The sequence below is a fragment of the Penicillium digitatum genome, chromosome 4 (assembly GCF_016767815.1).
Source record: "Penicillium digitatum chromosome 4, complete sequence".
Classification (NCBI taxonomy): domain Eukaryota; kingdom Fungi; phylum Ascomycota; class Eurotiomycetes; order Eurotiales; family Aspergillaceae; genus Penicillium; species Penicillium digitatum.
This window is the reverse complement of record NC_089387.1, coordinates 2,276,898-3,324,687: the sequence shown is the minus strand read 5'-3', so window position 1 is coordinate 3,324,687 and position 1,047,790 is coordinate 2,276,898. Positions and strand designations below refer to the sequence as shown.

General features: G+C 49.2%; 372 protein-coding genes and 4 non-coding genes across 376 annotated transcripts, besides 2 other annotated features; 178 read left to right on the top strand and 198 right to left on the bottom strand.

The window, feature by feature from the left end:
* Positions 1 to 1,121: 1,121 nt before the first annotated feature.
* On the bottom strand, positions 1,122 to 1,919 carry Pdw03_1126 (Glucose/ribitol dehydrogenase; the record flags this gene model as incomplete). Its single annotated transcript, XM_014679369.1, has 1 exon — positions 1,122 to 1,919. One exon carries the CDS (start codon positions 1,917 to 1,919, stop codon positions 1,122 to 1,124), a length of 798 nt encoding a protein of 265 aa, XP_014534855.1.
* Positions 1,920 to 2,221: 302 nt separating this feature from the next.
* Pdw03_1125 (Putative cyclase) lies at positions 2,222 to 3,375 on the bottom strand (the record flags this gene model as incomplete). The annotated part of the gene is made up of 4 exons (XM_014679368.2): positions 2,222 to 2,269; positions 2,329 to 2,843; positions 2,902 to 2,979; positions 3,039 to 3,375. The coding sequence occupies 4 exons, from the start codon at positions 3,373 to 3,375 to the stop codon at positions 2,222 to 2,224; spliced, it is 978 nt and encodes a 325-aa protein (XP_014534854.2).
* Positions 3,376 to 5,886: 2,511 nt separating this feature from the next.
* Positions 5,887 to 8,646, bottom strand: Pdw03_1124 (Exo-beta-1,3-glucanase, putative; the record flags this gene model as incomplete). The annotated part of the gene is made up of 6 exons (XM_014679367.2): positions 5,887 to 6,268; positions 6,328 to 6,420; positions 6,474 to 7,659; positions 7,710 to 8,168; positions 8,221 to 8,514; positions 8,607 to 8,646. 6 exons carry the CDS (start codon positions 8,644 to 8,646, stop codon positions 5,887 to 5,889), a joined length of 2,454 nt encoding a protein of 817 aa, XP_014534853.2.
* A 1,730-nt stretch (positions 8,647 to 10,376) lies between these two features.
* On the top strand, positions 10,377 to 14,852 carry Pdw03_1123 (Nucleoporin nup61; the record flags this gene model as incomplete). The annotated part of the gene is made up of 2 exons (XM_014679366.1): positions 10,377 to 10,498; positions 10,565 to 14,852. 2 exons carry the CDS (start codon positions 10,377 to 10,379, stop codon positions 14,850 to 14,852), a joined length of 4,410 nt encoding a protein of 1,469 aa, XP_014534852.1.
* Positions 14,853 to 15,699: 847 nt separating this feature from the next.
* On the top strand, positions 15,700 to 16,409 carry Pdw03_1122 (putative siderophore biosynthesis enzyme; the record flags this gene model as incomplete). Its single annotated transcript, XM_066099811.1, has 3 exons — positions 15,700 to 15,838; positions 15,901 to 16,057; positions 16,202 to 16,409. The coding sequence occupies 3 exons, from the start codon at positions 15,700 to 15,702 to the stop codon at positions 16,407 to 16,409; spliced, it is 504 nt and encodes a 167-aa protein (XP_065957538.1).
* A 377-nt stretch (positions 16,410 to 16,786) lies between these two features.
* On the bottom strand, positions 16,787 to 18,762 carry Pdw03_1121 (Fungal transcriptional regulatory protein, N-terminal; the record flags this gene model as incomplete). The annotated part of the gene is made up of 5 exons (XM_066099810.1): positions 16,787 to 17,379; positions 17,434 to 17,723; positions 17,773 to 18,471; positions 18,526 to 18,606; positions 18,665 to 18,762. The coding sequence occupies 5 exons, from the start codon at positions 18,760 to 18,762 to the stop codon at positions 16,787 to 16,789; spliced, it is 1,761 nt and encodes a 586-aa protein (XP_065957537.1).
* A 739-nt stretch (positions 18,763 to 19,501) lies between these two features.
* Positions 19,502 to 21,732, top strand: Pdw03_1120 (Nitrilase family protein (Nit3), putative; the record flags this gene model as incomplete). Its single annotated transcript, XM_014679363.1, has 6 exons — positions 19,502 to 19,556; positions 19,612 to 20,417; positions 20,644 to 20,767; positions 20,819 to 20,904; positions 21,374 to 21,448; positions 21,526 to 21,732. 6 exons carry the CDS (start codon positions 19,502 to 19,504, stop codon positions 21,730 to 21,732), a joined length of 1,353 nt encoding a protein of 450 aa, XP_014534849.1.
* Positions 21,733 to 24,003: 2,271 nt separating this feature from the next.
* Pdw03_1119 (Putative 26S proteosomal regulatory subunit) lies at positions 24,004 to 25,310 on the top strand (the record flags this gene model as incomplete). Its single annotated transcript, XM_014679362.1, has 3 exons — positions 24,004 to 24,268; positions 24,359 to 24,594; positions 24,669 to 25,310. The coding sequence occupies 3 exons, from the start codon at positions 24,004 to 24,006 to the stop codon at positions 25,308 to 25,310; spliced, it is 1,143 nt and encodes a 380-aa protein (XP_014534848.1).
* Positions 25,311 to 25,568: 258 nt separating this feature from the next.
* Positions 25,569 to 26,711, bottom strand: Pdw03_1118 (Rhomboid protein 2; the record flags this gene model as incomplete). Its single annotated transcript, XM_066099809.1, has 2 exons — positions 25,569 to 26,273; positions 26,340 to 26,711. 2 exons carry the CDS (start codon positions 26,709 to 26,711, stop codon positions 25,569 to 25,571), a joined length of 1,077 nt encoding a protein of 358 aa, XP_065957536.1.
* Positions 26,712 to 27,515: 804 nt separating this feature from the next.
* On the bottom strand, positions 27,516 to 29,599 carry Pdw03_1117 (Rhomboid protein 2; the record flags this gene model as incomplete). The annotated part of the gene is made up of 5 exons (XM_066099808.1): positions 27,516 to 28,001; positions 28,056 to 28,885; positions 28,938 to 29,176; positions 29,232 to 29,523; positions 29,587 to 29,599. The coding sequence occupies 5 exons, from the start codon at positions 29,597 to 29,599 to the stop codon at positions 27,516 to 27,518; spliced, it is 1,860 nt and encodes a 619-aa protein (XP_065957535.1).
* Positions 29,600 to 29,900: 301 nt separating this feature from the next.
* Pdw03_1116 (Rhomboid protein) lies at positions 29,901 to 30,994 on the bottom strand (the record flags this gene model as incomplete). The annotated part of the gene is made up of 6 exons (XM_014679361.2): positions 29,901 to 30,118; positions 30,168 to 30,289; positions 30,340 to 30,405; positions 30,460 to 30,541; positions 30,602 to 30,739; positions 30,802 to 30,994. 6 exons carry the CDS (start codon positions 30,992 to 30,994, stop codon positions 29,901 to 29,903), a joined length of 819 nt encoding a protein of 272 aa, XP_014534847.2.
* Positions 30,995 to 31,174: 180 nt separating this feature from the next.
* Pdw03_1115 (Dienelactone hydrolase family protein) lies at positions 31,175 to 32,596 on the bottom strand (the record flags this gene model as incomplete). The annotated part of the gene is made up of 6 exons (XM_014679360.2): positions 31,175 to 31,189; positions 31,268 to 31,283; positions 31,638 to 31,836; positions 31,904 to 32,021; positions 32,104 to 32,432; positions 32,509 to 32,596. 6 exons carry the CDS (start codon positions 32,594 to 32,596, stop codon positions 31,175 to 31,177), a joined length of 765 nt encoding a protein of 254 aa, XP_014534846.2.
* A 794-nt stretch (positions 32,597 to 33,390) lies between these two features.
* On the bottom strand, positions 33,391 to 35,359 carry Pdw03_1114 (Integral membrane protein; the record flags this gene model as incomplete). Its single annotated transcript, XM_014679359.1, has 4 exons — positions 33,391 to 33,564; positions 33,631 to 34,002; positions 34,062 to 35,014; positions 35,089 to 35,359. The coding sequence occupies 4 exons, from the start codon at positions 35,357 to 35,359 to the stop codon at positions 33,391 to 33,393; spliced, it is 1,770 nt and encodes a 589-aa protein (XP_014534845.1).
* A 2,090-nt stretch (positions 35,360 to 37,449) lies between these two features.
* On the top strand, positions 37,450 to 38,393 carry Pdw03_1113 (uncharacterized protein; the record flags this gene model as incomplete). Its single annotated transcript, XM_066099807.1, has 7 exons — positions 37,450 to 37,474; positions 37,546 to 37,570; positions 37,733 to 37,840; positions 37,906 to 37,966; positions 38,028 to 38,064; positions 38,292 to 38,304; positions 38,363 to 38,393. 7 exons carry the CDS (start codon positions 37,450 to 37,452, stop codon positions 38,391 to 38,393), a joined length of 300 nt encoding a protein of 99 aa, XP_065957534.1.
* A 2,951-nt stretch (positions 38,394 to 41,344) lies between these two features.
* Positions 41,345 to 43,161, bottom strand: Pdw03_1112 (Peptidase C19, ubiquitin carboxyl-terminal hydrolase 2; the record flags this gene model as incomplete). Its single annotated transcript, XM_014679358.2, has 7 exons — positions 41,345 to 41,464; positions 41,531 to 41,740; positions 41,797 to 42,225; positions 42,275 to 42,600; positions 42,659 to 42,766; positions 42,820 to 43,056; positions 43,110 to 43,161. The coding sequence occupies 7 exons, from the start codon at positions 43,159 to 43,161 to the stop codon at positions 41,345 to 41,347; spliced, it is 1,482 nt and encodes a 493-aa protein (XP_014534844.2).
* Positions 43,162 to 43,375: 214 nt separating this feature from the next.
* Positions 43,376 to 44,887, bottom strand: Pdw03_1111 (DASH complex, subunit Dam1; the record flags this gene model as incomplete). The annotated part of the gene is made up of 6 exons (XM_014679357.2): positions 43,376 to 43,409; positions 43,473 to 43,554; positions 44,068 to 44,255; positions 44,327 to 44,378; positions 44,446 to 44,497; positions 44,576 to 44,887. 6 exons carry the CDS (start codon positions 44,885 to 44,887, stop codon positions 43,376 to 43,378), a joined length of 720 nt encoding a protein of 239 aa, XP_014534843.2.
* Positions 44,888 to 45,291: 404 nt separating this feature from the next.
* Positions 45,292 to 47,095, top strand: Pdw03_1110 (Cellular retinaldehyde binding/alpha-tocopherol transport; the record flags this gene model as incomplete). Its single annotated transcript, XM_014679356.1, has 4 exons — positions 45,292 to 46,320; positions 46,369 to 46,410; positions 46,461 to 46,560; positions 46,620 to 47,095. 4 exons carry the CDS (start codon positions 45,292 to 45,294, stop codon positions 47,093 to 47,095), a joined length of 1,647 nt encoding a protein of 548 aa, XP_014534842.1.
* Positions 47,096 to 47,440: 345 nt separating this feature from the next.
* Positions 47,441 to 48,431, bottom strand: Pdw03_1109 (Histidine triad (HIT) protein; the record flags this gene model as incomplete). Its single annotated transcript, XM_014679355.1, has 6 exons — positions 47,441 to 47,548; positions 47,625 to 47,639; positions 47,699 to 47,791; positions 47,977 to 48,045; positions 48,212 to 48,294; positions 48,392 to 48,431. The coding sequence occupies 6 exons, from the start codon at positions 48,429 to 48,431 to the stop codon at positions 47,441 to 47,443; spliced, it is 408 nt and encodes a 135-aa protein (XP_014534841.1).
* A 1,220-nt stretch (positions 48,432 to 49,651) lies between these two features.
* Pdw03_1108 (NAD(P)-binding domain) lies at positions 49,652 to 51,197 on the top strand (the record flags this gene model as incomplete). Its single annotated transcript, XM_014679354.1, has 8 exons — positions 49,652 to 49,797; positions 49,863 to 49,876; positions 49,938 to 50,000; positions 50,054 to 50,148; positions 50,211 to 50,302; positions 50,354 to 50,495; positions 50,547 to 50,705; positions 50,760 to 51,197. The coding sequence occupies 8 exons, from the start codon at positions 49,652 to 49,654 to the stop codon at positions 51,195 to 51,197; spliced, it is 1,149 nt and encodes a 382-aa protein (XP_014534840.1).
* A 280-nt stretch (positions 51,198 to 51,477) lies between these two features.
* On the top strand, positions 51,478 to 52,464 carry Pdw03_1107 (Tetrapyrrole biosynthesis, uroporphyrinogen III synthase; the record flags this gene model as incomplete). Its single annotated transcript, XM_066099806.1, has 2 exons — positions 51,478 to 51,748; positions 51,833 to 52,464. 2 exons carry the CDS (start codon positions 51,478 to 51,480, stop codon positions 52,462 to 52,464), a joined length of 903 nt encoding a protein of 300 aa, XP_065957533.1.
* A 285-nt stretch (positions 52,465 to 52,749) lies between these two features.
* Pdw03_1106 (MAP kinase, conserved site) lies at positions 52,750 to 55,116 on the bottom strand (the record flags this gene model as incomplete). The annotated part of the gene is made up of 9 exons (XM_014679353.2): positions 52,750 to 52,778; positions 52,842 to 53,189; positions 53,247 to 53,628; positions 53,699 to 53,894; positions 53,942 to 54,081; positions 54,354 to 54,441; positions 54,485 to 54,613; positions 54,748 to 54,770; positions 55,093 to 55,116. 9 exons carry the CDS (start codon positions 55,114 to 55,116, stop codon positions 52,750 to 52,752), a joined length of 1,359 nt encoding a protein of 452 aa, XP_014534839.2.
* Positions 55,117 to 57,506: 2,390 nt separating this feature from the next.
* Pdw03_1105 (Protein transport protein Sec24, putative) lies at positions 57,507 to 60,365 on the bottom strand (the record flags this gene model as incomplete). Its single annotated transcript, XM_014679351.1, has 3 exons — positions 57,507 to 58,082; positions 58,141 to 59,787; positions 59,838 to 60,365. 3 exons carry the CDS (start codon positions 60,363 to 60,365, stop codon positions 57,507 to 57,509), a joined length of 2,751 nt encoding a protein of 916 aa, XP_014534837.1.
* Positions 60,366 to 61,306: 941 nt separating this feature from the next.
* Positions 61,307 to 63,678, top strand: Pdw03_1104 (Kinesin family protein; the record flags this gene model as incomplete). The annotated part of the gene is made up of 3 exons (XM_014679350.1): positions 61,307 to 61,589; positions 61,652 to 62,061; positions 62,119 to 63,678. 3 exons carry the CDS (start codon positions 61,307 to 61,309, stop codon positions 63,676 to 63,678), a joined length of 2,253 nt encoding a protein of 750 aa, XP_014534836.1.
* A 648-nt stretch (positions 63,679 to 64,326) lies between these two features.
* On the bottom strand, positions 64,327 to 65,120 carry Pdw03_1103 (Short-chain dehydrogenase/reductase SDR; the record flags this gene model as incomplete). Its single annotated transcript, XM_014679349.2, has 3 exons — positions 64,327 to 64,652; positions 64,718 to 64,729; positions 64,796 to 65,120. The coding sequence occupies 3 exons, from the start codon at positions 65,118 to 65,120 to the stop codon at positions 64,327 to 64,329; spliced, it is 663 nt and encodes a 220-aa protein (XP_014534835.2).
* Positions 65,121 to 67,414: 2,294 nt separating this feature from the next.
* On the bottom strand, positions 67,415 to 68,972 carry Pdw03_1102 (Short-chain dehydrogenase/reductase SDR; the record flags this gene model as incomplete). Its single annotated transcript, XM_014679348.1, has 4 exons — positions 67,415 to 67,844; positions 67,916 to 68,499; positions 68,567 to 68,673; positions 68,732 to 68,972. The coding sequence occupies 4 exons, from the start codon at positions 68,970 to 68,972 to the stop codon at positions 67,415 to 67,417; spliced, it is 1,362 nt and encodes a 453-aa protein (XP_014534834.1).
* A 1,215-nt stretch (positions 68,973 to 70,187) lies between these two features.
* On the bottom strand, positions 70,188 to 71,718 carry Pdw03_1101 (Mitochondrial protein Fmp26, putative; the record flags this gene model as incomplete). Its single annotated transcript, XM_014679347.1, has 7 exons — positions 70,188 to 70,520; positions 70,575 to 70,794; positions 70,847 to 70,965; positions 71,017 to 71,187; positions 71,242 to 71,313; positions 71,377 to 71,495; positions 71,553 to 71,718. The coding sequence occupies 7 exons, from the start codon at positions 71,716 to 71,718 to the stop codon at positions 70,188 to 70,190; spliced, it is 1,200 nt and encodes a 399-aa protein (XP_014534833.1).
* Positions 71,719 to 72,120: 402 nt separating this feature from the next.
* Pdw03_1100 (ABC transporter, integral membrane type 1) lies at positions 72,121 to 74,638 on the top strand (the record flags this gene model as incomplete). Its single annotated transcript, XM_066099805.1, has 7 exons — positions 72,121 to 72,489; positions 72,545 to 72,604; positions 72,665 to 72,779; positions 72,830 to 73,098; positions 73,160 to 74,206; positions 74,280 to 74,496; positions 74,547 to 74,638. The coding sequence occupies 7 exons, from the start codon at positions 72,121 to 72,123 to the stop codon at positions 74,636 to 74,638; spliced, it is 2,169 nt and encodes a 722-aa protein (XP_065957532.1).
* A 229-nt stretch (positions 74,639 to 74,867) lies between these two features.
* Pdw03_1099 (Major facilitator superfamily domain, general substrate transporter) lies at positions 74,868 to 76,671 on the bottom strand (the record flags this gene model as incomplete). The annotated part of the gene is made up of 7 exons (XM_066099804.1): positions 74,868 to 75,024; positions 75,081 to 75,152; positions 75,214 to 75,525; positions 75,579 to 75,885; positions 75,935 to 76,244; positions 76,299 to 76,497; positions 76,562 to 76,671. The coding sequence occupies 7 exons, from the start codon at positions 76,669 to 76,671 to the stop codon at positions 74,868 to 74,870; spliced, it is 1,467 nt and encodes a 488-aa protein (XP_065957531.1).
* A 476-nt stretch (positions 76,672 to 77,147) lies between these two features.
* Pdw03_1098 (Flavin-containing monooxygenase-like) lies at positions 77,148 to 78,706 on the top strand (the record flags this gene model as incomplete). The annotated part of the gene is made up of 3 exons (XM_066099803.1): positions 77,148 to 77,278; positions 77,333 to 77,906; positions 77,972 to 78,706. 3 exons carry the CDS (start codon positions 77,148 to 77,150, stop codon positions 78,704 to 78,706), a joined length of 1,440 nt encoding a protein of 479 aa, XP_065957530.1.
* A 780-nt stretch (positions 78,707 to 79,486) lies between these two features.
* Pdw03_1097 (Protein kinase-like domain) lies at positions 79,487 to 80,218 on the top strand (the record flags this gene model as incomplete). Its single annotated transcript, XM_014679343.2, has 2 exons — positions 79,487 to 80,110; positions 80,171 to 80,218. The coding sequence occupies 2 exons, from the start codon at positions 79,487 to 79,489 to the stop codon at positions 80,216 to 80,218; spliced, it is 672 nt and encodes a 223-aa protein (XP_014534829.2).
* Positions 80,219 to 81,007: 789 nt separating this feature from the next.
* On the bottom strand, positions 81,008 to 82,752 carry Pdw03_1096 (Trehalose-phosphate synthase/phosphatase complex subunit Tps1, putative; the record flags this gene model as incomplete). The annotated part of the gene is made up of 5 exons (XM_014679342.1): positions 81,008 to 81,140; positions 81,215 to 81,554; positions 81,603 to 81,973; positions 82,020 to 82,392; positions 82,455 to 82,752. The coding sequence occupies 5 exons, from the start codon at positions 82,750 to 82,752 to the stop codon at positions 81,008 to 81,010; spliced, it is 1,515 nt and encodes a 504-aa protein (XP_014534828.1).
* A 646-nt stretch (positions 82,753 to 83,398) lies between these two features.
* Pdw03_1095 (Beta-lactamase-like protein 2) lies at positions 83,399 to 84,500 on the bottom strand (the record flags this gene model as incomplete). The annotated part of the gene is made up of 4 exons (XM_066099802.1): positions 83,399 to 83,823; positions 83,924 to 84,283; positions 84,336 to 84,348; positions 84,417 to 84,500. 4 exons carry the CDS (start codon positions 84,498 to 84,500, stop codon positions 83,399 to 83,401), a joined length of 882 nt encoding a protein of 293 aa, XP_065957529.1.
* Positions 84,501 to 85,321: 821 nt separating this feature from the next.
* Positions 85,322 to 87,974, bottom strand: Pdw03_1094 (Aconitase/3-isopropylmalate dehydratase large subunit, alpha/beta/alpha, subdomain 1/3; the record flags this gene model as incomplete). Its single annotated transcript, XM_066099801.1, has 4 exons — positions 85,322 to 87,544; positions 87,627 to 87,701; positions 87,817 to 87,834; positions 87,939 to 87,974. The coding sequence occupies 4 exons, from the start codon at positions 87,972 to 87,974 to the stop codon at positions 85,322 to 85,324; spliced, it is 2,352 nt and encodes a 783-aa protein (XP_065957528.1).
* A 1,152-nt stretch (positions 87,975 to 89,126) lies between these two features.
* On the top strand, positions 89,127 to 89,599 carry Pdw03_1093 (Zinc finger, U1-type; the record flags this gene model as incomplete). Its single annotated transcript, XM_014679338.1, has 3 exons — positions 89,127 to 89,167; positions 89,244 to 89,423; positions 89,485 to 89,599. 3 exons carry the CDS (start codon positions 89,127 to 89,129, stop codon positions 89,597 to 89,599), a joined length of 336 nt encoding a protein of 111 aa, XP_014534824.1.
* A 459-nt stretch (positions 89,600 to 90,058) lies between these two features.
* Positions 90,059 to 91,170, bottom strand: Pdw03_1092 (Mitochondrial carrier protein; the record flags this gene model as incomplete). The annotated part of the gene is made up of 4 exons (XM_014679337.2): positions 90,059 to 90,145; positions 90,203 to 90,539; positions 90,613 to 90,952; positions 91,008 to 91,170. 4 exons carry the CDS (start codon positions 91,168 to 91,170, stop codon positions 90,059 to 90,061), a joined length of 927 nt encoding a protein of 308 aa, XP_014534823.2.
* A 643-nt stretch (positions 91,171 to 91,813) lies between these two features.
* Positions 91,814 to 92,389, bottom strand: Pdw03_1091 (Aminoglycoside phosphotransferase; the record flags this gene model as incomplete). Its single annotated transcript, XM_066099800.1, has 1 exon — positions 91,814 to 92,389. The coding sequence occupies one exon, from the start codon at positions 92,387 to 92,389 to the stop codon at positions 91,814 to 91,816; it is 576 nt and encodes a 191-aa protein (XP_065957527.1).
* A 1,167-nt stretch (positions 92,390 to 93,556) lies between these two features.
* Positions 93,557 to 96,360, top strand: Pdw03_1090 (DsDNA-dependent ATPase Rad54, putative; the record flags this gene model as incomplete). The annotated part of the gene is made up of 5 exons (XM_014679336.1): positions 93,557 to 93,720; positions 93,775 to 94,444; positions 94,506 to 94,589; positions 94,638 to 94,761; positions 94,814 to 96,360. 5 exons carry the CDS (start codon positions 93,557 to 93,559, stop codon positions 96,358 to 96,360), a joined length of 2,589 nt encoding a protein of 862 aa, XP_014534822.1.
* A 426-nt stretch (positions 96,361 to 96,786) lies between these two features.
* Positions 96,787 to 100,098, bottom strand: Pdw03_1089 (Vacuole-associated enzyme activator complex component (Vac14), putative; the record flags this gene model as incomplete). The annotated part of the gene is made up of 10 exons (XM_014679335.1): positions 96,787 to 97,225; positions 97,283 to 97,442; positions 97,510 to 97,589; positions 97,644 to 97,762; positions 97,816 to 97,920; positions 97,971 to 98,767; positions 98,821 to 99,508; positions 99,567 to 99,737; positions 99,797 to 99,959; positions 100,031 to 100,098. The coding sequence occupies 10 exons, from the start codon at positions 100,096 to 100,098 to the stop codon at positions 96,787 to 96,789; spliced, it is 2,790 nt and encodes a 929-aa protein (XP_014534821.1).
* Positions 100,099 to 101,257: 1,159 nt separating this feature from the next.
* Positions 101,258 to 101,557, bottom strand: Pdw03_1088 (uncharacterized protein; the record flags this gene model as incomplete). The annotated part of the gene is made up of 2 exons (XM_014679334.1): positions 101,258 to 101,451; positions 101,530 to 101,557. 2 exons carry the CDS (start codon positions 101,555 to 101,557, stop codon positions 101,258 to 101,260), a joined length of 222 nt encoding a protein of 73 aa, XP_014534820.1.
* A 4,621-nt stretch (positions 101,558 to 106,178) lies between these two features.
* Positions 106,179 to 106,931, top strand: Pdw03_1087 (Nucleic acid-binding, OB-fold; the record flags this gene model as incomplete). Its single annotated transcript, XM_014679333.1, has 1 exon — positions 106,179 to 106,931. The coding sequence occupies one exon, from the start codon at positions 106,179 to 106,181 to the stop codon at positions 106,929 to 106,931; it is 753 nt and encodes a 250-aa protein (XP_014534819.1).
* A 538-nt stretch (positions 106,932 to 107,469) lies between these two features.
* Positions 107,470 to 108,968, bottom strand: Pdw03_1086 (Nuclear distribution protein nudF 1; the record flags this gene model as incomplete). Its single annotated transcript, XM_014679332.1, has 3 exons — positions 107,470 to 108,648; positions 108,709 to 108,874; positions 108,931 to 108,968. 3 exons carry the CDS (start codon positions 108,966 to 108,968, stop codon positions 107,470 to 107,472), a joined length of 1,383 nt encoding a protein of 460 aa, XP_014534818.1.
* A 629-nt stretch (positions 108,969 to 109,597) lies between these two features.
* On the top strand, positions 109,598 to 112,502 carry Pdw03_1085 (Spindle pole body component, putative; the record flags this gene model as incomplete). The annotated part of the gene is made up of 4 exons (XM_066099799.1): positions 109,598 to 109,657; positions 109,725 to 109,933; positions 110,010 to 112,413; positions 112,467 to 112,502. The coding sequence occupies 4 exons, from the start codon at positions 109,598 to 109,600 to the stop codon at positions 112,500 to 112,502; spliced, it is 2,709 nt and encodes a 902-aa protein (XP_065957526.1).
* Positions 112,503 to 113,255: 753 nt separating this feature from the next.
* Pdw03_1084 (phosphoglycerate mutase family protein, putative) lies at positions 113,256 to 113,734 on the top strand (the record flags this gene model as incomplete). The annotated part of the gene is made up of 3 exons (XM_014679330.1): positions 113,256 to 113,271; positions 113,330 to 113,467; positions 113,562 to 113,734. 3 exons carry the CDS (start codon positions 113,256 to 113,258, stop codon positions 113,732 to 113,734), a joined length of 327 nt encoding a protein of 108 aa, XP_014534816.1.
* A 1,104-nt stretch (positions 113,735 to 114,838) lies between these two features.
* Pdw03_1083 (60S ribosomal protein eL8) lies at positions 114,839 to 115,972 on the bottom strand (the record flags this gene model as incomplete). Its single annotated transcript, XM_014679329.1, has 3 exons — positions 114,839 to 115,549; positions 115,618 to 115,695; positions 115,967 to 115,972. The coding sequence occupies 3 exons, from the start codon at positions 115,970 to 115,972 to the stop codon at positions 114,839 to 114,841; spliced, it is 795 nt and encodes a 264-aa protein (XP_014534815.1).
* Positions 115,973 to 118,577: 2,605 nt separating this feature from the next.
* Pdw03_1082 (AP-3 adaptor complex subunit sigma, putative) lies at positions 118,578 to 119,198 on the bottom strand (the record flags this gene model as incomplete). The annotated part of the gene is made up of 2 exons (XM_014679328.1): positions 118,578 to 119,063; positions 119,130 to 119,198. The coding sequence occupies 2 exons, from the start codon at positions 119,196 to 119,198 to the stop codon at positions 118,578 to 118,580; spliced, it is 555 nt and encodes a 184-aa protein (XP_014534814.1).
* A 182-nt stretch (positions 119,199 to 119,380) lies between these two features.
* On the top strand, positions 119,381 to 120,429 carry Pdw03_1081 (GTP binding protein (EngB), putative; the record flags this gene model as incomplete). Its single annotated transcript, XM_014679327.1, has 2 exons — positions 119,381 to 119,913; positions 120,009 to 120,429. The coding sequence occupies 2 exons, from the start codon at positions 119,381 to 119,383 to the stop codon at positions 120,427 to 120,429; spliced, it is 954 nt and encodes a 317-aa protein (XP_014534813.1).
* Positions 120,430 to 121,301: 872 nt separating this feature from the next.
* Pdw03_1080 (Cell division control protein Cdc4, putative) lies at positions 121,302 to 124,666 on the bottom strand (the record flags this gene model as incomplete). Its single annotated transcript, XM_014679326.1, has 3 exons — positions 121,302 to 121,427; positions 121,485 to 124,181; positions 124,241 to 124,666. 3 exons carry the CDS (start codon positions 124,664 to 124,666, stop codon positions 121,302 to 121,304), a joined length of 3,249 nt encoding a protein of 1,082 aa, XP_014534812.1.
* A 6,441-nt stretch (positions 124,667 to 131,107) lies between these two features.
* Positions 131,108 to 133,330, top strand: Pdw03_1079 (nucleotide-sugar transporter-domain-containing protein; the record flags this gene model as incomplete). Its single annotated transcript, XM_014679323.1, has 1 exon — positions 131,108 to 133,330. One exon carries the CDS (start codon positions 131,108 to 131,110, stop codon positions 133,328 to 133,330), a length of 2,223 nt encoding a protein of 740 aa, XP_014534809.1.
* A 1,454-nt stretch (positions 133,331 to 134,784) lies between these two features.
* Pdw03_1078 (UDP-galactose transporter, putative) lies at positions 134,785 to 136,392 on the top strand (the record flags this gene model as incomplete). Its single annotated transcript, XM_014679322.1, has 4 exons — positions 134,785 to 134,853; positions 134,931 to 134,960; positions 135,033 to 136,013; positions 136,093 to 136,392. The coding sequence occupies 4 exons, from the start codon at positions 134,785 to 134,787 to the stop codon at positions 136,390 to 136,392; spliced, it is 1,380 nt and encodes a 459-aa protein (XP_014534808.1).
* Positions 136,393 to 136,863: 471 nt separating this feature from the next.
* Pdw03_1077 (DEAD/DEAH box DNA helicase (Mer3), putative) lies at positions 136,864 to 141,862 on the top strand (the record flags this gene model as incomplete). Its single annotated transcript, XM_066099798.1, has 10 exons — positions 136,864 to 136,978; positions 137,025 to 137,159; positions 137,219 to 138,215; positions 138,312 to 138,493; positions 138,542 to 139,230; positions 139,291 to 139,866; positions 139,919 to 140,070; positions 140,124 to 140,221; positions 140,308 to 140,821; positions 140,869 to 141,862. The coding sequence occupies 10 exons, from the start codon at positions 136,864 to 136,866 to the stop codon at positions 141,860 to 141,862; spliced, it is 4,452 nt and encodes a 1,483-aa protein (XP_065957525.1).
* Positions 141,863 to 142,824: 962 nt separating this feature from the next.
* Pdw03_1076 (uncharacterized protein) lies at positions 142,825 to 143,193 on the bottom strand (the record flags this gene model as incomplete). The annotated part of the gene is made up of 1 exon (XM_014679320.1): positions 142,825 to 143,193. One exon carries the CDS (start codon positions 143,191 to 143,193, stop codon positions 142,825 to 142,827), a length of 369 nt encoding a protein of 122 aa, XP_014534806.1.
* Positions 143,194 to 143,861: 668 nt separating this feature from the next.
* Pdw03_1075 (Ankyrin repeat-containing protein, putative) lies at positions 143,862 to 144,648 on the bottom strand (the record flags this gene model as incomplete). The annotated part of the gene is made up of 3 exons (XM_014679319.2): positions 143,862 to 144,194; positions 144,371 to 144,558; positions 144,627 to 144,648. 3 exons carry the CDS (start codon positions 144,646 to 144,648, stop codon positions 143,862 to 143,864), a joined length of 543 nt encoding a protein of 180 aa, XP_014534805.2.
* Positions 144,649 to 146,313: 1,665 nt separating this feature from the next.
* Pdw03_1074 (tat pathway signal sequence protein) lies at positions 146,314 to 147,480 on the top strand (the record flags this gene model as incomplete). Its single annotated transcript, XM_066099797.1, has 8 exons — positions 146,314 to 146,368; positions 146,513 to 146,536; positions 146,591 to 146,713; positions 146,762 to 146,857; positions 146,929 to 146,954; positions 147,013 to 147,088; positions 147,163 to 147,369; positions 147,431 to 147,480. 8 exons carry the CDS (start codon positions 146,314 to 146,316, stop codon positions 147,478 to 147,480), a joined length of 657 nt encoding a protein of 218 aa, XP_065957524.1.
* Positions 147,481 to 148,046: 566 nt separating this feature from the next.
* Pdw03_1073 (SSCR protein) lies at positions 148,047 to 148,638 on the top strand (the record flags this gene model as incomplete). Its single annotated transcript, XM_066099796.1, has 2 exons — positions 148,047 to 148,340; positions 148,417 to 148,638. 2 exons carry the CDS (start codon positions 148,047 to 148,049, stop codon positions 148,636 to 148,638), a joined length of 516 nt encoding a protein of 171 aa, XP_065957523.1.
* Positions 148,639 to 149,172: 534 nt separating this feature from the next.
* On the top strand, positions 149,173 to 150,283 carry Pdw03_1072 (tat pathway signal sequence protein; the record flags this gene model as incomplete). The annotated part of the gene is made up of 5 exons (XM_066099795.1): positions 149,173 to 149,437; positions 149,485 to 149,616; positions 149,698 to 149,837; positions 149,919 to 150,009; positions 150,060 to 150,283. The coding sequence occupies 5 exons, from the start codon at positions 149,173 to 149,175 to the stop codon at positions 150,281 to 150,283; spliced, it is 852 nt and encodes a 283-aa protein (XP_065957522.1).
* Positions 150,284 to 150,938: 655 nt separating this feature from the next.
* Pdw03_1071 (Major facilitator superfamily domain, general substrate transporter) lies at positions 150,939 to 152,162 on the bottom strand (the record flags this gene model as incomplete). The annotated part of the gene is made up of 4 exons (XM_066099794.1): positions 150,939 to 151,392; positions 151,449 to 151,581; positions 151,639 to 151,752; positions 151,826 to 152,162. 4 exons carry the CDS (start codon positions 152,160 to 152,162, stop codon positions 150,939 to 150,941), a joined length of 1,038 nt encoding a protein of 345 aa, XP_065957521.1.
* A 1,925-nt stretch (positions 152,163 to 154,087) lies between these two features.
* Positions 154,088 to 157,681, top strand: Pdw03_1070 (ABC transporter, putative; the record flags this gene model as incomplete). The annotated part of the gene is made up of 5 exons (XM_014679317.2): positions 154,088 to 154,319; positions 154,382 to 155,554; positions 155,604 to 156,846; positions 156,904 to 156,987; positions 157,045 to 157,681. 5 exons carry the CDS (start codon positions 154,088 to 154,090, stop codon positions 157,679 to 157,681), a joined length of 3,369 nt encoding a protein of 1,122 aa, XP_014534803.2.
* A 1,121-nt stretch (positions 157,682 to 158,802) lies between these two features.
* Pdw03_1069 (Retrovirus-related Pol polyprotein from transposon TNT 1-94) lies at positions 158,803 to 162,392 on the top strand (the record flags this gene model as incomplete). Its single annotated transcript, XM_066099793.1, has 4 exons — positions 158,803 to 160,642; positions 160,805 to 161,140; positions 161,393 to 162,313; positions 162,388 to 162,392. 4 exons carry the CDS (start codon positions 158,803 to 158,805, stop codon positions 162,390 to 162,392), a joined length of 3,102 nt encoding a protein of 1,033 aa, XP_065957520.1.
* A 5,487-nt stretch (positions 162,393 to 167,879) lies between these two features.
* On the bottom strand, positions 167,880 to 169,160 carry Pdw03_1068 (spore wall protein 2-like; the record flags this gene model as incomplete). The annotated part of the gene is made up of 3 exons (XM_066099792.1): positions 167,880 to 168,754; positions 168,879 to 168,975; positions 169,038 to 169,160. 3 exons carry the CDS (start codon positions 169,158 to 169,160, stop codon positions 167,880 to 167,882), a joined length of 1,095 nt encoding a protein of 364 aa, XP_065957519.1.
* A 3,449-nt stretch (positions 169,161 to 172,609) lies between these two features.
* Positions 172,610 to 173,328, top strand: Pdw03_1067 (Magnesium dependent phosphatase, putative; the record flags this gene model as incomplete). Its single annotated transcript, XM_014679315.1, has 2 exons — positions 172,610 to 172,803; positions 172,881 to 173,328. 2 exons carry the CDS (start codon positions 172,610 to 172,612, stop codon positions 173,326 to 173,328), a joined length of 642 nt encoding a protein of 213 aa, XP_014534801.1.
* A 287-nt stretch (positions 173,329 to 173,615) lies between these two features.
* Positions 173,616 to 174,368, top strand: Pdw03_1066 (Trimeric LpxA-like; the record flags this gene model as incomplete). Its single annotated transcript, XM_014679314.1, has 1 exon — positions 173,616 to 174,368. The coding sequence occupies one exon, from the start codon at positions 173,616 to 173,618 to the stop codon at positions 174,366 to 174,368; it is 753 nt and encodes a 250-aa protein (XP_014534800.1).
* A 418-nt stretch (positions 174,369 to 174,786) lies between these two features.
* On the bottom strand, positions 174,787 to 180,888 carry Pdw03_1065 (Filament-forming protein (Tpr/p270), putative; the record flags this gene model as incomplete). The annotated part of the gene is made up of 2 exons (XM_014679313.1): positions 174,787 to 180,545; positions 180,597 to 180,888. The coding sequence occupies 2 exons, from the start codon at positions 180,886 to 180,888 to the stop codon at positions 174,787 to 174,789; spliced, it is 6,051 nt and encodes a 2,016-aa protein (XP_014534799.1).
* A 557-nt stretch (positions 180,889 to 181,445) lies between these two features.
* Positions 181,446 to 182,327, top strand: Pdw03_1064 (Transcription initiation factor TFIIE, beta subunit, putative; the record flags this gene model as incomplete). The annotated part of the gene is made up of 1 exon (XM_014679312.1): positions 181,446 to 182,327. One exon carries the CDS (start codon positions 181,446 to 181,448, stop codon positions 182,325 to 182,327), a length of 882 nt encoding a protein of 293 aa, XP_014534798.1.
* A 476-nt stretch (positions 182,328 to 182,803) lies between these two features.
* On the bottom strand, positions 182,804 to 183,753 carry Pdw03_1063 (3,4-dihydroxy-2-butanone 4-phosphate synthase, RibB; the record flags this gene model as incomplete). The annotated part of the gene is made up of 3 exons (XM_066099791.1): positions 182,804 to 183,326; positions 183,475 to 183,592; positions 183,690 to 183,753. 3 exons carry the CDS (start codon positions 183,751 to 183,753, stop codon positions 182,804 to 182,806), a joined length of 705 nt encoding a protein of 234 aa, XP_065957518.1.
* Positions 183,754 to 184,189: 436 nt separating this feature from the next.
* On the bottom strand, positions 184,190 to 186,483 carry Pdw03_1062 (Cyclin-like F-box; the record flags this gene model as incomplete). The annotated part of the gene is made up of 4 exons (XM_014679310.2): positions 184,190 to 186,153; positions 186,215 to 186,224; positions 186,274 to 186,286; positions 186,344 to 186,483. The coding sequence occupies 4 exons, from the start codon at positions 186,481 to 186,483 to the stop codon at positions 184,190 to 184,192; spliced, it is 2,127 nt and encodes a 708-aa protein (XP_014534796.2).
* A 492-nt stretch (positions 186,484 to 186,975) lies between these two features.
* Positions 186,976 to 188,638, bottom strand: Pdw03_1061 (Serine/threonine protein kinase, putative; the record flags this gene model as incomplete). The annotated part of the gene is made up of 2 exons (XM_014679309.1): positions 186,976 to 188,494; positions 188,553 to 188,638. 2 exons carry the CDS (start codon positions 188,636 to 188,638, stop codon positions 186,976 to 186,978), a joined length of 1,605 nt encoding a protein of 534 aa, XP_014534795.1.
* Positions 188,639 to 189,442: 804 nt separating this feature from the next.
* Pdw03_1060 (Ubiquitin carrier protein) lies at positions 189,443 to 190,122 on the top strand (the record flags this gene model as incomplete). The annotated part of the gene is made up of 3 exons (XM_014679308.1): positions 189,443 to 189,549; positions 189,633 to 189,965; positions 190,020 to 190,122. The coding sequence occupies 3 exons, from the start codon at positions 189,443 to 189,445 to the stop codon at positions 190,120 to 190,122; spliced, it is 543 nt and encodes a 180-aa protein (XP_014534794.1).
* Positions 190,123 to 190,955: 833 nt separating this feature from the next.
* Positions 190,956 to 192,986, bottom strand: Pdw03_1059 (H+/nucleoside cotransporter; the record flags this gene model as incomplete). The annotated part of the gene is made up of 3 exons (XM_066099790.1): positions 190,956 to 191,240; positions 191,292 to 192,558; positions 192,658 to 192,986. 3 exons carry the CDS (start codon positions 192,984 to 192,986, stop codon positions 190,956 to 190,958), a joined length of 1,881 nt encoding a protein of 626 aa, XP_065957517.1.
* A 2,960-nt stretch (positions 192,987 to 195,946) lies between these two features.
* Pdw03_1058 (uncharacterized protein) lies at positions 195,947 to 196,612 on the bottom strand (the record flags this gene model as incomplete). The annotated part of the gene is made up of 3 exons (XM_014679306.2): positions 195,947 to 196,243; positions 196,292 to 196,332; positions 196,582 to 196,612. The coding sequence occupies 3 exons, from the start codon at positions 196,610 to 196,612 to the stop codon at positions 195,947 to 195,949; spliced, it is 369 nt and encodes a 122-aa protein (XP_014534792.2).
* Positions 196,613 to 197,426: 814 nt separating this feature from the next.
* Positions 197,427 to 199,208, top strand: Pdw03_1057 (CECR1 family adenosine deaminase, putative; the record flags this gene model as incomplete). The annotated part of the gene is made up of 2 exons (XM_014679305.1): positions 197,427 to 197,550; positions 197,605 to 199,208. The coding sequence occupies 2 exons, from the start codon at positions 197,427 to 197,429 to the stop codon at positions 199,206 to 199,208; spliced, it is 1,728 nt and encodes a 575-aa protein (XP_014534791.1).
* Positions 199,209 to 199,604: 396 nt separating this feature from the next.
* Pdw03_1056 (Autophagy regulatory protein Atg2, putative) lies at positions 199,605 to 206,111 on the top strand (the record flags this gene model as incomplete). The annotated part of the gene is made up of 4 exons (XM_014679304.1): positions 199,605 to 199,769; positions 199,872 to 205,049; positions 205,103 to 206,032; positions 206,094 to 206,111. The coding sequence occupies 4 exons, from the start codon at positions 199,605 to 199,607 to the stop codon at positions 206,109 to 206,111; spliced, it is 6,291 nt and encodes a 2,096-aa protein (XP_014534790.1).
* Positions 206,112 to 208,789: 2,678 nt separating this feature from the next.
* On the top strand, positions 208,790 to 210,595 carry Pdw03_1055 (uncharacterized protein; the record flags this gene model as incomplete). The annotated part of the gene is made up of 5 exons (XM_066099789.1): positions 208,790 to 208,973; positions 209,031 to 209,240; positions 209,304 to 209,386; positions 209,441 to 209,533; positions 209,603 to 210,595. The coding sequence occupies 5 exons, from the start codon at positions 208,790 to 208,792 to the stop codon at positions 210,593 to 210,595; spliced, it is 1,563 nt and encodes a 520-aa protein (XP_065957516.1).
* Positions 210,596 to 211,206: 611 nt separating this feature from the next.
* Positions 211,207 to 212,145, bottom strand: Pdw03_1054 (uncharacterized protein; the record flags this gene model as incomplete). The annotated part of the gene is made up of 1 exon (XM_014679302.1): positions 211,207 to 212,145. One exon carries the CDS (start codon positions 212,143 to 212,145, stop codon positions 211,207 to 211,209), a length of 939 nt encoding a protein of 312 aa, XP_014534788.1.
* A 3,018-nt stretch (positions 212,146 to 215,163) lies between these two features.
* Positions 215,164 to 216,654, top strand: Pdw03_1053 (Peptidase M20; the record flags this gene model as incomplete). The annotated part of the gene is made up of 3 exons (XM_014679301.2): positions 215,164 to 215,279; positions 215,348 to 215,662; positions 215,715 to 216,654. The coding sequence occupies 3 exons, from the start codon at positions 215,164 to 215,166 to the stop codon at positions 216,652 to 216,654; spliced, it is 1,371 nt and encodes a 456-aa protein (XP_014534787.2).
* A 1,968-nt stretch (positions 216,655 to 218,622) lies between these two features.
* On the bottom strand, positions 218,623 to 219,484 carry Pdw03_1052 (40S ribosomal protein S10b; the record flags this gene model as incomplete). Its single annotated transcript, XM_066099788.1, has 5 exons — positions 218,623 to 218,889; positions 218,946 to 219,106; positions 219,197 to 219,246; positions 219,305 to 219,339; positions 219,479 to 219,484. The coding sequence occupies 5 exons, from the start codon at positions 219,482 to 219,484 to the stop codon at positions 218,623 to 218,625; spliced, it is 519 nt and encodes a 172-aa protein (XP_065957515.1).
* Positions 219,485 to 219,704: 220 nt separating this feature from the next.
* Positions 219,705 to 220,607, top strand: Pdw03_1051 (Sde2 N-terminal domain; the record flags this gene model as incomplete). The annotated part of the gene is made up of 1 exon (XM_014679298.1): positions 219,705 to 220,607. One exon carries the CDS (start codon positions 219,705 to 219,707, stop codon positions 220,605 to 220,607), a length of 903 nt encoding a protein of 300 aa, XP_014534784.1.
* Positions 220,608 to 220,940: 333 nt separating this feature from the next.
* Pdw03_1050 (Genetic interactor of prohibitins) lies at positions 220,941 to 222,905 on the top strand (the record flags this gene model as incomplete). The annotated part of the gene is made up of 3 exons (XM_014679297.2): positions 220,941 to 221,042; positions 221,119 to 221,395; positions 221,449 to 222,905. 3 exons carry the CDS (start codon positions 220,941 to 220,943, stop codon positions 222,903 to 222,905), a joined length of 1,836 nt encoding a protein of 611 aa, XP_014534783.2.
* A 771-nt stretch (positions 222,906 to 223,676) lies between these two features.
* Positions 223,677 to 225,378, top strand: Pdw03_1049 (Pyridoxal phosphate-dependent transferase, major region, subdomain 2; the record flags this gene model as incomplete). The annotated part of the gene is made up of 8 exons (XM_066099787.1): positions 223,677 to 223,802; positions 223,852 to 223,893; positions 223,972 to 224,374; positions 224,429 to 224,634; positions 224,690 to 224,769; positions 224,838 to 225,005; positions 225,063 to 225,272; positions 225,348 to 225,378. 8 exons carry the CDS (start codon positions 223,677 to 223,679, stop codon positions 225,376 to 225,378), a joined length of 1,266 nt encoding a protein of 421 aa, XP_065957514.1.
* A 370-nt stretch (positions 225,379 to 225,748) lies between these two features.
* On the bottom strand, positions 225,749 to 229,315 carry Pdw03_1048 (Leucyl-tRNA synthetase; the record flags this gene model as incomplete). Its single annotated transcript, XM_014679294.1, has 4 exons — positions 225,749 to 226,351; positions 226,413 to 226,611; positions 226,681 to 229,181; positions 229,241 to 229,315. The coding sequence occupies 4 exons, from the start codon at positions 229,313 to 229,315 to the stop codon at positions 225,749 to 225,751; spliced, it is 3,378 nt and encodes a 1,125-aa protein (XP_014534780.1).
* A 796-nt stretch (positions 229,316 to 230,111) lies between these two features.
* Pdw03_1047 (mitochondrial 54S ribosomal protein mL61) lies at positions 230,112 to 230,687 on the top strand (the record flags this gene model as incomplete). Its single annotated transcript, XM_014679293.1, has 1 exon — positions 230,112 to 230,687. The coding sequence occupies one exon, from the start codon at positions 230,112 to 230,114 to the stop codon at positions 230,685 to 230,687; it is 576 nt and encodes a 191-aa protein (XP_014534779.1).
* A 375-nt stretch (positions 230,688 to 231,062) lies between these two features.
* Positions 231,063 to 235,288, bottom strand: Pdw03_1046 (Recombination/repair protein Rad50; the record flags this gene model as incomplete). Its single annotated transcript, XM_014679292.2, has 5 exons — positions 231,063 to 231,071; positions 231,124 to 234,897; positions 234,960 to 235,050; positions 235,135 to 235,162; positions 235,267 to 235,288. 5 exons carry the CDS (start codon positions 235,286 to 235,288, stop codon positions 231,063 to 231,065), a joined length of 3,924 nt encoding a protein of 1,307 aa, XP_014534778.2.
* Positions 235,289 to 235,831: 543 nt separating this feature from the next.
* Pdw03_1045 (GATA transcription factor LreB) lies at positions 235,832 to 237,117 on the top strand (the record flags this gene model as incomplete). Its single annotated transcript, XM_014679291.2, has 3 exons — positions 235,832 to 235,862; positions 235,917 to 236,966; positions 237,074 to 237,117. 3 exons carry the CDS (start codon positions 235,832 to 235,834, stop codon positions 237,115 to 237,117), a joined length of 1,125 nt encoding a protein of 374 aa, XP_014534777.2.
* Positions 237,118 to 237,690: 573 nt separating this feature from the next.
* Pdw03_1044 (DNA repair protein rad50) lies at positions 237,691 to 238,794 on the bottom strand (the record flags this gene model as incomplete). Its single annotated transcript, XM_014679290.2, has 3 exons — positions 237,691 to 238,120; positions 238,201 to 238,500; positions 238,556 to 238,794. 3 exons carry the CDS (start codon positions 238,792 to 238,794, stop codon positions 237,691 to 237,693), a joined length of 969 nt encoding a protein of 322 aa, XP_014534776.2.
* A 1,042-nt stretch (positions 238,795 to 239,836) lies between these two features.
* Pdw03_1043 (Riboflavin synthase-like beta-barrel) lies at positions 239,837 to 241,190 on the top strand (the record flags this gene model as incomplete). Its single annotated transcript, XM_014679288.2, has 3 exons — positions 239,837 to 239,989; positions 240,219 to 240,604; positions 240,722 to 241,190. The coding sequence occupies 3 exons, from the start codon at positions 239,837 to 239,839 to the stop codon at positions 241,188 to 241,190; spliced, it is 1,008 nt and encodes a 335-aa protein (XP_014534774.2).
* A 360-nt stretch (positions 241,191 to 241,550) lies between these two features.
* Pdw03_1042 (Phosphoesterase, putative) lies at positions 241,551 to 243,319 on the bottom strand (the record flags this gene model as incomplete). The annotated part of the gene is made up of 3 exons (XM_014679287.1): positions 241,551 to 241,815; positions 241,871 to 243,249; positions 243,305 to 243,319. 3 exons carry the CDS (start codon positions 243,317 to 243,319, stop codon positions 241,551 to 241,553), a joined length of 1,659 nt encoding a protein of 552 aa, XP_014534773.1.
* A 363-nt stretch (positions 243,320 to 243,682) lies between these two features.
* On the bottom strand, positions 243,683 to 244,740 carry Pdw03_1041 (Phosphoserine phosphatase, putative; the record flags this gene model as incomplete). The annotated part of the gene is made up of 6 exons (XM_014679286.1): positions 243,683 to 243,825; positions 243,889 to 244,037; positions 244,096 to 244,398; positions 244,462 to 244,538; positions 244,587 to 244,600; positions 244,653 to 244,740. 6 exons carry the CDS (start codon positions 244,738 to 244,740, stop codon positions 243,683 to 243,685), a joined length of 774 nt encoding a protein of 257 aa, XP_014534772.1.
* Positions 244,741 to 244,940: 200 nt separating this feature from the next.
* Positions 244,941 to 246,413, top strand: Pdw03_1040 (tRNA (adenine(58)-N(1))-methyltransferase catalytic subunit GCD14; the record flags this gene model as incomplete). The annotated part of the gene is made up of 4 exons (XM_014679285.2): positions 244,941 to 245,043; positions 245,096 to 245,242; positions 245,305 to 245,375; positions 245,436 to 246,413. The coding sequence occupies 4 exons, from the start codon at positions 244,941 to 244,943 to the stop codon at positions 246,411 to 246,413; spliced, it is 1,299 nt and encodes a 432-aa protein (XP_014534771.2).
* A 160-nt stretch (positions 246,414 to 246,573) lies between these two features.
* Positions 246,574 to 247,892, bottom strand: Pdw03_1039 (Alpha/beta hydrolase, putative; the record flags this gene model as incomplete). Its single annotated transcript, XM_014679284.2, has 4 exons — positions 246,574 to 247,399; positions 247,511 to 247,580; positions 247,665 to 247,719; positions 247,827 to 247,892. The coding sequence occupies 4 exons, from the start codon at positions 247,890 to 247,892 to the stop codon at positions 246,574 to 246,576; spliced, it is 1,017 nt and encodes a 338-aa protein (XP_014534770.2).
* A 681-nt stretch (positions 247,893 to 248,573) lies between these two features.
* On the top strand, positions 248,574 to 249,516 carry Pdw03_1038 (Arsenic resistance protein ArsH; the record flags this gene model as incomplete). The annotated part of the gene is made up of 2 exons (XM_014679283.1): positions 248,574 to 249,029; positions 249,100 to 249,516. 2 exons carry the CDS (start codon positions 248,574 to 248,576, stop codon positions 249,514 to 249,516), a joined length of 873 nt encoding a protein of 290 aa, XP_014534769.1.
* A 2,024-nt stretch (positions 249,517 to 251,540) lies between these two features.
* Pdw03_1037 (Transcription factor, putative) lies at positions 251,541 to 253,860 on the bottom strand (the record flags this gene model as incomplete). Its single annotated transcript, XM_014679282.1, has 2 exons — positions 251,541 to 252,730; positions 252,798 to 253,860. The coding sequence occupies 2 exons, from the start codon at positions 253,858 to 253,860 to the stop codon at positions 251,541 to 251,543; spliced, it is 2,253 nt and encodes a 750-aa protein (XP_014534768.1).
* A 2,699-nt stretch (positions 253,861 to 256,559) lies between these two features.
* On the top strand, positions 256,560 to 257,741 carry Pdw03_1036 (SAM binding motif containing protein; the record flags this gene model as incomplete). Its single annotated transcript, XM_014679281.1, has 1 exon — positions 256,560 to 257,741. One exon carries the CDS (start codon positions 256,560 to 256,562, stop codon positions 257,739 to 257,741), a length of 1,182 nt encoding a protein of 393 aa, XP_014534767.1.
* Positions 257,742 to 257,902: 161 nt separating this feature from the next.
* Positions 257,903 to 258,611, bottom strand: Pdw03_1035 (Complex 1 LYR protein; the record flags this gene model as incomplete). The annotated part of the gene is made up of 4 exons (XM_014679280.2): positions 257,903 to 257,957; positions 258,249 to 258,261; positions 258,343 to 258,486; positions 258,566 to 258,611. The coding sequence occupies 4 exons, from the start codon at positions 258,609 to 258,611 to the stop codon at positions 257,903 to 257,905; spliced, it is 258 nt and encodes an 85-aa protein (XP_014534766.2).
* A 399-nt stretch (positions 258,612 to 259,010) lies between these two features.
* On the top strand, positions 259,011 to 259,645 carry Pdw03_1034 (thioesterase-like superfamily-domain-containing protein; the record flags this gene model as incomplete). Its single annotated transcript, XM_066099786.1, has 4 exons — positions 259,011 to 259,352; positions 259,428 to 259,436; positions 259,498 to 259,521; positions 259,595 to 259,645. 4 exons carry the CDS (start codon positions 259,011 to 259,013, stop codon positions 259,643 to 259,645), a joined length of 426 nt encoding a protein of 141 aa, XP_065957513.1.
* Positions 259,646 to 259,734: 89 nt separating this feature from the next.
* Positions 259,735 to 260,195, top strand: Pdw03_1033 (thioesterase-like superfamily-domain-containing protein; the record flags this gene model as incomplete). Its single annotated transcript, XM_014679279.2, has 2 exons — positions 259,735 to 259,764; positions 259,842 to 260,195. 2 exons carry the CDS (start codon positions 259,735 to 259,737, stop codon positions 260,193 to 260,195), a joined length of 384 nt encoding a protein of 127 aa, XP_014534765.2.
* Positions 260,196 to 260,773: 578 nt separating this feature from the next.
* On the bottom strand, positions 260,774 to 261,552 carry Pdw03_1032 (MutT/nudix family protein; the record flags this gene model as incomplete). The annotated part of the gene is made up of 4 exons (XM_014679278.1): positions 260,774 to 261,012; positions 261,074 to 261,314; positions 261,368 to 261,460; positions 261,511 to 261,552. The coding sequence occupies 4 exons, from the start codon at positions 261,550 to 261,552 to the stop codon at positions 260,774 to 260,776; spliced, it is 615 nt and encodes a 204-aa protein (XP_014534764.1).
* A 4,083-nt stretch (positions 261,553 to 265,635) lies between these two features.
* Positions 265,636 to 268,743, top strand: Pdw03_1031 (Ubiquitination network signaling protein, putative; the record flags this gene model as incomplete). Its single annotated transcript, XM_014679277.2, has 3 exons — positions 265,636 to 267,322; positions 267,395 to 268,626; positions 268,708 to 268,743. 3 exons carry the CDS (start codon positions 265,636 to 265,638, stop codon positions 268,741 to 268,743), a joined length of 2,955 nt encoding a protein of 984 aa, XP_014534763.2.
* Positions 268,744 to 269,334: 591 nt separating this feature from the next.
* On the bottom strand, positions 269,335 to 270,307 carry Pdw03_1030 (putative oxidoreductase; the record flags this gene model as incomplete). The annotated part of the gene is made up of 2 exons (XM_066099785.1): positions 269,335 to 270,194; positions 270,256 to 270,307. The coding sequence occupies 2 exons, from the start codon at positions 270,305 to 270,307 to the stop codon at positions 269,335 to 269,337; spliced, it is 912 nt and encodes a 303-aa protein (XP_065957512.1).
* Positions 270,308 to 270,645: 338 nt separating this feature from the next.
* On the top strand, positions 270,646 to 271,200 carry Pdw03_1029 (mitochondrial 54S ribosomal protein bL31m; the record flags this gene model as incomplete). Its single annotated transcript, XM_014679275.2, has 1 exon — positions 270,646 to 271,200. One exon carries the CDS (start codon positions 270,646 to 270,648, stop codon positions 271,198 to 271,200), a length of 555 nt encoding a protein of 184 aa, XP_014534761.2.
* Positions 271,201 to 271,997: 797 nt separating this feature from the next.
* Pdw03_1028 (Vacuolar protein sorting-associated protein Vps5, putative) lies at positions 271,998 to 274,015 on the bottom strand (the record flags this gene model as incomplete). The annotated part of the gene is made up of 6 exons (XM_066099784.1): positions 271,998 to 272,156; positions 272,213 to 272,815; positions 272,867 to 273,247; positions 273,320 to 273,807; positions 273,868 to 273,927; positions 273,982 to 274,015. The coding sequence occupies 6 exons, from the start codon at positions 274,013 to 274,015 to the stop codon at positions 271,998 to 272,000; spliced, it is 1,725 nt and encodes a 574-aa protein (XP_065957511.1).
* Positions 274,016 to 274,494: 479 nt separating this feature from the next.
* Positions 274,495 to 275,352, bottom strand: Pdw03_1027 (Methylthioribulose-1-phosphate dehydratase; the record flags this gene model as incomplete). Its single annotated transcript, XM_014679273.1, has 3 exons — positions 274,495 to 274,606; positions 274,672 to 275,147; positions 275,212 to 275,352. The coding sequence occupies 3 exons, from the start codon at positions 275,350 to 275,352 to the stop codon at positions 274,495 to 274,497; spliced, it is 729 nt and encodes a 242-aa protein (XP_014534759.1).
* A 414-nt stretch (positions 275,353 to 275,766) lies between these two features.
* Positions 275,767 to 275,855, top strand: Pdw03_tRNA140. The gene has a single exon. It is a non-coding gene; the product is annotated as a tRNA-Gln (tRNA).
* Positions 275,856 to 276,997: 1,142 nt separating this feature from the next.
* Positions 276,998 to 278,798, top strand: Pdw03_1026 (Calreticulin/calnexin; the record flags this gene model as incomplete). Its single annotated transcript, XM_014679272.1, has 3 exons — positions 276,998 to 277,114; positions 277,174 to 277,453; positions 277,519 to 278,798. 3 exons carry the CDS (start codon positions 276,998 to 277,000, stop codon positions 278,796 to 278,798), a joined length of 1,677 nt encoding a protein of 558 aa, XP_014534758.1.
* A 666-nt stretch (positions 278,799 to 279,464) lies between these two features.
* Pdw03_1025 (Methylmalonate-semialdehyde dehydrogenase, putative) lies at positions 279,465 to 281,358 on the top strand (the record flags this gene model as incomplete). Its single annotated transcript, XM_014679271.1, has 3 exons — positions 279,465 to 280,179; positions 280,242 to 280,879; positions 280,942 to 281,358. The coding sequence occupies 3 exons, from the start codon at positions 279,465 to 279,467 to the stop codon at positions 281,356 to 281,358; spliced, it is 1,770 nt and encodes a 589-aa protein (XP_014534757.1).
* A 291-nt stretch (positions 281,359 to 281,649) lies between these two features.
* Positions 281,650 to 282,553, bottom strand: Pdw03_1024 (lccl domain-containing protein; the record flags this gene model as incomplete). Its single annotated transcript, XM_014679270.1, has 3 exons — positions 281,650 to 282,216; positions 282,402 to 282,440; positions 282,500 to 282,553. The coding sequence occupies 3 exons, from the start codon at positions 282,551 to 282,553 to the stop codon at positions 281,650 to 281,652; spliced, it is 660 nt and encodes a 219-aa protein (XP_014534756.1).
* A 323-nt stretch (positions 282,554 to 282,876) lies between these two features.
* Positions 282,877 to 284,432, top strand: Pdw03_1023 (Dynamitin subunit 2; the record flags this gene model as incomplete). The annotated part of the gene is made up of 3 exons (XM_014679269.1): positions 282,877 to 282,915; positions 282,970 to 283,029; positions 283,092 to 284,432. The coding sequence occupies 3 exons, from the start codon at positions 282,877 to 282,879 to the stop codon at positions 284,430 to 284,432; spliced, it is 1,440 nt and encodes a 479-aa protein (XP_014534755.1).
* Positions 284,433 to 284,660: 228 nt separating this feature from the next.
* On the bottom strand, positions 284,661 to 286,486 carry Pdw03_1022 (Alpha-1,6-mannosyltransferase subunit (Ecm39), putative; the record flags this gene model as incomplete). The annotated part of the gene is made up of 3 exons (XM_014679268.1): positions 284,661 to 286,084; positions 286,140 to 286,421; positions 286,477 to 286,486. The coding sequence occupies 3 exons, from the start codon at positions 286,484 to 286,486 to the stop codon at positions 284,661 to 284,663; spliced, it is 1,716 nt and encodes a 571-aa protein (XP_014534754.1).
* An 85-nt stretch (positions 286,487 to 286,571) lies between these two features.
* On the top strand, positions 286,572 to 287,122 carry Pdw03_1021 (Yos1-like; the record flags this gene model as incomplete). Its single annotated transcript, XM_014679267.1, has 4 exons — positions 286,572 to 286,605; positions 286,660 to 286,719; positions 286,786 to 286,896; positions 287,067 to 287,122. The coding sequence occupies 4 exons, from the start codon at positions 286,572 to 286,574 to the stop codon at positions 287,120 to 287,122; spliced, it is 261 nt and encodes an 86-aa protein (XP_014534753.1).
* A 1,196-nt stretch (positions 287,123 to 288,318) lies between these two features.
* Pdw03_1020 (Ubiquitin carboxyl-terminal hydrolase) lies at positions 288,319 to 290,835 on the bottom strand (the record flags this gene model as incomplete). Its single annotated transcript, XM_014679266.2, has 3 exons — positions 288,319 to 290,463; positions 290,537 to 290,674; positions 290,800 to 290,835. 3 exons carry the CDS (start codon positions 290,833 to 290,835, stop codon positions 288,319 to 288,321), a joined length of 2,319 nt encoding a protein of 772 aa, XP_014534752.2.
* A 2,300-nt stretch (positions 290,836 to 293,135) lies between these two features.
* Positions 293,136 to 294,756, top strand: Pdw03_1019 (Histidyl-tRNA synthetase, mitochondrial; the record flags this gene model as incomplete). The annotated part of the gene is made up of 2 exons (XM_014679264.1): positions 293,136 to 294,416; positions 294,481 to 294,756. 2 exons carry the CDS (start codon positions 293,136 to 293,138, stop codon positions 294,754 to 294,756), a joined length of 1,557 nt encoding a protein of 518 aa, XP_014534750.1.
* Positions 294,757 to 295,494: 738 nt separating this feature from the next.
* On the bottom strand, positions 295,495 to 297,083 carry Pdw03_1018 (Monooxygenase, FAD-binding; the record flags this gene model as incomplete). Its single annotated transcript, XM_066099783.1, has 2 exons — positions 295,495 to 296,858; positions 296,915 to 297,083. 2 exons carry the CDS (start codon positions 297,081 to 297,083, stop codon positions 295,495 to 295,497), a joined length of 1,533 nt encoding a protein of 510 aa, XP_065957510.1.
* Positions 297,084 to 297,428: 345 nt separating this feature from the next.
* On the bottom strand, positions 297,429 to 299,032 carry Pdw03_1017 (Atg24p; the record flags this gene model as incomplete). Its single annotated transcript, XM_014679262.2, has 2 exons — positions 297,429 to 298,619; positions 298,739 to 299,032. 2 exons carry the CDS (start codon positions 299,030 to 299,032, stop codon positions 297,429 to 297,431), a joined length of 1,485 nt encoding a protein of 494 aa, XP_014534748.2.
* Positions 299,033 to 299,671: 639 nt separating this feature from the next.
* Positions 299,672 to 302,238, bottom strand: Pdw03_1016 (Pheromone processing endoprotease KexB; the record flags this gene model as incomplete). Its single annotated transcript, XM_014679261.1, has 2 exons — positions 299,672 to 300,437; positions 300,488 to 302,238. 2 exons carry the CDS (start codon positions 302,236 to 302,238, stop codon positions 299,672 to 299,674), a joined length of 2,517 nt encoding a protein of 838 aa, XP_014534747.1.
* Positions 302,239 to 303,900: 1,662 nt separating this feature from the next.
* Pdw03_1015 (Metallo-dependent phosphatase-like) lies at positions 303,901 to 308,230 on the top strand (the record flags this gene model as incomplete). Its single annotated transcript, XM_014679260.1, has 5 exons — positions 303,901 to 305,224; positions 305,304 to 306,580; positions 306,633 to 306,758; positions 306,816 to 307,018; positions 307,087 to 308,230. The coding sequence occupies 5 exons, from the start codon at positions 303,901 to 303,903 to the stop codon at positions 308,228 to 308,230; spliced, it is 4,074 nt and encodes a 1,357-aa protein (XP_014534746.1).
* A 765-nt stretch (positions 308,231 to 308,995) lies between these two features.
* Positions 308,996 to 310,137, top strand: Pdw03_1014 (Thioredoxin reductase; the record flags this gene model as incomplete). Its single annotated transcript, XM_014679259.1, has 3 exons — positions 308,996 to 309,017; positions 309,094 to 309,993; positions 310,055 to 310,137. 3 exons carry the CDS (start codon positions 308,996 to 308,998, stop codon positions 310,135 to 310,137), a joined length of 1,005 nt encoding a protein of 334 aa, XP_014534745.1.
* A 480-nt stretch (positions 310,138 to 310,617) lies between these two features.
* Pdw03_1013 (Lysine-specific histone demethylase Aof2, putative) lies at positions 310,618 to 313,908 on the bottom strand (the record flags this gene model as incomplete). Its single annotated transcript, XM_014679258.1, has 1 exon — positions 310,618 to 313,908. One exon carries the CDS (start codon positions 313,906 to 313,908, stop codon positions 310,618 to 310,620), a length of 3,291 nt encoding a protein of 1,096 aa, XP_014534744.1.
* A 171-nt stretch (positions 313,909 to 314,079) lies between these two features.
* Pdw03_1012 (SNARE associated Golgi protein) lies at positions 314,080 to 315,922 on the bottom strand (the record flags this gene model as incomplete). The annotated part of the gene is made up of 5 exons (XM_014679257.2): positions 314,080 to 314,151; positions 314,252 to 314,328; positions 314,677 to 314,897; positions 314,963 to 315,382; positions 315,462 to 315,922. 5 exons carry the CDS (start codon positions 315,920 to 315,922, stop codon positions 314,080 to 314,082), a joined length of 1,251 nt encoding a protein of 416 aa, XP_014534743.2.
* Positions 315,923 to 316,777: 855 nt separating this feature from the next.
* Positions 316,778 to 319,115, top strand: Pdw03_1011 (Zinc finger, CCCH-type; the record flags this gene model as incomplete). Its single annotated transcript, XM_014679256.1, has 3 exons — positions 316,778 to 317,706; positions 317,766 to 318,491; positions 318,551 to 319,115. 3 exons carry the CDS (start codon positions 316,778 to 316,780, stop codon positions 319,113 to 319,115), a joined length of 2,220 nt encoding a protein of 739 aa, XP_014534742.1.
* Positions 319,116 to 319,519: 404 nt separating this feature from the next.
* Positions 319,520 to 320,643, bottom strand: Pdw03_1010 (Citrate lyase beta subunit, putative; the record flags this gene model as incomplete). The annotated part of the gene is made up of 2 exons (XM_014679255.1): positions 319,520 to 320,218; positions 320,281 to 320,643. 2 exons carry the CDS (start codon positions 320,641 to 320,643, stop codon positions 319,520 to 319,522), a joined length of 1,062 nt encoding a protein of 353 aa, XP_014534741.1.
* Positions 320,644 to 322,767: 2,124 nt separating this feature from the next.
* Positions 322,768 to 323,520, top strand: Pdw03_1009 (putative zinc knuckle transcription factor (CnjB); the record flags this gene model as incomplete). The annotated part of the gene is made up of 4 exons (XM_014679254.1): positions 322,768 to 322,858; positions 322,921 to 322,966; positions 323,025 to 323,311; positions 323,372 to 323,520. The coding sequence occupies 4 exons, from the start codon at positions 322,768 to 322,770 to the stop codon at positions 323,518 to 323,520; spliced, it is 573 nt and encodes a 190-aa protein (XP_014534740.1).
* A 722-nt stretch (positions 323,521 to 324,242) lies between these two features.
* Pdw03_1008 (Zinc finger, CCHC-type) lies at positions 324,243 to 326,380 on the top strand (the record flags this gene model as incomplete). The annotated part of the gene is made up of 12 exons (XM_066099782.1): positions 324,243 to 324,358; positions 324,424 to 324,528; positions 324,579 to 324,644; positions 324,701 to 324,962; positions 325,020 to 325,118; positions 325,183 to 325,390; positions 325,446 to 325,596; positions 325,650 to 325,726; positions 325,790 to 325,856; positions 325,917 to 325,993; positions 326,077 to 326,148; positions 326,208 to 326,380. The coding sequence occupies 12 exons, from the start codon at positions 324,243 to 324,245 to the stop codon at positions 326,378 to 326,380; spliced, it is 1,473 nt and encodes a 490-aa protein (XP_065957509.1).
* Positions 326,381 to 328,524: 2,144 nt separating this feature from the next.
* Positions 328,525 to 330,523, top strand: Pdw03_1007 (MFS monosaccharide transporter, putative; the record flags this gene model as incomplete). The annotated part of the gene is made up of 7 exons (XM_066099781.1): positions 328,525 to 328,598; positions 328,658 to 328,675; positions 328,738 to 328,844; positions 328,896 to 329,126; positions 329,177 to 329,940; positions 330,012 to 330,148; positions 330,205 to 330,523. 7 exons carry the CDS (start codon positions 328,525 to 328,527, stop codon positions 330,521 to 330,523), a joined length of 1,650 nt encoding a protein of 549 aa, XP_065957508.1.
* Positions 330,524 to 331,603: 1,080 nt separating this feature from the next.
* On the top strand, positions 331,604 to 334,052 carry Pdw03_1006 (MFS transporter, putative; the record flags this gene model as incomplete). Its single annotated transcript, XM_014679251.2, has 8 exons — positions 331,604 to 331,624; positions 331,917 to 331,920; positions 332,018 to 332,026; positions 332,076 to 332,082; positions 332,132 to 332,317; positions 332,371 to 332,682; positions 332,757 to 333,351; positions 333,474 to 334,052. The coding sequence occupies 8 exons, from the start codon at positions 331,604 to 331,606 to the stop codon at positions 334,050 to 334,052; spliced, it is 1,713 nt and encodes a 570-aa protein (XP_014534737.2).
* Positions 334,053 to 334,788: 736 nt separating this feature from the next.
* Pdw03_1005 (Glutamine synthetase) lies at positions 334,789 to 336,294 on the bottom strand (the record flags this gene model as incomplete). The annotated part of the gene is made up of 5 exons (XM_014679250.1): positions 334,789 to 335,228; positions 335,287 to 335,791; positions 336,013 to 336,105; positions 336,192 to 336,230; positions 336,292 to 336,294. The coding sequence occupies 5 exons, from the start codon at positions 336,292 to 336,294 to the stop codon at positions 334,789 to 334,791; spliced, it is 1,080 nt and encodes a 359-aa protein (XP_014534736.1).
* A 4,796-nt stretch (positions 336,295 to 341,090) lies between these two features.
* Pdw03_1004 (Mediator complex, subunit Med1) lies at positions 341,091 to 343,318 on the bottom strand (the record flags this gene model as incomplete). The annotated part of the gene is made up of 2 exons (XM_014679249.2): positions 341,091 to 341,762; positions 341,810 to 343,318. The coding sequence occupies 2 exons, from the start codon at positions 343,316 to 343,318 to the stop codon at positions 341,091 to 341,093; spliced, it is 2,181 nt and encodes a 726-aa protein (XP_014534735.2).
* Positions 343,319 to 344,020: 702 nt separating this feature from the next.
* On the bottom strand, positions 344,021 to 344,329 carry Pdw03_1003 (CDR ABC transporter; the record flags this gene model as incomplete). Its single annotated transcript, XM_066099780.1, has 1 exon — positions 344,021 to 344,329. One exon carries the CDS (start codon positions 344,327 to 344,329, stop codon positions 344,021 to 344,023), a length of 309 nt encoding a protein of 102 aa, XP_065957507.1.
* Positions 344,330 to 345,105: 776 nt separating this feature from the next.
* Positions 345,106 to 347,553, top strand: Pdw03_1002 (Nonribosomal peptide synthase, putative; the record flags this gene model as incomplete). Its single annotated transcript, XM_066099779.1, has 2 exons — positions 345,106 to 346,486; positions 346,544 to 347,553. The coding sequence occupies 2 exons, from the start codon at positions 345,106 to 345,108 to the stop codon at positions 347,551 to 347,553; spliced, it is 2,391 nt and encodes a 796-aa protein (XP_065957506.1).
* Positions 347,554 to 348,808: 1,255 nt separating this feature from the next.
* Pdw03_1001 (FAD binding domain family protein) lies at positions 348,809 to 349,709 on the top strand (the record flags this gene model as incomplete). The annotated part of the gene is made up of 5 exons (XM_066099778.1): positions 348,809 to 348,904; positions 348,958 to 349,358; positions 349,422 to 349,501; positions 349,553 to 349,583; positions 349,646 to 349,709. The coding sequence occupies 5 exons, from the start codon at positions 348,809 to 348,811 to the stop codon at positions 349,707 to 349,709; spliced, it is 672 nt and encodes a 223-aa protein (XP_065957505.1).
* Positions 349,710 to 350,042: 333 nt separating this feature from the next.
* On the bottom strand, positions 350,043 to 351,365 carry Pdw03_1000 (putative peptidase; the record flags this gene model as incomplete). The annotated part of the gene is made up of 3 exons (XM_014679246.2): positions 350,043 to 350,683; positions 350,745 to 351,288; positions 351,339 to 351,365. The coding sequence occupies 3 exons, from the start codon at positions 351,363 to 351,365 to the stop codon at positions 350,043 to 350,045; spliced, it is 1,212 nt and encodes a 403-aa protein (XP_014534732.2).
* Positions 351,366 to 351,669: 304 nt separating this feature from the next.
* Pdw03_0999 (Tetratricopeptide-like helical) lies at positions 351,670 to 353,130 on the top strand (the record flags this gene model as incomplete). Its single annotated transcript, XM_014679245.1, has 1 exon — positions 351,670 to 353,130. One exon carries the CDS (start codon positions 351,670 to 351,672, stop codon positions 353,128 to 353,130), a length of 1,461 nt encoding a protein of 486 aa, XP_014534731.1.
* Positions 353,131 to 353,619: 489 nt separating this feature from the next.
* Pdw03_0998 (40S ribosomal protein RACK1) lies at positions 353,620 to 355,028 on the bottom strand (the record flags this gene model as incomplete). The annotated part of the gene is made up of 4 exons (XM_014679244.1): positions 353,620 to 354,045; positions 354,299 to 354,616; positions 354,747 to 354,873; positions 354,949 to 355,028. The coding sequence occupies 4 exons, from the start codon at positions 355,026 to 355,028 to the stop codon at positions 353,620 to 353,622; spliced, it is 951 nt and encodes a 316-aa protein (XP_014534730.1).
* A 459-nt stretch (positions 355,029 to 355,487) lies between these two features.
* On the bottom strand, positions 355,488 to 356,477 carry Pdw03_0997 (TPR repeat protein; the record flags this gene model as incomplete). Its single annotated transcript, XM_014679243.1, has 2 exons — positions 355,488 to 355,921; positions 356,030 to 356,477. 2 exons carry the CDS (start codon positions 356,475 to 356,477, stop codon positions 355,488 to 355,490), a joined length of 882 nt encoding a protein of 293 aa, XP_014534729.1.
* A 733-nt stretch (positions 356,478 to 357,210) lies between these two features.
* Pdw03_0996 (Endosomal cargo receptor (Erv25), putative) lies at positions 357,211 to 358,143 on the bottom strand (the record flags this gene model as incomplete). Its single annotated transcript, XM_014679242.1, has 4 exons — positions 357,211 to 357,229; positions 357,292 to 357,592; positions 357,687 to 357,813; positions 357,931 to 358,143. 4 exons carry the CDS (start codon positions 358,141 to 358,143, stop codon positions 357,211 to 357,213), a joined length of 660 nt encoding a protein of 219 aa, XP_014534728.1.
* Positions 358,144 to 358,811: 668 nt separating this feature from the next.
* Positions 358,812 to 362,522, bottom strand: Pdw03_0995 (Collagen alpha-2(I) chain; the record flags this gene model as incomplete). The annotated part of the gene is made up of 2 exons (XM_066099777.1): positions 358,812 to 361,531; positions 361,589 to 362,522. 2 exons carry the CDS (start codon positions 362,520 to 362,522, stop codon positions 358,812 to 358,814), a joined length of 3,654 nt encoding a protein of 1,217 aa, XP_065957504.1.
* Positions 362,523 to 367,324: 4,802 nt separating this feature from the next.
* Pdw03_0994 (uncharacterized protein) lies at positions 367,325 to 368,437 on the bottom strand (the record flags this gene model as incomplete). The annotated part of the gene is made up of 1 exon (XM_014679240.1): positions 367,325 to 368,437. The coding sequence occupies one exon, from the start codon at positions 368,435 to 368,437 to the stop codon at positions 367,325 to 367,327; it is 1,113 nt and encodes a 370-aa protein (XP_014534726.1).
* Positions 368,438 to 371,538: 3,101 nt separating this feature from the next.
* Pdw03_0993 (Regulatory protein) lies at positions 371,539 to 373,101 on the top strand (the record flags this gene model as incomplete). The annotated part of the gene is made up of 2 exons (XM_066099776.1): positions 371,539 to 371,995; positions 372,047 to 373,101. The coding sequence occupies 2 exons, from the start codon at positions 371,539 to 371,541 to the stop codon at positions 373,099 to 373,101; spliced, it is 1,512 nt and encodes a 503-aa protein (XP_065957503.1).
* A 2,217-nt stretch (positions 373,102 to 375,318) lies between these two features.
* Pdw03_0992 (Argonaute/Dicer protein, PAZ) lies at positions 375,319 to 378,355 on the top strand (the record flags this gene model as incomplete). The annotated part of the gene is made up of 3 exons (XM_014679238.1): positions 375,319 to 375,512; positions 375,566 to 376,626; positions 376,686 to 378,355. The coding sequence occupies 3 exons, from the start codon at positions 375,319 to 375,321 to the stop codon at positions 378,353 to 378,355; spliced, it is 2,925 nt and encodes a 974-aa protein (XP_014534724.1).
* Positions 378,356 to 379,257: 902 nt separating this feature from the next.
* On the bottom strand, positions 379,258 to 379,943 carry Pdw03_0991 (NADH-ubiquinone oxidoreductase assembly factor N7BML; the record flags this gene model as incomplete). Its single annotated transcript, XM_066099775.1, has 3 exons — positions 379,258 to 379,595; positions 379,704 to 379,820; positions 379,877 to 379,943. The coding sequence occupies 3 exons, from the start codon at positions 379,941 to 379,943 to the stop codon at positions 379,258 to 379,260; spliced, it is 522 nt and encodes a 173-aa protein (XP_065957502.1).
* Positions 379,944 to 380,295: 352 nt separating this feature from the next.
* Pdw03_0990 (Smooth muscle protein/calponin) lies at positions 380,296 to 382,270 on the top strand (the record flags this gene model as incomplete). The annotated part of the gene is made up of 3 exons (XM_066099774.1): positions 380,296 to 380,462; positions 380,542 to 381,504; positions 381,568 to 382,270. The coding sequence occupies 3 exons, from the start codon at positions 380,296 to 380,298 to the stop codon at positions 382,268 to 382,270; spliced, it is 1,833 nt and encodes a 610-aa protein (XP_065957501.1).
* A 639-nt stretch (positions 382,271 to 382,909) lies between these two features.
* On the bottom strand, positions 382,910 to 384,734 carry Pdw03_0989 (putative glycosyl transferase family 2; the record flags this gene model as incomplete). The annotated part of the gene is made up of 2 exons (XM_014679235.2): positions 382,910 to 384,567; positions 384,650 to 384,734. The coding sequence occupies 2 exons, from the start codon at positions 384,732 to 384,734 to the stop codon at positions 382,910 to 382,912; spliced, it is 1,743 nt and encodes a 580-aa protein (XP_014534721.2).
* A 1,435-nt stretch (positions 384,735 to 386,169) lies between these two features.
* Positions 386,170 to 387,118, bottom strand: Pdw03_0988 (ORMDL; the record flags this gene model as incomplete). Its single annotated transcript, XM_014679234.2, has 5 exons — positions 386,170 to 386,220; positions 386,284 to 386,642; positions 386,717 to 386,861; positions 386,925 to 387,039; positions 387,108 to 387,118. 5 exons carry the CDS (start codon positions 387,116 to 387,118, stop codon positions 386,170 to 386,172), a joined length of 681 nt encoding a protein of 226 aa, XP_014534720.2.
* A 2,292-nt stretch (positions 387,119 to 389,410) lies between these two features.
* On the top strand, positions 389,411 to 391,176 carry Pdw03_0987 (Zinc finger, CCHC-type; the record flags this gene model as incomplete). Its single annotated transcript, XM_066099773.1, has 2 exons — positions 389,411 to 390,346; positions 390,406 to 391,176. The coding sequence occupies 2 exons, from the start codon at positions 389,411 to 389,413 to the stop codon at positions 391,174 to 391,176; spliced, it is 1,707 nt and encodes a 568-aa protein (XP_065957500.1).
* Positions 391,177 to 391,446: 270 nt separating this feature from the next.
* On the bottom strand, positions 391,447 to 392,870 carry Pdw03_0986 (HAD-superfamily hydrolase, subfamily IA; the record flags this gene model as incomplete). Its single annotated transcript, XM_014679231.2, has 4 exons — positions 391,447 to 391,801; positions 391,916 to 392,122; positions 392,197 to 392,229; positions 392,755 to 392,870. 4 exons carry the CDS (start codon positions 392,868 to 392,870, stop codon positions 391,447 to 391,449), a joined length of 711 nt encoding a protein of 236 aa, XP_014534717.2.
* A 2,078-nt stretch (positions 392,871 to 394,948) lies between these two features.
* Pdw03_0985 (Intermediate filament protein) lies at positions 394,949 to 396,498 on the bottom strand (the record flags this gene model as incomplete). The annotated part of the gene is made up of 3 exons (XM_014679230.2): positions 394,949 to 395,742; positions 395,796 to 396,101; positions 396,156 to 396,498. 3 exons carry the CDS (start codon positions 396,496 to 396,498, stop codon positions 394,949 to 394,951), a joined length of 1,443 nt encoding a protein of 480 aa, XP_014534716.2.
* Positions 396,499 to 397,750: 1,252 nt separating this feature from the next.
* Positions 397,751 to 398,180, top strand: Pdw03_0984 (uncharacterized protein; the record flags this gene model as incomplete). Its single annotated transcript, XM_066099772.1, has 2 exons — positions 397,751 to 397,768; positions 397,824 to 398,180. The coding sequence occupies 2 exons, from the start codon at positions 397,751 to 397,753 to the stop codon at positions 398,178 to 398,180; spliced, it is 375 nt and encodes a 124-aa protein (XP_065957499.1).
* A 709-nt stretch (positions 398,181 to 398,889) lies between these two features.
* On the bottom strand, positions 398,890 to 399,297 carry Pdw03_0983 (uncharacterized protein; the record flags this gene model as incomplete). The annotated part of the gene is made up of 3 exons (XM_066099771.1): positions 398,890 to 399,076; positions 399,130 to 399,147; positions 399,206 to 399,297. 3 exons carry the CDS (start codon positions 399,295 to 399,297, stop codon positions 398,890 to 398,892), a joined length of 297 nt encoding a protein of 98 aa, XP_065957498.1.
* Positions 399,298 to 402,899: 3,602 nt separating this feature from the next.
* Positions 402,900 to 403,826, top strand: Pdw03_0982 (uncharacterized protein; the record flags this gene model as incomplete). Its single annotated transcript, XM_014679226.1, has 1 exon — positions 402,900 to 403,826. One exon carries the CDS (start codon positions 402,900 to 402,902, stop codon positions 403,824 to 403,826), a length of 927 nt encoding a protein of 308 aa, XP_014534712.1.
* A 496-nt stretch (positions 403,827 to 404,322) lies between these two features.
* On the bottom strand, positions 404,323 to 404,931 carry Pdw03_0981 (PadA1; the record flags this gene model as incomplete). Its single annotated transcript, XM_014679225.1, has 1 exon — positions 404,323 to 404,931. One exon carries the CDS (start codon positions 404,929 to 404,931, stop codon positions 404,323 to 404,325), a length of 609 nt encoding a protein of 202 aa, XP_014534711.1.
* Positions 404,932 to 405,458: 527 nt separating this feature from the next.
* Pdw03_0980 (Fungal transcriptional regulatory protein, N-terminal) lies at positions 405,459 to 407,536 on the bottom strand (the record flags this gene model as incomplete). Its single annotated transcript, XM_014679224.2, has 6 exons — positions 405,459 to 405,471; positions 405,521 to 405,568; positions 405,621 to 406,412; positions 406,471 to 406,702; positions 406,748 to 407,004; positions 407,049 to 407,536. 6 exons carry the CDS (start codon positions 407,534 to 407,536, stop codon positions 405,459 to 405,461), a joined length of 1,830 nt encoding a protein of 609 aa, XP_014534710.2.
* A 278-nt stretch (positions 407,537 to 407,814) lies between these two features.
* On the bottom strand, positions 407,815 to 409,371 carry Pdw03_0979 (Carboxylyase-like protein; the record flags this gene model as incomplete). The annotated part of the gene is made up of 2 exons (XM_014679223.1): positions 407,815 to 408,348; positions 408,406 to 409,371. The coding sequence occupies 2 exons, from the start codon at positions 409,369 to 409,371 to the stop codon at positions 407,815 to 407,817; spliced, it is 1,500 nt and encodes a 499-aa protein (XP_014534709.1).
* Positions 409,372 to 410,275: 904 nt separating this feature from the next.
* Positions 410,276 to 411,669, bottom strand: Pdw03_0978 (ERK3/4 MAP kinase; the record flags this gene model as incomplete). The annotated part of the gene is made up of 6 exons (XM_014679221.2): positions 410,276 to 410,466; positions 410,536 to 410,701; positions 410,753 to 410,851; positions 410,961 to 411,055; positions 411,111 to 411,445; positions 411,515 to 411,669. 6 exons carry the CDS (start codon positions 411,667 to 411,669, stop codon positions 410,276 to 410,278), a joined length of 1,041 nt encoding a protein of 346 aa, XP_014534707.2.
* Positions 411,670 to 414,197: 2,528 nt separating this feature from the next.
* On the bottom strand, positions 414,198 to 419,002 carry Pdw03_0977 (Microtubule-associated protein futsch; the record flags this gene model as incomplete). Its single annotated transcript, XM_014679219.1, has 2 exons — positions 414,198 to 414,344; positions 414,410 to 419,002. The coding sequence occupies 2 exons, from the start codon at positions 419,000 to 419,002 to the stop codon at positions 414,198 to 414,200; spliced, it is 4,740 nt and encodes a 1,579-aa protein (XP_014534705.1).
* Positions 419,003 to 420,954: 1,952 nt separating this feature from the next.
* Positions 420,955 to 423,432, bottom strand: Pdw03_0976 (ATP-dependent RNA helicase DDX18; the record flags this gene model as incomplete). The annotated part of the gene is made up of 6 exons (XM_014679218.2): positions 420,955 to 421,209; positions 421,273 to 421,533; positions 421,594 to 422,315; positions 422,392 to 422,976; positions 423,036 to 423,057; positions 423,328 to 423,432. 6 exons carry the CDS (start codon positions 423,430 to 423,432, stop codon positions 420,955 to 420,957), a joined length of 1,950 nt encoding a protein of 649 aa, XP_014534704.2.
* Positions 423,433 to 427,501: 4,069 nt separating this feature from the next.
* On the top strand, positions 427,502 to 430,432 carry Pdw03_0975 (TRP-like family; the record flags this gene model as incomplete). The annotated part of the gene is made up of 3 exons (XM_014679217.2): positions 427,502 to 427,526; positions 427,900 to 428,095; positions 428,179 to 430,432. The coding sequence occupies 3 exons, from the start codon at positions 427,502 to 427,504 to the stop codon at positions 430,430 to 430,432; spliced, it is 2,475 nt and encodes an 824-aa protein (XP_014534703.2).
* A 969-nt stretch (positions 430,433 to 431,401) lies between these two features.
* Pdw03_0974 (Zinc finger, C2H2-type matrin) lies at positions 431,402 to 432,471 on the bottom strand (the record flags this gene model as incomplete). Its single annotated transcript, XM_066099770.1, has 6 exons — positions 431,402 to 431,709; positions 431,815 to 431,889; positions 431,963 to 432,085; positions 432,163 to 432,264; positions 432,403 to 432,408; positions 432,462 to 432,471. The coding sequence occupies 6 exons, from the start codon at positions 432,469 to 432,471 to the stop codon at positions 431,402 to 431,404; spliced, it is 624 nt and encodes a 207-aa protein (XP_065957497.1).
* A 736-nt stretch (positions 432,472 to 433,207) lies between these two features.
* Pdw03_0973 (Zinc finger, C2H2-type matrin) lies at positions 433,208 to 434,110 on the bottom strand (the record flags this gene model as incomplete). The annotated part of the gene is made up of 1 exon (XM_014679215.1): positions 433,208 to 434,110. The coding sequence occupies one exon, from the start codon at positions 434,108 to 434,110 to the stop codon at positions 433,208 to 433,210; it is 903 nt and encodes a 300-aa protein (XP_014534701.1).
* An 857-nt stretch (positions 434,111 to 434,967) lies between these two features.
* Pdw03_0972 (ATPase, AAA-type, core) lies at positions 434,968 to 442,299 on the top strand (the record flags this gene model as incomplete). The annotated part of the gene is made up of 6 exons (XM_014679214.1): positions 434,968 to 436,438; positions 436,548 to 437,981; positions 438,035 to 438,371; positions 438,423 to 440,068; positions 440,117 to 440,884; positions 440,951 to 442,299. The coding sequence occupies 6 exons, from the start codon at positions 434,968 to 434,970 to the stop codon at positions 442,297 to 442,299; spliced, it is 7,005 nt and encodes a 2,334-aa protein (XP_014534700.1).
* A 359-nt stretch (positions 442,300 to 442,658) lies between these two features.
* On the top strand, positions 442,659 to 443,444 carry Pdw03_0971 (uncharacterized protein; the record flags this gene model as incomplete). The annotated part of the gene is made up of 1 exon (XM_014679213.1): positions 442,659 to 443,444. One exon carries the CDS (start codon positions 442,659 to 442,661, stop codon positions 443,442 to 443,444), a length of 786 nt encoding a protein of 261 aa, XP_014534699.1.
* Positions 443,445 to 446,390: 2,946 nt separating this feature from the next.
* Pdw03_0970 (uncharacterized protein) lies at positions 446,391 to 446,879 on the top strand (the record flags this gene model as incomplete). The annotated part of the gene is made up of 1 exon (XM_014679212.1): positions 446,391 to 446,879. One exon carries the CDS (start codon positions 446,391 to 446,393, stop codon positions 446,877 to 446,879), a length of 489 nt encoding a protein of 162 aa, XP_014534698.1.
* A 1,627-nt stretch (positions 446,880 to 448,506) lies between these two features.
* Positions 448,507 to 449,775, bottom strand: Pdw03_0969 (Glycosyl transferase, family 28, C-terminal; the record flags this gene model as incomplete). Its single annotated transcript, XM_014679211.1, has 3 exons — positions 448,507 to 448,569; positions 448,625 to 448,939; positions 449,008 to 449,775. 3 exons carry the CDS (start codon positions 449,773 to 449,775, stop codon positions 448,507 to 448,509), a joined length of 1,146 nt encoding a protein of 381 aa, XP_014534697.1.
* A 566-nt stretch (positions 449,776 to 450,341) lies between these two features.
* Pdw03_0968 (Glycosyl transferase, family 28, C-terminal) lies at positions 450,342 to 451,032 on the bottom strand (the record flags this gene model as incomplete). The annotated part of the gene is made up of 5 exons (XM_066099769.1): positions 450,342 to 450,356; positions 450,431 to 450,476; positions 450,535 to 450,673; positions 450,738 to 450,957; positions 451,012 to 451,032. 5 exons carry the CDS (start codon positions 451,030 to 451,032, stop codon positions 450,342 to 450,344), a joined length of 441 nt encoding a protein of 146 aa, XP_065957496.1.
* Positions 451,033 to 451,312: 280 nt separating this feature from the next.
* Pdw03_0967 (mitochondrial 37S ribosomal protein mS35) lies at positions 451,313 to 452,526 on the top strand (the record flags this gene model as incomplete). Its single annotated transcript, XM_014679209.1, has 2 exons — positions 451,313 to 451,874; positions 451,931 to 452,526. The coding sequence occupies 2 exons, from the start codon at positions 451,313 to 451,315 to the stop codon at positions 452,524 to 452,526; spliced, it is 1,158 nt and encodes a 385-aa protein (XP_014534695.1).
* An 897-nt stretch (positions 452,527 to 453,423) lies between these two features.
* On the bottom strand, positions 453,424 to 455,171 carry Pdw03_0966 (Zinc finger, CCCH-type; the record flags this gene model as incomplete). The annotated part of the gene is made up of 3 exons (XM_014679208.1): positions 453,424 to 454,550; positions 454,609 to 454,678; positions 454,737 to 455,171. The coding sequence occupies 3 exons, from the start codon at positions 455,169 to 455,171 to the stop codon at positions 453,424 to 453,426; spliced, it is 1,632 nt and encodes a 543-aa protein (XP_014534694.1).
* A 2,050-nt stretch (positions 455,172 to 457,221) lies between these two features.
* On the bottom strand, positions 457,222 to 458,184 carry Pdw03_0965 (uncharacterized protein; the record flags this gene model as incomplete). The annotated part of the gene is made up of 4 exons (XM_066099768.1): positions 457,222 to 457,237; positions 457,296 to 457,696; positions 457,749 to 457,982; positions 458,089 to 458,184. 4 exons carry the CDS (start codon positions 458,182 to 458,184, stop codon positions 457,222 to 457,224), a joined length of 747 nt encoding a protein of 248 aa, XP_065957495.1.
* A 747-nt stretch (positions 458,185 to 458,931) lies between these two features.
* Pdw03_0964 (Chromatin remodeling complex subunit (Chd3), putative) lies at positions 458,932 to 463,712 on the bottom strand (the record flags this gene model as incomplete). Its single annotated transcript, XM_066099767.1, has 3 exons — positions 458,932 to 459,383; positions 459,539 to 463,325; positions 463,389 to 463,712. The coding sequence occupies 3 exons, from the start codon at positions 463,710 to 463,712 to the stop codon at positions 458,932 to 458,934; spliced, it is 4,563 nt and encodes a 1,520-aa protein (XP_065957494.1).
* A 432-nt stretch (positions 463,713 to 464,144) lies between these two features.
* Positions 464,145 to 465,947, top strand: Pdw03_0963 (tRNA/rRNA methyltransferase, SpoU; the record flags this gene model as incomplete). The annotated part of the gene is made up of 1 exon (XM_014679205.1): positions 464,145 to 465,947. One exon carries the CDS (start codon positions 464,145 to 464,147, stop codon positions 465,945 to 465,947), a length of 1,803 nt encoding a protein of 600 aa, XP_014534691.1.
* A 297-nt stretch (positions 465,948 to 466,244) lies between these two features.
* Positions 466,245 to 467,594, top strand: Pdw03_0962 (Polyketide synthase, enoylreductase; the record flags this gene model as incomplete). The annotated part of the gene is made up of 5 exons (XM_014679204.1): positions 466,245 to 466,388; positions 466,453 to 467,083; positions 467,163 to 467,326; positions 467,385 to 467,501; positions 467,559 to 467,594. The coding sequence occupies 5 exons, from the start codon at positions 466,245 to 466,247 to the stop codon at positions 467,592 to 467,594; spliced, it is 1,092 nt and encodes a 363-aa protein (XP_014534690.1).
* Positions 467,595 to 467,877: 283 nt separating this feature from the next.
* Pdw03_0961 (Aspartic endopeptidase (AP1), putative) lies at positions 467,878 to 469,294 on the bottom strand (the record flags this gene model as incomplete). Its single annotated transcript, XM_014679203.1, has 3 exons — positions 467,878 to 467,955; positions 468,009 to 468,881; positions 468,953 to 469,294. 3 exons carry the CDS (start codon positions 469,292 to 469,294, stop codon positions 467,878 to 467,880), a joined length of 1,293 nt encoding a protein of 430 aa, XP_014534689.1.
* Positions 469,295 to 469,825: 531 nt separating this feature from the next.
* On the bottom strand, positions 469,826 to 473,426 carry Pdw03_0960 (SNF2 family helicase/ATPase, putative; the record flags this gene model as incomplete). The annotated part of the gene is made up of 5 exons (XM_066099766.1): positions 469,826 to 469,933; positions 469,984 to 472,911; positions 472,969 to 473,109; positions 473,175 to 473,201; positions 473,313 to 473,426. The coding sequence occupies 5 exons, from the start codon at positions 473,424 to 473,426 to the stop codon at positions 469,826 to 469,828; spliced, it is 3,318 nt and encodes a 1,105-aa protein (XP_065957493.1).
* A 659-nt stretch (positions 473,427 to 474,085) lies between these two features.
* On the top strand, positions 474,086 to 474,874 carry Pdw03_0959 (Mu2 adaptin subunit (AP50) of AP2; the record flags this gene model as incomplete). The annotated part of the gene is made up of 1 exon (XM_014679201.1): positions 474,086 to 474,874. One exon carries the CDS (start codon positions 474,086 to 474,088, stop codon positions 474,872 to 474,874), a length of 789 nt encoding a protein of 262 aa, XP_014534687.1.
* Positions 474,875 to 475,293: 419 nt separating this feature from the next.
* Pdw03_0958 (exosome complex protein) lies at positions 475,294 to 475,623 on the bottom strand (the record flags this gene model as incomplete). The annotated part of the gene is made up of 2 exons (XM_014679200.1): positions 475,294 to 475,475; positions 475,545 to 475,623. 2 exons carry the CDS (start codon positions 475,621 to 475,623, stop codon positions 475,294 to 475,296), a joined length of 261 nt encoding a protein of 86 aa, XP_014534686.1.
* A 226-nt stretch (positions 475,624 to 475,849) lies between these two features.
* On the top strand, positions 475,850 to 477,842 carry Pdw03_0957 (AP-3 adaptor complex subunit mu, putative; the record flags this gene model as incomplete). The annotated part of the gene is made up of 3 exons (XM_014679199.1): positions 475,850 to 475,893; positions 475,946 to 476,365; positions 476,429 to 477,842. The coding sequence occupies 3 exons, from the start codon at positions 475,850 to 475,852 to the stop codon at positions 477,840 to 477,842; spliced, it is 1,878 nt and encodes a 625-aa protein (XP_014534685.1).
* Positions 477,843 to 478,414: 572 nt separating this feature from the next.
* Pdw03_0956 (Aldehyde dehydrogenase) lies at positions 478,415 to 480,690 on the bottom strand (the record flags this gene model as incomplete). Its single annotated transcript, XM_014679198.2, has 5 exons — positions 478,415 to 478,464; positions 478,968 to 479,327; positions 479,402 to 480,201; positions 480,270 to 480,500; positions 480,554 to 480,690. The coding sequence occupies 5 exons, from the start codon at positions 480,688 to 480,690 to the stop codon at positions 478,415 to 478,417; spliced, it is 1,578 nt and encodes a 525-aa protein (XP_014534684.2).
* A 1,504-nt stretch (positions 480,691 to 482,194) lies between these two features.
* Positions 482,195 to 483,166, bottom strand: Pdw03_0955 (Protein kinase-like domain; the record flags this gene model as incomplete). Its single annotated transcript, XM_014679197.2, has 1 exon — positions 482,195 to 483,166. The coding sequence occupies one exon, from the start codon at positions 483,164 to 483,166 to the stop codon at positions 482,195 to 482,197; it is 972 nt and encodes a 323-aa protein (XP_014534683.2).
* Positions 483,167 to 483,814: 648 nt separating this feature from the next.
* On the top strand, positions 483,815 to 484,391 carry Pdw03_0954 (uncharacterized protein; the record flags this gene model as incomplete). The annotated part of the gene is made up of 4 exons (XM_066099765.1): positions 483,815 to 483,918; positions 483,991 to 484,099; positions 484,184 to 484,290; positions 484,352 to 484,391. 4 exons carry the CDS (start codon positions 483,815 to 483,817, stop codon positions 484,389 to 484,391), a joined length of 360 nt encoding a protein of 119 aa, XP_065957492.1.
* A 115-nt stretch (positions 484,392 to 484,506) lies between these two features.
* Positions 484,507 to 486,316, bottom strand: Pdw03_0953 (Isocitrate lyase; the record flags this gene model as incomplete). The annotated part of the gene is made up of 4 exons (XM_014679195.1): positions 484,507 to 484,867; positions 484,936 to 485,831; positions 485,890 to 486,045; positions 486,113 to 486,316. The coding sequence occupies 4 exons, from the start codon at positions 486,314 to 486,316 to the stop codon at positions 484,507 to 484,509; spliced, it is 1,617 nt and encodes a 538-aa protein (XP_014534681.1).
* A 2,088-nt stretch (positions 486,317 to 488,404) lies between these two features.
* On the bottom strand, positions 488,405 to 490,835 carry Pdw03_0952 (Neutral trehalase; the record flags this gene model as incomplete). Its single annotated transcript, XM_014679194.1, has 5 exons — positions 488,405 to 488,534; positions 488,592 to 490,333; positions 490,382 to 490,503; positions 490,562 to 490,634; positions 490,707 to 490,835. 5 exons carry the CDS (start codon positions 490,833 to 490,835, stop codon positions 488,405 to 488,407), a joined length of 2,196 nt encoding a protein of 731 aa, XP_014534680.1.
* A 53-nt stretch (positions 490,836 to 490,888) lies between these two features.
* On the bottom strand, positions 490,889 to 492,498 carry Pdw03_0951 (Short-chain dehydrogenase/reductase SDR; the record flags this gene model as incomplete). The annotated part of the gene is made up of 6 exons (XM_014679193.2): positions 490,889 to 491,119; positions 491,181 to 491,274; positions 491,538 to 491,753; positions 491,814 to 492,117; positions 492,179 to 492,413; positions 492,469 to 492,498. 6 exons carry the CDS (start codon positions 492,496 to 492,498, stop codon positions 490,889 to 490,891), a joined length of 1,110 nt encoding a protein of 369 aa, XP_014534679.2.
* A 320-nt stretch (positions 492,499 to 492,818) lies between these two features.
* Positions 492,819 to 493,787, top strand: Pdw03_0950 (Ovarian tumor, otubain; the record flags this gene model as incomplete). The annotated part of the gene is made up of 1 exon (XM_014679192.1): positions 492,819 to 493,787. The coding sequence occupies one exon, from the start codon at positions 492,819 to 492,821 to the stop codon at positions 493,785 to 493,787; it is 969 nt and encodes a 322-aa protein (XP_014534678.1).
* A 122-nt stretch (positions 493,788 to 493,909) lies between these two features.
* Positions 493,910 to 494,932, bottom strand: Pdw03_0949 (Thiol methyltransferase, putative; the record flags this gene model as incomplete). The annotated part of the gene is made up of 2 exons (XM_014679191.1): positions 493,910 to 494,269; positions 494,447 to 494,932. 2 exons carry the CDS (start codon positions 494,930 to 494,932, stop codon positions 493,910 to 493,912), a joined length of 846 nt encoding a protein of 281 aa, XP_014534677.1.
* A 1,193-nt stretch (positions 494,933 to 496,125) lies between these two features.
* Pdw03_0948 (MFS multidrug resistance transporter, putative) lies at positions 496,126 to 497,923 on the top strand (the record flags this gene model as incomplete). Its single annotated transcript, XM_014679190.1, has 3 exons — positions 496,126 to 496,495; positions 496,557 to 497,563; positions 497,624 to 497,923. 3 exons carry the CDS (start codon positions 496,126 to 496,128, stop codon positions 497,921 to 497,923), a joined length of 1,677 nt encoding a protein of 558 aa, XP_014534676.1.
* A 3,468-nt stretch (positions 497,924 to 501,391) lies between these two features.
* Positions 501,392 to 506,233, top strand: Pdw03_0947 (uncharacterized protein; the record flags this gene model as incomplete). The annotated part of the gene is made up of 4 exons (XM_066099764.1): positions 501,392 to 501,544; positions 501,678 to 501,780; positions 501,870 to 502,163; positions 502,212 to 506,233. 4 exons carry the CDS (start codon positions 501,392 to 501,394, stop codon positions 506,231 to 506,233), a joined length of 4,572 nt encoding a protein of 1,523 aa, XP_065957491.1.
* A 443-nt stretch (positions 506,234 to 506,676) lies between these two features.
* Pdw03_0946 (Zn(II)2Cys6 transcription factor) lies at positions 506,677 to 508,046 on the bottom strand (the record flags this gene model as incomplete). The annotated part of the gene is made up of 3 exons (XM_014679189.1): positions 506,677 to 507,402; positions 507,470 to 507,788; positions 507,853 to 508,046. 3 exons carry the CDS (start codon positions 508,044 to 508,046, stop codon positions 506,677 to 506,679), a joined length of 1,239 nt encoding a protein of 412 aa, XP_014534675.1.
* A 796-nt stretch (positions 508,047 to 508,842) lies between these two features.
* On the top strand, positions 508,843 to 510,850 carry Pdw03_0945 (Gamma-glutamyltranspeptidase; the record flags this gene model as incomplete). The annotated part of the gene is made up of 4 exons (XM_014679188.1): positions 508,843 to 509,007; positions 509,079 to 509,097; positions 509,163 to 509,512; positions 509,573 to 510,850. The coding sequence occupies 4 exons, from the start codon at positions 508,843 to 508,845 to the stop codon at positions 510,848 to 510,850; spliced, it is 1,812 nt and encodes a 603-aa protein (XP_014534674.1).
* A 1,848-nt stretch (positions 510,851 to 512,698) lies between these two features.
* Pdw03_0944 (Zinc finger, C2H2) lies at positions 512,699 to 513,875 on the bottom strand (the record flags this gene model as incomplete). Its single annotated transcript, XM_066099763.1, has 4 exons — positions 512,699 to 512,797; positions 512,860 to 513,394; positions 513,450 to 513,583; positions 513,633 to 513,875. The coding sequence occupies 4 exons, from the start codon at positions 513,873 to 513,875 to the stop codon at positions 512,699 to 512,701; spliced, it is 1,011 nt and encodes a 336-aa protein (XP_065957490.1).
* Positions 513,876 to 522,099: 8,224 nt separating this feature from the next.
* Pdw03_0943 (uncharacterized protein) lies at positions 522,100 to 522,507 on the top strand (the record flags this gene model as incomplete). The annotated part of the gene is made up of 1 exon (XM_066099762.1): positions 522,100 to 522,507. One exon carries the CDS (start codon positions 522,100 to 522,102, stop codon positions 522,505 to 522,507), a length of 408 nt encoding a protein of 135 aa, XP_065957489.1.
* A 1,102-nt stretch (positions 522,508 to 523,609) lies between these two features.
* On the bottom strand, positions 523,610 to 524,669 carry Pdw03_0942 (Carbohydrate-binding WSC, subgroup; the record flags this gene model as incomplete). Its single annotated transcript, XM_014679186.1, has 3 exons — positions 523,610 to 523,630; positions 523,684 to 524,273; positions 524,339 to 524,669. 3 exons carry the CDS (start codon positions 524,667 to 524,669, stop codon positions 523,610 to 523,612), a joined length of 942 nt encoding a protein of 313 aa, XP_014534672.1.
* A 3,066-nt stretch (positions 524,670 to 527,735) lies between these two features.
* Pdw03_0941 (uncharacterized protein) lies at positions 527,736 to 528,412 on the bottom strand (the record flags this gene model as incomplete). Its single annotated transcript, XM_066099761.1, has 3 exons — positions 527,736 to 528,128; positions 528,192 to 528,217; positions 528,400 to 528,412. The coding sequence occupies 3 exons, from the start codon at positions 528,410 to 528,412 to the stop codon at positions 527,736 to 527,738; spliced, it is 432 nt and encodes a 143-aa protein (XP_065957488.1).
* Positions 528,413 to 528,626: 214 nt separating this feature from the next.
* On the top strand, positions 528,627 to 529,059 carry Pdw03_0940 (uncharacterized protein; the record flags this gene model as incomplete). Its single annotated transcript, XM_066099760.1, has 3 exons — positions 528,627 to 528,642; positions 528,742 to 528,925; positions 529,005 to 529,059. The coding sequence occupies 3 exons, from the start codon at positions 528,627 to 528,629 to the stop codon at positions 529,057 to 529,059; spliced, it is 255 nt and encodes an 84-aa protein (XP_065957487.1).
* A 939-nt stretch (positions 529,060 to 529,998) lies between these two features.
* On the bottom strand, positions 529,999 to 530,989 carry Pdw03_0939 (Phosphatidylserine synthase; the record flags this gene model as incomplete). The annotated part of the gene is made up of 6 exons (XM_014679185.1): positions 529,999 to 530,367; positions 530,427 to 530,608; positions 530,663 to 530,674; positions 530,735 to 530,772; positions 530,829 to 530,886; positions 530,941 to 530,989. The coding sequence occupies 6 exons, from the start codon at positions 530,987 to 530,989 to the stop codon at positions 529,999 to 530,001; spliced, it is 708 nt and encodes a 235-aa protein (XP_014534671.1).
* Positions 530,990 to 531,463: 474 nt separating this feature from the next.
* Positions 531,464 to 532,330, bottom strand: Pdw03_0938 (H/ACA ribonucleoprotein complex subunit 1; the record flags this gene model as incomplete). The annotated part of the gene is made up of 5 exons (XM_014679184.1): positions 531,464 to 531,725; positions 531,782 to 531,927; positions 531,990 to 532,090; positions 532,147 to 532,194; positions 532,264 to 532,330. The coding sequence occupies 5 exons, from the start codon at positions 532,328 to 532,330 to the stop codon at positions 531,464 to 531,466; spliced, it is 624 nt and encodes a 207-aa protein (XP_014534670.1).
* A 219-nt stretch (positions 532,331 to 532,549) lies between these two features.
* Pdw03_0937 (Threonyl-tRNA synthetase, class IIa) lies at positions 532,550 to 534,909 on the top strand (the record flags this gene model as incomplete). The annotated part of the gene is made up of 3 exons (XM_014679183.1): positions 532,550 to 533,118; positions 533,185 to 533,449; positions 533,509 to 534,909. 3 exons carry the CDS (start codon positions 532,550 to 532,552, stop codon positions 534,907 to 534,909), a joined length of 2,235 nt encoding a protein of 744 aa, XP_014534669.1.
* Positions 534,910 to 536,814: 1,905 nt separating this feature from the next.
* Positions 536,815 to 538,330, top strand: Pdw03_0936 (MpkA; the record flags this gene model as incomplete). Its single annotated transcript, XM_066099759.1, has 5 exons — positions 536,815 to 536,927; positions 536,999 to 537,131; positions 537,186 to 537,252; positions 537,314 to 537,628; positions 537,690 to 538,330. The coding sequence occupies 5 exons, from the start codon at positions 536,815 to 536,817 to the stop codon at positions 538,328 to 538,330; spliced, it is 1,269 nt and encodes a 422-aa protein (XP_065957486.1).
* A 1,695-nt stretch (positions 538,331 to 540,025) lies between these two features.
* Positions 540,026 to 542,215, bottom strand: Pdw03_0935 (metal homeostatis protein BSD2; the record flags this gene model as incomplete). Its single annotated transcript, XM_014679180.1, has 2 exons — positions 540,026 to 541,932; positions 542,065 to 542,215. 2 exons carry the CDS (start codon positions 542,213 to 542,215, stop codon positions 540,026 to 540,028), a joined length of 2,058 nt encoding a protein of 685 aa, XP_014534666.1.
* A 656-nt stretch (positions 542,216 to 542,871) lies between these two features.
* Pdw03_0934 (uncharacterized protein) lies at positions 542,872 to 543,384 on the top strand (the record flags this gene model as incomplete). Its single annotated transcript, XM_066099758.1, has 2 exons — positions 542,872 to 543,109; positions 543,188 to 543,384. The coding sequence occupies 2 exons, from the start codon at positions 542,872 to 542,874 to the stop codon at positions 543,382 to 543,384; spliced, it is 435 nt and encodes a 144-aa protein (XP_065957485.1).
* Positions 543,385 to 543,856: 472 nt separating this feature from the next.
* Positions 543,857 to 545,073, bottom strand: Pdw03_0933 (Metal homeostatis protein bsd2; the record flags this gene model as incomplete). Its single annotated transcript, XM_014679178.1, has 3 exons — positions 543,857 to 544,435; positions 544,501 to 544,965; positions 545,050 to 545,073. The coding sequence occupies 3 exons, from the start codon at positions 545,071 to 545,073 to the stop codon at positions 543,857 to 543,859; spliced, it is 1,068 nt and encodes a 355-aa protein (XP_014534664.1).
* Positions 545,074 to 545,335: 262 nt separating this feature from the next.
* On the top strand, positions 545,336 to 545,788 carry Pdw03_0932 (Cytochrome B pre-mRNA-processing protein 6; the record flags this gene model as incomplete). The annotated part of the gene is made up of 2 exons (XM_066099757.1): positions 545,336 to 545,350; positions 545,447 to 545,788. The coding sequence occupies 2 exons, from the start codon at positions 545,336 to 545,338 to the stop codon at positions 545,786 to 545,788; spliced, it is 357 nt and encodes a 118-aa protein (XP_065957484.1).
* Positions 545,789 to 546,117: 329 nt separating this feature from the next.
* Positions 546,118 to 547,807, bottom strand: Pdw03_0931 (3-oxoacid CoA-transferase, subunit B; the record flags this gene model as incomplete). Its single annotated transcript, XM_014679177.2, has 3 exons — positions 546,118 to 546,431; positions 546,486 to 547,665; positions 547,745 to 547,807. The coding sequence occupies 3 exons, from the start codon at positions 547,805 to 547,807 to the stop codon at positions 546,118 to 546,120; spliced, it is 1,557 nt and encodes a 518-aa protein (XP_014534663.2).
* An 867-nt stretch (positions 547,808 to 548,674) lies between these two features.
* On the bottom strand, positions 548,675 to 553,227 carry Pdw03_0930 (Peptidase C19, ubiquitin carboxyl-terminal hydrolase 2; the record flags this gene model as incomplete). Its single annotated transcript, XM_066099756.1, has 12 exons — positions 548,675 to 548,772; positions 548,847 to 549,296; positions 549,354 to 549,543; positions 549,608 to 550,028; positions 550,082 to 550,733; positions 550,793 to 551,330; positions 551,391 to 551,479; positions 551,537 to 551,931; positions 551,988 to 552,033; positions 552,087 to 552,294; positions 552,371 to 553,128; positions 553,206 to 553,227. The coding sequence occupies 12 exons, from the start codon at positions 553,225 to 553,227 to the stop codon at positions 548,675 to 548,677; spliced, it is 3,867 nt and encodes a 1,288-aa protein (XP_065957483.1).
* A 486-nt stretch (positions 553,228 to 553,713) lies between these two features.
* Pdw03_0929 (Mitochondrial inner membrane translocase subunit Tim17/Tim22/Tim23/peroxisomal protein PMP24) lies at positions 553,714 to 554,486 on the top strand (the record flags this gene model as incomplete). The annotated part of the gene is made up of 4 exons (XM_014679175.1): positions 553,714 to 553,897; positions 553,958 to 554,077; positions 554,143 to 554,337; positions 554,392 to 554,486. 4 exons carry the CDS (start codon positions 553,714 to 553,716, stop codon positions 554,484 to 554,486), a joined length of 594 nt encoding a protein of 197 aa, XP_014534661.1.
* An 816-nt stretch (positions 554,487 to 555,302) lies between these two features.
* Pdw03_tRNA131 lies at positions 555,303 to 555,382 on the bottom strand. Its single transcript has one exon. It is a non-coding gene; the product is annotated as a tRNA-Val (tRNA).
* Positions 555,383 to 555,564: 182 nt separating this feature from the next.
* Pdw03_tRNA141 lies at positions 555,565 to 555,644 on the top strand. Its single transcript has one exon. It is a non-coding gene; the product is annotated as a tRNA-Val (tRNA).
* A 308-nt stretch (positions 555,645 to 555,952) lies between these two features.
* On the top strand, positions 555,953 to 556,032 carry Pdw03_tRNA142. Its single transcript has one exon. It is a non-coding gene; the product is annotated as a tRNA-Val (tRNA).
* Positions 556,033 to 557,969: 1,937 nt separating this feature from the next.
* Pdw03_0928 (Pleckstrin homology-type) lies at positions 557,970 to 560,610 on the top strand (the record flags this gene model as incomplete). Its single annotated transcript, XM_014679174.1, has 4 exons — positions 557,970 to 558,495; positions 558,555 to 559,042; positions 559,098 to 559,435; positions 559,488 to 560,610. The coding sequence occupies 4 exons, from the start codon at positions 557,970 to 557,972 to the stop codon at positions 560,608 to 560,610; spliced, it is 2,475 nt and encodes an 824-aa protein (XP_014534660.1).
* A 979-nt stretch (positions 560,611 to 561,589) lies between these two features.
* Pdw03_0927 (Nucleotide-binding, alpha-beta plait) lies at positions 561,590 to 564,450 on the top strand (the record flags this gene model as incomplete). Its single annotated transcript, XM_014679173.2, has 11 exons — positions 561,590 to 561,593; positions 561,860 to 561,882; positions 562,410 to 562,770; positions 562,851 to 562,903; positions 563,005 to 563,012; positions 563,069 to 563,162; positions 563,229 to 563,369; positions 563,445 to 563,496; positions 563,584 to 564,041; positions 564,102 to 564,255; positions 564,314 to 564,450. The coding sequence occupies 11 exons, from the start codon at positions 561,590 to 561,592 to the stop codon at positions 564,448 to 564,450; spliced, it is 1,485 nt and encodes a 494-aa protein (XP_014534659.2).
* Positions 564,451 to 565,385: 935 nt separating this feature from the next.
* Positions 565,386 to 566,341, top strand: Pdw03_0926 (Ubiquinone biosynthesis protein COQ9; the record flags this gene model as incomplete). Its single annotated transcript, XM_014679172.1, has 2 exons — positions 565,386 to 565,919; positions 566,009 to 566,341. The coding sequence occupies 2 exons, from the start codon at positions 565,386 to 565,388 to the stop codon at positions 566,339 to 566,341; spliced, it is 867 nt and encodes a 288-aa protein (XP_014534658.1).
* A 363-nt stretch (positions 566,342 to 566,704) lies between these two features.
* On the bottom strand, positions 566,705 to 569,264 carry Pdw03_0925 (Protein dip1; the record flags this gene model as incomplete). Its single annotated transcript, XM_014679171.1, has 6 exons — positions 566,705 to 568,179; positions 568,230 to 568,386; positions 568,438 to 568,538; positions 568,597 to 568,947; positions 569,067 to 569,159; positions 569,228 to 569,264. The coding sequence occupies 6 exons, from the start codon at positions 569,262 to 569,264 to the stop codon at positions 566,705 to 566,707; spliced, it is 2,214 nt and encodes a 737-aa protein (XP_014534657.1).
* A 214-nt stretch (positions 569,265 to 569,478) lies between these two features.
* Positions 569,479 to 572,349, bottom strand: Pdw03_0924 (Class I alpha-mannosidase 1A; the record flags this gene model as incomplete). Its single annotated transcript, XM_014679170.1, has 3 exons — positions 569,479 to 569,518; positions 569,574 to 571,184; positions 571,247 to 572,349. The coding sequence occupies 3 exons, from the start codon at positions 572,347 to 572,349 to the stop codon at positions 569,479 to 569,481; spliced, it is 2,754 nt and encodes a 917-aa protein (XP_014534656.1).
* A 1,736-nt stretch (positions 572,350 to 574,085) lies between these two features.
* Positions 574,086 to 576,988, bottom strand: Pdw03_0923 (Autophagy protein Apg9, putative; the record flags this gene model as incomplete). The annotated part of the gene is made up of 2 exons (XM_014679168.1): positions 574,086 to 576,204; positions 576,264 to 576,988. 2 exons carry the CDS (start codon positions 576,986 to 576,988, stop codon positions 574,086 to 574,088), a joined length of 2,844 nt encoding a protein of 947 aa, XP_014534654.1.
* A 5,376-nt stretch (positions 576,989 to 582,364) lies between these two features.
* Positions 582,365 to 586,207, top strand: Pdw03_0922 (GTPase activating protein (BUD2/CLA2), putative; the record flags this gene model as incomplete). The annotated part of the gene is made up of 4 exons (XM_066099755.1): positions 582,365 to 582,476; positions 582,531 to 583,809; positions 583,865 to 585,186; positions 585,240 to 586,207. 4 exons carry the CDS (start codon positions 582,365 to 582,367, stop codon positions 586,205 to 586,207), a joined length of 3,681 nt encoding a protein of 1,226 aa, XP_065957482.1.
* An 833-nt stretch (positions 586,208 to 587,040) lies between these two features.
* On the bottom strand, positions 587,041 to 588,852 carry Pdw03_0921 (WD40/YVTN repeat-like-containing domain; the record flags this gene model as incomplete). Its single annotated transcript, XM_014679166.2, has 3 exons — positions 587,041 to 587,260; positions 587,341 to 588,151; positions 588,213 to 588,852. The coding sequence occupies 3 exons, from the start codon at positions 588,850 to 588,852 to the stop codon at positions 587,041 to 587,043; spliced, it is 1,671 nt and encodes a 556-aa protein (XP_014534652.2).
* Positions 588,853 to 589,068: 216 nt separating this feature from the next.
* Positions 589,069 to 590,520, top strand: Pdw03_0920 (Glycosyl hydrolase 47 family protein; the record flags this gene model as incomplete). The annotated part of the gene is made up of 1 exon (XM_014679165.1): positions 589,069 to 590,520. The coding sequence occupies one exon, from the start codon at positions 589,069 to 589,071 to the stop codon at positions 590,518 to 590,520; it is 1,452 nt and encodes a 483-aa protein (XP_014534651.1).
* A 213-nt stretch (positions 590,521 to 590,733) lies between these two features.
* On the bottom strand, positions 590,734 to 592,069 carry Pdw03_0919 (Glycoside hydrolase, superfamily; the record flags this gene model as incomplete). The annotated part of the gene is made up of 3 exons (XM_066099754.1): positions 590,734 to 591,711; positions 591,794 to 591,939; positions 592,003 to 592,069. 3 exons carry the CDS (start codon positions 592,067 to 592,069, stop codon positions 590,734 to 590,736), a joined length of 1,191 nt encoding a protein of 396 aa, XP_065957481.1.
* A 1,096-nt stretch (positions 592,070 to 593,165) lies between these two features.
* Positions 593,166 to 594,878, bottom strand: Pdw03_0918 (Pyridoxal phosphate-dependent transferase, major domain; the record flags this gene model as incomplete). Its single annotated transcript, XM_014679163.1, has 4 exons — positions 593,166 to 593,348; positions 593,409 to 593,900; positions 593,957 to 594,467; positions 594,550 to 594,878. 4 exons carry the CDS (start codon positions 594,876 to 594,878, stop codon positions 593,166 to 593,168), a joined length of 1,515 nt encoding a protein of 504 aa, XP_014534649.1.
* Positions 594,879 to 595,367: 489 nt separating this feature from the next.
* Pdw03_0917 (1,3-beta-glucan synthase catalytic subunit FksP) lies at positions 595,368 to 601,300 on the bottom strand (the record flags this gene model as incomplete). The annotated part of the gene is made up of 3 exons (XM_014679162.1): positions 595,368 to 595,710; positions 595,770 to 601,088; positions 601,146 to 601,300. The coding sequence occupies 3 exons, from the start codon at positions 601,298 to 601,300 to the stop codon at positions 595,368 to 595,370; spliced, it is 5,817 nt and encodes a 1,938-aa protein (XP_014534648.1).
* A 4,317-nt stretch (positions 601,301 to 605,617) lies between these two features.
* Pdw03_0916 (HMG box-containing protein C19G7.04) lies at positions 605,618 to 607,648 on the top strand (the record flags this gene model as incomplete). The annotated part of the gene is made up of 2 exons (XM_014679161.2): positions 605,618 to 606,678; positions 606,754 to 607,648. 2 exons carry the CDS (start codon positions 605,618 to 605,620, stop codon positions 607,646 to 607,648), a joined length of 1,956 nt encoding a protein of 651 aa, XP_014534647.2.
* Positions 607,649 to 608,204: 556 nt separating this feature from the next.
* Positions 608,205 to 609,260, top strand: Pdw03_0915 (Short-chain dehydrogenase/oxidoreductase, putative; the record flags this gene model as incomplete). The annotated part of the gene is made up of 3 exons (XM_066099753.1): positions 608,205 to 608,402; positions 608,479 to 609,015; positions 609,174 to 609,260. 3 exons carry the CDS (start codon positions 608,205 to 608,207, stop codon positions 609,258 to 609,260), a joined length of 822 nt encoding a protein of 273 aa, XP_065957480.1.
* A 2,220-nt stretch (positions 609,261 to 611,480) lies between these two features.
* Positions 611,481 to 612,586, top strand: Pdw03_0914 (SET domain; the record flags this gene model as incomplete). Its single annotated transcript, XM_014679157.2, has 2 exons — positions 611,481 to 612,293; positions 612,353 to 612,586. The coding sequence occupies 2 exons, from the start codon at positions 611,481 to 611,483 to the stop codon at positions 612,584 to 612,586; spliced, it is 1,047 nt and encodes a 348-aa protein (XP_014534643.2).
* Positions 612,587 to 612,999: 413 nt separating this feature from the next.
* On the bottom strand, positions 613,000 to 613,749 carry Pdw03_0913 (Ran-interacting Mog1 protein; the record flags this gene model as incomplete). Its single annotated transcript, XM_066099752.1, has 3 exons — positions 613,000 to 613,050; positions 613,107 to 613,554; positions 613,673 to 613,749. The coding sequence occupies 3 exons, from the start codon at positions 613,747 to 613,749 to the stop codon at positions 613,000 to 613,002; spliced, it is 576 nt and encodes a 191-aa protein (XP_065957479.1).
* Positions 613,750 to 614,232: 483 nt separating this feature from the next.
* Positions 614,233 to 616,054, bottom strand: Pdw03_0912 (NIF3 (NGG1p interacting factor 3) family protein; the record flags this gene model as incomplete). Its single annotated transcript, XM_014679155.1, has 2 exons — positions 614,233 to 614,853; positions 614,903 to 616,054. 2 exons carry the CDS (start codon positions 616,052 to 616,054, stop codon positions 614,233 to 614,235), a joined length of 1,773 nt encoding a protein of 590 aa, XP_014534641.1.
* A 943-nt stretch (positions 616,055 to 616,997) lies between these two features.
* Pdw03_0911 (Chaperone/heat shock protein Hsp12, putative) lies at positions 616,998 to 617,388 on the top strand (the record flags this gene model as incomplete). The annotated part of the gene is made up of 3 exons (XM_014679154.1): positions 616,998 to 617,031; positions 617,100 to 617,292; positions 617,346 to 617,388. The coding sequence occupies 3 exons, from the start codon at positions 616,998 to 617,000 to the stop codon at positions 617,386 to 617,388; spliced, it is 270 nt and encodes an 89-aa protein (XP_014534640.1).
* Positions 617,389 to 617,588: 200 nt separating this feature from the next.
* Positions 617,589 to 618,467, bottom strand: Pdw03_0910 (HAUS augmin-like complex subunit 1; the record flags this gene model as incomplete). The annotated part of the gene is made up of 1 exon (XM_014679153.1): positions 617,589 to 618,467. The coding sequence occupies one exon, from the start codon at positions 618,465 to 618,467 to the stop codon at positions 617,589 to 617,591; it is 879 nt and encodes a 292-aa protein (XP_014534639.1).
* Positions 618,468 to 618,655: 188 nt separating this feature from the next.
* Pdw03_0909 (Golgi transport complex subunit Cog6, putative) lies at positions 618,656 to 620,930 on the top strand (the record flags this gene model as incomplete). Its single annotated transcript, XM_014679152.1, has 2 exons — positions 618,656 to 618,946; positions 619,014 to 620,930. The coding sequence occupies 2 exons, from the start codon at positions 618,656 to 618,658 to the stop codon at positions 620,928 to 620,930; spliced, it is 2,208 nt and encodes a 735-aa protein (XP_014534638.1).
* Positions 620,931 to 621,662: 732 nt separating this feature from the next.
* On the bottom strand, positions 621,663 to 624,260 carry Pdw03_0908 (AAA family ATPase, putative; the record flags this gene model as incomplete). The annotated part of the gene is made up of 3 exons (XM_014679151.1): positions 621,663 to 621,883; positions 621,948 to 624,123; positions 624,171 to 624,260. 3 exons carry the CDS (start codon positions 624,258 to 624,260, stop codon positions 621,663 to 621,665), a joined length of 2,487 nt encoding a protein of 828 aa, XP_014534637.1.
* A 750-nt stretch (positions 624,261 to 625,010) lies between these two features.
* Positions 625,011 to 626,526, bottom strand: Pdw03_0907 (Mitochondrial substrate/solute carrier; the record flags this gene model as incomplete). Its single annotated transcript, XM_014679150.2, has 8 exons — positions 625,011 to 625,059; positions 625,128 to 625,572; positions 625,625 to 625,681; positions 625,742 to 625,834; positions 625,893 to 626,025; positions 626,105 to 626,140; positions 626,197 to 626,266; positions 626,489 to 626,526. The coding sequence occupies 8 exons, from the start codon at positions 626,524 to 626,526 to the stop codon at positions 625,011 to 625,013; spliced, it is 921 nt and encodes a 306-aa protein (XP_014534636.2).
* Positions 626,527 to 628,345: 1,819 nt separating this feature from the next.
* On the bottom strand, positions 628,346 to 630,106 carry Pdw03_0906 (Zinc finger, C6HC-type; the record flags this gene model as incomplete). Its single annotated transcript, XM_066099751.1, has 4 exons — positions 628,346 to 628,374; positions 628,441 to 629,327; positions 629,398 to 629,923; positions 630,016 to 630,106. 4 exons carry the CDS (start codon positions 630,104 to 630,106, stop codon positions 628,346 to 628,348), a joined length of 1,533 nt encoding a protein of 510 aa, XP_065957478.1.
* An 809-nt stretch (positions 630,107 to 630,915) lies between these two features.
* Positions 630,916 to 633,293, bottom strand: Pdw03_0905 (MIF4-like, type 1/2/3; the record flags this gene model as incomplete). Its single annotated transcript, XM_066099750.1, has 5 exons — positions 630,916 to 631,580; positions 631,641 to 632,815; positions 632,876 to 633,000; positions 633,067 to 633,123; positions 633,216 to 633,293. The coding sequence occupies 5 exons, from the start codon at positions 633,291 to 633,293 to the stop codon at positions 630,916 to 630,918; spliced, it is 2,100 nt and encodes a 699-aa protein (XP_065957477.1).
* A 1,265-nt stretch (positions 633,294 to 634,558) lies between these two features.
* On the bottom strand, positions 634,559 to 638,137 carry Pdw03_0904 (Copper-transporting ATPase, putative; the record flags this gene model as incomplete). Its single annotated transcript, XM_014679147.1, has 1 exon — positions 634,559 to 638,137. One exon carries the CDS (start codon positions 638,135 to 638,137, stop codon positions 634,559 to 634,561), a length of 3,579 nt encoding a protein of 1,192 aa, XP_014534633.1.
* A 2,338-nt stretch (positions 638,138 to 640,475) lies between these two features.
* Pdw03_0903 (uncharacterized protein) lies at positions 640,476 to 640,738 on the top strand (the record flags this gene model as incomplete). Its single annotated transcript, XM_066099749.1, has 2 exons — positions 640,476 to 640,666; positions 640,720 to 640,738. 2 exons carry the CDS (start codon positions 640,476 to 640,478, stop codon positions 640,736 to 640,738), a joined length of 210 nt encoding a protein of 69 aa, XP_065957476.1.
* A 704-nt stretch (positions 640,739 to 641,442) lies between these two features.
* On the top strand, positions 641,443 to 642,481 carry Pdw03_0902 (COP9 signalosome subunit 7 (CsnG), putative; the record flags this gene model as incomplete). Its single annotated transcript, XM_014679145.1, has 2 exons — positions 641,443 to 641,701; positions 641,838 to 642,481. The coding sequence occupies 2 exons, from the start codon at positions 641,443 to 641,445 to the stop codon at positions 642,479 to 642,481; spliced, it is 903 nt and encodes a 300-aa protein (XP_014534631.1).
* Positions 642,482 to 643,100: 619 nt separating this feature from the next.
* On the bottom strand, positions 643,101 to 644,335 carry Pdw03_0901 (Regulator of G protein signaling superfamily; the record flags this gene model as incomplete). Its single annotated transcript, XM_014679144.1, has 3 exons — positions 643,101 to 643,337; positions 643,394 to 644,126; positions 644,181 to 644,335. The coding sequence occupies 3 exons, from the start codon at positions 644,333 to 644,335 to the stop codon at positions 643,101 to 643,103; spliced, it is 1,125 nt and encodes a 374-aa protein (XP_014534630.1).
* Positions 644,336 to 645,244: 909 nt separating this feature from the next.
* Positions 645,245 to 646,878, bottom strand: Pdw03_0900 (Histone acetyltransferase (Gcn5), putative; the record flags this gene model as incomplete). Its single annotated transcript, XM_014679143.2, has 7 exons — positions 645,245 to 645,265; positions 645,325 to 646,032; positions 646,089 to 646,203; positions 646,265 to 646,473; positions 646,539 to 646,592; positions 646,649 to 646,740; positions 646,812 to 646,878. 7 exons carry the CDS (start codon positions 646,876 to 646,878, stop codon positions 645,245 to 645,247), a joined length of 1,266 nt encoding a protein of 421 aa, XP_014534629.2.
* A 131-nt stretch (positions 646,879 to 647,009) lies between these two features.
* Pdw03_0899 (DNA repair protein Rad1) lies at positions 647,010 to 647,418 on the top strand (the record flags this gene model as incomplete). The annotated part of the gene is made up of 4 exons (XM_014679142.1): positions 647,010 to 647,112; positions 647,172 to 647,201; positions 647,257 to 647,311; positions 647,373 to 647,418. The coding sequence occupies 4 exons, from the start codon at positions 647,010 to 647,012 to the stop codon at positions 647,416 to 647,418; spliced, it is 234 nt and encodes a 77-aa protein (XP_014534628.1).
* Positions 647,419 to 647,588: 170 nt separating this feature from the next.
* Pdw03_0898 (DNA repair protein Rad1, putative) lies at positions 647,589 to 648,764 on the top strand (the record flags this gene model as incomplete). The annotated part of the gene is made up of 1 exon (XM_014679141.1): positions 647,589 to 648,764. The coding sequence occupies one exon, from the start codon at positions 647,589 to 647,591 to the stop codon at positions 648,762 to 648,764; it is 1,176 nt and encodes a 391-aa protein (XP_014534627.1).
* A 220-nt stretch (positions 648,765 to 648,984) lies between these two features.
* On the bottom strand, positions 648,985 to 650,375 carry Pdw03_0897 (Rhomboid family protein, putative; the record flags this gene model as incomplete). The annotated part of the gene is made up of 4 exons (XM_066099748.1): positions 648,985 to 649,005; positions 649,070 to 649,083; positions 649,211 to 649,893; positions 649,984 to 650,375. The coding sequence occupies 4 exons, from the start codon at positions 650,373 to 650,375 to the stop codon at positions 648,985 to 648,987; spliced, it is 1,110 nt and encodes a 369-aa protein (XP_065957475.1).
* Positions 650,376 to 651,998: 1,623 nt separating this feature from the next.
* On the top strand, positions 651,999 to 654,068 carry Pdw03_0896 (WD repeat protein; the record flags this gene model as incomplete). Its single annotated transcript, XM_066099747.1, has 5 exons — positions 651,999 to 652,048; positions 652,118 to 652,134; positions 652,192 to 652,340; positions 652,475 to 653,977; positions 654,042 to 654,068. 5 exons carry the CDS (start codon positions 651,999 to 652,001, stop codon positions 654,066 to 654,068), a joined length of 1,746 nt encoding a protein of 581 aa, XP_065957474.1.
* A 733-nt stretch (positions 654,069 to 654,801) lies between these two features.
* On the top strand, positions 654,802 to 656,577 carry Pdw03_0895 (Anthranilate synthase component I, putative; the record flags this gene model as incomplete). The annotated part of the gene is made up of 4 exons (XM_014679138.2): positions 654,802 to 654,813; positions 654,905 to 655,053; positions 655,137 to 655,210; positions 655,271 to 656,577. The coding sequence occupies 4 exons, from the start codon at positions 654,802 to 654,804 to the stop codon at positions 656,575 to 656,577; spliced, it is 1,542 nt and encodes a 513-aa protein (XP_014534624.2).
* A 1,637-nt stretch (positions 656,578 to 658,214) lies between these two features.
* Pdw03_0894 (ADP-ribosylglycohydrolase family protein) lies at positions 658,215 to 659,290 on the top strand (the record flags this gene model as incomplete). The annotated part of the gene is made up of 3 exons (XM_014679137.1): positions 658,215 to 658,366; positions 658,421 to 658,851; positions 658,908 to 659,290. The coding sequence occupies 3 exons, from the start codon at positions 658,215 to 658,217 to the stop codon at positions 659,288 to 659,290; spliced, it is 966 nt and encodes a 321-aa protein (XP_014534623.1).
* Positions 659,291 to 661,009: 1,719 nt separating this feature from the next.
* On the top strand, positions 661,010 to 663,022 carry Pdw03_0893 (Ubiquitin interacting motif; the record flags this gene model as incomplete). Its single annotated transcript, XM_014679136.1, has 4 exons — positions 661,010 to 661,082; positions 661,275 to 661,344; positions 661,401 to 661,621; positions 661,683 to 663,022. The coding sequence occupies 4 exons, from the start codon at positions 661,010 to 661,012 to the stop codon at positions 663,020 to 663,022; spliced, it is 1,704 nt and encodes a 567-aa protein (XP_014534622.1).
* A 624-nt stretch (positions 663,023 to 663,646) lies between these two features.
* On the bottom strand, positions 663,647 to 665,018 carry Pdw03_0892 (NGG1p interacting factor 3, NIF3; the record flags this gene model as incomplete). Its single annotated transcript, XM_014679135.2, has 4 exons — positions 663,647 to 664,542; positions 664,643 to 664,768; positions 664,840 to 664,883; positions 664,948 to 665,018. 4 exons carry the CDS (start codon positions 665,016 to 665,018, stop codon positions 663,647 to 663,649), a joined length of 1,137 nt encoding a protein of 378 aa, XP_014534621.2.
* Positions 665,019 to 665,280: 262 nt separating this feature from the next.
* Pdw03_0891 (putative bolA-like protein) lies at positions 665,281 to 665,793 on the top strand (the record flags this gene model as incomplete). Its single annotated transcript, XM_014679134.2, has 2 exons — positions 665,281 to 665,503; positions 665,621 to 665,793. 2 exons carry the CDS (start codon positions 665,281 to 665,283, stop codon positions 665,791 to 665,793), a joined length of 396 nt encoding a protein of 131 aa, XP_014534620.2.
* A 350-nt stretch (positions 665,794 to 666,143) lies between these two features.
* Pdw03_0890 (AhpC/TSA family protein) lies at positions 666,144 to 666,947 on the bottom strand (the record flags this gene model as incomplete). Its single annotated transcript, XM_014679133.1, has 5 exons — positions 666,144 to 666,172; positions 666,226 to 666,391; positions 666,461 to 666,506; positions 666,578 to 666,677; positions 666,743 to 666,947. 5 exons carry the CDS (start codon positions 666,945 to 666,947, stop codon positions 666,144 to 666,146), a joined length of 546 nt encoding a protein of 181 aa, XP_014534619.1.
* Positions 666,948 to 668,684: 1,737 nt separating this feature from the next.
* Positions 668,685 to 670,938, top strand: Pdw03_0889 (Heat shock factor (HSF)-type, DNA-binding; the record flags this gene model as incomplete). Its single annotated transcript, XM_066099746.1, has 7 exons — positions 668,685 to 668,741; positions 668,804 to 668,820; positions 668,871 to 668,943; positions 669,017 to 669,160; positions 669,221 to 670,111; positions 670,168 to 670,357; positions 670,412 to 670,938. The coding sequence occupies 7 exons, from the start codon at positions 668,685 to 668,687 to the stop codon at positions 670,936 to 670,938; spliced, it is 1,899 nt and encodes a 632-aa protein (XP_065957473.1).
* A 2,175-nt stretch (positions 670,939 to 673,113) lies between these two features.
* Positions 673,114 to 674,537, bottom strand: Pdw03_0888 (Protein phosphatase 4 core regulatory subunit R2; the record flags this gene model as incomplete). Its single annotated transcript, XM_014679131.1, has 5 exons — positions 673,114 to 673,547; positions 673,611 to 674,253; positions 674,305 to 674,353; positions 674,413 to 674,458; positions 674,528 to 674,537. 5 exons carry the CDS (start codon positions 674,535 to 674,537, stop codon positions 673,114 to 673,116), a joined length of 1,182 nt encoding a protein of 393 aa, XP_014534617.1.
* Positions 674,538 to 674,734: 197 nt separating this feature from the next.
* Positions 674,735 to 676,648, top strand: Pdw03_0887 (Phosphoribosyl-aminoimidazole carboxylase; the record flags this gene model as incomplete). The annotated part of the gene is made up of 4 exons (XM_014679130.1): positions 674,735 to 675,200; positions 675,254 to 675,351; positions 675,411 to 676,368; positions 676,452 to 676,648. 4 exons carry the CDS (start codon positions 674,735 to 674,737, stop codon positions 676,646 to 676,648), a joined length of 1,719 nt encoding a protein of 572 aa, XP_014534616.1.
* A 425-nt stretch (positions 676,649 to 677,073) lies between these two features.
* Pdw03_0886 (DNA polymerase gamma) lies at positions 677,074 to 680,036 on the bottom strand (the record flags this gene model as incomplete). The annotated part of the gene is made up of 8 exons (XM_014679129.1): positions 677,074 to 678,541; positions 678,595 to 678,865; positions 678,922 to 679,114; positions 679,165 to 679,349; positions 679,402 to 679,738; positions 679,809 to 679,834; positions 679,896 to 679,935; positions 679,995 to 680,036. 8 exons carry the CDS (start codon positions 680,034 to 680,036, stop codon positions 677,074 to 677,076), a joined length of 2,562 nt encoding a protein of 853 aa, XP_014534615.1.
* A 1,415-nt stretch (positions 680,037 to 681,451) lies between these two features.
* Pdw03_0885 (uncharacterized protein) lies at positions 681,452 to 681,778 on the top strand (the record flags this gene model as incomplete). Its single annotated transcript, XM_066099745.1, has 2 exons — positions 681,452 to 681,548; positions 681,624 to 681,778. The coding sequence occupies 2 exons, from the start codon at positions 681,452 to 681,454 to the stop codon at positions 681,776 to 681,778; spliced, it is 252 nt and encodes an 83-aa protein (XP_065957472.1).
* A 441-nt stretch (positions 681,779 to 682,219) lies between these two features.
* Positions 682,220 to 683,209, bottom strand: Pdw03_0884 (uncharacterized protein; the record flags this gene model as incomplete). The annotated part of the gene is made up of 1 exon (XM_014679127.1): positions 682,220 to 683,209. The coding sequence occupies one exon, from the start codon at positions 683,207 to 683,209 to the stop codon at positions 682,220 to 682,222; it is 990 nt and encodes a 329-aa protein (XP_014534613.1).
* Positions 683,210 to 684,296: 1,087 nt separating this feature from the next.
* Positions 684,297 to 684,735, top strand: Pdw03_0883 (Aromatic-ring-hydroxylating dioxygenase, alpha subunit; the record flags this gene model as incomplete). Its single annotated transcript, XM_066099744.1, has 3 exons — positions 684,297 to 684,362; positions 684,419 to 684,637; positions 684,715 to 684,735. The coding sequence occupies 3 exons, from the start codon at positions 684,297 to 684,299 to the stop codon at positions 684,733 to 684,735; spliced, it is 306 nt and encodes a 101-aa protein (XP_065957471.1).
* A 2,916-nt stretch (positions 684,736 to 687,651) lies between these two features.
* Positions 687,652 to 689,626, bottom strand: Pdw03_0882 (C6 transcription factor, putative; the record flags this gene model as incomplete). The annotated part of the gene is made up of 3 exons (XM_014679125.2): positions 687,652 to 688,519; positions 688,572 to 689,177; positions 689,229 to 689,626. 3 exons carry the CDS (start codon positions 689,624 to 689,626, stop codon positions 687,652 to 687,654), a joined length of 1,872 nt encoding a protein of 623 aa, XP_014534611.2.
* An 833-nt stretch (positions 689,627 to 690,459) lies between these two features.
* Positions 690,460 to 693,151, top strand: Pdw03_0881 (C6 transcription factor, putative; the record flags this gene model as incomplete). The annotated part of the gene is made up of 4 exons (XM_014679124.1): positions 690,460 to 690,576; positions 690,700 to 691,198; positions 691,264 to 692,026; positions 692,083 to 693,151. The coding sequence occupies 4 exons, from the start codon at positions 690,460 to 690,462 to the stop codon at positions 693,149 to 693,151; spliced, it is 2,448 nt and encodes an 815-aa protein (XP_014534610.1).
* A 1,303-nt stretch (positions 693,152 to 694,454) lies between these two features.
* Positions 694,455 to 695,711, top strand: Pdw03_0880 (Mediator complex, subunit Med19; the record flags this gene model as incomplete). The annotated part of the gene is made up of 3 exons (XM_014679123.2): positions 694,455 to 694,818; positions 694,931 to 695,571; positions 695,628 to 695,711. 3 exons carry the CDS (start codon positions 694,455 to 694,457, stop codon positions 695,709 to 695,711), a joined length of 1,089 nt encoding a protein of 362 aa, XP_014534609.2.
* A 3,759-nt stretch (positions 695,712 to 699,470) lies between these two features.
* Positions 699,471 to 700,026, top strand: Pdw03_0879 (Dimeric alpha-beta barrel; the record flags this gene model as incomplete). The annotated part of the gene is made up of 3 exons (XM_066099743.1): positions 699,471 to 699,527; positions 699,677 to 699,789; positions 699,876 to 700,026. The coding sequence occupies 3 exons, from the start codon at positions 699,471 to 699,473 to the stop codon at positions 700,024 to 700,026; spliced, it is 321 nt and encodes a 106-aa protein (XP_065957470.1).
* Positions 700,027 to 701,400: 1,374 nt separating this feature from the next.
* On the top strand, positions 701,401 to 703,039 carry Pdw03_0878 (General substrate transporter; the record flags this gene model as incomplete). Its single annotated transcript, XM_066099742.1, has 3 exons — positions 701,401 to 701,557; positions 701,627 to 702,337; positions 702,405 to 703,039. The coding sequence occupies 3 exons, from the start codon at positions 701,401 to 701,403 to the stop codon at positions 703,037 to 703,039; spliced, it is 1,503 nt and encodes a 500-aa protein (XP_065957469.1).
* A 531-nt stretch (positions 703,040 to 703,570) lies between these two features.
* Positions 703,571 to 704,158, top strand: Pdw03_0877 (glutamyl-tRNA synthetase; the record flags this gene model as incomplete). The annotated part of the gene is made up of 1 exon (XM_014679121.1): positions 703,571 to 704,158. One exon carries the CDS (start codon positions 703,571 to 703,573, stop codon positions 704,156 to 704,158), a length of 588 nt encoding a protein of 195 aa, XP_014534607.1.
* A 344-nt stretch (positions 704,159 to 704,502) lies between these two features.
* Pdw03_0876 (Calcium transporter, putative) lies at positions 704,503 to 705,556 on the bottom strand (the record flags this gene model as incomplete). The annotated part of the gene is made up of 3 exons (XM_014679120.2): positions 704,503 to 705,016; positions 705,071 to 705,431; positions 705,493 to 705,556. The coding sequence occupies 3 exons, from the start codon at positions 705,554 to 705,556 to the stop codon at positions 704,503 to 704,505; spliced, it is 939 nt and encodes a 312-aa protein (XP_014534606.2).
* Positions 705,557 to 708,114: 2,558 nt separating this feature from the next.
* Positions 708,115 to 710,421, bottom strand: Pdw03_0875 (D111/G-patch; the record flags this gene model as incomplete). The annotated part of the gene is made up of 1 exon (XM_014679119.1): positions 708,115 to 710,421. One exon carries the CDS (start codon positions 710,419 to 710,421, stop codon positions 708,115 to 708,117), a length of 2,307 nt encoding a protein of 768 aa, XP_014534605.1.
* Positions 710,422 to 710,736: 315 nt separating this feature from the next.
* On the top strand, positions 710,737 to 711,632 carry Pdw03_0874 (Superoxide dismutase; the record flags this gene model as incomplete). The annotated part of the gene is made up of 4 exons (XM_014679118.1): positions 710,737 to 710,860; positions 710,954 to 711,360; positions 711,426 to 711,493; positions 711,545 to 711,632. 4 exons carry the CDS (start codon positions 710,737 to 710,739, stop codon positions 711,630 to 711,632), a joined length of 687 nt encoding a protein of 228 aa, XP_014534604.1.
* Positions 711,633 to 711,903: 271 nt separating this feature from the next.
* Pdw03_0873 (F-box domain protein) lies at positions 711,904 to 713,349 on the top strand (the record flags this gene model as incomplete). The annotated part of the gene is made up of 1 exon (XM_014679117.1): positions 711,904 to 713,349. One exon carries the CDS (start codon positions 711,904 to 711,906, stop codon positions 713,347 to 713,349), a length of 1,446 nt encoding a protein of 481 aa, XP_014534603.1.
* Positions 713,350 to 713,883: 534 nt separating this feature from the next.
* Positions 713,884 to 714,706, top strand: Pdw03_0872 (Zinc finger, C2H2; the record flags this gene model as incomplete). The annotated part of the gene is made up of 6 exons (XM_014679116.2): positions 713,884 to 714,044; positions 714,109 to 714,181; positions 714,249 to 714,359; positions 714,415 to 714,472; positions 714,535 to 714,637; positions 714,697 to 714,706. 6 exons carry the CDS (start codon positions 713,884 to 713,886, stop codon positions 714,704 to 714,706), a joined length of 516 nt encoding a protein of 171 aa, XP_014534602.2.
* Positions 714,707 to 715,101: 395 nt separating this feature from the next.
* Pdw03_0871 (GINS complex) lies at positions 715,102 to 718,209 on the bottom strand (the record flags this gene model as incomplete). Its single annotated transcript, XM_066099741.1, has 5 exons — positions 715,102 to 716,753; positions 716,817 to 717,477; positions 717,529 to 717,782; positions 717,853 to 718,002; positions 718,092 to 718,209. The coding sequence occupies 5 exons, from the start codon at positions 718,207 to 718,209 to the stop codon at positions 715,102 to 715,104; spliced, it is 2,835 nt and encodes a 944-aa protein (XP_065957468.1).
* Positions 718,210 to 719,450: 1,241 nt separating this feature from the next.
* On the bottom strand, positions 719,451 to 720,350 carry Pdw03_0870 (DNA replication complex GINS protein psf3; the record flags this gene model as incomplete). Its single annotated transcript, XM_014679114.1, has 6 exons — positions 719,451 to 719,518; positions 719,598 to 719,706; positions 719,774 to 719,963; positions 720,049 to 720,107; positions 720,169 to 720,237; positions 720,309 to 720,350. 6 exons carry the CDS (start codon positions 720,348 to 720,350, stop codon positions 719,451 to 719,453), a joined length of 537 nt encoding a protein of 178 aa, XP_014534600.1.
* Positions 720,351 to 721,363: 1,013 nt separating this feature from the next.
* Pdw03_0869 (DJ-1 domain, InhA-type) lies at positions 721,364 to 722,167 on the bottom strand (the record flags this gene model as incomplete). Its single annotated transcript, XM_014679113.1, has 2 exons — positions 721,364 to 722,019; positions 722,074 to 722,167. The coding sequence occupies 2 exons, from the start codon at positions 722,165 to 722,167 to the stop codon at positions 721,364 to 721,366; spliced, it is 750 nt and encodes a 249-aa protein (XP_014534599.1).
* Positions 722,168 to 722,748: 581 nt separating this feature from the next.
* Pdw03_0868 (uncharacterized protein) lies at positions 722,749 to 723,336 on the bottom strand (the record flags this gene model as incomplete). Its single annotated transcript, XM_066099740.1, has 4 exons — positions 722,749 to 722,786; positions 722,836 to 722,863; positions 722,932 to 723,200; positions 723,282 to 723,336. The coding sequence occupies 4 exons, from the start codon at positions 723,334 to 723,336 to the stop codon at positions 722,749 to 722,751; spliced, it is 390 nt and encodes a 129-aa protein (XP_065957467.1).
* Positions 723,337 to 723,949: 613 nt separating this feature from the next.
* Positions 723,950 to 726,541, top strand: Pdw03_0867 (5'-methylthioadenosine/S-adenosylhomocysteine nucleosidase; the record flags this gene model as incomplete). The annotated part of the gene is made up of 1 exon (XM_014679112.2): positions 723,950 to 726,541. The coding sequence occupies one exon, from the start codon at positions 723,950 to 723,952 to the stop codon at positions 726,539 to 726,541; it is 2,592 nt and encodes an 863-aa protein (XP_014534598.2).
* Positions 726,542 to 727,784: 1,243 nt separating this feature from the next.
* On the top strand, positions 727,785 to 730,115 carry Pdw03_0866 (oxoglutarate dehydrogenase (succinyl-transferring), E1 component; the record flags this gene model as incomplete). Its single annotated transcript, XM_014679111.2, has 1 exon — positions 727,785 to 730,115. One exon carries the CDS (start codon positions 727,785 to 727,787, stop codon positions 730,113 to 730,115), a length of 2,331 nt encoding a protein of 776 aa, XP_014534597.2.
* An 883-nt stretch (positions 730,116 to 730,998) lies between these two features.
* Pdw03_0865 (Alpha-ketoglutarate dehydrogenase complex subunit Kgd1, putative) lies at positions 730,999 to 734,352 on the top strand (the record flags this gene model as incomplete). Its single annotated transcript, XM_014679110.1, has 3 exons — positions 730,999 to 731,220; positions 731,338 to 733,382; positions 733,440 to 734,352. 3 exons carry the CDS (start codon positions 730,999 to 731,001, stop codon positions 734,350 to 734,352), a joined length of 3,180 nt encoding a protein of 1,059 aa, XP_014534596.1.
* A 401-nt stretch (positions 734,353 to 734,753) lies between these two features.
* Pdw03_0864 (Zinc finger, PHD-finger) lies at positions 734,754 to 737,083 on the top strand (the record flags this gene model as incomplete). Its single annotated transcript, XM_066099739.1, has 6 exons — positions 734,754 to 735,065; positions 735,115 to 735,444; positions 735,515 to 736,167; positions 736,220 to 736,416; positions 736,474 to 736,968; positions 737,025 to 737,083. 6 exons carry the CDS (start codon positions 734,754 to 734,756, stop codon positions 737,081 to 737,083), a joined length of 2,046 nt encoding a protein of 681 aa, XP_065957466.1.
* Positions 737,084 to 737,504: 421 nt separating this feature from the next.
* Positions 737,505 to 738,582, bottom strand: Pdw03_0863 (DSC E3 ubiquitin ligase complex subunit; the record flags this gene model as incomplete). Its single annotated transcript, XM_014679108.1, has 2 exons — positions 737,505 to 738,179; positions 738,316 to 738,582. The coding sequence occupies 2 exons, from the start codon at positions 738,580 to 738,582 to the stop codon at positions 737,505 to 737,507; spliced, it is 942 nt and encodes a 313-aa protein (XP_014534594.1).
* A 324-nt stretch (positions 738,583 to 738,906) lies between these two features.
* Pdw03_0862 (RNA polymerase II transcription factor related protein) lies at positions 738,907 to 740,893 on the bottom strand (the record flags this gene model as incomplete). The annotated part of the gene is made up of 2 exons (XM_014679107.1): positions 738,907 to 740,693; positions 740,752 to 740,893. 2 exons carry the CDS (start codon positions 740,891 to 740,893, stop codon positions 738,907 to 738,909), a joined length of 1,929 nt encoding a protein of 642 aa, XP_014534593.1.
* A 792-nt stretch (positions 740,894 to 741,685) lies between these two features.
* Positions 741,686 to 742,345, bottom strand: Pdw03_0861 (Hemopexin/matrixin; the record flags this gene model as incomplete). The annotated part of the gene is made up of 1 exon (XM_014679106.1): positions 741,686 to 742,345. One exon carries the CDS (start codon positions 742,343 to 742,345, stop codon positions 741,686 to 741,688), a length of 660 nt encoding a protein of 219 aa, XP_014534592.1.
* Positions 742,346 to 744,652: 2,307 nt separating this feature from the next.
* On the bottom strand, positions 744,653 to 745,502 carry Pdw03_0860 (uncharacterized protein; the record flags this gene model as incomplete). Its single annotated transcript, XM_014679105.2, has 3 exons — positions 744,653 to 745,065; positions 745,166 to 745,298; positions 745,356 to 745,502. The coding sequence occupies 3 exons, from the start codon at positions 745,500 to 745,502 to the stop codon at positions 744,653 to 744,655; spliced, it is 693 nt and encodes a 230-aa protein (XP_014534591.2).
* Positions 745,503 to 746,580: 1,078 nt separating this feature from the next.
* Pdw03_0859 (F-box protein) lies at positions 746,581 to 748,618 on the bottom strand (the record flags this gene model as incomplete). Its single annotated transcript, XM_066099738.1, has 4 exons — positions 746,581 to 747,693; positions 747,769 to 747,974; positions 748,027 to 748,374; positions 748,432 to 748,618. 4 exons carry the CDS (start codon positions 748,616 to 748,618, stop codon positions 746,581 to 746,583), a joined length of 1,854 nt encoding a protein of 617 aa, XP_065957465.1.
* A 4,313-nt stretch (positions 748,619 to 752,931) lies between these two features.
* Positions 752,932 to 755,002, bottom strand: Pdw03_0858 (Phosphatidyl synthase; the record flags this gene model as incomplete). Its single annotated transcript, XM_014679103.2, has 4 exons — positions 752,932 to 754,429; positions 754,633 to 754,647; positions 754,769 to 754,778; positions 754,837 to 755,002. 4 exons carry the CDS (start codon positions 755,000 to 755,002, stop codon positions 752,932 to 752,934), a joined length of 1,689 nt encoding a protein of 562 aa, XP_014534589.2.
* A 466-nt stretch (positions 755,003 to 755,468) lies between these two features.
* On the top strand, positions 755,469 to 756,508 carry Pdw03_0857 (NADP(+)-dependent glycerol dehydrogenase; the record flags this gene model as incomplete). Its single annotated transcript, XM_014679102.1, has 2 exons — positions 755,469 to 755,876; positions 755,939 to 756,508. 2 exons carry the CDS (start codon positions 755,469 to 755,471, stop codon positions 756,506 to 756,508), a joined length of 978 nt encoding a protein of 325 aa, XP_014534588.1.
* Positions 756,509 to 758,797: 2,289 nt separating this feature from the next.
* Positions 758,798 to 761,051, bottom strand: Pdw03_0856 (C-14 sterol reductase; the record flags this gene model as incomplete). The annotated part of the gene is made up of 3 exons (XM_014679101.2): positions 758,798 to 760,413; positions 760,510 to 760,847; positions 761,020 to 761,051. 3 exons carry the CDS (start codon positions 761,049 to 761,051, stop codon positions 758,798 to 758,800), a joined length of 1,986 nt encoding a protein of 661 aa, XP_014534587.2.
* Positions 761,052 to 761,884: 833 nt separating this feature from the next.
* Pdw03_0855 (uncharacterized protein) lies at positions 761,885 to 762,529 on the bottom strand (the record flags this gene model as incomplete). Its single annotated transcript, XM_014679099.2, has 3 exons — positions 761,885 to 761,937; positions 762,031 to 762,360; positions 762,520 to 762,529. 3 exons carry the CDS (start codon positions 762,527 to 762,529, stop codon positions 761,885 to 761,887), a joined length of 393 nt encoding a protein of 130 aa, XP_014534585.2.
* A 270-nt stretch (positions 762,530 to 762,799) lies between these two features.
* Positions 762,800 to 763,819, top strand: Pdw03_0854 (SUZ domain; the record flags this gene model as incomplete). The annotated part of the gene is made up of 3 exons (XM_014679098.1): positions 762,800 to 762,862; positions 762,975 to 763,087; positions 763,156 to 763,819. The coding sequence occupies 3 exons, from the start codon at positions 762,800 to 762,802 to the stop codon at positions 763,817 to 763,819; spliced, it is 840 nt and encodes a 279-aa protein (XP_014534584.1).
* A 60-nt stretch (positions 763,820 to 763,879) lies between these two features.
* Pdw03_0853 (Glutathione transferase, putative) lies at positions 763,880 to 766,435 on the bottom strand (the record flags this gene model as incomplete). Its single annotated transcript, XM_066099737.1, has 7 exons — positions 763,880 to 763,941; positions 763,997 to 764,342; positions 764,394 to 764,474; positions 764,532 to 764,709; positions 764,783 to 764,904; positions 765,080 to 765,635; positions 765,705 to 766,435. The coding sequence occupies 7 exons, from the start codon at positions 766,433 to 766,435 to the stop codon at positions 763,880 to 763,882; spliced, it is 2,076 nt and encodes a 691-aa protein (XP_065957464.1).
* A 212-nt stretch (positions 766,436 to 766,647) lies between these two features.
* On the bottom strand, positions 766,648 to 767,327 carry Pdw03_0852 (Glutathione S-transferase/chloride channel, C-terminal; the record flags this gene model as incomplete). Its single annotated transcript, XM_066099736.1, has 3 exons — positions 766,648 to 767,054; positions 767,128 to 767,245; positions 767,322 to 767,327. 3 exons carry the CDS (start codon positions 767,325 to 767,327, stop codon positions 766,648 to 766,650), a joined length of 531 nt encoding a protein of 176 aa, XP_065957463.1.
* Positions 767,328 to 767,916: 589 nt separating this feature from the next.
* Pdw03_0851 (ATP binding protein, putative) lies at positions 767,917 to 769,194 on the bottom strand (the record flags this gene model as incomplete). The annotated part of the gene is made up of 2 exons (XM_014679096.2): positions 767,917 to 769,079; positions 769,155 to 769,194. 2 exons carry the CDS (start codon positions 769,192 to 769,194, stop codon positions 767,917 to 767,919), a joined length of 1,203 nt encoding a protein of 400 aa, XP_014534582.2.
* Positions 769,195 to 769,436: 242 nt separating this feature from the next.
* Pdw03_0850 (Cwf19-like, C-terminal domain-1) lies at positions 769,437 to 771,598 on the top strand (the record flags this gene model as incomplete). The annotated part of the gene is made up of 2 exons (XM_014679095.1): positions 769,437 to 770,723; positions 770,780 to 771,598. 2 exons carry the CDS (start codon positions 769,437 to 769,439, stop codon positions 771,596 to 771,598), a joined length of 2,106 nt encoding a protein of 701 aa, XP_014534581.1.
* Positions 771,599 to 771,789: 191 nt separating this feature from the next.
* Pdw03_0849 (Glyoxylate reductase) lies at positions 771,790 to 773,048 on the top strand (the record flags this gene model as incomplete). The annotated part of the gene is made up of 5 exons (XM_014679094.2): positions 771,790 to 771,860; positions 772,159 to 772,169; positions 772,302 to 772,365; positions 772,426 to 772,640; positions 772,702 to 773,048. The coding sequence occupies 5 exons, from the start codon at positions 771,790 to 771,792 to the stop codon at positions 773,046 to 773,048; spliced, it is 708 nt and encodes a 235-aa protein (XP_014534580.2).
* A 544-nt stretch (positions 773,049 to 773,592) lies between these two features.
* Positions 773,593 to 774,130, top strand: Pdw03_0848 (kinase-like protein; the record flags this gene model as incomplete). The annotated part of the gene is made up of 3 exons (XM_066099735.1): positions 773,593 to 773,708; positions 773,760 to 774,031; positions 774,120 to 774,130. The coding sequence occupies 3 exons, from the start codon at positions 773,593 to 773,595 to the stop codon at positions 774,128 to 774,130; spliced, it is 399 nt and encodes a 132-aa protein (XP_065957462.1).
* Positions 774,131 to 774,200: 70 nt separating this feature from the next.
* Pdw03_0847 (Serine/threonine-protein kinase, Ulk1/Ulk2) lies at positions 774,201 to 774,493 on the top strand (the record flags this gene model as incomplete). Its single annotated transcript, XM_066099734.1, has 2 exons — positions 774,201 to 774,302; positions 774,356 to 774,493. 2 exons carry the CDS (start codon positions 774,201 to 774,203, stop codon positions 774,491 to 774,493), a joined length of 240 nt encoding a protein of 79 aa, XP_065957461.1.
* Positions 774,494 to 775,462: 969 nt separating this feature from the next.
* On the top strand, positions 775,463 to 776,380 carry Pdw03_0846 (Formin binding protein, putative; the record flags this gene model as incomplete). Its single annotated transcript, XM_014679092.1, has 2 exons — positions 775,463 to 775,486; positions 775,535 to 776,380. 2 exons carry the CDS (start codon positions 775,463 to 775,465, stop codon positions 776,378 to 776,380), a joined length of 870 nt encoding a protein of 289 aa, XP_014534578.1.
* Positions 776,381 to 777,959: 1,579 nt separating this feature from the next.
* Pdw03_0845 (Fungal transcriptional regulatory protein, N-terminal) lies at positions 777,960 to 780,522 on the top strand (the record flags this gene model as incomplete). Its single annotated transcript, XM_014679091.1, has 3 exons — positions 777,960 to 779,018; positions 779,189 to 779,582; positions 779,660 to 780,522. 3 exons carry the CDS (start codon positions 777,960 to 777,962, stop codon positions 780,520 to 780,522), a joined length of 2,316 nt encoding a protein of 771 aa, XP_014534577.1.
* A 2,269-nt stretch (positions 780,523 to 782,791) lies between these two features.
* Pdw03_0844 (CAP Gly-rich domain) lies at positions 782,792 to 784,779 on the bottom strand (the record flags this gene model as incomplete). Its single annotated transcript, XM_066099733.1, has 4 exons — positions 782,792 to 783,913; positions 783,968 to 784,058; positions 784,111 to 784,561; positions 784,611 to 784,779. The coding sequence occupies 4 exons, from the start codon at positions 784,777 to 784,779 to the stop codon at positions 782,792 to 782,794; spliced, it is 1,833 nt and encodes a 610-aa protein (XP_065957460.1).
* A 606-nt stretch (positions 784,780 to 785,385) lies between these two features.
* Positions 785,386 to 786,165, top strand: Pdw03_0843 (Splicing factor 3a subunit 2, putative; the record flags this gene model as incomplete). The annotated part of the gene is made up of 2 exons (XM_014679089.1): positions 785,386 to 785,397; positions 785,470 to 786,165. 2 exons carry the CDS (start codon positions 785,386 to 785,388, stop codon positions 786,163 to 786,165), a joined length of 708 nt encoding a protein of 235 aa, XP_014534575.1.
* A 704-nt stretch (positions 786,166 to 786,869) lies between these two features.
* Pdw03_0842 (Serine/threonine protein kinase, putative) lies at positions 786,870 to 789,070 on the bottom strand (the record flags this gene model as incomplete). The annotated part of the gene is made up of 4 exons (XM_014679088.1): positions 786,870 to 787,182; positions 787,243 to 787,719; positions 787,851 to 788,354; positions 788,436 to 789,070. 4 exons carry the CDS (start codon positions 789,068 to 789,070, stop codon positions 786,870 to 786,872), a joined length of 1,929 nt encoding a protein of 642 aa, XP_014534574.1.
* Positions 789,071 to 791,304: 2,234 nt separating this feature from the next.
* On the top strand, positions 791,305 to 792,857 carry Pdw03_0841 (Mitochondrial import inner membrane translocase subunit tim54; the record flags this gene model as incomplete). The annotated part of the gene is made up of 2 exons (XM_014679087.1): positions 791,305 to 791,395; positions 791,458 to 792,857. The coding sequence occupies 2 exons, from the start codon at positions 791,305 to 791,307 to the stop codon at positions 792,855 to 792,857; spliced, it is 1,491 nt and encodes a 496-aa protein (XP_014534573.1).
* Positions 792,858 to 793,341: 484 nt separating this feature from the next.
* Positions 793,342 to 795,960, bottom strand: Pdw03_0840 (NH2-terminal acetyltransferase catalytic subunit (NAT1), putative; the record flags this gene model as incomplete). The annotated part of the gene is made up of 3 exons (XM_014679086.1): positions 793,342 to 793,796; positions 793,851 to 795,818; positions 795,879 to 795,960. 3 exons carry the CDS (start codon positions 795,958 to 795,960, stop codon positions 793,342 to 793,344), a joined length of 2,505 nt encoding a protein of 834 aa, XP_014534572.1.
* A 637-nt stretch (positions 795,961 to 796,597) lies between these two features.
* On the bottom strand, positions 796,598 to 797,243 carry Pdw03_0839 (Caffeine-induced death protein Cid2, putative; the record flags this gene model as incomplete). The annotated part of the gene is made up of 2 exons (XM_014679085.1): positions 796,598 to 797,103; positions 797,171 to 797,243. 2 exons carry the CDS (start codon positions 797,241 to 797,243, stop codon positions 796,598 to 796,600), a joined length of 579 nt encoding a protein of 192 aa, XP_014534571.1.
* A 459-nt stretch (positions 797,244 to 797,702) lies between these two features.
* Pdw03_0838 (Formamidopyrimidine-DNA glycosylase, putative) lies at positions 797,703 to 798,870 on the top strand (the record flags this gene model as incomplete). The annotated part of the gene is made up of 2 exons (XM_014679084.1): positions 797,703 to 798,295; positions 798,351 to 798,870. The coding sequence occupies 2 exons, from the start codon at positions 797,703 to 797,705 to the stop codon at positions 798,868 to 798,870; spliced, it is 1,113 nt and encodes a 370-aa protein (XP_014534570.1).
* Positions 798,871 to 803,017: 4,147 nt separating this feature from the next.
* Positions 803,018 to 804,388, bottom strand: Pdw03_0837 (uncharacterized protein; the record flags this gene model as incomplete). Its single annotated transcript, XM_066099732.1, has 2 exons — positions 803,018 to 803,470; positions 803,924 to 804,388. The coding sequence occupies 2 exons, from the start codon at positions 804,386 to 804,388 to the stop codon at positions 803,018 to 803,020; spliced, it is 918 nt and encodes a 305-aa protein (XP_065957459.1).
* Positions 804,389 to 805,132: 744 nt separating this feature from the next.
* Pdw03_0836 (uncharacterized protein) lies at positions 805,133 to 807,362 on the top strand (the record flags this gene model as incomplete). The annotated part of the gene is made up of 7 exons (XM_066099731.1): positions 805,133 to 805,135; positions 805,223 to 805,345; positions 805,644 to 805,649; positions 805,715 to 805,942; positions 805,998 to 806,012; positions 806,541 to 806,769; positions 807,058 to 807,362. The coding sequence occupies 7 exons, from the start codon at positions 805,133 to 805,135 to the stop codon at positions 807,360 to 807,362; spliced, it is 909 nt and encodes a 302-aa protein (XP_065957458.1).
* A 1,379-nt stretch (positions 807,363 to 808,741) lies between these two features.
* Positions 808,742 to 811,473, bottom strand: Pdw03_0835 (reverse transcriptase; the record flags this gene model as incomplete). The annotated part of the gene is made up of 7 exons (XM_066099730.1): positions 808,742 to 809,123; positions 809,221 to 810,230; positions 810,347 to 810,368; positions 810,415 to 810,690; positions 810,760 to 811,211; positions 811,268 to 811,344; positions 811,416 to 811,473. The coding sequence occupies 7 exons, from the start codon at positions 811,471 to 811,473 to the stop codon at positions 808,742 to 808,744; spliced, it is 2,277 nt and encodes a 758-aa protein (XP_065957457.1).
* Positions 811,474 to 812,568: 1,095 nt separating this feature from the next.
* On the bottom strand, positions 812,569 to 813,313 carry Pdw03_0834 (phosphotransferase family protein; the record flags this gene model as incomplete). Its single annotated transcript, XM_014675199.2, has 4 exons — positions 812,569 to 812,824; positions 812,874 to 812,905; positions 813,053 to 813,106; positions 813,173 to 813,313. 4 exons carry the CDS (start codon positions 813,311 to 813,313, stop codon positions 812,569 to 812,571), a joined length of 483 nt encoding a protein of 160 aa, XP_014530685.2.
* Positions 813,314 to 813,734: 421 nt separating this feature from the next.
* Positions 813,735 to 815,165, top strand: Pdw03_0833 (Aminoglycoside phosphotransferase; the record flags this gene model as incomplete). Its single annotated transcript, XM_014675198.1, has 1 exon — positions 813,735 to 815,165. One exon carries the CDS (start codon positions 813,735 to 813,737, stop codon positions 815,163 to 815,165), a length of 1,431 nt encoding a protein of 476 aa, XP_014530684.1.
* Positions 815,166 to 819,336: 4,171 nt separating this feature from the next.
* On the bottom strand, positions 819,337 to 819,797 carry Pdw03_0832 (uncharacterized protein; the record flags this gene model as incomplete). Its single annotated transcript, XM_066099729.1, has 3 exons — positions 819,337 to 819,363; positions 819,432 to 819,459; positions 819,517 to 819,797. The coding sequence occupies 3 exons, from the start codon at positions 819,795 to 819,797 to the stop codon at positions 819,337 to 819,339; spliced, it is 336 nt and encodes a 111-aa protein (XP_065957456.1).
* Positions 819,798 to 820,672: 875 nt separating this feature from the next.
* Pdw03_0831 (uncharacterized protein) lies at positions 820,673 to 822,013 on the bottom strand (the record flags this gene model as incomplete). Its single annotated transcript, XM_066099728.1, has 4 exons — positions 820,673 to 821,036; positions 821,095 to 821,143; positions 821,933 to 821,940; positions 822,003 to 822,013. 4 exons carry the CDS (start codon positions 822,011 to 822,013, stop codon positions 820,673 to 820,675), a joined length of 432 nt encoding a protein of 143 aa, XP_065957455.1.
* A 1,609-nt stretch (positions 822,014 to 823,622) lies between these two features.
* Positions 823,623 to 824,293, bottom strand: Pdw03_0830 (HAT dimerization; the record flags this gene model as incomplete). The annotated part of the gene is made up of 3 exons (XM_066099727.1): positions 823,623 to 823,910; positions 824,166 to 824,176; positions 824,227 to 824,293. The coding sequence occupies 3 exons, from the start codon at positions 824,291 to 824,293 to the stop codon at positions 823,623 to 823,625; spliced, it is 366 nt and encodes a 121-aa protein (XP_065957454.1).
* A 569-nt stretch (positions 824,294 to 824,862) lies between these two features.
* Positions 824,863 to 826,038, bottom strand: Pdw03_0829 (Zinc finger, BED-type predicted; the record flags this gene model as incomplete). The annotated part of the gene is made up of 4 exons (XM_066099726.1): positions 824,863 to 824,868; positions 824,966 to 825,177; positions 825,442 to 825,667; positions 825,721 to 826,038. 4 exons carry the CDS (start codon positions 826,036 to 826,038, stop codon positions 824,863 to 824,865), a joined length of 762 nt encoding a protein of 253 aa, XP_065957453.1.
* Positions 826,039 to 827,824: 1,786 nt separating this feature from the next.
* Positions 827,825 to 828,284, bottom strand: Pdw03_0828 (Cyclin-like F-box; the record flags this gene model as incomplete). The annotated part of the gene is made up of 2 exons (XM_066099725.1): positions 827,825 to 828,210; positions 828,263 to 828,284. 2 exons carry the CDS (start codon positions 828,282 to 828,284, stop codon positions 827,825 to 827,827), a joined length of 408 nt encoding a protein of 135 aa, XP_065957452.1.
* Positions 828,285 to 828,799: 515 nt separating this feature from the next.
* Pdw03_0827 (Ankyrin repeat-containing domain) lies at positions 828,800 to 829,219 on the bottom strand (the record flags this gene model as incomplete). Its single annotated transcript, XM_014675196.2, has 2 exons — positions 828,800 to 829,150; positions 829,199 to 829,219. The coding sequence occupies 2 exons, from the start codon at positions 829,217 to 829,219 to the stop codon at positions 828,800 to 828,802; spliced, it is 372 nt and encodes a 123-aa protein (XP_014530682.2).
* Positions 829,220 to 831,871: 2,652 nt separating this feature from the next.
* Pdw03_0826 (uncharacterized protein) lies at positions 831,872 to 834,685 on the bottom strand (the record flags this gene model as incomplete). Its single annotated transcript, XM_066099724.1, has 9 exons — positions 831,872 to 831,881; positions 832,021 to 832,058; positions 832,116 to 832,135; positions 832,349 to 832,435; positions 832,504 to 832,545; positions 833,393 to 833,587; positions 833,676 to 834,137; positions 834,498 to 834,591; positions 834,647 to 834,685. The coding sequence occupies 9 exons, from the start codon at positions 834,683 to 834,685 to the stop codon at positions 831,872 to 831,874; spliced, it is 987 nt and encodes a 328-aa protein (XP_065957451.1).
* A 773-nt stretch (positions 834,686 to 835,458) lies between these two features.
* Positions 835,459 to 838,111, bottom strand: Pdw03_0825 (Zinc finger BED domain-containing protein RICESLEEPER; the record flags this gene model as incomplete). Its single annotated transcript, XM_014675193.2, has 6 exons — positions 835,459 to 835,997; positions 836,048 to 836,798; positions 836,853 to 837,099; positions 837,308 to 837,745; positions 837,806 to 838,002; positions 838,058 to 838,111. 6 exons carry the CDS (start codon positions 838,109 to 838,111, stop codon positions 835,459 to 835,461), a joined length of 2,226 nt encoding a protein of 741 aa, XP_014530679.2.
* A 1,672-nt stretch (positions 838,112 to 839,783) lies between these two features.
* Pdw03_0824 (uncharacterized protein) lies at positions 839,784 to 840,195 on the bottom strand (the record flags this gene model as incomplete). The annotated part of the gene is made up of 3 exons (XM_066099723.1): positions 839,784 to 839,884; positions 839,937 to 840,056; positions 840,144 to 840,195. 3 exons carry the CDS (start codon positions 840,193 to 840,195, stop codon positions 839,784 to 839,786), a joined length of 273 nt encoding a protein of 90 aa, XP_065957450.1.
* A 1,390-nt stretch (positions 840,196 to 841,585) lies between these two features.
* Positions 841,586 to 842,044, bottom strand: Pdw03_0823 (Aminotransferase, class V/Cysteine desulfurase; the record flags this gene model as incomplete). Its single annotated transcript, XM_014675189.1, has 1 exon — positions 841,586 to 842,044. One exon carries the CDS (start codon positions 842,042 to 842,044, stop codon positions 841,586 to 841,588), a length of 459 nt encoding a protein of 152 aa, XP_014530675.1.
* Positions 842,045 to 842,713: 669 nt separating this feature from the next.
* On the top strand, positions 842,714 to 846,233 carry Pdw03_0822 (uncharacterized protein; the record flags this gene model as incomplete). Its single annotated transcript, XM_066099722.1, has 2 exons — positions 842,714 to 844,925; positions 845,008 to 846,233. The coding sequence occupies 2 exons, from the start codon at positions 842,714 to 842,716 to the stop codon at positions 846,231 to 846,233; spliced, it is 3,438 nt and encodes a 1,145-aa protein (XP_065957449.1).
* Positions 846,234 to 846,457: 224 nt separating this feature from the next.
* On the bottom strand, positions 846,458 to 848,251 carry Pdw03_0821 (Aminotransferase, class V/Cysteine desulfurase; the record flags this gene model as incomplete). The annotated part of the gene is made up of 3 exons (XM_066099721.1): positions 846,458 to 847,400; positions 847,465 to 848,086; positions 848,152 to 848,251. The coding sequence occupies 3 exons, from the start codon at positions 848,249 to 848,251 to the stop codon at positions 846,458 to 846,460; spliced, it is 1,665 nt and encodes a 554-aa protein (XP_065957448.1).
* A 2,556-nt stretch (positions 848,252 to 850,807) lies between these two features.
* Pdw03_0820 (uncharacterized protein) lies at positions 850,808 to 851,568 on the top strand (the record flags this gene model as incomplete). Its single annotated transcript, XM_014675188.2, has 3 exons — positions 850,808 to 850,823; positions 850,879 to 851,268; positions 851,336 to 851,568. 3 exons carry the CDS (start codon positions 850,808 to 850,810, stop codon positions 851,566 to 851,568), a joined length of 639 nt encoding a protein of 212 aa, XP_014530674.2.
* A 2,427-nt stretch (positions 851,569 to 853,995) lies between these two features.
* On the top strand, positions 853,996 to 855,007 carry Pdw03_0819 (Dimethylamine methyltransferase MtbB1; the record flags this gene model as incomplete). Its single annotated transcript, XM_014675185.1, has 3 exons — positions 853,996 to 854,269; positions 854,337 to 854,498; positions 854,550 to 855,007. The coding sequence occupies 3 exons, from the start codon at positions 853,996 to 853,998 to the stop codon at positions 855,005 to 855,007; spliced, it is 894 nt and encodes a 297-aa protein (XP_014530671.1).
* Positions 855,008 to 855,825: 818 nt separating this feature from the next.
* On the top strand, positions 855,826 to 858,064 carry Pdw03_0818 (Tyrosine-protein kinase, active site; the record flags this gene model as incomplete). Its single annotated transcript, XM_066099720.1, has 3 exons — positions 855,826 to 855,840; positions 855,974 to 857,873; positions 857,928 to 858,064. The coding sequence occupies 3 exons, from the start codon at positions 855,826 to 855,828 to the stop codon at positions 858,062 to 858,064; spliced, it is 2,052 nt and encodes a 683-aa protein (XP_065957447.1).
* Positions 858,065 to 863,730: 5,666 nt separating this feature from the next.
* Positions 863,731 to 864,663, bottom strand: Pdw03_0817 (Allantoate permease; the record flags this gene model as incomplete). Its single annotated transcript, XM_066099719.1, has 2 exons — positions 863,731 to 864,254; positions 864,516 to 864,663. 2 exons carry the CDS (start codon positions 864,661 to 864,663, stop codon positions 863,731 to 863,733), a joined length of 672 nt encoding a protein of 223 aa, XP_065957446.1.
* Positions 864,664 to 865,270: 607 nt separating this feature from the next.
* On the top strand, positions 865,271 to 866,001 carry Pdw03_0816 (serine/threonine protein kinase; the record flags this gene model as incomplete). The annotated part of the gene is made up of 2 exons (XM_014675182.2): positions 865,271 to 865,894; positions 865,954 to 866,001. 2 exons carry the CDS (start codon positions 865,271 to 865,273, stop codon positions 865,999 to 866,001), a joined length of 672 nt encoding a protein of 223 aa, XP_014530668.2.
* Positions 866,002 to 867,054: 1,053 nt separating this feature from the next.
* Positions 867,055 to 868,225, bottom strand: Pdw03_0815 (BTB/POZ-like; the record flags this gene model as incomplete). Its single annotated transcript, XM_014675181.1, has 3 exons — positions 867,055 to 867,803; positions 867,861 to 868,141; positions 868,191 to 868,225. The coding sequence occupies 3 exons, from the start codon at positions 868,223 to 868,225 to the stop codon at positions 867,055 to 867,057; spliced, it is 1,065 nt and encodes a 354-aa protein (XP_014530667.1).
* A 3,243-nt stretch (positions 868,226 to 871,468) lies between these two features.
* Pdw03_0814 (serine threonine protein kinase) lies at positions 871,469 to 872,011 on the top strand (the record flags this gene model as incomplete). Its single annotated transcript, XM_014675179.1, has 1 exon — positions 871,469 to 872,011. One exon carries the CDS (start codon positions 871,469 to 871,471, stop codon positions 872,009 to 872,011), a length of 543 nt encoding a protein of 180 aa, XP_014530665.1.
* Positions 872,012 to 873,959: 1,948 nt separating this feature from the next.
* On the bottom strand, positions 873,960 to 874,766 carry Pdw03_0813 (mitochondrial chaperone BCS1; the record flags this gene model as incomplete). Its single annotated transcript, XM_014675178.1, has 1 exon — positions 873,960 to 874,766. The coding sequence occupies one exon, from the start codon at positions 874,764 to 874,766 to the stop codon at positions 873,960 to 873,962; it is 807 nt and encodes a 268-aa protein (XP_014530664.1).
* Positions 874,767 to 875,636: 870 nt separating this feature from the next.
* Pdw03_0812 (Iron-sulfur cluster assembly associated protein Nar1, putative) lies at positions 875,637 to 877,518 on the top strand (the record flags this gene model as incomplete). Its single annotated transcript, XM_014675177.1, has 2 exons — positions 875,637 to 875,744; positions 875,812 to 877,518. 2 exons carry the CDS (start codon positions 875,637 to 875,639, stop codon positions 877,516 to 877,518), a joined length of 1,815 nt encoding a protein of 604 aa, XP_014530663.1.
* A 522-nt stretch (positions 877,519 to 878,040) lies between these two features.
* Positions 878,041 to 878,357, top strand: Pdw03_0811 (RNA polymerase archaeal subunit P/eukaryotic subunit RPC10; the record flags this gene model as incomplete). Its single annotated transcript, XM_014675176.2, has 2 exons — positions 878,041 to 878,252; positions 878,333 to 878,357. 2 exons carry the CDS (start codon positions 878,041 to 878,043, stop codon positions 878,355 to 878,357), a joined length of 237 nt encoding a protein of 78 aa, XP_014530662.2.
* A 460-nt stretch (positions 878,358 to 878,817) lies between these two features.
* Pdw03_0810 (Anthranilate phosphoribosyltransferase, putative) lies at positions 878,818 to 880,200 on the bottom strand (the record flags this gene model as incomplete). Its single annotated transcript, XM_014675175.1, has 2 exons — positions 878,818 to 879,783; positions 879,841 to 880,200. 2 exons carry the CDS (start codon positions 880,198 to 880,200, stop codon positions 878,818 to 878,820), a joined length of 1,326 nt encoding a protein of 441 aa, XP_014530661.1.
* Positions 880,201 to 880,494: 294 nt separating this feature from the next.
* On the top strand, positions 880,495 to 881,544 carry Pdw03_0809 (mitochondrial 54S ribosomal protein uL10m; the record flags this gene model as incomplete). Its single annotated transcript, XM_014675174.1, has 1 exon — positions 880,495 to 881,544. The coding sequence occupies one exon, from the start codon at positions 880,495 to 880,497 to the stop codon at positions 881,542 to 881,544; it is 1,050 nt and encodes a 349-aa protein (XP_014530660.1).
* Positions 881,545 to 881,786: 242 nt separating this feature from the next.
* Pdw03_0808 (Phosphatidylinositol phospholipase C) lies at positions 881,787 to 883,202 on the bottom strand (the record flags this gene model as incomplete). The annotated part of the gene is made up of 1 exon (XM_014675173.1): positions 881,787 to 883,202. The coding sequence occupies one exon, from the start codon at positions 883,200 to 883,202 to the stop codon at positions 881,787 to 881,789; it is 1,416 nt and encodes a 471-aa protein (XP_014530659.1).
* A 696-nt stretch (positions 883,203 to 883,898) lies between these two features.
* On the bottom strand, positions 883,899 to 884,429 carry Pdw03_0807 (uncharacterized protein; the record flags this gene model as incomplete). The annotated part of the gene is made up of 4 exons (XM_066099718.1): positions 883,899 to 883,943; positions 883,994 to 884,013; positions 884,098 to 884,287; positions 884,346 to 884,429. 4 exons carry the CDS (start codon positions 884,427 to 884,429, stop codon positions 883,899 to 883,901), a joined length of 339 nt encoding a protein of 112 aa, XP_065957445.1.
* Positions 884,430 to 886,237: 1,808 nt separating this feature from the next.
* On the top strand, positions 886,238 to 887,874 carry Pdw03_0806 (Biotin-dependent 2-oxo acid dehydrogenases acyltransferase, putative; the record flags this gene model as incomplete). The annotated part of the gene is made up of 5 exons (XM_066099717.1): positions 886,238 to 886,406; positions 886,463 to 886,566; positions 886,621 to 886,692; positions 886,755 to 887,778; positions 887,834 to 887,874. The coding sequence occupies 5 exons, from the start codon at positions 886,238 to 886,240 to the stop codon at positions 887,872 to 887,874; spliced, it is 1,410 nt and encodes a 469-aa protein (XP_065957444.1).
* A 423-nt stretch (positions 887,875 to 888,297) lies between these two features.
* Pdw03_0805 (Thermoresistant gluconokinase family protein) lies at positions 888,298 to 889,174 on the bottom strand (the record flags this gene model as incomplete). Its single annotated transcript, XM_014675171.2, has 3 exons — positions 888,298 to 888,330; positions 888,411 to 888,809; positions 888,929 to 889,174. 3 exons carry the CDS (start codon positions 889,172 to 889,174, stop codon positions 888,298 to 888,300), a joined length of 678 nt encoding a protein of 225 aa, XP_014530657.2.
* A 1,606-nt stretch (positions 889,175 to 890,780) lies between these two features.
* Positions 890,781 to 892,470, top strand: Pdw03_0804 (Vacuolar protein sorting-associated protein 26, putative; the record flags this gene model as incomplete). Its single annotated transcript, XM_014675170.1, has 5 exons — positions 890,781 to 891,000; positions 891,090 to 891,562; positions 891,641 to 891,665; positions 891,791 to 891,907; positions 892,241 to 892,470. The coding sequence occupies 5 exons, from the start codon at positions 890,781 to 890,783 to the stop codon at positions 892,468 to 892,470; spliced, it is 1,065 nt and encodes a 354-aa protein (XP_014530656.1).
* A 361-nt stretch (positions 892,471 to 892,831) lies between these two features.
* Pdw03_0803 (Endosomal peripheral membrane protein (Mon2), putative) lies at positions 892,832 to 898,171 on the bottom strand (the record flags this gene model as incomplete). Its single annotated transcript, XM_066099716.1, has 6 exons — positions 892,832 to 894,975; positions 895,037 to 895,110; positions 895,173 to 897,690; positions 897,741 to 897,914; positions 897,970 to 898,036; positions 898,094 to 898,171. The coding sequence occupies 6 exons, from the start codon at positions 898,169 to 898,171 to the stop codon at positions 892,832 to 892,834; spliced, it is 5,055 nt and encodes a 1,684-aa protein (XP_065957443.1).
* Positions 898,172 to 898,564: 393 nt separating this feature from the next.
* On the top strand, positions 898,565 to 899,227 carry Pdw03_0802 (Ubiquitin-conjugating enzyme variant MMS2; the record flags this gene model as incomplete). The annotated part of the gene is made up of 5 exons (XM_014675168.1): positions 898,565 to 898,637; positions 898,713 to 898,792; positions 898,853 to 898,978; positions 899,035 to 899,114; positions 899,167 to 899,227. The coding sequence occupies 5 exons, from the start codon at positions 898,565 to 898,567 to the stop codon at positions 899,225 to 899,227; spliced, it is 420 nt and encodes a 139-aa protein (XP_014530654.1).
* A 1,013-nt stretch (positions 899,228 to 900,240) lies between these two features.
* Pdw03_0801 (Complex 1 LYR protein) lies at positions 900,241 to 901,199 on the top strand (the record flags this gene model as incomplete). Its single annotated transcript, XM_014675167.1, has 3 exons — positions 900,241 to 900,289; positions 900,347 to 900,507; positions 900,570 to 901,199. 3 exons carry the CDS (start codon positions 900,241 to 900,243, stop codon positions 901,197 to 901,199), a joined length of 840 nt encoding a protein of 279 aa, XP_014530653.1.
* A 554-nt stretch (positions 901,200 to 901,753) lies between these two features.
* On the bottom strand, positions 901,754 to 902,516 carry Pdw03_0800 (Ubiquitin-conjugating enzyme/RWD-like; the record flags this gene model as incomplete). Its single annotated transcript, XM_014675166.1, has 2 exons — positions 901,754 to 902,376; positions 902,450 to 902,516. 2 exons carry the CDS (start codon positions 902,514 to 902,516, stop codon positions 901,754 to 901,756), a joined length of 690 nt encoding a protein of 229 aa, XP_014530652.1.
* Positions 902,517 to 904,391: 1,875 nt separating this feature from the next.
* Pdw03_0799 (Tetratricopeptide-like helical) lies at positions 904,392 to 905,635 on the top strand (the record flags this gene model as incomplete). The annotated part of the gene is made up of 2 exons (XM_014675165.1): positions 904,392 to 904,948; positions 905,005 to 905,635. 2 exons carry the CDS (start codon positions 904,392 to 904,394, stop codon positions 905,633 to 905,635), a joined length of 1,188 nt encoding a protein of 395 aa, XP_014530651.1.
* Positions 905,636 to 905,922: 287 nt separating this feature from the next.
* On the top strand, positions 905,923 to 907,652 carry Pdw03_0798 (Histone deacetylase SIR2, putative; the record flags this gene model as incomplete). Its single annotated transcript, XM_014675164.1, has 5 exons — positions 905,923 to 906,157; positions 906,257 to 906,567; positions 906,631 to 907,182; positions 907,238 to 907,417; positions 907,470 to 907,652. The coding sequence occupies 5 exons, from the start codon at positions 905,923 to 905,925 to the stop codon at positions 907,650 to 907,652; spliced, it is 1,461 nt and encodes a 486-aa protein (XP_014530650.1).
* Positions 907,653 to 908,152: 500 nt separating this feature from the next.
* On the top strand, positions 908,153 to 909,830 carry Pdw03_0797 (tRNA guanosine-2'-O-methyltransferase, TRM11; the record flags this gene model as incomplete). Its single annotated transcript, XM_014675163.1, has 5 exons — positions 908,153 to 908,266; positions 908,401 to 909,263; positions 909,323 to 909,528; positions 909,595 to 909,719; positions 909,774 to 909,830. 5 exons carry the CDS (start codon positions 908,153 to 908,155, stop codon positions 909,828 to 909,830), a joined length of 1,365 nt encoding a protein of 454 aa, XP_014530649.1.
* Positions 909,831 to 909,995: 165 nt separating this feature from the next.
* Positions 909,996 to 910,926, bottom strand: Pdw03_0796 (Histidine triad (HIT) protein; the record flags this gene model as incomplete). The annotated part of the gene is made up of 3 exons (XM_014675162.1): positions 909,996 to 910,252; positions 910,494 to 910,587; positions 910,672 to 910,926. The coding sequence occupies 3 exons, from the start codon at positions 910,924 to 910,926 to the stop codon at positions 909,996 to 909,998; spliced, it is 606 nt and encodes a 201-aa protein (XP_014530648.1).
* Positions 910,927 to 911,962: 1,036 nt separating this feature from the next.
* Positions 911,963 to 913,624, bottom strand: Pdw03_0795 (G2/M-specific cyclin NimE; the record flags this gene model as incomplete). The annotated part of the gene is made up of 4 exons (XM_014675161.2): positions 911,963 to 912,054; positions 912,113 to 912,251; positions 912,305 to 913,489; positions 913,616 to 913,624. The coding sequence occupies 4 exons, from the start codon at positions 913,622 to 913,624 to the stop codon at positions 911,963 to 911,965; spliced, it is 1,425 nt and encodes a 474-aa protein (XP_014530647.2).
* Positions 913,625 to 914,714: 1,090 nt separating this feature from the next.
* On the top strand, positions 914,715 to 916,004 carry Pdw03_0794 (mitochondrial 54S ribosomal protein uL2m; the record flags this gene model as incomplete). Its single annotated transcript, XM_014675160.1, has 2 exons — positions 914,715 to 915,833; positions 915,903 to 916,004. The coding sequence occupies 2 exons, from the start codon at positions 914,715 to 914,717 to the stop codon at positions 916,002 to 916,004; spliced, it is 1,221 nt and encodes a 406-aa protein (XP_014530646.1).
* Positions 916,005 to 916,832: 828 nt separating this feature from the next.
* Pdw03_0793 (C6 transcription factor Prf, putative) lies at positions 916,833 to 919,849 on the top strand (the record flags this gene model as incomplete). Its single annotated transcript, XM_066099715.1, has 6 exons — positions 916,833 to 917,148; positions 917,233 to 917,560; positions 917,620 to 918,139; positions 918,193 to 918,684; positions 918,738 to 918,989; positions 919,052 to 919,849. The coding sequence occupies 6 exons, from the start codon at positions 916,833 to 916,835 to the stop codon at positions 919,847 to 919,849; spliced, it is 2,706 nt and encodes a 901-aa protein (XP_065957442.1).
* Positions 919,850 to 920,649: 800 nt separating this feature from the next.
* Positions 920,650 to 922,124, bottom strand: Pdw03_0792 (WD repeat-containing protein; the record flags this gene model as incomplete). Its single annotated transcript, XM_014675158.1, has 3 exons — positions 920,650 to 921,339; positions 921,416 to 921,728; positions 921,790 to 922,124. The coding sequence occupies 3 exons, from the start codon at positions 922,122 to 922,124 to the stop codon at positions 920,650 to 920,652; spliced, it is 1,338 nt and encodes a 445-aa protein (XP_014530644.1).
* An 845-nt stretch (positions 922,125 to 922,969) lies between these two features.
* On the top strand, positions 922,970 to 924,578 carry Pdw03_0791 (Ribonuclease P, Rpp40; the record flags this gene model as incomplete). Its single annotated transcript, XM_014675157.2, has 7 exons — positions 922,970 to 923,113; positions 923,175 to 923,319; positions 923,453 to 923,515; positions 923,589 to 923,690; positions 923,746 to 923,889; positions 923,950 to 924,289; positions 924,353 to 924,578. 7 exons carry the CDS (start codon positions 922,970 to 922,972, stop codon positions 924,576 to 924,578), a joined length of 1,164 nt encoding a protein of 387 aa, XP_014530643.2.
* A 431-nt stretch (positions 924,579 to 925,009) lies between these two features.
* On the top strand, positions 925,010 to 927,042 carry Pdw03_0790 (Ribonuclease P, Rpp40; the record flags this gene model as incomplete). Its single annotated transcript, XM_014675156.1, has 2 exons — positions 925,010 to 925,193; positions 925,247 to 927,042. The coding sequence occupies 2 exons, from the start codon at positions 925,010 to 925,012 to the stop codon at positions 927,040 to 927,042; spliced, it is 1,980 nt and encodes a 659-aa protein (XP_014530642.1).
* Positions 927,043 to 927,562: 520 nt separating this feature from the next.
* On the bottom strand, positions 927,563 to 932,824 carry Pdw03_0789 (DNA replication helicase Dna2, putative; the record flags this gene model as incomplete). The annotated part of the gene is made up of 5 exons (XM_066099714.1): positions 927,563 to 930,096; positions 930,171 to 930,432; positions 930,496 to 930,990; positions 931,047 to 931,142; positions 931,202 to 932,824. 5 exons carry the CDS (start codon positions 932,822 to 932,824, stop codon positions 927,563 to 927,565), a joined length of 5,010 nt encoding a protein of 1,669 aa, XP_065957441.1.
* Positions 932,825 to 933,391: 567 nt separating this feature from the next.
* Pdw03_0788 (NADH:ubiquinone oxidoreductase, ESSS subunit) lies at positions 933,392 to 933,821 on the top strand (the record flags this gene model as incomplete). Its single annotated transcript, XM_014675154.1, has 2 exons — positions 933,392 to 933,651; positions 933,737 to 933,821. The coding sequence occupies 2 exons, from the start codon at positions 933,392 to 933,394 to the stop codon at positions 933,819 to 933,821; spliced, it is 345 nt and encodes a 114-aa protein (XP_014530640.1).
* A 521-nt stretch (positions 933,822 to 934,342) lies between these two features.
* Pdw03_0787 (Nitrilase family protein) lies at positions 934,343 to 935,439 on the bottom strand (the record flags this gene model as incomplete). The annotated part of the gene is made up of 5 exons (XM_014675153.1): positions 934,343 to 934,699; positions 934,791 to 934,869; positions 934,935 to 935,218; positions 935,275 to 935,367; positions 935,428 to 935,439. The coding sequence occupies 5 exons, from the start codon at positions 935,437 to 935,439 to the stop codon at positions 934,343 to 934,345; spliced, it is 825 nt and encodes a 274-aa protein (XP_014530639.1).
* Positions 935,440 to 935,561: 122 nt separating this feature from the next.
* Positions 935,562 to 938,827, top strand: Pdw03_0786 (Exosome complex exonuclease exoribonuclease (Rrp44), putative; the record flags this gene model as incomplete). Its single annotated transcript, XM_014675152.1, has 2 exons — positions 935,562 to 935,877; positions 935,928 to 938,827. 2 exons carry the CDS (start codon positions 935,562 to 935,564, stop codon positions 938,825 to 938,827), a joined length of 3,216 nt encoding a protein of 1,071 aa, XP_014530638.1.
* A 134-nt stretch (positions 938,828 to 938,961) lies between these two features.
* Positions 938,962 to 939,993, bottom strand: Pdw03_0785 (MFS transporter (Mch2), putative; the record flags this gene model as incomplete). Its single annotated transcript, XM_014675151.1, has 1 exon — positions 938,962 to 939,993. The coding sequence occupies one exon, from the start codon at positions 939,991 to 939,993 to the stop codon at positions 938,962 to 938,964; it is 1,032 nt and encodes a 343-aa protein (XP_014530637.1).
* Positions 939,994 to 940,181: 188 nt separating this feature from the next.
* Positions 940,182 to 940,231: a sequence feature (Short protein (Pdw03_0784, QQK45886.1) was converted to a misc_feature.).
* Positions 940,232 to 940,803: 572 nt separating this feature from the next.
* Positions 940,804 to 940,822: a sequence feature (Short protein (Pdw03_0784, QQK45886.1) was converted to a misc_feature.).
* A 392-nt stretch (positions 940,823 to 941,214) lies between these two features.
* Positions 941,215 to 943,667, top strand: Pdw03_0783 (Zinc finger, LIM-type; the record flags this gene model as incomplete). Its single annotated transcript, XM_014675147.2, has 3 exons — positions 941,215 to 941,287; positions 941,337 to 943,276; positions 943,341 to 943,667. 3 exons carry the CDS (start codon positions 941,215 to 941,217, stop codon positions 943,665 to 943,667), a joined length of 2,340 nt encoding a protein of 779 aa, XP_014530633.2.
* A 362-nt stretch (positions 943,668 to 944,029) lies between these two features.
* On the bottom strand, positions 944,030 to 945,271 carry Pdw03_0782 (tRNA (guanine-N-7) methyltransferase, eukaryote; the record flags this gene model as incomplete). Its single annotated transcript, XM_014675146.1, has 3 exons — positions 944,030 to 944,694; positions 944,783 to 944,970; positions 945,105 to 945,271. The coding sequence occupies 3 exons, from the start codon at positions 945,269 to 945,271 to the stop codon at positions 944,030 to 944,032; spliced, it is 1,020 nt and encodes a 339-aa protein (XP_014530632.1).
* A 216-nt stretch (positions 945,272 to 945,487) lies between these two features.
* On the top strand, positions 945,488 to 946,152 carry Pdw03_0781 (ESCRT-II complex component (Vps25), putative; the record flags this gene model as incomplete). Its single annotated transcript, XM_014675145.2, has 2 exons — positions 945,488 to 945,971; positions 946,040 to 946,152. The coding sequence occupies 2 exons, from the start codon at positions 945,488 to 945,490 to the stop codon at positions 946,150 to 946,152; spliced, it is 597 nt and encodes a 198-aa protein (XP_014530631.2).
* A 197-nt stretch (positions 946,153 to 946,349) lies between these two features.
* On the bottom strand, positions 946,350 to 949,077 carry Pdw03_0780 (DNA repair protein, putative; the record flags this gene model as incomplete). The annotated part of the gene is made up of 4 exons (XM_014675144.2): positions 946,350 to 947,006; positions 947,061 to 948,429; positions 948,478 to 948,914; positions 948,985 to 949,077. 4 exons carry the CDS (start codon positions 949,075 to 949,077, stop codon positions 946,350 to 946,352), a joined length of 2,556 nt encoding a protein of 851 aa, XP_014530630.2.
* Positions 949,078 to 951,507: 2,430 nt separating this feature from the next.
* Pdw03_0779 (Sulfate transporter family protein) lies at positions 951,508 to 954,923 on the bottom strand (the record flags this gene model as incomplete). The annotated part of the gene is made up of 4 exons (XM_014675143.2): positions 951,508 to 952,968; positions 953,019 to 953,218; positions 953,271 to 954,614; positions 954,692 to 954,923. The coding sequence occupies 4 exons, from the start codon at positions 954,921 to 954,923 to the stop codon at positions 951,508 to 951,510; spliced, it is 3,237 nt and encodes a 1,078-aa protein (XP_014530629.2).
* Positions 954,924 to 955,856: 933 nt separating this feature from the next.
* On the bottom strand, positions 955,857 to 956,705 carry Pdw03_0778 (DNA replication complex GINS protein; the record flags this gene model as incomplete). The annotated part of the gene is made up of 3 exons (XM_014675142.1): positions 955,857 to 955,950; positions 956,004 to 956,524; positions 956,631 to 956,705. The coding sequence occupies 3 exons, from the start codon at positions 956,703 to 956,705 to the stop codon at positions 955,857 to 955,859; spliced, it is 690 nt and encodes a 229-aa protein (XP_014530628.1).
* Positions 956,706 to 957,172: 467 nt separating this feature from the next.
* Pdw03_0777 (Oxoglutarate/iron-dependent dioxygenase) lies at positions 957,173 to 957,826 on the bottom strand (the record flags this gene model as incomplete). The annotated part of the gene is made up of 3 exons (XM_066099713.1): positions 957,173 to 957,403; positions 957,477 to 957,547; positions 957,592 to 957,826. The coding sequence occupies 3 exons, from the start codon at positions 957,824 to 957,826 to the stop codon at positions 957,173 to 957,175; spliced, it is 537 nt and encodes a 178-aa protein (XP_065957440.1).
* An 830-nt stretch (positions 957,827 to 958,656) lies between these two features.
* On the top strand, positions 958,657 to 959,424 carry Pdw03_0776 (Cell differentiation family Rcd1-like protein; the record flags this gene model as incomplete). Its single annotated transcript, XM_014675141.1, has 1 exon — positions 958,657 to 959,424. One exon carries the CDS (start codon positions 958,657 to 958,659, stop codon positions 959,422 to 959,424), a length of 768 nt encoding a protein of 255 aa, XP_014530627.1.
* A 2,110-nt stretch (positions 959,425 to 961,534) lies between these two features.
* Positions 961,535 to 962,767, top strand: Pdw03_0775 (cell differentiation protein RCD1; the record flags this gene model as incomplete). The annotated part of the gene is made up of 2 exons (XM_014675140.1): positions 961,535 to 962,624; positions 962,688 to 962,767. 2 exons carry the CDS (start codon positions 961,535 to 961,537, stop codon positions 962,765 to 962,767), a joined length of 1,170 nt encoding a protein of 389 aa, XP_014530626.1.
* Positions 962,768 to 963,669: 902 nt separating this feature from the next.
* Positions 963,670 to 965,010, top strand: Pdw03_0774 (Cell differentiation protein (Rcd1), putative; the record flags this gene model as incomplete). The annotated part of the gene is made up of 4 exons (XM_014675139.1): positions 963,670 to 964,129; positions 964,195 to 964,350; positions 964,406 to 964,781; positions 964,836 to 965,010. The coding sequence occupies 4 exons, from the start codon at positions 963,670 to 963,672 to the stop codon at positions 965,008 to 965,010; spliced, it is 1,167 nt and encodes a 388-aa protein (XP_014530625.1).
* Positions 965,011 to 965,958: 948 nt separating this feature from the next.
* Pdw03_0773 (Zinc finger, PHD-finger) lies at positions 965,959 to 968,803 on the top strand (the record flags this gene model as incomplete). Its single annotated transcript, XM_014675138.1, has 5 exons — positions 965,959 to 966,132; positions 966,256 to 966,353; positions 966,420 to 966,639; positions 966,697 to 967,548; positions 967,601 to 968,803. 5 exons carry the CDS (start codon positions 965,959 to 965,961, stop codon positions 968,801 to 968,803), a joined length of 2,547 nt encoding a protein of 848 aa, XP_014530624.1.
* An 8,831-nt stretch (positions 968,804 to 977,634) lies between these two features.
* On the top strand, positions 977,635 to 979,298 carry Pdw03_0772 (HMG box protein, putative; the record flags this gene model as incomplete). The annotated part of the gene is made up of 3 exons (XM_014675137.1): positions 977,635 to 977,793; positions 977,846 to 977,908; positions 977,973 to 979,298. 3 exons carry the CDS (start codon positions 977,635 to 977,637, stop codon positions 979,296 to 979,298), a joined length of 1,548 nt encoding a protein of 515 aa, XP_014530623.1.
* Positions 979,299 to 980,903: 1,605 nt separating this feature from the next.
* Positions 980,904 to 981,616, top strand: Pdw03_0771 (Prefoldin; the record flags this gene model as incomplete). Its single annotated transcript, XM_014675135.1, has 3 exons — positions 980,904 to 980,933; positions 981,113 to 981,279; positions 981,448 to 981,616. The coding sequence occupies 3 exons, from the start codon at positions 980,904 to 980,906 to the stop codon at positions 981,614 to 981,616; spliced, it is 366 nt and encodes a 121-aa protein (XP_014530621.1).
* Positions 981,617 to 984,989: 3,373 nt separating this feature from the next.
* On the top strand, positions 984,990 to 987,164 carry Pdw03_0770 (putative myosin heavy chain; the record flags this gene model as incomplete). Its single annotated transcript, XM_014675134.1, has 3 exons — positions 984,990 to 986,780; positions 986,840 to 986,905; positions 986,955 to 987,164. 3 exons carry the CDS (start codon positions 984,990 to 984,992, stop codon positions 987,162 to 987,164), a joined length of 2,067 nt encoding a protein of 688 aa, XP_014530620.1.
* Positions 987,165 to 987,783: 619 nt separating this feature from the next.
* Positions 987,784 to 988,837, bottom strand: Pdw03_0769 (Mitochondrial substrate carrier; the record flags this gene model as incomplete). Its single annotated transcript, XM_014675133.2, has 2 exons — positions 987,784 to 988,715; positions 988,783 to 988,837. 2 exons carry the CDS (start codon positions 988,835 to 988,837, stop codon positions 987,784 to 987,786), a joined length of 987 nt encoding a protein of 328 aa, XP_014530619.2.
* Positions 988,838 to 995,619: 6,782 nt separating this feature from the next.
* On the bottom strand, positions 995,620 to 997,833 carry Pdw03_0768 (Protein kinase-like domain; the record flags this gene model as incomplete). The annotated part of the gene is made up of 1 exon (XM_066099712.1): positions 995,620 to 997,833. The coding sequence occupies one exon, from the start codon at positions 997,831 to 997,833 to the stop codon at positions 995,620 to 995,622; it is 2,214 nt and encodes a 737-aa protein (XP_065957439.1).
* A 5,109-nt stretch (positions 997,834 to 1,002,942) lies between these two features.
* Positions 1,002,943 to 1,004,256, bottom strand: Pdw03_0767 (Zinc finger, CCHC-type; the record flags this gene model as incomplete). Its single annotated transcript, XM_014680328.1, has 1 exon — positions 1,002,943 to 1,004,256. The coding sequence occupies one exon, from the start codon at positions 1,004,254 to 1,004,256 to the stop codon at positions 1,002,943 to 1,002,945; it is 1,314 nt and encodes a 437-aa protein (XP_014535814.1).
* Positions 1,004,257 to 1,005,270: 1,014 nt separating this feature from the next.
* On the bottom strand, positions 1,005,271 to 1,005,943 carry Pdw03_0766 (HAT dimerization; the record flags this gene model as incomplete). The annotated part of the gene is made up of 3 exons (XM_066099711.1): positions 1,005,271 to 1,005,558; positions 1,005,814 to 1,005,824; positions 1,005,877 to 1,005,943. The coding sequence occupies 3 exons, from the start codon at positions 1,005,941 to 1,005,943 to the stop codon at positions 1,005,271 to 1,005,273; spliced, it is 366 nt and encodes a 121-aa protein (XP_065957438.1).
* Positions 1,005,944 to 1,006,799: 856 nt separating this feature from the next.
* On the bottom strand, positions 1,006,800 to 1,007,691 carry Pdw03_0765 (Zinc finger, BED-type predicted; the record flags this gene model as incomplete). Its single annotated transcript, XM_066099710.1, has 3 exons — positions 1,006,800 to 1,006,813; positions 1,007,095 to 1,007,320; positions 1,007,374 to 1,007,691. 3 exons carry the CDS (start codon positions 1,007,689 to 1,007,691, stop codon positions 1,006,800 to 1,006,802), a joined length of 558 nt encoding a protein of 185 aa, XP_065957437.1.
* A 2,087-nt stretch (positions 1,007,692 to 1,009,778) lies between these two features.
* Positions 1,009,779 to 1,011,009, top strand: Pdw03_0764 (Alkaline ceramidase; the record flags this gene model as incomplete). Its single annotated transcript, XM_014680548.2, has 4 exons — positions 1,009,779 to 1,009,868; positions 1,009,938 to 1,010,124; positions 1,010,250 to 1,010,766; positions 1,010,823 to 1,011,009. 4 exons carry the CDS (start codon positions 1,009,779 to 1,009,781, stop codon positions 1,011,007 to 1,011,009), a joined length of 981 nt encoding a protein of 326 aa, XP_014536034.2.
* Positions 1,011,010 to 1,011,533: 524 nt separating this feature from the next.
* Pdw03_0763 (Toxin biosynthesis protein, putative) lies at positions 1,011,534 to 1,013,086 on the bottom strand (the record flags this gene model as incomplete). The annotated part of the gene is made up of 4 exons (XM_014680547.1): positions 1,011,534 to 1,012,425; positions 1,012,480 to 1,012,588; positions 1,012,643 to 1,012,781; positions 1,012,895 to 1,013,086. 4 exons carry the CDS (start codon positions 1,013,084 to 1,013,086, stop codon positions 1,011,534 to 1,011,536), a joined length of 1,332 nt encoding a protein of 443 aa, XP_014536033.1.
* Positions 1,013,087 to 1,013,587: 501 nt separating this feature from the next.
* Pdw03_0762 (Guanine nucleotide exchange factor Vps9, putative) lies at positions 1,013,588 to 1,016,059 on the bottom strand (the record flags this gene model as incomplete). The annotated part of the gene is made up of 4 exons (XM_014680546.2): positions 1,013,588 to 1,013,633; positions 1,013,701 to 1,014,350; positions 1,014,404 to 1,014,657; positions 1,014,718 to 1,016,059. 4 exons carry the CDS (start codon positions 1,016,057 to 1,016,059, stop codon positions 1,013,588 to 1,013,590), a joined length of 2,292 nt encoding a protein of 763 aa, XP_014536032.2.
* Positions 1,016,060 to 1,016,654: 595 nt separating this feature from the next.
* Positions 1,016,655 to 1,018,467, top strand: Pdw03_0761 (Asparagine synthase family amidotransferase; the record flags this gene model as incomplete). The annotated part of the gene is made up of 2 exons (XM_014680544.2): positions 1,016,655 to 1,017,338; positions 1,017,391 to 1,018,467. 2 exons carry the CDS (start codon positions 1,016,655 to 1,016,657, stop codon positions 1,018,465 to 1,018,467), a joined length of 1,761 nt encoding a protein of 586 aa, XP_014536030.2.
* A 1,225-nt stretch (positions 1,018,468 to 1,019,692) lies between these two features.
* On the bottom strand, positions 1,019,693 to 1,021,149 carry Pdw03_0760 (Cross-pathway control protein A; the record flags this gene model as incomplete). The annotated part of the gene is made up of 3 exons (XM_014680542.1): positions 1,019,693 to 1,020,402; positions 1,020,460 to 1,021,092; positions 1,021,146 to 1,021,149. The coding sequence occupies 3 exons, from the start codon at positions 1,021,147 to 1,021,149 to the stop codon at positions 1,019,693 to 1,019,695; spliced, it is 1,347 nt and encodes a 448-aa protein (XP_014536028.1).
* A 3,889-nt stretch (positions 1,021,150 to 1,025,038) lies between these two features.
* On the bottom strand, positions 1,025,039 to 1,026,885 carry Pdw03_0759 (putative lysine-rich protein; the record flags this gene model as incomplete). Its single annotated transcript, XM_014680541.1, has 3 exons — positions 1,025,039 to 1,026,346; positions 1,026,402 to 1,026,600; positions 1,026,662 to 1,026,885. 3 exons carry the CDS (start codon positions 1,026,883 to 1,026,885, stop codon positions 1,025,039 to 1,025,041), a joined length of 1,731 nt encoding a protein of 576 aa, XP_014536027.1.
* A 4,403-nt stretch (positions 1,026,886 to 1,031,288) lies between these two features.
* Positions 1,031,289 to 1,031,540, top strand: Pdw03_0758 (Ceramidase family protein; the record flags this gene model as incomplete). Its single annotated transcript, XM_014680540.1, has 1 exon — positions 1,031,289 to 1,031,540. The coding sequence occupies one exon, from the start codon at positions 1,031,289 to 1,031,291 to the stop codon at positions 1,031,538 to 1,031,540; it is 252 nt and encodes an 83-aa protein (XP_014536026.1).
* A 2,517-nt stretch (positions 1,031,541 to 1,034,057) lies between these two features.
* On the top strand, positions 1,034,058 to 1,036,727 carry Pdw03_0757 (ATPase, V0/A0 complex subunit a; the record flags this gene model as incomplete). The annotated part of the gene is made up of 3 exons (XM_014680539.1): positions 1,034,058 to 1,034,183; positions 1,034,236 to 1,034,550; positions 1,034,601 to 1,036,727. The coding sequence occupies 3 exons, from the start codon at positions 1,034,058 to 1,034,060 to the stop codon at positions 1,036,725 to 1,036,727; spliced, it is 2,568 nt and encodes an 855-aa protein (XP_014536025.1).
* Positions 1,036,728 to 1,037,487: 760 nt separating this feature from the next.
* On the top strand, positions 1,037,488 to 1,038,540 carry Pdw03_0756 (Fructose-1,6-bisphosphatase; the record flags this gene model as incomplete). The annotated part of the gene is made up of 1 exon (XM_014680538.1): positions 1,037,488 to 1,038,540. One exon carries the CDS (start codon positions 1,037,488 to 1,037,490, stop codon positions 1,038,538 to 1,038,540), a length of 1,053 nt encoding a protein of 350 aa, XP_014536024.1.
* A 688-nt stretch (positions 1,038,541 to 1,039,228) lies between these two features.
* Pdw03_0755 (Pantothenate transporter) lies at positions 1,039,229 to 1,040,919 on the top strand (the record flags this gene model as incomplete). Its single annotated transcript, XM_014680536.1, has 5 exons — positions 1,039,229 to 1,039,533; positions 1,039,606 to 1,039,645; positions 1,039,706 to 1,040,030; positions 1,040,095 to 1,040,722; positions 1,040,784 to 1,040,919. The coding sequence occupies 5 exons, from the start codon at positions 1,039,229 to 1,039,231 to the stop codon at positions 1,040,917 to 1,040,919; spliced, it is 1,434 nt and encodes a 477-aa protein (XP_014536022.1).
* A 2,479-nt stretch (positions 1,040,920 to 1,043,398) lies between these two features.
* On the top strand, positions 1,043,399 to 1,047,445 carry Pdw03_0754 (JNK-interacting protein; the record flags this gene model as incomplete). The annotated part of the gene is made up of 3 exons (XM_014680534.2): positions 1,043,399 to 1,043,424; positions 1,043,487 to 1,043,914; positions 1,043,997 to 1,047,445. 3 exons carry the CDS (start codon positions 1,043,399 to 1,043,401, stop codon positions 1,047,443 to 1,047,445), a joined length of 3,903 nt encoding a protein of 1,300 aa, XP_014536020.2.
* Between the last annotated feature and the right edge of the window lie 345 nt (positions 1,047,446 to 1,047,790).

Here is a 1,047,790-nt window from a genome sequence, read left to right as displayed (position 1 = left end):
AGCAAGTGAGGACCAGCGAGCCTCGCTGACTTCTCGAGTCCTTCCTATTATGACTTTGTCGGAGGGGCCAAGTCCTCTCACTAACCCCCTCACCCCAATACCCCTTTACATCTGCTCGCTTACAAGCAGAAGCGCGATTTCAAGTCCAGGGGCAAGCCATAGTCACCGGTGGGGCAGGCGCACTAGGCCTAATCTCTGCACAGGCTCTTCTGGAACATGGTCTTTCCTCGCTGTGGATTATGGATCTCTCCAGAACCTTGGAGACGCCGAAAGAACAAATCCAATCACTAGCTTCAAAATTCCCCTATGACAATACAACCAAAATCCCCTTAGACGTGACATCAATGAAATCAATAGAAGCTGCATTTCAAATGACCAGGCAAACTAGACACTGCGAGACATCGATATCCTCTGCCGCTTTGCTGGAATCCCCAGTTGCCAACAGTCCCTTGGAGCAACACCTGATTAACTCAACAGAGTGATAGACGTCAACCTGAATGGATCCTTCATCTGCGCGCAAGCGGCAACAAAGCGCATGGAATCCTCAGGCAAAGGCGGATGTATCTTAATCACTACGTTGATCTCGGCACATTGTACTAATTTCCCACAGCCGCAAGCTACTTACAATGCGAGCCAGGTTGGAGTCGCGCATCTGACTCGAAATTTGGCTGCTAAGTGGGCTGTTCATGGGATCAGAGTGAATAGTATTAGTCCCGGGTATATGGATACTATTCTTAATGCTGGGGATGGTTTGGTAGATGTTAGGAAGATTAGGGATTCCCGCTGTCCAATGGGACGGATGGGAGATCCCGAAGAGATCACTGGGGCTTTTGTGCTTCTTTGTAGTCAGCGTGCAGGGCGCTACATCATGACGTTGTTGCTCGTGGGGGTACTTTGAGTCTGTGACATTGTAGTGTCATAGTCCTGGAACTTGCATTTTATGATGGCTGTTTTCTCCCTGTCTTGAACGTGTTCTTCTCAAAGATGTGTCTACTTGTTTCCACTTCTCGAAACAATCTCAAAAAGGCAGTTCTTTCTGAAAGATTTGATTACTAGTAATTTGTTTGGATACAAAAATAAATGACCCAATGGCTTCTCCATATCCTCGAAGTGTTACCCTCTTACCGGCAGATGTAACCTCCGTCAATCCGCAGATCCGCACCAGTAGTGTAAGTACTAGCATCACTAGCAAAGTACACGTATGCCGCCTTCAACTCCTTAGGATCACTTTGACGACCCATGGGAATCAACTTGTTCCAGCCATCTTGAATATCCGCAGGCACAAAGTCTCCCAGCCCCGTGTTAACGTATCCAGGCGAGATACTGTTGACACGAGCAAAGTCCCTCCACTCATTCGCCAGCGAGCGAGCCATGTGAATGCAACCAGCCTTCGCAACATTGTACGAAGTCTGTTCCTGAGGGTAATTGACGATGTGTCCCGACATCGAAGCAGTAATCACAAAGCTTCCCTTGCCGTGTTCCTTGAAATGGGGGCCAACAGCCTTGGCGCAGTAGAAGACGGAGTTGAGATCCGCCTGGATGATGTTCTCCCAGTCTTCAACTGAGCCATCAAGCACACCAGCGTCGGCGGTGCGACCTGCGTTCGCGATGAATGAGTCGATCTTGCCGAAGTCGGCGATCACGTTTGCGACCAGCTCTTGGACTTCGTTCCATTTAGACGTGTCGCATTTGTAGGCCTTGGCTTTGACGCCGTACTCCTCCTCTAGGGCCTTAGCGTTGGCTTCGGCTCCCTCGCCTCGCGATAAGTATGTGATTGCGATGTTGCCGCCCATTTCGGCACAGCCACGGGCTGCTTCGTAGCCGATTCCTCGGGAGCCGGATGCACCGGTGATAACGACGACCTTGCCTTTGAGGCTGAAGAGGTCCTTGAGGGAGCTAGCCTTGGGAATTTCGATCATGGTGGGCGAGGAAGGGGAGAGATGTGTCTTGCAAATGGGTATAGAAGAAAAAGTTCAAGGATTGTTGGTTTGGATGATTGAGGAGATGTAGAAGGTACTATTTATACCTTTGTATCATTTACCGGATGCTCGGATCCAACTTCCCACTGCGTGCAACTTAAGTTTCAATCTCCCTTGAGATGTTGTCCTTCTCCACTCGGCGGGACATTCGGCGGAAGATTCCCGCCAGCATTTGTGTGGGGACTTTGGAGGGGATCTCTCAAATCATAGTTGATTTCAGTACGGAGTATTCAAAAACAAAATCAAAAAATCGCAAATGCATTGGGTGGGCTAGCAACACCACCAATGACCTAGACCGACTCTAAATTAGCACAACCCCCAACACGGCCAATCCTCAAGAGACACCTACCTTCAAAGGCATACTGGACAAGAAAAAGCTATACCGTCCACTAGCCTTGCAATGCTCCGATAACTTCTCCAAATCAAACATCTCCCCGATAGGTGTTCCCCAACCCGCTAGCACCCACTCATGTAAATTGAAATTCGGATCCGCATGAGCACCCCTGATAGGCGCACGCTCAAAGCTCGGTGCGTCGCCAGCAACAGCAGAGAACTGATGCTCCCATAACCATCGCACCATACCCTCCGTTGCTTCGATGCCGCTAAAATCAGGCGCTGATCGGAGTGCCAGGTCCTTTCGCTGTTGGTTGTCCAGCTGGTTGTATGCGGCCGTGAAGCCGCTGCGGATGAATAGTATGTCACCCTTTTGGAAATTGAGGTGGTGATCTTTGACTACTCGTTTCAGGTTTTCGAGAGTGATAGCCTCGGATTTGAGGGCGGAGATGGAGATTGAGTTTGTGGTGGCCCATTCTGCGTAGTCGAGGAGGACACCGCGACCTGTTATTCCACCCTGTTCACATATGGCTAGACGAAAGTTGTTGGTTAGTGCGGCGTTAGTCGTGTAGATTGTAAACTCTCATACAGTGAAGTCCAATGATATCCGAGCTCTCTATCTCTTCTGTAGTATGTCCGTTATAGAACTGTCGGGACTTTTGATTTGCTAGCACCCAGTCAGCAAAAGTCCGATGAACACAATCGATCGACGCTCAATTCACATACCATAATGTCTTAATCCATCCCATTGAGTGGACCCCTGGCTATTGAATGTCAGGATGTCATCATAAATACAATTCGGATTCCGAAGAACAAGCTCCTGCTTAAATGGATGGCGATTGAAGCTGGGATGCGAAGGCATGCTCAACGGCCAGTCAAGCGAGATCCGTACACCAGTTTGGATTTCCTTTGCGGCTTGAACCACCCGCTCAGGAGTGAGCAGGTTCAATGTCCCAAGTTGGTCTTCTGTTCCAAATCGACCCCAGGCATTTCCTCGTGGGCCTGTTGGGTCTAGTGGGAGAGAGTCGAATGGGATTACCGTATCACTGCTTGCTTTGGACATTTTAATTGAGTTGAAAAGTAAGATGAGGCTTGGGGAGTTGAGGACTTTTTCTCCCGAATATCCGATGAGCCCCCATATCCCCGGATTCTCCACGCGGATATGAATCCGAGCGGCAATACAATTTCCCGTTTGGCATTTTTAAGGCTTTCCTTCGATTCACACATTTTGTGTTCAAATTTTTGAAAGAGAATCCATCATGAGGACTTGTAGGGTGAGAATCTTTTTAGAAAACCAATGCAAATGCCAGTTCTTATGATGCTTCTGGTGATCTGAAAGGCTCTGGAGTGGGTAGAGTCAAATTGTTTCATCGGATAATGCATAGTTCTGTCTCGCTACCCATCTCAACGGGCTCTGGTCCCAAATCTTATTTCCTCATTTCCTATCCGTCCCAAGGGAAACTTGAGCCGGCCGATGCAAATCAGGGCTAAGATCACCATTTGAAGATCGATGGGCCCGTCTATTCGGAGTGAATGGCAGCGTCTGAGTTGCGCCTTCTAAAGCCTGCTCCCCAGCGAATTTAGGAGGGCTTGACGGCAAATCATCCGCAACAGACGATGGAGCAGATGGGGTTGACGGCAGCCTGACATTAGCCTGGGCCGTAGAGTCGGTTACGCAATCCAATCCGGGAAAAAGACAGTCGCATGATCAATAGTTAAGAAAAAAAGAGGCCATTACTATCGAAAGCACCCGGGCACGTGATAATACCAAGGCAGGGGCTGATGGAAGCGCATATTGGAGGGCAATGTTCACACGAGTCACCAAAGTACTCGAGTAAAAGGTCTCCGGCATTCTTTCATTGTATATGACACGAGCGAGGTCGGGTAACCAGGCCTTCCATCGAGGTGTGAGCACTGAGTCTAGAGAGGTGCGCACGTCAGGTATTAAAGAGATTTTGGCTGAGCTGAATTCATGCCAGCTTTCAATTTGATCAAGCTCTTCGTATCATCGGCTAAGCGAAGCGGGCCGCGCTGCGTCCGCAAGCGTGTGCCGTAGCGCGTCAGCGTCAGCTCCGTGCCACGGCTCTAGGAAATCGTCAAGTCTCAAAGCCAGATAGGTCTTCTGGCCGAGATTAGCGGGTATAGATGAATAGCAGAGCGCCAATATATTAATCCGGGTGAGGAGGTGTGTAGGTATCTGAGATTCTAAACCCTTGATAGTAAGTTCCGAGGTGAAGAACGATACAAGGTGGAAGATGAGGGTGATTTGGACTGCGAGAAATTCGTGCTGTAAAGTGAGTTGGCGTATTTTATCGCACTTCAAGGTTGCCCACTCATTTGATAGCCTAATATTTTTGTGAAATCACCTGCTACGCTCGCTGATCCTGCTTAGCTCTTCAATTAAATACCCTGAGATTTATCGGCTTAAAGGGCAACCTGAAGCGCCTGGTCAAATATACGGCATTTAGCCAACACAGTATGTTGTAGGCAATATTGGAAGTCGTGGCAAAGCCTACATTTTACCTACAATTTTCCAAACCCAAACCCAAACGAATCTCCTTGGCTCACCACTATTCCTCATCAATCGGCGTATACTTCCTTGTTACGATTGCGATGCAGATGACACCCACAGTGGACTAGCCGCCAATTATGGCTGCACCACAACAAGTTCCCCGACGGCCAGAGTGAAGACGACTGGATCGTCCTCATGAGTCCACATCTTGGCATCCCCATCACGCGAGAAAACGGACGGCCCTCCAGACCTCTGCCGGCGGACGAACCGTCAAGAAATTAGCAAGTATCGGCTCAAAATATGAAAGGGGGATAGTTTGCGAGGTTAGTCACCCCCCAGCTCATCATGTCTCTCATCCATCCGAATTAATCACCTGGTCACTAGTTCCATCCCGATAGCTTGGCCGCGCTACGGCGTGAATACTCTGTCCTATCCATACTTTCTCAGATTCCCTCCCCAATCGGCCATCCTCGCATCATAAGCGCCGATTTCAAGTCAGGTGTCCTTGTGCTGGGCTCGCCAAAGGTCCACTGGACACCACTTTGGCGGCGTGTCAACGAGCCAGTCCTTGACCTTGATTCATTACTCCAGATGAAGCGCGAATTGCTCGACTATATCCGATTGCTGTACGGCAAAGGGGTGGAATATAAAGTCAAGCCGAGCAATCTGTTTCCTCTCAGGAAATCGGCTGGCGGCTGGTTGCTATATTTGGGTGGGTGGGTGGAAACGGGTTTCTGTTCGACACCGGGCCGATTTCAATCACCCGAGTGGAAGGCGCAAGAGAGAGAGCAGATGTTTACTGAACTCTCTGCTCGTGTGAATGAAAGGGAGAAAGCGAGATGCAATAGTGTAGTCAAGCACAACGACCAAGATTGAGGAAATTGTTTGAATGACTAATGAACTAATGAATTTAAAGATTTATATTCGAATCAAAATATCCTTAGCAAGATTACTTAGTTTAGTTCATGTAGATCTTGAATCTGAACCCCACATAGCGTCGATATATACACTGGATAATAGCTAGCACGCGCGACCCGCTCCTTCCATAAGAGCTATGAAAGTCTAGAAGGTGAAGTACGCAATAGTAGCAGCATAGGTAGCCAGATTGTCGCCAACCGTCGCCAACGCAGTACCATCCTTCACGATCATATAGCTTGTCCCAACAGTGTTTAGTCCATATACCACCAGTCCACTTGTACTGCCCTCAATGCTGAAGATCATACTTTGGCAATTCTCCGGAAGGGGGAACGTGGAGCAAGTGGTGCTGTAGTTGTTGAAGAAGCTGTATAGCCCAGCCCCGTAGATGTTCACATTCTTGGAATTCAGAATTCGAAGACCAAGAGCATCACAGTTTCCACCGAGACAGTTACTATAGTCGGGATCATGGAGATTGGAGTTGGTGGGGTATGGGCCGTTAGCTGCGTTGGGATTTGGCTGATAGTATCTGCGTGCAATTTGTGAGGATAGGAGATATGGGGACAGTATCATGTAAGGATCACTTACGGTGTTTCTGTCTGCATGAAACCCCCGACAATCGAACTTGCGCCTGAGAATTGATACTGGTACAGCGAGTGGTGTTCGGATCCCGTTCCATATCTTGCAGAAGGGTTAGGGAAGGGAGAGCATGGCAGGGATTATCCGCTACTTACAGCCAGACATTCTTTCCTTCCACCAAGAGACCACGACCGGTGTACACCGAGATCTGGGTATTTGTCGGGCTTTCGAGGTCATGATCGGCGGTCCAGAGCCAAACATTCTCCAAGTAGACACCGCTGGCAACTTTGGTGATGTGCATGGACATGTAAGCAGCCTGGCAGGCTGCAGAGACAGCCGCAGTCGTTGGGCACTGAGCAACCTGTTGGTTAGATCCTTGGAAGCCTCCGATACGAGTATGAACATCCCACATCCCAGAGCCTGATATAGCCGCCAAGTTCCATTCGATCAGTACAGCGCCCGGCGTAGAGCCCGAGGTGCTCACAATCATGTCAGACCATTCAACAGATCCAGATTCTCCAGATTTACCAATTTGAACCACCGGCACAGGATTTGTAATACTCGACCACACACTTCCAGCGGCCATGATGACAGAATACGCCTCACCGACAACTCGAGAGCCCGGTGGGACGTAAAGAGTGCTGGTGACTTTGTATGTTCCTTGATCGAAGAACACAATTTTACCCGCAGACGCAGCAGATGTCAATGCGGATTGAATGGTTGCGGTGTCGTCGGTTGAACCATCTCCCTTGGCGCCTGCACTTCTAATACTGACAAACGAAGCTACTGGAGATTGTTCATACTGAGGCTTGGACTTGGTAAAATACCTGTTCGACCCACCAGCAAGCAAAGCGCTCGGGCGTGTCGGCGGAGTGAAAGAGCCCTGGAAATTAGTCGGTCCATTTGGAGTATACTTGTGGCCTTGTCCCCAAGCACCAATGGTCGTGGAACCTGTCGAGCCAGCAAGGACAGTACCGCTGACGCCTTTGACTGCAACCGGGACATTTTTCAGAACTACGTTTTCCAGAATGAGGCTGCCAGTTGATAGCGTCGAGGTCTGCCAAGCGGTATCGACAAAGGTAGGGCAGTTTTGGATAGTGCTGTCAAGGATGTTGACCGAGCCAATGAGCTGGGCCCCGGCACCACCATTGCTGATCGAAATAGCGGTTGTGCAATCAGACAATGACAGACCTTGGTAAGTCCACCCCCAGTTCCAGATCTGAGAAATTGCGGTCACTGCGTTCGAAATGGCCAAGTTCCGCATTGTAAATTGCTGGTTGCCAATATTGGCACCATAGAGGCCACCAGTAATTACCACATCGGTCATCCAGCCACCAGAGCCTGATAATTTCATCAACAGATATTCCAAATTAACTCAAGTGCCAACATACCGTTCTCAATGAAGATACCCTGGTGTTGCGTTCCAGAAGCAGAACTCATCGTAATGACAACATTCTCGATGCTAGAAGCCTGGCCAGTCGGCCAGTGAATACCAGTCGCAGCAGTACCAGCAGGGATTGAAGTCAAGTCCAATTTCAAATTGCGAATTTGTCTGAAGAAAACATTCGTCGACGTCCAGCCCTGGTTTCCATCGTTCTGGTATTGGTCCCCGTCAATCATGCCGAGTCCCACAAACCCTGCGGTTGCCTTTATGACGGGCATTGCATTCGGGTTGCCAATCAACTGGGTGAAATAGTAATCAATAATCGACGTTGAAATTAGGTACGTCCCAGAGGGGAAGTAAACTATCGCGGGGGTTGTGGTGGAGGATTGTCGGCTTGCTGGGCCAAACCGACCACCGGCGCTGATGGCCGCATTGATCGCGGCTGTATCATCGGTCACACCATCACCTGTCATTGCATTAGCCCTGTTGAGTGGAGGAAGTCATCCTTAAATGGTCACCTTTAGCTCCGTAGTCCTTCACATTTCGAAAGACTTTATAGCCAGACGGGTTCGAGTTGAAGGCTGCGACTCCTTGATGAGCGATGTCTGCTAGCCAGTATCCTGTGTCTGCCGCTGCCACTGTTGTACCGGTGGATTCGGCAATCACGGCGGCCTTTGTTCCGAAGCTTACAGCAGCCGAGGCAACTTTTGTTGTAGCTGGACCGAAGGACGTATACTGGTCAAAGGGGAGCATGGCAGAACTGAGTATATCGTCCACAGTGGGGATCTCTAGTAGCTGTGCACTGGCACAAGCTAGCAAAGAAAGAAACTTGATCATAGGAGAGCAATACATCTTGATCTTGGATTACTGAGGCCAGTCAGCAAGATGTGTGCTTCCGACTCACTGACTAGAGGAGCAAGGGCAACGAGGGCCGGGGAAAGCATGGTTTATGTAAAGCCCTCTGGGCGTTTTTTTTAACAATAGGCTCGATGGGATAATTCAGGTATGCGCATAACAGAACTGGAATGGAGTCAAGAACCCTGTAACTGCAGCTGAAAGAAAAGCAAATTAAGGAATCCCCCCGAAATTCCGCTCGAAATTGGGGAATACATAGCGAGTAACTGCGGACCAGGATATATATTGGTGATTTCTTTCCTGGGGAAGTCCATTTACCACGCGATGTTCTCTGTCTCATGATATCAAGACGCCCAGGTGGACGTGAGAATGTGAACCAACGCTGATCTTTCCCCACAAGAGATGGAGTCTACCTGCATGTCAGCCAATAGCCAATCGACATCTAGCACACCACATCACGAAACATCAAGCTAATCTGCTAGCTCATCGTGGGTGCTTCCCGATAGGATTGGAATGTTACTAGTTGAAAATTCCATTGCCACTTTCAGAGTATGTGATATGTGACTTAAGTTGTAGGCGGAGTGTGTAACCGGTTGGGAGAAGAGCAGGTGGACCAATTTAGGGATCTATGCTGATAACCTTGAAATCCAAAGCGACCTTACTCTGATCAACTTAAATGAAAAGGTCAGCAGACAGACCTATTGGGAGACGGAACTGAAGACTCAGGTACTTCTATCGAGGTCACACTCACCTTGGTTTTGACTTGGACTTGGAAATGCTCAAGTGGCAGACTCAGACAGGCAGCACCCTGTTCATTGGCCTCTTATTCTCTAGTCGAATGTGCACATCTATCACGTAGTCACTTCATAAACTTCCCTTTCAAAAGGCTTGGTGGTTCGAAAATACTTGAGCCAACTAACTAACGTTGTTATGCGTGTAGTCTGACTCTGGTTCACACAACGTTATCCTTGATCTTTTTCTCAGGCTCCAGTGTGCCTTGTATTATTTGCTGAAGCGGATCTTTCTTCCGTTAATCAAGGTCGGCGACATCATGAAGTGAGCGGGGTTTTATTTGAGCACTGATAGATTGTCCTTCATTTTTGAATTCATTTGCTAGAAAATAACCGCATTGTCCTTTAAGAAAAAAAAAAGGGATTAAAATAAATTGCCATATCACATCCCCCTTTTGTCTGCTGCGGGTAAAACAACAGCTTGCAAAAGTCCTGAGCATAGACCTTGGATGCCAAGAATTATCACGTGATTACCTTTTTTTCCGCCTTGGATGCTTCCTCCAAAAAGAAAAAAAAAAAATAGTCGTGCCTCCCTTCATTGCGTCGTGGGATTCATCGAAATTCGAAGACAAACATTATCAGGGACAGTCATAAGTCCTCGATCTGTCTTCGATCTCACTTCTCCCAACTTGAAAGCCCCTTCGTTGTGCTGACAGCTTCCTGCGCGACGGATCGCGGACGTGTCACGGAACCGCGAGTACCACCGAACAACCACATCAAAGACGTTAGAGACAAATTGGGTTTTGCTCTCTCCACAATTAATAATCTTTAAGTGGAGGATAATCATCAAAGCTGTTGTTTTTCGAGTCGGCGCGGAATCAAAAAGAGCCTCGCCGCATATCGAAAGCTCCCTGCTTCGATTGTCCGCAAGTGAGGAAAATCATCACGCAGTCACCCCGAGGTTCAGTATTGCATCGGGTTTGATTTAGCGCACGAAACCGAGTCACATAGATTACGAAGGATATAAGGCAGTTCGCGCAGTTCGAGCTTTCCAAGCATACAACCAACGGTGATTTCATACGGCCAATATGTTGAAACGTGGAGCTCAAGGTCCTCAAGGGTCCAAAGAAGACGAGGGTATTTTTGGGATGGCCAGCACCCCGGATGATAAACCCGTTCGGGCGACAGCGGCCCAGTTAGCCAGCAGAAAGTAAGTGAGAACTGAAATAGCGGCGGGTGGCCACAAACTGACCGAAGATCTCTTTGAACCCTCTAGGATCAAGGACGTCCGCAAACGCCGGGCTCCAACCCCCACAACCGGCGGAGGCGCATCTGATGTGGCTTCATTCAACCCTTTCGCATCCGCGGCACCGGCCGCGGCACCGGCACCTACCCAGTCAACTGGGTTCACATTTGGTCAGACTCAGAGCCAGAGCTTCCCCGGCGCAAGCTCGGGGCCCAGTCAGGGTGGGATTTTCTCGTCGGGCACTAACGGCCAGGCGAGTAGCCAGACGTCGTTCGGGTTCAGCGCGGGCCCTACTTCATTTGGATCTGCGCCGTCGAGCAATCCGTTTTCTGTAAACACATCGTTCGGTGGAAACTCACAGTCAAGTACCAGTGGATTCAGCTTTGGAGGATTCAATGCCGGCAACCAGTCCACTCCGTCATTCGGTGGATTCGGAGCACAACCGAACACGAGCACCCCAGCAAAACCCGCCTTATTTGGGCAGTCTACCGCACAAATGACTTCGCCTGCCGATGACAGTATGCAAACGTCGCCTGATACCAAGCCCAAGGGAGCTTCCATGTTCTCATCGAAGCCAGCCGCAGGTCCATCGGCACTTAGCAATCCATTTTCGAACCTTTCAGGGCAGAATGCTCCCAGCAATCTCTTTGCACCAAAGGCATTTGCGACTGAGAAACCTGCCGAGAAACCTGCCGAGACACAACCTTTCAAGCCGCTTTTCGGATCAACGCCCGCCGATTCGAAGCCTGCAGATGGAGAGAAACAGCAGCCGACAGCCAGCAATCCATTTGCGAACCTGACAGGGCAGGCTCCAACCAGCAGCACTAACCTGTTTGCCCCGAAGCCTACGGTAGCGGAGCAAACTTCTGCAAAGCCCGCAGAAGCGGGAAAGCCCTTTGGCGCTCTTTTCGGGTCAATTCCCAGTTCTCAGCCCTCAGGGCCTGCTAGCAATCTATTTGCGCCCAAGCCAGCGGCAGAAGAACCGAAGGCGAGCAACCCGTTCGCGAACCTATCAGCGCCAAGCCCATTCGGCGCTTTGTCCTCGCCGAATGTTACTGGGACCGAAAGTTCTGTTAAGGCCGGCGAAGCGCAACCGTTCAAGTCCATGTTTGGTACGCCTGCAGCATCGAAAGTGTTGGATGCTGGAAAAGAGCAGACGACTGCACCAGCATTTGGCAACATGTTTTCGCCAAAGCCAGCTGCTGAGAAGGCGGCTGCAATCCCTACAGCGGACCAGCCTTTCAAGTCCATGTTTGGTACACCTACAGCATCGAAAACTTTGGAGGCCGGGAAAGAGCAGACTGCTTCACCGGCATTTGGCAATCTGTTCTCGCACAAGCCAGCTGCTGAGAGCACGGGTGCAAAATCATCCGAGGACAAGCCGCTCAAGCCAGTGTTTGGAGCACCTGTGGCTGAGAAGGAACAATTAGCGACGAGTAGTATCTTTGCACCGAAGGTGACAAGCGAAGGGCAGACTCCTGTACCTGCCCAGACCTCACAATTTGGCTCAATGTTCGGGGTGTCTCCTGCGCCGTCAAAGTCTGGAAAGGAAAAGACAACCCAGGTGACGCCTAGCAATCCATTCGCGAACCTGTCAGGGCAGAACGCTTTCAGTAATCCATTTGCGCCAAAGCCGACAGAGCAGGCTGCAACTCCCCAGGCATCGAACACTTCGCTCTTTGGTGCAAGTACAGCAGTTGGGAACAATAAAGACACCAACATCGCAGCTCTGAATGGCTCATTGACTAGCCCATTTACCGCTGGGCCTAAGGTGTCGAACGAATCTCGAACGGAAGGTGCGACGATAGCTGCGACACCTCATGTGTCGTTCGCGCAGTCTCCACGCGACCATAAGAGCTCGTCTTGTTTACCTGTCTCGTCTTCCTCTTCCCTCCCCTCTTCCTCCTCAACTTCTATTGTTTCCAACACTTTCGCTGCTTCAGACTCTGACAGTCTTTTCCCTCGACCGGATCAACCTGTGTCAATTGAATTTCCTGTATCAACTGAAGACTTTGACGCGATGCCACTCAAACGTCTTTTCCCTGAGAAGAATCGGGATGAGCTTAGGGATCGAGCCGCCTTGCTTATGAAGATTGGCGTCTTGACTGAGTCGTTCAAGCGTGAGGTCGCCAAATGCGATCCCATGACAGATGATATTGACGAAGTCCTTATTCTTTACGCTGAACTTCGACGTGAGCTCGGTGTCCCCATTGGGTCGATCAACCCCGAAGAAGATGCTAAGCGCGCTGCCATCAACAAACGCGATGACGCCCAGGAAGCGGCAGATGGCAACGCGCCTTCTCGGATCCCGACTCCTCCGGCCTTTGTACCTCTTGGTCATGATGATAGACACCCAGCACCCTCTAACAAGCCTTCTGGTGGGTCTACCACTTCCTCCAAGTTCGCCCAATCCTTTTCTGCTCCGAATCCTGCTCCAGCAACTACTTCTGCTGGCGCTTCTTCCGCCTTGATTGCCGGTCCTTCGTCTCCGGCCGCGGTTCCCGTTTCTGCTGCTCCTGTCGCTCCAGCTAAGCCTTATCCTCCCACTGCCAGCCCTGTAGCCACTTTTGCAGCCCCCACTGCCGTTGAGCCTCCCAAGTTTGGCGATGCGGCCACTTCAACTACCACCCCTGCTTTTGGAGTTTCCAAAATTGGCGCTGTAGTAACTTCTACCACTTCCTCTGCTATTGAAGCCCCTAAATCTGGTGATGCAGCCACTTCAACCACTGCCCCTGCTTTCCAGATTCCCAAGTTTGACGGTGCAGCTACTTCAACCACTGCCCCTGCTTTCCAGATTCCTAAGTTTGATGGTGCAGCCACTTCAACCGCAGCGTCTGCTTTCCAGGTTCCCAAGCTTGGTGGTAAAGCTACTGGCATCGATTTTTCAGCCCAGTTCAAGACAGAGTCGGACAAGACCATCGCTAAAGCAAAGGCACAGAGAAAGGCTTTGGAGTTTGACTCTGATGAGGATGATGAGGAAGAGTGGGAGCGCAAAGATGAGGAACGCCAACGCGCGAAGCGCGCTGAAATTGAAGCCGCAGCTAAAAAGCGTGCCGTTTTCGTCCCCGGTGTGGGTTTCAAGTTCGCTGATGATAACGCTGAGGAGCCTGCAACATCTGCTGCACCTGCCACGCCTCCGCAGGGCGACTCTGCGGGTACTGGCAATTCTTCCCCTCATGTTTTTCCTCCTTTTGTTACTCCCTCGACCACCACTTCTGCTGAAGCGAACGGTACCCCCTCTGCGAGTGCTGTTAATTCTACCCCTCCTGTCTTTCCTCCTTTCGTTGCTCCCTCGACCGCCGCTTCCGCTGGAGCGAACGGCACTTCCTCTTTATCTTCATCGAACTACCAACCCCGTTTCCCTACATCATCATCTCCTCAGTCTTCTGAATTCTCAACTCTCGTCGGAACAGCCCAGCGTTCGCCTGCGGATGCCGCACTCTTTGGAGGCAAGCCTGCATCCCCACCGCCTTTCTTCGGTGCATTTGGTGCAGGTCCTCCCAGCTCCTCTTCCGGCTCCTCGGTTTTCGGGTCGTCCAGTAAGCCGGTCCCAGCCTCGCAGAACATTTTCGGCGGGCTCAAGCCGACCTCGCCGAAACGCAAGGCCTCCGCAGATGAAGGTGAAAAGGACGATGATTCCCCCGCAAAAAAGCCGAAGTCCTCTCAGAACATCTTCGGTGGACCCAAGCCGGCTGAGCAGAACATTTTCGGCGGGCTTAGACCGGCCTCGCCGAAACGCAAGGCCTCTGTTGATGGAAATGACGACCAAGATGATTCCCCCGCAAAAAAGACGAAGCCCTCGCCTCCCCCTTCTTCTGTTGGCGCCAATATGTTCGGACAGGTCTCCACTGCACCGTTGGCTCCTTCGACCAATTTTTCCGCACAGCCCGCGATGACCACTCCCTCGGCCCCTCCTACTCAGCCCATTTCCAATTCCACTGAAGATGAGGACGGTGAACCTGGCGAAATTTTCGATTTGACAAAGGGCAACGGTGGCGAAGAAGAAGAAACTCTTGTGTTTGAAGACAAGTCCCGGGTGTTCAAGCTTGAGGATAAGTGGTACGCCAAAGGAACAGGTCCTGTCCGCCTTCTGAAGCACCCTGTCACTGGCCGTGCACGGATTGTCGCCCGTGCCGACCCTAGTGGAAATGTCACCTTGAACATTCTCCTGAAGAAAGAGTTTGACTACAAGCTCACCACTAACAGTGTTCAGTTCCTGGTCCCCAACGAGACTGGGGAACTCAAACATTGGGCCGTTCGAGTAAAGGGTGAGAGACTGCAAGAGTTCCACCAGCTGATCAACGAGATCAAGAACTAGACATTTCTCTATTTCTTCTCCACATCTTCTCCATCTGTGTTCTCCCTTTCGGGAGTGTTAGTTTATGTTCAAGCGCATGGCGAAGGTTTGCATATGCGTTTACTGCCTCTGTGGTTCGGTTTTCTTTTTGATCTCTTGCTTTTTGTTGCTCATGTTTCTTTTTTTTTTTTTGTCCATCGGCCCCCCAGCCACCTGGGGCAAAGTTGGTCCGGCTTCACGCAGTGGGCCAGCTTCAAGCCCCATGGCATCGGTTTCTTTCTGAACCCAGTGAGGGTCCAGGTGGGTATCTCCCTGGGACCACGGGCTCCAAGTCAGACAAGGTTGGCCCGGCTTTACGCAGTGGGCCAGCTTCCCAGTGGCATCGGTGTTTCTATTGAGCCCAGTTAGGGCCCAGGTGAGAATTTCCCTGGGCACCACGGGCTCTAGATCGGACAAAGTTGGCCCGGCTTTACGCAGTGGGCCGGCTTCTCAATGCCCTTTGTCTCCCTTGAGTCCGGTCAGGCTCCGGTTGAGGACCTCCCCGGGCACCACGGGCTCCAAGTCGAATTTTCCTTTTTTTTTTCTGAAGATAATGGGGTCTACATTGTATTTTGGTAAAAATGGATAAAAATTGATCTTCTTTCTATGTAAACATGGTAGTTTGAAGTCAATCCAACTGATCCAACTAAGACCTAAAGACCTTGAGGCTGATCTTCGAGGGCCGAGACCCCGCTTCAAAGGGAACTGATTCCCGCCAAGAAATGACTATCCTCTCCAGTGCTCGAGTTCCCTTTCAGTGCTCCTTTTCTTTCACTCTCCTTAGCTGTCATTCGTTAAGCTTACCTCGGTCGCTCATTCACAATCCAAAATGAAACCTGTCACTCTTTGTTTCCTCCTAGGCCTCGCCAGCCTCGCCACAGCTCGCACCGACCTGGAAGGCTGTGTTTCCTCAGAAGTCATCTTCGACCACTACTACGCCAGCTACCTCTGGTACGTCCCGGACAGCGGTGAGATCTGCTCATTTCTTGACTGCGGTGGCGGCCGTGCGCCCCAAAGACAACCCAGCCAGGATGTCCCCAATACTCTGGGACTGCAACGCTTACTCCCGACTACCTGGAAGGCTGGGGGCCCAATGGCAAACAGGCTGCTTCTACAAGCACCATCGCGTTGACTGCTTTGTCGACGGCTGAGATTGTGTCCGCTTTTGCAACACAGACTTCCGAGGTGTCGGTGATGTCGGACTCATCCTTCGCGTCTTCTTCTTCTTCTTCTTCTTCTTCTTCTTCTTCTTCTTCTTCTTCTTCTTCTTCTTCTTCTTCTTCTTCTTCTTCTTCTTCTTCTTTCCCATCCGGCACTCAAACTGCCGATAGCATGATCACGGATGCTCCCTCCGGTCTTACGGTGGTCACTTCTTCTTTGAAGATTTCTACCTCGTCGACCTCGAACAGAGGTAACGCTGCTTCTCCTTCTGCTGCCGCGGCCAGCTCGTCCACTTTGAATGCTGCTACTACCCCTTCCTCCAACATTGCCGGTATCATGGCCGTGATAGCTGCTATGGTCGGGGTAATGGTCTTGTAATTTTGATTCGATTATGTGTTTATAATGCCTTGTGAACGTTGAATCTGCGCGACCCGCTCTCCTGACAAGACTCCGAGCCGGGGCTCTCTTCACATCGTGTACTTTGAAATCGTGGAGATGGCGCGTTGGTGGTAACTTAAGGACTTAATCTGCGGTTTGTCGATATCCATGAAGAGAAATTGACTGGAATTGCCGGTCTCGGACACATCGCGGGAAGATCCTATGAGCAATAGGTGTTTGTCGCTCGCGATGAACCAATTGGAATCGTTGGAAATAAATCATTATAACATTAAAGTATGTACAAGTAGATCTAAATTGCCCAGATCTCGGCGGATTCCGTTCGGTCCGTAGTGGGCCTAGACATGGCCGATTGTCAACTACATGTGTTGCCCATATATCGGTGGAATTATTTCACCAAAAGGAAACAACACATCGAGGGGACAATCCATCATGAAGTCATAATCCATCGGGGCCACAGTGGTGAGCAGGGATTTTTGTTCCAGTGCCTCTTTTCTCTGCCGATGCATCTTTTTAATCATTTGCGCGCGGTTTCTCATCCTTCCAAATATCTCCGGCGACTCGGTAGACTTTGGATCTTTTCCAAGAGCCTGTTCTAATGCGGGACGTTCTTCTTCCATCTTGCGAGCTAAAAGATCGACGGTCTGGTCGAAGTCGATGATGCTGTCCACGTATGCTCGATCCCATCCGGGGTGGTCGTAAAGAGAGAGCTGTGAGAGAGTGACGATTGCTTTTCCGAATTGGCACATGATGCTGAAAGGGAAGAAAGGAAAGATATCAGATGGGAGGGAGAGGATATTTTGGAAAAAGGAGGTTGTCGCTTCCAGGCAGCGGAAAAGGAGATCCAATTGCATTAGAGGATGATCGCCATAGTTCGACTTGGATGGTTCGCTACTAAGGGCAATTCGATAAAGATGTATCTCGAGTGTGATGTAGTGAAGCTGTAAAACGGCTGTCGTTGTTGTCAGGTTTAAATTATCCGCGAAAACACGATGGTACGACTCACGAGAATTGGGTGAGTCACTCGGCATGCGAGCTTTGAGTTGCTTAAGCTCAGCCTCAAGCCATCGTATGCTTAGTCCAAGGGGCGGAGGCGCTGATGAGAGTGATGAAGAATGGAGCTCGGTGTTGTAGAGTGTTTGGTGGATCCTCTCTGCGACGTTCATCGCTCGCACCAGCTGTGTCAAAAAGGCATCGGTGGGATATTCTGCGATCTGGTCTAGCACTTTGCAACATTCATCTGTGTATCTTGTAAAGCGAATTATCGGCCCCAAGTCTTTCACACATGTCGAGAGCCTTTCACAGATTAGCTTATGTTTCAGCCACGTATGAAGGGTACACATACATGGTGGTGAGATAGTAACACCCAAGATAAGTGCGTCGCTCTTCCAGTGTGCGAACCGGATTATGACGGTCCTCGTTCGTAGTATCTTTCAAATAAGTCAAAGGATAGTTCAAGCTTTTCTGGTAAGCCATCTCTTGATTTAAGCCCATACTAAAGGATTGCGCCACGAGTAAGTGCACATTTGTATCAAGCTGGGCAGTGCTTCGAACCAAATGTTGAGGTTCTTCCGATTTGGGCCCTTGAGGGGGTTGGTCAGCCAGTCGCGGATAACGACTGACTGAAACGAACCAAGCCACATTAATAAGAAGGCCCTGGAGCAGATCCAGACTATGTTCCCCTCTGATGACGATGTGCTCGGCGACATATTCTTGGACTAAATCCGCAATCTCTCGCTGGCGTGGAGCTTTTTGGCATGCGACCATTGAAAGATTCAGGTAGAGGAATGTTTTCTCTCGGCGCAGTTCCTCTGCGGTGACGTGCGGGGGAATCATGAGGAAGGGAAAGAGAGGGAACATTTTCCGGAAGAACACTTCCATCAACAGCTGGCCTTCAGCTTCATCAGGAGCAGCGATGTTATGTTCAAACGTAGATGATGATCTCCTTTCTTGGCCACTTTCTAATCGTTCTCGGACATGTTGTTCCGAGGCAGCCAGCAAAGCGACCATGCGGTCTAATTTTTCCTCGAGTGCAGCAACCTCCCTAGCTTAAATGTTAGGGGTCTCTTAGGGAACTGTCGGACTGGTGAACACTTACGAACTACTTGCGCCTGTTTTTTTTTCACGGCGATGAGCTCCGGGTAGTTGGATTCCACAGTCTTTGCCCAAACGTCGACAGCTAAAAAAAAAAAAGATCAACATATAGAGAGATCAAGTATGAAACCATCTATACTCACCGTTTGCAAGGACCATCGATTTCCGGGAAACATCGTACTTTGGCCTTCGCACAGGTTATGCATGCTTTGGGGTGACGGGTCGAGGCTCCGTCCTCCATGATATCTTATACACAAATAAGACTGTTGAGTCGGATCGAATTAGCAAGATACAGCAGTTAATAGGCACTCGAGTCGAAAGTGTCCGAACAAGAAATTAAAAAGCAGGACTCCACCATCGCATCTTCTATTGGTAGAACGACATCCCAGTGGGCCTCGCTACTGTGTAAGCCCCCTTTTTATATCCGGAGAGAATTCACGGCCTCTCATTGGATTGACCTGATTATGTTTTTTCCTCAATAAAGGTAATGTATCATAGTCGTTGTGCCAAGCGCCCAACACAGGATGTGTTGGGCGCTTGCGCGCTTGGCATGGGTATGGTGTACTTTCTCAGCAAAGTCGGTCTGTAAAGATCCAAACTATAGGTGCTTCAGGGCTACACTGTAACAAGGGGCGCAATTTTGTTCTTGATTGCCTATTTAAAAGGAATCGTATGTAAAGCGTCTTGGAAAGAGGCCTATAATACCACTTGGTGTAAGCTATTTCAAGAGTTCAAGAGCATGCAGCTATAACGTCATCTTCCAATCTCTGATCGGGGGGAACCGCAGCTATTCAAAGCCAAAAAAACCGAAAAAAAAGTAAGAATCTACTCAAGATAAAGATCTCCAGGATGAACAATTTGAGTATGGTCGCGATGCTGCTTATCAGCGAAATGGCCATCCCCCGCAATTCGTAATCGATCCGATATCATTCCCCCTCCCACCTCCCCCCCCTCATCTCTTCTTCTTCATATCTCCAACCATGGCTACCCTCTTGAAAAAGCCCCTCAAATTGGCTCTTGTTCAGCTTGCATCGGGTTTGAATCTCTAAGATTGCCCTTTTTCCCCCCCGCAGCTAACCGAGCCATCTAGGAGCGGACAAGGCCGTGAACCTCTCTCATGCTCGGAGCAAAGTTCTCGAAGCTGCAAAGGCTGGCGCAGGATTAATCGTCCTTCCAGAATGCTTCAACTCGCCCTATGGCACAAATTTCTTCCCAAAATACGCCGAGACCCTCCTTCCCTCTCCCCCCACGGTTGAACAATCACCCTCCTTCCACGCCCTATCGGCTATCGCCGTGGAGGCAAATGCATACCTTGTCGGTGGAAGTATTCCTGAACTGGAGCCCTCTACCAAAAAGTATTACAATACCTCGTTGGTCTTCTCGCCAAAGGGCGCCTTGATCGGTACTCACCGCAAGACACATCTGTTCGACATCGATATTCCGGGCAAGATAAAGTTCAAGGAGAGCGACGTACTTTCACCTGGTAACCAGTTAACAGTCATCGATCTCCCGGAGTACGGGAAGATCGCTCTGGCCATCTGCTACGATATTCGTTTCCCGGAGGGAGCGATGATCGCCGCCCGCCAGGGAGCTTTCCTCCTTGTCTACCCGGCGGCCTTCAACACTACGACCGGTCCTCTGCATTGGTCACTCCTTGCTCGTGCCAGAGCTGTTGATAACCAGTCATATGTGGCACTTTGTAGCCCGGCGCGTGATCTGGACGCCTCCTATCAAGCCTATGGCCACAGCTTGGTCGCTGACCCCAGCGCAACTGTTCTCTCCGAAGCCGGAGAGAAAGAGACCATCATTTATGCTGATTTACATCACGATGCGATTGCAAATATCCGCAGTGGAATTCCTATCTCCACCCAGCGACGATTTGACCTTTACCCCGATGTGAGCGCAGGCCAGAAGTAATGTGGGTAAATTTTGGAGACGGGGAGGGATATCTCTTAGAAGCTAGATCAAATTTATCTATAGATCATGAGTCTAAACAGCTAGAAGATTCACGACAACGTCACTAAATCAATTCCTCCCAAGTATCAAATTTGCTGATTAAACAAGGTCCTCATTGCCTGAGGCACCAATATCCACCACTGAAACATCATTGGCTATAGTGCAGCCCCACTTGGTCCAATCAGACCCCGCACAGGCAAGCGAGACCACACTGAATTTCACTCGAAAATCGACCACGAAGTCTCCTTCTGACAATCGATCACTTCCGCCCACCGTCGACCACCCCTTCAGTCAGTCTCCTCCATCATCACTTCGAAACACTCCTCTAACTTTCTCCGCAGAGATGTCCAACGTCAAGACCGGCAACAAGCGCTCGGCTATCGCCGATGTGGTGTCTCGCGAGTACACCATCAACCTGCACAAGCGAGTATGTTGAATACAAACCCTTTCCCAGTCTACCTGCGACGATTCGAATCCGATTCAGTTCTGGAGGCATATAATGGACAGAGAACAAGATACTTTTCCTGTAAAACGGAATTTGTTACGGAAAAGATTGTGTGTGGTGGGGGTTGGTGTGTGTGTGTGCGTCGAGGGTCGAATTGGAAACCAATCCCCTTTTGTATCTCACCACCATCCTCGCCATGACCTGTGGAGAAATCTGCAGGTAGGACATGGCACTTTTGTCTTTTGTCTGCTTCGCGATAGAGACAGCCGAGAGAAGGTCTTGAAAAAGTCTTCGCTCGCATCCACACATATCCGCACCCGGAACACAAGAAGAATTAGTTTTATGAAGTCCACTATGGCCGAAAGACCAGAAACATTCATCGCGCAGAGTTTTCTCTAGCAGATGGCATTCGGGCGGAAGACTGATTGCAACTTCTTTTCCGGAATTATAGTGCCACGGCGTCAGCTTCAAGAAGCGTGCTCCTAAGGCCATCAAGGAGATCCGCGCCTTCGCCGAGCAGGCTATGGTAAGTTTGAGCGACGCTCTCATCTCCCCTGACCCTATTTGGGAATCTGTTTACTAATATGCTTCACTCACCAACAGGGTACCAAGGATGTCCGCGTCGACCCCCAGCTGAACAAGAAGGTCTGGGAAGCCGGTATTAAGGGTGTTCCCTTCCGTCTCCGTGTCCGCATCTCCCGCAAGCGTAACGACGAGGAGAACGCCAAGGAGCGTCTCTACTCCCACGTCCAGGCCGTCAACGTCAAGGACCCCAAGGGTCTCCACACCACCACCGTCGATGACGCATAAGCGTGTCGCTTTTCGTTAGCATCTATGATTCCATGTTCCCAGCTGGGGTGTGGTCGGGGTTTTACAAAAAATACAAAATACCTTTTCCCTCTGGGGCTTCCTTCTACGTGTGTTTCAGTCTTGTAGTATCAGCTCCACTGTAGTTGGCGTATCTAACAGCATCAAGAGCAGCATGACAAGAGGGTTGGTTATTTGAAGGTCGCTCGATTGCACAACCCAGTTCTCCGGTTTCGTATGGTTTCAAGATCCCTTGGGGCCTGGTGGCTAACCCGCGTGCTGGTTTGTGCTCGGCATGATTACTGTTTTGCCAATGGTGCAGGTCGATGATCTAATTAGTACTAGGCAGGGAAGCCGTCAGTTCACTCGATCCAGCTTGCGTTTAATGACTTGATGACTGTAGGTCTTGCTTTGTACATTTGTGTATCAACCTTGCTCTGCCTGTTCTAGTACTGGCGAACACTCTTCTCCGCAAATTCTCGGAGTATCTGCGGGTCTTGAAGGCGGTCTGTTCACCGATCCCAGAGTCGCATCGACAAGGTCAGCCTCTTATGGATTTATTGGATCCCCAGTCAAATTTGAACCTTACATGACGCACCTGGAAAAGATTTGAAGTGGCCGGCCATCATTCTTCAGACAGGATGTGCTGATTCAAGGACCAAATTGAAGCAAGATGTTTTGTTCTGGCTCGAATCGGAGCAACAGATCAAGGTTGCTCTTGCAACAGGGGTTCCATGAAAAGGAAAGCCCACAACCGGGGTAATAGATACTCAACAGGACAGCTGGTGGGACTTCTGTTAGTCCTATCCCAACGATGTGTATCACTCGAAGCCGAGTTGCCACTTCAAATCAGCACTAGATCTTGGGCTTGGTACATGTCCAATTCGAATACTGCTCTTCGTGTTGAGAGGGGCAACGAGACTGATTCTCTTCCATCGAACCACGACGTGACGGAAACTGCAGAAGCTGTCTCTGGCTGGCTTCCCGAGTGACCTGTTTCAGTCACACAATGCCAATCTGCCACTTGGAACCAATACAGCCACCTCAATCCCTTATGACAATCCTTGGGCGTTGGTTTAGTCAAGGTTAAATGCCATGGGCAAGGATCTTTTCGACGCTAGACCCATTGGGTCTGATTACAAGGTGCTTATGTTCAACGTCCAAGAAGTTATGACAGCCCCTTTGCCCATCCATTATGAGAGATTGATCTCTCACCTTGCTTCTACTTCTCAACTGAAAATTAGAACAACGAAAAATGCAAGGCTAGAGCCTCATGTTGAGATCATAATCATGTGATTCTGCTTGGTTGTCCAGGACTATCAAAGGTAGTCTTCTCCTCTCCCTCACTCCCGTCTCTCGCGTTCTCCTGTGCCCTGTCCAATGTCTCTGTATGTTTTCAGCTGTCATTGAGGCCTTCTGCTGCTTGTTGAAGACCCCAATAGCAACCAGTCGCAATCGATATACTGGAGCTTGTACCGTCACCTTTTTCCGAGTTTTTGCAACCCGTCGCCGCCTCCAAGTGTCAGATTTACTTCATTGGTTAAGCAGCGTCATTTCGTGGTATTACATATCTCGGTTGGCAATCAATTGGATCTCGATGCTCGTTTCGCAAGACATCAAAAGTTCACCGTCCAAGGTGTCATCTGTCTCTATCGGACCGTTCCTTGACCCTTGTTTGCGATGCGACAACCAGCATGATACCCGCCTTGTCCTCTGAATCCAACCTTTTTTCTCTGGTAACAACATATGCCTTCTCATTCGTATCAAACCTGCTTGGTGTTCTTCTTTATATTGGATATATCATCAATTACAAGCCCTACGGGCTTGAGCAAGAATTAAAGCAGAGGTATATTCGGGAAACTAACTAATAACCCGTAGGATCATTACACGGGCAAAGTTCCATTCGGTGTCTAGTGTATATCTGTTGTATAGTACGAGCGGTGGAAGAAAGGACCAACAAAGAAGCATATCTGCAACTACTACCTCTTTTTATCGGCTTCGGCTCCTGCTCATATAGCTACATAACATTAAACATGATCAAAATCAAAGCAGAGAATTGTCATTGAAACAGCAGAGCATCGAAGACCGTGGAAACTAGGGCGGTGAGTGAGAGCTCCCCAAACTGCCGACGTGAGGACATCATATCAGCTCTCTTGCAGTGCGGACAACCATCAACATCTCCAATTTCGTCCGAGTTTACCTACCTTCCTCTCTTGATCCAGCATCTCGCCATCTGTCAGAGAATCCAACCTAAACAGCTCCCAGATCTCCACCATGGAGTCCAAGATCCCCGACTTCTTGCTCGAGCAGCAAGCACAAGGAAGCCCAGAGACACAACCCTACTTCCTCACCTTCGAAGATTACTGGGAACGCAAACTATGGCACCAGCTTACAGACTCGTTGGTCGAGTTCTTCCGCATGCCAGAGAGTGCTCCGCATCGCTTAGCCCTGTTTAAGACCTTCGTGCTCAGTTTCGCCGACCGGGTCAACCAGCTCAAGTTTGTGTCACTAGGGTTGATGGCAGCAACAGAATGCACAGGTTGGTGGCCCGCAATCTAGTCTGGAAGCTCCAATTTCTATCATGATGAGCATTCCGTTACGTGAACACAGACTAACAATCTCCCTCTAGATGACCAAGAACGACTGGCTTTCCTCACATCCCTCGCTACCAAGACGGATACGGCCGACACACAGGATGCATATGTCTATGCGCTCGCTGACGTGGCTAACGTCAAGCTGTCGCTGAAGGATCTGGACGGAGCACAGATAGACCTGGCCACCTGCCAGCGGGTGCTAGACACGTTCGACTCGGTCGAGACCGTTGTGCACGCATCATTCTACAAAGTAAACGCGGACTACTACCACGTACGTGATTCACTGAATTCTGAATTTAGCCAGACACGGCCACTCACGTCATAACTAACACCTCACTCGAACAGTCTAAGCAAGAATTTGCATCCTTCTACAAAAACGCCCTTCTCTACCTTGCCTGCATCGACCTGGAAGAACTCACCGAGACTGAGCGCGTATCGCGCGCATACAACCTCAGCGTAGCGGCCCTGGTATCCGAGACGATCTACAACTTCGGAGAGCTCCTCCTGCACCCGATTCTGGACTCACTGACCCAGACCCCGCACAACTGGCTCCGCGAGCTTCTCTTCGCCTTCAACCGGGGCGACCTGGCTGCTTACGACGTGCTGGCTGGGAACATCAGCAAGAACAAGCTACTGGAGTCACACCGGCTATTCCTGTACCAGAAGATCTCGCTCTCGGCACTGACGGAGATGGTCTTCCACCGTCCCCCTCATGACCGCTCTCTCTCCTTCCAGGCTATCGCGTCCGAGACTAAGGTGCAGCCCGATGAGATCGAGCATCTCGTTATGAAGGCTTTGTCGCTGGGTTTGCTGCGTGGATCTATTGATCAGGTTGCTCAGGTCGCACAGATCCACTGGGTTCAGCCTAAGGTTCTGGATATGAAGCAGATTGATGGCATGCGAAACCGTCTTAAGGAATGGGATGCCGGTGTCAACCAGCTCGGTCATTGGATTGAGGGGGCGGGTAAGGATGTGTGGGCTGCATAGATATCTCATCTCACTTGTGTTCTGATCAGTTCTATTATAATGAATACAATGGTGTCATCTTCTATCGTGGTTCTAGTATGGTCTGTTTTTCTGTAATTCCTGCAATCTGCATAAATTGTTATGCAGTGTTCCATGTGTCTTGCCTACATGTCTACTTCGCTCATCACTCGAACTCCAAGAACTAGACATTCATTAGACCAATCAAAGAAATCGAAACATTACCCCCCAAACGATATACACAACCCTCCAAGGCCCCTTTTAGACTCCGTTGATCGAGCACTGCAAAGCAGCAAAATTAGGCGTATCAATCCCCGTCCTATTATGACACCCTTTTGGTTGATAATACATAGTCACACCATCAAAGCAATCACAATCCTTCTTACTGAAGGCCGAGCAATACCCATTCTTGAGGATCCAGGATTGAGGTTTCTCAAGCTTGCTCGCATCACAACTACTCCATGTGAAGCTATTGTCCGTCCACCATTTACAGGTAACGCCCGTCTCGGTGAACTTGCTATTGAGACCACCATGGAGCGCCAAGCAGCCTTTGTCATCGAGGAATTCCTTATTATACCCCTCGAGATGGTAGTAATCGCCCTCGCAGCCCAATTGACTGTATAATGTGATCTCCCACGGTGCCGTCCAAGGGTATTGAGATACGCTTGGTTCAGGGGCTGCTTTTGCGATTGTAGTGGTAGCTTGCTTAGTTGCGGTAGTGATTTTCGTAGCCTTGACGGTGGTAGAGCTGAGCATGGAATTTGGATTGGAATCGGGGTTGGAGGTCGGGTTTGAACCGGTGCCGGTATCGGTGGATAGCTTGGCCCCGGTTGCCTTTGCATTGCTAGAAGCTGTGGATTTCGGAGCCTCTGTCGCTCCTTTCACGGTGGCTGTAGGACCGGCAGGGGGTGCACGGTAGTTTTGGCAATATAGATCGGTGGCACCACATTGGCCCCAGGAAGCACACTGTTGGGTTGTTAGGTTGATAGGACTAGATCTAGAAGACGGGGGGGGGTATGGGGATATACTCACACACTGAGACGCGACACATGGGTTCATTCCGGCGAGATCGGCCCAGTGTGCTGGACGTGTTGTTCCGGGCACTTGTGGACCACAGGTGGCATGAGGAAGGGCCATTGGCATTGGAGGTTTCCCTGCGCTGAGACAGATGAAGTCGCCCTGATATAGCCGTCCGCATCCGAGCCATGCCCAGGTGTTTTTATTGAAGCTTTCGATGTCGGCTTCGGTGATGTCGTGTGCTTTGGCAATCAGGGCACAGGTATCATAACCTTGGATAAGGTATTTAAAACAAAAGCCGTCTTTGGTTGGAACTGGAGTGGCGGCTGTCGCGAGACGGAATAGGAGAAGCCATAGCGAAAGAAGGTCGATTCGAAAGAGAGCCATGTTGCGAAGAGCTGGGAGATACAGTCATTTGTCGAGTAATCAGGCTCGTCACTCTTATATAGATTGATGGGAAGAATCATGGAGATGAAACGAGACTCGAGGGAGGCACCTCTTGAAAGAAACAGAACACTGTTTCTGATTTACAGCAGGACCCAGGAGAATTGACCCAGGAACAATCTAACATTGATGCACTTGATGAATGTGAGATGCTAGCATTGTTCAAGGGCTGAAACAAAGACTCGGTGAAATATGTCGCAGGGATATTTTGACATCCTGGATGTTTTCATTGTTCGCTCGAATCAGCCGTTCATGACCTCTGCAATATGGTGTGTGTATAGTTAGAAATGGTCTTTGTTCAACCTCGCCTTGGGCTCTTCTGGCGTCGAATGCCACATGTTCTTTGATCGTAAGTGGTAGCCATCGTGAGGCAGGCGCTTGCGCCCTGGAGTAAGGATCAGCAATCGACTCAGTTCTTTGAATACATGTACGGTGTGGCATGAAACCTTTCGAAGGGGAGGCATTCGTCCAGAGCCCTTATTTGAGCAAGTGTGGCAACACAATTTTACGTGCCTAGCTAGATTCACTCGTTTTTGATATATACGCAGTGAATCAGTACGTGTACCTGGGATGTCAAGCGCAGTTGAGGTTTGGACTCCTTGCTATCAGCCTGTGGTACCCAGTGCCCTGGTCACTGTCTTCGTTTCTTTGCCTTGGTAGTTATAGCATGGACTTGGATTTATTACTGTCCTATAACATTAGACCAGTGCGGCAAACCGCATGACAAAACAATGCACAACGATCTAATCAGAACATCGACGACCCCAGCAATACACAGCCAATCAACCAAGCTGGCCACCACACACACCAAACAACGACCTGGGTCCACATACCCCAAACATCCCAACCGAAAGCCGCCCGGGTAAGGACAGCCTCGACGGAGACCCCCAGGTACCAGCAAACGCCGAGGAGAACAGTTGGCGGGGAAATAAAGTTGAGAAGCACCAGACCGAGACTGGAAGTTGTCAAGCGGAATGGCGCGGAGCCTTGCAGACGAGTGATGAAGCTAAGTGGCGCGCAGAGCAGACCGATCATGAGCGAAAGGGAGAAGTTGAGCGTGACGAGGGCGGAGAGAGAGAGGCCTAGTAGCAGAAGGGAGAAGGATTTTATAAGGTGGTACTGTTGGGGAATGATTGGCTTTGATAGACCGAGACTGTTGGAGAGGATTGCGGCGAGGAAGAGGGGAAGGATGATGTCAACAATGATGAATATGTAGGTGGTAAGTGTGAAATACTATAGGTGTGTTAGCAGCTATTACAATAGTGGCTGTAGGCTGGCGGCGCTCACCTGGTGGAAGACATTATTAAAAATCCAGAGCGGGACAAGGCCGAGCAGATGAAGTCCGACAACAAGCGAGAGCGGTAGAGCGAGATGTCGTTCCGCGATGCTGATCGTATTGGCCTTCTCTTCGGTGCACTGCTTCTCATCCTTGGGCTTGGCGATTGGCGTGCTTTCGGGGTAATACCCGGTGCGGATCCAGAGGGCAATTGCCATGATGGTGAAGTTTCCAGCGATCAGCATGGCGCTGGGCAAATAGGTTCCAATGCTGACAAAACGATTGGACTGCATGAGCAGGTAGAAGAAAAAGCTCTGGTGCAGGTGCTCCAGCAAGTTGTTCAAGCTGCGGCAAAGAGACTCAATCGTCCGGCCTAGGGCCATTTCGTCCTCCCATCCCTCGCCCTTGGTCTGCAGGGTGATGGCGTCGATGTGGTACGCCATAAAGCTGCTGTGAGCGCCGGTAGCATACCCGAGACCCTGCTTGGTCATACCGCGGAACATGGTCTGCAAACGATGCTCGTAGCTGTCGTCATGACCCCACATTTCCTGTAGATTAGCCCCAATACCCATCTGGCCGCCTGCAATGGCTACAGCCGTGTTGAACAGGTCGAGGTTGGGTAGTTGGCCATTGACACCGTCATATACAATATGGAGCGTCTGGAACCGGTGATCTAACGGGTATTCGATGACTAGTGCTCCTTGCAACGCTCCACTCTTTAAAGGAAGCGGTTGCACCGATGCCGGATGCATGTCATGGTAGGCATCGATCCAAGCCTGAGTTCCAGTTTTACTGTCCGGGGTAATCAGGAAGATGATATCTTTGGACCACAGTGACCATCCTAGGATCAACTGTCAGCAACCCGAATTAAGGAGGACAACATTGAAACTCACTCTTGAAATATCTCGCCAATGTCAGGGCAAGAGTGACGCCATTCAGGTTCAACTTGTCGTCAGCTGTCAGCCATGGCGCGACTAGCACAATTGCCTCCGTGGCATCACCGCGCGGCGCATGGATAATAGCATAAGTGTTCTCTCCCCGATGCGCAATCCCAGCAGAGATGTATTCGTATTTTTGCGTGGCAACTTTGAGGCCCGCCGCTCGCAAGATTGACTGCAGCTTGTCCGAGACTCTGTTGTTGTAGTATCAGCGAGTAGTTCAGCCTGTGCCGTGTTCATCCAACCTACACCGCTGTCACTTCCGCATCCTCTTTTTGGCCGCCTCTCGCTTGTCCATCATTCAACAATCCTTCCAGTTCTTTCTTATATCCTCGGAAGATATTTTGCTCGCTGCCCGTAAAATATGCATGGACTTGGCCCGGCAGGAGCGCATTCTCGGAAATATAGGTCTGTCGGGAGTACTCATTCAGAGGCAGGAGAAGCAGCCAGACAACGCCGACGATAATGCAGATGAAAGATAGGAGATTCGGGAGGCGAACGAAGATGAGGTGGGGGTTATTCCCCAAATTGCGGATTGCAGCTTGCATCTTGTTAGTTGGGGTGCTGCTGTCAGGAAGGACAGGGGGCATTCCAGCTTGCTCACATTTCAAAGCCATTGAGTAGTGACCATCGGGAGATGGATTTCCCTGCCGCGAAGGCGAAGCTGTTAAACGAGCGGAATGATTGGACTGAACTGTAGTCTTTCAAGCAACAGTGGAGATCGAGAGTTCCGTTGCTTGCGCGCGGAGAAGTGGGATTTACGTCAACCGAAAAAGACCAACAGTGCAAATTAAAGGTGAGTATGCACACGCTATGCTATTATCCAATGTCCCCTCGAGTCTGCAACAATAAAAAAAAAACTATAGTGGAAAATATACATTAAAAGTTGAGAAATGAAGAATGCGTCAAAGTCCGGAATCATGCTCCAAGGCGCTGGGTAGATCCCAAGTAACTCATGGGTGTTTGGTTGCCATTGGCGCCAGCGGGGTTAGTGGTTGGAAGAACTCCATAGCGACCGTAGGTCTTTTGGTCGACGGAGACATAATGGGGTAGGCGTCCCAGGAGGTTCAGCTTGCCCTCGATCCAGCGGAGGACCTTCTCAGGGGGCACAAACACCTTGAGATATCCGAGGCCGACTAAAGACAATTAGCAGTGAAACAAGAGGAGTCAAAGAAGGGAACTCACGGAGATACCCGACAAGAATCGCACAGAGATGACCGAGGAAGCTCACGTTCGAGATGAGGATAGATACAACGACACATCCGAACAAGGGTGAGGTCCAGGTGGGAATCTTGTACGGGCCAAGACTGAAGGGCGTTAGTAAGATTGAAGTAATGAGTTCCCAAGTGAATCATACCTGAAGTTGGGGTGAGACTTGTAGGTCTTAATGGCTTCCGAACCGAGAAGCAGGAAAGCCCAGATACTGAATTGCAGGTCAGTTACCGAGAGACATTGAAACTGGTGACCAAAAGCTTACCTTGCACCGACCACCGAAGTATTTCTGTGTAGAACAAACTTCTCAACCAAGATGTAGAGTCCAGCAGGGACAGTTGAAAGAGCTAAATCATTCAACATTAGTCAACATGGCCACAAGTGTTGCGTTTTAGCACAGCACTCACGTCCAATGAACAGCGCAATAGCAGTCAAAGTGCCATGCTCGGCCTCAAAACGCTCCAGCAGCGGTGTAACCGCCACAGCATTGAAGAAAGCATGGAAGAAGCCAGTGTGGATGATGGGATAAGTGTTGAGTCGGTACACTAGTAACACCCCCAAGTCAGCATGCGTCCGATATGCTCTTCTCACAGGGAATCAAACATACTAGTGCCCAGGTTAATCTCCTCCGGAATTAAAGCACCCCATTGCACAACGCTCCAAATTGTTTGGAATTCAAGCAGCCAGAAGGCGAGAATCACTAGCAGCACCAGTCGGGTGAACAGCGGTAAACGGAGGAGGTAGGTTCGTATCCGACCCGGATTGAAAGGCAACGGAGGTAAAGCGGCGGGAGTCGCCATAGTTGGTGATTGATGAGACTTCGTTGACTGTCACTCTCAGATAAATATAGTGACGAAACCACTCAGGGCGGCCGGAGTAGGGTTGGGCTGAGTCGGGATGCACCGCGACTCTGAAGGAGAGGATGCGCGGTCGGAGCCGTCAAGAAGAGTTGACACGGTACTCAAGGATCAGCCGGTAGATTAAACAATTAATGACTGGAAAGAAAAGATCAATCGTTAGATTCTGTTTCCCTCGCTGGTCGAACTGCTGGGCCGGTCCCAGGGATAACTCACAAGGCGCACGTGATTCCTGACGGGAATCAAAAACAAGAAAATAGCAAGTCCTAACTAGAAACAAAAAGCTAGAAACAAAAAGAACTTTGAATTTCAAGATCCAGAACAACTTAAATGGAACATCAAACTCGAACGGAGGTCGAGGGAGACATGCGGACCATTAAGGCGACTTGTTCGCGAAATTACGCCCGGCGATAAAGACCAACCACGCAACCGTCAACTTCTGGGCCCTGGGGGGACAGTGGCGATGATCAATTTATCTCGATTTACTCCGCATTCGCTGCTACAGTGGTTTCTTCATCAGAGAGGACAGCATGCTGTTGATCACTCTTTTGCTATTCATATATGCAGAGTCCTCCAATTAATTTACAGGTGCTGGTTAAACCAGGCGATGGCCTGGCAGAATGCCTGCTCCTTGGCCCACTTCTGCTTGGGGTCGCTCAGATCAGCGCGCACAGCGAAACCGTGATTGACACCGCTGAATAGGTTGATCTGCCACGGCAGGGCAGTCTTGATGAGAATATCCTCAGACTCATGACGAAGCTGGGTAGTGAAGATCGAGTCGACCTCTGACACACGCCAAATTAGCCTTTGATGCTGCTTTTTCAAACGGGTGTCTATCCAACATTAACTTACCAGCAGCAGCGATAGAAAAGGGGCCCTTAATGGCGCTAAGCTCCTCGTGGGTGATGAACGAGGGGTGCGCAGTGAAACCAACATCAATCTGGCCGGGCTTGAGGTTACGGCAGACGTACTAAAGCAACATTGTTAGCATCAGGGCTTGCAGGGTATCTTTTTGGAGTTTGGATCTTTAGATCCAGACTACAAGTACATACCTTACCGCCGAAGCAGTATCCAACAGCGCCGATCTTCTTGACGCCGAGAGTCTCACGAGCGTACTTGATTGTCGACTCAACAACGGGCTCCACGTTCGAAGCCTGGTGGTTGGGAAGCCATGCAGGCAGATCGACCTTGCCAGATTCCATGGCGCTGAGACTGATCTGGTCACCCTGGAACAGATCTGGAATGAGAGTCAGGTAGCCATTGTTGGCGAACTCGTCAGCGAGGAGCTGAGCGTTGATGTAGATGCCGAAGATATCGGCCAGGAACACAATGGCCTTCTCGGGGGTCTTGTTATCTTTAGGGTAGACGATATAGGTGTTGACTGGAGAGTCGTTTGGTTACCACTGATGGTTCTGCGGGGCTTCAGGTGGCTGGAATTCAGGATTTTCGCATCTTACCTCCGTTGATATTTTTGATCTCGCCAACGGGAGCGCCTTCATGCTTGAAACCGGAGGCACAGCAGGCAGCGGGAGGGTTGGAAGCCATTTTGCAGTGAGGGGTATATTGGAATGAAGTTTTTTTTCCAAGTTGGTGTCGACTTGAGGGTCCGACTGCTTATAAATGTGAAATCGGATGTGTACATCATTTTCGGACCTGCTCCTTTTGACTTACCTCCGGGTAAGGCTGATCTCATTTGATAACATTTCCTTCCAATCAGACAGGTTCTTCAATTTCGTAATTGTCTTCTGACCCCACTTAACCCTGAAGCTCTTACACTTTTGACTCCGACTCCGTAGACCCCTCACTAATCTGTTCTCGGCCTTGGAATGACCCTCCAGAACTAGCACTCACTGGTCTTTGCAGTGACTTTGGATGTCGCGTTTGAATGAAAATAGGGCCTCTGCCCATCTACAATGATATCGCAGGAGGGGGGTTACACTGCTTCAAAGGGTGCTTGGCAGTCGGCACACAAGAGGCTCGGGAATAAGCTGCTAGTCCCGTGAATCGACCCCCAACCTGGTCGAATGTGGTTTGAAAGAGTAGTAGTTGCATTCATAAGAACATCTGTACTGCATATATCATTTGGGAGACTGGGATATCCAGTAATCAATCCCACCAACCATTAATACCACATTAGTCCATTCATTATCGAACGTCACAAAAGATCATATCCGAGGGCTTCCAAGGAATCTGTCCATCCCGGGGTATCTTTCTCTGCAGGGAATATTATGTCGCATGAAGAATTCATAATGAAAAAAAAGGACTCCGTATATTCCAGCATGAAACAAAAACCTCAGAATTGTAAAGGGGGGTATCAAAGGAAACAGGTCGTGAATTTTTCACTTGAAGCGGAAGTCTGGCCGTGAGCGCTGGGCGCGCTTCACAGCCCAGGCCTTGATGGCAATCATTAAGATTTCATAAGCCATGATAAAAGCACTGAAGCCCAGTCCGACAGTGAAGGTGAACATTGCGTCCAGTTTGTAGTACTCCATCGCTTGAACCACATTGCGGGTCTGGATCAACATTAGTCATGCGCTTGGGGCGACGTACAAACGCTTGTAAATGTATTGGGCACTTACACTCATCATGAAAATCAGCCCTCCTGAAATCAAGCAGAATGCAGCAATGATCTCGGTCGGAGGACGAGCCGGGAGGTACGAAGTCGGTGGCTTGAGGTACAACATAACATAGGTCATCCCGCGCGCCAGCGCAAATCCAACCAACATGTTACCCCACTGCTTGTGGACCATAGAAGATGTCATACTATCTTGGTGGTGCGACCCCATCATCATGCCAAGCAACATGATGACTAGGGCTGGCATGGGGTTCAATGAAACACCCTGCGACCTCGGGGGCGTCCAGGCTTCATCCGAGGTAGCATGAGCAGGGGGTTGGAGGATGGTGGTGTTGACCCAGTCCCGGATACAAGTAGATTCGAACAGTATACCGGCCTGTTTTGAGGTTAGCAAGATTCCTCTCAAGAGCCCCAAACAAGGAGACGAAATCATACCAGACCGCCGCCGAAGAACAGCACGGAAATCGAGACGTGTTCGAGATCTGTAGCAGACCATGCCTTGCCCGTACCGGAGAGGTGCTCGAGAAAAACATTTGAGGCGCCATATAGGAAGATGACGAAGGACTCTGTAGCTTCACCCGAGGGAACTTTGGCTTTCCAACCAACAATCGACGCAGAGGGCTTCTTATTCCAGGCCCAACCCAAATCTGCCCAGCAGCCAACATAGCGTCCAAGTGTCAGGATACCGTACCAGAAAAAGATGCCACCCTTGATGAAGTGTGCAAGCCCATTGAAGATCTCACGACTCCGCATGATACCCCCGTACGTCACAGCCCCAGTTGCAATGGCCACAAATCCGAATGGCAGAATGACACGGTCAACGATGTTATACACCACATTCAGAACGTGGAGAACCCGGCCGGGAATTAGACCAGGGACGGTCTTGGACAGGAAGCGACCTACGCCCGTGCGATGAATCCAGCCGCGTTGAGGGGGAGTCCTTGCGGGCAGTTCGTCGGGCTTTTCGAATCCATCGTATTCAGTCGGCGACCCACAAGACGATCCAGGGCTATGGATAGACGAGTTACTCTCTGTGCCCTGGCCACTATCGCGAGACCAGCGATGCTCGCGCATGGCGTCGGTGAGACAAACCCGCTCATGGTCATGGTCGTCAGTCGGGACAGCGAAGAACGCAGCGTGCTCATATGAGGGCGCAGTAGAATTCGACTCGCCGCGGCCAGCGTAGGCAAAGAGCAAAGCCAGGATGACCTGAGCGGTGACAATGCACGTCGCGACCCAACCCAATTTGTGGTGTACATTGTTCTCGTAGAGGTCTGGGGTCTGGCTGTTGTAGACAGCCCCAAGCAGGACACCGAGAACGTTGAAGGCCAGAAAGAGGAACTGAGACGGAAGCGCAAGCCATGAGCGTGCAATGCTCAGCATAACGGCTTTTCGAGATATTAGTTTCTGCTCGTTCACGTTTTCTTCGCATACAGAGCACAACGACACGGGAGTCACTTACCGACCGGAAGAACAAAGCACCATCCTAGAACCATGAGGATAATGTGAGCTATGATGGTGCTAGAGTGCTTGCTATACGCAAAATAGCTCATCGGTCCATTGGTGTGATTCTGCATCACAGTGGTTGTAGGTTGCGGGGTAGCGGTGCCCGCATTCATATCCATTTCCATGTCCATTGATTCATCGTCACCATGTGGAAGCGCGGTCGCAAGGGATGCGAGAAACAGAGTAAAAGTTGCCGCCAATGCGACCCGAGTTATTTTAGGCCGCATCGGAAGAAAAAAATTGGTTATACTGTAGAAATAATAGTCTGTTGGGCTGTGTGTGCAAGATTGCAAGTGGTCGTGAGAAATAGAGCTCCAACCAGTTGAGGTCGAAGCTCTATCGAATCGTGACGTAGCGAACCTGTCAAAATGGTCTGGGCCCGTATTTATCCTTGTTTTCTATACTCCTTCAAGTCTAGACGGGACTACTTGGAAGGGTTTGACGAACTAGATGGTTCGATTATTTGTAGTTGGAAGATCAAAGCTGTAGGGCTGAAGTATGAGATTTCGGGTGGGAATGCTGTATATAAAGTCCAGGCGGGGCAAGGAATGAAGCACCGGGGCACTGCCAATAAGGCTAATTAGAAAAAAAAACCCCCCCCAAAAATGTAAAAAGTGAAAAAGGAGCTCGCCGGTGCCGATTTTCATTGCTTTTCGAGAATTTCCCGAAATGGGAAAAAAAGTGCGTGGAAGAACTAGGGACCCTCTGGGCTGATATGCCCAATTTGGGTTTAACTTGTCTCTGTTTTACCTACATGTAAGTTGATGTGATTAAGATTCTTCCTGTGAAATTTTTCAGATTTTACGAATTAGAGGTATCACGAAATCAAGAGGATTATGGAATATGAAGTCCGAGTTCTTGACATGTCTTCCCCCAAAGATTTAGCTCTTCCTGTCACTCGGGTGTCTCGGGAGCCTCTTCGAAGTGTGGATTCTAGTGACTTCACGAGTTCAGGTTAGGAACTATGACTACATGGAACCCCAAAAATGGGAGCATTTGCCATTCGAAGTCCTGTACGGAGTACTACGTATCTAGACCTGCATTTGATGCCATACGCATATATTGGTGTGCGGTGTGTGGAGGACGGAGTACAGAGATATAAATGCCTGGGCCAATGACGTAGTCGATCGTTACCTTATTTGGGCGGTGACTGGCCTGATCTTCTCAGCAGCCTTTTCTGACCCCGTCGATGTATAGAATACAACGTCATGGAGAATAGGACGACCATGATAATATGCCAGCCCGACTTGGCTTCCAGACTATTTCAGGTTGACTTCCAGCTTGATTACAAGGTACCAGTCTAGCGCCGTTGCAGTTGAAGCAGATGATCATCAGAGGAATCTGTTCCTCCAATCACCGAGAGCCAACATACTTGTGTATGTACTTCCTTCCTTGTCGGGTGCTTCCATACTCCAGAATCCCTGTCTCGGCCTCCCTCACTTGGATTTCCGAGCTGCTTTTGTGGCCTAGTCTCGTCGTAGTGGGGATGGTATAGCATGATAGAAACTGAATGCCGGACTCTCACCCGAATATACGAAAACAGGGCAGTAGGCATCAAAATCAAGCGGAAATCCGGCATCTTGCTTTATTACCCAAAGAGGGGAGACTGAGGTAGTTGCCTCTAGTAGCTCGCTTGTCTCCGTGATGATCCGAATGCAAAACTCCGATACACAAAATCGGCACCTATCATGACATAGTAGAACATCACCATGTTGGGAAAGACTGCTCGATCCACGCCACTAATACGTATCAACATGTACCCGATGCATATATCGTCATGTGGCCCAACAACGCTGGTCCAAGTATGTACGGAGTCCAAATTGACATACGAACATCCCTCGCCAAGCGCCCCGCTGTACTCCGTTCTCCATACTTCGTGCACCAGTCCACTATACTATACTCCGTACGAAGGACCACGAACGCCTTCTAATCTACAGATGCGCCACAATAACCCATCTCCTCCCAGTAGCAAAGTGATATATGAGCACCTGGCCACTGATCAAAGTCAGAGCCAAGGCCAAGGCCGAGCCCGTGCACGATCTTGGCGATTGGTGAATCAGCATCCGTGAGCATCCGGTGGGACTTGAAAAAAGGCTGAAATCTTATGTCCACGCACCTGCACGTCCCTCTGTTGAATGAGCTGCGTTAAATAATTGGTAATCAGTCGAGATGAGTTCTATGCCGGAAATGCAAACTCCGCCTTACTTCCGAGCTCCGAGTCCACTAGCAAGTCCATCCACCCTTGCGAAGTGGAGTTTACGTCTCCGTCCTCCTCGTGTTTGACCAGGACATGAGCTATGAGCTATCCATGTGACTCATGCTTGTTCATCTGGTAAAACCAGGTAACCTTATACTGCTGCTCTATGAGTCTGACTCGGGAGCGTGATTGGGGTCTAACGCTGTGGTTTTCTAGATACCATCCATGGCGGCTGTACCCGGTTATGATCAGATGGTGTGACCTGGCGCCACACTGCATGCCTAGGATTTTCATTCATGTCGAATTCAATAGCTCTTACTCTAAATGTTGCATACGAATTCTGACCGCTTGTGAACCCAATCCAAGTACCCTTAGCTCTTGGAATGCAAACCTCACAACATAGACCTTTGCTCCTGGACGATCCAAGGAATTCTTCAAGCTTTCACCGATATCAAACATTGGATGTGCACACCTCCAAAAAGAAATTGATTGCCAAGTTGAGAAAGCCCTGGTGAGTACACGGAAGTTCGGCACAACTGCTATCCGCACCCCAGCTCTAATCTAGCTGTTCCCCAGGGGTCATGATTTAAAAACGGCGACCAATGAGCATGATATGAACAGTACCTCTAGATCCCGTGTGAGCAGCTCAGGTGTAGGACTGGGGCACGGACTCGAATATGGTCTAACGTTCAAAGTAGTCAGGGATTATTGACCAAGAGCACTCTCAAGCTAAAAGTACAGCCGCTAAACCGCATTTTATACACAAGGTCGGGTAGCGTTCCCGGAGTCTTGGTCCTCCGTACTTTGATACCACATGCTCACCCTGTTGAAATCAAGCTCTTACGAACATATCAGCTTCATTGATCAAAGTGCAGATCCTGTTGCCTAAAATTGATTGTCTTGGCGCTATGTAGTGCCTTACAACACATGTGCCACCGAGGCCCCATGACGTGCTTAACAAGCCGAGGGAACAAGGTATTTCCAGTCCGCCGACATAGAAGCCGCTACGAAGCACTCGCGGACTTATGGACAGTTGGTGCACCTCGAGAGGCTCACCCAGCTAGAACATCAAAAAGCTACACAAAATCCAGGGACAGGGAGAGACGAGCGAAAGCACGCCCATTCGCATCCAGATCACCAGCAAGTTGTACGGCAAGCCGGAGCAGAGATGATTCCCAGAGAAAAAATCCCGTCATTGAAATTGTTAAGAAAAAAACCAGGATGAGGGAAATGACATAAATCCTCGTTTCTCAAGACACTCCATGCAACAACCCCAAATCCTCCCCTCGGAGCCAAGATCTAATGTGATTCGCAATCCCGAAACACCGGACACGCAGGCCCGATGTCTATTCTTCCATTCACAAAAACATCAAAGACGCCATTTTTGAGCTCGTCTGAAACATTGCTCCACTGGACGCTACCGTAGTCGAGCTGGGTGCGTAGATGGATTTCGTGGATGCGAACGGTTCGAGAGGAGGGAGTCAATTTTTTTGCTCGCTTAGCGGTACTGTAGGTTGAGAAACTTGCGGTTAGTGTTGTGATTTCTGCAGTGTGAATGTGTGGCAGTGGTGGTTGTGGTGGCAGATTTGTCGATTGTCGATTGGATTTTTGATGTCGGAGAATGTGGTTGTGTGGTGTATCAATGGGGATCGGAAAGGACTGTCGAGCGAGAAATTGAAAACGAACCTTGGTGAAACCGATGTCGGCGGACTTCTCACGGAAGCACTGACGGCAGATATCCATCTAAAAACCATCCGTATTAGCCACACAAGTCCATTTCACGTCACACTTTGCAATATGCATTATGCTCGAGGGATCGGTTTCTCCTTACGCCGTACTTGCGGATCAGACCGGCGCGGTGGGAGCAGACACGGCTGAAGGCGCACAACTATTAGCAAGCCCGTTCCTTTTGTGTTGATCTTCAATTCCATCCAGGCCTCCTCCAAGTTTCTTTCTCAGTGTCGACTGGATCGTTCATCGGGGGATTTTAGTAGGGTAAACACACCATTGGCGGGAGCCCTTGCCGTACCTATCGAAATGATGGTTAGCCTGGTCGTTCTTTTTTTTGATCTAGTGCCTGGTGTGTGTGCGTCGTGCGGTTTCGACTTACTTGCGGGGCCGGCTGTACCAAACGCTCTCGTGAGTCATCTTGAGGTTTTAAAGGCGAGACCTGGGAGTTGACGGGGTTGTTGACGGGACGAGGGTCGCTGGCGTTGGGCGTTAAGAACGGAGACAAGAGTTAGGGTTGGAATTTGCGTTGTGTGCTGCCCCAATGGGGAATAGGGCACGGGCCAACTCGCTTGAGTTGCGCTAGCTTTTTTGGTGGATCATGTGACTTCCGGGCGATCACCACGTCTCGGTGCCTCAGGCTACGTCTCCTACTTCAAATACTTTCAAGGCTATGTCTATACCCGACTTCTCTGCTTGAAGGTTGCCATTGACAGATTGTCTGGCTCAAATCAGAATGATCTCACAGTAAAATCCAAATTTGCGAAGAATTGGGGCTGTTATTGCCAATCCAATGTTACCACCTGTCGTGGCCGGTGATGTGCACAAAGTCCCCAATTCATGCGACAGCAAGATCACATTGGCCTCTTTTGAATACACGTGCCCGATTAATATGGTCAATTATTAGCAGCTATCATATACAACCAAAAAGACTCTCCTGCTCTTGGCACGGAGTCCTTCTGTCGATTTCTCCCTCCGTTCCCAAAGATCGGTGGGTGTCTTCTTCCCCACAGTCATGGAACAGCTGGCCCAGACCATATATGATAGCCGATCATTCTAATTCACTGATACCTTGCAGGTTGGGGTAACCTTGTTTTGAGACATATGCCTCGGTTGTCAATGGTGATTTAGCTAGCCTTGGTCGTGTGCAGAGAATAAAAACTCCTTCACATCCCCTCATCTCTTGTCACCTTGCAAGTTCAAATCTTCTGAGGCAGAACCTCAGGATTTCTATATTTCTTTCTCCAATATCTTCAATAAATTTCACCCCCCCGTTTCCACCAGCCAACTGCTCTCGATAAAACCCCCCAAGCAAACATTGAGGGCATACAATTTAGCCATGCCATCCAAATATCCGAAGTGAGCTGGAACTTGATGGTTAGGTTGACTAGCTACTGCGAAATGAGGTTCTGCAAATTCATGCTCGGAATCAGGAGCAACAAGTATGCTCGGTCGGTGCAATGGTCAGCTGATCCTTGATGGTGATACCTGGTATCGGGATAAGCGCGGCTCTGGTGTCTTCTCATCGGGCCGAGTGTGGATGTCCAAAGAAACATGGGGTTGAAAAGGCCATGAATTATCAGTTCATAAAGAAATCGAAGGGTGTCTTTCCATGTGACCAAGTTGACTGTTTACTTGCCATATTTCAGTTGTCTGCTCGCAGCTGGAAATAGAATCCTTCTACTTTCATCTTTGAATATCAACATTCGGTATGACGAAAGGATACTAGAGCCACTCCTTATACTGACCTCAAGTCTTGTCTTCATTCAGTCGAAATTCAACGCACTTCACTCGCCTTTTTATGTCTCTGGTCTTGTCTTTGGGCACTACCGGCTTTGTTACGCCATTCTCAAACACTACCTGCTCATTTTATTCTAGAGAACGTTGATTGGAGGCCACAAGTAGTCTGCCTTGGGGTGTAATTCGATTGTGATAGAGGGAGTAAAGCGATTGACTGACGTGGTCTTCAAGCTATTCGAACTGGTAGAATTTGTGGTTATCAGCTTCAATCGCAGCATTGAAGAAACCGCGCTAGAAGCTGAAAGAAATGTACACAAATTAAAGTGTGTCCCCACTAACCAAGATTAGCTGATATCCCGTGGGTCTCTCAAGGCTCCGAAGGTCCTCTGCTAGCTTAGCCTACAAAGATACTTCAGTCCAAGTCTATAAAAGTACAGCGTAGTGCAGAGTACTAGTACATGCGAAGGAACCCAAGTGACTACCGATGTATGAAACTTATTAATTGTATTGAAAGCCTATCAGGTGGTCTGTTCTGTGCAGAAGGGATCTACTTTTTCCTCTTGTCGGTTCGGACATGACGGGCGCTGTAGAATAGGAGATAGGCATCCTGGCGGAGGACTTCTGCCACACCAGCGATGGTGACCTTGTTGTCATCCGTCAGGACCCACTATTAAGGCAACTCATCAGCAAAGAACAGACACAGAGGGGACAAATGCTATTTGATAGAACAAACCTTGTCGTTGTCAATACGGGAGTAGGCATAGTAATGTCCAGAATCCATTGTTCCTTGGTGGACAATGACGGTGGACAGGTCGTACATATAATTCGACATATCGACGGGAATGGTGTCCTTTCTGACAGTGTACGGCAGCATGTTCACAGACAAAGGGAAGTCGATATGACCGTTCATTTTCTCAGATGAGTTGGAAGAGTGTTCATAACGCTATACGAATGTGAGCAAAGAGTCTAATTTCAAGGCAGTCAGCAAGTCAAACGAACCTTCAGCTGCATGCAGAGCATGACGGGGAGTTTGCGGATCTGCAAACGCTTCGAAGCCCGCTGGGGAGTGTTACCACACTTCTCACAGTGGTAAGCAGCGTCGGCGTGGAGATCTTCAGCGGCAGTGAAGCTGTCCAGACAGCCGAGGAGGGTTCCAGTAGTAGAAGAAGTAGAGCGACCGAGCTTGCGCTTCTTGTGCTGAAGCTGGACATCGAGACTCAGATCAGCTATGGGATCGTGGGTGTTTGTGGTTTGGCCGCATTTGTGGCACATGACGCTACTGCGCAGTTCGCCGTAGAACATCTGATGGAAGAAGCAGTTACATGGCTTGTCGTAGCTCTCCACGTGTCCGGGGGTGGATGAGTGTAGTTCATTCACGAGGAATTGGAAGTATTCGTGGGCGTCTTGCTGGCGGTATCCACGCATTTCCTGTAGACTAGTTAGCCGGTTCGGTTGTTTGAGTTGGACCTCAGCGTACCTTTGATTTCTGCCAACCATGGTGAAGAAGCACGGCCGCGGAGACTGCTTCGGTCTTATCGGCGCTGTTGAATTCCATAAAAACTTCAGCTGTCGCGCAGGCAAGACAGTCCTTGATTCTGCATGTGTGGACATCATGTCCACCTCCAAGGAAATAGGCAGTGAGGCTAGGGTCATGCAGCAGGGCCTGCAAGATAGAAGATTGGTAGCATGTTTGGCCCATGTTCCAGACACCACGAGCGCCGCGGATAGTGCATGGGTTCTTGTGGGCATTGTTCTTGACATAGACCTCAGAGGCCGAGTCTTCGGCCCAAATGGATCGCCCATCTACCAGATGTTAATATTTGTTCGTGAATTGGATTTGTTGGAATTGCACGAGACTCACCAATGGCTTCAAACTTGCCAGAAGGGCCACGAAGTCTGTCCAAAGTGTGGTCATATATGAAATCGACACACTTCTCACAGAAGACAAAGCGGTTGCGAGACTCAAGATCTGCCATTGTGTGAGTATGAAACAGCTTGATCAGTCAGAATCCATTGGCTTACAAAATGCATGCCCAGTCGCTGCAGTATGTTCTGCACGCTTCGATCCCAGGCATATTTCTGTGCAACTCAAGCAGTGATACTTCGGCTTGAGGGACTCCACCGTTCGGAGACCGGTAGTTGGAACAGCTACCGTATCTGTCTTTGAGAACGGAGCTAGCAATTTGTATTGTCTGCAGAATTCCTCTCTGAACTGGCCAGCAGTCTTCTCGTCCTTGGAGAGAATAGCCGCAAGATGTACTAGCGGGAGGTCAGCTGGGCATGAATGGGTCACGGCAATTGCCAATTCTTACCACAGCCAAAAGCTGCTTCAGAAAGAAGCTGGACAGAATCGAGGGTTGCCATAGTGAGCGACATGAGTATGGTTGGGAAGAGAGAGAAAGAGATGAGGTGGAAGGGAGAAAGTTAGGGTTATTCAGAAGCACGACACAAAAAAAGGTAGTAAAAACACGTTTAAAGAAGTTCCAGACTTCTACCCACGTGGAGACAAGAAGAGGAAGTTGAAAGAGAGAATTCAAGGGAGAGAGAAAGGCTGGTAATAAAGAGACCAGGTACAGCCTCAAGGACTCCTCCCGAATAGGGCCAGCATTGCACTGTATAATCAACAGACATCAATGACATGATCGATCAGAGAGTAACCGAGCAATAGAACTTACGAAGGCAAGTGAATAGGGACAATAGCAGACGAACAGAAGGAAGCTATACAGTCCACAGAGGGTTGCGAATGACCTGATTCGACTTCACAACCAAAGTTCAGATAATAGGACCTTATTCAACGACAATATGTATAAAGATAAGGTCTATTATCCACCGAATGGGGTCAAGCTTCCCTGTGGATTTTCAAAAGTAGTCGTGGGGAGGTTGATTTGCCATCGGGCGGTGGTTTTTCGTCTGACCCCGATTTACCGCCGGATAAGAGATCGGACGGCTTCAATGGCAGAAGGCAGAAGCAGGCCATTGTTTTTTTGTTTTTTTTTTTTTTGGTGTTGAGATATCTTCATTAAGTATTTAAGTCTATAGGGTTTGATTTTCATTTTTGATCACCTCTGATAGTGTAGTTATAATTTCATTCAATGGTCATTCCTAGGGAATCATGGAGACAGATGCGCTAGCCCACTGCCGGTGAAAGCTATGGGTAAAGGCCCAGCTCTGATACCGATAGTCAGGCATGCAACATGAGATGCTTGCCCATAATCCGGTCATTTTATGGACCCAGACATCCGGCTTTTTAACGAGTCCCAGTCCCCCTACCCCGAGGGAGTGCGCTGGGACGAGCACCGCGCGCAGTGCCTCGTGTGGTATACCGGCTGGTTGCTGCACCACGAGCAATGCCACGAGAAGATACCCGTGAGCCCGCAGCATACTTGGACGTAAGTCTAGAGGAGGTTGTGGTGGTGGTGGTGCTCGGGGGATTCTCAACAAAAGTCGTATCCGTAGTCCTGTAACTCAAGAGCTCATTAGTTCAAGTGTTCGGTTACGTCGGATTTGTCGCATCACTCTCAATACTCACATAAATGTCATCTCGCCTTCATCAATCGGTCGTGTTGGTTCTGATTCCGCTTCTGGATAGCTGTTAGCGAATCCGATTCACCACACTTAAGTAGCTCCCACGGAGAACCCTCGACATACCCTTTTGTTCTTCATCCTGCTTAGCCTTTTTGAACGAGTCTGGAATCGGAGCCTAAATTGGACGAATCAGCAACCCTGTCGCACACTATCACCACTGCCTCCACTGTCGGCGATGCGTCTGCTATCATACCTCTGGGAAGTCCACACAGAACGCATTCATATTCAATCCGTAGAGGAAACTGGCAAAGCTCTCACTGAAGCGCGTCAGGCTCTCGTGCATCAGCTGCAAGTGCATGAAGTTGGCCTCGAGATCTGCCATCGAATCAGCCAGCTCGGCGAACTGCGGCTCCAAAGCATTGATGGCGGGTTGTGTGTATCCTGCATTTCCAATACTATTCCCATATCCGTGGGCCTCCCGTAATGAAGATCGCGAGCTGGGACGTAGAGGGGTTGTGGGCCTGGATGAAGGTCTCGGGCGCGAGGATGATCGAGGTGCGTCCATATCTATGATATGGTTGAGAATGAGATCGGAGTTTTGACGAGATAGTGTGCCAACGATAATAGGAGTTTACTGCTAAACAGTAGGTTGTCCGAGTGATGTTGAGTGGGTTGTGATTGGGATTGTTGATCTCCCCGAAAATCTCGCACGCGATACTTTTGTCCTTGCAACGTTGAGATGAGAACTGGAGTGTCTAGTACGTTCATAACAGATGGACTCGAAGTAAATAGAAACTTGATACCTTACATTTCTTTAATCTTTCAAACTACAAAACCCATTTTAGGATATGATCTTCCCCGCACCATCATATTCTTGGTTTCGCTGTCACATTTTCTCCCCTCCTTCCTCCCAGAGTTAAGACCTAGTACTCACTCAGATCACCCATATCTTTTGAATTTATACTGCTTATGCGTGGTATAATCCTACGTCGTCTCCATCCTTCAACCAAGTACCCTGTCGCTCGGTATCCATTCGCGCGACCATTCTCCACACACTCAGAACCACAGAAAGCTTCATCCTTTTGGACCCTTACATTTACACTCGCTGTCGTTGGAGGAGGCGCTTGGATCCAGGAGAAATACTTCAATTCCAAAGACATAATCACTTCGCAGCCCAATTTCCCTCAAAAACCCTCCCTCGGAGGACTCGATATCCTCGCGACGATGCCTGCCGAACCTGCCCCCGGAGCACTCGGGAACCTCACTCCCGAGCAAGAAATCAAGCTGAAGGAATTCTGGGTTCTTGCACTCAAAGTATTCGGCCTCACACTCGAAGGACTTGAAACCCCCCCGTCCACCGCCTCCAGCGATGCCGCAACACCCACCCCAATCCAGGAAAAGAGGAAGTCCAAGAGTCGATGGGGAATCTGGAGCCGTACCGACAACGAAGACACGAAGAGCGGTTCCAGTAGTGGTGTCGCTTCCAGTGTATCTTCCATCAGTGTCATCGACAGCGACGACAAATACGGCCAGTCCAAGGAGTTCAAACAGGCGCTGGAGGACATGAAGCCCGAGGAGATCCGGACAGCGTTCTGGAGCATGGTGAAGGGCGATAATCCAGACTCGTTGCTTCTACGATTCCTGCGTGCGCGCAAGTGGGACACTAAGAAGGCGCTTGTTATGTTGATTTCCACGATGCGCTGGCGACTGCTGGAAATGCATGTCGATGACGATATCATGTTCAACGGCGAGGCGTCGGCTGTGAAGATGTCGCAGGGCTCTGATCCCAAGGAAAAGAAGAAGGGTAATGACTTCCTCGCGCAGATGCGTATGGGTAAGAGTTTCCTACACGGCCTTGACCGCGGTGGTCGGCCCATCTGCGTTGTTCGTGTACGCCTGCACAAGGCTGGCGATCAGGACAATGAAGGGTTGGAGCGGTTCACTGTTTATACCATTGAGACTGCACGTTTATTGCTTGTGCCTCCGATCGAGACTGCGGTAAGTACTCTAGTGCGAGGATTGTGTCTCGGTAATTGACTCTTGCAGACTATCATCTTTGACATGACGGACTTCGGGATGGCCAACATGGTAAGCTTTTCGTCTCAACGTCGTCCACGCTATATACCAATATCTCCCAGGACTACACCCCCGTGAAATTCATGATCAAGTGCTTTGAAGCCAACTATCCCGAGTGTCTCGGAGCAGTGCTCATCCACAAGGCCCCTTGGGTATTCTCAAGTCTGTCTCCCAGATCCCAGTCTCCCGTACGAAACTTCCCCGTTCTAACGATAAACCAGGCATCTGGACCGTGATCAAGGGCTGGCTCGACCCAGTCGTCGCCTCGAAGATCCACTTCACAAAGAACCGCCAGGATCTCGAAAAATACATCCACCCCAGTCAAATCATGAAGGAGCTCGAAGGCGATGAAGACTGGGAATACAAATACGTCGAGGTCTCGGAGGACGAGAACCCCAAGATGGCCGACAAGGAGACCCGAGAGACCTTGATGGCCGAGCGCCAAAAGCTCGCCAAGGAGATCCAGGATACCACCGTTGAGTGGATCTGCGCCAGCTCCAAGAAGGAGACTGGCGCTGCCTCTGTTGCCGAGGAGAAGCGGAAGGACTTGATTGAGCAGCTGCGTACGCATTACTGGGTTCTTGACCCATATGTCCGTGCTCGCTCGCTCTACGACAGAGTCAATGTCGTTCAGAGCGACGGGACGATTAACTTCTATCCTGTCCCGAAGAAGGAGGCAGAGAGCACGTCGGCATGAGCCGAGCAGGGTACATGATTTGGGCGGTGCTTCTAATGTTGGTTTTTATGCTTACCTGCTAGATCCTTAGAGTCTTGATTTTGCATGTTTGTAGCATACAGACTTGGTTCCTGTTAACTAGAGGAGATATGACTATTTTGACGTCCATTCAACGGCATGAAAATCCGAGTAATTCCAGCCGACTGCCTACTTCAGAGCTGCTGGCAACTCCATCTGATCTAATTCACATTACGCTTCTTCGTTCGATCGAAGAACGTGTACGGTTTACAGCTATGCTCTAAATCAGCAACCAATTGGAAATAACTCGGGTTTTCTTGTTATCGAATTGGCTACAACCAAAGCCGTTTACATTTTCGACTTGATCTCCTCGTGAAGAGCCTTGAGCTTGGCCATATCCCCCTCCTGGCAAGGCCAGCCAATAGTCAGACCCTCCTTCTCGTTGGGCTTGGGGATCTATAGTCTTGTTAGTGTAAGTTCCGAAGACAGTTCCTAGCATCGAGCCACATCTTCGAAAGATAATAGAGCATACCATGTGGAAGTGGACCTATTCGAGAATACAGGTTAGCACCATCACACCTAAAAGAAAAATCCTCTGAAACCCACATGGTCAACGACTTGGTGCGCAATGCGTCCATTGTTCTGCAGGATATTGAAATCCTCGGCGCCGCTGGCCTTGGCAATCCTCTTCGCGACGGGCTGTGAGCGTACATCTTGGTTAGCTACGTCCCTGTTCGCCAATCCAGTTCCGGGTCTCGGAGGGACCTTGTGGAATCGCCTCCAAGGTCCTCGTAGAGATGTCATCGATTTCAATCAGAGATTGAAAACATTAACCTTCCTCCTCACCCTCTTCGTCGTCCGGGGTTGTTCTCTCCTCGACTTACCAAGATCTCGAGCAGGTCCTCGTCGGGGATATCGGTCAGCTTTACGCCGTGGAACTTGGGAATGACAAGCTGTGCATGTTGTCAGTTTGGTTTTCTTTTTTTGAAATTTTTTTTTCGTCTAGTCTCGTTTGGTCTCAATTGCTGGCTGAGGCTATCGCCGTGGTAGGGATGACTTCACTGGCACCCACAAGGAACACGCCGGATGCGGGGAAGAATCGTAGGGAATAATACGCACCGCATGGCCACGGCTCAGTGGCTGGATATCGATGAAAGCGAGGACCTTTTCGCTCTCAAAGAGTTTCATCGAAGGGATCTCTCCTACGGCCACCCAGGTATTGTCAGTCAACCCATGTTATGACGTGGCAAACTGAATCTTGAGAGATGTCTAGTTAGATAGTGTAAATCGTTGACATACCCTTGATGATCTTGCAGAAGATACAGGCAGCAGATGACATTTTGTAAAGCTCTAAAGGTCTGGTTAGATGATCTCGCAGTGAAGCTCAATTACGTCCAGATCCAAATCCAGATCCAAAATAATATGCGTCCCCAAAAATAATAAATCGATAGGCAAGTTTCGAACACCGGCCGTTCCGTGTTCCGGCAGCCGAAAACAGTAGGAGGGTACTATATAAGTCAATTGGCAGAGACACACCCGAGGAGTGGGACAAGTTAGTGCAGAACCCATTTCTTGCCTTTTACCAGAGATGGCCGTGATTTGCCCACAAGACTCCTCTTCTTAAATCTTTGGAAACACAATGACACAGCTGTCATTTCTTTTTAGTCTGCTTATGATGGGCTAAAACAATTTGTCTGTCGAGAACACTACCTGATTTTATCTCAACTGGAGAGAGTCCTAGAGGACTGAATGAAGAGAGTGGTGCTCTCAATCCTGAGGACTTACACTACCCTGTAGTAAGTAGGTTGCTGTTCCACCTACATTCCAATCTCGCATGCCGTAAACAGCTATTTCCATGGCTTCACCTGGATATCCCTAGGCCAGAATAGACATCTTGACTTTTGCTCTGAGTTAGCGGTAGAGTATGGTATTGTGTCTAATGTGCAATGCTAGTCATACACATTCAGAAAGAGGGATTTTGGGTGTAGGTTGGTTTTAGATCGAAGGGGCTCAGGGAAGGATTTATTGAGAGGACAGATAGTATTCCACGATACTTACTATTTTGTAGCTCACTTCCATTATGTTGAACAAAAGAACCTATTCACTAGCTGTAATATCATCAAGTCGAGAAGACCGTAAAAACATGGGCATCTGGTCGACATGAAGAAAGCCCGGGAACATCCAATCACAGTGCAGGTGTTGTCAGATCTAAACCGGGGGGGAAGGGGGGAGGGGGGGGGGGGGGGGGGGGGGGGGGGGGGGGGGGGCTTCTACAGAGGTTGTAGATACCGTAGCCCATGGATTTGAGTCAATAGGCTAACGTTAAATCAAACTATCGACTAGACGCCACGCCTTCAACCGAACAACAACAGAAAGAAAGAAAGACGAGAAAGTGAATCATGAAGTGGTAGTCCGTATACCCGAATTAGGACTAGCGCAATAGTCCCGTGCGGTTCTTCCGACTTGACGCTGCGAAAGACCCTCGCACATCACCACGCCCTTCTTGGCAACACTCCGCTCCAATTCGCTGGTCTCGAGAGATCTACTCAGCCAGAGACCATGCAGAAGTCTCGCACCATCAACACCGCCCTGGGGGCCCGTCCCTTTGTGCCAGTCCCGCGCGTTCAGCTTCAGTTTCAGCGCAACCTTCAGGATGTCCGCATCACCCGGACTGGCAAGCCCCTCCTGAAGGTTCAAGGTGGCCGGTAAGTGGTCAATTGTGCTGTGGCCAGGGTCCATTTTCTTGTTCGCTGACGCGCTCTTGTTTCAGGTCTTCCATTGGAGGTAGCTAAGTCTTTCCAGTTTGATGCTAAGCTTCGGTCCCGACGTGCTCACACAATTCTAGGTCACACCGCGACCGTCTTTGGTGCTACTGGTTTCCTTGGTCGCTACATTGTCAATAAGCTTGGTAGGTAGAGAGTCTGCTGTACTGCAATTGGATCAGAGACTGATGGCTTGCAGCTCGCCAGGGATGCACCGTTGTCATTCCCTTCCGTGAGGAGATGACCAAGAGACACTTGAAGGTCACTGGTGATCTTGGACGAGTTGTGTTCATGGTATGGAGCCTTCCTACTGTATAAGTGGTGAGATTTGAGGGGGGTATCTGACCTCAATATAGGAATACGACCTGCGCAACACCCAATCCATCGAGGAGAGCGTTCGTCACTCCGATGTTGTGTACAACCTTGTCGGTCGTCAATATCCTACCAAGTGAGTTATAGTCTATGGGATACATGAATAAGTGAGTCCTGACAACCCCAGGAACTTCTCCTATGAGGACGTCCACGTCGATGGTACCGAGCGTATTGCCGAGGCTGTTGCCAAGTACGATGTCGACCGCTTCATCCACGTTTCTTCCTACAACGCTCGCCGTGACTCGCCTTCCGAGTACTTTGCCACCAAGGTCAGCATATCTACCAGGAATTATAAGAATGAGAGTGCTGATGACATGTAGGCATGGGGTGAGGAGATCGTCCGCAAGATCTATCCCGAGACCACAATCGTGCGACCTGCACCAATGTTCGGTTTCGAGGACAACTTGCTCCACAAGCTGGCCAAGATTGGTAACGTTTTCACCTCCAACCACATGCAGGAGCGCTACTGGCCCGTTCACGTAAGTTATTCTCCCGGGGGGTGGACAAGACTGCATTAAGCTAATCCTATCTAGGCCATTGATGTCGCTACCGCTCTGGAGCGTATGCTGCACGACGACAGCACCGCCGGCCAAACCTACGAGTTGTACGGCCCCAAGAACTACTCCACCGCCGAGATCGCCGAGCTGGTCGACCGTGAAATCATCAAGAAGCGCCGTCACATCAACGTTCCCAAGGTCCTTCTCAAGCCCTTCGCCTACTACATCAACAAGCTCCTGTGGTGGCACACCCTGTCCGCCGACGAGGTGGAGCGTGAGTTCCTCGACCAGGTCATCGACCCGACTGCCAAGACCTTCAAAGATCTGGGCATGGAGGAAACTGCCGATCTGGCCAACTTGACCTTCCACTACCTGCAGGGCTACCGTAGTGCCTCTTACTACGATCTCCCTCCCTCCACGGAGCGCGAGCGCCAGGAAGACAAGCGGTACCTGCACGTGCTGGACGATCAGTAGTTTGTGTTTTAAATTGTGTAAATAAGCCTTCCTAGATCAAAGTCGATTTCCTTTGTTGGATGAGTGTATGAACACAGTACAGTAGACTAGTAGCCTCGTAGACTCATAGACTCAAAACACAAATTTGATCAAACCCATTGCATTCCCCAAAAGACCCAAGATCGAAAAGCTCGGTTTCCCCAGAGCTCCCCGCACTCGATCACATCATCTCAGTTCCACCTCCAATCCTCCCTAACCCTCACCTTCACCTTCACTTTCACACCCCAACCTACCCCCCAAAATGCCTCCAACCTCAATCCTCCTCCTCAAAACAAAATCCTCCCCTCATGATGGTTACGAAGATCTCTTCTCCGCACAAAACTACACCCCCAACTTCATCCCAGTCCTAGAACACCGCTTCCTCAAAAACAACCTCACCCAAGTCCGCGATCTATTCAGCACAGGGGCATTCACCAACCATGTATCCACCCCGAGGAAATACGGCGGCCTAATCTTCACCAGCCAGCGCGCAGTCGAGGGTTTCGCGCAGATGATCGAAGATGAAAAAGACGGTGCACAACAACCCATCCCACCCCCCCCCCCCCCCCCCCCCACATCAACCCAGACCCAGACCCCAACTAACGGCAATTACATAGTAACCTTCAACATCCAAACCACCCCACCCCTAATCCTCTACACCGTCGGTCCAGCCACAGCCCGCACCCTCACAACCCTCCGTGACACATACCTCCCAGACGCCCTCATCCACGGCGCAGACGCAGGAACCGGAGAGAATCTCGCGCATCTCATCCTCTCCCACTATGATTCCCTCTACCCGACAAATAAACCAGCACTCCTGTTTCTTGTCGGCGAAGTGCGGCGGGATATCATCCCGAAAACACTAATGAACAAAGCCTTACCGATCGAGAAGCGGGTGAACGTCGAGGAGCTCGTTGTGTACGAGACGGGTGTGATGGAGTCCTTTGAAGGGGATTTTGCCGATGTGGTGAGTCAGGAATCTGGGGATGTTTGGGTTGTTGTTTTCTCGCCGACGGGGTGTGAGGCTATGTTACGGGTTCTTGGATTGGGGCCCTTTGCTGGATCTGGGACTGGATCTGGGACTGGAAATGGGAGTAGACGGGTCTTTGTTGCCACGATTGGGCCTACGACGCGGGATCATCTGCGGGAGAAGTTTGGGTTTGAGGCGCATGTTTGTGCACCGAGGCCTAGTCCTGAGGGTGTGCTTGAGGGTATTGAGAAGTTTGTGGGTGGGGATTTGAGGGGTTGATATAGATGGGGGTGTATCCAACTATGTACTTTGTGTGCTTGTGTAGGGTGGGTGTATATACCTAGATGTAGAGCTGGAACCATTTGTAAAGAAACTAGCAAAAGGGCAGTGTAGGGTTTGATGGTGCAAGTCAGCTGTTTTACTTGAAAACTCATACTCGTATTTTGAGTTGCCCTGCTATCTCTAACATGTATCAAATCACGCTGTCAAGTTAAAGTGTGTGCAGAATGGAATCTAGCATCCTCCTAACTAACCAAAGATCATGTGAAATTGCCACGTCCAGATTTACCGCATAATTTCCTCGTAGATCAAGACTGAAGGGAGGTTAGCAGAGATACCAAGAGAAGACCAGAACCAGATTCAAAGGGTAAGCTCACGCTTCAACTGCTCCTTACTCAGCGCATCCTTGTTCTTGTCGAAATCGAAGAATCCCTCGGGAATGGGCGGTGCAGTAGGCTCATCTTCGGGATCATGGTATGGCTCGAGGTAAGGGTGTTTCAAGGCTTCCTCGACAGTGATACGCTTAGCCGGATTGAAAGCAAGCAGCTTCTCGAGGAGATCCAGAGCCGTATCATTGCTCTTGGGGAAGAGTGCGCGGAAAGGAATCTTCTTCTTAAAGGGAAGGGAGCGGATGTATTCGCGGGCACGGCGGGATTTGATGCCATAGTAATCTTCCATCGTGGGTGTGCCGAGGACATCCAGGATGAGGGTCAGCTGGTGGTGATCTAGGTGGGGTTGTCAGTTCTTGCTCTTGCCGCTCAGATGGAGAAGTGGAGTCGTACAATCCTTGCCAGGGAAGAGAGGCTTTCCGCTCAACATCTCAGCCAATATGCAGCCGACACTCCACACATCAATAGCCTTGGTGTATTCCTTGAATGTCAACATGATCTCTGGTGCACGGTACCAACGTGTGGCCACATATTCTGTCATGAATCCGGAATTGTCGTCGGTGGAGGCGGCCGAACGAGCCAGACCGAAGTCGCAGACTTTCAGGTCACAGTTGGCATTGAGAAGAAGATTTGAGGGCTTCAAGTCTCGGTGGAGCACGTTGGCTGAGTGCATTGCCTTGAGTGCACGCAGGGTCTGATAGATGAAGTATTGGCAGTGGTCGTCTGAGAGGTCTTGTGTGCGGATAACCCGATGCATGTCTGTTTCCATCAACTCCTACATGCCGTTAGTGAACCAGGCATATTTCATACATACGCGTCTTGTCAGGTGGCAAGCGTCGACGTACTTGAATCAGATAAACTTCATTGAATCCCTCGTAGTTACGGGGCCGCTGAATATCCAAGATGGAGATGATGTTCTCGTGGTTAAAGTATCGCAGCAACTTCATCTCACGCAGTGTACGCAGGCAGAACATGGAATGATCGAAGGGGGTGATCTTCTTGATGGCAACCTTCTGCCCCGAGGGTTTGTGAATGGCAGAGCTGCATGGAGTTAGAGGAGCCTTGACAAAAAGGCTCATACTGCTTACCAGACGACACCATAGGCGCCTTCACCGATAACATCTTGAATTTCATATTGGTCGGAAACATTGAAGGAGATCTTTCGGGATCCTCCCGCGGGAGGGCTTGGCTGAACCATCTTGCCAACGGTTTCTTTGGTAAACGTATCCTTTGGGTGATCGTCAGCTTTCAAAATCCGTGGGATCCAGTGGAAAAAAGGTCGAACACAATCCATGGGTAAATGAAACAGGGACTGGGGATGAGAACAGTAGATGGAAAATCGCGCACAATCTGGCGATTCACAGTCCAGGGAACGTGGAGAGATAGCACCCAAGGCTAATCGCTCAAGATTCTCGAGCAACTCGACCACAAGTACCAGCTCGAGGGAACAGAGGGAACAAAGGCAACGACAATTCACGGAAACCGGGAGATAAGGCTTACTTTCGTTTGCGCCGCAATCGAATTAGTTTTTTTTTTCGCAAAGGCGCTCAGACTCTCGACAGAATTGGGATTCGGAGGTTGGCGAGATCTCAGGGAATGCAAAGCGCGGAGTAGAAAAGGTAGAGAGGTACCCTGGTCGTACGAAGCTCCGGGTGAAGGAGATGTGACAGGTACAGCGTCTAGACCCAAGAGACCGGGCGTTGGATGTGAAGATCACGGGCTTCGGTGCCAGGTCAGGAACACGGTAGTAAATTTGGAGCCTAAGAACGTGGTATGTTAGTGGAATTGACGGTGATGATGCTGCTGCGCGTGGAGAGGACGAGCCTAGACGCTCCGAAGCGGGGTCATCCTCTGATGCGGGATCACAACGGGTCAGGGCTAGACTGGGACTTACCTCTTGCTTTTTCTCTGTGCAAGCTAAGAAAAATTGAGAAGAAAGGAGAAGATGATGAGAAAAGGTGAAGCTGGAGAACGGGGCCGTATGGGAAGTCGTGGGGCAGAGAGCTTTGAAGATCCGGCAATGTGGTGAAACACAGTGGTTTCAATTCAGCAATCCACGGGAATTGGTGTCAATTAAGGAAGAAAAACAGGAGTGACGGTCCTAGAGAAGTGTAGAGAGAGGAAGTACAAGGTAGAGGGAGAGTGGTCTGTTACTGTTTCCCCCCCTGTCCGCTTTCTCTGGTTTGATGGACGTGGAACCTTGGATCACTGATTATCTCCACAACTACTTATCAGGTACTTGGTTTAAGCTGATATCACCCATATATCACAAAGTAGTGCAGAAGTACACCTATACCAGAGCGATCTAGGGATCTCCGCCACAGCGCCAAAGTCTCTCACATGTCGCGCTCTATGGACGGCGCTACTGCACCTGGCGAAACTTGTCACAATCAACTTGCCCGCTCTACCGCATAGGAGGTGCTAGTTTCATCCTGATTGGAGAATCCACCATTCCTAGTTTCACTAGTCCCAAGGGGTATCCCATTAATCGGGGAAATGTTCTATGGGCCGTGCAATTTTCCCACAGTGCTGCTTTATGAGGGTGTTCACGGTTACTCATGGCACTAATTTCAGAGCTTACGCTTTGTCACGGAAAGGCGCTAAAACTTGCTCTGTTCAAAATAGAATACCATGTGGACTCTTCTAGTGGCCTATAAATACTCGAAACCTTGTCTCTGTTAAAATATAGACTACGGAGGACGGACCTTCAATATTCTAATCTCCGGTCAACAATCAGCTTATTCAGTATATGCTAAAGGCGGTTCGATCCAAGGGCTTACCTGGAGTGTCCCCAATTAGCAGCGTCCCTGGTCCGTGAGTAGAATGTTCCCCTTCATTTCATGAGTGAGGCAAAAGAACATGGCAGTTTGCAAACCCCTTCTCCCCCCTCTTCTCCCCAAAAAATTAAACGATGAGATTACACTGATTCAGATCTGGATGGTTGATCTTCCCGAGATAGATAAGACACTTCTGACCATGCGACTGAACACGCGTAATTTGTTCTACATGTTGTGGTAGATCCACTGTCGCTTGTTCCAGCATCTCAAAATCAGAGAACGAAACATTGTATCAGAGAGGGTCGCTTTAGAAGTTCATGAATGACAAAGCATTACGGCATGTTCAGCATGTTCAGCATGTTCACCTGCACATATAAGAAATCGACATAGGGATGGAAAGTGCTGATTCTCGGTAGCTCGATTGCAAGGCAATGGTGACGTGGACACCCTATCTGCATTCATTAGGAAGATCTTGACATAAACCCAAGGTAGACCAAGAAGACCGAGCCGGAATTCGTTCATGTCTGTTGCTTTGCCACAAAGCACGATAAGCAGTCTCAGATTGGGTGTTTGTAGACGAGCTTGCCATCCGTACACAGGGTGGTGGATTGCCATTCCCGAGTTGGGTGAGAAGTATTCCGTAGGTGCTTCAAGCGCGGATTCCATTCTTGATCGAGTTATGCTCATCACAGAGATAAAATCGGGCTTTGGCTTGTTTCGTACGATTCCCTCTTAGTTGTTCATGACCCAGTATAAGCGGTCCTCGGCAAGATCTTTGTATTTTCTCCACCCACCAACTACATTGATAGAGAATTTGAAAGGGCTAGTGGTGGATCTTACCCAATTCACTGACATGGGTTCAATATATCATGCTCAGAAGCGAAAGAGATGGTGACATCGTCGCCACAGCACAACTGATGTTGTAGACCCGACCTGAAGACATGACTGCTTTAGACCATATTGTATGTATAGGAAGTTGGGCAGACTTTCTGGCTTGGTATTTGTGGATATCACGGTTGCTAAGCAATTGCGCATCATGCACAGGTTCAACGTCATGATTGAAAGTGTGACCGGCCTACTGAATGCCGTGGAAGGCTTTCATCTCTTGCTATTGGAGTAGGAAAATGGTAGTGTTTGATCAAGACGGAAACATTCCCTTTCGTGATTCATCTCAGAGCCAATGTCGGCAGCTTTACTGAATCTATTGCCGTAATGATGTGCAACCCTGCTTGTTGTTGAACGTGCATACATTAGGGGATGGTTCTGCGTATTAGCCTCAGCATCCTTAGTGGGCAAACTTGGAGCTGTGGCCTCATTTCGAGTATCATAATACCAATAGCATCAATAGTTTCCATTGCCTTGAATGAACAACCTGACTTCAAAGATAGTCAATTGCGGGGTGGCAATTAATCGTCTACCATCGAGTCAACAGACGGAGAAAGGGAACAGGAGGGCTACGTGGCGCCTGTTCTCAATGCCACTGGACGACTACCCAAGGACTAGCCCTGAATTGAGGGCTGAGCACCCATGGACTGTTTGAAAGATTCAATTCATTTGATTGACCTAATCAAATTATTATGGTACCAAAATAAAAAGTAAAAGTAGAAAAAATGATGCCGTTAATTCTTCATAGATGCGATCAGCGCCTATCGCCGGTCAACTATAACCCAGCGATCTACTAGTACTAGATACTCCAAACATGCCCGCCGTGATAGAAACCCAAACGCAATCTTCCCCAACGTAATGGTACAGGCGGGGGGACTTGCGAAAAAACGATTTTTCATGGTCCACCAAGACCCACCGGTCAGCATCCTCATTACTGCACAACCTGAGGACAAATCGGCAGTGCTGACCGATACTATGACCAGAGCAGGGCTCAAAGCTTCTCCTGCAAGGAACCCATCCACTGATCCAAGCTGACACTTTGGTCGGCACGGTCCTCAATCAGCATTGTTTGAGCCCAGAGACGCAGACCGGGCTCGCCATCTTCGCGAACGATGTACAGGTGAGGCACGGTCATGCTGCCCACACCCTTGGCCCGGTGATCCCGACTCTTCTCAACCACGGCCCGCACACGCTGGTTGAACTCATTCTCAACGTCGGGGAGGGTTTGCTTGCCCACCCGCAGCTGCGACTTGTCAGGGACACCAAAGACATCCTCAATAAGCTGTGAAACAGCATCACGGCCAACCCAGAGGAACTGGGTCTGACCATCATCGATGAGGTACAGACCGTAGGGCACGAGGCGACCCGAGGACAAGTTGACAGCAGGGGGCAGGACGATTTCGCCGGTCTGGGGATCAGGCACACCTGCATTGTCGGGCATGTCATGGAGGGAGTACATTCTCGGGTGGATAAATTGGATGAGGAGCGGTAGGGGCAGGGTTGACAGAAGGCAGAGAGCTGCCGACCGCATGTCCGTGGGGATCTGGGCGGATTTGCGAAGACCGAGCTACAGAAAAATGGTGAGCATCGAACACCGATCAAAAGAAAGAGAGGGGAACACTTACGTTCTTGATCATCGCAAGGAACAGGACGGGCAAGGCTCTCAAGTTAGCAGGGAACTGGAGGCCACCACCGCTGACGCTACCTCCTGCAAGCTCCTTGCGGTAGGTCTGCAGAAGCTCCACGATCTTGGCCTGAAGTGCCTCACGAGCGGGCTCGAGGCCGCTACTCAATGTGCGCTCGACGGCCTTGTGGCTGAAGAGTGTGGCAATGGCTTGCTGGTCAGCGGAGGCGTAGACATCTGCCAGATTTTGGGTCGTGGGAAGCGCCAAGGTCAAGACACGGATACGACGTTCACCATTGCAGGTAGTGTGAAGGACAGCAGCCTGCATGCAGACGACTGGCTTTGTAACTGTCTCATCAATGGCCACCTCGACCACGTAGGCCTGATCACGAGGGAAGGCCGGGAAAGCACAGAGATCAGAGCTACGGTTGAAGAAGTTGCCATAGAAGGTGTTCATGCGCAGACCGGTGGTTGCACGCACGCGGAGAACGGCCTCCAGACCAATCTCCGAAGAGAGGTAGTCAGAGAACTCACGGGCGAACTTCATTGCATCTTCAGTCCGTGCAGCGTTCCAGCCAGGGTAGAAGTAGGTCTGACCACCAGTGTAGCGGGGCAAGCAGCTCAAAGATGCCACATCTTGGTATTGCGAGGAGAAGAGGAACATATCCACGGAGACTTGAGCTTTTGAACATTCAACTGCAAAGCTCTTGTAGAAGGAGTTTGCGGTTTGGAGCAGACTTGATTCCTTGCTAGTGCCCAGCACCTTCTTGTCTTCTCTCATAGTGAGCGCTCCGTGACCCATGTTGGGCAAAGATGAGCTCAGCACGGTCATCTTTCCACCAACGGGAGAGATCAACTTGTAACCAGCTCGCAATGCCGCACCCATGGCACAGCTGTTGTTTTGGGTGTTTTGAAACATTTCCTGCAGCTTGCGGAGGAAGACCTCAATGTTCTCCCGGCATTCGCTCAGCGTCACCAGGAGATCACCGGGGATGGGGAGGAAAGGCTCATCCAGATCACTGACAACCAACATGCGGGGCTCTGAGGACTCTGACTCATCCCGGGGAATGCTGAAGTAGTGCAGGCTTGAGTCCACTGCAATAAATCCGAGGCGGGTACGGCGGTCTGCGTTCGGGATGCGATCAAGGCTCTCTTGGATAGTGCGAGCGGTGGTGGCCAAAAGACCGTTGGTTACTGATGCATAGCTCACATCAATCAAAAACAGGTAGACCAGAGGTTGAGGTGGTCGGACCATATATTCCTGCGGCGCAACAAATTCCACCATGCTGTGGTTGAGATCAGCACGCAGCGCACGATCGGCGGGCTTTTGCAGTGTAGAATCCCAATCAAAGGCTTGTGGCACATCATTCGTCAGGTTACACATATTACAACGCCAGCGATGGCCATGGTCGAGGAAGGTGACGAAGGGATTGATATAGGAACGGCAACGTCGGCATCGTGAGATGACTTGGTCTGGTATCACAGGAACCGGGTCCTCGGCATCGTGAAGAGAGGCATACGGTTGGATGACAAGGGCGAAGGGCAACTTTGATTTCTTCAGAAGGGAGTTAGTTGTGGGGACAGCGTTTAGCGTAGAGCGCATGTATTTCGTAGGGCAATTAGCTTCGGGCGATGGGTAAACACTGGTCTATCAATTATTAGCACATCAACCCCAGATGCAATCTAGCATATACATACTCCCGGAGGCAAGATAACTGGAGGAGGGGGATAGTCCAGCTCAGCGACGTTGAAAGGTTGGGATCGAAGGTCCGTGGGGTAAAGCTGGTTGAGCTGGACCTGAGGTCGCATAGGGGCTTGGGCCACAGGCTGCGGGGGCGGCATGTGGTGAGGTTCGCTCATGCCCATTCCACCAAATTGCTGTGTCATCTGGGAGACATCTGCGGCAACAGGTGCGCCATATGACGGCGCTGCGGGTTGCATCTGTCTGGGGTCCGCACCGTAGGCCGGTTGTTGATATCCTGCAACTTGAGGCTGTTGAGTGTAGGCCCCGTAAGCACCCCCAGCCGTGGGTTGTCCACCGAGTGCAGCATTGGCACCGGAGCCAAAACCGAATGCCTCACCGGCGTAAGCTCTCTTCTTCTTTCCACCTGCGGCTGGCGCTGGCGCGCCTTGCCCATGGACCGGGGACTGTGTGGGTTCTGGGGAGCCGTAAACGGGCTGACCATACCCTTCTTGAGGAGGGAATCCCCCTTGTGGTGCTGCCATTAGAGTCAAGAGGGTTGTGTTTGGTCGAACTCAAGGGTTGGGAGGAAAAGATGGTTGCGCTCGTCACTAAGTCGGTGGGTGGAATCGATGTGAGGAGGCGGGTGGTAACAGCTCCTGGAACCCCACAATCAATTTCTTGTCAACCAAACAGAGCGAACCTGGTTGTGTACAGGGAAGACCGTACCTTTAGAAACCCCAGAAGTATCACAAAAGGCAGTGGCGAGGCAGATGACAGCTCACCAGAAGTAACCAAGAGAGTGTGGGAGAGGCGGTGATGATGGTCTACGGTGGCCTTTAGGTCGTAGTGGTCCGGCCAATCAGAGACCAGAGGACATGTGACGAGAGGCGTGTAATTTTATATGCGACAACATTTGATATTTAGCGTACGGGTTTGATATCAATGTGGAGTTATTGAATTGTGTATATGCAATGCTTGTTGCCATCGAGCTGATCTACATAGATCTCTAGGTATCTGGGCTGGTCAGTCATGAACACTTAAGCCTCGGTCCAAGCTCAGTACATGTCCATAGGTTATACTGTGCTGTCAGTCGTAGTAATGAGACTATGATATTTCCAAAATGATACCCTTTTTCAAATTGTATCAGACCAGATGCATATCCCCACTGTGGTGTGCTCGACTCTCAAGAATGTATGCTCTACAACGCCGTACGTTGTAGAGCACAAGGCCGTTGCCCTGCCAACACAAACCACACGCTGCCGCACAGGAGAACCCCCCTCCACACGTTCCACAACCTTCAGTTCTGCATACACCAAGTAGTTAGTTTCGTTTCTTTGTTTTTTTTCGTGGAGGACTTTATTGTTCTCTTTTTTGGCCTTTAATTTTATTATAGTCATTCCTTTGGTTTCATTTGGATTGGTTCGCGCCCCTGACGTCCAAGACCCAGACCATCAGACGACAATTGAATGAACATCCAGCCACTATGAGTGTCCGAGTTGTTGCGCGTATTCGTCCCCTTCTCAAGTCCGAACGGGAGGCCGATGTGATCGTTCGAACAGGATCTTCAGCTGTCACCGACTCCAAATTACGTCAGTCTATAAATGGCGAGAAGAGTGACAAAAGCGACAAGAAATTGGCGGCATTGAGGGACAGGGATAATGTGGTTCGGATTCCAAACCCCAAGAATGAGGGAGAAGAGTATGCGTTCCAGTTCAATGGGGTATACGATGCGGATGTGTCGCAGCAGGAGCTGTTTGATGCTGAAGGTGAGTTGTGCTTAAGATCTCACCAGGACTGCGATGGGTCAGTTTGTTGATTGGAGTAACAGTGGCGCCAACGATCAAGCATCTTCTCAACGGATTCGACGTGACTATCTTCGCATACGGCGTCACCGGAACAGGAAAGACACACACAATGCGTGGGGGGAAAACCTTGGCAGACCGGGGTGTAATTCCCCGGCTACTCAGTGGCATCTACAGACGCAGCAGGAAGATTGAGAAGGATAGCGATGAACAGACGACGGTTCAGGTTGCCCTGAGCTATTATGAAATCTACAACGACAAGGTGTACGACTTGTTCGAGCCGCCCGAGAAGCGCACACTGTCAGGTCTTCCCCTCCGAGATAATGGCGGCAAAACTGTGGTTTGCGGCTTGAGTGAGAAGCCATGTACTACTTTGAAGGAGTTTGAGCAGCTTTATGACCAGGCCAACACTAACCGATCTACCTCCGCGACAAAGGTATGATCACTTGCCAAAATTGAAGTCTATACTCTCCTGCTAAAGATACCAATTTAGCTCAACGCCCATTCGTCTCGATCTCACGCCGTTCTCGGCGTGAAGGTCACCATCTCCTCTTCCGACAAGGTTCGCGTCAGCACTGCATCTGCTATTGATCTTGCAGGATCTGAAGACAACCGAAGGACGGAAAATGACAAAGAGCGCATGGTTGAATCGGCTAGCATTAACAAGAGTCTGTTTGTTCTGGCACAGTGTGTCGAAGCTATCAACAAGAAGCAGCATCGCATCCCATACCGCGAATCTAAGATGACAAGAATTTTGTCCTTAGGGCAGAACAATGGCTTGACAGTGATGATTCTTAACCTCGCGTCTGTTCGCTCCTACCATCTTGACACAATCAGCTCCCTGAACGTTGCCAATCGCACACGGAAGATCGAGGTCCGCGAAGTAGAAAACGATCCCATGTTCAAGGGTCCGGCCCGACCATCGACCCGGTCATCTATAGGCACGCGGCAACCTTTGCGTGCACTAACTGCTTCTGTGAACGTAAATATGCCGGCGTCCGCTGCAAAGGACTCCGCAGAAAAGGAAGACGGCAAGCCCGTGAAGGCATTCAGCGTGTATTCGGACAAGCCGCAACCGAAGCTTATTAGCCAGCTTCGGAAACCCGAAGCACCGAAACGCACCTCGACCTCCAACGCCCCCTCCGGTCTTCCGTCACTGAAGCTCGCTCGTCAGCCTCTCGGTGCGCAACCCACCGTGCGCCATGATGACATCTCGGCTGCTAGGATTGAGGAGATGGTTGAGAGGAAGGTCGAGGAGATCCTAGCAGTGCGGGCCGTGAGCGAACAGTCGAGACAGACGCAAGCCGATGAGCTTAATGAGCAGCTAAAAAAGCGACTGGAGCAACTGGAACAGCGCATTGATGGCACAGAAGATGCGCGGGCCGAGGGCCTGTCGTACCTGCTGATGGCTAAACAACACCAGGCACGTGGTGAAGACAGCTCAGCCTTGAGAATGTATCAACTGGCAGCTCCTCACTTCCCTCATAATGAGAAGCTGGCAGGCAAGATTGCTGCTCTGAAACAGCGCGTTCTTGCAAAGACTTGGGAAGAGAAAGTCCATTGCCCACTCAAGAGCACGGGTAGCATGCTCTCCCTCAAGAAGGACGCAACAAAAACCCTTGGCAAACGCGAAGCAGAAAGCCACGAGGATGAATACATGGACCAGCATCAAGCCGGCTTTTCAAGCGACGAGGATGTTCCTCGCCCAAGACACAAGAAGCGTGCTTCAGCCAAGCTCAGTCAGATCGAGGAAACCCCCGAACTCCTTGATAGTGAGAACCCGTCCATCTCTCCCCGAACTTTGCACGTCCTTTCCATCATCAACTCGCGGGATGTGAGCCAGATCAAATTGCTCAAAGGAGTGGGCGCCAAGAAAGCAGAGGCTCTTGTTGATTGCCTTTGCGAGATGGACCAGACATTATTGGATATAACCGACAGTGGAAGCGTCTCCGACCAGTCCCAATTCCAGGTTAACAGCCTGGCGCAACTGAGCCAGCTGAAAGGTGTTGGGGTCAAGACGGTCGAGAACATGAGACAAGGGGTATTGGCGTGACTGCTGCATTTTTGGGCGACATCTACCGGAGCGTGTTGGATTTTTTTTCTCTCTTCTTGCATCAGCCTTCAGCGACGGTGCTACGGCGTTTTCTTGTCTATACTCTTGCTTGGTATTCTGGTCTATGCTTTGAATTTATCCTAGGTACTTTGGGAAAATCCTTCCTCATTGCTCCCTTTTGTTGTCACAGCCTTTTCATCTCAACTATCCAAGATCTTTCCTTTTAGTTTTTCGTTTTCCCAATTATGGCCGACCAGCAGGCACGGCCAGTTAGATAGACGTTCTTTTAATTTGTTCTCTAATACAATCTCTGATATTCTTTCTTGGTGTTTTTAAGCATTTACCCTTCGGACTGTATGGTGGCACATGGTTCATCACATTATAGATCCAGCCCTGTTAGAAGATCCGTCTCTTGTAACCTGAGCTCCTCATCACGTTGCATCCATAATCTGGATCTAGCTTTTGGGTCATTAAAAGGTGATTGAGCAGGTCATTCCCAAATCCGATTGATGTATCTCCCTCCACCCCGCCCATTTTCCACGCCAACACCCTGCCTCTTAGGCTCTGGTCCAAACTCCACATCGGCAGCAGCATGAGAAATAGCTAACCCACCCTGAGACGTGATAGCGACATGAAACAAAAGCAAGTTCAGTCCACTTGCGGCGTTTCCCGTGGCCTGAAGACGGACCCATATACCCGAAAGCCACAAAGCCGGGATGAACGCCGTTGACTGTGATATGGAGGGAGTCGGGGTTCTTGAGGAGTCTTGGACTGCAATTCTGCAACCCACATTTGGAAGTCAAGCTTATTGTTCAGATAATCGTCGCCCTTCTGGCCGGGTCCACCATTGACATGGTCCAGATCGAAGGCCCCGAGTTGGTGAAAGCAGTCGTGCAGATGACTCGAGGTTCGGCACTGCGAGCTAGAGATGGTCGGAGTCGTAGGGTCGGTAGCACAGGAGACAAGAAGTTGACCTGGAAGGGGCTTGTTAGTGTCTGTTATGCCCCAGGAGGTTGAAGAAGACAAGAGAAAAACGCACCTGATGAACTAGCTGGGAACCATTCTTCGTTGGATTGGGTTGCTTGGTAGATTCTGGAATGCCGGCATTTATTTTAACACAGGATGTCCAAAGGGCGGTCGCCTTGAAGCCATCTTTGACAGAAAGCCTCGACGCTGCTGAGATCCGCCAGGTTAATCTGCCACCATTCGATAGTGGACGAATGCCCGTTCGCCGCGGTGAGGGCGTTGCATTCGTCCACAGCGGCTGTTGGGTGTAGTTCCCATGCGGGTGGTTCGCAGCAGGCGAGGATTATGTTTGCGCCCCATGATGCGAAGTATTTGGCTGCTTCAAGGCCAACTCCTTTGTAAGATCCGGAGATAACGGTCCATTGTCCTGTCAGATTGGTGCCGGGAACGTGTTGGTCTGTGAAGAATGTGGTCATTTGCGCCTCTCACGGCCTGTAACAGATCATATCATCTTGAGAAGATTGAAGCCATGTTGGGGATATGTGTTTTCTTTGCGTTAAAGATGAAAGACTGTATGCTCCTGAGAAATGAGGATCGTCTTGTAGAACAACGTTGGATCACTAACCGTGCCAAGCGCCCAACCACCCATCCCGGGGTAGTTGGTGCGCCCCACCAAACGCAAAATTTCCAATTTATTATCACTTTTGTACCTATTTTACACCACACCACGACGTCAGACCGAACTAAAAAATGGAAATCCAAATCCAGCTTGCAGTCAAAGCCTTCTCCTAGGCTAACAAGCCTAACATCGCCCAACTAGCGCGGGAATTGGACGTACCATACCATCGGCTTAGGGCTAGGATTCATGGCCGTCAGTCCTATACCGACCGTGCCACAATAACCAGATCCCTAAATTCAATTCAAGAAAAGGCGCTCACTAGCTGGGTTCAATCCCTAGATAGTGCGTATACATCACCTACCGCAGAGATGGTTGAGGGTGCTGCAAATGCTATTCTAAAGAAGGCTGGTGAAGATCGGGTTGTCGGCCACAATTGGGCCTATCGCTTCATCACAAGACTACCCCCTGGATTCAACTATATCACCCAACATCCAAAGGAGAAATCGAGGGTTGATAGTGAGGATTACGGCGCCTTGCTTCTTTGGTTTAATAACCTTACCCAGGTTATGAAGCATCACCAATTTCTTCCACACGAGATCTTCAATTGGGATGAAACCGGCTACCGAATTGGCGAAGGTAAAGCACGTAAGGTTATTACCTCGCGTACAACCAGTTATATTGCTACCGGAGGCCAGTCGGAATCAATTACTGGTATTGAATGTATCTCTGCCGATGGCTGGTTGATGCTACCATGGTTTTTACCTAAGGGTAATACCCACATGGAGGAGTGGTATGAGAATATCACTACTACCGATTTTCGAATTAAGCCTACTACCAATGGCTGGATTGACGATGAAACCGCCCTTCAATGGCTATTCTCCTTTCATGAAGCTACTATTAAGTTAGTAAAGAAGGGTAGGCCAAGGCTTCTTTTAATGGATAACCATGGCTCCCATCTTACATTCGAATTTATCGACTTTTGCACACAAAAAAACATCATCCCACATTTCTTTTTACCCCATACAACACATCTCTGTCAACCGCTCGATGGCCCAGCATTCCAAAGCCTAAAACATCATTTTCGTACGATGAATAATGAGATTGTTATGTGGGGTGGAAGTGCAAGCAAAAAACGGGATTTTTTCCGGATCATTCAATCGGCTAGAGATGAAGCTTTTACCCAAAGAACAATAAGATCATCTTTTAAATCTAGGGGTATCTGGCCCCTAGATCCAGAGGTTATTCTTAAACCTCTACGCCAAAGAGATCTTGAAGCTGAAGGGTCCCCCCTTAGGATTCTTACGCCAACCCCCCCCCCCCCCCCGGATTTTACAAGCTCAGCCACCAATTCACCACCAGATACCATTGAGCGGGTTAAAAAGCTTAATACTAAGCTTCTCAATGATCTAAAGAAGATTGAGCATCTATCTCAAAGCGTTCGGAGGCATATTCGACGGAGTGCAGATGCAAATACGCTTTTGTCCCAAGAGGTTGAATTGTTAAAGGCCTCTTTGAAGAAGGCTCAGTTCCACAAATCAACTGCAAATACACCAAAAAATGGGAAATCGCTTCTTAGGACTAAAGGCAGTGTCCTATCACCTATATGTGCAAATAGGATGATGGTAAAAAAGACAGGATGCCGATGCTAAGAAGCTAAAGCGGCTACAGGCAAAACAGGCCAAAGAATTGGAAGCCCAACAACGGGCCCAGGAAGCAAGGGATTTATTAGAAGCTGAGCATGAAGCTTCAATGGTGGCAAGAGATAGTCACAGTGGAAATTGGTAGATAGATAGACATGGTGGTTACGTGTAAATAGTATTTTTATTTGAATGAGAAATTGAAATTTTTGCGTTTGGTGGGGCGCACCAACTACCCCGGGATGGGTGGTTGGGCGCTTGACATGGTTGCGGTGGATCTCGCCTTGGTGGAAGGCCAAGCCGCATTCTTTTCATCAATCGTGTACTTCTAGGTACCGTTGAAAACGTCCTGAATTCTGTTGCCTATAGCATTCTCCTAGTGGATTTTGCCCTTTTTTATTGTTTCTATTAAACTGGATTGGGCATCACCAGATGAAGATGGATCGAGTAAATACATATCTAGTCCCATGCTATATCTCCTGCTAGCTACAACACAGGGCACAAATTCACATTACTACACCTTGGTGAATTTAAATCCCCCAACAGCCCCCCTGGCAAAAACAAACAAAGTCGACCCAACAATCATAACAACACCACAGAATATCTGCTGTCGAGTATAACCATCATGGAGAATATCTGGCACCAGAGCACCGCCAATAGGCGTACCAGTCAAGGCTGCAAACGAGATGACAGCGAAGAAAGTGCCGTTACGCACGCCCACCTGACGAAGATCGGAGATCTGCGCTACAAGGGCCGGTGCAAGTGAGACAAACGCACCGGAGCCGAAGCCATAGAGGGCGCTGAACACAATTACTGGGATGTTGCCTCTCGACGGTAGCCAGAGGGCGAGGACGAGAAGAGACGAGAAGAACGTTGTTGCAACCATCATGTTGTAGCGGCCAACTTTGTCGGCGAGATAACCTGGAAGGGTGCGTCCGAAGATGCTAAGTGGAAATGGTTAATTCATCAACAAGACCAAGGTGGATGGATTAGAAAGGAGAAGTCAACCACTTACCTAGACGCGTTCAAAATTGGAATCAGATACCCAGCAAGATGGGTAGACATGCCATATCTTTCCGCCTGGGTAATAACAAAAGTGAACGGCAAAAACATACCCCAGAAGAAGCAAAAGGCACCAGCAAGCGTAAGCGCGAACTCACACTCGGCCAACGGCCTTAGGAAATTCAGGATATCAAACGGCTTCGGGCGATGCGGTAATCTTGATTTCAGCGTGAGATTGGCGAGACTCAACATGAACAAGATGAGGAATGCGCAGATTCTCATCGCCCAGGGGAACCCGACTTTGGGAATCAGTTGGGTGACCATGATCGGGAAGATGACTCCACCCAGACTGGATCCAGCGGCTGTTACGCCGAGGGCGAAACCCCGACGCTTAGCGAACCAAGTGCTGACGGAATTGACGGAGGCATTGAAGATGGCGCTTGCGCCGATCGGGCTGCAGATTCCTTGCGCGAGGATGAATTGGTAGTACTTTGTTGAAAGGGAAGCCATCATTAGACCGAAGACGTGGAGGAATGTGCCAGTGAGCAGGATCCAGCGCGGACCGTAGCTGTCGAAGATGGTTCCGAATATTGGACCCTGAGGAGGATGTGAGGATGTGTCTGGGAGGAAATGTCAAGCTGTTCAGGGAGAATGGTCTACGCACGCAGAAGAACATCATGAAGGTCTCTAACGATGTGATCCATGTTACTGTGCTAGTGGAGAACTCGCTCAGTTGGTGAGTTTGGTAGTAATCTTGGAAGACTCCGATGCCTGCATGATGTCAGCATCTTGTTGGGCTCATGCATTCGGACAGAACATGGGACCTTACAGTTGATCCAGCCAAAGCTGACGAATAGACCACAGAAAGCTCCTAGTACGACTCGCCATGCCTGCGCACCTCCATCAGGTGGTGGATCGATCGCCGGTGTTGCTGGTGCTGGCCCAGCAGCACTTGCCTTCTCAGAAAGTGGTTCATCTTTTCCCGATGATCCGAGTCCTTTCTCTGGGTCCCCATTTCCATCCACACTCATAACCGGAATGGTGGTGGCACTATCGACAGAGGGAGCCATCGTTGTCGGCGAGCAAGGTTCGAGTTGTAGACTTGATCTGTTTATCTGCTTTGAGATATTTAGAACTTTGGATTTTGAAATCCGATCACCAATTTATAGATCTCCAAGATCTCCAATAAAGACGGGAAATCTCAAAAATGAAGAAACCAAACTGTGTGTTGGACCAGTTTGATTCTAAACTTCCCTCACTGTCAACCCGTTTGGTCCTGAAGCTTTAGGGTTGTCGATTAAACTTGGGACATGGTGATATTTAAAGGAAAAAAAAAAAAATTAAAAAATTAAAAAATCTGTCAAAAAGTGAAGCTGTCATAACCTTGGACAATCGGTTTCTGGCTAAATCCGAGCTGAGAATCCGAGCTGAGAATCCGAGCTGGGAACTGATTTTTAGATAGCAATGGAATGATTCTTTTTACGGTCAATTGTTCTTCGGAAATATCCCCCCCCTCTTGGACCGTCGGATTTGTCTGCAATGGCCCGGATTTAGCTGATTCTCCCGGGATATTTACCTCTTTGGGAAGATGGGCAAGTTGTTTTTTAAACCTGAAACAACAGATCCGAGTTGAGGTCTGCTTGTGTGTCGCTGTTTGTATTTAGTGACATCGTGGAAATGAAAATAGAACCAGATTCTCAATTCTGTTCGGTTATAAGTTGCGAACCGAATGAAAACCGAATGGAACAAGCCGACCATTCATGGTAGTGATGGATACATCCATCGTGCCTAGACAGACACAGGGAGAGTTCTATTGACGCTTTCTCTTCGAAAAAGAGATCGAAAAAGAAATTCTGCTAGGAAGTAGAACAACACAGTCTTCCTATTCGGAGGTCTAAATAGGAAATGAGGGTCATGTGCATGCATCAACCCCGACCTAAACCTATCAGTCCTTGGGGTTTCTTAAATATGCCACAATACGTATCTCAATCTCACTATTTAGTATTGGCTGTCACATATCACCAAACCGTTCCACGGCGTGACGTAACCGTACCCTTTTCAATGCCCTCTTTATCACACACACACACACACTCTCTCTCTTATATAGAATCCATAGATCAGAAGGGAAGAAAAATGAGATTGATTGGCGATTGCCAAGATAAAAGAAATGCCCATACTGTACAGGATTCAACGTGATAATCATCCCAATTGGAGACCACTCTAGCCCGTACAACACCCAAGGCGAAGAGGACTCCAAGCCGACCCTTTTGAAGCGAGTCGTTCATTTAGTTTGTGCTAGTAACTTCCTCAATTTTGACCTTTCCATCTTTGCGAACCGTCGCAACGCTTTGGCTCGTTCCTTGGATTTCCTGCTCGAGTTCCGCGACAGAGCGCGTCAGGCCAGCGATATTGCTAACGGCCTTTTCGGCTTCTGTCTTGTCGGCTTCTGGCTTCTCGTCTAATGTCTTTGCATCTTCGATAGACCGAGGGGCAGGCGAGGTAAAGCCACTAGGAGCATTGGCAATCTCATTAACTTCCTGTGCGGACAAGACATCGTTGATACGAGGACCGCGGGATTGAACGAGGATCGTCGTGGGACCATCAAACTGCAAGAAGAGCTAGATGACATGGTTAGCTGGCTACTATGAAAGGGCTCAAAGAGGCTACCATACTCGATCTCCCCAGATGGTCATTCGAGACCAGGTGCGCAGCTTGTGGAACCACTGCATAGTGGACTTGTATGCTTTGGAATCAGACACATCACGAACGAACTTGGCATTTTGGAGAAGTCTTGGTAGTGTCTTCAGACCTGGGACCTGGAAGGTGAGCGTGGTGGATTTGAAACGGTAGGGCTGAGGCGGGTTGGAGGCCATGGTGTAAGCAACCACGTTGCTGTCGATCGAATGTTAGCGACGTCAGACGCGCAATCGCAGAGGGGTCATACCTGGGATGCGCGATGTATTGCTCGCCATCCTTCAATTCAACCGAGTACAACTGTCCATTTCCAACCAACGCGATTAAACCTCTGCCAGTCACCTCGGAGCTGCCCCAATGGGACAAACTCTGCGTAAATTAGCTTGATGTTTCCCTTCATGCAATTGCAGCTCCACTCACCAGGTTTGTGTTGATCGTCGGCTTGATGGTCAGTGATCGGCCCGTCCATGCAAGCAGAGCCCGTTTTTGGGCAACCATCCAGTCAACGGAACCATTGACGTCCACGACGGCGAAGGAGGTATTGGGAGATCGAACGGAAACGAGAGCTGTGACAGGGGTTGGTGAAGAGACCTAGTGAATTGTCAATCGCTGTCTAGAGGTCCTGATCTGCATCGCGCGTCTTACCTTTTGATAAAGGAACGGCACTCCTACAACAGCCCTCCGGAAAGGTTCTAGAACACTCAAGGTGGAAATAACCTGCGCAGAGAATGCGTTAGCGTGATAATTCCTACAGGAGAACATAATGGCGAGGACGCATACGTTATCCGCCTTGCCACTTAATCCAACCAGTGTTCCGCGTCGTGTGTATAGGTTCTGCGAGGCCGAGAGCGAAACGGAAAGAAGCGAGTATGGGGCGCCGACCACATCGAATCGCGCATCTAATTGTCCTCGCTATCAGTACCACAATTAAAAGGCCTCGGAGGAATTGCTTTTACCTCGTGATTCAACAGAGCTCGGCGTGCTAGCGAGTGGCAGAATATCGCCATGAACGGGAGACACTCCCGAGGGCGCGGCGCGAATTTGAACCCATCGCGTTTGCCGGTGAACGCGAGGAACAACTCGAGTCCATGACAGAGGCCGGACACCTTGGAAGGGGCGCATGGTGTTTGAAACAAGAGCAGCGACCAAGTGCCGAAAGGAGAATTTACGTCAGTTGTGACGAAAGGGAAATCGGGAAATCGTGGGCCCGAGAGCGATGCGGCCGACGAAGTACACAACTCGACCTAGGAATTGCGACATTTGGGGTTTCATTATAAGAGGTTTCTGAGTTACTTTTCCTTTTAATTCTGCATCTCATTGTTCCCTTGGCTATTTGCGACCACCCCAGAAATTGCATCAAGATCGTCGGGTTTAATTCCGAAGCCGGCTATCCCCCCCGCGAGCTATCGGAGACACAGCTACCTTGTGCGCCAGTCTTTCTTACTCACTCCCAATATGTGCCCCTGAACCTCTTGTGGTGACTCGTACTACTCCGGAGCTCAGAGGTTATAATTCGAAGCGGCCATGCTGCTCAGAGCCGCACGATCGCCGTGCTGGCGCACAGCGCAATTCGCTCATCCAAGCCTCACTGGCCACCTACGAAGCACACGACTCAATGGAACACACCTACGTACGTTCACATCAAGTAACAATTCATTATGGAGTCAGTCCACAGACAAAAAAGAACCTGCATCTGTCAAAGCTACTCCTACCTCTACTCCCGCACCATCACAACTAGCCAATGCCAACATCATCCCAAAGCCGGAAGACAGCGGCAATGCGAAGATTCCACCAAAGAAGGACTTGCTGAGCGAGTCCATGGCTGGAAAAAATGAACAAAGGGAGGCAGACTGGGCTATTATGAAAGAAATGGCCAAGTATCTGTGGCCGAAGGTAATCCCCAAGTGCTGTCTGTATAGAGTAACGGGGTGTTAACTATAGCTGGTAGAATGATTGGGGCACAAAGCTTCGTGTCAGCACGGCACTTTCATTGCTTATTGGAGGAAAGGCAAGTCTCATTTATAACTGTGTTGATGTTAAGACTATGCTAATATGAGCCCAAATACAGATCCTCAATGTGGAGATCCCCTTCTACTTCAAGAACATTGTCGACTCCATGAATGTAGACTTTGCTACCCTCGGCGGAACTGCCTACACAGTGGCTGGATCCATGATCATTGCTTGTAAGGATGGCAACATGTCGAAGAAGGCTCTTGTAGCTAATGTGTTTTAGATGGCGTGACTCGAATTGGAGCCACATTATTTCAAGAGCTACGTAACGCGGTGTTTGCCAGCGTTGCGCAGAAGGCAATTCGGAAGGTGGCGTCAAATGTTTTCGACCATCTGTTACAACTGGATCTCAACTTCCACCTCTCTCGGCAGACTGGAGGTCTGACCCGCGCACTTGACCGCGGTACTAAGGGCATCAGCTTCCTCCTAACCTCCATGGTTTTCCATGTGGTTCCGACCGCACTCGAAATCTCGCTTGTCTGCGGTATTCTGGTATGTTTGGCAGAGAGCGACAACGGAAAATCTTGTTCCTACATGACTGACGAGTTAATAGACCTACCAGTATGGCCTTCAATTTGCTGCCATCACTACAGCAACAATGATAGCTTACACGGCGTTCACCATCACTACAACCGCATGGCGAACAAAGTTCCGGAGACAGGCCAATGCAGCTGATAATCTCGGAGCAACCGTTGCTGTGGACTCGCTTATTAACTACGAGGCTGTCAAGTACTTTAATAACGAGAAGTTCGAAGTGGCACGATATGACAAGGCCTTGAAGAAGTATGAAGACGCATCAATCAAGGTGACTACGTCTCTGGCATTCCTCAACTCTGGTCAGAACATGATCTTCTCTTCTGCGCTGGCCGCAATGATGTACCTAGCTTGCAATGGAGTGGCGAACGGATCCATGACCGTCGGTGACCTAGTCATGGTCAACCAGCTGGTCTTCCAGCTCTCCGTCCCCCTCAACTTCTTGGGATCAGTCTACCGGGAGCTGCGCCAGTCCCTGCTGGACATGGAGACGCTTTTCAACCTGCAGAAGGTGAACGTCACCATCCAGGAACGACCCAACGCCAAGCCGCTGCAGCTGACGCACGGTGGCGAGATCCGCTTCGAGAACGTCACTTTCGGCTACCACCCAGACCGACCGATTCTGAAGAATGCCACCTTCACCATCCCCGCGGGACAGAAGTTCGCCATTGTCGGCCCTAGCGGCTGCGGCAAGTCTACTATCTTACGTCTGCTGTTCCGCTTCTATGACGTCCAGTCCGGCCGCATCTTGATTGATGGCCAGGACATCCGCAATGTGACCGTCGACAGCCTCCGTAAGATAATTGGAGTAGTGCCGCAGGACACCCCGCTGTTCAACGACACGATTGCCCACAACATCCGCTATGGACGGATTGATGCATCGGACGAAGAAGTGCGCCGAGCTGCAGAGCGAGCCCACATCCACAAGCTCATTGAGGGTCTGCCTGATGGCTACCAAACTGCAGTTGGTGAGCGTGGGATGATGATCTCTGGTGGTGAGAAGCAGCGGCTGGCAGTTTCTCGATTGATCCTGAAGGATCCACAATTATTGTTCTTCGATGAGGCAGTAAGTTGATCCCATCACTTCGTCTGCTAGCCGCAGAGTTGAGGATTAAGACAACTAACCATCCTGTTTTTAGACATCTGCGCTAGACACCTACACGGAGCAGGCGCTCCTGCAGAACATTCACAGCATTCTTAAGGATAAGAGCCGCACAAGCGTATTTGTGGCTCATCGTCTACGTACGATCTGCGACAGTGACCAAATTCTGGTCCTGAAGGATGGTCGTGTGGCAGAGATGGGTTCACACCGCGAGTTGCTTGAGCGTGACGGTACCTATGCAGAGCTTTGGAAAAGTAAGTCTCTTCTTCCTCGCAGTCTGCAATCCTTGCTAACTCGATTTCAGCCCAGGAACAGTCGATAGCCCAAGACCTCGACCTCGTCCAGGACATTGACCTGGACCAGAGCCAGGAGGAGGATGTCCAGCCTAAGACGTGAGATTGAGAGTCTGCACTGCAGATGACCATCCAAGATCTAAGTGTTAGGCTACTTTATGTCGGACTGTAGGGTTACTAGCACATATCATCCCAAGGGGAACAGCCATATGCATGTCTCAGGAACTCTTTGATTGCTACGGGTAGCACTTTCTTTGTTAGTGGATGATATTAGGATGAGACACAAAAGAAACCGGAAAGAATTTCTCTAGAGATTTCACGAGTTGCTACCCTCAAGGGACATACACCATAGGTGCCAACCCATCCTTGGGCTGATGTTTGCCTTGAGCAACACGCCGGTTGTGAACGACATAAATGACAATCTGCGTCAAGGCACTCGCGATTCCTACAGATACCATGATGATCATGGTACGTAGGCCTGTTGAATAACTTGTTGATCTTAGCAGCTGTTGGAACAAAGAATTTCAGAGAATGGCTTAACTTACAATGGTTTATCACCCACTTGGAAATACTGTGTCCCAACCATCAAACCACTGATTGCAGACATAACCCACATCCTGCAGTCCAGAACCCCATCAGCTCCAGTCACTGTGAACGTCAGAATATAGAAAAACTCACGCAATGCTGATACTCCGCTCCCCCGGATCTCGACAGTTGATCTGAACCCAGAAGTTATGTATGGGGTGATATCCCACAGCCAAACTATTCACAGCGGTCCAAAGTCCCCAGCGTGACCATTTACCAGCATGGGGCTGGACCTTGAGATTGACTATCAGGGCAATGAGGTAGCAGGCTTGAGCAGCAACCACAGATGCACCTCTGAGATTAGTTCGATCGCTCATGTAGGCGAAGAAAAACACAACTCCGAGTGACAGGAATGCGCCGACTGCGGCTAGAGCGTTTGCTGCCGTTCTGTCAAAGCCGAGTGACCTGTAGCAATTTGGATGAGATCGATCTATCTATCGGGAACATTGAATCCTTACATGATGATAGTTGGCGTGTAAGTGGTTAGAGGACTCCATGTTGAAAACACGACGAAGGTAGAAATGAAGTGTGGCCAGCGACGATAGCAAGCCACAGTGCGGAAGACAACTTTCAACGGAATGTGCACGCCATATGCGCCCTCTGCACTTCCGCCAGTGTCTTGTTCGAGTCGTTTTTGAAGGATTTCTTTCTCGGAGTCGGAAAACTTGATAATTCCCGGGCTTAATAGTGGCCTGGTCAGATCGGGTGATCCAGGGAGGAGTAGAGACAGGAGGAATGAGACGAATATCGTGAATAGCCCCTCAACTGTTGATGCATTAGCGAATGAGGGTCTTGTGGTTTGTAGTATGCATACTGAGGAAGAGCCACCGCCATCCTCGAAGACCGTGTCGGCCATCTAATTTCAGGATACCAGAGGCCAGGATAGGACTCAAGGCATTGCCCCCAAACATTCCAAAGAAGAAAATGGCAACTCTCTTGGCCAATTCCCTTTTCGTATACCACGATGATAAAGTGTAAACGGCACCGGGGATATACCCAGCCTCGGCGAACCCTAGAAGCAGCCGGACAGCTAGGAATGAACCTCGATTGCGAACAAAGACTTGCATCGTAGCGAGTAAACCGAAGAAAAAAACCTGGGCCGAAATCCACTTGCGAGGACCAACCTGTCAAGGTTCGGGTTAGGATCAGACCTTCCAGCGAGGTGATGATGTACCCACCCGTTGCAAGGCCATGTTACATGGTATCTCAAAGACCACGATGCCCATAAACATAAGCTGATTCCCCAAATTGACTGTTGATTGTGAGATTTTGATATCCGCGGCGAAGCCGCCCGTCAATGCACTCGCAATATTCATGCGATCTAGCTGGAAAACAAGAAGACCGAGAAAAAGCAGAGGCAAAACCGTCATATCGATCCTTGAGAGAAAGTCAGGTCAGCAATGAATCCTAGATACTCTTTCTTGGGATTCTCGGTGGTTACTTTCTGCGAGCCTTTTGCTCCTGGCTAGGATCCCATTCTGGCAATTGGCCCAGCGTTGAAGCTGAATGCCCCAAGTCGCTAGCCTTGAGATCTAGCTTCTCATCGGTCATTGTGACATCCATGATAGATCATTCCCCCGAGGGAGATTGGTAAAAAGGGACCTTGTTTAAATCTTACAGTATGAAAGGTAATGATAGTAGAAATCCGAGGAACATCGCAAGTATCAAATGCGAAGTATCAATTATAGACCTCCCTCAGTCTTCAGATATTTTTTTTTTTAAACTTCATTCGCTAGTACCATAACTTCCAATATGGCGTGCTACGAGGAATTTCTTGGACCTCGCGCCAAATTCCAAATGCTATATAATCTTCTTCCAACCCGTCGAAGTTCGGGATTTGAAGGGGTTTGACCCGAATGGGGAAGGTGAGGTCTTTTGGATCGAGATCGCCCCACGCCAAATTGCGTGATAGGGCCCATAATCAACGACACGGCATTTGCGACATCTGGTTTATATCATTGCATCTCAGGATGATTCTATAACTGTTGTAGTTTGGTTGAGATTTGGGTTGGGACTTCTCTTCGATCATGGCTGTCAAACGTGTCGCGGTCATTGGTGCTGGGCCGGCGGGAGCCATTGCCATAGATGCTTTGGCGCAAGAGCAGGCCTTTGACATCATTCGTGTATTTGAGCGCCGGGAGGGAGCTGGAGGATGTTGGTCTGTTCCTTTTTTTTTTCGGAAGCTTCTTCGGTGACTAACACGATATCACAGGATTGGCGACTCATCGCAGCCTCCGACGCTCCGCGACTTTGTATCTCTAGCGACAAGAACAGCCGATCCACCGCTACCTGTCCCTGAAAAGCTGCCTGCGCAGACTCCAAAGTCAGACCAACCTCGTTTTACCGAGTCGTCTGTTTACCCTTATTTGGAAACCAATGTTGACTATTTGCCCATGCAGTTCTCCCAGGAACCTTTCCCAGCGGAGCGTAGCAAACTCTCTATATCTCACCATGGACCTGAGACTCCATTTCGAAAGTGGGACGTAGTTCGAAAATACATTGAGGGTCTTGTGGATCGCCGGGGCTACGGCGACTTTGTTGCATACAATACCACAGTCGAACTGGTCGAGAAGGTGGGGACGGAGTGGAAAGTAATGCTCCGCAAAAATGGCGACAAGAGTGACTACTGGTGGGTTGAGTGGTTTGATGCGGTTGTTGTGGCGAGTGGTCACTTCTGGGTGCCTTATATACCCCAAATAGAAGGCTTGGAGGCAATGGAGAAGACCAGACCGGGGAGCGTGATTCACAGCAAACACTTCCGCGGGAGAGAGAAGTTTGTCGACAAGGCAAGTAAGATTCTCAGATACAAGCATATTCCCCCAGGGCTATTATGCTGACATGACAATTCCAGCGAGTTGTGGTTGTGGGCGCATCCGTCTCAGCAGCCGACATCGCAGTCGATCTTGTGGAAACGGCAAAGGCACCAGTCCACGCAATTACAATTGGCCATGCGCCCAACGGGTACTTTGGCGACGAGGCGTTTAACCACCCGAAGATACAAAAACATCCATCAATAGAACGAGTCTCGAACCGAACTGTGCACTTGACGAACGGAAATTGTATCGACAACGTTGACCACATAGTCTTCGGCACAGGTTACAGCTGGACGCTGCCATTCCTACCGTCCGTTCCAGTCCACAATAACCGCATCCCTGGTTTGTACCAACACGTTGTGTGGCAAGAAGACCCGACACTATTGTTTATCGGCGCCGTCGCGGCTGGTCTGACCTTCAAGGTCTTTGAATGGCAATCGGTTTTAGCTGCACGGCTACTGGCCGGTCGAGCCACTCTACCGTCTGCTGAAGCGATGCAAAAATGGGAAGCGGATCGGATCAAGGTTCGGGGTGACGGCGTGAAGTTTACACTGCTCTTCCCAGACTTCGAAGACTACTTTGAGACGCTGAGACACCTAGCCGGAGAGGGAGTAGAGGGAAAGGGACGCAAGCTGCCCAAGTTTTGCCGCGAGTGGGTAAGGGCATTTTTGGAGGGATTTGAACGCCGTAAGGCGATGTGGAAGAGATTGAACACGAATTCTCGGGCTTTGTTGAATACGGAGACTACTCAACAGGAAATAGCTCGGCTTTGAGCCCAATCAAGTGAAGTTCGGATTCTTTCAACTCGCAGCAGCTTTCCGTCTTCAACGTGTGAGTCCTTTTGGTGAGAATCTAGATGCCTCTTCACGGGACAGGGGTAAGCAAGTGGGTATTTTGACACCTAACATGAATCGGCTTGAGATGAAGACAAGCCACGGTAGATAGAAAAGTACCTTTCTTGATACAAACCACGTGTGGATCGGCACCACTAGACTCTACTTGCTTCTCATAAAGTCATAGTCATTTCGAAGAAGTTCTTGCACCAAGTAGGTGTTGCGACTGAAGATCAGACCGGTTGAATCTGTATATAGATGGTAGGACTAAACAAGCAAAACATAGTTGATAGGCGTGACTGTACTATATATAGCAAGCGCTCTTGAAGTGCATCCCTTGGCATGAGTAGAGCGAAAGAAAGCGGTTAGTGAAACCCGGAGAGAACCTTGGATTTAGAAATGTGGTGAATCTAGTAATTCAAGAGGTCTTGAAAAAAAAAAAACAAAGCGTTCATTGAAACCCTGGATCAGGACCATTGTCGATGGGGCCTCAAGCGCGCTTTACATGCAGCCACTGAAACCGACCCACTCTGAGATTTCCTCCTACCAGCGGCAGCGTAGTGGATTTGAGTCGCGAGATCTGGGGGTTTTTGGGATCCACATGACCCGGAGAGTCAAACTTACATAATCTGGCTATTAGTAACCAAGACTTGGGCCATATTTTGTTGCCTGACCTGCTTCAACCTCTTTTGATATATGTAACTTTCCAACAGGACAACAATGCATCTAAGATGTGCTTCCTTAACGGACATGGATTCCTCCAAAATCCATATTATCAGGGAGATTACGCACTCTGATACGTCTTCAATATTCGAGGCAGATCTGGATGGACAAAAGTATGCTTTGAAGGTTTTCCACGACAACGGCGACCCTGGATATAGCGAAAAAGGTCGTGATTTAAACCGGTTCCGCTGCGAACTCAATGCATATAAGAAGCTTTTCGCCTCTGGTGTTTGTGCACGCAGTTTCGTTCCAAAATTCTACGGCTACATCAATCGAATGGACCCCGCAGCATTCCATCCTACTTTCCAACATTTCTCTCAAGACAAGCTCAAGCCGAGAGCAATATTGCTAGAGTACCTCCCAAATGCAGAGAGTTTCAACTGCATTAACTACTCGGATCCGCTCTATCCTCAGGCAATTGAGGGCATGAAGGAGATACATAGGGCGGGCGTTCACCACAAAGACATCTACCCGAGAAATCTTCTCCTTGTTCGTGGAGACCCTGATAGGCTGGTCTGGATTGACTTTGATGTTGCAACGACCTTCACCGACTTTGGACCTGAACAGCTGGCCCGCTGTGACTACGAAATTGCGCTGGTGAAGGGGTTTGGAGAAGCACTGGCAAGGACTCTGCTGCTCCCTAGGTTGGAAGCAGTTAAGCGTGCTGACTGACGAATGCAGAGAGATGACCAGGCTGAGGGACTCCCTCCTAATACAAAATTTTATTAAGGGTTCTATAGGCTTGCGAATATTCCGGCAACGTTTGATCGCGTTCAGATATGCGTTTTTGTAATAGATGAGTTGGGCAGAGCTCTGACTGTGGGCTATATCCCTTAGAGCGGCGATATGATGAGGAGTCTAATTCTCAGCACTTCCATTATATATATGTAGCAGCAGCCTAAAGTGTGGTTGAAAACAGGGTACTAAAAACCCGGGAAATACTCGGACCGCCATGATGACGCGCGCATACAATTTACAATTACACAGTTTGTTGTAAATTTATTCAGCATTGTTCGCACAGATTGGAAATAGAACGTCATTGATCATACCAACCTATATTTATATCGTAAAGGTCAACCCCGTCTAGCTTCGCCAATTCACCAAGTTCTAGTTTAAAGCGATGAAGTACCTTTGTAAAAAAAACATGGCAGCAAAGAGGAAGTAGCCCCATGCGCACAAGAGCCTAAAAGAATTTCCCTCTGGCTATTCCAATGTTAATTCCCACACTCAATGTTTTCCTTTCACAACGCGGACGTAGTCACATTCTGGTCAAATTTCCCGCCAACGCAGAGAAACTACTAGTCCGGGTCAGATCCAACAATTCTGGTCTGTCTTCTTGAAGGAACAACTTGTGTATAGGGATCAAATTTTAGGGGGAAAAAAGCAAAGGCAGAAACCAACAAAAAACCTCTAAGAAAATACATTTCGCCTCATCCATGTTCGTGAAGGCCATCTAAGGTTCATGGAAAGACCCCGGTCCGACTGCAGCTTGGAAACCAGGAACAACATCAAAGATTATTACACATCTTGCGTGGGTGGCACATCAGTTTCGTTTGCATCTGCTTCCGCCAATTTCTTGGATTGGAATTTATCGGCAGAGTGAGCTGATATCCGGGTGAGTTCGGTGACGAAGGATTGGCCCCAGAATGCGCTAGAAAATGGTCAGCTGGAAACGAAATGTGAGAGAAGGGACTGCCTAGTTGGCGGAGTGACACGGTAACGTACCTGGTGTACTTGGACACGTATCTGTCCAACTTAGCAAAATTGAGAGCCCTATGTTCGTCGCTCATGGTCACCGCTTCTTGGTAGGCGCCAGCCAGTTCTTCAGTGTTCCAGGGGTTCACAATGATACTGCCGTTCAAACTCTGGGCTGCTCCGGCGAATTCAGAGAGCACCAACACTCCATGACGCTTCTGCTGGGTGGCGATATACTCGTAGGCCACCAAGTTCATGCCGTCACGGGTAGATGAGACAATGCAGGCATCTGATACGGCATAGAGAGCGATGAGTTCGTCGAAGTTGACGGACTTGTGTAGGAAGTGGATAGGCTGGAACTCGACCGTGCCTTGAAAGACGATTAGCTTGACTCAGAGCACCAATCAAGGATACTAACCGAACTTTCCATTGATCCGACCAACTAGCTCGTTCACCACGGCCCTCAAATTCTGGTACTCCTCGACGTCCTGTCGACTGGGAACGGCAACTTGTACAAGCACGACCTTCCCAACCCATTCGGGGTGGTCGCTAAGGAAGACTTCAAGGGCGTGCAACTTCTGGGGCACGCCCTTGATGTAATCAAGACGGTCGACGCCGACCATCAGCTTCACACCCTGGAACTTCTGCTCTAGCATGGCAATGCGCTTCTGGACCTTCTCCTTCTTCAACCCTTCCTTGAACTTCTCAGGGTCAATACCAATGGGGAAAGCTCCGCATGTGATGATCTTGCCCTGGAACTCAATGCCGTTGGGTGTAGTTGCAAGACCCCTGATCCAATTAGATTCAAACTCCAGACTGGTTAGGGTATACTAACAGTAGACGCGCACAACTGCTCAGGAAATGGCGCGTGTAATCATAAGTGTGGAAGCCAATCAGGTCGCAATGCAGGACACCCAAAAGTAATTCATTCCGCACGGGGAGAATTCGGTAGATTTCACTACTAGGGAACGGTGTATGTAAAAAGAAACCGATCTTCACGTTCTTCTTGCTATCGCCGATCTCCTCGCGCAGCATCTCAGGAAGTAGCATCAGGTGGTAGTCGTGAACCCATATCAGGTCGCCATCCTGTACTTCCTTCGCAATCGCCTGTGCAAAAAGTCGGTTCGCTTCCTTGTAAGCTTCCCAGGCGGACTCGTCGAAGGTGATCTCGCCGGGGTGGTAATGGAACAGAGGCCAGAGGATGGAGTCTATCCGAAAGAACAAGACATCAGTGTATGTTCCAGTGGCTTCGCGGGGAGGAGAAACTGACTAGAAAACCCATTGTAGTGTCTATCTGCCAGGTCGTCATCAATGAAGACGGGTACAGCGCCGTATTCTTCCTTGAGGCGCTGCTTCACGACAGGGATCTCAGGCTCTGGCACCTCCAGACCGGGCCAGCCGTACCACTGAAAGGTAGTTGATTTGGACAGGCCGCTTAGACCACTGACCAGACCTCCTGAGGACATAGAAAAATCGTATTTTCCATCATCAGACCGCTTGATTGTGATCGGCAGCCGGTTCGAGACCAGAAGCAGACGAGCTTCATTCTTGGGCTCGACGGAAGGCATAGCGATAGACCGGACGTTAGACAGAAATAGGGGATGAAAGTAGATCGGAATTAAAGGGCTCTAGGTGTGGACAAGGTAAGCTGGGCCTCTGTAGCTCCGAGATAGGATGCGGTTAGAGTCAATCTCGTAGGCGGGGAAACCCTTGGAGATCATGACGAAGATGAACCAACCTTTGAAACAAGTGGATATTTCACTCCGGATGAGCACCAGAATATTAGTCTGTCTCCATAGGCAGATAACTGCTAGTAATACCAAAAGAGGCAGTCGAGTGTGAAGGGAAAAAAAGGGTGAAGAGTGAGAGTAGAGCGGGGAACCGGGATGCGAACGTCACTCTTGGAATTCCTGGAACTCTACGTGTGGGCCTCAATATCGCTCAAATGGGGGACTGTAGGAAAAACATTTTAAAAAGGAGATTTCTATGATTTCCATGCAATTTGGATTCAAAAAGGGAGATTTTTCCAGATCTTTTCTAGGTTGACAGGTTTTGATGATCATTCTGACTCCGCATTGGGCTCGTAATACATGGTCTGTCAGAATGATGAGTGACAGAGCGCCGACGTCGAATGTTATTTTAAGATGAAGAGATGGTTTAAATGCATAGACCCCTGTAATCGACATTTCTACATTTACCCAAAGATCTATAAACTCACAAAGCCGACCTCTCGCTCGCAAGACTCCATTTCCCCGAGTCCAAATCAACAACCGTCCTCCCCTCATCCTCAAGCTTCAACAGCACCTGCAACACACCATGCGAAGCAGGTTTATGCAGAGACTCCGGAACATCACTGTAAATGCGCTTGACCAACTCAATAGGAGTCCAGGCCTGCTTGCGCTCCGGCCAGGACTCACCAGCCGCGACATCAAGCTTGCCAAAATGCAGCACGCGCAGGACCTCATCTTCCCGCTGATGTCGGTGCGTGATATACTCAGTAATTCGCACGCCGGCGTTCTCAATCACCGCTCCGTGTCCGGGGTACCCACGGCCCGAGGAAACACGGTCGCGCATACGGCGGAGACTGCTGAGGTAGGGTTTAAGGGTTTCAAAGACAGCTGTGCCGTGACCTAGGACGTCTATAGGTTTTTAGTTAGCCAAATTTCTTGTGGATCTTGCATATCATGTTGTTGTGTCTGTGAAGAGGAAGGCTTGGATGAAAAGAACTGTTACACTCACTATCACCTGTAAACATAGCATTCTCCTCTTCGAGCATAAACACCATATGATCAACGGTATGTCCAGGTGTATGCACTGCTGTCAAGGTAGCACCTTCAACGGAGAATACCTGACCCTCCTGGATATCTGCCTGATTGGAATCAGGCTGGTGTTTGAAGATCTGAGCCTCGGGACAGAGTTTGAGCAGATCTGGCAATCCGCCAACATGGTCGGGGTGCCAGTGTGTCAGGAGAGCCTGGTGCACTGTTGCTTTTTCTGCTGAGAGCACAGATTGAAGGTTTGCTGCCCATGCGGGCTTGCCTTCGCCTGTGTCTATTAAGATTCGCTGGTGGCCGTGGCCTATTAAATATGTGTTTGTACCTGGGTATGGGGTCAAGGTGTGTTCGTAGTTCGGAAGGAGCATGATGCTTACCTTGGAGTGTGAACTGTGTATCGTTAAACGCTATTGATCAACTTGTCGTGATGAGGTGACATCATAATATCCATCACTCACCTTCCCCGGATTTCCACCTAAAATTCTCACGACTGACGCGCTGAGGCGCTCCACTTCTGGGAGTTGGACAAGCTGAGTTGCCATGTTTCGAGATAGGGTGGGGATAGCAGATAGAGGGAGAACCTCAAGAACCTGGATGTATTTCTGGGTTCAAGAGTGCAAATTTATGGTCAACTGATTATTGACTTCACAATCAAGATGTAATAGGGATTTAGGCCTCTTTGATGCGGATAGGTGGTTCGCAATGGGATGGATGTAGTGATAAACTTGAAAAGATACCGAAGCGCCAAACTTGCCGAACCCTTTGACGAAAAACGAAGATTTGATAGCGTCCAACACCATCTTATGCTGAAGTCCAATGAACGCGGGGCATTTAGTGTTCACGGGTGCCTCGGTAAGCTTATCTCAGCTTTGAACGTGTCCGAGCTGTATTGCGTTTTTCTGTGAGATGATCACGGTATGTCTATTGCGCTGGATAAAATGAATGGTTGGAACACTGTGCATAAATCTAAGACCTACAAAAGGAACAATCCGGAAACAAAAGAAAATTGTGTATGCATGCCATTCCTAACATACAAAACAGTGATGTCAAAGTCAAAAAGAGTATATATCCATTGAGCCCACCCAGATATCGGGAATCAACGCAAGGCCGAGAAATCAGGCCTACAAAAACACAAGTTCATTCATAATTTTTTCCCAGAGCACGACTACTCATAGCCTGCTCACGAAAGGGACATGGGCAATCGAGAACCAATCCAATGGCTGCCGTGTCACACCGTAGTTTTCAGAAGCATGCATCTGAATTGTTCAACACACAAGAGAGCGTAGTTTACACAAGCGTCTCAGTCATAACCGAAACACTTGGAGGGTTTATTGTTGGAGAGTCATGACAGACGGAAGGCAGCTTAAGCCTTACGGGCCATAGTGTTGAGGGCAGAACCGTCGTGGAACCACTCAATCTGGGACTCGTTGAAAGTGTGGCTGAGGGAGATGTCAAAGGCGGCGCCACCGTCCTTGGGGTGGACACGGAGGGTCATGGGCTTGCCAACAGCGAGCTCAGTGCAGAGAAGATCGACCTTGTCCTCAGGGTTGATCTTGTCGTAGTCGGCAGGATCGCTGAAGGTCAGAGGAAGCATACCCTGCTTCTTCAGGTTGGTCTCGTGGATACGAGCGAAGGAGCGGGTGATGATAGCGAGACCACCAAGGTGACGGGGCTCGAGAGCGGCGTGCTCACGGGAAGAGCCCTCACCGTAGTTCCAGTCACCAATAACAACCCACTTGACACCACGAGCCTTGTAGTCACGGGCGGTGGCGGGGACGGCATCGTACTCCTTGGTGAAGTAGTTCTTGACCTTGTTGGCCTCGCCGTTCTCCTCGTTGGTGGCACCGATCAACATGTTGTTGGAGATGTTGTCCAAGTGTCCACGGTACTTCAACCAAGGGCCAGCCATGGAGATGTGGTCAGTGGTGGTCTTGCCCTTGCACTTGATCAGAATGGGGATGTCGGTGGCATCTTTGCCATCCCAGGCCTGGAAGCCAGCGAGGATCTGGAGACGATCGGAGGTGGGGGAGACAGCAACGGTGACCGCAGAACGATCAGCGGGAGGAGCCTGGTAAGTGTCACGGCCAGCATCGTAGCCACGAGTGGGGAGACCGTCTCCTGAGGGGGCCTTGAGCTTGAACTCCTTGCCATCCTTGTCCTTAAGAGTGTCGGTGAGGGGGTTGAAGTTGAGAGTACCGGCAACGGTCATGGCGACGACCAGATCGGGAGAGGCAACGAACGCATGGGTAGCGGGGTTGGCGTCGTTACGGCCAGTGAAGTTACGGTTGTAGGAGGAGATGATGGAGTTGGCCTCACCCTTCTTCACGTCCTTGCGATCCCACTGACCAATGCAGGGTCCACAGGCATTAGCAAGGATGACACCGCCATACTCCTCGAGGGTCTGGAGCTGACCGTCACGCTCAATGGTGGCGCGAATCTGCTCGGAACCAGGGGTGATTGTGAACAGAGACTTGGACTTGAGACCGTGATCAAGGGCGTCACGGGCAATAGAAGCAGCGCGGGACATATCCTCATAGGAGGAGTTGGTGCAAGAGCCGATCAGACCGACCTTGAGCTCCTCGGGCCAATTGTTGGTCTTAACAGCCTCCTTGAACTGGGAGATGGGGGTAGCAAGATCGGGAGTGAAGGGACCGTTGATGTGGGGCTCGAGCTCATCAAGGTTGATTTCAACGAGCTGATCGTACTGAGCACCCTCATCCTCACGCAGAGAAGCAGCGTACTCGCGAGAGAAATCACCAATGTGCTGACGCTTGGTGGCCTTCAGGTAGTCGTACATGCGGTCGTTGAAGGGGAAGATGGAAGTGGTAGCACCAATCTCGGCACCCATGTTACAGATGGTAGCCATACCAGTGCAAGACAGAGATTCAACACCAGGACCGTGGTACTCAATGATAGCACCAGTACCACCCTTGACGGTGAGGAGACCGGCGACCTTAAGGATGATATCCTTGGGGGTGGTCCAGCCGGACATCTTACCAGTGAGACGGACACCAATGACATTAGGAGCCTTAAGCTCCCAAGGCAGACCAGCCATGACATCGACAGCATCGGCACCACCGACACCAATAGCGGCGGTAGCAAGACCACCAGCATTGGGGGTGTGGGAGTCAGTACCGATGATCAGACCACCGGGGAAAGCGTAGTTCTCAAGGACGATCTGGTGGATGATACCGGAACCGGGCTTCCAGAAACCGATGTTGTACTTGGCGGTAGAGGAGGCAAGGAAGTCGTAGACCTCCTTGTTGATGTCATTGGCACGTGCAAGATCCTTCTCGCCTCCAACCTGGGCCTCAATCAAGTGATCACAGTGGACGGTGGTGGGGGTCTGGACGCGGTCCATGCCGGCGGACATGAACTGCAGAATAGCCATCTGGGCGGTGGCATCCTGGCAAGCAACACGGTCGGGGCGCAACTTGAGGTAAGAGACACCACGCTGGATATCCTGGCCGTGAGGGTCGTCAAGGTGAGAGTACAGGACCTTCTCGGAGAAAGTGAGAGGACGCTGCAGACGAGAACGTACGATTGCAAGGTTCTCGGACATCTTCTTGTAGTTGATGTAGTGACCCTGGAATGAGATACGTTAGTCGCAATTGCTTAAGATCGTGCTCCACGCCCAGTTCTCGGGGGCTGGCATGGCATCCACTCACAGTTTCCTGGTTGGTCATCTCGACCTTCTTGTCGAGGGGGTCATTGACAGTAGCGAAGGCCCGGGTTCCGGTCATCTAAAATTTGACAAGTCAGCAGCTGCATGTCTAAGCTGTGTCGAAGCTATCATGCACGCCGGCACATGTGCCACGCCACGGGTGGATAAAGCTTGGCAGTGAGGTCGCTGCTTACAAGACGGAACTTGGGGGCCTAGAGTCGAAGCACACAATTTAGTTTTCCATTCATCAAGAAGACAGACTGGCGCTCAGGTATGTCGCCAGATGGAAATGTTGAGCCGTGGGAAAAAGACGTACCAGCGCACCGGCGCGCGCGAGGCGGGTGGAGATCATGATGGAAGCTCTATGAGATGGGATTGCACATCCAAGAGCTAGTAACCACCTTCACCGAAGTAAGAGAGTGGAGAGTAGAATGAGAGAGGAAAATATTAAAAAGGAGGAAGAGGACGAAAGCTTGGTTTTGAGTGGGAGAAAGATTCTACGGGGACCGAGAGTAGAGCCGTAACCGCCGTTACCACGGCGATACAATACGCTGGTATTGGACTAGACCGCATGCGACGGCAAAAAAGGGCTGGACAATTTGATAGACGCTGCACATGGCGGAGAATTCTCGAGATCTCCTTTTAGATTTACAAGGACTGCTAGAGAGTTGAATGAGAGATATCCACCTAATTTTTTTTCTATCCCTATTCTCTTACTACGTGAAATTCTCAAAATTCAACATCTAAGGCCTTTGTGTTCGCCTTGGGGTGTACCGGGAACGTAACACCGATACAAGGCATGTGCCGGGTATCAGAACTCGGCCACCAATCATGTAGTTTCCAATTACAAGGCCCCCTTCGCCCAGCTCTCCCATTTCGGACCAAAGGGCTACCTTGGGAAGGTCAATGTGTAACTCTCTCGGCCTGTATACCCCGTAGTACCTGTAAAGGTCAGCTTGACGCATAGGAATTTTGGGTTTCAAAAGTATGAATCCAGCCAATGACCAACAAAGTTAACTAGTTCATGATACTACTCTAAACAAATGCAGTGTTATGCTAGTAGAATGCTTTATGAACGGCATTTCCATCGCTCTATCCTGATATCTATACATGTGCTTTATATGCATATATATTGTAGAAAACCTGATGTGATTATTGCACTGAAATTCGGAACAACATACCGCATGCGAACGTCATTAATTACACAGTTTACATACGGTGACGAAATCGGCTGAGCCGACGTGAGCCGAATAGCTATTCCGCACCGTCGCCAAGGTGCCGTGTCTGATCACCAGCCAATCACTGCCCAGGCATTTCAATCGTTGCCCAAGGCCCACAATCGGCGGAATTTTCATCTCAAACACTCGCTCTTGTTTTAGCCTCTTTGACCCGCTTTTCTCACTGTACACTCCGGAAATCGGTACTGACCAAATTTTATTCCCTTGCATCAATTTTGATACCATTGTTCGGCTCCAGCCCCAAGGTATTTCGGCCATCAGTCATAATGGGTGCCCTTAGAAAAGTCAAGAACAAGCGTCGCACTAGGTACCTCTACCCTAGGGCTTGTCCCTATACCTATCGCTGTCTCTGACTCCGGCGCTGATTTCTAACCTAATAACAGAGACTACGATCAAGTCATTGCGGATATTAAGACTCCCCGTCATCTCCAGAAGTATAAGGACTCGAAAGATGTGGAGGACCTGCCTGGTCTAGGCAAGTTCTACTGCACGGAATGCTCCAAATGGTTTGAGAGCGACTACAACCTCAAGGCCCACGCCAAGGGCAAGAACCACAAGCGGAGGTGAGTGTATGCCAACCTCATATCTTCTGTCGCATCGCTGACCAGCTATGTCCTGTATCAGACTCCGTATCCTGCGCGATGAGCCTCACAGCCAATTGCTTGCCGAGCGTGCGGTCGGACTGGGTTTAATTGATAACGGCAAGCGCGAAGAAAACCCCGACGATATGAAGGAGTGAATCGAAGCTTGAACTTCACCTTCTGGGAATAAAAATCAAACCTTTGCTACGTGACCACGATCCTCTTTCCAGCAAATCGACATACAAAAGTTTTCCAGGATCTAGATCCGTTTTGATGTTGAGTTTCCTCATTCCGTTCATGCATATTCGGTGGAGTCTCACGTGAAGCAATTTTTTTTTTATATTGCCGATCCTCGCCGGGTTTTCACTCTTCCGTTTTGCGGGTGACTCGAAATCGCCGACCATCGGCGAAAACGGCATCTGGGGTGAAATTTACCCCCTTCCTAGCAATACTACCGAGTAATTCCAATAGAAATCCCTGAATGCCAACCAGAATCTGACCCAACTGGGCTTTCGGTAACAGTGTACTCCGCAGCTTGGCTTGTGATAGTTTTGATGAGTTCCAGATCTTCTATTTTGTATATTCTAAGCTTCATAGTTTTCCGAGATTGAACAAATTTACAAGCCCGTTATGGGCTCTTGGGTTTCCACTTGTGCGCCCCAGGAATGATTAAAGCTCTTCATCAACCATTCATATGCCGCCCACTTTATTAGATGTTAGCATTTTTAATCCATTGTGATGACAACATGGAGAAAACAGACCTGAACAGCATTCACAATGAACGCTCTTACACTGCAGACTCCAAGGCCACGATAGAATGCCTTGATACCCTCGGCACGATATGTCTCCTTCACAATTTGGAAAGAATTCAGCGTGTGACGCTGTGGCCGTAGTAGAGACTGGCTCTCGATTGTCCCGGGCGAATGATCTGTAATTGTCTGTGCCTGTAGCCGAGTCTTAATCACATCTAATGGAAACACCGAGCCCCAAGTGACAACGCCGGCAATGCCACCGCATAGCAGAATCTTCAAAGCAATCTGGTGTGAACCATCATCATCAGAGTCCAAAAATCGTTTGGAAAGTTCGTAGGACCAGAAACTGCACTACGTCAGCACTAAATCCCTGATTTGATACAATGGGGGTATCCGGGGGTGGCGTGTTAGGTCCATACTAGAATCCATAGCCAATTGAATCTCTGGCGCTAGTAATCCCGCCCCCAAAGTAGAGACCCCTCCAACCGCGGGTTTGGAAGATGTCCTTGGCCACCGCCCACGAGGAGACTTCGGGCCGGCGATCCAGCTGCGCCCGACACTTGATGAACTCCGTTGGAGATGAAATGGACCAGCTAGCCAGTCCGCCTGCGGCACCGGCCAGCCAAATCTTGTAAGCCGAGACCCCCACGGGATTGGTGGGATCCGTCACGGACCCGTCCAATGCTGCTAAGGATCGATTGTAAGCGACAAAAAGAATAGCATTGAGAGCTCCATAGCCTAAGATCGGAGCAGCTGCGCCTATAACGATGGTCAGTAATTGTTGTTGGTATTACCAAACTGATGCAACACATACCTCGCACAAGAGAGCTTGCTCTTTCAAAGCGGCTTGAACGTACCGATGATGCATCTGTATGTGAGCCTCCGGCCTGTAGCCGGACTTTGATGACATCGAGAGGATTGCCAATGATGATCCCAACGGCTCCGCTGATGTAGCCGGCCCAAAAGTCTGCGGCCATGAGGTCTCGGTTCTAAGGACTAGATTAAAGATAACTGACACAAAGGTGAATTATCTGAAGCTCCCCAGATTTCCATGGTGGGGTCACCCCTCACGTGCCGAGGATAGCGAGTGATTGTATTTCTGTAAACTCAGGCTGCTACAATCTAGTTAACTAGCCCCTGAGAAATGAAATAAGATTATTTGACCGCTAGGAAATTATGATTAATCAAAACAAAAACGCATGTTTGTTTTGTAGCGTTAGATATTGTAGGCCCTGACATCCGCTGGGGACCCCAAGATCATGCATCAGCCCAGGAGTTTGTAATTAACTCCCCCCCCCCAAAACAGCGCGAATTACAAGGAGTATACATAGCAGGAAAAAATAGGACGCCGATAGCGATAGAATTTCCATATCATCAGACTAATTTGCTCGCAGACCGCGTGAAAACCCATGTATCCAGCTGCAATCTGAGCGAGTCGTCAAGAACCCAAAGATTGGTCAAGTTTTATCTTCGGGAGCAGAGGCACAGCAAAAGAGACATGTTGACGAGAAGGGTGAGCTGGGGAGGTACACAAAACGCACTGCATAAACCACCTCCGTCATCTGATAGAAATACTAAATGTAGGGATACACGAAGGGATAGAGAGGTAGTGAACACGAATCAGCTTTTCTGTTCAACTTCACCAAACCGCTTCGTAATTCGTTCCTTGCATTCTGCCTCTGGCTTCACTTTAGTTTGGAAGAATTCTTCAGCCCCGACAGACCAGTATGGACTGACAGTCTGATCAAACACACACTGAGTGCAATGATTCTCACAGAACATGCGTTGGATATGCTCATTGAATACCCGAAGGAGACCTGTCGGGCTATTGACGGCCTGGACGTACCAAAAGCTACCTCTGTCCCAGGACTTCCGCATGATCTCGGCCTGAGAAACATCCGAAGTCTGTAGAATTTGCTCTTGTTCTTCAAAGAAAGTAATGAATTCAGTCATGACTTCTTGAAAAGTGTCAAAATGTTCTCCGTGTTCAATGTCATCAATTGGTCGACCAGTCAACCAGTAAGGCGGTGTTTGTAACTCAATTGGTAAAGAACATACCCATTCCAAGTCAATTAAGGACGTAATATGCCAATTTTCATCAACAAAGATGCTACTGGCATGGAGATCCGTAAGCGTAAGCACAAATGGCCCATCGCGGTATTGACGGGAGATGAATTGAGGCAAGAGACCACGCATGATGGTTAAAGCTGCGAACGGTTCCTAGCCATCCTTCAGATGATGAATAGCATTTGGCTGATGATGTAGACGGTTGTCGCGGAGCTGCAAAAGATCCAGAATATTTGGTTCCACAGCTTGGTATGTACAATCTCTGGGTATCGTAGGGATGTCTTCGTTTACGAAAGTTAGGGGTCGATTTTTCAACTCAATCATTCCATCGTCATCCAAAGCCAAAGACCCAATTCGAGGTAGTTTTGACACGATTAAGTGAAAGCATTATTTTCGAAAGATCACTGAAAAGAGTCTGGCTTCGTATTTTGTCACTTAGCAAGTGATCTGCCCAGGAATTGGAGAGCATTTGTCCGTTTTTCACAAAACCGATGATAAAGTGTCCATTTTTCAACAGGTTACTGTTCCTCGAACCTATACATGGACAGGTTTAGGGAAACCCAGACCACGATCGCATGGTTTGCATGATGCGCCAATGCCACCGGGAATAAAAACCCATGCACATCTCCTCAGCGAACTCAAGAAACGCAATTAGTCTTCTGAGATAAACAAAGAGTCTATACCCACATACAGTCTGCCCATTAGGAAACGAAAACCCATGGAGGGTAGGAATTGGAACGGAGGGACAAATTTCACGTATCCAAATGTATGTGGCGACTTCGCAGCGCAATTTTTCATCAACATTCCCTGGATTGTTCTCTTCTCCACATTTGTAAGGTAGCGGAATTCGAATAAGAACACACTCTTCTGATGGAAGGTTGGTATAGACTGGAATGCAGACGTTGTAACTCCCACATAACCAATCGGCTGGGCCAGCGACTTGACAATGACTTGCATGGAGATGAAATGAAACCACCCTTTCAATTTCGTTTTTATGGGCAACTAGCTTTGACCAGAACTCCTTCTGTTTCTGCGGGTAGTCTAAGCGGTGCAGGATATTATTGTCGTCAGTCAGGGCGTCTTCTAGGGAAATACTGTTTCGTCTCAGCAAAGGGAGGCTTGTCATGGTGACTTGAGATGGTTCCACTGTCACATTTCAGGCAGCCAGCCCAAGTACTACAGGGACCTTTGAGGGTTATGTATGTTTCTCTTGGAAGGCTGTTGCTCACCAGGGCTGCTATACAAAACACACGTGACTTCCGTTTAAATTTCGCCCCACATTGAGCTCAGACCACCATGCCCCATTGGGCGGCCAGTTATTGTGGGACGCGGCAGTTTGGTGTTTGGGAGCCTCAAGTGAACACGCGACGCGTCGTCAACTCGCACTTGCCTCGCCACAACTTTAGGACCATTGTACAGCAGGAGCTTGGTGTATCTGTTCTGTCTATTCTGGGATCAATGTAAGCTCTTGTGCTAATCACTTTTACGAGTTTCAATGCTGACATGCCTGGAAGGTATCGACAACGTCCGACTGGTGGCGACGACAGCGTCAAGACCCCTTTACAACCGAAATCCGTGAATACTCAGAATTCGATCGACCGACTTGTGAGGCCATTCAAGTGTCCGGGGACTGCAACACCGACTCGGACATCTGAAAAACCATCGAGGAAGAGACGAAAGGTCAACTACGCCAACGCCGATGGAAGCGTGGAGGATGGAGAGGAGAAGCCATACACGAACGACGACCGGCTCGCTTTGGAAACAAGAGAGGCCAACAAATTCCCCGCTTACAAACCAAAGGACAAAGATGTAGCGTTCAGGGCACGCTTCCAGGTTCCGCTCATCAATAAAGCCGTCGGCGAGTACAGTTCCGGTCGGGTGGCTCCGACGTTGGGGATGCGGCGAGGCGCGACATTTGTGGTCAAGCCACTACATGACCCCAGTGGTGAATTTGCGATTGTTTTATACGACCCTACAGTAGATGATGTCGCCGAGGAACCTGCTCCCAAAAGCCTAGAGGCACCGACAGAGGATACACCAAAATCGGATGAGCCAATTATGCATAAGAGTCTAGCAGACATTCTGGGACTCAAAAAGGACGTGGAAGACAGACCAAAGGTGCCTGTCGTGATTGATCCGAGACTGTGCAAAGTGCTTCGGCCACATCAAATCGAGGGTGTGAAAGTATTGCGCCCCGAAATATGCTGTTCCATGGAAGCAAGGCTGACACTGTGGTTACGTATAGTTCCTTTATCGATGTGTTACTGGGCTGGTTGACAAGAACGCAAATGGGTGCATCATGGCAGACGGCATGGGACTTGGTAAAACGGTGAGCTTGGCCAACCAAAATTTCACATCTTGATTCTAACGAACACAGCTTCAATGCATCACATTGATGTGGACACTACTCAAGCAGTCATCAGAGGCCGGAAAAACTACCATTCAAAAATGCGTGATTGCATGTCCGTCAAGTTTGGTTGGTAATTGGGCCAACGAACTGGGTGAGTTTATGCGTCGTGCTCAACTTCCTATCAGCTCGACTAACCATAGCAGTAAAATGGCTTGGCAAGGACGCCACAACACCTTTTGCGATCGATGGAAAGGCCACAAAGGCAGAGTTAATAACCCAAATCAAACAATGGGCCATTGCATCAGGGCGTGGAATCGTCAGGCCAGTTCTTATTGTGTCCTACGAGACACTCCGTATGTATGCGGATACGTTAAATGATACACCGATCGGACTTCTTCTGTGTGACGAAGGTCATCGACTTAAAAACAAGGAAAGCTTGACATGGACTGCTTTGAATCAGCTCAATGTTACTCGCCGAGTGATTCTTTCTGGAACACCTATTCAGAATGATCTGTCTGAATACTTTGCTCTTCTTCACTTCGCAAATCCAAATCTTCTCGGCTCTCAAGCCGAGTTCCGGAAAAGGTTCGAACTACCGATTCTCCGGGGTCGTGATGCTGCAGGTACAGACGAAGAAAAGAAGCTGGGAGATGAACGATTACAGGAGCTCTCGGGAATTGTCAACAAGTTCATTATTCGCCGAACCAATGAGCTACTCTCAAAATACTTGCCCGTCAAGTATGAGCATGTTGTGTTCTGTAACATGTCACAGTTCCAGCGCGGTCTATACAACCATTTCATTAAGAGCCCGGAGATCCAGAGTCTTCTTCGCGGTAAAGGCAGCCAGCCGCTGAAAGCAATTGGTCTTTTGAAAAAGCTTTGCAATCATCCGGATTTACTTGATCTAGCGAACGACCTTCCTGGATGCGAGCACACCTTCCCTGAGGACTATTCACCCCCCGATACCCGAGGTCGCGATAGAGAAATCAAGAGTTGGTACTCTGGCAAGATGATGGTGCTCGACCGTATGCTAGCCCGAATTCGACAAGACACTAACGACAAGATCGTCCTTATCAGCAATTACACTCAGACCCTGGATCTTTTCGAAAAGCTCTGCCGGTCGCGCGGTTACGGCTCCCTGCGCCTCGACGGTACTATGAACATCAAGAAACGCACAAAGCTAGTCGACAAGTTCAATGACCCCGACGGTCAGGAATTTGTGTTCCTCCTGAGTAGCAAAGCAGGTGGATGTGGACTGAATCTAATCGGCGCCAACCGGCTGGTCTTATTTGATCCAGACTGGAACCCAGCCGCTGACCAGCAAGCGCTCGCACGAGTGTGGCGAGACGGACAGAAGAAAGATTGTTTCGTCTACCGGTTCATTGCAACAGGCTCAATTGAAGAGAAGATCTTCCAGCGCCAGTCCCACAAACAGTCCCTTTCATCATGCGTCGTGGACTCCGCGGAAGATGTCGAGCGTCATTTCTCTCTCGACTCCCTGCGAGAACTCTTTCAATTCAAACCAGATACTCGGAGTGACACTCACGACACTTTCAAGTGCAAGCGGTGTCGGCCGGATGGCTCGCAATATATCAAAGCCCCCGCAATGATGTATGGCGATACTAGTTCGTGGAATCATTTTGTCAATACTGGTGAAAAGGGACCTCTCAACCAAATCCAGGATCTGCTTCTCCGGCAAGAAACTGGGGAACAGGATGTTTCGGCTATTTTCCAGTACATCAGTCACTGATATACTTACTTGGCATACTTGGGCAGGTTTGGAGTTTACCGTGCATTAGCTCGGATTGTATTATTGGAGCATATCCTTTTGGAAAGCGAATAAGTATGACTCTAGAACGAATTCAATGTTTTTTTTTTTCTGTATTATGATGAGCCACTGAGCTACCAGCTGAAATTTTAAGATATGAGAATACTTATTTTATTCAAAGATCGCTGCATTCGTAAACTTGTAGCAAAAAGTCAAGCCGAAGACACATATGGGAGAAGATAGGAAATGTGATCTCATTCAGAACCATCGATACCTATTCACAAGCGACAACTATTCACAGACGAACGATCCCGGGTATGATGACAACAAAACGATCTAGCTAAGTACAAGACAATTATAGAGAAGGACTATGTAGGAGACAAGTTCCAGCTCTAGCTACAAGTGTAACTATTTCTTGGATTTCCGCCCTCCAATACCCAGCCTTCCCAGATTGGGAAGACTCGACTTGTGTTTATGAGATGGCCCAGTCTTAGCCGCACTGCTATCCAACGCACGTCCAGCAGCGGTGCCACCGGTACCATGTCCTCCCAGCCCAGAATTTCCAGCTCCAGAGTTACTATGGCCCGGAGCACCGCGCGGAGCGTCGGGTAGACCAGACCGGTCCTTGGGACGGTCCGCAGCAGCGACGGAGAGAGCAGCTGTAAGAGAGGGGTTGCCCATGGGTCCAGATTGGTCGAATGAGTGGCGAGTGGAGACCTGGGATCGACGGGCTCGTTCCTGAACGGACTTGAATTTTTCGAGAAGTTCGACCCAGCGGATGGAGCTCTCGTCGCGGGTTTTCAGGCGAGTGCCTGAACGGTCGAAAGATGGGACCGTTTGGGTAGTGCTATGGGAATTCGTCTCAGTAAACCTTGGGGTAGAATGCGGGGGGCAGGAGCCATACCTGCGGGATGCGCCGTGGAGGAAACCAATGTTGCCGACGCTGTTCAGACGGTTCTTGAGGGCGGCGAAGGCGGAGCTCTGGGGGAGGAGCATGAGGACGCCGTATAGGCATTTGTACAGGAAGGGGTATTTTTCGGGTTCAAGGAGTTGGAGGCGGAGATCTGTTGGGGGAGGGGGGGGGCGGGTAAGCTTCTGGGACTGAAAGTGTGACGATGAAAAGAAACGGACATGTGAATACTGGGGACTCAAGTAGTTGCACCAGTTTGTCGATTTGGATTAGCATATTAACAGTCATTTCCAATTCAGCACTGTGGATGGTCTTGTCAGCAGGCCGTTGTGGCAGCTGGAGTTGATTTACTGACAAGATCTGGAGTAGATTATATGCCTGCTCATAGGCCTGGGCAAGAAGACAGAGAGAAAACGTAGAGACAGCGTTGTGGCACCAGGATCTGAAAAGCCCAACAAAGAACATTTGACCATCCTATAAGATCCATAAGTCTCAAGAATGCAACAAAAGGTGTCCCGGGGTATTACTTTCGAATCGAGATTTCTCAGGCGCTTTCTCAATTCCGAGAGTTCGGGCGCAGTGATGAGGTTGTTGTTCAAGTTCTGGACCATGATACTGGCAAACTCAAGATCCTGATGATACGTCAGCATGCAATACCTCCAAAGTGTACAATTGACATCACCTCTTCCTTCTCGAGGCAATCTGCCAAAGTTCGGTAGATACGCTCCGGACTCAGGTTCAGAGAAAGCTGCCTGATGATCAAATTCCCGCGCACTTCGAGTAAATGTCTGTCTGTAGAGTAGAGCTGCAACAAATTGATCATGAAAGACGTAAAATAGCTGTCTTCGCTGTTTCGTGAGATCTGTGAAAGGAGCTGTAGATCTTTCGTTACAACCGCCTCTGAAGGGTCGGATAGCGTTTTTAGTAAAGCTGGGAAGGTGCCGTCATTGAAAGCAACAACCTTCCGCGGGGCTTTACGGTGGAGCATAATGAGCCATACAAGGGCCGCAACTCTGGTAGCTTCGTTTTCATTGAGGAATTGTAGAGTGAGGGAGTTGACAGCAGCAGCATAATCAAGGTCGGCAGGAGGCACCGGCGTGGAAACAACGCTACTACGTGGTGTAGCAGCAACAGAATTATCTTGTGCTGTCTGTTTTCTTGCATCAATGCTCGCTGTCTCTGAAGGCCTGGCTCCAGGAGTTGATGACCTTCGCTCTATGATCTCTTTGCTGGTCGCAACGGAAGGGACCTTCAACGGTGGCATCTGGGGTTCCTCAATCGTATCATCTGATAAGGAGTAGATGTATTGGACAAGGGACGTGTTGACTTGGTTTGCTGCTTTTCGTACTTGGTCTGAGCCACTGGACATGGCTGGGAGTACTTGAGTCAACAGCTGCGGAACAAAAGGAAGAATGTCTTCAGGGCTGATCTCGAAAAAGGAATCAAGCCAACGAAGGGCCGTCAATTGCATTTCCTCCTCTAAACAAATGTTAGCGCGTGCGTGAGAATCAGAAAGATGAAGCCACTCTTACCATAGGAGGTGCTGACAAAACTGACAAGAATGTCAAGAATCTGGGGGTGGTCGATTTGTACATCTTGTCCCGGAATCCAATCTCCATCGGCCTGAGTGAATTCATCATCGAGGGTCACATCTGAGGTCGAGTCTGCGACAGTAGTATCATACTTATTGTCACTGCCACCGTCGGTCTGATCATTTTGCCCCGTCGCGTTGCTCATCACATCGCTGGCGACCGACTGCCTGTTGCTTTTCTGACTCTTCCGACTTTCTTCAATCCCCTTCTTAAGTCGGGTAATCCTCTTGATCTCCAACAAGAACCGATCAAGCAAACCCTGGGTTGCAATGTTAACATCTTTGTTGGGTCCGCCAAGGAACTTGATCAATCCTTCTAGGAATTCTGGCAAATAGCTCACGAGCTCTAGATCAGGGATTGTATCTAGAAGGGTAAGCCATGAAACCAGAAAGTTGCGAGTGAACGGTTGGATCACGTGAATCCGATCCTTAAGCAAAGGAATGAATCGTGCAAGAGAGAACGCCATGGGAAGTTCTTGGTCTTCCTGATTCTCCAGTTCTGGGAATTCTTTTTCCGAGAGCTGTAGAATCGACACATATGAGGCCGCCGATTCAGCCACAATATCTTTCACCAGGCGATCCAGAAGCTCCGCACCGTTCTTGACGGATAGTTCCGAGTCAGACGCCAGCTATGTTGTATGTCAGCATGTATGCATGACCCCACATAAATTTATCAGTACCCCTTACCTTCGCCAGCGCATCAAAAATCTCATTGAAGAAAAGCAAGATTTCCCCCTTGGCCACTTTTGCTATGTTGTACATGCTCTCGCAGGCGTAGTACCGTACTCGCGCATCTTGGTCGGAGAAGCATGCGAGCACGGGCGGCACAATTTCACCCAAGTACGGCGCCACTCCTTCCTACATCCCATGTATCAGTCAATGTTTCCCCCACGTCTTTGGTTAAAGCCACTACTCACTGATCCCAGTGCAATTGAGGCAGCGGCCAATCCGATCAGGCCTCCATTCCGGGCATGGGGTTGGTGCACTGCGTATGCATAGTCGTGGCAGAGCTGTTCAACGATCTTTTGTATTTTCTCCTGTTCTCCTTGAAACACAGCATCACGGACAATTTTCTCTAGCCTGGTGTACAAGGATAGTGATCAGTATGAGTTCTTTCAAGTGCGGAGAGATCCAACCCCGAGCTGGCATACTCCAAAGCCCCCTGCTTCCTCCTATCGTAGAGCTTGTCGTTTAATAACCGCTGAATTGCGTTATCCATGACTCAAAGCAGCCTATACTGTAATAACTCCCCAGCTATGGTCGGCTAAGCACTGCTCATGGTGAACGGAGGGTACCTCGGCGCTTTCGGATGTCGCAAGACAGTCAGGAGCTTGAAAGTCAAGTTGTCGCTGTAGGCCTGATGATAAGTCCTGTAACTGACCAAGCTCAGGTCCTCCGAGAGCTTTTCAATTTTAGTCGCAAGCAAAAGTGCAATCACAGGCTAGGGGAGATGCGTTGGCAGTGTGGAGATCAGAGTGGTGGTGTGACGTAGGGTCCGCGGCTCAAGCCTTACCGCTTTAGGCCTTCTAGGTCTATGCTCTGCAGATAAGTCCAGTGCACCTGTAGGTGGTGCCTAATCTGTGTGCTTAGAAAATTAACTCCTTTTTAATACGATGATCATGCAGGATGCGTGGGCATCCATAAGCAAGTGAAAGAAACCCAAGTACAAAGAACCGAAACTGAATCTTCAAGACGGGGCTGGGCCTGACTACTTGGAGCACCCCCTTTTAAATAACGTTTTTAGATGTAAAGGCGGTAAGAAACATGAGCCGTGCAGAACAACATCTCACAAGACAACTCAACGAGTGTCCAAACCCACTTCCGAGTGATCCTACATGTAAAGTCTTAATATCAGTTTGAAGTCTTATGTCAAGGACAGAGACCGCAAGAGCAGCCGACTATTTATGTACTGAACATTTGAATGAGATAGACATTTTCTATCTCAGATGTAAAAGATCCAAGTCTAAATAGATGAAGATGAAGACAAAGAGGAGAAGCAGGACATGACCAAGCAGGCATATCGCAGGAGATATCAGAAAATGAGAAAGCAGATCCCAACTTTCCTTTTCGAATATGGCTTCCCGCTGAGACATAGAAATCATAAAACTGACGCAAAGGGAAGTTTTAAATAAATAACGCTCCCCCCCCCCCAGAGAGGAAAGAAAGAAGAAAGAAAGAAACAGACATGGTGTATGGCTGTACAAGAATTCGTCGAGACTCCGCGGAAGCATCACGCAAAGGTATAAAACAAAAAAAGGACGAAGATGCCTTCAGCAAAGAGAGACAAAAGGTGGAAATGCTAAAGACAAGTAGAAGAAAAGGAATGACGCCGGTAACCCATGTAATCGCTCAGACATGTCAACTTGAAATGTCCTTCGCTATCGCGATGACTGGCTGCCGCTTCCCCACCCTGATGGGCGCCAGCTGCCAGTGGATTGTTTGGGGACGGTACTCGTTGGTGAGCTTGCACCCGAGTAGACATATTCGCCGTCGACGTATTGGGCACCCGTGGAGAATGTGCTACGGTGCTTGCGGCGGGCGTAGCGCTGTTCGAGACGGTAGAGCTCGAGTTCTGCTGTGAGGTTAGTTATCTTGTGGATGCAATTTCGCAGTCTTTTGCTAGATGTTTGTCGGGAGTCGCGGAACATACTGGCTTGTAGCTTATGCATGAGACCCATTGTGACGGTTGAAATGCAGCGAGGAATGTGTTTGAGATTTGATTCGTAAAACTTGGTGGCAAGAATACCCGGTGCTAGAGGCTGGAAAAAGAGGGATCCCACAGGGAACGCAAGCGGAGCTGTGCCGGAGGGATATTGATGTTTCTGTGAGGAACGGTGGATCAGTCCGAAAGATCATACTGGACACTATCCTGTGCTTTTGATTTATATAAGAGGATATTGCTTACTCGATGACGATAGTGGTTTCAGCAAGCGCCGGTCTAAAGGTTGAGACTAATGCAGGAGTGCCCCGGGGAGATGCGTCTGGAAGAGAAAATTGAACTTGGAAGAACGAGAGCGGGAAAGTGGGATAATTTAAAAGAATGTAGAGATTCAAATCAATTGAATGAGAATACGGAGTCCCGAGAGCCAATTTCCCCAGCAGTCATAAAAGAGTGTACAAAGTAGAGAAGAGAGAAGCTTTGCAGAAAAGAAAAGGGGGGTGTGGGGAGACTCGACTAAATTAGCGTCTCAATATCCGGAGAGGCTAGACGATGCGTATGTGTTTCATCTAGGGCGTATGCAGCTTAGTCTTCTACGCGGATTGATTCCTAGATTATTCCGAGTACCAAGTACTCCGTAGATAGAACTGAATCATCTATGCTCTATACCCATCACTTTCAAGTAAATGGTTTCTTTAAATAGGCACCACGCGACAGTTCTCGATATTCGATTCGCACAGACCGTTCGACCCGCTATATTAATCACGCATTTACACTAAATGCTAGTAGGGCGTACGTACTCCGTACGCCGTAGTTTGCACTAAGCTACGGAGTACGCTTGAGTGGATATTAGCGTGGGTTTGTTTTTAGGGAGTTTCTGAATCTCGACGGGGTCCGTACCGAGTACAACGTGGTCAACCTCAGGTCTGTGCTGTGAACGCTCGGAACTATGGGAACAGAGCCCTAATGGGGAACTGATGATTTGACTAATGGATTGTCCACTCAAACTATTCCAATAAACAATAAAACTGAACTTTAATACACAACATACCCCATAGAGAAATTCAAGACGAGTTGCTTGGTGCAAAGCACAACCCCTCATTCAGATAGGTTCCATCTCTGATCAGTCTTGGTTTGTACTCCGTACGAATTTCTCAATCCGGATAATATGGTCGTTGTTGATCGCAAGCTCAGGAAACGACGCTAAGGCAACCGAGTTCGTTAGGGCTCCCAACCCGCCGGTTTCACATTTCCCAGGTGGATACTCTGTCGATTTGTCACAGTCGGTGTTTGCGGAACTGGGCATTTCCCAGGGGTTCATGATTATATAATCTGATTTGCTAGTTCAACCTCTTCAGCACACCTCTGATTCAGTGATTCGTCTTCGGGGTTACTGTACAATTGGTAAACCCCAAAGCTTTGTAATCGAATTGGTGCTCAGACCAACATCTAATTAACCGGGTTCAGATCCTTATTGGTGCCCGGGCGTTTGTATGTGCAGGAAAGGTAGCCTTGTATAGATCTTAAATATTTTTTTTTGCCCAACCTTGCACCCTAGTCTCTTCGCTCATATAGCTTTCCTGCCAACCTTGTCAAAGTCCCACATTCAACACAGAAGAGACAATGCGAGAAGGAAGGTTTACCGTTGGAAGGGATTTCCAGATCATGCAGAAGACAGCTGCAGATTCTAAGGATTGATGCCTCGTTACGTCCTCGATGAATCACTTGAATTATTTGACAACAAGCTTCCTTTACACCTTTGAGGCGAAGCACCTGGGATTAGTATTCTCGTGTCTGTCATATTTGCTTAACGACTTGGCATGAAAGCGCGACTCATAACTCGAGAGAAGCTCCGAGTCTGGGAAAATTATACACAAGGTGTACTGCCTTGACATTCACCACGAGCTGACTAATGACACTGTGTAACTTCCCACGGCCGAGCTTCTATCACACTTACGGGACACCTCATTGGCACTTGACGCGCCCCAGCTAGCGGGCACCGTTCCAGCCTCACATCGAGCAGCAGACAAGAACACCGCAGAGGACTAGGTTAAGTCACTCACAGAGGCCGTGGTTCCGTCGGCCCGATTGCCGTCGGCCCGAGTGGATTGTTCGGCTAGAGCTCTATCCCTGGGCGCGTGCTCCTTGACTGTAGCCACGAATCCATCGGCATAGATTTTTACCGCTTTGGTGACAGAAAAATAAGTGTCTGAAGAGCTGAAATAGTTTCCGGTGATGGCTAGCGATCCTTGTTGGTGCTTATGTGAACGATTGGCATCATGCTAAAACACCGTTGGATGCAGCTGTGGATCAACTAGATTCACTATTAGCATTTTTTTGCTATCTAAAGGGGCACAGCCTGAGCTAGATGAGCATGGATGGACTGCCCAATATACTGCAGTGTCGAACGGGTTCGTCGAGACAGTACAGGCTCTGATTGATGGTGGTTTTAGATGTCGGTCCCAACAAATGTGAGTGGTGACCCTACCTAACGGCAACGGCGGCTGTTCATTCTGCAGGTGGGGACAATGAGGAGCCAGGAAAGACCTCGGGAAATGAAATGGCTCGCATGCTGCTCCCAAAGGGGTTCGATCTGATTTTGAAGATGTAAAGACCATCATGAAGACTATTTTAAAGGTTGTGTACCTGAGAGAGCTTCGGTCGAAGATGTCTTGGATCAGCTGCATGTGAAGACAACTCCAAGTTTCGAGGGGTTTGAATTCGAAGCAGATGAAAATTTACAATCGCAAGAGAATCCCCCATCAAGCGCAGTCTGGAACTTGCCTATATCACCGAATTGTGACCTTCCTCAGACCATGAAAGACCCAACGCAACCATGTTATCGGCTTATAGTAGTATCTGCCTGCAGTCGAGGTATACTACCCCGAAAAATGATTCCATGGTAGAGGCTGTTATACTCGGTATGATGCAAAACCGGGAGGGGGTTTTGACGATAAAATTATCAATGCTAACCATTGACAATGCTTATTGAATGGCAAAGATCGAAGAGCTAAAGTGAAAGTGTCTAGATACAGAAAGTATTTAGAGATAATGGGTGTATTTATAAAAAACGATAGAGATCGTTGGGTTCAACAACATATGGATTACCAATGGAAGTGGTATAAAAAATCCTCTGAATTCTCTAACTAAAGAATGATAAGATCCGCGCCCTTTAAACAATCTATACGGATAAGGCTAACTAGACTTCCGCAAAGCTCGAAAAGCTCGAAACCCGACCCTTTTGAGGGTCGAGTCGGGTGGGGTTTCGGGCTTTTCGAGCTTTGCGGAAGTCTACTTATATTACGGTGCTCTGCCTACCGACTCGGCATATTACCACCCTCAACAGCTATCTTCACTTTCGTTAACTGCTATATTTTTAAGCCCCTATCTTAGTTTTAAGCTATAGAGGGCTCCACTTCCTATACTACCTATGCTCGAACGTGTCTCGACTACCGTACTTAGCGTAACGAAGTATTACCCCCTGGTATCCTCGTATTATCTACAATATCTAACTGTCAGGGTGCGGGCTGGCAGGACGGTATGATAGGAGATGACTGGTAGGAACAGGTCATAACAGATCAGATTCCACTTGACAGGTACAGGCAGGGGCAGGCTATTATACAAGACGTAGCTCGAAGAGCTACAACAGGATCTAGAACTGAAGTTCAGATAAACAGGTCGGAGATCACGTGCCGTGATCTTCCTATTACTAAGCATCACGGTTCGCACCGTGACAAAATAGGGGTTAATATACCACCTAAATGGTGAAAATAGGCAGTTCTTAAAAGCTCCGAATAGCTTCAAAAGCTGGGGTGTGTATCAGAATACTAGGTATAATATATAGTGGAAACCATATATAACCTTAGTGGGCTCGGCTATCCCACAAAAAAAGTACGAATATGTCACGGTGTGAACCGTAATGCTTAGTAAAAGGAATATCACGGCACGTGATCTCCGACCTGTTTATCTTGAACTTCAGTTCTAGATCCTGTTGTAGCTCTTCGAGCTACGTCTTGTATATTAGCCTGCCCCTGCCTGTGCCTGTACCTGTCAATGAGAATCTGATCTGTTACGACCTGTCCCTGCCAGTCATCTCCTATCATACCGTCCTGCCAGCCCGCACCCTGACAGAATATTAGTCATTTAGATCCCACATAGATTGCATAAATAGGGATTTTTTGTCATTTTTAGTTAGTCAGAGAATTTAATACTCAACTAATACATTTTATACAGTCAGATTTCTGTCAGATATCTATGAGGGCTGAGGTAGCAGTTGGAACGGAGTTGGGAAAGGAAACCTGCTTAGGTGAACCAGACACGCTAGAATTCTTTTCACAAAGTGAGGTTTTCAGATACAATTCATATAATCCATATAATCCACACTTAAATATGAATATTTTACTATCAAACTACCCAGTTGCTCCTGATTCCAAGACGTCTTATGCTGTAGGTGCAAACAGTGCAAACGTGCTTCCCCGAGAAATTCTCGAAATCCTCAACTACAAACACCCCAGCTCGCAACATTTTAGGCGGTCACCACAACTACAAGCCATTTGTGTACTTGGCCATCTCTCACTAACCATCTTCTCCAATCCCATCCAACTACAATTGGAAGAAATTCGACTGCTCCTCCTCCAACAATGGCACCAAGCCACCTCCTCCGGGCAACAATGCCTCTCCGCGCCTCAATCACGACACCTCTGTCCCTGATACGCCCCTCAATCCTGCAGTCAACCACATACCTCACCACGCCCCTCCGCAATGCCTCAACAGCCACCCCAACCATCACAAAGCCCAAGACCATCGGCACAGAGACACAAGCGCCCTCCCGATTGCGCAACTACGCCTCCGCCCTGAAAACCGGCACCGTGGTTTCGGTCGGCCGCATGGACCGCACAGTGCGTGTCTGCCACCGCCACACGGTCTGGGACCGACACATTCGCAAGTTCTACCCAAAGGAAACGCACTTTCTCGTCTCCGACCCACGCAACTCCCTCCGCGACGGCGACATAATCGAGTTCTCGTCTGGCGCGCCCAAGAGCCGAAACGTGCACCACGTCGTCGAGCGTATCGTCACGCCTTTCGGTGAGGCGATTGCGGACCGTCCTGCTGTTTTATCGAAGGAGGAGCGTGAGGCTGAGCGTGAGACGCGCTGGGCGGCGAAGTATCTGCGTCGCGAGTCGAAGCGGCTTGGTCGTGAGGTGGATCTTGTGAAGGAGGCGGCTAAGGCCGGTGTGCCTGTGCCTAAGGGTGAGGTGCTTTCTACTGCGCAGCTGATTCATCGTATTCATGCGGAGGATGAGCGCATCGGGAAGGTTAAGAGGATTGTGCAAGAAAGACTGGCGGAGAGTGAGAGGGTTACCCAGGAGAGAATGAAGGAGGCTGAGAATTGAGTAGTTGGCTTTTACTGAAGATGTGTACGTTTAGCTCTTTTTTGGGACGGGCTTGAGTTTTTGAACTATTGGACTTGTCCTTTGGCCTCCGTGGTGTCGCTTATCGGAGGTTATGTACTGTATTATACCGCTTCAATCGATTTTCATTGGCATCGTGATTTCTTGTATTCCTAAGATGGATCTCCCAACCAAATGTAGCTTTAAAGCATGCGTGAGAGAAGGAAGGAGAGACACCACCCATCAATATCAAAAAAATAAACAAAATAAACAAAAAGTGTACATCATAAACATGGGTATAGCCTAGACGAGGCTGTCTAGTCCAAGCCCTTCATAATTTGCAAACAGAAAGAAAGTCACTGGTATCACGGAAGAATAACCAACTCCTTTACCCAGAAACGGCAAACTGTGCTCGTCAAATCATGAACCCTTCAGCATGGAAGGATAACCCCCACGAGAGATGTAGTAAGCCCTAAGTGCTTTCGGTGTTGCCCTCATCTTCTTTCCCGATGCTCCTCGCCCGGTGGTAATTCAAATCGAATCATGCCGCGAAGACCCGGACCTTGAGATCAACACTGCCGGTCGCTAGGACACATCGAATGGACATCTTTGTTGCATTGGGGTCTACTTTTGCCCCATTAGACGCAGCCTCAGCACCGTTCGCGCCCTCGTTTGCACTGGCATCCTTAACCAAAGGTGGTGCCCACCGAAGCGAACTGATGAAGTGGTCGTGGGCCACGATCTTGCGTACACACTTGCCTTCTTGCGTGAGATCCCAGCAACGCAAAGTCTTGTCGTCAGATACCGAGAGAAGGTATCTTCCGCCGGGATGGAAGACCAATGAGCGGACCCAGTTGTCGTGGCCAACAAGGGTCTTGATGCAGTTTCCACGGATATCCCAGATACGGATGGTCTTATCGCGAGAACCTGTAGCCACAAACTCGGCGGACGATGATGCCGGCGGTGGCTTCTTCAGCCCTGCAATAGTGGCCAAGTGAAGGTAGCTCGTCGGTGGAGCAAAGGCCACACACTCGATATAGTGCTCGTGACCTAGGAATGTTGATTTAGTGTCACCGGATGAGATATCCCACAGACGTGCAACTCGGTCATCTCCACCGGAGAACAGGAACCGGCCGTCTGGGGATGGTGTGACATCTCGAATCCAGTCTCCGTGGCCCTGCATGGATTTGACACAATATCCTGTCGTCACATCCCATATGCGCAGTGTGAGATCGCGAGAGGCTGAGACTAGCAGGTTTCCTGACATGGGAGACCCTGCAGCTCCGGATGGAATGAATCGAACGGCTGAAACACTGTGGTCGTGCCCCGGTAGCGTTCGGATGTTCTTATAATCGTCAGCCGGGTCCCACAATTTGATCGTTAGATCTGACGAGCAAGATGCAAGAAGTGTGCCTCCACGCGGTCCTCCATAGTCAACGTCTAACACTGCCCTGGTATGTCCTTTGATTGTGCGTTCTAATTCGCCCAACTCCCAGTCCCAAATCTTGATTGTGGTGTCATCTGAACCGGAGGCCAATGAAGAGAATATTGGATGGAAAGCGAGACACGATACTGGCGAGCGGTGTGATTCGAGGTCATGACGCGCTGGTGCTCGAGGCAGCCAGGTGACTGGGTCTTGGTTTTTACGGTTCATAGAAGTCGGGGTTGCAGTGTCCAACTCGGACTGGAGTGAAGCGCATCGTGCCTCCAGGTCCATAATCTGTACCAAAATGGCAGGTTAAGTAGAGGAAGATTTGGTTGGTGTGCCCAGTTTTCGCACCTTTTTCTGTAACCGGACTACGCTCGTCCATTTCTTCTCCAGGAGTCCTTCATATTTCTTTAGTGTAGTCTCGTCAACTCGGATCGAGTCGCCTAGTTCTTCTCGTAAAGCGGCGGAGCTGTGGTGTAAATTCACAGAAGTGAGGTAGGCGATTATTCCTTTATGTCTGTCGCAAAACGCCATCAGCGAGCACCACTGAAAAAACCAGATCGGGTCACATACAGCTCCTCCGCCTGCCGCGTCGTGAGAAGTTGGCTCATAGTGTTATTTGTCCTCTCTGCTCTCTCTGCTAATCCAAATGCGCATACACCAATTTGGTTCGGAAAAGTGCGATGGAGGGGAAGTTGTGTCGGCGAGTCAAGGGAAGTAGGGGGAGTTGATGAAATGACGAATTGACTCAAGAGAAGTAGAGGAAATGAAGAGTTGAGAGAGAGAGAGAAAAGAAAAGAAGATAATTATGAAGAGCAAGTTGTGGTCCACCGCGGGGGGAGGGGGGTTAAAACAAAACAATTTGCCAAGGCTTCTGTTTACTTTCCTTCAACTTCAGCCGTTTATTTTCTCTAACCCCGTGTGTTTCGAATAATATCAGCCAACCCTATCAATATATCTGACACTTTGACTTAGATATCTATGTTCTAGTCAGGATCGGTGTCTCATAGTTCAAGACAAGTCTGCCTTTGAAATCCTTTAGGCCTCAACCCAGCAGAGTACGATCATCTGAACCCCGAGACACCCCCGAGACCCCCCGCAACACCTACTTATGACCTTTTAATTTCTTTCTCCAGGACCTTCTTTGCTGCTATGCGCACTTCTGATCAGATACCGCAGAACTTGCTGACTCCTTACCTTCCTAGGATCCGTTGATTAACTCCGTCCTTCGCCCATCAGAATGGCTGAAGCCACAGAGGACTTCTCCTCTTTACCTTTGGCCGACCGGTTCGCTCACAAGGTGCACTCATTCCTGCATAAAAAACCCGATTTACAGAATTACCGAAAAGTCTAACCCCGATATACAGAACTGGAAAGTCCGAAAGGAGGGATACGAAGATGCGAAAGCGCAATTTGAAAAGACCCCCGATGAATCTGACCCTGTCTTCGTGCCTTTCATACAAGATCCCGGCTTGTGGAAAGGAGCGGTCGCAGATTCCAACGTCGCCGCACAGTCAGAAGGTCTCGCATCATACTGCGCCTTTTTGAAATTTGGAGGAGCCCAGGCCTGCACGAGGTGCGTCAACCCCCGGTCCCAATCGCGACGGTCTCCTTGGTCCACCCTGAATCCACTGACAAATTCCCATTTACAGGACCCGCACATATACTATTGGCCCAATTGCTGAGAAAGGTCTCCCATCTACACGACCGGCTGGGAAAGCTAGCGCCCAGGAAGCTCTTCTATTATGTGTCGAATTAGACAAGGCCGATCCGGTGATCGAGGAGCTACTACCCACACTATCACACAAAGTACCCAAGGTGGTTGCCGCTTCTCTTGCAGCCTTTACCCTTATTTATCACAACTTCGGCTGCAAGATCGTCGACCCAAAGCAAACTTTGAAGGCCCTGACCAAGGTTTTTGGTCATGCCGATAAAAATGTCCGCGCAGAAGCACAAAACCTGACCGTGGAACTCTATCGGTGGCTTCGGGAGGCCATCAAGCCTCTGTTTTGGGCCGATTTGAAACCTGTGCAGCAGGCAGATTTGGAGAAACTATTCGAAGCTGTGAAGCAGGATCCCACACCGAAGCAAGAGCGATTTACTCGGGCACAACAAGATGCCATGGCCGTGGCCAGTGCTGCACCAGCAGGCGAGGAGGGCGAAGAACCAGCCGGCGACGAATTTGATGAGGAGGAGGATGGGGTGGTTGTCGATGCCTTCGACCTAGCAGAACCGGTTGATGTCATGAAGAAAATCCCTGCCGACTTCCATGATCAACTGGCCTCGTCAAAATGGAAGGACCGCAAGGAAGCGTTGGACGCTCTCTATAACGTTCTTAATGTCCCCCGTATCAAAGACGGCCCCTATGATGAGATCGTGAGGGGATTGGCCAAATCCATGAAGGATGCCAACGTCGCTGTCGCCACAGTAGCTGCGAACTGTGTGGACGTGTTGGCCAAGGGCTTACGCAACGGATTTACCAAATATCGAAGCGTCATTATGGCGCCCATGTTTGAACGTCTGAAAGAGAAGAAGACGACTGTCGCAGATGCTTTGGGTCAGGCTTTGGATGCTGTCTTCACCACGACAACCCTTACGGAATGCTTGGAGGAAATCTTTGAGTATCTTAAGCACAAGAACCCACAGATTAAGCAGGAAACCGTTAAGTTCTTGGTTCGTTGCTTGCGCACAACCCGGACAGTGCCAGCCAAGGCTGAGCAGAAAGCGATTGCTGATGCCGGCACAAAGCTACTGACCGAGTCAGCCCCGGCAATCCGTGAAGGAGCTGCTGAAATCCTTGGTACATTAATGAAGATCCTGGGTGAACGAGCTATGAACCCGTATCTCGATGGACTTGACGAGATTCGTAAAACTAAAATCAAAGAATACTTCGGAACCGCTGAAGTCAAGGCCAAGGAGCGCCCCAAGGCTATTGTGGCACCCCCAAAGCCCGCTCCCCCGGCTGGCAAGAAGGTAGTTGGGAAGAAGCCCGTAACGGGGCTGAAAAAACTAGCACCTGTGGCCGCTCCACCCGCTCCAGAAGAACCACCGACCAGGCCTGCAGCCCGAGGAATCCCTTCAAAGCTCGGCGCCCCGAAGGCCGGCGGCCTTCCAACTCCTGGATCAGGTCTCAAACTGCAACGGAAACTTGCTGGTCCCGGAACCGCTGCGTCTCCAACAAAACGAGTTGCCGCACCCCCAGAGGAGGATGTAGCCCCCCCGCCAGCTGCTCCCAAGTTTGGTCTGGGTCGTGGCCTTGCGGGCCGGCCCATAGCCAGACCTTCGGCGCCTGCTGAACCTGCCCCTGTCCCTTCACCTGCCGCGAATGCCATGGCGGCCGCCGAACGTGCTGAGTTGGAGGAATTACGGGCGGAGAAGGAGAATTTCAACCGAATCGTGGAAGACATGAAGTCCGAGCGTTCAAGGCTCAACTCAACAATCTCTGAACTTCAAAACCAGAATGCACAGCTAATTGAGGACCACACTCGTGATGTCTTGAGCATCAAGGCGAAAGAAACTCAACTTGTTCGAGCACGGAGTGATGCAGAAACTGCGGAGGGAAATGTTCAAAAACAGCAGAGAGAGATCGAAAGATTGAAGCGTGAACTCGCACGAGCACTTCGCGCGTCTGCAATAAGCCCACCCAACGCTACTTACGACTCAGGAAGCATGGGTGTGTCGGACACAAGCTTCACCTATCATGACCATACCGGCAATGGCAATGCTGCTGCACGATCTGGTCTTCACATGGGATCCCGCTTCGAAAGCTCACGTCCTCGAAGCTACGCCTCTGCTACCCCCAGTGAAGAGAGAGAAAACAACGGCATGGAATCACCAGGGCTCAGCAGTCGCAATGGCGGCCTAGGCCGACGTAACTTGAGCCCTACATACGGTTACTCGGCCGTCAGTAGCCCGACGCGCTCATCCACCCGAAACTCCAACACAAATTTCACCGAAGACGACCATCAGCAGCCTAGATCTTCGGAACCGGCAGAAAACTGGAAGCGAGCCGCAGAAGTCACCAGCCAACTGAAGGCGAGAATTGAACAAATGAAGGTGAGTTATTGTGGTTCGAACACTTATCTCTGAAATGCCTAACAAAAATACAGGTACGCCAAGGGCTATCACGACCTCCTCAACGTTAATGAGCAAATGACCGCGATCATGTTTATCTTCCTTATTCACAATATACACCTTCTTCGCTTGCTTTTGCTTCAACTTGTGTCTTTAGACAGGGTTTCTCAGAGTCATCATTCATATTGGAAAAAAGTCGGCGGTGAGCATCTCTGGTCTTCTGGGCTGGGCGGGTTTTCTTTGTACTTTTTTTTCATTCTTTGCTTCGGCCGTGGACCTCTGGATCTTACTGTAATTTCATACCAGCCTTGTCTTCTCTTAATCTGCTCATACCTATCGGTTCCTGGTATTTAGTTTGTCCGAGGATGGAATGAACCTGTTTATTACTACTATATACTCGTTCCGGTGTAGGATAAACATGCACAGTGACCGGACATAAGTTTTTATACCTCTGGCTCCACACCTCCATGATTATATAATATACTGCCGGTCAAACCCCTCCAAGAACACCTAGGCATGGTGCAAATCTCCCATTTTAGGTAGGCGGTACAAATAGATAGTGGCGGTGAGCTGGGTGGGGCTCTACATGTCCACTGACTGTACACCGTACGCCTTTGTAGTTGTTCTGACTAGACCAAACTTGGCGTCGCTATCAATGACTGGTCTGACCTTGGGAGCATTTGCCCCTCAATGATGTGGCCGTAAATGATGAAGTGGCACTAATGGGAGAGTATAAAAGCCGCTAGGCTACCCCTCTTCCTCGCGTTCCACTACTCTTCACCTTCTCCCTCTTCTACCACTTTTCTTATTCAATTCAATTCAAAATGGGCTGGTTCAGTGGTAAGTATCCCCTTAATCCGTCCTCGATGCCAATCTTCCACTAATACACATTTCCTAGACGACTCCGACCAGGCTCAGGCCTACAACACCTACAACGGCCAGGAAGAGCACGATCCTTCCGCGATCCACGAGCTGATCGCCGGTGCCGCTAGCTACGAGGCTGCCAAGGCCTACGAGAACCACGTCGCTGAGAACGGTACATATACAACCCCCTCCTCTCTTGACCATTCGGTGCATAGGGTCAATTATAGGGACAGGCCTAGGCTAATACTTTTTCCTATCGGTAATAGGCGAGCCTGATAGCCACGCAAAGGCCAAGGAGATCCTCTCTGGATTTGCTGGTGCCTTTGTCGACCGTGAGGTCGAGACCCGAGGATTGGACTTCTTTGACAAGGAGAAGGCCAAGTACCAGGCCAGCGAGCAGGTCTACCAGGCGTACGACAACTATGGAAATCAGTTTTAGATAGTATCATCGGTGTGAGATATTAAATAAATACTATTGTTCCTGTACATATTGGGTGCAGCACGTACCTAAAGTTTTTTGGGGGGGGGGGGGGTGTGCCCCTCCAACTCACCCATCATCCGTGGATATATATAGCCTGCCCGGTCTTGTGTCCTCCGGCCTGTAGTAAATAGCCACATGGTCTTTTTCTGCAAAACAAGGCCTTTTTATATCAGCGTGCGGAGTATTAAATGCGATAAAACTACTCCGTACAACTTGACATCTCAACAATAATGGTCCATTGGGGCTTTTCCTTATTGGCTGTTATTTTTTTAGGTGTTGTCTGACCTCTCTTGAAAGTGTTTTGGAACGATCAAAGATTGTAGTTGAGATCTATCTTTCTGGTTTTTGGCAATGTCATTTTCGGTAGTTTTCGAAATGGTGAAGCCTTGCACTCTCTTGAAATCAATTCAAGTGAATAAAACATCGCATTTGCTATGTGCTTCGGACTGCTCCACTCCCATGTGCAATACGTTACTGCGTACAGAGTACTCCGTAGAGGTCTTCAAGATATGTGCCAAGACGCGACTATTATTTTAAAAAGACTTGGTATTCTTGGCAGGTGCCACAGGTGTCTCGCAGATCCCACACAGGCGGGAGGCGAAGAGGTGAAAATCACGATCGAGTGAAATGACGCAGATTAGTTGTTTGTCAAGATATGTCTGCCATTTGTGCATGGACTTTTATGGACCACAATCAACTAAAATGCTCAACGGATACAAAGCAGACGACATGAATGCCTAGTTCTGATGGGACTACGAAAACCATCAATAGATTGAACAGGTAGAGAAATGCATTCATGGGTATCTGCAGAAAAGTGGTACATGGGACCATTGGAGTTCGTGAGAGAAAAATTTGTCTTTTTTTGTTAGAACAAGATCCAAAAAGGGCCAAAGGGCTCTTTCGCACCCATCTAAAGCTAAAAGAGGCCGTCAATAGATCGTCAAAGCCTTGGAACACCTCGTTGTTTCCCATAACAACTCATTATTTTTGAGATCCGAGCGCTTCGATTAGAAAACGATCCCGTCAAACAGACATCAAAGGAAAAGCTGTAGTTACACAAGCTTAAACCTTGATGGCGGAAGCAAGAGCCTTCTGCTTCTTCTCGATGCGGGCGTTGGCCTTGGCGCCCATGATACCACCACCCCAGTGACGGCGGGAATCCTCGTTCTTGTCGGTGTAACCCTCCTTGATGGCGGAGAGGAGCTTGGCGAACTCGGCCTTGTCCTCAGCGCGGGTCTCGGTCAGGGCGAGAACGGCGGAGGTCTTCTTGTGGACGACTGTGCCGAGACGGGCCTTGCCCTTGACAATGGCGTAGGGGACACCCATCTTGCGGCAGAGAGCGGGGAGGAAGACAACCAGCTCAATGGGGTCAACATCGTGAGCGATGAGGACGAGGGAAGCCTTCTTGTTCTCAACGAGGCCAACGACGTGGTTGAGACCGTACTTGACGTTGTAGGGCTTCTTGGAGACATCCTCCTTCTTCTTGCCCTCGGCGACGGCGGTGGCCTCCTGGACGAGACGCTCCTTCTTCTCGGCCTTGGTCTCAGGACGGTACTTAGAGAGGAGCTTGAAGGTCTGGGCAGCGGTGTTGCGGTCGAGAGTGGCCTGGAACTGAGCGATGGAAGGGGGGACCTTCAGGCGCATGTTCAGGATCTTCTTCTGGCGCTGAAGACGGACATACTCGGGCCACTTGACAAAGCGGGAGAGGTTGCGACGGGGCTGGATGTCCTGGCCGATACCGAAGTTGCGAGAGCGCTTCTCGAAAAGGGGGTTCTGTGGAATAAAGGTTAGCCATCTTTAGAATTTCTTGCACCCCTTTAAGGGAAGAAGGAATAACGTACCTTGGCAGCCTTCTTGCCAGCGCCAGCCTTGCCCTGGGGGTAGGGCAGAGCGGCGGTCTTCTTTCCGGACTTAGGAGGCTATCATTGAGGAAGAAGATCAGCGTGCTGTTCACATAGTGCTGCATCTTCTTTGAACTCTAAGGAGAACATGAACCAAGCCGTGTTACGGGCATTGACTCCATGCTTCCAGCCAAAATCATCACACGATGCGCGACACATCTCTTTCGAAGCTGAGCGCGATCGGCGGAATTGCTTAGATCAGAGATCTGAAGCAAAGCGAAATGTCGTGAGACATCGCGAGAACTAGAAGAAGCCTCTGATGTTATCAAGAGACAATTTATGTACTCACCACCATTTTGTCGACTGGGATTGCGCTGGTTGACGGTTGACGGATGAGAAAGGGAAATGTTCGTGTGAATGCACCTTATGAAGTTTCTGTGGGTCACGCTAGTGTGCTCATGTGATCAGGGCTAGGGCAGTCCACTAGGGCAGAATTTAGGTCTCACGTGATGTAGGGTCACATGACAGCTGCACATCGCGAGTGTGGTCCCTAAAGGATGTTAGGGCTTCACATATATGCCGCTGCAATGACAAACAGACGTTCTGTTTGTCCTTGTGATCTTTTGACCTATTTAGTGGGCTAATGGCTTTATGTACTCCCTCAGGAGCAGCGGCCTGATTTGCCTACGGAATTACACGAGATTCTGGCAGCATCGATGGAGCGTACCTTCCTCAATGCTCCAACCACTACTATTGTCCACTACTATTGTATTCTCTTTGAAACAGCAGAAATTTCTAAATTTACCTGATTCTAATGCTCTCTTGAATTCCTTCGAAAAAGTTGCTTCAATTGAAATGAAGTGAAAAGTTGGTCTGCTGTTCGACTGACAGCACACTAATCATCAGGGGCACTGAAACATCGGCCCCATGATATCTACTCCAACCCTGGATTGGTCACCTCTGGATTTCCAGGGTTATCCATGGACCCCACACCTGGTAACACTCTCTTTCGATCTATGTTTGGCTGTTGGATCCCGCGTCAGAGAGGTTTGGAACCCGATACTGTAGGGTTATTTACAAAACCTTAAACGTGTACCCTAAGGGGAGCACTCCCAGATGTGATCAAATCAGCAATAGAGCTGGTGCAGACTAGTTTAGCCCTCGATTGGATGTTATGTCCTAGTAGCCCAGCAACTGAGTCAGGCAATACCACCAGCCTACCAATGCCATTTCTTCTTCCACGTGCAATGCGTGAGAAACAAAAGCAGAGAAGCTACATGGAGACTTATTCTTAACGCAGCGCAAAGTTCACATGAAATACTGGCGTCTTAACCCCCTTGACCGTTCCGATGGCTCACTATCGGTGACCCGACAAGAGAGAGTATCACCACCATCTCCTAGGCGATGGGGTTCACACTTCTACGCTCAAATTCAGCAGTTCTGTTCCCCCAAGACTCTATATTTTTGGCCATAACTCCAATTCTCTTGGGAAGGAACCGGAAAGCACGACGCTGAAATTTTCGCCAGTTATAGTAGTTCCATGCCTTCGATCTTGCACATGACAATTGAGCCAGTCTGGAATTCAGCATGTCTTACAAACACCCACCCGTGCAAATGCGCAAGCAAGATAATCTTGGGGTCAATGGAGTGATCCAACTTGGGGTTTTTCTCAAGCTCTGGGAGTTAATGTCTCATCTGGAATGCTTTCTTCGCCTGCTATTTGGATATACCGATCCTGCGATCCTCTCTTCCCTACAAGACTTTTGGTTTTAGCCAAAAGTCATCTACCAACCAAGCATCGCAACAGTCTTTAAATGGCTCGGTGGTCTTTTTTAAAACTACTATGACGGTACTACAATTATGAATCGCTCGCAGTGAGTCGATTGATCGCATTCTAATCATTCATGTATCATTGACTGAATTTCTGGGCATGGCGAGAAGAACCTCAATTCGCATGACGAATCAATCCTCCAGGTATACTAGGCTATTAGGATCGTTTCTTCGCTTGCCAAGATGATGGGCTTTCAGACTCTCCCCCAAGATGAATGTACATATATAAATATCGTACCAATTATTAGGTTCGGAGATTTTCACGATTTCGGGAATTTTTTTTTGGGAGTCTCTTTTGGAATAACTCCCCCACAGACATAGCTATAATTGCTTTTTGTCATCCTTTTTGGGGCATGTACAAGGATAGTGTGAGGGGCATCTGGAGTTTCCAATACTTCAGGTCCAAAGCTCAAGACGATGCCTGGGAATTTTCAACTACATCACCCATCTCTACATCCAGCAAAGCCTTGGTCTAGGTAAGAGTGCATGATCTAGTTGAGGTGTCCTGTACTATGATGTGCAAACCACTTGAGCATTTCAAAAGGGAACGTGCATGTATTTACCGTTCGATCTTCATTCCCACAATGAATGGAAAAAGGCCAGGCAAAAAACCATCTACGGGTTTACAATTCGGGCAAGGACTCTCACAACCCTGCCCCTTTATGTCAATGTCAGACACAGTAGCAATGGAAGTCGGGTAGAGCTGCTTAACAGTGTAAGCTGTCGAAAACGCATATCTGACTAGCAACTTTTGACAGGAAAGGACAGAGGGACTTCGGTCAACAGGGCCACTTCCGACACATGCACTCGAAGACCCAGCCCGGTATTAAAACGCCTATGGGTTAGTTTTAGAAGGACGAGAATAGATGAGTCTCAGAAATCCTGGTTTACATACACCGACGAAAATACAAGTAAGTGACTTTACAAAACTTCATTTAGAATAACACCACTCAAAAATATCATTAAAAGGCATCAATGCCCGAAAAGTCTATAAAACCACTCCTAATTCCTGCCAAAGCAAATCTAGAATACGTAACCAAAACGCCTCAAATAGACCGAATGGGACGCAGTGTTCCACAGATCCATCGATTTGCAGGTCATCAAAAGAGAAAGCATCGATCCTCAATAGATCACCTCCAAGCCCCTAACCCAGGCAAAGCCCCACGACCCAAAGTAGTACTAGCAGCCTGAACAGCCTTCTTCTTCCCCAGCGATCCTTCCTGGGAACGCACACCAGCAATGATTTTCTCAATATGTGTCTCAACCACAACACCGCCAACGATCATCTCCCCAAGCACAGCATGCATCGTCTCATAGCCGAAAATAAGATCCAATTCGCAGACATTCTCGAACATGCGATCCAGCGCCTCGACAAACACCTGAATAAGATCGATCAGAGCAAGTGGGGACTCGGTGGACGTAGAGATCATGATGAAGGACAGCGTTGCGTAAGTCCGGTATGTGATTTGCGTGGGGGTGTCGGAGGGCCCGGAGGCGGAGGAGCTGGCACCTTGCGAGAGGAGAGGTGGGAGTGGGAGGAAGTTGCAGGCGCTTGCTGGACGCTGCGCGACTAGACGATATATTTGCGCGATCAAGGATTGTTGTGTTTGCGTGTCCTGTTTCCGGAGTTAGTTTGAGATTGTCCTGTGCGGGTGCGCGAGTGCGGCGGGTTTTAGACTCACCAGCTGTGTGTAAAACTTGGTTAGCCGGGGCTGGCCATTATTATTGAAGACGAGGACTGCGTTGATCATCTTGACTGGTGAGGTATGGAACAACCTTGGGAAGTTGGGGAGAGTGTGAGTCTTATCTGGATGCGATAGCTGATGATGGCTCGGGCAACTTGCCCCGTGCGCCGATCTGGAGAAATCAATAACCAGCTCTACCTTTTTTTGGGGGGCATTTTGTCGACATTCCTTTCAAGTACTCGAGAGTCATGATGAACTCAATACCAGTCTGGAACTCAATACCAGTCTGCAGACACTCTGCATCCAGGATATCATTATATACAACAATACGGGCCCTATCCTCATCCTCAAATCCCAATTCTAAGCGCGAACTCAAAGACCTCACCCCGTCCGACCTCTGCTACTACTGGGATACTAGAGCGCCCAAAGAGGATCAGCTAGCCTTCGCCGACAAGGTCTTCACGCCATCGCGTCACTCACCGCTCAAACTCTGGTCTGCAGCCAAATTCCGCACGACACCATTTGCATCAGTCGAGCCGGAAGTCGCATTCTTAGGCCGGTCAAATGTCGGCAAGAGCTCACTGCTGAACGCAATAATGGGACAGGAGATTTGCTGGACATCATCAAAACCGGGCCGGACGAGGGAAATGAACGCGTTCGGGATTGGTGGTACAAAGGGCGGCGAGTCGAAGGTTGTGCTGCTTGACATGCCAGGATACGGAAAGGCGAGTCGGTCCGAGTGGGGAGCGGAGATTATGAAGTATCTCCAGGGACGGAAACAGTGAGTTTTGACGCCTGTCTTTTTTTTTGAGCATGGAACTCATAAGAAAAAATCTACTCATCCAGCATGCATTATGACTGACAAAGATACTATAGACTCCGTCGCGCGTTCCTCCTTATCGACAGTACGCACGGGATCAAGCAAACAGACGCCGAGATTCTTAGACTGTTCCGACACCATGCAATCCCACACCAGATCATTCTATCCAAAGTCGACAAGTTCCTCGTTAGGCAATTGAAGCAGATAAAGACCGGGGTCACACCCGCCAATATCGAGCGGTTACAGCTCTTGCTCCAGGGCATCAAACCGATTGTACAGCCAGATCCGCGGGCTTCAGAGGGACCTGGGTCTTTGGGTGAAATTTTGACTTGTAGTGCCGAGGCAAAGATTGGACCTGGCCGGGCGCTGGGAATCGATGCTGTTCGTTGGTCGATTTTATCTGCTGCTGGGATCGATGGGAGCTTGCAGGGTGGTCAGCTTGCTGTGTCGCCTGCTGCAGAGGCCACTTTGTCATGAAAGAACTTGCTGTGCTGTCCAAGTTCGAAACTATGCTCGTCGGGTTTTTAGACTTGACTACTTGGTGCGGCTAGTCAGGTCGGATCAGCTCCCCCTCGAGCGCATATATCTATGGGTCTGAGATAAAACTGTACATCTTTTGTTCCCTTTCTGGGGCGAGGACTGATTGTCTGGCTTATTCTGAGCATGACAGCCAATCCTCAGATCGGTGCCTACTGGTACATCATGCCCCCATCAGAACTAGCCAACAATGGTCTATGAGAGCGTGTCCAGACCACCAAGCACCACTATGGTTCTTGTCGGAGCATTTAATGCTTCGCTATTTAGAGCCAGCTGCTGTAAGCAGAATACACATGTACTATGCTACAATGAAACCTTAGACCAACCCAACTCATGACAGAATTTACAAGAACAAATGATAGGTAATCAATCTATTATGGGCAGTCCGATACGGACAAAGCAGAACGAAAAATATGTAGGAGAATCACCGACTTGACAACAGAATGGGAAGTCACATACGCAACAGGCGAAGACAAAGAAAACGGATCGGTGACAGGATGCATGGTGATAGGCAAATATTTTGGGATTTCATAATGATAGAATCCTCCACATAAAAGATGATGAGAAAAAAATGGGAAAAACAACGCCTGGCCCCTTTTCGTAATGTTGCAAGACCAAAGAATGCCGACCACGCTATGCAAAGGATATTTGTTCCGATGGAAGACGAGAGCTGTAAGGATGGGTATCGTGAACGGGGGAATAGAGTGAGAAGAGAAGAAAAGGTACAGGAAAGGGAGTAAGGAGTATAAGGAGGAAGGTAGTCGGATTTTGGGATTTTGATTTTGGTTGAAGAGAAACGCGGCCTAGACATCTCAGTCAGACAAGTCGTCGTCATCTTCGATTCCGCCGAGGACCTCCTGCCCACGTCGGTTGACGACAATGCGTTTCGCAAGCTTGCTTTCCGGGACTCCATCCCGTGCAGCACCAAAGTCGAGAACCTGGGTGGAAGCAATATTAGCCTAAAGGATCAGAAAGCCTCATTAGAGAATACATACTTCGATGTAGGTCAAGTTATCACGTTGGACCGCAGCAACACATCTCCGGTCATTAAACTTGACCTGCCACACGCCACTGAGGTCTGTGAGGAGGTCTCGAACACACTCGCCGTTTCGTACATCCCACATCTTCAGTGTCCGATCGGACCCGGAGATAACCTTCTGTCCATCATGCTGGAAGCAGGTGATGGCTCCGGTGTGTGCACTCAAGGTGTTCTTGCAGTGGCCGTGCACAGAGTCCCATATTCGGAGGGTGGAATCAGCGGCAGCCGAGACAAGGAAATCGTGCTCCAAGGCGAGCAGACCAACGAGCGAGGTATGACCTTCGAGGTTGTATAGGACGGCGCCATCGTCTAGTGACCACACCTTGACCAAGTGGTCCATGGCTCCACTGATGCAACGATTGCGCTTATGGTCAAGAACCACACTATATACTTTCATTGAGTGACCCTGCAGAGTATGCAAAGTCTGTCCGGTGGAAATCTTCCAGACCTTCACCGTACAATCGTAACTACCACTCACAAGCGTATCACCGTGGGCTGCAATTGCACGAACAGAGTGCTGATGGCCGGAGAGCACACGCATGAAGTATGGACAGCTAGCGTCATCCACTGTAGGACCACTCTGATAGTAGACTGGGTCACCGGATTTGGGAAGCTTCCACACCCGAAGGTTTGAGTCACGAGACCCAGTAATGATCAATGGTTCTTTGGGCATGATCTCAGGCTGGCCATCTGCATCTTTACCGACCTCGGCAGGCAGGACGATTTGCAAGCATCGAACGGTGGAGGTGTGGCCGTGGAAGATCTGAGTGCACCTGGCTCGCTCGATGTCCCAGACTCGTACTGAGCGGTCGGTGGAACCGGAGACTAGCGTGTTGCCATGATATTCAAGAGCCCACACTCCACCCTCGTGGCCCTCCAACGTTGCCTGCAGCGCACCTGTTTTAGTGTCGTACACGTTGATGTTCGTGTCATCGCTTCCCGTAAGAACCTTTTCAGCATCAAATTGCAGGCAAGTAACGACATGGCGGTCATGAGCGCGGAAAGCGATATGTTGTGGCTTGACATCCGGTTGCATCCATCCCTTGTGAATGGCAACATGGCGACGGTAGAGGACTTTGAAGAGGAAGAGCCCACGGAGCGAGGGTAGACCCACTTCAGCATAGGGCACGGCTGCAGCTGCAGCGTTGGCAGCGGCGTATGGGGCCTCAGATGCAGCAATATCTTTCCTCCAGTCTGGATCGGCGATATCTCCTCCACTGGATGAGACCTTCCGCTTGGCAAGCTTGCGGCTTGAAGCACGCGTGTTTGCCTTCCGTTTACCTCGTCGGTTGATTGACAGAGACCCTAGAGGGCTTCTGCTGCTGGGACCCGCCATCGAAGGGACAGGAGACGCCTCCAAATCCCCCCTGGATAGGGCCACAAGGCTGAGATCTTCCTCGTGATCTTCAGGACCGCTGGACAACTGCCATCCCCATCCCTGTCGTATAGCCCGTTCCAGTTCTCCATCTGAGAGATGATATCCATCCCGGGCAAGGAGGTTCTTCCAGCTCTTTTCATCAGAATTCGTGATGTGCCTCCACCTCTTCGACACCTGCGCGGCACGGCACATAGTCTGAACGTCAAGGTATTTGACGATGTTGAGACTGAGCTCAAGTGGCAGAAGAGCCAGAAAGTCGCACTTCAAAGTCGGATTAACCACATCGGCCACGAAATGGAGGGTAGGTTTAGGACATCTCCGAAGGAATTGATACATGAGATACGTTTTGACCTCATCAGGCACCGAATCAAAGAACTCCAACACCTTGGGAATATCTAATAAGGAGGTAGGTGAATGTGAGTTTGTAAGAGAATGGCCATTCTCCCGGGTCTCATCTGCATCCTGGAGCCGCAAAGCTTTAGAAAAATGTGAGACATTGTGATCTAGGCTGGAGTCTGTATCAACGTCAAGCCCTTCTGACTCGAAGGCTGATTCGCCATGGAGGGCATTCATAGCAGCGACCGGCGAGAGACTGGGGCTTGGGAGACACATATCTTGCGCCATGGCATTGTCTATGGCCGACAGTTGAGATTGAGATATAAGCTCGGGTCTTTCTTGCGATGCAGATTCCTGGGTTCCATATGTTGTGTCGTGACTGAAAGAAGCCGATTCGTGTGCAGTTGAGCAACTCTCATCCGCTTCCGTAGCCTGAGACTCTTGAGTTTCGGAATTTGATCCAATCCCTGACAATGCATTCTGCAAATAGGAATTTTGGTTGGAAGTGTGTAAGCGTTTAGCTCCAATTTCAGAGGAGAGAGGTGACGGCAAAGGAGGATCCCTGCGCGGAAACACAGAGCTATGGATTCTCGGTCTTGGAGCCGTATTTTCACCAAGTCCCCCCTGGCTGTTTTCGGTGTCCGGCGTGGCAAGGCCAGCGGCAAGATGAGTTGATCCCACGCCACTTTGGCGAGTTCTACGTGTAATGGGTTCCGAAGGAACCCGTGACGGGCGAGTTCGTGGAAGGATAGAGGGTCGATCAAATAGCGCGACGGGGGAGACAGCGCGACGGCGAGAGTTGAAAGGGTAGCTAGAAGGTTGGCTCGCTAATCTCGGAGGGGTCAGACGCCGAGTGGGGTTCTCGCCCTCGGAAATGAAAGAATTCACGGAGCGAATCTGGCCATTTGAGGATATCAACGCCTCGGTTTTCTCCTTGTACTATTTATGATTATACTGTGAGCATTTGGAAACAATGAAACGGTAGGATGAAATCGTACCTCAGCGGCAGCGTTTGTGGTATCCTCGGGCTCGTTGAAGATGATCGACTTGTTGCCAATCTTGAACTTGAGGCTTCTTAGGGCCGCTGGAGTCGGAGATGAGGCGAGAGGGTATTGTCGGGCATCCAGATCCTTGACGGCTCGCGGGGGGTTGATTGTCAAAGGCGGGAAGGAGGTCGTCGTGGTTGTAGTGGTCGTGACCACTGTAGTTCGGGTAGCAGGGGCAAAGGTAAATTGTCCGATAGCCGCGTTTGATGGCCCTTGGATCAGCTCCTCTCTTTCGTCCATTTCGCGTTTTCGAGGATGAATGAATCGAGATCCGGGGCTGTGGGTCGCATAAGAGGGTGCAGGCACGGACGCGTTGTGGTCGGTCAAAGCCGAGTCAACTTCAGATATTTGAAGGGAGCTGGGAGCGTATGAAGTCATTGTAAAGCAAGCTCATGTGTAATAAGACCAAGGAACTGTAGATGTCCAAGATGATCTTGTTTTTTTTTTTTAGCAAAACACCCCCTCAGCGCGGTACACCAGCGAAACCATGGATGCAAAGGGCATTCAGCACATAGTGTCAAAAAAGAAGGATAATCAAGAATTCAATGTTGTTAGGGGGAGGGGAACAAAACACAAATAATGGAAGCAAGGAAGCAAAGGGAAGGGGAGAAAGAAACAGTGGCGGCTGACAAGGAGTTGGGGCGGAGAACAACATTTATTCCGGTTCCCATAGGTGGACGATGTCATGGCCCAACGTGCTACCTCATATTTTTTTTTTTTTTTTAGAGGGCATTTTTGTGATTCTTTGCTTCTTTTTTCGGGATTGGTTTTTTAAAAAATATCTAGATACTCTACCTTGATTGTTGTCTATGCCAACTTCAAAATGATCCGAGTGTGATTGAAGAAAACCCCCTTGGCTCTGCTCTAGACCTCACGGAGGTGGGACCGAGGATATGACAGTCAGATAAGCAGGTTGACCTTTTATCTAAAGCATTTACAACAAGAATCGTCGGCCGCTTCTGCATCTTCGTAGTGTCTTTTTTAGCTGGTGTTTTTAGCTCCACCCTTTGAAATATCTTTTGTAGATGCAGATGAAGGCGATCCAAAGCATTAGCTGTGAAGAGAACGTTGCCATCTACAACCAGGGACGTAATAGATTTCCTTATTCTTTGCCCCTTTAAAAAAACATTCACAATCTATTCATCCCAAATCAACGTCCATCAAGTTTTTGATTTGCCATCGCCACATATCACGTGAGGTGGGGGCGTCGGGTGGCTTCTTGGCACGAGGTTGTGTCTCATTGTTGTGTTGAAGAAATTACATATATCAGGGGCTCCTTAGGCCGACACAGGGCACAGGGGTACGAAATAATCAGCGTGTAGTCTGTTACCCCTTACTATATACTTACTCTATGTAAGTCATGTCCTACCCAGGTGGAATATCCACCGGTCGATATCTGCATTGTCTTGGCCTCCCCCCCCACATCGATTTAGGGTTTGGTTGCTTTTACGTACTACAACTCTTCAACCCTGCCTTCCATGATCTTTTTTGTTAAATCGCATTTTGCAGTATGAGATTTGACTTGACATATGATGGGGTTGGATAGTATAGACTGACGTCGAATCACTCCTGGTTCGCTGGAAACCCGGCAGAAGACAAGATTGTCCCGACATGTGTTTCACAGCTGAGTGCCTGTTGATAAATTGCCCATGAGAAAAAAACTAATATATCAACGATCGATAGACAACCAAAACACCAATGCAATGGACCCATGGGCTCTATACAGCCATGTCTACATATGGCTATACCGGGGTGTCCGTTGCATCCGTGCCTGCCATGCTCACGCAGGCCACATAAACCGGAAATGGTATGGCGAATGTAGTCTACAAGAAGAAAAATTTGAGTAAGCGATTGATGAGAGTTCGTAGATCTAAAATTTTCTTTGTACCTCTTCGTCCACATTCCCCATAAAAATATGATATCCTCGTCTTCTCCCATTATGATGTTCACTTACTCGCTTTCAGCTGTCATGCTCGTAATGGTCTAATTCTACCTCACCATAAGAGATTCGTAGCTTGAGAGGCTCTCTCTGAGTTTGGGGTACTCCGTGGATGAAATCCGCCGGTTTTCCGTATTTGTAAGTAGTCACTTTGAATCAATAGCACCTGAGATGAAGCCAACAAACTCTGATGGCACAACACAAGCAAAGCTTGGAGCTAGTGAAACTGAGAGTACATATCATTGCTAGTCAGTTCCTCGCGAGGCCCCTTCTTCTCTGGCTGCGATCAAATATACACCTAAACTGTCGAATTGGTCCTACTTATGCAGTTAGTTATGACCTGGATAACCTTGGAGTTTATGTCTTATTGACTCATAGAGTTGAGTGGATTTTTGCTCAGAGATGCCTCCAGCGAGCGGATTCTGAGAGCAAACCGCTTCTACGAGTGCTATAACTATTCCCACCTTGAAGACGGAGAGAGCATGGCCCTTGTCTGATGGTTGACGACGACATGTGCTGAAAGCCCAGCATTACCTACTTTGTGCACTCCAATATTGTTCATTCCTGGTGTTACTACCTACTGGTTGAACACACAGGCGCAGCTTGGGAATAATAGGATTCTCCAAATGAAAGATTCCGGATACTACGATGTAAATGGGCTTGCTGATTCTCAAGACGACACTGAATATCTGCGGACTTCGTATTAGGAAAGAACGAGGCGCGTTTACAGAAGCGTTTTGACAGCGGCTATCACGCGTATATTTATAAGCTTTAGTTCATTCCTTTTTTTAGACTGCTTTTATTTAATCGAGGCTCAGGACTAACACAGAGAAGAGTCTGACCGAGTATGAATTCTCTCGTTTCTACCTTACCCGGTGGCGAGTCTTACTTCCCTTCGGCGGAGAAGACGAACGACGGTGCAGTGCTTCCGTCTGACGAGGTCAGCATTCCCCCACCTGATCAATTACCACTGGACGCATTGGGGGACATAGATGTCTCCAAAGGTGAAAGCACTGCTGGTGACACCGATGGTTAAAAATTGTCTCTGGTCCACCGTGTTTACATTTTAACCAAATATTCGGCCAAGATGATAACCTTAAGGAAGGCTAGCGGAGAGTCACGGTGAAACGTCAGTCTTCCCTTCATTAATGCTTCCATCCAAACCATTGAATAGGTGCTGACTTTCAGTTGACCAAAAAGAAAGTGGACGAAAGAAACCTCTTCAGGCAAGAAGACATGGAATCTCAGCAGTCTCAAAAGGACAAAGTAGCCCAGCCAGCGGCTAAGTCTGTCGAATTTGGTTTGGAAGACTCCCCAGAAACCAAGTTTGTCACAAATGTGGATACCCTTGAACGCCGAATAAAGTCTAGAATGCCTTTGAATTGGTCACAGGGGGAATTTTACACAATAATTCCCGCTAGCCGCGATAGGATTCGCTTTTCTAAGGCTCGTCAAGAGTCTCGAATGGAATTTTTCCCGGCGAAGTTCATCGGTTATTTGCAAGACGCGGGCTCGAAACTCACCACAGCAAAGATGGTATACACTGTTGAGAGTCGCCATGGTACCCCAAGAAACTAGACAAGGAGAACAAAGACAGTAAGGAGAATCTGCCTTGGCCAAGTGACAGCATGACTGAGTATGGGCATACGGATTGGAGTCACTGTTCGTGTGAGTGCAACATTGAATGATGAAGTGTGCTAATTGAAAGGACTGAAAGCACACCCTGTGCTATGGCTACTACTCTGCAAAGGATGGACTAGTTCCAGACATACGCTGCTACTACAGCTGCTTGACCGGATGTGAGTTCGATCTTAATCCGATGAAAGACCTGTTTAAACGTGTCCGAATGGGCAGATCAATTGCTATCCCTCAAAGCATCCATCTAATAACATTCAAATTGTAGCGATGAGGTCGTGTAACAGTCCACAGTATTCGGAAACGTGATATTCTGAGATTAGCAGATTGGAGCAAGGTGAAAGACTACCATGAAATAGATCTGGATTTGGCCCCACAAGACAATCTCATCTTGCAACACCATTTACAGCGAATTTTTTGGACCCCGTGTTGCTTATCCGGGAATGTGTAAGAGATTCCATACATCTGCGACATGGTCTATGGGTATACATAATCTGATTACTGAGAAGTACGAAATACCACGTCCTATCCCTCCGCCAACGATTCGGTCACATTTGTCTTGGTCTGGTATTCCTATCTTGACCGGTGACATGAATGAGTTCTTTGAGTGGCATTTTTACCATCAACCCTAGCTGGCAACCTAAGCTTTGGGAGCGGGTTCGCCCTAACCCTTCGGCCAATTGGTATCTCTTTGATGGGCAGACCTCAAACAATGTGTCGAAGCGGTTTCTGGACTCGGTTGACGAAGCGGAATTTGATGAAACCTTTCTACTTGGGAGGCCAAGAAGATGAAGCTTGAATAGAGGAATGATCGCAGTAGTTTACGAAGTAGAACAAACGCAGCACAGTGCATGGGACTGAAACTTTTCATGCACACCATAGTAGAGTAACTGCAGAATGTAGGGTAGATGTATAGCTAGGTTGACCGTGTAAAAAAAAGTAGGTTTGCGATGGAAGCTCTTCTATAGTTCTTCCTGAACGGGAATCTCCACATTTGATCTTCTTGCTATTTTTGACCCAACATCCTGCTTACTTGGATCCTCAGATCAGGGTTTCTAGTACATTTTTGTGAATGTCTGACGAAAAATGAGGAAAATTGTAAAGCCTCAAATTTTGGAAAGTGGGATGTCAGATATGGAGGACTTCCCTGATTTTCGCTTCATGACCTACACGAAAGACAAAAGATCGCCATCAGAGTGTATCTAAAGCCCTGGAACCGGACTACGCTATTGGAGTCGACTACTAGCAACCACCAGGGGTTATCCGCACAACCATTTGGTCTAGCGACTTGCTAAACCACTAGCCTGGATTCAACATTGTATTTCGTTTGACTGTTCTTGGGGTAAAATATGGAGTGCAAAGTATAATATCCTCGAGTCGCGTTTCTCGCTGTTATTCAAAGGTTGTCTTTACTGCCCATCTCTTTGAATTGACATGGCACTCCACAAAGTTGGTCTAAGCCCGCAAGTCCTTGGAGCGGTAGACCGATTACCGCTAATAACTTATGAAGAGATGGATCAGCGTTCGGCCAATCGATCTCAGATGCACAAGGAACAGGGATCTGGATCTGATTGAAATTGCGCCCCCGGAATGTCATCACTGCTTGTTCCACCTCGTGGGTCTAAGACGCGGCACATGGGCTGGGCTGCAAGGATATAAAGTTTGTTTAAAGTGGTGTCTGTGCCCCTATTTATTCAGAGAAATTACCGGTTCTCATTTCTTGGTTGGCGACTTTCACGATTTAGATCTCACAGCGTCTTCGCACCTTGTTACAGCCATAGATTGTCAGGCTGTCAGTCGCAAATCGGACTTACGTCTCGGCTTCTTCCTGAGCAACAGCACATGCAAAAGGTCGGGGATTAAAGAGGAGCGAGCCCATATGTAAGTCAATCATCGCCAGTTCCCAGGGGAGGGTTTGTACGTACACGTGTGACGGCGACGACCCGGGAAACGCGAGGGTTGGTTCCTAAGGGGGCGATCACGGAGGTACCCGGGCTGAAATTTGTCACGGAGCACACTGGGTGGGGCAGACCTCATCTCTCATATTGGGGCCTTCTGCATAACAACATTTCATAGAACCTTGCTCGGGCGCATTGAGCCAGAGAACGATGTATCGATCTGGTCTCTCAGATATGCGACCGTAGCAGATCAATTGGTGCAATTGCATCGCTCAACTATCGTGCAACATAGTGGATTCTCCATACCGTTTGTGGCTCTAGACTTGGTTGGACTCCACATTCTAGCGCCTGTGATTAGAGAAAAAGCATCCATCCGAGTAGATAGAAGGGGATTGGACATCTAAAACGAGTGGATTATACGGTAATTTATTCCATTTTGGCGACGGCGAGGATAGTATTTCGTAGGCGTCAATAGTGTCAATCCACAGAGAATATGGAGTACGGAGAAAGCCACCACGTTCTTCAGGTTCGGAAAGTTGACTATTTTTTTAGGTTGCAGATGCCCCAGTAGGGGGTCAAACTTTTAGGGTAAAAAGTGAAATCCAAATGTACCGAATGTTTAATAGTGTGATGCAAATGCATGTTATATAGCATGATATGTAGCCCTAATAGGCACATAACATCTACATGGTGACCCCTGAAGACCAAATTCATAGCTATCACAAGCAAACTTGGATATCACATCCTATATCGACCTCAGGAGTACGGAGGACTGAGCACTCCGGACTAAGTCCTCCGTACTATGTTTAATGTTGTCAACCAGCTTTGAAGATGCCGTGCTCCACTTCCAATTAAAATTGGACCAAATGAAACACTGCTTTTCGGCCTATGAGGGTTTTATTCAAGGCATCTGTGGAGTCCTCCCCCCTTTTAGCCCCGTAAGAACAGGGATTATCTGCATGTACACCAGACACATCATCGTCCTAAAAAAACGTCCTGACCCCAACCTGTCACGCTTTTTTGCTCGGATCTGTTGATTTGACAACTCTAAACCACTCCTCAAAATCTTCCGAGTCAATACATAAACAGCCAACATCGATTTCTACTTGCAGGTTCGTTGACGCCTAGCCCAATTTCCCCTAAATTGCAGACTTAAATCACTAATTTGGTGGAGTAGACTTGAGTCGGAACCGAGACAATACTTGAACCACCTGGGACCCGCTCAGCTGCCACAAATTTTGTGCACTCAGAGCCTGAGAGACCACAAGCTGGACAGACTGCGAGCCCGCGAGCCCATTGCATCGTACGATTTCATGAGCAATTGAACTTGCTACTGCATCTCCCACCATGGGACAGCGAGAACTCCCACCGGTCCATGTTCCGCTATCGAGTCGTAAACCGGCACAACATGACCCATTGAGCACCCAGGAACAGACCCGAATGGCAGACCGGCGAGCCTCGAAAGCTCAAAGATTCTTCGGAACCGACATATCACTTCCTACAGAACATGGCGGGTGGCAGGAGTCTCCAAATGTACCCCGACCGAGCTTTGTGAAGCCAACCGATAGTGTTCCTAGGCAGACCACCGGCTTCGTTCCGTTCCCGCGCTCTTCAGAAAATCATCTGATGCCCGATCAAAACCTTCGCGTACGGGCCTCATCACCTCTGCTCAGTCAAGACTACCAATCGCAGGACGCCGCGCCGCCGCTTCCCAAGTTGTCTCCCAAGTCGTCGAAAAAGGTTCACCATACTGGTTCCTCGTCCACCCTGTTCTCCTATTTCAGCTCGAAAGAATCGTCCAAAACACCCAAGAACCAAGGGCTCCAGCCCAAAGCACTACACGGACTCAGCGTTGAGCCAGAGGTGACATACGTGCAGGATCAAGATCCACCGAAGGAATCCAAGCGAAAGACGCGATCTTCAAAAATTGATCTTTCCGTCTTGTTCCCGAAGCCGCGAAATCCTGCACCACCAACACTTCTATCCCCCCACCGAATGGTCAACTCCCCTTCCCCAGTCTCTACAGTTGTCCCGGATCCTTCTTTCAACAAGATTGAAAGGATGACCGGCGGCACGAGCAATTCTGCTAGCAGATACGTTGATCCACATCCCCCTCCTCTCCGATCTTCAATCACCAAAAATGACCCATCTAAGCATGGGGGTGAGAATTCAGATTTACCTTCAATTGCAGAGAGCAAAAACGGCGAGTGGTCGGAACAATCACTGGAGCGGACATTTGGGACGAGTGAGGTTGATTTGGCCCTGGATCGATATGCGGCGCGACGATCACTTTTGAGTCACGAACAATTGCAGCAAGAGAACGAAGGCCCCCAGGAACCTCGGAAAAGCTCGAGACGTGCTCACAGTCCCTCTCGACATAAGGAGACTCACTTGAGTCCTGTCTCAGGTCTAGACCCAAACCTTAGTCGTGGCTTAAGCACTCCCCAGGAGTCTTGGAAGACCAATGAGTCAAAATTTAAAAGTGATAGGAGCTCGTTGACCAAGAAGAGCAGCAAAAATACCTTGAAAAACAAGGACCTGCGAAACACTAGTATGCTTTGCCTCTCCTCTTCTTCAGAGGATGAGGATGACGATGACCTTACTCCAACATCCGAGTCAATGCGCAATACGAACAAGTTTAAAAGAGGCAGTGTGGCTACTTATGACGAAGACGAGCCTCACGTCTACACGTCTTCCACCGCCCATGCTGCCACGGCGGTAAGACGCTTTGACCGGGCACTCTCGACTAGCACACGTGGCTCCCGTCAAACTGAAAATAGCCTGCCAGTGCCTGTAGCTCGCCCACGAAAGGCCTCTCAATCCTCGAATGGGAAATCTTCTCAGAAAACTGGACGTACAACGCAAACTCGCCGTTCCAGCGGAGTTCCTAGTATCCCGGATGAAATTCTGGCGCAATTCCCGCAGCAACCTCTCCGCACCCCCGCAGAGTTGAAAGAGTTGAACCGGAGGAGTCGTGTGATCGCTGTGACCCGCCAAGAGCAAGATCTCCTAGAGGCAATGCGTATTCGGAAGGGCAAAGTCACACCCAGTCTGCTCAATGCTGTTGGAGCGGATAGAAGATCACTCGCCTCTGGCCCATCGCTAGATTCCTTCTGCGAATCCGACACCTCATTCCTGCGTCTCAGCAATGCATTCCCGCCATTTGACGTCTCGTCAGAAAAGGGTGTTACCCAATACAAAGATGGAACGCCCTCCCCAAGCTCGGGTTCGGATAATGAAAGGAAACCCCGCACTAAAGTTTCCTCTTCTGGTTTCAGTGCGGACTACTCTGAGAGCCTGCCCTCCCCTTCCACCAGCGGTATTTCGCCCATGACACCCACTTTACCGATTCATCGTTTCTCGCCGCTTCCCTCTCCGAAGCCACCCCCAAGAGGCCCCCCGCCTGCTATCCCCGAAAATCGGAAGCAACACACCCGCCGTCGCACCGACAGTAGCGAGGCTATCCTGCTGGATGATGGTGATGAGTTGAAGCGTAACAATGGACTTCCTCTCTGGTCTTTTGATTTTGATTGGAACCGGGAAAGCGCCAATATCGCCTCTGTGCACTGATCGCTTGGCCCTTATCACCCTAACCCAACCCTCTTTTAGTCCACCCCTTACATGATCCTTTTCACTTCTTCCCCCCCCCCTGCCTCCTCTCCTCTCTCCATCTGTATTCCCACTTCATTTCATCCTCAACAAATTTTCCTACATTTCCTTGACTAGATTGCATCTTGCAGCACATTGCTCCAAGCTTCTGTTTACCCAAGTATATAGACCTCACTTGTCCCTTTCATATAGGACCCTCTCTATTTCTTGCCTCTTTTCACTACCCATCACACATTTTTGGATTAGCGTTCATGTACGGCCTTCTATACCTGCTACTATGCTTATTTTGGACGGGTTTCGTGCTTTTCTCACGATTCCAATATTTCCGGTTCACGATTGTTGACAAACCCATTTTCAACAATCACCGATTCATCAACCAAACTTGCACAATGTTCTTGCTCGATTCGGTACTTAGCCCTGCCCGAAAATGATACTCCAGCTTAGCCTGAGCCGTACATCACAATGCATGGCGACCACAAGGGACATTGGCCCTATTAGATTTTAGGATTCACCGCTCATTTCTCTCTTTTTAAAAGTAATTTCCCCAACATTTTTGCGTACTTTGATTGTTAGATGACCCTCCGAAAGAGAAATGAGAAATTTGTGTCCATATAGAAAGATAATAGTCGGCCGCTCATACAACCTTTAATGTCTAAAAATACTGAACTCGGAGCATCCTGTCTGCTTTGAGCGCTTTTTAGAAAGCTTTTCTTTCTAACTGTCTTTTAGATGTCGTCTGAAACATGAACAAATGCTTGGAAAATCTACAAAATGGATGAATGACGACACGGGAGGAATAACATTGGGGGCTGCGGATGGGGTGGAGATGCTGTAGGCAGCTCGACGTCATCAACAACTTTCAAGGTTAAGGGGCTGGCCATCGATCCAAAACATTGCAAATGTGAGATGAGACCATCAAAGACGAAGCCCACAACTATGTATATGTACACACTGTTTACCTACTGCAGAGGAAACTCCTACGCTTGAACCTTTAGCCTATGATTCTGTACGTGACCCACACTCTCTGACCGCCGACCTTCTCGTCTACAACACCAGATTGTTGCTTCCTGATCACTCTATCTTCCTTTCCTTTTCTTCTTTTCGAGTTCTTCGACAAACTCTCCTTCATGCAGTGGAGTTAGCCAACGCCCATGCTCTCTTTCGCCTCCTAGCCACCCACATCGTCTCCGATCGCCTCGGGAAACTCTATCGGGTCCGAAGATCTTCAGAACAACCCACACCCCTGGTTCGCGGATTGGGGTCTGCAGTTTGCTCTACATCATACACAATTTTTCTTGCCGTTCCCTCCATTGACCCCACTTACCACATTCACCGGACTGAAGATTGCACTGCGTGCCCCTTTTGCGGAAACATTAGCCACTGGTCAGAGGGAACACGCGATCTGCTTCTTCATCATGGGAGATCGCGCCCAACGCCAGCCGTCTGGGCTGCAAGCTGCAGCCAGCATTGCACCGTGGATTCTGGTATGAGCTCTTTGGGCATTACACGGCCTTTGCGGCTTTGGGGACTCTATTGCTGACTTGTCTATGTTTCTTTCTAGTTGACTGCGGAATCGACTGCGTTTGTTTTGGTAAGCCACCGTGGAAAATTCTGGTGACAGAAATGGAGTGTAAGGCTAATTTGTGATAATATAACAATACAGCTAGCTCATTATTCTCGAGTTATGCCCCCCGCCGGTGGTAAACGCTACCTGACCTCTACGGCGGTCTTCCTAGTTGATGTGATCAAGCTGGCTATCTCCCTCACAATGGCACTTTACGATGTCTCCAAAACTGCACCACCATCGATGCCCGCCACATCCCTCTTTTTCTCCCTCACAAGCGCCGTGTTTTCAGGCGACAGCTGGAAACTCGCTATCCCTGCTGCGCTCGACGTCTTGTCTAACTCTCTCCTGTACATTGCGCTCTCGAACCAACGAGCAGCGTCGTTCCAGATTACATTCCAGCTGAAGTTTCTTACAACAGCAGTGTTTGGTCTGATGCTCCTGAGACGGAGCATCCCTCCCCGCAAGTGGGGCCTCCTTTTGCTTCTCATCGTGGGCGTGGCGTTGGTGCAAATTCCCAATGGCAGCTCCGAGCAGATGCTGAACGAAGATCACGCTAGCCACAATTTCCCTCGATCCTTGGAGGAGTGGAAGGCTCTTAAGCAAGGTGCTGGTTCTGGCAGCAGTTTGCACAAGCGGTCTGCAACATACGAGGGAATCGAACAAGACATCCTGACGGCTGACCCACATCTGAACCCCGCCATTGGTCTCTTTGCGACTATCGGCGCGTCCTTGGCTTCTGGACTTGAGAGTATCTATTTCGAGAAAGTCCTCAAGGACAGCTCAAGCCATATCTCGTTATGGGTCCGCAATGTGCAATTGGCTGTCTACTCCGTATTTCCGGCTCTCTTCATTGGAATTGTCTTCCAGGATGGCGAAAAAATCGCTGAAGATGGCTTCTTCCAGGGCTACAATTGGGCGGTATGGTCTACCATCATCATTCAAGCCTTGGGTGGTATCGTTTCTGCATTTTACGTCAGCCACGCGCAGAAGGATGCAAGGAGTTTGGCCACAACTGTCAATATAATTTTGAGCATTGTCGGAAGCATTTGGCTCTTTGACTTTGAAGTCACTACAAGCGTACGCCCCCTGCATTTTGAATACTTCCGGACTTCCCCCCACATGATAATTATGAACGAGACTGACTGGGACATTGTAGTTCCTCCTGGGCTCGGCTGCAGTTCTGACAGCAACCCACTACTATGGGAACCCCATCTTCCACCCTGCGATGGGTGCCTTGCGTGCACCTCCAATCCGCATTGATGCCTACGAAAAGGACACCGCAGGTCCTGATAGCTCTCCCGTGGCACCTCCCAACGACTTCTCTATTAAACTTCCGATCTCGCCTTTCCTCTCTCACGGCATGTCGTCATCCCGTCCTGCCTCACCAGCACCAGGCCAAACTAGAGTGAGCTCTAGCCGGAATGCAGAAACGGGCAGCTACTTCGATGAGAAGTGATTGCTGTAACCGGCTATTCACATTGATACCGGCCTCCTTAATGAGATGCGTTTTTAATGGGAAATGATATTGGACACCTGATAGATGCGGATGTAAGTGCGGCCTTTAGGAAGACCACCCGCCGCGAGCCTTTGCACTTTTCTTCATGCAGCTCCTAATTTGGAGCTAGCGACTCTTTGCTGCCCATTTCTGCATGTCCTCTTACTGTCAAGATGCTTGCTGGCTTTGGCTCATGTGTGAATATATACGAAGCAATGATACACTTTCACAAAACCTACAATGCTTGACAATTCCTATTCTTGCTGGTTTTTGAAAAGAAACTACAACAGTAAATTTGCTTACTTCAAAATGCCTGAGGTGGTCCCACGTGCTGTCACGTTATCGGGACCATGGACTTTGGAACTGAACACTAATGAAATCCATCACCTCCAACCCCCGATCCCTTCCTAATTGTCGAGAACACATTTGAAAATGCGAAAAAACCACCAGACCCCGAACTTTAAACCATTCCGAATGCCTTTCCAAAGGCCCTTCAATGACCTAGCGACATCTGCCCAGGATAACGAGCCTCAATTAGATGCCTTCGGTGAGTTTGCCGGCTGATCATTATGGTATGTACTGATTAAAATAAGACCTGGAACTACTGGCCTCAGAGGATAGAGAAAAGGCAAATAAAGACTCTGAATTCAGAGTTCCTAGATCTACGCCACTTCTAGCGTCTTGTCAGCCTGATAGACAGCCGCCGCAATTCTCTCATTTCTTTCAGCGTGAGTTGCTTGTATACGAGTGATTTCTGTCTTGGTGATTTGGGATTGACAAGCAAAAGCAAGCTCGAGCGTCTCTTCTTCTCGCTGGAATGAAACCAGTTCATCGGACCCTGTATTAGGGCCTCCCTCAAGCCCGTTAGCTTTGTTCCGTCCTAAGAAGGATGGAATCCGAGTGGGACAGCGCAGCCTGGAGACGAACCGTGGTCTTTACAACGATGAGACTTCACCCCAGGAAGTGATCCCTCAAGCGAGCCCCGAGGCTTTCTCTGGCAATAGGCAACGTCGAAATCAGTTTAGCAACATCACACCCTCTGTGCGGGGAATAGTTCTTGTATCAGTGAATAACCTACCGGAGAACTACCGCACGATGTTTCCCTTCCCACTTTTCAATGCCATTCAATCCAAATCCTTCCACTCCGTCTACAACAGCAATGACAACATCGTTCTGTCCGCGCCAACCGGCAGCGGCAAGACAGTGGTGATGGAATTGGCTATATGCAGACTTCTGAATACTCTCAAAGACGAGCGCTTCAAAGTAGTCTACCAAGCACCCACTAAGTCTCTCTGCAGCGAGCGGTTCCGAGATTGGCACTCCAAGTTCTCCAGCTTGAACCTCAAATGCGCAGAACTGACCGGGGATACAGACCACATGCAGCTGCGCAATGTCCAGAGTAGCCAGATTATCATTACGACGCCCGAGAAGTGGGATAGCATGACTCGGAAGTGGAAAGATCATAAGAAGCTGATGCAGCTCGTGAAGCTCTTTCTCATTGACGAGGTACATATTCTGAAGGAAAAGCGTGGAGCTACGCTTGAGGCTGTGGTTTCTCGGATGAAGAATATCGGATCGAATGTGAGATTTGTGGCTCTGAGTGCTACTGTTCCCAACTCCGAGGACATTGCTACCTGGCTTGGGAAGGATGCGACAAACCAACCTTTTCCTGCGCATCGCGAGCATTTTGGCGAGGAGTTTCGTCCTGTCGTGTTGAAGAAGTTTGTCTATGGATTTACGTCTAGCCTGAATGACTTTGCGTTTGATAAAGTCTGTGGTTCAAAGTATGTGGCCTTTTATGAAGTTCTTGGATGCCCTTTTGCTACCGCCTTCTCTATTTTTGAGTTTTTCGTTTGGTATTCTGACCATTGCTTTGAAAGGTTACCCGAGGTGATCGGAATGCATTCCTGCAAGAAGCCCATCTTGATTTTCTGTTGCACACGGAATTCATCGCTCGCGACGGCGAAAGAACTAGCTCGGCTCTTCACATTGACGAATCCGCCCGCCAGGCTTTGGAAGGAACCCAAGAAGCGCCTCGAAGCCCATAACGAGGATCTTAAAAGTATGTACCTGAGCTATTTTCTAGACCCAAACTGCTAATTAAAGATAGCAACACTTCCTGCTGGTGTAGCGTTCCACCATGCTGGTTTGGGCCCCGCTGATCGCCACGCAGTTGAGACAGGGTTTAGAGAGGGGAATATCTACGTCATATGCTGCACGTCAACACTTGCAGTTGGGATAAACCTACCTTGTCACCTCGTCATAATCAAAAACACCGTCAGTTGGCAAGATGGAGGCTGCAAGGAGTACTCGGATTTGGAGATGATGCAGATGCTCGGGCGCGCGGGCCGGCCTCAATTCGACGACAGCGCAACAGCAGTCATTCTCACCAGGAAGGAGCGTGTGGCTCACTACGAGAAACTTGTTCAGGGGTCAGAGAGTCTGGAGAGCTGCTTGCATTTGAATCTGATCGATCATCTAAATGCCGAGATCGGTCTGGGGAATATCTCGGACGTGGAAACGGCTGTCAACTGGCTTGCAGGGACATTTTTGTTTGTAAGACTGCGTCGGAATCCGACGCATTACAAGCTCAAAGAAGGGGCAAGCCAAGAAGATGAGGATCAGTTGCTTCGCCACATCTGTGAGAAGGACATAGATCTCCTTCAAAAATGTGGTTTGATTGAAGCCGAGAGACTACGTTCAACCCAATTTGGCGAAGCCATGGCTCGGTACTACGTCCGGTTTGAGACTATGAAAGTTCTATTGTCACTGAAGCCAAAAGCATCTCTGTCCGAAATCGTGGGTCTACTCTTCCCAGATTGTTGAAATGCGGAACTTCACCTGACATTACTATTCCAGCTTAACGTTGTCGCACAAGGCGAAGAGTTCCACGAGATTCGCCTCAAAGCCGGCGAGAAATCACTCTACCGAGAGATCAATCGTGACGCAGGGATTCGTTTTCCTATCAAGGTCGACCTAGCCCTTCCAGCTCACAAAATCTCACTACTCCTCCAATCAGAGCTGGGGGCTGTTGAATACCCTAACAATGACGCTCTCCAAAAGCATAAATTCACATTCCAACAAGACAAAAGCCTAGTCTTCGCGCATGTTAACCGACTAATCCGTTGCCTGATTGACTGTGAAATTGCCCGCGGCGACTCAATCGCGATCCGCAATGCCCTTGAACTCGCTCGGAGCTTCGGAGCAAAGGTTTGGGACCACTCGCCTCTTCAAATGAAGCAGATCGAGCAAGTGGGCATTGTTGCAGTTCGGAAGTTGGCTGCTGCTGGGATTACCAGTATTGAAGGGTTGGAATGTGCTGAGGCTCATCAGATTGAGATGGTTCTTAGCAAGAATCCGCCTTTCGGGTCGAAGTTGCTTTCAAGATTGAAGGAATTCCCAAAATTGAGGGTTTCTCTGAAGATGCTTGGAAAGGTTTCCAAATTTCCTTTGATCGCAAATTCCATTTTGCTAATGTGGGACACAGGAAGTGAAAGTTGACTGCGTCATTGTCCGATTCAAGGCTGAAGTTGCGTTCATGAACGACAAGATCCCGACGTTCTTCCAACATCGCCCGATTTATGTTTCTTGCTTGATAGAGAGGTCTGATGGATACATGATCGATTTCAGACGCACAAGGTAAGATGTTCGTCCAGTTATTTCGTTAGAGGTAAAGGTTGATGCCATTCCAGCGCGAGCAAGCTCCAAGAGAAATTGGAAATTGAACTTACCGCAGGCTTGACCAGTGTGGAGCATCTTATTGTCTGCCATGTTATGTGTGATGAAATTGGTAAGACTTTCGAACGTGAATAAGAGCGATGATTCATTCTGCTTTTGCCTCTGTGCATCACAAATATTCATTCTGACGATTTCCAGCTGGGACATCCCGACAAGCTGAGCTCAGACATGACCTGCCATCTAGCCTCTTTGATACTGTGCGAGATAAGAATACCAGTACCCAGAATATGGAAATTTCGAACCTACTATCTCGTCCCCCCAAGGGGAATGTGAATTCCAAAGACGAAGAAAAACCTAAGACCGATGTGTCTCGTCCCCACGAACGAGATATGACTAGTAACAAGACTAAGGCTCGGTGGGACGTGGATGATTTTGATGGCGATGACTTGCAACTCGATGATTTCCTCATTACGAATGAACGTCTTGGCAAAGCCACGACATCTACAAGGCCAAAACCTCGCGAGTTTGATGATGTAGATTGGTTTTCAATTAATTCAACTCCGCCGAGTCCAGCTAGGGCAGCGCAGAAGATCTCAAACGCCCGAGAAAGTGACTGGACGGTGGATATGGATGCGCCTGCGAATGAATACGAGCCTGTTAGACTTGCAAATGGCAAATGGGCATGCAACCACAAATGCAAAGACAAAACAAGGTTTGAGAAAGCCATTAATCACTGCATTCTTAAGCTAATAATCCCAGTTGCAAACATTTCTGCTGCCGTGAGGGTTTGGAAAAACCCCCGAAGCCACCGAAGCGGACCATCCCCGCGAATCAAAAGGAAGCCGGTCTCAATCAACTGACTATCTCCACCAGCATCACAAAGCCAACCCCAACCGCTAAATCAATTATGGAAAAGCAAGGGGTCAAACACTGTGCCACGGGGCCAAAGAATGACGACCATGCTTCTAAGGCGAAGAAGATATCAACATCGCAAGCAACAAAGAACATTGCAAGTTGTGAGAAGTCTGTCCTTTTGGAGAGGGACAAGAACCTTTCTTTTTGTAAGAGAAAGTGGGAAAAGAGTCCGGCGAACCCCCTCTCCAGTGATTATGGTGATGAAACCTTCGACGATCTACCATTACCATCTTGTCTTCTCAGAAATAGGGGATCAGGGCTTGCAACTTCAGTTTTTCCAGTGATGGAAGATCAGGCGAAGAGCAAGCCCACGGATTATCCGATCGTTGAAACGAAGAACATAGACCCCGAGCCTTCTCCCTCTGCTTCACGGTCAGGCCAACCTCAAAACAACCAAACGAAGCCATCATCCCACACACCTCAACACGAGATAATCGAGATTCCGGACGACACACCGCCATACTCAGCGGGATCTCCAAAGACAACTAACAAAGAGTCTCCTGTCAAGAAGAGCACACTCTCACTCTCACTAAGAGCAGACTCACCTCCCAACCTGAAACGGAAGGCAAGTCAAGACGAAACTGGAACGGAAAATTCAAAGCGGGCGAAGCAAAGTCCCTGTGTTTCTGCTTTACAGTTTCATGGTTCAAACATTTCGAATGATGAAAACCCACTAAATCCAGATCAGCCTGCGTCTTCTGTCTCTCCTGTGTTTCTCGATTCTCCGGTTGCTGTTTCTCCTCTGATCGGTGGTCGGATGGATTTGACTGCATCATGGCCTAATAATGATGGCATTGATCTGCTTGATGAGTTCAAAGATATTATTCAACTTCTTTGAATGCGCGAAAACTGCTGGTCAACTGGTGTACCTTAGATTTTTTTTCAAGCATCTCTAGGATTTCTTTTGCGTTGAGGTACGCTTGGTGTTAAATTGCTGCCGACTGGTGCAAGTTGCGGCTTCTCTTACTTCTATATAAAATATGGGGGGCCATGCTGTATTCGAATTTAGAAGTTTCAGCATAAAAATGTCCTGAAAGAATTCCATTGCTTTGATATTCTTCGATATGTTCTCCGCAGGACTTCACATCTTTCAACTTACCGAAATCATGACCATCTGCAAGACAATATATCTTGTATGCAGTATGCAATGGTATTTTCTAAACCTGTTCTCTGCCTTCGGTTGCATTGTCCTGGTAAGATTTACCCCCGCATTCATTGAATGATACGATAAGTTCTTTTGCTTCTAGGCAAGTGGATGGGCATATGAATTCCTTCTTCTGCCCAAGAACGTGTCCGTGCGTATTTCTAACCAAATCTAGGTCCCATTTAGCTAAGCCTGCTACTCCGCGTGATTGAGGATTCCACCCCTACAAGTTCCGTCATTGTCGCACCCGTCTGTAATACCACGTCCATCGTTGTAAATTCTTTCATTTTCACGTCTGAAACCTTCCACTCCGACTTTTTCGTGGCCGATATGTAGGCGCATGTGCAGCGAGGTCAGTAGCTACTTGGGGGCACTAGTCGTTGGGTTGCGCAAGAGAAATAGAAGGAAGTTGTAGGAAGATAATCGCTCAAGAAAGGGAGAAAGCGTTGACCGTAGAATATGATTCTACAGCGTGCATTCAAAAATATCTTGCTATACAGCTATTTAAGTTTCTCTTGGATGCTAGGAGGACGTCGAAGCTTCATTCATCGGTGTCATGGTCACCCAGGATACCTTAGAGACTCGCATCCGGTGGGTCAAATCATTGCAGCTCTGCTGAGGAGATTTGACCCACTTCGAACACCCTCGTTGTTGGCCTAGACGCGCTTCTCTTTCTGTTCGTAGTTGCTGAAGACTTTGTAGTTACCCAGGGCGGCCTCAGTGTCGGCTTCGGAGCGCTTCTCCTTCGCGTCTTCGTAGCTGCTGAAGACTTTGTAGTTACCCAGGGCGGCCTCAGTGTCGGCTTCGGAGCGCTTCTCCTTCGCGTCTTCGTAGCTGCTGAAGACTTTGTAGTTACCCAGGGCGGCCTCAGTGTCGGCTTCGGAGCGCTTCACTGATATAGCATTAGAATTGAGACCAAGCGAGTCAATTTTTAAGAAGATGCCGGGATCTTTACCAGGAGCTGCAACAACAAGGCCTTCCGCTGCAAGGCAGCCAGCGACAAGAATCACCGCTTTGAGATGCATTTTGATTGATGTGAATAGATCAAGAAACCTGTGGATTGGGTGGATGTATGTCTGGTTAGGATGAAAGATGAATCATAGATTTTACGCTTCTTATCATGTCAAATTTATACCCGAAGTTGTGAACCTTCGTTGGGACTCAGTAAGAATCGCCATTCTCCGCAAACGTGATAAATCGAAACACCGATCTCCCTCGAAAAAAACTCCATGCAAGTACATATGTTGACGCCAGTTATGCTGACTGTGCACTAGTGCATTTTTGTGTATATGGAGATGTTGATAATCCGACGTTGAGCTCAGCTGACCTGACAATGCATGGGAGGAGGTGTTAGCCTGAGGACTTGAGTGCACTAGAGCTTTCGGTGCCATACCAATGACTGCAAAGGGAAAGAGCGGCCAAAGGTCAAATGCCAGATTTTTAATGGTGGATGCCTTGCCATGCCTGAGATAAAGTCGGCGCCGCTCTACACTGAGGATGGTAAATTGAAGTTGATTTCGGTTTATTACGAATTATCCTAACTAAGTGACTTTCTATAGGCGCACGGTGGATCTATAATTCTATAGCATACTACGTCCATATACTGTCTAGGAGGTCATAGGAACACAGAATCGTTCTCAATTTCTTCCAAGTTCTCTACCATGGAAACCAGCAAAAGGGACTATCAGCACAATCAGATTCTAGCTTCTATATCCGCACCACCGTCCAGTAAGATTTGAACCACTCCATGATGGCCAGCCATTGCAGCTAAGTGTAGTGCCGTCGATCCAGATTTGTCTTGCATATTGATAACAGATCTGTCATTACTCAGAGTTTGTACCATCTCAAGATCACCCAACTCGGCTGCCAAATGCAGCGGCGTTTTGCCGAGCGTATTGACCGATCTTCGGTCTGCACCTCGAGCCAAGAGTAGACGAACAATAGGTAGTTGGCCATAAGAGGCAGCTTGATGCAATGGAGTATTTCCTTTCTCCATAGGTTTTGTGGCCAGATTTTGGAATTCAGACTAGAGATTGAGACGTAGTTAGAACATCAGTTTCTCATACAGCCTTGATATGAGACCGACTGATTGAAGGCGATCATTGGATGATCCACGGGTGTCATTTTGAGATTAAGGAGATGCAACATAGAAGGTAAAGATGGCTCAAATGGCGATTTAATCCTGCAAATTTCGAACCGTACCTCTTGAAAGCGGCCCCGCCCCGTCCAAGAACCCCGCCGTCCCTGATCATGCTCCAAGATATCTTCGACCATTTGAGTGACCGAGAAGTCGGTCACCATTGCGGGAGTTTCGGGCCCTTGAGAATTGCCTCCGTTGCTATGGGTATTCTCCATTGAGCCCGGGGGCACAGTTGAAAGAACATTGGGGTCTGAAAAGATTTTGAAGGTTAACAAGTTAAGATTCATATAGTAGCGCCGTAACTAGAGACAATAATACCTTGTGGTGGTACTTGTTTCATGGAAGGTTCAACACCTCTTGACGGCATCGACTCTTTTGATCTTTGCCCTGCAACAGTGACCCACCATTGCAGTTAGAGGTTTGATTCCAAAATTCAAGGTATAAGTCTAACACTCACGATGCTTACGCTGGTATAAGCGATTTTGTTTCCTCCTCCGACTTTCTTGTCCGTCTTCCAGACTGAGAAATAGAGGATTCACATGGTTATTAACAAAGACCAAGTTTTGACCATTCTGCAAATGGCTGACACTATTGTCGATGGAATCTAAAGATGGTGTATAGTAATCCATCACACAACACGGGACATGAACGAAGTATTACTCCACTGGTGGCCGTTGTTCAAACTGCGGAGTACTTAACCATTGATCTAATCTCTAAATCTGGAGTCTCAGATAGGTACTTTTCTTAAATAACCCATCGATTAGAGTTACTTAGACGTGAACTACCTTGTCATGAGAATCCTTCACCTTGATCTGGTAGTCTTAGTGTGATGATGATGATCATCGAGATTTCTACTTCACCCCGAAACTAGTAATGCTTGGCTAATTTGGAAATTTAAGAGAAGATGCAGATTTTTTCATTTTTTTTTTTCGCCAGCCCAACCTTTTTTACACAGTGTCTCCCTTGTACGTGAGATGGGACTAGTAACTCGAATTTGAGATGACAAGCTAGTCCACAGTCAGTGGAAAGCTCGTCTCGCCATTCCACATAATGTAGGCAGATCTTGCTCCACCGATAGGGGTGTTTTGATAGGCTATTTTTGTGCGTTGTGCATCCGATTCCCCATCGGAGCACCGAATGGGTCTCGCAGTAGTGTTGGAAGAGGAGAGAGCAGGTTATCTATTATTTCTCTTCCAAGGTTCCTGTCAAAGTCCAATCGTTATGATGGTAATCAAAAGCACCATTTCCGTATCAAATTCCTTTTGAGATCTGTTTCGTGGCTTGAGGGGTCAGATAGCCATGGTGACCGCACCTGTTTGCTAGCTAGTAGTTAGATCATGTTTCTCCTCGCTTTTCTGTCTTCATTAAATCCATCCCAATTTGATGAAAATTGCACGGGGTCTTTCTCTGCTGAGATCTTCTTCAGTGGTGATCTCTAGAATATGAGGGGGGCGGGGAATGTCGACGTGTGCCAATAAGGTGATCGGGGGGTATTTGGAGGTAGCACTTCAAGGTAGGATTAGAGGAGGACTGGCAATTCTAGCCGGTGACAGGTGCAGGGTCTTGAATAGTGAAGCGGTTCTCCGAACGGTACTCTGTCTAATTTGGACTAGTGCAGAGGTGGGGGGTATTTTACATGGCTGCTTCACTGCCCCCGGGGGCCGTGACAGATGCTTCCGACTTTCGAGATTCTGTTTAGATACGGTGTAGCACGCAAAAATTCAAGCACGATGGCACTACTCTATATTTGGAATTGAAAGAGGGGATTCCGGCGCTCTTGCAGATGAGGGGCAGATAAGAAATCCTTCATTTTGGTTTCGTACTACTTCTATGCGTATGTCAAGTGCTGACGATGCATCGACCAATCACAAATCCAGGCCTTTCGGCCGTAGAGTATTCCACTTCTCTTTAGATATCATCAAACCACTGTCCGAGGATCGGTCATAGTTTAAGAAGATGGAGTTTGATTTGGCATGAACATAGCTCGGTATAATCTTTAGTTACCATGTCGCTAGATTTTGACAACCCCGAGGCTTCACTGCTCAAATCGGAGGCCTTCAGTCAGTCTGACAGAACCAATAGAAGAGGGCTGCAACGAATTTATCAAAGTCGTTATTTTTGGTCAAATTGCACTTTCACGTTCTTTAATCTATTCTTCTTTGCATGTCTCCTGAAGAGTGCCTCATATTCACCTTCGAGCTCAGTATGCGAACCGGCATTAATCTATTGTGAGTTTTAGATTCTAAGAATCACCTTCGTTGGTTGTTGACAATTTTTACTAGCTCCAGCAAGAGATGCTGTACAGCCCGAGGAGAAGATCATCCATGTTGAATTAAAGTCCGAAAATGAATACAACGGAAAACCAAATCCTTCCAACGATGCCGCATGGACAAGGCTATTTAAAAGTCAGCCTCAACTGGATCTTAACTGACAGAGTGCTGATCCGAATTAAGATGCAAACATCAGGCTTAAACCACATGAGCTTGAAAAAACAAAGAGAACCTCAGTGAAGCTGTCAGATGGCTCGGGTGACTTTTATGGGACACTTGGTAAGTTGAAGACTTCAGCGCTTCAAAATTGGTCTTGGTCCGGTACGTGTATTGATGATAGTTACGAGTAGACGTCTATCATCAGCTACACTGTGTGGTAAGTAACGCACAATGGAAACATTTACATCAAATCTTCGGCTGATCTTTTTGAACAGAGATATATTCGTGAGTATGTTCACTCAGAGTACTACAATCTCAAAGCGACGCCGGTGTCAAACATGGACCATGTTGGTAAGTGTCACCTAGGTGGGCCCTACTTTGTGAGAATCTAGCATTGAAATCTAACGTTGGAAACAAATCAAAAGATCACTGCATTGACATGCTACGTCAGATTGTCATGTGCCGAGGAGACATTGCGTTGACTACTTACAAATGGATTCCCAACTACAGTCTTCCATGGCCCGACTTCGGATTGGCTCATGAATGTAGAAACTGGGAACGCATCGATAATTGGGCTAGCAAGAGAGCCATTGACGTAAATGACTACAGTCTGATTGTGCATCCTGAACTAGGTAAGAGATTGACACCCCAACTGTGCGTTGATAGAAATGCTGACCTGAACTTCTCTGAAAGGCCCAGCTTTTCTGGAGCCTGATTGGAACAGAACAAAGGGTGGTGCCTAGAGATGTTTTGGACCAGGAGAGGTCATTTATGTGAAAGACGAGAGACCAGAATAGGACGATTCAGTTATCGAAGACTAAATAGTGGATTGTCAGTGTATAGACCTCAACTGTAATCCCATTAACACCTCAGAACGAATTTGCAAAACCAACGTTCTCAATCAGTTCGTCAATGTTAGATCTCTTATGCTTTTAGTGTGTGGGAACTGGGCCCACCCGGGGGTCAGAGGTCGACGGATATGTCCCAAGCTAAACAATGCCGACGAATGATTGACGAATTAAGGGGCAGTGGCTATGATATCCTGGGAACCTATTTATCTAGCCCAGGTCCAAGTTGCGATCTACAACACCTGAGACATCTTCCATTCGTCTCTGTTTCTCTTTGAGTCACCCAAACCACGACAATGGCCGTCAATTTTCTACTCAAAGTCTTCTTGTTCCTATCCCCTCTACTCTTCTTGATTTTCACTTTCGGTTTCAAAGCCAATATTTGGAGTCCATCCAAGATTCAAAGATCGCTTTGTGGCATACACCATCAAGAGACCCTCACTATTCCGACAGAATTTACAATGCGTCCCACTTTGGAGGATTTGTCGCACAAGGGAGACGAGGCATGGGCGACAGAGTTATTTACTCCCCATGGTGGGTTCCTGGTAGTCCGTAGGAACGAAACCATGAAAGAAAACTGGGGGATCTCGATGTTCCATGGACTGCATTGTCTTCAGTTGATTCGCAGTTCGCTTCAACGGGCCAGAGAAATGGGAACTGGCTCCATGCCAGGCAGCCATGGGGATCATCATGAACAACATTTAGAACACTTGGATGAATCTCATCTACAACATTGCTTTAGCTACATTACTCAGGTAGGAAACTCTTGTCTTCTTCAACCAAACTGATTGGTCACCTCCCTGCGGAATATTCTAACATGAGGACTGGTAGTCTTTGATGTGCTCCGCTGACGATACGATTGAGCCACCACAAGAGCAGTATAATAGTGATGGGAATTTGGTCGATCTGAGTATTGACGGTATGGGATATGTGCATCAATGTCGTGATTCCGGCCACATCTGGGATATTGTCCGACGGTCGGAGAAAGTCCCAATCGAAAAATGGGACTGGGAAATCAACGATACAGTGGAAAGTGTTTTTATAGAACCTTGAGGTTTAAATGTACGGGGTATTTCCATGTGAACTGTTTATCTTATGGATTCAGGGTAGGAAAGATATGATTCTAATGAGTCGCTCAATGCCGTCAAGTGTGAATGCTGAAGGCATGTTGATACCAGTGGATTTCGATAGCGTGTTATCTCTTGTTCCCTTCTTGAAGTACTTTTGTTGTGCGAAGTGAATGTCGATTATGCCGTCCCTCACTGACTTCCTCGCCTCGTATAGGTCGAAGAGTTCCTTAGTACCAGTGTCATTAGTCTGGCGCATGGACGTACATTTCCTGTGGTGAAAAAAATAACCTAATGCACTGTCAGACTCACAATCATGCATCGTCCCTCTTAGCTTCCGACAAATGCACTCAGATCATGCTGTTGGCTGCATGAAGAAAATGCCCCTCATTTCGCAAAAACAAGAAATGAAGGGAGGGATGTCTATCGGTCTGCTCGAAGATGATGAGTTTTTTATACAAAACAGATTGCAACTAGAAGACTTTCAACAGGCTAAGGATTTCATCACTAGCCTGTCAAAATGCCCAGCGGGTACTCCGCTCTCCAGGACGTTGAGGCAAGGCAAAGTATTGATGAAAGCGAGATTAGCGAAGTCTATCAGGATGTGAAAAACAGGCCCAAAATGTTGGATGTGGCAAGTGGCTGTAAGATCTCTATCGTTAAAAAGCTTGCACTATTGAGTCTATTCGCCGGTTATACTGCTCTGGTACTTGGCCTTGGGCACGCGTTGAAAAAGTCAAATAGTTCATATATTGAACCTTCAGCGGCATTGCTTTATCTTCAAGGTAAGATTATCGTTATTTGGCATGAGTGGAAGCTGATCGATTTACAGAAAAACACCTCCAGTCCCTTCCACGGTCGTACGATCAGTCCGTCACATTCAATGGAACTCTGGACTATCCATCAAATTTCCGAGGTGCACCATCACCAGACATCGATCGCGCATGGGCTCGTTCCATCAACCGTAAGCATCAAACAAAGGCATTCGGGATATCTTGAATAAATCGTGAATTAGCAAAACCAAAACACTAACATCACAATGTAGTTGGGGCAGTGAATGTTTCTTTATCTGACGATGACATACGACTATTGGGCATGGATCCAGATACCACAGTAAAGCTTCCTCCTGAGGATGGAGGCGCTTATCGAGTTCACTTTGAATTCTCGCATCAGATGCATTGTGTGGTAGGTTTTCGTGATTCTCCCTCCAGCGTATCCTCTTAACCGAAAAATGGGCTTTTTCTCTAAAATATGTCTATTGCTCAGGACTTTATACGCATGTGGACATATCGGAACCAATACAACGAAGAACAAGAGGAGTTCTCGGACAGTGAAGCAATACAGCGGACTCACATCGGTTTGTTATCCAGCTCTGAAGTGATAGATTCCTCTAACAGCCAAGCCTAGACCATTGCGTTGAAATGATGAGGCAGTTTGTCATGTGCCATGCGGATACCAATCTTGTTACTACGAACTGGGTAGCCGGGAGGAACTCGCCATACCCTAATTTTAACACCAAACACACCTGTCGGAATTTCGATGAAGTCGTCGATTGGGCATGGGACCATCAGATAACCATCAGAACCGCTTCTAAGCCTGAAGGGGTAAAGGAACTTCCAATTCCACCCTAAAGCAGCGTAGCGAGCTGATTGTGCTAGGGTCTACGCACTAAAGATTGGGAGGGAGGGAGTTTGTTCTTACAGGAAGCAAAACTCTTGACTATGTCCTTCCGGGCAAGTTCAATGCCCGAGGCATCAATTAGTGTGACCTGATGCTACACCACAAGAGCTCCAGTTTAAATCATGCAGTCCTTGCAGTAGCCCCAACAGCAGATATAGCGATCAGTGCAAGTCCATACAATGCAGCTGCGAATAAAAAAGGAAGACCAAGCCATGTGTCACCGAGTACCATCCCCAGATGATACACCCCTGCCAGTAGAGGCCCTGCTACTAGCGATCCAATTGAGCTCATCACACTGAGAAGTGTGTAAATTGTGCCCAATGATGTTGGCTCAACGAGCGAAGTCACTAATGTTCTTGCCGTGACAGAAAACGACGATCCTAATCCGAACACCACAACTCCAAGACTGAGCAAGATCAGATTTGGTGCCACAAAAATAAATAGGCAACCCAGAAGCATCAACAGTGCATTGGCCTGGGTAAGTACTTTGTCTCTTATACCCATCTCCCACCCATGCTTGCGATCCAGATAGCCCGTCACGGCAGGAAGTAGAATAAATAGAGATATCAGGTTAAAACTAGCCCGAAGGGGCAACACGTATGATGCCTATGGAAAGGAATTTTGTTCAGCATTCACAAGTGGCTCAAAAGTCTGGGAAGAAAGTAGAGAACGCACCTCGGCATATGATGTGTGGAACCTCTTCGAGATATACTGCAATAGAAGCGCAAAGGCGTGTGTTCCTACAAGTGTGACAAAGAAGGAGACGACAACAAGTGCGGCATTTTTATTTTGCGAGAGCTGCTCATAGAGCTCTTGGATTCCTTCCGAGGCATACCAGGCACGAACCGGCGGCTGCTCGTGGCCTGAGGTTGAAGCTGGCTTGGCCTGGTTATAGATAGCAGGAAAAAACAACACTCCCCAAAGAACTGAAAATATAGCAATCACAGAGGACGCGAGGAACGGTGCCCAAGGATTTTTTTTCATTAGCGCTGCCCCAACTGGGGGTGCAATCAGCTCCGTAGCCAAGATTACCGCTGTCATTTGGGAGAAAACGGTCGTTCTAGCACATGCCTCCTTAGCAAACCAACATATGGTCGAGTTTCACAGTAGTCATACCTCATTTTAGCAGGGGTGATAGTAGCCACAGCCGAGAAACTCAAGGACGTTACGACCTGCGGCCCTCCCCCTAGAATCTGCCAAAGGGCAGAGAACCAAAGAGCACGAGGGGGTAAGATGGGGTAAAACCAGACTATTCAACATGGTTAGTATATTGAGAAGTCCATGTGACTGTGAGTTTTAGACTTACAAACTACTCTGCTCCAGTTGGAGCACATGGCACTACCAAAAAAGGCCAACAAAGCGACGGGTCGATATCCGACCCAGTCCGCTAGAATCCCATACGGCACCGCCAGAAGTATGGCTATTCCAAAATTCAGTTTCGCTGTCTTGAGAAGAGAATCGCAAAACACCCCGCTTTTCCAAAATGAACTCACCAGGAATAGTCTCGAACGTTTCTCTCCAGCCGTTGAGCAATGCAATCTCCGTCTGAATAGGCTCTATCTTGCATCTTTCTGCTGCAGAAGTAACAGCATTTACAACATGCTTAGCATAATAATCTCGGCATACCATGTCTTCCAAGAGAGCAACCTCGGCGACTTCACCCAGATTGTTAGAAAGGTCGAAAAGAACCGCGCCGCCGCATAATAGCACGACTGTAATAATCCAACGGGGATAAACAGATTCTTGGACTACATTTGACTGAGCTGAGACGTCTGATTCTTGAAGCAGGCTTGTTGCTTCATCGCAAGTGGGGTCCCTGGGGGAAGGCATCCTTTAGGTGAAGAGCAAGGACATGGAGTGAAAAGGCAGAAACACATACAATTTAGAATTTCGTTATTTTGAGGTCCGCGCCCCCTTAAATTTTTCTCGCGCCTGGATCTAGCCTGATATAGATGATATAGCAACAACATAGATACAAGGAAACAAAGCATTTCCCTAAAGTCTTGGTCCATACGTGGGGCACCGGGCTTGAGCGGGTTTTGACGATTTCTCCTCTTATCGTGGACTTTACATTGGTGTCTATGTATTTGTACTCGACGGCGATGGTCTAGAGTCAATGGGTTTGCAGGGGTACAGATAAGACTACGGCAGGTTGTAGAGTCCATCGCGCCAACCCGGGTTCTTACTAGCTGTCAAACCTCAAATACGGCCTCCCTAGGCCATAAACAGGAACCTTGGTTTTTGTTATGGTCTAGTTCATTTCAAGAAGAATCAAATCAACCAAAAAAAACTATCATACATGTAGGCTATTCTTGAGTGTCTTAGTAGGACTTGAATCACTCCGTTCACTAGTAAATCTCCCTCTTAAACACTGATTCAAACCCTCTTTTATAAAGCCTTTCGATCGCTCTTTTTTTAACCCCGTTTTAACCCTTTTTTTAATTAAATTAATATAAATGCAGCAAAAGGGCGGTCAAATCACACGGGGACTGACGCGATGGACTCTAAAACCGGCCGTACAAGACTCCTATGTAGACCTCAGAGCCGATTGGTTACGGCGATTGCGTTTCCATTGCAACCTAAAGCAAAGCGAGGCCAAGCTGGGCTAATAACCCCTTGAGAGGATCCCCTCCGTTTTCGAAAGACTTTCAATTTGCTATATCTCTCGAAATGGGCGACGCATGTGATCGTGCCGACAACGTCTTCGGTCCTACAATTCGAGGTTGTCGAGATGATACCGACTTCACTCTGTTATTTGAACAATGTTTCTTTTCGCTACTTCCTGCATTTTGTTTCATCGCCTGCTCTGTATATCGGTATTTGGAACTGTCCCAGAGAAAAAGGGTAGTAAAAACCTCTCTGGACTGGTTGATACTTGCAAAAATTGTAGGGACGACAGTCTCGAGGACTGATTCAAAGCGACAAGAATTCCCAGCTAAAAGAAACATTAGACAACTACAGCCACTCTTGGATGCCTGCAATTATCGTTGATCGTCCTTTATGCATTGCCTCACGGCGAACTGACCCGGATTTCGTTGCCAGCGGCCTGTCTCGGCTTCCTTGCCGCGCTAAGTCTAGCTATCGTGTCCTATCAGGAGCACCATCGCTCACTTCGTCCATCTTTTTTGCTGAGTGGATATCTTACAATCAGTACGCTTTTAGATGGAAGCCAAGCACGCACACTGTGGCTGAGGGGAAGCCATAGGCCTATTGCCATTGTGTTTCTTGCAGTCGTGATCATCAAATTGATCACCCTTTTTCTTGAGTCAATTCAAAAACGGCATCTACTGAAAAGCCCTTACTCTCGGTATTCCTCCGATGCCCTGGGAGGAATTTTCAATCGGGGTGTGTTTTGGTGGTTGAATTCACTGCTCCTCCTGGGTTCTTCCCACTCTATTCAACAACAGGACCTTCCATCACTGGATCCGAGATTGGCATCAGAGACTGTCGGAACTCGCATGGGCCATGCCTGGCAACAATGCAGAAAAACTTCCAAGTACAGCTTAGCTTGGGTGACACTAAGGGTTGCTTATGGACCTGTTCTCCATGCCATCTTTCCCCGAATCTGTTTGATCGGCTTCAACATTGCTCAGCCACTTCTGATTTACCGGGTAATTTCATTCATAGATGATAAGAGGAACGACGAGACGGAGGTTGTTGGCCAAGCACTAATTGGTGCCACATTTCTGGTATATCTTGGGATTGCAATTTGCACTGCAGCCTACAAGCATCAAACCTATCGATGCATTGTAATAATGCGTGGAGGGCTTCTTAGCCTAATGTATAATCAAACTTTGCGTCTTCCGGGATCCACGCTGACCGACCAGTCCGTGCTTACTCTCATGAGTGAGGATTTCGATCGAATCGCTGCAGGCTTTGAGAATTCAGACGTAATATGGGCTTCACCTATCGAGGTGGGCTTGGCACTTTACCTCTTGTACCGACAGGTTGGGCTTGCCTGCCTTGCACCTATTGTCTTTGTGGTTGGTAAGTGTAAATCACGCTCCTATGGTGGCATTGTATCAACCATTGATTGATTTATGTTGTAGGGTGTACTGCGTCTGTTCATACATTGTCAAAGAGAGCAAAGAATTCGCAACACCTCTGGATGGAAGCCCTTCAAGATAGAATCAGCTCGACATCCTCCTTTCTTGGTAACATTAAAAACATTCGCATGTCTGGCATCTCGGAAGCCACATCTGCAAAAATCGACGATCTGCGTGCCACGGAGTTGAACAAGTCCAAAATTTTTCGGCTAAACGCTACTGTCAGCATGACTGTTGGTGTTCTTCCAGAAACTCTTGCCCCAGCTGCAGCTTTCATAGTCTACGCCCTTATCGCTAGACAATCCGAGCAAGGCGCTCTTGACCCTGCGAAAGCGTTCTCATCATTATCGCTCATCGGTCTAGTCAGCAAGCCCATTTTGAATTTTATGTACGCTTTTCCGGTATTCATCGCTTCTTTTGGTTCTTATGATCGGATTCAGAAATATCTTTTGACAGATCAGTGCTACCAAACCTTGATTTCCTTTGGCGACATCTCTAATCCCCAACAAAAGGGATTGCGTGCAGACACTATTTCAGATGAAGAGATAGTGCAACTCAGTGACTTAAAGCCCATTGATCGGAACAAAGGCAACTCTTCCAAGCCCTTGATCCAGATGAAGAACGCTTCATTCTCCTTCAAAGCAACAGGAGACCCTGTTCTAAACAACGTCTCTCTCAACGTCAACCGAGGTAGTATTTCTCTACTCGTGGGACCAGTTGGAAGTGGCAAGAGTGCCTTGTTACTCGCTCTACTTGGTGAGATTTTCCAGACAGAAGGGGAAACGCTGAAACAACCGGGGTTAGGGATTGCATATTGCTCCCAAGAGCCATGGATGCCAAACCTCTCTATCCGCAATCTCATTCAAGGTCCTTCCAACTTCGAGGAAACGTGGTACCAAGAGGTAATAAATGCATGCTGTCTTGACACGGAAATCGACCGTCTACCGCAGAAAGACATGACTACCGTTGGAAGTAAAGGCGTGCGTCTCAGTGGAGGTCAAAGACAGCGCATTTCCCTTGCAAGAGCAGTCTATTCTCGGAAACAGCTTCTTCTGCTGGATGATATCACCAGTGGGCTTGATGCTTCCACTGAAAATCAGGTGATTCAAAAATTGTTGGGACAACACGGTATCTGTCGGAAGTATGGCTTGGCTGTAGTTTTCGCAACACACAAGAGTCAGTTGTTCTCATACCACATTTTGAGGTGCCTCGCTAACAGCCGTAGTAAATTTCAAACACAAGGTTGATACCATCATGACGATTGATCACGATGGCTTGAGTATAAAGACACGGTCCTCTGATGGAATGCTTGCCGATTTCGAAATTCACGTCCCAATACAACAGGATCTTGCTTCTAGTACGCCTAGGCCCAATTTCTTGGAAGAGCAGGAAATCGAATCCAGGCAAGCGCTAGCTGATGCATCTAGACGAGCCGGCGACTCCAGTCTTTATTTTCTCTACGCCAAGGAAATGGGGTGGATAGCCGTCATATCAGTTCTTTCTGCATCAATCGGATTTTGTTTCTTCAGCAGATTCCCGAATATCTGGCTCGAATGGTGGTCCGAAGCAGAAATTGAGGAGCCAGGAAAAAGTACCACTCGCTATATCGCTGGCTACGCAGGCTTTGGAGTCTCATCGGCTATCTGTTTCTTCCTTGTTTACTGGATTTTCATGGTTCAATCTGTGCCTCGCACTTCAGTTCGCTTGCACAGAAGACTGCTGAAGGCTGTGACTGCTGCCCCTCTCGCATCTCTTGTCTCAACTGATACCGGAGTGATGCTAAATCGTTTCAGTCAAGACATGTCTTTAATCGATATGAGACTACCAGGGGCAATGATTCAGACCCTGGACGGTTTTCTTGATGCGATTGCTGAAGTAGTGCTGATCGCGCAATCATCCCCATGGACCGCATTGACCTTCCCCCCGATCATGTTCATAGTTTACATTTTGCAAAAGTTCTACCTACACACCTCGCGACAGATTCGACACTTGGATCTTGAAGCCAAGTCGCCCCTTTTCTCTAGTTTCCTGGAGACGTGCGATGGAATTGCTACAATCAGGGGATTTGGCTGGCAAGAAAACTTCCGTCAGCTCAACATGCACCTTACCGACGAGTCGCAGAAACCGTTCTATCTCATGTACTCCATTCAATGCTGGTTGACTCTTGTCTTGAACTTGATAGTGATGGGAATCGTTGTCGTGCTTGTCGTTTTGGCTATTGAAATGCGCAGCACATCTGGCGGTGCTCTTGGTGTTGCGCTCAACAATGTCTCCGCTATTAGCGCGACTTTGGCATACGTCATTGAAGCATGGACTTCGCTTGAAACCTCAATTGGGGCATTGGCTCGATTGAAATCCTTCGAATCCGAAACGCCGTCTGAACATCTCCCTCAGGAATGCTATAATCCTACAAGTGCTTGGCCATCCGAAGGAAGAATCAAATTCGTTGACCTTGCACTAAGCTACCGGTAAGTCGAAGTGTCCATGTTCTTTAAACCTGTATTATACCCTAATTAAGTACTTAGGACCGAGTTGGATCCTGTAATCCAGGGAATCAATCTAACGATACCTCCCGGGGCTAAGATAGGCATTTGTGGGCGCTCAGGAAGGTATGCTTAGGCCCTGACCTTGAGCAAATATATCCTCAGTTTCTAAGTGACATGTAGTGGCAAAAGCTCCCTGATACTAGGTCTACTACGACTGAACGAAATCACGAAAGGAAGAACCTTAATCGATGGCCTTGACATTAGTCAAATTCCACGAGAGACGCTTCGACAGAAGCTAACCACGCTACCCCAGGATCCACTGATCTTGCCTGGTTCAATCCGCCTGAATCTTGATCCTTTACAGAATCATACCGATGCGGCTATTATGTCTGCGCTTTCCCGTGTCGGAATGGCGAACTTGTTTTTAGCCAAAGAAGCAGGTTTAGACAGTGTCATTCAGAAAGAAACACTTTCTACCGGTCAGCAGCAGCTGATTGCTTTTGTGCGAATCCTGTTGAAGCCAAAACCGTCTCCCATTCTACTCCTCGATGAAGCGACTTCAATGGTAGATGTGCAGACGGAAGCCACGATGATGAACTTGATCTCAGAGCAATTCAAAGACAGTACAGTCATTGCAGTGGCCCATCGGCTGAACACGATTGTGGACTTTGATCTCATTCTAGTCATTGAAAACGGGACCATTGTTGAATCTGGGAGGCCTGCTGAGCTTCTTCGGGACCCAGAGAGTTGGTTTAGCAGTTTATGGGTCAAACAGATCCAAGATAGTGCTAGTGGTGTCACTGGGGTTAGATCCTAGTTTCGGTATTATTCAAACTGTTAGAAAGGGTGAGAAGCATAGTAACTTTTCAAGCTTATTCCCCATGACGAAAAGTCCTGCGACGGTCGATTTGAACCCGCACCCCCACCAAATATGTGACTGCAACATCACCAACGTGGTAAATTTTATATTAATCTAAATATCAACGGATAGATAACTGGACAAAAATTCAATTCATTTGATGTTTAGTGTAGTAGCCCTTTGCTTCACGCGTAGCCAGCAATCTTCAAGGCATAGAGCGGATCAAGTTGTCAATATACCCTGATTAAGTGCATTCTATATAACAAGTAGCTTCCTTAAAACAAGCCCAATCCTCCTAACTTCTACCAATTTCTGCTGATTCGGGGTAGAACTTCAATAATCCAACCTTCAATCGCTACATATATAGCCTAATGGGGCTAAGATCCGGTGAATGTAGAGGCCAATCCTCGATGTATACCCTATATTCTTGTTAGAAGTCACATGACTTCTTTGTTTGCTCCTAGTACTTAGTCTAGCTAAACCTGTAGATAGCTTCTCTCTTCTACAACGCATCCAGAGATCTCCAGTTTCATCTACAGCTTCATTTGTAGACTGAACATCATCTCTCTCAGGTTATGAGCGCCGTTGCTTTCGAAGCTATTGTGTAATGCAACCTTCGAAACCCTGGTTTAACCACTTTTTTGGTGTACTGCGTCGCACCACGGTGTGGATACTTAGTGTGGTTCTTGACCACACAAATCAGAGTCCCTCACCAAAAGAAGACAAGATTAACACCTTGTCTAACCCCTTTTGAACCATCTAATATTAGGTGGATCATCATCGTCAACCAACCATAGTTGCCGATAACCCCTTTCGACATTCCAAAAATCGGATCGTCGAACCCCACTTCTGACTTGCTACCCGCCGTAGCAAGCCAATCATACCCCTCACTTTCCTGACTACTTGCTACCAAGCAGTATGTCTGATACACCGGAAGGCTCGCCGCTAGCCTCTCGCCGTCAGTTGTCTTCTCGCGCACATCAGACAACATTCGACTTCAATTTTGACCGTCGAAATGAATCTGACATTGAAAAAATCGTCCCAAAGCTCAAAGGGCTAACTGGGAACATCGTTTTTACATGGCTTTGAAGGAGAACAATAAGGCATACATTCGTGTCATTCAAGAGGAACATACTCGTCCTTCCCGGCCTGACTTCCTTGATATCACAGAAGAAGCTATACGACAGCTTGCTATCATCAAGGTTGGTGGGAATGCTGATCTTGTCACCGATCTAGTCATTCGTGAACTAGCAAAGGAACGTCAGCATGAAAACACTCGGCTACGCGCCGACTGGCAAAAGGAGATGGACAAGTGGGATACATGCAATACCCGTGCATGTAATCTATTGTTTAGTACTCTTGACCCTATCCCTGCCTCTCTTGTCGACAAAGTGGAGAATGCTAGAGAAGCATACAAGATCCTCCAAGCTGAATACGGTACTCCATCCTGGCAAACCAATTTCAAACGATTTGAAATCCTTTGTACCCTCCAATACAAAGGTAACAATCCCCAGGACTACGTACGCCGCTTCAAAGAAGCACTGTTCGAGATCTATCAACGTGGTTCAAACCTTGATGCCAATACCACACTTAATTTCTTCATTCGTTCAATTCAGAACAACCCCCGCTGTCAGATCTTCATTCAAGCTTTGAAACCCAACATCAAAGATCCAAACTTCATGGTAGAAATATACCGTGAATTCATTCTTACAGAAGGATCATCAAAGATTGCTATTGGGTATAACTCGATTCCTTCGGTTCACACCACATCGTCTAATTCCAGCAAGGACACCAACTCTTCTAGCTCTAACTTCGACAAGAAGAGAGATGCTAAGAAAGGCAACAACAAGCAGTCGAACAATTCCAACAAGGACAAATCCTCGAAGAAAAAGACCGACTTTGTTAGAGAGGATAATGTCATTCTTTGCAAGCATCATGGCACTCTCGGTAATCACTACTCGAACAGATGTCCCTTGCTAAAGAATTCATCAAATACCATCACCATTCAACCTACAACTCAGCAGGTTACGGTACCACAACCAGGCCATATCATTGGTCAGGTTGACAATCAAGGACGAATTCATTCGCTACAACAACAGCCTCGGCAGGGAGCTAATGCAATCTATGCACCAGCATCTTATACCTCGACTCCACAGCAAGGTCCTTCTCCAGGAGACCCACTCGCTCGGTACAATACTCTCTTTACCAATGCCCTATTCCAGTCACATGCTATTCATAGCACTCACATTGTATCGCAAGAAGGACAAAAAGCCAATGACAACAACGATATCACACGCTGGATGATTGACTCTGGCACCAGTACACATATGACACCCCACAGATCTGTCTTTGTCAATTTTAGACAGTGTGTATTGCCAGTATCTACTGCCACAGGAGATGTCTTTTACACCGAGGGTTATGGAGATGTGATTCTTCATCTCCTAAATCAGGACTCGACTGAGCAACTCTTTGATTCACCACTGGTTCTTCGCAAGGTATGGCTTGCACCAGAACTACGATCAAGCCTGATCTCAATGTCTGCTCTCGATAAGGAAGACATTGGCACATGGACCAAGAATGGCATGATGACATTCAAACATCAAGATAACCATGGCCCAGAGTCTACCATTGGCTTTGCTACCTGTAAAGGTGAACATTACTGGCTAAATTGTGCCGGTATTGACAAGATTAATCATATGCTTGATTGCAACCTTGTCACTGGATCTCCCAACTCGATTTTCGCTATCAATTCCACCCCAATTTCAATTGATCTTGCTCATCGTCGTGCGTGCCACGCCGGCGAGGATCGTGTGCGAAAGATGGAGACATTTGCTGATGGCATTAAGCTAAAGAAAGGAGCTGGCGTCACCTTTCCTTGTGCTCCATGCATTAAGGGTAAAGGTCATGCATTGCCTTTTGGTAAGGAACGATCTATTAGATCAAAGCCTGGTGAATTCATTCATCTTGATGTCTGGGGACCAATCTCTATTGCTTCCCATGGTGGTGAACATTACTTTATCACATTCACAGATGATGCCACGCGATTCACTTGGCTGTTTCTTCTAAAAACACGCTCTCAAGTCACCGAGGTTTACATCCAATTGGAAACCTACTTGAAAACACAGTTTGGATATACTGTGAAGAGAGTTCATGGCGACGATGCCACAGAGCATAAGCCACTAGCTACTTACCTTGCTAGCAAGGGAACGGTTTGGGATCCAACACCACCGTACACCAAGCAGCTAAATGGTGTCGCTGAAATCAAAAACCGTCATCTTGTGGAGCCATTGGTAGCTGTTATGACTGAGTACCAGTTACCAAAGTACCTCTGGGGATTACTCCTTGGTGGTATTAACTACACAATGAATCGGCTTTATGCTTCAAAAATAGGGATGTCACCCTATGAAGCATTGTTTGGTAAGAAACCTAACCTTTCTAACCTACGAGCTCTCGGTTGTCAATGTTGGTTCTTGATACCTAAAGAGAAGCGAAACACCAAGCTTGATCCTCACATGGAAGAAGCAAGGTTGATCGCTTACGACGAAGGGGACAACTATGTACTATACAATGTACGAACCAAGAAAATTGAGCGCTCTAGGAATGTCATTTTCAATGAGAATCCTACACCAGCAACACTTCCTGATCCAGCCTATGATCTCAATATCACAGGGCCAAGCACTCAAGCACAGGATCAAGGTTCTTCAATCATAACTGATCGTCACATTCCAGTCGATTTTCTTAATGAATATGACTACTGCACGGTGCCTACACAGTACTATGACAATACAGGTTTCGGTAACAAGAAACAGATTCAACCCCGTCCTTCCTCTCCCTACCGATACCGTTTCAGTACTCCGCCGCCGCCGACGGTTGAAGATGATCATGAAGAACATCTTGACATGCCTACGAACCTTCCTCTCGATCACATCCATCCTTTCATTCTCGAACAACAAGCTCCGGTGATCCTTCCAGATCCTGATACATTTGTGTTACCAAACGATAATGAAATGGCGGGTAGTTTTGGAAGGTTTATGGAGGCACAACGGGAGGACACTGGTGCCCACTTTGAAGTAGGTGGGCGAGGGACTCTCGTCGAGTCACAACCTGCTTCCCGGCAGGTTGTTGATATGGATATTCCCACGGATATGAATCTTCATCAAGCACCATTTCAACATGAACAACTTCCATCACAACTCGATCAGGCATCGTTTAAGTACGATTTCTCTCATTTAAATCCTATGCCTGACGACAGAATTCAAGATAGGAACTACGTCTCAACTCAACCAATTCAGCCCGAAAGCGGGCAGTTACGACGTTCAACAAGAATCAAGAAGCCCAGCAAGGCTTATATTGAAAGCTTGGCTAGCAAGTCATTCTTTGATTCCAACTTCCTACAACTCTTAGCAGATCAACCAGACATCTTGGTTAGTCTTGTCACCAATGTCACTGCTACAGAGTTTGCTACCTCGAAATTGACATCTAATGACGTGGGCTTTGAACCCAATGGCTGGGCACAAGCTATGTCCTGTGTTGAAAAGGACAAATGGCTAGTTGCTGCTCACAAAGAGCTACATCGTCACTTGATAAATGGTACCTGGAAGGTTATGCCTCGTTCAAAAAGCAAAAAGAAGCCCCTTACACTTCGCTGGGTGTTCAAAATTAAGCATGATGGTACCTACAAAGCACGACTTGTGGCTCGAGGTTTTCGACAGATCAAAGATCTAGATTTCTACGAAGTCTATGCTGTCGTTTCTAAGCCTATGTCATTCAAAATCTTTACTGCAATTGCTGCAACAAAGGGCTGGCATCTACATCATGTAGATATTGTCACTGCTTTTCTTTGTGCTGAATTGAAAGAGCCAATTGAAATTGAACTTCCAGAAGGTCAACAAGATGAGTATCCTAATCACATTGGATTACTTATGAAGACGATCTATGGACTGAAACAAAGCCCTCGGGAGTGGTATTCACTACTCCATGATGTCTTGATATCATTGGGCTTCACACGAACTCAGTCAGATCACTCCATCTTTGTCAAAAGAGAGCATGAAATTCCACCTCTCTATGTTATGGTATACGTTGATGACTTGCTAGTCCTATCTCCGTCAGAGACCATGATTCAGCAGTTTAAAGATGCTATTTGCAAGCACTTTGACACCTCTGATAAGGGCAATCTTCAAAGATATCTTTCAATTAATGTCCACTATGCTGATGGCATAATACATTTGTCACAAGCGGACTATGTTGAAAAAATTCTCGCCCGTTTCGGTCTTGAGAATTGCAAACCTGTCGCTACACCAATGGATGAGAAGCAGGCCTTACTTCCCTTTCAAGGCACTGCCACAAAAGGACAGATACTGGAATTTCAAACCAAGATTGGCACTTTGATATGGTTGATGGTATCAACTAGACCAGATATCTCATTTGCTGTCATTAAGCTTGCAAAGTATGCCAAGAATCCAAGCGATTATCACTTTCAAGCACTGAAAAGGGTGTTTCGCTATCTTGCTGGCACAAAGTTTCTTACGATCTCTTTCTTACCAGAAATAGATCTGAATTCATGCTCAATGGCAGTATCTGGCTACTGCGATGCTGACTGGGCAGGACCACATAGTGAGAAAGGACTTTCCACATCTGGTTTCCTGTTCAAGATGGCTGGTGGAGCAATTTCTTGGACCTCTAAGAAACAACCATGTGTTGCTCTCTCCACCACTGAGAGTGAATACATTGCTGAAGCTCTAGCAGTACAAGAAGCAATTTGGTTAACTCAATTGCTTACAGAACTTGGGATTGAAGGTTTTCTTAGGAAGCCTATTCCTATTTTTGCAGACAATAATGGAGCAATTGCTTTGGCATTAAATCCGGAGTTCCATGCGGCAACTAAACACATTGCCATTCGTTATCATCGACTTCGTGAAGAAGTCGCAGCTGGTAATGTGGAATTCATCAAAATCCCGACAGCCGAAATGGCTGCCGATGGTCTTACAAAACCCCTCGGCAAAACAATGTTCAAGCGGTGGGTTGCACAAGTAGGCCTAACAGCCTATAAAAGCAACCTGTAGTTTTGAATTCTGGTTTACACACAGAAAAATGGGGGGTTGTTTCAATTAATAAATTTTTTTTTTTTTTTTTTGGAGAAGAAGGGTCTTTTGGCAGGACGACTACATACTAGTCGTGGGGGGTGTTAGAAGTCACATGACTTCTTTGTTTGCTCCTAGTACTTAGTCTAGCTAAACCTGTAGATAGCTTCTCTCTTCTACAACGCATCCAGAGATCTCCAGTTTCATCTACAGCTTCATTTGTAGACTGAACATCATCTCTCTCAATTCTTTAAACTACTCTCCCACAACTCAAGTGGTATATACACGTATTTTCCTATTTTTGTTAGCAGGAGACCATATTTGAGAGGGAAAACATTGAAGTTGAGGTGGTTGGGGGGCTTATAACCCGCTAAAAAAGGTAGGGTTTGTCGAGGGACTTAAAACACCAGATTTATCATGAGTCTGCTCAGATACAAAGAAGTCGTTCACTCTGAAGGTGCTTCCTATGGTAGCGAACGATCATTTGTAAGATCACAAGGGTTGTCGTCGTTAACGGGTTGATAAAGAGCGCTACACAGACTTAAGTGAAGGAATTTGACTAGCGTGAGGAGTGAAGTATATACTAAGATATTCGAATGTAGCCTATGTTTTGATATTGATCAAAGTTCTACTTCCTCGAAATTCGAAATTGCTAAAGTTGCAGACAAAAGCCTTCTCAGGAGTGTGTCTTGAAATCTTTACGATGGACACTGACTTGACAAATCCAAAGAGGCCCCCGAGAAGAAATCCACCGACAAGATTGAACATCGGAGCGGAAATTTTGCCTCTAAATCTCCGCTTCTAATAGCCATTTCCCATGTTGTGTTTAGTCTATCACTCTCATTTTCCAATACTGGTCGTCCTATATACAATCGAACAGTATTTTTGTAGCTTTGGGAGTACAGCATGTATAGAACAATAATTTTACAACTTGGAAGAAGGCAGTGTTAGTGCGGAACTCGCTCTCCACACGGGCCAGTTGAGGCATGAGCTATTGCATGCTATGGAAGTTTGCGCGACATCTCGACCCGCGTCCGCGGACAGGGTCAACAACTAGAATCATGGTCGGAGCACCTCATGGCTTTGTTGAGTGGTCCGAGTAGGTATCAGAGACAGTAGCGCTAGTGATAACATGATAAATTTGCCAGCTCCATTGACAACTTCAACGCTCCCTTTGGATTGGCATGTCATCCTCTCCTTTGGCTGCGTGATCTGCTTTGACGTCGATGGCTTTGTGTCTCCCTTTCTACCAGATCGGAATCATTGGAAGAGGGCATAGGCTGACAAAAGCTTTGTGACGCGCTGGGAGAATGCGGATTATCGCTGACCAGATCCCTGGATGCGTGGGAAACAGACCGTTCCACCTCAGCTTCAACCGTAAGCCGCTCGGCATGGCGAGAGTAAACCTGGCTCCTGTCGCGGAATTTGCCAAATTTCAGTTCACTGCCAACCGGCGGATGCTCTTTGATAGAGAAATGAGTACCATCTCTAGTAAGACTTCGAGGACGAAGAGAAGAATCCCTTCGCTTGAATTTTATCTGGTCTCTAGCGCTTGAGGGCTGGGAGTTCCGGACAAATGCAGAGGCTTGGGAGTATATGTCGTCCGCAGAGGACAACTGCGGTGAAGCATCTGGATCTGTTGGAGGTGTGACTTGAGATCGGGTGGAGAATCTCTTAACCAAGTCTCGTGCATCTTTGACGGTGTCCTTCTTGATCTCTTCAATAATTACAGTTATCACTTGGGTGATACCCGCACCGTCTGGATGTCCATGAGGGTGATTCTGCTCGTGGAGCAGTCTCATTGAATCGCTGAACTGTCGCTCTGTTCGGCAAGCTTGCTTTTCCAAGGCCACTCTGTTGTTTCTCGGTTAGCTCCCGATCTATTACGTGTACCTGGACTACTAACATCCTCTCAAGTGCTTGCGATCTTGTTATAGAATCAAAATTTGGCACTTGATGAAAATTGAAATAGCAGAGTCGAGCAGTGAAAGTGTCGTTAATAGATTGAGGCTGGCTTTCACGCTCCCCAGTGTAGCTATTGGAAATTGAAAGTCACCTTTCGTAAAATACCACCGAATCTTTGCCCGAAATTCCTCAAAACCAGCACTTTTTCTCCGGTGCAGTGGCTTAAGTTTGTGGCTGATATCTCGGATCTGGTCGTGAGCCAATTTTGATTGTTCTCGCAGTCGTTGATCAAGATTGTTCTCCCTGGCAATTCGCATGACACGGTTCTGGATTGGACTTATGACTTCCTCGAAAATGCTCGCTAGTACCCGGCAATTTGCAATCTCGTGTTTCAGTTGTTTGACCTCCTTCTTGGCCATGCGGTCATCTCGAGAGAATCGACAAAGACTTTTGCTGCAGGCTTCGAGCTCACTAAACAAAGAAGTTGCAACGAAAGCTAGACCTACAGCCTCCATGACTGTTCATAACAACAAATCAACCAAACTTTGACAGGAATCTCAACTTGTTTATTCGGATCTGAGGCTCAAACAGGGCATGAGCCAACTGTAACTTGAAGTGTAGTACGGCCTATCAAATCAAACCACGACCATCGCATACAAAATACATAGCCTCGCGTGTTGTGACGCTTGTGAAATATCGACTCGACAATAGTCGAGCATCATGGTGGAAAATTTGTGAAAAGAGCGGTAAACGATTATGCATCCATGTCACATTTACCAGGATAAAGTGGACCTCGGACGAATCAACGGCTTTCCTTTTACCGCCATTGCCAACAAATGACCAAAGGCATACTTTTTTTTTAATTTAAAGTCGTATTCACATAAGAATATCCGACTACTTTGTATTCCCAGCCAGCAATGTAGACCCAACATTAGCCGACAAAAAACGTAACCCAAACATCCACAGAGCCCAAAAAAATCGGCCATTTTGACCCTATGTCTTTTAGAATAACTATAATCAAAATCACATGAACAGTTCCCTTGTGGCTATTGTAGCAAAGTTAAGTCTTTTTATCCCACTCTCCAACATTTAAATTCACGTGCAGTCAATAATTCTGTTGTGCTATACTTTGCACGTGCTGCTGGCTTTGAAGATTAAAATTGGACATTTTCTAGAAGTAGAAAAAAAAAACAACATTCTCTTTTCAGCTTATCCCAGAGTTAAGATTCCACTCATGCACAAATTATGGTTATACTTTGTATGTACAGTGACGCAGCAAAAGCCTCAGCCCCTCTAGCCCCACACCATAGTTATGCTTAGTTAGTTAGTTAACTAGTTAGTTAACTATTGCTTATTATGTAAGACCCTACCAGACGAATAATTTGCCTAAGATTCACCATCTGGCTGTGATAGCCTAGGTTTTATGCCGAAAATTACCCTGTTGAGTAGAAAATGACCTCAAAATTCTAGGGCAGATTCTTAATGCTTGAGATATTTTGGACGCCTCATAGCACTACCTAAGCGATCTTTTGGTAGATGGTAGAATCGATATATGGGTGGTGTGATGGGTCAATTTAACGGGATTCATAACCCTTTTTCTGCATCACTGCTGTAGAGATCAAGTTATGATGGTATTATAGCACGTGCATGCACCGGTAAATTGCTCTGCCGCTGTCGTCTCCGCAAACGGGACGGGCCGCACCGCCATGTGGATACTGCCCCCCTAAGAAGTACCGCCTTTGGGGTATAAAGCGAACTCTCGCCCCCGGAACCGTTTCTCTTCCTTTTTTCCCCAGCTTCTCTTCGCCTCTGGCTAAGATCAAATGTAGTATCTGTTCTTTTCAGTTTAATCGCTGAAAGCCCTGCATTGCAGGACATCCCGATTATTCTAATCTTTGGACCTCGCGACTTGGCCTCTGTGCTTGCACACGCCTCGTTGCACTGTGTCACTGGGCTTACACTACCCCCGGTTGACGCGAACCCTCTCCCTTTTTTTCATCAATTACTTGGCTTGCCCGGGTACTTGGAGAAGAAACGATGGAAGTGTTTTCTTGAAGCACCATAGGCGTGCCTCTTGTTGACGCGCGATCACAACCTAGGTCTCTTGTCGACGCACTATGCAGCTATACCACCCAGCTATGTAGGTAGCTCTTGCAATTTCAAACAGTCTGCTATTCGTGTCCCTCCTCTTCGTGTCCCTCCTCTTCGTGTCCCTCCTCTTCGTGTCCCTCCTCTTCGTGTCCCTCCTCTTCGTGTCCCTCCTCTTCGTGTCCCTCCTCTTCGTGTCCCTCCTCTTCGTGTCCCTCCTCTTCGTGTCCCTCCTCTTCGTGTCCCTCCTCTTCGTGTCCCTCCTCTTCGTGTCCCTCCTCTTCGTGTCCCTCCTCTTCGTGTCCCTCCTCTTCGTGTCCCTCCTCTTCGTGTCCCTCCTCTTCGTGTCCCTCCTCTTCGTGTCCCTCCTCTTCGTGTCCCTCCTCTTCGTGTCCCTCCTCTTCGTGTCCCTCCTCTTCGTGTCCCTCCTCTTCGTGTCCCTCCTCTTCGTGTCCCTCCTCTTCGTGTCCCTCCTCTTCGTGTCCCTCCTCTTCGTGTCCCTCCTCTTCGTGTCCCTCCTCTTCGTGTCCCTCCTCTTCGTGTCCCTCCTCTTCGTGTCCCTCCTCTTCGTGTCCCTCCTCTTCGTGTCCCTCCTCTTCGTGTCCCTCCTCTTCGTGTCCCTCCTCTTCGTGTCCCTCCTCTTCGTGTCCCTCCTCTTCGTGTCCCTCCTCTTCGTGTCCCTCCTCTTCGTGTCCCTCCTCTTCGTGTCCCTCCTCTTCGTGTCCCTCCTCTTCGTGTCCCTCCTCTTCGTGTCCCTCCTCTTCGTGTCCCTCCTCTTCGTGTCCCTCCTCTTCGTGTCCCTCCTCTTCGTGTCCCTCCTCTTCGTGTCCCTCCTCTTCGTGTCCCTCCTCTTCGTGTCCCTCCTCTTCGTGTCCCTCCTCTTCGTGTCTCGCCTCTTTGCGACCCTCCTCTTTTTGTCTCTTCGGAGCATCAGCAAACCTCTTCTCGACACAAGAAGCTTATCCAATTCGACCCATATCCCAGTACACTTTTTCGTGTGATCTCGCCAGCAATCTGTGACATAAGGGGCCAGAAAGTGGCTTCTTCAAAATGGCAAGATTTCTTCTTCTAGTTGGGCTCACAGAGCTTCTCCCAGTTCTGACTAGTGGGAAAAAACTTAGCTTCGTGGCCCAGAGCACTCAGGTGCGCTTTCGACACTGCGACCCTAGTCTTTTGGGCCTTTACCGGCAAAAACTCTTAGCAAGCTTGCAAAACCTCAATGGCTACGAAGAACCTCATACATCTTGACACCACCTCTTTCGTGCCTTCAAACTCCAATTCATCCATTCCTCAAGCCCTACATCGACATCGCGCCGGCCACTTACGTCGCTTATCAGAGTCTTCTTCGAACGTTCGCCGCTCATACCCACAACGCCGATTCTGTGAATTTCCGTAACTCCGGCCTATCATCTTGCCCCAACACCAATACTGAGAAGGAGCGGAGTCTTTCACTCTTTATTACGTTGTCGGGTCCAGCGCCAGTCCAAACATCCAGGATTACAATAGGTTGTTCCCAGCAGAGTAGCCTGAACATGCAGATCGCAATCCAATGCAAAAGGGGTTGTCAATTGACAGAAATGATCTAGCTCCCTTCCTAAACGGCGCGGTAATCGTCAGGTTGTCAGGTTGTCAGGTTGTCAGGTTGTCAGGCGGTCAGGCGGTTTTTTTCTAGTTGCTTCTAGGACAGTGACTACGCAAGTGTCAACACCTCTAGCCCCTTTGTCATCGTGAATCAATTCAGAGCTTCATAAAACTGCTTAGATCCCAAACAATTGAATTCAGAGAGAGTTCTTCCTTCTTCTAGCATTCGATTACCAACTACGTATCTAACGGTGTTTCCTGGCGACACGTTCTCGGAAATTTTATCCTATTTGACACCCAAGATTCCTTAACCACAAGGATTTCTACGTTTTTAATAGTGAAGTGTTAATCTTGATGAGTTCAGGTATGTGGAGAACCTAGCTCTCTCAACTCTTTCATCAATTCAGATTGCACCACGCACTGCAGCCAGTCTCTCACATTCTCTCCTACAAAAATGTCTTTTCATTGTCATTATTGTTAATTTGGAGCTAAACACTCCGATGTCATTTTGGATATCTTGAATGCCTCCTCCCTGCGAATACGAGCGGGGTGGTTGCACGTGCCACTTCCGTCCCGTCCCGTCCCGCCCCGTTTCCGCCCGGCATCCCGAACTGCATTCTGCCTACCGCTAGCTCCTGTCCGCCACCGCCCTGGCAGAGCCGCACCCCCTCCGAGTTATAAAGCGACAAAAGGCTAGGAAGATGAGAAAGCGGTCAAAAATGGAAAACGTACCCAGGACTCTTCCATGTGCATATAACCAAGCACCTATGCATTGTGGAACAGGTTCATCCCGTGAATACAGGCGCTACTAGTAAGATAGTCATTCCATGGCCTATAGCTGAGACTAGACTAAGGTATGTGAATTTTGTGTAGGCTACACAGGGGATACCATGATAATTCACACAGACAATAAAAAAAAGTCTACCTAAATCCCTTTTTAATAGGGTGTCCAAACAGCATTTCTATACACAACCGTGTGAAGCACACCAGCACCACACTGCCCTTTGTTGGTGTATCCTAGTAGGTACAGAACTCTCATCAAGACTAAAATCTAGAAATCAAGTACATTTTGTATGACTGGCCTGTGCAAAAGTTGCTTACCAATTCCACAAGGGGAACAGGGATTAAGATAACAGTGGCTGGGTGTATGTGGGAAGGTTGCTTTTTAGAATAGCATATCAAAGCACGACTGCGAGCATGCCATGAAGTAGATTTGTGCAAAGGCAATAGTGGAATATATCGGAAAAACTGCAAAGCTGTCTACCACAATCGTACAAGGATCAGCAGACGATATTTATGGCCTTCTGTACCACCTCTGTTTATGAAATCTTCCTTTGTTTCGTTGTGAAATGATCAATGAGAAGGATAGCAATGCTAGATTTCTTTGAAGTAGCCTAAACAGAGATTTCTGCCTACAATCAAACACGAAGCAACCTATAAGTAGAGAGAACGCTGCAAGCGAATTGCATCGGTGGTTTTGGTCTTTCTCATATCGCTGCGATAGATAATCTGTCTTCTTGGCAAGCCCCAGGCTATGAAGGTTAGCCTTAAGATCTCGATTCGATGTTGATCAATATTGCAATCTACTGGTATTATCCCCCGTTGTGTAAAGATTAAACTAGTCTAAGTGGACAGAAATCCGTTGTCAAGCCTGCGCGAGACTTACAATGGGCAATATGCATATACCCATGCCTAGATTACAACGTGGGTGGCATGTGCTTGTCACGTCCCTATCTAGGAGCGCGTGTCAATTCGGGAGTGCCTGCCTGGCTACCTATTCGGGGCTACGCGCCGGTCACTGGCGCGTCCTTGAGAGCAAATACTGCCTGATGTCCCGCCCCGCTCGCACCGCCTCTGAGGTATAAATTGAGGCCTCCCCCCCCGGAACCTCTTCTTCTTCTTTTTTCCTCTCAGCACCCACCTCCCCCAATCTCCCTCCCGACTCACAGGATGCTCTGACCGATTGCCAGGAACAGCTTCCCCTGGCCCATCAGCAGAGCTTCCTGTTCTCAGTATTCTTTGGACCTCGCGACTTGGCCTCTGTGCTTGCACACGCCTCGTTGCACCGTGTCACTGGGCTTACACTACCCCCGGTTGACGCCACTCCTTTTTTCATCAATCATTCGGCATGTCCGAGTGTTTGGAGAAGAAAGTTTCTTGGATTCCATAGTCGAATCTCTCTAATATTAGCTTCCTATCTGTTTCAATCTCTCCAATCCACTTGCATTGCACCATACACTTTGTACTCTCCCCCATGGAAAACCTCTCCTAGGAAAGTTTCTGCTTGCTTCTTGGTAGTTGTTAAATTCTGTATTTTCATCTACAATGTCAACGTCAAATCGTGCATCTTGACATCTCTGTAGAACTAACTTGAACACATAAACTTCTTTCTAGATATTTTCATATGCTACCTCTACTCTTTATGTTACATTTAGAATAAAAGGAACTTGTGCAGTTGATAAAAGACTCATCATATGTATGTAGACGGAGTTTGGGTGTGACGTCCAGAGAGGACACCCCTTTTCCGAATACGAATACGAGTACGAGCGGAGGTGGATGAGCGCTCCTGTTCCGCCCGGCATCCCGACCTGGATTCCGTCCGTTGGGCAGAGCGGCACCGCCTCGGAGTTGCTAAGCGACATCTCGGACCTCGGGATCTCTTCCTCTTATTTCGACTGGTCTCGGTGTTCGGTGAAGCTATTGCTTAATCCCCCCTTTGGTCGCATTATTGTTGCGGGGTTCCCCAAAGTTCAACAGAGATACTGTGCTGTCTCATCTCTACGTTTACATGGCTCCCAAACTTTTGATATGATCTTCAGGATATTCTGGGGAATAATTTTCTAGGATATCCTGGTTTCGATCTCCATGTCTCTTTGCTTGATCTCATCTTCCAGGACTCAGGGGTCGCGTGATGCACGGCATCTGGTTTCTGCGCATGGGGGCGTTCCACCCCTGATCGGAGTGAAACTTTTTTTGGTAATCTAATTTGCCTGGTTGTTTGAAACAATCTATTCTTCTAAGTCGCTACAGTCGCTACAGTCGCACCCTGAATCTACACTTCACTCTGACCCACTTAGTCGATTGGGACTATTCCCCACCTGGTCGCAATGGTCGCCCGTAGGAGAATCCACGTGCCATTCCAACCCTGGCTCATCCTCTGTCTCTTCCATGGGCCATTTCAGTCTGAGAATTCTCTAGAAGTTCTTTCGATTCTTCGTGTGTTCTTTGTACCATGCTCCGAGCCAAGCGCCAAACCACTCAGCCTTTGGAGGATTCCTCTGTGGTCCCCGAAACCTTCACCGATGGCCTCCCACTCCCAAAGTTGATCGCTTTCGACCTGGACTATACGCTGTGGCCGTTCTGGGTTGACACCCATGTCAGCGCCCCTGTCAAGGCACGGGACAACAACTCCCGTGCAGTAGACCGGTATGAATCTTCAGATTGACACTTGCTCCTTTTGAAACCACTCCGATTTCTAACCCCGCATTCCTTATCTCAAATAGATGGGGAGAGTCATTCGCCTTCTATCCGGCAGTCTCGTCTATAGTCTACGCCTGCAAACATCGGTCGATTCCACTGGCCCTTGCATCCCGAACCCAGGCCCCCGATCTGGCGCGCGACATGCTTAAATCCCTGCATATCATCCCAACATTCTCCGATAACCCCGCCGCGAACGCTAAGACCATCCGCGCGCTCGATTATTTCGATTTTATCCAGATCTACCCGGGAAATAAGACATCGCATTTCTCAAAAATTCAACAAACCAGCAATGTTGCTTACGAGGATATGCTGTTTTTCGATGATGAGGCGCGGAACCGGAACGTGGAGACGGAGTTGGGGGTCACATTTTGCTTGGTACGCGATGGGATTACCAGGGAGGAGGTCGACCGGGGTGTTAGAGCTTGGAGAAAGCGTAAAGGTATCAAGTCAGAGACTGCAGAAGAATCATGAGGGTCCTTGGTTGTCTTACCTGGTGGTTCCTACGATGGGGTAGGTTGCGCTTCAGACTAGATTTTGGATTTTAGATACCCAGGCTTGGAATATATGACGGAACAATTTTCCTATGCTTTAACAGAAATCCTCCGATGTCAATTTGGATCGAGTATCATTTGAAATTACCTCGCATACTTCGATCTATCCATTGCCAGGCTTTTTATCGAGCTGACTAAGTGACGTACTCCAAAACAGGAACATCTTGCTGTCATCGATCTCCCCAAACACACCTACAAACCATCAAAATGGCGACCCTTAAACCTCCAACAAATACCCATCGCTCCTCATCCTCCCACAGCCCCAGCCCACCAAAAGCTCCCCTCAAAGCGGACCCAACAGCCACAATCGCTGACACTGTCGTCTTTCAAGGCCGACACCTCGTCACCATCGGCGCAGGGACAGTGATCCACCCGCGCGCAAAATTTTACGCATACGAAGGCCCCATCGTTGTCGAAGATGGCTGTATAATCTGCGAGAAAGCGGTAATTGGCGCTCCGCCGAGTTCATCCCACTCACCGGCACCGTCCAGACCAGCAAGCACAACACCTACCGAGTCTGGGGCGTCCACGCCCGAGCCTAGGAAAGAGACAACAACACGGATCTCATACTTCGTTACTGTCGGCCCGTTGGCGACCGTCGAACCCGGTGCTAACATTCATTCTTCTGCTACGATTGAGGCTCTGGCGACTATTCGTCGGGGCGCTGACATTGGTGCGCACTCGAAGGTGTGTTCCGGGTGTGAAGTTATCGCCGGTGGATCTGTCGCCGAGTGGGTTGTTGTATATGGGCGGGGTCCGGGAATGCGGAGGAAGAGAGCTCGTGATCTGAAGGGGATGAGTCCGGCTGTTGTGAGTGCAGCGCAGGTTTCCCAGACGGCTCTACCTAGTCCTGCGCCGGCGGGTAAGGTTATCGAGGATGCGAGGTTGATGGTTTTGCAGAAGGAGAGGGAGGTGCTTGGGAGGATGCTTGTTCCTGCCGCTGGGGGGAAGAAGAGATGATTTCAAGCAGCTTTCTTGTCGATGTTCTTTTTTGTTTTGGATTTGCGTTCTGTGTCGGAACAAATTTCTTTCTTGGATAGATTCATGTCTTCTAGCAGCTTATACCCCGGTTTTCGTTTACAGTGGTTAGTCTATTGCGAGTGTTTACAATCATAACGCACAAAATACCTTGCAATTGAACTCTAGTGTCAATTGGGAGTGGGAATAGAAACCTGTAGGAACGCCGCCACACATTCAGTAGATACAAGACAAGAGAAACAGGACTGCTTTCTGAGTAGCAGTATAAAAACATAAGAAGCAATGCGCCAGATGGCATAAACAGACAGAGAAACCCGTTCGTGAACGCGTCCACGCCGCAGTTGTCAATGAAATTGATAATACATGAATGAGATTCAAAAACACGAACGACGATTGCTGTTTAAGAAGAGCCTCCGCCACGAGGCTGTGGGCCACCGCCGCCTCTCTGTCTCTTTCCGCCACTTCCACCATCAGGGGCAGTGTCAGGGCCATCATCACGGGAGCGCTTGTTACCCCCGGGAATGAACTGACGGGCCGAAGCATTCAGGTTCCCACGATTGGCCGTGGGGCTCTGAGCTTGGGCGACGTTATTTTGATTTTGGGTACCACCGCGGCCTTGTCCACCACGACCACCACGACCTCGCTGAACACCTGGGCCACGCTGGGTTTGGCCCTGGACGTGACCTTGCTGCTGTTGTTGTTCATGTTGTTGATGGCCGAATTGCTGACCACCGCCACGTCCGCCACGTCCGCCTCGTGCAATAGGAAGCCCAGATTGAAGAGCCCGCATCAGTCCAGGTGGGTTTCCAGCGGGGGGTTTGCTGGGGAGAGAAGAGGCTTGCTTGTTTTGATCGGTTTGCTGAACTTGGCCGAACGGATTGGCTGGCGCTGCGAGCTGTGCCTCGCCTTGCTGGGGGGCAGCAGCTTCGGGAGTCGCAGTGAGAGACGCAACTTGCTCCGTTGGAACATTCGGGGTTGCTACCACAGGAATAGAGGCAGGCGTAGGTGCCGGAGCAGGAACCGGGACCGAAGGAGCTGTAGCTGGGACTTGCGGAGCAGCTAGAGTTGGAGCGGTAGCTATGGGTTGGACTGGGATTGGTGCTGGCACAGGTGGCTTAGCAGCCGGAACCGCGACCGGTGCAGGCCGAGCAGTCTTTGCAATTTCCCATACTTCCACAACGGGCTTTTGCGGAGTTTCCGTAGCAGCCTTTGATACAACATCAATCTTCGCATTCGCAGTTCGAAATCTGGTGTCAAGCATGCTGAGACGGGCAGCTGTTTTCTTTTCGACAAGTTCGACTGCTGAGCTAACCTTCTCCTTGACTTCGTTTTCATGAGCCTTGACCAAGGCTTCCCTTTCCTCGGCCGACTTCTGTTGCAGTTCGGCCAATGCGGCTTCATTGGCACCGGAGGAGGCTTGGGCTTCTTGTTGGAGCTTTTGTTGCTCGCGCGCTACTCCGCCGCGAATGTTGTTTCGGACGATTGTGCGAATAGTCTCGTGCTTCGCGACCAGCTCTCTTGCTTGAGCATCTGTCAACTCGGGAATAGCAAATCCGGCAAGCTCAATCGTCTTCGATGGCGTTGCAGGGGTTGCATCTGGGCCCGCACCTGGTGTTCCGGGTATGGATCGTTCACCAGCGGATAGTTTCTCAATTTCTTGACGATGGGCAGCCTTGACCTCGTTCAACTTAGAGTTGTACATATCCTTAAGGCGGTCGGCACGTTCCTTGATCTTTGCATCTTGTTCGCTGGCCTGTGTCGCCAGAAGTCCATCCTTCTCAGCAAGAGCCGCCTCGAGTCGCTGGATCTTCTGCTCAAGGGCTTGTATCTTTTGAGCTTCAGCAGGACTAAGGATTTCGACGGTCGCATTTGGGAATTGTGAAGCCGGTGTAGCGTTGGTAGGGGCCTCTTCCACAGCTGTGGCTGCGGCTGCAACAGGAGCATATGTCACATTGGCTGGCGTCTCTACCCCCTTGGTTTTCAATGCCTCCAATTCGCTCTTTGTAGTCTGAAGTTCTGCTTGTATAACCTCTTTCTCCTGCAATACCACATTGAGCTCATCTTGCTTGGCCTTGACACGTGCACTAAGGTCCTTAGAGCGTGCCTTGAACTGTTCTGTGAGCTTAGATCGCAAATCTTGTGCACGTTCATCGGAATGCTGCTTGAGCTGTTCTGGAAACTCGGCGATTTGAGCCTGAAGTGCATCAACCTGAGTTTGGAGAGCTTCTCGATCGGACGCAGCCTTGGTATTTTCGGTCTCAAGGCTCGCAAGCTTCTCCTTCAGTTCTTGCATTTCAGTCGGATCAACACGGTCGTATTTTTGAAGGATGTTCTGAATACGCTGTTGGTATCGATCGCGATCAGCCTGTAGAAGCTGCATTTCCCCATCCTTGGCTTCAATCTGGCTCTCCAGCTCGTGGATCCTGGTCTTGAGGGGTTCGATCTCCTGAACCAGCTCGTTCTCGCGGGCGATCTTTTGGTCACGCACGGCTTCAGTTTGTTTCAGTTGGTTTCTGAGAGTAGCGTTGCTTTCACGGAAAACGTTGAGCTCGTTGATAGTCTCCAACAGCTTGCTGTGATTCAACGCGTTATGATCGCTGTCAGCTGCAGCACGACGCTGCTGCTCAAGCTTCAGGCGGGTCTCATCGAGCTGAGACTGAGTGTAGTCGAGTTGCTGGTTGAGTCGTTTGCTTTCCTGGGTGGAAAGGTGGTATTGAACCTCGACAATTTCTTTCTCGCGACGCAAGAACTTGATAACCTCCTGGAGGCCCTCAAGATTGGGCGCTGCCTGTTCTCCCTCTTGCTCGTCGTCCGAAACATTCATTCGGTCTCGTTGCAAGGACGAAATCTGGCTGGTAATATTTTCGAGCTGGGTGTGAAGTACAGAGTTCTGGTGAAGAACCTCCTCCCGACGCTTCCGCAGTTCAGACAGCTCACCTTCGTATGTGGCTCGTTGCTCCGCCCAGCTTTCCTCTTTCTGGCACAGATCCGTTTTGTAGCCTTCGGATTGGGTTCGCAGCTCGGCGATATCGAGCTTGAGCTGGTTGCTCTCTGCACGAACTACTTGCAAATTCTTCGCTGCCTCAGCGTGCTTGACAAGCTCGGCCTCGTAGTTCTGTTGGGCATGCTTGGCGATTTCAGCTTGCGCATTCAGGTCCTCCTGATGGTACTGTGCAGCAGTGACATATCGTTCATTGTCGGCCTTGAGACGAGTTATTTCTGACTCGAAGTTGGCCTTCTGCTCTTCCAGGTGGCGTGTTGCCTCCGCTTGCTCTTCGCGGAGCTTGGTCATTTCAGTGTTGGAGGCGGACAACTCAGCTGAGATCTCTTCAATGCGAGTTTCGAGGTCGTGAATCTTAACGTTCTTCTCCTCCACAAGACGATCGGTCTCTTCACGATATTGCTCCTGTGTCTCGGTGGCGGACTCCAAACGTTCTTCACTAGCTTGGCTGATGGCCTGGTAATCTTCAGCTAGTTGCTTGGCATGTTCTAGTTCACCCTTTGCCAATTCCAGGTCTCGTTTCAGTTCGGAAACTTCAATTGAAAGTTCCTGCTCGCGGGAAAGACCACTTCCCTCACCGGACTCCTGACCCTCGGCAAGTCCCTCGGTGGTACCAGCAGACACGCTTGATCTCAAGTTCAAGACCTGTAGACGCTCTTCGGCACTCTTAAGCTCCACTGCAAGCTCATCCACACGGGACTGTAGGTGATCCCGCGTGGTCTTGGCGGCAACTAGCTCTTCGCGAACTGCACTCAAGCTGGTGACCAAGTCATCAATTCGCTTTTGTGATGTCTCCTGCTCATACTCACGGCGCATGCTAGCCTTCTTGGATTCCTCGACTTCATCGTTGAGCTTGCGCTTTGTTGACTGCAGCTCGGTTTCGAGTGACTCGACGCTAGCTTGGAGTCGGCGTCGGCTCTCGGAGTCGGTATGCTCACGCTCGTTGAGAATGGTCTGAAGGTTTGCGTTCAATGAGTCCAAACGACTGCGCTCATTCCGCAAATTCTCGGTATCATCAATGAGCCTCTTCTCAATATTCTTCCAAAGGTCCTTCTCGGCCTTCAGGTTGGCATTTTCTCTCTGAAGGCTCTCAACAAGACCCTTAGCCTCCACGAGGTCTTCAGCAGCTTGCTGAGTGCGCAGATCCTGTCGGTTTGCATTTTCAAAGAGGGCAGAGTAGCGCTTTTGGATCTCAGAGTTCTCATTCTTGAGCATATTGAAGTTACTTTGCAAAAGCTCTGCACGTTGGGAAGCAGCAGCAAGTTGGCTGCTTGACCGACTTATGTCAGACATAAGCTCACTGTTCTTGCGCGACAGCTCATTGACCTGCTGCCGCAATGCTTTGTGGTCCGTCGTCGTTTCTTCACGGAAAGTATCGAAATGGGCTTGAACCTTTCGGAGCAACTCAGCGTAGTCGGGTCCTGATGTTTCCATAGCTCCCTGAGGAGCAGCACCAAGAGGCATGGATTGTGAGAAGACAGACTGATCGTCCACGGTTGGCTTTCTGTGCATGAGCATACTGCGGAATGTGTCACGCTCCTTGACATAACTCTGCATCTGTGCGCTGAGGTTCGCAATCTCATCACGGTTTGTCTGCGCACGGATCCGCAGCTCCTTTAACTCATCGATTTCTGCACGTCGCGTTGCTTCTTTCGCTTGGGCCTCTTCACCTTCCTGCTTGTCACCAAGTTCTCTCAACATACGTCGGAGAGTATGGTTCTGATCCTGGAGTTCGTGAAGATCTTTGAAAGTCGTGAGGTGCTTGCTGATAAAGCGGCCAGTTTCGTTGAGATCCTTTGATGAATCTTCCACTTCGCCCCGAGCGATTCTCTCGAGCTCCTCTCGATCGTATTCTTCTCCATGTTTTGCGACAGCAACTTCAAGGACGAGTACCTTGACTTCCGCACTCAGATCGCGAAGTTGTTGGCGTAGAATGTCACCCTCACGAGCCAAGCCCTCCACTTGACCTTGCCATTTCCTGGCTTCCTTAAGGGCGGCATCCCGTTCCTTCCCAGCCGCTTCGAGGAGGGTAGACATCTCCACAACAGCGTGGTCGAGACGGGCTTGTTCTGCTCGTCCCTCCTCTATTTCTGGTCTGGTTGAATCAAGTTCCAGAACCATTTCGTCAACAGTATTGCGGAGTTCCTGGCAAGTTCTCTGCTCAGCTGCAAGAGCGGTGCGCATTCTGTCGTACTCGGAGTACATCTGGGTGACATTCATACCACCCTTACCACGAGACGCGCGGGGGGAGAAGGAGCCAGTAGGAGTCCCAGCACGCATGACGCTTGTTCGTAGTGGGGTACTTGGTGCACCTCCATTAAGAGAGACAGCAGGGCTGGCCGATCTTCCTCTAACAGGTTCAGACTCAAGCTGGGCAACAAGTGCCTCGAGCTCACCAATCCGGCGCTCAGCGGCTCCCTTGTCATTGGATTCCGTCTCAAGTTCCACGCGGAGGCGCGATATCTCCTGCGCTGCGTCATCCTTTGTCTTTTCGAGCGCAAGTTGGCATTCCTGCACCCGTTGCTTGGCCGTCTGAGCAGCAGATCCCTGTAGCTCGGCCAATCTATTGGAGCTGTCAAGTTCGATGCGGAAGGATTCGGTTGCCTGAATAGCTTCCTCTTTCAACTGATGAATGCTAGCCAGAGAGGTTTCGTATCGCTGCTCTGTTTCGTCCAAGCGACTCTTGAGCGAGTTCTCACTCCGGCGAAGAGAATCAATTGTCGAGTTGGCTTCTTCGTTCTCTCGCTGAAGCTCAGATATCCGAGCGCCTTTTTCTTTGCGGAACTTGATGTATTCGGCGGATTTTGTCTTAAGTTCTGTCTCAAACCATTCGTTGTTCTTTTTCGTGAGGTCCAGTTCTTGTTGAAGGCTCTGCTCGCGGAAGCGGGCGCTGGCGGATGCCGCGTTGGCACTTTGGAGATTCTGCTCCGCGGTGGATAGTTCACGTCGCAGTTCGATGGTCTTCTTGTGCTGAAGCGAGAGCTCCTCAGCTAATTTATCATAGGCCGCAGATTTCGATTCGAGCAAGCCCAGTGTGTCTCTATTGGATGCCTCCAGAGATGAGATACGCGCTTTCAAGGATGTGGTTTCGGATTCGTTGGACGTGGACGAGGATTTCAGTGCAGATATCTCCGTCTCGAGTGAGGCACGGGTAGTGTCTATTCGATGTTAGAAAGAGAGTCCGTCAGAATGAACCAAAATTTGGATACCAGCTTCGTGCAGCTTTTTCCTCAGCTCTGCGACTTCTGCGTGTCCCTTCTCCACGCTAGCTTTCAGAACCTTGACCTTCGACTCATTGCTACGCACAGAATTCTCAAGCTCTACCTCCAAGCGAAGCTTGTCGGACTTGAGCTCATCAGATTCGTGAGCCTTTTTATTGATTGATTGTAAAAGTTGATTGACAAGCTCCACAGTTGGGGCCTGCCTTAAGGTCGTGAGCGTCGATTCGGGGAGCGCATAGTGAGATGATATGTAAGGTATTTGAATGGCAGTTTCAGCCATATTGTCGAACGAGCAACAGCACAGGGCTGTCGTGACAAATAAATCAAGAAAATCAAGTACGAGCGGCGCAAGTTAGAGCTGGGTCCTTGAGGACGGGCGCGCCGTGTACTGTTCACAGACAAGTACACACAGCGCTAGGCGAGGGACTTCAGGTCATGACGGTGTGAACAAAGGAAAGACGTGTCTTCTGAGGGAAGAAGACAAAAAATTGAATGAAATGGTAATTGGAAGAAACAGTGGTGAGGTGACTTCAAGGGCGTCCGAGATCCATTTCCGCGCTTTGGGTTGCTGAGCTTCGACACGTGACATTCTTTGTATGGCCTTCAATCTTTTTATAGCCACTGGAAGCTTTAACCTCTTGACTAGGCTGTTCTCATTCTGTACGCCACCATCATCGGGTGTATTCTCTTCTTTTCTTTCTGGAAACACCCACGGTACCTATGACAAGCACCGCTTGAACCCTCCAGCTTGATCTACGTCAAATCAAGTGGTTGCCATCTCAGCTCTATCTCACTCTTCTCTTGAGTCTCAGCGACCTCGGATCCTTCATTGCAACCATGTCATACCTTCAAAATCAGCTTAAAAGCTTTAATGCTAGTGTCGTGGAATCGGCAAATCGTATGCCCACGCAGCGACGTGTGGTCAGTAACCAACCGATCTCTGCCAGCAGTTCCCAAGTCCCATCGTCCGCACCGACCCCATCATCGTCTACCGAGATGAAGAAGAGGCGTCATGATCCGGACATTGTCTACTCACAGCCAGCCAACACAGGCACGGGCAAAGACATTATGACGCAAGTGCTGTTTGCGATCGAACACATGAAGAACAAGAACATTCCGCTCAGATTTTCGGATATCATCTCATACCTCTCCCTTCAGCATCGTGCTCATGACCAGGGCTACGTGCAGGCTCTTCGGAGCATTCTGCAGATGCACGAGAAGGTTGAATTTGACCCGAGCGGCGCGAACGGGGAAGGCACATTCAGGTTCCGCCCACCTCACAACATTCGAAACTCAGAGCAACTCCTGAAACACCTCCAAGCCCAGAAGACTGCGGCGGGTATGAGTGTTCGTGAACTAAGGGAGGGCTGGCCTACCGTCGAGGAGGAAATCAACCAAATGGAGACGGAGGGAAAACTACTCGTGACTCGCAACAAGAAGGATGACCATCCTAAAATGGTGTGGCCTAACGACCCGTCCCTAATCGAACACTTTGACGATGAGTTCAAGCAGATTTGGGACAAGATCAAAGTTCCGGATGCGAACATAGTGAAGGAAGAATTGGATAAGTTTGGCATCACGCCCACCAACAAGAACAAGGTGCTCGGCCCTCGGGTCATTGCCCCATCTAAGAAATCCAAGAAGCCACGCCGAAGTGGAAAGACAACCAACACTCACATGACGAGCATTCTCCGAGACTACTCGCACCTTAAGCGTTGAGTGCATCGAGTTCGAAATGGTTTCTTTTTGCACGTTGACACACCAGAAATTGCTTTGACACAATCATTGCTTTGCATTGCATCGGCGTTTTAGGAAAAAAGCATGCTGCCTCATTGTCGCCGCATGGAAACTCGTTCACTCATCTTACATTTGCTTCGACAGCATTGAAATTTGTACACTACACGCAGAAAATGATAGATACCCAAACAAACAACTTAATCAATCACTACATAGCTACATGGCTACATATCTACCTCTATATGTAATTTCCTGCACGTAGCCAGTCAGTCTAGCACCTCTTTACGCCTGTACCCCTATGCCCGGAAGACACAACTCCATCCATATTTGCATCAATTCATCTATAAAAAGGTATCCAAGAGAAGGCGTAGTGATGTACAAGGTACCCCAAAACACAACCCAACAAAAGCGATCTGAATATCAAATCCCTGCCCCAAGATCAAATACAAGTCCACGGGTCAATGCTTCCCATTGGTAGCAGCACCAGTACCCTCAACATGATTCAAATAAACCACCAAGTCTTCAATAGTACACACCTTAATACCCCACTTCTTTCCAAATCGCAAACATCCATCCCGGCGCATCATACCATTATTCCCCCCAATCTCCGCAATGCCCTCAACAAGCTCGCCATCTTCAACAAGCTCAGCAATGACACCAGCCGGCGCCTTACCAGCGAGTTTACAAAAATCGACCGCAGCCTCAGTGTGGCCTGATCGCTCGCGCACGCCGCCAGGCCGCGCCTGCAGCGGGATGATGTGGCCCGGCCGGCGGAAGGAGTCGATCTCCGCGGCGGGTGAGGCAAGCGTGCGGCATGTCAGTGCGCGGTCCTCGGCGGATATTCCTGTCGTTACAGAGTCGTCGCTTGAGTCGATTGTGACTGTGTAGGCCGTGCACTTCGGGTCGGCGTTCTCGGTTACCATTTGTGGGAGCGCGAGGCGGGTGGCAAGGTCCGGGGTGATCGGGGCGCATATCAAACCACTATGTTTTGGAGTTGTTAGCGAGGTTTTCTGTCGTTGGATTTGGATTGGCGCATTTGGCTTTGTGGGTGTGCTGTTGCGGGGAGGGAGGACGGGGGCTTGCGGCTTTTGTAGCCGTTTCTCATCGCTGTCTTGGGTGGTGCTCGTACCTAGTATAGCGCACCAGAAAGGCCATCTGGGCGGCTGTGATGGATTCGGCAGCGATGATTAAGTCACCTTCATTTTCGCGGTCTTGCGAATCGAGGACAATGATGAATTCGCCATTCTCTGTAGGTCTTCGTCAGTTGTTTGGTTGGGTCAGTAGGCGCAGTGAGTGGCTGGATGCTCTTGGGGATGAATTGATTCCCTATCGAAGATCACTTACTAAATGCTGCAATCGTATCTTCAATTGAGTCGAACTGGTGTGCGATTTCTGAGGTTGAAGGCATTTTGTGTTCTTTTTTGCCCCTCACTGCGGAACTTCAAGGATGAATGGTTTTGAATGGATGGTGATTCGGGAGATACAAGTGAGAAGGAGATGAAAAATTGATCAATGCGAATACTCAAATTGTTCTAGCACCAAGAAACAAGAAGAAGATGAGAGATTTGAGTCATTGGCTGACAAGAACATTAGAAATGCCCGTGGCATCGGCGCGGGGGAGCCGAAACGCGGACCTGGCGATTGCTAAGCCTCGGGAGACTTCAAAGGGACAACTCTGCCCCTCCATGCCCCCAAGGTCCGGACCTTTCGCTAGTTCCGAATTGACTGCTATGTGGTAGCATCTTCTATAAATTGCTACATAGATATAGGAAGATACTCATGTTTCAGATAATCCGACATGCTAGAACTTAGCAACCGAACGCAATTGATGAAAATAAACTATATCAACCAAGCCCTCGATTCCCCATCCATCGGACCTCATCCGCCTGCCTCTCAAGCGCACGTCGCATATAATCCCCATATCTCTGCTCCCTCTCCCAATCATCACGCCACCTATGTCGCATCTCTTCCCGTGTAGCTTCATCGACCTCCGCATGCATAAATACGTCATCGTCTTCATCAGCTTCTTTGCCATCGACCCCCATCTCAAAATCCGCAGGAATGGAAAATCTGAGACGGCCGATGCGCTCTCCAGTCCAGATAAGTAGCTCATCTCCAGTTAGATTCCCACCAGTAGGAAGAATCTTGCGAGCTACCTCGTTATTGCCCGGCGATTGAGAAGGCCAGAGCCCGCGCGGCTGCTGGTCTTCTTCTGTCTGCGAGGTTGCTTGTTTGCCGCGACGACTGAATGGGATGTGAGGTTGGGAAGCATTTATATTCCACCGTCGGACTTCTGAACGGCCGTTGCGCTCGGTCCACTTGATGTTCCCCTCGGCGTCGGAAAACACGATGCGATTTCCGTGCGACCCCACGGAAAGTAGTTTGGAACTTGCGGCGCTTTGGCGGTTTTTGTATTCTGGGTTGAGGGTGGATGTCGTTTTCGAGGGGCTGTGATCTTCGTCTGGTGCTGGTTTGAGATTATAAAGCTCTAGCGACCCTCGTCCGTTGTAGTCTCCACATGCCACAACGGAATGTGACTTGGGGTAGGTGGAGCCTGAGAAGACTGGGAATCGGGGCGCTGGTATAGAGGCAAGACCACATAGGCGGCCACCTGAGTGGACTGTGGTCTGTAGCCGAGGGAAGTAGCGGCGATCATAACATAGGATGCTGGGGAAGCGTCCCGCAAGAAGAATTGTGTTCACATGAGGAGCTGGCGGGTGCAGGATGGAAAGAGGGCCAGGTTGGAAAAGCGGTGCGTAGTTCGCTTCTTTATCTGAGGGTCCTGGACTGCGTAGGCGAGTAGGTGGCTGCCCATTGGATTGGAGTTGAAACAAGGGTGAGTCGGAGTGGGCAAAGATACCCAGTGCGGGGACGTTTGGGCTGGCGACCCGCTCGCATCGCGAGCTGATTGCCTCTTCTTCCTCGACGGCCGACAATCTGGAGTCATAGATCTGCAGACTAAGTGTCGTGGCTAGTGTAAACGGCACTGAGTAATCTGTCTCCTGGGAAAGGGCGAAAATTGACCAGGGATAGCGCTGTTGCGAAATCACTTTTAATGTCTCCAAATCCACTTCATTAAGGACGTTCCCAACTGCTAGGTAGGCTCTTTGTCGCAGAGAATCCACGCTCACTCCCTCGCCTAGGTTTATAAATTCCAACGAAGTCTTGGAAGGGGAAGGATCCCGACGACCAGACAGGTTGGTAATGAGAATACCGGCTTTACTGACCCCAAGGATATTGCCTTTACTTGCTTGAGAGGCAGCCGAGTGCGAATGATTCAGATCCCACACGCAGACGCTGCCATCTTCAAGCGGGGCAATAATCTTGTTCTTCCTGGCTGAACTCCAGTCTTTGAGCAGCCCCATCCCTTTGACCTCATAGGACTCCCCTCGTTTTCCTTCGCCCTTGCGGACCGAGGGCTGCTCAACCCATGATAACGATATGGGCCCGTGGCGAGCAATGTATTCTGAATACCAGTCAACATGCTCGCCCTCAGCCGATGAGTCCCATTCTGCTGCCGCTCTCGCCCTCTCACCCCAAGACAGTTCTCCGGTATCATCAGCGCCTCTGTTCGCCGGTGGGGCAGAAGGCCGAATTATATCGAGTAGCGATTCCTGCCCTAGGGTCGTCAACGAAACAGTCGCGTTGGCAATCACACTCTCCGATGGTCTGGCAGCGGATCGGGCAGCCTGTCGAGCAGCCCATGACTGCTCATGGCAGTGCAATCTCCATTTGTTATTATCACGAGCGATAGCAAGGAACTTTTTTGAAACGGATTGCAGTTGGACCTTTTCTCGTGGGGCGAGTTCTGATTATCGCAGGACTATCAGTTCACGGTCGAAACGGCGTGGGGAAGATCCGGGGCTTACGGTCGATGATCTTAGACAGAATCTCTACTGGCAGCTTATCCATGGAGAGAGATCAACACCATTGAGGGCAGCCTGAGGAGGGGAAGTCAGCCACCGGAATGTCAGCCTCCTGAACGAAATGCTAGACACTTTTTTTTGTCGGCTTTCTCCCCGCGATCTGCGCTCCAGGCCGTCACGTGGATTAAAGGCCTGGCACGAAGGACCGGACTATTTTTCAAACTGACTGAGGGCACATGTACTTTGTAAGTAAAAACTGGTGTTTCGTTCATTTAGTGATGAATGTGTGACGTTTGGAGGGGCACTACTGAGACACTGAGACAACTTCAGCGAACAGGCTCGGGAGGCTGTTCCGGTATGGTACCCACCGGGTTTTATAGAATCACTAGAGAGAAGTAGAGAATCTTCTGATGCATTCTACGGCACAGCCACCACGGAGCGTGGGAAGTGAACGAAAAATTTGTAGACAGGATTGTCCTATAGGTATTCGAGGTCGCTATCACATGTACTTTTCACATTCACTATATCACTGACACGGGAAAACGGACAGTTATCGAAGTGTCCATTGATGAAGCCATGGGCATCTTTATATACATAGGAATTATTGGATTAATCCGAGGTGTTCTTTTCCCATAGCCAAACTCCAACCCGGCCCAATCTCACCCACTATCCATCATTCATGACTCGTACATTTGAAAATAGATGAAGGCAAACGCGTAAAATAACCAAAGATGACAGCACACAGAGGCAGGGTAGGGACAGCATTACTCGTCCGGCCTAAAAACAGCGTCTTTGCAGAGGATAGCCACCTTTTTAAAGAAACGTCGCCATTCAAGAGGATCACCTTTGATTTTAACAAATTCCACTTCAAGTAATCCCTCTGAGACACACTCAATGAGCACTTTGCCCTGGAGTGGACACATCCTGCCATCCTTGGCAATCACCCGAATCATGGCTGAAGTATCTCCAGCACTAACAGCAGGGACACTCGGAACCGGAACTCCCAGTCGGTGAAATGCCTCGCAAATGAGAGGTACGAGGAGCTTGAGTTCCCACGCAGAATAGAAACGCGTCATTGAACGGGAGGGGATAATATCCTGGAACCTTTGTGCGTTTTGAGTTCGGCTCACAGGCACTGAAGGCTGTTGTGAGAACTGTGACATAGAGGGCTCATCCTCGAGGTGGCCTGCTATCGCTGCATCCTGAGAGGTAAACTCCTTCCCAAAGGGCTGGGTTGAAGAAAAGACACTAGCATTCTGTGGATTGTCCCAGTCCATCAACATGCCACCACCCAACATCTCTGGCTGCGTAGAGGAGAACCCTGTATTGGCACCGCCATCGTCACCGTCCATGTCCATGGGGTCAAAGCTGCGACTCGACCCCTTCCCTGATTGTGAGAGAGGATCTTGACTAAAGTCGATATGAAGCGATTCAAACATCGAGGTGGCCAAATTAATTGAATCTCGCAATTTGCCATCGATCGAAAGGTATCTGTTCGCACGGGTGTACCAAGGATGCCTTCGGACATCCTCCAGCGAAAATCGCTTTTGGGGGTCCACTGTCAACATGCCACGCAATAGTGATAATGTGGCGGGTGGTAACGTCTGCCAAAGCTCATCGGTAGTCCGCGCATTGGTCGCAACATATTCGTGGTACTCAAAGCTATCGTCTGTTGGGCTATCCCACGGTGTGTTACCGGCTAACAGGACGAACAGCACGATGCCACAGGACCAAATGTCAACTAGGTCCGGATGATACCCAGCTCCTTTCCTCTGCCCTCGGGTACTGCTGCTAATTACCTCGGGTGCAATATAGGGGGGACTGCCACAGAATGTGGTTGAGAGTTTTCGCGTTCCCTTGTATTCGAACAGTGCTGCCAAGCCAAAATCCGCGATTTTGAGATTCCCGTCGCCGGTCAAAAGCATGTTCTCGGGCTTGATATCACGGTGGCCGACGCCCTTGGAGTGCATAAAGCTCACAGCGCTGACAAGTTGCGAGAAATAGACATGGGCAACGTCCTCGCCCACACCCTCGTCGGCCTCGATCTTGTCGAAAAGATCCCCGCCTTCGGCCAACTCCATGGCGATCCAACGCCAAACCTCATCCTCGCCCGTTTGATAGAAGTTTATAATATTCCCATGACCCGAGACATGTCTGTGTACGGTGACTTCAAGTTGTAATTGCCTTGCGCTGATCTTCCCATGTCGCGCGGCGTAGTCTTTGTGAATGTACTTGACGGCGAAGACAGGATTATCTGCATCCAATGGGCAGGCTTTTTTGATGCTAGATGGACCGAATCAAGTTAGTTTAGGTTGGTCTCTTCCATGAATTTCGTTCTAACCATGCATAGGCACCCTGGCCGATAGTTTTAGACACGATGCGAAACGGCACGTCGTTCGGGAGCGGGGCCAGCTGCGAATGCTGCATTTTGAGGAAGGTCACAGAGGTTTTATGGGATTGAATTTAGAGGAGATACACGAAGGGGCAGGGAGCATTTTTGATTAAAAGGACACAACGAGTGGGAAACAAGATAGGCAAAGACGTCGCGTCGATGCAAGGGTAGCGAAACGCGGAATAAGACGCGCACCACTTTATCCTGATCGGGTAGTCTGTTGATAAAGGCACAATACAAAAGATACGGTGATGGATGGGATAGCTTCACTCTATCTTATAGGGATTACTGCTACTCTAAGCTATAGATACCACTGTACTATTTTCTATCATTGCACTAAATTCTATGCCAATAGTACCTTAAAACTGGAAGACCCGCAGTTGATTTATCGACTGTCGCACTAACGTTGCCAGATCAACTAGTTATTTAGTTATGTTTTAGATTAAGTATTTCCCTTGTTGCTTTTAGTTCACTCTGAGTTCAAATGTCCATCTTCGAGTAATAAAACATTCGAATGCAATTCCTTTCAAGACTAGAAGTGGCCTAAGTAAATTCACTTAAGCGGGGTTCGCGTTGCCCGGGGCGTCTAGGGTCCGAGTACACAAATCCTCTATTTTTCCGCTTCCTCTTTGTTCACTTCACACAATAACAACCCCCTTTCCACAATTCATCCATCTTTTCTCAAGTCTTCATTTCGTCAACTCACCCTGTGGGTCATTGTTACGAATCCGGCGTCATTCCACACCTCCGTGCTACTGTTACCAACATTCCACAAACCGGAATCTATAGACTTCTTACTATTCCTAAAGAGCCACGATTGCTTCACCTCCAGATTCACAATGGACTACAGCATGGAAGACACACAGAACTCGGCGCCCGAGGCGCAGCAAGCTAGCAAACTGAACTCCTCCGGTCAGAAAAGCGACACTCAGAGCGTGACCAAACGGTTCGTCCCCCTCGGCGCCTTCAAACAGCTCCACAATTCAGTTTGCTCTTTGTGATTGCATCTAGCTAACCTGATCTATATAGCCTGCAAGCCGAGCTGATGCAACTCATGCTCTCGCCCTCGCCCGGCATCTCCGCCTTCCCAGACGCAGACGGAAACCTCCTCTCTTGGACGGCGACCATCACCGGTCCGACCGAGACTCCCTACGAGGGTCTGACTCTGAAACTCTCCTTCGCATTCCCCAACAATTACCCCTACTCTCCACCAACAGTCTTGTTTAAGACTCCGATCTACCACCCCAACGTCGACTTCTCCGGCCGAATCTGCCTCGACATCCTCAAGGACAAGTGGAGCGCTGTCTACAACGTATCGAGCGTCTTGCTCAGCTTGCAAAGTTTGTTGGGTGAACCTAACAAGTCAGCATCCCCTCACATCCTCCATACCTTCCATCAGCGCTAACATTGATCTAGTGCGAGCCCCTTGAATGCCCAAGCAGCCGAGCTTTGGGACTCGGACCAGGCGGAATTCAAGCGCCACGTCCTCGCCCGGCACCAAGATCTGGACGAAGAATAGACTGTTGGATATGATATCTTTTTTTTTTCGTCATTCTGCATCAGCGTCGGTTGACCCTGTCGTCCACTTCATGGGCGGTGGAATCGTGCTGCAAATGCATAACGGGCCTGGGTTGGGCCTGGGAGTTTCTAGTTTGCTTGGTTACGTCCTTTCCTATCTTTATTCCCTATTGTTACCATGATACTAGTAGTTCTGAACCTCCACATTCAGGCACAGGCGTGAGAAACTCTCGGTCTTGAGATCCTCGGGTGGTTCTCTCTCGTTTCATTTCTTCTGGACATTGCGCCCAGGGCTTTAGATCTATTCATTGTCGGTGTCGCTGTAGATCAATTTGATCTTGTACACTTTGCATCAATGCATGGGATAGATCTTGTGTGTGTGTGTGTGTGTTTCCTCCGTACAAGTGTAGACCACTTGCTTGTCCAGACTTCGACATTGTAAGCTCCGCAGGGGTACAAACGCAGGTGGGTTTTGCATCAATTCGAGGACATAGTCAGCCACTTGTGCATGCAACCGAAAATTCATGTGCGACCATGTCCCAGTACCCCCCACTTAGAGGTTCACAATTTCCTGGTTATGGATCGCAAAGCCTCCAACACATCTATACCTTTTACCGCCCTATGCATAGCAAAAAAAAATCTACCAGAAAAGGGGACCAAAGACCTCATGAGCAGCCGACTAATCTTACATAAAAGAATTAGAATTGACTCTGCCCGACATTTTGAAGTTGAAGCCATCAAGATTTGATATCCCTATGTACATACAAATAGTCAACTCAACCTGCGAAATCAAAGAAACGCCGCCCATTTTTAAGATTCACCTCCCAGGAAAAACTAAGTGGGAGTACTGAAGTACTGCTTCTCATTGGTAATCAACAAGCCAGCAACAGTCGCACTGGTGAAAGTACTGATTGCTCCAGTCACCATAGCACTGAATGCAACACGCGACACATCGTCGGCCCGACCAGGCGCGATCTGCGACAGGACACCGATTTGGTTTCCGAGGGAGCCGATATTAGCGAATCCACAGAGCGCGTATGTGACAATAAGACGAGAACGGTCAGAGAGGTCTTTGTACTCGGCATGGTGTTGGAGGGCGTCATAGGCGACGAATTCGTTCTGCAGCTGGTTAGAAGAGAAGATGGTGGTATGTGGGAATCGGGAACGTACGGTTACGAGCTTGGTACCAATCAACTTGCCAACCTTGAGCAGGTCACCGTCACGAGAGACGCCGAGCAGGAAGGCAATCGGGTAGCAGATGTATCCAACGATCAGCTCGAGGGTCAATGGGGGGTCGTTGATGTTCAGGTATCGACCCCACCAGGTGAGAAGGCCGTTAACTAGACCGATAAGAGCGATGATGCACAGGAGGGTCGATGTAATCATGGCAGCAATTTTCAGGCCGAGCCAGGTGCCGCTAGTGAATGCGTGGAGGGCATTCGCGGAGCGGTGCTCTTTGTCCTCGGGGACGACGACCCGGCCTGCAGTGAGGGTTTCCTCCTCTTCAGGCCAACGTAACTTGGAGACTGCTAGCGAAGCGGGAATACTCATGACACAGGCGCTGACCATTGCCTGCGGGTTGACACCGATACTTATATAGGCGATCAAGACACTTCCGGCGATGGTGGCGAAGCCGGAGCACATGACTTGGTGCAGCTCGGCCATGGTCAGGTGGGCGATGAAAGGACGGATCAGCATGGCTGATTCACCTTGGCCGATGAAGGGGGATGCGGCAGCGACAACGGCTTCGGCTCCGGAAACGCGCATGCTCCAGAAGAAGAAGACGGCGGCCTTGCCAATGAACCATTGCACGATGTTATAGTGGTACAAGAGCTGGACGAAAGCGACGAAGAAGATGATGGCGGAGTCCACGCCGACGATGAAGAATGACGCTGGTTTAAAGCCGTTGTTGAAGTTGTAGAAGTCCGCGCTGGTCAAGAAGATGACTCCGTCGGAGGCAAAGCCGAGCAGATCCGTGGCCAGGCCTGAGATGAAGTTGAAGATGTCGTAGCCTGTAGTAGTGCGGAGCACGAACAGAGCAATGATGAATTGTGCCAGCATGCCGACTATGACAGTGTGCCAGACGATCTTCTTGCGGTTTCGAGATGTGAGCCATAGCCCGAAGATGAAGACTAACATTCCGAACAGACTGACTGCACGGTTGGCACGGGTGTTATCCTGTGATTCTTTGGACACAAATGAGCCGACAAGAATCACACCAATACATAGTGCGGCGGCACTGGGTATTCTCATCTTCTCGGGAATCATGCGAACGAAAGGGTGAGCAGTGCGTTCCCAGACCCAGTGCATGGGCTTTGACACGATAGTGATGGGGACATAGAAGAAGAATATTCGCAAAGTGATGGCAAGATAGAGCAGGAATGGGATGAGCCATCCTATATCATGTCGATGTAATATCAGGCCGGCAATCCACCAGCTAGGCAGAAGAAGAGCATGCGTAAGTCTCGATTTGGGCCCAGGACATACAGTACCACTGTAATCGCAGTAGAGTGAAAGTAGTTCATAGTTCACTTACCCGGTAAACAAAAGCCAGACCACAGCATGGGCCATATGTCTCCATTGTTTTTTCACACGGCGATACCAGATGCGCTGGGCTGGGAAATTCTCGCCAGCTTCTGGATCATTGAAATTCTTGCTGCCGTGGTCCAGAGGTGTTTGTTCAGGTACGATTCCTTTCTCAAATTGGGCATCCTTGGAATAAACCACTTCATCCTGACGTCCCTGTTCGGCGAAGGCGGTATGGTGTTGATGAGCATGGTGATGCTGATTCTCTGGCTCCAGCGCAGGATCTATATGATGTACAACCTGCGATCTCGTAGCATCAGCTTCCTGGGTCACATCCATCACGCTTCCAGTGCGATGGCAGGCTCGAATGTTGGCGGGTACAAAAAGTACAGGTGCCTGTGACAAAATTTACAATCGAGAGAGAAACCAAAAAAGTTCTGCGAAATTCAGACCGCCTGAGACGGTTTCACCTGCGAGGAAACTTGGATTTTTATAATAAAACATGGGCACAGGATTAATTAGGTATCTCCCTTAGGTAAAAAAAAAATTTTTTTTTGCCTCTAATCCCGCTGCTTATTTTTTTTTAAATTTTTTTCATATACAATCTATTTTCTGGGGGATGAGAGATAAAGAATACGCACCAAGGATTGGCATAAGGTATTAACCATCGGATCATCTTCCTGTCTCATCCTTTTTGAGTGCAAGAATACCAATGAACGAACTGACCGACGGTGTACAGCGGAGATCCTGTCCCGCCTAGAGCCAGCTAGAGCCACTTGATGCCACATGTAACCATATCCACAGCCAAGCTGATAAGCCAGGGTAACATTGTCTTGCCACAAAAGCCCCTGCCGTCTCCACTGATTGGTGGTGTAGATCAGGTTAATTTCGCCCGAGTGAAAAGTCTCTCCGCAACGGGTAGTTGTGGAGCAATGTGGGTCGGGTCGTGTGCTTAATTTCCCGAGGTCTTTCCGCTGAGTTGACACTAGCTAGGACTTTGGAGAGTTCACTAGTGTCTCCGGGGTCGTGATAGACGAGAGTTTGAGCAAGGAATCGGAGGCTGAACGTGCAAAAAAAAAGTCATGTAGAACATACTTAGTGAACAACGTGCGTGACTTGCATTGTGTGTTGTTCTCGAGCTCCACCGATGTTTGAACTTGCCTCAAAAGGGGTTGGTTTAGCGTTAAAAAAATTGGAGACCAGTGCGAATCGATAAGCAGTAAAGATCCGAGATACACACGTCTGGCCCTCAGAGATAATCCTCCATTTTAAAGAGATAGGCGCTTCACAATACACAACTTGGCGGCAGAAAAAATGTGTGGTTTAGAGTGAATTCCAAGAAATTCCAACCCTTGGAAGACCATTCTGTGATTATCAGCTCATCACTTGTGACTTCGGAAGCCCTCCGAGCAAGCCCTGAGCATCCATGGATGCAGAAACGTAGTTATGTAATAGCACGTGGTCCCACGGAGCGAAGGCAGATTGTGAACCATGGAATGATTTGGACACATCCACGGGTGGTCAGTTGCCGGCAACTCTAACCTCAGGCCACCCACATCTTTGGTCAGACTATCTCTGGAGACTGAGCTATCTAAGCCACCTGATCAAATCCCCGCAGCTGAGCCCCAGGCACTACAGCGCTTTATGCTCTTAAGGCTTTAAAGTTTGTCGGAACCTGACACTGGCCAGTGGTCAGTGGCTGAACAACTTATGTTGTATATCTAACCAGTCACCCAAGAAAAATGAACTCCAGAAAAGACCCACTGCCAGCGTACACTGAGGAATGAGTCAATATTATCACCCACAGCGGACGAGCCATTGAAGATGTCTTCTTGGCTATTTGTAGAGGTAGTAAAAATGTTCATTTGTGGAGAAGACTGTTCGTGGTGTAACTATGGATCTTATGTCTTTCCCTGGCAAAATTTAGGAGGTCGTTGCGGAAAAATGGAAGAATATTTGGCAATTCAAACAAGGCTCGGAATGTGCTCACATCTCTCTATTCGCTTCTCCCACTGACCTTGAAGAAACCTACTAGAAAAGGCAGAGGGAAAAAGCAGTTTCAGATAAGTATCTAAACCTCACAAGAAGCCTGCCTAGCTGAAAGAGGAAGCGACATATCTGCAGAGCAAACAGAGAGAGGTCAGATGATCATTTTCATCAAGCACCATCAAGGACAGGGAAACTAGCTAAGCGTCTGTACAGAAACTCGCAAAAGCCAGCAATGCCAAAAACAAAAACGCCACCAGTCGATCAACAGCTGTAAAGACAAATGTATTGTGTTGGAAAGTTTGTTCCTTCTCAATTCAGGATGAAGACCAAAAGCAACATCGTCCTTTCCAACGTAGCAATACAGAACGAGACCTCATACTAAGGCCAACGTTGCCCTGGCTGGGACGGGATCCACCGCGCCACACGCCAGATCAAGGTTCTCTGCGAGAACGAGGAGTAAACCTATCGAAACGCACCTGGGTGTCACATAGAAATTAGAAAAATACGGAAAGGAAACAAGAATGAAATTGAAAGGAAGACAAATACGATACATCATGGTGAACCATCACTAAGAAGCACGTAGAACGTGACCAACACTTGTTGGGTCCTCATTATTACTAGGACATTGAAGTTATCTGATGCAATTCCACGACCACGAGAAAATCTTGGTGGACCTGGTCCATCAAATCGAGGTCTTCTTTATTGATCGTAATTTTTATAAATAATACACGACACCGAGGGTTGCCGATAACTGCTCCCTGGAAGTGGAAGAGCTCGTGAATGAGTGTCATCTTTCCAACAATAGCAGTGAAGTCCCCAAAAATTCTTTTGAAACGGAGCACAAAAGAGTGGGGGATCTCTCCTTTCATGGTCGAGGTTGACAAATTTAGATCTTAATCCGGTGGTAGACAGCAGTGTGTGATGGGTTCTAGCACACGTCTTTTCATTCAAGATAAGCTTCACTATGACGAGCCATTAAGGAAGCCCCAGGCCCCAGGATAGATACGAATTATAGGAAGGCCCGGCCATAAGCTAAATACCCATTTCTCTTCGCCATCTACGTGGTGCTTCCGTGGCTCTAAGGCGGAAGCGACAGTGTGGATGGGGTGAGCTTTGATGGCGGGTTTTGTACTGAGGGTCTACTTTTCGGTGTTGCACTGAGTCTCTTTGAAAAGTAGGACTCTGGCGCTGCTATGAGATGGATCTTCGTTGGTAGGAGCGTAGAACATCTTATTTTATTCCCCGATCAACTGCACATCGACAAGAATGTTGAAGCGAAGTGTCATGGATAATTGCACTTCCAATTCCCTCTAGTTGGATGCGCCTTTCAGCTTGAGAACCAGCCTAACCATGTCTATCTCGTTCTCGCTGATTTCGGAGTCGAAACCCAAGTTTTCTTCGGAAGTTGTCGACATAGTGGCGATTGGGACAGACGTAGTCGAGTGCCAAGATTTAACAAATTGGTCTGATGACAGGATGTGAAAGATTTGCCTATCTCTTCGGTGCGAATCTCTCTCCGTGAAGAGAATTGCACCGTTGTGTGACTGATTTGGGGGGAAAGACATTCGGTGTGATAAGACGGGCCAGAAATTCTGAGATTCCGACAACTATTGGAATTTTTAGTGGAGCTCAGATGCACTGGTGAGTGTACTGACGAGATGACGGCGCCAAGGATCGAAGATCTCACGACGTGACGCTTCGTATCAAAACAAACTTTGAAGACAGAATGGGTGATTCAAAGTAGTAAATTGTGAGCAACAGGCTTAAAATCTGGACATGTGCACCAAAAAAAAAAAGCAGATCAGGACAATGCAGCCTCTGTATGGATGTTTTAAAGGAAGAACACCGAGAAGAATGCAAGCATGAAAGTCCATTTCCATGGGTGATACCTTTGCGGAGCAGCCTGAATGGCCCCAATATTCATCACGACACCATGCTTCAGTACCGTGTTCTTTGAATCGAAACGCCACGGTCATCTAAGTCGGAAGTCTTCGGCTGTCGGGCATTTGAAACACTATTCTGACCTCCGCAACTACGGAATCATTTTGAAATAGATAGTCCGAAGATCCCATGATCAGACAGAATGTCACACATGGAACTTCATCTACGGTCTGACTGCCGAAATCGTTGTAATCGTTGCCGCAGTCCTACCCGTGCATGGGTAAAAATGAGGATTCTATACAAAGAGTCTGGTGGTGCGTGGTTGGGATATCATAACCACTTTCCCTCCCCTTTGGTCCCGAAAAGAGCACGTAATGATGTTACAATTTGACCTTCTCTTCCAGCACCTCGAGGTAATGGAGGGACAAAAGCGTGGCATCCTAGTCCTGCGTGCTGTGGCAAGGCGCCCAGCCACATGGCGATGCGTGAAGATTGGGCCCGGGTCCTAGCGTATCAAGGGCCAAATCCCAACTTCACCCTGCTAAGAATACTACCGTATTGGCGATTAGATGTTCGTGATTGGGATATATGGAGCATGTGTTCCACGTGGTTAATGCAATGGAGACAATGGAACAATAGAGGGCAAATCAAATCACCCAATGGGGCCTTGACGAATATTCAGCTTATGACTTTGGACTACATATAGATGCGGGTGAATAGATCATCCTCGTCCACAATTTAGACCCAAAGACATTTCCAATCTGCGCCAATAAAAAGAACAATTGAAAATGGATGACCAGGCAACCGGAGGACGAAAACGGACAAGGCGGGGAGCGTATCTTTCCCCTCCCGACAATCCAATCAATTTTTAAGCCTCGATGACCCTATCTTTTTGACTCACCTCAAACCATGGCAAGTACAGAAAATGAATGGGAATTGGAGGAGGGCATACCTCAAGTTGAGGATCCCTTTATTCAACAATATTTGAAAGGGCGTGATGCTTTAATTATGGAAGAAAAAAAGCGACGTCACGGTATATTTCTCACCCAAATCAACTGCAAAAACAATGTCTGACATTTTTTTGTAGATGCAAATCTGCGCAAATCTCTATCACCTATCGCCGCCCGGGCGACGAAGATAGTGTCGCAGATCCGGGCCCAGGAACAGAACGAGCTGTGGTCAACTGGATTGGACGAGGATCTGGCCCACCAGGCAGATGAGATCCTCTATCCGGGTGTTATGTTCAATCTGGCCAAAGGTCGCATGGAAACGACCAAACTATGGAAAATCGTGGAAAGGATGCCTAAGGGATCCCTTCTGCATGCCCACATGGACGCCATGTTCGACATTGATTTCCTGATTGATCAGGCATTTTCCACAACTGGTATACATATGTTCGCGCCGAGGCCGTTGATCACAGACAAGGATTACGAAGACGCACCCGTGATTTTCCAGTTTTCCTCGCAGCCTCTAGAAGCGTCCGAGGACAAGCCAAGCATTTGGTCAGAGACATACGAGGCCTCGTCGTTGATCTCGATCCAGAAGGCAGCTTCCTCTTTCCCCAGGGGGGGAGAAAAGGGCTTCCGAGAGTGGTTGTACAATCGATGTGTTCTAGTGCCGGAGCATTCGTATCATCACCACCACGGAGTAGATGCAATTTGGTCTATCTTCACAAAGACTTTCCCCATCCTCGACTCTCTCTTGATGTACGAGCCTATCTTCCGTGCCTGTCTGCTCCGGTTGCTCGGACAGCTTGCTGAGGATGGAATTCGATATGTGGAGTTCCGCATTGGATTTGTCTTCCAATTTCGGAAAGAAGGGAATGAGAAACCCGAAGTAGACTACTTTGAGTGGTGTCGCGTAATAGAAGATGTTGTGGCCCACTTCAAACAAACGGACAAAGGAAAAGACTTCTACGATCCTCGCGTTATTTGGACTACGCTCCGGTGGTTTGGTAACGAGGCGATTGTCAATAGCATGAAGCAGTGCATCGAAACGAAGCAGGAATTCCCCGATCTGATCAGTGGGTTTGATCTTGTTGGCCAAGAGGATAACGGGAGGCCGCTAGTCGACATTGTCCCGGTGCTCTTTTGGTTCCGAAAGAAATGTGCGGAAGAAGGCGTTGATATTCCTTTCTTTTTCCACGCTGGAGAATGCCTCGGCGACGGTGATGCGACGGACCATAATCTATTCGATGCCATCCTTCTTGGCACCCGACGAATCGGCCATGCGTTTTCGCTATACAAGCATCCCCTGCTCATTGATTTGGTCAAAGAGAAGAAGATCCTTGTTGAATGCTGCCCGATTTCGAACGAAGTGCTCCGCCTTGCCAGCTCCATCAAATCCCATCCTTTGCCAGCGCTCTTATCTAGAGGCGTCCCCGTTTCGCTGTGCAACGACGACCCCGCAATTCTTGGCCACGGACGGAATGGATTGACGCATGATTTCTGGCAAGTCTTGCAAGGACTTGAAAATGTGGATTTGGTCGGCCTATCAATGATGGCTCAGAACTCCATCCGGTGGAGCTGCTATGAGGATGAGTCGACCGCGGAGTGGAAAGCTGGCATTCAAAATGGGGTAATGGGGAAGGGACTAAAATCCGAGCGTCTGCGGGATTTTGCAGCGGATTTTGAGAAATTCTGCGAGTGGATCGTGTTAGAGTTCGCTGAATTCGATGCTGGGGATGATTGAATTTCTGTCATGTTGATCACACTATAACTGGTAGTCAAAACATAATAGCCTGGCAAGGACAAATGTAAGAATGCGAAGCCCTTTTTCTGCTATAGCCCAACTGTTGAAGGCCAAGTTTTGAACCCGTTGAAGTCATCTGAAACCTATCATAAGTCGATGCGAAGATCATTGGTCAAATCTGTTGTCGATCGATGAGTTGGCACGTCGGCGCCTGACTCGGGTCACTTATCGCGCCTTTATCAGGTGCCCGGAACGTCATTGTTGAACATTTCCCCCTTCACGGCCTTCCTCCATCCACTCCGCTTCGTCGGAGCTGGCTGCTTTATTGCTTTCGTTGGGATTTTTCGATGATACGAGTCCGCATATGAACGAGCCCTGTCTCGGCTCCCAGTCACGATGACGTCGTACTTCATGCCATCGTTCTTCCAGAAGCGGCTCCTCAAATACGCCCTATCCCGCCTGGGCCTGGTCGACACAGAGGCCTTGGATCCGGATAACCTAGGCGTCCGTTGGGGACAACGTTCTACAGTCGAGTTGAAGGACATTGGTCTCAAATTAGAGGTGAGTGGGTGCGGTGACTCTCCGCGGGCGGCAAGGGCCTTTCGTGATCATCGAATGCGTCCTTTGAAGCAGTGCAGGCTGACTTCTTACATCGTGAAATAGAAATTATCGACTTTGCTTAATCTTCCTTCGTCATGTGAGCTTCTTAGCGCCCGAGTTCAGCTTCTTCGAATCACTTTTCCTGCCGATTTTCACAACAGCGGCATCCTGTGCGAGGCAAACGGTATTGACGTACACATTCGGTTAATGTCAGACGAGGCGAAAAAAGGAAAGCATGCGAAAAACAAGGACAAAAATTACCACTATTCAGCGGTGCCCACACCGTCTGGTCTTGCCGAGTCATTCCTTGAGTCCGAACCAAAGGAGGAAAGGGAAGAACTGCAAGCCGCAATATTGTCACAGTCACAGGTCCTGGAATACGACCCGTTGGCCTGGTCTACCGATGATGATACCGATCTCGGCATTGGGAGTGAGACTCTATCACTGCCGAGCTTTGTGGCTGGATTTTTGAAAGGCGTTGTAGATAGACTTCAAGTCAAGATTAAAGATGCAGTTGTGCGAGTGGACATGGAGTTGAAGCAAGATGGAATGCCAAAACGGCAACCGGAACATAAGCCGGACCTTGTCGCTGGACTACTGAGCGTCGGGGAAATCGATGTGTACGGAGTATCCGAGAAAACTATCGGCCCGGAGGAGGGTCTCCCTCTCCGAAAAGACAAGCGCCTCATCTCTATCGCCGATCTCAATATTGGTTTGGTTTCGGACCCATCGGTGTTTTCAAACTACTCTAGGTTTGCTGCCCCTGCATCTCCGTCAACTATGCGGTCAAAAGGAAGCCAGCCGTCAAGCAGAGCGTCATCGCCCTCTGCATCGGATCGCTCCCAGGAAGAACCTCTTGCGATGACCCAATCAACTATTTTCCAGCTGCCGCAAGCTTTTGGCCATTCAAGTACCACGACAGGTAGTTTGGAAGCTTCTGAAATTTCCCATGGTCGATTTTCAGACGCCGAGTCTGAGTCAGGTAGTTGCAGGGATGGATACATGGAGGATTCTCAAATGTTTGGAGATCACCCCTTTCAAGACAACCCGGGCTACCTGGAATCGGTTATTGACGAACAATTTGATGATTTTGATGATGAGCTGTCACCGGTTATACATCCCCAAGAAGACCGACAGACCGGGAGTGAATGGAGAAGCCACTTTTCTTATGGCCCGCAAAGCCTGTATCAGAGCCAAGAGGTCGAATGCTCTGACGAACCCTTAATTCCCTCTGACAACTATCATACGTCCCAAACTTACGACACAAATCACAGCTCAATCGGCCCTGAAATTAACGAAGTCACGCCACCCACACAGAGTTTCAATGATTGCAACGAAATTGAACTTGGCGAAAGATCACAATTGAGTTTATCACCCCGTCATTTAAATACATCTACTCCACGCCCAGGGCCTGACAGCACGGGTTCACGAGAAGAACCCCAAAATACCGATCTCAACGAGTCGAAGCTTTTCTCCCACGATGAGGCGCAAAGTCTTTACATGAGTGCTATCAGCCAGAATCCGAGTGAGAGCTTCATGCCACATATTCCAGGCGCATGGGGCTCGTTTGGCGGTGCCTTCTCAAACTCCCAGAGTGCCTTTGATGACTTCGCACCTATGGAGCCAGCACAGTCCGCACAAGTTCAAAATGAAACGAGTTCAAAATACACAGCCCCATCAGAGGACAACATCACTGAGCAGCAGGGTTCTGAGGATCAAGTCCCATCTCAAAAATTGCACAATGAAAGACCCTCAACCCCATCATGTAATGGGTTGCACCGAAGTAATGAATTGAAAAAATCGGTACTGTCTGTTGACAGGATTTTGCTATGGCTCTCGCCTCCTGATTCCGAAGTAGGATCAACCGAACAGTCACCTGTGCCACAAAAAGAGAATGCAGCCAGTGACCTGAATGAATCCATGGCTAGCCTTGGGGACTATGCACCCGAAGAAAGTCTTTTTGCCTCCAGAGCTTACAAATCTACAAGGTTCGGAAGAGACTTCCTTGAGGCACGGCCTCAACCAAGTGCTGAGACTGAGCTACCTGAAATCGCCGTTGAAGTTTTCTCTGTCTCTGTGCATTTCGATTTTGCAATTGGTTGGCTTTTAATCAAGATCGGACAAAAGTTGGCCCACGCTCTTGGTATGGCTGAAACAGGTCCGTCTGAGAAGCAATCACGAAAGGACCTGTCCACGCGCACACCACCTGTTCATCTTGCCGTCCATACTTTTTCAATAAAATTCATCGAACGTGTTTCCGGGCATGTATATTCGTCCGACACTAATTGTTCGCCTTTGTCTTCCCCCTACAGCATGGAAAATGTGATTCTTCGTCTTACTATCTCTGGTTTGGATGCTCACCTTTCAGCTCAAAGTACAACTACCAAGATGAATCTTGGTGTGTCCAAGTTTGCATTCGGGTTGGTATCAGAGGATATCATATTCTTTGATGAAAGATTGAAGATGCGCGAATCCACGCGTGATGTTTTATCGCCTTCGCAAGGAGATATTTGTATTTCTTTGGCCAAGTCCGCTGATCTGGCCAAGGTTGACATCTCCACGCTGCCTCTTCACATTAACATCAACATACAGCGCCTGGAAGAGGTCCTAGGCTGGATGGGAGGCCTAAGCACCATTCTCGAACTTGGAAGTTCAATGTCATCCGTGTCAACAGTCAAAGGCGGTCCTCCTCTTCCCGTACAGCGCCCCCGTGGTGTCCATTTTGAGACACCTGTCCCAGCTGTTGCCGCGACCAAGGGCACTTCAGCCATATGGAAAGTCAATGCCAGGCTAGGTGCCATCCTGCTAGATGTTACTGGAGAAACCCATTCTCTTCAACTTACCACGACCGCCGTCAAAATTGTCAGTAGGTCAGAAGGGATTGGCATTCAAATAGACAAGGCCAAAATGATTGGGCCACTTTCGATGGATGACGCTTTATCTGATCCCCCCGCAAAAAATACCTTGAACAACATCCGCCTTGAATTCCTTTTTGCCCCGAAAGAGGTCGATCTTGATCGTCTTTTGACATTGATTACCCCATCCCAGGACAAATTTGGAGTGGAAGATGATATCATGCTAGACACACTGTTGCGCCAGCGACGACAAGGATCTGTTCTGCGTGTGACAGTGGGGCGCATGGAAACATCCATTTCGGAAATCAATGGATTAGAGCCTCTCTCGTCTCTTGCTGTTGAGCTGACTCGGCTTTCCAACGTCACCAAGTATTTGCCAGAAGATGACCGCCCTGGCATTCTTACTTTGATGCTGGTTCGTGACTTCCAAGGACACGTCCAAGTTGGCGGAGAAGTTGGGGATATTGAAGGTCAACTTACTGATGTTGAATTTGCACACATCACCATGCCTTCCCTCACTGCGGCCCAAATCGGAACAATGACCGTCAGTTGGAATGATGGCGAAGAGCTGGTGGGGCATGCCCTTTGGCCGCCGAACAAATTTCATGATCCAGAGCGGTCCTGTCCTCCAGTCTTCATGGCTCGTTTTATACCCGATGAGATGGATCCTACCTACAAAATCAAACTACACAACCTTCTTCTTGAGTATACGGTACCATCAGTGGTGGCCTTCCTTGGACTGGGTGACGACAAGATAAGCGGAGATTTGGCCAGCAGTATGGTCAACTCTATCGCCAATCTTGCGGAGCACTCTATGCCATCACCTTTGATTGCAGGGCGACCGACGTCGAATGAATCCAGCTCTTCGACAAAACCGGTCAAACTGGCAATTGTGTTCAGAGATTGTGTCCTTGGCCTGAACCCTCGCAATTCTCCAGCAAAAGGTCTTGCAGTCCTCACTAATGCCAAGTTCGAAGGAAGTATCCACGGAGAGGAAGCTGCGGAAGCATGGTTGGATGTTAGGAAAGCCTCGCTTATGATCATCGACGACGTGTACCATGAGGGCGCTGACAACCTGCACCAACGGGGCTCGGTCGTTCCACAAGACACACAGGCGCAAGCGTATATTGATAAAGGCTACGTTCCTGTTTCTTCCATCTCATCGGCGACTGCTGGCGTCAAGCTTACCAGCGCCATTGATGGGACAAAATCATTGGACGTCGAGTTGAGAGATGATCTGTTGATCCTCGAGACCTGCGCGGATTCAACTCAGACGCTCATTAGCATTATGAATGGGCTTCAGCCACCAGCTCCACCAAATGTCAATATCAAATATCGAACAGAGGTTATGCCCATCCAAGACATGATTGCCTCTTTCACCGGGGACGCATTTGCTGCTGCTGATCATCCCGTTCCCAGTGATAACGATCTGGCCACTATCTCTGGAGGATTATCCAGGGAAGGCCAGCTGACCGATGAACTCGAATACGTCAGCGATTTCTATCCCCTGAAGGGCGGCCCTGGTGGTATGGGTATTGAAGAATTGAAAGCGGGCTCCAACGATCTGCTGGACAGCTTTCATTCTCAATACCAAGTTTCTTCCAGCCTGACAGAATTGGACTTCCAGGAGGACCATTTCGCAAAGAAGTCAGCTGTGGGTGGAACCGCTCATCGGTGGGACTCTACCCAGAACACTTACGGAGTCACCGATGACACGAAGCTCGAGCGTAGTCCTTTGCGTGTGCGTGTGCGAGACGTGCATTTCATCTGGAATCTCTTTGATGGATATGACTGGCAGCGCACTCGTGACGCAATATCCAAAGCTGTCAAGGATGTGGAAACCAAGGCCACAGAACGCCGTTCAAGGGGCTCACGCATTTCACCTTCGGCAGAAGATGAAGAGGAGTCTGTCATTGGCGATTTTCTCTTCAATTCCATTTACATCGGTATTCCAGCCAACAAGGATCCACGGGAACTCCACCGTGAAATCAACCATGATATCGATGATTTTGCCAGCGAGACCGGCAGCTACGCAACTACCATTACTGTGACTGGGGCTGGAACTCGCCAGGGCCGGCCAACATCTAAGAGGGAGAAGAAATTACGCTTGCATCGGAGCAAACATCACAAAATGACGTTTGAGTTGAAGGGTGTCTCTGCCGATCTGATTATCTTCCCACCGGGCACAGAAGAGACCCAGAGCTCGTTGGATGTGCGGGTCCAGGATCTAGAAATCTATGATCATGTTCCGACATCCACATGGAAGAAGTTCGCAACATACATGCGTGAGGCTGGAGAAAAGGAGAGCGGGACGAGCATGGTTCATCTTGAAATTCTGACTGTAAAGCCTGTGCCTGACTTGGCTGCTTCTGAGATAATTCTAAAGGTTTGTTACCCAAGTCACCAACTACCCAGACCAGTTTCTAACTTGTCTTCTAGGCCACTGTTCTGCCTCTCCGGTTGCATGTTGACCAAGATGCTCTTGACTTCATGAGTCGGTTCTTCGAGTTTAGAGACGAGACCGCCGAACGATCTGATACCCCGGGCGATGTTCCATTCTTGCAGCGAGTAGAAATAAACGCCGTGCAGGTCAAATTAGACTTTAAGCCTAAGCGGGTCGACTACGCAGGACTCCGGTCCGGCCGCACAACCGAGTTCATGAACTTTTTCGTACTGGATGGCGCTGACATGGTGCTACGACATGTGATCATCTACGGAGTATCCGGCTTCGACCGAATGGGCCAAACTCTCAACGACATCTGGATGCCAGATGTGAAACAGAACCAACTACCCGGTGTGCTCGCCGGTCTCGCACCGATTCGCTCCCTAGTCAACGTCGGCAGCGGCGTGCGCGACCTGGTCGTCATTCCAATGCGTGAATACAAAAAGGACGGCCGAATCGTGCGCAGCATTCAAAAGGGCGCTCTAGCCTTCGCCAAGACCACGTCCAACGAGCTGGTCAAACTCGGCGCAAAACTTGCAATCGGCACACAGACCGTCCTCCAAGGTGCGGAGGACATGCTGACTACCCCCAGCGCACCAGCGTTCGACGACGATTGCCTCGACGAAGACGAAGATGAAGCCAAGAATATCTCACTGTACGCTGACCAGCCGGTTGGAGTAGTACAGGGACTGCGTGGGGCATTTAGTGGTCTCGAACGCGATCTGCTCTTAGCTCGGGACGCGATCGTGGCCGTACCCGGGGAGGTGGTCGATAGTGGGAGCGCAAAGGCAGCCGCAAAAGCAGTCTGGAAGCGCGCGCCCACGATTATTCTCCGACCCGCTATCGGGGTATCCAAGGCCGTGGGACAGACTCTGCTTGGTGCGGGGAACACGCTTGACCCGAGCAATCGGCGCAAGATGGAAGATGTAAGTGGTTTCCGACAAGCCCTGTTTTGGTATGTGTGGCTGTAGCTGACGACTGTCTTAGAAGTACAAACGGTACTGAGAGTGAGAGATCCACGAGGCCAGCTGGATTTGGGTCTACGGACGACCTAGGTGCTTAGGCCCTTTCATACTTCGTACATACATGCATAATCTATGGACCCCTTTTTCATTTGTTGGTTTTGTTTTTGTTTCTCGTTTTAAGTTTCTCGTAAATTTTTATTTCCTCGTTGCTTCATCAGTTTGATATCACGCCATGACCGCATGATGATGTTGAACTGCTCTTGCGTTTCCCTTTACGTTGATCTTTCAAGTCATTTTCTTTCAGTCTGCATGACCTAGGGAGTCCTTTGTTTTTTTAAAAAAAAGAGGATTGGGGTGTTTTATCTAGATCTATTTCTAAGGTTCCGCCAAGCAGAAAAGAAAGGCCATGTCGACCTGTTCGGACAATGCGGTAGCATCCGAGCATTCACCTTCGGGTAGTTGCCACCCATTTGGAAAGGCTCTGTACTACCAGTAAGTTCTGATTACCTGGGTATAGCCTAGGGCAGCGAGGTAGCAATCCGTTTTAAATGCAGGGAAGATGACTTGGATTGTGTATTCCATCCCAACGTGTGAATCTGTATGCGTATCTTCTACAAGGTACGAGTTACGAGGCGCCCGACCATGGATCAAAGTAATCCAGTTCAACTATTATGGAGAACTCCGTAAAATTCTTACAGACAGGGAATTCTTGAATCAGGAACATCCATTTGCACCGGGTTCACATATTGACAGAAATCTATGGTTTCAACAATGTATAGGACGACCAATACTCCGTACATAAAGAAATACTCTTATGAAAGTGTATCTAGATGATCTACAAATGAAGTTGTAGATGTCACTGGTATAGAGGGGCGGTATCCTATACTCTCTTTTAATAAATATAGAGTGTTGAATAACTACTGCCCGGTCCTCGCCAACCCCACCCCCTTCGGGTGTAGGGTTACCACACCGTAATGGAAACTCTTGCCTAATGTCAATTTTATCCCACCTACTATTTTTACTACCAGTTTACACCACCATAACATGCCGGAAAAACCCCCAGATTGTCACGGTGTGAACCGTGATGCTTAATTAGAGGAAGATCACGGCACGTGATCTCCGACCTGTTTATCTTGAACTTCAGTTCTAGATCCTGTTGTAGCTCTTCGAGCTACGTCTTGTATAATAGCCTGCCCCTGCCTGTACCTGTCAAGTGGAATCTGATCTGTTATGACCTGTTCCTACCAGTCATCTCCTATCATACCGTCCTGCCAGCCCGCACCCTGACACCTTTAAGTGCTACCCTTATCTCTAATGAGGAGGAAATTAGTTAGTGAAAAGGCTTCAACGCCGAGAAAAAAAAGGGGATTCTAGAATTTATATGGGTGGGGATCTTCATTCTTTAAATTTAGATGCTTTGCTTATCAAGCCCACTGTCAGAGTAATTCAGGTATTTTAATTTCTGCCAGTCCAAAATAAACATTCAGGCTTTTCAGGCATCAACCCTGAAAAATCAGGCATTGGACCTTTGGCTCTGCCCTTCGCATTGTGGACTGCGCCATCATAGCGGTCCGTTTGTTTTTTCCGGGTATTCCACCCTGTTCTCATCCTTGTACCGTACCATGGGGTTCGACACATGGCCCTATTGAAATCAAAACCCCCGGTTCCTTGCGGACTGCATCAACGGTGCATCACTGTGAGGCACTCCATCCTTCAGGGTACGTGCGAACATGTACAATGTATCCACTTATGCCATGGAAATCCGACACGAATGACCATGTCATGATGTTGCCAGTGGCGAAAAAAAAAATTCTTTCAGAATTGCCACATTAAAATTCGAGCCGGGTGGCCAATCAAGGGTGTCAAGCCCGCCACTGCCTTTTGCCTTTGTCGGCCAGTGTCCTAAGCCAGGTCATTCTGTAATGCTGACTGGTTCTGGGCTTAAAGAGGCGGTTGGTGAAAATTAGGGACATGGGGTGATTGATTGGTTAGGGGTGGAGAAGGTAAGGTGGACGCTAAAGTACGGAATAGGTACTTCCTAATAGCACCAATAGACCGGGGCTGAGATCATCTGCAAGTGATGGTTGGGCACAATTCTATTATGTTCTTTGTTATTATTTTACAAAGATTCTACTATAAATCTAAAACGGATCACGGAGTACAACATGTCTCCCAACTGTCCACTCACTTTTCGATGACGTTGAGTTGATCGATGAGCCATGGGTTGGAACTGTTGAAGGTCTCGACCTTCCTCTACTCCGTCCTTTGTTTTCTCTTCTCTTCTCTTCTGATGGCCCTAATTGGATCGGTCCAACCGGCTTTCCCTTGGCTCGATTGGCTCGATTGGCTCGACTGGTTATAAAATCATTGTTCTTTCAGTGGAGAAACAACGGGGGGGTATTTGGATCCTCTGAGACCCAGGCACATTCCAAGTCCGTCCGCATTTCCTCATTTCAATCTTAAAATTACTTCCTGCACTTCTGTACCTTGCAGCCTTGTTTATTGTGATATATTGATACATTGTAACCGGCAAGCGTATCTCTCCCATCCCTTGTGACGTAAATCTGACGAATCAAGTTCAGTGTGGAGAAGTGGGTTTGGATCAACTGCACTAGATATGTCGATAATCTCAAAAGGTGCTCCGAGAACAGAGCTCTAAGTAGCAGGACTTCAACAACACCAAGGCGAAATCAGTGATCTTCGCAATTGCAAGTCAATATGAACGAAAACCTAAACTACTCTGCCGCCAATGGCAATTGGCATGCCGTGCTGCTGGACAGCCCTGTCTGTCATAACTGCCTCCAGCTCCATGACCTCCATGCATGTCCTACTCCTCTTTCCAACCCCCTTTTGAGAGACTCGGCCGACGCTTTGTCTCTTCCTCCTCGATCCTTAAAATCCCGTATGTCGGGAGCCCTTTCTCTCCATGATTACCACAAGTTCCTCTCAAAATCAGCAGACCGCAGTAGCGACCCTGTCGATCACATAGGAAGGAAATTGAAACGAAGAACAGCTGCATTGCATTTGAACCGATCATCCCCTCTTACCATCTCTTATCCTGTGTCCAGTTCCTCTATTGCCTCGAGTCCGCCGCCGCTGTCTCCTTCCTACTCGCACAGCATCGTCTCTCACTGGAGTGAAGAGCCCGAGATTGGGGAAGCCCAGACTGGTAAGTCTTGCCTATTGATTGTCTTGAAACAAATTTCCGGAATCTTTGTTCATAATTGAGTAGTTCAACTTCAATCTACTCAAAGCCCTCGACTGCCCGTTGTTTCAGATCTCGGGACTCGTGCTAGACCTAATAGGAAGCGAGTTGTAAGTGAACTGAAACGCCACAACAAAGACCCAACTCACTGATAACAGTCCAAGAATACTTTTCGTGAAAGGTTTCAACATAGGGCCCAAACTCAGACAGCAGAAGCTAGGCGTGCGCCCCAATCTCAAACCTCGGACTCAATGCTGGTCAGTACACAGGCCGTTACCACCGTCTCACACGGTGGCGCCTGCTTTGAGATTCTAAATCCTCGGAAGTCGTTGGACCTGGCACGAATCGTCTCATACATTGAGGACGTCGATAATTGCTCCATGGTCTCCATGGACAATCAGCGAGACTCTACTTTCTCCCTTGATCAAGGACTGGACCCGGTGTCTCTGTCCCAGTTTGCTGATGCACCGGTCCCATCATTTTACTCCACCAATTCGTTGTACACCTCCCTCCCGGCGAATTCCTCAACACCCATGGGTCAACCGACGGACGAACGATCTCTATTGGACTTCCCTGTCAATGAACATAGCTTCAACTACTGGAGCCAACCTGTACAGCGCACTGAAAACAACGATATACGCACTGATTTCTACAACGAGAGAGCGGCCTCACCATCACCACACATAGCCTTTATCATGGAAAAATCAAAATCTCCAACCCTTGGCTTCTCTTGTCGACCCTCCACCCCATCAACACAACTTTTCTACCCAGAAAGCGAGATTGGCGAGCCGGGCTCGCCCGTCTACGCAAACGGCGACTGGGCCCAAGTCGACGAGCGCGACAGGGGCATCTTATTCGACCCCCGGGAAGACGAACTAACGCCTGACCACCACTACCACGACAACATTTACTTACAAGAACACGAAGAACCACCAACACCCCGCGAAACCCCCCTCGAGACACCAAGTGGCTCACCCATGCACTCACCCATGTATTCAAACTTTGACTCCGCCTATCCCTACCCGCGTTCCTTCTCAACCTCCAAACTCCCAAATTATCCCGGCCCCTTCGATCCATACACCTTTGATCCGGTGTATTTCGACCCGCACGTCCAGTCTGTCCTCGCAGCTGCGAACGCAGAGACGATGGGGTTACGGGGCAGTCCTGCACGCGCGCCGGACGAGCTGCAGAGACAGAGGGTGCGGTCAGATGAGACTAGTCCGCGGTTCGAGTTCCAGAGGAGGAAGAGTGATGAGAGGAAGGCCGGAGTGCAGAAGAAGGGGCTGAGGAAGTTCTTCAGCTGGAAATCCGGGAATTAGATAGAGTTCTGGGAACCTTGTCTGTCCTATTCCTGCTGGAATTCTGGGAATCGGCACCTAGGTGTGTGAGATTTTTGGGCCGGGAATTCGGTCATAACTCACGTCCATTGTGATTATATGAAGAGCGTGGCCCTTGGGTGGTGGATAGGATTGGATGGACTGTCTGGATGCGAGACTAGCTTCTTCTCTTGTTTCTTTTGAAGGGTCTCTTCTACCTTGTCTTTTTTTAACTACTTTCATCCCTTTTCTTCTTTTATTTGGGTCTGAGACTCGTCCTGTATCTACACTAATTTATATTTTACGCACGTCAACATTCAGGTTATCTTCATTCTGAACTCATCGATTCAAATGATAATGAACCTTTCTCAATTGCTCCTGCTGATGACAAGAATTCATTAAAAACAACGCTCACGACCACTATCAATGTAGCACTGAAAACCTTACTGCAGTAGAGGAAGATGTCAAGATCATTATATTCGCTAATCAGCTCGATCAGTGTTTCTATCTTTCTTTATGCGGGTATCAAATCGAACATAACCAAAACTCTAAGCCATGCAGGCAGAATCCACGGAATCCAACATCACCAACCTTGACTTGAACCATAACTCCACTCAATCATCATCTCTCTCAGCCATCGAAGCCAAAGCAGCACTCACAAGGCTCTTCCTCCGGAGCCCCTGCTCATTCCTCTTCCCAAACCCACCGTAATGACTCTTGTCAACGCGACTCGCCAAAACCCCCGCCGAAGAACTCTTCCTCCTCGCCCTCCCATCGATACCATCCGGCCCAAACCGGCTCCGCGCAAGCGTGATCGCCTTCCTCCGCGGTGAAGACCGCGGCGGCAACGAGCTAGGATGACGATCGTCTTCGTCGCAGCAGTCCGGTGCGGAAGAGGTGTCGTCTAGCAATGAGCGCTGCATAGCCTCGACTTCCGACTCGTTGCATTGTAATCTAGAGATCTGCTCGCGCTGCCTGCGGACGTCTTGGTGGTATGGATTGGGTGGTGGGTAAAAGGGGTGTCCGAGGCCGAAGTCCGGAAGGTCAGAGAGGAGGTCCGGGGGCATGAATGTGGGGCTTGTCACTGAGGATGCGGAGGGCGAGGAGAGACATTCGCCGACGCCGGAGTCGTCGGAGTGATCTGTGTCTGGGGGTGTGAGGACGCATCCTGTGCCTGGGTAGCGGCGGGAGCCGGGTGTGTGTCTCCCGTGTCGGGTTTGGGTGTTGTTGTGAGTGTGTCTGTTTTGAAGATCGCCCGTTGGAGCTGCAAGGGTGTGTTCGTGTAGTTTTTGGGTTAGGGTTGAGATGGATAGTCGCTTGTGGTCCGAGTCATAGGGGAAGGGGACGGATGTTGGAGGTTGTTGGTTGCGATGGAAGTGAGAGGAGCGTGAGCGCGAGATGTTGCGGAAACGTTGGGATTGTGGTGATGGACAGCGAGAGGAAAGTGGCGAAATTAGGTTGCTGTCGCTGTCGACCATTGGAAGGTCATCCAAGTCGAGGGCGAGACGGGCTGGTCGCGACGACGGCGATGTGAAGGAAAAGTCTTCGAACATTTCGGTTCCGTTCTTGATGGAGTCGATGTGGCTTTCGGGTGAATTTGAAGTGTGGAAGTATAGGGTTGTTAATATGCGTTCCTTTGACTAGAATGCCGTCGGTGGTTGGCGGCCTTTGAAGTGCGATATGGGATCTCGTGTCGGGAATTGACCACCTCCACTTGAAGGCAGGGGACACAGGTGCGTGCTGTGTATGGCCTTCGATTGATATAGCATATAGGAGATTATTTGCCCCTCGGGGAAAAAAAAATTGATTGTCAACCACTGGTTGAGGTTCAGGCAAATTTTCACGTGATCGGCAACCACTGTGCGGCATACAGCCACATTCTGTTATTACGGACAGGGGTATTTTGCTTTTTTGGGGGTTAATTTTGATTTTTTATAAAAAGGGGGTTTAGTTCAGCTTCAAAAAATTTACTTTTTTTCGAAGAATCTTTTCTTCCCTCGTTCATGTTCCAGAAAATCTTTACCAAGACCCTGGTTCATAAATGCATGTCGATCCTCATGTGGATACCCATGCCCTAAGTAACCCAAGTAACCCGGGGACTGCTAAATGCATCTAGATACCTACAACATACTACCTAGAGTGTAAGATGTACGATGGTAGTGGTCCGATTATTTTATCGTTGAACAGTTTTCGTTTCTTTTTGGCACTCTTCTCGGAGAACCAGAATTTCACTGCAATCGGATAGTGTTGCGTGACTTTCGAAGTACAACAGCACCTTGTCCACTAAAGAAAGCGTATCCTCACAATTTTTTAGGACTCTGTAAATCCGTTTCATTTGGCTAAAAAGGACGTAAGTTTGGTAACATTTTAGGTAGCAACACGATGTTTATTAGGAATTTTCCGTCTGTATGTCTTTTTTGGATGTCCGATCAAATGCCACTTTTCAGGGTCGTGGCCAGAAAGTGAAAGAAACGTGAGAAGCGTGGCGGCTGGAGGTATCAAATCAAACAATTATTTCCCATTTTTCCACGGTAAACAGAACCTGAATCTATGCCTTAATCAAACAGCATGTCGAATTACCAGCCATTTAAGCTCATCGAAAGGACCTGAAGTATCTACTGGATCACATATCAACTCTTCGGTCTTAGTCTCCTCTAGCACTGGCGGAGAAGACTCAGAGGGCTCGCTGGTGGGGAAGGGCTCATCGACAGGGGAAGACGGGGCAGCAGGTGATGCGGCTGCTCGAAATGGTTTCCCCTGAGGCCGAAGAGGTGGTGGAAGCAGACCGATTATTAGCCTCGTTTGCGGCAGCTACATGTTCCTTGAAATTATCAGCACTCTCTCAATATCAAGCTGTTGTCACAAAACAAGCTTCTCTTCTTAAATTGATAGTATAATTAAGTTATTAGATGTGTAATAAAATTACTTGAAAATATAGAGAAAAAAAAAACATAAAGAATGTAGGTCACAAGGTTAAGAAATTCTACTTGCTGAAAAGGCCCGTGGGCAAATGCCCACCCGCCCGTCCATGGGCGATGTCGCAGTCCAATAAGAATTATCACCTTCTTTATCTATAGGGCCCTTAAACCTTATTAAGAGCACTAGGGGGAGGAATACCCCTAAAAACCAGCTATAGAGCTATTTAATGCAACGAATTTTCCTTTGTTATTGAAACCCGGCGCTCTTAGCACCGTTTAGAGCGCCCTATAACTAACGGTGATAAACGATACTTTTATAGGCAAGGGCTCGGGTCACCTTAAATAAAAAAACTACCACAACATTCCTTCATTTTTTACAAATATAGGGGGGTCACTTCGATGGTGGTTTTGTTCAAAGGTGAGGTGAGATGTGAGGTGAAAGATGAGACGTGAAAAGAGAAGAGGAGAGAATGGAGGGGTTTTATGAGAACTGAAAATCATACAACTTGGATTGGACCTGAAAAACGACTTCATTCTCAATTACACAAAATAAGAAACAACTAGTCCCAAGACATTTTCAGGAGATGGAAGCTTCCCGCCTCTACCATTCAAATGGACACTTTGCGCAGGGAAAAAGCATCAACCCTACCTGCCCATTCTATGACAGAAAGTCTTGATCTTAGTCTCTGCTCAATCATGGTATCCTGGACTTGAAAGACATTCCATGACGCCTATGTATTTGACCTTGAAGCCTTCCTGATAGAGATTAATACAGTCTACTCTGAAGTTGTAGGTGCATCTGGAAAATCTCTTGATGCGTGGAGAAGAGAGAGGAACTATCTACAGGTTGCTAGACTACGTCCTCGGAGCAAACAGGAAGCATGTGACTGCTTCCAACACTTCAAAAGGCCAACTTAAAAAGGCCCAGATATCAGAACGGGTCCTAGTATCCAAAGATTGGATTTGACACTCTCTTGATTGGAAATGCCTAGATAGGTCATGAGATCAGATCACGTTGATGCATTGGGCCATCCCAACCACATCCTTTAGAAGAAGATGAAGGCGACATAACGAGGATTAGCAAACGAGTCACACTGGAATTTGGGTCTACGGATTTTCTATGGGCTCTTCTATTTCGTTCTTCGTTTTTTTTTTACCTAAAAAAATGGACATCACATGCATTGCAGCAACCTATTAGAGGGACAAGCCCAAAATCCCAGAAAAACTACACGCTTGAAATGCCTTCGATCTATGCAAAACTATGCACAGCTTCATGTTAGGTACCACAAATACACTTGCCTTGTTGTATCCTATCGTAGCTTTAATTGGACATTTGTCACAGTCCGTTAATCCTAAAAATGGAGTTCCTACCAACCCCAAGGTTGAGGAAGTAACATGGTGATACCTCCATATTGCGGGGGAATAAACTGGGGACTATCGCACGATTGCGGACTTTTGTCTGCCCAACTCCACTTCTTATCAGTGACCATCCAAAGTACTCCAAGCCCTCCAGCTTTCATTTTTAAAGCGATAGGACGCTGCAGAGTGGCCTGTTCTCACTGTTTACGAATTCTCTCAAGAACGTGTCTTCAATCCACCAAGCCTGTGGTTTGAATGCCTGCTCAAAAGTTGTCTTCATGACGAATACAAGCTATGTTGACAACGGAACTCTCCGAGACTGAGGTCTCGGCCCTCAGAGCTAATAAGGAACGCCTGGCCAACGACCTTCATCACTCATGTCAATGGGGATCCGGAATCAGATGGGGAGAGTAAGCTACATCCATCCTTTCAATGGTTGCTGAAGAACGACCACTAACAAACCTCGGCGACCTGATAGTGGACCCACAGATACTGGCATGCAGCGCCTGGCGCTTTCAGAAGATGACAAAAGGGTCCGTGATTGGTTCGTTCAGACAATGAAGGATCTCAAGTGCAACGTCACCGTCGATGAGATGGGAAATATCTTTGCTGTTCGTCCTGGTCGGAGAGCGGATGTACCCGCCACATTCATCGGCAGTCACCTCGATACACAACCGACTGGTGGGAGATACGATGGTATCCTGGGTGTGTTGGCAGGTATGGAAGTTATCAAGACCATGAACGACATGGGTCTTGAGACAGAGGGCGGAGTCGGAGTTGTCGACTGGACCAAGTAAGATCCGAAGATTTAACTTGGAACAAAGAGTAGCACTGACCATGACCAGCGAGGAGGGTGCCCGATTCCCAATCAGTATGATCTCAAGTGGTGTATGGGCCGAGTGTATCGCATTGGCACATGCGCATAATCTTAAAGAAGTGCCGACCGTGGCATCACTTCCCACGGCAGCATCAGCACCTGAGACCATGAAGAGTGCCCTACAGAAGATTGGTTACTTGGGTGATATTCCGTGCTCGTACAAATCGACACCCATGGCCGCCCATTTTGAAGTTCACATCGAGCAAGGCCCGTACCTAGTATCGGCAAACCAGCGAGTCGGAGTTGTGACAGCGGTGCAGGCCTACAGATGGTTCCGTCTCAACGTCATCGGTCGAGATACACACACAGGCACCACCGCCTTTGAGCATCGGGCAGACGCCCTCTATGCATTTGCCCGAATGATGGTGAGAGCACGGGAAGTGGCATCTTCGAAGGGTTGCCTGGCCAGTGTTGGCATTGTCGAGGCAAAGCCCGGCAGCGTTAACACAGTTCCTGGAGAGGTGAACTTTAGCTTGGACATCCGTGGGCCTGAGACAGAGCTAGTGGCCGAAGTCGAGAAGGAGCTGCGCATTGCCTTCGATGCCATTGCCGCCGCTGAGGGTGCTGGTATCCACAAGCCCTGCCGCGTCGAGTGGACTCTTGATTTCGACTCGCCTGCTGCGAAGTTCCATGAAGATTGCATTGGTTGTGTGCAGCAGTCAGCTCAGGCTATTGTGGCAGGTGCTTCTGTTGCGGATACAAAGTCACTGGTGCGAACCATCATGAGTGGTGCTGGCCATGACAGTGTCTTCACCTCCAAGCGTGTCCCAACGAGCATGGTCTTTATTCCATGCAGGGATGGTCTCAGTCATCACCCTGAGGAGTTCTCCACAGCTGATGATTGCGCGACTGGAGCATCTGTCATTTTGCAGGCTGTGGTCCGCTATGACCGAAAGAGATTCTCGTGAAACGGGGACTCACTTCAGCGTGAGAGAAAGGCCCTACACATAGCTCGTAGGTCTTGTGTCAGTTTGTGAGAGAATTTTAAATTCTCTCCGGCTCTAGCTCTCCAGAGAAGGGCATAGTTTTGATCTAGGCTTACGTTCTATGTGAGCATTAACTAGGCGTTGACATTGGATGCCTTGAGATCGTACTGCCTTTTCAAATTAAATAAAAAAGGATCTTGTAGGTTTATCAAGGGTCTAATTAAGAAGGGGTTGGTCTAATCCTTTGAATATCCAATAAGACTTGCCTACAAGCGGTGGTTACTTAGCTGGGGTTTTTATCATAGACACACAGCCAAAAGATGCCAAAGCTCTATGATTTATGTTAGCTTCACCTGTAGTAAGCATCCTGGAAACTTGACTCATAAGCGGCCTGAAACTTTCGACGAATGAACTCTCGCTCGTGTTCTTTAAATGACCAAAAAATTTCTCTCGACAACGACTCGCCTGGCACTTTATCCCAGACGAGGTACGTGATATACCCTCCAGGTACGAGTCCATCCCTGCCTTGGACAGTTTCACTGTACCCAAGAAGCTCGGGAACGCCTGTGCAGCCACCTGCTTTGAACCTTTTCAATGCCATGACCTCACCGTGCTGGTAAGGCGGGACTGCTTGCTGAGTTCGAACTTCAGGGCTTAGAAACTGGGTTTCTCCGATCGGAACTTGGGAGTAAATTCTCATAAAGGCGGACTCGGGGAAGGTCCCCACCTGGTAGTACAAGAACTTGCTCATCGTATAAGATGGCACAGTCCCACTGTAACCATCACGGTTAAGGTCTTCGCGCGTGATCTGGCAAGAGATTCCATTTAGCTTCTTATCAACCACCCATGTATGACCGTGTGGATCTTGAGAGAGTCCGAGCTAGGGAGGACGATTTCAGTACCCTCGAGGCCGAAGAGGAAAAGTTGAGAGTTGCCGATCATTTTCACTACTGGAATCGAAGTAGTACAGTTGGTTTGAAAATTGTAGCCTCACAGCACCATAAAAGTTCAAGGGAACAAAGTCGATTGGGAAGGAAATAGTCTAGTGAGAGGGAGGGAGAGAGAGAGGGATGAATTCCGAAAGGCATTCAAGGCATCCACAACGCAATCATCTGTCATCCGTGACAAGACAAAGAGGGAAACCTCTCCCTTTAGTCAGATGCCCAAGGCCCTTGGGAAGTGATCTCTGCTGATGTTTTAATTAACTTGCCACCTTCCTATAACTAGCCTCTTCTCTCTTGTCTATCTCTTACTAGTATCATGATTCACTGCTAAAGACTTTTTGTACTTGTACAATTACCCAAAGCTTCTATTCAACGCCTTAGGATCCTCTGTTACGTTCACTTGTACTTCGAGGGGTAAGAGTTCCATCATCTATGATGACCACACTTCTACCCACTTCTTTTAAGGGTTACAGAGAACTACCATGGTTGCAGATAAGTATATTCTAGGGGAGCTTTAGAAAAGAATCCACCTCCCATATGTTGTAAACAACTTCTCCTTGTTAAGAGTTAATCTCTGGATTAAGAATCAGATAAAGAATGCTAGACGTAACTGTCCTGTCTGCACTATAACCTCGCCCAACTGAATGAAACCAGCCTTTAAACGGGTACTCTTTTCAAAAACGACATCGTCGGAGCTTACTTGCTCTAGATGAAAAAACCTACACGAGGATTACGAGTAGCAACTTCGCGTCAAGTGATGAATTTGACATTAAATCAATCAACATGACTCTGCATCATTTTACATGTTGAACCTGGTGGAAACAAGAATTTCTTTTTATTTTTTTTTGTTCCCTGTATCCCCAAGTCCCAATGAAGCTGGAACGAGGTGCACCGAGGGTAAGGCCCGTTTCAAGAAACCCCTAGTCCGGCAGCCAAATTCGGATGCACCCTCAAAACTCTAGATTGACCGAGAAGTGGTTGACAGGACATCAGTGCCTCTCAGCATTTACTCCTGGGGAGCAGCGCCACGGCCACGGCCGAAGCCACCACGGAAAGAGGGAGCGAACTCGCCAGGGGCACCGCCCTCCTTTCCACCCTCCTCGCGACGGCGGTAACCGCCCTCACGGGGAGCACGGGGACCACGGCGCTCACCGCGCTGCTCCTCACCGCCCATCATGCCGCGAGGGGGAGCGTGGGAACGCTGCTGCTTGATGTGGGTGGCAGGGACAACCTCGGCGGGGAGGTGGAGCCACTCACGGAGGTAGTCCAGACCCTGTTATTCAATCAGTATTTACGCATATGTGTGTGTTAAACGTGGATGAATCGCACCTCGGGAGTGAGGGTGTAGTAGTAGTACTGCCACGAGAACTGAGTCTTGACAAAGCCGCGGGAGTCCAGGGACTGGAGGGCCTTGATGACATAGAGGTTCTTGGTGTCAATGTCACTGTGCTTGGGAAGGTTGAAGTCCTTCTTGGCCACGAGCACTCCCTCTAAAATGTAGGTTAGTGTATCCGCTCTAAGGTGACGGAGCGCAATGTCCCAAGGTCACGGGGACGTCGACGAGGGTCATCGTTACATACCACGGAAGAGGTACTCGTGGATCTTCTTGCGGTCGTCCTTGGGGATAAGCCTGCGCCATTGTTAGTGGATCTGTCAAAATAATTGCAAAAAAAAACAAGCATACATACATTGTCGCGAGTTCCTGGTGCAAGTCGGGGAATCGCTTTGACAACGCCCGAGAATAATGGTTGATTTAAATGATGGATGAAGAGTGGAGCTTCGTTGCGAGAAAAGTGCGACGGTCCGATTTGGTTGTAGGGTTCGCACCCTAATCAGTTTGTGGTTCTGATCACATGATCTACCGCCATTGCATAATTTAGAGTATCACGTGAGAAGTAACTAGCCATTCTCCGTTGACTAACGTGTTTGCTGAGTCATCATGACTACGACCGCCCCGATCCTTGATCTTATCGCAACATCTTCGACCTTTCAAGCCTATTAGAGTATTTTTTCCTTACAAATAAACACAGAACTCGCCAACCACGCGCTCCTACTACATTATAGGGAACTGCTTCTGACACACCCAACATGGCTTCCTCAAATGTCAACGTTCTGCTCTCGACCTTTCCAGGACTGTCGCTGCCGGCGACACTTTCGTTCACCTTGCCATCGACAGCGAGCACATCAGACCTGACGGTCAAAATCGCTTCATATCTCCCGCCATTCCTTTCTCTTCAGTCACTCGTCCTTACTACAACAAACAACAAACACCTCACGGCTAGCTCCGAATGTGTCGAATCATTCCTCCCGACCCGCGATGGCGTCTTTACCTCCACACTCCTTCCTCTTCGCCTGACTGCCCCCGTCTGTGGTGGAAAAGGTGGTTTCGGATCCCAGCTGCGTGCCGCCGGTGGCCGCATGTCCAGCAAGCGCAAACGCAATCAAGGTGACAACAATGGCTCTAGTCGTAATCTTGATGGCCGCCGGCTGCGCACCGTCAACGAAGCAAAGGCACTCGCGGAATATCTCGCTGTAAAGCCAGAAATGGACAAGAAAGAAAAAGAGGAACGCCAGCGCCGATGGCAATCCGTGGTGGAGATGGCCGAAAAACGCCAGGACGAATTGAAGAACGGCAACGGCAGACAGAAGCTGGATGGACAGTGGATGGAAGACAGAGAAGAAATGAGCGAAAAGACCCGTGAGGCAGTTTTACGGGCTGTGAAGGATGGAGAATGGACAGACAATCTTCGCGACGCTATCCTAGGCGGATCCAGCACTAGCGCCAGTGATGAGGGCAGTGAGGAGGATGCTTCATCCAGCGAGGATGAAGAGAGCGAGGGGAACGGAAAATCATCCAATCCCGGATCCTCTGTGCCTCAAAAGGCTACACCCAGGAAGTTTATAGGCTTCGATGAGGATGACGAGTTTATGAGTGACTCTGATGAGGAGATAAACGAATCTGGCAAGGGAAAGGGAAAGGCGCGTGTTTGATATTCTCTCATCATCAATTTTGGACCATGGTTCACGACGGCGTTCTTTTTCTACTACTTTCAGGGATTCTCTAGCGTATCTGTGTTTCAGCGCCTTCTGTGTCGATAATTTCAGACTCCGACAGGAGATTTCAAGAAAAAAGCGTTCCACTGCCATCAATTCCATCAATTTGGTCTAATTCCCATAATAATGTTCTTGTTCCCAGACTGCGCTGCATTGGCTATGCTTGTACGGCGGCCCGAACTTGCCCTATACGCTATCGATAGATAATAGATAACTGTTCTCGAAAAAAAAGCTCCGCAACTCCGCAATTTCAGAAGCCGTCATGTCGCTATGCTCTCGAGTCGCAATGTTCAGAAACCCGAGATTGAATCTGCTGCGTCTGCTCCCAAAGTCGATTCCTCGATCCCAAGCTCAACTGCTTTTTTCACAATCGTGCGCCGCGCCACAATCCAAAGTCCGTGAGAACGTCCGTAGGCAATGTCGATGCTTCTCAACAACTCGCTTTCAGCGAGAACAGCCCCCATATAAGCCTCAAGTCGACACCCTAGCCGATTCCCTTCCTGTGTGCTGTCCAGGATGTGGCGCATTCTCCCAGACAGTTGAAGCAAACGAGCCAGGATACTATGGTACATCACGAAAGCAGATTCGAAAGCTACTGGCCGTGAGAAAGGAAGCAATTGAACACATTAATCGACCAAATAACATGTTATCCACCGAGGTACATGACTTGAGCGCAGAGCAGAGCGATGCTATCGAGGAGGCGGTGCCACCCCAACCCATTCAAGGTGGGACGTCTAGACTACTGCTTGAACGCGCTGTTTGCTAACTGAACCCAAAGATGGAGCTTTTCCGGATGAAGCTGTCGATCCCGAGACCAATTTCCTTGGGTCCACGGGTCGAATCACCGAAGTCTGCGATCGTTGTCACGACTTGATACACCACAACAAGGCAGTATCTTCGCCTAAGCCGACTATTCTGTCCATACGACACTATCTGGAGGAATCACCGTACAAAAACAACCGTGTTTACCATATCATCGATGCCGCAGATTTCCCACTGTCTCTCGTTCCACGTATTCATTGGGCGTTAATGCTGCAGGAGCAACGCTCGCGGAACCGACGATCTACGAATGAGAAATACGAACGCGGGAGAAAGCTTCCATCACTCTCGTTTATCATCACGCGCTCAGACCTTTTGGCCGCAACAAAGGAGCAAGTAGACTCGAAGATGGCCTACATTCGCACAGAGCTCCGTGCAGCTTTGGGAAGATCAGGGAGGGAGGCCCGTTTGGGAAACGTGCACATGATTAGTGCGCACCGTGGCTGGTGGACGAAGGAAGTCAAGGAAGAGATCCGAGAGCATGGCGGCGGTATTTGGGTCGTTGGAAAGGCTAATGTCGGAAAGAGCAGCTTCATTGAAGCTTGTTTCCCTAAGGATTCCAGAAATGTGGAGAAAATCGAAGAGTGGGTTCAACGCCGCCGTGATGAAAAGGAGATTCCAAACCAGCGAGAGGCCACCCCTCTTGACCCCAATAGCCTTCTGCCCCCTGCCCCTCGTGAGGATCTATATCCTGTTCTCCCAGTGGTTTCTTCCCTTCCGGGCACTACAGTCTCGCCTATCCGTATTCCATTCGGCCGCGGAAAGGGCGAGGTCATTGATTTGCCCGGCCTAGAACGTGGTCTACTGGAAGACTTTGTTCAGGATGAACACAAGCGTGATTTGATCATGACGAAGCGAATCAAGCCGGAACGTTTAACCATTAAACCCGGCCAGTCTCTTCTGCTTGGTGGCGGTCTTGTTCGCATCACACCGGTGAATCCCCAAGATACCGTCATGTCCGCCAGTTTCCTACCTCTCGAGTCTCACATCACAAACACCCAGAAAGCCATTGAGACGCAGGCCGAGGAAACCCCATACCGGGGGACCGTTATTATGAAAGAAGGAACCGGCAGTGCCATGGCCTCCGCCGGTAAATTCGACTTGAAGTGGGATACCACCAACTCAAATCTTCCTACCTCGCTCGCTAAAGCTGTCAAGGACAGGGGAATTTCAGTTCCTTCATTGCCATACCGCGTGATGTCGGCAGATATTCTCATCGAGGGCTGCGGTTGGATCGAGCTCAGTATACAAATTCGCAGCAAGCGGGACACCGAAGACGAACCTTCCTATCCGCAGGTCGAGGTTTTCACTCCCAACGGGAAGCACATCGGGTCTCGGCGTCCGATTGAATGTTGGAATTTTATTGCAGAGAAGAAGAAAATCGACAAGCGCAAACGACCGCGCACGAGATATTGATTGTGATTTGGGTAATCTAGATATGTACATTAGGCTATTTAGCATAGCGGTTCGGCATTTCTCCTCTCTTTAATGTACAACACTCTTGTTTGCATAGCCTCCAATATCTCCCTGGTCGAGTTCAGGTGCACGTTGTACAATATATGTTATAGTGCTCACCCCCACGGTCCTCCGCTGGTGGGGGTTGGGATCAGTCTTTGACCCTTCATTTAATCTTCTTTCCCCCGACTTGATGTTGCCGCAATATCCAAGCTGAGTTTCACAATCTGTGGAAAATCCTGGTGAATTCGTGGTCGTTTCAAATAACGCCTGATTGCTTTTATACCTACATCGCCTTATGCATATACCAAGCTCCTACGGAATCGACTTTAGCAGCGTCGATGCAGTTTGACGTCTCTATCACTTTTTCCGCCATACAAATTCGAGAAATCTGCAACCTAGGATGGCATTTTAATTTGGGTTACATTCACAGTCAACGGAATCTAGGAGAAGCAAGTGCTTAGGATTGACACCGCTCTTTTAGATGCTTCTTCTTGTTTCTATCTCTTACTTCTCATTACAAATTTAAAGTCGGTAGTGAGGGGTAGATGAATCTACATGGAAGGGAAGCCATAAAGATGGCTTCATTTCCCAGATATGAAAAGATCTAGACAGTTTTCCCAATTTCTTTTGACAAGTTGTGAAACGTTTGAAAAGATTTCTTCAAATCTACATCTGGCATGCTGCTTAGTGGACTGTTCTATAGTGTTTCACTCAACAGTCTATCCCACGATGTTGTCTTCCCGAGGAAGTGAGAATGTTAGGGAATTGGCTAAGCCCTGGCGCTTTAGTCTTACCCAAAATTATGACCCAGAGGAGAATCCAACGGGTCTCATCTCATTTGGCATGGCGGAGAATGTATCTGTATCCCCCACAAGCAGGATTCCAAAAGCTAACTACCAACTAGAAACCAATGAGAGTTGAGATAGCTGAATATATTAACGAAAAGGTGCAGATTCCAACTTTCGTCTATATGCCAATATGGTGCTAGTGGGCCAAAAGAATTCACCCTAACAACCTCTCCCAGGTCGTCTTTACACAAGATTCTATCAGCTACCGCTCAAGTGCACCAACAACTGCAAAATTGCTATCCGCGGCAGCCGTTCATTTGAACAATATACTGAAACCACATGCCCCAATTGATCCCGAGCATGTATTCGTTGCAGACTCTCCGACCTCACTTGGCAGTATGCTGGGATATAGTCTCGCAGAACCTGAGGATGGTATCCTCGTCAGCAGACCTGTATACGGCCGCTTTGAGCTAGACTACGGTGTTGAGTCTGGCGTTCGAATGGTCTATGCCGACACAGCCGTGGAAGAGGCATTCTCTCCTGCTTCTGTGGAGAAGTATGAGCTAGCTTTGAAGGCTGCTAAGGACCGGGGCCAGAAGATCCGAGCTGTGCTGCTTGTCAACCCGCACAATCCGGTCGGTGAGTTGTAGATGTCGCGTGTTTCATTGAATTAAACCAACTACCTCCCTCCAGGTCGTTGTTACCCAGTCGAGACACTCACGGCTATCGCCCGGTTCTGCAGCAAGCATAATCTCCATCTCATCAGTGACGAGGTCTACGCCTCCTGTGTGTTTGATTCCGGTGACCCTGAGGCTGTGCCATTTACTTCAATCACCTCGCTAGCTTTTACGGGGTTGATAGATCCTAATCTGGTCCATGTGTTATATGGCTTTAGCAAGGTATGTAGGCGACATTTTCAATAGAGGCAACGAATTTGACGCACCATCATCATAGGACTTTGCTTCTGGGGGTCTTCACCTCGGCTTCTTGGTGACCCAGAACCCGCAGCTTCGTCAGGCCTGCAAAGCAATCTTGTGAGATCCTTATCTAGCATCATAAAACACCAGACCTCGTTGGTCGCACAGCTGACAACTCTATATAGGAGACTCCACGGTGCTTCACAAGCAGCGGTGACGATTGGCACTGCGATTCTAGAAGACCAAGCTTTTGTGTCGAACTTCAGGGCCAAAGCAAGAAAGAGGCTCGCTTCAGCCTACCGGCTTACAACATCGGTGCTTGACAAGGAGGGAATCGACTATGTCAAGGGCGGGTGAGTATACAAATCGGGCAAGACAAAATTCAAATTCTCCTCTAATCCGGTCATCAGAAACGCTGGCTTCTTCGTCTACATCGACTTGTCCCCTTATCTCCCCGCTGACAGCGCTCTTTCCCCGCGGAATCGGGAATTTGCCCTTGCACAGAGGCTTGTCGATGCTGGTGTTTTCTTGCATCCTGGTGAAGAGCATTCGATGGAGATTGGGTGGTTTCGATTGGTTTTCTCGCAGGAAGAAGACACATTGAAGGAAGGTCTTAACAGGTGAGTCCTTTGCTTATTACTGCGATGCATTGGTTCAGTCGGTTGACTTAGGGATTCCTTGTGGGATATTTACAGGTTGTTGAGTGTTTTAAGGTCGATTGCATGAGGTATTCTCCATGTCACTCTCAAGGCTTGAAGATTCGGTAGGAATATGGAATAAGAAGAACATGGCAATAACTAGCCGGTCAATTCCTTGATTTCAGTGTGTCCGTGACTGACGGTGAAAGTCCTGCCACAGCACCGGTGTCGACGTTCAAGGTTGATATCTTGAAAGTGTAGTGGTGTATCCTGCACAGGCTAAGTCCCCCAAATTACGAGGCATGTCATGATGGAATTATTCATTGAATTCGCATATAGAAAAGTGATAAATGTAAATTGCTATATGCCAGGTCTTTCATTTACTTTTCGCAGAAGTCATCAGGCATAATCTTTTGAAACTGGCAAACGAGACTGCATTTTTCAAAAAAAAAGGTCGTTTATTCGACGTTGACAAACTGGAAGGTAGGAGTTCCAGGCACGGCATTCTCGCCCGACAGACCCTCACGCTTCTCACCGGTGCCAACAACCTCACCAGTCTTGCCACCTTCATCAACAGCAATGATCTCAATCTCCTTGAAACCGGAGGTGCGCTTCAGACCACCCACCATCTCGGACAGAACGGCGAACTCATCGAAGGGAAGCTTACGATCAAAGACAGTGGCGGGGGACTCGCCAGCGTTGACCAGACGACGCTTCAGGTTCTGAACGAAAGGCATGGCCTTCTTCATCTCACCGAACTTGCCAACCTTTGCGTTGAGCTCCTTATCATTGAAGGAGAGGTTCAGCGAGTCGAAGGAATCGCGCACCAGGTCGATATACTTCTCCTGCCAGTTGGGGAACTTCTTGGCAACGAAGATGGTAAGCTTCTTGGGTTTACGGGGGTCGAAGGTAATGGCCTTGCCCTTGGACAGCTTCTTGGTGAAGTTGGCCTCGGAGCCCATGATGTTGCTTGCGGTACTACGGACGTAGTTCTGAGCGGCGGTCAGCTCAGGAGAGGGTTCTGGCACGACAGGGAACTGGGCGTAGTGGATGGACTCGGACTAAATGGGGTTAGATCAAGATCGAGCATGAAGTGGGAGAGAGAGGGGTGGGGGGATTAACCTTCTTGAGAACCTCGAGCCAGATGTGCTCGGCCCAGTGAGGAGTAATGGGTGCCAGCATCAGAGCCTGCAGCTCTATGTAGCGCAGAATGGTATCCCGGTGCATACCCACTCCAGCAGCGGTGGAAGCTTCACGGTAGCTGTCACGGGAGCTAGTGAAGTCATATAGGCCAGACTTGAGAGCGAGCTTGAAGTTGGTGCTAGATGAAGGATTAGTCATCAATGTCATTGGATTACTTGGAATGCAAAGCATTCAAATGTGAACTTACTCCTGGTAGTGCTTCTGGGTCTCGCGAACAAGGCTGTTAAGCTCGTTGTTGAAGAGCTTGTCAGCGAAGGCATCAGCAGGGCCAGTGCGCAGAGTCTCGTCCTTAGCAACCTCCTCGATCCACTCCTTCAAGGTGTGGAGACGCAGGATGTTACTGTTGGCAACAGACTCCTCGAAGTTGGCATCTTCAATGCTGTCACCGGCATCGGCAAATGCAATACGGGTAGCATCGGCGCCGAACTTGTCGACGGCATCCTTGAGAGTCAGGAAGTTGCCGGTACTCTTGCTCATCTTCTCGCCGTTGAGGAGCAAGTGGCCGTTAGCACGAACACCACGGGGCCAGTACTCCTTGGGGAAGAGAGCAATATGGATGTATAGGAAGAAGGTCAAGTGGTTCTGGATCAGGTCCTTGCCGGAGACACGAACATCAAGAGGGTACCAGTATTCGAATTCACGACGCATTTTCTGCAGAGATTCTTTGCTAATTCCACTCTTAGTGACAAGCTCGTCACTAATCTCCCGTCTTGTGAAGATGTAGTCCCAAACCTCGTCGGTCATCTGCTCCGCAGTCAAATCCAGGGGGCCAGTCGTTTTACCGTACCGGTCGCCGTGAAGGAGGTGAGCGATGGTGTAGTAGGCCATGTAGACGGTACTGTCACTCAGACTCTCAACCAGGAACTGCTTGTCCCATGGCAGCTGGGATCCGAGACCGTAGGTTCTGGCACATGCCCATCTGTTAAGCCACGATAGATTCTTCTCAAAACCGTTCTTGCATTCGGCGGAGTACGTGTTGAGGTTGTTCACAACGTGGTTCAAGGTCTCCTGCTGCCACTCGGCGTCGTTCTCGCCGTAGTTCAGGAACCACTGGCCCAGGTAGGCAACAACGCAATCGTCACCACTGCGGCTGACAACCTTGCCCATGGGGTCGGCGAAGGGGAAGGCCTCACCACTGTCATAGAGGTCCTTGCGGACCTTGTCCTTAGCATCACTGACAGCCTCGCCCTTGTATTTACCAACTAGCATGGTGCCCTTGTAGAAACCTTCCATGTAGGCCAGATCCTTGGCCTGAGCAAGCTGGGTGACGTCCTTGGGAGAATTGATCTTCAGCTCCTTGACCAGAGCAGGGGCGGTCAAGTTACCGTAAGTGGGAGTGTCAATGAGCGGGAAAATCTCCAGCTCAGCCCACTCCTTCTGAATACCATAGTACTCGGCCTTTTTCGCCAGATCCACCAAGGTGGCGTAGTCGTCGGGGCTGTCGGAGGGGACAGAGGTGACAACACCAGTACCCTTAGCTGCCGAAACACTCTCCATGGGCAGGATGCGGATACCTGCGGTGTGGAAAGAGAGAGGTGCGTTGACCAGTGTTCCAACGAAGGCAGAACCCTGTACCTCAAGAACCTGTGGGAGCTCGTCTTGAGTCTTAGGGAACTTATCGCCGAAGAAATGACCCTGGAAGGCCATGTTCCAGGCAGCACGCTTGGTGACGATAATGTATTCCTTCTCCTTCAGCTTAAATAGACCGTAGTTGATCTTTGGGCCGACGAAGCAGCTAGTCTGGCCATACATGGTCTCGGGGCGCAGGGTGGCTGGAACGAAGTATACTTTAGCGTCATCCTCAATCTTTCCTTTCACGAGCTCTGCCATTTTCGGCGACCACTCCTTAACCTGGAGCTTGATAGCAGAGTATTCCTGGGGACCAATGCCCTCGCCCTCGGTGCGGTCGTGGTCCATGCAAGGCTGACCGTCCTTGGGCGAGTAGACGGTGTAACGGTTGCCGTACATGATCTTGCCGAGTTCGTGCAGGCGGTTCATTTGCCAGCGGACGAAAGCATCATAGTAGGGGTTGGCATCGGTGGTGACGAACTGGCGGCGCCAATCGACGCGGGCACCCATGCTGTCAAGATCACGGATAGCAAGAGGAGGGAAGTGGTCGAGCCAGTGGGCAGCGTCGGCAAATTTGTGAATTTCCTCCAGGGGAACGCCAATTGCAAGCATAATCTGGAACTGGTACTTCATCTTCACGGTCTTGGCGGCGGCCTTGCTCTTCTTGCCGGAGAACTTCTCAGCTGCCTCGGTCTTAACTTCTTGTGTGGGAGCTGCGATTAGGTCTTCGGCAGCCTCTGCCTCCTCGTTGTATCCCTCAAAGCCCTGGCCGAACTTCTTCACCTCGTTGGCGAGCTTATCGGCACAGGCCTTGATAGGCATGCCAGTGCAATGAAAGCCCAGAGGGAAAAGTGCACGCTTGCCCTCCATGCGGGCAAATCCAGCCATGAACTCCACCTTACTAGCAGTGAAACTGTGTCCGGCGTGCAAAGTACCGTTCATGTAAGGGTAGGCCATAGTACCAAAGAACTTGGGGTACTTCTCACGGAGCTCGGCGGGGGTCATGACGCCCTGGGGTGCTTCCTCGAACGAGGGTGCATCGACTTCGAAAATCTTTTGGTCCTTCCATTGTGCCTGGTACTTCTTTTCGATTGCGACTAAGGTGTCTCGCTTTTCAGTCTGATAGGGGAAATATTAGTAAATTAAAATCGGCCATGGTGGGGGAGGGGCGTATCAACATTTTCCAGTTTAAGGGTGTTCTTTGAGCTGTTACTCGGATCGAGCTCAGCTGCAGATGCAACTGCGGCGGCCATTTTTCCTGATTGTCAGAATTGGCCTAGAATTCCCTTGAAGAGCGGAGGGGAACAAAAGAAGCGCGGGGCGAGATATAAAATCAGTTTGTTCAGTTTGTGAGTCAAGGTAATCTGAGCGTATTGTATTTTACGGGGGGGCTCCACACTCTGAATGTCCTTGGAATCTTGCAAATTTGCATGGATTGGTGGGCAAAGGAGATGATCGTTAAGGGGTTGGACTCAAAACATATATGCAAATTGAATCATTAGATGAGCTTCAGTTCTTAATGGTCTCTAGAATGAGGATCAACCAAACAATTACATGTGACCTGATCAATACCAGATGTAGATTGGTGGTCACACACGTGACTATCACGGAGCAACTTCTTCGCCGACAAGCGCATCTTCGATAAATTTCCCCAACAACAAACTCGCGATTTTGGCCATAAATTACCTGTTCTCGAGCAATAATCTTACCAATTAATCTCCTACTCTCGCTTTATCCATATACCCACACGTCTCGTCGTATAAGGGCCAGTCCCTGTGCGAAACAGCCCCTCATCATGGTCAACTTGTTCAAGCGGCTTCGCAAGCTGCAAACTGTATGTACAGCTTCTCTTAGCTCTTCTTCTGGGGGCTCTCTGAAATTAATGCAGAATTGATGGACTAATTCAAATTTTCTTCTCGCCAGAGAGTAAGCCGAAAGCCCGTTCCTTGAGATCTCCGACTCTACAACCTCCGAGTCTTAGCTCGCGTTGTCTCCTACAGTCTAGCCAAGATATGTCCAATCAACTGACTTGTTATTTCACTGCTCCAGATGCTCCAGACCAAAATTGGCACAGGTGCAGCCATCTTCCCCAACCTCACCTCCGCATCAAAAGAATTTCCAGCCGTCACCCGACTCCACCTCACATATGCACGCAAGATTGACCAGGGCCACGGAGGCGCGCGGCATTTCTGGCGTAACTGCCTTCCACGACTGAAATATCATAACCCGGGTGTGCCGATGACTGTGACACAAACCTCCGACCAGCAAGGGCCTGCAGCATTGACAATTTACTTTGCCGAACGTGTCGGCAGCGCTGCAACGGCTCTCGCAAACGAAAAGAAGGTCATCGATGAGCTTGCCCCGGCCCCTGAGGCCAACGAGAAATCGGCAGTCCTGGATATCAAGAACCGCACATACCAGCAGATTTGGGATCGTGTGCAGGCCATGACGGGCGCGAAGGTGGTCCCTGCTAATAGCGAGGATATTGCGCTGTCACAGAAGTTGGCGGATATCAAGAAGAGGTCTGGTCCGGACCGTCAGCGAGTGCAGGCTATCCGGCAGGCAAAGAAGGATCAGGAGCGCATGCTCGCTGAAGCCAGAGGCCAGGTGGATAAGCAAGTGTAAGATAGTTCCGTTTTGTTCAGTGTTGTCATTGGATTCGATTGATCCATCCAACTGATTTCTTTGTCCTGAGAAATCAGCTGTCTGTAGCATAGCATTTTTTTCCTCTTACGACTGTGTACTATTTCTTGGGAATTTTTTTTAATGCGCATGTTGCATCTCTTGTTGTTCGGATTTAGTGAATGCTCAAATAGATAGAGTCGCATAGGTATCAAAAAGCAATAGCAATAAAACGTAAATTCAACATCATTTGATTAGTCCAACACCAAAGTCTTTGTTCTAAACAAGGCCTTAAACACATCGGAGAAAGAGATTGCCTCAGGCAAAGCATTAAAGTGTCTGAACGATTGAAAGTAGAGGGCGCAGTTGCGAGAAGTGTTACATGACCTGGAGCATTGTTAGCAAGAAGAGTTGCTCGGAGAGCAAGTTGAAGACATACCTCAGCAATTGACTGCCGCTCAATAATTGATTTCTGTCTCTCGTTGCGCGAAACACGGTAGTAGTAGTCACTGAAATCACCACATTTCATGTGGCGCAGAAATTCTTCATCGTGCGTGATGACAATCAACTGGAAGTTGGCCTGCTGCTGACGAGTGCGGATAATGTCATGCAGCGACTCCGCCAGAGAGCGAATGTTATCTCGGTCCAGGTTCGTGGTGGGCTCATCAAGTGCAATGAGACCGCAGTTGACACCGAAACACTCCGCAAGGGCAAGACGAATGATGATACTAGCCAGAACCTTTTGGCCTGCACTGCATCGGCCTCGCATATCCATCTCGGCGCCTGACTTGACCATGCAGACACGGTAATTGTACGATCGATTGCCCTTGGCATTCTCGTTGTCGGACCGTATGAGAATTGTGTCGACGTCGGTTCCACGATAGGTCTTCTGCCAAAGTTCGCCAGCGATGGCGTTAATTTCTGCCATCTTTAGGCCGTGATATTGCATGATTGCCTTGTCAAGAGCGCCACCGTATCGAGCCAAGTCTTCGACGGCGGCTTTAGTGGTCTCGACCTTGATATGGCATTCCTTGTATTTCGAAGATGCATCCTTATAATCTGTGTTCCAGTCTGCCAGCAGCTGCATCAACTGGTCGTCCTTGGACTTCATTTCGCCCATCTTGCTCGCCTGTTTAGCAGCAAGGGAATTATGTTCACGAGTCCAGCGTTCTGACTCTTGCTTAAAGCGACCTCGGTCCACTTCGGCATTCTGGGCTTCTAATTGCTCAACTTCTTCAACAACTGTGTTGAGAGATCGAGTGGCTTGGCGATATGTCAAGTTGTCGGAATACTGCCGCTTTGTGTTTTCACTGTCCTTGAGTTGGGTCGAGATTTTGTTGATCTCCCTTGTGATCTCGCTTTGATCGGCTTCGAGTTTGCTAATTTCAGCTTCAATTTCTTGAAGCTCTTTCTTGCTTCGTTCAAGCTGGCCCGGGCCTCCCCGTTGATTGTATGAGTTTATGTCATCGTTGGCAAGGTCAAGTTGATGGATGTTATCAGATAACCGACCAATCTCGTGCTGCAGATCTCGCTCACGCTTGTCGGCTCGCTGGCTGATATCATCATAACGGGCTTGGGCTTGAAGCAATTCTGGCGTGAGACCTTCGATATCTCGATCTGCCTTCTCAATTGCGTCCCGCTGTTGAGTATTGAGCTTCTTGAATTCTTCCATTCGGACAGTCAGGTCCGCTTTCTTTTCCAGCTGGAATTTGACATTGTCTAGGTTACTCTTCATATCTCTGAACTCAAGCTCGAGCTTGTTGATCTCTGACCGCGTCATTTCTTTCTCATTTGTCACTTTCGCTAAAGTCTTTTTCAACTCCCGTGACTTTTCATTGTTGGAGGCGATTTCCTCTTGGATATCTTCCAGGGTACGAGCAGTTGAAGAGTCTTGCTGCTTTGTAGAAAGCTCTTGGATTTGCGATCTGATCGTCTTAATCTCGACATCGTAACGCGCAATAGTGCTCACTGTCTTAGCAAGACCTTCGACATCACGTTTGCTTTCTGTCATCTCGCTGACCTTTCCATCCTGGGTTTCTAACTTCTCCAGAAGCTGGTCACGCTGAGATTCACATTCTTGCTCTTCTTGTTCCAGCTCTGGAATGACAGTCTCCGACAAACGGACCCAAGTATCGTAGGATGCACTAGCGGCGCGAGCGGTTTCGAGATCTTCTTCGAGGCTCTTCAGGGTCTCGTCTTCGGCATCAAGGCCAGCCTTCTTGACTAGGGCATCCAGCTTCTTTGTGAAGGTCTGAAGTTCCGCCTCATTCTTGAACGATCTTTGACATGTTCGGCACAACTTTGTGCGCTTAGCAGCATCAAGACATTTGGTAAGATACTCTCCCATTCCGGCATATTGATCAGCGTCTTTGCGAGCGAGATCATATTGTGCCTGGCGTTCCTTCACAATTTCGGGGTACTCGGAAGGCTCTGCATCGACTGCGTTGTGGATTTCCTTCACGCATTCATCAAGTTCCTTTTGCTGTTGCTTGAGGTTCTTCTTGGCTGTCTTAAGCTTGAATTCTACGTGCTCCAACTCTCGACTCACGCCGTCGCGCTCTCGCTCTACATCGGCCACTTGCTTTGATTCAATATCGAGAGCTTGCTGGAAGCCTCGCTCCAGTGTTTCAGGCTTCCAGTCTGAGCCAATGGCCTTCTCAAGGCGATCGCTATAAGCTCCTTTCATCGTTTGTAGACTGCGTTCACGGTCCTTCGATTCTTTCTTGAGGTGATCTAAGCGAGCCAATTCTCCAGCTTTCTTGGTTGAATCAATGAGCTCGGAGTTCAATCGTGAGTTTTCATCCTCCAGGCGACGGATTTCCGCATTAGCATCCTGAATATCTTGATCCCAGGACGCAGTTTTGGCTCGATCTTTCGCGTGCTCAAGGTTTGACGTAATATCCTCAACCTTTGACTCAAGCGCAGCTTGGAAGCCTTCATCAACTTCGATTTCATTGAGCTTTTTTTGATAGGTTGTTGCCTCGTTTTCATTCGCGGCAATCTGTCGCTTCGCCGCGTTCTTGGTCTCTTGAAGTGCGGACTTCCTTTGCCCAATCTCATTAAGCGTTTCCTGGACCTCACGGAGCTCTCTCTGGGCTTCACGCTTCACGCGATCCAAGGACTGGTTCTGTTCTCTTAAAAGGCGTTTGATCTTTTGCATGAAGGTGTCAATTTCAGATTGATCTATCTTCTCGCCGAGGCCACGAATGTTGTTGGCGCGAGCAATCTCGTTGATCATGTTTTGGCGCCTTTGGGACTGGCGCTCGAAATTGGCCTTATCGTTCTCAAACTTTCCATTCTCGGCTTGTTTTAGGCCAAGGCGGTGCCTAGTCTGCTCGATCTGGTCCTTGATCTCCATATAGCTTTCCTTTTGTGACTCTTCTTGTTGCTGATATTGGACCTGCTTCGTTTCGAATTGCTCCAGGGTGGATTCAAGCCATTCGTCGGAGTCATCAAGCTCAATCAAATGTCTTTTAAGGTTGTCAATGGTAGTTTGGATGCTTTTGGCTTCGATGCGCTTGCCCTCGAGAGCCCCGAGGACCTGGGCGAAACTTTCTGATTGCGTCCAAGCCTTATCAGCAAGCTCCGCGACGCGTCGCATCTCTTGCGACATCCGCTGGGTCTCTTCGCGCAAGGCCTCGATTTCATCTTGAAGCTTGACAGATCGTTTTTCAGCACGGTCGGCTTTGTCTTTGTCTTCTTTCGCGTGTTGCTCCATGATCTTGTATTTGCCAAGCTCCTCATTCTGCTTCTTTCGCAGCGCTTTGATATTATCAATGGCTTTGGTGTACTTCAAAGCCTCAAAAATTTCGTCAAATCTCTTTTTCAGTACAGACGGTTCACTCATTGGCCACAGACTTTCGTCCTGGTGGCAGAAAATGACCGAATCCAGCACGGCCTTTGACACACCCAAATACTGCGGCATGATTTGGTCCAGCTCAGCCACTCGCGATGAAATAGCCGTGCGCTCGCCGTTCTTGACCATAAGCAGCTGGCCTTCTAGGGTCTTCTGCTGTCGAGTGGTTTTTTTGACCGTAAGTTGTAGGCTGCGCGTGGCAACCATTTTCGCTCCGGAAGTGGCCTTGAATGACAGCTTTACCTGAGCCAGTACCTCTTTCTCACCACATAGTTTCGGGTCATGAATAAAAGCACCACCTTTGCTATTCGGAGGGAGATCGCCTGTTGTGGCATATTTGAGACACTCAATGATGGTCTAGGCCTGCGTCAGTTCTCTGCCGTTCGCAAATCCTAGTCGCCCATTTCGCCATTTCCTACCGTCTTTCCCGAGCCATTATATCCGACAATCAACGTGAGGGGTGTGTGGAACTGGATGGTTTCGCTGCGAGTATTATCGAAGGAGCGGACTCTAGAACAAGCGCAATTTGATGAGCACAAGTTCAAGTACTCTCCGCAGTGGTTGCACGCGGATTAAAAGTTGGGAGAGACGTACCCCAGGATAGAGAGTTTATCAATTTTTGCTATATTATGTTAGATGCCCGTTGAAGCCGTTTTAATTTTTCTTGCCGAGGTATAGAACTGTTGCACTTACACCTAAAACCCAGTTAGCATCGTGACGCGAGACGGGGAATGATCATCACGTACATTTTGACCAACAGCTCTGGAGGGACGTTTGAGCCCGTTGTCCGTTATCCTTATCAAAATACAATCGAACACTGGCTGAACAGAGCAAGAGCTGAGAAATAAAAGTGCTCGGATCGCCGTTGAATGTGATCGATCACATAGTTCCGCGTCAAGGTGACACGAAATCACGTGAATTGCGCCAAAGTGCTAAGGCCCACAAGGATCGGCGGTGTTTCGTCAAGCAGCAATGGCCGGCTCTTATTTCCTCGGTTCTCTCTTTTCAAGATCCAGGCCCTCAGTAAGACGATGTATATATTCTGAGAGGCAAACTCTTCAACCCCTTCTTGACCGAATGTACCGAATGTACTGAATGTGCCGCCTCGACTTTGAAGAATGAGATCATCTATCCTCAACGCCCTACTATATCCGCTTTCTCGTGCCGCCATCATTTTCTTTTAGGAAAATCTCCTGGCTTTGTATAAGAGGCGTCAGATTCAGAAGCGCTTAAACACATAACTAGTGCCGTTACATATCCCTCGAGTTTTTTTCTCTGTACTGCACTCGATATGGCCCTGAGTCGTCCACAACTCTATGAGGGTATGTCTCCATCCACCTCCCAGATGCGATCGGGCCCCAATGAGGGGCGTTCAGTTTACGCAGTGGAGCAGCAGCAAGTTCATGGGTCCTACGGCGGGCACTACGGTGTGCAAGGTGGTCAACACGGGGGATACCAGGGCGTACAACACGATGCGGGCTGGACAGAGCGAGTTCTCGATGAAATGAAGGATATGCTACTTCTCCTAACCCCGGAGGGCCAAATCGCCTATGCCTCACCATCGTGCAAGTATATCACCGGCTGTGTTGCAAAGCAACTCGAGGGAAGTCTTCTGTCACAGTACATTCATGAGGACGACCAGCCAATATTCCAGAGAGACTTGGATGACTCGGTCGCCGCGAACCGGTCGTTCCGTACCTACTTGCGATTCCAAAAGACCAACAACACATATTCTCTCCTGGAGGCTTATGGCCACCCACATCTTGCAAATCAAGATGAGCGTCCGACAGGGAGAACTACACCCGCCAGTCGCTGCACCGGCTTTTTCCTCGTGTGCCGACCAGGTCCCAACAAGGTCTCGCAGCTTCTTGACTCCTTTTTGGAACACAAGATTGAGAATGCACGTCTGATCCAACAGATTGCCAAACTGAAGCAAGAAGAAGATGAAGAGGCGACCGCGACTCGGGTGGTCTATTCTAGGAGCGAGCAGGATATTCGCGCTCCCGTGACCGAGAACCAGGGCCAACAATCCTCTCGTTCAGGGGAAATATCTAGTGATCCTGACACTACGGACACCGTGGGGCCGAACTCGGATGAATCCGACACAGGGCAATCGACGGGATATTACCCAGAGCGGAATGTCGGCGAGGCTTACTCACACATCGATGGCATCGAAGTCATGACCGGTCTTAACTATGCAGAGGGCGAGAGATCGCAAGGCCTCAGTACAGGTGTCAGCCGTGGCCGTCTTATACATTGCGATATCGACATCACCACGGCTGCTGACCAAGAGCGCAATGCTCAGGAAGGTGATCGCCGTAAAAGGCTCAAGGCACAACATGTCTGTAGCGACTGCGGAACGGCAGACTCCCCGGAATGGAGAAAGGGGCCTAATGGGCCTAAGACCTTGTGCAATGCTTGTGGCTGTAAGTTATATCCTCCGCCTCTTGTAACCCCCGTAACCCCCGCTCAGCATGCTTGTGACTTATTACTCTCGGCACGGAACGAGCTAACCCAATTGCCTCTTTTTTAGTGCGCTGGTCTAAAAAGGAGAAGAAGCGCCAGGAATCGGCGTAATTTTTCAGTTCTCGGTTTATTTGCTTCTCTCTGACTGGTGACCTCCCAAGGTCTTCTCTCCATTGTCTTGCATGTTCACGTCAAGATACCCCTCAGTTGTTCGGGCGCTTTGCTAGTCAAACATGCGATCCATTTTGCTGGATTTTTTAACAAGTTTCAGACGACCCCCATGCTCGATATCGCATGGGTGATGATGTTATGTCCCGTGAAATCGATCTCTTTGGTTCAATACGTGTAGCTGGTCGTGTTCTAATTTAAAAACATTGTGTACCCAGCATTATGGTGAAAAAAAATTTCCCTTAGTGACTCAACTCGATTATGAGGAAATAGATGTTTTTCGACAGAGTCTGAACGAATCAAATGTCCAACTCTCAAGATGATGACGGTGTACACTAACGAATTGTGGACGTTCGGCCAATGAAAGGCAAGTCCACCGAGGAAGGTCAGAGGAATGGTACTAACCCATCTGTACGCCATCCATATCCTGGCAAATAGTGAAGGTGATGTGTGGGCAACAACAAGTGGTATCACAAAAGCAATTTCTCACGAACAACAATTCAACCCCGAGCCCATTCAGGCATCAGCAGTCTTCTTTGGTGGCGGCGGCGGGAAGTGCACCGGCGACCCCGTCGAACTCTCTGGGCTGACTTCATTCGATTGCGGCGGCGGGGATTGAGCCTGCACGCGAGATTTGTCCCGCAGTGGGAGATCCGAGGCTGTGCTGCTATTGCCAAGTCGGTTGAAGGCCAGCGTACGGGGTGCGAAGGGTGAGATATTTCCCCCAAACGCCATGGGTGGAACCCCGGGGATGCGGGGAACCATGCCTGGTCCTCGAGGCATTGAGCCAGGAGGCATGGGAATCATACTGGGAGACTTGATGATCTCTTCTTCGAATTCCTTCTCGATGCGACGCTCTTCTCTCTGCTCCAGTATCGCTTCTCGTTCTTCGGGGGTGATGAAGCAGGAGTGGATGTTGAGGCCAAGGTGAACTACATAGTAGATGCTGAGGATACTGTTAGCGAACTTCTTCCTCGCAGAATGAGGGCAAGTAAAGGAATGATAGAAGGGGATGGTCAAACTAACATCATGATGATGGTCACAGCAAACAGCGCTTTGGCTTGCATGCAGTATCTAACATTGGACTTTTTCGCGGCAACATTGCAACTCTTCGCAATGTACCACGGGGCTCCTGGCTGGGGATGTTTAGGGTCTGACATGTCAGACCCAGCCTGGTACACCGCTGCCACGATATAGAGAATGATCAAGGACCCGTGGATGACGACCGCAATAGGAGGATAAAATAGGCACATCCAGTGGATAGGCATTTTTGTGATGAGGAAGAAAGTGCTCAATACACCAAGAACAAGGTTGTAGTTAGTGATACTATTCTCGGGGTCAGCGGTCAGCTCTTGAATTTTGAGGATGGCGAGGAACATACAAGGCAGACCAAACCATGGGGGCCTTGAATGGTCTATAGTTCGATGCTGCATACAGTACCTCGTTTGGAGCACTGTTAAATCCATTGTCGGCCCCATCTTGCCATAACAATGTCCGATATAGGTTGTGAGAAGCGATACCCGTCAATGTCAGCATTACAATGGTGATCGGAAATTCCCCGGCCATCAACCAAAGGACGAGCTTGTGGTGTCTGTGCTTCCTTGGAAACATGAACTGCATTTTGGCCGTGATTTTGGAAGACTCAAAACAAAAATCGACTCTGATATTTTCCAAGCTGTCCGTTCAGCGGAAGCGCTATGGAGGAGTTTAAGCTTCGTACAATGTGGCTTAACCAGACCGGCTGGCTAAGACAGAGAGTCTGTCGCACGTAAAGGGCCAAACGTTTCAGCGTGGTAGAGAAGGTCAAAAAAAATAGAACAACACATGGCTGGGCGACCGAAGCGTTAGATATGAGCTCGAGACCAACGAGCGGCCGAAGGCACAAACAATCGCATGCAGGAGGGGGCACGAATCAGCATGGGAAGACCGGGCGGAGGGATTGACGTGTGTTTGGGAGGTGCATCTGGCCAATGCTTGATGATGGCCAAGCGCCAGCGCAAGTAGCAACCCGAGGTCATCACACCAATGAGATGACGGGGATCGAGGGAAGACCGCCGGTCGTCACACGCTAGACGGTGTGACAGGATGACTGATCTGCATGGAGCCCTCGTCACATTATTCCCCTCAACAGGATCAGCAAAATCTTAGCATTCCGAGGGAGCTTGCAGCTTTTAGTGCGAAGCGCCTGGCGTAACGCTGAAGTGGGGGGTGATGTGAGTCGCATCTGTGACTCTGCAGTGGACTGTACATATATACCCATGTCAGTCCCGTAGTCAGGAACATGAGAACAAAGAGGAGAGTCTCTCATTCGTGACAGCCATAGCTATAGCCATTATTCAATCCAAGGTCATCGAGCTCGACTCCGTAAGTTGTCGAGCGATGGCTTGATGAAATGTTGTTGAGAGGAAGTCATGTGGTCGGCAGGGAATCCCAAACCACAACTGACCAAATCTCATTATCAAAGGCTCAGTCCATCTTCTACATTGGGAATCCATCTACTAAATCCTTCTAATCACATGCCAGTAGTGTGATAAGTATCTTGATATATGTCTTGATGAGGTCGTTCCAGTTGCGTCCGCTTGCTCTTCGCTCAACCATTCCACTCCGCGTCAGCCGGCCTAGTCAACTTGGATTTCGCTCAATTTCAAGAAATACAGGCCAAATGACTTCCCAGAGAGATAGCCCAATACCCCATGAGCTGCGCACAGCTGCAGAGCCCCGGCAAAATAGACTACATCCAGTGCGACTATCGCACATTGAGCAGGTCAACCACTCTGTTCGGCTACTACAATTCGCTCTGCCCCAAGAGAATTATGTATGAAAACTTATCCTTCCTTTTTGAATCTGCTGTCTCTTTGTGTTTGTCTCTATCTCCCATATATTCGACTCATATAAAGCAAGCTGCCACACCTGGGGGCTGGTTGTCCTTTGTTGTACCCGCGCCATTGGATATACATGCCCCGCACGGCCAATGGTTGTAATCACAGCTGGGCATCTTCTCCCACACGTCTTTTCAATACAGATATGACTGACGCCATTTCCAGGATAACAATCAACAGTCATTCAGCTTCCTCCCTGGCCAATGGCTTGATGTTCATATCCCCTCCATCTCCCAAGCGGGGGGCTTCACTATTACCTCCACCCCGGCAGATGCGAAAGTGTTGCCCCCACCTGAGGCTTCTATTGATTCATTAGCTGGCGAGGCATTAGAGCCCTCTTCAGAATCTCAAGGACGCCCACCATATGTGGAACTAGCTGTACAAGAATCTCCAAGCAACCCCTCCGCGGCATGGCTATGGAGACCAAAAGACGAGATACTAGGGAAGGAGGTTAGCATCCGAGTTGGTGGAAGCTTCATCTGGCCACCTACTGGAGTCAGTATCAACGATGTTAAGAATGTGGTCTTCGTTGCGGGTGGTGTTGGCGTTAAGTAAGTGATGCTCCTCAAATATCGTGTCCGTTATCTCCGGGGTCTACAAACGTACTTTAAAACGCCAAGATCTCACTTGTTTCAATCCACCACGATGGAATCCTAACATAGTCCTAGTCCTCTGATATCCATACTATCCCACCTAAACAACAACGAACCTCACACCCCCAACCCAACAACCATCCGCATCTTGTACTCCAGCCGCCTACCGCAAGACCGGGAAACAGCCTCAGCAAACACAACATTAGACCAGATTCTGTTTCTCCCGCGTCTGCGCCAGATATTCAGGTCTCAAGAGAGTTCGCATCGGCTCCGGATCTCGCTGGACCTTTTCCTCACGGACTTGGCCTCATCGCCTGATCTGCTCTCATCTGGGTCTCCTTCGGATATTAAAATTCATGCAAGGAGGATAAACGATCGTGATTTGCGATCTGCGGCTGTGGGTATAGATGGTGGGTTGGATTCTCAGGGCACAGTATGCTATGTATGTGGGCCGCCTGGTATGACCGATTTCATTGTGAAGAAGTTGGTTTTGATCCTAGGTAATGGCGGGGAGCAGCGAGTTTTCTTTGAGAAATGGTGGTAAGGATGGGGTCAGATGGGTAACGGTGTAAGATCTTCACAGGGGATTAAATGTAGTGTTTGCTTGTCGATAAATGAATTGTCAACATTACTGGCCAGGTCTACAAGAATTGGAGTAGAATAAGACTGGGAGAAATGGCTTGAATATTTCAGAAAAAGATAAGACTCCCCCGCAGACGCCGACCTAATGCAGGCAAGGGGCAGAACGATATTTGTACAGGAATATAAGGGAAAGGCCTCTGGCAAGAACGGAAACGACAGTATGTGAGAGCAGGGGCAGTACGAACACGCTGACATCTCCATACATGATATGGAAGAGGAAGAGGAAGGAAAAGGGGAAAAGAGAGAGAGAAGCCAGAGTTCGTTAGAACGCTTCGTCTGGGCCGTTGACGGCACCGCCATCCACGATCAACATTTCGTCGACTTTGGATTCAGTTTGACCCCATTCTAGACGCTTGTATGTAGTTACACGGCCGGGGCCTCTATCAAAGTCGAAGAAACGCACTCGTCGGACAAAGTCATCGTAGCCACCGTAACCGCCCAGTCCGACACCACCGCCATAGCACATCCACAGAGAGGGTTTCAAATTTTCGCCTTGATCGAGCATGCAATAGTCATTGACATGATCACTAGAGAACTGTTAGTCTTCAGACACAAAGAGACCTTTGAAAGCATGTGACTTACTGCCCACAACTAACAAACAAGACGCCCTCTTCTTCAAGGGCATTTTTGAAGCCAGAGTTGAACCCTGGTGCAGTGGGAGGTTCCATCCATGCCCCCTTAAAGTACTTTCCTGACGTGCGATATTCTGGGAGCGGGATATGAATGAATGCTACGTTCATGTGGATATGGTTATATTCCTGGTGTTTCCTTCTCAGGCTTTGGGCGGTATTCTTGAACCACCGAGTTTGGCTCGGCTTGATCCAATCGTAGCCGCGGAATTGACGCTCATCAGGGGAGTAGGAATGTGTGTCAAGGAAATAGAGGGTGAGGGCAGAGTGTGTGCTTTTGCCCCAATCGAGGACTTCGACCACGTAGTTTCCGACCCCGTCAATGTCTTCGGGGCCGGCGGCGGAAAGAGAGTAAGGGAGGTCTTCATATAACGACATAAGTTGTTCCCGGTTGAGGTCACCCTCGTCGTCGTGGTTTCCAAAGATAGCTGCGTAAGGAATCTTGCGATCGACCAAAAGCTTTACAGACTTGTAGAGAGCACTTTGTGCATCGGGAGCGGTCTCTCCGTTGATCTGGTCACCAGAGAAGACCACCATGTCCGGCTTCTCTTCGTCAAGAAGTCGTTCAACGAACTCCAAAGTCCGAGGATCGGCTTCACACTTCTGGCCAGCCACCGTTTCCACAGGAACAGGGTCACGACAGTGGCCAAGACCAGTGCTCATGTGAAGATCCGCCAACTGCATTACCTTAAATTTCCCATTCTCGTTGATTCTGGGAACGGGTTTCTTTGGTTTGGCCTGCGGATGCCCTCTTCGAATACTAAGGCGAGTCTCCAACTGTTCCGTCCAACTATCCAAAAGAATTGGGGTATCTTTAACTTCCCAATTGGGACGAGGATCGACAGCATCCGCTCCATAAAGGACATCGAGGTAGGTCACAGCGTTTTCGGAGTCGCTGGCATGACGGGAGGACGAGCGCTTGAGCCAGATGCCTCCCGGTCGGGGCTCCCACGCTTCGAGTTCTGTCTTTCCAACAAGTTCCGAAGGGGGAGTGATGCGACTGATTTTCAAGTCGATGACCACCTTATCATCAGGACCCAATTCCTCCTCCTTTTTCCGCCTGAATTGGACGTAGGCACTCGAGGTCCAGCTCGAGCGCAGGTAGAGGTCCTTGTCGACGCGGTACCAGGTTTCTGGGTCTAGCTTACAGCTCGAGAATGGATTAATGGAAGAACATGTTGTGACGGTCACGTCTGTGATCACGTAGCCGGAATAATGCGACGGAAGGTGGCCATGAATTGAAGAGGGAAGGACACTGAATCGATTATCAAGAATGACGACGAGGAGGAGAATGAAAGTAGTGAATAAACCGAGCTGTACACTCGCTCGGACCTACACAAATTTGGTGTTAGCAAAGAGCTTCACAGGGGGTAGAACAAGGTCATACTAGCCGGCGAGCCATGATGAGATAGATATCACCCTGGCAAGGACTTGAAGAAAAGCGAGACGCCCTGTCGCATGATGCCCGCGAATTGCAAGTGTATAGCACAAAGGAGAGGACCAGGTTCGGTCAACTCTAAGATATAATGAACAAGTATAATCTGGAGGGTTGAAGTTCCCAGTTCACCCCCAACGCTTGGACCCTGAAGGCGGTGACTCCTGAAGGGATGCTTGGTGCTTGTATGTTGATGATTCATCGACTTAGCTACTCTTTACCATTTTTGCGGATGTTCAGATTTTTTTGGTTCAGGTTTATGTGAAATTGAGGTCCATCGTCAACATTCATGCCCGTCTAAATGCAAGTCTATACAGATCTACCTCCGTTCTACTGGCCGAGCGAAGCCTTGGCAGCCACCTCACTCGCTGACACCTTGCCACTCAACATGTCTTTGGAAGTCGAGAGGATTGTGGACCAATTCTCGAAAGTCGTGTAGGGCATTCCCCTACGCTGGCAGTAGGTCACCAGATCTGCAACAACATTAGTTCGTTGTTTCGGAATGTGGGTTCAAGTTGGGTTGGACAGATGATTACCTTTGCCTCTCTTGGCGAAGAGAAGATCAGTTTCCGCGGCTGCAGACAAATCTGAAACACCGTCTCCAGCATACAGAAGAATCGGGCGCTCTCCGTCAGGCAATGCCGCATAAGGCTTGATTTCCAGGGACTTGTCATGCCCGAAGTGGCTGGTGAACGATTGTCAGTAAGGTTGGGGGAATACTAATTGGATTGACAGTCGTTCACCTGTCATCGTGGTACTCAATCTGCCAACCACCCTCACTGTTGATATCCTTGCCACCTCGGCTCACAGGCTCGTTGGAAATGATGGTGAGGTGACTGGCTGGCTTGTGACCGAGGAACTTCTCCAACAAGGCGCTGATAATGGGTCGCATACCAGATGACAGGATGACAATGGGAACATTGTTATCCTTGGCCCAGTAGTAGAATTCCTCAAAGTACGGGTCCAGCTTCATGTTCTTTAACAGGATCTCGATACACTCGTCGTAAGGGGTCTTAATGCTTTCAAGCATCTCGCGGAAGGCATCTCTATAAGGAAGAACGACTCGTTACGGCTTGCTTGTGAAATAGACAATACCTCTTAACACTCACCGAAAGCTCATAGTCTCATTTAGGACCTGGTTGCCCAACACCAGACGCTTTTCCCGGCCGAAACCAAGGGTGTCGATCTGAGTGGCATTAGTGAAGATCTAGAGAAAAGGAGCGATCCAACATACCATGAAGTCATTGCCTGCGATTTTGATTAGTATTCAGGTACCGGCACTTGGTGGGGAAGCACCTACTGTCGTCGACTGTAATTGTCCCATCAAAGTCGGTGAAGAAGATGAGCTTAGGCTTAGTCGCCAAGTATGGGAGAGTGTTGGAGCCCATGATTCTCTGTGTATTTATAGCAATAGAAACGAATCAAAAATATGTACAATCCAGGGAGTGAAGAAAAGCAAGTGCCGAGATTAAAGATATGTTCCTCGATACGGTGACTGGGGGTGGGTCGGAACGGCACCGCGGGCTAGTCGATCAGCCAGATTTTCCTTGTCTGTTTATTTCAGGTCGAATTAATCTTGATCTATATCATGTCTCGTCTGCGCCAGGCCCTACAGCGCGTCTTCGGTGCGACCCCAACACCAAGCGCCTTGCGCCCTCGAACCATTGACACGAATTTCTCCATTATAAGAGGTACTTGTGTTGCACCGCCTCTTCCCAACATCGGGGCTAACGAAATGCGTAGAGGGAGACCGAGTTATTTTGCACGGCAAACAACCATCATTGTCAAAGGCCTTGAAGCGAGGTGAAAAACTCCAGACTCCTCGTGGGGCAGTGGAACATGATAGTATCATTGGGAAACGGGTCTGGGACACGGTACAGTCTCGCAAAGGTCAATAGCACCCACCTTTCGGTATTCCCTGGGCATCTCACTAAAGCTTCCATTGCATCCAGGCCTGAATCTCCGAGTCAGCCTTCCAACGTTAGAAGAATACGTCGCCCTGACCCCTCGCTTGGTCACGCCGGTATGCGCATCAGTCCTACGGATCAGACACAGATACATTGGACTCACGCTATCCCAGTAGATCTATCCACAGGATGCGAATTTGATTGCTTCCCTTCTCGACATTCATGTCAACACTCCTGCCGCTGGCGAAATACAACCTACCATGGAAATCCTCGAATCCGGAACAGGCCATGGATCTTTGACACTGCACCTGGCGCGTGCCATTCACGCTGCCAATACCACTCCTCCGCCTCTTCCATCGCGATCTCAGATCAACTACCTAGAGGGCCGTATCACCAGACCGAGTGAAAAGGACACGGAACCAACAGGAGAAACCCCTGCCGAGCAAACTGCGGATCCAGTACAGGAGGAATGGGATGCATGGCGAGCGCAGCGCAACGCCGTCATTCACACAGTCGACGTATCGTCAAAGTTCTCTGCGCTGGCCGAGAAAAACATCCGGGGATTCCGCCGTGGAATCTACACAGGTAACACCGATTTCTATGTGGGCCCCGTCGAAAACTGGATCGCCCAGCAGAAGCAGCTGCGAAAAAAGACTGGCCTGGCTTCACTGACTGGAGGAAACCCTGTCGACCCGTTTCTTTCGCACATTATTCTAGACATGCCTTCCTCAAACTTGCGGATTCCGCATGTTACCCCGATGTTGAAGCGTGATGGCCTCCTGGTAGTGTTCGTGCCTAGCATCACCCAGATTGGTGAGTGTCTGCAACTCATCCGGGACCAGCGATTGCCTCTCATTCAGGAAAAGGTGATCGAGCTTGGCTCTGGAATCAGCGGCGGCCGCACATGGGATGTGCGTTTCGCGACCAAAAAGTCCGGCGCCGACCCAGCAAGCTGGGCTACCCCTTCAGATGCTGATGTTGCCGCCCCTGTCGAGACTGACGAACAGTCCACCGCCTCTGATACTGCCTCTGAGATGTCCACAGAGGAGCCTTCCAAGGAAGGAGGGTCTGTCTTGGTCTGCCGGCCCAAGGTCGGACTGCGCATCCAGGGCGGCGGCTTTGTGGCAGTCTGGCGGCGGATCGAAGACCGTTAAGTTCTCGATCCGACTGTCCCAAGCATTAAAACCTTGTACTATATACCTTGTATTCTATTACATGTCCCATATAGACTGCGCCCAATTGTACCATTTAGAGAATTGTGGGAATATAATCCAAGCTATGCTTGAGAACATGTCATAGCAAGAAACAACTACTTCACAGCTTCGCTTTACTCTCGGTCTCATCTTCATGAACAGCGGTGTCTACGACACCTTCACCCTCAACGCGCTCTACCTCCTCCTGAGCAACCACCGCCTTCGTCTCGGGCACCTTGCTGAAAATCCATGCCTTCACATCGGTAAAGAACCTCTCCGTCGTCTCCGGCAACTCACCATGCAACTTATGATAAGCGCCTTCATAAGAACAAAACTTCACATCACCACCCTTCTCGGTCAAAACCTTGGCAAAGTCCTTGGTCGCAGGATAACTAGTAATGAGATCCCCATCACCATGCCCAAACCAAAACGGCACCTCACTCATCACCCAAGCTCCAGACCCAGCCGCAAACATCCCCTCTAACCAAATACCTCGATCCAACATGCCGGCCAGCCCCTCAAAGGTACCGGTATCATGGCACAGCGTGTCAGCCACGAACTCCTTGACCACTTCCTTGTTTCGAGATAACAGATGCGCATCAAGCGGGGAATACCGCTGCTTGTGGGGGATCAACTTTGCGACAACTCGCCCCGCTGAGACCACCAGCTTTGAGGGGCGGGAGGATGGATCGATGGCGATTAGAGGGGAGTACAGAAGCACGCCGGCGAACTTGGGCCGGCTGGATTTGTCTTTGTTGTAGGGTGACTCTGGGTGGAACATGTAGTTGAGGACTTGGCCGCCACCCATGCTGTGACCCATCAGGAACAGAGGCACGTCAGGGCGGGACGGTAGGCTTTGCAAGAAAGAGTGGATGTCTAAGAGGACTTGGGAGGTTGGCCCTGTTTTACCGCGGTCACGGGGTTTTTTCACGCTGCGGCCCCAGCCTCTGGGTTGTGATTGTTAGAGGGTTAATAGTGAAACAGACCGGCTTCTTTGGTGGTTTTTTTTTATGTTGAAATACCAAGAAAGGGTTTGACCTTGCTGGTTAAGCACTTACCGCTGATCAAACGACCTGACCTCGATACCTGCGGATACCAGTGTTGGAAAAAAACCATGGTAAGCATTGCCTGGGATGGGTTTGTGTCAATTCTCCGTCTTACGGACGATGGGCTATCTTGGCTTGTTGCCCATAATAGACATGATCGACTCACAGTGGTCACTAAAGCCATGGATAAAAGCCAAAACAGCAAGTGGAGAGTCACTGGTCTATCGAGTAGGTCGCATTGTTAGCTTCGGAGATCCATCTCCTGATCTTGAACTTGGAGTCTATCTCGGCTTGTTCAGAGACTCAAGCGTTGCAAATTCAGACATACCTTCCATGTCTTAGCATACAGTTCCAGGCCGTCCGGGGGAGTATGCACGCTTTCTTCTGTGCTCATTTCAGCCGATGGAGCTAGTACAAGAGCTTGAGAGGTGGTTAGAGAAGAGGGTGTCCTTTTTTTACATGGATGTAACGGGGGGCCACACTAAATGCGTCTCAGATCCACAAGTCCCAAGATTTATCATCAAACCCTAATTATACCAAGTTATGTCTTGACACAACTGATATACAGAAACAAGATCAACAGCAAGACTTCAATCCAAACATCACGGATTTTCCATTGTCTGGATAGTCTGGATAGATTATGTGCCTCTTTGCTCTGGCGAAATTTGCCGGCAACCTTGATCGACGGTCAATTTCCCTTAAATTTTTTTTCTCTTCTTCTGCTGTTCTTTGATTTCTATCTGTATCAAGTCATTCCTACCCATCCCAGGAGACACGACATAGCACCTTTAACTCTCGGGGAGCATCCGAGGTTCGCCTTTTGGCAAGAGCCTCTAGGAATCCGCGGGTCTTCGGACCCTGCTTGGATTTGATTGGCTCCTGGCCAACCTTGCAGTGACCAATCATCTTTCGCCAGTGACATACTTCTCAAGGGCTACTATATCATGTCTGAACCCGCTTGGTTTTCGTTCCCTTTGAACCGTAGGATCTATGCTATTTTATCTTATCAAAAGGGGGGCCATCGAAATTTAAGCCCGCAATCTCACAATCTCTGCTGCACCCCAAGTATTCAAGGATGTTCTCCGCCGTTTCTCAGGTGGTTGCAAACACTCACCAACCCGATGTTTCATATCGATCCCTGGCATTGCCGGCGAGTGAAGATAGCCCAGATATCCGCCAGACATATCGACCATTCAACCTCGACGACAACGCATCCGAGGACTGGGTGAATAGTTTGGACTTAGCCACCGCGACGGACATGGCAGAACATAACCTGCGGGTTACAAACGAGAGGCTGAAAGTCCCAGTACTCTATGGCAGTCTTCGCAAAAGATCATATTCGCGACTAGTGGCATTGGAAGCTTCCCGGATTCTGTTCCGGCTCGGCTGTGACGTACGCGTCTTTGACCCCGAAGATCTTCCCGTGAAGAACGAGAGTGATACCGCCCATCCCAAAGTACAGGAGCTCAGAGAACTCAGTCTATGGAGTAATGGACAGGTCTGGGTTTCACCTGAGCAACACGGCAATCTAGTGAGTGGGATCTCACGATAGTCACAATATTGAATGTATCAAATACTTATCTGCGTTTCTGCAACGCTAGACCGCTGTGTTCAAGAATCAGATCGATTGGATTCCGTTGACTACCGGAAGTGTTCGTCCCACCCAAGGCCGAACGCTGGCCATTGCCCAGGTGTGTGGGGGATCCCAATCATTCAATGCGGTCAACTCTTTGCGTATCCTGGGTCGGTGGATGCGCATGTTTGTGATCCCGAATCAGTCTTCGATCCCCAAGGCATACACACAATTCCCGGAGGAAGGTCAGCCAGGAGATCAACGACTCATGCCTAGTGGCAACCGAGATCGTCGAGTGGATTGCATGGAGGAGTTTGTCAAATATACGATCCTGATGCGGCCTCACATCAGTCTTTTTAGTGACCGTTTTAGTGAGCGAGAGGAGAAGAAGATGAAAGAGGCGAAGCTGAATGCCTCTTTAGCCAGTTTAAAAACATCGAAGTAGCTAGAGTGTATCCAAGAGACAGTACATTATGGTATAAATACTCGACATAGTTTGTTACGTCGACTAACAACTAGACGGCTACTGTACGGAAAAAATTGTTGGATATGGAAGTTGTCTAAATCTGTTAGCGCATTTCGGTCATCTAGTCAGGCAGTGACCAATCACAAAAAGCGAGTGACATGCTAGCCATGCTCTTGGTTGCTATGTAAATTGGCCCAAGGGCTCTGAACGAGTTCTCTCACAAGGGAGAGTCGCTAATGTGGTGTGGTATTGTGGCCAGCATGATTTGATTTTCTCGTCAAAAGTATTCCCAGCTAACAAGTTTACCCACGGCCAGTTAGTGCTAAACGGGGTCCGTCTCCGACGATGGAGATGATGCGTCAGTTTCGGAAATATCCTTCTGGATTGTGGGCTGGGCATAGTGCTCTAGTGATAATTCAATTACCGAGCATGTGTCGTACGTTTTGTCTGTATGAGTTGTTCAAGGAGAAGTTGCTTGAGCGGTGGAAGACAGGGAAAGATGATTTAAGGCAGCAGCTTGAAGCGACTATTTTAGGTGCTGGTGATGGGGGGGTGCTTCTTGCTTCTTGGTTCCTATTCATGTGGCCAAGACAAGAATGAGGCTTGCAGTTGGTGAACAGATAGGTAATATCCAGTTGGGTCTGAAGGGAAATCTTGTTTTACCATCCCGTGTCGGGGCATTGGATGTTGCTCGAGACGCCCTCTGGAAGGAAGGGATAGCTGGGATGTTCAGGGGGATCTGCTATTACTTGCGTGGCAGCGGTTGTTGAAGGTGGACTCTCTATTGGGTGTGATGAGGGGGCTAAGATGTACTTGTGCCATCACAACGCTTTATAGTTGGCAGGGCTGGGGATCATTCCATGCTAAGTGTTCTACAAGATTTCTCTAAGGGAAGAGATTTACTCTTCTCCTTATGTTGTCTTAGTGCAGACCCCAAAAAGAAACATTGGATGTGTCTACTAGAGGCGTATTTTGCAAAGGTGCTGCAAAGTACTCTTCATCTTCCACCGTGACATTAGAAGGTGCGTATACTGCAGGCAGAGCAGGTTCCTGGAGACTAAGAGCTAACGTCAGACTCAATAGCTCTTCAAAAGGGCGACACCAAAGAAGATTTGCCGTATGTTGTGCTTATCAGGCTCTCCGACTCCCGGGCCTGTTCTAGGTGCTACTCCCGTACATGTACATACCCAATGTACGCAGATAGTAACTAGTCCGGGGAATCGTGCATGTCTCACAGAGTCACGATGCACATGCATATGGCCAAGATTCCATGACAAGGGCATCGTGGTCCACATTTATCAGCAGCTCTACTGACCGGTCTACAAAAGGGACATAGAAGACTGAAAACGAACAAAGCCACGCTCTATTCTGGATTGGACCTTGCAGAGGAAGAATGGCGCAACAGACACGTGCATGGAACAGACAGAACTCCCTACGCCTGAAAAAAAAAAAAAACGAAAACGAAGAATAGCAACCTCGTCACGGGCAAAACGCAGATACCCTTCACCACCTGTTCCGCCCGAACACCAATCCCCGATCCTAAGCGTCGTGAAGCCATCTCAGATGAGGTCAGAGATTAGGTGAAATGAAACCGAGATAAATCAGGAAACTTAAACGGAAGAAGACACAAAAGATGTAGAGGGCGAGGTTGAGGACAAAGAGGAGGGGTTGGATGGAAGAGAGCACGGAAGGGAGTAAATGGAGACTGCCACGCCGTTTCACTACATCCAACGGACACGAGGCAAGATCATCGACCGGTCGAGAAACAGATACCCCGCTAGCAACTCAAGAGGATACAGAGGATGATAAACCAGAGGAAGTGGAACAAGGACGTTCATAAGCAGAAGAGAAAACACAAAAAGAAAAAGGAGGACGTGAAGAAACACCATAAGACGGCTGGCCAGAGAGCCACCACCCAAAAGATTCCGAAATAACAAGCACGAAGGAAAGAAACCGGTTGGAAAAACACCCCATCTCCGAAGATTTCAAATGCTCCATGTCAATCAGTGCCGTTGTGGCCCAAAGTCTGCCTCTACCACCTTACCCTTCTTGCCCTTTACCGTAAACTCTGCAAGCAACGCGACGTGATCACTGGGGAAGTGGAAATTCGGGAACCCAGGCACGCGGCGCAGATATTCCTTGTCGACTTCGCCGAGCAACGCCGACACGTGAAGAGTGTTGGAAGAGTACCAAACATAGTCGAGAATGGCAGTGAAATCGGAGGTGTAGTTGGTGAAGCTCAGTTCTCCCATGGAGGAATAGGCTGACTTCAACTTGAAGGGATGTGTCATGCCAACCCGGCTGAGGTTCCCGTAAAGTCGCTTCTCCAGATCGGGATGCGCTTCGGGAAGTCGTCCAGTGGAGATCAAGTTGTAAGCCGCAGACCCCGGTGAGGAGTTGAAATCACCGCACATGAGAACAGGGATCTGATCACCACTAGTGTACTCCATCGACGGGGCTGGCTCGACCACGGGCGCGGTCTCTGCGCCACTTTCGGCCTCTGAGAAGCGGAATGCGGTCTTGTCCATACAGGCGGGCCATTTGGCGTAGTTGTCCGAGAGTTTGGTAATCTCCTCCATCAGAATCGCCGTCTGGATGAGCTTGACGTCCTTGAAGGCCGGATCCCAATACAAATGAGCGTTCACACTGATGAAGCGAGCACCAGTTTGCCGGTTTTCCAAGAAGATCACAACGGCGATGTGGTCCTTCTGCCACAGTCGATTGTAGATATCATCTTGGCCCTTGGCGTCGGGTCGACGGACGGCTGTCTGACCGAAGTTGATCAGTTGCTTGTCCAACAGGATGTACTTGCTTCCCTTGAAGAATGTAGCACATCCATCGACCATCCGGGCGTCTTCCTCTTGCATCCCCATTGCACGACCACGCGGCCAGTAAACACCTTTGTAGTCATTGTAGGCAAGCTGCTCTCGGAAGAAATCGTTGTAACTTCCCTGATCAACTTCCTGAAGGCAAACAATATCTGAGTTGTGGGATCGTAGTTCGTTGAGAATAAGCTCGCGGCGGTATTCCCAAGATAGGACACGCGAGGGCACATAGCCGTAATGCGATTGGGTGGCAGAGGAGTCACACAGAGTGTTGTATGACAGTACGGTGATCTTTTCCGTATTACTGTTGGACGAGGTTGAAGTGTCATCAAGGATCACCCAGTCACGGTCAGGAGGAGGTAGGTGGACTTCTTGAAGTTAGCCAGAAATCCGACGCCAAGATGCTCGAAAGCGAAAGGATCAGTTAAAACACACCTGGCATCTCTTCTCTCAGGTACCTGATGAGAGCCTTGGTTCCGTCCTTCATGATCTGAGATTTGAGGATATCGTTAAGGGGATTGCCCTCGATGCCCAATGTTTCCAACCGGTAAAGATACCCCATTTCGTAAGGGAGGGTGCGAATGTTGTTATCGAAGAGAAGGAGTTTCTTCAGGTTTGAAAGCATGCCCAGTTCTTCTGGCAGCTCGGTCAATTCATTTCCCGACAGATCCAGATGATTCAACTTCCGCAGTTGTCCAATAGCCGGAGGCAGCACTTTCAACTTGTTAGAGTTGAGGTACAGCTTCTCAATGAAGCCATAGTTGAACAACGAGGTAGTCAAAGCGCGCAATCCTTGGCCACCGAAATCAAGCGCATTCCAACCCTGTCGGCTAGCTGGCTTTCCTGCTGGGGCACCATTGCGCCCCTCTATCCCATTCTCAGTGTCAGTGTTGCTGGAAATGAGCTGAATTCCTTTCGTCTGTTGGGCAATGACACGGGCATGGTAGTGGGGAGAAGTGGCTTGTCTCGATTCGGCCGCAAGCTGGAGCTGCTGCTGCCAATGCTCGTTCATTGATTCATCAAGATCTTCGTCCGCGGTCGGTACTCCGTTCTGCAGATGCGTCGAGGTGAAATGAGAAGCTGTCGTAGTGGCCAGTGCGCCGCCGGGGAAATTGTGTTGATGGGTAAGGTTGTGGGTCGCTTGAGTGTGATGAGCATGATGGTGTGGCTGCTGTGTGTGATGAGAGTGGTGGGTTTGTGACTGGAACTTCGGAATCGGCATGCCAAACCGCTGGTGGGCTTGACCGCCATTCATCATGACATGCTGGCCTTGGTGGGTTTGGCCGTACATGTTGTTGAAAGGACTAAGAGCCGCAGCCTGGTTTAGGGCAGGAGATCGGGAGGGGGAGGGGGTGTCGGTATTGAATTTCAGTCGACCCGTCGGAGAATTGGTCCCGTTTCGAACGATGTGTCGCTGGTGAGGGTTCTGCTGTGCTTGAGCTTGGAAGTAGAACTGCCCGGCCCCAGGCTGCTGGAACCTGTAGGTACCATCTGCCATTTAACGTGGCAGACGAGACCGTGTTTTGTTTCCCTGGTGGAAAACCTGTTGGTTGGTGGGCGGCGCTAAGTTGAGTTGGGTCGAGAAGAGGAGAGGAGAGGATCGGAGACGGTCTCTTCTCTTCTTCCACATAGAGGCCTAAAGCAAAATCACCTGTATCAAACCACGATTGAGGGTTGCCGGTGACTTTGGTACTAGGAGTGTCTTTAGGTGTGCAATGGAGCGGTACCTCAGGGCGATGATTGGGCGGAAGGATCAATAAGAAGGCGTGATCGGAAAGGTAAAAAGAGATTGGGTGACGGGGAGTCGAAGAAGATTCAGTGGTGCAAGATTGACGCAGCAAAGATGAGCAAACCAAACGATTGTCTCCAGGTCGATGAGGACGTCTTGAGATGACACTGGTGGTTTGCAGCGAGACGGGAGTCACGGGATCACGTGAATCGCCGCAAGGGCCAAAGTCTTTCCCAGCTTTGATGAGCTTGGCTTGCCAAGACACAGTGTTTCTCAAATGGTTGCTCTTTTTTGGGGGGAGGGAATCGGTTTGGCATTGATCATATGTTCTTCATCTATCCCACACTTTCACGTTACTTTTGCGACCGATGAAACTGTTTCTATGAGAACCAGCCACGTGGTTGACATTGCCTGCCAAACACCATGGGCAGACGCAACTATCGTTGGCAAGCCGGATCTGCACCTGATTTTTCATTCTGCCTAGACATCTTGTTTGAAGCTAGCTAACATCAGGGGGACGGAGGAGTTCTCCCTACAAGTGAAAGAAATTTGGGCTTATCAGGGATCTCAAACCCATGGGGTGTGGCAAAGAGGGAACCCAACCTTGACCAGAGGATTAAAAGAGTGAAGAAAGGCCCTGAGCTATGCTCAGTCCTCGTAATATCCAACATCTCTCCAATTGAGTCTGATCTCTTTCATTGGTCCTACATGTCAGAAGATCATCGCGTCTTTGTGTCAAATCAGGTCAGCTTTTCCCCTTGGCGGGAATGACTTGGGCGAGACAGAACAGCCAATAGGTTCCTTTTTTTTGCTCAATTCCGCAGATTCCAAATCGTATGATGAAAGACAGAGTGCCACCTTGGAACGCCGGTGAGGTGTATCACTATAGTCTTCATTGGTGAATACCTTCAATATACCATCCTATGACCTCTTTACGAAGCAGAAAGACTGTTGACTGATGTTGAATGATCTTGAGTGATGTCTGAATACTCCGTAGAGGTTTCTTTAATGATAATTTCCCTCGTCAAATGGCACCTGGGCAGACTCTATTTCAGCCCTAGTGAACATAGAGATGTCGTTCATCGCTTCTGCGAGGTAGCACAGCCCTACGCAGTATCCACGCATTTTCACCAAAGGGACAGCTCCAACGGATTCATCTGGCCCTGGTTTTCCCATCTACAGTTGCCCTTTTCTTACCGGTCAGATTTGCCTCTTCTAGTCCGCCAACTCCTGTGTCTTGACAAATCCAACGGGTCCTCAAAAGTACGTGGCAAACGCTACGGTGTCGAAATTTCGGATCATTCTGCAGGTACAGAGGATGTTGTATGCGTTGGAATTAATACCGGAAAGGGCACGGATCACAGTGCAGACGATCGCGTGGAATAGCCGATACCACAAATGCCTGCCTAGACTTGGCATAGGGCACGGGGTAAGCCGGTACATTTCCAAGGTTGTCTCAGATAGAGAGACAATGAGCTAAGGCCCAGACTGCGGATCCAATTATGAAATCACGAATGGATATGACGGGTAGAGATCTCCGACGGGTGTGTATCCAGTGTATTCAGTGTATCCAGGTTTACCAGGAAAAATTAATACGTTCGTTGCCAGGTGTACGGAGTACTCCGTACATAATTTGCTAGTGATACTTTTAGATTTGGATGTATCTTATCAATCAGAAGGGAGCCTTCGATCAGGTGTTCGTTGGCTCCTTATATTTGATTCAAGAGGCTGACAAGTGAGGATTCATTATTCTCCTAGATAGGTCCAAAAAGTAATCTGCTCAGCATAACTATAGTGTCTACTCCGTACCCTGGCCAGCATGTCCCTTTCCGGCGATCGATGGCCGGGTGTAGAAGTCATGATGTCAATGATATAAAAATCGGAAAAACTTCCAACTCTTCAGCACAGAGGGTAAAACAACATATTTCAGGAGGACCAGGGGACTCTAATACTAATATTTCACGGAGTTAAGTATTGTTACTGTTACCGTGAAGAGACTAAACTAGACTCAAGTGGATATTCAACTTCCAGGGGTCAGACCTGCTTTTCTTTTCTCTTCTCCTCCCCCATTTGTTCTTGAACTCCGTGAAGATTTCCCTGTTCAAGGTATTGACCTTGTATGCACAACTAAAGGATTATCTTTAGCAGTACTTTGTTCTTGACGTTGAACAAGAAATTTTCGTCAGCTCTGCACCCGGCTGCACTAGGGACTATTTCCGAGCCCGCTTTGATCCCCATCACCGTTCCTGTTCGATTCCAATTTTGTTTTGTTTTTTCTTTTTGTTTATTCTATTGCCTATTTCCCTTCCCTTGGAGACATTTTCCAGTCAAAATATAAAAAAGGCCTCCAGAAAAAAGGCATGCATCGTTCATGAAAGCTTCGCTTCAATCGTGCGCCGAGAATGCGACCGGACCCACAATCTTCAGAGTCATAGGGGGCACCAATCGATATACGTGAGGAAAGCGATATGGACATTCTGGCACTAGGGTTCTCGGGTGCAACCGCCTCCGGCTCCGATCTGCACTCCAAGTTGAGCTCGACACTGGCCGCAACCTCCTCTTCGTCCCTGACTTCACTTACGGACTACTCAACATACCCTGTAATGCGCCATGGAGGCCGCACTTACTTTCGCGACCCGGAGAACGCCTACCCTTTGCCCTGCGACATGCCCGAGATCCATCGCCAAAGCCTGCGCACGTTGATGCTGCTGCGCGTCCTCGGCGGCCCATTTTGCAACCCCCATTTAGCTAATCGGCCTCCCAAACGTATCCTGGAAGTCGCATGCGGGTCCGGTTTGTGGTCTGGTCTGTGCCATGAGTACTTCGCCCGGAATGGCCACCCCGATGTTGCCTTTGCCGGGATAGATGTAATCTCCATTGCGCCGGATATGCGCAAGCAGGGAATGAACTGGCAATTCAAACGTCATGACCTACGCCGACCCCGCTTACCCTTCCCGGATGACTATTTTGATTTCGTATTTATCAAGGATGCCGGCATGTGTCCTTCCAGCCCCGCGCAATCTGCATCTGGCTTGAGCGAGCCCCTACGGGTGCTGAAGTCCGGGGGGATTCTCGAGGTGTGGGATTCGGATTGGAGCCTCCGCTCGCTCCTGCCCAATCCGGCTCCGGCACGCAAATCCCACTCGAAAGAACAGGAGGTCGCCGATGCCACGGCTACCTATACATTCTCCTCTGCCACACCATTCACACGAGCGCAGAACAAGTTCGTGGTGGATTATAATTCCTGGGTGCAGAAGTCGTTTGACCGTCTTAAATTGACAGCGCTCCCGTGCGCGACCATCGGTCTATCTTTCAACTCCGAAGTGGACTTGTTGGAAAATGTGGACAGTCGCCGCGTTGCAATTCCACTGGGTGACTGGCGCTGGGAACGAGATAGCCAAGGCAAGGATGCCAACAACAGTTCACGAAAGAGCCTGACTCCAGAGCAAATCTCCATCCGGCGCACGGCTCTCCTCACTACCATACAGATGATTGAAGGGCTGGAGCCGATATTGATGGAGTCTAGTGGAAAGAGCCGTGACGAATGGGACCGATGGTGGGCTGCCATGACAGCCGACCTCTTGCAGAAAGGGGGACTCGCCAGCGGCGAGTGCCTTGAAGTGAGCGTTTGGTGGGGTCAAAAAAGATGAAACCCTTGAGTCAATTCGGAGTTCCGGTGGGTAAAAGTCAAGTAGCGACCATTCTGCACTTTATATTGGTGATACCCCCCAATTTTATTTCTGTCTTTCGGGGTTTCTAACATGCCAATGATCTAAATATTTCTGGAGTAGAGGTGAGAGCCATTGGTATACTAGGCCTCACTTCCATATCGTTTTTTCAGCGTTCGGTACCGCTTCAAATAATACCTGGGTTATATTTTTATCATGTCAGTTACCATCAACGCAAAATTGTTGTGATGGGGACCAAAGAAGTTTTTGCATGACGCCTTGCTATGATAATGAGAGGTGAATCTATGCACAGTGTATCTAGCCAGACACTACCCCATTATGGGTGCAATGTATAGAAGAACGACATGTACGGATGATTCCACTGTGCTTCCAAATGATTGCAAGCCAGCAACATAGGCAGTAAAACACGGAAGATGGTTGGATGCGACAGGGCGATATGATAGGGAGGGACGTAGAGACCAGTCTTACAGCGCTTCTACTTCTGCAGTGACAATTAGCAACATATTCTCAATTGTAAATCAGGTACAGGGATGAGAATCCCAGCGCAAAAGACAGCACCCACCTTTCTTCACAAATTCAGCCCTCGCTATACCCTTGCGGATTTGCTCCTCGTCGGTAATGTGAGTCTGACTTGTAAACGCACGGTGTAACCGATCCCGGAAATACTGGTAGCCTAGAGGATATTCCCGTCCTAAGAACAGAAGCTCTACATCTCGGGGTTTTAGCATGGAACAGATGACCGGTGCAGGGGTTCGAGTCGATACATGACGCGTACGGCTTCACACCTTTGTAGACATTTATGACCTGCCGGCGCAGCTCAGGATTTACCATGGTTGCTCCATCTAAGAACAAGGCAGTTCTGGTAGAAAGTTGGTGACGGGGATGCGGTGCAAATGAAGGTACGCGGCTGACTCCGCAAGGCACGTCACCGATAACACCCGAAGTTTCTCCTACAGGTGTTTTAATATGCTACAGCTATCTACAGATATATAGCCTGCCTTTGTAGCAATTTGGACATTCTGTCTTTTTGCTTTTCTTCGCACACTTGCTTAAGATATTGACACAAAAGAAGAAAGAAAAAAAAAACACACAAAAATGATGTTAATGCAGCATCAAGGTCAAACTCCCCTATAGTCACGCGGGGTTCTAGCCGAACCGACCTCGGCCTAAGCTTCTGGTTATCATTTATCGGAGAGCGCTGGATGAACTGTCTATCCACAACTATTCGATATGCTTCCACAATCGGCTTTTCGAGCGCAGCTGTATGCCCCAATCTGTCTGTACTCTAATGGCACACGTCGTCTCTTCTCTGCGACTTCCGCGGCCTTCAAAGTCCAAGAACCCTCCGATTCAGTCTCAACCCCGATCAATCCACGATGGCTTACAGCAACCAAGCGAAGGGTTGGAAAGTGCTTGATGTTTGGGATGAAGCCAGCCCAGATAGATGAGGGGGGTAGGATTCTACAGCAACTAGCCAAGGAATGGCGGGAACTGATCGCTGGGGGTGAGGGATTCCTCACGGACAAAAAGCGGCGTAGTCTTTATCGCCATCATGTGGTCTGGGGGGAACAGGTAAGAGTTTGGGCTATGTTTTATCTCCCCTGTGCATGGGATTCAGTAATGCTAAGTCTGCTTGTGATGGATTAGGACACTATGGTGAGAACATTCGTGCTCCCTACCTGTTGCGCTTACTGGATGGGCTATATTGGATTCTTAGAACGAAGCTAATCCGGACAACAGGGTAAGCCTCGTCACTTTGCTTTTGTATTTACTCCTCGCCAATTCATGGATCATGCCGTGTTAACTAGTCTAAGGCCACGTCAACAATGTTGCCTATGTTCGATACGCCGAAACAGCTCGAGTAAACTGGACGCGCAATATCGGTAATCATCTCGATACAGCAAATAAGAAAGAATGGATCAATATGCTTGGTAATACAGGAATTGGGATCATCATGAAAAGTATCAAGATGGACTATAAATTTGTGCGGTATCCCTGAGACCCGAAACCCACCCCGGTGGGAAAGCAAATGAATGGGCCTATTTACTCACTATCACACAGCCCATGGAATCCCCAGACAAAATTACTGTGTATCAAAAGTTGGTCCCAGACCCGTCTAGGCATCTTTCAGCCCAATCGGCATTCCGACTCGAAGTCATGATCTTATCTGAAGCGCACCAACGGCTTGCTGCTCGTTGCTTTGAGGATATAGTGATATATGACTATAAGAAGAACCGCAAGACTGTAGCTATCCCGCCATTTGTCATGGAGCAGTTTGAGACTATGTGGGAGCAGCAGGAGCAGGAGAAGGAGAAATGGAGGCAGCATATTGCTGATATCGAAAATCGGGTTCGAAGTCTTGAGCTTGAAAGCTGGGATCGGGCGGACGCTGTGGAAGACAACGGGTCTGCGTGATAATGATTACAATTGGGCAGAAGCATCGACGAATGGAATTTCTGGGGTCATGGACGACGATGTTTCTTTCTTGGGCACTTGCTTGACAGCTGCAGTTCTCTGCTCTTTACAAATCCACATTCGAGGTCTCATGTATGCCAGACCAATTGAATATTAGATGAGGAAGGGAACGTGGTCATACCATTGATGGTAGCAGCAGCAATAAACCGGTATCTCATTTCAAAAGTGATCATGGCAAAATTGGCCTAGGACTCAACCCTGGTGTAAGCAGTACAGAATAGCACCCGTGGGCAAGGTATCACATTATGCATGTACCAAGAGAGTTATCTGGGTCTGACCCGTGATCAACAGCAACCCTAAATCAAGATCAAATTGCTTTCTTGGTTGTTCTATAGGTCCTAGCGCTGGTTCTACCCGTTGACATAGAAGCCTACAGACATCACTGGGTGGGGTGTATCATTGAGGCTCTCATATCATCAGGGAGCCACTAGCTTGTACAGTCTACAACATTTACAGCATGATGGTCAATTCCCTGCATGGTATTCATACCGAGTTTCAATCCTCCCCAATTAAATAACTCAAAGCCTCAACCTCTTTGCAATCTCAATGCCCTCTGCAATAGATCCCACCCGGGCGTCAATCGCAAACCCTTCACTCTCCAACCTTTGCAACTCCGCCGAAAGCTCCGACACCGGAAGTGTGAAACACTCAATAAACTCATTATCCTCGAGATCAGGCTTTGGATTCTGATTTTCCGGAAGAGACATGTCAACCTGAACGTAAACCATGTTGAAGTTGGCATTACAGAAGCCTGGATCTAGACAAGTATCCCAAGTCAGCTAAAATACAGTAGTCAAACGAATAACTAGCCCACGAACCATTGTACATAATACCAGTAGTCTTGTCAGCAATACCAATGTACCCGGTTTCTTCTTTCAGCTCTCGGACTGCAGTTTGTTCAATTGTCTCCCCTGCATCGATCAATCCCGCGGGGAGCTCTATGACGACTTGGTCAATCGGAGGCCGGTATTGCTTCTCCAGAAGGATCTCAGGGCCATTTTCCTTATTCAGAAAAGCGACGATGTTGACTCCATCGACGGGTGAGTCTGTCGGCCTTGTCTATGATTTGATTAGGTCTTTTAGTTGGATATATATAACCTCGACATTCGTACCTGGCGCTCCGCGGACTCCCAGTCTCTCTTGATTCCATTGGGATCGATGTAACTAGTTTTGACTAGTCGTTTCCATTTGGCATCCTGGCAAGTCTTGGGGCTATAAGTAGCTGAGAGTATAGTCAGACTAGGAACATATATACCAGGGGTTCTCGTGAGAGAAACGTGGACTTGAGATTTGTCATTTAATGAGTTGGCCCCTCAGCTCTTCAGAATGGGGATTGAACTGCGAGGAATTGAGAATTTGGTATTATCTTTCCAGAATTCTCTCGATTGATTGCAACCTTCCGAGGTGGGCACCCCTAGAGGTGCCCGCGAAACACAAGATGACTAATGTGGTGCTCACCTTTGCAGTCCTGGGGGTGTTATATTGTGCTGATAATTTTTTTAATCCTAATAAGATCACACAGTCCCGATTCTTTCCATCTTTAATGATCACTCAAATGATCTTTTTTGACTTGAATTAGATGGATTTCGGATTATTGAGACATGCTTGCCCCCGACCCTTTCTTTATGTACTTGTCTTGAAAAATTCTTCTCGATCCTCCGAGAGCACAAGCTAGCAAGTTCCACCATACGGTCCACAGAATGATTACCACACCTAGTCAAGCTTTTGGAGCTTCCATATATCACAGTAAACTCATTGAACTGCTTCAAGAATGACCACACTTGGGTCGTGTCTGATTGGCAGCGTCTGGGAACTCCTTGAAAAAACCATCATCTCTTTGGATCAAGACGAGATTAATTTGTCCTCAAGCTTATCCCCAAAACAGATACACTGGCTTTTCTGAAAATTATACAATGTCTTAGTCAATGCCGATAATTACCATCTAGCCGGAATTCTTCACCAGGCCGAAGCGGAGATCAGTCTCTTCGGCACGAACCTATATTCTCTAAAGTAGTTTTTTGAGACATACCACCTGAGTCCTAGCTGGGCATCTTTTATTAATTGTATCCCTTGGAATTACAACGTTTAGAATATTCTTTCCACAGGTGCTAGGGAGCTCAAGAATGGCTTGCTTCTCGTTCCTGCTACGAAGCTTGTAGACTAGCTATGCCTAGATCCCATGAGAAGAAAAATAAGAACCCCTTGTTTTAATGAAGGTCCCGAGTTGGACCCTCTTTTACAATCATCTTGGATCCGATTGTCCTTATGGTACTCCGAACTGTGTGATTGACCGAACTACTTGTCGTGATAAGAGAGAGGAAGACGGAAAAGGAAACATCGATTGGTTCAAACTGTTAAATGAGGGAAAAGGAAGCGGGAAGACCGATCGAGGCGAGGATGAACCTTGGAAGGTACTATCTGGCTTGGGCAGAAAGGCTGTTTTTACCTACAGAGAAACGTATGTTGTCAGAGTTGTCCCGATTGATTACCTGTACTAGGAGGGCGGGCATCTGGGCAGGATACAAAATACCTCGTGTGGCGCAGAAGGAGCTCTGGAGTGTCCAGGTCAGCAGCATGGGCTATCTTGCACTCAAATCACTACATGGCATCACTCCTGTACATTTTGAATTGAGACTTCAAATCACCCCCACCCTCAGACATTCCCTTTGCAGCATCGTGTTCTAGGGAGAGACTTGCTATGAAACGGCAGCGCGATCATACACGCATGACAATGATATAATTGCACATATGTTCTCGGTCCAGATGTTCCTTCACTTGTCGACAATTATGGAGTCAAGCCTTGTGTTGCTGCCTGTAAGACGCATACCACCCCGGCGCTATCGTTGCTTCGGGATGTGAAAAGTTGATCGTGGACGTACTCTTGGGGCCAATATTGGCCTCTTTCTGTTAGTGATGAACATGCAGGAGGAACATGAAAGGCTTTGTAGAAGGGAGCGGTTGGCAATAACGTGCCCCGAAGAGTCTCTTCAGACATAGATTGACGATGGGTCTCGTCGTATTGGAGACTTTGGTGACAACGGGTTTACATAGTCCCATGTAGCTAGGTCAGTACATAGCTAGGTTTTTATGTGGTTCCAAGCGGGGTATAATAATCTGATCCTCGTACTGGCCAAAATCAGGAAAAACAAATGTGATTTCAACGGGGGATGGAATGTGAGCCTCGGGGCATACAACGTTTTCATTCATTGTGAAAATTAAGATCCATCCCTTGTTCTTTTCTTACGGATTTTCTTACGGATTTAATGTATGCCTTTTGTGTCTTAAGATTTCTCTAGTCACTACCGTATGAAAAAGAAGGCCCGTTTCACAAAGTGAAATTTGGGCATGTCAGCCTTATTTCCGATGTGTATTTCGTACACTATTCACATCTGTAGACAGTATCCATGTGCGTACCTATGGAGTTGATACATTCGCTCTCACCTATATGTTTAGGTTCCTGGTTGTTCAGGGCCAACTGATATACGGAGTATACACTAACTACATGCGGCCCAAGTAAACTCTAAAAAAAGATTTGCCTTGAACAGACGATTCGATGGATGATGGGACTATGAAGGGCTCGAAGCTGACATTCGTGGGAGTAAATACATGGTGCGATCGAGATCGAGATACGTTCACCGGTTAGCCGAGATTTCGTTTATTACCGAGACACTGCCTCAGGAGGCGAGAACTGGAGCTAGTAGGAAAAGCGAAGGGATCGACCTTTAAAAACTTGAAGTTTATCGGACCCAAGCAAAATCCGGTTCTAAAAGAGACTAAGTGGACACGCTAGTGGAAGTGTGTAATTTTCCAGAATTGCCCTTTTCTTCAGAACTCTGGATTAGAAACCCACATGTTTAGAGGGCCAAGGCAATGATCGAGGGGGTTAAATAACATAAGGTGCTACCATTGTAGGGCTCACCGCATATACACATAAATAGCCCAAGTCATCACCAAGCCCGTCCGGCCGATCTTCACTGCGTTTGTGGCTGATCTACAAACCCTCTCCAGGGCTGCCAAGCCCCGGGTATCGGACAGGAGGGGGAGGACCAGAATTGGCAAAAGCTGTACGGAGCACGGCAATTTGACATCTATTTTCTGCGAAAGAAGAACCTCGTTAGAGAGGTAATCGAATGTTTGGATCACTCAATCTCGATCTATCCTCAAAACGTCATTTGTAAAAAGGATCTAGACCTATGCTCGTACTAGAACAGTAGAACCCGTGCGGAGCCTTTCAGGAAGATGCACGAGATGGCCGAGCATGTGATGATCCCAGGGAGAATGTGGCCAACCTTGTTATTACAAGTTGAGATACACAAGCTTCATTTCCCCCATACTAACTCCTCACTCCTATCCCCCAATGCTCAGGATTGCGTGTCTATGGCCTAGAGGCGCATTGATCTACAAACTAGCCCCCCCCCTAATGAGTGGTCACCCTACCTGATCCAAGGATTCGCAACACAGATCATAAGTCCGGCGCAAGGATGACCCCGCAGCAGACGGGTCAAGAAACGGACGATCGTCAATCCAGTTAGTTATTTTGACAGCAAATGCCGGTTGGTGATCGAACCCGGCTTCCAAGTTGATCAGTACGTTGTAGGTTGTATTCCATAGTTACTAGCTTATCAGCCCTAGTCAACCCCTTGGCACTGAGGCAACGGAGATCACTCGGTACTGAAAACCTTCCTGGATCAAACGCAGACACACTTCGGATTGGTCAATGTGTAGGTATCCGCGCTGCATAACTTGGCAACTGCAGCGGTTGTAGCTAGGCGTGACCTGTCAATCAGCCCTTTTGTATCGTAAGATACGGAGGTGTTCAGAGTAAGAAAGCTTGGCAGGGAATGCGTCGTGCTGGATGTGATTTTCCATGCAGAAACTCCAGATCGACAAAAGAAGCCAAGATTGATAACCAGGAGCTTTTCAACTGAATTTTGCCATCTGCTCCAAGTACTCCGTAAGTACTCCGTACTCTCCGTACTCTCCGTACAGAGTACACAGTACCAAAATAAAATAGTGGCAGATGGTATTGAAGCTTAGTACCGCCTACCCAAAAGGCGCCCGTGATCGACACTAAATGACAATACCAATACCAATTCTGTTTCTTTCGTCTTCATACAATTCCACCTGGGCACTTTTTCCCCTTCACGTTTCCACGTAGAGCGTCGTCTCTTGCCTTTCTCTCTTTTTTTTTATTTTTTTCATTTTCCTTATACATTTACTGCCTTTTTCTTTTACATCCTCACTGCAATACTAACTACGCTATACTATTTCCTTCACCAATCACATCCAATTTTAGTCCGTTTTCGCCTTTTTCCTGGTCCCAGTCCTTGGCTTCATCCCGCCAAGCTGACTCGGACCTGGGTTTCGGGCTCCCTCGTCCATGACACGCTCCGCTGCATCTAGGAAGAACCAGAGCAATCGGCAGGAGAATGGCCTCGTCGGTCCCGGCAAGAAAGTAACCAAGCAAAAGTCAAGCGGCCATCTCAACGGCCACTCGGGCAACGGCTCTGCTACCGGTCCGGACGCGTCTGCTCACTTCGATTTATCTGCTGTACGATCGACTAGCGATACGACTGTGACATCTCCGACAAGCGCCGGCAAAGGAGGGGATAGCACGAAGGCAGATGGCAATGTGCGTGGGATGTTGAATGGACACAGCAAGGGTGGAGAAATGGCAGCTGCGCAGGGAAACGGTGATGTCGCCCAGAATGGTGGCATAGCAGGTCATGCCTCTCGCAATGGAACCTCGAAACGATCCGGATCCAATGCCTCGATCAATCCGCTCCAGCTCGCATCCACTATCCTCAAATCGTGTCCCATGTACGACACCATCGCCATCTTGATTTTTTTGCTACAGCTTCCACCAATGGTCTTGACTCTGGTGCAGTTCTTGTTCGCCTCCTTAACTTTCATGCCTCCGAGTGGCGCCGCGGCTGGTTCTTTGTCGTCGAACTTCGATATTTTTCAGGGTCCGGCTGGGACGCCATCTCTGGGGACGATGATTGCGATGGATGGGTTTTGCATACTGCTCTGGGGCCTCCTCATGTGGACTTGGGCGCAAAACTTTGCCATCGATCTCGCTCATGTCCAAGTTGCTATCACCTTGGGTGGCGGGGGTTCTGGGAAGAACGGCGGGGTCAATGCTCTCTGTGTCGGAATTGTTCTGTTTCTTCATCTTGTTCGCAGTAAAGGCATTCAGGAATTTGTCTTGGGTCATCTTGTCTCTGCTAAACTACTCAGCCCCGATCTCCTTTCCCAGTATTCCCACCTGCTACCCGCCGAGTTCCGACGCTCCGAAGCACAAACGTCTCCGAGCTGGCTCCGCAGCCTTCTCGCAGTGCACATCCTTGCACAAGCTGGAACCGCCATGGCACGACGTTCGATGGCCAAGAATCGGTCGCCGACACCGTTACGGACCGGCAAGCGGGGCGATACGGAGGCTTCTGCGGGGTCACAAGGACAAGTTGATTCGGCTCTGGAATCCGCTGCCAGTGTTTCGTCTTCTTTCGTGGGACCTGATGGTCAGTTGAAAGATGGAAAGGATCGCTTCACATCAGCCAAGAAACGCAGACGGCAAGCGAATCAAGTTCGGAGCCGACAGCCGTTCTGGGCTGCACTTGCCAGTACAAAGGTCACGGTGATGAGAGAATATGAGCATTCGCGAGCTGCCTCTAAAACAGCCCGCAATCTCACAATGACGGAGGAGGATCTGCAGGGTGTATCTCTCGACGACGGGTTAATATGGATTACGGATATGGATAGCTCTTCGATCAAATTCGCCGCGGGGGAATTTACCGATGACCCCCCTGTGTCGGGTTCCTTTGAAGCCGGCCGTTTGGGTGGAGACATGGAACCGTTCTACGTCTGCGTCAATGGTGCGCTCTGGGCTACCGCTTCGATATGCAGGGTTTCAGATGCCAAGGGACCGAGTGTCGTCCAATGGCGGGGCGAGATCGCTGGGCTTGCTCCCAACTGCGCCTACACATGTGCTTTTGTACGAAGCGATACCGACGAGGAAATTTGTGTCATGAGTGTCAAGACGCCCGCAACGACTGACACAGAGCAAGGTAAGTTCATGTTGAATGATGGGGTTTTTTTCAAATTGGTTTTTTTTTTCAATAAGCTCATTGCTTGAACAGTCGTTTCCACGGTATCGACACCACCGCAGCCGACCTACCGTCCATCATCCCCCACAACAACGCTCAAGAACTCTATTAGCAATGCAGAATCCAAATTGAATGAGAAGCGCAACCGCCTGAAAAAGACGAAGAACGACCACAAAGCTGTCATTTCGAAAATCCGGAAAGAACTCGAGAACTTCAATACTCGCCTCCACAGCGGTAGCGATGAGAATCGCCAAAAGCAGCGCTCGCTTCAACTAGAACGAAACATTCGGCAAACTGAAGAGGCTACTGCAGCACTAGAGATACAACTCGACACCATGGAAAGTGTTCCGAAGGAGGAAATGGAAGAGTGGTCGGCGCACAAAGCGGATTTCGATCGTGAGGTAGAGCTTTTCAATGCGACCAAGGAAGAGGTCACTGCTGCTCGGACAGCTGCAGCTCAGCAGGTGGCGGCACTGGAGTTGGAATTGACACAAGCTATCCAGAAGCGCGAGCGTCTCCAGGGTCGCCGCACCCGGGTGAACGAGCAGTATGAGCGTATCATCTCGGCCAACGCACAAGGGTTGAACGAGAGAGAACGTCGGGCTGCCGAGCAATTTGCCAGAGAGCAGGACCAGTCAAAGATGGAGACCAATTTCCATGAGCAGTTCGGGAGCATCAGCCAATCTGTGCAGGATTTCCAGCTGCGCACGAGTCAACTCTGGCAGCAGGCATCTGCAATTGAGCAGTCTATTCAGCAACAACAGCAGCAAATGCTTCTGGAGTCTGGTCCTCTCACCCCCGAAGGCAACTTGCCAGGCACAAATCTTCTACTAGAGACCAGTGGTCTGTCGTTCAACGCATCTACGACCACTGCACCTAGCGCTCGATCTCTGTTGGGGGCTCTCAGCTTTCCTCCTGCGAGGTCTAGTCCACTACAGATTTCGTCTTCTCCAGTCTATGAAATGCTGTCAAATCCAACAAGCCCATCGCAAGACCTTCCCTTCCTCCCACAGTTTCCAAGCTCGCCCGCCGGCAACGTGGACTCATACTTCGGGTCAGGCATCAACAACCGAGACCGTTCGTTCTCCAACCGCTCCACTCGCAGCAGCCAATACGGCTCTGACTTCTTGGACACGAACCGCTTGCCACCTCTCCAACTTGACCTAGCCGAACTGCTTGGTGAGACCAAGTCTCGCCCTGGGTCCGATGGGAATGGTTTCCTGCATCAAGGTGGCCGTCCGGTTTTGAGCCCTTTCCAGCGAGCCGTAAGTCGAGGTAGTGGCACTGGTAGTGGTAGTGGCGGTAATGGCAGTGGGAGTGGCAGTCCGCGTTCATCGCGAGACTAGGTCTCTCGGCGCTTGCTTCCGCGGTCTCAACCCTAGCCGCGCTTTCAAGTTCGTGCTCGATCTCAATTCCATGTTTGTCTTCCGAGAAGTGGCCTCAAGTTTTGTGTGTCCGTGCTTTGGTTCCGTCCGGTTGGATTCCCCGCCTTGTGCTAGTGACTCTCTCTCTCTCGTCGGCCTGCACTGTGATGACTCCTGGTTTCTTGGGTCATTGTGGTGGTGTGGCATGCATCTCGCGAAGAGATGGCAATTCTATGGATTCGATCGAAGTGAGATATATGGCAGTTCTGTTCCCAACACCGAAACACAAACGTGTTCTATATTCGGTTCTTGTATACTCTCTCTCTCTCTCTCACACACACACACACACACACACACACAAAAAGCGTAGACGCATCAATATCATGAAAGCATTTCTCATCTTCATTTTTTCAACTTTACTAAAGATCATACAATGCAAAGACCATCAGAATTAGCTGTGATACTATATGTCTAGTCAAGGGTCTATATACAGCCCGAACGCCACATTTCCCAAGAAATAATATATACAATGCTTTGTCAGAAGACACAACGAAGCACTTTTCCTTCGGGGCTCAGATGAAACCAGATATGCCAGACAACTGTCCCAGCTCAAAGTTCACCTCCCATCCTCCAAAATTTGGTATTTGCATATGCTAAACATAGCCGCTCGGGCGAATGCTCACCCAAGGCTTTGCCGTCCAGCCCCTGCGCCGAAACAGACCCAGAGCCCTCGATCGCCCGGACAACAGTACCCAGCACAATTGAGTGATCATGCACATCAATCTTCTCCGGATGCAGGGTACATTCAAAAACAAAAGGAAAGTCAACCCCATCACTCGCAGCTGCTGCATCCGCCCTCCGCTGAAGAATAGGAAGTGGTCTTTGAAAATGTCCATCTTCGTTCTCAGTAGGCAAAGCCGCGAGCTCAAAATCCCCATGTCCTTTCAACATTGCAGCGAGAGTGACATTCCCCTTAGAGAAATCTCTAGCTAAAGTCGCAGTCGCCGGACCCGGTGCAAGCAAATGAACCAGGAACCGGCGCGAAGCAAGTAGCGCATTCAATGTCTCCGATGGGCGGCGCACGTTGAAAGAGATCACAGGGTGCGGGGTGAGAGTGACAGTGTTGAAGGAGGAGACTGTCATGCCGCGGAAAGATGTGGTATTTTCTGGGCCGGAGGGATCGGTTGCTGTTATGATTGCGACGGGGTAGGGGACTCGACGCATGAGGAGGCGGACTTGGTCGGATATAGATATCGTAGGTGTTGAAGATTGTGGCACAGTGTCTGCATTGGATGGTGTGCTGGCTTTCCCCGTGCAAGCTGTTTCTTTTAGAGGGGTTGGGCCGTTGCTAGTATATCGTCGGTGATCGCATCGTGGGCGGTATGGGTTAAGTGGTGCAGGCGGAGAGGTTCGGAGGAAGAGATGTGCTCCCAGGAATAAGGGTGTAGAGTTCGTAATGTGTGATAATTCTAAATGGTTTCCATTAGCACACTTGACAGAAGCACTCGAAAACACATCATGACGGCCTACCTCCGAGTCCTGTCCGAGCAGTCCCATGCGCGACTGGAAAGGCGAGCTTCATCCCGCCGGCCTAGAATTGACGGAGGTGTGAAAGGTGCTCAGGGAGTCACGCAAGTTTCAAAATCACAGATTTCCCAGACTTTTCCATATCATGTCTAATTTCCCAGGAAAAAGAAGAGAGACTCACAGAGACACAGGGCAATAAGAAGTCATGCTTAACATCGAAAATCCCGAACGGAACAGATCCGCTTACATAACCCGCGATAATTTCTCTGCTATAGCATCAACTTCACAACCTCCGCAACCTCCCCGATAGCATTGCGGCCCCGTCAACCTCCACCCACCTCAACAATCCCCATTGTCATTTACCTCGGGCATTGTTGAACTGACCCATCCAACATGTCAATGCACACCTCCCTCCGCCGCACCGCGGCCACAATCATCAACTCAACAACCACCATCCTTCCTACAAGACTCCCCACGCAATCGAGCAGCACGACCTTCGTCTGCTCTCAATGCCGACATGCAACTCTCCTCCGTCGCCCCAAGCGCCCCTACACCTTCACACAGCTCATCACCCTCTCTGACGGCAGCACCTTCACTCACCGCACGACCTCGCCAGCCCCGATTTACCGTTCCACGCGCGACACGCGCAACTCCCTCCTCTGGAACCCATCCAGCAGCAAGCTGATGAACGTCGAGGAAGATGAGGCGGGTCGTCTCGCGGCTTTCCGTGCCAGATTCGGTCGCAGCTATGATGCCAGCGCGCCTGTTGAAGGAGAGACGGCGGCGAAGGACCCTGTTGCTGCTAAGCAGGCCGAGGCGGAGGCCAAGGCTCAGGCTAAGGTGGAGCAGGAGGAGGAGGATAACTTGCTTGATTTGATTAGCGCTTTCGGGCAGAATGAGGCGCCGCCCCCGCCCGAGAAGAAGACCAAGTTCACTGGAAAGAAGTAGTTGGGCTTGTGGATTTCCGGGTTGAACCAGGGATTTGTCTGGTCTGTACCGCTTGGATGGGAGTTGGGATCTTCTTTTTTGTCTTTTTGTGTTTCTTTTTCTTTGGTTTGATCTTGTACACTATACATATGTCTGGTATGAGCCTGTTGTATTATACCAAGAATTTATCTTTTCTCCCATCCGGGGTTGTTGTTTGTCAAGTCTATTCGGATGCCATTGGTTTTGTAAGCATATCTTTCTTCAAATCTCTTGAAGTCTGCTTAGAGCCGATGTCTACGATGTAGCCCCAAGTGAATCATCACACTGTGACTACCCATGACACAACTTGACATTTCTCATGGCACTAAGCAATACATTGTGAGCTCAACTACCAAATGATTACATCCCAAAGACCAAGAAAAATTGAAATCAATCAAGCAATAGGGTGTCACATCACTCCAGCAACAATACCCCGGCTGAGCCCGCAAAGTACCAAGCACGTGGACGTTCCGCTACTTGATAGGAGTGGCCTGCGGCTGGGCTCAGTCTAGGACAAGAGAAAGAAGTATGCATTCGGAACAGTATAACTAAATAGTGCAGATTATGAATTGGGTTGCTACAGTACGCGAACAATGGTATTCGGAGTGAAGCGGAAATAGAAGAAAAACACAAAGCTTGTCAGCTTGCTGAGCATTACCAGTGGCAGCATGGCATAAACAAACATCGTGAAAGAGTTGTTCCATAATGAATACAAAACCAAGACGAGGAAAAAGACGGCGCTCATTTTCAGGGCTGTGGAAACGCAACCCGGAGGGATATCAAGCGTCATGCTCGGCGGCCAGTAGCCCCGTTTCCGAGCCTGCCTCTGCGGGCTCCGCCGGAGCGGGTTCATCGCTTGCTTCAGCAGGTACATAGTACGGAAGCCCTTCTTCGCCAGCGTCTATACGCAGGAGGAATGTCTCCCAGAGTTCGATCAACTGTGTTCGGGGTCAGCCGGATGAGATAAAACCCGGAAGTGTTGGCAAGAACTTACCTCTTTCTGGGCCTCGACTGCACTTTCAAGGAATGTTTCCACGCCAGACTTGAAGTCCTCCACCTTCTCCTTCTCAAACCGTTGTAGCTCACTCCGCATAAGCCGGCCCATATCCTCGAAGAGCAGCCGCGTTTGGTGTACCTTACGTTCTGCATCCGCGACGTCGGCGTTGACTTGATTCAAGCGGTCTTGCTGAGTTTTTCCCTGGCGGAGTAGCTTTTCTTGGTTGTTCTTGCGCTTCTGTAGATCGGACTCTGCTGCGTGCCAGGTGTGGAAGGCCTTTTGCCGCTGCGTGAAGGCCATTTTGACACTTCCAATTAATCGGATATATTCATCGATTGTGATTCCAAGCGTCAGAACATCCTGTTGCGCTTGTCGGTCATAGAGTTCCCGGATACGTAATTGAAGTTCTGACAAGCCTTCCAATGGATAGGAAAGGGCGGGGGATAGCTCGACAGCAGATAAGGCATGCAATGAGCTCGAAAAGTCGCCTGCAGCCTCGGCTAGACCCTTTCGTTGTAGAATAACAGTGTCCATTGACTTCAATAGAGCCTTCAACTGGTTCTCCAATGCATCCAAGTAGATTTTTCGGTCATGGAACCACTATCAACGTGTGAGCAGGCGAAACCGATTTATTAGAAACGATTCACTTACATCGTCGTGTTCCACAAATTTAGTTCCTCCACCAACGGAAATACCGAAGGAGCTCAGCATTCCCTTGCTTGGGCCAATGTCAGGCTCTCGGTTTTCCTTATTCTTAACATCAAGGGTGAAAGCCTCACTTTCTAGGAAAATCTTCAGATCGCCATCATGTTGAAGAATGGGATGGCCGGCAATCTTGTTAAGCATTCGTTCCAAAGCAGCTCTCCTCGACTCTACAAAGCTGGTATCAAACCGGCCAACTGCTTGCTTCTCGGGCGGAGGCGCAACAACCACTCCCGGGTTACTGCTGTGCAGGGAGTTGTAAAGCCAGAGGAAATCACGGTATCGACGGCTGACAGTGAACTCGGGTTGGCGATAGGCCTTGGATGTTGTCTAGCCACACCGGTAGCCGTTAGCTTCCTCTTTTCCAATCGATAGCTTTCAAGTTCCGTGCAGTCCAATTACCTTCGTCGAAACTTGATAAACAATGTGACTGCTTGTCAGGTCTCCCACTTTGTGCGGATCTCCGACATAGATCTGGAAGGTCGGCTTTGCAGCATCCTCCACGCTTATGCTGGGCTGCGTCTGCCTTTTCAGTCCATCCGCTTGCGCCGGCGGTTGCACGGGAGGGGGTCCTCGGAAGACCGCGGTCTCCTCTTCCAAATTGTTCGAGTCGACTGCATCCGCTCCGTCAGATGCCTGGGAGGGAGAGGAGAGCGGTCGCGCGCCACGCCCGGCGAACGGCTCCTTTTGGGGCGGTGCTGGTGCTTCATCTGTGGGTGTTGGGGTGGCCTCGGCAGGCGCTTCGCCCAATGGACCCAGGGGGTCGACGGAATCATCAACGGATTCAAGTTTAGTGGCTTGTGCGCTGATCTTGCGTGTCCCTCGTGGGCCTCTTCTCCCTGGTATGCGGACAGCGGGCGAGCTGTCTGACGCGGGGGTTTGTGCAGCTGCTATTTGGTAGTGGGCTTAGCGAAAGGTCGTAGAAAGAGCAAGCCAAATTAAAAACCTACCAGCTTCCTGAGTGCTGAGTTTGGTGGAACCATCGCTGGGCTTGAACTGTGAAGGCTCATCTGCTTCATAAATCAGACCGCGATTCGAAGAGCTGTGGTATCATGAGTGCCTACCGCCCCACGGGGAATCACCAGAGTCTAGATCCATTGTTACCGGTGTGAGATCGAAGCGAAAGGAATGGGAGAAGCGAAGGCGAATCAACAGGTCAATATTAAAATTGATCTCAATAGGAGCTTGGAGGGTGCGATATGGAGTTGGAGAGGGAGCTGGTTGGAGTGGAGGCTGATCATCCTTAGTCACTCACGGGATCCAGTCCTGGAGTGCCACCCCATGTGGTGTTTTGTCTTTGATTTGTTCAACTACTCCATACTTTACTTTGCATATTCTGCATACTATGCCATTGACACTGCTGTTTGATACGTCGAGGGCCATTTCTTTAGGTTCATAATTAATTCAGTCTACTCATTGCCAGCCACTATCCGATACTCTCGGCCCCCCTGACGAGCTTCGCAATACGTCACATCATTTCAATTGGAGCTTCTTACATAGTAATGTCAGGGTGATCGACGATTTCCCAGCTCAAATCAACATCGGCATAATATAGGTCATTAGAAACCGCGCAACGTCTATTTGACCCACGGGAGGCCCAGCTTGTGCATTTCCACCGCCAGCTGGAAGATGTAATCCAGACTCTCACACTGGGTCTTGGCCTTTGCAGTGTTATCACCCCAGACGTAACTGCAAGAGGAACCAACATTAGTATACGCACCAGTATCATGTGAAGCGAGGTTGCTGTCACTTACATTCCGTGCCTTCGGACAAGTACCGCGTATGTGTCCGGGTACTTGTTCATGGCTGCCTCCAAACCGCTGGTGAGGTCCTCTTCAAAGGCGGTGTTTTCAATAATAGGAATCTTCAAAGTATCGAAGAATCCGAGCATGCCTTTTCCTTTGCCGCGGGGAATACCCTTGATCTGCTCGATGTTGCTGATCTCGAAGCAAGCATCAGGGCCCTTCTCCCGCTCTACCAACAGGGTTACTAGAACCGCCCATTGTGAGTGAGTGTGTATGCAGCAGCCAGCACCATGCTCAAAGGCAGTCAGGAATAGCGGGGTACAGGCGGAGGGATTGAGCTTGAGGGGTTTGCGGATGTAGTTGCGGTCCGAGGCAGGGTACTTGGGAGTGGGCCATTGGAGGACGAAGATGTTGTCAGGCTGCATCAATTCTTTCTGAACTCCAGACGGCGCGATAAAGATGTGGTCACCTTGGCGGATCGAGGTCTACTTTTCATCAGCGAGGCACCGTTGCAAGAGTTTTTTTTCCCCGTCGCAAGTATAAGCTTACACCACCTCCGGTACCAGTAACCCATCCCCAGTTGTAAAATTTGCGACAGAGCTCGGGGATCAGGTTGGCTGGGTGTTCAGGGTCCTCGGACTGGACCAAGTGGTCATAGTTCGTTGCGACAGTTTGGTCTGCGGGGCACATTATGGGCTGCGACAGATTAGCGTATGTTGAGGGATGATAGTTCCAAAGTTTGGGAGGTGGGGAGGACCTAGGTCGGATTACAAGTTCCAAATTTGTTATTGTCTAGGTGAAGTTTTGCGCCAAGAGTACCGAGTAACCAATTGGACCTTTGAGCGGGGGAAGATCTTGAGAGTGTACAACAGTCGGCACTTGACAATGCAAATCTAGCACGCCATTTGATATCCCTACATTGTGACAACAAGATGAAATAGGCTAATCCTCTCCTTTGAATTGAAAACACTCCTAATACAGATAAAGACCAGAAAGATTCAATCTACCACAAGAACTGTCTTCCATTGTACTGTGACAAGTAAACAGGATAATTGTGAACTGGGCTCGTCATGTTGTGTAAAAAGTTTTAAATCAATACGATTTGGTCTTATGGTCTAGTGGTCATGACTGTGGATTTTGATGTTCGAATCGAAATTCTTCCACCGACCCCGGTTCGATCCCGGGTAAGACCTATTTTTATTTTTGCCCTTCGGGGGGGGAAGATAGAAGGTAGAATCACCACCATATTTATTTATAAAGAATGGATTTGCGTACTCCGTAAAGCTTGGCATTTCGCGGGATAGTTTGAAACAAAATCTCCCAGCTGCTGTGGTCATATATAGGAAACACCAAGTGAAACTAAGCAGATCAAAACAGAAGATGTATGAGATAGGTAACAGTGACCTTACGGTCTCACGTAATCTGCCACTTATATGGCCTCGTGTCATTTGTTAGATGTCTTTTTGTTTTAGACATTGTTGAGATGATTCCATCCCCCGTTGTTTGCTTGCAGACTGAGTGCTTGTTTGTCAAATTCAAGGGATAAACACCCTGCTTTTCCTCGATCATACACACTAAAATTCTTCTTCTTCTTCTTCTTCTTCTTCTTCTTCTTCTTCTTCTTCCTCTTCTCTTGTGACTAGTAACTGCGATAGGGTATTTTTCCCCTATTGGCTTGTAGCTAGCATGGACAGGAAAGGCTTAAATCGTGAAGGAGTCTTTTATTTGCATCACCTTTAAATACAAGGACGAACTCAACATGGAACGCTCCTGGGATGCAGTCCAGCCGTTTGACCTTTCTTACGAATGTTGCCAGCATGACCTATGAAATTTGTGAAGGACTACAGCTGCTCCGAGATGGACGTTACAAGGAAAATGCTAATCTCGAACGGACCATCCCTCCGTAGATGCGATTAAGAGGATTCGCTAGCTCCCGTCCATTTTACGTATTACGGATATCCGCTAGCCGATCAAGGATGGGGAAAAAGATAAATAAGAAACAAAACTAAGATATGCATAACTGTGTATGGAGCACCTAGTTATCTAGTGGTAGCTATGGAGTTCCAATTAAGCAGAATAGTAAATAAAAATCCGAAGATCACATAAATTACCGTGCCTCTGCTTTTTTTTTTTTTGTTAAGAGGACCAATTGTTTATGTGCCTGTAGAACAAGATCGAAACCCGTGTGTACACGCCCTAGTCCCAATTGGGGAGCTTAGTGAAGAGGCCACCTGGACCTTCCCCCCAGTGTTGCCCTTTCTATAAAACCACCTCTTTTCTACATCTCGGTGCTGTGCGCTCCACTTTCCTTCTTTCTAATAGTTTAGTTTACATTATGCGCTTTAACACTGCCTTGACCTCGGCTCTGGTCTCCTCCGCTAGCCTCATGGGCTACGCCCATGCGGAGGAGGAGATTGCGGATACTACTGTCATTGACAAGCCCGTCTTCACTGTATGCATCTATAAACCCGCCCTCCCCACTCCCTCATACTAACTTTTAACTCCTGCCAGCCTACCAACCTCAAAGCTCCCTTCCTGGAACAATTCACAGACGGCTGGGATTCTCGGTGGAAGCCTTCCCACGCAAAGAAGAATGCCAAGTCCGAGGATGAGTGGGCTTACGTCGGTGAATGGGCAGTCGAGGAGCCCTCCGTCTTCAAGGGTATTGAGGGCGACAAGGGTCTGGTCGTGAAGAACGCTGCTGCTCACCACGCCATCTCTGCCAAGTTCCCCAAGAAGATTGACAACAAGGGCAAGACCTTGGTGGTTCAGTACGAAGTCAAGCCGCAAAGTGAGTCGCGACTGTTTACATTCGTCCGCGTTTTTTTTTTGCTGACTGGAAGTGACCTGCCTTAGACTCCCTGGTTTGCGGCGGTGCATACCTCAAGCTTCTCCAAGAGAACAAGAAGCTCCACCAGGAGGAGTTCTCCAACGGCACTCCCTATGTCATCATGTTCGGTCCTGACAAGTGCGGTGCCACCAACAAGGTTCACTTCATTTTCCGCCACAAGAACCCCAAGACCGGCGAATACGAGGAGAAGCACCTCAAGACTCCTCCTGTGGCCCGCACCAACAAGGTCACCTCCCTCTACACCCTGATCGTCAACCCCGATCAAACCTTCGAGATCCTGATCAACGGCGACTCTGCCAAGAAGGGTAGCCTCCTCGAGGACTTCAACCCTCCTGTCAACCCCGAGAAGGAGATTGATGATCCTAAGGACTTTAAGCCCTCCGACTGGGTTGATGACGTTCAGATCCCCGACCCCGAAGCCACTAAGCCCGCCGACTGGGATGAAGAGGCTCCCTTCGAGATCATCGATGAGGAGGCCACTCAACCTGCCGACTGGCTGGAAGATGAGGCCGAGAGCATTCCCGACCCTGAGGCAGAGAAGCCCGAGGATTGGGATGATGAGGAGGATGGAGACTGGCTCCCTCCCACTGTCCCCAACCCCAAGTGTGCTGAGGTCTCTGGCTGTGGCACTTGGACCCGCCCTTTGATCAAGAACCCCGAATACAAGGGCAAGTGGGAGGCTCCTCGCATCGATAACCCTGCCTACAAGGGTGTCTGGGCCCCTCGTAAGATCAAGAACCCTGCCTTTTTCGAGGACAAGACCCCATCCAACTTTGAGCCCATGGGCGCTATTGGCTTCGAGATCTGGACTATGCAAAATGACATTCTGTTCGACAACGTCTACATTGGACACTCCGTTGAGGATGCTGAGAAGCTCCGCCAGGAGACCTTCGATGTGAAGTTCCCCATTGAGGAGGCCGAGGAGGAGGCTAGCAAGCCTAAGCCAGAGGTCAAGGAAGAGGGTACCACCGTCACCTTCCAGGAGGATCCTGTTACCTTCGTCCGCCAGAAGGTCAATCACTTCGTTGAGCTGGCCAAGGAGGACCCCATCGACGCCGCCAAGACCCTCCCTGAGGTTGCCGGTGGCCTGGGCGCGCTCCTCCTAACCATGATCCTCATCGTTGTGGGTGCCATTAGTGCCAGCAGCCCTGCCGCCCCGGCCGAGAAGAAGGGCAAGCAGCCCGCTGGTGCTCCCAAGGAGAAGAAGGAAGAGGCTGTCACCTCTTCCGCTGAGACTAGCAAGGGCGGTGCCACCAAGCGCACCACTCGATCCTCCGCCGAGTAAATGCGATGCTTGGAAATCATCTATACGCAGAAAAGAATTTTACCCATAACCCCAATCAGCGAAGAAATTTGCATTAAGTTACCGCCGTGATCCCCTTCTTGTTGTCTTGGCCGATGTAGTAGTCAGAAGGTTCATGAAGAACGTTGAGTGGAGGCCCGATTTGTATACTCCTCTCTAATTCTATTTCTGTATCGGCCTTCACATTTTTTTATCTTTCTCGGAGACAGCTGCCTTTTTGCCCTTTCAATAGTGTCATAACCAAGGCCTTTTTGCCCCTCATGAAGCAAGAAATACAAGCAAAGCTGGAAGAAGAAAATGCCTATATTGTAATTGACTTGATCTCTTACCTATAACGTCTAGTGCGCGATAAAACCCGAAGAACAATCTGAACGATTAAACGCCAGTTAGTCGGCGATTCGAATCCATTTTCAACTTGCCATTGGCTGAAAATGCCGAGAAGGTACCTTGTCTGGGGGGCTCCTTTGTACGTGGGGAAGCCTGGGAACCCCCAGAATGCCCTCTGACTAAGGCGGTTGACCTCGGGCCTGGGGTAACCCAAGGTACATGATTCCCGAGGTCTCTGCATTCCAGAATCATCTTTGCATCTCTCTAGTGACTTGTCCTATCTCTGAATTCCATTGCTTCTGCATCTCTCGTCAATTCAAGATGGCTACTTGTCGGTCGGTTGCCCGTTCCATCCCCGCTTTCCGTGCAGTTCCCCGCACGGTGTCGGTTACTGCTAGAGCTGGCTCTTCTACAAGATCTCTCACTACTACTTCCCTCGCCAGTCTGGGCTCTCGTAGAGCAGCTGTGCCATCATTATCGCCCTCTGCCACTCGCCGCTTGCACACAACAGCCGAGCGGCTTGTCCCCGCAACAACATCGGCCGTCTCCACCGCTACAGAATACCCAACAACTCACGAAAAGATCGCCAACCCAATTGACACTGCTAACTTCATTGACAATGAGTTTGTGTCATCCGAATCATCCAAATGGATTGATCTCTATGATCCTGCCACTAACAACCTGGTCACCCGTGTGCCCCAGAGCACAGATGCGGAGCTGAAGGCCGCTGTGGAGTCGGCCGAGAAGGCTTTCCCCGCTTGGAAAGCCACCAGCATCATGGCCAGGCAACAAATTATCTTCAAGTTTACTAGCCTAATCCGTATCCACTGGGACCGACTGGCCGCGTCCATTACCCTTGAGCAGGGTAAGACTTTCGCCGATGCCAAGGGTGACGTTCTTCGCGGTCTTCAGGTTGCCGAGACCGCCTGTGGTATCACCACCCAGATGACTGGCGAGGTCTTGGAAGTAGCCAAGGACATGGAGACAAGAAGCTACCGTGAGCCGCTCGGCGTCGTGGCCGCTATCTGCCCATTCAGTAAGTTGCTCAGGTCAACCCCTTTAATCCCTGCACATAACCAGATGCTAATTGCCACGAAGACTTCCCTGCCATGATTCCCCTTTGGTGTATTCCGGTCGCTACCATGACTGGTAACTGCTTGGTCATGAAACCATCCGAGCGGGATCCCGGTGCTGCTATGATCCTAGCGGAGCTTGCCAAGGAGGCCGGTTTCCCGCCGGGTGTGATTAACATTATCCACGGCGCCGCTCCCACTGTGGACTTCATCCTTGATGAGCCTGCTATCAAGGCTATCAGCTTTGTTGGCAGCAACCGTGCTGGCGAATACATTTACACCCGTGGCTCTGCCAATGGTAAGCGCGTGCAAGCCAACTTGGGTGCTAAGAACCATGCTGCCGTCCTGCCCGACGCCAACAAAAATCACGCTCTTAACGCCATTACCGGTGCTGCATTTGGTGCTGCTGGTCAGCGCTGTATGGCATTGAGCACCTGTGTAATGGTTGGCGAGACTAAGGATTGGCTGCCCGAGATCGCCGAGCGGGCCAAGGCCTTGATTGTGAATGGCGGCTTTGAAGAGGGTGCTGACCTCGGCCCTGTGATCAGCCCAGAGAGCAAGAAGCGTATTGAGGGCTTGATTACCAGCGCCGAGGAAGAGGGTGCAACCATTCTTCTGGATGGTCGTGGCCTCAAGCCTGAGAAATACCCCAATGGTAATTTTGTAAGTTCCACTACAGAAAGGGATCTACATTTGTGTAACTCGAACTGATTTTGCTCCTACAGGTTGGCCCAACGATCGTCACCAATGTCACCACCGATATGAAGTGCTACAAGGAGGAGATCTTCGGTCCCGTTCTCGTGTGCCTCAACGTTGAGACCCTTGATGACGCCATCGACGTGATCAACGCTAACGAATACGGCAACGGTGCTGCCATCTTCACCCGCTCTGGCTCGACCGCCTCCAAGTTCCAGAAGGAATGCGAGGCTGGTCAGCTTGGTATCAACGTGCCCATTCCTGTTCCTCTTCCCATGTTCTCTTTCACTGGTAACAAGAAGAGTATCGCCGGTGGAGGTGCCAACACTTTCTACGGCAAGCCCGGCTTGCAGTTCTATACCCAGCAGAAGACTGTGACCAGTCATTGGAAGAGCGAGGATGCAGTCAGCACCAAAGCTAACGTTGTGATGCCCACTCACTCGTAAATATCCTAGGATCTGCATCTTTTGATTTCTTGATTTTGTTTTTAGCCGATCGTTAGCATGATTATTCTGTCTCTTTCTAGTTGAACAAAACACACACCTGATGAATCTCAATGGATGTCTCTGAACCACATGATTGCTTTTCTGTGAATCTTGGCATGGAAACCCAGATTGAACAGTGCATACAGCATTCTAGTGACATTGATTCTTGGAAATGAAACAGTCTCAAAATCCCCACATGTCATCATTCCATGAGCTTAACAAGGCCTAAGCTAAACAAACGGATAAGAGCATTTACTCGTCACCTCTACGCCCCTTGAAAGTGTAAACAAGTCTAGCAGACGCAACCTTCCCACCCTTAGTAACAACAACACGACGAGTATGACGTCTCTCGCCATCAACAATCTCAAATCCCCAAACCTGCTCAGCAGTCCACCCAGCCGACTCATTCTTCACAAAGCTATGCAAGAATGCACCCTCGCCCTCCTCAGCAAGGAAACCCTCACTCTTCGATCCATCAATTAGAATCTCTCCAGTCAGGAACTTCTGCACCTTGGCATCAGCCTCAGGCGAGCCGACCTTGGTCTGGATCTCGATGACAGGGCGCACAGCGCCGTCCTCACTCTTCGCAGCGGCGATGTGGCGCGATCGACCCTTCACCGTGCCAAAGATGTGATCGACATGCTCGCGCTCTTCCCAGTCCAGCTTGCGCTCTTCCTTGGTGCCTTGGATGCCACCTGTGATTACCTGCTGCGCGTCGACATGGATGAGAGTGGGGTTCTCGCTGTCGGCGTACTGGTGGACGTTGCTTGTCACCGTTGCATACGAGAGTGTCTTGCGCGTGAGCCAGCCAACCCCTTGCTGTTTTAGTTTGTTAGTGGGGTTGATAGATAGAGATTATGTGTGGTGTGGTGCCGGGGAGGGGTGATAATGATCATTATGGATTTGCATGATTGGAGGGGAATTTGCGACAGGGGTGGGAGGCTTGGCTTTTTAAATGTTTGGTAGCTTGGCGGGAAGGCCGGTTAGGGCTTGGTGGTACAAACCAGAGAGAGAATAGGGTCTGTTGGGTTGGAGGCAGAGTCCTGTTACACATGAGCATTCAATTTGATTTGCTTTTTCTTAGAAGCCTAGTCGAGCGTACCATCTCCCATTTCCCACTCAGGTTCTGAATAGTAACATCAGCAGGGGCGGCCATCTTGAAGGTCGATATAGATGTATTCGGTAGGTTGAAGGTGAGATGCGGGGATGGTGGGGGAACTTGATAAAGCAAAAAAAGGGCGATTTGGTCTGTTGAAGAGAAACTTGAACTTCAGAGGACAAAAGGAAGAGAATCGAGGAACTTCCGAAGCGATGTTGCCTAGTTTTATAGTTGTATTGGACAAACAATGAGGTTGAAGGCCATCAATCGCATGTGTTGTTCTCGAATCCGAGGCTAGTGTCACCTGATTTGCTGACTGTACATGTGATTATGGAGCCAGAGTTCGGTGTTTACTATACTTGGAGAACCACAATCCAATCATGTCTTTCAATAAGAAATATGCCGGTCTTCCTGATCTAGTGAGCAATTTCAGCGGTTGATATCCACTAGGCTTTCCACTAACTGTGACCCAGGACCCGTCCCCGGATATCTATGAAACCCCCGACTTGACCGACGAAGCATCCACCTTGCCCGTGAGTTCGGCAATTCCACACCAAAAAAGACGTCAGCGGGCCTTATCACTGAACCTTTCTAGACTGCCACCATCCGCACAGACTACGACCATGATGATGCAGGCTCAAACTCCGACATTGACCGGGAGGGTGTCAACCCGGACCAGGCGCGTATGCGCTTCATGGGAGCGGTCGTGGACGCCCGCGATGTCAATTTCTCAGATAGCATTTCCATGAAGCGGCAGGCCTACCGGAGCAAGAGCATGAGCCGTCGTCGTCGGCGGAGACGCGAGGACGGAGTAGAGGAGGTTGGTGACCTGAGTGATAGCGAGGACGAGTCGCTTGAGCGGAGGCTTGCGCGACTGCGGAGAGAGGTCGAAGATCTCAAGGTGGAAATGGCCAACAAAAAAGACAGCACAGAGGCCGGAAATGGATCGTCGCAGAGTGCTGCCGCAACTGAAAAGCCAGGGGAGAACCTAAGTGATGGCGTTGCGGAGCTGAGCCGCGCTCTGGACAATCTGCACGCTTCGCGAGGCGCGGCGAGCTCATCGCATTCAGCTGCGGCGTTGCTGTCTCAGAAGCTTGAATCTGGGACTCGCGCTGCCACAGACGCGCAGGCACAATCCTCGGCCGATGCATCAATGGCAGTCCCCGCAGTGCCAGCACCAACTGCCTCTTCAGCAGGGCTTCTCTCTCACGCGGCAGCATTCGACAGTCGCCTGGCGCTGCTTGAAAGCTCCATCGGTATCTCAAGCTTATCCAACCCCTTCATCGCCGATGGCATCAGCGAGTCAACGCCGCACCCAGTTCTCCCAGCTCTGGACCAGCTCACCTCCCGCCTCTCAGCCCTCACTGGACTTCTGGTTGGCACGGGCTCCGCGTCCGCAGCGCCAGGAGCACCCAATGCCGCGCCAGGCATGACAACTCCACACCTAGAAGCTCTTTCCACGCGAGTCCGAAAATTGACTACGGATGCCGAGGCGCTCACCACAGCCCGCAGAAAAGCCTTCGAAGCCGCAAAGGCCGTTCACAACGCCCGCCTAGCAAGTTCAGATGCCGACGTCATCCCTGCACTAGAAGCGTCGACCGACGACGAACATACCGCCAAGATCCAAGCCCTCTACACCACCCTTCCAACTATCCAGTCCCTGCATCCCCTGCTGCCCAGCATCCTCGAGCGTCTGCGCTCTCTGCGCGCCTGTCACGCCGGCGCAGCCCACGCCGCGGACTCGCTTAACGAGCTGGAAAAGCGCCATGCCGAGATGGCATCAGAGATCGAGCAGTGGCGTGAAGGGTTGACGACCGTCGAAGAGAAAATGAAACAGGGTGAAGCTGCTCTCCGGTCTAATGTGGAGACTGTCGAGCCCTGGGTGCGCGACTTGGAGTCTCGTCTGGCACGTCTGGAAGGCCCCTCGACACTGTAATCCATTTCTCGTGTCTACATTTTTTTAATCTGCTCTGTCCGGGGCAGAGGTTTGATGAATAATACCCAGTTTGCATGTACTTGTCGAATGTTGAGGGTACGTTGTAGTTATCTTCAATTGTTAATATCAGTTCCATACCAGATGGCCCTGTTGGTTTTTTTTTTTCAACACCCTGCCACATTGTAATATAAGTGGATGCAGACATAATATAATCTATTTACTTTGATCTTAACGCTTGAACCCTTCCCTAACCCGCCTCAATACCTGAACCCTCGGTCTCATCTTAACCTCAACCCACCACCCACGCAACAAGACTTCCCGCACACACTCGCGCAGACGCTCAAACAGACCAACAGCACGAGCACCCGCAATCGCACCAACAACACGCCGTTCCACAGATCCCGTAGCAGGAATCCCAGGCCTCAGAACTGAAACCCCGGCGAACGAATCTACTACAAGCATTCTCTCCCAGTCGGAAGTAGGGAGGGCACGTCGGAGACTCGTCTGATCAGCATCCATGAACCCGATCTCGTCACTCGCTTCCACAACCACATAATCAAACCGGTCCCAGAACCCAGGAGTAGATTTAACGGCCTTGTCTTCGGTTTTGTCGTATACCCAGCCCGATGAAGGGGGTTGTTGCAAGAAGCGCGTTACGCCAGTTTGACAGGCGAGGTTTCCTAAGTAGACATTGATAGAAGAGTTGGCCTTACCAGGAAACAAGTCCGTATCGTGGAGGATAGAGTGCTGATGGTGCATAGCGTCAAGAGCCTGACCACCAGGATAATTTGCCGCCGACGCAGGAAGGAGAACGAAATTGGACAGACAGAACACGACGAGTGTCGAAACGGCCAGGGCGCGGGCCGCCAGAGTGGCGAAAACAGAGCGCGAGCGGTGCGTCCAGAGATACGCAGCGCCGAGGGCAGCTACAGCCGTGAGGGAAGGGATGATGTAAACGATGAAGCGCCATTCCTTGTGAGGCTGGAAGCTGTATAGTGCGACGAAGGAAAGCGCCGGGGTTAGAAGTGCCAGTGCTGGGGATCGCGTGGCCGGTTGTCGTAGGGCGACGGGGATGGCGAGGAGGTAGGAGAGGGGATTGAAGAGGAGGCGGGGGAGGGAGTTCATAAAGTAGAAGGACCATGGTTCTGTGCCCCATTCTGATGATTGGCCTGCCAGGACGTTGAAGCGGAATGCTTCGAATTCCGGCCAGAGTGGGAAGCTTTGCCAGAAGGTGCTGTCAAGATAGACTGTAAGGGTTAGGCCCGTTGTGAGGCCTACTAGGCCTGCGATGACGGTGTGTGAGAGGCTAATCTTTCTTGTTGCTAGTAGGAAGAGAGTTTGTGTTCCGACTAGGAGGGCTAGTTCTGAGCGGAAGACTACGCCTGCGGTGGTGAGGAGGGCGAGTGCTAGGCTGCATTGCTTTTGGTCTTGGGGTGTTGGACGAGGGCTAGGGAGAAGCAGGCACATTGCTAGTGTCGTGATACCGAAGGCAAACATGTTTGATAGTGGCCTTGAGGCATAGAACATCAAGTGGAACTGGCTTGCTTGGAATAGGATATACCAGATAGCCGCTGGCTGGCCGAAACTACGGCGCAGACCTCTTGCATAGACTGCTAGAGACGAGGCATTGATTAGACCCAGGATAGCTCGAGCTGGGTGCCTGCGTTAGCTTGATTGGATGCAAAGCAGTATAGATCTATGCCGTACCTAATAGCTGTCGGTTGATCTCTTCATTCAACAAGATAACGGGCTTCAAGAGCACAGCGAGTGCCGCAGCACCAATGGCGCTTCGGGGAACAGCCCCGGGGAAAGAGAAATGGTCATATTCGACACGGGCAAGATTCAGGTCATTAAAGCCATTTGGTAGACCGTTGGTCAAGATATCATGCACAGCCTGGACGTGGAACGACTCCTCGACTTTGGTGTATGGAGCGACGAGAAGATGAAGGAGGATCAAGACTGGGAAGAGAAGAGCCAGGATCGCAAATGCTATAAAGAAACAGTCAGTTTATGTGCTTAGTGTTCTTGCACAGAGCGAACGAACTATATCCCATTGTGACTGCATCCGAGAGGAGTGTTAATCCGGAGATCTGGCGCCTCCCGCACTTCACCTTTTACCAACTTCCTCAACCCGCAAAGATGTTTTTCTTCGGTCTTGGGAACCTGTTCTACGGTTTGTTACTTGTTATCTTCATTCTCCAGCTTACACTAATATCCTGACTCTCAGTCATCGTTCTCATCATCAATGCCATCGCCGTCCTCTCCGAGGACCGCTTCCTAGCTCGCGGTACGTCCCTCCCCAGCTACACCCCGTCTAGAGAATAAGAACCTAACGAATATTGGACAAATACAGTCGGATGGGGTCGCACACAAGCCGAGCCGGGCTTCGGCGCAACATACGATAGCACAAGTGTGAAAGCCAAGTCCGTCAACCTGATCGCCAGTGTGCGCACCGTGATGCGGAGTACGTTTCCCAACCCCCTCCGCAGCCGAACTTTAACAAGGGCAGTCTTGCATCTTGGATTTGAGTGATAGCTTTCATCAACCTCAAAAAACAGCCAGCTGCTCTGCTTTGATTAAATGAGACAGCTCAACCATTGCCCCAACGGAATAACTAACACACGAATGATGCAGTACCCCTTATCGTCATCAACACGGTCATCATTGTCTACGAGCTGATTCTTGGTTAAATTCGCCTACTCGTCATTTCCTCCACCCGCCGATCTCACTCACGGATCCGTTGCGACCAAGCTGCATAGCGACCCTGCCTGCGAACCAACATAGCTGTTCAGTACGCCTTGCTGTGACCTCCCCTCTAGCGAGCTATTTAAAATCAGACACCTCTATATCACTGATGACGCCCAAGCGAGAAATGCGGCACGATCTACACAGGCAAGATGCATACTGGGGACAGCGGGTGGGACTGGGTCATGTGTAACAAGACCGGAATACCGCTGCCAGGCGTCTATCTCATGCTGTGCTGAGTGAAATCATTTCTTGAGGGCAACAAGAACAGTGGCTACATGCAGAGAATAGCCCATCTCCCCCTTGGCGAGCTCTTTTTGATTGCTTCCGGCCTGTATCTACATACCCACCAAAAAGCTAGAACCGCAATGGACACATGATCGAGACGTAGTTTACATGAAGTTAGGGAGATTGAAGTTTAGAGAAAGAGATGTGTCACTACACAGCAAACCTGTATCTTACATCTGTTCTCTATTCGGGTTGATGACCGACATCTCGTGAAGCATAGACGAAGGAGATGACAGCAAAAATGCCGAATCACTGCACATACGCAGAGTTTGGAGGAAGGGTTCGAAAACTTGATTAAGAAAGAAAAGATTCGCTCATGACTTGCAAGGAGATGTGTAAGAACAGGACAAACGCCCAAATCCGATAAAAGACCCTCACCAGCAAAAGAAAGCAGACCCAATACGCCCCTTCTCGCAAACCTGCCAGGTTTCGGTCCTGTCAGTGGGAGCATCATGCCGTTGTACATGATACAAAAAGAGACAGTGATGAAAAGCAATGACGGCAAGAGAAAAGAAAAACAACTCAAATAGCAAGATACAGTGGTGAAAAGTGGGAAAAACAAGGAGAGAAAGATAGAACCGGTGTGATCTGAGGTCCAGCGGGGTCTAGAAAGACATCGCTGTGGAAACACCCCGGTTGAAATCGAGGACCTCCACAGGAGAATGGGAAGACGGAGAAGCGCAGATCACAAGAACATGGTAGTACATCCATTAAAGGAAACTATGTGCAGAAGCAAAATTGGCGCTCATATGTGCAAGATGATAGGGGGCGTCTCCGTAAAAGTCGGGCTGAAGATGTGAGGTGAAAAACGGAAGCAAGTGCTGTCAGAAGAAGGGGGGGAAAACACTGTAGTCTATGCCACTTTCTTGAAACTGAAAGATCTCCATCGAGCGGTATGGGTGTGACCAGGCTTCACATTGTTGCTGGGTTGGTCTTTGGTCAAGTCCTTGGCCAAAGACTCGGGAGTTCGAGCTCGGATGGGTTGCTTGGGTTGCTTAGGGCTGGAGATAGGTGGGAAATTTCTCGGAGAAGGAACCGGCGACTGAACTGACTGGGCCGGGTGAACTGGTTTGATCGGCTGAACGGTTTTGACTGGTCGGGCCGGTTCTGCCTCCTTGAGGTGTGCTTCTCGCATAACATCTGGAAGAAGCGGTGCTGTTGAGAGATCCGAGGTTGAGACTCGGGGCTCTTTGTCTTTGCCAAGTCGGTGACTGAAACTACGACTGCCTCGTTTCAAAAAGCCAAAACTGCTCGACTTCCTGGGTGACCCATTTTCGGCGAAATCGACCGTTTCGGCCCTGCTAGCCTCGAGGGCTCTTTTCAACTCCTCTGCCTCTCGTCGCTGTATTTCGCGGTTGTACAAGTCCTGCTCTTTCAGTCGATTTTTTTCGTTCTTATCCTTCTCTTTCTCCAGGGCCCTACGTTCCTTCCGTAGTTGGTGATCACTCTTCTTTGGGCTCAATGGGGGAGTTGATTCGTCAGGGATCGAAGGGAGAGACGGTTGAACGGGCTGCGGTAAAGTTGGATGGGATCCCCGAGATTCTTCTGGATAGGTAGACAGTGGGGGTGCCGTTGGGATTCGGCTGAGAGGAGTAAAGGGGATTGCCTGCTCAGGAGGCACCTGTGATGCACTTTGGGCATGAGCTAGCGGTGGTGAGAAAGGGGATCCATTAGACTTTCCGGCCTCGCCTGTTTCGGCTGTTGCGGTCGCGGAGGCCTGGTTCTCTTGTGCCTGTTCGCGCATGACAGCCTCGATAGTTGTCTCTTGATAGAATAGAACATAGGCACACGCCAACCCGGGTCGATCTCCAAAGAAGTTGCGCACGTAGCTTTTGTCAACCGGCTCCACAAGCTCGTCGTCGAACAGCAACCAACCACGGTCTTCAGTCTTGATGATGGCAACGTAGTGGCCGTGATACGGTCCGCCGCCAATGTGAACGACCACCGCATATAGTTCATAGAGCCGGTCTGGATCCTCGGCATCGTCTGTGGTGTTAAACAGACGAAGATGGTAGGGATACACGACGCGGTGGAACAGCTTCTGTAGTCGCTGCAAGTCCTCTGTATATTTGAAGCGCTTCAAATGCAACGCCAGCACACGAGGCAGACGTTTGATTTTCATCCGCTTCTCCGCTTCTTGCAGTCCACCGCAATTGTCGCAGTGGAACTTGTTGCGCTCACAAAGCATTTCCTCGGCCGAAAACTTTCGAAGACAAGAGGTCACGGACGAGTGCTGCTCGAGATCCACTGATAAATCCAAAAACACCTCATCTCGCTGCGAGACCTTCTCACAGGTGAGACACTTGGTCTCGGACGTCAGAGTTCCCTCAAATAGCTCGTGAACCCATCTCGTAGTGTTTGGTGACTTCGAACCCGTGCTCGATGGCACCATTGCTAACGAATCCACACTTTCCGTTGGCGGCAAAGCCTTCTCGATGAATGATTGCTTCGTGGCCTCCGTTTCGACATTGGCCACCACCTCATTGAGGAGCAAATTCAAAAACTCGTGTGCATCCTGATGCATAGCGGTCCGAAACATTTCGTGTTCTCGTCGCAGAACTTCCAGAAACTGTTGCGGGCGAACGATACCAATGCGCGCTTGGCTGGCTACCACCGATTCGAAGATATCCTTGAGCGAAGTGAATAGGGACTCCGACATCCCATAACTGGTCGCATTGTTCTTGGTTTCCAAAATCGGAAGGGTCTGCAGTGCCACCTTCTTCTTGTATTCGGGTGATTCCTTGTCCTCCGGCTTCTGGTTTGGATTTGGGGGCACACCGGCCTGGCGCGCGGATGGTGGGGAGGAAGCCTTTTGTTTGGCAGCCAGTGCCTCGGCTTCAATGTGTGCATTTGGGTTTTGGTAACGTAGGTTCTTGGCGAGTGCAGCCTCGAGGCTGTCCATGGGTGTGCGTCGTGGATAGTTGATGACGGCTTCACGGAAAGGAACCGAGTAGTAAAGGCATTGCAGGATTGAGTTGCAGTAACACGTATTTCCATACTGGACAAGTGCGGGAGATTGCGGTTAGTGCCTTTGCGATCCCAACCCGACTCCGGGGAAACCCGAAACTCACATTTTCCATTCCGTAGAACTTGTCACTCCCGTCGCCACGGATGGATCCCATGTCCTGTAATCGTTTTTCTAGCGGCGACAGCTGCGGTACCTGGAGGTCCTTTTTCACGGGTGGCGCCGTAGCCGGGGGGTTGGAAGCCTGCGCAAAGTGGAACATGCAAGTCAGTCGCAGTCCCAATCCAAATAGTCTCACGGGAGTGCCCGAGGCATCTGCTGTGCTACCAGATCGAGAAAGCATGGCTGTAGGGATGTATTGTCACGCACCCCATTCTTTGAGCCCTTGGAGAAGAGCGCCTTCATGATGGCTTAATGGCCGGTCGCACTCTGCATTGATGAGGCTCAGTGTTCAGAGTTATTGACCACGGTTCGTGATCGGCATATGAAGAAGGGGTGTTGGAGAAGGGAAATGAAGCGCGTCTGGGGAAATAAAGTGACCGTTTTGATCACATAAGGTTTCTGGGGGTGCGGAAATGAGAGGGGCGGGAGAGAATGAAGTCAAAGTCCGCACGTTATGGGGTCAAATAAATAGGATTGGAATTAAGAAAGATTGATTAAAGAGATTAGAGAGATTAAAGAGATTAAAGAAAGATTAACAAGAGAGATTAAAGATTAAAGAGAAGAAGATAAAAAGAGTCCCAGTAGAAGAGAGGGGAGTTCTCTGGAATGGACCCGGTTTCTCGTAACATAGCAACTTAGTCATTGATCCTCCATGTAAAACTTGGAGTCGTGTAATTGTATAGGAACGATACAATTGCAGCCGGAATTATCCAAAACAAACCATATCTCTTGACCCCATTCATCCTAGCCTCACGACGCCTCTCTACTCCACGTGGAGATCTAAGGCAGGTACTAGTCCAATCGCCGAATTTCCCATCTTTCTCATCTTTCTCAGATTTTCCATCTACACAAGTCAACTCTCTCCCATTCCGTTGAACAATTAGATTGTACAAGAAACACCGGCTATACCGGAGCCCCATTTTATACCCATTGGCTACAGCACTTTTCCCCAGCGGAGTGGCCCCCCCCCACGTCCATGGAAGAGAGACTCCTCTCTCATTACTGAACCAAGAACCCCATCTCGGTGATTGGTTCTCAGCCGCCCCTCGCTCACGGGCCATGTGTCCGCCCGTGTACGCCCCTCGCATGGCGTCACCCGGCCAATGATCATCTCGGTCGAAGGAGGGGGATAGAATGGTGGCGGTGGGCCCCTTCCAAACTCGAAATGTGACTGTTCCTTACATGCCTGAACTCTTTTCTCACAATGTGACCGGGCAAGGGGAGATCTGGGACAGGCTGGATTCCATGGATGATTCCCGACGCTCAGGTGCTGACGTCTAGATCAACCCGTTTACACCCCTTGCGGGGTCCAATAGGCGGCAACCCTACGGAGGACTCCGTACCAATTCAGCTATTCTCTCCGGACACCAACGCACGTTCCCGCAATGGGGCACTCTGGGCAGACTAGGTAATCTGCGTGATCGGGCTTCATAATCGGATCGAAACCAACAGCGTGATCTGACCACGTCGCCAATGTAAAAAAAAATTAATTTCAACGAGCCCTGTGACTCCGTTGGCAAATCTACACAGAGTGCATAGTGGCATGGTGGGGGGAGGTGGCGAGACAAGGGGGTTCGGTAAAAAAAGACGCATGTCGGAGTGCCGATATTAAAGGAAACCCACCTCGCACGTCTAATCAGTCTACCTGTTCTATCAAATGACGTTATGGACTGTGGAGTAGATCGATATCTCTAGTGAGCGATGTGTTGTCCTATACTCCGTACGGAGTACAAAGTACAACATACAACACACAACACACAACACACAAATACAAATACCGTACAGTCATTTTGACCCCATTGGAATGTGCCTAGGCCCCGAGTCCCAAAGAGGAAAGAGCATGTCCAGCCGCAAAGGCGTTCCAGTTCCAACGCAATTTGCAAAAGGCAGATCCGGGGAAGTCCAGAACTCAACTATCACGCCCTAAGGCTTAATCTCTTTTCTTGGTCACAGATATGGAATTGCCTCTTTGAATGTGTCTTTACTCTGTAAAAAGTGTTTCATCAGTGGGGCACTATATTCTCCGTACAGGCTAGACACATACAACCATATATAGATAGATAGGAGTGCAATCAGAGTAGTGCCAGTTGCATCCTTCGGTTGCTGTGATCATTACCCAAGAAAAATAAACAAAAAAAGATGAGAGATGAGAGAAGAGAGAAGAGAGAGTGTTGAAAACAATTGAAAGGATTTGTCCGGATAAACTCATCGGAGAAACAGGCCTCAAACAGAAAGAAGTCCCGACCCAGCAGATGCCTCAAGGAGATGACCGGGAGGTACCCTAGAATTTTGTTTCGCAGCGCCGTTCTTTTTTTTTTTTTATGCCGTCCATTCCTGTTCCTTTGCGCTCTGTTCAACGAGCAATTGTCAATCCATTGGGACTGACTCCCCTTTCTCGCCTGACTCATTATCCTTTCCTGCAGAACCGTCGAGTCACCTCGAATAAAAAGAATATCTCTGCCCCCACCATCCCCCACCAAATAATTTATCCCCGCCGCACTCGCCAGTTTTCCTCCTCCCATCGCTTCGCTGAATCCATCACAATGGCGAAAGACAAGGGTCCTACATTCAACCTCAAGACCCCAAAGGGTACCAAGGATTGGTCCGGCTCCGATGCCCTCCTCCGAGACCGCATTTTCACCACCATCTCCAATGTCTTCAAGCGCCACGGCGGTACCGCACTAGACACCCCCGTGTTCGAGCTGCGTGAGATCCTGGCGGGCAAATATGGCGAGGACTCCAAGCTCATCTACGACCTGAAGGACCAGGGTGGCGAGATCTGCTCGCTGCGCTACGACTTGACAGTGCCGTTCGCGCGCTGGCTCGCCATGAACACCGATGTCCGCAGCATCAAGCGCTACCACATCGCCAAGGTCTACCGCCGTGACCAACCTGCCATTAATAAGGGCCGCATGCGTGAGTTCTACCAGTGCGACTTCGATATCGCCGGTGCCTTCGACGCTATGGTTCCCGATGCCGAGATTCTGCGAATCGTAAGCGAGGTCTTCGAGGAATTGGGCTGGGGTGGCCGCTACACCATCAAGCTTAACCACCGGAAGATCCTGGACGGTGTCTTTGCTGTCTGTGGTGTGCCCGAGGACAAGCTGCGACCTATCTCCAGTGCTGTCGACAAGTTGGACAAGATGCCGTGGGCGGATGTGCGCAAGGAAATGGTCGACGAGAAGGGTCTTGACCCCGAAGTTGCGGATCGTATTGAGAAGTACGTTATGAACAAGGGCTCGCGTGAGTTGCTTGACTCTCTCCTGACGGATGAGACCCTCAACGCCAATGCCTCCGCCAAGGCCGGTCTCGAGGAAATGGCTATGATGATGGACTACCTAGAGGCATTCGGCGTGCTGGACAAGATCTCATTCGACATGTCCCTGGCCCGTGGTCTGGATTACTACACCGGTGTCATCTACGAGGTTGTCACCGAGGGTTCAGCTGGTGTTCAGGCCGACGCCCCAGAGGCACAGAAGGCCGAGAAGTCCAGTAAGAAGAGCAAGTCCAAGCAGCCCTCCGAGGACGAAGACCGATCCAACGACCCCACCCTCGGCGTTGGCAGTGTTGCTGCTGGTGGCCGCTACGATAACCTGGTTGGCATGTTCCAGCCCAAGGCGCAGATCCCCTGTGTCGGAATTTCATTCGGTGTCGACCGTATCTTCTCCATTACCAAGGCACGCATCGAGCGCGAGCAAAAGTCCGATGCTCTTCGCAGCAGCGAGGTCGATGCCTATGTCATGGCCTTCGGTGGCAAGGGCTTCAGTGGAATGTTGAAGGAGCGCATGGAAATCTGCCAGAAGCTGTGGAGTGCTGGTATCAAGGTAAGCCTTCCATCTCTCTCGATTACTGGTCTTCTGGAAGAAATACTAACATGCATGTCTTCAGGCGGAGTTTTCCTACAAGCTGAAGCCCAAGCTGCCCCAGCAATTCAAGGCTGCCGAACAAGGCGCCATTCCCTTCGGCATCATCCTCGGCGAGGAAGAGCTCGCCGCTGGCAAGTGCCGCATCAAGGAGATGGGTCTGCCCGACGGACACCCCGAGAAGGAGGGTGTCGAGGTTGAGATTGCCGCCCTGGTTCCCGAGCTGCAAACCCGCCTTGCTAAGAAGCAGCACGGTGCTGTCTCATCTCTGGCACAGCAGCTGCAGGGCACAAGTGTTTAAGCCATTCCAACCCTTTTGAGTCTGCAGTTTTCTTTTTGTGTTCCTTTTAGAGCGTGTTTTTTCAGAGGGTCTCGATGTTTCCCTAAAATTATATAGATCTCTTGCATTGTCGGGCTTGGGTTTCGACAGTCTATGAAAAGGACTGGGAGGTTGTTCCTGAGAGAAAAGAACAAAATTTAGTACATGCAGAGATTCGGGTTGATGTCTTATAGTACCAAAATACCCAGTTCATTGCACTTCCTCTGTTCCGCATGCTCTATTTCGTTCGCCCTATCTATGGATACATTGCTTGGCCCCTGGTGACGTGTGTATAGTGGGGCGTACCAAAACCCGGAAGGTGTATTGGGCGCTTGGCACGGTTACGACTTAAATCATTCCTAGATCTTTTCTGTTAAAATTTCTGGTAGGGTACTATTGTGAATTAAAATTGAATCTAAGCCATCAGATGCGATACTCTACCTTTCGGTAGTGCATTCTCACATTTAAGATTTTCTCAATTTCCTAACATATCCGTTTCTCCGATCTGCGGGAGTAAGTCTAATACACTAGCCCGATGAGGGATCCATTGTTATAGCCCTTTAAAGCTTGCATATTACAACTCTCTCAAGACGTCATCGAAAGACAAAAAGTACTATTAACCACTTGGTAGAAATAAGGCTTTCACGTAAAAGCGACTTGAATAACAACTCACGGAACCAAAAAAAAGCCATACGTATACACAACCGCAACAGTTTTGTCCTAATATCCCTCGGCATTCTTCATCAAGAACGACTTGACAAAAGGCAACCGATCAACGACACCAAGTCCAAGACTACGCGCCCAAGCAACAGGCCCTTCACCAGGAACATTATACAGTTTATGCAAGAGATCGCAAGCACCCCCAATTTTCGCATTGGGCAAGTACCGCTCAGACGAGTATCGCTCAAGAGTAAGCAAGTCGCCTACATCCATGCCATGCGACACAGCATACTGAATAGTCTTCGAGAGCGAAGCAACATCCGCCAGGCCGAGATTAAGGCCCTGTCCAGCGAGGGGGTGAATAACATGCGCGGCGTCACCGACAAGCGCAATGCGTGGCGAAATGTATTGCGCCGCGTGTCTGAAGCGCAGAGGGAAGGAAGCGACTGTGCCTGTCTGCACGCCTGTTGCCGGGGGAGGGATTTGGGATGGGAGGGGGGTGTGCTGGGCGCGCCAGGTGAGTTCGTCTTGGTGGGATGGGGTTGAATCGGAGGAAGAAGAGGATTGCATCCCCATCATGTAGGTAAGGTCTGTCATGTCGAGACGGAAGGCGGCGTTGACCATTGCGAGGAAAGCTGGGGTGGGAAGGGACTTTAGGTAAGCGGCGTTCTCGGGGGTCGTTGACCAGACAAGGGTTGCGTGGTTGTTTGGCAGAGGGAGAAGGGCGATAGGGCCGCCGAGAGCGGGGAGGAAGCGCTGGTAAGCTGTGCGCTTTGAGACCGGGAAGGGTTGGGTTGCTGGCTCTGCGAGAGCGAGGCTTGCGACGATGCCGTGACGGCCGTAGTCCCAACCTTGGGTGGGGATGTCTGCGAAGGAGCGGACGGGGCTGTTGATGCCGTCTGCACCGACGAGGAGACGGGCGGCGATGCGCTTGGGTGTCTCTGTTTCTGCGGCTGGGCCTGTGGGCTTGACTGTGAGGACTGGCCAGGCTGAGAGGTCGGGACCTTCGGGTTTGAGGTCTGAGCCATTTTCAATGGAGGCGACTGTGGACTTTGAGAAGAGGGAGAGATTCTCGTCGCCTGAGTCGGCGATTCGGCGTAGTAGAGCGCGCACTAGGTTTGCGTTCTCGGTCATGGTTGCTACAGTGCGCATGTCTTCGAATGGTGATGTCTCCATTGACCAGTCGAATGATATTCGAGACCCGGTTTGGCCGTCCCAGACCTGCATGTCCTGGTACTCTTGCACGCGATTGACATCGAGATGATCGTAGGCACCAATGCTACGCAGGAATGACACGGTCGAGGGGGTCAAGCTGCTGACCCTGTTGGAGAACTGGTTCGGTTCGAGGTCCCAGGCTTTGGCTTTGCGGAGATCTTGGCTCTCGATGAGGGCAACTTTGAGCTTTGAAGTAATCGGCGATGCTCCTGCAGTAGAATCGTATTAGCATTTGCTTTGCTTCTTTGCATTGTGTTGTACACACGGAGTGCGGCCAATAACCCTAGGCCCGCGGGCCCGCCTCCAACACAAACCACATCGTAAAGTTCAGGGGAATCCGATTTAGACCCAAATCGCCGCCGACCGGCACTAGTGCCATGGCGGCAAGTTGGGCAAACATACGGCCGAAGCACAGCTCTGGAGATTGGACGCATGGTGTTTGGTGACCCATTCGAAGTTGAGTCGGATGATCGAAGATGGACATTCAGTGCAAACAATACAAACATTATTAACCTGCAGATAGCTCTGGGTTCATGGCCACGCTGGTGATGGGGAAACTCTTTCTCATTTAATGAACGGATCTGGAGCTTTTTGAAAATGGAATTTTATTTCATCGGCATTGAATTTGACACCCTAGGTGGCTGCATATCTGAATAAATGAAGAGTTATGATGGTATTGCGGGCATGAAACACGGAATAAGCTAGCGAAAGCAACAGAAATGAACTGCTGTATTAGACTTGACCCGGATAGAGACTCAATCATACTCAGACCGACGTAGCTAAATAGCACCGATAGCAGCCGCATCAGAGTCATGTCCAGGCTCAGCTTCGCCTTCCATCTCTGCGACAAACCGCTCCCATGTAGAGAGCACGCCCTGATAGAACTCGATGTGCGAATCAGCAAAGGAGCCGAGTCCGTCTCGGAACTCAACCGCCTTGATACGTTCGAAATCTGCGACTTCGCGGATGACTTCCTCGTCAAACATCTCGGATGTAGTCTTGGCGGACTCGACCTCGCGTGTCAATTCGTCAATGCGGAGCTCAAGCTTTCGCACACGTTCGCGACGGGACTGTTCGTGGTCGACTCCGCGCATGTCCTCCATTTTGGAGCGGATGAAAGATGCTGGGGAGGAGGTGAGCGGGTTTGAAGCGTAGTAAGCAGCTGGATTGGCAGCCAAAGAGTCACGCTCAGTCACGGCTTTGTTCCGGTAATCGACCAAGGCTTCGAAATCGAGCTGTTTCTGTTCCCGTGTCTTCAGCAGGGACTTAAGGGACATGATATACGACTCGGTATCGCGCAGAGAGCCTAAGTAGTTTTGGTCGGTGTGGTCCTTCAGCCCGCGCATCCCGCGCGCAGTTTCTTCTACCGAAGCTGCAAAAACCTGTAGTGGCATCTCAATAGCAGGCTCTAACGGGACGAGTTTGCGGAACTGCGTCGCTAGCTCGGCATAGTCCGTCTCTAGGTCTGATTCCCGCCGCGCAACCCGTGCCACGGTCTTCTCCACATGTGATAGGTCTTCGTCCAGCTTATCGGCCTTCTCTCTCACCTCGATAAAGCGCCGGTCCGGTTTGTGTACTTTAGAAAAGGCGTTGACAAAGGAATCAGTAAAGTTGTCAAAAATGCCAGCGGCCGCACCATCCGACCCGGTATTTGTTGATACCCGTGTTGAGTGCAGGCGCATGTGCGCATTCCAGTCCGGCGATTCCAAGAAGATAGTGAGAAGAGGCGCCCGCCGAAGCACAGGATGAAGCGTCAGGCGTTTCAAAAATCGATGCAGCGACCAAGCTCGTCGCGTTGTGAACTCCGACCCGAACCGGTCTCCCCGTACGTACTCCATTTTGTGCTTCTCCGGGAGCGGCGGCACCGCGCATGCCGGGTATTCGCGATAGAGCGTCTTGTATAGGAAGTAGAAATCGGTGAAGCGCCGCCGAACATTAAATTCAGGCCTCTGGAATGATTTGAAGTCGGTCTGAATTTGTCAGTTACGGTCCATTTTGGGGGATGGGGGACGCAGATGTCGAGAGGTCAAGGCAGCAGTTGCCCCCCCCCCCCCCCCACTCCCGACAGTATAAGGAAAAGAAAACATACATGTGTGGTAACCAGATATGAGATATATGCATCTTTTGTCCCGTCATTTTCTTTGAGCGGAGAGTTAACTTGGCACTCGAGAACGCCATCGCCGATGCCCGCCAGGTCAACGGCGTCGGCTAGCGGGCCAGCCTGGGGCTCTTCTTGGGCGGAGCTCAGTCTCCGCTTGCCATTGGGGTCATGGTGAATTTCACTGGGGTCTGCAGCATCTGTACTTGCAGTTGTCGGCCGTGATAAATCACTGTCTGGGTCGTGCTTCCAAGACACACTGTCAAAGTCATCATGTTGATCCATCATAGGCGGTTGTTGGTTGGCCGTGGTCAACCGGCTGATAGTTTTTGAAACCCCAGCAGTGTCGAGAAATCAAAATTTTGCAGATAATATTTGATCAAGGAGTGATTAGGACTGAAAAGATCAAAGAGGTGGAATGGAGGAGAAAGTTTGGAGGTGCTAAGTTCAATGATCGCCGTTCCCCAAGGCGGAGTTCTGAAACGGAACGTCATCGTTTTATTATTAGAATCAACATCGAAAGGTTGTCCACATAGTTTATCTTTACTGCCCTTGGTTATACCTAAGAAGATAAGTAGAAAAAAAAAAACAACCAAAAAACACAGTGAAGTGTTTCTATTGAGTAGATATATCGAATTGTCATAGTCCCATTTTGTTTAGAATAAAGGCCGCATGCAGAGCCGTCAAATTCTTGTCTTTGTGATGCTAGTGATTCCTTGATAATAGCTTCACCTCTAATACAACGATCTTTGTAATATGCACAGCACGCTTTGGGATTCCTGGCAACTGGGAGATATACAGATAGACTCTATTATCCCTACCCCCATCTATTCCAAGCAAACGATAATATCCAATTTCAATCACCGAATCAATATGGCACATTGACAACACCGAACAACATGCAAAATGACTATCCACATTAGATTAAGGTTTTTCCTGATGGGGGCCACCATGGGACGTTCCATCTTTGTCATCCTTTTCCTGGATATTGCCCGACCCATCATGATACGGCTCATCATCATTATCACTGAACATTTCCTCGTCACTCTCTCCAGCGAATGCGTTATACAATTCACCGCCACGACGCTGTGTTCGACCAGATGCTCCAGTCATCGGTTGCATCTCGTCCTCATCCTCAATCATTTCAAACTCGTAGTCGTCGTGCACAGTGGTGCGACGACGCTTGATTCTCTGCAACTGGAAATAGATACCCAACCCAATGAAGAAGGTAATGATCATGGCGAAGGATGCATAAATCCAAATCTGGGTACGCTTCGAAGCACCAAAAGTGGGAAGCCAAGAGGATATATAGCCTGAGTCAGCGGAGGAAGGGGAGGAGGTTTCAGCTTCACTACTGGTAGCGTTGGTGGGCGTCTTCACATCTTCAATTGGGGTGGGATTTGTGAGTGTTGGCTTTGGCTTTGCGTTCACAGGCCGGTCATGATGGTCATCCGGGTTGGCAGGGGCTGCGGTCTTTGTTGGAGCCGGCGTGATGATAGTTGTGGCTACAGGAGCATCCTCGTAAGGATGATCGTCGTCATGCTCATCGGGTAGGGGGTGGAGTTGTTGTTTAGCTCCGTCGACGGCCTCACCCCACAGATTGAGTCGCCAATCAATGAATGTGCCGGAGTGTTCATTGACATCGGAATCTTTCACGATGATAGACCACTCGCCAATGGCAGATTCACCCCTAAGAGTGAATTAGAAAATATATCACGGAGTTGAAAGGACAACACATACCAATGGGCAACAGACATGAAAGTCCAATCCTCATACCCAACTGCCATATTGTCCCTTTCGCGGGCAACACTCAGGTAGCTGACGATTCCAGCAGGGCTGTGCAGCTCAACGCTGATATCGCCACGGCGGGTGTGGTTGACATTCATAGTCACAGTGACATGTTCCAATTTGGCGACGTTGGCCTCCTTCAATTGGTCAGCAGTTACTGTATAGCGACTGAGCAGACCCCGATCACCCTGGGGAATGTCTTGATGCACTCGGAGCCATGGCGAGTGGAACCACGCTTGTGGTTTCACAAGATCCCAAGTCTTAGCCAGCTGGACCATGGTATATGTATCAACCTTCCCAAAGCCCCAGTCATGGCTGAACTTGCGGCCAGAGGGTAGGACCTGCCAGCTACCGTCGTTCTCGCTCACCGGGATTGCCGTCTCCACCATCAAGTATTGTAGATCACGCCAGGTCAGTTCGGGGCGTGCGCTGAGCGCAAGCGCCACGCTGCCTGCGGCCAGCGGACCAGCCGCAGAGGTGCCGCCATGCCCAGAGAAGCACTTGTTCGCACCCACGTCGGTAGTATGAATATAATCACCGGAACCACTACTGTATGCGACCACAAGTTGGGCCGAGCATGACTCGGAGTAAGAAGGGTGCTTTCCCTCCCGGTCAATGGCACCGACTGTAATACTGTAGATACTGTTGGTATACCCGTCGAAGTTGCAATTGTCCCCGAAAGCTGCACCGTTGCCGGCGGCAAAGACATAGACAGAGCCTTTACCCCCTCTGCCTTTTTGGATGCCGTTGGCCATGGCTCGCTTGATCAAAATTCCAGGCGCATCCATAGTAGCACCATCGTCGATGGGGCCCCATGAACATGAATATATGTCATTTTTTTGGTAGGCATAGTTGATAGCTGCCGCTTCATCGACATCATCGATAGGTTTGGATAAGATCCGGATGCCAGCTATCTTGCTATCGTATGCAACACCGACTCCACAAACGTCGTTCTTTGCCGCCGCGATCTCGCCGCAGCATCGAGTACCATGCTTGTCATCAAGTAACAGAGGTCGGGGTTCCGGGAGTCCCTCGTTGAAATCCCAAGAGCCCTCTGGGAGGTAGTTGGGCTTGAGATCATTACTATCCATGTCCAACCCATCATCGACAACTGCAGTGGCGACGCCCTTGCCGGTTATCCCCTCCAACCACAATCCCGTCACATTGAGATCGTGTCCGGGCTGCAACGTGTTGACAAGGTGCCATTGTTCTCTGAAGATTGGGTCAGTGATCCCTAGAGATGACATGGCCTTCTTCTGGACAGCAACAGCCTGCGCATTTTCCCTCTTGTCCAGCGATTTGTAGGGCACGGAGACCGGCGGAAGTCGTTTCTGCAATCGCTGTCTTGCTGGAGCAATCTTATGCGACCACAGGATCTTGTCTAAGGGATCATCACTTGTTTCACGCGAATCGATTCCACCACCTGAACGCCGCCGGAGCTTTCGCCGTGTCCGTAAATCCTTCAATAAGGTGTCAAACTGAGCCGTCTGTTCCCGGGGCAATGAAAAGGTGTGGTGACCATCCAGTTGACCAATCTGGCCCTCGTGGCGTGCGCCGAGAACCTGTGCGATGTGGGAGGGAGAGGCGGTGTTGTCGAGGTGGAGGGCGAAGAAGTCGCGGGTTTCTTGAGAGCGAGGATGGAGGTTTGCGGACACTGCACCAGCAAGGCCCAGGGTGGCGGTGATGCCACTTACAATGCGCATGATGAGGAAACAATTGTTTTCGGTCGAGAAAAGGGATTAAGGGAGGGTTATGAGGTTCAAAGTACCTAACATGCGGTTGCCATCGATAGTTCCGGACCGTTGAATAGCAACTCGATAAGTTGTGGTAAGGGGTGTAGACGGACACAAAGGAAATAAGCTCCAAGATGCTATTTCCGAGGTTTCAATAAGAGAGTTGTGAAGAGGAGGTTGTAACAATGCAAGACATCAGATTCTAGGCAAATAGGAGGATCGTCAAGAGGCCACCCACACGGGATCCTATTGAGCCTCCGGACCGGTCTATTGAGCTCGACTCGGTTTACTCGGACACTATGAGCCTCTTTCTTTATAAATTATGAAAGCAGGATCGAAGAGTGTTAAGGCCACGGTTTCTACTCCACTTTGGAATTTTGTAGTTATTATTACATTACTTACCTAGCCACTAGCCTAGGTGTCTACAACATCGTCTTAGCCTGCGTAGGTCCAACCTTGGGCATACGGGCACACGTAGCAACATATGCGAACGGTTGGCACAAAAGGTACAACATACATGATAATTTACAACTTGACTAAGTTGTGGTTAGTATCTGTTCGTCCATCAATCATTTAGATCAACTGCAAGAATCGAATAGTTCTAGTCCTTGCATAAACATGGCCTTGATGGCTTTCTATGTTGTATATTCATGTTTAACGCCTCTTGCCGCTTTAGTCTGGGTAGAATTGAGCACGGTCTGTACGGAGGAGTTAAAAATGTGGTTGGGGCTCCGGACTGAATTTTACTTCGTGACTGAGCGGGCTTAAAAGCGGCACCTGAAAAGCAATACCTAAAACAACAGGACATCAAGCTACTTACGGAGGGCTAGTAGTAGATATGACTTCGATATGACTTCGATTTCCATGTTCTACAACATAGGTAACTCTGATTCTTAGTCTAGGTATTTGAAACATGCTCGGATTTCGTAGGTAAAAAAGTATACAGTTCTAACATTAGCTCATTCCAATACAACCATCCTCATTTCAGATTAAGAATTCGGCTTAATTTTACATGTTCTAGACTTCCACCTTTATGTCGCTCTTTGGTCTTTCAGATTGATCCTAACATCGAATAATCGTGCACAACTATTGCTTCTCTTGGAATCAAAGTCCTTGATAAAGCTTTCGTATGACAATGGCCCCGCGCGAGGGCTGGGAGCAACCAGCCACCGGGATATCGGATGTATAGACCTTGCCTGGTAAATTTTTTTTTTTTGGGGGGTTTGCTGGACTTGATTGAAATCTTTCTCTTCCATCTCTTCTCATCTTCTACTATCCCATTGACACCCCTATCCTAGTGACCTGTTTGCCTTTTTCATACCGGCCAACTTCCCTGTCACCGCCGCGTGAACTTATACCCCCCGCAACTTGGCTTGTTGCCTGCGAATCAGCTTAGGCCATGGTATGGTGACCCTGCGTTAGGCATCAGATCAATTTGCATTGAACCCGTTTCATCGATTTCGAAAAAAACCAAGTACAACAATTTCCCCTAAATCTGCTTGGGCTGCCTTCGGGACCGACATTAACGACATTGGTTCCAGTTGGGTTCGCAATTGCACGTGCCTGGCACCCTATCGACGCAATTTTCTTTTTCGATTATTTTCTTGAGCTTGGGCGCAAACACCAAAAATCATGGCTGCTATGGCAATGCGTGGATCACCCGATATAGCAAACGGCAGCTCCCACCCCCACATTGCTAACGGAGCGCAAAGAGCTCCAGGAAAGCGCAATCGAAAAAAGGCTCCTACGGAAAGCTACGAGCACGAGGCAGAATCCGATAATACGAACATAGCTCACACCAGCGGAAGAGATGCCCATTCGTCGGCAGGGCGGGTAGGCAGGTCTTTCTCGACCAGAGCCCGAGATCAGCCCGAGGGAAATCTGAACTATACAACCCACAAGCCGATTCCTCCATTGACCTCAGAATTCTCAGAAGAATCTACCACACCGCGAGGTCTTCCCACAGGACCACACTCCCCAGAACCCCGTGCAGATATGCCCGAGATCCTTGCACAGTCACCGTCGCCTGCACCGGGTGTGTCTTCGACCCCGACTCGGTCTAACACCACACGCTCGGTCTCCGCCAGGGAATCGCAGCGAGATTGGGCATCAGAGCGATCGCCTCTTCAGAAGTTGGAAGTTACTTTGACTGGAATCAGCAAGGAAGAGAAGCGGGCACGAGTACAACAGGCGGAAGTCAAAGCTCGAGAGCGACTTGCGCGCAAGAAAGCCGAACAAGAGAAAGCCAAATTGATGGAAACAATGGCTCGCGAAGCATCAGCACAACGTACGCAGCCAGAAATCCAACCAGCCTCCGGCGCAGCCAGAAGGAAGGAGCGAAGAGATATTCAAATTCGAGAGGTCGTGCAAAATGGACATGGGGGTGCACCACCACAACAGCGCCAACCAGAAAACACAGTTGTGCGTCACAAAAGGACAGTTTCAACAGATCCTCAATATCCATCCATCCGCCGCCCCGAGGATCCCCAATTTATACGCGCGGAAGCCGCTATCCCATCATCAGCTAAGATAGGCAATGTACCTAGAAGATCAGTCACAGTGAGCGGACCTGCCGCGAAACCAACATCTGCCAACCATATCAGCCACAGTCGCTCGATGTCTCAAGCAGGTCCTCGACCTATCCAGGCTCCCCTTGCCCTAAGAGCGGAGACAACGTACGAACTTTTGACAGCACCCCGTGCAATTCAGGATAGTGCTGAGTCGCAGATCAAGCCCAAGAAGCACTCTGTGTCTTTCAATGTCCCACCGCCTACGCCCCCACCTATCTTTGAGTGGAGGAATGCAATGCCTGCTCGGCTTGCGGCACCTGACTTTGATTTCCAGAATTTTGATTTGGATCGTAGCAAAGCGTGGTGGGACGGTGGCGGTAGCAAAGATCGTAGAAAGAGCAGGGCCCTTCCTAAGAATTACAAATCTCCTGCTCAGAAATTGACAGGTAAGATCTTCCGTTATCCTCGTTTCAAGTTATCCTTCTTGTCATAAGATCATGATTTGCATTTACTAACGCCCACTAGGAGCGACTGAGCACAAGAACTTCCAACCCAACCTCTTCTTGCGATGTGGACCTTTGCTACGATACACAGGTATCAAGCGAGTTAAGGTTGATGGAGCCAGCGGCCCAATTATCAAGGACATATGGCGAGGATCTATCATGATAGTGACTAAAGATTCTAGCTCCTTCTACGACACTCCGCCCACACTGAGACTATTCTCCCAGCCGATGGATCTTCTTCCTCCGCCGCCAGTGGAGATCAGCCATGAAGATGGAATGCAACTGGCTCCCGAATATGTCGACCCAACGGCCGGGCTGATGAAAGTTGGCCGTGATGGGCGGCCCCTTTATGTGAAACCAGTTGAAGATGTCGATGAACAAGTCGACCTATCGTCTGTCGAGAACGACGATGGTATCTACGAGCTCTCACCTAGCATAGTCGATTATACTAGCGAAGGCGTTAAACAACCTATGCCTTCCAACCGGATGCATGCCGTTGACGGCGAGACGGCGAGTCTGCACCGAGATATCCCCGGAGCCCGGCTGTACGCCGATGTCGCAAGAGATGTCACATTCTGGCGATTCAACCTCGAGGTTGAACTTAGCACAGTGCAGCAGCGAATCGCCTATCGAATCAACCAGGGACCCGCCTTGGGATTTTGGGTGCCCCCGGCTGGAGAATCCATGAACATAATGTTTTACAGCGGTAACGGGTTCAGCCCCTCGGCGGACTCTCATCGAGTCTGCGGGCCCGACCCGCTTTGGCGAGATATTCTTAATGAGCATCAAACTCGTCCGTTCCATGTGATGATCGGTGGAGGCGACCAAATCTTCAACGACTCGGGTATCACAGAGTCGACATTCTTCCAAGAATGGTTTAAGATTAAAAACGCTGCCGAGAGATATGGTGCGTCATTCACACCTGAGTTCCGGGCTGAATTAGAGCAGTTCTACCTCGAGCGCTATGCTTCATGGTTCTCCCAGGGCCTCTTCTCGTTGGCGAACTCTCAGATTCCCATGGTCAACATTTGGAACGATCATGAAATTTTTGAAGGCTTTGGTTCTTACCACGATGATTTCATGCAGACTTCTGTCATCTCTGGAATTGGAAAAATTGCTTTCAAGTATTACCTGTTGTTCCAGCACCACAGTGTTCCCGATGAAACAGAAGCAGATGAACCCAGCTGGCTCCTTGGCGCCCACCCTGGTCCATACATTGAGCAGAAAAGTCGAAATCTGTTCATGTCTCTTGGGCAAGGACTTTCATTCTTGGGTCTTGACTGCCGTACTGAGCGGCGGGTATGATTGCTCTAATTTCCGACTAGCGGACTTTGCTAACATGTTCTTGCAGAGCAATGAGGTTCTCAGCGAAGACACCTGTGATTTAATATGGGACCGTTGTCACAACGAGATTATGAAAGGAGAGACAAAGCATTTGATCGTTCTTTCAAGTGTACCTGTTGCTTACCCCCGAGTGGTACGTCACCTGCTTTCTTCAGTCTTTGATCCAACCCCCAACTCAACTTGATTCCAGGCAATGCTCCGCAATTTCATGAACAGCCGCAAGTCACTCGGCAAGGCCGGAGTACTTGGTGGGCTTGTAAATCGATCTGGTGGAAATGTGGAGGTCTTTGATGACCATTGGGCTGGCAAGCACCTCAAGTCCGAGCGCACATGGTTGGTTGAAGATCTTCAGGACCTGGCCGCAGAGAAGTCAGTCCGGATCACAATTCTCAGGTAAGACCAGGCAATTTGCTTAACGGCAACCCAGATTTCAAACGATCTAAGCTAACTTGAGCCTTTAGTGGTGATGTCCATCTTGCTGCAATTGGGCAGTTTTATTCGAATCCCAAATTGAATGTTGCCAAAGACCAGGATTACCGATACATGCCGAATGTCATCTCGTCTGCTATTGCAGACATTCCGGAGACCGATATCATTGCTGACATGCTCAACAAGCGAAATACAATCCACCACATGGACTCGAACACGGACGAGGACGTCGTCCCCATCTTTGTCCAGGATGTAAATGGCAAGGTCCGAAACAACAAAAGATTACTACCTCGGCGAAACTGGTGTTCGATCCGCACATATAAGCCTGGATCGACTCCACCTGATACACCTGAGTCAGATATGACAGAGACTCCCCCACCTCGGCCAAACAAGCTGCAGCGGACATTGTCGCTGGGTCGTGCGGACAAGGGGTCTACCGAGAAACCTGGTATTCTCAGGCGCCTTTCCACCCGTGGACCACCTCCTACGAGGACCATGAGTTTCAATCGAGGCGACGAGACTGCTTTCAGTCGACGTGCAAGTGTTGATGGGTTCGCTCAGCCCCCCGAGAACGGGAACAGTTATTTTCCAGGGAACGGGGCCGGTGCACCTCCACGACCCGGTAACTTCCACCGGCGACCGACGAATCTCAGCCAAAAAACGGCGAAGAAAACCGCCAAGCAAGGCGATGATGGTGCAGGCGTCTACATCAATCTCGAAGGCGGGCTCGCCATTACTTTGAACCTAGAGATCAGCTCACAAGACCCATCGGGTGTCACCACACCTTACAAACTGCTCGTTCCAGCACTGCACTACAACGGGACCGAGTATGACCCGCCCCCAGCGCAGATTGTCAAGGGCTGGAGAAAGTTCCTACCCCGCCGCAAAAAGCACGTAGGGGAAGCCGATGCACAGCCTGATGCAGAAGAAGATTATAGTGATGACGACGAAGAAGACGATCACGAGGACCATGACCTTATCAATAACACCCGCGCTAACGCCGCCACTAGCCAACAACATCAACCACCGGATGAGGGATATCCTGGGAGTGAAGAGGAGGATGACGATTCCGAGGGCGAATTCCCTCAACGTCTGCCACCGAATATGATGGCTGAACATTCCCCCAGTCCCGAGGAGCACACCCGTCCACGAAAGAAGTGGTTTGGTGTAATCTAATGTATCATATTGACACCATTGTGCCATTGACAATGGCTGATGACAATTTCTGATTTGCGATCTGATGATTTGTATGGATCTTTTTTATGACTTGAGCATGATGGTGTTTTGTGTTTGACATTTGATTCCCCAAATTCCGGCGAGGTTCAAACTGACATACGTTCATTCTATCAAAAGATCTCTCAAGTAAAGCCGAAGTACGGAGTACGGAGTAAACCAATTCGGGCCGGAAGAAGCGGTGGGCGTTGTCATTCAGGGGGATCCGATGAGATTACATCAGCGGTCTCGGCCTCTCACGTGGCATCTGCTTAGAAAGCCCAGGAGCCTCGATGCTCAACCTGATTCAGCCCACTTGAATTTGAATTCGCCTCAAATCGCCTAGTTCAAACAAATCATCTCTAATCCAGTGTGGTCTGGAAAACTCGGAAAGAAAAAGAATCCAATCGCATTCTGTTTTGAGGGTCCAGTCTCTCTGGACACTTTACCGGTTTATCAATCAACTTCACCCATCACCTAATAATCCCGGTCTCCACTGCCCCTCTTGAGAAAAGATATTATAACTCCCTTCCCTCTCCTCTTCCTCCTCCACTTCCCAGAACTACCTTCAAGCTGTTTTCCTCCGCCTTTCGTCGTTTCCCCTCTCTTCTATCCATTGGATTGACTGCCACTGCGGCCACTACTGTTCACCAACAATCTCCTCCTTCGGCCTCGGTCCTCTTTAAGTCGTTTCCGACGCCCTTGCGCGTCAATTCCAATACTGCCAGAATGGTGCACTCTAAAGTAGTCAGTAAGTGATTTCTTGAGGGGCTTGAATGATTCGGATCATCTCAAGATCAGAGTTCTAACCAATTTCCCCCCAACAGTTATCGGCTCCGGCCCCGGTGCCCACACTGCCGCTATCTATCTCTCCCGCGCAGAGCTCCAACCAGTTCTCTACGAGGGCATGCTCGCCAACGGCACCGCCGCTGGTGGTCAGCTCACAACGACCACTGACGTCGAGAACTTCCCCGGATTCCCCAACGGTATCGGTGGTGCCGAGCTTATGGACAACATGCGCGCACAGTCCGAGCGCTTCGGCACCGAGATCATCACTGAGACCATCTCCAGACTTGACCTCTCCTCCCGGCCATTCAAGATGTGGACCGAGTGGAACGACGATGAGGGCAGCGAGCCCGTTCGCACCGCTGACGCCGTCATCATTGCCACAGGTGCCAACGCCCGCCGTCTGAACCTCCCCGGCGAGGAGACCTACTGGCAGAACGGAATCAGTGCCTGTGCTGTCTGCGATGGTGCCGTGCCCATTTTCCGTAACAAGCCTCTCTACGTCATTGGCGGTGGTGACTCCGCCGCCGAAGAGGCCATGTTCCTCGCCAAGTATGGTAGCAGTGTCACTGTTCTTGTTCGCAAGGACAAGCTCCGTGCCTCTAAGGTCATGGCCGACCGTCTTCTTGCACACCCCAAATGCAAGGTCCGCTTCAACACTGTTGCCACCGAGGTTATCGGTGAGAGCAAGCCCAACGGCCTCATGACCCACCTCCGTGTCAAGGACGTTGTCTCTAACACCGAGGAGGTCGTTGAAGCTAACGGTCTTTTCTACGCCGTTGGTCACGACCCCGCCAACTCTCTCGTTAAAGGTCAGGTTGAGCTCGATGACGAGGGATACATCGTCACCAAGCCCGGTACCAGCTTCACCAACATCGAGGGTGTCTTCGCCTGCGGTGATGTTCAGGATAAACGTTACCGCCAGGCCATCACCAGTGCCGGTACGTTCATACTCCGGTTTTTTGGTTTTGATAATTGTTCGCTAACTCAAAATTTTTCCAGGATCTGGCTGTGTCGCCGCCCTCGAGGCTGAGAAGTTCCTGTCCGAGACCGAGACACACGAGGAGGCCAAGCCTGCACTCTAAATAAACATATACCTCTCTCCTACCTTTGCGTCCTACTTCTCGATCTGACATGAAAAAATATTTGGCCCGTGCATCGAGGATTCTTCTTGTTTCCAGACTTGTGCCTGTTTTGTGCGATTTCTCATTTAAAAATTCCCCGCAAATGTCTTGTTTTTGTTCCCTGTACCTTTTACCCATGTCTTGCGGAAGAGGAAATCAAGTGGTCTTCATGCTTTAATATCAGTTGGTCTGCTTGGGATACCTATACCCATAGAGATAGAAATAGAAAGAAAGAAGCTCACATATCATCTTCCGCTTTTCAAGGTTCTCGTATGGATCTATACAAGACAGCCTGTTTGAACAAAAATTGCCATTCATTGATATCAATAACGCTGAAACAAAACCAATCAGAAATAGTCTCTCCACAGAGATGAGTTGCCTTCTTTTCCCGAACTGCCCACGCAGATAGTCTACCCACCTGCATAAAACACCGATAAATGCTCATTTCTCGGACTTGACAGCAGGGACAGCATTTGTAAAAGCAGTAGCAAGTACAGGCACCAACGGCACATTCTCAGCAAGATACTCCGGCATTACCCAATCATCAAACGGATTCTCCGCACACCAGCGATCCTTGACGATGAAAGTCTTCCGCTCCCACTCAGCAACCTCAGCTTTCCACTTATCCCAGGCATCGGCATTCGCCCGACGGTTAATCTCCGTCTGCTCGAGGTAGGGCGCTTTGTCAGCTGGCGTTGCAGAGCGCCACATCTGGCCTAATGCAGCGCGGATATCGTCGCGTGGAGCCTTTGCGCTGGTGTTGTTTGATGCTGCGCGGCGGGCTTCGTCGCATTTGTCGCGGCAGCGAGCCCAGTAGTCCTTTTGGTAGAAGAGGAAGGGGTTTAGGCCTGATTTTGCGGGACGCGGTGGTGCGGATCCGAGTTCGGCGTAGATGGTTGTCCATAGGGCTTGGTCGTAGGCGTCGCGGCGGGATTTTTCCGTTGAGGTTGGTTTGCGAGAGGTGGAGGTTGAGGGAGGCTTTTGTTGGGTGATTGTAGGGCTTTCGGTGGAGGAGAGGGATGAGCTGCCTCTTGTTCTTGTCTTCTTGGTGCTTGCGCCGTTTGGCGTGGAGGATTTGCTTCTAGTTACTTTTGATTTCTCCGGGACTAGGGGATGAGGCATTATGATGGGTCCGGATATCGGCTCGATTATCTCTGATGCTGCGCGAAGACCTGAGAGGTATGCTCCATGAACGGTTGCTGGATGGGTGCCGCAGGTGGCCTCGCCGGCGAAGTGGAGATTGCCGATAGACCGGGCCATTAGGTCGTAGTCGTCTGGAAAAGCCTCTGCGGCCACATAGGAGTAGCTGCCGTATGTGAATGGGTCCTGGCCCCAACGGGTGATGATAGTCTCCAGAGGATCGGAAACTGTAGTGTGTTTGAAGACGTTTCTGAGTTGGCCAGTGACCTCCGTAATTATTTCGTCGTCACTTGTAGATTCTGCTTGGTGGGCTGCATCACCAGCCATGAGGGCAATCAAGCATGGGAGTCCAGTAGTCTTCATGGCATTCCAGAATAGATAGAATCGACCGCGGTTTGCTGCATAGTCTTCTTGGACCATGGAAGCAGGGTTATTGGGCTCCCGAAGTAGGCCAAACATATCTCGCTTGGTGTCCCAGAATGGCTCTTCGAACACTAAAATGACCTTGTTCATTATTCCGAATCCCAGTCTGTCAATTGCGCCACGCTTCCAGTCCGGAAGAGGAGGCTCGAACTTGATTTTCTGCTGCTTCAGGACACCGAGGGAACCGGTGAAGACGACATGATCTGCCAGGAACTTTTCTCCATCCTCGCACTGAACAACTGCATTCTGTTTCTTGTTAGATTCAGTTGTGTCGTAAGAGATATTCGTGACAATCTTGCCAGTGCGGACGTCGAGCTTCTCTGGCAGCATGTACAGCCCGTAGGGTAGTTGCTGGTAGCCACCAATGACTTGGGAATGTTCTCCCTCGAACTCGTTTCCGATGTCCTGGTCCCATCCCGATAGGCTAAGTCTGTTCACATTAGTTGCATTGGCATATTCGAGGTTGGCGAAATGCCAATTCATCAACCGCATGTCCTTCGTTGTCACTGGGAGCATGTCTCGATATTGTTTGACACCCTCGTCCATCACAGCACCTAGTGTCTGCGCCTGAGATGCCTTGGCAATCTGGCCCAGTTCAATAGTGTTATTAACGGTGTATCCTGGGTTAAGCTTCCACCCAGTTGTCTGGCAGGTCAATGCTGCCGGGTCATCTTCCGAATTCCCCGCCAGATCACTCGCCACATCAACGGATGGCTCATTTTCCGCAGTCTTGTGCTTTATTCCTCGTCGGACTCGCTTTGTGGGGACCAATAGATCTATTGTCCCAGCTGCCCTCGCCTCTTCGTACTGTCGCACAGTGAGTCCGTCATCCACCGCCGATTCGCGACCAGCATCGATCATCTCGCGGTTTCCCTGTGCGGTAGGCACGATCTTTGCTTTGTGACGATAGAATCCGGTTCGATCGAGCAAGTCATTGTAGAGCTTTTCTGCCATCGCGTCTTGAATCTCGTTCACAGGTGATCCATCAACATCGTAAATCGTCGACACATCCCGTATCTTGTGATAGTGAAGTGACAGCTGGCCACGAACGATCTGGTCCAGCGGGTTGCCATGATCGAAGCCGACAATGATCTGAGCACCCATTTCCGCCTTTGGAACAAGACCATCAGGTAGGCTTTCAGACGTTAGACTGTGCAACGGATGTGAATAAATGCGTCCACCGACTCTTCGACGTCCCTCGAGGAGGATGACTCGTGGCAAGGCACTAGAATCACGATACTGGCGAAAAAGACTCTCCAATTGACGTGCACATCCAAGACCTGCCATTCCAGCACCGATTATAACAATTGTAGGACCTTCTTTTCGTCTTCCACGTTTGGGTTTCACCGGGGCCAGTGGAGCATCCATGCAACCATGATTGATGTAGCCATTTCGTGCGAGCCAGTCGTAAGCAAAGCAAGCCAGGTTCATCCAACGGTAATCTTTGGCACACCCGAGCGCTTCTTCCCTGGTGACAGCCACCATGGGATTTCTCCCCCAGAGTAGCAGTATTCCATTTCGTATGTTGAGATAAATTGTCACGTGAACGTGACAAAGGTGGTCTTGTAAGAAATCTTGTTCTTGTCGGTGGAGAGCATACGGGTTCAGCCGTGATGCATACGCTGCTCTAACACACTGCTCGCCGTAAACAGAAGGGTGGATTTTAGATGGGATGGACGATCGAGGTCGACATTTAGACAAATCAACTTTCCCACTGTCCAACACGTTCGGTCCAAAGGTAATTGACCGCGTAGACCGCGTAGGGTGAGACGGTAGGGGATCGGGGGGAGGTGACACAGATGCTTTTAATTCAAAGGAAGATGTCAAATCGGTTGAGGTTATCGACTCATTCGGGGTACTACTGCTGCCAACAGCATACAACCTCTCTGCTGAACCAACAAAATGGGATCCATCAGATAAGAAACTCTGCGATTTGGGGTTGTTGTATTCTAGATTTCCCAACGCAATTGACGCTGAAGCTGTTTCGTAAGCCTTGTGTGTGATGCGCAGTCTCTTCGTAGGAGGTCCAGATAGTTCAGTCGGTTCAGATAGAAGGATATCTTGCCCCTGCACTGTGATCTCAGGATTTGGGACATATTGATTCATGTATGATTCTTGATCCGGGCGGATTTCGGCCGCCTGTAACCTCATGGACGCTGCGCCATACATTTTGATACACGGGTATCTGCAGGTAGATCTTCAAAAGAGTGTGTCGAGAACGACAGAAAGAGAAAAGAAAGAAAATTCCACGTCAACAAAGACGTAAACTGTGAACTCGAAGATGTGATGTCGGCAGTCCTTTCTATCCCGAGAATGTGTGGATATCAAATGTTCAGGCGTTCACCCATGACATGGCCATAGGAATACGAGCTGTGGCAAGCCGAAGGAACACGGACTGAATGAATGAATGAACTAGGATTAAGTTAGATGAGATGTAATATGGTAAAATAGACCAGGGAGTATGAGAGAAATGATCTGTGAGGACCAAGGAAGCACGGATATCAGGACATACATCGAGTTTCAACCCCACAAAAAACCTCCGAACGAATTGAGAAGACCACCCATCAAATAGAGCAGGGGATTCTATTTCTTCAAGGGGAGTTAAACCGAACTGTAATTGAATTATGAAACTTGATGGAAGGGATAGTGATGACCAGAATAGAAAAACCCTTGTGGCTTGATTCCTCGGAGCGGGGCGTATTTCTCAGTCCGGCAGGTTGCGGCACCGAAGTTCGTCAACGCTCAAGGGCTGCCACTTTATATTTCTTCACTTCATAAGATCAGGATCTACTTCGTTTATTTGGGTTATCTAATTTTGAACATGAGTGTGCAGACTATATGTTTCATCCTCCCCTGCGAATCCATCAGAGTCATTATCGGTGAACTCATCGCGATATGATCTCCTGGTCGATTTTTTCCAAGGCCCCGGTTGCTCACTGTCACTGTCATCACCCAAGATCAGGTCAACATTGTCATCGTCCAAATCAGTGAATCCAATTCGCTCCTCTTCGTCTCGTGCAAGCGTAGTAGAGGCTTTGTTCATATCAGGATCTTCCGAAAACCCACGATGAGGGCGGTGCGCCGCATGATCAGCTTGGAGAGAATCTCGGATATCTGCACGCTCTTGGGCTTCGAGCTCTTTTGCGCGAGCCAAAGTTCTTAAAGAATGGGATTAGCAAGAGTGCATATGTTATTACCGACAGATGAATTTGAGGGCTCAAACCTTTGGTATATGTACCACCCGGTAAAGATTCCGACACTGACTGTAAGAATAATACTGCAGATGTTCACAGCTTTGGATCCTACGCTCATTTCCTCGCCCTTCTCGGAAAGCAGACGAATCCGACTACCGATGAACGCAGGAACCAACAATTTGGGAGAGATGATGGCCGTCGCAAGTCCATACATTAATGGCTGCACTGTAGGAAATGTTGACACAGCTCCGTTACAGATCGAGTAGGGCAGCGGGCATAAACGGATCATACAAAGAAGTTTGATGCCATCGTACTTTAATGTCAGGGCCAACGCAGCGAACCTCTTATCATGTTCCATAAGGCGTTTGACGAATCCAGACAGGATTGTCCGTGAAACATAAAACGAGACAGTCGACCCAAGAATTGTTGCGGAAGCGTAGATCAACCATCTATAGAAAAAAAATCGAGTTAGCCTTCTTTATCATTGTTTTCGAAGGTCAAATGGAGTAACCTGAAGCTGTTTCTTACCCTTTCCACACACCAAATACAAAACCAGCCACAGTCCCAAATGTAGACCAACCCACAAGAGGCGGAAATGAGACGAAAAAGACACACAGCCACAGGATGAAGGCGGCTAGCCAGGATTTTTCCCACTTCTCAGCGACCGGGCCAAGCCAGATGAACAGCTTCCCAGTTAATACCAAGAACGCAATACCGGATATGCCGACGAATAAAGCAGCGCAAATCGTTCCGATTTTTTTCAACAAAGTCATCTCCTCCCAGATTGTAATCAAACGGACATATAGTTCTGTACCACGCTGGATTATCTGTTCGCGATAGCTTGTATTCTGCTCGCTCGACCGACCGGAGCTTCGCCTGCTGGCGCGACTCCAGGGCGGGTGAGCATCACTGCTAGGAGAAGGTGTGGGATCCGGAGAAGAGGATGAAAGAGACAATGCCCTGGCTGTAGATTGGTAGTCCGCAGGCATTGTGAAAATTGTATGGTCCCGGGGTATCAATAGTTTGGTAGGAGGGTGGTCGAATCGGGGGAGGGGGGGGGGAGATGAACCGCTATTAAACAGTGACCAGCAGGAAGTGCGATACCGAGGTCAATTGATGAATATCCAAAGAAATTTCAAGGGCGTGTCAAGGCCCTGATAGTTGGACCGAGCATGGAGGGGAAACCAAGCACTTTTGGGCTGAAAATCAGGTTGACCCTAAAAGTCCAGGTTGCAAGTAAGCGGATCCTCCGGTCTCAAGCTCGGGAGTGCCCAGGTGTTGATCTACAACCCCAGAACTGTTGTTCAGATTCTTTTATGCTGTTTATAAACTGATTATGCATAATTCAATTCTTAAAATACAAAAACTAGTACCAATCTATGTCCTCTGATGTTGGAAATTGCTGACGATTCTGTCAAAGTACAGCTAACCCCTGGTGCATGAATCTTCCTTTTTGTTTTTTTTTTTCTCTTTGTATATTTAGTTATTATGGGTAGTATAGCAATTCTATTTTGCACATACCTATTAAATTTAAAATCATCATGTTATAAGTAATGAATTCCACGTATGTAGGTACCTTCGTGTCACTTGAAGCTCAGCCGATAAGCTGTTGTGCCCCAGTGTTGATCTCCTTCTCCGCCTCCCCCCTCTTTGTCACTTCACCCTTTATTCAACTTTCATTCACAAACGTCGATCGGCGGCGATGCAATGTTATTATTTGCTTGCTCTTTATCACTCTCTCAACCTCGATCATCTTGTGTTATAAATTTGAACCTAACCCTTCACCACTAGGGTGTTTACCCGATCACCTTCGTCCGCGCGTATAACCCATATCAGCATACACCATGATTCCCGACGAGCTTCTTGAAAAATGTCTCCAGATCCTGCAGGATCAGGCACTGGATGAAGAAGAGCAGGTGGAGAAAGTGGAAGACTTCTTGCGCGCAAACACATCCTTGACGGGTGTACCCTTGGAGAATGTGGTATTGGATATCCTCTGGCGCCATCGCAACCGAAACTTGCCAGACGCATCGCCTCCAGCCCGTCACACCGTGATTCGTCGCTCATCGCCTGCACCATGGCAGATGGTTCGATCATCCACACCACTATCCCCTCATTCGACGTTGGGAACAAGCCCTGGAAGTTCCTCGTGGGTGCAAAGCTCTCGCGGGCCATTCGCGCGGCCTCCGCTATCTTCTACTGTCTCTCCATTTACCTCTCCACGCCCATCGCCTCGGCTTGCTCTTGCGCAGCCTATCCCGCATTCCCCAAATCTAAACGCCTATGAATTCTCGGACCAAAGCCAGATTTCTGACTTCTATGGAGACCTTGGGGGCGACAACAATGTTGACTGGCTAGTCGCAGATGATGCCAACAGTACAACCTCGTCTGCGGGCGGTCTCAGCACCCCCGGGACACTCAGCGCTACCGCAGTTGAATTTGTTCCAGACATGAGCCCACATGATATCCTGCGCACGGTGCTGGGCGACAAGCGATCAAACAATGAGATAGAAGCTGCGCTGGAGGCCAACAGTTATGATCTTGGTGCCACCATTGCTTCGCTCTCGCAGGAGATAGAATCTGAGGCGATTGCAAAACAACACGAGGACGGCCGTGTTTTGGTTGGCAAGTCCATGACGATGGAGCAATTACGCCCAGTCACACCATTGGGTAGCAGTCGCAGCCCTGTGGTCTGTAAATACTGGTTGTCTACTGGACAATGCCTCCGAGCGGACTGTCGTTTCAGCCATGACCTGACCACACATGTGTGCAAGTGAGTGTTTTAAACATTCTGGATAAACCAATCGTCCTTGGGCTAACAAATGTGAATAGATATTGGGTTATGGGAAATTGTCTAGCTGGTGATGGATGTCCCTTCTCACACGATCCGTCAGCGCTTATCGGCAATCTCAGTGTCACGGACAGTAGTCGACCAGCTTCGCCCTCCCTGTTCCAGGTAGACAGCGGTTCTGATGCATTCCCGCCCCTGCAAGCGGCAGATAACGGTGACCAATGGCCAAATCAGTACACAGGACGTTACCCTTCCCATCTTTCTGCTTATCAAGCCAGCAAATATGCGCCTCCCGGCCTCCTTCCTGGAGTGGGAAAAAGAAATGGAAGCGCAACTCATCTCGGGCGCCCGAGCTCCCGTCCATCTAGCCGCCACCAGAATCGGGAGTTGAATCCTGCTGCACCATCTGTAGACGATCCAGATGCCTTTCCAACTCTTGCCGCGGTCAATGCGAAGAATGTTGGGAAAAAGCATCATGGGAAACGGGGCGGTCATAATAACCGCGAGACCAGTATGGGCAAAGATAGCTTCCCTTCATCTCTGGCAGATGTTGTTCGAATGACCCCGTCTCCTGTTCCCGGAAAAACCAAATCTGCCTCCAAAAACAAAGACACGAAGGGTCGCGAGAACAGTGCTGCAGCTCAGTCGATTCCACCCCCGCAAAACATTCCCTGGCTGGAGACAGGTACACGGGCCAATCAACAATACATCAAATACCGGACAGAGGCTATTCGGCACGGCACTGTGCGAAACAAGTTCCTCCAGAGGTAAGCTTTCAGCGAGTAAAAATGTTTTTCCTACCCCTTCTAACAACCATCTCTCCCAGTGCTGCCCAAGCATGGAACCGCAATGATGCACGAGCTGCCAAAGCTTTGTCGTTGCGCGGTCAGGCCGAGAACGATGCGATGCGCAGGTGTCATCGGGAGGCCGCACGCCAGCTTTATGAAGAACGTAATCAACATCTCTCTCACAAGGGATTGGATGAATCTTCGGAAGAACTCTATGTTGATCTCCACGGTCTTCACCCAGAAGAGGCTATTGAATATCTCGAGAAGATCCTGCTCAAGCATGCTCGAGAAGGCCTCCGGGTGGTATATGCCATCACAGGCACTGGTCATCACTCGAAGAACGGCAAAGATAAAATCGGCAAGGCCGTTAAAGCATGGCTGAACGAGTGGCGGTACTTGTTCCGGGAATTCAGTGTACCCGGTGAGCGAGGCGGTTATGTTGGAGGGATTCTCGGCATCGATCCAACCAGTTATGACAAGTCAGTGGCCAAGGAGCTGACTAGTGAATTGATGGAGGCCAACGCTGGCGGAGAGCCTCCCATCCTGACTATGGGCAAGATCCATTTGCTCAAGCGCGAAGAAATAGAGACCCAAGATCAATGATCTGGCATGCCATTCAACTCAATTTGCGTCAAAGCGGCATGATACCCCAGTACAGCAAATTCCATCTCCCGAATCCTTTCAAGTTGAAAGTTGACAAGCCAACTTGTTTTCACCCTTTTAGCCAAACTCTGGGACACAACCACAGCCTGCAGCAAGTACATCAGGCGAACGCATCGAGCTTTTGAGCCATCTTGTTTAGGATAGATTCTTCTTGGCTACATGCTTCTACATACTTGGGTGGTCTCATCATGACTCTTAGAGATATCGAGGTAACCGAATATAATTCACTAGAAAACAAAACCGCTTCTCAAGAAAATGATGCATGCATCCAACATGCTAGACTGTACGAGGGAAATGGACAGGTATTATCATGCATAGATAATACACAGCGCTACATGAACCAGCTACTCCGGCTCCTGGTGCTGCCACTCCCCTCTCAAAGCACCAACATCAACCCCACAAGCCTCCGCCTTCTTAACAATAGTCCTAGCCTTATGGGCAACAGGGACATCAATCATCTTCCCATCAAGCGTCCAAGCGCCCCTCCCCGCCTTCGCAGCCTTCTCATCCGCAATAACAACCCGCATAGCCCACTCAGTCTCCAGCGCATCCGGCCCAAAGATCTGATCCACAACCTTCACCTGCGACGGATGAATACACTGTTTCCCATTGAATCCCAACCGGCGCCCATCTCGACACTCCTCCTGCAGCATAGCCGGCGGCGACCCATCCTCTTTCTCAGACTTGTACGCCGTACAGACGAGGTCAATCGTCGACGGCAGATCCGCCGCCCGCGCAGCAGTTGCTATCGCAGACCGCGCGAATAGGAATTCTGTCAGTGAGGGCGTGCGCGTAATGCTCAGGTCCAGGGCGAAGTCTTCAGCTGCGAACACCAGGCCTTGGAGCAAGGGCGAGGCAGCGCAGATCTGAGAGAGATTCGTCAGGGACTTGGCGGACTCGACTAGAGCCAGGAGTGAGATTGGGTTTCTTTCTGTTACTGATTGCTGGGATAGAGTGTGGGTAATGACGTCTGTGACGAATGTTAGGTCGGAGGCAGAGTTGACTTTGGGAATTACGATTGTTGTTAGGTTTGGTGATTGGAGCTGGGGCGGTTAGCCGTTGAAGGGAAGATGATTTACGTTAGTATTGACCGGAGTCCACTCACAACTTCGGTCAAATCACCCAATGCTAATCCGCTGTCTACGGAGTTGATTCGCACGGCGCGTTCCCGAATTCCTGGTGGCGCGGCTTGGTCGATTGCTCTCCGCACTAGCGAGCGCGCTTCTGCTTTCAGATGCGGAGTCACGCTGTCTTCTAGATCGTAGGTGACACAGTCGGCGGTAAGTGAGCGCGACTTGTCGAGGAAGCGTTGGGAGGAGCCGGGGACTATTAGGTGTTGCTTCTTAGCTAGGCGTTTTTTTTTCTTCTTTTCTTTTTGGAGCTCGAGGAGTGAAATGCGGGGAAGATGGGAAGGGAGCTTGAGCTTACCGTAGAGGAGGGAACGACGGATAGTATTTCGGGCTGCCATTATTTATGTGGTAATTTTTGGTGTGCATTCAATCGTACATCAGTATAGAGGTGTGGACTGTGTATTGTGTTTCCAAGGGAGTGGAGGTCCCTATGGAGTTGAGTTGATGGGGAAGAAGCCGACTCGGCTGTCCGTACAGCCGCTTTTGTAGTATGTTCCACGTGGGTTGGCAGAGTTGATTTCTTTTCGGTGATTCTTTTATTTGACTTGGAATTTATGAGGTTTTTTAGAAAATTTTCGTGTCATTCGTGCAGGAGTTTTGTTTAAATTAGAGATCTTGGCATGGAGATCAACATCATTCTGGGCGATATATATCTTTAGACGATTGCGTTTCTTTCTTGTCTAAACAAAAACTCCGAGCTGCACGTAGAATATGTTGCTAGAACACAGGCCTCGCGGTAGTGTAGAGATACCACCCTTTGCTCACCGATACTGATTGGATCCTAGAAGTGGTAGACTACGCTGAACAAATCCAGTTGGATATGACTATCAGAAAAGATAGGAAAGAAATGGCAGAGAAATATCACTGGCTTCCATTAATTTGGAATTGCAAGATTTTCTTGGAGAGTGACTACTGCAGGACGACTCATATACATCATGGGCCCATGGGAATGAATGTCTGCTATGGCTGTATGGAATCCATGTGTTATTCCCGAAAGTGCACCTATGAGATAGTCTGGTCTGATATTATAACAAGCTTGGAGTGAAAAGACGATCCTAAGTTCCACAGTCATCAACGATCTAGAAAAGGCCTACCAGTATAGTATGATCAAAGGAGACATCATTGCCATTTAAGAGAAACTCAGAATTCCACTCTGTACCGTTTCAACCGCTGGCAACGAGGAAATTGTGCAACTATTACTAAACAGCGGAAACCCCCCGGCATTCGATGCTCAGCGGGAACGCCCCCTACAGATTGCGTCCAGTCTAGGCCACTTGCGCATTGCACGACCCCTTCTCAAAACGAGTAAAACGATCGTCATAAACTCGACAGGAGAATTTCGACACGCCCCTCCAGGCAGCTTGTTATAGGATGCGCCGAAAGTGCTAAACTGCTGCTTCATCCCGGCGCTGATGCTTATCTCACCGCGGGAAGGTAGATATCTGCCTTATGTACTGCAGCTTTCAGCCTATGCATCTTTCCGCACACGTAGATAGATTTCCTTGATATTACAGCCGGCATCTTTCCGCACACGTAGATAGATTTCCTTGATAATACAGCCGGTCTCAATCTAGCGAGTCAGGAATTCGGCACCCTGGTACATGCGGCTTTGACTAGTGATAATTTCCAAGTTGTGCAGTTAGTTCGGGGATATGGGTGGGGGTAGATCGTTCTATTTAGGGTCAATGGGAACAATAGAAAAATCCTATGTACTTGACTGTAGGTTTGGGTTGGTCAGTCTTTTTGGCTTCCTAGGGCTTGGTGGCGGAATGGGGTCATTTGGATTCCATTTGAATCAAGTATGGGCCATAGACCTGAGGTCATTGTTAGATTAACCCCTTCAATCTTTCATCTTTTTGATATGAGCTAGCCCACCTCCCGAGGTCTGAGTTGGTACGGTCTAGATTTGGCACTTGAACCACCAGAGGAGTTCCATACAATTCATACTTCATACTCAGCCAGCTTGGCACTACGATATGACTTCTCTACCACTGTGGCCTCCTTGCGTGATTTTGCAGAGGTGTTGGATAGATCAAATTTGGCATCTTATCGGCTTAGCGCCACGACCCAAAGAGCTGCACGTGTGGTTGAGGTATCCACTTAGTGTGATCGTGTGGATGTTATTGGACTCTGATAGAAGGAGTATTCATCAGATTTATCTTATAGACTTTCTATATTAATCCTGAAATGGTAAGGTTCTGCAGGATATGCTAGATAGATGCTGGGTAGATGTGTAGCCCTTGGGCAAAGCAATCATTACACATCGTCAACAAATCCACTTCAGTCTATGCTTCTCCTTTAGCATTGATTATTCTGCCACAAGGAACCGCCTGCACCCGTGTTTCGACCACATAGGGAGCATCATCAGTCGACAACAGAATTAACTTGATTCAAATATACCCAATCCGTTGACCAAGAGGTCCTTTACATTCCGATAATATCATACCTCCACCTTGCAAAATATGGACCAAGGACAAGGAGGCCAAGGTGACCTCAACTGGCGCCTTAGCGCGCACCCGATCACGCTACTTGTCTTCTTGAGCATTCGGATCGGTTCGTACTTCCTTGCCCCGAGTAACAGCGGCAGCGATGATTTTGACTGACTTAATGATCAGGTGCGCTAATGATGTATCTATTTGGTGTACTCTTCATCGATAACTTGTACAGACCCTGTGCTGAACTACCTGCTTGCCAATCTGCGATGCTAACTTTCATCTAGCATCCTCGTATTCATTTTCACCCTTTTACTCCTCTCCGCGGATTTCTACTACCTCAAAAACATTGCGGGACGCCGGCTGGTCGGTCTACGTTGGTGGAACGAGGTCGACACCTCGACCGGCGACTCGCAGTGGGTCTTTGAATCATCCGATCCCAACATTCGCACTGTGACGGCCACCGACAAGCGGTTCTTCTGGCTGAGCTTGTATATCACACCAGCTTTGTGGGTAGGCCTTGCGATACTGGCAATTGTGAGACTTGTCGGTGTCATTTGGCTTAGTCTAATTGGTAAGTTACTCGCAAGATACCCTTGATATACGTCGGCGCTGGGTATTGACTTAGATTTAGTTATTGCACTCATTCTGACTATCACGAATACCGTGGCATTTTCTCGCTGTGACAAGTTTGGCCAGGCCTCCACATATGCCAACTCGGCTCTGGGCGGTGGTATTGTGAACAATATCGCTAGCGGCCTGCTGGGCAGGCTATTCCGATAATGGTAGGCAGGTTGATTTCTGTCTTGCAGTTAGCGGCCATCTCTTATCGGTCTTTCTGCATGTGCTATGCATTTCTGGCAGAATATATGACCAAATCCTATTCAAATGCATGCAATTTCTTTTCAAATGTGGAGTCTCATTTGTAGCTCTAATGTGATTAAGCACCTCGTTTAGTGTAAGGTGCTCTAGAGATAGAGCCGTTGCCTGAGTCAGGTCGACACATCGCTCCTTCCTCAAACAGGCAGTTTTCGTCTGCCGATGGTTGTTTGTTTTCCATCGTCCCCTCTTCCTCCTCTTTTTTCCCCCTTCCCTCTGCCTTCACTCGTCGTCAACAAACATCCTTTGCGTCTGCCGTGCATCGAAAATCACATTGGTAAGTGCCATTCTTGGCGTTGCGCTTGCACCGTCTCTCTCCACGATCTTAGAAGAGCGATCCATGTAAAGAGATGGTGTTCCAATTCTCCTTGGCAACTTTCCCGATGCCTCGTGCCTCGTGCCTCCCTGCCCCCTCCCCGGCCCAATCCATTTATGATTATCCCGCTCTAGTTTTTCAGCCTAGCAAAGAATATGATTCTTTCACAACTACAAGACCATTTCGGGTTATATGGCTAACGCGCGTGATGACCCAAGCTGACCACAATGGAGACAAGTATTCATGGAGCCCGAGATGATGGTTTCACCTGCGGAAAGTGAGTTCTTCCCTCAAATCCCTAGCTTTCACAATGTCCGCCCAACAACCTCAGTCACTCACACACTTAAGATGCGGTGGATCTGGCCACAGGACTCGCCAGTGCCCGAATGGCTTGGCTCCTCTGAGACAGAGAGACAACAATGCAGGGTAAGTTGGTCCCGCACTTTCTATGTCACAATGTGGCAGTTCGTCTAACCAATGCTCAAATATAGACATGGAAGCGATGCCTATGGCAAATACGGTAGTGACAATGGTGGAAGATATGGTGAAAACGCTGGTGGGGGCAACAGCGCTTACTACAACCGCGGCCAGGAAGGGTAAGTCGTCGACCTCTAAATGCTTGGTCAATTGTGCTGATATAATGCAGCCATAGCAAAACCGAGTGTACCGTGCCCCGCAAGATGGGCGCATGCTTCAACTGTGGCCAAGAAGGGTGGGTCCTGACCGAATACCTTTTGTGTTACGTTGTTAATTGTTTTCTTGGAACAGTCACTCCAAGGCCGAGTGCCCTAACCTGCGTGTGTTCAAGGGCACCTGCCGTATTTGCGAAAAGGAAGGTCACCCAGCTGTTGATTGTCCCGAGAGACCCCCCGATGTTTGCAAGAACTGCCAGGCTCAAGGCCACAAGACGATGGAATGCAAGGAGAATCGCAAGTTCGATCTCAATCTTGTTGCCGACATGCTTCCCCACGAAGCTTGGGCTGCAATGAAGAAAGCCAGCGATGAAAGGGATCTTGATGATTTCCGCGAGGTACTAGGAATTCATATGTACCTTGAGAGTTTTGACCTTTCGCTGACCTAGCTCCAGGCACTCAAAATCTACTCCAAGGCAGTTCCCCACGCCACTTGGGGTGACATCGAGAGAAAAATGCGAGAAGACAAGTTCAACATCTACATAATTGCTATGGTAATCAATCATTGTCGCTTTGATGCTTAGGGATGAAATACTCATGAATGAATTATGACTACAGGAGGCTGAAGTTGATGATGTCATGAGCCTGATCGATCTCCAGGGAGTACTTGATCGTAAATTCGTGATTGGGTTCTTTTTTAGCCCTAAGGCGTCGCGTGGTCACCTTCGAGACCGTTGGCCTGCGGATGCCGAGGAGAACGTCCAACGCATGAACAACGCTGGTATTCCCTATGAGCGCAAGGTGCCTAAGTGTCTGAACTGTGGAGGTAGGTGTTTGCTTTGATCACCAATTTCTCAGGACGTTACTAATCCTGGTTTTAGGGTTGGGCCATATCTCACGCAGTTGCAAGGAGGAGCGCGCCGACGGCAACGAGCGTGTGGAAATCAAGTGCTCAAACTGTGATGGGCTTGGACATCGTGTGCGTGATTGCAGAGAGCAGCGCAAGAACAAGCATGGTTGCCGTAACTGCGGGTATGTGGCTTTGAGACCAAAAAAAAACGTAGATAAGGCTGACTTTTATGAAGATCTGTGGAGCACGTTGCTGTTGACTGCCCCGAGCCTCCATCTGCGTCTAATGTTGAATGCCGGAAGTGCAACGAGAGTATCACAAGACCATGACCAAGATGCTTCGTAAATTTCGTGATGGCTAACGTCTATATTTCAGCTGGTCATTTTGCCAAAGATTGCCCCAACGGTGCTGATCGTGGCCCTCGCACCTGCCGCAATTGTGGGTATGTCGAAATATTACAATCGCAGGCCTGGGATTGTAGCTTGTTCTAACTTAAATGCAGATCCGAAGATCACATTGCTCGCGACTGTGATCAGCCTCGTGACGTTTCGACCGTTACCTGCCATAACTGCGAAAAGAGTAAGCGTGATTCATCCCCTGGATAATGTCTTGTCCTGAGACTATTGTGTACTGCGAAATAGAACTGACAACTACTGATTTAGCTGGACACTACTCTCGAGATTGCGATCGGCCGAAAGACTGGTCGAAGGTGCAATGCAAAAACTGTGGAGAGAGTGGGTTGATCACACACGCGTGCTTAATACTCGAGCTAGGTCGCTAACAGCCATTTTAGTGGGCCACACCGTCGTCCGTTGCCGCCAGCCGTCCAAGGACGAAAAACCTCAAGACGAAACTGCGTTCTCTCCCGGCTCCCCCATGCGCGAAGAACCCGATCTGCTGGGCCCAGAGGCCAGCGAGGATCCGTTCGAATTCAAGCGCCATGATGACAATAATGACCTGTGGTAAACGCCACAATTCAATGCCAGAATGGGGCGAATGGGGAGGTCTTGATGCCGCTGCAATTTGGCATCCCTTCTCCCCCGCTATGTTGTGCTCTGATTAAGTGACCCTGCCGCTTTTCGATTTATTCTAAAAAGCCAAAAAAAAAACAACCTTTCCATGTGTTTTGGCGTTAGCCAGTGATTTCACCCAGGAGTTTTACGATGAATGCTGACCGGCCGCGGGTCTCCAAAGGAGGAAATGTGTTCAGACCTTTCATGCTCTGTCGAGCTCGATTGATTTTGACGCGCCTCCGGATGAGCTTGAGGATGGAGGGTCTGGGCAGGAGGGCTCTGATCTGGGGTGATAATCTAACGACCATCGTTCTAGCTGGCAAGATCAACTTCAAAGAAACGTCCATTTTAGTGCGTTCTTCTTGGCTCAATGTAGACTGCTCGAGTAAGTTCCTATGAAGTCGAACAGGTTGTAATTGTAGGATAGAAGTAATTGGATGACAGTCTGGACCCTCAAGTCAGTATTGCTCCGCTCGACTTGATCGGATTTCGCCAGTTCGGCTCTAGCCTGATCAAAGCGTCCAGACGCCGGTTCACGACCACTTGAAGGCTGGCCGATCCTATGATTCTATCATCCGACCATGCAAAAGTGAACTACCACATTGTCGATTATTGACCAATAATCCTAGTTGGTCATCGTTGACACTAGTAGTTGCTCGGAGACGCCAAGAGTTGGTATTTACTGTCATTACCGGGCTGATGTACGATGGGGGCTCGATCTACTTCGATTGGCAAGTTATGGTGGGCTTCTCTTTGTTGCATTGAATGAGGGATATTCTAATTTTCACTCTGTTTCCTTAACCTGGCATTTGAAGCGATGGTCTACAGAGTTAGGTAGCATCGTGTAAATGCTCGACAGAGTTGCAGTTCAACGTAATAAATCCGATTCGGGCAACCCGTACTCGGCCTGTGCCGAACAGCACATGCAGGTTTTTGTGTAAGAACGGTCAAGAATAGTTGAGAACAAGAAGAATGCTAAGACCGCTAGGGGCAGTAAAAAGCAGTAAGAGCAGTGAGAGCATTAAGAAGCCCAAATGAAACCCGCAGTGCGAAACAAACCTCTTTTGGACCTGTATAGACTTGATGATGTCATCAGTCTGGCTTCGGCTCTAGCAAGTCGGGCCCTGATTCCAATCCGCTTATACCGAAATCTTGGTTCGTAAGCCCCTTGTCATCCCTGCCAATGCTTCTCGAAGGTAACGTGAATTAATGAGCAAATCACAAGAGCGCAAGGTAGAGAGCCGCACTTGTGCGTGGTCCATGTCCCAAAGTCGACATCTGTCATATTTCCCTTGGGCGAAGATCAGCGGAGAAAAAAAACGGGGGAGTCCGGGGGAACTCCAGGTTTTCGTCAAATATGTTGTTACAACTCCAATTCATCCCCAACACACAAAAGTACCTTGAACCACGCGAGATCCTGTGAACCGTGCAGCTGTCATACACTCCATATCATCGACGGAAACAGACTTGGAAAAGTGGAGAACTACCCGGGGGAGTCCATGAGCCTTTCATGGGAACTTCATGGGTGCTGATCTGATGCCAACGAATGTTACCGTACTGAGACAATACATGTTGTCACCAATACCGGAGGTCACCAATACCGGAGGGGAATCGACTTGGCCATGCGAGGGGGTCTCGCATGGCCAACTGCACGCACCTCTTTGGACGCCGATTTGCTCGGCGGATCTCGTGAAAACTTGGATACCGATGATCACCCAAAAGCCTCGGCCGTAAAGACGGGGTACAGTGGCTTTCCCCGGTCAGGTCATGGTATAGGCATCACCAATGCAACCTTGCTACTACTTTTAATTGGCTTAGATCTTGCTTTTTCTGGTTTGCGATTTGTGCTCCAAAAAACATGGTGTAAGATGTGGATCCTCCATTTTTATTTGATTTGGAGGTTCATAAAACTGGCCGACTTCCTCGGACCTGGCTGTTCCGTTGTTGGATCTTTTCTCTACTTAGCGGCGGTCTGTTCATTTCAAATCCATTCCTAGTCCCGGCGAAGAGTCGGACTACCTTTTGCTGGTAGGGCTTGACAATCTAAAAGCCTGTCCTCTTTCGGCAGCCTGCAACCTAAACACTCTACCCGCCACCATGAAGCCATTCTTCGGCCTTCGGGGCACGAGTCTGAATATCATGATCGGTGTTATTGCCGGTCTTGATTTCTTGTATGTGTTGGTCTTTGCATATTTACTAGCGAAATAAGCACTAACGTGGAATTGCACAGATTATTTGGATATGATCAGTAGGTTGTTGCCAGCTACACCTGAGAAGTCCGGTCTATTTCTTGTTCCTGACACTCACTAGAGGAGTTATGGGAGGTCTATTGACATTGAACTCATTTATTACGGTCTTCCCCGAGATTGACACCACCAATTCGAAATCATCGACGGGTAACAATGCAACTACACAGGGTATGCAACTCCCTGGCAACCTTTGATTCGTTCCTTTCCTAATTAAAGCAGGAATTACTATCGCTTCTTACAACTTGGGCTGTTTCTTCGGCGCAATCTTCTGTATTTGGATTGGAAACTACCTTGGTCGTCGTAAGACGATCTTCACCGGCTCGATCATCATGGTAATCGGGGCTACACTACAGGCCAGTGCTTACTCCTTGCCGCACTTTATTGTTGGCCGTATCGTCACTGGTATCGGCAACGGCATGAACACCTCTACTGTCCCTACATGGCAATCTGGTAAGCATCTGGATGCATTGAAATGGGGGCACGATACTGATGTTGTTTAGAATGCTCCAAGTCCCACCACCGGGGAAAACTCGTCATGCTCGAGGGTTCCTTGATTGCAGCTGGAATTACCATCAGTTACTGGCTTGATCTTGGATTCTCCTTCCTTGACCCTAGCTCGGTTGCATGGCGTTTCCCAATTGCCTTCCAGAACGTCTTCGCACTTATCATCTTAGTTTTCGTGCTACCGCTCCCTGAATCACCTCGATGGTTGATCCTCAAGGGCCGCGAAGAGGAGGCTCTGGATGTTCTTGCCGCGATCCTAGACTTAGATGAGAGCGATCCCTATGTTCACTCGGAATTCTCCGCTATCAAGGATGCCGTCCTGGCTGCCTCGAGTGTCAGCTTCCGTGACTTGCTCACTATGGATGAGAACCGTCATTTTCACCGTGTTGTACTCGCCTACGTCAACCAGATGTTCCAACAAATCTCGGGTATCAACCTGATTACTTACTACGCTGCCTTCATTTATGAGAACTCTCTTGGTATGAATGGCCTGACATCGCGCATTCTAGCTGCCTGTAACGGCACTGAATATTTCTTGGCGTCTTTAATCCCTATTGTCATTATTGAAAAAGTGGGCCGACGAGTTCTAATGTTGATCGGTGCTGCTGGTATGTCGATTTCCATGGCCGTCTTGGCCATCACCACTAGTTTTGAGGGCGAGACCAAGCCTGGCATTGCCGCTGCCGTGTTTTTGTTTGTCTTCAACACATTCTTTGCCTTGGGCTGGCTGGGAATGACCTGGCTATATCCCGCTGAGATTGTAAGGCTTTCGAGGATTCTCTTTTTTTTTTTTTTTTTTTTGGCACCAAACCACCTCTAACGATGCAATAGGTGCCTCTAAGAATCCGTGCTCCTGCCAACGCACTCGCAACATCGGGCAACTGGATCTTCAATTTCATGGTTGTCATGGTAACACCTGTTGCGTTCGACACTATCAAGTACAAGACGTATATTATCTTTGCCGTCATGTGAGTGTATACCTCACCAAAGACCTTTGGTGCACGACTAACTCAGTCTCCACCAGCAATGCATTCATCTTCCCCGTTGTTTATTTCTTCTACCCTGAGACAGCCTATCGATCCCTGGAGGAGATGGACACAATCTTCCACAAGACATCCAGCGTCTTCACTGTCGTATCGGTCGCCCGCAACGAGCCCCATCGCTATGGTAAGAAGGGCGAGCTTCTCATCAACTACGAGGACACCGAGGAGCACCTGCACCGCGCTAGCTATGTCTCAGAGAAGAACAAGCTGCCTAGTGAGATGGACGATCTGGCGACTGGAAAGGGTACCCATGTTGAGCACCGCAAGGATAGCTCATCTGATCGTAGTCAAGCCCCCTGAGAAGGCATATTCATCTTTTACTTAATTTCAAATAATTTCTAGTCTCTAATGTCAGCGTGCAGGGTCGGGAGATGTTCTTGAATATCGGGCTTAGCGATCCTCGTGACACCGTTCTTCTCCATTTGGTTAGACTCGAGTTTTTGTCGAGAGGAGTATTAGCCCTGCCCATCCTGTTGAACTAGCAAATCAGATTGATGTGTTCGGTTTTGGGAACCCCCTGGTCCCCCCGGGGACAGTTCGAACTTCAATAGGTCTCTCCAATATTGGAGAGGGTCGATCTCGTAAAGTGAACATTTTGCCCCGAAACGGAAGAGGAGTTCTCTTAAGTGTATGGAGTACTTGGGACTTGGTACATATTTTCTCTTAATCTAAGTCGGTGGACATACCTCACCCTGTCACACATAGAGCCATTAGAAGCTTCGTTGGTGTGGCTACTGTAGAGACCATAGAATATACATATTCGTCTCTTGGAAGGTGTCTAGACGCTTCCTGGTCATCTTGTTGCCGATTTTTGTGGTTTTTGCTATCTCCGACATTACTTGTATGGCTAGGCATGAAACATAGAATTACACATGATCACAGTACACGATCAATCTCTGTAGTAAAGCAATTTGTGCCTGAGCCACCCCCCAGGCTCAAGGAAAGTTGGTATCCCCGGGCCCAACCGTCTTTCTCGGGTCTTTCATGGTGGGTAGATCCGGCTTGTCTTTGATCCTCTCATTCTTTCCCAAATCGTCCTTTGGGGCTTCTTTTTTGGGGGGGTTCTTTCCTGAAACTTCCTTGATGGGTCGAGCCTGCTGTTTAGCGACGTTCTCATTCTTTCCCTGCAGAAGAACTTGGATGTTCCTGGGTGGTATCCTTTTGTTTGCCAAGCAGCAATTCTCCTAGAGATAGTCTTCCTCATCGGTTTCCGAGCTTGGGTCATTCGAGTCCAGCACAGTGCGTATACCACGGAGACTTTATAGGAGCTAACTGATAGCTGACAGCGGACAGCGGACAGCGGATAGCGGACAGCGGATAGTTTTGTAAAGGACCAGACCCAAAGTAGTATTCATTTCTAAAAGTACAACGGTTGCTAAAATGAGCCAAGATCCACAAGAAGTAAGGATAATCTTGGAAGGAAAAAAAACCCCCCTCCATTTTAAGGTTATCTTCGGTGAAGAACTCAGGTTGGGGACAACTCAACCTCAACCTCCAATCTTCGTCCCAACCTCAACGGGGATCGTTCAATCTCGGATGTTTGAGCTGATGAGTCATCGATCCTTTACACATCTTGGGGACGTGAGCTATTGGGTTGTGGTTTTTATGTCCGCCAAGAGCCATACCCCCCCTCTTCTTCTTTCTTTTTTTTTTAAAAATCAGATCCGATCACTGATTCCTTTTTTCTTTGGAGATTCGTATGTGCATTTCTTTCCAACTGCCAGGAATGAAAAAGAGCTCTTTCGATGGCAATTGGAATCTTTCAAATGAATTCTACTGACTAAGAATGTACAGCTCCATCCGGTTGATATCCCCAGCTTAAGTCTTTTTTAGTTGACACGGCTTTTGCTAGCGCTTTGGTACAATCAGCGGAACTATTGGTCCAGAGACTGGCTAAAAAAAATTTAGTTCATACACAGATAATAATAATCAAGCGACAAAGATGTTCACCGAACATCAACATGCACCAGTCAGGGTTGACAAGCAACCGGTGGTGGAGGAAATCCCCGAGCAGCCAGAAGCGTCGCAAAGCCAGGCATCCTCAGACGACGAGTCCGTGGACTACAGCGTAGCTAACATCGAACGAATCTACCGGTAAAAATGCACCTCGGAGAAAGCAATTCATATCAGAATCTCATCCTCAACAGAAAATTGGACCGTCGCATCATCTCCGCATTCTGGATCCTCTACTTCCTCTGTTCAGCCATTCGGTCAAATGTAGGCCTGGCACAGACAATGAATGCCGACTCCGGTCACGACCTTGCAAGCGTGCTCAACCTATCCCGGCACCAGATCTCAACCGGTCTTGCCCTCTTCTACGTCTGCTACGTGATCTTCGACCTCCCCTCAAACCTAATCATGACCCGCCTAAGCCCTCACGTCTGGATGAGCCGCATTGTGGTCAGCGTAGGCCTAATCGGAAGTTGTCTCGCGGCCATGAAGGCGGCATGGAGCTTCTAGTACGTTGAACACCCCCCCACCAAACTCTTATTCTAGATCCCATCTGCCCACACCCACATCTAACAAGCCCCAGCCTCCTCCGCCTCCTCCTGGGGATCGTCACAGCAGGCATGTGGCCGGGCATGACATACTATCTAACCCTATTCTACCCCCCGTCACGCATCGGCAAACGGATTGGACAATACTTCACAGCCTCGCAGGTCTCCGCCGCCGTAGTCGGGCTCGTCTCCGCCGGTTTCCAAAAAATGGACGGTACCCAAGGCCTCGTCGGCTTCCAGTGGATGTTCCTCATCTACGGTGTCATCACCGTCGCCCTAGGCTTCGCCCTCCTATGGTGGCTCCCAGATCGACCCACGCCGCCCGGTGAGCCCGCGCCCCAACGGTCCTGGGTGATGCGCTGGGTACCGACCACCGCACCCGCGCTGAAGGGTGCCGACGCCGCCGTGCACTATCACGATCTACAGCGAGTGTATCACTCATCCGCGTGGACGCTGCGGGATCTGCTCGCGGTGTTCATGGATTGGAGACTTTATCCGCTCCTGGTGATGTACTTTGGTGTTGTGGGTGTTGGCATTGGCGTGCAGTTGTACGCGAACGTGATTATCAAGGCTATTGACCCAACTTTGAGTGATATTTCATTGAGTCTGTTGACGGCTCCGATTTGGATTGTATGTGGTTTTTTCATTTTTTTCCTTTTTTTTCCTTTTTTTTTCCTTTCCCCCCCCCTTGTCTTTTTGAGGGTCTCTTTCACTAGATCCACCCGCTAACACATCCCCACTACGGAGCATAGATGGACCTTATCGCCATCCTTCTCGTAACCCCGCTCTCAGACCGCTTCCACCGCCACCGCGCAATCTTCTTCTCAATCCCCGTCCTTCTCCAGATCCTCGGCCTCCTCCTAACAAGCTATGCGGGAACCGACGCAAATCCCTGGCCGCGGTATGGCGGACTTCTAATCGTTGGATTCGGGCTCGGCCCCACAGTCCCGATCACGATGACCTGGACGACGGAGGTATTCCAGCCCCGACACGGCGAGCTCGGCGTCGCTGCTGCGTCGGCTGTTGTCTCCGGCCTCGGTAATCTGGGCAGTATCCTCACGACGTATGCGCTCTATTCCGGCTGGAAGAGCGATTACGAGGCTCCCGGGCGTGAGAAGTATAGGAAGAGTAACCTCGTCATGATTGGTATTCTGGCGGCGAGTATTCTCTCGGCCGCGCTCATGGAGGTTATGTTACGCTTTGTTGATGGGAGGTATCGTGGGGATAGGGATGATGGGGCGGTTGATGGGGCTGCGAGGCGGGAGGTGCGTCAGCGTGGGTTCCATGGTATTGGGGCTGCTTTTACGCGTTGGTTGAGGCTGGGAAGGTGATGTCTGAGTAGAGATGTGTATGGGGGTGGAGGTGGGCCCTCGTACAACGGGAAAAGGGTTGCCATGTTGCTTCAATGTTGTATGTGAGGCTGTCATACACTCCCTGCTCTATAAAAAGAGAAGAGCACTTCCATTGGATGTTGGAATGTGATACTAGATTGAGTTCCAGATCCTCCCAAGTAGCACGAAGACAATCTGACGAGATCCTCCGATCTAGGGAAGCTCGATGGAACGTTGAGAAAAAGGTATAAGAAGCTCAATCTCAATTGTCACGCACAATGCTGGTGTTGGTTCAGACACTAAAATTACTCTAGAGGTGAGGGTCAGTGCAAATGTTCAACTTGGTATTAATTGTCGATTCTCCAGAGGAACGATATCAGTATGATATCTCTCGATAAACGATGGTGTGGTTTTCCCATCCATGAATATTCTATGCTATTGTACGTGTCACATTACCCTGTGAAGGGTAGTCGAGAGAAACAGAAAAAAAAAAGGAAAAGATAAGTGCGGCTGGTGCAACGAGGGAGGGCCAGCAGGAACGCAATAAGCGGACACTGGAATCGGGAGAAAGAAAAAGGATAGAACACGACAAGAGAGACAGGAAGAGGAAGAGAGAAAAGGCAGATCACAAAACATCTATGGGGGCTCCCTCACGCAGTCAGGCCGCTCTGGTCCGACTCCCAGGTTGACGCCGAGGGTATCGGAGCGCTAAGACCAAATGATTCCTTCTATCCATTTAGAGGCCACCACACATAGTCTCAACGATGATACCGGTGATCTGATAAGGATCGGCGTTCGACGCGGGGCGACGATCTTCAAAGTAACCCTTGCCGTCCTTGGCGCACTGGCGGGGGATACGGATGGAGCCACCACGGTCGGCAACACCGTAAGAGAACTTGTCGATGCTCCCGGTCTCGTGGCGACCGGTGAGACGCTCCTCGTTACCCTCACCGTAGACGGCGATGTGCTCAACGTGGCGGGCCTCGAACTTCTTCATGACGGCCTCAATAACCTTCATACCACCCTCGGCGCGAGTGGCCTTGGTGGAAACGTTGGAGTGAAGACCGGCACCGTTCCACTCACCCTTGATGGGCTTGGGCTCGAAAGAGATACGGACGCCGAACTCTTCAGCGACACGGTGAAGAAGGAAGCGGGACATCCAGAGGTGGTCACCCACTAAGAAACAGTCAGTCTCAAAAATAGTCAACATTCATAGGGCGTGTGCAAAACTTACTATCGATGCCGGGGCAGGGGCCGACCTGGTACTCCCACTGGGAAGGCATGACTTCAGCGTTGATTCCGGAGATGTTGATACCGGCGTACAAGCAGGCACGGTAGTGAGCTTCAACAATATCACGGCAGTAGACCTTGCCGGTACCAACACCGCAGTAGTAGGGACCCTGGGCACCAGGGAAACCACCACGGGGCCAGCCGTAAGGCCAGCCATCGGTGCCAAGGAGAGTGTACTCCTGCTCAAGACCGAACCAGAAGCCCTCGTCGGCGTTGGTCTCCATCAAGCGGTTGGCTTCGTGACGGAAGTTGAACTTGTTAGGGCTTCCATCGGCATCCCAGGTCTCGCAGAGGACAAGGATGTTGTCACCCTGGCGGAAGGGGTCGGGGTAGAAAGCGACGGGGCGAAGGTAGACATCGGAGTTGTCACCGGGGGCCTGGTTGGTGGAGGATCCATCAAAGTTCCACTCGGGAAGCTCATCAACACTCGTCACGGGCTTGAACAGAGTCTATGAGCGATTCAAGTTAGTCAATTGTTCCGAAGGAGCGCTATCTCACGTGACGGCGGGTGGCTGCGTCGCTTGCTGATCAAGAATCCCCGTGCACCGGGCTTATCGAAGCTCGAGAGGGATTCGAGATAAGACCATGCAGCAACCACGCACCTCCAGTCCACAGTGTGTAGCCCACAGGAGACAAAGCCTGGGTACCATATTTGGAGATGAGGTCCTACCTTTGTCTTGGAGCGAGTGCCACCGGTTGAATCAATCCAAACGTATTCAGCCTGAACGCGACCACGCTGGTCAAGGTTCATGTACTTCATGAGCTGTTTCCCCATGTCAAGTCAGTATATGTCATTCCTCTCTGGCTCGAAGGCCATTGTGGAAATCCAAAATCAAGAATCAAACGCACATTCCCCGTGTTGGAGACGACAGTTGCAGATTCGGACGCCTATAGAAAAGAATAGGTCAGGTTCAGTTCCACACTCCAGCGATGAAGAGATGACTCGTACCATAGTGAATATGGGTGTATGTGTGTGTTTAAAACTGGGTTTCAAGAAATCAAGCAACTTTTGGCAGTCCCGAAGGAAGAAAAACACGAAGAGACTTCAAAAATGGAAAAGCGAATTGAATGGGAGAATCCAAAGGAGGAGAGAATGAGTTTTAAAGATGTGGAGGGGCAAGGGATGATAACCTTTGGGCAAAAAAGAATTTAAATTTAGTCACTGACTTTCTTTTTTGGGAACTTTCGTTTTTTTTTTTTTTTTTTGGTTTTTCTTTTTTTTTTTGGGCAAAATCAGGAAGACGCGGCTCAGCCATTTCCTAAAGAGGTTAAGCTCTGTATTGTGACTGTAAAGATCTGGCCCGATACGGGGTATCGATAAAAGTACCTCACACAGTGCGCGTAGTCGGCAATCCCTCTCCTGACTGCTCTTCTGGAATCGGTTGTCGTTGGGGAAACCCCTAAAAAAAAAGGCCTCAACTCTATTTTAGTCCGAAAATACGTCTTGTTTCAATAGAGCATCTGTATTGCCTCATAATTGAAATAGAACAACCCCATTTACTAAGTCAAAAGGTCTTTTTCTTTCTTCGTACAGCCGAGGGGAACGCCGTGAAAGTGAAGTTTCAATCTTTTACCAAATTCAACGCCACTTGTTGACGTCCGCGTCATCATCTTCGCATCATTCAGACAGTCCTTTACCAGTTCTCGCCGATGGATCTACTCGTATACTGGTTTGTTGTGTTATATTCGAATCTAAAAGCGAAAGGTACCAACTTCTCTTCGTTTGCTCTGTACTCCCGGACAATTGTAGCTCTTCTCCAGACTTTCACCTCCGCATCTTTGAGATGTCTACCAGACCGCTTCCGCCACTCGAACCAGTCTAGTCTCTGTGTCTGCTGACTGGCGATAGCCCTAACTAGTGCCCAATCAGCGGTCTGGTCTTGTAATGAAACTCTATGAAATGCCATAACATGAGCATTCCTTCTTCTCCCGTTGGGCCGATAAGATATATATAGAGTAGGCACGGATTTAAGGGGATGTTGTATGTAGGGCCAAACATGGCGCATGACCTGTCCCAGATTTCGTGTTCTTATCCTGCGGCTTTCTCTCCGAAAAAGAGCACCTCCACGTCTTATCTATTTATTCCACTCTTCATCTCCCCTAGATACACATTTTCCGTGCCTCAAGTGTTAATCTCGGTGCTCAACAGATAGTGATACATTGGTCACGCTTCTTAGCAACCGGCGCCAGGATTCCCGGGCCGAGCATACATCAGGTGCAAATCCCGCAAGTGCATGGGGAAGTGCACAACATGTTCGAGACGAAAAAGCAAGGTGAATTCTAGACAATCTCTTTGGCCCACTAGATTGTAATAATTTACATGCTTGTATCTTACAATTTTTTTTTTGATCAGGGGCGCATGGCTAGAAGAGCCATCGAAACTGTACCACGCAAACGGCTAAGAAGTCCGCCATTGCTGGGAGCCCCTAGGAACTACCACCAAATGGCAACAGAGCGATAACGAATCGCATGGCATTATAGATAATTAGAACGTCGTTGTTTTGTGCAGTCCTCCGTACTCCGCCATTTCGATATCTTTTAGGAGATCCTGTTCCTGCGGCATGGACAGATACCTACGCAGTACGGAGTCCACAGGTTTACTTTATCACGCGAGCCGGACCGGTTCAGAGTACGGAGTACAACCACTATACCTCGGTAATACAAGGTCCGCACAAACTCCATTGACTGGAGACCAGCCACGCCGCGAATGGGATCGATCAAGTCATATTCATGCCAGTGGGGTGGACCGTGGCAAAACGTTCTCGAAACCCCCGGTGATTCATCAATTGGACCAATCACACCGTTCTGCGCGGACCACCCCGACACCGGCCTTGGATAAGAGAATCATGGCAGTATTACAGGTCAATGAAGCATTTCGGTTATTCATATGTGTGGTTCCAATTATGTACTATAAGAGTCACGAGTCCGTCGGTGATTTTCCATGTGTTTTCTTAGATACGGGCACTCAGAGACAGACGTCTTAACATTCTTCGATGGGTGCACAGAGATGCATCTCGGAAAATTTTAGATCAGGGATTCCCCAAGGAAAATTAGAGTGGCGACGAGATCGTCTTCCCCCGTATTTTGTCCAGCAAATGGAAGACTGGCAAATGTCGGGAGTTTCAGGAATCCAAGGTGACTGAGTGGCTGTGGTTCCGATCTTCAGCCCTGTCCCTCATTTCTCCAGGTTTTGAATTTTCGTTCAGTTTCAGTGCCATACCCAACCACCTTAACTAGAGTCATGTCCTCGCTTGGAACCATATTTCAATCGGAGAAGAGTTGGCCTTCAACTGCAGGTATAATACTAGCATGGATGCTGAGACATCTAGATTCGGGCTTAGTCACCGGGCACGTCCGGGGGCTGTACGTGGTACTGTGTACCAGGATGCAGCATTTATCGTAGTCCCTACTCCATAGGATGGTGAATCCCTTGTTTATGGGAAAGGAGTGGAATGCAAAGTAACCAGAGAGATAGTTCGTGCACACAAAGAGACATAATTTTGAAAGATCAAATCCCACATCTCAATCCCTTATCCTCTGTAGTTCCCCTTTCCTATCGCACTCCTCTCATTGGCTCTGAGCGCCAGTGACAAACCGCGCTGACTGGCACATTCATCGGATCTTCACGTAATTGCTGTCTCCTTAGTTGCCGGATCGATTTCGATCAGGTCAGATGTTCCATATCTTACCAGCAATAGCCGACTTGTCTATCATGCAAATATATTGTGAGGGTTTTATAGGGAACAAAATGACTCATCGGCATGTTCGAAAGCGGAGCGAGGGGTGGATATGACACACGGATACTCCATAAGCCAGTTTGATCAACAAAATACTGTATTTGATACAGATCACCGGGCTGTTTAGAATATAGTGACCCGCATGCCAAGACTTTACACTGGCATCGGACCGTGAGACACATTTAGTTATCCGGATCCTTATGAATCAGCTTCCAAAATCTACTCCGTCCACAATATAAATATCCGTTTGAATCCCAAAAAGAAATAAAGGGGGGGGGGGGCAGAAAAACCGATTTCTTGATCGCCACGTTGTAGTTGCGAATGAACCGTGCCAAGTGCCCAACACCGAGTGTGCGTGTGTGTGTTAGGGTGCTTGGCACAGTTATGACATGGATAGCTCCCCAAAACTGGGGAGGCAACAGCAAAAGCCTCAACCCTTTTGATGATTTCGACCGCACGAATGGTCAGCACTACACCCTCACCTTTGATATGAATTTAAAACTCAACCTTGAATAATGCCTCATAACGCCTCGTAAGCCTGAATGTCATTGGTATGACATCCCTTGCACCTAGCGGATCCATCAGTCGGGTAAATTAAGGTCTAATACCTCATTTGCTGTATTCCGTACAGGTCTAAAGTATACCATATATTGGCCTTTGACTGATTTGAAAAAAAAATACAAAGACGGTCAATGCATCTACTCCGTCCAACATTGTCCAATGTGATTGACATAAGCTCTGATTGACGCCCAACTCTATATAAATTACGGATACAACTGATCTGACCAAGCACATCTTGGGATTCACTTCATCCAGGGTTGATCTAGTGTAACCTGACCCATTTCCACATGTTCACCTCCGTCTCCCCCATGTCATATCCCAAATAACCCATGAAACCCTTGGAAGGAATGCACAATGTAGGCCCGGGCTCATGAACCCCGCATCATATTAAGGGCCTAGGCTTTTTATCTGATCGATTCTGAAACATTCTCCAGGGCCACAGTTTGCACCTACAGGCACACAACAGAGGAGGGCTTAGGGCTAGGTTTGCGTCCATATGCATCATTTGAAGAGTTTTGTTTCAGAGGATCTTTTGGGTTATAAGGTAGAGAAAGAGGAACTGTCTTGTGCTAAAGATACAAGTTCGAGATAGGTGGTCAATATGAAATGCATGAAGCTGAGGCAGATGTGTAGTTCGCGCATAAAAGAAGCACAATTCCCCTAAGGCGATGGTTGTGGTTATTAACAGAGACTACGCTTGACCTCCATCTTTTAAAGGCAAATGCCAAAGAGCACCCTAGGTACTATTTCTCTAATTCAGTGGCATTCACTTTGACGTAGGTGAATCAATGGTTCTCGTGGAACCAAAAAGTGTCGATCCTTCCGGGGGAGTCTATCCAGAAGAAAGACAATCCACGCAGCCACTTGCGCTTGTTACCTTACATGCCCTTTCTACTCTTCCAAGAAACAATTGCACGACTCAAACGGGGCACATCGAGGAAAGTGCCAAGAAGCTGGTCCGCGAGACTCCCACGTGCAGCGTAGCATGCTACTTCCCGGAGTGGCGGGGTTGAGACTCTCTCCACCTCAGTGATTTCGTCTACCACGTACAAAGCTAGAAACCCTTGGAAAGTGTGTGGAGACTCCAACTTGGTTCAGACATCAAGGATGTGGATTTGTACACCACCAGTCACACTGTGTGATTCAGTAGGTGCTGGAAATTATCAAGAATTTCGAAATTCAGGGTGCAATTGAGTTGAGGAGAAACTGGTAAAAAAGGAGCTAGCCAGTAGCGTGTGCATTATTTTAGTCTCATGGTAGAATACCTCGAGCGGAAACTGCGACTTCAGCTAACAAGATCCTACCCTAGCGATAGTGTATATTAATCGCAAGGTACAACCGCGACTTGGCGGATTGCAGATCAACGAAGGATGAGGCAAATGGAAATTGCGAGACTAGGAATTGCCTGGGTCTGGAATCCAAGAAGAACGCATCTCAGTGCCGCTGGATCTCACCCATTTCCGGCCCGCTGTTGCATCCAACGCAGTACCCACTCAACCAAGATGCTCAAGTCTTGCGAGACCTCGAGCACTCTGGCAATCTTCTGTTGTACATCCTGGAGCCCTAGATCAAGGTTGTCCATACCTTGCATTTCAGTGTCACCAACCGCTTCACCACCCATTAATCCAGCAGTGTCCACAACGGAGATCTGGCCGTTTAGCCCGACTTCAAAGCAAATTGTGATTTGTTTGGGGACTTGAATAGATCGGGCGGTTTCAGGATTCTCGTTGTAGTGCCTCTGATCTGTGATGAGTAGCATGAGAGCAGGAGCTTGGCCCAGTTGAATGCGCAAGGTCACGTCGACTTTGACGTCGTCCACGAACAGTTGTTCGGGGCTCTTTCCTCCTCTGGAAGGCGTTGAAAGTCCAACCCCAGAATCCTTCTTGCCATCATCCGAGCTACTGAGACCCAGTAGCAGATTCAATCTCTCCTCATTTGGATCACTGTTGTTCAAGAAGATGGGCCCGTCGTGACCAGCGAAGAGGTCTGGGGGTTGGATAGAAGGAGCGCGGGGATTTGGGGGGATTGCATTTGAAGATTGGGTGGTGTTGGCTTGATCCTTGGAAGGAAGATGGAATGTCTTCCGAATCAAATTGGCTAACACGGCATACTGCCGGAGGATCTAAATCGAGTTAGCGAAAAGACAATATTGGACGGAAACACACATACTGGAAGGATATCCGCGAGCTGCCGAGGGTGCGAGAAAGGTAGGTCACGGATGGTGCAACCAGTGATGGACTCAAAAGATTGGAAAGTGTAGTTATGTTGTTTCGTATATGGTGCGCCCTTTGAATTAACAGCATGCACGGTCATCCGGCGCTTTCTGCGGCCAATTTGAGGTGATGAAACCGGTGACGTCAACGGCGAAGTTTCCGACACCAACAACGCATCGTATGTGATCATCTTGAACTCTTGTGGTAGTTGCATACCGAGATGACGATAAATCTCCGAGGCTGCAAGAATAGGAACGTCAAGTGCAGGCTCAAGTTTACCGACGAATCGGCGGTTGGGTAGCGATGATTCCAGCATGCTAGAGTCCAACGCCATGGGATCATGATTGCCATGGGTCAGTCGCGTGGTCTGCGGAGGATCAAGCCAGTTCACAGACCCAGAGGCACCATTTGATGGAAGCAATTCAGTACTTTCACCCACTGTAAAAACCTCACTCCCAACCCATTCCTTTGAAATGCGCAGCGACGGATACCCCTCTTCGCACTCAATCATAACAGTCCATACTCTGCTTGGGTCGTCTAACTCGCCCTTCGAGGCTCGATCATGTTGCGGATCAAGATCCATAGCATCCGGAGACGGTAGGCTCCGCTTCGTATCCAGGACTTTGGCTTGCTCAACCCAATATTCCAAGCCGAGTCCGATTCGAGTCCCTTTGTGAATGGTTGGGCGTCCGATGACACCTGCACAAAGATGCTGATACTCGCCATTGTGCTTCCCATTCTTGCTTTCTTCAACCCAGATCCGCCTGAGGTTCTCTTCAAGATTCTCCAAGGCCTCAAAGCAATTCACCTCTTGGCTGAGTTTGTCAAGCTTCGCAAGCCATTGTAGATTCTCATGGAACTCCTCAAGTGACCTCCATTTCCCGCATTCGGCGTCCTCTGGGGACTGGGCGAGGGTTCGTTTCAAGACAGCTGTAGCTTCCTCGCGCCGCACACCTTCCGTATATTCAGGTGTGGCATATCGTAGACTGACGTCTTTGACAACATCCTGGCCAGGATAAAAATCGATCTCAAGATCGACGAAGTTACCGGCGATGTTGAGATTGTCGTCTTGCCAAATGGACTCGAAATCTTCGAGTCGACTCAATCGTTCCACGCTTTCGCGTGAAACTCCTCTACCAGAAACTCGGGCTCGTAGAAGCTGAACGACCTCCTCGACACGATGTCTCTGCTCTTCGTCGTTGTCGCGCGCGACTCCAAGCTTGATTCCCTGCATCCCGAGGTTTTGAATGTCGCTCTCGTTCATGCCCGCACCAACAAGACCATCATGCACCACAGGAGAAGGACTGATGCCAGTATATCCACCAAGCGCCAAGAGAGCCGAAGGCGAACTGAAATTGACAGTGTCGTCAACCCCACTCGGGACGGCAAGAGGGGTCGCATATTGATGGGACGAGACACTCGTGTGATGCGCATGAGCGGGTCCTGAGCCGGTCGGTGTTCTCATGGAAGGCGATTTATGGGCGAGAGATCGAGAGAGAGGAGCGGAGGAAGGATGGGGAGAGGATAGATGAGTTGGCGTTGCGCCAGGTTTTGCGGAGGGTGTCGCCATGATAAAATGAAAGGATTGGCCAGAGCAGGGATTGCAGAGTAATTGGAGATTAGATTTAGTCAAATCTGTCCGAAAAAAATGGGTATCATAAGAAGTATCGAAGCACAGAACGCAAGGAAGCCGGGTATCTTTGAATGCAACTTAATTCTCACCAGCGCAAGTGCCAGTTTGGTGCGTGCACAAGGGAAATGCTGTCAAAAGATTGTATCGATCAAGTATCATGACGCATCCGAAGCTCCCCCGTTCCCATGAACACTGCAATTAACAAGCACGAGTTTCTCAGAGAACATTCCACACGGACAGCGTCAAAAGACATGATCACGTGTGTTTGCAACATTTGTCTCCAACGTCATCTCTTTGCATTAACGGACTACATTCAGAGTACTTGGTTCATTTTAATTCCACCACTACATCTGCTATGGGGTGAAATAATGCACTTGCTGATCAAATTTTGACCTGCCCTTTTCTTGTGAAACTGCAATTAACAGGCAAGTGATGGGAATCATGGATAGTGACAAGACTACTGTGGCTGAAGAAGTGTGAACTGGAATTGACAAAGGTATTTTTCAATGTGGAAACTACAGAAACACGTGCAACCTATAGCGGCGTCAGAACAGGCTTTCCTGCCCAAAGCAAGATGCGACTCTTGTTCTCTTTGATTGTATAATTTGGCGTGTGTCGAAGTAGAATACCCAACACCAGTGCCTCACGCCCAGTGGAGGTATGCAGATGGATATCTTGCTGCTGGACGTAGCCTGTTTGCCACTCATCACGCTTTCGGCTATCTACAAGCATATCCCCGGTGATGAGGCCTGTCGTGATGTCGTTGGCCAGACATTCAGAAGCGTCGTTTTGCTGGCCCCGGAAAATGCCTGATATAGTTGCCTCTGGGTCATAAAGATTCATTGTGGGCGTTAAGGCTCAAGTAACTTCCCTCGTGTGGGAATCTGAAGGTAGAGATCTGGCACTCCCATCAGTGCAGTCAAGGCGGTAACTCTGTGCGAGGCGCTACCCTCGACATAGTGTCGTGCATCTTAAAATGTATTTGCCCGTAGTCTAGCGTTGAAGCTGGGGCTAGATGCTCAAGGCAGGATTCGTGATCATCATCACTTAAGAAATGAAGCTTTTGTGGGCCTGCTTGAATAAAGAAACTGCGGACCAGCTCTTCAGCAAAAGGCTCTGTGCAGAGAGATTTGGAAAAAAAGTTACCAAGCGACTAATTCAGAAAATGAAATACGTACTTCGTACAAAATGACGAATCCTGCTGTGTATACGGAGTAGCCCCTTGCTGATCGCCTCTGCGCCAGATGTCAGAGTGCATTTCAACATATTCTATTTTTGAGACATCATACGAGTCCACCGTATTTTATCTCATTTCAACCCGTGTTAATTTAATCCTGTTTGCAAGGTTATCTCGAGTTACCCAGGCCAAGCTACCTTTCGAGGAATCTGCAAGAATGTTGCCATCCAGCCCGAGTGATCCTCCAAGGTTGTTTCGGGGCCCCGCAGAGTGCATGTACTCTGCAGATCAACATCGGATGAATCTGACCCGACCTGTAGCGGTCAAACACCCAACCACTCCAATCTGGTTGAATACCCAACAAGTCATTCTAGCAACTTCATCGGGAGTGAACCCCGTTATATAGGCAGAAAACTGAAATATTTCTCATCCGGCCTTCAACATGGCAATCAATAGTAGCCATACCACAACATCCGAGAAAACTCTCGATCGGAGCGAACAGTTTTGGAGACGTGAATTCAAGGACTTTTCAGCAACGATATACCCCGTGGTCTCTTCGCTTTACAAGCCATCGACTCTCAAAATACTCACCGAGAATATCGATCTTGCATGTGGTGAACTTGATCCTGTCTCGGCCGGGGCAGCGTTGGCCCTGGCATGGGGTCTCGTTCTGTCTCGGTACACTGGCAACGATGATGTTATTTTCGGCCTTGGTCTTGAATCAAAAAGCAATGATTTTTCCGACACGCCGGTATTGCCTTTACGGCTGTTGGTCGACCCTCAGCAATCAGCGATGGAAGCGCTTAACAACACTGAAACCAAAATCATGGACCGGTCTACATTCGGTGTATCCTCAACCCGAGAGTTATCCGAGTTAGGTGGAGAAATAGCAGCAGGGTGTCAGTTCATGAACATCCTCAACATCCGACAAGGGCAACAAAACCATCCCAATGCCTTACAAAGCAACGAAGCGCACAATGTGCCCCTTGTGATCCATTGTGAGATCCGAACAAACGGTGTAGATGTAGAGGCCCTGGTGGATCCTTCTACAATTCCCGTCGAAACGACACGCATGATGTTGCACCAGCTAGGCCATTCTTTCCGGGCTACTCTTAATCGTCGCTCTCGGGATACCCTTGTTGGCGATCTCAGGTCTGTTTGTCCCCAAGGCTTGGCCGATCTGATGGAGAGAGGAGTCCAGCCGCCTTCTCCCTTGGTGCATGCCCGTGTGCACGATCTCGTCGTAGCACAATGCCAATCTAGCCCATTAGCGCCAGCTATCGCTGCTTGGGATGGCCATTTGACCTACCACGAGCTTGATCAGTTTTCTTCCCGCCTTGCAACGAAGCTCGCAAAGCTCAAATTGATACAGCCTGACAAGATAGTACCTGTTTTAATGGAGAGATCGGTGTGGGTTTCGGTTGCTATTCTCGGTATCTTGAAGGCGGGGGGCGCTTTTCTTCTAATGGACGTCTCTTTTACGGACGACCATGTGAAGCAGATTTGTGCAAAGATTCAACCTCCGCTTGTTCTGACATCTGGCCGCCAAGAGGATCGCGCAAGATCGCTGGATACACCTTTTTTGGTGGTGGGAGACAAGGCACTGTCGGCTGATGATGAAGGAAATGGTACATATCTTCAGTCCGATTACGTACAACCATCGGACGCATGCCATGGTCTTTTTACTTCTGGGTCCAGCGGGGATCCTAAAATCGTCGTCATAGATCACGCCGCGGTATGCACTGCCTGGGCACAACCGACAGCCACCCAACTCACGCTTTCATCATCATCTCGGGTCTTACAATCTGGCTCCCATGCATTTGGTGCGTGTGTTGTAGAGTACCTTGGGGCCATGGTACATGGGGCTTGTTTATGTATAGCTCCAGATTTGGGTCCAGGGAATGATGCAGTAGAAGCCATTCAGAAGTTTAACGCCAATTTCATCACCCTGACCCCATCTGCATCTCGTCTCCTAGATCCAAACCAGGTCCCCTCCCTCCAAGTTGTGGTTCTAGCTGGCGAGGCGCTGGGTCCCCTTGATCTGGAGAAATGGCAAGGACGAGTGCAATTGAAATGCATGTATGGCTTGGCGGAGACTGCAGCATTCTCCTTGCTCGCCGATCTGACCACACCTAACTCAAACTACCGAGAGATTGGAGTGCCGACTCACACATGGAATTGTTGGATTGTAGACACCAACAATGTCGAAGATCTGGTACCCCCTGGTGGAGTAGGGGAGCTGCTGTTGGAAGGGCCCAGTCTAGGACGGGGTTATCTTGATGATCCTGCTCGTACGGCCCAGACTTTCATTCCGACCCCTTCCTGGCTCATGCAAATTCGACCCGTGGCATCACATGATTCTCGCTGCTTGAAGACAGGGGACCTCGTTCGCTACTCTCCCAGCGGGACAATTGAGTACATCCGCCGAAAGGACGTAACTGAAGTCAAGATCCGAGGACAGCGAATGGACCTAACGGACGTTGAAAGACACCTCGCGCGACAGTATCCCACGGCGACTCGAGTAGCCGTGGATGTAATCATTCCGTCAGATGATGTCTGCCATAATCGTACCATGCTGGTCGGCTTCGTCTATACGGAGCCCCCACAGCACGGTGTGGAAAACGAAAACGATGAGATATTTGCTCGCTCGACAATCGAGAGTCGAGAAAAGGTAGCCACCGTCCTCTCCACCCTGAAAGAAGTACTTCCTACATTCATGGTACCCGACGTCGTTGTGACTGTCAACCGAATCCCAATGACAACTTCGGGCAAGCTACACCGCGATCGACTACGCCGTCTAGCCTCAGCATTGCCTCGCAGAGCTTTACTGGCCCATGGCAACATTCCATTCTCTGAGACTGATAGGCACTCTGAGAGGCTTGTTGAGTGAATCATTTATGAAGCCCATGTGTAGGCTCTAGGTTTCGGGCGTGTGGCCGCAGATAGACTTTCAGAGCTGGACAGGGATCCTCTTGCCGCTTGTCGAATGGATTGAATCGGTTTAGACCGCATTCCATGTAAATTAAGTACCATGTTTCCTTTGGTTGATAAACATGCACTTGGGCTTCTGAATTACACAATCGAGCCGATCTATCATATCTCGCAAATAAGGAAAGACGTTTAGTTTAGCAGAATTTATAAACCCGCTTGCGTGGAAACTAAGACGGGAGATCCCGAGAACCTAAACTTTATTGTTAACTACCTCCTCAAAGATGGCACCCATAATGGGCCAGAAGGACTTGGCAGGACAATTGGAAATAAAAAGCTGCCAATCAAAGTGGGAGAGAAAATTAATTAAGAGGGGTGTGAAAAATGTCCTGAATCTATATCTCGGTCAAATCAGTGTCGACGACAATTTCTGATGCCAATAGTGTTTTACTTTCTATGAATAGTGTCCCACCTCCTTCAGGCCGTGTAGGCTCAGCAAGTTGATGCTCTGGACCATGAGACTCTGTGTCAGGAGAAAAGTTGACAGAACTGCACTCCATGGTCAGAGGGAACTCAGCTAGGGTGTCTGATCCAGCATCACAACCTGGACACTGTGAATTTTTTCGTCTGGGTGTTTGGTGGCTCGTTCGAGCTTAAGTTCCTGCACACATGGACTCTTCCACACATAAACAGAATAGTAGTCTAGCCCTTCGCGCCGAGCTAACTGCTCAGTGAGGCTCATTGCCAGAGGGTGCTCGAACAGCTGTGTGAGGTAGCGTTTTCGCTTGCTGCTCACCTGGGCAGAAAGTGACTTGTGGATAGACTAGACTTCCATGTAGAAATGTAGCTTACATACATACAAATAAGATTCAACTTCACGCTGGTTATTGAATAATCACATTCTGTTTCTTGTATTGAATACCTCCAACCTGTATGTAAAACTGGCAATTTCCTAGGGATGAACGTATGACAAATCCAAGTAGTTGTCCCGGCTCTCGGAGAAAGTTAGTTCCGCAGCCCTGCTTGTTGCCTTGTAAATCTGGCATCAAGCTAGCGCTCGAGTCCACTTTTCTTCCAACATAAATTCACCGCTTTTGAAACCGCCTGCCATTTCCATCGAGCTATGATCCAGCTCTCTCGATCATATTTAACCTGCTACCTTCGAGGCTAGCTGCTCAATTAAACACTGCCAAGTGCTTTGCTATCTTTATAACTCTATGTTTACAGCAAGATTATTTGGCCGACAGGCCCGGGTTTCTCCCAAATGGACTTCGTTCCGTTGTGTATCGACATTGGAAGGGTCTCCGCACATAGTATGCGATTGCTGTACTTCACATTGTCCTCATTGAAGCTAAACTCTTGATAGTACGTATTTCAAAATGCTGGACCAGCAAGTGGAACTCACGTCTTGTCACTATTGCCTTCCGAACCAGTCAACCCAGACCTGGCTATCGGACTCGCGACTCAACTACCACCGACAACAGACTCCTTCAAAGAGAACCCTAAATTCCTGAATATAGTACAAGAAGTGTGCTCAGAATTCGCACATGAAGATCCCGATGCCAAGTCTCAAGCGCAGGTCATGGTGTCTGTGGCCGGGGCGAATCTGAATTCAGGCGGCGTGTTATCAACCGGCCGGAACGGGAGACGTAGAGGCGACTCGAGCAGTGGTGCTAGCGGTCAAGGTGGTGCAGGCGCCGGTGGACGTGGTGGTTGGATTCATGTCTCTGACGGCAGACGGCCGCCTGACTATGGACGGATTGCTTGGTAAGGGCTTGCCTGTGTTTCACAAGCACGCTTTACTCCAGATGAGACTAATAATTCATCCAGGCCTGAAGATATGTTCGGAAGCCTTGAGGTAGATTCCAATGGTCAGTTTGTTGGGGAAAATGGCAATTATCAACCAAGTGGTATGTTTTCCGACTACAAGAGACACAACAGGTCAAGCTAATACTTAGCAGGTACCTATCGCATCCTAACCCGGGATGGAATGTAAGTTTCCCCCTTTTAGTTGTTGGGCCATGCTAGTATTCAATGTTGATTGATTGGCATAGTTTCGGATTGAGTCCTTTTCTCAGAGAAAAGCTGGTTCAAAAGCTACGAGAGCTTGAGAAGTGAAATCTTCAAAAATAGGGCATATCGCCATATGTGAACACCCAACAGTCCACTTGGAGCTCCACTTCTCGTTTCAGCCCGCATTCGATCACTATTGAACTTTTCTGCCTAGTCTTTCTTCAACCACGATCGTCTCGTCATCTTGCAGGACAGTTGAGTCTCCTACTTCATGGAGCTGAGCTCACTCGATGCATTAGAAACGACTTGCATCGTCTACTCAATGTAGTTCGGTCATGCCGTCCCCATCGCTGCCTTGACAAAAACGAAGAATGCAGTTTGGTCAAAAGTTTGGCCAACAAGAAAAAGCAATATTCATGTGCTTTATTGCATCTCTCATTACTTCTTGAAGAAACTCGTAATTCGCTGTGATCCATCTGCCGCCTTCTTCCCACTGGCCCTCTTCATAGGACTATTATGTGTAGCACTGCGCAGCTTGTTCTTTTGCGGCGATGGCCCCATTTGATCTGAATCGACCATTTGCTTCTTACTTTCCTCCACTGCACCAGGAGCTTCTGGACTATGCTCCCTTTTGACAGCTGACACCGGTTTTGGGATATTGTCCTCGCTCCATTCTGAAACCTTAGTTGTGCGATCCTCGTCTTTAAATATCTTCACTTTCGGTGACTCGGCCTCCTTCGTTGGAGGGGGATCTGTATTCTCCTTCGAATTTATACTGGCAAAGAAGTTTGCAATGTTGCTCTTGTTCTCCTTGCTGTCAACAGGAACAACAAAGTTCGGGGAATTATTTCCGACTTTCCCAACCTCGTTGGGAACAGGATAGCATTCCAGTTCGCCCTCGTAGGGCTTGAGAATTGATTGGAGCTCCTTTGACCAGGTCTTCTGGCGGGGGTCCAGCCATTTATTCATTGCTTCACTACCGGAGTCTAAAATGACGGGCATGCGTTCATGCAAAAACTTCAGGTATGAGTTAGACGAGGTCGTGATCACCGTGTACGTGTAGAGCTTTTCGTCAGAACCTATGCAATGAAATTGTCAGCCCGATTATTAGTTCACGATGTCAGAAAAGCATTGACATACCCTGATAGGAAACACAGTCCCACAACCCAGCGAAGCACATTAGCTCACCGTCTTTGCGCCGGACAAAGTGCGGAACCTTTTCTTTGCCCCCGGGCCCCTTCTTCAGCCACTCGTAAAAGCCCTGGCAAATGACAATGCACCTCTTTCGTCGCTTCATGGTAGTCCACATCCCCGAATCCTGGATCAATGAGTCATCGCGACAGTTGATCGTGCGCATCATAGATCCGTAGTCTGGCTGACGCTTCGTCCAGAATGGGATGAGACCCCATTTCATGCTCTGCAGCTTGTATTTGATAACCCCGTTGTCTACTGTCGTAGCATCTGAGCTCATGTCATCTTTTGCTTTTCCTAAATCTTGATCTTGGCGCTCGCTATCAGCATCTTGCTGAGCATCGTAGCTCCCTTTGTCGGTGATCTCAGCGCGATAGACAGCGCCGAAGTTGCCCGGTGCAAAGTTAAATGTCTCTCTGACCGCATCATCGTCTGGTGCTTCATCCACCTGCATGCCTTGCTCTTGCATGCGTTTTTGGATGTACACCATGCGCTTAAGATCGTCAGCTGGCGGACAGTCTTGACGCAGGGGCTGTAACATACCACGCCCAAAGCGTATCGCCCACACATTATCGGTGTAAATCACTAGATCAATTCAATAGCGAGGGCTTTACAATCAATGCTGGATCGAATCAGTGCATTTTCCTGACGGAATGGGTGGAAAGGCGAGTGCATGCTGCAGCGGGCGACGTCATATGGCGGAGCGGAGCTTGGACCACCTGAAAACCAAGGGCTCTCCATCAACTCACCATGTGCCCTCTCCCTTTCCATCTCCTTCATTCTCTTCATCAATCCCTCAGGTCAAAACAGACTAGCGCCCGCTCAACAAAACAACACATGAAATTTTAATCGAATACCTACCCACACACTCCCAATGTTCCGCGCAGCATCACGGCACACGAGCGCGCAAGCCGCAAAACTTCTACAACCACAACCAAAGAGCCTCACCCGCTCAATATACACAAACTGCACAACCCGACCAACCCCCCAATCCCGCATCAACAATGGCAAACCACTTGCAAGCCCCTACATCTCCGGCACACGACACCTCACGATCATGCAGAAAATCAGCCGGAAATACCGCGAAGCTTCTAAAGGAATCTGGCGCAAGAATCCCATCCTCATGCCACTAGCAATCTTCTCCGTTGTCGGTGGAGCCTTTATTTTCGCCTACATCTCCTACGTGGAATTGACACGAGTCGGGCCACAGTACCACAAATTCCCGCCGCCGGTGGCCGACGCTCTCCGCACGGCTATCTATTACACCGAGATCGATCTCAACCCAGCTAAATCGATGAAGGCATACAGAGAGGCGCTGCGTATATCATTTGAGATGGGAATACACCCATACTCGGATGAGATACTTGGGATCAAGCTGCAAGTTGCTATGATGCTGGAGAAGGCTGGACTTGTGAAGCCTGCGATTGATGTGTTGGAGCGAACGAAGAACGAGACTCTGGCCTGGGTGGAGGATGTCACAGCAGGAAACGATACTGCAGCGGCCGAGAAGGTGAAGCAAGCGCAGGCGCAGGTGCAGAAGAGCACGGTCAATGTTCAGGTTGACACCGAGGCGATTCAGGAAACCGAAGAGGACCTGAAAGCAATGGCGCAGTATGAGGCTCGTCAGCGAGATAAGGCACTCAAGAAGGTTGTCGGCATTGCAATGAAGCTTGGCGAGCTTTATTCCAGCGAGTACATTCAGGATGAGAAGAAAGCCGAGGTCGCGCAGGTCGCTGCTGTGGAGATCTGTCTGAAGGAAATGCACCGTCGCCAGAGGCTGGGACTTCCTGTTGGAAGCTCTAGCAGTGGTGAGGGCTCGGACGGCGAGGCATGGCTGAACCTCACTGAGATCGCGACGGCGCTGGCTGAGCTTGCTGCTACCTATACCGCCAAGGAGCGGTATGAGCTGGCCATGCCGCTGTATATGCGTGCGTTGGATTTGATCCGCGCCGCGGAAGGAACTTCCAAATCGTGCAAACAGGTCGTGCTGCTGAACGACATTGCTACCGCTCTGGTCGGCCAGATTCAACTACCCGCCAAGTCTCAGCCACAGCAACAACCTGTTACGGCGGAGCAGACTGTTGAGGCTGCCCAGAAGTGGGCGGAAAAGGCCATTGAGGTTGCGGCGCACATCCAACCTCCTCTACGTGACGAGGAGTGCGATATTACTTGTGTGGTTGCGACGTATAACCTGGGCGAGCTGGCTGAGCTGCGTAAGAAGCCAGAAGTCGCCAAGCAGCGGTATATTGAGGCCAAGGCGATGGCCGATGGGATTGGATATGAGGAAGGGAGTATGATGGCCAAGGAGGCTTTGAAGAGACTTGGAAAGAGATGATGGGTAGATCTGAGAAGGCCTCTCTGTTCAGCCATTACGACCGTTGGAAATAGAAATCTCAAACCACTTCTGTACATTTGGCACTATCCGAAGAACTTCAGCAGCTATCGCAGCAATACCCTACGTAGGCAGACACGATATAAGAAACAGAGAAAACATTAATTCAACATGAGCGACAGGCGGTACGACAGTTTTACAAGAGATTTTCAATAATAAAAAATAGGAAACATTTTGATGCCTTAACTGGTATTAGAACATCACACGTCTTGTACAAGATTCCATACATTTTACATGCGGATCGAGTAGGCTAGACATGTCAGAAAACCTCCAGGCCGGGGACGACTCAGTCCCGGCGAGAAGTGCTTCATTGCTCGTGGCTCATACATCCCAAACCAATGCTCTTCTGGCCATATCTTTTGAACTTTTTTTCAATTCCCTTGTCAACAGGTCAAAAAGAGGCTCCTCAAGCTCCGATACAACAACTCAAATCTATGCGCGCGACATAACACCCCAGGCACGGATCTTGTTGTCAGTGTAACCGGCGAACAGGGTCTGGCCGTCAGCGGACCAGGCCAAGCTGATGCACTCGGGGTCACGGCTCTTCTTGCCCTTCTCAACGAACTCAGGCTTGAGCTCATCAACCTTGCTCTTCTTCTCGAGGTCGAAGATGGTGATGGAGCTGCTGGTGGCAGCGCAGAGCCAGTAGCGGTTGGGAGAGAAGACAAGGGCGTGAATCTCATCACCAGCGGAGAGGGAGTAGAGGTGCTTGGACTCGTTAAGGTCCCAGAGCATGGTGGTACCGTCCTTGCCACCGGAGGCGCAGAGAGATCCGTCGGGGGAGATAGTGACGGTGTTGATGTATCCGGTGTGACCGATGTGGTCGGTCTGGAGACGGCAGGAAGCGAGCTCCCAAACCTAGACGCGAATCAGGTGTTAGCGTCGATGTTCTCATAAAGAATGTTATGTGTCAAGGAAAATTTTTCCAATCCTTCTCTCGTTCAATTAAAAACGATTGAAAATTGTTGCTGTGCCCATCAGGCAAAATGGGTGAAAATTGTCTCATGGCCCCGAAAGGCTCTGAAGTAGCAAATACGTTTATGCAAACATCACGCGGGCAAAGCATTGCGGGGAGGAAATTCTGTAGGAAAGTTCGGAATCGAGAGCGTACCTTGACGAGCTTGTCCCAGCCAGCGGAGACAATGACGGGGTTCTGGGGGTTGGGGCTGAAGCGAACGCAGGAAACCCACTCGGTGTGACCCTTGTCGGTGATGGTGAACTTGCAGTCACCGAGGGTGTTCCACAGCTTGATGGAGCGGTCACGAGAACCGGAGACGATCTGACGGTTGTCGGCGGAGAACGAGACGGACAGAACATCGTTGGTGTGGCCGACAAAAGTGCGGGTGGTGTTACCGGTGGAGAGCTCCCAGAGACGGAGAGATTTATCCCACGAGGCAGACAGAGCGTAGGCACCGTCGGAGGAGATCACCTATAACGCAGACAAGACCATTGGTCAGCCAAAACCATTCCATCTTTTTTTTTCGAATTGCGCCATCCAAATCCACCTGTCGCATCCAATGGCTTGTGGGTTTGGTTCACTCGGGAAAAGAAAAACGTACACAGTCAGAGACGATGTGCGAGTGACCCTCGAGGCTGCGCTTGGGGTAACCGTAGGCCTGCTCATCACGGGTAAGGTTCCAGATGATCAGGGTCTTGTCGCGGGAAGCGGACAGCAGCATGTTGGGGCTATCATCAAACGTTCAAGTCAGAATTTTGTCCCTTCAAAATTTCAATCCTCCGATCGGGATAGGTCGTTCTTACTTCTCCAGGGAGGTGGCGAGGGAAGTAACCCAGCCATTGTGGCCCTCAAGGGTGCCGCGAAGAACCAGCTGCTCAGCCATGATGGGAATGAGACAATGAAGGAGAGAGAGGGATGGGCGGAGATTGTCGTTGACTCTGGGGGGGGGAGGTAAAATCGAGATGGGAGGCAGACGTGCCCGCTCAAGCCCTAAGCCGCTTCGCTGCTCTCCTTGTGTGGTTCCGTGGAGCCCTAATACTAAGCGAATGGATCACATGACTTGCATCAATGCAGAGCTCTGGACCTCGGCTGCGATGCATATCGGACATGGAGAATTAAAGGTTGATTTGTATTCAAGTTCTCTCTGTCATGTTCAAAAATTTCCATTTGCTTTTTCTTTGTTTCCCAGTTTTGAAGCTTTATACCCGTTGATCCCAGTACCATCAAATACACAACGTTCTTAACACACGCCTGCATATGGACAACACGACCACTGCGACAACTATAGTACAGTTTTGAAATCGACAAACCTGCTGAGGTCGATTTTCTCCTTCACAGATACTCATGAGTTAAACACCTGAACATCGGGCATTCTTCCCAAGCCACCGCCACCAGTCTTCTTATTCTTGGCCTTCTCAAAGCCAGTAGCACTCTTATCGCGAACATGCTCTCTGAGGAGCGTGAGTACCTCAGAGCCCCGCCAGCGCGACGGAACAGGCCGGTAAGCCGCTCTGAAAGCACCGATGGTCTGCGCCCATTCACCGCTTTTGGCACCGGTCTCCTTCCAACCCTCGGTGATGGTATCCTCTTTTGGAGCAGTGGGTGAGATCTCCTCCGGCGGGTCCTGCGTAGCCCAGTAGTAGATGTCCCAGTCATTTTCGTCGAGGAAGCTGTCGTATTCGACGAGCTGATCGTAGTCCATCTTGCCCAGGTAGACATCTGCGAAGGTCGAGAGTAGCAGGTCTGACTCCAGGATTCCGCGCTTGCGGCTTTGATCTGAGGTAGAATCGGTTAGCTTGAAAGATTCTTAATATTTTGATGCACCGGATCCTCGGCATTAGCATTGGGACCGAGGTTTCAGCACGGATGGGAACGGATACGAACATAGCAAACGTGCTCTCTTCGTGGCAAGTTCCTCCCCAACTCTCTTCAAGGGCTCAACCTTAAACGTAATACCCTCCATCTCGCCAACGCCAAGCTCTGGCTTCTGCGCTCCGTTATCCTGACGACCACCGGTGAAATGTTCAATCCTTCCGGGGTACGGATCGGACGGTCTGTAATTGGGATCGACTGAGTTCAGCATCTCCGGTGGCGGTGGCTTCTGGCCGACATTGATGAAGTCCTTTGTCATAGTAGAGGTTGTGTTGGGCACAAATTGATTCGGAGACTTTTTGGACTGGTTTGAGCGGTGCGCCTTTACCTCCGGAGCAGCTTCGTCGCCATCTTTGAAGCGTAGAGTTGTTGCGCCGAATTGGCGGTTTGATCTTGTGATTGTGCTTAAGGATGATGGCACTGGTCGCACAAGGCGCTGCAGTATACGTGGGCCGGACATATTGTTGTGCGTTATCCCGTATAGAGAGTTGGGACTTTCTTTCCTCTAGGAATGAGGAGTTGGCGTTTGATGCTCGGCTTTGACATCATCCGGCGTATTAGCCCGGGGAACCGAAAAGCTCCTGCAATGCCCGGTGTTTGTTCTGTTTGCAAAGCTAAACATTCCACTGAGAGGCCGTGGATTACACACTTTTAAACACAGTTCAGTTCTCTAGCTTATTTCTCTAGGTTCCATGTGTCTAATAAGGCCTTTCTGAACTTGGAATCGAGTCCCTTTCATTTTTGCTGTCTTGGCCTGTCTGTTGTTTTCGTTTAATTGGACTTCATATCCCTCTGCAAGATGTCGATCTAGATGCATACACCGATCTCGTGTAGACATCCAACGCTCTCTCTTTGTTGTAGAGCTCTCTTCTAAGGTACCTACCATGTAAGTAGTGCTTTACCATGCACTAAAATTTCCATCCATCCATGAATCCTCGTGCTAAACCGCATTCTATGAAAAGGAGTCCGGTGAAGTATAACTGACCAACCATCCCGAAAACATCACATGCAAGAATCAGAAAATCTTACTAGCGCCAGGCTGCAGAACGCATGGTGTACATTTTATATCATTGAGATCATGACTGTTGAACAGAATGCCACTTGACATTAGAGCTAAAGGATTTGCAATGCAACCGCTGCAAAACTAGAAAAAAGAACCATCAAAGATGCAACCATTCCATGGACGAGTAAATTTAGATAAGGTGTTTAGATCTGTAAGAACCAATTGGTCAGCAACCAATACCACCCTCCACCACAATCGCAATTCGACATACCTGAAGTAAGCCCTCAGGTAAACAACCTGCCAAGCACCAAGCCCGACAAGCATACCCATGGTCCCGAAAGCGAACCACTTGACACGCTCATTGGTGCTCTCATTGGTATCACGCAAACGCTGCTCACGTGCACGCAGGTACTCCATCTCAGTCACCACATCGGCAACCATCTCCTCGATACGGCGGAGGTCTGTCTCAACGGGCTTGAGCTTCTCCTGCGACTGGACACTGTTCCAGTCGCGAGCGTCTGCGCCAATCTCGATATCAAGTTCGATGGGGCGGGAGGGGTTCTGGATGGTGCCTGATGGGGTGGTGTTGTTTTAGTGTCACTTTCTCTTTGATTCTGATTTTTCCCCGCAGAAATGTTCGGATTGCTTGAAGGGGCTACCACTTACTGTGGCCGATAAGTTGGTTCTCGAAGCAGACGTCGAAAGCCGTGTCCGCGGGCGAAGTGAAGATCTGACGTGTCTCGCCGATGACATCCTTGGGGCGACCGTGATCATTTCCCATAGCGTCCTTGATCTGTACAGAAAAAAGAATGAGTTGCGGTCCACAATTTAGCACTTCAGCGGATTGGTTTCCAAGCCCCAGCAAACCAAGGACGACACCCTATCCTCATCCAGATATAATTGCACGTACATGAATGTTGACCTTCTGGCCATCAGCCTTCGTGCCGCCAACAATGGTAGTGACAACGACGAGCTGGTCCTTCGAGACGAAGTTGCGAATGCATCTCTCGTTCTTGCCACTACCTGAGGTGGCGATGAGGTCGAATTTCAGGGCGCTGGCAAGCTGAACAAAGACAAAAAAGAAGCCAAGGATACCCCTCAACGTGATAGGTGAGGTGCCCATTTTTGCGGCGTGGAATTGGCGGTTGTAAACACGGATGCTTGCTGCAGTTGATGACACCTGGTAAGGGGAGCGCAGGATTAACTTTGTTCCGACGTTACGGCCCAGGAGCTATACTTTGAGGGGTGTGGGGGGGGGGGAGGGAAGGGGGTTCTTGCTTCATACGGCAAATAATGCTTGGCTCTGAAATTTTAGTGTTTTCCATAGCTGGGTTATTCCTACGAATTGATTTGTGATGTTCATAGAAAAGGAATGGTTTCTGAATGTCAGGGCACTGAAAAATGGCCCAAGTATAGGCATGGTATCTCGAAATCCACGAAAACAATGAATGCGACGTCCCACCAAAGAAACAAAATAGAAAACCCGAAGTCCGTATTAATCGTTCAGTCTTGCGCGGAGAGTTGGAAGGGAAAGTGCCGCACAGAAGTGCAAGAGAAGAGAAAAAAAAAGCCACCCGGTCGTAGCCAGAGTGAACAGTATGAAATGAAAAAGTGGACATGGCTCTATCTGAAAAAAAGCCAAGGAAAAGGGAATGGCAAATGTGGCAGTATGATGTTGCACAAGCAAGAAATACCAAAGTGATGGACATGATATGTAGATCGTTAGATGAATTGGAACGCTCAGCAAAGCAAGACATTAGTCGAGAATATCGTTTGGATACTTTCAACCCACTAGGCCCCAACCTTTTTTCGACGTGTGAAGAAGCGGGAGAAGCCACTGTCCTTTGGCTTAGATCCAATTGGTGTTGGTGAAGATCGCGTAGTGCCCGGAGGAGGCCCGGTGTTACGGAAGAAATCCGCCAAATCACCAGTGTTAGTCTGGCGGTTTGAGATAGAAGGTATAGTGCCATTATTGCGCTCCTGGCCAACCTTGGTTGGGGAATTTTGTGTGCGCAAGGAGGTTTGAGAGGTGCGGAGCAGGCGGGCCTTCATGCCCGATGCACCAGTCAGACCATTTGATGAAGGAGCACTGACTGCAAGCGGCTTCGGGAACTGTTCGGAGGGGGGAGGGGGGGGAACGTTGCGCAGGAAATCTATCAGGCTCTCCTCCTCACGCCTGGGCTTGGGGTTTGCTTCCTTTTCCAGAAGCTCTTCCAGAAGCGCGTCATCATCATCGTTGTCAATGGCGTAGGGATCTGGGGCACGGCGTTGCTTCCGAACAGGTTGAGGCTCATCGATGTCCGTGGCGCTTCCTGATGCAGTAGCCTTGTTTCGATTTGAATCCAGCAATCCGGACCGTGAACCAAGAGATGTCAAGGATTTATTGGGTGTAGATCCAGCGCTGACGAAAGAGCAGAAAGTAGTGTTCTCTAGATGAAGATCATCTGAATCAAGAGTGTCACGGAAAGGTGCAACTGCCCGAGGAATTCGGTGAGCACCTGCTGGCATAGGAGGTCCCTCACGAATGAAGTCGATGAGGTCCGAACTCAGAGATCCTCTTGTCGCAGCAGACCGAGCTTGAAGTTTAGGTCGGTTGCCACGGGAGACAGAGGAGAGAGTTGATGGAGGACGAGCAGGACGTAGGCTCTCGGCAGAGATAGAGGTCATAGACTCGAATGGCCCACTAGCAGGGCCAGTCGATCTCATGAATTCTGCAAAGTCGCGTGTCGAATCCGAGGGCACGATTCGCGCATCCCGCGCTTGTCCAGTTTTGCTAGACCTCGAGGTTGGTGACAAACTGGCCAAGCGGGTGGTAAGTGGGATGTGCTTGGGTGACTCAATGGATCTGGTGTGGGAGATTGGAGATATCTCCTCAGTTGCTCTTGGGGAAACCAAAGTTTGAGGAGAGGGTTTATCTTCGACTGGTGGTGGTGCAGTGGTATCTAATAAATCTGCGAGGTCGGAGACGCCTGCCGTTTCTGATCGAGGAACTGATCGGTTAGGCAGGTCGGGGAAGGTCATCTCCCTCACACTTCGGGGCGTGAGGGTGTAATGAACAGTCTCATCACTGTTGATCAGCGTGTCCAAATTGGCAGCCTCGTTGTCTGCAGAGTCTACGCTCCCGTCAGATGCGCGACTAGTCTCAGACGAGCTGCGCATGCCGGGTGAGCCAGAGTCACCCTGGGATCGACTCAAGATACCCTTCAATTTGTTAGACACCTGCGACGTGGTAGAGCCAGCAGTCATTGGACGCGTATTCTCGCGAGTGCTACCGAAGCTACCAGACCGACGGGTTTTACTGATGACAGAAGAAGACATCGATGACCGAGACATGCGCTGAACAGCGGCTCGTTCAACTGCCGAAGCAGGGGCAGAAGAGCTCCGGTTGCTGGTTGTAACCTCCACTGGAACAGGTTGGGGGCGAGCTTTTGATCTCTGCGAGTTACATGAACCGGAGGTCGTGCGACTGGCATCGGCCGGGAGAGCTTGTGAAGAATATGCCGCCTCAGTATGTTCCTCCGATAGCCAAGTGGGCCGGGTGGTGGTCGTGGCCATGTTAATCTGATCATCATCAGTCGCATGGTGATTGATACAAGATGTGACAGTCTCCATCGGAGGTGCGGGTGGAGCTTGCGAAGTCTCAGCCCCTTGCACTGTAGGCTGGCTCTCCACAACGTTTTGCATTTCAGAGTCACTAGTCTGGTCAGAGATCGACCTTGCACTCAGTAGACTGGTATCCCTCGAGGACTGGCGTGTTGGTCGGTATATCGTCGAAGTCAAAGTAGGCTTTTCGCGCAATCCAATGCCCTCAATCACTTTTGGGTCTTTCTGATTTGGCTGATCACTCAAGGATACGACGGAGACGCGAGCACTATTGGATTGATCGGTTATCGAGTCTTCGTCTTGGGCGATAGCGCGCAAGGATGTAACCGTCTCGCTGACTGCAGGAGGCGCCTCCTCTTCTTCGTGCAAGATCGACATTCTAGAATTTTCGAAAGCTTCGGCTGCAGGTTTAAAGGACGGTGTATCTATGTGTTCTGTAGTGACAGCATTACCAGGTGCAGTTTCGGCTACATCCACGTACTCGGCCGATTCATCATCCTCATACATAGTCTCGAGTTGTTTTCTCTCCGATACGGTGGGTGACGGGTGGTCTGTTGGCGACTCTGGCTTCTCCTCGGCGGATTCGGGTTGGGGTGGGTCATTAGGTAGAGACCTCGTACGAAAATGACGGATTGATTTGCCAGGTTCAATAGCTGACGCACCCACTGGCGAGTTTTTTGTTGAACCTAAGGATTTTGGCACAAGCGAGGGCGATGAAAATACCATCAGACTGCGGGGTCGCACCTTGTGGGCAACAACAGCCTCCATGGTCTGTATCTCTCCATCTAGATCGCCAATGTATCCCGGGACCTCGATCTCTTGAACGTCGTAATCGCCCATTGGCAAGGGGACGGTGGCGGGGTCCAAAGGTGGCGGAATCACCACAGGGAGAGGCTCATTTGGAGTCACTGGTTCCTCAATGGTCACAATGCTACTCTTCCGGCTGTTTGCCAGGGAGTACCCACGTGGACGGAATGATTCACGAGAGAGTGTTCGAGAAAGACTGGTTCCGCGTCTGCGCTGCCTCCACGTGCGCCACAGGCGACCCAGGGTTGCATTAAGGGCCAACTTCTCCATATCGAGATCTTCCACTACAAGTCGGTCGATTCTTTTCCGCTCTCCAGATCCACTAAACTCATTACCATTGTTGAGCTGTGCCGACAGACGAGACCGCGATGTCTCGCCAGCGATAACGAGCGCACTCTCGCCAATATATTCGATGATTGAGGTAAGGAATATAGAAGCTGCAGGTGTAATATTGTCGACATGACTAGTAAATCTGCGTGGTGCTCCATCGGTCTCTCCGAGGCTCTCTTGCGCGATGAATTCGTCTTCGTCATCTTCTTCCATATCGCCCAGTCGTGTGTAGACCATGCATCGTAGCCGTGTTAACTTCCATGAGCGTACTAGGTCAAAATCGCCGCTGGGCTGATGGCCGCCGCGGAATCTCGTGGGCTCATCGTCGGCTCCGCCCATGTATTCGCTCAACTCTTCTTCGGCTGATGCCACAACTTCCTTGGCCAAGCGGGGCTTCAACACATCAGCCATGGCGGATCGAATGCCTGCGAGCTGAGTTGATCTTGACGAAGCGAGAATATTAAACAATAGGTTATCGAGGAATCCGTTCAGGAGCGCTAACGCCGCCGGGGTCACCAGCGCCGTGGCGCTAGCCCCGGTTTCCTCATCCTCAGCGACAAAATCGGCAGTGTTGAACTCCTGGTCGGCAGAGATAATCTTCGAAGCCGCAGATGGCGAGATGAACGCTGGGGACGGCGTCACGGACGGTGGGGACATGAGATTGACTCGAGAGAACTGCGAATCACTAGACACAACGCTGGGGCTGCGTGAACGGGATATGGCCCCAGTATCCAGGAATTCGGGTTCTTTGGTGGATTGCATTGTGTATCCTAGGTATCTTTTGGTCAAGGGCTCGAGGACGAGAGCGTAATTTGCCTCTTTTGTCGGTGTTCCTTCGCAGACCTCGATATGGACTGAAGGCGCTAGGTAGAAATCAAAACTTCATAATCATGCTGTACTCCTAGGAACGTCAGTCTGACACGATTATGTGGGTGAAATCTGACTTGAGTGAAACTGGGGGGCCTTGTACGACTGCATGCGCAACCTCGCCCCGACGGACCCGTGACAATTGAAGGGTGGATTTCCAACTTACCCGTTTGAATCAGCGATGCGATCAATGCTCATACCGCTTTAGCCTAGGGAAATTAGAAGGAAGCAAAAAAAAAAGAGAGAGAATTACTCGCAAAGGCCAGGAGTGACTCAGGAGTAATTATTCCATCCGAGTCAAGTGGGGACTTGGGAACATTCGGGGTCGACTACCGAATAATTTATGGAGCATCTGCAATTGTATACAAATCTTACAATCTTACCTGATGACACTTTTCTTTTGGGGTCGCATGGTAAAGATCCCTGTCCCTCAGTTAGGCTAGTTCTTTATTTTGGAACACCATTTCCTATTCACATCTATGTTCAGAGTACTACTCCGTAGATTGCCGGTAGTTGCAGGCAGTTTTACTAATGTGTCTCTTTTTGAAGAGCTATTCAAAGACGCTAGCCCCCCTTCTTGGGACCAGAAAGAAAAACAGATAGCCCACCGCCATCGCGCCCCAGAGAAGGAAAAAAACATTGTTCCAGAGATCGGCACGCTAAAGTGCCCCGCTCGTACCTCGTTTCAGGTCTCATTGGCCGTGAGCAGCCAATCATTGAGTGACGTTCCATGGATTCAGGCGAGGCACTCAGTTAGCCTTTAGCGCCATTCCATTTTGGTACAGTTATTGAATTTTTTATTTTTTCTTTCTCAATTTTCTCCTCAAAAGAAGTTTATCCAGGTGCATGCAGGGTAAATGGGCTTCCAAGATGTGTCTCGGGAATGATTTGTAATTATATTGTCGAAAAGAAGAATATGGAGTATATGTATCTCATTTAAGTCTGACCCGCTCATACTACGGGGCACATTCAGTAGTGTAGCTCTTAGCGCATAATATCCTTTTTCCACACGTTCCTCGGCCGTTCCACAGGTCCCAGGGGCACACGAGGATAAGCCTGTGGCGTAGAAACGCCATGTTAGGTCCCCATTTTCGAGTTTCTACTCCGTAGAAACTTCATGTATACGGAGTAGTACTCCATACATGCAAATTGCACAATTTGAAACCTTGAAACTATTAACACCTGAGACAATTATCCTAAACGATATCAATTTCCCCAATCAGCATCTGCTTAGGAGTGGCCCCCTATGTGACGTGCACCATACCTGATCTGAATTGTCCGCCAACTCTGGGTCCTCCAATCATTTCGTTTGCCGAGCTCCCACCCATGGAAGGTTACCAGATTCATTTTTTCGACAAATTCCCAAGGTCTTACCAATGTAACTAGGTAAGCGAATGAGATCGCTATCTCATATTATTTAGTATGTTAAAGCTGAAAACTGATAATACGGAATATGGAATGTGCGGAGCACTTCGTACCCACCTGAGCATACAACATTATAGATAACAGACTTCGGGTCAGGTGGGCCCGTGTGGTAAAAATACATGCAACATAGGGTTGTAGCGACTATTGCCATCTGCTACAGTGTAAAGCATGCACTAGCAGTAACTAACGATCACAAAGGACATTGTCGTCAGATACTTGGAATCATGCAAGACTATCAGGAGGTTCCTACAGAGTTCCCGGAAAAAGCACTGACTAAAGACACAGCGTACAATTTATTATTGCACCTTGCAGGGCTGCTCTGTAGATCTAGTGATATATCGGATCCCATCCATATGCGTATTCCCTGATCTGTCCTATCCCTCAGCCCTAGAAACAGCTTACTACGCATAGCAGCAATATCCTAGAATCTTGTCCCAGTACCAGCTTGTTAGAGATACTAGAGATCTACGATGAATGTAGATTTAACTGGAAATCTCTTGATGCGTTGAGAGAGAGAGAAACTATCTACATGCTATGACTGAGACTAAGTACTGGGAGCAAACAGTGGGTGGTCACGTGACCTTCCAACACAGCTTAAGTCTCACGCAAGAGTCACCCGTATCGCACACCGATACACTACCCGTTGTAACCAGCGTTTGAATTTCGTCATTCTCACTGATTCCTCAAATGAGCCTCCACCGACGGCTGTATCCGCATTCCCATCCCCGATACCCGCACCCGCACCCTAACACGCGTGGCTGCAACTACAAGTCGTCATCGCTAAAAGAAGAAGCTTGGTCCGCTGGCCCTAGGACTCGCAATTGTGTTTTGTATCCTACGCCCAATGTACCCCGTACGGAAAGAGAGACGCTCCTATCCGTTCCCTGGCTGTCAAATCCTTCACAACAATCTTTCTTGACTCCACTCTTTGCTGCAGAACGTCTTCTGAATGAGGGAAAGTTGTATCATCAATGATCGACAGCGAGTACCAAGGAATAGAAAACTGATAGAGAATAGAGAAATCAAATGCCTGTTTCGGCCAGGTTATATATATTCACCGCATCGATGCAAAGGTCTAAACGCAACCCCCCTACGCCGTGCGCTGCCAAACCTAAGTCTACATTTTACCTTTCCAAGGATTTCCCCGTGCTGTGTATGCTCTATGTTGAATGTCGTTGTGATCGACTGGTTGATTAAAAACGGGGAATCGACAGTTCAACCTTACATATCAACGAGTCATATTTATGTCATACGTTATGCCGTTGCGGTCACTAGCGATTTAATTAAAAACGGCGAGTCGATAGTTTGTCTTTGGATATGCACGAGTCATGTTTATATGATATGTCACTCCGAGACAGTGACTTTTTTTTTTTTGAAAGCACAGGTGCATGTGCTATAGTGGATACATCCAAGTGTAGGTACAGAGTACTCCGTACGGAGCACACATCTTCAAGTTTATTTCTTTCTGTTGGATTACTGTCATCGTACCGCCGGTAGGAGTCACAATATGATGGCTCGGCATGCCAAACCCCGAAACCCCGAGGTGATCTTCACTGCATGAAGATATATGTCATCCTCGACACAGCACTATATTCCTACTCTCTACTCCAGAAGTACAACAACACGTTTACTCCGTACATGGATAGAGCTCGTAACCAGTGGAGCTTGGCCTCACCCAATGCAAGATTTCTTGCCTCCCCCATAATCCAAAATCCATTTACCAAAGTATCAGCGCCAAGCTACAATTTCACCCCTGCAAGTGAAACTACGGACAATCCCCGCTGACCTCAATGGAGTCTAGTTAAGTGGATAATTACCCGCTGCAGGAAGTCCCACACCATGAAAAATGGAGAACAAAACCCCTCAAAAAGAAGGAAAGCCTCCTACAGGATGGTGTGCCTAGCAGCAATCGACCTTGTTAAGCTGAATCCATCGACTGGTATCCATAGCACTACTTCTCCACGGAGTATGATCACTACTACTAGCACCACTTCACTGGCACACCCCTCGTTTAAAACTACGTTAGCCCATCCCTAACCTACAAGGAAGAAAACGAAAAATTGCCTAGGCCGGAAAGTCCACTAGTGTCTAGGCCAGTTGCTAGCTGGGACATGAGAGATGAAGGGGCTTATCTGGCGTGTCAGGCGTATTGGAGAAGTGTCATTCTGGAAGGAAAATGGCGTGGTACAACCCCTGTGTTGTTGCGCCCCAATCAGCAATGATTTACACGCAATTTATGTTAAATTGCGTTCCTTAGGTATGGCGTTCCTACACAAAAGGCACAAGAAATCCAAACCAACCCTGTGCCCAGAACTACGTGTCTATACATCTCATCTAAGAGGACTTGAGTGAGTGTGGTAGTGTTTTGATGTGCTTCTCACACTTTTGCATTGATTTTTCAATATTCATGAGATCAGTCCTAGAACAATCTACTCCTTAACCACAGTATAATTGTAGATTGGTGTACTCCGTAGTTTGTATCTCCTTCACCTAGTTGGAGGGCTGAGAAAACTTGATGTTTAGGCTTTTGGTGCCCTTTGTACTTTTTGTGTGGCATGCCCATACAAAAGGTACCTGATTTTGAGGTTCCGAAACATCCGACTCGAAGCTGGTAGTTCGGTCTGGTCATACGATATATTTCCTCCACGAGAGTTCTGCGAATATCTTCCTATGTTATTTGTTGTACATCATAACTAAGCACTGAGTCCGGAGCACAATGTAAGTTTATAAGAACCAACAAGCATCTGCGTGGGACTCTGAATGGCTCGTGGGGGGTTGAGCAGTCGTTACATGGCCTGATGTACGGAGTAGTACCGAAGGGAAGCTATTTCGAATGAAGAGTGGCCTGTTTCCGTCCAACAAATTCGCCTTGTCTGGGATCCAGGCAATAGGTGGGGGTTAGGACTGAAAGGGGGTGAAGTAGAGTGGCTAGTCGGGTACGCAAGGCCGGAGTCATGCAAGACTACTACGATGGCAGGAAAAAGGCAGGAAAAACAGGCTAAGCTACATCTTAAAACTTCAATTCGAGAACGTCTGAAGTTTTAAAACTGATTTAAATTTCAAGTGCTGGTTTTGGTCAGAAAAATCAGAAAAAATACATGACCACTGTCAAATCCTAGTCCGAGAGCAACTTGTGAGAAATCCGAATGCTTTTCCTGGCTGAATAGGCGTCCCGTTGCGTGCCCCTCGCCGAACAGTTGGCGAATCTGAAAGTAAAAGGGTTGTCATAATCGTAAAGTCGTGTTACTGGTTTGCCGATGTGCAAGCAGATCTTAGACCTGTGCAGGCAAGAGTTTGGTCCCGAGGTCGTGCGCAATGCCGCCAGCGAAGAAGCTCAGCTCATCAGGACCAATGTCGACACGCCCACTCGCCAATCTGTCAAGCAGGAATTTCTCAATTTTGTTCAAGAGGGCTTGGTGGTGATCCAGGTCTAGGATCGAGCAGCCGGAATCGGGTTGGTTGCCTATTTGCTCTTCTGCGCGGAGTCTGATCAACTCGTTGAGCTCATCTTCAGCAAGGAGGTTACAGAAGGTGCCTGTGACATGGTTGGAGACTAGGTCAAGGTACAATGAAGGTGCACCCTCCGGTTCCACGAATTCGGTGTCTTTGCCCAAGCGAATGTGGTCAACCTGAACTCTAAGGTACGTCTCGTACTTCGAGGCGGCAATCCCGTGGATTCCATTCATGTAAGCGACAAAAAGGTTGCAGTCCAAGTCCACGGCATCACGCGAAAACTCCTCTGGGTGACAGTCATCATTTTTGTCGGACTCAGCGATGTCCATTTGGTCGAGTTGATCCAGAAGTGTTTGGGTACCTTTGGAGTCCCGAGCAAGCATCATCATTTCATGGCAGGTCATTTGGTGATCAGGAGCTTCGTCATCTGATAATTCTACGTTGTCAATGTATTCTACCTGCGGGTCAAAGCGCACGGAATTCTCCTCAAAGGAGATGAAGGCATCGTCAAACAAATCTGTGTGATCCTCGTGCGTCTGAGGGATGTCTCCATGTGTTTCATCCCAGACTGAGAAGTCCGAATCATCACCATCATCTTCGCCAGATTCATAGGAGAGCGCATCATACTCAAAATCAATTCCATCCGAGCTATAGCCTGATTCCGAACCGGACTCCTCATCAGTGTCAAGTGAAATGGTCGAGTTTTTGAGTATCGATTTCAAGAAAGGACGCAAAGTTGGTTTGGTGGTGGAAGTCGATCCACCTGACTGAGCTGGAGTGCAACCATTCGATGTGACCGAGATTTCATCTGAGCCATAGCAGCTGTCGTGGGAGAAAGACATCTCGAGGTTGGAGAAGGTAGACGATACAGAGCCCCACGAGCCTCGATGGAAGGTCAAATTGCTCATTTGTTCGGTGATTGGGTTGTCCATGTTTCAGCGGGACAGTTTCTTTTGTGTAATTTGTCAAACTGCCTAAGATATCGAGACTTAAGAGGGCTATGGGCTCGTAGCCGAGCACTCTTAGGCAGGTGAGAGAGGGTTCGTGGAAGAACAAATTTTGAAAAAGGTGCGATCAGTAGGTCGAGAGTGAATCAAGAGAATAGCAAGGGCATCGAAAGCCTGCAAAGCATGGTGGAAAGTGCATAGTGAAGGCACACGGGAATCGTGTAAAAGTTTAAGGAAACTTGTCCCCAGCACAACTGTTGGAAGACATAATTTCCGATGAACGCTCTGTGATGGGATCTAGAAGGGTGCTTTCTTGCCAGTTTGGTGTGCGAAACAAGACGGTCGAGACTGGTTGCTGTGGTAATTCGAAATAGATTGATGCCGGGATAGGTTGATTTCGGTAACAGATAAAGCAGAGGCCACAGGTTTTGTCGAGATACATGTAGGGAACAAGAGGGTGGCAAGGAGAGATGTTGTGGAATTCGCGTGACGCAACGAAAGCGGCGGTGGAATGTCGCGAGAGCAGTTATGGGTCGCAACAGGTATCGCGAAAAAAGGCGCAGAGGCAAGATACGACAAAAGAACAGTGGAGATGAAAGTAAAGAAGAGAAGAGTGGCCCACGTTTCGCGGGGTGTGACGGAGGGGCAAAATCCGGATTGAGTCACGTCGACTTAAGAGTAAAGGCAACGATACAAAGCGCGGATGAAATTAAGAGGGGAGAGAAGCGTAACTGCAGATGAGCAGTGACAGTAATAGAGAGTTAAGAATCCAAGGACACAGGTTGAAGTGACCTGGAGAGAAGAGGAAGAGAGAGAGAGTCCCTTCCGAGAAGGGTCGCCCCAATTTCTCGTCATCTGACTCAGCCCGAACTTGACCTTTTTCGGATTTTTTGCCCATTGGGCTTTTACAAGGGTTCTTTATCACAATGCAGTCATCTACACTAGTTTCTAGACCATTCGAACAATAATTCCAATTGTTCCATTGTTTTGAATCCCTAGTGATCTATCTGTATGATCAAGCACGGAATACGGAGTATGCAATGTCAGCCTTTGAGAATAGCCTCGGGAGCACCGGAGCACCGAGAACAGAGGACTTCTCGGCTAGAAGTTGCTTTTTTTTACTGTCACAATCAGATTTTTTTTTCCATCGCTATCCTATCTTCTAGGGCTATGCTATTGAATGACTGCACAACTTCTAGGGGTATCTATCACTTATTTTCAAAACCTTGCTGATTACATACACCTTAAATCAAATATTGGTGGACGGCGCCACCCGTTGTTGCCGCATCACTAACACTCTTCTAGTGCCACTTTTTGTTTCTGCCCCCCTTTTCAAATTTCGTTTATGCCCAGCAGTCTGGCTTTATTCTGCACTAGCGCTATAATGCTTCGTTTGAAGAAAAAGTCACATCTACCTGGTGGGTTGAAAGTCTATCAGGCTGACTTGAAGCACATTGAATTTAACCAAATCTTGGTTTCAAAGTGACCAGATGACCTTCACCCCCGACTAGCAGTCCTGCAGTCTCCGGCCCCCGAGTTCGTATGAATCAAATCATTCGTTATTTGAGCAGAGGTCGCTTTGTTTGATGCCTTGCCTCAACCCAAAACTGAATAGGATGACAAAGGAAGCAACACATGCCACTGACGTATAACAAACCACTTAGCGGATACCAAAATCATAATTGGCTGAAGACATCATTAAAGATACAAGAAGCACCTACAAGCACCGCCGCCATTGAGTGAAGGGACACTGCACTTTGGCAACTAAAATGGCATTTGGATTGTTTCAAAAGGGAGAGGAGGCACACGATCCTTATCTCGTGCTGTAGAACAGGCTTGTTCTTTACTGCATTCAAACATGCCTTTACCTTGATCAACTTCATGCAGTCCAAATTTAGATTATGGGTCGAAGCAAACACTCCCAAATAAGGGCTCCGGACAGCGATCTCCTGCAGGTCGAGGTTTTCTAAACCACTGAACAGGGCACACACACACACACCAGGGCTTCCCAGGAAAATCTGTCCTTCTCGAATATTTAGAGCTCTTCTGTGCATTGTTCAGAGGTGACATTCCGCCCAGCCTCTTCGTTTCAACCCACATTCCGGATCGTCTATCATCAACAGGGCATTGGCCAATCGACAACATCCCCCCTTCCAATTAGATATGAATCGGCTAATCATGATGAAGCAAATGAAAGAAGTATGTAGCCAGGGTATGCGGTCGATCATACTGTTACCCAAGTCAAGTCTTCTTCGGGAGGTTAATGATGATGGGATAGCAGGTATCATGACGCTTACACTGCAAGCACCAACCTTGGAACTCGTTAGGTGATCGTTCTTCTGTCCCAGTTGTATGGCTGGCCCTGATTCCTTGGCCCATACTGAACGGCTCGGAGAGCGTTCCGGTCCATTTCCTTTCCTAATGGCCGTGCTGTTACAAGGTATGCCGATATCCAATTAGAGGTATCGGGCCAACATGCCTAAGTCCTTCTCAGGCCCGCTTCACCTGCTCATTTGATGATGGTTCCACTGCTTCTGGCTTAGTGAAGGAGGGTTGCATTTCCGTGGGTGGCTATCCGGAGCGAAACCTCTTCGGGGGTTGAGAAAGATTGACAGCTTGCCCAGCCATTGATATTTCCGCGACTGGGATTGGCTTAGAGAATCTTGAATATTCTTCCGGTAGGTTGGTGGGGTCGGCCAGGAGCCAACTGGGCCCTCTATAGCACATTCCTGGTCCATCTTTAGAGCACTTGGAATGTGTCCAGAAATTCCGAGGCTGGTGGCCGTGGCAGCCATTCAAATAGGGCCTGCATCTGTTTGTTTGCTTTGCTTTCTTTGCATCATCTGCAGTGTTTTCTTTGATTGACAATCTATCAAACATTCAGACACCTCACTTTCTTTATTTGCATCCTTTGCACTTCTCGGATATTCGGGTCGATCCCCCCGAACTATTCCCAAACCCCCCAAAGCTTTATTTCAAGACCATATCTGGTTGTCCAATCACATCCAAGTCTTTGGATACTCAGTTGCTGACTACAAAATCGCCCCGTACTTTTGCTTTGTCGCCGCAAACGGAAATCCGACAAGATGTTCGCCCAACCATACGACCATTCGTTCAATGACTTGTTCAACCAATACGTCAACATGGAGACCAGTGCCGCTGATGGAAAAGATTCGACCTTGTCCGATTTTGATCAGCTTTTCCCGCTTGACTCGCTATCGAGTGACTGTGGCGATCTTCCACCCACTGTCTCCACTCCCAATTGCCATCAATCACCGCAACCTTGGAGTAATGAGTGGTCCCTGCAGAATGACGGGCCCGCTGTCGATCATTTTGCTTTCCATGACACCGTCCCCCTCTCTGCAATCTCAGATGTCAATCTGAACAATTTCGAAGTTCTCTCTCGCCCTACAGCAACCCACGCCCTGTCTACCTCACCCTCCACCCCTCCCGCAACCCCTAGACGGAAGCCTACCCAGAGTGCTCTCATCACTCCCAAGTCTATCCGCCATCGCTGCCCGAATGAGCGCCGCTCTCATTTGTGTAAGCAAAGTTTCTCACCCAGCTTAATGCGCTCTTCCAACCTCTCCAAAGCAAGAATGGCGTATCCCGAGGCTTGGGCCCAGCAAATCCAGAGCTTTAGTCTTCAAAGTTCCGAAGATCGTTTGCCGCTTTCGCCTCCTCCATCCGATGTCCTCATTCAGCATGAAAACAGGCCTGCCGAACAAATCATGCATCAAACTAGAGACTCAGTAGAGATGCCTTCTCAGTACGACGCAAGACTCTATCACCAGCCTCCCTCGGTTTCAATGCCATCGCCGAATATCGCAATGTCAGCACGGCAGCCACAGCACTACATTGCTCACCCAAGCTCTTCCACCTTGACCAACTCTAGCCCTTCTTCCGCAGATGATATGTTCTCCTCGTCTCACTCATCTGACCCCCACTCTCTCTCCTCTTGGCAGTCCGATCATCTTCATCCCCCTTCTTTCTCTTTCACTCCAGACCTCCAATGCCAAGATTCTCAATGGTGGTCCCCCATGACTTCTCGGGTCGCTCAACAACAGGCCTCTTACCTCACGTCTCCCACGCCTGTTCGCACCATGCAAAGCGTTGGAAGCCAAAATGACATTATGCAAGGAGGACTGATGATTCAATTCAATCCCTCCTATGACATGCCAGCGGATCACTCATTCTCATCCAACAACATGCTCCCCGTCGCCCCTCAAAAATTCGACACCTCCTTCACTACCTCTCAAGTCCATAACGTCTCCCGTTCACCATCTCTCTCCCCTAAGGCCGGTACATCACCCAGGGATACCCACAATGGGTCCATTTCCAAGCCCGTCCATCGCCGCACACACAGCCGCAAGCTCTCCGGCCAGAGCATGAATGCCCCCAAGCCTGCCAAGGCATCTGGCTCCTCGTCCCGAGGCTCAAACAAGTCTGTCAGTGTATCGTTCGTCAACTTTACCGCTCACGACAGCAAGAAGATCCTGACCGGAGTTGCTCCATCCGGCAGCTCTAAGACCAAGGCTCGCCGTGAGCAAGAAGCCCGCGATAGACGTCGCAAGTTGAGCGAAGCCGCATTGAGGGCTGTGCGCAGCGCTGGAGGCGACGTCGAAGCTCTCGAAGCTGTTCTCTGCTAAACAAGCTTGTTTTTTTTTTATTTTTGATTCGATCCTCCATTTTTTTTTAAATTTTCGCTTTCTTGTCTCTGTTTCTTTCAGCCGGTGTTTCAAGGTTATATCATAGGGAATATCTGGTTTGCTTTTGGAGTTCACGGTTTTGCTTTCAAGCTTGGGCCGGGGTGATTAACCCCCCGAACTGTTAGACCATTCTAATATCTAGACTCTTCTGTGGATATCTAATTCATAATACTTTGTGACTATGCAACACTCGCTGTAAAATCTTCTGTTTTCCTTTTCTACACTTTAAGGATTTCAAGGGTCCGTCTTTCTTCGTAAAACAGGTGAGCTTCATCTTCTCTTTTTCAACTCGCCACTATCATTAATATTTTGATCATCTTTCTCATACTGAGTCTTCCGTGCACATGCCCCATACCCCATGTCCCATTCACCAGGCCTCACTCTCTATGTCCTAAATATCTCCAGAGCTATGACTTTGAAGTCTACCAGCGCGCGTTTCATGCTCCGGTGCTGACTATATAGACCATCCCAAGCAATTTCTTCTTCTTTCTTCTTCTTCTTCTTCTTCTCTCCTCAAGACACACACAAACAGCTTTGGTGAGCATTGACTTTACTTCCTTCTGACACTAGCAGATTGAGCACTTCCTACATCTCTCACTGTTAATGTCTATCATTTGCCTTTGATTTTCATCAATTCTTCACTCATCCTTCATTTCCTCTCACCTCCTCTCATTTGCATCTCTCACTAGTTGTTTCGTGGTATCTCACATACTGCCCACTGATTGCCATGTATCTTTTACTACAAGTCCTAACCCTCACAACATCATTGCTCCACTTGCCATCTCATTGAGATCGGGGGTGATTAACCCCCCGAACTGTTAGACCATTCTAATATCTAGACTCTTCTGTGGATATCTAATTCATAATACTTTGTGACTATGCAACACTCGCTGTAAAATCTTCTGTTTTCCTTTTCTACACTTTAAGGATTTCAAGGGTCCGTCTTTCTTCGTAAAACAGGTGAGCTTCATCTTCTCTTTTTCAACTCGCCACTATCATTAATATTTTGATCATCTTTCTCATACTGAGTCTTCCGTGCACATGCCCCATACCCCATGTCCCATTCACCAGGCCTCACTCTCTATGTCCTAAATATCTCCAGAGCTATGACTTTGAAGTCTACCAGCGCGCGTTTCATGCTCCGGTGCTGACTATATAGACCATCCCAAGCAATTTCTTCTTCTTTCTTCTTCTTCTTCTTCTTCTCTCCTCAAGACACACACAAACAGCTTTGGTGAGCATTGACTTTACTTCCTTCTGACACTAGCAGATTGAGCACTTCCTACATCTCTCACTGTTAATGTCTATCATTTGCCTTTGATTTTCATCAATTCTTCACTCATCCTTCATTTCCTCTCACCTCCTCTCATTTGCATCTCTCACTAGTTGTTTCGTGGTATCTCACATACTGCCCACTGATTGCCATGTATCTTTTACTACAAGTCCTAACCCTCACAACATCATTGCTCCACTTGCCATCTCATTGAGATCGTGTATTTTACATGCCTCCCGGCCCTCATTTGCTACAAGTTCATTCTGAGATTCTTATTTGCTGCTGCACATTTGCTTTTTTCTAGTCTGCCTTGATTTCCATTTCCCTTCTTCTGAAGAATTTCCCTTGTACCATCATCTCCATCTTTTCACATCCCTCCCTACATGAGAAACTCTATCACTGCATTCTATCTTGCATCGTCATTGCATCACTGTATCAATTACCATTGCATTGCTATTCTCATTGGCATCGCTCTTGGTTGTGGGTTGGACTACTTGCATTGTCGCATTGCGTGCCCTACATTGCCCGTTGCTTTGCTGCTTTAGTCCGTCTTTACATCACTATCTTCACGCGTCCCAAATATCCAAAATTTTCATCGTTATTGACTCGTTTTTACAGATTGAAGAAGGAAATCCCACTTTGAATTTCTTCCTTTTTTCAAGGAAGTCTGCGGTGGACAAGATAGCGCTTGTCCTGTTCTGAGCTTTGTTCTTTTGTTCTTCCTGTTGCTTTTGAATCTCTGCGAAAAGACTTAAGCAACCAGGGGTTTCGAGTCCTTGTCGTCACCTCCCTTCCTTTCTCTATCACGTGCAAAGTTCGCACTCTCACCACATCGGTTTCTACCTTGTCGACTCCCTTTTTTATTCTCACTGGCATTCGCTAAAATGTCCGGTCGTGCCCACGGTGATCTGCCCATTCGTGGCGGCCGTGGTGGTGGTGATCGTGGCGGCTCCCGTGGCCGCGGCGATGGTGGCTCCAGCAACCGTGGCAGTGACCGCGGTTACAGCGGTGATCGGGGCCGTGGAAGTGACCGAGGCGGTGGTCGCGGGGGACGTGGGGGGTCCGAGCCGCCCTCTGGGTAAGTTTCTTTGTTCTACATTTGAGGGAAATCCATTTCTAATATGCACACAGAATGTTGACAGACCCGGTTGAAGCCCCCAACGCGCATGTTCAGGCTCTGGAGGACCGGTACGTTGCAGAGTCAGCAAAGGCTCGCCTAGAGTCCGGATCTTTAGCTCGGCGTCCTGGCTACGGTACCCAAGGCCGTTCGATTGTGCTTCGTGCCAACTTCTTCCCAGTGGAGTTCAAGCCGAACATCAAATTCCATTCCTATCGCCTCAAGATCAAGCCCGAGCCTAAAAAAGGGCAGCAAATTTTCATCCTTGAGAGTATGTTCCGCAAGTACCCTCTGTTCAACAAGGGAACCGGCATTGCCACTGATGGGGCCACTGAGATTGTTACGACCGAGCTATTCCCAAATAATTGCGAGCCATTCATTTGTTCCATGAGTGGTGGAAGTGGACAGGGAAGTGGGAAATCGAAATCCTACACCGGCCCTTGGGAGGCGACTTTGACCCTTGAAAGCTCTTTTTCCCCAGCTGATATGTTGGCATGCCTTGATGATGTTAGTCACCGAAAAGAAATTGAGAATGAATTGCCCTGTCTCCGAGTACTGAACATCCTCATGAGTGCATGTCCCTACAAGGATCCCAGCATCGCCATCATCGGCAGAGGACGAAACAAATTTTTCCGGATGGACAAGCGAAAGCAGTCAATGGAAATGAAAGGTGGCGCTGAAGCCGTTCGTGGTTACTACTCAAGTGTTCGTCTTGGTGCCGGACGAATCTTCCTCAATTTGAACGTCAGTCACGGTGCATTCTTCAAAGAAGGTCTGTTGTCTGAAACAATCATTGCCTTTGTCAAAATTCACGAAAAGGACCGGGAGATTATCGGCCGGTACCTGAAGGGTCTGAAAGTCTACGCCTTGCATCTGGATGCTCGAGAGAACGGTTCTGGGGTGAAGGAAAAACCGATCAGAACGATCTTTGGAGTTGCCACCCTAAATGATGGACGCAAGGGTCCCAACCCCCCACGGGTTGCACGTTCTGCATCTAGTGCCGACAACGTACAGTTCTGGATGGGTGATGAGAAGAAGGGAAAATACGTGACTGTTGCCGAATACTTCTACAAAAGTATGTTTGCTGTCTATCAGTCGATGTTTGAGGTGCATTTTGCTAACAAGCAACATTAGCTTACAATAAGCTCCTCGAGTATGCTAATAACATGCCAGTCGTCAACGTTGGAACCCTTGATCGTCCAGTTTACCTTCCTGCAGAGGTTTGCGAAGTCCTTCCCGGGCAACCCTTCAGGCCAGAGCCATCCACCATCCAAAGACAGAACATGATTAATTTCAGTTGCCGGAAACCTCCTCAGAACTATGCATCAATTATGAACGAGGGATTGGACATCCTGGGAATCTCCAAAGGACATACCAAGGCGGTAGGCATCAAGCCCGGCAAGGAGATGATCACTGTACCTGCCAGGATTTTGAATCCCCCGAATCTGCTTTATGGCGGCAAGAAGACCACTAACCCTCGAAATGGCTCGTGGAATTTGATCAACACTAAATTCTCCCAGGGAGCCAGCATCGGCAAATGGACCTGTCTTTGGCTTCGGAAGCGCGGTAATGAGGACAAGGAGCTCCTTTTAAATCCCGATTCCGCGATGGACGCATTTTACAGGAAAATGCGTGACCATGGCCTGTCGCTTCCGGCGCCCTCCAAACCGTATCTCCAAGTCCGTCTCGGCCCAGATGATAGAGAAAATCGAGAATTGATCAAGGACGTATTCAAGAAGATCATGAAAGAATTCATCTTTTTGGTTGTCTTGCTTCCAACTACAGAAGGGAAAATCTTTGATTACGTCAAGTATGCCGGAGATTTAAAGACTGGCGTCCTCACGCACTGCATGCTAGGTAATAGGTTGAATCGTATCGATGAGCAGTATTTGAGCAACAACGCCATGAAGGTCAATTTGAAGATGGGAGGATGCAATCAACTCTTACAGCCGGTGAATGCCCGCTTCATTGGCACAGCGAAGAACACCATGGTCATAGGCTTGGATGTCACTCATCCGTCGAGCACAGACCCCGAAGTCTTCCTCAGTGTTGCTGCCATCGTTGGCTCCATTGATTATCGCATGGGCCAATGGCCCGGTAACGTTCGAGCCCAGACGCGCCGTCAAGAGCACATTGAATTCCTCAAGGAGATGATGCTCACCCGGCTGAACTTGTGGCAAAAGAACAATAGGGGCAACTTGCCTCAGAACATTCTCGTGTACCGCGACGGTGTTAGCGAAGGTCAGTTTGCCATGGTCCTTGCCGAGGAACTTCCGAAGATTCAAGCTGCTGCCAAAGCAGTGTACCGTGGAACTATGCCCAGCATCACTATCATTGTCTGTGGAAAGCGCCACAATGTGCGCTTCTATCCTACCAATTTCAAAGACCAAGATCGAACATCCAACCCAATTAACGGATGTGTTGTTGACCGTGGCGTCACCCGCCCTATCTACTGGGACTTCTATCTGCAAGCCCAGGCTCCCATTCAGGGTTCTGCCCGTCCGGCTCACTACGTTGTCATCCATGATGAGATCTTCACCAACTCGAAAGCCAATCCGGACCGCAAGCCTGCTGACATGGTGCAAGAACTCACCCACAGCATCTGTTACCTGATGGGCCGGGCTACTCGCTCGATCAGTTACTGTACTCCTGCCTTCTTGGCTGATAAGTTCTGTGATCGTGCCCGAAAGTATCTATTGGCTTACTACTATGACAACAACCAGCAGGTGCAAAACGAGGATAGATTCAAAGGTGCCACCTTGAATTTGGCCAACGCATGCCAGAACAGCATGGTATACATCTAATTTGACCACTGTCATTTGCTATTATCTGGTTGATATTTGACGGGATTTGCCGATCTTTCCGGGGTATGGAGTTCCACCGATACTCTCGTGCTACGCTCCATTATTCTTCAGCTTTGGTGCCTGCAATGACTTCTCTTGTTGAGCTCGAAGATTGCTCATGGTGTGAAAACTACACAAAAAACTACACAAAAAAAAACTACAAAACGACCCAAAAAAGGGTGCAATGTCCTTGCTTTTCCAACAAGTTTGAGGTGTGCCTACGCTGCAACAAGTGTTAAAAAGTGAAAAGTACCACAAAAAAGGGATTGTTTACTTGCATGAAAGCAGCGTGCAATTGTTTTTTTTTTTGATCTCATTGTAAAATCTTTGCTTGTCTTGGCACGACACTTGCACTGCAGCCTGGAAAAGAACGAAAACCCAAAAAAAGGGGATGGTATGTGTTAAGAGTATAGAATTTGAAAACATTTGAAAAAAAAATACTTCTACATACATATATAGCCACTAGACTTACTGTTGGTATTGCAGCAAGGACCGAGAATATCGTAGGTGACGAGATTGAGTAGAAAACGCTGGATGCAGAAGAGGCATAGTATACAAGTGTCAAGATATTTACATGGCTTTGAATATGTTTGATCCCCCATGACAGCTTGGGCCACCTCTGTTATGGCCGATGAGGTTGAACAATAACCTCTACCCTCATGCACGAGTGGAGTCCGAAGACTTCGGCATGAGATAGCCTCAATACCATCTACGACGCCGGGGTTCCATACAAGATTTGTGCTGATCAATTGACCAATGGTGCAAGGCGTCAGCTTTTCAAAGCTTCCGGCACATTTCTCTAAAAGTCAAGCTGATGTGGAGTATGGTGAAAGAAAAGGACCAAAATAAACCAACATCACCTTTCACCGCTTGGAACTAGGAGACCACGCTTCAGGCTGCCACTCCTCGCCTGGGTTGGCCTTTTTCTCCTTGGTCCATGGATTCTCCACCTTTTGTGTCTTCGGCTCTGCGGGTGCGGGTGCGGGCTTAATGAGCTGATTCAAAGTCGCTTCATTTATTTGAGTTGTTGGTGGTTGTTGTTGGGTCTTGGGCTTATCAAGGAAGGAGGCCTTGCTAGCCCAGCGTTCATCAGCGAGTCGAGCGAGTTTTTTTATTTGCGCCTGCCGGACAAGATCCTGCTCCTGCTCTTGAATGCTCGGGGGATGTTCTCGGACATGTCGCAGCCATTGGTGCCATTGCGCTGCGTTGAGATAATATGTCAGTTGTGATTCAAGAGTCTCATACCCCTTTGTCCCGGAATAGAGGTATGTGGTCCAAGACCGAGCCTGCATCTTCTGACGGTACTCACGAGTCACTTTAACATCACTATAATGTGTTTTGGGATCGAATCGAACAATGCGTCGGAATCGAGCTGCATTCATCACATCTTTGAACTCCCAGAAGGTATTTCCGGCGAGATCCTCACCTAAGACACGGTTAGCGCCACTGAAAACACCAGGAAAGCCAAAAGCCGATACTGACCGACCAAGAAGGACTTGCGCCAGGGCAGACGAAGCTTCTTCCATTTGAACCACAAGCTGTTAACCATTGTTGAGTGTGTAGATAGAAAAAGGCAAAAAAAAAGAGATCGAGCGGGACTATCAGGAACGTCATCGGGGATAAACACAGCCCGGACATTCCACTCTTCTTCTCTCTCGGCCTTTTTCTCCCTTTTTCTAACAATTTCTACGACTTTACTGGAAAACTTCCGCCCTTCTAATGAAAGAAAATTTTCTTCTCATCTCGTCATTTCCAATCGTATCACCGAACGCCCTCCTGCTACCCAACATCCGCCACCGTTAGGGCCGATCAGGCACCCGTAAAAGGGATACATAGCACCCAAGTGGCCACAACAGACCAACTACATTTCAACGCACTCGAGTATCGATTTGACACTCATCATGGCCTCAGTGACTTCGTTAGACAAGGATTTGCGCAATGTGCGCCTATCCCGCTATACCCCGCAGGCAGCCGCGGAGGTACGCGACTGGATTGAGGAAGTGCTGCATGAAAAGCTGGCAGCGCCAGACTTGCTTGAAGGTCTGAAAGACGGCGTTATTCTTTGCAAGTAAGTCATATCTGTGTCTGTCAAGTACCAGTCACGGATACTTGTATGTGGATCCCTGGCTAACTCGTTGACTCACAAGACTGGTAAACCTCGTTGTGTCACCGGGCGTGAAGTATAAGCAGTTGTCCGCGCCATTTGTACAGATGGAAAATATTTCGCATTTCTTACGTGCATGCCAATTGCCACCGCTCAACCTTCCCCCGCACGATGTCTTTCTAACAGTTGATCTCTACGAAGCAAAGGACCCGGCGCAGGTTCTCCAGTGCCTGGCTGCGTTCAGTCGGCGCGCCAATGCCCTTGCGCCCAGCAAATTCCCCCGAACTGTTGGCCCACAGAGTAAGCGCGGTGTGATCAGCCCAAATGCGACAGGTTCCTCGGGCACCGGAGCATATACACCCCGATCAACCCGCTCCTCCAGCATCGTCGGGGATGCGAAATCTTCTGGGTCGTACAGTACTTGGGCCAAGAAGGGAGATGAGCAGGAAACCACGCCGGCTTGGAACATTCACCAATATGGTTACATTGGGGGAGCTAGCCAAGGGAATCAAGGGGTTGCATTTGGTGCTCGCCGACAGATCACCACTCCTGCGCCGGCGGTACCAAGCCTTGCAGAGAAAGAGAAGAATAGACGTGAAGAGGATGAACGAATTCGTCAACAGAATGCAGAGAGGGACCAAGCGGAGCGGGCACACCAGCGGCAGATTGCAGAAGAGGAGCGCCGATGGGAAGAAGAGACTGCTCGTGTAAGGGAAAAAGAACGTCTCAAGGTCAAGGAAGAAAAGAAGCGCTGGGATGATGAGAAGCGTCAATGGGAAGCGGAAGAGCAGCGACGTATGGTGGAAGAAAAGGAGGCTGAACACCGATTTGAGCAGGAGCGACAACAGAGACGAAACTTGAATGATAGCCGTCTCAATGGTCAATTCCTAAGCCAGTACCAGGCCTCCAACTCTGATGTCGCCAACGCGGTCGAGGAGACAGCCCAAAGCCGCCGCATCAAAGAGCTCGAGCGCGAGCTACAGCTGGCAAAGGACCGGGAACGCCAGTACGAGACCGAACGCCAGGAAGTCCAGCTTGGAAAGACTGACAATAACCCTGAATCTCGCAGTCAAAGTCGCCCTCGTCCCGTACCCCCCAAACCTAGCTACGATCTCTCTTCCTTGGAACAAGAACGGCGACTCCTCCCTACGGAGTGGCAGAACAAGCAGGAGTTGCCGGCTACTTCCGAAGCAGAGGAACCCCAACCCATCGAGGAGCAAGCGCCACCCAAGCCCCCTCGTCCCCTCCCAGTGCCAAAGCCAGCATCTTTCTCTCCATCGCCAGCGCTCCCACCCAGGGACCTACCCACCCCGCCTCGGCCCCTTCCAGACCCGGTAGCCTACAACGTCAACCGGGGCTACGAGAGCCGCGTGGATAGTTTCCTCTCCTCTAACCCAGCACCTAAATCCCCAGCTCCAGCCGCACACCGATTCCAAGACTATACCTCGACCTCCGAAGTCGACGCTGAGAACAGCCGCCGTGCAGCCTCACAACAGAAGACCAAGGCTGGCGGCTGGGCATCTAAATCTCTGCTGGAACGAGAGATGGAGCGCGAGCGCGCGCGCCAGGAAGAGTGGGCAGAGAACCAGAAGCAAACGGCGGCTGCGGCCGAGCGTGGCGGTCAAGATGGCACACAAGGCTCGGGACCAGGCCAGTCTTGGGATATTCATCAATATGGCTACATGGGTGGTGATAATCAAAACCGTGGCGGTGTTGGTCTTGGGGTTGGTGGTGCTAGGCGCCAGATAATTGGGCCCCGGCCGCCGCTGTAAACTGTTGACTTGTGTTGATAACCACCTGTTCAACTTGGGGGGTTTGAGTCCTTGCTCCTTCTATCTTCTTAGCATTATCTCTTTACTTATTCTTGGAAGCTCTATTTTCCCTACCTTTGTGGGCGGATTTCATCATTGAAGCTGATGACCTATTGTCATACTTTTACGTTGGTGAATTATTCTGTTATTCAATTCTTGCTCGAGGTCGTTGCTTGCTTTCTTTTTCATGCAATGTGCTTGCAGATAGAAACCGTTATACTTCAAGGTCCAATAATAAACGTATAGGGGAACCGAGTCTTATAGATCGATCCCACATTCGTTTGATAGTCATTCTATGACAAGTGAAAAGATCACAGGAATAGTCGGCCTCTTTCTTGCGCGGCCGTGTGATGTCTTTTGATCTGTCTTTTGAGCTGTTCTTTCCAGACGTCTTTTGAAATGCGTGTGAAGGCAGTAAAAAGCATACTGTGTGCAAGGCACTTTTCCACTTGAAAAATCTGACAGCCAATACATTCATCAAAGAAAAAGTCAAGGGCATTCAAATGCTCCATCACCGCTCCGAGGCCGATCATTAAGTATCATTATCATCATGAATATCATTACCACAACACCGATCTTCCCTGATTCCACAGAAAGGCTTCATGGCAAGATATGCTCCACCATGAACTTCATCCTAAACCCACTCTCCTGCAAGTAAGCCCACTCAATTGAGTTCCGATCACGATTACTAGCCCGCTCACGACGTGCAATCCCGGACCACACAGCTTTCGCAAGCGATGGGGTTGCAGAAAGCATCTTGCTCTTATACAGGAGTGTCATCAACGCCTCAAGCAGCAGGGATACCTTGGCATTGTTCCCGACGCTCGGGGTACCCGCCGAGTAGGGGAGGAAGCATTTCTCCAGCTTAGCCTGAGTTAGGTAGTTATCATCGGAGCTGGGGGCAGAGCTCTCGCGGAGGACGAAGAGGAGAAGTTCACAGATAGTGGAGTACGCTTCGGGTAGGAAGTGCGGGAGGTTGGAGGGGCTGATAAACTGTTGGAAGATTGGGAGGGAGAAGTCGCGGATGTTTTCGACGAACATGTCGTAGAGGTTGTCTAGAGGCATGTAGTCTCGGGGCAGTTTCTCTGAGACGCTGGAGAGAATGCCGAGGAGTTGTTGGCGGAGGGCGAGGGAGGTGTAGCCGCCTAGCGGGGATAGATTGCTGCTTTCGTGGGAGGGTGTTTGGCTTGCTTTGGGCATCTTGACGGGGTCTGTGACTTCGTCCATTGCAATTCGCGTTCCTCTTCGGGTGCGCTTGCTACGTCGTGGTTTGCTAGCATTCGATCCTTTGGCTGGAGGTGATACCGAGGTTGAGCTTTGATAGGGTTCGAAATCCTCATCTGAATTATTCAGGTAGTCGCCGTAGTCATCCTTGTCAAGATTGATATCGCCCGCCCTCTTCTTGGCATTATGCGAGTCTTGCTTGGGAGTGGGTAATCTCAGCTCATCGTTGAATACTTCCTTGAATTCGCCGATGTTTGATTTGCCATTGGCGAAGATTGCTCGCATGATTCTGCGGTTCCGTCCAGCTGTGGTGTTCGAGGCGATGTAACGGAAGATCAGGCTTTCTCGAAAGATTGCAAGGTCATCATGCACCTCCACTACCTTCGACTTACGATTTTTTCCCCTGCGGATTTCTTTCTTGGCTGGTTCAGCGCCCTGCGAGCCCTCCCTCTCCGATCTCTGCGACACCTCCGACATCTCAGACCGTACCGAAGCATCTCTTTTGTTTTGTTTTGCCTCTAGGTACTTTTTTTCGCGCTCTTTCCAATCATCTTCAAGTACGTTGCACATGAACTGGAGCCATATCTGCCAGCGCTCCCACCGGGACGGGTAAAGTACTGAACAATTGAAGGCCCAGCCGACGGCATGCCAGAAATCCTCTGCGCAGCTCCACAGTGAATATGCTTGGTTGAATTTTGTATTCAGGGGTCTGGTATCAGGCTTGTCATTCTCCACAACCATCGGGCTCTCCCCGCGCCGTTTACCCTGTCGCGAAGATTCAAAGTGGGTGAAACTGAAAGCGAGATTAAACTTTGCATCCATGGGGCCAACAAGGGAGTTCGTCAATCGAAGAAATCGCAAAGCTGCATTGGGTGCTTCTTTTTCGTACTCGGATTCGGCGCGCGTTGTAGTTCTTGGATGCACAAGCATCGTACCTGCAACGGCCAGATGCTGCGGCAGTGGAATTACTGCGTTTGTCGATGAGATAGTGCCCGATGCAAGGACATTGAATAGAAGGCTATATGCTTGGGGCCCTGTTAAAGATAGCAAATAAATTTAGCAGAGGTTCTTCGAGGTTTTCTCACACGCGTTAATGCACAGGAAAGGGGAACATACATAGGCTATCTTCGAGGAAGATTTCTGTCTGTCGAGCCAGCTCCCATTGAAGTGGTACGGGTGACCGATATGGTAGCTCGTCCATAGTCACCATCTGTAAAGGGGGATTTTTGAAAAGCCAGCTGAAAAGACGCATTTGGAGCTGGCAACAACGCTTATCGATAAGGAGTTACGGCGGAGAGTGGCGTATGACGCGAGGTATATATCCGGCAGAACGGTAGGCACTTGGATGTATGTGACATTATTCAAGAGCATTAGGAAGGTTTCAAAAAGTTCCTAAAGATATGGTAGGATGATACCTAGGGCAACAAACCAAGAGAAATTTTGATAATTAATCCTATTAAAAGATTGATCTTCTTTGTTTCGAGGGCGGAGACAAAGGCGGTGGAAAACATGTAGACTATTAACGTGGCTGTATCTTGCTGCAAGGACCTGGGGCACGGATTGACAAGATCACTACAAGGTGAGTCCCATGGTCAATTTGGACCAAGTACAAAGGTGTTTGTGTTGGTCAAAGTCTGAAGCCCCTAAGCCCCAGTTTAGGTACGGAGCCCATAGCCCTGGAGACGTCAGCCCATTTCAAAAACATAGAAAGAAGCAAGGGGGCATCTAGCGATAGGCGTAGATGGTTTGGATGATAAAAAGACTTGGGAGTTACGAAAGTGGTTTTTGTTTTATGGATCTTGTGCAGGTGGTCTCATCAAACTCCGTGCATGTCCATGTAATGCAAGCATTGAAGTGCCTGGTTTATTCCTTTGCCCTCACAGTGATGGTCCAGCACCCCTGTTCTGCCCGACAAGATCTCACCAATCAAAGACTTAGAATTGTGAGCGGTGTGGCCACTTCAGTAGGCGGTGTGACTTTTTGGGAAGGCGGTAGCCGAGAGGAGCTGAAATACATGGACCGTCACTGTCGGCCTTTTGAGTTTTCAGCTTCTTCATGTCAATTGAATGTCTTCCTTAGGCGATCTACGGAGTACATATGTATCTGTAGGTAAGCCATGGCCCAAAATTAATGCTAGTCGAATTTTAGCTATGCAATTGGCTCCCGCATGGGCCTCCGCCAAGAGATGGACCCTGCATTACCGAAGCTCTACATAGGGACAGATTCTTGGTTCCATGTGCATATACTGCACAGCCGTGAGTTCCTTACATTGTACAGCCCAAGTTTTGAAGATCAGGGGTCAAAAAGTCAATTTGCAATGAAGAGAAAAAATGCAAAGCTTGAATACTTGGAAATCTAGTCAAGGATAAGCTACCTAGGGCAGGTTGAGAGGAGGGGAATCTGAAGTGTTTCGCAGTGACTTCTGCATCTTCATATTTGTTGGCAAAAAAAGAAAAATCAAACAGGTTGTGCAGTGGCCAAGAACGGTTCAAACCCCGTCAATCAATTTCGCAATGCAAAGGCCTTTTATGGAGAAAAGGAGGGGAAGGCGAGTGAGGTCAGAAAAATCGAGGAGGCCTTGGAGACGCCAACATGGATAGCGGAGAGAAAAAAATGGAAAGATTAAATGGGAGCCACTATGACTCCTCGGGTATATCGGAGAAGAGACCTATTCGCAACCGATGCGACTGCAGTTATTTAAAGGTTAGTGAATGAGACTTGTGATTTTGGTCCGAGGAGATATAACACACGAATGGTAGCTTGGGAATAACCACTCCCAATGTGGCTAGGAAGTTGATGGTGAAGTGGGTCAAATCGAAATGGGTGTAGTGAGTGCTGAGGAGGAAAAGCACGATAGGCACGCAGAGCAAGAACTTCTTAGAGGGTGTATACTGGTCACCGTTGTCGATCTGCTCCCACATGTTGAGATTGTCATAGGCACCGGCGTTGAATTCGAATGGGATGCCCCGCACCCAATGGAACATGAGGAAGGATCCGAACATGTAGCTGATATTGGTGAGGGTCCATGAAGTTTCCTGCGAGACGCCCGGGATGATGTCGTAAAAAATCTTGAGAGCGGCGATACACACAAAATGGATGGTCCAGGCACCTACAGTCAAAGCGAAATCCCACATTAGTCCTTGGCTTCGTGATGTGTGGTCTCCAGGAACTTTCGGCACTCACCCTTGGCATTCACCCAGTTTGCATTCAAATTTGGCAACGCGGCCTGATCACTGGTGTGCTCAATAGACTCGGCCGGCTCCTGGTAGATAATACTGCTGGACCGCCTCCGGCGACCTTGTTTTGAGGTCATGCTTGGAGATAACCGCTGTGGCCCTGTGTCAACATCCGGAGGGAAGGAGACCCCACGGGGGGCCAACAGGGAAGACACCTTTGAATTGTCGGACGCCAGCTTGACGGTTGGATCCAAAAGAACAGAATATGTAGAGAGAGAAGGAGGAAATAATGAATAGGAGCGTGGGGATGAGGTGGTACACGGCCCAAGACTGGAGTTTGCCGGTCGGATCGGCTTGCTGCGGTCACGGGGTGAGGAAGAGCTCTCTGATTCACCTACAACATAGGCATGTCGTTTTTTTGGCCTAGACTACTCCTTATCTTTTATTCTCTTTCAATTAGATATCTATAATTAGATCGAGTTTTTATTCTCCCTAATTTATTTTCTGCCTTTTAGATTGGCCTAGCAAAAGGCATATGCATAATTGGCCGTACGATATACGAACGTATGCATGTGCGGAAACTAGCCCGGAAGGACTGTACCTGCCCACGTCCTCTATATTAAGGATGCGGTAAAGGGGATGACTCCAAAATAGATGAACATATATACTTTCTCTTTGGTCTGATCATATGAGGATTTCTGGAAGTATTTTTTTATCCTTGACATTTCCTTTTAGGGGGCACTTGTATCTGAGACACAAACGGATGACTTAGATTTGGTTAATTTGTAGGACTTGGCTACCTTTGCTCTACTATGATGCCAAGGTTCTTCTGTACATATCTACAAAGACTATTTGGAAAGACCACTGAAACTTTAGTTAACAACCGTAATATCATCTTGGCCAAAAAGATTAGATTACTAAATTTATCCCTCGTCAAGGACAGAGGCTGCAAAAGGCCAAATTTTTTTTTTGCAATTATACCGTCGAATCTTGCGGCCGAAGTGTTCGCACAGTAAGAATTTTCTAACAGCATAATATCAAAAAGTGTATAGAGATACATCCTGAGTGAAAATGTTGTATGAATGCAATACTATGCCGTGTCTGGAGCGTGGTCTTCAGGCTCAGCCCTCGAACCTTTCCATTCCTGTTGATAGTTTGAATCCAGCCCTAGGGATTAAAGGTCAATCGGGCGTCAGAATAATGGATAAGAATCATGGATATACAGTGATCTAGGCTGCTAGGCTGCGCTAGGTGATAAATTTCCCGCCAGCTGCTTCCAATGAGCATAGGTCTAGGTCGTTGGTGCCAAAATTCATGAACTGGAGTCGTAGCGATGGGCTCCCGAGCGTAGATTTCATCCTAGCTATAGTGAGGAACTGGAACTCAATATTTCAAGTTTGCTATCCGATAAACTACTAGATAACTCTTTAGACCTATTGAAGGTCATCTGCTGACCTAGAAATCCACAAATCCTATCAGCCTAGGAAAATGCATTCATTCCGCATAAGTCCAGCACCCAGCTTGTATAAACTGAGGTAGCTCATGGTTAGAGCATTGGTTAAGATGCTATCCTCACCATCCGGTCATTTCCGTGCTTATTCGTAGTCTTGTCTGTCATCTGCAAAGAAGAGTAGATGGACCTCTGGTTTTTGTGCACTAAGAGCTAGTACTGGCTAGATAGTTCACCAATACTACCATAATAAATTTGTAATAAATACGAATCGCTGAACGCTAATGTGGCCTCTGTCATTGACGGCGTAATACGAAGGAGGAAGAGATCATAAACGGGGACTTGAGGTTAGGATAGAAGGCAAGAGTGCCCCAACTTCATGGATCTAAACACATTGAATTACTGCGGTTTGTGAGCTTCCACCCAGTCGCGGTTCGTCTTTGCAACATAGCAGACAACACTTTCAATATTCAGCATGATGATCCGTGAGATCCATAGTAGCATTAGGCACTTGGCACTATGTTGTGTAAAAGACGGCGTCAACCCCACTCTTGGTATTGATCATTTTGATTTGTTCTGCTCCACGGGTCGAGATTATCCCTAAGACAAGGCCCCGTCTGAAGCATTTCTAATGACTCAGTATTGGAGTTGGCGTGCTGGATCATAATCCGAACTATCATTCAGACCTTGACAAATTCATACCTGAAGTTGAATGTTGCCTTACTAGTTCCGATTGTCTGCCCGCTGTCTAGATCAGGTCAATATCATGTTGATGATGACTATCTGACCTGTTGGCCCTAATCTAAGAATCATCAATCGTGCATCTTCCTGTATTTTCAAACTTACATGCTTCCGATTAGCACCTCTGCATGAAAGTCTCGGTTGTTTCTGACCTCAGCATGGCCTGTTAGTGCTCTGTGTCGATTTATTAGAAGAAAGCATTGTCTTAAAATCAGATTAGTTTATAGTCCCCGCCCTTATACAATGCAAGAATAGTCGGTCAATACCCAAGCTTTTTTAGCTGCTCTTTTTAATTGTTCGATGTAGTTACAAGACACTTTTCCCGAACTTTTCCCGAACTCAGACCAGGGGTCTGCGGCTTATCGGCTTATCGCCGTATCCCGTAATTGCGCGAGTGGTCGACATCGTCTACCGTGAAATTTTTGGGGACCCAAATTCTAAATCCTCCTAGACTCTCGCTCTGTCTGTATTCTAATACTCTTATCCCAGATTATTCAACTCATTGTATCTATGACAAACTCATCAGATGAAGAGGCTGATTCACGCACAGCCCTAGTTGGCGCACCACGCACTCGGTCGAATCCGCGTTCCACTTTGCGCTCCGCATCGCACGACAGCACCCGCCCGGCCAAGAGACAACGCCGCAACAGAAATAAGAAGGACTCAGATCTTGCAGACTTTGTTCCAAAGGGTGTTGCATTTAGTTCCATATCCTTGCCAGTGGATGATCCAGACAACACATCTAGCTCTGGATCTAGTTCAGCCTCAAGTGAAGATTCCGATTCTGACGCGGACCCAACCGCTATCGTAAACCCACACGCCGGCAACACCGCGCCTGCGATTAGCTGGAACCAGGGTCGGAAGGCTGCAGTGCGCACAACGCTTGGAAAACGATCGGCACCAACAAGCGAGAAGCCTACTCAATCTGAAGCGGTGAATGACAAATATTGGCGCAGTCGCAGTGCGTCTGTTTCCGCCAATGGTGAAGACAAGCCCGCCACAAATAACCAATCTCAGATTGATGATGAGCTGGAAGATGGAGAAATTGATTCCAAGAGTGACACAGAGGATTCAGATTCTCTTGGTTCTGAAGCCGATGATTCTATCCTGCTGAATATAGGGGATAAGATGGGAATAGATAGTGCCATTGACTATGATCCTGCCACTCTGGCTCATCAGCATGGTTCCACCACTGGAAACTCAAATCTGAAAGGCGCATCTACACAAATTGGACCTGGGTCCAAAGAGGAAGCGTTCCGGCTTTTCTCAATCAAATATCCAAATGCGCCCATTGCTTTGGTGGATCTAAGCCAGACAGACCTTGAGATCCTTGCGAAGTACGTCTTTTTTGATCGCAACATTCATGATATAGATCTCAAACTTCCTATCTCGTGCATTGAATGTCAACGTGAGGGCCATGTGGCAGATGTCTGCCCAGCAAAAGAGGTATGTTCTATCTGGCATCCAGTTACTTATTTTTCACTTCACTAATCTCCAACATGAAGTGTGAACACTGTGGTGCCTGGAATCAGCACCAAAGTAGTACATGTCCCGACTGGCGACGTTGCCAACGATGCCGCGAACGTGGCCATGACGAGCCGCAATGCAGTGCAAAGCTACGCAATTTCGCACACGAAGTGCCCTGTGACTACTGTGGAAATGAGCACTTGGAAACCGAATGCGACTCTCTGTGGAGGTTCCCAATCAGGGATCTTCACTCCAACCAAGTCATAGTCTCAATCTGCTGTGCAAATTGCTGCAGTGCGAAGCATCTTGTAGGAGATTGCCCAGCTACTAGCTTGCGCATGGCAACCACAAAGTCATCATCATTTACACTGAAGGGTATCGATCCCGACATGATCACGAACCTCAACACCGTCATCCCGCCCCGAGAGAGCCGCCCACCAAGCCAAGCTTCATCCCGCGGAAGAAACAGGGGATGGTCTCCAGCTCCATCCCCAGACGAAGATGACATGATGTCCCGCGTATCCCGCGGCCGAGGACGGCCCGTCCCTGCCCCACGTGGCAACATCCGTGGCAGTATCAAGTTCGCAAGCGGAGTTGGAGCCAAACGTGGTGATGATCCACTGTCCAGAGGACCTTCTCGTGGTCGATCAGCATTCTCTGGAAACAACCATCGCGCTCGCTCCCCGAACCCGCCCCTTCCACGGGGTCCTCCCCCACCAAGAGGCGGTGGCCGAGGCCGTGGACCGCAACGAGGAGGAGGATTCTCACGCGGACCGCGTGGCGGCGGTGGCAGAGGCCGCGGGTGGTAAAAAGGAGGTCAGGTGAGAAGTGCGCAGGAGATACCGGCGAAGCCATGTACATAGCAAAAAGCACAGTGTCAACCATTCCTCTCAGCTTCACCTGAGAATGTATGTACGATTAAATGACAGTGAATTCGAACAACTCTCACTTCAGCAAGTATGTTTCTCATAATGTACGTAGTACATGTACATGCTGCTCAGGCGGACTATCTAACATACTCATCAACCGGCATCCTCTCGGTTGATCCCATAATGAGATTACATGGCTCTATCATCTCATCACGCGCCGTGCTCATCATTCTCTCTAGTCCCGGCAAACCCGACCTCCAGGATACCGACCAGATCATCCAGTTGCTTAATGCAAAGATCCGTATGCGGATGTTCCTTCAAATGCACATTCCGCTCATTCAAAAGTAACACTGTCGCAGCGCCCGCCAAATGCCCAGCCGTCATATCATCAATGCTATCACCAACCATAATCAAATTCTCCCCATTAGGGAGACCCCATGCACTCGCAATGTGCAAAATGCCGGCTGGATCAGGCTTCGGCAGGAGATTAGGCGTGTCGCGTGTGATGATTGGTAGGAAGACATGACCGTCAAGATGGTTGTTAATCAGGTTCTGGACTGGTGCTCTGAAGTTGTGAGTTAGCGCTGTGTGTAAGTTGCATAACCGAATTTAGGGTTCATGGACGGATTGGAGATTCCAAGGTTATATCCCGTTCGAGATAATAGCTTGTACAACGTACTCGAAGTTGCGCGTGCAGAGCGCCCGTCGTAAGCCGCGCGATTCAAGATAGTCCATTAAACGAACCAGGCCGGGCTGTGGCTGCTGGTGAGCCATAGCTCGGCGCTCTACTGCTTGCACCTTGGATACAGCTATGGCTTGGTCTGCGGTTGGGAGTTCACGGATGTGCTGGAGGATGTCGATGGAGCGATCGATTCCGAGTGCTTCTCTATGCCGGGGGATTTGTTAGAAGGAGAACAAGAAGGGCTAGGTATTGAATAGCTTGCAGGCAGTAAGTCATACCTCATTTCGCTGAACATGTAGTGCTGTGGTAAACTGCTCAAGGTTAGCTAGGGTTCGGTCAATATAAATTTGACTTTAAAAAGACAGAGTGGTAAGATCGGAATCTGCGACTATGCTCAATTTCTCAGTGATTAATATGCAAGGAAGCATAAAACCTTGGAAGCAAGAGGCATATGATGTAAAAATAGAAGAGTATGAAACATCCTCCAGTCAACTACTACGTCCCAGACCCCAGGCCGCAGTGATTTTGGTCTAACTTGAAGCAAATTACCAAGCAAATGTAGGGCTAATCCAAAAAACCCCAAGTCATCCGTGGAGATCTTCAGGGATCTGGGTTCAGCACAAGGCATCATATGGCATACTTTCCCAAACAGGAAATGAATGTTTCCGCCTGAATCTCAAATTGATGCCTTAATTCTCATTCCTGCCCCAATCTCAAATATAGCACCCAAGATGTGTATGTGAGCTTTTCAAAATGTACGCAAAATAGCCAATAGAACAGAGAGAAGAACAGCGCATGAATTGTGTAAAGTATTAGGAAACGAAAGAGTGACTCACCACAAAGTTCCATCCACATCAAACACAATTCCCTTCAATAGAGGGGCAGCCGACGTCCCGACAGAACCGAGAGGTGCAAACTTTCGCGGAAGTTGTTTACAGGCGATAGCAGACATGATGGAACAAGTTGTGTGCCTTATATTGGACATGGAATAGATCTCGGGAGAGAGAGAGAGGTTGAAGAGGTGGAGTTAGCTAAGTGGGGCCGCGGGAACGATCGATCAAGGTTCCAAGGTTCCTTCTATTTTGAGATTCTCCAAGGTTTTGAGATCCATGGGTGTCCACAGGTTGAAATGTCGGAAATTAGGTAACGTCCTCCCCCTTCCCCCGAAACTATGGGATGATTATAGAAATCTATGGTTTCAATAATGCATGGGACGACCGGTATTAAAACTCAGAATTCTTTAACTAACCAAAATGATACGATCCGCTCTTTTCCAATCTGTTAGCACTTTAACAGATAATACATTATAGCCAATTGATAGATTATGCTTTGCTAAGTAGGCGATTGTAGTAGGGAGGAGATAGGTTCATTCCTCTTGCTAACTTTCTAGCTAGTAAGGAATGTTGATTCCTTATGTAGCTAGTCAGGAGGCAATTAGAAGATATGATGTAACCTCATTATGATATTTTATTATCTCACGATAATCAAAAAATATCAAATCTTGAATATCTCCTTCAATAAAACCACCATCCAGGTTTTCGAGAAAGAGTTGCTGTGTGGTTTAACGATGCGTGTGTGATAAAAGAAATATCACGTTGAAGAGCTCAACCTCCGTCTCCTTATTTCTTATGATGTTATATAAAACTAAGGTGTATTTACAACCGAAATGCTTTGCCTCAGGACGAAAAAATAGCCTACCGATTCATAAGAAAGAATGTGATCTTCATGCCATATTCTATCATGAGATATTATCAAATCAACTCTGCGGCGCAGTCAGACATATTCATGACTCCTCATCCAGCTAACCAAGGATCCTACAAAAGCTTCTTGGCTATTACTCTTTCCTCAGGCATCCAAGTGAGAGCCCCTCGTATGAACCGCAAGAAGCCTGACTGATCATTAAGTCGAGATTCTAGTGCTTCAAATGTCCTGACAGAGATCGTTAGGTTCAACAACGTATGGATTACCAATGGAAGTGGTATGAAAAAAATACTCTAAATTTTCCAACTAAAGAATAACAAGATCCGCGCCTTTTAAACAATCAATGCGGATAAGGCTAACTAAACGATAACTATATATCATTTGTATGTAAGGATGCTGAAGGCAGCAGGAAGCATATTGATCGCCCCTCGGAAATCGCGGTCACCAAAACCCCTTTCATATGTTCAAAGACCGAGGAGCTCGTTTGGAAGTGGGAACAGGCAAAGCTCTGTGGCCAGAGTATCAACATCACACTCTCTTCCACCATAATTCCACAAGGTCACCCACCAAACAAAGCTGATAGCCGAGGCGAATTCGTATCTATCGAGAATGGCATCGTTCATGTCTTCCCTCAGGCACAGCTCACGAACCTGGAACCGCACAACTATCAGATCGGAATTCTGGAGGCAGCACGTTCAGCGAACCTGAAGATTATCCTTCTCGGTGCGAAAAAGGCGAACCATACAAAAGGTCTCAGGGGAAGTCTCATTCCCCTCCAGCATTCCGTGTTGGAGAAAGTCCCTCCGATTTTCAATAGCTGGTCAACTGATTTCTGGGTATCGGACTCAGTTGTAATTGATTCAAAGTCGATGGAGGAGGCCCAATTGATACTCAAGGCTATGCGTCCAGAGAGCTTCGATGAAAGAGCATCTGTCTGTGTTGGCCTTCCAGTCACAATCTTCGGGCCATTATTCAACACACTGATTTCGAAATGGAGCGCGAGTGCCGCTTCTTTCGAGTACTCCAACGGCTTTATCTGGATATACTCCGCAGTGGATCCGACAATCTTTAAGATACACGCGGGTGAATCCAGTAGTTCCACCAATCATTCAGTTTCCTCCATGCTGAAGCGAATGAGCGGAAAATCTTGGCTTGTTAGGGCAAAGCTCGTGTTCAGACTCGGAACGTCGAGTATAAAGAAAGCTTTGTTTACAATTATAATTCTGGGGTGGCCTGCTCGCCTAGGAGTTCGTTTGGCACCTGCCTTTCTAGGGAACTAATTAAGAACTTCAGTGCACGACGACAATCCTAGGAGATATAATACTAAATCTAAATGGAAATGCGTCTAGCCTCAGTGCCCCGCTGGCCATCAAGTAGGGACTGGGCAGGAATATTGAGCCAGCGCTTGAGCTTTCCGAATTCGTTCTCAAGCTCAAATCCCTGCTTCTCGATATCACGCAAGCGCTGTTCCGCCATTTTTTCCATATCACTCAAGCGCTGTTCTGCTATTTCTATATCACACAAACGCTGTTCCACTTTTTCTTCCATATCAAGCTCATGCTGTTGCGCTTGTTCTTTCATATCTCTCACGTGCTTTTGCGCTTGTTTGTCCATTTCCTCCATACATTCACTAGCCGTATTGTTTACCTCGGAGTTACCAGCCTGGACCTGTTCAAGAATATCGACTTCGTGATGACTAAAGTCGCTCAAGGCACGATCGACAATCTTGTCGATGTCGATAACATGTAATTTGAGGCGGCGTTCAATCATCTTATCGACGTGTTGTTTGATTATCTCGACATTGGCAAATCCGACTTTCTCAAACTCGGATGGTAGGTCAGTGTGTTCTGGCATGGCCAGTAGATGTTGCCGTCCTGACCTGATAATGAGTTCGCGGATCTGGTCATCGGAAAACCCGCGAAGCTCAAATGCAATACGCGTAATTCCGTTGTGATCTAAGTCGTCGGGAGAGGACGCATGCGTAAAGTTGGTTGGGCGTATTGAGGCCGGTGACAGGGAGAGAACACTCGGTGTATTGACTTCTGTGGGAGTGGGAGAGGGAGAGCCTGGCGGAGGGGATGTAAGGAGTAGTTTTCTTTGTCTTTCATCAGGTGACCATGGGTCTGAATACTATTCATGAGCCACTGTGTAACTTAATAAGGCGGTAAGAACATACCTCTGCCTCGTTTTCCAATCATCTGTTTAGGCACGGATTGCTCATATCGGGGTGGATCCACCTGCTGCTTGGACACGAGTGTGTCACAATATGAGGGTGGGTCGGGCGGACTAAAAACACGCCAAGTTGTCCGGACCATGCGTTGACGTTTAGTGCCGAAAAGCTTTTCCCGCAGATTGCTTTTTCGTAGGGCACCCAAGAAAGCTTTTAGCTGACCACGTTCTTCGTCCCCAAATTGTCGTTGGGAAATGTGTAGAAGTAGAGATTTGGATTGACAGATTTTCGCAAATGCAGCAAAATTCAAGTCTGTAGGATCGGCTGGGCTTAGAGTCTCCACTCCGGACGGACAAAGAACAATACCAGTATTATTGAGTATCAGACGCAGTGTTGAGACGGCTGAAGGTTCGGTCTCAGGCGCCGGGAGCTTGGTAAGCAAACGGTATGGACAGAGGTCGTCGTCACTTGCCCAGACTAATTCACAATTTCCGACTATTTCTGGAGGGATAATCAACGTCAGCACCTGTGATCTGCCTCTCAGGTTAGCAAGCTGTGCCGTAAACCGAATCGAGATGGATCCTTCGTTGGCAGTTCTATCATGGGCAATAAAAAGGCGAGTACGACAAGAAAATTCGGAATCGGGTATAGAAACAAGGACTGCCTTATTCTTCATGACGCAGTGCGGGTTTTGTGATGTGGTGGTCATTGTGTTGTTGCAACATTCGCTGGATTAGAAAGCAGAACCCTCAATGAATTGAGTAACCCTCCCACCCTGGCTTTAAAATAGAGTTGAGCAGCCCTGACTCGCGTAAAATGTTGGATGAATAATGCTAGCAAGATGAGAGTAAAGTGGTAAAGTTTTTGCGGCCTTGCAACGAGTACATGCCCTCTCCGAAGTCAACAAGGTGAAATCAGAGAGTCAGATGATGGCAGGACTGGCGACGCGAACGGCAAAAAGCAATACTTCATTTACAGGATGATGGTGTTAGAGGAAGAAGGTGAAGAGGAAACGCCCAGAGAGAACGAGGAAGGGGAGGCTGGGGGCTTGGCGGATTTGGAGACTTGATCACGTGATCGGATACCGGACTCCAGACTCGAACGCAGTTCGGATTTCAGTATGTTTTCTTACATCCTCCGTTTCATTCATGGTCAAGATGATTTAAACCCGTTCCAAGTTTTTAAAAAGACGTTTACAAGGATTCAAGAACAGGAAATTTGTTATGTACAATGATCTACAAGACGAATAATTTACGCGCTATTCATGTCTGGACTAGCTTATCATGTGATTAGTTTTTGAAAGCTGATCTGTTTGTTCCCGGCATGGAAGGTGATACCGGTCGCTACTGTCTCACAATACCAACACTTTATGATTGATCGCATTCTTCCGGTGAAATCGAGGGTTGCGGCTTGTACATATCTTCTCATCGTTCATGTGGCCTAGGTCTTCAACTGGTTTCCAACTAGTCCAAATTTGTCTCATCCAATAGGAATGGATACTCAAGTGGGGCCCCCTTCCCATGGCTACAACTTTGACCGTATGTTGTAGAAAGAATGAATCATCGATCCTGACTGAGCTGGTCTGGTCAATTCTTAATCATGTTTTAGATGTCCCAGTAGTCGTTTCCTAAATTCCTTGGCTGTCAAAGGTACCTACAATGCGTAAGCCTAGTAACGAGAAACCCTGGCGGCCCATTTATGTATTTGTGATCTTTTTCCGTTGATGTGCCCAGCCAAGACTCCTAGATGACCGACTTCGCATCGTGGTCGCTCCTGAAAAAGTTCGTCTCCAACCACGGCCGGAAGATGGTTACGCTTGGTCCGTCACGAGCACAAACGCCGATTTATTCAAATCTAGCTTGAGTAGCTGCAATATACATCTATACCAGTTGATTCGCGAAGGAATCGGACATACATTCGAGGCTGTTTCCACAAAAACCTTGAGAACCTCGCAGTCGATTATGAGAGATCTTCTAGAGGTGAGCACGTTGTTAGACATCCTTGTTGAAATCGCATTGCTGACGGAGCGTAAAGGAGGAGAGTGTCGGGGGTCGAACGAATGGTTTTTTTACGGCAGAGATTTGCAAGCTTCAGGCGACCAACAGCCACATAGAAACCCAGTTGGACCATGCTCGTGGCCAACTGGATGAATCTCTCCGCGAAGGTCATATGCTCCACGTCACGGTCGACCAACTTCGCCACAAGATGCGAGTTCTTGGGGTGGAAAATAAGAAACTACGTGATGAACTCGTAGAGACAAGAGCGGGTATTGCTGGGGTAATGCAAACACTGAACTCATTGCAAACGGAGGGAATGGAGATTAAATTTGACGACATCGAGGGCAGCGAAACATCTGCCATTGATATCCTTTCAGTGGAAGGCGAGATTTGAATATGGCTGAAGGACTCGTGACTCAGCCCCTGAATTCGTGTGCTGCCGAGAGCTTTGCATATATACTATTATGGTTACGGGCCGCCAGGAATGAGTATAAAGCGGTATAAGCTGAGAGTGTAATATACACGGCTTGAAGAATGGTACAGCCACATCCATGAAGTACGTGTAGCCTGTAAGAATTTTGATATCAAGTGTTGATTTCAGTCTCTCATTTCTTTATGAAACAACATGTAACAGCATTTGCACGAACTATGACAATGGTAAATAGAAGTCACCGAGTGAGCGTGACGTAACCTAGGTTCAACCCTTTGACAACGATTGGTCTTTTAGTCTTGATAATCTAGCGAGGAGGACTATCCGAGTGCATCCCCAATGCTATGAGACTTGAATCTGGGACTCTGCATGCTTCAGCGGAAGAGCGCATTTTATATAAACTCTTGGCAGGTACTTCCTATGTAATCCTCGGCACAACTTTCCTGCGCACAGCATTCCTATCTCCTCTATGTACCCACGCGGCAAACTGTTCCAATTGGTGGCTACTCACGAATCCACTCGTTTCGGACATTGTACCACTAGCAGCAAGCGTCGGGGGCGGTATCTCTGTGGTCTTCATCACACAAATCAATCGAATATATCTCTTAGGGCAAACACGGATTGTTGTCTTTCTTTAGTCTATCCGGTCGAATCTAAGTAAGTACATTGAGTTTCAGTCATTGTTGCCCCGGCGTAGAGACCAGCTGGTTTTCTGGCCCTCTGCAGCTTTGTTGTGGCCCTGCTTTACCATTCTCTGAATCTCAGTCTCCACGACCACCGATCTAGCAAAGATCTCATCCAATTCCTTACGCACGGTTTTATGCCGGGCGCTTTGGTCGATCGATGACCTCTCAACGAACCTATTCAAGGGATTAGCGCTTGATTTCTTATCCAAGGGTTGACTCTAACTGACTTCATGCGGGTATGTAGTCTATTGGCTGTTAGCGGGGAAATACATAATCATGTCATGTGGGAAGTTTGGTACTTACTCTTCCACGCATTCGAGAGCAACCGTATTGCTGTTCCCAGGGAGAAAAGTCTGTTCGGGAGCCTCCAAGTTCGTTTTATGTGTAGACGCCATTTAAGAAATGAAAGCAGCAAAGAAATACATTCTTGACAATCTTGAAAAAGGATTCATTGTTCCAAGCTCAGCTCCATACGCATCCCCGATTCTGATGGCGAAAAAAACCTAGTGGAGGACTTCGATTCTGTGTTGACTTCCGGAGACTGAACGCAATCACCAAGAAAGACTGTTACCCCCTGCCGTTGATTGACAAGGTATTACAACGAACAAGCAAGGCGAAGATCTATACGAAGCTTGATATCCAGCAAGGCTTCCACCGGATTCGTTTGACACCAGGAGCGGAGGACCTTACTACATTTCGTACGAGATGTGGATCCTTTAAGTACAAGGTGACACCATTTGGTTTGACGAACGGACCGGCGACCTTCCAGAGATTCATGAATGATGTTCTTCGAGAATGCTTAGACGAGTACGCAGTCGCCTTCGTGGATGACATCTTGATCTACAGTGAGAACGTCGAAGATCACCAGCGACAGGTCAGAGAAGTACTCCGTCGTCTACAGAAAGCAGGGTTACAAGTGGCCCTATCAAAATCCGAATTTTCAGTGAAGAAGACCAGGTTCCTTGGATTCATTGTGAGCACCGATGGTATAGCGGTGGATCCAGAGAAGATTCGTGTGGTCCAATCATGGACGATACCGACCACAGTGAAAGGAATACAGTCATTCTTAGGATTCTGCAACTTCTACCGACGATTTAGTCAGGGATATAGTGCTATTTCGAAACCATTGCATCGACTAACAAGACAAGATATTCCGTTCGAGTGGTCAGAGAATTGTGAAAAGGCATTCCAAACTCTGAAGAAGAAGCTAGTTAGTGCACCGATCCTCCGGCACTACGATCCAGTTCGACAAACCCGAGTTGAGACAGACGTATCTGATGGAGTTCTAGGAGCGGTGCTCTCCCAGTACTATGAACAGGAAGATTTCTGGCACCCGGTGGCCTTCTATTCGAAAACAATGCAACCCGCAGAGGTAAATTATGAAGTTCGCGACAAAGAGCTTCTTGCAATTGTTCGTGCTTTACAGGAATGGAGACCTGAACTTGAAGTCCTATCCCAGGAGGATCGTTTAGAGATATTCACTGACCATCAGTCACTTGAGTACTTCATGACAACCCGACAAATGAACCAACGACAGGCGAGATGGAATGAGTTCCTATCTCAGTTCCGTTTCGTGATCAAATACCGTCCCGGGAAGAAGAATATTATTGCTGATGTCCTATCACGAAAAGAATCTCCTTGTGTAGACAATGGACGACAGTTTGTGATGCTTCCGAAAGACTGTCTTGAAGAGGGAGTCTACCCAACTCATCTGGCTCCTGTTCACTCAGAAGAAACAGAGACGATTGGGATCGTTGAACGGATAAAGGAAGCCAACCGCCAGAGCTCAGATTTAGACGAATTCCGTCAGATGGCGCAGGATAGAGGCAATTCCCGATGGACATTATTAGATGGATTGCTTCTTTACGAAGGACGACTTGAGGTTCCTAATGAAGGAGACCTTTGTGCCCGACTACCTGATGAGATACACCGTCAGCCGCTGACCGCACATCCTGGTATCGAGAAACTGAAGAAACTGGTATCTACAAGATATCACTGGTTTGGATGGGTAACAGACGTAAAGCGATACGTTGATGTTGATAACTGTCTGATCTGCAAACGCACGAAAACTTGGCGAGATCGAACACCGGGATTATTACGGCCTCTACCAGTTCCTGAAAGAACCTGGCAGCCTATCTCGATGGATTTCCGATCATTTCCGAAGGATCGTCATGGCTATGATGCTGTCCTTGTTGTGGTTGACCGACTGAGCAAAAGACCAATATCCATCCCTTGTCACAAAGATACGAACGCCAAACAGATGGCCCGACTGTTTATTGATCATGTCATTCGAATCACAGGGATTCCAGAAACAGTTGTCTCCGATCGTGGAGGTCAGTTTATCTCCGAATTCTGGAACGAATTCTGTAGGATCCTTGGAATCAAAAGGAAACTATCAACTGCACATCACCCTCAGACGGATGGACAGAGTGAGATCGCAAATCAGTATATGGCCCAGAGGTTACGGCCGTACGTTGAACAGAACCAGGATAACTGGTCGGAAATCCTACCGATGGTTGATTTCGCAGCCTCGATTCTCCCCCAGGACACAACGAAGAAATCACCTTTCTTTGTAGAAAGGGGATACGAACCTTCGATGACGTCTGACTGGAAAGACCAAGAGACACTGACTCCAAACGAGCAAGATGCGGTGCAAATGCTCTCCGAGTTACAGGACATCTGGACTCAGACAAAGGAGCAAATCGCGAAGTCGCAGCAATTGCAGATTCGTCAAGCAAATAAGCATCGTCGAGAAGAGGATTTTGGAGTTGGTGACTTAGTCTTTATCACAACAAAAGACTGGTTACAAGATCGGCCAAGCAGAAAGCTTTCACACCTAGCCAGTGGACCATACAGGATCATCGAAAAAGTAGGCAGTTCCTACAAGATAGATCTACCGGACGCGATTCGAGTACACCCCATCTTTCATCCAAGTAAGTTGCGAAAGGCAGCTACAACGGAGCCCTTAGAAGGACAACATGTGGATCCGCCTCCACCGATACAGGTTGGAGAGACAGACGAGTGGGAGGCCGAGAAGATTTTAGATGCCAGGACACATTACCGGAAGCTACAGTGCAGAGTGCAGTGGTTAGGAAATGACCTCGATCTGCAGTGGTATCCTGCCTAGACTTCCGCAAAGCTCGAAAAGCCCGAAACCCGACCCTTTTGAGGGTCGAGTCGGGTCGGATTTCGGGCTTTTCGAGCTTTGCGGAAGTCTAGTTATGCCGAAGTCTACTAGGAGTCCCGATTTAAAATATAAGCTTCGCTATAATCGGCGCTACTTTTACCTCTACTAATATTAATTCCTCCCTAAGCGTTATTAAGATATCCGCTTTAAATAATTCCTCCATTATCTCTGCTCTTAGCTGCTCTGGAGCGGGCATTCTAGTAAAAAAAAAAATCCTAAAATTACTAGCTTTTCTACACAACTTATATATCACACGAGGTTAGTCGTGTTTACACTGTTTATAGTGCTATAGCACTCCCGCTGTAGCACTACAGCACCGAACCAAAGGCCTAGTTACTAGTTTTGACCGCCACCAGGAGCGCCCATTATTGGCCAAATGATGTTCAACTTTATCAAGCTCCCCTGAAAGAAAATATTGACAATGCTGCTAGCCCACTACGACACAATTTAGGCATGTAGGATTAGAAAGGATCAAAAATTTGGCGTCGAGCACATTTTTATAGAGCAAACGAGATCTTGAAATTCGAATGCCTGACCGCCACGCACAAGGATATCTCTGCAGTCGAGCATAATGTATGAATGCAGCTACAATGAGTTCCCTTTTCCCTGAAGTTTTTGGTGAAATCAGATTTAGACTTAATTAAATATGTTGTTTTCCTTGAAACTAAGGCATCTTCTGGTTCTTTCCTTCTTTAACCCGAGTATCTGTAGTTTCCTCGACTGTAAATAGAAATCATGACCTAGGTGGTAGTTCCAAACGAACCAACTATATCTTTTCCAAGTCACCGGCTGAATCGCCTCGTATCAATCATGGACCAAAAGCCTTTCGCAGTTTTCCCAATATCCCTCCTCAACACTATACGCCTCATTGGGTCTCTCTCCTGGCTGCAACTGCTCTACGCCGTCTCTTTCCTTGCACGACCATTCTGGAACACACGGCGCGAGTTTCCACCCTTTAACAGAGTCATTAGCCACACAGAAACAAGAATCATCAACACCTTTCTCGGCACTGCCCCACTCTCAGCCTATAGTTCCACAACAGCAGAGCGCCAGTGGTACCTCTCATCGGGCAATGACACTCTGAACCACGCAAAAACCACCCGCACTACCTCCCAACCCATTCCTCACTCGCTAGCCACATCAACCTGGCCACAACAGGGACACCAAGACTCGGAGTCCTCATCGTCAGAGCAAGATACTCCCACCTCACAGCCAGACACCGAAAACTCCCGAGCAAACTCCCCCATTTACCAAACCGTGCGCAAACTTCGATCCAGCACACGAGGCAGCATCTCAAAGATCGCCAGCTCGGCAAAATCCATTTTCCGACAGCCGCTAACCGTTCTCCCACGGAATTTGGATGGCTCAGCTCTAGATGAGGAACGCGCCGAGCCAGACCTGGTTCCAGTTCCCGTGCGCACTTCGCAGCCTCATTTCGTCCAGAACACGACTTTCTCCGTACCCATGTCTGCGTCTGCACGTGTCGCAGATCACTTCAGTGACCCTGGTCCATCGATTGGAATCAAGGTGCAGCAGCCGGTCTCGTTCGGGGCTACTATTGATGCGGTCGTTAATTCGGAAACGGTGCAGATGAATCGCACACGCAAGTATCACTCGATTGAGAGTTATCCTGGGAAGTTTCCTGTTAGTGATGCGATGAATTATAGCTCCCTTGCTACCGCATATGCTGTTAGAGGGAGGGGGACTACCTCTGTTCGACCTTTCTCGGACTACTAGGGCTTTGGGGGGTGGGGGGTGATTGGGCATTCTTGTGACTAGACTCTGGAGAAGAAATTATGACGATTGTGGTTTTGTTTGTCTAAAGTTTTTGATGGTCGAAGTTGATTATTTCATGGAACATGCAGAGTCAGCATTGGACTTCGGATTCCACTATTAAATATTATTCATTACCAAAGATCAGGTCTATCTTTCTTGTCATTCAATCTTATATTGCCGTTCCATTCTTTCCAATGCTTCGATACGAAAATGGGATATCGTCACGTTTCTGTGTTTCGTTTTACTCCCATTCCCAAGACTCGCTATCACCCCTGAACTGGCCAGCTCTAGCACTACGAACCACCCAAGCTTAATGGAGGGGATACGACCGACTCAAATGAAATGGATAAAGATTTTGGACTGTCTACTTGATAATACACCAGTCGACCCAAGTCAATAATAACGCCAACAACACCAAATACTGACATACAACGTAAAACAATCCCACACTACCCCTTCATTTCTCCGTCTGCCATCCCTCCCATCTCTCAAAGTCCCCCGTATCCAAATCAAACAAATCCAAAATACGCCCCACAGTCTGATTAACCAAGTCATCCACCGACGCAGCCCGGATATAGTACGCCGGCACCGGAGGAAAGATGATGGCACCAGCGCGGGAAACCTCTAACATATTACTCAGATGAATATCGCTAAGCGGGGTCTCTCTCGCAACAAGCACAAGTTTCCGTCTCTCTTTTAACATAACATCTGCACTACGCGAGATCAAATCATCACAGAATCCACTGCGAATAGCAGCAAGTGTCTTCATGCTGCATGGAACAACGATCATGCCATCGGTCTTGAAAGACCCACTAGCAATCGGCGCAGCCATATCGTTGATGCTGTGCACATGGTCTGCCAATGCTTTGACATTCGATGGGTGGTAGTCGGTTTCGTATTTGATGGTTGCCTCGGCCCATTTGCTTATGACCAAGTGGGTCTCAACGTTTAGGCGACGGAGCGCGATGAGCGCTTTGATTCCGAGAATTGCGCCCGTTGCGCCGGTCATTGCGACCACGATGCGTCTGCGGCGCGTGGGTTGAGGGACATGGTCGATGGTTGGCATTGTTGATTCGGTTGGGCTGCCTCCGAGAGAGTTGCGACGGGATTATTGTGTGTGGGCTCTAGAAAGAAGAGACAGAGAAAGCATCGATTGAAGGCTTGTGGAAGAGGTTGTTTTGGTCTTGTTGGGTGGCGGTTTGATTTGTATCCTGTGGAGCTGTGAAGACTGGGGGTGAAAGATCTGAGCCCGGCAACCCTGACTTGTTTTATATGAAGATCTGGTAAAATCCCAATTCTAGCCAGATCTCATAGGCTTTTGGGTGTTTTTTTTTGGCTGGAAGTTATCGTGTGGCCTGAGAATCATTTCGTCGGTCCGATTTTGGGGACCGATCAGATCCCTCCGAGACCCGATGCCGAGCGCCGAACGTTGCGCGGATCATAGTTCACGAGTGATACTGGCCCTTTTAGATGAATTAAATATGCTTAACCCCCGAAAGATTGCATCATTATGTGCATTGTGAAAGTACAAGTGATTGAAGTCTATGACTGGCCGGGTATCAGATTTAGAGGAATCCATTTTCCTGTGTGTAATCAAACATCGGAACTACGATATGTCAGCTTTTGTTTATTGAAACCAGAGACATGATGCTTACGGTTCATGATCGAGTCCAGATAAGTGACCGGTGATACGTCGAATGGGCCTGTTCAGATCAGATGTAAGCATTCATTTTTCATCAGGGACAGGAAACTTACCCAGGGCCAAATTGCGGTATCATATTCGAGGCCATTGCCGCCCAAGTATCCGTTCCCGTAGTGCCCGTCTCCTGCTCTCGTTCCAAGGCGCTTCGCAAGGTCACCAAGGCTCGGATATGACGGTCTGACAACCACTGACTGTCACTTGCCGAGTAGAGAGCACCATCATCGTTAGTCCTTAAATTGGACGACGAGAAGACGTCGATGACATTTTGTTGAAGGTTGCGACATTCAGAGTCATTGCGCGTCTCTTCCCAGATACAAAGAAGCAGCGTTGAACTCAAGACTGTATGCACCATTGACCAGCTCCGCAATGGAACAGTGCTCAGGGCCTGGAAATCAAGAAACGCCCTGGAAGCATCGATCAAACTCCCTTTTGCACGAGCCCGAAGAATCCCACCGTGAGGGAGAAAAGGCTGTGGGGCAGACTGCTTCATTGCCGGTCGGCAGAAGACTGATACACAGAAGGAGGTGTGCATTCTGAGGGCTAAATGCTCGAGATGTTGTTGTAGTGAAGTGCATTTTTCTCGTGATCGAAGGTACAGCAGACCGCGTTGGTAAACATCATCCAGCCGCTGCAACGCTTCGAGTGCTCGATCAAATTCAGCGACGTTGAGGGTTTCCGGTCGCATAATATCCAGACTGATGCGGCAGAGCAAGTGCATCACTTCTGAGAAGGATAAGTCTTGTCTCTCGAAGAAAGAGTTTGCGAGAGACCATCCGGTCACGGAGACAATGGGCGGTCGGTCATAGCAAAGGCACAGTAAACTATCCTGCCAGACAACTGTTGACCTGTGGGAAGTCAGCTGGGAGACGAGCAGATACTCCCGTTGTAGTTCGATCTTCATACCAAAGAGTCCTAGCCTTCACTCTCACCTGCTCGGGCCAGTGAACGGTGCTTCTTTCAGTATGCAGGCCCATGGTCTGAGCTAGTCGGATTGTCGTGCCCAGCAACGCCCAGGCGGCATCGGACTGCCCCACATTCTGCAAAGTATTCCCCAAGATAAGCAGCGCTTGTATGATATCTAGCGATGGCTGAAACAAGAAATTGGCCAAGCGGAGAGCATGAAATGATCGACGGGCTGGATGTCATTAGCCAAGCTTGATGAGCATGCAATCAAACTTACCAAAGTCAGTTGACAGCTCAAGCCGTTCGGGGTATTCAATATCCGAGTAATGGGCCCCTGATGCCAATGTTGCCAGTAAAAGGCTGATATGGCCAATAGACTTGTCGGTTGCCCATCGAGCAGTGATTTTCTCCGGATCGCGTAATTCGCCAGATGCGTGGGCATTGAGATATGTGCACAAGTCAGATTCAAAACGATCTACGTCGGCGAGCATTGGATTGAATGGATATGCCGTGACACGGTAGAAGTGGAAGAATCTAACCAGTTAGCCAATTCCCTTTTTCAGTTATTGGTAACCTACTTCAAGACCTCTGATCTTTGAGGCAATACAGTCAGCAGAGCCTTCCACCTCTCAAGCGGCGTCTTTGAGTCCATAAATGGATAGTTGCTGAAGGTATTCCGCAGACCAAGAACAGATCCAACTTCACGGGCCACCGATTCATTGGCATCCGATGCTCGCAGGCGCAGGATCGAAACAACCGAATTATCACCGGAATAGACGTAATCCTTCGAACCATCATCATGTCGTGCTGGTTCCTTTCTTGCTACGGCCGGTGATCTAGGCGAAGCCGAACGTGCGACACTATGGCGAGAAGCCGATCTCCGCCTCGACTGCGTCAGAGCGTAGGTGCATATCTCGGGGTGTTTCCGCTTCTGACAGGTATGACACGGTTGGCCACCATCACATTTGACCTTCCGCTTTCTGCATGGGTAGCACGCATGGGTCTCTCGCTCTCGACTCTTGAGGTGCAGCACCCGGTCCGCTTCGCCTTGGCTGATAGTGCTCATTCCGCCGAAGACTCCGAGGTACCGGGATTGACAGGGGTTGTCTTGGCCAAGAAGTTGAGTTGGAATAGTGGGGCTCGATAACAACGCACATCCGAGCTGGGTTCATGGGCCATCGAAAGTGCCAAAACGGATTGGGTTCCCGCCCTAAGCGGGTACCCCACTGAACCAAGTCCTACTATCTCATTACTGCGTGATCTGTTGTAGACTGTAGTACCAGGCATTCCGACCCTTCATCAAATTTCAAATTGACGCTTGAACAAATATAATACACATTTGCTTTACTCCCGGAATCCCATTTTCGTCCAATTCGCCAAAACCTTCTGCTTAAGATCCTCGGGATACGAGCTCTCAAAATCGGCAGCCTCCCAATTTTTGCCAGTAGTATACTCACAGGGGAGAAGAGCATCAGAGACAACCTTTCCTCCCTGCACCGGTGATCCATTTCCATGCGACATGTATGGAATAAGGGGGAACCCGCGCACATCCTCGAAGAAGATCTCGTCGAGGCCAGGACGGCAGCGAGTCGAGAAGGCCCACATAACATCTTTGCCGTTGTAGACATCTATGTCGTCACCACAGAGCACCAGCCGGTGGATGGTATAGCCGGCCTTGCAATTGAAGATAAGGTCACCAACCTTCTTGGGAAATTCTTTTGGGGTGGTTTTCATGTCTCGCAGCTTTGCGGTGTCGATTCTCAGCGCGACCCAGGTCACTTGGGACTCGAATGGTGCGAAGGCATCAGTTACTGGGAGACCAGCTTGTTGGCAAATCTTACGAATCTCGGCAGCGGCCAGCGAGCCGATCATGGTATGCTAATAATTGTTAGTATGGTAGGGACCTGGAAAGATGGGATAGGGAAGAAAGCTTACAGTCTCATCGGTCAGTCGACCGCAAGATGACATGGGCATGATCGCATTGTTGCGGTAGGTGATGCGGTTGACCTTATACTTGGGCCACAGGTGGGTATCTCCAGGGAAGACATAGCCGTGCATTTCACCGAAAGGACCCTCGGGACCCTTGTCTGTAATAGAAAGGGTACCTTCAAAGACAATCTCAGAGGTGGCGGGCACATAGAGATCATTGGTATCGCACTTGACCAGATCCAAGGCAGAGCCAGTCATAGCACCGACATATCCAGCCTCGGTCACGCCATCGGGGATGGGCATGCTCGAAGCCATGATAGCGGCAGGGGGAACACCGAATGCCAGAGCCCACGGGACGTCGCAGCCTTCCTTCTTCCACATCTGGTGGATCTGCCAGAGGTGCTGAGGCTCAATGACGAGACCTGTCAGGTGCTTATCGTCAGAGACCATAGCACGGGCAATAGACCAGTTAGTCCAGGACCCATCGGGGGATTGGACAATGTGCATTCCGTAGGTCTGGATGTACTTTCCTCCATCGGCCTGGTGAATCAAAGGTGCAGGAAGCTTAGTCAGATCAATCTGGTTCTCTTCGAGGAAGTTCTCTTTACAAGGGCCGGTAGATACGATGTTGGGTGGAAGTGGGACCATGGCGCTGGCCGAGAGCATCTTGTCGAGGATGTCGCGCATAGATGCGGTCGGTGGCAAGGCCAAGTGTCGCGCAAGTCGACCATAACGATCCTTTGGGGACTTTCTTAGAGACGCAGGAGCACCCAGGATGCGGAAGAGACCGTTTTTAGCACCAATGAGGTTGTTGAAGAGCGGGGCCTTGTCGTCAGTTTCACAGACAAGACGAGTAATAGCGGCCGCTTCAAGGTTCGGGTCGATTGGAGAGTCAATCTCAACTAGATCATTGTCGGCCTTCAAAGCCTCAACAAATGATCGGAAGCAGAGGTGAGGCTCAGTGTTGGTCATTGTGAAGATGTCTTTGCAGGTAGTGGTTGTGCATGTGTTTTATGTTGAGTGGAGTTAGACTTGAGAAGCAGGGCAGCCCTTTACACTTTAGCCATCTTAAATATCCCCGCTGGAGTCTTCAGCACAGTAATCTCGGATCGCCACATGTCATATTCGAGTGACACACACCGATTCATGAGAATTCTGGGAATGCCACACACTTCGGCACTTGTGAGAGACCCACACCGAGCCCCCGAGAAACCGAGAAACCGAGCGACGATTCGTGGAATCCGAGCTCTCATTCTGTATTTGCATCAACGAAAACCGATACTTCCGAATCAGATGTCTGAATTGCTGATACGGCGCAGATGGATCAAGGCCAGTGGGGTTGGCTGTTTCTAAAATAACGCTCATCCGGCGTTGACACTTTGATTAACAGCGGGGAACACACACATAAGAAGGGTTGACTCCCAGAAAGCATAGAAACGGTAATAAGACATGTCATGTTCTATTAATCTGGAGTGATAGAGTACAATCTTCCTCACGACCCGTTCAAGGCAAGGCCTCGAGGATAGACAAAAGACAACAAAGCTAACGCTGACAGGCATGCGTGATGTTCTCTTCCAACCAGACTGTGAATGGCACTCGCAAAGATACGGTGGTCAACACGGAGTAGATCGGACGCTTCGTCTAGAATCTGGCGACTTCGGATCTTCGCGAGGCCGTGAACATCTCGGCAGAGCAAGTACCCCTATGGGGTAGATAATTTTGAGCGTGTTAAGGTGACTAAGGAGCTGGCAACGCTGATGTATGGAACAGGCCCACAGATTGATCGATAATCGGATCCCTTGGATACAACAGAGCTGAGTGAACTCTTTATGACACGGCCTTGAAATTGCTACAGTGTAATCTGAAGAACGGAAGGCTATTTATGTAATTCTGCTTGCATCCACTCGTCCTGTTCAAGTTCCATGGCAGAGCTTCGCTTTTCTGGCTCCCATTGTAACATCTTTCGTACTAGCCGGAGAAACATCTCTTTTTCCTCCCCCTCGAGACTGTTCTCTCTTTGTTCGAGCGAGATGTGTTCTCCCACTAAGTCCTTGGCGTATAAGTCACCTAGAATAGCATAAGTAGTCAATAATCAACGCTTTCTATTCATAGACAGGAAAAGGATAGAAAAGGTACCTTCGTCTGAAAAGAACTTTTGCGTCAAATTTCCTCGGGCAAGGAAACTTGACGGTGGCGGACCGAGCAGGCGTATCATCCCAGCCAGATGAGCCCGACTCCTGTAATTCTGATACTCTGGATCCTGGCCGCTAAACAGTGATCCTCCTTCGTAAAGGTTCCAAATCTGACAACGTAAGCCTGGAAACTTTTGCATCGGAAGTATCGGCCTTCTTACCACGCATCCCACGTTCCATATATCAACGCTGTATGACCATGGAACTTGCAAGATCACTTCCGGGGCTCGATATATATCCGGCTGAATGTCTTCCGAGTGCTATTCATCACCCATCACAGCCGAGCCAAAATCGCAGAGGATAGGTTCGCCTAAGTTTTTGGGGCATCCTGAGCCCGCGAGAAGTGTAGATAACTCTACCATCTAACACCTTTCTAGGACAGGGATCTTGGAGCTCATTGTTTTCAAAATCACTGAGAACGGAATCATCATCAATGCCGAACATAATGTTGTCTGCTTTGATATCTGACATATTGATAAGCAAATGATCCAACTCAAGATCGAAAAGAGAAACCTATACCGGTGTGGATGATTTTGCATTGTGTATGCAGATAGTCCAATGCAAGAAATAGACGATGAAGCGTCACTGCTAAAATTGGTGTTGGTAGTCTCTGTACCGGGTTGCGGAATAGAAAATCCAGTACACTCTCCCACAATGGAGGATGCACGAGGCATCGATGTTGATCTTCATCTACACTGTTGTCAAAGGAGTCTAGCAACGATCTGACGTACTTGCGGCCTGGATGTTTCCGGGGAGCATCCTCGATAAGTTTATATATCTTTGGCTCGTCGTCCAGTTGCTGCCCCATCGATGCGGACGTTATGAAAATCTTGAGAGCAACATAGCGACGATAGCTGTATTTTTCGTTAGCGAAGGAGCTATGAGAAGAGAATGAAAATGCAAAGGTGCCAGCGTCTTCTTACTCCATATCACGTGCGAGCCACACGGTTGAGCTGGCTCCAAATCCCAGTTTCCCCACAACTTGGTACCGGTCCTTGAGGATTTCCCCTATTCGAGTAGGATAATACCGGCCTGCAGTATATCCCGGGATCATTTCTTCCTCAATTGCTTGACTCATTGATATCTGAGTGAAATTTGGATTGGTGAAGTTGAGAGGTGTCTATCTTCGCCCTAGCCGGGGCAAGGACTGAAGCAATGACCTCAGCATTTCTGGGACCAAGACGGCCAGCTTTTTCTGTCTTTTTCTGTCCTTTTTTTCTTCTTCAAAGTACGGTTGGTGGAGGGGAATATTAAGATAATAATGGGCTTACAGGTGATAGAAAATGGCCAGCTCCTTGATCTCAGACGGAGATCGAAAGGTCAGGTGATATCTTCCATGTTCAAATGGTATATATAGAGCCACCGACAAGTGCTAGTCCGGCGCATATGCATTGTTATTTTTAGCTTGATGCATATACATGGATTTTCACAGCAAGGCGGGAACGAATAGTCAGTGCTTTCGACTGCATAGCTAAGCGCTCGGTTCGCACATCATGGCCATCCACAGCCTCACATCAAACAAGGCCAAAAGAGTCAGAGAGCACAATATCAAGGAAACAAAAGTCCGGGTTATACCGCAGCTGAGTTTTAATCAAGCTGCGAGTATGAAGCAGAGAGCACAATATCAACAGGGACACAAAGGCAACTGGAGGGCAGTTCTTGGCAGTCCTTGTGCATCTCTATCATGTGTTCTAGTCGCCTTCTTAGTCCCTTTCCAAATCATGAAATCCTTTTTCTCCTGGGTCTTGTCTAGCAATCTGTATTTGAGTTGACATTCCTTTGACGTTGTTGTCTGATTCTAAATGGAAAGCTGTACGCTGTTAAATGATCGACCGAAATAAGAAGCGAGACCGGTTCTCGTGGTTTTTTTTTCCAATCGTTCGAAAGCTTTTGAGTTGCGCTAGACACCTTGTAGGAAGTAACTATTCTATTCACGGAGCCTCCTCCGATGCTTTAATATAGGTAGGAGACAATTTCACAGGGGCGATATCAAACCTAGACCCGCCAAGAATATAACATAAAGTTCCCTCTATGAACTTCCAGTTACGTTTCGCCTTTTGTCATTGATCTTCTGCAATTCTCTTGCCCACGGGAGGCTCGATGCCAGTTACTGAAGATTCGCTGATCTTCTTACAAGAATATGGGAGAAAAAGACCGACATTTTTACCACTAGACCATATCAAAAACCTGAGTTAATGTTGAGGGCCTAGGGCAGACCACATCCCATTCTGACAGCGTACACTAAACAGTGACTCGACGGGGCCTTCGTCAGTTACGTGTATATTTAACGCGGCGATAGAGATAGTGTCGAGGAGTCTCGTAAACATGTCTTCCTACCAAACTAGGTATGTGACGAAATCCCTTAAATGTCTATTGACATCTGACTTAAAAATAATGGCTCTGATTGTTGAATGTGATCATTTTTGCCAGATCTTGATTTCCCAGATATCAATAATGTTATTACCAAGGAGCTTTCGTGATGACATGAACATGGCCAAATACTGACTTGGGTTTAGTTGCTGAGTGTGTGTCAATTGAAACTAGCCGCTGAATCGACCGCTCTGCAATGAAAGCTTGGGATATTCTATCCCAATAGCTGCCGTAACCATTCGTGCTGCTCGAAGTCAGTCTAAAGTGTGTTGGGCAAAAATAGGATGTCACCCAAAGGAAGTCAGGCAGGATTTCGAAGCGGATAACATACTGGGCACGCTCCGGATCGGTGGATTTAACTGCATTTTGACTTGACCGGGTTTGGCTACAAGTTGGCTTAAAATTGTCTCAGCATGACTGGCCTTGCAATCTAGCCGCCCACCACAACGTGGCCATAAATACGGCCTGCTGCAGTGACTCAAACCTCAGAAAGGACTCCGTGCCAGTCTTTAGACTTTCAAGGTCGACAGGGGAAACTGCCATTGGGCTTACTTGGTTCTAAGTGTATGAAGTTAGTGGCGTGTGGAGAAGGTCTGGGAAGAGAACACCTGGGCACCATTCATCATGTCACATAACCACTTTCCACAGTTGAGGTACACGAGCTCGGGATGTATTGGGGAACCCTTTTGTGATTACGTTGAAAGGAGAGCTACGTTCCCGTTGATCTCACTACGCTTGATCTTCTCGCTTGAGTCGGGAGGGATACGAAAGTACACATATTTCCCTTGTCATCCACATAAAGACAAAGACACGAAAGATTGTTCCACACCTCTCGGAATAGACCGTGTCTTCCTCTGCACCACTATCTACACCACAACACAAAAACTACAAAAAGAGGCTTAAACCCCAGCACGCTCACTAGATGCACGAAAGCAAGACCATGAAAAAAGCAGCGAAACTTGGCATAAGAAACCCCAGGGGGGCAAAGAGAAGACATAGCTTTCCATTCATCCCATGGTCATTGACATGAAACAAGAAATGCAGGAAACATTGTAGACATTTAAACACGTACACACACACACACACATTGCTCATAGATTTGGGGATAAAAAGAACTGTAACCAGAGCCCCGGTGAACGGTCATAACTGTCGTAAGGAGAAGAGGAAGAAAAGGCAAAAGCGCTAGAGGGAAACGGAGATTGAAAACATCAACCCAGGGGTATCACAGTGCAAGTCTCAATAGAGCTCCTCTTCACAGTCGACTTGCACGGGACTGCCTCGGTAGCGGGTTCGCTTAATATTGCCTGGGCTGTAGGAGCCGGAAGACGTGAGGGGACGCGGGCCAGTTGGCTTGCGTGTGGGGGGAGAGCAGATGGCAGAGCTCTGGAAAGGACGGAGATTAGAAGGTGTTCACATGAAATAGTCGGGGAAGCCTCGGGAATACGTACTCTGGAAACAGCACGATCGCCGCTGTAAGCCGGTTCCTCATCATCTGCCACTTTAGGTAGACGCTCAGGAATGAGAGGGCCAGCGTCCTTGACTTTAGGAGGACGGGGTGGACCCGATGTACGGGTTGCGCGGGAGCTAGTCTCCGAGAAGCCTGCGTCGGAGACCGGAGACAGACGCGTGGCGCCGCTGATGTCGCTGTCGCGGGTTTGAGGAGGGTTGACCTCAGACAGGCTGGGGTTGGAATCCCAATGGTCTGAGTCAGTGGGTGAAATAGGTCCTCCGTAGATCTTGGCCTCATTTTCGAGGTGGGACTGGTAACGTCCGGTTGGGCCTTGTCGAGGCTGGGGGTGTTGCAGCTCGAGACTACCACGGTGGCCGCGGTATTTGGGCGCCTCGGACACCTGGGAAGGGACCAATGGTGAAGGGGGTCTGTTTACATCTTGTTCGTCGTCCAGGGTATAGGTAGAGCGTATTCTGTCGTCCCCCTGGGGATCATGATATTTGTACTGGCCAAGGGGTGCAAGATCAGACCCGGACCGAGACTCGTCCGAGGTCGGACGTTCTTTGCGGGAAGGCTGAATACTGCTGCGGATGCCGTCGCCCATGGAGGTGGCCGTGGACTTAGACCAGCGGGAGAACTTTGGGAAAATGGATGAGCTGCTGGACTTGTGCTTGCGAGCCTTGGGGGTAGTTTCGATGCTGCGAGCTGTGGCCACCGGCAATGAACCAGACCGCTCGTGACGGGGCGCATCGCGGACAGGAAGATGCGAAGTCAGGAACTGGTCGCCATCGTCAAGCTCAAGGTCTTCGTCAACTTCATGGACGGTGCTGACTCGCTGGTCTGAATCTCTGCGCTGGCCATTGGCCGGACGAGAAGAGCTGGACCCGTAGGGAGAGCGACTCGTCTCGGTAGGCACTCCGTTGGGACCGGGAGCCTCGTACCCACTTGGCTCCATGTTTCCCATTCGGGTGCCACTGTTAAGGCTCAAGCCATCTTGTCCGGATCGAAGGGCCTCAACCTCGCCAAGTAGCTGCTCGAGCATGCCTTCAATCTTAGTCAAATCATTGCCCGACTTAAGACTCAGTCCCTTCAGTGCACGCTTGAAGATGCTCTTGCGCTTGTCTTCCTCGTCAGCCGTGTTCAGCTGCCGGTTCCGAGAAGCACTGGGGGGCAATGGCCGAGGACCACCGAGCGCCTTGTGAGTCCGCTCATGTCCCCTCTCGCTAGTGTCCATGATGAGATCATCTTGGTCGGCGATAAACTTCTTCATCTGCTCGAAAGAGGTGCGCATTTCAGCAGCGCTTCTAACCAAAGTAACCAGAATCTCGGTATCTCTGGCATTCCGCTGGGCATCCCGGACAGTCAAATGATCCATAAGAGCCACGATATCTTGGGACTGAATTCTCTCGATGCCTCGACCGGTGGCACTGTCGTAGAGTGGTGAGCCAACACCGTGAGAGTAGCCGCTGAAATGGCGTTCTTGACCAGAGGCAAGAGGATCGTCTGCCCCAGCAGGGCTATTGTAACTGCCCCTGCCAGCGGCATCCGCACCCGCAAGACCTCGACTAGCCTGATTCGGGGTCCCGACACTGGGAGACATGGGGTTGGCAGCCGAAACGTAGCCTTCGTCCTTAGCACCAGAAGGCGTACCGAACAATGGCCGGGGTTGGTTTTCGCCAGAGTCGACAGAGTAGTCATCACCACCAAAGATATTATGGGCAGTCTGGTAGTATTCAACGTCAAGTCCTGTCTGCTGTTCAGCATTGAGACCTTTAGATCCACCGATATGGGTATCGTAGTAGTGATCCACCGGCGGAGACCTAGAATCATATGTCCAGTGATCTGCCTGAGCGACACCGCCATTGGGGCCCTGTATTATGGACGGATTGGTGTTAATTTCAGACTCAGATTCCTGGCTTTCAACGCCCACGTGAGGGCTCTCCACTTCACGCGGAGTATTGGCAGCCATATTAGCAGAGTTGTCAATGTCCTCGACGGACTGGGTAACACTCTGAGGGGGTGATGTGGCACCCATTCGTCGAGGGAAAGAGGTCTCATCGGCATTGAAAGCATCCTGGCGTTGCTTCAAGGGGCTTCCGCGGTAGACCTCGCTTCCTGGCTTTTCGGGGCTTCGGCTGCCTGCTCGCTGAGCTAGATCAGTTTGCGAGCGGTTCATGGATGAGATCTGAGATTCAAGGACAGAGGGACCCATTAAGGAAGCGACTGCAGATTCGACAGCGATCGGGTGCATAAATTTGGGGTTAGCAGCAATGCCAGTAGTGACAGGGTGGCCCTCTTTGACTTTATCCATGAAGTCAACATCGCTATCTCCATCGTCAATAGAGTGCCTGTTCTCTTCATCATAGCGATAGAAGCCATTGTCTTGGGAGCCCTGGCGCGAGTGTTCGTATCCGAGGCCAGGTGATGCCTGGCTGTGCTGCTTGAAAATTCCACTTTGGCTGTGCGAGCTAGTTCCCTGGCGGGTGGATCTCGCTAGGTTGGTACTGGGGGCGGATGAAAATGAGTCAATGGAGAGTCGAGGCTCAATCTCATTTTTGCTGTCGAGGTGTTGCTCGCCGTGAGCCGAGTAACGGTCGTTGTAAGGCTCAGTGATATCACTTGCAACACTCTGAATGGGGCTCAGTCCACGGCCGGTGTTCTCATCGAGATGGTCACCTTCCGTTTCGTGATGCCCAGGGTGGGCGACGTCAAGGAGATTAGCCGCAGCTGCAGCTGCAATTTCCCAGTTACCCCCGTCACTTCCAAGGGATTGGCTCTGGTATTGCAGGTCACGCTCCGAAGGACTGTGCACCGAGATATTATGGTGCGATTGATTACCATGGCGCATTCCGAGCTCCAATCGCGAGTCGACGGAATTATTAGTAAGAGTGCGAGAAACTGGTGACATACCCTGCCTCGGCGATCCGCGAGCAACGTCGAAGTGAGATGCCTGCCTTTCGGGAATGGGACTTGCCGTTCGCTCAGAGAGCAACGAGTTTCTGGTCAGATCGGAGTCAATTGCGCTGTGCATTGGCATTGGCGCAACATTATGTTTTTGGAAAACAAGTTCAGTTTCGTTGTAGTCAATACTCTCTGTGCTCTTGCGCGAGCCACTTTTCCGGGAGCCACTATTTCGGCGGCGCTCTTTTTTATCGAGACTCGAGTTGGAGTCATGGTGTCGCAAAGAAGCCGCTGTGAGAGCAGAACCGACTCGGGCAGCAGCATGGGCGTCGCGAAGACCCTTACTTTTCTGTCTGCGGATCTTGTCTTGTTCGGTGTAGTTGGGTCGATTTGCCCATCTCACCGCCATATCGGAGCTTTCGCTGCTTTTGCTTGCTTTGCGCTCCTTGTTTCGAGGAGCTGTCTCGGGAGAAAGAACAATACCTTCGTCTTTGCTATCCTTGGTCAAAACAACTTTGGGCTTCATAACATCCGGCGCACTGGCGTGCTTAGAGAGGCGTCGACCCAACTCATCTCTGGAGCTCGTGCCGGACGAATTAGACGCAGCCATGTCCCGATCGAATTTGCTCGTGTTGGTCATGACTTTTTGGTCCTTCTTGAGCTCCTTTAGCTCCGGTAGGATCAATCTCCTGATGGCATCTTCAACCGTTTCGAGTAATTTTGGGTTGTTGATAGAGGACTTGGATGCACCGGAGCGAGTTGAGTATTGATCGGACTTGCGGTTTGAAGAGACCGCAGATGCACTGAGCAGACTAGATTCCGGACTGATAATTTCTTCGTCTGCGAAATTGTGTTTTCGGCGATGGGATGGTTTTGTGTCTGCTTCGAGGTAATTCTTGTCACCCTTGCTTTTGTGCACGCCGCTCGAAGCATCTTGTGGTGATTCTGCAAGCTTTTCTGCCACGCGATGCGCAATTCGCTCATGGCTCAAGCTGCGACTTCTTTTTCGGTGAGGAGTCTTGAGCAATCCCTCACCTTCAGGAAGCGAACCACGCTCAACAGTCTGGCTGCGTTTCCGCCTGGAACCCGCTGACGAAGCGTTGATTATACTATCCACCGGCATGGACGAAACCTCCGATGACGGTTGCATGTATCTGGTGTCTTGCGAAAGGGAAGACATCTCGCTCTCCTGTCCGCGGTTCACAAATTCGATTTCGACCGGCTCGCGACGTGACGAATGATGACCCTCTTCCTCGGCTGAATTCGACGCAACGCTGTTGTCATCCGTTGTGCCCGAGTCCAATTGCGTTTGTTTTGATGATGATGATGGTAGGGATATCCGGTGGGTATATGACGGTTTGCGGCTACCGCTTCCGCTTGATTCGGTAATTTGCAAGTGGTCTTTTCTGTCCCTGGACTTTCTAGCCGACGATGGTGTAACACGTACTCGCACGCTGGGACGAGAGACAATACCACTTGAGCCTTTGCTGCCTTCGAAATACTCGATGAGCAATGAGGTATGAGAGTCTTGTTGAGATCGAGACAATTTTTCTTCGCGGTCCCGCTGTCGCCGAGTGGAGACAGTGACGGGGCTACCGTCGTCTGGGATAGAGTACGAAGTTTTGTCTGTGCGGCGAGAAATGTCAGTTGCTAGATCTGTGCCCATTACGCTATCCCCAAAGGTATCCATGATGGAATCTGTGGGGGCGGGAAGAATCGGTTTGTGATTGTTGACCCCCATGATGGTGAGGCGTCCTTCAACCCAATCGCATGCTCCGGCGTGCTGGACCGAGGTGATAGGATGATGAGGGGAGTGTTGTTGGGGGTGATCACTGTTGCTCCGCGCTTGTTGGCACGAATGGGGAAGTGACAAATGGTAGGAACGAAGTCCTAAGAATTATTGTGATAGGAGGTGAGAGCGTACCAGCGCAGACCACGGAACAGTGGGAAAAAATTAAGAATGTGGGATTGGGAAGGAGAGAGAGAAAAGCAACGGTGAGTGTGCCCAAGGTGCTGTCGAAGCTCGCCGATCCCCTCACATGAAAATATGATGAGAGGAAAGGGGGGGCGGGAGGAGGGAAAGAATTCGAATCTCTAACGAGGAATGAAAAATGAAGCAAAGGACAAGCGAATATCAGCTGGTACCCAAGTAATAAAAATGATTGCCCAGCCTCAAAAAAAAATTTAAAAATAAAAAGAAGGCTGGATGTGTTGGCGATTGTACATCCCAAGTTCCGAGCCGCGTGGATCATCATACAAAGAGTACCTGACAACTACTTTGTACGAGGAAAGTACGCCGTAAACAAACGGAACCCTGGAATCTATGCGGGATCGTCTTTTGGTTCCTTGGTTCTTTGGATTTTATTATATTTTAGTTTTTTTTTTTTTAATTCTTCAAATCTCATCTTCAATTAATAAACGAATTCATCTCCCAAACGCTACTCTGTAAAACCCTCCGTGCATTGTGGCTGGGGTAATCTTGACAAAGTCAACCCTGCAATATACAATTTTTTCCATCACAAACCAGTGAAAAAGACACTTCGGTGTACGGAGTATGTTGTACCCGTCACACACGAACGCACACGGTCCACCTGCAGTTCTCCGTGGGACCCGCAAAAGACAGACGAGAACCGGGACAAGCACACCGTCACCCAGACGACAGAGACCCCCTGGAGATCGGGTGATTGGGCCCAGCAAATGCCAGCTCATCACACTCGTGTGCGGGCTTGCGACCTTACCAACCTCTCCATGTTGGAACAATTGGAATTAAACAAATGAAATGATTGGCCTATCGCCGGGATGCAAGATACACCGACAGTCTTTCCCGACATTTGGCCCTAGATTCACTAACAGTGGACTCACCCTGTGACTGGACAGAACTATACATACATAGTGCTTGCAAGGGGGCGCAGGCAATTGCCATCGAGACTACTTGCGCAGCTGGGGGTTGAGGATTTGCTGCATCTCGTACATTAGTGGCAATCAAGCTGCTTGACTCTCTGTCATTGGCAAACGATCGCCTGACCAGAATACTGTGTAAGATTGGCATCTTCCAATTGGATGGCTTCGGCGGGTATGGGAGGTTTGTAGAACTTGCTACATATAGGTACCAATATCTACTCCGTACCCCGTACTTCAGTAAGGATACTTTACAGCACTTGTGTTTTTTTTTTCCGTTGCACTTGGGTATTTCTTCTGTGGCCCTCCGATTCTTGTTTCGTCAAGCCCCTCCCACGTGGAAAAAATCCGAGGCCCACATGGCTCAATGAATGCTTGCCGTGGCATTCCGTGAAGGAATAAGCCTCGCGGTCATTTTACAGTCAGAAGTTTCGTGATTGGCGTCTAAATATGTGGAATTGGCTTCCTGGACTGAGGGTATATCCATCATGTTTACAGCATGCACAAACCTCCAATCAAGGCTCAAGGAGGTGTGAAGGAGATTGATCCGTACAAACAGCAAGATGCATTCGACTTTCCCGCTACCAGCGAATTTTCAACTTGGAATGCCATCTTTCTCATGATTACAGAATAAGGGGACGAGATTGAAACCCAAATAGATATATCCACATTGTTGAACTCCAATGTCCCTAAAATAAAGATGCAGAGACAATCGATCGCTTTTGATGTTCATACAGATTGTTCTCAGTCATTGTGCTTCCGCTTGAACTTCAGTCCAGCACCGTGCTTAGGCTGGCTGCCGTACGTGCGGCGTCCTTGCTGCTCCTGCTTCTTGTCGCGGCTGAGGCTCGAGCCCAGCTGGATGTCAATGCGAGGAGGGGCATTGAAACCGAAGCCCTTGGCAACTTTGACGAGGTCAAGCTTGTTCACGTCGAACACAGTGCGAAGGGAGTGCGAGGCATATGCTTGGAGATAAGAACGATAACCATCCTTGGCAGACTGCACAAGTGTGTTAGTAGACGAGCAACACAGATAAGTGAGACGATGTGAATGATAGCGTACCTTGTTGAGGTAGTAGTTCTGGCCGATGAGCTTCTCCAATTGAGACTGCACATTGACAATCTTGGAGGCTGGGAACTCGAACTCCACGACTGGCACACGAGCATCCTTAAGATGCTTCAAGAAACCAACCTCGGAAGGCTGGAGGAACATCAGACTGCGACCCTTGCCTTCGGCACCACGGGCGGTACGTCCGACACGGTGAATGTAGTCACGAGGATCATCAGGGGGGTCAAACTGGATAATCCAATCGACAGCGGGGATCTAAAAGTTGAGTCAGTTATACAATGACCGCGGTCGTGTCATAGGAATAAGGGAACATACATCCAAGCCACGAGCAGCAACATCAGTACAGATCAAGGTACCTTGCTTGGCATTGCAGAACTCGAAGAAAGTATTGGTCCGCTTCTGTTGCTTCTGCTTTCCGTGCAACTCCAGAACGGGGAGATCGATGTAGTTCAAAAGCTCGGCATGGTACTTGACGCAGTTACAGCTCGAGAAGAAGACAATGATCTTCTTCTTAAGGTTACGCTTGAGGAATGAGAAGAGAAGCAAGAAACGCTTGTCTGCCTCACACACCACGTAGCCTTGTTCCAGACCAGCCACCGTGCTGTGCTCCTTGCTATGGTCGACATTAATGTAAAGCGGTCCAGGGCGTAGGGATATCCGGGCCAGATCTTCGACCTTAGTGGTTTGTGTGGCGGAGAAAAGCATAGTTTGACGTTCTTCCTTCGGCAGAATCTTCACGATCTGGCGCATCTCATCTTCGAAACCGACTTCGAGAATTCGGTCTGCCTCGTCAATGACCAAGGTCTTCAGGTTCTTGAAGATGAATCCTTGGGTGTTCTGGAGGTGATCGAGCAAACGACCGGGTGTCGCAATGAGCAAGTTGACACCCTTCATAAGCTTCTCGGCCTCAGCGCGACGGTTGGCACCTCCGATAACAATGCCGTATGTCTGCGAGTGGTGGGCCATGAGTTCACGGGCGACACCGAAGATCTGCAGTGCCAGTTCGCGAGTAGGGGACACAACGAGAACACCAGTACCTGCATCAAAAAAGTTAGCCAGCAGTTTCAACGGCAAGTAAACATCAGGCAAGGGCATTTAGGGGGAAACCCCTACCATTTCTGGGCTTGAAGCGCAGGGCGTGCAGCATCTCAATCGCGGGGAGCAGGAAGGCCAAAGTCTTTCCGGAACCAGTTTTCGCAGCACCGAGCACATCGCGTCCGGCAAGCAAAGGAGGAACGGTACGCTGTTGAATCTCAGTCATGGTTGTGAAGCCCATGTCATTGATACCCTGCATGGTCTTCTCGGAAAGGTTCAGCTCAGTGAATTTCTGGAGCTTGCCCTCGGTCTGAGGCAAACGGACATCTTCCATAGTAGGAAGATCCGTACCATTCACGGCCTCGGTGTCTTCAGCATCACTGTTCTCCTCGGCATCCACTTCCTCGGCATCCTCGGCGACCTCGACCTCGTCGGCGCTTTCTTCCTCGGCGCTTGGTGAAGGGCTGACCTTGCGCTTCTTAGTGGACTTCTCGGCTGAAGCCTTTGGGGTTGAAGCAATACTCTTTTTCGGGGTCACGGCAGGGCTGGATTTGGCCTGCACGGGCTTGGCGACATCGCTCTCTGCTTTCGAGCTGTGCTTTCTCTTGCGCTTGTTGATGGACTTTGCGGTGTCCACGGGGCCAGGCATTTTGTTGATTAGTCCTGAGACAATGTAAGAATTGATACTGGAACAAATCAATCAGATGCTTGTCTCGTTTCACCTTGACCTTGTGTTTTGCAGGTCTAGATTATTGATCTCTGCGGGCGGAAATCATTCTGCTACTTTTTTTTTTCTGATCGGCAAATTGTGGCAGAACTCTACATCACGTGTTGATAGACTCGACCAATTTATGCCTTAGCCAGGAGGCCTTTGTAATTGACGTCGATCACGACAGTAGCATCTCTTGGGATTTGATCATTGCTTGGTTATACGTAACACCTTGGGATTGCAAAGACCACATATTTATCAAGTTTAAGGCTCCCCTAATTATGGAGATTAAGTTCTTTTCACACCCGAGAAGAAATGAGGCCGAGCAGGATACGCGCCTCGTGGGTTCCTGTTTTGTTAAGTGAAACAAGGATGGAACGCTTGCCTGAAGGCTGTGCAAGTGCCGCCATCTTGGCCTTGAGTTAGGCAGCTGAGATATCATGGTATGTACGACAAATTTTTTAGGTGACTGCTCAAGTGTTGTGTACCCATGTCTCATACCAAGGGCTGGACTTATTTGTCTTTGCCCAGGGACATTGGTCTTCGAAATGCTTACAGAGTACTCTATATCAATCATATATCAAATATCATACATAGAAAAGCTACTATATACATCTTAGGCCGGCTTCACCACCTATTTTCCAGCTACAACCCGTGAGCGCCAATTAGGGAGACATCTAAAAAGGGTCTCAGAAAGACTACCCTAAAAAAAGCATCACAAGGCCGCAAACACGGCTTATCATTCTTGTGCATGGATTTTTGCTTTTCCTGAGATCTTGTGTACAACATAGTTTGTAGCGAAGTCGGCTTTCTATTCGTCGATTCCTCGAAATGGGTTGATAAGACAGTGACTACCGGTGCATAGCATAGCAGTCTAATAATAGTGTCAGGTACACACTCGCTTTCGCTACAAGAAGCGTGTATCGGAGGGTGCCCCCTGTGAACTGAACCAGAAAACTGAGGATAAGTGTAAACCAACTATATGTGCTGCTTATGCTCTGTACGCACCTTGAACCCGTCCAATTGCAGCCAAGGTAGAGATTTGTGACCATTGACGCGCAATGATACAGCGACAAATCAGACAATGCTGGTGGACCCAAAAATGCCATCTAGCCAGACCACTCGTAACTTGAACGCTTAACAGTTGAGAAATACTAGTACGTGCCACCGTATTAATGGGTATAGCCTAATACGATAGTCCCGACATCTGCAGGTTCAATCTCTGATTTAGCATATTATTGTAGCCACAATTTTCATAACAACGTTGCACTAGATCAGATTAGAGGCCAAGCGGAAAATCAAGACGTCATCATGCGCACATCAGAATACGTGATTTTTCTGATCATCCTTTTCTGGCGATCAGGGGGTGACAATAGAATACACTAAGTAAGCTAAACAGCTCAATAATAAAAGGGGCACATTATTTAACACTAGATACTATACCAAGCTCATAAATGGTCCATGCATATGGAGGTACCTTTCTTCCTGAAACATGTCTGATCCGACTAGTTATGAAGTACGGAGTACGGAATAGAGGATGAAGATGACGGGGCATTTGCCAACCTTGGAAACGAGGCTGTGCAGTTGTATTGAGTATTAACGCCAAGGTTGAAAAATGTACCTCGTCGATCCTTATATCATGTCTAAGCAGTATGTTGCGGGTATGCTATTTCATTTCTTGTTAAAAGTATTTAGAAGAGAGTGTTGTATCGTGTATTTTTTTTTCATTGGGGGTGTTCTGGACCTATGGAGTCTACGATCTTCCCGGATCCAGAATCCTGGGGTAGACTAAGAAGAATTTTGTGTTCGATGTATGTGGTAGTACGTTGCTCTCTCGCTAGTATTAAATACCCCCGGATCTAAAACCATCAGAAACTTGAAACAGAAGGCAAAGACATCTGCCAAGGACTCCCGAAGTCTTGGCATTCTATCCATTTTGGTGCAATTATCTTGCCGCTTTTTCATCCCTGAGTAAAACTGAGCACGCTCCCAAGTATGAATTACCGAGCTTCACCTGAGCAGTCTAATTCTGCCCAACTCACTACAATGTTGTAAAGACCTATTGTCGTGTCGTGCAGTTAAGGCTCTCCATTCCGTTCAATGGAAATTAGCCCCACATTTAGCCAACACCAAGATTAGTCGCTTGCCCACATTGCTGAGGTGCCGAAACAGACCAACTTTGCTCTTTCATTTCACCATGATTAAACCCGAGGAAAGTTTGTTTCCTGATGACCGGGGTTATTGCGGCCCTAAACAACTCCCTAAGTCGAAGATCAGTGTATTGTCTGAGATTGGGATCGACTGCGGGTGATCAAGGTTAAAGGCACCACCAAACTGTTTCCGAGGACAAAGAGTGCTTAATTTTGGCGCAGCTCGCTGATTACAGTCAACGATGATAGGCTCCTTTTTGGGGCCTCTAGAGATCCAAATGAGGACGATTCTCTATTTGTAGCATATATTCCCTTCCCAATGATCGAATCGCTCCCCGATTGGTCTCTTGCCGATTGCCGTACCAAAAATTGCTCCAAAATTGAGGAGTTTGATCGACTTGGACCAGGTGTTGGCCTCCTATCATATGAAGATGAATCCGAAATTCCTCAAAAGCCTGCATCTCTCCATATAGCCCGTGATAAAGTCAACATTCTTCAGAATCTACCGCTACATCCCAATATAGTAGAATGAGTTGTTCTCGAATACGTGGAGTGTTAGCTGGTGAGATTCACAACAAAGTACATCCCAGGTAGAATTATCGTCAATTTAAGAAATCTAAAGGTGCCTTTCCGATTTGAGTGCCTAGGTGGCTGCAACAGCTTATGTTGTACCCAAGATGTGGATTTCCTAACCCTCGAACTGGGAATCATACACCAAGATACTGCACCCCCGGAATCTAGTTGTCAATACTGACCTACAAAAACATTCCTCTCTTTGGTTTAAATTGGCATGTATCGGGAAAGAAACGCTTGCGGTATAGCCGAGATAACGGGACTGGCGTCGCACTTATGTCAACACGAATACATCACTGCGAGCATTCCTCACTATGATCGAAATATCGGCATGGTGCGGAGTATGTGAAGGTGGACTTGCAACGGCGAACTGGACTCTGACACGTCGAAATTCCGCAACTTTTTGAATAAATGGGGCAGCAAAGTGAGATGGGGACATGGAACGGTATCTCAGCGCACCAACCGGCTTCTATCGCCGGATCTACCAATCCCGCCACCCCTCCCGACAGTAGCGTGCCTTACGACCTGGAAACATCCCGGGATGGAGCACAGGCGTACAATCTCAACACATTTCAATTAAGTTGAGGCAGTATCGCTTTCGCTGGGAGGGGCCACCTCAAAATAGACTGTTCAAGATGGCTAAAAATGACGAAGTAGCCAATATATAAAAAGACCCCGTTTAATTTCATCGAATTAAAATCAAACCTCGGAATTAAGTAGGCTGTATCCCAATTAATTATTTCTTAATCATTGCAAATAACGTTGTCCATATCAGCACGATCTTCTACCTCCCCCGAGTATGAGTCTTTACATCTTTACCACGCAACTAAATCATAACAGTATGTGAACACCGCTCCATTGTGGCTTCATCGCTCCTCTAAGCGTTACAGAGTTGTGCCAAAAACAAAATGGTCTGCTGACATCCTACAAGATGAGATGCCAGTATACCGTAGCCAGACAGCACTCAGTAGGATCATGCCTCGGATCAAGTGATGCAGATTAAGCACCTACTCACTCCGGACTGAAATTTACCCAGTCTAATTTAGAAGCGCCCTCATAAAAGCGGCAGCTAAGGGCCCCACCCTACAGAAGAAATTCATAACGGGGGTGGATGCCCCATAGTAGGCAACGACTTTTAAGTGTGGACCTCGAAAGTCTGAAAGGAACACTCTAAATTTTGATTATCAGCGAGTAACCAGACAGACAAAATACTTGCATGATGTGAGCTCCATCCGGAACGGTTAAAGTTGAGATGTATTCAAAGTTACCATTGTGCGTCTGTAACGGTCCGCTACTCCGTTTACTCGGCACACTCCACAGCTGGGGGCAACAGTTCCTTGGGTTCAGTGCAATACTTAAATTGGAATATCCGACTTTTGTCTCTAATAATAATCCCAAGGGCCATGGACCCGCCTGATTCCGCCATGATCCATCAACTGCTTTCGGCAGCTTCACGCGAAAACGAGATACGAAAAGAGAAAGCTGATTTTCTTCAGAAAGAGAACCAAGTGTATATAGGGAATAGAGCGAATACAACATAAAGTGAATAGACTGAAACAAAGGGAAGAAAGGGGAGAAAGCAAGTGAAACATTATATAAGTTCGCCTTGGAGGTGGCATTCTGTATTGTTGAAGGGGGGGGGGGAAGGTGCCCATGGGTGGCCGTACGGAACAAACCTAAACATCAATACCAAACCATACAGGTATTTGATTGGTTCAGGGTTAGCCGCCCCTGTCCTCTTACAATACGTGACCACATGCCTTGCCAGTGGAATGGCGACGGTCAGTCCAGGCAATGTCTTTCCCACCCTTGTCGACTGTCCCTGGAGCACAACCCGTAGACTCCTCTTCTCACTCTCATTCTCTCATTGTCTCTCTTTTTTTTCCCTTCTCTTCTTGCTAGGGAAAGGCTGTGTCTACTTTAAGCCACTTTGTCCCCCTTCAAGCCTATTACTCCTTTACTCCTTTTTCGGCCATACTGTGTATCGCCAGTCCGCTCACTCTCGACACGCTTTTTTCGCTTTACTCGGCCTTGCTCTCATTCAGGCTTTGACATACTCTCATTTTTATCTACAAATTCAGCTTCTTCCGATTCCATAACCCCCCCCCCCCCCTTACGACTACTTCCATGTTCCGTTTATATTCCATACCACAGTGAAAGACATCTTGACTGCATCTCGACTCAACCTTGACTTTCCTCCGCACGCCAAACATACAGTACAGTCACAGTCCAAGGAAACGTCGAGAAATATTTGGGTCACACGGCGATCAACCAATATCCGGCCGTACAAAAACTTCCGCATTCGGCGGCTGGCAACGTGGTACTCTGGAGTGCCACTGACACGGAACCCGTCAGATCTTTCCCCCTCGCCCTGAACCACCACTGGAAACTCATCCAGTGCTTCGCGACATCTTCCTAATATCGAATCTTTAGCAACATGCGGTTACTATCGCTTCTCACTTGCTTTGTCGCCTTTCTGGCGCCGCTAGCCTCCGCCGTGCAGCTCCTTGAATCCAATGCACTCAGTGTATGCATGGAAAGTAGCAACTTCACGGCCACGTATTTCAGCGTTGTCTTCTATCCAGGGAACAATTCTCTTTTGGTCGGCTTCGATGGCGTCTCATACATCGAAGGTAAGGTTGTCGCAGAGATAACCCTTACCGCGTATGGCTTTGAGGCGTACAAGAACACCCTTAACCCTTGTTCGATTTCCGGCATGGGTATGTGCCCCATGTCCGCTGGACCCATGGATTTGGGACCACTTTCTCTCGACCTGCCAGCTGGTACTTCAGCCAAGATTCCTGGTATTGCCTACACTGTGCCCGATCTTGATGCAAATGTGCGGATTGCCATCAGGACCCTCGACACTAATGAAAAAATTGCTTGTGTCGAGGCCTCGCTTTCTAATGGCAAGACCGTTAACCAGGCCGGGGTCGGGTGGACAACCGCTGTCATCTCCGGATTGGGTCTTGCTGCATCCGCTATCACCTCCGGACTAGGTCATTCTAACACCGCGGCTCATGTCGCGGCAAATGCGCTCTCCCTTTTCGGATTTATGCAGTCGCAAGCAATGATTGGCATGACCTCAGTTCATATGCCCCCGATCGTGGAAGCTTGGACCCAGAACTTCCAATGGAGTATGGGTATTATCCCCGTGGATTTCATTCAAACGATCGCTACCTGGTATCAGCGGGCAACTGGTGGAACTCCATCGACAACCCTGTCAGAGCTTGCTGATACTTCTGTGGAAGTCCTCAAGCGCCGCAAACGTGACTTTGCTGACCCGGCAATGAACCTTTTGAAGAGAGCCACGAGACCAATGATGGTTAAGCGAGCAACTGGCATGAGCAAAAAATCACCCGACACAAGCCAGAAACTTCTTGTTGCCCGAGGAATTGATCGGGTTGGATTCCGTGCCGACATTGAGGAAACCAATGTCTTCCTCACAGGTCTCATCTTCTTCGCGGTCTTTACCTGTATTGTCGTCATAATCGTTACAATCTTCAAGGGAATTACTGAGCTATTTGTCAGAAGTGGCCTAATGAAGAGCGAGCGGTTTCAGGACTTCCGTAATGGATGGAAGATAGTTTTGCGTGGGATCTTGTTCCGACTGACTCTCATCGGGTTGCCCCAAATGTCTGTTCTTTGCCTCTGGGAGTTCACTCAGCGTGACTCGCCCGCTGAGGTTGTCTTGGCAGTGGTCATGCTTCTTTCGATGCTCATCTCTCTTGGGTGGGCCTCGCAGAAAGTAATTCGGCTGGCAAAGCGTTCAGTGACCATGCACAAGAACCCGGCATACATTCTTTACTCTGACCCATCCTGTCTGAACAAGTGGGGGTTTTTGTATGTGCAGTACCGAGCAACGGCATACTATTTTGTCGTTCCACTTCTCATCTACACCTTGATCAAGGGTATGTTCATCGGTCTGAGCCAGCCTACACCAGTCGTCCAAACAGTGGCCTTGGTGATCCTTGAGCTATCCATGCTGCTTGCTGCCTGTATCCTCCGCCCTTGGATGGATAAGAAGACTAACGTCTTCAACATCTCTATTGCTGTGATCAATTTCATCAACTCCATCTTCCTGCTCGTTTTCTCGGATGTGTTCGACCCTCCCGGATTGATGATCGGTGTCATGGGTGTCGTCTTCTTTGTTTACAATGCCGTGTTTGCTTTGGTTCTTTTGATTATGGTTCTGATCGCCTCACTTTATGCCGTTGTGTCCAAGAATCCCGACACTCGTTACCAGCCCATGCGCGACGATCGTGGCTCGTTCATCAAGTCCCAACCCCAGCTGACTACTGAATTGGATGCCTTGGGTGCTACAGCGCGTGGGGATATGAAGCCGGGGCAATACAACCACAACAACCCGTTCGACGATGATGATACCGCTTCTTTCTCCAGTGGAAACGGTGCTACCGTTGGCCGCCAAATGGAATCAACCTATCCACCGAACGGTTCTGCCACCCAAGCGCCTCGGTCACCTGTTGACCCATCTGTGCCGCTGTTCCCCAGCAACGCAGGTAATCACAATCCTCCCCCTGGATACGACCAGTTCGGTCGGGCCCCTTCGCCCGCCGGAAGGAGCTTTGACAACACCTCCCCTGTGGGCCAATCTGCTTTGTCGACAACTCATCAAGCCCAAAATAGTGTCAGCCCTTGGCAAAGGGGTGCTGGCTACGACCATTAAAAAAGGGCCACTGGTCTCCTATTTTGTCGCTTCCGTGATGAAGATATGTGATTTTGTTTTAGCGCAGGATACCGATGGTCTATGATTTTCCAATCGCCATACCTTGGGTTCGGGTTTCTTTTCTTTTTTGCTTCTGTCTGCAGCATCCTCGTCGCTTCAGATAAAACCTCTTTTTTAATTCGCTCCATTGCTAAATGGTGTGAGCTTCTGTCGCCTATCCGCCTATCCTTCCTTTCCCTTTACTTGTTCTCCTCACTTCTTTTCTCCTTTTCTCTCCCTGGTCCTGAATCCTTTCGAGGTGTACTCTTCTTTTTTTTTACTACCGCGTGGCGTTCTTTGATGCATTCTGGATATGGTGATTGGCCTTGAGGGTTTCTCTTTTCGTTTTGTTGGCTTCACAGTATGTCTGCTGCTGGTGGAATATAATTCCAATTTCTCCGTTTGAACCAGAGCACAATTTCTCACCCTTCACGCCAGTATTCTGGAGGTAATCCTAGTGTATATGAATGAAATCAACATCAACGGTTAAACATGGAAAAGCCATCCCCTCAAGTAGGCCTTGTTCGGTTTGTTTCCGTGGTCTATCTCCAAACCAAGAAAATTGTCTCGAAATAAAAGACACCCAAAAAGACGCCAAAAGGCCGCAAACGGGGCCGACTGTTCTTGTCGACATCTGTCGATGTACGTGGATTTTTCTGGCAACTCTCACGGCTTTGAATCTCTTGTAAATACTTCAATTGCTTGAGCTGATGACAGCCATGACAAGAACCCCAAGAGACTATGTAATACAAACTACAACGGACGGAAAGTCAAGAGACGTAAAAAGAAAGAAATCGCTTCTGTATACTAATAGTAGAGAGGAATAAAAAACCAAGAGAGATGCCATGCCATGCCCACGGCACCGAGTCGGAAAAAATAAGGTATCAGAAACAAACCACTTACAAACCAACCCCAAGATCGTGATCATTATTACCACCGTTGATCCATCCCACCGGGAGGCCCACCTCCAGGGGGAGGAGGATACCCCTCCAAGCTACGGGGGCCAGTAGGAATCTGCGACGGGCCACCGGGTCCCATACCAGGCTGACCAGGCATAGGTGGGAAGCCCACAGCGCCTGGCGGGGGGATGGGGAAATTGGGGAAGCCGCCTGGGGGCGGGATTGGTAGGTTTGCGCCCTGGGGCATGTTGGGGAGAGGCGGAGGGAAGCCGCCTGTTGGCGGGGTTCCGGCGGCGCCAGGGAAGGGAGGTGGGAAGGGGATGCCATGGGCTCCTGGAGCTGTTGAGTGGGGATATTGGTTAGTCTGGTTTTGTCCGGAGTGGTTTTGATATCCTCTCTGCTTCTTGGGGGGAGGGGGCGGGCTTGGAAATGGGTGGGACATACGAGGTAGCATGCCTGGGGCACCAGGGGCGCCTGGTGGAGGGATGCCGAAGGGGGGAGGGGGCATACCTGGCATGCCTGGCCGTCCTAGATGTATTAGCTTGTGTTTTGGAATGGCTTTCAGCAGAGCATGGGAGGGAGAGAGTCATACCCGGGAATCCGAAGGGAGGCGGGAAAGCGCCGGGGGGCATCATACTGGGGGCTTGTTGGCCCTCTGCGGCGTAGGAGGAGGTAATGGAGTCAATCACAGACTGGGCCTTTTCTTGGCCGATCTCTGTAACGGGTTCGTATGATTAGCTATCACTCAGCTGTCGGCATTGACTGCCTTGCGGCGCCATTGGTCAGACGTACGTTGGTAGTAGTCCACCACGTTTCTCAGGTGGTTTCGGCCGGAGTTATGCGCCTTGCGCACGCTCATGGAGTCGTGGGTTAGATAGACATCACAGTAGTCGCCTATAGTTAAAGTGAGGGGTTAGAAATCTGTCGATTGATGTGGGCTCAAGAGGCCGTAGTCGGGCGTATCGCATCATGGCCCCAGTAGGCTATGGCACGGCATGATTTGTCTGGACCTGGATTTATGGCAGAACATACAGAAGAGTGCATGGACAGTTAGCTTTTAGTTGCAAAGATATAGAATAGAGGGTACTTATATTTGGGCATCTTGCCGGTTTCTGCAGCAAGTACCTTGCTGTCGTCGCGCGAAAGAGGAAAATTCCCTTTCGGGATGGGGCTCGTTTAAAGGTCGGAATTCTTGGCTAGCAAGGACTGTCCTGGTTGCCAATGTGGTGGTCTCAGATTGAGTCTCGAAAGTGAAGCCTTGGTGATGCAGATAAGAGAGAATTTGAGGTAGCAAGACCAGCCACTGGTTTCGGAGCACGATAGTGAAAGTTGAACAGGCGGTCTGATGTGGCAGAATAATATCTTATCGCTTCCGCCACAAAGACTCCCCTCTTGCTAAGGGGTTGAATTCTTGTGATCAAATGAATTCTTGTGATCAAAGTAACGATGTCAACTAATTGCTAGTATGAGTGTGTCACCAAATCTAGACCAGCACTCGAAACGGAAACCTTTCAGATAAGACTATTCCACGTCCATTCACTCATTACGATTTATGACACTCTGCTACTCTGGGCATAGTAACGAACCCCTAAATCAATGACCATGTCCACATTGCATTATTGAAAAGTATCATGCACAGTCAATAAATGACACTTCTACTCTCTAGGGCCATCCTCAATGTCATAATGGTGCAGATTATCGGGTCAGGCCAATGTAGAGCTTTGGAATCAGTTGTGATTAGCGAAAAGCATTGGATTTGTATTGAATAGATTCACACGCCAGATCAATCATCAAATCGAAATGGGTAGCTTAAACCACTGCCTTCGTGAGAGCTGGTTTACAAATCCCACTTGCTTGCGACAGCTGGGGACAAGACACCATTGACAACCCCACGCTGTTCTCTCAGATTCAAAACCTGCTCACCCTCCTCACGCTCAATCTCAAGTTTTCCATTGTCCAAGCTCCGAGCAAACTCCACAATCATTTGGAGTAAGCTGGCAAACTTGCCCAAAGCCAGCTGTTGGGTCTCCTCCCACTGTTTGACATCATTTCGCACATCCTGAACCCGAATGTGCTTGAATTGACCAGCTGCATGATGGGCGAGAATGAAGTTGGGGGTCTGTGTAACCCACAACTGGGGTAATTCCTTCTCAAGAACGTTGACACTCTTCTTGCTGCGAGATCGAGTCTTCAGGTCAAAGACTGCACACTGTGGGATACGCTGGCCTTGGATGGCAATGTCGAGCTGCTCCGTTGCCATTTCCGTACTGGCTGAGGGGACATCCGAGATTGCCATTTCATCGATGGACGGCAAAGCTTCCTCTGGGTCGACACTCTCCTCCTTGGAATCGGGAACGGGATCTTCTCCGGATTTCTCGGGATCCGAAACCAGGTCGGGTAAAAAGCCATCGGCTTCAAAACGCACTAAGCACCGCATGCCAGCAAACTCATACTCCACCACCCGTTGATGGGACTGGGAACCGCCCACATTTGCACCCCACGTGGTGTATGCTTCCGGGAAAGTGTGCCCATATCCATGGATACCGGGAATTGTTTCGGTGGGCGAGTTTTCTCTTCTGACAAAGAACACCGTCTTGCCAAGTACCTCAACCAGAATCCTGAAGGGCTTCTCCTCCCCACGCACAAAACACAGCAGGTTACCCATTGTACGGTTGCACCCGATAATGTCCACACTGGTCACGGGGAACTCGGGGTTGTCGGTCAGAATGGCTTGTACCATTGGCTCCAGAGGGTAAGTGGGATATTGTGCGGCATTTCGATCACGATAAAATCTACCCCTGTCTTGTGGAAGCGTGCGTGGTTCGGATAGAGGCGTCCACTTTGGTGGTTCGCCTGGAAAAACTGTGTCAACTAACAAATAGGTGGTGAACTGTGCATTCGTTGTCATCTTACCGGGAACTATTATTCTGCTCTTGTCCCCACCAAGCCAGTTGTAGGATGTCAGATATCGACTGCTCGTGATTCGAGATAGATCATCTTCTTGATCAGATGCCGGACTTTCAATTTCATTGTGCTGGATTGTAACAACGATATCTCCCAGAGGAGGCGCTGGTGAATTGATCTGGGTCGCTCGTGCTCCACCTCTTCCTCTCCGTCGTCTTCTTCCTGTTTCCTGCAAAGGCATAGCGTATACCAGTCTGGCAATTAGCGACAAAGGTTGGCAAGTGATGCAGCAATGTGTAGATGGATAAGAGAACGATTGCAAGTAGAGTGGACCAAAGTCTTAGTTATTTTCTCGTTTGCTACATCTCTACGCGCGTTGAATTGCAGGGGTATAGATCCTTGTTGCCAGGTCACAAATGGCCTTTCCCTGCATTTTCTTGCGTTTGGTTTCTGCTACGCATAACCTAGGCAGCCCAGTTGGCTTCTGAAGATACAAACCTACACCAAGGCAGACAGTTCTGGCAGTCTGCATATTCAGTGTAACTGTGCTCTTTAATATCAATGAAACAGAACCCAACCTGTCTCTTATCTCCAAAGCCTTCCTACACCTCGTTTTATCATCTCCTTCTCCACTTTTGATTTTGCAACTATCCATGTTAAATCTGCTGTCGTTTGAGCGCCTCATTTCCTGTCATGTCTACAAACGTTCGATCGGAGCGACTGGCCAAATATCTCGGAGCCGTCATCCATGGAAAGCAAGAAGTCCAGCATCTGAACGATTTCAAGCGATTTGTTGAAGCAGTTCTGGACCAAAGTGATCCCGGAACTGTTGTTCAGCGAATTATCTCAAGCAAAAGCGCTCTAAACGCCTTGCAAAATGGACTGAGGTTCAACCTCACCCCGGTCTTCATTAACGGGCACACTGCAAAGTTGATTCAGTACTTGAATCACCGCGAAGTCAAGCTCCTTTGCAATGGTCAATTTCTTGAGCAGCTTCTTCTCATCATCCTGGAGCCTCGTGCCCTCTGGCACGCATTTCTGGAGGCGTTCCGCACTCGGAAACTGGAAGAGCATGCAATACAGGCTCTATGCTGGTTGATGACGGAGTTCCTTTCACTGTCTCCCTCTTGTGGGGTAGATATTAGAGCCGATGCTCAGACTATCTTGGACGATGGTTCGCTTTTTTCCTCGCCCTCGGCTGACATTCGAAACTTGGGCCATAAGATCAAATTGCATCTGGAGATGAAATCACCTGCAACCACCTTCCAGCACTCTGAAATCATTGCAGGTGGTCGGCATGATAATGATTTTGCTGACTTTCGCTTGACAGCCATTTTTCCCACAGCCGATGAGATGAGATGTACGGAGAAACCGTTCTATCGCCGTGCTGAAGATATCGCGCAGCTATCCAGTAGTCAACGCATTGCGGGCCACGTTGACAATCAGTTTCGTCTTTTACGAGAAGATATGCTCTCGGAGCTCCGCGATGACCTTCTAGTTGTCATAGGCACCAAGAAAGGGCGACGGTCAGCTTTCCGCTTAAGGAACCTCTTCCTCGCTCATGTTCGTTGCACTTCTGGAACCCAAAACCACCTTCGACAATGTACCATTGGTGTTACTGCCCAGTTTGGCCTTGAAAAACTCAAGAAACTCTCGGCCGATAATCGCAAAAATTTCCTCAAAACCACGCCCCAGTTTGTCAAGCATCGTTCCTTTGGTTGTCTGGTTAGAGACACAGAGATCGTGGCTTTTGCTACCATTGAAAGAGACATCGATGAACTGGTATCTAGCCCTCCAGTGGTCATGCTGCGTATTGCAGGTGAAGACGCGCTCAAAAAGTCTCTGCTTTACCTTAAGCTCTACGAAGACGTGGAGTTCCTGCTCGTAGATACAGCAATGTTCGCATACGAGCCCATTTTGAAATGCTTGCAGGAGAGGATAGATATGCCTCTGACAGAAGAGTTGTTTCTTTACGAAAGAGGCCAGCCGGTGAAAGATTCGAGTTTAGCTCCTTGGAATGTGGTCTACAAGTTGAAAGAAGAATATGGATGTAACATCCAGGGCACTCTTCAAACTTCAATGCCAGTGATATTGGACCCTTCACAGCTTGACTCTATGTTGGCCGGCTTGACACAGAGAGTGAGTCTTATTCAAGGACCACCAGGTAAGATTATACGAATCCTCTCACTACCGTCTCACTATCCTTTCATTATTCTTTCAATATCCTCTCACTTCCATTACCCAGGACATTTTACTAACAGCACACGCTCCAGGTACGGGCAAGTCATTTATAGGTGCCCTTCTCGCAAAGACCCTGCATGACAGTACAGAAGACAAGATATTGGTTATGTGCCACACCAATCATGCCTTAGACCAGTTCCTAGAAGACTTACTAGACATTGGTATTGATTCCTCTGCCATGGTAAGGCTTGGATCTAAGTCGTCACAACGCACTGAGCCGCTTGGATTGTTCAAGCAGCACTCATCCTACAGGAGGAACCACACCACTTGGAGCACTATCAATGCACTCAAAGCGGACGGAATTGAACATATGGCCAATTTGAATAACTCCTTTCAAGCCTACAAAAATCTTGCAGCTACTTCTGCGTCTATCCTGGACTATCTGGAGTTTGAGGAACCAGAGTATTTCACCGCTCTGACCGTACCAGAGGACACAAATGGCATGGTTATGGTCACCAAGAGTGGAAAACCAATCAGACAAGATTACCTTTACGGACGATGGATCATGAACCAGGACCCAGGAGTGTGTTCTGCTCTTCTTCCCGCTCATTGTCGCGACATCTGGAAACTGGACCCGAAAATACGGGAAGAGAAAGACAGGCATTGGAAGAGAGCTCTGCTGAGTGAACAGGCGCAGTCTTTGAGCGTCAGCATAGCATTATTCAACAAATGCCAAAACCGACTGAGCACCGCCCTGGGTGAGAAAAACCGGGAAATTTTGAAATCAAAGCGAATCATCGGCTGCACCACAACCGCCGCAGCAATGTATTCTGAGGACATTCGGCATGCTTCACCAAGCATCGTGCTTCTCGAAGAAGCGGGTGAGATTCTTGAGTCCCATGTACTTACGGCAATGACACCGGAGACCAATCATTTGATCTTGATAGGAGATCATCAACAACTACGACCAAAGATCAACAGTTACAGCTTGAGCACGGAGAAAGGAGATGGGTATGACCTGAACGTCTCCCTTTTCGAAAGACTCATACGTGCCGGGTTTCCACATACGACCTTGAGCAAGCAGCATCGGATGTGTCCCGAGATCTCAAGTCTTATACGCAATCTCACATATCCCGAGCTGGAAGACGACGAAAAGACGAAGAGCCGCCCTTGGCCACGAGGGCTGTGCGACAGGGTGATATTTTTCCATCATCAAAACCCCGAAGGCGTTTTCGTTGAGGTCTCTGACCGACGTGATGAGAATTTGAAAGGCAGCAAAAGAAATGCGTTCGAGGCAGAAATCGTTCTCAGGATCGTGAAGTATCTCGGACAACAGGGGTATGGAACAGAAAAGTTGGTAGTGCTAACTCCTTATTTGGGTCAGCTTAGTCTACTGCAGCAGACTCTAAGCAAGCAGAATGACCCAGTGCTAAATGACCTCGATTCCCATGACCTTGTCAAAGCAGGCCTTCTCTCACAGGCTGGTGCTTCCCACTTTAAGCGTCCAATCAAGCTGTCTACAATTGGTAGGTAGAGAGACAGGAACGCCTTCAAGCGAGAGTCTGACATAAGAAAACAGACAATTTCCAAGGAGAAGAGAGTGAGATTGTTATAGTGTCGCTCACCCGCAGCAACACGATTGGCGACATAGGATTTATGGCAGCGCCCGAGCGCCTCAACGTTCTCCTTTCCCGGGCCCGAAATGTCCTCATTCTGGTCGGAAACTCGGAAACGTTCGTCTCTAATCGAAAGGGTCAAAAGTACTGGAAGCCATTCATTGATCAACTGAAGTCGGAGGGGCATCTATACGATGGACTGCCCGTCCAATGCGAGCAGCATCCCCAGACAAATGCCATTCTTCAAACAGTAGAAGACTTCAACAGGGAATGCCCGGATGGAGGATGCTCTGCCCCTTGGTAAGTCCACCAATCAAATAGCTTACAATGTGATTCTGACTCTTCCCCTAGCGGCGTGAAACTGAGTTGCGGAGCTCATGAGTGTCCGTCAAAATGCCACCAGCTTGCCGATCATTCAAAAATGAAGTGCACAAAGATCGTGAAATGGAATTGTTCCCGGGGTCATTCCTTATCTCTGTCCTGTTCCCAGGTTAAACGTTCGTGTCATTTCTGCATCCAAGAAGATCAGGTCAAAGAGCGCAAGCGTAAACGCGATCTCGAGTTAGAGAACGAACGGCAAAGAAAGCAGAACGAGTACGCCCAGCAACTTGCAGAGGCTCAGGAGGAAGCATCCCATCTCAGGCGTGTGCGACGCGATGAATTCGATGATGCAGAGCGAGCGAGGGTTCTTGAACAACACCGCCAGGAAATTGAGGACTTGAAGAACCCCCTGCGATCAGCATGCCCTCCGCGGAAACTGGGCTCTGGAACAATTGCGAGTAAACAATCAATCGTCACAGAAGAAACCCCTGATTCTACCGGTACAATCACTCGACGCCCTAGTGTTCAGCCTACAAGTCGACAGGTGATGCCACCGCCAAAGACATCGGCCGCTAAAAAAGACTGGGGCTATCAAAAGCAGTTTAAAAACGCTCAAAGTCCGGAGATTGACAAGTTAATCGACCTGATCGGACTTGAATCAGTGAAGGCAAAGTTCTTGTCCATCAAAGCCAAAGTGGACGTTGCCATCAGACAGAACATCGATTTAAGCCGTGACCGATTTGGATCCGTATTACTTGGGAATCCTGGTACCGGAAAAACCACCGTTGCCCGTCTGTATGCAAAGTTCCTATCGTCCATGGGGATCATTCCCGGTGACAAATTTATTGAAACAACCGGGTCCAGGCTGGCGAACGATGGTGTTTCAAGATGTCAAAAAACCATCGAAACCCTCTTGAAAGATGGCGGCGGTGCCATCTTCATTGATGAAGCGTATCAACTCGTCAGCAACAGTTTCGGTGGTGCCCAGGTTTTGGACTTTCTTTTGGCTGAAGTTGAAAACCTCACAGGAAAAGTGGTCTTCATTCTTGCGGGATACCAACGACCGATGGAGAAGTTCTTTGCGCACAATCCAGGGCTCCCTAGTCGTTTCCCTCATGAGCTGAAGTTTGCAGATTTTGACGACACGGAGTTAATGCAGATCTTGGTTGGATGCATCGAGAAGACATACAGAAAGCAGATGAAAGTTGAGGATAACATTGGAGGACTTTACTGTCGCATTGTCGCTCGTCGAATCGGGGGTGGGCGTGGCCGTGAGGGTTTTGCCAATGCTAGAGCCGTTGAGAATGCCATGTCTAAAATTTCCGAGCGACAAGCTGCACGACTTGTCCTGGAAGGACGACAGGGTAGCACCAAGATAGATGACTTTTTCCTCAGCAAGGAAGACATGATCGGTCCAGATCCATCGCAGGCTTTGAAATTGTCTGATGCTTGGAAAAAGTTACAGACCATGATTGGTTTGGACGCTGTTAAGAAGACGGTGGAGGCCATTCTAGACACCATGCGCTACAACTACCAACGTGAGCTAGAGGAGAAGCCCCTGGTTCTGTACAGCCTCAACAAAGTTTTTCTGGGAAACCCCGGGACGGGGAAGACTTCAATCGCAAAGATCTACGGTCAGATACTTGTGGATATCGGCTTTTTGTCTAACGGCGAAGGTAGGTGACCTTCCCCGCTGTCTAAAATACTTACTCTAACGATCGCAGTGGTGGTGAAGAACCCGTCGGATTTTGTTGGCAGCGTGATGGGAGAGTCTGAGAAGAATACCACAGGGATACTCGCGTCTACATTGGGCAAAGTCCTAGTGATTGACGAGGCCTATGGACTGTTCGCTGGAGGCACCTCAGAGGGAGCAAATTCCTTGTCTGACCCATACAGAGCTGCCGTGATCGACACCATTGTAGCAGAAGTACAAAGCACACCAGGTGACGATAGGTGTGTCTTGCTTCTGGGCTACAAAGATCTTATGGAAGAGATGTTTCAGAAGGTCAACCCTGGCCTCAGCCGACGGTTTCCACTGGACCAAGCATTTGTCTTTGAAGATTTCACCTCGAACGAACTGGATGCGATACTGAATCTGAAACTCAAGGAACAAGGATTTGGAATAACTGATCTTGGCCGCCACGTGGCATTGGAGATGCTCGAGCGTGCTCGCAACCGTCCACATTTTGGAAATGCAGGCGAGATTGATAATCTGCTCAACACCGCGAAGATGCGGTATCAAAAGCGTCTCTCTTCCGCCAAATGCCCTGATTCTGTTCCATGTTCTACTCTTGATGCTCCTGACTTTGACGAAGACTTTGATCGCGCTACCAAGAAGCAAAGTGTTGAGAAGATTTTTGAAGGCGTCATCGGCTGTGAAAGTATCGTTGCCAAACTGGAAGGTTATCGACAAATGGCTCAGAGCCTCAGGCGACTGGACTTAGATCCTCGCACACAATTGCCATTCAACTTTGTTTTCCGTGGCCCACCAGGTATATGAACCTCTACTCACAGCCTTTTGTCCACTGGAATATCGCTGACATGTAAATTCCGCTTAGGTACTGGGAAGACAAGTACAGCCAGGAAGATGGGTCAAGTCTACTACGATATGGGCTTGTTGGCTTCAAATGAAGTGGTAGAAACCTCAGCAACCGACCTGGTGGGTCAATATGTAGGCCAGACAGGCCCGAAGACACAAAAAGTTCTAGAAAATGGACTTGGAAAGGTGCTCTTCATTGACGAAGCCTATCGGCTCGCTGAGGGACAATTCGCCAAAGAGGCCATGGATGAGATTGTGGACGGCATTACCAAGCCCAGGTTTGCGCACAAGCTAATCATCATTCTAGCCGGTTATGATAAAGATATCAACCGTCTCATGTCAATAAATCCGGGGCTCACAAGTCGTTTCCCAGAGTCTCTTCAATTTGACCCATTGTCCCCGACAGACTGTATCAAGTTAATTTTGAAGCTCTTGTTGAAAGAAAAAAATGACCTCTTGAGCAAGTCACAGGTCCAATTCGACTTGGTCTGCTTGGAGAGCCCAGACTTCGAGTTTATGGAGGCTATGCTGCAGCGCTTTAATCGACTATCAAAAACTGCCGGCTGGGCCAACGCACGAGATGTTGGAACGCTCACAAAGACAATCTTTGGTAAAATTCTCCAGTCTTCCAGCGGAACGAAGCTGGTGCTGAGCAAAGATACGGTGCTCGAAGCCCTCAACTCCATGATCAATGAGCGATCCAGCCGGGAAGTCTACCTGCAAAGCTCTCTCTCAACTGCAATCAAATCGGGAGAGCAGACAGACCTGGATGTACGTACTCAATCTTTGAACAAGCCTGTCACCAAGCTGGATAATCAAGGCTCGGCCAGCAAAGACATCACCTCCGGCAAGGAACCAGACACGAGAGATCCTGAAACAGACAGCTTCACTGCCACCACCATGCGAGATGCTGGTGTTTCCGACGAAGTGTGGATTCAACTCGAGAAGGACAAAGCTCTGGCAGAAGCCAAAGAGAAAGAGTTCTTCCGTTTGAAGGAGGAAGAGGAAGAGCAACAGAAGACGATGTTGAAAAAGAAATCGGAGGAGAAGAAGGCAGCACGAGCGCTGCAAAATGCAAAAAGACAAGCAGATGAAGAGGCCCAAAGACTCCATGAAGAAGCGTTGCTTCAGCACGATTTGGAATGCAGGAGGCAGGACACAATCTTGAATAATCTCCGCAAGCAGCAAGAGGCTTTGGCCGAGGCGCGTCGTAAGGAACAAGCTGACCAGATGAAACTGCGTTCTATGGGAGTCTGTGTAATGGGCTACCAATGGCTTCGACAAAGTGGCGGATACCGATGTGCTGGTGGCTCCCATTGGGTCTCTGATGTTCAGCTTGGAAATTTTGAGCTTGGAGGAGATCTTTGAGCATTGTTCGAATGCTATTATCATTAGAACAAATCGATGGTTATTGAACCTCCGTTACACACATGCTTTGGTTTCTGGTTTGAAAGGCAACGCCCTAGAGTCCTTGTTCCTGAAGGCAGACTCCCTACTACTGTGGGGGGGGGGGGGGGGGGGGGGGCACATGCGCATAGCAGAAATTTTGGTAAACGATTAGGTCGTTTACATCGTTTGAATTGGTAGAGATATGAGCGCGCGCACAGCAGACATTGTGATAAAACTCGAGTCGTTCACATCGTTCACTTTCCCAAACGCGTTTTGCTTTACCTCCCTTATTCTCATCCCATCTGAGTTGATTCTACAAGTCAAATTCCAACTTTAACATGGTGACCACCGTTCCTGCAAAAGAAATTGACGAGCTCGCCGCGGGCATCCGGAGTATCATGGTTGAGCCTGAGATTCTGATCTCCCTCCACGACGGCGACCTCATGGCACGCCCCATCATCAATCCAACCAGTAGAGCCCCTGCCATCTCGGTACCGCTCGACGCACTTCCGAGCTACTGTTCAAATGGAACCTTCGTCTTCGAGGAACCCAAGGCTCTCGAGGCATACTTCGGCAACACTGGACCGACTCGTGCAACTGCTACCAAGCTCCGACTGGTTCCCTTGCATCACTTTGTCAACAATCCCTTCCCTTTTGTGAGCCTTGATTTGTTGTCCTGGTCAGGATGGAATTCTGACTCTCCCGACCAGCCGGGCGAGATATGCAAGTTCCTTGATCATGCGTTAATTCCCCACGACTTCGTTATCTCCGCCAAGGGCCAGGTATTCATTGACATCGTCGACGGTTGGAGGGCTGCTTCTCGGGCTGCTCCACATGGACACGAAGTGGAGGAGATCACTTTTGATCTCTTCGGATCCGGTAGGCTCTGCCCGAGCTACATCTCTCGCTTATTGCAGCATGTGAGCACTGTTCTTGCTGTCAAGGCCAGGGGCCCATTCCACAGTCGACTTTGTGATGATGAATCCTACCATTTCAAGCAGGATGTGGTGGGATCACTGACTCACAATCGGCTTTACATGCAGCTGCAGATGCAGCAGTACATGCTTCGATTTTTCAGCGTCCACGCTAGCACTAAGATGGAAGGTGTCGTCCCTGGCGGCTAGGTTGAGGGTGACCGACGGGGGTGTTCGAACGACGCTTTTCTTTGAGATCAATTGAGCCACCTGAACTTTTTCTGTAACCATTCATAATTGTGCAATCATCGTAGTGTCATAGAGACTCTGATCCCTCGTATCACGAATCCTAAATAAGCATTTTCGACCCGACTGCCCACCAGAATCCGAAGTCTTGTTCTTCCCTGTGTACCACTGGGAAATCTGGAGTTCGTCGAAACACACCGCAATACTGATAGGACCACGAATGATGCACGGCATGGATTTACAAGACAATCGATCTCCAAGGTTCCTTTCCCATATCAAAATCAACATCGGCATCCATAACAGTACCAAGCCAGCCAAGATTCCACCCCAGCGAGCTTAGCCTCCGACCACGATATCCCTGGCAACCTCCCTCACCCCTCACACAGTTCGCCCGAGTACCAGATTACTGGAAGTAGGTCACATCAACGAGCCAGCTCAAACGACCAATCGGTACGATTGATGCAATTCAACCATCATCGCATATAAAGTCCACGTGTTGGTCCCAGTGCGAGATACCCGAGAACCGAATCAGCAGCGAAGTGCGGGAATCCCCTCACAACAGAGCTGGCCGTGGGCCCCGGGGGTACTCTGGGTCTTGTCAAGATTTTACTTGTCGTCTTGACCAGTATACTGTGTAGATCCCTCGGGGGGTAGATTGAAAAGTCCAGGTTACGTCCAGCCCTTGCATCAGGAAGAATGCAGCCCCTCGGAGCCGTCAACCGGTTCCCAGGTCTCGGCCTAGCGACCATGCTGGTCATGTGTCATGGTGCTACGCTATGAGCTACTAATCGGGTAGCGGGTATGAAATGGTTAGTGTACGGAGTTTAGATGGGATGGGTTGAGATATGGGTTGAGATATGGGTTGAGACATGAGTTGAGACATGGGTTGAGATGGGATCGCACGATGGATACAACGCACTTGGCGTGTTTGGTTTAATTGCGCAGTTGAACTGTTTGATGTAGTTGTGTTCGAGATATGAGGGGTGATCGAATGCCAGGGATTTTTATTGCCCTGAAGATTCTCAAGTCAGGTGCACACTGGTAGTCCAATTAGGGAGATCCGGATGTTCTTTTGGGATCTAACAAACCCTCTCAACAAGCCATGTCCCTTCCCGGCACGTATTCCCCCCCATGTGAGGTCACAGCGGAATTGGTTCCTTGTGTTGCCCTTTTGAGCATCCGAGGCCTACATACTCCTTATGTTGTAGTCATATTGTGTCCGTTGAAGAACTCCCGAGAGACGCATGACTTCCAGAAAAAGTCGGGGAACAGAAAACCTGGGGAAGGAACGCACAGACACCAAAGGAGGGCGATGATTTGTCGTTCGCCGCCGTTCGGATCTCTTGGCCAGTCAGCGCACAACCTGACCCGTTTCTCTTCTTTTCTCTTCTTTTCTATAACATACGTTCATGTCTTTTTTTTTTTTTTATGTTTTTTTTCCAACGTCATGCAGCATCTGGGGGACATGGCACTGGGCCTATTCTCGGCCTCGGCTCAGCTGCAAGACGAAATAGGGGCAACCTTGGACGCCAGTTGCCATTGTGGGCAAGTGTCCTAGTACGACTCCGCACGGTGAGTGAATTATTGATCCCTAAAACAGATACTCCGTTCTAGCCGATGCCCTAGACTCCCAAGGTCGGATCTACCGGGCCGGCCACAGAAGAATTATCCCGCAAATTTCAGCGATGGAGTCATCGTGCAGAGCGATCTGCGTCCTGAAATTTCAGTGTATATAGTGGTCTTTGGATGATCTGATGGTTCAATCTGATGTTCACCTTCATGATTCTCGGAGGTACATTGTGCAGTCCCAAGAGTCGCATCATCTCGTGGCTTGTACTCCATCTCACGTACCAGTCTCAGATCCATAGATGCTTGCCACCTGATGTTGTAGAACCACTGCTCGAAGTGAAAAATGGGTCGCTGCACAAAAAGCCCCTGTTCTCTGGAAATAGAAAGTGGACACGGCCCGGTGAATGATGCCATTGTTGGAGCCATAAAAAAAAATACCTTCTCCCCTGGTATTCTATACTCTACCATACATCATGTCTATTTTTTTTTTTTGAACTCCTTCGGCCAGCTCATGACTATCTAATCCTCCGTATGGATTCCGTATGGAGCACTCTAGTGCCTAATACCTCAAATGATCAACATTGCGGAACACCTGACGTGCTCAAGAAATAGCCCCTGTTGCAGGGTGTGATTACAAGGGATACCGTGAATTTTTCTCCGTCCAGTGTGAAAAAGACAGTAGATCTGGATGCTCAACCCTGAATTGAGAGATTTTTCGACATTTCCTGGGGGTAATGGAAAATCCCTATTGGTTGTTCTACCCATTTCTGTTACGTCTTGCCACTCACTATTGGTGGAGCTGCCCCAGTCAGATGACTTGGTTGCCCAGTGGACCATTTTTTGGGTAAAAGCGGCCAGAGTGGTGCCGCCTGAAGGAGACTATGTAATCCCCTTCCTTAACTAGATCACAGGGGCGCTTAAAGGACACGTGCAGATGCTGACATAGCAATTAAACCGGAAATCTCTCTAGCCGCTCTACTCCGATGACGACGGAAATTCAGGGAGAAAATTCCAAACCCCCCCCCCAAACTTTAAAAAAAATATCGAAAAAAAAAGAAGAAAAGAAAAAAAAAAAAAAAATCTCACCAACTGCCCCCCCCCCCCCCCCCCACAGCACCTTGTGACTGGATGTCGTGCCTGGAACTGGAAATGACTCCCCCCAAAAGTCCTAGGACTATATAACATGAAAGTCCCCCTGGTTGCTCTTAAAGACACACAACTGCAAATTTTGATCGGTGGAGATTGAAGAGTTTCACCATAGATATTGTTGATACCTCTCTAAATCGTCTCTATACTTCATCTTTATACTTCATCTCTATTCCTCATCTTCACACATCAGCCATGCCTGCATCAAATTATCGCCTGGTTGAGCCACACCCTTCCGTGCCCCATGCCGGTCGTCCAGCCGTCTATACCGGCCGAGGTGGATGTGGGAATGTTGTCAATCTAAAGAACACCAAGACCACCGACTCGCGCAGCGCAACCGGTCCCGCCTCACTAGCTCGTCTCGACTCGCGCGTGTCATCAACCTTCACCTCTGGCCGCGGTGGTGCCGGGAACGTCCACAACAGCACTGAGCGTGCCATCTTCAGCTTCGATGAAGAACTCGAACGTGATCTGCGCCAAGCCGCCCCCATCTACCACGTCGGACGTGGTGGTGCCGGAAACACCATGTACCGCGACGACTGCAGCAATTCCAGCTTGAGTCGGAAGCACTCGGCTGCCAGCACGGCTTCCAATTCCAGCACTGGATCCGTGGCGGATCGTGCCCGTGACTTGGCCCGTCGTGGTCTTGAGATGAGTTGGGGCAAGCTGAGGGGTACTGCCTAAAAATGGCATTCTTCTCTCCCACTGCAACCCCATCTCGTCTCTAGCGAGATCCATTCAACATCAACGACCTAACGACATTTCAAAAAAAAAAGTTTCTGATCCTTTCTCTTGACCACTTCATCAATCTTTTTAATCTTAACGGGACCTTCTACCGGATCGCCCAGACCGAAACATCAACGATGACCACCCGTTGACTGTCTGTCCACAAGACTGTTTCTTTCTGCATCTGTCTGTGACATCCCCCAAATGCGAATCTTCACCCCATCATCCATCTTCCCTCCTATGGAATGCCACCCTCTGTGTTTCCACATCAAACTCCCTCGCCAGGGTCCGGAAACCGAGTTCTCGTCTCTTCGGAGTTTATTCAACACTTGACCCAGATCGCGCCATCGAACAACAATTGTCTGGCCGCATCATTCTCGGAGTTCCCCCTATCTCCTCCTTGTGTCGCACACTTTTTGTGTTTCCTTTTGATTTTCAACATATTCCCCCCCCTGTACTGCGTGACTCTGGGCTACTACTTCCTAGCCGTGGGTTTTAACAATGAAATGCATGCTAGGGATCTTCCCTAGCTGGATTACTCGTCTTCCAACCAAGAAAACTTCTCAGTTACATCATTGTAGTAGTAGATTTCGTATTAAGACGTGCTCGTTGTGAGTGGGTTCCACTCACGGTAAATCTGGACTTGCAGGTTTCGCACATAGGGTCGGGATGTGGTATCCCCGCGGATAGGCGAGCGCAGCCGAACCAAGTTGGTACTATTATTCATGGTGCTTTTTTTTATGTCCTAGAAAGTTGGGTTCTAATTCTCCGGATTTCTTGTGGTCCACGGACCTTCGTTTGGCTTGCCATTCTATAGTTTCTTCCATGTCGGTGTTCAGTCTGGTTTCAAAGTCCACTGCCAATGGATCTGTAACGACACAGGCTCTCTATTTAAGGGGGTGACAGAGATTAGAAGTCCTTTTGTTTTCTACAAAGAAATCGCCTCCCTTGCCCAGTGAAGCCCATCTGCATTAGGCTACATCCGGGTACCCATGACGCCATGTAGTTGACTCATACAAAGGGGTGACGAATTGGAGAATGGACAACCCAATTCTCATCATACTTGCCTTCTGCCCAAAGATAGAATTTAAAAAGATCGATTGTGATTGTAACACTGTTCCATTACAAGCTCGGACACATATATATATCTAGGGCTAGTGGGGGGATTTAGTCAATCTATTCAGATGGGATAGAAAGGTACATGGCGAGAACTTATGTATGCAGGCATGTCTGAGTAAAATTATGTCTAGAGTAGAACCATCCCCAAGACACAAGAGAGACTGGACTTGCAATAAAGTCAGAGCCAATGCCAAGACGACGTGAGCTGGATAGGAAATTTGAAACGGGGGTATCAAGAGTCGGGAAGATGACTCGGATTGGTGATGTTGGTCGATCAATTCTGGGTATGCACTGCCAATTGCATGATGATCGATCCAGGTTGACAAGATCGGTTTCTTGTGTGCGTTCTGGGAATTGGAGATGGTGCCTTGGGATCGGGTTGGAGGCAGTGGATGTGATCAATTCTAGAGTTGAATTGGCAGAAGGCCACCATGATATCAAAGACTTTCGTCATGGGCGAGTCTTTTTATGCGAATCGCTTGTGGATCACCTCGGGATCCTCGTGCCATTCGTCTGCGCTTACCCACATCTAGAGAGTGGTGAGTCAGCTGTGATGCATTGGCAAAAGGGAGATATTTGCAAACCTTTCTAAACGTGCTCAGCCCGGCAAGAATGCTACCGCCAATCCACGTGGTGTACTTGCGCTCAGCAGGCGCCGAAATGCGGATCTTCATGTCCTCGACTGCTAGTTTCTTAATCTCGCGCATCAACCGATCGGGGAAGTTCTTGCACAGTGTTGAACCTCCAGAAAGCACAATATTGAGGTATAGAGATTTTCGCAGGTCGAGATCGGTGCGAGTGATGGCGTCCTGCACAATCTGGTGCACACCGGGATACTCGAGGCCGATGAGCTCGGGGTCAAAAAGGATTTCCGGCGCACGGTAACGTTCTTGGCCAATCTTGAGAAGTCACGTCATTAGCATTGTTGTATCCCCAAGACGAATGGCAGGTCGTAGACAATGCCTACCTTGATCTTGTGGCCGTCCGGAAGAACGTAGTCCATCGCTTTAGCATCGGATTTGTGGTAGCTGTTCATCCACTCCTTCTCTTCCCGCTTCGGATCCAGCGAGACGTAGCAGACCTTCTCCTTGATCATCCGCACCACCTCCTTCTCGGCGCTGGTATGCAGCACATGCCCGGCCTTACGCAGCAGCAGCTGCATCTGTTCTGTAACGTCACGACCAGCAACATCAATTCTCCGAATACTGTTCGGAATAGCGAATCCCTCAAAGACAGGCACCGCATGGGAGACACCATCACCAGAATCCAAAACCACACCCGTGGTGCGGCCAGACGCATAGAGCGACAACACAGCCTGGATTGACATGTACAAGGCCGGCACGTTAAAAGCTTCGAACATGAGTTGGGCCGCGATATCGCGGTTGGCGCGCGGGTTCAGCGGTGGCTCCGTGAGCAGGACGGGGTGTTCTTCGGGAAGGGTCTTGAGCTCGTTTTCGTAGACATAGTGCCAAATCGATTCCATGTCTTCCCAATTCGTGACAATGCCGTGTTCTAGAGGATACCTGATCTTCAACAGTCCGCGGAGTTCCTGTGCACGGGACCCGATGAACGAGTCTCCTTCCAGCCCACCGGCCATCACCCGTGGGTGCTTGGGACGACCAACAAACGACGGAAAATAACATGACGGAATCTCCTCTCCGGCGAAGCCTGCTCGAATTGTGCCACTGCCATTGTCGATGACAATTGGCACGTTGTGAAGAGTTGCCTCAGCCATTGCGGAGAGTGTATGGAAGTTGATGTCGGAGAAAGACAAGCGCGGGTATAGACGGCCTCTCGGCCTAGAATGGGCGACTCGGAAGATCGATGGGGCGGTAGTTGGATTGAAGGCGCATATAGTGTTTCGGTGGTTGGGCGTTGATTCAGGAGTGGACGCGAAACCGCAAATCCGCAAATCCGCAAATCGGGAATTGTCAACAAGGAGCTTGGGCCACTCTTCGTCCACGCCTGGTAAAGTGGACTTCCGACGATAGAATTGAGGTTTACAGAAATTATCATAATCATTTTTTGACTCGCTGGTAGTGAAACATAACAAATTGGTCAAATCTTTGTACTAAAACTAATCGGCTGTGGTTCGGCTGACTTTGGAGAGTGTTGATTCTCTTCACGATCTATCAGATGAGACTTTCCACATCGACTCAATAGACCAAACAGACCGAACTCGGACTGACTGTTTGACGCCTAATTGGATTTCATGTAAGATCGTAGTTCATGAGGAAAATTGACTCCGAATCCCATTGTTCTGTCAAAAATAGCGGGTTGGCGGAAATCAGTCCTCGCAAGTCACCAGAGGGGCTCCTTTAATCCAAAAAGCTCAACTCGTCAGACATACTTTTCGCAAGAGTTGTATTTCCAGTTCGCATAGACAATACCTCGGCCTTCTGAGTCTCTGCTCTGCTAATTGCGCTGCTCACATCCCTAATCCGAGTTAGTCAGACTGGCTGAGTAGACAAAGGAGGGTAGATAGATCATTTACTTGACCGAACTACTAATTACATAGTTCCCTTCCTCTAGCTCATCGGCCAGTTCCTGCTGGTGATTATCGGCAAGATCCGGATTGGGGACCACAATCAAGGGTACACCCAAGCGAAGTCCTGCCAGAACAGTCCCACTTCCTGTAAGATGGTAAGTGGATTAAGGCCTCAAATATTTCATACACGAGATAGAGAGATTTCCTACCGGCATGACATATGATCAAGCCGCGCTCTTGATTAAGGGACTCTCTTTCCACGGTCATCATCATTTGGGCATCAATACTTGGCTGGAAATCGAATCCCCCAAGTATGAGACCGTGATGGGGCTGACCATTATCGATGAAGTCTTGGAAAACTTGTTGACCATCTTTGCCGTACTGAATAAGAAGATGGGTGTAGCCACGTTTGGCTAGAGTCTCAAGAAACTGTGAACTAAGTATTTGTTCAAGTAGCTTATGAAAGGAAGCCGTGGCCCCCACAGTTACAAAGCATAGCTTCATCGTGACGATGTTGTTGAGTCAAAGTGGGCGAAGAAATCACCCGTGGAAGGTTCTTTTTGTTATCAATTATCATTCTCACATAAGAGAATGGTAAAAAGATGCATTATCGAGATGAGAGAATAGTCCGAAGATGAAGATGCAATCACATACCGGGGTGTCACGTGTGTATAGACAACGCTAGTATTAATTTGGAATAGCGCACGGCGGTGAACCTCGCAAAAGTGGAAGCGGAAAACATCGTGATTGAGATCCTGTCCCTACCCACGCTATACCCTCAACAATGGCTTCAGCAGCTCGTTTATTGACTCGCCCGGCCAGGCATATGGTCCAAAGAGGCCTCATGACCCCTTCGTCTCGGTACTTCTCCGTCTCGCCGCTCAATCGCATCCAGGATGACCCGGTGATTCCTCCTCCGCCGAAGGAACTCAATCCGGAGGATTTCCCCCCAATGCCTGAGTACTCAGTCAATCTCCTTACGAAGGAGCAGCGATCAATGTACGATATGATGTCTCCCGAGGAGCGCGCGGCATTCGACGAAGAGAACATCCGCATGGTTGCCGAATTCAACGATCCCCAGAAACGCGCCGCGGCCTTCGAGGAAATCGAGCAGGCTGTTCAAAAGATTGAGAAAGAAGAGGATCTCCGATTCGAAGAGATTCGCCCCCGCCGGCCTGGTTTCTGGGCCGAGGATGAGCCTGATGAGTTGGTGAACATGCTCGAGGATGGAGATGAGGAAATCAATGACGACGAAATTACATCCCTGGCACACGCGGGGATGGAATTGCACCGTGAAATGAGAGAATATGCCCGCATAACAGCATGGGATATGCCAATGCTGAGCAGTAAGATCAAATGCTGATCAAGGCTACGCCTTCCATCCACTGACGTTGAATTATAGAGCTCGCCAAACCATTCACACTGCCTCCCCCAACCCACATCCTCCGCTTCCGCTACACCACCTACATGGGTGAACAGCACCCGGCCGAGCCCAAGGTTGTCGTGGAGCTTGCATCCCAAGATCTGACTCCCAAGTATCTCACTGAAGCCCAGCGCCAAACATTCCTCAAGCTGGCCGGTACGCGCTACAACCCGCAGACTGATGTCATCCGTATGTCGAGCGAGAAGTTCAGCTCGCGTGCCCAGAACAAGCGTTATCTGGTAGATGTGGTCAACTCGATGATCAAAGAGGCCAAGGAAGGTGATTCCTTCGCCGATATCCCGCTCGACCTCCGCCACCACAAGTACAAGACCAGACTTCAATTCCCCGAATCTTGGAACATGACCGAGACCCGTCGGAGTCAGCTGGCCGCCCGGCGCAAGGAGCGTCTAGCGGCCGAAGAGACGCGAGCTGCCCTTGTAGACGGTAATACGGTTGTCTCCGATGCTATCAAGGCCCTGCCTTCGCTTAACCCTGCTCTCCAGGCCAAGGCTGCTGATGAACGGGAGCGCGTTGCTGTCAAGATTGGCGCGCGGAAAAAGGTGGCACGTCGGTGATAGATGTTCGTCAACTGTATATTGGGTGTGTTTGAGAAACTGTTGTCAAACATTTGCGAGGCGCGGGCGCATATTCTAGGATTTTTGGCATTTTTTCTTTCGAATGTACTATAGTCATTTTATTCCATGCATTGGCGACTCGCTGTTAGTCCATTCCATCTTGTAGCTTGCCTCTCGACTTACTACATTGCGAGTATGCTAGCTTCTATATAGCTCTATTTAAATGCTCACAAGTACGTAGCAACTTCTGGATAATTGATATCGAAATTTTCAAAAGAAAAACATCGCATTTAAATTCAAACGCTGTGATAGATATCTGCCAAGACAAAGGGAGTAGTCAGCAGGAATCAACTGCAGCCCCAAATCCGATTTCATATGTACTCGAACCAACAACGACATCCTACCCATGACAGATGGGATAAGGCTTTGCTGCAGTTCCAGAGCCGAAAATTAAAAAAACAACGAATAAAAATCACAACTCCTTTTGGGAATATCTTCCTCACCATCCATTCAGATCAACGAACGGGTGCAGCAATTTCCCAATCCTGCGCAAAAAAAAATAAAATAAAAACAAAACAAAAAGCAAAAAATAACGCATCAGGCAGAGAAGAAAGATGTGTCCACTATCGCCTCTCATTTCTCACTCCTTTATTGTCGTCTTGTTGTAGTCTGGATCATTTTCCGTGTGTGTGTAGGTGGTTGGTATAGTCTCTGTGTGGTATGATATGGCATAATTTTACCTGGTAGGCTGGCATCGAAAGGAAACCATGTCGATGCACCAGATCTCATAAATGCACGAAAAAAGATAAAACTGATCAGTGAGTGGTAACATGCAGGGAGAAATGAGTACCACCTCCAGGCCAGGCACGCCTGAGTGAAAGTCTTGAAATGATCCAATTAGCTGCTGTGGAGGTTGTTGGAGTAATGACCAAACATGTGTGCAATGTTCTCGGCAGGAGGCGAAGTACGCTTGAGAATAGGACCTCCAATGGGACCCCAAGTGACACGGGTGTCGGCGGAGTTCAAGGGCACGTTGTCGGTGAGTTGAAGATCTCCAATCCGGGGAGTGGAAGGACCATAGTTCCTCTGGATGGTATCGTGAGATTCGCTGGAGTCAGACTGCTTGCGAGAAGGAATATCAACTCGAGCGAAAACACCGAAGTTCGAGTCGTAAGTCACAGTGGGCTCTTTCGGGAGCATGACGCCACCATCAGAGGAAGGGTTCGAGCTGTGCTGGTACACGTGGCGGGGCTGGATGCGGTGATGGGGCTCGACCGACTTGTTCGAGGCATCTTCGAACATATCTTGATTACAATCGGTCAGCTCATTGAGCTTCCAGTATGCATTACGGTTGAGGGAGTTACCGTCGTCCAAAAGAGATTGCTGGGCAGTCATGGGAGCAGAAACATGACCAGTAGTCGAGATTGTGATTGGAACCGTGACCGGAAAAGCGGCCGGGGTAGTCGGGGTGCAAACTTGGTTACCGCCATATCCATGAGATTGATAATCGTAGGTAGCTGGGGCGGATTCCATGCCCGGGGAACACTCGCCGCTATGCTCTCCGTCACACTCACCGTCACGCTCGCCGTTAATGCCGTGACGAACAGGGCCCATGGTTCGGTTACGGCCACCACGGTGGGTACCTTTCCAGTTGTTGCCATGGTGTCCATTCGGGGCGCCAGTACGGCCTCCACCTCGATTCTGATTGTGGTTAACAAACCCGTTGTGACCTCCACGGTTAGCTGGTCCTCGGGGAGGGGACTTGTTAAACTGGGGGGGAGACTTGTTCAGCTTTGGGTTGGCGTTCATGGTGGACATTTTGCTGGCGCAGCTCTCGTTGGCTGGAGAAGCTGGGGATAGTAGGGCCCGCATGGGCGGCTGAGGCGCAATCGCAAGCTGTGTACGGTTCGGGTGCAAAAAACTTTGAACGTTGTGCTTCTCGCGGTACCAGCGGGGAATATCGCGGAGACCAAGTTTCTCAATCATGTGGAACTCAGTGGGCATCTCATGCTTGTACAGACAGCCTATGCGACACAGTGTCAGTCAAGATCTCACGGGGTTGGGGCTATCCAGGCCACTTACCTTGCTGAGAATAGTCACACTCGCCGTGACGAATCCAGTACGAACAGTACTCTTTCTTGGAGCTCGGGGCCTTGTGTTGAAAGAGTTAGAAACTCGAACCATAACATGCCAGAATGTTTCGGCCATACATGTTTATTTCCCATCTGGGGGTTCTTCACATAATAGGTTGACGCAACTGGTGACAATCCATTTGCAGGAGTGCCTTGACCACCAAGCCCGCGAGGGCTGTCGATTCCCTGGAAGAGGATGGCTTGCGCCGATGCTCGCATGGGCTCAGGGACATTTTTGTTGGTGATAACCTGCAGCAAGAGGCTGTGCATATCAGGCAAAGGTTCCTTTCCAGCCTCACGCTCAGAGGACTGGGTGACCCCGTCGACAGACCAAGATTCAGAACGCTGGGTAGCCAGGCCACAGCTGGTCATACCCTGGGTTTCTCCAGCATTGAGAGTGCGAGAGACACCGCGGATGGTGACGTTAGAGGGCAGCTCATCAACAGCTACCAGTGGGGTCAAAGTCCCGTCAGGCCGGGTACAGAAAAATTGAGGGCGACTGGTGGTCACCATCTTGACAAAAGGTAATTCTTGATCCAGGTAAAAATAAAATGTTGGACTGGATAAGATTGTGTAATAAGAATGTGATACAGGGAGATGTAAGAGAGATGAAGAAGAGAAGGTGGGAACAGGACGTCTGTGGGAGAAGAGGGTTGTGGGAGAGGTGACAAGCGCCAGAAGGGACAGGTGACAGGTGACAGGGTGACAGCTCTAGGAGGTGACAAACAGAGATAACAAATTGGGAAGAAAGATGAGATGAGAAACTGAAGTTCAGGAGGGGAAACAATATCTCATATATCGGAGACCCGTTGAGCTCTTGAAGCTTGTCTGTGCCAATTACCTACATATCAAAGAGATATACGAATTGTGTCAAACACAATGAACTAAGACTATCCTAGATACACTAGATATATTGAATCCACAATGGAAGTTTGTCCATCTTTAAGCTCACAATAAGATCCCCTTGGTGACAAAGACACCAGGGTCTATCATAACAGGAAACGAGAATACGGCGTTGCCCCTGATATGGAGATAGTGTTCCTCTGCGTATCAGAGAGCAGAAAAATCTAGTAACGGCATATGAATAGACTACAGAAAGACACAAATATGTTGTGTCCTCTTTGGAGTCCACTGCTTTTGGCTTCCAAAGTCATCGTGAACATGTGTCTTGGCAGAACTGAGCGGCTGCCTGCAGAAACTGCTTAGTTCAATTCTAAATTTGCCCTTCCGTGATGCTTCTGCGTACTCTTTGCCCTATATTGCACTTATATCAATGGTATGTATGTTTAAGGCTGGTCATTTGCATTGTGTTCACGGGTTGAAGGTATGGCAAGAATGACCTACTAATACAGTCAAAGACTGAAGTACTACCTTGCGAGAATACCGCAATGATTATTTCTATTATTCAATTGCTACAAATACGTGCGAGTTATCTTCCCTCTCTAGGATACACCTTCGACCCGGTGCGACTCATCTCAATATTGGCGTTCTTGGCTACCTTATATCAACCATATCAGCTCTAGAACTATCCATGTTTTTGTCAGTGCACTAGTGAAAAGCTAGAATACTAGTTATTTCTCTTTTGCACTTACGAAAACTTGCATTTTTTTCTTTAAATTAGGACAGTGCCTTTAGGTGGTTGCCACAACCTATCCAACCTACAGATTACCTCAAAAGATTAAGATTTTCAGAGCCTTTGCATCCAAAAGTACTACACAGATACCACAGATAACCAGAGCCAAAAACACCAAAACAAAACAAACATTCTTTGGCGCGGTTCTCCTTATTCCTTCGTTGTCGCATGTCATTAACAGCTTACCAAGCGGCTCAGGCGAACCTGGGAAGACCACGTGACCTGGCTTGACCTAATTCGACCGCCCAAGCCGACAACCACTTGCAGTAGAACACAATGTCCCAAAGTAGTCCAACTGGCAAATCTATCAAATATAGCATAAGCTCCAAGCAAAATAAGTAATCTTCAGAAACCAAAGCAATTGTAATGACAGAATTTCTCAACTGCAAAAGCGCCAAGGCTATCCTGGTGGCCCCGTGGTATGCTTCTTTCCTACAGCTCATCATAGGAACTTGACAACCAGGTCTCTTGCTTGACCTAAATCTCTTTCTTCGGCTGGACGATCATTTGCTTTTCCTGGACCCCTGGCTTGAGCTAGGTCTCTGGCTTCGACTGGCTCTCCAACTCCTGTGTTGGCAGACTTTTATGCAATTTGTGTCCCTATTCTCGTCTGAGGTTAATTCTGTCATTGTTCTTCCATCGGTGTTCTTGTCGTTGTGACCTATTTCAATCTGTATTCTCGCTGGCACTCTTGTTGTCTCAACTTGATCCTGTGTGCATTCTTCCGTCGGTATTCTCGATAGTACAGCATTTTCCTCTCTGTATACCACGAGTGTGATTGTAGGGATGATGCGCTGGGCCCCGCGGACGGTAGATGGATTTCCCGAGAAATATTATTGCATGCATCGTAGAAACGTTTTGTTTCCTCGATGGCCTCACCCGCATCCAAGGCATTGTTCATCTCATTCTGGAGCTGTGACAGGTCCTTTGTCAGGCTCGATGGGAGCTAGCAGCAAGTTAGCCGGGGTAGTTTTTAAGGATAATGTGTTCTTACTAGCACGCACTTAGAACGCCGCTGGGCACACGGGTCACAGCCGGGAGAATTTCCTTGGGTAATCTGACAGTCCAGTAGCCTTTCACTGGGCTTCAGTTGCCTTTCCCATTCCTTGAAACAAATAACACAGAGCTGGCCTTGTATATTTTTGTCTGAAAACTCAAGGGAGCTCGGAGTACGTTTCTCTTCCAATAGATCTTGGGGATTGAAGGAGGCAAGACTGCACTCAGAGTCAGAGTGGCCAAGATTGGCTATCGGCTCGTTTAGGTCAAATTTGGGGGCCAATGGCATCTCAGTATCCTCGCGGTATGGCTCTTGCTTAGCACCGGTAGTGGATTTCTGGTTCTCAATGCTAGCTGCCAAATCAGAATCAAGCTTTTCAACCTTGATGAGTAGCTCAGTTGGATCGAGCTTGGGGGGCCAGTGGCATCTCAATATCGTCGCAAGACGGGTCTTCTTTCACATCAGTAGCGGCGTCCTGTTTGTGAATGCTAGCTGCTAGATCAGTATCAGGTTTCTCAGCCTTAATCCATGGCTCGGTTGGATCAATTTTTGGGACAAAGGCCATATCGGTGTCCTCGGAGGGTGGTTTCCGATTGATTTCAGTAGCTGGTAGCTGGTCTTCAAGACCAGCTACCAAATCAGCATCAGATTTGCCGGCCTTGATCAATGACTCCTTTGCTACATCATCGAATAGCTGTTAATGTGTCTACTTTTCACCGGGGGAAATGGCCCATCCACATCATTGCAGACTATCCTTGTTCATAATCATCATCTGGTGTTTTTACTGGAGCATCTCCTACTCGAGGCTGAAGGGTCTTCTGCGAGGATTCAGGCACCTCGAGCTCCTGTACGGTATTGGGCATAACTTGCGGTGTAGCAGTGGGGTTTTGCTCCATCTCCGCGAGCGCCTGCTTAAGGCTATGCTATGCATTCGCTGATGATGTTCTTTGATAAAGTCGCTTGAATGATGGATGTAGGAAATGGGGATGTGTGGAGGGATGAAGAAGTAAGACGTCTGCGTGGCTGCCTTTGTTCTTTAAACATTGGTTTGTTGCTAGTCCTGGCACCAATTGTAATCTAATCCTCTTAGATTGCATAGTGAGATTCTTGCTGGAGGATTGTGTAGCAGCGTTATCTACCGCTGGCATTTGTTTGATTTGGATAGCTTTCTGGTAGTGACCTGCTTAGGACACTATACAGTAAAGTGTTTTCCCAAGTTCATAGAACATAAGAATATGATTCTAAAGAGCTCAAAGTTCTACCTTTCTGCAATACCACATTTTCTGTACCATGATAAACCTACTGGGCTTACAACATGCAAGATAATAATCATAATCATATAAATTCAGATTGATTTTCTCTCAATCTAACAAAACACAGCTGGGTATCTTTCGCTCACAATGCCCAGAACGCCCCCGTTTTTTGAATTTTTTTGGTCTTTGTAGATTCTCTCTTTTTTGGGGGGGTTTCACCTTTCCAAAAGACAAAATACCGGGCTCCTCCCAATGCGAATTGGTACGCTGAAAATGGACATAAACCAAAAATAGTGAAAGAGAGAACCGGAGTTCATCTCAGACGAGGATCACAGAGTGATCAAAAGATGCCCCTACTAGGGCCACATCAGCAAAAATGTGAGATGACGTTTACGATTCGGCACTTCCCTCTGTCAAATCAGTGACATTAGCTCGGCTCACCCCGCCAGTTGAGGCCGAGGTGAGCTGAGCCTGAGGCTCCGCCTGAGCGGAAAGCATCGCTTTCTTCCGTTCATCACGAGCAGTCCGCGCAACCGATTTGAGAATACCCTGAAGGTATCTCTTTGCCAGCGAAATTAGGGGCGGGGCTTCCGTGCTCTTCTCCAGAGCCTCCAGCATGCGGGTGATCTGCACGCTTGACTGCATGTGGGGGCAGGCCCGGCGACCTCCCCAATGTGCCAACCCGCATAGGCCACAGAACTCGACGCCGGCGTGACGGAGTGGGCAACGCCCGGTGATGTGGTGTTTTTGACATGCCACACAAGGTGGGGAAGCTTGTTGGGTACCGTTGGCGCCCATTGATGCCACCGGGGGTGGGGATTCAACACGGCGGAACATGCGGGCTGCCGTGGAATCATGAATGTTAACCAAAACTTGTTTTTATCACCAAAGAGTGTTTTTAATGCACGCAATAAGAAACAAAAGGGTTGATTTTTAGAACCAAATAAAGAAAGTTATAACGAAAATGTGCATGGAGTTGGAATGGATTAGTTCTTACCTTGATGTTCAGCATACACGCTAGGGCTAACCGCAAAGTCCTTTGCAATACCCATTTGCGTAGCTCCAGTGTACGACTCTGTCTTGTCACCGTCAAACGCTGTGCCCATTGACATAATTCCATCATCCCCATTATGTGGTGGCTCAAGTCCACGTTCCGACTCGGTCTCGGTCTCATCTCCTTCTTCTGGCCGTTTGAACTCATAGTCGTTATCAGCGGCTGCCTTTCGCATCTTGGCAGGCGGCTGTCGAGTGGGACTAGGGTTCTCATCGTCGTCAACACCGTCGATGATGTTATCGTAGCGGGGCGCACCGCGCTTTCTTTTACCACGCCCAAGACCTTCAGTTTGACGGTTAGCCTCCTCCAGCGCCTCACGCTCACGCTCCTGCAAAATCTTCTCCCACGCCGTAACATCCACAGGGGTGTCCTCGGTCTCAGTCACTTCTTCAAGGCTACCTTGATCCTTTTGCCACACCCGGGCAAAGTTAAATTGCGCCTGCTCATTCTGGTTCGAACTTCCCTCGTTGGCCACTTGCTTGGCCTGCTCGGCCTGGCTACGGTCCAACAGCTTGTCAATGGAGGGGGTATCGTATGTGATATCTGCTGAGTTATCATCATTGAAAAGAGCCTGAGCACCGTGCTTGAGGATGGACTCGAGGTCTTCCTTATCTTCATCGGCCTCGATGCGATCGATAAGTACGTGATCAAGCGCCATCTTGGTTTTACCTTTCTGCATTATCTTTTCTTCCACTGACGCACGCACTACCAGGTGAAACACAAGGACTGTGTTCTTTTGCCCGATTCGATGGGCACGCGACAAAGCTTGCATATCTTGCTTTGGATTGAAATCCGGATCCATGATGATGACTGTATCGGCAGTAGCGAGGTTGATACCAACACCACCAGACCGTGTCGAAAGCAAGAAAGCAAAGAACGGGGAGTCTGGCGCGTTGAACTGGTCTATCTGTTGCTGTTTCTCTCTTGAGGACAGATTTCCATCTAGGCGACGGTACTGGAGCCCTATTCCAGTGAGGAAGTCTTCAATAATGTTCAGATTTTCTAAGAATTGACTGAAGATGAGAACGCGATGCCCACGCTCTCGAAGTCGAGGCAGCATCAAGTTCAACAACTGAAGTTTCCCGGATGCTTCGACCAAGCGCCGATGAGAAAGTTGGGGATCCAGGGTTTGCTCTTCAATGTCCCGGTTGTAAATGAACGGGTGACAAAGACATTTTCGCAGTTGCATGAGGATGTTGTTCAGATTGTGGCGCTCTGCTTTCTTCAACTGCCCGGTGTGCTTCTTGCAAATAGCCTTGATGAGCTGCGGGTTCTTTTGAAGGATTAATTTGTACAGCTTCTTCTGCAAAACGGACATCGAAATCGGAATGATGATTTGTACCATTGGGGGGAGGAACGGCAGAACTTCTGCCTTGGTACGACGCAGGAGACATGGCCGAATCATGTCGTGGAGCTCACGAATGGCTTCCTTGTCGAGGACTCCTCCGTATTGAGCCTCCAATTTCTCGGCATCATGAGTTGGGTCAATGAACTGAACCAGATTAAAGAGTTCTCTGATGTTGTTTTGAAGGGGTGTGCCAGTGAGCAGCAGCTTGAACCCGAATTTCATGCGAAGGAGACGCTCATAGAGCTGGCTCTTGTCATTCTTGAGGCGCTGACCTTCATCAACAACTAAGCCGGCCCAATTGACACTGGACAGGACTCGCTTAGCCCCATCATCAACCATACTCTCGTATGAAGCAATGACCACATGACAGCATAGAGTGCCATTCTTGTGAAACAACTCGTGTTCCCTAGTCATCTCGCGAGCAAAAATACTGCCATAATAAGTGACAACCCGAACATCCGGCGACCAGCTCTTAATTTCTCGACGCCAATTTGGCACAGTCGCATTCGGAACGACAACCAAGAATGGGAAACAATTTAGCTTTTCAATCAATGCCGAAAAAAAGGTGATGACCTGGATTGTCTTTCCGAGACCCATATCGTCAGCAAGAATAGCGTTCTTTTGCTTGAAGAACATGTAAAGGAGCCAGTTTACGCCATCCATCTGATACTCCATGAGCTCACCACCGGTGACCAATGCAGGCTGAGCAGTCAAAATAAGGCTCTTATCAAACTCCTGTTTGCGGGCATTTCTGAGACGGCTTTGAAGATCTTTCGGTCTCAGGGGGTGAGTATCTTCTCGGAGCACCCTGTCAAGAAGAGCAGTTCGGAAATCCTCCCAGCGAGCTGTGTCGGTCTGACTTGGGGGTTCTTCCCAGACCGAGTCTTCGTAGGGCAACCCTTTGTACTTGACATAAGCCCGCTTAACCATCTCGGCGTTTGCTCGATCCTCCTGGGATCTGGGCTCGCTGTGATATTCCACGTCAAAGATAATGTCCACTCGCAGATTTTCTTCGGGGATAGCCTCGGCTGTTGTCATTATGGGATCGGTGGATCTATCTGACTTGAGGAACGCCTTCATCTGGCGGGCGGGAGCCATGGACCAGACCCAGTCTCCTGTCAACCAGGTGACACGGAAGTAGGACATCTTGTTCCACTTGACAAGATATTCTTTGTCGATCTCCGGGGTCATTTCAACTAACTGCGGGACGACTTTGACATCGGCATTTTTCGGCCTCCAAGCAACGATGGCATGAATTGGGTTGATTCCAGGGGGTGATTCAGAGCAGTCGTTGCATTGCCAGTGATCAGGATCAATGTCGGCACGATCCCTCTCAGTTGTGTTAGGCAAATGCTGAATATGGAAAGCCCGCTTGCAACTATGACTGCCACCAAGGCATCTGATGAGGACGTTGTCAACATTGTTGACACGGGACAGATCCACGTGGGCAATTGGATCTACTCCATTATTGGCTTCCCGTAACTGCTGCTCAGTCTGGGAAGAAAGAGTCTCCCGCAAAGGTTGCGACATGGGTCCCTCATCTCTGCACACAGCACAGTGGCCCAAATGAGGCTTCATATCATGCTCTTGGTGCTTGATCCCCAAACACCGACTGCATTGAAGAATGAAATCCCCTTTGTCAACCTTAGTGACCAAGTGCTTTCGGTTGCTTCGATCGCCAAGACAGCCTTGGTGGTATGACACAGTACAACCTTGGCAGAAAACCAAAGACCCTTTTTCGCGGTCATGATCTTTGTAGCCGCATTGGGTACAGGATTGGGAGTGGCACTGTCTGAACTCATTGTCGTGAGGTAGTTCACGGAAATGCTCCCGCGCGCCTGAGAACTTTTGTTTTTTAGGTTGCTCAGCCACAGGTTGGGAAAATTCGTCGTCTTCAAGGCGCTCTTTGAGGTTGCGTTGACGGGTTTTTCGCAAGCGGTGTGATGCTCGTTTGCCAGAATCAGAGGGGGGGGACTGTTCAGACCATTCGTCAGTGCGTTGCTTTCGGCCTTTTTGTACACCTCTTCTCAGATGGCGGCGTTTAGTCGGAGGACCATATTCATCCTCGTCGCTGGGCTCCTCTGAGTCTTCGATATCCACGCTGTAATCTTCATGGCGGCTTTGATAGTTTTCATCCTCATCGTCATGGCCACTGTGGAAGAAATGACTGTATGAGATTTTGGGCCCACGTTGTTGGCGCCTTCGTGCAATTCCCCAATCCATATCCGAATCATAGTCTCCAGGACCATCTCCGCCTGAGTAAATGAGATGTGAAATGGGTTCATAATCCATTGCCAGGGGATCAGGGCTCTGTGATTCACGATTGAATTCACGCAAAGCCTCCCGTCCGTTATTAAGGCTTTTTAGTTTCTTGATGGTCATCTAATGAAAGGTATGGTCAGTTGAATGGAGCTTAAGGTTGATTGTTTAATTGTTTTCACTAACAGTCTCACGTTCACCACTTCTGAGTCTTACAATGAGCTTTGGCTCATGCAGATCGACAGCAAGAATGTGATGAACCTCAAAGTGACCGGGCAAATACTCATAGTCCTCAGGGTTGTTAACCACTGGGACGATGATCTCAAAAGACACTGTTGATTCTTCTGAGTTGCCAGTGATCTGATGCTCTGGCTGAAGGGCATTTTTGGAGCCCGTTGGTGCGATGGCAGGAGTCGTGCGAGAGGAAGCGATCTGAAGTTGCGCTAACAATTGCGCTGCCATCGCATCCGGGCCGTCAGAGGTGGAAGAATTGTCTCTAGCTTGAGACATGATGATTTTTCGATCATGTAAAGGATCAGAAAATGAAGTCGGAGATGTAGAGACCGCACATGCGGCTCCTACCAATGGGGGTTGGGGGAGTCGAGTGAAATGAGTGAAAAGGGTATTGGAGGGATGGTAGGATTGAAGATCCCAATGGCCAACCAAGTGAATTTTGAGTTAACTAAATGCTCAAAGGAAAGATGAGTTCAAATAGATAAAGAAAGGAACGAGAGAATGAAGAATGGAAATGAGAACTGAGGAAGAAAGCCGATGTCGAAGTCGAGACTGAGTAGCATGCGCAAGAGATCGCGTCCACGCTTTGCGCGTTGGACCCGATAACGATTAGCACGGTGGCGGGCAGAGACCTATCATGCAGTTCGATATCGAAGTTCTCGGTGTGGCGGAATAGGAGGGTCAGCGAAGACCAGGAACTTCGCCGCAATGCTCAGTACTATCTCGAGAACAGGCTTAACCGGTCTCTCTAGAGTAATCAACTCCTCAAATTCTACAGTCTTGGCTATTCGGCATGCATCTTTGAATTCAGCAATTGGGGAGGGTATTCGCAGGTCTCAGACTGTGGACAGAGATAATCGTCGCGGCAACGTGTCTCGCTTTCCTAAGCGCGAACGACAACATGAGGGACAAAACGAAGGGAACTACGGATCGCGACAATACGAGAAGTCAGGTGAATTCAATTTGAAGGACCGTCAGACAAACGGAGCGCGGCAACAGTACGGAAGATCAGACCAATCCAACTTCAATGGCCGTCGAACATATGGGGCCCGACAACATGGAGAGGATGAGTCTGAGAGATCAGGATTCAACTCTGGTGTTCAACGAAATTACAGCCTGCGTGAGCGAGAATACGGAGCAAAAAAAGCCTGGGTATCAGACGGTGTAGGTCGTAAAGACTACGACCGACGACAATCGCCATGGAAGGATAACTCCCAATCCCCTCGACAGAATCGAAAGGAAGAACGGTTCGAGTTCGACGAGGATGAGTTCATTCGTTCTGGTGATTTTCGCGGACTTCCTCGTGAACACCAATCCCGATTCCAGTCGCGAACACAATATAATTCATTCACACAATCAGGACATGGAAGGTTTTCAATGGATGCACCACAGGAGAAGGAACCAGCAAGACCTAGGGCTCACCGGGTCACGCACAGCATGCCAGAGCGGGTGAAGGACAACGTCAAAGTGCCGGACACAATCCCCTATACTACACCTGCATCTGAGTTTATTTACGGCACCAGTGCCGTTGAGGCAGCGTTGCGCTGCAGCCGGCGCCAACTATACAAGCTTTATATCTACCAGAGCACGGATGAAGAGCTCAGTGCAGCAAAGGTCACAATCCGCAAGCTGGCATTGTCAAAGAACATTGCAGTAAAGATGGCATTTGCAGGGTGGGATCGACTTATGGACAAGATGAGTGCTGGGCGACCTCATAATGGATGCATTTTAGAGGCATCACCTTTGCCAAAGTTGCCTGTGCGTGGCCTCCAGGCTGTTCCATCCATCTCCGAGGAGTATTTCCGGGCGGAGCTTGCGCCACAAACCCGGGAAGAAGCTGCGGTAAATGGCACGGACGATCGTATCCGGATCTATCATTCTTGCCCGCCCCCGCACGAAAACGAACAACGCCATCGATACCCAATTGTCTTGCTATTGGATGGAGTAGTCGATACCGGTAACATGGGCGCCATAATCCGCTCATCCTATTTCCTGGGTGTCGATGCACTTGTCCTAGCTGGTCGCAACTCTGCACCACTGTCGCCTATCACGATCAAATGTTCTGCTGGTGCAGCAGAGAATATGCCTATCCTTCACGTGAAAAACGAAGTTGATTTCATTCAGCGTTCTCAGCAGAATGGGTGGCGGTTCTATGCTGCAGATACACCGACTCCCGGATCCGTACATTTGGACCACATCTCGACCGACGGCGATCAAAGCGGGGCTAAATTGCCTAGCTTGACTGCACCTAGTGTCATAATGATGGGCAGTGAGGCTACTGGATTGAGCTCGCATATTAAGTCGCATGCTGATGCAATCATCAGTATTCCAGGCGCGCGACAGAATTTCATCTTGGGCGTTGAATCTGATCCTGCCCGCATCGACAGTCTGAATGTGAGTGTTGCTGCCGCGCTGCTGATGGAGAAGTTTCTGCGGACACCCATGACTGTGGGTGAGGTTCTCAAGAAATCGAAGAACGTGGAGAAGAACCAAAAAGATAAAATGTGGTAGACTGACTGTAACAACTATGTACACTAGCATTTACACAGCATGTAAAACAGCACATCCTGGAGTTTTTGATTTGAAGGTCTTTTGTCCTCGACTTCCGAATTAGGGTTGAACTGCATCTTGAGCGGGGGGAACTCTGCACATGATCTCCCTTTGAGATGATCGTTGATTCGTTGATTCAGAAGTCAGAAAATAGTAGGCCCCATTAAACCCAACACTCGACGCCGAAGTTGAGATATGTCCCGTCCTTGCGAAGTCACTTCCCTTCAACCCTAACATTTCCATCGAACCATCCCCGTCATGATTCCAGAAAAACAAATCCCAACCACTGCATTCGTGGTTGAGAAGCCAGGAACTCCTTTCGTCCTTCAAGATGTTGTACTTGATGAAGTCCGGGCAAGGGAAGTTTTGGTTGAAATGAAATACACTGGCATTTGCCATACAGTATGCATCATCCACCCCGTAATACCCTTCTCCAAACAACTCACGACTAACGAAACACCCCTAGGACATTATCGTCCAACAGGGCGCAATCCCTGTCGGTGATTATCCCGCCGTACTAGGCCACGAGGGTGCCGGAATCATCCGCCGCGTCGGCAGTGGCGTCAAAGACAAGTCCCTTCAAGACGGCGACCTTGTCTTCCTGGGCTTCAGCTCATGCCACAAACAGACATGCAGCCCCTGCAGCAACGGCCGAAATGGATTCTGCGATCAGGTGATACCCATTAACTTTGCCGGTGCTCGAGGTCTCAGCGCTGCCGAGTCACCCATCTCTTTCCCAGGTGGAAAGGGTCCAATCCGCGGCCAGTTCTTCGGTCAGTCATCCATGAGCAAGCTGGCTGTGGTTGACGAGCGTTCGGTTGTCAAGTCTCCCCCAGAGTCTGGAATTACGGTCGAAGACATGGCGGTTCTCGCTCCACTTGGCTGCGGATATCTCACTGGTGCCGGCACTGTCTTTAATGTCCTCAAGCCCACACCGACGAGTCGCTTTGCTGTTCTTGGCATGGGCGCGGTTGGTATGGCGGCCATGTTGGCTGCCCGGTCTCAGGGAGTCGAAACCATTATCGCGGTTGACATTGTTGATGCGAAACTCGAGCTGGCGAAGTCTCTTGGTGCATCGCATACGTTGAACACGAAAAGTATATTAGATCTTGCGCAGGGGCTGTTGAATATCTTCCCGGATGGTGTTAACTGCATTCTCGACACCACAGGGTATAGTTCCTCTGCTCGAGGCTGCCGTCAAAGCTCTGGGTCATCAAGGTATTCTAGCTATGGTGGGTCTGCCTCGTGCTGGCTCATCCCTTAATATCGATCCTGTGGCGCTTGTGATGGCTTGTAAGCGTGTTGTTGGTGTGATTGAGGGCTGCGCAAATCCCGCTGTGGTGAGTCCATTTTCCGAAAGTCGCCTAAGCCGTGACTAAATTTCCTTTTTTTGTATAGATCATTCCACAACTGATTGACCTATACAAGCAAGGGAAATTCCCGGTCGATAAACTTGCTAAAACATATGCCCCAGGCGACTTTGAGCAAGCCATGACAGATTTGCACTGCGGTAATGTAGGTGCTCCAAACTAAAGTCGCAATTACTCAAGCTGAAATTCTTGCTTCTTGCAGGTTATCAAGCCCGTCATCAAATGGGCAGATTTGTGATGTTGAGATTCGAGCATGCATATGAAGGTGCTTTTCATTTTGTCAATGGGGTCGTCTTTCCGGTTAGTGAGTTGCAGCAAGTATCTTTACTATTGGTATAGCGGCAAATGTATGCTGTGTCGTCCCTGATCCCTGGTTATATGCAGAAATGATATCTAATGAAGACGTCACAACGCCGCAAAGGCGGCCACTCATTCTTGTAAATAAACATTTGGAATGTTCAAGTGTTTAGCACAAGCGAGCTGTACAATCCAATATTACATGATGCATTTGTCTAGCTAGACTAAGAAGGAACCGAGAGATTCTGATGAAGCTCCGTTCGCTGCACAGCACCGAAGCGCAGATTACCGACATCGAAGACCTGACCATCGCATTAGCTTGTGACTGTAAAACCCCAAAAGAAGTATCACTCACTGCATAGATAGCCTTCAGGAAGGTATCACCTAGAATGTCCATGGTCATCGTACCACGACTTTGAATGCCTCCATAGACATATCCAGACTTAGTCTCTGCGAATCCTAGATCTTCCTTCTGCACAACAAACTGCGTATCCCCAACAGCAAAAGATATGACAGGTAACTTATCAGCTGGTGTAGTAGATGGAAAAATCCACCCCTGACTGTCATAGTCATACTCTGCCCCGGGGATAGCATCATAAATGGCCTGACAAGTTTCATCATCCACCAGCGCCAAAGCAGTCCCCGTATCAGCAATAGCCTTGTTTCCAGCCCGAGACACTGACTTTCCATTCACTGTCGCTGATGTAGAATCGAACAGCCAAAATCCCTGACTGTTATCGACAGGCGTGTAGGAAATCTCTGACTTTGTGGCCTTCACCGTGTCCTGATCAATATAACCAAAAGTATAGAACAACTCGCTCTTATCTGGCTCATCAGAGTCTCGCCATGACCCCAGCTTTACGGTGAAAAGCTCAGCCGATTTCGGTATGTCAGACTGCGAAATCAGATTCTCCACAGGCGTGCTCACGACTTGGGGCTTGACGGTATTAATGTTACTGAATGCAAGCCCCAGCAGCCCATCCCCAGCACCCTGTACGAACTGGTCGGATAACACATCAGCGATCTCAATAGCCTGGCCTTCGACCACCAACCCGCCGATGTCGACATTGTCGTTGCCGACCGTGCCGGAGGCTAAAGAGCCATCATTGTACTTAATCTTCCACGTCGAGCCATCCCTCTTTTTGAACGTGCTTGATTTAGTCGGATCAAGGACTGTATGGTTCTTGTTGTCCGACAAGATCTTTGACGGCAACTCCGTGGACCAGACCTAGACACTCTTAGCCACTGTCGCATCAGAGAGCGCAAAGGAAAAAAAAAAACAGAAAGACATTTGCTTACCCATAGATCCGCAGACCCTGTATCAAAATTCAAACTGAGCGTCTGGGCAGGTGTACCAATTGCAACTTCTGCAAGATACATTGAGTCATTCTGCACATCGTCGGCACCCACTTGCCCGACCTCGTCACTAGCAACGTCCCTTTTTTGCAGCACCTGCTGCAACCGCGCACGGCCTCCAACAGGCTTATTAGTGAACTGTCGGCCAGTCTGTACCAGTGTAGTGCCGAGGAAATATGGGCCACCCTTAGTTGGCGTGAAGCGATACTTGCGCATGGCGTACAAGTATGACTTCGTGCCGGACTTCCGGTAGTGCGGGTTCAAGACGAGTTTGATTCTAGTCATAGTGGGGGGTGGGATATGGTTGGGTTGAGAAGTTTGAAGAGGGCTAGGGCGTGGGGTTTCCTTAAGTACTCCGTACTTACGCTAAGATACTAGTTGTCATGCAATGAACTGGGGACGCTAGAAAGCGTCGTCATCACCTTTAAATATTACGATACTGAGCGATTAGGCTAATCATTTGCTACTTTCATGGAGGCAAATTCCAGAAACCTGTATTCTGTCATTGCAGATGACTTGGGGTGTTTCAGCGTAATAATAGCATCTGATCCGCATAACAACGATGACAAGGACCCCCGGTCGGGGAATTTCTGAAAGTGCAGGAATTGTGCAGGGAAGATGCAGGAAATTTGCAAAGGAGACATATGATAGCCATGTAATAAGGAAGACAGCTAACTCTATTTCAATTACAAAAGTACAAAAGAACAAATGGATAGATTGCGCCGATCCCGACAAAACCGCCCCTTGATACCCGAATCACCACTAACCATAGCAAAATGGGAACGTACTCAACCCGTGGACTCTCAATCCACATGATCACCTCTTGCGACTCTTAGACTTGGTTGCAGCAGCACTGGGAGCTAGGGAACTGGCGACAGAGGCAGTCTTGCTGCCACCCTTGGTGCCCTTGACCTGTTTGGTTGGCTGTAGAAGTTAGAACCAAAGTAACAGATAATCAATCAGACAGAACTTACCGCAGCTCCGTTCTTAGCCTTCTTCTTGGAAGGGGGCGCTTCTTCCATCTCTTCCTCTTCATCACGGTCACGGCCGCGGCCTTTGCCTTCACTGGACTCGAACTCCTTCGCCACAGTGTTCAGCAGGGTAGTGCAGCGGCGACCAATTTCCACAGGTGTGCGACTGAGCATGAAGAAATCGAATCGGAACAGAGGTGATTCACGAATCTCTTCACGGATGTTTTCATATAAATTCTCACCCTCGACCCCATACTTGTCCAGCATGATTAACAAGAATCGGTCCTCATCCTCGGTGTACACCTTTTTATTGGTGGTGGACACGGTGTAGTTGATCTTGAGCTGCTGAAGCGGCACGCGGTACATCTCCAACTTCTTGCGGAGCATTTTCCGCTGGTGATCTATCTTCCGCACCTTCTCCTCGCCCTGATCGATAACTCGGAGGTACTTTGGATAGTCCTGAATCTCAGTGTAACGGCGCCAGAAGACTTCGGCATATTCCTTAATCTCGTTGGGCTCCTTGCTGTCCACCTCCGTGGCAATGCCCTTGTAGTCGGTACGACCAAACTTGGCGGATCCATTAATAAATTGCTGGAAATCACGTCGGTTCCAGGTTGCAAAGCCTTCTTCTGACATACGAGCCTTCTCGGCTTGCTCTTCCTCAGTAAGTGGAATGGAGTTGTCAATCTCCTGTTGTTCAAGGTCCCGCTCAGCCTCTCGCTCACTGAGCTCTTCGTCGGGGCCTTCAGGCAGTTGAGCCTTGTAACCAATCTCCTTATGGAAATAGGCTGTCTCCTTCTCTTGGAGCTCATGGAGACCAGGAGGGAAGAATTGCCAGTCGTGGACGGTGATTTGTTTAGGAGCACGTGGGACTTTGGGCTTTGTGTCGGCAGTTCGGCCTCCAGTGGCCAAGGCTTGGCGGTAGTATTTGTCGATGGAATAGAATTGCTCTTTGCGCTCACGCTTAGCTGGGTTGATCCAACTGATGCCAATATCCTTCTTCCGCTCGGTGAAATCTTTGCCATTCCATTCATATGCACTCTCAGAAGAGAACTTCTGCAAGTCGTCAATGCCAAGGGTCTCGTACTTCTTGCTGAGCTCTGCAGTTCGTTCTTCGCCTTTACGCAGGATAGTCTCGATATCTTCGTCTTCGGATATCTCACGGCCCTCTCTCCCCTGGGTGTTGAAGACGTCGGCAGCACCATGCTGAATCATGCCGAGGAGATCTTCTTTCGAAGATGCTTTGCCAGCTTGTTGTCCGGAACGACCTTGCTGAATGACGAGTTGATCCAAGCGCAGTTTCTGAGCTGCTCTCTCCAGAACTTTTTCTTCGATGGCGTTCTCTGTGATAAATCGGAAGACTTTAACCTGCTTCGTTTGGCCAATGCGGTGAGCTCGATCCATGGCCTGCAAATCAGCTTGCGGGTTCCAGTCACTGTCGAAGAGAACGACGATGTCGGCCGAGGTCAAGTTGATACCCAGACCACCCGCTCTAGTGGTGAGAAGAAAAACGAATTTGTCGGATCCAGGTTTGTTGTAATCATCAATGGCAGCAATGCGGTCCTCATGTGCCGTGGTACCATCAATACGGCAGTAGTTGTAGTCTCGGAAACAACAGTAATCTTCCAAGATATCCAGCACACGACTCATCTGAGAGAAGATGAGTACACGACTACCATCCGCTTGCATGCGCTTCAAAAGTTTGTCCAGAATGACCATCTTTCCCGAGTTGAAAACAAGATGTTCGTCGGTCGTATACGGAGGACCTGGTTCAGCTCCCTCGAACAGGTAGGGATGGTTGCAACACTTCCGCAGCTGCATGACAATGTTCAACAAGCGGGTCTTGGACTCGCGCTTCCCAGCGGCGCCGTTGACAGCATCAATATCTTTCTCCAAAATCTTTTGGTACCACCTCCGTTGCATTTCAGACATTGGAACATAGAGATTGAGTTCCTTCTTCGGTAACAAACTTTTCTCAACATCACTCTTCACACGTCGAAGCAAGAAAGGACGGAGAACACGGTGGAGTTGCTGCACCACAGTTTCTTGATCGGAGTCCTGGTTTGAGAACCACTGGTCAAATGCCTCGGAATCGCCGAAGACATCTGGGAGAAGGAAGTTGAGCAAAGCCCACAGTTCATGTAGATTGTTCTGTAGCGGAGTACCAGTAATTAACAACCGATTGCGGGAGTTGAAAAGACGGATGATTTGCGACAACGATGATTCTTCGTTTTTGATCCGATGGGCCTCGTCAATGACAATGTATTCCCAAGCAAACTTCTTCAGATGCGACTTCTCGCGGAGGATCATTTCATAACTGGTGATGCATACATCGAACTCTTCTTCGACTAAGCGCTCATTGATCAACTGCTGCCGTTCTTCTTTATTACCTTGGAGCACCAGGACATCGATGTCAGGGGTCCACTTTGCGAACTCTCGCTTCCAGTTGTCCAGAGTTGACTTTGGCACGACAACCAAATGAGGCCCGTTAATATCACGGATGTAACGTAGGTAGCCTAGGAATGATATCGTCTGCAGGGTCTTGCCAAGACCCATCTCATCGGCCAGGATACCGGAGATACCGTTTTCGTGTAGCGAAACGAGCCAATTCAGGCCTGCAACCTGGTAATCACGTAGCTCACCGTGGATGAATGCTGGCGACTCTCGAAAGACGGTGGTGCTATCGCCGCCCTGCTTCTCATCTTGTAGCAGCTCTGCGTCTTCTTCTTGTTCGGTTCTGCGGCGCCGCTCACTACCAGCACCTCCAGTGCGCTTAGAGCCTTTGCGGGCTTTTTCCTCCGTCTCGGCATTTTGTCGGTCGATTTCGGCCATAATCTCCTTGATCTCGGGGTTTGGATTCGTCTCAATGAAGTGGCGAAATAGGTCAGTGAGACCAAGAAGGTATCGGAATCGGCGAATCGAATCATCCTCCTGTGAAACATTATTTCAGCCAAAAGACCTTCAGTAGTTTTAAGTTATCACCTATACCTTCGTATTATCGAGGCGGCCATGTTTCTTGCCCAAGATGCTTTTTCTGAGGTTGTTGGCCTCGGATCTGCGCCTACGTCCATCGGCCGCCGCGTCGCCCGCAACGCTGCTTGCAGTGGTGTTGGGATTTGTATCAGAGTCCTTTTCGGATTATTAGCAACCTTCCTTCTCTAAGACACGGCGTTGTGGGCCAAGGGTATCGATACCGTGTAATCTGGGGTGTCTTGGCGGCTCTAGATTGCGATAGAAAATTAGTAAGAGCTTGAAAAAAGAAAGCAATCTTAAATCCCAGAAAACCTTGCAATGGTGTTTTCTAGACAAGCTCATAAAAATGAGTCACATACCGTCATCTGCGCGTCGGTACTATCCACGGGCACCGAAGGGACCGTGTCGTCATTTGTATCAGTCATGGGAGTGTCAACTTGCGAGACCGGATCAGACGCGATGGCAGGAGCCATATTTTATTCTTAGTGAAAGGATTGCAGGTGCGTTCGCTTTTCAAACACGTCTTTGGGCGTGCAACAAAGAGTATCGGAAGCTCGCGACTAGTCGAATCGCGTTGTGCAGAAAGAAAGAACCAACTGCGGTCGGAGTGGTGAGGAAGTGACGGGGGGATCGTCTGAATTTAGTCCGGTGTAATTTCGAAAGTTAAAACAGCTCATCAATGGGTATCCCATAGATTGAATGCTCTTAAACAATTCTAGACTAGGATCATTGAGGGTATTCAAAGCGCGTCGATGGCAAATGGAGATACCGCCTTTCGGTAGGGCCTGCGGCATGGAATATTGTTATTCCGTCAGATAGTGGGCTTCTCGTTACCGGGCCAGGGCGGTCATTTGCAACAACCTTGAAAGTTCCTCCGTTGACACATCTTGGTGCTAAATGTTGCACAGCTAGGTGAACAACTTCCCAGATATATACCTGGCTCTGTCTGTGGTGTCTCTTTCCTTTCTTGTTACAGTTGTTCTCTTTCCCCCTGCTCCTTTTCACCACGTCCAAGCTCTTCGCTATTGCTATTTGTCCACTGAGGGACAACGCACGGCATAAGAAGTTGTCAACACAAATACCTTTGTCCTCAAACCCATTTCCCAACAGGGTATAGAACTCGTCCCCTGCCATGGACTCCATGAGGTCCCTCAACACCTCTCTTCCGAGCTCGACACCCCGCCCGCAACCTCCGGAGCAACTCCTCCAGCAATTCAAGGCGGCGGCTCTGTCTGTCACAAACCTGTATAAGAATGCAGTATGTGAACAAGCCCAGGCGAGGTCATCAGGATACCAGGATGCAATAGAGGATCTGCTCCACTTCCTTGACCGTGAGAACCTCGGCCTCGGAGACGGAGAGGGGTGGAAGGTTCGACAATGGGCAACCGAAAAATGTGATGGAACTGGGTCACAAAGTAGCGATGAAGATACAGAGACCGAAAAGCGTGACCGAAGTGCTACTCCGGCTACTGCACGCAAAGAGAAACCTACAACCGAAACAGTTGCTCGTCAGCCCCCCACTTCCGCGCCCGCACCCACATCTAAGCCAGAATCGATCACTCCTCCTCCCACACAACTCCACGAAACACCTTCTTTTGCCACACCTGCCGTCTTCACATTCTCTGCTGGTCCTACATACCCCCAATGTCAAGAGCTCGACATGGATGTGCAATCGTCAGACAATTCATCTACGGCAATGCAGGACGGCGCTCCCGTGAGCGTCTCAGTGATGTCTCGCAACAGTCGACCACACCATCGCCACAACAATCACCCTCGATCGAATGCGCGCCTTTCACCACGGGAGTCCCCAGCTAGTCTTGGTTCCAAGAGGAAATTCACTTTCCCGGATTTCTTTGATCTGTCAGGACTTAACAACGGACGAGATGCGTCAGGAGGTGGAAAACGGGGCCGCTTTACCTAGTGCTTTACCTGGATAAAGTATTATATGATGACGAAGTGACGACCATTCCCTTCTGATTGTCACACAGTGGCTGGTTGAGATTCCGGGTATGGAGGTGCTTTTCGGGTGCATAGCAAGGAAGGGACATTTGGCAATTGCTTTTTTTTGGTTTTTTTTTTTTTTTCTTTTCCTTGTGTTTCTTTGATGTCTCCTTTGTCTCTTATTCTTATTCTCCCCTTTCCCTTGTGATATAGCATATAGACGGATATGCCTGTGGTGATACCCGATACCGGAGTGGCAATTATCATTGGCTTGCAACTAAATAACAATCAATATCTTACAAAGCTTCCAACCTGCGCTTCACTATCAAACGCCTGGCCTGCTCGACCCCGGCCTCCGTCACATCCCACGTGCCTTAGTATATGTTTAATGTACAATGCTCAGTTAAACGCCCGCCACAGCCCCATTCCCACTAATGTTGCAGAGATGGAGAAGATACCCAACTTGCGCGAGCCCATCTTGTATCTTGTGGCGCCTTGCATGATGGCCTTTTCTTGTTTCCGAAGATTGGCCATTCCAGTGTAGTAGCTGTAGACTCCAAGGCCCATAAAAGCAGCAGATCCTGGTACATTATGTCAGTGTGAAATAGCATTTATACTAGCCCGAATCACAGGCTAAAGATATAACATACCAGTCACTCTGCAGGACAGACAGTCGTCGTACTTGTCCTCGGCCAGAGCCTGCTTGGCGTTTTTCACCTGGGTATCCATGGCGCACGTATCAGAGGAGATTGATGAGTATAGCGTATTGATTTTTTTTTTCGGAGCAAGAACAGGAACCAATTGCGCACCGTATCACAAGAGCCTGGTTACTATGAGTTGATGCCTGGTGCCTCCTAAAAGTCATCTGAAGGCGGGAATCGGCGGCAAAACATGAGAGCTATGCCCAATCGACGCCGAAACAGCAGAGTAATCCCATCATCAGACAACTGGCACCATGAGCGGCGAGATTGACGCCGTTTACATATATGACGAGCAAAAGTGGGATATTACGCACTGGCTTCCAACGATCACACTAACCCATCATCCCTAGCGCCCCTCTCGTCGAACATGTATATCGGTCCCGCCTGCCCTCGGCCTCCGCCATCCTGCCCCTCTACCTTGCCCATGCCGAACCACGCCCTTCCTTGCTGTACATTCCTAGCGCATCACCGCCAGTGACTGTCTTCTCGACCGTTGAGTCAAATTTGTTGTTTCTTGCAATAAGCGAAGTCGACACGGAGCCGCTTCTGGCATTGGAGTTCCTGCACCGCGTGATCGATGTACTGGAAGACTTTATTGGAGCACCGCTGCTCTCGACTAAGATTCAGGCCAATTACGATGTTGTTGCGCAGCTTTTCAATGAAATGTGTGATGGGGGAACAGTGTGCAATACTGAGCCCAATGCATTGCAGGAAGTTGTTGACGTTCCTGGGTGGATGGGGAAGCTGCTTGGTGGAATTGGAGTACCTGGGTGAGCAGCTCTTGGCGTGAGAAACGATGGTATTTGGCATTAATATTTTCGCGTGGGTTTTAGTACATCCACACCAACGCTAGGGTCTACCAATCCTCTCAAGCAATCTCTCGCCGCCGCCAGTGCATCACAAGGACCCGCCATTCCTTGGCGGCGGCCCGGTGTACGGCATACCTCTAATGAGCTCTATGTTGACATCATTGAATCTCTGTCTGTTACCATGGCTCCTTCTGGACGACTGCTGTCTGCCTTGGTTTCCGGGACCATTGCATTCACTGCAAAGATATCGGGAGTCCCGGACCTACTGCTGTCGTTATCAGCGCCGGGTGGCCAGCATGTCCTTGGCCGCAAGATCGAACTACCGGTTTTCCATCCATGTGTTCGACTAGCTCGATGGAAGGAACGGCCGGGGGAGCTCAGTTTCATACCCCCTGATGGGCGGTTTATCTTGGCTGGATATGAAGTTGATCTTCTTCCCATAGATCCTGACCAAGATGAGCCACCAAGTCACATGGAAAAACTATTCTTACCTGCTATTGTGGATATTCGCAAATCGCTCGGGCCATCTGGTTCCGAGTTTGAGGTTCGAGTAACTTTGAACACCAAATTCCCGGGCCAAAGCTCATCCTCGCGGCCTGGAGCTACTCGAAGAGGATCCGGTACTTCAACGCCATCGTTCCTAGGTGGCAGCGGAAGTGGAAGCTCTGGACCGGCACTTGAAGAGGTAGTCGTTAGCGTACCGATCTCAAAGTCCGTCCGCCACATCACGGACATGCAGGCTAGCCGTGGTGACGCTCAATTCACCCCCTCAAGCGGGCTCCTTGAGTGGCGGATCCCAACCGGCAAGGATGCTGGAAGATTAAATGGCACAGCCACACTGCGCTGCAGTGTCTCAGGCTATCCGTCCGCTGATGATGACTTTGATGACAGCGTCGAGGATGCCGACGAAGATGCCAATGCCAACCTCCTGCAAGGCTACTACGAGGCGCCAACCTCCTACAATGATGCATCCGCCAGTACATCTAAGAAAACACGATCCTCCGACCCCTCCAAGCGCAGAAAGAAGAAGAAGTCAACGAAGAAATCCTCCCGCTCCACCGCCTTGGGTCCAGAAGACGCGGAAGAAGACCCCGTTGCAGCTACCAGCCCATCCCCAAATCCCTCCATACCTCAAACCCCCGCCCCCCCTCTCCAATCACAATCCCAATCCCAATCTAACGCCCATCTCCCCGCATTCTTCACTCCATCATCCACATCCCGTCCCATGCGCAGAACAAAAGCTCAGGTCAACGCAAGCCTGATGCCCAACTCGGCGTCGGTATCATTCTCCGTACAAGGCTGGCTTCCCTCTGGTATCAAAGTGGAAAGTCTCAACGTCGACCAGCGTCGCAGTCGTGGCTTGGGTGAGAGTGTCAAGCCATACAAGGGTGTCAAGTATCTGTGTGTGAGTAATCGCGGTGTAGAACGGCGCTGCTGAGAACCCAATGTACTTGCATTAGTTTCTTTTTTTCGGTCAGATGAACCGAGGTATTTTTCTGGATTGGATAGCGCATAGCGCATTGGATAATTACTGCATTTGTCAGCATGAATGATGATATGAATGTTGGATCTGTCTATGTTTTTCCAATGAGGGGTCTACCTTGATGAAACTCCGGAGGCTTAGTGAGGTTTATACTCCGTACACATGCTTCCTTCCCCCTTCCATGCTTTCTCTACTGTGGAATGTTTTCCACTATGATGCAAGGCACCAACTTCAATGCGATAATGTCTAGATTGACTACGAAGTACACCTTCGCCTACAGGATAACATACTTCGAAAGCAACATCAAAATTCACAAGAGTGAAAAATTCATAGCTCATATATAACAAGAGCAATCCAATTCAAAAAGCACTCACCTAGATGGCAAATCAGTTACTATAGCAAAAGAATCCCCAGATCGTCCGCACATGCTAATCCAATCAAGGCCAATCTCTCCGATACCAAGACAAAGAATAAGCAGCGCCAACCCTAGGTTGAGGTAACCAACCTCAGGGGGCAAGTGTTCATGTTTAAAATTTCGCAGATCGACGTTCAAGGACTTGTAGGACGATGTAGGCAACTAATCCGGGTTAGACTGTGGGTTCCAAAAGCTAAGATGGGGAAAGATCTGCCAGTTTGAAACGATTGAAACAGACGTGAAAACGAAATGGCATGAGAAGGGGTCAAAAAAAGTATGATTCATTCAGATTCACAGATGAGAAGCTTATCTTTTTTTTTTTGATTCCAGGGACATGACAGTATATTCAAAGGGTGGAAGTGAGATGGTGAAAAAGAACATCGAGATGGACATCCTTAGAGAGGGTAGCAACAAAATTAAGCCAGTACATGAGCTTTGGGGGGGGGGGGGGGATGGGCAGGGATTTTGTGTCTTCGTCGTCTGGAGCATATAAACAGGCGCAGACAAGGGTATAGGTCACGGGATCTAGTTCTCCTTTTCCTCCAGAGAAAAGTATCCGGGACCAGATAAGTCGACCCACGAGGGCGATATGTGCAAGATGTGGGACACGTTCACAAAAATGCCAAACAAAGAAGAAAAGAAAGAAATCGGAAAGGATTACTTACTGGCAGCAAGAGCAACAGCTCTGCCAGCTCCAGCCTTCGCACTGCCTCCACCTAAAGTGTAGATACAGCGCAGCCAGCCGAAACTCAGCTTGTTGCCGTTGCGGTCGAAGTCGGGGTGCAGGGCGCTGGCAGCATTGAACATGCTGATCTTTCCAGCATACGGTGGGTACCGGATCGCTAGGAAGGACTCCAGCCAGCTTGGGGTGGAGGTGATGGGGCGACGGTGCACCCAGACGTCGAAGCTGGAACGGCCGCGGTAAGCACCGTAGCCACTCTCGCCGACACCGCCGAAGGGCAGGGTTGGGATGTGCAGCGAGGCGTCGTTGCAGGAAACTCCGCCGGAGCGTGTAGATGATACAACTAGGGGAGAGCGTTAGTATATCTGTCGTTCCCGAGGATCACCTGCAAGGTCGAAAACGAAGTGAGCAACTCACTCTTGTTGACATCTGCCTTGTTACCGAAGGGGTAGAGACCCAGAGGCGTACTCTGGACACCATTGGCTAGGCTAATGGCCTCGTCGAGGTTCTCCACAGGCAAGATGGGGATGAAGGGACCGAAGCTCTCCTGAGAGCACATGGAGTCTTCAACCGAGTCAACCTGGACAACGGTCGGCTCGATGAACAGCTCCTTCTCATCCATAGTGCCACCCATGAGGATCTGACCCTTCGTATTATCAAGCATGGACTTGAGACGAGCGAAGGCGGTGGCATTGACGATGCGCGAGTAATCGGGCGAGCCTTTCGCACCTTGGGGATAGAACTCCTTGTACGCTTTCTTGAACTCCTCTACGACCTCCGGAACGAGCGACTTGTCGACCAGCAGGTAGTTCTGCGAGGTGCAGAGCTGACCGGCGTTCAGGAGCTTACCCCAGAGCATGCGGCGGGCGACGAGACGCGGATCGGCGCTCTTGGACACGATAGCGGGGTTCCTACCGCCCAGTTCAAGCACGACGGGGGTCAGATGCTGTGCAGCGGCCTTAGCGATGATGCGTCCGACGGTGGCGCCGCCCGTGAAGAAGATCTTGTCCCACCGTTCTGCAAGCAGAGCCTGTGTCTCTGGGATAGCGCCCTGGATGATTGTGTAGCAGGAGGGGTCAAGACTGGCCTCGATGATCTTTTGCATGACAGCGGCGCTGCGGGGTGCATTTTCACTAGGCTTGATGACCACCGTATTTCCAGCGGCGATGGCACCGATCGCAGGACCGAGAGTCAACTGGAATGGGAAGTTGAAAGCACTGGAGTCGACAGCGCATGTTAAATCTTCAGGATCATTCTCAGGCGCATCGTGAGGGAGGAGACGTACCCAATGACCAGGACAGTTCCCAGAGGATCCTTTCTGATCTTGGGGCTCATGAACTTGAAGGTGAGATCAATATCGGGGGCCTTCTCATCCTTGGCCCATTTGTGCAGGTTACGTGTCGTGAAGACAATGTCGTTTAGGAGCCATCCACTCTCTCCGATGTTGGTCTCGAACCGAGGCTTGTTCAGGTCCTGGGCGCAGGCCTCCATAATGTCCTCCTCATTATCCTTGATACTAGGGAACAAATTAATCAATTGACCGAAAACATAACCTCAGTCAATACTCACGCCCAGTACAGCTTGCGCAGCTGGACGAGGCGGAACTCCAAGTCACGGGTCTTGTGCTCATAGAACGCCTGGCGGGCCGTGGAGACTCGCACAGGAATCTCGTCGAGTGACGTAGCTTGAAATTCGGGTAGTGCCATGGAGATGAATTTAAGATAAAGATAGATTAAGATAGATTAAGGTCAAAAGGAGAGAGGGGGGGGAGATGGGTTTATCTACGGAGTACGGATATTTAAGATCCACCTCCAACAAATTCTCAGTTCGAGACTCCAGAGCTTCCAAGGTTCCGCCCCCTATTGACTAGGCCCACTAGATCTTGGTTGAGTCGAAATGAGGTCTTTGCACTGGTCTTATGGTTGTGATGATGTTAGTGTGGATTTTAAGTAAAGTGTAGGTCTTTAAGCTTGTACTATATTGTATAGATCCAACTGCAGCTTCACACTGTTCATGTACCAGGTCAGATTCTGCATGTTCGAGACGAATTAAAAAAAAGTGGGGACATTCTGATGGGTTTCATCCTGCTCGGGATTTGGATCCGGGCATGTTTCAAGTGGAGCCCAGTAAATGATGATGTAGAAGGGGATCAAAAAAAGAGCATGGATGATAATCTACAAGGCATGCAGTAATAAAAATGATCCCGGTTCACCATCGTAAAGCATGCCTCATGCGCCGAATTTCCTGCTCAAAGCAACTAGAGCGTTTAAGGGTCTTTTCCCATTCGGTCGTTGGCTTGCGTTTTTGATTGGCTATAGATTCTAGCGGGGCTCGTCTTTCTTGAAACTGCGCCCGCTCAAAGTCAATGTACATTACACCGCTGACCTCATTCCAGACCATATTCCCGGGGATTGGATCATTGTGGAGCACGCCTAATCTGTGAATAGCATGTAACGAGATCTCGGCTTGTCGAAGTAACCGACTGGGATCAATTTCGTGTCGCTTAGCCAGCGTCCTACCCGCATACCCCATGAACATCAAATGCATAATCTCCGCGATTCCGTCGTAAGAGAATGGTTGACGGAGAGCGAGGCTACCCAGTAGAACCGGAATGTGTACTCCCTGGATTGGACGAAGATGCGAGTACACGCACTCCTCATGTTGGACGTGTTTAATAAACTCGATAGGCACACCTTTGCCAACGAAGGTATAGCCGTGAGACAACAGGGTCACTTTAAAAAGGGCTCCGCGTGTGCCATGGACATGCAAGAACTCACATTCTATGTCCAAGTCAGGCCGCGGGTCATGTTTAGAAAGTTGCCGATCCAAGAGACGAATGAGTGTCGCCTGACTGATTGGATGTCGACCAACTCCATGGTCAAACACATTGGGGCATTCTGGATCCAAAGTTCCTCTCAAAACCAAACCTAAAATGCATCGCTGCGTGCAATACCGGCGAAACTTGCCCTCTGAGTAAGAATCTCCTCGTGACTTTGTTGTAGCTGATGGTGGCAAGGCCGAATTATCAGCGAAGCAAGAACCCTGAGGCCTTCGGCTAGGGGTATTTGAGCTAGATCCGTCGGGGGAATCATCAGACTCGGGGGAATTCAGAGCCTCCAACGGAGTGCAGGATGCGAAGCTCGCAACAGTAGACTTTGATCGCGTCTTGACAGGAGACACGCGACAGTATTTGTTTCTGCTCTGCGGAGACTAGAATACGGAAGAGGGCATATCGAGCTCCGATATTTCGCCCCAAAGATCGTCATATATCATTTCCCAAGTGTCCAGTTTGCTCGCCACCCAATTTTTCCACTGAATGCCCCGCTGCGGTGTTTGCAAAGCTCGGAGGGTAAAGGCCAACCCCTGGCCGAGTGCTGTCAAGTGTAATCTATTATCGTCACTTGGGTTACCGGTCCATCCAGTTGTATCACCAACGTCTTCTCTCGGCACCGATAGATAATAGTATACAGTGGAAGGATCGTCGTGTGGAACACGAAGAAAGATAAATGCCTCGCCAGTATACACATAGCCGTACTCCAGCCCTCCATTGATCATGTAGGAAAACGCTTGTGTGATGACTGCAGCCACAACGCGCCCGCAAGTATATTCTGGCTTCTCCATTTCCTGGTAACGGACCACCTGCTCGAGGTCCATGTCGAAAATTCCCGCCTTTATGTGAGCGAGCGTGAGCTTATGTGGCACTTTGTATTCGACAATCAAGGCCGGAACTTTTTCCTCGGGGCCTTTGTTGTACACACAAAACTGATCCGCTCGGGGTCGAGAAGCCTTCCGCAGCGCAGGCCCTTGGTGCTTCGCAGCTGGCTGAGCCGGAAGGGGTAATCGAGACATACGGGACTGCTTTGCGGCCAACCGCCCTGAGCGACGCGGTTGTTCCTGTGCCAAGCTCAGAGATCCCATATTGGCGACTATCTTTGATTCATCCGTCAATGTATTCGCATGATTTTCGAAGGCCACATCTCCATGAAGGCGAAAGACTTGTCGGAGTTGAGAGCTTGCAAAGAGCTGCTTGATGACCTCGGCGACACGCGACTCGATCGTTAACCGTTCAAAATAGCCAAGATCAAGCTCTGAGCTCAACATTTTTTCTCGCACGTCTTTCCCATACCGCTCCAGTACAATCAACGGCAAAAAGTGGCGTTGAGTGACAAAATCGATACCCATGAGATCCACCCATATGGCTGTCTGCTCCTGTGGAAATCCCATCCACTCTCGGATTCTTGCCGGGCGGAGCTTATTGTCTGCAATTTGCTGGATCGCCTTTCGTCGATGGGTCTGGGTTTGGTTGAATAGCTAGCCCAAGGAATAGGTGAGTATGGCAAGCGTCGAGAAACTCAAGGAGGGTAGTCTGTCGAGTCTGGAGCCTTTCTTCGCTTAATTGTTGTTCAGCTTCTGCCAGACGGCGGCGCAGCTCCCATATCTCATGCTCCATTGCTGACCCTCTTCTTAAGATGAAATGATCTGTAAAGCAAACAAAACACGAACCCCGCTTTCTCTAAGCAATCACATCTTGTAGACCTGCATTCAACGTAGTGGTCTCAGGTTTGGAATGCTCTTCTGAGGAAAGAGACGACTTTTAAAGAGCACGGACCATTTGGACCCTGAAAAATCACAACGATCGGAACGTTCGATGGTCAGTGCGGCGGTGCATCAATTAGCCTCTAGACTCGGCTAGGGGACTACAGCCGTCCGAGAGCTGGCTATGTAGCTGGTTATAACAGTCCTGTGAAGTGGCTGCTAATGCTCACTGGGTTATGTACCCACCCACGAGAGGGCTGCCTTTCTACAGCACTTTGTATTCAAGGGATCTCCATGACACCACTTGCTTTCCCGAGAGGAAGAACGCTTTTGCCACCATGGTTCATTTCTTCCATTCAAATCAAAATCCCTGTCGCTACTTCTGTGGCAGATCGAGCGTATCTATACTCCGTACTTTGTACTTCATACTGAACTGGGAATCTAACGATCTATCCATGCCTATCTCATAGTAGCTTCTCTCTATTTTATCTGTCTTCACTGATTCTTACCGAAACTTGTGCCCCGCCGATTGCCAACTTTGTACAACAAGGAGTGCACAAAGAAATATCACAGTTAACCGTTAGTGTCTCTCATGGTGGAAGTGGAGGCCCAATGAATGCGCCATGATAACTGCTGACTTCAAGATTCTCTCATCTACTCTAGCACTGGTCTCGACACCCATTTACAGTTTGCGACACTGGAATTGTAGAGCATTTTGATAGTTACAAATTCGATGGAGCGCCTCTGAAAAAGTCACATTCGTTCAAAATGTACATCAATTATGCTATGTTTGCCAGAATGCAACCTAAAGCGGCTCGCCCCATCCAACAGGAGAGCAAGACCGACCGGGAATCAAATCAAGACTATTTAGAACCCAAAATTAAAAAAAAAAAACGCCACAACGGACAAAAACAAGACGTCCAGCATGGATCTAGAGATAGACAGCCAAGACTATCAGGGTATCAACAGATAAGCCGCACCATGAATCAGTTCTTGAACTGATCCTCGGTCACACCCTTACCCATAGCAGCCGTACTGCTCACACCACCAGAAACCATCTTCAGCAGATTATCAACGTAGTTAGCCCCACTCCACTTCTGGTGAGTGACGACGTCAACGCTCTGCTCCATCTCAGGCTCCTGAACGAGCTCGCCGTAGGCGCGCATGCCATTCTGCGAATACGCCTTCGCGAACTGGTGCGAGATGAGCGCAGTAGTGTGCAACCCAGCCAGGGTGATGAATTGCCACGAGTAGCCGAGCTGGCCGAGACGCGTGATGTACGTCTCCTGCTCTTCGCGGGGCATAGCCTTCTTCCAGTTGAAGGACGGGGAGAGATTGTAGGCGAGTCTAGTGGGGGAAGAGTTGTTAGTTGGGGGTTTTAGGTATAGGGAAAGACTGAGGGGAGAAAAACTGACTTTTGTTCGGGCCATACGGCGTGAACGCCGTCGGCGAATTCCTTGGCCTGGTTGTAGTCGGGCAGCTTGCTCTCCATCCAGATCAGATCGGCAAAAGGAGCGTATGCGATGGCGCGGTTGACGGCGCACTGCGTGCCGCCCTGGTAGCGGTAGAAGCCCTCGCGGGTACGGGGAGATTCCCAGTTCCAGATGATGTCGACGCCGGTGAGATTCTTGGCGATGGCGCGGGATTCGGTGTTGCTCTTGCCCTTGGAGGCAGCGAGATACTGATCGATGAGGTTTTTCTTGTTGGCGTTAGAGCCGGCGTTGATGGTGTCGATGACGGCTTCGTTGAAGAGCTTGAGGCCCGCCTCGGTAGTCCATTGATCCTCGATTGCCTGCAGCTGGGCGCCGTTCTTGCCGGCCTGTTCGGCGGCCACCATGAGGTCGTTGAGGGGCTGTATGCTGGGGTTTGTGGAGCCGACGATAAAGGCGTGGTCGCGGTGGTCGATGGTCGATGTGATGAGGGTGGCGGCCTCGGAGTCGGTGCGGGCAATGGCCAGGAGATCGGAGCCCATGATATCAGCCTGGGCGCGGATAGCAACCAGGCGGTTGATATGCTCGCTGATGGGAACGAGGACCTTGCCGGCCATGTGGCCACACTTCTTCGTGCCGGGGGCCTGATCTTCGATGTGGATACCGGCGGCACCACGCTCGACGAACAGCTTGGTCAGCTTCATGACGGCAGTCAGACCGCCATGTCCGGTGTCGGCATCAGCGATAATGGGTCGCAGGTAGTCGACGTTGGCAACGTTTTCTCGCTGCCCTGCGGGGGTAGTAACGCGCTCCTCACGCTGTTTCCGGTCATGGAAGAGCTGTGCCATGAACAACTGGTTCACCTTGCGAGGCACGGTATCCTGGGTGGTACTTGTCAGTATGCGCCAACTTTTGATCTCACCGGTATATCCTACGTACCATGGGGTAATCAGCCAGATCGGGGGAGGGCTCGTCAGTCGACGAAGCAGTCGATGAACTCTGCCAGCCCGAGACGTAAATAGTGTCGAGGAACTTGCACATTTGAGTGATCATGGTAGGCTCAAGACACCCGTAGGTATAGCTGGCCTGCTTGTTCTGTGTGTGAGGTGCAAATTTAGCATCTCTACAGTTGTAGATCGCGATAGTTCCCAGCTTAACTTACCTGGAAGTTGGACTCAATAATACCCCAGAGCTTCTTTGCTTGCACATTGGACGGGTACTCGATCTTCAGGTTACCACGCTTGGCCACAATCTGCTCAGCGGTGAAAGGCCGCTTGGTGTAGCGCCAGCGAGAGTCTTTCCACCAGTTCTGAACGGCCTGGACCTCCTCCGCAAACTGGCGGTCCTCATCTTCGTGCAGACCCATGACTTTGGGGTACAAAACCGAAAAGATGTACCAATATCGCCAGAAAGTTTATTCCGTGGAAAATGTCACAACTATTCCAATGCTATTCCAAGTAGAAACGAAACGAAAAAGAAACGAAAAACAAGCCAAGTGAAGAGAACAGAAGCTATGATTAAATGAAGAAAGCGATTACCAGACAGAAAACCCGGGGCACTTATTTAAACATTCGAATGCGTCACAGTCGGTAAACGCTCGGCTCACCGGGAATCAGACCAATACTTCTAATTGCCTAGGTACCCTCGTTCATCTCACTGAGTCTTTCACGGGCAGAGTGCTCCGAAAGGCGGAATGCGGGTACAACTGGGCTCGGGAGAGAGGATCCAGGCTCTGATCCTCGGTCTAATGGGACAAGCCTTTGCCACTGCTAACTGGACCAAATCCTCTATTCGGTGTAACGAGAATCGGCATCTCACTGGAATGGAAAGACCATTTCATTCCAGGCTTTTGAGGTCATCTTCCCCTCCTTGATTGTTCACTCATGATGGTCAATGTTTGATGTTCAGTCGAAATCGGATGACGTCGAAGACACATGCCGTTACCGCGACAATACGAGATGCTTCGTAAGGTAATTTTCACATGCATCAACTACACTTCGAGCATATTGATCAGGAGGGAATAGTCTGAAATTGACTAGGCCAGGATCTCTCCGTAATACTCTGTGCGTGTTACTTTCCGGCTGATGAAAAAACTCACTCGGGGGGGAAGACGTCCAGGAACAATATCTGAGTCATCCTTGCTGTCTTGTCATGCCCCGGTATTCGGCGGGTCTCCACCGGGCAGTCCTCAAGATCCAGCTGTCCAGCTGTTCTTCACATTTGGTTTCGACAATGTTAATGATCGTTGTGACGGTTTTCGGTACTTGCCTTTTGTGGTTCAATTGTTCTATCGATACTATCCGCATTGACCTAAGTCCATCTTATATAGAGGCAACTTAAGTTACACTGTTTCCCATTCTCTTGATAATCCACCACTTTTCAGTCCACCATGCGGTCCATGTATGTGGATATATCACAGGACTAGCATCTATACGAAATTAGGCCGAAACACTCTTTACGTGCTCCCAAAGTATATATACACACATACATCTTTCCAATCACACGCATTCCACCCGGTTGATCAAAGAAAAAAAAAAAAAAAAACTCAAACCCGCCCTATGAGTTGAACCTCGGCACAACGGAGCTCTGTCAAACTAACCGCATGCACCGATAAGACTTGCAGATCAGGAACTATACGGGGTACAATGCAACCAGGGTCTGGAAGCAAAACATGAAACCAGGCATCTTTATAGTGTAAGAGATATCAAAAACACCTATAGTGTCAGGGGTTGGCCTTATCCACGAATGAAAATTAGAGGTCAGATAAGCGTGGAATGGCTCAAGGAGACAACCGAAGACATTGTCCACACCGATATCAGAATTGGAGCAAAAAAGACCAAATACCTACCTAGAAACAAGTGCATGTACGCACACTCTAATTCCTTCAGCCCTAGACCTCACGAAAACTACCTCGGGAAAATAAGGGATCTTCAGCTCCGCACCCGTTTGTTTTCGATCTCTTGTCCGAGAGCCCTATAACAGACAATGACGCCTTCGGGATCTCTGAGATGCGGTCTTTTTTTCGGTCGGGGAAGTATTGCTCTGCCGAGGTACTCATCGGCGTATCTTCGCTGTGGTTTGTGGTTTGTGGTTCCGGGGTGTACTACAGGCAGCCTAGCTCGTTTGGCGGGGATTTCAGTGACCCGAAGTATGTAACGAATCGTGGCAAGCACGAAGCATACCTCTACTAGCACATCTAGATGTACCATGAAGCGAGGATTCAAATTGACGTCCATTCTTTTTGCTAGTTTGATGGGTCTTCTTGTGCGAAAAGGGAAAGACCAAAAGCCAAATCAAACCCGAAACCAACGCTTGACCTGAAAATATTGCCCGCTGATGTCTTGATCCAAGATCTCGCTCCCTTCTACCTGAGTTTTTCTACTCCTGTCTTGGCTGCTCACTCCCACACAATCTGTGCACCAATTTTTGACTGGAACAGCAACCCAACATTCAATCAGTATGCATCCTGAGCCACGACTGCCCGGTGGTACGTCTCGTACGGAGTGATTGTTCCCAACGAACGTTTCATGTGGGCATTGAGAATCTCCAGCCCGTAGACATAACTGGCATTCACCCAGCCGAATCTGCAATCGAATTAGCACCCAAGTTCTCAACAAAAGGTAGAGAAGACAAGAACATACCCTTCACGTGGAGCTCCCTTGAAGTCCGTGCCCTGATTGCCATACTCGGCATCGACCCGGTGCGGATCAATAGGACGAGTGACATCATACTTCTCCACGACAACGCCGTTGAAGTCGACAAACGCCTTGGTGATCATGTACACCCACTTGTACGCTAGCCGCTCTGCCTCCTCCTGGTAGCCGTAGCGGAGGAAGGCCGTCCAGGCAAGCATCTGCTGTGGCGCCCAACCATATGGGTAATCCCACTGCCGGTTGGGGCGCTCCAAGCCCACCGCGCCACGCGACTCCTCAGTGCCAGAGACCAAGCCGCCGAACGCCTCGAAGCGGGGTAGGGCCTTTTCGACCATAACAGCTGCTTGTGCAGGAGACGCGAGACCAGCCCACATTGCCCAGAAGGTTGTGGCGGTTTCGTAATCGGTGCGCTCCTTCTTGGCTGTGTCGTAGTCGAAGTACATGCCCTTCTCCGAGTCCCAGAGTAGCTGATCCATGCGCTGCTTGCGCTTGCGCGCACGCCGGTCCCAGACTGCAGAGGACTCGGTTTCGATGTCCTTGGTTTGAGGGGTGCGGAACTCTGCTGGGATTGGGAGCTTGTCGTTGAAGTGCACGCGGATGATCCGTGCGATGTCGACTTCGTATTTGTACAGCAGAGAGTTGAGGTCGACTGTGGCGAGGTCTCCACACACGCCCTCCAAACGGTAGCTGGTGTCGTGACCAGACTCGCGGACGGCTCGGTCGTGCATGAAGTACTCGTCGAGTTTGGGCTCGAGGATGGTCCTAGAGTTGTAAGCTTTGACGAATTCAGCGAAGGTCATTCCATGCTTCTTGGCGTATGGGTTGAGAATGTGCACGAAGTGAGAGGGCTCGGTCTCTGGAGGCACGCCCCAACCTTCGGGGCGATACCTTGACAGGCCAGACTCTGGATCAAGGCGAGGCGCGGTAACCCAGACGCTGTTGTACTCCTTGATAGCAGCGAGGACAGCATTGCGCAAGAACTCTTTTGAATCAGGCTCGGTTTTGATTCTTTCATAGACACGCAGTGCCATGTCGGTTAGGAAGGGCGGTTGCGAGCGAGTGAGGTAGTAAGATCGATTTGCGTTGAGAATCTTGCCATAGTGCTTGATCTCGAAACAGAAATTGATTACCATGCCCTTAGCAAGGTCGACGCGGTCGCTGACGAGCAGCCCCAAGGACTCCATGTAGCTATCCCAGCCGTACAGTTCATTGAACCGACCGCCCGGCACTACGAACGGCACACCGACCAAATCAGTCTCCCCGGTCGATTCGTTGAGCTTCTTCTCCATAGCTAGTGCAAGGAGGCCGGGATTGTCATTGAGTTCCATCACATAATCGGGTGTGATTACAGCCGGCAGCATCTGCACATCGAGACGTAGCTCGGGGTGATCTTTCGCAATCCGCTCGTAATATTCAAACTGCACCGGAGCGCCTGGCGGGACATAGATCCGCGGTCGTGGATCCGCAGTCCAATCTTTGGGGTCTCGACCTGCCACCTCAATGTTGGATCCATCGATGCGTCTTGTGAGAGCCTTCCAAAAGGAGTTCTTGATTAGACGAGATAGCCGCGCTACTGGATTTTCGCTCAGTCGTGCTTCATCAAGGATGATGTGCTTGCGACCGTAGTCTTTGGCAATTGTAAGCTCTTGCAGAAGATTGGAGAGCATGTATGTGCCCCGCACATCAACTCGCTTATGTCCGGAGGATGCTGCAGTTCCGACCGAGAGCACCTACATTGATTAGCAGTCGTCCTCGATGTTCGACACCCTCAAACATACCTTAGGTCCCAAGTCCTCGATGGTAATCTGCATATTCTGGTCCGTATCCTCCTGCTTCAAGAGAGCTGCAAGCGTTTCATCCACCTCAATAAGGAACTTTCGAGGTTGTCCTGATGCCTCATCTGTCCACTGCCCTCAGCTCTTGCACTGACCACATATCCGAAAATATGATAAACGTACCATGGCTACCGCGTCGAGATGGCAAGGTTCCAAAGAATTGATTGATATCTTCGCGGCTGTAGTCGCTCAACCCCTGTACCCAGTCGAAGATCAGCTTGCTGTACTTTCTACCGCGGGGTACCGGTCAACAGTTATGACTGCTTACCACCGAGAATGCACGTCTTCTAGCCTTGAACTTCTTGATATTATCCTCCTTGCCATAGTAGACATCCGGATTGGAGAATGGATCAGTGGAGCTGGAACCAGACCTGGTACGCCCTTCTGGCGAGCTCATGGTCTGTGTGGCGGATGAAGATGAGAGGGTACAATTTGAAATTCAAATGTGCGTTACGCAAGGATACGTCCACACCGACTATTCCCGGTAGTCGAGAAGCTTAAAGCAGCAAGTACAGGAGCTCCAATGGGCCTGATATATGATGACCTGGGAAATGGCGCTCCAACGGTACTCGTGATCTGATCAGAAAAGTCAGGAGATCCTTGTCTGATGATCAAGACAGTCTCCGATTCAAGGGATGCACTGAAGCTGTAAAATGGATGGAATATGATAGTGATAGAGAACTTGATACAAAAAAATTGTTATTAACCTGGCAGAGGTGGAAAAGGGGATGACGGCATTCACATTGATGATGTCGCCCGCTCCACTTATGTTGCCGCTCCAGAGCTGATAAGCCTTGAGATAACAACTTTGGAACGGATTCGAAGGCGAGGAGGCCCTAAGATGCGATGGGCAGAAAGGAATATAAATACAGCAAATCTTTGTGGGAAAGCAGTGACTCAAAGTCAACAATATTGTGGCTTGGACTAATATGGCATCTAGCCATTTATTGGAATGTTGGGAATTCTGTTCCGAATCTCGGGACGGATGGTAAGCTTGAAGTCCCATCTAAAAGAGGAACATCAATAATGCTTGTGCTAACACAGCTATACACATATATTCACATGAATCCACAGCGACACTGTTCATACAGTGGCTTACAGCTTGGCAGAGACAGCGCTTCCGCCGTCGAGCGTAATAGTCGCGCCGTTCACAAATGCACCGGCACGGCTACTCAAGAACAAGCAAGACCCGGCTACATCTTGTGGGGTTCCAATGCGACCCAAAGGCACACCAGCCCTGATAGCGTCACCAAATGATTTTAAGGTGGCGGCCATCATCTTACTTTCGAAAGGACCACAGGCCAAGGTATTAGAGCTGTAAACCAAATCAGTCCTCCATTCATCAAGGGAAGCAAAGCACAGCAGGTGTACTTACGTAATATTTCGCTTGCCCAGGTGGTTAGCGAGTACTCGGCTCAAGTGGTGCAATCCGGCCTTGCTGGAACTGTATGCGAATGTCTCGAGCAAGGGAACACGGAGTCCATCAATACTGCCAATATTGATAATTCGAGAAGGATCCTCCGGTGTAGCAGCCTTCTCCAGGAGGGGTGTGACGAGCTGGGTCAAATCGAAGACGCGGTGGAGGTTGAGGGTGAGGACTCGTGTGAAGGCCTCGGAGGGGTATTCATCGTAGGGGGCGCCCCAGTTCGAGCCGGAGTTGTTGACGAGGACGTGGAGCTCTAGAAGAAAGGGGCATGTTGTTAAGAATGATACTATTGTCCATTGTACGTGGTGTCTTACTGTCTTCGCGCTTGCCCAGCTCCTCGGCCAGCTTCTTCACGTCCTCAAGCTTATAAAAATTTGCCGGAATGGCGTAGGCTTTGCCTTTGCCTAGGGCATTGAGCTCCTTGGCTGCCTGTTCGCATGCCTTTGCATCACGAGATGAGATGTAGACGGTGGCACCGTTTGTTACATAGCCCTCGGAGATCATGCGGCCGATGCCCTTGGCTCCACCAGTGACTAGCACCACCTTGTCCTGCAGCCTGTTAGAATGGTTGGGGGGGGGAAAGTAGAGTATGTGGCGATCTAACCTTGACGTTGAAAAGACTTGCGGAATCCATTGTGAGGTTGTAATTTAGACTTAAGGCATGAAGAAGATCAAAGTCAAGAGGCTACTTTTGTTACATTGGAATTTGTAGCTCCCCCTCGTTACATCCACCCCATGCCCGAGACCGAGATCACTTGAAACCAGCCGAGGCACGCGGAACGGGAATAGATTTACACCGAGATTCTTGCGCTAGTCTTCTTTGGGGCAGAACTTAGGGCTTCATCGTCAGGGTTTCGCGGGGTCTCTGGTCGAGGTGTTTTGCCTGTTTTCGTTCATAGCATATACCCCCATTGCAATAGATTTGTTGATTTTCTGTCCTTTCGCTATCCGACAATGGAAGAACTTCTATCAAAACACCGCAAAGAGCAAAAAGATCTTCAAGGGCGGATCACGCAAAAGAAAAAGTCCGCCACCAAGAAAACTCGCAAAGGAGTCAACGATGAATGCGAGCAAATGCAGCGCGATCTGTCAGAGAAACAGCAGGCCGAGATTGCACATTTAAATGGAGATCCGACTGAAGAGCTCGAGGATCTCAGTCTAGAAGATGATGAACCGGCAGATGACGAAGACTCGAAACACGACAAACCCGCCGATGAGTCACAAAAAGCAGAACCAACGGCCGAGCCCACCCCAGAGCCTTCCTCTGCAACAAATCCAAGAAAGCCCAATCGCCAAAAAGCCCGTCTCGCACGGCGTGCAGCTGAGCAAGCCGCCCAGTCAGCTGCCGCAGCAGAAGAAGCCGCAACGCAAATAAACTACAGAGGCAATGAACAGGAGGTCATGGACGCTGTATTCAAGAAGCTGGGGCTGAAGGAAATCGAAGTGACTCCGGATGGACACTGCCTCTACTCAGCAGTCGCCAAACAACTCGACGAGTCCGGGCTCGGCTTGCGGCCGGACCCAGGCCGAATGGTCCTCCAGCCCGCGACACAATCACGCATCGACACAGTCGCCTCCCCACAACACGATGGCTACAGAGCTGTCCGAGCTGTCACGGCGGACTTCATCATGGAACATAAAGAGGACTTCGAGGCGTTCATGGAAGAGCCCCTCGAGTCATACACTCGGAAGATCAAATTGACTGCCGAGTGGGGAGGGCAGTTGGAGCTTCAGGCGATTGCCCGAGCATACGGTGTGGAAATCAACGTTGTACAGAAAGATGGGCGAATGGAGAAGATCGAGTCCGGTGACAGCGACAGCTTCGATGAGGAAGAGAAGCGCAAACGCGTTATCTGGCTTGCGTACTACCGCCACACCTACGGACTCGGCGAACACTACAATGCCCTTGTGAAGAAGTCCTAAGCTACTCAGTTCACGTGATCCCATTTTGCCTTGGCTTTTCCAGTAGAGGCCTGACTGTGCAATTGAAGACCTGTTTTTGTCTTGGTGATTTTTACGAAGTGCTTTTAAGCTTTTCGGCGGCTTTAGTCACGATGACGCCAGATCGAGACTCGGTCGTGGATCACCCCGTTCTCGCCCTGGCCTACCTCGTGTGTGCGCTCGGGCTTCCAATACGCCACTCTTTCCAGGCCGTCGTTGCTCGGTGCCCGTAGAGGTTCGTGCTTGACGACGCCTTTGGCGTCGTAGGGAATCTCTTCGCCGGGGTGGCTCAGGTGTGCCACGTACGCTTCCGATGGAGAGGCATATGGAGGGCCTGGGGCTTGGGGATCCTTGTGACGAGGGAACTCGAGGCAGATCAAGTTGCCCGTCGGCGAAGGGGCCAGAAGCTGGGTCTGTCGGCGCGCCCATTTGGGTCGCATCGATGGCTCCAAAGCACAGAAGAACTGCATGATATTTAGCGTGAGCATAGTGAACATAGCAACATGAGATACAGAAAAAGAAGATACATGAGTCTTGTTATTAGTCAACAAATCCTGTGGCTGTATGCCCGCATTGCGATGAACATCACAACATAGACAAACAGCCAAGCAGCAACACTAGGAACAAAAAGGGATCCATACCGTATAATCATAAATTAGATCAAATCCATTCAACGGCACATCAATCTCCTTCAACCAAGCATCATCGAAAAAGTCACCCTGGATCCAAGTGACCTTCCCGGTGCCGACAGTCTGATCGCGGACACGATACCAACTGGTATTATCGGTCTCCTCTTTCTTGCATGCGTTAACCGCAGCCGCGCTATACTCGAGGCCGTAAGCATCGTAGCCAAAGCTTGCCAACAAGAGGACATCCACACCTCTCCCGCATCCAGGAACGAGAGCCTTCCGCCTGTAAGACTGGCCCTGTGCATCGGTGACGACAGGTGCGCCAATTGTCGGGCGCTGTTTAACGAGCGTATCTTCCAGGGCGGGATTGGGGAATCCCCGGTCCCAGGGCAGATTATCGCCCTTGTCCCAGAGGGAAGCCCAGCCCTCGACGTATTTGTCGCCCGCGTATTGGGAGAGGTGGGCCTGCACCTCCTTTGGGTTGATGTTGGTTTGCATTGGGACGGTTTTTTTGGTCTTGGTCTATGATGCGATCTCACGGGGTGATGTTCTACTGCGTGGTAAGAAGGATGCGGTAGTGTTCACCGTCTTTATGCCATGTTGACCTCCGGGGTCCATTGCCTAGTCTTCTAGGCTTATTAATCACCCCCTTGCAGCCTTGGAGCCCTGAGGTCCACCTGTATTGAAGGTACTGATTAATGATCCGCTACTCTGTGCACAAAATGTTTCGGGATTATTCAAGTTCCACTCCCTGTTCTCCGGATTGAATCTGTGATTTAATCATAGCAAGTATACCTCCACCTACCACCTACATCTGTGCTATAGGAATAGAATGGGTAGACCTACGAACTCCCTATTATAAGCGTATGTGGCATGTACCTATATTGTAGGTGAGTCAACAACTCCAAGCTGGTAGAAGGGCCCGGTAGTTAGCTTGTGATGATGATACTCGGAATTTTATTGAGACAGCTAAAACAACGTCCGGGGAAGCAGGGGTAATTAAGCGATAACCAACACGAGTCTATTTCAACTGTAAAAGATGTGCTTTCTGATTTCATCAGGGCACTTCAAATTCGGTTCCATCATACAACATACGGAGTAGATTTCGTGCTATCATTGAACATCTAGGCCACTGCAAATCTCTACACTCCCTCGGGATAGTCGCCTTCAGTATTTGCCGACGGAAGACCGGCACACTCGCGCTCAACGATGACTGGCTCTATAGGCCGGCTTATATCGTTATACGATAGAACATGTACTAGCGTTGGTATTTTGAAACCCCATTTAGCACTAGTCCCTTGGAGGGCAACAGATGTATCACTCATGGCACTCGGTCGCTGTCGGTGACTGTCGGTGATCGGCCAGACAGTCTCCATATGTGTTCTGATTTTTTCTCTTACATCCCCCCCCCCCCCCCCCCCCCCAAGACGATATCTAACTGCATTCACTGTTGTAAAATAGACCTGCTGATCTTCGAGGCACATTAAGGTAGGGGATCGACGTTCTCAACGGAGGGTGCCCAACTGGTTCTCTTCAGGGCTCCCACAGGGCTATTTAGAGTTGAACTTAACTTGATTTCATTCTTGTAAAGCTCTACGTGCCTTTTATTTTTTTTTGGAATTCGGAATTGTTCTATGTGTAGTTGGAGAAAGTTGGCTTTTCCAGGCTCTCACATACAATATACCTCTAATATGCACGGGCAACCTGAGACGGACAGCATCGTCGCATCCTCGAATAGCGGAGAAGATCCGACGAATTGTTGTATAGCCGAAACAAAGTTGAAAGTTGATAATGACATCCACTCCCTATCGGTTGCCTCCAGCAATACTGCCGATGATGAACATGACCTAGAGAATCCTCCACGTCTAGAACGTCAAATGACGGAGCTTGGTCCTCCCATCAAGGTCGCCCGGCTCAAGCGTAGAGGCTTGTTCGGGCAATTAGCATTGGTGGCAGAGGTTGAAAACCCAAGAACATATCCTCGCAGGATGAAATGGTTCATCACATTTGTTGTCGCTCTTGCCGGAGCTACAGCACCAATGGGCAGCGCGATCTTTCTCCGTGAGTCTCCCAGCACAAATTGGGGTATTCGGAAGGTCATCTCTAATCGATCTTCTACCAGCTTCACTATCACAAGTGACAAAGGAGTTGAAGACAACAACTACCATCACTAATCTATCGATCGCGCTATACATGCTGGCCATGTCGATATTCCCATTGTGGTGGTCATCATTCAGCGAGCGATTTGGGCGACGGACCATCTACCTAGCTTCTTTTACTCTCTTTGTGGTCTTCAACTGCCTTTGTGCCAAATCAGATTCTATTTCAATGCTGATTGTAATGCGAATGCTGAGTGGTGGCGCTTCGGCTTCTGTTCAGGCCGTTGGAGCTGGCACCATCGCCGATCTCTGGGAATCCAGAGAGCGAGGACGAGCAATGGGTATCTTCTATCTAGGTCCGTTGTGTGGACCTTTGTTTGCACCCATAATCGGTGGCGTCCTAGCCCAGCGCTGGGGATGGCGGAGCACCATGTGGTTCCTCTCAGCATTTGGTGCTCTCACTCTTATCTTTATCGTGTTCGCCCTTCCCGAGACATTGACCGCACAAAAGTCTGGGATGGCTGAACTTGACGACGACGATCCAGCTATCAGCCGCTCTTTGAGTCGAGTCGAGTCGCAGCAGGTAGTTCGGTCCACCGCGAAGTGGCTCAAGACCCTGAGGATGATTCTCATTGATCCACTTAAAATCATTCTCTACCTCCGTTTTCTTCCGGTTCTTCTCAGTGTGTACTATGCCAGTATCGCTTTTGGTTCCCTCTATGTACTCAATATCAGTGTTGAGAACACGTTTGGAAAGGCGCCATACAACTTCTCCACCACCATCGTTGGTTTGCTGTACATTCCAAATTCGCTGGGCTACATTGTGAGCAGTATCTTAGGAGGCAAATGGATGGATAGTATCATGCAACGGGAGGCGAAGAAGGCAAATCGATACGACGAGAAAGGCAGACTGATACTACGACCGGAAGACCGAATGCGTGAGAATGCATGGCTGGGTGCCTTCATGTACCCGGCCGGCTTGATTTGGTATGGCTGGGCGGCAGAGAGGGGAGTCTTTTGGCTTGTCCCAGTATGTCAACTCTCAATATGGGTCCCCGGACACATCAGTAGCACTCGCTAACTCCAGCAGATGATTGCCAACTTCTTCTTTGGCATGGGCTCCATGCTCATTTTCAGCATGGTAACCACTATGCTCACGGAATTCATGCCGAAAAAGTCCTCGGAGGGTGTAGCTCTCAACAACTTCATGCGAAACATCTTCTCCTGTGTGGGTACCGTCGTCACTGCCCCGATCATCGATGGTATCGGCAATGGGTGGCTTTTCACTATTCTCGGCCTGCTCGGTTTCGCAAGCAGCTCCGTCATCTTCTTGATGAGAGTCAATGGCCCTAAATGGAGAAAAATTTTGGACGCGCACTTGCAGGCATAAGTTGTGTTTGCTCTACCTTACGCATTGCTAGGTTGTTTTTTTACCTCTGGTGCTTGAGCACATATGTTTAGTATTAACTCTTAGGTGACAAGGGCCTGGCATTCACACCATGCACAACTGGCATCAGCTGTTTTGTACACACTTCTCACCAAAACAAAATCTCTACACCTTACTCTGTCTCTTCATTCAAGGTGAGCCGCTCGCCGCTCTCCAGTCTTTTTTTTTATCTATCTATGTACTCTCAACAAGAGTATTCGACTGCCCATGCAGCTTCTGTTCATGACGATTGAAGACTTACATAATCTGATCTATTTGGCAAGCTTGTAATGAGGACATCCTATGTGAGAACACTCCGATGTTCTTTTTAGATTATTTTCGTTGTCTTTGCTTTTCGGTCGAATGATCTTATGAAGGGACAATGAAAAACATCACGAGGTAGACAGCTAGTAATTTTGCGATAATACAAGGCATTGAAAACCATGAACTGTACAAAGGGCTTTTTTGGATAATCAGGATTCCTACTGTTTCCTTCGGGATTCAGATCGATTTATCACCAAGAAACGATACCCATTGTCAACCTATGCGACTTCCACTAACATGGGTACAATCATTACCCACCTTCTATCCCATGGGACCCCTAACCTCATATTGAGAACTACACTTCTTTAGAAGCATTCAACCCGTGTTCCTTCAATTTTAAATGCCAAGCTTATGCGTATCAGGTTTTACAAATTTAATATATCGTGCGTACTCTCTTGGCCTAGCTACATTCATGTGCACTATACCAAGAACTAGTCGGTCGACGACAACATGCACTTGTTGAGAAAGCAGACCTTTCATTCATCAGGGGAAATCGATTGCGTATGATGAGGTTAGCTATGTTTTTTTTCCCTCTCCATGTGCATCTCAATCTCTACTCAGTGTGGGGTGCTCCGCGTCGAAAGAAAGAGATAGATTTGAGTGAGACTGCACGTGTTAATTCACCGGCGTGAAAAACAGTGAGGCAGCCAATCAGAGCTTCATCAGGCCATGTTCTTGACTAGCCAGCACTTCTGGCGAACAATCGATGCATCGGTCATGAGGGGAAGGGGAAATCGCCGACGGGATCACAGAGTAGAGGGTTTTATGTGCTGTAGTTACAAGGGTCTACGACGTTTACACTTTTTAAGCGATGTTTATGAATACTTTTCGAACCCTGATCAAACAAGCGCTTTACTGGCAGGATTTTTTAAATCTCACCTTGATCACTCTCTAGTAGATCTGATGCCGGCAACATCCCTACCAATTTAACTGCCACTCGATATTGTATGCTCCAAACTACCTATCCATTCACTGGTTCAAATCTCAAACTTAAGACACCGAATGAAAGTTTATTAACCTTGAGACCTCTCCTCTCCGATCGGCATGTCCCTTTCAAGTGCATAGGTAATACGAGAACTGCCTGGCGAAAATGGACTGGTGATGTTGATGCCCATCTATTTCTTGCAGAGTCCAAGAGTTCAACGTATTCGAGAAAAGATACATAGGACCCAAGAGTCTTGGCCCAATTCTGAGAATAGAAGCAAAGCCACTGATAGTGGTTACAAATGCGATGGGTTTCACCTCGAGGACCGCCATTTGCTAACCACACGCAACACGGCATGGATGCTCGGCCCGCTACATGGAGTTGGGCACATACTTTGTCGATGACCCTATCTGGTGATTTGAATGAGAGCTTGTATCGGGAAGTACAACATATCGGGAAACAACACGAAAAGTCAGCACCGAGATGATCCACTAGAAAAGCGAAAAGTGGCCTAGACACGCATGCAGCTCTTTTGAGACCCGAGCGTTGGCTTTGTTGTACCTATCTATACCCTGAGGTACATAAGGTCGAAGTGAACACATAAACTATTTCCGAAGGCGAAGATCCCAGTGACGAAGCCATTCTAAAGCGACGACAGATCGATCAGATGGCCGTGGGGCACTTCGTAGGTGGACTAAGCTGGATGCAAGAATTCGCAGGCAAATTGTGTTGGTTTAGGAGTGGCTGGTATTGAAGCGTAGACCACAAACTCCATACTGATCGGCTGTACGGAGTACTCCGTAGTTTGTAGCCATAGATAGAATGGAAATCTGAAAATCTCGAACAAAGCAGAAACGAGGGAGAATTTGATGTCCAAGTCCAATGCGCATTATCACCTGACCACAAGAAACTCCGGGTTTCGCCATTTCCCCTCTCTTTTTGCTTCGTACAGACCACTTGGATGCAGTCTACGATGTCGAACTGCATATTACATCACCATTTCAACTGCGGGCTCCCTTACAGTTGAGTATCACAGAATTATTGTTCCCGGGCGAAACTTCGAAGTGTCGGTGTCGAAAGTGGAGAGAGATTCAAGTATCCACAACTCCATCGGCTCCATCGGCTCCATACAACTCCATTCCCAACCACCCCGTTTTCCAGTTTGATTCTAAGAATATGCAAAAAATTGCTCGAAGTTTCAAGATTTGCCCCCCCCCCCCCCCCCCCAATACCAGATCCCGTCCGAGGTTATTTGTTCTGGTCTCCTCACTCACGGTGTACTTCGTACGCCTAGATCCTGTTTGCCGCCGCTACCGATGCACGTTGGGCAGAGATGGATCTGCATCGCCTCTGCATCGCCTATTGATCTCCCTACTGAAACATTGCCTTCGTGGCTTTGTGTACTGTACACTTGCGAAGTTCCCTCGGCCCAATTCATTTGATCATCATCTTGGCATGTGTCTGTGTGTAGTATCCAGGCCCAAAAACAACACCAGAACCAAAAGATGACATGTCAAATTCAGTTATAATTCAATTCAATTCATTCGATGGCATTCGCCCCACTTCAAAGGACCCAGTTTCTCCATACCCCGGCACTGCCTTTCCCCTCTTGACCGATTTGCCCCGGTCCCCAATCCTATCTCGCCATTTGCTGCTTGATGCTGCAGCTATTCCTGCGGGTAGGGATCACGCTGCTCTCACCCGGCCCTAACCAAGCACTGGACCTCACTGAACCACCATATCGGTCCTGGAGATGGAGACCCGATGACCAACGTGGCCCAATGACGATTGACTTTATCGGGCAGTTCAGTGGTGACGTTCAGGGGGCAGGACCGTAATGCACTTTGTTGTTGTCCCATCCGACTGCATAGAAGACGAAGTATTATACGTCGCCTCACCATGATTGTCCAATGCGACCTCTGTGTCACCGGAGAAACAAGCATATCCTTCCTTTCTCTATTAGTACTCTAATACATGAAGTACCCTACCCAGTTTCACACTCCTCAATTGTCCACATTTTGTATCTTTTTGTTCCTCAATTTCCCTGGCCGCCCCATTCTTTACCGTGCATCGAGCCCGACAAGGCGGCTTGTCAACTTCCCATTGTCCCGGTTCGTCGCATCATATCACGAGCCAGTCAGCCTCGCCCTGGCCTATATATGATACGTCATTGACCGGGGATTATGTCCGGTAAGGGTAAGAAAAAGTCCAAGAACAATAAAAGCAACAACAACCGCCCTCCCGTCGGCTCTGCACCACCCCCTGAACTCGAGAACAAAGACCTCGTCGATCCTGCCCCGGACTCGGCGGCAGCCGCTGTTGAGAATGACTTACAAGTATGCCGAATTCCCTCAGTACTCATATGCATCGGTCCAACGTCAATATTCGGCCTTTGATTATGAGACTAATTCTTTCCATTTCTACCCTGTCACCTATTCAACGACCGATCTGACCGAGGGCCAAAACCAGGACAACAAGGAGCCCACCACCGAACCGGAGAAGGACCCTGCCTCTGAAGATCCCCCTACCGCTGAGCCAAGTGGCGATGACAGTCCGGCCGCTGAGCCTACAGGTTAGTACTCGTTTCTGCAGATGATAGATTCTATCGTTGAGGAAACTCTGGTCTAGACTTGGTACTTGGCAATAACATACATTGTGCAGATCACGCGGAGGCTGCACCAACAGCCGAGGCTCAACCAGGCGAGGCTGCTCCAGAAGCTAAAGAAGATGGCAAGGATGAGCCAGTGCCAGATGCAGAGAACCCTGAGGCTTCCAAGGAGAGTACCATACAAGATGCAAAGCTTGACGGTGATGCAGCGCCCGAAGGCGACGCAAAGCCTGAAGAGGAATCAAAGCCTGAAGAGGAATCAAAGCCTGAAGGAAATACAAAGCCCGAAGGTGAAGAAGATGCTCCAGCAGGCGAAGACCCGAAAAAAGAAGGCGAGGGTAACAATGGTCAGTATCCAAACTTACGTTATGCCTTACAAAGCTGACAGTATGTAGATGAAGGTTTCCCAGATCTTGATCTAGATGTAGATCCCGCGGCACTAGCGGCCGAGAAAGAGGCTGTTGCTAAAGCGGCCGCGGAAGACGCCCTAGAGAATGCGGAAGATTCACCAAAGGCCGATGCAACCCCTGCTCCAGAGGAACCCGCAACCCCCGAGCCAGTCCTGGAGGTGCCAAAGACGGAGGAAGAGCAAATGAACTTGGGCAAGAAGAAGAAGGGCAAGAAGGGCAAGAAGGCAGCTGAGCCAGAACCAACGTCAGAACCAGAACCAGCCGCCAAACCAGAGCCAGAGTCAGTAGCCGAAGTAGCACCTGGGCCTGAAGCTGAGCCTGAAAAGCCCGCAGATAATCCTTCTGATCCCCCAGCCCCAGAAGAACTAATAGCACCTGAGCCACCTACGGAAGAAAAGCCAGCAGGCAAGGGTAAGAAAAAGAAGGGCAAGAAGGGCAAGAAGGCAGATGAGCCGGAACCAACACCTGAACCAACACCTGAACCAGAACAAGCCGCCGAGCCAGCAGCCGAAGTAGCACCTGGGCCTGAAGCTGAGCCTGAAAAGCCCGCAGATAATCCTTCTGATCCCCCAGCCCCAGAAGAACTAATAGCACCTGAGCCACCTACGGAAGAAAAGCCAGCATGCAAGGGTAAGAAAAAGAAGGGCAAGAAGGGCAAGAAGGGCAATAAGGCAGATGAGCCGGAACCAACACCTAAACCAGACCCAGCCGTAGAACCAGAGCTAGCGCCGGAGTCAATGGCAGAACCTACAGCTGAAGCAGCACCGGGGCCTGGAGCTGAGCCTGAAAAGCCCGCAGATAATCCTTCTGATACCTCGGCCCTAGAAGAGCCAATAGCACCCGAGGCACCTGCGGAAGAAAAGCCAGCAGGCAAGGATAAGAAAAAGAAGGGCAAGAAGGCAGATGAGCCGGAACCAACACCTGAACCAGACCCAGCCGCAGACCCAGCCGCAGACCCAGCGCCAGAGCCAGCGCCAGAGCCAGAGCTAGCGCCAGAACCAGAGCCAGCGCCAGAACCAGAGCTAGCGCCAGAACCAGAGCTAGCACCGGAGTCAATGGCAGAACATACAGCTGAAGCAGCACCGGGGCCAGGAGCTGAGCCTGAAAAGCCCGCAGATAATCCTTCTGATACCTCGGCCCTAGAAGAGCCAATAGCACCCGAGGCACCTGCGGAAGAAAAGCCAGCAGGCAAGGATAAGAAAAAGAAGGGCAAGAAAGGCAAGAAGGCAGCTGAGCCAGAGCCTAAGCCCGAACCGGAACAACCAAGATCAGCCGCAGAAGCAGCGCCGGAGCCTGAAGCATCACCTGAATTAAGCGAACAACCAGCGGAAACAGAGGCGGAAACAAATCCGGAGGTCGCACCCAAACCAGCAGAGGCACCAGTAGCAGAACCTGAACCTGCTCCGCCTTCAACAGAAGAAGAAAAAGCTCCCGAAGAACCTGTCAAGGAACCAGAGCCGGAAGCTGCGCTAGTTCAGGAAACACTTGCTGTCGAACCGGAAGCTGCTGCGGAGGAGAAGGTGGAGGCTATAGAGCCTGAACCATTCGAGGAGCCTCCTAAAGAGGCACCCGTTGAGATAAGCACTCCAGCCGAGCCTGCCCCTGAACATGCTGCTGAGCCTGAGCCAGAAACCGCTGCCGAGCCTGTCACTGAAGCTCTTGCTGAGCCTGTGGTCGAAGCTCCTGCTGAGCCTGTGGTCGAAGATCCTGCTGAGCCTGTGGTCGAAGATCCTGCTGAGCCTGTTGTCGAAGCTCCTGCTGAGCCTGAGCCAGAAACCGCTGCCGAGCCTGTCACTGAAGCTCTTGCTGAGCCTGTGGTCGAAGCTCCTGCTGAGCCTGTGGTCGAAGCTCCTGCTGAGCCTGTGGTCGAAGATCCTGCTGAGCCTGTGGTCGAAGCTCCTGCTGAGCCTGAGCCAGAAACCGCTGCCGAGCCTGTCACTGAAGCTCTTGCTGAGCCTGTGGTCGAAGCTCCTGCCGAGCCTGTCACTGAAGCTCTTGCTGAGCCTGTGGTCGAAGATCCTGCTGAGCCTGTGGTCGAAGCTCCTGCTGAGCCTGTGGTCGAAGCTCCTGCTGAGCCTGAGCCAGAAACCGCTGCCGAGCCTGTCACTGAAGCTCTTGCTGAGCCTGTGGTCGAAGCTCCTGCTGAGCCTGTGGTCGAAGCTCCTGCTGAGCCTGAGCCAGAAACCGCTGCCGAGCCTGTCACTGAAGCTCTTGCTGAGCCTGTGGTTGAAGCTCCTGCCGAGCCAGAACCCGCTGCTGAGTCAGCTGCCGAGCCTGTGGTTGAAGCCCCTGCTGAGCCTACTCCCGAACCCGCTGCTGAGGCTGTTGTCGAGCCTGAACGTGCTACTACTGAGGAGCCTGCACCTTCCGCACCGGAAACAGTTGAGCAGATTTCTCAAGCTGCTGGGGCACCTGCCGCTGAAGAGAAGGAAGTGGGTGAAGAAATCACCGCTGCTGCAAATACTATAGAGGAGACTCCCGCCCAAGAACCAGCGGTTGAGGAGGCACCTACTCTTGCCGCAGTGGAAGAAGCGCCCGTAACTGAGACACCCGCAGAAGTTCTAGCAGAACCGGAAATCGTACCCGAGGAGGCGCCAAAAGAATTTCCAGTGGGAACACCCGCTGACGATCCAACGCGCAAAGAGCCAGCTCCTGCCGAAGCTACCCGAGCTGAGATCCCGGCACCTGATGAATCCCCGGCTGTGTCAATAGTTCCGGACGAGGCCCCAGCTGAGACACCAGAGGCCGATGCAGCTACAGTCCCATTCGAGACTTCAGCGCCGGAAGGGGCATTACCTGAGACATTACCAGAAGAGCCTACCCCTGAGCAAGAGGGTGCCAAACACCTCCCCACAGAAGATCCACCAGCAGAACCAGACGCTGACCCCGAGCCAGTCGCTATTACCGCTAGCGACGAAGTGGCGCCCAACGAGCTCGTACCACCCCCAGCAGACGCCCATCTCGAGGTGGAGATGGTCGACGCCGAGCCTCTCGGCGAAAGCGTAGAAGCCACAGATGCCCGTCACTCTAGACGTCGCAGAAAGCGTACCTCACCAATCGATGGAGAGCGTCGGCAGTCCAAGCCTTCGTCCGAAGGCCGTCGGGATCAACTCCAGCGCGAGAAGAGCGAGCGAAACATCTTCACCAATCGCTGGGCCAGGGCACTGGAAGAAGCGCGACGCCAACACGACGAGAAATCCCAGCTGCAACGAAAGCAGCGCGCTCTCACCGAGGAGAGAGCGCGCAGTGGTATCCATGCCTCTGAGAAATTGAAGCGCACAAAGAGCTCGTCCAAGGAGAAAACGAGGGAGAAGGAGAGGGCAATGGAACCAGAAACGGAGGCTGAAGTCATCGAATCCAGATCCAGACGTCACACCTCCGACACTCCTTCAAGTCAAACTCCCGAACGAGCCCGCTCAACTAGGAACTCTTCATCGAAGCCGGTATCAACATCGGTACCCACGCCCAAGCCCCGCGCCTTCCTGCGATATATGACCGAAGGCAAATCCGATACCAATGGGCCTTTGCTTCGTTTAAATGCCACCAAGGCTGCACCACCCGTTGAAAGGCCGCGCCAGTCATCCACAAGTCATAGTAGTGGCAGTCGTCACGATCGGACGGAGCATGAAGAGCGACAGTCCAATAGTCGATCTAGTGGATCACGGTCACGACGCGAAGAGGAGGTCCCTCGCGGTGAGCGTGCTGATCGTACTGAGAGTAGAAGATTGCGACGCTCGTCGACGGCTGAGCATGGCCGATCCAGGGAGGAGAGGAAGGAGAGAGAGAGGGGTAAGGAGCGTGAGCGTGAGCGTGGCCTCGAGCACGCACGCGAACGGGAAATAGAGAAAGATAAAGGCAGGGAGAGGGAGAAGAAGCCTGAGGGCTCCTCCCGCCGTTCCAGAGAACCAAGAGAGGTTCACTCTCATCGTCGCCACAGGCGCGAGGAATCGCCTCCCCGAGAGGAGTCTAAGCTGAAGGGTTTCTTGAGAGCGATTGCTGCCCATTGAGACCAGAGAGATTGTTGATTTGCTTTCACTTTCAACCTTGTCTTTTACGTTACCCGGGGTGATTTTTTGGTTTGACAGAATGATCTATATGTGACCATGTGTATGCTTGATGAATTTGCGCTTGCATTGGGGAGCGAATCATTGCAGGAGTATTTGACTTATTTCATTAGCCAGATTTTGATTCAATTGCATCAACCAACCTAACAAGGATTTTGATTGAGGTTATCTGGAGTGTCAGTTCCCCGGGTGCATGGTCTCTTGCCACTGTAGGATCTCTGTCCAAGTTGACAATCATGGATGTCTCGTTTCCGTTGTCATTTTGCAAAACTGGTATCTTCCCCGTGGCATCAGTCGTGAACAGTAGAAAAATCGCCCGGGCAGCAAATGCCGCATACAATATGCAAAGTCGTAAACCAGACAGTCCGAATAAGCAGAAAAATAAATCAAGTCTGCTCGCTTTTCGCCGGAATCACTCTAGAACACCACCCACACCAAGCACGATGCAAGCCCTTTTCCTCCCTCTCAAGATAGTTCCCCGTTTCCCTCTCATCCTCATACTCAACAACACAAGCACCAACATTGACCCTCTTCTTAGACTTTTGCTTAACAACGCCACCCAGCCCAATAACCTCCTGCCTGAAATACCCAGGCTCCTCATCATCATCATAGCTATCCACCGAGATACCAATACCCTCATAGCCAAACAACGGAGGAGCTGCAGGACTCTGTACTGTGCTGGTGTCACCCCCAGATCCGGATCCCTCATCCGCCTCACAGTCAACCTCAAGCTCAATCTCCTGCGCAGCAAGACAGTTCTCACCACGCCCGCACTTAACGCCCTGACAGCTCTCTCCAATGCCAGTGCCCAGCCCGCCACCGAGGTACGTGCTATAGCGCGTGCGCCATGTCCAAACCCGACGATATGTCGTATCATTACTGCGCAGCGTCATTCCACAATGCGTACACAGCCAGACGGCTTCCTCGCAGTTGCAGGGGTTGCGGGCGAATGCAATTGCCGCGACGCTGTTCTCATCCCAGGAGTCGGGATTGTGCGGATCTGAGGTTATGTAAGTGAGGTGGGAGGAGAGTGGCGCTGTTCTACATGGTCGGCAGAGACGGCGAATACGGTTTTTCAGAGCTGGTTGGGAAGGAGGTTTAATGGTACAGTTCTGTAAAGTTAGATTTAGCAACTTGATGGTCTTTGGTTGTGGGGGAGGGGGAGCGGAATTGACTCACTCTGCATACAACCTTGGCGCAGCGTCGACATTCACCCACCATATCGCGTGCGCACTTGCCCACCTTCCCGCGAGTCATCCGACCGTGCTCGCCACTGGAGCGGCTAAGTAGTCGTATGACTGATTTGATACTGTCTGGGAGGACAGAGCCGCTGTGCAGCATCTCTGCAAGAGTTTCGATGTATTCATTCTCGCAGCGGAGAGTCTCTCTCGCTAGTTGGTGGCGGAAGGGCGCCAAGTTGGCGTGGAATTGGCGACATGAATTTGATAAGGCGTAGAGGGTATTCAAATCGATGGCACGAGCGATTTCTTTGACGATGCTATGGCATGACTGTTAGCTGGATCTGAAGATCATTTTCCGACTGTAGACAAACTAGCACATACGGATAACAGCTCAAAGCTGCGGAGAATCCATTCCGATTAGGATTTTGGATCTCCTCGGTCGTTTCATTCGGCGAAATAGGCGATGTGGGTAGTTCGGCCGGCTCCGACGCGATGGGGTCAACCACAGGGAACGGCTTCTCCAAGAATGCCGATCCATCGGAGAATGAATCGTCAAGGTCGACAAATACCACCATACTGCTCCATCAGAGGCCTTTGATCAAGATCAGTTTCATCAGATAAGATTAGGGGTCTTGTTCATTGCCCCGCTAAGCCTATGGAACCAAATGGTGGGATGATGGAATGAGGGGATTGAGGGGATTGAGGGGGATGAACTGCCGCTCCGAAGACCGGGGGCGGTGAGTTTCTTAGTAATCTTGAACTTGTCTTTTAGAAGTGAGATCTGATGCGATGTACTTCATATTCCTTACGGATAGAACAATCTTAAACTAATTTATGTCAAACTACGGAGTACCTCAAGCTAACCTCGGCCAAACTGCCGAGGTCATCCGCGACTCCGATATGAAGTATGCAAAGCTCATAAGCTAAGCCCTTTGGTCTCTACTTGGACAAGAGACGCCCGCACATAAATGTCTACACGGCGTCTTCTTAACGGCCTTTCAATTTCTTACGTACACTCAACCCAGGCCCTCTTAAAGGGCTCAAAGAGTTTAGAGAATCAATTTTCACGCATGTACGAAGTAGTAGTCGACCCAGGTGCCCATGGGGACTGGATAATATTTTTTTTATTTGGTAATTATGAAGTCCCCAGGGTTGGAGGCATGTATTAAACGTACTCCAACTTATCAGACATGCTCCTTTACTTTCATCTGTGACGGGGAGACCTACATGAATTAGTGGGGGTTGATAAGCATTGGATATCCCCATGTTGCCCCATCTTCCCCCATACTCCTCCAAATTCCCCCATATTTTCCCCGCTCTCCCACTCTCCCACTCTCCCACTTCTCCAGCATCCTTTCCAGCATCCGAATCATGCCGCTCAACGCCAAAGCCGTATATTCCCGCGAGAAGGCGGACTATGTCGCGTTTGCCAGCAGACGGAGTACTGTCCACAGCACAAAAGGCATCGTATCATGCACTCAACCACTAGCCGCTGCTGCGGGTCATAAAATCCTGAGCCAGGGTGGAAATGCGGCGGTATGGCCTTTGTTCGATTTTTTTTGGTCGCATCTAACCTGAACAATGCTGACGTTGAAATTCGTGTCTAGGATGCCGCTGTTGCCGTGGGTAAGCCTCGCCTCGAATTGCATTATCGCAGCAGGAAACAATGAACTCATCTCATGCTTCTACAGCCGCCGGACTCAACATGACTGAGCCTGGCTCTACGGGCATCGGAGGGGACATGTTCTGTCTCTTCTACAATGCCAAGACGAAGAAGGTACATGCGCTCAATGGCTCTGGACGGTATCCTGGTAATGCCAGCTTAGAGAAAATCCGCAAGGATCTCGGTCTGGCCCCTGGTGAGCCGGGCAACATTCCCATGTTGAATGCTCTAGCTACGACTACGCCTGGAGCGGCTGCAGGATGGGTTGATACAGTGGAGAAGTTTGGTAGCGGTAAGTTATCGCTCGAGCAGATTCTACAACCGGCTATTCAGCTGGGAGAGGAGGGATTTCCTGTGTCGGAGCTTTCGTCCCATGGTGTAAGTATTCAGTTCCCCATCGCAACCGTATAATGACACCATGAACCAACTCGCGTGCAGTGGAATGAGTCCGAGAAAATCATCCGCAATGCATCTCCTAATTTCCGTGAGATGTTGAAAGTCGACCCTTCAGCCAAAGATGGCGTGCGAGCCCCACGTTCAGGCGAGATCATGAAGAATCCCACTCTAGCCAAGACCTTTCGCGCGCTCGCTGCCGACGGCAAGAAAGGATTCTACCAGGGCCGGATCGCAGAATCCATCGTCAAGGTAGTGCAAGACCTAGGAGGATACATGTCACTCGAGGATCTAGCCTATCACGCCGAAGTCGGAACACAGGAAGTCGACGCAATCTCGCTCAAGTTCACCGGCCAGGACATCGTCTCCAAAGCAACACGCGGCACACATGACGAAGCCAACCAGGGCGTTGAGATCTGGGAGCACCCACCAAATGGCCAAGGCATCGTCGCACTAATGGCACTCGGTATCATGGAGGAACTTGAGAAAGCAGGCAAGATCCCCAAATTCACCGAGGCTCAGCATAACTCAGCCGAGTACCTACATGCCGTGATTGAGAGTCTGCGCATCGCATTTGCCGACGCAGCCTGGTGGGTCACAGACCCAGACGTGGAGAATGTGCCGTCGCAAGGCCTACTCGACCGCGCATACCTCGCAGAGCGGGCAAAGCTGTTCACACCCGATCGCGCTGCGGATATCATGGACCACGGCAGTCCGGCACACAATCACTGCGACACGGTGTATTTCGCCGTGACGGACAGCGAGGGTAACGGCATCTCTTTCATCAACAGTAACTACGCTGGGTTTGGAACGGCCATCATTCCTGCTGGCTGTGGCTTCACGCTGCAGAACCGTGGTGCCAATTTCTCGCTGCAGGAAGGCCACCCTAATGTCCTGGCTCCGCTCAAGCGGCCATACCACACTATCATCCCTGCCCTTGTCACTAATACCTCCGATGGCTCCTTGCACTCCGTTTACGGAGTCATGGGTGGCTTTATGCAGCCGCAGGGCCATGTGCAGGTTATGCTCAACATGCTTGCCTTTGGGTACCATCCCCAGGCAGCGCTCGATTCACCGCGCTTCTGTCTTGCTGCACCGAATGAGGAGAGTACTGATCGCACAGTATGGGTTGAGGAGGGGATCAGTGATGCCGCTGTTGAGGGACTGCGTCGTCTTGGTCACAAGATTGAGGTACTGAGTGGGTGGAAGCGGGCTAAGTTTGGTCGCGGCCAGATCATTCGTTCGTACTACGATGGTGGGAAGCTGGTTTATGCTGCGGGCAGCGATCTTCGAGGCGATGGTATGGCGTTCCCTTTACTCTAGAGATATCCTTGAGAATGGAAGATCAACACTCAATTGTAGACAATGTATACAGTCACAAGTGATTCGCTATCCTAAATTTCGAGGTTTTGATGCCGGTTTCTGTTTCTTTTTGATTTTTCAACGAACCCATAGCCCTTTCATCCTATCTCTCTGCCGAAGTAGAATCGATTACTCTAATGATTAGGCGGCCTTTTGCCCAATTTAAATCTGGGTCAGATAAGAACGACTCTATTCTAGTATAAGCAGACCATTCGAAGTTGTTTTCTATCACCTACACAACTACAGCATACAATATCCATCACACCAATGCTCGTATTACATGCTAAAAACGGCATACACCATATCCAGAACCCAATCAAAGCTCACCCCTGATCGACACGCCAGACCAACCGTGCCCTATAGCTGAGCTTCGCATTAGAGAGCACTCGGGAGATGGGATAAACAAAGCAAGAATATTTCAATTCCAACCAATAAAAAGGACATTGCCAGCATACTTAAGAATCCTACAGCAATTGAATATCCGCCGTCAAACGCTCCATCTCGAATCAATCCATCTTCATAGGCACCAAAATAGTTCCAAGACACTTCCAGATCGAAGCCCAAAAGCTTATCAATTCTCCACACACGGTGAAAATTGACCAAATAGCCGAACCGCGAAGAGTCCAGATCCCGACAGGAACGCCAGATTCAAATTTACTCCCCGGAGGCCCGGGATCAATTTGGCGAATCGAACTGTGGATAGAACAGGGAGGAGAAGGGCAGGGCTGTTTACCACATTGAGAATAGCCTGGGTACCGCTTGGTCCGGTCCCTATTCAGCGTTGGTTACCAAGTAAGTTTCCGGGGGCGTCCGGGAACATCAAGTGGAGTTGGTCGAGTCTTTCGGCATAGGTGTGAGAGTCTAGGATCTCGGGTACCCGGCCGAGAAAGGTTGATTCTTTGAAGTGGCGGGTTTACAAATTGAGTTGGTGTGGATATTCTCCTGGTATTGCATGATGTTCGTGGGACATCGTAATCTTCAAATCGGGATTCGATCTCCAGCCCTGGCGCACAATGTCTTCCGGAGGGGTTCGGTTACAGCATGACACACAGAAAGGGCCAACCGTGGGAAGTGGAAGTCGGCTTTGTTCCGCTTTCCATACGCCGAAGTTGATTTCGGAGCCCATTTCCGTTGGATCAGAGATCGGGTTCACGGATGGTTGAATTGAGTGGAACTTTATGGAGAGGATTTGTGTCATTCCATCGGAGTTGGAGCTATACGTTAAGCCGGGGGGGGGGGGGGGGGAGGTGAGACGATCCCAAAAATGAACTGTACTTTTCAATGACCTGCAGGGGTATAAATGGTATAGTAGACATGAATAGCAAATGGAACAATCGTAATCGTGTCGCCGGAAATCACGCATAAAGAAACAAGTCAAAGACAACAAAAATCTAGCACCCCGTCCGTATCTGGGATGTAAGACCAACGAATCGACTAACCGACTGCAAATCGGTTATCGTTGGTCTTTCTATTTGGAAGAATTGTGCATGGGCGCGGAACCGACCGCGACTGGACCCGGAGTCCAGAGGGTCACACTCCGGGCAATAATGGAGACAGATGGAGAGCCCTAGTAAATGACTATTGAACCATTCCTCAGGAGTCGAGACCGTCTCAGGCCAGTGGCCCTCGGGAGTCCCGTCCCTTGGACCCACCGCTGGTGTCGTTTTCATGGAGTCCAAGGTTTTCTACGGCTGTTGGATCATCCGCGCTAGTTTCAGATGAAGATTAATGCCCGGGTTGTCGTGTAGTCATCACATTCGGCTGTCAAGGATCAATTTGGTTTTGATCGACTGGCTTGGGGGAATCTTTTCACATCCAGCTCCGAGGCTGGAACTGGTGCAGAGAGTGGACTTGGTCCTCGTAGGGAAGGCAGTCTGCGCTGGACCACGCAGGAGAATGGTTGTGGCACTGAACGGACTCAAAAACGGATTCGTCAATGGTCATCCTGAATAACCGCAAAGGCAACTCACTGGCTGGATCATATTCTCCTCCATTGGTATGGCAACTAGATGCGACTGCGGCATGCCAGCATCAATCTCCCAGCGGGGGGAATTGTGCATCTGAAGCGGGGACGAATTGACGTCGCCCTTGAGGATATTCTTCGGGTACTGGTCGATCACGGACACATACGCAGAAGAGATGGAGGAGCTAGAATGGGGAGGAAGAGAGAACGTCGCATCCGACAGAGGTGAGGGACATGTCTCTGCGGGGGAAGAGTAAAATGGGCTGTCGTCAACGGAGTCGGGGAGCTGGCTATGGAAGACTGGGCGGGGCTGTAAGGGCAAGTCAACCCCGCTCCACATCAATGAGCAGTCAGTGTTGGCCAGATCCGGGTGAATCCCAGGAGCTACGAGGGAGCCGATGGACATGGAGTGTGAATGAGAGGCGGTGGCCAATGTCATTCCGTGATCCATGGACAGACAGCGCGGGACAGCGGACTCGGGCACGATGAGCTCTGGGGGGTTGGATTCCCACGAGGACTGCTCTGATTGCGATTCGAGTTCGCTGTCATTCTTGTGAGTATGCGCCATCTCGCCCAAAGCTTCTTGAAAGTACTTACTGTCTCTCTATGTGACGTGCAAGTAGATCAGCACGGTGGAATGCCTTCTTACATCCTTGCGTTGGGCAGCGGTAGGATGCCTCGGGGTTATGATTCAGCTCATGGCGTCTTCGGTGCTCCGCCCTGGTGAAAACCTGCAAGACAGTTAGTTTGGTTGATCCGACGGGTGTATATGGTTGCGACCTTTCCACATGCTGGGTATTGACAGGCATGTACGCGCTTTCCCTTCTTAGCCTTGCTGATGCGATGAGTGGTTGGTGTATAGGTGATGGTATCCGGAGCGTTTTTACGCGAGTTGTTCTTCCGGCCCGTCATGTTGGATTTCAGGGCCCCTTCTTGCGGCTCTGGTGACGACGAGATGGACGGTGGGTTCAAGACAGACACGATGTGGCTTGGACTGGTACGCTTTGTGGATCCCCGGGTCATGATGGGTAAAGAGAATGGACGAGAAAGGGACCAGGAGGACTAGAAATGATCTCTAGATCGGAGGCTTTGAAGTATGAAGATGTCAGCTGCAGAGAATCTAGAAAGAAGAGATGAAGAAGAGGAGAGGATGGACTGATATAGAGGGAACGATATGCTAGACGGGCTATTCAGATCTACAAGGATTAATAGACTTTGGGTAAATTGGAGGAAATTAATCTGTTTTATAAAAATAAAATATAAAAAAAAACTAAAAAAAGGAAATTCATGAATTTAATCCAAAACATTCAGGCTCATAAAATCAAAAATAAATCCAACCTAAGGCCAATTTAGGCTAACTGAGATTAGATCTAGGGGGACACCCCACCATGGGCGTGGAGGCAATGATCGCTCTGCGGGATGATCAGAGCATAAGCTGTGCTAAATTTACTCCGGACACGACAGGGGGATTGCATTAGAGCCACCAGGAGTGCGGCTGAGGCGTACTTTCCAGTCGGTCTTTCCCTGGTTTATAATAAGAAACTGAACGAAATCGCCCGTGGACTTGGGAGATCGCGTTCGCTACCAGTTGTGGGCGATTAGACGGGGGGGGGTGGGGGGTTATTTCCCTTCTGGAAGTACCTCGATCGTTTCAGAGAACAAAATCATGAAAAGAAAGGGGAATTCCCCATTGGACCAGCCTTGTGAGAAATTCAATCCAACAGAAATCCCTGGGAAACGGTCAACGAGGCGACGGTGACTCTGATATTCCAAATCCCGCGTGGACGTGGAGCTTTCACATCGGGTCCAAGCTCCCACGGAACGGGTTTGCCCCAAAGCCAAGAGAAATACCAGGCCCTACGCTGATTTAGGCAACTCGCAGAGGAGGCACTATTCCCAATGTGGAATGTAAGGCTACTACCAGCAGATGTTACGGAATTGGGAAGTCCCCCCTCTCCCCATAGATGTACATCACTGATCACTGTCCGGAGTGGGAAAAGATCCCCTAAAAGATAGGACCGTGGGTGGAATCTTATTAAACGGGAGGTCCCATGGATCCGACCAAAGAAACTTCACGTCGATACCGAACTCCGAGCTCACGAATCCACACAAGAGAACCCCAAAAAAATCAATAAAAATAAAATAAAAGAAATTCAATAAATCAATAAATCAATAAATAAGCCTGGCCCGGAGGCCTTGGCTTATCGGTTTTTTTACACTTTCAGTGGATCCTGAACTCCTACAACATACGCCCCAAACTCAACCCGTCTCAGTTGGATCTTCTTGGGTTCCAACAACGTATATCCATCCTATCTCGGACTATGTGCAGAGCATTCATTTACAGTGTAAGAGGTCAATCACTCTCCCCACATCGGGTACATTGGACTCAGTTACCCTGTCCTCCGTACCCCGCCCCCATGCTTGCATAAGCCGGAGAATAGCTCCCCTGTCACCCTCGTGGCAGAGCAAGCATCAAAAGTCGAATCCCAGACCCGTGGCAGACATCTTGCATCACGACATCGAGAGCTAGATTGAGACCCTGAATCTTGGTTGTAGTACTGCATCCCTAAAACACGCTATATGCACCATCCCGGATGCCCCTACATTTCTAGAAGCCCCAATCATTCCTTCTGCAAAGCGTATCCCGGAAAGGAAGGAGGCCCAGTAGACAAAAATAACAGGAGTGCACATTACTGGGTCAGTCCCGATGTTAGGTACGTCCCGTGCTGAGACCCATCACGACCACGAGTGCTGAGCACAGTCCAGACAAATCACGGGCACGAGGTAGATGGCTGGGGGGGGGGGGGGGGGGGGGGGGGGGGGGGGGGGGCGGAAGAGAAGGGGGGAATCGGGTTCATGCACGATCCACTCTATCTACAGTGTTGTTGCAAAGGATGAGGGTCCGCGATGAAAATCATGATCTGAACTGCAAAGCAGGAATGGTAGGGTCGGGCAACAGACCGTGTTCTTGGAAGATGGGAAGCCAGAAACAGAAACAGAAGCCACCACAAATGCAGGGTGTACTACATAGGTACAACCACCTCGTTTCATCCAGCTTCCAAGTTTAGACATGCATGATGTATCCCATGTCTCTCCTTCGGAGCCTTGTCGATATGTTGTACAAGCCAAGAGAAAGAGGGGTCTTGTCCAGGTTTGATCGGCTGCTGCGGCTAGGGCCGGAGAGCGGGTTTAGCCTGAGGTTTGGACCGGAGGACCTAGACCATGCTTCTCTCTTTCTTCCCCTCCCCCCTTTTCCCCTTTGAATTTGGCTTGGACTAAAATGAATCAACACCGATCGTCATTTGCTATCGTCCTGCAAAGTCTTACTCTACGCCACTTCCGGGGTAGAGTGACACGATATCAAGATGGATTGTATACTCTGTACAAGTGTTGGCCAATCGTGGTCTTGGTGAGACGGAATTCAATGTCTGGAAGTTCCCCCTGCGTTGACAAAATCCCATATGGCTCATGACTGTTAGTCTCCTGTCGCTTGTTAGCGTTGGTGTGGATCATCTAGAATGCTTCAAGTTTTTGTAGTGCGATTGGGACCGTCGGCATTTCGATGATGCGGATAGCCGAGGCTGGGGGGGGGGAAGGGGAAGGTGTGGATTATTTATTGAGTATGCCCTGGTGGGATAGTACTGCCTTGAGAATATCATGTAGCCAATCTGCTAGTCTTGGGAATATGCTCTCTGCAAATCGACAAGTCTTTTGACGCCTTCCTGTTCAAGGTGAAGAAGACTCGGTAGTAGGATGAGCCTTGCGCCTGAGCAACGGGTGCTCGGAAGAATGCGAGAAAGGGCATACATGCCACAAGCCATGCACGCTCGTCTTCTTTTCATCTGCAAAAATGAAGATATGGTTTCCATGACTACACCATCCCTTCCACGTGTAAGTTCTTCTGCTCCTTCATCCTATGTTCTACCTTCCGCATCCCAAAGATCACAGTTTCAGTTACGTTCGGAAAGATCGTCTGTGCTACCAGCTAAAGAGCTTGGACTATTGCTCTCGTTCATCCAAGAGAAAGGCATACCCCTTTCCGCGATCTAGGCAAGAGGAGCTACAGATAGCTACTCCACACATATGCAGTGCTGATGTCGTACAACATGCAACACATCTGCTCGCATATACGCTCCCTTCCCTAAACCGTTCCTGATCGACACAACAGCACCCGAAACTAAATTGTGGGTATGGAATCGTGATTCCCACCGTGGCCTTTCAGATGAACTGAAATTAAATCGGAGCTATCGGCAACGTGACTCTATCTTTCTAACCCTTCGCGGTTCCCAGGATTGACAGGGGAGTATGCCGAAGTTGATCCGGGTTACTTAGAGGACCTCCCTTGAAACTCTCTGGATTTACATATTTCGACGACTTCCGAGGGAAAATAGGGAGGGAACCCCCCAAAAAAGAACAAAATCGGTCCGGAGCACAAGGCGTGAAAGTCGGCGTAAATGCGCACTTTTCCTTTTCCCCACCAACCCCCTCCCGCATTCCGGAGTAGAGGCTCTTTGCTGCCAATCGGGTCAAGGTCAAACGGTGACCCTTCCAGGTCTCCTTTGTTTATCGGTGAACCTCCCTTTTAACCTTAGGTGGTGGATCGAACGATCTTCTGGAAGGTTCAGCAAGGAGAAAGTGGTCAAGTCACGTCACAGATGAGGCTGACGGTGTTGTACATGTTAGTTGCCTGATTCCGTACATAAAGCAAGAGGGATCATGGGTATCTCGAAGCATTCCACCGTGAATCTCACCTCAGATCCCGTAGTTGCTTTAATTGGTGGAGGTGCTAGTGATTTTTGATTCGCTTGGGAGGAGATTACCCGCTCTAGGTCTGGGCAGAGAGAGTCATGATAATGGCGCAACTAGTATCAAAGGATGTTCTGCAACTTGGGTTCGCTACACATGCTCCGTCCCTCACGTGGAATTGCGATGATTCTCGATGTCTCAAACTACATTTAATTAACGCTCGGGAGTAGCCGAAGAGGAGGGGGGGGGGGGAAGGAGACATCGGCTATGTCCGAGGCCTTGCGCCAAGATTGTCTCTTCGACGTATGTTGCATGTTGTATGTTGTAGCAAATGTACCCCTTTACACTACGGCGTCCACGAGTACAATCTAGAATGAAATGAGTTACGCCCACGTGGAAAAATGCAGCAAGACGCCAGGAATGCATTGGAAGCGCGAGTGTACTTTGTACATTATCCACATCCGGTTAGTTCAAGTCTAGTCGGCTATATGATTATCCCACTGGATCGTGATCTTGTCTACGGAGTACTCCGTACTCGGTTTTCGTCTTCATCTTTGCCCAAGTTCTTTCCACAGCTAACACGTTGGCAGTGGCTCCACAATCGTCAACCCCTCGATTCTTGTGTTCTAGAACCGGCCCTCGTGCGTCTGGGTAGCTGCGATGCACCGGGTAGAATTAATATGGAGTGGACTGCCCATGATCCAGAAATCGAAAAGGATCATCGGTCTACGCTCACGGTCCAGTCCGGTTGAGCAGAGTGTCGCCATTGATTGAGGTCTGTTGGGTGAATCGTCACTGGTATTTGTCTTCCGAGGTTCCCCTGCCTGCATGGACTAGAGCGAACCAGACCGGATACAGCACCCTTGCAGGGATCCGTGAAGAGATTAGCCCAATATATCCATGACGAGAAGATGACTCGTCACCTGCACCTTTCTTGCACTTGAGAATCCCTTTATTGATGTCCTGAGATCTAGGAGACCCTACGGATCAGAATTTCTTCATTTGCTAGGATATGATGCCTGCCACGGTACATGACATACCATGTTGTATACTCGGTCGATCGTCAGAGTACTGACCTCCAACACACCATCCACATCAGGGAATCTACCCGTGCTTCCTGCCATGCTTCCTGGGGAAGTACTCCACGTGGACTCCGATCGTAGCAATCTTCTTACTCATCACTCATCAGGCAAAGAGTCTCGAGGTCTGGGCTCTCCAAAAGTGGAGCTCCAGGTTACCGAAGTTGGATCAGTTAACAAAGATCACTAATATCTACTATAGGAAGGTCTTCGGCACCATCTAATTCGACTCCGTACGAATGCTCGCTTTTTCCCAAGTTCGCACCTTGTTCAAGGATGCACCGATGGCGCCCCTGCAGGTCCTAGTCCCTTTAGGTCACGTTTCAGATAGCGTCGATCAGGCCATGCCATGTGGCCGTATTTTTTTGCAAGGATTTCACCTGAGCAAATACCGATTCCTACATCGGGTAATGATCGTTGTTCTTCATTTAGTTCTTCTCCCCATGCCATATATGGAAGTCGGGTCTCTCAGAAAATGATGTGTAGAGTGTGAGTATTGTCATTCTCAATAATCCGTACTCCACAATATACACGTGTTTGCCCTAAGAGTTCAACTAAGTGTCTTTGCTTTTTTTTTGTTTTTTTTTTGTTTTTTTTGTTTTTTTTTTCATTGAAAAACGGTTCCTTTCGAAAATGCAATGCATGGTACTTTGTACCCGGGTCCATGGCCGAGTCCAACAAGGACACGGATAACACACACTAAATCATCATCAATTTCAACCCACAGCTTAATTTCCTCGATTTCCAGGCTTGAACTGATTTGTCCCAAGAATCGTTGTCCCTGAAGCCCATGTGTCTTCTCCGTAGCTTGCACCAACAGGGAAATGAGAGCTAATTTAGGGCACGTAACCATGTAGGTACTACAGCAGTCGCTGAGCCACTAGCCATTCCCAGTCAAAGTATGTTGTGCTTCGTATAAAGCAGTGACCGTCATGTACGGGAATAAGCGACTCTGTTTTATCCCCGTTGCCGTGTCCATATCCGCGACCAAGTCTGTCCTAGTTTGGGATCAGGAAGATGCTCAAGTTGATCTGGGATCATTTGGGGGGGTCGTTAGGGTCTTTATGCTTATGTACAACCGTTCTACTCCGTCCCTTTCATATTCGATATTGATAGTCGACATACGAAGTAGCAAATTGGGGACGTGCGAGATTCTCCCGATCGGCTCGGGAGATGCCCTTGGACTGATCGGGTAAAACCCATCACAGTACATCCATATCCGATATCCTAGAGCTATTCTAGAACACACAAAGAACCAATACGAAAGATTTCCCTTTTACATCTTTGTCGGTTATGAAAAGTTGTGTTGTCATTCTACACCCACCAAGCGACCAACCATGAGGATATTTTCAACCCTACCTCTCAGGCCCATACTTTTCTTTCTCGGCCATGTCATTGCGAGATAGAAAATCCCACTCCCCGGGGTAGACCGGAATCAGAAGTCTTCACAGAGAATGTAAACGAATCCATCTTGTAAACGCACCGTCGGAGGCATGTATTTACTCCATTGCAATCTCATCGTATTGGGGGGGGGAGGCAAGCTACGGAGTAGATCTACAGAATCTATCACACATGGATCATGGTTCGTAGCTTCTTCCGACTCCTTTCGGATGTTCTGTCGGCTACGGAGGACTTCGCATGGATACGGAGAGTCACATCTTCCGACATACGACTGATCCAATTCTTTCACTCCGATTCCGTGCCTTTTGAGACCACATGGCCCAAACGGTGGGCCTTTACAGAGATCCCTGCACGGATGTTGATGTCGCAGAATGCTCCCCAGGTTAAAAATCCCTCACATAACCTGCTTATGTTGTAGGTAGGCTGTTCTCTCGCAGCCCGCTAAGATGACTCCAGCTATACCCTTTGAGTCCTTCCGGCAAATTAGACTAGGTCCGAGCATGATTCCCTCGGATGCTACCCTAGAAAGCGAATTAAGGAACATTACATCGTCATCTTGCAGTAGTCAACGGCAGGATCCTCCATTCGGCTTCACGGACGAATTGATCTTCTGCAACCAACACCCAACAGCCTCAATCCCTGCGGCGTCGAACTACCCTGCCTAGATGCGAGGTTAGGTGCATAGCTAACGGCTCAATGAGAGATGATCATCATACGCATGACATCGTGCGCAACCGATGTTCAAGGCGTCAACATGCATCTGCCTAGTTATGCTTGTTGACGCTGTTGGGCTGCATGCGATGTCTATTGGCTTGTTTTTCTGCAGCCGGAATGATCCTGTACCCAACAATAACAATTATCCGATTGGGGAAAGAGAGGGGGGGAAGGGGGGGGGGCTGGAAATGAGGAATGGTTACTCCGTAGTGTATTTTCGTCCCCTTTGACGCAGTAACCCTCTGTGAGATGCGAGGCACAATGAAAATCCAACGATCTTTTAAATTGTACATTGATCGGCGCCTGTTCACTTAATTTTCCGGACATATCGGCATTTTTCTCCGGAAACACCGACCTGTTCTAACGAGCCCATGTCCCATATCGTCGCAAAACAGGAAACTCGATCAGGATTTTTAAATCAACACATCTGACTCATTAGTGGTAAGCTAGCCAAACTAGCATGGCATCCTTCCTTCTCTTTTCTCTCTCTTGCAGGTCTAGATCATCGCTAAATTAGCGTTGTTCGGGGCCATGTAGCTGTCAAGTCCGGGTCAAGTCCGGTTTAAGTCCGTCTAGCCGCTGTTGGGTCTGTCGTTGATCGACTTGGGCCGTCGATCTCGACGTGCAAGTCCTATCGGGGAGGGGTTGGCGGTTGTGACATGGTTAGTTCGCTGGGATTGCGGCTAGCCAGCTGGCAGTCGTGATCCATGGGGCTTTCTTTGAAGGCTGTGTCTTTCTCTTTCCTGATATCGTGGAAAAAGAGGGGCTGGGATACTAGGCATCAGCACAAGGTAGTTGGAGAGTGTCCTCTGGTCTGGATTTGGTGGTTGGGTCGAACGACGGAGACCGGACTGGATGTTGGATGCATGCTCAAAGGTTTCTAGCCCAAGAGTCATAGACTTTCAAAGTCGGGAATGCCCTTTGAAGCTCTGATACCCCGTTCATCTCTCGAGTGCTAGTAATAACCTCATTTTGCTTGGAAGGGTCGCGTCATGCCGTTGGAACGAGCGTTCGATTCCATTTTTCCGGAGACAGAACGAGATCAATATCGATCTTGGTTTTGCATACTGTGTCTGAGTGGTGTTGGTTGTTTAATATGCCTTCGTTTTATCTCGTCGAGACCGGGAGCTTCATTACACCACTATCCTGTTGTGCCTTCTTCCCACCCTTTGAACTTGATGCACTCAGGCATCCGCACAGGCCCTGCTTGCTTGCTTCCAGTTTGACAGACTTCTCTTTGTCCCCAGGAAGCATGCAAAGGGTCTTCATGGTGGTTGATAGATTCAACTTGAGCAACGTATTAGGACATGTCTATTAGAACCCTTTCTTCTCTTCTTCCATCATATCTGTGGAAAGTGCTGCAGCAGGCCCTGTTCCGGCAGAGACAAACGCCGATTCTGATATTGGTCTGTCTTGGCTACCTCTCAGTCTCTTCGTACAAGCAAGTCATCGAGGAGTTGATCCGAGACGAGCGTGATCACAGCGAAACCTACATCGCCACCTGGTACGCCGCTATGTTGGCGACATTCCCCTTGACCGTCCCTGGCTTGGATGTACGAGATGGTGTTGTCGTGTCATTCTCTTCTGACGTTCTCGTCTCGGGTGATCTTCAAGAACTCATGGCGTCCATTTCTGCTTCCCACAGTAGTCTTTCCCACGCAACGGTTCTCTACCTTATGTGTGGTATGGCATGGATTTTGGAGACTCGTGTCTGAATACTGAGCTCTCAGACTGAATCAGTTGGAAGGGTTTACTTCCTTTTCTTATACGTTGTAATAGCTTCTCAGGCACCCTGCATTGCTTCTTTGCTCATATACAAACTCGAGTGTGGAAACGACGTACGTAGTTCCTTGACTGCAGAAGACTTCGGGAGATGGCCGAAGGTTCAACACACAGTTGACTGTAACTGGCTATGTGTAAGAACACACCGATGTGGCTTTGACGGTTCTTTAATAGGTGAATTTTCAAATATCTACCGAGGCAGTAAATAGCAAAAACCGTGCATGCTTCTTTAAGACAGAGTCAAGCCCACCCAGAAATGTCAGCTACTTCGAACAGATACATACTAACTACCGACTCTGGGCGTACAACGCAGACCCGGCACTGACCAGCCAAACCGCCATCAAAATAGTTTACAAGTAATTAAACACAGGCTGATATGCATATCAATTCTCACATCAAGTACAGGTGATTGATCTCGCCTGTCAAAGTCACCCGTCGCGGAACTAGACCAAATCAGAGCGAGTTGCAGAACGCGAGAAGCTCACGATGGGACCGATGGGCAAAGGCCTGACTGGAAACAGGGAAAGAGACCACGAAAGGGAAAAAAAAGGTAAAAAAGGGAATCACATAAAAGGAATGATCTGTTCATAAAAAAAAAGGAAAATGTCGAGCATTGATAGGGCCAAGATAGAAAGAGATGCCTTTCCGATCACAACGTCCCTATGTCAGCCGAGACTTTACTTTGATTGAACAAGATTCATTGGTTGGGGCTTTGGCAGAGAAGGCTGGCGGTACGGTTGATTTCCCAATGTAGACTCTAGAGGTGTTGATCGAGAAGCAAACCAACGCTGTCAGAGACAGAGGGCCGAAAAGGCAGCAGACCACCGGCTGGGGATACCGACTCGGGTCAAGCCGCCACGCCGTTCGGATATCACAACTCCGCTGAATAACCCGACAGAAAAAAATAATGGCAACAAGACAGGAAGGCTCTCATAAAGTAATTCGATCGAGGGCAGGAATGACATGAATTTCGCTAATACCGAGCGGAGAGAAGAAAGGGAGGGAGCATGAATGGTTCGAAAAAGGTGTATGAGTTTAGCGATCGGGGTTCGTCACCTCCATCAAAAGTTAGCTTGGAAACAACGTTATCAAGTGTTGCGCGTGTTTACCTGCAAGATCCGGCGAGAGAAGTCATGGTCATAATCGATGCTGCCATTGCTTTGACGATTTTGAGTCATGTAGTCGCTATCGAACCGAGAATCGGACATCGAGGGTGGGCCATCACAGCCATAGCCAGTGGCCCTAGCTGCAGCACCGGTCCTATTGTTCTTGATTCGCCACCAGAAGAAGATAGCAGCGCAGAGAGCAGCGAATCCAACCACTCCGATTACGACTCCAGCCGCAATCGCGGCAGTTTTCTTGCTCCTCGAGGACTTTTTTTCGAAATCTTCTTCAGACTCACTGCTCGGGGCGGGCTGATAAATCGCGGTCTCTGTTATTGTTTCACCGATACTGGTAGCAGTACTCGTGGCAGACTCGCCAGCTTGCATCGTAGTTTGGCTGTCACTAGTGCTTTGAGTTGGGGTTGTGGTAGGTTTGGAGTTGGAGTCGGAGTTAGGGTTAGAGTTGGAATTAGAGTTGGAATTCGTGTTGGAGTTGGAGTTGGAGTTGGAGTTGGAGTTCGAATTAGGGTCGGAGTACGTGGGCACGTTGGCTATCAAATTTGTGGTATAGACCGAGAAGTAGTTGGAACTACCGCCTATTCGAATATATCGTTAGCAAGTCACTTGTCCGAAACCGATGGCTAAGGGATGAAAGACATACACATATCATCGGGCCAGCCACTGCACGATGTGCTGCATTTGTCGCTTGAAGCCTTGGCACTGTCTGGTGGTAGCGTATTACCGCACACACAGTCAGTGCCTTTTGTCAAGGCAAATGTCGCGAAGTCCCTGGCACAGTGATCCAGACACCATCCGGAACTCTGGTACGTCCAGCTCGTTGGCTTTCCATATCCAGGAATGCTGGAGTAGCAGCCCCGGAGTGTCCCTAATGGTGAGCCACGAGGAAACAACTCCAAGTCTTCTGCAATTGCCGAGGTGGCTGCCAGGAACACACTTGACAAAGCAAGGGCACCTTGAGTGTTGAAAAGCATGATGTATTTCGAGAGTAGGAAAGTCGGGTATCAAAATCAGCGTGCAATGTAAACACCGCTGGACAAAAGCACAGGGGTGATTGACGAAGGACTGGGGACGGCCGGCGTAACCCTCAAGAACTTTTTTTTTCCAGCTGGACACTAGGAGACGACGTTTGTTCTCAAACTGGCCACCACGTATCTGGTTGGCTAGACACTCAGGGTGTGTTTAACGAGGAAGTCAAGATATTTTGGTGGTCGGCAAGTCGAGTGAAAGGGAGGTGATTTCGCGTTGTGTTGATAGGTACCGGGAGTAGGTGGTCGGGTAACGGTTCACCCTACAAGTTCGGGAGAGAGTGAGCGACCGTGAACTGAATAGTAGTATGGTTGATAATCTCCAAATAAATGGAGTAAAGGAACGAAGAAATCGGAGTGTTAACGAATGTGTGCAAAAGGGAGATGGAAAGATCAGGAGGGAAGAGTAGTGACGGAAAATGGATCCCTTGGGAAAGGGTCTGTAAAGGGGTCTGTGTTCCCCGGAGAAGGTATGAGATACTTGGAACATGGGGGGAGGGCCTTGGTGCAATGGAGTACCAGGTACTTTCAGTGCAGGTTACACAAGTGGTTTCAGTTTTGTTTGCTCCTTGTATGGTACAGTACTAGGTATGCAAACAACCAAACCTCCAATGAAACGTCGAGATACATTTAGATAGTCAGGCACCCACTTAGGTAAGCCAGTGGACCTTTGTAGATCAATTTCCTATTTTGGTCCGAACCGGCAGCTGAATGGAGCCTTTGGGCATGTCGCTAGTCTGCTTCGAGCGCTGCGCGGTGATTAGGTATGAGACTTTCTTTGTGTGAGCCTCGTCTGATGATTTAATATCCAACATTTTGCATAGTACCTTTTTTTTTTAGATATCACTCCATACAGGGCAAGGACTTGTGAAAGATCATCCTTGCCACATGAAAAAGACCCTGGATGACGACGTGTTTTACCCCTCAAATGTTGTTCAACACTCTACGCAGTTATTCCGTACATTAATTAGCCTTCGGCCAAGGAAGCTTTGTTCCGTCTGCTTCTATATTTTGATTTGCTCTGTTGCATTCCGTATAAATGACCGATCAACATACGCCAACCAAATTTTGTCGTGTCCTAGAGTCAATTTCAATACTCCGTAAAAGCGCTAAGAATCTTCAGATTCGATACGGAGTGCTCCGTATAACACGAAGCCTTAAGGATTTGACTACCATCTAGCATTTTCAAATGCTTTATAGTTACACCTTGTACTAAACCTCGCCGGTTTTTTCTTCTTTATCCCTATTTATGCCCCTTTTCCATGTACTGTCTCAATAATTTCCACAGGCAATGAGCGGCTGATTCCGGGTGGAGCGTACCAAATTATCATGTTCTTTCCCCTCCGATACAGCGTCCCCTGTAACGAAACAACGCCCTACCATGGACTCCGTACAGTAGGACCTCCGAAGTATTAGGCGGCGGCACTTCGGTACTTTCGCATACCGCTTTCTACGTAGAGGCACACGATACCGCCCAATCCTTCGGAGGTTCTATATTGTACTGTACGCTCAGCCACGGGGCATGGCATATCCATGAGGAGATTTGGGCTCTGTAAAATCGGGAACTGTGGCCCAAGAGCTACCTGGGATGTGCAAATCTATACAACATACTCCATAAATGGCTCTACCAATGACACGCATGTTGTACTCGGTACCTTGGGCCTTTGGGGGCTTACGTGCTGGAAGCGTTTTGTTCGTCCCTCGACTCCATAATAGAATGTGGTATTATTAGCCTTGCATCCTGACGTGTTCTCATACACACCCCTGGATATATCGGAGGTTATGTATCCTAATCACGTTACCATCATGTAAGATTTACTGGCTGGGGGACACTTGTAGACCCTTTGAAAATGGATAGATAAGGTTGTTAGTCACGGTGCGGCGGAATGCGCCACGGATGGCTATTGTGTCCTCCGTATATGTTGTACAACGTTCAACATATCGGCTGTACCTTGCAAATCTAGTCCCTTGCAACCTGTTCTGGGCCAGAAATCCCATTGCTCTGGTTATGGCTAGACGGTTTAATAAAATTCTCATTTCAAAGGACCATTACACCTGTCTGCGCTGTTAAGCATCTCGCCACCGACACCACTTTCAACGATGATAGCTGACTCAAAGTCATCGACCTGGTTCCCTTCTAAAGGCGCTTCTGGCCATAGACCCCATGGAGCAGATAATAAACGCTCAAAGAAGAGCGATCTTTCAACAGTGAGACGTTTTGCTCCTTCAACTCCGTAGTTAGGCTTGACATCCGTGTCTTACTCACCCAGAGCCTCTAAAAAAAACACCTGGGCAGTACGGAGTATGCACAGGCAATACAGATTTGTACTGCGTTTCCGTACTCGTACACCGTACGGAGTATTTCCTCAACAAACCCAGCGCCTAGACCTGTCCAGCCGGTTTTCTGGCCTGGACACAACTTTTCCGGGACCAGCGGCGTCTAATAGACCAGTTGTATTTTCCACCTGCCAAAGTAATCTAGGTACGGAGTGCACGATAGGAATCCAAAACGAAGGAGAAACAAAAGGTTGAATTTGCCAGACTCGTACTTCTTCAGATGTCTCGATGAGAACACTGGTTCATATTGTTCAAATTGTGGACAAGGAGAGTTTTCGAAGTCGGATTTTGTGAAAAGTGAAAATTGCGACTGGGTCTAGACCCTCCTGGCCAAAACACAATGGTCTAATTTTAAATTAAAAATTCCGATTTGACCTATGACCTTCGACTATTCTAATCTGCCATCTTCTCCGAAGTACAACATAGATGCGGAAGGGCTCGATACCTCAATCATCCCGTTGGGGGTCCCACGATCCATAGCCGAGCAAATCCCCCATCCAGATTTTCATCCAGAGAAGTCACCGTAAACCTCAACACGCTCAAAATTAAATACGTGGAATTACACGCGCACAGAGGGGGGGGGGGGGGGAGGAAAATTAAGGTCTTTAATTATACGCAATCTCAACACAAACTGGATTGAAAAAAAAAACCAGTTTATACGAGAAGTATCGGGCCTCAGATATACGAGCACCTTGCATATTTCCCCACCAACCCAGCAGGAACCTGTCGCTGCGTACCATCCTGATTCACTTCCTCCTCGTAGAAGCGACACCATCCACGAGCACAAACATAATGAATACCATATGGTACCTCATTTGAAGTCCCCGAAATCTGCCTACGACTGTACTCGCCGCAGTGGCAGAGCGGGTTGGTCGGACTTATCCCACGTTGATCAGCAAAGCAGATAAATCGGTTACATGGGTAGCATTTATAATATGGGCGGCCTGCATTGCCATTCCGGTTGCTCTCCCTGACTTTCTGTCTCATACCATCTTCATAGCATTCAGGGCATCTTGGGGGATTGAGTCTGGTGATGGTCATTGCTGTAGTTGGGATAAGCTTGGTCCACTGTAGTCGTTGGCTTAGATGCGATCTTGTGAGCGGGTGATAAAGCTTTCTGTGTAAACTTGCCTTTGGTTTAGATTCTCTGTATTCAACTGAATAGTTTGTTGTCGTATTGAAGTCCTCGTTCACAGCTCTGGGGGCTGTGAGATACCTAACCAAATGGTAATGAGAGAGATGGTATTCAGTCTACAAATGAAGCTGTAGATGAAAACTAGAAATCTCTGGATGCGTGGTAAAAGAGAGAAGCTATCTACAGGCTAGCTAGACCAAGTACTGGGAGCAAACATGGAAGTCATATGACTTCTAACACCCCTCACTGTAATCCCGAAGATAAATCAGGCCGCTGCTCCTGATAGATTTCATAAGACCATTTAACCGCTAGGCTAAAAGATCATCAGGACAAATAGGATAAATAGAACATCTATTTATCATCTATTTATCATTGCAGCGGCATTGCAGCGGCATATAAATTCGGCCTAATGTCCATCAGGGACTACAATTATGACGATCCTTATAGGTCAGTATTGCGTGTGTGTGTGTATATGTGTGTCTGTAGTATCATAATTTCCGTGGATCAACTTCCAACCACCCATGAATGATGACATTGAATATATAGCACTTGGATATCGACGGGTCCAATACAACTCGCCCCGGAGTCCAATCGTCGGTTTCCTCCCTACGGATGAAAAAAAGGCACGCATACAGACACAATCGGAGACGAGGAACTGTCAGGAACTCTCAAGATCCTACAAGAAGAATAAGATGACCATGATCATTCATTCTCGAAGACCACCACCACGGTTCGTTTATCCAGCTAGCAAAGAATCCCGAGAGATTAGAAACCGGTGTTGTCTAACAAGATACAATCGCAAAACCAAGGCCAAGCTCCAAGCTTCAGAGTAGGGAAAGTGCTATGCAAATGTACATCAAATGATCAAGAATGAGACGTTAATAGCCACTGTCCAACATCAGCTCGTCGAGTTGATATGCCCCCCAAGCACTGAGATAATGTAGGCCACGTGGGACCAGCTTCCCAGCACCTGATATCATATCTGCCTTTGAGAGTACCGACCGCAAACGCGCCATAGGTTAGCAGAGCTCATGCCGCGTTAGTCAACGAAGCGGATGAATTTATTAAATGGGCAGCAGCCGGAGTGCGGGCGGCCTGCTTTGTCATTTGGGATGTTGTCGTTACAACCCGTCTTATGCCATCGTCGTGCCATTCGAGGCGTCGCAGGTGTCCCAACGTGATCAGAACAACTGCGGCGATGAGTTTGATCAAATAACTACATATGTAGGTACGGCGAAGTGTTTGGTCTGGAGAAAATTAAAGCAGACGAAGGTTGGTGGAGCATCCAAAGCTATGTGGCCATCTTGGCTTGTGTTTGCAAAAATCCTCAGCAGAGATCCTCAAATACATACAAAAACACCATTCAAAACAGGTTAACCCCCAAAAGACCATTTAAGGCGACTGCTAAAAAGACATGGCAAGGCCGCTTATGATATTATGAAAGTGGTCAGCATTGTGTGTGCAATTGCGTGCTGTCAAAGTTGATAGAGGACCTTCAGCTCACTTGGTTGAATGCCCAGGATTGCGGACAATTGCGCTGTTGCCGAAAGCTACAACATCAACATGTTGACCTTGCTGGCCACAGTCAATCCAACCCCTACGCAGAAGTCACATTGACTGTAGTCAATCTATGCAATTGAAATTCAATTAAGCAACCTTATTTAAGTGCATCGAGATCATGCTATGCGTTGCCTACAAACGAAGGCCCTCTCGATATTTATCTTCAGTCGTCCAAGTTGAAAGAGACAACAGACTCAAGCATTTTTTTCCAACTGTGAGTGCACGGCCGAGTAGGGGTTGAGCTCAGGGCTTAGGAATGTGTATCGTCTTGCTGACCATCATACATCCATGCAGAACGAACAACAGGACCACGGGGTGGAATTCGAAGATGGTACCTTCTGCGACAAGACCAAGAGGAATGTTGTCGTGCGTCCAGCTTTGAGAGACCCAATAGGCCATAAGGGAAGCGATTGATAGAGTAGTCGGAATGGGTGTGCCTTCGAAGTACTTGGATTTCCCAGACTTGTCCTTGGGCAGTACGGCTACAGTCACGTTGAACCGAGCGAGGCGGGTCAGACCGCAGAGAACAAAGAATGTGAGGAAGACGTGATCAGCCGAGGTCCGGATACCTAGAGCGAATGCGGCGGCGGCGGGAGCGAGACCGAAGGAGATCTAGTTGGAATAAAAGTGTAAGCGACAACTTGGTTGTGGTTACTTGCCGGGATTGTTACCAAGTCCGCAAGCGAGTCGAGTTCTTGTCCCATGAGAGACGACTTCTTGCGCCACCTTGCGACTTTGCCATCCATAAAGTCGAAGAACAGACCAAAAGGCATGAATGCGAGAGCAGCCCAGATGGCACCGTATTCAGTTGGGTCTCCGAGGCAGTAGCGCATGGAGGAAAAGACCGACATGACTGCTGAACATATTAGTCGCGGATTGGAGAAACGGTTGGGAAATATGAGCTTGCCTCCACAGAAACCTAAAACAAGGATTTAATAAGTCAATTCAAGCAAACCCCGAATGGATTGCGATCACTAACCATTCAATTCAGTGATCAGATCAGCAAGATGCATGGCCCTGTTGAGTGTTAGACTGAGCCGAGGGCGAACGCGCGCGGGAAGCACATTACTGACTTCACCATGCTAAAATGACCATGATCCGAGGAAAGAAGCATTTTCTGCTTCTCCTGGCCTGGAAAATGTCAGCCATGTCGCCAATGGGCGACCAGAGGGAGCTCAAACGCACCTCCATCACCTGAAGGTGGGACGCCGCTGAAGGAATTACTCGATGCCATGGTCGATGTCCGACGAGACATGCTCAAATGGATATCAGATTCAAAGAAAATTTATGGCAAAAAAGGATAAAATGTCTCAACAAGACGCCTAAAGGGCAGGATTGGGTAAGAAGAATAAAATTGCAGTCAAACCTGCTTGGGAGTGTTGACGGACGCACAGATTCGCAGAGCGGTCAACGTCATTTCGAACAGGCGGGGGCGGTGCAGCTGCGCCACATTCACCAGCCACATCCAACCAAATGTCCGTCGAGCCGACTATCCCCGAATTTCTACTTGAGTTGCTATGATTTATACAAAATTGCAAGTCCTGGAAACCCCAATGAAAACAACAGAAACATTTTTGACTGGTGATATTCTACAGCCTGCAGCCAGTGAAGTTGCAATTGCGCAGGATGCACAAGAAGACGGAAAGATATTCCTGAAAAAGCTCCCAGATCCCCCAAAACGCCATAAAGAGACAGTACATTGGATTGATCAATAGCCGCGACCACGGAAGCCACCACCACCACGGGGGGCACCGCGACCACCTCCACGAGAAAAGCCACCACCGCCGCGGGAGAAACCACCACTGCCACCACGACCACCCCCGAAGCCACCACGGCCACGAGGAGCACCGCCGCGGGCACCGAATCCACCGCGACCACGGGGAGCACCGAATCCACCACGGCCACGAGGAGCACCACCGGCGCGCTTGGGCTTAGGAGCTCCTGGGGGAGGCTTGGGCTTGGGGAGGAACCTAAGAGGTGAGTTAGTCAGAGTGTGTAGAAGAATGAGTAGAAAAGTGAATCTTACTTCTCGAGTGGGAGCAGCTTATCTCCACCAATGTAGACCTTATCACCAGCCTTGAAAGAACTGGCGACAATGCCATCTTGTGGCTTGACGGTGAAGTAGACCTGGTTAATGGGACCGAGAATTTCGTCGACTTTGCCGATTTGAGTCTTTTAAACCATTTAGCTCATGAACTTGTATGTAAAATAGGTTTCGTCGACCATTGACGTACCTTGTTCTCCAGGTAGATAGGAGCGTTGAAGTAAGGAATCTTGGGGTTGACCGATTCGCAGACCATCTCACCCTCGCAAGAGTGCATCACGGAACCCAACTCTATCAACTTATCAGTGACATGAATAAATTAAAGTTAGGCTCAGAAAATTGATTACCTAGAACCTGGGCTGGAGGCCCGAACGACTGCTGGAAGCCTCCGCGACCTAAAATAAAAAAAATTTCGTTAGCTCCTTTGAAATTCTCGCATCGCATTCACAGTAGAAAATCCTCACCACCACGGCCACCACCGAAACCTCCCCGGTTGGCACCAGAAGCGTTACCACGACCACGGAAAGACATTTTGTGGTGATAAGGGTGATTGACTTGACAAAGCTGGAGAAGTTTTCGCTTGGTGGAAACTTGAAGCGGTAAAGTGTCGGCTAAGGGCAGTACCAACACGTGACCTCAAATACACCGCCCTCACGAAGAGTCATTTCCCCCTCCACGAGAAGTATACCACGATCAGAGTTTTTGCTCACGGTCCAATTCCCTTGTGTCATCCCCCCAAGGGTTTAAAAAATGGCATCTGAAACTCCCCAGGATTTGCCTGTGCGGCCTGCTGCTGAAGCGCAGACTAAGAACGCCTCTGAAGCTGCCAGTGCCCCCCAAAAAGATGCGAAAGCGAAATCCAAGCAGGCCGCGAGCCCCGATACCCTCCCAGAATTCATGATTGAGCGAAACAATCTCTTCGAGGAACTTTGGCAACAGCATCTTGAGGAGACCAAGAACCGTCCCCACCCAGAGATCACCGTCACCCTTGACATAGGCGACGGCAACCCCCCCTCCTCGTTCCCCGCCAAAGCCTTCGAGACCACTCCTGGATCTTTCCTGCGTGATGTGCCCAAGGATCTCAGCGCTGAAATTGTTATCTCCAAGGTTGATGGAGAGTTGTGGGATTTGAACCGGCCTCTGGAGAAGGACTGTAATGTGCTCCTTGTGCCATTTAGCAACCCCGAGGCCCGTGAGGTATTCTGGCACTCCAGTGCTCACACTCTGGGCGAGGCGTGCGAAAATGAGTACCACTGTCTGCTCTCACACGGCCCTCCTACAAATCAAGGCTTCTTCTATGATATGGCCATGCCCGACGGGTATGTTATTCTTCTCATCGACCGTCAACCATTGTGTCAATGCTAATGATATATGTGGAAAAATAGACGCGTTGTCCGTGAGACTGACTGGAAGGCGCTTGACACCAAGGCGGCACGTATCTTCAAGGAGAAGCAAAGCTTCGACCGGTTGGAGGTTTCCAAAGAGAATCTCAAGAAGATGTTCGCATACAGCAAATATAAGCTACACTATATCGACAAGCTTGTCACCGGCGAGAGTAGCACCGTTTACCGTTGCGGTACTCTTGTTGATCTCTGCCGAGGCCCTCACATCCAGAACACCGGCAAAATCAAGACCTTCAAGATCATGCAGGTAAGCGTGATTGATCGACCTCTCGGCCGAGGAAGACACATACTAACTTTTACTCCTAGAACTCATCGGCCTACTTCCTTGGCGATCAGTCCAACGACTCTCTGCAGCGTATTCGTGGTGTTGCCTTCCCCGACAAGAAGCAGATGGCTGAGCACTTGAAGTTTTTAGAGGAAGCCGAGAAGCGGAACCACCTGAAAATTGGTAAGGAGCAAGAGCTTTTCTTCTTCGATGAGGTGTCTCCCGGCTGCCCATTCCTTCTCCCCAACGGAACCAAGATCTTGAACCAGATTCAGTCTCTTCTACGTTCTGAATACCGCAAGCGCGGCTACCAAGAGGTTCAGACCCCTAACATGTACGACGTTAGCATCTGGAAGACTTCCGGACACTGGGCCCACTACAAGGATGATATGTTCAAGTTGGATGTCGAGAAGCGCGAGTGGGCTCTCAAGCCCATGAACTGCCCTGGACACTTCGCTCTGTTCGCCCACCGTGAACGTAGCTACCGCGAGCTTCCTATGCGCATTGCTGACTTCGGTGTCCTGCACCGCAACGAGGCTTCCGGGGCACTTAGCGGATTGACGAGAGTGCGCAGATTCTGTCAAGATGATGGTCACATAATCGTTCAGAAATCGCAAATTATGTCCGAAGTAGAGGGTCTGTTCGATTTCTTGCAGTCCATCTATGGGCTGTTTGGATTCACGTTCAATTTGAAGCTGTCCACCCGCCCAGAGAAGTACATGGGGTCGTTGGAGACCTGGGATCACGCCGAGGACCAGCTCAAGAAGGCCTTAACCAAGTTTAAGGGTAACGATTGGACCATTAACGAGGGTGACGGTGCCTTCTACGGACCTAAGATTGACATCACTATTGCGGATGCTCTCAAGCGTGAATTCCAATGCGCGACCATCCAGCTGGACTATCAGGCTCCATTGAACTTCAAGCTGGAGTATCAGACCAACGAAAACCTGGAGAAGAACACCGGGGAGGGTGCAAGTGAGGGCGAGGCCAAGTCCGACGACCTGCCCCCCGGTCGCGCCCGCCCTGTTGTCATTCACCGTGCTATTATTGGTAGCTTTGAGCGGTTCCTGGGTATTTTGATCGAGCACTTTGGTGGCAAGTGGCCGTTCTGGATCAGTCCACGCCAGGTCCTCATTGTGCCGGTGATGCCAGCTCTGAACGACTACGCCGAGGAACTGCAGCGCATCCTGCGTGGTGACAAGTTGAATGTGGACGTGGACGTCAGTGGCAACACCCTGCAGAAGAAGATCCGCACTGGCCAGCTGGCCCAGTACAACTTCATATTTGTTGTGGGTGCCCAGGAGAAGGAGTCACGCACTGTCAACATTCGCAACCGTGATGATCCTGCGACCCAAAACAAGGGTATCATGGTCCCCCTGGAGGAGGCGCGGCTCAAGCTCCGGGCACTGCGCAAGGAGCGTCGGCTGGAGAACACTTTGTAGAGGATAAATTCGTTACTAATTTACGAAAAGTGAAATGACACAGGCGGATATTTTTACTGATTTTACTAAATGTTCTCTGCACACACCCAAGGTAGTAGAGTAATCAGGGTCTGGACTGAGCCACAGAGTGCGGTACTCTTAAAGCGAACACATTTCGAGCAGATTGAGATCTTCCTTACTTTTAAAGACGGGAATTCCTATTTGAAGTTTAGCCTACTGGTGTGATCTCCTCTTCAAAAGAAAAAAGTTCCAGATTTCCGCACTTTTAGTTCTTATGATCAGCTGTGTTGTTGTTAGCCCTACTTCTTTCCATCGACTCCATGTAGCCTAAGAAGTCTTCCTCACAATCCAACAACTTAATGTAGAGGATCCTTTCTATACTTGGGGTTATAAAAGGAGGAAAAGGTTCCTTGCTCACGGAAAAAGGACCTCGGCTATGAAGCGAGGTTTGTCTCACGAGGGAATACAAAAGAAGTGTGCACGAGAATTTGAAATGGCCTTTTCCCTCCGCGAAAGAGGGAGGCAACGATACGTTAATTTTCCAAAAGAAAAAAAGAGAAGTGGCCCAAATACACGCAGATAGATTTCATGATGGTAGGCGTACTACAAAATCCGGAATTCCTTACCTACGAAAGGATCTTGGTGGTGACAAAAACCTCGCTACCAGTCGAGGTGCCAAAAGGCATGCCATTGCGTTCTCTTCGGGGATGGGAATGTCTGTTTGCTTCTCAATGAGTTCCGCAACAACATCAGGAGGGTGATTGGTACGACCTGCTTCAGAGGCAAGGGATTACCTCTAAACCTGCCTACCACATTTCTGTTGCTCTACACTGAGGACCATTCTCTCTCTCTCGCAGGGCGTAACCACTATGCACTGGTTGACGCTTAGCAAATTAGCCCTGATGGCGAAAGCGTTCATCGGCCTTTGTAAACTCCCTGATAAGCGGGTTTGCTATCAAGAACCTGATTTCATGAAGCTGAGCTCGAGGAAAAGGGAACGAAGAATAGATAAATTCTTGCCTTCAATGAATCCGAACCAAAAGGCAAGGCATTTGTGAGATTATTGACGTCTAGTCCAACCGACAAGATAGGGCTGGATCGGATCTGTCCGATCTCAGGGCGGGTTCCTATGGCAGAACCTATTTTTCTTTTTTTTTTTCGACTCCTTTTTCTTCTGTCTTTGGTATTTTACTATTTTACTCCAACCTCCCTGATATATCAATTAAACACGAACGGAATTCAATAAGATCCCATTTGTCACTTGGGATTTAATCTCCCTCGATGCTAGAACTCCTCGTGAAGGCTTGTCTCACATTTTGTTTTACCGGCCACTGGCACCTGTAACACCAAAATACAGAGTTGATATCCACTCTACACATGGAAAGACAGGTTTCAGCCATGTTCTTTGTTCGTGAATCGAACCTTTTTTTTTTCTTTTCGAGGTCAGATGTAGATGCTTGGGTACATATGTAGGTTATAGTTACTTAAGATGCCATGATGCTGTAGTGTAAGGAGATGGTATACAAAGAAATGCCTTCTATTCCACCCTTGTACCCTTTCACAGCGAAATCGATGTTGGAAATTCCAGAATTCCAAGTCTTCGACACTAGATCACGTTCTACGATTAAATTTAGAAAGTTCTTTGAATCAAATCTCAGTCAAAGCAGAAGCCCGAAACAACCAGACAACCAGAGTGGACTAAACACTTTTTGCGTGGATCACCCGCGGGGACTGCGGGGCTGAATCCCATCACACTTCTCTCGACCCATCACCCTTTTTTTTCCTCTTCAACCTCTCTCTTTTTGCTTTTTTAAGACTCTGGACCTTCGTTTATTCAATTTTTTTTTCTCTCATCGCCTTGCCTTCCCTCTAACATTCTACGACTCTACGACGCGACAACTCGCCATGGCTGATTTACAAGGTCGCAAGGTCTTCAAGGTTTTCAACCAGGACTTTATCGTGAGCGAGCAATACAATGTAACAAAGGAGCTTGGCCAGGGAGCCTATGGTATCGTGTGGTAGGTATCCCAGACAGCAAGTGTGGACACTGGCGGACACTGGAGATACACATGTGCTGACCAGTCCCAAGCGCCGCAACCAACGTCCAGACCGGCGAGGGCGTCGCCGTCAAGAAGGTCACCAATGTCTTCAGCAAGAAGATCCTGGCCAAGCGGGCTTTGCGAGAGATCAAGCTGCTCCAGCATTTCCGTGGCCATCGCAATGTAGGCCGCAGATCATCCTTATCGATGCCTACACCCGCTAACGCAGCCCTCCAGATCACATGTCTGTACGATATGGATATTCCCCGACCGGACAACTTTAACGAAACATATCTCTATGAGGGTAGGTGCCGTTCTGAAATTTTTTTTGCGTTAAAATAGAGCCGGACTGATAATCCTGCCAGAGTTGATGGAATGTGACCTGGCTGCTATCATCCGCTCCGGCCAGCCGTTGACCGATGCCCACTTCCAATCTTTCATCTACCAGATCCTCTGTGGTCTCAAGTACATCCACTCGGCCAACGTCCTGCATCGTGATCTCAAACCCGGTAACCTGCTGGTCAATGCCGACTGCGAACTCAAGATTTGTGACTTTGGCCTGGCTCGTGGTTTCTCCATTGATCCAGAGGAGAATGCAGGCTACATGACCGAGTACGTCGCAACCAGATGGTACCGTGCGCCCGAGATCATGTTGAGCTTCCAGAGTTATACCAAAGCAAGTACGTAATACCACACCGCAATTTGCCACCCAAGCAGGCCCCGCTAACCCCACATCTACAGTTGACGTCTGGTCCGTTGGCTGCATCCTTGCCGAGCTCCTCGGCGGCCGGCCCTTCTTCAAGGGTCGCGACTACGTCGACCAGCTGAACCAGATCCTGCACTACCTGGGCACACCGAACGAAGAAACCCTGGCACGCATTGGTTCCCCTCGCGCACAAGAATACGTGCGCAACTTGCCCTTCATGCCCAAGGTAGCCTTCAAGCAGCTGTTCCCTCAAGCCAACCCCGATGCGTTGGACCTGTTGGACCGCATGCTGGCATTCGATCCGTCGTCTCGTATCTCTGTCGAGGAGGCCCTCGAGCACCCCTACTTGCACATTTGGCACGACGCCTCCGACGAGCCAAACTGCCCCACGACCTTCGATTTCCACTTCGAGGTTGTTGACGAAGTCCCCGACATGCGTAAGATGATCCTCGACGAGGTCATCCGCTTCCGTGCGACCGTCCGCCAGCAATCGCAGGCCCACGCCGCCCAGCAGCAGCAGATCGCTCAGCAGACTAACATCCCCATTCCGGATAACCAACAGGGTCCTTGGAAGACCGAGGATCCTAGACCTCAGGAGGCTACCGCTGGCGGTGGCTACAACCCTAATGACTTGGAATCCTCGCTGCAGCGCGGCATGGACGTGCATCACAGTTGATACCTTTTTTTTCTTTCTGGCTTTCTTCTCGGCTTGTTGGTTGTTCGGTGTGTTGAATTCGATGTCTTCTATCGCGCCCTCCATGTTCATCTAATTTAGCCAAGAGATACCTTCAGAGAAACCCCCCCCCCCCCCCCCCCCCCCCCAAAAAAAAGACTGGGACGATTTACATGTGGTTTTCTTTTCATTTTTCAAATTTTCCGTTTTTAACCCCAATCCCCATCTCGACCTTCGCATCCTCCTTTTTATCGTTCTATGGTCTGCGCTCTTACCCGATGTCATGCTTGGATTAAATCAGCGTTTCCTGTTATCCTTTGATGTGACTTTTGTATCCACGTCTGAATGTTTTGACTACTTCCCAAGAGGTGCTATTGGTGGTGGTTCCTGGCAGGATTAAATACTTGACATACTCTGCGTATTGCACCTCTTTCCATCAGATTCATCATTAGATAGATTTCCAATCAAGTCTCCCCCATCTCCAGGTCCCCTGCCTACAAGAATCCAATTCAAATAACGTAGCTCACACACATTGGCTTTCGTATTTGTTTCTTTCAGTCGATGAGGATTTGGCGGTACATCACTATCTGAGATGATACTAGCCCTCAATGCCTCTATCTCTAAGTTAAATGCCATGTTCGAGTTATCCTCTAGCTTTCAATCGCTAGAAGCCAGATATACAACATATAGTCAACCTGTGCCCCCGCGCGGGGTTTCCAGACAACGGGACTCGGCCACGTGTCTTGCTTGCCACGTGTCTTGCCACGTGCCTGCCGCCTGACGGCCACCAGATAGGCAGGTACGAAGGCGGTAATTTTCTGCCGAAGTGAGGTCCTACTGAACTGAACGTATAGATACATCGCCCTTCGGGGCATATGGCCAACCGAAAATATACAGAGAAGATTAGCATGGCCCCTGCACTAAGGATGACACGCATAATCAAAGAGCAGCTATCTTATTTTTTTTTCTTTCGAGATCTGATGTTGAGGATGTACTAATGTGGGTCTGCTAAACAAAGTATGATTGGTCCTCTGCTTTGGGGAGATCACGTGTTTGGTTCCAAGGGTTGGGTTTCGAATGACGTTGTCGGCGAATCCACTTTTTAATCTACCTGGATCAGACCTTCAGATCTACATTGTAGCTATGCAACCTATGTGCTCACTGCTATCCAACATGGGACGTGTGGTATCATCACCCTTCCCTCACGGTAGTAGTTGGAACTATAAACCATTACAACATACACTGCTAACTACCCGTGAAGATCCTGATGGATTGTGAAGAGAACAATAGCAGAGAAGTTCACACCAGCACTTTAAGGCCACAAGTAAATGCCGAAGGCATCCTGTGACTGAGAGACATACGTGTACCGGGGCTAGCATGACATGTTTGAATACATGACATGAGTAGGTGACGCAGTGGTGCGGCGCAAACGATCATGAGCAACACATTCCAAGCCAGGGAGCTATATATAGCAACAAGGCATACGGGAGACAAAATGATGATTGGACCAGGCGAATATGTAGACAAAGAAGTTAACAAGACAAAAAGAAATTCATGCATTCATATACAATACAATATTAGCGCAAAACTAACCGACCATAGTCGGCAGACGAGCCTCATAAAAAATCAAGCCAGAATGTTCAACCGCACGACCAAGACCACGACCAAGACAGGACTAGGCAAGATGACCATCTCTCATCAATAGTAGCCCCTCCACCAAACAGCCATACAAGCAGCAACAACCAGATCAAGCATTTTGATCCCCTCATCTTCAATAACCAACTTCCCCAATTTCGCACTCTTCCCCCTTAGCCCACCACCAGCAGGCTCCCTCGCAAGCGAGAGATCCAATCGATCATCGTCGGAATCATGATCCAGATCTCCACCACTACTATTACTCATACTGCGGCGTGAGTGGGGCCGAGAAGCGGGGTTGAACTGGCTCTGGCGCGCGAAGCGTTGCGCGCGCAAAGAAGTTCTGCGGAGGAGGCTTGAGGGGCTGAAGCTTGCGCGCGGGTCTGTGGGGGTTGAGGCGGGAAGAGGTGAGGCGTAGTTATTCGGGTTTAGGAGTTGGGAGAGGGAGTTGCGCTTTGCGGATGCGTTGCTGTTGTTGGAAGAGGATGGGTGGAGTGGTCCTCCATCGAGGCCGGAGTTGTTGTCGTCGCTTAGGTGGGGGAGGGACTGGGTTTGGAGTTGGCTTTGCGTGAAGGGGGAGAGGTGGTTTGGGTGGGGTTTATGGATTGCGTGGTGTGCGTGCGAGTGGAGATTTGCTGCTTGGAAAGGGGTATTGAAGCGGATCTCGGCGACGGTTACGGCGGGGGGGGCTTCTGTTTCGCCGTTGGAAGGGACGAAGCCGCCGGGTGTTGGGATCATGTGTTTGCATTTGAGGCTTCGGCCGTTCACGCTGTTTGTGAAGGTGCATGTGCCATTCCATGGAGAAGTGAAAGTGTAGTAGCCGCTTTTTAGCTTGGACGAGGACGAGCTCCCTTGGGTGTGGCCGTTGCTACCATCTGTAGCAATCGAGTCATCGAATGGCTTTGATACGCAGAGTTGACGACGGAACTTGCGTGGGCCGGTTGGCTGCTCCTTTGGTTGCTCGGTTGCTGGGGATTGGGAAATGGCAGAGCTGGGCAGGCGTCCAATTCCCGTCGGGAGATTGGCGGCCAGGCTGGATAATGAGGGTATCTCATTTGGGCCTGCGAACCTGTTGTATCCCGGCGTGGAAATCTCGATATCAACGGTGTTGCGGTCCATTCGTGGGGTCGAAATCGTTGCCACATTCCATTGAGTGCCGGACGCAGGATCACGTCGAATGAGCGTAATATGAAAGCCAGCATTGCTAGGAGGGTTGCCATATGTATTTCTTGGCCGGTTAGGAGATTCCCTGGAGCTTTCTAAGGGTAATCCAGTACAGTTAGGCGAAGAAAGAGGTTGCATTGGTGGTCTGGTAGAGTCAAGGCTGTGACGGCCAGCCGACAACGCCTCGTACTTTGCCTCATACTTTTCCCTCCAATTCTCTCCCCGAGTTTGCAATTGTTCGGCAAACGCGCTCCAACGGGAAGGACTTTTAGGCGGGTCCTCGCCTCCTGCAGAATTGGTCCATGACTCTTCACCGGGCGGTAAGGGAGGCAAAGGTCGTCGTGGGCTGCTGCTCTTACCACCCGATTCTACCGATATCCCTCCAGGCATGTAATTACTCGAAGGAGGCTGTGTGTTGGAATAGGCGACTGGAGTCCCAGAGAAAGATACATTCTCCGCCGTAACCTGCGGCATTGGAATTGGTCGTGGTGGCAGGGCCGGAGGAGCAGTAGCATCCTGTTGAGGTGGTGCCAGCAAAGGCACGGGATTGAGGTTCCCTCCCCCACCAACTGGTTTCCGGCGCACATTATTCAGTCGCGCGAACTCGCGTTGAGCTGGGTCCCCGACACCCGCTCTCTCGAGACGCTCCTTGTGCAACTGGGCCTGCTCTTCGCGCTCTGCCTCCACTTCCTGGAGCAGGGTATCATCTTCGGGAGTCGCAACATGGAGATAGTAAAGAGAGGCATTGATCGCCTCAGCGGAGACACTGGATTTCGTCGGTGGTTTAAGAGTTGAGAGGAAAATGTCTGCAAACACAACCGGCAGTCAGTTGTGGTTCATCTTCATTTGATTGTTAAAGCACAATAAGGCGCAAGTATGGGGATTTCAAGACTGATAGATGGAGAGCAGAGTGTCAAGGTAGTGGAATTGAATTATACCTTTGCTTCCTGGCACGCGCACAATGTAGAGAGATAGTGGTTCGTGCTTCTCGCGGGCGGGATTTCGTGGGTATGCGGGGGGATTCGATGCGATATTGGTGACCGTTGACAGTGAGCGTGCCTCTACAGGACTCTGAGGAACGGTAGACATTGCGGACAAGGCCGCGATCTACCCCACAAGAAACGCAGGTAAAATATCGAACGACAAAGATGTAAAGGTTGAAAGAGGAAAATAAACAATGGGGGCACTCGGTAGTGGGCGGAGTTGTCCTTCCGCCGGGGGAAGGGAATACCTGGTCTATTTCTGTTCGCTGTTCAAGTTTCTGTTCAGGTTTCTGTTCAGGTTTCTGTTCAGGTTTCTTTTCACCAGTGGGGTGAAGCTGCACAGGCCAGAAACAAGGGAACGCAATGGCAAAGAACAAGATTAGAGAGCTGCCTATCGTGGCGCAGTACGTAAACCCTTGGGCCTTGATTACGTTGGGATCTACTCCGTACCCTTCAACCATCTACACGTTGTCGCTGCAGATTATGCTGGGGCTAGAAATAGTCGCCAAATGCCTAAACAACGCCTATGACAGAAAAATTCACCTCATCTAAAATGAGAACTATGTTGGATACACCGGGCAGCAACCCAATTTCCTTCTCCAGGCCAATTGAAGCCCTACTTACCCCTAGTAATTATTTCCCGGCGCTAACGCCTGACGAGACAGCGGCCCAACTCTGTGTATACCTCTTCAGACCCGGCTCACGCGCTTTGGGAGCTCTGGAACGTCTTGTTTGCAACCGTGGCCAACTCTCCAACTTCGTATGACCCACCCTCAGCTCGCATTCCTCGACGCCCTCCACACACATCCCCCTCCCTTCCCAACGCAGCTCAACGTGCGCGTAGGATACAATGCCCGCAGCTACATCGCGGTCGACGGAAAGCTACAATTGCAGACACAGCTACAAATTACTGCGCAGTGGCGCGACGTGCATTATACCCTCGAGGCCTGGCGCGACTGGGACGGTATGCGTGATTCGGGTGCGAAGAGCTCTATCAGTAGTATGTTAAGTAGCAGCGGCGGCGAGCACTTTCTCCGCTTCTGCGTATTCTCGGCTGCGCTTCTGAAAGTGATTATAGGCATAGGCAGCGTGCATCCCATATGGGGTTTCTTTGCGTGTCGCGACTCGCTAGAACGTGATGGACCTCAGTTCCGTCCACTTAAAGCACATAGGATGTCGTCGGAGCAGCTGTGGATGTTGTTTGTCCGGGCAGCAACGACCTGGATGCGAGATGGGGGCTGGGCATTGTGGGCAGACTATGAGCCGCGGCACTAGGGGCTGGCGTTTGTTAACAGGACGGAACCGTGGCTGAAAAAGAATGGTCTGACGCGGGAGCGGTGGGTATTGTGAGGGCAGAGGCTGCGTGCTTGAAGCATAGAAATAATCTTGGACGAGGAAACTTAGGTGGTGGTTACAGAAGCTGCTGGTGTGGTTAGCGGAATTCTAAAAGAAGACTCGACTTGGGAGTGCTGGGCTTCCCACGATGTGCGCATCACAACTTATATTGTTGCTCATTGTTCATATGTTTGGTATCTCCAGAATAGCTACACGGCCAGAAATAAAAGTAGAAAGTCTGTTTAAAAAGGGGGGATAGAAAGAATGCAATCTGGAGGCAGTACTCCTGGGGGTGTCAATACAAAAAAAAAAAAAAAAAAAAGCTCCGTGCTGCAACGCCAGACATTTCCATGTCCATGTCCACGTCCCAAAAAAAAACACAACCAAGTGAAAATCCCATGTATAACCGATATTAGACAACAGTCTCGGACCGTTCACCTTCTGCAATGACTGGTACACCCAGACCACGATCCGGGCTCTGCAATACAAGCTGTTCATGACGTCGAGCCCGTAGGAAATCACTGACTGCACGGATTAAAATGAACCAACCAACAATCATGAGAATATATGAGATCCATTCACTGGTAGTGATGCCAGATATAGCGCCGTTCCCTCCACTGCCCCCGCCCTCACCAACTGAGTCGGGGTCGAAGTTGTGGCTGTTGGGATCAGGCGGAGGAACATAATCTGAGCTTCCAGGGTCGGAGCTTGAACTTTCGTTGCCACCTTTCATGTAGAAGCCGTACTGAACAAGAGTGAGACCGAGGCCCGCTCGGCTGCCATTCTTCGCGGCATGGGTGGTGTGAAGGAGATAAGTCAGCAAGAAGCCAACAAGCTGGAATGACATTGAGATCATGGCGTTCCAGACAAATGAGAAAACAGATCCAACAGGCAATCCGTCGACATAGACCTCGTCGGAAGAGATACCAGGAGCCACAATAGTGGTCTCCCAGTACGGTGGTGTCGCATCAGCGGCGGCTTCTTCGTATGACTAGATAACATCTCAGTACACAAGCCTCCCAGATAAATTAATTAGAACGCTAATAAACAACTTACAGGGGGAAGATCATCGTTCTTCTCGCCCCGTTCTGGCTTGGCGGCAAGATTGGCAAAAACTCCATCATTCGACGAGGAGATCTGCCGACTCCCCCCAGAGCCCGGTTGCGTGAAATTTGGTAGCATTGTTGAGCGCCTGAGAAGCCCTGGTTGAACCTCTGCATCGATACTCGACTCCGACGAGGACGCCGTGGCGGTATGGCCATTATCCTGGGGAGCCCGGAAGTCGGGGTCGGCTCGCATCAAGCGCTGCCTGTCATCCGGTTCATTATCATCGTCGGACTCGTCTTCGTCCCCAAAAGCATCGGCCAGCGTCTGTTCATCATCGTTGTGCAATAGCCGCCTCGACGATGGTGACGACGAGCGGGACCCGGAACGGAACGAGGAAGGCGAGGAGGCGTTGTGTCGGGGTCGCGCGTTCAGCGGATAGGAATGTGGTCCTTCCTCTTCGTCGTGGGCATTCACCTATAAATGTGATGGTTAGTTCTTGTCGAGGGATCCCATCCGGGCGGGCTTGTTCTGATAGGGGATCAGCGGGGGATTGCGTACCCGTGAATAACGCTGCGAGCTCATGGCGAGCTGAGCGGGAAGCAACCCTGAAAAGAATCAGAAAGTAAATTGAGACTGAAACAACTTGGATTGGAAAGCAAAGATGTTTATAACAAGAGCACAAGGGGAGGGAAAATGTCGGGGTTGATGAGAAGGCAACAGGAATGGATGTGGCTGAGGATGCCTGATGCATCAGGCTAAATTAGACGTTCCCGTCTTTGCCTCAGCTTTCAAGGGAAGATCCTTCCCCTATACCACAATTATCTTGTGAAATCTCTTATCCACCATGGCTAAAACACCTGTAAGTCTCTACTCCAACCTCTGAATTATCCCACCCAACACCATCAACAAGCTTCCCAATCTTTAATCCCAAACACTTTCCTAACAAGCAGTCTAGACCCTTAGCCCGCGCTCCCTTCAAAGCCGCCTCACCCACGTCCTCAAGCACTGGCCCTCGGACGCAGTGCGCCCAGCCTCAGTCTCCGTCCAATCCTACATTCAATCCCGTCTTCAAACAGCAAACAAGTCTAGTCCAATCTCCGAGTCCTCCGTCAATGCACTTGAGTCGCTGCTGAACAACCGCTACGCGCGCAAATATCCCATGCCGGAGAAGCTGCGCCGACCGGCCAGTAACCCAGACCACTATGACAATGTTGTACGTGAGTTTGCGGAGGCGCCGAATCGTGATTGGTTTGGCCGGGTAAAAAAGAGGTTGGCCGGTATTATCCGCTTGACGTGATGCTTTTATTCTTGCTGGATGTATAGACTTTTGGTTTTTTGACATTGGAAAACCTGGGAAATCTTGATTTATCAGTGTCTCACTAGATTTGGGTCAGTATTATGGGGTTTCATTTGATGGGTTTCATGACTTGTTCCAATACCTTGTTATCCTTTTTTTGTTTATTGTATTCCTACGTTATTTTCTTCTCCAATTTACGAGATTTGTCAAGAGTGATGTTCTTCTTGATGCACATCCAGGATATGTCCATGGGAATAAATTTTGAAACAAGCTAACTCCTAATTGCTATCTACAAAACGCTTGAAGATTCATACAGTTTGCATCCAACTTTAAAGCATGGGCTTCAGGTCATCGGAGACCTTGAAGGGCGCATCGGTCTTAGCCTGGACCTCCTCGACAGTGACACCGTCGGCAATCTCAACAAGAGTCAGGCCGTGGGAGAAGTCAACGTCGAAGACGCAGAGGTCAGTGATGATACGGCTGACGCAGGCAGGGCCAGTCAGAGGGAACTCGCAGTTCTTGACAATCTTGGCGTTACCCTTCTTGTCGGTGTGTTCCATGGTCACGACGACCTTGGTGGCGGATGGGTTGGAGACCAAGTCCATAGCACCACCGAAGCCCTTGATCTTACCGGGGAGCATCCCTGCAAAAATTGTAAGTTGAATGCCTAAAACGGAGGAAGCGTGGGAAAACGTACAGTTGGCCAAGTCACCCTTGGCGCTGACCTGCATAGCACCGAGGATGGTCAGGTCGATACGGCCGGAGCGGATCATGCCAAAGGATTCGTCGCTACCAAAGCAGCTGGCACCGGGCTTGAGAGTGACAGTCTCCTTGCCCGCGTTGATAAGATCAGCGTCCTCCTCACCCTGCTTGGGGTAAGGGCCGAGGCCGAGAATACCGTTCTCAGACTGTAGCGTCACCTCGACGGAGGGGTCGACAAAGCTGGGAGCAAGCATGGGCATACCGATGCCGAGGTTGGCGTACATACCGTTCTTGAACTCCTTAGCAGCACGGCGGACGATACGCTCGCGCTTGTTGGCAGTATCACCCTTACCGAGAGCAGAGGTGTCAGCACCCTCCTCTTTGGCGAAGGTGAACTTCTCGATCTGCTTGGGAGTGGTGCTCTGGATAACACGCTTGACGTAGATACCGGGCAGATGGACGGCAGCGGGATCAATCTCGCCGGGCTCCACGATGTGCTCGGCCTCGACGATGGTCATCTTGGCGTTACGGCCCATGGCACCGTTGAAGTTGGCGGCCGCGTAGCGGAACTGGCAGTTACCAAGCTTGTCGGCCTTCCAGGCCTTGACGAAAGCGTAGTCACCCTTAATCGACTCCTCCATGACGTAGCTCTTGCCGTCAAACACCTTGGTATCGCGCGGCTCGCTGAACTTGGCGACGGTGCCGTCGGCGTTGTGTCGCAGAGGCACCTCACCGGTCTGCACCACGGTACCGAAGGCGGCGGGTGTGTAGAACGCGGGGATTCCCGCACCGCCGGAACGGCACCGCTCAGCGAGGGTTCCCTGGGGAGTGAGCTCTAACTCAATCTCACCAGTGAGGTACATGCGCTCGAAGGTCTTGTTCTCACCGACGTAAGAAGCAATCATCTTCTTGATCTGCTTGGACTGGAGGAGCAGACCGAGACCAGCTCCGTCCACACCGGCGTTGTTACTGGCCACGGTCAGGCCAGTGATGGAGGGGTTCTTCAGAACGGCGTTGATCAGCGAGTCAGGTACACCAGACAACCCGAATCCACCAGCGAGCAGAGTCGAGTTGGACTTCATGTCCTTGACCGCTGCTTCGGCGGAAGGGTACACCTTGTTGATCTCACTTCGGCGGACGCTGCTGGAGAATGCGCGGGCCATGAAACGTTGGTGCTGGTTAAAGGCAAGGCATGTTAGTCTTCGCGACTCGAAGAGCGCTGTGGGCGATGTGGGCGATGGGCAAATTAATTACCTGGGCTGGATTGGCTGAGAACTGACGCGCAAAGCGCAGACATGTTGCAACCTGAGAAGGCATAGCGAATGACTTCCAAATGAGAAATTGGATATCAGTATTATGAAAATCCCAAGTGCACAGCAACTTGCAAAAGACCCAGCGCCTGCGGCAGCGGCAATAGCCACTTCTTATATTCCCGCACGGCAGTGAGAGCGGAATCATTCCCGAGTGATATTCGTTTCCCCGGAAATGTGGATTCCCGGCTCTCTCCCGCCTACTACAATTGCCCTGATCTCAATGCTTTTAACCCCGGAGCCCCTGAAACTAGGTAGCTAACTATTAGAAATGCCCCAGACTAAGCACCGTCAACTTCTACATTTGTTTCATTCTTCTTTTTGGCTTTTTGCTTCTCACTACCTTCAAAATCCTCCTAGGCGGATTCACTCTCTCTTCTTGCCGCTGCCGAAATCCACAGCCGATCCGTATCCGATTCCCGCGGCTGGCCCAGGTGGGAAATCGGAAGTGCTGAGTCAGCACATGGTCACCTGATATACTTGTGGTAACGAAGTACAGTGACTCCGCAAGAGTGTCAACACCCCTTCTACTACCGCCCTCCTGATTCATCATACGGCCTCTTCAAACAGAGACCGTCTTTTCTCCCTTAGCCTTTTATCGGTAGATGTTAAGCCGGCAGAAATTAGGGTGTCAATGCTTTTACGTAGTGACCGTAGGTGGCTTCAAAGGTCAAACATGGGAGAAAAGATCAATTGCAACTATCTTAACTCTACACATACTCCATGGTATCTTCAGCGTATGTACATGCTGGATAACAAAAAAACATTTCACACCTCGCAATGCAGTAGTATCCACGTGCAGACATAAGAGAATCGGGAAATCATGCAATCATGCAATCATGCTGCCCAGGTGGGTGCCATACAGTGTGAGTGATTAGGTCGGACGGGTTGTTTTCACTTCATCAACACTCTTGCGTTTCAGAGGGTTGACAGTTTCCGCATCGACGGGCGTGACATTGCAATCTACCAATACTGCTCCAAGTCAGTCGCAGGACGAGGACGAGGCCATGTGGTGGTCTCCGCTTCGGATTCTGTGTTTCCCGTACCTGGAGTACTATTGATGGCCGACGCTTCCTCATATGACGGAGGCTCCATGTTCACATCTGGCGCAGGGCTGGTGGGCTGAACACCCTCCATGGCCATGGCTGGTTCTGAATCGGCAACATTGGGCTCGTCTTCGGATACCTCACGGCAGACTGGGTTTGCCAGACGGTCTTTCATGCCATCATTGACATAAACAAGGAAATACGGGGTCGGGGGATTGCTGGTCGAGTCGTTCTTGAAGATCTCATCCACGTTCTGGACCTCTGTGACATACTCGTCATTGTATTTGCGCCATATCTCCTTGTCAAAGTCGAAGATGTAGATGTAGTAATGACCGAATGAGACCGACCCATGATGCACAAAGACGGCGTACAGTCGATATGGGAGGTTCTTGAAACCAGCAAATTGGCTGGAAATCAAGGTCTGTGTATCCTTGATTTCTTGGTCAACAGCTATAAAATGAGTCAACATGTCTGTTTCCAGTGAGCCCGTAAGCTGAGGACTCTTACCTTGCAGATCGGTCTCTGCCTTGTGGGAAAGGGATTCAAGTTTGTCTAGTAGCTCAGTGCCAGCCACAGCAGTCATTGAATCAAATCCGACTTCAGCTCCGGGTTCAGTCTCGTTTTCAATGGAGTTCACATCTTGTAGTGCAGTTTTAACTCTACGGAACAATGTTGCCATGTCAACGCCGACACCCTCCTGCAGAAAGGAAAAAAGGTTAGCTATATGGATCTGGAACACTTTCGCTGAGAAGATTCGATACCTTCGTCCTGAGAAGCTCTTCTCGGCGAGCCTCAAGCCTCTTCAAAGACGCCTTCCACTCCCAACATTGATTTCGTCGATCTACAACATCCGGATTCTTGGTGTCCATGTATCGGTCCATGTAAATAGTTTCAAGCAACCCAAGATGGTTTGTAGATTTGAACGAGCATTTCTTCACAGTATCAAATTGAACCCGTTGCACTTGAATCTGGAGCACGGGCGGCAGCTGGCTGATGGAAGCGAATTGCTCAGCCACAGAGTTGTCCACACTAATATTTTGGATGTCAAATGCCCCATCGATGGCATCGTAGATATTTCGAGATCCATGAGCAACATCAACTTTGATGTCACACCACCGTTCGTCCTTCGAGCGTGTGCCATTTTCGGTGGAGATGTAAGAGCGGCTTTGACCGTAGAACAAGCTAATGATAATGGTTAGCATAGCTAGAGTATTCAAAGGTTGCTCATAATTTACTCTTTGATCTGGTCAAGCTGTTCACCGTCCCTGCCAATGCCTCGAGGCTTGATCGCGCATTGGCTCTGGAAGAGAACATTGTTGATGACTTCTGTAACATCCTGCTGGGCACCGATTTCAACCTCTTCCTTCAGTTGCTTTTCCCTATCGACTCGCGAGAAGTTGCGAGGAGGGACGGGCGGCGGGACGTTGGCCGAAACACTGTCGTCTGTGTCGATATTCATGTCCTGAGGAGATCCTGCCTCTGCTTGATCTGACAATTGGTCCAAGTCAGGAGGATTGTTCTCCTTGTCTTCAACAAAAAGCCCAGTTGCGTCGTTCATGCTATCATCCGAGACCAATGTTGTATCGCTGCCATGATCGCTGTCGGTCGAACTTTGAATAGGGACGGGATCAGCTTGGCTTGAATTTGGAACTGACTCCATCCGACCTCCGAGAAGAGACTGTGGGGGTCCAAGAGGTCCCAGAACAGGAACACCTTCAATATCGCCAAGCATCTCAGATTTAGCAGCCGTGATTGTTGATCGACGACGAATTGCTGCCTCGTTGCTTGGGCTAATCAAGGTCAACCGAGCAAGTTCCTGGCCGGGAGTTACCGAGATTTGGGACGAAGTGATCATGCTACGGAACAGAATCTGGAGCTCACTAAGGACTGCAAACGAAAGGGTCAGTTTGGGAGAGATAGCCATCGGAATCAACGAAGGAACTTACATCGCTGAGATCGCTCGACCTCCTTCTTCGACACTTTTCGCGAGCCCACTTGTTTTCTTGCGAGGTTTTCCTCGTCATTAAGATCCATTTGGAATCGTTCATAGTCCAGGACCAACTCACGGAAAGGACGGATAGAGAAATAGAACTGCAACAGGCTATTAAGATAGCATGTATTGCCGATATTTTGTAGTCCGACTGGCCAATCCCGCATGCTTCTACCAGGCCCGTTGGAGATACCTGCCACACTCCTCAGCGTAGAGCTGTCCAGTCGTTTGGCAATAATTGTGAGAGCCTGATTGTATCTCTCGGCATCCCCGGGGTTTTCATCAATGCAGATTGTATATGCGGCTATGATTGCGCCATCATCGACAGTTTGATCGGGGATTTGGAGTAGACGATAGGCATCACCAATGTCCATTTCACCAGCGATCATCTCTCCAGTATTGACGAAATGGTTCAATGCGACCGATTTGCGAGACTCGGCAATGAGTGCCACGGCGCGTTTCGCAAGTTCTTTGGTAAGCGGACTGTCATTGACCTAATTAATAACAAGGTTAGCTTGCGTCCCACCCACAAATGAAGCATTCGGAAAACACGCCTTTGCGGTGTACATAGTCATAACAAAATCATCAGGAGTCTGATCCTCGACCCCCAAGAAGACATTCGCTTGTTCAACAGTAGAAACACCTGTTCTCGAAATTAGCACGCATTCCATTTTGAACACAAATGACTGGATCAACGCACGGTCTTCTGATGCCGCCTTGATACGCGTGCTTCCCCTAGAGTCACCAATCCGCCACAATTGCTGACGCGCTTCGGCATCTTTCGTTGTAGAGCTAAGAAATGCATAGAATTTGCCAATGATGCTATCCTCGGTGAGGTTTGGATCATCAAATTGGAGATTAAAGTATTGATATGCGCTGACGACATCCTCAACAGCATACTTTCCTTGCTCATAAGCTGTCTGGACAGCTATGTCAATTACCTCCTTGTCTTGGCCACCACGCAGACAGCCGATAGCCTTGAGAGCAGACAAGTATATCGGGGTCCTACCAGAATCGGCAAAGACCTGTCGATTGTATGCTTCGACCACGGCTGATGAGGACATATCCTCCATCACTCCCAGGTCTTCGTAGAAACTAAAGACGCATTTGTTAGATCCAACTCTATCTATTAGATGTTAGGGTGTACAAACGGAGCATGAGCCATCTCAAATTCCTGGTAACGCATAGCTGTCGGATCTGGAGCAGAAATTAGTTGAGATTTCCTAGGGTGTAAAGCACAATATACGAACAATTTTGGGCTTCTAGAGCGCATGAAACAACGGGGATGGCGGAGGAAGGAAGATCGGGAATCTGGGATCCTTTTCTTTCTGAGGCCGATCTGAGATGTATCAGGACTAGCAATTCATGCAGCAGGTCATCGAGAAAGAGACTCAATGTGTCTTGGTAAGGTTTCTCGGGATTTGAAGTCGGTTTAGGCGGGTGCCATGCCCCGGTCTCCTGAGTCGATTCGTCAGCGACACAAGACAAATGACACCAGTGGACGACTTGGGAAAACGATCCAGCATTTACAAACCTTGTTGTACGTGAACTCTAGAAACTCAAGTAATTCTTTACAAGCTGCACCTTCCACGCCGAAAGATTGCATGAACCTCTTGTTGACGGAGGAGATGGGCTTGCTGCGTTGTGGATTTCGTAGGGCATTGGTAATGTACAGGCGCATATTATCCAATACATTGATCGGCTGCGGATCACCCATGCCTTCCATGGACTCAGGATACGCTGCTTTGGCCCCTTCGGCTCGTTTCTGCAACAACTCTTTATCGGTCATCAAGCGGATGAATTCCAGGCTCAGAATCGGAGAAAGAATCCTCAAAGAAACCATAGCTGAGCATGAGATGTAGGAACATTGGTAGTGGTACGTCTCCGCAACCTGCCCTTTGGGAGTTTCTTCGGGCAACGCAAGGCCATTCTTCTGCCGTCCTGATTTGTAGACCAAATGATGCAAGTGTTTCCCCTGGTTCTGACCAAGTGCGCTCATGTGGCTGATGTAGTTGACTACCACCTGAAGATGATAACGGCATTTTATGCATATGGCTGAGACCTTGGACGATGTGCCAGGCCGTCTCCGGTGCTCTGGCTCTGACATGAATGTTTGGTCATCTTTCAAGACGTATCGGTGTCGACATGCTTCCGGTGATATGAATCCAAGTGGGCCATTGTAGCCTTCTGGGTAAATGGGCGGAGTTTCCGAGAGGAGATTACGGCCTGTGTCTGGATCGTGCGCTGGATCATACAGCTGGACATCGTGAATCAGACGCGGCGCTGTCTTCCCTGCATGATTGATAGAAAATATGGTAAGCTTTGCTCAAATTGAATTCCATATTTGCTGATCTAGACTGTCGCCTTACCGGCCCTCTGTACAGACGCCATGAAGTACAGTGTTCGGGCCTGAAGGCCTCACACAGTTCGGATCTTCGTCTTGATGCTATGGGAGATATGGTTCTCCTAAAGGGTTTATTCTCATTGAAGGTCACAAAAGCGCACAATGTAACAGATCAGCTGTGATAACAATATGGTCAAATGATGAAATCGCCACTGTATGCGGAGAGACAGCGGGGAGCCCACTGCACTTAGCAGCAAGCAGTGGCAAGCTTTGGAACTCTCTCCTCAACAAGATGCACAATTTTGAGATCAAGATTCACTCTTATAAAACAGCAAGCAGTGTGCAAGAAGATTCTCAAAAAGAACAAATGAAACAAAGGGTTCGATGTGAAAGAAGCATCAATATCATCATGTAGAGCTCCGTTGGAATGGCGGGCGGTGGCGGTCAGAAATGGCAGAAAGCCGACTCCAAAATCCCAACGCCAACTACATCCAATGCCGGAAGCAGTCCATCCCTGCTATCACACACACATCATGGCGCACCACGATGAAGACCACAGCTACCACCCCAAGGATGCCATTTCGGCAGCCATAAAGGCCACCGCACTCACCGGAACTGTCGGTCTCTTCGCAGCCGCAGTGCAGAACACGCTCACCAAGCAGAACGTCGGAACTCTGGGCGTCTTCGTCCGTGGCGGTGGCATCATTACCACCTTTGGTATGAGCTTCTTTACATCTACATTAATAGATTCCAATTGCTAAACTAGACAAATTACAGCGGCCATGGGTGGTACCTATGAGTTCATCAAGACCGCTTCCGCTAACTTGCGCGAGAAGGAGGACTCCTACAACGTCGCTCTGGGTGGCTTCTTCTCAGGTGCCATTCTTGGTCTCCGAGGTGAGTTTTGAATTGAATGGAGTCTGCGATTATGCATTAGGAGCTAACAATTCGGTGTACCTCAGTTCGCACACTCCCCGCTGTGCTCGGATACGGTATCGCCCTGTCGTCCGCTATGGCCGGCTTTGAGTACACCGGTGGCACCCTGTTTGGATATAAGCGGGATGCATCTGTGGACGAGTTCGACCGCCGGACAGCGCTGCGCAAGGCATTCCAGACTCCCGGAGAGCAGACTATCTCGGAAGTGGGTGAAGGACGTGGTATGTGCCTTTTATCTGGGCGGCGGTATTGTCTACCGTTACTAATTTCACTAGGTATCTACGGCCCTGGCTACGAAGAGAGACGCCGGCAGCGTATCAAGGAGGCTTACGGCATTGAGGTTCCCACATCCCCAGTTCCTGCATCATAAGCCTGCATTCCTCTCAATCCGCCCTTCCCCGTTGCTTTGTGTAAATTTACCCCCCTATCCCCGTATCACGCTGTCTATCGCATGGACACACCCATCCGATTTGAGTTCTTTGAGTCTCCAGGAAATTCAAAACCATACACATTTCGAGTTTGAACCAACATAGGATTGTGCCCTAGGTACAACAACTAGGCTGTGGATACCGACCTGATAGTCCAGGGCACTCTATCTAATATAGCCTACAAGACCCAAAGAATCATCGCATGGAACTCAACATCAAATAATCTTGAAGTGGGTATGTGCCACCTTGGTGTTCATCAACAGTACTCCAAGATGAGGATTTCCCCGGACCACCCGGAAGCCAATGAGAGCGCATGTATTTCAAAACGAGTGGAATGCTTCGAGATGCTTTCCAGAGCAGCATATAATCACGATGAGTCCCGGATCATTTTGTGTAAAATAAGTTACAGTAACACTGTCATCTCGAGAAGCGTTCGGTTCCCAAAGCCTAGCCTTGAACTAGCCCCCTCCCGACGCCCTGAGCAACCATGAACGCTCACCCCTAATGCTCTAGCTGTCCACGTCAGCCCCTCGCTCTTACGATAAACGCTTGCTCTACAGCCGTTCCTAGGAACTATAGAAAAGAAATGACCTGGTCTCATATTGCTTCTACTTTCTAGCGCTTATTCTCGAGGCTCATCGCCTGACGAGCATGATTCGCCAATCTGCATGGAAAAAAGAATTTGCCATGAACTCACACTCTGCTGATGTTGCTTCTTTCACAATGATGCATCACTAGCTTGATGGCTCAAAAAATTTTAGTCGCGCCCGGGATCGAACCGGGAACCTTCTCGGACCTTGATGTGAGCGAGACGCCATGACCATTAGGCCACGCGACTTTAGACGATGATTTGGGGCAAGATTGTTTCTATGACCCAAAGGTGTCTTTTCAAACCTTGTTTTATTCATCAGGAGCAAACTGACATTTTTTTACCTTGTAGAAACAGATGGGAATTTTATCAAGTGACCTATATGCGTGACAAGAATATGTAGGGCACCCTGTGAAGGATGATTAACAACAAGTCGCGTGGCCTAATGGTCATGGCGTCTCGCTCACATCAAGGTCCGAGAAGGTTCCCGGTTCGATCCCGGGCGCGACTAATATTTTTTGAGCCATCAAGCTAGTTACTGCACTGCAATGTACTTTATCTTTGCTCTACTTTTGTTGTACGAAAATCTACTAATTCGTAGAGACGGCTAATTATAGCATTTCGCATAAGCTCAACAGCCAACCGAGTGGCAATAGTACAATCTGCAAGTAGTCTATTCTTACCTGTACCTCTTCTACCCGAGTAGCCCACACGATGTAGTCCTCGATGAGATGTGTGACTGCACTGGCAATGCCAATTTTCTCTTGAAGTTGAAAGCGATTTTCAGGAACTTCTTCTCGATGTTACGGTTATTAATCAAGTCGCGTGGCCTAATGGTCATGGCGTCTCGCTCACAACAAGGTCCGAGAAGGTTCCCGGTTCGATCCCGGGCGCGACTATTCTTTTTTGACTTCGTTGCGTGCACAACGTGTTGTCTACCCCTAAGCCAACCAGCTAGTTAGTCGGCAGAGCTGCGATAAGCAATAGACTGTAAAAGACACACTCGTTAATCTATCAACCGAAATATCCAACGATGACTCATTCTGGCTGCTGCCAGATAATGCGCCGAGCAGATCCTCTGCTTATGTAACATTGGAAAGGCTCGTAAGAAGGAGCTTCAGATCGAGAATCCACCCATGGCATGGTTCACTATGATTTGGTGCAATATTAATGGGTCTTGCCAAATTAGATTTTTGGTGATGTACGAAGGGGATTCACTGCATTTTGATGTTGATGCTGCTTGGTGGGCAAGTGTACAAATCAGACCTTCCTAACCTACAAACCGGGAGCGAGTGACGAAGACGCAAAAATGTCTAGAGAATGAATGTCAAATTAATCCTAAATGCCTATGATGACCACCAAAGCAATTCTATCGGTCCCTAAAATCCATTCGGCGAGACTCAACTATGCAACACGGAAATCAAAGTCTGAACCCAAACCCAGTGTGGACCACATTGTTTCGAACGTAAGTCTTGGAATTAGCTTCTTGCAAATGTGGAAGCAAGTCCAGATTTAGGAATGAAGAGAACCCAATTCCCAGAATAGCTTCTCGGATGACTGTCAGGTCGATGCCCCAGTAAAGCTGTGTGATCTCAACTACGATTGTTCTCCGCAATACTTGTCGGAATTTTTACTGCGCGAAATATCTGGTTGGTTAAGATCAGTAGGGTATTTATCAAACGAAACGTTATTGTATCAGCAGCTCTGGCGAAGAACTCGACAAAAATACCAACAGTGTTGCGACAAGTCCAAGAGAACCCATCGAGATATCGCTCAATAAGATGGATATAGAACCTCCGGTACTCATTTAAGAATGATTTCCAAATGGAATCTCAGTGCCTCGGATTTAAAATGGCCGCCGGAATTGTTCCTCACGTCGGCACATGATGTCAATAGACGTCCATCAATCTTTCTTGGCGACCTCAATATCACGTGGAGCAGCTCGGACCTCTACTTACAGCAGCCGAGAGGGAAAGGGCAATGTGGTACGCACGAGCGGAACCAAACGAAGATGTAGTTCGAAAGAGCCGAGAAAAAAAAATTGTAATATGGTCAAGGACCAAATTCCCAGTGCCTTCTAGCTCCCCAGATACCGACGTCATGCACTGTTCATCACTGGATGATCAGGGGGGGGGGGAGTATACCTATCATTCCCCCTTTTATTCTTTTTACTCTGAGCCAACAGATCAAAATGGATTATGTTCACTAGAGGATGTAATAATCTTATTCTAGTTTTTGCTCCTTTTCACAACTTAGGGGAGTCCCTCAGCCACTTTCCCTACAGGCAACCATTTAAATTATAGGAGTCCCCTTTATGTTACTATGTATAGCGTGAACGAGAAGGAATAGAATACTTCAGACGGCTTTTTATTCCGATCCAGTACGTCAACCATGAATATAGAAGATAAACTAGAAGTCAGATGGATTTCCCCCTCTCTTTATCCCGGACATCCCGAAAACCCAGTTTCTTCCAAGGTCGTCACCATCTCGCATCTCGTAGACGTCATCGTAAGAAATTCCTTAACCTTCAGTTCCCTGCCCTATATTGAAGCCTCTGATCATTCTCCTTTTTTTTTCCCATACTGAGTGGGGCAATCTTATGCTTTTGTGCCTCCCCCGCATACAATTTGCTGCGTTCGCCAGGTAACCAAAAAAGACGCCACTTTAGATGAACTCTTGGAGCTATTATCCTTGAGTCTCGTCTTTTTCTCTTTCCTTTTTTTTTGAAAAAATTTTAATTTTTTTCTTTCCAACCTTCGTTTAAATTCCAATCTTTTACTTCAATACTTATTCTACGAAAGCCATATAAACCACAAATCCCACGTTTCTCGCAGATATGGCGATGGCCGCACGGCCACAGACGCCCTCACAGGACACATACATAATCCCGCAACCCAACGATTCGGGGGCTTTAAGTCGCGGGTACGGCCCGCGGTCTACTCTATCACGACCGAATTCCTTCGCCGGTATATCAGCATGCCACTACGGCTCCGGTGCCGTCGAGTCGTCGCGGGCCCCTCACAACCCCCGGTTTAAGGAGGACTTCGATACCGTCAGTCACCGCAACTCGGTGTTTGAGAGCCCTGCTGGCATGCAGCGGTCTGCCTCCACCATGTCCCACGTGCGCTCCACGATCCCTTCCCGTTCGAGCACCTTGCGGAAAAAAGCCTCGCTGAGCAATAAGGGGAGCCTGCGGCGCAATGGGAGTCGGAGAAGCCTGCGCGCGGGAAGTGTGCGGAGCCTGAGCTTGGGTGATCGCGAAAAGTATCACACCGATGGTTCGGACGATATCAACAGTGCTTTCGTGACTCCGATCCCTACCAACGGTAACCCGACCGAGGTGCTGGCGAATCGGTTTGGAGGTGGGCTTTACTCTGTCAATGCGCGGGTCATGAACATTCTACTAACTGTTATTGTTTAGCTTGGCGCAAGATCCTGAAGGACTTGATTATCTTTTTTAAAGAGGTCCAGAAATCATACGAAACTAGAGCGAAGCTGTTCCTGTCCGCTTCGAGTGTCGTCAGTAACCAGACCCTTCCACCGGGGTTGCTTCAATCGGGTGGCCTGGCCGATGCGACGGAGATCCTCCAAAACTTCCATCGACAGGGTTATACCGAGGCCAACAAAGCTGTCGAGGTAGAGATCGAGGTGATCAGCCAATTGACTGGTCTCCGCAGCGATCTCCAGAAGAAAACCAAGGAGATCAGGAGTCTTGCGGGTGATTTCAAGAACACCGTCGAGAAGGAGATCGACGGCACGCGCAGATCTGTACGGAACTTGCACGAGGCTCTTGGGCTTGTCGATGCCGATGCCTCTGCGATATCGGGCAAAGGTGATCCATTCATCCTGCGCTTGAATGTGGAGAAGCAGGTCGAGAAACAGATCGAGGAGGAGAACTACTTGCATCGAGTTTGTGCCGACTTCCCCCCCTGCACTAGTTGCTTATCTAATTTTGCTCCTATAGGCATTCTTGAACCTGGAGAACTCTGGTCGTGAACTGGAGGGGATTGTTGTGAGCGAGATCCAGAAAGCATACAATGCCTATGCTAGCATCCTTCGACGCGAAGCCAATGAAGCTCTTGACACCGCCGAGAAGCTCCAAGCGGGTCCAATATCCATGCCCCAGGATCACGAGTGGAACCAGTTTGTCGCTGGCACAGCAGAGCTCGTCGATCCTCGAGTTCCTCTCCGGGATGTGGAGAGCATCACCTATCCTGGCAAGGGCCATCCAGCAGCTGCCGAAGTCAGGGCTGGGATGTTGGAGCGCAAGAGCAAGTACCTCAAGAGTTATACTCCGGGCTGGTAAGTGCCCCTTTTCCCGCGCGGTATTAAGCCCATGTCTAATCAACTCAAGGTATGTTTTGTCGCCGACGCATCTCCACGAGTTCAAGTCGGCGGATCGTGTAGCATGGCAGACGCCCGTCATGTCGCTTTATCTGCCAGAGCAGAAACTCGGCTCCCACTCACAGGAAGACTCAAGCTCTCACAAATTCATGTTGAAGGGTCGACAGACTGGCACAATGCACCGAGGCCACTCATGGGTCTTCCGGGCCGAATCTCACGATACCATGATGTCCTGGTATACAGATATCGAGGGCTTGAGCAACATGACAGGAGAAGCACGAAACGCCTTCGTCCGTCAGCACGTCCGCAACGTGAGTAGCATGTTTGTGAACAACGAGGTATTGGAAGACGATGAAGCCGATCGCACTCCATACTCCGCGGGATCCGCGGTCATGACTCAAGACCGACCCGTATCCTCTCGCCAAGCTGGAGGTGTGTTTCCCAGCGACGTCCAGCTTGACCGGAATCTCCAGGCTCCCTTGTCACCTTCCAGCGAGGACAGCTCCGCCGGCAGAGACACGCTAGGGGCTGCTGGATCGTACCCTGATGGGTCCAGTGCATTTGATGAAAGCTTACGATCAGTGGGTAGCCGCGACGTAGACAACTCCTACCAAAGCTACCGGTCCAATGAGGGGATCAATGAAAGTTCTCTCCCCAAAGGTACCCCACACAATAGCTACTATGGCAACTGGATCGGACCGTCCGTGGTAGTGGCGAAGCAGAGGAAGAGGCAGAGCCAGCAGTTGGAACCCTCGAACCCGGATGACCGCGAGATCCGATCTGATGGAGACCAGGCTTCCCTTGCTGCCATTTCGGGTGTTGGTATGGCTGATCGTCGTGATCACTCAGCTCCTGCCCACATTGATCGTCGGGGTAGTGTCTCTACAGCGCCTACTAACACCAACGTGACTGAGTTTACAAACCATACCAATCCTACCTCGGTAGATGATCAGGAGCTTGAGCCCCCTAAGATCCAGACCCTTGGTCTTGACACTTCTCCTATCAATCAAGGTCCTGAATCAGACAGTGCAGCCAAGCTTCCACCCAACTTGATGCGTTCGAATACAGACAACAGTGTTACACTGGACATGAAGATGCCAGGTCGTTATCCTCACACCAATGTAGCAGCATAGGTCCCCCCACCCCATCCTCACCTCCACGTTTGCCTTATTTTTCCTTTTTTTTTTGAAACCCTATCTTTTCAATTTTTCCTAAATTTTCTGTACATGCACCACTCCTTGCCCCTCATGCAACTCGTCCTTGTCCGTTCAAGGCGTGTGTGATCCTCTCGTTGGGACAGTTTCCACGCAAGTCCCGTCTCTCCCACAGCATACCAGTCATGCTGCATCGGCGTTCGTTTTATCGGCAGGATGTGGCGCAGGGGCATTCTTCGCTTCCCAATTATTTGTTTCATGGATTGATTCTTGATTCCCAGTGCTGGGCACTAAGCACCCATTTCTTTCATTTTTCCGGGGGGAGGACTTCCTGTTCGAGGGGTTTTTTTTTTTAATTGAAGTCTGGTGCTCTTTTTAGAGAAAAAGATGCAAATGAACATGTCCCAGTTGAAAGTATTGTAGTATTTCCGACATTGTGCAGATCATGGCCATTTAGTAACTGAAATACGCTTTACAACCAGTCATGAGCTCTGGTTTGTACGGAAGTACATGTATGCTTGGTGCTGTTGAGATGCACGATAAGAGCGATAAGGCTAGTCTGTATGGTCAGGACCTACATAATGCACATCTAGTTGCAATCCATGAATCATAATTTAGGGTTATTGTATTCCATGGAGAATCAGAAAGGAAACATATGTCTACTTGTCGGTTGACAGCTTCATCTCTACTACCATTACAGCTACATCGATGTATACAAGAAGATCTCAGCGACACCCCGAGGCGGTGACGAGTTTTGCCCGAGTTGTCCAAGTACATATCGGAATTCTGTATTTTCTTCTCTCCATGATATTTCCCTCCCAAGAGTCTTTGATAGGATCCGGACTCCAAAGAACAACTCCTCTTTTTGTCCCTTCTTCCTCATCTACTCCTCCTCCCCTTCTCTACCTTTGTACCACATTCAACTTCTTACCTTCACGCTCCATCGAGCCCCGGAATCATGGGTAGGTTCTTCGTGTCCTCTTGAATACACTTTTCTTTTTCGTATCTTTGTATTACTCGTTTGTTACTCTCATCCGCCTGGTACACTCGAAGGTCCCCGGTCATTTCATGCCTTCGCCCAATCACCGTGTCTTGTTTCCCCCCCCCCAAATGATTGAACCTTGACGCCTGATCCTTTCATCTTCCCCCCGCTTCCTCTCATTTCCCTATTTCTTCCTATCTTTTGATTTTTTTTTGAGATTCTCCGCTGACAGCCTCATCCGCCCAGCCGACGTCTATCGACCATACCAAGTAAGTTTACCGATAACCCCCGTTTTCTTTTTTCCCCTTCCCATTTCCCGACGATTATACAAACTGTTCCAACGTTGCGCGTTGGTTTGAGGTCTATATCAATGATCGCAAAAGTGTGGTCAGTGCGGGGGTGGAAACCGCCATGTCTGTTCGATCAGAGATCTTCCAGATCTGGAGATCTGTGAACATGAAGTGGAAAGGGGAACCACTTTCCCATCGCATTGTTTGATTTCCCCCCCCAAAAAATTAAATGCAGATGTGTGCGCAAACAACGATTTGCCAGTGGCTCCAAGCTCCTACTCCGGAGGTCCTCAGTGCATCTGAGACAAACACCCCCTCAAAAGCTGATGGTCACCTGACCCACGCCGAGGACCCGGACCCCCCTCGGAGTTGCGCCTTCCACGGTAGCGACTGTCCTCTGAACACGTCTTTCGCTTCTTCTCATCTCCATTTCATCAAAATAAAAATATTGCCCCGCTTTCGCGATCGTCTTTCTTAACTACTTTTTCATGTCTGACCACATCCAGCGTGAGAGGTCTCGCTCGCCCCGTCGTCGTTCTTCTCGCAGTCCTCCTCGGCGTACCCGTCGTTCGTACTCCCCTCGCAGTCGTTCCCGCAGCCGTGGTGAGCGTGACGAATACCGCCGTCCCGAACGCCGTTCCCGATCCCCTTTGAGTGCATCCGGAGCAGCAACTGGACCCCCAGGCTCAGGCTCTCCTTTCGGTGGACGCAGTGGATACCCCCCCGCTCGATTTGAGGACCGCACCGTCGCCAAGGAGAATATGATGCAGACCGTTCGCGATTCGTCCCAGCAAGACCGCCGGGTCTATGTGGGCAACCTTTCGTATGATGTCAAGTGGCACCACCTTAAGGATTTTATGAGACAGGGTGAGCAGGGTTGCGCATTTGGAATGGTGATTTGCTGGACTGTTTGAAGCTGACCGGGGCTGTGATCTCGTGTTTTACAGCTGGAGAAGTTCTCTTTGCCGATGTTTTGCTTCTTCCTAATGGAATGTCGAAGGTGGGCGCTTACATGTAGAGGGGCTAGCTCCTTCTATTTCCCCCGATTTTCGTGGTTTGTGTAGGGTTGACGGGTGGACATTGGCTGTCCTGATATTGTAGGGATGCGGGTGAGTACTTTCTGATCTTTCTTGAAATTGAACGCTTTCACTGACAGGTCCTCCAGGATTGTGGAATATGCAACCAGGGACCAAGCACAAAACGCCGTGAATACGCTCAGCAACCAGAGCCTGATGGGTCGCCTTGTTTACGTTCGTGAGGCATGTCTCCGCAAAGTCTATGGTGTCGCTATTACGTGATTACACTGAACTAACCTCAGTCCGCAGGACCGTGAATCCGAGCCCCGCTTCGTTGGTGGTCCCCCACGCGGTGATTTCGGCCCCGGTGCCCGCGGTGGATTCGGAGGTGGTGGTTTCGGAGGACCCCCAGGTGCAGGTGGTGGTGGCCGCCAGATTTATGTCTCAAACGTTTGTTCCCTTCTTTTTTTTACTCCCCCCCCGTTACGCTAAGTTCTGGCAGGCCTTGTTGACCCTTAGGTATAGCTTCCTTTCAACGTTGGCTGGCAAGACTTGAAGGATCTGTTTCGTTCAGCTGGTAAGTGCATATCAAAAATCCCCTTGAACTGGGATCCCTACTTTTCAGCCTAGTATGAGGTGAATTGACCCAGACTCTGTATTACAGCCCAGCAGGGTGCCGTCATTCGTGCCGATGTGCACACCGACCCTACCGGACGTCCCAAGGGCTCTGGCATTGTTGCTTTCGAGTCTCCTGATGATGCGCGTAACGCCATTGCGCAGTTTAACGGATATGATTGGCAGGGTCGTCCTCTTGAAGTTCGTGAAGATCGTTTCGCTGGTGGTGGCCCTGGCTTCGGTGGTCGTGGTGGCTTTGGAGGTGGCTTTGGCGGTCGTGGCGGCTTTGGCGGTCCCATGGGCCGTGGAGGCTTTGGTGGTCGCGGAGGCTTTGGCGGCGGATTCTCTGGACGTGGCGGCTTCGGTGGTCCCCCTGGTGGCCACGGTGGTTTCCCCGGTGGATTTGAGCACGGCGGTGCTCCTCCTGTTCCCTCTGGACCCCCCAACCCTTTCACTGATTATGCCACTTCCAACGGCGAGAAGAGTGCTGTTATCTATGTTCGCAACGTAAGTTTTAGGATGTGCAATGACAAGCACATGGAATGTGGAATGCTAACTCGAACCCAGTTGCCCTGGTCTACTTGCAATGAGGACTTGATCGATCTGTTCTCCACTATCGGCAAAGTTGACCGCGCTGAAATCCAGTATGAGCCCAACGGCCGCTCCCGCGGTACTGGAGTTGTCCAGTTTGATACTCCTGACACTGCTGAAACCGCAATTGGTACGTTTTCGTTTGTATTGCATTGCCATTCCCACATACTAATGCCCTTCTCCCACAGCCAAGTTCTCTGGCTACCAGTACGGTGGTCGTCCTCTAGGTATCACCTTCGTGAAGTACATGAACGTTGCTTCGGGCTCCGAAGACATGGAAGGTCAAGAGTCGACCGTCGGTCTGACCCAGGACCAGATCATGTAAAGCACTTTCGTCCTTGTTTTACCTAGTCACTTTCATTGACAGGGGGGCGTCTGGCTATTTTCTTTTCGCAATTTCTTGATTCATGATTCCCTTATTCCCATTTCAGTTCTTTCGGGACTTCGTCCTTGCAAAATGGGTTTCGAGTGCCCCTTTGGGCTGATCAAATGCTTCTCAAATGGAATGTGCCTTTTATTCCAGTGCTTTGTTTTGTAGGTTTTGTAGTTCCTTTGTTGATCTGGAAACTCGTCGGTTAGTTTCCTGCGGTAGGGGGTGTTGTTCTATGTTGTAGGGGCTTGGACTTTCGTTTCCGGTAATTTTCTTGTCTCTCAAGGTTTGACGTCAAGTCGTTCAAATCGCCATCGCGTCCTCCGATCCATCTCGTTTGATCGATATTTTGCTCGGAACAGAAGAAGGATCTGGAAACTGCTCGGATTTTTTGGATTCTAGCGCTTTTATACGGAGAACAGAGCTACCGGTTTGTCTCTCCCCCGAGGTCCTCAGCTTGACAGAACAAACAGGTATAAATATGGCTTTCACGCTTTCACCGCTACTCTGGACACTACACTTGTATCTCTAGTGTAGGACCTACTACTATTACAAGCATGCTAGTAGGATTATCTGACCACATCCTACGTTGTTGTCTACATAAAAGTGTGGTCGAGTGAAGCTTGGAGAAGCTCATCTTTCGTATGTGTCCCATACTCTATTTTAGAGCTGCCTGTGGGCTTTGTACAACTATAAGCTCGATTCAAATTAACCTTAGAATCTATTCTATATAAACCGCAATCAAAACAGACGTAAATCAGGTATGATACCACCGAATCCATTCGGATCTTATACTACCCCCCAGCGCACAGACCAGCCTCCCAATCCATCTCCAACCATCACGTCTTCACACATACCTCTCCATTGGCTCCCCCAACCTCACCAAAACCATGGCCTACCTCGCCCGCGCTCTCCCGAAAAGGGTCGTCACCCCATCCCTAACTCAATCCATCCGCCAAACCCGAGCACTAAGCACACCAACCCTCCAATCCACACCAACAACCCGCACTCCCCGAACAAATCAAAGACACCCCCTCCCCCACCGAACCTACCACTCAGCCCTGCACGGCAGGCTCCCAGACCACTCCTACACAAACTCCCAAACAGCAATCCTAACCGCCGCACTCACCCACGTGCCCACGCACGGCTTCTCGGCCACAGCACTAACCCTCGGCGCGCGGGACGCCGGCTTCCTCGACGTCTCGGTGCAGCTACTCCCGCGTGGCGAATTCGACCTTGTACTCTTCTGGCTTGCTAGTCGACGGGGTCTGTTGCGTGGGAAGGTCGAGGAGGGCGGGTTATTCCGGCGCATTGCGGCGGAGAAGGGGAAGGATGTTCATGAGCTTGGTGTTGAGGAGAGGGTTAGAGGGTTGCTTTTGGAGAGGTTGAGAATGAATATCGAAGTTAAGGATGTTTGGCAGGATGTGAGTTGTCTGTTTCCCTCCCCCCCCCTCTCTTTTGAAAGGATCTAGATGCAGATGGAGATTTCCCATACTAATCCACGGTTTGATAGGCTCTCGCGCAGATGTCGCTTCTTGCTAATATCCCCCTCTCTCTTACGGAACTGCATGCCCTTGCGTCGGATATTCTTGCTTTGTCTGGTGATGACGCTGTCGATGCGACTTGGTACACGCGCCGTCTTGCGGTCTCGGCTATATATGCCAGTGCTGAGGTTGTTATGACCCGTGACTCGACGCCGGATCTTGTGGAGACGGCTGCGTTTGTGGAGCGCCGGTTTGAGGATCGGAAGGCGATTGCTGATAAGATTACTGGCATTGGACAGTGTGCTGGGTTTGGGTGGAATACCGCTATTGGGCTGGGGCGAAGCTGGGGGTTGAAGATTTGAGGTGATTTTCATCTTTCGCATCAATGGCCAGCTTCTAGTCGAGGTCGTCCAGGGAAGTTAACTGAAGCAAGTTTTGCTTGGTAGGAGATGGATTTGTACTTATATTCAAATTGGTTTATTATTGTAAACTACTCCAATCTTGTCAGCGAAAATACTCTATTATGTTGTTCTGGGATCCAGTCCTCGCTGGTGTCCTCACCAATATCCATGCCATGCAAAAATAACTAGAGACAGATCCTATCATGTCCCAATCTGCTCGCCCGAACAGCCACGCTTGATGCCAAAAAAATCTCAAAATGAGCCGAGGGCAAAGAATATATCTAATAACGAAAAACAAGGGAATTAAAACAAAGCGAGAAGCAACTATTCATGCAGAGAGACATTCTGCACTGCCTCCTCTACACTGAGAGTCGCATGGTTGTCGACAGCACCATCGGCTGGGCCATCCACCTTGTCTGCAGTAGCCTCAGACGGTGACATCAATAGAATGGGAGACTTCGGCGAGAACGGGTCTGAAACAACACTGGCCTCTGGTGACAGTTCTAGCTGAGCAGATACGGGCGTATTTTCAGCAGTCTCGGATTCTTTTGACGGACTAACACTGCTGGCCCCGCTCTCGACCGAGTCACTCTGTCCGTGCTGCGGCTTGCCACGTCCCCAGCGGCGCGCTTTTGGCGGAAGTGGAGCCTGCCCATGTCGGCCCATTCCGGCTGTTGGAACTACTGGCCGGTGGTGACTTGAGGAAGGTGTGTTATGGCTGGAACGACGTGGTGGAGGGAGGGCAGGGGGTGGATTTGATGCGGCCCGCCGCGGCCGTGAATCTGGGGGTGCAAGAGTAGAACCCGACCCGGAATCGCGGTGATCAGTAGTAAGTGTCTGTGACGGCAGTGTGCTGGAAGTCAAGACGGTAGTAGGACTGACTTCGACGCCTTCGGAGATTGTCTGCCCGTCGCTGCTTGTGCCAGTAGAGTGAGGCTCTTCTTCATCCACGGCCAGACGGCGCCCGCGCCCGCGCCAGCGGCGAGATTTTGGGGGCTCTGGTTTGACCTTGGATGGTCGCATTATTGGTGTCTCGTCACTGACAGGGGCGGCAGGGACTCTGTCTTTGCGACTGGGGGTTATTATGCCTGGTTTCTCGTGCTGTGCTGCAACGGCCTGAACGCTTAGTGAAGACGCGGATGCGGGCTCGAGATTCATGCCGAGCCGGTGGATTGAGCTGTGTTTCCGAATCTCTGCTGCGTCGGACGAACTGTATGAGTCCATTCGCGTTGGTGATGTTGTATCAGGCGAGCTAGCAATTGCGCTTGATCGCGAGAGTGTGCGGGAGATGTCGAGCTGTTCACCGATGTCTATAGTTGACGCATGCTGCTCGCCTTGATCCAAAACAGTCTCAATAGTAGCCGTTGTCGCTTGAATGGGAATCTCTTGCGTTTCTGCTGCGTCGGGAGGTTCGTCATTACGCAGCCAATCCACCGTCGCACACCGAGCGACAAGTCGACGTGTCGTTTCATCAACCTCTTCAAAATGTATAATTTTCTCATGCTCTGTGTCACTCCCATATGAGACTTGACCCCGAACAAGAATGCTGAGTAGTCTTCGAAGTCCATCACGCTTGTAGTGCGGCGGGTCTCGTAGCTGTGTATGAGCTAGAAGCGGGTAAAGAACACGTAGGTAGGTATGTCGCAGTGCAGAGGCCTCCTCGGGTAGATCAAGCAAATTCCGGATCAAAATATCGACCAGAACATGTAGATCGTTCGTAAAGAAGTACTCATATGTGCTAGGGGTGGTAAATATGAGATAGAGAAGCTTCAATGTGAGCAACTGGAGGGATGTCTCGGCTGCACGTTGTCAGTCATCGGTTTTATTGAGCAGGAGGATTGCCTGATACCTTCACGGTTGATAAGAAGAATGATGTTCTCCCCGAATGTCTTATACATCCCACCATACACGGATAGGACCTTGATGACCTTGTTGGTCAAGTGAGCAAAGGGCCGGCCGTCCACCGGATCGTGGGCTGAGATCATGAACTGCTCGTTCAGAACCAGCTGTGCAATTTGTCAATCCCATTCCAATAAAGAGCCCGAGCAAGTACTCACCAGCACCCGAATCACGGGGTAATGATACGGATCGGTAACATCGTCAGAGAGATCTTCGATGATATCAAAAAGACAGCGAATGAAATCGTCATCCACGAGAACTGCACACAAGCCTCATAATCAGCTATCAGTAGCAGCAAATCTATATCCTAAACGCACCCAAGTCTTCGATTTTGACCCTCTGTATCCTGGACATCTCATACACAAGGTCCATCAACAAGCGATGAAGACCCGCGTCGCCATCTAGATCTGCCCTCCGCATCGCCTGTATCAGCTCGAGAAGACGTGCAAAAGCGCCCTCCTCATTCAGCATCTGAAGCACAGCTTCATTCTGTCGTCCGTCAAAGAGGATGAATGACGCAATGAAGAGGAGTGTAGTCGGGTCATCGTCCTGCAAGAGACCGTAGAGAATCTGTCGTCGCACGTAGTCCGCATGTGAAGCGAAAATACTCGACGTAAAAAGCTTGTAGGAACAGCGGGAGATATCTGTTTCCGACCGGAGGTATTCATCTAGAGAAGGGTGGGCTAGTTAGTCGCAGTGAAAACAAAGCTGGGGGCGGACGTGGCGCTGCACAGGGGAGTGTGTTGGGGTAGAGACATTGCTTCTCGGAACCTGGCGTGTCTTTTACCTTTGTGTTGAGATGTTAGACTAAGATAAGCTCGGAGGGCGTCGTCAATCTCGTCTTCGGAGTCACAGGGCTTGGAGACGATCGTTTGAAGTTCTGTGAGAGCCGGTCAATTGTCACGTCGCATCATCTTGAAAGGAGAAAAGAAGTTGAGAACAACATACCAGACCAGAACTCAGTCTCCGAGACCTCAGGCTCCATTTCCCGTCAGACAGCTCATGCCGGTTTGTGTGCCGATTTGAAGAGTTGGAGAGAGTTGAAGGGCGGGGGCTTGGGGGAGGGGGGAGTTCGAGAGTTCCACTGCGGGTCAACCTCCAGGAACACACTACGTTTGCCTACTTCGAGGTTCAGGGGACTACCAGGTACGTGTTATAGAAGAAAGGACTTTCATTTGGTATCAAAATGCAAAACACAATTATGCCACGGGGCGCAGGAATGGATGCGCTTCGGTGTTCCTGTAAAAATTAGCTGTTGGACAAGTGTTGTTTACGGGCTACGTCAATCACTTACAGAACATATTTATCCAAGTCCACGACATTGGGGTCGCTGAACAAAAGGTAGAAGTACTTCAACGTTTCACAGAGCCAGAAAGACTCCATCGTATCCTTATGGATCGGTTTCTGGGCTGTGACATCGTGGATGGCCGCGTTGGCCAGATCCGTTCGGGTATACTTCGAGATGGCCTCGAACATCTGCCATCCCTTGCGACGCCAAGATTCGTCCCCAGTTAAGCGATACATAATAAAAACAGACTCGATCGCCTCGGGCCGAAGGTAGTAATTTGGCGATGGGATACTGGTCATGCCTGTTTGGAGGTGGTCTTTGCCGACTTTGGCGATGTGAGGTGAAGCGGGCGATGAAGTTGAACGAGGTGCATCTCGGTTCTGCAGTTCAGCTTCACCGAGAGTCGGAGTCGAGATTGAAGCAGGAGACGATGATTTCGCGCGCTCTTCTAATAGGACTCCGTTACGCTTGACCAACACATCGCTATCGTGAGGGTTTAAAGAGCCCGGCATGGGGATGGGAATCGACCCGCTCGCAGGTCCTTGCGGCGGATCGTGCGCAATCATATTCACGCGCTGTTCGTAGCTGCTCTCTCCATTGCGGAACGAATGTCCTGCCCCGGGGTCCACGCGCGAGTAGCGTGCCACGCCGGTCTCAAAGAGGGTTTGATCCCACTCACAGTCTGAGCCTTTCTCACAGGGCAGAAGGCGGAAGCGTTCAGGCATGATTCCGGTTTGAGTGGACTCGTAAGCCCAAACACAACCCTCGGTCAGTTTTGCTGCGAGTTCCAGATCACCATCGATGCCAAAGGCCTTGGCTCCTATGGCGAACATCCCGCCGACAAAACATGCCAAGTGAGTACCTTCGTATTCAAGATCAGTGGAAGTGAGCTCTGCAACCTTTCCAGGTGTTATTGGGGTAGTTGATGCTATGAATCGGATATCACGTCCACCTTTAACCATGGGCTGGAAGAGAAGATGTTTGCGGGCTGCAGTGGCTGCCTTCTTGTACATATTCAAGTATTGCTCGTTCAGGCCACCCAGTAGCAGGTATTCCTTAGGCAGGTATTCGTAGGCCGAGTCAGCCATTCCTCCCATGGTGTATCCGTTATCACGAGGTGAATTGGGAAGTCTTAAGCCCCCGTTGCATTTTTCTGCTGATAACGTATTTGGCTCACGTGCCTGAATGCTAGGTTCACTTACAGCTTGCGTATCATTGGCAGGTTGGACATTTCCTTCGAGATCAGCGTTTGTGTCGCGTGCGATCAGATTTAAATAACTCTCAAGGTCTGTCGGCGCAGCGTAAGGCTTGTGGGTCATCGTAGTAGTGCTCCTGGTCGTACTAGCGGCGTGTTGCTCGCGCGTAGGGCTGTTATCACGCGGGGGAGTGTTCTTGGAGTACTTGGAACATCCCTGTGCATTGACCCGTAGAGGCCACAGTCCAGGGATGCTCGTTGTGTCTTGAATTTTCTCCAATTCGTTGGTAATCCGTGCAATCGCATCATAGTATTTGTCCTGATTGGTTAATTGAGCCAAACGGGTAAATTCCAAGGAAAGCGACCCAATTTCAGCCAGGCCAGCCCGGGAAGACGCCCGATGCGGTTTCGAAGCATATTCTCTGAGAAATTTTGGTTAGTTGCCGCCAATAGATGATCAGAGATGAGTTGCGGCAAGACTTACGGGGCCCAGCGATAATAAAGGTGTGGCATGCGGTTAGGTGTATCAAAGGCACCAATGAGAACCTCAGCAATCTCCTCTGCTTTCTCCAAAAGCACCGGGTATCGATGACCAGAGATGTCATAAGCACCCAAAAGACCTCCAAGATAACGGATAGTTGTCTCAAACATCGGAATATCTGCTCTCGGTGATGTCTTGAAATCAATGTTTTTGATCACATCCAAAGCCTCGGAGAATTCGTCCTTCAATTGCATAATCCAGAGAGTATCAATAGAATCAACCAATGTCGCTCCCCAGCCATTGAATGGGTCTTCAAACCCCTTTGAGAGAGGCTTGACTTCGTCATGGCCCATGGCGACCGCCTTGTAACCGTTCCAGGCATGCGTGAACTCGGCCTTGATAGTGCTAAGCCGTTGTAAACGCTCTTGCTTGTCGGAGCTCGACTCATCCTTGAACTTCGCCTGCAACTTGGGGATTTTTTTGGGCTGTTCCTTTGGCAGCTTGATTAAATTCTCTGCAGGGACGGGGAACCGTTCTGGGAACTTCCTCCACTTGGCCGTTGGAACGCCAGGCTCATGGCGCTCCGCTGCCTTTCTGCCAGCCCCTCCGTTGTCAATCTCTTCCCCGTTTGCATAATTGATATCCTCTGACGTGAGTGGTGGTAAACTGTTGGTGCTCTCCACCTTTGCCGGTTCCTTCACGGGGTCCTTTGTGGAGCCCTTCGCGGAGTCCTTCGGAGCATCGTTCATGGGCTTCTTCACCGGCGGAGGGTTGGAGGACGCATCGTCAAGCCGGCCGCTATCCTTTGAGCCACCATTGAGACCCACTGAGGAGATGACATTCTCTGGCAGTGGCGGGGAGGTGGAGCCGCGGTAGGAATCGGGAAGCACACGGTTTCTGCTCTCCTCGATGGCGGCAGCAGCGCCCGGAGTTTCAAATTTGGGTGTCGCTGGTTGATTCGGATGGGCAAGATCGGGTGAATGAGCGCCAGTAGACTCTTCAATGACTGTATAGTTCCAATCGCGTGACCGCGCAAAGTGGAAGAATGTGAAAACGACAGCGGCCGCGAATATGACCAGAACTCGGTATCGGCGAGCTCGAAACATCTCGCGATGTCACCTTTCAGGCTGTTATCTTTTTCGAGAGATGAAATTGAAGAAAGGAGAAAGGAAGAAAAACACCAAGGAGATTAGCAAAGTCCAGATGAAATCACGAGACTCCACAAAGTAAATAAAAAAGATCCACATGCGAGAGCCTCCCTATTCTATTTTGGTGTTTCTGTCTTTTACGTCCTCAGCTTCTTCCATTCCATGTCTTTTCTTTGTATTTTTCCAACTTTCTATCCCTCTTTTCTCCTAAGGGGAGTGATATATTCTACTGATTTCGACGATCCCAACTGGTCCACGACGCCTGTAAAGCCGCGGTTCTCGGGCCTTAAGGCAAACAACATAGTGGGGACTGCCCAGGCACATCTTTTTAGGGCGAATTGCCAGGGCGGTTCAACGCCGATCATTGGCCCCGGATTCCGGACCATGACTGAATTAGATGCATGCAATCCGTAAGGGTCTTCGGATTGACCTATCATCAATCAACTCTCCCGTTAATTTATATGAAAGTGCTACCTCGGTCCTAAATGTGGACCGAAAGGCTCATCTCGCATTGGGTGTGCTAGTCACCCCTGCATTATACAGCGGACGGAGATACATGACACTCTGCTTAATTCGGAGTAGGCTTACAATGGCATATCCTGGATCATTGATGTACACCTCAGAAAAGATACCCTATGTTGTAAGTTTTGGTACAAATCTCTTGATCCAGTATAATTAATCGACAAGCTGAAATGTGGATGGTGTCAGCCCCAGGGTCCCTGCTAATCCAAAAGGGGCTAGATGAACAAACATACGGACCAAAAATAGCTATTCTTAGAATAGGTGAAGAGACGAGCTCCGGTCAACTTGGACTAAAAATATATAAGCCCTCTGGAGCATGGTTTCAGCCACCCGAAATTCCAAGTTCCCATGCATTATTTCCGGGAGCCACGCCTTACGAGCACGACCAGCTCGCTGAGAAGACTTGTGCCATCTAGTCTAGTTGCAAACAGCTCAATTCTGACAGCTGAATCCAACTGCACACAGAGTAGATTGGTACTTTCCGAGATGTGTAGTGGATTAGGGCAGACGCCATGTCCGCACTGGACTGAATCATGTTCTCGGAGCCATGGAAAAGATAGCCTTGTCGGTCCAGTTATCAGCGGATATTTCTTCGTTCGGTTCTTTGTGAAACGAGTATGGTTCATTGGCATGGAGGATCTTGGTGACAACAGCGGAAACGATGGAATATGGGGATCAGGGGTCGGTGAGATGGTGTGGCTTTTTCGTCGATCTTCTCGAGATACAGCCGTATATGAGGTTAAGCATCTTGTTTAAGGTAGCTGCTAGTGTGTGTTTCTGTGGATATGAACGTGGCTTAGGAGCGAAGTTGAAGAGAAAGACGCGTCGAGAGTAATAGTGTGAACCAAAAAAGAAGGAAAGAAAGAGGAAAGGAGGGGTACTAACTTAACATGCAGGCGCGTTCATTCATGTGTCCACCCCGAAGATAAGTGCCTGATGTGCATAGGTGCATCCGCTCTTCCTATAGTACTTCTTTATTGAACTGTGAAATTTGGACTACCAACACAAGACACTACTACCTACACCATAGCTGACAAGATAGCGCAATATTAGATGTTCGCTTTAGAGACTGAACTCCGCATGAAATGGTCATATATCGTGGCTGAAGCATATAGGCTATGATCTTCCTAAAGCCTACCATTATCCTAGAAGTTGCATAGGAGAATGGATATCTATATCCCCACGTTTGTCCGTCTACCTTCGGTGTTGGCTTTCTGGAACTGCTGAATTAAGCCCAAAACACCGCCCCCGCCAGCGATGGCGTCGATATTTTCGTCTTCATCGCCCTCAGCGGGGTCATCTTCGTCTCTGCTGAGTGGGTTCATGCGCCAAGAATCGCCGAGGTGGCTGTCACTTGTGCCTGCGCCTGTACTGGAAGTACCGGTACGAGCACCGGACTGCCGTGTTGCTGAATCATGGCCGTCTTGAGACAGTGGTTCTTCATCGTCGTCGATAGAACCCGTGGACGGGTGTTTTGAGCGTCCGAGCCGGGAGCGCTGGTGCTGCTGAGGGGTGGTTCGAGCTACGGCGCGGAACCCGGTGGTCGAGGGTTGGTGGTGCGGGTCAAGAAGCATGGACGGGGCAGGAGAGCGGCGATCAAATCCTCCAATTTGCCTTAGTTTAGAGGCACCCATCGTTATTTGAGGGCTAAACGGCACACCGTAGTTGGGTCCAGTACGTGTCTGGAGATGGTCAGGGAGAGCACCGAACTCGGCTGCAGTGGGCGAGCCGAGGGTTGGTAAGGTTGGCGGTGGGTGGAATGATCGCCGGCTGGTGGGTTGATTGGTGGTACCGTAGTTGTCCAAGAATCCATAGTAGGAAGCTAGCATTTTGCCGTCTTTAGTTGAGAAGTAATCAGTGCGTAGATCCTGTTTTCCAGGTTCCCGGCGCGCGGGTCCAGCTTGGGAGAGCACATTCGTGCCCTTCTTGAAATCGAAGACGGCAAAAGAGCAAAGATAGCCCACACCATCAACATGCACGGTGAACTCCCGGAAGAAGTCAATGAGGCGGTCACTACATTTAGGCAAGCTGAACCATAGGACGAAAGGAGTGAAAATCATGCTCAAGATCTCTTCTAAGAATATCACGATCTTCATCTGATAGAGGACTGCGAATTCTTTCCGAACGTCGTCGCTATGTAAACGTCCCTTCCATCCGGACGGGAAGTAGTGTGTGAAGTCGATCAGCTCGAGGAGTGCATACTCGGGATCGAAGACATCGGTCTCTTCGGGTGCCAGCCCTCGCGCAAAAGCCCAGACTGTACCGAAAACACCAAGATAGAATAGCACAGTCCGGTCGGGCGTAATCTCAAACCCAAGGAAGAGCTCTGGGTCTATCACTGAGACAAGGGCCAACACTGAGGCAAGAGCCCCAGAAATGAAAGAAACAAACCGTGCCACTTGAACAGTCTTATCCTTGGGAAATTGGTCAACATACCGACTGGCAAATGGATAAGACATGTTGATCCGACGCTCAAAGAGATGCCAAAGCTCATTGAACTCGCGAAATTTCCATTCCGCCATAGGTGTATATTGGCGGGAACCGATTTGGCCCGGATTCTTCTTGAATTCATTGAAGTATCGGAAGAAGTAGTGCATCATAAAATAGACCACAATAAAGGGCGCTACGAAAATATTCATGACGCCAGCGAAAACAAAGCGCCGACGTAGCCCATCACTCAGCGCTCTTCGATGCGTGTCCCTGAGGAACAGGGTTCGCAGTTGGCCTTGCTCATTAAAGACATAGTCCATGACGCAAAGATTGAGATTCCATTCCATAGTTCGGGAGAACAGTTGTCGATTTTTGAGGAATGGAATAGGAAGAGTGAGATCCAAGATATCCTTGTTTACCAACGCGATCATATAGTTCTCCTTGCGCATTAGGCGGTTAGCAATGTCGTGAGCGTCTATTCGCTGCTTTGACTGGCTGCCCAGGAATCTTCGATGTTTGGTGGAAACCGCAGCTGCGGTAGATGGATTTGAGTCTCTCAACGCCATCAATCGACTGACGACTTCCTGCCAAGAAATCGTCTGGACCTCGGCATCTGAAACGCCGAGTAGGTAGAGATAGAAGTCATGCAGGTGTTTGAGCCTGCGAATGTCTAGCAGGTATTGGAAAAGCTTCCCAATCCAGAAGAAGCTAAAGAGCCACAGCAAAAATGTAGACGACCCGGACATATTCGCTGTGCATCGGGGCACAAGGATATCACCCAGAGTCTTGCTCCGCCGGACCTTAGTGTAATCAATGCAGTTGGTTAAAAATGTAGAGAAACCAACGACGAATGCAAATGTCCTGCAAGTACTATTAGCGTCTCCCACGATTCTTTGAAAAGGGTATTATCATGAACTTACAAGAGGTTCAGCACCCGGGTCAGCAGAATAGACCAAACTCCGTTCCCTAAGAAGTATATGTAGACGTCCTTTAAGAAGTTATCCAGATCCTCGACATTTGCCCACCGCCACATTGCCTTCTTCTTTGGGTCAACATTGGCAAGGCCGGGGTGCTGACCAGTGAACCAGCTCCCTATTGGATGGCCGCTTTCACTGGGCGGTGGTTGATGTACTGCTCGTTCATTCCAACGAGCTCCAGGAGGTTGCGATGATGGCCCAAGACTGGGAGTACTTCGTCTATTCGATCGGTCGTGAGACCGAGGTGGAGGAGGTAACCGTGATTTCAGGTCTTCATGGTGACCTTCTATCAGGAGAGATTGAGGGACGTCTTCGTCATGGTCATCAAGCTCATAGCCGAGAGGTGACTCATGTGCAATCCACCGAGGCTGGGACGACTTGCGACGGCGGGTGCCAGATGGAGAAGCTCGCTCTTCGGGTACCTTGCCCGACCGTGGTTGGTCGAGCAATGCAGTGCTGGGACTGATTATTTCACTGTCCTGCGCATCCGCTAGTGCTTCCTCCAGTTCCCGCTCACTGAACTGTTCCTGTTGGTCGTCTAAAACCAAGCCTGCACGTTCTTCAAGATCAGAGTACTCGGAGCCGGCGTCATGTTGGCGAATGGCCTCGTAAACCGATGGTGAGCCCGTTGGGGGTAAGAATCGTGACAATATGTTAGAGGACATCATTTTGGATAAGACTAAAGGCTTATAGTCAGACCACTTCACTCATGGCAACAGCTTCAGAAGCCAGTGATGGTGGTGATAAAATGCCATCCAGCGGCGTTTGATAATGCGGAGAAATGAGGATCACTATCGATACAAGAGGCTGAATTTTATCGGGTCGGAGATGGGTATGGTCCCTGATTAAGGCGTTTGTACCAGTTTATAAAGAAGTATGCATCTGACCTAGTCCTTGTTATAACAGTCGCCTGGAGCTGTGATCATTCCCCAGATGTCCCGACAGCTATGATGACATAAAGAAGGGGGGGAAAAGAGGTTGGCGCCTTAGGCAGAATCCTCAAGTCACGTGTGCTATGATACATGTATATCACGTGATTTTCCACAATCTTATCTGTAATCCCGCAGACAAACCAGGCCAACTGACGGATTTCACCAGTGAGCTGCGCACACCATCGAGCTGCGCACCCAACCCAACCTACGAATTTCAAATGCATTTATTTCCACTATAACGCCATTAAATTCAATTCAGTAAATTACAACATCTATCCGAGCATCTATTGATTTTATGCCCTATTTCTCCACAACCACTACACTTTGGGGGGCCCGTATACGTGGTTGTAAAGCCGGCGAAGGGCTTCTTCGTGGAGGGGGAGGAGGTGCTTCAATTGATTCCACCGGCTTAGTAATCAATTGGGAAGCTTCTTGAATTGAGAGGCCTTCTTCGGTAGGAATAGGCCTTCGGGATCGAGTACGCTTTTACTTCTGCTTCTCGTTGGCGGCGCGTAATTCCTTGATTTCTTGCGCTTGTAAAATATGACTTTGTAGCTAGAGCTAGAAGCCTTTTATAAGCTGGTTTAATGCATAATTTAATAGGCTAGGTAGGCTTCGAGATCCTATACGAAGTAAAGCTTTAATTGATAAAGCCTAACGACGTAGATTCTTTCTCTGTAATGGGGGTTTTGTCACGGTGCGCATTCAATAGAGAGTCATCAGCCTGAGCTGTTTGTCTAGAGTCTTTTGTGCCAAGCGTAGGCATGTACCACACTTGTATTCCAAGTTTACCGCTCTTCAATTCTCTTCCAAACATGCAGTTGGAATTTTACCGTGAAAAGTAAAGCATTGCTACGCGAGGAGCTGAGGGTCTTTAGGAACCTGAGCAGCTAGAAAAAAGGATCCACCACTATATCGCGGAAGGGCCTGACTCGGCGAAGCAACCCGCGTCAACGGGAAGAAGCCTAGATAGCCCGATAGGCAAAGCATCTAGATTTCGATCCTGCCTCGGATTCCCCCATTAAACAGCTTTGACCACTCATATTGATGAAGTTGATTTCTTTAATAGCTGCCGGGACACTGGATCTTCTGGTTGTTCGACCGTCCACAGGCTTTCCATCATCACCACCAGGTCCGCCACACTATTTTTAAGTTGTTGTAATTTTACTGGAGAGCAATTAGTAGTGCTGAAACGAAGAATTGAAATGTTGAAACGTCTTGTGTGGTTCCGTAACATTTCTACATACCAACCCATTTTAGAAAATGTGTTTTTTTATTTCCTCGGATCACATACCCCCTTTCGCTGATATCCGCCAGGGGGAGTGGAACCTTTCGTAACTCCCGAATCGGTATCTTTAACAGGTGATGCCATGGTCAAGGCGGGGACGGCTATCAGAGCGAAAAGGGATGTTAAAGAATTGCATGGTATGTGGAATTTCCTCAAGATCTTGATCTCATAGGAGGGGATTGATTGAGAGATTGTCTCGGAGCTGCATAATCTTAAAAGGGTTTTTCCAGGAAGCATTAGACTTGGTTTCCGGTCTTGCGAAATTTTTGCAAGCATCTTCGATGTGATTCCTCTAAAGGATATATCCTCGAGCATAATGGTAGAACCCGCAGCAATTGGTGTGAAAAATTTGGCCCCATGCATACATGTATGTACTACGGAATAGTAAACGTCGATCTCGCCCCGGCTGTATGATTAGCAAGGCCAGATGCCTTTGAGAGATTGAAGTGGAGGGTGCACTCCACTGCGTTCATCAAATGATTTCTTATGTATGGGTTTGGGCATAGTTTTGCGGGTATGGGTTGAACGGGTTACGGGAATGGGCTGAGTCTGCACTCCTCACTTCGGCATCATCTGTATACTCTGGGAGCGATCCCGCTCGGCGTTGGGTCTCGTGTTCTTGCTTCGGTTGGAGAAGCGCCTGCATAGTCATAGGCAACTAGTTAGACTGCAACAGGTTAATTGAACTTTGATTGATTGATTGATTGATTGGCCAGATGCCTTTTTTTAGCTACGACCACGGTGGATGACTACTACAAAACCTAGGAACCATCATTCATAGACCCAACAAAGGCAGCGTAATTGGCTCTCACCTTTCGGTCACAGGGGACCTCAAACGGAAGGATGTTCTCGAGTTTCTCTTCTAGAACCATTGATAGCGGGCACTGGAGCCAGAACAAGGTCTTCCGCCGTTTCCTATACCAAACTCCGTTTGTTGGCTTGCACACGCCATACTGTCACCAGGCAATGCATACAGGTAGGCGGATCCTGGTCGTATACTCTCCCCTCTTCCCGTTTGGATAACTCATGTAGTCAGAGACTATCTGGCCGTGATTGGCCTAAAGTGCATTTCTTGATATAAGAGGACGGAGAAAAACTGCAGGTGGACGGCGAGTGGAGGGGGATATGGAGGCGTCAACACTGTTGTGAGTTCTGCTCTCATGGATCGAGCTCTTCGGCCCGACAGCTGTGATCGATGTGAGGCTTAGTATCATCTCGGAATCTAAAACCTCGCCGCCTTTACTCTGTAGGGACTATGGTTCTTAGGCTTACCGCATTGCTACAATGTCTCAATCATTACTGTTCAAATAAGACGATTTTGAGAGAAAAAGTATATTTAGACTAGCGCGTTTCAAGATAGGGGTCTAGAAACAACCAGAGATTGTTTGCGGGGGAATGGGTTTTGGGAGACCGGCTGAATTATTCAAGCTTGGTCTTGATCCTTCAGCTATCCTGATTCAAGGTAAGCTGGAGCAGAAGAAGGGCCTTTCTTGAAAGTGCTCAGGGGATGGTCAGGTGATTGTTAGAAAGTGTGACAATTTGATCATATAATAGCCCGTGATCAACTTTGAAGTCAGGGTGCCTAGGCCAGGTAGGGACATGCTCAATTTTACTCAGTGATCCGTTGAGCACAAAGGGAAAGATGTCTAGTACCAGCCATTATCCGGTACATTAGTATTCCATCAGGTGAATTGGATTGATATGGCAGAGGAAATCAAGTACGAAGGGACCGGTAAGACACCTGCCCCGCAGACAGGAAAACAGTGACTAAGCAACACTATCATGTGACCTTGTACAATTATCTGTGTGGTCATGTGCGGGTAAGACATGTAGGCACTTTAAAATTGCGACTTCTACTCCGTACTTACAGTGTTGCTTTCTTGATCGAATGTTTTGATCTTTTCCTTTCTCACGTTGAGCTCTACAAAATTCAATGTGTATATTTGTCCACTCTATCGTCCCTCCGCACCTCAATCTGAGCTGAGTCCTGGGTGATTATCGTACACAATCCTGGCCGAAGATCTTATTTTCTAGACGCTACGGAGTACAAAGCACAGACTAACATGTGGCTCCACTTTCGGGGATTTGCCTCAACCTGTTTTAGCGGGAGACTGCTCGACTACATACAGCATGCAGCATTCAATGTTTTATAGAAGACAAAGTGATGGCCCAGGTGCACCCTGTACTCCGTACCCGCTTCCATTTAGGACCAGGATCTGCGCCAGACACATGTTGGGCTTTTTATATATTGCAGGAGCAGGCCATGTGGAAACCATTTTATGTGGATGTTTGGAGTAAATGCAAATGCAATAGAGAAGGTGGGTATCATCAGGAGCCTTGGATGAATACACCTAACTGATGTAAAAGTATGCCAGTAGGATGGACGGCAAAAAAGGGATTGGTATCTCAAGCATGACCCTCATGACTCAAGATTGATTAGTGGCACCATTTCCACTAGCCTGATAGTCCATCAGCCAGTGCGAGTCAGTCAAAAGACGCCATGCAGTTATCTCGACTTCTAGAAAGGTCTCGGCAATTAAGGACCATCGGGGAATCCGAATGGAAGGGGGAACATGCACGCTAGTAACTTGGGGAAAGCTATTGACCTAAGGTCTCACGTTTAGCCTCAGTCCAGCTTCAACCCGTTATTTACTTCTTTCTTTGGCCCGGCGAGGGTATACAATCGAGTTAGGCATTTTCGATTCAAAGGTTGGAACTGGGATCTACATGTAGTATCTAGGTTAAAAAAGTCTAAACTCACTTGCTCTGGGGATGATTACCTAGGGTGTTACATCGTATGTAGAACGTGGCGATCTCGTTCATGTTACGCTGTCATCGAGCCTAAAACATGGGGGAAGTATAAGATGAAGAGACAATGTCACTTGGAGAACTTGGAGAAAGCCTAAGAGACCAAGATAGGTGAAAAGGGCCCAAAAGTGTTGCCATTCCTCATTATTTCGTTATTTTTCCCCTATACAAACTCAGCTCCGCTATCCACTTCTTTCTCTCTCTCCCCCCCTCCCCTCTCTCTCTCTCTCTCTCTCTCTCTCTCTTTTCTGTCCTTTGGCGATCTTCACCCGATCTTCCCGTTGCAACTTCAACTTGATTCTTCTGTTCTGGAAATTTTTTTTTCTTTGAAGTCCTTCCCCCTCATTCTGCCCCCATCCCAAAGCGGCCTACATTTGCTGGAATCCGCGAAAACACATACCCACAAACACGTCTCATAGAGAGTATAATCAGAACCTCCTAATTTCAAAAGTGACTGATGAAGAAGGTATGTGCGCATCTCTTTACTCCCTACACCCTATCCTACGCTCCCCCTCCCGTCCCTCCAATTATAGTTATATCACGCCCCGTCTCAACCAACAATTTCCCTCGGGTCGCTTCTTCAGACCATCACTGACACTGACAGCGACACCATCGCTATCGACTGGCCGGAGGATTGGACGCTCACCGTATTCGCTAGGTACTCCTGCATCTCTCAGACAAACGACGGTGACCCGCGCCTCCTTTGTCCTGGTCTCCCATTGCTTCCCCTCTCCAGGCGCCTCGACCGAATGCGCGACCCGAATACCCAACCTTTCACCGGACTCCATGTGGTCTCATAATAATTTCCTGGACATAAGCGACCCCCATTATACAAGCGCAGCTGTACCGCGATACGTTGGGTGCCAACAAGGACTTTTCACTGGTTGTTTTGAGGGAGGTTTGTGTTGGGCGCGATAAGGAAGTGAACCTGTCTCTCCTTTCCTCACATCTTGACGGGTTTCCTTTTTCGGTTTGTGTATTTCGCCTGTCAAAGGGGCTGTCTATAATCAAACGAGATGGAGTCCGAGAATTCGAACTCCTTCAAGCGGAACTCGATGCACCAAGCGATATACAGTCGTCCAGTGGAACGGCGTGCAAGCAAGAAGTCTTCATCTAGGGACCGACATGGTATGGTCTATCCCGACAGTTTCCGAGAAACTACCATTCGAACTGTGACTGCAGATTCGCACTCCCCCACCAACAATTCCCCTTCATCCGAACCGGAGCACCTCACGGGCGGCACCTTGTCATCATCTCGAAACACCGTGCGATCACGGCCTATAGAACCCGAACGTCGTCGGAATTTCAGCAAACACTCATCCGGGGCAGGCAAAGAAGATCCTCCGGTGGAAGCAAGGAGTCAACGGGCGCGATCACGGACAACGGCGGCAGAGGATAAACGCAACGACATCACTTCCAACACCTTTAAAGCTCGAACGCGGGTTGGTTCAATTAACACGCCCAGTTCGTCTCAACCCAAACTAACCGAAGATCCGTCTTCTTCCATCGGGTTTCCTTCCATTGAGTCCCCAAAATACAGCAGCCAGACCGTCCCTCGCCATCGACTGACCAAAGCCGCCGGTCTGGTCGCCGGGGGAGCACAAAATCAAGATTCGTTTTCCTCACCTCTTTCCGGTGCGGAAGCTACAAAAATCCTACAGTTGATGAAGACCACCTGTGGGAGAATGCATGGAATCCTATCCTTTCGAACGGCCTCGACCACTTCCTGGACATCCGGATACTGCGCTATCAATGTCGCTAATGGAAGTCTCATCTACCAAGCCAAGGGAGAGCCGGCATTGGCCAAAACACTGATCCCCGATCTACGTGGTTGTCGAGTTCGGACCTTGTGGGACTCTGAGCTCCAATGCACCTATCTGAGCGTACACACATTTACCTCTGGGCTTGGGATACAACTACGACCTCACGTGAATGAAACGTTTGATTCTTGGCTTGCAGCATTACTGTGTTGGCAACCAATTCGGCCCAAGGGAGTCCAGAACAAGATGACAAAGCCTCAAGAGGTTGTGATTGGAGACCGACGAATCCCCGAACGTCGACGCAACTCGGAAAGCACAACACAAAAGGATGCAACTATCATCAAGGTCGGCAAGATGCTTTTATGGGACAAACCGTCTGCTTCCGGTGCTATGCCGGTGTCCGGACGCCGCGTGTCCACATACAGGCAGTCGAGGGCTCTGTCTTCCTCGTGGAGGAAGGTGAGCTGTACACTACAAGAAAACGGCTTTTTTAAGCTCTTTACAGAGTCCGACGTGGCTATTTTAGCATGTGTGCAGTTATCTCAATTATCACGCTGCGCCATCCAGCAGCTGAACTCCTCAGTGTTGGATGATGAGTTTTGCATTGCCATCTATCCTCAATATGCGGCACATCCAGTACCCGATTCCAATGTGCGACCTATATACCTCGCTCTTGAAAGTCGTGTTCTATTTGAGGTATGGTTTGTGCTTCTCCGCGCATTCACAATCCCAGAGCTTTATGGACCGGTGTCTCAGGGGGATGATCCCACGAAAAAAAACAGAAGCTGAAGCCACCGAACCACCGTTGACCAAAGACATGTTTCGGATTGAACGATTCTTGAGCTTGAAAATTGTGGAGGCGAAGTTGTTTCGACCTAAAGAGGAGGACACCCCTCGAAGCCGGAAGGCATCAAAATCACATGGGCAGCCTGCTCCAACCTCGAAGGTCAGCGACTACTACACGGAGGTGCTCCTAGATGGGGAAATTCGTGGCAAGACTGCTGTCAAGTATCGCACCATGAATCCTTTCTGGCGAGAAGATTTCCTCTTCACTGATCTACCGCCAGTGCTATCCCAAGCCTCTATCCTTGTCAAAACTCTGTACCCGACACAGAGGGACTGGACACTTATCGCCCACGGATCATACGTGCCCAACCAAGACGTGAGTGCTGTGAACATGCTAGATGAGATCGAAATTTCTGCAAACGATATCATCTTCGGACGGGTAGACCTGCGACTAGAAGAATTGGATGCCGGTGTAGATATCGAAAAGTGGTGGCCTATCCTGGATAACCAAGACCAGGCGATTGGCGAGATGTTCATGAGAGCCAAGATGGAGGAAACCGTCGTCTTGATGTCCGACGAGTACTCGGCGATGTCGGAACTTCTCCATTCCTTCACCAATGGCCTCACAATCAACATGGCACATGTGATGTCTTCTGAGCTAAGTCACCTGGCCGAGATGCTCCTGAACATTTACCAGGTCTCGGGGTCAACGGTTGAATGGATCTCAGCCTTGGTTGAAGACGAGATTGATGGGGTTCACAAAGAATCCACCGCCAACCGGCTGAGGTATACATCAAGGATTCATTCGAATATCACACAGGAGAATAGCCAAGAGCGCGAGGTACTCGTCAGGGACATGGGCAGGACGGCCACTGTGGAGGCTAACCTCTTGTTCCGTGGAAATTCGCTTCTAACCAAGGCCCTCGATCTTCACATGCGTCGTCTGGGTAAGCAGTATTTGGAGGAGACTATCGCAGAACGACTACGTGATATTGATGAGAGCGATCCGGATTGCGAAGTCGATCCATCTCGAGTTCCACGCCACGAGGATCTTGATCGCAACTGGCGAAACCTCACAGCTCTCACCACAAGCGTGTGGAAATCCATTGCGGGATCTGCATCGAGATGTCCGGCAGAACTGCGACGCATCTTCCGGCATGTCAGGGCGTGCGCAGACGATCGCTATGGTGACTTCCTGCGGTCTGTAACGTACAGTAGTGTTTCTGGTTTCCTGTTCCTACGCTTCTTTTGCCCGGCTATCCTGAACCCGAAGCTTTTCGGGCTTTTGAAAGGTATTGGACTATACTCGTATCTTGATTTCTCTCTTTTTGCTAACCACTTCCAGATCACCCTCGTCCTCGTGCACAGCGTACGTTGACTCTCGTTGCCAAGGCCTTGCAGGGTCTTGCCAACATGACAACATTCGGCAATAAAGAACCTTGGATGGAACCGATGAACAAATTCCTCGTCGGTCATCGCTCGGAATTCAAAGACTTTGTTGATTCGGTTTGTGCGATTCCCGCCGATCGACCAGTCCCTACCGTCACCCCCTCCTACACTACCCCTTTTCAAATCCTTGGGCGGTTGCCGCCCACATCGCGCGAGGGATTCCCTAGCCTTCCATTCCTCATTGACTATGCCCGCTCCTTCGCGAATTTGATCCAAGTCTGGCTTGATGTCTCCCCGGAACGACTCGACGAATTGACCGAACTAGACGTGAACCTTTCTAAGTTCCAGAAAGAAGCCCTTCGCCTACGGGCGCGCACTGAGGAGTGTCTCAAACGAGCCGAGCAAGCTGAGCGGCCAAGTGGAAACCTCGAGATCAAATGGGAAGCACTGGTAGATTCGATGGAACGACCCGTAACCTTCTACGACGAAAACTCAAGCAAACCCATCGCCCCAGCGCTAGACACGTCAACTGGTACTGCAGCGGTCCCAAGCAGCCATCGCAATTCGACTGGCTACTTTTCTACGCGTCCGACAGTTCCCCGCCGGTCCACTGACCGCGCCCCAGATGCCGAGGATGAGACGCCCCCAAGCTCGTCTTCGGCGAACTGGGACCAAAGCCGCATTCCATTTTCCATCCCACGTTGGTCTGACACACGAGACAGCACCGGAAGCTCGAAGAACTCCTCGACCTACTCTCTCGAGAACCCCGAGTCCTCCAAGGCACGCAGGTCCAGCATCACGAAAGACTCCTCCTCAAGCAAGTATCGCTTCTTCGACTTTGTTCCCGCTCCCTCCCGACGCAAGGCCAAGGAACGTGACCAGACTCAAAACCACTCCCACGAGGATCTACGCAATGAACCCTAATGCACCAATGTCTGCCTATGCAACCTCCTTTCATCTACACACGTTTTTGACATTTATCCCCCTCGCCTACCTCTTTTCGATGTGCTCATGATTTCAACGTTCCTCTTTTCTCCCTTTCTCTCTCCCCTTTTCCGCCCCCCTTTTTATTCAATTCTACCTTGCCTCTTCGAGTTCTGTTCTGCTTGATCATCTATGTGTCTATGTTCTCCTCTGAAGCATGTGTCATGGTGTTGATACCCATCCCTTCTTTGATCGTGTATTTCATGGTCCTGCCCTCCCTTATGCACATCTCCCTCCAGCCTAGCTCTAAGAAAAAAAAAACAACGACAACGAGAGCTGAAAGGCAAGAATCCGGAAGAAAAATAACAGAATAGGAGCTGGTTTTTGAACTCGCCTGAGGCTCTTTGTGTTTTTCCCTTTTTGGTTGTTCTGAGAAATCATATTGGGTTTGTTGTGTGTTTGGATATCCTTTGGAGATGGTGGTCATCGTGTAAATACCTTTTACTCTTTATATTCTTCCAATAGATGGAATGGATTGATGTTTTCGTTTCGTGTTTGTGACACTGTAATCAGATAGAAATACAAACATCAAATCTCATTTGCTGAATACATCTTTTACATCGGATCAGAACAAATTTGAATCATGTCGCCTCTGGTCATAACAAGACAAGACAGCCGGGGATAACCAGATCCCTAAGAGCTCTAGACAACACTTATGCTACAACACCGGGTAAGGAAGATCAAAACAAATGTCAATCAAAGCAGTTAGCAAATGAGCTGTTCAGCCACATGCTTGAAGAAACAACATATAGAGGATGAGCGTAGAAGACACATCACTTCCATAAGCAGAGCTTACCGCTAGCGGTACCACCAGCAACCCAGTTCTTGCTACGGTGGAATACAGCCACAGCAGGAACAGCGGTGATTCCATCACCGCCGAGCTGCGCAAGCTGGTCGCCACTGCTAGTGTACACATCGACAAAACGGTTCATATTGCCGATGCAAAAGCGTTGGATGGAAGATTGCGGATTAAGTTGCCATTGGGGGCGGAGACTAAGTACAGTATTAGGGCTTTGGTACCTTGGCATAACCTGACGGGACGCAAAACAAGGAGAGAGGGGGACAATTCATACATAGTCACCCAGCGGCCAGTCTGGCAGTTGTGTCGGACCACTGTGTCTGGAGTAAACTCCTTCTCTGAAAGCCTGTGGCCTTGTTTCCACGAAGAGAACCCTTTGGCACCCACGTCGTATATCTTCAATGTATCGTCGTAGGAAGAAGTAGCAATTTGTCCAGCCGCATTGAAAGCTGCATGGGAAACCGAGAGCCGGCTTTCATGCTCGGCAACAGGAGTTGGAGTGTCAGGTGACAACTTGCGCAGATCCCATAATCTCAGGAATCGATCCAGACTTGCCGTGGCGAAGTAGTAGGACTGGGAGGGACACAGTGTGAAGCCCCCGATCTTCTTCTCCGATAGATCCCAGCTTGACACATTATTATCTTCCCGTGGAGTGCGCGTATCATATCGCCCGAATCCACCTTGAAGTGTAGTCCAGTACAAGGTATTAGGATCATCGGGGGCCATATCAACTCCGGAAAGGGCCTCATCGATATTCGTCGACTCGGGAGCATAGGTCTCTGAAGAGACCATTTTCTCCAAGTCCAGCGATCGAATAGAGCTATCATAGCTTGCCGTGTACAAATGTGTTGGCTTTGAGGGATTAACCATCATTGCGCTGATGGTCCGGGTATGGGGTTTGAGTGTCGTGAGGACTGGATCTGGGTCGTCCTCATCTTCGTCGTCGTCTTCGTCCGCTGTGGGCTTTTCCTGCGAAGCATCCAACATACCCAGATGACCCAATTTGTCGCCCGCGAATATAAGAGGTTTGGATTCGGACGGGTGGAACACCATGCTATAGACACGTTCGGGGGTGATCTTGATCCCTGTTATGATCAAAATTGCGTCAGAATAGTAGCTTGTTGACAGAGAGAGAATAGTTCTTACGCTGAGGATCCCAAGATTCCCACAATTGAAGCCCATTCATCTCCTCCCGAAGAGTCTTCAGTTCTTTGTCTGTCGTCTTCTCGATTTCGTCGTCCCCGAAAGTCCTTTCATAGGGCTTTGCAACACCCTTGGTGATGACATCCACGCTGATCAGGCTATCTGCACTAAGCTTTTGGCCCGACACAAACATGTCCGCCTGACTGAACGAGTCTGTCCGGCGCATCCTCTTGATTCTATCCGCTTCGCGCATCGCCTCATACTCATCGTCGGCCTTGCGCTTCGCTACTTCACTTTCGGCCGCAATGCCTTTGAGGCGCGACGATGTCCGTCGAGGTGTGGTCACTTCCTCGACCTTCACTTTAGCTTTAGGAGCCGGGCGCTTTTTCGGCTTTGCGCCATTGGTGCCCGGAGTCTTAGGGCTTGCAAAGAGCCCGGAAGATTGCGATTCGAGGGTAAGTTTCTTTAACAGCGCATCACGCTCAGCAATGTTTGCCAAACGCTGCTTTTCAAAGTCCGACAATTCAGTTTTCCCTGGCATGTTGATATCCGGGGTTTCGGGCGTACTGGATTCGTATGCAGTTTGCGCCTCGGGGGTGCGAGGCACGTCCGCGGCGAAACGCGAGGGCCCGTTACACGACATCATGTGACTATGCGGAAAGTTGATCGCCAATTAGTCCGTGCTTGTTCAAAAAAAAAAAAAAAAGAGAGAGAGAGAGAGTAGTTTCGTTGTTTCTTTATTTTTTGATGTTGCAAAGTTTGAAAGGGTGGAAGAGAAGAGGAAGATCTACTTCAGGTTGAATTTACTCTGAGAAGTGCGCGAACAAGGCTGCACAAGTGCAAACTTAACGACTCAGCCATGGCGACAAATATCAACCGGCTATGCTTCCTTTCAAGAAGCAATTCTACGGCTCCTTTCTTATATAACACTCGCACGCTTACTCCACTCTCATCTGCTGCCCGAAAACAATTCAATCGTCGCTTTCCGCGCTCTTTTTCTACCCAGAACAATACCGAGGCAACTGTTGCGACGGAGAACAAATCATTAGCGGAGGATAACACAAGTCAGAACACTTCTGAACAGTCAGCTGCCTCCACCCCGACGAGCGAGACAGCTCCGAAACCGCGGCGAAGCTATCTGCAGAAACGAGCAGCATCTGTATCCGAAAGGCCCAGCCTCAGACCGTCTGTGGCGAAGAAGACCACGAAGATACCACCGAAGATCACAACCCAAGAGAAATTGATATTTGGAGGGCTCTTAGAGCAGCTTGGCTTCAAACACGATGGGGAAACAACCGAGTCAAGCTCGTTGAAACCAATGAGTGAGGAGAAGAAGGCCGAAATGGCCGAGCTCATGTCGGTGTTCGATAATCTACTAAAAGACCCAAGGGCAAAGAAGGCGGCTTTGAAAGCCAAGCAGCAAGCGAGGGACGACTATTCGCCCTATCGAAGATCAGAGAAATCGGAAACGGAAGAACCAATCCCAGCGGAGAACCAAGGTCCAAAGCGAATCAACCTCCGTGATCTGGGCTATTCCGAGCCCGCCACAGCCAGCGCTGCCGAGGTAACCGTCAGCCTGCGGCGGGCGATTGAGATCGTTGTCAAGGCGGAATCAGAGCACATTGAATTCGCACTCTTCCAAGCCATCGAGGATGGCAAAGGCGACATGGGAGTGTGGGAGGTATGCAAAGAGCGCATCTTCTCCATGTTGCGCCACCTAGACGAGAAGTCTCTCGTGGAGGCTTCAGACCCCGAAAGTGCGAGCACAACAGACCGCCTTGAACCACCCTCTCAGCCATCAGGACTCCTCCGAGTCCCAGCCGTCGTCCCGGTCGCCCCAGTCGTGGTAGCTCTATACCCGAAGGTTCTCCTAATCTCCTTCCGCCTGCTGAACACTCACTTCCGTGAATCCCCACTCATCCCCCAATTCCGCTCGACTATCAAAGAGTACGGCCGGATCTCTGCTTTCCTCGGTGCTTCATCCGGGCTGTACGATGAATTGATCCGCTACCACTGGCGAGTATGCAAGGATCTCCCCGCTGTGGTATCCATCCTGCGCGAGATGAACCAGCTGGGCATCAACCCCAGTAGCAAGTCTCGCGGCATGCTAACCGGACTTATCATTCGCCAAGCCCGGGACTTGGAGACTCATCGGAAATCCCCGGACGGGAAGGATTTCTTCTGGGACATGCCGTCTAATAAGGAGGCATTCGATGAGCTTACTCGGAGGGATGGGTGGATGGATCAGATCGAGGCGCGCTCAGAGGAAGAGGCGAGGCAACGCCAAGCTACTCGGACTTTCCGCCGTTGAGCTCTTGTCTCTTTTGGACAGGAGGCCTTTGAAATGTACAGTCTAGACAATTATGTATAATAGTATCATCAAACACGCGATGTGTCAAACTTCTTGTGAATACCTGTCTTTTTTGACTGTCATTGATGTTATTTCAAGAGTAGTCTATGTACATGAACGATTGTATCGATCCCCCTCAAGGAGCAAAAGCCTGCATTGGAGGTCTAAGTCTCTCTACAAACCCCCGTGAATCCCCCAAAACTTTTCCGCATTGAAGGTGTACATGTTGTCATCCTTCCACAAATCATCAAAAGCAGTAAAGAGCACCAAATCCTCTCTGCGGTGGTCAAAACTCTTTTTCAAACTCGCAATAGCTGCCTGCTGGTTATCCGCCGAAGGAATAGCACCCCCATTCGCATCCCCAGCATGCGGCCAGCCGGACTCCGTGATCATGGTACGCTTGCCGCCCGCTCTGGCAGAGATGCTACGCGCCTGCTCTAGGGCATAAGCGCCGGCTCCAGCAGGCTGCTGAGTCGCATCGAAGAAAGCATGGCAGTTCGCGGCACAGTAGTCGGAGACATGGCAGAGTTCGGGGTGGTTGAGGTGGACAGAGAAAGTATCGACTGTGACGATGGGACCTGTGTAGCCCTGTGCGCGGAGCACGGAGCGTGCTTTTTGCACGGCGGTCGCGACGTCGGCAGCGGAGTTGGTACCGCCGTTAACGAGCTCGTTGCCGATGGCGATCGTATGGAAAATTGACCAGTCTATTTTGCCATCGGGGTTTGTTACTGACTCCCCGAAGGTATCGAGGCTTTTTGGGAAGTCGGTTAGGTCGTAGATGCCGGCGAAGACAAGCATGTTGTGTCGTCGTGCGGCGTTCGTTACGGTTCTTGTTTGGTCGCAGTCTGTGCCATAGATGCGGATGAAGGAGTATTGAGAGATTCGGTCTAAGTCGTCGTTCACTTCTTCTTGGTTCTTGCAGGTCCTGTCTGCTTTGTAGGGGGAGTAGGAGATACCAAATTGGGAATGTGGGTGCTGGTCAGAATGGGAATGAGGAGCAGGCGGTTTGGAGTGTGTGTTAGGGTGTTGGAGCTCTTTTGGTTTATATGGAGCCGGGTTCGAGTGGCCGTTCACGTCGTTGTTGTTCTTAGATGGTGCATATGGTGGTGCTATGGAGGGGACATTCAGGTCTGGGATTGGTGTTGGGGGTTTCTTGGATGGGAGAGTTAGAGCTGGCTCTTTCAAGAGGAACCAACGTTTCTCCTCTTCATCGGGAAGAGTTCTATGTACTAACATGCTCTTGTTGTGCAGAGCCCAGGCCCTGAGCATAGTGTGTTTCCGTGCTGATGTGCTCTCCCTTTTCATTGACCCAGACGACTACCTCTTTTGCAGATGGTGGTAAAGGTGGTTGGGCGACATCACCGCGGGATTGTCTCTCCACTATCGCCAATCAGCAAAATCCCATAGAAGCATGAGCGTATATGAACAATCATATGCTCTTACCCCCAGCTTCAGCGCAAGCAAAACATGCAAGTACCAGGCCGACAAGCGCCTGAGTAAGGTGCTTCATTTTGCAGCTCAGTCCTCCCTAGAAGAGCTGATCTGTGAACACTAGGGTGAGATGATCCGAACTTAGTCTCTAGACTTGGTCAACAACGATCTCAACAAGAGTGACTTTGAAACTACGAAAAGGGGGCCTCAGCGAGAGTGTGCCGATCGGACCCATTATATTCATGCCCTCTGAATTCCTCCTGCATGGACTTGATCAGTAGAGCGCGTAAACATGAGGATGACCAAGCATAGCGTAGCGTCTCGATCTGGGAGGATGTGTGGAATGGAACCAGAGAGCTTCTAAGTTTTCAGCATGCCCCTTGACTTGGGTAGTACCTCTTTGGCATCTGATTTGCTCGATAAAGAGATCTAGTGTCGGGCCATCTCAAATGAGATGTCGATGTCGGGGAAAGACCGAGAATGCTTCTGAGGATGGAGTAGATGGAATGCGGGGCCCATTCCCAGCGGTCTCTTGGAGACACAGGGGGGTTTCTGTGAATGTGAGGCAGAATTCTGGCGAGAAGTTATCCGATATTGTTGAGAGACATTAGAAGGGGCTCCGAGGAACGGGCATGTCTGGAATTAAAATCTGACCCCAAGATGTTGGGCTTCTGGCCTGCTGGTGAGGTCCAGGATCATCGAGTTGACGGCAAAGGGCTGGGCACGTGGACTTTGGGATTTAGTTAACATCTGGCATATAAACGCTTCAAACTTGTGGACGTCGGTATTACTTAAGTGTGAGAGATATAGAAAAATCAGAGAGAATATTAGCAACAGGGTCCATTCCTGGAATACAAAGGTGTTTCAGGTGTGAATAATGTATGGAAAAATAGACACATTCTTGAAGAAAAGAGCCAAGGCTAGAGGGATATTATTAAACAGCTTAAAGCCATGCACAGGTAGAGAATCATGCCGCCAACGAGGAAAGAATAGAGGGCGGGCGTGTGCAAGGTATGCAACAAGGATGCACGGCGACAAGGTAACAATACAAGTATTGAAGGGGCATTAGGGCGTAGGTCGACTGAGAAGAATGGAAAGACGATAGATGCCGAAGTCATGGGCGTAAGCAGTCATAGGATTCTCTGGTCGGGGCCAGAAGCTAAGAGACAAGGGCATTACTTCCTCTTGCTCATCACCTTGGTAATGGCATGTCGAATAATTGTGCCTGCCTTTTCGGTCTCTTTCTTGGTAAGACCGGTAGTGACGCACACCTTCAGTGCTGGAGGGATAACCTGCTTAGGCTCGAAGTTGTCATCGAGGGTCTTCAGTCGTGTGATAAGGACACCGTTGGCGAGAGACTGGGAGATGATTAAAAACGGACGTTAAGAGAGTTAAAGGGAAGAAAGTGTAATACAAACCTCATCAACGACATCTTGAAGCAAAAACTGCTGGTCGTCTGATGTAAGTCGCTTGGCAGCGACAACCTCAGGCTTGATAATCAGGATCAGGATGGGGTTTTCAGGGGAACTGGTGCAGTAAACCCAGTCACTCCGAGGATCCAACTGAGCCCGCATGGCCTTGGTGAGTTCCCGAAGTTGTGACACTGTCTCAGGGTTGTTCTGAAGGATGTTGATAGTGGCACTGGCGGTGGTCGAGAGCAAAGCGGGAAGCGCGGCGGAGAAAGTGTAAGCAGCAGCCGAAATACGCTGGTGGTGAACGATCTCCTCTGAACCGGCACAGAAGCCACCGCCAGCGACAAGAGGACCAGCCAGTGACCCCACAATCATATCAACCTCAGCAGCATCGACGTTCTGATGCTCCGTGATACCACGGCCAGTGCGTCCCAAAACACCGAAGGACCAGGTTTCGTCAAGGATCAGGCGGAACTTGTACTTGAGTCTGAGTTCGATCTGCAGCAGTTATAAGTACGAGGGAATTCACAGTTCAACTTGACAGGGTCACATACGATCTTGGGCAAGTCCGCCATATCGCCATAAGACTCAAAAAGACCCTCTGTGATAATAAATCTGCGAGTCAAGGGCTTCCGGGCTTGCTCCTTGGTGACCTTCGCGAGCACTCGCTCCAGATCTTCCATGTCATTATGCTCATACCACCGGACAATGCTACGAGAGATCTGGATACCCTTGCGAATCGCAAAGCTAACTCCCTTGTCCGCGACGATGATGTCACCGCGCTTCGAGAAGGCAGGAATAACACTAGAAATAGTCGAGAAGGCTTGGGAGTAGATGATGCAAGCTGCGGTCCCCAGGAACGACGCCACATCGTCTTCTGTCTTCATGTGAACATCCTGTGTGCCGTAAAATCCACGGGGTCCGCAGGGACCAACACCATAAGCGCGGAGTGTCTGGATTGCCTGTTCCTTGAGGGACTCGTTGGTGTTGAAGTTGTAAAAGTTCAAGGAGCCAAGGTTCATAACAGTGCGGCCGTTGGTCAATTTCGATTTTGGGCTGACGGGGCTGCAGATCACAATCTCTTCGGTCAGTGAATTGTCCGCGGAGCACGACAAGCAAAAGGAAAGGGAACCGAAGGGTTCCATACCCAACAATCACAGTTCGCTTATCAACTTCCATCTGTTCCAATGTTGTGGGATTCCCGACGAGGGGTTCAGGGGTCCATTCATCAACGAGGTCATCAATCTCGTCTTCTGTGAGTGGTACGACGCCAGGTTTGGTCGAATATTTGGGCGCTAGGAGATATCGTACGGCGAAGAGGAAGAGGAAAAGTTCGACAGCAGAACGAATTGGGTCATCTTGATAGCTTGATTTCACGTAGCGGAGGAAGATTGCGGAGCCAGGCACACGGTGAAATAAGTCTGCGAGTTCGTGCAGATATTCGGAAAGGATACGCTGGGTCTCCTGGAGATCCATGACGTTGAGTTGAAGAGAGCGCAAGTATAGGGGTGCGCCAGTCTAGTGAAGATACCAGTAGGTTAAACAAGGGTGCGAAAGATAGGTGCTTGCTCAGGGAGCAGGGGGCGAAAATGAAGCGGGAGGCTCGGAGTCCTGGGAACCTCTATGCCACGTGACCTGTATCTATATGTGCTTAGGTCAATGTGATTTTAAATTCGAGCACTACTACTGGGGTTTAATCAAAGAGTTTTTCTCGAAAGCAATGCAATTTAATTCCGATAGAAGTGTTGAAAACAGAACAAGCGAAGAAAGCTGGCAAAACGAAGGTGAGCCCCCGGGGATGACTCTGGAAGACCCCTTCGGACAAGGGTCATCCTACAGACGATGGTTGGAAGCAACAATTCAACAACGATCGAATTGTGCGCCGGTGAATTCGAAAAAATGCAGCGATTTTTAAAAGACGCGTTACTTTGTACAAAGCATTTCCATGTCATTTCGCCGCAGCAATTAGATGGACCAAACTCCAGTGCCCTCAAAGGCTGCCGGGATTGTGCCTGAGGTGTAGCCTTTGGGGATGTTAGAGCCGGTATACCAGGAGACAGTGTCATTAAGTCCACGATCAAGTGGCTGCAGGAGTCCGATTCCTGTTGTGCTGGCGACACCGAGGCTCTTCCAGATGCCACCCTCCAGGATGCTGTCCAGTTGATTTGTGTTCCGCAGGACAACGGGAGCAGCAATAATGACGACAAAGATAAGTAGCAAGGTAAAGTAGAGAATGGCAAAGCGGACAACACGTCTCTTACGAAGCTTGGACTGCTTGAGGGAATAGATGGGAGGGCGGATTTGAGAGCTAGAGGCAAATCTAGTGAGTGCGGGGTTCTTGTGATTCAAAGACGAAGAGATACGTACCTTGGTCGCAACCAGAACAGGAGGACGGAATGGAAGGTGTCAATGTAGGGAATAGCAAGGAGCGGAAGCATAGCAAACAGGAGAATGTGGCCCAGGAAGAAATCAGTGGCGAAATAACCAAGTTCAGTGATCTTGCACAGGAATTCACGTCCAGGCTGAGAGAAGGAGTGCCAACCCATATTGTACCATTTTCCGGTCCACCAGGCAATGTTAGACTGGTCGTTCTTGAATTCACGCGTCAGGGCTAAGGAAATGATAAGCTTGTAGATGAAGCGCTGAAGAGTCATCGCAGCGATCATTCCGGAGATAGTTCTAGCCCAGCTGAGAGATTCAAGGAAGAACATGGCCAGGAATAGAAGGAGGAAAACAATCACAGCAATGGCATGGGCGATGGCAGCGAGAACAGCGCCGAACTTCTTGCAGCACATACCAAATACCGGGCCCATACAACAAGCCAGGCCGAAGAACATGCCGGCAACACCGGCATTGACACCCACAGGGGCAAGACCCACAATCGCAACGCGAAGGATGGGATTCGCAGCCCATTTGTTATCATCGGAGTACATTGTGCGGGAGTTGATGTACAGATACGGAATCAGGGTAACGGCAACACCGATCAGAGGCCCAACGATTTCGCTGAAAAAGATGTTACTTAGACGCGCTTTTGGAATATCACCGCAGCCTTTCTCCGATGGAACACCAATAAGTTTTCGCTTGTAACCAGTAGTCCGGGTACGAGAAAGGCGACAGAAACCAATCCAAGAGGAAGCATGGGATCGGGAGTTGCCACGAGAAAGCCAGCGGATGTAGTCACGGTAATCAATGAAGAAGTCATTCCAGGAAAATTGGTGGGGGTTGAATAGGAAAGGCGAGATGGATAGTGCGAGCAGAGAAACCCAGAACCAGATCAGAGCAGGAGTCCAGACAGTAGTGGTACTGAACAATAGCATCAGCAGGAGGCGAGCACCCAAGTAGATTGAAGGGCTAGCAAATCGAGAGTAGAGGACACCGAATGGAATACGAGCTGTTGCGAAACCACGGCCGGTACCAATGTATCGCGCGCCTCCGAAAGACAAGTTCTGGTGGACGGCATTGGAGTATATCTGACAAACGAAGACCTCAAACATGAACGAGAACGAACCAAAGTGCTTGGCCAAACGAGTGGCCATACGCCACACTCCTCTCTCTGTCAATTCTTGGACCGCTAGTGGAACGAATGAGATCCAAAAAACAATGAAGATGGAGATGACACAGCGGTTAACCCAGTTGATAATAGGGATCAGGTTGACGCAGAGCGTAGGGACGAGGGGATCGGTAATGGGCAAGTCGGGGTTGTAGCGGCAGGTAATAGTCTCATGCTTCAAGGCACCGAGGTTAATCAGGACAACCATGAACATTTGCACAGAAACCATGATGAACATATTGTTCAGATGGAAACCAGGGTGAGCATAGTAGAAAGAGAGGAAGCGATCGAGAGGCAGTTGGGTACCGAGGTAATAGTACTCTCGGGACAGCATCTGTTCACCCATACCGGTACCAATCTTCGTGGTGAAGTTAAGAATGGATCCGAAACCGAGATCACGACCCTTACCGCACTGATAGTATTCACAATGCTTGATTCGACCTCCACGGAGGAGGGCATTCATACCGATGTAGATATCCTCGTTCAAATGCAATCCTTTCTGAGCTTTGGAAACACCACCACGGGTGCACATGAAAGTAGCGTTCAAAAAATCAGGGTGACCATAGTGCAGCTTGCCACCGATTTGAGCAAGTGTGCGGGCGAATAGGGTACCGAATGTTTGTTCCTTGGAGGCAGCGACATCACCCAGGACACCGACACTCTCAGAGAAAATGTATTCACGGGCTCCCAAGATGGCAACGGGATCCTGGTCAGGCAGGGCAGCTCCAGGGGCGTATGGGGAAACATTGTCTGTGCTCAATTCCTCGAACTCGGCAAGCACACTGCGAATCTTCAAACATTCTTCAAGGTAGTTGTCTTGATTGGCGTCAACGAGCTGGATGTATTCACCACGGTAGAAGATAATGGAATGGTTCTGATTGTCAGACTTGCCATCTCCGAGAATTGGGTTTCCAGAGAGCTGAACTCTGAACTTTGGCTTCCGCAAGTTATTCTCGAGTAGTTCACAGTGACCGTCGATCAAGGCGGAGTACAGACGGGGTTCGTCACCTTCATTGACAGGTGGCTCCTCATCCAGGTAGGCAATCTGCAAGTCAGGGTAGGCGCGGAGCAAAAATTCGGTGTTCTCACGTTCGTCCTTGCTGAATTTGGCATAGCGCTGCATGGAAACACAGATACGGAACTTGCGGCGAGCCATTCGCTCAAGTTCACGCTCAAGCTTCTCGGAGTTGCCACCGAACATCTGAACAACTTCGGGATTCTCCACGCGGTAGAGCAGCTTGATAGCACGGCTGTAGTTCATGAAACCGGAGATCGTCCTGTACAAGGTCTGGGATCGAAGGGAGGACCAGATTCTTGTGCGGAGAGTGTACTCGGGAGCGGCAGACTTGAAACCAATGCAGTAGAAAGGAAGATCATCGACCTTGCTCTTGGCAGCGTCTTTCTCGGGCTTTTCATAATCACCATTGAATTGCGAAGTCTCGTCGGCCAGAATCTTGGTGTCCTTGACGAAGCAATCCCACTCGTGGGGATGAAGTTGCTTTAAGTATTCTAGCAAAGTAACCCGCGAATAAGGCTCATCTTCGCGGATAATCTCACGAAGCGAAAGTAGAATTTTCTCACTGTAGTGAGGGATCAAAACAGTGAAGGTAGGCATGTTATCAACAGGGAGAGGCTCGGGCATGGGTGTAGAGAGCGATTGCGCGAAGAACGAGATGCGGCGCTCAGCCTCACTTCCCTGGGGAAAGAACTCGGTCTTGAAAGATTGATCTTCTTGTGACACAAAGAACGTAGGGGCGCGAAGCGTGCGCTTGCCTTCCTGCTCGGAGGGAACCTGGTGGTACAACAGCTTCTGCACGTGGTCGATTGCCAGGAGATGCTCACGGTACATGGAGATGATGATGGCGTTCCAAACCTGCGAGATCAGGACCTTAGGCTTGTACTTGATCTCCATATCAGTAGTGGCGAGAACCTTGGAGTAGATTCGCTTCGGAAGTCGGGAGAAGATGTTCCTCCATGGCGACCAAATCGAGACACCCAAGTAGAATGATCGAGCAACAGAGAAGATTGCGTTGCAAATAATGTACCAGAGGTAACTATCCAGGAAGAAGAGCGTCAAGTCCATGAAGGCCATCAAGCCCAGCAGGATCTGAGGTTGTCGGTGGCAAAGCGTGTTGCCAATGTATTTCGCACCTGTACACTGATGGATCTGCATTGGGGATAGAATGCGGATGGGATCCTTGAAAGACAGCGTCAAGAAGAAGTAGGATTCTGACAACTTGGCACCAAACACACAGACCCATAGGCCATACGACATCCACATATCGTTACCGGAAAGACGAGAGAAACTAGCCGTGAAGGTCTGACTGGCCACATATTGCCGTCCACCTTTATTCAGGTAGCTTCCAAAGAGCGCGCCCAGAGGCTGAATTGCAAAGAACGCAGTAGTCAGGATTGCAAGTACAAAGTGCACAATCCCCAGAGCGAGACCGATGCCATGTTTGGTTGAGTCTGACATTGTCAACCCCGGCAAGATGCTGAATATCACAATTCCGGGAGCCAAGTTGATTATGAATACGAATACAAGGAACATGAAGCGCTTGCGGAGATGCTGTGCTCCCGCCCACCGACGGGGAACGTAGGCCCATTCAAAAATGGTGGCTAAAATCTGAATGAGGGAGACAAGCGCGCCACCGAAACCGACAGCGGCGAGGTATTTCGGCGTCTCTGGTTTATTATCAACCTGCTGCTGGTAATTAATGGTGTATAGAGTCGGAGCGTTGTAAGCAGTAAAGAACCAGAAAGCACCCAGGTGGATAACCCAGATACGGTTGAAGTTCGTGATCATGTGAAACCAGGAGCGAGTTTCCTTGTACGTCTTGAAGAAGGCCTTCTTCCAGACTACATCCTTCAATTTGGGCCATCTCTGAGAGATGGGAAGGTCGACCAGACGGGTTTTATCTTCGAACCCGATGCGCTCAATACCTTCTGGGTACCAGAAGAGCTGGTTCATGTCATCATAACCAATGATCTTGTTGTGGTCAACCTCACGACGAACGTATTTGCCATCCACGATTTCGTATCCCTGATCCCGACAGTACTGGTACAGCGGAGTGATGATCTCATTGAGGTAGGTGAATTCCTCCACCGGCTCAACGCGAGCCTGACATTCCGGTGAGGTGTAGTAATCGTCGGCACACTTGAAGATGAAACAAACGCATTCGGGCAGGAATCGGACCTGGTTGGCCTCACCCCAGATTAAGAGATACAAGGCAATTTGACGGGCACGGTCGTGCTGGGACATGCGGTTCATGCGAGATTTCCATCGGTATTCAGCTGCCTCCAAGCTGTTGTCTCCCTCCAAAGCCTCCAGTGTTTCCTCTTCGTTCTCGGGGTTCTGTTTGGCGGCCTTGGCTGCGGCCCTGCGGGCCTTCCGCGTCTTGCGATCGCCCTTACCGAGCTTCACGTTGGCGAAACCTACTGCATCATCGAGATCGAGATGAGCAGCAAAATACCACCGTCGGTAATTAGCGTTGTGGCCACCGATATAGTCGGCATGAATGGAGAGGAGCGCCTGGTTGGGTGTCATACGCGAAGCACGAGAGTCCAACAAAGTCATCATGTGGTCATACATGTTTCGCATGCTGTCTCGCTGGAAGCCAAACTTGTTGACCAAATCTAGGAAGATGTCCTCTACCTCCTCCTTTGAGAGAGGGATCTGTGCTTCGGAGCTCCAGGCAGGATACGGCTCACGCGAGCGCTGGCTCGTGGGAAGGGTGTTGCTGAACTCTGCTCCGTAGACAGGAGTCGAAGCACCAGACGACCGGTTACCTCCGTAGGAGATTTGGGACGAGGGAGGACGGTAGCCACCAGCACCGCCATACTGGCTGTCTGAGTAGCTGTTGTACCGTTCATCTCCTCGGCCATAGTAGTCCATGTCCGCGGCTCGAGCAGTCTCGGACTTCATTGTGAAGTCGCTGAAGGTCTCAGAATCCTCCTCGGAATCATTGCCACGGCGGCCTCGCGGTTGTCCTTGTGCCTGGTCGTAGTACTGGTCTTGGTTTCCGCCTTCGTAATACCCTCCATCGGCGTACCCTTGGCCTGCATCGGCGTGGGGTGCGCCGTCTGCATGGGCAGCGTCGCCGCCGTGACCACCCTCCGCTCCGTAGTAGCCATTACTGTCCTCCCTGTTAGCATTTCCATCTCTCAACCTTCATTTTGACCGGAACGCATACCCTTGGTCATAATAACCATCGCCGTATCCTTGGTTATCATAATAACCCTGGGCATGTTCGTCCTGGTAGTAGGAGTCACCATGAGTCTGACCGTGTGCCTGCCCCTGCTGGGCAAAGCCATCGTCAAAGTGACCTCCGCCTGCGTAGCCCGACATGACGAGCGAGTCGCGATGGATTCAGTGTTGAGAGTTCTGCGGGGGATTGATTAGCTCCAGATGACCAAGGTTCACTGATGCTGAAAATCGCCTCCAGTCAATCTCACCTCAACCGTGACCATACAAAGTATAAGTTTTATTCGGGATGTCGAATTAATACAGCATAGACGTCGAAAGATGAAAGCAAGATGCGCAGCAAAAAAATGCGTTATCTTGAGAACCCAAGTGAAGGTGTCGAACGAGTCTCAGACTCCGTAACGAATGGCAAGTGAGGGTGTACCTCACGAAAAGGAAGGTGCAATGGGAATTTTCTAAGAGCAATACAGCTTTCCTCCTATGTCCTTCTTTCGTTAAAAAAAAGAAAGAACACGAAAGGTAGCAAATAGAAGGAAAGATGGAGACAAAAAGCGAATGGAAGGGGGTTGGAGAGGGAAGTCAAGAAAATGCTTGTTATTTTTGGGATTCGGGGGGGACTGGCTCTGTTCTCTGGAGAGTAATTTACCGTCATCTTACACTCATCAAGGGTACGTGTCCGACTTCCAGGTACTGAATACCTCTTCCCAGCACAGTAAGCCCCTATCTTTCCTACGTACTGATTACCACCCCTTTGTTTACCATACGTGGCGCATCAAGTTTAGCCCATTGACTTCCCTCCCGGCCTTGTATTCTCTGCAAACGCCTCCAGAGTCTGTCTCTCCCTGATCGCCCATTTTGGAATTTACCGTTATTGTCCGACTGTATTTACGCTTGTATCTTCCCTCCCGATCACTACGTTTTATTTTCCCCCCCCCCTCTCTTCTTTTCCATCCAATGACAGTCTCCCGCGGACACTCGGAATCCAAGGGAGTCTCGACGGCCCCTGAAACTTGCCCCACTACAACCAGCCAGCATGTAATCAGGTAACAAATAATGTGGCCAGAGGCTATTTTCAGAGATACCTATGGAACCTGCGGTTCCAAAGATGGTTGTTGATTTGACGGCGTTATGGCGACCACTTGGTATGTAGGGATGGCGTTGCACCGGTAATGATTTCCATTCCATCTGTGAAAATAGCATACATTTCTAGCCTACGCTCTCACAATTCGAGGTTTCTTATACTTGCATGATTTTATGGATATAGTGTGTGTGGGCTTATCTGCCTATGTGGCGAGTCGGTGTCTCTAATTACCAATGGAATATGTGACGAGTATCAACCCATGAAAACATTGAAATCATTCAAATTTGAACCAAATGATAGTCTACATTCCTGTACATATGTACTCTGTCCTCCGTCCCTACACTTTTCTTCAATATGATTCGCCGGTTAAAATAAAATAAGCGATCTACTCGCGTTCAGACCCATGGACGATTGGTCATCGACCGGTGTTCCATGGCTCCCAAGCGATAAGAACCACGTCTTTGTTTTTTCACTCTCTCTACGGAGTAGGGATGTTCTTGATAAATTGTTTAATCTTCACGATCTTCAAGTCTGGTTACTCCTTTCATCGTAGTCTTAATCACACTTTTTTTTTTTTTTTTTTTAGTGTTTTCTTGTTTGAGCGGCTGATTTGCCACCATATTACAAGTGTCTCAAATGTACTCCGTACTCCGTAAGTTGTAGTCGATCAGTTCCAAGTGTATTACATTTTGACTTTCCACTGCCGGTGATTCTCACTGTGGCTGGCAAGCCCTCCATCCATGTCCATGTACGGAGGACGGAGTATACCGTAGTGGATGGGTATCATACAGTGGACATTGTCCCATGAGAAACCCTGAAAGTGCGGTCCTTTCTAGGCTTGTTTGGTCTTCCACGGCCACAAGCTGACCTCGGGAACTCGCTGTTATGTATCGAAAACTCCATCGTCATGGTCTATCTCTTGGGTGTCTCTGGATTCTATCTAATTGCGATCGTTATTCAGAGCTTCGCCTCGCACAAGGATTTATTCTGAGTGAAATCATCCATTACACCACATCAACTTTGACCACAGTTTAAATTTTCAAGACAACTTGACCTGTGTCTGGAGGTATTTGAATACACCAGTTAATACTGTATATACAATACAAACAGAGCTAGTAACTAGGTATTTGAAAATGATCTCCACCGTTAGACGCAATTTCATCTTGTCCACAATCCAAGTGGATCACCGATTGCTTTTTCTTGATTCTTTCGGAGAGCCTCGACCAAAAGGCCTGCCGATGTTGTACAGTATTGTTAATACGGAGTAGTCAAGCCACCAGGACCAAAGACGGTGCTGATGAGGTATGCAGTGGCACCTTGAAGCTGTTACATATATATCTATGTACTTGCATCGCAGTAGCAGTATTCGTCTGCAATAGAGGACTTACTTCTTGTCCACCCTCATGCCGGTATATGCAGAATTGCGCAGGAACGACACATCAGCTGCATCAACGAAACTGATCTTGTAACATCTGATCTTCGTTTTCCCCTGTGAATTTTCGTTCTCTAGTTCACCTTACTCCCTATTGAGGGCCTTATTGGCACTATCAGTCACCGGTTGGCATCTTAAGAGGCCGAAAGCGATTTTATATTGCACTATGTACAAAGTAATGCAATGTACCAAAAATAACCTGTCGACAGAGAAATTAGTCTGAAAGGGTCTAGTCAGCGATCACTAGCCGGCAGGCGTGCCCTAGTGTCGCACATTGATTGTACGATGGCTGCGTATTGACCCGCCACCTTTGAATACTGCGTACACGAGCACAACCTCCGTAAAATGTGGCTAAAGATCAAGCAAAAATGGTCATAATTATTAATGAACACGGCATACCGCTTCGATTTATGAGAAAATGGCTTGCTTACACGGAAGGCGCTGGCATCGATGGCTGGCATTAGTGTTTCTAGAACCCTGTACAGGCTCTTCCATGATTATTTTTGGGTTCTAGCCCCTGAACAGAACATTTTACTCCGTCTATCCAGCAAGAGCACCGGCTCCCCACGGAAGGATTTCAATCTCCAGCTTACTATTGATTATTAAGGTGCGTCTACTGATTACATATGCATTCAATATACTCCGTCCGGAGTACGGAGTACCTGGCCCCTCCACCGCCTATCCGCGCCATGAGTCGAACCCAATCACAACCCCTATTTTTGAGGTCATGGTGGTATCCGTATCTAGCGCACTGAAAAGGTCTGGGTGGTGATGAGAATCTCGGGTTGAAAAGGGTTGCCGCACTATATGATTTCCTCCCGATTTCTACATCATACATCTACAACCCTACCGATGTACAGAGCATTTGAATCGGTACAACACATAAACGTATCATCTGCGTCAGTTGAAGACCACTGGGTCAGACACGCAATCGCAGTTACTGCCATTTCACATAGCCAGCTCTATACTGACATACCCTATATGCTGCCCCTTGTGCGGAGTAAAGACGACATATATATATCCTTCAACTTCCGTCGGTGGGGCTTAGCGAAGGCCTCACAACAAAAGGGACGCTTCGAAACTCTCGACTGAGCCAACTTGCCTTACTCTCAGTGTCGATGCCGATGAGCCGAGGTGTCCCTCTTCAAGAAATATATAATTGTCCAGAATGCCGGCCATTTTTACCGCTACTGAAAGGCCTTAGGAAGAGGTTAATATAAAGATCCTTAACCCACTACACACTCCTCAGCTCTCGCTGATAGCACACAATTGCCTACGAGACCCCCCTATTGCTGTACATTGTGAACCTCCTTTCTCCATGCCTCAGTGGAGTACCAACTTAACATACTTATCGCAAATCGTCTTCGCGAGATACACCCCCTAGTCAAGACTCTGGTACTTCAACTGCGGGAGATATACATTGATTATCAGAGGCAACGGGGGATCTTCATAATCTTACCCGAACAAGTCCGAAATCGAGTCCACAGGCTTGCAGGACGGTTTCGTTGCTGGTAAGATCTATTAATGAACCGATGCACTAAATGCTACACAGTAGGGCCTACCGCACTCCCGCAGATTGTAATCCCCGAATGTTTCTGACCTGGACCTCGTCGGGAGGTACATGAGCGGGGCAGCTTTTGAAAATGTTTGCATTCCCATATTCAATGCTAGCTCATCATACCAATGGTGAATCTTTCACAACCATAGCCTAGAGGATGCGTGATTGACCTGGCACATGGAGTGGTCGACGGGTTGCTCACGTTGCCGTGCCAACGGATTCGTTGACAGCTGAACAGCAGAACAAGGAAAATCTCCGGGGTCTCCAGCACCGACCTGGTCAGCACAAACACAGTGTTTCATCAAATTAAGAGGGATTGTCATCATTACCTCCAGCGCTTATACGCTTAAACATTACGGGATTGTAAATTGCCCTAACAACATCACGACTATGGCAAGGGTCAACACAGCCAACCCGCTGGTCAAAAGCACACCTCTCAAAGAGACGGTCGCACGCACCATAGGGACATCCCACAACAATCCACTGTCCAGAGAGCCATGTCTCAATGCCAGAAATACAGCCAAGTACAATTTGCCAACCAGGCCGCCAAGCCAGTCGCGACGGCAGGCCAATAGCTCAAGTGGATCATTTGACATATTACCAGACAACGATTCCACATCGGAAAGTGAATATGGACAGCACAGGCCTACCGGAAAGCTGAACAAACAAAGAACACTGGGACTTGCACGTGTGAACTCGTTACTTCTACCAGCAAAGCGGAGACCACGTCCAGCCATCCGAAGGGAGACCGAAGATTTTGACAAGGAAAACGACATACCAGAATATGTCACGGATGGATATCAAACTCTGGACTTAACCCCAACAAGGCCAACTGCCCAACAGCCTCCTACCAGAAGCAGGATGGATTATACAGCCGCGACACAGCCAGCGGCTGAAGAAGAAGAAGAAGAAGAAGAAGAAGAAGAAGAAGAAGAAGAAGAAGAAGAAGAAGAAGAAGAAGAAGAAGAAGAAGATAGCTCTGACTCACTACTAGATGGGTTCATTGTCAGTGACAATGACGAGCTTAGCTTCTTTGAGACATCAGATCCCGAGACACCCGACACAGAAGACGAACCCAGCCCAGCTCCGTCACCGGTCAGGTCGCCAAGAAAAAGACTCATGCGTGGAAGAAGACCAATAGCAGAAGCCGAATCAAACACTACTGCAGATGAGGAGCCCTCAATGGAATCTGTGAAGACAGAGCTGGATCTGTCAGTGAAAAGATCAAAGGCAGTCATCCCTGCACCCGAAGACTGCACACCAAACCTTCCAACCAGTTTAAGATTAACTTCTTCTGTTCACAAGGCAAAGATACCCAAGCCACAGGTTGAACCAAGCTATCTTCTTCACTTCGGCCTCCAAAATACCAACGACCTCATCCAACACCTTGAGGATCTTGGCCTAGACAGCGACAATGAGCCTACACTGCAAACCGAGCCAGAGCAGTCCAGGTAAGTTCTACACTGGGCATTCAGATGCACTTCTTGCCCTACGGCAATCACCCGTACTAACAACTTCTCTCACAGATCAGAATCAGAGAATGAACTACCATCACAATTATACCCAAGCCACAATACCCTACCACCAGTCACACCGTCGCGTGCAAAATCTCACTTTTCTCTCAACCGCTCTGTCACATCGGTTGAGAGTTCGTCCGGCATGGCTATTCCCACCACCTTAAAGGCCAAGAAGAAGGCGGAGGCGGCGCGGAAACGCGAGATGCGGGCCCAACTGGCCGAATTTAATCAAAGGAAGATCAGCTTTGCCGAAGAGTTCCTCCAGCATCTTGACCATGCCTTCGATAGCCAGATTACTCGCATGACCGAGGAAACTGGCGGCATCAAGATCATCTGGACAAAGAATTTCAGAAATACCGCCGGTCGAGCAACCGTACGTTCAGAAAGAATCCTTCGAGGAGAAGCCGGCGTAGAAGAACCCGGGAAACGACGCTACCTCGCCACCATTGAGCTCTCCGAGAAAGTCTTGGACAGCGAAGATAAGATCCTCTGCACCATGACACACGAATACTGCCACCTCCTCGATATCATGGTTACTGAGAACCGGGCCAAGGGTACTGCGCAGCATGGCGCCAGTTTCAAGCATTGGGGTGACCGATGTGTGAACGCACTGAAAGGCCACCCTATCTACGGGGGCCGGGTCGAGGTCACGACCAAGCATACCTATGAGATCAACCATAAATACATCTGGGCCTGCAAGGGGAAGGACTGTGATTTCAAGGTCGGGCGACACTCAAAAAGTGTTGACCCAAAGCGTCAATTCTGTGGCCGTTGCAGGGGCGTCCTCGAGCAGATCAAGCCGGTGCCGAGGGCTGTGGTATCCAGGGCTGTGGCACCGAGGAGGTCTGTCGTCAAGTCGATGGTTGCAGGTGAGGAGAAGGAGATTATGATCCTTGATCCTTGATCCTTGATCTCGACTGGACCGGTAATGCTTGTAAATATTTGAATCTGACCAGTGGGGTTGGCAATGAGGGCAATATAATGACCATATGAATGTCTGGCTATGTCCATTGATTTGTTTGGGAACATCCCGATAGGGGCTGCTCGTCCTCCAAAATAGAGCCCAAGACGATTTGCATAGAGACATGCAATCAACTTGGAACAAGATGTCAAATCAATCGTGATCTTCATTCGCCCTGAATTCTAACATGCAGTAGAAATAGAACGAACCTATCAACGTCAACTCTTCACAACAGTCACCACAATTAGTTAAACCTCCGCGCAGGAAACCGGTTGGCATTAATGGCCTTGATGACCTCAAGCTCATCCCGTTGACCAATTGGCTCGAGTCAAGATCCGTTTGGGGTTTTGTCTCCGCAATGCTTGCCTGACATAGTATCAAGACGTTGGATGCGATGACGAGTCCGAATTTGGGAGGCTATAAACAGGAGTATCTGCTTGGAACAACCCATAACATTCAATTCTCTCTCTCTCGTATGATCTCAACCCTATTCACCATTATGGCTTTTGGATACAAGCAAGTCCTGATCATCGGCGCCACCTCCGGGATTGGCAAAACACTCGTTGACAAACTCGTCCAAGATGGATCAAAGGTAATTGTCGCCGGCCGCAGAAAGGAGAATCTCAATGAGATAGTCCAGCGACATGGTAGCGACAGGGTTTCTGCAAAGGCATTTTACGTCACGCAGCTCGAACAGGTGAGGTCACCCATGTCAAGCGAGAGAGGTAACTCACGCCCGACGAAGAAAAAAAAAAAAAAAAAAAAAAACATAGATCCCACAATTTGCATCCGAAATTATCTCCGAGAACCCTGATCTGGACTGCATCTTCGTCAACTCGGGTATCCAACGACCCTTCGATTATACCAAGCCGGAAACCATCGATCTGGACATCTTCGACCAGGAACTGATCACGAACTATACATCCGCGGTCCGCTTAACCAAGGCATTCCTCCCACACTTGCAGAGCCAAAAGACCGCAACAGCCATCGCATTCACTACGTCACAAATGGCGCTCGTGCCTATGATGCGATGCCCGAATTACGGCGCTTCCAAGGCTGCTCTACACCATTTCATCCTTGCCCTCCGCACTCAGCTGCAGGATGGTCCTGGGGATGTTCGGGTTTTGGAGATTTATCCTCCGGCCGTGCAGATTGAGCTTCATGATTCTAAACATCAACCTGATTTGAAGGATGGGCATTTGATGAGGATGCCGTTGCAAGAATTTGTTGATGAGGCTTGGGATCGGATCTCAGCGGGAGAGGATCAGATTCCGGTTGGATCTGCAAAGGACATCTACAATGGGTTCGAGGTAAAGAGACAGGAATTGTATCGGGATATGACGGAGAGATGCTTTCTGGGATGTTCAAGTAATTTTGGAGGTAGAGTTGGAGCTTTGAGATTGTAACTTTTCGATGCATATAAAGATGGGATTCACGTGATGTCAGTTATTCTCAGCTGTCAATATAGGAGTTCACAGGCGGAGACGGAATCGAGGAAAGAGCTTGCCCGTTACAAGCCGCCAGTATCAACTCGCTGAAACACGACCCATCATAAACACGACCAGCAGCCAATCCCTCCGACCACTCATGCAATGAAACCATGGAGCCCTCAGAGTCAGAAAGCGCATTGTGCCACGCTATCCCAGAGTTCTCATCCCATAAATTCGTCCGTGAGTCGAACGGCAAAGAGTCGACAAACGGGGTCCGAACAGAATAGCTCCTCGTATTCAACGAGTAAGCACTGCGCAACATAAAGCAGACAATAATCGTCCCGCCGAACACTCTCCGCAAAAAGCCAAGCAGATCGAGGGCTGAGGGCTCGTGGAAGTTGAATAGGCGCTTGTTGCCATAGTTTTCCAGCGACTCCCGCCAGCATCACACTGATCGCCTCTGAATACGGCTGTGTATTGCCGTCTTCATCAAAAAGTAAGATGCATTGGATCTACAGCAACGCTTGACTGCATCCCAGAAGTTCTTCGAATGTCGCAGCGTGGCTTATTCGGCGACAGTGGTCCGCCGAGGATTGCCGGAGCAGCGAGAGCAGAGTAAAGCCCCGACCCATTTGCCTAGTCTGCACATTTAGTCTACAAACAATGGTGGATCTCACGAATAGGGGTTGGCAGGCCATTCGAATAAAGATCGGGGTGAATGAAAAGCGTCTTCCGATTTTCTGCAAAGGTAACGGGCAAATCCCGCAACCCGGCAACGAGAAATCGAATGATATTTGGATCATACTGTTTCGCGATTTCCAGTTGCAAGGGTCCATGTATGTGTGGCGTAGGAGCCACATTGGCACTTGAGCACTTCAGGCCCACAGATCGGCCAGCAGATGACCTTCGAGTAGATTGTACTGGAAAAGGTGCATTCACATATTTACAGTTGATGTCTTTGCCAAGACACCTGCCGCATCGGGGCCAGCCTTGGTCACATCGCCGTTTGCCTTTGATGCAGGCTTGGCATGATCTGCGTAATGTTACTGGCTTTAACCGATCAGCGGGCATTTAGCTCTCAAGATTTCATAGGGACCGAATTTCCACCTGAAGTATGTAGTCGGTGCATCCAGCCAGTGGTGAAAATCATCAGGTTGAATTTCCATCACAAGACCTGGTTCTCCCCGTCAGTTACGCAACGGGACCTTGTAAAGTTGCTGGTATCAATTAGTAAGTTGCAAAAGCTTGATGACCTGCGGTATGAAAGACTCATGCTCAAAACGACGATACAGCAACTATGACACTGGCTTGATCCAGCCACCTATGATTCGATCTAAATGTTGCTAGCGAGTCCTATTGCTCATTTGGTGTGCAGGAAAGGCAGGAGGGGATGGGAAACGTTGCTGTTCTTTCAAACCCAGAAATGGCGATAATATATACATGCACTGGCGGCCCCCGCATACTTCTAGTGATGCATCAGTCGACTAAGAGGACATAGAAGCCATTCCATACACCAGGGCTTTTTGAAGGTAGCTGCTACACAACAAAGATGGTTCAAGTCAGGGACTCCTTCACGTGGTACCCTGTACAGGGTGGATTGATATATGTCCCTAATCCCTAATTGTGTATAGACAAGCTGTCGGAATCCATTTATACGCTTTACCATCTTCTAGATGCATCTATAAACACTACTTGCAAGACTGTTGAAAAAGCTATATCGGCTATCATTTTGTCACCGCTCGTTGAAAAAAATCGAACCGGGAACGGTGTTGCTATTTGTGATGTACTTCCCCAGAACATAGATGCAAGCAGATTGAATTTACAGATTCAAGGTTACGGAGGTCCCAGTCTACATGGGATTGGCCCTGATTCTTCGCGTGCGTTGAGCCCTCGTGGGGATTCTGCAGGGATCCAACTGCCCACCCCTTGAAGAGCTCTTCATCGACTTTTCTGATATGTTGATTCGGATTGCAAGAGGACAACTGAATGGGGGTTTGCCCCATTGGAGAACTGGAAAATTCCAAAAAAGAAGCTACATGTACAGCTCCTACAACATACCGTACTACTCTAGCCCTGGCCAAGTGTCCAAAGTGGATCGATTAGACTACTCCGCTAAAAATCAAGATTAACCAATCAAACCGAAGAATCTATACTCGTGTGTGGGCCCCCAATCAATAGCAGTCGCTTGGATAGCCTCACTGCCCTTACATTCCCGGGAGGCGAATCAAACGACCCACAAGCTAAGACCCAAATGTGCGCAATAATGGATCAACAAAAGAATTTGCCATCGAATCCGACAATACGCCCCCTCCAAACACACATAGAAGTACCCCAATGCACCCACCATGTCCGAAGTCGTATATATCACCACTGAACCCTCAGACCGGATTCAAGTAAAAGGAATCACCCAGACCCCTGATTTGATCCACCCACAGCTAATTGAAAGCGTCGACGCGATCAAAGGCCGCCAATTCCGCGTTTCCGGTCCCATCCCCAAAGGCGCCTGTCTCCTCATCGACTCCCCCTACGCAATCATCCCCGTCGTCGACGAACCCGCCCACAACGACAATCTCATCTGCAGCAATCCCGCTTGTAACCGGCAAGCACCCCGCCACATCCGGACTCCATGTCCGAATGCCTGTATCCCAGATGTGACGTGGTGCGACAGCACATGTCGCGACGCTGACAGTCTCCGACATGGGTTTGAATGCGCTTGGCTCAAACGGTATGCGGGGACTATTCGGTCTAAATGGAGTGAATATGACTTTGGCATGCTGTGGGTGATTGTTCGATTGCTTGCTGCGCGACATTGTCAGTTGCATGAGGTCGGTGTTGCCGAGTCGACGGGGCATTGGAAGCCTGGATGGAGTGGTATTGAATCGCTTTGTGGTTCTGAGGAGACTTGGCCCCATGACAAGGTCCGATCATGGTCTGTTCTTGTGAAGAAGTATCTTAGGAGTAGTCCTGCTCTTCCGCATGAGATGACTGCCGATCGTGTTCTTCATCTCATTTGTCAAGAAGAGGCAAACTCCTTTGGTCTTTACCCACGAGAAACAGGCCATTTCCCCGTACCGAACCCTCCTGTCGATCGAGGAGAGCAATTCGCGGCTGCTGTTTACCCCACCGCGGCAATGGCTAATCATTCATGTCTGCCAAATGTAAGTAGAACTCTTATCCGGTGGACAAATGTATGAAAGTGATGCTAATTCATCACCAGATCATCCATAAAGCCGACGACAAGGGACGGATGGTCTTTACCGCCTCCCGTGACATTTATCCGGGCGAGGAGTGTTGCATCTCGTATTTCGACCTCACCCAATATTCGGATCTAACTTCACGTCGCGAGCATCTTCGAAAATCGTTTCGTTTCGTGTGTCAGTGTGAACGATGTACCTCTGAAGAGTCTGACAATCCAGTAGAATGGACTGAAATGCCAATGATGGATTTGTGAGAATCGCTGACTACATAATGACTAGATCTAAAAGAAACTTACTACATAGCACTATACCACAATACAACGTATGATTGAATTGGATTTAACACGCACCTGTGTTATCCTCTAAATACAAGACACAATGCTTGCAAGTCAATTGTTCTCTTTTGATCTACTCGTCCCATTGCGCAAAGGGCACTAGTTCCGAATCCCAAGCCCTTAGCAATGACAGCCATATCCTCCCAACCAAAACCCCAATCCCAATCCCAAAGCATATCTACTATTCGAAAGAGAGAGCCAAAAAAAAAAACATTCAAACAAAGAGACCCCAATCACAAATCTCCAATCTCCCAACTAAAGCTCCGATAGTCTCCTCTGCAACAACCTCTTCAAGCGACAACCCCCTAGGATTCCCACTCTTATCAAACTCCTCATGAGGCACATTGAAGAAGACCAACAGATCCGTCTCCTGTGCCTCCAGCCTAACAAGTAAGAAATGACACGTCAACCTCGAAACCTGCGGCAAGCCACTAGGTACCGCATTCGTTTGCACACCCAATACCCCTGCATCCGCAACACCAGCTGCTGACCCGTCAGCAGAGGCAGGGACACGTCCACCACTGCCGCGCACCGGCGTCGTGAATGAGACAACGCCGCGATACGCCTTGATAGCGGAAGCCGGGGTCGGCGAGGACGAAGCGAGCTGAACTTCGACGCGCGTGGGCGACTTGATTACCTGCATGGTGTCGCCTTCGTCGCAGAGATCGTGCAGGTGGTACAGGGCAGCGGCTTGGTCGACTGTTTCTGCCGTTGCGGACGCTGCGCTACCGCTGCCTGGGGCGGCGGTGGGTTGGTGGTGGTTGAGCGCAGCGAAGGTGTGTAGAGCTTCGGCTTGGGGAACGCGCTGGTTGATTTCGATGATTAGGTTGGAGAGGGTTGTTGGTGAGAGCCATAGCTCTTGGTGGTCCGGGACCTCGCGGAGGGTGCTGGGATGGAGTGTTAGTCTAGGGGCTATGTTTGATTGGGATATTCGAAAATGGGATTGGGCATGGATTAAAGGGATTGGGTGGGACATTGATGCATAGGAGAGTTATATATACTAACCTCGAATCGATCCAACCTTGTGGCACGACGCCTCGAATGGCTCCGCCAAAGAAGTCTTGCTCTGTGAATGGAGACATGTTGGTCTTGATTGTAAGACGGAGGATTTAGGTGTTTTTTTCTTTCTTTCTCCTTCCTTTTTGAAAAGTTTTTTTTTGCTGGTTGTGAAAGAGCAAATCCAAATTCTTCGAGATCAATTGCGGATTTTTTCACCGGACCTTTTTTTCTGGCTTGACAACAATCGAGACGAAGACAATTACGTTGGAAAAGAACAGATGAACAGGGAATATGTATTTCCAGAATCAAGAATCCTCCCAGGTAGACGAGCAGACGTGCACGAGGAAGTGCGGGCGGGTGTTTTCCGCCCGATGACGTTTGGCAGTTGGGCGGTTTGGCGGGGTGTTGACTCAATATACAATTTACGACTACAAACCATATTCAGCGATTTTGGAGTCGGAATCTTACACTGTTTTGAGTCACGATAGTCCAAAAATCTATCCGTATTTCATTGAGAATTCAAATGGAAAAGCATATCTCCGTCATTGAGAGCGGAGCCGAGCCATTTACTCAAAAAGTTCCTCCAGGTAACGGTCCAGCTCAACCAGCTTGAACTGGTCTCCCCACCGAGTCCGGAACTCCTTCTTTCGGTATGCGTAGCTTGTGCCCTGCGAAAAGCTGACAAGCTCAATGTTCCAATCACGCTGCAGCCCGCGCTCGACCATCTTCATGAAACCGCCGGAAAACTCAGCTACTGCTGCATCCCCTGTTGCCAAAACAATTGTCGCCGGGTGTTCCGTATCCAATATGCTCTCCAAGATCTTCAGGTGTAGAATTTCGTCCACACCCTGCTCGACCCATCGCTCTCCAGAGATAGCGACCGTTTCAGGACCGCTCGATGCACCCTGCGAGCTGAAACCATGGTTTCTCCAGGACTTGTTATTGCGACGGGGTGTGACGGTCTTCACTTTGTGAACACGTTCAAGAATACTCGCTTCATAGCCGAGTTTCTCAGCTTCATCGACTGAGGGAAGACGATCCGAGCCAACTAAGACTCTCTTGGCGGTCTGGCGGCCGCGTTCCATGATCAATGCGAGATTGGCGAAGGACATATGGACACGACGAATCCGGGTTGAAAGTGGGATATTTCGCGAGGTTTTCACCAAATCGTGAAATCCGACCATGATCTGAGATAATTAGTGGGAGAAGGAATTAGGCAGAGGAACCAAAACACACGTTTGATAAGTCAACAAAGACATGAATAGGACGTGAGCCAATGCCCTCGCTGGGACGACGGTCCAAAGTCAGTCCCATTTGAGACACGACTTGAGCGTAGTCAGGAAAATGGCCGAGGAGTCGGCTCATCAATGTGACTCTTCGCTCAGCAGCAGATTTATGCAGGGTAGACCGCACACGAGTACCTCCAGAAGAAATTCCTTGTAAGGTGTCGGCATTCAGAATCCAATCATTATCCTCGAATGATGACGGTGGGGTATCGCAACGGCGACTCTTCCCATCAGGCGTGCCGACTTGAGATGGGACCAATTGAATGGCCACAGATTTCTCAGAAATCGGATGATCAAATACAACGCTTGTGTCCGAGTCCAGTCCAGCGCTTTCTTCAGAGGTAATTGGATAGTTGCGCGTGTTCCTTCGGAAACCTTTTCCACGAGACGGGGACTTTAATTTTGATTTTGCCGTCGGAGTATCGCCTGGACCACCGACTCTGGTTCTAGTAATCACCTCCGGGGGTGTTCGTGGAATACCAAATTTCACATTGGCACTCGCTCCAGAAGGCCCCTGAGCAGAGGACCGCTTCAGGATAGTAAATGATTGACCCCCAAAATCAGAAGTAATACCTGTCGCTTGCAATTTTAAGTGGGAAGAATAGGAGGTATAGCCAGTGGCAGTGTCCTCGGGGACCCGAGGATTTGGCTCATTGATGATACAAAAGCTATTAGATGAAACGTGAACAGATGACTCGATGCCAAAGAGGCCAGAGAACGTGACCTTTTTGGCGAGTCTTTCCACTGAGCTAGAAAATTGTTCTTCAAGTGATGACTGAGCTTTGTTCTGCTCAGACTTGGTGGTCTTTGTGGCCCCTACGGTTGGGGTGACGCTCGCAGGAGCTGGGGTCCCGTTAAAAAGCTCCCAAAGACAACCAAAGTCACCAAGCTTCGGGTTACTCCGCCGAGATATTAGTTCCACGAGACCGCCATTAGTGGTGTATCGGGGATCATCTTTGGCTTGTCGTTCATTGAGCGAGGAGATTGTAGATTCATTGTGACGACTAGGTCTCGCAGTGCAGCCATCAATAGGCGACCGCAGTAGGTCATGCACTAGAGTGAAGTCCCAATTTGAAGGGATAGAAGAATCCGATACAGTCATTGACAGCTAGATGAGACAAGATAGAACGTATGTGTAACAGGTTCATGTGTTGGGTTTAGAAGGTAGCAAATCAAAGAACGTTGAATTCAAAGCCTTGTCACTGAGATAACGATCGGGTAAATAATCACAGAGAATGAGACAATAATGCATGAAGGAGGACGAATCTCATCCACATAGTGAGTCAGAACGAAAGGATGGGAAATGAAAGCAAAGCGGAGATGGACGATTACAGTTGATGCCCGAGCAGGTGACGAAGGCGGTGAATTGTTCTGTCAGGTCTCGTTGACCGCCTGTCGCCGTTTGTTCCCAATTAGGCTTAGTAGTCTCAAGACGGTCTAACAGTGACGCACGTGACACTCTAGTCTTGAGCCTTGGTATGATGTCATCTCTAAGAACATCGAGCAAATCGAGAACACCACCGGGTGCCACAGCTTGTGTTGAAATGTGCTCGGCAGCTGGGCTATAGGAACTACACTGATTGGAGGAATAACTGTTCTTATTTAGAGGTTATGGTTCGTCCAAAGTCCCGGCCCAAATAGATTTGCCTCCACAGTGCCCCCAATTTCAGGTTATAGGTAGAAAAGTCCATTTCACAAATTAAACCTCGTTCTGATTTTTCCTGCTGTCTATCGATGAAACTGACAATGAGGACAGAATGTCTTTAGAAGAAAGACTTGTAAAAGACTACCAAAAAGATATCACAAGGTCGCAGACGCAGCCGACTCGTCTGCGACCTACTATTCTTGTGAATGAACCAAGTCAATCATGATAGCAAACAGAAACAACTAATGTAAGCTCTCTTCATAAGATTGTAAGGACAAACAAATCTATATAAACCCCTCTCTTTCCCTCTTTGGCTGTTCTTCCTTCAACGTCTTCTACCTCAACCAAGCTACACAGTTTACTTCTACTTTCAACCATCAAATTTCAATCAATCTTCATCATGTCTGACGCCGCTCGCAAGGATTTTACCACCAGTATGTGACACTGCTTTACCTGACTGTGAAGTTGTCCAGACATCGTTGCTGACCACTTCTTTCGATAGAGGCCAAGGAGGAGCTCACTCCTGACTCCACCAAGTCCACCCAGGACAAGATCAAGGAGACTGCCACCGACACCACTGACCGTGCTACCCGTGGTTTGCAGACCGATGATAGCAAGGGTGTTGGCCAGGAGGCTTTCGACAAGACCCAGCGTGCCAGTGACAACCATGGCCACGGTGGTGCCACCGGTTCCATGTAAGTTGCTCTATCCTTGGAAGCCGAGAGTGATGTTCTAATCATACCTCCAGTGGCGACAAGGTCAAGGGTGCTCTCGGCCTCGGCGGGAACTAAGATGGTCTCCCTTACGTGAATGACCGTGATTATGGTCATTCTATGACTTCGGGCTGCCCTGCACTCAAGACTCACGAATTCACGATACCGTTTGCTTTTCTTTTTTTATTAGCCAGGGGACCTGCTCTTTGAATCCATAACCATTTCAAGTCAAAGAACTTCATTCATCATGTAGACCAAACGTAGAAGGAGAGCTGGCTTTAATACCGCTCGCTTATACTTTCAACGAGTGAATCTCGTTGTCGCTTAAGCTGTCCAAGCTCACGCTCTAGTTCTTTATACTTTGTCCGTGCCCCTGGGGTATCCTTGGGAAGATCGTAGAACGCCCTTACACGGCCTTGCAGGGCCTTCACCGTCTCCCGCATTCTGAGAACGTTTTCTTCCTCCGCTATCAGCTCCTCAATAGTCGGTCCCCGGGGCTGGACCTTTTCTAGTGATGCAATGCGATCTTGGTACTCCCCGACCTTGATCGCAAGTGTCTTCGTGCCGCGTGTCCACTCTAACGTCAAGCTTTGTGTATCAGAAGGTGTCTCATACGCCACATCGGTCCTCAATTCGTCCAGCTCCGTCTGTAGCCGTGCCAGTTCTCGCTGAAGGTACTGATGTAATGTGTCGATTTTGGCAACTTGTTCCTGGGCCTCGAACTCCTCCACCGTGAGCTCCACAATCGACTGCCCCAGATCTCCCGGGGTCGGATTTAAGGTATTGCCCAGAGCTGCGGCGGAGTCAGCGAGGTCCTCTAGGTCGCGTTTCCCTATATCATCCAAACACATCTCGACGTCATCAAGAAGTTGGTTCTTCTGTTGTTCGTGGGGATCTTTGCGTTCGAACTCTTCCCGTGTTTTGTATGCATCAATGGCATCTTCGCGCGCACAATGTTGTAGAGTGGATTCTTCATCTGCAGCATCGTTGGCTGCAGCTAGGGTCAGGAGGACGCGGAGGGTATCTTCATTGCGCTCGAACTTGGGGACCGGTTTGGGCGCGTATTGTCGATTGAGCCAGGAGTTCACGTACGCCCAATCTTTAGCTTGGATAGCAGCCTGGCGGGCCTTAGCTGGTGAAACGAGTGGACTATCCATGGGATCGAGTGTCAATGCAATTCCAAAGATGAAATGAATTGTGACAGACAAGGAGGGGAACATAAACACATCAAGAGCAATGTGTTGACGATAAGATACGGGGAAGGCGGTCGATGCGCCAAGTGCGAGGTTGTCCTCTACAACTTATTTCCCCTCGCCGACACCTCCGTTGGCTTGCCCGAACAACAATGACTAGCTACTTTCCACCGAGTGGCAGTGCCAATAATGGCGCCAATACGCCGACCGTATCGTCTCCATTCTCCCCGCCGTTGCAGCGCCCGACCGCCCTCACCAATCGGTTGACAACGGTTCTGTCGGCATCGTATGCGGACTCGGACATTCGGGACTCCCTCGAGACTTTGAGCATGAGGGGCATTCAAAACACTGCAGAGACACGCCGGCAACTACGACTAGATGTGCAAAAGGAAGTTGTCGATTGCAATGCGGAGATTGTCAAGGACTTTGGGAAGGTCGCAGAGGTGAGACTTGTGTTGCTCCTTTAGTGATTGGGGATCCGGAAATCTAATTCCTGAATGACAATAACAGCAATTGAGACGGATCGGATCGGTAGTGTCAGCACTGAATCAGACTTGTGACGAAATGCGCAAACGAATCAACCTCGCAAAGCAGGATACCACGCCGGTACTCGAGGAGGCCAGCGCCCTGATGACACAGAAGAAAGAGACCGAGACCAAACAACAGCTGTTGGAAGCCGTTTCGAAACATTTCGTGGTTCCGGAAGAGGATTTGTTGGTTCTGACCTCGGCTGAGGAGCCGGTTGACGAGCGGTTCTTTGACGTGCTAGCTCGTGTCAAGCAAGTCCACCACGATTGCGAAGTCTTGCTCGGCGGCGAGAATCAGCGACTGGGCCTGGAGGTTATGGAATTGAGCACCCGGAACCTCAATTCAGCATATCAGAAACTATACCGATGGGTTCAGAAGGAATTCAGGTCCCTGAACCTAGAGGACCCTCGCATCAGCAGTACGATTCGCCGCGCTCTACGGGTGCTGGCAGAACGCCCGAGTCTATTCCACAGCTGCTTGGATTTTTTTGCGGAGGCACGAGACTATGTACTATCCGATGCTTTCCACTATGCACTGACTGACGCTGTTTCGGGGGCCAATGGGCCCGGTGCCGGTGATCACACTGTCAAACCGATTGAGTTCTCGGCGCATGACCCACTTCGATACATTGGTGACATGCTTGCGTGGGTACACTCTACAACCGTCTCAGAACGGGAAGCTCTCGAGGCGCTATTTGTTGATGACGGGGACGAACTCGCTCGGGGGATTGAGGCTGGCATGAGTAGCGAGCCCTGGTCGCGCATCGACGAGGACCAGGAAGTTGCTTATGATGGCCAAAAGGCACTCAGTGACTTGGTCAACCGCGATCTCACTGGAGTATCTCGATCACTGCGGCAGAGAGTAGAGCTCGTCATTCAGAGCCACGAGGACCCTGTCACTTGTTACAAGGTGGTAAACCTGTTGTCTTTCTATCGTACAACCTTCACCAAACTAGTCGGTGTACAATCGCACTTGGTGGACCTGATCCAGAGCTTGGAAAAGTTCACTCTTGGCCACTTTGAAACTCTGATGCGCGACCAGACCAGTGCCTTGGCCGGCGACAATGTTGCCCTGACTCCACCAGCCGACCTGTCTCCCCCACAGTTCTTTTTAGATGCATTGGAAGGCCTGGAAGTACTCATGAAGACATATGAGGCTTCTGTCGGACCTGAAGATTCATCTCCAGATGCAAACACCGAGAACCCATTTACTTCTGTCCTCCGAGCCGCCTTTGATCCATTCTTGGCACTAGCCCGGTCCTCATCTGATGAATTACAGACCACCACAGCGCAGTCCATCTACCGCGCCAATCTTCTCCTTGCAGCCCGCGCAGCTGTGTCACCATTCCCCTTCGCCAGCTCTACACACATACCTCCCATTTCTTCAGCCTTATCAACCTTACGCAGTGATCTTCTCGGCACCCAACACCAATTCCTCCTCGAGACCTCTGGCCTAGAGACGCTTTTAAAGGCCCTAGAGCCCTTCTCAGATACCACCGAAGACAAGACGGAGAAGCCCCATCTAGCCGACCTGGCCAGTCTCCCGGCTTTCCAACCAAGATCCTTAATTACATCCAGCCAACAGCTCGACGACTTCCTCCCATCTGCGCTTATGGACGCAACCGATAACCTAAAGCGTATCCAAAGTCTCTCCCTTATTCAGAGCATCACCGAGGATGCTGTTGAAGCCTTCTGCCGTGATTTCGAGTTTGTCGAAGGCATGATCATAGCCGCCGACGAGGCGCGAGGAACTGTGCATGTGGCCTTTGGAACCAGGAGCAGTGTTAGTGGCCAGAGTGGTAACTCCGATGGCAAGATAGAAGAGGGCGAGGACGAAAAATGGAGTTTGAGATCCTTGTTCCCTCGAACAACAGGGGAGATAAGAGTGTTGTTGAGTTAATTCAGGTATTCCTTGTTCGGTTCCAAGCTCTATACTTAATTTCTATCTCAATGTACAATGAAAAAAAAAAGCCAACCTACAACCACTCCCCATCACCCCAATTTAGGGGCGTTTTAAGCTTCGCACTAAAAGTGCTTGGCTGTGATGTGTACTGGGGATCCTATCAGGATGCAGGCAGATGTACTTTCCACTGGAAATCCCTCGGTCTTTGGCCGAGCCGCAATCTGCGTGTATCTTTAGCATGTAAGACACTACATCATTCACCCAACTCTAGGCGTGGAGGCTTATTATGATAATTACAAATTCCTATGCTCACCTGATCCTAGGTGTTTACACACACTCTCTCTATCCTTCTCCACTAGTTCCGGCGTAGCGAGGTATTCTGAGATGGGGATTGAGCTCGCTTCCGTCTTTTACCTTTGAAATTTGAGATTTTCTACGCGGGGAATAGCTTCAATTTCTCAAAGGGAGACGCTTAAATCTAGATCCAACACACACATTTGTCTACTTAGACATACCCGGCCAAGCCCAGATGCCAGAGAGACAAGGAACAGAGTTCTGAAGGAAAAAAAAAAAAAACAACGGAAAAGAAGAATCGACATTCCATTCCTATAATCATATCGAACATATAAGATCCCCACAGACAAGGAGGATAGAAGGGTAACCCAAGAGGCAGTCAAATTAAGACAGAGCAGAACCACAAAGTCCAAGATGAGTAAATCCAAATCTACTCTATCCGCCTCGCTCGCCGAATTCTCTCGCCCAATCTTCATATTTCCGAAGTCCGTCGTGGGATACACTAGGCCGAATGGAATACAAACTGGCTTCGAAGTCCTGGAAGATAATGGCACGGATCTGGTCCATGGGTGTATGTAGGAGGGCCTCACCCAGATTGCGCAGGGGGCCCATAGCCGCATCTTTGGCGAGGGCTGTGATATCTGAACCGGAGAAGCCTAGGAATGTCACTTAGAAAGACGAACTAGACCAAAAAAAAAGAGATACGCGGGAAAACCATACCTTCTGTCACCTGTACCAGGACCTGGATATCAGCATCGCTCAGCTCGTGGTGCTGGTGACTGATAAGCTTGCGGATTTGCTGCTCGCGGACATGATGTTCGGGCAAGGGAATATACTGGCGGCGGACGAAGCGACGACGTGCAGCCTCATCGATATCCCATGGCATATTGGTAGCCGCTAAGACGAGTACACGACTAGCATCGCCTTCCTTTTTCTCGCGGTTTGTTTGTTCACGGCCTGCAGCTGCGCGCTGCAGATCAGACCATTGAACCAGAAATTCAGTCTTGGAGCGACGGGAGGCCTCGTGCTCTGAACCGGACGATCGGGCAGAGAGAAGGGAATCAATTTCGTCGACGAAGATGATGGATGGAGCAAGAGCTTTGGCTAGCCCGAAGAGGGCGCGTACGAGCTTCTCGCTTTCGCCGTGCCATTTGGATGTTAAACTTGAGGCAGAGATAGAGAAGAAGGTTGATTTTGATTCTGTGGCTACTGCTCGTGCGAGCATGGTTTTGCCCGTACCTGGGGGGCCGAAGAGGAGCATTCCGCGAGCCGGTTCGCGGAGACCAGAGAAGAGATCTGGGCGGAGGAATGGGTAGACGACGGCTTCTTTGAGAGCCTTTTTAGCTCCTTCTAAGCCTGCTATGTCATCCCAATGTACTTCGTCACCGCGCACTACGATGTCGTTCAGAATTTGCTTTGCTGATTGGGGATCCACACCCCTGGGCAATTTTTCCATAATTTTCGAGATTTCACTGTCTTCTTCATCATCTTCGTCCTCTGCGTCGCTTGCTGCGGTCCGCTGATCTGAAGAGTCTGGGTCGCTTGATAATGGTGTTGGGGTCTCTTGCCGGTTGACTGGTGGAGCTTTTCGCCGTATTGCACTTTCGCTATTTCCTTGAGATATAGCCAGACGGTCGACACCGCGATGTAAATCGTCACCGATAGCGGATGATGGAGAGGCGCGGGCCGTTTCGTCAATTCTTGGGGGTCTAGGCGCAGATGTTATCCGTGGCACGTTGTTGGAAGGATCTACTTCCTGGTCAAGCCGAGGCGTCAGACTCCGCGAAGAATTCTCGGACTTTGTGGCTTGCATTGGGTGGCTCGTTGGTTGGGAAGATCGCAAGGCCACAGGCTTAGGTTTTATGGATGGTCTAGGTGGCGGTGCAAAGTCGGCCGGGTTCGGCATTGACATTGAATTAGGAGCATGTTGTATTTTAGGGCTTTCAGGTGGAGGTGGAGGCCCCCGCGGCGGCAGTGGACTAGGCGACTGAATAGACGGTCTGGGCGAGGATCTCTTTGGAGACGACCGAGGAGGCTCTCGCCAGTGGGCGGCAGGAATTCGCTCCCCGGATACATGGTCTCGGGAAACACGAATTCTCGGCTGCGGGCGCTCGTCTCCAGTACTAGATCTTGGTTCTGCCTCTCGGCGAAAACTGACATCGTGAGCGGCGCTTTGTCGGGATGAGGCCAGAGCTGCAACGCGCACAGGCTTGTCACCCGATGCAGAGCGATAGATGCTACCCCATGCTAGGCCTGCAGCCGTGGAGGCAGCAGGTCTCGAATCCTTCTTCTTTGATGCAGCTTTGACTTTCTTACCATTGTTCTTGCCGTCACTGCTGCGTAGAGTTGTCAACATGGGTTTCCGGCGCTCGGGGCTGGAGCCACGCGATCTTGTTTTGCCCGAAGAGTTCGAGTGCACACGCAGTGCGGGCGTACCAGCCGCTGAAAGAGTCGCTGGACCAGCATCGTCGTAAATTGGCGGTAAATCATAACTTTGTTTCGTAGACAGCATAGGTCGACCGGGTATGGCGGCCGGTTTGGACAGGTCGGTGTATCCCACGGCAGGGATTGTTCCATCTCCGATCCAGCCAGGAGTGTTGGAAGACGATGGCGGCGGTATGCTAGGGATTGACTTGCCCTTGAAAAGAGTGGCGCTCTCTTTACTACCATATGCTTTGCTTCCGTTCGCCTCGGTGGATTCCTTCCTGCTTGCTTGGAGAGCGCCTAGTAGGTCGACCCGTTCTCGGCATTGAACCTCTAGCGCCCGGATGGAGTCCTGCAAGGCCCTCTCGGTTTCAGATTTCGGGGTATAATTTGGGGGTACACGACGGGCATTGTGATGGTAAATGGTCTCAAGGGCAGATCGCCAGGACCGCAATGCTTCCTCTTCGTTGTTCTAGTATTGTGAGCCTCAGGAAACGGGTGTCAAACTCTCAGACTGACCTGGCCCTCAAAGTACACGGCGGTGGAGCACGCGAGATAGCACTCGTCGTACGTCTTCTGCAAGGAAGACGCAGGCCGTGGGCGCATCATTAGGAATTTACAAGCCCGCCTGTATCCATCTCACGACAAGTTGATGGGGTTGGTGTAAGCGATAATCTCCCGTAGATGGAGGGGGGAGGATTTTTCGCGTGACGTCGTCGATTCGGGAGCTGCTGCATGCGTCCAATGAAGATGTACACAGTAGCATTTTTATTTGAAACAATCAAAATGGCAACCTCAGATATCATCTCTAAATTCCTCACGTCTATGGGTACATGCAAGATCCTAAAAAGAAAACAAAAGTAATGTTATAGTGATGCCACAGAGAACCCAGCCCTCTCAAGAAACCAAAAATAAAAAAAAACCGAGAGATTTTTTTTCCAACGCCAGTCGCAGTATAGGACACATCGAATGGAAGAGAGCATCAAAGAATCCAAAGAGAAGAAAAAAAAAACACAAGCACCAGATTTAATCTCCGAAGTCGAAAGTGGCCGTGTCCCGCTTTTCCCAAAACTATACATTGCCGAAACGCTTCTCACAAAAAGGTCTAAACATGCAAGAAGATCGAAACACGGGCTCTGCTAGCCCGAGATGCGCCATAATGAGGGTTGCTGGGCTCTGCCCAACTCCCAAATCCTGAACATGTCGTAAAAGAACAGACCGATATCGCCCGAAGAGATCAAAGAAAGATTATATGGTGCCCCCACAAGTGTGGTATATCGAACAAGTCACAGGTCCCTTGGGAATGGTCGGTAGGCCTCATGGCGAGTTGCCATGCGAGAGGATCAAGTCAGGGTTCTTTCAGTCGAGGTGCTTCTTGAAGTATGCCTTAGCCATCTCATATGATGTCCTGACAAAAGAAAGTCAGTCAATGTCAGATCAAATGTCGAGAGCGTCGAGTCTCGGAATAGGACTTACCAGCAAATTGCAGTGCTCGGCATGGTGGAAATTATCCGAGGGCGCATGCCACGCAGGAAGCCAGACCAGCCGAATCGGCGCTTGATGATGGCAGCGGCGTTGAACAGACCCTTTGCAGACCGCACCTCTTCGCTCTCTGCGAGGCCACGGGTCTGAAGGAGCGTCTTCACAACGTCAAGGGGAGTGGTAAGACCAGCTGCGAAGGCACCGGCCAGACCACCTGCGATGCAGTGGGTGAAGGGGTCATATTCATTCTTGGGGTTCATAATCTTCGAGATCGACTCGTAGGCCACAAATTGAGTGGCCGTGAAGGGCACGGTCATGCAAAGTGTCGTAGGGTAGGAGACGTAGAAGGCTTGGAGGCCTTCGGTGCGGTAAACGGTCTTGGCGCACTGCGCCAGGGTCTTGTGAACTGATCCGTGGACTTGCATACGTTGCTTCATCACTGTCGAGCGAGTTAGCCGGGCGTGATTGATTGTGTCGTACGAGTCACATACCATCAAATGGGTTCATCAGCGCATCGCTTGCAATGGTCGCGGCTGCTCCACTCATAGCTGCGAGAATCACGTCAGCTGTGGCACAGAGAAATCCATTCGCAGTTCAGAAAAACTAACCGGCAGCCAAGGGGTGATGTCCATCGTCAACATTACCACCAGCCATTTCCTTCACGATCTCATATGTACCGAAGTAGACTGCGTGGGCGGGACCTGTCGTCGCGAATCAGAATTGAGTCTTGAACTCAGGACTTTTTCGCAATATACACACCTGCGCCGACAATCACACTCGAGACTCCCTTCCATAGTGTCCGCCACCCCTCAACTCGATAGATAGTAGAGACCGCGTTGGTCAATCCGGTGTAGAGACCACCAGTTGAAGGGGTCAAGATTTGCATGCGAGTCTAACGACGGTCAACTAGTCAGCGCTCAATTCGTTTTTTCTCCCTAATTCCAATGCCTTGAACCAAGAGCCAAGCTTACCTTGAGCAAGTCAACCGGGTACATCACGGAGTGTTCCTTTTGTTTGATCAGCCAAAAATTCTCACATACACTGCTTATATCTATAAACATACCGCTACCCCCGCAAACGCACCAGCAAGCATATTCCGGCTGAGGCCATAGTTGGAAGGAAGGGCTTCATAGCTAGAATAGGGTGCATCGCATTAGCTTAGGCCACGAAATCGAAACCCGCAGAGCGACAACAAGGCGAACAAGATAGTCAGGATGCTCAACAAGGACAATCACGCAGTAGCTACAACGCATTATATCCCCAGAAAATACAAGGGTGTTTGTCCATGTGTTCATCCCAGCAATCCGGGTGTCCAATTGCCTAGGGAAAAAAAAATCCATCAGAGAGCGACATACTCGAATTCCTCTCCGGGTATCTGATCGGGAGCCGCCATAGAGCTTCCGCTAGCTCAAGGCGCAGCTGTAGTAGGTAAAGAGTTCGTGCAGAGAGGAAGGAAGGTTGACTGTGGCGGAGGTGGAGGAATGGAAAAAGTGAAGATGAGATCAACGGGGATTGGAGTTGGAGATCCCGGGGAGACAGGCACAACACCAACAACAGAATTTAAAAAAAAAAAAGAACGATCAGCCAACTAAATTGGGAGAATAAATGAGGAAATTAAATGAAGAAGGAAAAGAAGACTGCTTTTTATTTCTTTTGAACGAAATAGCCTGGAGAGGAAAGATTGGAAATTTGGGTGTTTTGGACGCCAACCCGGAAAACGGCGCTAGGGAAATTATTCACGGACTTGCCCAGGTCAATGTTGTGTATTCTACGACTCTATACCCAGTCAACTCTGATTTCGGTTCATTTAATCAGAGACTGTTTTCAACTGATCCTTATTCTATGTAGCTTATTCTTCCTTCCTCAACCCTTTTTTTTCAATCAAAAAAAAAAACTCCCTTTGCCCTGGAGAATGTGTGCTTATTCAGATTCGGCGGCTAGACCCTTCATGCCTCGGAGCTAACAGTGGGATATAATAAGAAAGGCCCAACTACACTGTAATTTGTCAACCGTAAAAGCTCCAGACAATACCAACACCTGTGTACAACATACGGAGTACGGAGTAGCGCCAAACGCTTTACAAGTACCAATACACATGTAGATCATCTCCGAAACATCCGATGGCGGAAATCCCAGCACCATGGTTTTATGTAAAGTACCGGTTGTGTACCTTTACACTGCTGCTACCACAATAAAGGTACATAGCCGGTACCCCCTGATTTTATCAATCAGATAAGACCGCCCCCTAAAAAAGCGGTCGTTCGCCCTTGTCCACATTTCGCCTAACTCATGTTATTCGAGTGGAGCTTGGTCTTGGTCATCCGGAAGGTTCTATTTTTTTTTTTATTTTTTGTAATTTTTTTTATTTTTTTTCTTAGAAATCCTTATTCACATCACCCATTTATAGATGCATACGTGTACACCTTGTTTATCATGATATCTCTCGTTGCTAACCTTGCTTTTTGGGTTAAGAAAGTTGGGAAGCACAAAGCAAAAAGCAGAACACGCAGTTTTTCACTGGGCATGCCCGAGGTGGAACTCCACGAAATCAACTCAGTCTACTCCGTACTCGGTACTCCGTATTTTGACTCGGATTCTGCAAGGGCCCCGTATTTCTCAAAAAAATGAAAACTCTTACACCTAACTCCACAGTCAAGAGGTGGGATCAACGAGGTGTACAACATATCTCAATTTGGGCCGCATGCTATAGAATCACTCTGGATTACATAGGAACGTACATGGACAGAGTCCATGTTCTTCGTCCACTCACTACACAGGAAGGGATGCGTTGAATGGGAAAACTTCACTGCTATCTGCCTGTTGTAGTATCTGAGAATGATCGATTCTGAAAAAAAAAAGAAAAAAAGAAAAGAAAAAAGCCGCTGCGCCTGAACTCACGGCATTGAGAAGAGAGAAGACCGAATCTGGGATAAAAACACACCAAAAAGAAAAGCCCTCATCAAATGAGGATACATGCAGGTAATTCGAGTATGCGGGAAAACAAAAAAAAGGCTTGTTTCAGCCCTAGAGATGGATATTACCGTTGCTGCTGCAAAGCCAGTCCAAGGGCGATAATCTCAATGGCTTAGTAGTTGAGAGGGGAGAAAAAGGAAAAGGTACGCTGAAACGTCTGGTAAAGAAATGGATGTCGTTCACGTCGTCAAGATCTTGTCCGTGGTCTACGGCAAGCGGAGGGTTAGGGTGGGTTGAAATCACCACTCAATGTTAAACGACCACTCTCCTTTTTTTTAAAAAAAAGCACGTGTCAGCGATGTAGAGAAAAGACATGTGAAATCCTCCCACTTACCATTCTTCAGGTTCTCGGCAGTGTCACTCAATAGAATCACCCGGCGCTTGTTGCAATACGCAGTCTTGTCCAGAATGTCAACCTTGAGTCCGGCCAATTCGGCAACCGGCTTCTCAAACATCTCGCTGAGACTCTCAACGGCCATCTCCAAATCCTTCTGGTTATCCTCAAAGATCTCAGTCAAATTGTTGCGAGCAAGGTAAAATGCAAACGCATAAGTCCACTTCAAGGTCTGGCGGCATTGCTGTAGGGCTTGCGACGCGGTATCCAAGAACTGCACCTCAATCCAGGATAGGCCAGACTGCGACTGAAGACTAGTCATCTTCTTCTCCGTCTTCAGGTACAAGTCCTTGTCGAGCTTGGCAGACTGCTCATGATTCGCATATCGATTATAGTAATGCAGGTAGCGTTCCAAGGAGGAACGCGATTTGGCTTGAGCATTGCGCGCGTCGGCGCCTGACTTTTCCTCGTACCGGTTGCAGTTATACCAGCTTGTGCCATGCTCGGACCAGAGGCCCATGCACATCCAGCAGAACTCATACTTGCACTTGCGGCAAGTCATGTGGTTACAGCCGCCGTTCTTTTCGATCGTCGAGTTACACTTAGTACACTCTTTCGTATTTGCCGAGATCCAGTTGGCCGTCTCGGAGTCATCCTCACATTTCTGTAGCCACATCTTGACCAGCGTGCAGGGCGCGGGCTGGTGGTCGCTGAGGGAACAGCCGAAGCAGAATTCGTGCTTACACAAACATCGCACTGTGGGAACGATGCGACGAAGGTCTCGGTTCTTTACCCCACAGTCAATGGCGTATTGACAGTTTGGTGCTGGACACCATTTTAGGTTATCTTTATCGTCAACGTAGGTCCGAGTAAGAAGTTCGCGATATCTGTAGTAATGAAGACGTTAGCAGACACTCCTTTCCAACTAGAAGCAGCCTGTAGAGTTAAAACACGCACCTTCCTTGAAGCTCCCTTGTCACAAGCAGATCCAACGACTTGGAGTCCACGATGCGATTACAGCCATCGCCTGGACACTGGATTCGGCTGGCCTCTCCTTCATCCTTGATTTTCTGCCCCAAGTAGTGCCGATAGCAATCAACACAAAATCGGTGACCACATCGCATGGCATACGTCTCGAGGTCATCATCATCCTCGCAGCAGATGTCGCACATGAAGCCCGGGACACACTCGGTCTGTGGAGTCCCTTCAAAGTTCTGCCCGAGACCAGCCTCCTCCAGCGTCTCCTCCGGATGCTCCATATATGACTCGATCAACTTTTCTTTGTTCCACCGCCCGAACCGCAACAAGATCGCCACGGACTCAGGCGGTAGCCCAAGGATGGCGCAAACCTCGTTGACCTGGCCAAGCTGTTCATGATCGATATCTGGAGGGTTGAGAACCTTGTACTCAACTTCATAGGGCTTCTTTTTATGTTGGATGAGATCCTTATCGTCCGAAAACCCGGCGTCGAGGTCATCGAAGTCTGCTTCCCAAGGCACAGCTTGTAAGTCACCATACTCCAGACGTGAACAGAGACACAAAGTAAACCAACGCAAATATCATACGAACACGCACCTTCACCCAAGCTCTCGTCATCAGAGCCCTGGGTACCCAAGAAATCATCTTGGCTGGAGACATCACTCATGAACTCATCGTCAGAGTCCATACTGGCGGTGGTGGGCGTCGCGGAGAGCCCCCTTTTTGGACCGGAACTGATGGGGCTTTCTCTCTCTGTGGGTTCTGTTGCGGTCGCTATTGATTCGCTTTGGTGGAATCGCCGGTCGGACGCACAAGTGGATTTCCGGGAGCCGTGGGCGGCTTTTGGCAGTGCCTCGTCCGCAATCGCCTCAGCCGCCTTTCTCTTTCGCGTTGTTGGAGGCGTGGTGAACGTAACGGCAAAGATGCCGGCAAAGGGGGAAACTATAAGTAGGAGATCGGGCCAGACGTCACTAAGGTAGAACCTGTGACGGGCACGGATAGAGGGGGGTGGGGAAGCGTAAGATCTCCGGGCTGTTGGCCCCGAAGGCGGCTCGAACCGGTGTTCGAAGGGATCAAGACTTTCGGCTTCGAGATAGGGCGAATCTATACAATTCCGTTGAAATTTGAAAAATAAAAATAAAAAAACAAATGTTACTGGACAAAAAAAATCATTCCTGGATTGGTCAGCTGATGCATTTCCGTGGCCTCTTCCAGCCCATTGACTCAGATGTGAATCATTCCACTTGTTCGCTTCAGTGGCCATGGCCTTGTTTGTCTTTCAAGGCTCCAGGGCTGTAGGCTGTAGGCTGTAGGCTTCCGTGAAGTATAACCTGGAATCACGTTAGGCCTTAAAGGACGATAGTACCTATAATCTGACTTTTCAATTGCAAAGATTCTGATATGTCGTAGGCAGGGAGATACTCAACAACGTTGTATACAGATATGGAAACAACAAACTTTGAATCTCATAGAATTTTTAATAATAACAGGTGGTATCTACTCATCATCACTTTCCTCCTCTGATTCTTCCTCGCTGCTCTCCTCCTCTGCCTCGGCGAGCCAATCAACAAATTGCTGGGTCTGGCTGCGGACAGTCCGCATTTCCTCGGAGTTACTAGAGCGCTCATCATTCCACCACTGTTCATAAGCTTCCTCCTCAATCAGGTCAAGTTCATACAGAGACTTGGCAGTAAAGAGAAGGACAGTATCACCCTTATTTCGATGAATAAGATCCTGTTGGAGGGAGAGCAGTAGATCAACCTGGTCCTTCTTCTGCTCCTTGCTGCGATCGAATAGAGTGCGCTCGATGACCTCCTTGTATGCAGTGAAAACCTCATTGACTGCTGGTCCGGCACCCTTGCCACCCTCCATGAGCTGCTGGATATGCTTCATGAACGATGTCACGATAGCGCGACGGACCTGGTTATCTGAGGCATTGGCGCTCATACGTAGCGTAACCAGCTCAAGCTGCACCACGTCAGCTGCGACGCCTTCACGTAGACTGTCGAACAAGCTGACGGATGCGTCGTGGTGGAAGTTGTCTGCATCTTCATCGGCAGAGAAACTGCTCCGCTCAGATCGTGCCCAAGAGGTGTTCGAGACCTCAGATGACAGTGTGGAAATGGAGGCGGAAGAAAGCGACAGATTAGGCATGCGGTACACTATAGATGGCAAGTAGTTAGTAATCTGGACCCGAGGAGACATGTTCGAAAACAACGTACCAAGTCCCGATGAGGCTACGCTCATGTCGTCATCTTCATCTTCCTCTTCCTCGCCGTGAATAAACTCATAGCCTTCGCCTCCTTCACCAACGACTGCGGGATCGTTCTTGCCTACGCCGCCGTCGTTTCGAGTTTTCGTGATACGTTTCCCACTCTCCACCCAGACGTTGTCCGCAATTTTCACCCCATAGGAGAGAAGCGCACCCGCTGCAACGGCACAATTCTTGCCGATAACCACACCATCGGCGATAATCGCCCCGCGGACGTCTGTGTTATCGCCGATCACGACATCGTCCCAAATGTAGGCACCATCCAGCTTGACATTGCGGCCGATTTTACAGTTTCGACCGAGCACGGAGTTGTGGACTTCTGCGCGGTCTCCAATGCTAGTGCCTTTCCCGATGACTGTGCGGCGTCCAATGACGCAAGAGCGTGCCAGGGTCACCCCGGTTTCCTGGTACATGCTGCCCTTACGAAGTGTGTAGGTGTGGCCAGGGAGTAAATTCGTATCTGGGCACAGGGGGTATGTCCAGCGCGAGAGAATATCCTTGCTTATCGAATCGTAGGCTTTCAGATTGCGCACGCGCGCAGCGTAGTGGTCCTTGATGATGTATGTGTGCAAAGTCTTGCCGTTCAGCTCATAGTCCTTCAAAACACCGAACAGGTAGTGTTTCCGGGGCGATTGGTAATCGAAACTATCCGACCATAAGCTCAGTACGTCCGGGGTGCATATGTCGATGCTGCAGTCGATCAAGTCTTGGCGGATATCCAGTTCGGGGTTTTTAAGAATGATTTCGGCGTCAATATTCAGACGAGCCACTTTATCATCATCTGGATGGCGATCGATTTCCTCGTAGTGGAGACAGCGGTCCTTCGTAGGGTCAATGACGAAAACCGGCGAAACTGAGGTGGACTTGGTCCTGTGCTGCAGGCCAGCTTCCCTGAGAACCATGGTCATGATCGCATTCTTGTCAAGTGCCCGGCGGGCCCGGTGCTCGGCCAATGCACCCTCAATAGGCAGGTTGCTGATCACGTCACCGCTCACGACAATGAAGTCTCCAGTAATAAGGTGCTTGCCGTCCAAATCGCGCATAACGTCACCGACAGAGGTAGAAGTCGACTTGAGGAAGGTAAATTGCTTGAATGGAGAAGACAGGGCCCTCCATTTCGACGCACTAGCAAATATAGGTCAGCATTGCCATCCGTATCAGAGGGAGTCCCTAGAGCAAGCCTACTTGATATATTTCTCAAGCTGATCCGAGTGCGCTCCTGCGTATAGGAAAACCTCCTCTACACCGGCATTGGCCAGAAACTCCAGGGTGTATTCGATTAAGGGAGTATTTGCAAGAGGCAAAAGGCACTGTAATAGTTTCGTACGTTAATTGCGAGGTCTTCGGACATTGATTGTTGGTCGTAGGGAACATACACGAGGCTTGTCACGGGTAAACGGCTCAAATCTCGTCTCGAAGGTATCTGCAAGCACCTAAACAAAGCCACAAGTTAGAGAACATTTAAAACACAGAGAGGACTTCGGCAAGAACAGTCACACAACTGTTGGCCAACTGAGAGACTTACGACAGCTTGGAACGTCTCTTCAACCTCCTCTGCCGCATTGGACTTCGGCTTTTGCCCAGCTTTCTGCTTGGGAGCCATTGCTGCAAGGAGTGTTAGTAACAGATTCTTTATCGCTCCAGACAATCGCAAGAACTAGTTCTCGTGAAGAGCTGGTGGGAATGCGGCAGGGCTTTTTTACGTTAGGTGTGTCAACAACCCGTTGATCCCAAAGTTCGTGAAGGTAAACTGAGAGAGGTCAGAAAGGGTCCTTAGATACTGTCTCCAGAAATAGCACCAAAGAAACGCGACGATCCTGTTATCAAAGAAGCACAAAAAAGCCTCGGAGTCATCCCGCCCACTTGTTTGCATAGTTTGCATCTTGGTCAACTTCGTTGCCTGAGGCAAGAAAGTCCTAGATAGGTTTAGTCTAGAACCTATAGATCACTTGTCCACTAGAACATCTTCACGAGTGAAACCTCAATAATGACCGGTCTGGTTTTATTAAATGAATGCATGTTACCGAATATTGTATGCAGTATCGGGTAAAAATAGTGGTAATCTCATACAGGCCAGGCCAACCCAGATGCCATGATTCTCGAAGGGAGGAACACTCTACATCAAACACATCCCAGCACCTATCTCCTCCACATATAGACTCCCCTTCACCAATCAAATTAAAGCATCGAGGTGTACGGAGTAGCGAATCCATCTTTTATTTGTCAACGAAGGGTGCTCGCTCGTATGCAGACTGCTTTGAGCATACCGTCTACGATGCGCTGATCGAAGCGCACATTCAAACTCATGCGTCATCTTTCCCGGGCCTCCTTTTCACAGGAGAGGGCGAGAACGGTATGTCTCGGATTTCAATCAAAATTTCCAAGCGAAGTGGTTCTTGTGAGAGATCTAGATGAATGATATAGCTATCAGAAGTATCACGATATATGTGCCACATTTCAAACAGAACGAGCGCTGACAGGGAAAGGGAAAGCTAATGAACACGGCCTGAAATCCGAGTAAATTGCATTTCAATGCCTTGTACTGGTGTGCAGCTCTTTCTTGTATGCTAAGATTCGGACATGCAAACAATATAGTAAAAAATATTGAAAGACAGATTTTATACTGGCGACCAAGCCTAGTATTTTTTTCCCTTGCTCTTTTTTTTATTCATATCAGAGGATCTTATCGTAACAAATGCAGGCATGACCGTAACAAAGGAGGTATCGAATAAATAACAACAAAACAAAATGAAACGCCAAAACCAGGCTCGAAATTTGTAAATCCAACAACATTGAACATGAGTCATCAAAACGCAACAAACCCTTGTACAGAACAAGTCTCTATATGGTGAATGGGACAAGGCGAAATCAAACAGGCGGCTCAACTGTCTGCAGCGGAACATAACCCTCATCACCCCGACTAGCGGGTATGGGTCCTTTGCCAGTGACCAGTGACCATAGCGAAGAGACAACATCCCTGACACGATGACGCAGAGAGCGCGGGCTATCCGACAAAATAGTAGCTGAAGCCCACCAGCTCACTTTACGAGCATGGCCGCGATGCGCTACACCAGCCGGAGAGATCGCACCCGAGCGAAGCTCCTTCTCAAGACGCTCAACCTCCATCCAAGATGGGCGACTCCAGAACTTCAAGAGCAGACTGCTAACAACAACGGAGACACTGGAAAGCGCCATGGCACCACCGGCGGCCATGGGCGGTAGCATGAAGCCCGTGAAGGGGAGGAAAAGACCCATGGCAAACGGAAGGCCGATGACATTGTACATGCAAGCCCAAACTAAGTTCAGCTTGATGCGTCTGAAGACCGAGCGCGAGAGGGAGAGACTGGCTGGTACAGAGAGTAGATCGTCCGGACGCATGAGGACGATATCAGCAGCCTCGACAGCTACGTCTGTGCCGGATGCAAGGGCGATTCCGACAGATGCAGTGGCCAACGCGGGAGAGTCGTTGATGCCATCACCGACCATGGCGACGCGCTCGCCTTTTTCTTGGAGGGCGGAGACGATTGACCGTTTCTCGGATGGGGAGACGGATGCGCTGATTGAAGCGGTTGGGATACCGACTGCTGTGGCGATTGATATCGCCGTTGAGAGCGTGTCGCCTGTCACCATGGAGGTTGAGATGCCCATACGATGCAGGGCTGCTACTGCCGCGACGGCTGTCGCTTTCACTGTATCTCGAAGGGAGATGGTTCCCGCATAGCGGTTGTCGATTGCGACGTGGATGCGTGTAACGCCGGCAGCGGTGGTGCCAGGCTTGGGGACGTCGGTTTCCAGGTCTTCGATAGAATCCGCAGAGTCGGGATCTGCATCAGCGGGAACAGGGACGTCTTTGGACCGGAGGAATTTGGCGTTGCCAAGGAAGACATGGTGCCGGATACGCTGGCCGCTAGATGCAGGCTCGACGATGGCAGAGACACCCCTACCAACACTGTTTTCAACGTCCCCCGTACTCCCTGGTAACCCATCTTCTCCGGGATGACCTGATTCAGTTATGGCCGCAGAGAAGATCGCTCGTCCGATTGGGTGTTCACTGCCTGTTTCTGCAAGACCGACAATAAGCCACCAGAGCTGACGGCGCCAGTCGTTCACTGTCCATTGAGGTTCGATTCGAGTGTGATTCACGCTCATCCGACCTGTGGTCAGGGTGCCCGTCTTATCAAAGACGACATGAGTAATTTTTGTGGCAGCTTCTAGCACGGCACCTCCCTTAACGAGGATGCCATGCTCGGCGCCGACACCGGTACCAACCATGACTGCGGTCGGAGTGCTCAGGCCTAAAGCACATGGGCACGCAAAGACAATGACTGAGATGCACAGCTTCAAGCAGACCATGACTCTGCCACCACTGCCTGCCATTTCAAAGATTGTAGGCGGATGAGGCAGTACATGACTGAGGAACATCCAACCAAAGAATGTAATCAGACCAAGACCGATGATAGTGGGGACGAAGTAACCGGCAACGATATCAGCCATGCGCTGAATAGGAGCACGGCTCGTCTGTGCATCCTGCACCAACTTTACAATTTGGCTCAACTGGGTATCCTTGCCGGTTCGAATGACTTTGAAATCAATAGAGTTTGTGCCATTCACAGTCCCAGCGATGATCTGACTGCCTTTCTTTTTGTGAATAGGTAGTGCCTCTCCACTGATCATACTCTCGTCAACATAGCTTTCACCCCGGATGACCACACCGTCCGCAGACACTTTATCTCCCGGGTGGAGAATGACAACATCGCCGACTTGAATCAGCTCGGTGGGAATGCATCTTTGATTCACCGTCATGTCGTTAGCTAACGTAGGTTGCTCAATTGCACCAGGTGTAGGTTTGGAGGTCCAGCGCTCAGCCAGTTTCTCTGCCGCAATGGGATCTTCGTAAATCGTCGTCATCGATGGAGTCAGGCACATGAGCCTAGAAAGAGCAGCGGAGGTTTGGCCCTTGGCTCGGTTCTCTAGCCATCGTCCCAAGGTGATAAAGGTGATGAGCATCGTACTGGTGTCGAACACGGTGCTCGGACGTCTGTGGTTCATGCCACAAAGAGCCATGATCATAGTAAAACAGCTGTAAAAGAAGGCAGCGGACGTGCCTAACATTACGAGAACGTCCATGGTTGGGGATCGATGCTTGAGGGACTTGAAGCTGGTGACATAAAATCGTTTGCCGATGCCGAACTGCACCGGAATGGTAAGAGCAAGACAGACCAGATCTCCGAGATATAGACCCGGGAAGAGAGCAAAACTGCCAAAGTCAATACTGGGCAAATACATTGGAAGAATCATGCTGATGAGGAAGACAGGAACCGCGAAAGAGGCGGCGATAATGAAGGATCTTTTCCAGTCTTGAATTTCCTTCGTTTTGGATAATGACTGTAGTTGTGCGTTCGTATCATCTGAGTCGACAATTAAGGCGTTGTAACCAGCAGCCTCGATCGCTTCCACAATCGACCGGATTCCGATTGTACAGGGGTCAAAAGAAATGACCATACGAGATGTAGCCATTTTGATTGATGCCGAATGAACACCCGGTTGCTGGAATATGTTTTCTTCCAATTCTGTGGCAGAAACGCCGTCCCGCAGCCCATGCAAGCTCAAATTGACCTGCTGTGTATTTTTTGAAAATGATGCCTGCGCCTCTGATGACACGATCGACGCATCAAATCCGGCATCTTCCACAAGATCTGCAATTTTGCTGGCAGGAAGTATGCTTGGGTCGTGCACAACTACCGCCCGCTCAGCCAGAAGACTAATGTTGAGTTGGATTACCCCATCGACATTGCCCAATGCACCTTGAACGCTAGATGTGCAAGCGCCGCATGTCATTCCTCCAATTGCGATGGTGGTGACCAGCAGTCTAGATTTCTCTTCCGAGCCAGCCGGTGCAGATGGCTCCTTGGAGCCCACTAGAGAAGTGTCCAGCACTCGCGCTCCAAAGCCTCGATCTTCAATGAGCTCTGCGATCTGCTCCGGTGTGATGATCTCAGCATCATGTTCCACGACTGCGCGCTCGGAAAGTAGTGAGACGTCTACGGAGTTCACACCGCTGACATCGTTTAACCCGCTTTCCACTGCAGACGTACATGCCCCACATGTCATACCCTCAATTGCCAGGTTGGTCACCGAGAGTCGTGTAGCTGGAAAAGAAGAAGGGTCGGGATTCCTTTGTTCCTCGGTCGAAAGTACTGCCGCATCGAACCCGCAGTCTTCAATCATCTCTGCGATTTTCGCGGGCGGTAACACCCACGGATCGTGTTGTACAGCGGCCCTACCCATGATCAGACTGACGGAAACATCGTGAGCACCGTCTACTCCTTGAAATGCACCCTCTACTGCTGATGTGCATGCTCCGCAAGTCATTCCGTCTACTTTGATAGTTGTGGTGGCCATTGCGGGTCGACTGACCCCGCCGGATTGCAGATTCATGGATGACATCTCGACAGTGAAGCGCGAGGCGAACACGGCGAGGAACGACAAGACTATAGCATATAGACAATGTCCGACAAACTGCCTCCGACGCGATGGCAGAGGGTGACAGCGTGCTGAGAGGGACGGATGGTCTCGGATGGCGCCAGACTAATAGATCATTCCCTTGTTGAGCGGACAAAGGGAGCTGCAGAAGTTAAAAAGAGGAAGATTGGCCAGAATGCCACGTCGATCAGATAAAAAGCAAGAACTCAGTCTAAGACGCAAGGGGAGGGAAAAGCAAAGTGGATTTGTTCGGGGACGGGATTCGGTGATTGATGTGGATCGCATCCCACACCGTGGAATGCGTGGGCAGCTGATTAGATCCCTGTTGATTTTCAATGAGATTAATGATACAGCGAGGAATCCTAGTAAATTCACATTTTCACGTAATTTGGAAGGCCTGAAACAGACTAAGCAATACGAAAACAAGTGGCAGTTTCAAGCTACGACCTGGTCACACTCGGCTTATTGTCGTTTTTTCGACGGAGCACTCCGTACTGTACTTGTAGAATGGGGGGGCCCTGCATTGTGACCACATTTAATTTAATAGATCCGAGACACTCCGTATCATAAACAATGATCGAACACATAAAATGATAGCAATGAAAGTGAAATAACAACCTGAGGTTGAAACCTAGTACCTCCAGGGCTACATAAGAATAGCCCTAAGGTTGACGCCGTAAGACTTTTCAAATCCTTACTTTGTAGGCCGATGTTAGGATCATTTATATGGAAGAACGCTGCGTCTGGTTTTAAATTCTAAGTGAAGATACGGGAGTAGAGTTAACCATTTCTGCTTGCCTTTGGTTTTACTCAGCCATTGCTGCTTTTTACGCAGTACAACTGAGCACACCCTTAGAGCTCCTTCCTGGAGCTTACATAAGATTGTTGGCCAGGGAGTTCGCGACACTATCACGTGATTCGAAGTACGGGAGCTATACCAGGATAGGTAGACCCACTCTTTTGGAGCTCCGGACTACGTCATGATCTCGTGTGTCTTGTTAGGCTCTCTCATCTTCAAGACTTTGTAAGGTCAAACCAATCTACTCCGCATACACCCTCTTTTCATTTTTGGCTGTTCTTCCTTCAAAGTCTTCTTCCTCAGCCAAGCTACACCGTTAATTTAGACTTTCAACCATCAAACTTCAATCAAACTTCATCATATCTGACGCCGGTCACAAGAATTTCACCACCAGTATATGACACTGCTTTACCTGGCTGCTTTACCTGGTTGCCAAGTTGTCAAGACATTGTTACTGACCTAGATTTTGATCAATAAGCTTGTTGATCCACCTGGAAACGGTTCTCGGTCTTGCATGATTCAAATTGCGGGAACTATACCCAGATAGGCAGTTCCTCTTTTTGAGCTTCGGCAGGTGCAATCACATTATTTCTCTCTAACCCCACCTCTCTCTCTAACCTCACCAACTAGAAACATGGAGAGAGTCAATCGCTATCAATCAACCCGTCGGAATGATAAAACTGTGGCCGTTTTACAAGCCTTTCATACCCACCTTCCTCCCGATGGAAAAGCGAATTTTGTCCGGCATGGTCAGACATTGGACACAGATCAAGCCATCCATGATCATGCCGAGTCCCTTGTGAACGGCCTTCTCGCGCCATTAAGGTCCCTAAGTTCAACACCATGCATCTCTCCGCGGTTGGGAATGGAAGATTCCATTGAAAACTTTGCTTCACAGTCAACCGGCCCACTAGTGAGAAAATCCCGTTTGAAAACTGACTGTCTTAAGAGGGATGGCGGAAAATGTATAGTCACCAAGGTTTTTGACGTGGAATCAATTGACAAAAGCGACCGAAGTCTTACGGCCACATACACTGAGTGCGCGCAGATCATTCCCTTTTCCTTGGCGTCATGGAAAGATGAGCGTGAAGAACACGCAAAGAAAATTGTCTGGACAACCTTAGTCAGGTTTTCCCAGCCCTCGAGAATCGAATTCACTTTACCCGAGAAAATATCGATGACACGCATCATGCAATGACCATGGCCTCCAATCTTCATCAGTCGTTCGGGGGGTTCGATTCCGCATTTGAAGAAACCTCGGTTCCGCACAAGTACCTGAAAAAAAATAACTTACCTCAGTTATTACGTAGCCTCCCTCGAATCGTCACATTCACCTGTCACGACCCGCTATATACGCTCGCGAACCCAGAGCTTTAGAAGGTTTATGCAGCGGTGGCCCGCATTTTTCATGCCTCTGGATTAGCCGAGCACGTTGACAAATCTTTCTGTGACTTAGGAGGCATCAGTATTATGGCTAGAGATGGGAGTACGGATTTTTCCTCTATGCTGGCCGCAAGCTCAATCGGCATTCTCGGCTCACGCACTAGCAATTCTCAGCAGACTCCAAGCGAATTGGATTCCAAATCAATCAAAAGATCAAATTGCATGGCCAGCTTCCTCTTTGAACGTGGTGCCACGATACGAGGCATTATTCCTTTTATCCTGTACGGCCACGGCAGTGCCATCAGCTCCATGTAAGTTACTCTATCATTGGAAGCAGAGAGGCGTATTCTTATACTACCTCCAGCGGACCTGGGGGGTTTTAGCGCCCTAGCAAAAGGCGGTGGTACTGACATTTCATCTATGTTGGCTGTCAGCTCACTGGTGTTCTTGGTTCACAGGCTACTTCAGCGGTATTATTAGATTCCAAAGCATGAGTTCAGAGCGTTAATAGTGGATTGACGCAAGAACATAATACTGATGAGGAATACACCGTACGACGTTGAGTGCACGTGGGGTTATCTTTAGAGACGAATCTAGCAACATTGAGACTTGTGCACATAGTATCCCTGTCCAAAGTGTCATCTTAGACATTTGAAATGACAGTAGTTCTTTTGCCAATAAGGCTATACATAGTCATAAAGTCTTTGTCTTATTACTAGTCCCATTCCAAGAAGTGGTACATGTCCATTACAACCAACATGGTATAGTGGCGGCCCATAGCTTTAAACCCCCTAATTCTGCCCGACCTAAAACCACCGATCAAATACCGAAGAAGATGAGTGGGATGACTGTGTAAGTAGGCGGTGTAACTTTCTAGAAAGGCCTTCGCCGAGGGGATGCTCGCTGTTCTTGAATCAGATAAGGCATGTTTGCATTCCAATGCAAACAGGTATCTCCACCTGGACTACATTTAATGCTTCACATCTTAAACTGAGCTACTCCGTACCTCTCATATTGCGAGCTGTCTCCCTTGGATACCCTCTAATACTCTCATTGAGCTTTCACTTCTATCAAGCACATCGTTATAATGGACCAGACCCACACACGAGCCCTAGAGGCTCTCCAGCCATTTATCCACCTAGCCCGCTCCAACAACGCAGGCTCACCTCGCTTTATCGCCAGTTTGATCACAAATGCCACTTCAAGCACACAAACCTACGTCTTCGCAGAGCTACTCGAGCTGCCGACAGTCCAAGCATTACGGTCACCAGATACTCCAGCCGAGTTCAAGGGATATCTAAAGCTACTAGAGATCTTTGCATGGGGCACATGGCAAGAATATCAAAGTAAGATTGCAAGTATCCAATGCCCAGGAACTAAAAAAGCTCCAAACGATCCAAACTAAACCGTCTCGGAAAACCAAACCTCCACACCCCCAAGCTACCCGAGCCAAAGCTAACCACCAACACTCCTCCACACCAGCGACCCCAAACCTCCCCGAGCTGAACACCGAACAAACACTCAAACTTCGCCTCCTCTCACTCCTCACCCTCTCAACAACAATCAAACCCCTCACCTACAGCGCCCTGATGACCGCCCTCAGCACCCCCACAAAGGCCGAGCTCGAATCCCTCGTAACAACAGCCATCTACGCCTCCCTGATATCAGGCCGCCTCTCACCAGCATCCAACCCACCATCCGTGAACGTCACAGCTGTTGCCCCACTCCGCGACGTCCAACCGCAGTCCCTCCCCAAGATGATCGCCACCTTGGGCGAGTGGGAATCCCGCTGTGGCGAGGTCATCTCCGATCTGGAGGTGGAGATTGCGCGCGTCAAGAGCGACGCTGTGAAGCGTGGTGTACGCTCCCAGGCGCACAATGAGGCACTCGAGGAAGCTCTTAAGAGGAAGCAAAATGCGGGGAAGAAGGGTGGTCGGCGTGGTGGTCGGCTTGGCGGTGGTATTGGAGGGAGTAAGAGGGATGCAGACGATATTGATGAAGATGATGGGTTCTTCGAGACTTACGATGGGGGTGAGCATGGCTCGCGCATGGATATTGATGAGACGCCTGGTGCTCGTGCGGGAAGCAGTCGGCAGCCAAAGAGGGTGTTGGGGCGCAAGTCTTGAATGCGGATGTCTCGATGCATTCAGATGGCACAACTCTCCCCATTTGCTGACGGTTATGGGGCACAGAAGAGCATAGCGACTCCAGCGGGATTGACGATACAAAATGACTTGGTTATGGTTTACTTTTACCTTTTACATGTCATAGATATGGAATCCGTGGTCAGGAGCAAATTGCATTCGTAAGGCCTTAATGGCGACGTTCATTAACGAGAAAATAGATACAGCACAAAAAATTTCAAAGTCAAGGGGGGTATTGATAGAAGAGAAGAAAAATCGCAGCAAAAAAAACCAGGCGCAACAAAATGTGGACACGACAAAGAGGAAGTAGATGTAACCGCTGATAAGCGGGTGGATAAAGCAGATCGAGGAGGAGAAAAAAAAATCCCTTCTGTAGAGCTCCAAAGGTGGAGATGGGCTGTAGATTTCAGGCATAGTCTTTGCCAAGAGTATGCACCATAGAAGTAAAAACTTCAGTGATCAGACGCAGTGAGAACGCCTTGTGAACAAGTCAAGTCAATTGTAGACATGGTAGGAATGATCAGATGACCAGACAACAAAGTTCACGGGACGCTTGTTTTTGGGGGGTTGGATTAGATGGAAGCTGGACGCGGCGAAACGCTCAAATCATGGTACCGGGAACAAAAATGAATAAGATACTGAGAGCTGTCGCTGTAATAAAGGCGATCAATGCGGTAACGACGGCACGCTTGTTCAGCAGCTTTCGGACATAGGGCTCGCGAATCGGGGCCCAGTTCATAAAAGTGTATTCGCTGTAGCCCAGGAACGCCATGATCGGATCGATCTTGTAATGATAGGAAATGATGAAGTATGACGCGACTGCAAATGGAAGAATAACCTGGATCAAAGTTAACGGGCTGGTTCATCGGCGCTTAGACATAATTCTCAACATACCCAACAACGAATTCTCCGCGGCTTGTTACGCAGAACAACGTAGAAGGCACCCCAGAATCCTCCACCGAAACTAGTCAGAGCAAAGGCGAGTCGCAAGACGATACTCAGGGGAACCATATTTCCAAGGGCTTTTGCTTGCAAGAATCCTGGGAATGCATCACGCTCCATGGCCTGGAACACGTAGTCCTTAGCAGGATCGAACACTTCCGGGTCGTCTCGGCCTTCATCTTCGACCAGGTTGATAATTGTAGAAACTATCGAATCTGGTAGAATAATCTCTCGCTCGGAACCGGGAAGCAGATACGTGTACAAGATCTTCTCAGCGCTGGCGCGAATGTCATTGCGGGCCACTGTGTGCCCGGGGGAGGTTGAGTCGTTAAGCCGGGAATCTGGGGTGTCACGGCCATTCTCATTCGAAGAGAGCTGTTGTGCTGATTCGCCGGAAGATCCCAGGCTATTTTGCCGGGATGTCGATGTGGTGTGGCCTTCGGAGCGAAGGAAGGCAGACAAGCGATGGTCGGCATCTCTGTCCTTTTCGTTTTCTTGGAATCCGCGTGGACGGGAAGGCCCAGCCTCCGTCAACGGGATATCACCGAGGTTCTCCAGATTGTCTAGAATGGCAGAGGATCGTTTGCTATCGGTTCCTTCAATGTCGGGAGTTGCGACGAGCACGGAACGGCGGAGTTCACGGACATAATGTCGACACAGTAGCATGTGTTGCGATACATCCAGCCTAGAGATCCCGTTAACTTCCTATTCTGGGAATCGAACGTGAGATTACACTGACCAAAAATCTAGGTAGTCTACAGAACGCTGCTGGTCGCGCATGTAAATGTAGAATGAAAAGAGGTCGACTGGGGCGAGAGTTCGGCGGCTGAGCACTTCAAAGAGGGTCGGGAGGCGATTGCGCGACTCCGCGTCGGAAAGATCATGATGAGACATATTGATAGTGGGTTTAGAGTAGATAACAGTGAGATGACCAGCACCGAAATTCCAAAGTGAAGGTGGGAGCCTCAAGGAGCAAAAGGGGGGAGGGAAGAGATCAAAGTCGCGTCGGCAAGAGGGCGAGCGAGATCTCAACACACTCCGATAGATATGAGATATAGATTGTAGGTAATTGAAAGCGAATGACAGACAATGAAGAGCGAAATAAAAGAGATTGAAAATAGATGAACTCCGCGTTGCGAGGTACACAATGAATTGGGTGTGGATATCGGGGGGAGCCCCTGAGGTCACAACTAGGTCAGCTCAGCAACAGCAACAGCGAAAAAAAGAACAAGAAATCTCGAAACAGACAAGTCCCACGAGACGAAAGAGGCAAGGGTGAAGTTGAGACTATTCTAGCCATCAGCATTCTTCTCGAAACACCGCAACAACGATAATCCGAAATTAGGATCTGTCAGGGGGGAAATTAACGTTGAGGTTTAGGTTATTGCCTCATATATCATCATACATTTAAACCCGGGTTTTAGATTGACATTCACCTTGATCCTGCCGCTACGACCCTGTTAGGTGCTCTATATAATGGACTATCAACTTCAACCAGACAGGCATCAGCCCCACAATCCCCAGTGTGGCATTGAAAAGATGTGATTGGTGTGAAGATCTGGATCTCCATCCATGGATTGAGCTTGACGTTGATCTACAAAGTACGGAGTAGACTTTTAACGCTAATTTAACCTTGAAAATGAAATTCATAAACTGGCATTGAATTTAGAAGCCAGTGAAAATTGCACGTTGTGATAATCTATCAACAGGGTATTGCCCATCAAATCCCAATCCAACGCCGTTTCTCCCACCCCCTTCGAAAAAAAAAAAGCACCCTCGCTGCAATGAATGTATGTCCCGAGATCAATGACTATCGGCAAGGTGCTAAATGGCAAAGTTAGCATGTGTTTTGTGAGCAATGGCCTTGATTCCTGAATACGTACCGACCACTCTGGAATATTCCGGATCTGCTGCCACATAAACTTCTCAAGCTTATTTGCGCTTTTGGCATAGGGTGTGGTCTCATTATTGTAGCGTCGGCAATTGTCAAAAACTAACATGGCATCCTTGATGAAATCCTGTGGGGTTGGATACAAGTCCTTCTCATGCTTCTCTTCCATGGTCGACAGATCCATGGGCTCCATAATTACCTCGTAGTAGTCTGGAACTTCGTCGCGGTTTACCGGTTGAGTAAATGGCCAGGCTGCACTATGATTCTGCATATCGTTTAACAAATGCAGCAGTTGATTATAGTTGGGCCCATGGCGTGGTTGACGAGCCATTTCATCCATGTCGGGCGACCATCCCGACTCTTTAATTGCGGGAATGCTAAGAGGATCGATCGCGTACACCCCGTTCTTCCATTCCTTCGGAGGGGGATGGATGATATGTGAGCGACTGAAGGCACGGATCTTGGCTTGCACAGACTCCTTCTGCTTGGTGAGCATGCGACCCATCTCCAGATAACGGATCTTGGGGAGCATGGTACACTGCATGAGCGTGCCACCCTCGTAATCCTTTATGTAGCCCATCCAGATTGATTTATCGAGGGTGATCTCTTTGGTGAAGCCTTGCTTCTTAAAGTATCCAATGGCATAGTTATCGGCGTAGGTGAGGAAGTGCATAATGGGAGAGGTGGCTTTCACGTAGTCCTAAGGCAACTGAGTTAGACATTGACTGGAAATCATGCACCTTGAAGCACATGTACCTTGAGATGAGACATCAAGTGTGCACCGTATCCCTTTACTTGTTGATCCGAGGATATAGCACAGAAGACAATCTCAGCAAACTTTCGAGAATTGAACGGACGATACGTAATTCCTCTGTGCTTTATCAGTATTCTAATCCCACCAACTTGTGCAATACCCGGTATTTATGACATACCCAACAACCTCCAGCGGATGCTTTACAATCGCCATGGATAGATGGGATCGATCGTAGACGAGACGTGCGATATAGTCCTTAGGCATCTTCGGAAGTTGCTTCTGGAAGATGCATTTCAATCCTGTGAGGACAATAAAGCTATCGTGTGTACCATCGTTGTTGACGACACGAAACTCAATGTCGCCTCGACGTTCCTCGAGGACAGCGGGCTGTGTATCATCAGCCATTGCTCATGAAGAGATATGAGAAGCAGTAGCGCAGGATGGGAGGGTACCTTCTCAGGGAATGGAACAATGCGGAGCGGAGGTTTTTTAAGTAGGCCATCTTCCTGTGGGTGGTAGCTGTCAGAGCAAACAGGCGTAGCAGTTCGGCAGAAGATCTTACCTCTTTCACAGGAGAATCCGTGCGCGCCTTCTTGATAATCTGCTGCCCAGACTCCGGGGAAGTTGCCTCCTCAGAGGCTTTGCGCTTGAAACCTGATATCATAGTGACACGTTAAGATTTTTGATTGATGAAAGACAATGCGAGATTATAAGACTTTACTTACTCTTTGGCGAATCAACAGTCATGGTGACTTTGACCTTCAAATCTGATACCTGCGCCGACGATGACATGGGGTATCGGTCGGAACAACTAACCACCGGTCGGGCCAGATCAACACCATCGATCTATATCACTCTCACATTGTCTTCAAACTGCATCAATTCACCCATCAAGTACATTTACATTCCATTCTATTATCCTAATGTCTCTGAACGAAGTCTGGGAGGCAGCCTCTGCAACTCCTTTCATCCCTCTCATTCCCAAGGACAACCAGTTCTCCGTCGGCTTCAACCTGCTCTTCCTTGGTAAGCTTCTTGGTTCATCACAGCTTTGGAATTACCCACTCTCTGACTAATGTTGGCAGCATTGGTTACGGGCACCCTATTTGGCTTGAGTAAGTCAAACTCAAACTTAGTTATCGAACTCGACTCTGACATCTCACCAAACAGATCGGTCTTTCCCCGGCATCGTTTCCTTGGGGCTCCCAGCCGCACTGGCATCTGGGTTAGTAATGCAATACGTCCCATTTACGACGAACATTATACTGACTTGGTATTCTGGACAGTTTTGGAGCTGTGTTCATGATCTGTGCCGCCGGAGTCTACGTCTAACCGGCAACTTTTCCCTATTGCGCGTCCCCTCACATGTACCATTAGCGTGGAGTTCAAAGGGGCTTGTACTGCTAGAACATCCAAGCCATCACACATTTTCGGACTTTTTTATCTTTGCTCTGTGCCAGTATCGCGCCTGAAACGTTCGAGCTGCCAGCCTACGCCACAAAATGGAGCCCCTTTTCGCTGGCGTCTCCAACAACGCCCACCATCTCTACACACTGCTCTCTTGCATTGGTTTTGCACATAAAGCTACCGTCCAAATCACCCCCGATGGCCTCCGATTCTCGGTGGAGGAGGGCCGCGTCATCCAAGGACTCGCCTTCATCGACAAGTCGCTCTTCACCAGCTATACATTCAACCCCTCGACAAACTCCGAACCTAACAATCAGAATAGAACACTCCAAGACGACAACGAATCCTCACAAACTGGTGCTTACCCTCACTTTGTCGTTTCGCTCTCTGCCATCCTCGAAACCTTAAAGATCTTCGGCATTAACGAGCTTTCCGAGTCCAATCGACCGCGCGACACTAGTATCACGCACACCGGCATCGCTTCGTCAAGCGCATTCAACGCTCCAGCCCTGCTCATGGACCGCTCCTGCACCCTACAATACGCCCAGCACGGTGCCCCGCTTAGCATTACCATCACCGAAGCTGGCGTGAAAACAACCTGCGAGCTGGTAACCTATGAACCTGACGAAGACGAAGCAGACATTCCTCTCCAGCGCGACGCCATCGTCATGAAAATCATCATGCGGTCCGCCTGGCTACACAATTCCATTGCCGAACTCGACTCGTCCACCCCCACGATCCTGAAATTGTCCGCCTGCGCCAAGCGAGAACCGTATTTTGCTCTTTCCGGTGCGGGCGGCCCGTTCGGTGAATCCTCTGTGGAATTCTCTATTGACCAGCACAACGAGATCGTCGGAGGTGCTGGTCATGGCACCCCACAATCTCAGATGCACAAGGTGTTGTTCAATGATGGCTCTTCCCGGGCTCGCGCAACTAGAGCAAAGCTTGCGCCCACGGTCACGGAGACTTTCCTTGTTTCTCCCTCTTCCTCTATGAGTGAGCGCATTCAACAGAGCTATCGCTTTGCATTGATCCGCAAGGCTGCGAGAGCTATGTCTGTCGCGAACAAAGTTAGCATACGTGGGGATCGGCAGGGGGTGTTGAGCTTGCAGTTCATGGTTGAGCTTGATGATCAGAATGTGCCAGTGGGCAGGCCGGTTGGCGCTGGCGTAAAGGGTCCCAATGGACCTGTGTGCTTTGTGGACTTCCGGTTTGTGCCATTGCTAGACGAAGAGGAGGCTGAGATGGAGATGGATGCAGGAGTCCAATAGCCGAGCTAGGATCAACATGGTTTTTAAAAAAAAGAGCGGAAATTCAAGTAAACAGTGGTTTAAGTTACAGATCAACAGAGCGAAACAGTTTCTTCTAATCGTAGTTGGCGTACAAGCTATGTGTAGTACAAAACAAATCGATTTCAGGGCCAAAAACTCAGGCGCTAAGGTATCAACCTAACAACTACAGCGGGAAATCAAGACCCCGAGACAAGATCAATTAATTCATGTACATCGTCACCTGGGCAGAAGTGCACACAGTATCAGTATAGCTATCAGTATAAAATAGAAACCAAGCCACAAACCAGCCATGCCACGACTGCGAATATGTCCAAAAGGCCAAATCCCGAAGTGCGTCACAAAACGCCAGAGATAGAAAAAAAAAATTGAAGCGCACTGTCACACTCAGGCATGATCAGGATTGTAGCTCGTTTCCCCCAGCATACTCTGACCAACAGGTGCAGCCGGAGTGGGCGTAGTAGGACGCGGCATCGACGAGCTAGGCTCCCCCAAACCAGGGGAATGAACCTGCACGCGCCCAACAGTAGCAGCCTGTAGCCTGCGATCCAAAGCCTTGAGTGCAATTGCCCGTCTGCGCTCCGCCTCCTCGCGCTTCCCCGCACCCCTGACCCCACCACGCTGGCTATTCAACAGCGTAGGCAAGCCCGCATCGCCTCTCGCCAGTACCAACTCGTTACCGGAGGCGATATCGTCCTGGGAGAACGGTTTCAAGAGCTTAGCTGCGACCAGTAGCGCGTAGATCTTGTCCGCAACGAACGCGACAGGCGGCTGCATCGCATCAGGAAATAAACAAGCAAATGCAAAGGTCTCGCTGGCATCGCCTTTAATGCCTGTACTGCTCGAGGTGCCAGTTAGGTCGGGCTGCCGCTTGTAGAAGCGGAGGTAGGTCCAGCTGGTGAGGATGCCGAGCCAGGAGAGGATTGCGGCGGGGTCGGTTCCGATGATGAGGCCGCTGATGGTGTTTAGGAGGAGAAAGAGGGCGGGGAAATGCTTTACGCGCATTTTGACTACTCCTTTGAAGATTGTTACAGTGTGTTCCGGGACGAGCTGTTTGAAGGCGACTAGGAAGGCTGCTTGGATGGAGACACCGCCGCAGATTTGGGTGAGGCTGTTTATTTTGGAGATGGTTAGTGTGTTTGGTTTAGGGTGGTGGCAATCGGTTTGCTCGTTTGGGGATACCGAGGTGGGGGATGCGTACGCTCTACTTGAGGAGCCCCCGAGTGCTCCCCATATCAGGTAGATTGGGATGATGGAGACACAGGGGATTACGGCGACGACTGCGATGAACTTGCTGAACTCGCGCGAACCCCATGCGCGTTCGAGGTACTTGCCGCCATAGAAAATGGTGGCGGAGTTTAGTAGGACGGTAAAGATGTTCTGCTCAACGAAGGTGGCCGTGACGATTGTCCAAGGGTAGTGGTAAAAGAACGAGGGGACGAGGGTCAGGTAGGGGACGAGGGGAGATGTGGTCGGGGTTCCGCCGGTGGTGTCAATTTGTCGCCATCTGGCAATGTTGTAGAGTAGGGAGAGTGTGAGAAGGCTGACGAGACAGATTCGAGTAGCAGGGGGAATTTTGATTCGGGGCGACATGTTGGAGCTCGCTTGGAGCTGCAAGACGCCACAGACCGTGTAGATGGGGAAAGATGAGGTGGGAGACTTGAGCGGAGGGCGGAGAAGCACCTGTTTGTTTGGGCCCGGGATGTTTCAAGGGCACAAACTACAACATTCCTCTTTCACCTCTATTGGGTTATTGATTCTGGTTCTTAATTTACATGTCATCTAATCCCATTTTCCTTCCTATCTGATGGATGGTATCAAAAATTTTGCTTATTGTTTCCAGTTCTACCAATGACTTGAACATAGGTGGGTTTTAGTCGTTCTTTAGAAATCATGTTGGAACCAGTGTCATCACATCTAGCATCCTACCTCTTACAGAGTACCTAACCATCTGTCAGACACTCCGTAAATAGGAGTTCCCCATCAGGTGACATCGGTAGCAACTGGAGGTGAAAGGAAACCAATGTCTATCCAGGATTAGACTAGTCAGCTGCTTAGGCTTGTTAGGCTTGTAACGTCTCTTCTGGTATTCAGTGTCAAACGTCATTTAGATCTTTTGTTTCCAGAGGTTTCTCCCCTCATTGGTGTAATAGCTAGATTGTAGGTGGCAGACTTTAAATGTGCAAACCGACTTTTCCATGTAAACCCCTCGACTTGACAAGTCCGTAAGTTAAAAAGCAGTTAAAGTAATAAAAAAAGTACCCCCAACAAGGTTAAACGACGCGCCAATGTCAGGTCGGTAACTGGCGGCATCATGAGCCACGATCCACCATCTGCGATTGACCTGCAGGTTCGGGTGGATGCAGTTCAGGTCATTGGTATGTGATGTCCGAAAGATAGCATCCCTGCAAGTAGATATGATGGGAAGTGTACATAGAAGTATATGTTGTGACACAGGCTAAACACTCCGGTACTTGGGATTGGAACCTTGAAAGGTGCTAAGGGTGCTAAGGGCGCTCGTGCTGAAATCCCCCGATGTGTGGAGAACGCCATTTTTAGGTACTGAATAGGAGAATAGGAGAGTTGTTTGAGAAGCCACAGTATCTTAAGGAGTAGAGTATCAGGAATGTGTGATCGAGGTTCGAATGTGAAACAGATATCCCCAATATTGTATTATACCTTATTTATAGGAAAACTGGACTGGAGAAGGCAAGTTTCGAAAAAAGTGTGGAGGAGAACCCGACGCCACAGGGAGGATCCAGTGGCTAGTGTGTGCTAAATGGACTTCTGCCAAACATTCTGGATCCTTTAATCCCAGATCTTCACTTTCCTCTCCCTCTCTCTTCTCTCTATTCATTGAATACTTGGTTTCTGTGTCTAAGAGACTACAGAGTAGCTTCGATTCTACTTGATCCTGCATGCCACTTCTTCGTCCCTCCATCCTCTCACTCTCATTTCCCCCACAAAACTCCAATTTCTCCCTGGTCTTGGCTGTCTCCTCGATCTTCAAGTCTCAGTCTTAGATTCTGTGCGGAAAATACAAGCCGCCTTCCTTCCCTGTTCTAGTTATCCAGAAGTTCCTATTCCCTTACGGCTTCGTGTTCTGTGTTCCTGAAGCCCCGTCTCCGCGCATCGAAGCCTCCACTTTGGTGTTCATCGGCACAGCTCTTCCCTCTCTGGCATGTCCGCGGCCCTTAGTTGGTCGCACATGTAATCATGGCACAACCCGACCTCACGTCGCATCATGTCAACTACTTAATATGGAGGTAAGTGCAATGCACTTCACGCACTTCACGTGCTTCACGCATCTCCTACAGAACTAATTTTCTTTCTAGGTACCTCCAAGAAGCAGGTTGGTCACACTTGCCCCCTTGACTATCTTCTCAATTTGGCCTCTAACTCAACCTAGGTCATGGCGATGCCGCCGTGTCTTTGCAGCGCGCGTGGTTCCCTGATCCGCAGACGCTCCCGTTTGCGCCATACATTAAAACTCACGCGCTAGTGTCGCTGGTCCAAAAGGGCTTGCAATACCACGAAATGGAATCCTCGCTAGACAAGGTATGTGTTTCAGTTTAACCCGAATCAATCAAATGAAGAATAAGCAAGCCAAACGGTTCTTACTTGCCAAAGGGAAAATCTCTACTTTCTTTTGGAGTTTCTCAATTGCAATTCAAACTAACCGTGATGCGCAGGAGGGCAATCACAAAAGCATTTCACCGTCTGATTATTTTTTTGGACCAGAGCCCTTTGAAATTGGAACCAAAACTAAATCAGTGGAAAATCGCGATGAGGCTGTCGGCACAGACCCAGATTCGGCGGGCCAGCTTGCGCGCGACCGCCCGGTAAACGGCCATCCTGAGCCCGGAAAGGACAGCCGAAAAGATGACACTGATAGCGATGACTCCATGGGGGATAGAGCGCAAACTGAAAGTCAGCCAAATACTCCCGAAAATGTGGATGAGGATGGTGATGTCAGCATGGCCGAGGAGATCCCTGAACTGCCGCCCACCCTGGAAAACGGCGAGAGCTCATCCGTCCAGATTGCCCCCGCCAAGCCCATCGACTTGACCCCCGACACCGCCCTGCTGAATACGGAACATCACGTGACGCACGCTGCATGGCGCCCGCAGGATCCCACTGTTGTTGCGGGAGCTGGTGACCTCTTTTGCAGTTTGTGGAAGCTATCAATGCCGTTGGAACCCGTGGAGAAGAAAATAATCGAGCTCAAGAAGGGTGACACCAGTGTCTCAACCGTAGCCTGGGATGCCATTGGTGAGAAATTGGCTGTCGCAACTTGTACTGATGACAGAGGAACTATCACCATGTACAACGTCAATGGAGACGCGATGGACTTATTACCCGAAGTACCTCGGCTCATCACTGGCTTGCACTGGGCAGCTGGTAGCTCACAACTGGTCGTTGTAGCCTCGAATCATAACATATCGGAACTCGCGCTTTGGGACGACAGCCGGCGTCCAGATGTTTTCCCTCCATCTCAAATAATCGAGAATCATATTTATGATCTCGCGTGGTGTGGACGCAACCTGGCATTTGCTTCTGGCGAGGGTGCAGTCTATCAATGCGAAGTGGATAGCAGCATCCGTTTGATCAAGACGTATCCTTCTCCCAAAGACAATGCAACCTGGGAGTTTATTCGATGTGTCCAAACCGAGTCGCATTCGGTTGCTATCGTGGCTTCTGGACTAAGTGCTTCAATTTGGATTCCTACTCATGACATTCTTATACCCAATGCCCACAAGGACAGAATCACCGGTATTGATATCAGTCCTCAATTTGACTCCCATCGTATTGAATTTGCCTCTTTCTCGGCAGATGGTAAGGTCAAGGTTTGGCAGGTCAGCCTCGATAGTAAGAATTACACCAACATTCATCAGCTGAGCCTCGACTCAAATCCCGCTATCACCGGATCATTCTCCCCCGATGGATACGCTTTCGGTGCGGCTAGCAAGGACGGACTCTTTATCTGGAACATTGAACACCCTAACGGTCATCTCGTGTCTACCTGGACCACAACCAGCCCCGAGGTGAAGAAAGAGGAAGCCGATCGAATGACCAATGGACAGAATGGACAGAATGGACACTATGGACAGAATGGTTACTCAAAATCCGAACACCATCGGGCCCTTTCCTGGGATGCAGATGGAAAACGACTTGCCTACGGCTTTAACAAACAGGTATGCTCGCCGGTCTGGTTTACCCATGTCGATTTCCCCCATGCTGACAGTCTACTCTCCCAAGATGGCAATTATCAACTTGCAAAGATGACAGAGTGGGTTCAAACAGCCACATAACTCACGACTCATGCCCTGCTTGAACTAATCCGACCATCCCGCTTGAAAAGCTTTTTCAATATCTTTCCCTCAAAGACATATCACCCTTTCGTGGGGTTTCCGAAAAAATTCTTTTTTAACTCTTTTTTGCCTTCTGTGGACATACATTATTTCTTTAGAAAATGCATAATGGCATGCATTGCTTGGGACAGGTTTGGGTGGGCACGGCGAATAACATGGACTGGCGACGGTGGACTTTTTCTTTTGCCTTTTTTTCCCCCTCGCCCATTTCAGGTGGGATCTGTGATTTCTAAAACTCACATTTAGTGTCTGATAATCAAGAAAATGCTCAATTTTCAAACGAGGGAGTCCTTGCACAGGACATGCATCACAGGTACATCCATAGCCGCTTTATCGATAATCGAAATACCCCTCGACGCTAGGCCGCTTTTGGATGCATATATCACTGGAGGACACTTCTGTAAGACGTGTACGGAACGGAGTAAGCTCTCCAACGTTGCTCGGAATTTGATCTAAAAATTCATAAGCCCTAAAATTGGAATCACAATAATACTCTGATGTGACACCTCAAATCAAACACATGCAGTCTGAGCGCATTCCTGGACCGCCCGTCAATAGATCTCCACCCCCCACAGTGATTCATTTTCCCACCGACTTGATCTTTCCTCTTTACTAACACCGTCAATATCAGCCACTTATAATAAAAAATGGCAACTCCTGTAAGTTACGCATCTGTCTCGCTGTTGTGTTTCTCCACTCTTTGACACCCCCGTCGAGATTCTGGTTTCCGTTCATTGACCAATGACTCAGGTCCCCAGCATCCCGTCCCTCGAGACGGCGCGAGAAGTGATCTTAAAGTCGAGGAACTCCGAGTTCCCTCCCAACCTACTTCCTGTCACGGCATCAATCTCCGCCGACCTCTTAACCCCAACATTGGCATACTTGAAGATCGCAGAGAAGTGAGTCATTGGGGTTGTTTTCAACATTGCCGATAAGCCTGGGCATGGGAATGCGGGACAAGATCGCTGACTCACAGGCATAGCTCGCGGTTGTCATTCTTGTATGAAAGTGCTGCCACCACAGAGACCATTGGGCGATACAGCTTTATTGGCGCAGGTGGGTGATTCCGGGAGTCTTTGGTCTGATTCCACCGCTTACTTCTTTTTAAACACTCAGATCCCAGAAAGGTCATCAAGACTGGCGAGGGCCATGGCCCAGCAGCGGATCCCCTCCCATTCCTTGAGGAGGAGCTTTCTCAGTACCGCGTCGCGACAGTACCTGAATTGGTCCTTCCGCCGTTGACCGCCGGAGCGATCGGATATGTGGGATACGACTGTGTTCGATACTTTGAGCCCAAGACGGCGCGGCCGATGAAGGACGTCCTTGAAGTGCCTGAATCGTTCTTTATGCTGTACGACACCATCATTGCCTTCGATCATTTCTTCCAGGTCGTCAAGGTTATCACGTACGTTCCCATTCCCTCGGCGGATGCCGAGATCGAGGCCTCATACCTCAAGGGTCAATCCATCATTCAAAAGACGATCGATACGCTACTCCAGGATCGCACGCCGCTTCCGCCCCAGGGCCCGATCATTCCGAACCAAGAGTACACATCCAACATCGGACGGGACGGATATGAGGGCCACGTCAACCGATTGAAGCAGCACATTGCCAAGGGCGATATTTTCCAGACCGTGCCGTCACAGCGGCTATCACGACCTACCTCTCTCCACCCATTCAACCTCTTCCGCCACCTTCGTACCGTTAACCCTTCCCCTTATCTGTTCTATATCGACTGCCAAGACTTCCAGCTTGTCGGAGCAAGCCCCGAGCTCCTGGTCAAGGAAGAGCGGGGGCGTATCATCAGCCACCCCATTGCAGGCACAGTAAAGCGGGGTAAGACCCCGGAGGAGGATGCCGCTCTCTCCGAGGAGCTCCGCAGCAGTCTCAAGGACCGCGCTGAGCACGTTATGCTGGTCGACCTTGCCCGCAACGATGTTAACCGGGTCTGCGACCCCACTACAACACAGGTCGACCGACTGATGGTTGTAGAGAAGTTCTCACACGTCCAGCACCTGGTCTCTCAGGTATCTGGAGAGTTGCGGCCAGGCATGACCCGCTTCGATGCATTCCGGTCTATCTTCCCCGCCGGCACAGTTTCAGGTGCACCCAAGGTGCGTGCCATGCAGCTCATCGCCGAGTTGGAGGGGGAAAAGCGCGGCGTCTACGCTGGCGCGGTCGGATACTTTGGATATAACAGCTCCAGCCCAGATGGCGCGGCCGAGGTGCCCGGTGCGATGGACACATGCATTGCGCTGCGCACTATGATGGTCAAGGACGGTGTGGCATACCTTCAGGCTGGTGGTGGTATTGTCTTTGACTCAGACCCCTATGATGAGTACATTGAGACGATCAACAAGCTTGGTGCCAATATTGCGTGCATCAAGGGCGCCGAGGCTAAATACCTAAGTATGGAGAAGTAATGGACGTGGATTGGGGAATAAATGCACACCCAGGCTGGTTACGGTTTAATTTAGCAGAAGCGTCGGTCCCTCGTGTTACACAATCGGGCCTGGTGTTCTGATGCGAGGACAAATAGCATTCTGAGGGCACACTTTCTCATGTCGGCAATGGAGTTCGATTTCGATTTCGGGTTCATGTCGATTTCGGGTTCATGTGGAATGGGTAGAATTTCATGGAACTATACTCACTTTCCGCGCAGGTCATTTTTCATATACATGCTTGATTACTCCCCCTGTATCAATGGTCAAGTCCCGATCTCCATTGCATTTCCAAAGCACTCTGTTTATCGGAGCTCAATCAACACCGAGCAACATTTTTGTGTTACGCAAAATGAAAATCTAGATTGTGAGGCCAAAGAAGGGCTTAATTCGGTCATCGGGATGGGAATTGGTATAGTAGGGTACATGGATATAGACCTAGTTTGAAACGTACCCCATCTTCCTTCCTTATCCTTTGATCCCGAATCATTTCTTCTTGAAAAGTGCCCAATCGCCCAAATAGCATCCATAACACGACCTGTCGTCGCCGGAGCCGGAGCCACCGGCCATCTAGGCAAGCACCTCACAACAGCCTTCCTCTCCCCCAGCTTCCAAGACACCTTCTCCGAAATTATCCTTCTCTCAAGAAACGGGTCATGTCTCTTCTAACCATCCGCCTCCCAATCCGGCGTAACACTCACAATACGCCGCTACAACGAGACCAACCTTGAAGAAGCTCTACAAGGCGTCCAAATCCTCGTAAACACATTCGGACCCGTAGGCCACGACTTCAAAACCAAGATCGCGGCCATCCTCCCCAGAACCAACATACGAGTCTACTTCCCCTCTGAGTTCGGTGTGGACCACTACGGCCATGACTTCGCTCCATTAGAATGGAACGAGAAGAAGAAGCACAATGCGAACGCGCGGCGAGTCGTCGCGCACATGCAGATCTGCCGCGTACTCTGCGGCCTGTTCCTAGAAGATAGTATCGGGCCTTGGTTCGGTCTCGATACCCAAAACGGGAAGTATACTAGTACTGGGTCCTTCCGTACGCCAGTGTCTTTTTACCTCGCTTGGAGACGACAATGAGCTTGTAAACCCTGGTCAACGGTTGTGGACATGGAAGAGTGTTGAGGAGTTGGCGGAGGAAACTCATGGGCAGCCTGTGAATGTTGCTGCCTGGCCTTGTCATAAGTAGAAGTTCGGTGAGTAAAGAAGATTTTTAATTGCATGAGCTATTAGTAGACTACGGTCTAAATCCATCCTGCAGGCTTTCGTGCTTGCAGCCGTAGTTGTGGTCAAACAACAGTTGAGCCTCGGGGGTGAGCGGGCGAGGCTGACAGGTGCCTAGCGTGAGGCTTAGTCCGTACTCCATGCCAATCATCCCAAGGCTCGTATTGGCCACTACACTAGGACTTCACATTAAATAATCTCTGTCATTGTGATGATAGTCCCTTAGCTTGAATACTCCGCCCTGGTGACTCAATCTCTGAAGGTTTCTGCTTTTCCAAGCTTCTTCCTCTTTGAGTCATTTCCGATCATTGTACAAGGCGAAATCACCTGGGAACCAAAAAAAAAAACAAAACGAAAGAAAGACCCATCAAAGTCAGCGCAGCATGTCTCCATCACTGCAATCTCGCGCCAAAGGTGCCATCTGGGGCGTCTGCGTAGCAGACGCACTCGGCGGCCCCGTCCAATTCAGAGACGCGGGAACATTCGAGCCAATTACATGCTTGAGATTTGTCGCGCCTTTCAAGCAACCAGCTGGGTGAGTTTCGATCACAGTCCTATATACGAAGTACTTGTGACTAACATGAACAAGATCCTACTCCGACGACGGATCTATGACTCTAGCCTTGGCATGCTCCTTTAGCAAATCCAATATGCAATACAACCACAAGCTTTCAATCCAATACTTTATCGAGTGGATGACTAAAGGTCATTTCAGCACTGTCAACCACTCATGGGATGTAGGACGCTCTACTCGCACCTCCCTTCGGCTGTGGGTGCAGTTTGGCATGGAGGAGGGAGAATTCGAACTTGCCCAGGCGATGGTCACCGAAAGATTGGATCACAACGAGTTCTCCGGGAACGGAAGCTTGATGAGGATTGTCCCTATTGGGTTGGTTTACTGGCGAGATTCTGGTTTGGCGAGGGAAATCGCCAGAAGACACAGCCGGATCACCCATCCTTCGCTCGCATGTGTGGAAGCCTGTGAAGTGTACACGCAATTGGTGTGTGGAGTTCTGAATGGTTTGTGATTCGATTCTCTGATTCCTTCCAAGACTTGTCCCTGACGCTTTTTATAGGTCAAACGAAGAAACAACTCTTCCACACAGTGTCCACGTTCCCGTTTACTCATCCTACTCTGCAACTGCGGTTGTCCCGGCACAGATACAGGACGCTTAGTGATTGGAAGGCCAAGGTGCCCAGTGATGTAACGAGTAGTGGATGGGTGGTTGATACACTGGAGTGTGCGCTGTGGGCATTTTTCAAGTATGATACATGGAAGGATGGGGCGCTGGCAGTTGTAAATCTGGGTGGTGACTCGGATACTGCAGGCGCTGTTTATGGCGGTCTTGCGGGCTCGTACTATGGGTTTGATGCTATTCCTGGTGAGTGGGTGGATGGGATGCAGAATAAAGGGTTGATTGAAAGTATTGCTGGAGCTCTGTCTGATGGGGTGGCTTGAGATTCTTTAAATTATATGATAGGACTCGAAATCGAACTGATCAAAGTGACTGACATTCAAGCACGACACTGGCTCCAGTGCTACTTCCTAAAAGGGTCCCGTGTCAACCAATGTCCGTGTGTAGACTGGGAAGGTGCGATGTGAAATTGACAGTCAGGGAAGGTGCAAGGGAACCGTCCACTTTCGGAAGGTCTGCATGTTCTCTGGGGTATAAAAGGGCACCCACCTCCTTTCCTCCTCTTCTCTTTTTCCTCTCTCTCTCACCCTCTCGACCACCATCTCACCGTAGCCCCCCCCCCCCCCCCCCCCCCCCCCCCCCCTGAGACAGCGTAGGCGGAGGGTTCCCAACCAGCTGGTGCGTGGACACCTATGGAGAGACATCAGTATTACCCAGTTGCTGAGAGTCTTCTCATATGCTCTGTCCGCACCCAGAGCGAACACCGGTTCTCGTGCGAGCCCTTGGATAAAGTCATGGCTGAGCATTTGGGCTCATGTAGCCATTGGCGGTCCCACGGAATACATCCCTAATAAGTTTCACCTCACAAGTTACTACATACATCCCAAGTTTCAGACGTGGATCTTTTTAAGACTGAACTCTACACTGGGGTCGCAAGCTGTCCCTGGACATGAAGTGGATCTGAGTCATCTCTCTCAACTCATGGAACATTGGTGATCTTCACATATATATGTCCTGAACATGGCTCAATCAGGATCGATTTCAGTAATAAAATGGTTGCGGGATGCCACATCGATGACAACCCAAGTGAAACGTGAGCTGGTGGATATAAAACCTCGATATTAACCCCAAGGTGGACCTACCATCGGAGTGCCAAGAGTGTTCTGCATTCTAGAAGAAAAAATGACGTAGCATGGGTCTTGAGATTTCAAAAGATGAACTTTGAATCTCCAAGAGTCTCTCGATTCTATATCCTACTCCAAATGCCGAGGACCTATGTATAGCTTTGCACATCACACTGTTGCCTGATCACGAGGTCCTTACGCCAAAAGCCACATGTGGCGGGAAACAAGTCAGGGTTTTCTATACAAAGTAGGGTCTTTTTTGATCCAGATTTGAAATTGGATCCGAAAATTTAGGGATGTCAAATAAGATCAATGGAATTTCAATAGTGGATTGCTTAGTCTTCTATTATAGAGAGGGAAATAGGAGAAAAAGCAAGATCACGGCGATTAGACCGGAGCTCCGGCCACGAGGGCGCAACGGTACTTGGACATACACTGTTCATGAACCATTTCAATCTTAGAACTCGTTTTGGTTCTACTCCAGGGGGGGTTGGGTTATAACAAATGAAACGATAGATCTTTACTAAAAAAATTTCAAGTGTAGATCTTGAACAGTGGTGTATAAGTTTGGTCCAAACTGTCTTCCGTCACTGCCAAGCCCTCTCACTCCCCCCCGTTCGAGCCATCCCCTCTCCTCTCTTTCACTTTTCACCCGTTGACTGTCGACTATTGTTTGCCAATTTTTCTTTTCCAGGCAAACGAAACATCCAGACCCTGACCCCTTTGGACCAATCTGCCAACCTGTCCCTTCCAGAGCCGGAGTGACACGCTTGACATCTTGGACCGCGACACGGAGAGAGAGGGCTGTGTGTGCTTGGCAGTCTAATACTCTGTGATTATCCTTTGCATCGATTTCTAATAGACGATTACGATCCATTCCATCCCACTTAAAACTGCGACCGTCGCATCACCGCTACCATGTCTAAAGTTGTGCGGAGCGTGAAGAACGTCACAAAAGGATACTCCTCAGTGCAGGTGAAGGTCCGAAATGGTATGAGCCGATTCCAGTACATCAAACTTCTGGGTGATTATCGAGTTGTGGTCGCAGGTGCAGGACTGCTGTTGCCACATCTTGCCGCCCCTGTCTTTTCCCGGGGGGGGGGGGGGGAGAAGGGGTCGCTTGCTGCATTGCGCCCATGCACCCTGCATACATTGTGATCAAACTGCTAACTTACATTTTCAGCCACCAGTAATGATCCATGGGGCCCTACAGGCACTGAAATGTCCGAGATTGCCGCCATGACTTTCGGGAGGTGAGTTGAGGCCGCGACCGACCCTGTGGGCACCGCTAATACCATTTGCATAATAGTCCGAATGAGTTCTATGAGATCATGGATATGCTTGACAAGCGACTCAACGATAAGGGCAAGAACTGGCGCCATGTGCTGAAGTCCCTGAAGGTCCTGGACTACTGTCTCCACGAAGGCTCGGAGTTGGTGGTAACGTGGGCCCGGAAAAATGTCTATATTATCAAGACTTTGCGCGAGTTTACATACGTGGACGAGGAAAGCAGGGATGTTGGCCAGAACGGTAAGTGTGTTTGGTTGAAAATCATGAGGGGTTGCAAAATTGACCGGGTGGTGTTCTGTAGTTCGCGTGGCAGCAAAGGAATTGACTGCATTGGTACTGGATGAAGATCGTTTGCGCAGTGAACGATCAGATCGCAAACTGTGGAAGACTCGCGTCAGCGGAATCGATGAAGGCTACGGAAACTCCCCCGTGGAACCATCGCGCAGAGACCGACGCCGACGTCACGGGGAGGACGACTCCGACACCGAATACCGCTTAGCTATTGAAGCCAGCAAGGCCGAGGCCGAGGATGAGCGTAGGCGACGGGCCAAGGAGAAAATGGTAACCCAGGATGACGAGGATCTTGCCAAGGCAATTAAGCTTAGCAGGGAGGAGGAGGACCTCCGAAAGCGCGAATTGGAAGAGAGCAACGCCCATGCTCTCTTCGATGACACCCCAGCTCAAGTCCAGCTGACTGGTTACAACCAGGGCTACCAACAGCAAGGTGCGGTGGACTGGTTCGGCAACCCGATCAATGCGCAGCAGCCTATGACCACAGGCTACCTGAACAACCAGTACGCGCAGACGACAGGATTCCAGAACCAGCACACCGGCATGAACAACCCTTATGCCAACGGCTATCAGGCGCAGCCCTCGGCATTTGATCAGAACCCTTACGGCCAGCAACAGACCAACCTTTTGCAACCCCAGGCCACTCTCCAACCCCAGCAGACCGTTTACAACCCCAACAACCTTTATGGGGCAGACGTCTTCTCGCAGCAGCCGCAACAACCCCGGGAGAATTATCAGACCGCAGGGAGCAACAACCCATGGGCCGGGAACCAGCCTCAGCAGCAACTGCAGCCTGCTGACGCCCTCAAGCCCATGCCGACAGGATCAAACAATCCATTCGCTCAGCGTGCTCAAACGCAATTCAACAACCCTGCACAAACAGGCCCGTCAACACTCAATTCCTTATCGGAGGACCGTGCCACAAATCATTTTGCCCAGAACAATGCGCAGTATGGCCAAAGCTCGCTGTTCGCCCAACCCACTCAGCCCAACCCGATCGCCAGCTTCCAGGCCCCACAACCACCAAAGAGTACCCCACCTCAGGACCCTCACCATGCTCGTCTCAACGCCCTTCTCGCGTCAGGCGAAGGCCAGGATACCTTCGGCAACGTTGGAGACCTCAGAATCCCCGCACAGCATACAACACCTGGCACCTTTGTCAATTCTGCCGGTCAGGGTTTGACCCGCCTACATGCGACTCCCACCGGAAACCCATTTTTCGGCCAACAATTCACAGGCATGCCGCAGCAGACCGGATATCTGCAGCAACAGCAACAGCCCGCTAACAACAACCCTTGGGGAAGTCAGCAGCAGCAACAGCGTGGTGGCGGTAGCCTGATTGATCTTTAGTCACTGTTTCGTGGGGCTCTACTTTATTGATTCATTCCTGACTTCGCTAAGGCCACTCACGCGGATACCACTTGTCTCATCTATTTCCTTTCTGTTTCTCGTTTAGTCATTTGGGGCTTGGTCGTCTGGTTTTCATCTGGTCTCATCGTTCTTGCTTTCTTCATTTCTATCCCTATCGCTAATCGATACTCACCACAATCTTCCCACATCTATGAATTGTTGGTTTGTTGAAGCCATGGAGGGAAAGGCTAAAAACTTCAGGTCTCATTTCCTTCATGGCCTCGATAGCCTACTTTTTTTTGATGTTTGACCTGAGTCCTTCATCCTGTCTTGCCTTCTCTCCTCAGGACACCTTTTTTTTGTTTTTGTCATTGTCTGCCCATTAGGATATCCTTCTCATTTCAACCCACTTTCTTGACATCTTACTAGACGTCCTCATACTACTTCGTTAAAGTCCAAGTGTGGTTAGCAGTCTAGTCAAATTGATTGAGTCTTAGCTGAGGTGTTTAAGTATCTGTGATCAACAGCATTCTCATGCGTTCTCTTATTGTGACTGTGTTTTGCACTTTTCTTCTTCTCGAAGTTTTTAGATCCCAAGGCCAAAGCCAAAAGCTAAGAGCCCACCTAGTTACCACGCCAAATCATAATACCGTAGGGATCGCGATCAGCCTCACTGACAGACACCTCAACATCGCCCTGATCCTTGTAAAGGTCCCGAGCCTGATACACAGCCGCCGATGGAACCCCATCAAACTTCTTAAGATCATCAATAGTCTTCGCAGAATCCTGGAAGGCCTCATCCCACTGCTGTTTTACCTCGGCCATCAATTTAGGCTGCATCGCCGAACGCAGATATCCACGCTCCGAGTTAGTATGCGAGAGCGAGATAACAACAGACCCACGCTCCGTCGCCGCCAAAGCCTCATGGTGGCTCATTTCACCAGTCAGCAGGAGATCAGGGAGCGCGCCGTCACCCTTGAGGAGCACTCCCGAGCCCGAACCGGGACACATGCCTACCGTGCGGATAGAGATATCATCAACGGATTGGCCTTGCGGGATGGCGATGGGGATACCGCCAGGCAGGCCGATTCCGGAAGCGATGTTATCAATCAAGGAAGTGAGGGGCTGTTTGTCCTTGAACGTCACCAGACGACCGGCACCGGCTGATTCGAACCCTTCTGGGATTGAAGCTGGCGGGGATGGGTGGATTGTGGTCCTGGTGTGCGCTGGTCCTTGTGAGGAGGTCTGGGCTTGCACCGCGGAGGTTGGTGCTTCGGGGTAGCTTGGGGCAGAGTACATGCTTGATTTGCAGGGTCCAATGGTGGCTTTGGTGGTTTGTTGTATCGGTTTGAAGCTTCCAGTCACTACGTCGCAGAGCCAGTCGGCCATGCCCCCGGGGACGGTGTCGACTGCTGTGTGCGGGGAGTAGACGCTGATTCCATGTTGTGCGAGGCGGAGTAGAGATCTTTGTTGGGAGTCGGCGAAGGTGAGGGATTTTAAGCCGCGGAAGATGATCGGGTCTGTGTGAATTGAGTTGCGTTAGGGCCTTGGGTTCCAAAATATTCGTTGAAGCTCGCGGGGTGTCCCTTTGCAAGTATCCTGGATCCTTGGATGGCTTACGGTATGCGACAACAATTGAGTTGCGGTTTTTGATGGCTTCGTCGGCAACGGCCGTAGTAAGGTCAATGGTGAGGAGGACCGAGTTGTTCAGCATCCGGGTGTTATCGAAAGGAGCTTCGAGCAGTACTACAATTGAGCTCGATTAGTACATTGCAGAAGCCAATCAAAAAAGATTTTTCGATTGGATGAAAGCTTACATCCTGTATTATCGAAGCTCTTGTCCGCCAATGCCTCCGGGTATCTGCGTATACGAAGTTAAACGAAGCTTCATATTATGCGGGGAGCTTTGGTGGGGAGTGAATTACAGCTTTCTCATAGAGCTCACCACAACATTAGTGAATGGTGAGCATTCCGAAGATTTCAACGGCGTAGACATGGCAGAGTATCGACGTGTAGCAGCGCGCAGAAAATTCATAGAGAGGCGTCCAACATATTTGAAGATAGAAGAAGAACAACGGACGGAAAATGTGGTTGAGCCACACACGTGCACTCACTAGCCACAGCCGACCCGGGGGGGGGGGGGGGGGGGGGAGGGCTGTAAATTTGTAATAAGAGCAACTCGCATACTTCGCGATCACGTCGGGTTTGGCACTTTATCTCTTCTCGTTTTCTCACCCTCCTCTCTTCGACCATACTTGATGTTCTCCCGCACCTCCACCTTAACCGCCCTGAGCAGAAGCTGCCGCTATCTCCTGCGCCCTCACAGCAACATCCAACGGGCTTCATTTTCCCTTACCGCCCGCTCCCACGCCGCCACCAACGCTGCTATGGCTGACATATCTGGAATCACCGCCGATTCGCTGAAGAACAAGTTGACTGAACTGCTACAGGCGCAGCATGTTGAGGTTGAGGATCTATCGGGTATGGACATTGAAATTTAAACTGAAATTGGGAATGACGCGACGACGTCGAAATATTCTCTTGTTTTATTTACCTGTTGATCTCTCGCTGACAATTTGTCTTTTTGGGTGGATTCAGGTGGCTGTGGACAGGCATTCCAGGCTGTGATTGTTTCCCCTCAGTTCGAGAGCAAGACTATGCTTGCGCGACACCGACTCGTCAACTCCGCGCTCAAGGCCGAGATCGCTGCTATTCATGCTTGGACACCCAAGTGCTATACCCCCGAGCAGTGGCAAGCTCTGCAGCAGTAGTTGATCTCCACAAAAGGTGGAGATGTGATGAACCATGGCCCCTTGAGGGATACACTTGGTAGAAATTGAACCAGACCAAAGGTGGGGGGTTCAGACTTGGCTTAGGAACGAAGGATCCGTGATTGATTTCTGGTTTCTCCATGGATTGAACTACATGAATGCCTATTTAATGCTGGCATCAATTTATCAGGCGTTGGCCGGGTTGGAAAGGGTGGAATATTTGTACATTAAAATCCTGCGCCATTAAGTGCCCTACGGAAGGGATCGGAAACAAATGATGTGCCTTGGACCCATGGAATATCTTATTTCTACTATTTGCAAGGATACCACAGCTCTTTTTAGACATGATTTCAACCGAGCACCTTCTCGGCAGCGGAAACTTTCAAGTAATGTTAGTACAAAGCGGATGTGATCGATAGCGGAGAGACCTACCGTTGAGACCGGTGTTGTCAGGCTCGACGAAGGCCTCCTTGACCTTTCCATCTTCGACGAGAAGTACATAGCGCTTGCTACGGTCGTTGCCGAAGATGGCGCTGCTGTCGAAGCTGAGGTCGAGCGCCTTGGTGAACTCGCCGGAGGGGTCACCCAGGAACCGAATCTGTGAAAACCCAATATCAGCGCTATCGCGGTGATGCAAATACACAGGAAACAGTGAGAAGAAACTTACACCGCTCTTGCCGGAGGGATCGAGGGAATCAGCCCAAGCCTTGGTCCTATTTGATAGTTTTGTCAACAAATGTTCCCACGACGCTTCTTCGGTGCAACTCGGCATCGTAGTGCTTACACGAAGGGGTCATTGACAGAGATGACGAAAGCCTGACCAGCCTCCTTGAGCTTGGGGTGGTTGATGAAACCGGGAACGTGGGAGCTCGAGCAGGCGGGGCCTGGAAGAATGTCAGCCCCGAACAGGAGGTTTGGTTTCCTACCAAGGTAGGGTGAGTTCACGCACTGAAGGCAGCGGGAGTGCCAATGATGACAGCCTTATTTTTGATCTCCTTGGCCAAGTTGACCTTGTTACCGGGGGAGTTCTCGACCAACACGTCCAGATTGGGGATGGCGTCGCCCTTTTGCACGTACGCAGGCGCGGTGCTGTGGAAGAGGGATGCTTGCGCGCGAACGCGAGGGATGTTGGTTGCAATACGGCGGGCAAACATGGTGGGTTTAATTGGATTAATGATGGGATTGGGACAAGGGTATCAAAAGAATACAAAGTGGTGAGAGACGTTAGAAGATACTGGGGGAATGCAAGGGCGGTATGTCGAAGGGAGCTTGGGGTATTTTATGGGTTGTATTGCATCATTTATAGGAACTCTGTTTGCACCTCACCATTTCCTTTTCAAGTGTCATGTTGATGCTCTTTGCTTTCTTACTTTCTTACTTTCTTGATTTTCTTTGATTTTTTTTTTCCATTTTGATCAGTTTCATCTTAATTCGATGCCGATGATTATTGAGTACCGGTACTCGCCCTCGGCCTGTGGATACCAGTACAACCTGCGGAGACTATACCGCAGGTACCGAGAAGCAACCTACACAAGAGCTGTCGCCTATGATAAGCGCTCTCTATTAAGAACAGGGACCAGCCATCTTCGAGTCGGATGATATGAAGTCACATCCTATTCCTCCATGATGCAGTGGATCCTTGCTCGTCACACGGTGGATAACCCCCCTCCCCCCTGCTGAAGGATGCAGTCATCTTCTAGTTTAACAGGAAGTTCGGCGCCAACACCGTTTGAACATTAGACTTGACTGGGGTTCAATTGACAGAAGTGAAGGGGTGCGTTCGTTATGACGATTATGGTGCTACAGTGGGCATTTGGACTTTTTTTTCATCAACCTCTCTACTCGACCTGGCTTTTGGATCATAATGAACCACGTTGCAATGTGTTATGGGGTAATTTTCGAGTGGACACTTGGATCGTAATCTATCTTTTTTTTGAATATTCGGTCGTAAAAGCGGAGTGGTTCTTTCGGATGATAGGTTCACGAAACAATCGAACCTGTTCAAACCTAGAATCCACGGAAGTGAGACAGGCGGAGAATGGCAGGGCTGATCACTTTTAAATGTTATCCATCTACAGTATGAAAAGCGTTGTATTCCGTCATATGTACTGCTGATTCCCGATTGGATTTGTATGCCGAAAAACAAAAAACACTTGAAGCTCTGATCTTTCTTTCCTGTCTCTTTGAATCGACTGGGTCGACGCTAATTCAATGTCTCACCAGTTTCATCAGGTCATTGGGGGAATGCCCCTCCATCTTATGCGCACTGACACGATCCCCTCCATCATGTCTGTCCTGCATCTCGCTATTTTAATAGCGAATAAGATCTGGTTATTGTCAAGCGGAATTTTTTCAATTTTTTCAATTTTTTCAAATTTTTTTTTTGGTCTAAGAACGTGTTTCTGTATAATACCTCACTTGTACCTCAGTAGATGTGTGACCTGGAATTCTGCCCCTCGTTGGTCCCTGAATTCTGGGTTATTCACGATCGACCTCCTTACATGAAGAAATGTCAGTAACTCCCCTCCCCCCCCCCCAAAAAAAGGGACGATTTGAATTATACGGTTGGATGAAAAAACCAAAAGAGGTGAAATAACCAAGTAATGCGGAAACAGAGCAAGTCCATCACATGTACCAGACAGTACCTCCACAGTAACTTTGGTACTTGGCTCTACCGCTAAACCCAGTAACTGACCGTACCCCCGTTATTATTTTCATTTTTTTCTCTCTCTTCCCACCCTCCGAACAGGTCTGGCTTTCTTCCCTTGTCCTATTCTTCCTTTTTTGCTTGATCGAACACATCCCGTTATATTTGCAATCGAGGTTATCCGCGTTGGGACAAGACCAGCCAGACCTGCTCGTTCGACCGGTCGCGACCCGTCTAGCCCAGCATGGACGGTGGCCAGACCTCTTCCAATCCCGCCCCCGCTGGGAACTCCAGTGATTTTGTCAGTGACCCCCTAGATTGTTGTGAGATATCTTTACTCTCTTTGGCTAACAAAATGAATAGGTGCGCAAGCTGTACAAGTAAGTGCTTTTCTAACTACTATCGGACTTGTAATCTCTAACAGTGACAGAATGCTGGAGGACCCTACATATGCGTCGATCGTACGCTGGGGTGATGAGGGAGATTCCTTTGTGGTATTGGAGGTAATGCGCCCGTGTCGTTCTGTGGTCAGACAGATTTGGTTTCTTTGGGCTTGGCTAATTCGAATCCCGACAGTGCGAGAAATTTACCAAGACCATCCTACCGAAGCACTTTAAACACAGCAACTTTGCCAGCTTTGTGCGCCAACTGAACAAATACGACTTCCACAAGGTTCGACAAAACAATGAAGAGAATGGCCAGTCGCCATACGGGCAGAATGTAGGCACCTCCCCCCATTTGTAGGTTAATGGGATCGACGGTCTCACATAAATCACGCAGGCATGGGAGTTCAAGCACCCAGAGTTTCGCGCGAACAGCAAAGAATCGCTCGACAATATTCGCAGAAAGGCGCCCGCACCACGAAAACAACCCCAACCCACCGACGAGTCCGCACCCACGCAACAAATTGATCTTCTTAACCAGCAGATTGTGGCGCAACAGCAGCAGATCCAGCACCTATCAGACCGATATGCCCAGCTTACGGTGGATCATCAGCTCATGCTACAAGAAGTGATGCGAGTGCAGAAGACGGTGTTGAATCACGAGAATGTCATTCACCAGGTGATGACCTACTTGCTTTCGGTGGATGCGCGCCAGCGCCGAGACACCAAGGCTGTGACCTTCCAAGCAACCGGTACGACAATGAGCCCTTCGCAGGTTGGTGCAGTGGACGATGAACCCTCATCGCCCCTCCAGCAAGCCTCGAAGCTCCTGAATGACATGAACGCCGAACTACAATTCAATATGAACGGCGTCGACTCGATGAACGATCCTCAAAAGACCGTCGTTTCAACTCCCACCTTGGATCCGAATGCGAATGCCCGAAACGGCTCGCTCCGTTCCGCGACCACCGCACCACCAAATCCCGCACTTGTTTACCCCAAGATGACCGGCGATCTGGAGCAAGTGGTCTATCCCGTGGGGGCCACAAATGGCATCGATCCCATGTACAGCGAGCATATCAACAATGTTCCGTACCCAATGCCCGCCAAGCAAGAGATAGAGACCTCAGATGCTCGGCGGCAGTTTCCCGACAACCGGAAAAAGAGCACGAATGTGGACCCTGGCTGGGTGCGCAGCCCACATATCCTCTTGGTTGAAGATGACGCCACCTGTCGGCAGATTGGCGGCAAATTCTTGTACTCTTTCTCGTGTGTGATTGACACTGCGGTACGTCATCGGTTTCGTCCGATCAAACCACACACGCTTGCTAATGTTTCCGCTAGTTTGACGGCTTGGAGGCTGTGAACAAAATTCAGGGTGGCTCAAAATACGATCTAATTCTGATGGACATTATCATGCCGAATTTGGACGGTGTATCGGCATGCCACCTCATTCGCCAATTTGACCGCACGCCGATCATCGCCATGACCTCGAACATCCGAAGCGACGACATTCAGCTCTATTTCCAGCATGGTAAGACAAACATCAAAACCTTGATTCAAACGCCTTCCACTTACCCTTCAATAGGAATGGATGATGTTCTTCCGAAGCCATTCACCCGCAAGAGTCTTCTCGATATGCTTGAAAGACATTTGGATCATCTCAAAATTTCGCCACAGAACCCAGGAATGGAGCCAGTACGACCTTCCGCCGCTGCTGTGACCATGGCAGCTGCAACTCAAAGTTCAGCAAACCAGTCGATCAAAGAAGACAGCTCTCCAGGCCAGTCACCCGCTGGATCAATGACTAACTGGCAATCGCCCAACCAATTCCAAAATATGCAGGCTGTTCCCCCGAATATGCCAGCCGTTCAAGGGCCATATGTTACAGCTCCATCGGCCGCCTACGCTGTTGACCAGAATGGTGTCCAGTACCCAGCAGCACCGGTAGGCGTCCCAACTGGGCGCGCTCCTCTTCGTACCCCGCATCGCCGTCAAATCTCCGACATGGGCGGTGCTGCCGATAACCCCAACATGCCTAAACGGCAGCGCATGTACTCCCAACCTCAACCAATGCTTGCCGTGCAAGCTGTGCAAGCTGGCCGACCTGGCTAAACCAACCCCCTCGGCCATCTATCTCTCTTATCTTGTTATACTTCACCTTTCCGCCTGTCCATTGACTCATGATTCCCACTTGTCTATAACGAGGTTCGAATTCGAAATTCCCAATCGTACATTTTTGCTACTCTTTCGCGGACGTCTTGAAGCGCCGCAGTTCTCTCCCACCTGTTACAGGTTCTGGCGTTGGGTTTGATTCAAACTTGGGTGGCGAAATGTGTGCGACTTTACATGCGTCAGCTATATCTACCGTGGGTTCATGCATTTCCAAGGCCGTCGGAGAGTTTGTTTCGTCAGGTACATATTTACAAATATATTATTTATTTACCTCTCTCGCATCCTGGGTGTCCCTGTCCAAGACCGGGGGGGGGGGGGGGGGGGGAGGGGGGAGGACACTTGGTATCGTTTCAGGGCTCGTCTTGTAAGGGCTGCGTATGAGGACCCCCGGGGCATTTCCTAGGAACTAATGCTCACCACCCGACTCTCAATAGAAATTGACCGCCAACACCGTGAGATCTCCACTGAATCTCACCTGTGCTGGCATCACCCGCATTCCTCTAATTTTCGCGGGCCGGACAGACGAACTGCAGGGGAAGAAATAAGCTGTGAGGTCTAGACCGAATTCCAAAAACATTAAAGTACTTAAGCTGCCCTTTCAAGGCCCAGGAGGGCCCAGACCTTGCGGGGAGCTCTGGGCCTCTTTGGATGTGGCTAGACTTGAGCCGTGCGCCACGGTTGGTGCTTATTTTGTTTGTTTTGTTTGCGTATGGGGCTGTGGAAGTATAGACGAAGTACGGAGTCCGTGGACTACATCTGCCATCTTATCCCTAGTACTTTCTGATGTGTAAGATTGTTCTACATTGTGTAGTTTGGCTTGCCAACTACTAAGGACTGGAGTAGCGACCGAAGTCATCTTTCTCTCCCTAGCCACTGATCATCAGTGGTACTTTCTCCCGATCTTGTCGCCAGACATCTTGCATGTGATGAGTCTTGGGTGAGGGGTAAGGTCCATTGTTGACAGTCACTTGACTGGAAATTGGTATTCACTTCCAACAATTCAGCGGTTCGTAGGGCACAGGGTTTGCGGAACCAACTTCATGATAAAAATCTGAGCCCCGATTATGGATTTGAATGACACTCTGAGCCGAGATTATCACAGAGCCAATATTGACTAGAAAGTACTTTAGTCCGTGCTGAACAGAAAAACACCTCATGGGAGACATCGGGGCGGGGGGAGGGGGGGGGGGGGGGGGGGGGGGGGGGGGGGTAAGACATAATCTTGATCACATCTCAGGTGCGGATGATCGTGCTTGCCCTAATTGACAACATTCCATACTTCCAGAGGTCATCTGAGCACATAATTTCTATGCCATGTTATCTTTCATATCCCTGGGGAACCATGGATTAAATCCGCAGTCTACATGAAGACGGGTGGGGATTGCAAATCAGCTCTCGGGGTGCCGGAGCGAGGTAGAGATGGCCAAGTGATTGATGTGCCAGACTCGGTAGTCTTCGGGGTTATATTGTACCATTTGGGCAAGAAAACTCGATGGTTAGTATAAGAAGCCCAGTCGTCGGTTTTCTGCGTCATCTCTCCATCTCATTATAACTTTTCCCTGGAAGATTATAGGCGATCTCTTCGTTGCCACTTGGCTATCACAGCGATTGTCGGCAAATCCAATCTATCAGTAATGACCTCTTGAGTTGCCTGAATTTGTCGGCGCCAGAATAGCCTAGACGCTGCGATTCACAATAGCATGCCCCAACTGCCATGACATTGCCAGCCGCAGCCCCGATAACGGGGCTGTGGTTGTGCCTGCAGGTGAAATCTGAATATAGCCATGGACCGGCATCCACTTGGGAGAGAGACACATGTAAATGAAAGATCTAGCAAGAATAAAACACCACACCGCAGGACCCCTGTAATTGACCGGTAGAGACCGTAGAACTACGCTGTACAATCTCATCCCTTTAAAGTTCCCCCCCCAAATGAATAAAGCCACCAAGCTCGAGCTGTTTATAGTCAAGTGAAGACATTGGAAAACCCCCTCGGTGGAAATTGATCGATATAATCTTGTAGGTCGTTACTCATGATGCCAGAATCCAGGATAAAACCATCCAAGAAAATCAGTAGAGAAAATGAAAAATCCAGATTGAAAACCAGTCACTCGCTTATGCTTTCTTCTCGGCGTCCGGCGCTTGGGGGGAAGCACCACTTGCTTCAGACTTTGCTATGAATGCTTGGAGACCTGTGGAACGACTGTCGTTCTTGGCTTCCTCCTCTTCTTTCGGTGTGGTATCTGTGAGGACAATATCACCGTCCTTGTCGCTAGTGGTTTCAGCTTTGTCCTGTTCCTCTATTGCCTGGGTAGCAGTGACAGCACCTGCATCTGGGACATCGGCAGCACCGTCTGTGGCAAGACGCATCTCGACGTCTTTGCCATCTTGCAGACCCATGTCCTCCACGCCGAGAACGATTGGACCACGGGCGTGAGGGACCTCGTCAGATGGTTCTGGTGAGGCAGTAACAGCGCTTTCTTTAGCTTCGGCGAGTACTAGAGTTGTGGTACCCTGTTCCTCAGACAGTGTAGGTAAGGTTTCAGTGCCTGGGGGGGGGGAGACATTAGCGAATAAGAAACCAGTGGCTCAGTTATTGTGGATAAAGGTACCCTCAACGAGTATGCCGGAGTCTTCATTGGCATCCCCGCCTTCAAACGAGGCATTGGTCAACCACGGGATCGGAGTCAGCAGTGCACCGCCCAGAGATTCATCGCTTCCGAGGCCGTGGGCAAAGTCCGGGGCCATGCATACCCCGCTGCTATTGTCAGGAAGCACCAGCCCGTTTGTTTGAGCATTAGTGACAGCTGGCACTTGAAACGGGAAAACATCTGCAGAGCTTGTCACTGAGACAACGCGATCGACAGCACGTAGATACGCGGGTAACGTTCTATAGTGCTTGGTCGGGTAGAGGACCAGCTCTGCGAGTCTCTGAATGGTGTGTGGGGGTTTATTCACAAAGAATGATTTAATTGATGAGCGGATGGCACTCAGAAGAGATGCAAGCGGAGGTGGAAGCTGGCCATTCGTACTCGCACTAGGTGGCTGGGGCTGTGGGTCTGGAACTTGCTCACTCGACGGGGGAGAGCCTGTTCGTGCTACCTGGGATGGAGCCTGGATGTCGATGGGGGAGGTATTTTCCTTGTTGCTGCTTTCAGGTGCCATGGAGTTTGCCTGAGAAGAATGGTTGGGAGATGATTGCTGGCCGATGGGTTCGGGGCGCGCTTGAGGCATGGGGAACACATTGTATACAATCTGGAACTACTGGTCAGATAAGTCGGTCGGGGGCATCGAAAGATAGCGCACGTATTCTAGTCGCTCAATCAGTGGCCCAGCCATGCCGTTCCATCTCTCTCTGTATCAGCGCGTTAGTCTAGAAGCGTTTGGAGATACTGGCATGACAGTTTCACGTACGAGTCCAGCGGGCCGCCATTGGCGGCTGTTTGGAGAGCTTCCTCGTCTGTAATTTTGATGTCAGTAAGGCTAATTGCAACTCAGACCGAGACTGCGACTGTGATGCTAAACCTACCCAGAGACATTGTCCAGTCAGCTGTGCATGGAGAAACAAGAGAGTCGAAGCTGCGACAAGGGCGCAGCAGTCGACACTGATGATTGGCCCGAGCTTATCGATATCGCCACGTGACTCTCCGCGAATTTTCGGAGTTGAGGGGCACCGTCGATCTTTCAATTGACCTCTCTCAATCATTTAACCCATTTATCTCTTCGATTTGACACCATGTGGAACTCGCCCAAGGTCGGAATCCTCGGTGGTGGCCAACTCGGCCGCATGCTTGTCGAGTCTGCCAACCGATTGAACATCCAGGCCAATATCCTGGACGCCGACAACTCCCCCGCCAAGCAGATCAGTGCCCACGACGGCCATGTGACTGGCTCCTTCAAGGAGCCTGACGCCGTGCGCAAACTGGCTGAGACATGCGATGTTATCACCGCCGAGATTGAGCACGTCGACACTTACGCTCTTGAGGAGGTTGCGTCGAAAGTACGAGTGGAACCCAGCTGGCAGGCTATTCGGACAATCCAGAACAAGTTTAACCAGAAGGAGCACCTCCGCAAATTTGGAATTCCTATGGCCGACCACCGGGAGTTGGTGAACAACACACCCGAGGAATTGGCTCAGATTGGAGAGGAGTTGGGTTACCCAATGATGTTGAAGTCGAAGACCATGGCATACGACGGACGTGGTGAGTCATGCATGATGCAGAGAGGGCATGCACTTTTGTTGACAGTGTTTAAGGAAACTTCCGTGTCAACTCCAAAGAAGATATCCCCGAGGCCCTCGAGGCTCTGAAGGACCGCCCGCTTTACTCGGAAAAATGGGCATACTTCAAGATGGTTAGCACTTGCGGCTGGAACATCACATCATACACGTTTCTAATACAACTTGTCTACAGGAACTCGCCGTAATGGTCATCAAAACCAAGGATGACGTCCTCTCCTACCCCACCGTTGAGACCGTCCAAGAGGACTCAATATGTAAGCTGGTGTATGCGCCAGCTCGCAACGTTCCCGACGTCATCAACCAGCAAGCGCAAGCCCTCGCCCGCAAAGCTGTGTCCGCCTTCGAAGGCAAAGGCGCTTTCGGTGTGGAGATGTTCCTCCTCGAAGACAATAGTCTCATGCTCTGCGAGCTTGCCAGCCGAATCCACAACTCCGGCCACTGGACAATCGAAGGCTGCGCGCTGTCGCAGTTCGACAGCCACATCCGTGCAATCCTCGACCTGCCCATCCCACCAAAGAGTCTTGAGCTTCTCCAGCCATCAATTATGCTGAACATCATCGGTGGCGCGACCCCTGACTCCCACCTCAAGGCCACCCAAGCGGCCCTCTCCGTCCCCAACGCCAGCATCCACCTCTACAGCAAGGGCGCCGCAAAGCCTGGCCGCAAAATGGGCCACGTCACCGTCACCGCCGCGACTATGCATGAAGCCGAGACCTTGATCCAGCCCCTCGTCGACGTCGTCGACACCATGCGCGCCCAGCGCCCCGATATCAAAACCAACGCTGCCCCCTCCGGTCCCTCTAAGCTCGCCCCCTCCGTCGCCGTCATCATGGGCTCCGACAGTGACCTCAAGACCCTCGTCCCGGGTCTCAAGCTGCTGCGTGATTACTTTGGTATCGAGCCTGAGGTTGAGATCACTTCTGCTCACCGCACGCCCGATTACATGGCCGAGTATGCGGGCAAGGCTGCCTCGCGCGGCATCAAGGTGATCATCGCTGCTGCTGGTGGCGCCGCCCACCTTCCCGGTATGGCAGCTGCTCACACTGCCCTCCCTGTTATCGGCGTGCCGGTTAAAGGGAGCTCGCTCGACGGCGTGGATAGTCTGTACAGCATTGTGCAAATGCCTCGTGGTGTGTTCCTTCTCCTTTACTCGCCTTCTTCATTCCCCATTCCACCCATTTATTTTTGATGAATATCTAACACTCTGTGATAGGCGTCCCCGTTGCCACTGTCGGCATCAATAACAGCATCAACGCTGCTCTCCTCGCCGCACGTGTGCTTGGCTCTTTCGACCCAGCCATCCAGCGCAAGGTCGAGACGTACGCCGAGGCTGCCCGTGCTGAGAACATGGAGTTGAAGGGTACCAAGTTACGCGAATTGGGATGGCAAAAATACTTTGATCAGATGTAGACGGCATGTAGACATTTGTGATTTAAGATTGACACGAGATTTTTATACGAAAGTGGACGCCGAAACAAAAGAAAGGTGTGGGACTTTTTATCTTCACTGGGTTTCTTGTATAGTGGAGCTCAGTTCACATCTTTTTTTTATAGACGACAATGAACGACTTCAAAGATTGTTTAATCTTCCACGGATCTGGATTGCTGTAAATCTCTAGGGTTTAGTCAAAGCACGAATTTACTTCCGAATCATCAACGCAGACAACGGTGACATGATGTATTAAGCTTCCGTCAACTAAACTAGTACTAAAAGAAAGAAAAACATCCGTAGTGCACAAGGGGAAATCTTAGCAAAAAAAAAAAAAATTCCAAAAAAGTTCAAGAGACAACAGAAGACGTTATGCGAATGTCATGACAGCTTTGGCCAGGTTTATTTTAGACAGTGGTTCCGATATTGTTGATGGCAGTTCCGTTAGCAACGTTAGTAACGCCGTCAGCGTCATTGGCACCGCTGACACGATGCTTAGCAGCTTCACCCAAGTTCTGGGACTTGTGATTGACGAAAGCTTGATCAACCTCATCGGAAAAGCCACGGGACTGGTATTCAGAGGCCTTATTTCCGTTGGTGCCGTTCGCAGTATTGGAAGCGGCGGCTGCGGTGGCGCCAGAGACACTTGCGGCGGAAACAACTCCGGCGGCACCTGCACCGTGGGTGCTGGCAGCAGACTTTTTGATGATGGGGCCGCCAGACGGGATGCCGGTGGACTCGGATGCGCTGCCGATGCTGAAGATGGGGGACTCCCAGCGCTCACCCTTGGCAGCCAGGTCGGCGTACTCAGTGGCCTTGGTGGAGACAGCTCCGGGAAGCTCGACGTCAGGGAAGATGGAACCGTGGAGGGTCATCAGAGTCTGGACCTTAGTGTCACGCTTGGCAGCGCCCTCGACCTGCTTGGCCTTGGCTTGGGTACGAGCTCGAACGGCATCGGCGTAGCGAGAGAAGATTGATGGGGCGTTCGCGGGATCTTCACGGGCAGCTTTCTGGGCACGCGTGGCCTCGGTATGAATATCTTTGGCGAAGAGGTCGCCCCTTCTGAAAGCCTCACGGATCTGGCCCTCGACCACCTTCTGCAGAGCAGGTCTGACCACGCGGAACAGCATGGGCTTGAAAGTGTTGAAGAGCAGCTTGTGGCTGGATTTCTTCAGCTTAATGTCCATGTTCTTGATGCCCACATTCACCTTGTCCAGCTTGAAGAAGTGCTCATTGTCGTTCTTCTGGGCAGTGGAAGCAGCGATCCTGATGCTGAGGCCTTCACCACCAAGGAAGATATCCATAACACCACGGTCGGTGATAGCCGGGAAGCCCTCCTTCTTGTTGATATAGTAGCTGACGTCGCGCAGATCCATCTGGATGCCAGACATGGAAATCATGATTTTGTTATCACGCTTGTTATTAATCTTCTTACGGCCCCAGCGGAAGTAGTTGTCGCTGCCGAACTCCACAACGTTGGGCATCAGGTTGTCACCCTCAAGGCAGAGGTTCTCCACCACAACATCCACTATGGGATCCGAAACCTCAATACGGGGGATTGGAACGTAGCGGACATTCTCGAAAATGCCGGGAATGATGACATCGCGGAGATCCCGAAGAAGATCCGGTTTGAAGGTGGGCTTGCCGCTGGCGTCGTGGCCCAGATCCTTGAACAGCTTCTGGATCGACTCAGCAAGGGCCTGGTTTTGAGGGTCCTGCTCGAATTGGTCGGCCAGGAACTTGACCTCGTCGACAATACGATCGGAGTGACCGCGATAACGCTCGCGCAGGAGGTAACGGCCCTTGTCGTAAATCTCGTTCCACTGGCGGTTGCATTCGTCTTCCATAATGAAACCCTGCTCGCGCAGAGATTTGCTATCTCTAGTCAGCTTTTTTTTTTCTGGGCAGGAGCTTTCAAAATCACATACCGAATCAAGTTGTCGACGTTTGTGAACCAGTTTCGGAGTTCGGGATCCTTCTCAGCATCGCGGTAAACGGTGTTTAGCGACTCGAAGAAGCCGTCCAGAGAGGTGTGGTTGGCAAAGCGTTCGATAAGAGTTCGCAGGTTGTACTGAACAGCCAGGACATTGTCGGTCTTCAGAACGTCACGGGCTGAGCTGCCGCCCTGGTTGGAGACGTCCTTGGCATGTCCGGCGTATTGCTCGGCCAAACTCAACAAGGTTTCAATGGCTTGCTGGTCTGCATAGTTTGTTAGTGATTCTTTCCTCTCGATGCAGTAGTTCTGGATGACATACAGTCAGCATGACCCTGGATCTCAATGATCATCTTCTTCAGGCGCCAGATAGTCTGCTCGCGACGCTCCTTGGGAATCTTCTCAGACAAGTAGTTCTTCGTCTTGTCGGAATATTCCTTCCTCGTATCCTGCGGTGATTTGCCAGTCTCTTCTTCGGCAACCGCTGCGGAAGCGGAAGCAGCGCTTCCCTTCTCCTGGGCAAGTGTCAGCCTGTGCAAATTGAGAGCGCATCAAGGATACATACAGCCTTTTTCTTCTTGGATTTGGACTTCAGGTCATCCTTGGAGAGACTGGGCTTCTCGTACCACACATTTTCCTCTTCAGCTTGGTCAATTTGAGAAAGCTCCTCCTCTGAGGGGCGGAGCTGACTGGCAGCTTTTTGAGAAGCATCGGCAGCAATATCCCTGCCTAGGGTCATGGCATCGCTCACTGTGCGTTGTTAGAATGTGTTCTCAGGTTTCGCTAACAGAAGCTCACTTACGTAGTTTTCTAAACTCTCCATTGGTGATCATGAGTGTGCCCAGAGTCTTCAGGCCATCAATAGCCTTGCTAGCATCTTGCTGACCGGCCTCCTTGTCAACGGGGAGCCCAGCAGGGCGCTGAGAATTGGTGTTACCAGCTGACACCTTCTGGGCTTGCCACACAAAGTCTTGCAGGAGTTCACCCTCATTCTTGACCAAAAGCATCTTCTTAGCTGCGTCAATGACATTCCGCAGATCTGCCACAAGGGTCTTTCCGTCGGATGAGAGTTCCTTAGATGGAGATGTGAGGGCCTTGGAGTTCAAGGCGGAGTTCAGAGCTATATCGCATTGCTTGTTCTGTGGGAGGAAGAAACCTAGTCAACATTTGTGGCAAGGCTAGTGGCGACGGAAGAGGATTGCGACGTACTGAAGGGAGCTTGCTGTTCTTGAAGGCTATAGTAGAGAGAGTTAGTACAGAAAAGCTCAATTGGGGTGGCTTGGAAGTTTGACTTACCATGGTAGATACCAAAAAATTGGAGCTTCTGATTGATATCCTAGACAAATTCTGTGTCAGTGGCCGTGGTTGCACTGAAGATCGCCTTGTCACACATACCTTCTCCTTCTGCCTTGAATTGGTGGGAACATTCACTGACATGATGAATGTCGGTATCAAAGAACAAAGATGAGGGGGCAAGCGGATGAGATAGCTAGAGGAGAGTATTATGTATGAACTGTGAACAGGGTTAGAGGTTCTGTTTGCATTGATGGCAAACAAGGGTCTCTCACTGATGATTAACTATTTATTGTACCTGTGGACCTGTGGAGGCACAAAACAAGGGGTATCACTGGAATGAAGGAAAATATGGCAGACGAACATTCAAGAGGGAATGACGGAATATAAAAAGAACTAAGGACATAGCGCCATTATGATGAGAAGGGGGAGGGAGGGAGAGAACAAGGAACCAAGCAACGATCCCAAGTCCAAACCGAGTGTTCCTAAAGAGAGCTACATTTTGCCTGTCCACAAACTACGCTATAGCTAATTGGTGATTGACAGTGACGTCATTCTGTCGTGGCATAGCTTTTTGGCCACAACACGGACATCTGCTCCCTCCCAGTCTTCCTTTGCATTTTGGCCACCATTTCCAGTATTTTCATTGGATTGCTTTGGGTGCAACATATCTTGTGTGTCAGATGGTAAGGTCATATTAACCTTCACATGGATACAACGTACCCCAGCTCTAGATCCACGTCATCCACTTCCAAATCTCCATAAGGCTTAGCACTTTTACACGCTAAAGTTCCACAGCTTCCAATCCAAAATGTCCATTCCCATCATCCCCCCCCCCAATGATCTACGGAGTACAAACTTCCAAGGTTAACGAGATCGAGGTCTTGGCACACGCGCTCCATCATCATCCATGGGTCCATGTGGGTCCGCGATATCAGACTCTGCTCAACTTGACGTCAACACTTCGGATCTTGTGACATAAGGGAGACGATGCTTGTATTCATCCTTATGAGCGGCGTGTAGCCAAATTTTGACATGTTCGACGAGATCCGGGTTATGATACTAGAGGTCAAGTTTTCAGCCACCTCTAAACAAAGGGGTGTGGCTCCATGGGGCTATGCAGCCACCTTGAACCTAATGGAGAATAGCGTCTCCATTTGTATCTCCATGTTAGACACCCTTGAGGTCTTTTATCTTGAATCTGAGAAGATGATTGACCAATGTACTTTGTTCCTTACAGCAGGTCGATGGGGGCGATCACACGAAAGACAATTAAAGACTACCCAAGCCAATAGTTCCAAGTCAACATCTCGGCGGAGGCCATGTCCTGGAAATGGATCGGTGGCCACTTTTCTCTACTAGCCCTTGCACGTGACGCTTAAAAGGAAACTTTGGGGGTTCCCTTCTCTCAGCTATTCAATTCATCTTACGCCTACAGCAAAATGATGGGCTCGAACCCATCCTATATGGCTCTTAGGGGAATTGAATCTGCCAGAAGTTTTCTAGGCAGTGGAATTATGAATATATGATGCTCACAGAGTAATAAATCACATCTTTAGATGATCATCGTCAAGCCACCATCCACCAAAACCGATACAACCCTCAATTTATTCCAAGAACCAGAATCAAATTTGGATAAAAAAGATTTAAGGTGTTGTATGTTTTACACAGACACCACGTGAACAATGCATCGAACATGCCCAAGAGCAATCAAGACTAATTGCCCAGTAGATATGGCGCCCATGCATGTCGCGCGCACGGCTCCCTGGTCGACACCGGTGTGCAGCGTGCCAGGTACGCCCAGTCGTGACTGTCCGCTGCGTTGTGTGCGAGCTCTCTTTCTGCGTGTCGCACGTGCAAGAGAGAGTTCAAAGAAAGGAAACTGAATTTGTGGTCTGGTGCTTGGAGGATTGCCGCGAAGGGTCGTTTTTTGTGTTGGCCGTATGCTTGTATTTGGTCTAGGACTGTGTGGAATGCGGCGGTGAGTTGGGGTTGTGTCAGGGGGAGGGGGGGGTAAATTAGGGGGGTAGGGTTTGGAGTGGTCATTGCGAGGTGTAATTTGGATTGTGGAACTGGGTGTAGGTGGGTCGATGGGTGGGTGAAGATATCTGGGTGGATTCGGTGGGTTTAGGGACCGTGGAGGGTCGATATCATGATGTTCGCGGCGGTGTGCAATGACGGGTGAGGGGGGACTACTTTCCCCTCACAAATTGGCGAACCAATTTCAACCCCCGACCGGTGTGATTTAGTGTGGTGTATGTCGTGCATTATTTACTGAGTAATTTCTATGTACAAATCATCTCCGAAGTCATTATTTAAATATGGATTTATGAGTCCGAGCTCGAACTCGGACTCGGGGCAGCGGAGAGACTCCGTCTGAGCGGGTCGGCGGACGAGTGCTTGGAGGACATTCGCTTGCGACGAGTCTGCGGGCTGTACTCTGGATTATCCGTGAACATGTCGCTGTCCGGCTGTGTAGCGCGGGCCTGATGTATCGAAAGATCCACAAAATCCGACAGGTCGGTCGGGGCCGAGCTGCTGCCACTCACCTCGGTGATGTGCACCAATTTTCCCAGGATCGCATATTCCAGCTTGAGCTTGACGCTGTAGACCATTGCCTTGAGAGTGACATGAATATCGAAGAGACCCGAGTACTGCACCCCGATAATGGCTGCGTCCATCACGATCATGACTACGTTCACAATCAAGAGTTGGACCAAGGTGCCTCGGTAGTGGCCTCTTGGGCGGAGATTCAGCAGTCGCACAGCTTCCCAGGAATAGATGATGGAAAGGATACATTCTTGGATGGAGAATCCGACCAATTGGATGCGCTCGAAGATGTTGAACCCGTGGGTGAAGAGCGATGATTTGTTTGAATGGCTGCCGAGCTCGAGGACGGAGCCCGGGATGTGTAGAATTATTGCATTGACGATGATCATAGCGAGAGTGGCGCGGAGGACCGCTGGGCTGTGGCAGACAAGATGCAATCGAGACCAGAGGACCAGCGACTGACCTGTCACCATCCCGACCCAAGCAACCAGCTCCATCGCCACGGGGAATATGTTGTTATAGATGTTGAAGATGATCAGGAGATATCCGAGACCAAACGGAATGATACTGAAGGAGGCGATGAGGAGACACCAGAAGTAGCACCCGCCATATCTCTTAAAAGTGGTGAAGCAGAGAACGATCAATTCCAAGGCATTGTACCAAGCAATGGCGATGAGGCAGGCGACTGCAGTACGCTCCGAGAATCTGGCATCGACGGAACCATCAGCGAGGCTGAAATTGCTGCCGGGGATGTCGGCAAGCGACATGAGGACATTGCTGTTGGTGGAAGCGATATTGTGCGATTATAGAACACGCATCGTGCCAAAACGGCTAGCAGAAGAACAGATACAAGCGAAAAGAGCCTCTGAACATGGAGGAAGGGGATATTTGCTACCGCGGAGAGAGATACGAGGCAAAACGGCAGGAGGTGGCGGAGAAAGTCGAAGATAAACCTTCATCAGTTGTTGTAGATTGATAGCCATTGGCCTACCAGAAAGACAAAATCGGGGCTTTTTCGGTGAATCCCCGATGGGGCTCGGGGGGTTCTTCTGATAGGTGCTTACGCCCTTCAATCTTGGGTCTACCTAGGTACCGAAGGGTAATTGGATACATTTTCATCGGAGATAAGCACAAGAGGAATAATTTTGATTTGTTTTTTTTTTTACAGATGACGAGATAGAAGAAGTTAGAGTAAATTTACTGTCTTTTCTATTATTGCTAGTGTGATAGGCTGGAGATAAGAGACGGCAGCAGGGATCATCAGAGGTACTCCGTGTGCGGAGTACGGAGTACGGAGTCAAGGGTGTCAAAGCTGCTCCGTTCTTGACCTAATATAGGACATCTCTGCCAAACACTAATCTATTTCTGGAAGCTGTTTAAATGTTTCTCTATATTAGCGTGAACTAGTGCTCGAACTGAACCTTTAATGTTGTATAGTACATTCTCCACTGTGTCTATGTTGTAGTACCCTAAAGCTTCCTGACCTTCGTTTCTCTATGTTGTAGACAATCTCATGCTATTGATCCGCTTCTCCTTCCCGGACCTCGGCACCAGCACCGAATCTCTCAACTTCACCCCCCCCCCCCCCCCCTTGTGCCTACGGATACCTGAAAAATACCCAGAACACTCTCACGATTTGATTCATCTTCTTTCCTTGTAATCCAAACACAGTGGCACGTTCCTAGCTAGAGAAGACCGAAGACGGCAGCCTGATTTGGTCTTGTGTCAGATCCAGAGACACTTGAGGCCCCGTCATTCACAAACCGGACGCAATGTGACTTCTCAAGCAGATGGTCATTCCGGACTATCCCCTGGTATAACGATGAGGGAAGCTGCGAGGCTGTCAGGTCCATCATGCCACACCCACAGGTGAAAGAACATGTGTGCAAGCTCTGCCGCAACGCCATGGATTGTGACGAAGTGAGTGAGATACAACCGCTTAACAAGCATGAAGTGGTCATCCTGACAAGCCTCAGACAGAGCTATACCGTGCCACGGGTTTGAAATGGCTCCGTGTGGAGTTAGTGTCTTTGGAGCAGCCGTTGACAGAACTTGCGATCCAGAATCATCAGAACACCGTTTTACCTCCAGGGATTATGTTGGATCAAATGGACCATGTGCTGAGTACGCTAAAGTCTCTTGGACCCAATGTGGTGCACGAAACAAATGATGCCCCTCCCAAACATGAGATCCACGTGCGTCATTCCTAAATCCGCTTGTGCCAACCTTTAAACCTTTGTGATTACCTAACCCTATTTTGACGATGCACCAGACAGAGTCTTTAGCTGTGTAGGGGTTTTAGAAAGATAAAGCTTACAAATTTAGGAATTTTATAGCTTGTGTGTAGGCTTACCATAAAATAGGTACCTGTCCAATTCACGATTTTTCCTCACGAGGTGAATTAAACGTTGGAGGTCACCAACATCAGGTAGTAGGATTTCCTCTTCTACCTTGGAAGCCTTCAGCACACTACACAAAGATGAAGTCCTTGATAAACGGACACACTCCGCGCAGGGGGTTCCCGCCCTCGAGTCATCTCCCTTGCTGGAGGAGAACGATTTCCCATGTGCCCCAAGCATCCACGGTACCTCTTTGGAGAGCGCTGGAGTGTGGAACAAGGGTTTTCTCATGGATTGAGGGGCCTCCAGCTCGGTTGCTTAATCATATATCAGAAAACCCGATCAAAGAAGAAGATTGATTCTGACATCAACGACACCGCTGGTTGCATGTCACGCTTGTGAGTGGATCCCTCTCGATCTAACTTCCTCGGGAGCGGAGAACCCGAGAAACTATCAATGCGCTATCGAAAATTAAATCTACAGGGGTTTCTGGATGCCTCTGTTAAAACTGTTGGAATGCGAGGGTAACCTGCAGGTGGCAAATAACTGACTCGTTTCAATGCAGACTTGACCTTCTGAGACGTTTGCTCAGAGACCTGAGTTTCCTTGCCTGCGCTCTTGAGAAGTAGGTGTCAAGGTACTTAGACGCGTCGAGGGACGGTTTCATGAGACTTGCCCAATGAGTATGGGCAACGGCGGCGAAATCATTAGCTCGACTACCCAACCCTAATGCGTGTCCATAATTCTTCACAACGGCTTCAGAGGTCGCGACTCGACGTTTTGTACGCAAAGCCTTTGTTCTTCTTGAGCGGGCCGATCAAATATGAAAGTTGCGCGATTTCCATATATCATTTGGAGCCCACATCATCGGAACTATCTCGCCCGTTTGCATCCTACTAGCCAAAAGGTCTGTGAGACACGCTTTTTGCGCCTCCACAAGGTCTGTCCTCGGGGTTACGAGGCGCAAGTCGTAGCTAGTCTCTCTGTTTCGCCTAGGAACCCCACAAAGCCGGCGAGGCTATATGCTCTTCCGGGCAGATGTCGAGGGAGCTAGTGGGCTTGTACGGATAGATGATGTCTACAATGGCGTGAGGTTATAGTTCGTCCTGGCGCGGGATATTCGCCAACTTCCAGAGTATGCTGTAGTTCATGGTAAGGGCTTCCTGATCAAGGTTGATAGTTTAAAAATACTCAGTGTGGTCGGCCAGCCATGGTAACTCGGAAGGAAGCGTCTCGAACTCGCCAAATTCTGACTAGTCGGGTTCAAATCCATCGCGGATCTTACAGACCACACCTAACAGATGGAGTTTATACGCTATTCCTACAACTTCTTCGGCCAGTGAGAGTCGAAACACCATCTCAATTGACTACCCTGACTACAGGGACCGTACCCCTTCTCACTGGAAGATACTGCCCGACATGATTGAAACATCGGACTGACTGCCCAGCACAGCACTTAAAGCTCTACTGGTTTATCTGCAGCGACCTCCAGTTGACACCAGAAAAAGCACCACGTCTGTCACCGTCTCTGCTCGAGTACTAACTAGGCCGACGACCTATTCACAAGCTCATCAGCAGCGAGCAAGAATTCAAAATTTACGAGCGATGTGCCGTGAAAGATCATATCCGCAATTCAGTCGCGCAAACTACCCCCTGCTCTTGATGAGTTCAGTCTCGGCGATAGAATCCAGTCCAGCAATCATACAATTGCTTGAACCATGGCAGTTCAAACAGCCTCTGAGGCTCTACTTCAATAGTTGCTTGATACTTTTCTGTAGTAATATTGGGATTATCTGTCTTGATGGTCTCTACAGGAAGTTTCAAAATGCAGAGCAAGCGCGGAGATAATGATGAGAATGATCGCTTTGGAGGACCTTGGAAATACATTCTGTTCCGCCCCGTGGGATCCGCCGTTCGCCGGCGTTGTCCACGGGGTCCGGTCCCTTCATCCGAGGGCCACATGCCGCAGCCTGCCAGCGCCTTCACGGGCGCCTGGTCGGATCCCCTGCGTGCGGACTGGTGCTGAGGAGTTTAGTGGGGGCAATTGGATGGTTTCAGAAAGGGTCCACAAGAAGCTGAAGCCCTGGTACAATCGTCTTCAGGCATGAACCTCGTAACATCGGGCATCTGACTGCTGGTCGCTCTGCACCTTCGTACGATTGCAAGAAATGGGTGGGCACAGGAACTCCCTGGTTCGAACTCGAGCGCAAGCACATCGTGGAGCGGATCTACCATTCTCTCAAAGTGGCATTGTCGAACCCACCCTCGATGCCTAGTAAGTGCATGTCAAATCCAAGGGCTTTTCAATCCTTGAAGACGCTCTTGGAATACTGGAACGCCTTGACGAAGGCCTAGTGATCTGCTGCTCTTGAGCCTAAAGATTGTCAGAAGAGGGAGACCCCCCCCCCCTTCCACCCCACCACGGAAAGAGGACTAACCCATGCCAACATGAAAGCCAATCCCGATAACCTTCAGTTCCAATCTCCAAGCGTTCTTAAGCAACGCTCCCGTGATTTCAAGGGGAGCCCCGAATTTAGAACCCGGAGGTATATACGATATACATACCCCCTGACGGGATGTAGGTGGCAACTATGCCCAATAGTTGAAAGGCGGCAATAGGCGAACAACACGCAAAGGGAAAGGATTCCAGTGGCAGGCATTAATCGATGTATACTGCACCTGCTGCAGCTCGAAGCAATATCCAATTGGTCAAATGCTTGCAGTACATGGTTTATTCATTACTGGACAAAATCGTGTAGGATTTTTTATTCATTATGCACAGCAGGTAGAGGGGTATTTCACAAAAACAAAAACAATCACGCTCAGTTCCTTGTCCAAATTAATATCCCAAGTGTTATAAGAAAATGATTTCACAGCCCGACGTGGTATCCCGGGTATGCATCACCGGCCAGCTGTATCCCTGACAACGGGTCTTGAGAATAAATCTCCTGATTCGACAGATAGCCCAGTGAGCCATCCATTAGAGTTTTCTCTATGGACGCAGACTCGTCCTCGAATTGCTCTAGATGTCCATGCACGTCCCACTTCCTATCACAATATTTGAGCATATCGCGAGCATTGGACAAGCAGCTGATGGCACGTGCGTGGCAGTTGAACAAGTCCTCATCGCCCAGAACTGGCGGCTCTGGAGTTCCAGCCGGGACGTATGGGGGCACGGGGACGGTGGCGCTAATGAGCTTGTCGTAATTGCGGGACAGGACATCGACAAACAATCGAGCCACTTGGTGCACGCGCTGGATGTCCAGGTATGTCAGGAAGGGCAGGGCGCTGGGATTTTCTAGGACCTGGTGAATTTGGCTGATGTAGTCCATGCACCGGTCGAATAGGAGGGCTTTGTTGTAGTCATGGAGAGTTGGATATCGGTGGGAAGGGGATAGCAGGATGATGATGGTGTATAATAATTCAAGTCGGTATAGAAGTGGGAAGTGGATGGGAGCATTTTGGGGGCATGACTGGAACCATTCCCGGGCTCGCCAGCATAGAGTCCAAATGAGGACCAGAGGTTGCGAGGATGGATTGCGTCCACTGTAGTGCATTTCTTGATAGCCCACCGACAGAATTTGTCGGATTTTAATGATGTGCAACGCAGGCGCCGGGTTGCGTAGGAAAATATGAGTTTGCTCCTCGGGGACTCCTGGTGCGGTAGTTGATGGTAATGCAACATTCACAGATCCGTCGGAGAACGAGTAGGTTCTCTGCATGGCAGGGCTTAAACCTCTGTGACAAACAGTAAGCAGGGTGGTAATCAAGGAACAGAATGATTACGAACCTGTCTAGACAATAAATGCAATGAAACACACGCCGGCGAATATCAAGTCGATCGGGATTGGTCGAAACTTCAGCAGGGGGGTCTTGATGCAAGCCCAGATCGATCGCAACCTTGACAGCCATTCCAACCAAATACCAACTACGGAAGCGTGCTGGATCAACCAAAGAATATTGAGCAAGCAGCAGAATTGCTTGGATTCCCGAGATTGACCCAGGGCGGAGGACTTCCTCGGCATATGTCAAAGCTTCTGACACGAGAGCCCACGCCCGTTGATGGCTCTTATCATTGTGATGGTATGAAACTGACGCCGAAGCGATGGCGAGAACCATACGCAGCATCCAATGGTCGAACGGTTTGGCAAATCGGCCCCCTGACTGGTATACGGCATCCACCGAGGTCCAGAAGTTCGTTTCGACAAAGAAAGGCAGCTGGACGAACACATTATCAAAATAGTATTGAAGCAACGGCGCCGCTTCGTGCCGCGCAAGTAGTGAATAGGGAACGGGTGGTGGGGAGGAATCGGCTAGGGCGACTGAGAGGAGAAGGTTGGCGAAGGAGGTACTCGAGGTGATGCCGTGGAAGTCACGCGAAGTCGCATTAACGGACCTTTTGAACTGTCAACGGGCTAACCAAACAACACAATTCAGTCAAACTGACAAAAAACCAAAATCGCCAACTAAATCGTCAATATCCGAAACCTCTCTCCGGTGTGCAGGGCTCAATGCACTTTCAGACGCGACGGAGGTGATCGACATCTCCCGAGGGATCCCATCACCCTCCGCAGATAGCGAGGTTGATCGAGCACGTATCTGGCTGATCTTTTTCTCCAGCTTCTCACAATACCCTTCCAGCGACGCAACATAACTCCTTTCTTTTCCCTTGGCGAACTCATCGCTTGCCCCAGAGCAAGTGGTCGCCTTGCCAACTCTTTCGCAAGCCGAACATGCGGGGAGCTTGCCGTCGCATTTGATCTTCGCGGTCCGACATCTCGAGCAGGCAGCGACTGGACGACTTACCTTGAGCAAGGGATTATCCAAGAAGGCTGTGACGGACATCTCTGCTCATTATACTGGTCATTTATGGAGTTGGCAAATTCGAGGATTTGGGACCCCCACTCTCTCCCCTCCCTTGCATCTCCAGAAACTCCAACTGGGCTCAAATGCTCACGTGACGGGACCAATCCAGAATGTGTTTAGCACAAAGTCAAAAGGGATGAACCTGCATGAGTTTGGGGAAAGGATTCGCGACTAATGTAAAAGAAGTAAGCCTTGGCCGAAGCCGTTCAAACCCGAGAATGACTCCACTGAAAACAAATCTTTTCCACGAAACCGATTCTTATAGGATAAGACTAGGAGGGGGGGGGGGGGGGGAAGATCGGTGGAACCGCACGGACGACGAGAATCTCCCTAAATTGTTCAGACGCTCTTCTATCAATCGACCTATGAAGCCTTTCACCTGCTATTACATCGATCAAAAATACTAGAAATCAAGATCAAATGCCTATAAAGAATTAGCTGTTCAATAGCTCGAAAGTTTGGACCGAACAAGAATTGGTGAACTTGGACCAAGTCTCTCTAGTTCAGCTGCCCGGTGCCTCCACATCGATCCACCTTACCTTGCCCAACCTTTTTCTCCAGATCCGGACCGAGCCCCTCTTGAAAATCACTGTGGCCCCATTCCCTTTCCAGACTTCTTCTTCTCATCTCTTCGAACTCGAAACATTCCTTTGTCAAAGCCTCCCCTCCCCCTCCCTTCCCCTCTTCGGGAGCCTCATCATGTCGACTGGTTACAACATTGATATTCGAAAGGTACCTTGGGTATAAATCGCAAATGATGTGATCGGTCCTTTCTCGGCCTTCCTTTTCTCTGATACCCTATTTGGCCCACCATGACCTCAAGTCCCGACTATTCCTCCACAGGGTTGAAGTCACCAGAATTACACTCCCTAGAGCCACCAGACGGTCGCATCGCTCACACATTAACCGCCTGCACAAGGTGTAGACAGGTATGTATGCGACATTGATTCCCTCTTCTCTCCACTTCCCCGTCCCTGCCATCTCGGGATTTCCTGTCTTAGTGACTTTCTTTTTCGTGGTGCTGTTCCGGAGCTGATCCACCTTCCGTGCAGCGAAAGTCCAGATGCGATCCCGGGATTCCACGATGTGCGCCCTGCGAACGAAGCAATGCCAAGTGCGTGTATTATGACTCGGCCCGAGATTCAACTATACCTCGGACCTATATTGTATCGCTCAGAGAGAAAGCCCGGGCATTAGAAAGAGAGCTTGCCAAAGCTGAGAATGAGATACAACATGCGGCCGATGCCGAGTTGATGGTGCGAGGGGCCGGACGCATTCGGTTCAAGGAGAACGACGAGCCGCGATATCTTGGGGCCTCAAGTGGCATCGCTATAACTCGGTTGGTCATGGAGATGGCGAAGCAGAACACCGACTCCAAAAGCATCAAGGATGTTGTTCCTGAATTCACCGCACAGGAGATCAAAGACGCGTTTGCTGAAGAAGACTCGAAACCAACATCAAAAGTCTATCCTATGATAAGCTCGATCCCACAACCCAACTTACCCCCGAAGGCTCTGACCTATAAATTGATTGATCTTTTTGTGGCCAAAGGTATTACACGCATTTCGCTCGGTCTCTTTTATTCCTGTAACTCATGTGGCTGATTCGTTGTATAGCACAAGCATTACTACCCCTCCTGCACGAGCCCACATTTCGACAAGAAGTAGAAGAGGTTTTCAATGGCTCTGCAGATCCCTGCAAAAACTTCCAACTGCGGATGGTCATCGCCATTAGCATGCAGAAAATGAGCACAGAATATGCTGGCCTCGCTGATAGTTATTATCTTGCGGCCTTGCCCTACCTAGAACCCACGCTCAAACGAATGGATCTGGGGGCTCTGCAATGCCTTGTGCTCATTGCCTCCTATTCAATAGTAACGCCCACTCGCACAGCCGCGTATTGGGTCGTGGGGACGGCTGCCAAACTTTGTCAGGACCTGGGGTTGACCGAAGAAGCCACCATTACCAAATCACCGTGTGGGATACCATTGAATCCATTGGAGATCGACATGCGCCGAAGGTTGTTTTGGATCGTCTCATCAATGGAGTTCGGTCTTTCTCATAGCTTGGGTCGATGTAGCAGCTATTGCGTCAGCCACGACCATATCAATGTGAAATTCTTTGAGCTAGTGGATGACCGGTACATCACCGCGGAGGGGATCACCCCTGGAGCGAAACCCGTGCTAGCCAAATGCATTGCCGTTCACTTTTTCAAAATGCGACTACTCCAACTGGAGCCTAGGAGAATGCTCTACTCGAACAGACGAGAGAGCCCAGTCGATGACCAGGATCCATGGTTTTCTCAAATGCTGGCCAAAATAGACCATTGGATGGCCACGACTCCCAAGAACGACGACGGCAGTGGGCTCGATGTGAAATGGTTCGTTGATTATCTTACTTGCTGAAAGACAAATTTGCTGACAGTGGCTTCTACAGGTTTCAAGGGAGACGGAACACCATCATTGTTCTCATGTATCGTCCATCGCCGCAGATCCCCGAGCCAACAGTCTACGCTGCCAAAACTTGCTATGATGCAGCCATTTCCAACATTGCCATGCATAAGGAACAGATGATCACTGGATCCGTCGACCTGACCTGGGTGTTTGTACAAGCTCTCTTCATGGCTTTAAATACTGTGCTCTGGACCCTTTCATATCCCGAAATTCGAAAAGAGCACACCATTGAGGAAGTCCAAGGGCACCTGGATATGGCCCTTGAAGTGATCGTATTCTCCGCCGAACGTTGGCCAGGTGTTCAATCTGCCTTCCTCCTTTACAAACGCCTTGTTGCCGCATGCTTGAAAGCATACAGGACGGAAGAATCGTTTGTTGTACACTCACCTTCTAACCATCCTACGCCAACCTCCTCGCAGGGTTTGACCCCTCCAGCAATGTCCAGCCCGTCCAGCAGTACAACTGCTTCACATTATTCCAATAATCACCGTGGGAGCAAGCTATCAACCGGTGACACCGCCTCAAACGGTACTCATTCCAGGGGACAATCGGCTGATCCTACATTCACTCAAGAATCAACCCCACCTGCAGTGGCCCCCCCATCCTCCAAAGAACAACAAATGCCATCGGTTTCCTCCGCATTCGACATGCACCCACCACTCACAGCCCAGAGTGTGGCACCACACTATACGTCAAGAGCCTACGTTGGGCCGACACTTTACCCTGATGTATCCATCGACCCGAGCACGCCTTACAACACGATACCTTCGGTTGTTCCTGGCCTGCAAGGCTGGGACCCCAACTTCTCACTTGCCTCAACAACCGCGGGCCATTTGGCATACACCGATGCAACCGTCGATCCCGGGAACTGGTCCGCTTCCATTGGAGACCAGTACTCTCAGTACTTTAATGAGCCATTCCCAGTCCCTTCGTGGCGTGAGCGCACCCTCAGCCAACAAGAGCAAATCGAGCTTCTGGCTTCCCTCGAACACAACATACCCGATGTTTCTGCGCAACTGGTTAATGAGTATAACGCTTACTATCAGTCCTAAGGTTCTGATGCAATCATTCTCACTCCGTCTGCGGGGATGATTTTGTGTTGAAGAGCTCTGGCACTTAGTGGAGAGCTGTGCTTTGATTTCCGATGTGTCACCGCTATTTTGTTTTGAACTGGGTCATCTTCTGACCATTGACGAAATGTGTCTTCATCAATGGCCATGTTACCAACCGGGCTGGAGGTCGCCCATGCCGAGAAAGGCCTGAGACCACCTGACCCGGCTTTTCTCGGCGAACAGTCTTTCAATAGCAAGAGAGGCCGAAAGAGAAACAATTAACCAATTGTTTCAAGTTCCATAAGATTTTTTTTCTTTCATGACTTTGACGGACTGGGATAGCAGATGGGCTCAGGCAAGATCGGGGATCCGCTACCAACGGCTAAAGAGTGCTGTATAATTGGATTTGCATGTTCCGCACACCTTTATGTAGTGAATATTCCATCGACTGTCGGGGATTAGTCCCGGCAAATACGTGCCTTTGAGTAAAGTTTGTCTTTGGACGACTCAATGTTCTCGCCACTCGCTAAGGAGACCTCGGAATGATTATTTGCATTCATCAATTGATGCACTCCCACTGTGGCACATGGGGAAGATAGAAACGAGTAAGAGATTTGCAATGAATAATAGATGAATATGTAAATGTATACTTGGTACATAAGTCAAAAAAATCTACACAGGTGCCCAAATAAAGTACATCGGGCCAAGACCAGTCACGTGAATGGATCAATTCGCCGTCATCCTCGCCGGCTTTGACCACGGGATTGTCTCTCCATCATCACTCCTTCACCACAGCCGATCATCAGCCACCCAATCTGTACTACTCAAAGGGATTCAGTCCAGTCCCTTGGAATGCAGATGATCTAGTTCGCCCGTTGAAAGACTTGCTCGCCTGCTTGAGCGACCGTCGATTGTGACCGGGACCCCCCTCTCCAGGCACTGTTATCAAACTTTGCGATTCGGATCCAGAGCCGCTCTGGTTATTACCGTCTCTGCATGCTGAACTTTTCCTCGGGCTCTCATGTCTGATCGCACTCACCCTCTATCCTTTCAAGCAAGACCACCTTCACCTTCCTCACCCGCCTCCGCGTCTCTGAAAGAGAACCATCGGTTGCCCATTTGTTCGGAACACATCCCCCAGACCCCGACATCCCCTCCGTTGATGTCGGTGAGCGAACAAAGTCATGCCGCCAACTTCATATCCTCGCATACATCACCGAATCAGGCGACGGTCCAACATCCGAACATCTCCTCTCCCCCAACCTTTGCGCCGATGTCTACCCAAGTCTCCCAGCAACCCACAATGAGCGCAACCAACCAATTCCCCACTCCTGCCAGCAGTTTCAGTGGTAACCTTGCGAATCCGACTTCGGAGGATGTGGATCAGGGGAGAATATCTTTCAGCATGAGGATACAGGACTCGGCAGAAAACTCGGGGGCACGTCCCTCTCGGCAACCAACCCAACATAGACCCTCCAGCCATGATCGGCAGCCTTTGCAAACAGACAGTACCACTGATTTTGCCACCGGGCAGGGTCAGCATTCGACAGACCCCGATGCTATGGAGGTAGACACAGAGCCGACTCGCCGGGCAGATACCACCCTCAGTCTCGATCTGGACTCTCTTCAGAAAGAGCTCACCTCCGCTTTTCATCTTTGCAAGAGCTGTAAGATTCCCCAAAATGCATCATGGCATCTGCTGCATGCAGCTGCGTGGATGCACTGATCTTGCTCATTCTAGGAACTGAAGTTGTTAACACTGCTTTTACTCCTTGATAGCTCCGATCGTTACTGGTCCAGACCCTTCATTGGATCTCGTTTCTCTCTATGGGTTAGGCTCAATCGCGCACTCGGTAGCACGCACGGATCCCGTGACGGGAGAGAAGATCAACCGCCTCAGGAAGTCGTATGAAGGAAAGCTGAAAGGGCTAGGACTAGCAGGACGGAACAAACCCCTCAAACAGGAAATTGGCGCTCCTGGCAGTCTGAGATACATGACTTTATGGCCCGACGAGGAATGGCAGAACCAGAAGGTGCACGGCAAGACCATCAAAGTTTCAGACATGGATTCGGCTCTACAAAGTCTTCAATCGCGGGCTATGCAAATGGAACCAGGACTGATTCCTAACAACGATTTCTGGGAAGATATCTTGGGCCACGAAAAGCAGGCCAAGAATCCAGCGGCAGGCGAGACAGGCAAGAAGATTGCCCCGGCTCCAACAGCTGGCCGTCCCTCTACTCAATTCTATGCCGCATCTCCACGACCACAGGAAGCAGAGCGGCCTCGGCCTAGCAGAGGTCGCAAGAGACATTACGATGATAATAGCTTTGCCGGCTATGGCGAAGGGTTTGTGGATGATGATGATGACCCCGGATTTTACTCGAATGGCGAGGGAACTGGGAAGAAGAAACGCAAGAAGGTATTGCAACCCCATGAACAGTAACCCAGTCTATTGATAATAATTAATCTAATCAGGACCACGTCGCAAAGGTGTCAACCCCTATGTCTGAAAGAGGCGCTAGCTACGGGGTCGGCATGTTCGGCATCGGGGCCAGATGACGAAATGGGTTCTATGATCACTTCGTATCAACCAAAAGCTGTTTCTGTTTTAAAAAAAAAGATTTCGATGAAACACCAAACACCAATTTTGCCCATATTAACTTGGGGGTGATGGGCCGATGGCTCGAGCCGAGTCTTGCCACTGTGCAAGGCCGTGACGGGTACTCGATGTCTATTTTGTCCCACCCCTCGATCCTTTTTTTTTCATTCTCAGTACATGTTGCATCACGGTGCTGGATATACCCGGCTTCATCAATCGGACGGCGTTTTGGGCGGGAAACAAAGTTATCCAAAGTGGATATGATCAATTGCTTTTATTCGTAAGCTTTGTTTTCTCCCCCTTGTTTTTTTTTTTTTCGTTTCTATCTTTTTTTTAAAATCTCGTGCACAGCTATTCGAGATCTGCACTGTTGTAATGGTTGGTTTTTCTGATTTTCTCAACGGTTATCTTATGCTTGCAGCTTGTTTCCATGATTCTTCTACCGGCCAACCTCGATGGTCCACTGCGTCCATCTTCACCGATTCTAGGGAGTGTGACACTTTTGTTCCTTTTTAAAACATCCGTGAGTTTTTTGAGGCCTTGATCTTGGCAGCGTGGAGATCTTATTCCGCGATGACGAGACAGGGAAGAATTAGTCAATCGATTCAATAGAGGACAAGAGGATTCCTTGTAAGGTAGAAGATGTAGTCGGAATATGCAGTTGGCTTGTGATTGATATGCTAGCTCAATAGCTAGTTTCCTCTCGCTGGGATATTCCAAGGCCGTCCAAACAACCTCATGAAAGCACCCAAGAACCCTACAAAATGATGTCCCTTGAATCGTTCCGGCTTACCTAGATCAGCTAGCCCCTAAGTAGTGCAGTAGGCTTCGTTGCGAAAATCCTCAAGCTAGTTCTTGCTGTAAAATTCTATCCCAAGTTTCAACGACACGGGGTTCATCACATCAAGAAAACAAACGGCAACATTACTATCTTGAGCTAGCAGAGAGTTAACGTAAAGTCAAGGTAACCAGAGAAGAAAAGGCGAAAGACAGAAGCCACGATCAAAAGAAAATGGAAAATGGGCAGAAGATAACTAGGTGCCGTATGTGCCTTGCGGGTTGAGTAGGTCCAGGTTGCAACCTCTGTAGAGGTAATCGAAAGCGATGCTTGTCTAGCCGCTACGATAGCGAACTAGATCCCGAGGACAAGTTGGAATAGAATTAAGTCTGTCACGCTGCTAGAGCGACTGAACGTTTCGAAGTCGAGGTGGATTGTATGCGCAAGTGAGGCATTGATGTAGGGCTCTATTGCGCTAGGGTTTTCAAAGATGATGGGATTTTGATTCAGTTGGTTCTGGAAGTCGAGGGTGTGGGTTTGGTTGACTTGCTAGATATAGAAAGTAAATACCTTAAAGCAGGTAGAATTTTCGACGTCCTCGCTCCATGGGTAGGCTTAGAAATAGGCGTCAAAGACACGGAGTAGAGTGTCGTTGTAGAGATGGTCGTACATCTTTGTAAGGACTTGGTGCTCGCTACTGGGGGTAGCGTAGAACTACGTAGCGGACGAATTATTACGTTAAGAAGTTGGCTTGTCTCGGCTTCATCGATGATGATGTAGAATTCTAAGACGGGACTGGGATTATTTAAACTAGTCCTATGTCTATTTGCCTTGGAATTTGGTAAAAGGTAGTGGGTAGGAATTCGGTTATCTCTGCCAACCTCTTTGTAAGACTGAGAATTGCTTCCGAGAAAGCGGGCTATTATTAAAGACTAGAACGGGTCTGCCCTAAGCAAGAAAATCGGTATATCCGGTGGGTAAAGTGTTTTTCTATATGTGCTGCTGCTCTTCAATTTCAGAAGAGATCAAACTCTGGTGACGACGAAAGAATGACAGTCTCAGTCGACCTTCGATCTGTTTTTTTTTGCTGAAGAGATTTGGCCATTACCCCCGGAAGAGCGATATCTCGTACGCTGATGTTCAGACCCTTGTGTCGAGTGTAGTAAATCGAGTGTAGTTAATAAGATTGATGGCCGAGTAAGAGTACTTCTCTAATTTTATCACATCACTTCATCCTTCATGATAGCATCTACTATTGTGTCTCTTCAAGTAGGTGAGTTACTTTATATGACAGATAATACAAAGCTCCATCCTTCTCACACTGCTGGGCAGCAACTTCTGCAACTGTATAAGATAAGTTGAGGCTGTCATACAAGCCTCTGGACCTTCTCTGTCCCTGGTAGGTAGTAGTCACTTGAGTAGATTTACAGGATGTATCTCTAGAGTCGTACTTCATTCCCCGTTTATCATTTTCAGGGCACATTTATTTACCAAAATATCGGGGTTTGCCACCCGGAAGAGTCTCCTTTGTGATAGTCCAGCGATCTTTGCAATCGGGGTGGGAGGAGGTACGTAGGAGACCTTGCAGCTTACTTGACCCGCAATGGAAAATAATGCAATGCGAAACTTGCTTCGTGTGATACAGCTGGAATCCTTTGAACCCCTCGATGTCAGATTCAAGATCTGATCCTTCGTTTTTCAGGCAGACCTACAGCTTAGTCTCTTTTTGGGGTCCAAATTTGTCGGTCAAACGTAACCCATCGCGAAACTGAGTGAAGCCATTCCTTTTACTGTATCTCAAATGTTCTCCAGGTGAGAAAAGGCCGAAGGCCGAGCTCTGCAGCATGTAGCCTCCAGTCTTGAGCTATTTTGGGGGCTACTAGGTACTATTAACAACATCGCATCAGCACTTGCAAGTTGATTCGCTCGAATTGCATTCCCAGAACAACCTTGCCGAAGTCCCAGGGTCCTTTGAGACTACGAAGTAACCATCGGAATCCCTTTATACTTCCAACACATCATGTCTTCGGAAACGGACCAGCATCTCGCTCTCTGAGACTCTCCTGTGTCACTACCTGCCGCTGAGTCTGATGAAACCGAGTCAGAAAAACAGACAGCCACTCAGCCAGCGATACCCCCCTCCGCCAAATGGAGGACTCATAGCATGGCTTCAGGTTACGGATGCTTTCTTCTTATTTTTCAACTCTTGGTAAGTTCCATCTTGACAAATTCTTCAGATAACTAAGGGACAAAGAGAGGTCTGCAAAGTGCATGTAATCAGTGCCTCAATGCATCAACTACTCTTCAACATAACCTACTCCGCGTGATCGTACCTTCAATGTCAGGGGAAATAGTGTGCTTCCAGGACCCACCCAAATTGACACTGCACAGAAAGCCTTTGGGATCACCAAAAAACATGCGAGACTCGGATGTTCTGATTCTTGTTCTGATCTTCTGGCCTAGATGGTTAGCAGGCTCAGTTGACCTCTGGAATATATCCAAATTACCCATTTCCTTTAGAAAATCAGATGACTGTTGAATGGCGAATCCCAACAAACGGACCTTTTCTGTTTAGTCAACATATCCGTTGAAACTCTCCGGTTGGTTTTAGTCCAAGAGTTCGACATCCCTGACGGATCCCATCAATTGTCGTGCTGTATATTTGTGTGATACGACAGAATTGCAAACAAGGCTGTATAATCAGACTGACCCCAGCGAAGTAAATCTGTCTTCCAGATACCAAATTAACTTAAGCGCTAAGGTTTCGGCAATGCCGAACACCATCCCCCTCTCTGGGGTTCCCGGCGCTTTGCGGAAATGGGATTACTAATGTGACCGTAGCTTATCAGCGTATAGGGTCTATAAAGTGTGTCAACACCTTGACTTCTTATATGTGTTTTCTTTCTAATTGACTCTGTACGCTCAAGTCCCCACACTCAAAATGTCCGTTATCAACCAGATTGCCATTCTCACAGCTAAGCCAGAGGCGCTTGACGAAGTAAGTCAAATCATTAACAGGTCCCGGTTAACTAGGCCTATGATCTTTCTGGTCATAGTCTTTGCTGTTCTCAGTAGGAGTGGCTTTCTTCTTCCCCTGTAACTTGATCTTTTTGGACTGACGAACTTGGTGTCGTGTCCTACCTATAGCTCGTGGCTGAACTAGCCAATATTACCCGCAATGTGCACGAGCATGAGCCCGAGACCCTAGTGTACTATGCCTACTCTATTGCGCAAACAAATGAAGTCATAGTAGTTGAGAGGTACCTCCACGCCCCGTCCTTTGTTTTCTCTTCCTACAGCTTCACCATATCTATGCCAGGTCACTTTCTAACTGCTTTCTTTCCAGATACGCAAACCAGGCCGCATTGGACAAACATCGTGCCGCACCTTACTTTCAGGAACTCATTAAAAGGGCCCCAGCCCTATTGGCGAAACCGTTGGAGCTTAAGGTTGGCACACACTTGCTTCCAAACTCTGCCCAAGTCGCCCGCCTATGATCTGCGATAATTATAGAATGTCGGTCTCTGATACATCACGTCTCACGTCCTGTGTTTCAACATTTTGGATTGGTGTCTTGTGCGCTAGTGTGACTCAGCTCCATACAACACCAACAGAATCAAATGTGTTTCTCAGCCCTCTACTCTAAGATATCATTCGATGTAAATTAACCAAGAGTGCAACGCCTGGTTTTACCAAACGTCGTTTTGGATGTGTTCTAGAAACAGGAAAAGAACGAATGACCACTCCATGTAAGCCCTGCAGTACCTATGACTCTTTGCGTGGACGGTAAACTACTAAATTCTGACCTTTGTAGGGTTGAACCTCCCTCACAGACACTTGTCTCCAAATATATAGACATAGAGGCATATAGATACAATTCAACGACCCAGAAAACGATACGTACTCCGAATGGTTTCCAAGTAAAGGAAGATAAGTGTGGGAATTGATACTGGATTCCAGCTCGAAATTGGTTCCGAAGAACGCTTAACATTTTCCGAACTTTCAACGAGAGGAAACCTATTTCCGTGACCGTCAATCCTGTCTGTGATATCTGGAGCGCTTCAATAGCAACCCTGAGGGGGAGGCCATAAGCCACCGGGATACCCTGGTAAGTTCTCCGATTGGTGCCATACGGCTGTCCATGTCAGAACTCAATAACATCATTCCACGCCGTGGTGCCTTTCTGATTCATAGACTCGCTCCTTGATCAGACTTTCCAAATATCAAGTGACGAAGTAAGGGCAGAGGAGCTACACCGAGATGGCTCACAACCCTCAGAAAGAAAAGGAAATGAAATCCCGTTAGTCCCATACAAGGTCTACGGATGAGCTTTTCCTTACAGCGTTTCCCCAGAGACAAATTCCTGCATGAGGGTGATTCGATCTATCACGAATCCAAGCATCAAGGGAATCCATACGGAGGCTATAGCTCCTAATCCAAAGTTAAAGTCGGGCAACTGAGGAAACGATCCTCGTGGCCAAAAGGTGAGGGGAGGGAGCTATGAGAGCTACGAGCATTCCTGGTCCATACGAGCTACCCCATGAAGCTCCCCTTCCAATCGCGATCTCAAAACAGGCATGTTGACAAGCGTGTCACATCCGAGCTCTTGGGCCTGAACGAACTGAGGAAAAGTGTCCGGTGATCGGATCATTTGACTTCTCTCCCTTCATTCCTACTCCTTAGCTACAGCTGTAACCTCGAACGGAGAGCTCGGGTCCTGGATAATGATGAGGAATGTTGGGGCGGATGGTCATTCGGAGGTTTTACTTACCAATTGATCGCAACTGTTTAAATAAAAGAGCTTGACAGCTCGGAGCTCAAGGTTTCGGAACGATCATCCACGAGACGGTCTTTGCAGCAACTCGCCAAACATGGCGTCCAAGGTCTTGCAGAACAACACCAACAGCAGCTGGATGAAGGATCCAGGGCTGCGGAAACTAAATCTGGGGATCGGCTTTATGTTATCTGCATCGGCTACCGCTGGATATTGTGCTAGTATGATCAATGGTCTCCTGGTGCTTCCTGAATGTAAGGATCTCTATATCTCCATGCTATAGCTGGGAACACTACGCTAACCAACCAAATAAAAATTTGCAGTTACAAACTTCTTGGAAGGTCTTGACACAAATGCGAGGGGACTGATCATCGCAGCTGTCTCGCTGGGGTCCTTTTGCTCATTTATCCCCGGATCTTACATTGCCGACAATCTGGGGCGGAGGATCTGCGTTCTCATCGGCTCCTCGCTGGTCATCATCGCCTCAATTATTCAAGTCGCGACAAACAACAATTGGGTTTTCTTCAGTGCCCGTGTTCTGGCTGGAATGGGAGTTGGAGTCTCCCAAACTGCCGCGCCGTTGCTTATCACGGAATCGACACATCCACGCCAGCGACAGGCCTTCACTGGTCTATACAATGCACTGTGGTTCATCGGATCAATTACATCGGCTGCCATTGGGTTTGCTGGACTCACAATTGTAGGGAGCTGGTCATGGAAGCTCCCTTGCCTAACGCAGGTGTTTTATCCGGTCCTTCAATTGATAGGGCTTTGCTTTGTTCCCGAGAGCCCTAGATGGTTGGTCTCTCGGGGTAGGAAAGAGGAAGGCATGGCTATCTTAGCAAGATACCATGCCAATGGGGATGAAAACGACGAACTTGTTCAGGATGAATTCTATCAGATTTGCAAGAGCATCAACGCGGAGTCCGATAAGAGCTGCCGACGCTGGAGCACTTTCCTCGCAACCCGGAGCAACTTGCATCGTCTATCGATTTGTGTGATGTTGGGATTCATGCAAGAATGGTCTGGAAGTGGTATGAACAACACCAAGCCCTCTTTTTCTTCCCAGCCGGATTTCTAACCAAGGTTCTCCCCCCTCAGGTGTGGTATCATATTATCTAGCACCAATTCTAGAATCCGTCGGTATTTATCATGCATCTCACCAGGCCGCCATCAATATAAGCTTACAGGTGTGGAACCTGGCATTTGCGGTCGGCGGAGCAATGGCTGCAGACCGATATGGACGACGAAAACTCTGGCTAATCGCATCACTGTTGATGTTCATCTATCTATCCGCCGCGACGACCATGTCGGGTCTATTCCAAGAGCTTCAGGTGCTGGAGGCTGGCATTGCGGTGGTTCCCATGCTTTTTCTCTTTTGTAGCGCTTACGATATGGCATACATGCCCTTATTCATTGCATACCCAGCTGAAATCCTGCCCTTCCAACTTCGCGCCAAGGGTCTTGCCATTACACTGACCACCGACTCAATGGCTTGCTTCTTCAATCAGTTTATAAACCCGATAGCATTGGCGGCAATTCACTGGAGGTACTTTACGGTGTATCTGGCTTGTCTTGTGATTTTCGGGGTGACGATCTACTTCCTCTTCCCGGAGACGAAGGGTCTATCTCTGGAAGAAGTGGCACGAATCTTTGAAAAGGAGAAGACTTATCAGGTGGAGACGCCTGCTGATGTGTCGCAAGAGCTGCTCGTGTTCCAGAAGACTAGCACCTGATCGTGATTGTGGTTGTGTATTTTTTTTTTTTTTTTTGGTTGCTATTGCGTGTTATAATTACAACAGTATTCGGTCCCAAAACTGTTTCCTCGCAGGCTCATCCCCACAAACTGAAGACTGATGTTGTCTAGATGTCTTTGCTGTTCAAAGTTCACGTGGAAGAGCAAATCCTAGAGATATCTACAGTAGCTCTACCATGGTCTTGTGGGGTCGATTGAAATTTGATGCTCCTACTAGAAGCGACATGACAGTCATGATGACTAGCTTAGGGTCCTTGCTAAAATGAAGCCTTTGCCTATGTGTATGTAGTTGTCTGTGGATTGTATACACATCAAGTAGAAACGTCCAATCATCAGCCACGCTGCCCCATCCCTGGACTAGCGCCCTTTCTTATCCCAAATCCGCATGTCGATCGACTCAAGATAGCTCTCAAGTGCGACCAAGTCCGATTGATTCCTACTCTCACCAAATCAAAATTGAAGCGGACCTACCACTCACCTTATTCATCTTATCCGACTTGGTAAAAAAAAAATGTCCAAATTTGAAACAGCCCTCGAGCGCATCGACGCAGCGCACGCCGACGACCCCCGCGAAGCCCAAACCGCCACCGGTCCAGTCCCATACGAACTGCACTACGCACAAAAGATGACTAGCTACCTCTCAACCTTGAACCCATCCGCATCAGAGCTTCTGCGCCTCGCAATCCGCGCCCAACACCTGCGCCGCTGGGAAGTGCCGCGGGACAGCTACCCCGCCACGAAGATCGGGTATCACTCGTGGCGGGCGGGACTGCAGAGACGACAGGCTGCGCTGGCCGAGCAGATCTGTGTTGAGAGCGGATATTCAGCCGAGGAGGCGGCGAGGGTTGGTGCGCTGGTGCGTAAGGCGGATCTTAAGCAGGGAGATGCTGATACCCAGACTCTGGAGGATGTTGCTTGTCTTGTCTTTTTGGATGATCAGTTTGATAGGTTTGAGGCGGAGCTTGCGGACGAGGAGAAAATAGTTGACATTTTGAGGAAGACTTGGAGGAAGATGTCGGAGCGGGGGAGGGAGGAGGCTTTGAAGATTCAGTTGTCGGATCAGGCGAAGAAGTTGGTTGGGATTGCGTTGAGTGGGTGATTCATCAGGTTGGACTTTCGGGGATTCATGATTTTTATATATATATACCCACCTTTCTAAGGTTACCAGTACACATGCCTTTGGATCTGAGAGTGAGGATCATGTAATGTGATATCGTCAACGTGAAATGAATTATGCTTCGTAAAATGTGTATAATAAAGGCTGTTTGGCAGCTTTTTTTCCCCGAAACGCCCATTGACAGACCCAAAGCCGAGTCAGATCAGAATGAAAAACAGTGAGAGTAGAGAACGCGAAAACTCTGGCTGCTGCAATGCATGAACGCTCAATGCAACGTGAACATCATCAGTCCCATCATCATCATCATCACCACCACCACCAGGCTGTCAAGTACTGGTGCTGCCCATATCAATGAACTGCACCAATCCAATCGCCGCACCAGCAGCGACACCTCCCACACAACACATCTGCACTCCGCCCCAGATCGCAGCCGTCACATTGGCCCGACCAGACCAGCCGCGCACCACACAGGTCTTCACATACCCAAACACAAGCAAGGTAATTGCCATCACACAAATACTCCAGTAAAGCGCAACATTAACGTGCTCGACAATGAAGTACGGGATAAGTGGAATAAACCCTCCGATGAAATAGCCCAGCGCCAGCGTGATGGCCGAAGTCCACGCCTGGTTACCGTCAGGGGCCATCTCTCGATGGTGGAAAGCAAGCAGGAACTCAAGGAGACGATCTTCAGACGCATGCAAGTCGCGCGTGATATCTGCAACCGCCGAGTCCGAGAGCCCGTACGGGGAAAAGGTCTCGCGCACCATGGCGCGAGTCTCTTGCGAGTCCGTTCGGATGAGTTGCTGTGTTTCACGGACTGTTGTTTGATATGATTCACTGGTGTTTGTTAGTACTTGTGCTGGTTTTATGGCCGTATGTGGATCAACTTACGCTTCGCTCTTGGCACCGACGTATCCGCCAAGTCCCATGGAGATGGCTCCCGCGGCCAGCTCGGCGAGTCCACCCAGCACAACCACTTTGGTGTTTCCGAGTGCGGATAGACCCGCGCTCAGGGCGAATGGCACTGTCAGCCCGTCTGAGAGGCCGAGGATGGCATCTGAGACGATGCGTGGGTTAATGCGTGCGCGCGTGCTGTTGCTGTTGCTGTTGCTGGTAATTGTTGTTGCTGAGTCATCCGGGCTGTTGCACCGTCCGAAAGTGTCGTAGGAACGGCGGCTTTGGGACTCAAGGTCTTGATCCGAGTCTCCACGGATGGTATCATTATCATCACTGTGGGTAAGGAGGCGCTTGCCTGGAGTTGACTTGTAAGTAAATTATCTCCAGTTTTCATGGATTTTCTTTTCTCTACTCACCCGAGTGCATTTCGTTGGATTCCCTTGTGGGGAAAAGCTTCTGTTTGATGAAGAGGAATGCCATAATGCTAATCCGACACTGCTACCAAAGTTTGCTTTTGGATTTTTCCAGGGCACGATGTATAGCAGAAGTTCAGCACGCAAGTACAAGCTGGAGGGAGAAGATGAGTTGATCAAGGCAAGACTGGAATTGCACTTTTTTTGGGTTTCAGTAGACGAATTCAGAATGGAGGTCCAAGTCTTGGACAAATATCAACAAAGACTATGAAACGAAGAATGAAGAGAAGAAAATTTAATTCTTCTACAATGATCGGCCGCGTCTCACCCCTTTTAACATCCAGTCCCACCGTCTCTCGTCAGTCTCCGTAATCCAGGCGCCTTCGAAAAAAAAATCCCCCCCCCCCAATAAAAACGCACATGCAAACTAAACAAAGGATGGAGGTTTGTTCGCCAAGGAGGGGCCCCAGACCAATCACAGAGCTCTTAAATGTCAGCTCTAACGGTCAGATGAAGGTCTAGAAGCTGCAAGGAATGAGACTTGTCCACTTTGATGAGCTTTGATGAGAACATGGCAACGAGTGATTTCAAATCCAACCGATGTGATTGGTAAAAACATGTGATGACCTTTGCAGCTGATGCGATTGGCTGCGGGTGATGCTCCGCATTCCCGTGGGTCCGTTCCAATGTTGGGGATCTAGAGATCCACTAGGCTGCTCAGAGGGTTCTGATTGGCTATACCGTTCCGGATCGCTCTCCTGAATGTTAACTCCGACATGCGAAATTGGACAGATCATCTTACACACCTCGGGCTTTCGGAGTTCGGGAAATTCATGCAGTGGATTATCCCCGATTTGCCGACAAGAACGAATATCCCGAGACTTTAAATCCGATCGGCATTAGATACGCCTTTGGGAAGTATAGTGAAGAAGGTGGATTTTTGCCTGTCAACCACCACTTGACACTCCTCGGTTAATATCTAGTTCTCATTCAAGGCCCAGAGACCTTGTTGGTATTTGACAACGCTCACTAGAAACCTCGATGGGGCCCAGCCTAGAGCTGTTCTTCTGCGGTTATTCGGATGGAACAGGATGAGAATTCAATTCAATCTATCAGGCCGTGGAGGTACATGACGTGCCCACTCGCCGATTTTGATGGTTAGGTCCGATATTCGAGACCTTCTCCGAGTTGACAAATTGAAATTTAGTGTGGAAAACAGATGGTTTGATGCTTGCATGCTCGGTGCCCCAAGGCTTCTATACTTGGATCCAATTCGATCATCTTCCGTCTCATGGATCGCCTTAAAACCATTCTTGAATATGCAAGTACTTTGGAGATATTGGAAGGCGTGTTTCGTCAATCCCTCTGAGCAGACTGATGAGACCCTATGTAGGATGTCAATTCCTATTGGAAGTAAAGCTCCCCACTGCCCACCGACATGGAGGCTGGTTACACTCCAGTGATAGCATGAGGCCACGTCGTAGCACAGACTGCATGTAAGTATTAACAAATAAGATCCCCCGAAGGAAGTTGACATTGCTCTACTTGGGCAGATATGATGTCGTTTTGATGAATTAGGAAAGGTCGACGGAACTCCACGATGCATTCATGAGTGTGTCACATGCTTCATTGTTGGAATCGATGATTTTGGGCCATTTGGCCGTCATTATCGATGTGGACTTTTCTTTGAACAACCTCTTCTCTCATTCCTCGCGCGTTACCACGCTTTATTGGTGTAGCACCTGGCCAGCATATGAGACGACTTGCAGAAGAAGTTCCATCGTTACTTGAAGCTATCCGAACGGATGGGCGTAGAGAGAAACTTCCGATTCTGAAAACCCAAAGCTCAAATTCTACAACAATCTCTCCAACCGACTTTTCACGGTTTGGTTCTTAGTCCCCGTGTCCTTAATAGGATCCCCTGCTTCACTTTGTGATTTATTGAGTATGCCACAACTGCAACACGACTATCACGACCGGCAAGCTGGATGATGCTTGCAAACACGCCAACAGCCTCAAGGCCAGACAGGTTGAGAGATTTTGTGGGGTACAGAGATCAACGGGGATTTTGAGAAAAAAAAAAAAATCCAAGCCCACACATTGCCTAGGAAATTGAGACCAATGCGAGATGTTTTGTAAAACAGTTGCTTACCACTATGTATGAGGTCCATAGGTTGCATCAAGATAAATCCAAAGACAAGAGAAGAAAGCGTAGGCGACCTGATCCCACAAACACTGTCCTATTTCCCTAAATTCTTGGAGACCGATTAGAATGCCTTTAGCATAGAACACCTGGATAGTAAGCTTTAACCCAGTAAACCACGACATCTTTGACTGGGGAATACCCTTTCGTCTTACCCTCACAGGGGACATCATGTAGTACATCGTGAGATCTAGGTAGCTTACTCCTGCTTGAACGTCTGGTTGTACCGCGGACAGACGGCCAAGTACGTAGCTTGGTTTAAATACCAAAGGGCGCCCTGCAATGTGCACCAGAACACATGGGCCTGTTGCCATCCTCGCTCAGGGCAAAGATTGGATATCTAGAATAGGTACGGAGCAAGGTGTACACATTTGTTCAATTCTACTGTCCACTTAGTGCACATGAAAATGAGCGAACATTACTTATCGGCCCTCCGCACGCTCTACCAGCTGATCCTCCAATCCCATTGGCTCCCAGATCTCCTTCGCCTTTTTGTTTTGCACCCAAACGACATCTCCTTGGACAAAGGCCACGACTCCACCCTTGCCTGTAGCACTGGCCGTGATACGGAATAGCGGCTGTCCGTTTTGTGGATGAGCCTCGCGCAAGGGTAGCATGATGAGTCCCTGCTCCAAGCACCAACCCTCCAGTATGTCCTTGAACGCAACTTCTTCCACGACTGGTGCCTTAACCAGGGGTTTGGGAGCAGCCGCTGCCGCCACCTTATCTTCCCGGGTAGGAAGCGCCGCTCGTACCGTAGTTGGGCGTGGGAGTTCGGCAGCGGCACGGTCGCCTAGCTGCAGGGCAAGGTCCATAGTTTGCAAACCCTTGTTCCATTCCTCGTCGATAATGGTAAGCTCGTTGACCTCCGCCGGAATCTGAGTGCGCCACCAAGAGAACCAAGCTCCGACCTCTTCGTAGTTGGGATCGTTGGTGAGCCAGATGTAGAGAATCTCGTGCCATTTGGGGAAGAAATCAGAGACTAGCAATAATCCTATGACATTCGGCTGGAAGAATACCTTCCAGCATAAGACATCCTTCAGCGCTGTGAGATCTTGGTCCTGCGGGTTCACGGTGAACTCTTCGCGAAGATGGCGCGCAAGACGTGGCAGCAAATGGTTGCGTAGGCATACATCGAATTCGGATCCTAGTGCATCCCGCCAGATCTCAATGCGATCAACCAAGCCTTTGCGTAGACTCCATGTGTCGAGTACCGAGCGGAACTTTCTCTTCGCGTCAGACATGAGACCAGTGGGCTGTTTCGGGTTTGTGTGTCGTTCATCCAAGTATTGAAGCCAAGTGAAAAGCCACCAGGGGAACTTTCCATCCTGCTCGGAGCCGGCATGTCGTCGGCTAGCTCGAGGTTTCCAATTTTTGAGGGCCAGGCCCACCTTGGGAATGACCAATTGGTCGAGAACGTTTGCATACACAAATGGCGGTACAATCGCCTTCCAGGCCACGACCAGCGCGGTTGCCTTAGACGGATCGTAGACGTCCCAATCATTCAGGAGCGCTGAGCGCACTCGTGGGAGCCATAGGGTATAGATCATCGTTTCGTAAGGTGAAGTGGAGGCCCGTTTTCGGGGCTCATCTAACTCGTTCGTGCGAGACAGAAGAGGCTGAAGACGGGTGAGATTGGAAACGAGGAACGTGGGATCTTGAAGAGGTTCCCATTCCTCCATGGCCTGGCGGAATAACGGATGTAGAGCCGCGACTGCGGTCTCTGGGAGTCGGTGCTTATCAACAGCATCCCGATATTTGATTTCCATATCTTCAAGCTTATTCGTCAACTCATCAACTTTGGCCGTGACGCTCTCGTCGTTTTCAAAGATGTCTAATTCTTCCACTGCGGCGATAAGGCCTGTAAGGTGATTGATCCGGGATTGATATGCATCCAGTTCGTCCACGACCTGAGCCTCTTCAAGTTCAATGTATTGTTTTCTCTCTTTCAGCCCCTTCCATTCATCCGCAAAAGCTTCCAGGTCATTCCGAGCTCGCTGGGCTATCTTTAACGCTTCCCCTTCCTCTTGACTGACGAATTGTTTTGTGGACATCAGGCCAGCAGTGGAAGTGAGAACACGCTGCTCTTTGCCGGTAGCGTCGACAAGTGATTTGAGGACATTCGGAACTTCCAGTCCTTCCATATCGTCTTCAATTTCACGCGCTGTGCGGAACTTAGGCTTCGCACGCTGGATTGGTGTACCTGTGCCGCTTCGACCTTGTGCCTTGCGCTCTTCCTTCTTCTTTCGCCGCCGTTGCCGTTCGTCCTCGGAGCTGTCTTCGAGAATCTCGCCCTTCTGTGCAGCTGCTCGTCGCTCTTCCTCGCGAGTCTTTTTTGACTTCTCACTCACTGCGCCCAAGCCTGCACCCTGGGGCCGTGCTTGTACCTCAATCGGGTTGACAATACCTTGGCCAGTAGTTCCGAGACCTTGTCCTTCCTTGTAGCCCATCTTTGCCATCATGCGCGCGGCAAAACTGTTGGCTCCTCCCCCTCCACCGCCACCTCCTATGCCTTTCCCACCTCGTGATGATCCTCCGCCTCGAGGGTTGGCCATGTTGTTTCGGTTATTGTAGGCCCCGCTACCTAGTCCACCCATAGTGGGGGGTGTCACAGAGCGAGAGGCGGCTCTGGCAAACCCCCGAAAGCCGGTAGTCGGGCGCGTGTTTTCTTCATCGGAGCTCATGTCAGCGACCTTGCGCTTCTGCCCAGAAAACGAAGGCGACGCCATCTTTTCAAGAGTTCATTGGCAAATTTCGGCCAAATCAACTGTCCCCTTGATTTTCAGCAAAATGCAAAATTAAGCAAACTGTATCTTAGAAGATTGTAGTCGCAGTCGAGAGCTCATGAAATTCACGTGGGGATCCGGAGCGGAATAACCGAGATCCGGAAAGACGGAAAGACGAAAACAAGATGACGTTAGGGTCGGTTACTTCATAGCTCGGCTGCCACTTTTTTTTCCTTTTGAGTTCATTCATCTCTCTTAATTGGTGCCCTCTTTATTCTTTTTCACCGCATATTAATCCTCAGCGCACAAATACTCACAATGGCTGCTCTTCTTAGCAACTCGGCCCGCGTTGCCCTTCGCTCGGGAGCTTCGGCCACCTCCAAGGCCGGAGCCGCGGGCTTGACCTTTGCCCGCGGCAAGGCCACCCTCCCCGACCTTTCCTGTAAGTTGGGTGCTTTGGTACCCACTGGAGCTTTTAGAGAGGCCATATCTACAGACTGAGAGTAAATGACATTAGACTAACCTATATAACAAGACGACTATGGCGCCCTTGAGCCCTCCATTTCCGGCAAGATCATGGAGCTTCACCACAAGAACCACCACAACACATATGTGACCAGCTACAACAACGCCCTTGAGCAGCTGCAGGAAGCCCAGGCCAAGGGAGACATCGCTGCTCAGATCGCCCTCAAGCCCGCTGTCAACTTCCACGGTGGTGGCCACCTTAACCACACTCTCTTCTGGGAGAACCTTGCCCCCAAGAGTGCTGGCGGTGGTGAGCCCCCTTCTGGTGCTCTGGCACAAGCCATTGACTCCACCTACGGTGGCTTCGGCGAGTTCCAGTCCAAGATGAACGCTGCTTTGGCTAGCATCCAGGGCAGTGGCTGGGCTTGGCTCGTCAAGGACAAGCAGACCGGCCAGATCGGCATCCGCACTTACGCCGTAAGTTGTGATTGGCGATGACCCGTTTTTCATGTGGATTGTTCTAGTCACTAACCCTTTACCAGAATCAGGACCCTGTCGTCGGCCAGTTCGAGCCTCTGCTCGGCATTGACGCTTGGGAGCACGCTTACTAGTAAGAATCCTTGGTTTGGTCATCCACTGCCCATGCTAATTGTTTCTCTAGCCTCCAATACCAAAACCGCAAGGTCGAATATTTCTCCGCCATCTGGGATGTCATCAACTGGAAGGCAGCCGAGAAGCGCTTCGCTTAAACAACCCCTATTTGGTTTGTAAATGCTGCTATGATATCTTGCGCTTAATTACCCCTGTATTGTAGCATGTGTTTTTCAATATAATCAATAGTTTGATGCTGTAAGATGATCCTTTTAAGCTATTTCTTGTTCCTCTCGATTGTCAACCAATGTGGTTTGACCGGACCGGGCGGACCGCGTAGTGCGGAAGATCACCGCAAGCATCCGAAACACAAGACCCTGATGTTCTCCATCAGGGCCTCGAACACTTACACTCATTGGTAACTCCATTATGTCGGCAGAAAGCCCTGGCCAGAAAAATGGCTTCAAAACGTTCATCTCCAACGCATTGCGTCCCAAGAAATCCCGCCAAACCCTCCGCAAAGGCAGCAGATCGACCTCAGACCTACGGCTGGCTGCGCACCCCAGTGTCGAGGAAGCCCCCCCAATGCCAGAGCTAGCTCCATTGCACGCCCATAGACTCAAATATAGGGAATTGCACGAGCAAGTGGACTCACAACTTGGTGAGCGCAGGGACTACACAGAAATCATCCATACGCTAGGCACACTCGACGTCAATGAAACCAGCGCTGCCAACTACGAGCACAATGAACGTCGACCCCGAGGGGAGGGCGACATCGCAAGTCTCTCACCAAAGCTATGGGCACACATAGCAGGGTACCTGAATCCCACCGAAGCAGCAAGCCTCGCAATCACCAGCATCACATTATACCGAACACTGGGCCAAAGATACCTCCTGGCTCTAGACCACCCAGACAACCACATCCACAAAATCAACTTCCTTTCCGGCCTAGATATCTCTCTCCCGCACCACCTCCTTTGCTTCCCTTGCGTCCAATATCATAGACGTACACAAGAAGGAACAGAACGCCTCCGTCCAACCCACGTCCTAAACCCGCTCTTCAACTGCCCAAACTCAACAAATGCCGTGAACCCTCCAGCTCGCCACCGTATAACCCACGGCCGCAGCCTGCCCTTCACATTCGTACAACTAGCCATGCGCGCCCACCGCTTCGGCCCCAGCTACGGGCTGGCCCCAGACGCGCTCGGTCGACGCTGGCAGCGCGACAACTGGTCGCACACATCGCGCTTCCACATCCACGCAGGCAGGCTTCTAATGCGCGTCACCAGCCAGACCTTTGCGGCGCCGGCTCTCACGCCGTCCGCGCAGCGCATGCTGCTCTACTCGCGCGATGACTACTGTCCGTACTTTAGCGTGTGCGCGCACTGGCGCGACGGCGAATTGATGCCGGCGTGTAAGTGTGCGCTGGAGCATATTCCGCGGCCGCGGAGCACTGGCGGGTTGCAGGGGCTCGAGCATCGGGTCAAGGACCGCATTGCGGGACAGACGTTTGATCCGAATGCGCTGACGACTCTGTGTGGGTTTTGTCGGCCGATGCGGAGGTGTCCTGAGTGTCCGACTGAGTATCTGATTGAGGTTAAGTTGAGTGAGGATCAGGTGGATCGCAGGTTCAAGCAGTGTATTGTTGTGACGCGGTGGACTGATCTTGGAGATGGGACTACGCCTGGCGGGATTGAGTGGGAGGCTGTCAATGGGAAGACGGATGAGTATAATTCCTTTGAGCACTATGCTAAGCGTGGAATTGCGAGTATCTTTGAGGCGGCTTTTACGGCGGATACGCTTCCTGGCCAACGGGTTGTTTCGCTGAATCCGAAGAAGAAGACGCGTGGGGAGGAGGGGAATCAGTGGTATTAGGCTTTGGGCTGAGATTAATATTTTATCATATAGATAGGGCATTCTTTGGGGGTTGAATGCTTTGATTTACTGTACAATAAGGCTGTTTGGGCGTTTTGGAAATTGAAGAACTGGAGTTGGGAACAAAACTGCCTGGAGCTTGGAGTTGTCTGAATTTGATATTGATCTTATACAATCGAGTGACATTGCAAGCTATGCTCTTCCCACAAGGAGGTTGTCCAGAACTAGCATGTCCCAGGCATGAATATCAACTCCAGAGGTCAATTCAAACCTCGTCGGTTTGTTAGAGAGCTAGGCTCCCTCTTACATACGACGTGCTTCCTTCACACTCGTCAATACTACCAGGTCATATTATTCCCATCGATAATGTCACATTGCGACATTGAACAACACATCACGTCCATTGACAGCCCTGCTGCCTGCTCTTCGGGTGATAGCAATATATCCTCTCTACTTCCCCCGCTTCCTCTCTTGATCTCTTCTACCACCACATCAAGACAACCTACTCAACTCGCACCAGCGATATCCGCCGTGATGTCCACTTCCCAAGCTCTCAGCGCTGAGGATAATCCCGACCCTGGCCCCGATCCTAGCACTGTCACTGACACTGGCAATAGCGCTGGCACTGGCACTGGCTCCACGCCCCAGTGCAGCTACTGGAGAGCACGTGGTTCCAACGAGCCCCCGATTTTCGCGTAAGTGTCGAGATCATTTCACCATTGATCCTAGCCATGTAAGCTGACGATTGAATTATATCAGCACACCCACCAAATTTCTTTGTGACTGCCCAAACCACCGCGTGTGGCAGTGGCCCCTCGGGCATGCCGAGCTGGTGCGTACTCTATTCCAAACCGATAACCCGTCCTGGGCTCGAAACTCACGTGTGCTGCATTATATAGATAATTGCCCCCTGCGCATTCAGATGTCCCTACTGTAGGGAATTCAACAAGGTCAATCGGACAAGGCTGATGGCCTCAAACCTCCGTCGCCACATCACCAAGACGCACATTGTAAGATGAATCTCAGATCTTCCTGATTGATGGATGCTTTACTAATGTCGACTAGGAGGGGGCCCCTTTTGTGTTTGGCACTCTTGTTGTCGCGCCGGGAATGCAAAGAAGAGGTTCGTAAGCTGGCTATCGAGGGTTTGAAACGTTTCATCTTTTAAGTGATCCACCTCCACAGCAGCGACGAGAACCATCGATTTGACCCGCCAGAGTCGGGGTTTTTCGAGTCGTGAGGACTCGTCAAGACACAACGAACGTGGGAATGGAAGGAGGGAAGACAGGTTTTGTGCCCATTGCGTTAGTATTAAATGGGTAGTCTCGCTAATAACACACTGCCTAGATACATATGATGGGATAATTTCACACCGTGCTTGCTTCTGATACAACCAAGTGATTTGTAAGATAGCATACTGAACGATGTAACACATTTTAGATTGACCCTGCCAGCAGGATTGATATCAAAAACTGACAAAATGGCTGAAGCCTAGAGTCGTGAATCGCATATGTCAATAAAAGCAAAAAGATAGGATGAAATGCAGAGAGATCATAGTACACAATGCGTTCAAGTGTTTCTGAGGAGTGAACAATAATAGCAAAAGCAATGCAGCCATGCTACTGTGTATACAAGATTGGGTATCATATGGTACAGAAGGGGAGAAGAACAAGCAGGGTGAAGGCAAAGAGAGACGAAGTAAAGAAAATAGAGAAAGGGGAGTGAGGCCTCAATGACTGTCTCTGGAGAAGCTCAACTCCTGCGAGCACGACGACCCATATATCGAGGTCGTCTCGCATGGTCATCTGCATGAACAGCCATCTCGAACTGAGGTCGGGCATGAGCCTCCATGGAGTCCGGCGTGTCGCCACGGGGGATCCCAAGTCCCTGAGGAGTTTCGTACGCTAGACGCGAAGAAGCGCGATTCTCTTTCTGCGTGGTGTCAGTGGACTTCTCCGTCCCAGAAAGAGACACTGAATCAGAGCGTTTGCTCTTCATCCAGCCGAAGATGCCCAGTGAACTGCGCCTCTTGTGTTCAACTTCCATGCCATGAGATGTGAAGGGGCGTCCTGACACTGCTGCAGAGCTGGTTTGGTCGGCAAGTGTTGACGTTGTCGACGATTGCCCGAATCCTCGTGGCCTGGAGGCCGAGAGCGATTCTTCATTATGGATTAAGGGGTTGGATGAGTAAAAGTCGTTTGGGACGGTGATTGTTTGGGACATGGGTCTTCGAGAGGCGCCGCCCATTGTCCTGGTTTTGGGGATTACCGGGGATGGGGCGCCGTCTTCGTGGTCGTCTTTGAAGCCTTTTGGAGCTGGAAGGCCTGGTAATCGACGGGCATTGTTGGTTGAGCGATTGAAAAATGGGGGTATGAAGCTGAGGCGTCGACGGGGTTCAGGGTTGGCTTCAGGTTTGGGCTTTGACGGGGCGAGGTCGAAGGGTTGTTCTAGGATGTCTAGAGTGGTCATGTCAAGAGTTGGAATACTGGGGACCCCGGGCTCGCTTGGATCCGAAGCAACACTGCTGTCGTCGTGGAATATAGCAGGGCGGGTGGCATTGCGTGGTGACTGCTCTGCCTGTTGAATTTCGTCGCAGGTCTCACGCGGCTTGGGCTTGCGAGACCGTGGACCCTGCTTTGCAGCGGCAACCCAGTCTTGAGGTGTGAGCGGTGAGGAAGAGTCACGATCACGGGTGTGCGGCTCTGGGGTCATAGCCTTGGTTGGGCTACGGACACGTTTAATTGTTGGGGTCGATGCTTGGCTGGCATTTGCATGGTATAAATCCCTAAATGACTCAATAGAAGGGTTGTTGGGGCTTCCGGGCCCGAGAAGTGCGCTGGCTTTCGAGGAAACGGTGGGGAAGGGGGGCAACATAGTACGCGACTCGTCAGCTGTGACTCCTAGGCGCGGAGTATCACTGCAGTTGGCTTGCATGCTGTCATCAACCTCACTGCCATTGAAGCTATAGCAACTGGCCATCGCTTCCGCGGAACATGGGCGGTTAACTCGCCTGTCAGGGAAAAACAAATCCTGCTCGGTCTGTAGACTCTTTTGTGCTGCAACGCTCCTATTCGACACATTCGACCCATCCGATCGGTTTGCACCGGTAGCATACGCCGTACTCATAGTATCAGGAGTGGGAGGAAACATGAGCCCTCCGAAAAGAGATGCATCCAGACGTCCGCGCCCACGCGGCTTAGGAGCATACAAGTCTGGTGCATAGTCGGGAATGCTGTCCTTGGTGGCATCAGATGATGCTCGGTTTCTCCGTCTCGTGATGATAGTCTGGTTCACGTCTTCGCGGGACTGAATCCACCGATCAATCTGGTCTTCTTTGCTGTCTTCCCGCCTGCTGGGGGCAGCATAGCTATCCAAGCTGCCTGAGGTCGATGAAGATCTCCGAACTGGAATCTCGAGCTGATCAAAATCTTGCCACCTCGTAGGCGTGTCGAACGGATTCAGCTCACTGCATTCACTCAGCACGCTCAGTCTGGGAGACTCGGGGTCCATACCCTCGGTGGTCGTGTGGAAGCTCTCCGATTTTGAAAGTTCAGTCCTTGCAGAGCGTGACTGAGCTTCTTCTTCGGGAACATAAAGGCTTCGCAACGTGGCAGTACTCTTGTTATCCGCTCGTAGGAAGGAGGGTGCTTTCGAGAGTTTGCGTCGCTCAGACGATGCCTGGTGCTGAGCAACGCTCAAGACACCTGAATTTCGCTTGGAAGAGGTTCTTTCCGGGATCTCAATCATGGTCTGGGATTTCGGCGCAAATGCCTCGGAGCCATCGGCGGTTATCGGGCGTGACACAGACAGCCTGGAGGTCCGGTCGCCATTCTCCAGCATGTCAATTTTCGATTCTAATTGGCAGATGAGCTCGACGGCTTCGGTAACAGCCACGTCTCGCTTGTCAAGGTCAATGCGGAGTTGCTCGTTGGATTCACGCAGGATCTGGTTGTCTTTCTCGGTGGTTCGGAGTTCTTTCACTTCTGTAACCAAATCGTCCATGTGCGCCAGTTGTTCTTCCATCTCCGCCATCCGTTCCAGCTTCTTTTCCAGCATAGCAATCTGCTGTGTGCGGTGGAAAATCTCGAGCTTCAAATCGAAATTGAGCTTGTTCATCTTGGAGACATACTTCAAACACATTAGATCGGGCTCATGGGTGTTCCATCCTCCTGAACTCACTTGGTCCATTTCCCGCATCCCCATCTCTTTCGGTTTCCTCTGACCGGCGGAGAAGACGTCGTTCGCTTTATGTGCCTTTTCCGACGCAGTCTCCCCCTGCGTTCGCGTGGTTTCAGGAGTTGGGGGAGAAGAATCTTTGTAGTCCTCTAATATGGTTCCTCGGGAGCTTCGGTGGGCGCGTTCTTCTTTCAGCAAACCCTGCAAGAGAGCCGAGGCAGGGTTCACCAGTGTAGGGGTGCCTGGTTCAGGGGTATCTGCGCCCCAAATAATCAGTCACTTATGCTCTAGAGCCCATCCGACGTTGCCGGTAATCGGAAGCCATACCAGATGAGCGGATTGGCGTCCTTGTGCCATGGTGGGTAGGTGATTGGTCTCTCAGCCACGAGGCCTCTGCACTCAGTCGAGGCGGAGTAAACATCCTGGTTCGGCCCTTGACGCGGGAAAGTGATGGGTGCTGTAGACGGTCTGGCAATTCTTGGGGAAGAAGCAAAGTCAGCTTTCATTCAGTGACCCTGAGATCGGAAACTCAATTCAAGAACGTGTAGAATTGAGAGATCACGTACTTGGTGAGTGGTCTTCAGAAGAAACGCTGCGTTTAGGTGTAGTCCTGGGATCATATACGGAGTACGGTGAAGCAGGCTGACCAGCGGCCGAGCTCCTTCTTGGGGGTTTCTCATCCATAATGGCTGCTGGCAGGATGTTTACCGAATACGCATAATTGACGTGCCGCAAAAAGCCCCCGGTTTCCCTGTTCGGAGCCACACTGCAGTATCCGGATCAATTAGTGGACACCGCGGTAAGAATTTCCTGCACTAATTCACCAGCCGCATCGGAGGATTAATGGATGGATCCAGGTGAATTGATTTCGATTGGATAGGCGGGTTGGATGGTGGTGGGTAACACGCTGGCGCGATGCGAGGGATGCAGATGTGTTGCAGGTGGGGAGCAATCAGAGGCTAGGTCGAACCTGTGGAGTGCAAGGTAGGATTGTAGAGCCAATAGACCCGAATCAAGGCATAGAGGGGTTATTTACAACCTCAAAAGTCAAGGGAGAAAGATCAGGACAAGTCAAAAGAAGCGAGGGTGATCAAATGAATTATGATGAGTCTCTAATAGGGAAAAAAAAGGGTGTAGTCACCAGCCCCACTTATGTAGATGTTCTTTGTTTTGAAGGACAGTTTGTCATAATACATTAGGAATGAAAGAATGGAAGAATGGAAGAAACATCCGCAAAGATGGTATTCAAATGTAAATGATCTTATTTTGTATACGCCCTATCTTTCATTTCAATCTCCCTTCGAGGCTAGATTCCATGGACTCCTTAGCACGACGATCAATTCGCTATCGACGGTAACTCTGTTTCTTGACAGTCACACCAATCGGATCGGAGCCGTGGGGCAGTCAGCCCTTACGCGGGGTTTCTCCTTTGGTGACTGAAGTGTTGCGGAGTTCCATGATTAGGGAGATGAGATAGGAATATATATAAAACATATCTCCATTAATCATGTCGATACAATCAGTCTGTAGAACCTTCATAGAACAGAAAAACCAAAAAAAAAATTTCTATAAATTCCTAGGTTCTGAAAAAAAAAACCCCTCCCCAAGAAAAAGCCGAGACAAAAAAAAAGGGTGGGGATTATCAACCTAGTCCATATCCTTGAAAGTCGAGATCTCAACATTAAGATGTTGGGCATCTGTCAGAATTTTTTTTTTAATTTCTTCGTTTAAAATGGCAGTTCAAGAGTCTGAAAAGAAATTGAATACCGTAAGAATAAAATAAAGTCAGACCAAGCCAAAATCCTGTGCTACGTCACACGAAGCCTATCGGATGGAAGAATCACATAGTCGCATTAAATGTATCATAACCTTCATAAGCGAGCGCAGCTCAGAGCCCACGAGAAATGCCGAGTCACAAAAAAGGATTACTTACGTTTCGCCTCTCCAGACCAGATCCGCATCTCCTTGGCCCGATCATGAGCAGCGCGGAACACTATCGAACCAAATCTGTTAGTGACATGCTCCTCAACCCACACTCCAGGACCTCCAAAACAGGGACTATCAGAGCATACATTGTCGCTCAGTCTCATCCAGACCGCGAAGGAAATCAACCCCGCCACCAATTGTACCGCGCGAGTTGTGCGCGTGGTCAGCGATCTCTGCTGCGCGTTTCTTGAATGCCTGACACCTCGTTAGTCCCAACTCGGCCAATCACCGGTCTTCAGCCGCGGGGATCAGAGACACCTACATCTCCGAGAACATCCACCATCTCTTCTTCCTCGAAGAGTTCGAGGATCCGCTCACTCAGGTTGTAGAAATGCGGTGCTAACGCGCGCAAGTCAAGCGTGCGGGGATCTGCCTTCAACGCATTCATCACCCGCTCCGAAAGCGCCTCGGGCATGTCAAGCGTAACCAGACGGGACGTTCCGAGACGTGCTCTGGAATGACCACAGAGAGCACGTTAGCAACATTTCAAATTGCATGGCTGGTTCTCCGAGGAGACTGAGCTGGGTGGGACCTTACCCGATCGAGAGCATTTCACCTAGCCATATGGGAAGATCGATCCGGGTTCCAGCTTTGATCTGTGCATAGGTCAGGAACAGGTGGAGCTGGGCGATTAAAAAAAGTAGAGCATTTCCTCACATCTTCACCTGCATTTCCCTCTAGAATACCGAGGCCGGGTACTTCGAGCTCAAAGGTACACGGCAGTTTCTGGATCCAATGTTAGCACTTGTTCATCTCTGACAGTTGACGGCGAGGGCATGTAGTCGCACTGAACTCACCTGTGCATCAGTCAAGATGGAGTCAATATCATAGTAAGACATAATGCCACGTTGGAATTTTCATGTTCTGTTGATCGCAAGTGAGATTGAGGCGCGTCGATGGCGGCGCGCGGTCACGTGCCACGCGAGGCATGGGAAATTGATGGAGATACCGATAACCTCCATTACAACTCCTAGGGGTTATGAGCTCAGGGATCTCCCCTTCCTTTCTGCCATCGAAGAGTCATGATGAATAAACTATGACTCGACAGACCGGGGGGGGGGGGGGGGGGGGGGGGGGGGACCAGGTAATCAAACAATCCTCAGACCGTCACCTCCCGAAGCGCATCTCATACTCTGCGACGTGATAACCAGTCATCACACAAGCTAGTTTTTCTCTGAACATCTCAGAAGGATCAAGAAAACCTCTTTAAAGTGAAAGAAGCCAACGCACTATTGAGTATCGGACCCGCCCTGGGAATTTCAGGCTCAGTCGCTAACCCCAGGCACAAGATATCACATATTTTATGTACCCTACGTAGCACGGACGCATGCACGCCACAGCGTCTCGGCGCGATATTTATATAGGTAGGGTGATTGTTTGATTACAATGTTCATCAAGGGGGTTTCACTCGGCGGCATCAGAAAAGTTGACCTACGTGCAGCTCCTCTTTCAATGGACTTCGACTAGTTTCGGTACTTATCATGTTTGAGGATTCTGTTGATGCTGGTAAACTTACACTACGGGAGTTCAAAAAATGTAAAATATGATTACTAGGTATGATCTCAGTGAGTGATGAATAGCACAAATTAAATGGATCGGATTTGTTGGTTGTTCCCGTACAAGAAGATAGCTTCTAATTGCTCTGCTTTTCTGATCCGAGTAGACGAACAATGCCATGCGACACAAGCCGATGATTGAGCATGCAGCTGGCCTAGAAATAGCTTTCTCAATTCGCGATACTGCGGAAAGTCAACCAATCGTATCTCCTTGCGATGGTCTAGACTTCCTTTCCTATCAAAATTTCAACCAAGATGGAGACCCTCCAGATGTAGACAAAAACATAGTAGCTGACTCAAAGCCCATAAAGTTCAGCAAACGGGTCGTGAGTAGGGTCCTTATGTCGAGTATATTCCATGCTATCCGAGATCTTCCTTGCCAACTCGCTTCCATAGACCTCTTCAATCCAAGCAAATGTAACATCAATACCAGCGCTAACCCCGGAGGAGGACCAAATTTTGCCATCAATGACCCATCTCGCACGAGGAACCCAATCAACATCCACCCTCAAGCTTGTGATCTCAGCCCAGGCCATCTTGTTCGTCGTGGCTCGTTTCCCATCCAGAACCCCAGCTCGAGCCGCAAGCCCGGCGCCAGTACACACTGTGATGAGATAGCCCAGCTGGGGATATACGTTCCGGACGTAGGAGATTGCTTCCTCGATTGCTGGACTCGAGCCGCGTGTGCCCAGGCCACCAGGGATGAAAAGCAGATCTAGAGACGGTGCTGTTGCGAAGGTGTGGGTTGGCACCACACTTTGGCCTATGGCATTGGCGGATGCTGGCGACTTCGTTGTCACTGGCTCCAAGGTTGAGGATATGAGTGCCAACGTCACGCTGTGGCTCCATGACAGGACGTTCATGCAGTCCACTGGGCCAAATACATCCAAGGCTTGGAAGCCTGGGAATAGCACTATGCCCACGCGGAGAGGGGCAGGTTTACCCTGAGATTCTGGATACTCAATCTGTTAATATGTGTTGTACATCCTGGAAGTGAGGGTCATACCAGACATGTCGTTTGCGGTTTCACTGCTGTTAGAAATGATGTATAAGCCGTCCTGTCTCTCGTTTAAGTAGTAATTTCCTCCGTCAGGATTCATGTTAAAACGGGCGATGTGGTCTTTATGCACACGGCAACGTGTTGGAATGACCTAGCCACAGCCTTGCGTCGATTTTGAGCAGATTAGCACGTAAGCCGGAATGGTTCCGTTTTTTGAAAAGCGGGAACGTGTCAAAGCAGTATTGAATAATTCGAAAGAGCCAAAACAAAACAGTCTTAATGGAGAAGCTGCTTGATACTTAGATGGTTGATATCTGATATCCCGATGCCAACGACGGCAGGTCAAAGTAACATTTTTTTCCCGGAGAACGGTGATAGCCTGAATCATTAGTGGACCGCCATGGAGAGCTTCTGAAATTCGAGTCGGAAATGAATCAGGATAGATGGGGACTGTTCATACCTGCTTGTTCTTGCAGCCGGCCACTGGGCAAAGCACCGGACATCGCCATGAATCTACGCAGATCTTGACCGCCTAAGCTAATCATTTCTTGCGAGATAATTGCCGCCGGCCCCTGGCTCATCAAAAAAGCCACTAGGGTTAGATGCAGGAAATCGTCGTGGTCATCGGAGACCAACTGTGTCTGTGATTCCAATTCGAGATAAAGCTGTCAAAGTCCGCGATCATCTCCCCGAAAGCGACTTGGACAATTTTATGGACACTGGGTAGATTAGCTTCGACTCCCTCTTTCGGGATTCCCCGGTCACCACTTTCTATTGAGGATACTGGTATTGCCTTCTGCAACCGTGGCGTAGCCAAATAGTCAGCTGAGTATCTCTCCCGAGTTCTATGACAAATGAGTGGACCTGTTTATCATTATCTCTGGTATCCCCGTATGGATCAATTTCGGCCCTCTGTGACGGGGACATGAGGCTGTTGGTCATCATTTCAAGGAGAACAGGAACACTGTGCCAGCGATAGATTGAAATGTGGGGTTTCAAATTGTGTTCATGGGGCCGTATAACTTTGAGAAAATTGTTCCGATGGTAGGATTTCAATAGATCGTTGCCCTGTCTCAGAAGTGACATGAAAATAAGATGAGGTGCACGCAAGGTTGTGTTTTGGTATCGGCTATCTGCATAGGTCCGGTCACGCGACCATATTGAGTGTCACGAGCACGCGGCTTGGAATCAATTTGATTTCGATAATCACATACCAGCAAGGTCAAGCAATCTACTGGAATAACAGTTGAGACCGCAAGATCTGTTCATAGCCTAATTGGTCCGGGATGTCAAGGTTGTCAAGTACTTCAGCTCAGATGCATACATCTCGAAATTGCCTGTTCGAGATGCATTCATGTATATTAGCGGAAACCCTGCAGGAAAATGATAAGATAAAGAATAAGGGGGGATTAGCATGTTCTCAGTCGCCTAAGACCTTTTTCTTCTAGAGACAGAAGACTTATATAGACCTTGAAAAAATGCCAAGACCTCTAGAACGGAGTGGAGAGTCAAATCAGCCTGACTCGGCGTATTCAACGTGTTAACTGGTCTAAGACATATACGCAAAGATTCCTTAAATGGTTTAGTGCCGTAAATTCCTTGTTTCGGGGAGATTTAGGAGGAAATTACATCGATATATAATTAGCATCAGACACTCTCATTAATCTCTGGCATTCCAGGGCCATATTATTGTACGACAACAAACTTCCAAAATTAGTGATTCTCAGCCAACTTTCCTGGGTTTTCGTTTCTTCCCCTTATCCCTCCAGTCTGGCTTGAATTCTTTGTTGGGTATCCCTGTTATCTCGATTCTCTTTGATCCTGAAATCCACTATCGATTTGAACTAGTCTGAATGGATAGTCGGTGACCAAGACCTATATTATGGCGTACAACGCCGTCGCTCAAGTTGACCACGAGGTGGCTTCTGTTTCTTCCGCTTCTGTATCACGCAGCCCCTCGCCCACTCATGGACATGCATTTGAACAGCTGCCACTTGATACTGATCACATCGGGGGAGGAAGCCATTTAGAAGCTGCCAAATCCACAGACAACTCCAGCTTCAGTCAGTTAGGCTCGATAATCCGTTCCATGACTTCTACCAGCTACGATGTGGTGGAGGACGATGACTACGACGTCGATCCTTCCCCCGAAGAGCGATCCAACAGCCTCCGAATTCCACCACTCAATGATTCTGTCGTGCGACACCTTTCTCCCGAAACCCCTATCCACAGCACATGCAGCGAGGTTCCCGTACCTCTCAGCCACCCTACCCCAGATTTGCAGTCGATACAAGGAGCGTACAAAGGAAATGTAACGCGGTTAGAGGAAAGTGCGGAGCAGCTGAGCTCGTGCTCCGCGGACATTGAGAGCGAGATCCGTCGCATAGATCAAGAGCAAAAGCGACGCTCAATCAGTTCCGCGTCGAATTCATTGATTCACCGGAATGGCGCGTTCTCCCCAGCAGCGACAACTTCCTCTGCCCATGGATCGAATGTATCCCCGGCCCGCCAGCGCTCCGTATCAGGGGCGCGTCTGGCTCAGCTCTCGGAGCCTGCACATGACGAGCATAAGCTTGAGGTGGATGAATTTCCCGCGCTCCCCGATCTTCCCCCCTCACAACCCCTTTTCGATACAAAAAACGATTACTACGACGACCAATATGTTCCGCAAGGAGCCCCCGCAGAGACAGTGTTGGAGCGCCGGGCCTCGGTCGCATCCGGCGATACCTACCAGCAAGCGCGGACACTCTTCACTGACTTTGACGGCGTCCATTTCACGGAACCGGGTCGCCTGGTTTCTTTGGAGCAGCCGCCGCTCGCCCGCAAGCCGGAACATTACAAACGACCGCAAGCAGGAGAGAATATGGTGTTTTATCCTGCCCCTGTCCCACGCATGTTGAATCTGCCACCAAAGTTGTCGCGGAAGGCAAACATTGACCGGGATAAGCGTCGTACGCAGATTGCAGGTGCCATCGCCGCTGAAGATAGAAAGCCAACTGCTGTGCTCCTTGATGCAGACCAAAAAGACCCACGCGATGGCCGTGACGATAAACGCAAATCGACAGTGCCACCACATCTCCGTGCGAGTGTGTTTTTTGACCAGCCCAGCACATCACTTCAAGTCGCGGTTAAGCAAGATTCTGCGGTTGCTACGCTGGATAGCATTTTGGACGCCTCTGCGAATGCGCCCGTTTCGGCTTTCACTGATCACCCGTACGCTGGTCATGTCGGGTCGGTCATCTACGGCAAACCAAAACGCAAGAGCTTGGCAAAACACCTGACAGGGCAAAAGACAAATCGTCTTTCGCGAGCCACGATTGGTCAGCCGTATAGCACCAACAATATAGACGAGCATGGGGATCCCGTAACTTCGCGATATGGATCGGAAGCCGGAAATGACTCGGACAGAAATCATGATGAGCACGGCCATGAGCGTGGGTCCGAAGACACTGATACCGAAAGTGATCAGCAATCTGAAGACGAAGAGGACGAGGACGAAGGAGGGTTGGATTATGTCAGTCCACCGAACACGCTCATCGCCGAATTGGAGTTGCGGAAGCATGAGTTGAAGCACCGACGCCGGACGGCTGTGCCTTTGAATGGTATGCGGAGCACTTTGTTGGAAATTGACGAATTGGCCCAAAAGCAAAGTGACAGCCGCCGGCAGCGCCCCGTCGCTTTGGCCTGGGAAGGGCGGGACGAAGACGACGACGTTCCTTTGGCTGTGCTATACCCCGAAAAAACCAGTGCCGAGAATGATGATCGTCCTTTGGGGTTGATCGAAAAGCGCGAACTGGAAGAAAATGAGCCACTGAGTTCACGCCGTGCCCGACTAAAGGGTAAACAACTCCCGCAGCAGGAGCAACGTCCTGCTACAGTGTATACGCCAGGGCCCCCGGCGCATGTTCCTGAGCCAGCCGCCCAGAGTGATGATGAGACTGAGATAGAAACCCTCGCCGAGCGGCTGCAACGGTTGAAGGGACACAACCGCTCGGAGAGCAAATTTGCTAGCGACCTGATGGCCGAGATTGACTCCCGAGCTGGAATCGCGCCCAAAGAACCCCAAGAAGTCCCCACCGCCAACGAGGAAGAGACACTCGCACAACGACGCAGTCGACTGCAGAAAGAAGCCGCTGCCCAACTCGCGCCCCAAAAGAACCCGCGAATGCGTCGAAGCATGGCTGCGCTTACACAGGGTCGTCGTCCTTCCCAGCTTAATCGCCAGTCTTCGTATGATATCTTCAATCAGCGACCTGTCACCATGTCCCAATTTGGAAACCGCATGTCTATGCAACAATTCCCGACACAAATGGGATACCCGACACTTGCAGGATACCCGATGGCACAGCAATATGGATATCCCATGAACCCTAGGATAGGCGTGAATGGTATGGGGTACGCTCCAAGCATGTCACAACATCCTGGACCGGTCAAAACCGACGTGATCGACCGCTGGAGGCAAAGCATTCATTGAAAGCGTCACCTATTAATTTTTACTTGCTGTTTTGTCTGTTAGCATAGCACATGGTTTGAGCGTGTCATTCTTTGATTCAGTTTTCTCGGGTGATATCCATGTAGCATAATAGTACGATTTATAGAAGAATCACCGCACACGTTTTCGGGGGATTTGATCTATGAGCCTTAAAAAAAGGGTCAAGATGAAGAACCAAGTAGGGGCAAGAATGTGACGCGATATTGCATTTAGGCCCAGACACTACAGCCGGTCAGGGTGCGACCCCAACTTTTAGCCGCGCGTTACGTTGATCTCTTTTCTTCTACATAAATAGATATCAAGGTATAGACTATTCCTTTTCAAGCTTACTGTGAATTGCCCCTTCTTCTCGTCAAATTGATTTCAGTGGGCTTACAGAAGGTCGAGACATAAGAACCTTGAAAGTTCACGGGAGGATTTTGCTTTCCCCCACGGTCCAGTTGTCTGTATTTGACACCGTCTTTGTTCGATACCCACGTGCAGTTGATAACTGCAATGGAAGATTACGCCCCTTGTTAATTCTCGCGACTCGATCTGGCGTTTGTGAGGGCCTCATATAGCCGCCATGCCGCCGTCTACTGTGTTCTCGTATTGGCGCCGAGACCATCGACGTTCGGCCGCATCGCCTGCTTCAATCCCCGCGCCCTCACCCGTTAAAGGGGCGAATGGAAGCCCGATTAGAAGCCCTCCCCAGATTACAGAGATTTCGAATAAACCAACGCTCACCACTACCCTCGACGGTCACTCCTCACCCGATGGCCCCCACTCAAACCACTCGCCGCTGGACATCGACTCTTCGAAGCTCAATATCAGCTCATCGGTCGCGCCACTTTCCTCCTCGATCACTCTTGCTGTTCCATCGCCGGCAGTCGAAAACGAAAGCCGTCCTCATTCCAGCCCCGGTGACAGCGGGGAAGAACAGTTCACAACCCAGTCGGATAATTCTCAACTGTCAATGATGGGTCTACAGTCCGATCAAGGAGATGCGGAGTCGAATTTAAAATCGAGTTCGCCCTTTAGACGTTCGTTTGGCAAGCAGAAACGGTCACCAACTGCGGCAACGGGGTCAGGTCACTTCCGGTTCAGATCCTCACCCGACGACTCACCGGCGGATAAACAAACAATACCACAGAAGGATTTCAAGATGGATGGTGGTGCAGCTGTTCGGCGCATCGGAGATCGTGATGTGTCCGTAGAACAGTCACATCACAAATCGGGTAAGGCGATGTTCCATCTCTTGAATCCGATGTCTCTTCTTGCGCGCAGGCGCTCCTCGCAGTTGGTTAGCTCCCGCGCAGAAGATGTCAAAATCAAGAATAGGAATGTTCCTGCTATGCCAGATGACTATGACCCCAGAATTCGTGGAAAGATTGTCCATGACTTCTCTGCGCCCCGGCCTCGCCGCAATCTTTCGGCTACTCGGCAGGATACACATGTGAACGGGCAGGATGTCTCACCACCACAAATACCCAGTCAACCGCGTGGGCCCCACTGGAATGATCAGGCAAAACGGCACGGTGATCATTCGCCTGTTTTTAAGGAACACTTTGAGGACCAGAATGTTCTACAGGTGGAAAATAAGGGTTATCTCCAGTCTTCACTTTTAACAGGCCAACCACAGCCTAGTTGTGATAGCTCATTGCCGGTCTTTGCGCGAAACTTGCCTACTCATCCACCAGAAGGAACTGTAGTTGTTTCAGAGCAGCCCGAGCCTAGAGCGAAGGAATCTTCCCCAAGCCAACCAAACACAATCTCTCATGCTCATCCTCAGCACCCTCAAGATCAAGACACGATTCCTAATGTACCCTTCAATCCCTCTGCCTTGCCTAGACATCTCAAGAGCAATGCCTCTCGATTCAGCTTCGATATGATTGGAGTAGCATCATCTACACAAGAGAAAATGCTAGAAGAGAAGCACAAGGCCAAGGAAGCTTCTCGCAGAATGGAGGATGGGTATTTTGATGACTTCGACGGAGACTTCGACGAGGACTTCGATGATGACATGATGGACGACCTGGATGGTCTGGAAGAAAAGATTCCTGGCGTCAATGCAGATGCCGATGACGATCTCGATGATTTCTCACTTTCGCGAGACATCAACAAGGCGAAGAGCTGGGCTGTCCCGGCATTGTCCCCCGTGGTTACTAGCCCGGTCGCCGCTGCATCGGCAGAACCAACAAATGCCTCTCACCGTACCTCTCAGCTCTCTGAAGTGACACAACTGGACGATGTCCCCTCCCAACAACCCCCAGAGATACAAACGTCTCTGAATGTCAGGAATGAGGCAACACCAACCCTTCCGCAGGTTCCGGTTGCGAAACAAGCGGCCTCCATGGTCGACGACGACGACGATCTTTATTTCGATGACGGCAATTTCGGAGATCTCGATGTGGACGATCAAGACGGTGGATTTGATGAATCCATTTTTGATGACGTAAACAGTCATTTATACGAACGAAGACGGGTCGGTGCCCCTGCGGCACCATTACCAACGGACAGTGCTGTTTCGGGCGAGGATGACTCCTCGGCAGGGAAAGAATGCTCCATGGCAGGAAGGGGGCTCCAAGGTCTGCAACACATGTCCAGTGTAGCTAGTGACTATAGGGTCACAGGATCGGTCAAACGTGGTCCCCTCGGCGAGCCAATACCAAATATGGGCCCTGTCCGTGCCCATGGTGGCGGTGTACTCACAGAGCAAAATTTAGATATTTTGCACAATGCTCTAGCCTTTGCAGCCAACGAAGCATTATATAGTGCGCAGGTTGAACGCAACTTCAGCACGAGCGAAGCATCCCAGGGGCAATACAGCGCAGCTCAAACATCGCAGACAACAGACTCGCAACCGGGCCTTGTTTCTGATAACAGCCGGATTAGCCAAGCTGCAGATGCCATGGCGTTCGAAGATGTCTTCGACGATCAGGCCTACGACAACCACTCCTATGATGACAACGATGATTCGTACTTCGACGACGAAATCGTTGCTGCTGCTAACGCCGAAGCTCTTGAGAACGATGATGATGGCTTTTACGGCCAAGAGTTCGGCTTTTACGCACATGCAGATGGAACTGGCGCCTCTGAGCTAACTAATGGTGGATACTTTGGTCCGCGACGGGTTGAAGGCATCACCCGGAACCACAGCAGCCGTGGCAAATTCCAGGAGCCCAGCTTGACTCCCATAACTGAACGAAGTGAATGGAGTACACGCAACTCTATGATCTCGGTCAAGGCTCACGGCGGTACCCATCCAAATTCAGCACTAGCGAGCCCTGGACTGGCGCAACTGGTTGACATGAGCAATTTGGACGATGACATGTCCCTGAGCGCACTCATGAAGCTACGCCAGGGTGCCTGGGGTGGGAGCAATGGTAGCCTGCGCAGCAGTGCAGGTAGTCCACCACCACATACGCTCTCGTCCCCTCAACGTGCAAGCTTGAGTGGTGCTGAAGCAAGCCCAACAGTTTCTGAAGCGAGGCCTTTCAGTCCCGATGAGACGGTCTCAAATAATCTCAGTTATACCCATGATGAGAGCTACCCACGTACTGCTTCGCCGTTGTGATGGCGGCCGGATTTTGAAGAAATCCTCATTAGCGGACCTCAACGACACAACTTTCTTGTAATATGGGGCCTGATTTTCCCGTTTGGATATAATGATTTAATATTTCTCTGCACATTGCACATGCCCTTCGTGTGGTGATTTCGTATCTTTACGATTTTATGAATTTATCGCCTGTTCTAGAGTTTAGATGTTAATATTAATACAGATCGTAATCCGATGTGAAAGGTTGAAACTTCAGATCCAACTAGATCTCATCAAAAAAAGACTTGGCATTGGGAAATCAAGAAAATCAGAGAGACCAGTGGGATCCATGATTAATAGCAAACCCATTTAGTGCCATTGGGCCGAAAACTCCCGCGGAAGGGTCCGATGGTTTAGCCGGCTGCAGAGAGCAAATGGCCTCTTCGGGCGCGTCTCCCGAGGTCCTGCACGACAAGGTGGCGCCTCTCCCCGAGCATCGGCAGTATGTCGGGCTGAGTCAGCGCACCAGCCTCACCTGCCGTGAGACCCGTCATTCTCGGCAGCTCTTCCTTTTGCGCTCTTCTTTCGTTTCATCTTTCCTCTACCTTCATACTTTATTTTCTTATCTAGAGCGCTTAAGCTCTTCATGAGTCCCGATTCTAAACAGGTGCTACGGCAATACTAGTCGACACCTGTTCTGTGATTAATAACGTACGTGTACTTACGCCTCTTCCTTTCCTCCGTATTCCGGTCTGCTCGCGCCCTGCAGGACAACTCGGCAATACCAGGCTGACGCTATAGCATACAGTGAATTTGACTATTTTACGTCTGATTTTGCTAAAATCCCGAACAACCGTCTTTCAATTCCCCTCTCCTTTCAATCGAAAACTTTGTTGGACATTGATCCAAGAAAAATCCCCCAATGTTTAGAAACACTGCTTTGAAGGCCACCAACAGCGGCATGCTGCGTGGTGTGACCTCTTCATCATGTCGGCGCTCATTCCACGTCGTTACAAGTGCTCGCAGCGCCTCAAAAAGCTCCGGCTTCAGCAGGACCGCCCGTCGGCCTCTTGCTGTTGTCGACCGTGCTTTCAACGGTGCCCGGTCCTACGCGGCCCCCGCGGAGGGCCAAAGTCAAGGAGTGGTAAGCAAAAGCAATCCTTATGATCGGTAGCGATCCGATCCGGGTTTCAGATAACCCAAACAAAACAAACGGGCATTCGACTAATGCGACGGCGCGATCTCGCCCTTACGTGAACAGGACCCCAACGATTCTTTCCTCACTGGTAGCACTGCGAACTATATCGATGAGATGTACATGGCATGGAAGAACGATGCCTCGAGTGTTCACATCTCATGGCAAACTTACTTCAGGAACATGGAGGAGGGTAAAATGCCTATTTCCCAGGCCTTCACTCCTCCTCCTACCCTTGTCCCCACTCCTACAGGCGGTGTCCCCCAAGATATGCCCGGCCAGGGACTCGCTGGTGGCGCTGACGTGACAAAGCACTTGAAGGTTCAGTTGCTCTGCCGCGCCTACCAGGCCCGTGGTCACCACAAGGCTAAGATCGATCCTCTGGGCATTCGCGGAGAGGCTGAGGCCTTTGGATATGACAAGCCCAAGGAGCTTGAGTTGGACCACTACGGTTTCACCGAGAGTGACTTGAGCCAAGAGTTTGCTCTTGGACCCGGCATCTTGCCCCGTTTCATCACTGAAAACCGCAAGAAGATGACTCTGCGCGAGATCATCGCCACTTGCGAGAAGATCTACTGTGGCTCTTACGGTGTCGAGTACATTCACATTCCCGACCGCAAGCCTTGCGAGTGGATCCGTGACCGCTTCGAGATCCCTCAACCTTACAACTACTCAGTAGACGACAAGCGCCGCATCCTTGACCGTCTGATCTGGTCTTCCAGTTTTGAGTCCTTCCTCGCTACCAAGTTCCCCAACGACAAGCGATTTGGTCTGGAGGGTTGCGAGACCCTGGTCCCTGGTATGAAGGCTCTGATTGATCGTAGCGTCGACTACGGCATCAAGGATATCGTTATTGGAATGCCTCATCGTGGTCGTCTCAACGTTCTGTCCAACGTCGTCCGCAAGCCCAACGAGTCCATCTTCAGCGAGTTTGCTGGTTCTGCTGAGCCTTCCGATGAGGGTTCCGGTGATGTCAAGTACCACTTGGGTATGAACTTTGAGCGTCCTACTCCCTCCGGTAAGCGGGTGCAGCTGTCTCTGGTCGCCAACCCCTCTCACCTCGAGGCTGAGGACCCTGTCGTTCTTGGAAAGACCCGTGCCATCCAGCACTACAACAACGACGAGACCAACTACGACTCTGCCATGGGTGTTCTGCTGCACGGTGACGCTGCCTTTGCTGGCCAGGGTGTTGTCTACGAGACCATGGGATTCCACTCCCTTCCCGCCTATTCGACTGGTGGTACCATCCACCTTGTCGTGAACAACCAGATTGGTTTCACCACTGACCCCCGTTACTCCCGGTCTACTCCCTACTGTTCCGATATTGCCAAGTCTATCGACGCTCCCGTCTTCCACGTGAACGCCGACGATGTTGAGGCTGTCAACTACGTCTGTCAGGTCGCTGCTGACTGGCGTGCCGAGTTCAAGCGTGATGTTGTGATTGACATGGTCTGCTACCGTAAGCAGGGTCACAACGAGACTGATCAGCCTTCATTCACCCAGCCCCTGATGTACAAGCGCATTGCTGAGCAGAAAACTCAGCTCGACAAGTACGTTGAGAAGCTGATTGCTGAAGGTACCTTCACTAAGGAGGACATTGATGAGCACAAGAAGTGGGTCTGGGGAATGCTCGGCGACAGTTTCGACCGCAGCAAGGACTACCAGCCCACCGGAAAGGAGTGGCTGACTTCCGCTTGGAACAACTTCAAGTCTCCCAAGGAGTTGGCCACGGAGGTCCTGCCTCACCTGCCTACCGCCGTTCCTGCCAAGTCCCTGCAGCACATCGCTGACAAGATTGCCGGTACCGGTGTTCCCGAGGGCTTTGAGCTCCACCGTAATCTCAAGCGTATTTTGAGCGGACGCAAGAAGACTGTCGATGAGGGCAAGAATATCGATTGGGCCACTGCCGAGGCTCTCGCTTTCGGTTCGCTCGTTGATGAGGGTTACCACGTCCGTGTTTCCGGCCAGGATGTTGAGCGTGGTACCTTCTCTCAGCGTCACGCCGTCCTGCACGATCAGCAGACTGAGCGCACATACACTCCTCTGAAGCACATTTCCGACAAGCAGGGAAGCTTTGTCATTTCCAACTCTTCCCTGAGCGAGTTCGGTTGGTACGTTTCTTTGAATTGAAACTCTCCGTGTGACAACGATCCTAACATTTGATATAGTCTCGGCTTCGAGTACGGTTACTCTCTGACCTCTCCCAATGCCCTTGTGATGTGGGAGGCTCAGTTCGGTGACTTCGCCAACAACGCTCAGTGTATCATTGATCAGTTTATCGCTTCTGGTGAATCCAAGTGGCTGCAGCGTTCCGGTCTGGTTGTGTCTCTGCCTCATGGTTATGATGGCCAGGGTCCTGAGCACTCTTCTGGTCGTATGGAGCGTTGGCTCCAGCTTTGCAACGAGGAGCCCCGTGTGTTCCCCTCGGCTGACAAGCTGGACCGTCAGCACCAGGACTGCAACATGCAGATTGCCTGCATGACCACCCCTGCCAACCTTTTCCACATTCTCCGTCGCCAGATCCACCGCCAGTTCCGCAAGCCTCTCGTCATCTTCTTCTCCAAGTCTCTGCTGCGTCACCCCATTGCCCGGTCTGACATTGAGGCCCTGAACGGCGAGTCCCACTTCCAGTGGATCATCCCCGATGAGGGCCACGGCACCGCCATCAACGCTCCCGAGGAGATCGAACGTGTCATCCTGTGCTCCGGACAGGTCTATGCCGCCTTGATCAAGCACCGCGAGGCCAACGGTATCCGCAACACTGCCATCACCCGTGTTGAACAACTGCACCCCTTCCCTTGGGCTCAGCTGAAGGAGAACCTGGACAGCTACCCTAACGCTAAGAACATCGTCTGGTGCCAGGAGGAGCCGCTTAACGCCGGTGCCTGGTCTTATGCTCAGCCCCGTATTGAAAGCCTGCTGAACGCTACCGAGCACCACCACCGCCGCCATGTCCTGTACGCTGGTCGCCCTGGCAGTGCTTCCGTCGCTACTGGTCTCAAGGCCGTCCATCTCAAGGAGGAGCAGGACCTCTTGGAGGATGCTTTCTCTATTCACCAGGATCACCTGAAGGGCGAGTAAATGCATTCCCAGTGATTTGCTTCGACTTCTGTTGATGAGATTTTTGGGATTTTGCAGTGACACTTGTGTTGAGTTGGGTGTCATATATTCATTGTTCTTCCTAGAACCTAGCGTGTAATTTCTTGTTGGACTACCTCTTTCATCTCATTCTACTTGTTTCCTTTGTGTGTTATCGATGTGTCCTAGGTTCATCGTCACAGGCTATGCTAGGACAGTCTTTAGGTTGTCCTAATGTAAGGTCCCGGTCTAGACCTAGACCCGTGCTGTATGTAAAATTCAAAGAATCCCTGGTTTTTGAACATTAATGCTTTTCATTTTCTGTTTGTATCATTCTACATCCCATAGCTCCTCAACTGTGTTGATTGTATCGGTACAGAGTACATTCACACATTGTTCCTGATATGACATCACCCACGTGCTCGGATGATTCAGCATTGGATGCCTTGTCGGTGCCGCAGGCAGCACTCTCACCTGATTCGACTGCTCTTCTCCGCACCCAAACTTCCCAGCAGCAGCTTTTCCTGCATCAATGCCCTCCTGGTGCTACGCGAGGTGTTGACTATTGCACATGGTCCCAGATCATTGCTGAACACCATTGGTTCTTCAAAAACTTCCCAACTCCCCCTAAAATTGGGGTAAGCTCACCTGAACACACCTTCAACGGCACCAGTCGCAGTCCCAACTATGCCTTTCACCATGTCCGCCGTCTCGACGTCAGTCAATAATTCCCAAGGCCAAGGAATCCGACAGTCCGCCCGTCAGACACGTACAAACCCGTCTCGAACCTCCAAAACCATTGGACGGTCATCTTTCGCGTTCGGTCGAGGCTCGACGGCTGAAATTCCTTCTACGCCCCCTGTTCCCCACGGCTTTTATCCTGCGCTCACGCATTTCACCGACGCTATAACAGCGCTTCCGCGCGAGTTCCGTCGCCACAATTCTCTTCTCAAGGAAGTTGATGCGAAGGCGTGGGCTCTCGAGGAAAATTTGCTGCAGTTACTACAGTTCTCCTCCCAGTCACAGCCCGTTCCTCATCCTCCCCATCCGGCGCCTATCGTCGGGGGTGTGATTCGGGAGGATGTATTGCCCCAGGTGAGTCTTCCGCTCGACTTGTCTAATTTTAAATTCTGGATGTTTACTGACAGCTTCTCTCTTGCGCCAGGAGCTATCTCAGTCACCGGAGTCGTCCGAGAGCAAAAACCGCAGGCTTCTCTTCGATCGTGTTCGCCAAAGCCTCTCGGACCTGATGATGACCGCCGATGAGAAGAATCACGTCATTTCAAACGCGAACGAGGAATTAGATCGCCAAACTGTCCGACTGGACACGGTCTTCCCATATATTGCAGGCGAGATCAGCGAGGAGGCTCGCCTGGGCAGCCTGGCACACTGGGCGTACTCGAACAAAAGTACCGCGAAGGCAGCGACTAATGAACGCCCGCGCCGGGAAGCGGTAGCGCAAAGACAGGAACTACCACACGTGCTCCAAGAGGCGGAAGCTGCGAGTCGCAGTGAGGCGCGGCGCGATGCTGTTCTGGCACGGAAGCAACGTCGGGCACAGGCTGACGCGGATTATGAGGATACACGCAGCTCGGGCGCCCGCAAGACTACTAATGCGAAATCTCGAGGTGGAGATCACGCGGCTGATCCGAGTGCTGCACCCAAGCGTCGGAAGGTGGAACGACCACTACCGGCCGACACTAGTGTCCCAATGGAGCGCTCTGCTAGCGGGGCTGTAAGTCAGAGAGCTGCAAATAAAGACCCAATTGAGAAGAAGCGGTCTCGCGCTACCAATCAGGCTGCCACTGCGCGCAAGAAGTATATCTCATTCCGCCCCTCTCGCTACTGTATCCAACTAACGTTATTTTAGGGCCAACGCTTCCAATGCTGCATCGCCTGTTCTGGCCCCATCGCCTTTGATTGGAACATTCAATGGACCGCGAGGTGCCGCCAGTCCAGGACCCAACACATCAAGACCACAATCTTCACGGACACAGCAAAATTCTGGACCTACAGGCAATTCGCGCGCGCGGCCATCATCATCGGCTTCGAACCTTCCCAACAACAGTATGCCGTTTCAACTACCCTTCCCGGAACTATCAATTAACCACATACCCTACACAGACAAAATTGCCGATTCCAGGTCCACAATCCGGGACGGGCCCATCAAAAATGAGCTTATGCACGCAGACACACATCGTGATTATGAAGCCGATTCCAACGGTAGAACATCCGTTCCAACGGGATCTAAACGTGAGGATTTGGACGGAAAAGCCGGTTCTGTCGAGATCGAGACAACCAAGGGACGCAATTCGAAAACATCGACCCCTATCCTTCCCGCATTCACAGAACACAGCCAACAACACGCACGACCTACGCGAAGTCGAGACTCGGCCTCCACCAAAAGAACTCAGAAAAAGCCTATCCCACAGCCTGTAATACCCTCTGACGACGAGTCCCTTCACGAGGGCGACGATGAAGATGAGGAGGGTGAGCCGCGCTACTGTTACTGTAATGAAATCAGTTTTGGCGAGATGGTTGCTTGCGATAATGACGCCTGTCCACGTGAATGGTTCCATCTGTCGTGTGTGGGCTTGACGAAACCGCCTGGGAAAAATGGTAAGAGTCTTCTTTGCCTTGTTGGTATCCTTTATGTTGCTAACAGTCTCCATTAGTTAAATGGTATTGTAACGAGTGCAAGGAAAATATGAGACGGAGTCGCAATGGGCGGTAACATGGTTTGTTCAAGGTTATAGACGATGATGATATGGCGTTACGTGGTGTTTTCAGATGGCACATTCTCTAGCGGAGATACGGCATTGCTAGTTCATATTCTAGACTTTTGTTCATTTGCAGATCTTATCTGGCTTTTCGTTTTACTACTCACCTCTCTCTTCGACCACCGAGTATTCCATACTTCTAGGGATTGGAAGCGAGAGTCGTAAACGTGGGGGCACCACATGAATTGATTCAGGATGACGGTGCGAAGATAGGGCCTTTGAAGACGGGCTATTTCTAATAGCACCTCCCAAAGAAACCAATGATCCACCTCAACTACCCGCAGCATATCTATACCAGATAGACATATTCAACCAGCCTTGCATAGCTCACTCAAAAAAAATTAAGAAACACGATTAAAAAAAAACGATAAAGATCTACCAATCCCGTATCAATCGATTAACGAACCCACCACCCTCGCCGGCAGTATTCGCACGCCTCTGAGCCTGCGCACCAGATCCCTCTAACCCCGAAGCCGAAGCAGCAACTTCACCCTCCAACCTCCGTCGTAGATCTTCATACCTTTCCCTCTCCGCACCGCCAAGCCCAGAACCAGAGCCACTCCTCCGCTCTTGCTCACCAACCACCCAAGCTGGAACCCGGAACCCGGTGCTGGCCGGCGATAGACCCGGTAGCAGCTCCGCGCGCCATGCAACACCAACGATCCAGCCCAGGGCCGACGGGAGAAGCATCGCGGGGAATTGGGAGAGGGCTAGCTGGGCAGCGACAATATAGGTGGTTGATTTATCGGAGAGGAGGAGGGATAGACTTGGTGCGGGAGGTTTGGCTTGGGATGTCTGTGTGGCATTTTCGGCGGAGGGATCATTGCCGGTATTGTTGGTGTTTGTTGTGTCGGGGGAGGATGTGGACGCGATGCGGTAGCGGTATGTGTATGGGATGGTGGCGTGATACTGCGCCAACAGGGCGAAGATGGTGGCAGTTGGGCCGGAGGGGAGGTAATTGAGCTTGTTCAGAGATACAGGGCAGAGTAGGAGGGTAAGGATAATTGGCGGGAGGAGAGTCGTGTAGGGTAGTGTGGTGAGCAGGAAGGTCTGTAGCAAGTAGGATCATGGTGTCAGCAATCGGGTTCCAGGTTAGATCCCAAATTCTACAGTTTCTCCGCTTCCTGGTTGAATGTGTCCGTGCAAATTTGCAGGAACGAGGACAATAAGATAAAGAAGAACTAACCGCCATCTTCCGCTTCCCCCACGCGCGTTCGACAACCCGCAGATGGTAGACTAGCATCGCGGCGAAGAGGGCCTCGGTGGAATTGGTGAAGCCAGCGACATGCCACACCAGTGCACGCCAGAACTGGGCATAGGGCCAGAAATGTGGCGATACATAGATCACGGCGAGGTGTTTTATGTCGAAAAGGGAGAGAGCGATCGACGAGGCGATCGTGTAAATAAGGAGGGCTTTGGTGAGGGGCGCATTTGTGAGACCGGAGGTGAGCATCTTGATGCCCCTTGTGTATCTCTATTTTAGTTCGATTCTGGCTTGGGAATCATCCAAGGCGGGGGGGATGAAGGTGAGTTGGGGAATTTTCAGTGCAGTTGAGGGGACAGATGGCACTTGGTTCCCGAACTCCGGGGAAGCTCGGCATACCGACTGCCAACTTTGTTCTCTACGGGCCCTTTAATGTCATTTCATACGTCAATTTACAGGTAGATAAACGAGATATCGAAATCTCGATTCTCCGTATGAATCAAATATTGAAGTTCTTTTGAAGCGTCATATTATACATCCCATGTCACTATCAAACGCCCAGGTTGTTTCCTTCTATACCCCTGCCATCTCTTGGCTGGCCAGGGCCGCTTCTTTATTTTGTTTGGCCAATTCTTTTTGATATCGAGTCGATGCGACCTCCAGTGCAAGGAGTGTGGGACCGAGAAGCTGGTTCACAACCTTCTGGCCTCCCTCCACGCCTTCTAAGTTGACTCGTAATTTTCGCCCGGTGCTCTCGTACATGTCACGGGCCTGCTTCTTCAATCGGTCAACTTCGACTTTCCGCTCAGCCTCTGCGTCATTTGCAACAGCTTTAATGCGCTCAGCCGCTCGCTGAAGAGACTCTGCTAAGGATGCGACCTCTCCAGCACGGTCTGGGTTTCCCGAGAGAAATGCCTGCCAGAACTGGTGCAAAAACTCAGTGGTTGTAGCGTGTGTCAGTGTCAAGCGGTCAAAGAGCGCCATAGACAGTCCATATGTTTCTGACGCTGCTCGCTCATTTGTTTGGGTGCGGCGATCGCGCAATGCTCCCAGGATCTGAGAGAATGCATCGTGTAGAGCTGCAGATGATCCGACGGGTCGACGGCTAGCAGGTGCATCCTCCATCTCCTCGTCTTCATCGTCGCCGGGGTCCACCAACTTGCCCAGCTGTGTGTTGCCCTGCGATGGAAGACTTTGATTGATGTCCGCACGGAGAATATGAAGAAGTTTATCCGGATCTTGTTTCGCAAATTGCTTAGTTTTTTCCTCTTCTTGACTGTGAGTGAAGAAATGGCTTTGATCACGAATGTTCAAAGTGATGCGACTTTGCTCTTCTTCTCCGCGAAGATCCTGCAGCTGGAGCTTTTTCCATGCCTCTTCGTTGATGCCTATGGGCGCACTCATATCACCGTCGGCCGGAGCCACATTGGCCATAATCTTTTCGCTTAGGCTGTTCAGTGTCCGAATAATGGGCACTTTTTCGACGCCAGATGGCCTCATATCTAGGTCAGGACGGTTTCCGCGACGCTGGCTGTGGTTCACTTCATTGCCAGCCAAGTCCAAAAAGTGATGAACACTTGTGTTCCGGTCCGGCTGAGCGGCCTCATTCGTTTGGAGGTATTTGTCGAGCACGGCATCGGTTGCGTCAGCCTCTGTAATGCGCTCTCCACGCAATTTTTTAAATAGTCGACTCTGGAAAAATCGTGACCAGAATTGTTGCTCGCTGAGCTTCGGTACATTCTCGTCATACACGCGTTTGACCAGTGCGTGTTGTGTGAAGATCAGCTGGATTTGCTCTTTACTGATATTCAATCGTGTCACGTTATCCTCGACCCGAGGCTTGAGTGAAGATAGCACATTATATGAACCACGGGTTTGGCCCTGTTCGATTGCGTGCGCTCGCAGTAAATGCAGTCGTGTTGACCAGAATTGTGATACGAACGACGCGGACGACAAGGCTTCTGGTTTTGTATGCAATCCTTCGAAAAACATTCGCTGCAGATTTGAATCAGACCTCAATAACGACTGCTGCAGCTCTATGTCGGACCGAAGCTTATTCTCGTCGCCCAAAGGGTTCTTCGATGTCGCCGCAGATGTCACAGCGTTTGCAATCGCCATTGCCGCTGACAGACCCTCGGAACTGCCTCTAGGCCCCGGCGTCTGGGATGGTGTGCCCGCCTTCGCGGTATTGACTCGAACACTCAATGTGTCTTTGATGGCATCGGCCTGCGAGCGGGCGTTTGCTCCAGCCGTGAACAGGAAGACATATTGATCGGGCATACTATTCGGAGGCGCATCGGAAGCTTGAGCAAAAATTTTGAGCATCACTTTCGGATTCGAGGCTGGGGTCTGCTGTAGATCTAGCAGTCGCGTAAGTCAGTAAAGAGACGAATGCACGACCATGGAGTGACTCCATACTAGTGATGTTGATCACGGGGATTGTGATCGGGTTCGCAGTCCCTGCAATTGCAGGACTCCACAAGACTGACTCCTCATCTGCAGATATAGCTAGGGTCCCATCTTTCTTCTTGTAAGAGGCCGCTCCGCTCGGAGATGACATCGTGTGTCCTGACAGCTTCCACTGTCTTCAAAGGCGAAAACGAATCCACCCATCGGGATGAGCAATTCCCCAAGGGCGGAATTTAGCAAGGAGGGTCTGAGACCTTGGTGATAGACAGGGCGCGTAGAGGTGACAACACGAATTACGAAATGCGGCTCTTCTGCGAGTCATCACATGACGGTCGCCAAGCGTCACCTGAGAGCCAAGCCCTAAGTGAACGAAGCATATCTACACCATGTAAAAGAATCTGAAATCTCTTTTTGAATCCATATCTAATCTGGTGTTCTTTCATCTCTTGTTAGAAATTTTAGTTCCAGTCTAAGCCATCGTCCCTCTTGAAGTATGTCGTGTTCATGTACCGTTCCCTTCAAACGATACAATGAATGAAATATATGTGATCAGCAGTTCCAAGATGAGCAGCGTTTGAGCCACTGGCATAGATGTAGCAGTCTCTCTTGCTCGAGTCATCATTTCTGGAGGGAATGATACTACTTTTGTCCAACTGTTCCATACACAAAGTAGTAGCACGGAATTTTCTTCAAGACGCTTGCTTCAGTACATACTTGGATTAAAATAAGTGAGACTTATCTGCCTCATCACCTAGTGACAGGGGTTTTCTGGCTGGCTATGGTATAATTCCAAGCACGATGTCAACAAGTTTGACATCTACAAATGAAAACTAAGGCCCAAAATAGGGGACGCAGGAGGTGACCTAATCCACCCTATTCCTCAGCACAGGGCTTTTCATTTTGCACTCGACAGGATCACCCACCGTTTCCATTGATAACCCGACTAAACCCATTTTTCCAAGGCCTGCCACGACGAGCTGATTGTCTTCGGGGGTGAGACGAGGGTATCCCTCCGGGAACTATCCACTTTGATCACCGCGAATTGATCACCATTAAAGACATAGTAGAGATCCTGACCACTCAGGTTCGGAACAATGGCATCAACACAATCAAAGCCAGCCTGGACAAGACTTGGCCAGCCCTCTGCGATAGGTGCGACCTTATTGACGATCTTGTCGGTACTATTGTCCAAGCGAACATAGTGCAAGCCGCGGAAAAAGTACATCTCATTCTTTGTTCCGGGAGTGAGCATTGCTGCATCTACCGTGTCAAAGCCCGCCTGAACGAGCGATTTCCATCCAGAGGCAATGGGACGGGCTCCATCATTGACAAAGCTATCATCGTAGTTTTCAAGCTTGATTTTGGCATACCGGCCTCCGAAGAAAACGTAGAGTTGGTCATCGTGGCCAGGCACAGGCACAACCGTGTCCACTGTACCAAATCCCATCTTAGGCAGAGTGTTCCAGCCCTTGCTTAAGAGGGTCGGGCCTGCAGCAAGACTGTGCTCGGGGCCTCCTTTGCTAAACCTGACCCGACCATAATGCCGGCCGGCGAAGATGTAGATCTCATCTTTTCCGGCAATGCGACAGGCAGCGTCAACCATTGTGAGATATGAAAAGGGTGAAAGTGGTGTCTTTATTGATGATAGTGGACAGTGATCGATTGTGCAGAATGTGGATCTTCACTGTGGTCGAGGTGGTGATATTTATATCCCCATCTACCCTTGGGATTTGGTTTTGTTACCGAGTGTTGCTCAAATGATCTATTCCTTGCCTGTGCAATGATAACAATTGCAATCGCACATTGGTATGACTGAGATCAAATGCCATCCACTACATATTGTCCTACTTTACGCTGGAGCAAAAAGCATTGGCCACTGCTCTTACGCATGATTTGTATTACGCTAAATCGAACAAAATTCGAGTTAGTTTACTCTTTAAAAGGCTAAATCTCAGAATGGTATTAAATATACTTACACTAACTATACCTAGATCTATAGTTTTATAACTTAGATTAAAATTTGCCCTATCTAATTAGAATTCGTTTTATACTCTTAAGATGATAAACCAAAGCTTATCCTAATATTGAATATTGATACTTACTAGACTTTAACCTATCTAAGACTTTAGTATATAAACTATCTATCTACTATACTTGATAGATACCACATTTTACACAACTCGCCATGACATTTTTCAAAAAAAAGACATCAATCAGCTCATCGAATCTAGAATTCTCAGCTGTATCCCCCATTGGATGATCATTGAGATTAATACACATGGATCACACTGCTAGTTAATGAAAATATCGATCAACCAACAAAAATCTACAGTTATATCTGGGACCATCCCGCGGTGTACACCTCATTGAGTTAAACCTCTCTAAATAAATAGTTCAAACTCTTTAAAGATGTGAGTCTGGTGATTCAAAAACACACACACCGATCTAGCTAATCACGGTAGTTCCGTCAGGTTGTACCGAGGATCAGTGGTAGATATGTGCAGCAAGTCCCTCTCGGCGTAGGAGGATCAAGCCTTGCCCCATAACCCATGCAATCAAGGGCATACAGTGCCCCAACAAGACAAAAGGAGCCTAGCCCTGTGAATCAACTCCTAGCATTGGATCTCTCGGACTCTGTGGCTCATACTAACTACTACTTGAGCCACCCTATCTGTGTGTAACGTCGAGGGCTGAAACCAAAAAAACCAGCATTCTCGCTTGCGAGAGCTAGATATGGACCAAGGGGTTGGATACAGGACAATGAAATCACTTACAATGCCCTGCAGAAAATCAAGTAGCGGTAGACTAGTCTAGTCAAGCAGAACAGTAAACATCGGGACTTCGTTTTGATATTAGACATTCAAATTTCCAATAAGACTGAGATGTTTTGATCTCACACACTGCTGGTCCCACAGTTCCTATAGGGCTTGTTTGAATGTTTGCTATTCGCTGTTGCATGTTAAGATCCTTGCCGTATAATGGCGCGGTCAAAATTGAGCTGGTTTTGCAGAAGCATGGCTTGACCTTGAATGGATAGTAAGCTACAATTTGAACAAGCCTCCACTCCCCCAATCCTGGCACGCCCACCACGATACTGGCCTGGCTTAGATTCTTCATGTCTTGCAAGACCCAACGATCCGCCGTAGAAATTTCACTTCTCGATCAAACAAGGTCTGTTTGATCCATGGTGGGAACATCCTCGGATCCACAGCCAGTCCACTGTAAGTGAATCCGATAGTCGCTCCAGGTGACAGGTCAGTGAACTGAATGAAGGTGAAATGAGGGAAGACTGACTTGTACCACATCGTTTAATTGTCCCTACAGTCATCACGAAAATTAGTGGTTTGGATTTTCTAAGCATCCCCTTCTGTCAGAACTCCATCCCGATTTACAATATAGCTGGATATGCTTCTTTACCTACCATATCAGATACATAAGAAAGAAAGGGGATCTCCACCCGTAATCTTTCTTAGAAATTGTCCAAAATTGCAAAAGGACAATACTCGACAGGTGTCTCACAGTCCTAGGCCACATCACTATTCGCAGCTTGCTATTGAATCTCCGCCTCTCACCGAGTATCTCGCGCAGGGAGCTATTTTCGGCAGCCAATTTACCGCCAATCAGCGTTGCGATGTAGTGTTTCCTGCCTTAGGTCGGGGATCTCCATAGACAACTTAGTGGACTTAGTTACGAATAGTTTATCACACAGGGAGAAAAGAGATGGAGAGTGAACATGGCAAGAGCTGCCATAGAAAACGGAATGTGTAGTCGATAATTCGCGAAAAATGGGTTGAACAGACTAATCAACTCTGCGGTACAAGTCCATTGGCCCAGCAATATGTGCATTTACGAACGACACGCGAGTTCATAGAAGACGGTATGTGCCGGTAAATAGCAAATATCCACCAATCTACTTGAAAAACTTCTCCAATGTCTTGTTACGCACCTCCGTGAGTATCTCATAGAACAGAGGCCTGATTTCCTCCAAAAGAGCCTTCCGAATTGCATGCTTGGGCACTTTTTGGTTATCATCGTAGTCCTCAAAGTCGACCCCCTCCAGCACTTTCTTTAGCTCAGCGTCAAAGTTCCTCATTAACACTGCCCCATAATCAGGAAAGCCGTTTTCGCAACCGCCATGGTGTATCGCCATGAATGGGCTCCCTATCGCTTCGTACCTCGCTAGCTGTATTAGGTTAAATGTTTTTCTTTCCACTGCGCCGCGGAGCGGAATCGGTAGTAGCTGCAGCACATTCATGTACACGTTCACGCCCACTTGCACGGCCATTTTGTGCATGCATTGCAGATCCTTGCGATATTCTTCCTCTTTTGATCTTGGTTAGTGTCTAATTCATAGGTTCTTGGGTGATTTGCTCAAACATGACACAGGCAATTTGTTCACAACCTGTAAGTCAGTCCATCTCACCAGTAATATCTTCATGTGCGGTAGGGAATTCCGTGCGGGCACCCGGTGGAACCAAAGCATCGTTGAAGACCGTAACAAGAAGTAAAATAGTATCTTCGTTGCCATTCCCGCTCCGGTACTGGGTTTCACATGGCTATTTATATCAGCATTAAAATTAGAAAATCGCCTAAAGTTGCCTGAGTACACATACCTGTCCCTCCTTGTCCATGCGGAAAAATCTGAAGACATCACCATCCGTTGCAAGTGTAGATGTAATGTGGCCCTCTTTATTCAAACATCTCTGCTTAGTGTGGAGCCCACCTTTCTGCAGTTGGATGCGACAGAAGTGTCCAAGCATGATACAACACCCACCCGTAAGTGCTATCATCTCTGAGGCTGTTGCATTTCGACTCAAGGCCCTTGAGGACCGCATCACAGCCAGGAAATTAATGCTCTTGTCCTCTACCCCATACCAAAAAAGAACATCCGGGATATCTATGTGCGCGAGCCTTGGTGGAACTAGCACATCAACCTGAACAAGACAACCCAGAGAGAGATTGGAGGTCTGAAGATAATGGCTCGAGCATCTGTTTCTTCATCACTTGGAAGTGGACGGTGGAGAGGAGTTACTCAACCCAGTGTCTTGGAGATTCTTCATGTTCGTGTTAGCATCTCGGTGCCTTGAAAGATCTGAGTAGGCTAGCTGGGTTGGATGAAATCATATTCATGGTGAACTTGATATCAGACATACAACCTACCACCCGAGCATTCGATTGACAGAGCCATGGCGAGGACGGCGAAGAGTGACAGACTAGGTGTGGTTCAGCGCAGTAGTTGGCCAAGGGAGGAATTTGAGAACGAGACAGCGTTGATGACGAGGTAGATGACAGAGAGGGACGCAAGCTGAGGGAGTTTGTCGCCAGGAAGTTTCCTATTCGGGACTGCGATGGTCACGCCTTCCTGATGGAGCAGGCACAACGCTACATTAGATCGAGTCGACGAAAAAGATTACAAGAGATAAAAAGTAGAGACTAGGTATGTCTGAGCAGAGTTGTCAAATCCAGATAGATACAATAACGCCTTATGAAGCCAGTGACGTGAGATAGAAATAAAAAAAAAAAACCAGACACCGCTGAAAAGAGAAATCTCAGATGCTATGCAAAATCAAAAGACAAAACGCGACCAAGAACACGAACCCGAAGCCAGTAGCCAGAATGCCGAAATTCGTAAACCGTGTTGCGCGCCGCCATGCATAGACCGGATATCATCATTCATGATCGTCAAAAACAAAAAGCAATCAGCAATATAAGCAAAGCCCCTCCAATGAAACGCAAACCGGGAAAATGAAGAAGACCAAATCAAGGGTATCAGCAAAAGCGATTAAGAAAAGATCCAGCTAGAACGCTTTTTCGTCAGAACAGAACGCTCATAGTAGATCATTTTTTGAACATGTAGTGGCCGTAGAGGCCGCCGACCTCGCCGACGGCCATAGGAATCTTGCGCATGCCCCACCAGCGCGCACCCATCTTCCAGTAACGGGCACCATCGTCGTGGGGCTCGTGGGGCATGGAGGATGGTTCGCGAACGTACCAGCCGCGGCGGCCGAGGTCTCGCACCGTCCATCCAACGGATGTGCGGTGGGTCTTGGCACGCTCACGCAACGGTGTGATAATCTTGTCACTAAACTCAACGACCTGCAAGGGGTAGCTTTGGTTCGAGAGCAGGGAACAAGTGCTTGTGTTGAAGATGGCTCCGATGGTCATCTGCGGCACCTTGGCAAGATCAAGGTAGCAGAGGGTGCTGGGGGCATCGGTTTCGACTCCTGTGACTGGGTCGCGGTAACGGCCGAAGAAAGCGTTCACATCCGCGACGGAAAGATCTGCAGAGCTGAGACCCAGCTCCTCCAGGTGCTTGGTCATAGGCACCAAGTGTGGTACATGGTCCGAGGTGATCTTTGCTCCTCCCAGGTTGAGAGAACGGAGGGTATCGGGAAGGTTTGGCAGCAGAGCAGATACGTCGTTCTCTTCCAGCAGACGGAATCGGGTCGGGTCCGTCAACAGATTCAAGTAAACGAGAGACTCCTTGACCGAAGGGTGGGTGGTGAGGAATTCAACCAGGGCGCACGGGCGGAGGCGTGTGCATCGGGACAAGCTCAAATGCGAGATACGAGCAGTCTCGGGGATGGAGACGAGAGCCGAATCGTTAACTTGCGTATGAGTCAGGTCAAGGTGCGTCAAATTGACCAATCGTGGGAGGAGGTAGTCGAACATGGGAGCGGGAATAGTGCTGCATTCGTGAAGCGAGAGACATTTCAAGTTGGGCAAGGTCATGGATAGCGCAGGCCCACCAATCACGGCCTCTTGGAAAACCCCGGAGAATGCTTGAGTCGAGCAACCGCAGAAATCCACCGCACGCAGGTTCGGCATCCCCATGAACAGCTTCCGGATCACTTCCACACTAATGTCCCCTTCTAGGTGTTCCTGCAGCAGGCATTCTCTCAAGTTGGGGAGCAGTTCCAAGCACTGCAAGAGGGTCTTGGAGGTCAGGTTCTGGATTTCAGCGTTCATCTGCTTAGTGCGACCCAGGCCGACGGAGGTAAAGTGTGAGAAGTCCAGACGACGCACCAATGTCCCCAACGCCGGGTACTGCGACATGTGATTAAGGGCCTTGGAGAAGATAATGGAGTGTGGGAAAGTCATGTTCCTGTACAAGACACCTAAAGTAGCAGCGTGCAATGTGTGGGATGCTAACAGGCACGAGACCAAGTCCACGTTCCGAGGGGCATAGCCATTTGGTGGAAGATCGACCGCAAGGTTAGAGATGATTTGATCTTCCCACGATGGTTAGCACATGAGATACAAGAAGGGCATGCGATTTCTTACCAAGAACCTCCGGGGGAAGCCTCTCCAAAGGCGATGTGCCAGGAGGGGTCTGCAAAACATCTACCTCCACCTCGGGGGTCTTGGGTGGGAGGAGCTTCATTGTTTCGGGTTCCTGGGCTTCCCATGCCCAGCCCTTTGCATGTAAGTTCCCAAGCCCACGGAGATCACTGTAGCTGCGACTTAAGCTCCTCCCACCCAATCGGATCTGCTTCCATCCAAGAAATCCTCCACAAGGACAACAGAAGTCCGGAGCGTGTTGCATCTGGGTGAGGCGCTCGACCTTGCGCTCCTGGTCTTGCGCTTGGGGGGCTGGTGCTTGTTGGGTGTCCACGAATGATTGCGCAATTCCTAAGATTGCCGATCACGTCAGCCTCCGGTTTAAATTCGCACCTCTTCAGTACGTACCGTCCTCTGTATCTTCTTTGATAGAACCAAACGAGGGGCGACGCTGACTGCTCGACCTGGACCCGTCCGGAGTGCTGCAGGGCGAGGGAGACGAGTCGCGTGAGTAGAAATGATCACCGCCAGGAATTGAAGAAAGTCGAGGGAAGGCCGGCTTGGGCTGCGAAGGGGCAGAGGTAATAGAAGCCATGGTGAGGAGAAAGAGGCCCTCTGCACAGAACCCTAAGTGTACAGTGACTAGTCGAGGAGTCCCTTGGAGCAGGAAACACAAAATCAGATGCGTCTACTTAAATTTTACAATCAAAAGGCTTCTTCAGATTGAAAAAAAACTGGAAAGAAAAAAAAATTGCCCCGGTCAAACAAAAGAGGTGTTGAGACCGAGGGCAAGTTTAGGGCTCCCAGAGGGGTGGGGAAAAAAAAAGCGAAGCTGTTAGTCACAGAAACGGATGAACCGGTATTGCACAACTGGGTGAGAAAAGATGGCTTTCCCAATCACATACGGACTGTGAAGGATTCACGTCTTTGAGAAGAGAAGTTATTGAAAGTGAAAGTGGAAAGTTGAAAAGTGTACGAGTGAGGGATGCACCATGGGTCATGGCCACATGGGGCGAATTATTTTTATTTAATTTTTTTTGAAAAAAAAACCCCAAAAAAAAACGGGTGAACTGATTGATTACGGTGGCGGATCTGTCTATTTCTCTTATATTCTTTACTTCTTTTACTTAATTCTTTTCTTTAAATCTGAAGATGTAAAAAAAGGACAAGGACTCTGTAGTGAATGGATCAATCTGAATCTCTATTTAGATATACCCTATACATCTAGGATATACTTTTCTTATGATCACTATGATTAAGTTCGTGTTAGTTCCCCAAGCTACCCCTGTAGACTCCATTTGTTTTGTTTTTTGGGGGAGGGGGGAGGGGGGAAGGGGGGGGGGGTTTAATGCATGTAGGAATTATTGCGTCATTTCCCCGAATCTGGACCTGACATATTGTTTGATTATCCACGACAACTTCGAAGTAGATATAACACACAAGGCCTGATTCAAAACTACCTCAATGTACTCTGTACTCTGTACTATTCTTCCACAATTGTTCCCTACTCCAACTCTTATGACACAATCTCCAACCCTTCTTCAATCTACAGGTACCTAGCATCTCCAAAAGTCCTTTAAAGTGACAGGTCAGCAGATCTTAGAAAATCCGATGCATCCGTTGAACTGTACCCCAGACCAGTTTCTATTACCTAACATAATACCATTCATGCAGCCAGCCTGCCATACTTTGTGGTAAACAGCCAACGTCTCCTCTTTTGGGGCCGATCATGCGGGGGGAATTTGCTATTACATAATAAGAATCACAGATTCCCTTGTCACCTGATAACTATTATTCTGGCCCGTGTCCTCTGGGTGATCCCATCTACTGTATCCGGAGTACGGAGTACTCCCCAAGTCACTTTAAACCGTTTCGGAGTTCCGTGCCGTAGCTCTACTGGTCTACCTCAGGGGCCCAGTATTTGAGCTTGAACATCTGTAGACATCTTCCATACCGAGTCTTCTCAACGACTTGGCTTGCCGCCCATGAGCCAAGCTTGGTGATCCACGGTTATGCCACGATTATGCAGTCGATCGTCAACCCTTGGAAGCCCGCCCGGAGCCAAGACAGAAGTTTCCTCCTTAAATATGTAACCCTTCCCCTCCCACCCTCTTTCTGCCTCTGCCTTACCTCCTAGGTGGAAAACAATCCAAATCTCTTGGCAGCTCCCCAACCTCCTGCATTCTTGTCATGCCCGAGTTGAAGTCGGATCGGATAGCTGACTAGCACTGCATCTTTGATGCCACGTACCTGGCAAATTTGGAGGCTTAATTCACGCGATGCAGCTGAATAGCCTGAGAGAAATACAACTCAGTTCGGTTTCAACGGCTTGATGGGGGTGATGGCATCATGTGAGTCACGACTCTCTCCTGGACTCGTGAATTTGGAGTACGGCAAGTGGGACACCATCTGGCTTGACTGCGTGCCGACCAAGCCCCGATCGTGATGAAGGGGCACTTTTGCGGAACTGTATCTGCCGCCAAGGCCTCCGCATTGCTCGACTAGACAAGGAGGTGTGGTGCTAGTCTGAAGTCTTTCTCTCCTGACTCTGCATGTGGGTCATCGTGAAATCATCTTCAACATTCGTGCTCAGCAAAGAATGGTGCTAGGTTATATTTTAAACGGTATGACCACGTTGAAGCTGTGAGTTGAAGTCCCCTGGTTTTGTGTCTTGAAACAAGAATCTACTCTTTTTTCCTTGATGAACGTTTTCTAAAGCGTTCCCTATTACCTGACACCGCAATCATACTATGTATTCTTGGGGATGTTGAATCTACGTGGATACTGAACGGGAAAAAAAAACAAGGTCTTTGCGTGAAACTATCAACGTGGCAAATTGTGCCCGAGTGTATTTTGTCTTATAACAATCGCCTGCTCCAAATCTAGCTTTAATCTAGCTTTCGGTTCGATCAATACCGTAGCATCTTGGGTTGGAATCCGAGGCCGTATGGGTCTTGGGTGAATCGAGGGCCAGCTCCACGCAACGTCGGAGCAAAGAGTGCCCAGATCTCCATGTCCAAGTAGCTGGCTCATCTATCCAATCGCCATCTATTCTGCGATCGCAGCGTTCGAGGTTTTGAACAACGGCTTCTCGGACAGAATCAATGGGCCTCGCGCAATGTTGAGATGCACCATGAGGCCCTGTCCCTAGGCACTGGCTGTGTTTCGTAGAGTGGTAGATTCAGCTCACGGATCGGATCGGTATCGAGCACATGTTGGGATATAACGGTTGGTATATTGTCTCGCCGGACTGGTTACTCATGGTGTAGAGAGCAGCAGTGAATCTTGACATTTTCAAAATCGTCTCCCTGCATTATAGGATCTGATCGATCTCACGTCATCCAAAGCACAAGTGACCGACGATTCCTGAATTCTCATCGGGGAGAAAGATCTAGTTTTCCTGATGGCAAACCCCCATATAGAGCTAGTGGCATCATGTCCGTAATGCAGTAACTAGCTTAATGTGTTGCTTACCATTCCTACTGGTGTTTGGTTGCACGGATCTATGTAAACAGTTGATTTGGGTCCGTTTTTTCTACGCGACGCACATGTAGTGGGTACGTCAAGGATGGGCAGCGCATGAGACAAGATGATGGTAAACACACATCCCCAAGCTGAGTTACGCCAGGGCTCCTTATATGAAAGTGGTTCTGCTTCCTTTCTGGATAGAACGGGATCCAGGGAAGTATCACACATATTGTGTTTTTTTACCGGTTCCCACTTCAATACGGCCCGAACCTAGGCCCATCATAGGAGGTACCCACCCTCCAAATATCATAATCCAGAGACTCGTGTTCAAGAAGAGAGGAGAAGGAGGAGAACCGAAGTGACAGTAGAGCTAGAGCTTGTAAGAAAAGGGCGACTCATCAACGGCAACGGAGAAAGTATTACTACGTAGATGTCAGCAGATTAGTGTCAGATATTCAGAGACCTAAACATCCTATTATGTATAGGTGGGCTCACTGGTACTGCAGCCAGCTCTTGTTCCACGGAGTTTAGAACGTATGATCTAGAAATCTGCACCTACCCGACTCATAGCGTGCAGTGTTTGCCACTCTGGCGGTTTGATGTAAAATGGATTCTTTTCTTCATTCTCTTCTTTTAGTTCTTGGCTTTTCTGTGGGTCTAGTCAAGGGGGGGGGGGGTATAGATTCACATTTTTGACATATCCTCTGGTGTAATTACACTCCGTACTGTTTTGGACAATTGCTTGTTTCAATGCAGTGTACAAAGTCAATCCTTAAAGAAAATTAACCTAATCCATGGATAGATCTGTGTAATATAAACATGGAAGATGATAGAAAATGTATCCACAAAAGTCCAACAAGGGATGATACCTCACCATGTCGTCAATGATGGCTGCTTTTCTGGAGCAATCGAACTTTAAAATACGTAGATTTCAATGAAGAGAAAATTACAGAGAACTGATAGTTATTACAGAGAAATGATAGTTATTAGAGAAATGATAGTTACGAAACAGACTGACGTTATCTATGATGAAAATTGCATATGGTATTGGAAAATGTAGTAGGGGATATAGCTGCATGCGGAAAAATGTAAAAAAAAGGGAAAAAAAAGCTTCGAGTCATGGCACATAAGAGGTATGAGTCCAGTCTAAAAAAGAAGGGGGAAAGCAGGTCAAAACCACCGACCATCCACATTGTTTAAAAAAAAAAAGTAAATCTCGGTCTTTTCTCAAGTCGAAAATCCTAACCGACATGAGAAAGGATATCAAAAGTCCCAAAGCCCTAAAGTGGAAGGGCGGAGAAATGGTGGAAAGAAATGAAGTCTATGAAATGACATGACTTGGAAAAAAAGCAGGAAATCGTCTCGGGGGAAATCCTTCTCAAGCCCAGTAGCACATGTTTTTTGAATTTCGTTGCAGCGTGAAAGATCAGAGGTGACCGTTTACTCAATGGCGGAAGCACCATCGCCGTGAGTGACGGGGTTGACCTTGGGGTTCCACTTGAGTTTGAAGTCGGCGCCAAGCTCCTTGGCGACGGCAGCCTTGACGGCCTCGAGAACGTTGTTGAAGACACCGAAGTTGGCAGGGCTGTTGGGGTCGTTCTCGCCCTCCTTGCCCTGGAAGACTCCAGTGCGGACCAAGCATGTGTTCCAGCCGTACATGTTTCCACCGATAATATCGGAGGCGGGGTTGTCACCGACCATGTAGATGTTGTCCGGTAAACGGGAGACACCGTGGAGCTCCTCCATCCAGGCCTTCAAAACCTCATCAGCGTAGGTGTAGGTAGCACGTTCGGGCTTACCGTAGACCACACGCTCGAGGTCGACACCGGTGAGGGTCTTGTACTGAGCCTCAATGGAGATACGGAAGGCACCCTGTGTGAGACGAGGGAGGCCCTTGTGCTCGGTTGGCATGAGAAGATCACCCTGAGAGAAGTAGATGGGGATGCGGGTGGCGACGGGGTCCTTCGCCTTGGTCAAGAGCCTGCCATCCTCGGCGAGCAGAAGATCCATGATGACCTGGAAATCGGTCTGGTAGTCGCGAGAATCGGCGAAGACCATGATGGCGTCAAACTTCATCTGGGAGAAGTCGCGGGGCTTCGCCTCAGCGCGCTCGGCATCGGTGAGAGTGGCCCAGGGAGAGATGGAAGGGTCCCAGGCGAGGAGATCCTTGGGGTGGACGACAGTCTTGAAACCGTAGTTCTCGGCAACCTCGCGGATCTTGAAGCCTTCACCACCAACAACCAGAACGGTCTGGTAGTACTCAGCCAAAGCCTGCATGGGAGTGTGGGATTGAATGAACTGATCGGTGGAGATGGGCTGCTCGAGAATTTCGGAAAGCTGAGCACAGCGAGCCTCTTCGGTTTTGCCACCGCCGTTGGTGAGCAGAATATGAGGAATGCGGATGCCAAGCTCGTTATCGCCGTTGAGCATCTTGAGAGCGACCTTGGCTTCCTCAATAGCGTGGTTACCGTGTGCCAGCACACCATCAATGTCGAAAGCGAAGGCCATGTTTTTGGCCTTGGCGGTCTTCTCCTTGTTAATGTCCTGTACCTGGGAAGCCAAGATATCCCGGGAGACTGAAGGAGCACCGCGCTGCACAGATGAGAGGCGGGACATGCGGGGAGAGCGGGGGATAGGGAGCGAAGTGCCGAAGGAGTTACGCGAGCCCCGGCGGTCTCTCATTGAGGGAGACAAGCTCAAGTTGTGCATGAATTGAGCGGCATCACTGATAGCACTGCGAGTGGCGGGAATCTCGACTGTGTTGCCGCCCGATGGGATGGCGAGGCCGGAAGCAGCACGGTCCCGAGGAGATAGAGCACCCTGGGGGTCCTGGGCGCGAGCATCCTGAGAAGCCGGATCGACTGCGAGATCGGAGTCCTCGAAGCGAGCCATGATGAAGGTGTTTGGATAAAGAGGAAGTAGAAGGATGGATGAGCTTCTGCTTGAGAATCACCGAATTCAGGACTCAGAAAACAATTGGAAGAAAAAAAAAGCAGGAGAAGGAGATTGACTGATAAAGAAACAAGTTGGTTAAGGAGGGGGGTTCAGCAGAGTATATATACAGGCCATATCTGATACCGGACTCAATGGAGACAAACGAAATTGGTATTTTGCCATTGAGGTTACGAGGGATCCACTCACCGGGTATCATCATTCCTAGGAATTATCGTCATCATTTGGCAAGATATGGGGTGGACCATTTCTCGCAACAAGACAGGCTTGTATAGGGTACCTGCGTCATTGTGGCTGACACAGTGTCTTGCTATGTACCTAATACACGGCACGTTCTGCTTCCCGTGGCCGAATTAAATCAGGAAGCTGTGGATTGGACAGGACCAGACTTGCCAGGCCGAGTATGAAGCAACGCAGCACGCCGAGTGGGTAGGAAGAGGCCTGAGACGGACGGACGATTGGACTGGAGTGCAGTTCGCCCGTGGACCGACATGAGATCGATGGAGCCGATGACGATCAGGCCAAACGCTCGAAACACCGTTTCGGTTGGTGATGTCATGGCCAAAAGCTTTCAAATTTACTAGCGGTAATTTTGTAATTTTTTTTTAAAAAAAAAATCTTATTTTCACATATCTTTCTTTTCTTTTCCTCTGATTAAAGTATTTGATAATGGCCTTGATTTTCGTGTTTTCTTTTTTTTTTAATTTCCAAAAGAAGCAGAGTCAGGGGGGTTGATCGACATGTGCGGAGTAGAAACGGAAAGTAAGTTTTAGTTGCAATATATCGCATATTGAAATTCGAAGTTCAATGAAAATAATTACCTTATTCAAAATTAAATAATTCCCATTCCCAAGGTTTTCCTGCCCCTTCTACCCCTTCTGCCCCTCCACCCCTCCACCCCTCCACCCCACTTCCTAACATCGTCATGGCTCTCTAAGCTTCCCCCGCTCTATCTTCTTATCTTCTAACTCGCATCTTCTTTTCTTCTCTTTCACTTCTTGAATCACATTCACTACATTGCAATCATGTCATCTGGAAAGACTTTCACTTTGAACAACGGAGTGACCATACCTGCCGTTGGTTTTGGTACCTTCGCCAGCGAGGGCTCCAAGGGCGAGACCTACGCCGCCGTCACTGCTGCCCTCAACACAGGCTACCGTCACCTTGACTGTGCCTGGTTTTATCTCAATGAGGACGAGGTCGGTGACGGCATCCGTGATTTCCTCAAGGCCAATCCCTCCGTCAAGCGTTCAGATATCTTCGTGACCACCAAGGTCTGGAACCACCTGCACCGTTATGATGACGTCCTCTGGTCCGTCAACAACTCTCTCAAGCGTCTGCAACTCGACTACGTTGACCTCTTCCTCGTCCACTGGCCCATTGCTGCTGAGAAGGATGGCCAGGAGAAGCCCAAGATTGGTCCCGATGGAAAGGTAAGAGATGCCAGCTTTCCCCGCAACGAGCACGCGGTCAGCTCCAAACTGACCTGTCATAGTACGTGATCCTCAAGGAGTTGACCGAGAACCATGAGGAGACATGGAGCGCCATGGAGAAGTTGTACGCTGATGGCAAGGCCAAAGCCATTGGTGTGTCCAACTGGACCATTCCCCAGCTTGAGGCCATGGCCAAGTTCGCCAAGGTCCAGCCCATGGTCAACCAGATTGAGATTCACCCCTTCCTGTCCAACGAAGAGCTGGTGCAGTACTGCTTTGCTCACAAGATCCTGCCCCAGGCATACTCGCCTCTGGGCTCGCAGAACCAAGTCCCCACGACAGGCGAGCGTGTCAGCGAGAACAAGATCCTGAACGCTGTTGCCGAGAAGGGCGGCAACACCCTTGCCCAGGTTTTGATTGCCTGGGGTCTGCGTCGTGGTTACAGTGTCCTCCCCAAGAGCTCTAACCCCAAGCGCATTGAGTCCAACTTCAAGAGCATTGAGCTCAGCGATGCCGACTTCGCGGCTGTCAATGAAGTGGCCAAGTCCCACCACTGCCGCTTCGTGAACATGCGGGATACCTTCGGCTACGATGTCTGGCCCGAAGAGACTGCTTCTGGTCTATCTATTTAGATTTCCCAACTTACAGAAGGACGAGAACAACATCGCCCAAAACGGGGGATTTTGGGTGGAAATGAGTTAATGAACGGAATACGACCTCTGTTAGATGAATTGGACATACCACTTGTCGCACTGTGTTTACTATGTTTCAGCTATACCGTATACCGTAGATTGTACAGCGCATAGCTCAGAATCCTTTCAGCCGCCTCTTTCGAATTGGCCTGGCTCTGATCACCCAACCTCACACACCGGCTGCCACAGCTTTCATTCCGAAGGTCCAACCACCCGCTCAAGGTCCACCCATCAACCATGTCTACGTCCAATGAACGAGGCGAATTGAACCAAACCAACCGGCGATAAGATTACACCCGATATTAAAGAGGATGGTAAGTTGATCAAAAAAAAGAGGGAATACTAATTTACAAAAGGACCCTGCAGTTGTAACAGTGTAGTTTACTGTTCCTGGGAGAATGGCCAAGGATTCTCGACCAATAGGAAAAGCAAGCCACGCTCGAAAGAAACTTCTTGGGGTTACACTGTACCTGACAAGGCACCCACCTTGGAAAAATAACATTACCGAAGCGGCCAACAAGGACAGCCAACATACAACCATTGTCTAACTTGTACTCCGTATACTACAAGAAGATCCAATGTGATTCAAAAAACGCAACTCAAAAAAGCGGATAGCAAATTTATGAGCAAAATACAAATTAGGAGCAGTGTGCTCCGAGCCCTGCAGGCGATGTCATTTCGCGTTGGCTTGTGGCTCTCGGAAGCCCCTGCGCCACTCAAGGGGCTTAGCGTTCTCGCGCGCTTACCGTATTAGGCCCTAGCGTTGCTGACTACTGTTCGGACCGGGAGATATCGGGTGTGCATTAGGTCAGAGAATCTTCGAATCGGAAGGCGCGTTGGGGGGTGTTAACACCGAAACGCCGAATAGGGCAATGGTCTTGGATTATGTGGTCAGAGCACTATTGTCTGTGGTTACTTTGGACCTTTCCTCATTGAATTGTTGATTAGCGCCTGAGGTGTTTATTTGCTATTGGTTTACGCTGTTGAGTCTATGTATTGAACTAGTATAGTGCAGTTCTCTTCCATTGGCCCGATGAGTGACGGGATGCACTTGCTATCTCTGTGTGTTGGAATTTAATGCCTCATCTCTTGGGTAATGAGATACTCTTTGACTTTTCATTTGAGACTGTGGTCCTGCGAGTGTTGCGGGTATCCCCATTCAGCCGATAGGGGAGGAACTTCGGGGCATTAGAACCCATAGTCGAAGTTTAGTTTGTTAACCTGCTTCCTAGGCCACAATAGGTAGTGTAGTGGGTAGTAGATGGGTACTGCAATATTAGGATGGTGCAGTCTGGTTTATTCTTCATATTGGTCATGCTCCATGTCGGATACAACTGCATCCACAATGTACATTGTATCAAAGACACTGCAAGTCTCGGTCAACTAAGTTACTTGCTCTGATCCTTTGCGAATATAAAAACAAGCCAGTGTCGGCTATCGGTACGGGTAAAAACTTTGGAGGGCCGCAATATATACTTTGTGTACCCTCCCTAGTCCAAATCCTGTCAATGGGGCTCCACAAAGAACACGCTAAACTTTGTTAGCGCGGTGTATTGCAGATACTCTACGCCAATTCATGAGTTGCTACGGAGAAACAACGAGGTATCCGTATGAAATAAATCATCAAAATTACTAGTGCAGAAAGATCGGCAGGATCTACATTCACAGGATTTTGACTAGGGAGGGTAGTTGGAAGTACCTCAATTCTTAAAAAGAATCATTTGCGAGCCACTGGTAGGAGGGATCATCATTGAAAAAGACTCGCAGCCCACCGCCATATCGTAGAGCCCAGAGCTTGTCAAAGCGGCTAGGTGCATAAGCTAGGACTGCACGAATACTGGGTCCAACCCGAAGATTGTAGTCAGAGAATGAAGGACAATCTTCCAAGGCTGGAAATGAGAATGCCCCTCATACAAATCCCGAAGGAGGGGTAGAGGGGCAGAGGGGCAGCGTGGCGCAACGGCACAGACGTCATTTTGCATAGGGCAGGTGAACCGTGCAGTTAATCTTATCTTGATCAAGATGAAGTAAAACAAAGTTTCAAATTCAAGAACGCATACATGAAGAAACAAACAAGCAAACAAGCATTTGGTATCTTAAAACACGAGCAACTCCACCAGTGAAGAAATTTCGTCATAATGGGGACCAGGGTATAGAAGGACAGCAAAGCAGCCAGAAACGTAAAAGAGTCGTATAATCCAACAAGAATCGCAACATGTCCGGTAACAATCAAGTTCTCGAACGAACACGTCGAGCCGTGGGCGTGCACCCTGCGCTCATCTGAAGTATACTCTGTCGCTGTCTATCGTCTGTGCCTTGTGAGCCGCGAGTGGGAATACCACTGACGAAAGGCTGCTCCGTGATGGTGTTAGCACTCCTGGAGGCTCGTACGGGAAACCTAGACGAGCTAGGGGATTTGGGAACAAGCTTGCGACGGCCCTTGGTAGGTGTAGAGGGGGCAATATCAGCCACAGCGGACGCCGAGGCTGCGGGAGGCTTGCTTGTGCTGCAGCTTCCAATCATAACTGAGGTGCCAGATCCTGGGATCACCGAGTCACCCAAACGCCTCACCCGGCGTGAGCGCGGGTTTACAGTAGCAGGTGCAGTAGCCGGGGTTAAGCCGCTCTCCGTGGCCCCACTATCTGCATTCTTGTCTGCCTTTTGCATTTGGCTACGGCTGCTGCGATGACCAGGCTCTGCTTTCTTTGCTGTGCGCTTGCTTTCTGGTCGCCGGCGAGGGGTTGCGCCCACATCATTCGTAAATCGGTCACCCTCCTCTTCATCTTCCTGCCCGTCAATTGGTTCGCTGTACTCTTCATATTCGGCCATGCGCTCCTCATTCCACGACACTTGCTTTCGTGGTTTGTTCAGCCCACGGAAGTTAGTGCCCTTGAGAGTTGAGCCATCAGTCTCCACGCTGCCCGGCTGAGATTCTGCCTCGCTTGACTGTTGGGCCAGAGCTTCGAGGACAACCATGGGAGTTACAGATTTACCCCTGTTGAGCCGGGTATTGCGTTTTGTAGCCATAGCCACTTGCTGGGTCTCAGTGCGTTGTTGAAAAACGAATTCTGTCCCTTTGGCTCGGCGCAATGAGATGATGTTGCGCATCGCAGGAGTACTGGAGCCTTTGGTGCGAGTGCTTCGACGATTTGCAGGGCTTGAAGAAGTTTCCTCCTTGATCTCTTTGGGGACAATATCTTCCCGATCACCGGCGCCATCGACACCACGCTTGACGTCATATTTACCAGGAGAGAGTTGCGACTTGACAGGTGAAGGGGAATTGGTTGTCAACTCCTCTAGCACGCGACGTGCTGGGGGTGTTGAGCATTCAACGTCTGGTGACACCTTCATACTGGAAGGTGCCTCTGTTGTTTTCGCATCGTCAGGATGCGTGGCCTTGGCAGCCCGCTTTGCATTCGCCCTGGACAGGAAGTCGTTGAGCAGCTCTGCATCCTCTCCATCCAAGGAGCTTCGCAGTGCCGATCTAACCAATTTAACCTCCTGCTCTTGAGTCAGGTCTTGCATGGGCTCTATATACACAGCTTCGGTCTTGTCCTCTCTTGCACTGACGATCACAGTCGGCGCGTCATGACTGGATAAACAAGACTGCTGATCCTGTGCCGTGATTGCATCCGATGCTGTAAAATTCAGTTCGGTGGCCGTAGTGTCATTGTAGACCGACGTCTTGGAAGTCTTCCACAGATCGCTGAGCGGCTGGGATGACGCATTCGTAGCGATGTCGCCGGCAACATCGTTGAGGGTTCCCTCGGGCTGGTTCGCAGTGATACCAAACACCTCCTGGGAGCTCTCGTCATGGATTTTGAAATTGAATTCGGGCAATTTGCCTGGAAACCATCAGATGAAATGTCTTTCAAAAAAGTGGGAGCGCAAAATGCGACACGTGATGTGCACACAGTTCGCACAATTTATTAAGAACTTACGTCGTTTTCGAGACGCCTGCATCTCCCATTTAGTCTCAAGGAAAGACCGACCACGCTTCTCAGCCTCAGTCTCGTAATCCGCCTCAGTGGGGTCGACGCACTGGCGCTTCACGCCACGTTGATAATCCAAGTTCTTAGATGTACCAATCTCAGAGGTCTGACCTTCTGAGGCAGTTTTCATGCTGGTAAACGGAAAGCGAAAGCGCTTCCACAGCTTTCGTGTTTTGTCTCCAGCCCGGACAGGCGTCGAAGGTTTGCGATCCCACAGTCGCGGCAAGACACTTAGGGCTTTAATGGGTGTAAAACTGAAGGAACTTTCAGTGGGAGGGTTGGAAGAGCTGATGGCGCGTGAGGCAGTTTGTGTTAATGTCAAGTTTATATGGCGGTGGGTCTCAAAGTAAAGGGGAAAAAAGATCAAACCCCTGAGGGAGAGACGTGAATGATCCTCTGGACACAAAGAGAAGAAAACAACTGAATCCAGAACCAGAATAAAAGAAAGAGTTGACATACCATGCTTGTGATGAGGGAGGATGGCTCTCCATTGTTGTTGCTGAGCGTGGAATGTGTCAAAGTCGGTGGAACTCGATTTGGCGAAGTATCTTGAAGTTATTTAGATGAATCGAGTCAACTTGTCTAATATAATGCAAAGAAAAGAATACTGCAAATCAAAGAATGCTGCTGAAAGTGCCCCTCAGTAAAATGTTGAATTGTCGTGATGGATGCGAAAAGTCATGAAGCGGGCCGTTTGTGGTTTTGCTTTGATCTCTATTGACTCGTTGCCCTGCCAACCACCGCATGGGAGCCCAACGTGGGCTTGGTGGCGATCATGATTGTACGTTGTACAGGATTCCATGAGAAATCGCGTGATGTCAACTAGTGCAATTGCAATCATTGTCAGCGCACAAATACTGAAGAATTCAGAGTGTCCATAGATATCTCGATCACATTTCTTAGCCAACGAAGACTAGCAAACTACTGCCCCAAGCACCGCAAACATATATAGCACAGGAACCCTTCCCTTCCCCCCTGAAGGGGAAGCAGACTGGAATCACGACGTGGCTCTGAAGGTTTGCTATATCTTACAGATGTATCTCCATAAAGCTCGGGCATTAAATGCATTTCTGGTAAAGCCACCTGACAGGGTAGCAGGCGACATTGCTCCCAGATAGCATGGAAGGAGCCTGGAATGGCTTTTCTTTGGGCCGTATGGCAGTGCATTTAAGGCACGTTCGCCGACAGACACCCCCCGTAGGCGATGGAAGACTAACCGACTTATCGGAGACCAAATGTGCCCCAAGAACCACAAGCTAAAGAATCAAGTCGTGTCTCATTATTCATATCCGTTTGTGAGAAAACAGTCTCCGAGTATGTAGACTCATAGCAACTTTTCCGCCAAGTCACGTTCATCAAACGGGTCCCCGAATTCATCTGCACACAAGGCAGCCAGTCAGCATACCATTCAGACACCCATGGATGGAACACAACAAAATCTAGATCAAGCAGATATAGCAAGACACATACCCAGATTGAAGTCTTTATCAACAACATACTCCATCGCACGCTGGTACTCCTCTTGAGCGCGTTTACTCTTCCACGCCGCAATATTCGACTCAATCATCTTCTCTGTAGGTTGTCCTCCACGCTGTTCCAGCGCAGTCCCAATATCGCCCATAGAGGTGCCGGATTCTTGCTTTGTCTGGGAGCCAGGAGGGGAAAGCTCTGATACGTCAACGTCCGCCGAGGAAGCTTGGGCGGTGCCGGTCGGAGTACGGGCGCCGGTTCTAGCACCGTCGGGACGGATGGAGTCGACAGAGGAGGTCATTGTAGAGTCACCGTCTGGGTCTTTGGGATCTGGTAGGTGCTTGTTAATGGATGTAACCCCCAGATTTTATTGTAGCGAGGAAGAAGAGGCGGATGCACATGGTGGATATGGAGCGCTATCGATATCGCGGGCCCACTGTGCCTCTTTCGGCTACTTCGTATAGTTTTGAGGGAATGGAGGAGACCTACCAATCGCCATGGTTGACCAGGAATTTAAAAAAAAATGGAGTTAGATGCTCAAGTTGTAGATTCAAAAGTTCGTAAACTTCACGGCGCGGGGAGTGGAGAGATCAACGGTCGACAGGCGGTGGCCCCGGGGCTCGTATGAATTTTCTTCTTCTTTCTTCCCCGGCTTATATACTCCATGAACATACAAACTATTGCTGGCCTTTGTGATTAGCATACTTTCATAAGAGTTTTTTTTTCGAACCTCCCTCTTTATTCTTTATTCTACTTCATCCTGTGTGCAATGAGCGCAAACTCCGGTGTTGTTCCCGATGCCTGGGAGGATTCATGGGAAAACCAAGCAGATGTATGTAGTACCAGGAATAGTGTTTGATATCGGGTACAGATTATAGCCTGACATTCAACTTTACTCAATGCTTACAAGGCATGAAGGGTATGCTGATGGTCATCATTTACAGAAACTGGACTCCAAGTCTACCCCGCCGTCCGAGAAGAAAGTCTCATCCAAAGTGACCAAGGCGCAACGCAGGGCGGAACAGGCAGAGTTCAATCGTCAGCTATGGGCTGAAGCGTAAGTTTCAATCACTAACTAGCTCCTGTTGTATTTTGGCTTGTTCAAAAGACTGAATTGGGTCGCAGTGAATCCACAGAAACATTCCACTTCGTTGAAGCGCGCGCCGATGTTCCCCTTAAGCATGACTTCAAGCCCGCAGTTACATTGCTGAGTCGGAAACCCCAGCTTGTGACAAGACAGTCATCATCATCATCATCATCATCCTCGAGGGCTATTAATGCCGCAGCGGCTGGACTTGGCCGACTCGGACTAGACGATGACGACGACTCGGACGATGACGCCAAGCCGCCCCAGCCAACACCCGAGGAGCGCCATGCTATTGCGCTGAAAAATCGGGAGGAGAAACAGCGGAAGTACGAAGAAGTGCGTGAACGTCTATTTGGAAGCCCCTCTGCTACAGCTTCGGGTACCTCGTCGCCTGGCAATACAACCCCGCCTCGTCAAATTTCTACAGGCGAGGGCCGAGGAAGAGGCAAAGGTCGTGGAGGCGGAAGAGATCATCCAAAGAGAGATTCTTCGTCGACCTCGAGCAAGTCCTCTAGACATCTCTACGATCCCTCCACTTCGGCCAAGTCAAACGCACCCTTCTTACAGAGAGGAGGCCGTCCGCAAGTTGAGCGAAGTGGCTCCGACACTCAGGCTCCACAGCAGCCGGTGCGCAGTCCTCGGGGCCCTGATGCAAGTGGGAGGGGTGGCTTCAATTTCAATCGAGGTGCTCGAACTGGCTAATATACTTTTGGCCAACATCTTTCCTTCCCAGGAGACTGGCCATCACACACCGTTGCCCTGTTAAGGGAGGCCTCGTCCTGCTTTTATTGCACTTGCGACCTGAGATGTGTTTGGGCGGTTTTCTGCGACACCAAGTGTTAGTAGTGCCATTTCAAACGCAAGGCATGCGATGCTCACGGGCATATCGCTCATAGCTGTCGTGGTACAGCTCATCCGTGCTAGTTGTCGCCTGCACATGCTGGCTGGCCTCGATTGCATTCATCCAAATGGCAAGCCTGCTTCCCTCCTCGGCATCTGGCCATCCTCTGTATGGTTTCAGGACTCGCCGCAGCCGAATAATCCACGGTGCAGCTTGAACGTCCACAAGGGACATCTGCGGGCCCATGAAGAAGGGCCCTTTGGGATGCGCCACCTCCAGCAGCTTCTCCATCGCATCTCGCAGCTCCTGTGTCTTCTCGATCTGTTTCTGTTGATCCTGCTCTTGCAGTATACGGTAGAAACTCGGCACGATATGCCGATTGACCTGAAGGGTCATCAGTGATGATCAATAGAACGAAACTGTCTGTCTACTTACATGTTCTGCCCACAGACGGCAATGGGCGCGTAGCTTTGGGTCTCCTGGGAGCATTGCAGCTCCTGCGCCCAGATCCTCCAGCTGCGAGGGATTCGTCAGAGTGATGGAAATGGGGAATTGGCCACTCGCGTTTCTTACATATTCCAACAACACGTTGCTTTCATAGCACCCCCAGTCGTCGTGCCGCAGAGCAGGAACAAGCCCCCTTGGATTCACCTCTAACAGCGACTGGGGCTTCTCGTATGGATCCACTTCGATGTATTGGTACGGAATACCTTTCAGTTCTAATGCAATCCATACCCGTTGCACGAAGGGACTTCCAATATGCAGGCCAAGTCAATACACAAAAAGCTTTTTGTCAGAATGAGTCGAATCCGAGGTTATCTCACCAGAAACAGCTTCCATATAGCTTGAGATTAACATCGGCGGAGTGCTTGATCGCAGTTTCAGCGGCCAGACCCGTCGCTTTTGTATGGTATGACTTTTGGCCTGTTTGAGACATGACTCGATCCTATTTTGTATTTTATGTTAAAATCGCGCAATCCAAAAATGCTAGAATTGGAAACAAAACGATGAAGACTTGATCTTTGGGTGATGCCAGTGTAGATATGTGACGTAGCCAGGATCGTGCGGGGATACTCGTCCAAGTCTGTGCAAATGAACAGAACAAACCAGGATTGACATACCGCTCTCGTCTTCTTGTCTTTCTTTTCTTTCAGAACATGTCGCTGCACACTACTCTTCTTGACACGATCGCTCTCTTCAAGCGTGTGTTGATGACCGCCACTCACGCCGTCATTCTTCCCGTTGGCACCATTGCCATTCACCCGCTGTATGGTGAAATATCTCCCACCATTCGATCCCGGATGATTTGGTGGTATGCCAGGGTTCGGCGTGAGCACACCAAATGTTTGGGCATTTCGGATCGCAGGGTCATCGTTAAGAGAGAAAGTATACATACCGGGTAGGATGTTAGATGGAATGGGCTCGATTGTATGGGTCGTGTCTGATATTTCCGACACTGGGAAGTATTCCACGACCTTGATTTTGACATGGCAGAGATCCCGTTCTCTGGCCGTACGCTTGCGCTTTTTTTTTTCTGGGTCATCGGACTTGGGGGTTCCCGGCGGTCGTCCTTTTAGTCGACAATCCCAGTAATGAGAGACGAAAGGTTTACGCTTGTATCGCTGGGTTGAGCGATGAGAGTACACGTTGTCAACGTGAGGGAAATAGGTTTGAAATCTGTAGAAAGTTTGTGCAAGTCAGCCCCTCGGCAGAGTAGAAAGAATGCCCACATTGGGGTCTGCATACTCCTCTTCGCTCAGGGTGATCATTTCATCAACATTGAACAACCTATCTCTCCAATAATCCAGGTGCGGAGGGTTCGGGACCGCTTTGAAGCCCTGCAGTTCTCCAGGCCCAGTGAAGGACACTGGATCTGTGGAGCTAGAATCTAGGCCGATAAATTCTGGTTGAAACGCTTGACTCGGCGACAGCAGCGTTGTTAAGCTGTTACTCTGAGCTTGACGGGCGTTGTTTTCCATCACTAGCTCGATTTGGGACAGCGACGCTGGAGGCGCCATTTTTCCACCAGCAGCGCCATGCAATGCCCCGCCCACCTTTGCTGCATGAGCAACGGCGGTGTTGTAGTTCTGCGATTGACGCAAACCACCAGAGGATTGTCCTTGCGGTTGTAAGGGCGAGGCAACTCCATTGCTAGGGTGACCTTGGTGCGATTGGTGTTGTTGTGTGGATGAAGAGGCGATGAATTTTTTCGCTGCCTCGCCTGATTGTGGAGGACGCATAAACGCATGCGTCGCGTTCTGGAGCTGTGATTCAGCTCCGGTCGGAGGGCGGAATGGCCCGAAGGGCTGCAATTCTGGGTCAAATTGGCCCAAATGTACGTTGGACTGGTCGTTTATCGGCATAGATGGTCCCAAACGGGGCGATGAAAGTCGCAGTTCAGAGTCCATGCTGTAAAAATATAAAGATGTGGAGAGGCGTGCTGCTTTTGGGGGAGAAGAAGACGGTTGAAGCGGCATTGTGGGGTTGAGGGAAGCTCGGATCATCATGAGGTTCTCAGGTCCTTAAAAGCAATGTCTGGGTATCTATCGATTCTTCTTTCTTCGAACTAGTTGCTAGTAGGTTTTTGAAGAACACACTGTTTTCAGATGCTAAGTTATCGAGATATTACCATCTATTTGCATTGAATCCATAGATGCAATACTGATTTCAGTGAACAGCCCCACACAGCTTACAGACCCTTCCGATGTTTCTTAGCTGCTTCCGAATTCTTGAAAGGGAACCCTGTCATCCTCTTGTCTGCACCCGTACGGCGGCTTATCCTGCCGTTGCTGCTAGCAAAGAGCATGCACCATAACCCAATTGCCGCAATACTAGAGTATCCAGCAACAGCAACAGCAAACAAACCCTGCCCACCAGTAACATACCAGGTGTACGCGTAGAAAGCACATGCGGTATGGAAGATAGAGGTTACCACTAGAGTCGGCATAGCGTATGGCGCCTTGGGATCATCCTCGTCTGTTGTCACAGACTCCTTGATGTCGGACGTCAGAGGGATGGAGCCAGTTAGCATCATGGTTAAAACGGCTATAGTAAGGAAACTAAAGCCGAGGCATCGGGCGAAGTAAATTTCCATTGCTTTTGAAGGGTGAAGGATTAGCACGGCTCGTAAACGGACGCTCGCGGCATTTTCGGGATGTGGGCCACACACGGGAAATAGGCCGAGTCTCGTCAAGCAGCATAGTCACTATCATACTCGGCCCAGCAACCAAAGGCAAGCTTTGAAGTGCCAGCCATGCAGCCGTCGAGTATGTGTAGGCGTGAAAGACCTGTCAACTTAGTTGTCAGCTCCGGTTCCGAGGCCGACCTTCCATAGCTTTGGAGAGAATGATAAGATTAGCTCACATCCATGGTAGCAGTTCACTGGTTACGGCTTTTCAACGTTGAGTATTGAAGCCTTCTTGTGATATGGAAGTAGCCCTTGTCAAGAATTGGACTGATCCTAGGAAGATGGAGCTTCTAAGCGATCATTTCCTCTTCGAGATTGAAGCATTATGGTGAAGTGACGTCATCTAGGTACAGTGATGTTTGACTTGTTTGAACATCCATGCTTGTCAATTTGGGGAGGTATCGGTGTGCTTATCGACTGACTACCCAACTATTTACAGAGAAGGAAGCTTTATGGAACCTAGACCTTGGAGGGCACTCAGGGACGTGCCCAATTTTGCGAGGTGATGGAGCACAAAAGGGAAAGAGAAAGGTCTTGAGTGCCAGGCATTGTCCGATCTGCGTGTAGACGTAAGCAAATGCTCAACTGTGTATGTTGCTACATCAAGATGAAGACAAAGGTAGATCTAAATGGGATTTTATAACTGGGATTTATTGACTAGGATGTGTGCAATGAATGAAATGCGCCTCTACGACCACAAACTCCTGGAGACCGAAAGAGCCCATTGGAAATAATTAAGACCCACTAAAAGCTGTTTCATGAAAGATATCTTCACCGTTGCATACTGCTTGCGCGCAAATATCTTGTGAAGCTGTTATCCTGCTCTGATGGAGCACTTTGGGAGCCTGCCAGAGCTTCCTGGTAACGCTGGGAAAGGCCCTGGTCATTGCCAGCGTTAGGGCCCACATAGTCCTCATAGTCACTGTCTTCTCCATCTGCCAACCCGCGCTTGATGATATCGTCTTCTTCATCTTCGGCTTCACTGACAGTCTCGGGCTCTCCGGTGGGTTTCTTCGGCTGCCGATTTGACCCAGACACATTCATGTCTTTCATTAATTTTCCAAGTTCAAGCTCCCGCTGGGACGATGTTTGATCTTCCCGCTCTTTCTTCTTGCGCTCCAATTCGGGCTTGTAATCACGTTCAAATTCCTGTCGCTTCGTTTCCACAGCCTCGAAAAACTCTTCAACACCATCACCGGTCATTGAGCTGACGCCGACGACGCTGAGGTGACGATAAAATTCTTCCAACATAAGACTCATGCTGTTCAGGAGGGATCCCATGTATCCGCTACCAGAGCCAAAGCCACCAGCACCGCCTTCAGCTCCAAAGGCGCCCGAGTCTTCCTCCTGCCGCAGAGCCTGCTGAAATGCGTCAAAGTCGGTCATCCATTCTTTGGCAAACTCAGCATCCTTGACATCAGTTTTGTTGAAGACCAAGATCATGGGGAGCTTGGTCTTGTACAAGATACTGCACGCGTAGAGCATGTTACTCATAAAAGTGCTGGTAGAGCTTGCGCGAGGTGTATCGATTACATATGCGATGACCGTCGGGAATGATGTCGCCATAGTCTCAAGAAGGATACTGCCCGATGCACTCCAGACAAAAACTTCGATTTGGCCGGGTGTGTCGACCAGAATGTGCTCGATTGGCTTTGCGGAAGGGTTTTCGGAGTTCGGGGCGGTGCGCTTCTCCAAGAGCGAGATGATTTGATCAACCTTGGTGGCGAACAAATTTAATGAAGTCAAGATTCCTCCGTTAGGTCCCAGGTTGTACTGCTTCATCACTTCTTTATAATTAATCGAATCGCGGATATCGATGTTGCTCTCAAAGGGCACCGAGTGCACTGCGGGGTCGAGGTTGATCACATATGGCACGGTCTTCTTTTCATGCAGATAGGAGTTGATTCTTTGCATAAAGGTAGTCTTGCCTGAGCCTATTCATTCCATAATATTGACGATTAGATTGGTGTAGAAAAGTGAGGGGGCGATCAGCGCATCAGTCTCCTTACCTGCCATGCCCACGCAGACCACGGACACCGGAGATGGCATAGTGAATGTAGTCTATTTAAAGAATAACTCGAGTAAGCGATTGAAATACGGAGACCTCTGTGGTCAAGTTATGGTGTTCGATGATGGAAGACAAGTGAAGAAAGATAAGCTTCTTTTTTTTCTCGAAATCTTTTTTTTTGTCGCGGGGAAAGATCTACGGCTGGACCGCCCGGCATTTTATAAACGTCATTCTACCGTTTGCCCTCTTCAGTTCCACCTCTTATTAACATACCAGAAGCACCATGACTCTAGAAGAATTTGAAAAGTCACTGGCAGAGGGGAAGGAGCACCGACACGAAAATAGCGAAGGGCGACATCATCGAGACCGAACCCGTGATCGCGACCGCAGCAAAGACCGCTCGAGACAACACCGCCATCGTTCCAGCAACCATCACCGACGCCATTCCTCGAGATCCCGCGATCGGGACAGCGAGCGAACTCGTGAGTCCCGGCATCGCGACGATGATGGTCACCGGCAAAAACGTTCACGTCGTTTTGACGATCAAGGAGACGAGCATGGCCATAAACGTCATCACCGGAACTCCAAAGACGAGGGGGGGTCCGCTGCACCTCCAGTAGTTGTACAAGAGGAGCCCAGAAATCTCAAACGTGACGCCTGGATGGAAGCGCCCTCGGCTCTAGATGTTGATTACGTTCACCGACCGGATTCGACGCGACAGGAAGAGCCGAAACCAATAATGCTTTCGGCAGACTACGAACTCAAGATCCACGACAAGGAGCTCAACAACCATCTACGCGATCTCAACGATGGGAAAACAGTCGAAGAAATAGAAGATGAGCCTGCCTCGCATGAAGTGGACTATACCTTTGGGGACTCGGGGTCACAATGGAGAATGACGAAGCTTAAAGGCGTTTACAGAGAGGCGGAAGAAAGCGGCAAGCTCGTTGATGAAATCGCCATTGAGCGGTTTGGAGATCTTCGCTCCTTCGACGACGCTCGGGAGGAGGAAACCGAGATTAGTCGGCGCAAGACATACGGCGAATCCTACGTGGGCAAAGATAAACCTAGCGGGGAGCTATTCCGGGAAAGGAAACTTCTAAACGGTACTCGCAGAGCTCCGCTCGAACATGATCGCGATCCAGAGCAAGAACTCACAGTCGAGGGCCAAGGCAAGCAAATGGAGACTGTGCCTCTTCCGAACACTAGCCGTCACCTCGACATGACGGCACTAAATCGTCTGAAAGCCCAGATGATGAAGGCAAAGCTCAGAAAAGCATCAAATGCCGCCGATCTTGAGGAACAGTACAACACTGCCGCGGCAGCAATGTCAAACCGGAAGGAATCCGATGTCGTGGTCCTCGATGTTATGCATAACCCGATGCTAGCCGGTTCAAGGAATGAGGTCAAAGCAGTTGAAACTAAGAGAGGCCGGGAAAGAGGCCAGGTGGAAGCAAATGAAGATATGAGCATTGAAGACATGGTGCGAGAAGAGCGTAAAACCCGTGGCCAACTCGGTGGAGAGGGCCGGCGGTTAGCAGATCAAATTGGCCGTGACGCCAAGTTCGAGGTCAGTTCTAGAGGTACATGTGATGGTCCCCAATTCCCCTGCTGACCCGTCTCTAGAACGATTTGGAGTACATGGACGACAATGCATCCAAGCTGGCCAAAAGAGTTCATCGATCTGAAATCGATCTCAAGAACACAACGATCAATGACTTCCACAAGATGAACCGTATATTGGACAACTGCCCCCTTTGCCACAACGAAGACAAGGGCACTCCTCCACTTGCCCCAGTGGTATCCCTTGCGACCAGGGTCTTCCTCACACTTCCTACCGAACCTGAGATCAGTGAAGGTGGTGCTACCATCGTACCAATCCAGCATCGCACTAATTTGATGGAATGCGATGATGATGAGTGGGAAGAAATCCGCAACTTCATGAAAAGTCTCACGCGTATGTACCACGACCAAGGTCGAGATGTAATCTTCTACGAGAATGCAGCTCAGCCACAGCGCAAGCGACATGCATCCATGGAAGTCGTACCTTTACCCTACAGCTTGGGAGAGACCTCTCCTGCATTCTTCAAAGAAGCAATTCTCAGTGCCGAGTCAGAATGGTCACAGCACCGCAAGCTCATTGATACCCTTGCCAAATCAAAACAAGGGCTAGGCCGGTCTGCCTTCCGCCGAACTCTCGTGAAGGAGATGCCTTATTTCCACGTTTGGTTTGAACTAGATGGTGGCTTGGGTCACATTGTGGAAGACAATAACCGCTGGCCTCGTGGAGATCTCTTTGCCCGAGAGATCATCGGAGGAATGTTAGATGTTGCGCCGGACATGATTAAACGACAAGGACGCTGGAACCGCGGTGATCGCAGGGTTGACGGATTTAGGAAACGCTGGAAGAAGTTTGATTGGACCCGTATTCTGGTTGAAGGCTAGCGAGTTCGGAGTTGGTCTCTCGGCACATTGTACAGATGTGGCTGAACATTTATTTGAACCGCAGTGGGTTTCATTTTTGAAATTTTGAAACTTGCAGTCACCATGGTATTTTCGCGTTTTTTTTTTTTCAATAAGTTCACACAACATTAAACTGGTTAGTAAATGCACCACTCACAGGCAACATCGTAATAATGTCAACAGATAACGATATCGGCATCCAAGCCGATGGCTACATACGGGACAAGACACCGGTCACTCCGCAGTTGAGTATCATGAGTTTACCTTCTTATGTAGAACTAGATCAGTATAATAGCCGATATCAGAATGGTCTTTCGAAGATTCATAAACACCAACAAAGCCCTGGAAACGGGGAACTTGCCCGACAAGCGGGGCTCCTTCTCGGCCGATGCAATAGATTGCAGTTTATATAACTTATGAAGTTATGACTTTTATTGACTCGAACTTATATGTCTTCAGTTGGGTTTGAATCTATTTGTGTCTTCAAACCCCTCTTGCATCAACTAGGTCAATTGACATCTTGACCGAACACCAACACTGAGCTTGCTTATTGGTAAGTTCAGACATGTCAAGAGAAGGCGTCGGAATACTTTGATCCGAAGTAAAAAAAATTGAAGAGAGAATCCTTCGAATTGACTCTACATTCCTCTCCTGCTCAAATCACTGATGTTCTCGCTTAATACAGAATACAACAGAATGAGTTCTACCGTCCCCAAGCCCAAGGTCACTCACCTTGGGAGTATCGACCAGTGCACTCCATTCTTTGTCGTTGCACCGTTGAAATATATTTCCTACTAATTTGAGCACAGTGCACAGACAGCTTGGAATGCACTGGGTAAAATAGCAGAGCTAGTCGAGTCATCGGCAATCAACCGAGCCGAGTTCATCCAAGAGTGCAAAGACGGCAAGCTGGATGGCGTTGTTGCGACATACCAAACAATTGGCTCCGTAGCCCTAACAGGGCTCGTAGACGAGGAGCTATTGAACGTGCTCCCAAGCTCACTCCGTTATATTGCGCATTGCGGTACGTCGAGCTTAGAACATGAATGCCCTGGAGTGCATTTGTTAACATGGAGTCTGTGTAGGAGCCGGATCTGATCAAGTGGATGTTCACGCCTGCAGTGCACGCAACCCCCCGATCCGAGTCTCCAATGTCCCAACTGCAGTGGACGATGCCACCGTCGACGTGAACATGTTCTTAATCCTCGGCGCAATGCGCAACTTCAGCGCCGGTATGACCGCCTTGCGCGAGGGCAAGTGGCGTGGCAACCCGGCGCCTCCTCTTGGCCATGACCCCGAAGGAAAGGTTCTTGGGATTCTGGGAATGGGTGGCATTGGACGTAATTTGAAGAAGAAGGCGGAGGCTTTTGAGATGAAGGTCATCTATCATAACCGCCGCAAGCTCAGTGATGAGATGTCTGCTGGTGCTTAATATATATCTTTTGATGAGCTCCTGTCCACCAGTGACGTAGTCAGTTTGAATCTTCCATTAAATGTAAGTTGTTCTCATTTTCAAAACAAAATGGAGGCTATTGTGACAGTGACTGAGAGGATACAATGTCTGGGTCGGTCCCACTTCAACCTTGTACTATTAACACGCAAAGGTCTCACAACGGCGCTTAACGAGAAGATCCACAAGCCAATGAGAGGCCAGTCTGCATCCAGATAGCCCTGGAAACAGAAGCAACCTGCAAGAGCAGACACCCTCCCACTGAGAGCCAAGGTTGATCAACACGGTCTTGAAGGAATCACGTGGTGGTGGACTTCCTTCGCTAATGGGCAACGTGATGCGTGTCTTCTTAAGCAGTGAGGTCGAAGAACTACCTGCCATCCTTACATGCTCCGCCTCTAATGTTAGCACTAAGGTCTCCTGCTTGTTTAGGGGTTGCTTATACAGAAGCCCAACACATTTAGGTGCTCTCCATCGCAAATCAACATCAAACCTAAAGCCTCTTTTGCATCACACAACTAGCACAATGTCAAGGAACCCTCTGCTTTCTACACAGTATACGGGCCTGTCTGGTCGCATTTACACTATAGAACACGTTTTACAGGAGGATGTTTCTCCGCCACGTCATGTTTATCGTGCCTCGTGAGTAGACACCGAAGCCTCCCCATGTTGACACGCTTATACCTCCTTCAGGGCGGACGGCCACAAGTTCATATTGAATTACATACACCCCGTCAACTTTGAGAATCTTCAAGATGTCAACAACCGCCTACGTGGCAATGCAAGCCATGTCTGCCTTGCTGTGGACACTATCCCTGACAAGTCTATGTTTGTTTTCAAACACTTCGCAGATCATCTCTTAACCCTTGCCCAGAAGGACTTGCCCCTTATAGTGATTAAGAGAATTCTCAAGAAGGTTCTTACTGGGATTGCTGAGCTTCATGATTGGGATATCGTTCACACAGGTATTTTTCCTGCTCTTTTCTTGGAATACTGGAGAACAACTTAATCTTCATAGATATAAAAGCTGACAACGTTTTCATTGACTGGCAGAATCAAAATGATGAAATTTGTGTTGACAACGTTCAACTTGGAGATCTCGAACATGCAGCTCACATTCCCCCCGGGTGCGCTATGATTGGGAAACAGGCAGGCAACCGGATGTGGAGAAGCCCCGAAGCCCACGCAAGAGGACCTGTCAACAAACCTTCGGATGTTTTCTCGTTTGCTCTTGTTGTAAGTCCCACAGCCGGAAATTTCTCAAGCGCCGTTAGTAACCAGCTGCCTAGTGCATCTGCGCCGTTCATAAGCGCATCATTTTCGCAGTTCGAGAAGACGAATTGGAAGAGGGTGTCGATCCCCTCGCTGTCACAATCGAGCGCCAGGTCTCTTACTTCGCAGATGAAGATGGGCTCAATGGGTTTTGAGGCATCTTGGTGAAAATCCATGGGGCCGCGCTTTCGAAGCGACTTGGGACGGATTCAACCAGGAGACCCCGCGCGAGCCATTCGCATTCTGTAATGGCGTTGATGATGACTTTAAAAGCCTTTAATGTTGCCATCCATACTGAAAAGTGCGCGGAGTGCAAAATTTAAGTACACATCGGACTGAGCAGTCGGCCACTCCTAGGGTATTGATAATATAATTTACGAGAGAGCCGGACACTTGTCTAGTAAATCAAAATCAAATTTATGTTTTCCCCAACCAAACAATATCAAAATATGTATTAAGAAACTGTACAAGAGTACTCTTACTCTGGAACTGTAGGCCCTTCCTATACCCAGTCATTAGCATTATTTAAACTAGGGACAAGTTTCTAGTAGCGCCCCTAGGCTAGTTCCGAGTTTAGGATTACTAGCCTTAGTTTGTTATTAACAAGGGCTACTATTTAAAAATGTAGGTAAACCAAAAGACTACTCTCAGCGTTACCTTACTTTCACTTTACTTTGCTCTTGTTTACGTCTTACAATTCCTTCATTTCTTCTCTGGTTACAAATAGAATTCACCCATCTTATGATACTCTAAGGGACATCATCAAACTTAATCTGGGGGTTTGTGTTAGATCATCCCGTAGATGTTTGCCTACGGACTGAAGAGTTTGCTTGCTAGTCCTATGGTATGTTAGGTATAAATACCCTATTCCCATAGTGTGATATACCCTGCTCCTCACTTCTTTACACTTTTTTGTCTCAAGCAGGAGTGCCGGCTTTATAATTAGTCTCCAAACTAAATACATAGAGAGCTATACATATACCTTGTACATCGAAGGTGGTGAAGGGAAGCTCCAATTGATTGGCCAAGAGAGTGGGGTACCCACGTCGTTTTCTGCCGGACAATATCAAAAGTGATCAACGATCAATCCACCTACTTGTCTTATGTGAAATCAGCACTCCGTCATGGCCGAATTCTGGAAATCAGCAGTCAGTGTGCATTTTGACCTATCTGGAATCCTGCTAACCATTTCATAGCCGCGCTACTGGTGCAAACAGTGCAAAATCTTCATCCGTGACACGCCCTTTGAAAAGACCCAACACGAAGCCAGCCCCAAACATCAAGGCAGCCTCAAGCGCTTCCTGAGACAAATCCACAATGACAATGAACAAAAACAAAGAGACTCGCAACGCGCGAAAACCGAAGTCGAGCGATTGCGACAGGCCGTCGGTGGCGAGTCCTCCACGGACAAAGACAGTGCGAAAGTAAAAGCATCGCCAGTCCCCAAACTCACAGAACGGCCCGCTTCCCTGGAGGAGCGAAAAAAACAGATGGCACAGCTCGTGGCAATGGGTGTTGCCGTCCCCCAGGAGTTCCGTGCTGAGATGGCCTTGGCAGGGGATTGGGAAACGACATCAGAGACAAGGATCGAGGTCAAGCAGGGATTAGAGGGCCCCACAAAATCAGTTGGAATACGCAAGCGCAAACTTGAAGGCGAAGAGGAGGGGGATGAGCATGCGCCTGAACCTATAATCAACAAAGGTTGGGGCTCGAGAATGAGGCAATACCCCGGTGCACCAGAGGAAGAGGGCCTGGATGACCTGTTTGCATCCACAAAAGATATCAAGAAAACGAAAATCTTCACCCCGAAGGTTGAGCTCGATGAACAGGAGACAGTCACCGTACAACCTACCCCTACCGCGGAGACAGAAGACATTCCTGCCAAGCTAGAGGCCCAAGAGACGAAGGAGTCAATTGAGGTCAAGATTGAAGAGCCCACTCAATCTTCAACAGATCCAGTCATCGAAGCAAAACCCCAGGGTGAAGATGCTGCTCCCGGTGTCATCTTCAAGAAGCGCAAGCCGAAGGCAATGAGGAAATAGTCGTACCTTGATGTGATCTCTGCAAAATTTCCTTGTCACAGCACCAAAAAATGCAAGCTCAGGTCCTTGATCATCTGAATACATCGTGGGGTCTTAAACATCCGGCCACCAATCCATCGGCCTTGGCCCATGACCCCGCAAGTCTGCAACCGTGTTGCTTTGAACAGTATGCACACAATCCACAACTCTCATTGCGTCAAGCGGTATCAGAGATGCACCAAAGTTTCCGACAAAAGATTTATGGCAGAAATCTCTTTCCCCAGGATGTACACTTCGAATCCATTCACCCGGGATCATTTACAAGCCTAATCCTTGTGTGTTGATTGTCGGTTTCTCAACCCGTCCCCTTTCCATGGGCACACGTGCAGCTCTAAAGCTTGATTCTCTGGATATGTAGGGTTCAAACATGTCAAACCCTCAGGACAATCTATAGCTTTCATGGATTGAGTCCATGGATCTAGACCAGAAGTGCCTAGACCAGAAGTGCCTAGACCAGAAGTGCCGAGTGCAACACTATTAATTCGATACTACTAATCGAATTTAAGAGAAGATGATAATCTCAGCAAAAATTTCGGACGGCAAATTAATTAAGCGTTGGTAGTGTAAATAAATATACACACAAGTACAGAGCCTCGGAATATGCAATGTTGGGGTAGAAAGCGGTGTTTGCCACTATAATTTTTTTTCCTTCGCAATCAAAGCGGAGAGTTCCAACGCCGGAAGGGAAAGCTCCTTAAGCCTCTCTTTCACGCTTTTCCTAACCTCCAACCCTCGCATTTGCATAATATCCCTGCCATTTGGGTTTCTGTCGATCTAATTCTGTTAATCTATGTGCCTGGTAAGTCTTTGAAATTCGAGCAAGTCGCGATACCCGCAGCCCAATCCCTCGACATGCGCATCGTCTCGCGCCGGAGCCTCACCTAGTGCGATACCATGTCCAAAATTCCTACTGCGAAATAAAGTCATTGAGTGCTGGGGTCTACCTCGTGATGCTTTTCCGGGACCCCTTGGGAGTTGTGAGCAGATGGTTGCATTTCGAGGCTGGTCGGCCACCACGAATGCGACCTACAAACCCTCAATTGGCTAGCAGGATATCTGGACAGGCCACGAGGTGTCTATATCTTTGATGTGGAAATTTGTACGAATGCACAGTCTTTGCGCTCAGTACTATATTCTACGCATGGTTTATTCGCCGATTGGATTAAAAGATGTGGAAATGGAGGGCCTGCGCTAGCGGTGCTTCTTTCCTGGCGATGCTCATGATCGACACCGAGGACCTTGTCTTTACCGCGCCCTATCACTTTCCCCTACAAAACACTCGCGAAATTGCTGGCTGAAAATTTTGACTAATAAATGCTGGACACCACAGATCATAGGGAATAAATGATTTCTAACTCCCCATTCGTTCGACCTGGTGTGATTTCTTCGCTCAGCCACAAACCAGACGACCTTTGACCTTGCCGACTCGAATATTCAAATTCTCGACCCCTACTAAAGACTTGTCTCTGAAGCGTACTTGCAAAACACCTACCAATTTTCCCAACCGATTGAGGCTTTCCTTGGGAGACTGAAATCCAATATGGCGGAGCCGACGGACTCGAGCGCCCCGCCTGGCGAATCCACTACTCTTGCGATCGAACCGAATACACCCGTCGTTGAGACAGCCCAACCTTTAGCCCGGAATGATCCGCCTCCAGTGGAAACGAATCAATCCCCCGTGGAAACAAGCCAAGAACCGGCTGCGCCAGCAGAACCAGCAGAACCAGCACCACCCGAACCGCTAGTGAAATCAACATCTCCAGAAGTATTACGAACGCCGGACGTGCCAACAGAGCTAAATACGTCCGTCGCAGGCCTACCACAGGATGTGAGCATGTATCAGTTCGAAGAAGCCACCCAGCCAGCACGGGGTCCAGATGTGACTTTACCGTCTGTTGAATCATCACTTCCACCGATTGATCCAGCACTTCCAGCCATAGACACATCAAATGGCTTCGATGATTCAGAATTGCACTCCTTTGATGCGTTGCCTTCAATAGGTTCATCTGGGCCCCCGGACATGTCACTACCTGCGATTGATACAAGTCTCCCATCTCTCGACCATTCCTTACCAGCGATTGGAACCGATGATATTCCGACAATGGATGGTCATGATTTTGGCGACAATAGCCATTTGGATCATCACGATTCAAACGTCGGCATGGCAGACTCTACGGGTGGGCATGACAATGGGATTGTGAATGGTGCTTCTCACTATCATTCGACCAACGGTTCGTACCAATATTCGCATAGTCCTGCTCAAACACAGCAACCAGGAAGCCAGCAGTCACCACAGACGCATACCCACCAGTTTCAGGCACAGCCGCCACATTATCAGCAAAACGACATGTATCACAATTCCGGTTCCCAAGGACAGGTGCCACAGGCACCAATTGGATCGCCGCTCCCAAACAATATGCCTCCGATGGCTTCTATGGGACAATACATGGCAGGATATCCCTCTAACATGTGGAATGCGCAAATGCGATATCAACTCCCGGGGGACCCGAACAAGATGTTATCAGGCAATAGACACAAGAAAGAAGTCAAGCGACGCACAAAAACAGGTTGTTTGACTTGTCGCAAACGAAGAATCAAGGTGAGCGCAAACGTAGTTTTCGCGGGGCGGAGTCTCTCGCTCGCTTGTGCCCGTCAGACCCCGCCATTTTATTCTGTCCGCTTAAATCCACTTCCCTCTCAACCTCCAACTTTTTTTCCATTCGGTTTTTTTGGAAACTTGCATATTTTCTTGATCTAACCCTCTTTTAGTGTGATGAAGCGCATCCCGTCTGCAGAAATTGTGTGAAAAGCAAACGTGAATGTTTGGGGTACGATCCTGTGTTTCGGACTCAAGCATCTACACCATCAGCTATTCAACCAGCTCCCAACCCTCCACCTTCGCTGGTTGTCAATCCTCAAGGGCCTTCCACTTCATCACTGCCTTCATATCCTTCCTATCCTTCTGCGCCTCCCGGGTACATGCCCGCTTCGTCTCAACCATTCGCACCTTCTCTTCACTCTGAATCGCCCACTGCCTCTGCCGACCAACACGAGCACGGAGCTCCCATTGATTCTTCCTTGGCAACGGTCCATCCATCGAACCACACAGATATGCAGAACACTGGCGTACCACGTCAACAGGGCTCAGAGCCTTCCTACAAAGGTGAGTTTACACAAGTTGTTTTCTGAATCTGCGCATTGCGGCATTGCGCATTGGTAGCTAACAATTTATTTCCACAGCTAAAAATCTCTATGTCAACGACCTCTTCTCTTTGAGGGGAATCGCCCCTCCTCCTCCACACCCTGTCGCAACTCTGCCACCTGGGCGCCTCGAAGAGATCCAAGCAGTTTTCCTGGCCACGTACGCACCTGCGATTGACAAGCTTCTCGAGGTTCGCTGGTATTCAGAGAATGCTCTCTCATTACTCATGGCCGATGCCCAGCTTATGGCAGATTATTCGGCTTTGATCATCGCGTTCAATGAATGGGATCTTCAAGACGGCGAAACACTTGCTCGTTTAGAGAGTTTCGAGGCCTCCATTATCTGGAAAAGCATGTCGTTGTGTCGCCAGGTACCAGACGGGGAAACTGGACAACAGGGACGAGACTGGAATCTCTGTGTGTCCTGCGCACGGTTAAATGTGGTCGAGGCATTGCTTACTTGGAACCACCTGGACTCAAACCCCTTGTCGCGGGAGCTGGTCATGGATGCCGCCAACCCCCCGAACACGCCAGATCAGTTCCAGAGCCGTCAATTGGATTTCTGGGATCAGGTCGGGGAATTCCTCACGCTTTATGACAACGAAGCAAGTTCGGCCAAGCAGATCGACGACACCCTCAGCCGGTGTCGACAATTGCTGGACACATACGAGAACCGTGACATCATATACTCCATTTCTGTCGCCCGTCACCTAGGACAGCGATGGGCTGACTTCCCCAACAGCCTGCCCAAGGTCGGCTACACCACCGAGAAAGAGGCGGGAACCAGGCTCTTCGTTGCACAGAAGTTCCTCGAAGAAGAAGCTGAGGGCAAGGGCACCACCCAAGTCTACAAGAGGATCTGCTGCATGGCAGTCCGGTCATGGTGGGTTGCTCGCGGTTAATCCACTCTATTGTGACCGACATCGCTTTCGAGCGTCTGCATTGCCCCTCATACTCTTTCTTTACTCCTTGCATAATGAGTTCCTAATCACGGATCATTACACCCTCCTCTCGATCCTACGTCCTCACGGGGTTTTCATCTTGTTCTTTTGCGGTCGACAAAATAAAAGCATCATGGTCAGGCGTTATGTTTATTTTGCTCTGAATGATACGATGTTTCCAATTCTTTTTTTTTCTTCTCTTCTCTTTCTATTGGGGGCTTAGGGGACTGGGCAGTGAGCGAGCAAAGCACTACGGCGTTTTGGCCTTTTCTTCCCCCCCCTGGAACATGTGGAATTATCATGATTCTACCTGTCTTGTTGTACATATAGACTGGATAATGTCTGTGACTCGAAATCGTTTCCTTTCTGCTGTAGTTCTTTTTTAACCTTTTAGTTGGTCTTCGATTACCAAGTGAAATATCACTTTATCTGAGATATAACTGTGATCTGGTAAATCAGAGAAGGTAAGGCTTCTGATTCAGCTTTTAGATCTTTCAGATGTCAGCTTTCTCACTTGGACAGACCTGGTCATTGCCCTCTAAACAGCCAGAATTTGAATTCTGTCAACATTCGACAGCTCTCCTTCCTCATCCACCCTTGCTCCCCCCCCCTCTCTTTCTACCTTCCTCTCTTCTCCTCTTCTTTCTATCTCTACCTTTCAAGGTCTCGCAATGACTTCTGTGCTAGATTGGCCAGATGTCTCCCAGCCAAATAAAACGACCACGCTACACCCAGACCCACCGATGGATATGAGCTTAGACATCAAGCGAACCGACCAAAGACGTCAATGACTACTGGAATTGCTCACTCGCAAGATTCGTGAAAAGTTCCTTGACCCAGCATCGGTTCGTTGACTCGCGGGCTTCATAATAGCCATGGCGGAAACAGTGTCTCCCGAGAGATAACTGAGGGCTCTCTGTCGCATTGCTAGCCTTATTGTGAGGTTGTGAATGTCTACTTCTAGAGGTGGATTGTGCTGTTTGCACCCTACTCACAAACCCTCTCAAGGCGGATACTAATAGAGACTTCAGCGCGTAACACCTTCCCATCTCTATACGGTAGTTCTTTGAATACAGGGAGCGGATTGTGGCCGTATTGCATGTCACGGAAGCGATTGTTAGATCGAATGTAACAAACTCCCGCAGGCGATACGATGACATAGGAAGTTCCTCGTGGCAACAGGACTTTCACATCACTTGAGTTTGATAGACACGTACAATCCGTGTTTTCATCGAATATGCTTTTGGGACATAACAAAACCCCAATTGCCGGACATGATATTCCAGAGCCTAACCTTTTTGTGCTAAAGCTCACTCGGCTGGTTCCAGAACTTTAACAGGTGTATTGAGCTCCTGCCTGTTGAAGCGCATGGTCCGAGAGATGAAATCAGAGTGCCGAGCTCAGAAGTGAAATGCCAACTGAAAAATCATCTTCTGTCATTTTAAGACAGTCAATGGGTCCCTTCTCAAACATCGGCACCAGTTGAGTTCAGAACTTTCAAATTCAAACTCCTTATTGCAATGATAAATGAAGGCGACGGTCTTGGTGAACTTCGACAAACGTGGTGTGGCATGCGTCGTGTGATGTCAAAAAGCCTGAAGAAATCAAACCGAGAGAGAAGCACCAAATGCAAGCAGTCAATGTATTCTCTCGTTGCCCAACGTCGCTCGGCGGCGTCTCACGCCCTAGTTCGTCCATGCAACTGAAAATTACGAAGCAGTTATCCCTTGATGAATTCATCGTGCGAACTTTCTCTCGAATCAAACCATAGGCCGACGCAGAGAAGACCCTATAGCTACTTGAACGAACGGAGATGGCAATAACTGGCTCGTTGTCCTCGGTCCACCCGAATCAACGACCTAAAAGCTAGACGACGACCATGGCAATCTAGGAGTAGAATACGTGTTTCAGTGGGAAGGAACTATCTCATTGAGTTGTTCTCGCAGACCCATGACATGATCACATGCTTTCTACAATTGGGGAGACCAAGATTGGGCCGCATCTTCCACCAATAAATCCACCAGCAAAGGAAAGCTGGCTGATCCTTTGATTCCACTCCCTTCACCTAGGGCAAGAAGCCTAGCAGATAAGTTTAGGACTAGCTTCTTTCACTGTTTAGACTCTTCTTTTACTTTAAGACCTGAGTGGATGAAATTCCCGTGACCATTCACAAATGTTGCAAACTATTATCAAATGCTTCTAGGCGTAGAATGACTTTCATCTTGAAGCACTACCTCGTAGACGCAAAACCAAGGGTCTCAACCCGAATCCTAACCTCTCCTACTTCACCCTGAAACAAAAACCCAACATCCCTCGTTGAATCAACCAGTTCCACCTCCCTACGCACAAACCGACTCTGATCAGGACTACCCCCCGTTGTCTCAAGCCCAGAGCCCGTACCAGGTCGATCCTCATCCTCACTATCCTCGTCCCATTCAACAACGCCCTCATCGCCAATTTCTCTCTCCACGGGATCCCACTCATCCGTCTCCCAGATCAGCCGGAATCCAAACGCCGGTAATCCGAAGAGCCGCGACACAAGCGCCTTGATCTGATACGTATCAAACGAACCAGGGATTTCCTTGATTTGACACTTGGATTCGTCGTTTCCAAGCGGTAAACGGAACGCCATCTTGACCAGTCGCGCTGCTACGGATCGCGGATGGATGACTCTCGCGCCCGAGGAATCCGACACAACGGCTCTTGTGATGGTCGGCTCGACGTACAGTTCACACAGTTCACTGTACCGTGGGTGTGTAGCGAGGATGACGGGTTCCTCTTCCTCGGATGTGGCGGATAGTTCTTTGCCGATAAGGGACAGATAGTACATCTCTGCATTGGAGCGGTCTTGTGGTGAGATGGTGCTGTAGTTTAGCGTAGTGAGGGAGGACGGGAAGCGAGATAGAGTTAGCATGAAGGCTTCATCGACGGTCATTGGGTTGGAGGCTTCTGAGACAGAGGGTGGGAGCGGTGGTTGGTCGAAGAGGGGATTTGCGGTGATGCGGAGGGTGGTTAGGCCTGGGAACACTGTGGGGAGTTTGTTGAGGACGGTCCAGGAGGTGATGTTGTTGCGGGATAGATCGAGGGAGCGGAGAGTTGGTGGGAATTGGAAGTCTGGTGTTGTATCTGTGGGGGTTTGGTTTACGGTATTGATGCCGTTCCCACGAATGGAGAGATGCTCCAATTTTGGAAGCGTGGCGAGATGTCGAAGAGCTGAAATCGAGGTGATCTCGTTGTGCTCGAGGGTTAATATTGTTATAGTGCTAGGGAGTGGACAGGTGATCTCCGAGAGCTGGTTCGCAGACGCTGTAAGAGATGTCAAGCCAGGGAATCGATATACAATGGCAGCAATCTATCTCCGAAGTCAGCTTTGCTTGAGATTATCTGTGGTGGGTAGGAAGCATACTTCATCCCAGCTGAGGAGGGTTTCTTCTAAATGTAGCTCAATGATCCCCTTGAAGGTCAGATCATCCTCCACAGCTTGGAACCGGTTTCCGCTAATCTCCAGTCAGCTCTGCTATTGATGAGTTGATCAAATCCGAGACTTACTTCAACTTCAGCTTCTTCAAGTGCTTAAGCTGGTTGCAAATATCCCAAACATCGCGCCATCGACTCAGTAAGCTTCGACTGAGATCAAGTTCCGTGATCTTGGGACAAGTTTCTCCAATCTTTTGTGCCTCTACGCAATGTGAGACTTGAGCCTGGTTGTAAGATGCAAGGACCCCAACAACCCGTAAACCATCAAGCAAGACAATGCGTAACTCTTGGAGCTCAGCGAGCTGTTCCCGAATTTTGTCGAAGCCAACTTCTTCAACAACCTTGCCGCTAATTTCAATTGCCTTGCTTTGAGCTGTTGCACTACTGACTGAGGCATTCTGGGCAAGGCTGTTCTCGAACTCCGAAGCATACTTCTCCCGCAGGGCTTCTAGAAAGCTCAAAGGCTGGTCTGAAGGCCTGGAGGGGCGAATGAAAGACCCCGCTGTGGGATGTTTGCTTTTACCTGAATCTCGGTCAGCAATAATCCGGATGCCTCATTGAAAAATTCATACATGAGAAGTATCTGATTCCTTTATGCGCTCCTGAGTGTTTGCCTCGACTTGCATCGTCCCATTCGACACCCAACCAGTCACCGATGGTCCCTTGAACGGTGCCCACATATCGGATAGTACATAAGTGACCATCAAATGACCGACGTTGACCTACAGATGGGATACTCATAGCTCAAACTAGGCCTAGCAGGTCATTTGTCCAAGCGTTTTGGGGAATGCTGCTTTGTACTGTGATCCATGATAACTATCGCCCAAATCTCCGGCTTATATAATCAACAGCAGTTCAGGGCTGGGCTTCAGTTGGATTATTGGCTGAAGACCAGGCACATTCCATGAAATACTACACATAGCATAGTAAATATGGTGTATTAGGTCTTAATACAGCTAAAAGCCTCTATTTTGATAGCTTTTCAATAAAACAAAGTCACGGAAGGGATAAGTTTTGGGATGGGAAGTGAAGCAGCATCCATATTTGGAAGGCGGTCTGTGTGGATAATTTGGCTCAATACTTTTGGAGGTCCGAACATGGATTCCTTGCATTCAAATGCTAAGACAATCGTTAGTGACTAAAAGGAGGATCTAACTAGTTTATTGTAGACTTGTGGAAAGCTCAATCTGCCTTTTTGGTATTAAGACCACCGCCGCAGTGCTAGTTGTCAAATCTGACGGTGCTGGTGTTGGCCAAAATAGGAAGGCGGTCACAGCAGATACCGCCTTCGCAAAACACCTGGACAGTCAACTTCACTAACTTTCTTCAAGCTGTAGCGCCGACAAGATGGATTACCAAGTACGTACACCCTGACCTGGCACATTGCCATGTCTTTCACCTAAATACACATCGTACTCACGCAACCCCCAGAACCGAGCAGGCTCGAAATTCGGCGGCGGCGGCGTCGCCTCCAAATCCGCCACCAATGCCGATCGACGCGAGCGGCTGCGCAAGCTCGCCATGGAAACAATTGACATCGAAAAAGATCCATACATCTTCAGGAACCATCTGGGCACATTCGAGTGCCGACTCTGTCTCACAGTGCACCAGAACGACGGCTCATACCTCGCCCACACACAGGGGCGCAAGCACCAAACGAACCTCGCACGACGAGCGGCGCGTGAGGCGCGCGAAGGCAAGAACCAGGACCCATCGTCTCTGCCCGGTGTCGCGGGCGTGCAGGTCAAGAAGCAGTTGATCAAGATCGGCCGGCCGGGATACAAAATCACCAAGATCTTGGACCCTCTGACGCGTCAGCAAGGCCTGTTATTTCAGCTGCAGTTCCAGGAGATCACTCCGGGTGTTACACCCCGTGTGCGCTTCATGTCAGCTTTTGAACAGCAGGTTGAGACGCCCGACAATAAGTACCAGTATTTAGTTGTTGCTGCGGAGCCTTACCAGACTTGTGCGTTCAAGTTGCAGGCTAGGGAGATTGATCGTCGGGATGAACGTTACTGGACTTGGTTCGATGAAGATAGCAAGGAGTTCTGGATTCAGGTTATGTTCAAGACTGAGCGGGAGGAGATATTCAGTGGTGTGCCTGGTCTGGCGCCTATGCAGACTTGACCTTTTTTATTTCGATGCCCTTTCTGCTCCTTTATCTGTCTTGCTCTGATTTTTTTTTCGGACACGCATCAAAAAGATGGTGGTTGGCTCTATGGCGGGAATCGGAAATAGGCGTTTCGGGGTTGTTCCATGTTGATACTTAATTTTTTTTTTTCTGATTCGCGAGCGACTCCCTTTTCATGACAAGGAAATTCAATTCTGATGGCAGACATCATCAACGAATTTCTCAAGTTTCATTTAGCCCCCTTTCTCACTACCTTTCCCTCTTCTTCTCAAATTAAAAAAACAATTTAAAATTCAGGGCTCAGAGACTACTGACGTATACAGGAATGGTCCGCTGTTTAGTCTTGTGAGAAGGGCAGATGTAGTCAGAAAAGACAAATGTATTGTATTCTTTTAGGGTAATATCCTGACTATCCTAAAATCAGTTGGGTCTCTCCGAAGGCAAGTAATGTGTGTATTGTCTTGAGAAGGATGCAAGGCGTTAGATACGTATGTATCAACAGGTGAAACCGAAGATGGGTCATGATTCGGGAAAACAACATCGCGCTGATATGCTCAATGATGATGGGCAACGAGGGGAAAACAAAACCGAGCTTTTTTTTTCTGACCGACCAAAGAGCACCTGAAGAACGAAGGATGCAAGCCCTGCTTGCTTCCGTTGTGCTCAGGAATCGGTCAGTCTCGGAACACAAAAACCAAACCTAGTTGGTTTGGAAGGCATTGAAGGCCTTATAGGTGTAGCCGATGAACGGCAAACTCATCTCGGCTTCCTGTGAGTCGGGCATGGCACGAGCCTGGGCACGGTGGATCGCGCTGGTATCCTCCTGAGGAATTTCATCAATCGGGAAGTACGACACATCGATGTTCGAGCTGAGGCGCGGCTCGAAGGGAGCACGGATGCTGCGCAGTTGGTCCCAAACAACACCCCTGAAGAAGGGGTGGTTTTTGATTTGTGTCGCGCCTCCGTGCTGACCACCTTCGCTGCCAATTCGGTGATCTGGGTCACACAAGAAACTAAACTATTCCGTTAGCGGATGCTCCTTGCGATTTTTCTATGGACATGTGAAAACTTACCTTCGGATCAGTGCCTCAGAGTCACGCCCAAGAACCAGTTCCTCGGGGAAGTACAAGCACTCTCTCCAGTTAACGATTTTCCGGTAGGTGTCATTTGTGTCTTCAGCACAGAATGGAGGCCAGCCCACAAGACATTCAAACATGATAGCACCCACCGACCACCAATCGCAAAGATAAGTGTAGCCTTGACCGTTGAAAATCTCAGGAGCAATATAATCAGGAGTACCGACAGTCGAATAGGCCATGGCACGACGAGACTTTCGCCAGGTGTTGATTTGACCACGATTGGACACTGTCAGATTAATGGCATCATTGAAGTATCCAGAGTTGCGGTTCCTATCTTTGGAAGTGGAGTTCTTGAGAAGGTTTTGGTAGTAAGCATTGTCATGGGTCTTCTTGCCTCCGGTTGAAAGACCGAAGTCAGTAAGCTTGACGTGTCCACCGCGGTCAAGCAAGATGTTGTCAGGTTTGATATCACTGTACAATATCCATTAGTACGAATTGTCGAGTGTGTTGCATGTGCGCCTTATTCTTTCTTCGTTGGGTAGAAAAAGAAAATGCACATGGCAGTCTCCCAACTCGCAACCAAAAAACTAAATATCACTTACCGATGGAGGAAACCAAGCTTGTGTACGGCTTCAATTGCCATCACGATCTCAGCCATGTAGAACCGTGTAATATCCTCCGAGAAGATCTCGTACTTGATCAACATGGTCATCAAATCACCACCGGGCAAAAACTCCATCAACAAGTAAAGGTACGCAGCGTCCTGGAACGACGCGTGAAGCTTCACAAGCCAAGGGTTGTCCTTCGAATCCGCCAGAATATCACGCTCGGCACGGACGTGGGCTAATTGGTCCTTCTTGAACATTTCGGTCTTGATCAACGACTTGAGGGCGTAAACCTTGCCATCAGTCTTGCGCTGCACGAGCTTGACCTCACCGAAGGCACCCTTTCCAACAATTTTGATGGTCTGGAAATTTGCCGGTGTCTCCTTTGTGCGCAAGAACCGAAGGAAATCAGACTCTCTTTTAGAAATCAAGTTGGCATCCTGGAGCTTCTTTTCGGTGGAGATGTTGGGTTCACGGATAGTTTTGTCAAGTTCCGCTGATCTGTAGGGGCGAACATCATAGGCGTAAGCCACAAATTCGGGACGGGATTCCAGGGGATCCATTTGGGATATGGATACTTACCGCATGTTACGGTCACGGGCCCGTTCGATATTCTCGTGGAAGAACACAGTCACCAGCTCCTTTGCAGCCTTGCCTCGCTTGTGCGCATTTTCGGAGTATCGGTCGGGGAAGCGCTGCAACTCTTCATTCTCGGGGGGCGGACGAGGGCTGCGGGGCACGGGGGGGATAAGGTGTGATGCTTGGGCTTGTGACTGAGCGGGGGAGCCGCCGGCGGTGCGAGGCCGCTGGGCCGGGGAGCCAGTTCGATTATTGAAAAACCCTGCACGGTTTGCGTTGAGATCTTGGTTGGAGAATTGTTGGATCAGACTGTTGGTGCCATCGGGGTAGCCCTGGCGTGCTTGGTAGGCGGGCTGGGGCGATTGCAATGCTTGCTGCTGCGCATACTGCTGCTGCTGCTGCTGCTGATGTTGCTGGGCAAACTGCGGCTGCACCTGGTTGGGAGGGTAGTTGTTGGGCATAAAGTAGCCCGGAGCGTAAGCTGGATTGGAGGGATCGACGTGTTCCTGGGCCCCCTGAGTCTGATAGATGGGCTGGGGGAAGGCAGAGGGGGTAGTGGGATAGGCTCGACTGCTGGAATTGTAGTTACGGTCATAGCCGTAACTCAAGTTGTTTCGAGTGTTGTTGTTGGGATCCATCTTGACTCTAACTCCCAACGGACTTTTCAAGGTAGATGGGGGGAGAAGAAGGTCGGGAGGGAGGGAGTTGGAGGACGAGGGCGGGGAGTTTAAAGAAGCGGTGGCTCAGGAGGCAATCTAGCCCCAGTGTGACTGGTTAACTACTGTTTACATGCGACATGTTTACGCTCCTGAAACTATGAATCAACTATGTGTATTCCCAATGTTTGTGTTACTTTTCTTTTGATCCTAAGATTTACTGGAAGTGGGCGGCTAAATGGGTTGAAAGGGGGATTTGTCAGTTTATCAAGTGTGATACTGGGCTAATATTGATAATGTACAAGATGTATAAGCATATCCTGTATGTAGTATCCAGTATATCACAGCTCTTTAGAATCAGCCCTTTAAGATCACTGGAATTCAGGGCATAATGTACAGCCCTGGCGGTTTTCTGCAACTTCCTAGCTTTCTCCTTCTGATTTGGTACACAGCTCTGGCCGCTTTTAGGGGAGCCCCTGGATATGTTTACATAGCTTGTATCACGTGAACGGCTCAGCCCAATCGCTAGCCCTATTTATAGACACTGGTTTGTGTTAAGAAGATATTGGATTTTGGTAGGTACAAGTCGGTTCCCATGGGCCAACGACCTTAAAAGATGAGTTCTTGTCTTTTACCTCATCTCCTAGTTGGACTGGATTCTCACCACCTGCAGTCACCACCATACTATACATACCACGCCATTGGAACCCGCGCAAGTTTGATTCCCCGCAACACCATCCCCTCTTTCCTATCAGATAATCTCACAACCGCGTCAGTTTGGCTCCTGTTCTGCCCTTTTGGAGTTTGACACCCAGACCATACTTCTTTCTCCTGCGACATTCAACCGTGGTCAGACTATCGTATCTCGGTTTGATGGGTCACTATGCTCAGCTCATCACTAAAGAGATGGATCTTGCCTCACATAACGGCTGCAGCTTGTTCAGTAGACATAGAAGTGGTTAATTCATATTTCAGCACCACACGCCAGTTATTAATCGGGGAACTAAAGTCAGCGTACGGGTAGTGAGCTAGAATACCAACGTTTTTTAAAGTTGAAGCCACTTCTCATCACCACAGGTGAGGTACTAGATATTACTAGCTATTTGTAAGAAATGGTTATATACACAGATCATGAATCCAGCTGTCGGCATCTTCTTTTCAACGCTCACCCGCTCCACTAGGCGGTTGCCCGTCATGATCTGCCTGTGTCAACCTCTACCGCATGGACCACGGCGTTAGGACACAGCCTATGCTGTACTCCACATTGTGTCTCTACCCCTGACATTTAAGAATATCGATAAGGAGAAATCCATGTTTGTATTCACTGCCCCTACAATCTTGACTCCAACTTGCTATCGCATGTGTTCGTAAGTCCCATGAATTTTAGATCCGAACGGAAGGCTTGGTCGAGGGCTTACGAGCCCGGTTCTAGGCCAATATATAGAGCCAACAGTATCGCTCACCTCGATGAAACTAGCGGCCTAGCTAAGTGCCCTACACCTTCTTGTACGGGTCATGGGTGTCAATGTGCATGCCCATTATTTTGATGGAAATGCCGTTTTGCTTTACCTGGCTGCCACACAAAGTGTAGACTCTAGGCCATTGCAGTTGTTTAGAGAGATGGAAAGTGATGAGGGCCTAACTCTGCATTTTCTCTGAAAACGTAACAAGATATGATCGTCTTGAGGGTTGGACTAGAAATAAACCAGTCATGGCAAAATGTAAATCTAGAACCTAGTCACACGAATTAAAGCCTGCAAGTTAGCAAGGATGGTCGTGTCATTCAGTTCTCTGGAAATACAAGTTGACTGTGTTTTAGCGAATAGGATTAAACCACACTGTGTGTAGTTTCTCATCATTCTATGCCTCTTCTTAGACATTAGTTATTCTCTGTGGCAAGGAGAAAGCTTTGTGAGGACCGCAAGGTCATGCCATGTTGTCAGGTAATTGCTTCTTCTATAATTTGCCTGGATGATTGAACCCTGGGAAGAAACCAAAGTGGCCCCAAAACTGAACATCCAAGCGAAGAGGCTGAAATGGCGTTTGCATTTCACATCTCCACATCTCACAAGAGGCGACCCCGGCGGTCTGACTTTTATGCAGATAGTCACGTGAAACGGGATAAGGTGATGCCGAGATAACAATTTTCCCCGAACGAGCATCCCCCGGGTGTACTTTAATTATACGCAAAGACCATTTCTCCATCATACAACTCAATGGCAGACTCTTCGAGTTCTGCTGCACCTTCGGGCGCTAGCAAGCCCCAGGCGGCCCCGAAACCGCCTAACCCAGCGTTCAAAATGATGGGTACATCTCTTTTCCCTAGATCTTAACGGTCCAATAAATGCTAATTCTGCTACAATCAACAGGCCTCCCTAATATGCGATTCAAGCTGCCTTCTCGCAATTGGATGATCTTCCTTACTATTACTGGATCTTTCACCGGTGCTCTTATCTACGATCGTCGGGAGAAGCGTCGCGTGCAACAAAAGTGGTCGGAGCTTGTGGCTCACATTTCGAAAGAAACCCTGCCAGTTGACCAGATGCGTCGGAAATTGACGGTATACTTGGCTGCGCCACCAGGAGATGGTTTGCGTGTGGCCCGAGATCACTTCAAGGAATATGTTAAGCCCATCCTAGTGGCCGCGGCGTTGGACTATACGGTGGTTGAAGGGCGACGTGAGGGCGACGTGAGAGCCAACACAGCGGAAAACATTCGCAAGCTACGCCGAAAGGCCGGAGAACCCAGCTCGGCCGTCGAAGAAGCCGGCGTGGATGCGGTCGTTGCTGCCACCCGGGCACACATTGGGGTTACGGACGAACCGGGCCCCAAGGGCGACCTGATCATTGGCCGACACACCTGGAAGGAGTATATTCGGGGCTTACACGAGGGCTGGCTTGGCCCATTAGATGCACCACCTCCACCTCTGGAGGAGTTGACCGCGGACACACCGAAGGACATCAGTGCCGAGAAACTCGTTAGTCTCGCGAACCCTGAGATTGCGAGCATCGATTCCCCCGAGTTCTCCGAAGAGAAGAAAGACGAGATCCCCGAGCCTAAGATCGAGGAACCGGAGAAGGAAGAAGAGAAGCCTGCTAAGCCAGCCGGCCCTACTCCTGCATACATTTACCCCAGCGAATACTCCTCCGCCATCCTTCCCCACACCATCCCCCAATCCTTCGACAGCTCTATCCCAGTCGAATTCCCTCATCTCCTCGGCTTCCTGAACACCCCAATCCGAGTTTACCGCTTTCTTACACAACGGCATCTTGCCGAAGATGTCGGGCGCGAAGTTGCTGCGCTTGTCCTCGCGAATAGCGCTCGGCCTTACCATGAAAACACTCTCAGCGTAGACTCCGAGCCCACTGCCGCCAACGTTGACCCCACCCCTTCTCCTGATAGCTCGTTCACCGACCTTACTCCTCGCAACCATGAGCAGCAGACCGTAATGGAGGCTGCTGAAAGTGAGTGGCACAAGTCTGTGCACAAGCGCGACGAAGATGGAAATCTGAAGGAGCGCGAGTGGCTCGATGATGTTGTGCTTGATCAGCGCATCGCCTCGCGCATGCAGCGCGCCACCCTTTCCCTGGAAGATGAGGCACGTTCTCAACGCATCGCCGAGCAACAGGAATACATTCTTGGCGAGGAGCGGCCGGCTCCCGTGCCTTTCTGGAAGCGCATGTGGATCGATTACGGCTATGGTGAGAGTGACGAGGTCCTGAGACGTAAGCCCATTTTGGGTAACATCGACGGAGAAGACGTACAGTAAAGAGATCTTCTGACATTAATTACCTGATCTTCAAATTTTGAAATTTGATCATATATTATGATGAATGGTAATGGGATGGATTCTTCCCTGGCATTCAGCACGGCATGTGTTGGGCTTTTTTGTTTAGCATAATTCGACTCCCTCCTCGGCTTGTATATTAAAGGCGTTTGATATCCCGTTTTAGAAATGTACATCGATGGAAAGCAAGAGTTGGAATTTTGGGGTAGTTCTTTCTACGTTTAGTCCTTGCTTGATTGGCAATAGATACTGGTACATTGGATTCCCCCAGCACCTGTATACTCACTCCACTTGGCATCGGCCAACACCAGAGTATATTTGCTCATCCCGTGTCTTTCTCTATGTTTTTTTCCTTCTTTCGTTATCCCAATTCCTGCAACAGCGTAATATTGCTAGGCAGCTAGACAACTCATGATCGAAGCGGGAATGGGGGTGGGAGTCCACACGGTCCTCCGTTCGTATGAGATCAATTCAGCTCGAAAACAGAAGACTCGGGCCACTTCTTGTTCGCCTTCTCGGCGAACGCAGTCTTGTCACTGCCCCACTGGTTCAGAATGTCCAAAGCGGTGACAGCCTCATCTATAGTGATCTCGGGGGAATTGAGAGTGGCAAGCAGGTCTTGCTCGCACTGCGGCTTGGATTCGGGGTTCAAAATTTGACGACCAGACAGGCCGGCGTGCACGTGCGCGACGCTTTCCTTGTTAGCCGAGAGGTAAGACTCGTTCCACTCTTCGAGCTTCTGGGTCTTTGGGAGCAGCTTGTCAAATTCGGCATTGACGACCTCGGCAACCTGCTCGGGAAGAGGCTCGGCAAGGCGTTCGAGAGACTTGCGGAAGCGAAGCAATTGAAGGTGGAGAGTAGGGTTGGAGGGATCGATAGAATGAGCGGCTACAAGGCACTTGACGGCAAGGAGGTGCTTGTCTATAAACGTATTAGCATGAGGGTCCTGTCCAAGAGTGTATCAAATTAACTTACTCTTTCTAGAGTAAACCTCAAACCCGAGGCACTGGGCCTCGATGTTCTGAGGGCTGGACTCAAGCAACGGCGTCAAGAACTTCATGGCATCCTTCAGGGGATCCTGAGTCTGGACCAAAGTGTTACCCAGAGGATCCTCATCTTCCTTCTTGGCCTCTCCATCAGTAGGCTTGGCAGTAGCGGCGGCCGCTTTTCTTGCGGCACGCTTGTCGGCCTCGATCTTTTCCAAGCGCTGCTGCTCCTTCTTGGCCTTCTTGAGGGCCTTCTTCCTCTGATTTTCGTCAGGAGAATCGAGTCCATTAACTCCGCTGGGCATCGGTCCGTGCACAAGATCCGGCTGATCATGGAGAAGTAGATGAGCCTTGACGGCACCGAGAGCCATTCTTGTGTAGAAGGGATGCTCGCGCAGACGGTCTTCCCAGCGCACCATATCGACGTAGGCTCTGATCATTCCCTTGCGGAGAGAAAAGCTGTGGAAGTCGAATTGGTCCTCCTGCCAGGTATCAAAGATGTTGTGAACCGAGTGGAAGCGCTTCAGGGCAAGACCAAGCTTCTTTTGTCGGAGGAATGCCTCGGCGTCCTCAGTCAAGAACCAGGTGCACTGCATCTCGTGCAAATCACCTAATGTGCCACCGACAGCCTCGTTGCGAGTGAACTTGCTCATGAGTTCTAAACCTTTCTCATTATCGTTGTTTCGGAGCACGTATTTGGCCGCCTTGGTGTTGATATGACGATCCTTCTCATCTAGCAGACGAGCCTTCTCCATCTCTTCTGCTGCCTTCTTGGGGTTTCCGTAGTGCTTCCAAATCCGCGCCTTGGTCATCTGATATTCCACGGCCTTTGGTGACAGCTCAATGGCCTTCTCAACGTTCTCCATGGCCTTGGGGAGGTTGCGGCTGAGGTGATAGTTGTAGTGTTGAGCCAGGAAATAGTATGTGCATGATAGGAACTCGTTTTTGTCCCCGTTCGACTCTGCGGAGCCGTTTGCTGCCTTTTCAGAGAGGTATCCCTCTACCAATTCTTGTACCACATCACGCTTGGCCAGGTTGACGTAAAGATGCTTGATGTTCACGAATAATGAAGGAACGCCCTTCTTTAGCATGCGCTGGAGATAGGTGTCAGCGGCCTGCTTGAAGTCCTCTCCTTCTAGAAAATCGAGAGGAATGCGACGAGCAGCATCACAGCGGGGGTTTCTCTCCACCCACTCATCGTATAGAGCCTTCAATGCCTTGTGGTCGCTATCGGGAATGCCCTTTGCCTTGATCAAGCCATTGTAGTAAATCGAGTTGTCTGGGTTGCGATCAAGGAGAGCTGCATAAGCGGACTCCGCATCGGCCTTGCGGTCCAGTCGCAAAAAATAATCTGCCTTCATCTCCATGACTGCGAGTACATCAGTGCATCGGTATCCAACAGCCTCGAGGTGCTCTAGAGCTCTTTCGATGTTTCCAGTCTCCGCAATGATTGTGTTCTTGTACAGGGTGGCCTCCGAGTTCTCCATATCGGCGACATGTGGTATGGCACCCTTCAAGGTGTCCTCATAGGTAGTAAGAACCTTCTCGGCTTCTGCCAAGTCTCCGGCCAAGTGATGAGCGATTGCGAGTGCCGTCCAATTTTGGCGGAAGCCAGGACGAGTTTGCAGCATCGCACTGCGGCTCTTAATGTATCCCTGGTAATCCCGCATCTGCATCTGGAGCAGTGCCAGATCACGCTGAATGGGTTGCGATTCGGGCTCGAGACGCAGGGCAAACCGGTAAGCTTTGATTGCCTCCTCGTAGTTCTTCTCCTGGCGCAATAGCAACCCGTACACGTGCCAGGTGATGTGCGACTTCATATCATTCTGGAGAGCCTTCTTGGCGAGCGCAAAGGCTTCCTCCAATTGCCCTATCTGACTCATATTCAGGGCCTTCATAGCTTGTGTATCGCCATGCTTAGGGTTTTTGCGAAGGACCTGGTCTGCTACCTTGATGCCTATAGAGCAAAACGTTGTTAGACAGGCGGAGGTGGTTTAAGGACACTTCAGAGGCCAACCTTTCTTATACTGCTTCATTTCAAAGTGGTGAACCACTTGACGAAACAAGGAATGGTCCTTGGTGCTCAATGTTTCCGGCATTGTGGGCGGTGCTGACGTCGAGGGACCTGACTTGTGCGAGTAAGGAATCGATGTGTGCGGGGGGCGACTTCTCCGAGTCCAATCTTGGCAGAGCTAATGGGCCGATAAGATAGTGTGCACCAACTTCTTCAAGACGCAGGTAAAGCAGGCTAATTTTTAGTTTTAGACTAAGTTGAGCACACTCATTCATTGATTCTATGCTTATAGTTGGCATAAGGTGTAAGATGCATTTCTCGTGATATGCATGTGGTTTGTTATGTACATGTAATGCAACTTTGGGGTGACATGAAAGAGGACAGCGAAAAAAAAAAACGCACTCTTATTAAATATGAACCTTCTATATGCTGAAATTGAGTGGTTTGCTCATTTACTCGTTGGTTCTCAAAATCGCCCACAGTCTATGGCACAAGCCACTTCTCTCAGGTAGCATCTCCGGACTATTTATCATGCCCCTCCCCCCTTTCCACACAACGTACAGCCCAGTCTACTTTATTGCAAGCAAGCGAGGATGCAAAACGACAGAAAAGCTCATGCCGAGATTGTTCAAATATGTACAATTTGGGGTGAGGCCCTCCGAGTCTAAAGAAGAGTTGAGTTAGATGGCAATCCTAATTGCGGCACTCTTCTGCCAAAGGAGCTATTCCTGATGCAAATGGCGCCAGCTATCGAGAGCTTCTTCCCAAGTAGAAGACAATCCACTGCACTTTTCTGACACCATCCCCCACGTTCGGGCCCGTATGATCTCCTCAATAGTGCGCTCATTGCGAATTAGATTGGCCAATGACTCAGTCCGTGCTTCGCGTGGAAAGAAGCGCGCGGAGTACGGGTCAAGACGCTCATCAATTTCCCGTTCTCGGTCTCGGGCGGATTCTGTTTGCCGCAGAATCAAGTCAGGATCGTCGGGATCCGGACTGGTAGCCACGCCAGCGCAATAAGTGAGAACGTCTGATCTAGTTTGCCATGACGGAAATAGCACGTTATCCTTGAAGCTCTGGCAGGCTGCGGAGTTGATCCGCGATCTAGAGTCGGTTTGTCGCAGTTCTGTTGATGACGGGTCAAATCCTTCCTGGGCTGGTGTTATCAACGCGTTCAGGTTCTGTGTAATCGAGTCATCGATGGTAGATCTTGAGAGTCGGAGAAAGTCTAACCAAAAAAATAGAAAGTCATTATAAGCTATGGCTGATATCAAGATGTCACATGTTAAACGAACCTCTGAGTAGTCTCTCGTCAAAACAGAACCGAGGCGTCAGCACCGGAGCAGCTGTGGATGAGGCGTGTGACATTCTCCCATGAATTTCCTCCCCAGATTCTCGACTCGATGTTATCCAGAACCACTCCAGTTTGCAAATGAGGATCTGTGCAGCGTTGTTGATGGCGGTAGGTCGTCTGACGGTGTTGTATAGCGTAGCGTTGATATTTTGTGATTTTGAAGTATGTTTCACGGAGATGCAGTAGGATCTGCTAGAATCACAAGTAACGAACAGATAGTTGTTGTCAACATTCGTAAACAGCCCGAACAAGCTCTCTGTAGACCACCGGCGTCATGCCGTAATCAGCCCCAAGCTTCGGGGCTGTTTGGGGACTAGCGCATTCAATTTAGTGCACGTGATAACGCGTGTTCGCGTATAGGATTGCGTCCCTGCTTATGACAGATGATCTTTCCTGAGAAAGAGCTCTTACATATGCCCTCGAATTCCTTTATTGCAAGTTTTCACCATTGAATCTGGAAATAGCACAACAAGATGCCTGAGCTAGCAGAGATCCACCGCATTGTGCATTTCATTCGTGAGCACCTGGTTGGGAAAACGCTGTCCAAAGTACAAGCCCAACATGACGATATTATATTTGGCAAAGTTGGCACTAGTGCCACCGAATTTCAAAAGGCAATGCAAGGGAAGAAGATTGTGGGAGTAGGCCAACAAGGGAAATATTTCTGGCTCACAATGTCTTCACCACCACACGCTGTTATGCACTTTGGGATGGCTGGCTGGCTGAAGATCAAGGATGCCGACACATACTACTATCGAACCGACAAGCCTGTAGATCAGGAATGGCCTCCTAAATATTGGAAGTTTCTACTGGAGACAAACGACGGGCCGAAAACAGAGGCAGCATTTGTGGATGCCCGCAGGCTTGGTCGCATTAGACTGGTGGATTGCCCCGCTGGCGAGATTCGAAATCACACTCCGCTCAAGGAAAATGGGCCAGATCCAGTCGCCGACAAAGATACTGTGGATGAAGCATGGTTGACAGACAAACTGGGAAAGAAAAAAGTGCCGATCAAGGCCCTTCTGCTAGACCAGGCGAATATCAGTGGAATCGGAAACTGGATGGGGTAGGTCTTCCGGTCAACCAAAAACAAGAAATGAGTAGAAGCTGATTATTTTCAGCGATGAGATTCTCTACCATGCCAAGATACACCCAGAACAGTACAGCAATACCTTGAATGATGATCAGATCAAGGCGCTGCACTCTGCCGTTCACTACGTCTGCTCCACATCTATTGGTGTGCTGGCAGACTCAGAGAAGTTCCCCGAGCACTGGCTTTTCAAGCACCGCTGGGGCAAGGGGAAGAAGAACCAGCCCGCCGCCTTACCCAATGGAGATAAGATCACTTTCCTCACCGTTGGAGGTCGAACTAGTGCCGTTGTTCCAGCTGTCCAGAAGAAGACTGGCCCTGTCGCCAAAGAAGTTGACGAAGACATTGCGAAACCCACACCAGCCAATTCCAAACGGAAACGGGTGGCAATAAAGAAAGAAAGTGACACCGAAGCAGAAGATATGACACAGACAAAGAAGCGAGAAACCCCAAAGCGAAAGGTCCCATTGAAAAAAAGTGAGTGCTTTGAAGAGGAGAAGCCAAACCCCGCTGTTCTTGGTACAAGACGATCTGCCCGTACATCTAAGTGAGGAGGAGTATACAAAACTCAGGTAGTTATATCAGTGATTGTATCTGAGTCTACAATATTTGTCAGGGTGCGGGCTGGCAGGACGGTATGATAGGAGATGACTGGCAGGGACAGGTCGTAACAGATCAGATTCACATTGACAGGCAGGTACAGGCAGGGGCAGGCTAATATACAAGACGTAGCTCGAAGAGCTACAACAGGATCTAGAACTGAAGTTCAAGATAAACAGGTCGGAGATCACGTGCCGTGATCTTCCTCTAACTAAGCATCACGGTTCGCACCGTGACAGTACCCCCTCCCTTAGAGCCGAGCTCCGTCGAGGCGAGGCTTGTGCGGGTATCTTCGGTGGAAGTTCCGTACGATCTCGCGGGCGTGGTCCAGGTATTCAGCAGGCTCTTCAGTGGGTTCGTCGTAACCAATCCATTTGACGGTGTACTTCAGACGCGGGCCTCCTCGGCCTCGTCGTTCCCAGCGGGAATCTAAGATGTCTTCAACTTCCCATTCTTCCAGTCCTTCGACTTCGACAGGCGGTGCGGGTTCAGTAACTTGTCCATTTACCGGGTTCGTGGCGGCAGGCTGTAGCAGGCTGACGTTAAACACAGGGTGGATCTTCATACTAGCAGGCAGTTCGAGCTTGTAAGCGTGTGCACTTATAGCTTCTAGGACCTTAAAGGGGCCTAGGTTCTTCCAGTCCAGTTTCTTCTGCGGGCGGAGGGTTCGGATATTCCTGGCGTTCAGCCAGACCAGTTGTCCAGGACGGTATCGGCGGGCAGGGGCGCGGTGACGGTTCGTTTGTTCTTCGTATCGGGCTTGTGCGGACAGTATCTCGGCGCGGACGTACTCAGTCAGTTCTTGCATTCGTGTAGCGAACTTTTCCGCGTCTCGGGTCGCAGGGTGACTGGCAGGCTGGGATGGTTCGAACCCGATGCGGGGGTGGAACCCATAGTTCGCGTAGAACGGAGAAACTCGGGTGCTCTCGGGGTAATGAGAGTTTGCAGTGAATTCGGCAAGCGGGAGCCATTCAGACCAGTCATCCTGTAAGTAGGACACATACGCTCGGAGGTATTGTTCCAGTACGGCGTTCGCGCGTTCAGTCTGGCCATCAGTTTCCGGGTGATAAGCGGTTGACAGCAGGTTGGTGATTCGCAGGCGCTTTGTCAGGTGTTTCCAGAATTGGGCCACGAACTGGGGTCCTCTGTCAGATACAACGGTATTCGGCAGGCCGTGCAGTTTCCAGACATGACGGGTGTACAGGCGGGCGACTTCTTCAGCGTTGCAGGTTCCCTTGCAGTGTATGAAGTGCTTCATCTTGGTCAGACGGTCTACCACGACTAGGATGGCGTCGTAACCGTAGCTCAGGGGCAGGTGCGGGATGAAGTCCATGCTGATATCTTGCCAGGCTCTCTCAGGTACGGGCAGTTGTCTCAGGATCCCTTGACGGACTTCTCGGGCGGGGGTGATACGGCGGCAGGTATGGCAGTTCTTGGTCCAGTCGCTCACGTACTGGTATACTCTAGGCCAGTAGTATTCTCGGGACAGCAGTTCATAGGTCTTCGACCGGCCAGGGTGTCCCACGGTGGGCTTGTCATGACACAGGCGCAGTATTTCAGCTTTCAGTTCATCGTTGTCAGGGACGTACAAGCGGTTCCGGTAGTAGAGGTAGTTGCCTCTTCGTTCGCAGTCGGCAAGTGTAATCTCAGGGTGACGGCTAGCGTTCTTGTCTAACGCTTCCAGGATAGATTGTACTACTTTATCTTGGTTGTAGGCTTCCAGCAGTAAATCCTTGATCGTAGATGGTGGTTCGGGCAGGTTGTTCTCGATGAATCGGACTCTTGTTTCAGGAGCAGCGGTGATGGGCGGATCGGCAATGTCGGGCGGAACGGTGATAGTAGGCGGGACTTCAGCGGTAGCAGGCGGTTCTTCTGGCAGGTCTGGCAGTTCAGGTGGAGTGGTTGTAGTGACTCCGTTTCTCTGTCGTGTTGTGACGTTTATCTGTAGGTTTTCTTTCTTCAGAACAGTCTGGCTCTGATGCGCTAAGCGCTCATCCCCCTCTTTAGGGATATCCTCTGACCTCCTGGTCAGGGCGTCGGGCTTTGCACCTTGTTTTCCGGGACGGTACGTGATCTTGAAGTTAAACCGGGACAGGAATTCAGACCATCGGGCTTGGCGGCGGTTCAGGAGTTTCGTTGTCGTGAAATATTCCAGATTGCGGTGGTCAGTTATGACCTTCACGGGCGAGGGTGTGCCCTCCAGTTCGGGACGCCACTCTTCGAAGCAGCGGATTATGGCTAGCAGTTCTTTATCGTATATCTCATAGTTACACTCGGCGGCGGAGTGTTTTTTCGAGAAAAATGCGATAGGGTGCAGTATTCCAGCGTCATCGTACTGAGACAGTACACCGGCAGAGACAAAATCAGACGCGTCTGTTTCCAGGACTATCTCCTTGGACCAGTCAAACGCTTTCAGAACCGGGGCAGATGTAAACGCCTTCTTCAAGGCTTCGAAGCTCAGCTGGCAGACAGGTGTCCATTCGAAACGGACGTCTTTCTTCGTGAGTCTCACGAGCGGGGCGATGACTTTCGAGAAGTCTCTGATAAAGCGGCGGTAGAAGTTGCCGAAACCAATAAAGGCTTGCACATCAGTCAGACAGGTCGGTGTTTTCCAGTTCACGATCGTTTCGATCTTGTCGGGGTCCATACGGATACCATCTTCACCGATGATAGTACCAAGGAACTTCGTCTCGGACACACAGAATTCGCATTTCGATAGTTTTGCGAACAGGCCTGCCTCTCGGGGGCGCTGGAGGACTTTTCGTACATGTTCTATGTGTTCCGCACGCGTGCGGCTGTAAATCAGGATATCGTCCAGGTAAGCAGTACAGAAACAGTCCAGGTACTCTCGTAACGTGTCGTTGATAAATCGTTGGAAGGATGCGGGGGCTCCAGTTAAACCAAATGGCATCACCAAAGATTCGAACAGTCCTAATCTCGTACGGAAGGCAGTCAGGTATTCTTGTCCCTTCGCAATTCGCAGATTGTTGAAGGCGGAGATGATATCAATCTTCGTAAAGAACTTCATCCCTTTCAGGTTATTCAGGGTTTCCTTGGTCAGCGGCAACGGGTAACGGTCCTTAACAGTGATTGCGTTCGGTGCACGGTAATCCACGCAGAAGCGGAGACCTCCGCCGGGTTTCTTCACGAACAGAACAGGCGAGGCAGCGGGCGAGGAGCTGGGCCGAATGAACCCTTTCCTCAGGTTATCTTCGATCCAGTCTTTCAGGACCTCGAGCTCATTTCGGGACATGGGATAGAGGGGCCCAAAAGGTAAGGGTTTGTCCTCTTGTAAGACCATCTTGTGGTCGTATGATCGGTGGGGTGGCAAGCGCTCGGCTTCCTTGGGTGAGAACACTTCGGCGAAGTCTCTAAACTCTTCAGGCAGTGCAGACACGGGGTCAGGTTCAGTGTCGGTCTTGGGGTTCAGTGCAGTCTCGATGTCCGCGGTTGTAATTGCGAACATGCTGTATTTCTTTCTTGCATACGCAGCACACGCAGCTAGCGATACGGCTGCAATGTCTCGTTTCTCGAGACCAGTTGGTCGTGCAGGCAGGTTCCTCGGACGGGACTTTACAGGTATCTCGTGGAGCGCCTGGATCTTCGCGCTCCGCAAGGGTATGTTGCAGTTCCTTCGGCAGTAGTCGCTGTTAAATTCAATGCTGTGTTCAGCGAAACGGACATAGGGGTCGTGTACTTTCAGCCACGGAAGGCCTAACACGATCGGGTAGTGTGCCAACTGGGTGGCCAGGAAACAGGCTTTCTTCTCTCGGTGATCGCTGATGCGGATGTGCATTTGGACATAGTGGGTGATCGGCCCACACTCAGCTTCTTGTCCATCGAATCCTTCCAGTTGGATAGGTTTCGTCAGTGGTATGAGGGTAAGACCATTCTCTCGAGCCCATTCTTGGTCGACGAATCTCTTCCCCTCAGCTCCGGAATCTAGCATAGCATAGCTCGGGAACTCTTCTTCTCTTTGGTTCAGTGTAACAGGCAGTATCATCAGATCAGAACGGCGGGTCTCCTCTTCGACGGAGAGGCCGTTCATAGCGGCGGCGGATAAACGGATAACGCGCGGTTGCAGGGCCTGGTCGCGGCTTAGGCCAGGCTGACTCCTTTTAACGAGTCTTCCAGAGATAACGAGCGGGGACGGGTAAAGCGGCCGCGGGGGCTGCTGATCGGAGAGGGCGAACGGGGGAGGATATTCATTTGGCGAGCCGCTAGCGGGCGCTTATCGGCTTGCGGGCAGTCTCGGACGAAGTGCTCCTTCGAGCCACAGCGAAAGCAGGCATTTTGTTCGTAATGGGACGATGGCTGGCGGTACGGGGAGAATCGTCGGCGGGTGGTGGACAGGTCCATAGCGTCAGGGTTCACAGGCGGGGTGGTAGCGGCCTGCTCCGGACCGGGTCTACCAGAGTTCAGTTCAGGGGCTTTCGGGGCGGTTCTTATGGCAGCAGAGTAGGTCCGTGGGGCGGTCGACGGACCGCTGTCGTATTGGACTCGGCGGTTTTCCAGGTTCTGGAGGAACCTCGCTAGGTCGAGGTAGTCTCCCTTAGGCGGTTCATGATGCAGTAACATCCCTTTCATTTCTCGGTTGATTGCTTGTTCGAGCATCGTGGGTAGGGCTTCATTATGCATCTCGCCCTCCATGGCAAGACGCTGGAATTCTGCAAAGAACAGGCTGAACTCCTTGTTTCCTTGTCGGAGGCGGTACAGTTCGTTTCGGGCATTTCGGGCACGGTTTGGGTCTCCAAAGGCTCGTTCCAGGATGTCCAGGATATCGGTGAAGTCGTTCAGTTGGCAGATGCCATCGCGGATGTAAGGCAGAATCTGGGCATAGGGTATGCCCTTCAGACGGTTGGTGACATAGGTCATTCGGGATTGCGGGGTCGGAAAACGGTCGCGGTTGATGTTCAGCTTCTCCTTAATCTGGGAGGAGAATCGGCGGAGATCCTTCCGGTCCCCTTCAAACTTGTCAGGGTCGGGAAGGCGTTCAGATCGTACGTGGGAGCCGGAAGATTCGGGAGTAAGCGACGGAGGCGTTCCCATAGCAGCAGCTACACCAGGCTCAGCGGCAGGTTCAGGGACAGGGGGAGGTACGGTATTCCCCGTCGGGATGGCGAGTTCGGCTGCACACATTCGTGCAGCCTCGATACGGGCAATGTTCTGTTGCGCTTCGTCATAAAGCTTCTTCTGGTATTCCAGGACCGCGACATCTCGGAGGTGATCACGCTCAGCTGCGGTCAGTTCGCTTGACAGGCGGGTGATCTTGATCCTCGCGGCTTGTAGCTGCAGTTCGGCTTGGTCCACTCGTTCGCGAGCGTTGGTCGCCTCGGACTGGGTGCTCTCAATGTAGTCGTACGCGCGGCGGCAGTATTCGAACCATTGGTCAGGATGGTCTCTCGCGTGTTCGGCGAATTGTTCTAGGTCGCTGGGCAGGAACGGAGGTTGCGGGGCTGGTTCAGACATCTTCAGACAGTCAACTCCTAGTGGTAGGAGCTACGTAGTGTCAGGGTGCGGGCTGGCAGGACGGTATGATAGGAGATGACTGGCAGGGACAGGTCGTAACAGATCAGATTCTCATTGACAGGTACAGGCACAGGCAGGGGCAGGCTAATATACAAGACGTAGCTCGAAGAGCTACAACAGGATCTAGAACTGAAGTTCAAGATAAACAGGTCGGAGATCACGTGCCGTGATCTTCCTCTAACTAAGCATCACGGTTCGCACCGTGACACTTCTGATCAGATTTATCCTGACAACTTCTCTGATTTTTTGGGTATCCAAACACCGGTCCCATCGATATCGCCGACTCGTTTAACTCGTTCAACTTTTGCGCCCTTATCCCTTACTCGTGTTGGACCTCCCCTTCAAAAGCACTGGGTTTTATATCCATCTGATTCTATATGTGATGACATGGAGGACGTACGCAATAAATTCGTTAGTTGGTGGCTTACAACTGAGTATGGATCTCAGTCTGATATTAAGAATACAATTCGATGGGAATCAAAAAGCAAATCGGATATCTGGGACAGCTTCTACCAGGCTGCGAATGACAAAAATGGAAAGCCGAAGGTTATGTGCAAGGCATGTCTCTGTACAATTGGCCATCCAAGATTCCGGCGTGCTGGTTCTTCGCCTATGACAGCGCACCTCAAAACTGGCGCATGTTCAAAAAAAAGTGGCCTAAGAATCGACCAGCTTATCAAAAGAATGGTATGTCAACCAGGGTACTTAACTGGCGTTACTACAGTGGTTAAGTTCTTTACAATTTAGCAGCTAACATTGAGTACTTTAATCTAGCCAGGTACCACTAGTATATCATTTACCCAAGACCGTCTCTCCGATGCTATTCTGAGATTCATTTCGACTGCACATCTACCCTTTCGAGTGATCGAACACCCCCAATTCCACCGCATGTTAGAGGTTGCTCAACAATCATCCACTAAACTTACAATTCCATCAGCACGAACCATTCGACGTCATCTCGATATAACAATCCAGAATAACCAGAAGGGGATTCTACAGAGGCTTCCAGAGGGGTGTCGGCTATCAATAGCCTTGGATTGCTGGACTTCTCCTTTCCAGCAGGCCTTTATGGCTATCACTGGTTACTTTATCGATCATAACTGGGATTATTGTGAGATTCTTCTAGGCTTTGAGCCTCTTCATGGCTCCCATACTGGTGAAAATCTCAGTAAAACCGTGACCCAGATCCTAACAGAGCATGGTATCTCGGATCGTGTCCTATCAGTGACTACAGACAACGCAACCAACAACAATACTTTGATGCAGAGTGTCCAGGACCACCTTCAGTCTCAGCATTCATCAGATCTCTCAATCTTCCGCGTCCCATGCATCGCGCATGTGATCCAGCTGAGTCTGAATGAGCTTCTTGGGAAGCTTAAGGCAGTGCCAAGCAATAAGGAGATCGAGTTAGAGTGGTCCGAGGAAAAAACCCACTCTTTCCAGAATAAGCGCAATACCTCCGGCAGTATCCAGATCACATATACATTGAAAAAGGTATATCTTCTACCCCTAGATCCTTATAATGGCTAGACTAATAAAAGTATGGAAGATCCGAGGACTAGCAGTCTTTATTAATGCAAGCCCACAACGTCGGGAGGCATTTATAGCCCTTCAGCCGGAGCCTGCATTGATTCCAATCCAAGATGTTCGGACACGATGGAATTCAACATTTCTGATGCTCAACCGTGCCAAGAAGCTCCAGCCATTCTATGATCAGTATTGTACTGATCATCAATATCTTTATTTCAAGCTCGATCAAGAAGAGTGGCGTCAAGTCGAGTATCTTCTTCTTCTGACAAAGCCCTTCTTTGATTTCACAATGATGCTATCAAAGACAAAGGATATTACCGCACACAATATCTACAGTATCTACAATAAGCTTTTCTCTCATCTCGATGCAGCCGAGGCGAAGCTTAAGAATAAAGGTGTGATCTGGAAGAAACGGATGTTATGGGCACTCCAAACAGCAAAGAAAAAGCTCTCCAAGTACTACACTGCCACCGAATACGAGCCTTATGGTGACATCTACGCTCTAGCAACAATCTTCTCTCCATCAAAGAAGCTCCGGTACTTTTCCTCGACTGATTGGCAGGGCGATATTGATTATGCGAATCGTTATCAAGAGGTCCTGAGCCGAGAGTTCGATCGATATAGGAAGATGCTTACGCATGATACTAATGACCCAGCGGTACTGGAGACTTCTGGAGTAGCCATCGATGAGAATGATGACTGTGATCTTGATGCTGCTTGTGCATCCCAGAACCAGCCATTGGAAGAGCTTACAAAACCAGATGACGACGAGATTGCACGATATCTTGCTCGTGGAATTGAGCGACAGAAACCTCGACTTTTCTGGAAGGAATATGAGAAGAGCTTCCCGACCCTAGCTAGGATAGCAAGGGACATTCTATCTATCCCTGCTAGTGGTGCTGGTGTTGAACGACTATTCAATTGTGCTCGTGATATCTGTCATTACCGTCGTGGTCAATTGAGGCCGAGTACAATCCGTGGCCTGATGCTGCATCAGTTTGCTACCAACTTTGATCTTCGGCAAGAGGAGCTGGAGATTATCAAAGAGCATCTATCTCAAAGTGAAGCTGCTTTGCTAGATCAAACTCGGAGTTCATTACCACAGCTTGAGGTCTTAGAGCCTATCAGTGATAACGAGGAGGAGGATCAAGAGACTGGACTCGAAGCTACCCAGCACACTGAGAGCGGTGATAATGACTCGGATGATGATAGGGCTGAGCGATGTAGACGGGCAAAAGGAAAACAACCTCAAAAACGACCATGCGAGGCTGTTGAAGAGGATGATGAGCTTCCAGAGATGCTGGTCGATGGGAGTATTCCAAGTCGTTCAGGGCGGATTCGAAAACAGCCAAGGTTACCAGATGGCTTCCAGTTAGATCTGTAAATAGCAAATAGGTCCTAGAAGATTCAAATTCATAAAACCCCCCAAAAAAGCATAGACTGAATTTCTGACCGTGGTCAAAGACTAGATTTGCGACCGTGGTCAGAGATTCCAATTGTATACTACTATAAGTAGAGCAGTGCTTAACCGTCTACCCATAATTTCTGACCTCGGTCAGAATTTCCAATTGTATACTACTATAAGTAGAGCAGTGCTTGACCTTCCACCCATAATTTCTGACCGAGGTCAGAAATTATACTTACCTGGTGATATTCAACAACCTCGAGTACCAAGTATTACACGAAAAATACATAGGAATGTATAATAATAATGCATACCCCTTGAGGTCACGAGTCTAGGCATGTTTGTATTGTTTGATATCCATTGGATATCCGCAGATATCCAATGGATATGAGGTCCATATCCAAATCCTCAAGGCTGCGGATATGGATTGCGGATATCCGCGGATATTGCGGATCGTGCCGCAGTCTACATATGGGTCTGACATTCCACAGTGTTCTATGGATATGATCAACCGCTATTCCCAATAAAGGGTAAATATCAGCATCTAATCTTGAGGGTCCTCACAAACCTAAGTCTTATTCCCAATATAATCAAAATTAATGAGGTAAGTTAATATATATATACATATATATTTGGTCGGCATATACCTTGTGATACCATTATACAATAAGTTGTCAATTTTAGTACTACTTTCAAGGGTCTGCTGTCAAATTGTTCCCGCAGTCAGGAAATTGGGGGCCGTAACTACCGGGAGGTCTCGGTAGCCAATTCCATAATAAGGAATTCAGTCACGTGCATTACGCAATACTCAAGTAGACCCCAAACCAAAACACAATCCATAAAGTTTGGTAAAGTTGGAACCGTAACTCCGGTTTCAAATACCAATCAAGACCTTAAACAGTCACTTTTATTGATGTCCGTTAAATAAATATTTGCACTAGTGCCTTGGCAGTGTGGCCCAAGAAAATAAAAGCTATCTGTAGGGAGGAAGCTGATTTCGCTACCGACTGTATCACTGTCACTCCGCCGATGTACAGATCAGATCAGAAAGTTCAGAAGATACCACCGGTCACCGCTGTATCATGTAGCTGATGCGCTCAAGCACATTGACGTGGAAACCCTGGAAACGATTAACCCCTTCACGCTAGCCCCGTGGGCCGAACGCGTGCAGACCGATATTGACGTACAGCACGAAGCCTGTTATGGAATTAAGCTGGTTGTGGTAAAGATGATCTTATTACTATAGAGTTGTTGCGTAGGATAAGTACGCTGCTTAATAATACGTATGTCATCATCCATCCCTCACAACTGCCCCCGTTGAAAGCGTGCTGCCGCCCTCGGTAGCATCGGATGTGTGTCTAAAAGTCCATTGCAAGCTGGTCGTGCGGGGAAAGGGGCGTCTGTGGTGGCGGCCGGACCAAGGTAGCAATTGCCCCCACTTCCGCCTCAATTGTCTCATCCTTCATAGTTTCAAAGCATCGGTCGACAAGCATGAGGCCCTCAGCAAAAGCAATGGCATCACGAACGGCGTTAAGGGAAGTTCCGAGCCCTTCCCGCATCGCGCGTACCACGCGCGGGTCCCCTTCAACGAAGCGGGCGCGGAAATCGATCAGTCCAGCGTGGTCAAGGGAAGTAATCCGCGTAAGATTTGTACTAGTACCAACGTATTGCCATAGTGCCTCGACAGCTAGCAGCAGAGATATGACTGGGCCGACGAGGTCGGGGGCGCCATCGATTTGGCTAATTAATTCGAAAACGGAGGTCCGTATTTTGTAGTGGTCCAGAGCGGGGTTTTGCGATAGCAACCCGTCCCCAAGAAGGGATGTGTGCATCAGACGTAATATTCTCCTCTCTCTCCTTTTCGCGGCGGGCGCGTCGTCGTTGACGAGCAGTAGGGTTGCCGAATGAGTCGAGGATCTCGTAAATGTCTTCCCATGGGATAAGCTTGAGCTTGGCTGCGTGCTGTGCTGGGGGGTCTTGGTTTGGGAATGGTCTTCCGTAGGTGAAAGCCTGACCGTCGAAGCTTGGCTCCGGAACAGTTTGCCAGGTATGGTCGTATGGTCTGTTATCGGGGAAGGCAGTACAGGGGAAGTCGTTAGCTGTGTCACAGATACGTTCGCGGAAGCCGTCGAGGTCCTGCAGACGGGCGTATGCTAGGTCTTTCTTTGCCTTAGTCTGGTAGATTAAGGCGTACGCCGTCGGATTGTTGTTCATGATAGATCGGCACGCCACCTTATTTTGGCCGCGGCTGATAGTGGCAACATGGACTAGGTCAACCGGCCCGTTTGTACAGTCGGGCTTTGGGTAGGTAGTGGTAGGTGTGAGATCCTCTGTCACGGAGTAACATGGTTGGTCATGGTCGTCCTCGTTGTCCTCGTTGTCCTGAAAAGGAGGGGCCTGCCAGTACGCTTGAGGATCCTCCTCAGGGTACTCCGCATAGCTGTTGTATTCCTCATCTACGTAATACGCGTCAGTGTGGGGGTCATAGAAGTGCTGGCCGTCGTAAAACGCTGGCAAGCTCTCGTCGGGAGGAGCAACTTCTTGTGGCTCCGCTTGGTATGCTGCGGCTGGCCGAGCGCGTGGCTGCCGCGCTACGTAGCCTGTGTTGGAGTAACCGGCTTGATTCCACGGCTTGTCAGAGAGCACGAGCTGGCCGGCTTGGTTGGTCTGGCCCTGAGGCTGCTGCTGACGCGGCTGGTAGGCTCCTTGTGGTTGTTGCTGCTGAGGCGGTACGTAAGACGTACGCTGAGCCTGGGTTTGAGGAACATTTGACGGTGGCTGGTAAGCGTTCCTAGGGAACCGCTGCTGTGATTGACGTTGTACGTTAGGAATCGAATTCCACATAAGCTGGCGATTGTCAGTTTGTGTGTCCCGTGACCGGAAGGGTAGCTGGTATGCTTGTTCTCCACGACCGTAGGCGTAACCTGCATTACGAGGATTATACTGGGGCTGGTGTTGCTGACCTTGATAACGAACTGATTGGGGCTGCGTCTGACGCTGCATCGGTCGAGCGCGTTGCGACATCTCATACCACTGTCCATAACGCAAATCTAAGTCTGCCATGAACTGCGAGATCGTGGTAGCTGGGCTGGGTTCCCGTATGTCACGCTGAAGTGCTGGTTCAAGACGCGTCCACACTAGGCGGAGCACTGTTGTAGTACCTGTTATCTCGGCTGCTTGGGCGTCTCGTAACATGTTTTGGGCCCATTCTGTAACACTGCGCCCTGCGCGTACGTCCCGCCAGGAGTAGACTGATGACGGTGCCATCACTTTGACGATCGCCTCTGTGGCGCGCGGCTTGAACCGTCTTTCAAGGGTGGCGAATCAGCCCAACTCCAGAGAGCGGACACTTAAATCCTGCCTCTCTTCGTCTGACAGCTCCGCGCTGTACCATCGAGCTGCTGCCTCCCGCAGGCACGATGGTAGGTTCGCTCGGACCACTTCCTCAGATTTCAACGGGATCAATGCCTTTAGCAGGTTGATGAAGGCATAAACATTCGTGTAGTACATGGTTCCCCGAAGAGTGCGTACATGTACGTCTGACGTAGGGTCAGGTGTGAAGTAACCTACGTCGTCCGTCTTCCAGTGCGCGGTGCTATGTGGTGCATCCTGTCCGTCTCGACCCGGTGGCCCGCGGATATCGTCACGACGCGCCGTGATGACTTCGTCAACTATTGCTCGAACGTTGTCGACCTCGCGTGTACGAGCTCGAGTAAGCGCGTCATCAAGGATTTCATGCAGTTCAGCCCTCGACAGGGTGATATTGGACGAAGGTCCCTGCGGGACGTCCTGCTGTGTGCCCTGCATTGGGGCTAGTGGGGTAGTGAGCTGAGGGAGGCGTAAGTTGTATGCGAAGCGTAGGTGATCTTGTAGGTGATCTGAACCCTTCTACCGCTGGTAACCCAGGGGCTTAGCGACCGGAAAATTCGGTAACCGTATGGTATGCCTAACCAGAGGACCTCTGGCTTAATCAGGACATGCTACCAATGTGTTATGGAATTAAGCTGGTTGTGGTAAAGATGATCTTATTACTATAGAGTTGTTGCGTAGGATAAGTACGCTGCTTAATAATACGTATGTCATCATCCATCCCTCACACCAATAAAGGAGGGGCGTCAGCGTTCAGCCGCTCGTACTTTGTCACGTTGGGGCGCACCGGAAGCTCCTTTGGTCGTGGTATTCGCCTCTCCTTAACATGGTTCCCCGCTCGGTTCTGCTTTGCTGGCCAAGTTAAGGTCAAAAAGACTTTTTTTCAATATCCAGATGATAATTAAAAGATTACAGAGAACACTCTTAAGTATCTGTGTCTCATCGTCGCTCATGCAGCAACTCTTTCCCCACACCCGCAGCTTATACGGGGACGGAAGATCGTCAAGGATGGGCCAGAGTGGGTGGGCTGAAAGACACAGATGGCAGGGTTTGTCATTACCTCCCCCAAAGCACAGCTGGGGGCTACATTGAGTGACGTCAACAGCGAAACAGGTCAAGGATTTGGCCAACCCGTGTTTCTTACAGGTCTGCAAAGTGAACCAATCGAATGTCATCTTATGCATCTAAGCATGCAGGACACTTGAGTCACAAATTAACTTTCTCGTCAGCCAAAGTTACCGCTGGCCAGGATAAGGGTGCATTGGCCGTGCGCCGCTTATTATCCGGCAATGGGTGTGATTTGCTTCATGAAGATGGAAAAAGCGTTGATATACTCACTGTTGGGCTCACTCAATTGTGGGCACAACTATTGGATAAAGAAGACTTCGTAGGCGCTAAAGACCTGTAATTGTCTATAAATTACGGCATGCGCTCGCATTCATACGTGTACCTGCACACTAGTTCTGGGCTTGGACCATTCCAACCAGAGCCACAAGATGTTAATCGTATGTACACGCGGCGGGAGGTAGAAAGAGCATTTAATTTCTTAGAAATCCGGACGGAACACACATAACCACTCATTATGCAGTTCAAGCACGGATTACTGGATGTGATGAATGACGCAAACTCGGTTTGAAAAGCGCTCGTGCTTCAAGAATGATTTCTGTCAGACTAGGATATGGCCCCTAGGCCTTAAACAGGAACCTTGGTTTTTGTTGTGGTCTAGTGGTAAAATGGCTGTATTTTCCCCCCACAATTTCCAATAACAAATTAGCCCCGGATTGGGACAAAGGTTTACTTCCAGTAGTGCCCTCTCTTAACTCTTCCGATATTCCTTAGAGATATTCTCGGTGATGTGCTGGCGCTTCTCGGCGGATACTTTTGCGGCCTCGGTGAGCCGGGTTTCCTCGGCGGCATTGGGAATTTTAAACGATTCTGGACCGTAGGATTTGCCGCGGCGTTCCCCAGAAGCCTTGCCCTGCTCCTGGAGGGGGCCTGCGTTCGATGCTGAAATACCAAGCTGGAAGCTGGTCTCCTCATTTGACGCCATGCTGGGGGAGCTTGGTAGGTATCTGTGTAAAATTAGCATGCAAGATGGCCGAAAGGGGGAGGCATACACACCTTTCTATCAAGACCAAGGTAATGTGCTGGGTCTGGAAGTAGATGTGCTCGCTTTAGAGACGAATACCTGAGAAAATTTGAGATGGATAAAAGCTTTGGTCTGCGATTTTCCCTGAGAAAATAGACTGCTTTTATAATGACCAGTCTGCCGTTCCTCCGGGATCACTGCATGGGCGTACTCTAAGCGCCTTTGCTCTTCCAGCCAGATTCGGGTCTATAATTAGAGCTTGAATCTGAGAAGTCGTTAGCGCCGGGGCGCCGGGGCATAAAAGAATGCTCATCACCAATCAAATACTGACTGTGAGAGATCCGCTAAATGCTCGAGAGAGCAAGAGTGGCATCGAAAACAGTGATCGAGCCGAAGAAATCAAGTTAATTAGTGCCTTAACATCAAAGTTTTGAGCAGGCGATGGTACGACGCTAGGATTTACAGGCGGCATCTTGAAATTTCAAGGGGGAGGTTGATTTTCTGAATTTTTACTATATCTTTTCACGGAAGAATATGTACAGCAGCACCACCAATGCCTGACCATCCATATTCACAGCTATTTTCTGCCGTGATTCTGGCGAACCAATAAGCTCCATGGCCACGATCCATAAACCGACAGGATGTACTAGCCTATTTTGGACAGCGGGGGTGGCAGCGAGCAACAGACTACTGCTGTGCCACTGTAGGCAGGGCCACCAGCGTTTAATTATAGATCCTTATTAGTGGTTGCGTAGAAGAAGTGGGGCCGTCTCAACACGTAAAAGCCAAAGTCGGTGTGCTCAACCCCCTTTTAAGAGCGCCGCGACTTCCTCTTCAGTCATCAAGCATCTGGTGTATTCGCGTTCTTGTCCATTCCGCCGACAGTTTCAGAGATGCAGGCTCGCATGTGCTTCGACGATGTCGCGTGGGAACGGAGTGAGGCCATTCAAGACGCCTGGGTACACGAATTATTCAATAAAGAGACTTTGATGGCTATAGGTCAATTTGTCCTGAAATATCGAAGAGGGGTGCCTATTGAGCTGTGTGATCCAAAAGCTGGGGCGTTCAATGTGTCGTTCAGAATGAAGTTTCAGGACGGCGGTTCTGCAATCATTCGATTTCCCAAACCCGGTGCTACGATGTTTCCCGATGAGAAGGTGCGCAATGAAGTCGATATAATCAGGTATATTCAACAGCACACGACGATTCCCGTACCATTTGTCCTGCACTGGGGCACTAAAGAGGAGAATCCTCTCGGCCTTGGTCCATTTATCATCATGGAATACATTGACCATGTAATGGACCTGAGCGACGTCCTTAATACCCCTGGATTTACGATTAAGGATCGTCCAATTCTCGACCCACACGTTGATGACGCCAAGCTTGAAATACTATACGGGCAGTTTGCGGATATTTTGCTTCAGTTGTCCACGCTACGGCTGCCTAGGATAGGATCATTGGTCCAGACTGACGATTTCACTTGGGAGGTGGCGCAAAGACCCTTATCCTATAATGCGAACGAACTCGTCCGTCTAGGGACTTTACCACGCTCGAAGTTGCCAAGGGTGAACGAAACTTTTCCATCAGCGTTATCCTACTTCAATACACTGGCAGATCTCCACCTCGACCATCTCACACACCAACAAAACGATGCCATCGATTCCGCAGACGACTGTCGACGAAGGTATATTGCAAGATTATTGTTCCGCAAGCTCGCTAACGACGGTCGCTTCACGACTTCTTCCACGAATCTCGGACCATTTAACATCTGGTGTGACGATCTTCGGCCCTCTAACGTCTTGATCAACGAACATCTTCGAATTGTAGGGGTTGTGGACTGGGAATTCACTTATGCTGCACCAGTGGAGTTCTCTCACGCCCCACCGTGGTGGCTGCTTCTTGAGCAGCCAGAGTATTGGTCGGATGGGATGGAAGCGTGGACGAAGGTGTATGAATCACGCCTGCAGACGTTCTTGAAGGTGCTACGCGAACAGGAGGACATGGCCATAGACCGCGGTAGACTGAAGGATGACCAAAGGCTTTCCACTCCAATGCAGCAAAGCTGGGAGAGCGGTGATTTTTGGGTCACTTATGCGGCGAGGAAAAACTTCGCCTTCGATGCTGTATTCTGGAAAAAGCTTGATGGCCGATTCTTCGGACCCGGAACGAGCACCGACGACGACCGTTGGAAAGAACGGATAGACCTTCTTACCGAAGACGAAAGAGCAAACATGGCAAAGGTAGTCGAGAAGAAACTGGAAGAAACGAAAACAAGGGTTTTAGCCTGGGAGCCCGATGAGGTGGACCTGAAGATCTCGGGCTAGTATTTGAGATAAGAGTACAAGGAAGAGCACAGTTTCCGGGAGGCTGCCTTCTCTCATCTTTTGAACTCACGTTCGCTACGGCACTTGTCACGAAGATGTATTCTCAGAGAAATTTTCTGTTTCCTCGGCCGTTTTTTCGTTTAGGCTGTGCAAGTATATCGGCGCATGAAGTCGGATCACGTCTATCGTAGGAAAGACCACGGTTTCAGTGCACACCTGGATGTTCTCATGAATTCTATATCCATTCTCCTAACAAACTTATGTTAGAGTGAAAGGAGAGTGAAAGGGTTGATTTATGCTCGTCGGCATGGTTAGGTGGCCTCGAGTCGGCCTGTCGCGATGGCGAATCGTATTGAGGCCCGTACTGTCTCTAAGTTTGGCATCCACTTTTGATAGTCGGAAGGGGACTTCCCTTCCTGGTAAAAGGACAGATTTCCTCGGTGAGTGTCGGTACATTGTAGCATCTCCGTCCAGTGCGCAGTCCACTTTCGACATCGAAAGAGGAAGTGCTCCACAGTTTCCTTAGCTTGTCCGCACGCACACTGATCTGTATCGGCCACGTTGATTCGATAGAGGTATCCATTTAGTCTCTCCATGCCAGTTCGAAGTTGGGCTAGCACAGTCTCTTCTTTCCACGATAAGCGGCCATACAGCAGTCGCGTGTGTTTTCCTAGAAGTGCGGCATCTACTCGTTTGGCGTGCTTTCCGACGTCCGCCGGTAAGATATTCTAGGGGACTGCTTGAGACCGTGCGAGATTCAGTGTGGTCAATTTCGTCCTCGGGGCGTGTTCTTATAGGAGGGCATCTTCGTGTGTCGAGGCTCTTGCCTGTTCCAGATATAATATTGCATTGGTATACTAAGATCTAGTCTGTTCTTTTAAGTCAAGACAACGGAGAGATGGGCAAATCCCCCCCCCCCCCCCCCCCATGCTTTCCCGGCTCCTTATCCAGCTCACTAGTACTCTCATTCCAAGATATTCGCAGATCCTCTTGCCTTCAAGATCTTAGCCTTTGGGGTTCCAGCAGAGCCAAAATCCTTCCCCCACACTCATATACCCGTTTGCTACTTAAGCCCACCCTCCAGGCCAAGTTGCAACTCTGCTAAGTCCCCTTAGGGTCACGGCATAACAACCTTCCTGCTTCTTATGAACAGACATGCGCATCCGTCCTCTCGGGCTATACTGACAATGTTGTAAGGATCTCTAGTTGGCAGCCGATGGCGACGCGCCAACCTTCTTCCTAGCCATCGTTGCCATAGTATACCTCAGTCCACAAGTTGGCGTGATTTCTTGCTTCCTGATACCTAGTATCCTCTCGTTCTATAGGCTGACCATGTCTTGCAGATGGTCCCTTTATACACCCAAGCCTGCAACGTATAATCTTTCCATCCACTAACCAAAGTATCCTCCGATTCGAGGTAGGGAGCCCGCAGCCGATAGCGATACACCTTAGCCCTAATCCCACAAATCCAATTCTACCCCACAGGTGTCCTGCTCGACTTCGATCCGCGCCTCTGAGAGGCTCTGTGAACTCCCCTTGGGGTGACGGCATGAGGGGCTGTGACCGTTATCGTCGGATGGTTTTTAAATCGTTCCTGTGTGTCAAAGGGGCCCCGAGGTCGCTAGAATTGCGGTGGAGGCAGGCCGCAACATCGTGGACTCGTTTCCTCTGGTCGTCATTGCGTCTCTCATTGGCTCTGGAGTAACAGAGACTCCAGGTTCGTAGCCCACGCCTCGTACAGGCCGAGAAATCCGATTTCGTGGGCCGACTTGGAATACAGTGCGTCTCGAAATCGGTGCACTCTCCTACACTCTTCGAGGAATTCTCTAGACCCACCGCCAAGATACACTAGCTCTGATTAGGAAATCTATTCAGAATATCAATGTTCCTGTACAGTATCATTATCAATACTATCACTGACTGTGTATCACTAAAATACGATCGCTGTCTCGAATTGTATTGACGCGGTGCCACATACAGTACTGCCATTCTACAATATCACATGAAATAACTAATCTATAACTGGTGATTCGCACGTGATTCATGTGACGCCTACTATAACAAGTTAGTATGTATCGGAAGTCGCGCTAGAGTAGACAAATCCCAAGATCATAGGACCACATCACACATCAGCTAGAGCCTTTCACAAATGACAAAGGCTCTTTTACCGCGTTGCTTTCTTCTCCTGCAGCTGGTGTGGAGCTGCTGATATAGGCGACAGACTACATATTGCCGCCTGCAGGGTCGTCTCAAAAGAATAAAATTAGAAGACAAAGCCTAACGACTCGCATGCTACGGAGTAAATTGACGAGGCACTAGGGCTCTCTGCAATCGATTTTTGGCACCTATCCCCTCCATCTGCCGTATGCTTTCCATTTTGTATCGACTGTCTTTCTCTAGATCTTAAGCATCAGAATACCCTAAGCCATGCCAGGCCGCAATACCTGTGTGACAGAACTTTCTTGTGCGGATAGTCCCCTCTCAACTACCGGCAGTGTTATCGGTATCCTCACACTTGCATACGCACTCTTCCTTACGATTATGTTTCAAATGAATGCAATAGCTGGAGTGGATACGGAAATCGACGAGTTTATCGACCGTTTGAGAGGGGAGTATGAATCTTTGAAACGGGCCGTGAAGTTGCTCGATGAATTTGGAGACAGAATTCCCCAAACCACAAGACGCAACGTGGGATTTATAGCACAAGAAGCTACGAACATTGTCCTGAACGATGCATCACCGCCACTATTAGCAGAAGGGGCAGACTTTGAATGGATGCCATGTTCATTGAGACGGCTTTTCAGAAGAAGTGATTTCCTCCGAAGAAATAAAACCGTTTTCAACGATCACCAGAAGGTAATAGAAAAACGAATGCAGGTTGAGGGAATGTGCAGTCAGGCTTTATAATTAGGTTGGTCATTTTTTAGTTTCGAAAAATGGTTATCTTTGGTCCTGGCTGAACCCTCCGTATATTTAGTCTTATCGGTTATGAGATCGAGAAGCAGAGTACGAAGATTGGTCAACTGCATGACATAGTACAAGCTCAGAACTCAATGCTTTAGTAGATGGTGGATGCTTCTCGAGGTACTGTCTTTGATGTCCCTGGCGAGGAAGAAGAAAGCATTCTACCCTACGTCTCCAACGAAGAAATTAATTGAGTGTCAAACTGGATATGAAGGTGGAACCGTCGGAGCATGACGACCGGCATACCGGAGGATTTATTAATCCTACATATTTTGTAATTAAAGTTATATAATCATGTCTCCATAACTAGTTCACGCCATCTACTATTACTTACCCCAATAACTACTAATATAGTGGATAATTGATCATGATAAAGGGATACCCTATTATTAGGTATGCTGGATGTCTCATATTTATAAAATTTTATTGATATGACTGAGAAAAAAAAATTTTGTGGTGAATTTTAAAATTCTTAGGGCGTGTAGTTAATTATATATATGCATAAAAACCACGTCACTATTTTCTATTTTCGGGTCTTACTTAGATTCTGATGCAAATACAATGATAGTATGTATGCAGGTAAAACAGTATTCAATTGGATGGACGGGGAGAGAGAGAAGGTGAGAGTGGAAGGAAGACTATCTAGTTGGTCTATCCTACATGTGATGCCTGAGGCATCCAACATTATTTCTTTTTAAGGGGATGTTGAAGATAGCCACGGAGAGCCAATAAGCATCAGGAGCCAATGTACTCTTGAAAAGACTAGATATAATATAGCTGAGTAATAATGCAGTCCTGGTGCATAATTGGACCTAATCTACGCACTGAAGTATCGAGGGTTACGTTGTACTGTTTTGTCGACTGTGGATTCATGTCGGCGACAATGTCCCAACAAGTCGGGGTTATGTCTACAACCACAAGTTCAAAGTTGGCAGATGCTACGGGGAAGTTATTAGAAGATAGTAAGTTTCTGTGCTATTTTTGAAAAGCATCCAGGCTGGAGAACGGAAAGAGAAAAGGGAAGACCCACGAGAAAATATTCAGTTAGTCACATGTGGTCCATGTGAACGTACTTTCTGCTATTTATCCCTTCGTCTGAATCTATCTCTCGGACTTCCTCGTAGACCATCATGAAATTTTCCCCATATATAGAAATAGTCTCCAAAACCCTATCGACTGGGGGTAGTGTTGACTGTTGCCATTATTCCTACAGGTGAGAATCAATGTCGATCACCTGTCCTTCCCCCAGGGATAGTTAGCGTCGGAAAAGTCGCGGATCTTGCACAAAAGATGATCCCGCACGTTTTTGCGGGGATAAGGGACTATGCGTCTAAGGCAAGTGGTTAGTTTTACTCTTCACAATTCACACGAAAAAACGTTAAATCACATCTCATTATGGCTTTTCACGACGCGATAGATCTCATGAGGAAAATCCCGCTCGATCGCGCCCGAATGACCAAATTTTTCGATGTCGATCACAATATGAAACCTCGTGCCTGCTTGACCATTCGAAGGTTGGAAGTGCCAAAAATGCTTCTCTTGGAGGGCCTCCTCTGCAGGTCGTTCATTGAAGATCATGAAGGCCTCCACACATGCAACAATCTCTAAGTATTTTATGTCTGGGAAGTCCCTTTCCAGAAGTCGCAATATCACTCTCTTAGAACACATTGGGAAATTTATTTCGCAAGCGGACGTAAAGATATGGAAATGGAAAGAAAAGCTGCTATGGTTGAAATTCCCACTCCCATTTATAAAACCCACAAAGCTCACCTGACCTGACTGCTGACTTTCATCGACCCCTTGCATCGATCATCGTTTTAAAACCAGGTGATTCGACCGCTAGACAAATTGGGTTGGCATTTTCGGGACTAAAATAGCGACACCCTCTATTAAATTAAGCGCAACAGTGTATTAACAACAGTAATGTAGTCATATCTTTGGACTTAACTTGATCTAGTAGATGATATAATTTTAGGTATCGTCGCCGATGGAAATTTCTATTTAAATCGTTGCAAGGGTGGAGTCTTAGAACGTGCTCGTGGCCGTCCTAGCCAGCTGCACAGGCGTTGAAATAATCTATTTCTTGGCCATTGTAACAACTTGGACAATTGTGACGGTTTACGGAAATTTGGTTCTGGACGTAGAGGATAATGTCACGGGGGAGGCGACTAATGCATGTAGGTGGCTAAGACTGGCTGTCCACGACAAACGATTTTACATTTTTGGCATCCACTACAATGCTTTCCTTACTACGTGGAAAATACCAAAACCCCATGTGAGATCGCCATTTAAACTTTCTTCAATTACGATCTTGGGGCGGCTCACGCATAGAATCAATCTGTCTGATCTATGGTCTTTGTTTGTAGTTAAGGACTAAGTTCTGCTAGGTGCTACATTCCACTATAAGATCTTCTGTACCATGAACACAACGCATGTAAGTCTGTTGTGAGTCGGTTGTGGGACATATATTCGGGAAATCGAAGCAAGTACACATCTTCGACGAGGGCAGAAACTAGCACATGAGTTACATCATGCCACCAACTTCAGTGTCCGGATTCACGCAGCAGCAAAGGGACAATGAACTCATAGCTAACTATCACTATAACTCTTTCCACAATTATGCACGGAATATTGATGGAAATTCCCTCGTTCACGTTCACACTATTCTCCGAATTCCGAAAATTCGGAGCTGCTGGGGGTGATGCCTTGGCACACCGGGCATTTACCGGAGCACCCTTTGTCCGCATCAGGGTAGATTCGAGGAAGATCCCGAACTTTGCCGCTTTGGGGCTCGCAATAGGCTTTGTCGGGGCGCTGCTCAGATGCGCCGCAGCGCATGACCGCAGCATAGAAGGTGCAGCCACAGCCACCCGGACCATCATATGTCTTAAACCGTAACCAACACATCTGGTCAACGAGTTAGAATGAATCGGACTAAAGAAATGACTGAGAATTGAATAAATACCTTGAAGCAAAGTCTCGGTTCCTAATAGATTGGTGGACGTTGGGAAGACCTTTAAAGGATCTTGTTGTGCAGGCAGATGGGTTTGGAAATTTGAATACAACCTTCGAATGGAGAAAGGGCTATATATACCAGTATCTCAGATTTCGCTGCGCGCACGGTTGCTGTTTATCGCCGAGAAGTAGTGGGATGTTTGGATATCGCAAGAGTCTGTGACTTAGGCTGCAGCAACTCCTGGTCGTTTGTAGCCAATTAAAGCAGTACGCGGCAGAGCAAAAGGACGTATCCCAGGAGCTTTGATATTATCTCTACACCCGAGAAAAAGAAAAGATAGGCGGCTATCATTAGCCAGCTAACCAAATAAAATATACGTTGAGGAATGGAAATGCTACCGTCTGTGAATTGAGATCTATCCCAGGAGCATTCGTATCATCCAGTATATCGCAACTGGTGGTTCTGATTGGTCAACTAACCCTTTGCTAGTGACTACTCCATATGATTATAGACATACTCCTCCATCTATCCCTCCATCACTTCGCTCCATCACTTCGATCCATCAATCACTTCACTCCATCACTTCGCTCTATCACTTCCCCCCATCGCTTTTTGTTATATGATATTCTCAAACGTGTCACAAAAGCGGGTGGGGCAGATAAATGGCTCTAATATCACGTAGAATGCGATTTCTCGTAGTTTTGCCATCATAATACCAGAGTTTCTATTACTATAGTGATTCGCTCTATTTGGTGCCTAGGTGGGACGTACCTGGCATGATGTGATATAGCGTTCGCCCCTTTCCTATTGAAAAAAAACGACATATCCCTTCTATAATATTATGTACACCAAGGCCTATCTTATAGGGTTAGCCTAAGTTACAACCCGACGCTCTAGCCCCTTTGCATGTGGCATACCAACTCCGCATATTTTGGGATGAATAAGCAGCCTGATGCCTTGAGCTGACGAGGCTAAAGTCAGGTTATAAGTAGCAAGTCCTGCAGAGTGAAGCGGCTATCTCAAACAATATCGAGTTAGAAAGTATTGCAGAAAAGAGTAATTTAGAACTTGTGGGATACCCTCAGAAAAGGTACGCCGGGCGATACTGTAGTCAGCTATGCAAAGGTCCACGGACAGCAAATTTTTATTTTCTCAATCCCTCTTAAGGCTCCTGCCGGTCCCGAGAGTATCCACTTGGCCTAGCCATTTATTCCACCTGGGATATAAGGACCCACTAAATTTGATGTTTGGCTACGCGCAAACTTATCTAAATTGGCATTTGCTATGGGCTAGTACACGCGCTTGGGGCCAGGCGTTGATTCCTAGGAACACAGCCCGGCTGGAAAGCTCTTTATCATGGTATGAATATCAGTCATGAGGCATGCCGGGTAGAAATTTCATCACAGACATCGGTTTCGCGCACATGAGGTTGTCCATCAAAAGTTGGTTGAAAAGTATCGTATCCAGCGGCACAACACCGATATGCCTTCAATAAAATCGATAATGATATTCTGCACGTCATGGCCGTCGACGAGGATTTTGCCATTCTTATGGTTGTAGTATCGGAAGAGGAGATGGAGAACCGTGGATTTGCCACCACCAGACTCTCCAACCAGGGCTGGCGTGGACCCAGGTTAACAACTAAACAAAAGGCCATCCAATAAGCTAACATCCTGAAACTCGATCACTCCGTGACAAGTGGCCAGGGGGTAGCACAAGGGCTACTTTGCATTGCGTATGCACGCCAATTAGGGTCGGCGATTCAATGCACGCGGGGTATTCTATGTAATTCAAACATCAATCGCCAGCCCCCACAATCAGATTCACATGACCATTTTCCCTCGTGTAGTAGAACAGAAATAACGAGGCCATGGAATATGAGCGATTGTGAATTACCCTGGGTCCACCATCTAGGGCGCCAATCATTGACAGCCTTCTATACTATAAAGGATGCGGGCCAGCGTGGAAGTGACCTTCTAGGCTGGATGGACTTGTAACCTCCCCACTCGTTATCCGACGAATAACTATTATGCTAGCTCCGCATAATGGGCCTGAATAAAGCACAACCTAATCCGTATGCACAGCTTTCACCATTCTTCCTATCTCTAATAAACGGAGACTGGGGCGTTTCCATTGCTGATGTACGCACAGTATGGTGGGGGTACCTTCAGGTTCATCCTGATTGTGTAATCAATGATTTATATCAAGACGAAGTTATCATAAACGGGAAAGGTAGATAATGGTTGAATATAAAATCTCAGGGAGACTCTAATGTTATCTTAGTCATTGGGAAATAACAATTCAGGCCTTGGAAGCTATTGATCCACAATTCAATCTAGTCTTCCGCACGACCCAGTACTGGGTCTGGGGCCCCAAACTGGGTTACAAACTAAACAAACATGCTAAGGATTCTAAATGTATAACTTATGCATTTATTCGCGGTAATTTTGAGTATTTGCTTTACTTGATTATATCTAATTTTATTTGTAAAAAGGGTAAAAGAGATGCGTATAATTGAGGATTCTTTGTCAAGCAAGCTAATGGTATTCAAATAAATCATCTTCCCTGCTTTTACGTTTTCTCCCTGATGCTCGTGTCTGTGTACAGGTTGGTGGTAATGATGGCGAGCAAGGACGACCATATTCACTTGTAGGTAAGGGCCTCTCCTCCGGTATATCCTCTGGTCTATCCTCAATTACAACCTCAATTGCATCCCCTGGTTTATCTTCCAGTTCATCCTCCTGCTCCTCTGTATCACTAATTGGATCAACCTCAATCTCACTGAGCTTCTCTTCCCTCTCCTCTTTTGCCGCCTCAAGCTCATCCTGGGAGAAAAATTTCTCAAGAAGTGTTGCTTCCTGCTCCTCCATATCAAATTTCGTTGTACAAAGAAACATCATTAATGCCTCGACAGTCTCACTCTTCATTCTACCACGACGATAGTGACAAATATCTCGAGCGGTATTAAAGAGGCGTTCAACTCCTGCGCCAGTTGCTGGAAATGAGAGTGTATCTCGCGCAAGGGCAGCAATGGCCGGAAAGCGAGCCTGGTGCTCTTTCCAGAAAGTAAGCGGCCTAACAGAAACAGTATCTATATATATATTAGTATTATTATCACACATACTCTTTGTATTTACTTACCGCTGTCAAGATATTGACTGATTTCATCAGTAATGGCTCGTGGTTGTATATCCCTTCCATCAAGCATCTCCTCTAGCCTTGAGCTTGGATGGGCTATCGTTAGAGAGCTTTGTAGATCACTGCTTATTCTAACTTGTGCTTGATATGGAACAAGGGCTTGTTCAAAAGCAAGTCGATAGGTATCTCGCCATTTCTGATCCCAATCACTGGAGAGGAAGAATTTGAATTTGTTCACCGGTGCAAGCATTGTACTGATTGCATAGATATTCCCTCGAAGATCATCAGCTTGGGAGTAATACTCATCAAGCTTAGACCGACCAGCTTCAAGGGCCTCTAGCATCTGTTTTTTCCATGGGACACGCTTTCGGCGTAGCTGTGCCTGTGATCGCTCAAGATGATCAAACAGTTTGTTGTAGATCTTAAACACATAGTGGGCAGTGACATCTCGAGTCTTTGATAGCTGTGTTGTATAATCAAAGAAGGGCTCGGTGATACAAAGAAGATAGTCGATCTGACGCCACTCTTGCTCGCTGAGTAGCATCTCCTCACAATCATACTCTGTACAGAATAAAGAGAAGATAGCACGTAGCCTCTTTGCCCGGCGAAGCATGAGGAACGTAGAATTCCATCGTGTCTTTACATCTTGGATTGGAACGATCTTGATATTAGTTGTCTGAAGATTGTAAAAGGTCTCTCTGCGCTGGGGACTTGCATTGACGTAAATCGCAAGATAACGGACTTTGTTCAGTGTGGAGGAGATCTGACTTTGCTTCGCATTTTCTTGGGCTAGCCTTGACTGCTTCTCTGTCCACCTTGTCTCGGCTGATTCATTTAATGGAACTGCCTTGATCCGAGCAAGAAGCTGATTGAGGCTGAGCTGGATAACGTGGGCAAGACATGGTATTCGGGTGATAATAGTATCATCTGACAAAGCCTGTTGGAGAGCAGTAGCTAATGTCTTGTTGTTTGATGCATTATCTGTTGTCAACCCGAATACTTTATCTTCAATGTTGTGCTCCACTAGGGTTTCTATAAGAACACTACGCAGGTAAGAGCCGGTATGTGTACCATGAAGCGGCTTAAACCCAAGTAGTACCTCACGATATACCCAATCACTGTCAATGAAATAGCCAGTAATAGCCATAAATGCCTGCGAGAATGGAGATGTCCAGCAGTCAAGCGCAATGGATATCTTTGAGCCAGAAGGCAGCGTACGAAGGATACGCTGCTGCCGGTCTTTGACTAGACTGCCCAATCGGCGACGGATGGTATCGGCAGATGGGATCACTGGAGGGGATGGGGCGGAACGAGCTTTATTGATGATGCGTTTGAATGATGGATGCTCGATCAGATGGAATGGGAGCCGGTTGAGAGTAAGAAATTGGAGGAGATCCTCCTCCCAATCTTCTTGTAAGAAGGGTATGCTTGCTGAAACTTCTCCCTAGAATAATAATAAATTAGTATAGTTACTTGATTTTATGATAGAAAATATACCTCTCGTTGTAGGAAGTTTGTAATCTCCGCTTTCTTCCCCTTTTCCGACCGTAAACAACCAGCCGTTTTCCGATGTTTCTGGATGGTTGATGTGCCATGATACTGCGCTTTGCCTGTGCTGTTCGGGCTTAGTGTATAAGGATGCTCTAGGATCTTCCCACAGCGCTTGCACATAACCTTTGGTGCGCCATCAATACCCTGAGCTACCTGATGGTAGCTATTCCAGATCTCTGTATGGCGGTTCGAATCCCATTTAAGCTTGCTTTTCCTCCCGTAGTCAGTCTCTAACCACCAGTCCACAAAATCGTTATGTGACATTGTATCGTATAGAATAAACCCTTTCCTACGGTCGGGTCCAACGCGTTTCAATAAAGGGGGGATTGGGAGGGGATCATCTGGTCTTCGGAAGTTTGAGTCGATTGTGTGTTGACTTGCGGATGGTGTGACTTGTCCAGTTGAAATATATGAGAGATCGTCAAGATCACCACCATAGAGCGACGATGCAAAGTCGGAAAGTTGGCTTTGAGACATAACATGAGAATGACATATAATATATACAAATGGATGTAAGGGGAGAAATTCTTTAACGTACAAAGGTAGAAATGCACTAAAGTTGTAGAAGTGTCTAGGAATATTGATATATCAAATATAGTAAATCATCCTACTCTTGTTGATTGGTCTATTATACTAAAATTATATGGGTCTAAAGAAATACCCCTGAGATAACCCAGTCAAGACCCAGTCAAGACCCAGTCATAACCCATTTAACCCAGTAAGAACCCAGTAAGAACCCAGTAAACCCAGTAAAACCCCAGTCAAACCCCAATTCCCACCCCAGTTCCATTAATCCTTCTCAAAATATTTCTTCCTACCCTCCCTTCAAGTCGCATATACCAAGTAGATTAAGAGGTAGTAAGTAGTTTTGAATATAAAAGTTTACTAGATATCTATCCATAGTTATATAAGCTCTAGAATTAAACAGAAGAAGAGAAATAAATGAATTCAAAAATTATTTTACTCTGTAGATGAAAATATATATTATGTTGATGTGTGTTGAATATATATCTGCAACTTGGGGTATACTTTGTATTTTAAATGGAATGCAATCCTACGCCTGAGAAAACCAGCAGCCAACACATACCACCTTTCCTTATGAAATAAAGCATTTGAAGAAGTAATTAATCTTGAACCAGATATATTACTTTGGAGAACGAGGTTATTTCTTAAAATTTCCTTTGCCTTGTTGGTAGAGAGTGTAGCATTTCGATGTAGAAACCATAACAGGGGAAAATGACAGTATGTTATTTAAATATTTATGCCATAATTTATGCAGAAACTGGGTCGAACTGGGGCTATACTGGGTTTTCTGGGGCCCCAGTCACTGGGTCTGGGTTGGGTCTGGGTTATGAGGTTTCGACCCAGACCCAGACTGGGTTGGGTTCTGGGTCGAGACCTTCGACCCAAACTGGGTCGTGCGGAAGTCTAAGCGTCACTATAGCCTTCTTTTGGATACAAAAGAGTGTGGGCGAAGGCTGCGCGTAACAAATAGCCTAAGTAAGATATAAGAGAATAAAAGAAGATCTTACCATGTCACGGTGTGAACCGTAATGCTTAGTAAAAGGAAGATCACGGCACGTGATCTCCGACCTGTTTATCTTGAACTTCAGTTCTAGATCCTGTTGTAGCTCTTCGAGCTACGTCTTGTATTTTAGCCTGCCCCTGCCTGTACCTGCCTGTCAATGTGAATCTGATCTGTTACGACCTGTCCCTGCCAGTCATCTCCTATCATACCGTCCTGCCAGCCCGCACCCTGACATACCAGATTGTTAGGATTCTCTTTTGTTTGATCTGTTTGCACGATGGATTCTATCGGTTTCTACATAAAATTACGGTACTATAACAATGACTCATTATGGTTACCAGTGAATACAATACAGCCCTACATGGATTAACAGGGGAAGAGCTAAAATTAGATTAGCGTGTCTCTACTTAGGGTCCGGGACATAAAAAGTAAGAGTTTAGAGTTAAAACTGATTTCGAATTCTACTGTAGCCACTCCGCGAGATGATATTACGTATCTGACCACGCGCTCTGCGTAAATTTCCTAACATAGATTCAACCCGTGGAAGAATGGATACTCTTCCACAACCTCTTCGGTTCCCGGGCTGAGCTTGCTGAGCCGGATTTCTATCCAGTGCACGCGTTCAAAAAGAAAGAATGCCGACACGTAGAGTAAAATATCATCGGCGTAGGTGTCTGGGGATAACGGATCTGGCCCAGTCCAGCTAAAGGCGCGCTCGCTCTCATGGTTAGGGTATGAAATGCAGTCGATAACGCGAGGCCTCTCGGCCTTATTCTTTACATACTGTGGTATGCTAATAGGTTGGATTGAACTGAGAGTGCTGCAATTGGCTGCGAGACAAGGTGGTAGTGTCGGTATATTCGGCGATTCTCTCCAGATTGACCCAAGGTCTAGATCAAAATCGAAGTCTGAAGGGTTTTGTCAGCGCCAACACTAGTCATCGAAGATGTTTCAACCAACCAAGTTGATCAAGTTGCCCCATTCTTTCTGTGCAGCACGAGAGATTGCACGACAAAAGGCGGTTTGCGAAAAAAAGGTAGGCTTGGAGAGTGAGAAAAGCTCTGTGGTTTCATTAGGGATTTATATGTATAGGCCAGAATGACTGGCAGCAAGTCCTTAGCGCAGAGCTATAGTACTGGGGGGGGGGCAGGGTGTTTGTACATAAACACAGAAAAAAACCAAACAAAACCCAGATATTTGGCCATATTCAACAAAAGTCATCGTGTGCCAGTGATTGGTTGTTCTTGATTCACGCAGATGCAGACGGTGAATCATTTGTGTTCTTCCGTTGAAAGGTACATTCATTGGTAGTAGGCTGCCTATGGAACGCCCCACCCATATTCCACCCCGTTGAACTATCCTTTCCGACCCGTTCATTGCCTGCCTTTCCTGTTCAACGCAAGAACCACGAGGCCTGTTTATATCACTCTGCCTACCAATACAATGCCAGCCATAGCCAGGTCAAGCGTGCCAGTCTCATTTCGCTCGAGCAAAAACTCACTGCACCTCATTAATATGACAATAGCGTCTATCACTATTCTGCAATGTTCCGATAATACCCTGATGTATAGAGTCGAAGGCCTGACGACGATCCCACAGCAGCAGCTCCTGGTTATTACAGCATTCTTGGAGCTTCTCATTCTCTCCCACCAGCCATTGGTTGGAGTCTTGTAGGAAACGACGTTCCTCTTCCAAGCGTATTTTGCCGGCGGACTTGATCATGTAACACTCCCACAGGCACAAATAGAGGTCCAGGAGGTCAACAGCGAAGGATGCTAAAGCGGGTTTCTTTTGCAGGATTTGGGTTAAATCACTGGTTAGGGAACAGGCCGCACCCATCGAGGTTGTCTGTTATTTGGTTAGAACCGATCAAATACGGACCAAGTGAAATCTAACCTTTATCTCGCCCAGTGGCATTTGTTTCGAAGAGTTTGTCACTTGTTTGGTGCTGCCTGGCGTCCCAACTGGCTTCTCAAATGTTCGGCATGAGCGGCATCAAGACGCAGTGACCACAGTGTAGCCATGGTGTCCTCACCGGTATTGTAGTGTGTGGAATAAGACGATAAATTGGGGATAACCGTTGTCAAACTCAAAATAATAAAACGTTCAACCACGCAACCATTGGCCTAAACAGGCCAACCTAACAGGGCCCACGGTTCATGTGGGGCAACAGGTAATCGTGCATACACAGCCAAGGTCGCGGTCGAAACGGTTACAGTTGACAAGGAGCGCTGTTCAACTGTAAAACATAAACGATATTTGACTTCCACTTGAGCAAATGGCAAAATCCTACAAAATGGGCTGCAGTAGTATGGTCCCGCGAGACCTGGGGTCCGGGACGTTCAGTTTTGGAAAAATCTTCGGGCATTAGGCCGTTTGCTTTCAGAAAAAAGGATAGACCGCCCTCGCGTCTGTTGAGAGCAATACTCGTACTGTATGTCAGCCTCGAAGGCGCACTGAGATTACACAATATTTTAACGGGGAACCAAGGCACCCCGGTGGTAGACTACCTATCCTTGGCAAAGGCGGGTCGGTTGGTGGCAAACAGCTCACGTCTCTTAGCGCAAGATGCATTCGTTATCGCCAAATAAGAGCGAGCGATAAGAATACTCCCGCCCGCTGGTGCCAGTAATCAACCCCTGCATCACGGACATTACATATAATCAAGGGTGTTCTACTCTACTGATCAGGGATATTCTGTGTTCAAAGCCGTGGTTGTGTCAAAGGTATATACATTAAGTAGACCCATAAGTAAATATCAACTATTCTGCTTACATCAACGACCGACCAGTCCACCCTAGCCTCCAAGTAGGCGAGTGTCGTCCTACTTCGGAGTCTGTCCCATCTCCCTGACGGATGAATCGAATCTAAGCTGCATTTTCAAGCACCGTACAGTACGTCCCGAAACAGGTGCAACCACTACACTCTTCGATTGATTTTCCTGCTCTTATGCCAAGACACACTAGTCTATATTTGGAGCTCTTCCGGTATTCACGTGTGTATTCTTTCGTACGTATGTTACATAGTGACCTGAAACATGTATTATCTTGTAATTTTAATACTATTAACACCTCCATGCCGCCCCTCCTCCGAATCAGCTTTCCTCGGGACGCGCACTTAACAATCTAACTATCACGAGTGGTCCAACCAAAGATGGCTCCAAATCTAGCCCCTTCTAAGCATGAGCTTATCTATGACATGATCCACAGTGGCGAACTATCTATAACTAAGATGGCACAGGCCGCTGGTTGCAACAAGAGCACCATCTCGAGAATCTCTTCTAATATAAGAATGTTTGGCAGCGTCAAGGCACCTCCAAATAAGGGCGGACGACCCCGTAGTATCACTTCAGTCATGCTCGAGGCCTTGTGCGACCATCTGATTGAAAAGCCTGCCTTGTATTTGGACGAGATGGTGATTTTTTTGTGGGACGAATTCGCTCTTCAAGCAACGAAATCGAGCGTCAGTCGCGCCCTTAAGTCCAAAGGCTGGTCAAAAAAGACTGCCCGGGTCAAGGCACGAGAACGCAACCTTGACCTTCGGGACGAATACCATCATTTTATCTCAGACTTCAAGTCTTACCACCTTGTCTATGTCGATGAATCTGGGTGTGATAAAAGGATAGGCTTCCAGCGAACGGGTTGGTCCCCCCTTGGTACTGCACCTGTTCAAGTGTCGAAATTTCATCGTGATCAGCGTTATCAGATTCTGCCTGCGTATGCGCAAGACGGCATTGTTTTGTCTCGAGTATTCCAGGGTTCAACTGACGCATCCATCTTTGGGGATTTTATCGAGCAGCTCCTCCAGCACTGTGGGAAATGGCCCGAGCCGAAGTCTGTGCTAGTGACGGACAACGCATCCTTTCATCACTCGGACAGAATTAAACAGATTTGCTCAGAAGCTGGCGTAAAGCTAGTGTATTTGCCTCCATATTCTCCTGATTTGAATCCTATTGAGGAGTATTTTGCTGAGCTGAAGGCCTTTATCCGGCGTAATTGGCAATCCTACGAAGAAAATCCAGCGCAAGAATTCGACAACTTCCTTGAATGGTGTGTTGACGTTGTTGGTGCGAGGGAGAAGAGCGCGGAGGGGCATTTTCGGCACTCTGGCCTAGCTGTAGAGGTACAGCCTACTGTGGCAGCAGAGTTCGGGACTAACCTCACCGGCTAACTAGAGCGAATTCATTTATGGGCATGATTGCGAATCATGTTGTATTATGAGCTTCTGCAACATTCAGAGATACAAAATGCATATATTCTTCGACATGTCAATGTCATCGTACCAATCTCTAATGCACTGATAGGGTATCTAACCACCCGCCAAGTCGTAAGCCTGTAAGATATCCCAAATGTGTCGATCCATCTTCTCTGACATCTAGCTCCTCCATATCACGAAGGACCCGCTCAATATATTCGCCAGCGCCGCTAAGTTTCATAATAAGTGCGATGGCGCGGTGGACATCAAAAAGCCGGGGGGATGGCGGATCAACCGTGCGATGAGGACTTAGGGTAAGCGATCGTGTGACGGGAAACAAGGGGTCACGTAAGAAAGGACTGCGTTCTGTCGAATCTATCCTGTACTGGTGTCGTGTGCCAGTGGGTTCGAAATAGATCTTGAATTCGCCAAATAGCCGGTGGTAGTCCAGCGTTAGAGTGAGGGCGTTCATAGGACTGTCGATTTTTGGTCCATCGATAAGATGGATTATTCCAGGATCAAACATGTCCAAGATCCGGAGAGCATTTTTCTTTGAATCGCTCTAGGCACAACGTTAGCACCGTCAAAATACTGTATCAATCCCAATAATCGGACATACCAAATCGGTTTCACCAGAAGCTACCGTCGTCAAACAATGAGGGAGAATGTGGGCAACCTCCAAGTATTGAAATTGATCACTGGACTCATCCTTCAATGGGTTCCCGTCATCATCAGCACAAGATTCCGCATTCTCCTCGAAACGCTTTCTGGCTGCTGCTCTATCGAATTTCCGAGACACTACACAGCGGTGGCGGTCGCGCATAAGACATTTCTGTCGTAAAACAGATACACGCTGTCTCGTGCCGGTCGGTGTTGAGCTCTGCAGCGAAGATAACGACGTGGGCGTTGGTTGTGGTGTTTTGACTGATGATGCTCTAACTGCAATTGTGAATTAGCATATACTCACTGGAGATCAAGCAATATGTATATGTAAGGAATCAACGAACGGGGGAGGAGAAAATTTTCAACGATATACTCAGCAAACTTTTCTAAGCCTCCGTGAAGCTTGTTTATTTGTTCCGGTTCCCATGAAGAAAATCCCTCGAAGAATGCCAAGGCGAGGGCAATATCAGAATCAACGGCCTGTCCTTCGTCGAAACGCAGGTCCTCATAGATGTATGTGAGGAAGAAAGTCATAAAGGTATCCGGCGATGTAACGTGCTCGAGAGTAGCCTGGATAAGTGCCGCAGGCCGATAGCCCTTCCGAACGGTCTTCTCAGAGCCATAATGCCGTACAAGCGTGATCACCAGGTTCTTTGCCAACTCATGCTGCTTTCGTGTTAATAATAATGGTATTGAGAAGTCTAAAACCCCCTCCAGGGAGGACTGGTGACGGTGAGTCGCCATCGCTGGGAACTCGCAAGCCTTGGGCTGAGGGTGAGTAGGATGGTGGAGGCATGCGATGAGCTGACTCATATCGGGTTTAACGTCGGCCCGGCAGAATCACCCAGTCATAGATACGCTAATCCGTTTCAGCTCACCACTTCCTCATCACATCACTTCATTATTTTGGCAGAATTGTTCTAGTAATGATACTTGAGTCACTGTTATGGAACTGTAATATTGTAGAGCTGGTTCGCAAACGTAACTAAAAACCAAATTTAACGACGCCATCCCAGCTTGGAATTGGAAGACCCCTTCTCGCAAGCTCGTCTCTTTTTTTAGCTCTCATCTGGCCACGGAATTTTCCCCAATCGGCATACAAAGCTAAGTCCGCAACCGATATCTTAATATAAGAATTCTGTATAGGCTGAGCTTCAATGAAAGCTTCCGAAGCACTGGATAAATTTTCGGTTGCTGGAACCCCATGTGGATGTAAGTGAGCATTAGGCCAACCTTCCACAGAAGATGCGTCGGGAATAATCCATTCCTCGACAGGCTCTTCGGTGGCAGGCTCATCGGCGACAGGCTCATCGGCGACAGGCTCTTCGGTGGCAGGCTCATCGGCGACAGGCTCATCGGCGGCAGGCTCATCGGCGGCAGGCTCATCGGCGGCAGGCTCATCGGCGGCAGGCTCACCGGCGGCAGGGTCTTTGGCGGCACATCTCCCATTAGCCCATAATGCTTTTCAGAGTTCGTGGATCAATATTCTTTGAGAATAGCTTTGCGGGGCTCTCACCGTCTCTCAATGCATTATCCGAAAGGTTTACCGATAGCATATCAACCACCATTTTCATCACAGTGTTATCGAACTGATGATCATGACCAAGAGTACTATAAAGCTCTGCCAGGTTGTTGTTTGGATTTTCAAGCTTCAGCCGCAGCAAATGACTTTTGATGTAATTCGGGAGCCAAGTCTCGCCTTCAGGAAGGGTTGAAAATACATCCCTTGTTAGGCGAAGTACGTCATACAGAGCTAGTTCTTTACCGAAGTGCTCAATGTAATGTTTAGCAAGGCTTTCGAGACCCGGAATCTCACACTTTCTGGATGCATGGTAAACCAGGATGCTTCTTCTGTACTCTCCTGCGATGCCGCATGTGTCAACATCGGGTGGCGAGAGTATCGTCTCATAGTTCCCTGAATAGAAGAAATGCACCAAAGTATGGCCGGCACCTTCGTAGACATCTGGCAATGCAATTTCTGTAGCTCAAAACGATTGTAGTTGAATCTGTGGGCATTTGCAAAGAAATTCCTTTGGAAGCTTATACCGCTTATTCCCAATCACAAGGGTAATAAACGGCGACTCGTAGGGCCATTTCGAAGATCAGAATCAATGCAACAAATCTCTCGAAAAGCTCAATCTGCAAGTCGACAAATCCCCAGAGTTCGTTGATACAAAAGGCCAGATTGCAAGCCTTGTTGCGAGGCTCCAAAACTTACCTACCAAACCACCATCTCTATATATTGATCTCGAAGGGATCAATCTCTCACGGCACCGTAGCATTTCGATCTTACAAATATATGTTCTTCCGCACAAAGAAACCTATATAGTCGACATACGTAGCCTCCAGGAAAAGGCCTTCCTGTCGAGATGTGTGGTGCCACCCTGAGACATGAACAAATGCCTCAATGGCGTCATGCCGAGACAGATAAACTATATGTGATGTTTAGTCAGCATTGTCCGCACAGATTGCTTAAAAGGCGCGGACCTTGTCATTATTTAGAAGAAATTCAGAGTATTTTTTCATACCATTTCAAGTGTTCTACAATCTCTTACAGAAGGCGTAAACAATTAAGTTGTCAGGGGACATGAAATTTTGGAATGCGCCCTATCCGAGACGGTGATCGACGACCCCGGTAGTCTCCGGCTGCCTTTCATGCTTGGCCTTGGCCAGTGTCCTGTAGCTGAGATGAGAAGGGCTTGTCCCCTCATTATCAGTCCAATTAGAGGGCAGTCCGTTGCACGATGTTGATCTGACGGTTAAATATTTAGCGGCACATTTGGGTTAAGTAAGCATCGGCTTGTGGGGTTTCGGGAATTGAAGCTGATTTGAACAATGCCATTTGTGACTTTCCTGGACTGACGAGAGAAGATAATAATTGCTGTTTAATCGGGCTACTTGAGCGACAGCTTCAATTGATGGGCTTTCTATTTATGGCCTTCTCATGTACTCCCGCCCTCTGACGGTTTCCGTGCTGATTCCTTGAAGTATCGTGCCCTTGCGTTGCGGATGCTCACCAGATCTGTGTTTAAATCGTTCTTCATTGTTAGCACTAGACCGCCTTTGGTCCATTTTCCGGGTAGTCAATCAACTGCAAATTCTTCACATCTTTACATTTCATCTCGGAGAAAAAAGCAATGTATTTTCCATATGGATCGTAGAGCAGAATGTATATCCGATGGGCAAAGATTTGTGTTCCCAGGGGCTGATATGGCCATAAGGGACGACACTAATTTTGCAGGCTAGGCAGGTTTGTGGATTCTAGCGGACACATACTGGAGAAGAATGATGACACGCCGCTAGACCATTGTCATTCTACCCGAAAACCGTCTCCAAATCCTATTGAGGATCTGCGTGACAGGTGATGGTAGGAATGAGTCCTCCTCGCTCTCGTCCGTCATATCCCGTCCCAAGTCATCCGCAGATGGACTTTCAAGGACCTCTGTGGCTGCCTGGCTGTTTTTGTCGTTTTTGGGGTGTCCATCATAACCAGCCTCGGTCGAACTCCGTTCATCATCGCTTATCGGTTCAGGCCTTTCTGCCCTTACTCCAAACTCCTCCCATTCTTCATCGCCTACCGTGTTACGATCCACCATATTGATCAATTGCTTGTCTGATTTCGACTCCTCCGAGTACGTGTACATCACGAGGTCACGCATGGTCGACTCATCCAAATGTCCTCCATGGACATGATGGATCTTCCCTGCCATGGCAAATAGTCGTTCCGAGCCAGCACCCGTAGTCGGAATGGAGAGTAGATCGCGAGCCAGTCGAGCGAGAACAGGCCATTCGTGTTGATGATCTTTCCAGTAAGCGCGTGGCGAAATATTCACAGCCCCTACGGTGTGTCAGTAGTCAACAAGAGATATGCCAAGCAGTTATTCATACCTTCTCGAAGATATTGACCAACTTCATCTTTCTGATTCGTTGAACTGGCCACCAGACCAGTCAATGGGTGCAGAATCCGGTCGTGTTCCAACAAATGCGGAGAACGAGACATTCCATTTACGCAAGACAAGCTCGTAGGCATTTGCGGTCGGTACTGTAAATGAAAGATCTTTAGATATTCAATGTAGCGCTCGGGGTGGCCCAGGCATGATGACGTGGCACCATCGAGAGCGGAAACCTTGTATTGGGGCGCAATCAAAGTCCCAGTTCCATACATAATCCCGAAGCGTTGGAATGTCTTTTCGTAGAGCTCTCCTAGTTCCATCTTCATGTTAAGCAACGCCCGACGTAGTTTCTGTTTCCACGGAGCTGATTTTCCGCCTAGTACTTGGATTGACTTGTCGATGTGCACCATAAGTGTCTTGAACAAAAAATAGGCTTTTTGGACTGTAGCATCTTTTGAGGCCAGGAGGGCCATAGTAAAATGAACGAATGGCGTTGTCAGCTGGACAAGATATTCAACCTTGCGCCACTCTGTATTCCATACTCTCAATTTTAGATCGCCGCTCTTGCGACAGCATTGATCGATATATCTTTGTAGTCTCCCCGCTCGCTTCAACATCAACAACGCCGAATTCCAGCGGTTGTTCGCATCGTCTAACGGCAGGAGTTCCATCCCCGCGGGCTGGAGACACAGAAATTCATCGCGCCTTTGGGGGCTCTTGTTGACAAAGTTTGCAAACGATCGAATCTGCAAATGCTAGGGTCAGATGCCTTCTCGCCGTGATGATGGAGGGGCGTTTACCTTTTCCAAAATCCTCGCTATTCCTGCCTCATATGTTGTTTCGATTGAGTAAAAACCACGCGATATTGCGCGCTCATCCTCAACCGTTTCCCCTTTTGGGGCATTGGTGATGTTTTCGATAAAATGTCCAAGACAGAGCTGAATGGCCTGCACTGTTCCAGGAACCCCAGCAAAGCATTGACAAGAGCTGATACCACCAGAAGAAGTGAGCTTCTCTTGTAATGACTGCACCAGTTTCTCATCGACCCTATAGTCGATTGTCACGCTGAATATCCGACGAAGCAACCCTTTTTCTTCGATCAGTCCAAGTATTTGATCACTAGCGTCATTCCCTGTCTCGGGCCTGTAAAGTAGTTCGAATCCAAGCAGCACCTCTCGGTAGGACCACTTTTTGTCAAAGTAATATGCAATAAATAGCCATGAACTCCTGCCCGAGCGGACTTTTCCAACAGCACAAAGCAATCGATACTTTGGAATCTCCGGGCAGATCCTGCAGCTGTGACTCTTGGTAGGTGGTTGCCGTGTCGTGAATATGCTGGAGGAGTTGCTTTGACGATGGAATTTCCTGAACTTGAGGTCCGGCATAGACTAGGTCCAACAATTCTCGGAATGTGGGTTCTTCCGTAAGCCCAAAAGAAAGGCTTGCGGACATAATTGTCCGCAGAAGCTGTTCTTCGAGCTGTGCTTTTGTGAATCTGCTCCTCTTTGGTGAAAACTCTGCTCGGGCCTGGATTGGGCCTGGGGTGACAGCAGAACTAGGGGCCTTCTCCTTGCCTCTGCGACATGAGTTGGATTTCAAGTGCTTGCCCATCGCGCTTGTCCCATGAGATTTGTGATGTGGGTGATCAAGCGTCGCGAGGCAAGAACGACAAATAACTTTCGGTCTACCGGACCTGAGCTCTGCCACTTGGTCAAAATGCTCCCACACCTCCGAGGAACGCGACTCCGCTGACCACTTTACTTTGGATTTTCCTCCTTTGGTCAGCTGTCGTCCATAGTCGGTGTCCAGCCACCACGATAAAAATTCATTCTCCCGGGCGGTCTCGTAAAGCACCCAATTTCGGCGGGCGGGTGCAAACCGCGTGAGTTTTGCCGAGGGACTTCTGGGCCGGGCTTCCATAGTTACGATCCTTGAGGGGCCAGTGAATGGCTTGAAGTCGTAAATTAGATTAGCATCGGTTGACCGACTCCAGGTGATGACATACCGAAGACCGCGATCTTGTGACCGACGACGAATCTGAGGCGCCAATTGAACACATCGCGCTGAAGGGATGTAATACTGGAAGGAGAGCCGCCAGAATAAATATAATCATAGGCAAAGCAAGCGAGACTGGTATTAGATTTTTATGGTAAAGTGACCAATACGTCCCGGGAATCAGTCATCGCATTGAACATTATATATCTTGGTCTCCTGACTAATCTGTTCGCTCCTTTGCCCTGATTGTTGAGGTTGATGCATTCCGTGGCCAGATTGAGAAACCATCGATGGTGGATTTGAGATGGTAAATTTACAAGTCCTCAAGCATGTAGATAGCCCGCAAATTGAACCACCAGCGGCTTCTACTGTCTCAACGTCGGCAAACGTTGCAAAATGTCTCACCGCATCCCCGTTGATGACTCTATCGGATTGTTGATATTTCACTACCTTCAAGATCGTCCGGTTATAAATGAAGCCTGCGCGATACGTAGGGATATCTTGAGCGGTGAAAATCGATGACGCCAACGATTTCTAACGCCTAATTGGCTCAACAGACGTGTTCACCAGGGATTAAGTTGAATCAACGTCCTAGTAAATTTGAGCCATAAGCACTGGCAAAATTCTCTCCCATATCATCGAGGTTTTCACCGGCCCTTTGTACATGCCTCAGTCGTTCAAACATTAGTTAGACATGGTCCATAATCGAATAGATCCTTGAGCTACATAACTCCTGTTCCTTCCACTGTCACCATCTTGTTCATCAAGTGAGCAAACATCACCTTGGGTGAACTATAGTTTATCATTAATAAAACTTTTTCATAAATAAAAAAGCATCACGTTGCGTATAGAGTCTACTCACTCTTTTTGTAGGGCGGGGCCAGGCCCTCCCAGGCAGAGCCTGGGGCCCCCCAGAATGATCCATCAACACTTTGATGTAAATATATATATTCACGATATATATATCTGTAGACAAATCATGTGCTACATCCTGCTATCCAGCTATGACTAACGCTATGTCGGGTTATGTCATTCCGACAATTTCCGAGTTGTCTCCCTCTTAATTCACCATTTCCTTTGAATTTACCACTCCCTCTCAATTCATCACTCCTCTTCAATTCATTCCTCCCTACCCGGTTTCTAATACCTTGAATCGCTTTAAGCAGCAAGACATCGGATTCCTTACTCGGGCGTTGGATTGCATATGCAATACTGTATCTTTTCGTGGAATGAATGCTGACGATTTTGTGGATGAAGGGCACTAACCCGGACTGGAAAAACATTTCTCAGACTGAGCCAGCGACAATTATTCCTCCGCTCGGACATGAAACACGCTAGTCTATATCCGCTTTCGCCGATTTCAATACCACCAATTGCAAGGTATGTAAGATCATATGAGGCTAAGCTGTGTAAGTCACCTGAACTTATCATCCGATCAGTCTCGATGCTCAACAATCTTCAGCCCAGCATAATTGTATTTAATTTGAGAGTCTCTTAAACTCCCCATTCATCATATATCAATTCCAGTACCCCCTCACTGCTAACATTTGTGGCCTAGCATAATGTTAGACCTTCGAAGTCTTTCTATGTCAATCTTCCTAGTCCGAAAGAAACGTTGGACTATCTCGCTCTAGACACCCCCAGCATTTGTGCTTAACTTACATTCTTGTACAGAGTATTTCTAGTACTCAAACTCCACGGAGCAACGGATCTTGCTTCCGCTTCTTTTGTAAATCTCAAATTCTGGCGGAACGGCGTGATGGGATCGGCGACATAAGACTTTTCATTCCCGCCTCTTTCTCAGGCCAAGGAAGACTCGAAAAATCGACGGCGCCGCCTTTGAGAGATAATCAGTTTTTCGATGCTCCAAATGTCGTTGAAACACATACTCGGATCTCCGTTGTGCTTTTCAAGTAGGCAAGGAGCCACCTCCTCAAGCACTTCGGATTTGAGCCAAAGGGCAACTTGAAGATCAAATTCCTTATCCCCTTTTGACACTTGGCGTGGCCCTGAAAATGCGCAGAACTTCTAGGTTTCGACCTTTCTTTCCTTTGCCTTCTGTCGTATCCAAGGCTACTTGGAGTTCGCATTCGTACCAACTACCCGACCCCTTGCCGAGTTCAAGGGTTCGAGGCTTGCACCATTCATTCATACCCAGGGCAAAAATTTGGTGATTTTATCCATTTCCATGGATACCACCCCTTCTACCAAATACATTGCGGTATCATCAAGGATCTTGTAGCACCGGATACAGGATATCGTCTTCAAGGGAGCCGCGATAGCCTAATGCTTATCAGTTAGACTGCTCGAAAGAGTGGCCACAGAAAGAGTATCTCCATACTCATGATACGATAGCTATTTACATGGCATTTTCGTTATTGTGCTGAGGTACTGCCAAGCTTATCGGTCAGGCGTTGACTGATCGCAAAAGGTATGGCTTCAACAAAGACAGAAGACCCTTTGAGAAATTTATGTCGGCTCGGATTTTGATGTGAGGGCCATAGAGGCTCGAAAAGAAATCTCGAATCGTCGATATTCTTGGTTTTCCAACCCATTTCGTCAACATTGGAAATGACTATCGGAATGCGTCATGATGACTCTCCAAGCTTGCATTCTTCCTCTCGAAAACGCAGTACTCCAGCGTCTACGATAGGTGATTCGAACAGCCACCGTCCGCCTACACGTCATGGAAAGACTCCCGTAGACATTAATTTCTCTCAAGATTCTCGCGATGCGAGTGAGAATGAAATTCGCAACGATAAAATTTCTTCCGGACAACCTCCAACGTATATTTATTAAGTCTTATCACAATCAGTAAATTTGATCCATATCTTTCGCAATTCCAGACAATGAAGAGTTTGTGGGCTATTCTCTATGCATGCTTGTTTTTCAGCTCCGATGTATCCGCCGGCCCAGCCGCCTATGGAGTATGTCAAGCAGGATGTGCAACGGTCGTAATGGCCTTTTACTCGGCAGCAGGCTTCACATGGGGAGCCACGATGGGTGCAACCGTACCTGCTTCTATTCTTGCCTGCAATCCGGCTTTTGGAAAGTGCCAAGCGGCCTGTGCTTCTGTTCTACTAGCACCAACATTTTGAGGGAGATGAATTCTTCCAGGCACCATATTCGACTGAGCTACAAGGAGGCATATCATAAAATTCCTCCATACAACCTAAATCATCCCTTTCATTTTGAGCTAGCTGTTTTGGTCTCAATGAGTCTTACATATGGTAGTCTTAGGTATTGCTAGATATTCCATCCAGATTGTCTGTCTCTTCGGTTGAGAATGGCCGTTGTTAACTCTGATTTTACTTTTGCAGTCGTGTACTTCCGGATAAGGTAATTAAAAAGGATATCTTGTACTTATAAGCGAATAAAAGCGACTACGGATATAGCATTCGTAGGGATATCCAAAATGCGAAAGCATCAAAGTAAATCGTTTCGCAGAACTTCTTTAGGACTGAGATAGAAGCTTCAATTGTGTGGACACTAATGACGAAAGATCCCATGAAATGAGAGAAACAATTTCTAATGGTAGCTAGTTCTTCTGATTTGATGGCAACACAACATCTCCCACCATAATAGTCCCGCTTCCTGGAACATTTCTCTCAACGTTCTCACCATCCTCTGTCGACATTGTCGCATATCTACCAAACTGGATTCTCCCATTGACCTTTCGTATCTTGGGCAGCGCAGCCAAGATTTCATTGCGTTGTGCGCCGGTAACCTGGTCAACGCATAGCATCTGACAGCGCTGGCAAGGGTCAATGGTATCAAACAGGAGCTGGTCTTTCCCAATTCGAATGGATGACCAGTGGTCTTCGGCATAGGGGTGTTCGGCATGAGCTGACTGACAGACCCGCTCAGCAACAACGATGTTGCTCTTGAACAAATCTGCACCGATGGCCTTGCTCACGCCGGAGGTATGCTTGATGTTTGCTTTGATTGTTTCGTTGAGGCAGTTGATTGACGACCTAGATACGATCAAAAGAGACATTTCGTTTGATATGAGCACGTATTTCTGACAATCTTGGCGCGGTATTCGGTCAGCGGGCGAAAATGACTCCAAGGTAGCTAACCTTCGGAACCGATTCTTCCAGGTACTAGCCAGGCTAGGTGGCTTCATATCGAGATTTGCATCAAGTGGTGAGAATCGCGCAAGAGTACAAGATACACCTAGGTGCTCTGTAAAGAATGCCGAGACCACTGGCGAGGCGTAGGCACGAAGGCATGAGCTATGATCGTATACGCTAGGCACTCCTTTTCGACAGCTCGAGCGTACTGGGGAACTCATAACAGTAGTGCTTCTAGCATCCCAGATAAGTGGAATTTTGTTGGATGCCTCAGGCATCACATGTAGGATAGACCAACTAGATAGTCTTCCTTCCACTCTCACCTTCTCTCTCTCCCCGTCCATCCAATTGAATACTGTTTTACCTGCATACATACTATCATTGTATTTGCATCAGGTTATGAGCCTCTTCTGCTAGCTGGACCACTAGCAACTCTTTTCTCTGAAGCCATTTTCAACTGGAGACTTTTGACGATCTGACCCCACTGTGGACCCACCTCTGTGTGTGACACAACATTCAGATCCAGCCAATAACATCTAGGAAATCCTTCGAGCCCCGCCGGCAAAAGCTCCGTTTAGCTTTAACATCCAATCATGGCCGACACCGAGACGGACAACGAGGGGGACACCAACCCTCACCCGCTTGATGCATCGACCAACCCATTGGAACCCCAGATCCCGTCCTTTACCAATCCGATCCAATTCACACAGGATGACAGTGATAGTGAGGATGAGGACAACACACCGCCCCATCAGGGACATGGTCTTCCAGCGATTGCAATGACCAAAATCCAGAAAGTTCGGACACTGGAACACAATGACACTGATCCAAGTGGTTGGAAACAGGCACTGGCTTACCAGCTGATCCCATATGCATTGGAATGGTTGTTAGACAGCAACATTCCCAGACCTCACAAGTCGCATGCTTCATTCGGAAGATGGAAGTACTGGTCTCGCTTGGTTGCTAGCTGGATGTACAACCAGATCGACGTCACCCTACAGAACAAACTACGCAACCTGTCCAAGATGCCTAAATATGCCGATCAACTGTATGACGAACTCATGTCAATGACACAAGGAAGTGATCGGATGCAGACAGCGTTTATCGAGATGCGGAAGTTCGACAAGATGAAACGATCGGACTACAACTCGGCAAGCGAGTACATTGAGGAATACCAGCGACAGTACCACGTGCTAGCTAGATTCAAAGCAGCACCACACCCATCACACGGCTTATCACAAGTTCTTCAAAACATTGAACTGGAAGTCATGAAAGTACAGTTCATTAGGGAGGAAGTTGCAAGTCTGGAGCCTAAGAAACTCACCCTCGACAAGGTGGAGGAGTACTGGAGAGCACTTCAAGCAGCAGCTGACATGGAAGGTGTCGCTAATGCTACTTACAACAACAATGCCGGCCGAGGCCGAGGCAATGGAAGAGGTGGTCGTGGAGGAAACCGAGGTGGCCGAGGTGGTCACAACAACAACGGTCACAATGACGACAACACCCAATCCAACAAAGATACCAATGCCGTCGAGGATGATACAGCTACTGCTAAAAAGAAGAAGAAGAAGGGTCTTCGCAAGCAGCCTGCCGATGGCAAAGACATTCATGAATACGCAAATGAGATGCGTAATGGCACACAAAAGGATGACAACAACATGTGCTCATTCTGTGGCTTTGGACCACACACTGCGAAGAGATGTGCCTATCTCAGTGAGAACCCTCCAGTTTCGTGGGAACCGTCCGGCAACCTCTGGGCCTATTCAAAGGCAATCCAGAGAGCCCAACGTCAAGATGGACAAAACAATATGGTTGTTGCAGCTGCCAATTCTGTTGATAGGAGGAACGATTGGTTGCTTGACACTGGATCTGACAAGACATTGACGCATGACATCGAAGACTTTCACACATACCAACTGGATCATCCTGACACTGCCTATGCGTACAAAGACTACTCTGGCAATAGAGTTGTCACGCTAGGTCATGGTCAAATCATTGTGAGAACTGCTCTGCCAGGGAGAAATGGTAAGACGCACTCGTTTATGACAACTGGTTACTATACTCAAGGAGGACACGGCAAGCTATTAGGCATGCAAAAGCTTCTTGAAGAGCAAGACATCTCTTATGACACACGTACTAAGTATCTCACAAATGGTGAGGGTGACATTGTGGGGTATGGAGATACATCAACTGGTGTCCCGTACCTTGTCAGTCCAAAAGACGACGATGACCCCAATGAGGTCAAATCTGACATAGATTCCGATTCTGATGATGAAGAAATTGGATTCGTGAACAAAGTGACTGCGTACGAGATCCACCGACGTCTCGGACATGCTGGAAAAGCACGAATTGCCTCCACATTACAACATGCTGAACAGCTAGGTGATGATGAACAATACGGCACGGAGCATTTCGACTGTGATGCCTGTTTCCAAGGTAAATCAAAGCTCAAAATTTCTCGTCAACCACAGGCAAGGGTACAGGATGTGGCATGGAAATTCCACGTAGATACACAACCAATGAAGCCTACCGGACCAAATGGAGAGAACTACTGGTTGCCAGTCGTCGACGATACATCTCGACTGATCGAGGGAATCATGTTGAAGAACAAAAGTGATGCCTACTATAAGCTTACTGCGTTCTGTGAGAAGATCAAATTGCTCACTGGCAGATACCCAGGCATCTGGCGAATGGATGGTGGCACAGAGTTCAAAGAGTTCATCAAATGGGGTGAGAAGCATGGTATGACTTTCGAGATCACACCACCATACACTGCTGAACCAAATGGCACTGTGGAGCGCTTCGGTACATATCAACGACATCCAGAGAACGATGATTATTGATGCAAAGATGACGGAAGAGATGTGGCCATATGCGACAGACACAGCCATCTACATCTACAACAGACTGATCAATCCGAAAACCAAGATCTCGCCGCTAACACATTGGCGTCAAGAGCTCGAGATTCCAAACGCAGAGCCTTCTTTGAAGCACCTTAAACCATGGGGAACAACTGCATACGTTCATATTCCGAAGCCTAAGAGGATTCAGGCTAGGAAAGCAGCACCCAGAGCATGGAAAGGAAAGCTCGTTGGTTATGAGGGGGACGGTGGTCATGTTTACAAAGTATGGGATCCAGCTACTAGGAAACTAGTGGTATCTCGTGATGTTGGCTTTCCACAACCCGGAGATGACGATAACGATGATACGGGATCAATGCTAGTCAACGGAGTACCTACTGATTTGAAGGACCTCGGAGAACCAAAGCAGTATCTGAACTGTGCACTACACAGAGACTATGACAATTGCACGATCACTATGTCTCAGGAAGCCTATATTCAGAAGGTTCTACGTACTGCAAATGCAGGTTCTGGATGGAAGGATACACCATTGCCAGCCGCATGGAGAGAGTCACCTGCCAATGCATCCAATGTGCTAGATGACGATTCATTTGATCAATATCAATCAGTTGTCGGCATGTTAAACTGGCTAGCAGTCAAGACTAGGCCAGACATTCGCTTCGCAGTTACTCGCTTGCAACATCGTTTGGCGAACCCTACATTTGAAGACCTTCACGCCATGCAACACGTCGTCAAGTACCTGAGACATATGCCTGACGTTGGCATTACACTTGGTCGTACGCCAGAACTTCGATTCTATGCGCATGTGGACGCATCTCATGCGGACTGGGAGGATAGCAAGTCAACCGAAGGAAGTATATGGTACTTCGCCGGCTCTCCAGTCATATGGACTACAAAGAAGCAAACCATCACTGCCAATTCGACCACTGTCGCAGAATGGTGTGCACTAGATCAACCTACTCGGGATGCAATGTGGCTAGGCAAGATTGCTCGCTCGTTTATGCTGCCAGAGCAGCGTCCCATTGAGATTCATACAGACAATATCAATTCGCAATTGCTGCTCACTAAGAAAGGTGGCAAATCCGCGAATAGATGGCTCGATCTACGATGGTTCTTTGTTAAGGATGCTGTCGCACAGGGACATGTGGACATTAGACGAGTGGACACGAAGAAGAACGCAGCTGACGGTTTTACAAAAACATTGGCAAAGGAGCAATTTGAGACTTTTGTTGGTTTGATCGGCATGATTTAAATGCATATTTGAAATGCATGATTTGCAGGATTTTACTATGAAAACCAGAATTCGGGGAGTTTGATGGAACATGGTCTATGAGGGGGATGTTGGATGCCTCAGGCATCACATGTAGGATAGACCAACCAACTAGATAGTCTTCCTTCCACTCTCACCTTCTCTCTCTCCCCGTCCATCCAATTGAATACTGTTTTACCTGCATACATACTATCATTGTATTTGCATCAAATTTCGAGGCTGAATGGACCATTTGTGGCCTTGGGGCTGCAGGTGATGCGAAGTATACCGTGTTCCATATCAAGAAACGGATGTATAGAAGCCATCTGAGGATATTCATTCTGCTTCAAGGGAAAACCGGTCACCTCATGAACGAGGTACCATTCCCGATCCCATGCAAGCCCTTCTTTTTTGACCTCCCAACGCTTGCCTTCAGGAATCTTGAAGGCGGCACAGCCTTTGATGGGAAATATCGTCAGACTCTCAACATAAAATTGAGGGGCAACCAAAATTTTCTCATCCATCTGAGGACTCAATGGAACCAGAGGAGGGGCTTTCTCCACATAAAACTCGTCGACGAAGTCCGTCAGTGAGTCTATACCCTTCAAATTGGTCATTGCTCCTATGCTAACTCGCAAAATGCCAGTTGGCCGGCCATCTAACACGTCATGGTCATCACCGCAGCGTAAACCAGTAGCATAATGACGACGTAGGTCTTGTCCTGCCCATCCAAGCGACATGGCCGTTCCTCCAGGGTTGCAGACTGAACCAGAACGCAGTTGGATATTTCGTACCGTTGCCAGTTTTTCTATCTCGGACTTAGGGATCCACTGGCCGTGACTGTTTTTCATATTGAAAGCGATGATCGGGCCTTGGAGGGCGAGGTTTCCATAATTTGATTGGTAAATCCGACAGACCTTCGCGCCGTTGAAGTGTCTCAATGCAGAGAGTCGATTATAGAGTCGCTGAGCGAGAAACCCAGTATGGGCAGAAATATTCGACATTGATCCGTACAGACGTTTGTGCGTCTGAAGGGCGGCGTCAAGTGCAATAATGCTGTGAAACGGAAGGGTGCCATCCTCAAGCCGCTCATGGATTGAGGTTTCCTTTTTGGCATGCCATTGTGCTCCGGAGGCTATCACCATATCCACTGTACCCCCGCCAAAAAAACTTTCGTCGCTCAAGTACGGATGCAGTGCTTTTTCGGACAGTCAAAGCCCCCAAATCAGGAAACCCAAATATTTTGTAAAAGCTGAGCGCCGTAAAATCCGGTGCGGTGCTTGCTTCACCTAGGTCAAGAGGGGCGGTTGATAGAAACGAGGCAGCATCAAGCAAGGTGAATACATTCTCTCCCCCGTTGGCAGCGGAACGTATTTGGCCGCTCCACTGAAGTGGAAGACGTCGGCCGTTCATGTTTGATTGAGCTGGAAAGGCAAACAGCTTAGGGAATGTAGACTGAGCTGTGCCTAGCTCAGAAATCCAAGTGTCTACATTGGTATCGTCAAAGCATTGACAGCCCATGGCCGCGAGTTCCCGAACACCAATCACACTGGTGTGGGAATCAACGTGGTACCCATACCAAAATCCTCTAGGGTCAGAATCTCGAAAAGATTCCGCAATCAACTTGATAGCTGCTGTCGCATTTGCCACAAAAACCACATCAAACTCATCGGGGCTTGCACTGAAGAACTGGAGGACTCGGAGTCGCAAGTTTTCTGTCCGCTCTGTAGATAGATGTGACGATACAGACATCGAATGGGGATTTCCGAAGAGGTTGGATATCATATCACCCGAGAATGACTCGATAAACGATTTGGCATAGAGCGTTGTTCCGGCGTGGTCCAGATAAGTTGTTCCTGCAACCAGTGAAAGACGGAAGTCAGTACGGAAGAATCAAGTAATATCAATGCCTAGGCGATACCATTGAGAAGAGGATACTCTTGTTCACGGATGGCATCCACATCCGCAAAGTATCCTTGGCCATATTGGGAATGGACGTACTCCTCCTCAATGCTCTCCATCACAAAGTGGGCGGACGGAACTGAAGAATGTAGCGTGATCCGTTGCGAAAATAGTTTGCCTTTACGTGGAGACAAATATTCAAGTGATGACTGTTTCAGTGAAAAGGGTAAAAAAGCCGCGGAGGCATGCGGTAGATATTTATAGCTGGAATAGATGGAGAAAAAGCAGTCTTTCGTGATCATACATATACTAGATGACAAGGAGGTCTAGAGATGGTTGCGCTAATAGTCGTTCGACTTCGAGACAAACTTTGAATTAATCACCTCTGACCATCTTGCTGCAGATGTGCACCGGAATTGCACCAACTGCGGGGAGCGTTTTTGACAGACCCTCCCCGGAGTGGCGTGGGGCCCACTACATACTCTTTCTATTCAACTGCGTATTCATCAAACGCTCAATAACTACGAGTGTGGCTTGAGTGAAATTCGTGCGAGGCGAATTCTGAATCCCAGAGTACATCAGTATCAATGACAAGATGTGGAGGTTTCCCCCTCATTGAGGGATGGCTATTTAGTAGCTTCCAGCGATCTATGGGAAAGAAGCAACAAAAATATCGGATTAACCTTTTGCGGAAGGTATTCCACGATGGACAGGTGAAAGGTGGACTTTGGGATTCTTCTAATTTTAAACGACGGAAGACTGTAACGATGATGTGATGATGTGTGATGTAATTGACGGGTGTCTAAAAGCTCAGGATCCGATGGAAATAAATATATTTGACACACTGTAAGACCCAACATATTGACCGTAAACGCCGGGCATACATACCATCCAACGAAACATGCCAACTACAAATCAAGCTACCGCTCCAGCTATCGTTCCATCATAAGTATGAGGGAATTTGTATGTTGTCAAGAGGTTGACAAATTCCAAGGCATCGTTCTGAGACTGCTTTGACCCATAAAATGATGCCCTCGGCCCTCCCTTACTATCCCAGAGTCGTAGGAAAGTGAAACCATCTGTATGGTAAAAGCGCACTTCCCAACAAGATTTATATCCGTCGGTCGAAATAGATTCAGAGTCACCCATTAGGAGTGTTAGGCGATAGAGCAGAAGTGAGGACGATATATGGTATAAAAATCCACAGTGTCGTAGTGAAGTTTCGAAATGCTCCGATGAATGGCATTCGTTGAAACTTTGAGCATCCCTCAACTCAAAATCTCGCGTACACGGGTTCCACCAAAGTTTGTCGTCGTCCCATTTCACAAACTCCCTCTGTCGTCTTCGACCGAGAACTTCGGATCAAGTTTCACCGAGCACCATTTCCTTTTCATTTTTTTCTGTAACAAATGGGTAGCTTCTAGCTCATCCTGGTTTAACCGGCCGCCCTTGTCGTATTGCTGAAGCACCATGAGATCGATTCGAGGAAATGATCTTAAGGTCTCAAAAAGATTCTCGAGGTATAGCCTTTGATTTGAATCTGAAAGACGCCTGAAGTTCTCATATAGGTTGTCTCCGCATAGGTGGATGGTCTCAAAGGCATCGTGGATTGAGAGTGAAAACCGAGCTCGGTCACATTGACGCTTTGCTTCAGCCTCGGCCAAGGACTCGGCTGACCTCTTATGGTTGGATGTTGAAGAGTCCATATTGTTTAATTAAACCTGGCAAAGAATCAACACCTAGAGTCGTCAATCAAAATCGTAGCATATGGGTAAAGACCGGCGTACTAACCTTTTTAGTCGAACTAGTGCTGAATGCTGATTAAAGGAAAGGGGAGAGGTAAGGGAACGAAGAAAATGTTCTAAGTTTAAACGGTGGTGGTAAAAGAAAGAAGAAAAGGGAGAAGATGGCCATTATATACATACTACTGCAGTTTAGCTGCTTGTAAATTACTAAGAACGCTATGTTGTATTTTAGGATATTTAAGGCTCCCAGGAACTTTCAGAAAAGGTTCCGTCTGAGGAGCACATCATTATTCTTGGGCCTTGTGGAGCTGACGTGAGGGATACTGCAAATGGTTGGATTCAAGCGCAACCGGCGCGGCGTGCAAACCTGATTTGCGGAAAATATGCCAAGCGGTATTGGAAGATCACCTAGATCATGAACTGACTCCGGAGGGCCGCAAATCCGGAACAGATCGTCGCTTCCTACGCGGCATTAACGAATGGGCCACTGTTATGAGATCGAACTGAAGGACTTGACTATAACGATATTGAAATTTTAGGCTGTGGCTGGCCCCGCAATTGATAGTCAGAATAGATACGATGTCTAATTTCATGGCGCTTTCTATTACGGTGCTGGATACTGCCAAAGATATGGCAAGATTAACCGTGAAAGGTATGGAGCTATAGAAATCAAGATAGAATTGGAGAGAGTAAAGCGGCGAAACTCATTCGAGCGCGCGTCTGTACACTCGCCCAATTCCCAGGAGCGGAAGGGGACCAAACGTCAATAAAGCGCTTATTTTTTCAAAATAAGCGCGATCATACCTCCTGGGAGCTTAAAACTTTCAAGGCTCTTGATCGCAGATCGCTTTATTTCCCTAATTCTTGCATATAAATACATCTATTTAATCTCTAATATCACGACCCATTTCACACGGCTTTGATAAATCCATGACAGAAGCTCCAGGTATGAAAGGATTAATCTTGTCTGGGAAGTTTACCTACTAATTGGCTGGGGGTAGATCCCTCCTATTTTGACTTAAACAGAGGCACCATGGTCAATACCGGAGTATCGGGTGATAAATTGGGCTCGGAAGCCAACCCTATCGTGATAAACGCCGATGCCAACGATGATTGTGGGGAGCATCACGCACCACAACAGGATGTTTCTGATGGGGACACTGAGCCTTTGAGTACACCAGAATTTTGGGCGACTTTTGATGATGGAGGCTCTCACGTTCCACAGAACAATCCCAAGTCCGCACTGACGAATTCGAATTGTGACTTGACGCCATGCAAATCAAAATATAGTCAAAGTCCCATTTTAAGTGGGTCCCTTGAGCTTGAATTTCCCCACGCGTATCTAGAGGAGGAAAGGTCCGAGGCTGCCAACCCTCCTAAAATCGAAGATAGTATGTTTATACGAATAATTGAAGTGGACTGCTTGAAGATTCGTTTTGCTGACAAAATCTGCCCCAGGGGCCTCACAAAACAAAGATCGAAGCTGTCACCGGAAAGCAGAGACCCACGCGGCATCTGGTGGTCGAGGCTACTTCGTGCGGTCTTGTCAAAGTGATGAATTGCCATCTATCGAGACTAGCCATCCGGAGAGTGAAGGGTTTGGTAAACGCAGAAGGGGACATGGAGGAGAGGACTATTCTAGGAATAGGCGATCAAAGCGCCTGGCAGCGAACAGGAAAATGAATGGATGAGTGTAACGTTATCTTGATTAGCTTCTCATTTGAAATTCATACAGTATCAAGACTCTGTCCAGATACTGTGAAAGATCCCCTCCTCTCCAAAAACCCCCCTGGCCTTGTCTCCCTCAGCAACAAATTAGAAGGGAAAAATATCCATGTCCGATCAATGTGTAGTAGACAAATATAGTTAAAAAATAGATTTACATCCAGTTGACTGTACAAATCACTGCAGACCAGGCCTTCTTGCCCCGAACAGAACAACAATCTGCATAGTATTCTAGTCCGCAGCCTTTATTATCTAGGAAAAGCTAGCATTTTTGTACCCTATTGCTACCTAGTGCAGCGGCAGCCTATTACCCATCCACTTATACAAACATATACATACGTGATCTTGGATCAAACGTCTCCGAGGGGGCCAGGTAAATAGAAAACATTCGTCCTCATTGCTGCCTTCGACGCGGACATCTGCATCTTCTTCTACTGTAGCATTAGCTCGCTTAATAAGGGAATAATGGCGCTCCAAACTCACTATATCCCAGTTGTAGTTAAACGACGTCGGATTATCTCTACCAACGTCTAAGTTGACAGTTGGAATGATGCCCCATTGAACCGATTGTTCGATTATCCGGCGCATCTCGTGGTATCGGTTACCTGTGAGGCCGCGGACTGTTGAGCTCCTTTCGCAAGATATGCACTGGCAATTGCATAGATTATATCAGGCATGGTCAAATAGGATATAGTTTCCGAGAATCTAGTCCTGAGCATACTAAAGTAAGACCAAATATGAGAAGTACGGTACGAATTGAACCAGCATCTGTAAATAAGTATTCGATTCCGCTCGATCAGCATTTCTGAGCGTTTGTGCCTGACACACGCTCTTGTAGACTAGGTGATTCTAAGTAGTAATTGAAACTGATTCTGAGACACCAATCTAGGTACACGAAGAATGTAGTAACCTTCCCCTTGGGCATTGTGAAGGCTAAGCGGGAAGTAGCCATTGCGATGGCTTACAGACCAGATGCAGGTAGCCAACTTTACCGTCAGACCATCAAATTGAGCAGTGGTATTTGCAAACACTCACACGATATCAACGGAGGGCTTTGTCTGTTTGGCACGCCGAAACATCTGCCTCGCTTCCACGCCTAGAGATACCAACAGATGGGTCGCTCATATCAAGACGTCTGGCAATGTCGATAGAAGCATCTGCCTCGCTTCCACGCCTAGAGATATCAACAGATGGGTCGCTCATATCAAGACGTCTTGTAATGCCGATAGGAGCCAGGCTCCCCCCAACGCTTTTGACAGTCTCCGCCTTTAATGCATAGAATTCGACAGATGCAAAAGGGAGCGCTGACACAGCCACCACCGAGCAAATAGTAAGAGTGCGGAGATGCATTTCAAACTCGAAGGAGGTATGAGTTAGTGAGAGTCAACACGTAGAATATGCTGGGAACGAAAACACTCACTGTATGAATGCCGGATACTGGGAAGAATTGTTGTCAAATGAACATCAAACAGGATGAAGCATTAGGCTGTTGGTGTCATCTTATACGTCTTCGCTCGTATGGTAGCTTACAGTGGGGCGCAAATACCAGCCTTGTTTCCCCAGAAGCCTGGTGTGGTTAATCTCCGGTCCTTCATTTGATCTCCTAGTATCGAGGTTAATAACCAGGAGACAGTTCACCAATGGAATCAATCAGATGCGAGGTCAATTCCAGCACGAGATATCTGCGAATCTATCTAATGCCATCGTTGAGTATTCAAAATGGAGTTCAAACTTCGTAGCGTTCACGCACTATCCCGCATAATAACTCATCATACAGTTGCATTATACCCTTTGGCTTGGATAAGGCCTGAACCTGGTTATAAATAACATCATGTCATTATATTGCCCCAGTACCCAAGGAAAAATTATTCAGCCTGTTGACTCTTCCGAATAGTCAGACTATGAATGATCCGGTACATATGTTGAAGACCTTGAGTAGAATACATCTGCAACTTAATGCACGGTCTGTCCCAAAAGCAATGGCATAAAAAGCATAAATTTGTTAAAATGCGTAATGTTCATGTTCAATCGTCATATGTAATAGAATTCAGCATGATACCTTTTCATTGGTAATTCCCTTAGCCAATCCCCGAGAATTATCACAATTCCAATCAAATTGAGTTGAGTTGCTCTCATATCTAGAATACAGCACAGCTTATGAATATTGATTAGCCTTACACCGGTGTCTCCGCAGATTGCCACGAACAGCAATTCTCTCTTGCTTGATTGATGGTCACACAGTGGGTTTGGACGGAATCCTTCATATCGTTCTAGACGAAGCCCCGGGATTAATAGAGATTCCGCCATAGATTGACATGCGAGGCTCGTGAGTAGCGCGTTATATTAAGTCAAGCTCATCCTTCGGGACTCCTTTATCTTTCGAGAACTTTATCATGCATCGTTGGAACCTATTCCAGCGCGTCTGGGTACCGTTCTACAACCAGAGGAATCTTGCCTATGTCGGTTTAGAACGTGAACCAGATGTCGAGTCAGATGAAGATATCACCGCACAGAAACCATCCAGGTCGACGCTGCTCATTCGAGCGTTGTCTCCGAACGCTTGGTCTTTCGTCGCATTTGTATTACTGACTATGCTCATTGGCAATTTCTCTCGGTGTGGATGTGATTTCAAAGACAGCATTTCAATATGGGCGATGCCAGATTCAGGTGTGTGCGGATGGGGCGTATCATACAGCAAATAGAAACCTCTTAACAGCTGAATTTTTCTTTTTAGATATGGCAGAACCACTATTAAGGTTTGAGAAAAGACGATTCACGAATGCGATTCGAGACGACTCCAATGGCAATCTCTACTCTTCAATCAACCCTTATGAACTGCAGTATGCCGGCCTTCCGACTCCTGAGATCGATAAGAACTGGAATGAGCTTATTGGTGGTATGGATTCACGATATTATTTATCCCACTGTCGTTCTAATGGCTCTATAGGTCGATACTTTCGCTTAGAAGCTTCTGAAGTATTACTGCTGAACCAAGACTCCAAGCTCCCAGCGCTTACGGAGATGTATAGCAATGAGCGTATAACCAAAGAAGGATTCTACGGTGGTCCCGACGTGCTTCATAGTCTCCATTGTTTGAACGCTATACGAAAACATTTAGACATGGATTATTACGCAGACTCCATGGATCTTCCACCAGAATATCGCCGTATACACATTGACCATTGTGTTGATCATCTTCGACAGGCGTTACTTTGCCACGGCGACCTCACACCGGTCACTATGAAGCCTGTTGCTGCGAACACGTCTTTACCGTATTCGGTTACATTTTATCTTGGACAAACCGAGCGTGAGCATACCTGTCGGAGTGCGGAAGCCATAAGAGATTGGGTTACTGCCCGTGGGCAACGGACGGGTCGCATTGAGCCTCACCATCCGAATTTATGATAAACGCTAGTGCTGAACGAACTGATTGGTGGTGAATTTAATTTTAAGGCTCGAGTCAAATTGTTTCGTTGAATTAAGGCGTGATTCGATAGGGGACAGCGGGATCGCATTCATCGGTCATCAACCACACTAAAGCAACCTCCATGGGGATGTCTGTCTGTTTTGTGATTGTTGTGTGAGTTAAGCAGTATACGAAAGAAGCAAGGTCATTGTTCTTCGATAGATCGTGGTACTCCGATGAAGCACGGCATCAAGAAAGCCTTATGGGTGCAACGTGTGGCGATATTTACTAAAAAGCTAAGACTTATTGTGATAAATGCGGAGTTGCTGCTTGAAAAAGTTTTGTTCCGTGACAATCACACTTAATCTGCTGGATGACGTCAAATGAATTAGCGTTTACGGATCACACCTACGTCTAATATGGTCCGAGAATCAAAAAAGCCAATGTAGAGCTGAACGTATCCAAATGTCGACTTGTCCATATGTAGTGCACTGTTCCAGATTTTAAGGGGCACGTTCAATTAGCAGCGAGCATCCGAGCCTTTGCGAGTAGACGCAGGGCCTTCGGCCAAACGTATTCCCGAAGCGCTTTTGTTGCTGATCGCGCGACATTCGTAACTGCAAACCCTTCTCCCTCATCTAACGTTGGAATCACCATGAACGCGGAAATTCTGCCATGACTGATAATTCCCAAGCAAAAATAATAGAAGAAAGCCCCATTGGAAATGGCCTCGATGCCTTCCGGGCATCGTTCAAGTCGATTTGTGAAGGGAGGAGTCTATCCTGCACGTCGGACGCGCTCAATCATTTGACGCAAGATGGGAAGGATGTTGGTAATATTGTAGCTGTCTATCATCTAACAGTCATACAGATATTCAAAATTCCACACTCGACCTATTGTTTGCTTTGCGGAGCCTTTCTACCACTCGGCTCTTACCATCGAAAACAAGTCATGGAACCCTCCAGAATGATCTCCGAAAACTAATATCTGCGGCTGCCTCCGAAGCGTTCCATTCCTCCCGCGTATGGCCTCTCTTGACTGCAATCCTCGCACACAAACCGGACCGCGAAATCTGGGATTGTGTCTACAGCGCAGTCACCGAACCCACCCCGCCTCCTCGAGCCATTATCTCCTCCCTCCAACAGACTCCATGGCTTCAGAAGACGAGTAGTTTCGCGAACTCCTCGGAATACCGCCAAGATGTTGACAGGATCCTCAAATCAGAACTCGGGCCTCTGTACGTAGGGCTTCCGGATTTCCGATCGACCTTTTTTGGAGGCGTCAGTGGTCTTCAATCAGCATCCGATGCCGTATTCGAAAAATGCACAAAAGGCAGAAATGCTCTTTTTGCTGAGGGGTGGAAAGGATGGCCCAAAAACGCAAACCAGGAAGATGTCTTGAACTGGTTTGCAGATCTGAGCGAGAAGCTGGCAGCATTGTCAGCGGATTATAAACCTGCGACTGGACACCTGCGAAGGCCGCTAGCACAGCCCAACAAGCCCATCCATGGCTCCACAGCAGAGCGCAAATTAGACATCGGCTTCGTGAGTGACGCTGACGCAGAAAAGGACACCCCATGTCAGTGGTCGCAGGTTGTTGTGCCTGGAGAGCTAAAAAGCAATCCTGCCGCCGACACGGCTTCCAAAGCATGGCTTGACCTAGGGCGGTATGCCAGGGAAGTCCTCGTCGCCCAAGATACCCGTCGCTTTGTCCTTGGCTTTACAATATGTGGGTCCTTTATGAGGATATGGGCCTTTGACCGTCTCGGCGGAGTTGCATCCGAACAATTTGACATTAATAAGGACGGACTCCAGTTTGTCTCGACTATTCTCGGTTTTCTATGGATGAGTGAAGAAGACTGTGGGTTTGACCCCACAATCACCATAGAAAATGGCCAGCGAATCATCAAAATCGACCATAACGGTCGAACTGAGCGTTTAGTCCTTGAAAGATTGATGAAGCGGGCACCTTGCATCGCAGGTCGAGCAACGACATGCTGGAAAGCGCACCGTGAAGTGGATCCTGGAGTTCCGCTCGTTGTCAAGGACTCTTGGCAGTATACGGAGCGTGACGAAGAAGGTGAGCTTCTCCAAGAAGCTACCGAAAGAGGTGTGGTCAACGTTGCACGCTATTACCACCACGAGACTGTCTGCATCCGCGATAAGGCTGATGATGTCCGGAATAACGTTCGAGGCGGCTTGGATATCAGGACCGCGAGCAACTTTCGACCTGAACGGCCGGTGCTCTCGACTAGCACAAGTGCAACTGATACTCCACGAAAGGGCCGAGGTAGCGTCAGGTCCGGCGTGAAACGCTCTTCCAGTCAAACTGGTGCATTTTTGCCCCCTAATAAGCGATCCTGTTCGGCTTCTCCTACCAAAGCATCCGGCAATCCACTGCCAAACCGAATTCATCGGCGTATTGTGATGCGGGACTATGGCAAACCAATTTACAAGGCAAGCACACGCACGGCCCTCCTTACCGCATTAGAGGGTTGCATAGCAGGGCACAAGTCATTGTATAAAGCAGGAATTCTTCACCGAGATATCTCCGTCAATAACCTCATGATCAATGAAGACAACGGGAACCCTTCGTGGCCATCATTCCTAATTGATCTTGACCTCGCCATTAAGGAGAAGCGGGACGGCATCACGGGAGCAAATGGCAAGACCGGCACGAGGGCCTTTATGGCAATAGGTTCGCTACTAGGCGAGAAGCACTCCTTCATGCACGATCTTGAATCATTCTTCTGGGTCATTTTTTGGATTTGCATCCATTACGAGAGATCGGGCGAGGGGAAAGTCGTTGCAAGATTTGACAAGTGGAATTTTGTGGATACAGAGGAGCTGGCTAGTATAAAGAAAGGCGAGATATCCGATGAAGCAGACTTTTTGAAGTCTGCTAATGAGTACTTCACAGAGTACTACCGGTCACTGATTCCATGCGTCAACGCACTTCGGAATGTGGTCTTCCCTCATGGAAGGAGGTGGACGAAAGAAAATACAGGATTATATGATCGAATGAAAGAGATCCTGCGCGTCGCTCGAGAAGACTGAAATACAACTATTTTTCCTAGATAAGATCCCCATCATGTTACCGTACAGTAGTATTCGAATTCAGTTATACCTTCAAACTCTTGCGACTTGGTTCACGGAAAATAAATCCGATGATCGTGAGTCCTGATTGGGTAGGCGATGAAGGCCCCGCACTTCAGACCGCTTTCTAGACTGGTGGTTGTTTCTTACAATACAATGGTATGACACCACTCGGTGTATTTTACACGCAAGGGCTATACGCATGCTACCTGGAGCGCCCCTCCATCCAAATAACCTCCGCAACCATTCGCCTGTCCGCGAGATTTTAGTATCCCAGATCAGACGAACGACACGGCTCCTAGGCTTTCTATTTCAAAGCTTCATATGATTCGTGAAATGATAGAAAACCAGTCCTTTACCACGTCTCAAATGGCCGAAGAAGCTGAATGTACCGAGCTTACGATCATTAATATTCGCAGAAACTTACGCCAATTTGGAACTATGCCCCCCAAACCCGAGTCGGCCGAAAGCGAACCGTGACACCGCTGATGATAAAAGCTCTCTGTGACCACCTTTCTGGGAAGCCTGGTCTCTACCTCGATGAAATGGCTGTGTTCCTGTGGGATGAGTTTCAAACCATGGTCACAATCTCCAGCATTAGAAGGGCTCTTGTAGCGATAAATTGGTCTAAAAAGGCAGCGCGGCAGCGTGTGAGTAGAATGCGGACTTGAGAGACTATTACCTCCACAACCTGTCCGAGTTTCAGTCGTATCACCTGGTATATGTTGATGAATCCGGCTGTGATAAACGGGTCGGGTTCAGGCGCACCGGTTGGGCACCTCTTGGTAGAGCTCCGTTGCAAGTAACACAGTTTCGACGCGACCAGCGATATCAGATACTGCCCGCGTATGCTCAGGATGGGATAGTTCTCTCGCGTGTATTCCGCGGTACTACGGATGCCGTCGTCTTCGAAGATTTCATAGCTCAGCTTCATCATTGTGGCAGATGGCCGGAACCTAAATTGTTCTGGTGATGGATAATGCATCCTTCCATCATCCAGAGCAGATTGCACAGATGTGTGCAGATGCTGGAGTGAAACTGCTTTGTCTGCCGCCATATTCGCCAGACCTCAATCCGATTGAAGAGTATTTTGCTGAGCTCAAAAGTTTTATAAGACGTCACTGGAGTCGCTATGAAAACGACCCCGAGCAACTCTTTGATGTCTTTCTTGAATGGTGCATCGATGTGGTTGGCGCAAAAGAAGAGAGTGCCCAGGGCCACTTTCGTCATGCGGGCTTGGAAATTGAATTTTTTGGCGCATAAAAACCGGACATGTTGAGTTTGATTGCGGGGAAGATATATGCGTCACATAAGTGGAAGACAACGATCGTATACTCTGTAAAAGAACAATACAAGCCCCACTGGCAAGGTGCGACGGAAATTTTTCCAATATGAACTGGTAGCAGCTTTGGGAAAACAATCGAAGAGTGAAGACATTTGCAAAGCTTCGCTACTTTATATATATATATATATAACCTTTTATTTCGCGAACAACACCAAAAAGCAGGAACTAAGGGAGGCTAGGTGAAACCTCCAAATTGATATTGACTATGGTCTAATAGACGAGAAACAGGCAGCTGGGCTACAGGGTCCAGTTGGTTCCTTCGGCTGCAAGCATCCCTATATACCATATTCCCATTAGCACAGTAAGCTGACCATGGCCTCCAGCTGTCCAGGGGATCGCCAAAGAGACAGCTAAACGGCCGTTTGTATCGAGACGTTTGACCCCAACCAGCTCGGTGTTGGTAAGCACAAATCTATGGCGCGCTTTGCGTTGGCCCATATAGAAATTCACCTGCGCCAGGACCTGCTTGTACTGTTCTTGAAAGAAGGGGTTCTGCGAATGCCGGTAGTTGGAACGCCATTTCCACGAGACCTTTATGTCTCCTGGGGCTCGGTTCGTACTGTTGGCGTAGGTCCCCCCCACGGCGACGAATGCAGTGTCTGGTCGAAACTGGTCGACGTACGCTGCAGAGCCTCCGCCATCAAATGTGATCGGCACAAGGCTTAGTTGCTGGAGCCGGGGTGCTAGTTCCTCGAACCCGGCTCGAAGTGCGCGCCTAACACGGGGTTGAAGCAGCTCGGCAAATCGAAGGTGGAAATGAGGTTCATCCCTGATAGCGGCAGGAGGGGACCTGAAAGGATCGGATACGATCTGCTTTGAGTTCAAAATGCCGCCGTATCATTGAATAATTGTTGCATAATTGAACTCTGGCCAATCGACGACCTGTGTCAGGGTGCGGGCTGGCAGGACGGTATGATAGGAGATGACTGGTAGGAACAGGTTGTAACAGATCAGATTCCCATTGACAGGCAGGTACAGGCAGGGGCAGGCTAATATACAAGACGTAGCTCGAAGAGCTACAACAGGATCTAGAACTGAAGTTCAAGATAAACAGGTCGGAGATCACGTGCCGTGATCTTCCTCTAACTAAGCATCACGGTTCGCACCGTGACAGTACCCCCTCCCTTAGAGCCGAGCTCCGTCGAGGCGAGGCTTGTGCGGGTATCTTCGGTGGAAGTTCCGCACGATCTCGCGGGCGTGGTCCAGGTATTCAGCAGGCTCTTCAGTGGGTTCGTCGTAACCAATCCATTTGACGGTGTACTTCAGACGCGGGCCTCCTCGGCCTCGTCGTTCCCAGCGGGAATCTAGGATGTCTTCAACTTCCCATTCTTCCAGTCCTTCGACTTCGACAGGCGGTGCGGGTTCAGTAACTTGTCCATTTACCGGGTTCGTGGCGGCAGGCTGTAGCAGGCTGACGTTAAACACAGGGTGGATCTTCATACTAGCAGGCAGTTCGAGCTTGTAAGCGTGTGCACTTATAGCTTCTAGGACCTTAAAGGGGCCTCGGTTCTTCCAGTCCAGTTTCTTCTGCGGGCGGAGGGTTCGGATATTCCTGGCGTTCAGCCAGACCAGTTGTCCAGGACGGTATCGGCGGGCAGGGGCGCGGTGACGGTTCGTTTGTTCTTCGTATCGGGCTTGTGCGGACAGTATCTCGGCGCGGACGTACTCAGTCAGTTCTTGCATTCGTGTAGCGAACTTTTCCGCGTCTCGGGTCGCAGGGTGACTGGCAGGCTGGGATGGTTCGAACCCGATGCGGGGGTGGAACCCATAGTTCGCGTAGAACGGAGAAACTCGGGTGCTCTCGGAGTAATGAGAGTTTGCAGTGAATTCGGCCAGCGGGAGCCATTCAGACCAGTCATCCTGTAAGTAGGACACATACGCTCGGAGGTATTGTTCCAGTACGGCGTTCGCGCGTTCAGTCTGGCCATCAGTTTCCGGGTGATAAGCGGTTGACAGCAGGTTGGTGATTCGCAGGCGCTTTGTCGGGTGTTTCCAGAATTGGGCCACGAACTGGGGTCCTCGGTCAGATACAACGGTATTCGGCAGGCCGTGCAGTTTCCAGACATGACGGGTGTACAGGCGGGCGGCTTCTTCAGCGTTGCAGGTTCCCTTGCAGTGTATGAAGTGCTTCATCTTGGTCAGACGGTCTACCACGACTAGGATGGCGTCGTAACCGTAGCTCAGGGGCAGGTGCGTGATGAAGTCCATGCTGATATCTTGCCAGGCTCTCTCAGGTACGGGCAGTTGTCTCAGGATCCCTTGACGGACTTCTCGGGCGGGGGTGATACGGCGGCAGGTATGGCAGTTCTTGGTCCAGTCGCTCACGTACTGGTATACTCTAGGCCAGTAGTATTCTCGGGACAGCAGTTCATAGGTCTTCGACCGGCCAGGGTGTCCCACGGTGGGCTTGTCATGACACAGGCGCAGTATTTCAGCTTTCAGTTCATCGTTGTCAGGGACGTACAAGCGGTTCCGGTAGTAGAGGTAGTTGCCTCTTCGTTCGCAGTCGGCAAGTGTAATCTCAGGGTGACGGCTAGCGTTCTTGTCTAACGCTTCCAGGATAGATTGTACTACTTTATCTTGGTTGTAGGCTTCCAGCAGTAAATCCTTGATCGTAGATGGTGGTTCGGGCAGGTTGTTCTCGATGAATCGGACTCTTGTTTCAGGAGCAGCGGTGATGGGCGGATCGGCAATGTCGGGCGGAACGGTGATAGTAGGCGGGACTTCAGCGGTAGCAGGCGGTTCTTCTGGCAGGTCTGGCAGTTCAGGTGGAGTGGTTGTAGTGACTCCGTTTCTCTGTCGTGTTGTGACGTTTATCTGTAGGTTTTCTTTCTTCAGAACAGTCTGGCTCTGATGCGCTAAGCGCTCATCCCCCTCTTTAGGGATATCCTCTGACCTCCTGGTCAGGGCGTCGGGCTTTGCACCTTGTTTTCCGGGACGGTACGTGATCTTGAAGTTAAACCGGGACAGGAATTCAGACCATCGGGCTTGGCGGCGGTTCAGGAGTTTCGTTGTCGTGAAATATTCCAGATTGCGGTGGTCAGTTATGACCTTCACGGGCGAGGGTGTGCCCTCCAGTTCGGGACGCCACTCTTCGAAGCAGCGGATTATGGCTAGCAGTTCTTTATCGTATATCTCATAGTTACACTCGGCGGCGGAGTGTTTTTTCGAGAAAAATGCGATAGGGTGCAGTATTCCAGCGTCATCGTACTGAGACAGTACACCGGCAGAGACAAAATCAGACGCGTCTGTTTCCAGGACTATCTCCTTGGACCAGTCAAACGCTTTCAGAACCGGGGCAGATGTAAACGCCTTCTTCAAGGCTTCGAAGCTCAGCTGGCAGACAGGTGTCCATTCGAAACGGACGTCTTTCTTCGTGAGTCTCACGAGCGGGGCGATGACTTTCGAGAAGTCTCTGATAAAGCGGCGGTAGAAGTTGCCGAAACCAATAAAGGCTTGCACATCAGTCAGACAGGTCGGTGTTTTCCAGTTCACGATCGTTTCGATCTTGTCGGGGTCCATACGGATACCATCTTCACCGATGATAGTACCAAGGAACTTCGTCTCGGACACACAGAATTCGCATTTCGATAGTTTTGCGAACAGGCCTGCCTCTCGGGGGCGCTGGAGGACTTTTCGTACATGTTCTATGTGTTCCGCACGCGTGCGGCTGTAAATCAGGATATCGTCCAGGTAAGCAGTACAGAAACAGTCCAGGTACTCTCGTAACGTGTCGTTGATAAATCGTTGGAAGGATGCGGGGGCTCCAGTTAAACCAAATGGCATCACCAAAGATTCGAACAGTCCTAATCTCGTACGGAAGGCAGTCAGGTATTCTTGTCCCTTCGCAATTCGCAGATTGTTGAAGGCGGAGATGATATCAATCTTCGTAAAGAACTTCATCCCTTTCAGGTTATTCAGGGTTTCCTTGGTCAGCGGCAACGGGTAACGGTCCTTAACAGTGATTGCGTTCGGTGCACGGTAATCCACGCAGAAGCGGAGACCTCCGCCGGGTTTCTTCACGAACAGAACAGGCGAGGCAGCGGGCGAGGAGCTGGGCCGAATGAACCCTTTCCTCAGGTTATCTTCGATCCAGTCTTTCAGGACCTCGAGCTCATTTCGGGACATGGGATAGAGGGGCCCAAAAGGTAAGGGTTTGTCCTCTTGTAAGACCATCTTGTGGTCGTATGATCGGTGGGGTGGCAAGCGCTCGGCTTCCTTGGGTGAGAACACTTCGGCGAAGTCTCTAAACTCTTCAGGCAGTGCAGACACGGGGTCAGGTTCAGTGTCGGTCTTGGGGTTCAGTGCAGTCTCGATGTCCGCGGTTGTAATTGCGAACATGCTGTATTTCTTTCTTGCATACGCAGCACACGCAGCTAGCGATACGGCTGCAATGTCTCGTTTCTCGAGACCAGTTGGTCGTGCAGGCAGGTTCCTCGGACGGGACTTTACAGGTAGCAGGCGGTTCTTCAGTGGTAGCAGGCGGATCTTCAGTGGTAGCAGGCGGATCTTCAGTGGTAGCAGGCGGTTCTTCAGCGTTAGCAGGCGGTTCTTCAGCGGTAGCAGGCGGTTCTTCAGCGGTAGCAGGCGGTTCTTCAGTGGTAGCAGGCGGTTCTTCAGTGGTAGCAGGCGGTTCTTCAGCGGTAGCAGGCGGTCCTTCAGCGGTAGCAGGCGGTTCTTCAGTGGTAGCAGGCGGTTCTTCTGGCAGATCTGGCAGTTCAGGTGGAGTGGTTGTAGTGACTCCGTTCACAGGCGGGGTGGTAGCGGTCTGCTCAGGACCGGGTCTACCAGAGTTCAGTTCGGGGGCTTTCGGGGCGGTTCAGACATTTTCAGACAGTCAACTCCTAGGGGTAGGAGCTACGTAGTGTCAGGGTGCGGGCTGGCAGGACGGTATGATAGGAGATGACTGGTAGGAACAGGTTGTAACAGATCAGATTCCCATTGACAGGCAGGTACAGGCAGGGGCAGGCTAATATACAAGACGTAGCTCGAAGAGCTACAACAGGATCTAGAACTGAAGTTCAAGATAAACAGGTCGGAGATCACGTGCCGTGATCTTCCTCTAACTAAGCATCACGGTTCGCACCGTGACAACCTGGGTGATGTCTCCCGCACCATAGCGGGGGTTCGTTGTATTCCGCGATGGGGCAGCACCTTGAATAGGAATTGCCGGGAGAGCAACAGAGAGATACTGCAGAAGCGACTGGTTGCTCATATTGTAGTGGTGCTGCACCACACCTGGTGAATAGGACTTAGAAGCAATGGCTCCACGTGGTGGATACCTATTGGTAGCTGATCGTCGAGATAGGCAGGGGGAATGGGAATAGACAAACAAAATGGAAGGCTTGGGGGAAAAGTAACTGGATATATAGGGAACGAATCTCCAATGTTACACTTATATCTGATGGGGAAGCAATGGCGAGGGGTTAGCACGTAGGTTGATTGGTGTGATTGCACTATAGTAAGCGCTCAGTTGTGGTGCATATCTTCGCAAAAGCAGAGTGAAAGAAAGCGCTCATTGGAACGCTGGATCAGGACCATGGTCGATAGGACCTGAAGCACCCGTGTTCTCATTTAGAGTCTCAGCGGGCGCTTACATGCAGTCACTGAAACAGTCCCACTTTGAGATTCAAACCGGCGGCAATGTAGTGGATCTGATTTGCAAGATCCGGCGGTTGGGCCGCGCGCGATCCATAACTAGCAAATTATCAAAATTATTTAACTTACGTAATCCCGCTATTATTAACCGAGACCTGTCCACTTTTTGTTCTCTGGCCTGCTCCAACATCCTTGATAGAAATATGACTTCCCACAGGACGACAATGCACCTAAGAAGCGCTCCCTTGAAGAACATGGACCCCTCCAATATTAATATTATCAGGCAGATTACGTGCTCTGATTCGTCTGCAATATTCGAGGTAGATCTGGATGGACAAAAGTATGCATTGAAGCTTTTCCACGACAACGGCGACCCTGGATATACCGAAAAAGGTCGTGATTTGAACAGATTTCGCTGCGAGTTAAATGCTTACAAGAAGCTTCTGACTTCTGGTGTCTGTGCACGCGGTTTCGTGCCAAAATTCTACGGCTACATCAATCGAATGGATCCCGCAGCATTTCATCCTGCTTTACAATCTTTCGCCCAAGACAAGCTAAAGCCGAGAGCAATATTGCTAGAATATTTCCCAAGTGCAGAGAGTTTGAACTGCGTGAACTACTCGGACGCGCTCTTTCCCCAGGCAATTGAGGGTATGCATGAAATACACAAGGCGGGTGTTCACCATCAAGACATCTACCCCAAAAATCTTCTCCTTATCCGTGGAAACCCCGATAGGTTGGTCTGGATTGACTTTGATGTTGCAACGACCTTCACGGACTTTGGACCTGAACAGCTGGCCCGCTGTGCCTACGAAATTGCGCTTGTGAAGGGATTTGCGGAAGCTCTGGTATGGGTTCCGTTGCTGTCTACATTGGAATCATTTAGTGTGCTAACTAACGAATACAGAGAGATGACCAGGCTGAGGGACTCCCGCCGAATACAAAATTCTATTAGGGGTTCCATAGGCGTTTATATATTTTGACAATGTTTGGTCGCATTTACGCGTGCTTTCTTGTAACAGATATCAGTCGGGGCGGAGTTTCAAGCAAGGGCCGTTTTGCTTTATTTTACTACTTTATATACAGTAGTATTCGAATTCAGTTATACCCATGTACTCTTACGACTTGTCTCCGGAAAATCAAATCCAACACCTCGGAGCCCTGATTGGATAGGCCTTGAGACCGCTTACTAGACTAGTAGGCGTATCTTACAATACACCTGCAAGACACCAGAAGATGTATTATACACGAAAGTGCTATACGCATGCCACCTGTGCCCCTCCTCCACCTGGTGGGAACTTGGTCTCCTCGTCCACTCACTCGTTACCCGTCTGTCTCCGAGTCAAAACCCCTAATAACTTCTATGGATATGGCCTCTAGGCTCTCTATTTCGAAACTTCCTCTGATCGGTGATATGGTAGAGAGCCAGTTGTTTACCACGTCACAGATGGCCGAGGAAGCTGAATGCACGTATCTTACTATTATCAATATTATCAATATTCGGCCAGTTTGGAATAGTCTATAACCGCAATACCAGAATTGGCCCAAAAAAAAAAGGTTGTACACCACTGACGATGACAGCCCCTTGCGACCACTTGTCCGAGAAGCCTGGTCTTTATCTCGATGAGATGGCTGTCTTCATGTGGGATGAGTTAAAAACCATGATTACGACCTCCAGCATCAGAAGAGCCCTTATAGCGATAGGTTGGTCAAAAGGGTAGCATGGCAGCGCGCTGAAGAGCAGAACGCGGACTTGAGAGACTATTTATTACCTCCACAACCTGTCCGAGTTTCAGTCGTACCACCTGGTATATGTTGACGAAAATGTTACTGCATTGTGGTTGTATTGGTGAAGTGCACAGCTATCAGACGAGGGCTTGTATTAGAAGGTGTCCAAGCGGGCTCACTGTTTCATGATAGAAGTCCACAATATCATTATTGCTGGCGGATAGGCAAATATAAAATTTCAGGCTGCATTGCAGCATCTGTCGGGCAGTAAGAACGATTCTTAAGCCGAATGTTCAAGAGTCGTACTGAATTCAAACGGTGCCACCATCCTTTTCGCTTTCTTGTGCTTTGCTGAAATCCCTCGGTTCCAGCTCTCCCATTCCAGGATTTCTTCCTCTGCCCGCTTGAGCAAACAAGCTTGATTCTCAGTATGCTGCTCTAGCCTGGAAACACTCATTTCCAGCTCATCAATAAGACCTTCCAAAGATTGAGTCGATGTTCCACTTATCGATATCCTCCTTGCTAGTTTGCAGGTGACATCAATCATAAAATCACCCCCTTCTGCTATCAAGGCTCTCATACTCGACTCTGGTAGTATGGTGTATTTCAGTGCCACATATTGAGAAAGTAATTCCCGAGCTGGATCATTCGGTTTTGATTTTGGTGTTGCGCCGTACACGAGGCGTATGGCATCTGCAAGACCCAGGAAAAATGGATCCGTTGGTGTATCGCATTTGAGAAGAAGCTGCGTCAGGCGCTGTAAAGCCAGGTTCTCGAGTCTGGAGAACAAAAACTGGTGTGCAAAGCAGTAAAGCTTGCCGTGCATAAGAGCGATGTCACCAAGGCCCTCATCACAAGCACTAGGTTCCTTCATGAACGCTGCTGCGGCTGTTTGCATAGTCTCTGCTGGCAAACCAACTTGCAAACACCGACTCAAAGGTGTTAGCGGTCGTTCCGAAAGCGCTTCGTTTAAGATTTTGGAGTCAGGCACCGATGACCCCGCTTTGGTAGAGAGGAAGGCTGCTTGTGCTAAAAGGTATAGTCGTTAACAGCGAACAGAATTAAAAGGGGGACTATGGAATGTACCAATCTGATCATTGTCGTTTCTCTCTTCAATTTGTGCACCAACAAATGTTCGATCGCGCACGTCATAATCCTCAATGTATAGATAGCTCAGAGCGCATTCAACGGTTTCCTCATCGAATTCCGTCCAATCAATAGCCCCACTCGTACCATTCTTGATCCACTGGTCGTTGACACGAGCTTTCAATACCGGTGAGCCGCACGACGAAAGGACTCCAGGATGAACGTAGTAGACAGTTTTCTGAGGGCCAACAATGACCTGGATTGGGCAATCCTTGAACGTACTTTATTAACGTCAGCGCAAGAAAGTACCAAATTTGAGGGTATACCTACCTGGGGAATTGGTGAAAATTTGTACGCGATGCCATTGCTCAAGAATCCTGGAAATTCAAAGCTGATACGAAGGATCGAGAGGATGTAATGCGGTCAAGAACAATTTCATCTCCAGCGAGCAGTGTGTGTTGCTGGCGACCACTCTAAGGAGCGGTGTAGACCTAGAGTGTGATGGTCCTACGGTTCACGCTGTGGAATAGCTAAATCCTAGAAACCCCGTGACTGAAGGCAGTTGAATCGGGTGACGGTAACATTGGATTGTGTCGTCGAAAATAATGGCAGGAAAAATGTGTTGGCCTCAGAAAGTAATGAAGGAGGAAATCCACCACGCCGCACAATGATTGGCTGCACAAGGGTGTGGAACGGCCCTGTGAATCATTCAAGGGATGGTCGGTGGAGCAGTGGGAGATCATAGTCAGATGACCCGGAGAGGTCAACTCGCTAATCGGAAGTATTCTCATCCCTGGTCATGAGGGAAGAGGGAAGCTAGGTGGGGAAGCTGGCGATCTGGCCAGATCGCCAAATCTATAGAATGATCCTAGGTGGCTCCCTGTAATATTACGGTACCGTGGCAATGACTCAATGACTCATTGCTAGCAATACAATAATTACGATAACAGTTTTGCCAAAATTATGAGGCGGTGGACCAACCGGGCCTAGTGCCTGTCGGAATTAGTTTCTCCGAATCAAGATCAAAGAGTTTGGAGGTATAGCTGATTACGAAAAGTACTATAAATCGATTTATTTTAAGCACTTAAAGCTTTTGATCTATTTTTTAAACGTAAGTTAATATAAATCTTAGTAGTAGTGACTATAACTACCTCAATAAAACCAATATATAAGTAAAAAATTGTAGTTTATTCAAATAAGTTCGCATTTTATCTATCTATTTTAGGGAATCCTTTACAGAATTATGCTAGCGTAGCACTAAAACTAGTGCTACGATAGTGCTATAGCGCCAAAATTGCCTTGGTGCTGCGGGACTTGTCAAGGCCTACCAACTAAAATGACAAAATCCGCTCTTTTTCCAATCTGTGCGGACAAAGCTGACTAAACATAACATACAATTTGTGTGGGCGACACTATCATGGCGGTCCGTACGGAGTAGATTTTCCGGGTACTTTACCCTGTTTTCAACCATGGGTTTCGACATGCATCATTGTCACCCTCATACCGCGTTTCCTACAACCTGCGCCGCCACTAAACCGCAAAGGTTTGAAGCGATTCCATATGCCCTCTTCATCTGAAGTATCTCTATCTTCATCTTCTCGTCCCATTATCCCCCGCAACGACCTAGGCGACCGATCGCGCGTTCTAGAAAGCGCGTTCTTCCGAGAGTAAAGTGTTTAGTTAATGAGACGCATGTGCCTCCAGGGCTAGCAAAAGCTATACAAACACTAATCCTATATACAGAGGAATCGATCAAGCTAAAGAATTGGCTTTCCCTAAGAGCCACCATAGCCGTAAGCCCGAGCGCTACAAATCAATATCCGTGAATGTGTTATTGGCCAACTCTTCGTTCCACCTTTAATCTGCAATATATCGCTTCATCAAGTTTATACGAGAGTTTTGATTGACGGTTATTGCGGCACTCATCTGCCGACCTAATTGAGCCATGGCAAAAGAGAGAAAATACCGCGCAACCTCTTGTCTTCTTCTACTCCGACTATGGATTGGCAAGAAACTTTTTGGAGCAGTCGGGCCACATGGAGTCCGAGTCAGCACTAGCAGAATGATCAAAGGGCCTTGTACCGCGCCGGAGCTAGCTGCTTTGAAATATGTCGCTGAGCACACATCAATTCCTGTCCCCAAAGTCTTTAACTTCCACCATTACGATAATAGTCTCTACATTGAAATGGAGTATGTCCGTGGAATGAGCCTCGAGGCAGCATGGTACCACGGTCGCCTGACGCAAGACCAGAAGAAAGATATCATCACTCAGGTAGCGGGCTACATCAGCCAACTTCGGGGATTAAAACCTCCACGAGAAGGAATAGTCGCATCGGCAAGCTTCGACGAGGCCCTGGATCACCGAGTCGGGTCTTATCCTTTTGGGCCTTTCACGAGTCATGAAGGGTTCCACACATACCTTCGCGCGAACGTTCCGATTGAGGACTGCAACGAAGTAATCGGCCCGGAGGTGACTGAATGCCATACCCGTCATTATCGAAGCTGTTTTACCCACGCAGATGTTGCTCCCCGGAACATAATAGTAGATAATGGGAAGGTCTCTGCAATCGTTGATTGGCAATTTGGTGGCTGGTACCCAGAATATTGGGAGTATACTAAGGCACACTACGGGCAGATAGATCGGCCAGAGTGGTATGATGGATTGGAAAATGCTATGGAGAGATATGATGAGGAGCTTGGCGCGGAACGAACTCTGTGGAGGCGACTGGATGAGCCACAACTTCTTTGGCGTGGAAGGGAGCATCTGATTCCGAGTTTGGGAGATAGTGAGATCTGAGACGCTTAGCAATTCTATTGGATCATGCGACCACTTGTCACATACCTTGATATGACAGGATACTGATCGGGCCAGGCAGGTTTAATTTTTAATCGCTTTAGTGTGGGGTGTTGTGGGTGGATAAAGGCACCCGATTTGGACAAAGCCAAAGAATTTCATATATAAAATGCTCATCTTCTCTTCGTTTCCGACATCAGCAAGCAGTACGGAAAATATTACATAGAACTAGCCGTGTCAGGGCTTAAAGAGTCCAGTTCCAGTACCGACACCTCCTGACCCGCATGCATCAAAAGAACTATCTCAAGACGAAGTTGTTGTAGGCCATTAATTCTATTTCAATCTTAAACTGGAGATTGTGAAACGGGCCCATCGCTCTTCGGCGCTTGCTGGGCCCACGACGCAGATATACAGATGCACCCATGACCTAGGGCGAGTGCGGTACAGTGCATCTGGGAAAAAACAAGTGACTATAAGCTATAGCATTAATTTTGTGTTGGCCCATCGTTGTGTGAAGGGGCCGTGATATTATTGCCAGTAAATCTATTTGGAATGCGGTTAAGTTGGAGCAGGCAGAGTTGGTCTATTTATCATAGAACGTTCGGCGCTTAGATCAAACAACATGTATTTTAGTGTCCTGCCGCTGAAACACAGATTTTGGATATATATAGCAGCTATTGAGCTTCCATTCACACTGTCACTCTTGTCTGATATCAACTGCTTTCTCAGTCAGAGAGCTGCCTTCACAATCCATTCCCAGCCTCAGTCTACTTTCTAGACCTTCTCTCTGAATTGGCTCTAGGGTATCCAGAACATGAGCAATAAACGCCAGGTCTTCCTTTCGCTTCATCATCGCGATGCTCTCTCTATCGGTGGGAACAGGCAGCGATTCGGCCATGCGGCCTACCACTGGGGGATTGTCATTTCACCCAAAATTTCCAAGGGGCCAGATTGCTATGCTTTCGACGTAAGCGATGGAATTATACTTGATCCGGCGCGCCGAGTTAATCTCAACCAAGAAGGCAATTGGTTCTTTCGAGGAAGAGCAAACATCAATCCAGAAAAGAGCGGTCACCTTCTTGGAAGGGTTATGATTGGGAAGGTGCCCAATGAGGTTACCTACGTAGAACTCCATGGCCTTCTCGAAGCAATTCCACTTCCCCAAAAGAGTACTCTGCCGGAGCAAAACTGCGTCACTTGGACGAGAGCCGCCATTTGCAAGCTTCAGGAGAACGGTCTCGTGGAGCAATTCGACCTCGGCCGGTTCATGGACGAGTCGCTTGCTTTCGCGGATCAACGCCTGCAAAGCATCGAATCTAAGCCCGCCAGCATCAACTACACTGGTCGGCGTATGTGAATTTGTCAACGGCTAAAATTGAGACGAGAATTTCTACTGGAGCAGAGATCCTGCTACACGGAAAGATATGGTTGATGAAATTGTTGCTGTCTACCGAGAGAGAAGAGAAGATCTACAAGGAGAGTCAGAGTTTATCTCTATAGACCGGGGGCTTAATTACATACTACTGTATATGACAATAGATATCTAATCTAAGGATCCAGGTCAGTATCCTGTTTTATATTAGCGTATATAATAGACCTTGCTAACTCCCACATTTTTTCCTGTGGGAGTAGTCCTATAGGACTACATAGGACTCCCATTTTAAATAAAATACAACACATATAAGAAATATCGGATTTCTCTCCATAATTTTGTATTCTACGCATCTTATTAGAATGGATCAAGATCCTTATAACTATTGTTCCGCAAAGCCCACAAATGGGCCCGGTCCCCAGGCCTTACCCAGCCCACGGCCCATTGATAGGGCCTTATAAGTAGACTGCGACATCGCCTGTCCATAGGCACCTAGGAGGTGCCCATCGCCCGTCCACGGTGGGCGGTGGGCTATTTAGATTTTTGATTGCCCGTCTATAACGCCTACGGCCTACGGGTATACCTACCATTGTATAAAGTCACCTTAAATAGACGTATAACTCGCTGACTTTGCATAGTAAATAACTGTTATTTACACCTATTTTACAAACTATATTTAGAATCGCGGTTTTAATCTACAGTATCTATAATTTTACTAAAATAAGTAAGTATGTGAAACTAATAATATTTATAATATAACTTAAAACAAATTTTTTATCGAGATACATTATATTGTGTAGCATTTTTATTAACTTATAAATTATACTATAATAGTTTAAATATATCTTTAAGTTAGTGGTATATCCTACTATTTTCTATAAGTAAAATTGTCAGGGTGCGGGCTGGCAGGACGGTATGATAGGAGATGACTGGTAGGAACAGGTCATAACAGATCAGATTCCACTTGACAGGTACAGGCAGAGGCAGGCTATTATACAAGACGTAGCTCCCAGAGCTACAACAGGATCTAGAACTGAAGTTCAGATAAACAGGTCGGAGATCACGTGCCGTGATCTTCCTCTAACTAAGCATCACGGTTCGCACCGTGACAATACTTTACCTAGTCTCTAGGACCTAGACCTACCTCAGATTAAGAGACTCTAGATTAAGATGTAGACTTAGTTAAACTTCGAAATTTTCATCTAATAGTTAGAATCGTATAAAGCGATAGCTAGCGTCTATATAGGGAACGGAAGCGTCGGAGAGATAATAATAAATACACATATAATAAGAGGACTAAATAAAGCATTAATAATTAAATAAATGTAATAATAATGTTTTCTAGATTCCCTATTTACTATGAATAAAATACCCTAGAATTACTAGCTTTTTTATATGACTTATATATATCACGAGGTTAGTTATATTTACACTATTTATAGTGCTATAGCACCGAACTAAGGGCTTAGTGCTGCCGTAGCACTGGTGCTGCGGGACTTGTCAAGGCCTACTTCTAGGTAAGCCCTGCGAAAGCACCGATTCATGGTACTAGTTGGAAAAAATTGGCAAGACGGCGACAATGAAGGATAAAAATATTGGGCGAAAGTAGTTCTAAGAGTGAATAATGACGGTTAGGTGAAATCCACAAGAAAGAAATGGTGGAAAAAAGTGCATTTTAGAAGGAGCCTGAAACATGATGAGATGATGTGTCAGTGCATGGAACTAGAAGAGATCTACATCTTGTCGAAGGACCTACGAAAAAGCCTGCATATGATACACATGTAGCCATATGCAGGGAATATGGGTCCACCTCTTCCACACACAACTGGATTCAAAGATTCTTGTTCAACTTGCACCAGTCCCAAAAGTCCCAACCATTTCCCTAGCGGGGAAGGCTAATCAAGAGAAATTGAATTGAACTTTGGAAGACTTCTCAAATGCTCAACCCATACAATGTCTCTCTAAAAATCTGGAGATTTTTCTCAGTGGCAGAGTCTCTAATTACAAAGTGAATCTGCTCAAACCAACCCTTAAACTCTTGTTTCATGAGAACCTTGTACCAGCAGTCAGCCACTTTCTGGGTGGGATGGCAAAAGGCTCCACAACCAATGGCACCGAGGACCAAGCGGCGGTGATTATTGTTGGCTGCCGTGCGTAGAATCAATTGCATCTTGGATATCATGAGATATCGCTGGGCCGGGTCCACGTACGTGGTACCATTAGCGGTCAATCTAGGCTTGTTCCGTGTTGCCATGCTGATGACACTGACAGTGGGGTTCAGGTGTAGCTCATCGACTGCCGACATGAAGCTAAACTTGTGGTCCACGTTCTTTCGGAAAACGATCACATTGGGTGAATAGAGGGCCTCCAGATCGTCCATTGGGTAGAACCGAGTATGGAGAGTATCAATGAGTGTGCTTCGGTAGCAGATCTGTTCCTCCTGGGATCGAGCACCTCTGAGCCAGCCCCCACCGGGAGTGAAGGCATTGGCAAAATTGAGAACACATATTGGCATGGGATCGCTGGTGCTGCCGGTATCTTGCATCTCGAGGGCCCGGTCATATGTGTCACCTTGCAGGACTCTAACCACAGTGGTCAAATTTGGATATTCCTTGGAATTAGGGTCCAAGATAGGAGCGGTCCATTTGTTCGCAATATAACCAAACCGTGTTCCCTCCAATTCTGACCTGGACAGAATTTCAGTTGTGGCTTGCTTTGTTGTTGTTATCACCTTCTTCATTGCAATTTATTGAGGCTGTTTGACCCCTTTACCCTTGCATCCAAGAATACTAGGGCTCCGCTTCTTTTGAAGTACATGAGGCTGACTTCCGGGTGTAAGTGAAATTTCGGATGCAGTTTCGGGTGACGTGAGAAGGTCAGGACTCTCTGTCTGGTCATCAAGACCAGCCATTTGTATGTCTTTGGGGCTTCTGGAGCCAGATGGGAGTTTTCCAATCATGGCACCGACGAGTCCAGTGAGGCCACTACTGCTGAGACGACTGTTTCTGCTTGAGGAGGGTGATTTGTTCGCGTACTGCGAACCTACTGATTGTCTGGACTGTGTCGATCTGGAGATATTGGAGGTATTAGATTTATCGGACTGGGCAGTCATCTTCTCTTTTTGGCATGACTTTTTCTGTATTGAAGGTGATGGATATATAAAGACACAGTAGGGGAGTTGCTAGTTTGATGAAAACGAGGATTCCTGGGGCTTTCAATGGCTCCATGTTTACTCAATATTTGGCCAAGTTTAAGCCGTTCTGATTTTTACATCGTATAAACTGAAAGAATACCAGAAGACAAAGGCTTGAAACTCGAACAGCGGAAAGTCGAAGTTGAAAGAAACATCAGATCAGTCACGTGCATATTTCCGATCTGACCAATCAGAATGAATTCAAGCCTGCATAAGGCGGTGGGCTTATCTCCGATCTCGCCACCATGACAAAGCGTGCAACGCCGTTGGCTTGTCGCCTTCTTGTAGGACAATTTTAATCCTCCAAGGTCCCGATGTCTTCAATCTGATCATCCTTTAAATTTTTGAAAAAATACGCTAAATTCAGGCCCTCTCTTTCTTTTCACTCAGGGCCACCCAAAACAGTACTCCGCCACAATGAGCGCAATCCTGTCAGCAGACGATCTGAATGATTTCATTTCGCCGGGAGTCGCATGTATCAAACCAGTCGAAACCCTTCCACCAAAAGATTCAAAGAAAACGGAAGTATGTACTCTTATTAATCTCATTGGAACTATGTGAAGTTTGAGTTTGACTGATTTTCTACTTTTAGGATGCCTATGAAGTAACAACGGAAGACAAAGTGCAGCCTGAGAATCTACCCCCCGCACAGATTTCTTTGACAGACTGCCTCGCTTGCTCTGGCTGTGTTACTTCTGCCGAGGCAGTGTTGATATCACTCCAGTCTCATGCAGAGGTCCTCAATACACTTGATGCGCACCCGGAGATTCCCTTGGTGCATGAGCATCATGGGGTGACAGTGAATAACATCGAAGACTCTGGAGAGGGTAAGATCTTCGTGGCCAGTGTTAGCCCACAAGTCAGGGCCAGTCTGGCAACAATTTATGGGATCTCGGAGAAAGAAGCGGGGTATATGATCAACCAATTACTTAGTGGCCCGCAGGGCTTGCGAGGTGGGGGCAAGCACAGAAATGGGTTTACATGGGTTGTCGACACAAATGCCATGCGAGAGGCTGTACTGGTACTCACTGCAGATGAGGTTTCAGATTCGCTTAGCTCAGGAGACTCGTCAACAGCGGGCCAGTCGGATGACCCTCTGCCCAAACGCCCTATTCTATCCTCAGCATGTCCTGGATGGATATGTTACGCCGAGAAGACTCACCCTTTCATCCTTCCACATCTTTCTCGACTCAAATCGCCCCAGGCTCTGTCGGGGACATTCCTCAAAACCGTTTTGAGCAAGTCTCTCGGGGTTAATCCGTCTCGAATTTGGCATTTGGCAGTCATGCCCTGCTTTGACAAGAAGCTAGAAGCTAGTCGAGAAGAACTCACAGATGTTTCGTGGCGACAGGGAAATTCCACGGCCTCTGAAACACAGCCCGTTCGCGATGTGGACTGTGTGATCACTGCTCGTGAGCTTCTGTCTCTGGCTTCATCTCGAGGTTTCTCATTGCCAAGCCTGCCATTGCAACCTCTGCCATCCTCTTTCACCCCGCCCTTCCCTGAAAAAATCCTTGATTCTTTCCTTTCCTTCGAGCGCTCTCGGGCAAAACAATCTATTGCTACAGGTACCTCTGGAGGCTACCTACACCATATTCTAATGAATTTCCAAGCTCGCAACCCAGGCAGTGAGCTTGTGATCAACCGCGGACGGAATGTCGATGTCGTCGAGTACGTGCTCTTGTCTCAAGAGGGTCCAACAATTTTGAAAGCGGCTCGTTATTACGGCTTTCGAAATATCCAGAACCTTGTCCGGAAGCTCAAACCCGCACGTGTGTCCAGGCTTCCCGGTGCAAAACCAGCCGCTAGACCCGCCACAGGTCGCCGCCAGCCTATATCTCGTAACAACGTCACCACAAGCAGCTCAGGAGCTGATTACGCCTACGTGGAGGTCATGGCCTGTCCTGGTGGGTGCACGAATGGCGGCGGCCAGATCCGAGTCGAGGACGCCAAAGAAGCCATCGGTTCTTCGCAAGGAATGGCCCTAGACGCGTCTATGAAGCCATCACCACACGAGCAGCGCGCGTGGCTTGCTCGCGTTGACGAGGCTTATTTCTCCATGGAATCAGAGTCTGAATCTGAACTGGATACTCAGTCCCAAAAGTCTTCATTGGCTGACAAAGACGCTAAAATTCATCAAGGCTTACGGCACTGGTCAGAATACATGAATATCCCCCTCTCTAAGCTCGTTTATACTACCTACCGCCAGGTAGAAAGTGATGTTGGCAAGGATCAAACACCTGCTAATGATACAAGCCGGGTCGTGGAGCTTGCGGGGAAGATTGGTGGTGGTTGGTAACTTTTGTCTGCTTCATATCGCTATTACAAGATCTACCATTGCAGTGGTCTTAATTGGTAATCTCTTCATTGCTTCATTTGCATGGCGCCGGGATCTGAGTTTTCTTGCATTTTCCTGGGGGATACACCATTTTCATTTCTAATGTCACGGTCAATGATATTTGATGTGCTGAATGACTTTAATCTTATGACATGATAGATGCACAGAAAAGTTCGAATACGTATAGATACAATCAATGATATTAATGAAGCTGTTCAAATATCTAACTCCATAAAGTAGGCTTTGCGCAGAGGACTCTTTTGTACTTCAAGCCCGCCTGGGCCTGAATGTGATGACTAATCTATACATGTGCTTCCATTGATGACTAAGCACCTAAAATCCCGCGCTCCAGAAAGAAAAAGAATCGGAGTATCTCAGTCTTGGAAGCTAGTTTCGACCTCACAACCCTCATCCTTCTACCGGACACGATCAAATCACGCGCAACATAATCACTTTACTACCACGCTACTCTCAACCCAAAAGATGTCTCGCGAAACCTACCAGGTCCCCTCGATGGGCACCCAGAACAACTTCGATACCCAGGCCGGAGGTTTCGGCAACGGCATGGCCATCGACAGCCCCTCGGTCACCTACCTGTGCGGCGAATGCTCTGCCCGTGTTCCTCTGAAGCGCGGCGACCAGATTCGTTGCAAGGATTGCGGTCACCGTGTGCTGTACAAGGAGCGGACCAAGCGGTAAGGTTTTCTTTCCGGGAAATTACCATGCGATATGCGCGAGACCTAAGCTGACTTCTTTTTTTCTTTCTTCATAATAGTATGGTCCAGTTCCAGGCTCGTTAGACGCCTCATTTGCCCAAAAAGTAATCAGTCGTTTGGAGGTTGCAAGGGATCAAGCGGAATCGGCCTGAGATCCTTCTTTGGGCTGGAAGTCTTAATTTTTTGACGAATTATGCATACAATGGCGCTTTTGGAGTTGAATTATACAAACCAGCTTTTCTATGGTCTCGGTGTACAAAAACCACGTACAATGTTCTGGCCATGTCCTTTGGTCCTAGTCCAAGCCAAGTCTGGACTTGTGAGGACAGGCTTCAGCTCTCTTTTTTTCTTACAAAAAAACCCCCCCAGATTCGGTTTCAGAGAATCAAACGCATTTGCTCATGGACCCTAGATCTTCAGATATTTAAGCGTACATCAGTGCACTCATCAGAACAGGTGAAACATGCATAACCCAAGACCCGAAAGAAAAACCCATAAAAATATTAAATCCAAACCTACGAAACTATTTTCACAAGATACTACTTTAGAGCTGGTTAGTTACTTCAATGAATTGCTCCAAATTCTTCAGGGACTGCCCGCTCTCGATTGCCCAGCGTGCGCGACGCACGCCTTCTTTCCAGCGGCCACCGCCGGGGCCACGCTCGGTGATGACCTGGCCATCATCGCCAGGTCCCATGTTGCTGGTATCGGCCTCGCAAATGCCTGAGGTGACAAGTAGACCAGCCACATTCATAAGAACAAACTCCAAGATTGGATCATCACGTGGGAGCTCATTCCGAAGTATGCTCATCAGCTTTGCTGCGTTTTGCTTGGGCATTTTACCTCCGCCAACATCACTAAGAGGATGACTAGAGAGTCCAAAGTCCGATGCCTCAAGCTGGAAGGTGTCGACCTTGACGAGTGTGCGAGGATTGTTGATATCATCTTCACTTGAGTCATCACCAACCTCTTCTGATGCTTTGTATGCAGGGTTCGGGCACTCAGAGAGCCTCCAGCAGTTTGTCTTTCCAGCGCAGCTGATTTCGTCCATGTCCTCTGCGCCACAAACGATCATGGCTTTCTTTGCTCCACTTTGTCTGAAAGCCTCGGCAAATACTGGACCAAGGCTCTGATATGCCACGCCAACTACACGTGCTTCCAGTGCCCAGTCAACAGGATTTGCAAGGGGGCCCATCAAGTTAAAAATCGTTCGGAGGCCAAGACCTCTGCGGACAGGATTGGAGTGCATCATTCCAGGGTGGAAATTCGGGGCAAACAAGAACGAATAGTTGGTTTTCTCGTAGACCTGGTACAGATTCTCTGCGGTGATTGCTGCGATCTTGGGTGCCAACGGCTGGATGGCATTGAGGACGTCGGCGGCCCCAGAAGTCGATGTTTGAGCGCGGTTGCCATGTTTAGCTGTCATGAGAAGAGGAGATGCAACGATTGAAGATGTCGTGGAAATGTTAAAGGTCGAATGAGAATCTCCTCCGGTTCCAACAATATCACACTATACAATAAAGCCTGTCAATATGACTCAATGACACAATGGAGGGGATGTGCATACCAATCCACCCTCATAATTTCCAGCTCTCAGATTACGAGACTTGATAATCTTGATAAGTGGACCTTTCTCAATTTGGCAAGCAGCCTCTCGCATGCATTCAGAACATTTCGCAATCACATCCGCCTCTCTGTCCTTGCCGGTTGAGTGGAGCAATGTGAGGAGTGCGGCGGTCTGAATATGAGATAGACGGTTCTCGAAGATGAGCGCAAAGGCAGAAGCAATCTCGTCTGCACTCACGGCGGGGAGATCTTGTGCGCTGACTCGAATGCCGGCAGCTGCGGGGTAGGCGAGTCGCTGGAGGAGCGGGGCGATCGAAATGGGCTCAAGCCGCTGAGAAGGAGATGAGATAGGTGTCGCCATCCTTGAAATCTTTGTAAGCGACTGTATATTCACAAGATCCCAGCAATCCCAATGGGGTTTCACAAGCTTAAAAGATACCTGCAATTGTAACTTCTCAAGTGACTCAAAGAGAGCCCGATGTAGGCGGCAAAACAACTCACCGCCTTCAGAGCACTATACCATTTTAGGACCCTAAAAATATCATTTGCATTTCCGGGGACTCGTCTTGACCCGTCTTGACCTGTGCATATCACCTTTTTTGAATTGGTTTGGGCATTGGTAAATATACCATCTAAACAAAACAAAAATTTCACAATGCCGCCTCGGTTAAGATTCTCGTCGCTTCAACAAATTCCTCGATACCAAAATGAATTCCGAATTATCAGGAGCGCATCCAGCGCTGCGGCCCCGGCAGTTACGCCAGCTGCTTCAATTGAGCAGATGACACGCTCACCAGCTCCCGTATCAAGATTTCCTCCTACTCAGCCACCTTCGCACCGCAATCCAGAATACCGTCGGTCGCAGCTCCTACGGTCCTACACCTCCCTTCTCCGCACATCTCCTCTCATCGTGCTGTTCCAACACAACAACCTCAAGTCCATGGAATGGGCCGCCATCCGACGAGAATTAACCATTGCCCTGCAGAAAGTGGATGAGAAGATTGCCGCCGAAGGCCGGACGGCGCCTGACCTCGCTCCTTACATTAAGATCCAGACCATCCAGACCAGCATCTTCGAGGTGGCTCTGCGTATTGTCGAGTACTTCCGCCCCAACAAGGCTTCCCTGGGCTCGGGAAAGCCTCCAAGTGCAATTGATCCCGTGACACAAACCTCTGCCGAGCTCCCTGCGATCTCCGGCTCGAAGGATGACCCGGCCTTGACACACGACCTGTCTCGCACTGCCCACGAAGCAGTGAAGAACATGAAGGGCATGCACGAGCTTTCTCCTCTGCTAGTCGGCCCTGTTGCTGTCCTTTCCATCCCTGCCGTCTCGCCTGAACACATGAAAGCAGCGCTGTCAATCCTCGCCCCCAAGGAATCCGGCTTCAAGGCCCCTACCCGCAAGGCAAACCCGGAATACCACGAGCCCATTGTTCAGAACGGTCTCCAGAAGATTAACTTGCTGGCTGCTCGTGTGGACAACCAGGTGTTTGATATCGATCAGACCAAGTGGGTCGGTAGCATCGAGGGTGGCATGGACGGTCTTCGCTCCCAGCTTGTCACTGCCTTGCAGAGCATGAGCTCCAGCGTTGCAACTACTCTGGAGGGAGCTGGCAAGAGCATTTACTTCACCTTAGAGAGCCGCCGGAGTGTTTTGGAAGAAGAAGAGAAGGGACCGGAGGGCGACAAGAGCGAATCGTCTTAATCTGGTCTTGGTCATTCTGACTCATTTTCCTGTATAATAGATCATATTCTGCGTTTCGTCCTCAAGACACCTACTTTCTACATCAGGATCAATGTATACTTGCAAGAAATCAACCTTGATACACCGTATATCAAGTCTAACCTACGAATCGTTGCGTTCGCATTTCCTAGACCGGAGGCAAAAATGCAGACCGCACCTAAAAGACAAGTTTCGTCCCGGTGTATGTCCACCAAGTTCCTCATCTAGTTCTGTCTCAAACGCAGTTTAGCATTCATGCCCACAATGCAGCGCACAAGATCCCAATCTCCATTCAAACCAACCCAGTCCGTAACAAGAATGCCCGTCGAGCAGTCCGCATCATGCTCTTTACCTCGGCGACAGATATAATCCACGATGGCCGGGTTAACCTTAGCGGCAATCTTCTCCGGCCAAGTATCCGTCTTCCAGAAATTACTAGCACTCAAGAAATTGATGTAAAAGGGGAAAGCCTTGGTCGCATGCATGTCAGGCTGAACACCGAACGGATAGCGACAACAGCTAGCCCGGTCAATCTGCTCCGAGACGAATTTGATCTTTTTCTCGATATTCAAACTTTCCAGCACCTCATAGAAATCCTGAATGCAGAGCTGGCCACTGGGACACTTAGCGATGGGAGTATTTTCCGCCCACGTAGCCGCATCAATGCCCCAGCCATGACCACCATGTTCCTTCGTCAGCTTCTGCTGCAAGTCAAACCGACGCATCAGAATAACCTTGCCACGCGCCTCGCCCAGAGTCGGGATCTTGGGCCGCACCCACCACCGACTACCAGCCTTAGCATAGTGGTCGTGCAGGATACAAGAGAGCTGCTCGTCAGTCGCGTTACCGGTTCCCTCCCGCTTGACAGAGACGATCAGCGTCTCGGACGGATTGCGCTCGAGGAACTCGTCCACTTCACGCATCAGGTCGCGGAAGTACTTGCTTCCTGTCAGTGAGACGGGAAACACGCTGTGTACGAGGATCAGCTCGTCGCGCGTCACGTCGTCGGGGTACTGTGGTTGCACGCGGATATCGAAGAACCGTACGCCGTTTTCGAGTTGCTTTTTCGGGCTCACGGCCTGGCAGCGCACAGAGGGAGGCGCGATGTGGCATGTGGGTGAGTTATGCGTGCCTGGGATTGAAAGGGCGGATAAGAGGGTGTCGTCACGGAGCTCACGCATCCAGGCGTTTAGGTTCGCGGAGGAGAAGATTGCCAGGAAGGATTCTGGCACCACGAAGACGCCCGTGAAGCGGTGTTTGGGGTTCTCGCTTAGAGCTTTCATTCCTGCGGACTCTGCTGTCGGGACAGGGACTTGAATCTGGTATTTCTGGCCTTCAGTCTCGAAGATTAGACGCATGCGCTCCTTGTCAGAATGGATGAAGGAGCGTAGCTCGGTCTTCTTCGTTGCGAATGGCTCCACGTGAATGTCAACATCCTTCCCTTCGAAATGATGGCTGTCCTGCTCAATGGACGCAACCTCATCGTTGCGGGTTTTGTTGGTCAAGACCTGTGTGATGTTCCTGGCCATTGTGCTGAAGGCATTGAACCCATCCTTCTCCGGGGCCTGGAAACGCTCAATGCGCTTCAGGACGATTGGAGTGGAAGTGTTGTTGCGGATAGTGAGGTGTTCGGCAACCATGGTGAGTTTGCAATTTAGAGAATTGAAATTGAAGATCAGCGTGAGTCCCTGTGCGAAAAAAAAAAAATATCTCTAGATGGATCGAAATCAGCTGGCTGGAGAGCTGAGATCGAAGTGGGTGGCCCCTCCACTGGGGATCAGCGGGGGATCTCCGATAGGGGCCCCCTTGTTCTTGGCGCGTGAAGCTGATTCGCGAGGATATCTCGATTGCGAGACAGAGCGGAGATCTTCAAGATCTCTATGGAGCACAGAGTGCGGTGTATGATGCAGGCAACTAGTGTCGCGGCTAACTCGGCCCCAGCGATCTGGGCCTAGTTTAACCTTACTGCGTACATCGGATAAATCGTACACGGCATTCAATTTATTGCTTGCTTGAATGGAAGCCATCCTGTTTAGATAGCTTTTACCGTGAGAGGAAAAGTTGAAAGTAGTTAAATTTTTTATGGACCTTAAGACAATTCTAAGTTGAGGTCATTAACTTGATAACCTTGGTCTGGTTAATCCATCCCATGGATCTGGCTTCATCAAGAAATATAGTATATTTTGACTACATACCCGGACAGCACATACATTTATGTAGTTATTGAACCATTGGGAGATCTCTGGGTTTTCTATCAGAGAACTTGTTAATCCAAAAGGCTGCACCGCTAGTAGGGAACCTTCGGGTGGAAGTAGTCCATGATGAACTCCACCTGCTTAAGCTTCCACATTTTTGAACTGGTAACCGAGTTTCATGACAACCTGTATGAAATCAGCACTGTTGGGGATCCAATGCAGCAATGAGTTGTTACCATTGTAGGAGCTGCCATTGCTGGGATTGAGGGTCTTCGCAAATTTGACTCAGTAGAGCAACATTTTCTCCTGGATCTCACAGTCGATCTTGGCGAATACATACGTGTCATAGTTGGCGTAGAGAGCGACGAGCGCATACAGGATTTCAGATCGGTGGAAGGCACCTCAGTTCCGGCTTCGGGACGCATGAGTCCAGTAGTGCGTGTAGAAGCTCCCAGTGGCGAGCTTTTATCAACCAGTGGCATAGGCCACGAGCCGAAAAGAGAAAGATCACGGGTAGCAGCGTTAAGGTCCTAGAAGGCATTAACGATGTTACTGTGATCGGACTAGAGCTTGAAGTAGTTGCCGTACTTGAGTCCACAATATTACAGTACCCATACTCACCAGCGGTGTAGTCGGTGCTAGTAGAGGCACCGGATTTGTCCCTAGTGTCATCTTTAAGCACGGTCACGTTATTGGCTGAGCCACTGACCAGGGATTTGATGTACTTAGATGGGATGCAAGCACGGAGTTGTTTGGAACAGGCTTGGAGATCAGAGAGACTTGAGAAGAGCTGAAAGACTCACCAGAAACAGTGATGTGGTAGGATCACCACCAAGTTTGGCTATTTTCTTCTGCACCCAATAGGAAATTTCCTATTGGGCCCGTTGCTGAAGCCGAAACAATCTTAATGTTGAAAGCTGAGGCACTAGGACAGGTAGGTCCAAAGCCCGTGGCCTTCAAGATCTTGTTCCAAGACTCGCTGGGCTACGTTGCATTCCACCGATTCCGAAAACCTGTATCGGCAGCAAAAGATGTGCCCAAGAAAGAGGTGACTTTGGACTCGACACCATTGAAGTCCTTATCCAGAGTGGACTGGTTTAAGAATTGGAACATCTCGACGGGGCCGTAGGAGGTTGGAGTGGCCTTGTCCCAGAGCTGGGCTTGGGCGAGAGCAGTACCAGGGCCAGTGAGGCCCAATTCTTGATCAGCGGAGCCACAATTTCCGGATCCCCGCGAAAAAGGATCTTGAAGCACAAAGCTAGGAGTCGAGGACTTGTATAGTGGATTTCGGGCCTCGCAGGGTCGGCCTCGGTTTCTTTACTAATTCAAGGCTGTGAAGATCATTTTGATATCATCTCCACCTCTGACACGTGCAAACATTTCGGGCAGGTTCCGAAATTCTCTTGTTCCTTGCAGACTTAAAGCGGATGTTTGCAATGGAACATTGGGAATGAGCTCAGTGGTAATGACCGAAGACCGAACTCGAATTCAGGTTCGGGTTCTGATATTCACGATGGAAACACCCTTGTGTATAATCATCAGACATGGGCTAAAGCCCAAGCACTGGCATTGCAATCCTACATTTATGTAAGTCCAATTTAGGGTGGTGTAGCAGCGTTATAGGTGGAGATCTGAAGGCTGTGGTGGTGCCTGCATGTAACGGGATAGACAGCAGTTGACCTGGGGAATCACAGATCTACATCATTGCACCTATATTAATATACCAAGAGTGTCTCAGTGCATTGAATGCAACCTGATCTGATAGGGAATACGCTCCTTCACTTGGTGCGGAAAAAAGACTGATAGGAGAATGATCACAAGCTGGACTCTTTGCCAGTCAAGCCAAAGAAAAGGTGAATAATAAAAAGATGATCCGTATCCCAACTACTCCTGGCACAGGATCGAAACCATGACCAGTTTCGCCATAACTGGGCTTCCCAATGCGGTTTCACCCGTGGCCATTGTTTCGCCCAGTAATCAGATGGCCTTGTGTCTCTCACCCACTCAGCCACCCAGGGGGGATTCTGGCTAACTACCTTGGCCTATGGTTAAATGGACCGAACTTCCGTGTTTGTACCATAGAAAATTTACCACCAATTACCTCCACTGATAGTATACAAGTGCCCTTTTCGCTCTATTCCTTAGTCTATTCATCGTACGTTGCCCAACTGTCCATGTATAACCTGTATAATATGTGGTTGCTTGACACTCCCCAACAGACACTCTGTAAAGGATCCAGCCAGCAAGATTTGCATAGCTATGTGAAATAAAGACAAAGAAATGAGACCATAATGTCAGGGCCATACTTCTCCATACTTGTATAGATGCGGGTGATCACGTGGTTAGCGTCGGTTAGCGTCGGCGTGCGGGCAGAACAGTCGATGCTCGAGGACCAGATAAACAGACACAATGCTCCTTTTCTCTTCAGTGATTTCAAACAAGGCCTTTGAATTTGTCTTTAACACCTTCTTCTTTTTATCATGAGTTTCAGCCGCAGCGGGGGGCTCACTGCCCGCAACTTCAGGCCTTGTCTACCCCAGAATCGCCTCCGCATTCGCTCCACCCTACCTCCGCTCTTGTCCCGGAAATTCCACGCCAGCTCTCTGTTATGGGGAATTAAATCACAAATCCTCAAGGATGTCGGCGAGGGTATTTTATAGCTAGTCCCTACCTCATCTCTGAATTTGTTCGCTTATCATCACCAGGCATTACCGAGGTCCAGATCATTCAATGGTACGTGGAAGAGGGGGCTCATGTTGAGGAATGGAAGCCTTTGTGCCAATATCAGTCGGATAAAGCTGTTGATGATGTAAGTGCTGCCTCCTATGTTTCCCTTTTATGGATTCATGGCTAACAGACCCAGATTACTTCGAGATATGAGGGCGTTGTCAAAAAACTCCACTTCGAGACAGATGATACAGTGCCTACGGGAAGGGTTTGTACTACCTTAGCTCTTGACACTCACCCTGGAATTATCACATTAACAGGCTTCAGTAGGCACTTTGCGACATCGAAGTTGCGGATGGGAAATACCCCGATGATAACCCGCCGCACGAATCAAGGGCAGCGCCGTCTGAATCTACTCCAGCCTCTGAGACCATACCTGTAATCCAGGCAGCCGAGTCCTCTCTAACACCTCCACCTTCTATCAAAGTTCTAGATGAGACACCCAAGACAAAGCATGCATCCCTTGCAGTACCCGCCGTACGCGGGCTGTTGAAGAGCCACGGCGTGAACATCCTCGAAATCAACGGAACCGGCAAAGACGGGCGGGTAATGAAAGAAGACGTGCTGCATTTTGTAGCAAATAAAGATTCTCAAGTTCCAACCTTAGTGCCTGCCCCCGTGTCCGCGTCACCAGACACACGACAAGCAGAGTCAATTGTCAACCTGACCCCGATCCAATCCCAGATGTTCAAGACAATGACCAAATCCCTGAGCACCCCACATTTCTTATATGCGGACGAACTCAAAGTCAACGATATCACTGCGATCCGCAAGAAACTCGCCAGCGATAAACGCAATCCTACCAAAATCACCTTCCTTCCCTTCGTCGTCAAGGCGGTCTCACAAGCTTTGACCGAGTTCCCAATCCTTAACTCGAGACTCGATACCACAGACCCCACAAAGCCAAAACTAGTCATGCGCACCAAGCACAATATCGGAATTGCTATGGATACGCCGAGTGGCCTGATTGTTCCGAACATCAAGGATGTTGCCGGCCGCTCGATCTACGACATTGCCGCCGAGATCGCGCGGCTGAGTGCCCTTGGTGATGCCGGCAAGTTGACGCCCGCTGATCTTAGTGGTGGCACTATCACCGTGTCAAATATTGGCAATATCGGGGGCACCTATGTAGCTCCGGTGATTTTGCCGACGGAGGTAGCCATTCTTGGCGTGGGTAGGTCTAGAGCGGTACCGGTCTTTAATGAGGATGGACAGGTTACACGCGGGAATATGGTTAACTTCAGTTGGAGCGCGGACCACCGGGTCATTGACGGTGCGACAATGGCGAGGATGGGTAACAGAGTCAAGGACCTAATTGAGTCGCCCGAGCTTATGCTTTTAAATCTTAGGTGAATCAGACAAGTCGTTTCATGGTGAGCTTTTTAGTTAGGTCTAGATGAGGGATACATTCTAAGACATGACACACACACACACACACACACACACTTACCTCGTCAACTCTAATCTATCAAACATTGAACTTCTTAGTATATTGCATATTGCATAGAGAAACGAAAAGATGAAAAACGATCTCAACAGGTCAATTGATATGAGCAACTTTCACCAGAGGTAAGGACATTGCAAAGTCTGCCAATTCAGACAGTTGATATATCAAAACAGCATAAACTAAAAATTTACGGTGCGGGCTTCAAGAACGCCAGATCTAAAACAGACCGGTGATATAGCCAAGCCGGCCAGAACACCAAACACCGTTAGGAGGAATCACACAATCAAAAACAGAACCAAAATGCTAACCAATCCTCCATGCATAGACCAGACCCGATTTTCGCACGGCAATGACACATCACCAATATCAAGTACACAAAGTGAACGGACTCTCATCAATCTATAGAAAGAGACGAGAAAAGAAAATCACTTGTACTCAGCAAGCTTCTCAACAACGGCATCGATAACATTGCGCTGTACCTCTTCCATCGTCCCCTCAACGTCGATAGTAAGAACATCCCACTCGCCCTCCGGCTCCTCCAGCGTAGCAAGCTGCGAATGCACCATACCGCTCTTCATGTAGTGAGATTCGCGCTGTGTGACACGCTGCATCAGTACCTCCTCATTGAGCTTGAGGTAGACAAAGTGAATCTGCACCGAGGGCGAGCCGTACGCGGCAACGCGCATCACATCCCGGTACTTCTGCTTCAGCGCGGAGCAGGCTACTACCACACCAGTGGGTGGGTGGAAATCGTTGGCTTCTGAGGGGGAGAGCGCATTGATTGCCGCATGACGCAGGGAGATCAGCCAGTCCCAGCGGTCCTCGTCTGTGAGTGGGATGCCTCGGCCCATTTTGTCTTTGTTTGCTGCAGGGTGATACTGGGAGTTTGTTAGTTATTTTGGTGTAGATCCTTGGGGGAAATTTCCGAGCGTTGTTGGGTTTGGGCATCAGTGGCATTGGGGGTCGGATGTCTGATGCCTTCCAGCGGGGGACTTACGTCGTCGCCTTCTAAGAATGGTATCCCGAGTTCGGTGCGTAGGACATTGCCGACAGTGCTCTTCCCGCACCCTGCTGGACCAGTCACGACCCAGATATGTTGCATTTGCGCGGGTTCGGAGGGTGTGGAGCATGTTACTCCGTTCGTTTCGTTGGCGGCGAGGTCCGGCATGATGCGCGCCTTGCTCACGGTAGACTCTAAGGTGGAGGCAAAAGGAGGCTGAGGTCGTTCCCCTGCGGAAAGCATGTTGTAGGAAAGAAAAGTGTTTGGATTCGATTTTGGGGGGGGGGGGGGGGGGGGGGGGGAGAGAAGCGGAGAAAGCGTTTGGATTGGGCCCAGTGTAATCGCTTGGGTCGGGGTGGAGATATGACGCTGTAGTGATACACGAAAGTGCTCTATAACCAGTCTATGAGATTGATTCAAGAGATAGAAGTTCAGAAATCAAAAGGCGCGAGCCTACTGTTTCAAGTACTTATATTGTATCACAGTGGGTCGGGTAAGAAAAGATTCCAGAAGCCGAGTGGGGGGGGAGACAACATTCGTACGGTTATTGGTTCTTTTATGTTTGGAAGTAGGGGGGGAAGTTAGGCTAAGATGAGTTTCTTCAACATTTTTGTCCATACCCGGGGTGAATAGCCGTCCAGGTCCAAGGTCCGAAATAGATGATGTGTGTCACTGGATTCCTTCCAAGATGATCTATACACTTGCATATAACTCTCGATTGACTACTCGCTACTTCCACAAAAAAGTACCCCATCGAGGCAAAACATCCTCATGATGTCACGGTATTTGGTATTACCGTAACTCACCCCCACGCTAGAAAGATACCGATCCAACTCATTTTCCTATTAACTTGGAACTTGGAGTGGGGGATTTTGTACGGAGTACGGAGTGGTGTGTCTCATTATTATCTGCGTCATTCTCAGGTTCTTTGTCGCTCTCACGTATCCCGTGCCGAACAATATCCTGACTTGACACCGAAAGACGGCCCCCACACTCTGGAAGATTTGGAGATCCACCTCGTGGAAAGATCGTGTATACAAGGATTGCAACCACGTGGAACATAGAGGAGACAGAAATCCCGGAGAATACAGTCTCATCCGATAAGAGACCACCTTGGAGGGACACGGAAATATGAGCGGAATTTGCATGCTGATTTCCTACAGCCAAGCCGACTACGGAGTATACCCAGGTATACCAAGTAAGCATGAGACTATTGATTTTCCCCCTCAGAATCTGGAGGGAAACAGGAAGTTCCCGCCAAGGAAATGAATAGGACGGTTGCTGAGGCTAGAGCTGATTTTCCGCTAGTTGTGTCTACAACACATGGTCATGAGGCCGACCTGACGGGAAGCGGATTCCGACACATCCGATCTCCTGCTTATCCGGTGTAGTTTAGGGGGATGTCTTGGGTCCTGATCCGCATGAGTACTTTATATTTAAACATTGGGAAGAAAGCGAAGACGGGCATCAGGTCCAACCAGAGGGAATTAGCGAGAGAAGCGCCCTGTCAGTGGATCTGGCATGTCCAAAGAGCTCACGGGGTCCCAAGTCCAACGGGTGATTGTAGATCAGTGGCATTACAGTTGATGTGAGTTCCCAGAACTTCTATCGGAGGGGATCAACAGGAGTAAAAGATGAAATCAGTATCAAAGACCGAATAGAGGCAAAGAGTTCCAATCGCATACTGCAATCACCCGTTCTATATCAAAATAGGTCGAATGTCAGTTCATGGGGGCGGGGAGTCCGTATTACATAAGCCTATCTCCAGGCCACCGCGACAGCTCCAGATCATCAAAGCTCCGACTTGTTGGTTCGGGCCTCGAGAGCGACAGCCTCAATTACCTCCACTATGGCTTCACTGTTCTTCTCCACACCGGTCGACATTGATGTGGTCCTCGAAGACCTCGATGAGCGACAGACCGTGGACGTCAAGCTCGACAAGGGCCGCCGCGAGCGGGTCCCTCTGTACATGGACGGCGAGTCCGTCAAAGGTGCCGTGACCATCAGACCGAAGGATGGCAAGCGGCTGGAACATACGGGGATCAAGGTGCAATTTATTGGCACGATTGGTGCGTTGGACCTTTCACCCAACCTCTCCCAGCTGAATTCGCCATCGCAGACTAACCGCTAACACCTCTTTTTTTTTGGCGGAATGCAGAGATGTTCTACGACCGAGGCAACCATTATGAATTCCTTTCCCTGGTACAGGAGCTCGCTGCGCCCGGCGAGCTGCTCCACCCGCAGACCTTCCCTTTCAATTTCAAGAGCGTCGAAAAGCAATACGAGTCTTACAATGGCATCAACGTTAAGCTGCGCTACTTTGTCCGGGTGACCGTCTCGCGGCGCATGGCGGACGTTATTCGGGAGAAGGATTTGTGGGTGTACTCGTACCGCATGCCACCTGAGAACAACAGCCCTATCAAGATGGACGTTGGTATTGAGGACTGCCTCCATATCGAATTCGAATATTCCAAATCCAAGTATCATCTTAAGGATGTGATTGTTGGCCGTATCTATTTCTTGCTTGTGCGGCTCAAGATCAAGCATATGGAATTGTCTATCATTCGGCGGGAGACAACAGGATCACCGCCAAATCAATATAATGAGAGTGAGACTTTGGTACGCTTTGAGGTATGTGGTTTATTCAACACTCTTGATGCAATACTGGGATATGATGTACAAACGATAGGAATGCTAACTTGCCTGCAGATCATGGATGGTTCGCCATCGAGAGGTTAGTGGACGCCTCGCCATCTTTGGACCCCGCAACGGCCACAAGCCTGCGCCTTGATAATTCTCGCGATGGCTGGCAAGGGCTGGCAAGCGTGGGGTAATCTTGAGTATAGCTGACTTTCATAGGTGAAACTATTCCAATCCGTCTGTTCCTTGGTGGATTCGACTTGACGCCGACATTCCGCGACGTTAACAAGAAGTACTCGACAAGGTACTATCTCAGTCTCGTACTGATTGACGAAGGTACGCTTCAAACACCCCAATCTTTCTGCGTTCATTCCAATCTTTGGCAATCCTCAAATCAGTCCATGACGCATCCCAGAATATGGGGCGCAGAGACAGGCAACACGCCATAGCCGTCGGCAATTGAAGTTACCCAATACAACCATCCAAGTCGGGCCGGTTGCATCGTTTGGTTGCCAATTTGCATTCGAGGCCTCCTAATTCACGATGCCCCCACGCTAAACCGCTTCTGGCATTGGCAACTCCATGATACAACTTACCATACACTCATCCCATTCTGATACATCATCGGCCTGTCTACAATTTCATTGTCTCAAACTAACCCAATATTAGATGCCCGTCGCTACTTTAAACAGTCCGAAATTGCGCTCTACCGTCAAGCCCCCGAGATCGCCCCGAACGCCCAGATCGCGCAACAGCAACAGATCCAGCAGCAGATGCTGCTCGAGCAACAGCGCCAGCAGCCCGCCCTTCCACCGGGCTCTGCTACCGCTGGACCCGGCAGAGAAGTCACCGCGCCGCTTCGACAGGAGCCTCAGCCTGTCCCCGCGCCCGCAGCATAGACTCTTATTCTATTCTCGTTATCCCTTGCGTCTTTCTTACAGCCTCCTGGTACCTGCGGATCTGTCCTTCTATACCCGCCTCTTTTCTCCGATCTTGATTTCTCATCACCCCTACTACTCACTTGTCCTTTTTTGTGTCCGTTAATTCTGTCTCACGGCTATGTCACGACATCACTCTGTAGTATACCTTACTCTGCCTACATTCGTGCCATGCCTTATTTCAAATCGAACCTCAACGTTGATTCGGGTTTTAGAATTTGTCCCTTTCTGATGTATTATCCGAGTCTAGAGTGTAAAGTAAAAACAATGCATGGACGTACACCCAATCAAGTCATACGTCATCCACAACTAAGGTCTAGCTCTAATACTCGACCCGACCAATCTCCTGCAAGACTTTTCCCAGCGCCTGGAGAATCTGTCCATCATCACGCTCTTTACCAGCGACCTGCACAGCGCGCACAACCAACGGATAAATCCACTCCAGATGTTTCCGATAGTGGTACTTCTCCGCATCCCCAGCTTCGACAACCGAAACGCTTCTCACGGAAGTTGGATCCGGAATAGCCGACGGCTCACTCTTCAGCTCGACCATGCGGAGGAGCAGATGAAGCAGGACCTTGCGGGCAGGCGTGGGCTGGGGCATCAAGCCGCGCAGTGGCTGGTCTGCGATGTAAGATTTGAGCGAGACCGCGCAGCGCAGGAGGAGGTATGGCGAGATCGAGCGGGCGAGCAGAGTCTGCGGGGACGGGACGTCGGCTTTTGTCTCGGCCTTGGCTTGTGAGCATACGGCGAGCTCAAAGAGCGTGTCTATGAGGACGTAGGCTATTCCTGGGCGCAGGGTTGGCGGTGGGGCGAAGGTGCGGCCGGGGCGGACGGTATAGAAGTTTTGTAGGGGTGCGTGTTCAAGGCCGCTGGGTAGGTCAAAGCGGAGGGGGGCGTAGATGAAAGAGGAGTTGAAGAGAGCGCGGGCGAAGTCACGGCGAACGGCGTCTGGGATTGCTGCTGCGCCGAGGGCCGGGAGGATTAGAGTCTTAAGGCGGGCGAAGGCTTCGGTATCGAATGCTTCATCTGCAGTGATTTGGGCGTTGGGGAGTTGTGGGGCTTGGAAACCGCGGGCGGAAACTATTCCATTTGTGACTTCGACGATGCGTTGCCAAAACTGGGATATTTGGAGCTCGTTTGTCTTCATGTATTGCTTTTCCACGTAAGGGACTACAACTTTCAGAACGTCCAAGGATACCGTTGTGGCCTTTTGCCAGAGGAACGGCTCACGGTCCTTCCCTTGCCATGTGTACTTTTGCGTAATTGGAGCATTGAGGTGTTCGAGGGATTTTGCAAGAGCGCCATTCGTGAAGACGTCTTGCTTGATGCCGAATTCGGCAATGTACCAGCTGATCAGATCGATGATGCGTTTCGAGAAGGCCACGAACGCTGGTCTTTGGGTGTCGCTGCTGGGACTCCATTTTGATAGTGCTGAATCAGAAAGCTCGGCAAGACACAAGAGAATGTCGGGCTGGGAGTCCTCTTTCTCCAGGCAGAGCGTTTTGATACAATCAATGACCAGCGCTTGTAGGGCCGAGGGTCGGTCAATGTCTGGAGAGTAGCGCGGGGAGACCGAGTTCCACACAAGTACGCTGAGGTGATGAAGGACCTTTTTAATGTGCTTCGTTGTCAGCTGGTCTCTGTAAAGGCGATAGAGCTGTTGGAATGTATTAAGATACGCCAGAGCCGCATCCTGGTTAGGTCGATCCAAGTCAAGCGTCCTCTCATCGCCAGCAGGGTGTCCATTTGCCCAAAGAAGCCACACACACTCAAGAGCATTGTTGCTAAGTTCGGCTCTATCCTGCACTAGAGCGAGAATTGCCGAGAGGCTAGAAAATGTTGCTTCGCTCAAGTCCAAAATTTGCAAGTCAATCAGACTTTGCAAGTACTTCAAAAGTCGTTCCCAGGATTGATCGAACTTCTCGTCATGTACAAGGGTCTCGAAGAAATTCGTGGTTAGATTTGACAACCCCTTGATCATCACCACTGTCGTATCCACCCACGCCTTGAAGTCATCGGATTTTGCATTGGTCCGATTGTCCTTAGCTTGGAGAAGAGGGGTCTCAATTCCCTCGGCCATCTTGAAGAGGACCATGTTCAGGCACAGACGCCACGCTTTGGGGGAGAGCTGCTGCCCGTAAGCGTCAAAAATGCGCAGAAGCGTATGCACTGCGCTATTTCGAATCTCAGGTCGAGTGTCCGTCGTGATATCAACGATGCGAAGTAACAGCAGCAACCACAGTGAATTCCGAGAAACAGAAGGGTCTTCGTCATGAGCCAATTTAGCTAGCTCTTCTTCGCTGACAGATGCATCAACATGGCTAAGTGAGATCTGCTCAATCTGGCCTTGAAGAAAGTCGGAAACATTCCAGAAAAACGAAGTGGTGGTGAGAGAGATGTTGAAATCTTGGGTTTGCGACGTAAAGCTAGAGAACGCATTCACCAAGCTCAGGAGACAGGGCGCTGGTAGCAGAGAAAGGAAGTCAGATGCAACAAGATGCAAAGACTTATACGCAGCACGTACCAAACGAGGGCCTGCTGGAAGGGCCGACGATCTGCGCTCGGTCAGAGTGGAAGGCCGATCGCCAATTCCAAGATCTGGGGAAAGTTGGAAAACCCCAGATATCAAGTCAAAGATGAGGTGCCATCCATCCACGAACGTTTCTGCGTACTGTTCCAGAATATTATTCAATACTTCCAAGGTCTGTTCGTGGATTTCAATCACGGTTATCGGCAAAGACTTGGAGGTGTGCATGTCCAATGCATAGAGCGAGGCGACCTGGGCTTTCAATGTCTGCAAATTCCTCGTCTGCACTTGATTGTAGACTTTCTCATCATCTTCGTCCCTTTGTTTCATTGTTGAGAATACGAGCGAATTCATAATTGCGCTTGCCTGCATGCGAAGATTCGGACTGACGGTAGCATTCGCGGAAGCCGAGATAAGACTTTGCGTGAATAGCTCCCAAGCTTTGCTGTCATCTTCTTCGAGCGAAGACAGTCTCCCAATGTTTGCCTTGGCTAGTTCGTTTCCTTTCTCCAATACAAACTTGAGTTCCTCGTCTTGCATTCTTGATTTTCCGACGGTGTGCGATACGCGCCGGGAACCTTGGTGCAAGCGTCCACTTGCTTGGGGGGATTGCGGCGTTTGAGGCGTTTCTGATGTTTCCTGGTCATCACCCTGATTGCGACGCTGCTCCGTAACTGCTGACAGATTCAATAAAGCAAGTAACATTTCCTCAAAAGGTGCACTTGGGAAATCACTGGTGCTCTCGAGCATTTTGTTAGAAGCCGCCTGGACCGCAATCACCTCAGTCCCAAGATTAGCAGTTGGAATATCGTTTCCCGGGGTGACTGGAGTCTCCCCGGTCCCACTGGCAGATTTGACCATTGCACTTGAGGACATGCCAATCACCAGTCCAGTATATTGAAGTGTTTCAAAAAGAATGGACCAAGCTGGCTGATCCAATGTCGGCCCCAAAGCAATTCCGAGGTTGAGCAAAGCCCGCATACAAAGTAGGTTCCTCGTGCTCAGAGACACAGGAGGCCCTTCCCCCGCAGTAGTTCCTGCAGTATCCATGGATAAAGAACTGGACAATTGTGACAGATCCGCACTTCTTCGTTTCTTCTGGGGTGTGCCACTTTGCTGAGAGCCAGTGACAGGCACATTGACTGATTTGGCACTACCTGCGCTCGCAGGCGTGGCAGCTTTCCCAAGAGTTGTTAAGAAAGCATCTCGGGGGACAGATAGTCTCAGAAGACCCGCCACATGAGCTAACTTTTGGAATGCTCGAACAAGATTGTGGTAATACTCGTCATCTAAGGATGCGCGCAAAAAGATGGAACAAGCTGCTAGGACAGCGGGCCAACAGTTCTCTATTATTGCTGCACAGGTCTTGATGGCCGAATACTGTACATGAGAATTCAGGTCCAAAGGATTGATGGGAACTTGAAATTTTTTCGATGACGAGCTAGACTGTACTCGGATAGGTTCTGCTGTGAAATCTTGAGAAGATCTGGCGGAGTCGGGTCCCTGAATGGGACTCATAAGTCGATTCTTGCGTCTTTGCTTTAGATCCGGGACCGTTAATGGAAGAATGAATTTCGCGAGCCCCTCAGCAAAGCTGCTGATACAATTAAGAACGAGGCTGTAAATGTAAGTGTCCGGCGGTGTGGGTGGATCTGCCTTGTCAAGGAGGTCGATATATGGCGTACGAACAACACTCCACTGAGTACTGATTCCAGGAACTTTGGTTTCACTTGGAGGAACAGTTGACCCAATGACACCAGCCACACCGCCAGTTTCAAGAGTTATTTGATCTTCTGTGGTGGAACTTGAGCGCTCCGCACGTGAAGGTACGGTTGATTGATTGCTGACGCCAATCAACGAAGGCTTCTCTGAAGCTAGCCGAACCAGCGCAGCCATGTGGTCGCGAAGTATGTTCTTTCTGCCTTCCTCGCCGTCATACAAAGTGTAGATCAGCCGCACAGCGCCCGGTTCCGAGTATAGCCCTCGGAAGATTTCCATGCAGATCAGTCGCTTCCAGGGCGCTGTCCCATCCGGTTCAACCAGATGGGTTATCAAGCTCAATGCCATCTCGCATTCTGTAGTTAAGAGGGACATATGACGCTTCAGAAGAATGAGAAGAATTCGAGCGATCCGGACAGTTTGAGCGAATGAATACCTCTCAGATAAACAACGGACGGCTAGCGGTAGCAACCGAACGCGGAGCACTTGCGAAAGTTCAGGATGTCCCACAAAAAGACGGCCGCTGTTCAGGAGAATACTCTCAATAAGTTCTAACACAAAAGTCGGGGATAGGGTTCGTGTTCGCAGAAATTTCAGTGGCTCACCATCGACCAGACAACAGAGATCATCCAATACTTGCAATGCATCATAGGCGAAGTAGCCTATGTCAAGCGACTGACCATCGACTTTGATGGTTGTGATGATTTTGGAATCCTTAGGAAGTTCATCTTCGCTCGAAACTCTTTCAAAAGTCGATACCACCAGCTGTTGGAGCGTGGCCGCGGCAGTGCTAGAGACTGCAATCATCTTGCTTGCCTGTAGTGTGGCGCATATTTCCAACGTGTTCGCAAGAAGCTCTCCGCTCAATTCATCGGAGTAAAACTGCAAAAGCGAAGGCAGAGACTGTAGGATCTTCAGCTGAATATCAAGGCCTATGAAGTGTTAGCCCAATTTAAATTTATAGATTTTTTTGGGCATTTACTCAAGTTTGTGGTCTCCTTCAGGCCGCTGATGACATCTTTCAAACGACTTGAGGGTAATGACCGAGATGCAATTAGTCTCTGCAAACATATCACACCGATACCAGCAAGCTTCGCATGCCGAGTATGACATGCAATGATAAAAGGCTCGACAAAATTCGGTTTGCGTATAAGGTCTTATTGCAATTTAGCGGTTGGAAAATGACGCAGGGCTGCCATGTAAGAGATTACCTGCTGCTATCTGAGCCTCTGAAGTTGATGGCAGTGCTTTGAGCTCATTCAACGATTGTTCAGCGGCCTGTCAATTCCTCGTTAGTGTGTTGTGGCCGATAATGCCTCGAGAGTGATAGCCAACATTTCGAAGATCGGAGTTTTTCCTCCGAGACTCATGAATCAAATTGGCGATCTCCGTCTGCAGGAATTGGGAGGACATTTCTGATATAGGTTTGTTGTATCAAAGCATGGCCAGCACAGGCTAATGCCCGAGGTCCCGATGTCAACAGTGCGGGGAGCTCTCAATCGCAGATGAAAGAATCGGTATTTCTACGCCAGAAGATTTGCAAAATTGGTGCCCTGATACAAATTTCATGTGAGTAGCAAGAGAACAATGACAGCGATTCTGCTATTACAACGATTTCCACGATGGGATCAACAAGGCGTGGCATCTCCAACAGGTGCCAAGCCGTCGATAGGCCGTATCACACGTGACTGTGCTGCAAATTGACCGCCTAGCGCGCTGCCCCTCTTGTCGCATCATCCCTCTCCTGCATCTGTTCACACCTGTCGTGATTTTTCCAGCCCTTGAAACCACTACTCGGTGCTCAATATGGCTGCTAAGGTTCCAAGGAATTTTCGACTCCTGGAGGAGCTCGAGAAGGGCGAGAAGGGTCTGAGTGCTGGTACGATTGACTCCGACGACCTCCGACCATGCGGACTCCAATCTTAGATCGCTGACGTATCTTTCTTATTTTTAGATGCCTGTTCATATGGACTTGCCGATGGGGAGGACATGATGATGAGCAACTGGAATGGAACTATTCTTGGTCCGCCCCACGTTAGTTAATGACTCTACTCCACGCCACCATGACACCATCACTAATTTGCCATCTTTCAGAGCGTTCATGAGAACCGGATATACAGTGTGAACATTCACTGTGGACCTGACTACCCCGATAACCCGCCTACCATTCAATTCGTCTCTCGAGTCAACATTCCCTGTGTCGATCCCAGCTCTGGCAAGGTATGAGAAAGGTGGATACCAAAAGACGGAGCCATTACTGAGTGATTGTACTATAGGTTGATCCGACAAAGCTTCCAACCCTGGCACAGTGGAAACGAGACAACACCATGGAGACAGTACTGATTGAGTTGAGAAGGTGAGCACAAAGAGTGGCACAATATGACGGTTAGTGTTGACAATTTGTCCAGGTACATGGCCTTGCCCCAGCATAAGAAGCTGCCGCAGCCCCCGGAGGGCTCAACTTTCTAGTCCAGCATGTGTGACCCACTCAGTGCAGGCGGATCTTGAAATATCAGGATCGGCTTCATTTAAATCTCCTGGCTTCTTCTCTTTTTTCTATCACCCTAGAGCGTGTACAGTCTCTGCATGAAATCATCAGCAGGGGTCCTTTTGGGCCCCAACTTTCAATTTCCATCCCTACATTAGCTATTAATCTCTAAAGTGTTCATGGAACTGGGCATTGCGGCAGGCGCCCGTTAATCTAGTACAACAAAATTAAATGAGATAATGAGATTATTGATTCGCATAGCACATGGTTGTACCGAGAGTCATGAGACATTAACCCGAACATAGGGACAAGGGAGGAAGGAGGATAGAGTGAACCTGCCCTTGGGATGTCAACCCATCCGAGGGCCCCGAGGCTAGCAAAAAGGGAAGTCATGACAAGACCAGTGGATGAGCCTAAAGGGGCACATGGCGCGAAAGACAGCAAAACAGACAAGGGGGCAATTTTACGTTTCACGTTTGAATATCAAGGCGGAATAGAATGACCGAGGGTGGAGTGAGCTTCTTCTCCAAGCGCCCGGGCAAGCCGAGCGGTTGATGAAAAAGAGGTTCGCGTCGATCGGGGGTAGTGTAAGCCCAATGACACTGTGCAACGAGGCATGCGCAAGCACAGGGGCCAAGTCGCGGGGTCCAAAAATAGGAATAATCAAAGTGTTTCCTGGACGGAAACTTTCAGAGATTAAACTGAAAAGAACAGATACTACACTTGATCTAAGCCAATAGGCAAAGAGAGCTGAAGAAGAAAAGAAGAAGAGGAAAAGTTGTGGGGATGGGTGCCAATATATAGGCGGTTGATGTCATGTGACTTTCTCGAACACGCTAACTTGTTTGGGATGCAGACCGCACAGATGGAGTGAGGTAAGCTAACTCATTTACAGTAGGCGGTAAACTGGCAGTATCGAAACATGATAAGAGATATGGTTGTTTAGCTTTGGCTTCACCTGGGCAGTATTAGTAGAACTATTCAACACGGCAGAATGCATAAAGTGCTGGTGCCCAAGTATAATGGAGCTCACCGCTTTGCGTGTGAGAGATGACTCCCTACGCTTCTAGTCGCTCCAACTGACAATCTGTCTCTGATAGGTTTGGCACTTTATCGAGCGCTTCTCCGACAATGCCGTCCTTCAGCTGCAGACACTCCGTGGCTGGGTGAAATCAAACCCCTAGTCCGACAGAATTTCCGAAAATTTAAAAAATTACAAAGCCCGTCACAAACAGCAAATGCCTTGAAGGCAGGCTATGAGGTATGCGCATCGAATCTTGGTCTAGGTTGAATCTATGTTGATATTTTGTCACCGTATGATAGGCTCTAGATATCCTCTCTTCATCCCATACCAACCAGCATGATGCACACCGTATTACAACTCTCATAGCCCAAGCCAAGTTGCAGAAAGATAAATATGCTGAGTTGCAAAGGAAAATTCGGCCAGTTACGCCGCCTGCCAAACCCCTTACGGCCAAGAAAGCCCGAAAAGCAAAATCAATCCGCTTCCAAGAGGAAACAAACCAGCGGCATCCGAACGCCACCTCAGTCCTAAACCGACCCCAGCCGTTGGGCGACAAGAAGCGCAATGTCCCTGTGCTTGTCAATGCACGCGGGCTTCCGTTCTTGCGCTACAAAAAACCGCAGCCAAGAAACCTGAGCAGCGTGATACGAACAAAACTTGGACGTCGCTGGAAATGGATTGAACTTCGAGACAGGCTGAAGATAGAACTTCTTTTCGCCAAGGACGAAGAGGAGTGGGATCGTGTCACCAATACTAGGGAGCCATCCACTTGGTCTGAGCATCCTGCAAAAGCCATTGTCGATGTCAATGCAAAAATTGGACACTTCGACATGCATGCGAGGGAACTTGCAGACAAAATGTGGAAGATTGTCCTAGCTGAAAAGGCTTTGGCGGAAGAAGAAGCTAGCCAAAAGCAGCCGAGGCAATGAAACTTAGTTGTCTAGTGGTCTACCTTGCCGCGCATATCTCGTTGCCTTCCCAAAGTTCAATCCGATGGCTCTTCGGGCAGACAGATTTTGGTCTGACCATATGGCCCTCATGGCCTAGGTCCATACTCGGCCATATCAGAGTGACCTACGTCCATGGCCATGCAATGTCGCCCTATATCAGAAAAAAAGGTCCGTTGCTGAAAGCGCCCAAAAGGCATGTATAGTATCCATGCCAACCTGGGCAGGTATGCCCTTTTTTGATTATATCCGATCAATGGGCACCATGGACTGCTAGTATATTCAAGTCTCTGGGCTCTAGCAAGCACCTCGAGCCAAGATGACAGCTCTCCTTCAGGTCCTTTTTGTTTAATGATTGGGCATTCTCTTTTCCTGTACCATAACCTCAGTCCATGTGGGCTTTCAGATCTGTACATTACTCCGTCTACCCTTGATACCAGTTCACTGATAGTTCAGTATATTCACGCCATTCAACAATGTTATTGTACATAATTTCATGAATTAACGGCAGGTCATTAACATTTCTATGTATGAGCTCATGCAGCCACTTTAAGCTTCTCAAGAGCTGGCAAGGCATCTTCTTCTTCCTCGTCATAGTCACCCTTAGCCAAGCCACTCTCCCACAATTGTCGGCCTGTGAGCTTTTTCTCCTCTTTCGTGGTCTTTTTCTTCTTGTCCTCCGATTCTTTCTCTTCGCGTACCCGAAGCTCCTCGTCCTCCATCTCCTTTTTAAATTTGGCATGCCACTCCAAGAATGACTGAACTGTGACTGGTGTGCCATGGAATTTCCGGTTCTCTTCCTCCTCTCTCTTCGCAGCGACTTGGTCCATCTCAGCTTGAATCGCGTCTGCTCGCTCGATCATAAGCTGCTCTGCGCTTTCCTTAAGTGCGCTGACCAGTGTAAATACCATCGGCATTCCCAGGTTCTCTTCGATGGTTGACTGAAGAGACTCCATCAGCAATTCCCGGTCCTCCTGGACATCTAGCCGAGGATGTTTCACAGCATTGGGTGGAGAGGAAATGCCGAGATTTGGGCCAACATCGGGGTATTCTTCCGGGTAGGCGACTTCCAGGCATATCACAGGTTGTTCTGTTTCATCACCGTCATATTCGAGGGCATCGAGAGTTATGGATACACGGTACGAGGTTTCGGATATGTCTAGGTGCGGGACTCGCTGTGAGCAAAAATAGAAAGGGTGTTGGAGTCGTCTAATGGACTGGGCTTTACTTACCGGTAATTTCATCAGGGAAGATTGAATCGAGCACTTCACGCTCCTCAATCTGGTCTTCGCGACCCATAGCTGCTGGTCCGCCTGCGGATTGGAGGGGTAGTGATTTGAGCGCCGGAGGTGAAGATTCTTCGGGAAACACCTCGTGGCGGGGGCGGAAGTGGTTCTAGCGGGACGGATTGAAAGGCTGTCTAAGCAAGACTTTGTGATATCGCAATGCTAGCCAACTCAGAAAAAAAAAAGATTGGAGCGCAACCGCAACAAATGTCGGGGCCAAACCTGGTCACGTGGATCTACCACTTCACCGTCATCATCGCCGGCTTCCAGTGTGGTGGCCGTGAAAACACCCTGACCCGCTCACCAATCTTCACAGAAGAAACCCCCCAGGCTAGCTATATAAGAAGTACCACGTGGATAGGAAGCAACAACACTCGCCCATCCGAGGTAATCCATAGAAAAGTCGGTTTCGCAAGTTAGGGCTTTTGCCGCCTTTTTTTTCTGCTGTTATGTTTTATCTATGAAACTGAGAAGGGGAGCAAAATATCTGTTAAGGAAATGGCGTTTTGAAAAAACCTCTATAAAACTTCCACTGACCATAAAGACGTCACAAGACCGCATAAACGGCCAAAGTTAGACAGGTCCGGTTTGATGCATTTTACTATGCAAAGTGATTAGAAGTGATTAGCCCGACCACGGTTGCCAGCATGAGGCTAATGTCACTATTGCATCGCTATCACTCTACAGACTACTCCTCTCCTTTGTTTCTCTTCAGGCATTTTTGCTTCATAGACACAATGTCTCAAATTGGGTTCTTCCCCACGCAGGGTGAGCAAATCGCGTTTGAGAAGCCCAAGCACACCAAATGGACCATTATCACCAAGATCTCCAACAAAACTACCAGGAAACAGAGGCCGCTGTTTGAGCTGGATGTGGACCCTCCTCATATGCCCTTGCGACCTTCCGTGTCTGCAGCGACTCAGACGGCCAAGAGGCCTACATGCGTGCCTACATGTAAATTCCCAACAGGGGAACTGAATTCTTTTCACTCAACGAGTGAGCCAATCAGGACGTTCCTAGCCACCACTGCGAGGTTAAAGCCTTTAAGGCCTTCTAAGAACAAGTTTTGACTATCGCACCTGCTCTCCTTGCAATAAAAGAGGGTATCCAAAATAAGCAAGGGTTTGTTCCGGGTGGCTACGTTTCTATGCTGCACTCCAACGTGTCACCGGAGTTCGTCTTATTGATGCTGATATTCTTCCTGGATGGAGATCACGCTTCATACGTTCTTTCAAGCTTTCAGCAAGCCCGAGCGAGACCAGATTCGAGTGGTGCTTGATAAGGAAAATCGCGAGCTAAATAGGCTGGGATCAGGGCCCTCCTTTCCCTGGGCAACTAACTTGACATGGAACACCGATGCCTCGAAATTGTGAGCATCCTTGACCGTCATCATAGGATTATAGGAGTGGTGGGGCCTCGCTACTGTTCCTGGTAACAGGGATGAAGTAGATCTCTGTCTAAGTGGAAGCTCTAATCCTAGAGTTCCTGAGGTCACTTCCATATTGTGTGACGATCTAGCTCTTCATTGCCGCAGTTTCCAAGGTTTCTTTCTTTGTAACCGATACAACAGTTGGCTAAAAAATAGTACCACCAGCAATAGGGAGAATAACACGGACGAACACATATATATATGGAAGTTCTTTTTACAGTTTTCTAGATGTCTGTTTTTTCAAAGGTTTTGCAATTTCAATGTTGCAGCTACAGACCAGGGAAACCTACACAACGGTCCCACATGCAAACCCGTCAAACAACCGCTTCAAAATTTTGGCGGAGGGTCACTTTTTTAACTTCCCCCAGATACCTTGTGAGTTACACTTATCACTCACTCTGCTTAATATTCCTGTCGACAAAATAACGCTTTTGGAGGGGGACATTGCTGCATCCTGCCATGGGAAAGCCCAGACCGCAAAAGAAGAGATCATCCAAGCCCCGCAAAAAGTCCGTACTCGGCCCTGGTGGCTCGATCTCGAAAGGCAACATGGCTCAAGATCCCTCAACGTTACTCGACCAAGCCACAATCCTCCTACAAACTGGTCGAGCCGAGGAGGCACTTGTGGTTGCACAGCAGGCTCTGGATTTGACCGCTGAAAACACCACTGCACAGCTCCCCGCTATTAACCTGCTTGGAGAAATCAACGTTGAACTAGGAGACATCGACACCGCGAGAAATTGCTTCCTTCAGGCGGTTCAACTCGATCAAAATGGCTCGATACCGGAATCCCAGGGCGGAGGTGCTGAGAAGTTCCTGTGGCTTGCACAATTGAGTGAGCAAGGTGGAAAGGACAGCGTCCTGTGGTTCGAGATGGGCGTGGCGTCACTTAGACAGACTATTCAGTCTCTTGAGGGGCAAACATCACCAGAGCAGATCGCAGAGATTACACAGAAGAAGGCCAAGATGTCCAATGCACTCTGCGCCGTCGCTGAAACCTACATGACAGATCTTTCGTGAGTTTCTCCATGATCTAGATTTTATGTGGGCCAGCACTAATACATTCGCTCAGCTGGGAAGAGGATGCCGAAGCCCGGTGTGAAGCACTCATCACGGAAGCCCTTCTTGTCACACCCGAAGCCCCAGAGGTACTACAGACTCTCGCCTCCATCCGGATTTCACAACTGCGTATCGAAGATGCGCAAGCCGCGCTCACTCGCAGTATGAGCTTCTGGAAGGACCTGGCCCCAGAAGATCTCAAAATTCCCGATTTTGCGGTGCGCATCAGTCTTGCGCGACTCCTGATGGAAGTGAATATGGAGTTCGAGGCTCTGGAAGTCCTCGAGCGCTTGATTCTGGAGGATGATCAAAGTGTAGAGGCCTGGTACCTCGGAGGCTGGTGTCTCTTCCTGCTGGCAGAAAAGCAACAGGCACCTAAGGATGTGACTGCTGACGAGCTTGCCGAGTCCCCACGCCATGCATCACTAGATGCCAGTCGTGAATGGCTCAAGCAAAGCTTGAAACTTTACGATTTCCTTCAGTACGAGGATGACCGGCTCCGCGATCATGCCTTGGAGCTTGTACAGGAAATGAACAAGGAAATTGGAGAGGATGATGAGAGTGAAGCTGAAGGGGAGGGAGAAGGCGAGGATTCGGACGTAGAGATCGAAGTTGATTCGGATGATGAGATGGCTGATTCATAGATACCAAAAGTGACGACTACATGATATGATGTACATTTCCATTGATTTGTTTGATTTGATACCATTAGAAGTAGTTTCGTTCGTTTTTTTTTTCCAACTCTCTTGTTCATTGTCGACCCTCTGCACCACAAACCAAAACTTCTTTGATATCGCCACTGCAACTCATTCATCGGTTCCGGATTAAGTTGCCTCCGGTGAAGCAGATGCCCGAATTTTTGCCATAGCAGGTTCCAAGCGCGAGTGAAAACGAGTTTGTCTCCGTGGCTGGCATCTCAAACTCCTGCAAAATGGATTTGGAACCAGCCCCAAAAGGAGAGGCTTCAGTAAAGACCACCGTGGTCGAAGTGGAGGCTGTGGATGCGGAGGAACCGTACGTTATGGAGGACGACGCGCCGGACCTCGCCCTTGAGATCTCGTCGGATTTGGAGTCGGACAGCGATGGTTCCGATGAATGGGACACTCTGTCTAACTGCGATGAGGCAATCCAGTTCATACGCGATGACCAGATCCGCGACGGCCTCGGTATGTAACCATATCCACCCTCTCACCTCTTACCCCGGACACCCCCGCTCTCGGAGATCAGGACGAACATTGGCTAACACGCCCGCTTTTCCATCTCAGTTCCCGGTGCCTGCACTCTAGAAGAGGCGACTGCATATCGACAGCGTCTACATGCGATTGGTAAGGCGGCGTTCGTGGAAGAAACCATCCTCCGCGAAACCGTCACGGCCAAAAAGCTATGCACGGCATTTGGAATCGTACCCCCGGCATTCCTCGATGGTGCGCCAGATGAGTCTTATCATTCTCTCCTAGCGGTCGCTATCTCGCGCGAGTTCTCTCGGAGGCCCAAGCTTCCCCAGTACAACTCCATCGACGATGCTGTTCGGCTCCTTCGCGAGTCTCAGAACATCATCGTTCTGACAGGCGCAGGCGTATGTTCATAAATCTATTTCGAACCTAACTAGTCAACAAATGCTAACGAGTTTTGAAATCAGATCTCGACAAGTTTGGGCATCCCCGATTTCCGTTCTAAAGATACTGGCCTCTACTCAAAACTGATGCACCTAGGCCTGAGCGACCCACAAGAAGTCTTCGACATCCATGTCTTCAGGGAGGACCCGAACGTTTTCTTTTCTATTGCGAAGGATATTCTCCCGACGGAAAAGAAATGGTCGCCCACCCACGCGTTCATTCGGCTTCTACAAGATAAGGGGAAGCTACTGACCAACTACACGCAGAATATCGATAACATTGAAGCAAATGCCGGGGTGCTCCCGGAAAAGATTGTGCAATGTCATGGATCCTTTGCGACGGCCACCTGCGTGAAGTGTGGATTCAATGTCCCTGGCGACGCGATCTTCGATGAAATCAGGGCGGGAAACGTCCCCCACTGCACCGCCTGCAAGAAGAAAATTGCCGAAGAAGAATTCAAGCCGCAAGGAATTAAGCGCAAACGAAGTTCCAATGGTCAACAGAAAGACCGCAAGGTCTCTGACGACAGTTTGGATGAGGACGACTACGAAATCCCAACCCCTGGAGTAATGAAGGTCAGTGACCATGTGGTCCCTTGCTTGTTTTCTTCCATACTCACTACTAGTATAGCCTGATATCACCTTCTTTGGCGAGGATCTGCCCGATGAGTTTGGCGAACGTCTAATTCACCAAGACCGGGATTTAGCAGACCTGGTCATTGTGATCGGAACCTCGTTGAAGGTAGCCCCTGTGGCTGAAGTACCAGGCATTCTACCTCGCAACGTTCCACAGATCTACATCTCACGCACTGTAAGTCATACTGAAAATTTTGACACTGTCGCATACTAACCATTGCGTGTAGCCGGTGTCACATACCGAGTTCGATATTGATCTCTTGGGTGACTGTGATGTGGTGGTATCAGAACTTTCTCGTCGGGCCGGTTGGGACCTTCAACATCATATGATACCAGCCGATGAGAAGGTGGACATTACCTCGGTGGAGGGGTATGACTCACGACATGTGTTCAAGGTAGTTGGTGCATAGGGTGTGGAGTTTTGGGCGTGTCTTGCTTTCATCTTAATGGAGGGCGTATCTTCGGGTATCTGTTCATAGCTGGATGTGCTGATATATCTTCGGCAGTCTTGTTTTTTTTTTCAAAAAGATTTTAGGATAATATCACACCTGGGTAGATCTGGGTTTCATCTATAGTTCAATCAATCGTTTCATTCTCTTCTTTTGATCCAGTATAAATTAACTTGTCCGACTTTACTGTGTAAAACGCTTGTAATTAAATCATCTCCATCATTTTTCCATGCTATTGAATCCGTGGAATGTGAAAAAAAAGATCCCCCTTGGAAATATCAATCTATCGTTGGACACAGTCCACCTCCGGGGAGTATATTTCTGAAGACCCGAGGGAAAAAAAAAAAAAAAAAAAAATCTGAACCCGCAACACCCCCGCCTTGAAAGCAGCAAATTACTTGAACTCCCACCGAAGAGATACCCCCAAGAAAAAAATTAGACAGATCTTCGTTTTGCTAGCCATGGATTATCTGGTTCGGTTCGCCCAACTCCATGAGACCTTCCGACGACCGGAACTCCAAGCCTGTGCCACACTCGCGGGTGTTGACATCGAAATCATCGCCTACAATGAATTTGTATGATACCCTTTCTATCACTCTTGGAAGTGTTCAAATCGTTCCAACATTGGCTCACAATGGATGAGACCCCCACCTCTCTCTACCTTTGCATGGTTATCCTTAATTTGCAGAATCCTGACTGACATACCCAGTCACCATACTGCATCGTAAGACTACCAAACGAAGCTGCAGCGCGGGCAGTTGCCAAGCGCAGTATTCTGGCCAAGGATATCTTTGAGCTATGGGGCGAAGGCGCCAACTATGAAGAACTACATGCAGATGTCCGTCGACGAACCCAGCATCGTTGGAATGACTACATTTCTGTCCCATTCAAATTCACGATTGACTACTTCGCCGGAACGCGTAGCACAGTTCAGAAGGGAGAGATCATTCGGTCCTTCTCATACATGGGGTTCAAAGGCCCAATCCGGCTAACAAACCCCGATGAGGAGTTTTTCGTGATGGAAGAGTACATCGACGACGTTGAAGTCTCTGTACTGGGCACGACGCGAACAGAAAATCCGCGGAAGATTTACCTCAGTCGTAAGATTGCCGATAGCTGCCGCGAGGACGTGCTCAAATACGACCTCAAGAAGCGTCGTTATATCAGCACGACTTCCATGGATGCAGAGTTGAGTCTCATCACGGCGAATATGGCTCTTGCAGCACCTGGAAAATTGTTTTTTGATCCGTTTGTCGGAACTGGAAGTTTCATTGTTGCTGCTTCGCATTTTGGGGCTCTGACTCTGGGCGCAGACATTGATGGCCGCAGCTTCCGGGGCAAAGAGAGCGGAAAATTGGGCATCTACGAGAATTTCGACCAATATGGGATCAAGAGCAGATTTGTTGATACGTTCACTTCCGATCTTACCAACACGCCACTGCGGAGAACCGCCGTCCTTGATGGTATTGTCTGCGACCCACCGTACGGTGTGCGTGAAGGGCTTCGGGTTCTGGGAAATCGCAGGGGAAAGCCTGCTGTCAATGTGATCATTGATGGTATTCCTGCTCATCTGTAATGTTTTCTTACACCCCATGGGCCTCGCCGACTTACAAACTGACTTATACGTAAAGCCGGCCTGGTTTTGTTCCCCCCAAAAAGCCTTACGGCTTTGAGGCTCTGCAGAACGACGTTCTTAACTTCGCAGTTCGTTCCTTGGTTCCCAATGGCCGTTTGTCAATGTGGATGCCCACAACAAATGATGAGAAAACCGAGTTCCCTGTTCCCATGCATCAGAATCTGGAGATTATCAGTATCTCCGTTCAGAATTTCAACACTTGTAAGTGACAGGCCTCTTGATATAACCATGACGTTCCAAGGGACGGGCTGATTTTGCGTCTTATAGGGGCTCGCCGACTTATAACCTACCGTCGTCTACCAGAGGGAGAATTGTCGGACATCTCACAGGCCCGGAAAAAGATTGACGACCAGGGTACTAGCGCGGATGATCTCAATGCGTTCCGACGAGTGGTTCGTATCATTTGTGATTTAATGGCCCAGTACCTGGCTAACTTGTTCAACCAGCACATGCTCCCAGGTCACGGCACCAGGGTCGAGAAGGACAAAAAAACGTCCGAATAAGAACCCTAACGTGACAAATCAGCTAGGAAGTTATCTAGCCTAACTTCAGTCCGGAGGCTTGAAAAGATGCGCAGTAGAAAGATCTATCTACAACGAATAACCCGAAGATGGGACCAATGATCAGGCGCAAGACCGGAAGTAAATACCAGATACAGCGTACAAACTTCACAACTTTCCCCGCTGGCTTCCTTTTGGCACTAAATCTGCAGCCAAGTCCACACCCTCGTCCCTCAGAATCCGTTCGACTTCCTTGGCTAGTTCAATTCTCAATTCACGAGCTAGAGCTGCACCCTCATCATCGTCGAGCTCCTCTCTCTGCCCACGGCCGAACATAGCAAAGCTTGTTCTTTGGTTGACCCCTTGTGCAGGACGCGGAATGATGTGGAAATGGACGTGGGGTACTACCTGTGCTGCTCTTTCGCCTGTCACTCTCAGTTAGACGATTGTGGTTGTTCTTCTTCTTGAATGGACAAGTGATGACACGATTCCGTTTTTCTCTAGTGACAAAATACACAAGAGATCGGCCAGGGATGTTCAACCTCCTTGAATACCAATATTGATACATTCAGCACATAACAGCATGTGACGTACTAATACTCCGTACTTAAATCCGATAACGATCAACGGTTTCCTGAAATAAAGAAAAGTAAGGGTAACGCATACCATTGTTCTGCACAACATTCCATTGTCTATCGGGATCATCGCCGAATACAGTCTTCGTCACAACCCTGGAGAGAATAGGAAGCCATTTCCCAATCTATGCATCAAATGAGACACAAACGTCAGGCAAAGAAGGATCTTCGAACGTGTAAAGATAGGCTGATGGGAAATGACTGCATACCTCTTGTCCTGCTTGAACGCCCATGGCACCTAGCAACTTGTAGTGAGTTCTTGGCGCCACAATGACATGGCCGCGTGTCAGCGGCATGATGTCCAAGAAGGCGAGAACACGCTCGGTGGAAAGGATAACGTGAGACAATGGATCTGAATCTGGGGCGGTAGAAACTGGATTGGACTCAGGGTCGTTGAAGGGGATTGGGAGATATGAGGAGGCGATATTGCAGAACGGGCACAGTGAGGATGCAGTGGAATCCATGGTTGGATAAAAAGAAGAAGTGTTCTTTTTTTAGTCCGAGTGTGGGGTTATGAATCTAGCTCAGGATCAGCTTCAAAGACGGAGGGAACTCGGGAAACGACAAAGAGGTTCATCTCCAAGGTGATTCGGCTCACGGCTTAGGGGACCTACTTTGGAAAGACCTCGGGATCAACCTCGGCTAAGCACACCCAGGTTAGGTTAAAATGGACGCATCTACGACCAACCACAGAGATACATAGTAAAGAGCTGAAAACGAATTGAAAACGAATTAAAAAAAGAAACGGATTCAATAAGCACGCCATACACACGGATCCAACGTTAGAAATCCAACTATTTGAACAAAACAAAAGCAGTCCAACTTGTCACTGAATACTTCCTCAATCGTCCACCCGATGTCAACCTTGCGTGCCTGGAAGACTCAGCTCCAGGAACCAGTTGAATCTTCCAGCCGATGAATTGAGAAACACCCGAGAAATAAAAACAAACCCATAGCCACCGTGGCCCCACCAAAGATTTCCAATCCGCAATGCCACGCAAACGTACAAGTCTTCGGAACTTGCATGATGAACAGAAAAATAGTGATCCAAAGGAGATGAGACTGCATCGTCCAACCTAAGATAAAGGTGAATCAGGGCGAAGCAAGGTAAAATTGTGATTTCAAGGAAGACAAAAATTGAGCACGACGCCTGCGACACGACGGCAGTGTAAGAGATATCAAGGCAGGCGGGAGACAGATGCCCGTGCACGGAAAACAAGCAAGCCAAGGTTGAAGATGTAGGGGTAAAAGAAGAAAACAAGAACACGCAGGGCCGAGCGCCGAACACCCCATCACAGAAGACAAATGCGGAAAGCGCAGAAATTCAATCAAGTCGTCGTAAGAATATGCAAAAGGTAGTGGATACCAGCACAATGAAATGCCAACATATGTAGGAATTCGATTCCCCTGCTCAAGCAAGTCGTCGCAAGGGCCTTAGGGAGTCATGAAAGGCATCGACGTGGGCCAGACAGGAGTAGCATGACATCGTAAATGGTACAATTACTGTTCATCCTTGGCGCAACTGCTCTGCTCAGAGCTGTCGACGTACAGGTGGTGATACTTCTTGGCCCATTGGCGAGTCAAGATAGAAGCTGCAAGACTGGTCAGCATGTTATCTCACGAAAGAAGGGGAAAGTTACTGTGTCTTACCCTTGAGGAACTTCTTGCTGGCGTATTTCTTAAAGAAGGCTTCGTGGGAGACAGGCCGGCGGAGGTAGTCAACCATCAACTGGAAGACAGGATGGATCTCCTCTTCGGTGTAACCAGAATAGTGAGCGAGATTGACATCCTATGAGAAGTTAGATTAGATGCATGGAACAGACGCGATGCAACATAACATACCCAAGGTCCACGCTCGAGGATGAGACGTGCAAGGTACATCGCTGCAGCAGAAATGTGGCTTTGTGGGAAGCCCATGAAACGGTGATCCAGGAGACTAATCTCCACCAAGTACTTTCCCAGGGTGCGGGTTTGGATGTCATAGTTGTCGGCCTTGGAGATGCGTCTCAGGAAGTTCATGGGGTTAGGGAAGCTCATGTTGTACTCGAGTGTGGCGAGGACGTGACGTTCGGCATCGAGAATCTCCTTGTCCGAGAAAGTCTCATCGGCGACATGGCTGAAATTGGCGACGTGAGGAGAGAGGACCTCTTCATACTTGGATGCAATGAACATGGCAGTAACACCAACTAGCTGGAGACGATCGAGGGCAACCACTTCTGCTGATAGGAAGCGATCAATAATATTGACAGCAAGGAACAAGGTTTCGGGAAGGAGACGGAAACGGGTGTGCACTTCAATTAGCCAGTCGACAAGGATCCCACGCATCTTCCATTCAAGATCGGGCTGATGGTCGATGTAATCAGGGTTGGGAAGGGTGATGATCTCAAGATCCTTGAGATATTCGAAGATCTCAACCACATATTCGGCGGCCATTGATGGATCATCCAAGTCCTCAGTATCCAGGTCCTGCACGGCGTGATTCAACGCATCCTTCACACTGATCTCCGGCTCCTTCACCGCTGGTTCTTCCACGATCTTCTCGATAGTTCGGGTCTTTCGCTCAAGATCGGCCTTCTTGCGGGGAGGCTCATCCTCTTGGAGAGCTGTATCCTTGAGCGAGGGGCGCTTGTTGGCGTTGCTAGCAGGCTTCTTGTTAGAGTCACGGGGTTGGAGGGCAGAGCGGGTCCCAGTTCGTGAGGAGTTGGTGCGGCTCAGCTTCTGAACACCTCCTGTCTGGACAGTTGCCTTTGAGGTCAAACCAGCCTTGACAGCGACAGATTTCTTTCCAGCCTTCGTCTCAGCACCATCCGCTTTGTTGACATTGCTGACATCGCCGAGGGCAGCACGGGGACGTTGGGATCCATTAGCAGTGGCAGCTGACGTGGTTCGCTTGGTCTGCAAGGGTTTCTTGGCTCCAGCGGCTGAGATCTCAGTGCTGAGCGCAGCTGTCTTGGCTCGCGTCACACGCGTTGACGGACCGTTCTCATCATTCTCATTCATCGTGCCTCTGGTACGAAGGCTGCGGGCCTGCAGTGAAGCAAGTGATCAGTCTGGTGAGATTATAGAATAACCCTGGATCTCGAGGCTACGAATTAAATACCCCGCGACTAGGATATCAAACGCGTGTTTTTGGCAAGGTTAAAGATTGCTCACCTGGGGCATCGTGAAGAAAATAAAAGTAAAGCGACGCGTCGAAAGGGAAGAAAGGAGACAGGAATATAATAATCCTTATCCTGCTCGGGAAACCAGGTCAGCATTCCATTTATATTACCTCGGTGGGTACCTCATACCAGAGGGTTGTGAGAGAGGTGCACGTACCACGCGTGAAAATGCAGTTGTTCTGAAGAAACTACAATGCCAGTAGGCAGAGGTAGCTTTCAGACAGGTGGGGATGGTATGAGTCGATAAATTTACGGCTCAAGATGACTATGTTGATGTCTATCAAGACCGCGCAGAACCCTGGCTCCGAAGATCAAATGGCGCGCGAATCAGGGGGGAAAAGATGTCAAACGATACAGAAATGATTTGGGGATGCTGTACAACAGAAATCCGCACGCGATGATTTGTTAGTTGGGGAGTGGGGGTGGAAGATGGAAGGGCAGCTTTAACTGGAATGATGAGGGAAAAGGAAGAGAGCTTGAGGGCAAAAGGCGATGTTTGGCCCTAGTACTGTGCTTAGCGTGGAAAACAACTAGCCCCACTCAGCCAGTCGCGTGGATCACGGAATCGGCCTTCGAGCCCTTTAATTGTTAAAATTTCTAAGATGAAGAACTGAGCTGAGCAACGAAGAACGGAATAGGAACAAGAAAACGATGTACTGAGATAGGTTGACAAAAGTAGATCCAGCAATGAAGGGCAATACGCGTGAGCATGGCAGTGGGTAAATAAACGGGTTGCTCCGACAACCACAGACGTTTCGGTTTCGTATAGTATCGAATCTCATGTAACATAGAGATCACGTGCATCAGATCTGACACAAGGCGGTCAAACTGGAACCACAGATGGATTCCCGTGACCGGATTTTAGCCACATCCTAGGGGTGTGGCGGCAGGACAGGCGGTGCATGAAGAAGGTCACGTGGTCATAGAACTTTTTGCTCCGGTGGAGAGTCAGATGCATATCTACAAAGCAGAGGAGAGGAGCTGTAGAGTCTTTGTTGGTTTGCTCCATTGCCTTCATCAATCGCTCTTTTCTTCAATAGATTCCTCCAAACCCCAGCTTTCCCTTTTGTCACCCTCATCTTTTGGCTGCAATGCTTCAACCCCGAATTGCCCTTCGGGGCATTCGGCTGCCCTTTAGGTGTCTACCGTCTCTGCCTTCGCCAGTTCGTCCCTATTCGACAATCGTGAATGAAATTGAGAAGAACAAGCCTAAGTCTATCGAAACACCAGTGAATTCGTTTATTGACCCCAATGTCTCGTTCGCTCCTCCCCCAGGCCGCGATTCTGCTGGCATTCAGCTGCGTACCTACACTCCGCGCACCCCCGGTGTGAGACATTTGCGGCGTCCTGTGAATGATCATCTGTGGAAAGGCCGACCAGTGCATAAATTAACGTTCCCCAAACGTGGCCACGCCAAGGGCGGTCGAAACAACTCTGGCCGAGTCACCGTCCGCCATCATGGAGGTGGTGCTAAGCGTCGAATTCGGACAGTCGATTTTCTGCGCATGGCTCCGGGGCCACACACAGTGGAGCGTATCGAGTACGATCCCGGACGCACTGCACACATCGCTCTAACTGCTAGTAAGGAGACTGGCAAGTTGAGCTACATTCTTGCAGCGGATGGCATGCGTGCCGGCGACGTGGTCCAGAGCTACATGTCCGGAATTCCTGAAGATTTGTGGAAGAGCATGGGCAGCACTGTCGATCCCGGTGTGCTCGCGGCCAGAACCGCCTGGAGAGGAAACTGTCTACCGTTGCACATGGTTCCGGTGGGAACCTTAATCTTCAACTTGGGATTACGACCTGGGAAGGGTGGTCAACTGTGTCGGAGTGCTGGAACATATGCTACAGTTGTGGCCAAGGGTAGTGACTCGCGCCAGCAAACGATTCAAGACGAACAGCCGGAGGCTGAAAAGAAGCCCTTGTCGCAGCGTGAACAACAGAAGCAGGAGCGTTTGGCTCAGCACATTACTGTTCGTCTTTCAAGTGGTGAGACTCGGTTAATTCACAAGGACTGCTGTGCTACTATTGGCATCGCCAGCAACCCCAACTACCAATACACCCAGCTCGGAAAGGCTGGTCGCTCGCGCTGGCTCAACATTCGTCCGACGGTTCGTGGTCTGGCTATGAACGCCATGGACCATCCTCACGGTGGTGGACGAGGAAAGTCTAAGGGTAACGTCGACCCGAAGAGTCCTTGGGGTATTCCGGTATGTATAACCTTTTGATTTTGCACCATCTGAACTTCCACGGGACTGACTCTTCGTTTTCACCTCCAGACCAAATCCGGCTACAAGACCCGCCCGAAGTGGAAGATCAACAAGGCTGTTGTTCATGCCAGACCTCGAAACCAAGGAAAACGTCGTCGTGGATACAACTAGAGATGGTGCTGCTTTGTCGAGGTGGCCTTTTCACTCTGCGATGTCTTTGAACCATTTGTACCTCCTCACCCTATACCTCATCCCTACCGCGCAGAGGATGACTGTACGATATATTTTTCTGTTTCTTGACACATTAAATGTCTCATCGTTTCTTCTACCATTCGCTATTTCTTGGGGATGCTTGTTTTGCGCATCTGCCATCTGACTGAAACTCGGGCTATGGGCACTGTACAGTACGATGGCTCGGGGCCAAATGCATTCAAAGCGAAAGAAAAAAAAAGAGTTTTTAGGACGGGTTCATCTCTCTGCACATAGCAAATATACTACATACAACAGACGCTGGCACAAAGCACGGAGTTCTCTGTCTTTGAGTAGCTGTGGATCCCCACCTGGGCAGATGCGTGCCAAGCCTCCAGGCAGTCTCGCTGGTGGGTGGCCCTCTCTGCTAATCGCACCTCTCAACACTCTCGTTGGGAGTAAGTATGGAAATTCAAGATATTCTCATGGATTTAATTAGAATCCGATCGAAACGAACAATTTGGGTTCTTTGATCTAGCTCCTCATTTAGACAAGTCGGGACGGCTCAGCCTCTCCTGATACGAACTTTCACCATCATAGAACTTCCATTTTACATCTCCACTTCGTCACATCTGGCCAACAGTTGGGAGTCCCTGGCTTTTTGACGCGCTCCAGGCTATCCTTATCGCGCCATTTTTCTGCCTAAAAAGCAGCACCCGGACAAACCAGCGTTGACCAACAACTCATCCACTCGAATTACTCAGCTGCTATACCACATCCCGAGATTGTAAGTCTGCAACCAAGCCCGCCATGGCGGCACCTCCGGCGTCCAATTTTGGACCCGAACCGTCTCAATACTCCACAGAATTCGGCCCGTCTCAAATGGGGTTCATGTCTGGTGAAAGTGGCGCCGCTGCTGAAAGCACCAACACCGGAGAAAGCAACTTCGTTCCCCGCCCCAAGCGCATCGCATGTGTTGTCTGTCGGAGGAGGAAACTGAGGTGTGATGGGAGACGACCTAGCTGTGGGACTTGCTCACGTCTGGGGCATGAATGCTCTTACGATGAAGTGCGCAAGAAGAGTGGTCCCAAGCGGGGATATGTCAAGCAGCTTGAAGCGCGATTAGGTACGAAGCCGTTGAAAACACTGGTCACAACTGCTCTATTGGCAGTGAGTTCAGCCGTATCGCTAATGATCATTATCGAATCAGCTCAAGTAGAGACTCTTCTCAAAGGCCAGGATCCGGAACCCACCCAACGAACCTCCCCACCTCAACCCCTGGAGAATACATTCACAGCACCTATAGCCGATGAATCTATATTAGATTTGCCTGACCTCTCGGACTTGGGAGAGCTGAGGGGTATTGGAGGTAACATGGATAGCTCGTTTTCACCTCCTACTGGCCCCAGCGCAGGCCAACCAAGTCAAATGTTGTATCCTCCGCCGCCAACTACCCAGCGGGGCGGCAACTCTCAATGGGACTTGATAAGTCTAGGACTGGAGGAGCCCCTTCCTTCACAGGATGTGATTGATGATCTGTACGTGTTCTTTGCGGCTTTTCACTTGAACTGGTCTCTAATGCAATGGTACTGTCTAGGGATGCTTTATTTTTTGAGAAGATCTATCCAATGATGCCCATCATCCACCGCCCCCGTTACTATGCAGCCCTGAATCTCCCCCCTAATATGCGACCCCCGATCTGCCTGCGTTACATCATGTGGTGCAATGCCGCATCCCTCAGTGACAAATACTATTTTCTACATAATCATTTCTACCAACGGGCACGCAAATATGCTGAGGTGGACGAAATGAAAGGATTCGGAGAGAACATTGTTAGTCTAGCACATTGTCAAACATGGATTTTTATCGGCATATATGAATTCCGAATGATCTTCTTCCCGCGAGCTTGGCTGAGCGTGGGCAAAGCTGCAAGACTTGCACTGATGCTGGGGTTGAATCGGCTTGATGGTGTTGGCCTTGACGTCAAGCAATCCATTTTGCCACCAAAAGATTGGACAGAGCGTGAAGAACGTAGGAGAGTCTTCTGGGGCGCATTTGCCACAGACAGATATTCGAGTGTTGGAACTGGTTGGCCTATTCTCATTGATGAGAACGATGTCAGTATCTCTTTTTGTGAACCTTCTTCACGGAGTAGGCTAACAAAAACTAGATCATGACCAACCTCCCCGCATCCGAAGAATCGTTTACCAAGAGCAAGCCACAACGAACGCTTCATCTAAACGAAATCATCACCGGAGATGGTGTCTCTACATTAGCCCCTTTTGCATGTGTGATGGTTTTGGCAAGTCTTTTCGGTCGTAACCTCGTACACATTCATCGGCCTCAGCCACAAGACAACGATCATGACCTCAATGGAGAGTTTTGGAAGCGCCACAGAAGTCATGACAATATTCTTCTTCACATTTCGCTCTCGTTGCCTGATCACCTTCGATTTCCAAGTGGTATGTCGGACGTGAACGTCATCTTCGCCAACATGAGCATACATGCTTCTACCATATGCCTTCACCAAGCGGCAATTTTCAAGGCCGAAAAGAACAGGATGCCGATGCAGATTACGACCGAAAGCAAGCGCAGATGCCTTGTCGCCGCGAACCAGATTTCGAGCACCATGAAGATGATCAGCCACGTAGATTTGACGAGCGTAAGTTTCTATCGAGCTTTCTTTCCCAACCCTTTTGTACTAATACCTTACAGTTAAATCCTTTCATGTCCTTTTGTCTTTACATTGCTGCTCGTGTCTTTGTGCAGTATCTAAAATCCCGACCAGAGGATTCGAGTGTTCATTCCTCGTTGCAATTTCTCGTCTCCGCTCTGAACGCCATGAAGAACAAAAACCCTCTGACTGAGTCCTTCCTTGTTCAATTGGATGTTGATCTTGATGGAACTGGTATTCGCGCTTTAGACGATAGGCAAAAAGCCAACATGTCTGCTGCACATTCGATGGTAGTAGGTTTTCCCGGCTTATTTCCCAATAGCCAATGCAAGCTAATCTCGTTTTTTTTTTCTAGCAAGCACGCTGCCACGATAATGTAGACTGTACTCCTATCTACAACATCCGCCAAACACAAGGGATGGCGAAGGAGGTTTCTCCACAGTACTCTATCAATCGCGGTAGCAATCAACAGCCTGTGACTACTGGTTTAACGGCGACCCTCCCTAACCGAAATAGGGACTCAACGACACAGCCAACTGCAGGACCAGTCTTTAATGATGACGACACGCGTCTTCTCTTCGGAAGTTCTACTCAGCTGACAGGTTCACAAATGGAACAAGCAGGACAACCAGGGGCCATTATCGACATGGACTTGGACTTTCCACCTGATCTTGGCAACCTCGGCGACAGAAACAACCCACCATCAGACCACCCCACCCCTTCAACCCTGAATTCATCCTCCAACACCTCCTATTCGATTAACGGTCCCGACGCCCCATCGCCCGGAAACAAGAATCAAAAAACAAGTTCTGTGTATTCAAGTCAGGGGTCGGGCCCGTCCTTTGACAAGGCCAATCCAAATATCATGCCACAAGGAAGCACTAACCCGCAAGTCACTGTTTTGGGCTCTATAGCTGGTCGTTTCTATCCAAACAGCTCCGATAACCCATCAGTCGGCACCGGAGCGTCGGGAATCTTTTCCATGCCCTCTGCGTGGGACCTTCCAACCCCAAATCCTGGAACGGGCAATGAGGAATTTGGCGGTCTGAACATGGAGACTTTCAGTGAATCTCAATGGACTCAGCTGTTGAATACTCAAATCCCGAATGAAAATGGGACCAACGCTGTCTGGGAGAACTGGCGGCAATCTTGAGCGCAGCGCGTGGTAGATTATGCTTTCCTATCCGAGGGTCTTGGATGGATAGTCTCCGATGGCAGCAACTCATCAAACTTGAGATTGTTGCAACAAGTGAAGCCTCTATTTGTGCCACTGAATGGAACGGACGACATTGGACCTTTGCGTTCTTTCGGCCCACTCAGTGTCATCATGGCCCTCACCAATTAGGACGACCCATCTACGCCCTTATCAATTCTGGCCGAGAATCTCGTACGCGACTCGAAGCACGTCGTCATCCGATTGGATACTTCTCTTTCGCTTTTGGTTCCCTCCCCGACCCGGGCTGAGATTTATTTACAAGAGGCACCGGCATCCTAATTCCACAAATAATGGAGTCACTTATTACGATATCTTGGATCGAGTGCCTTCTCTTATAAATGTTGGTTCACCAGCTACAGAACTGCAAAACTCTTTGCAATTCCCCTCTTGCCACAAAATTCGAGCAAAGCGGCAGCCTGATGAGCCTCCACTAAGCTCTATTTTTGAACGAAATGACGACGAACGAATGTACGGTTTTTTGGGGGCGAAACTCTTCACTCTGGGGTGGCTTACAAAGTTGAAAATGGATTGTTTGGGGCCTGACAATTCATATTAATAAACAATCTTTCCTAGATTACATCTGAATTCCGAGAAATCTATTTACTTACCTAGCAATTGTTAGGTCTTTTTTTCAATACGTCCATTCATGATAGTTTTTTGATGTTAATCTAGATCAGAGAGTTTCGAGCCAGTAAAAAGCTCACTGAAGAAGAGTAAGTACTATAAGACGCTCAAGATTACAGGCCACCACCAGCAGCACCGACAATCTTCAAGCCTCCAGCACTAGAGCTACCAGGTCCATCAGTGGTAGTCGAGTAAGCCAGCCAATAGCGAGAGGGATGCCACGCAACAGCAGAGACACCAGCATTGATGCCGGCAGTAGGAATTGTGTAAATGCTATCACCAGACTCAGCATGGAAGATCTCCAGTCCATTCCCACCACATCCAAGCTCGTCACATGCGCCCACGATGTAGCGACCATCGAAGCTCCAGCTCACGCCACGGATAGCGCCACCGTTCTCGCTAGACAAAGTACGACGGCAAATCCAGTCAGTTGTGTCCCAGAGGGAGATGAGAGCGTCGCTCCCGCCAACTGCAAGGTATCGGCCTGTCGGGGCGAGCGCAATTGAAAGGCAGGCTGAGGTGTGGGCGTTGAGAGTGTGCATAATGTCGAAGGAAGGGTAGGACATGATTTTGACCTTGCCTTCGCCGGTCGTCACGAATACTTGCTGCTCCGGACGTTCGGGGGTCGGCATGCACCAGGAGAAGGTTGTTGCATTTGTTTGGACGGTCTGAGGGTGAGGGTCGAGAGCTGTGTACGTGGTTGCGCCGGGTGTAGAGGATGGAAGGTTCAGAGCATTGACGCCATCGGGGTGGGTAGTAGGAGAGGACGGGAATTGAACGGAGACGGGGATTAAGGTATCGTCCTAGTTACATATCGCATGTTAGTGACTTTCTAGTGAGAGGGATCAAGTCTGCGGAGTCGAAGCGCTGCATGATTACCTTCTTGCCGACAATCATTGTGCTGCCATCAGCAGACCAGGATAGTGTGAATGCTTCGCCACCAACATCGAGACGGCTCACACATGTCTTGGAGCGCACATCCCAGAAGCGCACTGTACCATCGGCCGAGCAACTAGCCAGCTCCGCATCGCGGACCGGGTTGAAAAGAGCCTTCTCGATACCAGCTGTGTGGCCACGCAATTCGGTAGAGTATCGTACATGAGGACGTTCGGGATTCCAGATTCGTAGAGTGCGATCTGCCGAGCCAGTCGCAATCAGCTGGCCCGTGGGGTTCCAGGCAAGAGTGCGGATCCTGTGGTTCCAGACCATTGTCAGCAATGAACGACAGCACCTGGTGCATATACCCGACTTACGTGTGAGACCCTGGTCCCTTGGAAACAGGATCTAAGTAGTTTTGCGTCTTTAAGCTCCCAAACACGAATGCAAAGTGATCCTTGTGTAGGAGCTCGCGACGCGAAGCGGGCGCCATCTCTTCGTCTACCTCCTCTAGCAATTGGCGCAAGACTAGACGGTTACCTGCATTCAAACTGGCGGCAGAAGTGATAGTAGTAGTAGAAGTGATAGGATCTAGCAGCTTAGGCTTGATGCTATCCGAAGAACGATGGACCGACCGAATTGGAGAGTACTCAGATACCGCCTTAGGGAAGGCCGATACTGCCAGGGAATCCTTATCGGGTGTTACCGCCATCACAAGATTCGCCTCAGGCACCCAATGCTCTCTGTTGTAATGGTTTCGATTTGCGTCCCCAACGTGCGTTTCAATCGCCAGAACGTGTGTAAAGATTTTGGGATGGAAAGATCCTAGGAGAGATTGAGCAAAAATTCAGCAAGTTTGGTTTTGAATGTGTTTCACAGTTTCCCACCTATAAGGAAGAAATGCCTTTAAATCACTACATGTCAAGGAACACCACCAGGAACTACGCCGTAGATATGAGCTTGCTTAGGTTTGAATTGGTGCATTGTCATTTTCTTAGAGTCATTTTTTTGGGTTTAATTTCATGGCCATACGTTCTATGTCTCATACATAGATACTATTCTTATGCATTATGTATTCTTATTCACAGTACATCTTGTTTGTTATACATGAACATACCTAGTTACATGATAGAGCCCCCTAGAGCAAATCTCAACTCAGAAGAACTGAGATTGAGCTCTACCTAGATTCAGATGCCTCTTAGGGGTTGATATGATCGTAAGGCTACGTTGAGCTATTATACTCATTACAAAATTGAGGCAGTTGATGTTTGTTGATACCTTCTGTCTCGTATTCACATATGTCATTCATATGTGCCATTCAGACTCAATATGTCTAGTTCTAGTATTATATTCTTACATGGCTACCTGAATGTTGTTAAAGTATGCCAAATTCCATTTCACCGATTGAACGTGGAAAGTTTGATAGCTGCAGCCTTATGGGTCCGATAAGCCCGAGCTTAATCGAACCTCACCCTTCGGCTGAAAAATTGACCTTTCAGAACTCAAGAACTTTTATTGTCAACGCTAAGCATCACTTTGAAGGCTATCAGAGACACAATGTTTGAACAAGTGGACGATATATCGCGTCGTGAAAAGTGTTTCACAACCATCGCACAGCTGCCAGCATTCATTGACCCGAAGCAGATACCGGGCAAGAGATCGCCCTTTTCAACGATTCAAAACCATGCATTTGTGCACTCCGTAGGTAGCCGGTGGCTTGCTTTGAGAGGCGAATGGCTATTTGACTGATTCTTGAACGTAGGTTGAGGTTATCTTGCCAAAGGAGTTTTACTCACAGATCAAGCCGTCGCTCGAGACCAAACTAGAAAAACCTCGATATGCACGAGTGTTCATGGCTCCTTCAGCTCTGCTTGAGCATGATTTTTTCAATGCATATATCAAGTCAGGTAATTCTGTCTCCGCCATTTCAGTCCAAAAGTTCTCCCACATTTGAAAAGCCGTCAGTTGCACAAGCATCAAACAGCTTTTCTGCCCGGAAGATACAATTTATCCAAGATGGCAATCTGACTTGGGACATAGGGAATATCTTGATGGTATCCGAAGGACGTTCGGGATCGGATAATGTCTTCACACTCCAAGATGGTTCGTTTCCCTAAAGCTGCGGCTGGAAGAGTCTTGTTGTTGCGGAACTGAGAATTGACTCACATGGAAATAGGAGTACTTCGAATGGAACTAGGAAAGGAAATCTATGAGCGAACTGGTCTCACGGGCAAGCCTTTCCGCGGCGGCGGCAGAAAACATGCAAAAGAAAGATTTTGTGTGTGCAAGCAGAGCAAATGGACCGGTTGAACCTTTACTAATCATGTCGTCAGTGGTAGAATTGAACTTGCGGTTGCCCTCGATGCTACATGGCAAGAAAGGCTTCGAAAGAATCGTTTGGGCATTTGCCAATGTTCTGACTCAATCAATGGCCTGGCTCTTTCACGACCTGGAAAGCAACCTCGGTCCAGATGAAGGTGATTAGCCCGAAAACCAAAATGGAAATAGCATGAATTTCACACTAAAAGTCGGAGCAGGAAATAAGCCGATCAATAAAGTTCAACCACAGTTGACAATCTGTGAGCCACAGGAAATTGATCACGAGCACATCATCACTCCGCCGTTTTACGAAAACGGGAAAGTCCTCGAGAAAATGTCGGAAGGTGATCTGCAGGAATATTGTGGCTCCCTTTCTGAGTGGATTGCCATGGTTCAGATGGCTTCTCCGCGATTATCTGGGGAAGATGACGTCGATCCGTACCTGAGTCGTTATGCAGTTCCAGACGCCGATGAAAGCCTGGCCTCTGATTTGATGAGCTTAAGATGGCATGGTTTGATATCGTCCCGTTGGATCATGCAGCTGTTCCTGAATCTGTTGTAAGTTTCGAATATCCCTTGATATAGACGTCGGGCCGTGAGCTGACAGTGTCCAATGAATAGGCAAAACACCAAGGCTAGCAATTTATCTTGGTTTACACTTGCCGTCGCTACTTTAGGTAAAGAAGCTGTGGAAGGAAGGGATGGATTCACGGTTATGGTCTTTCCTGGTGGACAGGCCCGTGAATCTAATGAAGTGTCCAAGGTGAATGGCAAAGGAACCACTGGACCTGGTGGTCGGCTGACTTTATGTTGGGAGTTGATGGGAGCATCAGTGACTGAACCCTGACCTAACCCTGTGCCCTTTGTCGCCAACCCAAGTAACCCATGGCGAGCTTAGTCCAAGGCTTCATTCACGCAACCTCCATCATCTTGCCCTGAACGAGAGCACGTCACGTACTTTCCCACAACTCCCCTTCCTTGTTCCTCCTTCTTCTTCTTTCCTCTCTCCTTATTTTCTTATTTTCATCTTTTCTTCCCTATCCCTTCCCCCACACTTTTCCCCATGCTCATTGTACCATCTCCCCCATTCAATATCATTCATTCACTACAGAATACAATTAGCTGTTTCATAGCCGTTGCTTTTCGAGCATTTCACTCAGCAGTTGACACACATCGTTCATCGTTTCTTATCAATTTTCATATTTCTGCACCTTCCTGGACTCTACATCTCTACCACCTGTACTTTCATTCACATTCACATTTATCCCATCATTCGTTATGGAAGCTACCGTTAAGGAGCCTACCGAGGCTACCCAATTCTTTACCGACGCACTTGCCGATGTGCCTTATGATGAAGACCCCCACAAGGCTCTCTTGGGCCTTGACGAATGGGAGGTACCCGAGTCATTTTACCACGAAGATGGTTCCTGCATTTCTATCTGGGAACTTGCTCATGCCAATGGTAATTGCATCTTATTTTTAGGACCATGGGACTAAACTGACTCGAGTTCCTAGGATATCGCTTCGAAGGAGACCCCGATGAGGCTCCTGGCTCGACTTTTGACAAGGCTTTTGTGGAATTCGGTGTAGACCCCGTCCTTGGCCCAGTGACCCTGGATCACCTGGAGCTTGACCCTGAATCATCTACTCCCGTCATGATTGATGATGTGGCTCCACCCAGCACTTGCGCCAACCAGCAGGGCACAGTCTATCCGCTGGATACCCTCAACTCTCTCGAAAACGCCGACTTGGGTCCTCCCACGGCAGTGGTTCGACTTACTCCCGCCACTGATGCTCCAGCCACCAAAAATGCTCAGGTCATCATTGACACGGCCATTAAAGTCGCCCCTGTCACTACTGCTCTAGTCGCTCCAGTCAATGAACGCGCTTCGGTCACTATTGACCCAGCTGTTCAAGCCACTCCCGCCACCGCTGCCCCGGTCACACAAGCGACCCCTTTAATCAAGTACATTACCCATGTCGTTCCAGTCACCAACATTACTTCCGTCTCCCAATGTGCTCCAGGTATCGTTGGTCCAGCGGCCCAAGTCACTCCTGCCACCTCCGACTCAGCAATTGGAACGGTCAGGGTTTTTGACTTGCCACAAGGCAAATCGCGCCCTCAGCCTGCTAAGCGACCACCCAAGCAGAAAGCCAAGCGGGTCTCCAAGAACAAGCAAGATGACGAGCTGCCCAAAAAACAGAAGAAGACAAAGGCGCAAAGCACTCCACGCAAGGTGAAGGGAAAGACGACCGTTGCTCCAATCACCCCACCTCAGAAGATTGCGCTTGCCCCAATGACTCCTGTCCCTGCCTCGATGCCCCCAGTGACAGGGACCACTCGCAAAACAATGCCCTTTTATAGCCAACAACAGCATCTTCAAATCCAAGAGCTTCTTCGAAATCAAGAGCAGTATCTTCGTACTGAGTGGAACCAGCTTCAACAACAGTCAGGTCATCTGAAACGACAGCAGCCCAGAGATCAACAGCAGCTCCAGATTCACCAGCAGCAGTGTCAGCTCCACCAGCAGCAGATGAAACTGTGCCATCAAAAGATCATGCAGCACAAACAGAAAGTCCGTCAATACCGGTATCAGCAACAGCAACAGTATGAAATGCAACAGCAACAGAAATCTCAAATTCCAGCGGCTGTGCGAGTTCAGCAGCCCACCCAACAAGCGCAAGCTGTTTATCCCACGCCTCCGAAGGAGCGCATGCAGTCTGTGATGCAACAAACTCAGCAATTCCAAGCCGCAGCGGCTCAGCAAATTCAGCAGCCCACTCAACAAATGCAGGCAGTTTATCCCACTCCTTCCAAGGAGCATTTACAGTCTATGATGCAACATACCCAGCAATTCCAAGCCACGCAGGCAGTTGATTACACTCTTTCTAAGGAACGCATGCAGTCTATGATGCAACAAACCAAACAGCTTCAAGCTTCAGCGGCCCACCAAGTTCAGCAGCCCGCTCCACAAGCGCAAGCTGTTTATCCCACGCCTCCGAAGGAGCGCATACAGTCTGTGATGCAACAAACCCAGCAATTCCAAGCCGCAGCGGCTCGGCAAGTTCAGCAGCCCATCCAATCAATGCAGGGAGTTTATTTCACCCCTGCCAAGGACCGTACGCAGTCTGTTTCTTCCCTGTCTGCCGCTTCGCCCAGCAAGAGAACTTTCCAGTTTGTGGAGAACATCGTGCCTCCCAATTTCGTGGCCAACCCAAACAATCATGCCCGATGGGGTGTTGGCCCTAATGGCGACCGATCCTACATGAACGGACCCCAGGCAAAGAAACCACGAATCTCTCGAAAGTAAGATCGCGCAGAGATGGTGTTTGTCTGGCAATCGTGAATTTTTTTTTTATCCTTTTCGAAGGAGCACCATGAAATAACGGACATCGTTGTGAAGGAGAAAATACGGAGGATGTTGACAAGGAGGTCTTTGCGGGTCTTGTGATGTGTAGTTCAAACTTCGAAGGAGAATTTGTTCAAGAGAAGGATTCTGATCACGGTATTGCAGTGGGTACACATGGATTGTAGCCTACCTGAATCAAATTTTCTCAGTTCATCAAGTCCCATTGTAGATTCAATTAATTGAGAGACTGACCATTGAGCATCTTGCTTGTAGCTTGTATGACAACCAATAACCAACAGGGTGTAAAGCAAAGAGAATTCAGAACATACAGGATGCTCAAAAGATTCGCGGCGGCACAAAGTATTAGATGTTAATTGGGAATGGCCGTCTCAGCGCGCCAAGCCATGTGAGATAGTTAAACAGAACGCCTCGGGATGCATTTCAAAAACAGAAAGAAGGGCCTTGTTTAAAGCAGGGTATGCTAGCCCGTCAGATCATTCACGATGTCTCGCAGAATGGGCCGATTTCCAACCACGTCCGTGCCGTTGAACAACTTTGCACCCGTCTTGGAAGGCTTTCGACGGCCGGGCGCTGGTTGTCGGGAGCCCAGTGGGCTTAGTGGTTCACGGGTGATTCGAGAAGAAGGTGACTCGTTCTTGCCCTTACCTTTGTCCTTAGCAGAGCCAGAAGCCAAGGCCGTGCCGGGAGACACGAGCTGCGACTGCGTGGCACAAGAAGGGAAGAAATGCTTGTCTATTGCTCCACTGGGCAGGTTATAAACCCAGCCTTTGCTTTCCACCAGACGCACGTATTTGCAGAGGAGCTCATTGCCATCACGGAGAGTGGATCTGCTGCCAACAACCAGGAGCTTGGTCTGGGCGCGGGTGAAGGCAACGTTGACACGACGCCAGTCACGTAGGAGCTCGCCGACATTGTTTTCAGCATTACTGCGGACGCAGCTCAGGATGATGACCTCTTTGTCCCGGCCTTGGAACTTGTCTGTAGTATGCATTTCTAGATCTGGGGTGTAGCGTCGCAGGCTCTGACGAAGGAGGGAGAGTTGGCTGCGGTAGAAAGTGATCACACCAATATTGCGCGCGGGAATACCACAGGCAATGAATGAATCTACGAGTTGCGAGCAGAGGAAGACCTCCATGTGATTCACGACACGATTTCCCTGTGCTATCTCGAGGGCCGCGGGGCCGATGGGATCGGTGTTGACCAGGCGCGTTTTGGAAAATGGCTCCAGTAAGTCCCGGAGCCAGCAGGGGCTAGTGGGGGTACCTGGGCAGATTTCTCGTTGGGACTGTGACTGAGAATGGGCCAAGTCCTCGACATGGAATTTTCCTAGGGCGTTGATGTTTGGTATGTCCAAAGACCGGGCTGCTACCTGCGGCGTGCCGCATTTAAGACGGCCCGAGTAAATCAGGGTGTTGGAAAGTAACATGATATCCTCACACATGCGGTACTGGTGCTCGAGGTTGACAACTGAATCCGGTTGTGCATCCGAGAGGAGTTTGAAGAGGCTGATGTCAAGTCCTCCTTCCTGGGCCGCCTTATTCTGTACAAGCGGCGGTAATTGATAGTGATCACCGACTAGGATGAAAGTCCTCGCCATACGAATCGGGCCGAGGCAGACTGGGAGCGTGATCTGCGACGCCTCGTCGACAATACAATAGTCAAAGATGCGTTGATTGAAAATGTTATGGTTGACACCGAGGCATGTAGTGGCAACAACCTGCGGCTTTTCGTATGAATCCCTGAGTTCTTCAATGGTTGCTTTCGGGATTGCGGCAAGATCTGCAAATTCCTGAACATCTGGATGAACTTTGGCCGTTGCACCTATACGCAGCACATGAATCTTGTCGTCTCGAATCTTCAGCAGAATGTTGTCAACTGCAGTGTGGGTGTAAGACGTAAGAAGAACACTTTTGCCTTGTGCGACGAGGGCTCTGATGATGTGGGCAATGGTTGTGGTTTTGCCAGTCCCAGGCATTCCAAGGACAAGAGCATAATCTTTGGCGCTCATCACTTTGTCAATGGCTTGTCTTTGATCAACGTTGAGGTTGTCAGGGTCGGAGATATTATGGGAAGATGATGTCGTCTTGAAAGCGGGCGCCTGTCCTTTAACAATGAGCCGTCGAAGTTGTCTTGCTTGAAACAAGTCTTTATCCATCATACAGATGAGGTTGTTTCGAACAATAGCCATGCCGTTACTGAACTCGTCTTTGTCGATCCGATAGACGAGTTGTTCATCTGGGGTTTCCAGGGCAGCAGGCTCTTCTTTTCCAACCTCCATGATTCCCCTAAAAGACTGGTTTGTGACCGCATCGAAGCCTGCTGTCTTTGATCGTGCATTGTGGAGTTTCCGGTCCACCCCAACTTGGATGTGCGACGAACTGACATGGACCACATATCCATTGGCGAGAGCAAAATGGCCCTTTTCATCTGAAATGACAATTGGTTCACCCACGGATATCTGAGATTCAGCAAAGGAGAAATCAGGAAGCGCTTGTCTCTTGACGAACGTATAATGGTAGCGATTTATCTTTGTCCCGGTGTTCTCCTCATACACAGAATGTGGATCGATAACGACATCCCCGAAGCATCGGCCCAGGGCTTCTCGCTCGCTGCTCAGCAACGTCCAAAGTTCTCGCCGGAATTTCACAAGATTGCCCTCTTCTTTGGTCAAGAGTTCATCCCATTTACGAAAAAAGTCTCGATCACCGTTGTTCAGATGCCCGACAGCTGCATCGAAATCCTCGCCAAGTGCGCTGGTTTCACCATTGCCATCCTCGGAGAGCTTGTGATAGATTAGGCAAGGGGTCTTGGCATAGCATCGAATGCATTGACGCGCTTTCTTCAACATTGGTGGAAGCTGCTGCCTTTCGCGAATATAGCCAGCGAGGTGATTGCGCACCTGGATCATCTGGAGCAATTCATGTCGGATCCCACGGATACTGAGTGTTTTCGTCAACTCAAGGTAGTAGAGAAGCCCGAATGTAACATCGATATCTGCAACAATTTAAGCAACTAGTCAACTAGCCGAAAGTGGATTGGGGGGCTTGAGAGATTGTCTCGTCACTTACCATAGCGATCCGACAGGAGTAGAGTGTAGAGGGCTGTCTGGGCCCTATGTGACTGGTTTGTATCCCTTCGTCCGGTTTTGAGCTCTAGCGGAACCACCAGGTTCTTCTCCATTTTATCCTCGTGACAAGTGACTTGTACTGTCGCATCGATGTTGCCTTTAAGGCCATACATTGGGGACCAAATATGCTCCTCTACCTCAAGCAATTTGTTGATACTCAAGTTAAGCTTAGTGTTATTGCGGTCTTCAACCATAGACTTGGCCTATTAGTCTTGGTTAGCAAGATTTCTTGGTCAAAAGAGGCCTCCATCGGCCATGAGACATACCTGTGGTTTGAGATGCAGGAAAGCATCTGCCCAGTCGAGAACAGCAGGCATCCTGCTCATGAGGTATTCAACAGCTTCAGGGATACTCATTTGAATCGAGTACAGCTCTTCAATGTGTCTGCCCATGACAGTTTCAACCAACGTCTTCAATGACTCCATATCCCATTGGTTCGCTTTGAGGGCCTCTTGAAAAACTTCGTGGAAAAACACTCCGAAGGCTTGTGGTCGCTCGAGTGCGGCAATGACTTTGACTCTATCTTGAAGGACAGCTCGTCGCTGGCAGTCCATCGAGTCTGCTACGACCGTAGCAGAAATGAGATGGTCGGGGTGAAGGATGATCATGTGGTTTAAATTATCCACAACGCATTGGCCGGCTGAGTTGAAGTCCCCGACAAGGTGGATAAACGAGTCAGTGCTGCAGGGGGTGTCAAACCACGACTCTCGCAAGACGATAACCTTGCGGTCTTGGGTCTTCTCGTCTTCAACTAGCAACTCCTGGGCTTCAAGTCAGCGGACGGGACTATATCCGGGGCAAGGGCAATATATCCGACCTGCTCTGGCTGAGTACGTCCTTTCGGAGTAACATATGTACTCTTCGTAATGTTAACGATCTGGTAACGTTTGATGGCTTGTCGATCTTTTAGGTTCTATTTGTTTTGACTGTCTTAGCATATTTCTAGAGATTAACCGACTAAGAGTGACTAACATAAGCGGGTCTTCCTTCACCTGCTTGCTTCATAGTTTGCTCAATAGCCTCCAGATCAAAGTCATCATCAAACTCATCATCCGATGATACAACCTCAGGTTTGACAGATGCGGCGGTTAGGGGTTTGCTATGCATACTCCCATTCACCGTGACATTCGTTGCATCTAGCTTTTGCAAAGGTGGCACAGTAGTTGTTGGCTTTGAGAAATTGACCGAAACGGGATTTGTGTCACATTTTGCAAGAATTTCCTGCAAGTTGTCAGGCAGATCATCATATTCATCTTCAAAGTCATCAAATTCATCACGTTTTGTTTCGTTAGTCGTAGTGTCATGGGGTATGGAAATGGAGGATTTGCTGTCCGGAATTGAAATCTTTTTGGGCTGCCATGGGCGAGACTTTTCTGCAACAAGGGCAGCCCAGCCAGAAGACCCCAGAGAAGCAAACTCATTAGACAGATTTGCAGGCCCAATGAAAGGATCCTCTGAGGCATCAGCCAGGTCCATTAGGCCTTGATCAAGATCATCGTCTCCAAACTCGGAGGACGACTCTTGAAGAACAGGCAGTTGTCCCGGTTTTGCTTTCTCAAATTGAAAAGCACATGGGGATTTGGTGGTTTCTTCATCAGCCTCGTGAAGCTTATTGTGCTTCGTAGGTGAAGACGATCGACACCTTCGCGCATCCATATGTTGGCGCAGAGGCGACGATCCAGGTAGACCCGCGTCGGCAGGGGCCATGTGGATACTTTTCTCGATCTTCTCCATAAGATAGTTAATCCTCGAAGACTTTGGTCTCCCAGATTCGACATTGCTGCTGGTCCGTTGAATGCCACGACTGAGACCAACATCTAATCTATTAACTCGTCGTCGTTTTGTTCGAGAGGTGGGGAAATCGGTAGTGCAGCTAATCGCACGTCTCAGCCCCGACGAGTCTCGACTTTTTCTACCTGAACCTGGTGTCTGGGGCGACGAGGAAAAAAGATTCGCGAATCGTGGCGGTGGAAGATCATCCGGGCCATCGACCATGTTTTTATCCATGTAGTTATTCCACAATTCAGCAGCCATATCATGCTGTGGTGTCTTGAAGAGGGCTTGCATTGAATGAAGATCAAGGGCTTCCTTTAGAACTTTTTTCTTATTCCCGTTCGTCGGGGAGCCAGCAGGCGAAGAACTGTGCCGGCGCTTCCTGCGACGACCCGCTGGTGTTTGGGATGAGGTGTCTGGGTTCGAGCTGGCAGGCACATGCTGCCAGATGACATGCTCGACTGGCGTCACCTCCGGGCCTGGTGTGGGATCGAACGAATCCTCGGCGTTACTGATCAAATCCGCCAGAGGTATCCTGTTTCCCGGAGTCTGAGGGCATTCTTCAATCGGCTTTGATTCTTGTATTTGAGGTTCAGGTGCTTTAGCTGCACGAAGCGGAGGACATCCTTTGTCAGAAGACACCTGCATCGGCTCTACCACTTCGTTGGTGCTCAAATTCTTGTGTTTTTTGCTTCCATCGGCTAATTCCGTCACGTCTTTCGAAGTGGCGTCGTTGGAAACCAGTTCGCCTTTTTGGAAGCGAAACGCGTTCAATTTTGTACGTGAGTTTGATGATATAGGGTATGCATTGTTTGCTGCCATTGCTTCGATTCAGAAATATCCAATGACACGTTCAAAATTGGTAAGGATACATTCCGCGGGAATCTAGAGCAGGATGTCGTCAGAGTTTGTGGATATTTTGGGGGGTTTGAGATGAAAGATACCAGTTAAAAGATCATATTCACCTGTTCAATGGTTTTGGGTGTTTGTGCATTTGGAAAAATGAAACGAATGGCGATTCCAACGCCCTGTAGGACGGGCATGGGGGAGAGGGCCAGATGTGATAGGAACGCGTCGCGTGTGTAGTGCTGACACCTATTTCCCAAGGCAGAAATGCAGTTGTGCCTAAAAGGTCAGGTGCAAAAGCGGACAAGAAAATTGCCCAAAGTAGACTAGCGCAATAACTGGACAGCTTCCCGGCCTTTTACGGCTTCAACATCAACCCGCCGAAGCACCCCTCCACTCTCCTACAAGAGGCAACATATCAATTGAGACAGTCTTAGCCACTCAACCCTAAAAAAAATTCTGTCCCTTGTGACTCCCACCAAATTTCTCGCACGCCAGTGTTCTTTCAATCGGCGTCAACCCTCGTTCACCCCCATCTTCAAGATGACTACCCGGCCATTGTCGCACATCTTCCGGGCGCGCTGCTTGCTTCGCCAGCGTCAGAACACCCAAGCATTCTCAACCCGGTCCAGTCTCCGTGCTGCTGATCACGGTGACCATTATGATCCTCCCACCGGCTGGCTGTTCGGTGTCAAGCCTGGCCAGAAGTACGTGAAGGAAGGCTGGGAGAACATTTGGTACTACGGATTCATTGGAAGCTTTTTGGTCGCTGGTGTCGCATACGTCTTCAAGCCTGATACTTCGTACGTATAACCCGTATCCAGACCTAGTGCCTCAACATTGTCGTCTATACCCCTCGAACAACTTGAATACTGACAATTGCGATAGTATACAAACATGGGCTCTCGAAGAGGCCCGGCGGAGACTGGAAGCTGAGGGTATCCTCGAGGACCCCGAAAAGGTCAAGAACTAAACGCCAACTTTGTACGCTGTACATAGAGATCAAAGAGGGACTATTTCGATTTATGCCTGTACTACCTACGACGGCAGATTTGATGTTCCGGTCTCGTTCTTAGACAGGATTTTTTTTTTGCATGCTTGTCTATTTTCGTTTGTTCCTTGTTGTATCACTTTACACTTTTCGAAGTTTCTTTCCGTCATGTTGGTTATAGGTGCTCCGGTCGCAACAAAATGCTTATAATTCGCACTGAGGACATCATGAACTGATCCAAGTCAACGGACATGAAGGTTGACAAGAAGATTCGGCCATGTACGCGGCCTTGTGATGTCGTTTGGGTTGATCGTTCTAGATGTTCGTTTAAATGCACAATCTGTGCCCTTCTCAGTTTCACATAGAGATAGCAGGAAAAGGCCGAATTTGTAGAATCGACTTCTCTATGTATGACCAGGGACCAGGGATATCTGATAGACTATTCGAAAAATGTACCAAAAAAGAGAGCTGGCATTCGCCTAGTCACTGTTCACACCGGGTTCTCAAATCTCTGGATATAGATCATATCTCCGAAGCAACGGCATTTCGCGCCTGATCTTTGCCACGAGATCGAGATCAATATCGGCAGTCGCGATTTGCGGTTCCTGGTGCTCATCTCCCGGATTTGCTACTACTTCACCCCACGGGTTGATGATCATAGAATGACCATAACTTCGTCTCTTCTCGTTGTGAGGGCCTGCTTGCGCAGCCGCAATCACGTATGACTGGGTCTCAATAGCTCTTGCGCGTAGCAAAGGCTCCCAATGGGCCTTGCCTGTCGGAACAGTGAATGCTGATGGATATGTGATGATTTCAGCATTCTGCCGTCTCAATGCCAGACTGATCTCTGGGAAACGCAACTAGATAATCCATGAGTTAGAAGTTGAATCGGCTGGAGTGTGATGTGTGATGTCTGATGATTGATGTCATGTCAACATGCATTGTACTTACATCAAAACAAATACTTAAACCAACGCGCCCTATGGGTGTGTCAAATGGCCTTGGAATTTGTTGTCCCGGCTGGACGCTCCTAGATGGTTCAAGGTTAGCGAATTACAAGTCAACCATCGGATCTAAAAGGAAAAACAAGCTTACGCGCTCTCCTTGAGTACGGGACCACCTTTGATATCAACGTCAAATAGATGGACTTTCTGGTAGGTTTGGGTAATAGTCCCCTTGTCATCGATCCAAATCAATAGATTCTTGAGCCTGCTTTCAGAAGCTACTTCATGAATCCCAACACTAATGTGGATGTTTTGTTCTTTGGCATCTTTTTGTAGGGATGACACAAAGCTAATCCTCTCTTCAGATTGGGCGAGTGAGTAGGATTGCTCTGCCGAGGATGCGATATAGTCCGATGCCTCTGGAAGAAACAGCACCTAGAATATATGAGCTGTCTATCGCAGAGTTGGCAATATAATATGTGTTGTATCACCTTTGCGCCTGCTGCTGCAGCCCTTTGAACCAGCGCCTTGCACTGAGCTAGATTTGAAGTTATGTTGCTAGTCGAGCATATCTGCCCCACGGCCTGTATCAAAGCATGTTGTTAGCCGTGTGGCTCACACCCGATGGATGGGGCAGCAAATACCGCTAAAACCATGGTGATGGAATATTAGAGCATGAAGAAAATCAAAAATTAGTAAAAAAACAAGTTCTTTATGAGAAAATACCTCGATTGTAGCAATCAAATTGCATCTTTCGACCCCAAAGTGACGAGCCCATATGCTGACTCAGCTTGTTATCGTGATGATCAGCGATAATCATTCTTCCCGCCAAGACTCTCGCCTCGGATCTTTCACGAGACACACAGCAATTGCCAGACGGCAAACCCTTATCGTTGCAATGAAGAGTCTAAGGCGAGACTTGTCTGCCAACCCGCAGGCCGCAAATGTCACCAGCAAGGTGTTTGTGAGGTCCACAAAAAGTGGAAAAGTGCAAAAGATTGTCCGTGAGCTCTATTTGAGGGAAGATATTCCTTGCTCTTCTAAGCTCTGCTCACAATGCCCAACCATTGCGCCGGCTGATGCCAATGGAATTAGTAAGGAAACGATTTAGACAATGGTCAAGCACGCTGCTAATGCGAATCAGTTGCGCCGTTCATTCTATCCGATCGCCCCGCCGGCACGACGGCATTCCCGCGAGGCCACTACCTTGTTCCAGATACAAATGCGCTGCTTAATGGGATGGATCTTTTCGAGCACACGGGGGCCTTTTACGATGTGATAGTCCTCCAGACTGTCCTCGAGGAATTGAGAAACCGTTCACTACCACTTTATAACCGTCTTCTGGCCCTCGTCAAGTCAGACGAAAAACGCTTCTACCTCTTTTTCAATGAGTTTCGCCGAGAGACTCATGTTCGGAGAGGCCCGGAGGAAACAATCAATGACAGGAATGATCGCGCTGTGCGCATGGTGGCAAGCTGGTATGGTTCCCACCTGCAACAATCAACGAAGAAAGGAAAGAAGGAGAAGACGATTCCGGCAATTGTGGTCATAACTGATGACAAGGAAAATATCCGGAAATGCAAGGAAGAAAATGTGGCGGCCTTGTCGCTATCCGACTATGTCTCCGGTCTGGAGGGGTCCGAAATGTTGCTGGATATGATCAGCGAGTCAAAGGATGCGCGAGAATCCAGAGAAACAACTCGCGGGGAACTATTCTACCCCGAATACTTCTCAATGTCAAAACTGACCACTGGCCTCCGAGCCGGGACATTGCACCAAGGAGTGTTCAATGTTTCTCCTTACAACTACCTGGAAGCCTCCGTCAAGACCGCAGCTTTCGATAAACCTCTTCTCATTCTGGGGCGTGATAACGGTAACCGAGCTATTGCAGGGGATTCTGTCGTTGTCGAGGTACTCCCACAGGATCAGTGGAAGAGCCCTTCGACTAAGATTGTGGATGAGGAGGCCGTGACTCGTAATGATAACCCTGATACTGAGGAGACCGAGGCTGTGGTGACGGACAGAGAACGTAAAGCTCTCCAGGAAGAAGTCAGAAAAGCCCATGGCAAGAACTCGGATGGCAAGCCACAACCTACTGCCAAGGTTGTGGGTGTGATCAAGCGCAGCTGGCGTCAATATGTCGGCCACGTTGACGCGAGTTCCACTGGCTCACAAGCCTCTGGTAGACGGCAGCAGAACGTTTTCTTACTGCCCATGGACAAGCGTATTCCAAAGATCAGAGTACGCACAAGACAGGCTAGTGAGATTCTCGGTCAGCGTATTCTTGTCACCATCGATTCTTGGGACCGCGATTCGAGGTACCCTACTGGTCACTTCGTTCGGTCTCTAGGAGAACTTGAAACCAAGGGCGCCGAAACCGAGGCCCTATTGCTTGAGTACGACGTGCAGTACAAGCCATTCCCGAAGTCTGTACTGGACTGCCTTCCATCCGAAGGACATGATTGGAAGGTCCCTGCCTCGAAGGAAGACAAGGGCTGGAATGGCCGGAAAGATCTTCGAGATTTGCTTATTTGCAGTATCGATCCACCCGGCTGCCAAGATATTGACGACGCGCTTCACGCGCGTCTCCTGCCAAATGGAAACTATGAGGTTGGTGTCCACATTGCGGATGTGTCACATTTCGTCAAGCCCAACAACCCAATGGATATCGAGGCCAGTGTTCGCGGAACCACTGTTTACCTAGTCGATAAGCGTATCGACATGCTCCCGCATCTTCTTGGTACAGATTTGTGCTCTCTCAAGCCCTATGTTGAACGATATGCCTTCTCGGTTCTGTGGGAGATAACACCTGATGCCGAGATAGTGTCTTCGAATTTCACCAAGTCGGTCATTCGTTCCCGGGAAGCATTCAGTTACGAACAAGCTCAATTACGCATTGACGACAAATCACAGCAGGACGAGCTGACCGAGAGTATGCGCACCCTCTTGAAATTCTCAAAGATTCTCCGTCAGAAGCGTATGGACGCTGGTGCCTTGAACCTTGCCTCCCCGGAAGTCCGCATTGAGAGCGAGGGCGACGAAGTGGGCGATCCTTTGACGGACGTCAAGACTAAGGCTATGCTTGACACCAATAGCTTGGTCGAGGAGTTCATGCTTCTCGCCAATATCACTGTTGGTTCGAAGGTCTACGAGTCCTTTTCTCAGACCGCCTTGCTACGTCGACACGCCACTCCCCCGCCTCAGAATTTCGAGGACCTTCAAAACCAGCTGTCGAAGAAGCGGAACATGGAGCTTGATGTTTCCAGCTCACGAGCTCTGGCTGATTCCTTGGATCGCTGCGTCGATCCCAATAATCCATTCTTCAACACCCTAGTCCGTATCTTGGCGACCCGCTGTATGACCTCTGCCGAATACTTCTGCGCGGGCGCCTTTGCCGAATCTGAATTCCGTCACTACGGTCTCGCCTCGCCCATCTACACCCACTTTACTTCGCCCATTCGACGATATGCCGATCTGATGGTTCACCGGCAATTGGCTTCTGCAATCGGGTATGAAGGCGAGGATGGACACGCAATAATCGAGGGTGTCAGTACCCGCAACAAGCTCGAAGACATCTGCCGCAACATCAACGTCCGTCACCGCAACGCACAGCATGCCGGCCGCGCTAGTATTGAATACTATGTGGGCCAGGCTCTCAAGGCCCGCGGAGAGAAAATGGCCGCCGACGGTGTCGATGCGGGTATTGAAGAAGAAGGATATGTGATGCGTGTGTTCGAGAACGGCGTTGTCATCTTCGTTCCCCGCTTCGGTATTGAAGGTGTCGTTCGTCTGGAGGACTTCGTTCTGCCCGGTGAATCTGGAGCTCGTTCTGTTGCTGAGAGACGGGAACTAGCTTCTCACCGCACTACGGAGTTTGATAATGAGGAATACACCCTTCGGGTGGAAGAGAAGGGTCACCCTGAGAAGGAACGCAGTGTGACCGTTGAGCTCTTCCAAAAGGTTCGTGTCAATGTTAGCTCCGTCAAAGAAGAGGGGCGTGGCGCCGGCAAGAGAAGGGTCCGGATTCTAGTTATGGATGCATGAACCAAGAGCTACATCCAAGTAGATTAGATCTCGTGTTTAAAAAGGCGTTCAAATTAAATAAACGACAGACGGTTGTCTATTTTTGTATGTTTATTGTGCCTAGCATCTCTGTACTCTGCGCTATGCAGTTATGTTCAAACCTTCTTCAGTGAGATCATTCTGCGAACCAAGCCAACCGGGGCCCATAATGGATCATCCGTTCTAGTAGCCTCCAAAGCCGGGGAAATAGCCGCAGGGCCGACATTTTTCTCATCATCACCTTGAGTTTTTGTCCACGGACCAGGCTGGACGGAATCACGGCGTCCCTGAGCACGCTCCAACTCACCAACCTTCCAACCACGGACAACCCACAAACACAGGGAAGCACCAAAATACATGAGTCCAGTAAATATCTGAACACGCAGATATGAAGTCCCGCCACCAACATTATCGCTGCGGAGCTGAAGGGCATTAGCCTCGGAGACCGTGCAAGGAGCAACAAGCACAAGCCAGGTAATGCTTAAGCCGGAAGGAAGGTCCCTTATGCCAATAATTTCCGCCAGAACAGGCGAAACAGTAGCCCAATACGTACCCGCGACAGTGCCAACCAGAACGGCGAAGAAGCATACCACACCCACACTATCAGCAGAAGTCCAGATTGCAAGACAGAATAGACCACAGATGAATGTGAGGAAAGTGGCAATATTCATGCGACCCAGCCGATCACTGAACATGCCAAAAAACGGACGGCCGAGACCATGACCGAGGTTAAGCAGCGCTGAGACAATACTGCCCTGGTGCGACGAGAGGCCAACGGAGAGGGAAAAGTTGGCAACGCTGAACAACAGTGCCACATAGCCGAGCATACTGAACACACCCCATCTGAGGAAGAGCAAAAACTCTGGGCGACGTAGGAGGGGCAGATGGAACGCCGTGAATCTACTACCGACGGCCTTATGGCGGTCCCGGAGCAGGTTACAGCAGACCAGATTCCCGATGCACGAAATGAGACCTAAAATGCGGAATGCCCAGCTCAACCCGTAGCGCGGGATTATGGTGCCCACTGCGAGGGAGTACATCAGGCCACCGAGACCAGATCCGGCAGCGTTGATGCCCATAGCTACACCACGGTGATTATCAAACCATTGCGGGGTGATGCCGACACTGCTCACGAAGAGGAAGCCCATGCCCCCACCCGAAACAGACACCTTGACTAAGGAAGATGTGCCATTTCTGGGTTGCGAACGAGGACCCTATCAGAGAAAGGGTTTCGAAGAAGATACCTAGGTTGAGTACAAATCGTACACCCCATTTATAGATCAGGTGAGTGGCTAACAGGGCCACTAAAAGGGCACAGGAGATACTTAAACCACCTATGAAGGCGTACGATAGGGCAGATGTGTTGGGGAATACATTGTGTGAGAGGTAATAGTTCAGAAAGACTCCGTAGCTCTGGATATTAGACCGGTTATTATAATGCCGGTGAAATGGCAAAGAGATGTGTGACTCACGCTATTTATGCCGCATTTATCCAGAAAACACAGGCAACACAGACCCAGCCATAGCCACCATCCGGGGCCACCTCGCGCTTATGTTTTTCATTTTCGTCAACGTCCAATGGTGCCGACTCTGGATGTACTTTCTGATCCTGTTTTGCGCTCACTCGTTCCAGATCATCTTGATGAGAACAGAGCATACCAACTGGCACATTATCTGCCATCGTAGCTCAGTAATAGGAGCTAACGGGCCCCTTTAAATATAGACTGGACCCAGTTGCCGTTTTCGTCACAGATGTAAGTAGTGAAAAGAAGCAAGAGACCTCAGTTACTACGCTAACAGAAAAAAAAAGGGGGACATTGATTTCTATCGAATTCTCCTTGGCAATGATTGGAGTCATCGGACTATCGGACTTGAAAATGACGAATCCAAGGCACCATATTCGTATAGAGGAAAGATATCCATGATCTCGTGGTTTATTTGTTACCATTCGGCAATAGACCAATGAAGCTGGTGTAGCAGCTACCTCGTATCTTTGTGCAGCTCCGAGTGTCAGGCTTGGCTGTGGGGGGATGTTGTGCCGAAAAGCCGGTACAAGTCTCAATTGGGCAGATGTGGGGGATTTCGAGTCCAAGGTTTGAAAGATGGACATAGCTTAAATGGAGACATTCGCGGAGCATAGGGCTGATACTCAAATGTTCCAAGAAGAACTGTTCGAAGATGCGAGGGCAAAGAAAATGATGAGTCATCCGTTGCCTCGCGACGGGCCTTTGTTTGGGCAATGACGCTAGCCAGCTCAGACCGTCAAGTGTAGATCGCAACTAAACTCTTCTCATCTTAGTTCGTCTTGATCCCTCTTTCCTGTACTTATCCGCGTATCCCTTCACATCCTTGATCCTTGCAGTTCCATGATGCATAAACACTCCACTGGTCAGAGGAAGGTCTCACCTCCTGGTCCATCCTTCATGTCCAATGATCAAGTTTGTAAGTGACTCGTTGGGGTTGGAGGGCCCGGAGCTGATATAGGTAACAGCAACATACTTGAAGGACTTGCGGGCAAACCGTCCTGCCCGTCCGACAGGATCTCGTCCATACCCAGGTAAAGCAATCGCATCAACAAGCGATGGGCCTGATAGCCTTCCTCCAAGGGCATCCTCGGCATTCTCCGTGCACACCCCAGTCGAAGATAAAATGGAAGATTACCGAAGCTCAGGCAACGCAATGTCCCATCGCCGGGCATATTCCAATGTGCCTAGCGGCGGCGCAATAGGTCGGCCTTTGGCCCAGGAGCCACGCACGCATTCAATCCGAAAGAATGTATTCCCAGCACAAATCAATGCACGTACCATTTCCCTCCCGGCATCTCCAACTGTGACATATTGTGAGAATGGTCAACGACGACATGAAAAGGAAGAGGCACGGTTACTGCGAGAGGCCTTGCAGAAAATGGATGTCCTGGATGACATTAGTCTTCACCAAGCAGCCCAGAATGAAGCTACAGAGCTAGTTTGGATGCACCAAAATCCTGGCAAAGCTTTTAAAAACCCTTATGCGCCATACCAAAATCCAGATGCCAACAAACACAACCAGAGCCCTGTCCGAAATGGTTCGCGAGGATCTATCCCCCCGATAAATAAATTCAGCCAGTCCACAGGTTCAAATTTCTCCTCGGACGGTAACTCTAGTCCTGAGTCAGTTCGGAAACGATCATCCCTAGCTGGACCCTCGAAAAAGAATCTCAAAGTTAACTTTAAACTCCCCGACGAGGAGCCCGAGCAATCCGTTGCCCCCCAATCACCGACTGTCAGCAACGTTTCACCGAAAGGGATTTTCAAGGACCCCAACGACCAAATTTACGAAGCGCCCATTGATACTCGGAAAAAACCCGAGGCAAAGCCGGAATTCTTCAAATCTGACTCGTCAATTCTGAAAAACAAGCCACGCAATGCTCTGGGGCGTGTTCCTAAGCCACTGCCTTGGTTGCAGAACAAAGCTCACAGTAGCCCTGTGATGGAGAAAATCTTAAAATTTGAAGTTCACAAGGACCCTCCCAGCCAGTCGCGTAACGCTGGCTACACTCGAAACGAAAGCACGACCCCTCCTCCGACTCGGTCGAACAACGCCGGTTATACCAGAAATGAGAGTGCTACTCCTCCTCCCTCGGAACCAAAAAAAGGATCCGCCCCCACCCAGGATGGAAGAGAAAGACGCAGTGACGAAATTCGCGCAGCTACGAGCAAAAGACGGGGAGATCGGAGTGAAAAGTTACCAATGCCTTCAGCCGTCAGTGATCGAATTGGACGCCCGATCGTGAGCTTCGACCAGACCTGGAAACCAACTGACCAGCCGAAGCCTGTTCGTCCAACCCTGCCCGTGGTTGAAGTGGCAGCACCGACCATTGAAGTCTCAGCCCCTACAATCGAAGTCTCCGAGCCATCTCCAATCCCCGTGGTCAACATCCCGGACATCAAAGTACCTACTATTTCTGAGATCGAGGCCTATTCCAAGCAATCGACTAGACCACTGCCCCAGCCGACGAAAAACAGCCTCAGTAAACAGGCGTTTCCGAGACAGCAGGGATCTGAGTTGCAGAGCCGTTGGTACTCGCCATATACACGGTCTGGTGTCCCGACTGCAAGCTGTGAGCTCTGTACGCTATCCATTTCGGGCAAAATTGTGACCGCTGGCGGATGCCGATTCCACCCAGAGTGCTTTACCTGTTTCCACTGCCACACAGCTCTCGAATGTGTGGCTTTCTACCAAGAACCGGAGTCTAGCAGAGCCGAGAGACTAGAAAAAACCGAGGCTGATGACCATGAGGCCCGTGTACCACGCTTCTACTGCCATCTGGATTTCCACGAAATGTTCAGCCCACGTTGCAAGAGCTGCAAGACCCCTATCGAAGGAGAAGTGGTCGTGGCATGTGGTGCCGAATGGCATGTCGGCCACTTCTTCTGCGCAGAGTGTGGTGATGTATGTGAATATCCCTTCAAGTGATTTACTGCTCCAGACAAACTGACTGTATCTCCTCATATAGCCCTTCGATTCCCAAACTCCCTTTGTCGAGAAAGATGGCTTTGCGTGGTGTCTCCACTGCCATTCCCGCCGTACCGCGCCACGTTGTCTGGGCTGCAAGCAGCAAGTCATGGACGAGATTGTCATCACTGCAATTGGCGGCCAGTGGCACGAGCTCTGCTTCACTTGCCACGAGTGTGGTGATGGGTTTGGTCCGGAGGGCCGTTTCTTTGTTCGTGAAGGTGAGCCCAAGAGAACAGCGAAGGGCCGGGTCATCGGAGGTCCAGTCCAACTGGCTGTTTGTGAGAGATGTGAAGGTATCCGTCTAAAGGCGCCTGGGATGTGCTAGACTTTTGCACCATCTAGCTGAGGGGGTTACCACCACTATGTTTTTTACGACTTTACTGCTTTCATGATATATTCACGCATGAGGTCGGTGTTTGATTGTTGCATCACTTGATTTTTGATATGTCTGCACGTGTTTTTTTATAACCCCTTTTCATCGGGTTCATTTCAGGAGTTTGTTGTTTTGTTTTAGTTAGCCAGCGAAGATTGTCAGCGTTGTATGATACAAGAAATTCATTTAGAATGGAAAGGGAACAAAACGCCTCGAAACACCTGTCTCTCATCGTCACATCATTGACATCAATGACTCCAAGGACTTTCCATCTTCTCCTTTCTAAGTAGGTATCTCATCCTCTCCACTCCTTTTCAAGCAGGCCACACAGGATCAGCCTTGCGTCTGAAAACAGCAACATACTTGTTGCCCTTATTTCTCGTCACTTTTTTTGACTCCTCCGTCTCAAACTTCATAACCCGCACACAAGGATCTAGAGCAAGCTCCTCCTCGGAAACCCGCTCAAACAGATCCTTGCTACTCGCAGCAGGAGCTGGCGCACCCTCCGGTTGCTCGCCATGCAGGAAATGCCGCAGGACCCAGTGGTGATACTCCTCGACATCGGTAATGGTGTACAGCAAACCGCCAGGCCGCAGGACAAACGCATACTCGGAGTTCAGAGACTCGGAGATAATTCGAGCCTTGTGCTTTCGGGCCTTGAAGTGAGGGTCCGGGAAACAGATGAAGATCTTGGAGAGTTGGTGGCGGCCGAAGAAGTTGGGAAGGAACTTCATTGTGTTGCTGCGGATTGCGGTGATGTTTTCGAAGTTTCCTGGGAAGAGCTTCTCCGTGCCGATCTCGTCGTCGTTGGCTGGGACTGGGGCAGGGGCTGATTCGGTGCTTTCGGGTTGCGTCGAATTGTCTTGTGGTTCGGTTGATGATGCGTTCGCAGCTTTGTTCTTCAGGCGTTGTTGTTGGCTGCGCAGGGCGTGGATGCGAGAGCTGAGGTATTCCAGCACTGAGGTGCGGATTTCCATGCCTGTGGTTTTGTGGGTTAGTTTGATGGGTGCTCAGTCGGCCGGGTCCAAGGATCAGAATGTTGTTGAATTTCACTGCGCCCTACTTACCGACCATCAGGGTCTCTGGCAGCAATGGCGCCAGGCCAACCATCAGTCCGCCGAATCCACATCCGATGTCCACAACTTCGACCTCCTTGGTCAACTTGCGCCCTCCGCTGAGATTCGTTTTGGATGGATCTGGATCCACGAATGCCGGATAATGGGATGACCAGTCCATATGCGCGGGGCTGATGGGGCTATGCGAGGATCAATCAGTTAGCTATCTGTTCGTGATCGGATGCGTAGAAATTGACGCCAGTCATCCTCGAGAGCCCCAGATGTCTTCACAGATAAATGGTCCGACACGTTCTTGGCAGAAGAGGATACATACTACTCAAGCCGGTGGTCAGAGAAGGGATTCGCATGCGCGCGCTGGCGGAAGAATTTCTTCTGCGGCATCTTGATGACGGAGCCATCTGTGGACTCCTGCTGTGCCTGTACTTTGCGACGGTATTCTTCACGCTTGACGCGCTTCGCAGGTGGGTTTTGGGTGGCCATTGTGAAGAGCAATCTTGGAAGCAGAGGGGAAAGTCGAGAGAAATCGAAAAGAGGTCGAAGTCGAAACTGAGAAAATCCGGCCCCACCTTTTACTCCACAGCGTGTCTCTTCTTGTCTCGACGTTCTACTTCGACTTGTCTCGTTCTTTTACTTCAATCTGAGCTGTTCGATTTGATCTTTACTCTTCACTCTTTGGTCATCTCCAACATGACAACAATGCCCCCATTCCCCTTCCCACCAACCTACAGTTTTCCCCCCTTCTTCACCCCGCAACCAAACACAGCAACCCGCCACTCGCAGCTTGAGAAATGGTCCTCTCTAATCCAGTCCTGGTGCCGACATCATCGTCAGTACCGCCTCTCCCTAATTGACGCCGTGGAAACCCCGCTCTTCCACAACACAGCCCTGCGCAAGCGCCTTGATTTACGTGAGGCCCGCGCAGTCATCGACTGGATGGCCAAGAGCGAAGAGGAAAACGGCGGTGGGCGGCGAGCGGAGTGGATATCTGATGCAGGAGCGTCGTCTTCGGTGACTTTATTAAATGGCGCTGGGCAGGGGCCGAAGACTGTGGCGTGGATTTGGTGGAGGAGACCTGAAGAGTGGGCGGATGTCTTGGTTGAGTGGGTTGAGAGTACTGGACAGAGGGGGTCAGTTCTGACGGTCTATGAGTTGATTCACGGGGAAGGGGCTATGTCACAGGGTAAGACTTCTCTGAATTTAGAGGATGTAGAGATAGTGTCTACGGTGTATACTGATTCGCGTCTACAGAGTTCCATGGCATGGATACTGATGTCATGCTGCGCTCGCTGAATGTCTTGGTCAAGAGGGGCAGGGCGCAAATTTTTGGTGGTGAGGGCCAAGAGGGTGTTAAGTTCTTTTGAAGAGCTCAAGATGAGATGCTGGCAGTTCTCTATGAGATAAATCGTGGCTATTCGTGACAAAAACAAAGCGCTTCTCATGTGCAGTCAAAAGACAGGTCAAATCACATCGCCAATACTCCAATCTAATGCACAGAATCCATGCTGGGTTGAAAGCTCAAGGTGAATGAGGGGTGTGGACTCAATACCCTGGTATCAGTCTACTGGTCCATTTTCTCGATCATCTCCTCGGTCAGCTCGTATTCGTCGGCGGCACGTGTCTCCTGCGACATGGCCATGTCCAAAAGCCAGTCAACTCGGACAATCCGTGGAGTTTTCTTGATATCAAACGCCAATTGACGGAATCGAGGCCAGACTCGACCGTGGTTAGCTCCTGCGCTACTGAGAAGAAAGACATCCTTGCTGGCAGGGTTGTCGTCTTCTGCTTCGCTTTCCTCGTCGCTCTCCTCCCGCCGAGAATGGTTCGCTATGGCCAGACGGCCACGGAAAAGCATACACTCTCCTCCGTTTGTCTCAACGATAGATTTGAATGCATCGAATCCGCCTCGAATGTCCTCGACGCAATAGATGCGATAGCCCTGCAACATTTTGTTCTTGTTCTTCTTTGCGTTTTTTGTGACAGAAGATAGGTCAAAATTGTACTTCTTCTCGGCTTCTTTATCCTCCAGAGGGAAATCAGATGGGTCAAGCAGTTCTTCCTTTTTAAGACAACTGGTGATGAATTCTGTGCTCACGATCACCGGCGCATATGCAAGTGCGTTGACAAATTTCGTGGTTCGCAAGATCGACGGTGCGGCTAAGTGAGTGCATCGTCGAGCATCTTGGACCACCATAATACCGAGATCTCGAAGGCCTCGCTGTTGAAAGTGTCAGTAGATCGTGAGCAAATCATGTTTAATAGCTAAACAAACCTTCTCTGCATCCTCCTTCTTCTCGTTGCCTTTCCCCACCCATCTCTGATAGCCAGTAATCAACAGGTGCATAGCTATTGGCGGCCGAGACTTTTTCGGTCGTTTATTTTCCACTGCTGGCTCGCCATCGCTCTCATCCTCAGCTTCTAGTGAGGCACGCTTCTTGTTCTCCTGGACTCGGTCTTCATCTGACTTTCGTCTGCCACCGTAGACAACACCTCCCACGCGCTTCCTTTCCTTCTCGTACAAGGCAAGGTCCGGGGCATACTCATGGAGTCGGGCAGTTGCCGCCTCTTTTGACTTGCGGCTACTGGTGGACGACGGGGTCTCGTTTTCCTTGCCCTCGGACACGATTCGAGTTCGTGCGGGTGTTTGGATAGGTCGGCGTGCCTTCTCAGGGCCCCGCGGAGTACCGAGCGAAGATTCCGGGGCATCCTCATCAATTTTGCGTTTCTTCTCGGCAGGAGGCTGCACCGGTACCATACTTTGGTTCTTGCTCTGCATTGCGCGCCGTGGGCTCTGAGCAACGGTTTCCCCGGACGAGAAAAAGACCTTTTCCAAAACATTGCGATCGAGCCGAGTCTGGCCTGCGACTTCTCCGAGGTTGGTTCGCAGAGGGAAGTGGCTGTAGCGCGGGTTTGATGACGGCTGTAGCTTCCATTTTGCATAACTATCCTCCAACCACAGGTGGTTGATAACTTCAAGGCCCCATTCCTTCGCCGCGTTGCATTTCTCACTGGTGCCATGTGCCGTAATCAGATGAGTATTTTCTTGCTTTAAGGTTTTGGTACATTCTGCACCTGCTGCTGCGATCAAGTTCTCCAAGTAGATTCTTGCTTCACCAACATAATTTGACAAACTGATCTTCAAGCCCTCAAACCCGGGGATACCAGTGCGAGAAACTGGGTAGTGCAGCAGTCGTCTGAGGGGTGAAGTATATGTGTTGAATGTCATGAGGCGGTAGAGCCATGCGAGATTTCCAACGTCTATGTTCAGTCGCGATGCCGTGCGGTACGCAAATCCTTCTCGGAAGCGACAAATTAACATATCCGCCCCATCAACATTTGATATCATTGTGGCACCACCTTGTTCGAGGACAGTTTTGATTGATTCCTGCAGGTGCGAGCCAATGCCCAGATCTGGAGATAGCATAATAGACTTCCCTTCGAAGACACTCCGTTGACCTGATTTATGTGCCGAAATGGAAGGCTCGGGCAGCTTGGATGGGTCTGTTGTCGACGCACCGACCAAATCCTTATTCTCTTGCCATCGAATGGGCGTATCAGGACCCACGCGCAAGATCTCTGGGTCTGGAAGTATATATGGACGTTCATCGATTCGTCGACCAAGTTTAAGACAGTCGTCAAACCTGCCCTCAATCAGCTAGGGTCAATGGCTGTCGTACCATACAACTCACCAATGCGGCAGAACAATCTTCACGTTCAATTTCTTTGCCTGGACAATGCGCGCCTTGTCGGAATCGGCCGTGAGATCGACCAAGTGTGTAACCATCTGAGAGACTCTTGGAGCGTATAAGCCCCCTTTTGCGACCACCCCACCTATGATTGCATCCTTGTCTCCCTCGGGGATATCGCCGCATGTAACCACCACATCGTTCATGAACAGACGCGGGTCTGGACTGTATTGGCGGGGGTTGGCCAATTTTCGCTTCGTCAATGAAGTATTCACCCATTGTGGCTTCACCACAGGGATTAATGCATCACAGGTAGTATCGTAGGCTTCGAAGTCAATTGTGGTAGAAATCAAATGGCTGAACTTGGCCACGTCGGGGACCTCGGCACCAGGTTGGACAATCAGAGGCTCGCCGCCATTTTGTTCGAGGATTGTTGCCAGCTGGGCATTTGAATTTTTTTTCATTTTAGCAGTCTAGTCCAAGCTGTGCTAATGGCGGGAAAACACATACCTGCTCCGCGGTATCACTCGAGAGATCCTTAGAGCACACAATACAGAGACAACATTGCTCGAAGAGCTTAGACTCTCCGTTCTCAGCTGCCATGGCCAAATTTTGAGGTTAAGTGTGCAATTGAAGACCGGGTTGTTGATTTGGAAGAATCTCCAAGAGAGTCACATCTAAATGATCAAAATGAGGCAGTCGGGGGGACGCGCCCACGCGTGTCAAAAACGCCGGATCACGTGCACAACCGCGCGCGGGGATTAGAATTGAGATCGATCTAGTTTGATCTATCCAACTTTGGAGAACAGTTTGGCTCTTGGTTTTTTGTTTTTTTTTCTAATATACGCGACCCTCAATTGAGGTGGGAGAGTATGGACAATGCCACAATGTATGTGATGGGCCCTCACACCACGTTAAACCCACCGTATCTTCAAAGACTAAAGGTAATTGAGCTTCAGAGGAATCAACCTTTCACTTTTCAGGGGCATATGGTTAATTGATAGACATGGTTAACGCACACGCAAGCAAAAAGACCCCTATTTATTTTCTTTTCCGTTCGAGGTTGTCCCGAATCATTGTTCAAGCGTTACAGATGCCTTGGAATACATGAGACTCGTCCGAGTGCCCGGGTCGGTGAAATTGAGGTCCGAACTCGGCAGCTAACTGGGCACCAGTACGCCTGGTAGAGCATGTCATTAGTGTAGGCTTAATGAACCCTCCCTGGGGAGTTACAGGAGAGACCCGCGCAATTTCCTCCAACGGATCACAATTGTAGCCGATCAGAGATACCGGTCATATCCTTCTGCTTAGGTTCCTTGACATAGAGGGCAGCACGCCAGGCTCCCATCAACAGCCAGCGTGTTATCGCGTTTTCTTCAGCAGTGTTTTCCCTGGTGGACGGGTGATATGATAGCGGGTCGGCTATACTCCATCAGCATATACTCAAGATGGACAGAGTTCAAAGCAACGGATTATGTAGGGAGGTGTACAACACTGGCACCAGCATGTTGTATAAGATCATGACGGACAAAAGCGCGCCAGTTGCGGAAACTGCTCCCGTCTATCCGAGTGTCTTCAACCAAGATATCACAACTATTTTGATTAGCCTAGGTCCAATAGAAACTCGAGAGACACATCTGATGCACGAAGGTGTCATCCCGATTCACGGTTACCATAGGGACTTGAGGCCAATGACTAGCTAGAGCAAGCATCTGTAGACACCTCGTTACACCTCCATTTCGGCGCCGAATGAATCCCAATCCGGAGTTTTAGTTGGAATAGGCCCTATCAAGGTTGAGTATGTGATTGCCTATGTCGGCATAGTGTCACCGTGTGCATAGCCTCAAACTGGATGTGGGTCCTCCGCATCCAGTACATCCGGATGAACAAAGTCGGCTTTGGAGAACTGTGATCGAGCTGCCTCCATCCTGTCCGGATGATTCATGGATGGACGAGGTTTTCAGACGATGTGAAAGGAGGAAGATGTATAGATAACAGCGATGGTAAGCAACGACAAAGTATTGGCAATCGTGGGAGGCTTTTGTAGACTTTTTGTATGTAGCGGTAGCAAACAAAGAGTAGAATGTTGGGAAAAGATCTTGTTTAGGCAAGTTCCCTATGTGTTCGATGGAGGAATGAGTGTGATCAACTTCTATGTTCCCACAGAGCTTGCTCGGATGGTTTTAGAGAATAAAAAAAATGCGTCTCTGGCCTTCAAGTCCAAGTCGTATACCATAGCTTAATAGGAAGCATTTTTTTTTATGGCAGAAGAATTTCGAACTACAGTGGTTTTTCCTACGGACAGTCCCTCTATCATATCCCAGCACCGTCTCCCAGACGAATACCAAAGCTACTATGCAGAGTCAACTAGCACTTACTTTGGCCCTCGTTTTGTGAAAGCAGAACGATCACATCCACGCAACATATCTATTGAACGTCTCGGTGCATCTTGGAGCTGTAATGGCATAGCTGTGTATTAGGACTGGAAGCAGATGAGCCAACCTGTGAGTCGCCAGCGACGACCTATCAGTAGAGATGGCCTCGGTAATGCAAGGACCGAAAATCTCTTGACGGGCTTCTTGGGCTGAGTGATACCTGGGCATTGGAAATTACGCAGGTTTGGGGAATTTGGACAACCTTGCTCCCCACGTTGCTTGATCTCTCTCTCACAGTTAGCGAGCTCACTGTAACCCATGGTTTCCTTTCCCTACAAATTAGTTACCTGGTAATAAGAGATCGTAAGTTAGCTTCTCTATGTCCAATCAATTACCACTGGGATTTCATTTGTTGAATTGTATGTGGACGGTGGTGGCTCTCTCTCTCGCATGAGAGCCTAAACTCGCGACGAGCTTATAACAATGGCAAAAAAATTCGGTATGCAGATATGCTCCAGCTGCTATGTACGAATGAATATGTAAACCAAAAATTCTAGGATCATCAACATCAAAAGAAAAAGAAAAAAGGCCCAACAACTCGCTCAGACGACCCCCAAGCTAGATGCAAAAAGTGAACAAATGAACGCAGAAAGAAAAATCAAGCTGCCATCGTTAAAACATACGAAGTGATACTATCCATGCGCTCAGTCGTCAACTTCAAGCTAACAGTCAACAGCTCCCGGGCAATGCGCGGCTCCTTATCCTGCAGCGCCTTCCACTGCACTCCTGTCAAACACCACGCCACACAATCGCGCTCAGCCTTGACCGTCGCCGTGCGGCGTGTATCACTGAAGAAAGGCAGTTCGCCGCACGGTCGACCAGCAACAATGAGCTCGAAGTAGCGGCCCTGCGGGAGGTCGTAGCCAGCGCGCAGCATGCCAGACTCGAGGAGGTAGAAGGCGCGTGGGGCATCGCCTTCGTGGTACAGGACGGTGCCAGCGGGGTAGGATTCGCGGGAGAAGTAGGCGCAGGCGGGGAACCAAAAGTCTTCGTTTTCGGTTGAGAGACCTTGGAAGGTTTGGAGGAGGAGGGGGAGTGGTTGGCGCATAGCGGACCAGGCAGGAGAGGCCATCATTGTGGTTTCGTGGGCTTGGATGGTGGAGGTTGCTACGCGCTGCAGGTATTGGCGGCGGGGTGAGCTGACGATGTTGTCGGCTAGGTTGAGAGGTTTAGGTCCTGAGGGCACGGGGACTGAGGCGGGGACTTGGAGGAGCTCGGAGCTCGCGGATGGATCGGTGGGTGTGGAGAGTGCTTCCTGGCGACTGTAGAAGACTTTCAGGTAGTTGTTCTCGCAGAACTCAAGAGCTGAGTTGAGGTCTTCAAAGATGGGGACGCCGGACTCTGGCTCGAAAAGTCCTACGTTTTGTAGAGACTTGCCTACATCACCCTCGACATTCAAGCCAGAGATGGCTATCTGCACGTTGCGCTTTTGAAGAACACGGTTGATGCGAGTGAACGCTTCTGCGGCTGAGAAGTCGAGTCCGTAGACCCGAGAAAAGTCGAGAATGAGGAATCGAATGGGACGCCGATCAAAAGCCTCTTCCTCGATCAGGCCACGCATGGTGTTCTCGACATTCACGATGGTTCCAAAGAAGAGATATCCACCAAGCTTGATCATCAGGGTTTGCTGGCCAGCCTCGCGTAGAAACTGTTGCTGGATAGGAGGGCGTCGGACTGTCGATCCGGAAATTTCGCCCGAGAATGTTGCTCGAATGGCGGACTTGCGGGACGTTTGGACAACAAAGTTCACGCAGGCCAACAGGATACCAACAAAAATTCCAACCACGAAGTCCCAAGCGCCCATCGTAACGACGATGATGACAACGGTTAAATATTCAAGCCGGGTGAGCTTTCCCCACGTGTCCACCAATGCCTCCTGCAAAAGCTCAATGCCCAACAAGAAAATCAAGGCACCAACAACCATTATTGGAATATAGCCGATTATGACTGGGCCAATGACCATTATCCCTGCAGTGGCGGCGGCCAACATCAGACCGGCCAATCGAGATGACCCGCCACTTGCAATGAAGAGTAGACTATTGGTGTAGACAAGATAATTCTGCTTTCGTCAGCTCATGGACCACAGCTCTATCAATGGTGGTCACATACCTGAATGCTTCCTACGAATCCTGAAAGTGCATTTGTCACGCCATGTGCAATGAGCTCTCTATCAACACTGAGATTGTCTTCGCCGGTGGATATGCCGAGAGCAGGTACGTTGATGGGTACATGAAGCACACCAAAGAAAGTCAACGCAAACATGGCGGGGATGGTCTCACCAAAGGCAGTCCAATTGACTTCCGAGAGATCTGTACCGAATCAGCAAGGCAACTCCCAATGCATTGCCGCTAATTGACTCACCATATAGAGAGTAGAAATGATACCACGGGTTGTTCGAAGATGGAGCAGCAAAGACCCATCCATTTTGGCGCAAAGCACCCATGGAGATTCTGGCGCTTACAATGACAATGTAAAACACCGCAGCAACGGCAATGAAATACCCACCGACAAGGAAGTTTGAGCGAATAAATCGTTTAATAACAAGAAGGCCAATTGCAAGGAAAAGGGGTATCATCCAAAGAGGGAAAGTATCAAGGTGGAAAAGCTTCTGGATCGTGGGAAGGTTGTACTCAAAAGACCCAGGAAGCCGGGCTGAAACCTCCACTCCGGTTTGTAGAAGAAAGTAGCCCACACCACCGATGCACCCGATGAGAATGTGACGGGGAAAGAAGCCAATGAGCGAGCCCAGCCCGCAGACACCCATTAAGAAGAACACCAAGCCGGTGAGAATCGAACTGACCGAGAAGGCCAGGATGGTCGTCGCAATCACTGATTTTGGGTTGTCCTTGCCGATGGAATTCATGATGGTGAAAGCCATCTGGTGGAAGAAGGGTACAACTTCAATCATTTCACTTCCTATTCCTCCTTTGAATATCGAGCCTCCACAGGAGAACACCACTTGGGAAATAATAGTACTGACATAGAACATTGAGATACCGTCAGTTCCTAGGTGAGCAAACAGGGGCTCCCCCAGCGGGAATAAAATCATTCCATAGGATAAGGCATCAAGAATGTTGAGAAGTAGCCCTAGCAATACGGCAGGAATCAGACTGGCAGGGTACACCACAGCCTCCCTCCATATGACTCGCCTGTCCCAGGACTTTGGGTTCGACAGGGTTCGAGCATAGTGGGCGACAGTTGAAACTCCTTGCGTAATCAAGTGTGGAGATCGTTGTACAGCGGGCCTTTGGTTCTCGGCGTCGCCTGCACTCCCATAATTTTGCGTAGATTTGGATCGTGACTTAGATAGCAACGACATGTGCTCATCGTCTCGTTCGGGTTCGTCATAGATCGTCGATGATGGTGGGGAGGAGATATCCTCAGCCCCGGGTTGCATGACCTGGTCCTCCTCCGTATCCGTGAATGGACGGCGAATCATCTCCGTCAAGGCCGAAGAGCCTGAAGCTGAAGCAGGGTCGATAGAGGCATATCCTGGCTCCAACAACCCCTCCCCCGCGGTAGGATGAGAGCTTGTAGCTTCATCCTGGGAGAAACTTGCAGAATCCTGGCTGCCGTGAAATATATCAAGGCTGGGGGGTAGACCAGGCCCGTCCCTCAAGAGGGATTTTTTATTCAGCGAAAGGCCATAGGTAGCGAGTTCCGCGGTCTGGTCACGGAGACCGTCCGAAGCATAATGAGCCGGGTCTGTGATAGGTCGAAATGTCAGTCAAAAAAAAAAATCGCGCGGTGTCTCTCACGATGCTTTGTGCACAATGACCCACCCATATTGCTGTTGAAAGACCGGTGGTAAAATGAACGGTTTGGTGTTCTCGTTGTCGATCCATTGTAACTGGATGATTCCGCTCCCATTGGACCGGGCGGGCTGCCTAGGTTTGCATGTTCCACCAGCGATTCTGACGGGGCGTTACCATGGATGTCGCGGTCAAACATCAGATTGCGTGATAGCACCGATGCGCGGGAGTTGCGACGGCCGTGAGGTTGCAAACCCCCCATCGTCTCTTACGCAATGTCCAACCAAGTGATGGCGAAGGCCGAAAAAGTTGGTAAATTCGGAAGATAAACGGGGCCACTAGCGCATGGAGCCGTTTGGACAAACAGATGACGCAACCGAGACAAGCATTGCACGGAAGGGAGCTTAGTGAATTATATGTATAGACCTCGGGAAGAGAAAATTATCAAATACAAATAAGAATTAGCAACGAGGGCCCAGATAGAAAAAAACCCCCGAAGCACCGGAGGTTTTGACTAAACGTCCCTTATCTCCTAACAGTTGAGCTAAACCACATCCGGACTGATACAGATGGAGATGGTCTGTGCGTGAGACCAGGGAAAAACTGCCCGGAGCGATGTGGATAAAACACACATCTCCGGGTTCCAAGGTTGTCTCTTCACATCGACTCCAGATTAACTCGACTTTTGAAAACACGTCACGAAAATGAAGCTGCAGCTTGCTGCAGCTTCATAGTCGGGCACAGTGCTATACAATGCATGATCGGCATTGTATAGCACTGTGCCGGCAGCCTCAGCCTTGATATGTATCCTTGCACAACGCCATGAGCCAATGAGCTACCTGATAAGTGGCTGCTATTTACCCTAAAACACTCCTCAAGTGGTTACCTAGACTGCATAGGCTCCACTTCGATCGATCTTGTACCATAGGCCAATCTAGCCCTGGAAAACACACATTCGAGAGAACCCCCCAAAAAAATCACCTGGATCAAACTAGCAGTCATGCATAATCAGACTCATGTCACACTATTGCAATGCAGAAAATTATCATTTTTGGCCGTTAGGTCTAGGCACGCTAACGGCGGGGGTATCTCAAAGTACATGGTCCCTTCATAAAACCATTGTAGATAGCCAACGCCAATTCATGTTTCTTGTACTCGTATAGAACCCGAAGGAACCGGATTTTTCCAACTCACTTCAGGTCAACCGCTCCAGGAAACCCTGCGCAATCAGCCGTTCCACATCACCTTGACGAACATAGAGCTGACTGTTCTTGGTCAAGTTGATCACACTGAGTCCGGATTAGCCTCTCCATCCCAATCAAGACCAGAAAGAAAAACATACCCATATTCCGTCTGGATCTCACCAGCATCCTTCAACACCCGTACGTCAATAAACAAATCCTTCGGTGGCTCCAACGTTCCCGTCAAATCAACATCCGTCCACTGGCCCTTATACGCAGCAAGCATATCCCCATACTGGCGAAAATACTCCTCCTCTTCGGGACTTAGCGAGCTATGCCCACTAGCCCCGAGAGCCGTATGCTGAGCCGCCCCACCGTCCTCGGACGGCTGCTGCTGCTCGAGGATATCGACTCCCGTCCAGCACAACTCCTCAAGCTTCTCTGTGCGCACGCGGTGGTAGGCGAGCAAACAGCGCTTGTTCCGGCGCATGCACAGGTGGTCGACGAGGAGCGCGCAGGCGATGGCTGGGTCGGCCGAGGGGTTGAAGGCGCCCTCGAAGGGCTCTAGGAGGCGGGTGACATCGCGGTCGAGATCGCGGACTTCGCGGGTTACTGCGCGCACGATCTCCGTTTGGTAGGGGGGTAGATGGGCGAGGGATTGGGTACGTTTGGCGTGTTGGACCTATCGCAGGTAAGATGTTGGTCAGCGGGTTGCTTTTTCTCTTCTTTGGCTACTGGGCGTTGGGTGAAATGCCCAAGAGCAAGAAGAATATATATAGCCCACGTACCAATTTGTTGCCGAGTTCGCCGTACATGGTGGCCACGCGGTCGGGGTCCTGGTGAGGGACGCGACTTTGATCCATTTCGGCGAGCGCCAAGATTGGCTCTTAGTCAGGTGGAGTGATCGGCACGGTCATGTATGGAGTCACCGGTTGGGTAAAGGCTCATGAACTACTAAAGAGATAGACGAGATGTACAGTAGAATTGAAAGTATACGTCAGGTGCTGTATAGATTTGAGGTGCCACGCAGTGCAGCCAAAGAGGAGGGGGGAAGGCAATCTGGAAAGAGCACAATGGCTTCACTTCTAGACAAATCAGGGAAAAGTGACCGATGGGATTATTTTCGATTCCAAAAAAAAGAGCTCATATAGAGGACTATCGGTACTGTGTTGATGCCCTCATTTGGTTGTATTTAGCCGGTGTGATCGGCTCCTACTTTGCAGGACCTTCTCCGGCAGATCGAAAACATTCAATCACCGAGTCAGGATCCAGCAACATAAAATACGGGATAGAGAACCGTCCACGGGTCATCCGATCAGCTCCTTCAAATCTACCAGGAAGAGGTGGCAAGGTGACTCGATGGCTGATAGATCTCAGAAGATCTATACAACTCAGCGGTTGAGGACAGACCAAGAGCATACCCGAGTGCCGAACCGTTACTCCACCTCTGCAAAAGATCCCCCACATTCATCACAATAGCATTCTTGATGGACATCGCAGAGATAAATGTCCCCGGTGATATGATATCTTCAACTTCCAACCCTGGCAGGTCAATGAGGCTCTAAATGATACACAGATAAGCTTGGTGCTGACTGAGAGGTCTGAGATCATGGACAAACATAGCGGGTTCTCACTTTGAAGTCTATAATCTCCCTCAGCTGATCCACCCTTTCCTGGTCATCATCGGTATTCATCGCCTGTGACACTTTCTCTAGCCCGGGTCAAGAGTACCCTCTGTGAACTGCCCACCCCGCTGGATGGGGCGCTTTGAGTTTCTCGTCTTTGCGGTAGTTCGAAGAATAGTTTTGACCATTTGAATGCCTCGTCTAACATCGACTCTGGCAGTAAAATGGTTGATGATGTATACAAACCCCAATTGTTTGCAGGTAGCGACAATTTCTTGCGCGATTCGCTGACGACTAGACTCCGTGTTCCAGCCGGCAAAGTCCACGACAGGAATGTTGGGAGACTTGGCGGAAGCCATGACACGTTGAGGTTCTAGTATAGGAGTGTAACGGTCAAGAAATTAATTGAGCTGTGAGTGTATAGGACAAGACCTTGGAAAGGACAAAAGGGCAAGTATCTGACCTAACACCCCCTCACACGTCAGACACTGGGGTACTCCAATGAGAGAAGAGAAACCATTCTTCGATGTATTTCTATAGTGCCCTAAATCATTACGCTTGAATCTCAAGGTTGCTTCTAAGCATCATCATCATCTCCTCCTCCCGATACACCCTGGAGGTACCTAGGTACCAGTTGAGCTGCAGTGTCCGGTCGTTGAGCGCCAAAAATTGTGTCTGTTTTGTTTCACAGTTTATGGTTTAGGATTGAAATTGTCTTCACTCCTATTTCCAGTGCTCCCATTCATAGGAACTGATTAACAATATAGAGGTCACTACAACATATATCCTTGGGCCCCGGGTCTAGAGGATCGGGCTGCGGTTGCTGGGGCATCCTGGTGGAGATTTGTGACCTGACCTGGGACATCTGCTACATCATGTTCTGTCAACTCTGATCTTTTCTGAATTTCTAGAATTTCCTTTCAAAATTTCAAAAAGTAGGCACCCTGGGTATTTTCAAGTGCCGAGTCTTTAATTATATCCCTCGCAATCGTTGAAAGCTAATCTTACTCCTTTGAGTAGTTTGTTGACACCCGAGCCCAACCCCGGATAACGCCTCCCACGACGAAACGAAGCATGAAAAGAAACCATTGAACTCGCCCCAATTAATCAATTCCGTCAAACCCCCGAGTTCATTTCCCGGACCGACCATTCCACCCCCCCCCCCCCCCCCCCCCCCCAGAACCCGAGAATGCGGGCTTCCCAGTGGATCTGGATTGCCTCCACATTCCTCGCCTCGCCCGTCCACTCAACAGAGACAGCACCCTTCACCGCAGCGGAAGAAGCCACAGCCAACAAACGAGCCTTCGAAGTCCTCCGCATTCTCAGACGAGCCGACAACAATTGCCCGAGTGGCTTCAACCCTTGCACCAAACTGGGCAACGCCGACGCATGCTGTAAATACGGAACGAACTGCTCACGCGATGACGCCAACAACATCGCCTGCTGTGCAATCGGTGCAAGCTGCACCGGCAGCCTGACAGGAACGAAGACGACAGGAACGGGCACCGCGTTTGTGTTCCCCAGCGGCGCAACGGCAACCACCACCGAGAGCGGGGCAGCGCCTAGTATCGGGTCGACGCTGGACGGCGCATACCCATTCGTTGTCGTCCCAACCGCTTTCAATAATGCCGAGGCTTGCTCATCTTACTACTCTGTGTGTCAGTCGGAGTACACCCAGTGCACTGGTGTGCTGATGGGCCGCTATGGTGTCACTATTGCCGGTGCTGGTGGGGGCGTCACAGTCGAGGCTATTACGGCTGCATCGCAGGCGACTTCCATTTGCTCCAGTTTGAGTGCGGAGGCTTGCCATGGTATCAACTTGGGGTATTGCAGTGGCGTCGCAACCCACACGGGCAGTGCAGAGGTCAATGGGAATGATGCCTCGCCTATGCGGATGTCAAGTCTCCATGATCTGGTCTTTGGGCTAGCGGTTGGGGTTGCGGGTATGTTTATATGATTCACGGATTTGAAACGACTTTTTGCGTGCGTTCGTCATTGTTTGTACATTCTCTTTCTCTGTGATATTCTATCACCAATTGGACAATTGGAACCCGTTGAAATTTATGATATATTGTTGGACTTGGATGATATTTTGATTTGGTATGCGTGCTTTGAAAAAGCAAGGGTTTGACCAAGGTTGATCTGCGTTGTTCCCATGCTTTGAAGAGCTGTTCATGTCCGCATGCCATTCGGACGCGGTCTCCCTAACACAGAACGCTCCAAAGATGAATTACCATATTAATCTGCATCATTACCGTTCAGTGTTAGACCTCTATTCACTCCGTTACTACCAAAGCATAGGTCCAGTAGTCCTCGTAGTGATTTCCCATCTCCTCTCATTCCTAGACATCTTCCTTCATACCAGTGTCCCGTCAATCAACGTGCACATGGCATATACATGCATCGCATACCCAGTTCATATATCCTGTGTGAAGCATCATCTGTTAGGACAAATTACTTCTGTTCTGTCCAGATCTGAAAATGCTTCGCAACATTTGCATTTCGTAACTACACCAGCACCTTTTGCCCAGTGTTGAAGTTGTTGGTCTTTGGAGTCTCAGAACACTGCGAGATTTGCCTACTTCGTCCGATTTCAGTCTGCATGCCAGCTGGGCCATGTGGTCGGGTTCAGAATCCCATCCGATCCACGCGCAAGCTAATAATACCTCATGCAAGGCTTCGGAAGCATTGGTCAAAGGTCACGACACAGCGGGGAGCAAGATCGTTTATAGTCCGAAGCTCAATTTAAACGTAGCCAAGATTGGCGATGTGAATAGTCCTGCTATTCATGGAGGACCTAAAATAAGCAACTGTCCGATGATGAGCCATTGGCTTCGAGGTGATAGCGGGCAGGATGAAATCAAATAGGATAGGTTGATAGCAATATCGCTAGTTTGAGCTATCATACCTGCAATCATATGAACAATAGATACTCCGTAGTTTTCTGACATACAATAATATACAAGTTGTTCGAGACATTTCCAAAGCAAGAAAAAGAAACGTCAGGTCAGCAAGTGAGTGACATGACAGAGTGGAGAATCCCCTCTATAAGCATTTGTAGGGTCGCCGACGAAGTAAATAGTGGTATATTCCTAACGGAACGAGTCGCTTGTGAAATTCTGTTTTCATCACTGAGTTGCTGAACATGTGGAAAATATTCTTGGTCTCTTCCAAGATTGAAATAAATCCATCCATACGAATCAGAGACGGTTTAAGGAATTTGTCTTGAAGAACTGTGAGTCCCTGTACGGAGTAGGCAGGATGTTCCTCCAGCAACCCTCTGGGAGTCTGGCTGCAAGTTTGATCGGAGCTCTAGGGCATTCAAAGGATTGGGTAATTCAATGTATGGCCACCAGTGGTGGCACGGAATATCCCTGACCAGGACATCCACGGAATGCTGCAATTTTGGGACTCATGGCTGCCCAACATTTACACAATCCAATTGTGTGCCTCTTTTCGAGTGATGGACCTGAATCAAAATAAAAAAATAAAAATAAAAATAAAAATCTAAAATGGCGGTGTTGAACAGAAAGCTGGTTGCTGTAGCATAGGGTGGAGAAACCTGCATTCAACTCGTCGATCGCTTCTGACAGGACGCAGAGAAGGGAACAACTGGACCTGTATGGAGTAATTCGAGGCGGAAAAGAGTGTTGGACTAATCAAAGTCGAGTACGGAGTAAAATACTCCGTAGATTCAATTTGAATCCCAGCCACCAGGAAATATATAAAAAAAAAATATCTTAGGTGGGTTAGGCGATTGGTAGGAAATCGGGTGGTTGGTTATACGGAGAGAGAGAGGCTGGGAGACGCTGTGTAGCTAACAAATTGGAACACTCTCCTCTCCTGTCTTCTTTCATTCTTCTTTATTTTCTTCGGTCTACATTCCCATAACCTATTGACGAAGAATTTTAGATCGTTTTGTGCTCGTGATCTTTCATGGTCTCTCGAGTATTGGGGTGAGACAAGACTACTGAGAAACAACCATTCCAATTCAAATCCCAGCTCTCCCGACGTTGAGTGATTCTACCACAAAGTTTTGGCAAGCGTTGCCTCGCCCTTTCGTTGCGATGCGGTCTTTATCCGTCCTGCCGCTTCTCTCGACACTTGCCCTACTTCTCAACTACTCGCTCCACACAGCTGCAACCCCGCTTGCGCTTGAAGCAAACATTTTCGAAGGAAACAAGCTCGAAAAGCGCTGTGCAAACCCATGTGGCTATAACGACTGGCTTTGCTGCGAGGCCGATCAAACATGCACTACCAACAGTGCTCAGGAGGCCGTCTGTGCAAATGGCGGTAGTAGTGGCAGTGGAGGCTATCAATATTTCACAACGACCTACACGCTCACCAATACCGACCAGACAACGGTTACCTCGGTGTGGAGCAGCCAGATAACCGCACCTCCAAGCACGGGCACGTGCAGAGTCGACCTCGGCGAGACAAAGTGCGGCTCGACTTGTTGCGAGGCTGCGCAAGAATGTTCAGAAGGTCAATGTGTCGCTGAGAGCTCTTCAATTGTTGCTGTGACTGCTACAGGAACGGGAGGAGGATCAGAAGCCACACCTCCCGTGCGAGGGACAACCAATGGAGCTACCACCGTAACCGCAACCTCAGCCCCAACCACCACGGAGGGGTTCACAGCGCCAGTTGGAACGGACGGGGCAGATTTGATTGGGTCTAAAGCCGCTAGCAGTGGCGGACTGAGTGGTGGCGCCATCGCAGGAATTGTCATCGGCAGTATCATCGGCGCGTTCTTGTTGGCACTCCTCTGTGCCTGCATTTGCTTTAAAGGTGTTTTGGACGGCCTGCTTGCAGCACTCGGCATCGGCAAGAAGCGCCGCAGACAGGAAACAACCTACATCGAGGAGCGCCATTCTCGCCATTCTCGCCATTCGAATGGCAGTCGGCCTCCTCCTCCTCCCCCTCCTCCTGCCGGCTGGCAAACGTGGTTCGGAACCAGACCAGCTGAGGGAGGCAGCGAGGTTAGCGAAAAGGAAGACTCCAAATGGGGCTTGGGCACAATTGCCATTATTCTCGGTGCTCTTGCTCTGTGCTTGGGATTGAAGAGGAAGAGAGATAGAGAGCACGATGACGACAAGACCGAGTCCTCCTACCCAAGTTCATACTATTACTATTCCGACTATTACTCGGGCACAGGGAGTATGTCTACCCCCTGCATCACCATTAACGAAAGATTATTACTAACCTTTCCTTCTTTCACAGGTAGCCAAAGTTCCGATAGACGAACTAGAGATACGCGACGGTCACGACGGTCGCGCACTCGCTCCGACCGTCCACGATAAAGTCTGACGTGAGGGAGTCTCTCTGTTTTTCAGTTCGAAGACCTAGATTTGATTATGCATTTACGGCGCTTGATTTATGACGTGACCAATGTACCACTATGATTTGCATGATGTTTATTTTCTTGGTTTTTGATTCAGGATTGACGATGTCGTTTTTTCGATGTCGATATGAGAGATATTTATAGCACCCCACGATGTAGATATGAGATTACGAGTACAAAATCAACATGATGACACGATTCTTCAACCTGTTTTTTTTTGCTGTCTAGCAAGGACTGAGATGGTCTAATAGCTGGTCCCCCCGGGCATGCATCGACATGAAACAACTGGCAACCTTGGAACTGCATGGGAAATTGCAAAGGCTACCAAAAGCAAACAGCAGACAACAATGTGCTCTGTTTGGATGCCCTGCATGGTTGATAACACAAAGTTAACAAACGCTGTAGGTCCAAGAATAAGAAGAAAGAAAAAAAAAAAAAATTTAAAAACGACAGACGAGGGAGAAAAGACAGAAAATAGAGCATTTTAATTTGTAGCAGATGTTTGATTCTGTATATTGGACGGAGTACTCCGTCGGACAGTAAGACATGGCCAAGGCCAAAAAAGACCACACAAAAGGTAGGGGGGGCACTTTACCTCCCCGCCTTCACTTCCGCCTTTTCCCTCCTCCACACTCCTCCATTCGACCTATTCGGCCTGTTCGACCTGTTCGATCTATCTAACCCATTCTACAACTATCCTTGCAAACTGTCTTCAGTCATCAATGATTTCTGTCTCGGGATTAAACTCCTGACGTTACTAGCCCGTTTTCAACTTCATCCCAGCCCCCATTTTGCCGTCGCTTCGCCAGAGTTCCGATCCTTCGGAGTATTACGAGTCTCCGAAACGACTCATCACTCACCATGCTTCAAGCGCAGAGCCAACACGTCTTCTCCCACCAACATCAATACCCCCAAGCTGATCCATCGTGGATGCAGCATCAGCAACAGCAACAGCACCACCAGGCTCAGTCGCACCCACACCAGTCGCAGCAGCAGCACGCTTCCCTGGTCGCCCAACAGCATGCCCAGGTACAAGCTGCCGCAGCCGCAGCACAGCAACAACACTATGGCCGAATTTCCATGAGCGGCAATGGCGCTGGAAACCCCGCGCAAGGAGCCGGTGGCGCCGGCGGCATGAGTGGAGATGGCATGTCAAATGCGGTCTCCGCCATGGACGGTGGAATCAGTGAGGAGAATCGCAAGGTCTTCATCTGGGTCGCCGAACTATTGGATCCAGCTCGCAGGGAATCCGCTTTGATGGAACTGAGCAAGAAGCGGGAACAGGTCCCTGAACTGGCTCTGGTTATCTGGCACTCTTTTGGTATGGCTCCATTCCTGACGTGCGCCCAGCCCCGTCTACAATAACTAACGGTCGGAAACTTGCAGGTGTCATGACCGCCCTCCTTCAAGAAATTATCTCGGTATATCCGCTCTTGAACCCTTCTCAGCTGACTGCCGCCGCGTCAAATCGAGTCTGCAATGCGCTGGCGCTTTTGCAATGCGTCGCCTCTCACAATGAGACCCGCACTCTCTTCTTGAACGGTGAGCAAAATATCTACCCTGATCCACGCAAATCGGTGGCTAATTTCCCCTGCAGCTCACATCCCTCTTTTCCTCTACCCCTTCCTCAACACCACCTCCAAGTCCCGTCCTTTCGAATACCTCCGACTAACATCGCTGGGCGTCATCGGCGCCTTGGTGAAAAATGACTCCTCCGATGTGATCAACTTCCTTCTAACCACAGAGATTATTCCTCTCTGCCTTCGCATCATGGAGACGGGATCAGAGCTGAGCAAAACTGTTGCTATCTTTATCGTACAGAAAATTCTTCTTGATGATATTGGCCTGGGCTACATTTGCGCGACATACGAAAGATTCTATGCCGTGGGCACTGTCTTGAGCAACATGGTCACTCAGTTGGTAGAGCAACAGACTGTCCGCCTTCTCAAACACGTTGTGCGCTGCTTCCTTCGGTAAGTCCTCGTGTGATCTCCTACTTTGTGGGCACCTCTAACAGCAAAATGCAGCCTCAGTGACAATAGTCGGGCTCGAGAGGCCTTGCGGCAATGTCTCCCTGAACCTCTCCGGGACGCCACATTCTCCTCCGTCCTTCGTGACGATGCAGCCACCAAGCGCTGCCTGGCTCAACTCCTTATCAACTTGTCCGACACTGTCTCGGATGGAGCCCCGGTAGCCATGTAACATACGAAAAGCATCTGTTTCTTTCTCCCGAAATATTTTACTTTATGATACGCATGGGAAAGGCTTCTGGCGGTTTACGGACACAAGGCGCAAAATTGTGGTTGAAGAACTGGATCCAACGTGTGAGGTATGTCATCAATTGAGGGCATCGGATCCAAATTTTTTTTTTCTTCATTCCTGGTTGTTTCTCTCTTTACCGCATCTATATTGGGTTTCTTGAGGGTTCGGTGATCTGTGTTAGGGGAAGGTTTAATGTATTCTTGTCCCTTTCTTTTTCTATTCCTTATCTTTGCTTTGCATTTTGCTTGTGGGAAAAATTTGTTTTTCTTTTGATTGTCATTGATTTTCATATTCGACAGAAGTCTTCTGTCGTGTGGCGCGAATTCTGGTTGGCGCTGTCGTCTGTGTGCATTTTCTCCTCGTCTTTGATGACCCCAAACTGCTCTGTGTGAGATAGACCTTTGAAAGCGAGAGATATCCAAAGATCCAGGCGTCTGCTTTCTTTTCTTTTTTTTCCTTGTGTATATGCGACTTTGTTCTCAAAAGCATGAATGTACTCGTCTCCAATTCATGAATATTCGCTCTTCTATAGTTTGCATAGTCTAATTGTATATCTGTATAATTTCCTACTCGTCTAAGAATCAGGATTAATTGTATGATCGATGTAGATTTGCTCTGAAGAAGTTCCCCTTGTTGAATTCGACAAACGCACCTTCTCACGTGACAAAGCCCTTGACGCGCCGCCTTACTGATCATCTTGCCTCACGACACGAAAAAATGCCCAGACCCAACGTTTGTATTTAATAGGCCTTTTTTTCAGTTTCACGCTCGAAATTTTCATTTGGAAGTTGGATCCTCTCTGGCTTTACCTCCGCCCAAATTTAATTCCACTGAACCCCCTCATTGGACACGTCTGAGAAAACCGGCCTTAACGGTTGTCCCGCCGCGATGGGATCGCGAAAGCGCAACTACTCCGAGGTCGCCCCGGCGGCCGAGCAACAGGCACCAGAAGAGCCTGGTTTGCTGTCACAACTCCGGAGCAACTGGGCATTTGCAAGCCTCATGCAATACATTGCCATCTTTGGCCAGGTCATGAAGATTGACGAGGAGTTTGGAATAGAGGTATGTCCATTAGGATTGTCTGGGATGAGATCAAATGCTGCACTTCATGTCGCATTTACGAAAGGATACATAAGGATATCTCACTTGGTTCAATTATCACTGATATCGTTTGACCCACGCTAGGACCTAGAAGTCGAATGCCTCAAACCCGAGCCCTCTCATAAACTACTAGAGATTGGATTGTGTCTTCTCAAGTGGATTTCTTCGCACCGCGGTCTTACGTACGTATACTTGAATATCGTTCTTGCTATTCTGGGACGGTTTCACTGACACTACTGCGTTGGCAGCTTCGACAATTTCGATGAGTACACCCGACGCCAGTACAATGCGAAAGCACCCGATACCACCAACCCCTTCGGCCACAATGACGAACCAAACAAGTTCTTGGAGTTCGATACTTTCACCAAGATCCGTGTTCTCCATCAGCTGACGGTATGGACGTTCTGGAACGCGGACCGTATTCGCGACAAGATGCCTGAAAAAAAGGAAACCGAGCAGACAGAATGGGTAAGCTCGGTCTCCTTTAGCTTCGACTCCTGGTTATCTTATACTGACATTCCCTAGCGCATAGAAGAGTTTGGTTGGGACCGCGAGGGGCGTTCGTACTATGTCCTAGATGACAACCGTCTTTACCGTCGAACCGACCCTCCTCCCCCTCCCCCTCCTCAGCGTCCCAAGAAGAAAGCAAAAAGCCGGTCCTCTCGAGTGTCAAGAACGTCAAAGCGTACTTCTACGGCGGCGGCGACGGCGGAAGAAGGATCCGATGAGGAGAATAAGGATACCAACGACGCAAATGCCGTCGCAGCCTTTGCCGAAGACCCTTTCAAGTGGGAGTGTGTGGCTGTCACACTCGGAGAATACCAGGCTTTCTTGGAGACACTCCAGAGAACCAAGGACGCGGATGAGAGATACCTGCGCGATAGCATTGTTGAGCATGTCCTGCCCATCCTCGAGAAGGCAGAGGAGGCGCAGCAACGCAAGCGTCAGAAGCGTGAAAAAGAGCTATTGAATCTGCAGCTTGTCGCAGGTGCCAAGAGGTCCAGTCGACTTGCCGCCAAGGAAGAAAAAGAACGACGAGATCGAGATGCTGCCGAAGCCGCCCAAAAGCGTGAACACGACCTAGCCGAGGCTCGTAAGGAGCAGGCTCGGCAACATCAGCTGGAAGAAGATCGACAGTCACGTACAATGACACGCGAGCACCGCATCAGAGATCGTGAACAGAAGCGACTGCTGCATGAGGCGGAGCTGGAAAGAATTGCGGAAGAACAAGAAAGAATTGATAGGGGTGAAAGCAGATTGTCTGCCCGAAACCTTCAGGCTGACCTGGAGAAGTCCCAAAAGAACCTGGCAGGGCTTACCCAAGATGACCAATGGGTCTTCGATTGCTCTGGTTGTGGAGTGTATGGCGAGAACTTGGTGAGTTTCAGTTTTCCAACACGTCGGGATCTCAATCTAACAATTTCCCCAGGATGATGGAAGTCACAGTGTTGCATGTGAAAAATGCAACGTTTGGCAGCATAGCAAGTGTCTTGGTATCTCGCAAGAAGCGGCCGAAAAGGAAGACTTTCACTTTATCTGCCGAGACTGCAAGCGAAAAGAAGAGAATGCCAACAGGCCCAAACTTCCGCCTCTCAAATTCCGGGTCAGCGCTTCAGCATCTCCTTCAGCTGCTCCTTCAGCCAGCAAGAAGCAAAAGTTGGAGGACGACGAAGATGATGCTCCGCCCTCACCCGTGAAGAGATCACATCTGGCTCTGTCCAATGTTCAAAATGAACTCTCGGCAACACAACCTACTCTAAATTCGTCCGCTGTTGGTCATGACAACTTCTATCCTCCTCCGTCCCCCCAGCGCCGGGTCCATCATACAGATCACACGCCCCTTCCATCTTCAAGCCCTCCCCGTGCACCATTTTCTCCAAAGGGCATGAATGGCTTGCTGCATGCCACTATTGAGCAGCGCCCGCGGCTATCCTCCTCTCAGCACTCTTTGCCGCCCATGCAACTAGCCTCTCACCTTCCCCCCATTGGATCCTTTCCTGTGCGGCCCTCCTCTTCTCACTCTGCCAAATCTCCAGTTCAAAATCAACCATCCATGTCACCTACGCAGGGTAACCCTGATGTTGGCCCCATTGCGGGCTTCCCGCCTGCTGTTCCAAGTTATGCACCATCTCCATGGAGTTCTTTTGAGACTCCGCGTCCGCAATCCGGCCATGCAGCCACGCCATCAATGTCTAGCCACTACCCGTCTTTTTCTGCCGCAACGCCTAATGGCAACCACTCTTCGCCTCCTCAAAGCTCTCACGGCATGGCTATGTCGGGGATTAGCCCAACCAAGCAGTCACCTCGTCCGCTTACTGGCAATGCCATGGCAGGTGCACCAGTCCTACCACCCATCCACAGACTGGAGCCGAGCCCGAAGCTCATGGGCCGCAGCTCTCCGGATGCTCCGATCCCCCCACCTGTCAAATGCATGACTCCTGAGCAGGAGGAACGCCGACAGAGAGAGAATGCTTCAATGCTACACCAGGCTCACCACTATCAGGGCAATGGCCAGCATCTGATGTCGTCGCCATCGCTGAATCGTATTCCTCCCTTGGCCTCTGGGACCATGTCTCAGTACCCTGATCCTGTTCCTTCGCCACGACGCGAAACTAATAGCCAATCTCAATAAACTTCTAGCGCAGTACTGTGAACAGCATGTGTTTTTTTTTTTTTTTTTTTTCCCAAATACCCTTTCTCTTTGCCCCTTCTTTGAGTCTGCGGGAATCTGATCGCCGTTTTGGATACATCGTGAAGTTACCGTCGGAATCTTAACCCACAACTTGTAATTGCAATTCATCTTGAGCCGGTGTGATCTGTGGGTTCGCACTGTTTTTCGGACGTCTGATTTAGCTTCTGCGCAACGTTGGGCGAGTGGATCAATATGCGCAAATGGTATTCATCCGGGTGTGTTTTTCCCGGTGATCATCCGGAGTCATTTTCCATGAGACGACAAGTCATACCTCGAACCTCAAAGTCTGCCATATGAAGCGTCGCGGGTCTGGCAGACGCTCGTGTTCCTTTGTTCTTTCTTCGCATTTCCTAAAAGTTCTCCTACTGCAGGCCAACCTCGTTGAAGTACCGTGTTTTGATAGTGAGTTTCTCCTTTGTCGTCGGTGTCAAGGCTCTGTCGTGTGGGAACTTCTCTTCAATTGTCTCTGGAGCTGCTTGAGACTGTGATGGGCCGGCGATTTGAACCCCTTTCATAGTGTCTTTCCTGATTTTCAATGCATCGAGATGGATGGGGGCTTGAATGGCGTTTTCAGATGGTCTGACCCTGGGCACTACTGTTTTGATGGGCGAGAACATGTGTATTCTAATAGACAATATTATTGGATTTCAATTTTGAATTACTTGATGGCGATGAGATTAATGGAAGAGAAAATGCGTGGATAAGGTCAACGCATGTATATATCCGCGATCTATCTGTTTACTGTCCCCTACTCAAGTCATCGAACAGCATGCACCAAGCCAACAGTGGCTAGTATTTGCGATCTAACCTATTGCGAGCCCTTTCAGTTGATCCCAAAAAAAAAACCACCCGATCTATTTTTAAGATAGCTGCATGTCTATCCTATCATCCATCTAAAAGAACGTGGTGGTTGATACAAAAGTTTTATGCCCCGGCCTAGATCAGAATTGACCGATGCGTCGATCGACATTCACCCCTGGGCACAAATGCAATTTCCAAACGCAATCCTGCCCAGCTAAATAGCCCGCGGCGCCTGCTGACATACCGAGCTGCGTACTACCTGCATCCCTGTAAGCCAAAATCCAACACGGCTCGCAGCATTTGAACCCTTTCTCCCCTGTCTCTCCATCATCTTATGCCATTTCTTTATTAAGTGTCTCACTTCGTTTATCGTCACTACTATTGGGCCTAGCGATCGGCTAGAATAGCAATCTTTAAAAAAAAAGGGCAACCAGAATCCCCCCCCCCCGTCGCCATGTCCTATTCCACAAGGGTCTTAGGGTGGTAGCAAGTTGTTATTCGGCAGATGCCCGATAAGCCAGGTCCAAGTTCACGATAGTTCGGAGTACTCCGTACTATTCTAGACAGGCTACCAATGCAGCAAAAAAAAATCGAGTAAACCCGTTGGCAAAAGTGTCGCCGTACCACCTAGCCGACTCTGCCGGGTTTTGCATGCGGCGCAGTCAACTTACATACTAGTTGAAGGCGATCGGTGTAGATCATGCACTCACTCACTCGCGCAGCGTTAGCTGCATGCTCATTTCCCCCTCCCCCCCCTATCTCACGGCCATTGTGGAGTTTGGAGTACATGACTCGTCTATCTGCCAATCCTGTTATATTGCTGTCCGAGTCTCACTCTCAACAGGGGCATGGGCAGGGATGTGGATGATACGAAGTTGAGGAACTAAGAACATACAAGTGAGTTTGTTCAACCTCGACCGCAAGAACGGCCGTGACCTCCGTGTCCACCGGGGCCGGTCCGGAGGCCGAACGCCGATGGTGAGTATGGGATCTGAATGTAGATTCCATGGTACGGATGTCCGTGGATCAGGATTGTCGCTAGGCCCAAAGGGTATGGGTGCTCTTCCGAGCTTAACGATCCGATCTATGGCCGAACCTGCATGATTCAAGGTTTTATCCCGTGTTTGGAGTACGGAGTAGCCGAATAGATTGTAACGTTGTCCGATATACGATGTGCGGAGTTGAGACACCGGATATTACACGGACTCAAATCCTGCCCGATCATGTTATGTTGGAATTATATCTTAACGCCATAGTAGGGGACCGATTTGCGGTAAAAATGAAGCTCAACGGTCCAATCAGAAAATCGTCGGGGGGGAGCTTTCCTTTCGGGATCTCAAGAGAGATTCTATATGACTCCGGACTCCATATACCACTCCACAGAGTGGACTCCGGTAGCTTCTTTCGGACTTCTTTCGGACTCCTTGGCATGACGAGAATAAGCTTAGAGCAATCTCAGTACGGTACATGGGCAAATGGTTAGGTTCACACGACAGACACGATGATGATCCGAGCTTTTTCATTGGGCCGTTTCTCCACTCAGGCAGCTCAAATCGTCTCGTCAAAGATGTGGAAACCAAAGGGAAACCAGGGAGTGGAGATCTGGAGCCTGGCCCGGCCACTCGGGGTATTCCCGGCTCCGCTTGTGGAGCCTGGACGGCGAGTATTCTAAAAGGAATTGCGATTGCGATATTATAGCGATGAAGATGCGTTAATTTGACAGACGATTAGATTGATGTATGAATATAGACGTCATGACTATATCACAGGAAGTGGGAAGGGAAGTCGACAGAAATGGCTCCCGAAGTTGACCCGGGAAGCATGCGGCCCTATTTTTTTTTTTAGTCTCCGACACGGGTAGCTACCGGTGACTATTTTAAACCCCATCAAATTAGTTCTCTCTGATACGAAAGGAAAGACAATTGCATTCGTGTTGGCGATCCCTTTTCTTTGATCCAAGTACCGAGTTCTCCACCAGAATGACCAAGCACAGTATCAATTTCCATACGGAGGACATATGTCCATGTTGAGCAGATCACAAATAAGCATAACGGAGATACCATACCAAGCATTGGTCAATGCTTCAAGCCCCAACTCTTGACATTTCTAGCCGAAGTTCACCCTTTTTTTCCACCTTTGCCCCTCTCAATCCACTAGACCAGACGAGAAACCTAGTCCGTTTAACGGAGTAAAGGATCCGTTTTCCATTTGAAGATGGACCAGGATGGTTCTTGGTGAGGCAGCCATTAGTTTCCCTTAGCGCGAATAGACCATCTCGTATCCCGTGTGGGTTCTGTGTCTTTCTTAATTGGAAATCAGTGAGATTTCTCCCTAAGGTACACCCAAGTCCCGACACAGCCGCATACTTCATCCACTCAGAATGCGCCGATATCCGCGGAAGTGGAGTCATACGACGCTCGGTAATCCTGGCGCCGTTGGATGTGACGGAAGAGTGACCATCACAGACGTCGCGCGAAACTCTGGGACCCACGATCTGCCTTCTTGCCCTTGCTCCGTCTGCCTCGCCTGGCCTCGCCTTATCCAACTCCATACCCCAACGGCCTGGGATTCGTTCGAGTCATGGAATTGAGCGTTCAGTGAACTCTAAAGCTCTGACCTACCGCTATCTGAACAAATTGAGTAACTCTTCTTGCCGATCGGTTCAGATTTGGACAACGTGTACAACGTACGAAAGTAGGGCTACGGAGGGTCCGGAGATAAACCAGGTCCGGATCTCTGAACAGCTGACTGAAAGCCAAGCCGATCAGGGTCTAGTAGGTGACGCTAGATGTCTCCGAAATTGGTATGGTCTTAGGCAGGGATTAGTAGTCCGTTGTACGGAGAACATCGGATTGGAAAAGACTCGAGGCACCGTGGGCTCGGATTTGTAGTCGGGTTGACTATGGGGGAAGAGAGAAAACAAAACGTCGGGTCCTAGAATCTCAGTGTCTCTAACACATCTCTTCGACTCGCTTCTGACTATTAGGTTACAGTCGAGGTCCGGTAATTCCGTGGGTCGAAAACAATCTGGACTTCGGACACGACAGAAGAAAAAGAACGTTTGAATCCGTCAATCCAAGTCGGCTATCGGCCCAATATGTATCCGGATATGTCTCCGACACCTTTCTCCTCGTCTCGGAGTTTATACTCCCCTTGGGAACCTCGGGGTTAAAATTCCTCTTAGGGAACTCGGGTCGATATCGCCAATATGGCAACGGGACCAGATGGATCGTTGGACCTGAGAGGTGGGACAGTCAAATCACACATGTCACGTTTTCAGATCTTGAGGGGTTTGAGATGACGAAAAAAGTCTATTCCCCAAATTGTCGATATGAAGATCGACATCCGGTATTGCCACTATGTAAAGCTAGTGAGAATTAGCAAAAGAACAGGGAAAAAAAAGAAGAAGAAGAGAGGGGGAACGATGCAGACGTACAATAGGTTGAGTGCAACACCACCAAAATGGCGCGGGGACAAAAGAAGGCATCTACCGGGGGGGGGGAAGCACGCCAGCTCAAAAGCGGCTTTTCCATCGCTCTATCGTCTGAGCGTATTCTGGCAGATAAACCGTCAGCTCTCTTGTTTATGAACCAATCGTGAGGAGATCCAACTGTTGGTTGGTGACACTGCTTTAATTTTTGACTGCGGCCTGTAGGTTCTTGCAAGCCATAGCTCCTTTTTGGGAAGCTAGTGCATCAGACCCAGGGATGGACTGACAAATGAAATCTGGCCGCTGTTCCAAGGGTTGCATAGGAGATCCCTCGTGGCGGTCTGGGAATTGGGAACTTGGATCTGATCTCATCATCTCATCCATGTCGGTTGACTGCTGCAGGGTACCTTTGGTCAAGTGAAAGGGATAGGGGTTGAGAGGATGGAGTTGAGGTTTATGGGGAACCTTGGAAGACATCACGTTTGTGCTCGTTCGCCAACTCCGTTTCGGTCTTTCAACTCCGGTTCCACATTGGCCCGGCTTTCCCCCTGTTCTTCTCGTATGCATGGCCTGACTGCAAGCTGTGGACTACGACTTTGAGAATTGAGGACCTAGTGAACCAGATGGCATTCGTGGTGATCAAAAGCATCTAGGCCCGAAATTAAATACACAGATTGAACCCTCCTTTTGACAGTCGACTGTGCTGTTAGGTAAAGCCAAGCAGGTCATAGGAGAACAACTGCGGCCCCTATAGGGCCCCTGCAACATGCGGACTATGAGGGAGGACCAGGTTCCGGGCATCAAAATTTTTTTTTAAAAAAATGGAAAGAAAATTAAGTCACCAAGTCGCTTGATCCAGTATCCAGTCAGTCCCTTCACCCTTCGTTGCTGTTGGTTCTCATTATCACCATATCGATCTTCTTCCCCATAACGCTGATCAGTTCCCCAATCCTGTGTCTGTGTTCTCTGTTTCTCATATTGATACTATGAAAAGAGCAACAATGAACGTGATTAGAATCACTTCCAACGACGATATCTTTAGCAACACTTGAGGAGGTAATCAGGGGGTGATAGAGAAGAGCCAATGTGATACGCCGCCGTTGATCAGGGAGACTGCGGAGATCGGTGCTTTTGGTGCATTCCCCAAACCATCCAGTCAGCAGACCGAACGGCGACCACCCGAAGATTAGAGTTGGAACTTATCCTCTTCGGTAGATGTATGGACCTTCTAGAAGACTTTCGAAGAAAAGCAGTGGAGGCTGGAGCGGGGTGATCCTGGCTGTCAATCCGGTTCACCTTTCTCCGAGAAGAGTTCGTGAGTGCGTCAACCAGTTGCAGCCGTGGCTCGGAGGTCCGAGCGCCTCATATGTGAATGTTATAATTTCAGTTTGGGGAACGGGATCGACGGAGTTGGGAATTCCGGTCGATAGGGGTGTTGGCTATTGGTTGGTGATCTCGATGATTCCTCCGGTACGGCGGAGAAGATCCCATTGATCCCTCATTTTTGGTTATAGGAGTTCGGAATTCGAGAAAGCTGCATCAAAGCTAAAAGTCTGATACGGAGGGTCAATTCGAGGACTTCACGGACAGGGCATCAATGAGGAATTTCGACTATCGCAAGGGGTTCGGGGTACAAGGCATCCCCACTCAATGTGGCAGCCCATGCCCGACGCCGTGCTCCCCCCGAGTCGGCGGAATATGGTTTCTTTGATTTAACCGTTCGAAGCACGTGGAATTCATTTTGGCTCAGCCCCATAATATGCTGACAGATGGATCAGGACGAATAAGATGCTGACGGGATACCTGACAGGGCTGTCTTTCAGATTTGAAAAAAAAAACAAAAAAAAACAAAAAGAAAAAAGAAGAGAGAAGAGAGAGGCTCAACGTGCAGGCTTGTATCAACTCCCCACCTTCTTTGAGCGAGGAGTCACCCCCATGGGCATATAATGCAGGTCTCAGCCCGTCCAACAGTTTGTAGGCTGTAGATCAAACATGGCATCTGCACGGTCTCCACCAGTCTAGCAATTGATTGACATTCTGCATCCCTCTAGGCGGGTTTCCAGTGCCCGACAAGGACAGGGTGCAGGGCCAAAACAAAGAAAACCATACCTAGCCAAGTCTGACATGCAACGAGGGCCGTGCAATCACGTGGCTGGTTCCTGCGTCCAAGATCCCTCGAGCCCCCGGGGCCATTCTGTGGGACTGGCAATCCCTTCTAGAAAAACTGCAGGGCTTCATTGGTCTCTCACCGTATATGGTCACCACCACAATCAATCTTGAGCAACATCCTAGTACCCCCGTGACCTATGAGGTCTGGCGAGGGTCACTGTCAAAGGAATGTCCACCTCAGGCTGCATCTGCTAGTCTCGATTCAGAAATCAAGATGTCCCCGAGTAAGCGCGAACCGCCGTGCATGTCTGGAGTACTGAAGAGGTTCGAGCATATTGGTCGGGGAGATCTTCCAAAGATAGTCCGTTCAATGAGTTCATGACTTCAGGTGGCGTTAAAGGGAGACTTGACCTGCACCGATGCATCTAGAGATGAGATGCGGACAATCCGAAATCCGACCGGAACACATTCCAGCTCGGCGGTTCTGTGCAAGTTCCACATCCAACCGTTCAACCTAGCACGATGTCAAGTGATACAAGCGCATGTTGTATCCACCGAACGGAATTCGAGGTCGAAGGCCAGACAGGTTAAAAAAAAAAAAGACTCCGCCTTTGGTCCCTATGGGCGGATACATAACCCCTGGATTCAGCCAATCAGCACTCATGAAGCGCTCTGGCCGTTCGTTCTGATTGCGAGATCGATTTCAGCGGAGTCAAGTTACCCAGGATCCACATACTCCACTACAGCCGCAATGACCCGACTTCAAGAATCCGGTAGAAAGGGAAAAGGGAAATGGGAAATGAGCACCCCGAGTCCCCGAGTCCCCGGACCCGACATGATGAGCCAATTATCTAGATTGTTTCCTTTTTTTCTCGCCATCCATGGCTGATCTTCACTCTCTCGAGCACTTCGGGATTAGTTTCATCGGTTGAACCGTGGCAGATGCATCAAGAAAAGGTCGCTCATGGCTCGGGATGAAGTAGATAATCGATGGACTAACTAGTGGGGATTATGGGTACGGTGATCCTGAGCAGATCTTGCAGACTTAGCTTTTACATTGGTAAGTGCTTTCAACGTCTCCAGTCGGGAGGATGTGTTTATATGTATCCTGTGCTTGATAGCACCGAGTCAGAGGGCTTTTGAAATGCTTCATTTTCCAGTTTCTCTGGATGCTGACCTTTTATCCAAGCCTCTTCATGCTTGCTTTTTTTTTCAAATGTCAAAAAGGTCGAGATGGATAGAAAAGATTACAACGAAATTCTAAAAGAGAGAGAAAAACCAATAATAAGAATAATAATAAAAAAAAAAAAGAAAACACGCCAACGACCCTGCATCCAAGCTCAGATCCTACTATGCAATTTCTCAAGCACCCAGCATCTAAGCCCCTCTTACCCCGGCTCCGGATGTCTCCTTTCCATTAATCATTTGAGTCTAGCCTATGACACCCCCGGGTGTCGGGCGTTGGAAAGTTCTTACAGGTCCATGGTCTGCCCCTCCAGTGCACTCCGTACTGGAGCCAATGGAGACTTTCTCTCTCTCTTCCCGGGTCAATTGGTCCATCGTCAATCTGCCGAACCTTTTTCTTTCTCTGTCGGCTATTTGTAGTTCTCCCAATTTGGCACAAAGACGAGATGTTTGAGATATTGCTGGGATTGCAGTGTCACAGCGCCAGTTTGACTTCAACTCATCAGAATATAGAGGTTATCAAGCCAATGATAGATGATCTAGGATCATCTGGGTCAACAATCTATCAACGCCCATATTTAGAGTCCATATTTAGAGTCAAGAAATCTAATAAAGAATCAAATAATTCTGAAATGCGAAAATCCCAAATCAAATCAAAAGTCACTGGAAATGGAATTCTTTTTTTTTAGACTAACCAAAAGAAATCGATCCAGATTGTCTTCCAGGCCTTCTTGACTCAGTTTCAGCCTCTGGCTGGTTGCGTATCTTCTCCCCTTCTATACCGTTGACTCTATTTATTAGACTGACCCGCCCATCCTTCAATCTTCAAGTCTTTGGCTTTTTGTCTCTATCCTTTGAATGTGATATCCACTTAATCTTCATACGTTCAACATTGACTCATTCATTCAGTTCTTCATTCACTTAGTCCCCCATTCACTCAGGCCCCCATTCACCCAGTTCCCCTCCCCCCTCCTTCATCCAATTGGATTGTTGCAGTGTTTGTCTCACCCATCAGACTCACCTGCAGCCGTGTTTGAGACTTCTCTTTCAGGGGAGCCCAACTGCAAGACAAACCCACCGGTGTAGGACAACAGAGAAGATCTTTCTTCTACATCTCTTCCACTTCTTTTCTCGTTCTGGAAATTCTCTTTCTCTTCGTTGCGATCACTGGACGAGCTGCCTGGCAATTCATCCTGTAATAGCATATCTTTTGATCCTGCCTATCAGGGTCGAAAAGCTTTCAACAATGACTTTGGTGGCAAGACCTATTCCACCTACGCCTCCCCAGTCCACAGACGGATATCCCTTACCCGAAGAGCCCTTTGGCGGTCCTGGAGGGTATCGACCTGCATACAACGACATGAGCAGGTCTGCTGAGGACATCAGGAATCGTCAGCAAGAGATGGTGAGTCTCTTGTCTTCCGGCTGTTGCTTGGTGACAACGCTAACTATCCTAGCACTACGGGTCTTCTCCGTTCTATCATGCCCCCAGTTTTCCTCAGAACATGCCTCCTCAAGCGGTAAGTTGGACTCCCAGATGGCCATTTAACCCCGTGTGAAACTGACCGGCATACGCAAATTTAGATCATGATGTCCGATGCCCAGGTCACCACGCCTCCTCCGGGATCTGATGAAGATCTCATCCAGATGGGTTCACCTACCATGATGGCCCCTTCTCCACCTTGGTCACAGTCCCCGCACTCTCGCGGCAAAGGACCAGTGAGGGCAGCAAACAAGCGACGCAATCGTACCCGGAGAGAGCTCTCCGATCCAGGTATCAAGCTCGATGGACCAATCAGTCAACTGACTGAATCGTTCCACACTACCCCTATCAAGGACATGGACGCCTGGGTATCTCGATCTGCTCTTGAGCGACAGGATGAGGTCCGCAAGAAGAATGGGAAGATTTCTCGCCCCATGAACTCCTTTATGCTTTATCGGTCTGCATACGCAGAGCGCACCAAGAGACTGGTGGGTGCGAACAACCATCAAATCGTCTCCAAGATTGCGGGCCAAGGCTGGAAGCTCGAGCCCATCGAGATTCGCCGAAAATACGAAGACCTGGCGAAGCTAGAACGCGACAACCATGCCGCAACACATCCAGACTACAAGTTCTCACCCAACAAAAACCCAACCACCACCAGCCGACGCGATAGCGGCTCGCCTGTTCTGATACCCGGACATCTCGGTGAGGAAGGGAGTTTCTCTGACATGGACAGTGACCTGGGGTCGAACCCATACCACGGGTCTTCCTACGCCCACTCACGATCCCAAAGCTTCGAGGAGACTTACTACGACAGTAGTCGGGATTCCTCGCCCTTTGGACCTGACTCCATGATGACACCGGGATATATCCACTCCTCTTGGCAAAACACAAGCCACCCCAGTGGACTCCCAGTGATGCCGCCCAGCTCCCTCCCGAGTTCCGAATCCTACGGTGGAGATATCTACCACTCCATCAGCCCTAACCAGCAGGATATGGGGTATGGCTCTTCCCTCGCTGGACTCCCTGGTGCTACTCACCATGAGTTGCTCCAGCCTCAGCTTACCCACCCGTCACACGGTCTCCCTATGCACGACATGGATCCCCGCCTTCTTAGCAACGGCGGCGAGTCTTCTGGAATTGCCACCATGTCCGGTCCTTCCTATTCCGCCGCTCCTGGCACATATTCTACCTGGGTTGACGACGCTCAACCTGGCTTTTACACAGCCTCATCGGGGCCATCCATGTCTCCGAGCACTGTTTCATACGCGCATCCTAGCATGACCTCGGCCTACCTTCCCAGCATGCAGAGCCTTGAGGGTCGGGACTCCTCCTGGGAGATGCCTCGCCATGAGAGCATGGCTGACCCTACTGGCGCCGAGTTCGAGTTGTGGTGCTCCGCTGAGCCCAGCTCCAATGGCTACTAAGGGCTGTCAGAGAGTCGAATGATGCCCATGGCCATCTTAACCTTTGATAAGCCTGCTGCGTCATTCTTTATGGGCTGACCAACGTCGTGCTGCCGTACTCCTGGGATGAGTATGCGAGCAAGAGTTGGCCACGCTGATGGGCTTTCCCCCCCCCCCCCCCCCCCCCCCCCCCCCAAAAAAAAGCTCGGCGGGAAACGGAGTTCGGGTTTGGCGCAGATGGCGTCCAAGAATGATCTCCTTGGTTCTCTTTTTACTTGTCACGCTGTCATGCCAATCAATCTGGTAATCTTGTCTTACGTTCATTTTATTTTCGGATCGGCTGAAAATCCTATCGGTACTTAGGGTCTTTAGATTTCTGTCATTTTCATTCTAAAGGAATTGTGCACTGGAGGGAACTATGATTGTTTTAAATGCGCGTTGTTTCTACCTGCTCAAATATCCATTTTCAATTTCTCTACTCCACATCTCAAAGATCAATAAACACTAGGTAAAGAGGTCTCTGTCCATGATCATTATCACCCATCTCAGCCAGTTTAGCATCATACTGACCTTCTCAATCATCACCTCTACTCTATGCTGTAAACGGCAGTGATATCCCTTCCAACAAGATCTTGGTTCTCGTAGCATTCCGTCAAACACCCCTCTATTTCGTTCCATCGCACCCTATCACACCGCTGCTAGAAATGTTCTAGACGGCTCTGATAGGGGCAATTTGGCCTTGTTCGTTCCTATGTTTATGTGGGTTAACCCAATTTTCTGAAGTTTTCAACCTCTTAGTAACACAAAGACTAGATTGGTTTATGCATGAGGACTTGAGCCGGGATTTTCCACTTTGAATGAAGCCATTCAAGTGTCAAAACCTCAAATACGGCCTCCCTAGGCCATAAACAGGAACCTTGGTTTTTGTTATGGTCTAGGGGAAAAGTACGCTGTATTTCGTTCAACATCAAGTCCAAGACATCTGTTGCATCGGGCTCTTACCTACAATTTTTGCAGGGATGTATGCCATTTTCGTTGAAGAGTGCCTGTAGATGCTTCTAACAAAAGTTTTTAGAGACTGAAAGAGCACTTGGGTTTTTCTCTTCCTTTCCATGCACAAGGGGCTCTGGGTTGGACTGAGCTCGTGTTAAGCTCCTTCCTAGACATCAGTCCATCCGGTGTGAATGGCTCAAGTCAGACTTCATCCAATCTAGTTAGACTCGTTCAACAGAAGACACACATATCAGAGACAAACCCCCCTTTTCCATCTTGCCCAACACAAGCTCCATGCTTTTTTCTCTGGGACTTGATACACACCTCGTACACCTCCCCGAGCCCTAAGTCAGGCAATACTCCACCGCCCCGCCTGCCCACCGCCTTGACCCCAAAGGGCTCGCCGAGCAAGTCGAATTGATTCTGTTGATCTAGACTTTGCATAGTGACACGCGTTCGAGACAGTTTCAAAAAAAAAAAGCAGATCGGTCGATACACATTCACTAAAGGGAGAAAATCAAGCAACTGTTCCGGAGTCCACGACAACAAAACAATTTTACTTCCGCCCATTCCTCCGCACCCCTCTTACCCCTCAACCGCATTCAAGCTCCGAAGACAACATTCACAGCCAAGATGTCAATCCCCAATGAAGCTCTCCAAAAGGTGTGTCTCAGGCTGAATAATTTTCCGTCTTTGGGTCAGATTCTGCGAGCAGATGGCCAGGGGAAGCGGTGTGCCAAGCCAATTCGGTCTCACTCAGCCTCTTGTCTCTCTCTGGTTTCCGGTTGAGGATGTCAGTTCCAATGAAGGTGTGCAGATTCTAATAGGTTCAATCACTACAGCTCCTTCAGGAGATTGAAGCCCGTGCGATCGCCTCGCAGCAGCAGATCAGTATCACTAAGGCTCATATGACCTCCAAGCAGCGCGATATCCGCATGCTACAGCTTACATCGAAGGAGTTGTCTGAGTTGCCTTCCGAGACAAAGGTTTATGAGGGCGTTGGAAAAATGTGAGCATTGAATTTTTCCTCTTCCTACCTTGTCTTTCTGTTTCTTGTTTCTTTTAATTTCTCTTCTGTTTTTAATTCTGCGACTCCGAAACACTGGGGCAATCAGAGAAATTTCTTTAATGGGCCCTTTTTGCGTGAAACTGAGACTTGACTAATTCCCGTTTCTAGGTTCGTCAACGTTCCCATCAACACAGTCAACAAGCGCCTTACGCGCGAGAGCGGCGAGGCCACCGCTGAGATCGCCAACCTCGAGAAAAAGCTGCACTATCACGAGACGACAAACCAAAAGAGTCGGGAGAACCTGGAGCAGATTCTCAAGTCCGGTGGAAGGTCGTGAACAAAACGTTGAAATGAGGATATTAGACGAGAGCAAGACGTGAATTCAATGCGCTCCTATGTGGCGGGTATTCTTGATTGGGGTAAATTTATACCAAAGGTTCAGCGATTCTCGCGAGTGTGGATCTCAATGGGAAGGAAGAAGGAGCGCACAAGCCGGGATTTGCTCCGTCTTTCCCTTCTGGGGGGATTTGTGACACAGGTTGAACGGAGAAGAAGGGACGGGTGGAAAATGTCATCATCTCGAGGATGACCCGTGGACGTGATACACTTTGCCCCGGGGAGATGCAGGGAGGGTTCAAATCTTTGCCCTTTTATGTCCGGCTGGCCTGGTCACATTGGCGACTATACTTACTTGGTTTGCAGGCTGGTGACTTAGATACCCGGAGTTATCGTTTGCCAAAATTTCTGTCTTGATACAAGCGAGGAAACAGTATGCCTTGATAATCTCTATGCATATGCCCCCTCCTTCTTTTGTGATTTCATTGTCAACGCCTAGAGCTGGGGTCAAGATTTGATTGATCTTCGGCTGTCTAGCAAGAGAACCATCCAGAAAGATACGTAGCCCGGGTGCCACCATTTCAAATTTTACTTCTTGCACGGGTTGCATCTGAACAAGCGCATTGCGGGGCCGGTAGTTCATCGTGCAGCTGTCATTGTCAACGATGCAAGGATCGCCAAATGCGAAGCACGGTTAAAATTACCTCGTTCTCATCTGTTTCAAGATATTGCGACATACACCATACTTTGTAAATGCCTATGTAGCTCTAACATTTTCGTAAGGTCTGCCCAAAACGCCTGTTGGGTAGGGCTGACATGCCAAGAACGCTGCTCTATTCGACACCATACTCAATGTCAGCAACGGGATCCCAAGGACATAAAAGGGGTAAAAAGGGAATTTACCATAAAATGCAGCATTGGAACTACATGACAGACCGAATAAATTGTACATTGCAGAGCTCTCGTGTGCTACCAGATCAACGCCGTCGGCGTCATCACAGTGTCCACTCCGTGCATCAACGCCCAGTTGCCCCACTGAGTATATTAAAAATGACGTATGTCCAGGCCACACATAACCACACATTTCCTGGAATAAGAATCTAAGACACATCATTTGTGGAATATTACCATGTGATAGGCTTGTTGATTGTGGCAACTTCGCGGTACATGAATTAAGTCACAGACTGACCACTGAATGGGCGAGGAAAGCATCCTTATCACTGTTACCGCCATGACAAGCATTTCCTACTTCCTGCCTTAGGGTTAGGGATGGACTGAGTACCTCGTGCAACTTGCTGACCTACAATGGACTTTTTTTGCCACTTCCACATGTAGCTATGTTGTAATTCTAGGTGTGGCTTGGATTGGGGCGTTCACAAGTCTAGACTGCCCCCAGTCGCCCCATGGATATCAGATCGTACCTATGTTTTGAGCCCTGGCCCTTTCAATAACCACTAGCGATGCTTCTCGTGGTCGCTTTGGGTTGTAGTCAAAAGAATGATGCAGCCAGGTGTTGTGGACCTGTGTATAGCTGTGTCCAGCATCCACCGATATCGATCTTCGAGGACTAGATACACGAAGTCTAGATGTCGAGGATGAGTGCTCTTAGAAAGAACAAAGTCAGGTACAATAGTCGGACGCCCCATGGGTCTGCACGGGAATACCCGTCCTCGTCCACAGGTTCATTGTCGCATTCCATGGATAATGTGTCACGTTCTCAGCTGTGAGATTTCCCTTTCAGGCACCTTGTCTCGCCGCTTATGACCAAGTAAAGTTGGGTTTCATCCGCCCATCCGTATCAACGCAGTTTCCAACCATGGAAGAAGTTCGACCTAAAGCACTAACCCCTCGGCCAACAATGCACGATGAAAAACTGACCATGAACTGTTCTGGTTCGGTGTAAGCCGCGACCAAAATGACAAGATCGTCTCCAAGATGCTGCGAGTCTCATTCACCTTTACTGATCCTCCCGATACGTTGTCTCGATGCTACTGAGAAGAACAAGTACAATAGGTATGGCGGATAGCTACAAGTTTTTTTTTAAAAAAAAAAGCAAACTTTCATCGTCTATGGTCTTGATCTGGAGATGCCCAACCCGACCTCGAGTGGAGACTCGCATTCTGTCCCGAGGCTGAATTGAATGAGCCCACTCATTCTCCTTTTCAGCCCTACCTGCAATACGCCAAAAGCCACCATACTCCAGATACTCAGGATTGTCCCATCTCTGATGCATTGCAAAATCAACTCTTCGTAGGGTAGGCTTTCAAGTTCGACACGGTTACAGCACGTGACGATGTCTAGCCGTCCGGACGGGAAAATACAAGCCCAGCTCCCTCATTCCCACAAAAGCGGCAGCTCAGATCCATGGATGCAAAAGCCCCACCCGTGGAGCTACCGTGGTGTTGAAAATGGATATAGATCACGGACGGGAGAAAATATGAAACAGGGTTGGTGCCCAATCCATCGCTGCAACGAATAGGATTTCATATGCCCGATTGTCAAATATCAGGTAGGAAGACCAAAACGAACCAGTGCCTAAAAGAGCCCTTATTCGAGTCTGAGTTCAACACGCGAGCGACGAGATTATCCACAGAAAAAGGAGTTGATTGGACAGTAGAGTTGCAGTAATCGCCCTTCTCTCTCTTAGACATTCTCTCTTTTAGACCCAAGTTAGCGTGGTAGCTTCCGATCGTGACTATTTTTAAGTAGCGTATGCAAAAGTGTTCTAGGGGTTTATGCAGCAGGAAGGCCTAATATGCAGTTAAGAAGAGTTAAAATTAGAGTGCCCAGTTGTCAATAACGTTGACACAAGTCTCGAGTCTGGACTCGAGACGGAGGCTCTGGCGATGCTATGTCTCTCACCTCTGGAGCTGACGTTGGAGAGAGTGTGCGTGTCAAAAGTAAAGAGGAACGATGGAAACAGTTCAACATAATTAGGTTGACAGAATGGAATCAAGTAGAGAGCGGAGGGTATCAAGATTAAAAGATGATCGAATCCACAGCCTATGCGCCATGAGGCTGAAAGACAGTGCTAATTAAAAAATGACGACCATGGCGTCCAGCTGAATAAATAAATAGGTACTCCAGCTGGCTTTCCTCTTTTTCCTCTTTCACTTTCTTCCCAGCCCCCTCCCCCGCTTTGACTGACGATATCAGCGCACTTTTCTCATCAAAATTCGACTATTTCGGCCTTCTTTTTTTAAAAAAAAATATTCTTCGGGTCACTTTTTTTAAATTTCGCCTTCTGTGGTGTTCATCTCCTATCATCTGCTACCTGCACCTGGTAACCCCCGCTCAGGCCCCTCTGTTAGGGTCCCAATCTATATTATCAGTGCTTTTCGCAACAACCCCGCCAAAAGGTTCCCACACGAGCCATGTATGACGATTCTGACTACTCCTCGCATGACTCGGAGTTTGAGACCGATATCTCCACCCGGAGAACAGGTATCAGAACTCATGTTCGCGAGCGCTCTGTCTCTCGTCACCGCCGCCCGGAAATCATCTCTCGCGAGTTCTTAGCACCAATCCGATCCACCCGCATGCACCGGTCGGCCTCGACAGGCGGTAGTCGACGCCACGAGCGCGGCCCACCAGCGGCACCTGCCCCACCACCAGCGGTGATGATCTTCAACGAGCAAGGGCTGCAGTCAGAGAGTCGCTCGGAGAACAAGCCCCAGTCTCGACGGGTGCACCACGAGTTCAACGAAAAGCACAGTCATAACCATAAACACAACCACTTCGATGACGAACATGACGAAATTTTTCAGGCGCCGGTCGCCCCGCGCCGCCGTCAGCGCGCCGTCAGCAGCGTCTCGCGCGATGCCTCTGCGTCCCCCTTCCAACGTGACCACGAGCTAGCCATCAGCCAGCGCATATTGGAGCGCAATGATCTCCGGCAGGACATGGGTCAGCACATCCTGGAACGCAGTGATCTTCGGCAGGGCGTAGGTCAGCACATCCTGGAACGCAATGATCTCCGGCAGGACGTGGGCCAGCACATCCTGGAACGCAGTGATCTTCGGCAGGACGTGGGTCAGCAAATCCTAGAACGCAATGATCTCCGGCAAGACGTGGGTCAGCAAATCCTAGAACGCAATGATCTCCGGCAGGACTTGAGTCAGCAAATCCTGGAACGCAACGATCTCCGGCAGGACTTGGGTCAACAAATCCTAGAACGCAATGATATCCGGCAGGACTTGGATATCTGGAAGCATCAGCAGGAGATCGAACGGCTGCAGCGGGAGCTGCAGAAGTCTCGTGGGCGCAGCGACCACGAGCGCGAGAAAATCGTTGTGAATCCGCAACCCAATCCGCACGAGTCTCGGCTGCTCAGGGATCCGCATGAATCTCGGCTGCTCAGGGAGGAGCTCGAGTACGAGGACGAGATTTCAGAGCGGCTGCGTAAGCTGCAGAGGCTCGAGCGCAAGCATCAGTCCGCGGAGGAGGAGCGCAAGGCCGAGGAGCGCTATCAGCTCAAGAGGCTTGCGGCGGAGAAGAGGGCCGCTGACGAGGAAGAAGAGGTTAGACACAAACTGGAGCAGGAGAAACTGAGGGACCTTGCGCGCAAACAGGATGAGAAGGGACAGAGGGAGAAACTTGTGCGGGAGGAAAGATGGAAGGAGCTTGCAAGGGTGAAGGAGGAGGAAGAGGAGAGGGAGAAGCTTGTGCGGGAGGAAAGGTGGAAGGAGCTTGCAAGGGCGAAGGAGGAGGAAGAGGAGAGGGCCAAGCTTGTGCGAGAGGAGAAGTGGAAAGCGCTTGCTCGGCAGAAGGAAGAAGAGGAGGAGCATGAGAAACTGGTTCAGGCGATTCGAGATGAGGACATGCGCAAGGCGAGGGAGGCCGAAGAGAAGAGGAATAAGGAGCTCGCTATGAAGGCTGCTGCTGTTGAGGAGTGGAAGGCTGAACAAGAGCGGATCAAGCAGAGACAGGCGGAGGAGGCGATCCGGAAGGCGAAGGATTTCCGCGATCGCCTTCGCAGCATCGGCTATTCCGAGGAGGAGATTGACGCTATCATCAACAAGAAGGAGGAGAAGAAGGAAGAGAAGAAGGAAGAGAAGGAGGAGGAGAAGAAGGAGGAGAAGAAGGAGGAGAAGAAGGAGGAGAAAAAGGAGGAGAAGAAGGAAGAAAAGAAAGAAGAGAAAGAGACTAGGATCACATGGATCAAGGTATGAAGCTTACCTTTTCCTCTCTGAACACTCGGGCTTTTTTACTGACACCATGCCAGGTCCATCGCAAGCACTTGCTACCAGACACCTTGACCGCTTACGGTCTGCCTTGGGACTGGGACGAGGTCAGAATCATTCCCCACGTGTACACAACGAAGACTAATACGTTCATAGAGCGACCCCAACTACATCATCATCAAAAGATGGATAGACGACGACTTCCAAGAAGAGCTCTTCGCCCACACCCAACGTCTTCGCGAGGGCAAGTTCATCGCTCAGAGATCCCACTCGACGACTGAATTGAAAGTCAATGACCGCAGAAAGGACAGACTGTTCCTGGTTCGGAAGAAGAGCCCTTCAGGCCGGGTGCGCATCTTCGGATAAAAGATCTTCTAATCTATGCGGCCTTGATTGTGGTTGATGCTTGGACAAGAGATTCGGATGTAACGAATGTCTTCCATTTGAACGTTGTTAGGATCTTGTCTTTTGAGGACTGCTTTTTGTTGAAACTATGCTGTGTTGTGTTGAGATTTGTTTCTTTCGTTATTTTCTTTCTTTCACAGAGCTTGTGATAGTACAATTACGCGATATGAACTGATGACATTGTTCTAATTCTAATTCTATCTTTTCTCTAATTGCACCAACCTGCCCTGTATATCCAGTCCACCGTCTCCTGTCTGATCTACGGGGTTGACAAATACCTCGCGGGCAGAAGTGCTTAGTACAGGTAGATTGGGAGAAATCCCTGGTAAAAAAAATGGAAAAGTGGAGGTCAAGATTTTATGATGGGCGAAAACTATGTGCAGATGCAGTACAATGTACATGTCAGGCCTCAGAAAAAAAATCCCCCCATAAGGTTTATCTCAATGCAGGTATGCACGGCTGGGCACGGACCCAGATGCGAGCTAGAGCGGGGCTTAAATAGACTATGATACAGAAAGTGGAATGGGAATGGGGTATGATGTGAGGGAGAGTGGTAGTCAAAGGCAGGTACGATGCAAGCCTATAGGCCCATCCGGGAATTCGTCTCCCATCGCCTCTCGGCGCGCAGGATGAGCTCCTCGTAGACAGTCCATGCCAGCGCGGAGCTAATAGCCTTGCGAGCCATGCGAATACCAAGTCCACCAAAGAGACTTCGCATGCCATCCTCGTGGATCATCAAGCGTGTAGCATGCAACATGTTCCCGTATTTGGCAGGCATCAGCTGCAACCGGGTCTTGACGGCATCAAAAGGATTGGTGATTGCAGTCGCCATTCCTGCGGCCGCTCCACCGGAGACAAAGTGTATTGACGACGATGAAATAGCAGTTGGTGTCTCGCCAGCATTAGAGGGTTCTGCAACCATCAGGGCGAACCGTCGCTTCAATTGCTCGTAGAAAAGAACATAGAGGCCCGCATAGGGGGCATCGCGAGCGGCAGTAGCGCCAAATCCTGCGAAGAGCCCTCGCAGCCCTTCGGTGCGGACAATATCCCGTCCTGCGCCTACTAAGCTGCGATATGCGTAGAAATCTGACTCATAACGGACCTTGATTACGGTCACGGGCATCATGACGAAGCCTGCGGCGACTCTTGCGACGGCCCCCGTGGCAAGATTGGCTGTGTTGGAGAGTTTGGGGAGGACAGAGGATGATCTAGCGCCTGTTACCGGGCTGGTTAGCGCCATTGGGTTGGATTGCGCAACGGCTTGGCGCAATGCGTTGAGACTGGTAAAGTAGAGTGCCGATCCAAAGCCAGTGCGGAGGGCTGAAGGTAGTGTACCACGCCATAATCCACGGATTGGGTTCGGAGAGGAGATGATTGCCTTCAAAGTTGGGAGGAGGGAAGCTCCCTGGGACTGTTGGACTCGAGTTTTGAGGAGGTCCGCGGGTTGGAGAAGGACGGAAGAGGTAAGGCCAGAGCAAAGACCGGCAGCAAAGTGAAAGGTTGTTTTTGAGGCTGGAGCCATACAAAATGTATTGATTAGCAAAGAATGAAAATGATTGGGGCTTGTCAAAAAGCATACTGGTTGAGGTGCTCGTTTTCACCTGAGGCACCGTTAATGTGCTATTGTTCGACATAGCTGGATCAACTCGGGCCGCGACTTTAGCGAGAGTGAATGGATTTAATTTGAAGGTGAAAGATTCAATGCTAGATCGAAGTTCATGGGCGTCGCGTATGCGCAATGGTCAAAGGGCGCAGAGATCCACCGGATGCGTAGAAAATCAGAGAAAATTCCACAAAGACGGTCACAACTAAAGATTGGCACCAGCTTGCATTCCACCAGGGAGTAAAGGAAGGTAAACAGAACTGAATAAGATAGAGAGCAATTGCAAGTGCTGACTCTGCCGAGGTCAAGGAAAGACGTTGAAAAACAGTGAAGTCATCGCTAGCTGTGGCTATCGATAAGCCACACCGCTTGGGATTTTTCATGTTGGTTTTTCACTCTTGTGCAATGTGTGCAGAGTAGAAGGGTAGCAGTCAACTACTAATCCAATTAATACCTCGGACCTCAAATAGCTAGTACTACAATTTCAACTACATAATGTGTAAGTCGTATGACTACCAAACTATTCGGCTCTTTGACCTTGAGACTGTATGCTCTAAACTGTTCACGCCATTTGTAGCCAACACACATATACATCTTATAATATCTAATACAAGGGATATAAATCTAGAATATCGTTGGAAGTAACCCATCTACCTAGAAACAGAAATCCGTCACTAAATAGCCCCGCGGAGAGGAACAGACTGCATCCGGCATCTCGCGGAGTGCACGGACCAATCTGCCCCGTGGGTAAACGACGTCATGTGGTTCTGTTTCAGGTGACTATACACCAGGGGGGTCCGCCTGATCTCTCACGTTTATGCGATGCCTTAGGCCTCCATCGAGAACTCATGTGTGCCTGACGTTTTTCCATTACCTTACCATCTTCTTGCAACTACCCACTTCTCTCTTACCAGTACCATATGTCAGGGTGCGGGCTGGCAGGACGGTATGATAGGAGATGACTGGCAGGGACAGGTCGTAACAGATCAGATTCTCATTGACAGGTACAGGCACAGGCAGGGGCAGGCTAATATACAAGACGTAGCTCCAAGAGCTACAACAGGATCTAGAACTGAAGTTCAGATAAACAGGTCGGAGATCACGTGCCGTGATCTTCCTTTTACTAAGCATTACGGTTCACACCGTGACACCATAACGTATTTCACTACCGAGCTAGACAAACCACCAACTTGTTAATTTAAAATGTATTTATCTTAACTAAACCGCCATTAAATTAAATATACTAAAATTATCTATCTAGCTAGGCATCTATTATTCTTATGCCCTATTTCTCTACAACTACTACACTTTAGTGGCGCCTATATATATAGTTATAAAGCCGGCGAAGGGCTTCTTCGTAGAGGGGGAGGAGTAGACTGCGACATCGCCCGTCCACGGTGGGCGGTGGGCTATTTGGATTTTCGAGTGCCCGTCCATAACGCCCACGGCCCACGGGCATGCCCATCCCGGGCATACCCACTATGACCACCATTGCATAAAGTCACCTAAAATGGACGTATAACTCGCTGACTTTGTATAATAAATAACTGTTATTTACACCTATTTTGCCAACTCTATGTAAAATCGCGGTTTTAATCTATAGCATCCATTAATTTTGCTGAAATATTTAAGTACATAAGAAACTAATTTATATAAAATACGACTTAGAATAAATTTTAATCGAAATATATTATATTGTGTGGTATTTTTATTAACTTATTAAATTATACTGTATAGTTTGAAGATATATATATGGGTTAGTGGTTTGCCCTACCATTTTCTAAAATACTACCTGTAGATTCTTGTCAGGGTGCGGGCTGGCAGGATGGTATGATAGGAGATGACTGGTAGGAACAGGTCATAACAGATCAGATTCCACTTGACAGGTACAGGCAGGGGCAGGCTATTATTACACAAGACGTAGCTCCCAGAGCTACAACAGGATCTAGAACTGAAGTTCAGATAAACAGGTCGGAGATCACGTGTCGTGATCTTCCTCTTACTAAGCATCACGGTTCGCACCGTGACAAACGTGGTACATTAAAACGGCGCGCCGCTTCATAACTTGAAGAGATTTCTTTATTTTTAAAAGCCTAGATAGCTAGTAAAATCCTACCCTCTTGTTCCACTAAATTTTTAGAGGATTGAGAGCGAATTGGTGGCATAGTGGGTGGTTAAAGAAGTAGGGTTTAGATTAATTAACACGTTTTGGTGGGGGTGTCTAGCTTAGGGGTTTATCTAGCTCGGTAGTGAAATACGTTATAACTAGACTGCGGCACGATCCGCAATATCCGCGGATATCCGCAATCCATATCCGCAAAGTGCGGATTTGGATATTTTTTGATATCCAATATCCGCAGCCTTGAGGATTTGGATATGGACCTCATATCCATTGGATATCTGCGGATATCCAATGGATATCAAACAATACAAACATGCCTAGACTCGTGACCTCAAGGGGTATGCATTATTATTATACATTCCTATGTATTTTTCGTGTAATACTTGGTACTCGAGGTTGTTGAATATCACCAGGTAAGTATAATTTCTGACCTCGGTCAGAAATTATGGGTGGAAGGTCAAGCACTGCTCTACTTATAGTAGTATACAATTGGAAATTCTGACCGAGGTCAGAAATTATGGGTAGACGGTTAAGCACTGCTCTACTTATAGTAGTATACAATTGGAATCTCTGACCACGGTCGCAAATCTAGTCTTTGACCACGGTCAGAAATTCAGTCTATGCTTTTTTGGGGGGTTTTATGAATTTGAATCTTCTAGGGCCTATTTGCTATTTACAGATCTAACTGGAAGCCATCTGGTAACCTTGGCTGTTTTCGAATCCGCCCTGAACGACTTGGAATACTCCCATCGACCAGCATCTCTGGAAGCTCATCATCCTCTTCAACAGCCTCGCATGGTCGTTTTTGAGGTTGTTTTCCTTTTGCCCGTCTACATCGCTCAGCCCTATCATCATCCGAGTCATTATCACCGCTCTCAGTGTGCTGGGTAGCCTCGAGTCCAGTCTCTTGATCCTCCTCCTCGTTATCACTGATAGGCTCTAAGACCTCAAGCTGTGGTAATGATCTCCGAGTTTGATCTAGCAAAGCAGCTTCACTTTGAGATAGATGCTCTTTGATAATCTCCAGCTCCTCTTGCCGAAGATCAAAGTTGGTAGCAAACTGATGCAGCATCAGGCCACGGATTGTACTCGGCTTCAATTGACCACGACGGTAATGACAGATATCACGAGCACAATTGAATAGTCGTTCAACACCAGCACCACTAGCAGGGATAGATAGAATGTCCCTTGCTATCCTAGCTAGGGTCGGGAAGCTCTTCTCATATTCCTTCCAGAAAAGTCGAGGTTTCTGTCGCTCAATTCCACGAGCAAGATATCGTGCAATCTCGTCGTCATCTGGTTTTGTAAGCTCTTCCAATGGCTGGTTCTGGGATGCACAAGCAGCATCAAGATCACAGTCATCATTCTCATCGATGGCTACTCCAGAAGTCTCCAGTACCGCTGGGTCATTAGTATCATGCGTAAGCATCTTCCTATATCGATCGAACTCTCGGCTCAGGACCTCTTGATAACGATTCGCATAATCAATATCGCCCTGCCAATCAGTCGAGGAAAAGTACCGGAGCTTCTTTGATGGAGAGAAGATTGTTGCTAGAGCGTAGATGTCACCATAAGGCTCGTATTCGGTGGCAGTGTAGTACTTGGAGAGCTTTTTCTTTGCTGTTTGGAGTGCCCATAACATCCGTTTCTTCCAGATCACACCTTTATTCTTAAGCTTCGCCTCGGCTGCATCGAGATGAGAGAAAAGCTTATTGTAGATACTGTAGATATTGTGTGCGGTAATATCCTTTGTCTTTGATAGCATCATTGTGAAATCAAAGAAGGGCTTTGTCAGAAGAAGAAGATACTCGACTTGACGCCACTCTTCTTGATCGAGCTTGAAATAAAGATATTGATGATCAGTACAATACTGATCATAGAATGGCTGGAGCTTCTTGGCACGGTTGAGCATCAGAAATGTTGAATTCCATCGTGTCCGAACATCTTGGATTGGAATCAATGCAGGCTCCGGCTGAAGGGCTATAAATGCCTCCCGACGTTGTGGGCTTGCATTAATAAAGACTGCTAGTCCTCGGATCTTCCATACTTTTATTAGTCTAGCCATTATAAGGATCTAGGGGTAGAAGATATACCTTTTTCAATGTATATGTGATCTGGATACTGCCGGAGGTATTGCGCTTATTCTGGAAAGAGTGGGTTTTTTCCTCGGACCACTCTAACTCGATCTCCTTATTGCTTGGCACTGCCTTAAGCTTCCCAAGAAGCTCATTCAGACTCAGCTGGATCACATGCGCGATGCATGGAACGCGGAAGATTGAGAGATCTGATGAATGCTGAGACTGAAGGTGGTCCTGGACACTCTGCATCAAAGTATTGTTGTTGGTTGCGTTGTCTGTAGTCACTGATAGGACGCGATCCGAGATACCATGCTCTGTTAGGATCTGGGTCACGGTTTTACTGAGATTTTCACCAGTATGGGAGCCATGAAGAGGCTCAAAGCCTAGAAGAATCTCACAATAATCCCAGTTATGATCGATAAAGTAACCAGTGATAGCCATAAAGGCCTGCTGGAAAGGAGAAGTCCAGCAATCCAAGGCTATTGATAGCCGACACCCCTCTGGAAGCCTCTGTAGAATCCCCTTCTGGTTATTCTGGATTGTTATATCGAGATGACGTCGAATGGTTCGTGCTGATGGAATTGTAAGTTTAGTGGATGATTGTTGAGCAACCTCTAACATGCGGTGGAATTGGGGGTGTTCGATCACTCGAAAGGGTAGATGTGCAGTCGAAATGAATCTCAGAATAGCATCGGAGAGACGGTCTTGGGTAAATGATATACTAGTGGTACCTGGCTAGATTAAAGTACTCAATGTTAGCTGCTAAATTGTAAAGAACTTAACCACTGTAGTAACGCCAGTTAAGTACCCTGGTTGACATACCATTCTTTTGATAAGCTGGTCGATTCTTAGGCCACTTTTTTTTGAACATGCGCCAGTTTTGAGGTGCGCTGTCATAGGCGAAGAACCAGCACGCCGGAATCTTGGATGGCCAATTGTACAGAGACATGCCTTGCACATAACCTTCGGCTTTCCATTTTTGTCATTCGCAACCTGGTAGAAGCTGTCCCAGATATCCGATTTGCTTTTTGATTCCCATCGAATTGTATTCTTAATATCAGACTGAGATCCATACTCAGTTGTAAGCCACCAACTAACGAATTTATTGCGTACGTCCTCCATGTCATCACATATAGAATCAGATGGATATAAAACCCAGTGCTTTTGAAGGGGAGGTCCAACACGAGTAAGGGATAAGGGCGCAAAAGTTGAACGAGTTAAACGAGTCGGCGATATCGATGGGACCGGTGTTTGGATACCCAAAAAATCAGAGAAGTTGTCAGGATAAATCTGATCAGAAGCTAAATCCACATCCGAATTGGTGAATGAGAACTGTGATTGAGACATTGAGAAGTTAACAATTATAATATATAGTGTAGTAGGGTGCTTAAAAAGAACAGAGAAGCTTACATCTAAACTAGTAGAGGTTTTCAGGGCCCCTGAATCAGGGGTAAAGTAAACGTACTAGGATATTCTGACTTAGACTTACTTTCGATATGGTTTACCTAAATGATTGGCTGTATTGTATATTAGTGCGGATAATTGGAGGATATCCTGCGGATCTTAAGGATATCGAAACTCGAAAAGTCCGCATTTTGAGAACTTTTATCTCGGGTTTCTCAAGTTCTAGTAGTCAAAACGGATTAAGAAAATAATCAGTAGACAGCTGGGACTCTTAGCTTTTATTTGAGCCTAAAATCGAACGAACTTATCCAATAATAAAGGTTTTGATTTTCCATGTTCTATCTCCTACGAAGTTTATCATAGTTAACAGTAGTTAAATATATATTTCTACATGTAATTTACCACAAAATCGTTAATCTACGGCCACCTTTACAACAAAACGTTGGACTAAGAAAACTACGACACCACCTACAAATACTGTATAAGGAGACCTTCGATACATGTCTATTTCCTAAAATTTCAAAGGGCCGACTGTCGATTGAAGGGGTTGGTTCTGTCAGGACCAAACATGCGTTTATTTCAGTGGTAAGGAAATATTGGTAAGCTGCATTAAGATCATGTGACAGGCTATAAGGGGGAAAGTAAGCGAGAGTTATGCTAGTGCGGATATCCAAGGATATCCGCAGTGCGGATGTGGATATAAACTCATATCCGCAGTGCGGATGTGGATATCAACTCATATCCAATATCCGCAAATTGCGGATATAAGGATCGATCTGATATCCATTGGAGCGGATATGCCGCAGTCTAAAAAGAGTTGTCCCTCGACTCCATATGTGTCAGGGTGCAGGCTGGCAGGACGGTATGATAGAAGATGACTGGTAGGAACAGGTCATAACAGATCAGATTCCCATTGACAGGTACAGGCAGGGGCAGGCTATTATACAAGACGTAGCTCGAAGAGCTACAACAGGATCTAGAACTGAAGTTCAGACAAACAGGTCGGAGATCACGTGCCGTGATCTTCCTCTAACTAAGCATCACGGTTCGCACCGTGACATAAGGTCTTTACATAATTATCCCGAGGGCTTTGAATTCCTTGTTCGATTTGTGACTTTAACGCTGTACTCCCTTCCCCCACGTATCACGACTGATCTAAGGTGTAGACGTAACGTTAACTAACGCAGTGGTCTATGGGTCTGAGGGCCGTCATGAGCAGACAGCAGTTGAGCTGGACAAGAGCTTTTTTCTACTTTTCCCCACCCCGACGCGATGGCTATGCCGCATGTTGCCAAAGGTTGGTTCAAGAGCCCGAGGGCACTTCAACCATTTCACTTCCTCCAGGTCAATAACAAACAAGCGAGCACCTAGGTCATCCCACAGCATATTGCGCCACTCACTGTCGCCGTGGATAACTCCATGCGACCGGAGCACGGTCAGAGCTTTGTCGCGCTCCTGGTGAAAGAATCTGGAATTCTCATCGTTGATAATATACTGAAGCCGTTTTCCAGACCAGCTCAGTATCATCATCTGCGCCATTAATTCGCCATGGTACCAATATAAGACTTGTGGCGTAAATGTGCCAAGACAGACGGGGATTTGATTTCCTTGTAAGCTCCTGAGGTGACGATAATTGTTCGCCTCCGCTTGAAGGCGATGCTGCTTCTCCATTGTGGTAGCTTTAATGACCACAGTGTACCCGTGTGATAGAAGGGTAGCTTTGACGAGGTAACCTGTCCGACCACAGACGTGAAGCTGTTCAAACCCATGGTTTCGGTTTTGGGTAAGTTGGCGGTGAAGCCGGCGTGTGAACTCCTGCGGTCCTATAGAGTGTCTCTGGCCGCCGTGGAGTTTCCAGTTAGGGCATTCTTGATCCAGAGGTTCTCGGTTAACGATGCCGCGGATACAGGCAATTGTGCAGTAGGGTCGTGTAGATTGCCCATCTTTTCGAGAGGTCTGTTTATTATTCTGACCGGCTCGTTTGCTTTCGCTTTCCTTAGTTGATTGGCGGTTATTGCCTCGGCCACGGCTCGACCCGCTACGAGCCGCTGCAGCGATAGATGGCGAGTGCGATTCTTCATCACTACCGCTGCCTTCGGTCGACGAATGCTTTGGAGTAGAGATATCTGGTTTGCAGCGAGCACGGGATCGTGTATTGTGCGTCTTCGGCTCTAGTTTCCAGTGCGATGGTCGATAATTGGAGGCTCGCGGGTCTTTACGGAGAGTCTCGGGGATTTTTCTCAACACATCTAGGTATTCGACATCCCAGGTCTCTAGCTTGTCGTATGCCGCATCATGCCATTCTTGAGACGGAGCTTTGGCGGCTAGCGCTTGAAGGGTGAATGCAAGCACCTGGCCGATAGCGGTCCGGTGGAGGCGTAGTTCATCGTCCGCCTGCACGTCCTGGTTTGGGATACACAAAAAATATTGAACAACTGTGGGATCATCCTCCGGGATATAGAGAAAAACAAAAGCTTCTCCTGTGCAGATATAGCCGTATTGAACCCCAATATCGATCATGTATGAGAATATCTGAGTGACCACAGCGGCGACGAGGTAGGTGGCATGAAACTCAAACGTATCGCCTTCCTGGTTAATGACATCGCGAGCTAGATTTATCTGGTGTAGACCCGCCACCAATTCGGGGATTGTCACCTTATGCGGCGCTTTGAACTCCACCGCATATATTGGTATTTGTCGTTCATCAGCCATACGGTGCACGCAGAACTGGTCGGCACGACGATTACGTCTTCGTGTAGTGCCATCCCTATTGTTTCCCTGCATCGCTCCTCTTCCCCTTCCTCTGCGTCTCCCAGGCCTAGTGTTCGCGAATCGTTGGGGTGTTCGCACGTCCTGAAGATTCATTTGCTCTAAGCTGTTCTGTAGCGAAGTTTCCGATAGGTTCATGCGGTCGTAAAAGGTGACTTGACCTTGGATTCCAAACTCATGTCGAAAGACTTCATCATCTCGCAACGCCTTGATAACCATTTCAACAAAATTATCCACCGTGTCTCGCTCGAAATTTCGAAGGGACGCCTCCGAATAAATCGGTCTGTTCTGGATATTCGCAAAGACATAATCGATTTGGGTATCAGAAGGGAAGAGAGGGCGCGAGGTTAAGGCAGCCGTGCGGTCGAGTTTCCTCCAGACTTGCTCCTGGAGCTGAGGGAAATCAAGCCAAGGGACTATGCGCTTGGGGTAAAGTCTGTTCACCGGGTTGGTCGCATCGCCCTGAGTCGTGAGGGTTGCATCCGTCTCGACTCTGATCGCTTGAGACAGATAGTTGTGGCAGCGATCGAGAAGGGTGAATAGTGTGTTGGGCTGCACATGTCGTTCCGCCTCTCCCTGGCGTCTCTCCGCCTCTTCTCGCGCCTGTCTCTCCTCCTCAAGCTGACGCCGTAGCTCGGCGATTGTTTCTTCCATGCCTTGTCAAAAGCAGTTTTATCAGAAAATTGATTAAAACAAATTCGAGGCAAATACAGCAAGGAGCCTGCAATCTGAGACAGGGGAACAAAGGGGATTACGCACCAGGATGCAGCTTACCCAACCTACTCACCCCGTGACTCACTTCAATGCCTAAGGCATAAACCCGTTTGATCTTTCAGGCAAACTTTCAGGATGGATACAACGCGTCGACTCCACGTTTGCGCGATACCTGAATTGGTCTCGTTAGTACTTGAAGATCCAGACCCTCTCCAAATCATTCGATACGTACAGTCACAGTGTAGAGGATCACTGTCTCAGGTTCTTCACTCGCGAAGCCCCTCTTCCTTAAACCAATCAAACCGCCCGCTGTTCAAGGTATGTTGCGTGATCTTCCTGTAAATAGCGTGTACAAAGCTAGCAGTCAGCTAAGATCCTTGTTGGAGTCACAGGACTTCCATGTTTGCTCCTAGTAACGTATTTTGACTGAGATCGTTGGGTTCAATGGAAGTGGTATGAAAAATACTCTAAATTCTCTAACTGAAGAATGACAAGATCCGCGCCTTTTTAAACAATCTATGCGGACAAGGCTGACTAAACGATGTATACAATTTGTCTGTCTCAGGGTGGTATCATTGAGACATCCTAGTCCTTTTACGTAGGTGACACCTCACATTTCGATATACCCCCTAGTTTTTGAAGCTATTCAGAGCTTTAAGAACTGCTTCTTCTATCACTTTCTCGGATAGTTTTATCGCGAATTTCACGTATACTAAGTAGCTCCCGAAACACTCACTACTTCTGCTTTAGTAGCACCTTAGTAAGATATAATAGAAAGTAGGTGATCTAGTTCGAATCCTAATATATAGAGGACTCGGCGCCACTATTAGATAGTTTTTCCTACTTCTATAAGGGTAAGAAGTTCTACTTCGGCAGTCGATATCGTAATAGTCTTTTATTTCGACGCTTTCTAGTTAATAGGGCCCCTATATAGCTTATAAAGGTAACCTTCTAAACTCTTCCGTGTTACCAGCCAGTTCTTTAAACAAAAGAGTGCATTTCAACGAGAATACTAAGTACAGAGAAAGAAGAAGAAAGAAAGAAGGAAAGAAACCTGCGAGACAGGAACCTTTTATGGGATCCTGTCACGATCCAACAATCAAACAATGCAAACCTCATCAAGACGGAAACTTCCGGCAGAAATCCTCCTAGATCGTCACATAACCCCCGACTAAAACTGCATTCAGTCCCTGAATGCTGGCTTGTCATCATCAACATGGTCCTCGAGAACTCGATCTTCTTCATCTGCATCTAACCATTCCTGTAAACGCATAGGGGGACCGGGCTTTGCAGGATACTGCGCATGGAACTCCTGTACTTTTCTCGGTGCATGTTTCATATCACAGGCAGGATACCACTGCAGATCGAGGTCATGTCCAAACCACTGCACTCTGTACTGTAGCTTCCGGTAATGTGTCCTGACATCTAAAATCTTCTCGACCTCCCACTCGTCTGTCTCTCCAACCTGTATCGGCGGAGGCGGATCCACATGTTGTCCTTGTAAGGGCTCCGTTGTAGCTGCCTTTCTCAACTTACTTGGATGAAAGATGGGGTGTACTCGAATCGCGTCCGGTAGATCTATCTTGTAGGAATTGCCTACTTTTTCGATGATCCTGTATGGTCCACTGGCTAGGCGTGAAAGCTTTCTGCTTGGCCGATCTTGTAACCAGTCTTTTGTTGTGATAAAGACTAAGTCACCAACTCCAAAATCCTCTTCTCGACGATGCTTATTTGCTTGACGAATCTGCAATTGCTGCGACTTCGCGATTTGCTCCTTTGTCTGAGTCCAGATGTCCTGTAACTCGGAGAGCATTTGCACCGCATCTTGCTCGTTTGGAGTCACTGTCTCTTGGTCTTTCCAGTCAAACGTCATCGAAGGTTCGTATCCCCTTTCTACAAAGAAAGGTGATTTCTTCGTTGTGTCCTGGGGAAGAATCGAGGCTGCGAAATCAACCATCGGTAGGATTTCCGACCAGTTATCCTGGTTCTGTTCAACGTACGGCCGTAACCTCTGGGCCATATACTGATTTGCGATCTCGCTCTGTCCATCCGTCTGAGGGTGATGTGCAGTTGATAGTTTTCTTTTGATTCCAAGGATCCTACAGAATTCGGTCCAGAATTCAGAGATAAACTGACCTCCACGATCGGAGACAATTGTTTCTGGAATCCCTGTGATTCGAATGACATGATCAATAAACAGTCGGGCCATCTGTTTGGCGTTCGTATCTTTATGACAAGGGATGGATATTGGTCTTTTGCTCAGTCGGTCAACGACAACAAGGACAGCATCATAGCCATGACGATCCTTCGGAAATGATCGGAAATCCATCGAGATATGCTGCCAGGGTCTTTCAGGAACTGGTAGAGGCCGTAATAATCCCGGTGTGCGATCTCGCCAAGTTTTCGTGCGTTTGCAGATCAGACAGTTATCAACGTATCGTTTTACATCTGTTGCCCATCCATACCAGTGATATCTTGTAGATACCAGTTTCTTCAGTTTCTCGATACCAGGATGTGCGGTCAGCGGCTGACGGTGTATCTCATCAAGTAGTCGGGCACGAAGGTCTCCTTCATTAGGAACCTCAAGTCGTCCTTCGTAAAGAAGCAGCCCATCTAACAATGTCCATCGGGAACTACCTCCATCTCGCACTATCTGACGGAATTCGTCTAACTCTGAGCTCTGGCGGTTGGCTTCCTTTATCCGTTCAACGACCCCAATCGTCTCTGTTTCTTCTGAGTGAATAGGAGCCAGATGAGTTGGGTAGACTCCCTCTTCAAGACAGTCTTTCGAAAGCATCACAAACTGTCGTCCATTGTCTACACAAGGAGATTCTTTTCGTGATAGGACATCAGCAATAATGTTCTTCTTCCCGGGACGGTATTTGATTACGAAACGGAACTGAGATAGGAACTCATTCCATCTCGCCTGTCGTTGGTTCATTTGTCGGGTTGTCATGAAGTACTCAAGTGACTGATGGTCAGTGAGGATCTCGAAACGATCCTTCTGGGATAGGCCTTCAAGTTCAGGTCTCCATTCCTGTAAAGCACGAACAATTGCAAGAAGCTCTTTGTCACGTACTTCATAGTTCAATTCTGCGGGTTGCATAGTCTTCGAGTAGAACGCTACCGGGTGCCAGAAATCTTCCTGTTCATAGTACTGGGAGAGCACTGCTCCCATAACTCCATCAGATGCGTCTGTCTCAACTCGGGTTTGTCGAACTGGATCGTAGTGTCGGAGGATCGGTGCACTAACTAGCTTATTCTTCAGAGTTTGGAATGCCCTTTCACAATTCTCTGACCACTCGAACGGAATATCTTGTCTTGATAGTCGATGCAATGGTTTCGAAATAGCACTATATCCCTGAATAAATCGTCGGTAGAAGTTGCAGAATCCTAAGAATGACTGTATTCCTTTCACTGTGGTCGGTATCGTCCATGATTGGACCACACGAATCTTCTCTGGATCCACCGCTATACCATCGGTGCTCACAATGAATCCAAGGAACCTGGTCTCCTTCACTGAAAATTCGGATTTTGATAGGGCCACTTGTAACCCTGCTTTCTGTAGACGACGGAGTACTTCTCTGACCTGTCGTTGGTGATCTTCGACGTTCTCACTGTAGATCAAGATGTCATCCACGAAGGCGACTGCATACTCGTCTAAGCATTCTCGAAGAACATCATTCATGAATCTCTGGAAGGTCGCCGGTCCGTTCGTCAAACCAAATGGTGTCACCTTGTACTTAAAAGATCCATATCTTGTGCGGAATGTAGTAAGATCCTCTGCTCCTGGTGTCAAACGAATCCGGTGGAAGCCTTGCTGGATATCAAGCTTCGTATAGATCTTCGCCTTGCTTGTTCGTTGTAATACCTCGTCAATCAACGGCAGGGGGTAGCAGTCTTTCTTGGTGATTGCGTTCAGTCTCCGGAAGTCAACACAGAATCGAAGTCCTCCATTAGGTTTTTTCGCCATTAGAATCGGGGATGCGTATGGAGCTGAACTTGGAACAATGAATCCTTTTTCAAGATTTTCAAGAATGTATTTCTTTGCTGCTTTCAATTCTTCAAGTGATAGCTTGTAGAGAGGGCAGTATCCAGGTTGTGCTTCTGCTTCGAGAATGATGTCATGATCCACACCAGGTCTATGGGGTGGTAGCTCGTCGGATTTCTTCTTTGAAAAGACTTCTGCTAGGTCGTGATACTCCTTCGGAAGAGTCATCAGGATCTCGTTGATCTCTGGGTCCTGAATCTGCATGTTCTTCACATCGATAATATGGTCTATCTCATAGAGTGAAGTTGTAAAGGTTTCAACCTCCTTGTTCACCCTTCCTTTCTCGTGGAGTCTATTGAAGCCAACGCCCCCAATAGCACTGATGTCGATTGACGGAAATGTCTCTTGTCGTTGTGTCTTCGAGATCACTGTCTTGTGTCGTTCCCGTGTATGTTCATATCTGTTCTTCGTCTTCGATACTTCTCGATCAAGAAGACGGTCTCGTCGATTGGCATCGGCTTGATGGTTAGGATTCGGCTTCGGTTTCTGGAGAATAGCAGTAGGTGTCGGTACTGCCATTTTACTTGCTACATCGTCGAAAGGTGTCTTCTCGTCCGGCCAGATCATTCGGTATCGACGACAGTCCAATAGGACATCATTTTCTGCAAACCATTTTCTCCCGAGAATCATATCGTATTTTCCGAGATCGGCAATCAACATCGGAACTTGCTGCTGTATCCTTCCGTCCACACACATTGTAAGAAAGGTGACATGTGTTATCGGCTTACTAAGCTTCCCGTCAAATCCTCGAACAGGACATTCCTGTCCTATGCTCTCTGCTTTCAATCCAAATCGTTTACCGAGAAGTACACTTAATTCTCGGTTCAAAAACACGTATCCATCTGCTCCAGTATCACCAAGCGCTGAGATAGAAAAAGAGCGTCCATGGTGCATCAGTCTAGTATTAAAAACTAAACTATCCCTAGGACCTCCAATCAACTTGTGCAAATCCAGCGAGTATAGTGATACTTTCTGTCCACCTAGGTAGGAGACTTGACCTAGGCATCGGCTTTTCCCTGATCGTTGTCTTCTCCATTGTCGAGTTCAATGATACGGGGAGAAGGGTGGGCTGTAGCAACGGTGCTCGCTAGTCTCTTCTTCGGACAGTCACGAGTCATATGTCCTTGCTCCTTGCAGTTAAAGCATCGACCTTCTTTCATCAGGGTGTCACGCTCGGAGTTCGAGAGTCTTCCGGGGTTGGAGCTTTCTTCACGTTTCACACGAGGAGTGTACGTCGGCTTCGTAGTCGTTGTTGTTCCTGCACTACTACCAAGAATAGTAGTTACTCGCGTGCGGGAAATAGTCTTTGCCTCCTGCTGGAGGTTGATCTCGTGAGACATACTCTGGCAAGTCTTGGAGAAAGATTCAAACGTAACCATATCCTGGTTGACCGCCCACATCACCTGGCTCTGGAGCAGGTATGGTAGTTTTGAGTACAAGTCACGTTTACGGTTCTCTTCAATCACGGCAGCTTCTTCAGCAAGCTGCATGAATTCAGCAAGGAAATCGGTGAAGTGATCCTTTGGCGTCATTATCAATTTGTGATATGCGGTGTAGGCTTCGGCACGTCGATTCGGATTCGCGAAGACAGGCCTTAGATGGACAATCATATCCTCGGCGTCCACGTATGCGTTACTTGAATCAGAACTCATTCGGGGTGCAATATGCAACTGAGCCTTGCCTTCACAACGACTTTGCACATAGAGCTTGCGATGTACTGGCAACGGGTAGTGGTCGGCATTTGCTTCGAGCTTCTGTCGTATCACAGTCTCCCAGGTTTCAAATCGGACTTTTTTACCGTCGCTAAACATCGGAGCATCCGGCATCTTTGTTGTCTTTCGGTTCGTAATGGCTTCCACCATCGGTGTGCTGGAGCTACTCTGGTTCTGGAGATTTACAAGGCGGAAAGCAAGATCACCACGCTCACGGATAGCGATATCCCGGTGGGCGATCGCTTCATCTCGCTCCTGCGTGAGCGACTCGATAACAATCTCGGTTTCAATCTTGTCGGAATGTAGGACTGTCACTTCGTCCTCTAATTCCTGGACTTTCCTCTTCAAGTTCTGATACTCGCGGGCGAGTTCGTGAAATCGTTCACGAGTCGGGGTCTTCTGCAGCCGTTCGCGAATGGAGGAACCTTCTCCATTACTATCATCTTCACCAGCATCAACTGGTCTCTGTGGTTCGGGGGTCGGGGTATTCGGGTCGAGGGCAGCGACAATCTCCTGCTCAACGGATTCTTCTTCATCTTCAGGCAAATCAGCAACCGGCTGCTTGCCACGGTTCGTCGGGTATCTCTTCGATCCGGCCATTCTGATTGGTCAGATATCAAGTTCAGGTTCGGGTTCAGGTCTTGGCTTGTGCGATGCCAAGGAACGAAATTAGGGTAAAGCTGGACCGAGACCAATCACAATGATGGTCTGTACAGTCGTACTGCTTTGTTGGAAATGAAAGTGGTACTTAGTATTATGTTACCAGCCAGTTCTTTAAACAAAAGAGTGCATTTCAACGAGAATACTAAGTACAGAGAAAGAAGAAGAAAGAAAGAAGGAAAGAAACCTGCGAGACAGGAACCTTTTATGGGATCCTGTCACGATCCAACAATCAAACAATGCAAACCTCATCAAGACGGAAACTTCCGGCAGAAATCCTCCTAGATCGTCACAATAAACTCATATCCGCAGTGCGGATGTGGATATCAACTCATATCCAATATCCGCAAATTGCGGATATAAGGATCGATCTGATATCCATTGGAGCGGATATGCCGCAGTCTAGTTATAACCTAGGAATAGGGACTATATAATAGTGCCGTATCGGTACCGAATACCTACCGATTAAAGAGTGGTTTAGGTTAGACTCGTTTAGTTAGCACCCGAGGACGGTTTTCCATATAGTCTAGGATCCCCTAGGATTTCTATTAATTCTAGCAAGAAATCATCTTAGCATATTAGAGAATGTCTTACGCCTACAAACAGTATACCTTTACAAATCTATAGATACACTCAAATTTTAAGGGTTATTAATAGTCTTCCGCACGACCCAGTAAAACCCAGACCCAACCCAGACCCAACCCAGTCTGGGTTGGGTTTTGGGTCGAACCCTTCGACCCAGTAATGGGTCTGGGTCGGAGGGTTCGACCCAGTACTGGGTCTGGGGCCCCAAACTGGGTTACAAACTAAACAAACATGCTAAGGATTCTAAATGTATAACTTATGCATTTATTCGCGGTAATTTTGAGTATTTGCTTTACTTGATTATATCTAATTTTATTTGTAAAAAGGGTAAAAGAGATGCGTATAATTGAGGATTCTTTGTCAAGCAAGCTAATGGTATTCAAATAAATCATCTTCCCTGCTTTTACGTTTTCTCCCTGATGCTCGTGTCTGTGTACAGGTTGGTGGTAATGATGGCGAGCAAGGACGACCATATTCACTTGTAGGTAAGGGCCTCTCCTCCGGTATATCCTCTGGTCTATCCTCAATTACAACCTCAATTGCATCCCCTGGTTTATCTTCCAGTTCATCCTCCTGCTCCTCTGTATCACTAATTGGATCAACCTCAATCTCACTGAGCTTCTCTTCCCTCTCCTCTTTTGCCGCCTCAAGCTCATCCTGGGAGAAAAATTTCTCAAGAAGTGTTGCTTCCTGCTCCTCCATATCAAATTTCGTTGTACAAAGAAACATCATTAATGCCTCGACAGTCTCACTCTTCATTCTACCACGACGATAGTGACAAATATCTCGAGCGGTATTAAAGAGGCGTTCAACTCCTGCGCCAGTTGCTGGAAATGAGAGTGTATCTCGTGCAAGGGCAGCAATGGCCGGAAAGCGAGCCTGGTGCTCTTTCCAGAAAGTAAGCGGCCTAACAGAAACAGTATCTATATATATATATTAGTATTATTATCACACATACTCTTTGTATTTACTTACCGCTGTCAAGATATTGACTGATTTCATCAGTAATGGCTCGTGGTTGTATATCCCTTCCATCAAGCATCTCCTCTAGCCTTGAGCTTGGATGGGCTATCGTTAGAGAGCTTTGTAGATCACGACTGCTTATTCTAACTTGTGCTTGATATGGAACAAGGGCTTGTTCAAAAGCAAGTCGATAGGTATCTCGCCATTTCTGATCCCAATCACTGGAGAGGAAGAATTTGAATTTGTTCACCGGTGCAAGCATTGTACTGATTGCATAGATATTCCCTCGAAGATCATCAGCTTGGGAGTAATACTCATCAAGCTTAGACCGACCAGCTTCAAGGGCCTCTAGCATCTGTTTTTTCCATGGGACACGCTTTCGGCGTAGCTGTGCCTGTGATCGCTCAAGATGATCAAACAGTTTGTTGTAGATCTTAAACACATAGTGGGCAGTGACATCTCGAGTCTTTGATAGCTGTGTTGTATAATCAAAGAAGGGCTCGGTGATACAAAGAAGATAGTCGATCTGACGCCACTCTTGCTCGCTGAGTAGCATCTCCTCACAATCATACTCTGTACAGAATAAAGAGAAGATAGCACGTAGCCTCTTTGCCCGGCGAAGCATGAGGAACGTAGAATTCCATCGTGTCTTTACATCTTGGATTGGAACGATCTTGATATTAGTTGTCTGAAGATTGTAAAAGGTCTCTCTGCGCTGGGGACTTGCATTGACGTAAATCGCAAGATAACGGACTTTGTTCAGTGTGGAGGAGATCTGACTTTGCTTCGCATTTTCTTGGGCTAGCCTTGACTGCTTCTCTGTCCACCTTGTCTCGGCTGATTCATTTAATGGAACTGCCTTGATCCGAGCAAGAAGCTGATTGAGGCTGAGCTGGATAACGTGGGCAAGACATGGTATTCGGGTGATAATAGTATCATCTGACAAAGCCTGTTGGAGAGCAGTAGCTAATGTCTTGTTGTTTGATGCATTATCTGTTGTCAACCCGAATACTTTATCTTCAATGTTGTGCTCCACTAGGGTTTCTATAAGAACACTACGCAGGTAAGAGCCGGTATGTGTACCATGAAGCGGCTTAAACCCAAGTAGTACCTCACGATATACCCAATCACTGTCAATGAAATAGCCAGTAATAGCCATAAATGCCTGCGAGAATGGAGATGTCCAGCAGTCAAGCGCAATGGATATCTTTGAGCCAGAAGGCAGCGTACGAAGGATACGCTGCTGCCGGTCTTTGACTAGACTGCCCAATCGGCGACGGATGGTATCGGCAGATGGGATCACTGGAGGGGATGGGGCGGAACGAGCTTTATTGATGATGCGTTTGAATGATGGATGCTCGATCAGATGGAATGGGAGCCGGTTGAGAGTAAGAAATTGGAGGAGATCCTCCTCCCAATCTTCTTGTAAGAAGGGTATGCTTGCTGAAACTTCTCCCTAGAATAATAATAAATTAGTATAGTTACTTGATTTTATGATAGAAAATATACCTCTCGTTGTAGGAAGTTTGTAATCTCCGCTTTCTTCCCCTTTTCCGACCGTAAACAACCAGCCGTTTTCCGATGTTTCTGGATGGTTGATGTGCCATGATACTGCGCTTTGCCTGTGCTGTTCGGGCTTAGTGTATAAGGATGCTCTAGGATCTTCCCACAGCGCTTGCACATAACCTTTGGTGCGCCATCAATACCCTGAGCTACCTGATGGTAGCTATTCCAGATCTCTGTATGGCGGTTCGAATCCCATTTAAGCTTGCTTTTCCTCCCGTAGTCAGTCTCTAACCACCAGTCCACAAAATCGTTATGTGACATTGTATCGTATAGAATAAACCCTTTCCTACGGTCGGGTCCAACGCGTTTCAATAAAGGGGGGATTGGGAGGGGATCATCTGGTCTTCGGAAGTTTGAGTCGATTGTGTGTTGACTTGCGGATGGTGTGACTTGTCCAGTTGAAATATATGAGAGATCGTCAAGATCACCACCATAGAGCGACGATGCAAAGTCGGAAAGTTGGCTTTGAGACATAACATGAGAATGACATATAATATATACAAATGGATGTAAGGGGAGAAATTCTTTAACGTACAAAGGTAGAAATGCACTAAAGTTGTAGAAGTGTCTAGGAATATTGATATATCAAATATAGTAAATCATCCTACTCTTGTTGATTGGTCTATTATACTAAAATTATATGGGTCTAAAGAAATACCCCTGAGATAACCCAGTCAAGACCCAGTCAAGACCCAGTCATAACCCATTTAACCCAGTAAGAACCCAGTAAGAACCCATTTAACCCAGTAAGAACCCAGTAAACCCAGTAAAACCCCAGTCAAACCCCAATTCCCACCCCAGTTCCATTAATCCTTCTCAAAATATTTCTTCCTACCCTCCCTTCAAGTCGCATATACCAAGTAGATTAAGAGGTAGTAAGTAGTTTTGAATATAAAAGTTTACTAGATATCTATCCATAGTTATATAAGCTCTAGAATTAAACAGAAGAAGAGAAATAAATGAATTCAAAAATTATTTTACTCTGTAGATGAAAATATATATTATGTTGATGTGTGTTGAATATATATATCTGCAACTTGGGGTATACTTTGTATTTTAAATGGAATGCAATCCTACGCCTGAGAAAACCAGCAGCCAACACATACCACCTTTCCTTATGAAATAAAGCATTTGAAGAAGTAATTAATCTTGAACCAGATATATTACTTTGGAGAACGAGGTTATTTCTTAAAATTTCCTTTGCCTTGTTGGTAGAGAGTGTAGCATTTCGATGTAGAAACCATAACAGGGGAAAATGACAGTATGTTATTTAAATATTTATGCCATACTTTATGCAGAAACTGGGTCGAACTGGGGCTATACTGGGTTTTCTGGGGCCCCAGTCACTGGGTCTGGGTTGGGTCTGGGTTATGAGGTTTCGACCCAGACCCAGACTGGGTTGGGTTCTGGGTCGAGACCTTCGACCCAAACTGGGTCGTGCGGAAGTCTAGTTATTAATTAGTAGTAAACTAGTAAATAACTAGTAAGTATATGTTACGGACCTACCCGTCACCAATCAGTGGTGACCCACCGGGTACACAGATGGGCCACCGAGAGCCAATCAAGCAATCACGTGATCACAGGAGGAGTATATCCCTGCACGGGGTAGGATATACTCAGAGGGGTCGATCTACCCCGGGGTGTAGGATATACCCCAGGAGCACTGGCGACCCCAGGAAGCGAAGGATATATAAGGACACTCTCTCATGTACTTAGTTTAGTTCTTCGTCTTCAATCATACATTGTTACTTGTGTTTACCTTACGACCTTGTTGACTCACTTACTATATTATCACTTGACAACACCAACGAACAGACCAATACTGCGGTATAGATCTGCTCGGCGCTCTACCTGGCATCGTTCCCTGATACCCTCAAAAGGACTTAGGCTGGATAAGACTGTGCGCAGCAACAGCTCGGTTGAGAGACAGATCATTGACGTTGGAGGACCAGCACAGGCAAGTATAACCAGGAAAGCTTCTAACATAATTGTGACCAGTTAGGCAGTGCGTAACAGTATATAGGAATGTACCAATCATCCCTTAGAATTCACTTCCATAGATACCACATATTTTATACAGAAACGGGATAACCTAATCAAACATACACATACCATAAATTTCAAAAGGAAACTGCATTCTCGTATGGCAAAGCGGGGGGGGGGGGGGGGGGGGGGGGGGGGGTACCCACGTGAGCATTGACCATGGGACTAAAGCGAGATGTCAGGCGGACCCCCCCAGTATGATTTCTGCTGTTTTGGTTTCACTTTCTCTTGAGATTTAAAGAGAGCTTATAGAGATTACAGAACTTACGGAGTTAACACCTCTCTTTACCTTGGTGTACAGCAGAATGCTTTGGTCTTTACCCTTCTTTCCCTATCCGCCCGCAAAGGATGGATACTGGGAGCCTGTTACCTCCACCTTGAACTGGTGTGAAGAGGTGTGTATTACCGCAGATCAGAAGTAAACATACAGGGACAAGAACTACGCTAATTTATTCCTGGCCCAGGACTATTATGCCACCGAGTACTCTGCGGAGATTGTCAACACGCTCACGAATTTGATGTTCATGTGGCTTGGAGTCCAGGGCATACGGAGCTGCCGTCGCAATGGACATGACCAAATCTTCACAGTCGCCCTCATTGGCTACCTAGTAGTCGGCATGGGGAGTTTCTTGTTTCACTCTACCCTCAAATGCAAGTGCCCTTATATCCCATGCCCAAAATCTGGTCAAGTAGCGGTGAACATTCACCAAAACAACCTCTAAAACGATATGTGAGGATCGCAAGAGCACTGCTGACCGGTGAAACCCCCACAACAGACCCCATGCAACTTGTGGACGAACTCTCGATGATCTATACCACCTGCCTTATGGCCTATGCCTCATTCTCGTACTCCCAAAGTACCACTGTACGAGTCTGTCTCGGACTTTCGCTCACAGGTCTCGCTGTATTCATCACCCTGTACTACCACTACCTCCAAGACCCAGTCTTCCACCAGAATGCCTTTGCAATCCTTACCAATGTCGTTTTCCTGCGCAGTATGCACACTATGGAAGTGACCCTCCGACCCAAATGGCGCCACTCGACGGAGGAGGACCGCCTAGCGCGCCAGAAGAAGGGGCTCCCTGTTCCCTCGAAGGAGCGCCAGCACTATGAGAACGTGCGCGACGAGAAGACCCTCAAGGCCATGTGGTTCATGGTGATATATGGTCTGAGCATGTTCTTGGGAGGTTTCCTTATCTGGGGACTGGATAACGTGTTCTGCTCTGAGATCCGTCGCGCGCGCCACTTTGTTGGTCTGCCATGGGGTCTCTTTTTAGAAGGGCATGGCTGGTGGTAGGTGTTCAACATATACGGTTACTATTGGAACGTTTGCTTATTCTTGCTCGCAGGCATATCATGACTGGCATCGGTGCCTACCTCTATATCACATGGGGAATCTGGCTCCGCCATTGCCTCAACATTCGACAAGGCGAATACCACCTGCGCTGGGCGCACTTTTGGCACATCCCAGAAGTGATACGCACCTCAGGGGGGACATCCGAGGACGGGGTATCCCGAGCCAAGAAGTCAGCGTGAAACAGTAGCCTAGACATTCTCTCTACGGTAGGCTCATTGCGTACACCCATCGTTGTTTTTGGATGGCGATATACCACACTCTTGCAAATGTTTCTCCCGACATAACATGAATTAGATACCACGCTCCTTCCTATCTGTCCTTTGCCGCGAGATCGGAGCAGAGCACTGTCTTTGATTCCCTCTTGTGTTGCTTTTGCATAGCTTCCACAAGCCCGATCTGTCCCGGAGACGGATCCTTTGGCTTTGACCCATATGCATACAATACCTTTTTTTTCTCTTTCTTTTTTACCTGGGGGCGTGCGGGGTCGTTACTATAGATGGGAGTCAGACTTGTGAACCATTATGATCGTTGATTCGGCGTACTCATTCATAGAATCTGAAAGCAATAGAAAAACATTCAGACGGTGCAGCCTTGAACGTTCTACAGTCACGTGTGCTAGAATAACTCGAAAATGCAGGCTATGCACAATGTCCTTCTCTCTGAAAAAGCAGGTCTAAAACCAGACAGCTATATAAACCACCGCTTACAACTTCGACTCTCCATTCTTCGCTGCCTTGTTTAGCCTTCGTGCTGGTGCAGGAACATACTTCAACCACTCCGCATCAACAGTAACCTTCTCAATCTTCGACTTCTGACTCCAAGCCTCACGGAAACTCTCCTCCTCAGCGCGCCAGCGACGGATCTCTGGCGCAAGCCAAGAAACCGCCGCATCAGCGCACTCATTCACAGCCTCCTGAGCAAGGAGATGACCAAAATCCTCGAAGAAGACATCACACACACGGCCTACAGCAACGCCGCCACTCCCGCCCACCGCGGTGCCGGTTTTAGCGAGCTTATCGGCACGCATGGAGGGGATGCACATGTCCGACTTGCCGGCAAAGATGTACAGCACGCTGGGGCGCAGGAATGGGAGCTGGGAGAAGATACGAGCTGGCTCTGGGCGGTAGAAGGGGTAGTTGCATGCGTAGGTTGCGTCTAGGTCTGGGTGTGTTACACGATTGACGGGCTTGGTGCTGTTTGGAACGTTGGTGTAGTTTGGCCGCGAGAAGGTGAACACTTCTTGGTGCAGTGGGGTCCGAAGTGTCACCGGGGGCCCCTTAATTTTGTCTATCGGGATCCTGGGGTCTATAGGGTGGATTGCTGTTGGTAGGTCGCGCAGGCCGTGCTCGATCCAGCGGGATAGCACTCGTGGATCCCAGGCTTGGTAGAAGGGACTGCGACGGAAGCTTTCTGCGGCGGCTTGGCGGGAGGGCCAGATATCGCGTCTGTAGGTTGATAGTTGGGTGGTTTTGGCGATCACCGATTTATTTATTTGGAGACTGAGGCCGTCTAACTGGGTGGTTTGGCGTTGGATCACCGGGTCTAGGAGGACTAGTGTGTGGATGAGTCGGGGGTGCATTAGGCATAGTTGTGCGCTAGGGGTTATCTTAGCCAGCTGCTGCGTGGATGTTCTTGCAATTGAAACTCACAGATGGGCACCTCCCATGCTATGCCCTATGCCAACGATAGGTCGGGGCATGTCAGCCCGCTTGACATTGACTAGGTGGAGGAGATCTCTGGGGTGGTCAAACCAGCTAGCTGAAATGAAGTTAGCAGCACGATTGCTTCCTATAAGATATTCACTTTACATACGATCATTTCCGAGGGAATCTTCATTGATCACGCTGCTTTGGCCTTCTTGCGCCACGTCGGCCATCCAGATACTGCGGATGCGTATTCCATTCTGCTTAGACCGAGCGTGTATTTCCTCCCAAAGTGGCTCATAAAGTTCCTGCGAGAATTGATCAGCACACCGCTGATTCTACACTTCGAGGGCCATTGTAATGCGCGCAGTTCCAAAAGCGGGCCTGGCGGCTCTAGGCCTCGGCAGTTTGTCTCTCGTACCTTGGGGAAGCCATTCGCGTGGGCAGCAAGAATCGTAAAATCGCCGGCTTGCGGGTTAGGATTATCCAGTGGGATATATTGTTTCACGGCCAGATGTAAGGGCTCTTCTTGGTCATTGGCCGTGGCCCCCGGATACTCCCTGATATGCTGGGTAGGCACGACATGCTCAACGATACGGAAAGGAGATGACATGTTGTCTATTGTTGCCCTCAGAGGGAGAAGAGATCACTTTTAATAATTTTTTTCCAGTTTGGAATTGTTTCAGAGGATGTAAAGGAGAATGGGGTCAGTGGAACTCCGAGTGGCCGCGGTTTTACGTCGGAAACGAGCCGAGGATCTTTGGGGTTGGAGGCATTCGCCTATGTTCAACTGCCGACAACCATCCTTTCCACAACCGCTTATACTTAGGTGCATAGAAAAATGTAAATTCGATCAGATGGGATGTTCTTGCAGCAAACATTCCTAGTTTCTGTTGGTTTGGACGCGACGAAGTGTAACCATTGAAGCTATGTCCTGCTCTTTGCCAGGCGAAGGAGCCTGCAGGTTCTCTTTTTTAGAAAAAAAAAAACACTCCAAACTTCGTTTAATTCTAAGTCAAGTACAAGAGAGAGAGAAAGAGAGACGCTATTCCTGCTAGGAGTGTTTCTGACATGATATTCTCGAACCAGTCAAGACGCTACATTATAATATATCCTACTCTGCACTGAGAGCAAGACAAGCATCAACAGCGAGACCAACCCTGTGAGAAACTGTTAGTCGAGCCCCAATAGAACGCTCACACTTCTGCAAGGATAGAAAGTACCCACCTCCCCTCCTTAATCTTAACGACGTCATCAATAAGCTCACGGTCTAGGTTGGGAAACATGTTTGAAAGTGTCTCGACAACATTATTATGTTCAGCACGTTGGATACGGCGCGCCTCCGCATCTTCGGCACTAGCCTGGCGTGCGGCGGCATCCTGAGCGTCGAGAACGCGGGTAAGATTCTTTTTCGCGAAGGTTCCGCTACCGTGGGCGCGCTCATCGCTTGAGCGACGACTTTCCTCGCTGCTTGCGCGCGGAGGCTGGTAGACATTCGGGGTGAGACGTGGCGGAGCAATACCTGGTTGGGGCGTCGGGACAGGCTGGGGGCGTTCTTGAGTTGCAGAAAACCCTGAGTCTGGGTCATCGGAGAAGATGCGGCCGATGGTGGAAAGAGGGTTTTGAATTGTGCGTAGTAGTCCTGCAACTGGCGCGGAGATGTCATCGTCACTGGATTGGGCACTTTCTGTGCGGCTTGATCCGGCTTGGGGCTGAGATGTAGGGGGTTGGGTAGAGGGCTTTTCTTCAAAGGTTTCGGATTCCCGGTTTTGTTCTGCAATAGCGGACACGGCAGCTTCAACGTTACGTTCAAAATCTTCGTCGCTGACGGTTAGACTTGTGCGGTCGAGTGTCTCGATGAATTGGATGGCTCCAGACTGAAGAAAGGTCAGTTTGTTGATTTCTGAGGCAGTATGGAAGTCAAGCATACCAACGACGAGATGTAATAACCTGCTTCGCCGCCAAGTTTATCCTGATTGCGGAATCGAAGAATGTATTGAATGTTAGAAACAAGGTGGTCAGGGTTTGCTTGCAAAACCACATATATCAGGAGGGGGATAAAAGAGTCGGCGGATGTGTCGGCCTTTTTAGAATTCTTTAATAGACCAAAGATGACTTTGCAGCAGTTCAAAATGCAGATGACCTTATCTCGGGGAGCGCGATAGCCATTGATTTTGGTTATTTCTGTCCAAGTCAGATAATCAGAAACTTGTAAAATTCCCCAAGATAGCCCAAAATACATACCTTGCTGTGCCAGATTCAAGAAACGGCGTCCACTGCCGCTCACAGTCGGGATGTCTAGATGCGCTTCGTTGACCCAGCTGTAAATGCGAATTTTCTGGGCCAGAATGTCATCTCGCTCAATGTCCTCCTGATGCTGACCACGTCGCCATGGCCCATGAAGCCTCTCTAGCTCTCTCCGTCGGCTCCGGCTTGCACTTCTGGGTATCGTTGGTGGAGATGGAATGGCTGGGGCGAAAGTCTGCGAATACAGACGATTCATCACAAGTTTCTCCATACCTTCCTTGGCATTATCGAATTCGCTATCCGATGCATCTCGCCAGATATCGCACATGGCCATCTTGTTGGTGATAAATGTCAGGAAGTCGCTGATGATTTTGACTTGCTCGTGAACCATCCATTGCTTCTTGCCAAACTCCATGAGGAACGACCGCAGAAACTTGGCTACAGGGTCGGCGGTACGGTGACGTAGCTGTTCTAGGAAACGGTGGAAATCGAACGGTTGGTCAGACTCGGGTTCCGGCAGTGGTAGGACCATCGAGGTGGAAGCTCGTCGGTTTTCTACGGGCAGTTCAGGCTTGTAAGGATGTTGGGATACAGGCTGCTTCTCCGGGGATTTAGCGACCGGGGAGCCCTCGGATTGGGTGGAAGGCGCATGGTCCAAACTGGATTTGCGTGGCGGGAAGTATGTTGGACCGCCTCGGAATTTCTCAGCAAGTTCGAGCCGCGGAGACATAATCTCTTTTTGGTCGGTGCTCCGCGCGGGGTCCTGGAATTGTCCCATAATACTTTGAATCTCCGGCTGAGAGGCATTTTCATCCCTGGGCGCATCAACATGACCACCTCGTTTAGAGTCCAGATCGCTATCACCAGGCACATCTGGAAGCTCTTTCTCGGGGCTGAAGGTCCGGTTTGTGTCGATGGGTGGCAGTGTTGGCGCAGTGGTAGTGGAGCTTGCGTTGAGGTTGAGGTAAACATCGTCCTTCTGGGGCAGAGGGGGTGGAGAAGCATTTGCTCTGGATGAGAGGTTAGGTGTCATATTTCCTGAGACTGACAGTCCTTCCATCTGCCCCGCAAGTTGTTCCTCTGCATGTGGTGATTCGGCAGCTGTCGTCAAATCCATCGCAGCGGTCGTGGTGGGATCGGAGATAGCTGTCACAGCATGTGACTCTATTGTGTCTTGCACACTCATTTGGACCGTTTGACTGCTATCTGGTTTCACGAGATTGTCTTGTGTTTGAGCTAGGAGATCGGTTGGAGCGGCCGGCGTCTCAGTGTGCTCATGGATGTGAGGGACGTCTCTTGTCTCGGAACCCGGAGAGGACGGGGATTCTGTGACCGACATAAGTTATATTAAACATAGGCGCCCGGGCAAAAATCCCGGGCAAAATTGATAGATTCAGGGGGGTCATAAGGACTCCGAGCATGCTCATGCGGCTCTCTGGTGATGTGCGGATCATCATTCAACCGAGGCCATCCGTTTCTTGATTCGGCCTTGGAGGCTACATTGACGTCTGGAGGAACGAGTGCCTAGGTGGTTTCTTTCCCCCATCTGAGAAGACCAGATTAACAGACAAAAAGATTAATCAATAGAGCATCATGGTATTATGGGCTTTTCAAGCAGCAACAACATCCAGTTACTGCCCACATTTCGTTCAAAAATGCCAGGGAGTTTTTGGAGGTACCTGCATGATGCCCTTCACCTCTCACTGATCTGAAATTCAAACGCAGTATAAAGAGGTGAATACCAACTAGAATTTCAACATCTTACAATCTGTAAATGCATCTGCTGGTGACAGGCGACCTTGTGGATGCCCAGGTCAAGGGTGGATCTATAGAAATGACTAATGTGCACTATGCCTCAGGCATCTGTATAGCCAAAAAAAGCTACCAAGCCAACCATCTCGGAATAAACAATACTCCTACCCTGTTCCTCCACCATGTGTGGGATTTTCTTTTCGTTGAGCTCATCAAAGCCCACACTACCAACACAGGAGACCTGTACTCTGCTTCAAAAGCGAGGACCAGACAGCTACAAAACTCACACAGCGCAAAAAGATATCAACGCACAGGAGGGAGTGTCTCCTCCAGTTTCCTATTATCTCACCTTCACATCTACAGTACTTTCATTGAGAGGCGAGCATGTGTTTACACAACCACTTGTAGATCCCAGAACCCAGTCTGTGCTCTGTTGGAACGGAGAGGCCTGGAAGATTGCCGGGGAGCGCGTCCAAGGCAATGATACCGAACGCGTTTTCAACTTATTTCTACAGGCAGTGGACAGCGGTCAGAAGGATTCTGTTGAAAGAATGGTTGAAGCTATTGCAAGTGTCTCTGGACCATTTGCCTTTGTCTTCTATGACGCGATCAACTCGAGACTCTTTTACAGTAGGGATTGTCTTGGGAGGCGATCTCTCCTGGAGGGATTTGATGAAAATGGGAATTTGAAGATTTGCAGCATCTGCGACAGCTCGTTGGTGGATTGCTTTAAAGAAGTGGGCACTGAAGGTGTTTGTACGATTGACCTAGCTCGCTATCAAGATCCCTCTTTTTCTCCCAGAGAGTTGTGCCAAATTAAGATCTTGCCATGGAGCTCTTCTGCTTCGCCGCCAGCTGATCACATTGTATGTCCTTCATATCTTTCCACTAAGAGCCGCAACTGACAAGATGCCAAAGAGAAAATCAATTCCACCCATGAACACATCACTACCAACAGAGCAGCCTCCGGCATTGTCCACAGATTCAGTATTCGTTGAGGAGCTCGAGTCAAAACTGCGTGAATCACTCGAATTGAGAATTCGGAACGTCCCCGAGCCTCCTGGCTACATTCCAGGCCAGACCGCCAAAACAGCCGTCCTTTTCTCCGGCGGTTTAGACTGTACATTGCTCGCCAGACTCTCTCATGACATTCTCCCCCTCGACGAACCAATCGACCTCCTCAATGTAGCATTTGAAAACCCACGAGTGGCAGCCGCCGCAAAAGCCAACCAACAAAAATCCGCAACCTCGACACCACCACTCTCAATATATGAAAATTGCCCTGACCGGATAACCGGCCGGTCCGCTCATATCGAGCTCCAAATGACCTGTCCAGGCCGCACATGGCGCTTCATCGCCATCGACATCCCCTATACAGAAACCCTCGCGCACAGGGACCAAGTCAAGCGCCTAATGAGACCCCATAATACCGAAATGGACATCTCCATCGCATGCGCCTTGTACTTCGCATCCCGCGGCCAAGGCACAGCCCAAACAAACCCCTCAGCCGAACTGCCAACCCCAGACAGCCCTCCATCACCCCTCTACACAACAACCTCCCGTGTCCTCCTCTCCGGCCTGGGCGCCGACGAGCTCTTCGCCGGCTACGGCCGACACGGCATCGCCTTCAACCGAGGCGGATTCAAAGACCTGATCGCCGAGATTGATCTCGACGTTAGTCGGCTCGGTTCGCGCAATCTCGGCCGCGACGACCGCGTCCTCTCCCACTGGGGCCGCGAGACGCGTTTCCCATTCCTGGACGAGGAGTTCGTGGCTTGGGTGCTGCGGGCTCCTGTATGGGAGAAATGCGGATTCGGGCTTCCGGAGGTCGAGGCCACGGCTGGTATTGATTCTGAGAAGCTGGCATTGCGACTTGTTGCTCTGCGGCTGGGCTTGGTGAAGGTTTCTCGTGAGAAGAAGCGGGCCATTCAATTCGGCGCGAGGACGGCTAAGATGGAGACGGGGAGATCGAGAGGCACGGATGCTTTGAGCTGAGACTGGTGGCGGATGGATTTCTGCTGCCTGTTTGTTTCATGTCTTTTCGAGGTGCTTTGCGCGTATCCCATACATCTTTCCTACATCCTACACATCCGTCCATCTACGCCTTCTTTCTCTTTAGATTCCCTCTTCTCCCTTTCACTTTTCTCCTATACCCCACCGCCACCAGCTATGATGACAGAACATGGAAACAGATACTTCCGAAACCTCCACCTCACCCAACAAACCAGCCTTCCTTCATTTCAATACATACATCATCCACAAACACCCCTTTCCATCTCAAGTCTCCGACCCCCCTGCACACAGAACTCCGAACGCCCCATCTCTCTCAGTGTCTCCCGCCCTCTTTCATTCATTCATAGAGCAACAGCAGTCCTCGGACGGCGCGTAGCTCATGCTGAGAGGAAGCGGGCGAGACGCGGAGGGATGAAGTGCAGTTTGGGTTGTTGGTACAGAGAGGGAATTTGGAAGGCTTGGTTGGAAGTGTGGATGGTATGAGATAGGGGGTGGTTTGGGGGGATTGGGGTGTGTTTATGAGGCATTTAAAAGGCAAGTCTGAGCTGCGTTAGATGATACATTTGTCCTTTCACCTCGGGGAAATGCAAAATGATCATTGTGGGTTACATATGTACTTGGTGAGAATGGCACCTGTAAGGAAAGGGGGATTGGTGCTGGGTGGGAGCCAGGAGCCCACGCTGTGCGTAGTCCACATGATACAGTGATCTTTCAAGGATGGATTATCTAGCCTACTAGAACACTATTTTACAGGTGGGAAGAAGAGAAAGAGTAAGAAAATTGATTCAAACAGGTAAATATCACAATTAAGATAGCCACGAGTCAATCCCACGTAGGGAGACGATCAGAACCGGCCCAACAAAAAGAAAACAAAAACGGAGCAGGTAATCTTGGACAACAGAGTTGCGAAACCAAAATGAGAATCAGAAATCAGAAGAGAGAAATTGACTAGGAAAGATCTCTCAAAACTTTTAGGAGATTCAGATGAGACGAACCAAATCGCGTTCATCTGACCTCGGTGAGACGGCGGGGCTAGGCTCTACCCATCACCCACGCCTACCACAATACCCAGAGGGTCAATAGGAAACCAAAACAAACATTGAAAACACCAACAAGACTAGATGTTCAATCGTTAACAGTCGTCAGAATCACCATACAGGCCATAAACCAAAGACCAATGCCTCAATTTGGGATGAAAGCATCACCATCACTGGTAGGTGTTTTGAATCTGAAGCTGAGCCTTAAGCTTGGCAATCTCCGCGTCGCGTTCAGCAATGATCTTCTGAAGATCCTCGATGCGACGCTCAGAAGTGAACTGCCGTTCCATCTTCTTGGCGCGCGACTTACGGGCGGCCTCGGTGTTACGAGCGCGCTTCGCAGCAACAGGATCATTGGGATCGAACTCAACGGGCGACAGGTTCTTGCGCGCACGCGGGTTGATACCAGCGACGCTGGAGTGCTTGACTGAACCGGAGGCGGGAACAGGCGACGATCCCGCCGATCGCTTCGCACGAGGAGAGGCAGGAGACATAGGAGTTACCAGGGCTGGCTTCTTCTGCTCGATCGGGAAGGCAGCTGCGACATCCAAGGTAGCGAGGTCAAAGACATTGAGTGGATCTGACGAGTGATCAAAGAGGGAGGGCCAATCTTCATGGCCGACAATGTCCAGGTCAGTAAACATGGGTGAAGTGTTTTGGCTGAAGTTTCCGGGCGACTCGAACGAGGGAGTACTCAGGTCGGTGAAGGTGCCGGAGGGAGGAACAGACGCATCCATCATGAGATCCTTGGGCGAGATCGTGCCCGGAGGACCTTCAGGGGAGAAGTCGTTCGCCAGACCAAGATCGTTGAACGAGAGAGGCGAAGCCATGCTAGCAGGGAAGTCGGCAGAGGGAAGACCGAAAAGATCAACCTCGTGAGCTTGGGTGGGGTTAGCGATATATTCACTAGGAGATTGTGAAAAGTGAGATGAATTACCTTCCATGAAGTTGGGAGTGGACATGACACGTCTGTATGTTTGCGTGTTGTTTGCGTGGTTCTGTTGACCGTTGAAAAGCGGGATAGGAGGGCGGTTCGTAATTGAAAAATTGGAAAGCACAGAAGCCGTGTTGGAACGGTTATGCGTGTACGTGGGACGGGACCAATAAGAGGGGGACCGGGCAAGCTGGGTCACTCTGGGATCTTGAACAGGTGAGCCAGAGAACTGCTGCTGGAGATGCCGGTGCAACTGCAGACTGAAGGAGTGTCGTCGAGGGTTGTTCTGCGCCAGAAATGGCTGAAGTGCAGAAGGTCTATGGGTAGTGTTCACGGGCACACGCAAACGGGGCTGCACTTGTGGTGTTGCTGATGGATAGAGCACGAAGTCCTCGAGTGCACTGTTGTTGTTGCTGCTTTTGTTCTGGTTGGAAGCCAAGGGCTGTGATGGTGGGGGTGAGGGAAGCCATGTTTGCTGGTGGTGATCCGTGGTGAACGACGTAAAGTCGGTCGGGGTAAAAGTGTTGGGAGAACTCGAGCTACGCGATGCGATGCTGAAGTTCAGAGGTCCAAAAGGAGACTCTGAAGGGGGAGGAGAGGAAATGATAGGGTTGGTTCCGGTTGAAGAAATAATGTCTGTCTCAGTTGAGATAGACTGGGTGTTGAAAGATGGGGAGCTTATTGGGCACCCATTTTGGCGGTAATGAAGTTGACGATAGTTGTGATCTGAAAGCAATATGGCGGTTTTGTGAATGTAAAGGGGGTATGTAAGAACAGCTGGTATAAGGAGGAAGAAAAATCAGGCAAACGGGGAGGGGGAACTCAGGCACTTCTTAAGGGCTGTGTGCCCTGGTGCTGACCAATCGGGAGCCGGGAGCCGCACGGGGCTTAGTAGTTGCAAGTCACGGGGTGTGAGTCAGAATGTGATCCATGACTCTGATTGGCTTCAGTGGGACCAGGCGTCTACATTGGACGATACCCACGACTTCGCTTGCATTTGCCTACATAGTTCAAGTATCTTTCCACCTTCTTTCAAGTACCTGTCTCCACGTTCTTTCTGTTCTTTTCAAATTGACCAATCATCGATCATTTTCCTATCCCTTCGGAATACGCATCCTTAGCACGGAGTACTCCGTCCTTTTCATTTCTAAATTAATTTGCTTCATTTTTTTTATCTTACTTCCCAAAATATCTTCAAACAAGTGCAACGTATCTTCTTGGAGATCAATTCCCGCTATGTACTTCATACCGGCTTACAAACTCGGGGAGGTAGAGCCGTTCTCCAGAAGGATAGCAATATGCAAAAGACCCACCGATCTTTTCCCAATTATGTCCCCGCGGTGGGCTGAGTCCAGGGTCAATGTCCTATGAAATGCTCACGTTTCTTCAGTCCTACCGAAGGGCGTGAAATTGACTTTTTGACGTTTGTCCTGTCTGAAACTGAAATAGTTTGAATGCACGGAGTACTCCGTACAACGTTATAGATGCATAAACGCCGTATATTGGAACTAGTGTTTCTTATATACTATGTGGTTTCAGAAAAATTAAAGGCTCAATGCTATATTGTATTGGTCTCCAAGAAACTTTGATTGAAAGCTCTTTAGCCAACTCTTGACGCTACGGAGAATGTTTCGGAGTATACGGAGTACCCGCTGACGGATTACTCCGACGTCCAGGCTTGATTTTTCGAAATTTTTCTATTCTGGATTTTCAGAAATCCTACCTTGCGAGGGCCGAGGCTTCGCCGAAATAGGAGCCCGGGGGACACCTTACTACGGATAGCCTAGAAAAAGAAAGTCATAGCTGCTACAGTTGACCTTCAATTCTAGACTTTTGTCAATCCTTCTTCATTCAACATAATAATCAAAAGTTAAATGTAGGTAACCGCAATTATGAGGTCGTGTGAGAAGCCAATATCACGGGCATCGTGTACACCATACATGCCTGCCTAGTCGAATGGTGATTTCCTAAAATGGGGCTACATATTTGGCACGGCATGTTTTAAAAATGCACATACCACCAACGCATCGCGATGGGGTCGCTAAATCCTCAACTACGAGTGTTGCTTGCATAGACATATGCAACTGTGAAGTACTCCGTACACGTTCTGGATATTCCCTCGCGAGTGGGGCTTTCCGAGGACATGTGGAAATGAACATGTGTTATGCAACTAAATACATGTAATTGCGACTATCAAGGTTACATGCATGTACAATACAGAGAAAAAGTGAAGATTCCTCTTTGTGGTCTATACTTTTGACCGCCTTCGTACACTCTAGATGGACATTAAAGAACGTCCACAACCTTCCCTGTCGGACCGCTCCTTCCGTACCGCCAGCCCATACTTCACGACTGCTTCTGCTTAACCGAGCGCCATTCAACTATAAGACTTCCCTGCCATCGCCATGCAAGCCAACGTGACAGGGAGATACCAAGGATGAGTCAGGCTCACATTGATGCCACCCAAGACCTCATCTCAGCGGTTCGTAGGAACACCATTCTGACTATCGCCCAGCCTGTGCTATTCAACAAACCTAGGAATCAGCCCTGAAACAACTTCTTCCAAACTTGACGCCAACCTATTCATAGACAAAAGCTGCGAGTAGCACACCAAATGCAATGAACAATGCAATCACTTTCCCATCTGAACAAGGATACCTTATTTCCCACCGCGAGACAGAACGCTAAAGAGCGCAGTTAGGGGTGAAATGAACAAGGAGTTGCTGACGAGGTCCAGCTCTCTGGCTTTCAGAGATGACATCCTGTCGTCTTCTTACCATGTTCTTAGTTCCGAGAAGAGGGAAAACATGACCAGCAGTGCTAATCCTCCAATGGAAAGGTTGATCCTACGAAAAAGGTCAGTGGCAAGATACCTTGATCATTTCTGTGACTAGAAGAGCATACCGAAAACACCATCCCCACTCCCAAAGACTGCGTCAATGCACTACCTACTACAGGCGCCGAAATGGTCGCAAGCGATTCCACACAAGCCATCAAATCCGTAAATACTGGTCGCTTATTGAGTGGTAGAATGTGCACGATAATCGCAAAGCACCCAGTCATCTCACCCGAGAACATTAGACCCGTCACTGCTTGCCCTATAATGAACCTGACCGACGAAGCAGTCGTGGCACAGAGTTAAAGAGCCAATGAGGAAAAGAACTCTTGGGCTACTATAGGCTAAGGGAGAGAGAGAAAGAAGGAAGAATCATGATGATTGGAACTAGCAAATCCCGGATTCTGTGTACCCTGTTAAAACCATATGAAGAAGGCTCAGTCTGCTAACCAAAACAAAAAAACTTCTACGGAATGGCTTAGCAATAACGATGCTTACTAAGAGAATGGCCTCAGGTGATGGAGAAGAGCTTATACAGCTTGGTGAAACCGAATTGGAGCGCGCACATGCAGAATCGAAATGCAGATGCGTACCGTCCCACGTCGTCGACAGCAAGGAAGTGGTCAGTGATACCCGGCACGGCTGTGGCGACAGTATTGCGTCTAGGGCTCCGAGACTGAGGACGACACATAATGGAATGATGGTAAGCCAAACATGGTGCTTGTTGGGTAGATTGGCACTATGCCCATGGTGGATTCGATGTTGAGAGGCTCAAATTACGGTGCTGTGGGCGCCGTAGGTGGTTGATTTTGCTGTTGCCGTTGCTGCAGGTTGGATAGAAGAGTGAAAGCTTCGCGCTCGAGAGTAAAAGACTCTGTCTTTGTAGTCGAAATTTTACGAGATGGCATAAGGGGAAAAAGAAGAGTAGAAAAGGTATTCCTACTGTTATACAGATGCAGATGTGGGGTGGTGGAGAATGGCTCTAGCCTCGGCCCGTCTCCCGCAATGATTCTCACCTGCTCACCTTGACGACACTGAAATATTCATCGAGTTGAAGACGTTGTTTTACGTTGGATTTTATTCAGACATAGTAGATATATAAAAAGCAAAAGCTGAGCTATTCAATTACGCATTACCTATCGCAAGGTGTGCCTCCACGGGCGGAATATAAACCAGCCGTTCGGGACAGTAACGGTAGACAACATTAGAGGGTCAATTTGGGTTGCATGAAGAAACAAGTCAAAAGACCAGATCCAAAGCTCAAGCAACAAGCAAAAAGAGCACCCATCCTCCCCACAGGGTATCAAACACAAAAGCAGGAAACCAAAAAAAAGCAGAGTGGTATCAATCTAGTCGAACGACCGCCACGTAACGCATAATCGCGTTGCGAGTAGAATCACAGTCGCACGACACAGGTCGTAAAGGAATGAACCGCAGTCCGAAGGGCTGCTGGCGTCGTTTGCGCCGATGGTATTATTTTAGAGAAATAGAGATCAAAAGAAAAAAAAAAGCGACAGCGGGTATCTCATTGTCGCTCTCTCAGGACCAGGCCCGATTATAAGGGGGAGCATGGGGTGCTGAGAACAACGACAGTGGCGAGGGAAAAAAAAAAAACAGATGGTACGAAGTGGTATCAAATTTGCAACTTCAGGACTCAATTAGACCGTCAGGGATATCGCGGGCGGACGGTGGATAGGACATATCCCACCACCGTTCAAACTGTGCGACAGGTCTACGAGTCACGCTTCACGCGGCAGCCTGAACAGGGGTGGTGGCGGCAACATTGATGTTCTTGGAGTCCTCGGCAGTCTCAACGGCCTCGGAGGTCTCCTCGACGACAGCGGGGGCATCAGTGGCGGTCTCCTTGGCAGAGACGGCAGGTACCTCTTCAGAGGCCTCAGCCTTAGCCTCGGTCTCGGCGGCAGTGACCTCCTCCTTGTCAAGCTTGACAGCCTTGCTGGGCTTGCGGAAAATCCCACCGCGCTTCTTGGTCTTGGTCTCCTTGGCCTCACCGTCGGTGACTTCGTTGTCAGAGTCAGCCTTCTTCTCCTTCTTGATGCCAAGGTTGCCGAAGAAAGAGGTGCGGCGCTTCTCCTTGGGGCTGGAGACGGGCTCGGCAGCAAGAGTATCGGCAGCAGGGGCCTCAACGGCCTCAGCGGGAGCAGTCACGGCCTCGGCTTCGGTGGGCTTTGAGGCCTCATCGACGGGGCTCTCGAGCTGAGGAGCGGTGTTCGCGACAGGAGTCCCCACAGCAGCAAGGGCAGTAACCTCCTTTTCAGATTTCTCATGGGATGGGCTGGCGACCTTCTGGAAGAAGGTGCCGAAGATGGACGCACGCTTGGCCTTCTTCTCGGACTTCTTCTCATCCTTCCTCTCATCCTTCACCTCATCCTTCGCCTCCTCCTTCACCTCCTCCTTGGCAGCCTCGGAGGTCTCAGTGGGGGTCTCAGCAGCATACTCGACAACCTCGGCGGGGGCAGCAACAGCCTCAGTGGGCTCAGCAACAACAGGAATGGCAGCCTCGGAATAGGGCTCAGCAGTAGGCTCAGCAGCAGGCTCGGCAGCAGGCTCGGCAGCAGGCTCAGCAGTGGGCTCGGCAGCATGTTCGGCGGCAGACTTGGTCTCCTCAGCAGCGGGAGTCTCCTCGCGCTTCTCTTCGGTGTCCTTCTTACCGAGAAGGGAACCGAAGATGCTGGTGCGCTTGCGGGACTGAGAACGACTCTTAGGAGACTTCTCATCCTTGTGCTCCTCCTGAGCGGCCTCATCAGCCACAGCGGGGGTTTCCTCCTTCTTGTCCTCAAACTTCCTCTCCTCGGGCTTTTTGGCGGCGGCAACGGCAACGGCAGGCTTGGTCAGCTTCTCGAGCTCGGCCTTATAGCCCTCACCAGAGGTGATGGTCTCCTTCTCGGCCTTGGCTGCGGTGGCCTGGGTCTCGATAGCGATAACCCAGCTGTCACGCTCGGCCGCGCTGGAGGCCTGGAAGGTGTGTTTGTGGCCAGCAACCTTGAAGATAAACTCGCTAGACCCCTCCTTGGTCACATCAGAGACATCGGCCTATTCGAGCATGTTAGTGATTCTTGTATCACGGCACAATCGCCAAGGCACTTACGAGGTTGAAAATGCCAGCGGGTGTGGCCTTGTCCTCGGCGCGCTTGGTGTAGAAAAGCAGACCCTTGCCAGTCTGGCTGGCCCAGGCGGCGGTGGGGTTGGCAACGGCTGCCTTCTCGTTCTGGTGAAAGCCAGAGAGCTGCTTGCTCTCAACGGCCTCCTCGTTGAAGTAGAAGAAGCGCTTCGCGAAGCGGAAGCCCCTGGGGGAAAAAGAAAACTCGTTAGGCGGTGTCGCGTGTGTGGCATTCAGTTGCAACTCACTTGACCAGACCAGGGGCCTTGTAACCCAGAACACCCTCAGTAGCGGGCTTCACCTCCTCCTTGACGGGCTCAGCAGCGTCGGTGCTCTCGATGGCGGGAGTGGCAGTGGGCTCGGCGGCCTCGGTGGCCTCCTCAGGAACTTCAGCCAGAGTCTCAGGGACAGGGGTCTCAATGATAGGGACGGCCACGGGGGTCTCCTCAACGGTCTTCTGGACTTCAGACATGATTAAAATAATAAATGTATTAAAGAAGCAGAGCTTCGTAATGGGAAAGAGGCGGGTTGGGTATAGGGTATCTCAAAGGAAAAGCAAAGGAAATTAGAGCACAATAGCTCGGGGTATCACGAAGTAGGTTGTTCTGCTCTGTGGGAGGAAGAAAGGAAGAGAGGAAAAAGGGAAAAAAGAGTCAGAGGGTGATTGATGGCGTCCTCCCAAAATAGGAAAGGACCTGCAGGGAGCCCAGAGCTCAGGGGACCCACCAGATTAGCTAATGGCACTTCAGGGGGTGAAATGGGGGGGTTTTTTTTGGTAATTTTTTCTGCTGTTTTTTTTTTTTTTTTTCCGAGCACTATTTTTACCTTGTTTTTTAAAACTATGGTCTATTCCCACTTCTTTTTGCAAGATCTCACAAGTTTACTGTATACGAAAATTGGGTTGAAACCAACTTTGTAGGCGTGGAGCATAGTGTACATCTACACACACCCAAGACGGGATACTTCGTAAGATACGAACTTTCTTTGTCTAGCACGGCGCTAGACTTGATCTAACTGATTTTAGTTCGTAAATATCAAGGAAATAGGAGAAAACTCTGCAAATTTTGAACCGTATTCCGTATGAAACCATCACACCATGGCCACCCGAGCTATGATCGGCCATGCAGCTTTTGAGTCAAAAGGTCCCGTCCCGTCTACTTCGTCGTATCCCCTAATTCATCCGTGCAGTTCGGATCCTCTAACCGATTTGATAGTGTCTTGCAACATTTCTTTCTGTTTCATGTGCATTCCATTCTATACAAAAAAAAAATAACAAATTGTTAGTCTCATATCGTCATGGCGGGGTTGTCTCGGATGGCATCAGGTCATAAGACTATAAAAAAGTATAAGTACATAATTTCATACTTCCTGGCCCCGTAAGGAGGGTTCTATGATCGTTCAGTGGGCCACCACAACGTTGGCGCTCATTTTATCATCGCGCTCAACTATTCCGTTACACAGTTCAAGGGGGCGTTGCCGTCAGAATTTCTGAAATAGCCAATTCATTATCAAATCAACTACGGAGTAGGCGTCTCAATGGTATTTTCGTATTACGCCGCATAGTCGACAACCCGATCCGAGCTGGCAAGCCTCTCCATCCCTCGGAAGGGCCATGGACTAGAATAACCCTTTGGAGGGGTATCCCTGTATTCTATGCCCCTCACCACAAGACAGCCCATCATTTTCTTCCTTCGTGATGATCTCAATAATCTGCATATCTGAACTTCGTCCCTTTATTGGCTACTGGGGCAATGCACTCATCGCTAGGTTCTACAGAATGGTTGGCCGTCACGACTTTTTGGTGCAATCTTTACTCAGACCCCATGACCCGATATCAACTCTATGATGGAGTGGCGTGCAAACCCTCGGGGACAACCAACCAACATTGACACAACCCCTCCTTCTTGGCTCTGGCTTTAATGTCCCTATCGGTGGATCAACTATCTTGATCACCCTGCGGGAAGGATCCCATGATGTTTTTGTCAGGCCAATCCCAGCATCATCACAGCGTGTCGCCTCTTTACGTGATAAGCGCATCATTCTATACGAGGATCCTCTCGTCATGGTACCAACCCACGGAGTTTGAGGTATACAACTTTATATCGTTGTACAAAAGATCATACATGAAACGAGAGACAAAATCCACAGACTTAGACCATTATGGCCCTAATCAAGCCCCTTTTCTTTCACCCTTTACAATATACGTAGTACCCCGTCCGCTACCTTTTTTTTCTAAGTTTATCAATGACAAAGTGCACTCCGTTAAGGAAAAAAAATAACATGATCTCCACCATGTTATGCATTTAGAATTGAGTCTTAGCGAATAGGGGTTGACCAGCCCTAAAAACTCTGCCCAGGTGAATCAATGCACTTTATTTGGCATCGTTTCCACGGTTCATCTACAAGATAGCGTCTGCAGGCCCAACGCCAGAACGGAGAGTGCCCTGGTACAAAGTTCTTTTTTTTTCCCGGCTACACAATGTAAGTGTGGCACCATTTTATTGGTACGTTGTATGATTCTGATCGAACTGCCACTATCATCAGAATAAGCACCATGAGCTCATCGTCCCAGTCGTATAGGAATTTTTAACCGCCTTTGTGTTGTATACATATGGTGTTTCCAGTGATGATGGACACACGGGGGAATCCATCCCCTGCTCGGTAACTCATCACACCCTGTCCTGGCCCCCTTTTGCACCCGTTAGGGCCAGCGCTACTCGGAACTGTTTATCCTCACGCCCTTTTTTGCGGTCGCGAGTCGTGAGTCTTATCCCTGCTTCTGCTGTGTCTATGAATGGTTGAAATTTCCTGGTCAACGTCGATCACATTACTGTTCCAAGTCGGGCTTGTCGATCTTTTATGTTCTCTTATCGATGTATGGACTAATTTTGACACCATGCAAGTGCCATGCGTAACGGAGCTCAAGCGCCTATGTTGGAGATATTCCTTCCCGCTTTTTCAGCATGCATTGTTATTGCTCCATGTGACTACATTGTAGCTGAGATTGTTGCAGGGACATTTAGTGACAGTCCATGAGCTTCAGCGCGCCTTGGCTACCGCCTTCCTAGAAGGTCGCACCGCCTACTGGAATTACCATACCGCTCAAAATATTAGGTCTTTGATTGGTGGGATTAGGGCGGGCAGAGTAGGGGTGATGAAACTTGTGGACCATCACTGTACATCTTACCGTACATGATGCAGATACTAGCTACTCCGCATACGGAGCACAGAGTACGTTTTTAGTAGGAAAAAAATTAAACTACATTTAATTTAGTGCTACAGCAGCAGGACTATACCTAGTTAGATCCACACCAAGTACTTCACTTTCGAGAAAGACAGAACACATCTCCCGAGCGCGTTATCGAGTAAATTAATCTTAATCCTTTGCACCAAAGCACCTCCTTGACCTGCGGTGTACGCAGGGGACGGGTGAGGGGGGTTCCTGTCCATCTAAGCTCTCCGATGCCCTCCGATGACTCTAGCGTCCACTTGATGAACTTAACCACGGCACGCTTTGATGAAGATGGGCATTTGCTTAAAATTAGCTTGAGATTAACTGTGGGTTTCTCTCCCGGTTCAATCTTGTAGAACTCTCCGAACAAAGGTATATTTCCGACGGACAATATCCGAATCAAATTGTGATTCAAACGTCTTTGTGTTTTTGGGTAGCACACTATACGGGAGGTGAGAATGAGGCGAGAGCCACAATACAAAGTTGTGGAATAGGGGAGGATCCACACAAGCTCGGGTATGGAGTCTGGCTTGTTTTGAGGCGTCGAACGAGGAGGTTTCAATTATTGATTCATGTCTGTATCTGTACTCCGTACTCCATATATCGGTTCATGATTTCATTTTCACTCTGGCACAAGCATTTACCTTGAGCCCTAGAGCATAAAAGCAAATGCATGGTACCTGTATCCTGTGCGCTTTACGATGTACATACCTAGAACACATGTTGTACGCGGGACGGTCATTCCTCAACCTGACAGGTCAGAAAGATCCAGAAAGGGAGGGCGGTGAATGAGCTGTGTCACATGCAGATGTGTCTTGGCAGGAGTCACGTGCTCTCGGTTATTTGCCAATCAGAGATTAACAAAAGCCTTCGATATTTGCCACCGCTTTTCTTCACATGTATAAATATTCCCTGCTCGCCCGCTGCTTCCTCCCCTTTTCTTTTCTTCTTCATACTTACCTTGTTTGGGTGGATGCGATCATAAAGGCAGCTCACCACAGATTGGTCCCTGCATTGCACAGCGCGGCGGAACAGTTTGTTCAATGGCCTTCGTGGTCATTGACAGGCGTATTCTTTGGCACTCTCCTTCGTGGATATCTTTTCATCAAGTTTTGAGCCAGTGGCTCGAGGTTGAAGATGAGATGTGATCTGAGAAAAAAAATGCGACGTCAGGGCATGTTTGTATGATAGCGTCTGCACTTGTTTCTTGAGTTATTTTCAAATTGGTTCAAGTATTTCGATGCCTCCTTCGGGACTCGTTATGCGAAGCTCTTTTGTCTCCATCCTTCGGTGATTGTGAGATGGTGTGTGCTGTCGTTATCGCTCATTGTAAAATCCTGTTCGCGTCGTGTTTATTCCATTGTGCTTCAGTGCCCTGTGTCCCTATTTACTAGACCTTGATCGCTGGATTCTCAATTCCCGGCCTCGTTGGTTGATATGACGTCCGACTAACGAGCTTTGCCACATGTGTGGCGATAAACCACCAGGCCAACTCTCACTACCTAGCATAAAATACCAGCTGCCACATTCTTAATACAACCACATTCTTAACAGCTTGAATTTTTTCTATCCTCACTCCTCCTCAAACTTGCATCCTTCAAAACCACTACCGCAATCACGACCCAAAACTTCACTCACTCAAGATGCCTGTTCCCACTGCCGATCTCTTTGACAAGCAACAACACGAAGTCAACTGCACCCAACCTCCTAGTTCGGCTACACACACTTCCCCTGACCTTATCAACAATAACAGCTATTTCGGGACCGCACCTGGCAGCTCGGCCAGCGCGTCGCAGAATACTGACAGTGGTCGCGCTCTGACCAAGGAGGAAGCCGATCGCCTGTACGAGGAGCGGATGGAGGAGGAATACGCGAAGAGGGATGGCGGGGCCTGAACCGAAACTGATAAGCTGATGTGCGACTGGGACATCTCAGTTCCTGTGTGCTCGTCGACTCCGGTCGATAAGAGTTGATGTGTACCGGTGACGATGGGGTTGAACTTTTTTTTTCGTCCTACGTCAATATTGTGGGCATGTATTACAACATGGCAATCTTCAACCAACTTCGTTTTGAATTACCAGGCTCTCGAAATGATGGGGCGATTCTGTATGGTGGAACTTCAATAACCAAGAGATGTTTTGTCGGAGTGGTGGTGGTCGATCTCCGATCTCAAATTTCGTTTCTGTCGAGTTCTCTTCAAACAAGTTTTCCCTATCTTGTTCTATAGCACCCTTCTTATCATGTATTGCATATATCGCTGGTAGGCAACCTCAATTGTAGTCCAGGTCCAGGCCGGGGAACTCGTGCAAAATGTTTTACTTCGACGCAAAAATTACGACAAAGACCAGAGGTATGACATGGAAATTTAACGGTATTCAGTGGTTTTCTAGCCGTGGGTCTTCAAATCAAATATCGAACGATGATCAAAAATCTCTGCAGCTCTCATCGTTCGATATGCAACAAAAAAACCAGCCTCCAAACACAGGATTTTTCTTATAATGAGCTTCGATCCCAACCAAGCTACATCCATGATCATTCTGGCCGATGTGGAACCTGGTCGCCCGAGGTCGCCCGTATCTACGATAGCTGACGGTGGCTGACGCCGCGCCCAGCTTTGAGATCCGACAGACAAGACGTGGCGGGCTGGCTGTAAGATCATATTCCTTGAACAACTATCCTGATATCCCAGGATAGTGACTGATAATTATTGAACGAGAGCTTCTTTCTTCATCCTTCATCAATACCCCAGCCCCTATGGATATCCTCTACAGGACTGCCCATCAGTATAATATCTCTAATGAAACCATGTCTAATTATGAACACAGCCATCTATGAGAAAGATGGATCCTGGAAACTGAACTCTCTATAGTAGTCTGACAGATGGTCATGAAAGGTGACGGTGACGCGACACAAAATATGAAAAAAATGCGCCGATGGAAACCCTCGTGAGAAGTTGTCTCAGTGATATAGCACCAACATAAATTTACGCTCTTTTCGAACTTCCGCTCGCATTAGGAAACCACGTAGATTGTCGGCACCGAAGCCCCAGAACCCCGCCAGAGTTGCAAAGAGAATGCCTATTTACAGTATGCATAATTCTTCCAGAATTGTTCAGGAATTGTTGTGCAAACTGCATATGGAAATTTTGTCAAAAACAGTGTGGCAGTGTCAATGGTACATTCTCAAATGCAACGGGTGTTTTGTGAATTACGCAGCAACAACCATTCCATGATAGATTTTATTCCTCCCCGGTATCTGAAACATCCGAGAATGCTTTACAGTAAGTTGGCCCTCCAAGGAAAGATGACCAAGCTGAAACGAGAAAGAGGATCAATGAGAGACTCAAAAGTATCCAGTTTGCCATGCTCGATTTTCTCGGTGGGGGCCCACCAAGACACATCGAATTTCAAATTAGCTGTGGTTTAATGTCTCTGTAATCCGAAATTGATCAACTGTTTGAAGCCATGGGTGTGTCTCTTTGAATGAAGACGAAGAGGAGCAATGAGCAACTATCACGACAAGCCAGTGACACGCGGAAAACGGAACCGTCTTTCAAGTCAGCCGGTATGTGTTCGGATAACCTCGGTGCAGCGTTTGCAGTATGAGGCTAAAAGAGAAAGACAAGAAGGGAGTGTTGCGTGGGATGTGAGGTAGTAGAGTACGGAGTCGAGTTTCCAGGTAAACCCATTTCTTGAATGGTAACCAGAGACCCCCCCCCCCTCTTCCATTTACATAGAGAGTTTTAGGCAAAACACCGGATCCTGTGTCGTGCGTTTAGAATCTCAAGATTTATGTAGATAGGTCGCTGATTCCAACAAGGAGATTGGATGAGAAAATTAAACTATGAATTCGACCAGAAAATTCTAGAAACAACATGTACTCCGCATATAAAATTAAAACCATCGCATTTTCCAGTATCACCGCGGCAGTATATAAGCCCTAACGGAATCACCGATTTTGTAGCATGCGGCGGCAAACTCGTTCCTCAACATTGATCAGTTGGTTAACCTACTCCCATTCCCTGGTAGGCCATACGGACAGATATCTAGCGGGTTCAGACTCTTGAAATACAGAAAGAAAGTTTAAAAATGGAAAAAGGGCCACTAGTTCATCTATTCAGGTGTTATTTTAATCAGGAGTGGTTCAAGGGAACTACAGTTGACTACTACTCCGTACATATAATCAAGTCTTCTGACATCACGTGCAAAAACAAAGCACGTGACTAAATCCGGCTGAGCTAGCTTGGCAGAGCCACCCGAGAACAAGTCCTAGTAGAGCCCGGCCCACCTGCAACAACAGAGCTGAGGATCTTTGCCTTTCATTGAATTTATCTGTCTACTGTCGCTCTTTAGACTTTTCCTTTCCCCTGTCTTCTTACCAAAAGACACGGCTCCTGGTAGCCTCTTTACACCATGGCTCCGCGGGATACCTTCTTCCGCTCGGCGGACATGAGCCTGACCCAGCTCTACATTGCCAACGAGATCGGAAGAGAAGTTGTCAGTGCTTTAGGCGAAGTTGGTCAGGTTCAGTTCCGAGATGTAGGTGACGAAGAATGCCGTGCTTTGATGCTCCCCACTGACTTCTTTCTAGCTCAACCCGGATACCAACGCTTTCCAAAGAACCTTTACAAAAGAAATCCGTCGCCTGGACAATGTTGAAAGACAGCTCCGCTATTTCCATCAGCAGATGGAAAAAGCTGCAATCCCCATGAGATCTTCTTCGGATTTCTCCGATACATTGGCTGCCCCTTTAGCGTCTGAGATCGATGAGTTGGCTGATCGCAGCGAGAGTCTTGAACAGCGGATTATCTCTCTGAACGATAGCTATGAAACCTTGAAGAAGCGTGAAGTCGAACTGAGCGAATGGCGATGGGTACTTAGGGAGGCCGGTGGATTCTTCGATCGGGTAGGTGGCTTCGAATATAACGCTGTTGACATACGAGGCTGACTGAATAGGCCCATACACAAACAGAAGACATTCGCCAGTCTTTTGACAACGATGAAGCTCCTTTGCTCCGTGATGTTGAGCACCACGCACCTCATCAAAATGGAGACACTCAGGGCCAGCAGAGCTTCTCGGAAATGAACATTGGATTCGTCGCTGGTGTTATACCCCGGGATCGCATTGGAGCCTTTGAGCGTATCCTCTGGCGCACCCTGCGTGGAAACCTCTACATGAACCAGTCCGAGATCCCGGAGCCCATTATTGACCCGATGACCAACGAGGAAGTACACAAAAATGTTTTCGTTATCTTTGCTCATGGCAAGAACATCCTAGCCAAGATTAGAAAGATCTCGGAGTCGCTCAACGCATCCTTGTACGGTGTCGATGAGAACAGTGAGCTGAGAAGGGACCAGATTCATGAAGTGAATACTCGTCTCGGCGATGTTGGCAATGTGCTCCGTAACACCAAGAACACCCTTGATGCGGAACTTTCCCAAATTGCTCGCTCGCTCGCCGCGTGGATGATCATTGTCAAGAAGGAAAAGGCCGTTTACGATACCTTGAACAAATTTTCATACGACCGGGCGCGGAAGACGTTGATTGCTGAGGCATGGTGCCCCACAAATTCTCTTGCTCTGATCAAGTCAACCCTTCAGGATGTGAACGACCGTGCTGGCCTCACCGTTCCTACAATTGTCAATCAGATCCGCACCAACAAGACTCCTCCGACTTTTGTCAGGACAAACAAGTTCACCGAAGGATTCCAAACAATTGTCAATGCTTACGGTATCCCCAAGTATTCGGAAGTCAATCCTGGCCTGTACACAGTTGTCACTTTTCCCTTCTTGTTCGCAGTCATGTTCGGTGATTGCGGCCATGGTACACTGATGACTCTGGCCGCTTCTGCTATGATCTTCTGGGAAAAGAAGCTGGCGCGGACTAAACTGGATGAACTGACATACATGGCATTTTATGGACGATACATCATGTTAATGATGGGTCTGTTTTCGATTTACACCGGTTTCATTTACAACGACATTTTCTCCAAATCTTTCACCATCTTCCCCAGTCAGTGGCAATGGCCCGAGGACATCAAGGCCGGCCAAATGGTTGAGGCGACATTGAAAGAAGGCTATCGCTATCCAATTGGTTTGGACTGGAACTGGCACGAGGCGGACAATTCCTTGCTTTTCTCGAACAGTATGAAGATGAAGATGAGTGTTCTCCTTGGATGGTGCCACATGACATATGCCCTTTGCTTGCAGTACGTCAACGGACGGCACTTCAAGTCCAAGGTTGATATTTGGGGCAATTTCGTTCCTGGGCTGCTCTTCTTCCAGTCAATCTTTGGTTACCTTGTCCTCACTATTCTCTACAAGTGGTCCGTGAACTGGCAGGAGAAGGGTGTGAACCCCCCCGGTCTCCTGAACATGCTCATTTTCATGTTCTTGAGCCCTGGTACCGTTGAAGAGCAACTCTATCCTGGCCAGAGCTCGGTCCAGGTTCTTCTCCTCCTCGTTGCCGTGGCCCAGGTCCCTATCATGCTCTTCCTTAAGCCGTTCTGGCTCCGCTATGAACACAACCGTGCTCGTGCCCTAGGTTACCGTGGTCTTGGAGAGAACTCCCGCGTGAGTGCACTTGACGCCGATGGTGATATGGACGGTCTGCTAGGTCGTGACAGTCTGGCTAGCGATGGAGAAGGCGTGGCCATGCTTTCTCAGGACATCGATGATAGCGAAGAGCACGAGGAATTCGACTTTGGCGACATCATGATCCACCAAGTCATCCACACCATCGAATTCTGCCTAAACTGTATCTCTCACACTGCCTCTTATCTTCGTCTGTGGGCTTTGTCGCTGGCTCACCAGCAACTCTCGATCGTTCTTTGGACCATGACCATCGGCGGTGCCTTTGACCAGGAGAACCCCGTGACCCGTGTTATCATGATTGTTGTCAGCTTCTACCTCTGGTTCGTACTGACGATTTGCATTCTTTGTGTGATGGAAGGTACCAGTGCCATGTTGCACTCGCTTCGTCTTCACTGGGTTGAAGCGATGAGCAAGCATTTCGTTGGTGAGGGTATTCCTTTCCTGCCTTTCAGCTTCAAGACCCTGTTGGAGGAGGACCCTGTGGACTAGTCTTTTTCCTTTCTTTCTCTCCAACGCATGGGACTGTCTCACTCCCTGTCTCCTTTTTTGTATTGTAAAGGGTCTAGAAGAATACACTATCTATATTGACTACTGATCTGTCCCACCTGCTATTGTTTTATGTAGATCTCTGCACATATCCACACCGAACTATCACTAATAGCGCAGATATCCCCCTTTAATTAGGTACACTTAGTTACACCCATAGGTTACCTAGATTTCAAGATCTTTTCAAGTGCACATGACTGCGGGTGGGGTATAGGGAATTTATTCTTCCGTTGCTGATCCCGAGGCCGAGGCTCTGAGTCGAGCAAGGAACAGACCGGGAGGATCTAGACTATAGTACAGCGCATCTTCGATTAGCTCGGGCACATTGATATGGATGTATAGCTAGTTGGAGAGAGCTTAGGGAATTATCTAACATGTCAAATTTCTGCAGCGATCTACTAATAATGGTTGATTTTTGACATGGAGCTCTATAGTTAAGAGGCGGGCGTTCCCGGTAAGGGGAAACCGGGCGAGGAGGGCCCGGGCAGGTCACGCGGGGCAAAATGACGAAAACGGGTCTGAGGTCACTCCCCATACTCCGTACTTCTACCCGGGTTAATCCCCCTCACTGACGTTGGACTACTTTTTCTTCTATCTTCATTGTTTCAAGACTGCCACTTCGACTATTTAATCTCGTCATTGAAACTCAATTGCTATACCTTTCAATCTTCATCCCTTAGTCAAATCCTCACAATACCTCAAAATGGCTACAGCACCCCCCGTCGGAGCGGAGAACATCAACACTGATATTGTTACACTTTCCCGTTTCTTCACAGAAGAACAGATTAAGCACCCTGAAGCCTCGGGGGATTTCACCCTCCTGTGCCATGCCCTCCAATTCTCCTTCAAGTCAATTGCTTACTACATCCGTCGTGCCTCCTTGATCAACCTTACAGGACTGGCTGGTTCCTCAAACATAACTGGCGATGACCAGAAGAAGCTGGACGTGATTGGAAATGATATCTTCATCTCCGCAATGCGTGGCTCTGGCAAGTGCCGCATTGTCGTTTCAGAAGAAGAAGAGGAAGTCATCCGATTCGACGAGCACCCCAATGCTCGCTACGCTGTCGTCTGCGATCCCATCGACGGTTCCTCCAACTTAGACGCAGGTGTATCCGTTGGCACCATATTCGGTATCTTCCAGCTCCCCGACGAGGTTCTGGGTCCCAACAAGACCGTCGGCCCGCAGGACCTGCTCCACCCGGGTACCAGCCTGGTGGCCTCCGGCTTTACCATGTACGGCGCCTCAGCACAGCTGGTGATCACGATGCGTGGTGGTGGTGTCAACGGCTTCACGCTCGAGAACTCGCTCGGCGAGTTCATCCTCACTCACCCCAACATGAAACTGCCCGCAGCGCGCTCCATCTACTCAGTCAACGAGGGTAACAGCCAGTACTGGGATGAGTGGTGTAATGCCTACTTCCACAGCCTCAAGTACCCGGAAAACGGTGGCAAGCCTTACAGCGCCCGTTATATTGGCAGCATGGTCGCCGATGCTTACCGCACTCTGTTGTACGGCGGTATCTTCGCCTACCCGGCCGACTCGAAGAGCCCCAAAGGCAAACTGCGCATCCTGTACGAGTGTGCGCCCATGGCTATGGTCTTCGAGAACGCCGGCGGTCTTGCTGTTAACTCGCGCATGGAGCGGTTGATGGAGGTTGTTCCTGAGAACATCCACGACAAGAGCGGTGTCTTCCTTGGCTCCAAGGATGAGGTCCAGAAGGTCATTGACATGTACAACAAGTACAAGAAATAAGCGAGACAGTTTTTTATCCTTTCTGGATGCTAGTCTCCTCTGGCATCTTCTCTCTTGACACTAACTAATAATTTATCTATCTCATTCTTGGAAATTATGACTTGGATGGTCGGAGTTTACAATCTGGTTTCCCGATCTCTGCTTCGTTGCAGTCTTGTTGTTTTGAGCGCTTTACGATACTTATACCCGCATAATTCGGGACTGAAAATTTTTTAGAAAATCCCTGAACCATACTGTTCTGTAGTGCTACCAAATCCGTGCATTTTGTCTACTCCGTGGCGCACGCTGAGGATGGAGACTCCACTAGATCGGGTCCCCACAGGGAATCTGGGCAACAAGCTACCGAAGTTTAAATGATTTTGACTATACACCCCTTCCACAACACAGGCTCTTCAAGGGAAACATGAGACTTCATCTCTTTATTCCTTCTGGGTCAAACCCAAAGGCCCTAGCGAGTCACAAATGCGCTTGGTAATTACGTGATGCGATTTTGGTGATAGCGTCAAAAATTCCTGGCGAATGTGATGACTCCTCATTCGAGAGGCTGATGGCGTGCTCCAAATCAGCCCTATAACATTCCAGAGTTCCTACGAAAAAAAACTTTGAAGCTGTCTCAGACCACTGATCGGCGATATCATAACCTCATACCCCAGAGGCAAGGGTTGTTGTTAGAGGTAGATATTCGACCATGTCTTCTCTGCCTATCGAGAAAGCCCCGCGGGCAGTGGAAGAGCAAACCCCCACGAAATCAGAGAGTCCCACCGCCTCTGAGCCCGCACGCCAAAAATTGTACGAGTGGTTTGCGCCGACCGATACCCCTGCTGAGCGGCGGCTGATCCTCAAGCTCGATGGATTGATAATCGTCTTCGTCTTCCTGGCGTACTGGGCTAAAGTCTTGGATTCTTCGGCGACGAGTACAGCCTATGTGTCCGGCATGAAGGAAGATTTGAAGCTTTATGGGAACCAGTTGAACTATCTGCAGACGGTCTACATGTATGTCTATCCAGTGGGCTGGTGGTGGTGCTTGGAAAACGTGAATTGAGGATTGATGCTGACATGGTATAGGGTTGGCTTCATCACGATGCAGATTCCTCTGACTCTACTGGTTCGTTGTTATTTACAATCCATCCCACGGAGATGCTGGTTCGCTGATTGCTTTCCCTAGATGACACGCTGCCCTGTGAACTATTTCCTGCCTGCCGCAGATCTATTCTGGGGTGTCTTCACCCTGGCACAATACAAAGCTAGCAATGTTACCCAGCTCTACGCTCTCCGTTTCTTCGTCGGTGCTCTCGGTGGCTTCTTCTTCCCTGCTGTGCAATGGTACCTGGGTAGTTGGTACAAGCGCTCGGAGCTGTCCCGTCGAGGCGCGATCTTCTTCATAGCCTCCCAAGTCGGCAGCATGAGTTCGGGATATATTCAAGCAGGAGCTTATGCCAAGCTTGATGGTCGGTATGGGATTGAAGGATGGAGATGGCTGTACATCATTTGTAAGTGGGTCCTAAGTGTCCCACGAGAACCCTCCCCCAAACAGACACAGACTAACGGTATTAGGCTTTGCATGCACAATCCCCATCGCCTTCCTAGGCCTATGCGTTCTTCCTAGCACACCAGACAAATGCAACTCGCGCTTCCTCAGCGCTGACGAAGTCCTCCTCGCGCAACAACGCATGGCATCTGAGAACCGCGAAGCCCGCCAACCTTTCACCAAGGTGAGAGTTGTCCAGATACTGAAAGGTTGGCGGCTGTGGGTTCTAGTCGCATTTGCATTCTTTTTCTCACAGGCAGACGGTGTGTCCTCGAACAGTGGCTTGCCGATCTGGCTTAAGGAGAAAGGATACTCGGTTGAGAGCATTAATACGATCACGACAGTATCGCCAGCGGTCACCATTGTGGCATCTGTACTCTGTGGTGTTGTCTCTGATGTATACGATTCGAAGGCCAGCTTGATTGCTGCCACTGCTGTGTTGAATATCTTTGCTTGTATTGTGCTGGCCATCTGGAATGTCCCTGTTGGACTCAAGTTCTTTGCGTTCTTCCTATCGGGTACAGCGGATGGTATTGCGGCTATTATCTATGCCTGGGCAAATGAGATTTGTGCTCATAGTGCCGAGGAGCGTGCTATTGTCATCAGTGCTATGAACACTATTGGTAATACTTTTGGGGCTTGGATTCCGCTTCTGTGAGTATTGGTGCAACCTGCTGATGCTGAAATTTTATGCTAACACGTTTTTCTTGTTTAGCGTGTGGAAGACTGTCGATGCCCCGAGGTACCTTATTGGATATAACTGGACTATTGCCCTTGATGTGTGCATGCTAGCTATGCTGACTGTTCTCTACCAGTTCTGGGCCCGTGAAAAGAAGCGTTCTGATGCATAGATGGCTATGAAACAATGACTTGATAGATTTTATTGATCAGATTCTGACTCTTCTTTCCATGTTGTAAAATTGCAGCTAAACTCGATTAAGCTCCCCAAATGACCTCGGGCCGGCCCCGTTGGTATTTGACGTAAGCGAAATCTCGGTTATGGCAACGCTAGTCCCAATATGACCTAGCTCCGGCCGAAGGTGATTCCGCGCCGCGGGAGCTTGAAAAAAGTACAAATTTGTGTTTTCACACTTTTCTTTTCCATTATCCTACGCTCATCTCCAGCATGGTTAATTCTTCCAATGCAAATGGAGACTGAGGTCAATGATTCCTGGCCTTGAGCCAATCACAACTTCCGAAACAGGGTTTTTCTCACTAATCAACAGGTGTTCTGCAGGATCTGCAACGATGGTAAGATCTTGTCCACTCAATTCCCTCAACACATCTGCGCACCTCCCAACATGATGATACCTTTAACCAAATACAAACTAGAGTCTTTGACCCTCTGGGGAATGAAACTTATGTTATTGCACGTCAGGCTGATCTCACCTCATTGCTTCAAATCATCACATAGACATTGAGTTGGACTGAGCTAATTTGCTTTTCCAGAAGTGATAGGATACACATATCATCGATTGCAGGCACAACCTGACTATGTGCGCATATGGTGAGTTCTAAATGTCTCTATTTCACTCTCTGTCCCATACCATGATGAACGCGATGTGTATGAAAATACGCTGGAAATTACCGTCTCAGACCTTCGGGTCGGTGATGATACAAATGGCTATTTCTGATTTTTTACCTTGCTTGAACATCTGCATCAAAGTCATATTCGAACTGTGTGCTAATTTGTCAAGACCAATAGGTTGATGCGCTACTGGCTCTGATGGTAAGCCTACGCCCCTCTCCCCTGAGAATCTCTGTCCGAAGATGAAACGGCACTGGGCTCCGACGGCATTTGAAAAAAGATGTTCGGTCATGATTGGATGCGCCTTTTTTGCGGCAGGCCTAGAAAACCTCGCCCACTGAGACATGCCATATATTCAACAATTCATGAGATGGTTGCGTGACACTCACTAACCCTTTTCAATAGAAGCATATTTCAATGTGCACTATTTGAGACCTCAAATGTAACTGTAGAAGGTATGCAATCGAGTCTTGTTCTTGCTGCCCTACCCTTTATGATGATACCCTTTAGATGACGAGTCTGATTCGAGTTTTCGATGCTGACACAATCTTTTTAATAACCATTCATGCCTTTCTGACAATCCCTCCTACACAAACTTGACTCATTAAATTTCTTTGGCTAGTGCTAATGATTCTTTGAAGACAGATCTTTTTCAATTTGAACTTCCAAGAGCTCTCTTGAACAGTGGGTGTATGTACACCATGTCTCCTTCCTCTTCCCGACCTTACATGATGAAACGACACAAAAAGACAAGCATATGTCCTAGTCGGCTTGCTGGCGAAGACGACAAACTGTCATGCCTGATAAATTCACGAGTCTCACATTGCTACAATGTCCACTCAGTACTCGACGCTGATGAGATTTCGAACAGAAACAATTGAGCGAACTAATAATTGCAGACGCCAATTGCGATCTGCTTCATTTCTGTAAGTTCCAACAGTTTCTTCTTGCTTCACCCTTTTAAATGATGATTCACTTCAATTTATCACGACGGTCAACGTAAGGATTTAAAATTGACGACCATCGCCTGTGACAAGGCTTTATCTGAAATTCCTCTATACACAATGTCTTTTTGTCCAATGCTTGTTAGTCTTGTTGCTAACATCGATTTCAGTTGAAAAGTCCCAAAGATGTCGAAGCTGTCGTCGGTCTTCCCTCGGTCCACGCACGTGGCAGATACATCCTGGTCTTTTCTTTAAAAAAAAAAGAAAGCCGCAGCACTCCGTAGTTGGAAGTTCAATACAAATGCCAATACGAATTCAAAGAAACATCTGATCCTTGCTTAGAGTGTTTGAAATTACTCCGTATGATCTTTATTTTTGGATGTTTTGCACCCTACAGCCACCCTTGCATACTCTAGTCACACGGCTGGAGATATTCCACCAAATTCCCCTGTGGTTTGTTGTTTTTATTGCGGGGACATAAGGGACAAGGGTCGTTGGACCCCTCATAGAGAGCGATAAGCGCCGAGCATGGGCCCCGGATGTGATGAGAACATCGCCAGGTGCATAACAATCCCCGCTTCGGACAAGCTCATTTGATCTTGCTAAAATTCTTCTTTCGTCTGTTCCAAATATAGATTTAATTTCATAATGGGCGCACCATCCCTCTGGCTCTGCCGGTAGGAGTACTCCACATGGGCTAGACTGATGTTTTCCTCAACCTTGCCCTCCGCAGTTGTAAGGAACAGAAAAAAAAAGATAGTAGTATTTCGCCTGTTTCGAGGCAACTGTTTTTTTTCTGTTCTGTAGGGCCATCCTCTTCCTTTCCAGGCGGCCATGGCTTCCGATCGGGCCTCCTAAATGGATGCACAGCCCAATATGAATAGGTGCAACCCATTCTCATCCTCGGGCACTTTCAATACGCGTGATACTGACCCTACCTCTCTAGCTGGTTGGGTTCAAATCATGCAGGTGTCGAACAGCCGCTGAGCAACCATTATCCGGGCTGGTCATCGACAGCTGCGAGTCCCAGTAACCAGCCATCACCAGGTCGCCGAGAGCACGCCGTACAGCCGCCATTATTGACAACATCACTGAGCGGTCCTCAATATCAGGGTCTTGGGGCTGGTCTTGGACTAACACCGACGCCTCTATCGTCAACCTCGCTTTCAAGCCCATTTACTCACGGTCTATCGCCTGCTGTTCCATCGCCTATGAACGGCAGATCCGTCTCGTCGTCTTCGATGGCGTCTAGAAACGCATACAATGTTCCTTATAATCCTCAAGACTGGGGGCCTCCGGGCAGGCCCCAGGCGCAGGCCCCGTTTCTTCAGCCAGGCAATATGCATCGTGTGACGCCGCAAAGAAATGATCCGGGTGAGTCTCGCTCACAGGTTACGTCTTTGCAGAGCAATGGTATCCCAAGACCCGCGTTGAATTGACGTTGATCCCTTGGTAGATGTGTCGTTGTCGCCACCTCCTCCGCCATACTCACCTCCCAGCAGCCAAAATCGAATGTCCCGGGACTTTTCTAGTCAGCCAATATCTCATTTTGCCGGAACGCCTTCCCCACCTGACAACAGAGAGGGCGTGTTTGAGATGCCTACCCAGTATCAAAGACGATCAAATCGGCCACGGCCAATATCTATGGCTTACCCGCCTGACTCTGGGCGCCAGTCGCTACCCCCTCCACCTCCCCCGAGGGGACACCCAGCGAGTAGGTCTGTTTCCCACGGTCGAGTGGGGTATCAGGGCATGTCCTATAATGACCCAGCTATTCCATATAATGCTTCTAGCCACATACCTCAGCTGGCACTGTATGACCAAGCCCAACCCTCGCCCGGCTTTGACGAGCATATGTCTGCAACACCTGCAAACTTCGATACGCCATCCCGGGCCCCTGGATCTCGAAGAGCCGCATCTGCTGGAGCCGTGATAAGCAGTGCAGGCTCATCGAGGGCAACGAGTCAGTCGCGAAATCGATCACCGCCAAATGGTAACTGGGAGCCCGGGATGCCACTTCCGCCACCACCTCCAGGGCCTCCTCCCGCCGCGAGGTCTGTCAGCGTGAGTGGCTCGACAGAATCCTCATCTCTGAGAGTAACCCAAAACTCGAACCGGACGACGAGAAGGGGACCTCCTGTGCTAGGAACAGGACTGGGAAGTATCCCGCCTACGCCAGCTGATTGGATAGACGAGGGATATTTGAACAGTCGACCAACGGAGACTTTATATGTTGATACAGCAAAAGCAGCCAAGACACTAGAGCCGAAGGACAGTGATCCTCAGGATTCAACTGATCAAAGAACTCCCGGTAGTGGCGGCCTTTTCCGCAGCTCAGCAGTCCGCGATCCGAGTGCCAAGGGCATCCGTGAAAGGCGAATTGAACGACGCAACCGACAAAGCCAGGTATTCGAGCCGCCAAGTGCGATATCACCAAATGGTAATTCTTGGGCCGATGCTCTCGAGCAGATCAAACCGTCGAACCTGATTCTACCAGACCAGACCAATAACCCAGACCACTATCGGCATCCAACGTCGGGCAAGTACAATCAAACTCCCGGCAGTAGCAGCAGCATTAGACCAGAAGGACCACATATTGTCTCACGACCTCGAGCATCGCCTAGCGCTGTACTTCCCGAACTATCACCCTACGTCACCCCCAGAAAACAACCCAGCTCTGCTGGTCCCTCGGCTGAATTTGCGCATACGCCTCCATTTTCGCCAAATCCAAATGGAGTGGGCTCGTCCGCAGATGCCAAAGTAACCAGTCAAGCAGTACCGCCAAAAGCACTACCAACTCCGCCTCTCAACTCGGCAAAAGAGGTCCGGCCACGCTCACACTCCCGTGCACCCTCCCAAGAAGCAGAGAGCCGCCCACTCTCTCACATTCTCCACATGTCTTATGATGCTGTTTCGACAATGAAACCCTTGCCACTACGCCGAATGCCAGGACAAACAGCACAGGTCTCAATGGAATCGGTCCTTAAAAAAGATCCTGCTTTCCTGCATGATGCGATTCAAAGACACAAAACCTTTATTGACAAAGAAGCTAGTGCCGAGGATGATGCGGAAGCACTCAAGATATTTGCGGACTATTTACTTGCCGAATCGCAGATCCGGCGCCAGCGGTACTCGAAAGTCTGGGAATCGTTCCAAGTAGACGATGTGCGCCGCAATCTTTTCGAGTTGCCGGTCAAGAAACCGCCGAAGCTTAAACCACAGCCAAAGCTAGATATCCCACAAAACCGAGAAGGTCGACCGGAGTCTGCATGGTGGACCAACTATCAGCCTTGCCTATCGCCGATTGCCAGCCTCAACATGAGCAACGATGAGAGCTCTCGAGGCCGTGCGCCAAGTCGCTGGTGGGAGTCGGCAACCGGTTCCAGCGGCGAGGGGGCCGAGAGAAGGGTTCAACGATCCAAGCGGGAATCCAAGTATATGGGCTTGCCTCGAGAGGCCATGCATGGGGACCAGGAGTTGACTCCCTCTCAGCCCAAAGATGTGAGCATGAACTATGGGAGTACGGAATATGGCTCTGATGATTACCCACCTGAGAAAGTCGGCTGGCATGAAGGGTCTCCTGCAAATTCTACCGGGACTGGGTATCGCTATGAAAGCCGCAATTTGGACATCTCGCGGTTGATCACTCTACCTCCGCCTTATCCCCGCCACCACCCTGCTGTGAATAACAGCCATCCTGATTTGGTGACTCATCGAACTACAGTTCGATCAATTACTGATCTCGCGGAGATCAAAACCACCAGACATCGGTACAAGGCTGACGTGGAGCGAATGATTCAAGAGCATCAGCAACAAGTCGATGAGGGGCACCGCCACTTCAGATCGAATATCCAAAGCCAGCTCCAAGAAGGCAGTCTCACCTTTGCGGAAGCAGCAGAAGCCGAGGCGGCGATGATTGCCGAAGAGAACGAGCGAGAAAGGGCAATGGTCAAACGCCAGCTAGACACGTACCAAGAAACAGTGCTCAAGCCGATGCACGCCATTCTCGTCGACAGAATCAGCAGAGCAACAACATGTATCAACCAGCTGAGTAGCATGCTCTCTGACGATGCACAGAGCGGGACACTGGACCAAACGCAGGAAGAAGGCGATGAGAAGCCTGAGCTCCTAGAGAAACTGACGCAACTAAAATGGCTTTTCGAAGCGCGCGAACAGCTCCACCGCGAGTCATTTGACCTCATCAGCGATCGCGACGACAAATACAAAGCCGTCGCCCTCCTTCCTTACAAGCAAATGAAAATCGAAGACAAGCTACGTGAGACTCAAGCTTTCTTCACCCAGGACGCACTCCGCCGCCGCGTTCAGTACGAAACCGAGGCGCTAACCCGACTCGAGATGTTCCTGGATGTCATTGAGCAGAATGTCATGCGAGGAGTCGAGGTACAGCTCTCGGCATTTTGGGATATCGCCCCGTCCCTCCTGGCTCTTGTGCAGCAGGCGCCTGAGAACCTACGCGGCTTCCAGGTGCAGATCCCTGCAGGCGAATTCGAGGAGAATCCGAGTTACTATGAACATCCGCTGCAATATTTATATACACTGCTTTCGCATGCGGAGAAATCAAGCTACCAGTTCATTGAGTCGCAGACGAATCTGCTGTGCCTCTTGCATGAGGTGAGGTCTGCTGTTATGAGGGCTAGTCGGAAGCTTGTGGAGACACAACGAATCAAGCGTGGAGAGACGGAAGACGATGTTCGTCGTGAGATGCAGGAGACTCGTGCCAATGAAGAACTGGCCCTTACGACTGATCTTAAGGATAAGGTTGCTACCGTTGAGGGTCAGTGGACTGAGGCGCTGGGGAGCCAGATTGAGGGTTTGAGAGAACGGGTGAAAAAACAGCTTATGAGTGAAAACGGTTGGGAGGAACTAGAACAATTGGAGGAATAGAAGAGTGGTTTTGTTGATTTTTTGCTATGTACTTGGCAGCGTGATATCCCTGTTCGTTTATAGATCGAGTGATGCGAGGCAGTGCCTGTAACACTTGGTTTTTTTTTAGACTCTTTTAAGGATGTGAGGGTTTAATACACACACACTTCGATTTAAAGAACATACCTTGTGTTCAAGTAAATTCTGAAGGATAAAAGCTGGTAGTGAAGAAGGTGACCTCATGCGATGTTGAGCGCTAGCGTTATCCACAGTCACGTGTACCTTCTAGAGTCTTCCGTCCGCCTTCAAATAGCTCTTTTCCCCCTCGACTTTCCTTTCTTCTACTTCACCTCAGAGTCCTTTGAT